At 39.1% G+C, this 1,153,433-nt stretch overlaps 13 protein-coding genes, 3 long non-coding RNA genes, 1 other non-coding gene and 2 pseudogenes across 46 annotated transcripts; 13 read left to right on the top strand and 6 right to left on the bottom strand.

Moving 5' to 3' along the window:
* The first annotated feature begins 105,605 nt into the window (after positions 1 to 105,605).
* PIK3CG (phosphatidylinositol-4,5-bisphosphate 3-kinase catalytic subunit gamma) lies at positions 105,606 to 149,707 on the top strand. Of its 3 annotated transcripts, none has more exons than XM_033195119.1 (11): positions 105,606 to 105,719; positions 107,908 to 109,914; positions 112,901 to 112,966; positions 113,077 to 113,302; positions 115,069 to 115,172; positions 119,869 to 120,015; positions 122,755 to 122,845; positions 123,654 to 123,784; positions 124,768 to 124,879; positions 126,725 to 126,882; positions 145,974 to 149,707. In XM_033195119.1, the coding sequence occupies exons 2-11, from the start codon at positions 107,920 to 107,922 to the stop codon at positions 146,250 to 146,252; spliced, it is 3,309 nt and encodes a 1,102-aa protein (XP_033051010.1). In that variant the 5' UTR covers positions 105,606 to 105,719; positions 107,908 to 107,919; the 3' UTR covers positions 146,253 to 149,707. The 3 variants fall into 3 exon arrangements, with proteins under 3 accessions (XP_033051010.1, XP_033051009.1, XP_033051011.1); XM_033195118.1 differs by having other exon boundaries at positions 105,648 to 105,795; XM_033195120.1 differs by lacking the exon at positions 105,606 to 105,719 and adding an exon at positions 105,823 to 106,150.
* Positions 149,708 to 228,731: 79,024 nt separating this feature from the next.
* LOC117073757 lies at positions 228,732 to 240,076 on the top strand. The gene is made up of 2 exons (XR_004433341.1): positions 228,732 to 228,789; positions 239,828 to 240,076. It is a non-coding gene; the product is annotated as an uncharacterized LOC117073757 (long non-coding RNA).
* Positions 240,077 to 291,046: 50,970 nt separating this feature from the next.
* Positions 291,047 to 401,982, top strand: PRKAR2B (protein kinase cAMP-dependent type II regulatory subunit beta). Of its 2 annotated transcripts, XM_033195087.1 has the most exons (11): positions 291,049 to 291,642; positions 315,049 to 315,084; positions 366,451 to 366,503; positions 373,152 to 373,235; positions 385,977 to 386,083; positions 387,935 to 388,088; positions 392,299 to 392,400; positions 394,548 to 394,622; positions 398,326 to 398,391; positions 398,528 to 398,666; positions 400,997 to 401,982. In XM_033195087.1, exons 1-11 carry the CDS (start codon positions 291,327 to 291,329, stop codon positions 401,128 to 401,130), a joined length of 1,266 nt encoding a protein of 421 aa, XP_033050978.1. In that variant the 5' UTR covers positions 291,049 to 291,326; the 3' UTR covers positions 401,131 to 401,982. The 2 variants fall into 2 exon arrangements, with proteins under 2 accessions (XP_033050979.1, XP_033050978.1); XM_033195088.1 differs by lacking the exon at positions 373,152 to 373,235 and having other exon boundaries at positions 291,047 to 291,642.
* LOC117073756 lies at positions 310,191 to 324,962 on the bottom strand. 2 transcript variants are annotated; one of them, XR_004433340.1, is made up of 4 exons: positions 324,819 to 324,962; positions 313,522 to 313,642; positions 312,417 to 312,520; positions 310,191 to 310,405 (listed from the first exon to the last, which is right to left on the bottom strand). It is a non-coding gene; the product is annotated as an uncharacterized LOC117073756 (long non-coding RNA). The 2 variants fall into 2 exon arrangements; XR_004433339.1 differs by having other exon boundaries at positions 313,529 to 313,642.
* A 6,665-nt stretch (positions 401,983 to 408,647) lies between the features above and the next one.
* HBP1 (HMG-box transcription factor 1) lies at positions 408,648 to 442,463 on the top strand. 6 transcript variants are annotated; one of them, XM_033195066.1, is made up of 12 exons: positions 408,648 to 409,220; positions 414,122 to 414,419; positions 419,253 to 419,436; positions 421,781 to 422,009; positions 425,319 to 425,460; positions 425,874 to 425,985; positions 426,072 to 426,184; positions 428,783 to 428,939; positions 429,640 to 429,784; positions 435,526 to 435,843; positions 440,110 to 440,251; positions 441,356 to 442,447. In XM_033195066.1, exons 3-12 carry the CDS (start codon positions 419,268 to 419,270, stop codon positions 441,371 to 441,373), a joined length of 1,545 nt encoding a protein of 514 aa, XP_033050957.1. In that variant the 5' UTR covers positions 408,648 to 409,220; positions 414,122 to 414,419; positions 419,253 to 419,267; the 3' UTR covers positions 441,374 to 442,447. The 6 variants fall into 6 exon arrangements, with proteins under 6 accessions (XP_033050957.1, XP_033050956.1, XP_033050955.1 ...); XM_033195069.1 differs by having other exon boundaries at positions 409,030 to 409,062; XM_033195068.1 differs by lacking the exon at positions 408,648 to 409,220 and adding an exon at positions 409,786 to 410,169.
* A 216-nt stretch (positions 442,464 to 442,679) lies between these two features.
* Positions 442,680 to 821,150, bottom strand: COG5 (component of oligomeric golgi complex 5). 3 transcript variants are annotated; one of them, XM_033195061.1, is made up of 23 exons: positions 820,441 to 820,627; positions 814,965 to 815,104; positions 811,599 to 811,656; positions 805,931 to 805,985; positions 805,759 to 805,828; positions 784,692 to 784,799; positions 781,449 to 781,569; positions 663,243 to 663,373; positions 616,855 to 617,020; positions 606,742 to 606,854; positions 606,466 to 606,543; positions 566,949 to 567,030; positions 538,235 to 538,439; positions 523,634 to 523,795; positions 521,355 to 521,454; positions 498,643 to 498,753; positions 497,094 to 497,156; positions 488,360 to 488,463; positions 476,443 to 476,680; positions 470,529 to 470,605; positions 451,000 to 451,126; positions 450,430 to 450,509; positions 442,680 to 443,544 (listed from the first exon to the last, which is right to left on the bottom strand). In XM_033195061.1, the coding sequence occupies exons 1-23, from the start codon at positions 820,625 to 820,627 to the stop codon at positions 443,430 to 443,432; spliced, it is 2,691 nt and encodes an 896-aa protein (XP_033050952.1). In that variant the 3' UTR covers positions 442,680 to 443,429. The 3 variants fall into 3 exon arrangements, with proteins under 3 accessions (XP_033050952.1, XP_033050953.1, XP_033050954.1); XM_033195062.1 differs by lacking the exon at positions 784,692 to 784,799 and having other exon boundaries at positions 820,441 to 821,150; XM_033195063.1 differs by lacking the exon at positions 814,965 to 815,104 and having other exon boundaries at positions 820,441 to 820,568.
* Positions 724,191 to 729,877, top strand: GPR22 (G protein-coupled receptor 22). 2 transcript variants are annotated; one of them, XM_033195072.1, is made up of 3 exons: positions 724,191 to 724,688; positions 725,609 to 726,547; positions 728,266 to 729,877. In XM_033195072.1, the coding sequence occupies exon 3, from the start codon at positions 728,292 to 728,294 to the stop codon at positions 729,591 to 729,593; it is 1,302 nt and encodes a 433-aa protein (XP_033050963.1). In that variant the 5' UTR covers positions 724,191 to 724,688; positions 725,609 to 726,547; positions 728,266 to 728,291; the 3' UTR covers positions 729,594 to 729,877. The 2 variants fall into 2 exon arrangements, with proteins under 2 accessions (XP_033050963.1, XP_033050964.1); XM_033195073.1 differs by lacking the exons at positions 724,191 to 724,688; positions 725,609 to 726,547 and adding an exon at positions 726,605 to 726,644.
* On the bottom strand, positions 802,845 to 804,503 carry LOC117073751 (tubulin alpha-1B chain-like). Its single transcript, XM_033195071.1, has one exon. The coding sequence runs from the start codon at positions 804,389 to 804,391 to the stop codon at positions 803,033 to 803,035; it is 1,359 nt and encodes a 452-aa protein (XP_033050962.1). The 5' UTR covers positions 804,392 to 804,503; the 3' UTR covers positions 802,845 to 803,032.
* On the top strand, positions 820,707 to 835,086 carry DUS4L (dihydrouridine synthase 4 like). 8 transcript variants are annotated; one of them, XM_033195079.1, is made up of 8 exons: positions 820,709 to 820,845; positions 821,487 to 821,556; positions 823,666 to 823,802; positions 827,792 to 827,913; positions 830,339 to 830,456; positions 831,811 to 831,933; positions 832,992 to 833,218; positions 833,932 to 835,086. In XM_033195079.1, exons 3-8 carry the CDS (start codon positions 823,702 to 823,704, stop codon positions 834,177 to 834,179), a joined length of 939 nt encoding a protein of 312 aa, XP_033050970.1. In that variant the 5' UTR covers positions 820,709 to 820,845; positions 821,487 to 821,556; positions 823,666 to 823,701; the 3' UTR covers positions 834,180 to 835,086. The 8 variants fall into 8 exon arrangements, with proteins under 8 accessions (XP_033050965.1, XP_033050970.1, XP_033050971.1 ...); XM_033195080.1 differs by having other exon boundaries at positions 821,487 to 821,636; XM_033195081.1 differs by lacking the exon at positions 821,487 to 821,556 and adding an exon at positions 821,484 to 821,486 and having other exon boundaries at positions 820,764 to 820,845.
* A 1,547-nt stretch (positions 835,087 to 836,633) lies between these two features.
* On the top strand, positions 836,634 to 878,893 carry BCAP29 (B cell receptor associated protein 29). 3 transcript variants are annotated; one of them, XM_033195083.1, is made up of 8 exons: positions 836,634 to 836,953; positions 837,393 to 837,499; positions 840,787 to 840,887; positions 850,846 to 850,996; positions 852,453 to 852,588; positions 856,588 to 856,696; positions 868,647 to 868,747; positions 873,986 to 878,893. In XM_033195083.1, the coding sequence occupies exons 2-8, from the start codon at positions 837,408 to 837,410 to the stop codon at positions 874,019 to 874,021; spliced, it is 726 nt and encodes a 241-aa protein (XP_033050974.1). In that variant the 5' UTR covers positions 836,634 to 836,953; positions 837,393 to 837,407; the 3' UTR covers positions 874,022 to 878,893. The 3 variants fall into 3 exon arrangements, with proteins under 3 accessions (XP_033050974.1, XP_033050976.1, XP_033050975.1); XM_033195084.1 differs by lacking the exon at positions 836,634 to 836,953 and adding an exon at positions 837,080 to 837,215; XM_033195085.1 differs by lacking the exons at positions 836,634 to 836,953; positions 837,393 to 837,499 and adding an exon at positions 836,960 to 837,215.
* On the top strand, positions 859,545 to 859,688 carry LOC117073918. The gene has a single exon (XR_004433458.1). It is a non-coding gene; the product is annotated as a small nucleolar RNA U109 (small nucleolar RNA).
* Positions 878,894 to 883,747: 4,854 nt separating the features above from the next.
* Positions 883,748 to 885,286, top strand: LOC117073748 (annotated as a pseudogene).
* A 13,252-nt stretch (positions 885,287 to 898,538) lies between these two features.
* LOC117072864 (barrier-to-autointegration factor-like) lies at positions 898,539 to 898,807 on the bottom strand. The gene is given in 2 exon segments (XM_033193316.1): positions 898,539 to 898,759; positions 898,762 to 898,807. Coding segments are annotated over 2 exon segments (267 nt in total).
* Positions 898,808 to 914,056: 15,249 nt separating this feature from the next.
* On the top strand, positions 914,057 to 968,884 carry SLC26A4 (solute carrier family 26 member 4). 3 transcript variants are annotated; one of them, XM_033193218.1, is made up of 21 exons: positions 914,061 to 914,295; positions 915,039 to 915,257; positions 916,745 to 916,884; positions 925,199 to 925,309; positions 927,543 to 927,727; positions 928,326 to 928,490; positions 935,521 to 935,673; positions 935,774 to 935,856; positions 941,195 to 941,342; positions 942,266 to 942,379; positions 946,467 to 946,544; positions 946,685 to 946,780; positions 948,000 to 948,106; positions 950,110 to 950,179; positions 952,181 to 952,273; positions 953,528 to 953,623; positions 954,248 to 954,478; positions 956,714 to 956,768; positions 962,758 to 962,903; positions 965,454 to 965,537; positions 968,667 to 968,884. In XM_033193218.1, the coding sequence occupies exons 2-21, from the start codon at positions 915,094 to 915,096 to the stop codon at positions 968,688 to 968,690; spliced, it is 2,343 nt and encodes a 780-aa protein (XP_033049109.1). In that variant the 5' UTR covers positions 914,061 to 914,295; positions 915,039 to 915,093; the 3' UTR covers positions 968,691 to 968,884. The 3 variants fall into 3 exon arrangements, with proteins under 3 accessions (XP_033049111.1, XP_033049109.1, XP_033049110.1); XM_033193220.1 differs by lacking the exon at positions 925,199 to 925,309 and having other exon boundaries at positions 914,057 to 914,295; XM_033193219.1 differs by lacking the exon at positions 914,061 to 914,295 and having other exon boundaries at positions 914,355 to 915,257.
* An 18,008-nt stretch (positions 968,885 to 986,892) lies between these two features.
* LOC117073583 lies at positions 986,893 to 989,549 on the bottom strand. Its single transcript, XR_004433280.1, has 2 exons — positions 989,340 to 989,549; positions 986,893 to 988,366 (listed from the first exon to the last, which is right to left on the bottom strand). It is a non-coding gene; the product is annotated as an uncharacterized LOC117073583 (long non-coding RNA).
* Positions 988,365 to 1,006,973, top strand: CBLL1 (Cbl proto-oncogene like 1). 4 transcript variants are annotated; one of them, XM_033194636.1, is made up of 6 exons: positions 988,365 to 989,143; positions 994,151 to 994,318; positions 998,435 to 998,532; positions 998,917 to 999,000; positions 1,000,724 to 1,000,797; positions 1,003,453 to 1,006,973. In XM_033194636.1, the coding sequence occupies exons 1-6, from the start codon at positions 989,131 to 989,133 to the stop codon at positions 1,004,486 to 1,004,488; spliced, it is 1,473 nt and encodes a 490-aa protein (XP_033050527.1). In that variant the 5' UTR covers positions 988,365 to 989,130; the 3' UTR covers positions 1,004,489 to 1,006,973. The 4 variants fall into 4 exon arrangements, with proteins under 4 accessions (XP_033050527.1, XP_033050526.1, XP_033050529.1 ...); XM_033194635.1 differs by having other exon boundaries at positions 998,432 to 998,532; XM_033194638.1 differs by lacking the exon at positions 988,365 to 989,143 and adding an exon at positions 989,564 to 989,730 and having other exon boundaries at positions 998,432 to 998,532.
* Positions 1,006,974 to 1,010,763: 3,790 nt separating this feature from the next.
* Positions 1,010,764 to 1,077,006, bottom strand: SLC26A3 (solute carrier family 26 member 3). 4 transcript variants are annotated; one of them, XM_033194633.1, is made up of 21 exons: positions 1,076,782 to 1,077,006; positions 1,039,608 to 1,039,826; positions 1,038,967 to 1,039,106; positions 1,037,065 to 1,037,175; positions 1,036,305 to 1,036,474; positions 1,034,475 to 1,034,639; positions 1,032,575 to 1,032,727; positions 1,032,047 to 1,032,129; positions 1,028,464 to 1,028,611; positions 1,028,239 to 1,028,352; positions 1,028,057 to 1,028,134; positions 1,024,952 to 1,025,047; positions 1,023,149 to 1,023,255; positions 1,021,612 to 1,021,681; positions 1,021,427 to 1,021,519; positions 1,019,743 to 1,019,838; positions 1,018,888 to 1,019,121; positions 1,017,024 to 1,017,078; positions 1,013,082 to 1,013,224; positions 1,012,898 to 1,012,963; positions 1,010,764 to 1,011,170 (listed from the first exon to the last, which is right to left on the bottom strand). In XM_033194633.1, exons 2-21 carry the CDS (start codon positions 1,039,736 to 1,039,738, stop codon positions 1,011,147 to 1,011,149), a joined length of 2,277 nt encoding a protein of 758 aa, XP_033050524.1. In that variant the 5' UTR covers positions 1,039,739 to 1,039,826; positions 1,076,782 to 1,077,006; the 3' UTR covers positions 1,010,764 to 1,011,146. The 4 variants fall into 4 exon arrangements, with proteins under 4 accessions (XP_033050524.1, XP_033050523.1, XP_033050522.1 ...); XM_033194632.1 differs by lacking the exon at positions 1,076,782 to 1,077,006 and adding an exon at positions 1,048,884 to 1,048,923; XM_033194631.1 differs by lacking the exon at positions 1,076,782 to 1,077,006 and adding an exon at positions 1,048,461 to 1,048,591.
* Positions 1,046,619 to 1,054,598, top strand: LOC117072137 (annotated as a pseudogene).
* Positions 1,077,007 to 1,122,049: 45,043 nt separating the features above from the next.
* On the top strand, positions 1,122,050 to 1,152,694 carry DLD (dihydrolipoamide dehydrogenase). Its single transcript, XM_033194174.1, has 14 exons — positions 1,122,050 to 1,122,230; positions 1,124,106 to 1,124,184; positions 1,132,338 to 1,132,417; positions 1,132,936 to 1,133,004; positions 1,134,085 to 1,134,154; positions 1,135,280 to 1,135,380; positions 1,135,680 to 1,135,823; positions 1,136,589 to 1,136,690; positions 1,148,231 to 1,148,421; positions 1,149,521 to 1,149,691; positions 1,149,995 to 1,150,184; positions 1,150,644 to 1,150,781; positions 1,151,729 to 1,151,818; positions 1,151,913 to 1,152,694. Exons 1-14 carry the CDS (start codon positions 1,122,192 to 1,122,194, stop codon positions 1,151,976 to 1,151,978), a joined length of 1,530 nt encoding a protein of 509 aa, XP_033050065.1. The 5' UTR covers positions 1,122,050 to 1,122,191; the 3' UTR covers positions 1,151,979 to 1,152,694.
* Positions 1,152,695 to 1,153,433: the final 739 nt, after the last annotated feature.

The raw sequence follows: 1,153,433 nt of genomic DNA, 5'->3' as shown, positions 1-1,153,433 counted from the left end.
ATAATAACAATAATAATAACTGAATTACTATAGATAATCAGGAAATAACTTATAAATGCAAAAATCAAGTGAATATTTTTCAGTTGTCATATAACATGGTGGGCCGACTATTTGAATTATTACTAAAAGCAGAATCTGCTGACCACAAGTTATGAAAAGCATGAAAGTTTCATGACTGTGTATCATTAATTATTTAGACCTAGAGTTCTCATTTTTTAAATTTGTCGTGTGATCTCCCACATAGCTGCTATAAAATTAATACTCATCTTTCCTGAGCTTATAGACAATTGATTAAAGAGAACAAACAAGTAGATGATACACTGACAAGTATTTTAAATTCTATGTGTTTTTATTCTTTACTGCTGAAGTCGCTATCAGGTAATTATGGGAGTGGAGCAATAATGTGATTCTAATAAAGGTGGCTTTAATTTAACTCATTGCTCTCTGCCTGAAGCAATCAGAGGCCCATGTAACCTTCTCAGCCCAACCCCATATCCCTCCCCTCTCTTCCTTGTGGTCTTTGCTCCCCTCTCCTCTCTCTCCTTTTTGTGGTCTTTGCTCCCAGATGCCAACTGATTTGTGACAGGAAGGCAAACACCTGATGTAGGAGGTGAGGTTGAGAGCTGTACTGGAGGGCAATGTTCTGTGTCAGCTGGAGTTGGCAGTCCTCTGCCCAGGTGAGGTAAGGTTTGTGATTGATCCCAATGGACCACTGAGCCACAGGCCGCATCATCTCACTGAAGCTCTGATGGACACACAGTCTTTGGTTGCCCTCAGCCCTGCCAAGGCACAAAATAGCAAACAGAATTTAGGGCCAGGTATTATCTCCTAAGAAGGTAGAGAAGATAGCTACCTACAGTCATGATGTTAGAGACAAAAGAAAAAGCCCCTATAAATGCCAAGGCTGGCCAATCTCCATGTTAATCTGCTTCCAGTCATTAGTCATGACATCCCCAAATAGCAGGAGTTTAAGAACATTCTAATAATAAATGTTGGCCTATGGTCAAAGGTATCAAATTTTCCTATTTTTCTGGAAAACAAGAACATTCTTCTGTGATCATAAACCAATTATCGTGGGAAGTATGATTCCTCAATAGTAAATGGTCAACCTGTCAAGAACTATAAAGAGCCTGAGATTATATTCTACCTGGCAGGTTAACAAATTAACCTATCACTGTTGCATGAATGCTGACAGAATGCACCAGACTTCTGGCTCAGAGACAAAGGACTTTATCACCCAGAGCATGGAAAGGAGCATGAGCTACACATTCATGTTAGTTCCCCTTCCCCAGACATCCCCGCCAAATTCCACAGATCAACTGCATAGATGCTCCACACATGTGGACTTACATGACAGCTAAAGAACTCCAAGTTTAAGGAACCTAATCTTTTATAATGGGCTGCAAGAAAACCTGCCCAATCTTTGCTCCCAAACAGACATCATCTTTTTCATATTGGACAGTAAATAAATCTGCCCTCTGCTCCATAGGGAGATACCATCTTCCAAGGAAGTTTGTGATGCAAAGGTTCTTTTTTTTTCTTTTGAGACGGAGTCCAGCTCTGTCACCCAGGCTGGAGTGCAGTGGCCAGATCTCAGCTCACTGCAAGCTCCGCCTCCGGGGTTTATGCCATTCTCCTGCCTCAGCCTCCTGAGTAGCTGGGACTACAGGCGCCCGCCACGTCGCCCGGCTAATTTTTTTTGTATTTTTTAGTAGAGACGGGGTTTCACCGGGTTAGCCAGGATGGTCTCGATCTCCTGACCTCATGATCCGCCCGTCTCGGCCTCCCAAAGTGCTGGGATTACAGGCTTGAGCCACCGCGCCCAGCCGATGCAAAGGTTCTTAAAAAGATAATCAATACAAAAGCAGTCTGTGCCTCTGTTCACAAAATGTGCAGAAATGTAAGAGACCCTTGAAGAATTGTCTCCCAACACAACTCCATCAAGCTGCTATGGTTTGTACGTTGTCCTCTTCAAAACTCATGTTGAAAATTCATTGCCGTTGCAACACTATTAAGATGTGGGGCCTTTAAGAAGTGATTAAGCCATGAGGGCTCCATCCTCATGAATAGATTAACACCATTATCACAAGAGTAGGTTAGTTATAGTTATTGCAAGAGTTCAGCCCCCTTTGCACACTCACTTGCTCTTCCACCTTCCACCAGGGGATGATGCAGCGTGGAGACTGTCACTAGATGCCGGTGCCATGCTCTTGACTTCTCAGTCTCCAGAACTATGAGCCAAATAAATTTATTTTCTTTATAAATTACCCAGCAGAAAACAGACTAAGACATAAGCCCTCAGCAAGACCAAAATCTATATTCTCACCATTGGTATCACTATCTCACATTAAATGGTATAAAGAAAGGCAATGTGGGTCAGGTGTGGTGGCTCACATCTTTAATCCCAGCATTTTGGAAGGCTAAGGTGGGAGGATTACTTGAGCACAGGAGTTCAAGATCAGCTTGGGTAACATAGGGAGACCTTATGACTACAAAAAAAATGAAAAAATTAGCTGGGTATGGTGGTGTGCCTATGGTCCTAGCTACTCAGGAGGCTGAAGTGGGAGGATCACTTCAACCTGAGAGATCGAGGCTGCAGTGAGCTATGATTGCACCACTGCACTCCAGTTTGGGTGACAGAGGAAGACCCAGTCTTAAAAAAAAATAGTAAAGCTTCTGCATAATTCTTCCTCTTTGTAGTAGGTGTTATTGGGGTCCTACTCAGATCTGTTTATCCGGTAAATGCCTACATTCCCCACCTGTATGAATGTTGGCTGTTGGCAACTCATAGCTGTACCCTTAACCTAAGAATAGCCTTCAGCAAAGCTGCCTTGCCTGGAAATGCCTGTAAGGCATATGCCTTCCTACCCCATACATACACCCTCCATGGGCAGCACACAGGCAATGCCTGACTGATAAAGAAGCACAAAAGACCCAAGAGATGACAATTCAGTGATACCATTTATGCCCCAGAACTCCTGTGGGATCAGGTTGGGGTCAGACTTTAGCATACACGCGTCTTTGCCCAGCTTCCTCCCCTCCCCTCCCCTCCCCTGCTCAGCTCACTCCTCTACTGGCTTCTCCTGAGCCCACTTCCTCAATGAGTCACTTGCACAGGAATCTCCATTTCAGGGTCTCCTTCTAGAGAACCTGACCTAAGGCACTGCCCTTGAACATTTCCAGAAATAGAGCTATCTGCCTCACAAGGCAAGCCATTCTGTTTTTGGACAGCTATGATCATTAGAAAAGTTTTATTATTATATTAGGATCACATTGCCTCTGTAATCTCCACATATGGTTCTATGTAGGATAAGTCTAATCCCTTTTCCATATGACAGCCTCTCAGATATTGGGGCAGGGGGATTCCTTCTTAAATCTGCTTTATTTTTAGGCTGCGAGAATAAAGGGGGAGCTTTTTAAAAAAGTTTTTAAAAAACTATACAATAATATTCTAACTCAGAGTAATGTCTGCCCGACAACAAAATTGTATGACACAAATAATGAAAAGTTAGCCAGAAGAAAGTCTGAAGAAGCTTATTTCAAATCCACTGGATGCTGGGGGCAGAGGGAGGGGGTGGGGCAAAAAGACATACCCAGCACAAGAATGAAGAAGAGATCAAATCTCAGAAAAAGATAAATCAAACATAAACTATTCAAAACCAAACACAATGAAAGACTGCAAGGATCCCATAGAAGAGAAACCTTATAATTCTCAAGGGACCATGTCATAGAAGTAGACCTAAAAAAAAACTCTAGGACTCAAATGTGTATATGTCACATGCACACAGTATCCATACTTTGAAGACTTTTAGATAAGGATTGGTAAATACTGTCTCCGGATCATTGAGACTTATTGATGAGATGCATACCTGGAATACAACATTAAAAGAGCATGTATACCTTGTTCAAAAGGAAAACGTTTCCTTGAAAGGATAGGATAGGAAAATTGTATGTCAATAATGTATATATTCCAATGGAAATTTAAAATCTGGGGATAGAATTATTTAAAAGGAGATAAACCCAGAAAGAGATGGAAGTAGTATCTTTGAAGGACTGTAATACAGATAGCCAGCAGATGAAGGAAGTTGGGTAAAACAATCCTAGATAGCTCTCATGAGAAGGGCAAAGTCAGAGATAACCATGTTTGTGTCTTTCCACAATGTCAGGTTTTTATTGATGCTATTTTAATCACAAAAGCCACATGCTACATGGAGTTCTCAAGAAGGCAACTCTCTCCTTAGTACTTCTCATTCACTCGGTAGTCAGAGCACACAGGCTCAAGCCACTTCCCAAGGCAGTCAATATTGCAAACCATATACAGTAGTATATTTCATCAACATATAAATGTTAAGATTAAACATTCCACACCAAAGTAATATTTAACATCAAGAGAAAGGGAATAGGAAAATGGGTTAATGAACTAATCCAGGGAAAGTGACAATGAAGACAGAAAGAATCTCCTGGTCTGTGCTGGGCGGTGCAGGAAAGGTCTTGAAAGGAAAAGTCTTTGATGTGGGCAGAGCCTTCAGCAGCAGATGCCAGGTGTTGATCACTAGTGACAGTAAGAGCACGTCAGTTAAGATGGCTGCTTTGAGCTGCTGAAGACCTGCTCTTTTTATGGCCACCAGAGGACTGATAGTGGAAGTGTGTGCTTGTTTATGCCCTTATCTAGTTGGATACAGTCTTTATTTATTATAAATGTATTAAGCAAACATCGTATCTCTGTTGGCAAAGTGTCCCGTGAAATGTAAGATGGAGTCTTTTTCTAAGATGGAGTTACTTATGTCAAGGGTGCGCAATACAATAGCCTTTATTGGGACTTTATAACTTAAAATGTACTCTCTCACATTTTCTTCAACCTCACAGAAGCCTTATCAGTTGAATAATAAATAATCATTATTTTATGGAAGTTATAAGTGATTAATTGACTATGCCATGTTAAGTTTAGTCTAAAGCTGCCTCCTTACATATTTTTAAGTTGAGGCTAAAGGTTTCTCTGCACACAGTGAACTGTAACCTAACTGGATGTGTCAACAGACTGTAACTTTCTCTTGTACCCATCACTGAGTTTCAGTCAATTATAGATGGCCAACTGTTTAAACCATATTCAAATAAGACAAACATAAAGCTGTAACAATCCAGCTGTTTCTATTCCTTACTTCTGTTTCACTTTCGTTTTTCTGTTCATAAATCCTTTTCTTTTCACGTGAGTCTGTCTGATTCTATTCCGGTTTGGGGATTGCCCAGTTCATGAAACATTCTTTGCTCAATTAAACTCTGTTAAATTTAGTTTGTCCAAAATTTTTCTTTTAGCAGCCGCAGATCGCCCAACTCACCGGTGGTAGTTCTAAGACTTGAGTGTGGGTCTTTAAGTTTAAAGTCTATATTCTTGCCACATAGCCATGCTATCTTCTGATACATGTAGCAAAACTGCTATAGAATTGGCCACCTGGAACCAGTTAGTGGTATCCTGCTATTAACCACATGTATTGGTTACCTGATGCTACCATAACAAATCAGCACAAACTAGGTGGCTTAAAACAACAAAAAATTATTATCTCACTGTTGGCAGCTAGCAGTCTGCAACTAACATTGATATTTTCCTCTGATGCCTCTAGGGAACCTTCCCTGCCTCTTCCTAGCCTCTGGCAGTTGCTTGCCACCCTTGGTGCTCCCTGGCTTCTAGCTGCATCACTCCAGTCTCCACCTACGATCTTCTCCCTGTCTGTGTCCCTGTGTCCCAGTGTTCCTCTTTTTATAAGGATTCAGTTATTTTGGATTTAGGGTCCATTCTAATCCAGTATGACCTCATCTTAACTTGATTACATCTGCAAAGACTGTATTTTCAAATAAGGTCATGTTCACAGGCTCCAGGTGGACATAAGCTGGGGAAAGGCACACAGTCAACCCAGCACACAGCAATGGAGAGTTTGTTCTTGGCTTGTGTTACTGACAAGTTTCTCTCAGCAGGTAAAGGAATACATTTGGGAAACTTCTATCCTGGATTCCAACAAGAAAGAAGGAGGTGTCAAATGTAGAAACAAGGAAACCTTGGGATAAAATGGCCTTGATGTTTTATAATAGTGAAAAAAGTAATGGTCAGGCCTTCAGAAAGGAGGCTTCATAAAAAGTAAGGAAAATAATAGTGCCCAAGGGAATATGTTTAGAAGAGGAATGTAGACTCTGAAAGCAGGATTACTTGAGCATTACAAAAATGATCCTGTTTCGGAGGAAAGATATGCTGTCTGGAAAGAAAATATAATAGAAATAATCTCAGATAATTGACCATAAACGAGGTTCTGAGATTGTGCTGCAAACATACACAGCAAGAATAGAAAAATAGTCGAGGAGTAGACAGCTCTCAGAGAGGAGGTAAAAGAGTGTCAGATCTGGAGTAGGAAGACTCAAGGTTCCTATGGCTCAGAGGATGGATGGGGTGGACAGAGCCAAGCATGCAATAAAAGAAAAGGAAAAATTGTTTAGAGTGTTATGAGAATAAAGTCTTAAAGTAGGGGTGGAGATAAACACTAAAGACAGCAAGAAAGCTGTTTTTCTTTTTAATCTCTGTAGCCAAGAAAAGATCTGGGAAGAAAAACCTATGCTATATTTCAGACAATATAACCTTAGGCCAAGCATGGTGGCTAACATCTGTAATCCTAATGCTTTGGGAGGCCAAGGCAGGTGGATTGCTTGAGCCCAGGAGGATCTCTTGCCCACCAGCCTGGGAAACAAAGTGAGACTCCATCTCTACAAAACTTTGTAAAAAGTTAGCCAGGTGTGGTAACACATGCCTGTGTTCCCAGCTACTCAGGGGGCTGAGGTAGGAGGATCACTTGAGCCCAGGAAGTAAACCCTCACTAGCCATGTTCACACCACTGCACTCCAGCCTGGGCCACAGAGCAAGATCTTGTCTCAAAAAAAAAAAAAAAAAAATACAATATAACCTTAACAAATGATAACATAATCAAAGAACCAATCAATTTTCTGCTTTCTTCCATATTCTAAGAGAGATGAACATCAACTTTGAAGCAAACATTATGAAGAGAGACTTAAAACCTATAATAGAAAAAGAGATAGTAAGAGAAATCTTCACTTACTCTAAATGACTTCAAAACTTCAGTTTAATACAATTCTATCCCAAAGTATCAAAAGAGTTTGCAGATGAGATCAGAGAACTGTTCCTGAGAATCAAGGAGAACGGAAAAGGTGACTAATGGCTAGAAAATGTTTCTACTTCTAAAAATAGTGAAAACATGAGATCTGTGTATAAACTGATGAGCCTCACGCAGACGCCAAACAAAATTCTAAAATAGATGATCTGTAAGCAAGATACAGTAAACAAATATTAATCAATGTGAATTAAGTAAGAACAAGTCATGACAACCAGTCTCGTTTCTTTTCTTAGATCTGGTTGCCTGTGTGTCAGGAGGAAGGCATGTACATGGTATGCCTTGGTTTTAGCATAGCATTCGCCAAATATTGTCATGCACACTTTTTGTTGTTAAGATGGAGGAATGAGAGCCAGGTAAGAGCAAGATGACTAGTGTTTTGCTTCACAGTTAGGCATCCAATGTCACCCAAAGAGTATTGGCCAAAGACTTGACTTCAACCTTAAAAGGCAAACTCCAAGAATTTATGATTTGCTCTTTCCTGTTCAATATTTTTGTCAAAAACATGAAAACCACAGAATGCATGTTTATGAATATTTGAATTTTAAAATTAGAGAGAGAAAGCTAATACACCAGGAGATAATTCAAAACTATTTCTTCATATAGAAATCAGGCCCAAAACAAAGAAAATATAAGTTATTTGAGATAAACATAAGGCCAAAAAAAAAAAGGAGAGACTATTAATACCAATAGCTTACATTTACTTAATAGTTACTATGCATTATATAATCACATGCCATATATATATATATACACATATGTTTTTATAATACATGTTTGGAGACAGGATCTTGCTCTGTTGCCCAGGCTGGAGTGCAACGGCACAATCTTGGCTCACTGCAACCTCCCCATCCCAGGCTCAAGCAATCCTCCCACCTCAGGCTCCCGATAGCTGAGACTACAGGCACATCACCATGCTTGGCTAATTTATATATTTTTTTTTTCACAGAAAAAGAAGTATTTTATTTTATTTTATTTTTTCTGATTTTCAACTTTTTAAAATTTTTTTATTATTATACTTTAAGTTCTAGGGTACATGTGCATAACATGCAGGTTTGTTACATATGTATACTTGTGCCATGTTGGTGTGCTGCACCCATCAACTCGTCAGCACCCATCAATTCGTCATTTACATCAGGTATAACTCCCAATGCAATCCCTCCCCTCTCCCCCATCCCCATAATAGGCTCCAGTGTGTGATGTTCCCCTTCCCGAGTCCAAGTGATCTCATTGTTCAGTTCCCACCTATGAGTGAGAACATACGATGTTTGGTTTTCTGTTCTCGCAATAGTTTGCTGAGAATGATGGTTTCCAGCTGCATCCATGTCCCTACAAAGACACAAACTCATCCTTTTTTATGGCTGCATAGTATTCCATAGTGTATATGTGCCACATTTTCTTAATCCAGTCTGTCACTGATGGACATTTGGGTTGATTCCAAGTCTTTGCTATTGTGAATAGTGCCGCAGTGAACATACGGGTGCATGTGTCTTTATAGTAGCATGATTTATAATCCTTTGGGTATATACCCAGTAATGGGATGGCTGGGTCATAAGGTACTTCTAGTTCTAGATCCTTGAGGAATCGCCATATTGTTTTCCATAATGGATGAACTAGTTTACAATCCCATCAACAGTGTAAAAGTGTTCCTATTTCTCCACATCCTCTCCAGCACCTGCTGTTTCCTGACTTTATAATGATTGCCATTCTAACTGGTGTGAGATGGTATCTCATTGTGGTTTTGATTTGCATTTCTCTGATAGCCAGTGATGACGAGCATTTTTTCATGTGTCTGTTGGCTGTATGCATGTCTTCTTTTGAGAAATGTCTGTTCATATCCTTTGCCCACTTTTTGATGGGGTTGTTTGCTTTTTTTCTTGTAAATTTGTTTGGGTTGTTTGTAGGTTCTGGATATTAGCCCTTTGTTAGATGAGTAGATTGCAAAAATTTTCTCCCATTCTGTAGGTTGCCTGTTCACTCTGATGGTAGTTTCTTTTGCTGTGCAGAAGCTCTTTAGCTTGATTAGATCCCAATTGTCAATTTGGCATTTGTTGCCATTGCTTTTGGTGTTCTAGACATGAAGTCCTTGCCCATGCCTATGTCCTGAATGTAATACCTAGGTTTTCTTCTAGGGTTTTTATGGTATTAGGTCTAACATTTAAGTCTCTAATCCATCTTGAATTAATTTTCATATAAGGAGTAAGGAAAGGATCCCGTTTCAGCTTCCTACTTATGGCTAGCCAATTTTCCCAGCACCATTTATTAAATAGGGAATCCTTTCCCCATTTCTTGTTTTTCTCAGGTTTGTCAAAGATCAGATGACTGTAGATGTGTAGCATTATTTCTGAGAACTCTGTTCTGTTCCATTGGTCTATATCTCTGTTCTGGTACCAGTACCATGCTGTTTTGGTTACTGTAGCCTTGTAGTATAGTTTGAAGTCAGGTAGCATGATGCCTCCAGCTTTGTTCTTTTGACTTAGGATTGTCTTGGCAATGCGGGCTCTTTTTTGGTTCCATATGAACTTTAAAGCAGTTTTTTCCAATTCTGTGAAGAAACTCATTGGTAGCTTGATGGGGATGGCATTGAATTTATAAATTACCTTGGGCAGTATGGCCATTTTCACGATATTGATTCTTCCTATCCATGAGCATGGTATGTTCTTCCATTTGTTTGTGTCCTCTTTGATTTCACTGAGCAGTGGTTTGTAGTTCTCCTTGAAGAGGTCCTTTACATCCCTTGTAAGTTGGATTCCTAGGTATTTTATTCTCTTTGAAGCAATTGTGAATGGAAGTTCATTCATGATTTGGTTCTCTGTTTGTCTGTTACTGGTGTATAAGAATGCTTGTGATTTTTGCATGTTAATTTTGTATCCCGAGACTTTGCTGAAGTTGCTTATAAGCTTAAGGAGACTTTGGGCTGAGATGATGGCAAAAACATGCCAAAATGTAAAGACCATCGATGCTAGGAAGAAACTGCATCAATTAATGAGCAAAATAACCAGTTAATGTCATAATGACAGGATCAAGTTCACACATAACAATATTAACCTTAAATGTCAATGGACTAAATGGTCCAATTAAAAGACACAGACTGGCAAACTGGATAAAGAGTCAAGACCCATCAGTTTGCTGTATTCAGGAGACCCATCTCACATGTAGAGACACACATAGGCTCAAAATAAAGGAATGGAGGAAGATCTATCAAGCAAATGGAGAACAAAAAATAATTAATTAATTAATTAATTAATGACACTTGCAGTGACCTGGATGAGATTGGAAACTATTATTCTAAGTGAATTAACTCAGGAATGGAAAATCAAACATGGTATGTTCTCACTTATATGCGGGAGCTATGAGGACACAAAGGCATAAAGATGATACAATGGACTTTCGGGACTTGGATAGAAGGGTGGGAGCCGGGTGAGGGATAAAAGACTACAAATAGGGTACTTTGTATAGTGCTTGGGTGATGGGCACACCAAAATCTCACAAATCACCACTAAAGAACTTACTCGTGTAACCAAATACCACCTGTACCCCAATAACCTACAGAAAATTTAAAAATAAAATAAAATAAAAATGAATGACAAAAATATTACACAGATAAATTTTTGTTCAATAACATGAACGTTTTTCTATGTTGTGGCTTGTCAACCATCGAATAAACCACCTTGCACAGGAATAAGTTTTTTATCAGCATTTCTAAGAGGGGGTACTTGAACTGAGAAGAGAAATCTCTAGGTGATTTATCAGTCTTCTAAATCTAAGGTTCAACAAAGAAAACAGTTTAAAGGTTAAGTGGTGCAAAAAGGAATTCCTGAGAATCACTGACTCATAACTACAAGAAAACTTGTAGTCATCAGCAACATAAGTTAAACAAGTTGCAGTCTAAAACCTAATTCTCCTATTTTAATTCTTTTAGGAAGGTATGAAACCTGTTGCGGGAAGTCAGGGACCCTGAACGGAGGGACTGGCTGATGCCACAGCAAAGGAACATAAATTGTGAAGATTTCATTTTAATATAGACATTTATCAGTTCCCAAAGTTAATACTTTTATAATTTCTTATGCCTGTCTTACTTTAATCTCTTAATCCTGTTATCTTTGTAAGCTGAGGATGTACATCACCTCAGGACCACTAAAATTGTGTTAACTGTACAAATTGATTGTAAAACATGTGTGTTTGAACAATATGAAATCAGTGCACCTTGAAAAAGAACAGAATAACCGATTTTCAGGGAAACGAAGACAACCATAAAGTCTGACTACCTGTGAGTTCGGGCAAAAAGAGCCATATTTTTCTTCTTGCAGAAGCCTATAAACAGATGTGCAAGTAGGGAAGATACCACTAAATTCTTTTCCTAGCAAGGAATATTGACATTAATACTCTGGGAAAAGAATTGCATTCCTGGGGGGAGTTCTATAAACGGCCGCTCTGGGAGTGTCTGTCTTATGTGGTTGAGATAAGGACTGAAATACCCCTGGTCTCCTGCAGTACCCTCAGGCTTACTAGGGTGGGGAAAAACCCCGCCCTGGTACATTTGAGGTCAGAATGGTTCTCTGCTCTCGAATCCTGTTTTCTGTTAAGATGTTTATCAAGACAATACATACACTGCTGAACATAGACCCTTATCAAAAGTTCTGCCTTTTGCCCTTTGTCCTGTTTCCTCAGAAGCATATGATCTTTGTTCTGCCTTTTGCCCTTTGAAGCATGTGATCTTTGTGACCTACTCCCTGTTCTTGCACCCCCTCCCCTTTTGAAACCCTTAATAAAAACCTGCTGGTTTTGTGGCTCAGATGGGCATCATGGTCCTACTGATACGTGATGTCACCCCTGGAGGCCCAGCTGTAAAATTCCTCTCTTTGTACTCTTTCTCTTTATTTCTCAGCCAGCTGACACTTATGGAAAATAGAAAGAAGCTATGTTGAAATATTGGGGGCGGGTCCCCCTGTTAGAAACCCTCAGAACATCCCACTTATTCTATTTTATTTATCCTTAGAGTGTTTCTTGGCGGTAGAGCAGTCATCAACATCCCCGTTTTGTTGACTGGAGAATGAAGCAATTCCACAGCCAATGCATGGCAGGGCAAGATGAGAGGTCAGTTCCTGTAGACATCTGGTAATCTTTCCATGACATCACTGTTTTCACCTCAATAGATGATCCCAAGGCTTTTTTGTAAAGTAAATATATTTTTCAAGTAATTTTAATTCTCTCATTCATATATATACACACATATATGTATATATGTACACATATATGTAATTCACCACTTGTGAAACATTTAATCATGTGATTTTGATCTACATCCATATGGTTCTATGCAAATTCCTTACCAGCTAGTAATTAAGAACCCTGGTTAAATATAACACTTGCAAAAGCAGTCCTGGAATTTTGGTGCTGGTCTGGCATGGTAATAATAAAGGTGCTCTTTCCTGGAATGCAGGGTCAAATTCCAGCCTGGCTCTGCCATTAACAAGTCATGGGACCTTGGGCAAGTCACGCAACCACTTTGCACCTCAATTTCTTGGTTTATAACATTTGTGAAGGGCTTGAACTACACTGATCTATGTTTCTTCCATCTTTTAACATAAGTAAGTCACTGCCTATTGAGAATTCGTGCCTATCAGTTTACTAGTGACGGTCATTTCATCTTTCGTAGCTCAAGGCATGATCTAGTTTATAATTCTATTGATTTCTAATGTTTTTTTTGCCAGTTTTTATCAGAAGGAACTTTGCATGCATATTTAGCCTGATTTTAGCAATATTTTTAATCTAATAAACTTAACCAAGAAGTTTTGCTGTTGTCAAAATTTGGGGTAAAATTTCAAAAACAGGAATATAACTTTTTAACTTCTCAACTGTACTCATGCATTTTGGTTTAGCAGTATGCTTTTTTCCCCCATGAATTCAGCAATCTTAAAATATGCTATCACACAAGATATTTATGGGGGATTTAACACCAAATTTTCTGTTTTGGATCCTATAGTCACTTACTGTTCCAATCTGAAAAATACATAGCTGTATCTCAAGTGTATATATTGGTTACCAGCTGGTAGTTTCTCAGATATCTCCATTTCTTTCAGCTGCTTCACACTCACTACCAAGCAAAAAGGTAGGCTCCCTATGAGTAGTGATATGAAATAATGTCATAGGTAAATCAAAATAATCTAGATGAAAATAAAATCAGAGTCACAATCCAATTAGTATTTAACATCTCTGTAATTAAGTGTATGCTAATAATCTTTGAACATTTAGTTTCTTAAAACAGAAAAACAAACTAAATACAGGTATATTCATCTCATTCATAACATCTAATTTTCTAACAAGAATATTCAAGTTTTACAGGGTGAGCATCCCTTATCTGAAATACTTGGGATGAGAAGTGTTTCCAATTTTGAATTTTTTCCAATTTTTAAATATTTGCATTATACTTAGTTGTTGAGCATCCCTAATTCAAAAATCCAAAATCTGAAATGCTCCAATGAGCATTTCCTTTGAGTATCATGTTGGCACTCAAAAATTTCAAATTTTGGAGCATTTCAGGTTTCAGATTTTTTCATTAAGGATACTCAACTTGTACTATCAAACTGGGAGCTCAAACTAGGACATCGTTCCAAAGAAACCTTCCAGAATGTCATGACCTAGTAATAAAGTCAAATGTTTTTGTTATAGAAAGGGGTCTCAATTCAGAACCCAAGAGAGGGTTCTTGGACTTCACCCAAGAAAGAATTCCGGGCAAGTCCATACAGTAAAGTGAAAGCAAGTTTATCAGAAAAGTAAAGGAATAAAGAATGGCTACTCCGTGGGCAGAACAGTGGTGTGGGCTGCTCAACTGATGATACTTTTTGTTACTTCTTGATTATATGCTAAACAAGGGGTTGACTATTCATGAGTTTCCAGGAAAGGGGTGGGCAATTCTCGGAACTGAGGGTTCCCGCCTCTGCCCCCACTGACTTTTTAGACCATATAGGGTAACTTCCTGATGTTGCTATGGCATTTGTAAACTGTATGGCACTGGTGGGAGTGTCTTTAACATGTTAATGCATTATATAATTAGCGTATAATGAGCAGTGAGATGACCAGAGGTCACTTTCATTGCCATCTCTGTTTTGGTGGGTTTTGGACAGCTTTTTTACCCATGCTGTTTTATCAGCAAGGTCTTTGTGACCTGTAGCTTGTGCCAAGGACCTATCTCATCCTATGTCTAGGAATGCCTTAACCTCCTGGGAATGCAGCTCAGTAGGTCTCAGTTTTATTTTACCCACCCCCTATTCAAGATGGAATTGCTCTGGTTCAAACACCTCTGACAGGAAGAAATTCAGATGTTAGAAAATTTTACCTCCTTAAAATAACTTAAGGGACCAATTACTGTATAGCTTATTTATTTGCATATTTTATATGATGTTTTCTAAACATATAGTATTTATCAGTGTTTCTTTGGATGAATTTTAACAAATACCAGTGACAAGGTTTTTTATGGAGGGATTTAGACCAGTGGGGAGCCCAGGGATATTTATTCTGCTATCATTCTTGAGCCACTATAAATATTTCAGTTAAGAGTAGTCATAGGAGAGCAAGCAATTGGAGCTATCTGGATTTGAAAGTACTTCTGCTTTCTTCAGCATCCATGCTATCAGTAGCTGCCTAACCTTGCCTTCTGATTACTATGCAAGAATTGGATGCTTCTAGCTAACAAACCTCCACTCATGCTGGCTTTTCCCATCCTTTGATCCCTTACCTTGATGCTGCTTTATGGTGCCAAAACACCTCAAAGCTTGAACTTGAATAGATAGTGTCAAAACATAAAGACAGTATTGAATCAGCTCATGAATCCTCAAAATCAAAAGTCCTTCTTTTGCATGTCCAGCATTTGTGACTTAGTGAATCATAGGGTGGGGAAGTGACTCACAGTCATCCCAACAGCACTCTTTTTTTCATTAGTTGTTTCTGAAGAATTGTAAAGTTCTGAATTCAAAGCGTGCTTATAAAGTATTGAGATGGACTTCTTCTCCCCTGCAGCACGCCAGAAACTATACAATCCACCCCCTTTGAAGGAGTTTGCTCATTAAAAAAAAAAAAAAAAGGGTAAGCATGTTTTTAAAATTTAATTGCAGCGACAGTACAGAAAACAGTTTTTATGGCCACATCACATGTTGCCTGGGTCTGCTGTTTTTTCTTCTTTCCTATTTTCTCTCATCCCTTTGTTCCACTAAATCCTCCTGCTCCTGCCCCCTTTTACCACCACCCCCTCCTCTTCCTCCCTCCTCCACGATGGATCCCTAGAGAGGCTTGACCTGGGGGCTAGGTAATAATCCCAGAAAGGGCTTGGGATTCCAAATTGCCAGAGATCAGGAAAGGAAAGCCACACAGGGAGAACCTGGAAGGACACAGAGTGGTCAGTGTAAATGCATCCATGTGCTCCAAATGGGCAAAGTAATTGGTTAAAATGTGTAAATGTAAATGCTAAAAATCGAATCTCTATAGAGCGGCCAATGCTATAAAAGTATTACCTTCTTCTAAACAATTTTTTCATTCTGTATTTTTCCTGCCAATCTATATATTGTTCATTATTTCACCTTCTCCTTGTTTTCCTGAGCTTTGGGCAAACCTCATCACTTAACACATGCAATAAATGGGAGTAAGTTCAATTTTTCATCGAGGATAACCATGACAAAAAAAGAAGAAAAACTAGCCGGGCGAGGTGGCAGGCGCCTGTAGTCCCAGCTACTCGGGAGGCTGAGGCAGGAGAATGGCGTAAACCCGGGAGGCGGAGCTTGCAGTGAGCTGAGATCCGGCCACTGCACTCCAGCCTGGGCGACAGAGCGAGACTCCGCCTCAAAAAAAAAAAAAAAAAAAAAAAAAAAGAAATTCACTAATACTACAAACTGTATTAACCTTGACATAAGAACTTTCAGAGGAGTAGTGGGGGCAAAAGTTTGATTGGAAGGGACTGAAGGGAATGGGAGGAGAAGAATTGAAGGCAGTAAGTATAGACAACCTATACTTGCAGAAGAATCATGCAGTGAAGAGCAGCAGAGATAGTAGAGTCAGAGGGAGAGCTACAGGTGGATGTGGGGTCAAGAAAATTTTTAATATAACTAATGTGAGAGAAATAATAGCATCTTTATATGGTCATAGTAATGATGAGGCCAAGAGGGGAAAAACTGATGACATAGAGGAGGGAGTGTATTAGTCCATTCTCATACTGCTATGAAGAAAAACCTGAGACTGGGTAATTTATAAAGAAAAAGAGGCTTAATGGACTCACAGTTCCACATGGCTGGGGAAGCCTCACAACCATGGCAGAAGGCAAAGAAGGAACAAATGCACGTCTTACATGGCAGGAGGCAAGAGAGGGTGTGCAGGGGAACTGCCCTTTGTAAAACCATCAGATAAGACTTATTCACTATCACAAGAACAGCACAGGAAAAATCTGTCCCCCTGATTCAATTACCTCCCACCAGGTCCCTCCCACAACACTTGGGGATTATGGGAGCTACAATTCAAGATGAGATTTGGGTGGGGACACAGCCAAACCATATCAGGGAGTATATTTGCCAAGCAGCATTAAGGGTTTATGTTCATTAATTTAAGATGGAAGGATTGCTGGAGATGGAGAATGTTAGGGGTTAAATTGTATGTTCCCTCCAAAAATTTCAATGTTGAAGTCCTAACCTCTGGTACCTCAGAATGTTACCTTACTTGGAAATAGGGTCATTGCACATATATCCTAATTAGTTCAGATGAGGGGGTGTCCTAATCCAGTATGACTGGTGGCCTTATATAGGAAATTTGGGTACAGACAGGCACACAAGGAGAACACCATGTGAACATGAAGGCAGAAGTTGGAGTGACGAATCTACAAGCCAAGGATTGCCAGCAATTCACCAGAGGCCAGGACAGCAGCCTGGGGCATCCCCCTACATGGTATCAACTCCATCAACACCTTGATCTCAGACTTCCAACCCCCAGAACTGTGTGAGAATACATTTCTATTCTTTAAGCCACCTAATTTGTGGCACTTTGCTTTGACAGCCCTAGCACACAGGGTGATTGAGGGAGTGTGCTATAAAGAGAGGAAGCAGGGATCCTAGAGTGGGCAGCATGCCTTGCAGCCATGGAGGCCTTGCAGCTGTGGGAAATGACAGGGTCTGCAATGACGGTGATGCAAGGGGAAGGACCAGACTGTGAAAGGAGAGGTCAGTAGGGAACTGAGAGACCAGGATAATGGAGGGACAATCCATGTGTAAGTTGAACTTGCTCAGAGTTAAGACAGGAAGAGGAGTGCAATAGTGAAGCAGGAACACTGAGGAACCAGACGGAATGACCTCAGGATGACAGATGTCACAAAATAAGTCAGGTGACATAACCTGATAACCTGAGATTCAACGCAGGACACTTTTAGGGAGGAGAAAGAGAGAATGATGCAGAGGTGGCAATGAGGAGTGAAAAAGAAACACACCCCGCCTCCAGGCCCCATGGCACAACTGGAGGGAGAAAACCACAGCCACCACGGGACACGGAGAATACAAGCAGAATCAGAAGGCAGCATTCCCAGGGTAGAGCCAGGTTTTCATCAGAGTGAGATGGTGCTGGAAGAGTCAGAGCCAAGGCTGACACTATTGGGTTTTGCTAATAATGGACTGTGAGTTCCAGCAGGGCCCAAAAGGGGCTTCAGGATTGGGCAAGGGTAGGAGATGTCTTTCTCTAGTCCATGACCAATGCTGATCCACATTGGACTAATTACTTCCCTGATTCCAGGCTAGTAGATGGGTGGCAATGAATGTTCCATCTCCAGCTGTACTCACCATGTTGACTTTTTTTTCTAACTCTAGCTAATTCTGTCCCAGGACCTGGCTGTTACACAGGTTGAAGCAGCAGTGAGCTCCTCTTTTCTCTAGGACCCACAGAAATCACAGCAGCTGTGTTATTGTGGGGTTTCTTGGCGTTTTGTTTTGTTTTGGTTTGTTTTTTGCCAGTAATTTTTTTCCCAGAAAGGCATTCTTTCTCCTCACTGCAGTGGAAGGGAGAGAGGGAGAGAGGGTGAAGAGGGGGAGAGGGCAAGTAATCAAATTCCCAGATGACCATCTCCCTAGAAGGCTTTCACTATCCCTCAACATGTGGCATCATTTTAGCATCCTCAACTCTGTTATTTTGAGGGTAACCTCAGCAAACATGCCCCTCTCATGAGCAAGGTATGTGGTTTGACAAGCAGACTGTGACTTTTGTGATTAGAAAAAAGCATCCTTCCTCCTGGTGGATGCAGGCCATGTCAGGGCACTCAGCTTGACAAGGAGACAGTAGGCTGGACTTTAGATCCCATTCATTTCTTGGGCTAAGTATTCTCACACAGTCAACAACTTGGACAACTGTACATAGCAGATCTAATGGGAGAAAAGCAATTGGATGTTTTAAGGAATATTTTCATTAAAGTATGTGGAATATGGTATCAAGTAGTGACTGTCATATAACAATGTCTTTTACACATTCCAATGTGTGTGAAATATATAAAAGTTTCCTGTGTTAGTCCCCCTATAAAATAATTGAACAAGTCTTTTTTATGTGCAATTGTTTTAGAAAACATGTTAAAGTTAGCCAGAAAATTGTTCACATTTTCAGACTATTATCTCATTCTGGGAAAAATTAGGACAACTTGACTCATGCTGGGGAGGCTAGAATCCTGGAGAGAATGAAATTAGAAAAACCCAGATTTTGGGTCCCCCAAGATAGCTCAAATCTGTCAGTTCTGCAAAACAGAATTATGCCCCACTCCCGTTCTCTCACTCCTTACCTGAGATGCAGACAGGGCTTGGAAAGGACACGCCAAGATTTGTTACCTTGCCACGCAAGCTGGGTTTTCCCTCCCTTGGCCCTGCCAGCCTGGAGGTCATATTTCCTTTACCTTTTGTCCATTTTTCCCTCCCTGGGGCCTGGCTTGAAGGACAATTCTTGTTTAGAAGAAATCATGTCTAAGATGTTACTAGCCTGGAAATGTTGATCTGGTCTGCCTGTAACATTTGTGAGGCCCAAAGCAAGAGTACAGACTAAGGTCCCCAAACCAAATGTCTAGTTATTTAGAAGTTATAAATCAAAGCTAACAAACTGCTGAATAAAAGATCCTATTCTCCTATCTGATAAATATACCCTCCAAACAACCCAGAAACCCAAGGTAGTAATGCGGTAGCACAGGGAGCGCCAACTTCTGGCCCACAGCCCACGCTCCCTCTTTTCCCACAGCCAGCCCTCCATGAATGAGGGGTTTCCTGGGGACACGAGTGCACACTGCAGCTCACACACTCAACTCCATCCACACCCCCACAAACAGCTGCCCCTTGGCCACTGCCCAGACATAATGACACGCCCAGCAGGGTATGCCCTCTAGAGGTCAGACCAGGGAAGAAGCCCATGCACAGTCAGGAGCCAGCTCAGCGCCTGTGATTGTGAATTTTATGTGGAAACTTGACTGGATGCAGGTGCTCGGATTAAACCTGATTTCTGGGTATGTCTGTGAGGGTGCTTCCAGAGGAGATTAGAATTTGAATCTGTGGATTGGCAAAGTTGGTGTTTGCCCCAGTGTGGGTGGGCACCATCTACTCTCCTGAGGACCTGAAGAGAACAAAAGGCAAAGGAAGGAGGAATTCGCCCTAACTTGCTTGCTGCCTGCCTGCTTGAGCAGAGACATTTCATCACATCTTCTCTGGCCCTCGACTGAGATTCACACCATTGGCTTCCCTGGTTCTCAGGCATTTTGACTTGGACTGAACTATACCATTGGCTTTCCTCGGCTCCAGCTTGCACATAGCAGATTGCGGGATTTCTCAGCCTCTACTATTACAGGCGCCAATTCTTCAAAATCAACCTCTCTCTCTCTCCCCAGATCACAGTATGGAAGTCTGCTCACAGTCTCAAGGTTGGCATATCCCCCAGAGCCCCCAGACGCCTCATCCCATGGGGACCAACATGGCCAGGGGAGGGCCAGAGCAGGGCCCTCTAAACCACAGACCCCAGGCAGGAGCCCCTCTGGTCTGGATCTAAGGGTGGTATTTTCAACAATTATTAAAGTTTTATCCTAGGCTCTCCAAATGGGAGTCTAAAGGTCTCAAAACATGGTCCAGAAGAAGTCTGTAAAAATGTAAATTCCTAGGCCCCAACCCAGACCTATGAATCAGATTATCTGTATGGGGGTTCCTGGAATCTATATTATTAAACAATCTTCCTAAATGACTTATATTCATACTAAAGTTTGAGAATTGCTATTAAACAGCTAGAAGGTAGAGTGAAGGGTCCTGCCTTTCCCATGAAATTCATCAACTCTATGCCCTCAAAAGCTGGGCTCTTGGATGAGCTGCTCTCCATTCAAGAGACATTACCAGCTAGGTAGCCTGCTGGTCCTCAGGAAGCTAAGCCCAGGCTCTTCAGCACAGAGTCAGATAAACACTGATTACATCATACTCTCCAATTCCGAGAACACCATTACTTAATTCCTGGCAAGTTGCAATGTAATTGAGTAGGTTGTAGTTCTTTGGTTCTTGCGTTTTTTTGTTTATATATATATATATATATATATCAGGCATAGTTAGCCAGCTTCCTAGAAACACCATGATCTCTTGATGAAAATTCCAGCAACATGCATTACTTCCCAATTCAAGTAGGGAATTTTAAAAAATTATTAAACCATGTGCTTTCTAATTCCTGCTGCCTTTCTTTTCACCCACCATTCAGCAGTCAACAGACACTTTCTGAGTATATCAGGGTAGGACCATCCAGGCAGAACAAAAGCCATTGATCATGAACTACAGAGAGAGCTTGGTAAACGCACACCAGAAACCATGGTCTACAGGGGCCTGGCTTTCTCCCATCTAAATACTAACTAGTTGGGCGTAGCTTCCTAGATCAAATGAAATTGGGCGCATTCAGGGTGGTATTGGGGGTATGGCTCTCTATTGTAAGTGGCAAGAGTTTGAGAGAAGAAAAAAACGGATTCTCCTTTTTTTTTCTTTTAAATTTTAGAGAATTAACTTCAAGATCCATATCCAAAGGATTCAGAAAACCTTGTACCATAAACCATTTGTATTAGTCAGGGTTCTGTTCTCCAGAGAAACAGAACCAACAGGAGGTATAGATAGAGAGAGAGAAATGGAATTGGCTCCCATGACTATGGAGGCTGAGAAGTTCCTCAATCTGCTGTCTGTGAGCTGGAGACCTAGGAAAGCTGGTGGTACAATTCAGTCCCAGTACAAAGGCCCAAGAACTAAGAGCACCATTGTCAGAGAGCAGAAAAAGATAGATGTCCCAGCTCAAAAAGAGAGAGCAAATTCACCTTCCTTCCACCATTTTGTTCCATCCTGTTCCATTCCTCAACAGATTGGATAATGAGGGAGATCTTTACCCAATCTCAAGTTTTTTGCACAAATATGGGATACAAATGAAAAATACTTACAGCACATCAGCATTGACTTCCAACTTAGACTAGTTTAACTTCCCTTTTTCTTCTATCCTGTCGATTCCTTGAGGGATCTTCTCTCCTTGTTCATCTCTGTATCTCTAATAATTAGCACAGTGCTAGGCACATGGTAATATGGTTACAACAGTAGATTATTGGTCTCCAACATAAGTAAGCCCATCCAAAAGAAAAAGCAACTTCATAAATCTGCTTTGCAAAGTTCATAAACAATGGATATGCCATGTCTCAAAGGTTCTGGCCAAAAAAATTTAAGAGCTTGGGAATTATGTATTATTTTGTTATATTTTTCACCAAGTCTACTTTTCTGTCACAAGAACCCATATCAACAACATACCCACATATATCCTTCTTTTTATCTACTTTACTCCATGAAGTCTGTCACCATCAACTGTTAAAACTGTAAAGATTTGATCAGCTAAACAAGGTCTTCAAACTAATTTCTCTCATACTTCCTAAAGGAACTTTGAAAATCTATGTACTGCCTTGCACATTTTCAAGTAGACATCTAAGATTTTTCATCATAAATTTGAATAACTTCAAAATGTGTACTTTTTAGCATATTGTAAATATTTATTTTTAAATAAAATATATCACACTTTGTATCCAATGAACTCTAAATGCCATAGCAATTTGACACTTAGTATCCCACCCTCAGTCTTAAAAATTCACCAACAACCTCTTTTTTAACAACTGAAAAATTTGTATTATTTCTTTTCAAAATTTTGCAGTTTTCTGGATTGAATTATGTTTACAATGATTTTTAGTATACAACTGACTAAAGCAACATAAATATATAGCATATAGCATATTTTGATAAATAATTATAAAACATAGCAAGTTAAGTGTTATTGGAAAATTAAACTAAAGAATGGATCTTTTAAAATTAGTTCATGTATCTGTGGCTGTTCCTCACTGTTAAAATGAGACAGAAGTCAGCATCAATTCTACTCTTATTTTTTATTTTTTTAGACATAAGTTCTGTGAAAACTTGTTCAATTAAATAAGTAATGAGAATGTTAGGCATTTTCTGATGAAAATGTCACTCTGTTATTTGAATGCCTTCTTGATTATAAGTCAAAAAGTACATAGTAATCTGTTATGAAAAACTATTGACCTATCTGTTGACAACTTGGTTAGGTCCTCCTTTAATTTTATTGAAAGCAAAGAATTGGAAACTACCTAATTTACAAAAAAGAAGAAGAAGGAGAAGGAGAAGGAGGGGAGGAGGAGGAGGAGGAGGAGGAGGAAGAAGGAGGAGGAGGAGGAGGAGGAAGAAGAAGAAGAAAAGAAGAAGAAGAAGAAGAAGAAGAAGAAGAAGAAGAAGAAGAAGGAAGAAGGAAGAAGGACGAAGGACGAAGGAAGAAGGAAGAAGGAAGAAGGAAGAAGGAAGAAGGAAGAAGAAAGAAGAAAGAAGAAAGAAGAAATGTGTTACCTAATTATTGGAGTTCACTTTCTAAGTTTCTAGGAAGTATGACCAAAAAAGCTTGGCCAAGACTTATCACATGGCTATTGATTATACCCTCACCTTTTTATTTACAGGTATCTTGCTTATGGAGCTAAAATAGATGAAACTGGAGTTAGAAACAAAAACAGAAAATCATAAATTGTGCATTTGGGGACTTTTCTCCTTGACTGTGGACAGAGACCTATATATAATGCCAAATTTCATTTTTTAAGGATGTCTCAAAATGCAGAGTAAAGAAATGACAGAAGGACAGACACTTGGGGATATTCATGTATATATTAATAATTTCTTCCCAAATATGACTGAAGACAATACACTTAGCAGAACTGAAATCAGTATATTAACATCTGAAAGGGAGAAATTAATCAAGCCAGTTTTCTAAAGTTCAAGTCATTGCATATTAGATTTACATTTTGGAAAACTTTTTTTGCTTTTGAACCAATAGATTTATGCTTTTGACAGTATAGTTTAAATACTTTATGTAAGTTGACAGCAAGAGAAAGAACTTAGTCACCAATAAATATAGTACAAGATTATGGAAAGCACATTAAGGATTATTAAGCACATTAGAGTATAATCTCCAACATATTCCTGTTAAATTACTAATGCTAATTCTGCAGACTGAATTTCATTTCCCCAAAATTGATATTTTGAAGGCTTAACCTCAATGTGACTATATTTGGAAATAGTGCCTGTGAAGAGGTGATAAAGGTTAAGTGAGGTCACAGGCTGGGGTCCTACTTCAATAGGACCGGTGCCCTTTAAAGAAGAGGATGAGATGCCAGACGCTCTCATTCATGCACTCTTCCTCGCTCTCACTCTCTCTCTCTCTCTATCTCCTCCTGCCCCCATGTGAGGATATAACGAGAAGGCAGCCCTCTGCCAGCCAGGAAGAGAGCCCACACCAGAACTTGACCATGCTGACACCCTGATTTTGGATTTCTAGCCTCCAGAGTTATGAGAAAATACATTTCTATTGTTTAAGCCACCTGGTGCATGGTATTTTGTTATGGCAATACAAGCTGACTTATATACCTAATAACTACATGGTAGGAATAAATACATGAACAGGAAAGTTGTTCATGAGTAACAGTGAGCAGGAGACTTGTACCTTCATCAAAAATGGGTATAGATTTCATATTTTGCTAACTTTCAGCAAAAATTAATGAAAGTGTTTCTTCTAGAAATCTGAGTAAATATTTAAGAAAATACAAAATACTAACTTACCTCTAATATGTGTTTCTTTTATTAGAAAATGTAGCCTTGGTATGTTGGAAGAAATTGTAGGTCTTTTCACCTTGAAGTTATGCAAATTACACTACTGAGATACAGAGTAAAATGCAGATAAATCAGAGTATTCACTGAGCTTGCTCTCATTACTGAGATGGTGAAATTGCAGAGAAAGTGTGGTTCATAGCTCACTGGCATTTCCCAGTACACTTCTTACAAATCTTGAATATTTCAAGATAGACAGAGACCTCTCATGAGTTTGCCACCTGGATGAATAACTTACTGCCATCTTCAATATTTCTAAGAGATGTTCTCTTTGCTTTATTCTCTCTCTGTCTCTTTTTTTTTTTTTTTTTTTTTTTTTTTGAGATGGAGTCTCACTCTGTCACCTAGGTTGAAGTACGGTGGTACGATCTCAGCTCTTTGCAACCTCCACCTCCCAGGTTCAAGCGATTCTTCTGCTTCAGCCTCCCGAGTAGCTCGGATTATGGGGTCCTAACACCACGTCCGGCTAATTTTTGTAGTTTTAGGAGAGACGGGGTTTCGCCATGTTGGCCAGGCTAATCTCGAACTCCTGACCTCAAGTGATCTGCCCACCTTGGCCTCCCAAAGTGCTGGGATTACAGGCGTGAGCCACTGTGCCTGGCCTGCTTTATTCTCAAGAGTCTCTTTCCTCAGGAACAATGTCTTTTTTGCCAGTAGTGAAGACAGGAGGAAAATGCCATCACTTCTCCTGTCTGATTCCATGATACTCCTGAAGTCCAAATACCCCGACATGGGTGACCATACCTGCTTAAGGTGTGCTTTGCCCCTCAGAGAGATAAGCATAAGACAGAAAAGGTAATATGCCCTGCACCTTTGGTTTATATTGCTTTGAGTAAAGGAAAATACCCACAGTATTTCCTTCGACAGAGAGTATTTCCTTTGAGAGTCTCTCTCTCTCTCAAATACCCATAGTTTGACTTTCCTCAGCTTGGTGTCCCAGAGGTTTGTATACCCAGGGCAATCAAGGTACCACAGTATAATTTGAGTTAGATGAAAAATTTGTCACTTTTTTGTAGCACAGAAGAAAAGGAGCTATAAAAGAAAAGGTAGATGAAGAGAAGCAGCTTGATTCAGGTGCACTTTTGAGCAAATATAGAAAAAATATATATATAGAGAGAGAGAGAGAGAGAGTGAGAATTTGGAAATTGATTCTGAGTCTGCATAGCTCTTGGGATGTCTTCATGAACCCCTAAAGCTATGCAAATCCCAATTTGAATTAAATATTTCTACCATTGCTAATAATTATCATTGCAATGTACTGGGAACCTATTTTAAACCAGGTAGTATATTAAGTTCCTCATATACATATATATACATATATACATATATATATGGAGAGAGAACATGTGTTCATTTAAATTGTATTTCTCATGTGATAGCCATTATTAACTCCATTTTAAAGATGAATCAATTGGGACTCAAAGAAAAGTAACTTGCCCAGGATCCCACGGCTAGTAAGTGCCACAGCCAAATTCAACTCTAGCTCCATTTGATTGGAGAGCCTGTGCTTTGCAGTTCACCCTATGTGGCCTTGTTTCTGTGTTCTCAACTGGCAGCAGCTGAATATCTCTGCCTCCCAGAGAACTAGTGCTTAAAAAGTAATAAATCTCTAATGGTGGATGTCAGGATTATGTGACAGACTTTTGAAAGGTATTTTCATCAAGACACTCTTCCTAGTGGCTCCTCAAATCATGAAAATACATTTTTTCTCTCTTTTTCTGACATACACATCACTCTGTTTCTTAATGAGGTTACGGGGTGGGGGAGAATCAAGTATGAATAGCAAATAAGCATTCAAATTAAGAAAACTTGAAATTATTCCAGGATCTCTAGTTCACTGTTAGAAATCCTAATTGTGTTTTCATACTTAATTTAAAGATTCTGTGATCACTAGTTCTTTTCTTTTCCTTAAAATATCCCCCAAAGGATTAATTCTTTAATTCTCAATTTTTGACCTAAGCCCGTGAACTCAATCACTTTAGTGATTAACCACACAGTTAAAAATTAAAGGTAATGATGACCATAAATGACCATTAATTCTTTAATTCTCCATTTTTGACCTAAGTCCATAAACCCAATCCCTTTAGTGATTAAACACATAGTTAAAAATTAAAGGTAATGATGACCATAATCGCAAACCATAAACAATATCCTACTATTCTCTGCAAAAATATAGACAAATTTGTGGTACTTAAAAAAAATAGCCCTCCTTCAACCTAATTCACACATACGTACATATATAATTTTCAGTGGAACTGTGAGTAAGTGAATCTACACTTATATTTCATTATGGAGCTTAAACTAATATTTATCTATTCTTTAAGACAAATTAAAGCTTGTATTTTTGGGTGGGTTCAGCTGAAGAGTACTTTGGACAGTAGCCCTTGGTCTGGGGCTCATGTTGTTTTCAGACATAAAGACACCTAAGAAGTCACAGAGCATAGGATGAATAAACAAGATCAGTTTGCTATAGTACAGATTTAGGAGAGGAGAGAAGGCTTAATGATCTAGACTAGCAAAGCAGTTCCCAAGACAAAAGAGCACCTCTGTTAGAGCCAGCCATGCTGCATTTTGAAACACAGCTCAAAAAGGTGGAAGGGGGAATGGGAAAATCTAAGGAATTTAGTAATGTGAGAGTCGGAGAGAGAGATTAATTATGCTAGATTTTAAGCGTATATTTGGTCCTCAATGAAATACTAATGTCATAAGTTTATGTTTCGCTTAAAAAACTTTCCCATAAGTGTATTATTCATAACTGCTAGCAGGGTTTGTGGGGAAGGCACTATTTTTGTTAAGTGACAGAAAAGAAAACGCAGGCACAGAGAGGCTGGGCAAATTTTCCATTGTCCTGTAGCTGGTTCCTTGGCAGAGTGATGATCAGACAGACCCAAATCCAAGGGAGTCCCACCTCTTGCCAGCAGTCAGAGGCACTCTTCTATAATTTTCCAAATTGTTCTAAAACTAAACATACAAGTACCCTATAATCCAAGAATTGCACTCTTGAGTACTTATCTCAAAGCTATGAAAACTTACGTTCACCAGAGACCTGTATATGAATGTTCATGATGGCTTTATTCATAATAAACAAAAGCCACCCAAATAGTCTTCTGCAGGTGAAAGGTTAAACACACTGTCGTCTATCCATACACCATACATTGGAATACTTCTCAGCAGTAAAAAGGAACAAACTATTGATAAATGAAGCAACTTGGATACCTCTTAAGGGAATTATGCTGAGTGAAAAGACCAAACTTTTTTTTTTCTTTTTGGAGAAAGGGTCTTGCTCTGGTGCCCAGGCTGGAGTGCGGTGACACGATCAGCCTCAAACTCCTGGGCTCAGGTGATCCTCCCACCTCAGCCTCCCAAGTAGCTGGGATTATAGGCATGAGCCACCACAGCTAATTTTTGTATTTTTAGTACAGATGAGATTTCACCATGTTGCCCAGGCTGGTCTTGAACTCCTGAGCTCAATTGATCCACCCACCTCGGCCTCCCAAAGTGCTAGGATTATAGGCATAAGCCACCACACCCAGCCTAAAAGAACCAACATTAAAAAGTTATATACTATATGATTTCATTTATATAACATTCTTGAAATGAAAAATTCTGAAGATGGAGAACAGATTACTGATTGTTCCTCAGGGTAGGAGCGGGTGTAGGATAGCGACACAGCCTTGTGATGGAACAGTTCTATATTTTGATTATAGTGGTGGTTACATGAACCTATACATTAGTAAAGCTGCACAGAACTATACATAAACACACATGCAAGAACACATCAAACAGGTGAAATGTGAATAAGCTCTGTGGATTGGCCTAATGCCCATTTCCTGGTTTTGGTGTTGTACTATAGTTAGGCAGGATGTTATCGCTGGGAGAAACAGAGTGAACCTCCATATATATATATATATATATATATAAAATATATTTTGAGACAGAGTCTTGCTCTTTTGCCCAGGCTAGAGTGCAGTGGCGCGATCTTGGCTCACTGCAACCTCCGCCTCCTGGGTTCAAGCGATTCTCCCACCTCAGCCTCCTGAGTAGCTGGGACTACAGGTGCCCAGCTAATTTTTTTATTTTTAGTAGAGGAGGGGTTTCACCATCTTAGCCAGGCTGGTCTAGAACTCCTGACCTCGTGACCTATACATTTTTTATAACTTCCTATGGGTCTATAATTTTTTTCAAAACAAATCATGAAAAAATCATTTTCTAAGTAATCGTAAACCACATTTAATAGTCCATTTTTGAAATCTGTCTAGGACTGATGCAAAGCTAAGGTCAATTTTCCTGTATCTCCTCATTTCTTCTTACCTGTTGGTTTGTGATACGGTCTGGATCTGTATCCCCACCAAATCTGATGTTGCACTGTAATCCCCAATGTTGGAGGTGGGGCCTGGTGGGAGGAGACTGGATCATCAGGGTGGGTCCCTCATAGCTTGGTGCTGCTGCCCCTGCAATAGTGAGTGGTAGTTTAAAAGTGCGTAGCACCTAGGTCGGGCACAGTGGCTCACACCAGCAATCCCAGCACTCTGGGAGGCTGAGGCAGGCGGATCATTTGAGCCAAGGAGTTTGAGACCAGCCTGGGCAACATGGCAAACACCATCTATACAAAAAATTAGCCAGACCTGTAGTCCCAGCTACCTGGCAAGCTAAGGTGGGGGGATCACCTGAGCCCAGGGCGGGGAGGAGGAGAGGGCTGTCAAGGCTGCAATGAGCCATGATCAAGCTATTGCACTGCAGCCTGGGCAAGAGTGAGACCCCATCTCAAAAATAATAAATAACAAAAAAAAAGTTGTTAAGTATGTAGCACCTCTCTCCCTACTCTCTCTTGTTCCTGCTTTTGCCATGTGACATGCCTCCTCCCACTTTGCCTTCTGCCATGAGTAAAAGCTCCCTGATGCTTCCACAGAAGCCAAGCCGATACCGGCGCCATGCTTCCTGTACAGCCTGCAGAACTGTGAGCCAGCTAAATCGTTTTTCTTTATAAACTACCCAGTCTCATGTATTCCCTCATAGCAAGGCCTGATACAGTTTGTCTTATTGTCTTTCATTCTTTCATTTATTTCTTAATTCATTGCATACTTATTAAATGTTCATCATACACACACTGCTACTCCTGCAAGAGATCATTGGCCTTTATCCTACCCCTTGGCTCCATCTTTCTTCCCACCTTTCTGTGGAAACAGACAGGAGCAACTAATTCAGCCCTCAGAGTCATGAATATCCACAAAGGGAGCATTTAAGTTTATTTTATCAGGATTTTCTTCTCCCTTTCCCAGAAAAATTGAGTGGAAAATCCCTCTTGATCAAGTCAGCAAATCTCCTGCCAAACAAATTCTTCCCAGTCTTTGAAAGATCCACTGCCCCTATTCTGGTAGGTTTGGCTATTATCCAAGAAACCTAATCTCACTCCTGTAAACCAGCAACAGAAGCCAAGTCTTCCTTTCCTGCATCCTTTGCTTCCAAAGCCAACTGGAAAGAAAAAATAAACCAAAAAAATTCTATCTAGACCCTAAAATTCTCTATTTTCTGTCCAAAACTCCAACAATACTGATACAATTGAAACTTCTTAACATCATGGAATTCGTTTTTAGCAGAAATCAATATAAGAGGCCAGCCTCCTTCTGCTCCTAGAGATGAAGGAGAAATAGAGATTCAGAAGGGTATGCAATGTGCCAAGAGCTGGGCAGCCAGGAGGACAATGCACTTTCTAATCCCAGAAAATGCCCCCTCCACTCTGCCATATTGGCTAAATCTTTTCTCACCAATATTTCTTGGTCTCACATCTTAGGTTAGTTGTTCAAGGAAGAAGACTCATCTCCTCCACAACTTTCTTATGTTCCAAAGAAACAGAATGAACTTCTTGAAGGCAGCAACATTTCATCTTCCTTCTTTTTTTCTTTTTTTTTTATGCTTGTCAGGGCCTGAGTCTTGAGAAGCCAACATTTACCACGTCCCCACAGCCTGTCTTGTTATCAGGAACTGAAGGAAGCAAATGAGAGGGAAGCCCACCGACTCTCTGTGGTTCAGGTGTAATCCAGGAGGCCCCTCCCCATGTTCTCCTCCAGAACGCCTTTGGTAGGAATGAAGAGGGGACTGTGTCTTCTCCTGACTGGAGCCCAACCTACCAACTCTCCAGCCTTCACACTCCACACCACTGTCCTCCTTGAGACCACCACCATCAACCTCAGCATGCTCCCTAACCTTGTTTATGTCACCACAAGAAGCCCAGGACTCCCAGGTCAGCCCTCAGACCCCACACAGCTCTATGAGAGCAAACAACCATCTCCTCAAACACACACACATGATCCTCATCACCCCTCCTGCACTGCATTTTGTTTTTTTTTTTTACTTAGCATTTATAATTATTTGATAATTCGTAAGCTCTATTTACTTGTTTTTCCATCCCCTCCCAGAATAAAAGGTCTTTGAGAGCAGGAATTTTAGTTTGTTTTGTTCACTGTTCTGTCTTCAGTGTTAGCACTTTGTAAGAGCTTAATAAACATTTGTTAAATCAATAAATCTCTAAGACCAGTTTTTGAAGTCTGAAAATGCCAGGATGAAAGGATGTCGGAGAAATTTAAGAGAAGAGTGATCATTTGTGGCAACCAGAACACTTGAAAAGGGGAAGGCTTGAATTCTAAAGATTTTCAGAACCGGCATGGATCAAGTGAAAGAACAATTAGCAGTTGGGTGTTCAGAGCAGATACAGGACCAGACATAAGCAAATTAGTGTTCCTTCTGAAACAGGGAATAGAAATAACTTCACACCTACTATGTGCCAAGCACCATGTCAGCAAGCACTATTCAAGATGGAATTGTTATCCCCATATACAGATGAAGAAACCAAGGCAAAGAGGAGATAAGTAACTGCCCAAGATACACAGTTAGTAAGGAGGAGAGCCACTTTTCAAATCTAAATTTACCCAGATCCAAAATCCACCTTCCTTTTTCTCACTAAGTCTGCCTGGCCCATCCATCCCAGGTGTCAAGCCCCGTCCTCTGTGTACCCCATCTGAATTATTCAGCGCCTCCTTCTCCAAGCTCCAGATGACCCAGAGGATCAATTAGTTCCCACGCAGTGGTAACGAATGCTACAGGCTCAGACCCTGGGTGCTGTCTTCCTCTCTAAATCAACACTTCCAGGAAAAAAGTATGGAACCATCCAGAAAGTACTTTTAATGATTAAATTATTAAATAACCCCCAAAAAAGTACAGTGAAAGGGATTGGTAAGGGGGACAATTAGAATATAGCCTACTGGTATATCTGGTAAAGTTTTTATGATAATAAATTAAAATATCATAAAGTTTTTATAATAAATAGTATATTGATTAGTCTTTTCTAAACCTCAGCATACTTTTTTTTTTTTTTTTTTTTGAAACAGAGTCTCTGTCACCCAGGCTGGAGTGTAATAGCACGATCTTGGCTCACTGCAACTTCCACCTCTTGGGCTCAAGTGATCCTCCCACCTCAGCCACAGTATACTTTTTAACCTTGTTTATGTCACCACAAGAAACGCAAGGCTCCTGGGTCAGCCTTCATCCCCCACACAGCTCTATGAGCAGTAAGCAACCACCTCCCCAAACGCACACACGCAATCCTTATCTTCCTCCCTGCCCTTTTGTAAAACTTAGCATTTATGATCATTGGACAAATCATATCCTTTATTTGCTTGTTTTTCCATCCTTTCCTGGAATAAAAGGACTATTATATTAGAGCTGGAATTTGTTTGGACAGAAAAAAAAGTGTTTAAATAAAAGCAGAGAGAGAGAGATGGTTTATAACAAAGTCTCATTAGGATGATGAAACACTTGAATACATTTTTACTGGGGTCATGATCCCTGGAAAAACTTTCAAAATAAGAACTCTGACATTCACACTGAATGACTCTTCCTTTCATCACTGAGACATTCTGATCCAGATCAGATGGCCTCACAGTTCTGGCCAACTGGGTGAATCCAGGGTTAAAAATGGCCGCTTACGTTTCATGGGGCCCACTTGACAGCTCAGTTGTTTGGAGGTATGGTGTTTGCAGAAACAAGGTCACATGTAATGAGGGTGATTATTGTTCATCATTAAATATTATCTATGAAATGATGTTGCTTAATGGTCCTATGGGTTTTTAGCAATAGAGTTATCAAGAAATATAAAATCCAGACTTTAGGTTTAGTAGTAGAAGAGGGAAAGGAAAGCTTAAAATTAGGATAGTTGTAAGAAAGATGCTTATTAAAAAAGGAAGAATGGAGTTTCTCTGCTTCTACTCCTAAAAGACACTAGTATTACAGGTGTCTGTTATTTTTCCACCTGCCCAGCAGATGTCAGTGTAAGACAATGTTCCTAGAACTGACCAAGCTTTTTCAAAAATTGAGTTATCAAATTATAAAATAGAGAAGATATAATAAAGATGGGTTTGCAAAAATTTTCACGTGAGCCTTTAAATGCATTATTTAAGGAACGTGATGACCCAAAATAAGTTTCCAGAAAGATAAGATGATCAGAGTTGGACTAGGGGGCCTCAGAAGATCCCATCTGGCTCTCAGATTTCTTGTCAATTCAGCGGGAATTCCTGGAGCATCTCAGGGTTGCAGCAGGACTCAGCACTGTTAGAAGAGTTTGTTGCTGGTAACTAGCACAGTAACAAATGAACAATCCCAGGGAAAATGGCAGTATTCCACCAGACATACTCTCTTTTAAAAAACAGACACCATCTCTGCTTCTCAGAGCCTTACAATAAGCACATAGAAATCCTGTAATCCATGAAAATATATTATTATAAGGACTAAAAAAGTGAATCAAGAAAAAAGAGATGGTCATCAATGGTTGCATGAATAATTTGCAGAATGTGCTGAGTTAGTCAGGGTGAGCTTCTCGGAGGAGCTGGCCATTGAGCTGTGACGAAAAGGAACAGAGCCACAAATCCAGGGTTCCACCCTAGCTCCTGCCTTTCTGTTCTGCATTCAGTTTTTCTCCTCCAAATACAAATGTCCTATACACTGATGAAGGGCAAGCAATACAGAAAAAGAAAATAAACATGACTTATCTTTTAAATTCACTATATAAAGGTTCTGTGGGCATTTTAAAGGGAAAATGGTGGGGGGCGGGGGCTCTTATCTATTGCACATCTAACAAGACATACATTATGTCATACAAGTCTTACCAAAATCCCGATATAAATAGTATTGTTCTATTATTGCATAAAGGATCGAAAGCTCCCAGAAGCCATGAACTTGCCCAAGATTACGATATCTAATATTTATGAGGGATTACTCTGCATACACAATAATCCTATGAAGTTACCATTATTCCCATTTCTTGGATGAAGACATTAAGCCTTACAAAAAATAAGTGATTGTCTCCCCAAAGCCACAGGCCTCATGAGCCATTGAGATGAAATTCAAACTCATGTTTGGCAAGGTGGGTTCTCTGGGAACTCAGGTTGTAGGTGTTTACTAGGAAGTGCCCTTAGGATTAGTACCTATGGAGAGAAGGGGAGGGTGGCAGGATTGGCCAGCACTGGGCCAAAGAGCCAGACTTTTCTATACCTGTCTCCGTCAGTCACTGGAAATGGGCCTCACAGGAGGGAATGGCCTTGGGGAAGGCAGCTCTCTGCAGCTGAGGTGGACCCTGAAGGGTTGGTACCTGACAACTGTCTGCTGACAGCACTCGCAGAGCTAGAACAAGCCCTTCCTGGAAGGGGCATCTGGCATCACCACGTCCATTATGCCATGCCTGTGTCTTCCTGTGTTCCAGCTAATCATGTTCTCTCTGCTACACCACATTGGGAGAGGGCCAGTAGGGAGGCAGTCGTAGTCTGATAGAGTTGGAGGGTGGGGCAGGGCTGGGGGTTGTGGAGTGGTGAGCCCAGACCCCAGACTTCCTGGGGAAATGAATACCAGGCTCTCATCCAAAGGGACATTTCATCAAATAACATCAAGTAGAAATAAACAAAGGGGTGGAGGCTGATTGCACTGGCTCTAAGTACTGTCAGCCATTAGATGCTTGTCGTTCAGTTGATTGACAGCTTCCAGGTGGCCAAGTAAGGAAGGATGCAACAGTTGGCCCAGACCTCATGCTGTTTAGCAACATCTGATCTCCTCTCGCTGTGTACCACTCACTCACCCGGAGGCACCTGAGCTGCTCCATATGCCTGGTGTGCTAAGCGCTGGCCTTTCTGTGCTGTGCAGTCCTGCCCTAAGGTGAGGGTAGCCTTGAGAGTGCTGTTTGCCATTTGGAAATAGAGTCAGCTTGTGGCTCTCTCAAGAAGTGAGAACAGCAAAATTCAAGCCTGAGTGGTAACCAGTTTCTCATACTTCTGCTTGAATTCAGAGAGCAGCTGACTTGACAGAAGGCAAAAAGCCGGCCAGCTTAGCTCATTCAGTGACAACTGAGCACAGAGCAAAACTAACTTTCCATGGTTCGATTCCTCTCCAATGTCACCCTGCTTGCACATGGAAGGGAAGCCTGAGAGGCTGCAGAATGGCCCTGGAGAAGGCAAGAGACATTATCTGGTTGGCCTGGAGTGCACGTCTGTGAGAGACTTCAGGGCAGTTCTCTCTTCTCCATGCTAGAGCCACTGATGCCCTGTGCACTTCACTGCCTTTGACCATCATTCCTTGCTCCTGGAATGCCACCTCCCCTTTGCCACAATTAATAAAACCCAGCTGAAGCCTCCATTCAAACTCTCTTCCATGAAACTCTCAATCCCCATCACCATTCCAGTCAAAAGTACAGCAATTCTTCTTCATTTGATACCTATCACTTAGCAACAGGGGTTCCAGCATTTTAAATCGTGCATAAGAATCACCTAAAGTGTTGGATAAAGGCAGATCTCATGGCTCTGGGCTCTAGCCATTCTGAGTCAGCAGGAACGGAGAGGACTGAGAGTCTGGATTTTCATTATCAGTCTTGGCACTCCTAGTGCACTTGGTTTGAAAAAGGATACTTAGAGAAGTATTGGCATTATGACTGTAAAAAGTTTCTTCTCTCCAAAAGAAGGGATGATACACTTGCTGTAGAGTCTGTTTCTTCCTCTAAAGTGCATGCAATAGTGTTACAGGACCCTAACACTTACCCAAAGGTAGCCTTTGGGAAGGAGGTTTCCACACTATAGTCCCTTCAGTGGTCAACAGAAAGATGTTACAGGACCCCAACACCTACCGGGGGTTTCCTCACTATAGTCCTTCTGTGGTCGCCAGAAAGATGTTACAGGAAAGGCAGACCCCAAGTGAGGGTTCTTGGATCTCATGCAAGAAAGAATTCAGGGTGAGCTTGTAGAGTAAAGTGAAAGCAAGTGTATTAAGAAAGTAAAGGAGTCAGGCACGGAGGCTCATATCTGTAATCCCAGCACTTTGGGAGCCTGAGGCAGGCAGATCACGAGGTCAAGAGATCGAGACTATCCTGGCTAACACAGTGAAACCCCATCTCTACTAAAAATACAAAAAATTAGCTGGGTGCAGTGGCATGCGCCTGTAGTCCCAGCTACTCGGGAGGCTGAGGCAGGAGAATTACTTGAACCCAGGAGGCAGAGGTTGCAGTGAGCTGAGATCATGCCACTGCACTCCAGCCTGGGCGACAGAGCAAGACTTTGTCTCAAAAAAAAAAAAAAAAAAAAAAAGAAAGTAGAGAAATAAAATGGCTACTCCATAGACAAAGCAGCCCCAAGAACTGCTGGTTGCCCATTTTTATGGTTATTTCTTGATATGCTAAACAAGGAATACATTACTCATGCCTCCCCTTTTTAAGCCATATAAAGTAACTTCCTGACATTGCCATGGCATTCGTAAACTGTCATGGCATGGATGGGAGTATAGCAGTGAGGACAACCAGAGGTCACTCTTGTTGACATCTTGGTTTTGGTGGGTTTTGGCCAGCTTCTATACTGCAACCTGTTTTATCAGCAAGGTATTTATGACCTGTATCTTGTGCTGACCTTTTATCTCATTCTGTGATTTAGAATGCTTTAACAGTCTGGGAATGCAGTCCATAGGTTTCAGCCTCATTTTACCCAGCTCCTATCCAAGATGGAGTTGCTCCAGTTCACATGCCTGACATTTTCCCCTTCCCTTTTATAAGAGAACCCTTAATCCTAAGGGTTGCCCAGGAATGAAGATCCACCTTCTGTAACTTCTTCAGGCTGAATAGGGGTGACAGTATTCCTGCCTAACTATTAGGGTCTCTTGTATTCTCAGCATAGAATACAAGGGTAGAGAGGAGCTCAGTCAGAAAGCATTGGTATATTGAGGGCCACTCATAACTCCAAGTTCTGACAAAAGGTGATATCTGGAAGATTAATAAGTGTTCAATTTAAGAAAACATTCAGTAAGCTTGTCCTGCATTTTTATATGCAGCAGCAATATATTTCACAACAGTAAAGCAAAATAAGTAAAATTATTCCAAGTAAACGAAATTAGAGGGCTTTCCATGAACTGGGCAGCTGATAGAACCAAGCTGATATGGAGTTGCTAGATGATTTCAGTACATGCCCAGAATTAGAATATTGAATCAGATTTTTACATTCCTCTTGTTTCTTCTGAGCAGCAGTCAGAGATCACTGGTTAGTTCACAGGGTTAGCCTAAATTGTAGAAACAAACTTAAAAACAACTGATGAGACTATAATCTAACAAGTATACCATATTTCTTGAAACATAATATTTCTTTCTCCAGTTTCTCATTTTTATAAAAGATAAATAATGGTAAGACTGATTTGCTTTATCATAGTTGGACTGATTATTTGTATAAAGTGCAACAAGCATAATTATTTTTCACATAAGCTCTTTTTAAATTGGCTTTGATGGGACTGTGTTCCACAGAAGGAATCTTAGATAAGACTTGTTTTAAAGTTGAGCCGCCCTGCCATGGGTTTGCACCCTCAAATACCTATGAGTTGAGTAAATTCCCTTCCTCTTGGGGTCCCAAGATAACTTGGTGCTTCTAGGCCTGTTAGAAAGTGACATTCTTTTCTTACCTCGGGTCAGAAACCTTATACAGAGACTGTTGTAGGCAAGGTATGAGGTGTTTCCCTAAGGGGCTTTTATTGACTTTACAAGTCAAGTTTGATTCCTTAAAGGAAAGCACACCATTCCAGTCAAAGCCTTGGTAAAATAACCAATCCTCCAATTATGTTCTGTTGCAAAAGAAAACAGATTCTTATTGCACTTATGCAAATAACTATATTGCCATAAATTAAGAATACTCAAAAATAGTTTCCAAATTCTGGAGAAATCAAGCAGAGGGAAACAAATATGCTCCAAATTTTGTTCATAGGAATATACTTTACTCAATTGTTAAACGTTGTAAATAGCTTAAAAGTTTTTGTTGACTCTGAAAAACAAAACAAAGGATCAGCAACATTTTAAGAAAAAAGTTAAAAAGATTACTTCAGTTTTTATTGGTTCAGTTAATTTAGTTAACTCCTGTTTTGCTTGATATTCATAAACATTTCAGCTCTCAATGAAAATCCTGAAAGTTTTTTCCTCTATTCTAATGTCACAATCGCCAAAGTTATTAGAAATTTGCATTCAAGAGCACCTGTCAGAGGTCTATAGTTGATTATAAACCACCTCCTAAAGAAGATTAAAACAAGACAATTGTCTGTGGATGACAAAATCTTAGGACAGCCACTATTTAAGCCACAGTTGACTAGGAAATGTTGGTTACCCTTGTGTCACACAATGATTTTATGTAACAGTTATAATTATTAATAAACTACATTAAGCCATATTACAATTATAGGAGTTTTTAAAAATAATTTTGGAACACATACCAATAGCATATTTATACAAATACAGCCCAAAGAAAGCCAAATGCTATTTTACATTTGATGCTTTCTGTATGATTTTAATATACCAAAAAGCCAAATTTCACCATTACATTAGTATACTATTAACGTTAAACTCAATTATTAATAAAACCTTATAGCTATATCCACCCAATTTTAATGTTTGACTGTAAGGTAAGATTTTCATAAACCTTTTACAACTCTTTACAAATTTGTGTTAAAGAGCAGATTATAGGCAGTTTTTTTGCTTTTAAGAAAAACCTGTTGTGCTTTTATTCCAATGCTTAATTTACAGAAAAACTGTATAATATCCCTTTAACTTTAGCCAGTAGGTTTACACACAGAATTTCTTTTATAATTAATTTTGCATAAACATTTCACAACTTGCTTAAACCTTCAGCTTTATCTAACTTAAAACAATCCTTTAACCTAGGCAAGAAAAATACACATTCCCATGTGTTCTTACAATCTTTTACCAAAAACACATTCTACTTTCCTTACATGCCTTGCATGTAGAACTTTTTTTTCAGTAGTCTTAAACACATATTACTCTGTTAACTCTTAGTGACTTTTACTTGTGGTGAAAACCCTGGTTAGTAAGTGATTTTAATTATCTACTAGACATGAAGCCTAGGACCCAGACAGAAATGTAGATACAGTCTGACTTTTTCCAGCATCTAACCTCACATGTCCTAGGACTTACTTAGAATCTAATGCCCCAAAATAAACTGAACAATTTTTCAAAGTCAAAGAAACAGATTATGACCTTAAAGTATTTAGCAAACTTAATATCTGACCTGCATGATTTAGACCAAATGTCTTTTTCTTTTTTTACCAATAATCTTTAAAACTGTCTTTATTTCCCAAACATTACTAAAGTCACATGAACCAAAAGGCATTACACTTTTTTACTTTTCTGACAAAATATTTCATTGAAGCTCTTATTTTTAAGCCAATCAATTAAAGCTCTTTCATATATAGACATCACACAAGACATATAAATACACAGACAGAAGAAGACAAAGAACTCATCTTCTAACCCAGGAATTGAATCCTGAACCCGGACCACCATGTGATGGCGGAGACCAAAAGAAAGTACTGCCACGTGGTTACGAGGTCAAGCTTCCAAGGACACAATGGACCAGAGGGAAACCTCATCCAGTTTACACACAAACACACACACAGGCCAGAAATCTGACTGGTAAGAAATTCTTACCCTCTTGCCAGCATGCCAGGCTTCTGGGTTCCCTTTCCCTGAGTGGCCCTAGTGATCCAGCTGGCTGCACCACAGCCCTGGAGGCCAAGATGCAATACAAAGGAAAAATTATCTCCCTCCATTCTGGCCAGAGTAAAATACATGTGACAAAATGTAGACATTAGCCACTCTGCTTAGCACCCAATATCAAACTGGCAAGGCTCAAACTTGCCCCCATCATCGTTAATCCAACCTCCGACCAGGAGTTTCAACATGTGGTCTCTGGGCAAGATGGTCACCCTGAGTAATAGAAAAGATAAGAGAGGGAAAGGAGAGAGAGAAAAGCATTGCCTGTGGCAGGGTGGGGAAGGCAAGCTGCTCAGGGAGGCCAGAGAAAGGCACGCCCATTGCAGCAACACTGAATCAAAAGTTCAAGTGGCCTCTTGTTGGTCACAAAGGAATCTTTTCCAGCAGTCCCATCAGCTCTCAAGTTTCCCCTTTTAGAAAAATCTCCCTATGTTTCACAATCCTGTACATGCCTAATCCTGTACATGTCTAACCCATAGCCATCAGCAAAGAGTACAAGGCAGTTTAATCCAAAGAGAATAGCAGTTAACATCCCATAGTGCCAAACCCATTCTTAGCTGAGAGGGACTTTACCGAGAGGGACTTTACTGAAAGGGGTCTCTAACTCTCTAAATCTTAGAAGGGACGCTAATTCTCCTAAGTCCGACCTTTAAACAAGGTTGGTCAAGTGTCCTTGCCTTTTATTGAGAGGAGCTTTTAACCCTCTCTTAGAAGAGACTCTAACTCCCCTAAGGTGGGCCTCTAACCCAATCCCATTCTTTACCTGGGTACCCCACCACTTACCCAAAGTCATCCAATCAGTGCTGCAGTCTGTTTCCTTTGGGTCGGGGTGGGGGGTCTCCTCAGTATTATCCCTTCAGGGTTTGTCAGAAAGATGTTACAAGACCACACCACTTACCCAAAGGTAGCCATTGGGTCAGGGTTTCTGCACTATAGTCCCTTCTGTGGTCGCAGAAAGATGTTACAGGACCCCAACACTTACCCAAAGGTAGCCTTTGGGAAGGAGGTTTCCACACTATAGTCCCTTCTGTAGTTGCCAGAAAGATGTTACAGGACCCCAACACTTACCAGGGGTTTCCTCACTACAGTCCCTCGTGGTCACCAGAAAGATGTTACCGGAAAGGGGTCCTGATCCAGACCCCAAGTGAGGGCTCTTGGATCTCGCCCAAGAAGGAATTCAGGCCGAGTCCATATAGTAAAGGGAAAGAAAGTTTATTAGGAAAGTAAAGGAATAAAAGGATGGCTACTCCATAGAGCACCCCTGAAGGCTGCTGGTTGCCAATTATTATGGTTATTTCTTGATGATATGCTAAACAAGGGGTGGATTACTCATGCCTCCTCTTTTTACACCATACAGGGTAACTTTCTGACATTGCCATGGCATTTGTAAACTGTCGTGGTGCTGGTGGGAGTATAGCAGTGAAGACAACCGAAGTCACTCTTGTTGCCGTCTTGGTTTTGGTGGGTTTTGGCCAGCTTCTTTACTGCAATGTTTTATCAACAAGGTCTTTATGACCTGTATCTTGTGCTGACCTTTTATCTTATTCTGTGACTTAGAATGCCTTTAGAGTCTGGGAATGCAGCCCAGCAGGTTTCAGCCTCATTTTACCCAGCTCCTATTCAAGATGGAGTTGCTCTGGTTCACACATCTCTGACAATAGGATAGGGACCCTGTCCTACTCATGGCTATACTCCTCACTGTATCTAGCACAGTAATTTGCATACAGTAGGTGCTCAAATGTTGTTTATTGGTCAGCTGAAAGTCTTTCTGACTTTCCGATTTTTCTCTCCCTCTTCTAGATGATGTGAGGTATGTAGGAAAGCCCACCTCTCACTTCTGCGGCATACATCTCCTGGCTATGCACCATCATGTTCCAAAATCTATACTGGCTGCTGTCCTCCTCCCCACCCCATTCTATTTGCTGTCTGTGACCTTCTGTAGCACAGCTGTTTAACTAGGAATTTTTGCATGATTTTTAACTCTCTATCTTAGATTGTGTTTTATTCTAATTTTTAAAATATACATGCTTACTAGGCATATTTTAGAGAAAAAAAATTAAAAAGAAAACTTATCTGTAGTCCTCATTTCCTCTTTAAAGCACATTTTCACATATCCTGAAAGTGTCCCTCTTTCCGGGGGCTGTGTCAATGACTTTTTCTTTCCAGTGGATCTCTCTTTTCTGAAAAGGTTGGGCTATTACTACAGATTAAGAAGGGGATTTTAGGGAAAGAGAAAATGTAAAGGCTGTTTTTAAAGAACAAAACTTGTTCTGCTACTTACCTCAACCTATCAAAAATTAAACAAATATGAAACTAAGAGTATAACTTTGACCAAGCACAGTCACAGGGGACAGACATTTGGGCAACAGCATTCTAAGGAACTCAGTGTCTTTTTCCTGGCTTTCAGAATCCACTTAGCACAACAAGTGGATAGTTTAAAAAAATGTAGGGATAATAAACATAATAATGATAACAAAGCAGACATATATTACTTCCTCTATGCTGGGCACTGTTATAAACACTTACGTTCATTGACTTTAGCCTCACAACAGCCCTATGAGGTAGGTATTGCTATTGCCTCCATTTTACAAATGAGGAAAATGAATCACAGAGAGGTTAAGTAATTGGCCCTAGGTCAAATAGCTATTATAGTAAGTGGCAGAGTTGGGATGTGAACATAATCAGGCTCCAGATTCCATCTTCTCAACCACTAACTGCAAATTAACTAGTGTTGTGTGAACAATTATAACATTTTAGTCATTTAAAGACCTTAAGTAACAGTACACTTAAGCCTTTGATCAAGGTCCCAAATATTCTAGAGTGTTTTCTTGGAAAATAAACCCACAGCTAAGCCTCAATCAGACCTTTGTTTCACTCACAATTATCATGGTCCAGAGCTTTATCTGTCAACATGTATATGCAGCCAGACTGAAAAGTGAGGATTTACTTTGAGAAAATGCTTCTTTTATTCCTGGAGTTGGTTGTTCTCTTGAATTCATTTAGGCAACAAATTTGTTGAGCAACTACTATTTACCCATCATGGGAGAACCCAGCCTCTACTGGATCCATGGTTATGAATGGACAAGAGTGGTAGGGATGAGTTGCATATTGATATTCCAGAAAAATGCCATGTGATATACGAGCATGGCTCTAAAACTAACACCCTATATAACTAACTATGGGATATCTAAAGAACAAGAAACCCAAAGGCTATGAGGGTGGAGAAAGCATTTTTTGTCTTATTGCCAATGAGAGGAGCCACAGATATTACCACTGCTACACCCATCCACAGCCGCTGTCTCCTGGCACTCTGAGTTGTGTGAGGTTAGGCCCTGATCCTGTCTGTTGATTTGCTTAACCATCTCTTCCTTCTAGCACCACCACTTTCTAGCTTCAATACTCCTACAATAAATATGTTCTGAAATTCACTAGGTATTAAATGCTGTCACTGAAATAGCTAAATAGTACAATCAGTGAACAAAACAAAGATCTCTGCTCTTGTGGGACTTACATTCAAATGGGGGAGGCAGGCAATAAATAACACTGAACATGATGTAAAAAGTAAGTAATACAGTATGCTGAAAGGTGATTAAGGGCTATTGAGAATAAAGGTAGAGCAGGTAATGGAGATTAAGAGTGCTAAGGTGGAGAAGGGGTAGGGTGCAATTATAAATAGAGTGTCAGGGCTTACTGAAAGGGTGGTATTTGAGTAAAAACTTAAAGGAGACAAGGAACTTACATGTGAGATATCTGGGGCAGAGCATTCCAGGCAAAGAGAAGAGCTCAGAGGAAAGGCCAAAGGTGAGAACATACCTGCTGAGTGAAGGAAGGAGGCCGAGGCCAGTGGGATTGCAAGGAGAAGAGTGGTGAGACATAAGGAGAGAGACATAATGAGATCATGCTGGGACTCCTGGGTCTTGTAAGGGCTGGCTCTGGCTCTAAATGAAATGGGAACCATTACAGACTTTTGGACAGAGAAGGGAGACCGGTGTTAACAGGATCACTGAGGCTGCTGCATTGCGAATGGATAGCAGGGGATGAAGAAAGAACCAAGGAGCCCAGTAAGATGACAATGTCTTGAACCAGGGCAGTAGTAAAAGTGATCAGATTCTGATTACATTTTGAAAAGAGTGTGTTTCAGTCAGCATAGTAGTTAAGCTGCAGTAGTAAGAGGCTCCCAAATCTCAGCAGCTTACAACACTTCATGTCCGGGGAGGGTCGGCTGTGACTCTGCTCCTTGTTGACATGGCTCTGGGTCCAGGCTGGTAGAGCAGCCTCCATCTGGAACATCTTAAGCTGTTGTGACAGAGGGAGAAAGGAGATGTGCAAACTACATGCTGGCTCTTAAAGCACCCACCAGAAATGATGTCCATCAATTCTGCTCACGTTTCTTCAGCTACAGCAAGTTGTATGGCCACTCCTATTTTCAACAGAGTGGGGATATTTAATCCTCCTGCAGTGAGAGGCACAGCAGGAGGAAAAACTAGATTATTTGGGGAAAAAGTAATACTATCTATTGTCAGTCATTTAAAGCCAACAGAATTTCCTGATAGATTGAATGTGAGGTATGAGTGAAAAAAAAAGCATCAAGAAAGACTTGAAAATTTTGGCCTGAGCAACCACAAAAATGGAGCAACCATCAACTCAAATGGTAAAGCTGTCAGTGAAGAAGTTTATAGTGGTAGATAAAGAGTTCACTTTTGGACATATTCAGGTCAAGCTGCCTATCAGACATCCAAGTGGAGATGTCAAGTGGGAAGCTGGATAATACAGTGTGGATTTCAGGTCAGATGCCTGAACTGGAGGCATAAATTTGGAAAACATCATCATATGGTTGGCATTTAAAGCCCTAAGCCAGGTACGATCACTAAGAGTAAGTGTTGACAGAGAAAGTAGAAGACCAAAGGCTGGGCTGAGCCAAGCCAACAGGAGGAGTTAAGGAAAAAGACAAGGAATTTGCTGGGAGAAACTGAGACTGGAAAGGATTGAGCAGTGAAGAAACCCAGATGGTGTTATGAAGACCAAGTGAAGAAGTCTCGTCAAAGGAGCAGCAAGGGACCAATTATGTCATATCTACTGGAGACTGAGAACTTTACCATTGGATTTAGCAATGTAGAAGTCATTTGGCCTTGAGAAGAGTAGTTTTAGTTTCCATGGGGTGGCAGGAGTGAAAGCCTAGATAATACGAGTTTAACAGAGAATAGGGAAGAATTAAAGTCAGAAAGTATAAGCCACATTTTGAGTTTTGCTACAAAAAGGGGCATAGAAATGGGGCTAGCAGAGGAAGTGGGGTCAAAAGAATGTTTTATTATTTTTAAAGATGGGATGCAAATAGCATAGAAATAAATGTTAATTAGAATAGGCCCAGTATTGTGTGAAAATTTATACAAGAAAAAGAGGAAAGGCTTGCTGGTGTGCTACCCTTGATGAACAGATGTTGATGGGAGGACCTAGTTTTAGACAGCACAGTTAGATAGACCACCCAGGTACAGACAGGAAGGATGCAAATGCCAAGTCATTTGTAGAAGTTGGGAGCAGGTGGGGACCATGTGAAGGCTCTCTTCTGATTTCTTTCCTTTGTTTAGTAAAGTGGAAAACAAGATAATCAGCTGAGAGTAAGGATGGGGAAGAGGAGTTGGAGATTTGAGGCAAGGAAAAGGTGTGAGTGAAGTGATCACCAAGGATAAAAATCAATGGTTGCCTCTGGGGGTGGAGGTGCAGGAGTTGGCTGGGAAGTGATTTAAAGGAACTTTCTGGGGTGATGGTAGTGTCCTGTATCTTGCTGGGATATGGGTTACATGATGAATACATTTGTCAAATCATCAAACTACACACTTACAATCTGTGCATTTCACTGAGAATAAATTACACCTCAATTCAAATGGAAGGAGAAAGAGAAGGGAAGGGTAAAGGAGGACGAGGAGTAAAGTCACCCAGGAAAGTGGAAGAGTGAATAGAGAAGTGTGGCGTTAAAGGCCCACTTGAGGTTTATGGCCATTAATTCAATTGACATCAGGGTGGTGGTGTGTTACTCACCTGCCACAATCAGCTGCAACGGGTGTCAAGCAGAGTTGAATTTATCCAGGGTTTTGCTAGACAGTTACTGTGAATCAAGAGCAGTAGGTAAAGTAGTGTTTGTAATGATTGACTACAGTGACTGTAGTTTTTAAAATAGGACTTCATTGTGAATGACTGTGCATCAAATCCACTAACAGGTAGAAATAGATGCCAAGGCTATCACAATAGCAACCCCTATGTATTTAAAGGAAACATACTTCCTTGTTGACCTGACTTGTAATCAGCATCCCTGATGCTTTTAATCACCTCTGATTGCATCTCATTCTGTTAAATGTATTCACGTGCTCTTTGGAGCATTCTTATTCTAAGGAAAAGGACCTCCTTTGGGAAGACAGGCAGAAATACATGATTTATACACGAAATACAGGTTTTCCTGCTACTAACCATGGAGGCCAATTACACACTTAGCTTTCCTTGCTTTCAGGTAGTAAAACTTGCTATTGCCATCAAAGGACTGCCTCATGGTTGAAGTGGGTAACGTCCCAGGAGGTATGATTCCTGAAGCACAATCAAGTTCCTCCCTCCTGAATACATCCTTTCTTACCTAAAGTCTTGGTTAATGTCCAAATGACACCAGAATGACAGTCTTAAGGCTTAAGGTTTTAATCTTAAATTAAAGTTCAAGTGATCCTGTTATCAATCAACTATACTTTCTACTTTAATTTATCCATCCTACTTTCTGCACTCCCATTCTCTCCCACACAATGTTTTGACAGAAGAGTGAGGATTTGAGAAGTTCCCCAGACAAAGAGCTCTGTCTCAGGACCTCATGGTGCTCTTCTGTCTTCCAAGAGTCCCAGTCACGGCGCCACTGCTCCTAAACTCAAATCCCAGGAAGTGGGACGCCCACAAGTTACTGATGCTTCTCTGCAGACACAATCACTGACCTTACTTTTGCTACCTTGACTCTGCAATCCGCTTCCCCAATCCACCTACACCAGCCTGTTTGGGACAACTTCTTTACTGAAGGGTCAAGGTAATTTTAAAAGAAAACAAGGAAAAGTTAAGCTAAGTGCTAGATTTGGCTTTCTTCAGAATCCCAAGGCAGCAAGCACTGGAGATGTTAACTCTTTACAACAGGGTTCCTGCTTGGACTCAGAAGCAACCTGTTTATAACCTGACTCCAATCTCCTCACACCCACAGCTCACCTTCAAAGAGATTCTTGCTTCTAGTTTTCAGGAGGAAAACCTCCACCACCTTCTGGTAATTTGTGCCTCTCACCCAGAATGATCCATCCTCAATGTAGAATGCATCTCCCCTCCCCCACTAGATCATGTCCCCTTACCTGGGCCTTTCATTAGGGGCTTCAGTAAGACCATCAACCACATCTGTTGATGCCGCCATGTGCTTTTGAACAGTCAGAGATTGGGCGAGGAGGGGCTGTCCAGGGCAAGCATCTAGCCCTCCAGCCAACCTCCTGCCGAGGACTCATCAGAAAGCTGAGGACACTCTCCCATTTAGTTAACACCTGTTGATCTAAAGCGGGACCCATTACACCAAGTTCTTCCACACGTTCTTCAGGCACTAACGTTAATTTTCACACACAGTTGAAACCCATAATGAGGATGAAAATATTTACCAAAGTCATCGTAATTTTTCCTTCCAGAGTCAGGAAGTCACATTCATGCACAGATGCTAATGTTTCTTTCTTGCCCTTTCTTCCACATTCTTTTTTTTTTTTTTCTGTTTTATTTATTTTTTTTTTTGAGACGGAATCTCGCTCTATTGCTGAGGCTGGAGTGCAGTGGGTCAATCTTGGCTCACCCCAACCTCCATCCCCTGGGTTCAAGTCATTCTCCTGCCTCAGCCCCCCAAGTATCTGGGATTACAGGTGTGTGCCATCACACCCGGCTAGTTTTTGTATTTTTTTTTTTTTTCTTTAAGTAGAGATGCGGTTTCACCATGTTGGCTAGCTGGTCTTGAACTTGTGACCTCAAGTGATCCGCCCACCCTGACCTCCCAAGGTGCTGAGATTACAGGCGTGAGCCACCATGCCCGGCCTTTTCCTTCACATTCTTGATGGTATCTCCTTTGTGAAAAAGAAAAGCTTTGAGACAAATGAATGCTGAGGGTTTGTTGTTAGTCTTGTAAACCCAAGAGCATCTTAGACAAGTCTCAATCAATTTAGAAAGTTTATTTTGCCAAGGTTAAGGACATGCCTGTGACACAGCCTCAGGAGGTCCTGACAACATGTGCCCAAGACAGTTGGGATACAGCTTGCTTCTATACATTTTAGGGAGACATAATAATACACCAATCAATACATGTAAGATTTACATTTGTTCCAGCTGGAAAGGGTGAGGGGCTTCCAGGTCATAGGTATTTTGAGTGACAGCTGAAGGAGTTATTATTAGTAGAAAGAAAGGTCTGGATTATAAGAAGGGGTTGTGGAGACCTAGGTTTTATCATGCAAATGAAGCCTCCTAAAGCCAAGGAGCAGGCTTTAGAGAGAATAGACTGTACATGTGTCTTATCAGACTTAAGGTTGGTGTTGATGATAATGCTGGAGGGGTATAATGAATGTTCAACTCCCACTTCCTGTCATGGCCTGAACGAGTGTTTCAGGTTAAATGTTAGAGTGCCCTGGCCAGGAGGCAGTCCATTCAGATGATTGCAGGGGGTCTTGGAATTTTATTTTTGGTTTACAGTCTGCTCAGCTCTCATCTCAGGTAAAGCAAGGCAGTGGTCTAGCTGGGTATTTTCCACAGGATGATGTATTCTTTCCCACCCTCCTTACTTGAATCTCCCCTCACATTTAAAGGGTGAGGACAGAGATGGGTGGCCAGGGGAAGGTTCATGGCCTAGCAACATGGAGGAGGCATGAATTCAGGCTGAGAACTGTGGTAGCACGAAGCATGTGGTAGGGGTGCAGGTAGATGAGGACACCAGTTGCAAATAGAGCCAAGTCATGAATGAACCAACAACCGTGCTACTCCTAGGCCTTTGGCAATATAATTGCCTAGATTGTTCTGAGGCCTACCTGTCTTAGTCCATCTGGGCTGCTACAATAAAATAGCATGTACTGGGTGACTTACAAACAACAGAAATTTATTTCTCACAGTTCTAGAGGCTGGAAGTCCAAGATCAAGGCACCAGCAGATTCAATGTCTGGTGAGGGCCTGCTTCCTGGTTCATAGATGGCAACTTCTCCCTATATCCTCACGTGGTAGAAGGGTCAAGGCAGCTCTCTGAGATCTCTTTGATGAGGGCACTTATCCCATTCATGAGAGCAGAGCCTCCCAAAAGCCCCACCTCCTGATGCCATCACCTTGGGGCTTAGGATTTCAACACATGAATTCCAGAGGAGCAGGGGGACACATACCGACCATGGCACCAGCTTTGTCAGATTCTTGGCCATGAGCTGCCAGAAGGCTTTCACAGAAATAAAACATTGAAATCTGCGAGTCTTGCAATAATGTTCTGCTTCTGAGTAACATAAAAAATTTAGGGCCAGGTGTGGTGGCTCATGCCTATAATCCCAGCACTTTGGAAGGCCGAGGCAGGTGGATCACCTGAGGTCAGGAGTTCGAGACCAACCTGGCCAACAAGGCAAAACCACATCTCTACTAAAAATACAAAAATTAGCTGGGCGTGGTGGCAGGTGCCTGTAATCCCAGCTACTCGGGAGGCTGAAGCAGGAGAATCACTTGAATCTGGGAGGTGGTGGTTGCAGTGAGCTAAGATCATGCCATTGCACTCCAGCCTGGACAACAAGAGCGAAACTCCATCTCAAAAAAATAAAAATTTAATAACTATTTGTCAAACATATGTAGAAAAAAAATGATGACAAATTTCCGTAAATATTGATAAGACTGATGAATACAATTGAGAAGCAATCAGCAAGGAACAAATTGGTGACTAAGCATTAGCATTATATACATATAGTAAGTTATAGATGAAACAGCATACCCAGTAGTAAAAATATGAAGAGTTACCATAAAGCACAAGTACTTGATGCCTAAAGTCTATTTCTATGAAAGTTTGTTCACAACTACATCCTATTTTTCTAAATACTAGTTATTAACAATATATTTGCCCAGAAAAATGCATTTACATATAATTACTTCATTTAAGCCTCACAAAAAGCCTATAAGACTATTATTCTCTTCATTCTGATTTATGAGAAAAAGACTCAAAAAACCCAGTGGCTTTCCTAAGGCTATATAGCAAAATTGAAACAGCCACCTACATCTTCCCTCTTAGGTCCAGTTTCCTAGAAGCAGAACCTGAGATGAGGATTCTCATGCAAGTAACTTATTGAGGGAGTGGAAACCTGTATGTGCATGAGGGAGGTAGAATAGGACAGGGGAAGGGGCTGGGCTAAGATATGGGTCAGCTAGAGTTTATCACTAGCCTGATGACATGGGAAGCTCTGGAGCATGAGTGCTCCACAAATTTCTCCTGCCTTGAGACAAGAGAGCGAGGTTTTTATATCCCTTTATCAATCATTCATTGCCTGTAGCCCTCCTACCCCACCCCACCCCAGGTGGATGGAAGCTGCATCTCTGGGCAAGGAGCTTATACTCATGAGTCTACAGCACCTGGAAGATGGGTACCATGGCCAGGTAATGGACTTCTGGGCCAAGCACCACCACCATCTACCACATCTTCTGAATCCAAGTCTAAAATTGTTTTCATTATGTAACTTTTAATATTTAAAAATTATATTTTATAAAAAGATAAGTGCAGTGTTTTCAAAGTCAAAAGATTTATTAAGCACTTACTATGTAAGGATATAGGAGGATGAAAAAATTATGAAGAAAAAATACAAACTCATGATTCAAGTAATTTTTTCATTCTTTTTGAGACAATCTTTGCATGCAAGTTTCCATTTCAAGAAGTTTTCCTCACTTCCCAGTGAAATGACATTACATATATATAGATACACTCTATATATACATACATATATATGTATGTATGCATATATATATATACACACACATTGTATGTGTGCATATGTGTGTGTGTGTGTGTGTGTGTGTGTAATTCTGAATAGGTTCTTAAAAAACAAAAAGGGAACTATATCAGTTAGAATTAGATTTGGCTATAAAACCAACACAAAATGACAGTACCTTAACCAAAACAGTTTTTTTTCTCTCACATAACAGAAATCTAGAAATAAGCATTTCAGAGCAGTTATGGCAATTATCACAGACCCTAGCTCCTTCCAGTTTTTACCTCCACCATTCTCAGAGTGTGAACCTCTTCCTTGTGGTTCAATGTGCTTGCTAGAGCTTCAGCTATTGCATTCATATCTCAGGCAGAAAGATGAATAAAAAAGAAAGGAGGCCATATTCTCTCTCTTTTAAAGATGTTAGTGTGTACTCCCACACATAATTTCTGCTTATATTTCATTGGTCAGAACTTAGTTACAGGGTCATATATGACTGCAAAGAATTTGGGGAATGTAGGGTTGTTGTTCTTTTGTGGGTTTTTTGCTTGTTTAGCTTGGCAGTCATGTGAAATTTGGGGTTCTCTTATTAAAGGGGAGATATTTAGGAGTAGACAACCAGCAGTCTCTGCCACAGACACCATTTTACTCCAGAAACTTTGAGGCTTTTTGGAAAATATGAAAAATCTAGGATCAGATTAAAGGAAAGTCAACCAGAGCCATCATTCTGTTAAATAAGTTGCCTTCTGCAACAGAGCTCCAGAAAAATCTCTAGCTCAAAAGCTGCAGGATCTGGAAACAAGGTGGGCCATGAGGTAAATGGCAATGAAAAAAAAAAAAAAAAGGATGATGTGCAGTTAAGCAGAGCAGCCAGGCCCATCCTTCCTCCTCCCCAGCCTCAGTGAGGTCTGCTGCTAAATAAAGCAGTTGAGGGTTTGCCACGAGCTCCTCACATGGGTTGCACTTCTGACTAAATTCTGGCTGCCACACCCAGTAGGGAGGGAAGAAAGGCTGAGCAACAGAGTGAAAATCACTCACAAGCTCAGCCTCCATGCTCTATAACTCATTCCTTCCTTCCCAGGGTATGACAGCTCCAATTGGGGTTGGATCCTTGCATCCTTGGATCCTACTGGCAGAAGCTGTTGGGAAAGCAGTTGACAAGGAGCACCAAAAAGACTTCAGAGACTTCACTGCCATCAGATACCTCACCATTGCATTGGTCCCTAAGCTTCGCTACTTAAAGAAGGACTTGTACACGGAGACCTGAGTTTAGGAGTGCCACATTCCAAATGTTTTCCAGTGATGCTTTAACACCTCTTATAAAATGGTGCCCATCTTTCTATGTCTGGTTGGCCTGTCCCCTTAATATGATTCTCACTGGTTGGCACCTCACTGTGTTATCTACATACTAACTGCAGACATGATATAATAATTTAAAGATGATTTTAAAAGCTAATAGTGATATAAATGTACATTTTTCCCATCATGGAATACGGAACACACCAAGCCTGTTCCTGCTATAGGGACCTTTGTTCAAGCTATTTCTTCTGCTTGGAAAGCTCTTCCCTCAAGCTTCACAAGGCTGGGTTCCCATCATTCTCCTTTTATCTCAAATGTTGCCTCCTCAGAGGAATCTTTTTTAACCACCCCAATCTAAATTCATCATCCCCACTCCAGTGCCACTCTGGTATGCAGCCCTCACCAGACAAGTGACCCTGCAGATGCCTTGGTCGTGGACTTTCCAGCCTCTAGAACTGTAAGAAAATATATTTCTGGTTTTTACAAATCACCCAGTCTCAAGTATTCTATTTTAGCAGCACAAAATAAAGCAAGACACTGTTACATATTTCCTTGTCCATTAACAGTTGTGTGTGTGTGTGGTGTGTGTGTGTGTGTGTGTGTGTGTTTCAATAGTACAGGCCTGGTGCCATGGCTCATGCCTATAGTCCCAGCACTTTGGGAGGCCAAGGCAGGTGGATCACTTGAGGCAAGGAGTTTGAGACTGGCCTGGCCAACATGGCGAAACCCTGTCTCTACTAAAACTACAAAAATTAGCCAGGCGTGGTGGTGCACACCTGTAATTTCAGCTATTCAGGAAGCAGAGGCATGAGAATCGCTTGAACTCAGGAGACAGAGGTTGCAGTGAATCAAGATTGCGCCACTGCACTACAGCCCAGGTGGTGGAGTGGGACTGTCTCAAAAAAATAAAAATAAAAATAAAATAAAATAGTATGCACTGAAGAACATTGCCCCACAATTCATCTCAACATTACTAGATTAAATTATTTAAATCATTTGATAAGTTCATGTTTAATTTTAAAATTATAATGAATTATGAGCCTTTTGATAATGATATTTCATGTTCATTAATGAAATGTCAAATGCCACAACCCATTTTATTAACATAGCATGTATATTTTCTAACAAAACAAAGCTGTGAAGCATTCATTACCTACTAAAAATTACATGGAACCATTATAACTTATGTCTCATCTCCTTTCTTTTCTACTGGAAAAGTCCTGGAACGTTTATCATGGGGAATAAGTGAGAAAGGAAGGGAGAAAATGAGTCACCTTCTATTCCTGCTAGCAAATTCTATTTGGCATCTTCCACCACCACCTCCTGTCCATCCTTCTGGTGCAAAAGACCAGATAAATTGGGGGACAGTGACAAGATAGTTGAATGAGGTTACCAGAAGTTGCATCAGATGAAATAATCAGGAGAAAGAATTTGTAAAACGACACTTCCCAGTAAGAATCTCCACAAACATAAACCCCGATGTCCATAGACTGGCAGTCGTTTGTGAGTTTCAGCATGAAACAGTGACAAGAGCCTAATCACCTCTGCAACAGAACATCCAGTAACTGACCTTGACTGTCATCTCTGCAACACTATGACCTCATCACATACCTTTCTTTGGAAAGTCTACTGTGTCTTTTTAGATTCTCTTGGATTTTCAGTTAAAAACATCAAAGATAGTTTTATGTTATAACTCAGATGACTGTGTTTTCTTCCTTATTTTCTACCCATTTTCCCCTAAATAACTTAGATTTCCTCAATATTCTTAATCAGAGTTGAGATGCTTACCAACATACATTACCAGAATTCTTAACATACAAAGCCAATTTTCTTTTTTCTTTGCTTCCCCAAATATTTGACATCAGAACATTTAGAAATAAATGCAGAGGGTAGAAAAATGCCTTTTACTTCAAGTTTGTTATTCCTATGTCAAGAATACCTATTGTGATAGTTTTATTCAAATAGGAGGCACACTTCCCTTCTATGAGTTCCATGTGAAAGAAGTTCCCAGGGTTAGGAAGAAACAATACACAATGCCAGTACTTCCCAAAGGATAAGAGCCCCATGGACACCCAAATACATTTTTCATAGAATTTGTTTATTTAACTTATCCTGACTACCCTGTCTAATACAGCACCCCTAATCATTCTCTATTCCCTTGTACTGCTTCCTATTCTTCATAGCATGGATCATCATGCTATTAATATGTTATTCATATATTAGCTTACTTATTATATTAACCATCTCTCCTACTAGCATGAAAGCCCTCCTGGCTTATACTCCACCAAATCTCCAGGGCTTTGAACACTGTTCAACATACAGTGGGTGCTCAATATATTGCTTGAGCACAGCGGACACCATGGATGCTCCTTCCCGATCCCATCACATCTTTGTTACCCTTGTATTGTTTCTGTGTATCCCTTTCTGTGCTTTTGGTTCCAATGGCCCCACACATCCAACTCATCTTTGGAGCATTGCTCTGGGGCTCCTGGAGCTGTTTTGCCACCTCGTGCAGGAGATGGAAGTGACTGGGCGTTTGTATCTCCCTTGGGCAGCCTGCAGCCAATGATTGCATCACGGGAGTACAATTTGCTGCTGTTTCCTGTGAGTCCTCAGCCCAGGCTCTGCTCTGAGGGGCCTGACCCAAATAAGACAGTGAGTGATTGAATGCGTGCACTATTTCAGACAAACTCAAATTATTCCTTGAAAATGTCACAATAACAAAAAAATTTAACCACATTTCTCTTGACTATATTCAGAACAGTAATGGATAGAGATTTGCCACCTGAATCTATGGTAAAACTAATTACCCAGAAAGCACTGTGGGAAGAGCTTAGCTTCAAAAGTAATTTCAAAAACAGTAATTATAAACCACTGGAAAAAAGAAATAACTGAGTCAGTTCCCATTAGCCATCCAGAATCAAACTTCTTTGAATTAAGGCTATGATTTGAAAAGCCTTGCTCTTTCAACAACCATGGAACTATAACAAAGAAAAATTAAAAATGCATTTGCTTTTATTATTACCTGCTTCTCATCACTCCCCGCTAAAATCTTCATTTCTCAGTCAAAATGTAGGTAAAATAAATTTACTTTGCATTCCTCAGAATATCATTAGCAAAAATGCATGCATACTTGCACATCTAATTTTATTAAATTGTGCTTCATCTAACTGCCACATCTGCTTCTTCAAATGCCCTTTATTTAGCTTGCACTTTCTCCCACAATCCATTTTCCTCTACTCAAGGGGCAAGATAGGACACCAGGTCAAAGGTCAAATCCCAATCATAATTGTCTGTGATGGTTAATTTTAGGTGTAAACTTGACTGAATTGAAGAATACCTAGAGAACTAGTAAAGCATTATCTCTGGGTGTGTCTGTGAGGGTGTTTCCAAAGGAGATTGGCATGTGAGTTGGTAGAGTGAGTGGGAAAGATCCACCCTTAATGTGGCTAGGCATCATCCAATTAGCTGGGCATAGAATACAAAGGCAGAAAAAAGCCTCTCTCTCCCGCTGTCTCTCTCTCTCTCTTTCTTTCTCTCATTCTCCCTCTCTCTCTCGCTGTCTCTCTCTTTCTCTCATTCTCCCTCCCTGCAAATGGGACACTCTTGTTCTCCTGCCCTTGAACTGCTCCATGTTCTCTGGCATTTGAAGCTCTGGGACTTACACCAGAGCCTTCTGCCTCAGGCTGAGAATTATATCATCAGCTTCCTTGGTTCTGAGGCTTTTAGACTTGGACTGAGCCAGATTTTGTTATCCCAGGGTCTCTAGCCTGTGGGTAGCCCTTGGAAGGATTTCTTAGCCTCTATAATAGCATTAGTTAATTCCCTGAATAAATCCCTTCTTAAATATCTCTGTCTCTGTATTTACCTCTAGCTAGCTAGCTAGCTAGCTATATACATATATCCTACTTGTTCTCTCTCTCTGGACAATCCTGACTAATACAGATATTGGTACCAGGGGCATTTCTGGAGGAACAGAATTTTAAGGATGAGTTTCCTTTGTTGGTTTAGGGGTTTTCTGGAATTGGCTTTCTGATTTGATTTGACCTAAAAATTCTACAAACTCCACTTCAAGTAGTACAGAGAGTATTGGATAGTCTATGGCATGAACTGTTTATAGAGACACACAAAATATCTACATTTGATACTTTTAATCAACTACTTATAAGAGGCATGGGACTTGGTAACTCTCTATATCATACTTTCAAACATTTGTGAAAAACCAAGGAATATAATGAGGATGGTTGGCTGCTTCTAATGTCACTGGACACAGTAATGTAAGAAAAAGATGAGCTCAGGGATTCAAATTTCTAGCTCCAGCTCCACATAAATAGCCTAAGAGTTTCTAAGCGTGCCCTAAGGTAACATCTTCTCTCCTGTAGCCACAGGCCTGAAATTGCTGAAAATCAAACACAAGCCACTGTCAGGTGGTTGGCTGAGTTACAACAAAAGTTGAACTCTCAGTCTCATAGTGAGGACATCGGTTGCGCAAGAATGGGATCCTGTAAATAGAAATGTGTGGGAAGACCCTGATAAAGTTGGGACATGGAGCTCCTAAATTCCAATGATTCTTGTTTGCCAGCAAAAGTGGCCTCCCTACCCCCACCCCCAGTGGCACCAGCATCCCTGCCCATAGTGACACGGCCTTTCCACCTCTGTCTTCAGGGATTGACTCTGCATAGCCTGAGAAAAGGGTAATGGCCTCTGCTCAGGCAATTGCTAAGTAAGGTAACGTTGATTCACCCCCTCCCCTACCCCTCTTTGCTTCTAGACCTATATCTGGACTCAACGCCCAGCAGGCCCGTAAGTGGGACAAAGTGTGACCATGAGGAGGTGCACCACACTCCAAAAGAACTACTTGAGTTTTCTAATTTATGAGAGCAGATATCCAGGGAATATGTGTAGAAATGGATATTAATGGTATGGAATAATGGTGGAAGGAACATAAAATTGGATCAGGCCAAAGTTATTAATACAAGCCCACTAAGCAGAGATCGTGCATTGCATGCTGCAGTTAGAGGAGTTAGGAAAGGTGCTAGCAGTTTGGCTGACTGGTTGGCTGTGAAGGAAACCAGAATATTTCACCCCAAAATATACCTTCTTGACAAAAATATATTTAAGCCAGAGGCAAATGGAAAGCAATAGTTACAGAAAGAGCTATCTGAGCTGCTCTTTCTTACCTTTGGCACGCCATAAAATTCCAGGGAAAAGGATGCAGGGGGGCTTCTGCCTCCCCTTTCTACCTAAAGACAGAGATATCAATTCTCTCTTGCTTATCAGCTCAGACATTGGCACCAGCAGGGCCAGAGGATTCTGGGACTGTCTTGACTTGACTACTGTCTCATAGTTTTCTCACCTTTTGGGAAAAGTTGCTTATTCCTTTGTCTTGTTGCTTCTAAATTTATTGTTCTTTATTAGATATGCTATCTAAGCTGAGACCCTAAGCCACCATCTGAGAGACACTTTTGAACTGATATTTCCCCCTGCATAATGCACATTGCATGCTTAAATTAAAATGCTTGGTTTGGCCGGGCATGGTGGCTCACACCTGTAATCCCACCACTTTGGGAGGCCAAGGTGGGTGCATCATTTGAGGTCAGGAGTTCAAGACCAGCCTGGCCAACACGGTAAGACCCCATTTCTACCAAAAAAAAAAAAAATATATATATACACACACACACACACACACACACACACATATATATGTGTATATATATACACACAAAAATGAGCCAGGCATAGTGGCGCGTATCTGTAATCCCAGCTACTTGAGAGGCTGAGGCAAAAGAATCACTTGAACCTGGGAGACAGAAATTACAGTGAGCTGAGATATCGCCACGGCACTCTAGCCTGGGTGACAGAGGAAGACTCCATCTCAAAAAAAAAAAAAAAAAAAAGAGCCAGAGCGTGGTGACTCACACCTGTAATCCCAGCACTTTGGAAGGCCGAGGCAGGTGGATCACCTGAGGTCAGGAGTTCAAGACCAGCCTGACCAATATGGTTAAACCCCATCTCTACTAAAAATACAAAAATCAGCCAGGTGTGGTGGGAGGGTGCCTGTAGTCCCAGCTACTTGGAAGGCTGAGGCAGGAGAACTGCTTGAACCCAGGAGGCGGAGGTTGCAGTGAGCCGAGATTGTGCCATTGCATTCCAGCCTGGGTGACAGAGTGAGACTCCATCTCAAAAAATAAATAAATATATATATATATATATAAGTTTGTTTTTCTCTTATCCGTCTTTTGTCACAAAAGTGTCCCATCTACAAACTTATGAGGGTTGAGAAAAGAAATTATATTTTCTCCTCTTCACCTGAAATTTGGATCAAAAGATGGCTCACGAGGACAAGCTGGAGATCCCCCATCTCCCTTGGGTTAATGTAGAGGAAAGGGTTAAAAGAAGATTGGAATGCTAGAACAGATTTGTCACTTAAAACCTACTAACCCACACTGGGAGGGTCCAGAAGATGTACCTTTCACCAAATACTTTGAGAAACAGATGTGTGGGGGGAGCCCCGGCATCCCTGAACAGTGCTATGATTGTGCTTTTCTGTAGGTTGGACCTTACAGTGGGAACCTGCATAGAGCACCCTTGACATAGTTAATTCCATCTTAGAAAAAGGCTTCATTTTCTTTTTCACAGGGCACTTTGCGAACAAGGTAAGATGTTTTGTTTAATAAACAAATAAAAAAATAAAGACCACATCCAATGAGATAAAGACACAAACAAGCACAGCCTTCCACTGTCAGTTCTCATCATCAGAGGACTCTATGACTGTAAAAGATCGGACCTTCAGCAGCTCCAAATGGCTGCCTTAACGACACTGTCTTGCAATCACTTACAATAAGAAATTGGGTGTCTGCAGCCAAAAGCTCTGCCACCTCAAGGACTTGCAAGGCTGACAGACCACCTGGCTCAAACCAGGATTCCTTTTGTCTTCTTAGCCCTCCCTGGACTGGCTTATTAACACTTTCTCTTATCCCTTTTCCTCTTGATTTTGAATGTGACTTTGTTATGGAATGTTTAACCTGTAACATTTATATATTGAATAAGTATACTATTATGTATGGTTTGCGATATTGACTGACTTGTGGAATGTCTTGAGCCCATGTGCCTGAAGCTCTGACCACTGAGTGAACAGGAAGTACTAAAGGGAATTGTTTCCTTGGGAACTCCATGTAGCTTCTGGCTTTTGTAATTGCAACAATATCAATAAAAGCCTGACACTGTGGAAAGACACAACCACACATGGACCTGGTTATTTCTAACCTTGCACCAATCGTGACAGAATTGCAGTCACTCAATTAGAAAACTTAAATGCAATGGGGATCACTGGAATCTGGTGTGGCAGGGGCTAAGTGGTGGCACTCATCTATCAAAGGCAAGGCAGGTGTAGTTACCATTTTAGACAGCTGAGGCAAAGCAATAATCAGAATAGTGTGACTTGTGTAAATCTAGGGTGTTGGCTAGCTAACCATGGTGTTCCTAAAAGTAAAATAGATAGGAAGCCTAATAAATTCTTACTTGATCTGTATAAACAGAAAACTATCAGGTCAAGTGAACAAAGGTTTAATTTGAAACATAAAGACAGAGAATCATTCCCTCTCAATCAATTCCTAGACTTGAGCCAGTTCACAGACCCAGAAATACTTGGATAAAGGGGAGGCCAGGTTCTGTCCAGGAAGTACTCTGGTACACTACTGAAAATTTACACTATTAAGCTTTCTCTCATCCTTCCCCAAATGGACCTACGGCCTTTTGCCAGCATAACTGTGCATTGGAGAAAAGGAAATACAGATCTTTCAGGACTACTGAACGCTGCCTCTGAATTGACATTGATTCCAGGAGACCCAAAAAGTCACTGTGGTCCACAAGCCACAGTAAGGGCTTACAGAAGTTAGGTTAGCAATGGAGTTTTGGCTCAGGTCTGACTCACAATAGGTCTGGCAGGTCCATGAGCCCATCCTGTGGTTATTTCCTCCATTCAAGAATGCATGATGGGTACAGATGTGCTTGCCAGCTGGCAGAATCCCCATATTCCCTAACCTGTGGAATGAGGGTTATTATGGTGAGAAAGGCCAAATGGAAGCCATTAGAGCTGCCCCTACCTAGGAAAATAGTAAATCAAAATCCACTGATTGCATCCCTGAAGGGATTGCAGAGATTAGTGCCACCATCAAGGACATGAAAGATGTAGGGGTGGTAATCCCCACCACATCCCATTCAACTTTTCTATCTGGTCTGTGCAGAAGACAGAAGACAAATGGATCCTGGAGAATCACAGTGAATTATTGTAGTTTAGCCAAGTGGTCACTCCAATTGCAGCTGCTATACCAGATGTGGTTTCATTGTTTAAGCAAATTAACACATCTCCTGGTAGCTGGTATGTAGGTGTTGATGTGGAGAATGGCTTTTTCTCCAACCCTGTCCATAAGGCCCACCAGAAGCAGTTTACTTTCATCTGGCAAGGTCAGCAATACACCTTTACTGTCCTACCTCAGAATTATATCAACTATCCAGCTCTATGTCACAATTTAGTTCACTGGGATCTTAATCACCTTTCCCATCCACAAGATTTCATTCTGGCCCATTATATTATGCTGATTGGACCTAGTCAGCATGAAGTAGCAAGCACTCTGGACTTACCGGTGAGGCATTTTGTGTGTCAGAGGGTGGAAAATAAATCTAACCAAACTTTACGGCCTTCTACCTCCGTGAAATTTCTATGGGTCCAGCAGTGTGGGGCATGTTGAGATATCTCTTCCAAGGTGATGAATAAGGTGTTCCATCTGGCCCCTCCTACAACCAAGAAAGAGGCACTATACCTAGTAGCCCTCTTTGGATTTTGAAGGCAACGCATTCCTCCTTTTGATGTGTTACTCTAGCCCATCTACCAAGTGACCTGGAAAGCTGCTAGTTTTGAATGGGACCCAGAACAGGATAAGGCAGAGGCAACAGGTCCAGGCAGCTGTGCAAGCTACTCTGCCATTTGGGTCATATGACCCAGCAGATCCAATGGTGCTGAAGGGATCAGTGGCAGATAGGGATGCTGTTTGAAGTCTTTCATTGGTCCCCATAGTGAATTGCAGCAGAGGCCTTAGGATTTGGGGAGCAAGACCCTGCCATCATCCACAAATAATGACTCTTCTTTTGAGAGGCAGTCTTGGCCTGCTACTAGGCCTTAGTAGAAACTGAACACTTGACCAAGGGCCACCAAGTAACCATGCAACCTGGACTGACCATCATTAACTAGGTGTTAACTGACCCACAAAGTCATAAAGTTGGGCATACACAGTAGCCCTCTATCATCAAATGGAAGTGATATACACATAACTGGGCCCAAGCAGGTTCTGAAGCACAAGTAGGTTACACGAAGTGGCCCAAATGCCCCTGGTTCCAATTACACTGCCTCAGCCTGCACCGATGGCCTCATGGGGAGTATCCTATGATCAACTGATAGAGATCCCAGTTTACAGGTGGTTCTGCATAATATGCAGGCACCATCCAAAAGTGGACAGTTTCAGCAATACCATCCCTTTGTGAGACATCTTTAGAGGACAGTGGTGAAGAGAAATCTCAGTGTGTAGAACTTTGGGCAGTGCACCAGGTTATGCACTTTGCTTGGAAGGAGAAATGGTCAGATGTGGAATTATATACCAATTCATGAACCGTAACCATTGGTTTGGCCAGATGGTCAGAGACTTGAAAGAAACATAATTAGAAAATTGATGACAAAGAAATTTGGGGAAGAGATATGTCGATGAGCTTGAGTGGGCAAAAGATGTGAAGATAATTATGTCCTTTGTCAATGCTCACCAAATGGTGACCTCAGCAGAGGAGGACTAATAATCAAGGAGATGGGATGACCCATTCTGTGGATACTAGTCACTCTCTTTCCCCAGCTACCCTTACCATTGTCCAATGGGCTCAAGAACGAAGTGCCCAGGGTGGCAGAGATGGAAGACATGTATGAGTTCAGCAACAGACTTCCACTTAGCAAAGCTGACCTGGCTACAGTCACCTCTGAGGGCTCAATCTGCCAGCAGCCAAGACCCACACTGAGCCCTTGATACAGCATCATTGCTCGGGTGGATCAGCCAGGTTAATTACTCTCATCTCTGGAAAAACCCTCACATACCCAGAAATAATGCTTTACCACTTCTCCAGGTATTCCTCAACCCAGTCAAGCTGACACCTAAATTAACCATGACAAGTCCACCCTTGTCTGTACTTAATCTACACACCTCTCTGTAAACTGAACTTAATCTCCAAATAAAGACAATAACAAGGTCATAGTCCCACCTAACCTGATACAATTATCCTGCATACAATAAAAAACACACTAATCCCTTACCCAGAAGACGGGGTAAAGTTCTTGAATGATGTTCACTTGTCTCCTGATATCTCATAACTTAAATACTATGATGTAAAATTAACAATACTTAAATACTGATGTAAAGTCAATATATCTTTTTTTTTTTCTTTGAGACAGAGTCTCACTGTGTTGCCCAGGCAAGAGTGCAGTGGCATGATCTCAGCTAACGGCAACCTCCACTTCCTGAGTTCAAGTGATTCTCGTGCCTCAGCCTCCCGAGAAGCTGAATTGTATTTTTAGCAGAGATGGGATTCCATCATGTTGGCCAGGCTGGTCTCCAACTACTGGCCTCAAGTGATCTGCCTACCTCAGCCTCCCGAAGTGCTGGAATAACATGCATGAGCCACTGCACCGGGCCCCTAAAGTCAATATATCATATGTTAAATGATTAAGAGAGGAATGAAAACAAATATATTTATTTAATATCTTTGTATTATTAAACACAAATTTATTCTGAACAAAATAGGGAGGAAATACTGATGATAATTACAGTCCTCTTTTCTGTAACTGGTCACATGGTCATAACTGGTATTTATAACTACTTTCTTCCAATATCCATTCTGTATTATCTTTGCCCTCAGCAAGCACCTCAGCTAGTCATGGTTCTTTACCTGGTGGGGTGAACCTTCATTCCTGAAGGTCCTGGGTCAATGGTAGTACTGCTTGGATTGGGTTGTTGTAATTTTCCATTGACTTTAATCACAGTGTTTGGTAATACTAAGAGATGCCCTAAGGGATCTTCTGTATTCCAGACATACTCTCCCTTAACCCCAATGTGGAGTACTCATCCAGTTTCCCCTTGGTAATCTGCATCAATTTCCCCAGCCAACACAGTAATTCCCTTGTTTGCCTGTTGACTCATAGGCCTAGGAGCCCAAAGTGACTGGGTGGCAGTCTTAACTTCCAGTTGAATGGAATCATTTTTGTGTCTCCTGGTGGCAGCACTCTTCTCTGGTGCTAAGTCCCGTAGGCTAGCAGAGAATAAAGTCACAGGAACAGGAAGCAACATTTTGCTAGTGGGTCAATAGGGATAATGGCAAATGGTGCCACTTCCACTTCTATCATGGAATGGGCAACATTTCGTTCTTACTGGCACTTACTCTGGATATAGATTTGCCTTCCTTGTATGCAATGCTTCTGCCAAAACGACCATCTGTGGACTTATAGAATGTTTATCCATTTTCTTGGCATTCCACACAGCATTGCTTCTGACCAAGGAACTCACTTCACAGCCAAAAATGTGCAGCAATGGGCTCATGCTCACGGAGTTCACTGACCTTACCAAGCTCCCCATTGTCCTGAAGCAACTGGCTTGATGAATGGCATTTTGAGTCCAGTTACAGCATCAAGTAAGTGATAATACTTTACAGGGCTGGGACGAGGTTCTCCATAAAGCTATATATCCTCTGAACCAGTGTCCAATATATGGTACTCTTTCTCCCATAGCCAGGATTCACAGTTCCAGGAATCAAGGGGTAGAAATGGGAGTGGCACCACTCACCCTTATCCTTAGTGACCCAGTAACAAAATGTTGTTTCCTGTTCCTGTGACTTTATGCTTTGCTGGCCTACAGGTCTTAGCACCAGAGAAGAGTGCTGCCACCGGGAGACACAACAATGATTCCATTCAACTGGAAGTTAAGAGTGCCACCCAGTCACTTTGGGCTCCTCATGCCTATGAGTCAACAGGCAAACAAGGGAATTACTGTGTTGGCTGGGGAAATTGATGCAGATTACCAAGGGGAAACTGGATGAGTACTCCACATTGGGGTTAAGGGAGAGTATCTCTGGAATACAGAAGATCCCTTAGGGCATCTCTTAATATTACCAAACACTGTGATTAAAGTCAATGGAAAATTACAACAACCCAATCCAAGCAGTACTACCATTGACCCAGGACCTTCAGGAATGAAGGCTCACCCCACCAGGTAAAGAACAATGACCAGATGAGGTGCTTGTTGAAGGCAAAGGGAATACAGAATGGATATTGGAAGAAAGTAGCTATAAATACCAGTTATGACCATGTGACCAGTTACAGAAATGAGGACTGTAATTGTCATATTTCTCCCTATTTTGTTAAGAATACATTTGTATGTATATATACATATATTAAACAAGTATCTTTGTTTTCATTCCTCTCAATCATTGAACATAAGATATATTGACTTTATATCAGTATTTAAGTATTGTTAATATTACATCATAATATTTAAGTTATGGGATATCAGGAGACAAGTAAACATCGTTCAAGGACTTTACCTCCTCTTCTGGGTAAGGGATTAGTGGGGTTTGGTTTTGTTTTTCGAGACAGAGTTTCACTCTTGCTGCCCATGCTGGTGTACAAGGGCATGATCTCTGCTCACTGCAACCTCCACCTCCTAGGTTCAAGTGATTCTACTGTCTCAGCCTCCCGAGTAGCTGGGATTACAGGCATGCGCCACCACATCTGGTTAATTTTGTATTTTTGGTAGAAATGGGGTTTCTCCCTGTTGGTCAGGCTGGTGTCCAACTCCCCACCTCAGGTAATCTGCCCACCTCACCTTCCCAAGGTGCTGGATTTACAAGCACGAGCCACAGGATAATTGTATCAGGTTAGGTGGGACTATTAACCTTGTTACTGTCTTTATTTGGCGACTAAGTACAGTTTACAGAGATGTGTGTTGGTGCCAAGTTGACAAGCAGTGGACTTGTGATGGTTAATTTTCGGTGTTAACTCGACTGGATTCAGGAATACCTGGAGAACTGGTAAAGCTTTATTTCTGGGTGTGTCTATGAGGGTGTTTCCAGAGGAGATGGGTGTGTGAGTCGCTGGAGTGAGTGGGAAAGATCCAGCTTTGATGTGGCCAGGCACCATCCAATCAGGTGGGGACCTGGATAGAACAAAAAAAAAAGGCAGAGGAAAGATGATTTTATAGGTATAGCTATATCATATTGGCTCTGTTGCTCTGGACAACTCTGACTAATAAATACTGGCAGATATAGAAACAGATGATGACAGCATTTTTTAATACAGGTTAAAATAATTTTCTGAAATCAACTCTAATAAAAAGGACAACCACTTACGAAACATTTCCTGCCATATGGACCTATACAGGGAGAAGGTAACTTCCAGTAATGCCTTTATGATTATAATGAAAATTTAAAGAAATGAAAAATGACAGCTTTTATAAGCAGTAGCTGGAATTAGTTGTAGTGAGAAAAAGTGAAGTCCTCCATTTTTACACTTTCTAGTCTCAAATGTGTCATTTCCACAACTTCATCCTTCTCTTATTTTAGTAAAATCCTTCTCTGTGTCACCCTCAACACCAAAAAAAATTAATTAAAAGCATTCTCATTAAAAATCTGTCATGTCTTTTTATCTGCATGCATCCCTCCTTAAGTCCTGTATGGTCTTATCTATAACAATAATACTTCATCATCACAGGATTGCTCTCTCTGGTATTAGTTCTGATGAACTGGTTTTAGAGTCTAAGTCTCAAGAGACTTCGTTCACAGAGCAGGTTTTGCTTATGTGGACTTAGGTGGACACCCATGGCCACCATAGTCACTTTTGCTGCCAACACCCAAGACAATAAAATCTTACTATTCTACTAAATCCCTCAGCTCATCTATAACTCCACCCTGGCTGTTCTTTTACATTTGAGGGGCCTCAATTGGACTTCCAGGGTATCATGGATTTGGTCCACAGATAAACATACATTCTCAATCACCTAGTCCTAAATTTTGTGGCAAAATATCTACGGTGATAAACAAACGTTGGGAACGTAATGTAGTCACGCAGAGTACATACTCTATTTTACGCAGACAACCATGCGACATGTGCAATAAATGATGTCAATTGTGTGTATGTGAACAGAGTTTAGTGTTATCAAAACTGCAGAAAAGCTAATTCGGCACCTTCAGCGATGTGTCTATTTAACATTCTGCTGCATAGTAATTATGCATAAATGGTAAGCAGTTTTCATAAGTTGTTGTGATTACTTACACCATGCCAAGTTTTACAGTGTTTTTAGTGTGTGTTGTAGGGGGGAGGTTTAATAATGTCTGCAAATAATGTCGATGTCAACAGAGTCCTCTAACATCATATAAATCCAAACAATAAAAGGCACCAGTCCAAAGACAGATCCACAATTTCTGGGACCCCCTGGGCAGTAGTATTCAACTGCTGGCACTGGAATCAGATTGTATGTTTTCTTCAGTGTGCCTCTATCCTCTGGGTTGATTATCCCCCATGCTACACATACCAGTTGTATATCAATTAACTTTTTATTGCTCTCCTTTCAAAAAGGTGGGCCCCATGCTTTAAAGGCCCCTAATGTTACCAAAATTAGAAAAGAAATGTATCTGAGACCACATGGTGATCTTTGTTCCTAGGAACCAGGCATTCAGAACTGACACAATATCACAATATAACCCGTGATCCTAAACATCTGTACTTGTGACTATCACCATCCAGGACCCAGCAAAACACTTCTTTGCATGTCTTGCACTATGTATGCCCTGTGATCTCGAAATGAAAGTTGATTCCACCTGAATGACTTGAAGGTTTCTGGGATATATCTGCTGACTTTTGAGCTATTGCTTTGACATTGGGGAGATCTGAGAGATGGAAACATCTAAGTAAAATACAAATGAATTAATTTTTCAAATCTTTCCTCTCAGCTTGAATGCACCAGATTCTTATGCTAAGTAGCATTTCCCAATAGTGTTAAAGCTTCTCTTAGTGCTCCAATTCCAGAGGGATTAGTTTGGTTATAGGGTACTCATAAATTAATATGATATTCACAATAGTTACATATGACCCCTTAGGAATATATATTTAGCAATATTCACCAATTCATATTACTACAAAATTATATATTTGTAGGTTTGGATATAACATTCATGAAACTGATATCAATTTTTCACATTGCTACATGATTCTGGATATTGCTTTAAGAAATGGAAGAATCACAATACATGCAATAGTAATTTGTATAATATTGGTATATAATAGTGTGTGGATTTTTGACCCTAAATCCAAAAACATTTCAAAGGAGTCAGACACTGACTGTAAAGAACTTTTAATAATATGCTAAATAATTTACTTCACTTTTGTTTTTATTTTATGTGAGTAATAGAACAGCAGCTCTCAAAGTGTGGTCTAAAAGTTCCTGTGAGTGCCAAAACCCTTTCAGGGGGCCCACAACCACAAATTCTGTTTTCATAATAATACCAAGGTGTTATTTGTCTTTTTCAGTGTGTTAACATCTGTATAGATGGTAAAAAGTACTGATGGATATAATTGATGGTGCCTTAGCACACATCAAGCCCATGGCACCAAATTTACTAGTAATCACTGTATTCTGACTACTGCACACCACAACTTTTTAAAAGCTGAATTCTCATAAGAATATTCTTAATGAAGCAAAAAGTGCTTCTGCTGTGTAACAATGTATTACTGTTATCTTGAAAAGAAGCATTTTTGTAATTAATAATACACTTGAAAGCAAAAATCGAATCTTAAATATCTTGTGTCACTGTGAACTTGACACCTTCCCAATACTTCAAGATTCTCCTGACGAGAATCTTGGTGATAGTAAGAATGTGATTTTTTGGGGATATTGTATAATAAAATGTGTCAACATTTGGAAAATTGGCATAACTCAGTGAACCCATATTTTCTAAATGACCATTGCATGATGTTACAAAATCATGCATGAATTTAAAAAATCCATTTGAAGTGCAAGACAGACCAATCAACTTTAATATAACAGATTATGAAAGTTCATTGATGTAGTTTCAGATTTGACATTGTTACAGTAGATAGTCAGGCATGAGCAGCACAGGGAAAGGCAATCTCCCAATAGATAAAAACACCTGAAACTGGTGATCCGCAGCTTCCCAATAAGATCTCAGGAGTAGGGTATATGGGCTCAAGCATGCACATTAATGGGCAAAAGGACAGAGTTCAACTGGTATAAAACCTCCCTCTAGGAGCACTTGAATGGTAAGGGGAAAATGCCACAAGTAAGCATGTGCCCAACTTCAGCAAACACACTGGGTCTGCAGCTCCTCGCAAGTGCTAGCGAAACACTGCACATGCAGACAGTACACACCATGAGAAGAATCAGGGAAGAAGGGATGCAACACCCACCCACCCCCAACCAAAGCATGGCAAGGTATAAAAACCCAAGTCAAAGGTCAAACCATGCACTTGAATCTCTCAAATCACCTGTTTGGCCCTCTTCCAATTGTACTTTACTTTCATTCCTGCTCTAAAACTTTTTACTAAACTTTTTCTCCTGCTCTAAAACTGTCAGGCCTCTGAGCCCAAGCTAACCCATTATAACCCCTGTGACCTGCATGTTTACATCCAGATGGCCTAGAGCAACTGAAGAACCACAAAAGAAGTGAAACAGTCAGTTCCTGCCTTAACTGCTGACATTCCGCCATTGTGATTTGTTCCTGCCCCACCCTAACTAATCAATCAACCTTGTGATATTCCTCCCCTGGACAATGAGTCTCACGATCTCCCCACCCTGCACCTTGTGACCACCACCCCCAACCCCCCACCCACCCCGGCCCATAAGAGATAACTACCTGTAACTATAATTTTCCACTACCTACCCAAATTCTATAGAACTGCCCCACCTATATCTCCCTTTGCTGACTCCTCTTTTGGACTCGGCCTGCCTGCACCCAAGTGAATAAACAGCCTTGTTGCTCACACAAAGCCTGTTTGGTGGTCTCTTCACACAGACGCACATAACATTTGGTGCTGAAACCCGGAATGGGGGACTCCTTCGGGAGACCGGCCCCCTGTCCTCGCCCTCACTCCAGGAGGGTCCTCAGACCAGCCCAAGGAACATCTCACCAATTTCAAATTGGGTAAGCAGTTTCTTCACTCTCTTCTCCAGCCTCTCTCACTACCCTTCAGTCTCCCTATCCTTCCAATTCCAGTTCTTTTTCCTCTCTAGTAGAGACAAAGGAGACACATTTTATCCATAAACTCAAAAACTCTGATGTCAGTCACGGATTTTGGAAAACAGTCTTCCCTTGGTGTCTGATCATAGTGGGGATGCCTGCCTTGATCATTCACCCACACTCCATTGGTGGCAGGTCAATTGCAAAGACTCCTGCTTTGGCTGCTCACCCACATTATAGTACAGGATTCAGTCAGGGACACCTACTAGAAGCCTGGTAGCTGCCCACCTCCATTTCTCCGTGTCTCTACCTTCCTCTTTAAACTTACCTTCTCCACTATGGGCAACCTTCTGCCATCCATTCCTCCCTCGTACCCCTTAGCCTGTGTTCTTAAAAACCTAAAACCCCTTTGACTAACACCTGAACTAAAACCTAAACATCTTATTTTCTTCTGTAATACCTCTGGGCCCCAATACAAACTCAACAATAGTTTCAAGTGGTCAGAGAATGGCACTTTCGATTTGTCTATACTGTAAGACCTAGATAATTTTTGTCGAAAATTGGGCAAATGGTATGAGGTGCCTTATGTCCAGGCCTTTTTTACACTTTGCTCCCTCCCCAGTCTCTGCTCCCAATGAAACTTGTCCCAGATTTTCCTTCCTTCTCTCCTGTCCACTCCTTTGGTCTCCACCCCAAGTTCAGAGTCCTCTGAATCCTTCTTTTCCACTGACTCCTCTGACCTCTCTCATCCTCCCCCGGCCACTCCTTGCCAGACTGAATCGTGTCCCAATTCTTCCACAGCCTCCGCTCCCCCTCACCCTATAACCCTTCTATTACCTCCCCTGCTAATACTCGGTCTGGCTTACAGTTTCGTTTCATGACTAGCTCTCTCCCACCTGGCCCAATAATTTCCTCATAGAGAGGTGGCTGGAGCTGAAGGCATAGTCAGGGTACATGTGCTTTTTTTGGACCTCTTCCAGATCAGTCAGCATTTAGGCTCTTTCTCATCACATCCCACTAAATATATACAGGAATTTCAACATTTAACTCAGTCCTACAATTTAACCTGGAGTGACTTAAATGTCATCCTGACTTCTAACCTCTCCCCAGATGAGCGAGAAAGAGTTTATACCCTAGCCCAATCTCACACTGATGACTGCCGGCGTCATGAGCCAGGCCTCCAAGAAGGCACCAGGGCAGTTTCCCAGGAAGGTCCCCAATGGGGATACCAAACAGGCTCCCGAGATATAGCTAGGCGAGATTACATGGTCTCTTGGCTAGTTGAGGGGCTCAAAAAGGCAGCATACAACGCTGTTAATCATGAAAAACTTAAAGAAATCACCCAAGGTAAGGACGAGGACCGAGCTCAGTTCATGGCCTGCTTGGTGGCTACCCTTCGACACTTTACAGCCCTGGACCCAGAAGGGCCAGAAGGCCATCTTATTCTTAATAGGCATTTTATTACCCAGTCTGCTCCTGACATTAGGAGAAAACTCCAAAAACTAGATTCCGGCCCTCAAACCCCACAACAAGATTTAATTAACCTCACCTTCAAGGTGTTTAACAATACAGAAGAGGCAGCCAAGCGACAACATATTTCAAAGCTGCAACTGCTTGCCTCCGCTGTAAAACAAATCCCAGCCATGCCTACAGCACACAAAAACCTCAGAACAACAAAATTGCAGCCTCTAGACACTCCTTCAAAACCTCCTCATGGACCTTGCTTCAAATGTCAGAAGCCTAGCCACTGGGCCTCGGAATGCCCACAGCCCAGGATTCTTCCTAAGCCTTGCCCTGTCTATGCAGGAACCCACTGGAAGTCGGACTGTCCAACTCAGATTACAGCTACTCCTAGACCTACTGGAACAAAAAGCCAAAGCTCTCTGGCTGACTGCTTCCCAGATCTCCTCAGCTTAGTGGCTAAAGACTGACACTGCCCAGTCATCTCAGAAGCCCTGGACCATCACGGATGCTGAGCTTCAGGTAACTCTTACAATGGAGGGTCAGTCCATCCTCTGTTTAATCAATACGGAGGCTACCCACTTCACATTACCTTCTTTTCAAGGGCCTGTTTCCCTTGCCCCTATAACTATTGTGGGTATTGATGGCCAAGCTTCAAAACACCTTAAAATTCCCCACTCTGGTGCCAACTTGGACAACATTCTTTTATGCACTCTTTTTTAGTTATCCCCACCTGCCCAGTTCCCTTATTAGGCCAAGACATTTTCACCAAATTATCTGCTTCCCTGACTATTCCTGGGCTACAGTCACATCTCATTGCTGCACTTTTACCCAATTCAAGGCCTCTTTCACATCCTCCCCTTGTATCTCCCCACCTTAATCCACAAGTATGGGATGCCTCTACTCCTACCTTGGCGACTGATCATGCACCCCTTATCATCCCATTAAAACCTAATCACCCTTACCCTACTCAATGCCAATATCTCATTCCACAACAGGTTTCAAAAGGGTTAAACCCTGTTATCACCCACCTGTTACAACATGGCCTCTTAAAGCCTACAAATTCTCCTCACAACTCCCCCATCCTACCCATCCAAAAACTGGACAAGTCTTACAGGTTGGTTCAGGATCTTCACCTTATTAATCAAATCGTCCTTCCTATCCATCCTATGGTGCCAAACCTATACACCCTTCTATCTTCAATACCCTCTTCCACAACTCACTATTCTGTTATCAACCTCAAAGATGCTTTCTTTACCATCCCCTTGCATCCCTCCTTCAGCCTCTTTTCACCTTTACTTGGACTGACCCTGACACCCACCAATCCCAACAACTCACCTGGACTGTTCTGCCCCAAGGCTTCAGGGACAGCCCACACTACTTTGGCCAGGCCCTTTCTCATGATCTGCTTTGTTTTTGCCCATCTGCCTCCCACCTTATTCAATACATTGATAATCTTCTTCTTTGCAGCCCGTCTTACCAATCTTCCCAGCAGGACCCTATCCTGCTTCCTCAACATCTCTACGCAAAGGGGTACCGAGTATCTCCCTCCAAGGCACAAATTTCTTTCCCTAGTGTTACCTATCTCAGTATAATCCTCCATCAACATACATATGTCCTTCCTGCAGACTGTGTTTAGTTAATCTCCCAGACCCCAATCCCCACCACCAAACAACAACTCCTTTCCTTCTTAGGCATTGTTGGATATTTCCGACTGCGGACACCAGGCTTTGCTATCCTAACCAAACCACTTTATAAGCTCACAAAAGGTATCTTAACTGATCCCATAGACCCTAAGTCTTTTCCCCATTCTTCCTTTCACTCTCTCAAAAAGGCCCTGGAGACAGCTCCCACACTAGAACTCCCCGAATTGTCCCATCCTTTTTCTTACACACAACTGAAATACAAGGCTGTGCTGCTGGAGTCCTCATACGGGAGCCAGGCCCATGACCTGTTGCCTTTCTATCAAAACAACTTCACCTCACAATTCTGGGTTGGCCCTTATGTCTGTGTGTGGCAGCAGCTGCCGCTTTAATACTTCCAGAGCCCTTCAAAATCACAGGCTATGCTCTACTTACCCTTTACAGTTCTCACAACCTTCAAGCATTAACATCCTCCCCACACCTTTCACATTTATTGTATGCCCCTCGACTCCTCCAGCTCTATTCACTCTTTGTTGAAATTCCAACAGTAACTATTACCCATGGGCCCAATTTCAACCCAGCTTCTCACTTAGCACCCAACACAAGTCATGAACCACATGACTGTATTTCCCTAATACACATGGCATCTTCCCCCTTTCCTCATATTTCTATTCTTCCAATTCCAAACCCAGACCACACTTGGTTTATCGATGGCAGTTCTTCTAAACCAAATCAATTTTCACCAGCTAAAGTTGGATATGCTGTCATGTCCCACACCTCTATTATCGAAGCTAGCTACCCTTCCTCCCTCCACCACTTCCCAACAAGCCGAACTGATTGCTTTAACTCGTATGCTCTCTTGCACTAAAGGAATGCATATTAACATTTATACTGACTCCAAATATACTTTCCACATCCTCCATAACCATGCTGCCAACTGGGCTGAAAGAGGCTTCCTTACCACACAAGGCTCTTCCATTATCAATGCCTCCCTAATAAAGGCCCTCCTTAAGGCTGCTCTCCTGCCGGCCAAGGCTGGAGTCATTCATTGTAAAGGACACCAGAAACCTACAGATCTTATTGCAAAAGGAAATGCCTATGCTGACAGGACAGCAAAAGAAATAGCCAATGCCTCCACACCCGTTAATATTCCAGCCCCCACTCCAGAGGGCCAGTATTTTTCTTTCTCCTCTATCACTCCCACCTACTCTGAAAACATGCTCTACCAGCCTTTTCCAACTCAGGGCAAGTGGTTCTTAGATCACGGAAAATTCATTCTTCCTGCCTCACAAGTTCAGTTCATTCTTTCTTCCCTTCATGACCACTTCCATGTGGGATACAAGCCTCTGGCTTGCCTCCTGCAGCCCCTCATCTCCTTCTCTTCATGGAAATCCATCCTTAAGACCATCACCTCTCAATGCTCTGTCTGCCATGCCACCAGCCCCCAAAGCTTTCTCAGGTCTCCTCCTTTTCCTACTTATCATGCTTGTGGATTTACTCCAACACAAGATTGGCAGATTGACTCTACTCATATGCCCCATGTCCGTAAATTTAAATATCCCCTGGTTTGGATGGACACCTTCACCAGATGGGTCGAGGCCTTTCCCACTAGCTCTGAAAAGGCTACTGCAGTCATCTCTTCCCTTCTAACAGATATAATTCCCCAATTTGGCCTCCCTACTTCTATTCAATCTGACAATGGTTTGGCTTTTATTAGTCAAATCACCCAAGCCATTTCTCAGGCTCTTGGTATTCAGTGGACGCTTCATACCCCTTACCGTCCTCAATCTTCAGGACAGGTAGAACGGACTAATTGTCTTATAAAAACACACCTCACCAAGCTCAGCCTCCAACTTAAAAGGAATGGACAGTACTTCTATCACTTGCCCTTCTCAGAATTAGAGCTTGCCCTCGAGATGCTACAGGGTACAGCCCATTTGAACTTTTATATGGACACACTTTCTTCCTCGGCCCCAATCTTGTTCCAGACACCAGCCCGCTGGGTGACTATCTTCCAGTCCTCCAGGAGGCTAGACAGGAAATTCGCCAGGCTGCTAATCTTCTCTTGCCTACTCCAGATTCCCAGCCATATGAAGACACCCTAGCTGGACAATCAGTTCTTGTTAAGAGTCTGATCCCTTAAACTCTACAGCCTTGATGGACTGGACCCTACCTAGTCATCTACAGCACCCCAACAGCTGTCTGTCTGCAGAACCCTCCCTATTGGGTTCACTATTCCAGAATAAAGCTGTGTCCATCAGACAGCAAGCCTGATCTCTCCTCTTCCTCCTGGAAGTCGCAAGCACTCTCCCCTACTTCCCTTAAACTCACTCGCATTTCTGAAGAACGGTAATAACCCTTATGACCCTAATATATCCCTTCATTCTATTAGGTCTATTCGTCCTTACCCTACTTTTTGCAACAGGGCTTTATGCAGTCACCCTATTTCTTGGACTGCACCCCAAACACTTATCATCCCTGCTATCTTCTGTCTAGTCATATTCCTATTCACCATTCTCAACTACTTATAAATGCCCTGCCCCTGTTTACACTGCTGGTTTACACTCTTCCTGCAAACCCTCATAGCGGATATTTCCTGGTACTCTCCCCAAACTGCCACTCTTAACTCCCTCTTGGAGTGGGTAGATGATCTTTGCTGGTAGGGCACCCTCCCATACTTCCACCCTGATGAAGTCCTAGTCTTTACTTTAACACTCACTCTTATTCTCGTTCTCATTCTTATGCCACTCTCTACCTCTCCCCAGCTATCTCCACCACACTATCAATCTCACTCACTCTCTCCTAGCTGTTTTTAATCCCTCATTAGCGAACCATTGCTGGCTTTGCATTTCCCCTTCTTCCTGCGCTTACACAGCTGTCCCCGCCTTACATACCAACTAGGCAACATCTCCTGTCTCCCTACATCTCCAAACCTCCTTTAACAGCCCTCATCTTTACTCTTCTGAAGAACTTCTTTACTTTCTAGACAGGTCTAGCAAAACCTCCTCAGACATTTCATATCAGCAAGGCGATGCTCTTCTCTGCATCTATGTAAAAAACTTTTCTCCTTATGTCAATTCTACTCCCCCCATATTTGGACCCCTCACAACACAAACTGCTATCCCTGTTGCTACTCCTTTGTGCATCTCCCAGCGAAGACCCACCAGAATTCCCTTAGGTAACCTTTCACCTTCTCTATGTTCCTTCACTCTTCATCTCCAAAGCCCAACCACACACGTTACCAAAACCATTGGGGCTTTTCAGCTCTGCAGTACAGATAAGCCCTCTATCAATACTGACAAACTTAAAAACACTAGCAGTTACTATTGCTTTGAAAGACATTTGCCCTGCATTTCACTCCATCCTTGGCTACCTTCCCCTTGTTCTTCAGATTCTCCTCCCAGCCCTTCTTCTTGTTTGCTCATACCCAGCCCCACAAATACTAGTGAGACGTTGCTCGTAGACACCTGACATTTCCTCATACGCCATGAAAATCAAACCTACCCCTGTACACAGTTACCCCATCAGTCCCCATTACAACCTCTGATGCTGCTGCCTTAGCTGGATCCCTAGGAGTCTGGGTACAAGACACCTCTTTTAGGCCGGGCACGGTGGCTCAAGCCTGTAATCCCAGCACTTTGGGAGGCCGAGACAGGCGGATCACGAGGTCAGAAGATCGAGACCATCCTGGCGAACACGGTGAAACCCCGTCTCTACTAAAAAATACAAAAGCTAGCCGGGCGAGGTGGCGGGCACCTGTAGTCCCAGCTACTCAGGAGGCTGAGGCAGGAGAATGGCGTAAACCCGGGAGGTGGAGCTTGCAGTGAGCTGAGATCCGGCCACTGCGCTCCAGCCTGGGCGACACAGCGAGACTCCGTCTCAAAAAAAAAAAAAAAAAAGGACACCTCTTTTAGTACACCCTCTCACCTTTTCACTTTGCACTTCCACTTTTGCCTTACACAAGGTCTCTCCTTCTTCTGTGGCTCATCCACCTACATGTGTCTACCTGCTAATTGGACAGGCACATGCACACTAGTTTTCCTTTCTCCCAAAATTCAGTTTGCAAATGGGACCGAACAGCTTCCTGTTCCCCTCATGACACCAACACAACAAAAAAGGGTTATTCCACTAATTCCCTTGCTTGTTGGTTTAGGACTTTCTGCCTCCACTATTGCTCTCAGAACTGGAATAGCAGGCATTTCAACCTCTGTCATGACCTTCTGTAGCCTCTCTAATGACTTCTCTGCTAGCATCACAGACATATCACAAACTTTATCAGTCCTTCAGGCCCAGGTTGACTCTGTAGCTGCAGTTGTCGTCCAAAACCACTAAGGCCTCGACTTACTCACTGCTGAAAAAGGAGGACTCTATATTTTTAAATGAAGAGTGCTGTTTTTGCCTAAATCAATCAGGCCTGGTATATGACAACATAAAAAAACTCAAGGAGAGAGCCCCAAAACTCGCCAGCCAAGCAAATAATTACAATGAACTCCCTTGGACACTTTCTAATTGGATATCCTGGGTCCTCCCAATTCTTAGTCCTTTAATACCTGTTTTTCTCCTTCTCTTATTCAGATCTTGTGTCTTACGTTTAGTTTCTCAATTCATACAAAAACGCATCCAGGCCATCACCAATCATTCTATATGACAAATGTTCCTTCTAACAGCACCACAATATCACCCCTTACCACAAAATCTCTCTTCAGTTTAAATCTCTCCCACTCTAGGTTCCCACACCACCCCTAATCCCGCTCAAAGCAGCCCTGAGAAGCATCGCCCATTCTCTCTCCATACCACCCCCAAATATTTTCGCCACCCCAACACTTCACCACTATTTTGTTTTGTTTTTCTTATTAATATAAGAACACAGGAATGTCAGGTTTCTGAGCCTAAAGTAAGCCATCATAACCTCTGTGACCTGCATGTATATATCCAGATGGCCTGGAGCAACTGAAGAACTACAAAAGAAGTGAAACAGCCAGTTCCTGCCTTAACTGATGACATTCCACCATTGTGATTTGTTCCCCACCCTAACTAATCAATCGACCTTTTAACTTTCCTCCCCTGGACAATGAGTCTCATGATATCCCCACCCTGCACCTTGTGACCCCCACCCCTGCCCGTAAGAGATAACCACCTTTAACTGTAATTTTCCACTACCTATCTAAATCCTATAGAACTGCCCCACCCCATCTCTCTTTGCTGACTCCTTTTTCCGATTCAGCCCACTTGCACCCAAGTGAATAAATAACCTTGTTGCTCACACAAAGCCTGTTTGGTGGTCTCTTCACATGGATGCGTGTAACAAAAGCTTGCCTAGGTCTCTTTCACTCTGCCTTATGACCCTTGGTCAAATTCTTTCTTCTGAAGAGGCAAGAATTGAGGTTGCTTAGACCCATATGGATTTGCCACTGCTAACACTATTGCAACTGATGTTTAAGAAACTACTATTTGTCAAGTTTTGAATATTCACAATTCTTGAAAAGGCTATTATTGAATTATTGAATGCAGAAATAAATATGAAAATCCAGCTAAATTTTATTAAGCCAAATATTAAAGGAATATGAAAAAATGTAAAGCAACACTACTCTTCACATTCATATTTTAATAACATATTTGTATAAAATATTTATTTTAATGTATAATGAATTTATTATTTTAAAAACAATTCATAAAGTTTTTTAAATTTCTCAATTTTAATTTCCAATACTGCAAATATCAATGGATAAGATCCACACAAAACAAAGCTTTGGGGGCTCCTAAACAATATCTCAGAATCCTTTGAAGAGTATAAAGTGATTCTGAGATTTTTTTTTAATGAGAACTGCTGCATTAGATTGATAAAAAGTAAAAATCTATGTCCAAATTTGTCGCGGAGGTCTTTCAACACATATAAAAAATACGTAACAAAGCATTATATCAGAGTTCATTTGTCACAGTATTTTATTTCTTGGTGGAACATAAACTAACGTTGCATCTTACAATCTATAGATTCTTAGATTCATTCAAAAATAAAACCTATGTCGAGAAAGCCTATGAATAATTGCACCAAAGATGACACATAGTCCTGCATGTGCAATTAAGCATTCAATTTAGAAAAGGTTACACTTCACAATTCCTTGTATCATTAGCTTTTCCGACACATTTAAAGTGTGATCTACATTATGAAAATTCTGTTCACCCTCACTTTGGCAAGAGAGCACATTTAAGGAGCAATCATACTCATAACATTAGAGGTAGAATGCTGGCTTTCATTCTGGTCATGATTTTCCCCAGTAATGCATGACTTCACACTTCCATATCTAATTCAAATTGTTTTGTTCAAAATTATCTGAAGATCTGTGCTTGGCTGCTTTTTTTCAATGGCTTTTTTTTTTCCATCTTAGTGGGACCACACTTCTGGAAAGAACTACACTCTATTTGATGTTCCACCAAGACACTTAACCAGAGACATGTTGCACAGTTGACTTCACTGAGGCTCTGAGCCTTTCTTGTCATTAGGACAACCCCCTGAGGGGACACCCTGCTACTTACTTGTGATGCAGTCACAGGAATTTATTCAAATAAGAATTTAAATAAGATGGATTTGCAGCTTCATAGTGATTCGTGTCAACTACAAATAGGAAGTAGTTTTATAATGAAATGTTTACAATAACACATATGAAGTTTACAATTTTAGGTACATACTTAGTTTTATCATTAATGCAGAAGTTAATATATCTAGAAATGATTGGTGAATATTACATATGTACACACACGTATATTATGTATGCGTGTGTATCTATCTATCTATCTATCTAAATGATTGGTAAGCAAGAAGCAGTTAGCAATTAATTTTTTCACGCCTGTGGGCAATCTTACCTGCTAAGTTATCCTTAACATTTTCACAATTTAGTAGTGTATAAACAAGATGCATATATTTAAGAGTTGTCAGGGGTATGGTCAGAAAATTAGCTACTCAGGTCACAAATCACTGTGAATGACTCTTGAGATTTCTTGTTATTCACAATTCCCATGATTTGACATATACTAATTGAAAATACTCAGTTCATCTCACAGCCAGACATACCTCAGCTCTGTTAAAGAATGTAAAGAACTATGTTGATTCTGAAATAGTAGTGAAAACTTTCAGCCCTGGTGCCATTGAAAAAAAATGTTTTACTCAGATTATTCTCAATTCTTTACAAACATAACAGTTACAGTTGCTAACTTTTTTTCTGACACACAGAAAAAATATACTCCTTCCCATTAGCAATAGTGACTTATTTTTCAGTAATGTTTAACTAAGTCTCTACCTCCTAGGGAATGCAAATCAGAAGGAAAGGCCCCACGCTGTGCATTTACCCCAAACCTCCCCTGCCCGTGCTGACAGCACAGAAGGCTGATCTTAGGGATTGGGAGAGCCAGGAAAGCCCTTTTAGCCACCTTTTCTCTCCCACCCCATCTCCAGGCCTATAGTTACAAGACTACAGACCAATTTGCTTCACATTAAAATAAAGATCTCGAATGGGTTCAATGTATGTTATTCAAGTGGCAGATATCCTAAAAGGCTTGACTTGATGCTACACAATCTATGCATGTGACAAAATTGTGCCATAATTTTATACAAATTTAATAAAACAAAATAAAGATTTCTCTGAGGAAGGTACAACATTTGAAGTTTTCTGTTATTTATAACCAGCGGAATTGCATTTATCAGCTTCTTTCCCAAGATCGCAAGGGGCCTAGGTGTGTATAAGTTGGTACTCTTGCCCTGTCTGCCTGGATGTATGTACATTTCATTCTAGGGTCCTGTTGCCTCCCTGGGTACTTCCAGAAGGCTGAGCCTAGGCGCTTCTACTTTATTCACATACTTCCCTCACATTTCTCTCTTTCCACCAGGAATTGGGATTAGGGAGGGGTGGGAGATTGTATTTTTATCTGAAGTAAAGTCTGTTCTCCCATTACTTTGACCTAGACAAGTTGTTTTTTTCCATAGTCAACATCACAATCTATTGATAAAGTTTTGGGAACAAAATCAAGAATTTCTTACCTTCTATACACCTCTCCTAAAGCAGTGAGCACAAAACAAAAATCCATGAAAACACACCTGTGATAGCATAATTTTGTTATAGCATGACTACCATGAACTCTAGGTCTCCAACTAGCCCCCATTCTCTAGCAGAGGTAGGATAATTATGACACATTCTTGGAGGGATTGGCGAATCACATGGAAGGAAGGGGAGGCTGAATGGACAGACGGCAGGCAACCCCAGATCAGAGAGCCGGGAGGCAGAGGGGACATTTCTACCAAAAAACTCCATTACAGTCAACCCCATTATAGTCCTGAAAGTACCACTCAGACACAGAGCTCAGAATGGGCCCTTTTGACATTTGAGCTGTTGTGAACCACTACCACCAGGATAGTCAGACCCATGGAACAGTTGACCAGCTACTACACAGACTCACCCCACACATTTTAGGAACCATGAAATAACCCACGCCACAGTTTAATATTAGATTTTTCTAATCTTACTTCTCCCATTTTTTACGGTAGATATTTACTGTAGATATTACTGTGCATGGCTAGATGGAGGGGATGTAAAAAGGAAAATACAGAAATAAAATAAATATATGTTTTTATCTCAAATGATATCCTACTGGAAGGAAAAGAATGGAAGGAAATCAGGTAGTACTGGGTCATCTAGGTATGACAGTGACAACCTAGACTGGGGCTTTGGCTATGGGGCACAATGAAGTGGATCTATTCCAAGAGTTATTTTGGAGTTAGCATCAACAGAACCTGAGGCTGGTTAGATGCCGTTTGTGAGAGGCAGGATGGGCCAAAGGGAATCCCCAGGTTTCTGGCATGAGCATCTGGGCAGATGGTGATGTCATTGACTGAAACAGGACGTGCATGAGGAAGAGAGGGTTTGAGTGAGAAGAATGCTGCGTTCGGCTTTGGACCATTGGTTTGAGATGCCTGTGGGGCCTTTCAGCAGACTGGAGGACACTGCTGCAAATCAGAAGGTGAAGCAGCCAGCTGTGAGAAGAGTGATGCACTGTGCGGCCCTTTTTTCTCAGCAGCCAGGGAGGTCTCCTAAAAATGAGCTGAGTGGTTGGTGATTAAGTCCATTAGAGGGGAGGCAAACATCTCCTGTAGAGTAGCTACATTAACACACTCTGCTTCACTTTTCACTTGCATTGTCCTCAGACAAATGGCACATGTGGAAAATGAAATGCCAATTCCACATCCCTTATAGTCTGAAAATCAAAATTAGTGTTTTAATAACATGGAGAGCAAAACAAAATGGCATTCAAGGGTATATAAGTGATTATTCCACGCTAAGTGAAGCCAGAACTCATGGATTGAGTTTGATATTCAAAAATCTCACAAGGTGTCTCTTTGTCATTGTTCATTAACCAACTTGGCTCACTCAATCTGTAATTCTAAACCTCAGGCTAGGTTATGCTTACATCATCTTATAGGGGAAATCAGAGAAGTGATGAAGATTATTGTTGATCAATAAACTTTTTGCAGTACATTTTCCATCACATCATCAACAGCAACTGCCCCTGTGTAGACACATTGTCTGAGAAAAATAATCCCCTTTTTCCTGAAATTGAAACCCAATGTAACCTGAACAATATTTGATCAAGCTTTTATAGGGCAGGGGTATCAATATTTCAGTGTTGCATACCAACCTAAGCTAATTTGGTCAATCAACAACTGTCAGATTAGAAGAAAGGTGGTCACCGCTACAAACTCACTACCAGGTGGATGTTATAATAGAAGTTTCAGATCAAATTGTTGCCATGGCTGGGTGCAGTGGCTCACACCTGTAATCCCACTTTGGGAGGCACAGGTAGGTGGATCCCTTGAGGTGAGAAGTTTGACAGCAGCCTAGCCAAAATGGTGAAACCCCATCTCTACTAAAAATACAAAAAAATTAGCCAGACGTGGTGGTATGTGCCTGTAGTCCCAGCTCTTGGGAGGCTGAGAGAGTAGGATCACTTGGGCCTAGGAGGAGGAGGTTGCAGTGAGCCGGGATTACACCACTGCACTCCAGCCTGGGTGACAGAGTGAGATTCTGTCTCAAAAAAAAAAAAATTGTTGCCATATATATATAAATTGATTAGTAATCAGGAACAAAACCTGGCCACTCTAGGAGAAATGTCTACTCTCTGTCCTTAGATTTGAGAAAAAAATGTAAGGCAGTTTTCAAGAATATAGAAAGGCTAAGGGTTCTTCCAGCACAGGTGTTAACGAAGGGGCATTCCAGGCAAAAGGAACAACACACACACACACACACACACAAAACACATCTAAGGAAATAAACAATGGTAGGAAGTTCAGAGAACGATAATGACTTCCGTGTACTGGACCACACAGTGGATGTTCCAGAGCAGGAAGGAGAGGTCATATGCAACCAAGAAATATGAAGCTTGAAGCACGGAGCCTGAAAGCCAATTAGTGAACTCTCAGGGGGCCAGGCATGGTGGCTCACACCTGTAATCCCAGCACTTTGGGAGGCCAAGGCAAGCGGATCACCTGATGCCAGGAGTTTGAGACCAGCCTGGCCAACATGGTGAAATCGTCTCTACTAAAAACACAAAAATTAGCTGGGTGTGATGGCGCACGCCTGTAATCCCAGCTGCTCGGGAGGCTGAGGCATGAGAATTGCTTGAACCTGGGAGGCGGAGGTTGCAGTGAGCTGAGATCACGCCACTATACTCCAGCCTGGGCGACAGAGTGAGACTGTCTCAAAAAAAAAAAAAAAAGGAAACTGTTGGGAGAGCAGTGGTGAAGGCTAGAGACAGGGAAAATGCAGGAGCACGATTATGTCTAGACAGTCACAGCAACATTCCCTGCTTGCTTCAGATGGGTTTTCATTTGTTACCTCATCAGAGTGGTCTTCTTTAATCAACTTGTAATTGCCCAAAGGGTTAGCCTTGCCCACTGCTTAGATAGAACTGATTTATCAACACAGGGAAATTGCAACAGAGAAAGAGTAATTCATGCACAGTTGGCTGTGCAGGAGATTAGAGTTTTTATATTACTCAAATCAGTATCCCCGAAAACTCGGAGATCTGAGTCTTTAAGAATAATTTGGCAGGTAGGAGTTCGGGAAGTGGGGAGTGCTGATTGGTCGGGTTGGAGATGAAATCATAGGGGGTTGAGGTGAGTTTTTATGGCTGTCTTCTGTTCCTGGGTGGGATCGCAGACCTGGTTGAGCCAGATTACAGGTCTGGGCAACGTCAGCTGGTGCATCAGAATGCAGAATCTGCAGAACATCTCAAGCACTGACCTTAGGTTTTACAAAAGTGATGTTATTCCCAGGAGCGATTTGAGGAGGTTGAGACTCTTGCAGCCAGAGCTTGCATGGCCTCCAAACCATAATTTCTACTCTTGTAGTGAATTTGTTAGTCCTGCAAAGGCACACCGGTCCTCAGGCAAGAAGGGTTTTGGTTTGGTTTGGTTTGGTTTTTTCGGGTAAAGGGCTATTATCACTTTTGTATCAGTTAAACTATAAACTATATTCCTTCCCAAGGTTAGTTCAGCCTATGCCCAGGAATGAACAGGACAGCATAGAGGTTAGAACCAAGATGGAGTCGGTTATGTCTGATTTCTTTCACTGTCATAATTTCCTCAGTTATAATTTTTGCAAAGGTGGTTTCAAATTTACCTAAAATGGCAATCCCCCTCCACCACTTTTTGTTGGCACACCTTACTCTGCTTCTTTTCCCTAGCACTTAATACCAGCTATGATTACCATGTGTATTTTGTTTGTTTGTTTGCTTACTGCCTACCTTCCCCTACTAGACATAAATTCCAAGAGCATGGACTTTATCTGTTTTGTTCATTGCCATCACTCAGGTGCCTGGTACACAATAGACTCATTTGTTGAATGAATATAGTTAAATAAGTAGGTAGATTAAAATGTCAAAGAGCAGAGTGGCCACAATTCAGAGACCAACTGGGTGTGTGAGGTGGGAAGGGGGAAGCACTGAGGATGGTTCTGAGGTCTCTAGCTCAGTTGGCCATGTAGATGTTGATGCCATCAACCAAAATAAGTGGAACAGGTCTGGTGGAGAAGGAATGAAGCATTGGGTGGGGAGAGTGTGAGTTTGGTTTTGGACATACTGGGTTCAGGTTGCCTGTAAAACCTCCCAGAGTCTCTGTTCAGTAGGCAGCTGGGAATATGAAATGAAGCTAAGGAGAAAGGAGTTGGGCGTGTGGAGACCACCTGAGTCTGAGTGACAGGAAAAGCCCTGGGATTTTCCAGGAAGAGGCACAAAGTAAGAAGAGAGCTGTGACTGTACCTGGGGGGAGAAAGCACCCTTCAAGGGGCTGGCAGAGGAAAAGGAATCAAGGAGACGTGGGGGAAGAGTCAGGGACGTGGGGGGACAGTCAGAGAAGAAGAAACCAGAGAAGAGCTGGTACCAAATGAACCAAGAGAGTATATTTTCACTTGAGAAAATGGCCAGCAATTTCAGATGCAGCAGAAGGCTGTAATGGAAGGACTAGTGAGAAGACTCCAAAGATAATTTCTAGAATATTCCCATGGTGACTCTTACTGTTTAGCATTGGGTACAATTTAGAGAATTGCTATAACTTCTATAACTTGTTTCCTTTTTAAAATTTGTCTGCCAGCCTTAGACTAAAACGATTCCTAGACATAGAGACAAAAAATTATATTTCTGTAATTGACAGCTGCCGTCCCATCTCTATGAACAGATAAATCCATGGTAAAGGAGATATTAATCCAGCATTTTAATAACACTACAATTACAGCTATTTGGGCTAATCATTAGTGTGCTCTCACTAGGTAATGAACTCCTGTCTTGGGTAATTAATGGAAACAATATGAAGTACTGTTTTGAGTATAATTTACAGATGCCAATAGTTTGCTTCAGTCATTAATTGAAGTAAATGAGGCATTTCAAGGGAGTCAACAGTGAGCTCTTGGCTAAAGGTGGTAAAATTTTCTTTGAATTGCAGCCTGTGTCTTTATTCACTCTTCTTTGTTCTCTCAAATCCACTTGCATCTGAAGAAAATAGTTATTCCACCCAAAATTGCTCTCTCCACATCAGTACCAAACATTTGCCAACTGAGTTCAATGATCCGTTCAACATTTTCACCTGCTGTTTCTGACCTGGTTGATCACCATCCACTTTAACCTTCTCTTGGAAAGCTCTTCTCCTTTGGATTTTCTGATATCAGTGCTATGGTCTGAATGTTTGTGACTGCCCCCCATTCCCCTACACCACCACCAAATTCTTACGTCGAAATCTGAACCCCAAAAGTGATAGTATTAGGAGATAAGGCCTTTGAGAAGTTATTAAGTCATAGGGGCAGAGTCCTCATGAATGGAATTAGGGTTCTGATAAAAGAGACTCCAGGCCAGGTGCAGTGGCTCTCGCCTGTAATCCCAGCACTTGGGGAAGTCGAGGCAAGTGAATCACTTGAGGTCAGGAGTTCAAGACCAGCTTGGCCAATATGGCGAAACCCCATCTCTACTAAAAATACAAAAATTAGCCAGACATGGTGGTGCATGCCTGTAATCCCAGCTACTCTGAGGCTGAGACAGGAGAATTGCTTGAACCCAGAAGGTGGGGGTTGCAGTAAGCTGAGATCAAGCCTCTGCACTCCAGCCTAGGCAACAGAGTGAGACTCCATTTAAAAAAAAAGAGAGAGAGAGAGAAAGACTCCAGAGAACTTTCTTGTTCCTTCTGCCAGGTGAGGAAATAGCGAGAAGACCGCCATCACCAACCTCACCAGACACCAAATCTGCTGGTGCCTTGATCTTTGACTTCCTAGCCTCTATAACCATGGGAAATAAATTTCTATTGTTTAAAGTTACCCATTTGCCTGGGTGCAGTGGCTCACGCCTGTAATCCTAACAGTTTGGGAGGTCAAGGCAGGCTGATCCCTTGAGCCCAGGAGTTTGAGATCAGCTTGGGAAACATGACAAAACCCCATCTTTACTAAAAAAAAAAAAAAAAAAAAAAAAAAAAAAAAAAAAATTAGCCAGGCTGGTAGCCCATGCCTGTAGTCCCAGCTATTCAGCAGGCTGAGGTGGGAAGATCACAAGGAGGTCAAGGTTACAGTGAGCTATGATCACTCCACTAGACTATAGCTTGGGTGACAAAGCAAGACCTTCTCTAAAAAAAATTATACAGGGTTGGGCGCAGTGGCTCACGCCTGTAATCCTAGCACTTTGGGAGGCTGATGCGGGTGGGTCACGAGGTCAGGCCAACATAGTGAAACCCCGTCTCTACTAAAAATACAAAAAAAAATTAGCTGGGCATAGTGGTGGGTGCCTGTAATTCCAGTTACTTTGGAGGCTGAGGCAGGATAATCACTTGAACCTGGGAGGCAGAGGTTGCAATGAGCCAAGATCACACCACTGCACTCCAGCCTGGGCAACAGCACAAGACTCCGTCTCAAAATAAATAAATAGCCGGGCGCGGTGGCTCAAGCCTGTAATCCCAGCACTTTGGGAGGCCAAGTCGGGTGGATCACGAGGTCAGGAGATCGAGACCATCCTGGCTAACACGGTGAAACCCCGTCTCTACTAAAAAATACAAAAAACTAGCCGGGCGAGGTGGTGGGCGCCTGTAGTCCCAGCTGCTCGGGAGGCTGAGGCAGGAGAATGGCGTGAACCCGGGAGGCGGAGCTTGCAGTGAGCCGAGATCCGGCCACAGCACTCCAGCCTGGGCGACAGAGCGAGACTCCGTCTCAAAAAAATAAATAAATAAATAAATAAATAAATAAATAAATAAATAAATAAATAAATAAATAAATGAAGCTACCCAGTTTATGGTATTTTGCTGTAGCCCTAACGGACTAAGACAGCAAGGTTCTCTTGAATCCTCTGACTGACTCTCTATATTTCTTCTTTATCTCTGTATGGCTAGATTTCCCTTCTTCAACTCCCGATTGTAGCTATCTCCTAAAATTCAGTCTCCATTTTTCAGTCTTTCTACTACATTCATCCTTATCTTATCTACTTCTCTGCTCTCCTAAAGTCTTTTAATTGGTGGCATAGTTATACCTTCTTTGAATGTTGTATAGAACACTAACACATATAGCTATAGACAAAATATTATACACGATATATTGGTGAGGAGGCAGCCCATTCAAGTCAGTGATCAATTCAAAGGATGCTTTCATTTTGGAGTGAAAGAGGGTATTCTTACTTAGGGTATATATAAACAGAGCATTCTGAGAGAGGAAAACTGAGGATTATCTAAGGATGAGATTGTGCAGAGTTTAATTATGATTGAAGACATTTCTAAACTAGTTCAATTAAAAGAGCATTAACTTAAAGGGAAAATTATATTAAAATTGAATAGCTAACCTTGGGGCACACTATGCTAGGTGCTAATTTACATATATTAAAAAGGCAGTTGTATTGGAGCCAATTAAAGCTATTTCTAGAGAATTCATCACAGAGGTTAAAAGTGTATTATTTATTTCACACATTTTCTTTAATAAGAATTTAATTCATTTAATATTACCTATGCTTATTTTGCTACATTTTTTAAATTAACATTTTTATCTACAAGCTTTAAGATTCTGTTTATATAAATTTTTTAGAATCTAAAGTACAGGTAAAAATTACACATTTATAAGATTACCAAATTTTCAGTCATTCCTATCAGATAGTTGGTTTATTCTGGCACTTGCTGTCAGCAAATTCTCACAGCCAAAGTAAAACATTGACTTGTTTTAAGGATTAGAGGATGGCTGATAATGAAGTATAGCTTTAAAAAAGTGAATTATTTAAAAAAATTTTTACCCGGTTTCAGGAAATTTTACTATTAAAAAAAAGTAAGCCCCCAATGCAATAAGTGATGTTAAAGATGTTGGCCCTTCTAATGGACTCCCTTTCCAGCTTTCCCATTTCTGCCAAAAGTGTCGTTATTTTCCTAATCCACAGGCTGAACACTTTAGAGACTCCTTTGCCTTTGCCCACTCCTTACTTACTGATATTCAGCTTGTGTACAGTTATTATTCACTTTCCTTCTCTATTTTCAGAGCCACTACCTGGTCTAGGACATGCACGCTGCACATGGATAATGGCATGGCTTCTGCACTGATCCTCTGGCTCCCTGTCTCTCACTCCTTCAGTTATTTCTCACCAGATGGGGAATTTTTTGTGAATACACAACTACTCAGTTGGAGAGTGCTCAAAGGCTTTCTGTTGACAGTGCTGTGGTTTGAATGCTCCCTAAAAAACTCATGTTAAAATTTAATGGTGACAATAAGAGGTAGGATCTTTAACAAGTGATTAGGTTATGAGGGCTCTGCCTTCATGAATGAATTAATGAATTATTGTGGGATTAGTTATCTCAGGCATGTGCTCCTCATGAAAGGATGTTTATCCCCCATCCTCTGTCTTGCACACTCACTTGCACTTCTGTCATGGAATGACACAGCACAAAGGTACCCTTGGACTTTCCAGCCTTCAGAACCAGGAGCCAAATAAACTATCCTTTATGAGTTACCCAGTCTGTAGCATTCTATTACAGCAGCAGAAAATGGACTAAGACAGCTGGTCATACAAAACCAAGCTGAGAACCTGGGCTTTGGTTTCTTCCATTGTAAAATGGCCATGCTGGTCTTAAGGAGTGGTTTTCAAATACTTCAGCAGCACAAAACATAAAACAGATGAAAAACAGAGCCACTCATATTAAAGTACACAAAGGAACCAAATCCTACCCACTCCCACCATTGCCCTTTCCTCATCTAAAGGACTTGCAGTTTCAGAGTTGCCAGAACTTCCATTTTTCAAAAGAAGCTAGAATTCTGAATATTCCTTTTTAAATCTAGAGATTTTTTTAAACATTGGTAACTGTGATGGTAGATTGTATGTGTCACCTAGACTATGGTGGCAAGTTGTTTAGTCAAACACTGATCTAGATGTTGCTGTGAAGGTATTCTGTAGATGTGGTTAACATATAAAATTGACTGACTTTTAGCAAAGGAGATTATCCTCAATAATGCGAGGAGTCCTCATCCAATCAGTTAAGGGCCTTGAGAGCAGAACACTGAGGTTTCCAGAGAAGAGGGAATAAAGAATTCTGCCTCAAGGCTATAACACAAAAATCATATCTGAATTTCTAGCTGGCTGATTTGCCCTACAGATTTCAAACTTGCCAGCTTTCAAAATCACATGAACCAATTCCTTAAAAATCATTCTTTCTCTCTCTCTAAATACACACACACATATATGTATGTATATATGTATTCTCTATGTGTATATACGCATGCTTTCTGTACACATATAAACATACATACACACATATATACATACATATATAGACACATATATCTTCTACTGGTTTTGTTCCTCTGAAGAACCCTCACTGATAAAGTAGCCAACTCAAATTTTTGTGAAACTCTGTGTAGGCCAAACAAAACACATACATGGGCATAGATCCTACCCCAAGCCGCCAGTTTATAACCTCAGTACCCCCACAATCCAACCCATCTCCTCAGGCATTAATGTTCACCCACACATTCCTACCACTGTACCCCTATCTGTACCAGGGAAGCCTTTCCCATGTTACCTTCCCAGTCAAATCCATTGCTTCCTAAAAGTACGAGCCAAGAGCCAAATAAACTTCAAGGCTCTTCTCTTTCAGGAAGATTCTATAATAATTTGGCGGCATGATGATTTCCACACATTACTTTTAGTTTCTTCTACATTTAGCATTCATAGATTCTACGTGATACTTTATACTATGTTTACTTTTTATTTATTTATTTTTTGAGACAGGGTCTCATTCTGTTGCCCAGGCTGGAGTATAGTGGTGTAACATTGGCTCACTGCAGCCTCAACCACCTGGGCTCAAGCAATCCTCCCATCTCACCCTCCTGAATAGCTGGGACCACAGTCACATGCCACCATGCCAGGCTAATTTTTGTGTTCATTGTAGAGATAGGATTTTGCCATGTTGCCCAGGCTGGTATCAAACTCCTTAGCTCAAGCAATCCACCTGCCTCAGCCTCCCAAAGTGCTGGGATTACAGGTATGAGTCACCACACCCAGCCTTATGCTACATTTATAATCTTTTTAAATTGCTCTCAAAATATTATTGACTTTGTCTCTCAAATAATAACAAAGATCTAACCTGTAGAGATTGTCTGCCATCATTCAGCAACTTGTAATGAAAACAAATTGCTCTAGAAATTAGAAGACATGAGTTCCAATCTAAACTCTGCTATGAGTTTAAGGCAGAGTGACCTTGAGAAGGTCACTAAGCATCTCTTGGCTGGAATTCCCTCATCTGTAAACCAAGATGGAGCTAGTTAACGGCTAAACATATTTATTGGTTACCCTGTGTCAGACTTTGTTCTACAAGCTTTGCATATATTCATTCAGTTAATCTTAGAATTTTATGAGGAGGTACTATTATACAGAATAAACAAAGATGCAGAAATGTGAAGTTACTTGTCCAAGGCAGGCTTGCAAGCAATGGAACCAGGATTTGGATCCAGGCAGTCTGGTTCCTGAGTCCATGTTCCTAACCATTACATTAAACAGACTCATAATGCATGCTGCATAATTCCAAGCAGCTCTAAAGTTCAGTAATACTACTTTTAAAATCATCTTCAGTATGCTCTTTATTATAAACATAAGGACTCAATAAATGTTTGCTAAAATAAGTCAACTACTTAATTTCAGGTTTGTTACCATGATGACCTGTCAGATTGCCTAAGCATGGTGGACTAGATTTGACTGAGACCATTTTCACAGGTCACCAGTTGTATTAGTCCGCTTTCATGCTGCTGATAAAGACATACCCAAGACCAGGCAATTTATAAAGAAACAGAGGTTTCATGGACTCACAGTTCCATGTGGCTGGAGAGGCCTCACAATCATGGTGGCAGGCGAAAGGCAGGCATGTCTTACATGGTGAAATGCAAAAGGCATGTCTCACATGGTGGCAGACAAGACAGGAGGAAGTGAAAGGGGTTTCCCCTTACAAAACCATCAGATCTCATGAGACTTATTCACTACCACAAGAACAGTATGAGGGAAACTGCCCCCATGATTCAATTATCTCCTATGAGGTCCCTCTTACAACATATGGGAATTATGGGAGCTACAATTCTAGATGAGATTTGGATGAGGACACAGTCAAACCATATCACCAGTGATGGATTCTAATCTGAAGGACTTTCAAGCACTGACTTGGCCATGAAATGCCTGTCTACATTTCATCCTATATTCAGACTTTAAGTTACTTATGAGTCAGCTTTTATCAAACATCATTTGTTTCTTGTAAATAAGATGAAAAGATGTTCCCAGAATTTGTTTCTATGGCAAGTCCTTTGAAAATGTATTACATGCTACTACTGATCATTTAGTTGGTGCCAAAATAGGCAGTTTCAGCTGATGACACAACCCTAGAATATAAGAGGTAGCTTTTGCCAATAGGAGCAGAAGCAGTGACCTTAAAAGATGAGAGTTAACCTGGGCATGGCAGATGCTGTCAATAAACCTCTCATATACCCCTCTCCCCATGTAGAAGTCTTCAGAAAACAGTACCCACAAATACCAACAGATTCTGACTTAAGGCACCTGTATCTCTCTACCCAATGGCATGTTCAGTCCAAGCTTAGGAGAGACCAGAAGTGCCCAAGAATTAATATGCACAGGAGAAACCCCCAACCAATGAAGAATAAATAATCAACTTCCTTCTCCCTCGATAGGCCAGTTCTGAGGCATGTTTCACCTATTTTCTTAGAGGATACCAGAGGAATTGAGTCCTCATGCCCAGAGTAGTCATCAATATATCCGTTACTGACTTCCCCCTTCTCTGTCTCACCATCTCATTCTTTCACCAGGCTTCCTGGGATTATTTCCCAAATAAATGACTTGCATTCAAATCCTTACCTCAATTTTGGAATCCATTATTTTTAAGGAATTTAAACTAAGACACTGAACCTTCTATTTCATGTTTGTTCATTCCTGTATCTGTTTTAGGAGCTGAGATCTTCAAATCAATGTGGCATCATACTGCCCATATCAGCCATCTAATAGTGCTTTGAGTTTGCCACTTGGGGAAGCTACCAATTGTGCATGACAATGCTTTGCAAGACTGTATAAATATGCATTGAACACACACACACACGAAGCAAAATAATTTAGAGCAACATTTCCCAAAATACATTCCGAGGAAGAGTAGTTTCCACAGAATTTTTAATAAATTTTACTTGAAAAATCACCCTAATGTCAAAAAATAAATTTTGGAAATGATGGGTTACAGAACAGAGGGATATTATATATACCATGATACTGTTGTGCAAAGAAAAAATCACATCTATTTTCTATACCTGATCTCATCTTCTTTCAGGGCCTTCATTCCCACCAACAAGAAAAAAATTAAACTTTCCATTTAAGAGTACCTCAGTGTTACCAATTTTGAAATGGTCTCTTTGGAGGTAAATATTTAGCTAAGTCAAAGTTCAAACTCCTGGCCAGGTGTGGCGGCTCACGCCTATAATCCCAACACTTTGGGAGGCCAAGGTGAGTGGATCGCTTAAGGCCAGAAGTTCAAAATCAGCCTTGCCAACATGGGGAAATCTTGTCTTTACTAAAAATACAAAAAAAAAAAAAAAAAAGAGCCAGGCATGGTGGCACACACCTGTAATCCCAGCTGCTTGGGAGGCTAAGGCACAAGAACCTCGGAGGCAGAGATTGCAGTGAGTCGAGATCACATCACTGCACTCCAGCCTGGGTGAGAGAGTGAGACTCTGTCTCAAAACAAAAACAAAAAGTTCAAACTCCCTATCAGAGCTTTTTCTCCCCTCTCAAAGGGTGTCACCACCAGCATCACCTCAAGGTGGCTTCTGGGCACAGAGTCGAGTACAAACATATCCTCATGGCAGATGGAAGACAGGGAGGACACTCTGCTCCATGTGCTGTCCTCTGGATGGCCCTCTATGCCCTTTGCTGAGGCAGACCCATCTGCCCACCATAATTACCTAGAGAGATTGTTAAGAATACAGATCCCCAATTCCTTTCTTTTTTTTTTTTTTATTATTATACTTTAAGTTCTAGGGTACATGTGCATAACGTGCAGGTTTGTTACATATGTATACTTGTGCCATGTTGGTGTGCTGCACCCATCAACTCGTCAGCACCCATCAATTCATCATTTATATCAGGTATAACTCCCAATGCAATCCCTCCCCCCTCCCCATGATAGGCCCCAGTTTGTGATGTTCCCCTTCCCGAGTCCAAGTGATCTCATTGTTCAGTTCCCACCTATGAGTGAGAACATGTGGTGTTTGGTTTTCTGTTCTTGTGATAGTTTGCTAAGAATGATGGTTTCCAGCTGCATCCATGTCCCTACAAAGGATGCAAACTCATCCTTTGTAAGGCTGGTTCAACATTCGCAAATCAATAAACGTAATCCAGCATATAAACAGAACCAAAGACAAGAACCACATGATTATCTCAATAGATGTAGAAAAGGCTTTTGACAAAATTCAACAGCCCTTCATGCTAAAAACGCTCAATAAATTCGGTATTGATGGAACGTACCTCAAAATAATAAGAGCTATTTATGACAAACCCACAGCCAATATCATACTGAATGGGCAAAAACTGGAAAAATTCCCTTTGAAAACTGGCACAAGACAGGGATGCCCTCTCTTACCATTCCTATTCAACATAGTGCTGGAAGTTCTGGCTAGGGCAATCAGGCAAGAGAAAGAAATAAAGGGTATTCAGTTAGGAAAAGAAGAAGTCAAATTGTCCCTGTTTGCAGATGACATGATTGTATATTTAGAAAACCCCATTGTCTCAGCCCAAAATCTCCTTAAGCTGATAAGCAACCCCAATTCCTTTCTCTGGATGTTTTGATTCAGGGAAATCGGAGGGAAACCTAGGAACCTGAGTTTTTAACAAGTTTCCCAGAGGGTTTTGATGTAGCCAGGACATAAACTGGCATTTGTGAACCATTAGTATACCCCACCCTGTTTCCTACCAAGCTTTGAACTTCATTCTGTACTATGAAATAGACTCATAACCCATTATCTCACATTAAGTTGTATATACATGGCTTAGTATTTTCATCATCTTTATTCATTTTGAGGCATACGGGGCAAAGAATATAAGGTATCCACAGTGAATCTTGGCACTATTAGCAAACATACTGATACTGCAATTTAAATACGGTAATCACAGAATTTTCAAAACAGAACTGAGGAGACAAAAGGAGAAACAAGATCATGTGGTATTAATTCTGGTTATTTCAATACCATTAAGAAGGAGAAGGTTCTAAGAAAAGCCACACAAAATCCCGTGGGAAAGGAGGAACAGTTTCATAAAGAAAGACAAAAAGATTTAAATATAATTTACTTTTACTAAAAAACACATCTAAAACCCTGAAAATTTAGCTCATTTAAAAGCTGCTGATAAAAGAAATTTGCTAATATTTTTCTATAATTTTGTACCTTAAACATTACATAAATTATTAGTTGTCTCTCTGGTATTTGTATAATAAAGGAGTTTATAATATCATACTTTTGAAGCATTTTTAAATTAAATATTACATTTAATGAATAAACTGAATTTTTTATATCACTTAAAGTTGATTTCAACTAAATTTCCACCCCCAAGAAATCCTTACATTTCAAATCCTATCAAGTGAAATTTAACCTTATAAAAATCTGATCTAAAATATTATGTCAGTCTAGTTTTTCAAGAATAATCTTTTGTATCAATGAGAACACATTAAATTGGACAATGGTTACAAACAACCCCAAGATTTCAACAGCTTAACTCGCCAAAGGTGTATTTCTTGCCCATATACATGTCCAACATGGGTCAGCTGGGGGTTCCACTGACCCCAGTCTCTCAGGGGCCAGGTAGACACAGTTCTATCACAAGTGCTTCCATGGCAAATTGTGACAAATTTCTGCTCACATTTCATTGGTCAAAGTAAATCAAATCATCACCCCTAATTTCAAAGGGTGAGAAAATATAGTCTTACCTCCTGCCTTCTTGCAGGAGGAGAATTGGAGTACGCATGACCGGCCCTATTGACTACCACACTTGCCTTTGCTTTTTAATTTCCCTTGGACCTTGGCGCCATGTAATAATCCACACTATCCCCCTGTCTGAGACTCCTATTATCAATCCAACAAATTTATATTATCATACCACCAACAACAAACACTGAATTATTTTAGAACTATCATATTAAAGCAAAGTTTCCTTTCTTTTTCTTAAAAGCAATATGTCTAGTACATCTAATTTGGGCAAAGTCAGGGTACCACGTGTAAGTTTTTTTAAAAAGAGTAGTTGGATCCGGGCGCAGTGGCTCACGCCTGTAATCCCAGCACTTTGGGAGGCCGAGGAGGGTGGATCACCTGACGTCAAGAGTTCAAGACCAGCCTGGCCAACATGGTGAAACCTCGTCTCTACTAAAAATACAAAAATTAGCCGGGTGTGGTGGGGGTCGCCTGTAATCCCAGCTACTCAGGAGATTGAGGCAGGAGAATTGCTTGAACCTGGGAGAAGGAGGTTGCAGTGAGCCGAGATCACGCCATTGCACTCCAGCCTGGGTGACAAGAGCAAAACTCCATCTCAAAAAAAAAAAGAGAAGTTGGTAGCCTGGCTGTGACAGAGATGACTAGTTATTCAGCAAAGACTGACCCTATGTCTCCACCCCATCCCTGCCCCCACCATAGGGTAGAGTCACTGCTGAACTGCAACAGGAGCTGTATTTCTCTGACTCCCATTCTCACAATAGGCAATGAAATGTTGATGGAAGCGGCATTTCCCACTGTCAGACCCAGCTCTAAACCTCCCACACCATCCTCCACTCTCATCTTCTGGCCTGGTATTGATGCCTGAGGCCTCCTTGAAAGCCACGTGTTGAAGAAGGCAGAGTCCCTGTCAACCCAGTCTCCAAATGACTACATCACACAGATTTTCCACCAGTCTCCCTCCCTGCTGACAGTACATACAAACCTATTACAAAAAATAGTTTCATTTTTAAAGTTCACAAAAATAAACTTTTATTAAGATTAAACTTTCACAGTGATAGGGTAGAAGAATAAATTGACAAAACACTTCAAAAGTGTGAATTTAAAGTTTCTGTGGGCTGGGTATGGTGGCTCATGGCTGCAATCCCAGCACTTTGGGAGGCTGAGGCGGGCAGATCACTTGAGGTCAGGAGTTCAAGACCAGCTTGGCCAACATGATGAAACCTCATCTCTACTAAAAATACAAAAATTAGCCAGGTGTGGGGGCAGATGCCTGTAGTTCCAGCTACTTGGGAGTCTGAGATCTGAAAATCACTTGAACCTGGGAGGAGGAGGTTGCAGTGAGCCAAGATCGCACCACTGCACTCCAGCCTGGGTGACAGAACAAGACTCTATCTCAAAAAAAAAAAGAAAGAAAAAAAAACCATTTCTAGGGTTAGCCTTGACAATGACAAGTTCTAACAATGTAATCCCGTAGCTACCTATTAATCTCTCTTCATGTTATGTGTATTCTCTGGGTTACCGCACCATCTGATTAGAACAGAATTTCCTGGCGAGTGAAGGAAGAACTGCATCATTATAGAACAGTTTGGAAAAGGCAGCAGGGTAGGACTGCCAGTAACAAGTTTTGTAAAACCCTTTACTTATCACTTCCACTCAACATAGAGACAAGATATAATCATGACATCAATGATTGTCTAATGCTGGAAGGCTGTAATTCTAAGTGTGTCATGATAGAAGTAATTCATAACACATGCAATTAGATGCAGGATAGTACTTAAATTTTATCATATTCATAAAGTTATATTATGTATAGTATTTTTTGGCAAACATAATGCTATGGATTTGCCAAACCTATTCTCTTTTCCCTCTAGGCACACAGATAGGCTGTATTTCCCAGCCAATCCCATGGTTAGATGGGTCATGGTGACAGAGCTCTAGAAAACGGGCACAAAAATGTGAGCCATTCTCAGACCGAATGGAGGATTCAAGGCCCAAGGGAAAATCAGAACCACCAATTAGAAAGAGGCAGGTCCAGAATGAATGCTTAGGACATCTCCTCTCCATCCAACCTGCATGGGACTACAGGGTGAAAAAGAAATATGCCACTGAGATTTTGTTACAGTGATCAGTACAGTTAGCATAACCTAATGAATATGTTAAGACTATTGCATTTGTCTCAGAGAACTATGTCAAAGATTAAAACTGGCGGGGGTGGGGGTGGAATGTTAAGTATACTTGAATAAAGCCATGATTTTAAAAAGAAAGCAGGGGGTCTTTAGAGATGTACTGCATCCCCTCACCTACTCCCACTTCCACCCTGTTCAATTTGGTTCTTCGTAATTATTTCCCAATGTCTACAAATGAAGGCCATGTTTCTTGCCACGGCATTCTCAGGAACACCATGCCTTGACCACAGCCCACCCTCCTTGGGCCTCCCCTCCCATTCAAGGTTACTTAAGTGAATGAATTTCACTCTTCTGAACTTTGGCTGCCTCACACTATTCCCTCTCTGGAATGCTCTTTCCCCTCACCCCTGCCTAGCTAAATTGTGCTGTTCTCCCTGCCACTTCTACTGCGGCCTTTCTGCTGGAAGGCTCAGTTGGAAAGGGCAGCATCCTGCCGTGAGTCCTGCAGCCCTTTCCCTGTACAGCCCTGAGGATACTTCTTACATGCCATGCTTTGTGATGATGACAGGTGCACATCTTCTCTGCCTGGCTAGGTTTCAAGTTCCGTGCACACAGAAACTCCATGTGCCATTACATAAGACATTCAATAACAAATGCTAAATGAACGCATGAACACAACGCACCCATGGCATCCATTTATTGCATAAGTCAACGAATAATTGAACGGAATTCCACAATATCAGCTTGAATGGGAGACCCCTTTCCCTCCAAATGAGTCTGAATTACCCATGAATGGCCCCCAGCTAATATAAAGATGGAGCCACTATGGCAAGGGCAGAGTTTGTGAGAGGCAAACCCAACAATTCTGAACTGGGTTCCACTTGAAACATCAAGGTTCACATGGAAAGCAGTCTGCAAGAATGTAGCAGGAAAAGAGGGGTGGGGTGGGCGAGAAACACTCTTAATTTTTTAAGAAAGTATGGCCAGGTGCAGTGGTTTATGCCTCTAATCCCAGCACTTCGGGAGGCCAAGGCTGGAATCAGATTGCTTGAGGCCAGCAGTTTGAGACCAGCCTGGGCAACATAGTGAGACCCATCTCTATGACAAATTTAAGAATCAGCCATGCGTGGTGGTGCACCACCTCTGGTCCCAGCTACTTGGGAGGCTGAGGTGGGAGAATTGCTTGAGCCAGGGAGATGGAGGCTGCAGTAAGCCCTGTTTGCACCACTGCACTCCAGCCTGGGAGACACAGTGAGACCCTGTTTTCAAAAAAAAAAGGTATAGGAAGTAGCTTAAATCTTAGGCATTTTTGAGTACAAATAACTTTAGGTAAAAGTAATTTTTGACATTCACACACAGAAAAGTGATCATTGAGTGCACAAGCTTTGTATGTGCCACACTTCATGGACTTCCACAAACTCATCATAAGCCAGGCCGGCACCCCATCAAGAAACTACCAGCAACCCAGAAGCTCCTCCCCTTCAGGTTGTACATACCATTTTAACAGAAAAGGAGGCAAGAGGGGAGGAGGAGAGAATGAAAAAGACTCAAGGAATGGAGACAATCCAGGCACGTATTTGAAAAGAAAATGAGAAACGCTATGGCAGGAGAGGGGCACAACCCAGAGAACTCGAGCACTCACTGAGACACACCCTGCAGGGCATTTCCCGATCTGCAGAAAATTCTCTCATGATTCCACAGATACACACGATGGGTAATTCCAGAAAATGCAGGCTAAGTTTTGGAGGCAAAAGGATTCCTCCTAGGTATAGAGCAAGGCAGGTAGAAACCCCTCCCTGCCCTGCCCCAGGTCCCTGCAGGGGCAAGTGCCACAGCCCTCAAGGTCCTTGTCTAGCCATCACAGAATAAAGCAGTGCAGACGTCACTGGAATAAAGTTGATTTTTGCTTGGAAAGAAGAAGGAGGTGCAGGGCCGTGGCCTCACAGTGACCCAGCTCACCCTCCTGGGGGTCAGGAAAGCACTTGGCTCCTGGCCAACCCCACCACCCGCTTCCCAGCCCCACCCTGCTTTGCTCCTGTGCCCTTTTTCTGAACCTGGAGAGGCGGGATACCCTCTTGGCTTCCTTCCAGCTGGATGTGACTCCTGCCAGACTCAAAGCTGAGAACCCAGGGCTTTGGAAGGAACAATGTTCCCTAAGAAGGCCTGAGAAGCAGCTCCCATTATAATCTCACTTCCAGCCTCAGGACCAGGGATTTGAGATCAGACTCCAACCAAGCTGGTCTATTCAGTCTTCCTCTCTCCTAGGACCCTCTGCTATGCTCTTGAGCAGGGAAAATCCTATGAAGGAAGGAAACAGATTTGGTTCGGAAACTATTCCCTTATTGCAACCAGCTTTGTCTCTGTCAGGATCATGGTGTGTGTGTGAGACAGTTAGGTAGGTGATTAGATAGGTGCATAGGTAGGTAGATAAAATTCCTTAGCAGCATGCAGGTAATTCTGAAGGCAGAGACTCAGGGATGGGTCTGGATGTCCATTCTACGGCAGAATTTCTAGCTCACAGGACATGGTACCGACAGTCTTTGGTCTTATATTTCAATCAATATTAGGAATGGAACAACAAAAAAAACTACTAAATTGGACCAAATAAGAGCTACAAAGGAGATGTTTCTAAAGCATTGTGGTTCCTTATAATGTCAAACTAGGTTCCCTCCTAAGTTCCACATCCTACAGAGCATTTTCCTCCCAAGTTTCACACTGCAAGGTTTGAAGAGGAGGCAGACTGGAGAGTTTTATGTTAGGTGGTTACATGGAAGGGAGGGGCTGTCTGGGTTTTGGTTAGTCTCGGAGGCTTTGGGAATATCACTCAGTACTCCCATTGCTTCCTGGAAATACAAAGGAATCCAATGGCTTCCAAAAAGAGAGACTCTATACAAACAAACCATTCCAACAACATTTATCGAGGCCCTAGCTTTGTATGTGGCAAGCACTGTGTTAAGCTCTGGGCGATACAGCAAGTGAATACACAGCAGTCACTCAAAGAACCCAGTCTGGTAGAGGAGGCAACCCAGTCACCAGCTATCCTCACCCGGGAGAAGTGCTATGATGTCTGCCATTTACCACCTGTGGCACCTAGGGCAAGTCATTCAACTTCTCTGTGCCTTGCTTTTAGCATCTGTAAATGGAGATAATATTAGTGCCTCTCTCCTTGGAAGGATGTGAGGATTAAATGAATGAATGTACTAAAGTTCTTAGATCAATGTAAGACTCAAAGAAAGTGCCATAAAAGAGTTTGTGAGCCAGGCACAGTGGTTAAAGCCTGTAATTGCAACACTTTGGGAGGCCAAGGCAGGCAGATGACTTGAACCCAGGCATTCCAGACCAGCCAGGGCAACATGGCAATACCTTGTCTCTCCTAAATATTCAAAAAATTAGGCGAGTGTGGAGGCTCACACCTGTAGTTCCAGCTACTCGGGAGGCTGAGATGGGAGGATCACTTGAGCCTGGGAGGTCAAGGCTGCAGTGAGCTGAGATTGCACTACTGCACTCCAGCCTGGGCGACAGAGTGAGACCCTTCCCTAAAAAAGGGTTTCTGCTTGTTGGTGGTGATATTGTTATTGTGGTGGTTTCTACTAGGAGAAAGCTTCCCTAACCCTATGCTTTCCCGACCAGAAAGCCCTCTCAGAGGAGGTTACTCACTCTGAATACCAATAAAGCCGGAGCTGGTCAAATGGCTGAGGGGATGAGAGAAGGGGGAGAGAGAGGAGAGAGAATGACGGGAGGGGATAGGACATAGGGAGTGGCACACAGGGGCACAGAGGTGTGGTGGAACACAGAAGGTATGAGAGCAGAAATTGGTGGAATTCAATCATGGAAGGGACTTGGAAGAGGAGAATCTGGAAGAGAGAGTTAAGGACAGTTGATAAGGGATAAATCATAAAAGGTCTGAAGTATTATGTAGGCCTGGTGTGGTGGCTCACACCTGTACTCCCAGCACTTTGAAGGCTGTGGCAGGTAGCTCACTTGAGGTCAGAAGTTCAAGACCAGGCTGGCCAATATGGTGAAACCCAGTCTCTACTAAAAATACAAAAATTAGTCGGGTGTAATGGTGCATGCCTATAATCCCAGCTACTCAGGAGGCTAAGGCAGGAGAATCACTTGAACCCGGCAAGTGGAGGTTGCAGTGAGTTGAGATCACACCACTGCACTCCAGCCTGGGAGACAGAGCTAGACTCTGTATCAAAAATAAAAAATAAAATAAAAATAAAGTATCATGCAAAGGATTTTGTATTTTGAAAAACCAATTTATAGAAAAATCTTTTACAGAAATTTGTGCAGTGCTTACTACTATGTATTGGCAAAGTTTAACTAAACAAGGAAACAGAAAAATGTGCTCAATGGTCAGTTTCTGATACTAAGAATGGAGAATGAAGTGGAAGGTCCCAAAGGGACCTAGATCTGGCTGTAGGTCCATGGAGTTGTGTTGACTGTGACTGATTTCCCATAGCTTCTTTTCTCAGAACCTGAAGTGGCTCCCCTCCACCCACATGGCATAATAATAGCCTAGATTCCTAATGGCATCAAGACTAGTACAGTCTCCTACAATCCTCCCTAATGCCATTTGTCCTTACAGTCAGAACCCTGACATTTGGTTCTGGTGTCCACCACTCTCTAGCCAGCCAGGAACTCAAGGGGCAAATCCTGAGTAGCTTAAACCATTCACATAATTCTATCCCCTTTCCTATTGACTGGCTGAGGTATCGACGGGCCCTTGCCACAGTTCTGGCCAGAGACATAAGGGAATCCAGAAGACCTTTGGGAAAATCTTCCTCTCTATGAAAAAGAAACACACAAGATGGCATGGACTTTTCTTCCTCTGTGTGTCATGTTGGTGTTTGATACCCGGCATTCTGTATCTTCTAGAGTCATCTAACATAATATCCAACATAGTACAGTGAGACAAATTTTTGTTCCATTGAAAACTGAATATTATAACAACTCCCTATGAAATATGTAGGGTAGTTGTTATCCTTTGGTAGATTAGGAAGCCCAAAGAAATGAAGGGGCATATATGAGGCCTAAAGAATGTGCAGGAATAAACCTAGGTCTCATGAATGAGTGTGTTTCTTTTTTTTTTTTTTTCTTTTTTCTTTTTTTTGAGATGGAGTCCCACTCTGTTGCCCAGGCTGGAGTACAGTGGTGCGACCTTGGCTCACTGCAAGCTCCGCCTCCCAGGTTCACACCATTCTCCTGCTTCAGCCTCCCAAGCAGCTGGGAGTAAAGGTGCCCGCCACCACACCCGGCTAATTTTTTTGTATTTTTAGTAGAGACAGGGTTTCACCATGTTAGCCAGGATGGTCTCAATCTCCTGACCTCGTGATCCGCCCACCTCAGCCTCCAAAAGTGCTGGGATTACAGGCGTGAGCCACCACACCCAGCCTGTGTTTCTACAATACCAGGATGCTTCTCTTAAATCTTACCAAATACAGACCAAAAAATATCAGGCACAGCTTCATAAAGGTTTGCCTTTGTGCTCAGACAATAAAGCAAGGTATGAAGGTGAACTAAACTGTTAGATTAGATTAAAATGCCTTTTTGCATTTTTATCACAATGTATAAACCATCTGAAGCTGAGTTACAAAAATATATGAAAAGATGATCATGTTTTTTCAACATGCAAGATTCCCTCAAGTCTGAGTGGACATAGATACTCCAATAGTAAATAACCAATAACAGAGTTCCCAGCCAGTATGCCCAAAGCGGTGAGGGATTTGGGGATGCACCCATTGTCTCATGCTTTGAGGAGCTTCCTCAGTTCACCCCAGTGTGCCCACTGTCACCACTATTACATGTGCCAAGACGTGAAATACATGTGGGAAGCACACATTTGTCTTGCCATGTTTCTCCCTGTCTCTCTCACTGCTGTCTTTTGCAAACTCTCCATTTCAGTGAACTGATCTGTTCACTGTCCCACAGATGCCTTCTGGCTTGAGGACTTGCCCCTGTGAATCCTCTTCCTGGAATCCTGGACCTTCCCCTGCATATTTAAAACAAAAATTTTCAAATCCCACCCAAAGTGAGCTCCTCCAGTAAACCGTTGGCTTGCATAATGAAAGTTACATCACACAGTTAAACTGCTTGGACTGCATATGCTAAGACATCGCACATGTTATTCTTTCCTCTGCATGCTCTGTCTCTCCAAGCAGACCATAAATAATCTCTCTGAAGGCCTCTGCAAAGAGCCTTCCTCATAATAAATAATTAATTTTTAATGTCTATTGATCACCAATACTTCCTACTGTGTTATTTTCTAAACTGTTCTATCTTGTCATTGCTGTGATCACTGATGTGATATTGAAGGTCTGAGCCTTTGATTGTGTTTTTTTCCCCCTCCAGTCAAAATGATTTGTATGTCTACAGATTCACAGAAGGGAAAAATAGTATGTTATTAAAACAGGACATTAATGAGGACTGAAGGTCTTCTAAATATTCTGGGGATATAAAATATTCTTACTCATAAAGGATGCCTCTGCATGGAGGAAGTATCCACAGAGGAAGGAAATCTTTGCCATTACTTCTGCCTGGGAGCATTTACTACAGATAGTCAAATCTTAGTGGCTATATTAAGACTTGTGGAAGAGCAGTGTACTTTTAATCTCAAGCCACCAATAAACCTGACGTATTCGCAAATTTAGTCATAGAACAGAAAATCCTTTGCCTAATCAAACTTAGCTGACTAGTTCCTTCAGAAGCAGGCATGGCCAAGAGGCTGACTCTCATGTTTCTGGAATAATGTGGGGTGTGTGTGTGCATGTGCAGTGCCAGATTGGGACCTGGCCCCCTGGAAGTGACTGAGCCAGGACAGGGAAGGGATGTGTTGAATGGTCCAGGGAACAGAGCTGGCCAAGTTCATGGTCCCTTTGAGGTCAGCCCTCCCACCCTCAAACCTCCTCCCACTCCATCCACCCCCAGGAACCCTCTCACACACTCTGGGTAAAACACAGCTTGTCAAGCTCTCACATCACGGCTTGGTGGCTGCAGTGTTTTGATCTTCCCTCAGGACCAACCAAGAAGGCCAGCCTTGATGCTTCTAAAGCTGCCAGCCTCCTAAGGGAGTATTCCTACATAGGAATATACTTTGGGAAGCTGATAAGCCCCCTCTAAATATTTAGGAGGCAGCCTTTGAATTAAATTATTTGCCTGCTGATGTCAACTATTAGAGTTCTATTTAAAAGTTAAAATCCAAGGGGCATATGTAAAAGGAGATAAGTCAAATCAATCATTTATCTCGGTATCAGAGTAATTCAGAGGAACTCTTAATTATATACTTCCAAGAGACTTGTGAGGCCACCTCCATTCTATCTGCTGCCCTTGAAGCTCAGCTGGAGTCCCTGAACACCCCAGTTAGAGGATGAACTCTCGCACAGGGAACTCGGAGATGGAGGAGAGGGGGCGCGGGTTCAGGATGCTTGGAGGTTCTGGAAAGAACTGAGGTCACCTGGAAGATACAAAGCTACTCTAAAAATGATTTAGGATGGCTTTTCTATGCATTCTCTACTCCCACAGGCATCAGGAGCCAACTCCCAGGATGGACTCTGCCTGATGCTGTAAAAGCGTTCAGCTCCCCAATGTCCCCACGATACCAAGCAACCTCCTTCTCTTTTGTCTACAGTCAATTAATCAATCATTGCTGACAATAAGGCTCCATCCTCAACACAGGATATTTTCTGAATCATTAATTTTTGTTTCAGTAGTTGATCCTTGTTTGAAATATAATGTATTACAATGTGGTGGTACTAAGTATTAAAATCAAAATATCTTTTTATTCATCTTTCAATTTTAATACTTTTAGCATTTCAACCATTATTTGAAGGGTTACTTACTGCAGCATGTCACATTTATATACATACACATGCACATGCTGCAGTGCTTTCAGCTTGAGCCAGTGATATTTTAGGCCCCAAATGCTCTGAAAAAATAGACAAAGCTCTCACCAAGCTAAGGAAGTGAGCTCCAAGACCATGCCTTTAAAAATTTTCAGCTGGAAAACTTAGTTCTCAAGATGACTACGTTTCTCTTTCCCCACTCCTCAGTTAGTGTGTATGAACAAGGATTCTTTTGAATTCCCAGGAGGGAAATGAGTTTAATTTGACTGGTAAAAGTCTTCTTAATAGGACACTTACTACTGTGGCTCTTAAACCTTTTCTTTTACTTAGAACTAGCTACAAAGATATTTCATATGTTTATATCTCATAATGGGTAATTTTGGTTTGGATTTATGTCATTTTGTCTCAGTATCACAATTTTTGAAAAATTAGTTCAAAGAGAAAAAAAGAAAGAAAGAAAAACCATGGTAAACATTGCTTAGTCTCATACTCTTACCCTCTCTCTCTATGCTAAAACAGGAAATGCATTTCTGACACTTTTAAAATGAGCAATCACACGTATAATCAACTTGGTTAAAACTTCCTTCCTGGTAACTGCAACACTTCCTCTGCATCTGGATATGAAGGGAGCCCCAGAAAAGCAGAAGAATTTAGAGGCACACTGGGTAGGTCTGAATTTGTTTTGTTTTTAAAAATTAAACAAATGATCCTTCAGCATCATCGCCTCCGCTGCTTTATCAGGTATTGCTTCCTTCTATTTTTTGCTCTTTGTTGGGTCTGACTCGGAATAGTGGCACTTCCTCCTTGGCTAGATTATTTTTATCTGGAACTTCGTCGGTTCTCGAGATGATACTACCACCGAATGTCTGTGTTTCATTGTCTAGTCCAACCTGTATTGTGGATATTCACAAGGTTCCGGCAATAGTTTTGCAGGTGCATCAGATTTTTGTTTTTGTTTTGGGAGGAAAAGGGAGGGCACGGTGGCCAGGCTTCATATTCCTACAAGTGCATCCTTCAAGATTACTGTACTTACTGTGTTTCCAACATCTTCTCATAAAAGGGGAAAGTGTCATAGCCTCAGCCATGAAGGAAACCAGTGAGTATTAGCTTGTTTTCCTCTGCATCTTATAAGATCGTTCGGTATCACTGAGGCAGAAGTTATAGCTGTGTATTTATATGCTGCCTAAATTTGGACATGTTTTATTTCAAGTTAGTGTCAACATCAATGTATCTTACAGTTCTCTTGTTAGTTATTCTATAATGTAGCAAAAGACCAAAATGAATGTTTTAAGCCACAAGAGACAGTTCTTTGGGACAGTTGGTTTCACTTACTAAGTATAACTTCATATTTTAAGAGAGGGAATATTGGCTTTAAAAGTTAAGCCAAGATTTGAACATAAGTTTGGATCAAATGAAATGTGTCTGTCTTATCTTTTTATCAAGCTCTCCTTTTTGGTACACATCAAATGCTCTACTATTTCTTAAAGAAATAATGTAGTTTTGAGTCTAACATTAGTTATTTAAGAGAGTAAATGATATTTTCTGAAACTTTTTTTGTTTCAGTGATTGATTCTTGTTTAGAATATAATGTATTACAATGTAGTGATACTAAATATTAAAAGCAAATACCTATTAATCTTTCAGTGTTAATACATTTCAAATTTCAATTATTATTTGAAAGATTTCATATTGCAGTATGTTCCATTTATACTTAAGTGCTTTGTAAGGGTAGGTACTTATTGAATTCTGTGGAAAGAGTAAGTTAATGAGAATAAATCTGTGAATTTGTGTTACAAAAATGAAAATATTAGAGTAAAAGAGAAGTTAAATGATTGGGGGTCTAAACAGAAGGTCACTGGAGTCCAGAAATCCTGCCTTCCATCCTGTGGCTCTTCCACTATTAAGCAGAGACAGATCAAATTAATTTAAATTAATTAATTAAACAATGTTAAAATTGCCTACATGTTCCTATTGGGAGAGTACAGCCTTGGGTGACTCTTCTAAGATACTGACCTAATATAGCAATGACAGCCACAATGCCGACAAATTCAGTGATTCAAAATTTTACATATCTGCAAGTGGTTTTGACTGTAACTTTACTAATTCCGACATGTTTTAGCTTTACGAATAAAATGACTTGCTTTCCTAATTAGAAAGAAAAAAAAAAGAAACCAAGTGACAGGAAATTTATTAGGGAGCAGATCCTGGGTCCAGGCAGTTTGAAAACAGACAACGTGAAGCAAGGTTGGGTGAGGTGTCTGGGTTCCAAGAAGTGTGAGACTGAACAAAGAGGAAGTTTAAAGGCCTGTTTTCAAAGTGAGGTTTTTTGGCATCTCATGTTGCACCTTGTAAACTAGGACTTGATCCTTAACTGTACTATTTTAGTCATCTATATATGTTTCAGTATGTTTAAGAACAATTTCCATTCTGAGCCATTATAATGTGTCATGCACTGTGCTGGCTGAGTGTTTTACCCACCTCTTTAAAATTTTCAAAGTATACAGAAGTAGAACGACCAATAAGCCCCCATATACCCGTCACCCATATTGAACAAGTATTATTTAACTCTCCCTCTGGGTCATTCATTACTAACCCGTCTGAGAGATGAGAAACAAGATCAGAGATTAAACAGCCCAAATCACCCAGAAAGTAAGTGGCTGGACCAGGACTCACGGGCCCGACTCCAAAGCCCATGCTCTGAAGGGCTGTAGTGCTTCCAGTTTAAAATACTTGGTCCCTCTGGGTCCCTGCACACATGTACGCCGCCTATACCTTCTCTTTCCTCATCTCACCAGAAAATATAAAGGGAAAGTGCCTTTCTTGTGACAAATCCGTGTGTCCCTCCGCTCCCAGGTCGCGTAGGGCATGGAGCTGGAGAACTATGAACAGCCCGTGGTGCTGAGAGAGGACAACTGCCGCAGGCGCCGGAGGATGAAGCCGCGCAGTGCTGCGACCAGCCTGTCCTCCATGGAGCTCATCCCCATCGAGTTCGTGCTGCCCACCAGCCAGCGCAAATGCAAGAGCCCCGAAACGGCGCTGCTGCACGTGGCGGGCCACGGCAACGTGGAGCAGATGAAGGCCCAGGTGTGGCTGCGAGCGCTGGAGACCAGCGTGGCGTCGGACTTCTATCACCGACTAGGCCCAGACCACTTCCTCCTGCTCTACCAGAAGAAGGGGCAGTGGTACGAGATCTACGACAAGTACCAGGTGGTGCAGACTCTGGACTGCCTGCGCTACTGGAAGGCCACTCACCGGAGCCCGGGCCAGATCCACCTGGTGCAGCGGCGCCCGCCGTCTGAGGAGTCGCAGGCCTTCCAGCGGCAGCTCACCGCGCTGATTGGCTATGATGTCACCGACGTCAGCAACGTGCACGACGACGAGCTGGAGTTCACGCGCCGCGGCCTGGTGACGCCGCGCATGGCAGAGGTGGCCAGTCGCGACCCCAGGCTCTACGCCATGCACCCCTGGGTGACGTCCAAGCCCCTCCCGGAGTACCTGTGGAAGAAGATTGCCAACAACTGCATCTTCATCGTCATTCACCGCAGCACCACCAGCCAGACCATTAAGGTCTCGCCCGATGACACCCCTGGCACCATCCTGCAGAGCTTCTTCACTAAGATGGCCAAGAAGAAATCTCTGATGGATATTCCTGAAAGCCAAAGCGAACAGGATTTTGTGCTGCGCGTCTGTGGCCGGGATGAGTACCTGGTGGGCGAAACGCCCATCAAAAACTTCCAGTGGGTGAGGCACTGCCTCAAGAACGGAGAAGAAATTCACCTGGTACTGGACACGCCTCCAGACCCGGCCCTAGACGAGGTAAGGAAGGAAGAATGGCCTCTCGTGGATGACTGCACGGGAGTCACCGGCTACCATGAGCAGCTGACCATCCACGGCAAGGACCACGAGAGTGTGTTCACCGTGTCCCTGTGGGACTGTGACCGCAAGTTCAGGGTCAAGATCAGAGGCATTGATATCCCTGTCCTGCCCCGGAACACCGACCTCACAGTTTTTGTAGAGGCAAACATCCAGCATGGGCAGCAAGTCCTTTGCCAAAGGAGAACCAGCCCCAAACCCTTCACAGAGGAGGTGCTCTGGAATGTGTGGCTTGAGTTCACTATCAAAATCAAAGACTTGCCCAAAGGAGCTCTACTGAACCTCCAGATCTACTGTGGTAAAGCTCCAGCAGTGTCCAGCAAGGCCTCTGCAGAGTCCCCCAGTTCTGAGTCCAAGGGCAAAGTTCAGCTTCTCTATTATGTGAACCTGCTGCTGATAGACCACCGGTTCCTTCTGCGCCGTGGAGAATACGTTCTCCACATGTGGCAGATATCCGGGAAGGGAGAAGACCAAGGAAGCTTCAATGCTGACAAACTCACGTCTGCAACTAACCCAGACAAGGAGAACTCAATGTCCATCTCCATTCTTCTGGACAATTACTGCCACCCTATAGCCCTGCCTAAGCATCAGCCCACCCCTGACCCAGAAGGGGACCGGGTTCGAGCAGAAATGCCCAACCAGCTTCGCAAGCAATTGGAGGCAATCATAGCCACTGATCCACTTAACCCTCTCACAGCAGAGGACAAAGAATTGCTCTGGCACTTTAGATATGAAAGCCTTAAGCACCCAAAAGCATATCCTAAGCTATTTAGTTCAGTGAAATGGGGACAGCAAGAAATTGTGGCCAAAACATACCAATTGTTGGCCAGAAGGGAAGTCTGGGATCAAAGTGCTTTGGATGTTGGGTTAACAATGCAGCTCCTGGACTGCAATTTCTCAGATGAAAATGTAAGAGCCATTGCAGTTCAGAAACTGGAGAGCTTGGAGGACGATGATGTTCTGCATTACCTTCTACAGTTGGTGCAGGTAGGGGATGTTGATGTTATCAATGGAAGCCTTCTCCAAAGGAATTTATTTGCATATGCACAGGCACCCCATTCAGTTGTCATCAAATGCCCTTTGTTCAGAGCTTCATCATCGGCCAAAGTAGATCTGATGAAGCCACCTCAAAAAGTAGTAAACTGTTCCATGTACATTTTTACTGTCTTGGAGGGTTTGCCGACAAGCGTTTTGCAGACATTAGTACTTCACGTTTTTAGAAGAATTGGCCCTGTGGGAATACTTTGTTCTCATTTATTATTTTAATGATAGATTCCACTTAATGCTTCCTTGTGCCAAGGCTCCAAGTGACTGACATGCTTTCAGTGTATTATCTCATTTAACTCTTTCAATAACTATGATGGAGGTCAAATTAACATTTGCACTTTGTACATGAGGAAACTGAGGTACAAAGAGGCTAAGTAATGTGCCCAAGATCACATACTTTGAAAGAGGCAAACCAGAATTCAAACCCAGGAGGTCTGCCTCCAAATCCTGCTCTTTTCACTACCCTAAACCCTTTGCAAATCCACCACCATATCCTTCATCAGTCTGGTGTCAGGATTCTGGGACTAGAGATAAAAAGGTCTTACTCTCTGTCTATGTCTATTACAGTTCACAGAATAATATCTCATATCTGGGTAGAATCTTGAAAGCTCCTCTCTGCAGATAGGTACAGGACTGTATGTATTCCTACTCCGTTTCTCGTGATGTTCCTTGGGGTCCTGAGAGGACAGGTGATTTTTCTAAGGTTTAGCTAAGAAGTTAAAGAAAGAAGGGGGAAGAGTTCCCCTGCTCACTTTAGCAGTTCTCAACTTATATTGTACTGCTTGACAAGGGAAAGGAAGTAAAGGAATTTGAATAGAAATGCTATTTTAGAGCACAGACCTATTCATTCATTAATTCAACAACATGTACTGAGAAGACTGGCATTAAATGAGTAGACACACAAACAGATGTTTAATACCAAATTGTGACAAATACTTTCGGGAAAATTATACCGTATTATGAGAAAACAGTCCAGGGGTCCAAGGGACACTTAATTTTGATTAAGGGACCCAGGGACAGTTCTGAGTAAGTGACGTTTGACCTGAGATCTTTAGGAGTAGCCAGGCTAAATATTACACACTAAACTGTCTAATCACTATCTGTATTTATAGGAAGTTCTGGAGTTTTCTGATAAGCATTTTGGATAGCCTCAACTTTAACTCTCAATCTTCATCTTCCTGTTAGTCAGATACTTGAAACATTACATTTGGCTTTGTTTTCATCCGTTAAATATATTCAATAGTTTTTTCACTAGTTCAGATATTTGTATAACACTAAAGAATTTTAGAATAATTAAATCGTCTTCAGTTTTCTAGCTCTCCATAAGAAAAACAACATGAAACAAACTTGAGTGAGCTCTGTTGCAAATCCTAAGGCTAACATGAATTATTTTTCATTGTCATGTTCACAAGTAAACTTTAAAGAGCTGGAAAATGAATAATCTTCTTTTTAGAAATGTGTTAAATGGAAGAGGTCAATACATAATATTAACATTGAATTTGTGGTCTTAAATCTGAAGAAGAGTAGTCATTTGTAAAACTACTTGAGACATTTTCAGCTATAGCTAAATGACTCATTCCTGATCAAAATGGTCTCCTAGTTGAGATCTGCACTGCCTTTACAGAAGTGAAACCTGAAGAAGGTCAGAAAGACTCACATCTGGGTTAGAAACTTAAAACATTGCGAAAATGAGTACTGGTGGCTAAAAGACCACATTCTCAGAATTAAGGCCTTTGATGCAGCTACAGTGGCACCCATTTGACCATAACTTTGAAAAGCACTTTTGTAAAAACTTGTATAATTGAAACATGATGAAGTCACTACTGATCATGTCCAAACTGGAAAACCAGAGGAAGAATTGTAAATCCTTCCAAGAAGCCTCCAGTTCCTAAAATATAAACTAGAATGGGAATTTCTTCCATTCCTTAGGAGAAAAGGATACGCCATTTCTATTCATAAAGTGCACACTCTGAGATATTTAATATTAAGTCTCTCTTCATGTTTACATATGATATCTATCCTCTAACTTTGTATATGCTTTTATAATAATCTGAACAATGTTAGTGTTGCTGCTTTTAAAGTTATGAACTATTTCAAACTTACAGAAAAGCACAGAGAACAATGAAACAAATACCCATGCACTCACAAGATTTAATTGTGTTTTTTACATTTTATCAGTTCTTCCTCTTCAGTAATAGAACTGTACTAAGTCAATATTCTCTAACATCAGCCAAGTGATATGAAAATTACTGAACACCAAAAATGAAGATGAAATTATACCTAAGAAAACATAAAATCAGGGACTTTTGGACAGAAAGCTCTGTACACACCACAGTGTGGCAAGGGGTAGTGATTGCTCTATGTGGATTGATCTAGATCCACTGTTTACTTGTAGTTAAGAACCTGTGAGACAGTTCAGTGACTTGCCAGTAAGATGCCAAAAAGAGAGGCTATAGGGCTTTTAGGATCTTTTCATCTAACAAATATTTTTCTCCTTATGTGTATTATACTATATGTCCACTGTCCATTTTCTTTCTCACATCCTCTCTTACCTTGCACTTTATAGATTTGTTACAGTGTCTCCATCTTTCCCCTCTACCCCTCCAACAAAACCAGTAAGACCTAATTAGAGCAAATTCCCTCACCTCTTCACCTTTGAATTTATCAACAGCACATGACTGTGAGTCAAGAGTTTCAGCCTCTAATCCCAGTTATGTTATTGGTTGCTCTATGATCTTAAGTCAAGTGGTTCAGTCTGGTCCTAAGTGTCCTCTAAAAGACAGAATTAAACTTAAGTGACTGTTAAGATTTTCATCTTTCTAGCCATGAAGTCCCACTAAAGCAGAGCACCAGTTCTCCATTTACTTTTCCCTGATTCAACAACATAGAGTACAGTCCCACAAATGCCAATGTGTTCTTCCTTTAGGCAGTGAAATTTGAACCATACCATGATAGTGCCCTTGCCAGATTTCTGCTGAAGCGTGGTTTAAGAGTAAGTACTTCCATTTTGATAATAGCATGAAATTTTAAGTTGCCAAGAATTGACTGGTAGACCTAAAGCATTAGTCATAATAATTTCAACTTTCTTGTACCTGCCCTCAGAACAAAAGAATTGGTCACTTTTTGTTTTGGTTCTTGAGAAGTGAGATAGCCCAGTCCAGACACTATCAGCAGAGGTTCGCCGTGATTCTGGAAGCCTATTTGAGGGGCTGTGGCACAGCCATGCTGCACGACTTTACCCAACAAGTCCAAGTAATTGAGATGTTACAAAAAGTCACCCTTGATATTAAATCGCTCTCTGCTGAAAAGTATGACGTCAGTTCCCAAGGTATGGTGGCTATATTTTCTTGGTTCTTCTTCCAAATGCCTTTGTCTCCAAATGCCATTGTTCCTATAATTCTTTTTCTTCCTGGAATCCAAGTTGCATCCTCCTGAAGGCACCAAGAACACATTTTTGAGTCTTCTGTCTGCATAGAGTAAACAAATTTAAAGTTCTCCTTTTACAAGTTCATAATTTTTAACTATATATTTACATATTCTTAACTCTGAAAAATTAACTAGCATTATGCAGATGTAAGATGTATTTTTAAGAACAGTTGCATACACAAAGATTAGATATTTCCAAATCTTTACCTTTTTCTTCACATCTCTGAATATGCACATATAGTTTTCAAGTTTTCAGTCTTATTAAATGATGAATTTTTGAGAGGTTATTTTAATTTTTTGGCATTTCTTCATCTATATATCTCAGAGTAATATGTAGAGATACATTCATTCTTCCCTATCTGTGGCCCAACATCTGTAAATTCAACCAAGCATGGATAGAAAACATTTGGAAAAAAATTGCATCTGCATTGAACACGTACAGACTTTTTTTCTTGTCATTATTCCCTAAACAGTACAGTATAACAACTATTTACTTAGCATTTACATTGTATCAGATATTATAGGTATCCAGAGATGATTTACAGTTTATGGGAGGAAGTGCGTAGGTTATATGCAAATACTGCACCATTTTATATCAGGGGCTTGAGCATTCATGGATTATGATATCTGCAGGAAGTCCTGGAACCAATCCTTACAGAGACCAAGAGATGACTCTGTATCTGTGTGTGTGTGTAAAGGTAATAAACACACACACACACACACACACACACACACACCCCACCTTCTCTCTCAAGCCGTTTCCAATATCTTATCCCTACCCTAAGAAAACCTGCTCCTGCCCTAGGAAAATTAATCACTCCTTCTCTGTAATTCTGTAGATTTTGATTGATACTACATTAAATTAAAGTATTTAACATATCTTCCTGGTCTGGTAAACTGTATGAACCTTGAATCTAGAGAATATCTCGTTTTCATTTTTACATACCTAGACCTAGCACTGTGGCTTATTACGTAGAGACTTCATGTACTCAACCAGTATTTTAAACTCCTGAAAATTTAAAATGTCTTTCTCCCTCTGATTCTTACAATGCTTCCTCCTAAAAATGATAATGGTAATAATATTTTATTTGTATCTTAAGAAAGGAAAACATTTGTACTGACTCTCATTCTGTCAGTTATCCAGTAATTTTTAATTCACATATTTTGCCTTTAGAATTTTGAGGCTGTCGCATCCATCTTCTCTACTTCTCTACAGAACCTAACTTCCTCTTCTGAAAAGAAATTACAGAACCCTAACCAAATTCCATTTATTATTTTCCTCAAATGTCTGTTCCTCAAATCAAATGGTAGTTTAAAGTTTAACATGCTGGAAAGAAAACTACAGTATTAATTCCTTAGCATTACCCTCAGAGCATCCTTCTCTACCTCGATTGTGTTGTTGTCTATGTGTTAACCCACATATATTCACATATTTCTGTCCCCTGTTGTAGTATGTGCACATGGTTATGTTGCTCACAGTAAGCCCAATGTATCTTACCACCTCATATGGTTAGTTCCTCAAAGGCAAGGCCCACCCACTTTTCTCCTGCTCTACACCAGAACAAATATATAGAATGCTATGAATAAGTGTGTTCTCAGGAAATGTAATAGATAATATTGATGATTTCTTGAACTCACATAACTCTTGTGTACTTTTGACAATTACAGTTATTTCACAACTTAAACAAAAACTTGAAAACCTGCAGAATTCTCAACTCCCCAAAAGCTTTAGAATTCCATATGATCCTGGACTGAAAGCAGGAGCGCTGGCAGTAGGTATCACTTGGATGTCTCCATGTGGTCTTTATGTCTTGAAGATGTCTAACATGCTTGCTGGGGCCCAGTACTTAAAACCTAATGTTTGTGCATAGATAGGGAAGCTGGAGAATCTCTGGATGGGTTTCTCATAGGCCCTTGTCTAATCACTGGTTATGAAAGCCTCAACACCAGATAATTTCCCTTCCATATTTTTTAAATCAGCTTGAGATACTCTTTGTATGCAATAAAAATTGTCCATTTAAAATGTAGAATTCAGGGAACAGGCGCAGTGGCTCACACCTGTAATCCCAGCACTTTGGGAGGCTGAGGCGAGTAGATCACAAGGTCAAGAGTTCAAGACCCAGCCTGGCCAACATGGTGAAACCCCATCTCTACTAAAAAATACAAAACAAAGTTAGCTGGGCATGGTGGTGCATTCTTGTAATCCCAGCTACTCAGGAGGCTGAGGCAGGAGAATTGCTTGAACTGGGGCCCAAGAGGCAGAGGTTGCAGTGAGCCAAGATCACACCACTGCTCTCTAGCCTGGGTGACAGAGCAAGACTCCATCTCAAAAAAAAAAAAAAAAGTAGAATTCAGTGAGTTTTGAGAAATGTATACAATTATATAACCACCACCACAATCAAGATCTAGAACATTTCCATAGACATGTTATAGAAAAAGTTCTGTCATGTCCCATTGCAGTTAATCCTTTTTCTCCTCCCATTCTCTCTGCAAATGTGACAGATCTACTTTCTATCATAAAATGCCTTTTCTAGACTTTTATTAAGATGAATCATACAGTACATAGTTTTATATCTGAATTATTTTACTTTTCATAACGCTTTTAAGATTCATTCATGTTATTGTATGTATCAGTAATTTGTTTCTTTTTATGAGTGAGTAGTAGTCCCTTGCATGGATATACCACAGTTTGTTTTCCATTCATTTTTTGAATAAATGTTTAACAGTGGGGTAGTTGGGTCAGATGGTGTGTGTGTGTAATTTTACAAGATACCCATTTTTCCAAAGTGGTTGTACCATTTAAATTCCAGCAATGTATACAATGAGTTCTAGTTGTTCCACATCCTGGCAAGCACTTGTTATTATCAGTCTTTTTCATCTTAGTCATTCAAATGAGTATGAAGTGATATCTCACTATTGTTTTTATTTGCATTTCCATAATGAGGTTGAGTGTCTTTCTATGTGCTCATTTTCCATTAGAGTACCTTCTGAAAATTTTCCATTCAAATATTTCACCAGTTTTTTAGTTGGGTTGCCTTTTTTTTTTTGAGACAGAGTCTCACTCTGTTGCCCAGGTTGGAGTGCAGTGGCGTGATCTCAGCTCACTGCAAGCTCCATCTCCCAGGTTCATGCCATTCTCCTGCCTCAGCCTCCCAAGTTGCTGGGACTACAGGCACCCAACACCATGCCCAGCTAATTTTTTTTTTTTTTTTGTATTTTTAGTAAAGACGGGGTTTCACTGTGTTAGCCAGGATGGTCTCAATCTCCTGACTTCGTGATCCACCCACCTCGGCCTCCCAAAGTGTTGGGATTACAGGAGTAAGCCACTGTGCCTGGCCCTTATTTTTATTTATGAGAGTTACTTATATAAACTGGATACAAATTCTGTATCAGATATACATTTTACAGATATTTTCTGTTAGTCTGTGGCTTGCCTTTTTATTGTCTTAGAAGTGTCTTTCAAAGAACAGAAGCTTTAAATTTTGATTAAGTCAAATTTGCAACTTTTTCTTAAATGGTTTGTGCTTTTAGTGTCTTATCTAAGAAATCTGTGCAGGCCTAGCACAGTGTCTCACACCTGTAATTCCAGCACTTTGGGAGGCCAAGGCGGGAGGATCTCTTGAGGCAAGGAGTATGAGACCAGACTGGGCAACATGGCAGGACTCCATCTCTATAAAAAATTTAAAAAATAGCCAGGCATGGTGGCATGTGCCATAGTCCCCGCCCTTGGAAGGCTGTGGTGGGAGGATCACTTGAGCAAACATAGCAGTGAGCTGTGTTTGTGCCACTGCATTCCAACCTGGGCTACAGAGTGAGACCTTGTTTCAATAAAAATGAAAAAGAAATCTATCTAATCCAGTGCCTCAGCTTGGGGTAATCCCTTTGTCTGCCAAGGCCACATTTGGCAATGTCTGAAGACATTCTTGATGGTTAGTTATAACTGAGAGAATGCGACTGGCATCTAGTGGGTAGAGGCCAGGGGTGCTGCTGAATACCCTGCAAGGTACAGGATAGTCCCCCAGAACAAACACTATCCACCCCAAAATGGCAACAGTGCCAAGGTTAAGAAATTCTGGTTTAACTCAATGTGGCAGATATTTTTTCTGAGAAGGGTTATGGTTTTAAATCTTACACTGAAGTCTGCAATCCAATTTGAGTTAATTTTTGTGTACAGTGTGAGGTGAAGGTCAGAATTCACTTTTTAACATGAATATCCAGATTTTTCAGCACCATGTGTTGAAAAGACTGTTTTGTTTTGTTTTTCCTGGAGAATTACCTTGGCACCTTTGTCAAGTATCAACTGACCATATATGTGTGGGTCTACACCTAGATTCTCTGTTCTTCTTCCACTGATCTAAATGTCTGTCCTTACGTCAATACCATACACTCTTGATTCTGTTTAAATAACAAAGTACTTCATATACGTGTGCTTACACAGGCAACAGTATACTTCCATTAACCCGCACATCCTTTGCATTATTTTTATTATGATTTTAACTTCTACATATGTTATAAATGGCACAATACATTACTATTTTTGCCCTAAAGAGTTAAAAAATAGACTTCACAGACTTAATAGATGAAATAATTTTTAACTATTTACCTATATATTTACCATTTTTGTTACTCTTTATTGCCTCATATAGGTCCAGATTTCCTTGAGCTTCTAACATCTTTTTTACTGCAAGTTTGCTGACAATAAATTCTTTCAGCTTTTGTTTATCTGAAACACTTTTTATTCTGCTTTCATTTTTGAAAAATATTTTCCCTGAATATGGAATTCTGGATTAACTGGGTTTTTTCTCACACTAGCATTTTTTTCTGGCTTGCATATTTTCTGATGATGAGTCTTATCTTTGATTCTGTCTGCATAATATGTCTTTTTTTCCCCCCAGGCTGTTTTTAAGATTCTCTTTTATTTCTGGTTTTCAGCAATTTGATTATGATGTACCCTGGTATGGGTTTCCTTTGTGTTTAGCCTGCTGGAGTTTATGGAGCTCCTTGAATTTGTGAGTTTATCGTCTTACCAAATTTGGAAATTTTTCAACCAGTTTTTTTCTGTTGCCTCTTTTTTCTCCTCTCCGAGACTTCAGTTACAGTAATTTAGACTGCTGGACTCTGGGCTCAGTCTGGATTTCCTTCCTCTGTGCTGTAGCCTAGAAACAGCCCCCAGGCAGTAATCTGGGGCAATTACAGGGCTCACTTCATTTGTCTTCCTTTTCTCGGGGGTCAGGGACCTCCACTGCCTGTTCAATGTCTGGAAAGAGTTTTATATATTTTTCATAGTTTTCTAGTTGTTTATGGCAGGATGGTAACTCCCGTAGCAGTGAAGCCATGTGAAAAGATGAGGAAGTTCTTCCCCTGAATGTTTAATTTTATATACAATTACCAGCAAACTGGCCTTATAGCAGAAGCACACAGTATCCACTGTCCATCTGTCCATTATTTAGAGATTAGAAGGAATTATGACATATTAATACAGCTTCAAATTGTGTTTGCTTTTTTTTTTTTTTTTTTTTGGAGGTGGAGTCTCACTCTGTTGCCCAGGCTGGAGTATAGTGGCATGATCTCTGCTCACTGCAAGCCCCACCTCCCAGGTTCAATGCCATTCTCCCACCTCAGCCTCCCGAATAGCTGGGACTACAGGTGCCCGCCACCACGCCCAGCTAATTTTGTTTTTGTATTTTTAGTAGAGACGGGATATCACCGTGTTAGCCAGGATGGTCTCGATCTCCTGACCTCGTGATCCACCCACCTCATCGTCCCAGAGTGCTGGGATTGCAGGCGTGAGTCACGGCGCCCAGCCTGTGTTTGCTTCTTTAAACGACTACATAACAATTTTGATCTGTGGTGAACTCACCTTTGCCTGAAACACCTACTTTTTTTATGCTTAAGTGAATGAGTGCCAAGCCACATTTCCCCTACCTTGAATTTATTTAGATGTATGAGGTTTAGGGGGAGGGCATGTTGTACCTAAATGCCAGATTTTCCATTTATTTCTGTTAAATTTCATCTTCTTAGATGTAGCCTATTGCATCTGATTCTCCAATAATAGTTTTTTTGACATTGTGGAAGCATTAGAATTCTTTTTTCAAATTAAATCTTAGACGGAGGACAAATGTAATATCCAGGTTGCTGTCCATTAAAGAGGATGTGGGAGTGCCAGAGCTCTGTGTGCATGGGGAGGGTGAGATCTGCCATACCTCTTAGGCACCTCCAAAGACTCTTGCAGTTCTTTGGAGCACAGTTTGAGAGGCACTGGTTTAAGAGTTGTGAATTCACTCTCACATGGAGTTTCCAGATTTGGTGAAAACAACTTCTGTATTTTTACCCAAATATTGAAAATCATTTTCTAACTAGGGCTTTGCCCTTGTTGTTTATAGTGATGTTTTGCAAGAGAATTTGTGTCTCCACCATGTGTGTTCATTATTCATTGTGTGTGGTGAACATGTGACTGCTTCCTTACAGATTGAAAAATGTAAAGTAATGGCCTCCAAGAAAAAACCACTGTGGCTTGAGTTTAAATGTGCCGATCCTACAGCCCTATCAAATGAAACAATTGGAATTATATTTAAACATGGTGATGATCTGCGCCAAGACATGCTTATTTTACAGGTATGCTAATTTTAAGATTGTTTTCAATTATCTGGAAACACAATTCTGTATTACATCAAAAACATGCCTTCTTCTACTGGCTCTGTTCCTACACCCTTCTTTCATATGATGAATTGTGATCAAATATTACATAATAGAGAGTTTTCACTTGGGGAATATGGCTGCAGACTATTAGATATGCAATCTAATGAGCATTATGGTTCTGTCCAAGATGCATATCTGGCACTCCCAAGTAGCCAGATATACCTCCCTCACCTAATGTGTTTTTTATACACCCCATTCTAAGCTTGATAACATAGAAAATAGCCATGTTTATCCCCAGCACTCACTTCATTCCTGCCCATAGATATGTCTGCACATCTCTAGGCACTCTTAGCTACATCTCCTCTGATACACATAAACAAATCAAGCAATGATTTGATGGGAAGGAGAGAGAAGATGAGCAAGTAGGTCACCACAGAAATCCTGCAGGTAAGTGACAAGAGTGAAGTACTATTAGGGCAGAAGGTGAATGGTGAATGTATCGGTGCTAATTATTTTCATATTTTCTAACATTTCTAGATAAACTTTAGCTTCACAAGTCTGTAATGTTCTCCAGATTCTAGTTGGTCAGTATTGTAGGGGTAATAATTTCTAATACTTAATATGGTTTATTTAAAGTAGACAAATCACATTGATTTCAAGGTAGCCTATTTAAAACTGGTCATGTTTCCAATTCTAAGTTTCTGTTTTTACTTATTTCTTTTTTTGTTTGTTTTTTGAGACGGCGTCTTGCTTTATCACCCAGGCTGGAGTGCAGTGGCGCCATCTCGGCTCATTGCAAGCTCCGCCTCCCGGGTTCACGCCATTCTCCTGCCTCAGCCTCCCGAGTAGCTGGGACTACAGGCACCCGCCATTATGCCCGGCCAATTTTTGTATTTTTAGTAGAGACGGGGTTTCACCGTGTTAGCCAGGATGGTCTCGATATCCTGACCTCGTGATCCACCCGCCTCGGCCTCCCAAAGTGCAGGGATTACAGGTGTGAGCCACCGTGCCCGGCCTACTTATTTCTGATATAGAAACAGGAATACCTTTGTTTTGCCTTTGCTTTGCTTTCATTTCAAGAATGGTCTATGTATTGTCCAGGAGGTATTTTAGAAAAGAAAAAGAGAAATCCTTCAAACTTTTTGCAAGTTTATTAAATTTCAAATAAATCTGGAGAATATTTCGAATTGTTTGAAGATGGACACTTTAAAAACACAAAAATTACTCTGTTGGTCTTCTCATTTTAAGGGAAAGTTTGCCTTTGTCCTTTAGGTACTTCATGGTTTTGTTTTTTTAATTTTTTAAGGTAAGGTCTTGCTTTATTGCCCGGGTTGGAGTACAGTGGCACAATCACGGCCCACTATAGCCTCAAACTCCTAGGCTCAAGCAATCCTCCTGCCTTAGCCTCTGAAGTAGCTAGGACTATAGGTGTGCACCACCATACCTGGCAAATTTTATTTTTTGTAGAGATGGGATCTTGCCATGTTGCCCATGCTGGCCTCAAACTCCTGGGCTCAATGAATCTTCCCACCTCAGCCTCCCACACAACTTTCACGTTCTTCTCCTTTTCTTTCTCTTCCTCATAAGAAAACCAACAGTGTGGACCTAGAAAATAGCTCTCTGGTCAAAAAAAAAAACCTCTCGGCCCTTCACTCAACAAAAACATAGCCTTTCCTTCTCTGGGCCAGGCATCAGCCCCCAATCTCCATTAGACCCTTCATCCTTCTATAGGAATGGACAAGATTGTGAAAGACACCATGACAATGGCCAAAATTGCTCGGATTCTAGGCATGAGCCAGATAATCGCCAAAATTGCTGGGATTCTAAGTGTGAGCCATCATGCCCAGCCTACTTTGTTTATTTGTTGGGACACATAATTTGGCAGCTAAGGGCAAGTTATTTAAGTTCTTTAAGGCTTTGTTCCTTCACCTGTAGAATGGGAATAATAATCTTATCCACATTATAGGGCAATGCAAGGATCACATAAAGCAGCATTCAGTATATATTCGCTATCATTATCATCATTGTAGTTACTGCTGTTTGGTTGTTGCCTTAGAGTGATAAATATGTGTAAGGATGTTAGAGTTTTGTGGTAAAATAGACACAAATAGAGCAGAACATTTTGAACAGAGAGGTGATGAACCACAGCTAAAACCTACTCCAAAAGAAATTTATTGGCTGAGCACGGTGGCTCATACCTGTAATCCCAGCACTTTGGGAGGCCAAGGTGGGCGGATCACTTGAGGTCAGGAGTTTGAGACCAGCCTGGCCAACATGGTGAAACCCCATCTCTACTACAAATACAAAAAAAAATTAGCTGGGCATCATGGTGTGTGCCTGTAATTCCAGCTACTCAGGAGGCTGAGGCAGGAGAATCACTTGAACTTGGGAGGTGGAGGTTGCAGTGAGCCAAGATCACACCACTGCACTCCAGCCTGGACAACAGAGCAAGATTCTGTCTCCAAAACCAAAACAAAACAAGAAATTTGTGTATCCGCTTCCCCAAGGTACATTTCGGAAACCAAAATTAACAAGCTCACAAAGAAGAGAAACTTTAGTGTACCAGATTGACCAATAAACATACAGTTGTCACTTACATGTTTTACATTTACTTTTATATTTTGTGTTACAAGATGTGATTGCTATTTTCAAGAAAAATATATTAAGTTTATATATATATATAAAATATAAACATTTTTATCTTTTGATGCCCAGATTCTACGAATCATGGAGTCCATTTGGGAGACTGAATCTTTGGATCTGTGCCTCCTGCCATATGGTTGCATTTCAACTGGTGACAAAATAGGTATGTAGTTACCTCAGGAGATGAATAGACCACTCAGCTCATTTGAAAAGATTATAATTCCTTCAGTATAGACATTTAATAACTGAAAAAATCATAATCTTAATAAAAAGGAAGAAAATATTTCCATGCTGGTGAATGTGACTATCAATTTAATGTGGATATATTGAAAATACAGGAATGCATGATTCAAATCCTTGTGACTATACATGGAAATGATTTTAGTAAGAACTTGTTCCCTTCTCTTTCCTTCTCCACCTCTAAACTTTAACTCATTTCATTACATATTAAACTTTTCTCTCACAAATAACATTTAAAAATAGATGGAAAGATCTGTCACTTATTTTAGTATTCCAGAATTCACATTATCAAAGCTATTACACACTCTACTATCAGGTATTTTTATAGACATTCACCATTAGTTTCAATGAAACATATGTTTATTCAAGTTTCTGATCTGAGAACTCTACAAAATCATTTACATTGAACCCTGTAATTTAAAAAAGGAAAAGGCACAGATTGCCATCTGAGGAAGAATATGCTCAGCATATAAATGCTTTTATTTATTACTATTCAAAACCAGCCCTTTCCTCTTGTCATTCTGGGATATTGAAAGCATATCGCACACAACTTCCATGTCCTCCTTCTTTCCTTTCTATTCCTCATAAGAAAACCAATAGCATAGACCTGGAAAATAGCTCTCTGGTCAAAAAAAAAAAGCTGCCCTTCACTCAACAAAGACATAGCTTTTCGTCTTCTGGGCAAGGCACTGGCCCCCAGTCTCCATCAGACTCTGTGCATCCTTCTATAGGAATGATCGAGATTGTGAAAGACGCCACAACAATTGCCAAAATTCAGCAAAGCACCGTGGGTAACACGGGAGCATTTAAAGATGAAGTCCTGAATCACTGGCTCAAAGAAAAATCCCCTACTGAAGAAAAGGTGAGCTCATGCTTTTTCCCAGTCTAACGGCTCCTTACAAGTTGTCATTTATATAGCAATAGTGGCTTCACGTTTTCAAAGAATCTGTCAGTGTCTTGCCTCCTGACATATTAGTGAAGTTTTTTACTTGTGAAATAATGAAGTACTCTCCCATGGTGACAGCACATCTGTGCGAAACAGAGGCACTCAGTTCAGGACTCCATGAGCATTTGCTTCTCTTTTGATTATCAGGCTTGCTTTGCTTAAAATTTGGTTCTGTGAAATAATGTTAGCACTTTTTATGGCTATCTATTTTTGTTGTTCAGCCAAAATATTTAGTTACCATGTGTAAATTATTATGTACCTGGGAAATACAACATACACAACAAAGTAATTTATAATTTACTGCTGAACTGTACTCTAAATGGTAAATCATGGATGCTGAAAATGTCAGTTCCACCATTCCTTGGAAGTGCATATGCTCCATCCTTCACAAGCTGTGTGGTTAGGCTGTTTGGCTGTCGTTTAAAGTTCTGCTGCACAGGATTAGCACTTCTCATTTGCATGGTGAGCAGCCTTTTGGGGAGGAAATATAATGAGTAGCACTTATTAATCTGTTATACATGTAGATCTGTGAACCCAAGCATACTCTTAGTGGTCACAAGCAAAACATGTTCACAAATGAAGGAGAAATTACCATGGGTTCTGTATAGTTGTTGGCAAGTGATGCATGGAGAGGAAGTGAACCCTTTGATTAAATTACTGTTGCCCTTTGACTCTTGTTTCTTCCTCATGCCATTGTGCTTCACTGAATCTTCACCTAAAATATAAGCAGGGCAATGAGAAAGACGGCAATTCATAGATACAATGCTAATGAAATCTGGCACAACTAACTTGCTCTCTGAAAATGGTTTCCAGAATAGTCTCTTTTTAGAAGTCATTTGTAGATTCATGTTGCTTTTTATAGTTAGAAGACAACTAATATTCAAATGCATTTTAATTAGTTTCAGGCAGCAGTGGAGAGATTTGTTTATTCCTGTGCAGGCTACTGTGTGGCAACCTTTGTTCTTGGAATAGGCGACAGACACAATGACAATATTATGATCACAGAGACAGGTGAGTTTATTTAGTGCAGAATAAACTTTTATTGTGGTAAAATATATATAACATTTACTATTTTAACTGTAATTTAACTCTTAAGTGTTTAGTTCAGTGGCATTACATATGTTCACCTGGTTGTACAACAATCATCACCATTCATCCCCAGAATTTTTCCATCTTCCCCAGCTGAAACTCTGTACCCATTAAACACTCCCCATGTCCCCCTCCTTTCAGAACAGAGTAGTCTTTAAATGGAGTTTAAGACTGGAGCACATATTTAGAAGTCATTGTGTAAAGACACTGATGCTTCAGTTACTCTAGACCGGTGGCCCCCAACCTCTTTGGCACCAGGGACCGGTTTGTTGGAAGACAACTTTTCCACAGACAGGGATGGGGGAGCAAGGATGGTTTCAGGATCATTGCACACTTTTTTTTCAACTCGCTTGCCACTATAAAGCCTGCCACCAGATGCAGCTCAATCGTCACTTGCCACTCACTGAGAGGGTTTTGATATGAGTCTGCAAGGAATTGATTTATTATGGTCTTTGTGCAGTGAAACCTCTCTGCTAATGTTAATCTGTATTTACAGCCACTCCCCGGTGCTAGCATCACCACCTCAGCTCCACCTCAGATCATCAGGCATTAGATTCTCATAAGGGGCACACAGTCTAGATCTCTCTCATGCACAGCTCACAATAGGGTTTGCATTCCTGTGAGAATCTAATGCCACCACTCATCTGACAGGAGGTGGAGCTCAGGCACTAATTCAAGTGTTGGGGAGCAGCTGTAAATACACATGAAATTGCTCACTTGCCCATCGCTCACCTCCTGCTGTGTGGCCCATTTCCTAACAGACATGGACCAGTCCATGGCCCAGGGGCTGGGGACCCCTGCTCTAAAGAGACCACCTCACTTGAGGACTGAGGTGTGAGTGAAGGAGGAAGAGGCAGGAAATGAGTCTTAAGAAGACAAAGTTAGAGCGACAGCTGGGAAACTAGGAGAGGGTCATATCCCAGAAGCTGGCGAAGGTGGAAGTGATCACCAGTGACAGATGTTGCAGAGAAGCAAGAGAAATAACTCATAGATAACCTTAAATCTCCCTAACCCACTAGACTTTAGTGGTTCACTGTCCACTCTGACAACAGTCAGTAGTGGCCACCAAAGCATGAGATTTTTCTCTATGAATTTGGGCCGTTTTAAGAGTAGAGTCTGGAAAAAGCATCAGATGGGGATAGATTGCTTACTTCCTTTGAGAATTAAAAGAGATAATGTACTTATGGCAATAGAAATGATAAAGGGCTAAACAAATAAGATGATGTTGATTGTGGTGGTGATAGTAGTAGAGGTAGAAATTGACCTAAAGGAGACTCAAAATGATTTGCTTCTATCATGCTGCCCAAGTTTCCGAGATCGGACACGCTTAAATACATTCAGGATGGTATGGCCATAGATGGCTACTCAAAAGGAAAAGGCGAATATCCCTGCCCCCAAGCAGAGTGAAACATCAGTCTATCCCGAGTTATGTAAAGAGCATAAGAGAGTCTTAGGGATAATGATGACATACTGGCCAGAGAGTTTGATTTATGTTTCTGAGAATAATTTTGAGATGAGAATTTTATAGTGGCATCTGGCTGTCATCTAAAGAACACCAGAAGGATATCAAAAACATACTTGGTTCAAAGAATGTTTTGTGGCTACGACTTTCACACACCTGCTAAGACGAAAAATATCACAAGCTGACAAACATTGTAAAAAATACTTTCATCACAAGATAGCTCATTTTTAGGCAACTCAAAGAAATATTTTAAGGAACAAAGTGCTGTGTCACTGTAATGATGTCAGATACTTTCTTCTCTTAAGGAAACCTATTTCATATTGACTTCGGGCACATTCTTGGGAATTACAAAAGTTTCCTGGGCATTAATAAAGAGAGAGTGCCATTTGTGCTAACCCCTGACTTCCTCTTCGTCATGGGAACTTCTGGAAAGAAGACAAGCCCACACTTCCAGAAATTTCAGGTAAGTCACCTCCTTCTTCATCGCCTGCTGAGAATAGCACCCAAGCAGATGGTACCTGCAGCACGCCACAGCCCTTACCTCTCACTCAGCTTGGAGGCCAGTCCAGCCTCCACCCCTACCCTCTTCTGGCATGGCCAACCCTACCTCCTCCCTGTCACTTCCATTCATTCCTTCCCCAAGTGCAAAATGACACTTCTCAGTAATCCTCCCACCTAAAACCAAACAGAAGTAGAAATATTTCATAAGCAGTGAGATGGGAAAATGTGGAACATCAAGATGACGCTGGCACTGAAGAGGACTTTCAGGAAGGGTGTCTGCTGAGCAAGTTAGCCACTAGATATTTGTCTATTAAAGACCTTAGCTAGAAGACTCAAATTTTACACGTATTTTTCAGAACTCAGAAAAGGTTGTGAGCTTCTCTTGGTTTTTGCTATAGGTGAATTCTTGATGCGCCACCTGCACTTATCTCATTTTTTTAAGGCAGAGTACTCAGTATTTCATTTGAAATCTGTTGGTTTGACTACAGGTTCTGCTAAGACTTCTAGCTTTTCCTGCTCACCTGTAAACAAGCTCCTGCATAAGTCTGTCCATCTCCCTGGGAGTGTGTAGATCAGGGGAGTCCAATCTTTTGGCTTCCCTGGGCCACACTGGAAGAATTGTCTTGGGCCACACGTAAAATACACTAGATAGCTGATGAACTAAAAAAAAATTACAGAAAAAGCCTCACAATGTTTTAAGAAAGTTTACAGATTTGTGTTGGGGCACATTAAAAGCCATCCTGGGCTGCATTTGGGTTGGACAAGCTTGGTGTACCTTCTACCTGCTTTCCATTCCTTCCTGGTCTGTATCCAGTTTTGACTATCAAATACTTCAAATACCCAAGAGAATTAAACACTGGCAAAATTAATACCTGTTAATGAACATAATTCATAAGAGTTGTAACTACTACTGTAATATATCTACGTTATAGCAATACAAGCACAAAACAAAGACAAAGAATAATTACTTTATATGTACATTTGCCTTGGGTGCCCTTTAAATAGCCACCTCCCTTAGTGCATCTGAAACATGATGTGCTTTGCATTTCACATCTCAGACTAGCTCTCTTTTCCTTGAGTCTCTTCTTGAGTCCAGGGTTACCCTTGGGAGACGACATGACCCTTAAAGTTCAATAGAACAGGAACTAGGATACATTGTTTTGAAACCTGTCTGTTCTTGTTTGTTCTCCTGACTGATTTTCAATATGGTGATTACAAGACTTACCCTCCTCCCACAGTTCCAGTGGTGTTGTCAGAGAAACTGAGATCTCTGTGGCCAGATGGTCTTGTGATTTTTAGTGTGTGTTTTTCTGCATAAACTCAATTGAGTTTCAGACTATTTCCAGGGACTTGACACATTTCAGTCCTGTTTTTCTTTAAAGTTAAAAATCACATGTTTTGACAACTTCCTGGAACAGAGAAATGGTTCCAAAAAAAAACCCTGGAAGAATTTCACCATTCAAAGCGGGGAAAACACTCATTTCTTCTCTCCTCTCAGCGGGGTTCATCCAACTAGCTTCGGACAAACAGAGCAGCAATAAACTGCAACTTAAAGAATCAGACATGCACAAGGAATCTGGCCTCATTGACAGGCTCTCCTTTTTTTTTTTTTTTTTTAGACAGCGTCCTGCCTGTCACCCAGGCTGTAGTGCAGTGGTGCAATCTCAGTTCACTGCAGCCTCTACCTCCCAGGTTCAAGCAATTCTCCTGCCTCAGCCTCCCGAGTAGCTGGGACTACAGGTGTGCACCACTATGCGCGGCTAATTTTTGTATTTTTACTAGAGACAGGGTTTCACCATATTGGCCAGGATGGTCTCAATCTCTTGACCTTGTGATCTGCCCACCTTGGCCTCCCAAAGTGCTGGGATTATAGGCATGAGCCACCGTGCCCAGCGGGCTCTCCTTCTTTTTGTATATATGTTCTCTTCCTTTTAGCCAGTCATTTTTCCTAGAATGACTGCACATTTGTCCTGTTGCTAACAACATTCCCATAGACCCCCTGGTGCCCATGTCACCCTGTCATATCCCAGCAGTACTTCTCTTTCTTCGGTTGTTACTGTTTTTAAGTTTTGAAATATTCTTTCACAAAAAGATTTGCAGTATAGGGAGGCCACGGAGAGGTTGCTTCCCCCATCAGCCTCTTCTACCCAAAGCAACAAACCTTTGCAGTGAGGCTTTGTGCAGCCTGTTCTCTCAGTCTGGAGTATTTCTCCATCCTTAGTGACCAAAGCTTGTTTCTCAAGTCACATACCTTTTTTACTAAAGCAACGTTTAGGCAGTGTGCTCCACTAAAAACACACTTTTGTACATTTGTTGTACTTGTGTGGTATCCGTGTTTTGGAGTACTGTTAAACATACATGTTAAGCATACACGTTAAACGCCTGTGAATCTGTACACGTTGAGTCTTAAGCACACATACGGCTTAACATGGTGGTTAAAAGGATGGGCTTTGTAGTGGAGAAACTTGAGTTTGAATGCTGGACCTGCTACTTAATAACCACATCTATGATGATTATTCATCCTTTCATAACATCAACCTCTTCATCTGTAAAGTGGGAATAATAAGATCTACTTCCTGTGGTTTTTTTAGGATTACTTAAATGAAATATTCAGAATGCTTAGCCCAGTACCTAGATCACAGCAGAGAATCAATAAACACCAGCCACCATTGTTGTAGTCATCACGGTGTGTCTTCAAACTTTGAAAACTTTTGAGAAACCATTTTTGAAATGAGATCTCAGGTATATATAAAACAAAGTAGCATGCTCTGCTTAAAGAGTAAATGGAGTTCCAACTCAACCTGCTCTGCTTCCCCCTTCCCCACCCGCTCTCTGCTCACCCTCTCCCTGTGTTCCCTCATACTTCACAACAGGAAAAAAACCTGAATACCACAGCTTTAAATTACATATATGCAGAATTTCCAAAGTTTACAGCATGACAACGATGGGCAGCAGATTTTTTCATCATTTGACTCTGACCTTGTGGTAATTTTTTTTTCTTTTACATACTGCTAAGCCTTCCAGAAATATTTTCTGTTTCTTGGTTTTATGTTTTCTTTTAGAATTGAAGTTCTTCAGGATCAGGGACCACATCTCTAAACCCTCCAAATAGTGTCTCAGAATCTTGTATAATAAAGGCTGCCATTTTTAGGGAAGCTGGGAAATGTTGTATACATTTGCATTTTGAATTAAAGACGTCCTCATTTCCAGTGAATTGCTTATTTTGAATTGATAAGGTTAACTAATACATGCTGCATATTTTAATAACGTGTTAGGAACAGTGGAGAAAAATTGACCCACTTTTTTGTTAAGGGTGAGGTGAGCCTAGTCCACAAAGAAAAAGAAAAACATACCTAACTAGTGGCTTGAGCATGGAAGTAAGAGGAGCTGAAAGAAGCTCTACTGCATCCCTCCTCTCTGCTTCCCAAGGGAGCTACTTTAGTCTAGGACCATAGCCACAGTTACTTCTAGAATAGGGGAAGAGTTCAGGAACAAGCTATAATTAGATAGAGAAACACAAAACCAAGGCCCAGCATTTGAACCCAGGAGTATCTGTTGGCCTTTGGAGCAGCATCCTACACACAGGTGCTAAACAAAACATTTCAATGATGACGATGTCGATAAATTCTCCACAGAAAAATCTCCCTTATGGGAGGAATGAAAAAGAAAACAGTGCTTTTACTCATTGGTAATTTATTCTAGACCACGTTATTTTAAATTTCACTGAACAGTTATAGAATATATATAATATGCAAATATATTTATATCATTGGCAAATGAAATTTGGCCTCTAAGTTTTTTAAATGTCAGAATGTGTTGTTTTGTGTTGTTGCTGTTGTTGTTGTTTTGAGACGGAGTCTCGCTTTGTTGCCCAGGCTGGAATGCAGTGGCACAATCTGGGCTCACTGCAAGCTCCGCCTCCTGGGTTCACGCCATTCTCCTGCCTCAGCCTCCTGAGTAGCTGGGACTACAGGCGCCCGCCACCATGCGCGGCTAATGTTTTGTATTTTTAGTAGAGACGGGGTCTCACTGTGTTAGCCAGGGTGGTCTCAATCTCCTGACCTCATGATCCGCCCGCCTCAGCCTCCCAAAGTGCTGGGGTTACAGGCGTGAGCCACATCGCCCGGCCCCAAATGTGTTGTTCTTTAAAATTTTTAAACTAGTAAATGTTGTTTATTAAAATCAAGAGCCAGCAAAATATTGAAAATACCAAAAGATATAAAAATCCATTATCCTGCTTTCCAAAGATAATACTGTCAACATGTTAAAGTTTCTCTTTCATTCAGTTAACTGTTTAGTCTTTTTAGAAAATTATAAATTAATCAGAATTTGCTTAAAAACTAAAGAAATAGCTATGTTCGTCTCTCCAAACTGAGTACGGCTGATTAACATCCATGAGATGGTAGTTTGTCATTTTGAATAAAATCTAAATATCCAGGCTTGGCCTACTAGGCCCTGTGTGAGGAAGCCCCTGCCCCTCCAGCCTTACGCCACACTGTTCCGCTCATCTGCTTCCTTATCACTGTGGCCTTCCTCCACATCTTCCCCCATCCCGGCTACCCACTGCCTTCTTCCCAGAATGCTCTATGCTACCCTGTGGTCTCAGCATAAATGTCATTCTGCAGAGCAGTGTTCTAAATCAAGTTCCCTCCTGTTACCCTTTGCCACAGTCCCCTGCCAGGTCCTTCATTGCATATATCACAAAATACAGTTATTTGTACTGATTTGCTTTTGGTCTTTCCCTCTCCCAACTGTGAGCTCTGTGCAGCAGGGCCACATGTGTCCTGTGTCCCTCATAAGGGGCTGAGCCACAGTAAGCACTCGGTAGGTGTTTGCTGAGTGGAGTAGTGGAGGGACAGCACCTCGTAGGGGAGGAGCTAGATAAAACTGGATGACCTCTGGGGTGTCTTCCTTCCATATCATACATTGCATTCTGTGAGTTTCACAGTAACTCAGGCCTGGATTGACAGACTACCATCACGTGGAAGGTAATAAGCCTTCAGGAGGCAGGTTAAACATGCGTACTTTAGATGAGGAACTAAATCCGACTGTGAAATCTAATGTTTCATTAAATAATACAAATATGTGAGTGTAATATGGTACATATTCACATTTTTGTAGAGATTTCCTTATTGACATAAATCTTACATATTCCTTTCCAGTTAGAGCTGTACCTTTTGCCAAGAGAACAGAACATGGAGTATATACACATAGTGTACATTCAATACAGGACAGTGGTTAAAGGGCAGGAACAACTTGTTCTTTTATAAACAAGCATTTTGGAATGTTGTGCACACAGTAGCCACCAAGCAAATCTGAAGTCATCAGGGGAGCCAAATAACACATCCACAGACAAATCTATGCAAAGCAGGTCGTTTGAGGAGTGTCTTTAAAAGGCACTTGCCCCTAGATGTCACTCTTAAGAAGCATTTTATAGGAGAAAAGTCTGGAGCGCATTCATTGTGTTATTTTAATCTAGGATGACTGTGGAAATTTTCTTGCCGGTTTCATCAGGCCTGCCCTGTTTCCAGTTCCGCAGTCTTATCCCCATGCCAGGGTATACCCACGCCTCCAACCTAGAGGCTTAGCCACATGCCCAGTCTCCATGCAGGGTCCTGACTCAGGAGGTGTTTAAGAACCTTTATTCAACCACAGTCCATCTCTTCTGTGGTCGAGCTCTACTCTTGGGTCCCACATTGTTTTAATTGCTTCTGTTTCAGTTTCTCCACCAGAGGTGCCTCTGTGTATTACCCAGCTGCTAGAACTAGGGCCCTAATCCTTTCTGTGATTTTTCTTGCTGGAGACTCGAGTATTCTCCCAAGCCCAGCCACAGGGACCACAGAGACCTTGTGATCTGACATTCTTCCGAGGACTGCAGCCACCTCAGCATCATTTCCAGTCACTATTCTCTACCTCCCCTTCCTTTGTGTGGTAGCCCTCATCCTTGTCTACACCTATAACCTGCTAGGCTGGATTTTCTCAGCCTCCTGCTCTAGTCTGTTGTAGTTACCAGGCCTTATTCACCATATCCAAAGTAAGACACTAATCTAACGCACACTGACTAAATACATACTACATTTTAGGCACCGTGCGAGGCATAAAGAAGGGTCAGGTACCGCCTTTGGCAAGGCAAGATATTTTCCCAGTTTGGTCCCTTTCAAATACGATTGTTCCCTAATGCATCCTGATTTTAAAGTAGTGAATTATGTCCAATATTGAACTTGGCTTCTGTACATTAATCATTCACCCATCATATATATGCAGATTATCTGTAGTGTGTTAGACACTGCACTGAGCACAGGTGAGACAACAGAGCATGGCCCCAGAACATGGCAAGAGAGCTACTTACACAACTTTGTGCCAAGGAATACTTTGTGCTAACAGTGTCCACAGTGGTTTGCAGAGGGAGCAATTAATCCTGCCCTAGAGGATAGAAAAGGGCTATTCAGAGAAGCATGTGTTTTTCTCAGGCCTTAAGGAATGAGTTCAGTTTCATTTTTCCAGGCAGATACAGGGAAGGGAGGGAACATCCAGACAGAAAGAACAGCACAAGCAAGTGCATGAAGTTAGAAAAGTACACACAATCAGTATTTAGGAACAAGAAGTGTATTTACCTGGTGTGGATAGAAAGTAGGTATTTCTGGAAGTGTGTAGTAGAATTTGAGTCAAAAAAGGAAATTTGGGTCCAACTTGAAGCAGTACATAGGCTGGATTAAAGGGGTGGAGGGGAGAACAAAGCAAAGAAGCCATTTGGAGCTCATTCGATTCATCGCAAATAACCATAATTAAGGTCTATTATAGGTCAAGCGGGAGATGACCAGTTTATCTGTCACCCATAATGTACTGAGCTGATAAAGGATTCCGTCTTGGGATCTGCACCCCAACCCACTGACTAGGCCAGGCTCAGCCTCCTCTGTCTCATTATGAAGACTTTCAGTACTATCTCTCCATGTTATGTATTGGAACATATTCTCAAAGAAGGGTCTGATGTCAGCCATTTGTAGGAGTTTGAATATGTTGGTGTGGTATCTCCCCCATATGTAGACTTGTGGGGGTTGTCAAACTTAGGACTTTATTAAGCTTGTCAAATTTAAATTACTATTCTGGAAAAGATACAAGTCCAAAACTGGAAAGATAATAACCTTTTAACTGACATCATTCTCTCAAATTTAGTTTCTTTTAGAACATTTTGTCTAACATAGAATAGTGTCAAAGACATTGTTTAGCATGTTACAAAACATACTCTCTCTATAAAGATCTTCTGGTGAAATTTCTGTTGGTCTTAGTTTCTAGAAACGCTGTGCTTCTCCTAAATAGAGATGTTTTCTTTTAAATTTTCTGAACATTGACTAGAGTAACAGATTAGTGTCCTTTTAGCTAGAGATGTATTTGAAGACTTCCTGTAGCAAGTACTGTCATGCATTGCTTAACAATGGGGATACATACAGAGAAATGCATCATTAGGCAATTTCATCATTGTGCAAACATCATAGAGTTAACTTACACAAATCTACTACACACCTAGGCTGTATAATATAGCCCATTGCTCCCAGGCTTCAAACCTTTACAGCATGTTACTTACTGAATACTGTAGGCAGTTGTGACACAATGTTATGTACTTGTATATCTAAACACATTTGAACAGAAAAGGTACAGTAAAAATATGGAATTATAATCTTATGAAACAACTATGATATATGCAGTCCATGGTTGACCAAAACATTGTTACGCAGTACATGACTGTATATAGGACTTGTGATGTACAGTTTTAAATTAGCCTCCTTCCCCAACCCATTGTGGATTGTTTCCTTTCTTTTTTTCACCCACTTCTAACTAATGTTATTTTGACTTTTGTATCTCCAAATATTCCAACTTAAATCCATTTTGGAACAAGGCTGAAAGATAAATCACACACACGCGTGCACACACACACACACACACACACTCCCCTATGTGCACGCTGTTCAGAATATTGACTAAAGTAGAATAGCTTATTGTAGCATTTAGGTTTCTAATGTGCTTCTAGCTAAATATTCGAGAAGATGGCAGTACAGCCCTTCCCCTGGTAAACAGAGCTAGTCTGAGAATCATTTTTCAAGTAATTATAGATAAGAATCCTAATTCAAACTCATCAAATGCATGGCCAAGTACCAGACACACTCCTCTTTCGGATTTACCAGAAAGTGTGCTCTCATGCACTATTAGGTCTAATAATCAGTGACCTTCTCTGTTTTGCCAAAATAATTCCTAGAGACTGGCTAGCCAATGCCTTGATTTTTATTTAAAAAATAAAATAAAATCCTCTGCCTTTGACTGAAATGATTTTTATCCATTGTCTCCTTCCTGTAGCATACAGAGGCAACATTACCATTTAGGAAAAGTCAGTGGAGGTTCCACTTCATTTCTAGATGAAAATGGAGGATTTTGATCTTAAGAAAAGTATTTCATGTGACCTCAGACAGTCTGTAGCAGCCACAGCTCATCAGTGGTTAAATTAGTAGGCTGTATATAAGTTTGTTTTCGGTTTAGTGAACTGATAGTTGGGGCAGTTAGCAAATCAAGTAAAAGTCTGGGCCCTGAAATGATAATGAATCCCTTTGTTCCCAAGACTTCTGAGGGCGGTAGCTTTGTAACAACAATTCTTTCTGTTAGTCCTAGATGCTATAATTAAGGCATTTGAATCAACAATGAAATTGAGAGCAGATGTACTACATAGGCTCAATCTATTTATTAGCTACTAATGGAGAATGTTCTAGCTAATGGCATTAATAATAATGTAATGTTCCCCACATTTGTACTCATTAACAAGTGCATTAAACCAAGTCCCTGAAGTCAGATTTTTCCCTTACTCTTCTCTCAATAATACAAATCCTTCAACAGTCAGTTGAAAAGGAGAGAATGAGGATGTTTGAGGTCAAGGAGAGGCAGCCCTGGCAGAAGGGAAAATTACAGCCAGTAACTTCTGTGTTCTGTGTTTTCCCCTGAGCTCCCCAGGCCACATCCTCATAGTCCCTGAAACCACAGGCCTCTAGGCCAAGGTAGTATCAGAACACTCCCACAGACCCTGTGGCTGAGTCCAAAGGGCAGAAATGAAACTTCTGGGGCTGAGTGGGCAGGGCAGGTGCTCAGCTGTGCCCCCCAAGGTGAGAGAACCACCTGCAGGAAGCCAGTGTTGCTATAAGTTTCCATCCTGCCAACCTCAGTGGGCTAGCACCATGACAGCCTCCCTTTGACACTGGTTGGAGTGAAGCTTATCCCTGATTCCAACCTACCTCACCCACTAGGCCTTTACTAAGAGACCTTGTGGGCAGGTGGTCTAGAGGGACAGTGAGCCCCTTAGCATTGAACAGTGTGTATTCAATAATGCAGCTCCTCGTGGTATTGATTAGTAGTCATAGCCAACTACTTATGTAGCACTTAAATCTCACCACAACAATATGAAATGGGTATCATTCTTATTATTCTTAATCTATATTTAAAAGAGGTTAAGTGACTTCTCCAGTGATATAGTTAACCAGTAATAAAGCCAAAATTAGAATTCATTCAGCCTGATGTGAATCTGTGTTGTCAACCACCACAACACACTGCCTTTCGGCAGAGGGTGGTTAAAGCTGCACCAAGTCTCTAAGTGTGTACAGCCAGTCAGAATCTGGACACTGTGTTTGACAAGCATGGGACATACAGTTAAACTGGGGAAGAAATTTCTTTCTCATAGAAGAGATCCCTGTGTGTGAAAATTAGAACTATCTGAATAAATTAGAATCAACAGAATTTTTTTTTTTTTTTTTTTTTTTTTGAGATGGAGTCTCACTCTGTCGCCTGGGCTGGAGTGCAGTGGCCAGATCTCAGCTCGCTGCAAGCTCCGCCTCCCGGGTTTACGCCATTCTCCTGCCTCAGCCTCCCGAGTAGCTGGAACTACAGGCGCCCACCACCTCGCCCGGCTAGTTTTTTGTATTTTTTAGTAGAGACGGGGTTTCACAGTGTTAGCCAGGATGGTCTCGATCTCCTGACCTCGTGATCCGCCTGTCTCGGCCTTCCAAAGTGCTGGGATTACAGGCTTCAGCCACCGCGCCCGGCCAGAATCAACAGAAATTCTTTATGTGAGTGAAAGCCTTCGAAAAAAGCAGGGCAGTTCTTTCCTTTAACTCCTCTCCTTGAGTGCAGCAGGGATAGGTGAATTCCTGCATCACTGCTTAACAAGTATTTACTGAGCACCAGTGGATTGGTTTTATAATAACTTGGCCTTAGGTTAATTTCCCTCCTCGAAAATTTTCTATTAAAAAGAGTTTGACCACACAGTGGGCTCACACAGCAGGGGATTTGTGTGGATCCCCCAGTGTATAGAAGGATAGAAAATAATTAAAAATCAGAATGTACTCTAACTCAAAACCAAAAGGCGTCCCCATCTATGTCCTTGTGAAAATTGTGCAAGTTGGCAAATTAATGAGGCTGTTGCCTGGGGTGAAGTCTGCACTTAGCCTGTGTAATTACGAAGAAATGAGAGAGACCTCAGTGGGTCCTACAGATGAGCAAAAGAAAATAATTTCCGGACATAAGTGGAGTCATTAAGAATGCAAGAGCACTAATGCATTGGGGCCACTTCCAGGGGACAAGTGATGGCTGGGCAGCAGCAGCAACAGCCCACACAAGTGTCCCACTTCTTGATGAACAGGGAGGAAATGCAGAGGGGATGGTAGGCAAGGGAGAGGACTGACGTTTATTGAGCCCTCACTATGTGCTGGCCTCCATGCTGGGCACTTTATGTATATTGTCTCACTTAGAAAATGCCAGAATAGTCCATGGGTTTTTTATTGCATAGGATGATGTGTACTCTGCCCAGCCTTGACATACAGAATGACATAAGCCTGACCTCAATTATCATTGCAGTCACTTTGCCACATACAAATGTCACAGACAATATCAGCTAAAGGCAAAATAAAACTATTAGTATTTTGTCCTATAAATTTATGTTCTTTTTTCTATATAAATATTTTGTGTTAATTTACTAAAATGGGATGTGTTGTTTTATACCTACTTCTTAAACACTTTTACATGTTTATTAAATATCCTTCCACAGTATCTTTCTAGTAGTTCCAGGACATGCAATTTTAAGTACTTTTCGTGAATCTTTTTTTATCATCCCCTATTGTAGGACATTATTAAACTGTGTTCTCTAATGAACATCCTTGTAGATAAATCACTGCAAAATTATTCGGCATTTTTAAAGGTAGATTCCTATCATGGAAGTTGCTGGGTAAAAGGATATAGATATTTTTTAAGCCAAGTTTATTAAGGCATGTTTTACATAGAGTAAAAATCACCCTTTCTTTTATTTTTGGCTTGGGGTACATGTGAAGGTTTGTTACATAGGTAAACACATATCACAGGGGTTTTGTTGTACACATCATTTCGTCACCCAGGCGTTAAGCCCAGTACCCAATAGTTACCTTTTTTGCTCCTCTCCCTCCTCTCATTATCTCCCCTCAAGTAGATCCCAGTGTCTGTTGTTTCCTTCCTTAGGTTCATAAGTTCTTATCATTTAGCTCCCACTTATAAGGGAGAATATGCGGTATTTGGTTTTCTGTCTCTGTGTTAGTTTGCTAAAGATAATAGCCCCCAGCTCCATCCATGTTCCGCAAAACACATGACCTCATTCTTTTTTATGACTGCATAGTATTCCGTGGTGTATATGTACCACATTTTCTTTAATCAGTCTATATCATTGGTGGGCATTTAGGTTGATTCTGTGTCTTTGCTATTGTGAATAGTGCTGCAGTGAATATTTCTGTACATGTGTTTTTATGGTATAATGATTTCTATTCCTCTGGGTATATACCCAGTAATGAGATTGCTGGATCAAAATGGCAGTCATGCTTTTAGCTCTTTGAGGAGTCGCCACATTGCTTTCCACAATGATTGAACTAATTTACGCTCCCACCAACAGTGTATAAGTGTTCCTTTTTCTCCACAACCTCACCAGCATCTGTTATTTTTTGACTTTTTAATATAGCCATTCTAAGTGGTGGGAGATGGTATCTCATTGTGCTTTTGATTTGCATTTCTCTAATGATCAGTGATGCTAAGCTTTTTTCATATGCTTATTGGCTGCACGTATGCCTTCTTTTGAGAAGTATATGTTTGAGTCATTTGCCTACTTCTTAATGGGATTGTTTTTCTCTTGTAAATTTGTTTAAGTTCTTTATAGATGCTGGATATTAGACATTTGTCAGATGCATAGTTTGCAAATATTTTCTCCCATTCTGTAGGTTGTCTGTTTATTGTCTTGATAATTTCTTTTGCTGTGCAGAAGCTCTTAAGTTTAATTAGATCCCACTTGTCAATTTTTCCTTTTGTTGCAGTTGCTTTTGGTGTCTTTGTCATGAAATCTTTGCCCATTCCTACATCCAGGATGGCATTACCTAGGTTGTCTTCCAGGGTTTTTATAGTTTTGGGTTTTACATGTAAGTCTTTAATCCATCTTGAGTTGATGTTTGTATGTGGTATAAGGAAGGGGTCCAACTTCAATCTTCTGCATATGGCTAGCCAGTTTATCCCAGCACTATTTATTAAATAGGGAGTCTTTTCCTTGTTGCTTTTATCAGCTTTGTCAAAGATTAGATGGTCATAGATGTGTGGCCTTATTTCTGGGCTCTCTGTTCTGCTCCTTTGGTCTCTGTGCCTGTTTTTGTACCATTACCATACTGTTTTTGTTACGGTAGCCTTGTAATAATACAGTTTAAACTCAGGTAACATGATGCCTCCAGATTTGTTCTTTTTGCTTAGGATTGCCTTGGCTATTTGGGCTCTTTTTTGGTTCTATATGAATTTTAAAATAGTTTTTTCTAGTTCTGTGAAGAATGTCATTTGTAGTTTGATAGGAATAGCATCAAATTCCTTTGGGCAGTATAGCCATTTTAATGATAGTGACTCTTTCTATCCATGAGCATGGTATGTTTTTCCATTTGTTTGTGTCTTCTCTGATTTCTCTGAGCAGTGTTTTATAATTCTCATTGTAGAGATCTTTTTCCTCCCTGGTTGGCTGTATTCCTAAGTATTTTATTCTTTTTGTGGCAGTTGTGAATGGGATTGCCTTTCCGATTTGGCTCTCGATTTGGCTATTGTTAGTGTATAGGAATGCTAGTGATTTTTGTACACTGATTTTGGATCCTACAACTTTGCTGAAGTTGTTTATCAGCTGGAGGAGCTTTTAGGCAGAGACTATGGGATTTTCTAGATATAAAATCATGTCATCTGCAAACAAAGATAGTTTGACTTCCTCTCTTCCTACTTAGATGTTCTTTATTTCTTCCTCTTGCCTGATTTCTCTGGCCAGGACTTCCAATACTATGTTGAATAAAAGTGGTGAAGAGGGGTTCCTTGTCTTGTGCCAGTTTTCAAGGGGAATGCTTCCAGCTTTTGCCCATTCAGTATAATGTTGGCTGTGGGTTTGTCATAAATGGCTCTTATTATTTTGAGGTATGTTCCTTCAATACCTAGTTTATTGAGAGTTTTTAACATGAAAAGGTGTTGAATTTTATTGAAAGCCTTTTCTGCATCTATGGAAATAATCATGTGGTTTTTGTCTTTAGTTCTTTGTATGTGAGAATCACATTTATTGATTTGCATATGTTGAACCAACCTTACATTCCAGGGATGAAGCCTACTTGATCATGGTGGATTAGCTTTTTGATGTGCTGCTGGATTCGGTTTGCAAGTATTTAGTTGAAGATTTTTGTATTGATGTTCACCAAGGATATTGGGCTGAAGTTTTCTTTTTTTATGTCTCTGCCAGGTTTTGGTATCAAGATGATTCTGGTCTCATAGAATGAGTTGGGGAGGAGTCCCTCCTCAATTTTTTGGAATAGCTTATATAGGAAGGGTACCAGTTCTTCTTTGTACATCTGGTAGAATTCAGCTCTGAATTGATCAGGTCCTGGGCTTTTTTTGGTTGATAGGCTGTTTATTACTGTTTCAGTTTTGGAGCTCATTATTGGTCTGTTCAGGGAATCAGTTTCTTCCTGACTCAGTCTTGGGAGGGTGTATGTGTCCAGGAATGTATCCATCTCTTCTAGGTTTTCTAGTTTGTGTGCATATTTGTAGTAGTTTCTGATGGTTGTTTTTATTTCTGTAGGGTCAGTAATAACATACCCTTCTTCATTTCTAATTGTGTTTATTTGGATTTTATATATATATATATATATATAGACTACTTTATATGTATATTAAGGATAGTTAAGTCTTCTTGTTGAATTGAACCTATTACCATTATGTAATGCCATTCTTTGTCTTTTTTCATCTTTGTTAGTTTGAAATCTGTTTTGTCTGAAATTAGGACAAACCCCTGCTTTTTTTCTGTTTTCCATTTGCTTGGTGTATTTTCCTCCATCCATTTATTTTGAGCCTATGAGTGTCATTACACATGAGATGGGTCTCTTGAAGACAGCGTTACCATTGGGTCTTGCTTTTTTATCCAGCTTGCCACTCTGTCTTTTAAGTGGGGCATTTAGCCCATTACATTCAAGGTCAGTATTGATATGTATGGATTTGATCCTGTCATTGTGCTCTTAGCTGGTTATTATGTTGGCTTGTGTGGTTGCTTTATAATGACACTGGTCTGTGTGTTTAAGCATGTTTTTGTATTAACTGATAGCAGTTTTTCCTTTCTATGTTTAGTGCTCCTTTCAAGGTCTCTTGTAAGGCAGGTCTGGTGGGAATGAATTCCCTCAACATTTGCTTATCTGAAAAGGATCTTATATCTCCTTCACTTAGGAAGCTTAGTTTGGATATGAAATTCCTGGCTGAAGATTTTTTCTTTAAGAATGTTGAATATAGGTCCCAAATCTCTTCTGGCTTGCAGGGTTTCAGTGGAGAGGTCCACTGTTAGCCTGATGGAGTTCCCTTGTAGATTACCTGCCCTTTCTCTCTAGCTGCCTTTAACATTCTTTCCTTCATTTCGACCTTGGAAAATCTGATGATTATGTATCTTGGGGATGATCTTCTTGTGTAGAATCTTGCAGTTCTCTGTATTTCCCAAATTTGACTGTCAGCCTCTTTAGCAAGTTTGGGGAAGTTTTCATGGACGATATCCTGAAATGTGTTTCCAAGTTGTTTGCTTTATCCTCCTCCATTTCAGGGATGCCAGTGATTTGTAGATTTGGACTTTTTACATAATCCCATACTTCTCAGAGGTTTGGATTTTTGTTTTTTTTGTTTTTTGTTTTTTCATTTCTTTTTATTCTCTTTTCGTTATTTTCGTCTGACTGTCTTATTTCAGAGAACCAGTCTTCAGGTTCTGAGATTCTTTTCTCAGCTTGGCTTATTCTGCTATTAATATCTGTGATTGCATTGTGAAATTATTATATTGTGTTGTTCAGCTCTGTCGGACCCATTAGATTCATTTTTATACCAGCTATTTCATTCTTCAGTTCCTGCATCACTTTATTGTGATTCTTACTTTCCTTGGATTGGGTTTTTCCATCCTCCTGAATCTCGATGATCTTTGTTCCTGTCCATATTCTGAATTCTGTGTCTGTCATTCCAGCCAGTTCAGCCTGGTTAAGAACTCTTGTTGGAGAACTGGTGTGGTTGCTTGCAGGACATACGACAATTTGGCCATTTGAGTCACGAGAGTTCTTTTGTTGGTCCTTTCTCATCTCTGCATGTGAGTGCTCCTTTAACCACAGTTGTAGATTGAGTACAGTCAATAGAATTCTTTTCTGGATGTTTTCACCAGACCGAGGCTTTGTGAAGGGTCTTTATTTGAAGCTAACTTCTTGTCCCTGGTTTCGGAGGGAGGTATGTTAGTGAGGTATTTTTGGTGTTGAAGCTTTGGGGTGTGATCCAGCAGGTGGCACTTAGGCTTATTGGTCAGTTGGTAGACTCTTGCTTGGTTATTTGGCTCCCCCAGGTTACCTCACAGTTGCAGCCATGTTCCCTCTCAATGCTCTGAAAGTGTGGGTTTCTCTCCCCCTTGAGTGCTGGCTGTAGATCATGACTTGGCACTCCTCGGATGCCCACTGCAGCTCTCAGGTAATCTCAGTGTTTATGTTCCTTCCCCAACTTGGAGGCAGCAGAGGAAGGGACTGTGGTAGTGGTTGTGGCCAAGGGTCATTTGCTTGTCACCTGGGGACTCCACCCCAGAGAGATGCAGGTCAGCAGTGGCTCAGTGCAATCAGCCCAGGATGGAGAGTCCGTGCTATTGGCCCAAGCCAGGGGTTTCCTGTCTTTTGTCAAGCAGTGTGGGGGATGTGTGGGACGCACAGGAGACAGACTGGCCTCCTCTCCTTGGGTCAACTGCAGCTTGCTGGAGGTGTAAAATCACCCTTTCTAGGTGTACAGTTCTATGAATTTTGACAAATGCATCAGTCATGTAACAACCATCACAATTAAGTTATATAACATTTATAAGCACTTAAAACTTTTGACGCATGTTAATCAAATTATCTACTGGTAACATTATATGTATTCCTATCCCATCAGCTTATAAAACGTGTACATTGGGTATTGTCCTTAAAAGACTAAAAAAAAAAAGTCCGGTTTGTAGGTAAATTTTCCATCTCATTTTAAGTTACATTTTTTTGAGTATTAATGAGGTTGCATATTTTTTCATAGGTTTATCCATTTTTATGTCTTACAGTGTGAAGTTTTTTGGTTTTGGCCTGTATTTCTAGCCAACTATCTCTTTCTTATTGATTTTTAAGAACTATTAGGGGGCTGGGGTTGAAAGAGTGATCTGTCATGTTGCAAATACATTTTCTTTTGTCATTAAGCCTCTTTTAATATTATGTATAGCTTTTTTTCTCTCAAAAGTTTTAAGTTTCTGTAGTCTCACCATCTTTTCCTCATAAAGTCCATCATGGAAGTCATCTTCATAAAGTCCCTTCCCACTCCATGAATATTTAAATATTTTCCCTTTTTACATTTAATTCATCTGGAATTTATTTTTGGTATATCACATGGAGTAGAATTTTATTTTCTCCCCCAAATGATGAACCACTTGTCCTGATCCCATTTATCAAATAATAGATCTTTTCCCCACCAATTTGAAAAGTCACCTGTATTATATATCATATTTATGTATTTAAGTATGTCTCTGAACTTTCCCTTCTGTTCCACAAAATTTCTTGTCTTTTTGGGAGAAGAATAGATACTGGTTCACACTGTTTTTAATAATGTAGTTTTATAAAATGGCTTAATATCTGGTTTGGCAAGTACTACTTTTCATTATTATACTTTTTCAAAGTGTTCTCTCAGGCCCTAATTATTTCAGATGAACTTTAAACCATATCTGAGTTTAAACACCCAATAAGAATTTGTATTGAAATTTTATGTTTATAGATTAAGAATAATTTATATCATTATAAGCAGTCCCATCACTGAAGGATGTTCAAAAACTGACTCATTGCTCTTCAGAGATTAAAGTTTTATAATTTTTTAAGAGTATAAAAATTATAAATTATAAAAATTATAAAAACATAGGTTCTACATGTTTATGTGTTAGTCCTAGGAATCATGTTATTGTTACCATTGATTATAGCATCTATTTTTGCATTTTACTTTCCAACTTGTGGATCCTATTTATAGCATTCTATTTATTAATTTTTATAAAAAGCTAGTTTATTAAAAACTAGTTACAGTAATATTTAATTTTTTTCCTTCAGTGTTACAAGACAATTAGGTCATTTGTAAATAATAAGTTTACCTTCACTTTTCTGATTTTATTTTATTTTATTTATTTATTTAGAGACAGAGTCTTGCTCTGTTGCCCAGTTTGGAGTGCAGTGGTGTGATCTCAGCTCACTGCAACCTCTACCTCCTGGGTTCAAGCCATTCTTTTGCCTCAGCCTCCCAAGTAACTGGGATTACAGACACTTGCCACCACACCCTGCTAATTTTTTTGTATTTTTAGTAGAGACAGAGTTTCACCATGTTGGCCAGGCTGGTCTTGAACTCTTGACCTCAAGTGATCCACCCGCCTTGGCCTCCCAAAGTGCTGGGATTACTGCGCCCAGCTCACTTTTCTGATTTTATCCTTCTTTTTCTGGTATTTCATTATTTAGAATTATTTTTATAATTTCAAATAATTATTCACATTGTTATATTTTAATGACATATGAAATCATATATTTTTAAATCAAAAATAGATGTTAATATAGTACCTTATGGTAAATTAATCCTTCAGCTTTAGAATAAACCTTATTTGGCTATGGTGTATTAATCTTTTAACATTATACTCAATATTATTTGAAATGTTTATATATATAATCACTAACTTTAGTTTTCTTTAGTGTACTATCTTCGTCAAGTTATGGTATTAAGGTTGGGTTATTCTCCTGTTGTTAAATTGAGACTTGCGTTTTTCTGTGCTTTGGAACAATTTAAATGGCATAATTGTACCTGTTGCTTAATAAGCAGACTTAACTCACCTGTATCACCTGCTCCAAAGCTTTTTGGGGAGCCATCAGCCATGGCATTTTTTAAAGCCCTCTCTCTCACTCAATGGTCAGAATTTGTATTAAAATTTCAAAGTTCATGTAACAATTTTGATTATCAGACAGTGAAAAGCTAATTCATCTGTTTTGTTAGACTTGAACAGAGTATAAAATAAAGATGAAAACTACATCTCAAACACATTTCCATTAATTCTATGGATTTCATTAGTTCTTGGCAAACATTATTTACACTTACATAAAGTTTATTGATTCCAGTATGATGTTCAAAAGCTGACTCATTGCTCTTCAGAAATTACAGAAATTTCTACCCTCAATCTCTTGGGAAAGAAACCGAATTAACAAGGTAGAGTAAGAAATAAGATGAAACTTGTCTGTATCAATTAGTTTTCCTTGAGCACTCCCTGGATATATGCAACTACATGAAAGTATTTAAGAGATTATAAAAACAGTTTCTCATCAGAGGCAGGGACCTACCTTGTTTGTGATGGTTTCTCTTCATGGACAGGTAATGCTATGTACATTTCACTACATCCCTGTAATCTTCAGCCTACTTGTTAGTTACCATAACAACAGTAACAGCATTTTCTTCTCCTTTATCCAGGACACCTGTGTTAAGGCTTATCTAGCCCTTCGTCATCACACAAGCCTACTGATCATCCTGTTCTCCATGATGCTGATGACCGGAATGCCCCAGTTAACAAGCAAAGAAGACATTGAATATATTCGGGATGCCCTCACAGTGGGGAAAAATGAGGAGGATGCTAAAAAGTATTTTCTTGATCAGATCGAAGTGTGCAGAGACAAAGGATGGACTGTGCAGTTTAATTGGTTTCTACATCTTGTTCTTGGCATCAAACAAGGAGAAAAACATTCAGCCTAATACTTTAGGCTAGAATCAAAAACAAGTTAGTGTTCTATGGTTTAAATTAGCATAGCAATCATCGAACTTGGATTTCAAATGCAATACACATTGTGAAAGCTGGCATTTCAGAAGTATAGCTCTTTTCCTACCTGAACTCTTCCCTAGAGAAAAGATGTTGGCATTGCTGGTTGTTTGGTTAAGCAATGTCCAGTGCTAGGATTATTTGCAGGTTTGTTTTTTCTCATTTGTCTGTGGCTTTGGAGTATATTCTCAGTTTAAACAGACTAATGACTTCCTTATTGTCCCTGATATTTTGACTGTCTTACTATTGAGTGCTTCTGGAAATTCTTTGGAATAATTGATGACATCCATTTTCATCTGGGTTTAGTCTCAATTTTGGTTATCTTTGTGTGCCTCAAGCTCTTTAAAGAAAAAGATGTAATCATTGTAACCTTTGTCTCATTCCTTAAATGATGCTTCCAAACAGCTCCTTAGTGTCTGCAGGTGTTAGTGGTGTGCTAAAAGCTAGGAAAGTGAGTTAGTCTTTTCAGTGTTTTTTGCAATTAAATTGTTTTATCATGTACAACTAAGACACACAAACACAACAGGGGAAATCCAAACCACTGTGCCTTGACCTTCCTCTGCTGGTCTTGTTCCAGGGTTATGAATATGAAAAACTAGAGATGAGACTTTTTGTGCCAACTCTGTCCACAAGAGTGAGTTACCTAGTGTGATTAGTATAGCTTTCTCCTGCATGGCAGCAGGATGCAGCTACAGGGCCCCGTTTATGCCTGACATTTCTCCCCTCCCTTCCCCTGCCTCCTTTTTCATCAGCTGTGATGCTCCCACAACTCTTTACAGACTTGCGACATCTTCAAGAACACCTTTACTCTAGAACTCAAAAATTAGTTCAAAAAGAATTCTTTCTCAAAAATTATTAGAATCTTAGGTACTTATTTGTAAAGATGCTTAGTGTTTTTTTTAAAGTGTCTTATTAAAGGAGGCATTCTAGAAAATATGAGTTAGTTTCCAAATGCCTTAATTTTAAACTTTGACCTGAACAGTTTCTTCTTTTTTTAATGGAAGAAGATATTTGATATCTTAAAACTATTCCAAGTTAGGAAGAACACTACTTGCCTTACCCATTTCCCATTTAAAGGACTTTTAAACTTTGACACATCCTTCAGATTTCCTAAAAATAATTGAGATATCTTACTTTAAAAATATTTTCATCTCTTAAATATCTTATTTATTGGAGGTATTGTTTAACCTTAGAGAAACCATTAAATTATTTATAAAATATTGTGTAATTACCTGTAGTTAATACATTACCTAGAAAAAAAACTCTATGTTAACAATGTCTGTGTTTAAGTATAATCAGATATAAATATATACTTAATTTTTTAATTTTAAAAATAGATACCTGTTTGACTTTGAGGTAGTTCGGACATTTTTTTTTTTTTTTTTTTTTTTTTAATGTGTGCAAAAGCCCAGTGGTTCCTAAGCCTGGCTGCAAAGAAAAATCCACAGGGACACTTTTTAAAAACACCCTTATCAGCCTGGGCAACACAGTGAGACCCTAGCTCTTTAAACAAACAAACAAACAAAAAAATAGCTGGGTATAGTGGTGTGTGCCTGTAGTCCCAGGTACTCGGGAGTCTGAGGCAGGAGGATTGCCTGAGCCCAAGAGGTGGAAACTGCAGAGAGTCATGATCATGTCCCTACACTCCAGACTGGATGACAAAGCGAGACCCTGTCTCAAAAAAAATAAAAAATAAAAACACCCTTGCCTGAGCTCCCTTCCCAGGTTGTAATTTAATTACTGTGGGATGAGGCCCAGACATCAATATTTTTCTAGATTCTTTAGGTGGTTCTAATTCACAGCCAAAGCTGGAAGCCCTGCGTGGCCTTTGAAGGTCTAGATGATTCTTCTTCCTTGCCCTTTGAGCTTTTTCCCATCTCACAGGTATCTAGAAAAAAACTCCTCTTCTTTGGCAACCTGTCTGTCCTTTTAAAATCACACTCTACCCGCCTGTACGGAGGACCATGCCCTATAATGAAATGTTTATTCCTGTCTGTAAATGGAGGATAAACATTTTGCGGCACTTCTGGACCAACTATCCCCTACTCTTTTGAAGAAAGGCAGGAAGAGTACTTTCTAATTCAGAAGAGGATGTTTTCACTATTCTGATAAACAATAGCCAAGCTCAGACCTTGTACAGATTCTTCTTTTTATTTGAATTGCTGAAATAATTTCTTGATGATGAAAAAAAGATTAGAGAGGAATATATTTATATTTAGCTTATTGGCACATGTGCATACATATTTCCTCTTCAAATGAACCAGTTCTTTCATTATGCCTACATAAATATATATACACACACACACACACACACACACACACACACATATATATATATATATATATATATCTCACAGTTGGGCTTGATTCTTCCATATTCCAAAGAGGATAATTTCAGCTCTATAATCTTACATATAAATAAAAATCATCTTTGTGGGCTTCCTTCCTTTACTGTTCCCAGTGAATTACATGACCAACAACTTCTATACCTTTGAAAATGTTCTAGAACTAGAATCATCCTGCTGCTGGGAACTACCCACAGCTCTATCTTCGATGCCAAATGAAAACACAGATCAAAAGTCAGATGAATCAGGCCAAAGCAACTTTTATGTATATCTAGGACTGGCGACATAATTTGCAGAACCCGGTGAAAAATGAAAATGCAGGCCTGTCACTCAAAAATTATTAAGAAATTCAAGATGGTAACAGCAGTTGTCACACCAAGCACAGTGCCCTTCTGAGCATGAGGCTTTGTGTGACTGCATGGGTCCATGAGACCAGCACTGTGTGCGTCTGAATGATGGCTTTGGTGTTCAGTTTAGCACACATGGTCTACCACGTCTGCATGAGTGGTAAATATAGTGCCTGGGTCAAAATGTTGCTTCTGTTCAAATTGAAATACCTCATCTCTATGGCTGTACAATAGGACCTAGAACAGTGGCCCATTGCCCTTAGACTGGAACCATGTTCACTAAAATAAACCTAAGTAAATGTTGTAGACCTACCCCCAAAGGACTGCCTTTGACTGCTTCAGTGATACTTTGATGAAAGTATGGGGAAGTGGAGACATTATATATAAAATATATCAATTCCCAGAGAAAACTCTTGACTTAAAAACTTGACTGTAGTAAATATATCTTTTTCAGGTGATTAATTTTTTTAAAAAAGATTACATATAGGAATTCTGCAGTATAAGTTGGAGGCTGTTAGTGCTCTATTAATGGAAATTAATTATTTTTTAAGTAAGTCCAAAAAATTATCTAGAAAGTAAGTTTCCAGAACAAATCTGACCTAGCATTTGGTATGCTAGGCTCTGCTTTTCATGATTTTGAAATAAATTGATAATTAGACTTAACAATATAAAGAAAATAAACTTGTATTTTTAAGTGTTCTGTTGGTTTATTTTCTGTTTCATCCAACCCAATAATTCTGGTAAATTTGGTTCTAGTTTGGGTGCTTGTCTGCATATTCTCAAAGATTCATTTCAGGACAGGTATCTGGGGAACATAAAACATACACCTTGGCCAGGCATGGTAGCTCATACCTGTAATCCCAGTACTTTGGGAGGCCACGATGGGCGGATTGCTTGAGTCCAGGAGTTCTAGACCAGCCTAGGAAACAACATGGTGAAACACTATCTCTACAAAAAATACAAAATTTAGCCAGGTGTAGTGGCACATGCCTGTAGTCCCAGGTACCCAGGTACTCAGGAGGCACCAAACTGCTTGAGCCCAGAGGGTCAAGATTGGAGTGAGGCATGATTACACCACTGCACTCCAGCCTGGGCAACAGAGCAAGACCCTGTCTCAAAAGAAAAAAAAAATCACTGAGGGGCCACTACCTACCAGACACTGTGCTACATACTGAGGATTCAAATATGGAGCAAGATTGACCTAGTCCCAGTCCTTACCATGTTTATAATATGTTAGCGATAGCTGATACTTCATAATGGGTGCAGTTTGTTGTGGGTTGAACTTTGTCCCCCAGAAAGATATGTTGAAGTCTCAACCCTGGTGCCTGAAATGTAACCTTACTTGGAAATAGTTTGCAAATAAGGTCATAACAGTAAGGCAAAGTTATGAGAGTGGCCCCAATCCAAGTAACATCCAAGGTGAGTGCCATGTGATGGAGGCAGAGATGCATCTACAAGCCAGGAAACAACCTGGGGCTACTAGCAGCTGGAAGATGCAAGGAAGGATCCACCCCTAGAAGCCTCCAAGGGTGCATGCCCTGCCGGTGCTTTGATTTTGGATTTCTAGCCTCTGGAAGTGAAATAATTTGTTTCTATTATTTTAAGCCACCAGTTTGTGGCACTTTATTATGGATCCCTAGGGAACTAAAACAGTGTCGATAACCAAAAATTTTGTGGAAGCTTTTATTTTTTAGTAGGGGGACCACAGAGTTTATGTAAGTAAATCTCTTTTCTGCTGTTAACAAAAAGATTGCATGCAAAATACGTGAAGTGCTAATATTCTTAATATGTAAAAAGGTCTAATAATTCAATAAGTAAAAGTTAAATACCTTATCAGAAAGTAATTCATAGGAAAAGAAATATGTGTGGCCAATAAACTTATGACAGCACACCCCCAAGTCATGATTGATTAAACAAATGCAAATTAAAATAACTTAAGTCTCTTTTCCCTATCAGCTTAGTAAAGATTGGTAAAGTCCAGAATGGGTACTAATTTTAGAGAAAGGGCACTCTATCAAACTGTTGAAAGCAGTGCAACTTGGCAAATTCATGCATGGCATTTTGACAAAACTTATCAAAATCAAGGTATCTATTCTCTGACCCAGCAAGTCCACATTCAAGAATTTATTCTTCAGAAATTATTGCGCAAGTGTGGGAAGACTTATGGTCAAAAATAGTTGTCAACATTCTTTATAATAACCAAATTTTGAAATAGTCTAAAAGTCCTTCAGTAGGAGACTGAAATTACATTGAAATTACATCCATACAGTGGACTCACAATGAAGACTTTGAAAAGATAAATTAGATCAAAATGTATTGAGATCTATGTAGATAGATCTATGACATACTGAGGAGTGAAAAAGGTGGTTACAGGACTGTATTATGCTATGATTATATTTGAGTTAAAATGTAGGCTTATATATGCATGAAAAGGCTGGGAGGATGTATTTACACCACACTGTTAATAGTAATTTTTTTTTTTTGAGATGGAATCTCACTCTGTCGCCGAAGCTGGAGTACAGTGGCACTGTGTAGGCTCACTGCACTCTCCATCTCCTGGGTTCAAGCAATTATCCTGCCTCAGCCTCCCGAGTAGCTGGGATTACAGGTGCCCACCACCACACTCGGTTAGTTTCTATATTTTTAGTAGAGATGGGGTTTCACCACATTGGCCAGGCTGGTCTTGAACTATTGACCTCCAGTGATCCACCCACCTCGGCCTCCCAAAGTGCTGGGATTACAGGCATGAGCCACCGTGTCTGACCAATAGTGATTTTTTTTTTTTTACCTTGCGTATTTTTTTTAGGAAGTTTTAGGAAACTTGACTTTCTATTATTTGAATTTCTTTATAAGGGGGAAAAGGTTACATCTTTTCGTTTTGAAAACAATACAGTCTGTATAATAATTCTATCCTTTAGCTTACATCATGACTCATTTAAAGCTCAGAAAAATTTGTTTCTCAAAGGAAAAAATTATGTGAAGTCAATAATTATTAAGTAGTGGCATCAAGGCTATTATCAGAACTTCTTGGTGTAAAAATGTCCATGTAAAAGTTTCCTGCTTTACCAGCCACACCTGGTTGTGATCTGTTGTACTGCTAAGGCCGACCTTGATTTCTCCCATAAAATAGCAATGCTTTTGGAGAAGAAGGGCCTCTAAGGATGTCGTCTATTAATCAGTGAGGGATGCCTTGGCTGGTGCAGCTCTTCTCAGCTCTGCAGACCTCATGTAGCCAGTTGGCCATGCTGAGCTCTCTAGCTCACGTCTGAGGTCCCCCTTGGAGGTGCAAACAGCTTCATTTTCACTTCTCATGAATGTCAGATTCTTTTCTAAGCATTTGCTCATTAGTATGAGTGAGTAAAGCTCATTGCCTGCTCTTTGGGTAAGAATTTTCTCTCTGGGGCTGGACTCTGAGTCTGCATCCATAATGCACTTGGCATCTGTCTTGGGGGCTGTAATGGGGCACAGGGATATACCAAGGAGCACAGAGTCCATTGCAGCACCTCAGTGGCAATTCTCTGCCTCTCACAGCAGATGGACAGCCATCTGAGAAGTTTTTATACTCAGAGAATCAAACTCAGAATCTTTTGATTACACGTAAAAGTTAAAACGGGTCCTTACTACCTGGCAGAGATCCAGCCATCATTACCACCACTGTGTGCAAGGTTTGTAGCTACACAGCACCTCCCATCACCAGATGTATAGGGTGGCCAAAGCTATGCTGCTGGTCCCAGAACCCTCTACTCTGTACCTCTCCTTTGCATCACTAAGCACCCTGTTCTACAAAAACAACAACAACAAAAAGAAAAAAAAAAAAAACAGCCCTGTTACTACTGAGGGCTTCCTCTGGTTAAATCCCATGGCCACACATCACTGCCAAATCCCTGACCTCTCCTAGGCTCTGCTCTCCCCAATCTATGGTTCAGAGAAGACAGTTCATTTTTGAAGCAACTCCTTGCTCAGGCACTATCTGCTCAAAGTGGCAGGGCACATTCTGCAGGCTTTCAGCACGTAGATAGATTTGATTAATTTGTGCAGATTTAAAGGTGTATGAGACTCGTGAGATCCTGGAGAAAATGCATAGTGAGCATATGTGGCTGTGGACACAAGGTGACCTTAAGCCAGCAATTCGGGGATAATCTAATTTAGAGCCTGAGCAAGACACTGCAGAAGCAGTTAATAGGTAAGATAGAAGTAAAGAGTGGTTGAAGTGGCTTTGGCATTAGATCATTCCAAATTCAAGTACCAGTTGTCACTTGAACAAGTTGTCTAAGTTTCAGCCCTCTCCTCTGTAAACTGGGGAGGACAGTACATACCTGCTTTACAGAATTACTGTGCTGATTAATTGAAATAATGAAAGTAAAGCATTAAGTAGAATTCTGGCCAAGAGTTAATGCTCAATAAGTGATCATTATCGTTTCTATATTCTTTTTAAAGAAGGCTAAAAAAATCTCAAGAAATTAAAGCCAAAAGTTCAATAGCATCACCCTTGGAGTGTGACTTTTAGGAGTACTTTGAATGATGAAAATCTTAACAATTTTCTAAGTACAGTATCTTCTCAGTAGGACTTCAAAGGAGAAATAATTTCAATTCTCTGTCAACATCAGATACCAAGGAATCTTCTAAATAGCATCCTTCCCTGATGAGTTATTCTAATCAATGCAAATTAGTTCCTGGGTTCTGGGCTTAAAGAAAATGAGAGAAACTAGAATCAATTGACAATGCTACCAACTCCCATTTGCCTTTTGAATCAGCTTTATGGAAGATTGCATGAATAAATTTCACCAATTTTAAATGTAGAATTTGATGAGTTTTAATAAATACATAAACCCATGCACCCACCACTATGTTCGAGATAAAGAACAATTCTATCACTCCAGAAAGTTCTCTCATACCTCTTTGCAGTCAATTCTAACCCCTAAGAACCACCGAATTGCTTTGCATTTTCTAGGATTTTATATAAATGGAATCCTACAATATGTGGTCTTTTGTGCCCAGCTTCTTTCACATAGCATAATGCTTTTGAGATTCATCTATGTTGCCTAAATAAAACATAATTTAGGAAGGCTCAGTTTCTGGACAGATTTGCTGCAGTTCATTCTAGAGCCAAATGCCAAGTTTCATTTTTAATTGTCTGCTGTGTATGATTATCCATGCCAGTTGCTCCTGCTCCATTTTAGAGTGTTAAGAGACCCCATTATTATTATACTTACTTTGTTGCTATTTATACAAGATATTAATAGTAGATGATAAGAAGTTTTCATTTCAGAGGCTTTATTTTCTTGGGTTTGGTTTGGTATGGTTTGGTTTGAGACAGGGTCTTGCTCCAACCCAGGCTGGAGTGCAGTGGTGTGATCATGGCTCACTGCAGCCTCAACCTCCTGGGCTCAAGCAGTCCTCCCATCTTAGCCTCCCAAGTAGTTGGGACCAGAAGCATGCACCACCACACTCGGCTAATTTTTTTCTTTTGTTGAGATGAGGTCTCACTATGTTGTCCAGGTTGGTCTCAAACCCCTGGGCTCAACTGATTCTTTCACCATGGCCTCCCAAAGTGCCGGGATTACAGGCATGAGCCACCATGCCTAGCTCTGCTCTGGTTTTAAAATAGTGTAGGAATAGAACACATTCTTCACTACTGCTAAAAAAAAATCACCTCACGGGGCCAGCAGACAAAAGAGCACAGGAACACTTATAGTCAGCAGAGAACCTTAAAGAGACCTTGTGGAGCAGTTTCTCAAACTTCACCATGCACATGTATCACCTGGGGTTGCAGACTCTGATTCCACAGGTCTAGGGTGGGCCCTGAGATTCTGCATTTCCAACAAGCTCCCAGGTGAAGCCAATGCTGGCAGTCCCCAGGCCACACTTTGCATAGCAAAGCTCTATAGGATAAAGAAGCAGATTCAGTGAGTGAGGAAAATCAAATCAACAAGAGAGTTGAAAATACGTACCAATCTGTGCTTGAGCAATACCACTCAGAGACATGAATTGTCATCATACATGATGAACTACACACATACACGCATCATCAATCTCTTTTGTCAAATGGTGCCTCAATTTTCTCAGCCATAAAAGAGGCATGATAATACCTAGCTCTGTGGGAGGTAGACCTCTAACATGGTCCTCATGATCTTAGCTTCCTGGTACTTATGCCTTTGTGTGATCCCCTTCCCTTGAGTATGAACTGGATCTGTCAGCTTGCTTCTAACAAATAAAACATGGCAAAGGATGTACAATTTCTTCCAAGATTAGGTTATAAAAAGCCTGTGACTTTCATCTTGCAGGCATTCTCTCTAGCTCCCTTTTGAATCTGCTTAGCTTGATGGAGGCCCTTGCCATGTAGTGAGATGCTCTGTGGAAAGGTCTTTGTGGCAAGGAACCCAGGGAGGTCTCCAGCCAACAGCTTGTGAGGAATAGAATTCTGCCAGCACCCACATCAATGAGTTAGGGTGGGTATCCTTTCAAGTCAAACCTTAGGAGAGACCCAGAGCTATATCACCCTGCTAAGCCATCCCTGGATTCCTGATCTATGGAAATTATGAGATAATAAATACTGTGGTTTTAGGCCACCAAGTCTGGGGATAATTTGTTATGTGGCAATGGATAACTAATACATTTCAGAGTTGTTATGAAGATTAAAGAAGACAAACAAATTAATGTATGTGAAAGAACTTAGCATAGTGCCTAGCACAGGGTAATTACTTGATGATGTCAGTCAAATCTAAAAACAGCCGAGTCACAAACATCACCAGTACTTGTAAACAGCACCTGCAGTCAGTAAACTAAGAATAATCCATGTATATAAAGTTTGCTAGTTTGCTCTTGTCAGGAAACTTTCAGACTCAAAAGTCTGACTAGTACAAGTAAGTACAAAGAAAAAAACTAAATGTCCACACATGTGTTACATATATGTAGACAAATCCACTTTAAAATGTAAGATTAGGCCAGGCGTGGTGGCTCATGCCTATAATCCCAGCACTTTGGGAGGCCAAGGTGGGCGGATCACCTGAGGTCAGGAGTTTGAGACCAGCCTAGCCAACGTGGTAAAACCCCGTCTCTACTAAAAAAAAAAAAAAAAAAAAAAAAAAAAAAAAAAAAAAAGAAAGAAAAAATTAGCTGGGCATGGTGGTGGGTGCCTGTAATCCCAGCTACTCGGGAGGCTGAGGCAGGTGAATTGACTGAACCTGGAGGCAGAGGTTGCAGTGAGCCAAGATCACGCCATCACACTGCAGCCTGGGGGACAAGAGCAAGACTTCATCTCAAAAAAATAAATAAAATAAAATGTAAGATTGTTTTATTTTTTTTTCCCTAGATCTTAGAGTAGGATCAAGTACCCCAGCAGGTACTCAGGCAATGATGGTGATGATGATGATGATGATGATGATGATGATGATGGTGGTGGTGGTGGTGGAAGGGGAGCTCCCACTCAGCTGTGTTTTGTAAAATGATGATCCCCTTTTTCTTCTCATTTCCTCTCTCCTAACTTCTAGTTTATTCAAAGAAGCAAGTTCAATCGCAAGCATCAAGCCAAATGGAAACTATCAAAAAACATTTAAGAGAAGTAAGTCCCAGACTTAAAGCTGCTACTCTCTTAACAGCGATAACAGCCATTCATCCTTAGTTAGAAAGAAAGAAAAGGATCCGCATTGAGACAGCTCTTGCAGAAGCCCTCAAAAGGCCTGAATAATTGTTAGCCATGCTTTTGCTTCTGCCTTCATTTAGATTTTAGCAAACACTGCCACAGATCACTCAGAGGTAGCTAAAACTGGCTAGAGTGGCTAATAAGGTGGTGCTGAGGGCTGGAGTGAAGTCACAGAAGACAGCATTGAAACCAGTAGTTGAAACTGGCTCAGTACCAACAAAACCTCTATGAAAATGACTGTGAAAAGCCTCTAAAACCAAATCCACATTCAGCAGACATTTATTGAGTGTCTATTATGCATGTGGCCCTCACCCATACTAGATCATCCTGTGGAAACAAAAGTAAGTCAGGCACTGTCTGGTGGAGGGAACGGGCTCATGCACACTTGACTATAATAGAAGAAAATTTGTGATAAATCATGATCTACTGATGCCCACTCTGTTCTAGGCTTGAGCATGGGGGCAGGAATATAAACAAGACCTCTTGAGGAGGAACACAAGACAGATTGTGATGTGTTATATTCAAGGTACAAATAAAGAGCCAAAAAAATTACAAAGATGGTAAGAGCTCTTCCAACTAAGGGACCAGGAAAGGCTGTCTAGAGAAAGTGACATTTGAGGTAGGTCTTGAGGTATGAATAGGATCTCAACATGGGGGTCGGAGCATTCCAAATGGGGTGAGAGTGAGAGCAGCAAGACAAAGGCAGCAAGGGGCGAACATGCAAGGTAAGTCAAGAAATACCAATAGAGCACTATGGCAGGAATGCCAGCTTAATGTTGAAAAGTGGAAGCAAAGGTTACAAGGGCCTTGCAACTGAGCAGAGGAGGCTGGATTTATTCTGCATGTAACAGAAAGGCATTAATAACTGTTAAGAACAATAGTGATATGGCCATTCATTAGTAAGAACACTTTAGGTTGCTAGTAACTGAAACCTAATTCAAATTGGCTTAAGCAACAAAGAATGTATTGATTCATTTAACTGGGAAGTTCAGAGATGCATCTGGCTTCAGGCTCAGCTGATGCCATGGAATAAATGATGTCATCTCTTGGCTCTACTTTCCTCTTCTTGATTTCTTTCTCAAGGGAGTTCTTGCCAAAGATGTGGCAAAGATGGCAAATCAAATCAGCTTGAGGCTTATATCCTAATAGCTTAGGCTCCCTTGGGAGAAGAGATTGCTTCTTCCCCAATAGTTTCATCAAGATCCTGGGCTGAGTGTCATGTGATAACTTTGGTCACCCAGTACAAATGTGAACACCATGGCCATGGGGTTACATTGCCCTCCCTTGGAGACAGAGAGTAGGGTCAGCACCATCCAAACCTCATTCACTCATTTACGGCAGGAGGGAGATGGTACTTAAAGGAAAATCTAAGGGCTATTTTCAAAATAATAAATGGTTGCAAATCTGGCAAAAGAAACTGTTCATTAAAAAATAGAAAAAAAAATAATTCCAGAGGCAATCTGTTGAAGAAAATTGAGAGAGAGGCCAGGTGTGGTGACTCATGCCTGTGATCCCAGCACTTTGGGAGGCCAAAGTGGGTGGATCACCTGAGGTCAGGAGTTCGAGACCAGCCTGGCCAACATGGTGAAACCCTGTCACTACTAAAAATACAGAAATTAGCAAGGCATAGTGGCACGTGCCTATAATCCCAGGTACTGGGGAGGCTGGGGCAGGAGAATCACTTGAACCCAGGAGGCGGAGGTTGCAGTGAGCAAAGATCATGCCACTGCACTCCAGCCTGGGTGATAGAGCAAGACTCTGTCTCAAAAAAAGAAAAAGAAAAGAAAAGAAAATAGAGATAGAAGGGTATCCCAGAGGCAAGGAAAACTCTACAATAGAGTAGACAAGAGACAAAATGGTGTGAATCAGGACAGGATCATGGGCGTGGCATGGACCAAATAGTTGTTCAGGACTTCACACAGAGTGTCTAGGGATCAAGAGAGAAGTAGATTTGGGGATCGTCTTTGTAATAAAAATGATCTCGGGGGGCATATGGTACAAAGTCAAAACTTGGATTTCTTTTATATAGCATGTTTCTACCCATGTTAACTAAGTTCAGGTGACCTTAATGGGTTATCATGGTTTACTGGATATCAGAACAAACACAGCCTAAGACAACTTGGGTTGAAGTCAGGCAAACACTATATACACAGGTCTACTGAAAGAAAAAACAACAACAACAACTATTATTTCATATTACCTGTGGATTCACATTTCTCTTCAATTTGCTTTAAAAAGAAATGACTTAAATTTCAACATGAGGATTATAAAATCCATAGCCACATATGTGACATAAGAACTCTATTCTATATATTACTACCACAACCCAAAATGGAAGAATGCAGGATTCTCTCTTCATTAAGAAAATACTAGAAGCAGATGGGATGGAAAGAGAATCTGAGACATAGGGAGTCCTGGCTCCACCCTGGGGCAAAACATGCAAGCCTCCTGGGCTTCCTGATTCTTATCTGGACAAAGAAGAAGTAGAGCTGGACTTTGCAAAAGGTCCCTTTCTTGTCCACCCTTTTATGATCCTAAACCCAAAGGTTCCCCAAACCTGGGAGTCTCCCTCACAGGGAAAACTTTGACTCTCCCCAAATCTGTTTCCCTAGCTGACCTCCTCTGTGTCAGTTCTACAAAAAGCCCCATGGTTCACTGTCATCAGAAAAATATAATACCACATGGTTGGGAAACAACATTCCTGGATAGGCCACCAACCACCTCCAGTATGAAGAGCATGGCCACAGTCATGCCACCCACCCCTCAGATAGCCAGTGCAGGAGGACATTGCCCTTGCAGTCCCATAACAGAACATGGAGCACAGCACACGGCTTAGTTCAGAAATGGCAGGTCCAACAACCAGCAAGCCCTGCCCATTTGGAAAGAAATGCAGTAAAGGACGGTTCCAGCAAAGCTCAGTGTTTTTCTAAGCAGTGTTTTGGTTGGAAATAATGGAAAATCACTCTCATCAAAAACAAAGTTGGGGCACTGGCTTCCACGCTGGCCAAATAGGAAGAGCTCTGGTCTGCAGCTCCCAGCACGGTCAACGAAGAGGATGGATGATTTCTGCATTTCCAGTTGAGGTACCTGTTTCATCTTACTGGGACTGGTTAGACAGTGGGTGCAGCCCACGGAGGGCAAGCTGAAGCAGGGCCAGGCGTCACCTCACTTGGGAAGTGCAAGGGGTCGGGACATTTCCCTCTTCTAGCCAAGGGAAGCCGTGACAAACTGTAACTGGAGAAAAGGTATACTCATGACCAAATACTGCACTTTTCCCACAGTCTTAGCAACTGGCAGACCAGGAGATACCCTCCCATGCCTGGCTCAGTGGGTCCCACACCCATGGAGCCTAGTCACTGATAGTGCAATAATCTGAGATCGACCTGCGACACTGCAGATTGGCAGAGGGAGGGGCGTCCACCATTGCTGAGGCTTGAGTAGCTCACAGTGTAAACAAAGGGGCCAGGAAGCACAAAATGGGCAGAGCCCACCACAGCTGAGTAAGGTCTACTGCCTCTATAGAGTCCACCTCTGAAGGCAGGGCATAGTAGAACAAAAGGCAGCAGACAGTTTCTGCAGACTTAAACGTCCCTGTCTGACAGCTCTGAAGAGTGCAGTGGTTCTCTCAGTATAGCGTTCAAGCTCCAAGAATGGACACACTGCCTCCTCAAGTGGGTCCCCGACCCCATGTAGCCTGATTGGGAAACACCTCCCAGTAGGGGCTGACAGACACCTCAAACAGATGGGTACCCCTCTGGGACAAAGCTTCCGGAGGAAGGATCAGGCCACAATATTTGCTGTTCTGCAGCCTCTTCTAGTGATGTCCAGGCAAACAGGGTCTAGGGTGGACCTCCAGCAAATTCCAACATACCTGCAGCTAAGGGCCTGACTGTTAGAAGGAAAACTAAAAAACAGAAAAGAATAGCATCAACATCAACAAAAAAGATATCCCCACGAAAACCCCATCTATAGGTCACCAACATCAAAGACCAAAGGTAGACAAAACCTCAAAGATGGGGAGAAACTAGAGCAGGAAAGCTGAAAATTCCAAAAAATAGAGCACCTCTTCTCCTCCAAAGGATCACAGCTTCTCACCAGCAAGGGAACAAAAGTGGACAGAGAATGAGTTTGATGAGTTGACAGAAGTAGGCTTCAGAAGGTTGGTAATAACAAACTTCTCTGAGATAAAGGAGCATGTTCTAACCCATCGCAAGGAAGCTATAAACCTTGAGAAAAGGTTACACAAATGGCTAACTAGAATAAATAGTGTAGAGAAGACCTTAAATGACCTGATGGAGCTGAAAACCATGGCACAAGAACTTCATGTTGCATGCACAAGCTTCAATAGCTGATTGGATCAAGTGGAACAAAAGATATCAGTGATTGAAGATCAAATTAATGAAATAAAGTGAGAAGACAAGATTCGAGAAAAAAGAGTGAAAAGAAACGAACAAAGCCTCCAAGAAATATGAGACTATGTGAAAATACCAAATCTACGTTTGATTGGTATATCGGAAAGTGACAGGGAGAATGGAACCAAGTTAGAAAACACTCTTCAGGATATTATCCAGGAGAACTTCCCTAACCTAGCAAGGCAGGCCAACATTCAACTTCAGGAAATACAGAGAACACCATAAAGATACTCCTTGAGAAGAGCAACCACAAGACACATAATTGTTAGAGTCACCAAGGTTGAAATGAAGGAAAAAAATGTTAAGGGCAGCCAGAGAACAAGGTTGGGTTACCCACAAAGGGAAGCCCATCAGACTGACAGTGAATCTCTCAGCAGAAACCCTACAAGCCAGAAGAAAGTGGAGGTCAACACTTAACATTCTTAAAGAAAAGAACTTTCATCCCAGAATCTCATACCCAGCCAAACTAAGCTTCATAAGTGAAGGAGAAATAAAATCCTTTACAGACAAGCAAAAGCTGAGAGATTTTGTCACCACCAGGCCTGCCTTACAAGAGCTCCTGAAGAAAGCACTAAACATGGAAAGGAACAACCAGTACCAGCCACTGCAAAAGCATGCCAAATGGTAAAGACCATTGACACTATGAAGAAACTGCATCAATTCATGGGCAAAATAACAAGCTAACATTGTAATGACAGGATCAAACTTGCAAATAACAATATTAGCCTTAAACGTAAATGGGCTAAATCCCCCAATTAAAAGACACAGACTGGCAAATTGAATAAAGAGACAAGACCCATCGGTGTGCTGTATTCAGGAGACCCATCTCACATGCAAAGGCACACATAGGCTCAAAATAAAGGGATGGAGGAAGATCTACCAAGAAAATGGAAAGCAAAAAACAAAAAAAAAGCAGGGGTTGCAATCGTAGTCTCTGATAAAACAGATTTTAAACCAACAAAGATCAACAGAGACAAAGAAGGCCATTACATAATGGTAAAGGGATCAATTCACCAAGAAGAGCTAACTATCCTAAATATATATGCACCCAATACAGGAGCACCCAGATTCATAAAGCAAGTCCTCAGAGACCTACAAAGAGATTTAGACTCCCACACAATAATAATGGGAGACTTTAACAGCCCACTGTCAATATTAGACATATCAACGAGAGAGAAGGTTAACAAGGATATCCAGGACTTGAACTCAGCTCTGGACCAAGTGGACCTAATAGACATCTACGGAACTCTACACCCCAAATCTACAGAATATACGTTGTTCTCAGCACCACATTGCACTTATTCTAAAATTGACCACATAATTGGTAGTAAAACACTCCTCAGCAAATGTAAAAGAACAGAAATCACAACAAACTGTCTCTCAGACCACAGTGCAATCAAATTAGAACTCAAGATTAAGAAACTCACTCAAAATGGCACAACTACATGGAAACTGAACAACCTGTTTCTGAATGACTACTGAGTAAATAATGAAATGAAGGCAGAAATAAAGATGTTCTTTGAAACCAATGAGAACAAAGACACAATATACCAGAGTCTCTGGGACATATTTAAAGCAGTGTGTAAAGGGAAATTTATAGCACTAAATGCCTACAAGAGAAAGCAGGAAAGATCTAAAATCAACACCCTAACATCACAATTAAAAGAACTAGAGAAGCAAGAGCAAACAAATTCAAAAGCTAGCAGAAGGCAAGAAATAACTAAGATCAGAGCAGAACTGAAGGAGATAGAGACAAAAAATACCCTTCAAAAAATCAATGAATCCAAGAGCTGATTTTTTGAAAAGATCAACAAAATAGATAGACCACTAGCAAGACTAATAAAGAAGAAAAAGAGAAGAATCAAATAGATGCAATAAAAAATGATAAAGGGGATATCACCACCAATCCCACAGAAATATAAACTACCATCAGAGAATACTATAAACACCTCTACACAAATAAACTAGAAAATCTAGAAGAAATGGATAAATTCCTGGACACATACACCCTCCCAAGACTAAACCAGGAAGAAGTTGAATCTCTGAATAGACCAATAACAGGTTGTGAAATTGAGGCAATAATTAATAGCCTACTGACCAAAAAAAGTCCAAGACCAGACGGATTCACAGCCTGAATTCTAGCAGAGGTACAAAGAGGAGCCGGTACCATTCCTTCTGAAACTATTTCAATGAATTGAAAAAGAGGGAATCCTCCCTAACTCATTTTATGAGGCTAGCATCATCCTGATACCAAAGCATGGTAGACACACAACAAAAAAAGATAATTTTAGGCCAATACCCCTGATGAACATTGATGCTAAAATCCTCAATAAAATACTGGCAACCTGAATCCAGGAGCACATCAAAAAGCTTATCCACCACGATCAAGTCAGCTTCATCCCTTGGATGCAAGGCTGGTTCAACATATGCAAATCAATAAATGTAATCTATCACATAAACAGAACCAATGACAAAAACCACATGATTATTTCAATAGATGCAGAAAAGGCCTTCAACAAAATTCAACAGCCCTTCATGCTAAAACTTCTCAATAAACTAGGTATTGATGGAGTGTATCTCAAAATAAGAAGAGCTATTTATGACAAACCCACAGCCAATATCATACTGAATGGGCAAAAATTGGAAGCATTCCCTTTGAAAATTGGCACAAGACAAGGATGCCATCTCTCACCACTCCAATTCAACATAGTGTTGGAAGTTCTGGCTATGGCAATCAGGCAAGAGAAATAAATAAAGGGTATTCAGTTAGGAAAAGAGGAAGACAAATTGTCTCTGTTTGCAGATGACATGATTGTATATTTAGAAAACCCCGTTGTCTCAGCCCAAAATCTCCTTAAGTTGATAAGCAACTTCAGCAAAGTCTCAGGATACAAAATCAATGTGCAAAAATCACAAGCATTTGTATACACCAATAATAAGCAAACAGAGAGCCAAATCATGAGTGAACTCCCATTCACAATTGCTACAATGAGAAAGAAATACCTAGGAATCTAACAAGGGATGTAAGGGACCTCTTCAAGGAGAACCACAAACCACTGCTCAGTGAAATAAAAGAGGACACAAACAAATGGAAGAACATTTCATAGTCGTGGATAGGAAGAATCAATATCATGAAAATGGCCATACTGCCCAAGGTAATTTACAGATTCAATGCTATCCCCATCAAGCTACCAATGACTTTCTTCACAGAACTGGAAAAAACTACTTTAAAGTTAATACGGAACCAAAAAAGAGCCTGCATAGCCAAGACAATCCTAAGCAAAAAGAACAAAACTGGAGGCATCATGCTACCTGACTTCAAACTATACTACAAGGCTACAGTAACCAAAACAGCATGGTACTGGTACCAAAACAGATATACAGACCAATGGAACAGAACAGAGGCCTCGGAAACAACACCACACATCTACAACCATCTGATCTTTGACAAACGTGACAAAAACAAGCAATTGGGAAAGGATTTCCTATATAATAAATGGTGCTGGGAAAACTGGCTAGCCATACGTAGAAAGCTAAAACTGGATCCCTTCCTTACACTGTATACAAAAATTAACTCAAGATGGATTAAATACTTAAATGTAAGACTTAACACCATAAAAACCCTAGAAGAAAACCTAGGCAATACCATTCAGGCCATAGGCACAGGCAAAGACTTCATGACTAAAACACCAAAAGCAATGTCAACAAAAGCCAAAATAGACAAATGGGAGCTAAGTAAACTAAAGAGCTTCTGCACAGCAAAAGAAACTATCATCAGAGTAAACAGGCAACCTATAGAATAGGAGAAAATCTTTGCAATCTACCCCTCTGACAAAGGGCTAATCCACAATCTACAAATAACTTAAACAAATTTACAAGAAAAAAACAAACAACCCCATCAAAAAGTGGGCAAAGGATATGAACAGACACTTCTCAAAAGAAGATATTCATGCAGCCAACAGACATATGAAAAAATGCTCATCATCACTCGCCATTAGAGAAATGCAAATCAAAGCCACAATGAGATACCATCTCATGCCAGTTAGAATGGCAATCATTAAAAAGTCAGGAAACAACAGATGCTGGAAAGGATGTGGAGAAATAGGAATGCTTTTACACTGTTGCGGGGGTGGTGTAAATTAGTTCAACCATTGTGGAAGACAGTGTGGCGATTCCTCAAAGATCTAAAACTAGAATTACCATTTGACCCAGTGATCCCATTACTGGGTATATATCCAAAGGATTATAAATCATGCTACTATAAAGACACATGGACACGTATGTTTCTTGCGGCACTATTCACAATAACAAAGATTTGGAACCAACCCAAATGTCCATCAATGATAGACTGGATAAAGAAAATGTGGCCCATATATACCATGGAATACTATGCAGCCATAAAAAAGGGTGAGTTCATGTCCTTTGCAGGGACATGGATGAAGCTGGAAACATCATTCTAAGCAAACTATCACAAGGACAGAAAACCAAACACCGCATGTTCTCACTCATAGGTGGGAGTTGAACAACGAGAACACATGGACACAGGACAGGGAACATCACACACCGGGAACTGTCAGGGGGTGGGGGCCTGGGGGGAGGGATAGCATTAGGAGAAATATCTAATGTAAATGACAAGTTGATGGGTATAGCAAACCAACATGGTACATGTATATCTATGTAACAAATCTGCATGTTGTGCATATGTACCCTAGAGCTTAAAGTATAATAAAATAATAATAATGATAATAACAGTTGCAAAAAATACCTAGAGAAATCATCAAAAAAAAAGAATAAAGTTGGATTTATTTTGAGGACATCAATCTGTCTCACAAATCTTGCAACAGAGAGTATACCCAGGCTTCCCAGGCAAAGATACAGGAACTAGAAAGCCAACACAAGTTCTTCCAATCTCTCTTTTCTCTCTCTCCTTCCCTCTGCCGTATCTTTCTCTGTGTGGACTCTAATCTCTTTCTCTCCCTGCATATCAGCTTTCCTTCTTTGAATGAGTAGGTAGTTAAGCATGGATCCCTCTCAGCTCTCCTCTGATTTGATTATCTAGTTTAAACTTCCAGAATCTTTTTGTTAGACTTCAAATGGCATTGGCTGAGCTTTGGTCAGGAGTCCACATCAGGGTCCAGCAGTTATGATCAGGGATGTGGGATCGCATGGTGGAGACATGGCTGCTGGGATCTACCCCATGACACTGAAAACATGGCAGACCAAGTATAGTTGACCCTTGAATAACATGGGTTTGAATTGCATGGAGCCACTCATATGCAGCTTTTTTTTTTCAACAAAACAGTATTCACAAATGCAAAACCCTATATACAGAAGGCTGACTCTTCATGTACCCTATCAGGGGAACCCACCCCCAATAATTTGACATGAGTCCCTTTATATTTTCCGTAAGGGTTGGCTGGTCTGAGAAATAAAGGGATAGAGTACAAAAGAGAGAAATTTTAAAGCTGGGTGTCCAGGGGAGACATCACATGTCAGCAGGTTCCGTGATGCCACCCAAACTGCAAAACCAGCAAGTTTTTATTAGTGATTTTTCAGAAAGGTAATCTGCGTATGAATAGGGTGTGGGTCACAGAGATCACATGCTTCACAAGGTAATAAAATATCACAAGGCAAATGGAGGCAGGGCGAGATCACAGGACCAGGGCAAAATTAAAATTGCTAATGAAGTTTCAGGCACGCACCATCATTGATAACATCTTATCAGGAGACAGGGTTTGAGAGCAGACAACCAGTCTGACCAAAATTTATTAGGCAGGAATTTCCTTATCCTAATAAGTGTGGGAGTGCTACGGGAGGCTGGGGCTTATTTCATCCCTTATCTACAACCATAAAAGACAGACATCTCCAGAGTGGCCATTTTAGAGGCCTACATCTAGGCACGCATTCTCTTTCTCAGGGCTGTTCCCTGCTGAGAAAAAGAATTCAGTGATATTTCTGCTATTTGCTTTTAAAAGAGAAATATGGCTCTGTTCCGCCCGGTTCTCAGGCAGCCAGACCTAATGGTTATCTCTCTTGTTTCCTGAACATTGCTGTTATCCTGTTCTTTTTTCAAGGTGCCCAGATTTCATATTGTTTAAACAATTTGTGCAGTTAACGCAATCATCACAGGGTCCTGAGATGACATTCATCCTCAGCTTATGAAGATGATGGGATTAAGAGATTAAAGTAAAGACAAGCATAGGAAATCACAAGAGTATTGATTGGGGAAATGATCAGTGTCACAATTTATGTTCAGAGATTGCAGTGAAGACAGGCGTAAGGAATTATAAAAGTATTAATTTGAGGAACTAATAAATGTCCATGAAATCTTCACAATTTATATTCTTCTGCCACAGCTTCAGCCGGTCCCTCCATTCAGGGTCCCTGACTTCCTGCAACAGTACCCAGGTTCTGCAAGGCTGATTGTAGAACTTGAATATGTGCAAATTTTGGTTTATGCAGGGGGTCCTGGAACCAAACTCCTGCAGATACCAAGGGAAGACTATATCTCAAATTCTTTGGCCAGTAATGCAGATATGTAGATATAGAAATATTTCAGCCTAATTTTCTGTAATTTTCTTATTCAAATATATATTTGCATATTAAAAAATTTACATCACATGTCTCATGCCAGTAATCCCAATACTTTGGGAGGCAGAGGCAGGTGGATTGCTTGAGCCCAGGAGTTCGAGATCAAACTGGGCAACATAGTAAGACCCTGTCTCTACAAAATAATTTCTAATAACTAGCTGATTATGGTGGTGCACAACTGTGGTCCCAGCTACTTAGGAAGCTGAGGTAGGAGGATCACTTATGCCCAGGAGGTTGAGGGTGTAGTGAGCTGTGATCACCACTGTACTCCAGTTTGTGTGACAGAGCAAGGGCTTTGTCTTAAAAAAAAAAAAAAAAAAAAAAGGACATCAAGATATTCTCTGGGGCTAGGGGCAGTGGTTCATGCCTATTCCTAACACTTTGGGAGGTCAAGGCAGGAGGACAGCTTGAGGCCAGGAGTTGAGACCAGCCAGACCCCATCTTTACAAAAAAAAAAAATTAATAGCATGGTAGCACACTCCTGTATTCCTAGCCACTCAGGTGACTGGGCTTGGAGGATCACTTGAACTCAGGTGTTTGAGGCTGCAGTGAGCTATGATATCACCACTGCACTCTAGCCTGCATGGCAGAGTGAGATCTTGTCTCCGAATAAATAAACAAAAAGCCCAAAGCAATATACAGATTCAATGCTATTACTATCAAGCTACCAAGATCATTTTTCACAGAACTGGAAAAAGCTACTCTAAAATTCATATGGAACCAAAAAAAGCCTGAGTAGCCAAAGCAATCCTAAGCATCACATCATCCAATTTCAAACTACACTATAAGGCTATGGTAACCAAAACAGTATAGTACTGTTACAAAAACAGTACACAAAGACCAATGGATCAGAATAGAGAAACCAGAAATAAAGCTGCACATCTACACCCATCTGCTCTTCAACAAAGTCGACAAAACTAAGCAATAGAGAAAAGACTCCCTGTTCAATAAATGGTGCTGGAATAGCTGGCTAGCTATATGTGAAAGAATGAAGCTGGACTCTACCTTTCACCATATGCAAAAATTAAGTCAAGGAGGATTAAAGATTTAAATGTAAGACCTCAAACTATAAGAATCCTAGGCCAGGCACAGTGACTCACACCTGTAATCCAGAACTTTGGGAGTCCTATGTGAAGGATCGCTTGAGGCCAGGAGTTAGACACCAGCCTGGCCAACATTGCAAATCCTGTCTCTACTAAAAATACAAAAAAAATTAGCTGGGTGCACTGGCACCCAGAATCGCTTGATCCTGGGAGGCAGAGGTTGCAATGAGCCGAGATCACACCATGGCACTCCAGTCTGGTCGACAGAGGGAAACTCTGTCTCAAAAAAAAAAAAGAATCCTAGAGGAAACACCATTCTAGACATCGGGCTTGGGAAAGAATTTATGACTAAGTCCTCAAAAGCAATTGCAACAGAAACAAAAATTAACAAGTAGGACCTACTAAACTAAAGAGCTTCTGCACAGCAAAAGAAACTATCGAGGCAGGCAGATCACCTGAGGTCAGGAGTTCAAGACCAGCCTGGCCAATGTGATGAAACTCCGTCTCTACTAAAAATACAAAAATTAGTCAGGCGTGGTGGCGGGTGCCTGTAATCCCAGCTACTCAGGAGGCTGAGGTGAGAGAATCACTCGAGCCTGGGAGGCAGAGGTTGAAGTGAACTGAGATCATGCCATTGCACTCCAACTTGGGTGACAGAGTGAGACTCCATCTCAAAAAGAAAAAGAAACTACCAACAGAGTAAATACACAACCTACAGAATGGGAGAAGATATTCACAAACTAGACATCTGACAAAGATCTAATATCCAGAATCTATAAGGAATTTAAACAATTTAACAAGCAAAAAAGAAATAATGTCATTAAAAGGTGGGCAAAAGACATGAACAAACGCTCTCCAAAGAAGACATATAAGCAACCAACAAACCTGAAAAACCGTTCCTCAACACTAATCATCAGAGAAATGCAAATCAAAACCACAATGAAATACCATCTCACACCAGTCAGAATGGCTGTTAATAAAGACTCAAAAACCAACAGATGCTGGTGAGGAAGAGAAAAGGAAACACTTATACAGTGTTGGTGAGAATGTAAATTAGTTCAGCCACTATGGAAAGCTGTTTGGAGATTTCTCAAAGAACTTAAGCTAGAACTACCATTTGATCTAGCAATCCCATGACTGGGTATATATCCAAAAGAAAACAAATTGTTCTACCAAAAAGACTCATGCACTTACCTGGTCATCACAGCACTGTTCACAATTGCAAAGATATGGAATCAGCGTAGGTGCTCAATAACAATGGATTGGATTAAAAACTATGGTATATATACACCATGGAATACTATGCAGCCACAGAAAAGAATGAAATCATGTCCTTTGCAGCAACATGGATGCAGGTGGAGGTTATTATCCTAAGTAAATTACACACAGGTACAGAAAACCAAATACTGCATGTTCTTACTTATAAGTGAGAGCTAAACATTGGGTGCTCATGGACATAAAGACAGCAACAGTAGAAACTAGGGACTACTAGAGAAGGGAGTTGAGGGAGGGTTGAAAAACGAATTATTGGGTAGTATGCTCAGTACCTGGGTGATGGAATAATTCATATCCCAAACCTTTGCAACATGCAATATACTCAGGGAACAAACCTGCACATGTACCCTCTGAAGCTAAAATAAAAGTTGAACAAAAAAAACACATTCTCTGGTATTCACGTTTTCTGCATAGCCTAGGTACGTAAGGGTCTCACTGGGAAGACACCACTGCTCAAACTGAACATCACTATCATTTATTAATAGCCATCACAATGGCACGAAAGAAAAGCAATTCATCTAACAGAAGTTAATCCTCCTTTCTTTCACCCCTTAAGTGAACTCAGGTCATTAGTTCTCCCCAGTGGAGTATGCAGCTGACATTTAGTGAAGGAAGCATAAAAATGATTTCTGGGCATGTGGGTGTGTTTCATGCAAACGCTTTTCTTCAGCAGCTTCTCACTTCAGATGAGAACTCCAGGCACTAGCAGGCACGTTTAGTGCTTAATAAATTTCAGAAAAGAAGAATAGAAGTTATATGGTTTCCCCGGAAACCTTTTCTAAAGAGCTTGCACGTGCACCTTCTCTAGAAGCAGGTGCTGCAACTTGGGGACTCTTCCCTGCGCTGGGCTATCCACTAAAGGTTCAAGGCCAGGGTTCCTCAGTTGTAGCTCCAGGAACAGTGGTTGGGCTTATTTTGCTTAAGGTTATTTAATGTCAAGTCTCTCTTTAGCAGCTTGTTCAGTGAGAAAAATATGCTCAGGTAGCTTTTGACATCTTCTGAAGCATTTGCAAGTTCTGGCTTATCAAAGAGAAGCAGAGGAGGTCCTATAGTGTATATCAGAATGGGTGATGAGGGTTTCTCAGGGAACAAGAGGAGATAGTTTACTGATTATTAAAAATTATTTGAATCTGAATTATCAATGCAGTCATGTTCAGACCTCATTGCAGATTAGAATAAAAGTAACCTGGAAAAGGGCAGGTCTCTCAGGGCCTTTTCCAATAGCTGTGACCTTACAGAGTCTTGGGTAAGGTAAGAAAGAGAGAGAGACAGGAGGGAGTGAGGGAGGGAGGGAGAGAGAGAGAGAGAGAGTGGCGGGGTGGGGGAGGAAGAGAGACAAAGAAAAGAGAAGAAAAGAAAGAAGGCTGGGTGTGGTGGCTCATGCCTGTAATCCCAGCACTTTGGGAGGTTGAGGAGGGCAGATCACTTGAGGTCAGGAGTTCGAGACCAGCCTGGCCAACATAGTGAAACCCTGTCTCTACCAAAAAATACAAAAATTAGCCAGGCTTGATGGCACATACCTGTAGTCCCAGCTACTCAGGAGACGGAGGTAGGAGAATTGCTTGAAACTGGGAGGCAGAGGTTGCAGTGAGCCAAGCTTGCACCACTGCACTCCAGCCTAGGTGACAGTGTGAGACCCTGTCTCAAAGAAGGAACGAAGGAAGGAAGGAAGGAAGGCAGGAAGGAAGAAAGGAAGGAAGGGAGGGAGGGGAAGAGAAGGGAAGGGAAGGGAAAAGGGAAGGGAAGGGAAGGGAAGGGAAAAGGGAAGGGAAGGGGAAGGGAAGGGAAGGGAAAAGGGAAGGGGAAGGGAAGGGAAGGAAAGGAAAGAAAAGGAAAGGAAAGGAAAGGAAGAAAGACAGAGAGAGAGAAAGAGAAAAGAGAAAAGGAAAGGAAAGAGAGACAGAGGGAGTGAGAGAGGGAGGGAGGGAGGGAGGGAGACAGGGAGGGAGGGGCAAAGAACTATCAGGTTTGCAGAATTTCAGAGATTATTGATTCCTTAATTCCCAAAGTGCCAAGGGAGCTAGGTTGAGAATGATTCTTATCTGGCATAAGGGGATATATTATAGACAACCAGGCTTATATAAGCATCTAAGTCCATTTGGGCTGATACAACAAAACACCATAGACTGTGTAGCTTATAAAAAACAGAAATTTATTTCTTACTATTGAAAGGCTGGGAAGTCCAAAAACAAGGCACCAGCAGATTCAGTGTCAGGTGAGGGCCTATTTCATAAACGATAACTTCTTGCTGTGTCCTCACATGACAGAAGGGACAAGGGGCCTCTCTTGGGCCTCCTTTATAAGGGCATTAATTCCATTCATGCGGGCTCCACTCTTAACGGCCTAATTATGTCCCAAGGCCTCACCTCCAAAATCATCACATGGGGATTAGGGGTTCAAAATATGAATTTTGGAAAGACATAAACATTTAGATCATAGCATTAAGGATCCCTCCTTCCACTGCAATATTTCAGTCATCTTCCTGTTTCCTCCTCAATTCCATCTCCTTAACACCCTGCGTTTTTATCAGGAAGAAATCAGCCTGCCTCTGTGATCTTAGCCTCTAATTTAAAGATGCTTATCTTGGAAGCTCCCTGTTATTTCTTCCTTGGAAACTCTTGATATTTCAAGACATGAGTCCTATATCTTGGTATCAAGGTCTTCTCCTATGTCCAACATCAATATAGCAGATGAAAATCACATCGGACAAGAGAGTATCATTCTAAGATACGGAAGAGACTGCATGACTCCATTTAGTAGATCAGAACAGGCACTACAACTATAACACTGACAACTCTTGAATAGGCAAGGGAAAGAAATAATAGTTCAAGCAGTTCTTACTCCAGTCTCCCTTACTAATCATAGCCTCCAAAACAGCATCCCTCTTTCCACTTGAAACCATCCTCAACACTTAGGATGCCAGGAGGTCAAAGCTGAAAGTACCCAATCTACTTTCAGGATAACGTCCCTTCTCTTTCAGTATGATTTTCAAACATTTCTATGCCAGACACCATGGAATCTCTGGAATTCAGAATTAATAACATACAATTTCTTCAGAGATAGGGTAATTTTATATCTTCTACCTGTATCTTTTCTTGGCTCACTTTTAGGAAAAATTTAATCATGTTCCCTAATTAGTCTGGATGAACTGTTATTTAGGAAAAACTTGCTAATATAAACTTGGCTTTCTAAATTTTTCTAAAACACAAGAGCTCAAGTTCTTCCAATGTTTATCACTGATGAATGATTCTTATCCTTCCTGGCCTTTGCTCTTCTTAGCCCTAAAGTGAAGCCAGCAATCCAAATGAACATAGGATTTGTGTGAGCAAGAACTGCCATCAACTCTCCTGCAAAGATCAGTGAGGGCTTATCATTCTGTTAGTGGCTCTGCCCTCTAAATTCACTGTTCTATGTCTGCAAATCACAAATTTAAAAATTAAAAATGTGTTGGTTCATAACTAAAAGCTGCATTCCCTTTTTCTCGAAATTTCCAGAATACTCCTAAAATGTTACATGTATGGCAACGCAAATACGTAAGGCATATTTTGAATACTTGGAATATTTTGTCTTTACTAAGCACTTTTTAAAAGGTTTTTGGTTTTGTTGTGTTTTGTTTTTTGTTTGATTTTGAGACAGAGTCTCACTCTGTCGCCCAGGTTGGAGTACAGTGGCGTGATCTCGGCTCACTGCAAGCTCCGCCTGCCAGGTTCATGCCATTCTCCCGCCTCAGTAGCTGGGACTACAGGCGCCCGCCACCACGCCCCACTAATTTTGTTTTTGTATTTTTAGTAGAGATGGGGTTTCACCTTGTTATACCCAGGATGGTCTCAATCTTCTGACCTCATGATCCACCCGTCTCGGCCTCCCAAAGTGCTGGGATTACAGGCATGAGCCACCGCACCTGGCCAGGTTTATTATTATTATTATTATTTATTTATTTATTTATTTATTTATGAGACAGGTTTTGGCTCTGTTACCCAGGCTGGAGTGCAGTGGCACGATCTTGGCTCACTGCAACCTCTACCTCTGGGGCTCAAACTATCCTCCCACCTCACTCTCCTGAGTAACTGGGACACAGGTGTGTGCCACCAGACCTGGCTAAATTTTTGTATTTTTTTGCAGAGATGGGGTCTCACTCGGTTGCCCAGGGTGGTCTCAAACTCCCGAGCATGAGGATTAGAGACATGAGCCACTGCACCCAGCTTACTAAGTATTTCAATTGACTTGAGAGTATTTTGAAGTTACACAGATCTAGATATAGAAACTATGAAATAGAATGAAAGATTTCTGGGTGTGTAATTAATTGAACTAATCAAATGACTAATATTATTATGGCAATTAGAATTACTAGAATCTAAATGTATGTAGATTTTTAAAAACCTTTCATTAACATCCCTGAGACAACCACAAAGTATAGCATAGACACTTGCAGATCTAACAACCAAGAATCCAACTAGTGAAGAGTAAATCTGAACGTCTATGGTTAGTACTAATTGATCATTTTTTGTAGGAAACTAACTTTGAACCCAGGCTTTGAGGCTGATGTGAGGGTTGAAACATTTAGCTAATGAGTGAGTTGGCCCATCATACTCATATCTCTACAACACCTTTTTTTTTTTGAGACGGAGTCTCGCTCTGTTGTCCAGGCTGGAGTGCAGTGGTGCGATCTCGGCTCACTGCAAGCTCCACCTCCCAGGTTCACGCCATTCTCCTGTCTCAGCCTCCTGAATAGCTGGGACCATAGGCACCCGCCACCACGCCTGGCTAATTTTTTGTATTTTTGGTAGAGACAGGGTTTCACCGTGTTAGCCAGGATGGTCTCGATCTCCTGACCTCGTGATCCACCCGCTTCAGCCTCCCAAAGTGCTGGAATTACAGGCGTGAGCCACCGCGCCTGGCCCTCATATCTCTACAGTTCTTTAGAGTGTACATCAGTCCTCATGAAGTAATGTCTTTTACTTGGGTTTTGTAAAGTTAAAAATTGCCACCTATAGAATATCAAACACTAGTGCTTGAGGTGGGGAGTAAAAAGTAAAGAGGACTTAGGTAGTGATGGTTCTTATCCAAAATTATAGATGTAGATATAAAATTAAATTTAGCATTGGATCAGATATGTGATATGAACAAGTCCATGGCTATATTCAATATTCCACTATTTAAACCTGAATGTGCCAAGGACCTAGCTCTCCCTTGTATTATAGCAGCAAGGTTTCCTTTAGAGGCTTCTAGTTGTAATTCTCAAATGTTTCAGATTACTTAATGTGATGATGAATGAGTCAACTAATATGTAAACTTAGGCTGTGATAAATTGATAGGCTCAGTTTAAAAAGAAAAAACACAATTGGCTTTTCCAGACATAATTACAAAACATCTTTTGGGAAACTTGTAAACTTTGATATAAGTTGTTACATCAAAAGCAGACACAAGTGTGATGTCAGTATTATTTGTTTATTGCTCTGCTATGTTTGGTAGTTTTCTTTTTATGTTTTTGTAGTTGGGAAATCAATTTATTCACTTGTATAACAAAAAATTTTATAAGTAATCACTATGTGCCAGTCACTGGGGATTCTGAGGTCAACAAATATAAAAAAACTCCCTGTTCTCATAGAGTTATTTACACTCTGTTAGACAGAGAGAGAGATAATAAACAAACAAGATAATTATGCATTGTAATAAGTGTCATTAAAGAAGTAGATGATGTGTTACCAAGTAAATACAGGAAGGCAACCATACATAGGTGAGTCAGGAAAGGCCTTCTGGGGAATTGACATCTGAGTTGAGACGTGAAAGGAGAGAATTAGACTACCAGTAGTTAAATCATTAACTGCTACTGGTGAAAATTAAGTAAATACAGAAACAGATGATGCTATTCACATATTCTGGGGTATTTGAACATTAAAAGCTATCTATGGGATTGCTATCTATGGGATTACATTTAAATGCCTTTGCATTATGTGTCTGCTTTTTAATTATATATTTTCATCCTTAGGACAAAACAAAGCTACCGTTTATACTATAATATTCTATTTCATTAGCAGAATCTATTTAGAACAAACAGTATTTCCTGCAGCTAGATATTTTCTGTTACCACCTTAATTATTATCTTAAAGCAAAAGTAAATCAAATAACAAAAATCAATTGCATTTCTATAGACTTTGCAATATATAATCTGAAAATGAAATTTTTAAAAAATTTTACTTACAATAACAACCAAAGAATAAAATACTTAATAAATTTAACAAAAGACATGCAAAACTTATACTCTGCAAAATACCAAACATTATTGAAATAAATTAAAGACCTAAATAAATGAAAAGACATTCATTTACATGAATCAGAGACTCAGTAAGATTCTACATAATTTACATTTTAAAAATCCCAGCTGAGGCAGAGCTTGCAGTGAGCCAAGATCGCGCCACTGCACTCCACTCTGGGTGACAGAGTGAGACTCCATCTCAAAAAAAAAAAAAAAAAAAAAAAATCCCAGCTGGTTTCATTGCAGAAATTGACACGCAGATCCTAATAAGGAAATGCAAGGGACCCAGAATAACTAAAACATATTCAAAAACAAAAAACAAAGTTGGAGGATTCAAACTTCCCAATTCCAAAACTTATTTTAAAAGGTATGGTAATCAAGACCACATGGTCCTGGCATAAGGATAGACACATAGATGAATAGACTAGAATTCAGAGTCCAGAAATAAATGATCACATTTATTTTATTTTATTTTATTTTACTTTATTTATTTTATTTTATTTTATTTTATTTTATTGAGACTGAGTTTCATTCTGTCTCCCAGTCTGGAGTGCAGTGGCTGGAACTACAGGTGTGTTCCACCATGCCCAGCTAAGTTTTGTACTTCTAGTAGAGACAGGGCTTCACCCTGTTGGCCAGGCTGGTCTTGAACTCCTGGCCTCGGGTGATCCACCCACCTCAGCCTCCCAAAGTGCTGGGATTACAGGCATGAGCCACTGCACCTGGCCAATGCTCACATTTATGTTCAAGTGATTTTCAACAAGGGTCCGAAGACAATTCCATGAGGAAAGAATAGTCTTTTCAACTAATTGTGCTGGGACAACTGGATATCCACAAGCAAAACAGTAAAGCTGGACTCTATCTCATACCATATGCAAAAATTAACTCAAAATGAATCCGAGATCTGAATCTAAGAGCTAAAATCATAAAACTCTTAGAAGGAATCTTAGATATAATCTTCATGACACTGGATTAGGCAATGGGTTTTTGGATATGATACCAAAAGAACAAGCAACAGAAGAAAAAAAATACATTAAATTTCATCAAAATTAAGAACTTTTGTGCTTCTGAGGATACCATCAAGAACATTAAAAAAACAACACACAGGGCCAGGCACAGTGACTCATGCCTGTAATCCCAGCACTTTGGGAGGCTGAGGCAGGCAGATCATGAGGTCAGAAGATCGAGACCATCCTGGCTAACATGGTGAAACCCCGTCTCTACTAAAAATACAAAAAAATTAGCCAGGCGTGGTGGTGGACACCTGTAGTCCCAGCTATACAGGAAGCTGAGGCAGGAGAATGGCGTGAACCTGGGAGGCGGAGCTTGCAGTGAGCCAAGATTGCACCACTGCACTCCAGCCTGGGTGACAGAGCGAGATCCATCTCAAAAAAAAAAAAAAAAGAAAAAAAACACAGAATGGAAAAAAATATTTTCAAATTATATATCTGATAAGACACTTGTATCTAGGATAAATAAAAAAGTCTTATAAAACTCAATAATAAAAATATAAATAAAGAAATAAAGCCAGGCACAGTGGCTCACACCTGTAATCCCAGCACTTTGGGAGACCAAGGCAGGAGGATTGCTTGAGGCCAGGAGTTCAAGACCAGCTTGGACAACATAGTGAGACCCCCCATCTCTACAAAAAATAATTTTTTTTAAAAAATTAGCCAGTCATGGTGGCACACACCTGTAGTCCCAGCTACTCAGGAGGCTGAGACAGAGGATTACTTCAGCCCAGGAAGTCAAGCCTGCAGTAAGCCATGATTACGCCACTGCACTCCAGCCTGGGCGACAGAGCAAGACACTATCTCTAAAATTTAAAAAAAAAGAAAGAAAGAAAAATAATTCAATTTTGACAAGGGCAAAGGATTTAAATAGACATTTTTCCATAGAAAGTATTAAATACACACATGAAAGTTTGCTCAACGTTAGCCATAAGGGAAATATAAATCAACCCCTCAATGACATACCACTTCATACCCACTGTGATGGCTATAATCAAACAGAAAATGATGAGTGTTGGCAAAAATATAGAGAAACTGAAATCCTCATACACTGCTGGTGGGAATGTAAAATGGCACAGCTGCTTTGGAAAACAGACTGGCAGTTCCTCAAAAGATTAAACATCAAGTTATTACGTGACCCAATTATTCCATTCTTAAATATATACCAAGAGAAATGAAAACCTATGTCCACACAAAAGCTGGTACAGTAATAGCAGCATTATTCATAATAGACATAAGATGGAAGCAACCCAATGTCCAATTGGTGAATGGGTAAATAAAATACAATGTAGTCATACAATGAAATATTCATTAATAAAAAGAATGAAGTACTAATACATGCTACAACATGGATAAAACTTGAAAATATATGTTTAGTATGGTCGGGTGCGGTGGCTCACGCCTGTAATCCCAGCACTTTGGGAGGCCGAGACGGGCGGATCACGAGGTCAGGAGATCGAAACCATTCTGGCTAACATGGTGAAACCCCGTCTCTGCTAAAAATACAAAAAATTAGCCAGGAGTGGTGGCGGGTGCCTGTAGTCCCAGCTTCTTGGGAGGCTGAGGTGGGAGAATGGCATGAACCCGGGAGGCAGAGCTTGCAGTGAGCCAAGATCGCGTCATTGCACTCCAGCCTGGGCAACAGAGCAAGACTCTGTATCAAAAAAAAAAAAAAAAGAAAGAAAGAAAATATATGCTAAGTAAAAGAAGCCAGTTACAGAAGACCACATATTGTATGACTCAACTTACATTAAATGTCCAGAATTGGTAAATCTATAGAGACGGAAAGTATATTACAGCTTGCCTAGGCCTGGGACTGGGGATGATTGAAAGGAAATGGGGAGTGACTGTTAATGGTTATGGGGTTTGTTTTAGGGGTGATACAAATGTTCTAAAATTGATTGTGATTGTTACACAACTCTGTGAATATACTAAAACTCTTCACTTTAAATGAAGAGTGGTATGTGAATTATATCTTAATAAAACTTTTCTACTGAAAGTAAATCAGAGACAGTACCAGGAAATACCGATTCTTCTATCATTGAACCCTAAGATCAGAAGACTCACCAAGAATGTAAGTTGACTTATCTATGTTGCTTTTAGCTACAACCTCTGTGTAATAACACCAGATGAAAATCTGCTCTGTTTGCAGGCCCTTAAGAAAAAGTGAATCCATCAGGTCTTCAATAAACCATTCTAATTCTAACAACTCCCTTAATCAGCCCAGTCTTTCCTAAGACCAACCTCATGTTAGATTTTAAGCTAAGATTAATTGCCCCTGAGGATAAAAGATTACTATAGTAATTACTGTTGCCTATTTTTCTGGGTATTTTTCTTTCTATGCTAAAACTAAGACTCTGGTATTAATATGCCTCTGTTCCCCTGGTCTTATCTTACTGCAAGTATTGATTCAGTCTCACATCTTAATTTAGGACTAAAGTGATGCTATACAAATGAATTAATTTCTCCCTGCTTTCATCTCTCCTTACTGTGATTTCTAAAAGAAATCACCTGATCCTATCAATTTCCTGGGCTACTGTGTGGTAACTACGTTCATATACAAACAGAAAGGTATTGCTCAATACCAACAGCATGTTTTTCAAAAATGGTATGATAGGCCGGATGGGATGCGGTGGCTCATGCCTGTAATCTCAGCACTTTGAGAGGACAAGGTGGGTGGATCAGCTGACGTCAGGAGTTCTAGACTAGCCTGGCCAACATGGTGAAACCCTGCCTCTACTAAAAATACACACACTAACCAGGTATGGTGGTGCACACCTGTAGTCCCAGCTATTCAGGAGACTGAGACAGGAGAATTGCTTGAACCCAAGAAGTGGAGGTTGCAGTGAGCCAAGATGATGCCACTGCACTCCAGCCTGGATGACAGAGCAGGACTCTACCTCAAAAAAAAAAAAGTATGATATTGATTACTATTTTATAATATTGCCAGACCCAAAAGTCCTTTTCTTCTGTCCATGGGTGCTTTTATGTGCCTTAATTTGAAGGTATTAATTTCTTTTTGACTGATGCCTTTAGCACTTTGGTACCAGCAGATTTTTAAATACCATAGCCATTTTTTTTTTTTTTTTTTTTGTGCAACAGAGTCTCACTCTGTCACCAGGCTGGAGTGCACTGGTGCGATCTCGGCTCACTGCAAGCTCCGCCTCAAGGGTTCAGGCGATTCTCCTGCCTCAGCCTCCCAAGTAGCTGGAACTACAGGCGCCCGCCGCCACGCCCAGCTAATTTTCGTATTTTTAGTAGAGATGGGGTTTTATCATGTTGGCCAGGATGGTCTTGATCTCTTGACTTCGTGATCCGCCCGCCTCAGCCTCCCAGAGTGCTGGGATTACAGGCATGAACGACTGCACCCAGACTTTAAATACCACAGCCTTCTAAAAATCTGAAACCAGTCACTGGAGGGTGTGAAGAAAAGGGCTACAAAGATAACTTTCCGTGGGTAAGAGAAGCTCTCCAAGAAGACAGAAAGAAGAGCAGACTGGAGGAGAAACACTAATATGTGGTTTTAAATTTTTAAATTTAAATTTAGATTGGGGTTCTATCAGTTTTTCTCTTTTCTACCCAGCATATTTAGATGGTGGCCTGCTCTCAGGCCAAACTTTTTATTAGATTGTCTCAAAAGCTCTTCTAGAAAGTTCTGGCTGAGATATCCCTCAATCTAGAAAAGTTCAATAATGTATAATGGAATAATTGAATTATTTTAATGCAATAAGAGCTCATCACACTAAGACAGGCTTTCCCCAGCTTATGTTATATTTAATTTGTGCTTTTTCATATTTCCATGCTGACAGGATTCTAGTTTCCTTAAGATGGTAAAATTTGTGTTTTCAAATGAAATTTCATTTTGGCACAATGATTATTGAATATTATATGCAGTACTGTGGGGGTTAAGAAGTGAATCTGATACAACTCCCAAGGATCTTAGTCTAATGAGCGGATAAAGGGCATAAATAACTTTGTTTTTTGTTTTTTGGGTTTTTTTTTTTGTTTGGTTGATGGGTTGGCTGATTGGGTTGTCTGTTTGTGAGTCTCACTCTGTCACCCAGCCTGGAGTGCCACAGTGTAGTGCTGCGATCGTGGCTCACTGCAGCCTTGACCTCCTGGGCTCAAGCAATCCTTCCACCTCAGCCTCCCAAGTAGCTGGAACTACAGGTACACGTCACAGCTAATTTTTTGTACTTTTGTAGAAATGGGGTTTCGCCATGTTGTCCAGGTTGGTCTTAAACTACTGGGCTCAAGCAACCCGCCTGCCTCAGTCTCCCAGAGTGCTGGGATTACAGGTGTGAGCTACCACACCCAGCTACAAATAACTTTGCTATAACAGTCTGTGACAAATATCATCCATTAGCATCGGTATTTAGTTGATGATGTCCCAAAGCTTTTTTGTGTGTTTAATATTCTCAGTAGCTCCTAAGAATCTGAACAAAATGCAATTATTAAGCAATCATCCCTATACAAGGTCTTCTACTCACTGTTACAGATCATTTCCTCCTGTTTGCTGACCCAGTTAAAACAATATTGAAGCCCTCTAATGATTTAGAACTTAAATACCTTTTCAGTGGGAGATTTGTGTCCTCCAAAAGAAAGAACAATGAAAAGCCAGAAAAGCAGAGGAAGCTTGGAAAATAAACCAGAGAGTCTGTTGGAAAATTGTTTAATTCTTTATGATCTTAAAACATCCAGGTGTTTTTAGATTCCCTCAACAGTTGGATTTTTCTTTAGATACCTCTCCCAAAAACACACGTAATACCAATGCCTTAAAATCCACCAATGTTATACATAAACAGTTGAGACACTCACAGATAAATGCAAGATTCCAGCTTCCTTTCTGCATCACAGAATTAATGAAGTGTTCTCTTAAGGCAAACAATGAGGTTTCTCTGTGACAGTTACAGAAAAACCTTCTCTTGTAGAACACAACTGTAAATTATTCTAAATAAATGCCTTAATCTTCTGGCTGTGAATGCCATCTATTTTCAGCAATGTCACATCCATTATATTTTCCCAGTTTCCTTTAAAGCTTCAGCTACTTATCCTAACATACCCATTTTACTTTTCGTGTGTGTGTGTGTGTGTGTGTGTGTGTGTGTGTGTGTGTGTGAGACAGAGTCTCGCTGTATTGCCCAGACTGGAGTGCAGTGGCATAATCACAGTTCACTGCAACCTCAGCCTCCTGGCTCAGGAGATCCTCTCACCTTGGCCTACCAAATAGCTAGAACTACAGGTATAAGCCACTTACACCCAGTTAATTTCTTTTATTTTTTGTAGAGATAGGTTTCATCACGTTGCCCAGGCTGGTCTCAAACTCCTGAGCTCAAGTGATTTGCCCACCTCAGCCTCCCAAATTGCTGGCATTACAGACATGAGCTACTGCATCTGGCCCCCACTTTTTATTAACCCTGAAAGTTTAGTCTTTGATAGGCCAACTAGGTACAGCTCACTAATAAGTTTGACTGTCCAGAAAATCTAATGACCCTTTTAAATATTTTTTAGTTAGCAAATAGGGAGAAATATTTGCAACACAAATTAAAGTATAGGAACTAATTTACATAAAATACAAAGAGCAATTAAAAATAGTAAGTGGCTGGCCAGGCGCAGTGGCTCATGCCTGTAATCCCAGCACTTGGGAGGCTGAGGCACATGGATCACAAGGTCAGGAGTTCGAGACCAGCCTGGCTAAGATGGTGAAAAACCTTTCTACCAAAAATACAAAAAATTAGCCGGGCGTGGTGGCAGGCAGGTCTGTAATCCCAGCTACTCAGGAGGCTGAGGCATGAGAATCGCTTGAACCCAGGAGGCGGAGGTTGCAGTGAGCCAAGATTCACGCCACTGCACTCCAGCCTGGGCAACAGAGTAAAACTCTGTCTGAAAAAAAAAAAAAGTAAGTGGCCGGGGGTGGTGGCTCACATCTCTAATCCCAGCAGTTTGGGAGGCTGAGGTGGGTGGATCACCTGAGGTCAGGAGTTCGAGACCAGCCTCGCCAACATGGTAAAACCTTGTCTCTACTAAAAATACAAAAAATTAGCTGGGCATGGTGGTGGTGTGCGCCTGTAATCCCAGCTGCTCAGGAGGCTAAGGCAGGAGAATCTCATGAACCCAGGAGGCAGAGGTCACAGTGAGCCAAAATTGTGCTACTGCACTCCAGCCTGGGCAACAAGACAAGACTGTCTGAAAAAAAATATATCAGTAAGAAAAGATTTGACCCTTCAATGAGAAAAATGGACAAAGGTCATATAAATGACTAATAAATATGAGAAATATTCTATTTCTTTATGATTAAATAAATGTAAATTTTAAAGAACAATTAAATATCACTTTTTAACTACCAGATTAACTAAGACTTAAATCACAACAATCAGTGTTGCTGAGGATGTGGGATAAACAGTTTGATTTACTATATGTACTATATGTGGGAACATAGATTGATGCAGTGGTTTTGATAGTCAATTTCATTATATATACATACATACAAATCCATATAAATGTGTATGTGTGTGTGTATACATTTATGTGTGTGTGTGTGTGTGTGTGTGTGTATACTTTTTTTTTTTTGAGACAGAGTCTCACTCTGTTGCCAGGCTGGAGTGCAGTGGCGGGATCTCAGTTCACTGCAACCACCGTCTCCTGGGTTCAAGCAATCTCCTGCCTCAGCCTCCTGAGTAGCTGGGACAACAGGTGCATGCACCGCTATGCCCAGCTAATTTTTGTATTTTTAGTAGAGATGGGGTTTCACCATGTTGACCAGGATAGTCTCAATCTCTTGACCTCATGATCCACCCGCCTTGGCTTCTCAAAGTGCTGGGATTACAGGTGTGAGCCACCGCGCCTAGCCCACATTTTTTTTAAGAGATGGGGTCCTACTGTGTCACCCAAGCTACAGGCAGTGATGCAATTATAGCTCATGGAAGCCTCAAACTCCTGGGCTCAAGTGATCCTCCACCTCAGCCAACCAAGTAGCTAGCACTACAGGCACGCACCACCATGCCCAACTAATTTTTAAAAAATTTTTCGTGTAGAGATGAGATCTTGTCACATTGCTCAGGCTCAGGCTGGTCTAAATTCCTGGCCTCAAGCAATCCTCCTGACTTGACCTCCCAAAGTGCTGGGATTACAGGTGTAAGCCACCATCATTGGTCTGATCATATATTTTCCATTAGGAAGGTACATTCCCTTTTACCTAAGAATTTTATTTCTAGATACTTAGTCAAAAATGCATGACTATGTACAAAGTTGTTTTTTGTTGTTGTTTTGTTTTTCTTTTTTTGAGATGGAGTCTCGCTCTGTTGCCCAGGCTGGAGTGTAGTGACACGATCTTGGCTCACTGCAGCCTCTGCCTCCTGGGTTCAAGCGATTCTCCTGCCTCAGCCTTCTGAGTAGCTGGGATTACAGGCACCCGCCACCACGCCCAGCTAATTTTTGTATTTTTTGTAGAGGCAGGGTTTCGTCCTGTTGGCCAGCCTCGAACTCCTGACCTCAGGTGATCCACCCACCTTGGCCTCCCAAAATGCTGGGATTACAGGAGTGAGCCACTGCGCCCGGCCTGTGTAATGTTAACTGGAACATCGGTCATCAAAACAAAATACTGGAAACAGTCTAAATGCCCCTTAATAAGGCACTAGTTAAATAAAATACATTCCCTAAAATACTATATAGCCATTAATAAGATTAAGATAGATGCATATATTTACATGTATTGACATGGAAAATGTCCAAGATGTATTTTTAGTGGAAAAAAGAAAGTTACAGAAGAGAATGTTTAATATGAACCCATTTATGTATTTATTTATGTATATAAATATGCATAATATGACCCTACTTGTATATCCATATGTACTTTTATATATAAATACATAAATGGGGTCATAGTATACATATATAGATAATAAATTAGTCTTATTATACACAGCAAAGTGTGTGCATATGTGTTGTTTGTATACACTTCAAGAGGGTCAGTGGGGTACCAAACTTCTAACCTGTGGAGAGTGGGATGGGAGGAGAGGTAGTTAGTCTGGAAGGAAGTTGAGAACCTTGATTTTACTGTTGTCTTTAAATTTTTGTACTGTTAGAATGTTTTTATGATGAATGTATATTATTTTTATAATTTTAAAAACTCATAAAAATTAATATCCTCTTAAAAATCCTACTATGGCTCCCTGTGGCCAAAAAATAAAGCCCAAACTCCTTAGCCACCAAAGGCTGCCATGATTTGTTTCTGATCTACCTCTCCCTTGCAGCCTCACTGCCTGAGTCTCAACTGCCCTGCCCTCCTTCTTTTTCTCCCCTCGTCTACTTGGTGGTAATTTGCTTGTTTGCTCTCACAACCACTCCCTGCCCTTCTTCCTTTGCTCTGTACCCCAGAAACTACACTTCCCAGGCTCCCTTTCCCTCTCTCTAGCTTTGGAGCAGCGTTGGCCAGTGGGTTGGCAGCAGACTGGAAGGCGGGAGTCCAAAAAAGGCTGGAATCCTGCCCCTCTCTCTGCTTCAGGTCAGCATCTTTAACACTGACCTCCTCCCCTCGCTTGTTCTCAGTTCCCACGGAACATTCTCTTCCTTCATAGACCCCATTCCCTTAAGGAAGGTCTACTGTGATTCCCACTTCCACAAGATGGCCCCAGATCCTGGGCTGTGGTAGCACCACCCTCTTTCCCACCAGTCCTAGAGGAAGCAGCAGCTCCCTGGTACGGCTGAACTCTGAGCTGCCTCACCGCCTCTGTTTGACTTCTTACCCCTTCCATCACTTACATACTCTATTCTCTGCATTACATTTCCTCTTCTTGAAATACCTAAAGTGCTGTGGGTTTTCGGGCTAAACTAACAAAGATGCACCACTCCCTCTTCCCACAGTGACAAAAAACTTACACAATAAAAGCACACTTCAATACCTTGAGGTTTCTGTTCAAGTCATTCTCTCAGCTGGGAATGTTATTCTTTCCTTTGTCTTTCTGTCAAAACCTTATTTGTTCCTATCTTCCCCAGGAATCTTTCTCTAATTCCTACACATATTCACCCCTAGTCTGCATTCCAACCACTTCTAGGGAGAAAATGGACTACCCCAATGCACTTTGTGTCAAGTGTTGAATAAAATACTCCAAGGACAAGCAACGTCTTAAGCCAATCAACTAACATCCTGTTGGCCATAGGGTTATCTTTTTTTTTTCTATTTTGAAAAGCTGACAATAGTCACCTTATCATAGAGCCTTCCCAGACTACCCTGTATCAAGTTCCCTCCTTTCTCCAACTACTTCACCTCTATCTCTTTCCATCCACATATCCAGCTTTCACATCAAGCATCATAAAAGACAGTAATCAAATCAACGTCCTGGGGTTTACTACAATGTAAGAGCCATATGAGCAGGAATTTGGTCTGTTTGGTTCTCTCTCCTATTAATGAATGATTGACAGCACCCTGTGCTTTGGGTCACAGAAGGTGGAGAGCGAGACTAAAATGATAGGTAAGAAGATACCAAGTACAGCCTCCCCCTACTTTTTCTCCTCTAGCTTACAAAACTCCAGTTAGCATTTCTCAGATTCTTGGACCCACTAAGATCTTTCCCAACTCAAGCTCCTTTTCATCTTTAAAGCCCAGTTTAAATATTTCCCATTTTTTTCTTTCCCTTGTCTGTTTCCCAAATAATGTCCATCAAAATTTGTAGTCATTATTTTATTCTCTCATTAGAATATTCGTTTCACTAGGATTAGGACCAGGTATCCCTAGTACCTATGCCTGACACATAATAAGTGCTTTATGTATTTATTTATTGAGACAGGGTCCTACTCTGTCACCCAGACTGGAGTGCAGTGGCACAATCCAGGCTCACTGCACCCTCCATCTCCTGGGCTCAAGCAATCTTCCCACCTCAGCCTCCTGGGTGTCTGGGACTAAAGGCATGCACTACCACACCTGACTAATTTTTGTATTTTTTCTAGAGTCAGGGTTTCGCCCTGTTGTCCAGGCTGATCTCGAACTCCTAAGCTCAAGTGATCCTCTTGTCTCAGCCTCTCAAAGTACTGGGATTACAGGCGTAAGCCATCGTGCCTGGCCTACGTGCTCATTAAAAAAAAAAAAAAAAAGCTTGAAAGGATGTTGATGAACGGACCAAGGACAAATTTTGCCTCACAGTTTTGATTAAGATTAACTGGTTTGCCCACCATTTAATTTCTGGGGTCAAACCATAAAGCAACGTTTTCTAATAGAAATACTCAAAGCCTTCCACTTGGCCACAGTTGTATTAGGACTACAAAGTTTCCCTACCTCTACCCTATTTGCACAAATGAGACCCTACTCATCAAATGCCACTGCATAGAAAGAGTTCTACGCTACAGCCAGTTCTTTCAATCAATGGCTGAATAGTTGAAGTAATGGGGAATGTATTCTTTGAGGATTTTTAGAAGATGCCCTTGAGCAAAATCTCTCTCTCTCTTTCACATAATCTATATTTTGTGGTGATATTAAAGACCTTCAGGAATTTCAACTAACTAGTTTTTAATTTTATTTTGGGGACTTGGCATTAGCAGCAATTCAACTCTCAGTCTTACACAAACCTGAAGATTTAGCTCCCCGAGGGTCTATTTTCCACTATGAGGTATTAGGACAAATGAAAAAAATACTGAATTCCTTGCAGCCTTAGTCTCATATTCTGAATTTTTTTTATTCTCACACTTATCGTGCCTTTTAAAAATAAAATGATAAGATTCCTACCTTTACTAATTCCATCTATTACCAATATAAGCTTCTCCAGAGCTAAATGGCACCATCCTACTCTCTCCTGTTACATGGGCCATGTAACAATACATTTGCATATACCTGGCACATATTTGATGCTTTAATGAAAGAGGTACTGTAGGGCCGGGTGCAGTGGCTCTCTCCTGTAATCCCAGCACTTTGGGAGGACAAGGCGGATGGATCACCTGAGGTCAGGAGTTCTAGACCAGCCTGGCTAACCTGGTGAAACCACATCTCTACTAAGAATACAAAAATTAGCTGGGCATGGTGGCAAGCACCTATAATCCCAGCTACTCGGGAGGCTGAGGCAGGAGAATCAATTGAACCTGGGAGGCAGAAGTTGCAGTGAGCTGAGATCACGCCATTGCACTCCAGCCTGGGCAACATAGCGAGAATCTGCCTCAAAAAAAAAAAAAAGAAAGAAAGAAAGAAAGAAAGAAAAGAAAAGAAAAACAGAAAGAGGTACTGTGATTTACCAGTTTTTGTCTTTATGAAGAAAATTGACAAACAATGACATTTTATGATTTTGTAAATAATGCATGTTTTCTGGGTAATTATAATTGCCAGTAAATTATGAAGTCCTCTGTTTTATTTTTTAAATGAGTTCACTTTTGCATTTAAGTGCCTCTTAATACCACTTTTTCTCTTCAATTTGGTAATAAATGGCTCCACATTCTTGCTTCAGTTCAGTGAAGGTTCTTTTTTAAAAGCGGTGCCAGCCAGTTTATAGTCATGCGTGTCCTGCCTTAGTGTTGAAGTAGATGCGTTTGCAGAAACCAACCCCCAGGGGTCAGAATTAACCAACTAGAAGGGGCCTTGGGGGTTTTAGTCATTAGCTCAAGAACCCTCAGCTCTATTTCTCTGGAGAGTATCCTCTTACTGTTGTGAGAGAACTGAGATTTTCTCCAAAGAACTTTCTTACTTCTCTTTACCTGAAGATATCAGAGTAGGTCTGGATGACAAAAAGAAAAGGCAATGTCAAAAATCATTGTGAGTAGGCTAATGAACCCTTTGTATATTGCACAAAAATGTTCCTGACTTGACAATTTAAATAACTATTTTAAGTCTTTCCTAATCCTTTAGCAAGAAATAATGTTCTTTGCTGGTTTTCCAACTTAGACCAAATAGTTTCTATTTCACACTGATATAATTCTTCCTCCTTGCCTTGAAACCACTGTATGTATCTTTTTAGAGAAAATACATTATGTATATATACAAAAATTATAATTCACAAAAACTTTTCAGAAAACCATTTTCATGGAAGCACATTTGTATCTGACCTCAGTTGTAGAGTATGGCAAAGGCAAAAACTAAGAACTAATGTTTAAAATGTTTATGGTATTAAAATGTCAGGTTAACACTTCATTCAATACTTTTGGAGGATATTCCTATCAGAGTTGCTTCTTACGTTACAGTCAAAATTACTTTCTTGAGAGAAAACAAATATTCCAACGTTTCTTGCAGCCCAGTTGTTTTCACTTTGTCCTGTGGAAGGACAAAGAAGAGCAAAGGCCACCGCTCATGGGTGGCGACCAAGCTTGAGCACCACCATGAACTTAACTTTTATCAGAATCCCAGTAACACCTCCATCATCCTTGCACACAGTTATCCTCTGTCCCCTTCCCTATTCTGCTCCCAAAAATCCAATTTTCCACTATTTCCTCCTTCATCCTTATTATCATCTGGATTCCCCATTTGGTGGTAAACAAACATCTTTATTATTCTCAACCTGTTCAAATAAATTCCCTGCTCTCTACTCTCCTTGCACAGAGGGAAGCTCTGCTGTCCCTGTGACAGCACTTTTCTGCAGTCCTCTGGGACTGGGGTAAGAGCTGTTCTGTATTTTCAAGCTCTGTTTGTGTGTATTGCAAGGAAGGTTGCAGAATTCTCCTGTTTCTGCTTCCAAACTATTAATACTTCCATTAGTCGCTCATTGTCATTCTTATCTCTGACGTCACTGCACATTCAACACAAACTCAGTCAATTGGGTCACTACTTCCACCTGGAGGACTGTAAATCTCCATGCATAAGCCACCTTAGGCTCACAGTACCTTGACTCTCATGACCACAACTTGAGTTTAATTACTTCCCAGAATTGCTCCATCTGGGAAATCTTAGACTCCAATACCACTTCCACCTCCACCACTACATTCTATTCTTCCAGATCATCGCAATACAGCCACCATTCAACCAGACTGCCCCCTCCAGTTCTGAATCCCACCCAGAACTGGAGGCAGCAGTTTCCTTTACTCTTTTCCACCCTAGACTCCATGCTTATTTCAATTCCTCGTACTCTACCATCTCCAATTTCTCACTAGGTGGACTTCTTTTCTCCTCCCAGCTCTTCCCTCTCCTGTTTTCATATTACATACTCTCCCTGAGTGACTTCATCTACTCCCACAGCTTCAACTGCTACTAATAAGCTGATGCTTTCCAAATTTCCATCTCTAGCCAGATCTGTTTCCTAAATTCTGGAGCCGCATAACTGAGTATCTATTGGGCATTTCTATAAGCACTTCAAACCCAGCTTGTCAAAACTGAGTTACTCATCCCTCCCCCACAGTGGGAGTGGGAAATGTGATCCTCCTCCGATATCCTTCATCTTAGTGAATGGTGTATCATCTACCCAGTCTCATATCTAAAAACCAACAGTCATTCTTGACTCTTCTCTCCCTTGGCCACTTGGCCACATGCATTCTTTCTATCACCAAGTTCAGTCAGTTGTACTTATTCCTAAGTATCTGCGGGATGGACCTATCCCATATGGACTCTATTCATTTCTTCCTTGAATCTTGTATCGGGATTTTTTGGTTGCAAACAATAGAAACTAGTTCTGGAAAACAGGTTATAAGAAAAAAAAATACACAAACACACACACACATGTCAGAAAGATACTGGGTAGCTGCCCGAAATTGAAGAAAAACTGACTAACTAGACCTCTCCCTGAGTGACTTCATCCTCAGGGAGGATGGAGGAACCAATGGCTTACAGAGGTAAGAAACCTTCTAAGGTCTATCATTAGCTGACTCAGCTGCAATCATCTCATGTGCTTATGTACCTCCTAGTTAATCTTGTCTTAACTACTCCCATACAACCTCAGCAATCCAGTCTACACACAGTAGCCAATAAACTTTCCTTCTTTTTTTTTTTTTTGAGAGGGAGTCTCACTCTGTCGCCCAGGCTGGAGTGTAGTGGCACAATCTTGGCTCACTGCAAGCTCCCCTCCCAGGTTCATGCCATTCTCCTGCCTCAGCCCCCTGAGTAGCTGGGACTACAGGCGCCCACCACCATACCCAGCTAATTTTTTTTATTTTTAGTGGAGACAGGGTTTCACCATGTTAGCCAGGATGGTCTCGATCTCCTGACCTCGTGATCCGCCCACCTGGGCCTCCCAAAGTGCTGGGATTACAGGCGTGAGCCACCACGCCCAATCAGCTTTCCTTCTAAAGTAGAAATCTAACGACGTCTCTCTCCTGCTTAAAATCCTTCAATAGCTAATCAGAGCTTTCAGAATAAAAATCTTCAGCCTTGGTGAGTTGGCGTCTTCCAGCCCCATTCCTAACCATTCATCTATCCTCCCTCCACCTCACACCCTATACTTGGGTCCTACTTACTACATTTAGTTCCCTGCATATGCAGAAATTCCTCTTGTTCTGGTGCCTGTATCAATAACAGCAGTCCTGGCAGAAACATAACTCACCTAATGTGGTTCAAATGAAGACACTTGAATGAAAGAGTCACTTTCAGAGGTGTGGGAAGAGTTAAGTGAATCAACAAAGGAAGATGGTGTGCCCATAGATTAGCAATGGTAGGAAACCATCACCACGCCAGGAATGAAGAGGCAAGGGGAGGAAATAATACCAGAGCCCAGGGAGAGCTGGAGCCATGGCGAGAAAGAGGGTGTCAAGCATTTGAAAGTGTAATTGTTGGGAGATGCAGCTGCTGCCAGAGGATTAGAACGTCCACACATAAACCCAAGGATTCCCATGCTATCTTGTATAATGCTCCATCATATAATTTTTGGCACATTTTCTGGCTTCCACATAAGCCTGCAAGCTTCCAGAGGACAAAGACTCCTTGCCTCAGCGTACCCGAAGCATACATAATACAGTGTCTGGCATGGAGAGAATGCTCAACAAATGTTTGCTGAATTAATGGACAAATAATTGATCCAATTGTTTTCACATTTTTTCAATGTGAAATCTGAAATGAATAGGTTTATAGGCAGTCTAACAGCAGTGAAGTGAATATTTCAGGCAGGGTTTAGAGAAGTGTTTATTGAGGTAAGAGTGTTATCACTGTGTTAGATTCCTTCTGTATCCAAGATTAGTCTCCCAAAAAAAGTGTTATTAAATTAAAATGGAAATAACAGTTTCCTGGGTCTGACTTTTCATGGAAACAATGAGTAAGAACCATATATTAACACAATGCAGAAGGTGAGATATAGCATCTGTCTTCCCTGCCACAAGAAATGAAGAATCTGTGAATATCAATGAAATTACCAAAATAGGATAATTGGAGCAAAAAGAGGAAAAGTCAACTTAACTGAGAGTAAACAGACCTCTCTTGGCCCTGTAAGTGGTACATGGAAGTGACAGTGAGATGTTCCATAAGAAATGGAAGGAAGATGGCTCTCTGAGAGTAAATATAAATTAACACTTAATAGATGAGATTGGAGGTGTAGAAAGTTGCTAGCTCTTAGAACTGCAACATTTGACCATAATATGTTTAACTTATCTGAAAAAATGTGCAACCTTGGAGCTTGGATAGGATGTGTCAGCAACCAGTATCTGATCACCTCTGGAACACAGACAGGGCTGAACTGAGCTTTTGAGACTTCAGGTCTGAGAACCAGCCAGCCCTTGGGCCAGAGTGAATTCACTAAGATGAAAATGTGTTAGAAGTCAAGCTGGTATCTTAGACTCTGTATCCGAACTTGCATACTCTACTCCAAAACAGTAAGTTTTCTTATGCAAAATTTGGAATCATAATTGAAGGCCAATATTGAAGTTAGATGACCCTTGATGAGCCAGCCAACCCCTATAATCCTCCGTTTCCTCCTCTGTAAAATGGGGATGATAATTCCCACACTGCCAGCCTCACATCGTTGTCATCGTTGTTGTGACCATCAAATGCATGAGAACACACTCTGCAAACGTGCAACCATCCCACGATCGGGCCCATCTGTCACTTTAACCAAGAAGAGAGCTGCCCATTAAAATATTGGCCCCTAATTTTTTGTTTATTTTCTTTTTAGCAAGAACAAAAAGTTAGTATAGTTTTTGGTTGGAATAATTAAATGGGGAAGGGTTCAGAGCAGCAGGAAAATGTCAGGCTGACTTTGCAGGGAAGTCTCAAGTCAGTCCAGGAAAGAAACTTGGAAAATAACTGCGACAGGGAAAGGAAGAGTAAAACAAATGTGCAGCTTAAAGAAGAAGAGCCAAAAAGCCAAAAAAAAAACCTTTGGCTTCTCTTCCAAAGGCAAGAGTCTATCCCAAAAGTAAATGCCCCTTCCAAGAGGAAGAGTGAGAGGTTCTTAAAGGATAGCATCTTCTGTGGCTGTGTGGGTGGTGAGAGGGAACCGTCTATTTGAAGTCCAAGGGAAGACAAATCACTTGCATGGAGTGTGGGTAAAAATGAAAGAGACAATGAGCGGAAAAAGGCTAACAGCCTGAACTTGGGCTAAAGTAAATTCCGTCAAACATGATTAAATATACACAATGCATAGAGCAAAAGCAGGAGCTCAAGTTCGCACATTAGCCAAAAACCCGGTCTCTCACCAGTGGAGCCAAGACACAGACATGCTCACATTGTGAGCTTGCCCAGAGAGGGGAGGAAGGGATGTCAGATCCGAAGGCCCGGTGACCTGATCTGCCCACCTGCAGAATTGGTAGGGCCAAATCCAAAGTACTGGAGAGAGAAACAAAAACGAAGAGTGAGCAAACACCAAACAAGTTAAAGTCAGCATGTGTCCAACTCACAGCACTACCACCTACAAGTCCAGACTCTTAGATGATTCATTTCACCTTTGCAAACCCCAGGTTTCTTCCCTATAAAATGGAATTGCTCATATTGGCTCAACTTCCCTTCCAGACTTCTTGTGAGAATCCAAAGAGTTAAAAGGTAAAGTATTTCTTAAAATGGGAAAGGGGCACACGAATAATTGGGAATTTATCTAGGTATTTTCACAAAGCCCATATCCCCTCGTCCTGAAGCAGTTTTGTGGGGTTCAATAAGAGCTTGTCTGGAGACCTCAGCTCTGGTCACATGAGCACACACACCACTTTCTTCCTGGTGAGCTTGAGCCATGACCCAGCTGTGGCCGTGGTGACAGTGACCAGAATGATGCCCAGGGCCGTGTTTTTCTCTCCTTTCTTCCCTTTTCTCAGAGCCCTGCCCAGCAACAGCAAAATACAAATCCTCTAGACTCCTGCACTCTCCACCCACTTCCTCATGCTCAGATTCCTCATCTCCCTGCTTCCCCATAAATGGCATTACTCGTGAAAAACGGGCCTGCTGCAGGATCTGCTACACACTCCACCCGCCTCTACCTTTGAGTACAAGGAGAAGATGCCCCTCCTTCCTCCTGCCAGTGGGGAGAAATGTGCTGGCCTCAGCAAGGATGGTAAGGATGGCGGGGGGAGTGGTGATTTTTCTGTGATGGTATAGACAAGCACATCAGGTCCTTAGATAATTTTGGGGGGGCCTTCAGGGAGCTCCCTCAGGGGCGCAAAAGCAGCTGGGTTGTTGCATGGTATCTCAGAGGAAGCCTAGTCCTGTCTGCATTCTCCCTCCACCCACTCAAGTTGCAGCCCCTTGGCATCCCCATTTCACTTAGTCCCCCATCCTGGGAAGGCTGTCCCTTGTTCCTGGCCTCCCGTGGGCTCCAGTGCACTGACCTGTCCTTGCATTGACCTCAGCTTTCTCAGAGAGTTTCCAGGCTGGGTGCAGTGGCTCACACCTGTAATCCCAGTACTTTGGGAGGCTGAGGCTGGCAAATCACCTGAGATGGGGAGTTTGAGACCAGCCTGACCAACATGGAGAAACCCCATCTCTATTAAAAATACAAAAAATTAGCCGGGCATGGTGGCTCATGCCTGTAATCCCAGCTACTCAGGAGACTGAGGCAGGAGTATCACTTGAACCCCAGAGGCGGAGGTTGCAGTGAGCCGAGATCACACCATTGCACTCCAGCCTGGGCAACAAGAGCGAAACTCTGTCTCAAAAAAAAAAAAAAAGACAAAAATTAGCCAGGCGTAGTGGCGGATGCCTGTTACCCCAGCTACTCAGGAGCATGAGGCAGGAAAATTTCTTGAACCTGGGAGGCAGAGGTTGCAGTGAGTGGAGATTTGCACCACTGCACTCCAGCCGGGGTGACAAAGTGAGACTCTGCCTAAAAAAAAAAGTAAGAGAGTTTTGAGCCCTCACAGGAGCTCAGGATTCCATTGAATTCAGCCATGCAGGGCTCACTTTGTTCTCTATCCTTTTATCCCCTTTGTTGGAAAAACAAATTTTCAGTCTGTCCTCACCATCCAGTTTGGTAGCATCATATTTTGTAAATATGTTTACAAAGAGATTTACTAATCTACAGCTTTGCTCCTGACCCTGCGTTGTTTGAGCCCCCAAACTCCTGGGAGAGAGATGGATTCCAATCTACTGGGGAGATATCTAAGCACTCAAAAGAAAGGGAGGACTTGAGGACACTCCATAATAATATGATGAATGTTTCTGTTGCACTTCACAATTTACAGTGCCCTTTCATGAATACATTGTTTTATTGGAACCTCATAACAATCATTTAGGAAGGTTGTTGAGATTAGAAATATGGAACTCACAGGCCAGCCGCAGTGGCTTATACCGGTAATTTCAGCATTTTGGGAGGCCAAGGCAGGTGGATCACTTGAGATCAGGAGTTCGAGACCAGCCTGCCCAACAAGTGAAACACCGTCTCTACTAAAAATATAAAAATTAGCCGGGTGTGGTGACACACGCCTGTAGTCCCACCTACTTGGGAGGCTGAGGCAGAAGAATCGCTTGAACCTAAGAGGTGGAGGTTGCAGTGAGCCGAGTTCTCACCACTGAACTCCAGTTTGGGTGACAGAGTGAGATTCTGTCTCCAAAAAAAGAAGAAGAAATATGGACCTTACAAATAATCAAATACTGGAGCTGACAGGAGATAGTTCTGAAGCCTTAGCCCACTTTCTATGACTAGTTACCCTGCCCACATCGCCTTGCCGTGGTTTCTGCTGACTTCCCTCTCATGCCTTACAACCTAGACAAGTATTAGTACGGACTACTGCTCCAGAGGAACAGACTCAGCCGGCTCCAGAAGTGGCTGCCCATGGCCACAAAGCCAAACAAGTAATAATGGCAGTGATCAGATCAGTGTAAAGGCTGGTGAATGCCTCTGATGAACTCCTTCTAGATCAGGGATCCCCTCAGCTCTGAAAGCAGGCTACTATGGTCCAAAATTCAGATTTTGAGACCCAACCCCCAAGGTAATGGTATTAGGATTTAGGGACTTTGGCAAGTGATTAGGTCATGGGATTAATGCCCTTACCAAAAAAAAAAAAAAAGAAAGAAAAAAAAGAAAAAGGTTAAAGAGAGTTCCCTTGTGCCTTCTGTTATATGAGGACTCAGCAGCAAGAAAGTGCCATCTTGGAAGCAGAATGCAAGCCCTCACCAGACACTGAATCTGCTGGCACCTTGATTTTGGACTTCCTAGCCTCCAGAACTGTAAATGATAAATTTCTGCTGTTTATAGATTGCCCAGTCTAAGATTTTTTGCAACAGCAGCATGAATGGACTAAGACACAGTCTTTCTCCAAGATGTGCAGAAGATGGCATCTTGCTGGCTCTTGTATGGCAGCCTTTAGAAAGTTTCCTTGGAGGTGAGTGAGAGGTGACTCCAACTCAGTGCTCCTTAACCCTGTGCACATTAGAATAACCTGGACACCTTTTTTAAACTTTTATTTCAAGTTCAGGGGTACATGTGCAGGTTTGTTATATAGTTGAACTTGTGTCATGGGGGTTTATTGTATAGATTACTTCATCACCCGGATACCCGGCTTACCGGGTACCCATTAGTTAGTTCTTTTTCCTGATCCTCTCCCTCCTCCCACCCTCCACCCTCCGATATGCCCCAGTGTGTGTTGTTCCCCTCTTTGTGTCCATGTGTTCTCATCATTTAGCTTCCACTTATAAGTGAGAATATGCAATATTTGGTTTTCTGTTCCTATATTAGTTTGCTAAGGCTAATGGCCTCCAACTCCATCCAAATCCCTGCAAACTACATGATCTTATTCCTTTTTATGGTTGCATAGTATTTCATGGTATATATGCACCACATTTTCTTTATCCAGTCTATTATTGATGGGCTAAATTTAGGTTGATTCCATGTCTTTGCTATTGTGAATAATGCTGTAATGAACATATGTGTTCATGTGTGTTTATAATAGAAAAATTTATATTCTTTGGGCATATACCCAGTAATAGGATTGCTGGGTTGAATGGTATTTCTGTTTTTAGGTGTTTGAGGAATCACCACACTGTCTTCCACAATGGTTGAACTAATTTACCCACCCACTAACAGTGTATAAGTGCTCCTTTTTCTCCACAACCTCACCCACATCTGTTATTTTTCAACTTTTTATTAATAGTCATTCTGACTGGTGTGAGATGGTATCTCATTGTGGTTTTGATTTGCATTTCTCCAATGATCAGTGATGTTGAGCTTCTTTTATATGATTTTTGGCCACATATATGTCTTCTTTTGAAAAGTGTCTGTTCATGTCCCTTGCCTACTTTTCCAATCACAACTCACTGCAGTCTCAACCTCCCAGGCCTAAGTGATCCCCCAACCTCAGCCTCCCAAGTAACTGAGACCAAGGGCAGGTACCTCTATGCCAGCTATTTTTATTTTATTTTTGTAGAGATAGGGTCTCCCTATGTTGACCAGGCATGATGGCTCATGCTTGTAATCCTAGCTCTTTGAGAGGCCTAGATGGGTGGATCACTTAAACCCAAGAATTCGAGACCATCCTGGGCAACACAGGGAGACCCTCACTCCACAAAGATTTTTTTTAAAAAAAAAGCTGGCATAGTGGCACCTGCCTATGGTCCCAGCTACTTGGGAGGCTGAGGTTGGGGGATCACTGGGGCTCACGAGGTTGAGGCTGCAGTGAGCTGTGTGACAGCACTGCCCTCCAGCCTGGGCAACAGGTGAGACCCTGAAAAGAAAAGAAAAGAAAAGAAAAGAGAGAGAAAGAGAGAAAGAAAGAGAGAGAGAGAAAGAGAGAAAGAAAGAGAGAGAGAGAGAAAGAGAAAAGGAAAGGAAAGGAAGGGAAGAAGGAAAGAGGGAGGGAGGGAGGGAAGGAAGGAAAGAGAGAAAGAGAGAAAGAAAAAAGGAAAGGAAAGGAAGGGAAGAAGGAAAGAGGGAGGGAGGGAGGGAAGGAAGGAAGGAGAGAAAGAGAGAAAGAGAAAAGGAAAGGAAAGGAAGAAAAGGGAAGGGAAGGGAAAGGAAGAAGGAAAGAGGGAGGGAGGGAGGGAAGGAAGGAAGAAGAGAAAGAAAGAAAGAGAGAGGGAGAGAGAGGATTAGGAAGGGAAGAAAAAAAGAAGGAATACTTATTGCCAGGACCCCACCCCAGTGGAATCAAAATTACTGAGAAAGGCCTAGGAATCTGTATATTTAAAGATTCCCCAGGTGATTCTGTTACACAGGGATGATTTAGAACTACTGCTCCAAGGCCAGGCGCAGTGGCTTATGCCTGTAATCCCAGCACTTTGGGAGGCTGAGGTGGGCGGATCACGAGGTCAGGAGTTTGAGACCAGCCTTACCAACATGGTGAAACCCCATCTCTACTAAAAATACAAAAATTAGCCAGGCATGGTGGTGCATGTCTGTAATCCCAGCTACTCGGCAGGCTGAGGCAGGAGAATCGCTTGAACCTGGGAGGCGGAGGTTGCAGTGGGCCAAGATCATACCACTGCACTCCAGCCTGGGTGACAGAGCAAGACTCCATCTAAAAAACAAAAGAACTACTGCTCCAAGTGCTCAAATGAGAGAGGCAGACCTGGGATGATAAGAGGGGTGGATCACAGTACAGAGGTACCCCCAAAATCAAACCAGTGTGCTGTTACTTCTTTTCTCCAGTCTTTCCCAAACCATTCCCTTTTTGCCTGAATTTCTGGATCTTTCCAGGGTTCTTCCTAAATGTCCTAAGAAAGGCGTTTTCCTTCTGGTGTTTTCAAGGCCTCATCTTTCTACCATACCCCACTGCCCAGCCTGGATTCTTAGTGCCAAGAAGTCTCCCTCTCTGCAGCTCAGATTAGAGCTACAGAGCCTGCAAGTTGCTTGAGGCTACTTGAAAAACACTCCTCCTATTCCAGAGGGTCCCTCACTGATGGTGAGTAGTGGCAAAGAGAAGTGGTGACTGGCTAGGCCAGAGAAGTGAGGCAATAAGATGAGGAACTGGCTGTGCTGGGACACCAGCTAAGACTTAACCAAGGGGTCTCATCATGTCAATTATAGTCACTTATCAGCTTTCCTTTCAGGCCTTTATCTAAAAACACTATCCAAGCTTCCCCCCGATGCCTACTGTGTATTGCTCACCCTGGGGCTCAGCAGGTGAAGCGGGTAGATACCTTACACAGCACCCCAGCCACAGGCACCCCCAGGAACTCAGTCAAAACTCCTGCCACCCCAGAAAGCCCTGCCCCCAGCCATATCACAGGAACAAGGAGACTAGAAACATTCTTCCTGAGTGACTGGAGAGCAAGGTATTTCATGAACTAACAGAGTCCTCTATGAAGCATATACAGTGCAATGGGGGAGGGTAGATCCTTTTATAAGCTGTTCCATTTGCCCTTTACCACAACACGTAAGATAGCAATTAGTATTTCTCATTTACAGCTCGACAGCGGCCCAACGGGGATACATACCCAGGATCTAGAAGGCAATAAAAGCAAAAGCATTTGTATACAGGCATCGAGCTTAGGGGATGGAGGCATAGACTGCTAATGGATGGCAAATCTGCGTGGAAAGTAGGGTGAAGCCTCATCACAGAGGTCTTACAGAAATCCACTGATTCCTGCTGCTAACTAAATCCAGAGGGACCACCCAGTGCGGCGGCTTACATCTGTAATCCCACAGTTTGGGAGGCCAAGGTGGGAGGATCACTTGAGCCTAGGAGTTTAAGACCAGCCTGGGCAACATAGCGAGAGCTTCTCTGTACAAAAAATAAATAAAATTAGCCAGGCATGGTGGTGCGTGCCTGGAGTCCCAACTACTTGGGAGGCTGGGGCAGGAGGATTGCTTGGGCCTGGGAGGTCGAGGCTGCAATGAGCCATGATCATACCACTGCACTCCAGCCTGGGTGACAGAGAGAGACTGTCTCAAAAACTAAAAATAAAATAAAATAAGATAAATCCAAGGGGAATGTTATTCAGCCATAACAAAGGAAAGAAATACTAATATATGCTACAATGTGAATGAACCTTGAAAACATTATGAAAAATGAAAGAAACCAGTCACAAAAGAACACATATTCTATGATTCCATTTATATGAAATGTCCAGAATAGGCAAATTCACAAAAAGCAGATTCATAGTTGCTGGGACTAGGGGCAGGAGCAAATGTGGAGTGATTGCCAATGTATATGAGTTTCTTTCTGGGGTAAATGAAAACGTTCTGGAATTAGATATTAGTGATGGTTGCACAACCTTATGAATATAAGAACCACTGAATTGTATACTTTAAAATGTTGAATTCTATGGTATGTGAATTATATCTTCAAATATATATATTTGCATATGTATGTCCAAAGGTGGGGGTTTCAAAATCCAAAAGCAGCCCAGGGTTCCCCGAGGCTTCTAGAAGAGCCTGAGAATAACAGAATAACTTTTGCAAGGTCTCTCAGTTAAAAAGTGGCAAAGGTGAAATGTAAACCAAAGGACCTTGAATATTCTGCTTTTCTACCATCTAAATGCCAAATTCAGTCAGTCCCATAACTTATCAGCTTACACAGCATCCCAGCCACAGGCACCCCCAGGAATTCAGTCAAAACTCCTGCCACCCCAGAACACCCTGGGTTGTTAGCTCAGGTTGGTTGCTTCCCTCCTAACCTCTCATTTGAGGTCCTCTGCATTGAGGAGTCGGGACTAGGACTGAACAAGATAGGACTAGAAGAGGATACAGGCAATTTGGGTCAATGAAGCCTTTTAGGAGGTTGAGGAAGCCAGAGTGGTGCTACAGAGAAGGGTTTCGGGAATCTTGGAGGCAGAGAGAGAAGCAGGTCAGCATCTTTGTATGACCACGGTACCTGGCACAGTGTCCCACTCACAGCCTCCTGAGTCTCAGCTCATAAACCTGTAACACCAGCTCCAGCCTCTAGAATGGCAGCTGCTGTGAGTACCAGTACAGTGTGCCTTAGGAGCTGCAGCCCCACTTCATCTCAGAGACCCTCAGGACTAGCTCACGGTGCCTCACATCCCTGGTTAGTCACCCCAGAGGTCCAGGTCCCCCAGATACTCATTACCAGAGTCTCATGTCCTACTTTCCGGCCTTTGTACTGGCTGTTCAGTCTGCTTGGACCCCTTTCCCCAGTAACCTGTAAGGCTAAACCCCTCACCTTCAATTTCACTGCTATTATTTGAATGTCCCCTCCAAAACTCATGTTGGAATTTAATTGCCATTGTGACAGTATTAAGAGGTAAAACTATTAAAAGATTATTAGACCATGAGGGCTCCATCCTCATGAGTCGACTAATGGCATTATCATAAGAGCGGGTTCATCGTCTCAAGACTGTGTTGTTATAAAGACAAGTTTAGCCCTCTCTGTCTCTCACTCTCACCCTCACTTACCCTTCTGCCTTCCACCATGGGACAACATAGCACAAATGTCCTTACCAGATGCCAAGACCATGCTCTTAAACTTCCCAGCTTCCTGAACTGTAAGCCAAATAAATTTTTGTTCATTATATCTCATCCAGTCTGTGGTATTCTGCAATAGCAACATAAGATGGACTAAGACACTCATCTTCTGACATGGCCTATGCTGACCACTCTATTTTAAATTATATACACACAAACAAACATATGCACACATTTGTGTGCAGATACCTTTACCCCTGGCACTCCCGATTCCTCCTTACCTTAATTTACCTTGTCTTTTTCTTTTTCATAGCACTTAACACCTTCCAACATTGGACATAATTTAATTTACTTGCATGTTACTTTTGTTAGTTATTTTCTATTTCCTCTAGCTAGAACACAAGCTCCAGAGTGGAAATCTTTGTTTTGTTTGCTAATGTGGTCCAAGCACCCCGAATAGTACATGACCTATTATAATACTCCATAAACTTGTGAAGTGAAAGAATGAATTAATGGATTAGCATTGTGTTCTGTACACACCTGATCTGCCAGGAACCCAAGGACCCACCCCATATACATATATCCCTGGGTCCTCTGCGGTACATGCTCTGAGCCCAGCATCAGCATCATAATCTGAGCCTTTTTCAAAGAACTTTTCACCTCCTCGTCTCAACCCAAGCCTGGCTCATTGTTAAAAACATCACCTTGCCCACAATCACCTCGCAAAGAGGCAGTCTTTTCTCAGCTTAAGGTCCCACCCATAGCGGCCCCTTCCCTGACCACCCTATCCATTGTAGCACCCCAAGTCTCTGATCCACTGTTCTCTTCTTTCAGTCCCTTCCTTCTTTCTTTTTATTAAAGTACTTCTTACAACATAAAATTGCTTTTGTCCATTTTCTTGTTTATGATCATTCTCCCTCTAGAATATGAGCTTCTTGAGGACAGGACCATGTTTATCTGCTTCACTGTATGTCGTTAGCACTTAGCACACAGGTTAGGTAGTCAATGGACATATAAAGAAGGGATGAGGAGATTAAGATGTGAGGGGTTGGAGGCATCAAGCAGAGCTGGATTTTTCCTTGTTTATTCCAAACGCTTTTGCTGTATTCAACTGCACAGGAAGAAATTATTCCATTAAGACATAGAGTCCCCTGACTTCTTTTCAGACAATAAAAAGAGCTTGACAATAAATGGCTAAATGGCAGTTTTTTTTTTTTTTTTTTTTTGAGATGGAGTCGCACTTTGTTGCCCATGCTGGAGTGCAGTGGCGCCATGTCAGCTCACTACAACCTCCACCTCCCAGGTTCAAGCAATTCTCCGGCCTCAGCCTTCTGAGTAGCTGGTATTACAGGCACAGGCCACCATGCCCAACTAATTTTTTTTTTTTTTTGTATTTTTAGTAGAGATGGGTTCTTACCATGTTGGCCAAGCTGGTCTGAACTCCTGGCCTCAAGTGATCCGCCTGCCTCAGCCTCCCAAAGTACTGGGACTATAGGCCTGAGCCACTGTACCTGGCCCTAAATGGCAGTTCTTAATATTGAAGAGGCAAGGCACAAGATCTGATAAAGAGATCTGATCATGGAACCTGGGTGTGTAGGAAAGGGCATCTTGGTCAGAAGGAAACAGAAATGGCTAGCACCAAATTCAACTCTATTGGCATGCTTGCTCCCACTTGCTTGTTTACGGGATTCACAGGGGCTGATTCGAGCATCCATCCCGTGAATACAAGGTGGCAACCAGAGAGCTAACTCTTCTAGTCCAAATCAGTGATAGCATTGTCTCCCTGAACTTCCAAATAAATCTAGGCGTGTCTACTGAGTTACCACTCCATCAAATGCATCAGTCTTTTCTCCATATCCAGAACAGCAAATGTGTACTGGGCCCTTGCTAAGTGCTGGCCCTCCACTAAAGGCACCTTGCATAATTCTCCCCAGCTCTCATTATTCCCATTTTACAGATGAGGGGCCTGTCGAGAATGCAGTACAGCATGGATTAGTACTCAGGCAGCCTGGTTCCCAAACTTGCAGGTTTCACCATCACATTTTACTGCTTCTTTTCTCTGCCACTTTAGGCAACTCCATGTTGTGGTTCATCTGACATGGATAATAACTCAGCACCTCTGCAGTCACCCATAAACTGAGACTTGTTTACAAAGCTGGCCCTGTAGTTATTGATGCAAAGGAGGTTCTAGTTCACAACAATGAGTAGAGGTTAAAAAACAAAAAACAAAAGAAAACAAAGCTGTTGCTAACAATTGCCTACATATTGCAATGGAAACCAGTCATTTTGTTCTCGTTTTGTGAAAATGGGAAAAGCCGCCAAGTTACCAGCAATACAAGCAGTCATGGTCAACAGGTACTTGCTGTGATTTGGAGCTCTTCCTGAGTCACCCTCTGTAAAGAAAGTTAAGTAATTGAGGATGCTTTCCTATAGAAGGGAGTTTTTACATTGCAAATATCTATCAGTGCATCACTTCTCTTTTCCAAAAATAGGACTTTTATTCCAATCTACTTTGTTCTCCTTCAAAGAGAAACTGCATTTGAATAAAAGCTCAAGTACCACCTGCAGCGCTTTGGCACATGCACGCTGAAGTTATTTCTGAAAGGGGGACTGTGGGATTGGGGCAAGAGCAAAGTATACTTAGGATGCTCTGAATTTAAACTTAAGCCACCACGTGTGATTCCTGTGTACCTTAAATGCCAACTCCGTGGGAAGGTTTCCTAGATGTACCATAGTCTTTTCCAAGGCCATCCCCGGAGGCAAGTGCCTGCAGTATTCTGTATCTAACAAATACAGTATGATTAAAAGAGGCATCAACACAACCTAGACACTAAAAGAGTGGGGAGAGACTTTATCTTAGAACATCTAAAGCCTAGGAGGCTGAAAAATTGAAAGATGAAGGAAGAGAGATTACTACAGGAGGTCTTCTTCAAGGTGTGGGGCTCACAGCTTTTTCAAGCATTAGCAAGAAAAGGAATCAAAGAGATGCCTTCTTCTCCCTCCTACAGCTTTGAAGCTCTGGCCTTCCTGAAGCTGAAGCCCACACTGACCTTTATGAGAAAGGTAGAGCATGGTTTAGTACTTGATCTTTGTTGTCCCTTGGAAGTAACAGCCCCACCTGCCTGTTTTCTGAAGCTGGCCTGGTCCTGCAATGGGAGTAGTTCCTTGTCTTTTCTATAGATGAGAAAGCAGATGTCAGATATTGCTCTTAGGGAGCCCTGAAAATGAGTTATAATGATGCGAGCCTCAAAAGCAAATCTAACACTCAGGCCTATCCTAAAGTGACTTTGCCACCTAACTAAAGCTATATGGCCTGAGTATATTGAAACTAGATTCTTTGCCAAAGAAATTCCTTGAGATTCAACTGTTCTCTTTAAAATCATGATCTTCTTTAAAATTATGAAGGAGACAGTGTCCAATTCTCTCCTCTTCTGGATTATTTGGAGAGTTTCCAAAATAAGGTATCCCTGATGTATTGTCTTGGGACCATCTGTAACTGAATAAACTATGGTACCTGTTAAAAATTCAGTCCTTGGCTGGGCACAGTGGCTGGCGCCTGTAATCCCAGCGCTTTGGGAGGCCGAGGCGGGCGGATCACGAGGTCAGGAGATTGAGACCATCCTGCCTAAGATGGTGAAACCCCTTCTCTACTAAAAATACAAAAAATTAGCTGGGTGGGGTGGCAGGTGCCTGTAGTCCAAGCCACTCGGGAGGCTGAGGCAGGAGAATGGTGTGAACCCGGGAGGTGGAGCTTGCAGTGAACTGAGATCACACCACTGTACTCCAACCTGGGTGAGAAAGTGAAACTCTGTCTCAAAAAAAAAAAAAAAATCAGTCCTCAACCCCACCTCAAACCTCTCCCCCATCTCAGACCTACTAAGTCAGATTCTCTGGAGGTGGGGCCTGGGAATTTTTGCAAATTTAGAGGATTCTGAGACATGCTAGTGTTTGGGAATTACTGGCTATGAGAATTAAAGACTACCACTTTCTCAGAAAAATTTGGCCCAGGTGAGATCACAAACTTTTTTTTCCAGCACCCTCATGCTATTATGTCAACAAGACACTAGGGCGTTGCAGATCCATTACAGAACAAAAGATCTGAACATAGAGTGGTAGGAACCAGTTTCCTTAAATGCCTCTGCCTTGCTAATAGTGCTGGTTGCTGCTTAATGGTAGTTTGCTATGAACAAAAGGAACAGAGACTGGATGTGCAGGTGAATCTGCAATTGCCATGGAAACAGCAGCCATTATCACCAGAGAGGATCCCCTCTTAGGCAATCCTGCCATTCCGTTCAAAAACCCCAGCTTCTGCTTACTTTAGATTAGAAATCATGCTTTCTTGAGGCATGCTTCTGAGGGTTTATAAATGTGTATCCAAAAAAGAAGTAAATAGAGAATCATACTGTTTTCTTCTCTTACGTATCTTCCAAAAGCATTCCAGCATAATCCAAACAGGATGGGAATTCTCATCTTTTGGCACAAATCTCATTATCATCCCTTCCATGTAGGGGAATAGGAGGGGTTGAGTTTGGGGTTGAAATAATTCATTTGCCTTCTTCCTTCCCCTATTTAATTAGTAGACCTAGTAATAAATGCACCTGCACCAGGATTTTAATTAAGTTAAAATGTTAAAACATTGTTTATACTGATGTTAGAGGAATTTTTAAAAGTGTGACTGTGATGGAAACAATGCCACACTTATGTTCTAGAAACCTAGATGTTAATACGGTGCATATCATGCACAGTAAACACTGGATCTTCCATTATGCATTGAACATTTTATCTTTGCCTAAAATGGAAAAATAACAGCAACTCAAAGCATATGTGCTTATCACATAGGAAATAAAGTTCAGTAGGCTGTGTCCTCACCAAGAGAACTTTCCACGTTTTCTTCCTTCCAGCTCAGAAACCCAAGTGCTCTCTAAGTATATGAACCCTCCTCAGGGGCAGACTCATATTCACTAAACCCCAAAACGGAATGCCAGATTACTCATTTATAATGAGAAGTACCTCTCCCAGGAACAGGAACACTCATGGATTGTATAACCAGCCCTTCCTCCCCAGGTTGGTAGTCCTACAGGGCAGGCCAAATAATATGGTGGTCAAAATACCATTTTGTTCTTTTACAGTCAGAAAAAGAAAACTATTGTAAGAAATGGAATAGTAAAAGCCCTTGTAACAGATCCATTTCCGTAGGCAAAATGACAGAGGAAGTCAGATAATAATCAAAGATTGCCTGGAGAGCAGGAAATCAGAACAAAAAGAGTTCTCCAGATAAATCCAATGCTAATGGCATCAGGCTGAGATGGCCTGAGGCTTCACCTACATGATGGGATTGGTCCAGCCAATAGGAGGGGGATTATTTCATCTCCTCTGGACAATGGTTTGGAGGGTCCTGCCCACTGTTCCTTATGATTACATTTTCTATTCCTTATGATTCTAATCTCCAAGCTGACCACCATGCTCCTGATTTTCACATTATTTCTTTAGCTATGCTTAATATTAGTCAGTTTACTGTCTTGCAGGCTGAAGAACATTGTCTTTGTAATGGCTTTGCATATTCCATATTCTGTATTCTATTCTGTACCATTTTGTGTGGAGTTTATAGTTTAATTCTGTGCCACCTCCTTCATTTTAATTTTTTGAGAGCATCCTTTCTAAAGTTCCAGATAGGTGGGCAACGTAGCCGCATACAATGTTATATTCCTTCTGATTTGCAAGTGACCCCAGCAAGTATTTGAAAAGATAGTAATAAATTCCCACTCTGTCTCTTTCTTAGCATGGATTTGGTTCAGACTGAGCTATGCTGAGCCACCCTCGAATGCCCATTGCAAGGATGTCAGTGGTTCCTTGGGAGATGCTGTCTTCCTTATTGCTTGCCTTCTCCAGTTACCGTTCATTCATCACCAGTTACTCATTAGGTGAATGCTTGTATCTTAAACTGAGAGGGCTAGGGGTGAAATAGGAGAGTTCCCTTATCCCCCTCACAGAATGTGCAACAAGGGTGTGGCTTGCTCCTTCTGTAGCCCCACTGCTCAGACTCGTAGCGGGGCAGGTACAGAGGCAGTAGGGAGCACTTTTGGGCTCCAGCCCCTCAGCAGTGTCTATGAGTGGGTGTCTGCGACTTCCGAAGCCCCAGCAGGTGTGTGTTACAGTGTCCTCTTTCAGCTTAGCCATCTGCAGATGGCTTGTGCTAATCAGTTCAATAAACCCTCTGCCTTATCGAGAGGGCAGGGGGCCAGTGTGACAGCCTTCTGTATCCCAAGTTCTTGTCCAGTGTATCAGATGAATTAGATCACATGTGGGCTGGAAGGATGAGTGCAAGGTTTTATGGAGTGGTAGAGGTGGCTCTCAGCAAGATGGATAGAGAGCTAGAAGCAGGGGATGGAGTGGGGAGAGTGGTCTTCCGCTGGAGCTGGGCTGCACAGTGGTTGACTCTTCTCTGACTCCTCCAGGCTGAACTCCCCTGGGCCTCCAGGCATCCTTCCTCTTCTCTCTTTCTCTGCCACATTGTTCCATTGTCACTGGTCTGCTGGTTCCAACATCCAGCCACTTGTATCTGTGCCCGCTAAGGTCTCAGGTTTATATGGGCACAGGATAGAGGGGCATGGTGGGCCAAAGTGGTCTTGGAAAATGCAACATTTGGGCGTGAAAACAACAGTGCCTGTTCTCACTTAGGTCTGCATGCACAGGCCTGAGAGTGGAGCCCTTCCAGGGATCCCGCCCTTCTCTACCCAGCACTTCCCTGCCTCCCTCCTGTATCCGGGCAGACAGGAATGGGGCAAAGCAGAGCCTGAGCAAGGGAGTGCGGATGGGGACATAGATCTCCAGGACCACAGAAAAGAGGCCGTTAGAGAGTTTTTATTTCAATTTGTTTTATTAAAATTTTTTATTTGTTGGACTGAACATCTATTGCATGAATATACCTAATTTTGCACATAATTTATTCATTGTCAGATACATTCTAGTTGTAAAAACTAAAGTAGAGGTTCCTCTTCAAAGACTTTCCTCCCCATTTAATTAGGAATAAATAGTCACTTCTCTTAGAAGCAAAATTTATTTGAAGACCTGTGCTAACATTCTTAAATATCTGCTAGCCGTGGTAAAGAAATCAATGTGCTTTATGTGCTTAGCTTCCACAATTTAGCCTAAATATTTGCCCTGGCATGCTTATACTGGTCCAAGCAAGCACTGGGTCATAGCCTGTTCTTCTCTTCCTTATGTGAAGGTGTTTTTACCTTTCTTAGCATTCCACAAGTTACTTCCTCCTTCCTTTGTTCTCCTCTGCCTTTACCTCTTTTAAAAAGCTCTAAGTTACTAGCCAATCGGGACAAATACAGAATGTGAGGTCCCATTCCAGTCAACGGAAACCAGACACAGCAGTAGGGTGGACGCGTCCGGTTATAAACGACCCTGTCTCCTTTGTTCAGTGTACTCTCACGGCAAAACTGCTGGCGAGTGTACCCTTTCTGCAGGAAGTAAAAATGGCCTTGCTGAGGAAATTAAATTTATGTTCAAGTGCTATTTCTTTATGGCACCGGGGAACAGGCATTTTAAACATTGCAAAGCAGAAGAACACTTCATATGATCCCTGGGGACTGAATGCTTTCTTTATGTTACTGAGGGAAAGGAGCTTGGGACTCAAGTTCTTCTGAAAGCTTCATCCTGGAATGAAGCTACGTCCCAGAAATGAAGACCAAAAAATAGAAATAAAATAGTAAACAAACAGGGTCACTCATTCTCTAGATTACAAAAGATATGTGGGAAATAAGGGGCTTGAAGAAGTAGGAACCTATTTGAGAAGTCCAGACCCCACTCCCGGCTGCCCTTTGACCCTTTCTCTACTTTTAGCATACGAATGAACTTCACTTTGTGAAGCAGAGCCTGCTAGTTCTTGGCTGCCTGGCCTTCCTTAGGGTTTCTGCAAGGAAAATGTGAGCACAGCATTCAGCATTCACCCTGGAAGACAGCAGACTTCTGGAGTGGCCATAGCTTTCTCTGGGTAGTATTTGTGGGCCTTGTAGCAATCTAAATGCACAGGAGAATTCCAGCCTGGGCTTCTGCTATCTCCAGAAAATTGGAGGTCCGACTTGAATGAGGATGACAAAGGAGTCTTGGGGTTTTGCTGAAAAAGTCTGGGGTTGTTCAACATTACTCACTGTCTGTACTGAGAGCTGTTTTGGTCCAGTCTGAACAGGAAGGAAATAACCCCAGAGACTACTCATCAGGTTCCACAGTGACAAGGAAAGGAAAATATATCATGTGCTTCAGGATCCAGCCAGAGTTCAAGCCTACGAATTACGTAGAGGCAACTCAGGCAAAAAGACAAATCTACCAATTTTAGGTCAAAATATGAAGATCCTGCAGTCTTCGCAATCTAGAAACAAAATGATGCTGAATAGGCTTCAGGATTCGCATAATGGATGATAAAAAAGTTGAATTGAGGGCCGGGCACGTGGCTCATGCCTGTAATCCCAGCACTTTGGGAGGCTGAGGTGGGTGGATCACGAGGTCAGGAGATTGAGATCATCCTGGCCAACATGATAAAACCCTGTCTCTACTAAAATACAAAAAATTGGCCGGGCGTGGTGGCGTGCGCCTGTAGTCCCAGCTACTCAGGAGGCTGAGGCAGGGGAATCTTTTGAACCCCAGAGTCGGAGGTTGCAGTGAGCCGAGACTGTGCCACTGCACTCCAGCCTGGCAACAGAGTGAGACTCCGTCTCAAAAAAATAAAGTTGAATTGAATACATATTTTCTGAACAATTATTAAACTTCTATGTAGGAGGGAAGGAGAAAGTAAGAAAAAGTGGAAAGACTGGCGAATATTTTATCATTTGGATATACCAGAGTACTTTTAATTATTTTTAACTGAACCATAGAACCACCGGAACTACCAAATCTACACTGACTGATTGGTGGAGATAATATATACACACACACACGCGCACACACGCACACACACATCTCCCGCAAATTTAGAGAATTTATATATAAATATATGCATTCATATTGACAATGTAAATAAAAAACACATGTATGTATATATATATATTTAAGTTGAAGGATATAACAAGGCTAGTCTATTAGCATATACCATAAAACAACATCCAAATAAAGACGGAAGGTGGGCCGGGCGCAGTGGCTCACACCTGTAATCTTAGCACTTTGGGAGGCTGAGGCAGGTGGATCACCTGAGATCAGAAGTTTGAGACCAGCCTGGCCAACATGGCAAAACCCTGTCTCTACTAAAAATACAAAAATTAGCTGGGCATGGTGGTGCACACCTGTAATCCCCGCTACTTGGGAAGCTGAGGCAGGAGAATCGCTTGAACCTGGGAGGGAGAGTTTGCAGGGAGCCAAGATTGTACCACTGCACTCCAGCCTGGGTGACAGAGCAAGACTCCCTCTCAAAAAAAAAAAAAAACAAAGTTGGCAGGTGGAAATAACTCCATAATTTGAGTTCAATTGCTTGTAAAATGTCTACCTCAATAGCAGTAGAAGCCCAATATGTAGATAAATCCTTTCTTTAAATAAATCAGTTATAGTGCTGAATTCATCCCTACATCTACATACTCTACTTGTGAAATAGTTCCTATTGCAAGTAAATTCATATTCGAAATTTAGAGAATGGGCCAGGTGTGGTGGCTAACATCTGTAATCCCAGCCTTTTGGGAGGCTGAGGAGGGCAGATTACTTGAGGTCAGGAGTTTGAGACCAGCCTGGGCAACATGATGAAATCCTGTCTCTACTAAAATACAAAAATTAGCCAGGTGTGGTGGTGGGGGCCTGTAATCCCAGCTACTTGGGAGGCTGAGGCAGAAGAATCGCTCGAACCCGGGAAGCAGAGGTTGCAGTGAGCCGAGATTTCACCACTGCTCTCCAGTCTGGATGACAGAGTGAGACTGTCACAAAAACAAACAAAACAAAATTTAGAGAATGTTTTCAATTCCATTAAAAGAATACAAATAGTCTGTGACTCATTAACTTAAAACAAAGCATCAACACTGGAAAAATTCCAAAGGTATCTATTGTATTTTCAAACTTGATCTGTTTGAATCATCCATCCAACTCCACATGAACTAATTAGCAAAACTGAAGTTTATAGGGTGGACAATGGTGTCCCTGAATAAAGTCCTTTTCATTCATCTGCTTGGAAGGATACCTAGCCTGATAGCCAACCCTTACCTTGCTCACTTGAGAGCAAAGCTTATCATCCCACAGCCCTGCCTGCTTACCCCTTGCAGAATCTCAATCTGAAGAGTTTACAACAAAAGGAAGACAAAAGAAAGCCACATTAGCTACTCAGGCTCTCCTTCTTATACGTGAATAGATAAATTACGACTGTTCTCTTCATTGGAAGAGACGAAGAGAACCAGCAACAAGAGAGACGAAGATAAATCATCAGAAACACTGAAATAATTTGGGAAACAAAGCAATTGTAATTAAAATACTCAAATGAAATTAATAACCAAGGGTAAGTTTCTATTAAAAAGGAGCAATCAGAAAACAGAAGAAACCATTAGAAATTATTAGTTATTGACATAAAAAACACACTAGAAGAATGGAAAAATCAATGAAATTTCTCAGACTTTAGAACAAAAAGATAAAGAGATATGAAGGCAGGGGGCAAGATATAAGTGAAGAGACAATTTAATGTTTTGTGTATTTTACCACAATATTTAAAACCTAAAAGACCAATTCAGCATTAGTCTAACATTAGACAAATCAAATTTCAAGAAAGGACAGAAATAATGAAGAAGACAAAATTATCAAATAAATAATGAAAATATGTAAAGCCTCTTGTTCATAAATGTTCAGATTGAAAGGATCTACTAAATACCCAGTCCACAAATTTAAAAATACCTACTGATAGACACGTTACTATGAAATTTCAGAGCACTAAACATATAGAGACTATCTCAAAATCTTTCAGAAAGTAAAACCAAGTCAGACACAAGAGAGCAAGCCAGACCGGCATCTGATTTTTCATTAGTAAGAGTGGGTGCTGAAAAAAGTGGACTTATACTTTCAAAAGTCTAAGGAAAAATAACATTCCACCAGTTGTGGTGGGATTATATCTTGAAATATTAATCATATGTTTCCTGTGTGTTTCTTTCCCTCTTTACACCCCTAGGTGTAAAATAGATTTACAGATTTAAAGCTAAATAGAGGTGGGAAGACTATTTTTTTTTCCCTACTTGCACTCCTAGGCTCTTTTTTTCTTCCATTAAATTCTACTCAGCTAGGAATAAGTCACCCACTTTGGAAGCAGTAACAGAGTCTATAAAATTAAAAGGGTGAGGTGTTCAGCCAAAGGATATGTCTGCATGCAGAGTTAGTTTTTCCACTCTAAAGACTACATAGGCTGGGCCGGGTGCAGTGGCTCAGACCTGTAATCTCAGCGCTTTGGTGAGGCTGAAGTAGGTGTATGATGAGGTCAGGAGATCGAGACCATCCTGGCTAACATAGTGAAACTCCGTCTCTACTAAAAATACAAAAAAATTAGCCAGGCCTGGTGGAGGCCACCTGTAGTCCTAGCTTCTCGGGAGGCTGAGGCAGGAGAATGGCATGAACCTGGGAGGCAGAGCTTGCAATGAGCCGAGATTGCACCACTGCACTCCAGCCTGGGCGACAGAGCCAGACTCTGTCTCAAAAAAAAAAAAAAAAAAAAAAAAAAAAGACTACATAGGCTGGGGGCGGTGGCTCACGTCTGTAATCTCAGCACTTTGGGAAGTCAAGGGAGCGGATCACTTGAGGTCAGGAGTTTGAGACCAACCAGGCCAACATAGTGAAACCCTATCTCTACTAAAAATATAAAACTTAGCTGGGCATGTTGGCATATGCCTATAATCCCAGCTCCTCAGGAGACTGAGATGGGAAAATCACTTGAACCTGGGAGGCAGTTCAAGCCATGATGTTTTCTTTATTCCTGTCTCCAAGTGGTCTTGTTACTGGGCGTCTTTGTTGTTACAGCTCCCAAGATGGTGGTGGGTGGCTCCCAAGATGGTGCAAGCCTTTTGTTCTTTGACCTGGGGTTCTTGGTCTCACAGATTCTAAGGAACGGAACCTTGGGCCACGTGGTGAGTGTTATAGCTCTATTAGAAGGCGTGAGTCACGGAAGGTAACGGTGGAACCCAGAGACAAGCATTCAGCTTGATTAGGATGAACCCTGGCACTTAGCTATGCAGGAACAATGGCGCGTCTTTAGCCTGATCTGGAGCGGCAATGGGCGCCTCGCTGGGTCAGGAGCCCAGCAGACACCCTGCCAGATCCGGAAGGGTGAAAGTCAACAGAGGGTCTGCAATGGCAGCAATCAGCAGTGACAGACGGCAAGCAAAAGCTCAGCCTGAGTCGCAACAAACATGGACCAGAAGGTGTGCAGTAGCAAGATTTAAGAGCGAAAACAGAGCTCCCATGCAATGGGAGGGGATCCAAAGGGGGCTGCCCATTCCAGGCTCGAATGCCTGGGGTTTATATCTCAATCATTGTCCTTCCCCCTGTGCTCTCAGGTGATATATGATTTGACTATTTCTTTACCTCCTGCTTTTAGCCTAATTTGTATTTTAGTGAGCCCTCTTTACTACCTGATCGGGTGTGAGCTGAGTCACAAGCCCCTTGTTTAAAGGTGGGTGCGGTCACCTTCCCCAGCTAGGCTTAGGAATTCTTAGTTGGCCTAGGAAATCCAGCTAGTCCTGTCTCTCTGTCTCTCTCCCTTTTTCTTCCCTCTGCAATCCAAATTTTATCTAGTGTTTGTTTGTTTGTTTGTTTTTTGAGAGAGAGTCTCACTCTGTCGCCTGGGTTGGAATGCAGTGGCATGATCTTGGCTCACTGCAGTCTCTGCCTCCGGGGTTCAAGCAGTTCTCATGCCTCAGCCTCCTGAAGAGCTGAGATCACAGGTGTGCACCACCACACCCGGCTGATTTTTTGTGCTTTTAGTAGAAACAGGGTTTCACCATGTTGGCCCCGCTGGTCTCAAACTCCCGGCCTCAAGCGCTCTGCCTGCCGTGGCCTCCCAAAGTGCTGAGATTACAGGCGTGAGCCACACCGCCTGGCCTAAAAAGGTGATATTGATGGAAAAGATGAAATAACCTAATAGATGATATGATAGAAAGGATTTGTTGAAGCCAGGGCTTTAAGAAGAAAACAGAGGCCGGGCATGGTGGCTCATACTTGTAATCTCAGCACTTTGGGAGGCCAAGGCGGGCGGATCACAAGGTCAGGAGATCAAGACCAACCTGGCTAACACAGTGAAACTCCGGCTTTACTAAAAATATTAAAAAATTAGCCAGGTGTGGTGGTGGGTGCCTGTAGTCCCAGCTACTTGGGAGGCTGAGGCAGGAGAATGGCGTGAACCCGGGAGGCGGAGCTTGCAGTGAGCTGAGATCGCGCCACTGCACTCCAGCCTGGGCAACAGAGCGAGACTCCGTCTCAAAAAAAGAAAGAAGAAAACAGAGAAGAGTACATTTAGAAACTTTAAAAAAAAACTCTACAAGAAAAGGAAATCCAAATATGTAGCAAGCTCAAATGCATAATTGTTTTAAGACATTTTTTAATTGTAAGAAAAGAAAATTCATTTGACCTTGAGGAAAAGAAATTGTCCTACTGATCCTGAGTGTATCATTTGGACCAGTAAAGAAGCAAAGAGTTTCTAGCATATAACTTGAGCCAGCATTTACACAGGCCTAATAACACAAAAGCTGCTTTTTTGGCTTGCAAGGAAGACTAGACTGTGGTAGCAGAGCAGAATACAAATCGGTAATCTCGATCATGCAAAAAGGTAATTGACAAAAAAAAAAAAAAAAGGCCATGGAAGAAGGAGGAAAGCTTGAAAAAAGAATGGGAGTACCAACATCTTTTTTTAAGCTAAGACTCAATAGATAATGCTGAGAGTTGATGGCACAAGAAATAGAGGCATAAATAAATTATTCATACTCACAAAGGTAATCAATGGAAAAGCAGAAAAAAAATATAGCACAAAACAGACATCTAGCATTGAAAGGAGTAAAGGAGAGCATCAAATATGAGAACAGTTACAACAGAAATATTGTTCGAATGTTGATTTAGGCAGTTCAGGCTGCTATAACCAGCTACCACAAACTGGGTGCCTTAAACAACATTTATCTCTCAACAGTTTTGGAGGCTGGGAAGTACAAGATCAAGGTGCTCCTAGATCCCATATCTGGTGACATCCTTCTTCTGGATTTGAAGAGGGCCATCTTCTCATGGCATAGAGAGAAGGGAAGCAAGCTCTCTCATGTCTCTTCTTGTAAGAGCACGAATCCCATCATGAGAGCCCCACCCCCACAACTTAATCACCTCCCAAAAGCCCCTTCTCCAAACAGCATCCCACTGGGGATTACGGTTTCAACATGTGAATTTTGGAAGAATACAAATATTTGGTCCATATCATTGACTATGGAAAATAGATTTGAGGCTAGACAGAGGCGGGAAGATTTTTTTTTTTTTTTTTTTGAGACAGAGTCTCACTCTGTTGCCCAGGCTGGAGTGCAGTGGTACCATCTCGGCTCATTGAAACCTCCGCCTCACGGACTCAGGTGATTCTTCTGCCTCAGCCTCCCGCGTAGCTGGGACTACAGACGCCCACCATGGCACCCGGCTAATTTTTGTATTTTTAGTAGAGACGGTGTTTCAACATGTTGGCCAGGCTGGTCACGAACTCCTGACCTCAGGTGATCCGCCCACCTCGGCCTCCCAAAGTGCTGGGATTATAGGCGTGAGCCACCATGCCTGGCTGAGCAGGGCACTTTCATTTATGCCCTAGTTGTACTTATATCAGATGCTATGGACTGAATTTTGTCCCACTCACCCCACCACCAAATTCGTATGTTGAAGCTCTAATACTCACTTCCATGTGACTGTATTGGAGATAGAGCCTTTGGGGAGCAGGGGATGGATTAAGGTTAAATGAGGGCATAAGGGTAGAGCTCTGATATGTTAGAACTGGTGCCCTTATAAGAAGAGGAAGAGACCAGAACTGTCTCTCTACCATGTGAGGACACAGCGAGATGGTGGGTGTCTGCAAGCCAGAAAGAGAGCCCTCATCAGAACCTGACAATGTTGGCACCATGATCTCAGACTTCTCAAAACTCTGAGAAAATTAATTTCTTCTGTTTAAGAAATACCCAGTCTATGATATTTTGTTATGGTGGCCTGAGCCAACCAATGCACCAGGTTCTACTGCCATGATTTAATATATCTATCTCACCTTCTAGATTCTAGACTCCTTGAGAACAAAGGCCCATATTAATATTAATAGAACTGCCATATAGTGAGGGCCTACTATGTCAGACACTGCACTAGGCACTCACAACTATCTTGGGTGACAGAGTGAGACTCCGTCACAAAAAAAAAAAAAATCCTTACAACTTCTTTTTTTTTTTTTTTTTTTTTTTTTTTTTTTTTTTTTTTTGAGACGGAGTCTCGCTCTGTCGCCCGGGCTGGAGTGCTGTGGCCAGATCTCAGCTCACTGCAAGCTCCGCCTCCCGGGTTCACGCCATTCTCCTGCCTCAGCCTCCCGAGTAGCTGGGACTACAGGCGCCGCCACCTCGCCCGGCTAATTTTTTTGTATTTTTTAGTAGAGACGGGGTTTCACCGTGTTAGCCAGGATGGTCTCGATCTCCTGACCTCGTGATCCACCCGTCTCGGCCTCCCAAAGTGCTGGGATTACAGGCTTGAGCCACCGCGCCCGGCCACAACTTCTTAATGTCAGAAGTATTATCTTCACTTTACAGGTAAGAAGCTAAGACCATAGAAGGAGATCTTTTTTTCTTACAGGTAAGGAAAAAAAATAAGGGTCATGGAAGGAGAAGGAAAGCTTTAAAAAAATGGGGGCACCAACATCTTTTTATTAAACTGAGGCTTAATAGGTAATGCTGAAAGTTGATGGCACAAGAAAGAGGCGTAAGTAAGAGGACAAATTATGTGATTTGTCTAAGTTCATTAAAATCCATTTACACCTGGCTCCACACCACCATACTGCCCTCCTTATCATCTGTATTTTCTTGCCTCCTAGCAGTTCACACACAGCTGATTTTCAGAATTTGTTTGTTAATTTTCTGAATAAGTGGAATCCCTATCTCAGGGAAAAGGAGGCTGTTTCTCTTTACAGTAATGAAATTCCTACACTAACATTTTTGAACACTCTTCACCTCCCACAATAATAAATTTTTAAATCCCTCTTTTAGACAGGCCCAGCTATATAATTTGTGGAGCTCAGTGCAAAATGAAATTGCAGGACTTACTGTTCAAAAATTGTTAAGAATTTCAAGATGGCAGCAACAGAGTGTTAAACCAAGCCCAGGACCCTCACAGGCACAGGCCGTGTGCCCAAGAAGCCAGCCCTCCCCACCATGACATTTTCCTCCATGTCTTTTGAGGTCAACTCTCAGTCTCTAATCACTACATATGACACTGTTATTTCAGGTGAGATGAGAGACAGTGTGGCTGGGAGTGCATCACACACCCATTTTTCCTTTGTTTCTTCGTTTCCTAGAAATGATTCATTAGCCAGATCAAGAACTAGCACTTGAGAGAGAATTCTCAACAGACACACAGAGTTGTGTTCCTAAACAACAAAAAGCATTCGTGGAATGTGCAAAGGAGGCTGAGTGCCTATGATCCAAGTTTTGCTCCAGAAAGGGAAAACACATAAAACTCCACATAAATGTATCATAAAATGAGGAGATATCGTGATCATAGGAGATTAAAACACTTGGCCCATTGCCTTGCAAACAAAGTAATCTTTGAATACATTCAAGAGTTAGCACCAACATTGCCAATCCTAGTAGAATTGTTCCATAAGGAATGCTGCATTCTCAGCTACTGGCTGTGGAGCTTTAAACCAAGAATTACAAATCCTGCGCCCTTAGGAGGCAGACAGGCACTATGCATGAGTGAAGTCAGACACGTGGGGACGTGGGCTACTGGAGAGCACATCTGGCTCTCTAGGTGCAGCTCTTCCTCTAGTCCAGTCCACCTGATTCTTTTTTATTTTTCTTTTTGAGACAGCTTCTCACTCTGTTGCCCAGGCCAGAGTACAGTGGGATGATCAAGTCATCCCCCCACCTCAGCCTCTCAAGTAGCTGGGACTACAGGCATAAACCACCACGCCCGACTAATTTTATTTTTTGTAGAGATGAGCTTTCACTATGTTGCCCAGGCTGGTTTTGAACTCTTGGACTCAAGTGATCCACCCACCTTGGCCTCCCAAAGTGCTAGGGTTACATGCGTGAGCCACCATGCCCAGCACAGATTCATAGGAGTGTGGGCCCATGTGACTGGATCTTCTGAATTTTCAAGAAAAATTTTAAAATGAATATATCTCAAATTGCAAATGTTGGCAACTAATTTTAATAATGAACAAAATCTGTTCTGGTCAAATAAAAGTTGTCTGTGCCCTTAGTTTGATGCAGCCACAAAAAAGGATGAGTTTATGTCCTTTGTAGGGACATGGATGAAGCTGGAAACCATCATTCTCAGCAAACTATCACAAGGACAGAAAACCAAACACCACATGTTCTCACTCACAGGTGGGAATTAAACAATGAGAACACTTGGACGCAGGAAGGGGAACATGACACACCGGGGCCTGTTGTGGGGTGGGGGGAGGGAGGAGGAATCGCATTAGGAGATATACATAATGTAGATGACAAGTTAATGGATGTAGCAATAAAAAAAAAATTTCTTACAACAGATACCCTAAATCATCTCTCTCAGATTTAAAGTTCCACATATCTCTAGGGCAGGGGCAAAAAAAAAAAAAAAAAAAATTCCTCATTTTATCATACAGCTTCCTAAGAAAACTAAGTTTGGAGGCCGGGTGCGGTGACTGACGCCTGTAATCCCAGTACTTTGAGAAGCTGAGGCGGGTGGATCACAAGGTCAGGAGTTTAAGACCAGCCTGGCCAACACAGTTAAACCCCGTCTCTACTAAAAATACAAAAATTAGCCAGGTGCAGTGGCACGCACCTGTAATCCCAGCTACTCAGGAGACTGAGGCAGGAGAATCGTTTGAACCTGGGAAGTGGAGGTTGGGGTGAGCCAAGATCGCACCGCTGCCCTTCAGCCTGGACAACAGAGCGAGACTCTGTTTCAAAAAAAAAAAAAGAAAAATCAGTTTGGGACAAGAGCCCCACACACGAATTCATCACAAGAATGCTTGGGTGGCCAGGACATTTGAGTTGGGAAGGACAAAGATTCTAAGGCATTGGTTCTCAAATCCACCACTCCAGGAGACATTTTTGGTTGACACAAGTGGGAGGAGGATGAAAATGTTAGTGGCATCTCGTGGGGAGAGGCTAGGGGTGCTGCTAAACATCCTACAATGCAGACAACAGTCCTCACAACAAATATCATCCAACCAAAATGGCAATAGTGCTGAGGTTGAGAAACCCAGCTCTAAGGCAATGATTTGTCTTCAGAATGTGGTCCTCAGGGCAAAGATTAATGCAGATCCTTGATACTCCACCCAGCTTACTGAATCATATACTCTGTAGGTAACACCAGATGTGTTGCATTTTAGAAAGCTTCCCAGGTGACGTAAATGCATGAAATGCTGAAATTTGAGAGTCATTGAACTGAAACAACAGAATCGAAGGAACTCATTTATATCTAGAGAACATCCATTGTGTATTTAGCAAGGATGCATGTTCAATGATAACAGAGAGAACTTTTACTTTTAAGCTGCAAAATACTGCACAGCCAAAGCAATGGTATCAGAATAGTCCGCCCACAGTCACAGCCTGTTCCAAAAAGATAGGGGGAGTTAGAAAGAAGAAAAACTGTCATCACGTCTTTAGCCTCCGAGTACAGAAAGTCATGTCTTAGACTGCTGAAGGCATTTTTAAAAGTTTATCAACATGAAAAACAAAACAGCTATGAAAAAATCACAATTTTAAAGGCAACCTATATTCCTCAATGTTGGAAATCCAGGCATTTGTAATTAGCATATATAAAATTAAACAGAATAAATTATAGATATCCTTACTATGACCTTCAGTACACCTCGTAGCAATTGGAAATTAATTTAAGCTATATAAAGCCACCTGTTGTGCCAGTTTGTTTTGTTATTGTTCATTAGCACAAAAATATATATTTTAAAGGGAACAGAGCCTGGAGCCCTCGCTGTTTTGTGGAGTGTATTAGAAGCTTCTTTTCTCCAGAACTGCTGTTACTCTTGTCTTTCCCTTTGCTGCGTGAAGTCACCACCAGAATGGGCAGACATTACTGACGGAAGTGTGTCTCACCCCTGGAAAGATCTGAATGCACAGTAGGCCATTGTCCCTAGTGGACATAAATGGAAAACTCACCGCAGAAGCATAAGCTTAGATAAGTGAGATTTTTTTCCCAGAGCTGATGCAATAAGAATTTCCAGGCTGTAAACCCAGACAGAAGGTCTGAGAGATGTAGCTTCCTGGGTAGTAAAATCATAGCCTTGTATGCATGCTAGCGTACGTGTTTTTCTGACTTGGAGCATAAAAGGCATCTTTGCAGGCCTGGCAACGTCATGGAACTCCAGAAAGGCCTCCCTAAGATAAAAGGGAGGCAACGGGGAGCCCTTCCATGCTTCCGTGAACTTACCTTGTTTATAACCTTTTTACTGTTTTTTTGTTTTTGTTTTTGTTTTTTTGTCACTGCTTTAGGAGAAAGCCAAAGTAAAATCAGTTGCCTCTAGGACACATTGTCATGATTGCCTGTGGCCTGGCTCAGAGTGGGGAAAAGTTTGAGAAAGATTGCTTAACCTGGGAACTGGGGTCACAGGGACCTCACTCTCAGAAGCAGCTTTATTCCCACATGTCCACAGAGGAACTAGAGCAATCAAAGGCCCCAGGCCAGAAGGGACAAACTTCAGGAGCTCTCCCTCCCCTCCCCTCCCAGCATCACCCTTACCGTGTCCTTGGTAATCACAAAGGGTCAGCCAGCCCTGTGTTAGTCCTTGGGACTAGCATATCCCTCATATCTTCCAAGGCTTTCTGCCTCCCTCCCTAAAGATAGAGATGGAGGGCTCATTCTGCCCAGCTATTTCAAATAGAGGAGGCTGATAGGATAAAACTCACTAATGTGTAAAGAACGTAATGTGTTCCTTCCTTCCAAAAAGTGTTTACATTTTAGAAGATGTTAAGAAAGGCAATATTCAATCCAAAGCAATTAATCTCTGAAGGTTAATTTTTGGGGTTTTTTTTCTTCCAAATGAAGCAGATCTTAAACCTCTCCAATCATCTTGTGTAGTCAGGATGGGAACCATTGAGAGAGGGGAGGGGAGGCTTGTCAGACCTCGCAAACGCAGGTCAGCTGCTGAGTGGCAAGTTCTTCTTTCAGATCCATCAAGAAATGGGAATGCCCTTGCCCTAACTTCTGCTAGAAAACAGAAAAGTTGGATAGCATTCTACCTGGAGCCTGTAGCATAAATTCCATTATCTTCAAAAACAACAATGGCAAATTCCCAAAGAGAGTACACACTGAACTGAAAAAGCATTCATTTTCCATTGCCTTTGCAGGGAATGAGGGGAAGTAGGAGAGACTGTATCTCATTCAGCCTCTTGCTGAATCAACTGGCTCATCAGTAAAGCTGAACAGCCCCCACATAGATATCACAGATATCAGTGGTCTCATTAACTAATTGTACCTCTACTAATAACAACAATGGTTTTAAAGTAGGCTGTTACATAAGGAAGAGGGATTTTTTTTTTTGTTACATATCAAGTCACAGGTCTGAGAAATGTAGCAAAGTCTTTTCAAAATCACAAAGAGAAGGGAGATCAGAGAGAAAAAGCTGATGTCCCTGCAGAGTGGAACTATGGCTGAAATGGTTCAGCCACGGTTCAGCCTCTCCTGCTCTACCTGGCATTTCCTGCCCTTCGGCTTGCGTAGTTCTAGCCAAGATAGGGAAAGGTAGGTTGAACATCCTTAACAGTTGTAGGGGCTCAACAGAGAAGAATCTGGGGTGGCTGGGAGTAGTGAGTCAATGACAAATTTTAATCTTGAGACTGATGACTCAAAAGAAAATGTAGCCAGGTGACATGGTTTGGATCTGTGTCCCCATCCAAATCTCAGGTTGAATTGTAATCCCCAATGTTGGAAGCGGGACCTGGAGGGAGATGATTGGATCAAGGAGGAAGATTTCTCATGAATGGTTTAGCACCTTCCCCCTTGGTACTGTCCTCTCTATAGTGAGTGAGTTCTCCTGATACCTGGTCATTTAAAAGTGGGTAGCACCTCCTCCCTAGCACTCTCTCTTGCTCCTGCTTTTGCCATGTGACACACCTGCTCCCCCTGCGCCTCCTGCCATGATTATAAGCTTCCTGAGGCCTCCCCAAAAGACAAGCAAAGGTTGGCACTATGCTTCCTATAAAGCCTGCAGAACCATGAGCCAATTAAACCTCTTTTCTTCCTCAATTACCCAGCCTCAGGTATTTCGTGTGTGTGTGTGTGTGTGTGTGTGTGTGTTTGTTCTTGTTGTTGTTTGAGACAGAGTCTCACTCTGTCGCCCAGGCTGGAGTGCAGTGGCGTGATCTTGGCCCACTGCAACCTCTGCCTCCCAAGTTCAAGCGATTCTCCTGCCTCAGCCTCCCAAGTAGCTGGAAATATAGGTGCGTGCCACCATGCCTGGCTAATTTTTTGTATTTTTAGTAGAGACGAGGGTTCACCATGTTAGCCAAGATAGTCTCGATCTCCTGACCTCGTGATCTGCCGGCCTCAGCCTCCCAAAATGAGGTATTTCTTCATGCAATGCAAGAACGCCTAGTACACCATGAGATATAGAATGAGTGCTATGTCTGCCATTAAGTAAATAGGTATAGAAAAAGGACTATTTTAGAAATAAAGAGATATAGAGCTGTGTCCCAGATCTATCACTAATTTGCCACTCTCTGAATGGTAAGCTCTATGTGAGCAGGGATTTTTTTTGTCTCTTTTATCACTGCTATATACCCAGCACCAGAACAATGTGTGGCACATATTAGACACTCAATACATGTTTGCCAAATGAATATGTGAATGGTTGTAGTCTTGGACAAGTCAAATGGCCCTTAGGGACCATTTGTTCATTGATTATTTTCCCACCTGCGTCACAGCATGGCTGCTGCCTTGGAAAGAGTAAACCGCTCATGAGTGGCAGGTGTGAAGAAGAGGCTGATGGAGTGAACGGTGATGAGGCACAGGAGGCAACTTGCAAGGTGTGACGCATGGACGGGGAAGGTGGGTAGCAGGTGGGCTGGGCAAAAGGTGAAAGATTGTGCAAGCTAACTATTAGCAGAGATATTCAGAAGCTGGAAGAAAAAAAGAGGGTTGTAAGCACAACAGCAGCAGCAGCTGGCCAGTGGGAGTTTGTTTAAACAGAGCAGAAAAATTATTTAAGCCACACTATTTTCTTCTGGCTTCGGCCAAGGGAGTAATGAGGGTTAGCTGTCAGCTGCAAATGAAACCACTGAAGGAGAGAGAGTGCAAAGGGAATTTGAAGAATTAAGGCAGACTAGTAAAAAGAAAAAAAAAAAAAAAAGCAAGCTGATACTGGATGAGCCATTTTGCCTTCCATTTGAAAGAAGAAGAGGGACAGATAGCTCAAATAACAGAAGACAATCTAATCCCCAAATTAGATATCCTGGATTTTCCGTGATTATCCCAATTCTGTGTGATTTTATTGTTTTCACCGAAGACATCTTAGCCTGGGTTCGCTCAGAAATAGAGCCTTTGGGCCAGGCACGATGGTTCACACCTGTAATCTCAGCACTTTCCAAGGCTGAGGCAGGTGGATCACCTGAGACCAGGAGTTTGAGACCAGCCTGGCCAACATGGTGAAACCATGTCTCCACTAAAAATACAAAACTTAGTTTGGTGGTGCATGCCTGTAATCCCAGCTACTCAGGAGGCTGAGGCAGGAGAATCTCTTGAACCCAGGAGGCAGAGGTTGCAGTGAGCCGAGATTGTGCCACTGCACTCCAGCCTGGGCGATAGAGCGAGACTCCATCTCAAAAGAAAAAAGAAAAAAAGGAGGCTTTGGAACTTGTGAGCAAGTCTTTTATTCAGAAATGTGATTCCAGAGCAGTAGTACAGGATAGTGGGAGGAAAATAGAGGAGGGTAAAGCAACACAAGCATGGGTAACTGAGCAGGCCTTTGCCAAGGACGACTCGTGCTCCATCCTGCCTGGACCTCTCGAAGAGCTGATGAAATACACCTCTGAATTTTTTGTTTGTTTTGAGACACACGCTCTGTTGCCCATACTGTTTAACACCATACTGTTTAATGACTACATCTTTATAATATATTTTGAAATCAGAAAGTGTGATGCCTCCAGCTTTGTTCTTGCTCAAGATTGCTTTAGCTATTCATGATCTCCTGTGGTTCCATACAAATTTTAGGATTGTTTATTCTATTTCTGTGAAAAATGATATAGGAATTTTGATAGGGATATCATTGAACCTGTAGATTGCTTTGAGTAACAAATCATACACACAAAAAATACAAAAGTTGTTCAGGAATTCTTACTTGTTCACAGGAAAAACATTGGTTATTGACTGGTTACATTGTTGACCTATCAGGTAAGAGTTCTGTTTGGAACTCTATGTGCATAGCGTGGACGTTGTAACCATATTGATTCTTTTAATCCGTGACCACAGGATATATTTTCATTTATTTGTGTCTTCTATAATTTGATAAATCAATGTTTCATAGTTGTCCATGTATGGATCTTACCCCTCTTTGGTTAAATTTATTCGTAAGTATGTATGTAAGTATATGTATAATATATCCAGGCTGGAATGCAATAGCATGATCTTGGCTCACTGCAGCCTCTGCGTCCTGGGTGCAAGTGATTCTCATGCCTCAGCCTCCTGAATAGTTAGAGCATGGAGCACCATTCAGACCTGGCTCCTGTCTGATCTGCCATGTCTTCCCTCTAGGAAATACAATCTATCACAGAGTTCCCTCAAGGCAATGACTGGTTGCAGTCTTTGCAAGGATTTAATACAAAAGAGTAGTAGGACAAGCCAAAGCTAGTGTCTAGACTATTATCGATATGTAATACTTCCTCCTTTTGCACATTAAAACTACCCATACAGCTTTTAAAAATCCTGATGCCAGCCAAGTGTGGTGGTACATGCCTGTAATCCCAGGGCTTTGAGAGGCCAAGGCAGGCGGATCATGAGATCAAGAGATAGAGACCATCCTGGCCAACATGGTGAAACCGCGTCTCTACTAAAAATACAGAAATTAGCCGGGCATGGTGGCGGGTGCCTGTAATCCTAGCTACTCGGGAGACTGAGGCAGGAGAATCACTTGAACCCGGGAGGCAGAGGTGGCAGTGAGCTGAGATTGTGCCATTGCACTCTAGCCTGGTAATAGAGCGAGACTCCATCTAAAAAAAAAAAAAAAAATCCTGATGCCTAGGCTATAACTCAGACAATAAATCAGGGCAGCGATCTAAATTAGAAAATTAACTTTGATAGAATAATACTACCTAATTTACAGCCCTTACTCAAATTTCACCACGTGTTCTCTGTCCCTTTCCTGTCTGGGATCCCATCCTGGGTTATATGTATTTAGTTGTCCTGTCTCCCTCATCTCCTTCAGTCTGTAACTGTTGCTCAGTCTTTCTTCATCTTTCATGACCCTGACACTTCTGAAGAGTACTGGTCAATTATTTTGCAGACTGTTCTTCAATTTGGCTTTATCTGATGATTTCTCATGACTAGATTGAGGTTGTACATTTTTGTCAAGAACATCGCAGAAGAGATGTTGTTCACTTCTTCAGGGCATCACAGCATGGTTATGTGACACTCATGGGTCTTTGTGGTGATGCTGACCTTGATCACTTTCAGGATTCGCCAGTGTAGAGTTACAATTTTCCCTCTTCATAATGAATAAATATCTTGTGGAGAGATTCTTTGAAATTATGCAAATATCCTATTTCTCACTGGACTTTGTCCACTAATTCTAGCATTCATTAGCGGTTCTTTCTTGCAACAGTTATTACTATGGTGTTTGCCTAATGTTGAATTTTTATATTATTTACTCCTTCTGCATTTATTAATTGGAAGTGTGATTTAAGGAAGAGCTGTGTGGCTTGCCTTTAAATAACAATGAAAATTTAACAGCCCTCCATAAAGGGCCTGGTTTGAGGCTTGAACTGGAGAGTAAGTGAGAAATAGAATTGTTGACATGAAAATTAACAAAATTAAATAATTGCTGTGGTTTTTCATTAGGGATTGATAATTTCACTGGAGACAGGGAGCAGCTGGAGATGAGGCAGCACTAAACCACCAGAGTGAAATGTGTAGCCAGGGCCGGGTGTGGTGGCTCATGCCTGTAATCCCAGCACTTTAGGAGGCTGAGGCGGGCGGATCACTTGTGGTCAAGAGTTCGAAACCAGCTGGCCAACATGGAGAAACCCTGTCTCTACTAAAACTACAAAACTTAGCTGGGTGTGATGGCAGGCACCTGTAACTCCACCAGCCTGGCCAAAACAGAGAAACCCTGTCTCTACTAGAACTACAAAAATTAGCTCCATGTGGTGGCAGGTACCTGTAATCCCAGCTACTCAGGAGGCTGAGACCAGAGAATCATTTGAGCCCAGGAGGTGGAGGCTGCAGTGAACTGAGATCACACCACTGTACTCCAGCCTGGGTGACAAGAGACTCCGTCTCAAAAAAAAAAAAAAAAAAAACTGTAGTCAGGAAGTGTTTTGGATATGAAACATAGCAGAGAAGTGTCTTCTGTATTTAAAAAAAAAAAAAGTTGGCAAGATATAAGGGGGCTGGTATGTAACGTTCCTGTCAAAAAGAAACACATTTATGCAAATGACTCAAGATTAAGATCTGAAGAAAATAAAGACATAAGGGAACCAGCTGCAGAACAAAGTAAAAACTGAGCTGGATACATCTGCTCAACGGAAAACATGGAAGTTGATTGAGTTGATTATAAGGGAGAGGGACACTGGAGGGCTGTTGAGGAGAAATGAGGAAATAAAGATTTTGGGTCACAGTTGGTCAATACAACCAAGGAAACCAGGAATATTAGCTAGAGATGGAAAACTCCTGAACCAAGACAAGAAGAGAGACAGGTCCTGCAGAGGAGTCTGGCAGTCCCAATTCAGACCAAGGCCCTCGTCACGCAGGGGCCTGGAAAGAAAGGACTCCAAGGGCAGGAAGGAAAGGGAAAAGAACAAATTTAGTTTATAAGGGGCATATTAGTCACGATTCTTTCAGTTACAATGACAATAACTCAACTCAAACTACCTAAAGCACCAAAAGAGACTCTTCCTGCTTCCAAACTGCGAAGTTCTTTGTAAGAGCTGGCTGAGGGTTGCCAGCCCCCAAAACTCAAGAGTCATAAGGCCTCTCCCTCTCCTTCCCACCCTATCCCACAACCTCTCCGTTCTTTCTTTTGTGTTTTGGCCTTACTGCTTCCCATCTCAGATGGACTTCCTCTTTGCATACAGGGAAGATGACTGCCTTTTATCACAAAACTTTCATTATCTCAGCTTAGCAGCCCTGGCAGGAAGAATGATTATTTTAGGCCAGCATCTGCCTGTCACCTTCAAATAATTCTGATTGGCCCTCCTTGGATTCCAGGCCCACACTTTGAAACAGTCACTGCTACTAAAGGAATGAAGAACCACAGGATTGTCCCTCCTTGGGTCAGATGCCCATCTCTATGCCCTGGGACCTGAGTGGGACCAGGACTAACGAAACCATGTAGAATGGTACTTCCCCAGAGTAAGGAAATGTGTTATTGTGTCCGGAATTGGTGGGTTCTTGGTTTCACTGACTTCAAGAATGAAGCTGTGGACCCTCGCGGTGAGTGTTACAGTTCTTAAAGATGGTGTGTCCGGAGTTTGTTCCTTCAGACGTTCAGATGTGTCTGGAGCTTCTTCCTTCTGGTGGGTTCGTGGTCTTGCTGTCAGGAATGAAGCTGCAGACCTTTGTGGTGAGTGTTACAGCTCTTAGAAAGGCAGCGCGTCTGCAGTTGTTCGTTCTTCCGGGAGGGTTCGTGGTCTCGCTGGCTTCAGGAGTGAAGCTGCAGACCTTCGTGGTGAGTGTTACAGCTCATAACAGCAGGGTGGACCCAAAGAGTGAGCAGCAACAAGATTTATTGCAAAGAGCAAAAAAAATCTACACTCCCACAGTAGGAAAGGGGACCCTAGCGGGTTGCCACTGCTGATTCGGGTAGCCTGCTATTATTCCCTTATCTGGCACCACCCACATCCTGCTGATTGGTCCATTTTACAGAGAGCTGATTGGCCCACTTTACAGAGAGCTGATTGGTCTGATTTGACAGAGTGCTGATGGGTACGTTTACAATCATTGAGCTAGACACAGAGTCATAGAGTGCTAGTTAGCTAGATACAGAATTAGCTAGATACAAAGTACCAACTGGTGCCTTTACAAACCTTGAGCTAGACACAGAGTACTGATTGGTGTATTTACAAACCTTGAGCTAGACACAGAGTGCTGATTGGTGAATTTACAAACCCTGAGCTAGACACAGAGCAGTGATTGGTGCACACACGATCCTCTGGCTACATATACAAGTTCTCCAAGTCCTCATCCAGTTAAGGAGCCCAGCTGACTTCACCCAGTGGATCCTGCACCAGGGCTGCAGGTGGAGCTGCCCGCCAGTCCTGAGCCGCGGCTGCACTCTTCAGCCTTTGGGCTGTCGATGGGACCGGGCGCCACGCAGCAGGGGGTGGCGCCCGTCGGGAAGGCTCAGGCCGCATGGTAGCCCACCGCAGGGTGAGGAGCTCAGACACGGAGGGCTGCAGGTCCCCAGCCCTGCCTTGCCAAGAGACATTCAAACCCGGCACTGCTGGGGGACCCGGCACAACCGCCACAGCTGCAAGCCCCTCACTGCCCTTGGCCGGCGCTGCCCGCCGGCCGCTCAGTGTGCAGGGCCCGCCGAGCCCACGCCCGCGGGAACTCACACTGGTCCGCCAGCACAGTGTGCAGCCCCAGTTCCTGCCGGTGCCTCTCCCTCCACACCTCCCGGCAAGCAGAGGGCGGGGGCTCCGGCCTCAGCCAGCCCAGAGAGTGGCTCCCACGGTGCCGTGGCAGGCTGAAGGGCCCCTCAAGCGCCAGCCAGAGTGGACGCTGAGGCCGAGGAGGCGCTGAGAGTGAGGGCTGCTAGCACTTTGTCACCTATCATTATTACCAGAACAAGGGAGGGTAGGCATGTTATGCGCACCAACAGATGCTCACTATTGAAGAGTCCTACAAAGAATTTCTGGAAATAATAATCAATTTTTCTTTATTTCTTTTTATTTTTTTGGGATGGAGCCTCGCTCTGTTGCTCAGGTGGGAGTGCAGTAGCATGATCTCGGCTCACTGCAAGTTCTACCTCCTGGGTTCACGCCATTCTCCTGCCTCAGCCTCACGAGTAGGTGGGACTACAGGCACCCGCTGTGACACCCAGCTAATTTTTTTGTATTTTTAGTAGAGACGGGGTTTCACCGTGTTAGCCAGGGTGGTCTCGATCTCCTGACCTCGTGATCCACCCGCCTTGGCCTCCCAAAGTGCTGGGATTACAGGCATGAGCGACCACGTCTGGCCATAGTAGTCAATTTTTCTGTGATAATAGCTAACACTCATTGAGTGCTTACTATGTCATAGGCACTGTCCTAAGCCCTTTACATGTATTAAATAATTTAAACCTCACAACAATCCTAGATACTATTATTATCATCATTGTATTACCAAAATGTCAAGAGTTCTCTCTGGGTCCTGTGACTTGCCGCATAGAAAGCAAATCACTGAAACAATGAATATTGCCAGGGAAGAAGGCTTGAATCAGGTGCTATAGCTGAGGAGATTGGAGATCAGTCTCAAATCCATCTCCCTGGCCTACTAAAATTAGGGGAGTATATAGCAGGGAAGAAATGTAACCAAGTGTGGGAAAACAGGAATTAGGGAGGGGTAAGAAAGAGGAGTTGGTCAACAGGAGGCAGTTGATTAGCTAGGGCCTGTTAGTCAATCATGACCGTGAAGGGTCTGGCCTGTCTCATTGTCTGGGTGTGGTGACCTACTAAGTTTCAGTTCCTTGATACTATCTGGGAAGCCTGACTTGGTTTTCTGAGAAAGGAACTCAGGTAAGAGAAATGTAACTTTCTCAAGTTTCAAAGCTGAGAGGGTCAACTTCTATGTTTATTCAGAAGAAACCATAAACATGCCTGTAATTCTAGAACTCTAGGAGGCTGAGGCAGGTGGATTGCTTGAGCCTGAGCAAGATGGTGAAATGCTGTCATTACAAAAAAATACAAAAAACTAACCAGGTGTGGTTGCACAAGCCTGTAGTCCCAGCTACATGGGAGGCTGAGGTGGGAGAATCACCTGAACCCAGGTGGTTGAGGCTACAGTGAGCTGTCATCACATTACTGCATTCAAGCCTGGGCAACAGAGTGAGACCCTGTCAAAAAAAAGAAAAGAAGAAAGCAAGAGAAAGAAGAAAAGAAAAAGGAAAAAGGACCATAAACATTGGCTCTATGGAACAACTGGACCAGTTTCAGTCATATAGAGAAGGCAGACACAGATAGGTTAAGTCTTGTGCCCATAGGCCCCAGAAAATAAGCAGAAGAGGAAGAATTCAATCCAGGCAGTCTGAATGGAGAGCCTGTGCCCTCAACCCCTGACACCAGATCTGAGACAGGTAGACACGTGAGAAATAAAGTCAAATGGAAAAGAAGAGAGAGTCAAGGAAGCCACAAAGGAGAAACAGTTAAATATCCACAAACGGGGTGTATAATCTTCTCAACTTGGGATATCATAGCACTTACAGGCACTTAGAACTTACATGGCTAAAAACACTGCTTGGAGAAGTCTGAAGGTAAGTTACTAAAAAGGAAAGAAGAGTGGAAAACTTGAGACGGCCATTCTGTTGTGTCCATGGGGATGTCAAATGAAGCTATTGAGCTGTTGTTCAGTGGTAGAGTAGGGAAGAATTTACAAGATGTTATTGCACTAGAAATAACAATAAGTAGACCTTCAGCCATATTTTTCCTTGGATTTACCTCACCTTAAATTAATTGCAATAGGCCAAGAATGGAACAAAAACACACTAAACCAGGGCACCCTATGACACACGTAGGTGGCTTGGGTGACATGTATATCTTTATAATCAACCTGAGAGCATGAGATGGGGGAATGATGTCTATCTAAAGCTTTTACAGACAGTTACAATGGTGAAGATGGGCCAAGCATTACCATGCTTGTAGGAAATTGGCTGCTTTAAGACTGCTTCAGAAAGTACAATTCAGGGCCAGGGGCAGTGGCTCATGCCTGTAATCCCAGCACTTTGGGAGGCTGAGGCAGGAAGATCACCTGAGGTCAGGAGTTCGAGACCAGCCTGGCCAACATGGTGAAACCCTGTCTCTACTAAAAATACAAAAAAAAATTGGCCAGGCGTGAGGGCGGGTGCCTGTAGTCCCAGCTACTCGGGAGGCTGAGGCAGGAGAAACGCTTGAACCCGGGAGGCAGAGGTTGCAGTGAGCTGAAATTGCACCACTGAACTCCGGCCTGGGGGACAGAGCGAAACTCCATTTCAAAAGTAAAAAAAAAAAAAGTACAATTCAGAAGAGTCAGCCCAGGAGCCTGTCAGCGGGTTAGCAGTGGCCCCAGGAGGTTCTGCCCCAGCTGTCATTCTCTGGACACTGCTCTCTGCCTTTACCACCAGTGGCTTAGAGCCCCATTACTCTTTGCCCCTAGTAGTATGTTGCAAGATAACTCAGACATACACATGCCCTCCATCTCTCCATGCTGTTTCCACAGTTTTGAACTTGCACCCAATTTGCCCTTGCATTTGTCATCTGTAATTTCCCTTGGTATTTTCTCTGTCTCCTCTAGCCCCGAGGCCTCTTTGACCTCCTTATGGGCCATTACATTTTCTACAAAGGCCCAGAGGAATGTTTGGGTAGGCACACTACATTCTGCCAAGCATACAGCTCTTCACTTTAGCAATTTGCCCTGAGAAAGACCTTTAAACTTTCATTCAGTCCAGTCTTTTACCCTTTTCTTTTCTGAATATAGACATTAAGCCTGAGACTGAGCATAACCTGTCCCTTTTCTCACCCTATTTCATTATAAATGAAGAATGTCCTATTTTATGACATCTGGAGGCATTTCTCATATTCAGCTATGTTCAGCAACCCTCAGAGAAAATTCCATTATATTCTCTTCTAATTCTGTATGTTAAAGTGTGTCTGCTATTTATTGAAGCAGAGATTTCTGGCTGCATTCCAATATCTTTTCTCCCCGTCTTTTATAGCGATAGAACCTTTTATTGGTAGACATTTGCATGGAGGTTCGGTATAAAGACTGCATTGTTAGCTAGGTGCAGTGGTGAACACTTGTAGTCCCAGCTACTCAGGAGGCTGAGAAGGGAGGATTGCTTAAGCCCAGGAGTTCAAGCCCAGCCTGAGTAACATAGCAAGATCCCATGTCCAAAAACAAAACAAAAAAAAGATTGCATTGTTCGGCCTCCCTTACAGTTAAGTGTGGCCACGTCACTAAGAGCTGGTCAATTGCAGGTGATGGGAAGTAAAATGTTTAACTTCTGGGATGTGTCATAATGAAAGGGGCGTTCCCATCATGCCACCATTTTCTTTCTTTCTTTTTTTTTTTGAGACAGAGTCTCACTCTGTCACCAGGCTGGAGTGCAGTGGCATGATCTCGGCTCACTGCAACCTCCACCTCCTGGGTTCAAGCGATTCTCCTGCCTCAGCCTCCTGAGTAGCTGGGATTACAGGCATGTGCCACCATGCCTAATTGTTGTATTCTTAGTAGAGATGGGGTTTCACTATGTTGGTCAGGCTGGTCTCGAACTCCTGACCTCGTGATCTGCCCACCTTGGCCTCCCAAAGTGCTGGGATTACAGGCGTGAGCCACTGTGCCCCACCTCATGCCTCCATTTTCTATCCTGCTCCTTGGAACAGAGAGATAGATATGATGGTGCACCATACTGGACCATGCAGGTAAGGGCAATATGTTAAGTATTATAGAATAAGAAGAAGACACTTGGATCCCTGAATGACTTCATGAAATAAAACATCCACACCATCTCTCTTATCATCTACTTCTTACTGTAACATAAGAAAGAAATAAATTTTCATCTTATTTAAAACAGTTATTTGGAGTATCTATTACATGTAGCAGAACCTATATAATACATACATTTTTATTTCTGCACCTGAGTTTTATATTTTTTATTTATTATTATTATTCTTGAGACAGACTCTCACTCTGTTGCCTACGCTGAAGTGCAGTGGCGCTGCTGCAGGATAATTAAGGAAGCAGAGAGACCGAAGGGTTGAGGAGGAATTATTTAATTATTTAGGTGCACCGACCCAGTTGCATTAACATCCAAAGGACTGAGCTCTGAACAAAGAGTCAAGCTACCTTTTAAGCATTTCGTGGGGTGGGGGGAGATCTGTGCAGGGGGAAGCATATTACAGAAGCGAGAAACAAAGACGGTTATTCAATTGAGACATGCATTACATTATTTCTTACTTTTTAAGGAACAATATGTTTTATGACTTGAGATTATCTGTCTAGTGACCTTGCAGCTGCACAGCTAGAGAAACAGAGTCTTCACAATGCCTGGGAAATAGAGAGATAAGGCTCACTAGCCACAGAAAAACAGGCAGTTAATTTTAAGGACCCCAACTCTTTCTCTTCATCAAGGGGAATTGGGTTTTCTTACATACAACTGAGTTTTTGCTTACACATTCTTTAATTTCTTTTAATTCCTGTTTCAGTGCCATCTCAGCTCACTGCAATGTCTACCTCCCAGGTTCAAATGATTCTCGTGCCTCAACCTCCCGAGTAGCTGGGATTACAGGCATGCACCATCATGCCTGGCTAATTTTTGTATTTTTAGTAGAGTCAGGGTTTCACCATTTGGCCAGGCTGGTCTTGAACTCCTGACCTCAAGTGATCTGCCCAACTTGGCCTCCCAAAGTGTTGGGATTACAGGCACGAGCCACTGCGCCCGACCCTGAATTTTCTTTTAAGGCCAAATCACATCTATTATTTTGACTCTCTCAAAATAAATCTCTAATTTTCGTTGTCCTTGTGACTTTGCAGTAAACTATCCAGATACCCTCTATTTTTCTTTTTGGGTGAACCCAACCCCTCACAATTACAAATTATGATAAAACAATAAGCTTCTAAACTACGTGCTCTACCCTTTTTCTTTCTTTCCTTCCTTTTCTTTCCTTCTTTTCTTCCTGTCTGTGTGCAACAAATAGTTACCATGCTCCTACTGGATATCAGGCCCTAGGCTGGATATTTTGAGAGGATACTAAGGTATCAATCAGAGTTTTAGTTCACAGAGGCCTGCTCTGGTTTACTTGAAAGAAATAGATCATTGGCCGGGCATAGTGGCTCAGGCTTGTAACCCAGCACTTTGGGAGGCCGAGGTGGGCGGATCACGAGGTCAGGAGATGGAGACCATCCTGGCTAACGCGGTGAAAGCCCGTCTGTACTAAAAATACAAAAAATTAGCCGGGCATGGTGGCAGTCACCTGTAGTCCCAGATACTTGAGAGGCTGAGGCAGGAGAATGGCATGAACCCGGGAGACAGAGCTTGCAGTGAGCCGAGATCGCGCCACTGCACTCCAGCCTGGGCGACGAGTGAGACTCCATCTCAAAAAAAAAAAAAAAAAAGAAAAGAAACAGATCTTTAAAAGAGAGCACTGGGTATCAGAATCACCAGAATGACTGGACAATTAAGATCAAGGTTATGCAACCAGCAAAACCATTTAAAATCATACTGCAGAACTGGCTTACAGAGGACACCTCTTGACCACTACCAAACATTGGACACCTGTACTGCTAACACCACTGGCCCTCAGCACTTGGGGCAGCCACCAGTATTACCACCTCTACTGCTCCACTGCCAGAGAGCTTTCCTGACCATCCCCATTGGTATCCCCAGCTCCCAATCCAAGGTCTGGGCAGGCACGTCTGGTTGTAGTGTCTATATCATGTACCCAAGACACAGCTGTAATGGAAGCTAAGAAGGAATGTATCTTGAATTTTCAGCTTGTCAAATAATAGCAACCTATACATCACAGTAAAGCACACAGTGAAGATTTCTGTACAAAGTAAAGAATTCTTGTTTGCAGATATAAGAAGGAAGTTCAGAAGCTGGGCTACAAAAACTGAAACAAACATTCACTATTTCTATCCCGACAGACTTAATGTGTTCTCCACATATCTAATGGATTATTAAACTTCAATGCATCAAGAAGCACATGTTTTTCAGTTCTGTGCCTTTTTAGGAGGTGAAACTCTAAATAAATAGAGATGTTTGCTTCTTCCCTTGTAGAATAATATAATGACTTTTAGGAAAAGCTATCTCTTCTCTTCCCACCTCTGGACTGGTAGAGATGATCCTCGGTATGCCAGATGTGGTAGAAATTTGTAGGGAATTTGAAGGGGCCTTTTCCTATGTTTAGGGGAGTTCCCCATTGTATAGGTCTTTGTGGAAGAGTCCAATCCTTAATTTCAACATCCCTGGAAATTTGGGCCTCGGTGCAAAATCAGCTACTCCTTCCCAGAACTTTAAATCTAGAAAAAAAATGAAGCAAAGCAGCTGCGATGCTTAAGAATTTATCTGTGCCTTATGAAGCCAACAGGGACATCCAGCATTTACTGACAATAACAGGTGTGTCCCATCTTCTGTTCTGTGGCATAATTTGGGCTCTTATTCTCACCTGAGTCTTGAGCCTGGCTTTCCTGGAAATTCTGTGACTTGTCCAAGTTCCTTTCAACAAATTGCTTTTTTGCTTAAATTAGAATTTTTCTTGTTTGCAACTAAGAATGCTGACCCACAGATAAGAGCTACCACTGAATTAAACTGTAGATGGTTTTTCATTTACAATCGTTTCACCTTAATAACATATAAACCACTAAAAACTACTGAACGTTTTTCAGCCCTGACTATCATATTCATATGGTTTTTCTTCATCGTCGTACTACTTAAAGACAAGACTAGAAGGAACTCTGGGCTCTATCTAGGCCACTTCCCTCAATGTGGGAAATTGACACTCAAAGAGGTGATTTCTCATTCCAGCAAATGAATCTCATTTCTAAGGATGATTTCTGATAACTTCTCCTACTAAATCTAAACCATTCCAAATTGAGGGCCTATCTCTTCTCATGCTGAAAATTTATTCTGGAAATGTTATAAGTTACCTTTCTATTCCACTATGCGAACCACCAAAAGAAGTAAGAATACTGGGCCTAAAACCAATTCTATGCAAAAATCACTAGTTTTGTTTGTTATTCCACCCAGGTTTGGCATCTGTTTATCCATTTACTTAATCAAATCCATATTTTCTGAATTTGTTAATGAGCATGTTGATGGGAAGGAAGAAATCAAAAGACTTAAGGAGGCATCTGGTATGAGAGAAGGAAGTAGCTCACACTTCCTTCACAAGCTGGTGCTAAAAATGTTTAAAAATCTCATGAACCAACATTCCTTACAGCCCCTCCCCACGTCCCCAATATCACTAATGCACATGAATGGAGAATACCCTTCTGAGTGCAAACACATGCCCTGGTGTGTGGATTCAAACAAAAAATTCCTCCCTCAACCCTCAGCCCCCCACATAGCCTTTGGTTTCACTTATATGACAGTGACTGCTGGGAGGGACTGCATGCCAAGTGTACTGGAGATTTGTAGGGTATCTGAAGGGCCTCTTTCCTATGTTTATGATATTCCCCCTCATATAGGTCTTAGTGGAAGAGCCTGATCCTTGATTTACCATGCCTGGAAGTTTTGGCTCATGTGTATAACTCAGTCTTGGCCAATCAGATGCTCCTGCCCAAGATTTTAAATCCGGAATGAGTGAAGCAAAAAAGCTGGAATGGTCAAGCAGCATGGGAGACCACAGCTTATAAGTGCCCCTCAGGGCCGGGCGCGGTGGCTCAAGCCTGTAATCCCAGCACTTTGGGAGGCCGAGACGGGCGAATCACGAGGTCAGGAGTTCGAGACCATCCTGGCTAACACGGTGAAACCCCGTCTCTACTAAAAAATACAAAAAAGCTAGCCGGGCGAGGTGGCTGGCGCCTGTAGTCCCAGCTACTCGGGAGGCTGAGGCAGGAGAATGGCGTAAACCCGGGAGGCGAAGCTTGCAGTGAGCTGAGATCCGGCCACTGCACTCCAGGCGGGCGACAGAGCGAGACTCCGTCTCAAAAAAAAAAAAAAAAAAATAAGTGCCCCTCAGGGCATTCCTATTCGTATGTGTTAAAAACACCAAAGGTTTTTGAGTTCACCTAAAATTATCTCCAGTTCCTTGGCAAATATGTTAGTCACCTGACATTTTTTTTTTTTTTTTTTTTTTTTTGAGACGGAGTCTCGCTCTGTCACCCAGGCTGGAGTGCAGTGGCACGATCTCAGCTCACGGCAAGCTCCACCTCCCAGGCTCGTGCCATTCTCCTGCCTCAGCCTCCCCAGTAGCTGGGACTACAGGTGCCCACCACCATGCCCAGCTAATTTGTTTTTTTTTTTTTTTTGTATTTTTTATAGAGATGGGGTTTCACTGTATTAGCCAGGATGGGTCTCTATCTCCTGACCTCGTGATCTGCCCGCCTCAGCCTCCCAAAGTGCTGGGATTACAGGCATGAGCCACCATGCCCGGCCAACCTGAAATATTTTTAAGTGGACAAATACATTGAGTTTTCCTCTCTTTCTTTCTCTCTCTTTCTTTCTCTTTCTTTCTTTCTTTCTTTCTTTCTTTCTTTCTTTCTTTCTTTCTTTCTTTCTTTCTTTCTTCCTTCCTTCCTTCCTTCCTTCCTTCCTTCCTTCCTTCCTTCCTTCCTTCCTTCCTTCTTTCTCTTTCTCTTACTTTCTTGAGACAGGGTCTCACTCTGCAGTGGTATGATCACAGCTCATTGCAACCTCAACCTCCTGGGTTCAAACGATCCTCCCACCTCAGCCTCCAAGGTAGCTGGGACCACAGACATGCACGACTGTGCTTAGCTAACTTTTTATTTTTTTGTTAGAGATGGGGTCTCAGTATGTTGCCCAGGCGTCCTCTCTTTCTTGAGCTGCTCTAGGATACGTCTTCTCCATAAAGTTATTTCAATTTGTTAATGATTTTCTGCTTCCTTGTACTTCCATATCACTGACATGAAGCTGTCATGACAAAGTTGATACTCATATCCCCAATGTATACAGCTCTTCTATGTTATTTAGGATTAGGTTCAACTGTAAGAAACAGATATTCCCCAAATAACAGTGGCTTAGACCAAAGAATAAATTTGTTTCCTTCTCTCATTTTTAAATGAAGTCCAGAGGCAGCTGCCCAAGGCAGGTATGGCACCTCCATGATCGTCAAGACTGGGGCTCCATCTGTATTACTACTCCTCCACCTTAGCATGCTCCCTCAGGTTTCAGAATGGCTGCTTGAGTGCCAGTGATCACATCTGCATGGCATTCAGCAGAAGAGATAAAGAGCCCTTTCTTTAAGGATATTTCACTTTAAATTTTTTGACATCCTTGAGTCATAAGGGACATCTTTAAAAGTTACACAGTACTCCTCCTTACATGTCTTTGGACAAGGCATGGTCAAACCTCATCAGTAAAACGGGGACTGTGACACCTACTTCATAGTGTTATTATACAGATTAAATGAGATTTTTAAAAATGTATGGCAGATTAAAGTCAACTACAAATTCTTTGAAGTCCCTCCCATTGAGAGGTGAGGACTGTGTCCGTTCCTCCTCGACTCTGGATGAATTCGATGACTGCTTTGACTAGTAGACTACAGCAGAAGTGATGCTGTGGTCCCTGCTCAACACTGCTAATGCTGGAGGATAACCCAGTCACCCTTTGTTGAGTGACTTTCTGAGGCTTAGTATTACAACACAAGTTTGAATTATTCTTCCTTTCTTGTAATTTCTTAGACTGAGTTAGAAAAATATCCATATTTATACTCGATTTCCACTCTTGGAACACTTGCTTTTGGAAGCCAGCTGCCATCTAAGAAGTATGACTACCCTGAAACCGCCATGCTGTGAGGAACCCGAGCCATGTGGTGATTGTGGCCAAGAAGCACCGAGGTGCCAAACGTGTGAGTGAAGAAACCATCTTGGAACTCCATCATCTAGCAGCTGTCTTAGTGGATACTATGCAGATCCTAGACAAATTGCCCAGCTAAGATCTTTCCAAATTCCTGACCACCAAATCATGAGCAAAATAAAATGGTTGTTTGAAGTCACTGAGTTTGGGGCCAGTTTGTTCTGCAGCAATAGGTGATGGAACATTATACGAAGCGTGTAGTGGGCACCCAGCTATGGCACTGGCCTGGACTCAGGGTTAGCAGGAGCACTCCCATGAATCTTGGGGAGCTGCAGCAGGCAGATGCCTCCTGTGAAAAACAATGGACATTAATATGGAAACACATCTATTAGCTATCAAAATTTTACATTGTAATTATTTTCATAAAAGTAATTTGATTTAATCGGCTTCCTTTATAACATTGTGTATTTTACTTTATCCAGTTGAAAACCTCATACTGAGATAGGGTCCATAGACTTCACTAAACTTCCAAGAAAATTCATAACAAAAGAAAGGAATCAGAAAAAAAAAAGAAATTAGGAATCCCTGCTGGGAATGTCAGAGCCACCAGATGAAAGGAACCTGGATCCCTGGATAATTGCCTAAAGCAGGGTCCCCTCCCTACAATACTCCCCACCTACTTATAGTGGACTGTGATAGGAGTTTATAATACACTTTTATTCTATTAAATCACTGAGATTTTGGAGTTATTTAGCCTACTCTTCCTAGTGCAGTGTGTCTAATTATAGAAGAATACATTTATACCCACCCAAAAAAGCCTACCAAAAAGCAGAATATGAGAACAGAAGTTTAGCTGTGTTCATATAAAAAGACAAGAGTGGCTCTGGAGGACAGACTGTAACCTGTCTCATAGACGACCACAGCCTGGGGCTGTGCTGCTCCAGAGTCCCTCCTGGCCCTGGCTGCTCTCTCTCCCCTGACGCAGTCTCTTGGGCTCCTGATCTGTTCCTTGCAGCTGACCCTTTGCCTCTTCTAGGCATTTTCCAGGTTCTCTGAAGGCTACTGCTGCTCAGTGTTGAGCCCTCACTGCCTTCAAGCACTGGCATCTGCCCCTCTTTGGCTCTGGTTGGTCTCCTTGGCTTCACCCTGAGCCTCATTCTTGGCCATGGCCAAGAGTTCCTGGTCTGGCTCCCATCCAGCACCCAGTGCCCCCTGCCCAACATCACCTGATGCTCAAGCATAATCCAGTCACCTTTGGTTGAATGACCTTCTGAGGGTTAGTACAATGCTAGTTTGAATTATTTTTCATTTCCCTTAATTTCTTTGAGCAGATTAAGTTAGAAAAACATTCATATGTAGGCTGGGCACGGTGGCTCACGCCTGTAATCCCAGCACTTTGGTAGGCCGAGGCGGGCGGATCATGAGGTCAGGAGATCAAGACCATCCTGGCTAACATGGTGAAACCCCATCTCTACTAAAAATACAAAAAAAAAATGAGCCAGGCGTGGTGGTGGGCACCTGTAGTCCCAGCTACTTGGGAGGGTGAGGCAGAAGAATGGCGTGAACCCAGGAGGCAGAGCTTGCAGTGAGCCGAGATCGCTCCACTGCACTCCAGCCTGGGCGACAGTGTGAGACTCCGTCTCAAAAAAAAAGAAAAAAGGAAAAATATCCATATATGTACTCTCATCTATGCATGTTATCTATCATATATCACATGAAAGGAAAAACTACCAATATTTATAGATACTATAAATATGTAAATATTATAAACATAGTATCATGTATAACTGACACTATAAATACAGTAAGATGGTCAATGTGTTAAACACTTTTTCATTTCATGTAATACCCTTTTGAGGGAGGATTTGTAGTTGCACATTTCCAAAGAAGAAAAAACATGAGACTCTGTAAGATTAAGTTATTGCCTAAGGTCACCTACCTACTGAGAAATAGAGCTGGAAGTCTGAAATAGGTTTATCTTACCCAAAGCCCATTATATTTTTGCTCTGAAACATTGACTCTGAGCACCCTAAACTGGGCTATGATTATTCAAATAGGCATATAGAGTTCTAGGTGAGCCTGGGAGAAATACAAAATTTGAACATACAGGATCTGTTCTGAGATCAGAATGTTTAAAATTTCTCTTGACAACTTGAATCATGGAACATACATGTGCTCATCATTTGCCAATGACATTAACTTGAGCAGTGGTCAAAAATAATGATGATAGCATTTAATGACAAAGCTTCTAAAGAAAAAATGCAAATACAAACTTTAGAGGGCTAACTCTAGCAAGCATGGCTAAAAATATTTTCACCTTCATGGTAGGCAGCGGGTTAATTGTGACTCAGTAGAACAGCCCTAATATTACATTCTGATGTGGGTGAGTGTTGAATATTGTGTTCTTATTTTTTAAAAGTATGAATCCAGGAGTTAGTTGTTAGCAAAAGCATGACATGGGAAACCATGACATCATCTTTTCATCTTTCCATTCTTTTCAGCCCTGGTCAGGACTTCATCGGATGATGTGGCAGGTTTGGATCCACTCATTGTAAGTAATAGTGAAGATCTCAGGCATAGTCCAGGGCAAAGCAATAAAAATCATTAGCTTGGGGTGAAGAGTCACAAGAACAAAGCCCAGGGGAGCAGATTTATGGAGAAGCAGAAAAGGTAAGTGATGAGGATGAAAAATCAGGAACTTCAGTCTGGTAGCAGTAGTCACATGTGGACCAGAGATCATCTGCATCAACATCACCTGAGATGCATGTGTGACTGTAGATCTGTGAGAAAATCCCACACCTACGAAACCAAATTTCTTTGGGATCGCAGACAGGTGGAGGCAAGCCCCCCAAGGATTATGCACACTGAAATTGAGAACCTTTGTGCCTCAGCTGCACTTTGAAATCACCTGGAGACCCACCTCAGGGACTCTGATTAATTGGTCTGGGATGACCCCAGGGAATCAGACTTTTAAAAGATCCCCAAGTGATTCCAATTTTCAGCCAACGTTGAGATGCTCTGCTCTGTACTATCAGCAAGCAGCTATCCAACTTCCATTGAATATTCGAGAAATGGTCTTATTCTATTTGTGAAACACTTTAATTAGATAATTCCCTAGCATTCATAGTGAGTCACCTTTCCAAGATAAATGTATTTTATTTTTATAACAGTGATTTGTCTGCTCTGGCAATCAGTACCTGAGTCTCAGAGTCATTGTGAACAAAAGTGTTATTATTTTCTCTAGATTCTGGAGACCACACTGTCCCTTTTAGTCTGGTTTTTCTCACAAGGTGGCTGTCAGGGATGACAAAAATAATTATAGAGTGCTTGTAAACAATGGTGTATGTCAGACCTGACCTATGAATGAATGAACTGAGCCCCTTGGTCATAACTAGGTTTTCATCTTCAGCATCTTCATTCCAGGTGCTAATCTGGTCGTTGGGATTGAAGGCTATGACTGCAAGTTTATTTGAGAAACGTTTGATTAGGCTCAAGAAAACGGATACTTTCCCTGACGGGGAAATGCCCTGGTAGGGCAACTATTCCACAGCACAAGAGGGGAGATTACTGCTGCAGATAGTAGTCATTTGTGCCTTAGGTTAAATTTAAATCCATTACTGGGGATCTTTGCTTTCTGAGCCCTTTCTGATTGTGTAACAATATTAACTGGCCCCTGAAGGTATTTGACTGAGTTTCTGGTAGAAGTTCTTCCCCTATACTCTTGAAACTATACTTAAATAGTTGTCTTCTTTCTCTAGGGATGCATGATCTCGTACATTAGTTTTTTGTAAATTGTGGTAAAACACACACAAAATTTACTATCTTTACCATTTTTAAGTGTGAAATTCAGTGGTGTTTCGTACATTCACATTGTTTTGCAACCAATCTCCAGGACTGTTTTCATCTTGCAAAACTGAAACCCTATACCCATTAAACAACTCCCCATTTCTCCTCCTCTCAGCTGCACGTCAGCTTTTGATCATATGACTTATCAGTTTAATTTAATCTTTAGAAAGCTTCCTAAAACTTATTGGCCTACAAAGTTTTACTCTGGTGTTAGCCACCTTTGCCAATCCAATCTTAAAGTATTTTATTTTTTCCCCCACAGGTCCACAAATCACTGTGTTAAGACAACATATACTTCAAAAACAAGTATACTCTGGTTTACTTTAGTTAAAATGTCCATCCATTGACTGGGCTCATGCCTGTAATCCCCAGGTCAGGAGATCAAGACCAGCCTGACTAACACAGTGAAACCCCCTCTCTACTAAAAATACAAAAAATTAGCCAGGTGTGGTGGCAGACGCCCATAGTCCCAGCTTCTTGGGAGGCTGAAGCAGGAGAATGGTGTGAACCCGGAAGGCAGAACTTGCAGTGAGCCGAGATGGTGCCACTGCACTACAGCCTGGCGATAAAGCGAGACTCCGTCTCAAAAAAAAAAAAAGTCCATTCATTTAAAAAAAGAATTAAATAAGAGTACTCTAAACTCAAGAGAATTTCTCTTGAGTAAAAATTTAAAATTTGATAATACCTCATCTAGAGAAACAGTAACTCTCAAATACTGTTAGTGGGAGAGAAAGCTCACTCAATAAATTAGATAATATCTATAAAATTTTAAAATGTTGACATTATTTCACGGCTATTCAACTGCTAAGTCTTCACAGATATACTCACAAAAATTACAAAAAACTTAAATGTTAGTCAATAGAGAACTGATTATATATTTATGGCACACTGTGTAATGAACTATTTTACAGCTGTTAAAAATAATCTGGTATAAAAATCGAGTCTTTAAAACTTATGTAATAGCTTTGCGTATGCTGATATGGGAAGATCTGTAAATATAATACTAAATATATAATATTAAATAAAAAAATGAATGTACAATGGAATAGCATACGCTTTGTGAAAAGAAAAATCTTAATTAAACACACACACACACACACACATACCCCAGCATATATCTTAGGGTATGTGCTGGTATCCTGAGACATACTCCCTTTCATGCAAGGATACACAGCAATTGTTAACACTTTCTCTTTTGGAGAAACAGGTTGGTCATTAAGGAGGGGTGAAGAGAAGGGAGGGGAGGAACACATCTTTTTTCATTTACACCTCTCAGAACTTACTAATATTTGAATTTGTAAAAATATGTGTTTGTATTACTTCTAATTTTTAAAATGTTGGCCGGGTGCAGTGCCTCACGCCTATAATCCTAGCACTTTGGGAGGCCAAGGTGGGCAGATCATGAGGTCAGGAGATCGAGACCATCCTGGCTAACAGAGTGAAACCTCGTTTCTACTAAAAATACAAAAAATTAGATGGGCATGGTGGTGGGCGCCTGTAGTTCCAGCTACTCCGGAGGCTGAGGCAGGAGGATGGTGTGAACCTGGGAGGTGGAGCTTGCAGTGAGCCAAGATGGTGCCACTGCACTCCAGCCTGGGTGACAGAGCGAGACTTCGTCTCAAAAAGTAAAAATAAAAATATCAACAGAGTTATCTAGCCAGTGGAATTGTGGATCATTTACATTTCACTCTTTATCATTTTCTCTATGTAAAAGGTACATTTAAAAAAAAAATCTCTGTCCATTTGAAAGCTTAAACAAAACATAAAATTTGATTTCATGCCTTAGATGTTTGGGCAAATAACTATTCTCGTGGCTAGTTTAGGTCACACAGTCTTCTGTGGTCTACATCTCTACAATAGAAAACCAAACCAACCAAAGAAACTCCCTTTATTTTCTTTTTTGACAACAGAATAAATGACATTTACTAAAAATCCCCTCCGTTTTCTCCCTGGTGTTCTTTTCTTTTTTTTTTTTTTTCTTTTTTTTTTTTTTTGAGACGGAGTCTCGCTCTGTCGCCCAGGCTGGAGTGCAGTGGCCGGATCTCAGCTCACTGCAAGCTCCGCCTCCCGGGTTTATGCCATTCTCTCGCCTCAGCCTCCCGAGTAGCTGGGACTACAGGCGCCCGCCACATCGCCCGGCTAATTTTTTGTATTTTTTTAGTAGAGACGGGGTTTCACCATGTTAGCCAGGATGGTCTCGATTTCCTGACCTCGTGATCCACCCGTCTCGGCCTTCCAAAGTGCTGGGATTACAGGCTTGAGCCACCGCGCCCGGCCCCCTGGTGTTCTTTTCTACAGTCTTTGTAGGAGCTTTGTAATTTTATTTCCATGTTTGTTTTAAGCTTTAGTGAAGGATTCATCATTTTCTAAAGATTTTGCTTCAACAGTTTTGCTCAAAGATTCTGTTGTTCCACTGAATAAAATATAACATCTATGAATCCCTCAGGGTCTGAGACACATGAAGGTTCTGTCTTGTAATAAGATTGCCTCTTTTTTTCTTCCAGTCCTGGAAGTTAAGCTTTGCTGCAAGTGAAAATATGCTGCTTTTCTCAGGTTAAAGCGACACAGTCTTAATATTCCATATTCAGACACCCCATGCAGTAGAGCAAGAGGTCTTCCCACCTCTGGGAACAAGCTCAAGCTTTCCATATAAATCATGCTCCAAAAGTTAGGTGAGAAAATATTTCCTTTTTTGTGTTCAACAGAAGGACAAGTGATACTAATTTTCTGGTTATTGTGGTTAACATAATGTTATCTGCTGGTTAGCTCTATGTATGAACACACATTAAGCGGTTATACAATTCAAAGCTGTGGTATAGTCAACAGATGAGACACACTGCTGTAACAAAGCAGTTCTTAATGACTTTTTTAAAAGTTGTTTTTGTCCGAGCGTGGTGACTCACACCTATAACGCCAGCATTTTGGGAGGCTGAGGCGAGCAGATCATTTGAGGTCAGGAGTTTGAGACCAGCCTGACCAGCATGGTGAAACCGCATCTCTACTAAAAATACAAAAAACTTAGCCGGGTGTGGTGGCACATGCCTCTAGTCCCAGCTACTCTGGAAGCTGAGGCAGGAGAATCGCTTGAACCCAGGAGATGGAGGTTGCAGTGAGATGCGATTTGCCACTGCACTCCAGCCTGGGGGACAGAGCAAGACTCTGTCTAAAAAATAAATAATAAAAGATTGTCTTTGTTTAAAATGTATTACTTTGAAAAACAATAAGCAAAACCCTAACTTACTTTTAGTTAGCAGCAGGTTAGACTTAGAAGAAAGTTCAAGCTACATCATATAATTTAAAAACGAATGTTCCTAATTGAACTTACCCCTACTATGTTCCAGTATGAAAATGCAGAATGCACTTATTTAGAATGGAGTAATATTCATTGGAAAATAAATTTCTGGCAAATGTACAAACTATGTGTGGTTCCCATAGAATTAAGCAAAAATAGATCTGGTTCAAAATAACAATAAAAATCCCCTGGGTCTGACTAATAAAAGATGACTGGCACAATTTAAAATCCATTGCAAAGGCTAAAGTAAAATTTTAAAACCTGATAGAGGCTGAGCCAGGAGGTTCGCTTGAGGCAAGAAGTTCGAGACCAGCCTGGGCAACATGGTGAGACCCCCATTTCTAAAAATACTTTTTACAAAATTAGCTGGGCATGGTGGTGGTCACCTGCAGTCCTAGCTACTCGAGAGGCTGGGGCAGGAGGATTGCTTGACCCCAGGAGTTTGAGGCTGCAGTGAGTCATGATTGTACCACAGTGCTCCAGCCCTGGCAACAGAGCAAGATCTTGTCTCTCAAAGAAAAAAACAAGCAAACAAACAAACAAAAAAAAGAAACCAAAAAAATTATAGTAGCAAAGTAGAATCATTTCTTATTCTTTGTAGCTATGGTAGCCTTCTTGGAACTGCCCTGGTGACTATGGCTTTGAATAAGAATTTAGGCCACTGACCACAATGGAGAAAACAAAGGTTCCTTCTCCTTCTCCTTCCCCTTCTTCCCCTCCCTCTCCCCCTCCCCCTCTGCCGCTCCCTCTCCCTCTCTCCTCCTCCTTCTTCTTCTTCTTCTTCTTCTTCATTTTGGGGTTTTAAAAACCAGCAGTGGGCTGGTCAGATAACACAGTTGTTAGGCATTGTGCTGATCACAGCAGAATCATACTTCTTTATATACAACTTCTTATTTAATTTGTGCTAATGTTTCTAAAATGCCATCACATTGATCAGAAGATTTTTTTCTTGCTATCAGATCCTAAAATAAGAATAATATAAGAATATATTGTTCTTTAAATTTGTTCACGCAAGGATGAAAACGATCCCATTTTAAGGTTTTAAATTTATTTTGTATCGTAAAATACAGCATAGTCCCAAAGTACCTCCACTTTTCCATAATTTTTACTCTTTTTAGTATAAGAATTTGATTTAAAAACCATAGCTAAATGGTTTTACAATTTTCATATCTTTTTAAGAATTTTCATATAAAAAACTCAGTAATCAGGAAAAAAATTATTTATTCAGAATGTGTGTCTTAGAAAATATAGTCATTTTAGGCCGGGCGTGGTGACTTACACCTGTAATCGTAGCGCTTTGGGAGGCTGAGGCAGGAGGATGGCTTGAGGTCAGGAGTTCAAGACCAGCCTGGGCAATATGGTGAAACCCCATCTCTACTAAAAATACAAAAAATTAGCCAGGCGTGGTGGTACATGCCTGTAGTCCCAGCTACTCGAGAGGCTGAGGCACAAGAATTGCTTGAACTCGGGAGGTGGAGGTTGCAGTGAGCCAAGATCACACCACTGCACTCCAGCCTGGATGACAGAGCTAGACTCTGTCTCAAAAAGAAAAATATATATATATATGTATAGTCATTTTAAATATAGTAAAGATTCCAGTGTGCCTATTTATTCTCAGGGAAGAGTCTCCTAAGAGACATTCAAAGAAAATGGTTCTATTAAAGAAGGCATGAAATGTTAGTAGCTGCTGTGCTCATAAGAATGGTTGGATGGAGTTATTCTCCACTCCCCAACCCTCTCTAAAAGAGAGAGAGAGAGAGAGAGAGAAAGCCCTGCTAGCTGCTGGTTCTAGGTCAAGATCCTTGCTTCAGTGGACTTTGAATGGCCACAGAGAGGTATCACAGAGTCATGGCTGGTGTCAGGGAAATTGTCTCATTAAAAGTATCACAATTGTTTTGACATCACTATAACATGGTTTTAGAACAGCATTGTTGGCTGGGTTTGGTGGCTCACACCTGTAATTCCAGCACTTTGGGAGGCCGAAGGGGGCAGACACGAAGTCAGGAGATCAAGACCATCCTGGCTAACACAGTGATACCCTGTCTCTACTAAAAATACAAAAAATTAGCCAGGCGTGGTGGTGGGCACCTGTAGTCCCAGCTACTCAGGAGGCTGAGGCAGGAGAATGGCTTGAACCCGGGAGGCGGAGATTGCAGTGAGCTGAGATCACACCACTGCACTCCAGCCTGGGTAACAGAGCAAGACTCTGACTCAAAAACAAAACAAAACAAAATGAACAGCATTGTTGCTGAGATACGATGTGGCAGGGTAGAAAGAACACAGCTTTTGATATTAGACAGATCCAAACTCAATACTTGGGGTCCACTTTTTTTTCCAGCCAGATCACCTTGTGCAAGTTATTTTCTCTGTCTAAGCCTCTATTTTTGCATCTGTTAAAAAAAAAAAAAGAGAGAGAGAATAATTATTTCATAGAATTTTGGAGGGAAGGACTTTGCTCAGGCTGCTATAACAAATGCCATAGACTGGCAGTTTAAACAACAAACATTTATTTCTCAGAATTTTGCAGGCTTGGCTGGGTGTGGTGGCTCACGCCTCCCAGCACTTAGGGAGGCTGAGGCAGATGGATCACCTGGGGTCAGGAGTTTGAGATCAACCTGGCCAGCATGGCAAAACCCTATCTCTACTAAAAGTACAAAAATTAGCCAGGCATGGTGGCGGGCACCTGTAATCCCAGCTACTTGGGAAGCTGAGGCAGGAGAATCACTTGAACCCAGGAGATGGAGATTGCAGTGAGCCAAGATCATACCACTGCACTCCAGCCTGGGCAACAGAGCGAGACTCCATCTCAAAAAAACAAGAATTCTGGAGGCTTGAAAGTCCATAGTCAAGGTGCCAGCAGATTCAATGTCTAGTGAGGGCCCTCTTCCTGGTTTGCTTATAACCACCTTCTGCTGTATCCTCACATAGTGGAGAGAGAGAGATTATCTCTTTTGTGTATTTTACTTATAGGGACACTAATCCCATTCATGAGGGCTCCACCCTCATGATCTAATTATTTCCCAAAGACCCTACCTTCAAATACCATCATCACATTGGGAATTAGGGATTCAACATGTACATTTGGAGGGGGAGGGCAATAAGGATTCAGTCCATAGTGGGGAGTACATGTGATAACATTTTTCGTGTATCCTGAATATAGCATACTCTTAAAAAACTGAAGCTGTTACTATCACTGTTGTTGTTATTGCCGGTACAATTTCCTTCTTTAATCCTCACACCTAGAATTTATATTCTTTCCTTGCCAATCCAATATTTTATTTTTAGGTCTCTTATGACACTAGTATTTTGGTTAAACACCTATTCCTCCTACTAGGTCGGAAGGGTCTTGAGGGCAGAGATCTGGCCAACTTCAACCTTGTATCCCTCCTTCTAGCCTGGTTTTCTGTGCTGAACTTGGCTGACTATATCAGAATCTAATAAAGTTATTTGAACCTTTTCAATTCTAAATTACTAAAAATGTGCCAGTATTTCAAAAAGCCAAAATTCACCTCCAAAAAAGCTTGTGTAACTTATTTCAACACCCATAACCAATGCCAAGACATATTGGCAATGTCAACACACAGAGCAATACCTTTACTGCTGCTCACTACTATTTATCAGGAAACAGATTAGTGCTTCTCTGCATTTGTTTTTATTTGAAGTTTTCCTATAAACTTGTGATACACTGGTATCAGCACCCTCATTATACAGGTGAAGCAGGTGAGACAAAGAAGGTTAATAAATGTCTTCCTGAAAGTTCATTATGCAATCAGCAGCAACATTGGCAGAGAATTGTCTCCTACCCTCCTCCCCCATTTGAAACAGAACATTTCTGTCTCAAAATGAAGGACTAGTGTACATTTGAGGGCTAACTGAATAGCTGAATAGTAGCTACCATTATTATTGTTACTGTCAATATAATTTCCTTCCCCTTAGAGTTGATTATTTCCTTCTTTCTGTTCCAAAAACATTTTATTCAAATGTCTCTAATGGCATTTATTGTAAACCATTTTCCCTCAAAAACAATGTGACTTCTAATTCTTCAACCTGAAGCGTCCAAAGTGTCAGTTACGGGGTAGGATTATAACATTTGAAAGAACAGGTGTCCTTGATTGTTAGATTTGTCAGGGAAATAGAGAAACGGGTGTGCAGAGATTCTGATACAACGACTCTATGCAATCTGCACACTCCTTTTGGGGGGTTCCTTCTGATGTTAGTTGACAAGCTTCACAAGGATGCAAAGTAAGACAAATTAGTCCATGATATACAAGTAGCGGGGACATTACTATGAAGAAAGTCTTGCATTTTCTGAATAAACAGAAGGAGGGCAGTTTCATACTTAATGTTGCATTAGTATTCCTTACTATAATCTACGTAATAAATTTTTTTATTTGCTTTCCTTTTTCTTTGAGATGGAGTCTCACTCTGTCCCCTAGGTTGGAGTAGAGTGGTGCTATCTTGGGTCACTGCAACCTCTGCCTCCCAGGTTCAAGCGATTCTCGTGTCTCAGCCTCCCAAGTAGCTGGGACTACAGGCATGCACTACCACACCTGGCTAATTTTTGCATTTTTAGTAGAGACAGGGTTTTGCCATGTTGACCAGGCTGGTCTCGAACTCCTGACTTCAAGTGATCCACCCACCTCAGCCTCCCAAAGTGTTGGGATTACAGGCATAAGCCACCGCACCCAGCCCATTTGCTTTCTTTATAGCAATCATCCTGTGGAAAGGCAGAGACCCTCTTCAGCAAGGACCTCTCTCCCAGGTATGAGAGAGCAAGGACCTCTCTCCCAGGTATAAGCCTACCCCTCCAAAGGTAGGCTTCAGCTTGGAAACTGTTATATAATTGCTGTAAAGTCACATTTGCCCCCAACTCTTAAGAGACAGAGAGGGCATTAGGAAATGCCTCCTCCACTCAGCCATTTATCCTGACACATAACGTAGATATCCAACTGTGATTTCTTTCTTTTTTTCTGAGACAGAGTCTTGCTGTCACCCAGGCTGGAGTGCAGTGGTATGATCTTGGCTCATTGCAACCTCTGCCTCGCAGATTCAAGCAATTCTCCGCCTCAGCCTCCCAAGTGGCGGGATTACGGGTGCCTGCCACCACGCCCGGCTAATTTTTTGTATTTTTAGTGGAGATGGGGTTTCACCATAGCCAGACTGGTCTTGAACTCCTGACCTCGCGATCCACCCACCTCGGCCTCCCAAAGTTTTGGGATTACAGGTGTTAGTCACTGCACCTGGCTGTGATTTCTGAAGGGGCTGTAAGAGAGATGTCTACCATGTTAGCAGGAACCCTTCAGGTCTACCTTGTTAGGAGGGAGAGGGACAGCTGGGCACGATGGCTCACGCCTGTAATCCCAGCACTTTGGAAGGCTGAGGTGGGCGAATCACGAGGTCAGGAGATCGAGACCATCCTGGCTAAGGTGGTGAAACCCCATCTCTACTAAAAATATTTTTAAAAAATTAGCCAGGCATGGTGGTGGGCACCTGCAGTCCCAGCTACTCAGGAGGCTGAGGCAGGAGAATGGCGTGAACCTGGGAGGCAGAGCTTGCAGTGAGCCAAGATCGCACCACTGCACTCCAGCCTGGGCGATAGAGTGAGACTCCATCTCAAAAAATAAAAAGAAGGAGAGGGACAATTATGTAGAATGGGCGACATTTGGCTTGCTGCCCAAATACCTCCCCACTGGGCTAGCTGATGCTTGCAATTCTATACGCAGTTTCATTCCTTAGTCCCCTAATGAAAATACCCCTGAGAAAGAAAACATATGGAACCTTGTTCATTATTTGCTCTTTCTGCTTCTTTGGAGAAACGAGTTGATTAAATTATTTCTTGACAACAGTTTAAAAGAGAATAAGGACTATTGAGTAAGGAGAAAACATAGGAGGGAAAAATCACTAGCTCGCTTCTCTTCAGTCATGTGTTGTAGCTAGGTCCCTCAGCCCTGAAAATGTCCTCATTGAACAGAAAAGCATTCTGTAACGACTCCTTCAAAGGAATTCGTGTGTTAGCTAGATCTGGAGATAAAATTTCATTTTCTGCAAGTCCCCCATAACTGAAGGCTAGTAAATGCCTTCCTGAAAGTTCATTATTCAGTCAACTGTCTTTTCCTAAAAATTCTGACAATGACTCACACCTTAGAGGCTTTGGGCAGATATCCCTATGAGATGTCTTAAATTCTTAGTGTGGTCGTTCTACCTGAGATAAGAATGGAAGCTGTTTTTGCTAGAAACACTGGAGATATGAGACCAGTTCATCTTCCATAACATTGTTCTTAAAAAAGTTTTCTGATAAATCCTTCAGAGCTGCTATTTTTCTCTCCTGCTGGTAGAGCCAGGGCTTTAAAGCCCAGAATGTCAGGCTGGCCTGCTTCCCCTTGTCTTTATCAGCGCGACTGTAGCAGCAGTTACAACAGTGGCAGCTTCGATAGCCTTCCCTATCTCAGTCCCACTTCCCCTATTTCTAAACTTGGATGTGATCACAGCTTTTACTTTCAGAGACAACTATGGGAACGTGACAGCTCAGGGTGTTATTTTACTGTAATGCAAAGCTCATTCAGTGATACTTTCAGCAGTAAGGAAAAACAGTATTGCCATAGTTCCATCATATTTAAAATTTCCATGCAGCTATGTGAGAAAGGCCACAAAAATGAAGGTGACACTTGCTCTAAAAAAAAAAAAATCTGGCTACTTATACATTGTTGGGAGTCAAAAAAAATAAAAATGAAAAGGGAATTCAGTTTGTGTTTCAATCATGGTCCATGTGAGATGTTCTGGGTTATAATCTTTAGCTAAAATATTTTTCTCATTTTGCTCAGTATCTGTATGTAAACTAAGTTGACATGGTTCACAGAACATCTGGAATCTTGTATCTAGTTCTCAGCCATAATCTAGAACTGGCCTCCATTTTCCATGGGAACGAAGGAATGCTATGAATACTATGCAGCCTGACAGCGTCATACTGTCATGGGAAGCGTGGCAGCTCAGGAAGCCCATGCAACTCCGGTTCACATTTCTCAGGGCTCCTTTCAGGCTCCCCTGCCTTGACTCATTGAGCTCGCTCCTTGAGTCACCCGTCTTATTCTCCCTTGGCTCTCTAGAAACAGACACTTTCATGTATGACCCAGATATCTCTAGATACTCTAATAACTTTTTTTTTTTTTAATTTTAGACGGAGTTTCCCTTTTGTCGCTCAGGCTGCAGTACAATAGCACAATCTCGGCTCACTGCAAGCTCCGCCTCCCCAGTTCAAGCGATTCTCCTCCCAAGTAGCTGGGATTACAGGTGTGCACCACTACGCCTGGCTAACTTTTTTTGTATTTTTAGTAGCGACGGGGTTTCACCATGTTGGCCAGGCTCCTGGCTTTGAGAGGAGTTGGTCTCAAACTCCTGACCTCAGGTAATCTGCCTGGCTTGGCCTCCCAAAGTGCTGGGATTACAGGCGTGAGCCACAGTGCCTGGCTACTCTAAGAGCTTTATAGACATTTTCTTTCTTTCTTTCTTTTTTTTCTGAGACGGAGTTTCGCTTTCTCACCCAGGCTGGAGTGCAGTGGCACAATCTCAGCTCACTGCAATCTCTGCCTCCTGAGTTCAAGTGATTCTCCTGCCTCAGCCTCCCTACTAGCTGGGGCCACAGGTGTCTGGCTAATTTTTGACCACCATGCCTGGCTAATTTTTGTATTTTTAGTAGAGATTGGGTTTCACCATGTTGGCCAGGCTGGTCTCAAACTCCTGACCTCAGGTGATCCGCCAGCCTTGGCCTCCCAAAGTACTGGGATTACAGGCGTGAGCCACCGCTCCCGGCCCTTTGTAGACATTTTCTTATTCAATCTATAGCACCTCTAATAGACCCGTGGGAAACACAGTTTCATTATTACCACAAAGAAAACTAGGGGCACACAGTCTAAAATATTTGCACACAGCAAGTTTATAAAGCCGCTGAGACAAGCAATCAAAGCCTAATCCATTAAAATATAATTGCCTTTTTATTGAGGACTCAAGATTTTTCTTTGGTGTGCTGTGGTGAAAGTATGGGTAAATGCGGCCAGGCGCGGTGGCTCACGCCTGTAATCCCAACACTCTGGGAGGCCAAGGCAGGTGGTTCACGAGGTCAAGAGATCGAGACCATCCTCGCTAAAACACAGCAAAACCCCAGCTCTACTAAAAATACAAAAAATTAGCCAGGCATGATGGTGGATGCCTGTAGTCCCAGCTACTCAGGAGGCTGAGGCAGGAGAATGGCATGAACCCAGGAGGCAGTGCTTGCAGTGAGCTGAGGTTGTGCCACTGCATTCCGGCCTGGGTGACAAAGTGAGACTCCATCTCAAAAAAAAAAAAAAATTGGTTGTCTTTTCCAAATTTAGGTGACCTTTTTTAAGTGGAGTAACTGAAATCTAATTAAACACAAAGAAGTTGAAGTTTCACTCAAGAGCCAGTTTCTAAGTTCAGAGATCATTTCAATGCCAAGCTCCTGATTACTTTAAACTGAAAAAATAATTAACAGAGGATTTTTAAAATGTTGGATGTACACGCTAAAGCGTTTGATACATTCTCATCAAGTGTATCTTCGGTGATTTTATTGGCTACTTTTAGATGTCAAAGAAGTATAAAAACTTGAAAAATAAAGTCATTGATAATGAATGCTGCAATCAATTTTTCTTGGCAGAACAAGTCATCAGATTATACAGGGAGATAAAAATGTTCAGTGCCAGATTGTACCTTTCATTTATGACAAAAGGAGGGGTACAGATCAACAACTGGCTTTATAGCCAGTGTCAACTCCAAGAACTCCACAGAGAGGATTAGCATAAGAAGATCTGTGAAGGATCCAGCATGTTCTTTTCCCTAGCCTGATAGAAGCAAATGAAAAACACAAAAAGAAGCAAAAAACCTCCAGGTCTGGTGTGTCCCTGTTTGCCGGATTACCTCACAATAAGGAGGGTTTAGGCATAAAAATAAAAACAATTCTTTAACTTACATGAAGCTTAAAGTGTTTTTAAAGCACTTTCATATCCTTTCATATCCATTCTCATTTTGTCCTCATCCATCCCTATTGACCATTATCTCTATTTTCCAAATGCAAACACAACTCAGTCTCCCTGAAATTCAGACTGCAACTACTCTTCAACACCATGGGATGCCATGTTGAGATACAATCCAGATCTGGGGCAGATGGAAGAAAAATACCCTTGGCCCTAAAAGGACAAGAGTCACTAGCATGCTGGGTTTTTTGTTTGTTTGTTTGTTTGTTTTTGAGACAGATTCTCACTCTGTTGCCCAGGCTGGAGTACAGTGGCGCAATATTGGCTCACTGCAACCTCTACCTCCCGGGTTCAAGCAATTCTCCTGCTTCAACCTCCCAAGTAGCTGGGATGACAGGCATGTGCCACAATGCCCAGCTAATTTTTGTATTTTTAGAAGAGAGAAAGTTGCACCATGTTGGTCAGGCGGGTCTCAAGCTCCTGGCCTCAAGTGATCCGCACACCTCGGCCTCCCAAAGTGCTGGGATTACAAGCGTGAGCACCACACCCAGTCCACCATGAGGCTTTTATAAGGATGAACAGTCTACTGACTTCTGGGTGGGGATTAAAGACAGGATTCTGTGCCATCCTGCCCCCAAATCCCTCCTCTACAGACTGAGTCACTGTATCCGATTAAGCAGAATGTGCACTGTTGTGAAACAGGTCCCATGAAGGATGCGAACATTCCAGTTTTACACCTCAACTGCCCAAGTGCACACAATCAAAACCACTGTAGAGAACGTTATATGATAATCATCATATATCATATTGGATCAGTTGCAGTACACAGAATCCATTATGAGGTCTATCATGAGAAACTTTATATTCTGACTTAAAAATGTTCCTTAGTGGGCCAGGTGTGGTGGTTCACACCTGTAATCCCAGCACTTTGGGAGGCCAAGGTGGGCGGATTGCGAGGTCAGGAGATTGAGAGCATCCTGGCTAACACAGTGACCCCCCATCTCTACTAAAAATACAAAAAATTAGCTGAGCGTGGTTGTGGGTGCCTGTAGTCCCAGCTACTCGGGAAGCTGAGGCAGGAGAATGGTGTGAACCCGGGAGATGGAGCTTGCAGTGAGCAGAGATCGTGCCACTGTACTCCAGCCTGGGCGACAGAGTGAGACTCCATCTCAAACAAACAAACAAACAAAATGTCCCTTAGTGATTAGTTCCTCCCTGACCTCATTAAGTTAAAATGAGACACATTCAACATTTTCCAAGAAATGAAACATGAGTCCATTTTACACAGCAAAGAATGCCAAGATAACTAGGCAGTGGGTTTCAGAGAAATATGCCTCCATTTTGAAATTGAGCCAGAATTCATACCTTATGCTCCTGAAAAAAATTATTTTTACCAAAACTACATGAAGAACTGTTTTGATTTTATTTGGGAAATTCCTAATTTTGTGTTGCAGTGGTTGTGTGTGAAACCTAAATGTCTATTGCGAAGAGTAACTTGCTTTATAAACCATGTTGGTGAACCAACATGGTTTATTGTTTTTTTGTTTTGTTTTTGTTTTTATTTTTTTTGAGACGGAGTCTCCTTTGTCACCCAGGCTGCAGTGCACTGGTGCTATCTCAGCTCATTGCAACCTCTGCCTCCCAGGTTCAAGCGATTCTCCTGCCTCAGCCTCCCAAGTAGCTGGGACTACAGGTGCCCACCACCACACCAGGCTAATTTTTGTATTTTTAGTGGAGATAGGGGTTTTACCATATTGGCCAGGCTGGTCTCAAACTCCTGACCTTGAGATCCTCCCACCTTGGCCTCCCAAAGTGCTGGGATTACAGGTGTGAGCCACTGTGTTTTTTGTTTTTTGTTTTGAAGCAGGGTCTTGCTCTCTTGCCCAGGCTGGAGTGCAGTGGTGCTATCATAGCTTACTGCAGCCTTAACCTCCTGGGCTCAAGTGATTCTCCTGCCTCAGCCTCTTGAGTAGCTGGGTCCACAACATGCCTAGCTAATTTTATTTTTTAGTTTTTAAAGAGACAACATCTCACCATGTTGTCCAGGCTGGTCTTGAACTCCTGAGCTCCAGTGATCCTCCCTCCTCAGCCTCCCAGAATGTTGGGATTACAGACATGAGCCATGGTGCCTGGCCACCAATTTGTTTAGTAATCATGTTGGGGGCAGCATCATGTCTCCAACATGCCCCAAAGGAAGTGTTTTCCTGTTTTATGTACAGGTGTAGATTTCTGCCTATCACTGTAGCATTTTTCATGTTAAAGTTCCAGAACACTTTGATATACTATTGTTTGCCCATTTTTTACAAAAAGAGAAATTGAAGCGTAAAAAGATCATACAGTAATTAGAGACAGTTTAGGGCAGCAGTTCTCAAAGTGTGGGCAAGTTATCCCTATGAGTTCCTGAGACCTTTCATGGGGTCTGCAGGTCGGTCCTTCTTTTTCCGACCACATATCTATGTGAGGCAAGATTTTCTTCATATGCTTCAACCAGAACAACATATGGAAATAGCATTGATGCTGAGCAGACAGGAGAATCCTTAAGGCAGGCATTAAGGAGATTTCAAAAGTGTAAAACAATGCCAGCGTTCTCACTAAATTTATGTTCCCTTTGTAAAATATAGTTATCTTTCATAAAATGTTTATTTATGTTAAATGTAATAAGTTTCTTACTGTTACTTTTTTTGAGATGGCGTCTCACTGTGTTGACCAGGCTCAAGCACAGTGGTGCAATCGTGGCTCACTAAAGACTTGATCTCCTGACCTCAGCAATCCTCCCGCCTTGGCCTCCCAAAGTGCTGGAATTACAAGCATGAGTCGCCATGCCTGGCCTGGTTACTTTAAATATTAAATATTTTTGAAATTTCTCACTTTTAATTTCTAATATGGTAAACAGCAACAGATACAACTCACATAAACAAAAGCTCTTTGGGATCCTCAATAAATTTTTAAAGGGATCGTGGTACTAAACAAGTTTGAGATCTGCTGGGTTAGTTAGGGAATAAAACCCCTGTTAAAAGAGAAAGTCAAAAATAACATTATCAAAAGAGAATGAATTTAGACTTAAAGAGATCAATATTATAGTTAAAGGAAGTAAGAATTCAGGAACAACAACAAAAAATAGTCTTAATAAGATCAAGAAAGAAAACAAAAGGCCAGCCATGGCGGCTCACACCTGTAATCCCAGCACTTTGGGAGGACAAGGCAAATGTGCCACTTGAGTCCAGGAGTTCAAGACCAGTCTGGCCAACATAGCGAAACCCCATCTCTACTAAAAATACAAAAAATTAGCTGGGCATGGTGACGCATGCCTATAATCCCAGGTACTTGGGAGGCTGAGGCAGGAGAATCACTTGAACATGGGAGGTGGAGGTTGCAGTGAGCCAAGATCACGCCACTGCACTCCAGCCTGGGCAACAAAGCGAGACTCTGTCTCAAATAAAAATAAATAAATAAATAAATAAATGGAAGAAAAGAAAACAATGTTTTAGGCACAAGATACAAATACAAGGACCAAAGATAATGGAAAAACAAAATTCAATTAAGAGCCCTTTCCTTTCGGGAATTTGTTTTTGAAGAAAACTTTGGGTGTATTTGGCTGATAACAAGAGCCTGGGAAAGAAGAGAGTGCTGTTAGTAACTGAAGTATTATGGATGGATCATGGGTAGGTCTAAAATACGTCAAAATATGTCAGCTAAGTTAATATGAGGTCTCACACTAATACATGAATTGATTTTCATTAAAAGGCAATTCAGGACACAATCTAATGTTTAATAATTGCGAATTGCTTCAATAAATTGTGACATCCTCTTGATGCTATATTCAGCCAATTATGTTCTGGGAAAATTTTAATGACCTGGAAAACTGCTCACAAATCAAAAAGCAGGTTACAAAACAATATTTGAAAAAATTTAAGTATAGAAAAAAGATGAGAAGGCTATAAACCAAAATGTTGATATTGGTCATTTCTGGATGATGATAATTATTATATTTTTGTTTTTTTGTGTATTTAAATTTTCTCCAAATAATAGTAACAATAATATTACAACAAATTTGTTTTTGGTAGCACTGCCTAACATTTCCTGTTTTCTTCAAATGATTGAAAGTTGGAGCCATCTCTTCCCAGACAAGCCATACCCATTGACTCCTCCTTGGTTTTAATACATAGTCCCAGGAAGCCATTCTCTTCCTTCCCCTTACACAGGTTATGGAAGCATTCTGTATTGCTTTTGAACTCAGCAGCTCGAGGGTGTGCTAATTGATTTTATTCTGCGAATTTAGAATTAGGTGGTTTGGAGCAGAATGATGAACTCTCCTTGAAATAATGAATGCAAATTAATGTGAAAGTATATCCCCAGGATTTCCTGTAAGAATTTATTATTACCGTGTCAGTTAGGAATTGTTACACGTACTTATAAATAATTTATTGCCTCCAGTGGCATGCTAGATACTTTACATGACTGTTGCCATGGGAACATCAATGTTCCTATACGGTGTAATTCTATTCCCAGAAGCTGAAATGAAAGTTGGCATTATCTTAATGTTACAGACGTGAACATTTAGGCATTCAGAAGCTAAGTAGCTGGCCCAAATGCAACAACAAATCAGAGGAAGAGGCGCTGGAATTAGTCTGCTGATACCCAAGCCAGGATACTCGTGGCTAGAGCTGCAAGACTCATCAAATCATGTGCAATGTGAGCTTAGTTTGGCACAAACTCCTCTATAATAGGGTGATACCAGGACAACCTATCACAAGCTCAGGGTGGGCACTGAGAGTCGTGTTATCTGGAAGCAGTTTACAGGAGAAAGAAGAGGGTGCAACTCCTGGGCTCAGAATTACCCTTAGGAGGGAATGTCAACAAGCCAAGCCATTGAGTAAGTTCCTGCTAGCCAATGATCCTTACTAAAAGGAAAATCAGGAAATAATATGGGTGCATGAACGAGAGAAAGTCCTAAGAACCATTTAGACAAATAAAAGGAGGACTGTTGGCCGGTCGCTGGCTCGCGCCTGTAATCCCAGCCATTTGGGAGGCCGAGACTGGTGGATCACCTGAGGTCGGGAGTTCGGGACCAGCCTGACCAACATGAAGAAACCTCATCTCTACTAAAAATACAAAAAATTAGTAGGATGTGGTGGTGCGTGCCTGTAATCCCAGCTACTCAGGAGGCTGAAGCAGGAGAATCACTTGAACCTGGGAGGCAGACATTGCGATGAGCTGAAATCACACCATTGCCCTCCAGCCTGGGCAATAAGAGGGAAACTCCGTCTTAAAAAAAATAAAAATAAAGAATAAAAGGAGGACTGTTTTATTTTAATAAATATGGCACAAAGAAGAAACGTAGAGTACATTTAGGAATTTTTAAGTAGTAAAGTCCAAAGGGCATGAGTAATGGCAAATTAACTTCTCTTCTTCTTCCCCCTTATCATAGCTTCTCTGGGTCATCTTCTAATCCTCCATGGTAGGTACAGGAAAAAAGAAATAGAAAAACCCCAGGAAAGTTATATAGAGGAGGTCCATATTGTTTTCTTTTCCTTTTCTTTTTATGAGATGGAATCTCACTCCATCACCTAGCCTGGAGTGCAGTGGAGTGATCTCGGCTCGCTGCAACCTCTGCCCCCCAGGTTCAAGCAATTCTCGTGCCTCAGCCTCCTGTGTAGCTGGGACTACAGGTGCACACTGCCATGCCTGGCTAATTTTTTGTATTTTAGTAGAGACGGGGTTTTGCCATATTGCCCAGGCTGGTCTCGAACACCTAAGCTCAGTCAATCCACCCACTCCACTTCCCAAAGTGCCAGGATTACTGGCATGAGCCACTGTGCCGGGCCTGGAAGGTCCATATTTTATGTGGTGGTTATGGTCAAGGAAAACAAGTTATAGTCAAGTGACTTACAAAAGAAATTATTTTCTTACGAAATTGATATAAAAAGTCTACCCTCCCACTGTCAGTCACTTTTTATTCTTCAATATTGTTTAACAATCATAGTCAATAATAATAATGTTTTACATAAATAACAAATTATTAACAAAAGTATTCTAATAGGCATAGGATTAAACCTTTACTCTGGTCTTGATGAATGGCACAGGTCACTCTAAACCAGGAGTCCGCAAATATTTTCTGTAAAGGGCCAATAGTAACTATTTTAGGCTTTGCAGGCTACATAGGATCTCCTTAAAATGTAAAATTATCCTTTGCTCAGCTGTACAACAACATAAGTTTCTATTCCTCACCCTAAACTACAGCACCAAGGATAAGGGCCAAAAAGGGCAGAAGGGTAGAAGGGTAGCATGGAGGAATCATTCATATTTTTCTGGTTCTTCCCACACACTTGGATTGTCTTGTTCACACTGTATCTCCAGCCCCTAGAACACTATGTGGCATAGATTAGGCCTGAATATACAATTGTGGATTCAGTGAATGATAGCTAGATTCAGATGGCTGGAAAGAGGTCCCAATTTACTGAAAGTCTGCGGGTCCTCCCCTCTTCATCCTTGTTGGATAAAAGTGCAAAATAATTTGGTGTTGATTCTTTTCTACGATGAGTCCTTGTGTTGAGAATCCACAGTCACTGGCCTTTGCTCTCTCCTCACCAAAAAGACTCGTATCAATAAAGAAATGACTAAGTATTAACAACTTGTAGCATAATACGTTCTGCATGTATGAGTATCTACATGTATAACAGTATTTAAAGGGAGTTAACATCTTAGTAGAGTCATTTTTAATGTGCAAATCATTATGGATAGAGGAACCTAGGTATTTCCTGGTGGAGTGGAAGGAAACTAACAGTTGCTGAGGAAACTTTGTGCTGATGTGTTCAATATATTATTTAATATAACCCACATATGTCATTATGAAGTAGAGTATATTCATTTTATGGATAGAAAACTGAGACTCAAGGAGGCTGAATCATTTGCTCAAGTTCCAAAAATTAGTAAGTAACAAATCAGGATTTAAATCCAAGTCTATCCGTTTGGGGTCTTTGTGTACACTTGTGGTCTAGGTTGCATTTCTAACTCCGTCAGCAATTTGCCTTGTGACTTTTGAGATGATCACTTCACCGCATTCACCAAACTTAAATATCAATAGCTACCTACCTCTCAGGGAGTTGAAAGAATTCATGAATGTTACAAAATATAGCACATCGTACTACCTTGCACAGCAAATAATTATTTGCTGAATTTGAATTTTATTGTATATCTGAATTGGCTGACACCTATGAGAAAGGAGAGAGGAGTATGTGGAGGAGATGCCTGATTTATCACCCCCAAGTGACTTTTATTTTTTTCTGTCTTGAAGAAAAAAATAAAGTATGAAAGGCAATTAAATGATTGCATAGTTGGGGATATAAATATGGCCAAAATAGGATGCAAAGCAGGACTTAGAAAGTAGAAGTTGGGTTTCTGGGAGAACTAACATGAGTGTTGTGTCAATGATTTCCAAAAAATTTTGTTTTTGCTTTTGTTAGCAACAGAGAGATCCTTTCTTCAGAAGCCTTATTTTGAAGCCCAGTATGGAAAATAAACACAGAACTATTCTTAGCCCAGCTTTCTTATTTCCATCGTGGCTCCAAAGGAACTTTTATAGGGCCCCTCAGGCCAGCTCAGAGCATGGCTTGAAACTTCTTACTCTTACATCTGCCTCGTCCCATAATGCCTGGTCAAAAATAGTGTTTACATTTTATGAAGGTGGATGTTCTGTTTCTCTTCATAACAGGGATCTACTCCGGAGAATGCTTTCCTGTTGATGGCTTTCACGTTCAGAGGTTGAGGGTGACTTTAGGCATATTTGATCCGTGCTTTAATTTACAGAGTCAGGAGTATTTATTTCTCCATTTCTTGATACTGCATCCTCTGTGAGAGCTCCATTCATTGTCAAGCAGGCTCTTTCCACGTGTGGCAGAGATGACCACCAGCAGTTTCAGATTTACATCATCCTTGGTACCTGCAATTTCAGCAGTGACTTGCTTGGGAGCACAAGTTCCTTAAAGGATTTGATTGGTTCATCATCAGTCATGTGGCCATCCTGATGCAATCACTATGGCTGAAGTAATTGCCATTGGCTAGGCCTGGTTATGTGTCCACCTCCAGAGCAGGGGGTAAGGCCAGTTCCACTAGAACACATGGACTGAGAATGAAAACTGTGAAGGGTAATGCCCCAAAGTGATACTGATCACACAAAAATACGTCTACTCTAGCAGTCAGAGACGTGAAGTAGTAAGTAAGCCCAAGATCGGAAGATTTGAAGACCAGGTTGACTGAAGTGATGGAACAAGAAAAAGGTAAAGAATTCAGGAACAAAAGAAAAAAGGTGTGGACTTGTGCCTCTACAAGGAGAAGGAAAAGACTTAGTCCCTGAAGGAAAGAATAGATTATGAAGCCTTCTGAAGGACTATTTGTCATCAAGATAAGATGAAAGGCAGTCAACAAGTGCTTGCATGAGGATATTGTGTGGGAACCCAGATTATAAAGTCACTGGGGAAGACTTCAAGAGACATTTTTGCAGTGATTCCGTTGCCAAGGGTGAAAGAGCAAAAAGAGCATGGCTTAAGCTTTAGGAGTAGTGTAATTTCTTATTTATTTTGGACAAAGTTTCTAGAGAGAAAATTTAGAGCTATTGGCTGGACACAAATAGCACTAAGCCAACCAAAGATAAAGACCACTTCCATGGTAGTAAGCATAGTGGTTAGATGCTCTAGTTCGGGAATCAAATAGATCTAGGTTTAAATACGGACTCCTTTACTCTTTGGTGATATGATCTTGACAAGTTACTTTTTCTCCCTGGATTTTGACTGACTGACTTTCTTTCTTTCTTTCCTTCTTTCTTTCTTTCTTTTTTTTTCAGTCTTGCTCTGTTGCCCAGGCTGGAGTGCAGTGGCACAATCTCGGCTCACTCCAACCTCCATCTCCCAGGTTCAAGTGATTCTCCTGCCTCAGCCTCCTGAGTAGCTGGGATTATAGGGGTGCACCACCACGCCTGGCTAATTTTTGTATTTTTAGTAGAAACAGGGTTTCACCATGTTGGTCAGGCTGGTCTCGAACTCCTGACTTCATGATCTGCCTGCCTCGGGCTCCCAAAGTTGACTTTCTTATCTGGAAAATGGAGATAATATAGTTTCCAGCTCGTGGGGTTTTGTGATTTAGGATTAACAGAGATAACATCTGCAAAGGACTTTCGACAGTGCCTGGCACATAATAAGTGCTACACTGTTGGTGATTACATTATTTAGAGACCAAATGATTGCTATATAGAATGCAGATATTGATTCAGTGATGTTATCAAATCATCACCAATGATGATAACCTATATCAACTGAGTGAGAAACTGCAGGGGTTTTTTTTGTTTTTTTTTTGAGACGAAGTCTCACTCTGTCACCAGGCTAGAGTGCAGTGGCGCAGTCTCGGCTCACTGCAACCTCCACCTCCTGGGTTCAAGCGATTCTCCTGCCTCAGCTTCCCGAGTAGCTGGGACTACAGGTGCCCACATCACGCCTGGCTAATTTTTGTGTTTTTAGTAGAGACGGGGTTTCACCATGTTGGCCAGGATAGTCTTGATCTCTTGACCTCGTGATCCACCTGCCTCGGCCTCCCAAAGTGCTGGGATTACAGTCATGAGCTACCGTGCCCAGCCAAGAAACTGCATTTCTTCAGAGAAAAAAGTTGGAAATTAGATAAGAGAGAGTAGACCATTGCAGTTAAGTGACCAGAATAGCTGAATTTTTAAACTTGAAATACAGATAAGTCTTTGCAGCACATTTTTTTTATTCATTCATTCATTCAACAATGTCTTTGTGAATGGCCGTTAAGTGTCAGGCACTGTGTGCAAGGTGCTAGGGATGAAGAAGATAAAACTGCTACCATTAAAGAGCTCATAGTCAAGAAGAGGAGAGAGAAGAAAATTCGTATCAGAACAGTGTGCTGAGAACTCCATAGAGATTTGTTCAGAGTGTATAAAGGAAGCAGGCAGTCGAGTCTACCTGGACATTCCATGGTTCAGGAGGGCATCTGATTGTGATCTGCTTCTTACTTGTGGGTTGAAAGTATACAGAGTGGTAGCTTAGTAAGGCAAAAATCTTAGAAGATCACACCTTGAAACTGGCAAATGTTAATCATGGCTGAAACTGACAGGAGTTCTTTCTATTATTCTCCCCACTTGTATTTGTCTTTGAAAATTTGCACTATAAAACTTTTTTTTAGTAGCATATCAAATTAATTTCTCAGATCCAGGAAAGAGCAGTGAGGCATGAAAGCACTGGCAGCAGCCGAAACCAGGAATGTACAGGCTCTTCAACAAAAGGGAAGAATCAGGCCTCACTTGATATGGATGGAGGAGCAAGTCGAAGTAAAGAAGGGAGAAGGGCCTGAGAGACACAATTCAAGACAGTGAGAGCAAGGGGAAAAAGGAATAGAAATGGAAAGAAAATCAAGAGCCAAAAAGGGAAAATGAATAAAACCCAGAAATTCTGAGCACCTAGTTACTACAAAAAAAGGCAGAAAGAATGGAATAAAAAGAGAAAATATGATCAAAGCAGGCCTAGCTAAGAGCATCATGGGGAAGCGAAATGAAAAAGGCTAAGGCACAAGCGAAAAGTATTGTCAGAGATGAAAACACATTAGGATTTAGCTCAAAATGAGAAATAGTGAAAGATAAAGCAGAAGGATGCTCTATGAGGAAGCCAAATTCAGGGGAGAATAAGAACTCCAAATAAGCCATATAGCAGGATGTTAATTTAAGGTGCTGGAGTTTAAATAAAATTTGCAGAATGATTGTTTTCTATCGGGGGTTAAAAAAATGCAGAATGAGGTTGGGTAACTTTTGGGAAGATCTGCAAACATACCTTGACAAGCTCATTTGTTCTTTTATTCATTCATTTCAACAAATAGTTATTAACATGGTCTTTGTCCTCACAGAGCTTAGGGCCTAGCAATGGAAACAGACACTAAACAAGCAATTATAATAAACCATGACAGGCCGGGCGTGGTGGCGGGCGCCTGTAGTCCCAGCTACTCAGGAGGCTGAGGCAGGAGAATTGCTTGAACCTGGGGGGACGGGGGGCAGAGGTTGCAGTGAGCCGAGATTGCACCACTGCACTGTGAGAGTCTGTCTAAACAAACAAACAAACAAACCATGACAGGTGCCAAGACAGGGAAAGTGTGGGGGTTGGGAAGCACATGGCAGGCACTCACAGGCTGACTTGGGTTCCATGCTGGTTGTTCCCTCGATCCAGAGGCTGCCTCTGGGGCTCTGTAGGAGCAGAAATCTTAGGGATGGACACACCTTAGCCAAGCTCACAATGGCACAGCCACCAGAAGACCAATCTGTTGACTTATACTGAAAAAAACAATTCTGAAAGATTTGGCTATTTGGATTCTCTGATCAGCACATTATTACATAATAGACAAATCTAAATGGGAGCCAGGTTGCCATCAAAGACTTGTTCAGAGAGGATGGCTCATAAGGGTGGGGGTGAACTACATGATCTTAACGCAGTGTCACCAAGCAGCGATAGCCCAGTGAACCAATCTGCGCTGTGCAACCATTATCTGCCTCAGAGAAGATATCTGCGCTCACGGCTCAAGGCACTGTCCCTCTGGGCGCTGAGAGAGGGACTATTACAGTTCCTCTTTCTCAATGATCCATTTTATAGACCCCCCCTACTTACATTTACATATTCATTTTCCAGACTGAGTACAACATAATTAATTAAATACAATTTTTCTTAGGTATAATTACAATTCATCAATCTTGTCCCCTCTAAGGTGTCACACAGATAGATCCTCCAGATTACCTTTGTGTACTCACAACCTATTGGGCTCTCCCTATGTAAGTCTGACTTTATTTATCATGTTTTAATTATTTCTATGTCCATGTTCAAAGTGTACTTTTAACCTTGTTTTGGAGGTGTGCTGCCTATTTTCCATGTACTAGATCTATTCTCTAGGCAACCAAAGTTGAGTTTGGCCAATCAATGGGATGTCAGAGGCGAAAGGAAAGGAGGAAAATGTCAAGATATTGAATCCCTCAGTTCCCTCCTTATGTGATCACTACAAACAGGTTCCATCTCCAGACCAAAGATTACAGCTTTTGTCATTAGGGCCCTCTTTGTTTCTGAGTTTCAGTAATAGTTGTCTTCCTTTTCCAGTTTGGGCCTCAGAGTGGTAATATTTCCTTGGTTTTACAGCCTGAAGATATTGCAGTGTCCCTTGTTGGTCTCCCTGAACCCTGTCCATATCATTATAAATAGTGTCTTTATTAAACTCTTCTCAATATATACTTTGCTTGTGCCATCTCTTTCCTGTTGGGACCCTGATATAGGTAGGATATTGATTTTAGACTCATATATCACCAATGGGAGGTAAAGCCAAATAAGACTGGAGCATAGTATGTGATTAACTGGATTATATAGTGATTGAGACCCAAAGAACTAGAAATTTCATTTCTGGGGTTCTGACAGAACAAATTTTAAGTAATATTTCCCTGCAAAGTAAATATAGGAAGTAAAATAGAATTTTGGATTTAAAAAGAATCTTAAAGAGTGTCTAGATCTTAACAATGAATACAGTTGAGGCAGACAAGGTGAAGTGGTTTACCCAAAATCACAAAGTTCCTTAACTACAGAACTGAGGGTAAATTTGGCCTTCTGGTTCCTAATTCTCTGCTACTGTGTTTCCTCTGGGGACATTATCTTTATTTCTAGAAGAAGAAAGCAATATGGGTGTTGTCTTACCCCAGTTTTTTTTTCATCAAACAAGAATTCCCATAAAGGGAGGGAAAAGAAGGTAGGTGTGGTGATTTTTTAATGTGTAAACAATTTCTTCAATAATTATTTCTCCAGGCCGGGCACGGTGGCTCAGGCATGAGCCAGCATTTTGGGAGGCCAGCATTTTGAGAGGCCAAGGTGGGCAGATCACAAGGTCAGGAGATCGAGACCATCTTGGCTAACACAGTGAAACACCATCTCTACTAAAAAATACAAAAAATTAGCCAGGCATGGTGGTGGGCACCTGTAGTTCCAGCTACTGGGGAGGCTGAGGCTGGAGAATCACTCGAACCGAGGAGGCGGAGCTTGCAGTGAGCTGACATCGCACCACTGCACTCCAGCCTGGGTGACAGTGTGAGACTCCATCTCAAAAAAAAAAAAAAAATTATTTCTCCAGAGGTGGAGCTGGATTCCTCTTCTTTTGAATATAGGCTGGATTTAACAATTTGCTTCTCATAAGCAGTATATGGTAGAAGAGATGGTGTGTCACTTCTTAAATTAGGGGATAAAAGGAAATAAGATTTTCTCTTTGCTCTTTCTCTCTCTCAAACACTTGCTCTGGGGAAAGCCAGCAGTCATGTTGTGAGAACACAAAAGTAAAACTCCAAGCAATGCTGTGGAGAGGAACTAAGGACTGCTACCCACAGCCTTTTGAGTAAGCCATCTTGGAAGCAGATCTTCCAGCCCCAGTCCAGCCTTCAGATGAACACAGCCATGGAAGATGGTTTGACTTTGATTCAGAGCCAGAACAATCTCTCTTATATGTTCCTGAATTCCTAACCCACAGAGACTGTGAGATAATAAATGTTTGTTGTTTTAAATAGCTAAGTTTGAGGGTAATCTGTTATGGAGCAAAAGTTAATTAAGATGGCAAGGAAGGGAAAGACAAACAGAAAAAAAAAAAAAAAACCCAGAAAAAGTCATCAGAAAAAAAAATACTGTTGTAGAACATTCTTGCACACCACTGCCAAAAACTGTTAAGAGAATAACTAGATAACACAAAAGGCTGATGAGTTGAGGAACTGCCAAATCAACATTTTGGAGCACATAATGTCATGGTTTTTGTAAGAATCCAAGAAAAAATGTTTTACAATTTAAACACTTGCAAAATGCCACTCTGGTCAGATTATGGTCTATAGAAGCCCAGTATTCTATTTATGAAGATGGAAAAAATTTTGTGAGAGAACATGGTTACTGTTTATGCCACTGAGCTTTGAAATCAAGAGCCTTCACCATTCCTAATTTCAACTCACACACACACACAAATATATGGACTTTAGAAAAAAAAATGCTGAGTTCTCTATTATCTTCTTTTTTATACTAAAACTGATTCCAAGCTCCAAGAGTTGATCCTTTCATCTAGAATTCTTGTGCCAGTCTTTGCAGGAAGTTCACGGAGCCTAGAGGCTAAAGGAAGCTTTGCTGGTTCAGTGGTAATATTTGGGGTGGAGATGGCTATCAGAGACCAGTAAAGCTCCATAAAATAACCAAAGTTACAGTCACTAACCACCACAACAAAAGTTTTCATTTCAATGAAGAGTAACTGTTCACTTTGTCAAACAATTATTCCTATGGTTTGAGCCTTCATGAAACACACACACACCCCCGCAAGCATACACATTGTCCTGCTTGCCAAGTATAGATGTCTCCCTATGAACCCCTCTTTTTGTGGCCTCACGTTATATTTAATACAGGATGGGGGGTCCTCTGAAGTTTCTGCTGAAAGGCCCCTAGTTGTTTATGCTGCTATTTGGTGGTTATCATTCATTCTAAATGTAGACTTTAAAAAAAATGTTCTTTGATTCCTTTTCCATTCAGCTTTCATCTTCTCAGTCTCAACAATGAACAAACATTAAAAGAGAAAAGTAAAACTAAAGAAGCATGAATATCATACAAAGTAAGGGATTTTGTGAACAACGTAGTGTGAAAGATAACAGTGAGAGTAGCTCTTCCTTGTGCTTGCAATCAGAAGAGTCGTTGAGGGAAATGCCTTAGAGTATGTGAAATTGGTGAGCCATGTCAGATCATGGGATAGAGATGGCAAGGTGGGGGAAGGCAGTCTGGGGAGGAGGCGATCTGTGTGCAACACCAAGGGAGCAGCCAAAAGAAGGGGAATGTGTCAGAGGGGAAAAAAATCGCTGAAATTAAAGAAGAAATGGGAAAACACATTTATGAAAGGTGAAAAATGGCACTGACTCAAGTAAAAGCTTTCTTCAGAGATATACTAAAAGATGTAAATCAGATAAAGGAGAAAATATTTATTTATTTGCATAAATAAATATCAGTTTTTAAAAAAAAATACATGAGGCTAGTGTGGTAGCTCACACCTCTAATCCCAGCACTTTGGGAGGCTAAAGCAGGAGGATCACTTGAGCTTAGGAGCTTGAGACCAGCCTGGGCAATAAAGTTAAACCCCAAATCTACAAAAAATAAAAAAATTAGCTGAGTATGGTGGTGCATGCCTGTAGTCCTACCTACTCAGAAGGCTAAGGTGGGAGAATCGCTTGAGCCCTGGAGTTGGAGGTTGTAGTGAGCTATGATCGTGCCACTGCACTCTAATCTAGGCTACAGAGAGAGACCCTGTCTCTAAAACAAACAAAACAAAACAAAACAAAAGATGAGTCAGCAATTTCCTTGAGTGACACCAAGACTTCTACAGAATGATGAATGTCCACACAGTCCAGCTCCGCAAGACAGCCTCTTATGATTATGCAAGTAATCTTAAAGCAGGATGAAATAAAATTCCTTCTAATGCTCTGGGATTGTACTGTTTATTTTCCTAATGGGAGACTGGATTTTAAGTGGCAGAGGCAAACAGTTGAGAGTTAGAAAGCATAATAAAGTTCATGAGGAAAAAGAGAGTTCCTGGAACAGATTGGCTTACCACTGCATTTGCAAATAATTCCCCTACTGTTAAAATAAGCCTTTGGCAGATACATCTGGTTTGATTTTGGGAAAAGGGAGATAATAAAATCCATGACACTCGTGCTTTTTGCTATCTCATTTAAGGAAGCTAACAAAAGAATAGTAGAAATTAGAGGCATTGAACATTTTACAATTCAGACTAAAATTTTTTTCATCATTTAACTGCAAAGACTAGTGGTAGCCAGCGACAGGATAATATCTCAGGCCTAAATTATGTTACAAGAAGATGACAGACAAGAATTTCCAGTATTTTGAAACCAATAACAGAATGACTTAAAAGAGCTTGAACTAGTGCTTTTGTCTCAGGAGACAGTAGTCAATACAATCAGGCATAAATCATTTAAAAACAGAGCCAGCATATGGGTTGCCTTCTAACTGTGTGAAATATACAAAAATGCTAGGCAAAATGTGATTAGCATTCCCATACATTATGGATAGAGCTTGAAATAAGGCAAGAATATTCATGTAATCCTCAGCGATATGCATAACAATAGAAACTGAAAATATACTGCATGAGAAAAATGCTAATGAAACATTAATAAGCAAAAATTTCTGTGCATAATCAGTGAAACTAAAGGGTTATTAGAGCTTAGGAATCTATTGTTTATGGAAAAGTGAAGGTATATAAATAAAAAGCGTACAAAATTAAAAATGGTAGAGGCAGTCTATTTTGTGTACCTAAGCATCAGGAGAAAAAATATGTAAAGTATTATTCCAAATTTATTTTTTAAAAATAACAGTTGTTGTCTCTGAATATTGGGACTATGCAAAATTTCTTGTTTTTCAAATAATTCTATGATCAACTTTATTATTTAAAATATTATTTTTAAAAATTGGACTTTGGGGTTAAGGCCGGTACTGTATATAACTAGAAGAAAGAGCACATGTAAATTGTAGCCTACAAAAATAATATTATTATAAGGATGACAAGAACAGATGGAGTCTGTTTTCATTTTGGTGACAAATATGTAGGTCTAGATTCAATATAAACAACTATAGAGTGATGGAGGCAGGAAAGAGGAAAATATTTTTAAAAGAATGAGAAAAGAAACATTAATTTCATTAGAATCTTAATTCTCTAATTTTGTGAAAAGATAAAAATGGTACAAAACAAAAACTGTAAGGGATATTAAAGAGAATATTGAACAAAGTTGACTTCCTGCAGAGTTTAAAAGTATGCATATGTACATTGTATTGAATGTGAGGCATTTCTATTGAGACAAATAAAATCATAGAACTCTAGACCTAAAAGGAGTCTTAGATATTATCTGGTATCCAATTCCTTCATTTTACGGAAAAAAACTGAGACCCAGAGAGTCTCAAACCTTGCAAGAGTTTGAGATTTGAACACAAGACTTCAGTGCTCCTTCTGTCTGATTTCACTGTAATTTATGCTGTATGTGAGCATCACAGTCAACTACATACCACAACTTCCCCAAAGGAGAAGGAACATTCATTAGGGCTGTAAGAAGACATAATAAATGCAATATTTTAGGCCAATCTTAGTGGCTCACACCTATAATCCCAGCACTTTTGGAGGCCAAGGCGGGTGGATCACCTGAGGTCAGGAGTTTGAGACAAGATTGGCCAACATGGTGAAACCCCATCCCTACTAAAAATACAAAAATTAGCCAAGCATGGTGGTGAGCGCCTGTAGTCCCAGTTACTTGGGAGGCTGAGGCAAGAGAATTGTTTGAACCCAGGAAGTTGAGGTTGCAGTGAGTGGAGATCACGCCACTGCACTACAGCCTGGTCAACAGAGGAAGACTTCATCTTCCCCCCCAAAAAAGCAGTATTTAAAAATGTTATGTTCAGTCTTTCTAAAACTGAAAAGTGTTGCTTCACTAAAGGGGAAGGAAGGAAAGAGATGAGTTAATTAAGGTTGAATGGAGGAAATGGGACTTGTAGGGTGGGTACAAGGGCTGTCAATGAACCCAAACACAATTTGGAAGGTATGAGTAAAAGAGATTAGCCAATTGAGACTGATCTTGACTCAAGCGAGGGAAAAGATAGAATGGGATAGCTCTCTGTAGAAAATTTCCTATAGTGATGGTGAATGAAAATAATGAAACTTAAGGTGTTTAGGTCTAAGTTTGTAGAAAGACTACAGACTCAGAAGTGATTTTTTTTTTTTTAAAGGAAAGCCAAATAACAAAGATTTCTGGAAGTTATGAATAAAGAACAGAGGATTAATAGAGTTCTGTTCAGGAACTGTTACTCAAAAGAAAAAGCAAGTAAGCTGGGTGTTGTGGTACAGGCCTATAACCCCAGCTACTCAGGAGGCCAACGAGGGAGGATATCTGTAGCTCAGGAGTTTGAGACCGGCCTGAGCAACACAGCAAGACTCAGTCTATGGAAAAAAAAAAAGGAAAAGAAAAAGAAGAAGTACAAAGAGAGGGTAGATGCGGCCGGGCGCGGTGGCTCACGCTTTTAATCCCAGCACTTTGGCAGGCCGAGGCGGGAGGATCACGAGGTCAGGAGATCCAGACCATCCTGGCTAACACGGTGAAACTCCGTCTCTACTAAAAACACACACACACAAAAATTAGCTGGGCGTGGTGGCGGGCGCCTGTAGTCCCAGCTACTCAGGAGGCTGAGGCAGGAGAATGGCGTGAACCCGGGAGGCGGAGCTTGCAGTGAGTCCAGATCGCGCCACTGCATTCCAATGTGCGTGACAGTGAGACTCCGTCTCAAAAAAAAAAAGGAAGGTAGATGCAATCAGGAGACAGGAGTGACAGAGAATGTAACACAAGAACACAGAAATAATTGTTTTGTTTTTTTTTTTGAGGAGTCTTGCTCTGTCGCCAAGGCTGGAGTGCAGTGGCGCAATCTCAGCTCATTGCAAGCTCCACCTCCCAGGTTCATGCCATTCTCCTGGCTCAGCCTCCGGAGTAGCTGGGACTACAGGCGCCCGCCATCTCGCCCGGCTAATTTTTTGTATTTTTTTAGTAGAGACGGGGTTTCACCGTGTTAGCCAGGATGGTCTCGATCTCCTGACCTCGTGATCCGCCCGTCTCGGCCTCCCAAAGTGCTGGGATTACAGGCTTGAGCCACTACGCCCGGCCAATAATTGGATTTTTAAGGAATTATTTGACACAAAATAGTGCAACCAGATTTTAGGAAGAAAACTCTCTAAGGAGTAAAAATAAAAGTTCACAACAAAAAATACATAAAGAGTAGGTTGAGGATATTTATATTTAGGTTCCTGTTATATTAACAATAAATGTGAACTATAAAAATGAGTAGAAGCCCGTCAATAAATAATGAAAATAGAAGAGACTGGCTTTTGATAAACACCTTGCAAATGTTTCAAGTTTTCTCTTTCATTTATCACCCAGAAAAATTTGTTTTGAGCATATTTATGAAGTTTTATGAACAAAGCATTGGCCACTTAAGAGTAAAACAAAAAAAAAAAAAAGAAGATTGTCAAGTATATTTTTCATGACTAATGCCGACCTGTCTGTCCCACTTCTGCTAGAATCAGAGGCTCCTGCAATTATGCAATAAAGCCAGCTGGGAGGATCAGACAGGGCCCTGAACACTGTGGGGAGATAGATGTGTTTTAGGGGAGGCAACCCTATGGAAAACGGCCACATCTTGCCAACTGCTGTCTCAGGGGCTTTGGCTCTAAACCAAGGATCTGCATAATGGTATCAGCTGCTCTCCCTATTGCAGCCCTGCTGATAACATTCTCAGGCTCTATTTAATAGCAAATGATGATGCGCCTATGCCCAATACCAGCAAAACAGTACAAAGGACGCATTTCCACTCACCTCTGAATTAAGTATCCCAGATTATACTCTCTGAGACCATCCTATATTTCTTCGTAATTACATACTTTGTTTTCTATTTTTGTTTAATGTCAGTTTCTCCAACCAGGATATAAGGACAGGAACAGTTTGCCTCTATCCTAATTGTCCTTTGGTGTAACCGTAACTTCTAGCATGGTGCCTTGCACAGAGTAAGTGCTATAAATAATGTTGAATTCGTGGATGAATTCTCTCTCAGAGAGTCACTGGAGCTATTAAAGGACATGTTCCTTAATCTATGTCAAACAGGTAACTTTCCACATTTTTAAATCCTGGAGAATGGTTGCATCTTAAATATCTTCCAAGGCTGATTCTTATTCATTTGCTTACTGCAACTCTCAGTGTTAATGTTTTTGATTCATTGGGATGTGCTCCAAAAATAGAACATCTAATCTAAATACATAAATTGGCCCAGCACTACATCCTGGACACATTATTATTATTGATGATAAACTCAGGTTTCAACTCTCTTTCCAATAGCTTTCCATCCTCCCTGGATTATTTCATGCCAAAAAAGGCATGCTTTTTAGAGCTCTTAGTTCCTTAAGTGGCAGGTTCTATTTAAATACATAGATAAGTGTTGTCAGGCTGTGCTGCTAAGAGTGAACTACTACTGGAAATTAACATTGCAGTAAAAACAATACGGTTGGAAGCTTTTTATGTTTCTTCCATCCTTCCTCGTTTTTGGAAAACTTGAGAAGGGCCTGGTTTAAAAGAAATTCCAAAGAAGAATAATTCAAAAAGTAGCAATAGCTAGAAATGTCATTATAACATTAACTTTATCATAAATGCAAGCATATGCAAGCAGTAGATACATTTGATATTATAACTATTGCATGATCTTACTTTAACATAGCCCCTGAGAAGTTCTGGGGAATATGATATGCTCAAATCTTCCCTCAGTGCTTGTTTATATTTTAAAGGTTTATGTGACTTGTTTTTTTTCCTTTTTTCTGGTTTTTTTTTTTTTGAGACAGAGTCTCTCTCTGTCACCTAGGCTGGAGTGCAGTGGCGCAATGTTGGCTCCCTGCAACCTCTGCCCCCTGGGTTCAAGTGATCCTCCTGTCTCAGCCTCCTGAGTAGCGGGACTACAGGTGTGTGCCACCACACCAGGCTAATTTTTGTATTTTTAGTTGAGACAGGGTTTTGCCATATTGGCCAGGCTCATCTCGAACTCCTGGCCTCAAGCCATCTACCGACCCTCAGCCTCCCAAAGTGTTGGAATTACAGGCATGAGCCACAATGAAGGCCTGTGAGGTGTTTTTTATTTTTTTATTTTTTTATTTCTTTATTTTTTAGCTTATGTCCGATCTTTTAAGACAACACCCTTATTCTATTAGGATCCATGATGAATAACACATTTCTTGGGAAAATGAAATTTTTCATAGTTTTGAAGTACCAGCGGTGCCTACAAGAAATGATTTAACAAAATTTAACCTTAGGTGTCCTCACTGAGTTATGATGATTTCTTTCTTAATTTTCCCAGTGGCAGGGTAATATCTTAGAAAAGAATTAGGTCTCTAAGCTGCTCTACAAACAGATCATTCTAGTTGATATGGTTTATATATATTCTGCTGACTCTGTTTCTGCTATTAAATGGTTGGGAAACCTTGGTGTTGTCATTTTTAATCTCCATCTGGCCTCACTTCTCTCAACTACAAATTGAAAGAATTGAATAAGATCAATGGTTTAGAATATTTAGCGACAAAACTCTTTCTTCAAATGAAATATTTTGTCAAAGTCCAAAGTATGGAATAGAATATGACTCCAATTAATGTAGCTTGAAAATCACTAACCTAAATACTATCTTATGTCATTTGATTATGAAATTTTATCATTCCCATTAATTGATTCATATCATATTCAGTGAGTGTTAATAAATACTCACCAAATGCCTGCTAGGGACCTAAGGACTGCTAAGGATCCTGCTGTATCCTGTGTGGAAGCCAGGTATCTTCTAATGCATTATTTCCAAAGGGAGACAAATGATTCCCCAAAGAAACAAAATAAAAAGTTATAATACAAGCGCAAAAGAATGTACAACACAGACAGCCATTACTTCTGGCCAAGGGCTGAAATAAGTCTTCATGAGGGGGTGGCACTTGAGCAGAAGGTAGGATTTTTGACTGGGGAGGATGGGTATGGATTTCCAAGTGGGGCAAACATAGTAAGTGAAGGTACAGAGACAGGAAATTGAATGGTATGTTCAGAGAAAGGCAAGTGTTCCCATTTGGTTGTAGTATAAATGGTAAAGATGGAGACTTTGAGCTAAAGCTGGGAAATTAGGTTGGAATCAGATTATGGAAGTCCTCAAATTTCATGATAATGAGGTTTGCTTTTATTCTCCAGGAAATAGAAAGCCATTGGAGATTTTTTTTATTTTTTTAGCAGAAAGTGACATAAACAGAAATGTACCCAGAAAAGATTTCTCAAGTAATAATGTATAAGTAGAAATGGGAAAGACTGGAGACAGGAGGGTTAATTGGGAGACAACAATCCCGATGAGAAGTCATGAAGACCCAGCCTAGGATGGTGCTGTGGACTGAATTGTGTTCCTTGCCCCAAATTCATATGTGGAAGTCTTAACCCCCAATGTGATTGCATCTGGAAACAGGGCTTTTAGGGGGTAATTAAGGTTAGATTAGGTCATAAGGGTGGACTTTGTAGGACTGGTGGCCTGATAGGAAGAGGAAGAGACAACAGAGCCCTCTCTCCATGCACGCACACCAAGAAAAGTCCATGTGAACACACAGTGAGAAGGCAGCCATCTACAAGCTAGGAAGAGAGCCGTCAGCAGACCTCAACCACGCTGGTGCCCTGATCTTGGACTTCCATCCAAATAAATTTCTGTTGTTTAAGCCACCAAGTCTATGGGGTTTTCTTATGGCAGCCAGAGCAAACTAAGACAGACAGTGACATTAGAAATGGCAGGGAGAAGACAAACGTCAGCAAGATATCACAGAAGTAGAATTGACAGGACTTGACAACCAATCTACTCTGGAACATGAGAGATGTTGGGGCTCAGAAAACAATACCCTAAAATGAAGGCTTCAGAAGCAAAAGTGTTCTCTGACCTCTCCTGTCCTGTCTCTCAGTCCCATTGTCTCCCGAGGCTGAGGCTAGTCATAGAAACTAGAATCCCTCTTCTCCAAGGTAGGTCATAGAAACCAGAACCCCTTTTCCCCCAAGATAGGCGTAAAACCTAAAAATATTACTCTAACTTTAACTCTGCCTTTCTGTGTAAAAACTTGCTATAAAGAAAATTATCTGACCTTATTTGACTATAGGTCCTAAGACCCCCATTCCAGAGAGGGTCCTACCCTCTACCCAGAAGGAAAGAATGCACACTCAGGGGCCAGGGAGAATCTAGACAGTAAGGCCTTGCTGAGGTTCCCCATTCTATTTCCATCAGATCCTAATCTTTTTGTCCAGTCATATTTCAATATGGCTGTCCATACTTTGTTGAATTGAACCTAAGCATAAAAATGGGCAGTTTCTCCTGTATCTGTGGGTCTTCCTTCTGAAAGCTTCCATGTATAGATGTTAAGTAAATTTGTATGCCATTTCTCCTATTAATCTGCCTTTTGTGAGCTGAGTTTTTTTCAGCGAACTTTGAGAGGGCCAAGGAGAACTTTCTCCTTTGGCCCCTGCAGAGGCAAAAGTCAACTGTGGCTCTGAGAGTCTAAGATGATGACTAGAAGGTATTATGACACCATTTACAGAGATAGAGAATGATAACAGGGAAGAACAATTCTGAGAGCACAGAGTTAGGTTTTTTTTCCTGACAAGTTTGGTTATTGAATTTGAGGTGCTGGCAATGTACCCATATGCAGAGTCTTCCAGGAGATAAATGAAACTGTGGCTTGGTGGTTAAGAGGGAAGACTGAACAAAAAATTTCATTTATTTTGAAGTCATCTGTAGAGGGATAACACCAAAGACTTCTCGCTGATTAACAAAATCATTAATTAATGCACCATATGCTGCAGATAGAAAAAGATCTGTACGTCCACTACAAATCATACCCCTCTCTATGTCTGCTAGGTAGGCTTAGCTTATGTGTGATTTTACAAGTTCTAGAACTCATACAGTAAAAGAATTGGAAAATATAGAATGTCTACCTTTAAAATGGTAAATAAAATGTACTTTAAACACCTGAAAGTATTCCCTTGTGCTTTGATACAGGTGCGATTTGTTTCTGTTGGCAAGAGAAAGACTAAACAGAATTTAGCAGACCATACAGTTCAACAAACAAAAGATATTATGACCCTGAAGCAGGGTAAATGGTAAACTGTTCTTCAAATAAAGCACACATTTGCTCTAGGAGGACTGAAAGCAAAAATAGAACAGTCTATGTCATAGGGATGCTGATTAGCAAAAGAATTCTACACCTGGGAATCTTGCCTCTTCAATTTCACAAGTGACAATGGAGTAACTAAGTTGGAGAGAGAAAATGAGGATCAAAGAAAAAAATCACAGAAGTAGAACAAAACATTATAAAACAAAAACAATAAATAAGAGTATTTAGAGAACACTGAAAACTTTTCCCTGTAAAAAGTGGCTCTTTGTCTTAAGAGCCTCTGATTTCTAAAACTCATAAAACTTGAAGATGCAGGTTTGGAATTTCCCACTAAATGTTTAACTCACTAAATAGAAATTGGAAAATCTCAGCTATGTGGACGCTTATGCCCAGAAATAAAGGAAAGAGTTGTAAGAAATACTGAGGTGCCTGTAACCTAGTACCTGCTATAGAAATCCATACTCCTCAACTTAATGAAAGTGATATGTGTGTATCATTCCCATTTCTCAAAGGCACCTTCACTTATGTAAGTGATTTCTCTTGCTATTTAATGACATATTTCTAAATAATACATATGTTTTTGTTTCTTGATTCATTTAGAATTTCCATTGCCTCCCTGTTATGGAATATCAGAATTAGTGCTCTTATTCCATGCCCCCACACCATATATACAGATACACACAGAAAAATGCACACAGTCACATAGACGTACACAATCTTCCCCTTCTCTTTTCTGCTCCTAAGTCATACCACACTTCTTTGGTTATATCGATACTTGTTTTCATTGTTGTGACTACATAAATATCGCTTATCGCTAAGCCACATAGTGTTCTATGACTTTATTTCCTTTTATTTCAACTTTTGCTTTCCCTGAAGTAGACTGCACTGTTTTCAATTGCCTACTTTTCTTTTTTTTGAGTCGGAATTTTGCTCTGTCTCCCAGGCTGGGGTCAGTGGTGCCATCTCAGCTCACCGCAACCTCCGCCTCCCTGGTTCAAGCCATTCTCCTGCCTCAGCCTCCAGAGTAGCTGGGACTACAGGCACCTGCCACCACGCCCGGCTAATTTTTTGTATTTTTAGTAGAGATGGGGTTTCCCCGTTTTAGCCAGGATGGTCTCGATCTCCTGACCTCATGATCCACCCTCCTCGGCCTCCCAAAGTGCTGGAATTACAGGCGTGAGCCACCGCACCCGGCCCTCAATTGCCTAGTTTTCTCTGAACTATCATTTATTTATTCCCCAAAGTCTCTGCCAGAGGTGTAGTTTTTCTCAATATAATCAAACACATGAGATAATTTATGAGTTTCTTTCCTTTTTCTTGGGGACTTCCTTCTGTATGTCTTTGATTTCCTCTTCCAGTTGGACCTGGATGATCTCTAGACCTGCAGAACCACAGCTATCCCAGGTCCTTCATCATTATCCTGAGAATTATCAGTATATAAATAGAATTTAAAGCCACTGGACTTGATGAGATCACCCAGGGAGTGAGTGCAGAGAAAGATGTCTGGAATGCTTCAACACTGAGAGGTCAGGAAGATGAGTCATATTCAGTAAAGAAGATGACAAGATGTGGCCAGGGAGATAGGAGGAGAACTAAGAAAAAGTGGAATCATGAAAGCTAAGTGAAGGAAGTATTTCACATGGGCTTTTTCAACATGGCTGCTTACTTAATCAAACCAGCAAGGAGAATCTCTCCCTTCCTTAAAGGGCTTTCCCCTGATTAAGTCAGGACCTGGATAATCTGTCTTTTGATTAACTAAAAGAAAAAAAACCTGCTTTGGTACTGCAATTCATTTAATTCATTTGCAAAATCCCTTCAACTTTGTCATTTTTTTATTGGCTAGAACAAAGTTACAGGTATCACTCATGCTCAAAAGAGGAGATTGTGGCCAGGCACAGTGGCTCATTCCTGTAATCTCAGCACTTTGGGAGGCCGAGGTGGGTGAATTGCTTGAGGCTAGGAGTTTGAGAACAGCCTAGCCAACATGGTGAAACCCCATCTCTATTGAAACACAAAAATTAGCTGGGCGTGTTGGCAGGCACATGTAATCCCAACTACTAGGGAGGCTGAGGCAGAATTGCTTGAACCCAGGAGGCGGAGGTTGCAGTAAACTGAGATCCCACCACTGCACTCCAGCCTAGGCAACAGAGCAAGACTCTGTCTCAAAAAAAGAAAGAAAAAGAATTGCACAGGACCTGAATAGCAGGGAGAAAGCAGTCACCTAAGAGTTTGTTTGCCACAGAATGGCTCAACTGAAAAGATACATTAATGACACAGAACACAGAGGTGACAACTGCAGGAGCAATTTCCTTGAGTAGGTCAGAGGGAATGAATGGAGTACAGGTAGACAGAACATTGACAGAAGGTGAAGTATGTGGGAACAGGTTCAGGTAGGCTACTTGATGTGGTGGTGGGAGCATGTCTCAGTTCCCTTCTGCTTACTGGAGCTTATATATTCTTGTTCCTCAGTTTATCTCCTCGTTTTGGTAAAACTTAGATTCTTGAGAAAGGGAAATGGGAATTTATATTATGTAAAACTGACATATCTCGCAATATCTTCAGTCTACCTTTACTTTGCTGAATATAGAATTTTGTGTTGAAAATAGTTTTCCCTCAGCATTTTGAGGATATTAGTTCTATTGTTTTCCAGCTTCCAGTGCCATGTTGAGAAGTCCGATGGAGTTCTGATTCCTGAGCTTTCAGATGCAATTTGTTCTGGCTTTGTCTCTTTTTGTCTTGTTTTGTTTTTCCTCTCTCTGAAAGCTTCTATACTCTTCTATTTATGTTAGTGTTCTGAAATTTCAGCATTCTGGACTTAGTGAGGATATTTTTATTTATTGTACCATAAGCCTGTCCATGGGCCCCTCCAATCTAGAAATTCATATCATTTAATTCTAGGAAAAGTAACTGTATGATTTCCTTAATAATTTTCTCCATTTCTCATTGTCTTCTTTCTTGAACTATTATTTCGATGTTAAAAATGAAATCCTTTAATTTTCTTATTTTTCTCTGCTATTTTCTAGATTTTTTTTTATTTTGTTCTACTTTCTGGTAATTTCTTCAGCTTTATCTTGGACTGTTTTATAGATTATGTATCTACTGTCATAGTTTTAATTTCTAAAATTCTTTCTTATTTCTTTAAAATATAGCACAGTGGCTCTAGAGCCAGACTGGGTGCCATGCCAGTACCATTTGCTAGCTATGTGATCTTGGGCAAATTACTTAACCTCTCTGTGCCCTGGTTTATCCATCTGTAGTGTAATAATATATCTATCTCTTAGAGTTCTTGTAAAAATTAAATGAGTCAATAGATATAAAGTATTTAGAACAGTGTCTAATAAATAAATGTTAGGAATTATTGTTATCATTATTGTATGTTAGAGAAAAATGCCTTTTTGACTTTTTCTTCCGTTCACACTTCAGTCTTTACTTCTTTGAATTTATGTATTTAATTCATTTATCTTGATCCTAGTCTTTCATATGAATAACTTTTCTTAGAAGTCATGATTCTTACATAATTTCATACTTGTAAAGTATGTGGAGGGGTGGTGGTTATTGACCAGTGGACTTTACAATGGAGCTTCACAATAGAAGCTTTCAGAGAGAGGAAAAACACAGAGACCTGAGTTTTTCATTGGGGACCCTCCAATGTCAGCAGCTGTAGGTCTTGTCTCTTGGACTGGTCAGTTCCTTAAAAAGGAATTCTCTAATTTCCTGCCTAAGAGGGTATAAATCTGTCTGTCCAAAATTTGGGAAGTCCAAAGAGGAAGGAGGCCACTGATAAGCAGTTCACCAATCAGGATCAATCTTCCTCTTTTTAGTATAGAACCTCATCCCCAAAATAAGCTGTGTAAACTTCTCTAGAAAATAAATTCCTCAGAGGACACAAACAAATGGAAGAACATACCATGCTCATGGATAGGAAGAATCAATATCATGAAAATGGCCATACTGCCCAAGGTTATTTATAGATTCAATGCCATCCCCATCAAGCTACCAATGACTTTCTTCACAGAATTGGAAAAAAATGCTTTAAAGTTCATATGGAACCAAAAAAGAGCCCGCATTGCCAAGACAATCCTAAGTCAAAAGGACAAAGCTGGAGGCGTCACGCTACCTGACTTCAAACTATACTACAAGGCTACAGTAACCAAAACAGCATGGTACTGGCACCACAACAGAGATATAGACCAATGGAACAGAACAGAGTCCTCAGAAATAATACCACACATCTACAGTCATCTGATCTTTGACAAACCTGAGAGAAACAAGAAATGGGGAAAGGATTCCCTATTCAATAAATGGTGCTGGGAAAATTGGCTAGCCATAAGTAGAAAGCTGAAACTGGATCCTTTCCTTACCCCTTATACAAAGATTAATTCAAGATGGATTAGAGACTTAAATGTTAGACCTAATACCATAAAAACCCTAGAAGAAAATCTAGGTAGTACCATTCAGGACATAGGCATGGGCAAGGACTTCATGTCTAAAACACCAAAAGCAACGGCAGCAAAAGCCAAAATTGACAAATGGGATCTAATTAAACTAAAGAGCTTCTGCACAGCAAAAGAAACTACCATCAGAGTGAACAGGCAACCTACAGAATGGGAGAAAATTTTTGCAATCTACTCATCTGACAAAGGGCTAATATCCAGAATCTACAAAGAACTCAAACATATATACAAGAAAAAAACAAACAACCCCATCAAAAAGTGGGGAAAGGATATGAACAGACATTTCTCAAAAGAAGACATTCATACAGCCAACAGACACATGAAAAAATGCTCATCATCACTCGCCATCAGAGAAATGCAAATCAAAACCACAATGAGATACCATCTCACACCAGTTAGAATGGCAATCATTAAGAAGTCAGGAAACAACAGGTGTTGGAGAGGATGTGGAGAAATAGGAACACTTTTACACTGTTGGTGGGATTGTAAACTAGTTCAACCATTATGGAAAAGAGTATGGCAATTCCTCAAGGATCTAGAACTAGATGTACCATATGACCCAGCCATCCCAATACTGGGTATATACCCAAAGGATTATAAATTATTCTACTACAAAGACACATGCACACGTATGTTTATTGCGGCACTATTCACAATAGCAAAGACTTGGAATCAACCCAAATGTCCATCTGTGACAGACTGGATTAAGAAAATGTGGCACATATACACCATGGAATACTATGCAGCCATAAAAAAGGATGAGTTTGCGTCCTTTGTAGGGACATGGATGCAGCTGGAAACCATCATTCTTAGCAAACTATCACAAGAACAGAAAACCAAACACCGCATGTCCTCACTCATCGGTGGGAACTGAACAATGAGATCACTTGGACTCGGAAGGGGAACATCACACACTGGGGCCTATCATGGGGAGGGGGGAGGAGGGAGGGATTGCATTGGGGAGTTATACATGATATAAATGATGAATTGATGGGTGCTGACGAGTTGATGGGTGCAGCACACCAACATGGCATAACTATACATATGTAACAAACCTGCACGTTATGCACATGTACCCTAGAACTTAAAGTATAATTAAAAAAAAAAAAAAAAGAAAATAAATTCCTCCACTTCCCACTGGGAATGAAGAAGAGCAGTGACTTGCCTACGTAAGATAGAGAAGGGGCTGGACAGTATTATCAGCTCTTTCTACAGCCATTTAATCAATCCTTACCCCTTACCACCCCTCCAGAGACACCCAGTGTCTTCAGACTCCATGCTCTGTAATACAGATGTGATCTTGCTACTTGTTGGCTTACTCTCACTGACCCTTTACCCAGGCTTAGGTTCCAGCATTCTTCAGCTTGCTGTTATTTCCAAAATTCTAGTAGACAATTCTCATCTGTTCTTGTCCCTTTTCCTGTTCTTTTTTTAAATTAAAAAATTAATTTAAATTAATTATTTTAATAAATTAATTAAATTATTTAAAAATTAACTTTTTAAAAAAATTTGTGATAAAATACACATAACATGAAGTTTACTATCGTAATCATTTTAAGTGTACAGTTTAGTAGTGTTATATATATTCACATTGTTGTGCAACCAATCCCAGAACTTTTTCATCTTGCAAAACCAAAGCTCTTTACCCATTAAACAACTTCCCATTTTCCCCTCCCCAGTCAGCCACTGGCAACCACCATTCTACTTTCTCTTTCTATAAATTTTGACTTTTCTAGATACTTCATATAAGTGGAATCATACAGTATGTGTCTTTTTGTGACTGACATTTCACTTAGCATAATGTCTTCTAGGATGTGTCAGAAATTCCTTCCTTTTAAGGCTGAATTAAAAAAAATTAAAATTATTTTTAATTTTTATTGTGGTTCTCCTGTTCTTTTTGTCGTTTGAGTTTTCCCGTGTTCCTTTAGCCATTATTTTAGTGGAGTAGAGATAAACTTCTGTGTCTAACATGGTCCTCAACAGAAAACCCATATTCTACTTATGAAATGTGATGTTTAAGGACATATTCTTTGTTGCTTTTTTAGAATCTCTTTAACTTTGCAAGATTCCTTAAAGGAAAATAATAAGTATGCATTTCGTCCTGATTTAGCCAAAGAAAAACTTATGCTTTGATATTAAGCAAAAAAATTTGCCTCAAGCAGCTTCCTATTCAGCATGAATATAAGCTCTTCCTTAGTGAATCTAGCATAGTGGACCTCAAAGTGTGGTCCCCAGACCTATAGCCTAAGTATCACCTGAGTATTTGATAGATGTGCAAATTCTCGGGCCCCACCTCAGACTTACTGAATCTGAAACTCTAGGGGTGGGGCCCAGCAACTGTGTTTTAAGTAGCCCTCCAGGTGATTCAGAAGCTTGGTAAAATTTGAAAATCACTAGTCTTCTAGTGGCAACCCTTTTGCAAAGTTGCACATAGAGATTAAACATTTTACTTACCCTTAGTCCAAATGTCTGTAAGATTTTCAGGTGATGGGGTGACCATCTTTTAGCAGGCATGTTGAGAAGTATCTGTACCACGTCTACAACATTGGGACTAGTCCCAATATTCAGGATTTTCCTCTGCTGAAGAGGCAGTCTTTATCATGTATTTACACTACTTGACCACTTCCTTATCTGGCACCCTACTGGCCACACTTACTAGACCACCTCAGTCAAGGTCAGGCAATCTACTAGATGGTCAAGACCAACTAACCCGATTCTCTCTTGAGAATATGAATCAGAGACACCAAAACTGTAGTCAGTGTTGAAACGCTGAAGGTATGTAAAACTGAGGCTGATGATCACAGTCAGCCTTGGGCAAGAACAGGCCCTGTATCCTCTCAATTGCCTCTTTTTTTTTCCTCCTTGAGTCGGTATGTATTTCTTGCACCCCAGAGACTTGATCAGGAAACACCTTAACTATTGACAGGAAGTGCTGCATGATTGATTGGTCATAGTTATTATTCTGTACTGCTTGCCCAAGCCATTGACTTTGTGTTTTTGGCAGTTACATATAAGCAAGTTGATGTATCTCTTTAATTTCCTGGTGTGAAAACAAATTTGGTAGCACTCTTTTCGTTTCAATGCTGAGCTCTCAGAGTTCTTTTGCCATTGCTTCCAGTCTGATTCTCTGAGAAATTGGTGCAAATTGCTTTGTAAATCCACAACCAAAAAATCAGTATCAGTGATGTTCTTTTAAAGAATATGAGATAGATAATTCCCATAAGCCACTGTTCAAAAGGCTCAAAATGAAATATTCTGAAAATGAAAGCAAAAGAAATCATACAATATTACCAAAAAGGTTATGTGGTAGTGAATAAAAGCCAGAATATGATTTGAGAAATGAACATTTGTTCTGAGAACAATGCTAACGTAATGGGAATATCAGGACCAAGCTTTACTTTTTCAGGTCATGGTTATTTATTTAAGAACTGATGCAAATGAAAATTACCAGAGAGCTGTTTGCAAGGATGTTTCAAGTCCAATAAGTCTTCTTTTAGTGTTACACTATTGTAAATCTCTCAGGATGAAAGAGACTATATGGGTCATCTAATCCAATTAGGCATTTCATGATTGAATCATTTCTGTATTCTTAAAGAAATGAGAACCACACAACCTTGGCATTGTGGTTGATGACAGACAGCTGTCTACCATGCTTCATATAATAAATCTACAAAAAGAAATAAATGAATTTGGAAACACAAAATGGCATTAACAAGATATGGCTCTTATTAATGTTTGGAAAAGTAGTGCTTTTTTTATTTTGTCATTCCTGGGGAAAAGGTGTTAGACATTGTGGCAGAGAGATTGATAATTATCTCCAGACTTTTTTTTTTTTTTTTTTTGAGACAAGGTCTTATTCTATTACCCAGGCTGGAGTGCAGTGACATGACCACAGCTCACTGCAGCCTTGAGCTCCCTGGGTTCAGGCGCTCATCCCACCTCAGCCTCCTGAACAGTTAGGACCACATGTGTACCACCAAGCCTGGCCAATTTTTGAATTTTTTTGTAGAGATGGAGTCTCCTTATGTTGCCCAGGCTGGTCTCGAACTCCTGGGCTCAAGCAATCCACCCTCTTTGGCCCCCCAAAGTGTTGGGATTACAGGAGTGAGCCACTGTGCCCATCCAGACTTGGTTCTTTTTAATCCCCAAATGTTTACTTGGCACATGACTGCTCAAAATAAAGATTACATTTCCAAACTTTCCTAATAGCCATGTGTTTCAGTGGCTATCGCTGTGTAACAGATTATCTCAAAACCTAGAGGCCTACCACAACCTTTTCATTCTGCTCACAGATTCTGTGGAACAAGACTTCAGCCAGGGCATCCAGTACAGGGCTGGCTTCTTCCGTCATGCTGAATTGACTTCAATAATGCTCTATTAAGATCGAGACCATCCTGGCTAACACGGCGAAACCCCGTCTCTACTAAAAAATACAAAAAACTAGCCGGGAGAGGTGGTGGGCGCCTGTAGTCCCAGCTACTCGGGAGACTGAGGCAGGAGAATGGCCTAAACCCGGGAGGCGGAGCTTGCAGTGAGCTGAGATCCGGCCACTGCACTCCAGCCTGGGCGACAGAGCGAGACTCCGTCTCAAAAAAAAAAAAAAAATTAATGCTCTATTAGTCAGAGAAATCACAAGCACTTTCAAGGGGAGGGGAAATAAGACTTCATTAGTGGGTAGTGGCCATGCCACACTCCAGCAGATATTGTTGTAGTCATCTTTGGAAAATGCAATCTGCCACACCACAGATGTGGCCATGTTGACTAAGTTCTAGCCAAGAGGATGGAAGAGGAATTGTGTTTAACTTCCTGGAAGTGTCCTTAAAGGGTATGTGATTCAGGGAAGGGAGGGGAGCTTACACTTCTCTTTTTCACTTTCCTGTTAGCTAGAATATGACTGGCCCTGGAGCAGCCATTTTGGACCACAAACAGGATCACAGAGCAATGAGCTGAGGGAGCCTGGGTCCCTGATGATCATGGAGCACCATACCAACCCTGAACTGCCCACATTTAGATTCCAGAGAAATAAAATTCTATCTTAAGCTATTGTATTTTGCATTTTCTGCACATGTGAGCAGTGTTAATCATAATTAATACAAATATTATCACAAATGTAGACAGGTGATGCACATGCATTTTAGACTACCAGATCCATAAAAATAATAATGCTTACACGGTAAAGAGTAGTACTAACATTGTGCTCCAACAAGTGACATGTGAGGCTCACCATATTTTATAAAAGTTTAATTCTCTCTTTTTTTTTTTGAGACGAAGTCTCACTCTTGTCCCCCAGTCTGGAGTGCAATAGCACAATCTCTGTTCACTGCAACCTCTGCCTCCTGGGTTCAAGCGATTCTCCTGCTTCAGCCTCCCAAGTTGCTGGGATTACAGGCGCCTGCCACTACACCCGGCTAATTTTTATATTTTTAGTAGAGATGGGGTTTCACCAAGTTGGCCAGGCTGGTCTCAAACTCCTGACCTCAGGTGATCCGCCCGCCTCGGCCTCCCAAAGTGTTGGGATTACAGGCGTGAGCCACCGCGCCTGGCCAAAAGTTTAATTCTTAAAATGCTTGACACAATTAGAAGCACTTAACTACTGTATATTTAAAAACAACGTAGCATTATTACTATAAAGTTCTTAAGAAATGAAAACAGAGAAATACATTGGCTCATGGAGTGAATACAGGATGCATCATTAACAAAGGGTTGAAAACAGAGAAATACATTGGCTCATGGAGTGAATACAGGATGCATCATTAACAAAGGGTTAACATCAAGATCCATTTTCACAAAAGGGACTAGTTTGTTACATCTCTGATTTCTAGTATTGGAGTTTCCCCAGTCATGTGTTAACTCTTCCGTGGGTGGGAAGATAAATCAGAATAACCAAGTGAGCTTGCTCTTGAACTATTTTATTTACAATGATATGGTAATTGTAGAAAATGAAGTATGCGTATTTAAATAGCATTTAATTGACAAAAGACAATTTTCTCTACTTCAAAATTGTAAACATTTGCAAAGTAAGCCTCATATCAAAGTCAAAGCCTTCTACTTTAAAAGCACACATTCGTAATTCTATTTTTCTTTATACTGAAGTATTTCAATTTTTGGAGATACAAGTCAAAATCACTCAAAGCATAAAGAAAAGTTTCAAAATAATAAGCGCCTCATCCTGCACTATCCTATTTGAAGGAGGTCAACTAACTTTGATAGGTGCCTCACAATAAATGGTGCCTTTGTCTCAACAAATACTAAATGCGTGGAGTGCACAAAGGAATAGCATCAGTAAGGTGAAACATAATAAACAGGATGGATGGGGAAAGGCTGGATAAAACGTGGTGGAAGAAAAAGAAAGACGTCACAAAGATGGGGTAGCATTTCTTTGTCCAAAAGAGAAACAGTACCACCATAAGACTTTAAACAAAGGACATTAACAATACTTATCATGCAACTAGATTCTAGAAGGAAAATAAAATGCCACTACTAAGGTGGAGGCTGAAGTTTCAGGACAAATCGCTTGGCACCACCTCTGCGGGGGTTCACCATGGCGAATGACGCGTGGGAAGCGGGGCGAGTGGCCAGCCCGCTCCTGGACGCGCGGACAGGTGAACACTAAGACGGCCTCGCTGGGCCTCCCTCCGCCTCACCCGGCCCGGGCGCGGAGCCCGCAACCGAATTCCACCCTGCCGTGGTCAGAGCGGCTGGTGAGCGGCGCCAGCCGGCGGAGGTTGCTATGGTTTCCGAGGGTCACGTGGGCGCGCTCTCCTGCGCCCCCTCCCGCGCACCGCGGCGGGGCGGGGGCGGGGCGCCCGGGCGAGGGAGAGGCGAGGCCGCGGCGGCAGCGGGAGGAGCAGGAGATGCTGCCAGCCCTCCCGGGGCCGCGCTCGCTCATCCGCCGCCGCCACACGGAGCAGACGCGCGCCGGGAGCCGCGGGCCGGGCCAGCCGGGCCGCCGGGGCCCAGTGCGCCTCGCTCGCAGCCGGTAGCGCCGCCAGCGCCGTCGGCGCTCGCTGGGCAGCCGCGGGGCCCTAGGCCGTGCCGGGGAGGGGGCGAGGGCGGCGCCCAGGCGCCTGCCGCCCCAGAGGCAGGATGAGCATCGAGATCCCGGCGGGACTGACGGAGCTGCTGCAGGGCTTCACTGTGGAGGTGCTGAGGCACCAGCCCGCGGACCTGCTGGAGTTCGCGCTGCAGCACTTCACGCGCCTGCAGCAGGAGAACGAGCGCAAAGGCACCGCGCGCTTCGGCCATGAGGGCAGGACCTGGGGGGACGCGGGCGCCTCTGCCGCCGCTGCCGGGGGTGGGACCCCCAGCAAGGGGGTCAACTTCGCGGAGGAGCCCATGCACTCCGACTCCGAGGACGGGGAGGAGGAGGAGGCGGCGCCCGCAGACGCAGGGGCGTTCAATGGTGAGGACCAGACCCCCTCTCCCTCGCCCCCGGGATCCCCTCGCTGCCACACAGCGCCCCGCTGTGCTCTCGGATCCTGCTGCTTTGCGCGCCCACCTCTCTTCCCGCATTCTCCACCTTTCCCTACCTTCCCATCTCGCCCACCCCCTCAGCATCCATTTCTGTCTCTCCCACTCGCCCACCTTCCTACTCAGCTCTCATACCCTCTTCCCTTCCTCTGGAGGTGAGAGAGCTGGGAGGTTACGCTTCCCTCTGCCCGTCTGCCCCCTCTGCCTGGGCCGGTTGGGGTGGGCATCTGCTAGAAAGACAACTTTCGCTGTGATTGGAGGTATTTCGCTTGGAGGATACCATTGTGCATAAAGAAACTGGCCCACTTGGCGTCTTCTTTCAGCCCTTGTATTTATTAATGGAATGTCAAAAGAGAAAAGGCGAACGGTGTTTAATATGATTGACTTTACTGTTAGGATGGTAGGTTCACTAAAAGAAGCATGAAATTGGACTCACTGGGGCAGAACAAAATTTATGGCCAATAGCTCTGACATTCTTGGAAATAAGAGTTATCTATTATTTTCCAATTTACCAATGCTGTGTTGTGTTATTTTTGGACACTCAACAAAGGATTCTGTTTAGTCTGAAACCCACGGGGGTCTTTGGAACGAGGAAACGGGTTAATGGTTTGCTTTTTGTATAAAAGACATATTGAATGATTTGCTGTTTTATTTTTTTTTAAGTGTATGAGAAAAACACTGTAGGAAGTTCTGAAAGCTTGTTGGTTGTCTTTAGAATGAAAAGCCAGTGAGTAATTGTAAGGACTGTGCCAGACTGAGCTAGAATAGACTGAGCTAGAAGAATGAATGGGAAAGAAAAAGGAATTTTCTCAAATAGCTGCTCCTGGCAAGTCCCACCCCTTCTGCTTACAACCCTCTTTCCCCAACACACCCAGACACACACCCTCATTTACAGCCCCCTGTATTACACAACATGCCCAAATCCCATTTTTATGACAACCCAAGCTAAAATACCATGGAGTGCAATGTGCAAGTGTTTTCTCTTTGTGGTATAAGGCAAACATGCATGCAGCATTGCACCAGCTTTTATTTATTTACACTGCTTGTGGTTTGTGTGTCCGCAGTGTATTTCATAAAATGAAAACATTTAGAAGTGTCATTTCATTTCCTTGTGTATGCTCCTAGGAAGATGTTTCTTTTCTTTGCATGATTATATGTTGAAATGGATTATAAAATTAATGTATTTTTAGTTTGTCCAAAACAATCCCAGAAAGCCTGGAAATTAGTGCTCTATGAAGATAAAAGTGAAGCTTGTTACTTACAATTTTAATTTTGGACTTTTAAATGTTTCCTCAAGAGGATAATCATAGTCTTAGTAGTTCCTTTTGCACAAGAATCAAATCAAATGCTTTTCCTTCCAGAAACAAGAGAAAGAGAAAAGAATGCATCTTTTAAATAGGTAAGAAGCAGCAGCCGGTAATGGATGATAGAAAGGGCAGAGATATCTAATACTTCTTTTATGCTCCTGACGCATGCACACATGTTCATGCACACACACAAAGGGGGAAAAAAGGACTCTTTTTCCAGGTTGGAGAAAACTAGGAACTCAGAGGCTTGGTAAAGACCTTATATGTATTCTGTATGATATGTTGTTAATGTAATCAAAATCTTTTGTTTGTATAATGCATTTGTTGAAGTACTTTGCATCGATGATTCCATTTTCTCCTTATAACAATATATTGTGCACAGAAGAGATTCCATTTTCATTTTGTAGTGAAGAAATAAGCCGTTAACTTCAAAACAGCAGGGCTTTATATGACTTTATGTTCTCCAAGGCACCTTTGCTGTAAACATTGCTCAATGTGAGTTAAACAAGTTAAACTTGTAAACAATTGCACTATTTACTCCCCAGCCTCACCTCCAAGGCCTTTAAAACTTTTAGACTGCAACCAAATACAATTTGATCATTATCCAGGAGGCACATACATGTGTCTGATTGAAACTTTGGCAGTAGTACAGGTACTCCCTTCTGTCAGATGCAGTGCTTTTTGATATTTACTATTTGAATCGATTATTTCTCCCTATTTTAAATTGTGTTGAGACTTGCAGTTGAAAAACATTGAATTATAGGCTACAAAGTGGTTGGCAAGCTTTTCTTGTAAAGGGCCAGGTAGTAAACGTTTTAGACTTTGGGCAACATGTGGTCTTGATCACGTCTTCATTTTTTTTTAAACACATACACCTTGTGAGGGTTGGGGTTGTCCAAAATTAGCCGCATGTCAAGGCCATAGCTTGCTGACTCCTGGTCAGAAGAAAAAAGAAGTCAAAATAGTACCATTGGGGGAAAAAACAGGAGTGAGCCTAAAAAGTATGAGCCTATCGGTTTGACATCTATGTCCAGAAATGTGCCTCATTAGAAAAGAACCCCAGATACTGGGCAATTCTGGCATGGTAAAGAAAAGGATTGGAAAACAAGTTTTAATTTACTATGACACAGCACAAGACCTGCTGGGTCAATAATTCTGAAATTTTCATAGGCATCTCAAGGAAGTTTGATTCAGAAATGACCATTACCCTGTACCATTTTTGAAGAGCTTTTTGAATAGGTTGAGATGGGACATGGTATCCTTTTTTTCCCGCTCAGTAGACATCCCACCCAGGTCGTTATGATATCAGTAGTTCCATGACTGTACTTTGGAAAACATTAACAGATAGTGATAATATTATCTTCTTCTTAAGAGTTAAAACATAATTGCCATTAGTTGACAATTGCTGTGTGCTGTCTAAATGCTTTAATTTTTTTATCTCAGCTTTATGAGAATGATAAGGCCATCACTTGCCCAGTGTTTCACGTGAGCTGCAAAATCAGGATTGGGACACAGGTGGACCTGGCTTCATCCCTGTGCTCTTGACTGGCAGATTATATCTCCAGATGGGGCTGGGCTAGCATGACCTGAGTAACCCTTACATGTCAAGCTCTATTTGGGACCCTTAATGTGTTTGATGGTTAAAAGCTCCGAAAAATTAACTTGTCCAGGGTCACACATAGAACGAGTAAGTAGCGAAGACTAATTTCTTACTCTTATGTATCTAACCTTGAAGCCCAGGATCATCAGGGAGTTCTTAAATGGAATTTGTTCTGTGGGCTGACTCACAAGTCAGGTTTTCCTGGTTATTTTTTCAGTGATGGTGATGGATTTGCATCATTGGTTCATATCCTCTCTTGTGAATGTCTTTAACGTAAGTGATGGTATTTATGAGAGGTTGGAGTTAAAAGGCAAGTTTTTGACCATGAAACTTGTGCCCATTGACAAACGTAGGGATCAAGCATATGACCTTGATCTCATAATATGGTGGTTTAATCAAATAAGCCAGGCACCTGCAGTTAGCTGGAAAAATGTTGTCTGGCCAGGGGTCATTGATTTTTGAGGGTCAGGTAGTATGGCCGTACGTGGTGCTAGAACAGTCAGATGGGTGAAGGTGGTCTTCTTTCCTGCCTTTCCAAAGGATCCCTTCCTCTTCTAATAGCTTTCCTTTCCCTCACCTGTTCTCTTCCAGTCTCATCAATTCTAATTGTTACTTTCCATTTGCTAGCAATTTTGGTCAAAAGAGCAAGCTTTAGGTGTTAGAATGATAGTGGCTTATGGTGACCCTTTCTAGGAAAACTCTCAAAGGCCAGAAAGAAGCCATAATGGAAACCTCTTGGCATCTACTCTGTCTCCCTCTTTCCCATCCTAGAGAAAGCAGATACGGTTTGACACGTCATGTCTGAAAGGGTAGTGTCCCTAGGCCTTGAATTTCTTAGAAGGGTTTACAGTAGGCTATAGTATTGCATCAGTACTAGTTTGGAGTAAAATCTGTGGTAATTCATGATTTTATATAGGCATCATCAAGAGATCTTGTGTTGCCCAATGATTTCTTCAGTGGAATTGCTGAAACTAAAAATGAAGTTAATACCATTCAGATTACTCTGATAATGGACAAGTGGTCAGAAACAAATTAACTACGCATGGGCACATGCAGAGCAGTCAGCCGAGGAGAAAAAATAACTGCTGTGATAGAAAATAAAGAGCTGATATTCTATATTATAGAAGAAAAAGATCTAGAGTTCAAAGTAGATACACATACCAAAAATAGAGAATCATACCCCATAAGACAAGCATATCAAAGGTAATAAATTGAAATTTACCGTGTAATAACTATGGCTTAATTCTCTTAACTCTGTCCTATGTCCAGTCTTATTGGAATCTTACCTACCTTTTGGTTTTTACAATTTAAAGGGAATTTGGAGAATTTACAAAACATCCTTAAGGTCAAGCAAAATATTGTAAAGTTTATGTCATTGATATAAAATCTTACAGAGTTATATACTTTTTTTTTTTTTTGCAAAATAGCAATTTCATTGTGTTTTATGGAAATGAATCCAGTATTGCACTTCTTGGCAAGATGAAGTAGGGAATGAGCTTATCTGGCAGTTTTACTTAGGATTTAATGTTACACAGTAATAAAATCCATATCCTTTCAACTTGTAATTTGTAGCTGAGAGCCCCAGGATTTTGTAATTAATGAGACTTTATAGTTTTTGGCTATTAGAGATTTACATGGTGGTTTTAAATCCTCCTGAAATGGATTACATCATTCAAGACAATGGCTAAAATATTGAAGCCATTATTTTAGTTATGAGCATAAAACAATAGTGTCAGAAAAGATAATAAAAATTATTTTCAGTTAGAGATGGTGATTGTGATTTTCAAAGCAGAAGTTAACATTATTCATTTTACTAGTAATAATAAGTGGATTACTTTAGGAGTTGAAATTGGGAAACCAAAAAACTTGAAATAGTGTCCTTTCTTCTCTTACCCATCTTTGCTTTGGACTTTGGAAGAAGGGTAGTAAAGGGAGAAAGATAATAAATTCAGGAGGGAAAGGGGGAGGGAGAGAGCAAGAGAGAAGTAAAACCAGTTATGAAGGCTTGCTTGAGTAACTTATACTTTGTCTGAAGACATATAATGGAAACACCTAAACAGAAATTGAAGCATTAGTACTTTAATTTTTCTGCCTATCAAAAACTAAACCATTTAGCTGTTATTTTAGATAAGACAGCTACCAGCTTTTTTTTTTAATGGATGCACATAAATTGATGTGCTGTGTCTGGGTAGAACAGGAGTGAATATTGAATGGTTATTTTATTGTTGCAAAATCTCATTCCATGGATTCCAGTAAATTTCCAGCTGTCAAGATTTTGTTAACAGCTATGTTGAAAAACAATTGTGTTTCTTTTTCTGTTGTGCAAATACAAACAGGGGACCTATGAATCCATCAATTTGGTGTTTATTTTTGACCCATTAAGAAAATCGTTTGTCAGGAGTAGTAGTAATAAAGCCCTACAGTGCAGGTTGGGGATTGATGGAATGTTTTAAGGTGAGAGATTCAGTGAAGAAGACTGAAGTGACTAACTGCAGAGTCTGCCTTAGAAGTGTGGAGAATCACAGAAAGTGCTGAGATCTGGGATGGCCTTATAGAAGGAATGTGTGAAAGTTGGAAGGTAGGATATTGCATTTATTCATTCACTGTACAAATATTTATTGAGAGCCAACTTTGTCTTTTTTCTTATTTTAAGAAAAAAGAAGTGATCAGTCTTACATTTACTCTCTTTAGACTTCATTTTTTCTGTTTTTGTTTGTTTTTTAGTAGAGATGGGTCTTGCTTTCTTGCCCAGGCTGGTCTTGAACTCCTGGCTTCAAGCAGTCCTTTTGCCTCAGCCTCCAAAAATGTTGGAATTAGAGGCATGAGCCACCACGCTCTGCCTAGACTTAAGACACCATCCTTTTGTCAGAGATGGCCTCATAGATAGTATATGTGATCAATTTTGTTAATAGACAGGGCAGGTAAGAGACAGAGAATTTCCTTATCCAAATTTGGTAGGTTTTGGCCTTACAAATTTGATTTTGTTCATAGAACTGTTGCCAACGTTTTGTGCGCTATTTATATTAACTCACATCATATGAATTTTTTCTGTCTTCCATCAAGTTGATAGATAAGGTTTAAAAGGCTGGGCTAAAGAAAAGTACTTTTGTCTTCAGAATTTCCAGGTTTTTTTGTTCTTTGATTCTTTTTCAATGGAGTGAAATCTAATATTAGACTGTATTTTCATATCACTTGCTTAATAAGAGACAATGGAAAAGAAACAAGAATGCAGTGATTTTTCTGAGTAGAATGGATTGTCACTGTGTTCTTGATCCTGTTCTTGTCCTTCCAGTCTTACCTATGTCATCTAGTTGTGGTTGGGACAGTCATAAAATCCTATAAAAACCTCACTGTGATGCTTATCACTATTTTTTGGGAGCAAATTTTGTGCTTTGCAAATTCAAAATGACTCAGACTGTTTATGTAATTATTTTATGGAAAGAATTTGAGCTAAAATTTTCAGGTCATGGCTTACATGACAACAAAACAATCAAATAAAATCAACTATAAACAGTTGGTGTAACATTTATAAATGTTTCAGCAATAGGCTGTGCCATGTGTAGCTTAATATGTTTGGAAACTGAAAAAAAAGTCTTTCCAGTTGCTGCTGTTTAAAATGTTTCTTAATTAAAAAAAAAAAAGACAAAAGGTCAAAATGTAAACACATGTTCCACATAAAAGTGAAGCCAAGAAGATATACTGTATACAGTTATTTCTGTATCCGTTTGACTAAAGATGACATTGTTTAATTTACATTAGCTGTTCCAAGACAAAATAGTCCATGGGAATGATATTGAGGGGAATTTGGGGGATGAAAAAAGAAGGTAAAAAGCCGTTTGTTCCATTTATTCTAATATATTTCAGTTAGACCCAAAAAACATCTTTTTCAAAGGTCATGTTGAATTAAAACATGATTCGGTTGTTTCATTCTCATTATTGTAGAAAACTAATGTTTTTAAAATGGTGTCCTTTTGGGCCGGTCACGATGGCTCACGCCTATAATTCCTAGCACTCTGGGAGGCCGAGTCGAGCAGATCACCCGAGGACAGGAGTTTGAGACCAGCCTGGCCAACATGGTGAAACCCCATCTCTACTAAAAATAGAAAAACTAGCCAGGCGTGGTGGCGGGCACCTTAATCCCAGCTACTTGTGTGGCTGAGGCAGGAGAATCGCTTGAATCCAGGAGGCGGAGGTTGCAGTGAGCCTAGATTGCGCGACTGCACTCCAGCCTGGGCTACAGAGGTATACTCTGTCTCAAAATAAATAAATAAATAAATAAATAAATAAATAAATGGTGTCCTTTTTATTTAATACTAGTTATTAACATTTTTAACTACTGATGTATCAGATGCGGAACAGTGTACACATTGTCATCTGAACAGATGCTTTACAAATATGTGATTTAGTCTTCCCCGGAGTAATTGGTGAAATCAAGGTTTGAACCTGATAATCTGACTTCAGGGTCCTCCTTTTCAACCACAGTTTATACACTTCATTTCAGTAACTGTTTTAGCAGTAACGTGGTTGAAAATAACCACGTATCAAAAAATTAGCTGCCTACTTTTCCCTCTAAAAGTTTGCAGGCTAGCCCTGCATTGATCTCTCTCTTTTACAATTTGCTTTCTCTGTCTATTCAACCCAAATTAGCATTTCATGTACTTTAGAAACTCAGTACATTTGTTTATTTTATTTTGTGTTTGAGAGAGTCATGCTCTGTCGCCCAGGCTGAAGTGCAGTGGCGCCTTCTTGGCTCACTGCAACCTCTGCCTCTGGATTCAAGTGATTCTCCTGCCTCAGCTTCCTGTGTAGCTGGGATTACAGGTGCGTGCCACCATGTCTGCCTAATTTTTGTATTTTTGGTAGAGATGAGATTTTTCCATTTTGGCAAGGCTGGTCTGGAACTCCTGGCCTCAAGTGATCCACCTGCTTCAGCCTCCCAAAATACTGGGATTATAGGCATGAGCCACCACACCCAGCCTTACATTTATTTATTTTAAAAATAATCACCTCATGTACTGAGCTGCGTAATTCTCTAAATTTATCTTATTACATACCCTTATTAGCAAAATATATTTGAGTGTACACCCCCAATATATGTTGATAAATTTTATACATGTGGCAATATATTGACTTATATGTATGGTAAAGCTTCCTGCAATATAAATTTTGAAAGGACAAAGTAAAAAGCAATTCTAAGCAAGTTGTAATTTTCTCCTACATCCCAACATGTAGCCTTATACACTGTCTTGGCATACATGAACCCCATTTTGGAGACTACAGCTCTAAACAATACCACTTAAATTGATACTCTAGTAATGTATAAAGTTGCCATGATCAATTTTGGTTCCCTGATTCAAGCTTCTAGCTCATAAAGGGTCTGCAGAGAGTGTGTGTGTGTGTCTTTTTTAAAAGACAGTCACTCGATAAGTTAATTGACTCAACAAGATTTGGCAGAGTACAGAGGAAAACTCTTATCTTATAAAAATGAAATAAAACTACGTTACCTGAAGGGGAAACTCCAGGCTTTTTCTTTTAAAAGCTGTTACCTTGAATTCAAACTGTAGAGTAGTAATGTTTTTGGTGCAACATTTGTGGATGGGACAAAAGAGAATCATATTTTAGTTTTCTGATTAAGAATCAGTGAATCATGGAAATACCGGTGAGAATTAGAAGAAAGTCTAAAGTTTAAAATAGTTGAAAAGAAATGCAATTTCGTAGAATATTTTAAGTTAGTTAGGAGAGAGACCGTTCACTATTTGCTTTTTTGTAACTTTTGAAAAAATGTTTAGCATGTGCTTGGATTACCTGTTAAATAAGTGTAAAAATATATGAAAGAAAGGCAATTCTTTTGTAAATATCCGTTAAGTAATAAATAAAACACAGTAGGCCAGTTGTGGTGGCTCACGCCTGTAATCCTAGCACTTTGGGAGGCCGAGGCGGGCAGATCATGGGGTCAGGAGATCAAGACCATCCTGGCTAACTTGGTGAAATCCCATCTCTACTAAAAATACACACAAAAAAATTAGCTGAGCGTGGTGGTGGGTGCCTGTAGTCCCAGCTACTCGGGAGGCTGAGGCAGGAGAATGGTGTGAATCTGGAGGGCCAAGATCGCGCCACTGCTTGACAGAGTGAGATTCCCGTCTCAAAAAACAAAAAAACAAAAAAAACAAAAACCACAGTATATAGCGGCACATGACATGATTCTAAATTGATATAGCCAAATATTCTTGTCTTAAGTCATTCTCTTGGTCCTGAATTCCCACCCCCCTCTTCGTATCTTTCTGCCAAATCTCAGTCTTTTCCCAAAGGTTTAGTTTACATTTCACCCTACCAAAAATATTTGCAAGTTTCCCTCCTTGACGTTAATAGTATCAATATGGTAGGATGAATATGGCCTCCATCAGTCAGCTTTGCAGACAGATGTCAAGGGTCTTCAGTATAAGCAGGCAAGAATGTGCAGGAATATACCACTATCTCTCTAAGTCTTTCCCTGTATGTCTTGTGCTTTGCCCACAGTAGGTGTGCAAATGTTTTTTAAAATACCGAGTACTAAGTTGAACACTGTCTAATGGTAAATGTATATGAATATAAAATGATTGAAAACTTCTTAGGCATGTAAGTATTTTAAATAGACTTTTAATAATAGTTTCCTAGTAATCTTTTGCATTAATGTATTTTAAGATGTTTTCATAAAATATAAAAGCTTTAGCCTATCTTCAGTTCAGTCTCTTGGATTTGGACTTTGTTATATTAAAAATACAGTGTGAGACTTGGGCCTGACATGGACCACTACAAAATGCACAGAACACACGTGCACAGGCTTCTTTTGCCTGTTGGATTTCATATTTTAATTGAGGTGACATTTTGGCCCCCCACAAACCACTAATTATGTATGTCATTGCATCTGCTTATGTGAACCCTGTGCTTAATCTAAAACTGATCTATTGCCCTGAACCTGCTTTGTCCATTTCCATCTCTTCGCCTTTCCTCATCATTCCTGCCACTTTGCAAGGCAAGCTGCCTTCCTCCCTCTATTGCTTGAATCCTGCTGACCCCTCAAGACTCACTTACTCTTTGGAGCCCTCCAGTTTTTCCTCTAGCTCCAGCACAGACCTGTCTCTTTAAAATTGAAATGGACATACACACCTGCTTACCAAATAACTTTGCTTGCATATTCTTCAGGCACCTGCAAACAATTTTATCCTAAACTGAATGTGTTCTCTCTTTCCTCAGTTCTTCTCTCCTGTACTCTCATGTCATTCTTTTTTTTTTCCCACTCCACTAATTTTCATAAATGTGGTCACTAGAGCTCCTTTTCTTTTGCCTCATACTTTTTAAATCTGGCAATTTGCTTTTATGGAAAAAAGCAAAAATAAACCAGATTGTTTTCAGTTGCCAAAAATTTAAGAGTAATTATGTGAAACATCTGAAATAGTAGAAGCTTTTTTAAAAGTATGATTTCATTTTTGTACAGACTCTAGATTTGAAGCCTGACTCTACCATTTATAACTTTTGGGACCTTGAGTAAGTTACATATTTTATGATCAGTGCCTCATTTTCCTCATCTATGAAATGGGAATAAAGATAGTACCTACCTGAGAGGGATGCTGTGAGAATTTAATGAATTAACAGTACCTGGTATACACTAAGCATTAATGTGTGTTTGTTAAAAAAACAAAACACAACAAAACCAAAAGGAAACAAATACAAGTTTTAGAATTCAATGAGAACATGACAGTTTAAAAAAAAATGAAATTTGATGGGAAATATAAACTAGAGATTGCTCTCAAGACAGTATAGTAATAGTACTTTAAAGAAGTTATTAATGAAAAATATGAAAGTCTTTAAATCTTTTAGTTAAGAATTTCAAATTTTTAAAAACCTGTACTCCTTTAAATCTCATGTCCTCCTTTAATTCCATTTGAAAATTGAGGTAAATAGTCTGACTTGGAAAAAAAAGATGGGATAAAGCTTTGCTTTGTTTTCATACCATCCTTTCCCCGAGAATCAGTGTTTAACTGATGGAGTAAATAGATATGTGTTTACACAATCTCCAAGTTTATGGTCTTAAATTTAAGGTTTAGCAAGTAATTTTTGAACAACTTAGGAATGTGTAGGTAGAAGTATTGAAAATTGTTACTTTATTTAAATGAGGCAGATCTTGTAGAAAAACAACTATGTGCCTGAAGTACACATTAACTGGAAAACAATTAGTTGGCATTAAATTGACAGCTTGTTGCCTCATGTCATAATATTTATAAAAGTAAGCTCGTGGTGGGACAAATGTATACCTCTCCAAGTCTTACATTAGTATGTGTTTTTATTCTGAAAATTTATGATTCTGTACTTATTCAGCTACAAATTGCTAATAATTTATTTTTAGAAGAAAATAAAGACAATCTTTTGGGATCTTTGTTTTTACATGGAGTTGTTCATAGGTCTTTGATTCTTTTTATTTGACTGTTAACAGCAGTTTACCAGCCAAGCAATATTAGGACTTTTGATGCATAGTAATTCCTTGAAATACCTTTCTTGTAATTCCTTAAATGGAATCCAAAAGGTATTTTAGTGTTTGAATTTTAACAGAAACCCGTTTGTAAAAAGCGTATTTTATGAAAAATATTTTAGGAGTACATTTAGCATTAAAGTACATTTTGAACTAATTTGGCTGGGCTGATAGTATTAGAGCATAGTGAGAGCTTTTTATCTGCCAAAACTGAGTAGAGCAGAATTTTTTTTCTTTTTTACTTATTGTGACATATTTTCAATATATAGAAAGACACAGATAAATAAGGAACACTCATATAAGCAGTCTTCTAGCTCTGACAGATTTTAACATTTTGGCACCCTTCAAGGTTTTTTATTTTTATTTTTCTGGCCGGGCATAGTGGCTCATGCCTGTAATCGCAGCCCTTTGGGAGAGACCAAGGTGGGCGGATCACGTGAGGTCAGGAGTTTGAGACCACCCTCGTCAACATGATGAAACCCCATCTCTAGTAAAAATACAAAAATTAGCCGGGTGTAGTGGCACATGCCTGTAATCCCAGCTTCTTGGGAGGCTGAGGCAGGAGAATCACTTGAACCCAGGAGGCCAAGGTTGCAGTGAGCTCCAGCCTGGGTGACAGCATAAGACTCTGTCTCAAAAAAAGAATTGGTTGTTTGTTTTTTTTTCTTTTAAAATATACCACATGTGCAGTAGGAGGAGGCCCCCCGTGTGCTCTGTCCTGTCCCATTCCATCAACTTCTGTCTCCAGAGATAACCACCAATACAATGCATTTATTATTTATGTTTCTGGTATGTGGTTTTGTACTATTACTGCATAGGCATTAGGTTAGAAATTTGTATAAATTTTGCGCTTATAAAAGTTTCTTTTATGTAAATTATTGTCCACCAACTTGTTTTTGAGAACGGCATTTGAGATGTTACATTGATTCATGTAGTTCTAGTTCTCTAGTTCATTTATTTTAACCTGCTATGTAGTATACTCTTGTATAAATACACACTTTATCCATTCTTTGGTAAATATTTTGGTTGTTCCCAATTTGTTGTTACAGTGCTGTAGTGAGTGTGTGTGTGTGTGTGTGTGAGGCAAATGTAGTTTCTAAAGATAGTTTTCAGTGTGTGGTCTGGATACCTCTGGGGGACCATTTGCCTCCTCTTCCCAGACCTTGCAAGAGTCCATAGAATGAAAATTATAATAATACTTCTAAGATTTTCTTTGCCTTTTTTTCTCTCATGCTCTCAGCATGATAGCTTACAGTAGAGTTTTCCAGAGGGTACATGATGTGTGATATTGCTACAGATTGAATGCAGGAGCAAGTAGGAGAACCCAGCCATCTTCTATCATACCGGATTTGCAAAAATGTAAAACAAAGTCATTCTAAATTTCACCTAGTTTTGTTTGTTTTGGAAAATATAATATTTTATCAAAATATGTTATTAGTAACGTGCATGTTGTTCTTTTAAATTCATATTTTAAATATTTATCAGTTTTAATTTATAATACAGTAAATATCAATGGATATAACCATATACACACATAATTTTTGAGAGTATATAGAGGTTTTGAGATCGAAAAGTTTGTGGACTGCTGCTGTAGGGTATGCACCTAAGTGTGGAAAGGTTGATTGTAGGGGTGCACAGCTTTAACTTCACTTCACATTGTTGTATATCCTTTGTAAAGGTGTTGCACCAGTTTGTACTCTCATCAGCTGTATAAGAGTTCCTGGTTTTCACATTGAAGCTAACGTTCAATGTTGTCAGATTTCAACAAGCTTTGACAGTAGGATGGATGTCAGATAAAATCTGTGAATTGAATTCGTTCTCCTCTTATTGCTAGTGACATTGAACATCTTTTCATGTTCATTGACCGTATTTGTAGTTTATTTTCTTTGAAAATTTGTTGCCATTTTTCCCATCTGGCTGATGGTGTTTTTCTTACCGATTCGTAGAAGGATTTTTCCCCTTTCTCCCTCCCTCCCTCTCTTCCTCCCTCTCTTCCTCCCTCTCTTCCTCCCTCCTTTCCTCTAATGTTCTGGCTACCAACCCTATGTTGTCAATAGTCATTGAAAAAAATCTTCCTGTCTTAGGTTTGTCTTTTCATTTTGTTTACAATAACTTTGAACATAATTTTTAATTTGAATGTAGGCTAATGTTAATCATTCCTTTTGCTTGTGATTTTTTTGCCTTGTTTAAGGATTTCATCACTAATCCAAATTAAAAAGATAATCTCTTTATTTTCCTGTAAAAATTTGTAAGTCTTGAGTTTCATCTTTAAGACTTTAATCTATAATGTATTTCTTATATACGGTATGAATTAGGGAATCTCATTTCATTATTTTAGTGTGTGTCATGTATTGACTCATTTTTTACCCCCACTGATTTTTAAATGTTAAATTTCCATTTATATGTGAATGTACAAATTTCCACATTCATGTGAATGTACTTCAAGCTTCTGTTCTGTTCTATTGGATTTGTCTGTCCTTTCGTCAGTGCCTCTTTCTCTTAATGTGACTTTAAAATGGTCTTTATATATGGTATGGTAACTCTCACTTTTTTTGCTTTAAAATGATTTAACTATTTGTAGGCTTTTATTATTCCATGAGACTTTTAGGATATGCTACTTCAGTTTTGTAGAAAATCTTTATTGGTAGTTTTATTGGAATTGCTTGAATTTATAAACAAAGTTGGAGATGACAGACATTTTAATGATACTGAGTCTTCCTATCCATAAACATGATATGTCTCCCCTTATTCAGTCTTCCTTTCATATTCATCAATAATGTTTTTAATTTTCTCCATAAGGATTTTCCTATCTTTTCTTAGTTTTATTCCTATGTAGCTTATCACAACTGGAATTTTAAAAATTTGTGCATTTTAATTTGTTATTGCTGAGAATATATAGCAGGAACTGGTAAAGCTCACTCATAAAAAGACCCTAATCAAACTGAGCAAAGACTTGAACACGTCAATAAAGAAGACCTAACAATGGCTGGGAGCGGTGGCTCATGCCTGTAATCCCAGCACTTTGGGAGGCCTAGGCAGGCAGATATTTGAGGTCAGCAGTTTGAGACTAGCCTGGCCAACATGATGAAACCCCGTCTCCACTAAAAACAAGAAATTAGTGGTGGCACATGCCTTTAATCCCAGCTACATGGGAGGCTGAGGCAGAGAACTGCTTGAACCAGGATGGTGAAGGTTGCAGTGAACCAAGACTGTGCCACCACACTCCAGCCTGGGCTACAGAGCGAGACTCTGTCTCGGAAAAAAAACAAGACATAAGAATGGCCAATAAGCAAGTGGAATGGTGCTCAGTATTTTTAGTTATCAGGATAGTGAAAATTAAAACCACTGTAAGACACCATTAAACACACACAAGAATGGCTAAAATAAGACATACCTTATGTTGGCTGGAACTCATATATGGTCCTTGAGGGCATAAAGTAGTATAAACACTTAGGAACACTGTGGGCATATTATAAAGTTAAGCATTCACCCACCTATGACCAAGCAATCCCCCTCCTAGGTATTTAAGAGAAATAAAGTAACATTTACAAAATGCTTGTAAACATATGCTTTTACTCAACCAAAGTTAGTGTAAACAAAATGAAAAGACAGTCACAAGACTGGAAGATTTTTTCAATGAATATTACCAACAAAGTGTTGAATATTTAGAAGAATATTAAAGAATATTTATACAAGCTTTATTCAAAATAGCTCAAACTGGAAACTGAAATGTCCGTCAACAGGAGAATGGATATATATATATATTGTGGTATAGTCATATAAGGGAATACTACTACTCATTAAAAAAGAACAGCAGGAATTAATCTTATGTTTGCATGAAATTCAAAGACAGGCAAAGCTAAACTACAGTGGTAGAAATCCTAACAAGTGGTTGCCTATGAGATAGTGGGAATTGACTGTAAGGGGCCTCATGGAAACTATCCAAGGTGTTGAAAATGTTTTATATCTTGATTGAAGTGTTGGTTGTGGATGTATATGTTTATCAAAACTAATGGAATTGTACATTTTATTGTATGTGAATTTCACCTCTTTTTTTAAATTGGAAATGTGGACGCTCTTGAAATCCTTTTTTTTTCACGTTTTAATTGAGAAATGCCATTGCCTTCTGCTCTGATTATCTTATGAAATCTTTTATTATTCTTGTTAGAGACTAAAACCAGGTTACATTTTCATAATTGTGGGGCGTAAGTGGTACTGCTTTTAATAATACTACTTGAAGAAAAGCCAAAGACTAGTCAAGCTCTAGTGTTTTGAAGTCTATTTTATGTTTTTAGCCAATACTATATACTATATTTTAATTTATGGTTTTCGGAAACTTAATACTTGTATACATAACATTTGCCTTTTTTTTTTTTTGAGACGGTGTCTCGCTCTGTCACCAAGGCTGGAGTGCAATGGTACAATCTCAGCTCACTGCAACCTCTGCCTCCAGGTTTGAGTGATTCTCATGCCTCAGCCTCCCAAGTAGCTGGGACTACAGCTGTGTACCACCATGCCTGGCTAATTTTTGTATTTTTAGTAGAGATGGGTTTTACCATGTTGGCCAGGCTGGTCTTGAACTCCTGGCCGCATGTGATCCACGCACCTGGGCCTCCCAAAGTGCCGGGATTATAGGCATGAGCCACCGTGCCTGGCCAAATAATCTTTAGGTGTCAGGGAGCCACCCCTATTATATTATTTTTCATTAGCACTATTTCTTCAGCATTTTTGAACCTCATGTATATTGTAGCCAGCAGTGTTCTAAGCCTTGGGGATATAGTAGTGAAGCAGACAAACAAGGAAAGACCCTGCCCTCATGGAGCTTGTAATGTAGCAAGAGAGGAGACAGACAATAAACATAAAACGGTAGGCGTCTTTAGACAGCTCTAGAGAAAAGGAAACAGGATGGTACGATTGAAAGGAACAAGAGGGGCAACTTTAAACAGTGTGTTCAGGGAAAAGCTTCCTGAGAGGGGGTCATTTGAGCTAAGACTGGAATGGCAAGAATATCTTCATTCTGGGAGGTGTATGGGGAAGGCTCCTAATATGGGTATTTTCTATAACTGTACTCTTATTAGTAGGCCAACCTTAGTCACATCCCTGATTGTTCTCTCAGTTGCTCTTCATTTCAGAGCCTCCCCTCCTGCCTTTCCCTTTTGTTTCTCCCAAATTACTGTTCTCTAGAGCTGTTTTGTTGTGACTTTATAGACATGTAGCAATTTGAACTCTTTGCAGCTTCCAGCTTTCCTGGTATTTTTAGTCCAGCTTGGATTGTTTACTCTTACAAGCAGAACACTGGTCTCCATAGATCTGCTCTTTACGTAAATCTGACCATACAGACTTACAAGAGACAGTTTTGTGTATGGAGAAGCAGAGAGTGAGTTTACATCGTCTTGACAGTGGCTTTTCCCACCCCTTTTTACTTACTCTGAGCCCACATTTAAAACCCTGAAAGTATTTGGGAACCTTTTTCTTGACATTGTTACTGCCTCAACTCTGTGTAGCTTTATAAAAACTTAGTCATTTTTAGGACTCTTCTAGCTGAAACTGTATTTTTCTCTCTTTTCCTAGAGGGCGTTGTTGGTAAAATCCTCATGAATTAAGAAGTGGAGACTCATGTTCATTCACAATCAAAAATATGTTTTTTTTTAAATGTAATCATTTTGTTACTTTCATATTCTAAAATGTCAGTTTTATTTTGAGGAATTTTTCCATAAATACAAAGACAGTCTTTGAAATTGGCATTTTGTAAAAGCATCTATATTTCGTCTTACTATGCCCCACCTCCAGCCATAATCCATGTGTTTGAATGGTTTGGACACCTGATCTCTATTTCTTGCTGTATAATCAAAAAGGAAGAAGAAAAGTGGTCTCCCAAATGCTGGCTTCTCAGACAGCTCCCGCTATGTCTCATAAGAAGTGCCTTGAGGTACATGGTTCATAATCTGTGTCTCGTTGAGACCAAGACCATGAAGCCTTGGAGGGTACCCGCTAACTATTATTCTGTCCTTGTACCTTTGAGCCCCTCCACAGGCTGAATCTCAACAAATTCCTAGACACTGTGTATCTGGAAATACATAGTATTTCAAGGGCTTACAAGACAGTGACGAGTAAAGTATCTCTGAGTATTAGCAATTGTGGTCAAGGTTCAGCACCTTTTAACAAAAATATAGAAAATAAGTGGTCCTTTCCAATACCAGAAATTATGTATGTATTAAAAGTTTGCAAGTTGTGTGTGTTAGGTTAATTAGAAAAATTTTCAAGTTTCGTTGTTTATTTGCCTGTTTGCTGTTGACCTTTTAAAAAAGTTAATTATTCCTCAGCTCAAGAGTGAGCCTTATTTCACTTTAATTTTTGAAGCACAGGCATAAGATAAATTAATTTATTCTGCACTAAATATTTACGCATTCAAAAATAATTATCTTACATGGTTTCGATTTACACAGTTTCTAGAATGTTTTATTTAGACAGTTAACAGATTCAGGAAGTGTTTATTGCTAGAAAAGGTGATTAATGGGAGGATAAGGATGCTAAAATTATTCAGCTGAATCCAAGATTATTGTGTATACTTCACTTAGGGTATACGAACACTTTTCTGCAAAAGGCTAATTTAACTAACGCAACTCCAGTGTAGATAGGGTAGTTTGTAGTTTGTTTTTTATTTTTGTTTGCTCGGTGTGTGTGTGTGTGTGTGTGTGTGTGTGTATGTGTGTGTTTATGACTGCAGATCACAGCTCTCAGGGCTCTTGTTTCTTTAACTTGGAATTTCTCTCCCAGCAGTATGCTCAGAGATGCAAACTGTGTGTACTGCTATAAACCTGACTTTTAGTTTCATAGATTATCTTAGGTTTTTTAGTCTTCTACTGGATTTCTCTTTCACCTACATTTTTCTAAATTAGGTAGCTAGTTGCAGGGTGTAAGTCTTTGAAGCCATTGTATTTGAAAATACAACTAGACTTAATAAGCTCTTCAAGGGCAGGGACTCTGTTACAATTCCAGTGCCTAGCATCCACGCTCAATTCTGCAACAAAATTAGTGGGGACAGGGAGACTTGCTCTGCTTCCTTGCAGAGTTTATTGATGCATTCTGCAGGTATTTACTCAGCACCTTTATCTGCCAGGCGCTGTGATAGGTTTTGGGCATGAAGAGGTGAGCAGATAAGCAGTTCCTGCTGGCCTGGTGCAGAACTCAGTCCAGCAGGTTTGGGAGGCTGTTTTCACTACTGAGATAGAGAGACTCCTTCAGTTTATCCAAAGTAATGGAGATTTTTCTTGTAAGGACACTGAAGGATTAAAGAAGACTTGAATCAGTTACACTTCTGGGTCTCTTGGGAGCGTAGGAACTAAACGAATCTAGTGGAATATAGTTTGGCAACTGAAGAGATCTCTGGTTATACAAGCACAAAGATATTCATAGGAACATAGGACTCAGTGTTCCACTGCAGTAGTGTTGGGGAGAAAGTCAAACCTTATATAAATATTTTTGTCTTTTTTCCTTGGGGATTCACTAAGATCTTAGGTTATATTCTCTTAGAAATGCTAGGATTTTACTCTGCTCTTAAATCATATTGTTTGTTTCTCCAGGCATGCAATATATTTCCTATTTTTTTCTTCTATCCTAGTCTCTAGTTTTCTCTCTCTCTATGTGGGGTGTGTGTGTGTGTGTGTGTGTGTGTGTGTATTCACTGAATATCCGCAGAGTAAGAAAATCTAGGCCGGGCGCGGTGGCTCAAGCCTGTAATCCCAGCACTTTGGGAGGCCGAGATGGGCGGATCACGAGGTCAGGAGATCGAGACCATCCTGGCTAATACGGTGAAACCCCGTCTCTACTAAAAAATACAAAAAAACTAGCCGGGCGACGAGGCGGGCGCCTGTAGTCCCAGCTACTCGGGAGGCTGAGACAGGAGAATGGCCTGAACCCGGGAGGCGGAGCTTGCAGTGAGCTGAGAGCCGGCCACTGCACTCCAGCCTGGGCGGCAGAGCAAGACTCCGTCTCAAAAAAAAAAAAAAAAAGAAAATCTACAGGTAAAAACCAGAAATCCGAGAAAATTTAATTTGACTTGTCACATTTTAAAACACCTTCATCTGTTAACATTTTTTGGGAATTTGTGTTGCTGTTTATTTTGTATATTTAAAAAGTGGTTAATATTAGTTTACACTAAATAAGCGTCAGTCTCTTACATTTGAATGGGAATTTATAATTGACAGGTACCTCCAAAGATGTTTATGTTTTTTTGTTTTTGAGACGGAGTCCTGCTCTGTTGCCCAGGCTAGAGTGCAGTGGTGCGATCTCCACTCATTGCAACTTCCGACTCCTGGGTTCAAGCAATTTTGCCTCAGCCTCCTGAGTAGCTGGGATTACAGGTGCCCACCACTTTGCCCGGCTAATTTTTAAAAAAAATTTTTAGGATAGAGATGGAGTTTCTCCATGTTGGCCCGGCTGGTCTTGAACTCCTGACCTCAGGTGATCTGCCCACCTCGGCCTCCCTAAGTGCTGGGATTACAGGTGTGGGCCACCGTGCCTGGCCAGGTTTTTTTCTTCAGAAAAACCCCCTGAAAGAAGGAGGGCAGATCTTGCTCTCCATATATCACAAGTTGAAAATTTAAGTCAAGGTTACATGGTTCATCTATGCCATCAGAAGGCAGTGTGGCCAGCATTAGAGCGCAAGGCTCCTGTCTGCCAGTTGGGTGGTCTGTCCATGCCCCACGCCTCACCCCCTCCCTGCCAGTGATGTGGAAGGTCAGAATGTTGGCGGTGCCCATCCTCACCTTCCTGCTCACCTTCCCTGACTTAGGTTCCTGAGAGAGAAGACCAGGCATAGCTTGGCTGGATGCACATTTCTTTATTTCCAGCAAAGCCTCCACCCTGATTGCCAGCCTTCTCTATTTTGGTAATTAGACTAAAAAATTTGGAAAAATGGTGAAGGTGACCATTAACTTGCTGAAAGTTTGTACGGGAAACATTTGTGTTTCATCCCTGCAAGTGGAAAGGAGGGCTGTGGGTATGAGAGATTGGATTTTTGATGATTGTTCTCAAAACCCAGTGTTTACCTTAACTACTACATACCACTTGCTTGGTGCACCCATTTTCTTAACTGTCCAATCCCATGTCCCATTAACTGTCGGGAAATGAAAATCATAGACCCGTCTACCTGCAATTTAGAAACTGACAGAATGTCTAGCAAAAATATCAAGGAGAAATAAAGTCAGATAATTTATAGCAAGTAAAATGTATTTCAGTAGGTATGTGCTTCAGCATGTACTCAAGAAGACAGTGCAGTTAGATTGTCCCACCTAGATGTAGAGGCTCTATAAAAGCTGCAAACGGAGTCTGATGAAAAAGCATTGTACTAGCAATCCAAATACCATAAGGAACACTGTAGTAGTCACATGGTTTTCTGAAATGGTGAACATCTATTAGTAAAATTCCAAACAAAGCAAGAAACAAAACACACAAAAAACCCAAATTTGATTTATGTTGTCATTGTGTTGTAAAATATTTGATGTATATTAAAGCTGCATAAATGAATCATGTGTATATAAAGAGCTGTATTAGGATTTAGGCACAGATGGTTATAAATGGACTTTTTTTTTTTTTTGCCAATGTGAATGCCCAGTGGGATGTTTTAAAAGTCATGCAGGACAAAAGTTGTAGGATGCAGGACAGTTCTTTGTTGTGCAGGATTGTTGTGGAGTTTGCCTGACAAAAGCCAAGGAAGGGTGTCCTCTGAATTACTGTGACAATCAAAATTGCCCCCACAAATTTAGAAAACATCTTCTAGATAGCGATGCCACCTTTGTGAAAAACCTCTGCCTTAAACACTTCAGAAAGATACAGAAACCGAAGGACCCCAGGAAAACAAAGACTTCCCGACCTTTCAAACCAGGAGCCCATAGTCCTGTGGCTTCATCATCTAGAGAGGCTGGAGAGGGCAGGGGGCCAGAGAATGTCTACTGTATTTTTGCCCCAAGGCTGAGAGAAGTTTTTAAACCTTTATCTTGCCTGTATCTGCTTGCACTCTCTGTTCTGCATTCCTGTGGTTGCATTTTTTTGCATTTTGTTTCCATTCACTGTCCTTGTAGCCTGCTGGGGAGGCACTCTTTAACTTTAATCGTTGCAAAAAAGGGGTTTGAAAACTGATGGGCCTTTGTGTGTATGTGTAGTAAAATATACATAACACAGTTTACCTGATGCAAGTTTTTAATGTAAGTAATTTGTGACTGTGCAAATATATGACTAAAGTATTGTGGTATATAAATAGTAAATATTGTATGTCTTTCAGTCACTTTGGAGGATGTAATTTAGTTATAAATGGTAATATCTTGATAATTGGGTTTATGAATTTCACAAAGTTAATCTTTAATCGTAATGAAGATCACAAAGGAAGATAATATTCACCTCTTACTGTATGATTTCAGGAATTTGTATGTTCACTTTCTGTTCTCTCTGAGGCAGCGTTTTGATGCAAGATACTCATACATTCAGATTCTCCAGCTCTGATGCAGAGTGACTGTGTGATCTAAAACAAATTAATAAATTTCTCTGAGACTTACTGTAAAATTTAGTCATCAGTTGTATGAAGATGCTGATTTTTTTTTTTTTTTTTTTTTTTTCTGAGACTGAGTTTCATTGTGTCAGCCAGCCTGGAGTGTAGTGGCGCGATCTCGGCTCACTGCAACCTCTGCCTCCCGGGTTCAAGCGATTCTCCTGCCCCAGCCTCCCAAGTAGCTGGGATTACAGGCACCTGCCACCATGCTGGGCTAATTGTTGTAGTTTTTAGTAGAAATGGAGTTTCCCCGTGTTGGCCAGGCTGGTCTCAAACTCCTGACCTCAGGTGATCTGCCCACCTTGGCCTCCCAAAGTATTGGGATTACAGACGTGAGCCACCGCACCTGGCCAAAGATGCTGATATTTGATAGCATGATTGTAAGGATTAATGCACTACACATCTGACATAGTTTTATTATAGTACTTGTTCCTGTGCATACATATTTTTCATGCAGTGCAATCATACTGCTGATAAAAATTTTGTCTTCTCTTTTTACTTGACCTAGTGTTTCCATAGTGTAAACAAATTTCATAATTACTCTTCTAAAAGTATTGAAGTAGACTTATGACATTCTGTTACCAAAATATACTGCATAGTACATTATGTCCTTCCTTTATATAAGATGAACCAGAAATGTACCTGCTTCTCTTGAGAAAGAAATGTTTTTAAAAACCTCGGTTCTTGAGATAACTATGTCATCAAAACTAAGAAGAAACAGAGCTGAGTTGAGTCGGAGGAGTGGGCAGATGGAAGGCTTGCCAGCTGAGTGGTGCGCACACCAGCCTGAGATTGCAGCCTTCAGTGGACAGATTTGCGTGTTATGGACATTTGGATTTCATAAAAATTGTCAGAACTATAAATCTGAGATTTTCAAGGATATGCTATCCTTCAGCTAAAGATGATTGCAACATACATGAGCAATTTCAGTTGTGTTTTCTAATTTTACCATTTAAAAAATGATGCTGCTGAATAGATTTATTCATACATTGCTCTTTCCTTCACTAGTAGTAGTACTTCAGGTTAAATCTCTAGTAGATTTACCCTATTAAGTGACACAAATCTTTTATAGTACTTGATGTAATTGCCAAATTGTTTTTTAAAGGTATTGTATCTCTTTATATGGTCCCCACTTAAGTAATTTTAGCTGTCTATAAGTAGGAATTTTTCTTTTAAAGTGCTAATTTAATAGGTAAAATATTGATTTCAATTTATATTTATTTGATTAATGAATTTCAACATTTTTGTATATTTATGGTGTTTCCTCTTATTTATTCATCTTTTTCTTTAGTTAAATTATAAGATCATTTACCAATTTGAGCCTTTTCAGGGAAAATTAGACTTTTAATCTAATCATATTATTCTGCTTTTTCTTTTAGCTCCAGTAATAAACCGATTCACAAGGCGTGCCTCAGGTAAGTCTGATTATATTATGGATTTTGTTTACTAATGGTGACATTTTAAAAAGATAATATTGGACAAGGAAGTACAAAGAATAATTGCTGTATAGTAAACCTTTATTTGTCCGTTATTTTCCCCAGAAAACACAACTATCTGATATAATCACTATCTAGGAAGCAATTGAAAATGCCCTCTGAAAGTCACACTGTGTACTAAACTGGTGGGCCTTTTTAAATTGAGACTGTCAGCCTAGGGTGTTATTCTTGCTCTTGATAGAATTACTACCTGCATGATTGTGTGATTTACCAGCCATAATCTAGAAGCAGTGATTTAGCAGATGAGTACAGGACACCTTAGAAACAGTGATGAGTGTTTGTTTTTTTGTTTGTTGGTTTGTTTTTATAAGAGCGTTTTTAATAAGGGACAGGAGAACTCTTAAAATGCAGATATAAGAACTTGTCATTATGAGGCCATTTAGAATAGGAGCAAATTGCTTCATGTTTGTTTGTGCCCCTGAGGCTATTGCTGGTTTAAATATACCACAGTACACTAATGTAGTCAACTTGATAGGCCTTAGCCATTAACAAGGGCTTACATTAGGTTCAGTATACTGTGTACTATTTAAACTGCTGGGGAGGTATCAGACAGAATTAAGACCACTTCTGTCCAAAATGGCTTAAGTAAAATGAGTTTGGGCATTGAGATAAACTGTTATTTAGAAAATTCACGGCCGGGCGCGGTGGCTCAAGCCTGTAATCCCAGCACTTTGGGAGGCCGAGATGGGTGGATCACGAGGTCAGGAGATCGAGACCATCCTGGCTAATATGGTGAAACCCCATCTCTACTAAAAAAAAAAAAATACAAAAAACTAGCTGGGCGAGGTGGCAGGCGCCTGTAGTCCCAGCTACTCGGGAGGCTGAGGCAGGAGAATGGCGTAAACCCAGGAGGCGGAGCTGGCAGTGAGCTGAGATCCGGCCACTGCACTCCAGCCTGGGCGACAGAGCGAGACTCCGTCTCAAAAAAAAAGAAAATTCACCATGTGGAATATCTTCTCTGAATAAGAGGACAGATGAAGTGAGGGTAATATTTGATTTGAAAAAATTACTCTTTAAGTATACCTGGAGATTTTTTGTTAAACCCAAGATAAACATTTCACACAGATCATCTTTGGAGTTTATATAATACAAATGAGTCATTTATTTCACAATATTACCTTATTTATACCTGTGCTATAATATTAAAGACATTTTAATGTTGAATTTTATTTTTGATTTGTCAGCAGTTACTGGTATAATTTACTCTTGTTATATAGTGAACAGGTCTATAAGGATAATGTGCTACATTGGAATAACATCTGCTTTATCGTTCTGAGTTTTTTTGTCATCTCAAGGCATATTTATTTTAAATGGTGAAAACAACTGTAGATTGTAATGCCTTTTGTGGAATGAGAGGTTATGTTTATGTCAGAAAGGCATCAAATTTTATCCCAAAGAAGAACTATCAAGTGTGATCATATTCTAGTGTAGTTGTTCTTTATGAGCAGTGGTGGGAACAAGGGAGGAAGAAGAGAGAATCAGTATTCTGATGCCTTGTCTTCTTGAGGTGAAATTCTTTCAATAGAAACACAGCTAAGAATCATAGAATAAATAATCACCCTTTCTACCTCAAACCGTATGACGTGACATTTATCTCTGGGCACGTTCCATCAGTATTTGTTGTACAATATACGTATCATTGGCCAGGCACTGCGGCTCACGCCTGTAATCCCAGCACTTTGGGAGGCCGAGACGGGCGGATCACGAGGTCAGGAGATCAAGACCATCCTGACTAACACGGTGAAACCCTGTCTCTACTAAAAATACAAAAATTAGCCAGGCGCGGTGGTGGGTGCCTGTAGTCCCAGCTACATGGGAGGCTGAGGCAGGAGAATGGCGTGAACCCGGGAGGCGGAGCTTGCAGTGAGTGGAGATCACGCCACCGCACTCCAGCCTGGGTGACAGAGCGAGACTCCATCTCAAAAAAAAAAAAAATACAAAACCAAAATTAGCTGGGCATGGTGGCAGGCTCCTGTAGTCCCAGCTACTCGGGAGGCTGAGGCAGGAGAATGGCGTGAACCTGGGAGGCAGAGCTTGCAGTGAGCCAAGATCGTGCCACTGCACCCCTGCCTGGGTGACAGGGCGAGACTTCGTCTCAAAAAGAAATTAATTGATAGATCAGGGGCTCCAGGGTATAGGTTAGTTTTGAAATGCCATTATTTTATACCCCACCCCCATGTGTGTCCGTGTATTTTAGCAAGACTTGGCCAGAAATGTAGAGATGATGTAATGCTACAAACAAATACACATTAAAATCAAATGTTGCATTTATTCCCAGAATGACAGGTAACAAGAAATGTCAGTGAAAACAACAGGAAACAATTTGGTATAAATACGATGATAGCAAGTTCAAGAGTCACACTATATATAGCAGTAAGCCTTAAAAGGAGTAAAATTGTTATCCCAATAATATAATATGCTGGAAACCATTAGGAGAATGAATCTTGACATTAATTATTAGAAAAGAGAACTAGCTTATGGAGTACCAGTGATGAATCAGGCACTGTACTCAGCATTTTATATACAGTTTTAGTCTTTCAGGCAAGGAAAATAAAATTATTTAATACTTTGGATTAAAAAAGCAATGGTATAAGAAAAAAGGGAAGAGGATTTATTTAATCATCTACTTGTCTGTATTTTATTTGAGACTTTATTTCTTATAAAAGTTTGTCTAAAACTTTTTTGGCAAAGAATATAGAAACAGTCTTAAGACATCCTGAGGAGGAAATGCTACAGTTTTTTTGTTAATTTAATTTAGTGGCTAACATGAGGTTTAGTAGTAGAGATGTACACTAACTTTTTTTAAAAGTAACATTTCCTGAAAATGAAAAAGAAATGAGTATCTTCTTAAAATGCAGTCAATAGTATTTGATAATTAAAAAGCTTTCTTATGATACCTTTTCTGACTGAGTTTTATTTCAGAGATACTTTTTCTTTTCATAACCCATAGAACTTTAATGTAAGAATGGTAATTTAGGGGAAGAAAGTAAGTCAGGTAAAATCAACTAGACGTCTGTACGACATAAGAGTTTGTTTCTTATTCATCTATTTTTAAATTAAAGTTACAACAGTAAATGCTATATATATATAACAACAAAAATACAAAATGGGTAGTGCTAGGTGTTCAGTCATTATTGATTCAAAAGAAAAAATTACTATGAGTTATAATTAATAACTCATTAATTGACTTTCCTAAATCTTTGAGTTTTTGGCTTTTGATATTCATACTGCATTTATCAGACATAAATATTTCAAACCTGAAGTATTTAAACAAAACATTTCCTCTTTGTATACCTTTTTCTTTTGTTATGAAGATGAGAGGAATGTTTATGCTTAACAGATACATTCTTTAGGATTATTGTTACACTTTTAAGAACACTATTTGTGCTATAGTCTCTTGTCTTCTTCATGTGTTCAGTGCTGGCCCACAAACCTGTCAGTTTTTATTATTGTAAGTGAAAGGAATCAGTTTCACCCAGTATTTTCAAACAGAATTCCTAGTATCTTAAGAGTTTGTAGAGGCTTCAGGGTTATATAAGCCAGCATCCTACTTGGTACAGGAGTGCAAGGCATGTGAAGAGCATGACTAATGGAGAGAAGCATAGATGGGCACCAGAAGAATAGGACCCAACTTTACTGATTAGATTGGGTAAGTTCCACAAAACGTGATGAAAAACTGTCAGATTTCTTCTGAATTCCAGATATATCTCTGATATCATCCTGACAGCACCCCATAACCTTATTTTTAAACAGTACCTCATAGTCCCATTTTTAAACAAAAGAAAAAGAAATACTGCTTTTGGTCCCTTAAAATGCCCTTCAGCTCTTAATATCCCTCCTTATCAGTACATCCTTAATACAGAGAGGCCTGGTGTGGTGGCTCACACCTGTAATCCCAGCACTTTGGGAGGCCATGGTGGGCGGATCACTAGAGGTCAGGAGTTCGAGACCAGCCTGGCCAACTTGGTGAAACCCCTTCTCTACCAAAAAATACAAAAATTAGTCGGGCGTGGTGGTGTTTGCCTATAGTCCCAGTTACTTGGGAGGCTGAGGCCGGAGATTCACTTGAAGCCTGGAGGTGGAGATTACACTGAGCTGAGATTGTGCCACTCACTCCATGCTGGGCGACAGAGTGAGACCTTGTCTCAAAAAATAAAATAAAATAACAGAGAAATCATTATCCATAATCCATTTTATTTTATTTGTTTTTGAGATGGAGTCTTGCTGTGTTGCCCAGGCTGGAGTGCAGTGGCATGATCTTGGTTCACTGCAACCTCCGCCCTCCCAAATTCAAGTGATTCTCTCAAGTAACTGGGACTACAGGCGTACGCCACCATGCCCGGCTAATTTTTGTATTTTTAATAGGGACGAGGTTTTACCGTGTTGGCCACGCTGGTCTTGAACTCCTGACCTCAGGTGATCCACCTGCCTTGGCCTTCCAAAGTGCTGGGATTGTAGGTGTGAGCCACTGTGCCTGGCCACGTAATCCATTTTACAATATGGGCTTTTTGTTTTTTGGAAGATGATTATTTTTGGTGGAAAATTGAAATAATATATCATTTGTTGTTGTGAGTATTAAAAATTAGTGGCGGTGGCTGGGCACTGTGGTTCACACCTGTAATTTTGCCACTTTGGGAGGCTGAGGCAGGTGGATCACCTGAGATTGGGAGTTCCACACCAGCCTGGCCGACATAGTAAAACCCTGTCTCTACTAAAAATACAAAAATTAGCTGGGCTTGGTGGCGGGCGCGTGTAATCCAGCTACTTGCCAAGCTGAGGCGGGAGAATCACTTGAACCTGGGAGACAGAGGTTGCAGTGAGCTGAGATTGCGCTACTGTACTCCAGCCTGGGTGGCAAAGGGGGAGACTCCGTTTAAAGTAAATAAACAAATAAAAATTTAGTGGTGGTAGTAGAAGTAGTAACTCAGTAAATATTTTAAGAGTAAAGCTTTAATCAAGAAATAATCCTGTTGCTTCACTGATCACCTAATATATGGGAAAGATCCTAGGGTTTGAAGTTGTACTGACTAGAGTTTTCCCATTTTCTCTAAGAATTTGCATGTAAGTTGTTTACTTCTTTGAGTTTAATTTTATTTATTTTTGTTTCTTTCAGCTTGGGGATCTTAACAGCTATATTCAAATGTGTGAGGGTTTAATTGGATGATTTTTATTATTTTTTAATTTTTAATTGTTTTTTTTTTTTTTGAAGTGGAGTCTCGCTGTGTCGCCAGGCTGGAGTGCAATGGCACGATCTTGGCTCACTGTAACCTCTGCCTCCCGGGTTGAAGCGACTCTTCTACCTCAGTCTTCTGAGTAGCTAGGACTACAGGTGAACACCACCACTCCTAGCTAATGTTTTGTATTTTAGTACAGACAGGGTTTCACCACGTTGGCCAGAATGATCTCAGTCTCTCGACCTTGTGATCCACCCACCTTGGCCTCCCAGAGTGCTGGGATTACAGGCGTGAGCCATCATACCTGGCAATTTTTTTTTTTTTTTTTTGGAGACAGGATTTCACTCTGTCACCCAGGCTCTAGTGCAGTGGCATGATCTTGGCTCACTGCAGCCTCCACCTCCCAGGCTGAAGTGATCCTCCCACCTCAGCCTCCCTAGTAACTGGGAGAACAGGTGCGTACCACCATGCCTAGCTAATTTTTGTATGTTTTATAGAGACAGGGTTTCGCCATGTTGCCCAGGCTGGTCTTGAACTTTTGAGCTCAAGTGATCCACCTGCCTCAGCCTCCCAAAGTGCTGTGATTATAGGTGTTGGATGATTTTAATAAAGCCCCCAACAGAGAGTCTAGGCTTTTCAAAACGTTAGCTGTCAACCCTCTTCTGATGAACATGGTTTAAAACAAAGCAATAAACCCCTCAGCTTTTTGCCTTAGCCTGTCAGAATAAAGCCTTAGAGAGTCATAACACTGTTTAATAGTAATCCTTTAATATGGGCATCTTTTTTATTGTTTACACATTATAGGTTTTTAAAAAAATTGTAATGGTTTTCCTTTGTGGTTTTGTCTCTGAATTGGGGGAGGGGCTAGAAATGTCCAGTTAATCTTGAGACAATGCCTTGCATCATGAGGTTGGAACTCTGAATTTTTTTTTAATCCTAAGATACTGTTTTGAAAAAGTTACCCTTCTAGAACAGTTTAAAGAGTTCAGTGAGCACCTTTATCTAGGCTCTCCAGTTGCTGATATTTTGCCACATTTGCATGCTCTCTCCCCTCCATCTTTACACAGGCACGTAGTCTTTTATTTTTTATTGAAACTTTTAGGAATCCTAAATACTTCAGCCTGTATCTCCTAAGAAAAAGGACATTCTTCTAGTTAATATAACACTGAAAGAATTTAACCTTGGATACAATACTATTACCTCATACAGAGTTTAGAGTCAGATTATCTCTCTGTTGTCCTATCATGTTTTTTTTTCTCTCTCTTTTAAATTCTAGCTAATTCAAGGATTTTTTATTGCATTTAATTGTCATGACTCAGTTTTTCTTGCCTTTCATAAATTGACTCCCTGAAGTTTTTGAAATTTGCTTTTTCAGAGTTTTGAAGGTTATTCCTAACCGTAAGACAGTACCCCATACTGCTTGTTATGCATTCATAGATGGCATTAGAACAGCTGTTGTTTGGTCTGTATGCCCCACCGACGTCCATGAAATCTTTGCATTGACATTTACTATGCTTTCAGGGACTACTGTTGAGCATTACTTGTTCTAATAAGTAATTATTTCTTATAATAGAAGGATTTTCTTTTCTTATATAATTAACCACTGTTTAATTTTTTGCCATAGTATGGACATTGAATTTTATAGTATATATATATATATATTTTTTTGTTTGTTTGTTTTTGAGGCGGAGTCTTGCTCTGTTGCCCAGGCTGGAGTGCAGTGGCCAGATCTCAGCTCACTGCAAGCTCCGCCTCCCGGGTTCCCGCCATTCTCCTTATATTATATTTTTAACAGAGCTAAAATTTTATAGTTTTTTCTAAACTATGATGTAGAATAATTCACAGGTGAAATTAATCTTTAAATTTCAGTCTCACACACCTACTGTATAAAATGTGATATTACAAATCTCAGTGAAATCACCCTGAACAGAAATGATTAGTTCCCAATAAATTAGTGAAATAGCAGAAGTTCAGATCTTGTCTTGAACCTGATTCAAGGAACATATGCTTCCTTTTGTTTTGTTTGGGAAATATTTTGTAGCCTTGGTGTTCATTGTTTCTATTTTAAGATTATTTGACGATAACAGCTTTTAACCCCCAAACTATTTTTTTCCAGAGGTCGTTTCTATATTGTCAAACCAGTTTTCTGGTATAATTATAGTTACATTCATATTTTGTTTTTTGAAATTAGCTTCATTTTTAATAAGCCTGGTAATCACCAATACTTGCTAATGCATATTGGGAGAATACTACTTTAATTAACGTACTAGTTTATCCAGCAAACATTTACCGAGTCCCTCTTGTGTGTCAGGGACAGTGCTGGGGATGCCATGAAGAATAAGATACAGTGCACAGTCTAGCGGGGAAGCTGATGATGATTCATAGTGTAGTAAATGCCATAATATCCTCAAAGTGAAAAGGAGAAAACATACAGTTCTTCCAGGTCCTGCCTCACAGAAAGGGTACTGTTTGTGCTGTCTTTAAGATTTATAACGTTTTACCAGGACTATAAGGAGAGAGAATATTCTCGGTATTTCTATTCAGTATTACTGTAAAAAGTCCATTTTCACTGTGTGTTGCTATGCAGTTTGCTCTGCCATCAAGCACCTGTGGTATGGAGTGAGCATACCGTATGTGCATGCCCATTGACTATGGACAGCAGGGACTTAAGGCCTTTCATCCTTTAATTTACCATTGCTTCAAATTGTTAATGTCTGCCTTGCCAGGAGAGGCTGTACAGGCTCTGGAATCAGACCAGGGTTAGAATACTAGCTGTGCTACTCACCTGTCTATGTATTAAAAGTGTGTGTGTGTGTGTGTGTGTGTGTGTGTATCCTTAGTAACCTTTCTAAGGCTTAGTTTCTCTGGGTAAGAAATGGGGATAATACCTAACTCACAAGATGATTGTTGTAATGAAATAGTAGATAACCCATGAAAAACAGATTCTTGAGGCCAGGCTCAGGGGCTCAGGCCTGTAATCCCAGCACTTTGGGAGGCCGAGGTAGGTGGATCACCTGAGGTTAGGAGTTCAAGACCAGCCTGGACAACATGACAAAACCCTGTCTCTGTTAAAAATATAAAAATTAGCTGGGCATGGTGGCACTTGCCTGTAGTCTGAGCTACTTGAAAGGCCGAGGTGGAGGAGTCGCTTGAACCAGGGAGGCAAAGGTTGCGGTGAGCCTAGATTACACCACTGTACGCTCCAAGCCTGAGTGACACAGTGATACTCCATGTAAAAAAAAAAAAAAAAAAGAAATGGCTTTAGGACTGCAGAGTTTGACATGAAGAGTTAGTCAGAAGGATGATATCCAGGGTGAGGCTGAAATCAAGGGTCAGAAAGACAATTTGACTGAGGCAACAGGATGAAATGAGAGGTGTCAGCCCTGGGCAAGGGAGGTGGGAAGACAGGGTGGAGGGTGGGACTGGGACCTAAAGAGGTTCTCTGAGATGCCAGGGCGCAGGCCTGGGGGCTTTTGTCCGGGCTTGTTCCTTGGGTGGGATGGAAGCCATTTAGGGAGCCTCCAAGTCACTTCTTGCATCTGTTATCTCTCAGTGCCCACACTAGTATTATAATAAAATGGGTTCTCCCCTGTGATTCATTATGAATAATCCAAGTGAACAGTGCAAGTGCTGTTCCTGGCTCATCTCCAGCCTCTTGCCCCTCCTGCTCCACACTCTAGCAGTGCTTGTTTGCTGATACTTGTTAAGCAATCTTGGGAATTGGAGCCCAGTGGAATCTGTGGCAGTGTTGAGTCTCGGGTTCTTTTTTGTTAGGCCCTGGAATGCTGATAAGCTACCTCAAGGCTAATGAGAAATTAGATTATCTCTTGAACTTAATTGCATTTTCCCAGAGTTCTCTTAGAGCCCTCCAATGAAAGGAGAAAGGAAGATAGTGAAAGCAGCCGTTCATGTGGGGGCATGGTGGGAAGGGAGGATCCTTCTGCACCTGTAGTGTCCTCAGACTCTTCACAATGGTGGTTTTGCCAGTTGATGTGGAAGGGCTTGGAAGATAACGTGGGAATTGTGTAACCCACCAAACCCTGTGTGCCTTAATTACAGGAACACTGCCACTGCTGGGGAAAGGGGGTCAGGGAGTTAGATCTATAAAATAGGTATGAGTAGCTAGAATAGACATTTAGACATAGTGCAACCATTCTTTAATTACAAGCAGAGTTGAGGTCACTACTGCACCAACTCTGTGTGAAGGACCAGTTTTTCATTTTTGTTTTCCCGATGCACCGCAGACCAGCACTTTTGAGAAATATAAAACTGCCACAGCAATATCAAATTGCTATAATTGTATCTAAACACTCTTTTACTTTCTGTACTTACCTTGTTGCAGATTGCCATGGCTTAGGTGATACAACCATGGTGTGGGCTATGTGAGATATGAAAGTTCTTACAAAAAGCTTTTATAAAGGAAGATTGCAAATTTATCTAAAAGAAGTGATTATTTAAAAAAAAAACTAACACACTTACCTTATTTTGCTAACTTGGCATTTTGTCAGGACAGCCTGCATGAATGAATGGTGCCCTTGGAGTTGTCGAATGGTGGTGTGTGGCAGCCCTGCTCCAGGCCCATGGCGTGCCTATGTTCTCCCCTAATGTATGCCTGCTCATGTTTGGAGCATGCCATGGGCTCTCTTGTCTAGCCTTGCTGTAGCTCACCACATTCCCTGCCATCCCCTCCCTCCCTGCCTGCCTCCCTCCCTCCCTCCCTCCCTTCCTTCCTTCCATCCTTCCTATACTGTTGCTATTACACATCGTTTGATGTTGTAGTTGCTTGTTCACATGTCTTTTTCCCTATGCTAAACAGTGAGGTTCATAATTAATGGACTGAGAAACAAGGGCACTCTGGATGAGGTCACAGAAAAAATAGAATGCGAAGTAAGGAATTGAGAATGCAAGGAGAATGGGAAGATTTCGCCAGGCATGTGTGTAGAGCGGTGTGAGATTCCTGAGGTAGCGTGTGCTGGGGTAAGGACCAGTGTGAATATAGTTACAGGGTGAGGCTGCTAAACGACAGGTTGAATGACATTTTATTTGATTTAAGGAAGCCAAGGTAAGTTGAGGATGGGCTCTCAAATGGGTTGTCAACTTGGACATTGACTGTCTGTGATGATGGTGGCACGTTAGAATGAAATGAAAACTGTAAGCCAGGTACCAGGCAGGAAGGGGCATCTGTTTGCCATGGCTCTCCGAGGAGCACAGAGGTTTCAGTGGGAGCACTATGGAGTGGTCCAGATGTCAGTGTGGGGAGCCACAGCGCGCCCTCACTATCTTTCAGATCCCACTGTGTGGGAGGGGTGGTGCCCTCTAAGAGAAGGAGTGTTCTTGGAGAAGAACCAAGTTTCAACCAAGGCATAGAAAAGTCAGTAATGTTTTATAAAAGAATGTGAGGGCGTGGGGAATGTGTTGGGAAGGAGGGTAGTAATGGACAGAAGGAAGCCACAGGGCAGCAATTCATTTGAGGAAATATTTACAGGCAATTACCATTGCCAGGGACTACACCAGGCACAGCAATATACACGCTGTGCCCTTGAAGTACTTGCAGTCTAGGGAAGCTTAAGACGTGGGGAGATGAAATTGGGGAAAAGATGATGGTCCGGAGGGTCTTACTTCTTGTGGATGACCAAGGGTGACAGAGAAAAGAGAACATAGTTGGATTGATAGTTTTTAGGTTATAATTTATTCACTGTAAATATTTGTTTAACTAAACTTTCCTTAAGGCTAACTCTGATAGCTTCCCAATGAGAGCACTGTAACCTTCTGATACTTACCTTAGGTACAGAAGGCAATATGATGTAGAAGTAAAGAGGCTGGATTTGGAGCTGTTTTTAAATTTAACAGTCAAATATTCAATGAGGGCCTACAGTGTGTTGGGCATTGGGCTGGGCCCAGGGCAGGCAGATATAGTTGAGGATCTTAGGGCCATCATTTATTAGTTACGTGACCTTGGGCAACTTACCTAAATGACCTTCTGTAAAACCGGGTTGCGATTATTCTGGAAGAGAAGACACGCAAAGCTTTTAGCATGGTATCTGACACATTTGAGTGTTAAATAAACTTTTATATATTAGACTGGATTTTTCAAATTTTAACTTGGTAAAAACACCATAATTTTAGTGTGTCTTCTTTCCTCCTGTAACTTATCACACCTAATGTTAATTGGCCAAAGTGCATAATGTTGCGTATGTCTTACAACTAACTCCCCTACCCCAAATTTGGATGAACTTAACATTGTATTGTTATTTGTGGGGGAGAACAAAGATTTCTCTGAAATGTAACATCCTTTAGCTTTTTAGATGAAAACAGAAAAGCAACTTCAGTCTCTCATCATAAACTATATTTGTAGACTGTAGTTTTGAAAACAAATTGATCCACCTTTAAAAAAATCTAAACTGGTATTTTAAACAGGTGTGTGCAAATGCAGTCCCCCCACCCCCACCTCATCAGCATCTTGAACCAGCTACTTCTTTGGAGCTGACTACTAGAGAGTGTTACGATCATTGGGTTGTAAGTCTCATCTCTGAGAGCCCAGCAATATGTTTTATACTAACTAATCATTTGATAATGTTTTATAATATTTTAAAAATTAATACTGTAACTAAAAACCAAAATATATATTCAGGTCTTGTCTTCCCTTTACTGCTAGGAATCAGGGTGTTCCCCTTCCCTGCCCCTCCCTGAATTAGTTTTTCTATTTTATCATGAGTTTAAAATCAGAGAACACTGATTTTAAGGTTTTTTACAGAGACAGAACCATAAAATTGACAAAAAAATTAAAATATGCATTAATGGTACAGTATATTGTTTTCAGAATAGTGGAAGAAAGGGACTTTCATTTGAAAGACTGAACAGCTTAAATGATAGTGTTGTTAGACATGTTTCAAGGAATTACAAAATGTTGTCTTTATTGACCATCAAAAAAGGTAGAGCTGACCTTCTCCTTAGATATTTTAAAACAGAATTCCAAGTTATAGCTCCCCTTTAAAAACAGGTATAGATACTTTAATATGTGCATTGTCTAACAGAGTACGTAGGCTACAAACACAGCAAATATACATGGCTTTTATGTTGTGAGGGCAATTTTTGAACAGCAGCTTACCAGATGGGCTGAGTTTTAGCAGGTTGCTGAGTGGTAATCTGCAGTAGAAATGGAAAACTTAGGTTTGCCGTAACTCCTCTTGTGGCTTTCTAAAAATAAACTGCTACTTTCAAGTTACCTATTTGGTATTTTCACTTTATTTAGATTTTATGGATCTGACAATTTTCTTTTTATAAAGTTGATACATTACTGCCTACAATTTACCTCTGAATTCTGTACCATAAAAATAATGTACTTTATTTTCATGTTACTTTAAAAATGATATTACTTCTTACTTGCTTATATTTATCATTCTCCCCATTTGTGTCCTTAGAAACATTTGTTTCAATTGCTTTGCTTTTCTTAAGTACATTTATATGAAGAGAGCTATTTAATGTATTTTAAATATGCTTCTTAGAATTGAAAGCTCTTCTTAGAATAATGAAGACATTTGTAATTCAGAATTATATTTTATTGACTAAAAATAAGCATTCATATTATATTACATAGACGATTAATTAGAAGTTAAGTGAAATTAAAATTTTCCCTTAATTAAATTATTTTTATTTTTATTTTTTAGATGGAGTCTTGCTCTGTTGCCCAGGCTGGAGTGCAGCGGTGCCGTTGGCTCACTGCACCCTCCGCCTCCCAGGCTCGAGCGATCCTCCCTCTGCAGCCTCTTGAGTAGTTGGGACCACAGATGCATGCCACCAAGCTCAGCTAGTATTTTTTTGTATTTTTGGTAGAGACAGAGTTTGACCATGTTGTGGAGGTTGGTCTTGAACTCCTGAGCTCAAAGAATCCACCCGCCTTGGTCTCCCAAAGTGTTGGGATTACAGCTGTGAGCCACCGTGCCTGGCCTAATGATTCTTTTGGAAGGGATCTTGGTGTTAGACTTTATAGTTGGTGAGACTGAAGTGTCTTAGATGGAGGTTGTACCTGCAGGAGAGTCTCAATGCGTGTCTCATCTATGACAGTGATTCTGAGGCAGAGGTCATTATAAGTTTTGAAGGTAACCTGCACGATTGACTGTGTGCCAAGTGCTGTTTCTCAACTTTGCTTTCCCCGAGATGACCTATGAGAATCACTAGTGCAATATTTGAAGGGAGTTTTATTATTATCTCCATTTTACAGGTGTGGAAACTGAGGCCCAAATAGTTTACTTTTTATTTTTATTATTATTATTTTACTCCTTAATACTGAGTCAAACCTATTTTTTGTTGTTATTGTTGTTGTTGTTGTTGTTTTGAGATGGAGTCTCACTCTGTCACCCAGGCTGGAGTGCAGTGGCGCGATCTTGGCTCACTGCAACCTCTGCCTCCTGGGTTCAAGCAACTGTCCTGCCTCAGCGTCCCAAGTAGCTGGGATTACAGGTACCTGCAACCATGCCTGGCTAATTTTTATATTTTCAGTAGAGATGAAGTTTCACCATATTGGCCAGGCTGGTCTCGAACTCCTGACCTTGTGATCCACTTGTCTCGGCCTCCCAAAGTGCTGGGATTACAGACATGAGGCACCGTGCCTGGCCAAACCTAGTTTTTAACTATTTTATTAAATGAGATTATAGACTAATAGGACTGTCACAGTTTTGATTACTGAGACCAAATCATACAGGTGTTTTTGGCTGTTCTGCAGGAAATGAAATCAAACCACTTCTACCTGTTTTCTCCTGTTACTCTTTTTATCCTGAGTCTTGAGATTATGTTAAATATTTTTTTTCACTAAATTCCAATAAAGCACACAAAAGGCAATTGTTAGGTAATTTGTAGTACCAGCATTGTTTTTCTATACATACTGTTATAGGTGAAGCACTTAAATTATTGTTTTTTTGGTAACAAGTTTTTTACATTTTAAAGTTGTTCTTTATATTTTAATCAATTCATCATTCAAAGTTCTATGCTCCAAATTACAAATTAGTTCACATTTTAATGCTTTTAGCAGTCAATTTGAGTGATTCAGATTAGTTTCTATTTAAATTTAAATGTTATCATATTATCTTTTCAGCTAGAAATCTGAAAATATCTTGTCGCCAACCAAATTAGTGGATATATATCTAGAAATATGTAAAGCATAGTATTCATTTATGCAAATAGGAAACTAGTACATTTTTAGGAGTGATTTGCTTACGGTTTAGTCCAGTTTATTATTGCTCTTTGTTTCTCCCTGGATCGGGGAGAAAACGCTTAATAAAGGGGAAATCGATTTAACTCCTATTACAATGACTACTGTCTATGTACTTTTCAAATATCTGCCAATCAAACAGAAGATTAATAGTATAGTAAGGGAGATGCTAAGAACTGAGGAAGTCATGTTTGCTTGGTTTGCAGAATTGTGATTATTAAATACCATTCTCCTTTGTAATTATGGATCCTATGAAAAATAAAAGATCTACTTGTCTCTGTGTAACTTGGAATGGATGAGACCTGCCCTCTCAGCCATCTAAAAGCAATAACGTTAGACACTCTATGATGATTTGGAAGAAGGTGAGGAGAGGGAGGAATGTACAAGGGAGGTGGGCATGGATGGAGCGGTGGGTGGGAGGTGATGATTGTACTAATTTTCTGTGTTTTAATTTGAAATCATCTCCAACTTCCATATATTCAGTAGGAGTAAGTCAAAATACTTTTTTGGCCTTTTTAATGATGAGGTCATGTTTCTCACTGTAAGATTCAATTATCAGAAATTTTCCAAAATGTAATATTTATGAATCAATCTTTTTTTATAGTTGTGATTAGTATATACATATATGTTACATCGTTAAACACTTTTATTGTAAAATTGATAAATGCTTATGGTAAAAAAGTCAAGTAGTACAGAAGAGTATAAAACGAAAACAAAGGGTTCTGTCTCTGCAATGTTCCCAGTCCCAGTCCTAAAAAATAGCCATATCTGTTAGTTTGTTGTGTATTTTCTTGGGTGTTTTTATGCACATACATATTTAGTTGAAATTAAACTTATATCCAATGTTTTGAACATTGTCTTTTTCACTTAAAAGTGTATTGTGTTCCATTTTCCATGACCTTACCTCTAAAGGTACCTCTTGCTTTTTAGTGACTTACAGCCACCTCTTGCTTCTTAATACTTCTTAATGGTGTCCCATTATATGTATGTATTGAAATGTATATAACAAGGGTATTTAGATTTTAGGTACAAATACCCACATAATTTTGCAAGTACATCTACAGGATATATTTTTTAGAAGTGGAATTGCTTAATCAAAGTAGCATGAAATTTGAGCATGTGGGCCGGACACGGTGGCTCACACCTGTAATCCCAGCACTTTGGGAGGCTGAGGTGGGCGGGATCACGAGGTCAGGAGATTGAGACCATCCTGGCTAACACAGTGAAACCCCATCTCTACTAAAAATACAAAAAATTAGCCGGATGTGGTGGCAGTTGCCTGTAGTCCCAGCTATTCGGGAGGCTGAGGCAGGAGAATGGCATGAACCCAGGAGGTAGAGCTTCCAGTGAGTCGAGATTGCACCACTGCGCTCCAGCCTGGGCAACAGAGCAAGACTGTCTCAAAAAAAAAAAAAAAATTGAGCATGTGAAATTTGTATAGGCATTGTCAAATTGCCCTCTAAAACAGTATACTGATTCATATTCCCATCTTAGGTTTAACAGTGTAAAATCCTTGATATTACAGAATTTTGAAATGTCTGTTAATTTGCTAGGTCAGTTATATTTCAGTTGGCATTTCCTTATTTATGAGTGAAGCATAGCTCCTTTTAATTATTGTTGACCATTTATATTTTCTTGTGTGAATTTCCTGTTAATTTTTTTTTTCTCTGATTTCTAAGTGTACAGATCTGAGGTTCAATGGCTTTGAGTTCAGATTTGGGCTTTACTACTAACTAGTTGTTTGACCTTGAAAGGGTTATTTAGTCTGAACTTCAGTTCATTATCCATAAAATGTGGTAGTAAGAGTGCCTAGCTCATAAGGTATTGTTAATTAACAAGATAATGAATATAAAATACTTAACCCATTTCCTAAAGTATAGTGAGAATATATGTTTGCTAGTAGCATTACTAACACTTGTAGGATTTTTTTAAAAAAGAAAAAGTAGAATTTTTCAGAAATGTCTTTTTTTTTTTGAGGCAAACTCTCATTCTGTTGCTGAGGCTGGAGTAAGTATAGTGGTGTGATCTTGGCTCACCCCTAAGCTCAAGTGATGCTCCCACCTCAGCCTCCCACAAGCTGGGACTACAGGTATGCGCCACCACGCCTGGGTCATTTTTGCATTTTTTTGTAGATATGGGGCTTTGCCACATTACCCAGGCTGGTCTTGAACTCCTGGGGCTTAAGTGATCTGCCAAGCTGGGCCTCCCAGAGTGCTGGGATTATAGGCATGCGCCACCTCACCTGGCCCGAAAATGTCTTTATAGCATCTATATGATCATTTGGTTTACTTGTTAAACATACTGGTAAGTTATATTAATAGATTTTCTAATATCAAACTATCCTTATATTCCTGGAATGAACTCTGCTTGGTCATGGCATATTGATTATTAATTCTGTTCTTAAAATATAACTAACATATAACAACTATTGTTTAGCACAAATTAAAACATGTTTTTAAGATTATATGTACTTCATGGCTTTAATATAATTACAGAATAGTTTTATAAAATTTCATTGAAACTTTTTCACACATAGGAAAGTGTTATATGTTCTGTTATGTGCCTTTTAAGAACATATGACCCTCCAAAATAGTATATTATTTTGACAATGAAAATCCTGTTACTTAACATTGATTGTAGATTGAGAATCTAGCAGAAAGTGAAATAAATACATAGAGAACATTTATGTAATTCACATTTAATGTTTTTTTCCCTAAAAGCATTTTCATCCCACAAATATGGACTTTTTTCTTATTTCCTCCTTTTAAACTTGAAAAGTACTATATTAAGGGCATTAGAAACATGGTTCTGCATAGGATAAAGACATTTCATTTTGAAAAAGAACTTGGGTTCCATTTTGCATACAAACTTTAATATAATTAGAACCTGGAATTCCAGTAAGAACCACTTTACATAATCATAATAGTTATCATTTATTTAGAGCTTACCATGAGCCGGGAGCTTTTCTAAGTGCTTTACGGGTGCTAAATCATTTTATTATTTAAGTGCAGCTCTATATGACAGGCACCATTATTGTTCTAATGTTACCAGTAAGGAAACTGATCCAGAGAGGTTAAGTCCTTGCCCAAGCTTACACAGTGACTGATGGGCAGAGACAGGATTCAAATTCAGGCATTCTGCCTGTAATCCCAGTACTTTGGGAGGCTGAGGCAGGCAGATCGCATGAGCTCAGGAGTTTGAGAGCAGCCTGGGCAACCTGGTGAAACCTTGTCTCTTTTCCTTACTTTCTATTTATATTGCCACCACTCCGGTTATCACATACTTAGATTACTTATAGTGCTGCTAGGTGATCTCTCTTGGATTAGTCTTCCTCTTCTTTTCTCACTCACCTGGTACATCTCTGCCCTAACATCCCACATATGATAAAGTTAATACATTTTAATTTGATACTCAACTCAGAGGCCTCAAGAACCTACAGTCTCAGTCACTCTGTTAACCCCATTTTCTACTACACCTGCCACAAACCCTCTCATATAACCAAGCTGTGGCTGCCTACTGTATACCAAACATTCACTGATTTACAGTATGTCATGTAATTCTCTCATCAGCTTTTAGATACTATTATTATTCCCATTTTAACGAAATGGAAACTGAGGCACAGAGAAATTAAGTTACTGGTCGAAGGGACCCGCAGTTCATCAGGAGAGCAGTTAGAGTTTGATTCCAGTGAGTCACTCATTGGACGTGGGTTCTTCAGCATGGTCCTTCATGGGGGCAGAAGCCTCGTTCGGGTATCCTGTACAGTTATTTTGAATCAGAATCTGTGGGGTGATTTATTTCTCGAGTGAGTGACGCCTAGCACCTATTCACATGGTCAGTCAGAGAATGCCTCTCTCAGGAGCTGACATTTCAGCCAAAGCCTGGGAAGCACAGAGTGGAGGGTGAGGGGAGAGGAGAGCATTCCAGGGAAAGGAGACGGTGTGTGCAAAAGTCTGGAGCTTATTCTAACCTCATTCGTCAGCAGTGTGAATGTTTATCTTTTTGACATCATTTTTACGTCTTTTGGCAGCTTAAGCCAATTATATCAATCTACTTTTTGAGGTTTACTCTTCATGTGATTCTCATACAGTTGGCATCTGTTTATTTATTTGTTTTATGTTATGTTATGTTATGTTATGTTATGTTATGTTATGTTAGTTCAAGACAGTCTTGCTCTGTTGCCCAGACTGGAGTGCAGTGGTGCGATCTTGGCTCACTGCAGTCTCCTCTTCTCGGGTTCAGATGATCCTTCTGCCTCAGCCTCCTGAGAAGCTGGGACTACAGACGTGTGTTACCATGCCCAGCTTATTTTTGTAATTTTAGTAGACATGGGGTTTTGTCATGTTGGCCAGGTTGGTCTCGAACTCCTGGCCTCAAGTGATCTGCCTGCCTTCGCCTCCCAAAGTGCAGGGATTACAGGCATGAGCCACGGCACCCAGCCGGAGATAGGTTTTAATAATCATATTTTGGGAGGCCGAGGTGGATGGATGCGCCTAAGGTCAGGAGTGTGAGACTAGCCTGACCAACATGATGAAACCCCATGTCTACTAAAATTTAGTCTCTACTAAAAATAGAAAAATTTCCTGAGCATGGTGGCCTGTGCTTGTAATCCCAGCTACTCGGGAGGCTGAGGCAGGAGAACTGGTTGAACTTGGGAGGTGGAGGTTTCAGTGAGCCGAGACTGTGCCACCGCACTCCAGCCTGGGTGATAGAACAAGACTCCATTTCAAAAGCAAACAAAAAAATAGTCACATTTTTACACATGAGAAAAATTGAGATGCATAATATTTAGCAGTGTATAGAGGTCATATAATAAGTGGCAGGAAAAAAATGGCAGAGATGGGATTATGCTTCAGTCTCTCTGAATTCTGTGCTCTTTCCTCATACTGTTGATCAATCGTTCTAGATATAACCACGGATAATAATTTATACTCCTCCCGTAACAGATGGATTTATCTCCCTAACAAGGTTCTACATTAGTAGAGTTTAGGGACCCTGTTTAGTACTTGCCTCCCTCATAAACACCAACTACTGCCTTATATATATAAATGGTCAGTAATTAAAAGTTGTTTCCATGTATCAGTTTTGCTAAAGCCAGAGGCATTTCAGCATTTCAGACCGTTTTTCATATGGTAAAATAAAATTTTGATAGTTAAAAAGTTATTTTCAGGGTACATGCATCATTTTTCTAAAAATGGTAAAGCTATTTATAAAGAAATACCAGGCAGTGGTTCTGAAACTCATGGAACATAAAAACTAAATTAAAGATCTAAGGCCAACTTTACTTGTTTTGCAGATTTATTCATTTGCTCAGCAAAATTTGTTGAAAGAGAGTAATTTCAGTTTTGCAGACTATCATTTACATTCTCTACTAGCACAGATAAGCAGATAAAACAGTCATGGACGCTCCTTTCAGAACCACACATGATTCCCTAGTTATGTATCACCCATTCTGTGGTTATAGTTCTGTTGACTAGTCACTAGCATTTGAATCTGTCATCTTGCAAATACTACTTTCTAATCAATGACTGAGCTATGGTTTTATTCTCAGTTACTTTTGGTAACTGGTTTGTCTTGTTTTCTTGTCTTGATCTTTTTGAACACCTATTCTTCTTAACATCTGAATTCTCTTTGGTTGCAAGTGACTGCGGTGTGCAAACACCTGGAATTCGATCAAGTGAAAAGGGGGTTTATTGAGATGGCAGAGGTGTGGTTCACAGAATCACCAGGTCACAGCAACGGTAGGAGTGCAGTTGGACTTCAGAAGCAACTGAAACCTGGTTTTGAACCCTGTTAAGGATCTCTCCATCTCTTGCCTCTGATTCTCTCTTGCCATCAGCTACTTTCTCCATATGGTGAGGAGCATTGCCACTGCAGTTCCACATTTTACAGCTGCAGCAAGAAAGAGATGGACCTGACATCCCCTCTCATTCAAGGCTTCCCCAGAATCCCAGGAAAGCATTCTAATTAGCCCAGCCATCCTGGATTGACCTGGAAGTTGTCTCATTTGCCCATATGGGGTCTGCTATGGCACAGGGCTCAGAAACCCTGACTTCACCTGGAGCTGATTTTGAATGACCCATGTCGGCTTATGAGAACCATATCTGCCAGCGGATTTTTAGTTTAGACTGGCTGCCCTGAAGAAGCCCTCTGTCTTTCTTTGCCGAAGGCAGTATCTCTGTTGGCTCACTGAGCTTCCTTTTCAGCCTAAGGGGACATCTGCAGTTTACTCAGCACGTTTGCAAATCTGAGAAAACTGACAATCCCTGAGCTTCTTGTGTGAGGGAAGCTCAAGTCACCTGTTTCACCACCTGCTGTGCAACTGCAGGTGACCCATTTGGATGTGTCTTTTTCTGTTGAGAAACATTGCTGTTTATAAAAGAATAATACTTAACATAGAATGACAAGAAATAACAATACTAGACAGATGTTGTTTCTCTTTAGAAGAGTGGGACCATTATCTTGCATATCAGTTCTTCTAGCTACTAAAGGAAAAGGTCCCAAAAAAGAAATAATACTTTACATTTACACCACAAGTTTTTCAAAGAGATAAAGTGGGAGGCTAAAGGTCACTGTCATCTTTCATCTTATGAACTGTTTTTTGATGTTATTTTCTTCAGAACATTAAGAGCAGACAATCACCTGGTTCTCTCATTATGGAAAATTGTTGCATTTTAAGATCAGATTGGATGTTATTTCTAGAACTGTAAGCGTTTCTAATTTGTAAGAGCACTGTTTTTTTTTTTCTGGTGCAAAAAGGATCATTTCTGGAATGATTATACTGTAATAACTGTAGAAGAGAGAGTTTTATATGTGGTTGGTTGTGCTGTCACTTTAGTTAAATTCAAAGCATTTATAATTATTCACTCTTTGCATGACATTCTTTTGTGCATTCTATGAGATTGCTAAAGGTAAGTAAGGTATAGCTTGTGCCCAAGTCCTAGAGGAGCTAAATGGGTATGATGAATCTCCTCCCAGAGGAGAGTGCATCATGACAAATGTCACCTACCCTGATTCTACTAAACATATCCCACAGAGAGCACAAGCACAAAGGGGCTGCATGTACATTCCACTCAGTGAGTCTGTGCCCTGCAGTAGGTGGACAGTGAGAGCCTGTGAATGTGAATCTGCTGTTCCTGCAGGCTCACTTGGTTCCTGCATGCCTCCCAGAGTGTGAACGTTTCTAGGACTTAAGGGTACCCATTTTCCATATAACATGGCATCTAAATGTGTCAGAAGTAACTTCTAGTGCTTAGAAGGAAAAGGCAATCCGTTTTAATGGTGGAAACACCACTGTTTTGGACTTCTTGTGAGACTATGTGACAGTCTCCAGCAGTGGCTTCCTATGGAATTTTCAAGAATAACCTGGACGATAGAAGATTTTTGCTTCATATGTTGTTTAGGCACCCATGTAAGATGAGAGTCTACCGAAACAGGAACATAAATAAGGTGCATTTTGTGTTTCTACGTAGAAGGGAGTATTTAATCCTATCTGGTGTATTTATTTTGGGGAAAAGTGTCAGGGAGGATGTGGCATTTGAGCAGAGATTTGAAGGAAGAGAAGGATTTTTATAGGTGGGAATGGGTAGTGGAAGGAATAAATTTCCAGCTGAGCAAACCATGTAAGTTAATATGATATTCAGGGAATAGTGAATAGTCTAATAAGGTTTGGAATATGTGGGCTTTATTATAGGAAGAAGAGAGGCCCTAAATATAGGTTTGGATCAGATCGTGGGGGAGGGTAGCCTTGAAAGCCACTGTCACTGTAAGAGTTTGGATTTTATTCTGTATGTGGTGGGGAACCATTAAATGTGTGTGTGTGTGTGTGTGTGTGAGAGAGAGAGAGTGAAATTAGCAGATGTATCATTACTAGAAATGGTCAGGATAGAATCCTGAAGTTTCAAAATAGGTCTTTATAGTCCTCCCTGTTCCTTTCATCGTGATCATTATCCAGGAAGCAGCTGAAAGGAGATATTTCTTTCAGGAGATAGCTGCATTTAAGGATTAAACACTCTTATTAAAGTGTGTGTGGAGGAAATGAGGGACATAGACTGTCAGCCCATTGTGCTGCTATTACCTATATGTTACATATGTTGTAAACCTAACAATTCAGTGATACAGTTGGTGCTTTATGAAATTTGATGTCTTAAGGAAATTAAGAGCAAAAATTTATATTTAGTCTTTTCTGTTTACTCACATATTTATTTAAATTTTAAAAAATTTGTCTATGTATTTTTATTATTATTTTAAACATAACGTAAAATTTACCGTTTTTACCATTCTCAGGTGTATGATTCTGTGGTATTAAGTACATTCACATTCATAATGCACCCATTATCCCCTTCCATCCACAGAACTGTTTAATCTTCACAAGCTGAAACTCTGTACCTGTTAAATACTTAACTCCTCATTCCCTTCTGTTCCCAGCCCTGGCAGCCAACATTCTTTCTGTCTCTTTGAATTTGAGTACTCTAGGTACCTCATAGAAGATGACTCATACAATATTTATCCTTTGGTGACTGGCTCCTTTCACTTTGTGTAATGTTTTCAAGGTTCATTCATGTTGTAGCATGGGTCAGAATTTCCTTCCTTTTTGAGATGAAATAATTTTCTATTTTATGTAGATATCACATTTGTTTATTCATTCATCTGTTGATGGGCACTTGGGTTGCTTCTACCTTTGGCTATTGTGAATAATGCTGATGTGAATATGGATGTACAAATGTCTACTTGAGTCTCTGCTTTCAGTTCTTTTAGGTACATACCCAGAAGTGAACTTGCTGAGTTATGTGGTGATTCTGTTTATTTTTTTGAGGAACTGCTGTACTGTTTTCTGTGGTGGCTGCACCATTTTACACTCCCACTAACAATGCACAAGGGTTCCAGTTTCTCCACATCTTTACCAATACTTGTTATTTTGGTTTTTTGATAATAGCTAACCTAATAGATCTAAAGTATCTTACTGTGATTTTTACTTGTCTTTTTCTAATGACTTTGTGATGTTGGAGAAATGTCTACTTAAGTCCTCTGCCCACTTTTTTTTTTTTTTTTTTTGAGCTGGAGTCTCACTCTGTCACCCAGGCTGGAGTGCAGTAGGCGCAATCTCGGTTCACTGCAAGCTCCTCCTCCCAGGTTCACACCATTCTGCCTCAGCCTCCCGAGTAGCTGGGAGTACAGGCGCCCACCACTATACCCGGCTAATTTTTTTGTATTTTTAGTAGAGATGGGGTTTCACAGTGTTAGGCAGGATGGTCTCGATCTCCTGACCTCGTGATCCGCCCGCCTCGGCCTCCCAAAGTGCTGGGATTACAGGCATGAGCCACAGCCCCTGGCCAGTCCTGTGCCCACTTTTAAATTGGGTTACTTTTGTTGTTGTTGTTGTTGTCGGGTTGTAGGAGTTCTTTATATAGTCTAGATATTAATCCCTTGTCAGATATGTGGTTTATAAATATTTTATATCATTCTGTGAGTCAGATATTTACCTCTTCTGGTGCTCTTTATTTCTTGCTGTTGATTTGAGTTACTATCTAGTACCATTTCCTTCTAGCCTGAAAGAGTTCCTTTAATTTCTTGTTAGGCACATTTGCTGGCTGCAATTACTCCTAGTCAGTGTTGTCTATCTGGACATGAGTTCATTTCACTGTCCTTGTTAAAAGATAGTTTTGCTAGTTAGAGAATTCTTTGGCAATAGTTTTTTTCTGTTAGCACTTTGAATTATCTATCTGGGCATGAGTTTATTTCACTGTCCTTGTTAAAAGATAGTTTGGCTAGATAGAGAATTCTTGGGCAATAGTTTTTTCAATTAGCACTTAAAAAAATACACCGTCTCACTACCTTCTGACTTCCATTGTTTCTGACGAGAAGTTAGTAATTGTTTTGTTGTTCCCCTGTATGAAATAAATCATTTTCCTCTTACTGCTTTGACAGTTTTCTCTGGTTTTTGACTTTAACAGTTTGACTAAAATGTGTGTAGATGTGGATATCATTGTGTTTATTCTATGCTGAGGTTCATTGAACTTCTAGAATCTATACATAAATGTTTTGTAACATTTGGAAAGTTGTTGGCCATTTTATTCTAACATTGTTCTCTGCTTCTTTCTCTGTTTTCATTTTTTATGGAACTTCTATTATACTTAGGCTACTATACTTGATGTCTCACGGGTGTCTAAGACTGTCCATTTTTATTCATTCTTTTTTTCTGTTTATCAAATTGAATAATTTGTCTTGATCTGTCATCAGCTTCCTGACTCTTTTGCCAGTTCAAATCTCTTGAGCTGACCTAATGAGTTTTTCATCTCAGTTATTTTGCTTTTCAACTCTAGAATTTCCTTTTTTTTTTTTTTAGAATTTCTCTCTTTATTGAGATTCTGTATTTGTTGAGTCATTGTCATTACTCTTTGATTGATTAAACCTGATTTCCTTTAGCGCTTTGAACATATTTATAATAGCTGCCTTGAAATTGAAATCTTTGCTAAGTCTAACAGTTGGGCCCAATTGTAGACGTTTCTGTTGACTGCTTTATTCCAGAGTATGTATCACACTTCTGTTTCTCTGCATGTCTTACAAGTTTGCTGAGGACTGGACATTTTAGATTATATAATGTAGCAGTTCTGGATTCTGATTTCCTCTCTCTCCAGGTTGTTGCTTTTTTTGTTGTTGTTGTTGGTAACTTGTCTGTACTAAATCTGTATGCTCTGTCTTTGCCATGGTATATGGCTGCTAATGTTTCTGCTTTTTGTTTGTTTTTATTTTTAACCCTGGCCTCTCAAGGTTAGCCCCTGTATCTTCGCGTTGCAGTGACCAGTGATTGGTCAGGTTGCAAGGGTAATGGGACTTGTGCGACTTGGGGGCATGTTCAAATTTTAGGCAGTTTTCAAGTATAGTAGCTTTCACTTTCTGCCAAGCTAACTCATATCTTCTCTAAGTGTGCTGTAGCCTAGAGATATGTAGAGAGCTGGGGCACTGCCCAGTTTCTCCTGCCTACCCACACAGCCTTCCAGGCAGCCATTGATGCTTGGAGAGTTTATCAAGTGCCTCCGTCTCTGCCTCATTTTCTGTTAAATTTCTCGTTAGTCACTGGTCTGTTCACTGCAGCCAGGACCGAGCGTCAGGCTATCTGAGCTTCTAGCCTTACTGCTTGTCTGTCGGTTTTTTGGTTTTGTTTCGTTTTTGCTTTTCTTGTGTTCTCTCAATCAAGTTAGCCTCTTCCTGCAAAGCTGGTAGAACCACCATGCTGACCAACCTGGCGGGTGAGGGATTTGTAGCCCTAGACAGGAATGCCATGGGCTACCACTGTCCTAACTCAAAATCAGTGGTTATTGTTATGAATAAATGTTGAATTTGTTGTATGCCTTTGGTTGATTTCCAGAGCCCTGATTTTTTGTTGTTGTTGTTGTTTTTTACAGTTTTGTTTAGTTTCCTCATTGCCTTTTGAACTGAGAACTGACCATACTCCTCATTCTGCTGTATTGTACCGCCAAAGATAGTTTTCAAGTAACCAGGGTGAAGCAGGAGATCAACAAGACTTATTTTCACCACTTTCCTGATCAGAACACGATATAGTTAAAAAAACAAAACAAAACAAAAAAACCCCAGCTAGAACTAGGAATTATAATATATTTGCATAAGACACTGTAACCAGCACCAAGACAGTTTACAAATGATGCCGTGGCAATGACCTGGAAGTTACCTTATATGGTTCTGGGAATTCCCTACCCCTTTTCTAGAAAGTTTGTGAATAACCCACCCTTTATTTAGCATGTAATTAAGAGTAGGTATAAATACAGCTATCCTTTTAGGCTGCTCTGGGCCACTCTGTCTATGGGATAGCCCTGCTCTGTCTATGGTGCAGCCATTTGGCTGTACGCTGTTGTGCTAATGAATTTGGTTTCTTTCATCGTCAGCTCGCTCTTGAATTGTTTCTTGAGCAAAGCCAAGAGCCCCCCCAGAGTGAGCCCCAATTTTGGGGTTCACCAGCATTACTAGGTTTTCATTTTCATCAAGAATGTATTTATAATCAGGAAGAAAAGATTTTTTTGTTTGTTTGTTTGTTTGAGACGGAGCCTCGCTCTGTCATCCAGACTGGAGTGCAGTGGCGCCATCTCAGCTCAGTGCATCCTCTGCCTCCGGGGTTCAGGTGATTCTCTGGCCTCAGCCTCCTGACTAGCTGGGATTACAGGCGCCTGCCACCATGCTTAGCTAATTTTTGTATTTTTAGTGGAGACAGAATTTCACCATGTTGCCCAGGCGGGTCTTGAATTTCTGACCTCAGGTGATCCACCCACCTCGGCCTCCCACAAGTGCTAGGATTATAGGTGTGAGCCACCACGCTTGGCTGCAAATAAATATTTTTCAAAATATATTACTACAAAACTCCCTTAAATACTCATATCTCAAAAAAAGAGATAATTATAAAATTCTGTGGAACGTTCATATCTCAAACATAAGAAGGGATTAAAATAAAAATGTTTTCTTGCTAGTAATTAGTCTTTCTTTTAAATGTATCTAATCGCTTTTCAAAATTACTTTTAAAATTTAATACTTTCTAAAAATACACAACTGTAATCAGAATCAAGGCAATAAAATTTCTTAGAAAATAGTTATGAAAAAATCTCTAACAATTTATAGTAAAACTGAGAACTTTATTTCTAATAAAAATTAAAATATTCACTTAAAAAGGAATATTGAGCCAACATCTACCTCACTCTTGTAATAATACAGTTTCCTATATGCCTTTGATGCGGGCAAACCCTTGGGTTCTACCAGTTTTACTGCAAGAGGAAGCTGACTTGATTAAGAGAACACAAGAAAAGCACACACATACGCACAACCCCTGCCCAGCAGCACTGTTGGTTACAGTGACCTGGGTGACAGACATGCAGGAAGTCTAGAAGCTTGGATAGCCTGAGGCTGCGTCCTGGCTACAGCAAACAGACCAGCAAACTAACCAGAAATTTTACAGAAAATGAGACGGTAATGGAGGCACTTGATAAACTCTACAAGCATCCATGACGTCTAATTGTTTTTGCCATGTAATTGTCCCAAGGTAGACTTACTGGCTTTTTTTATCAGTAGAGCCGTGGTGGCCATAGGTTGCAAGCATCCTGGCCACCCAGCTGCCACCTGGTCTGGCTGTTTAAAGAAATAAACCAGTGGTCTAGGATTATTCCTGAATCTTTCAGTTAGAACACCCAAAGTGTTCCTTGTTTGTCAGCCACATAAAGAGTGCTGGATCAATCCATTAGGAATGCCTGTTGGCAGGTTCTGTCTCAATTTAAAGGTTCCTGATTATTCCCTTTTAGGGCTTCGTAGAGTGGTTTTGCTATGAGCCCAAACTTGAGAATCCAAATCTGGCAGAATCCAGCCATTCTCCCAACTTTTTCTTTTCTTTTTTTTTTTGAGATGGAGTGTCGCTCTGTTGTCCAGGCTGGAGTGCAGTGGCGTGATCTTGGCTCACTGCAATCTCCGCCTCCTGGGCTCAAGCTATTCTCCTGCCTCAGCCTCCCAAGTAGCTGGCACTACAGGCACACACCGCCATGCCTGGCTAATTTTTTTGTATTTTAGTAGAGATGGGGTTTTACCATGTTGCCCAGGCTGGTCTCGAACTCCTGAGCTCAGGCAATTCACCTGCCTCGGCCCCCCAAAGTGCTGGGATTACAGGCATGAGCCAACATGTGCACCTCACCCCCCCCCAAAAAAAAATTCTTCGTTGTTTCTTAGTCTCCTGGGGCTGGAGTGCCAGGATAGTCCTTTTCATTCCTGGGCTGAGTCCTTGTCCCAAGAGTGAGAACGTATGCCTTGTGTTTAACTTTTTGGACAGAAATTTGGGACTTGTTGCGGGGGTATACTCAGTACCCTCATTTCCCTACAAAATTAACAACTTGTATTTTTATCGGAGCCTTCTCTAGTAAGGCTGAAAATATTAATAAGGTCATTCACATGTTGTAGGAGGGATCCATTCATTAGCTGTAGTTACCTTATTTCTTTTGCCAATGCATTTTCAAAGAAATGGGGATTATCCCTAAAACCTTGAGAGAGGACAGTCCAGGTAAACTGAAATGTAACATGAGTGTCTGCATTAGTCCATTCAAAAGCAAAAATATACTGGAAATATAGTGGGAGTCTGGGTACAAATGTATACTAAAGAAAGCACCCCTTAAGTCTAATACCATGAATCAGTTAGCATTTTCAGGGGTCAATACTGTGTAAGGATTAGGAGCTATCAGAGCTATTAGGAGCTAGTAGGAGTCCTTGTGTAAGAACTGGGAGTACTGCTTCATTAAGGAAGGAGTACTGCCCTCAGATCCTAAATTAATCTCTGTTCCCCATTTGATTTACTTATGGGCAAAATGGGGATGTTACATGGGGACTGACAAGACCAGTCAATACTTTAAAGTCTATACTTTAAAAGCTTTACTGTCGGGTTGTGTGCCCTGTTGTGTTTCTGATCTCAAAAATTACTGGTTTTTTCCACGGTAACCAACATTGAGTTTTAAAGAAACCTGGACTGGGGGTACATTAGCAGCTCTACTGGGAACTTACATGTCTGAAGCAGAGATTTCTTTGAGAAGTGATATGCCGTGGAAGAGAGGTATGTATGAAGGCAAGCGCTTAGAGCTAGAAGTAGTAGTGTTCCTGCCTGGCCTATTGCATTTTTATGAGGCTCTCCTAATTGAACTGTGGCCTGTAGGTGGGAACATAAGTCTCTTCCCAGTAAAGGAATAGGACACTTAGGCATAAGCGAGAACCTGTGGAAAAATGTATGGTCCTGCATGGTACAACCAAAGGAGTGTGTGAATCTCCTAATTTTTGTCTGGTCGTCAATCCCAGTTATGGTACAAGATTGGAAAGACAGTATCCCTGAGAAATGGGTCAGTACTGAGAAGGCTGCTCCCCTGTCTAGTAAGAACTCAGTATCCTTGCTTGCTACATCAAGGGCTATCTAAGGCTCCTCTGTGGAGATGGTAAGGTGTCGTTGGGAGCTGTGGGAAACCTTGGGGCCTGTCAGTCCTCTATTCTCTTGGCTGTTATGGGTTTGGGTGGCCTTTGGTCCCTTTTCCAGTGGCCCCCTTGGTGACAGTAGGCACACTGATTCTGGCTATAGGACCAGCAAGTCAGGGGCTCTTGTCTGGGCATTCCAGACACTAATCTTGCAACACTTCCTTGAGATGGATAACCCTGAGGCAGAAGAGTGCTTAAGGCAGTTGTGAACTATTGTACTTTTTGGCCATTTCTTTTGTTTTTTTTGTGCCTGCTTTGCTTGTCCCTATTTTTGTAAACTCCAAAGGCCATGTTTAAGAGTTAACTCATGGGAGACTGAGGTCCCATTTCTGCCTGTTGTAGCTTCCTCCTAAGGTCAGGAGCAGATTGAGTGATAAAATGCATACCAAGGATAGCTCACCCTTTTGGAGAATCTGGGTTTACATTAGTGTATTTCCTGAGTGCCTCAGCCAAACAGCCCTGGAACAGAGAGGGATTTTATTCTTCTCCTGAGTTACTTCTCTAGACCACATACTTTTCCATACCTTCTGTTAAACAAGTTGCCGTGTGATTTCTGCATTTAAGGTCTTGGGAATCCCTCTGGTAATCCCACTGAAGGTCTGGATCTGGAACCGCATCTCACCCCACAAGAAAAATGGCATGGCTTTGGTTATGAGTGGCCACTCCATCTGCATATTCATGGACAGTACCCAGAATCCTTTGTTTATCCTCTACCGTATATCAAATGGACAATAAATTTGCAACCCACGTCAAGTTAAGTCAAAAGACTTGGCCAACGTAATAAAATCCTCTATAAACTTCTCTGGATCCTCCAAAAACTGACCAAATTTCTCCTTGTGTAAAGCCAAATCACACATAGAAAAAGCTACATGTTTGTGAACCGTCCCTCCATCTCTATCAGCTACCTCCTGCAAGGGATGCAGGTTTGATTTTGGGGGCTGATGTGAGGCCCCACTCCTAGTGGCACTGGTTGGATTCACTTCTTTGGGCAGTGGGGGGTATAGGCTGGGGCTAGCTATAAAAGCCAGAGGGGCGTCTAGTGACTTTGGGGGTAGAATCTTACACTGGAGAACTGGCAGGACCCCTCTCAGAATCAAGGGACCGAGGGGGCTCCCAGGGGGAAGAGTGTAGCCCTTATAGGTGGAGTGGCTAGAAGGAGATAATCTAGGATATCTGGTGTGGTTTCTTGGTGCCTGGAAGTAACATGAGCTAAACACATCCTACAGTTGTCTGTTAAGTCAGGATCCTGATAAAATGCCATAAAAGCCTGTACATAAGGGACCTCTCCACATTTTTCCTCCTTTTTACAGAATAAGTCCTGTTGTAAAGTAGTATCGTAATGTAAAGAACCATTTTTAGGCTGGGTGCGGTGGCTTACGCCTGTAATCCCAGCATTTTGGGAGGCCGTGGTTGGGTGGATCACCTGAGGTCAGGAGTTCGAGACCAGCCTGGCCCACATGGTGAAACTCTGTCTCTACTAAAAATACAAAAATTAGCTGGGCGTGATAGTGGGCGCCCTGTAGTCCTAGCTACTCAGGAGGCTGAGGCAGGAGAATCGCTTGAACCTGGGAGACGGAGGTTGCAGTGAGCTGAGATGGCGCCATTGCACTTTAGCCTGGGTGACAGAGTGAGACTCCATCTCAAAAAAAAAAAAAAAAAAAAGCCATTTGTAGGCCAGGTTTCTTGGTTTCCCAGTTTGTACTGGACCCAAGTGGTAGCGCGGTAGAAAATTAGTTCCTTTTTAAGCCATTTAATTTGAATTTGCTTCAGTTGCCTAAAAAGCACCTTAACAATGAGTCCTCTGGGATGCTTGCCATTGTCCCCCTAACAGGGATCTCTACTGGACGGTAGTACAAGGGCCATCAATTCCTGAGAGCCTAAGTACAGTTAGGGTGTGACGGAAGTGAATTATGAGGCACAAATGGGTAGGGAAGTGATCACTGCATCCACCAGCAAGCAGAATATGACAAAAGAGGTGTTGTTTTGTTATGTTTTGTTTTGTTTTTAGACAGTCTCGCTCTGTCACCAGGCTGAAGTGCAGTGGCGCGATCTTGGCTCACTGCAGCGTCTGCCTCCTGGGTTCAAGCGATTCCCTGCCTTAGCCTCCCGAGTACCTGGGACTAAGGTGCGCGCCACCACGCCCAGCTAATTTTTGTATTCTTAGTAGAGACGAGGTTTTACCGTGTTGGCCAGGATGGTCTCCATCTCTTGACCTCAGGATCCGCCTGCCAGGGCCTCCCAAAGTGCTGGGATTACAGGCATGAGCTGCTGCGCCCGGCAGGAGGTGTTTTAGTAAGCAAAGTATAGAAGGATAGGTAAAATAGGGTGACAGATTCTCATAGTCTGAATTCCGAAAAAAGCACAGAAAGAGGAGGCTGAAAATGATCAGTATGACAAAGACCAACAACCCTAACAGGGTGCCAAATGCTGAAAAACCTGGAACATGAAATGCCAAAAAACCCAGAGCATCCAGGAGTTGGCCAATCATGAACCCCAAAGGCACGAGACCTAACACAGTTGGGGCCACTGGACAATGTGACTCTGGCATCGCAAAGTTAGCACAACAGGGGACTTCTGAAAATTACCAAAAGAGGATTCAAAACAGACAAGGAAAGTGTCCCGACTTACATAGAAACAATTGCTCACATAGCCAAAGCAAAGACTACAGATGTGAAAGAAAACAAAATAAACATTAAAGTAAAACACCCATTTATTAGAGACTAAAGAGACAAAAAGATTTGAGAGAAAGGGTGACAAGGACATGTTGCAATGCTCCTGTCTGGGGCACCCAAATGATAGGGGATAATGAACTACCAAGCCAGAGGCCTTATTCCCTCTTCTTGGTTCACCCAAAAAGATCAATGTCAAGGGGGAACAGAGGAGAGACTCACCTGTCCTTGGAAGCCAGATGGTGTTGATTGGTCTTAATTTGGCATCTGGGTGAAGGTTTCCCTCAGGTACCCTTGGCTTATTAGTCATCAGGAATGATGATTGACTGTAAAAAGAGCCTTTGGCTCGTGTACAGCTCTACAGCTCTACAGCCTTACAGAGTTACAGCTTCATAGTATTATAGCTCCAGAGTCCCAGTTTTTGCTGAGCCCCTTTGTCATGTTCATCTTGTTCATTGTTGTTTATTTGTTCGTGGTTGCCAGGCTGATGCAGGCAAACCCCAGAATTGGGGCTCACCCTGGGAGAGTTCTTGGCTTTGCTCAGGAAACAATTCAAGAAAAGCAAGTTTCTTACGGCAACAGTGTCCACCTGAATGACTGCTCCATAGACAGAGCAGGGCTATCCCAGAGCAGAGTGGGCAGAGTGGCTCAGAGCAGCCCTTGTGGATTGCTGGCTAGCTATATTTATACCCACTTTTAATTACATGCTAAATAAGGGGTGAGTTATTCATGAACTTTCTAGAAAAAGGGTGAGGAGTTCCCAGAATCATATAAGGTAATCTCCGGGTCACTGCTGTGGCACCATTTGTAAAGTGTTGTAGTGCTGGTGGGAATGTCTTTTGCAAATGAATTAGAATTCCTAGTCCTAGCTGGTTTGTACTGGTCTCTTTGCTACATCCTAGTTTTTGTTTTTGTTTTCATTTTTTTGAGAGACAGGTTTTCACTTTGTTGCCCAGGCCGGTGTGCAGTGACGTGATCTTGGCCCACTGCAACCTTGACCTCCTGGGCTCTAGCAATCCTCCCATCTCAGGTTCCCAAGTAGCCAGGACTACAGGCAGGCACCACCACACTCGGCTAATTTTTAAAATTTTTTTAAGAGGTGAGGTCTCACTATGTTGCCTAGACTGGTCTCAAATACCTGGACTCAAGCAGTCCTTCCACCTCAGCTTCCTAAAGTATGGAACTACAGACAAGAGCCACTGTGCTTGGCCTACATTCTGTTTTGATCAGCAAGGTCATGAAAACAAGTCCTGTTAATCTCCTGTCTTACTAGGAAGGTGAAGAAATAGAAAAATAAGAATTATCATAATCATACTACCGAGGAATAGCTACCATACAAACTTTGGTGCCTGTACTACCAGAATTTTTTCATGGATATTTTCTGTAGGTTCAAACTATGCCTCTATATTGAAACTCTTAAAAAAAAAAAAGTAAAAATTGGTGAACAATTTCCAATGTCATTAGATACTCCTGTAAAACATAATTTTTAGGAGGGGCAGAGCAAGATAACTGAATAGAAGCCTCAACCAATTGTTCCTCCCCCACCCCACTCAAGGACATTAGTTAAACAACTATCCAAAAGAAGCACCTTCATAAGAACCAAAATCAGGTGAGCACTCACAGTACTTGTTTTAACTCCATAGAACTGCAGTGGGCACTGAGGACGGTAGGAGACAGTCTTGGGTTACCAGCACCACCCCTCCACCATCCGCCAGCAGTGGCCACATGGTGCAGAGAGATAATCCATGTGCTTGGGGGAGAGAGAGTGTGTAGCAGTGTGAGACGTTGTATTGCACTCAGTAATGCCCTGTCACAGCAAAAAGCAAAAGCAAGCTAACTCAGCTGATGCCTGCCCACAGAAGGAGTATTTAAGCTAGCCCTAGCCAGAGAAGAATCGCCCATCCCAGCAGTTGGAAAGCTCTGGCAAGCCTCACCACCTTAGGCTAAAGTGCTCTGGGGCCGTAAATAAACTTGAAAAGCAGTTTAGGTCACAAAGACTTGAACTCCTAGGCAAATCCTAGTGCTGAACTGGTCTCAGAGCTGCTGAACTGGGCTCAGAGCCATTGAACTGAGACACTGGGGTGGCTGAGGGATACTGGCATCACCCCTCCCACAACCCCAGGCTGCATAGCTTGCAGCTCCAGTTGAGACCCTTTCCTTCTGCTTGAAGAGAGGAGAGGGAAAAGTAAAGAGGACTTTGTCTTGCATCTTTGATACCAGCTCAGCCACAGTAGTATAGGGTACCCATCAGAGCCACGAGGCCCTCTTCCCAGGCCCTCATTGCTGGACGATATTTCTAGACATGCCCAGGGCCAGAAGGGAACCTATTGCCTTGAAGGGAAGGACCCAGTCCTGGCACGACCCATCACCTGCTGACTGAAGAGCTTTGGGCCCTGAATAACCAGCAGCAATATCCAGGTAGTATGCTGTGGGCCTTGGGTGAGTCTTTGAGACTTGCTGGCTTCAGGTGAGACTCTGCACATTACCAGCTGTGATGGCTACAGGGAGAGACCTCCTTTTGCTTGCGAAAAGCAGAGGGAAAAGTAAAGGGGACTTGATCTTGTACCTTAGGTACTAGCTCAGCCACAGAGGGGTACAGGACTAAGTGGGCTTTTGGGGTCCCCAGTTCTAGGACTTGACTCATTGATGACATTTCTGGACCTGCCCTAGGCCAGAGGGGAACCCACTGCCCAAAGGGAGAGTCACAGGCTAGGCACCCTTCATTATAAGCAACTGAATAGCCCTCCCTAAGGGAACATCAGCAGTAGCCTGGAGTGCACCCCATAGGTCTATAGTGGTGGCCACGGGGTGAGGTTCCTCTGCTTATGGAAAGGGGAGGGAAGAGTGGGAAGGACTGTCTCATGGGGACTGTCTTGGGTCTCAACACCAAGTAGACTTCTAAGATTTTTGACTGTAGTCCCTGGCTTGCTGATGGCACCTCTGGATCTTCCCAGGGCGTGGGAGCTCGCCACCATGAAGGGAAGGACACAAGCCTGGCTGGCTTCACTTCCTGCTGATTGTAGAGCCCCCGGGCCTTGAGTGAACATAGGCCATAGCCAGGTGGTAGTCACAGCAGGCCTTGGGTGAGATTCCAGTGCCGGCTTCAGGTCTGGCCAAGTGCAGTCCCAGTGGTGGTGATCGCATCTCCAGGCAGCTCAAAACGCAGAGAGAGACTCTGTTTGTGTTTGTTTGGGAGAAAATAAAGGAAGATAACAAGAGTCCCTGCCTGGTAATCCAGATAATTCTTCCAGATCTTATCTAAAACATAATTTTTAAATGACCACATAGATATCAGTAGTATGGATGAATATTTATTTTAATTTCTTGTTTGTTTTTGGGAATTTAGATTTCTCTTTTTTGACTGCCATTTATTCAAATCAGATTACTTGATGAGCACTTACGGAATTGGGCATGAAGAATTTCAAGACTTTTAATAATATTTCTAAACTCATCCCTCTGTTCCCACTTCCACCCCCAATTGAGAATTTCACTAGCCGTATATGAAAAAGTCTATTCTAAACTCTGTATCCTGGCCAGGTGAGGTGGCTTATGCCAGTAATCCTAGCATGTTTGGAGATCAAGGCAGGAGGATTGCTTGAGCCAAGGAATTCATGACCAGTCTAAGCAATATAGCAAAAGCCACCTCTACACCCCCCCCACCAAAAAAAAAAAGCCAGGAACAGTGGTGTGCCCCTGTAGTCCTAGCTACTTGGGAGGCTAAGGCAGGAGGACAGCCTGAGCGCAGGAGTTTGAGGCTGCAGTGAGCTGTGATTGCACCATTGCACTCTACCCTGGGTGATAGAGCAAGACTGTGTCTCTTAAAAAAAAAAAAAAACAAAAACTAGGCATCCTCTCTAATACTGACTTGTATAAAAAAAACAAACTTGCTAATTTAATAGAGTTAAAATGCTGAATTATTAGTTTATATTTCTTGTCTGTTATTGCCTTTATATCATATCATTTTTTAAAAAAGTTCATCTAAATTTATCATTTATCATCCCACAAATCTTGATTTAAGTCTTGATATGAAGAAATGAAAGTTAAAAAAGAAGAAATCTAAATTTCCAACAAAAAACCACAATAAATTAAAATAAATATCTATATGTATTACTGATTCCTATGCAGCCACTTAAAAATTGTTTTAGTGGAGTACCTAATAATGTAGGAAAATGTTTACCAAATCTTATTTTTATTTTTTTAAAGCAGACTTTATAAGACAAATGTGGACTTTGAACTCACAGAAAATAATGCATGAAAAAAAGTCTGATGAGTTCCCCTTTACAAAATGGAAATGGATTTTTTCAAGAAGAAATGCTTATTACATTATTTACATGGGTTTATTTCTTTTGCCTTTAAATAATGAAAAAAACCAGTCTGAATTGTATTGTTTTGTAAATATGCATTCTATATTTTGAATATTTGGATATTGATTTGCATTGCTCTATTACAATTTGCTTATATTTAATAGCATCAAGAATTTTTTAAAATTTCTGATAATCAGTAGAGAGGCTTGATTGAAATATGTTCCCCTAAAGCCCATATTTGATAGTTTTGTTACTAAATTTAGAAGCCAGTAATTGACTGAACTATTTTCTTGTAATTATGGCTATATTTTAGTTTAATTTTCTCATCCTAAAGCCATTAGGTCAAGTGATACTTGTTCTGAAAATATATTAATAAATTGGGAGGGATTCTATAATGTGTCTGTTCCTATAATTCTCTGATATGTGTGTGCTAGGCAGCATTCATCTCAAAAACAGTCAGTAAAACTACTCAGAAATTTTAAGTAACTGTAGCTTTACTATATCCGAAAGGTAAAGTTGTATTCTGATAATGTAGCTAGATCATTACCAGTTAGTATTTATATTTAGATTAATGTGATTCAGGGTCTCAGGCCAAAAGAAATGCCAAGAGATGATCGTATTATCTAAGCAATTAGAGCATTGGCACAAATTCTTGGGAAGCTATTTGTTGACTTTTTAACCAAAGAGTTAGGACTCTCTTTTTATTTCACCTTAGCATTTTAATTTCTTGAAATTCATAATATCAACTGCAATGCTCAGAAATCCTTATCAGACCATTTTCAGCAAAGTACGAATGTAGTTTCTATTACAGTTCTGTCCTCTAGTACAAGTTGATCCGATTACTCTCTGCTGCTTAATAGTTCTAGAGAACAGCATTGAAGAATTCTGACGATTAGTAGCAAACAACATTGACTTTAAAAAATGGATAGTTTCCCAAACATATTCTCCTCTGAATTATTTTTCTCGCCCTTTTTTTTCCTCGCCCTTTTTATTATATCTGTTTATCTTATTCTTGGTCATTTGTGAGGTTCTATTTTTTGTCTTAAAGAAAATTTAAATAGAGAATTTGTAAAATACCATGGATTACATGCATCTGTCTTTTCTTGGGTTAATCTTGTATCCTTATCTAAGGAACACTGGGAGCTAGAGGGGACCACTGTTCCATTGTGAAAGAGAGTGAAGTTTTGTATGGTTTCCTCTATTCTCAGAATCCCACAGGCTACTCATGATGTATGAACAGTAGACTTAAGTAGAATATTTGAGCCTATCCTATTCTGGACTCATCCTCTTAGAAACGTTCCATGTTGATAGGATTCCTTTTATAAACCGATTGAATGCTGTGTCCTCTTAATTGTGCCATGCTATAAATAAGTCAATTATTAAAAGAAATGGTTGATGTTTTATAGACTGAATGCATACTTGTAGAGCATGTGGTAGAAAGACATTTTATTGAGGATAGTTCCAGCGATTGAGTACACATAGTAAAGTTTTTAACACTTTGGAACCCAAGAGTAGAATAAAAAATTATTTACAAAATGTATGTGAGTTCTGACGTAGGGTATTGTTTTTTCTTCGGAGGCATTTTTGAAGAAAAAAATTTACACATTAAAAAAACCAGATTAAATATTTTGGCATGTACAGTTGTGTTTTTTTTTTTTGGAGACAACGTCTCACTCTGTTGCCCAGGCTGGAGTGCAGTGGCGCCATCTTGGCTTACTGCAACCTCCGCTTCCTGGGTTCAAGTGATTCTCATGCCTTATCTTCCTAAGTAGCTGGGATTACAGGTGCGCACCACCATGCCCAGTTGATTTTTTTTTTTTTTTTTTTTTGTAGTAGAGATGGGATTTTGCCATATTGGCCAGGCTGGTCTTGAACTCCTGACTTTAGGTGATACACCTGCCTTGGCCTCCTAAAGTGCTGGAATTACAGACATGAGCCACCGTGCCTGGCCAGCGTATACAGTTTTAATAAGAGGAAAATAGCAAATGATAAACAAATTTTTATTTGTTTGAAGCTCTCCATTGTTGCTTATTTATGTATTTCAGCAATATCCTTCCCAATAGTGTCCTGAACTTGATGTTTATTTGTGGGGTGTGAATGTTTCTTAATTAATTATACAGTCCCTTAACAAGTAGTGGTATACATGTAAAGGAAAATCGTTTTTAGAAACATAAAAACATAAAAAGGAATTAGTAAATTTGGAGTTTTATTCTAAATACTATTGTTTAAGGGCTACAAAAATAATGGGCTTATAATGAATCATGGCAATTTAGTCAAATATTTAGAATATCTAAAATGTTTGTGAGACAGCAGAATATTTTATAGTAGAATTAATAGGAAAAAAGTTTTATAGAAATTTGTTTAGGAATAGTAATTACATGTCTGAGATGGTTTAGAACCTACTTAAGTAAAGGTCAAAAATACAGTTTTATAGAGAACTAGAAAGTGGTTTGTGAATGGCTGATTCTTAAAGCTCCATTGATAACCTTGGGGAGAGGCAGAACATCCTAGAGTAAATAGAAATTGTATTTCTATTATTTCACCAAGACAGGGTTATACAGTTAAGTATCTTGGCTAAAATATTTATAGTAAAATTTTGCTGACATGAACATAACTGGTCTGGGAATTAAATATTCACTTAAGTACTATTTCATGCATGGTGCCAAAATTTCTGCCAGAAAGGTAAAAGATATATTGCGTTTTTTGTAACTGGAATGTAGCCTGTAACCGAGTGGATTATAGTAACTTTTAATATTTTGATGCAAGAAGTAGGAAAATATTAAAAATGAAAGGTGGTTTTAAGGAAATTGTAATGGTTCTGTTCAGAGTTTATGAGACAGCCTTATTCTGTGGATTTTTAAATTATGAAGTTCCCTGCTATTTTTATGTAAATGGTGATGTCAGTTTCAGCCCTTCCTCCATTTGCCTTAAGCCAGAGAAAGAGAGGGAGAGAGAGAGAGAGCATAAGAGAGAGAAATACCTTGTGTTGGGGCCATCAAATGGTTTCTTTGATAGTCATCAGTGGTATTCATAAAATTCTGGTTTTCTCGCCTTCTGAGGTTGTAGTAACACTTGCACTTCCCCATCTTGTTGAAGTTAGGACTGACCATATAACTTGTCTAATGCAATGTGATGTATATTCCTTATTGGCAGAAGAGACATCTGTCACTTCCAGGCAGAAACTTTAGGGACTGGTGGCCTTCCAAATTGCAGAGTCTCCATCAGCCTGCAGCCTTCAGTAAGGAAGTGGAACCAAGTACCCACTCTCCTGAGGTGGGCATACTGTGTGACCAAGAAATACACTTATGCTGTTTTGAGTCACTGAGATTATGGCAGTGTTTGTTACTGTTGTGTAAACCAGTCTAATCTGACATATGCAGTATGCTGTTTCTTTATGCCTGAGGATAAGGAAGAAGATAATAACATTTCTCATCAACTAAAATGACTGTTTATTTATTCAGTCATTTTTGTTAACATTTACTGTGTGTCCACTGTTCTAGGTGCTAGGAAGACAGCAAGGAGCAAAACAAAGCAACCTCTTCTTCCCACTCTTTGTTAATTCTTTAGGGAACCTCCTTTGCTGTGAAACCTTCTCCTGCCCTCTGAGCTGCTAGTTGCTCCTTTCCCGTCTGTGTTCCTCCAGCACTTTGTAGATATCGTCATTGTGGCACTGGTGTTATGATCATTCTATTTCTGTCTTGATTTCTAGACTGTTTCTATGAATGTTTTAAATATAGTACATATATAATATTGAAAGTAATATAAAATGTGTAGGCAAAACAAGTTACACATTATATAAAATGTATAACAAAAGAATATATATGTATACACATCGATGCTTTGCATTATCCCTTTATTCCCTTTATGTCATCCCCCACATTTCAAAAAATATTTTTTGAATGAATAAATAAGGCTTCCCTGTGGGCCTTTTGCCTGAATGTGATTTGGAAACAAAATGTGAGCTTCTGTATTTTGGGCATGTTATTCCAATGCCTTTGCTCTGTGAATTCAAATTTAAGAGCATTACTAATGGATGAGAACAGGTTTGTACCAAATTACCTGGGCAGAAATGTGAATGAACAGGGGAGGGGGAAGCCTATTAACTTGTCATTGTGCTTCTTCCCTTTACTTAGCTATATATATATAATATATATATATATTACTGTTAATAGCCTTTTACCAGTGTTTCTCAATCTTTTTTCTATTATTGTCCCCCACCCCCCAGTCTTTTTAGGCTGTTTCCCCCTAAATGCCCCCAATGAGATTTTACTGCCACAGAAATACCATATATCTGTTTATGTATTGAATGTATATCTGTGCTTTATAAAAAAAAATACAGTAAGTCTTTTTGCCCGCTAAGAACCAGTTTTCTTGGTTGATGCATGCCTTCAACTAATATTTGAAAAACGTAATTTTTTTTCCTTTGTAGGAGGGTGTTTCCACTTCAGTAAGCTAAGTTTAACTCTATTGAGTCACAACTCTGTTAATTAATACACCTGTGCTTTTATAACAGCTTTATTTTAAGCTAATTATTATTTAAATAAGTATGCTAAAATGTTAGTTTATTGAGAACATTGGCAAATTAACTTTTATATATTTTATAGAAGTCAATTTTTCTAGATTAAAGGCCTCTAAACCTCACAGTCATTCTGTGCAAGCTGTATTTGCCTTTTATTCCTTCAGCACATACTTATTGTCTAGTGTGTGCAAGACTCTGCCAGAGCTGAGGACCCAGTGAATCATGGTGTTCAGTCTGCTTCCTTTAACTCCTTGCTAGCCAGGATGAGAATATGGGTCATGTATACTTGTCCAGTGCAGAGTCGTTTTGACCATACTGATTTTTAAAACATCAATGACAAAATGTTATGAGGTTTTAGTGAAAAACCCTGGGAGTTGAATAATCCCTCATCTGTCATTCTGTATGCATAGCACATGAAAAGGTTGAGGGCCAGGTCCCACAATATGCGAAGTCAGTATAGTTTGTATTTTCCTGTTCTGTCCTGCAAGTTGTGACCATTGTCTGGCTACACCATTGCACATTACTCTGTCTATTACTCTGTCTGCAGTATGGGAATCTGCTTAAATTCTTGGGCCATTCTGTATAACCAGTGTAGTATATACATACATATATGGACAACAAAACAGGGAAACCTCACTATAAGATTCCTTAAAGAATAAGGTTTTGGTTCTTATCACTGTTTAATTGCCAAACAAAAAGGATGAAGTATATAGTTTCAAGCTAAATTTCAGATTGCGTAGGAGGTATGGGGCAAATATGTTTCAGAAAGAATACAAGGCAGTACAAGTTATCTGGAGGCTTTGGTTTGAGTGCCCATCCAGAGATAGAGCCATTCATTCATTTATTTTTTATTTTTTATTATACTTTAAGTTCTAGGGTCCATGTGCACAACGTGCAGGTTTGTTACATATGTATACATGTGCCATGTTGGTGTGCTGTACCCATTAACTCATCATTTACATTAGGTATATCTCCTAATGCTATCCCTCCCCCCTCCCCCCACCACACGACAGGCCCCAGTGTGTGATGTGAACACGGCGTTCAAGTGTTCTCATTGTTCAGTTCCCAGCTATGAGTGAGAACATGCGGTGTTTGGTTTTCTGTCCTTGAGATAGTTTGCTGAGAATGATGATTTCCAGCTTTATCCATGTCCCTGCAAAGGACATGAACTCATCCTTTTTTATGGCTTTACAGTATTCCATGGTGTATATGTGCCACATTTTCTTAATCCAGTCTATCATTGATGGTCCTTTGGCTTGGCTCCAAGTCTTTGCTATTGTGAATAGTGCTGCAATAAACATACGTGTGCATGTGTCTTTATAGCAGCACGATTTATAATCCTTCGGGTATATACCCAGTAATGGGATGGCTGGGTCAAATGGTATTTCTAGTTCTAGATCCTTGAGGAATTGCCACACTGTCTTCCACAGTGATTGAACTAGTTTATAGTCCCACCAACAGTGTAAAAGTGTTCCTGTTTCTCCACATCCTCTCCAGCACCTGTTTTAATGATCGCCATTCTAACTGGTGTGAGGTAGTATCTCACTGTGGTTTTGATTTGCATTTCTCTGATGGCCAGTGATGATGAGCCTTTTTTCATGTGTCCGTTGGCTGCATAAATGTCTTTTTTTGAGAAGTGTCTGTTCATATCCTTTGCCTGCTTTTTGTTGGGGTTGTTTGATTTTTTCTTATAAATTTGATTAAGTTCTTTGTAGATTCTGGATATTAGCCCTTTGTCAGATGGGTAGAATGCAAAAATTTTCTCCCATTCTGTAGGTTGCCTGTTCACTCTGATGGTAGTTTCTTTTGATGTACAGAAGCTCTTTAGTTTAATTAGATCCCATTTATCGATTTTGGCTTTTGTTGGCGTTATGTTTGGTGTTTTAGACATGAAGTCGTTGCCCATGCCTATGTCCTGAGTGGTATTGCCTAGGTTTTCTTCTAGGGTTTTTATGGTTTTAGATCTAATATTTAAGTCTTTAGTCCATCTTGAATTAATTTTTGTATAAGATGTAAGGAAGGGATCCAGTTCCAGCTTTCTACATATATTGCTAGCCAGTTTTCCCAGCACCATTTATTACATAGGGAATCCTTTCCCCATTTCTTGTTTTTGTCAGGTTTGTCAAAGATCAGATGGCTATAGATGTGTGGTATTATTTCTGAGGGCTCTGTTCTGTTCCATTGGTCTATATCTCTGTTTTGGTACCAGTACCATGCTGTTTTGGTTACTGTAGCCTTGTAGTATAGTTTGAAGTCAGGTAACGTGATGCCTCCAGCTTTGTTCTTTTGACTTAGGATTGTCTTGGCAATGCGGGCCCTTTTTTGGTTCCATATGAACTTTAAAGTAGTTTTTTCCAATTCTGTGAAGAAAGTCATTGGTAGCTTGATGGGGATGGCATTGAATCTATAAATAACCTTGGGCAGTATGGCCATTTTCACAGTATTGATTCTTCTATCCATGAGCATGGAACGGTCTTACATTTGTTTGTGTCCTCTTTTATTTCACTGAGCAGTGGTTTGTAGTTCTCCTTGAAAAGGTCTTCACATCCCTTGTAAGTTGGATTCCTAGGTATTTTATTCTCTTTGAAGCAATTGTGAATGGGAGTTCATTCACAATTTGGCTCTCTGTTTATTTGTTATTGGTGTATAGGAATGCTTGTGATTTTTGTACACTGATTTTGTATCCCGAGACTTTGCGGAAGTTGCTTATCAGCTTAAGGAGATTTGGGAATGAGACGACAGGGTTTTCTAAATATACAATCATGTATCTGCAAACAGGGACAATTTGACTTCCTCTTTTCCTAATTGAATACCCTTTATTTCTTTCTCCTGCCTGATTGCTCTGGCCAGAACTTGGAATGCTGTATTGAATAGGAGTGGTGAGAGAGGGCATCCCTGTCTTGTGCCAGTTTTCAAAAGGAATGCTTCCAGTTTTTGCCCATTCAGTGTGATATTAGCTGTGGGTTTGTCATAAATAGCTCTTATTATTTTGAGATACGTCCCATCAATACCGAATTTATTGAGAGTTTTTAGCATGAAGGGCTGTTGAATTTTGTTGAAGGCCTTTTCTGAATGTATTGAGATAATCATGTGGTTTTTGTCTTTGGTTCTGTTATATATTTATTGATTTGTGTATATTGATCAATATATATAGCCTTGCATCCCAGGGATGAAGCCAACTTGATCATGGTAGATAAGCTTTTTGATGTGCTACTGGATTCGGTTTGCCAGTATTTTATTGAGGATTTCTGCATCAGTGTTCATCAGGGATATTGGTATAAAATTCTCTTTTTTTGTTGTGTCTCTGCCAGGCTTTGGAATCAGGATGATGCTGGCCTCATAAAATGAGGATTCCCTGTTTTTCTATTGATTGAAATAGTTTCAGAAGGAATGGTACCAGCTCCTCTACCTCTGGTAGAATTCGGCTGTGAATCCGTCTGGTCCTGGACTTTTTTTGGTTGGTAGGCTATTAATTATTGCCTCAATTTCAGAGCCTGTTATTGGTCTATTCAGGGATTCAACTTCTTCCTGGTTTAGTCATGGGAGGGTGTATGTGTCCAGGAATTTATTCATTTCTTCTAGATTTTCAAGTTTATTTGCGTAGAGGTGTTTATAATATTCTCTGATGATAGTTTGTATTTCTGTGGGATCAGTGGTGATAACCCCTTTATCATTTTTTATTGCATCTGTTTGATTCTTCTCTCTTTTCTTCTGTGTTAGTCTTGCTAGTGGTCTTTCAATTTTGTTGATCTTTTCAAAAAACCAGCTCCTGGATTCTTTGATTTTTTTGAAGGGTTTTTTGTGTATCTATCTCCTTCAGTTCTACTCTGATCTTAGTTATTTATTGCCTTCTGCTAGCTTTTGAATGTGTTTGCTCTTGCTTCTCTAGTTCTTTTAATTGTGATGTTAGGGTATCAAGTTTAGATCTTACCTGCTTTCGCTTGTGGGCATTTAGTGCTATAAATTTCCCTCTACACACTGCTTTAAATGTGTCCCAGAGATTCTGGCATGTTGTGTCTTCGTTCTCATTGGTTTCAAAGAACATCTTTATTTCTGCCTTCATTTCGTTATGTACCCAGTAGTCATTCAGGAGCAGGTTGTTCAGTTTCCATGTAGTTGAGTGGTTTTGAGTGAGTTTCTTCATCCTGAGTTCTAGTTTGATTGCACTGTGGTCTGAGAGACAGTTTGTTATAATTTCCGTTCTTTTACATTTGCTCAGGAGTGATTTACTTCCAACTATGCGGTCGATTTTGGAGTAAGTGTGATGTGGTGCTGAGAAGAATGTATATTCTGTTGATTTGGGATGGAGAGTTCTGTAGATGTCTATTAGGTCCAGTTGGTGCAGAGCTGAGTTCAATTCTTGGACATCCTTGTTAACTTTCTGTCTGGTTGATATGTCTAATATTGACAGTGGGGTGTTAAAGTCTCCCATTATTATTGTAGGTCTCTAAGGACTTGCTTTATGAATCTGGGTGCTCCTATATTTAGGATAGTTAGCTCTTCTTGTGTAATTGATCCCTTTACCATTATGTAATGATCTTCTTTGTCTCTTTTGATCTTTGTTGGTTTAAAGTCTCTTTTATCAGAGGCTAGGATTGCAACCTCTGCTTTTTTTTGTTTTTTGCTTTCCATTTTCTTGGTAGATCTTCCTCCATCCCTTTATTTTGAGCCTATGTGTGTCTTTGCATGTGAGATGGGTCTCCTGAATACAGCACACTGATTGGTCTTGACTATCCAATTTGCTTGTCTGTGTCTTTTAACTGGGGCATCTAGCCCATTTACATTTAAGGTTAATATTGTCTTGTGTGAATTTGATCCTGTCATTGTGATGTTACCCTGTTATTTTGCCTGTTAATTGATGCAGTTTCTTCATAGCGTCGACGGTCTTTACCATTTGGCATGTTTTTGCAGTGGCTGGTACTGGTTTTTCCTTTCCATGTTTACTGCTTCCTTCAGGAGCTCTTCTTGTAAGGGAGGCCTGGTGGTGACAAAATCCCTCAGCATTTGCTTGTCTGTAAAGGATTTTATTTCTCCTTCACTTATGAAACTTAGTTTGGCTGAATATGAAATTCTGGGTTGAAAATTCTTTTCTTTAAGAATGTTGAATATTGGCCCCTACTCTCTTCTGGCTTGTAGAGTTTCTGCTGAGAGATCTGCTGTTAGTCTGATGGGCTTCCCTTTGTGGGTAACCCGACCTTTCTCTCTGGCTGCCCTTAACATTTTTTCCTTCCTTTCAACTTTGGTGAATCTGACAATTATGTGTCTTGGAGTTGCTCTTCTCTAGGAGTATCTTTGTGGCATTCTCTATATTTCCTGAATTTGAATGCTGGCCTGCCTTGCTAGGTTGGGGAAGTTCTCCTGGATAATATCCTGAAGAGTGTTTTCCAACTTGGTTCCATTCTCCCCATTACTTTCAGGTACACCAGTCAGATATAGATTTAGTCTTTTCACATAATCCCATATTTCTTGGAGGCTTTGTTCATTTCTTTTTACTCTTTTTTCTCTAAACTTCTCACTTCATTTCATTCATTTGATCTTCAATCACTGATACCCTTTCAGTTGATCGAATCAGCTACTGAAGCTTGTGCATGTGTCATGTAGTTCTTGTGCTATGGTTTTCAGCTCTATCAGGTCATTTAAGGACTTCTCTGCATTGGTTATTCTAGTTAGCCATTTGTCTAATCTTTTTTCAAGGTTTTTAGCTTCTTTGCGATGGGTTCGAACATCCTCCTTTATTTAGCTCGGAGAAGTTTGAAGCCTTCTTCTCTCAACTCGTCAAAGTCATCCCCTGTCCAGCTTTGTTCCATTGCTGGTGAGGAGCTGCGTTCCTTTGGAGGAGAAGAGGTGCTCTGATTTTTAGGGGTTTCAGCTTTTCTGCTCTGGTTTTTCCCCATCTTTGTGGTTTTGTCTTCCTTTGGTCTTTGATGATGGTGACGTACAGATGGGGTTTTGGTGTAGATGTCCTTTCTGTTTGTTAGTTTTCCTTCTAACAGTCAGGACCCTCAGCTGCAGGTCTGTTGGAGTTTGCTGGAGGTCCACTCCAGACCCTGTTTGCCTGGGTATCACCAGCGGAGGCTGCAAAACAGTGAATATTGTAAAACAGCAAATGTTGCTGCCTGATCGTTCCTCTGGAGGCTTCGTCTCAGAGGGGCACCTGGCCATGTGAGGTGTAATTTGGCCCCTACCGGGAGGTACCTCCCAGTTACACTACTTGGGTGTCAGGGACCCACTTGAGGAGGCAGTTTGTCTGTTCTCAGATCTCAGACTCCGTGCTGGGAGAGCTACTACTCTTTTCAAAGCTCAGTTGGAAATGCAGAAATCACCCGTCTTCTGCATTGCTCACGCTGGGAGCTGTAGACTGGAACTGTTCCTATTTGGCCATCTTGGAACCTCCCTCTTCATTTATTTGTTACAGAAATATTTACTGACCTCCTAATCTTTGTGCCAGGACTTTTGGTGAGTAAGACAAAAGGCTCTCATTTTCACTCATCCTCTCTGTCCCCATTTCTTGGACAAATTGTGTAGGACATTTTAACATTGAGCAAGTATTCATTCATTCATTCATTCATTCATTCAATGTGTGTTTGAGTGTGTATAATACAAATACATTATTGTGAGATATTAAAAAAAGGACATCTCTGCTCTCAAGGACCTTGCAAGCTTGTTTGTTCACCAACCATTTATTTAAAAAAAAAAAAAAGTGCATTGAGCTAGTAGGCAATGTGCCAGGTCAGTGCTAGGGAAATACAGAGATGAACAAGAGCATACAGTTGGTCCCTGGAGGGCTATGCCTCAGCCTGGAGAGGCAAGCAGCTTGTAACATCTTTAGAAGCATGCAGTGTGGTAAATGGCAATAATGAGCTCTTCCCACTGTATTGCGGGAGTGCAAAGGATGAGCACAGAAGTGGAGTTTCCAGAATTAGTTCTGTGTAGGTGAAAGGTCAAGATGTGACTCTCCATCTGACTTTTTAGTTGAGTCTGGAGAGAAGGGTTGGCTTGGAAAGGAGATTGGAGGGAGTTCCAGTCAGAAGAAACAGTTTAAGTGATGATAAAGAGCTATAAGGCACGATGACAGCTTTACAAAACTGCAGATACTTTATTTTGATTTGGCTATGGAAGGTGGGGGTAGATGAATTCTAATGTAGTGAAACAATTGCAACAGGAACGTCAGTAACTAAGTCCTTGTAGTATTGACACAATATGTAGTTCAATGAAACAGATAGCCCAGATATGGACAAACATACTATGTGGTAAAGTGGATATCACAAATCAACAGAGTGTTAAGTAATAATATTGAGATGATTGATAAAGTATTTGGAAAAATAATAGATTTTTTTTTTTTTTTTGAGGCGGAGTCTCGCTCTGTCGCCCCGGCTGGAGTGCAGTGGCCGGATCTCAGCTCACTGCAAGCTCCGCCTCCCGGGTTTACGCCATTCTCCTGCCTCAGCCTCCCGAGTAGCTGGGACTACAGGCGCCCGCCACCTCGCCCGGCTAGTTTTTGTATTTTTAGTAGAGACGGGGTTTCACCGTGTTAGCCAGGAGGGTCTCGATCTCCTGACCTCATGATCCGCCCGTCTCGGCCTCCCAAAGTGCTGGGATTACAGGCTTGAGCCACCGCGCCCGGCCAAAATAATAGATTCTTACTCCAGATGATTTTTAGTTAGGGCTTGGGGGCTAGGCATTTAGAAATTTGAGAATTAGGATTGCTTTCTGTGAATTAAAATTTAAGATCAACAATTTAAGATCAACAGTAATTAAAAAATAAGATCAACAGAGGGTGGGTGGGTGTGTATATGTAAAACAAGTTATCTTAACCAAATATCTTGCCTACTGCCTACTGCCACCTTGTTGAATGTGTCAATCCTTTGAACATGGCCAGCTTCATGGGCCCTGCACTCACAAGGGCCGTGCATTTGGTTTAATGCTCTGCTCTTGTTGTCCTTTGGAAAGTCTTAATTTTTGAAGATGGGGCCCGTATATGGTTTTTATTGTTTGTTTGTTTTGTTTTGTTTTGCACTGGGCCATACAAATTATGTAGCAGTCCTGCCTATGAAGTTGGCTGTCTCTGGGGACAGAAAGTTAGAGAGCCAAGCTTTAGAAGTAGATGTCCTTGTGCTCTCTAGAGAGTTGCAGCCAACCCAGTTAAAGTATCCTGGACACACTGGCAGGGCCACCCCTGTAGAGTGCCGCAGGCTGTCCAGCCTGATGCCATGAAACATTCAATTTATTTAATAAAGTTTACTATTTCCCATTTCCTGCTCACCAAGCGATCTTTCAGTAGTGACTTGGCTGCTTCTTTGGTTTTCCAGCAGGGAGAGATCTAGCTAGTTGTGCTGGTCCGATCCTTCATTCAGGAAGGTAATTAGTAAATTGGCATTCTGGTTTCATATGTCAGTGAGGTTCTTTAATGTGAGCCTGCTTCTACATGACTGGTCCATTTCTGTTACATTTCTGAGACTGAAGGTTGAAGTCCAGGAATTATGCTGGTAAATTCACCAAAGCAGTCATGTGTAGAATAGTGGTTAAGAGCAAGAGCTTTGGAGTCAAGACAGACAATCCTGGATAAAATGTGGGTCCTGTCACTTACTAGGATGCGTGATCTTGGCTTTCCTGTGCCCTACTCTTTCATCTGTCAAGTGATGACATTAACATCTACCTTAAGGTTGATGTGAGATTGAATGAGATGATGTACTTTAGATCAGGGTTTCTCAGCCTCGGTACTGTTGACATTTTTGGCCAGGTAGTTCTTTCTGTTCAGGGCGGGTCGTTTGGTGCATCGTAGGATGTTTCCAGCATCCTTGGCCTGTACCCAGTAGATGCTAGTGGCATCCCTCTAACCCCCTATAGTTATGACAATTAAAATGTCACAGAGGTGGAAACCCTCCTGTGGAGGGCACAATAGGACTTGGTTAAGAGTCACTGGTCCAGGTGTATAGAGTGGTGCCTGGGGGAAAGAAAGTGTTTTATGGTATAATAATGGGAATAGTGGTACCAAAGGTGATACTATTTTCGATGCCACCCTGAGGGCCCTAGGAAGACATTTGTCAGCCTTTCATTTATTCTTTGTACTTAAATTTTTTATCTATGCCAGAATAAACTCCGTATAGATTAAATAGTACATGTAAAAAGCTCTACCTTTAAACAACTGAATGAAAAAAGAAATAAATCTTTAGATTTGCAAATAAGGAAAGGGTTTTCGAGGTCAAAAGAAGTGATACTTCTGTGATGTTTAATGCTGGGTTTAAAACACATTGGGGAATTTTCTTTCTTCATAGATGTCATGACATTAAAAATAAACATGCATAATCTATAAAAACCTTGTAGTTATAATTGAAAAGCAAATTGGATAAAATGATTCTGGGTAATATGACAGATAAAGTGGTATGAGAATACTAATTTAAGTCAAAAAGAAAACCAGATATTTCCTATAGATAAGGACAAAGGAAGAAATACAGTCGTCCTATAAACATTTGAAAATAGTTCAAATTTAGTAATTTAAAAAAATTTTAAATTATTTATTTAAATTGGCAAAGATTTTAAGCAATAGCATCCAATTCTGTTGTACAGTTAGGGAAGTCTTATTACCTATTTTTGATAGGACAATGGATAGGTACAGCCCTTCTAGAAAGAAACGTGGTGATAAATGTGCCCTAAAAATGGTCATACTATTTAACCCTCCAAAATAAGTTTGGGAATAATGCCTACAGCATAATCTGAAATGTAGACAAATATCGATGCATGAAAGTGTTTATTGCAAAGTTGTTTTAATATAAGCCAGCTAAATGTTCAGTATTGGAGAAGTAGTTATTTACAGCATATGATAATCTACAATCCTTAAATGCAGTATTTACACAGTGTTTCTAATGACATGCAAAATTCTTATAGTGTTAAATGAAAAAAGCAGGTTTTTAAGTTGCATATGCAATATAAACTCAACCCAGAGAAAAGACTGGAAGGAAATATCCAAAATGTTAATATTTGTCCCTGAAATACACAAAGTGTTAATATTTGTTCCGTAATATTTAGATTATGGATAATTTGTGAAAGTTAGTCACAACTATATGATTAAATTGATCATTTCATGGCAGACAGCCTTTTCTTTTGTTTCTGTTCTTTTAGGTAATGTTTAGATACTATGCCTTGGAAATGAAAATGAAAGGGTTTAGGCTATGTTTCTCGAAATGGGAGAAATCAGAAAGTGTCAGTGTCCAAAAATACAGCTTTATTTTTAAGTAAATTATAAATTGCAATATGAAACCAGTTTTGGGGGGTAGACTGCTTCCCCTGGTTGAGGTGAATTAATGGTTTTTTATACCGTGGTACTCTTTTTGTTCATTAAGTGTTAACGATGTACTCATTGCAGTATGGTTTTTGATGAAACAATCTAAGATGTTCATTTCTGTTTTTATAGTATGTGCAGAAGCTTATAATCCTGATGAAGAAGAAGATGATGCAGAGTCCAGGGTATGTAATTTACTGAATGAATAAATTTTAAATTGATGCCCTTGTCATATCTAAGGAAAATAATCATAGAAAAGATGTTAACAGGCATGCAGGTTAACAGGAGACATAATGGAATTATTTTGACTATTTCTTTTCTTAGTCTCATCTCCAATAGCCTACTCCTGCTGAGTCTTGCAGAATTATTTTTATCTGAAGAGTATAAAGAGATATATTTTATCTCTTTACAAAATATATCCTGGTGATGAAAAATGTTTTCAGCTGTCTTTCTCATAGTGATAATACTATTTTTCTTAGACAGTGTTTCTAGTAAACAAAAATACTGGGAAAGACCTCCTACTCCTATTAATTTATAACACCAGAAGGTTATTCTGAAACAAACAAATCACAGTAAAATCGCATCCAGTGTCAGTACAGCAGTTAGGATTATTTTTGAAATCTGTGAGTCTTCATCGTTTGCTCAGCAGCTGACTTCTTGCAGGCCCTAATGTTTTTGTAAGAATTTGTCCACTGTGATTTCAGCAGTTTTTAAGCTATGTCTTTCAGCTCAGTTCTATTGTTGATTTAGTAAAAAGTAAACTAAGAGATGACTATGCCTGGAAATGGAAAGTAATTAAATTTCTGCACCACCCTCCTCCCCTTTTTTTGAGTACGTATGTTGCAAAAGTGCCTCTTGTTTCTTTGGCCTTAAACAGTATAAACAAAAACTTATTTTTGTAGCTCTGAAAAGTACTTAAGTAAGATTGAGATTTCTTGTGGAGAAGCAGATACTACGTCCCTAAGTCATTACATCATTAAGCTCCTTGAAACATATGTAAAATGCAGTGGTATCAGGAGGCTTACAACATGGAAGATCTTGAAATCCCATTTTATTCCTGGACCCATGGGGATTCCCACTACCAGGATTGTGGAAGCTCATTTCTCACTATTAGAACTTCAGTTATTTTCATGAAGTTTATAAATCCTAGCCTGGAAATGATGTTGTTTTAGGATTAAGGTATTTTTACTAATCTGTGATGTACTGTTACCCCTCTGTATAGTCTGAAAAACTAGACCTTGCCTACCATATACTTTACTATACCCGTATACTGTATCTAGCAGAAACAGTACTGGGTGGCATTGAAGACAACATGCATTCTTTGTATGTGTGTATAAATGGATATGATAAAATTTAGTAATTGGGATAAGAGCAATCGAGATGAGCTGGTTTAAATTAATAAAAACCTGAATTAATGAACATTTGCAATACAGTTTAAAAACAATATGCAGTATCTCATTGATTCAAAAGCTGTTTGGTCTTGAATTTTAGCTGCCATTTAATTCATGAGGTAAATAAAGTGTTTTGGCAGGTTCACTCCAGCTAATTTCTAACAGTTTTGTTGGGGAGGCTATACCAGTTAAGATTCATTTGGCTGTGTAAAACCTAACCCTATCAAGACAAATGTGAAAAAGAAAACACTGGGGAGAGATTATCAGACAAATGCTTGGAGATCATATTGAACTACAGAAAGCATTCAAAGGCCAAGCTGTAGGCCTGGGAGGCAGGAGCCAGCTCACCTCTGGGGTCCATCAAGAGCCAGAGTGTAAGACTTAGCGTAGTGTCTTTGAAAGGGGCTCAGCTACTCATCTCTGTTACTGTGTCTCTCAGTTCAAAATTCCAACTTCCCAAGAGTTTCTGATGCACTCAGCTCTGGCCCAGGGTAGGGCCACGGTCAACAAGTCCAACCTACTTGGGAACCACTTCTATAAATAAGGGCAGTTACTAGAGGAGGAGGAATCTTTGTGGTTGGGCCTTTACCGTAAGAGCTGTCCCCTGTAACACCTTTTAAAGTTATTTTTAATAGTTTTTTTGGTAATTAATGTATTAATTATATGTTTGATTATAGCAAAGTATCTTAGGTTATCAATTAGGTTGAGTATTCTCTCCTCTAAGTGTGTTACTAAAAATTGTACTTACTTTGGTCTCAGAAACTATGAGGCATACCACACCACATGCTTGGGAATGATTATTACAGGTTTCAAAATTATTTAGATCCAGAAGCATATTGGGAAATATCTATAAGAAAAATGTATACTGTGTTGTGATAAAATTACATTTCATTTGGACATTTTGTATTACCTCTGAGACTCACCAAATCCTTAAGTCTGTAGTATAAACAGAAATTTATCCTCTGATACGAATTCAAAGAAAATGTAAATACTTAAGACTCATTTTGGAAAATAACAGATTTTAGTTGGAATGCCTTTAATAAATGAAAATTTAAAGGTTGTCTAAATCTAGCATGTAGAAACTGGTAGAGAACAGCTGATAAACTTAAGGGTAGAGTATTTCTATGTTTCTCCACAAAAATTTTTTGGAGTTCCATCTGCATATCTGGTCTGGTGCTAGGTGTAAAGTGGTGAGCAAATGGACAAATCTCTGCGCTCTTGGAGCTTATAGTCTAGAGAGAGAAGCAGACAAGTGAATACATTAATGAAAAGTTAAAAAACATGAAGTGCTAAAGAAACAGTGAAACACTGTAGGGATCCAAACACAAGCCCCAAGCCAGCAGGGGCTCTGATACTCTGGAATGGTTGAAACAAGCATCCTTGAGGTGAGGCTGGAAGGATGGGCAGGCAGAGAGTCTTGCCAGAAGCCCCCTTAGTGCATTTTAGATGGAGCTGAGCCTGGCATAGGGGAAGGCAGGTGGAGCTGGGCCAAATGGCTGCAGTGAGGGTAGAGAAGGAAGGAATGGGGATTTAATTCTCACCAAACGTGATGGAGTCCATTGAGGTTTTAAGCTGGAGAAGGGAGTATCCTGATTTAAACTTTTGAAAGATTATTTTCAGCTCCGTGTGGAGAATGGATGGGACAAATACGAAAATACCTTGTATAGATTTCTCTTGCCTAACAGCATAGATACAGTGTTTTTGTTTTTTGTTTTCTGTTTTTTGATTTTTTTTTTTTTGGTTTTGGAGACAGTCGTCTTGCTCTGCCACTCAGGCTGGAGTGCAGTGGTGCAATCTCAGTTCCCTGCAACCTCTGCCTCCTGGGTTCAAGCGATTCTCATGCCTCAGCCTCCCGAGTAGCTGGGACTGCAGGTGTGCACCACCACATACCTGTCTAATTTTTGTATTTTTAGTAGAGATGGTGTTTCGTCCTGTTGGCCAGGCTGGTCTTGAATTCCTGGCCTCAGGTGATCCACCCACCTTTGCCTCCCAAAGTTAGGATTACCGGCATGAGCCACTGTGCCCAATCGATATACAGTGTTCTTTAAAGAAAATGTCTAAGTTTAAACCTTACTTATTAACTGGTTTTCTTTTTTTTTTTAATGGAAAGGCAGCAAAAATGTAGAGCAGAAATTGGCAAAGTTTTCTTTTTTTTTAAACTGAAAAATGCACTATTTTCCGAGAGTAAATATTTTAGGCTTTGAGGAGTCAACTACTTTGCAACTACTCATTTCTGCTGTAGTAGCTTGAAAGCAGCTGTAGGTAATACATCAATGAAAGACACGTCTGTTGTGTTATATTAAAACTATGACATTTGAATTTGAATTTAATATAGATTTTATGTGTCAGGAAATACTATCATTTGTTTGATTTTTTCCCCCCAGTCATTAAAAAATGTAAAATTATTCTTAGCCTAGAAGCCATACATACAAAAACAGCTTTGCTTGTAGGTATAGTTTGCTGGTCCCTGGTTTAGAGTATAGACTCTGTAGCTGGCCTGGCTGGCATGAATCCTGCTCTGCACCTTATGGACTAGATGACATTGGACGAGTGATTTAGGCAAGTTGATTTCCTTAGCTCTAAATTTCTTAACCTGCTTCATGGGATCTATCACTAGGATAAAATGAGTTAATATTAGTAAAGCCTTAAAATAGTACCTGGCGTGTATTTATGCTACGTTTGTTTAACAAATAACATTTTTATCTGAAATCAGGAATGAATTTTAATGAAAACCAAAGTGGCCTCTGGTACACTAAAATCACAATTTGGGTGTATTGCTGAGGCCTCAGTGACCCAGAGACAGATCCCTGAGGTGGGATCACGCCAAGCCCCAGAGGAAAAATGTGGGAGCGCATCTTCGGAGCAGGTGGCTGTAGTGCAGAGGAGCTGCAGTGTCCGAGACTGCACCTGCTTTCGACTGTTTACTTTCCCCAGCGAAGAGGGATTTTACTGATGAGGTTAATTATGGAGAGTGGACTCTGGGTGCTGAGGAGTAATGGCAGGGTAAGGGAAAAGGGAAACAGGAGGAGAGCAGTAGACTATAGTGATGGAGGTGGGGCAGAGAAACAGAGACTACTTAGAAATGGTCATTGGGTCAGGTACAGCGGCTCACGCCTGTGATCTTAGCACTTTGGAAGGCCGGGGGGGGGGGGGGTGGATCACGAGGTCAGGAGTTCGAGACCAGCTTGGCCAAGGTGGTGAAACCCTGTCTTTACAAAAATACAAAAATTAGCTGGGCGCAGTGGTGGGCACCTGTAATCCCAGCTGCTCAGGAGACCGAGGCAGGAGAATCGCTTGAACCCAGGAGGCGGAGGTTGCAGGGAGCCGAGATCGCACCACTGCACTTTAGCCTGGGTGACAGAGCAAGACTCTGTCTTTAAAAAAAAAAAGGGGCCAGGCGTGGTAGCTCACAGCTGTAATCCCAGTACTTTGTGAGGCCGAGCCAGACAAATCATGAGGTCAGGAGATTGAGACCATCATGGCTAACATGGTGAAACCCCGTCTCTACTAAAAATACAAAAAAAATTAGCCAGGTGTGGTGGCAGGCGCCTGTAGTCCCAGCTACTCGGGAGGCTGAGGCAGGAGAATGACGTCAACCCAGGAGGCGGAGGTTGCAGTGAGTCAAGATCGCACCATTGTACTCCAGCCTGGGTGACAGAGTGAGACTCTGTCTCAAAAAAAAAAAAAAAAAAAAGTAGAAGTGTTCATTGGTAAGAGAGGTAGCAGGAAGAAGAGAGAAGAGAAAAAAGCTGGATTTCTGTGTGAAGGCTTATAGGAATTGAAAGGGGTGGGAAGAAAGACCTAAAATTGATCAGAGTGAAGCGGGCGCGTGATACTGATGCACTGTCTCCCTTTTCCTTTCTGAGAACAGAGCTTCTCAGCAGGCAGACATCTCAGTTGCTTTGGTTTGAAGTTCTGGATGGATTTTGTGAAGTGAGAAATGACTTTCTGTTTTGTTTTAGTGTGCTAGCCTTCCTTATTTGAAGTAGGAGGAAGTGAAGTTTGGTTGGTGTGATTTGGTTAATACCTAAATTGTAAAGGTTGCCTGTGCAGCAGTGGATGAGGAGGCCCCGGGATCTGCTTTGTCTGTGTTTGTGTGTCATCTTAGACTCTAGTTTGAGATGAATATTGGGCAGATAGTAAACAAAGGTTTACATCTACCTTACCTTAGAGGGGAAAGTACAGTGACCCTTTCTCTCACTAGCTCATAGTTCATTCACGTAGTCTATACATAATGCAGATAAATGGTCTATGTATCAATCGTTTACATATAGATAGTATATCGATACTATAAATTTCCTCAATTCTTTTCAGGCTTATAATTTTCATTATTTTTTAGCCATCTGTTATGGTTTGAAATGAGGATTTAAATTCCCCATTGTGACTTTTGATATTTGTGGCTGTAAACTCCACTGCTGCCTGATTCTGTGAGCTCTGATGGTGGGGCCGGCTGCCTGAAGAGGCAGGCCACCTGCCCATCAGCTCTCGTGGTCACTCTTTGAGTGAGCATTGGAACAGGAAAGGGTGGTGTTCAGGAAACCAACTCCCTGTCTGCTGCGTTTAGGACTACTCCTTGCCCCCTAACTCATTTCATAGTTACAAACTGCTCATGTTCACAAAAGAGTGGACCTTTTGGTCCAAGTCAGTTGAGCCTCCTGCTAGTGAAAAGAGACTCGAGAGATGGCAAGCCACACTTACACACAAGGCATTCTGCCACTCTTCACCCTCTAGAATACAAGTTTAGTGAGAATATAGCACACTAGTTTCCTTGAGTTCCTTGTAAAATCAGTGCACCAGCCAGCCTCCTTGGACTCTTTTTTTCCCTGGAACACATATTCTCTTGGAGTGGCAGTGCATGATTGCTTACTCCCTTCTAAAAATCACTTGCTTACTGTGGGGCAGGTACATACCACATGTGTAAAAATATATTTAAATGTATAGTGCCTTATACATTTAAACATTTTACTTGCTTTCAGGGACCTTATCAAGATTCAAAAGAAAAATTACATCCTGAAAGAGTATTAAGCTCTGTAGAAACAGAATGACGGCAGTCCAGATTTTCAGTGTAGCTGCTGGCACATGTTGTCCTTTTGTACGGGTCCCCACTGACTGGGAACTTTGGAGTCTTCCTAGTCAGTCACAGTTCTGTACAGAATGAACTAGCTAACCTAGGGGAAAATATGCTTTTGAAAAACATTTCAGTGCTATATTGATGAATGGATACCAACCTCCCCCCTCCACAAGGTGAATTATGTTCCCCTACTTAGTAGGCTCATAATTACCAGTCACCATAAGTGAATCTCAGCACCAACCTGAAGCGAACTTGAACACTAACAGTTCTTCTTTCTAACATTGATTCTGATTTTTGTTAGTTTTTTAAGTCTCTTTGAGTGAGATGGTATTGGCTAATGTCTTTGTTTTTAAAATCTGGTGTCCTTTTAGATTATACATCCAAAAACTGATGATCAAAGAAATAGATTGCAAGAGGCTTGCAAAGACATCCTGCTGTTTAAAAATCTGGATCCGGTAAGATAAATCTTAATAATATAAATGGCTTTTTTTTCTTCCTAGTGACAGCGTCAAGAACTGTGCAGGGTCTTGAGTTTTGCCCTTTTTGTAAGCTGACATCACCCTGGGGTGATGGTAAAGGCCCCCTTGCAGATGCTTGCATGCACAGCAGGTTGAACTGCAGGAGAGGAATATTGAGTTTGGGGGAATATACTGCTGTTGGAGCAAGAAGTAAACAAGCCTGAGGTGTTTGTCCTATGGAAGATGTTATCTCATTTCTCAAGATACTATGGCCCAGGTAAAAAGAGGTTAGGACCTTGCACTCTTTGCACCCAGCAGGGATATGCAGGGATGCTCAGGGCCCATGGAGGATTGTTTCTCTTTACAGCCAGTAATAGTAATTATATTTGAATGTATATAAACTCTATATTATACAGATTAAAAGTAACATTTCACTTGACTTTAAGGTGAGGGTTTTGTTTGTTTGTTTGTTTGTTTGTTTGTTCTTTATAAGGATTTGGAAATCTCTAATCTTTGGGTTTGGTATTTCTAGAATACCCACTCTTGGTATGAGTGCGTGTGCTGTTCAAACTTTGGGATGCACTGTGATGTACATGTTCTGCTTCCTTTATCTCAGATTATGCTTAGTCATTGCTATATAGTTATTTAGGAGTGAACCTCTGCTGCCATATTCCAAATGTGAAAATAGAGTCAACTTTTGTAACTTACCTCCGCTTTTTCTTTGGTCAAACTCAGCATCTTTGAGTTTTTGGTGATGTCCTAGAGGAGAAGCATTAAATCAAGATCTGCTCTTTTTAAAATGAGGTCTTCTTAAAAAGGACGTTTTTATAAAGATTCAGGTACTGCATCGTACCAGTTCTATACTGTGTCATATTTACACTTAAATATTTTTAAAATCTCCTTTGTTTCTAGTATAATTTATGTTTATATTATGTCTTCCAGGAACACAGTACATTGTGTGACTTTGGAGATTTATGTTAGGTCCACACATTACAAGTTTGTCTGTCCATCTCTGAGGCTCCATTACTGGCTTTGACAGACCTGAATTTGACCAGACCCAGGATCCATCAGTCACTTCATCTGTCCATTGTCTGAGGGCAGGAACTGTGTCTTTTGTATCTTTGCGTCACTGTTTACGTAGCAGATGGCTCGCGGCTTTCTACACGCACTAGGCTCTCAAAAGAAAACATGGGACTGAGACAAGAATGCTTTATCCTTTTGTTACTGGAAAGAGGTCCTGATCCAGACCCCAAGAGAGGGTTCTTGGATCTTGCGCAAAAATGAATTCAGGGTGAGTCCGTAAAGTGAAAACAAGCTTATTAAGAAAGTGAAGGAATAAAACAATGGCCGCTCCATAGAGAGAGCAGCCCCCAGGGCTGCTGGTTGCCCATTTTTATGGTTCTTTCTTGATGATATGCTAAACAAGGGGTGGATTATTCATGCCTCCCCTTTTTAGATCATATAGGGTAACTTCCTGATGTTACCATGGCATTTGTAAACTGTCATGGTGCTGGTGGGAGTGTAACAGTGAGGATGACGAGAGGTCACTCTCATGGCCATCTTGGTTTTGGTGGATTTTGGCCAACTTCTTGACTGCAACCTGTTTTATCAGCAAGATCTTTATGACCTGTATCTTGTGCTGACCTTCAGTCTCATCCTGTGACTTAGAATGCCTTAACCATCTGGGAATGTAGCCCAGTTGGTTTCGGCCTTATTTTACCCAGCTCCTATTCAAGATGGAGTTGCTCTGGTTCATGCACCTCTGACACTTTTCTAGTTATCTAAGTATACATATTTAATCCTAAATAATAGTTTTGGATAGATTTGTTATTTGTAATAAAATGATGGTGTTTAAATAATATCTAACTCAAGTCTTGTTAAAAGTTATGCCAGGCCGGGTACGGTGGCTCACGCCTGTAATCCTAGCACTTTGGGAGGCCGAGGTGGGCAGATCACGAGGTCAGGAGATCGAGCCCATCCTGGCTAGCACAGTGAAACCCTATCTCTACTAAAAAAATACAAAAAAATTAGGCAAGCATTGGGATGGGCACCTGTAGTCCTAACTACTTGGGAGGCTGAGGCAGGAGAATGACATGAACCCAGGAGGAGGTGGAGTTTGCAGTGAGCCGAGATCATGCCACTGCACTCCAGCCTGGGTGACAGAGCGAGACTCGTCTCAAAAAAAAAAAAAAAAAAGAAACAAAAAAGAGTTATGCCAAACCCTTGAACATAGTTATAGTCTCATGGTATGAATTCATTAGTTCAGAGTGGCCCTGATATATCCTTGTCCATTCAAGTTTCTTTGCTCAGTTCATTCAATGCATATTTACCGAGTACCCTCACTTACCAGCAGTGGGAGTTAGTGCTGAGGAAGCAAAGACCTGGTTCAGTACCCTGAGGTGATATCAAAGCTAGGCTGTGGATCACATGATCACACGCAAATGAAGGACCAATGTAGTATTTAACTCTTTTGCTCCAGAGTCACACAGAAGGCAGTGGTAAAATCAATCCTTAGTTTTACACTTAGAGGTAGGCTTTATTCAAGAATTCTATATTTTTTGACTAGAACTTTACATGAGAGAATTTCAGAGGTCTTCAGGAACAGTGCTCTTAAGCTTTAATACGCTGATATATCATCAGGGGATCTTGTGAAAATGCAGATTTGGATTCTCGTGGTCTGGAGTGGAGCCTGAAAAGTCTGCATTTCTCACAAGTTCCCAGGTAATATTGATGTTCTTGACCCACAACATACTTTGAATACCAAGGACTAGAGCTAAATGTGAATATGTTCAAGTTCAGTGTTTGGTTGCTGTTACGTATGTTATGTTTGCATGCTTTCCTATTCAGTGAACCAGTATTTTAATGCTTCAGTGGGGACTAAGTCGTGAACTTCTGATGTCTGTAGGGTTAAGTGATATACAGGCATAAATGAAATCATTGCTAGTTAGGCTTTCCTGGGATGTTGTTTTTTCTGTTCTGTCTTCTAAATTAAATTGATCTTCCTTGCTATTTCAACTTTAGCTCTTTAAAAGCATTGTGAAAATTTTGGTTGCATTTAAAAGTATTAATATTTAAGAAAGCTTTTGCTAATATAGTCTGGCGAGGAGCATCTTTGCTTAGTGTGATTATTTTGTAAACATAGGAGTGTTTTAGACTTTTTTTCACTGCTTTGCTGAAAGTCTTCAATATGTATTTTAAAAACCAGCTCATAGAGAGAAAAAAATTCAGTTTCTGAATTGTCATGATCGAATGTTTTATAGAGAAGAAACAAATGTATTTACATAGTAGTTTTCAAAAGACCCTTTTTTGAATTTGAGCTCAGACCACCTTGAATTACTCCCTTACTATTTAAATCCTTCCAGAGATGATATAGGATGTAAGTAAGTAAAATTTATTTTTCTCAACAAATTACCACCTGGAATAAGACATTTAGCCCAAAACATGGCAGATTGGAGGTTTTAGTTTAAGCTCATACTATAAAACAGCTTTCTAGTTTTTTATGATACACATTATTTATAGTAACCCAAATGTGTTTTAATTGAATTACATATTCAGCTCATATAATCTGCTTATCATACAGCTCCTTTCATTTTAATTTCTTGACTACTCACTGTTTCAAGACCTGTTTAAGGTATTGGAGGCCACAGAGATATTTAAAGATAGTTGTTGTCCTTTTGGAATTTATAATTTAATGAGGGTACAAACACATCTGCAAAGCATGTTGGGAAAACATGATACATGCTGTAATATGGTCAGGGCACAGTGAGAAGATGTCTGTCTCTTAGCTTACCTTAATGGTTCAGAAAGCTGGAGAGGTCACTGAGCTGTGCCTCTGAAAATGAGGAGGGAATCACCAGGTGAGAAAAAGTACAGAGTATTATCACTAGAGCCTAAAGTGGCAACTGTCCAGTGATGGATGGCCTCCATCTAGTGATGGGAGTGATGGAGCTAAGATATGGGTGCCCTATCAGGAAGGCCCATTCTTTCTTGAATGCTATGCTGTGGTGCTGGACTGCCTTGTAGGCAGTGGGCACAGCTGAAGAGTTTTAGTCAGAGAATGTAACTATCAGATTTTTCTAAGGTCACTTTGGTGGTAATGTCGAGGAGGAGTTAAAGAGGGGAGAAAAATGGGGGAAGCAGACAAGAACAAAAGAGTGGAGCCCAGTAGAAAACCAGGTCGTGACCTAGGGAAAAGAAATGGGCCTGAACTCCAGGGAAGGGGGAAAGGGACAGACAGAAAAGAATGGTTTCACAAAAAAGGATTAGCAGAATTTGGTACTTGGTGATCGATTTAGTTGGGGACTGAAGGAAAGTGTCTAGCTGGAGTGACTGCAAAGTTGCTCCCTTTTCCTGAAATGGGAAAACTTGAAGGAGGAAGGGGAAACTACTAATTAGCAAGAAGAATGATCTTGGCTTTGTGTCTACTATCTCATTTGAATTTCCTGAAGTCATTATTTAGCTTGAAAATCTTGCACTTCCTAGACTTGAGAACATTTTTCCTTGGAGAGCTGTATATTCATATGTTGAGCACAGCATTTATAATTATTAATCCCTTTGAAGATATTCTTTTCATGAATATTTTAATGCTCCACTCAATAGGCCATTTTCCTTCTGAAATATTTCTAATTTGAGGCTAACTGAAACAATTTTCTTAGGCTATATGATAGACTCTTTCATTAATGAAGAGTAAATTGTTATTTCTTAAGTGAGTCAGAGCCCTTTGCTGAGCTCAGTCTTGAATTGGCATTCTGTAGGAGAATTAAATGTGGATTTCCTACAGTAGTTGTCAGTCATCATGATAAGCCTCTGCATATTAAATATTTCCTAAGTTCTTTTCACTCTGTGCATAATTATAGGGAAATTACATTTTGATTGACTAGAACAGACACCTGTCTGTATTTTATCAGGAATTGCTTTTTCATATATCCGTGTACGAATTCTTCAGTTCTGTAATGTTTTCAAATGCAGCTAATTCCAACATCACAAAATAGTTAATGTAGCAATTTATTTCATCTTTTTTCCCCATTTGACATTTAGAGTCAGAACCAATCAATAAAGCTGATGTTCACCCTCTACCTACCTTAAAAAAGTCAAAATATAAATAGCAAGCAAAACAAAATATTAGTAAATCATTTAATCAGCTTTTAGAATTTTGATAGGTGACCATATGTTGCCTGAGTTGATGAACTCATTTGGGTAGCATGGTCCCTGTGGGGCCAATTAGCGCTACATCAAGAAAGGTCTGTTTCACTGCTACCTTGGCTTCATCTTCAACCTTGGCTGCTGTTCCACAAAAAGATGCCAGAGCTCACACAGGGACCCAAGAAGGGGATGAAAACCACTTCCTGCAAACCCATCACCATCATTCTTCCGAAAGTTTTTCTTAGCCCATATGAAGATGTAAAATTATGTTCTCAGTTTAATTATAGTTTTTTTAGTTAATTAAAAAATATAAATCAGTATACACGTAAAATTGACAAACATTCAAAAAGAACAAAAAAGTAGTCAGTGAAAGGAAATCTCCTTTCCACCTCTGCCTCTCAGAAACCCAGTTTCTTAGGAGCCACGTTCTTTTAGTACTATCTTGTATATTTTTCTAGGGTCATACAATACACATACAAGTATATTCTTTTTCAAATTTTGGTGGCAACAAAATTAACACACTGTTATGCCCTGTTCCTTCCCTCCCTCCCTTCCTCCCTCCCTCCCTCCCTTCCTTCCTTCCTTCCTTCCTTCTTTCCTTCCTTCCTTTTCTTCCTTTCTTCCTTTCTTTCCTTTCTTCTTTTTTTTTTTTTTGGAGAGTCTCACTCTGTTGCCCAGGCTGGAGTGTAGTGGCATGATTGTGGCTCACTGCAACCTCTGCCTCCTGGGTTCAAGTGATTCTCATGCCTCAGCCTTCCGAGTAGTTGGACTACAGGTGTGCACCACCATGGCCAGCTAATTTTTGTTTTTTGAGTAGACATGGAGTTTCACTATGTTGGCCAGGCTGGTCTGGAACTCCTGACCTCAAGTGATTTGCCCGCCTCAGCCTCCCAAAGTGCTGAGATTGTAGGCATGAGCCACTGTGCCTGGCCTGCTCCTGTTCTTTTCAAATTTAACAATATATCAGTATTTATAGAGGTTCCATATTCTTTTTTAAAAATATTTTCATGAGTATTGTTTATACAAGTTTAAACTAGTAGCTTTTATGTATTATAAAGCTAAATCATGATAACACATTAATGCTTTGCTGTTGCCATTATGTTATAATTGTACATATAGCAGCAGATTCCAAGTAACCAAAACAATATTTAAAAAGAAGAACAAAGTTGCAGGATTCACATTTCCTAATTTTACAACTTATTGAAAAGCTACGGTAATCAAAACAATATACTGGGCTGGGGTAGACATATAGAACAATTGAATGGAATTGAGAACCTAGAAATAAACTTATATACTTATGGCCAATTGATTTTCCCACAAGAGTGTTAAGACCATTCAATAGAAAAAGAGTAGTTTCTTCTACAAATGGTGCTGAATCACTGGATATCCACACACCAAAGAACAAAGCTGGACTCCTTTGCATATACCAGAATTAATTCAGAAGGGATCAAAGGCCAAAGATATAAGAGCTTAGACTATAAAACTCTTAGAAGAAAACATAGGAGTAAGTCTTTATGGTCTTATATTTAACACTGGACTCTTAGACACCAAAAGCATAAGAAGAAAAGAAAAAAGAGATAAATAGGACTTCACACAGATGTAACATTTTTGTACCTCAAAGGGGATTATTTTAAAAAGTGAAGACAGTCTGCACAAAATTATTTGCCAATCATATATCTGATAAACATCTGGTATCTAAAATACATAAGTAACACAGCTCAACAGTAAAAAGACAAAAATTCCAATTTAGAAATAGGCAGAGTACTTGAATATACAAATGACCAGCAATCAAAAAATTCTCAACATGGTTAGTCATTAGAGAAATACAAATCAGAACCACAATGAAATGCCATTTCATCCCCACCAGGATAGTTACAGTTTTAAAAAAGGAAGATAAAGTGGTTAATTTTATGTTATGTGAAGTTCACCTCAACAAATTTGTAGTTCCCTCTCACCACTCCTTTTCAACATAGTGCTAAAAGTCTTGGCTAATGCAGTAAGACAAGAAAGTGTAGTAAAATGTATGGAGAAGGAAGAAATGTACCTGTCTTTTTTCACAGATGACATGATTAAGTAGAAAATGGGAAAGGCTTCCAGAGCTAGTAAGTGATTATAACAAGGTTGCAGGATACAAGGTTAATATACAAAAGTTCATCACTTTCCTTTATATCAACAGTGAACAAGTGGAGTTTGAAATTAAAAATACCATACCATCCCATCCCCCCAAAATGAAATATTTAGATGTAAATCTAACAAAAATATGTATAAGATCTATGTAAGGAAAACTATAAAATTATGAAGGAAATCAAGGAAGAACTTAATACATGGAGAGATTTGCATGTTCATGGATAGGAAGACCTAGTATTGTCAAGGTGTCAGTTTTTCCCAAGTTGATCTGTAGATTCATTGCAATCCCAACAAACTGATCCTAAAGTTTGGAGAGGCAGAAGACCTAGGAGAGCTAACACAATATTGAAGGAAAAGAACAAAGTTAAAGTACTAATACTAACTGACTTCAAGACTTAGTATAAAGTGACGGTAATCATGACAGTATAGTATTGGCAAAAGAATGTACAAATTGATCAGTGGAACAGAACAGAGAACCCAGTAACAGCCCCACTTAAATGAAGTTAACTGATCTTTGACAAAGGAGCAAAGGCAACACAATGAAGTAAAGATAGTCTTTTCAACAAATGGTGCTAGAAAAACTAGACTTCTGAAAAATGAATCTAGAAATGGACCTTATATTCTTCACAAAAATGAACTCAAAATAGACCACAGATCTAAATGTAAAACACAAAACTATAAAATTCCTAGACGATAACATGGGAGAAAATCTAGATGACCTTGGATTTTGTGATAACTTTTTAGATGTAACACCAAAGGCACATCCATGAAAGAAAGAATTGATAAGCTGGACTTCATTAAAATTAAAAATTTCTTTGCTGCAAAAGACACGTCAGCAGAATGAAAAGACGGTCTCAGACTGGGAGGAAATATTTGCAAAAGACACAGCTTGATAAAGGACTGTTATCCAAAATATACAAAGAACTCAACAGTAGTAAACCATCAGATTAAAAAATGGACCAAAGATGTTAACAGACACCTTGCTGAAAAAGATATACAAATGGCACACAAGCATATGAAAATATGCTCCACATCACATGTCATCAGGGAAATGCAACTTAAAACAACAATGAGATACTACTGCACATCTATTAGGATGGCCAAAATTCGGAACACTGACAGCACTAAATGCTGGTGAACATAGGTGGTTCAAGAACTCATTGTTGGTGAGAATGCAAAATGGTAGAGTCACTTTAGAAGATTGTTTAGTGGTGTCTCTTACAACTAAACGTACTCTTACCATCCTCTTCAGCAGTAATGCTCCTTGGTATTTACTCAAAGGAGTTGAAAACTTAGGTCCACACAGAAACCTGTACACAGCTATTTGTAGCAGCTAACCAAGATGTTGTTCAGTATGTGAATGGATAAATAAACTGTGGTACATCTAGACAGTGGACAGAATGAGTGATCTTGTTATGAAAAGACAGGGAAGACATGGAAGAACCTTAAATGCATAATACTAAGTGAAAGAAGCCAATGTGGAAAGGCTATATGCTGCATGATTCCAACTATTTAACATTCTGGAAAAGGCAAAATTATTTGCAAGGCAGCCCTTGTCACTGCTAGACAGCTCTCATTCCTGGGCAGGTCTTTACATTGTACCAAAACCTGCATGAAACTTCCACCCAACAGTCCCAGTTATGGCCTCTAGAACTACTGATGTCATGGTTTGAACAGAAGATAGCTCATGTATTCTCATATAGGTCTTCTTTTCTGTCACCTAAATGCCTTGTTTCCTGAAATTTCCCCATTGCAGGTTTTCACATTTCTTGATTCCTCTTCTTTTAGTGTTACCTCGCTGCCAGTGACTCCTTTGAAAGAAAGATGTCTGAAAATCCCTATATGCCTACAGCAGCAGAACTTTTTGGTGAATGAATCTATGACAGTTTATTTATCCAGTGCCCTGTTGATAAACTATTAGTTTGTTTCCAGTCTTCTGCTATTGTGATGCAAAGAAAAATGGTGATGCATTTTATAAATAGCTATATAATAACTTTCTAGAAAACGAACAGTGAGGTAGAAGATTATGCATATCTGAAATTTTATTAAATTTTGACAAATTGCTTTTTTAGAGTTCCATTTTACCTTCTCACCAGAAGTCTGTGTGAGAATGCCTCTTTTCCCACATGGTCTCCAACACAGTGTGATATTCTAACATTTGTATCTTTTTGAATCTGGCGAGTGAAAAGTGGCATCTCATTTCGATTTGAATTTGGATTTCTCTTCATTTTGAGAGAAGTTGAGTAACTTTTCATGTTTCTAAGAATCCCCCTTTCTCTTTTCTGGAAGCTTTGTAGATCTTTTATCTTTAGTGTTCTAAAAATACATTCTTTCATCCTAGTGTGGGGATTTATGGTCATTGATTGTGCTGGGTACTTGAGTTTGCCCTTTTGGTCTGAAAACCGGTGTTGTTTGGGTCTAGAAAATTCATCCTGTATTGTTTATATTTCCTCCTTTTTGTTTTCTCTGTTACTGTCTCTGACACTTCTTTCTTTTCATCTCTTTATTGCCTTTTTTTTGATGTGTTTGGTTTTGATTTATCTTCTTACTCTTTTATTTACCTTTAAAGAAATTGTAATGGTAGATACACGTCTTTATACATTTGTCAAATGCATAGAATGTACAACACCAAGAGCAAACCCTAATATAAACTGTGGACTTTGAATGATAATGATGTCAGTGTAGATTCATCACTTGTAACAAATTTGCCACTCTGGTGGAGGATGTTTATCATGGGGGAGTCTGTGCCATGTGTGGGGGGCAGAGGATATGTGGAATATATCTGTACTTTCTGCTTAATGTCCCTATGAGTTTAAAACTGCTTTAAAAGAGTCTATTTTATTTTTTATTTTTTACTTTTGAGACAGAGTCTCACTCTATTGCCCAGGCTGGAGTGCAGTGGAACAATCACAGCTCACTGCAGCCTCAACCTCCCAGGCTCAAGCAGTCCTCCAATCTCGGCCTCTCCTGAGTAGCTGAGACTGCTCATTTTTTTGAGACAGAGTCTCACTCTGTTGCCCGGGCTGGAACTCAGTGGTGTGATCACAGCTCCCTGAAGCCTCAACTTCCCAGACTCAAGCAGTCCTCAGACCTCGGCCTCCCGAGTAGCTGAGACTACAGGTGTGCACCACCATGCCCAGATATTTGTTTTGGTAGAGACGGGGTTTTGCCGTGTCATCCAGGCTGGTCTCAAACTCCCAGGCTGAAGCAATCTGCCTGCCTTGGCCTCCCAAAGTGCTGGGATTGTAGTCATGAGCCACTGTACCCTGCCAAAAAAAAAAATCTATTTTAAAGGAAAAAAAAAAAAGACCATCATATTTTTGATTTCCGAGCTACCCATTTTTCTCTGATTTGCTCTTTTCCTAACTATCCTATTTTGTTTTTTGGTCTCATGGATATAATATCATCTTAAATGTCTCTGCAAAAGCTCTCTATGATTCCTGAAATATCTATTTCATGTATTGTCATTTTGCTGTTTATCTTAGTCTTGTGGGCTACCAGGGGAGCAACATAAAGCTGATTTAGAGCTCTGGGTAAGTAGGGCAGGTCTGTCAACCAGTGCACTGTTTAGCTTGAGCTGACAGGGAGCCAGCTGTTACATTGGGGAACCCCTAAGTCCTACCAAGTGAAGGTTTTTGTTCTAGGGCACCAGTGTTCACCGTATCTGTTCTAGTTCTAAGTTGTTTAGTTTCTCTCTGATCTTTTGTCTGGGACAAGTTGAGAGTCCACATTTGGCTGCTAGGCATTCTGTATTAGGGTATAGGGATTTTGAAGGAAGGTGTCAACTAATCTCTGCAGGACTTTAAATCAGTCCGCTTGTTTTTAGCTTTGTGTCTCAGTCCCACACCGGCAGAACCAGGTGTTACCCACGTGGGAGCTTCCTGGTGCTCCACAAGGCATATTGGCCCCTCCACACTGCAGTCTCACCTGTGCTACTTGGGGCAGCTCTCTCTGCCACATGCTTCTTACCTTCGCCCTGAAACTCTCTCATCCATCAGTTTTCCCTTCCTGTACTCTATACAATTGTAGATTCATATCTTTATACGCCGTGTAACATTTTCATGTGGTCTCAAAAGGAAGAGAATCACATGTGATCTGTTATTCTCTCTATCCAGAATATCTTGTTTCTTCAACCTGTGTTTTCCACTTGCATCTTTTTTCCGCTTTGAATCTATCTTCAACTCCTTAATTTATGTATAATGGTAATTGATTTTGGCATGGGCAGTTAGCATTATACCTTTTTTTTTTTTTTGAGACGGAGTCTCGCTCTGCCGCCCAGGCTGGAGTGCTGTGGTCGGATCTCAGCTCACTGCAAGCTCCGCCTCCCGGGTTCACGCCATTCTCCTGCCTCAGCCTCCCAAGTAGCTGGGACTACAGGCGCCTGCCACCTCCCCCGGCTAATTTTTTTGTATTTTTTAGTAGAGACGGGGTTTCACCGTGTTAGCCAGGATGGTCTCGATCTCCTGACCTCGTGATCCTCCCGTCTCGGCCTCCCAAAGTGCTGGGATTACAGGCTTGAGCCACCGCGCCCGGCCAACATTATACCTTTTGTATACCCCTAAGGAGTGACCTGACCAAGGGCTCAGAGCTAATAAGTAGCAGAACAAATAACCCTCTAAGTCTTTAGATTTCCATTATATTGTATTATTTCCTCATATCCATTTATTCTGTCTTTTCAAAGTTCTTTGAATTATTCCGGTATTTGTTCTGATTAAAGATTTCTTTCACCTCCTAGTTTATTCTCATTAGTTTGAAGTTTATCCTTGAGCCTTGTCAGTCACACTTTGGCAGAATAAACATTTTACATAGTTTAATTAGTTGTTGAATAATATTTCTGATGTTTCTGACAAATCTGCCCTAGTGAGCTCAGTGGTTGCAGCTTGAAGCCAACCTTAATGACAGTGAATAGTGACATACTATTTGCCACAGTCATTTTTGGTTCGCTTTGTTGTTTTTCTATTTTGTTCTGTTTTTATTTTGGTGCTAAACCAAAAAGAAGATTGGAATCGGGATCTAAATTCACTAAGTATTTAGGTTATCTGTACACAAATTTTAGTGATGACTAAGGAAGTTTTAAAAAATGGGTGTCTTTAAAAGAAATTTCAAATAATTCCTTACTAACCTGAGCCTTTTTAGTTGCTAAGATTATATTTCACAAGCTTTGTGGTGGTTTGGTGGTTAAATTTTCATTTTAAAGTGGTGATAGTTGCAAATATTCTGAAACAGACTAATTATGATTACTTTCATTCAAATACTGAATATGAGAGTGTATAATCATTTGTATATATTTGTAATATAATTATTTGTATGTGGTAAGAAGGACTACTGTGTATTTTTCTGACAACATTTAATGGTAGTTATGATATTTCCATTTCTTTGGACTTGTTCATGGAAATATAATTATGGTTACTTAAGAAAACATGTCCTAGGTAAACATAAAGATTATATCCCATCTTTTTTTAAAAATAGGAGCAGATGTCTCAAGTATTAGATGCCATGTTTGAAAAATTGGTCAAAGATGGGGAGCATGTAATTGATCAAGGTGACGATGGTGACAACTTTTATGTAATTGATAGGTAAGTTTTGTCCAGCCTTACTGCTGAAATGTAAAGAACCTTTTGTGTAAAATCTCAACCATTATTATGGCAACTGACAGGTTAATACAGGATAGTTGTTATTGCCACTACTCTAATTACTACATAGTAGGCACTGTAAACCTGTTGTGTGTACATGCACAACTTTTCAGTGGATCATGAAAAGAGGTATAGGTTATAGAGGAACTGATGACTTTTGGTTAGTCTAATCTTTAAATGTCAGTCATTTAACGTGAGCATCTTCATTTGCTAAATTCTAATTGAGAGATGTGTGATAGTATTAGTATGTACTAGATGCCTATTACAGTAAGAACAGCAGTATAATATGGCATCTAAGATGTTAATTCACAGTAGACCTCAATTCGTATTTCTTAAAAGTTTCTTTTTTTTTAAACATGCTCATGGTTTAAAAAATTCAGAATTGGCTGGGTGCAGTGGCTCACGCCTGTAATCTCAGAACTTTGGGAGGATGAGGCCGGTGTATCACTTGAGGTCAGGAGTTCAAGACTAGCCTGATCAACATGGTGAAACCCCGTCTCTACTAAATACAAGAAAAATTAGCCCGGTATGGTGGTACACACCTGTAATCCCAGCTACTTGGGAGGCTGAGTGAGGCAGGAGAATTGCTTGAACCCGGGAGGTGGAGGTTGCAGTGAGCTGAGATTGCGCCATTTGCACTACAGTCTGGGCAATAAGAGTGAAACTCCGTTTCAAATAATAAATAAATAAATAAATAAAATGCAAATATTTCATAGGGGCATAAGGTGAAAAGTAAGTCTTTCTTCTTACTGCTTCAACATCATCCAGTCTGTATAGTAAGTAGTTTGTGCCTCCTTCCAAGAATTGTGTATTATTTTATTTATCTTAAAAAGCTATAATTATTTAAAGAAGTCTTACATTTATGTTGAAAATCTATTTTCAGGAACTTTAAGTTGTGCTTTACCTCATCATAGAACAATGTACCTTATACAATAGATGAATCCTAAAGTCTAACAGCAGAGCGGCCTGAGCTGACTCCTTATTTCTTCACTTTTGTAAAACAATGATGAGTGTTCGCATCCCTGACCCCTCCCCTTCTGTGTGGAACACAGGTCCTCTCCCAGCCTGACTCACTGGATTGTGTTTTCTCTCTGGGTCGACCTCGAATCTTGCTATGTTGCCCAGGCTGGTCTTGAACTCCTGGGCTAAAGTGATCCTCCCTCCTTGGACTTCCAAATTGCTGGAATTACAGGTGTAAGTAAGCCACCACACCCAGCCTCTTCAGATGATTTTTTTTTGAGATGGAGTTTCACTCTTGACGCCCAGGCTGGAGTGCAGTGGCACAATCTCGACTCACTGCAACCTCTGCCTCCCGGGTTCAAGCGATTCTCCTGCATCAGCCTCCCGAGTAGCTGAGATTATGGGATCCCACCATCACACCCGGCTAATATTTTGTATTTTCAGTAGAGACAGGGTTTCACCATGTTGGCCAGGCTGGTCTCAAACCCCTAACCTCAGGTGATCCACCCGCCTCGGCCTCCCAAAGTGCTGTGATTATAGGTGTGAGACCTGGCCTCTCCAGGTGGTTTTTTATGCATATACTATTTGGTTATAATCTTTAGTTATAGTTTTATCATTTGTTATTCCAAATTTTTATTGTTTAGTTCCATTTTTTCCCAGCAGGCACATGGTCTGGAACAGATGGCACAGATGGATTCCCCTTTATTACTTGTCATCGGAGGGGATAAACAGGCTGGAAATATGATTTTATTTCACAGGAGTCTTTTCTGAAATAATGTTTTATTTTAATGAGATTTTATTTGAATTAACCTCCAATCTACATATGTCCAACAGAGGCACATATGATATTTATGTGAAATGTGATGGTGTTGGAAGATGTGTTGGTAACTATGATAATCGTGGGAGTTTCGGCGAACTGGCCTTAATGTACAATACACCCAGAGCAGCTACAATCACTGCTACCTCTCCTGGTGCTCTGTGGGGTTTGGTGAGTAAAATATTTATTTGATCTGAATGTTATGATTTGTAGCAATTGCTATGACAGTGTTACACATTGCCACATGTAGTATTTTAATTTAAAGATCATCAATCATCAGGTAATTTATTAAGCAGCCACTGAATGCTGAACTGTAGGGCACTAAGACTGCACTCAGATCCTCATGTCATTGCCCCCACTCCGCCAGTCCAGTCAGGAGCTTGGGACCTGGTGGCCCAGGAAAGACACTCAGATTCAGAATGCTCCTGTCTTACCCACTCTTAGAAAATAACCAGCCATACAAACACAATCTTCAGTACTTTTTCTCAGATAGCTTTCTGAAGTAAGTATTATAATCTGATAAATTGGTGGCTCCCAGAGTGTGGTCCCATGAACACTGGCAGCTGTATCACTTGGGAACTTTTTAGAAATGCCCATTCTGGGGCCCTACCCACTGATTCTGACCTACTGCATCAGAAATTTGGAGTCTGAGAAACCAGTATAAAAGGATGCTCTTGGTGCTATAAATTGATTGGTAGCTGCTCTGCATTTAAAAGCAGATGTGTAGGGAAAAAATGCTTGGTGGCTGTGCTGATGTGCCCCACATCAGAATTACCTGGAGTATTTTTAAAAAATCCTTTTACCTAGACCCCACCACAGGCAAATTTATCAGAATCTTCAGCACTGGGACCTGGGCATTAGTACTTTTAAATATATTTCTTAATGTGGTATTCCTGCAAGACTTAAAAGCTGGTTTAAAGATATATTCAGGCAGTATTTTCACGTATGATAGGATGCAAATTATTAGGCACTGCTAAAGCTGCTTCTGGAAGATTGTATTTAAGTAGTGATTCTCAAACTTTAATGTGCTTCCAAATCACCTGGGAATCCAGTTAAAATGTGGATTCTGATTCAGTGGTTCTGGGGTGAGGCCTGTGATTTTTGCATTTCTCATCAGCTCCCAGGAGGTGGCAGTACTGCCTGATGTCAGGCCAAACTTGAAACAGCATCGATTTAGGGAAATGTTTACAATATATGTATTTTCTTTTAAAATTGTTGAAAATAGCTCACCCACTAGTTTTGACATGCATTTATTGGGTTATTTCTCTCAAATCCTTTTGTGGAAAGAGAAGAGGTTGAAGTAAATGTGAAGTTTGTTAACAATCTCATTTCCAAGGACGACTGTATATAGCATTACAGAAGTCACACATTTAGTCACAGTTCAGCATTTGACTCTGAAGTCGATTCAGCTGATAAAAATATCCCTTGATCAAAGAGACAAGACATTTTGCATTTCTTTTAATTAGAACCAGTTACTATATACTTATTTAAAAATGTGATGAGTCACTTTTTTAAGGTTTAGAAGAAAAGCTGAATTGTCTCAGGGAGAAGGAAACTCATCATCTGAAGTGTTTTAAGAACTGTCAGCGATTTGAATACCCAGAACCAGCAAAGAAAAAACTCCAAATCAGAACAGTTTTGTTTGCCTGTCATTAAAGTGGTGGGATAAATCTAGCATCTGCCATGACCTGTTTTATTGAGGAAGGTTTACTTTTCAAACGTAGTCATTCCAGTGGGGTTGCCATTCAGATTCAGATTGTCACACAGTGAGGAAATTGCCTCCTTGCACATCTTCAGAATAAGATCAATGATTTTATAGGTTGGCCTCTTTTGAATACTGATAGTTTTTAGCCCTTGTAGAAACCTTAATTGGGTATAAAAGACCCAGAATTTCCTAGTCCACGTACTACTTAAGTTCCTAAGAAGGATTAAGCATTTTCAGAGATTTTTAGTTGTCTATACATGTTACTAAATTTTATAAAAGTGGGCAGTTTGTGATGATCATCTTGATGTATAATAGCTTTCTAAAAATGTTAGGATAATTAACATAATTACTTAGTATTTCAAGCCTGCTTTTTAAGGGCGACTTGACTGACTATAATAACTCCTTCTCAGGGAGAGTCAAGTAGAAAAGAAATTTTTCTTTTAAGGTCAACAGACTGGAGGTCTGCCTTATAAATGTAAGTGTAAAGATAAGCAAAAAAAGCCCAAGAGAAAAGTCCATAGCAGTATAGCCTCACTCTGTAAATAATATTTGGTCACTGTTAGCCTTAGGGGTAACATGATCTATGTGACTGTACTGATGATTTGGAAAGGGGATTGTTGAAATGGCTTCAGGATGAAAGTATTTGAAATTCTGGACTTTATATGTCACACTGGGTGTAAAGAGATAGGTTACTAATGGTAAATTTTTTCTGAGAGATATAACTGATTATGATTAGTTTCTAAACCATTAAGCTATTTTGAGTCTTCTCTGTTTTGCAGTAAACTCTGTCCATAAAATGGTGTTATACCTGATTTCCAAACCTGATTATATATCAGAATCACTTTGGGAGCATTTATGAAATACAGATTATTGGGCCGTACATGCAGAGATCTTGAGACATTCAAGTCTGGTGTTTCAGAAATCTTTTTTAGTACTATAGCTTATTCTGATGCAGAGCCAGGCTTGGAAATAATTTCAATATTTGTGCTAATTATTGTAAAATTTTCTTTTAAAAAAAGTATTAGGAGTAAAACAAGTCCAAATTACAGCCAATACCAAATTGGGAAACAAGATGTTTAATTTACTAGTGTCCTAGTCCTTTTGGGCCGCTATGACAAACTGTTACAGAATGGGAGGCTTAAGCAACAGACATTTATATCTCATGGTCTGGACACTGGGAAGTCCAAGATCAAGGCACCAGAAGATTCGGGTCTGGGGAGGGCTTGTTTTCCTGTTTAACAGACAACGTCTTCTACTTGTGTTCTCACGTGGTGGAAGGGGCAAGGGAGCTCATTAGAATCTGTTTTATAAGGACATTAATCTGATTCATGAGGGCTCCACCCTCATGACCTAACCATCTCCCAAAGACTCTACCACCTAATACTATCCTCGGTGATCAGGATTTCAACAGAGGGATTTTAGAGTGATAGAAACATTGAGTTGCAGCCCATCTCGCACCTAGAGACTTTCATCTATACTGGCCTTTTTCTCCATTGCACTAGTTCATTTAAATTCAGCCTTACTATGGTGGCATAAGAAAGAATGAATAAGACCTAGTATTTGGTAGCACATAATAAAATTGTGTATTTTTAAAATAAGTGTAATTGGATTGTTTGTAACTCAAAGGATAAATGCTTGAGGGGGCGGATACCCCATTCTCTATGATTTGCATATTTCACGTTGCATGCCTGTATCAAAACATCTCATGTACCCCATAAATATACACCTACTATGTACCCACAAAAATTAAAAAGTAAAAAATATTAAATTGTTTGCATAGTAATTTATTAAATAATATATCCCAATTTTTACTTTATTAAAATGGTATAATTGTTTATTAATGAATGCCAAGCTAACATAATTATTGAGGCTTTTATTAAAGAATTAAAATATTTTATGAGAGATTGTTTAAAATAAAATTTTTAGGAAAATAATTTTTTGAGCTGTATCCTTAAAATTTTTACTAGTTCTTCAACCGAGTTCTGCATTTTTGAGGGCATGTAGTATAAACATAAACAGGAACATTTTAGACTGTGAACATGGTAAATACTGGAATTAGATCTTACTCAAAAACAAAGTTGTAATTTCTCTGTGCCTTCACATTAAAAAATTAAAAAAAATTTTTTATGGGTACATAGTGTGTGTATATATGTACAGGGTACCTAAGCTATTTTGATAACAGCATACAATGCATAATGATGACATCAGGGTAAATGGAGTAGCCATCACTTTAAGCATTTATCATTTCTTTGGGCATACCTCTACATTTTTAAAAAGAAAATTTTGACATAATGTGGATATGAAAAAGAACATAGAGTACATAACACAGAGTGAAAGAACACAGTGCTAGTATACATTTTAAAAAATGCTGTGATAGCACCTCCTTGTGGGCAGAGCCCAACATGTTGGTCAGATTTCTGTTATGTATGAAAGTAAACAGATGCTTCCTTTAAAAAAAAAAATGAAAACAGTATTTTATGTGGTTCTGTATTATATTTTGTGCTTGATGAAATAAAAATATGAAATGAGTTGCATTAAAAGTATAATGATATTAATCTTTTATTTCAGAATCTTCAATCATTGCTTCTTGTAGGGAATAAAATAAAACTATTTGTATAGCTTTTCCCCCATAAAATTTACCTTTTAACTGTCTTTTATTTGATATTCTGCCTGTAGGACAGGGTAACCTTCAGGAGAATAATTGTGAAAAACAATGCCAAAAAGAGGAAAATGTATGAAAGCTTTATTGAGTCACTGCCATTCCTTAAATCTTTGGAGGTAAGTGTATGTTTACGCTTTCATTTTATTTTGCTTTAAAAGTTTCTGTTTTGCTAGGAATATTTAGTTCTATAGAAAAATTTCCTTGAATAAAAAAAATCCATGTTTTTATTTGAAAAGATTAAGTGGTAGTGCTAGTTTTTATAACTCATCATTTCTTCTGCTATCTATAATTGCATTTGTTTTGTTATTTGAAAGTTTTGTATAATTGCATTCCTACCCCACATCTATAGCACACGTATATGTGGTCTTTATCTAATAGCAGACGTCATACAATCACATAGATGTAGGCAAGAGTCACTAGTTGTAACTTTACAGGCAGGCGTTCTCTAGGTAGAAAATGTCCTCTCTGGCCTCTTCCTCTCAGTTGTCTTTGCTGTTTATTCCTCTTCCTTCTTCTCCTCTTAAAACTGCCATTCCAGGCCTCTGTCCTTGGCCTCTTCTCTTTTCAGGATACACTTATTCACTTGGTGAACATGTCAGATCCCATGGCCTTAAATACAGATGTCCCTTGACTTACACTGGGGTTACCTTATGAATAAACCCATTGTGAGTTGAAAATATCATAAATAGAAAATGTATTTAATACACGTAAACTACGGAACATTCTAGCTCAGCCTAGCCTACCTGAAACATGCTTAGGACACTCACATCAGCCTATAGTTGGGAACAGTCACTTGGCAGCACAGTGCACTGGAGAGCATGGGTTCATCTCACTGTGGTGAGGCTGGCTGGGTGTTGTGGCTGTCTGCCTAGCATTGTACTGCATATCACTAGCCTGGGAGAAGATTGAAACTCAAAATTAGAAGTATAGTTTCTATCGCTTTCAAACAACTGTAAGGTTGAAAAATCATTAATTGAGCATTTGTAAGTCAGGGACCATCTGTACTGTCCATATATTGATGCTTCTTAAAATTGGTGTCACTGGGCAAGGCCCCTCCCTTGAAGGTCAGACTTACTTATCCAACTGCAAATACAAGATCTCCTCTCAGATGTCTAATAGACATCTCAGACCTAGTATGTCCCAAATCTACTGCTTTTCTCTCTCCCCGCAGATGGTAACATATCCTTCCAGTGTCTCAGGCCAGAAACCTTCGAGTTAGCAATGACTCATCTGAACCACCATCACCTCTTGCCTAGTTAATTGCAGAATAATCTTTTAAAATCCCTGGTTGTGGCCCTGCTCTGTTTAAGCTCCTCCTCACATGGCCTCTAAGGCTCTGCACAGTCTGTCCCATTCCCCTGCCCATTTTCCCCAACCTCATTTCCTACTGCTCCACACTCATCATCTCTCTGTAGACACATCAGCTTCTTGCCACTTCTCAAACACACCTGTCCCACACCCACTTCAGGGTCTTCATACTTGCCGTCTGTCTGGAATGCCTTCCTACATGGCCGCAGGACTCCTTCATTTCTTAGCCCAGATGTCGTCGCAATGAGACCAGCTCTTAGGTTTTTATCTTTGAAGGTAGAGACTTAACGAGAGAGAATAGGTTGTTGTTACCCTAAAAATTCAGCTTCATTTTCCGTACTTCATTAAATTAAATGCTTTTCTATTTCACTGTCATATTTGAAATATTTTGAGAGTAATTAAAGACAGGCATATATATGTACCCACAACATCTTATAAAATGGCAAGTGTCAAAACAGCAGTGCTTCTCCTTTTGAATGTCTCTGTTGGATTATCAGCTTATGCCTGGTAGAAATTTTGTCCACATCACATAGTGCGTGGTAGACAGCTGATCTTTTCCAGCAGCATGTTTCTTTAAATAAAAGTAGGTCAGGGATTGGAAATCCAGTGCCTTCAAAGCTAGGCAGGTAACACAGAGAAGAAAACCAAGCCAGGAAGGGACTTTGGCAGACTGGAGAACATGTTATTTCATTAAAGAAACAGCTGCTATCCCACTATAGTGTTATTGTTGCTATGTGGAAATATGGGTTATGTGATGCTGATTTTTCAAGAGAAGCTGGAGATCCAATTTTTATGAAAAATTTATTTTAAAATGCTGACTGATAATTAATACAACAAACACATAACCCACACACTGCTCGATTTACTTGTCCTATAAGCTACCAGTTTTTTACTTCTTAAATAGATAAGCTTACCCAGTTAATTTGTTTCTATTTAATATTGTCTTTCTTTGTAGTTTTCTGAACGCCTGAAAGTAGTAGATGTGATAGGCACCAAAGTATACAACGATGGAGAACAAATCATTGCTCAGGTATATTTTGAAATGTAATTCAGTTTAGGGTTCTTTTCCAAAACGTTTGTGTAGTTGTAGATCTTGATAAACTTTTCATGTTTCTAAAATTAGTATGCAGTGATGGGTTAAATAAATATTACTACTACCAAATGACCTGTTAAAAATGGTTTCATTTATAGTTATTACGCTATTGAATATTTTTATGTAATTAACTCTTAATGAATATGTATTAAACCATCAAATGATTTTCTGCATCACTGTAGTCATTTATAAGAGGAAAAAACAGGTGAATATTCCATGACATTAATGAGGACCCAGAAAGAACACTGGAAAATTCTGTAGAGTTTTGCATGATCATTTCATGATGAAACTTCCTGAGGCTGCTCCTTGATAAAAGTCACCAAGAAGGGAACACACTGCAACATATACTGTTTTGGCTTCCAAGCACTACATGTGGGTCAACATGTTATTTAATCCCTAATACTTTTCTAGGATCCCAGCTGGAACCAATAATATTAGATACCTGGGTTGGAGTAGGGCTACTAAAAGTAGAATTTGTGAAGACTGTTCACAGGTGAGGCATGCAGATGGTAGTACCTTGTTTCCTAGTTATATTTTTGAAGCACTGAGCAAATGATTACAATGGATTTTTAATAGATACTGTAATTTTTGTATCACAGCCTTATACTATTTTGTGCTCTTTATCTGAAATGCAGTCTCTTCCTTTATATGGGAAACAAGATTCAAGGTCTTTGAGATTGAGAAAAAGATAATTGTTTTAGAAGACAAATACATAAGTAAATCTTTCAGTCAGCACGCCTCTCCCATTGCTGTGTGTGTGTGTGTGTGTGTGTGTGTTAGAGCAGTCAGGGATTGGGAAGAAATGGAGTCAAACAAGGTTAAAGTTCTACTATATAAATTGGTAAATAACAAAGCAAAGAGCATGTTTTAAATGATTTTTAAAGGTTTTTATTTTGAAATAATTATAGATTCACAGGAAGTCGCAAAAATAGTTTTGAGAGGTCCCGTGTACTCTTCACCCAGTTTCTTCTAATGCATCTTGCATCACTATTAATAACAGTATCAAAACTAGGAAAATGACATTGGCATAATTCACAGACCGTATTCAGTTTTCATCAGTTCTTAGGGCATGCTTTAAAAATAGTTAAAAATTACTCAGCAGTTAATAGCCTTATTATGATTCAGAACACTCGAAAACTTAATATGAAGCTGTTATGAAAACTTGATATAAAAATAAGGGAAAGGACATATGCTATACTTAGGGTTTATTAAGGATATTTTTACATATTTGTTGTCTTTTAAGCATTTATAAATATACATATATATACACTATATTCTAAAAATCTAAATTCAACATTTATTTTTGTGATAGAATCAGATGCTAAACTTCTTGAATTTGTATTAAAGAGTTTTGAAATATTTTAAATTTCTCCAGAAGCTTTAAATTTCTCCAGAGGCTTAGAAAAGTCAGTGTCTGTATTATTATCTTCCATATTGTATTGTTTAATTCAGACTGCATCACTGGAGGTCAGGGCAGAGTTCATTAAGAAACAGAAACAAGATAGAAGAGATAAATGGCTAGAAATAGCAACACTTCTCTTTTAGAAGTCTTTCCAAAGCCTTGAAATGGAATGTCAGTAGGCTAGCATGTCAGAGTTTGGTCCTCAGTTGACTGTAGTGAAAATGTCAAGGCCAACATCTGCTGCTTCCGGCTCCATCTGGGTGCTTTCTGCTCTTTGCAAGTTGACAGGTTATCTTGGGTCACCACACCAATGCTTGCAATGTTAGGATGATGCAGGGTGCACGTCTTGGCACTTCCTAAGGAGCTCAGGATCCGCAGATATGTTTCTGCCAACTAAGGGGATGCTGCTGGCATACACAGCAGTGTTGCCATTTCCAACTATGTATGCTGTTATCTAGGCTGAAATTTGGGTGAAATTCTTACCCCAGTGTTATTTGTCACATTTTCTTGGTTTTTAGCAGAAATACGGCGGTAGAGAATATATTATTTCAGGGCCAAGCACAGTGGCTCACGCCTGTAATCCCGGCACTTTGGGAGGCTGAGGCAGGTGAATCACATCGAGGTCAGGAGTTCGAGACCAACCTGACCAACATGGTGAAACCCCATCTCTAATAAAAATACAAATAAATAAATATGGGTTCTAGATCCCTGAGGAATTGCCACACTGTCCTGCAAAATGGTTGAACCAATCTGCATTCCCACCAACAGTGCAAAAGCATTCCTATTTCTTCACAGCCTCACTAGCATCTATTGTTGATTGATTTTTTTAATAATTGCCATTCTGACTGGTGTGAGATGGTATCTCATTATGGTTTTGATTTGCATTTCTCTAATGATCAGTGATGTTGAGCTTTTTTTCATATGTTTTTTGGCCACATAAATGTCTTCTTTTGAGAAGTGTCTGTTCATATCCTTAGCCCACTTTTTGATGGCAGAAATACCATTTGACCCACAAATCCCATTACTGGGTATATACCCAAAGGAATATAAATCATTGTGCTATAAAGACACACGCACACGTATGTTTATTGCAGCACTATTGACAATAGCAAAGATACGGAACCAACCCAAATGCCCATCAGTGATAGGCTGGATAAAGAAAATGTGGTACATATACACCATGGAATACTGTGCAGCCATAAAAAGGAATGTGATCATGTCCTTTGCAGGGACATGCATGAAAATGGAAGCCATCATTCTCAGCAAACTTAACACAGGAATAGAAAACCAAACACCGAATGTTCTCACTCATAGGTGGCAGCTGAACAATGGGAACACGTGGAAACAGGGAGAGGAACATCACACACTGTGGCCTGTCATGGGGTGGGGAGTGAAGGTAGGGAGAGTATTAGGACAGATACCTAATTCATGCGGGGCTGGCCTTAAAACCAAATGACAGGTTGATAGGTACAGCAAACCGCCACGGCACATTTATACCTGTGTAACAAACCTGCATGTTCTGCACATGTATCCCGGAATTTAAAGTAAAATTTTTAAAAACGGAAAAAAAAATTAGCTGGGTGTGGTAGCACACGCTTGTCATCCCAGCTACTTGGGAGGGTGAGGCAGGAGAGTCACCCAAATCCAGGAGGTGGAGGCTGCAGTGAGCCGAGATTACACCACTGCACTCCAGCCTGGGTGACAGAGCAAGACTCCATCTCAGGGGGAAAAAAAGTATTATTTCAAATAATTTTACAAATGAAATCATTACTACATAATTGTTCATGAAAACCTCTTGATTTAGGGCCGGGCGCGGTGGCTCACGCCTGTAATCTCAGCACTTTGGGAGGCCGAGGCGGGCAGATCACGAGGTCACGAGATTGAGACCATCCTGGCTAACATGGTGAAACCCACCGTCTCTACTAAAAATACAAATAAAGTAGCCGAGTGTGGTGGTGGGTGCCCGTAGTCTCAGCTACTTGGGAAGCTGAGGCAGGAGAATGGTGTGAACCCGAGATGGAGCTTGCTTCAGCCTGGGCGACAGAGCGAGACTCTGTCTCAAAAAAAAAAAAAACCTCTTGATTTAGAAACCGAGATAGCCTGTTCCCATAGGATTTCACTTTTCAGGTCAATATCTGTACTTTGGGGTTGGATCAATTTTAGGGATATGAAAGGTAACAAGATTGTTGTCAGTTAATTTGCATTTTCACCGTCTATTTTTGTTATTTATTCTGATAGGGAGATTCGGCTGATTCTTTTTTCATTGTAGAATCTGGAGAAGTGAAAATTACTATGAAAAGAAAGGTAAGCATTGTAAGTCCTCAAAGCCCACATACTGTTAGCAAGGAACACAACAGATTTACTTTTTGATGTTTAGACTGAGGTTAATTTTATTTTTCATAAGCCGAGGAAGAGCTCATCTTTTTAATTGCCTTGTCAGGGTAAATCAGAAGTGGAAGAGAATGGTGCAGTAGAAATCGCTCGATGTTCGCGAGGACAGTACTTTGGAGAGCTTGCCCTGGTAACTAACAAACCTCGAGCAGCTTCTGCGCATGCCATCGGGACTGTCAAATGTTTAGGTAGGGATTGCAACAGTGGGCGTGCTTCTCCTGGTTGAACTTATGCCTGCATTTTATGTATTCATGTTGAATGAATCATTTCATTGGGGTCACAGATTTTGTGGTCCCCACAAAAGGTAACAAGATTAGGACTCATTGCCTTATAAAATTAATTTGTGGAAGCCATTTTTTCTTTGAAATTTTTACATCCAGATACATTTTGCTCTTTTGTGTATATATGAAATAACATCTCATATTTGTCATTAAAATAAGAATTCCAAGTACCACGTTTTATATGGAATCTCTCAAATAAGCAACATGTGCTATGTTCCTCAAAAGAGAAGGCTAAGGTACTATTTTTATAAAGTCCATTATTAAGATCTGCGGGGAATGCTGAGATGTTGTGAGAATCCTTACTCATTAGAGTACTGGTTCTACAAACAAAGGTTCACGTTTGTCAAAGCACAGTCAAATGTTCTTCACTGTTCAGTCGTTATTACTATTTTACCAGAGTAGCTTGGCAGAAATGCCATCTTCAGGTGCAGACACCTGTATATATCTGAGATTGTATATCTGAAAAATCACTTTGATAAGAAAATATAGTTCAGGAGGTGGCAATATGGAGAATATTTTAAGAAAATTGATCCCACAGTAATTACCCTCTCTGTGCTTTTCATCCATAATTCAATAGAATAAACTTAGTTTTAATGTTTTTAAGACTTGCAAGGATCCTTAGAATTAACTTCTTAGAGAAGTCATTCTTTAAAAGGTTTTAAATAAGTATAATATTAATCAAGTGTTAAATTTGGACCGAAGAGAAGACAATTAAAAACTGACAGGTAATTTCCCTAAGTAGAGCTATTAGAAAGAGTAAAGGTGAGGTGAATGAAATTCTGTTAATTTTTTTCAATAATAGATTATTATATTCACATCAAAGAAAACCTGAGATACAGAAAATGTAGGAAAAAACATACCACCGCCACTCAGTGATTTTTGCTATTATAATTTCTTCTTGTCCTTTTTATTTGTGTGGGCTTCCAGTTGTTAAACAGTTTTCCAAACAACTTTTAAAGTTCAGTATGCTTAGGAATGTTCTTATTTTGTTACACTAAATTTTAAAATTCTTTTAGGTAAATATACATGATAAATTAATCATTCCTCACTGGTAAATACTTTGAAGGTTTTGGCTCCAACGTTTTGGTGGGGAGCAATTTTTTTGTGCATAGAAGGCTTTTCTGTATTATAGGAGTTTTCCTTAGAAATGGTTTTCAGGAGTGGGCTTTTAAAAAATTAACTTCTGACACATATTTGCCAGATTACTTTTTTTTTTTTTTTTTTTGAGGCGGAGTCTTGCTCTGTCACCCTGGCTGGAGTGCAGTGGCCGGATCTCAGCTCACTGCAAGCTCCGCCTCCCGGGTTTACGCCATTCTCCTGCCTCAGCCTCCCGAGTAGCTGGGACTACAGGCGCCCGCCACCTCGCCCGGCTAGTTTTTGTATTTTTAGTAGAGACGGGGTTTCACCGTGTTAGCCAGGAGGGTCTCGATCTCCTGACCTCATGATCCGCCCGTCTCGGCCTCCCAAAGTGCTGGGATTACAGGCTTGAGCCACCGCGCCCGGCCAGATTACTTTTATTTGTACTAATTTACATGCTACTAGCAGTGCCATAATGCCCATTCACCCTATTCTTGTCAACATTGCCTTTTTTTATCTTTGCTAATTTAAAAGGCAAAGAAGATACATTTTAATTTGTACTTTTATATATAAAGTATGATCATATTTTCTATCTATATATTATAAATCCAGTTTTAAGATCCAGGAGACAGGCAAGCAAAGTGATTTCTAGCATGTACTTACAGAAGTAAACAAAAGCATTATGTCAGCTGCCATTTTTGGATTGCATAGACAATAGTATGGGGAGCAAAAATTACAAAAGTTAACACTTGGCCTTCACAACATGGCATTTTAAACCCTGAGAAGGGAACACAGGATAGAAAACACTCCTGTGCCACCTTTTTGAGGAGTACACATTGCTAAGGTGGAGACAGCACATTTATTTTTTAAAATTCTAAGGTCTTTCCATGATAGTCCCTCATTCTTTTCTCAGCTTGGACCAGGAACCTCCCACCAACTTAGCATTGCTCATCATATTGCCAAGGGACTGCAGAGTGTGGCCCTGGCTGCTTCCTTTTTCAAGTGGAACATTTTTATCATTATGCTTTTTCTTGTATTTTATAGTATTTACCTAAAATATCATTGCATTATTGATATGTATGGAATGGATATTATAAATGACTTAGAAATTCTGCAGATTTGCAAAGAATGTTATTAAAAAAAATCTTCTCTTTTCTTAGCAATGGATGTGCAAGCATTTGAAAGGCTTCTGGGACCTTGCATGGAAATTATGAAAAGGAACATCGCTACCTATGAAGAACAATTAGTTGCCCTGTTTGGAACAAACATGGATATTGTTGAACCCACTGCATGAAGCAAAAGTATGGAGCAAGACCTATAGTGACAAAATTACACAGTAGTGGTTAGTCCACTGAGAATGTGTTTGTGTAGATGCCAAGCATTTTCTGTGATTTCAGGTTTTTTCCTTTTTTTACATTTACAACGTATCAATAAACAGTAGTGATTTAATAGTCAATAGGCTTTAACATCACTTCCTAAAGAGTAGTTCAGAAAAAAATCAACATACTGATAAAATGACTTTGTACTCCACAAAATTATGACCGAAAGGTTTATTAAAATGATTGTAATATATAGAAAGTATCTGTGTTTAAGAAGATAATTAAAGGATGTTATCATAGGCTATATGTGTTTTACTTATTCAGACTGAGATATTAGTGACTATCCCCATGTAAGAGGGTACTTGGCAATTAAACATGCTACATAGCATGGCATCACATTTTTTTTTTTATAACTCGTTATACACAGTAAAATTTTAATCATTTTTGTTTTAAAGTTTTCTAGCTTGTTAAGTTATGTGCTGGCCTTGGCCTGTTGGTGAAATGGTATAAAATATCATATGCAATTTTGAAACTTTTTATATTTTTGCAATAAAGTACATTTTGACTTAGTTGGCATAATGTCAGTAACCTACATATTCCAGTGGGTTTATGGACAGGCAGTTTAGTCATTATGATAATAAGGAAAAGAGTCTTTTAGATGAGAGATCATTAACGCATTTTTCCCTTATCAAGCATATATCTGCTTCCTCTTTTTATTTTGCAATTCTCCATGTTCTATATCTTTAAAAATTTGGGCCGGGCGCCGTGGCTCACGCCTGTAATCCCAGCACTTTGGGAGGCCGAGGCGGGCGGATCATGAGGTCAGGAGATTGAGACCATCCTGGCTAACACAGTGAAACCCCATCTCTACTAAAAATACAAAATAATTAGCCGGGCATGGTGGCGGGCGCTTGTAGTCCCAGCTACTCGGGAGGCTGAGGCAGGAGAATGGCATGAACCTGGGAGGCGGAGCTTGCAGTGAGCTGAGATCGCGCCACTGCACTTCAGCCTGGGCGACAGAGTGAGACTCCATCTCCAAAAAAAAAAAAAAATTTGATCTTGACATTTAATGTCACAAAGTTTTTTTAAAAAAAGTGATTTAAACTTAAGATCTGACATGTTTTGTATGCTTTAAGATCTTACACCTAAAAAATCTCTCCTGTCCTAAAAATAATTTGGGATCCTTATCAGCATGCCCACAGTTTATTTCTTTGTTCTTCACTAGGCCTACACAATACAGTCCTTTGTAGACATCTGTTCCCTTGGGTTTCTGTTCTTCCTTAGGATGGTTGCCAACCCACAGTCTCATTGATCAGCAGCCAGTATGGTATGTTTTCTGTTTTTAATTCTTAGAAACATCCTCTATAGTAATAGAAACAAATTTTTATGAGCATAACCCTATATAAACACAAAATGAGTATCTGCCCTTACCATATATACCATTAGGCCTTGCCATTGCTTTAATGTACACTCATAGTTGAAATTAGTGCAGGATTAACTCAGATGTACTAGATTTTCATTGTTCACTGATATACTCAGTATGCTGCCAGATAAGATGAATTTAATTATATTCAACCAAAGCAATATACTCTTACATGATTTCTAGGCCCCATGACCCAGTATCTAGAGACATTAATTCTAACCAGTTGTTTGCTTTTAAATGAGCGATTTCATTTTGGGAAACAGGTTTCAAATGAATATATATACATGGGTAAAATAACTCTGTGCTAGTGTAGTCTTATTAGAGAATGTTTATGGTCCCACTTGTATATGAAAATGTGGTTAGAATGTTAATTGGATAATGTATATATAGGAAGTTAAAGTATGTAAAGTATAACTTCAGCCACATTTTTAGAACACTGTTTAACATTTTTGCAAAACCTTCTTGTAGGAAAAGAGAGCTCGCTACATGAAGATGACTTGTTTTATATTTCAGATTTTATTTTAAAAGCCATGTCTGTTAAACAAGAAAAAACACAAAAGAACTCCAGATTCCTGGTTCATCATTCTGTATTCTTACTCACTTTTTCAAGTTATCTATTTTGTTGCATAAACTAATTGTTAACTATTCATGGAACAGCAAATGCCTGTTTAATAAAGAACTTTGACCAAGGCTATAAATGCCACTTACATTATTTTCAGTATTGTTGGTTATATTTAAATTTTCCTTATAATAAAGCACACTTTTATAATAAAATACATGAATTACTGTTTTTCATACTTTTTTGCTTGTTTCTTTAAACTTTTCTGACTTGCATAATGCATAATTCATTGAAAAGCATGATAGAAATGTGGCATGTGGAAGCTAACCCCCAGGGCATAACATAGTAAGAAAGTATGGTTCTGTATGGCAATAGGTTTTTAAAATTATTAGCTATTCGTCATGTGTGGGAGAAATAATTGTGGTGTGTTACAGATTTATTTGGCCATTTAGAATAACCAAATAAATCTGGCTAACTAGGAGTTTGTGTAAAAGTATCTAATTAAAACAGCTCAAGTTTGACTTGTGGATGTCATTATTTAATTACTAATCAACGCTCCTTACTATGTGAGAATTCTCCGTTGACCATTCAAGGACAGAGCCTCCTGTGTATCATGTGAGGCTAAGGAAAGGGGTGAGGACTTTTTCCCCAAGAGTGACGGTGCTTTCCCTTGTTTTAAAGAAAGATGTGTGTGTGTGTGTGTGTGTGTGTTTGTTTTCTGCATATCCATATGAACTAGGGATTAGTGCAGATATTTTAACATATACATTACCTGTGACACAACTTAGGTGAATGTATGTGTGTTACCATTAGGATTAGTATTATAAACTCTGGCTAAATGCCATTTAAAATGCTTAAAAAGGCCGGGCACGGTAGCTCATGCCTGCAATCCCAGCACTTTGGGGAGGCTTAGGCGGGAGGATCATGAGGTCAAGAGATCGAGACCATGCTGGCCAATATAGTGAAACCCCATCTCTACTAAAAATACAAAAATTAGCTGGGCATGGTGGCATGTGCCTGTAGTCCCAGCTACTCGGGAGGCTGAGGCAGGAGAATTGCTTAAACCCGGGAGGTGGAAGTTGGAGTGAGCCGCGATTGTGCCGCTGCACTCCAGCCTGCTGACAGAGCGAGACTCCATCTATAACGCAAACAAACAAAAAAGCTTAAAAATTATTCAAGTGAAACGGCATGAAGCAAGGGACTTTGGATTTTATTGAAACGCAAGATTTAAAAACATGCTGTGTTCTTTCCCTTTCCAAAGCACCTTTAAAGATATTGATAGAATTTTTCCTTTCTCAAAAAACATTGTAACAAGGATGAGATGACCTTTGGCATTCTCAAGGAAAATTAATACTGTGTAGGCCTAGAGAGGTGAGTCATACATGTGGATTAAGGCAGAGCTTTGTTAAATTGCTGAACAGGGGATTCTATTAAAAAAAAAAAATTACTACCTAAGAGAAATAGAGTATAAGGAATGCTATCTTCTAAAATTTAGTGTTTGGTACAGCCTGATGCCAGGTATCAGAAAGAATTTTGACAAAAAGGAAAAATTGGAATGAGTTGAGACAATCTTACCTGTTCTAGAATACTTTTAAAGGCAGCAAAACTGGATAGACTGAATAGACTATAGAGTTGTTCAATGTGTATACCTAGGGACAATCAGTGACTTCACTAAAGTCATTTACTTTGTGAGTTGATGGCAGAACTCGTGGAAAATTGAGATGTATTGATTCCTCATCCAATTCATGGCCTCATATATTTTCCCAAATAATGTTAATGAGCCTGGCATATAAATTGGTATGTAGTTTCCAATGCAGAGAATAAGATTATTTTGAGAGGAAAACTTTTGATTTGACTGACAGATCTGGGTCTTTCTTTACCTTTTTATGCTCCAAATTTATAAATCTAAAATTGCCCAGAAAATCCTGAAGAAGTAAGTATCGCATATATAGGAAGATGTGGTGGTATCTGATAGGGAGGTAATGTCTACATCACAAAAATGAATGCTACCTACCAAAGAGGTGGTTTTCCCAGATTTTGATTTAACCATAGCCTGAGTCTCATCATTTTTCCACATATAAAAAAATGCTAATACAAAATGTATATACATTAAATCATGTTTTGTCAGCACCAATTATAACTGATTCATTATAGCATATAAATGCATTTTTTACTGTCACAGGAAAACAGAAAATGACCTTTTCTTCAGGTACAAGGGAGAGTTTTCTGTGGCTTTTGACTGTAACAACCCAGACATGAAACCCTAAATATTTTCTATTTAACTTGGAAAAAAGGTTACAAAGTAGACCCTTGAATGAGTTTATGAACAGGAAATATGACCAGTTAAAATCTTAAGTTACTATTGATAACTGGTTTCCATCTTGGTCCTAACTGGAAACCTTCCTAGATCTTGCTGAGGAACAAGAGAATAAACTCTGCATCCCTGAAACTTCATCACCTCTCTTAGGCCAAGGGCTGACATTTAATACAAGTGTACTTCCTTTACATAATGACTATATTCTTGAAGTATATACAAATGACATTTTTTAAAAGCCAAGTAATATTTTAAGAAAGGTACACACTATAAAGACATCTTTGGCAAATCTATTTTCTCATAATTGCTCTTTAAAGCTGAACTTAAATATCCTCAACATTTTTGTGACTTATATATACTGTATAACTTGAAGGAGTTGAAGTGTTAATTAGGTTGGTGCAAAAGTAATTGTGGTTTGTCTTTTTTTTATGGTTTAAATTTGCAAGATGCTATCTGAAAACTTTGAGAAGTACTTAGATCATACATGTGTTTAATTTCTCTAGTACTTGTTCATGTGATTTCATTTGTTTACCTTTTGACAATTCAAAGTGATTATTTTCAATATCAAGCAATGCATGAACTTCAACTTCTCTTTAGTTCAACAAAGCAGTCATTGGTGTGTCAAATATGGTGGAATCAGGGAAATACATTATTTCACTCCTAAATAGGATTTATCGGTTTTTTTTCTTCTGTTTGTTTTTTACTATCTCTAACAAATTAGAACTTGATATTTAAGATACCAGAAGTAACTTCACAAACTGCTGGAAAGACATTTTGATTTGACAGTTTCTTGACATATTTTTGCATACATTTTATGTGTATACATGTGTATAGGTATTGTGACTGTACCAATCAAGAAGAGGTGTTATTTAAAGAAACTGATTTTTTAATGTCAATTTTATCATGGAAACATCTTAAGGATAGTTAAAAACTGTGATTATATCTGTTTTAGTCTGAGAGTATAATTTGAACATGTAAAAATTTCCAAGGAGATCTTACTAGTTTTGTACTTTGATCTTTGTTCTGGCTTATAAGTTGGCTAGTTTTATTGGTCACTCAATAAATGATGAGGTCCCTGTCAAATACACATAAGGTACTAATGTGGTCATTTAGCCCCCCAGGGAAGTCAGAAGATTGGACTCATTGTCCACTTAAAGGTATAGCGAATTCTAATACTAGTATTTAATCAGTTGTGACTAAACTATCTAAATTTAACTCATATTAAAGACTTGGACAAAAATGAGAAAAAGTATGCAAAAAATGTTTTCTGTCTTTTTATTCTCAATAATTGGCACCATGGTAAAAAAAAATGGAACTAAATGTTTCTGAATGAATGGAAAAGGCTTTACAGAGCTATTAAAGGATAAATTATTATTTGTAATATATTGTACAATATCTGGATCTAAAGTTGAATTTTTTTTCCCATTTCCAGTGTTCCCCAATAAAATAATATCACCACTAAGGCTTTTGGTAAAAACTTTAAAATAGTTTAACTTTTAAAAATAAGGTTTAGCTGAAAGCAGATCTCATAGTCTGTGTACTGGAGGGGGTAAAGCAGTATCTCAATCTCTTGCCAGCTTTTTTTTTTTTTTTTTTTTAAGAGAAAAGCTTTTTAGTTTCCTAGAAGGAGTTAGACATAAATATCTCAAAACAATTTTAAATAATTAGGTGAACTTCACAGATTTTTCTTTTTTGTCAATTGTAGTACACGATGACCCTCCATTGTTTTCTTTTTTTAAAAAAAAAAAGGAAGAAAACCATAAAAAGTAGCTGAGACATTCATTTCTTTGAGTCACTAATAATTTCTGAAAGATGGTAAATTCAAATCCTATCCTTTTTCCTCAGGGAAAGAATTAAGCATTCTGTTGGCTCTCCTCTGAATTATTTTAATAAAAAATAGAATGTTTTATTACTATTTGTGAACATAGAAAGTAAAATATTTGATCACATGGGAGGACTACTTTATCCATAATTTCACTTCAGGGATTCAAATGAGGAATCCTCAAGAATTTTAAACTCGATTTCAACATATGCGGGGTTATTTTGGATTTCTTGATTTGTTACGCGGCTTTCAGGTATATTTAAAAATCCAAGAAATGCAGGAGGTTTTAAAGAAATAACTAGCTGTGATTTCTGGCTCTGTCCAAGTTTGCTTTTACAGATTTCTTACTAATGTAGGTTTTCCTCATCTTACTAAGCATACATGTGATCTAAAGTTATAAAATCTAAAGCACAATTTAAATGATTAAACGCTAAAGGTTCAAAGAGGGGAAAAGCTTAATCATGCCTTTGTAATGTGAATGGTAAAGACACCAATTATTGACTAGATGCAGCCGACTGAATGGACAGCCATGTTTAAAGTGAAGGTAACTATAAAGCCGGGAAGCGTCTCTGGTAAGTCAGAGAATTCGTAACTTGAGGAACTCCTAGTGGAAATGAAGTGGAAAGACAGTTTCTTTCATCAATGAGAAAACGTCTAGAAGGAGAAGAGGTTTAACAAAACTCAGAGAAACTTACCGATAATGATTCACAAATTAAATCCAGTTTACGTCATACATTATGCCCCTCTGTATTACGTTAACCAACAAGCATACTAATCAATATGGAAAATACAGCCTTAACTTGCCTCAATTTCGTAAACGCCCGCCCCCGCCCCCACCCCCGCTTTGTAAATTCTCTAGACCCCGAATTTCTCGCTTGCTCACAGTCCATTCCCCAGCCTCACTCTTCCTGGCACTTAGCTGGCGCTCAACAAATCTTAGGTGAACTGAACAGAGATGACAAGGCAATCTCAAGTTGCTGTCCTGGGAGTGGTGAGGCAAGGCACAGGAGAAAGGACTTTTAGTTCTTCCCACTGCCAGTGGAGCCCCCAGCATCACTTTCGGCCCCTTCGTGCCTGGGACCGTGATTTGTTGGTGACCAAGTCCCTCGCAAGCCTGCAGTACTTCCGCTGGTGCAGTCATCTCCTTCCCCTCGCACTAAAACAATACCCTGGCCTCCTGCCAAACTCGTGAGCAGCGAGCAACTCGGGCTGTTTATGGCCCGGATTGGGTACTGCAAGAGGTTTGGGCCGCTCTAAGTGTTAGCAGAGGCCCGGAGGAAGAGAAGAGGCCCAAGCTTTAAAACACTCCCTTCCTCCGCCCCCTCCCTTTTGTCCCAGACACCAAAACAAACGAGCTGATACACGTGTCCCTGTGACTCTTGTTTACTATCAAGACTGCGCTGTGCGAGCGCCTCTGGGATATGTAGTCCAGCTCTTCCCCGGCCAGCAGCCTCCCACAGCCAAGGACCAAGGCTTGAGACTACGAACCCACAATCCATTTCGGGGACAAAGTTTGGCTCAGCTCCCCGGAGTCTCGGCAGTAGTCCAATCCAAAGCACTTACTCTTGTGATTGACACGCCATCTTCTCCAGTAAACACAACACAAAAGTCAATACACGCCCGCCCCCGAGACGGACCACGGTACCACCCAATGGGAAAGGGGAACAACCGAATGGCAGTTCTGCAGTCCAATAAGAGGGCGAAAGAGCTGGGCGGGGGCTCAACCCCTAGGGGGTTGAGGGGCGGGGGAAGACGAAGCTTGAAAGACTTGGTAATGGCGACGGGTTTGGTAAGTAGGAAAGTTTCGGTTGAGGAGTAAGAGCGGCGGCGGGAGCAGTAACCCGCGCGGGGGAGGCCGACGTCGGTCGGAGAGGGGGTACGAGAGCTGCTGGTGGTGTTGTCGTGGCCGGGGCGGCCCGCGCCTGGGCTGCCGGCACTTCGCGGCAGGTTTGTTGTCTTTCAGTTCGGGAAGAGGTGGGGGTGGGGAAGGGAGGGGCAGGAGCGCGGGGGATCGGGCAGCCGGAAGGGCTCGGGTCCTCGTTCCTCCTCCTCGGAGGGTTGCCCTTGGAGTGGGGGTAGTTAACCGTTCGATTGGTGTCCGCGGCGAGCCCACCGGACCAGCGTCTCCCGCGAGCTCACCTCACCTGGGCTTCGGGACGGCGGCGCTAGGGGGTCTCGGGCGGGAGCCGGGAGGAGGCAGCGGGAGGGCGACACTCTGGGTCGGGTAGCGCGGTGGGTGGCCGGGCCGGGTGTGGAGATGGGGCGGGCCAGGGCGGGGGAAGGGGCCGACGCGGCGCCGGGGCTGCCCAGGAAAGTTTGACTTCAACTCCCGGCTTGTGGGCGGAGGGTCGGAGCTTGGCCGGGGTAGGGGGCCGGCCTGAGGTGGGGGACTCCAGTAAGGCGCCGCCTTCTTCTGGACCGAAGGGGGCTCCTGCGGAGCCGGGGAGCCCGCGGAGCCGCTGGGCCCCGGGGCTCATTGTTACGCAGTTCGAATGAATGGGCTCCCAGGCGCCTGCGCGCTGGGGCAGAGCCGAGGGGAAAAACAAGCCCGGAGTCCGGGCTGCGGTCACATGATGGGGGGAAGGGAGGGGGACGCGATGAATGGCGAAAGAGGGTGGGGGATGGACTTGGCGTGAATCGAGAGGCGCTGCTCTGTGTGACCCAAAGAGGAGGCTTGGCAGGCGATTCCAGCCTCCGCCTTTCAACCTATGCTGCCGCCGCAGGCTGATTGAAACAACAAAACAAGCCAGGCGAAGTCAACAGCCAGGTTTTTGTAGCTTTAAATGCTGCGTGCTCTCTAGGGTATTTCACTCTCCGCTGTGCACTCCGCACTCCAGAGTTCATACTTAGGGAGTTATCAGCTACTGTCGTTTTTAGAAGGAGCACTGACAGCGAGGTAATACTCAAGTTTCTGTTTGTTCTGTTTCTGGCTCACGTTGCCATTGATGCCAGGACGAGAGGAGGCTTAGAAAAGGAGTTATACATACTGGGAAGCGATGGAGCCCTACTAACAGCTCAGATGGAGGCTTTAGATTTATTAATACTACTTCTTTCTAAATAGCCATAACCACTGCTAATAGTGGTTTTGAAATTAAAGGTACTTTTTGAGAATTAGAATAATTTTAACATTTGCAAATACTTTTCTGGTCATTTAACAGTGATCTAAATCTGCAATGTATGTCTTGTAGTTTTTTTTTTGTTGTTATTTTATCTTGCAAATGAGTGGTAGAGTCGGTCATCTGTTCAGTTTCCTTGGTTAAACTCAGTTATTGCTAGGTAGACAGTAGTTGACAAAGTTTCAAGGAAGTTTGAGTTACACTGAGAATTAAATCCACTCCTTAAAGTTTTTGGGTTATGTTATACTTTTGAGGAACCATTTAACCACTTTAAAACAAAATATTGTTTGTGCTAACTCGACGGATCAATTATAGAGTGAAGTTTTGATTTCACTTTCTGGTTTCATCTTAGTTTTGTAAACCCACTTATGTTTTCTGTCTCGAAAACCTTTCCTCTTTCTTCTGAAACTCCTAACTACATACCCTAGTTAAAAGGGTACATTATTCCAGGATTGCCCACCTACATGTCTCCGCTATCCTGTGTATTTCACAGGGCATACCTCTCAGACTTCAAACATGATACCGTCACTGTAAGAGTTATTTTCTTCACTATATATATGTGTATATATAAGAAATATGTATACATATATTATATATATATATATATATTTTTTTTTTTTTTGAGAGGGAGTCTTTCTCTGTCGCCAGGCTGGAGTGCAGGGGTGCGATCTCAGCTCACTGCAACCTCTGCCTCCTGGGTTCAGGCGATTCTCTTGCCTCAGCCTCGGGTCTACAGGCGCGCGCCACCACGCCCAACTAATTTTTTTGTATTTTTAGTAGAGACGGGGTTTCACCATGTTGGGCAGGGTGGTGTCAGTCTCCTGACCTCGTGATCTGCCCGCCTCGGCCTCCCAAATTGCTCGGATTGCAGGTGTGAGCCACCGCGCCCGGCCCATTATATTTTAACTTCCTTGGATTCTTTTTTCACTAATCGAAATGCCCAGTGAAGAAGGCATGCAGCATGATGGCATAGACTTATTAAACTGCTCTGCGCTGAAGATTCTTCCTGGTGAATTGCAAGCTGGTGTTTTGTGTATGTGTTTGAAATAAAAATACTGGTACTCCCCTCTCCACCCCCCCGCATACATTATCCGTTAGAAGTTACTGTCCTGGCGCGGTGTCTCACGCCTGTCCCAGCGCTTTGAGAGGCTGAGGCGGGTGGATCACCTGAGGTCAGGATTTTGAGACCAGCCTAGCCAACATGGTGAAATTGTATTAAAAATACAACATTAGCTGGGCATGGTGGCGCGCACCTGTAGTCCCAGCTACTTGGGAGGCTGAGGCAAGAGAATCGCTTGAACCCGGGAGTCAGAGGTTGCAGTGAGACAAGATCAGGCCACTGTACTCCAGCCTGGGCATCAGAACAAGACGTACTCTCAAAAAAAAAAAAAAAAAAGTCAATGCCAGGAATTTTATGTCTGTTAAGTATGAAAGTGAGTATTTACTTGGAATAGAAAAATGAATCACAATGAATTAAAAAAAATTAAAGCTGTCAGATACCTGCTTATCACAAAATTCAGGGAAAATGGCATGCTCTAATATTCTTATTAACTGCCTGATGTCAGTAACATTCACATTTTTCATATACTGATCAGCATTTACTTTGGTGCTTCATAATTTCTACTATCATTTTCTATAGAGAAACTAGAAAAATAATTTTCTCCATAATGTGGTTCACTGAGTTTTTAAAAGTTATTAAACAGCTTAAAAAAGCTTTTTCCACAAGTTTTTATAGATAATGTAAAAATGTTTAGGAGTACAATCAAGTTTAGGAAAACAAGTTTCATAAGAACTTATAGATGATGTCAAGTTTTATTATATGACTCATCTTAAATACTTATTTGAATTGACAGTACTCCTAAAACAGTTCGTGGATGACTGCTTGTGCTATTAATGGGTTTTCTGTTGTCTTGATCAATATAGCATTTCATGTTGAATGAGCATGAAATTACTAAGAATTTGTATAGATGTGGATTGGGCAGTGTCTGTGGGATGTACTATCTTTTATACCTACAATTCTGATAGGTAGATAGGTACTAGTCCTTTTTTTTTACTTATTTTTTATAACTTTTTAGAGATGGGGTCTTGCTGTGTTGCCCAGGTTAGTCTTAAACTCTGGGCTCAAGTGATCTTCCTGTCTCGGCCTCCCAAAGTGCTGGCATTGCAGGCCTGAGCCATTGAGCCTGGCCACTAGTCTTATTTACGAATAAAAAAACGGCTCCAAAAAAGAAAACAGGCCTAGAGATTTAATTGTTCAGGGCCATGAAAGTGGTAAGTGACCAAAACAAATCCACTAAGGGTTTTTGTTGTTTTGTCTTTTTTCTTAGCCCAGTGGCAAACTAGAGTTGTAGAACAAATATCTGTGAAATCTTTTGTTTGAAGTTTTGTTGAAAATACTTTAAAAGAATAGCATTAAGGCCTCTGAGATGCTTTTGGTATAGAAAGTTGCATTTAATATACTTTGTTATGGAGGCTTGTTTTAGCGTGTAATTATGTAATCCATTTAAAATACCTCAGTTTCAGAGATAGAAATTAATTGCAAATTACCTTTTCTTCACTCACTCTTTGAGAACAATTTGAGCATATAGTCTGGACTGGGTATGGAAATCCTTCAGGATTAGGGGAGAGCATAGAGAAGATCCTGCTGTGAATTCCATAATGCTGATGGAAAAGTAAGGATTCAGGAAATAAAAGCCACTTGAAAGCAGGAAGTAACCCATGCTGGCCTATACCTTTTGTCTTTTTTTCCTTTCAGCTCTCCCCTTCAAAAAGAAAATGGTCCCATTTAGTCATCATAGTCCTGTTTTCTTCATCCATAATAACACTTTATTCACAGAGTTGTTCTGAGTTTAAAATAAAATTAAATGAAGTACATGGAAGTGTAGGCATTTTGTAAAACCTAGTTTCCTTCTTCATTCATTGAGACTTAGCTTTTTCTAGTTCTCTCTTTCTCTGCTGTCTTAAGGTTTTGTGGATATTTGCTTCTGGAAGTTTGCATACCAAAAGCAGTGGGGCCTTCCAAGAAAGTAAAATTTGTAATACTGAACATGACATTTCAGAGTACAACTTCTGGAAAATTTTACTGAGAATCACTGATGTAGTGAAGGGATGACATGTGCAGAGAGTTAACTAAACTACAAGGCAAGCTGTGTTGAATCTGATACCAAAGCAGTATACAAAAGCGTGAATGAACAATAGGGTTAGCTCTACCAGGAGATATTTGAAAGAGGAGCTTGTTTATCAAAATGAGTATGTAATTGGTATAATGTATGTAGGGGAGTAAAAAATGTAAGGACTTTGCTGGTATTCCTTTACTGTATTGGAGACCTTGCTTTCTTTCTCCAAAATAGTTGAGGATAGACAGAAGAGACAGAAAACTTCCATTTGTATATAGTTTTGAATTTTGTTTTCATGTATTGAATTCTCAGAATAGCCCTGTGAGGTAAGTAGAGGGACTGTAAGTCTGAGATTGAGTGACCTGTCCCCGGTTACACAGCTAGTAAGAATGAAACCGAAGTCTGTTGTCTTGAAATGTAGCATCTCTTACTGTTTGGTACTTTTACAGTAGCAGAACTTCAGTTTTCTCAGGACCAAACTTGTGATAGCCTTGAGCAATGAGAGATGTGAACACATAGAACTTACATTCAGTAAATATTTATTTGGTTCCTTTGGTTATTTATAGGTAGCTCTGTTTTGAAATTAAAATAATGTTTTTTTCCAACTTCATTTAAGGAGTTTTGGGATGGTGGTTGATAACTAAGACAAAGTGCTGAAGAAATGATAGAAGTTGCAAAGAGATGTTAGTGTACTATACTTGGTGAATGTTGGAAACTGCAGGACCTGCTGTAGGGAAGTAAAAAGTTCTAGTTGGGAAGAATGAGGAAACCAAAGAGCTCTGCAGAGGGAGGGGGAAGACAAGACAGACTGCAGCTGTGCTTCTGCGGACCCCAAGAACGGCACTGTTCATGCACAGAGGATAGCTCTGAAGAGAGATACATGTGTAGTGCAACTTCTGAATTTCATAATAAAGGTTAAAAGTAGGAAATGTTTTAAATTCAGATAGGGTTGACTACGTAGCTCACATCTGTATGTGAAGCATCCTACAGATATTCATAAGGATTTTTCGTTATCAAAATAGGTTAAATTATATTCTGTATACTTAAGATGCTGGAAATATTTCTACGGAAAGAGTTAAAATCTCCTATCTAAACTGTTAATATTAGCTGTTTAAAGAACTCACATAGTGTGACTAGTTTCTTAAGAGTTACTAAATAAGGAATCTGCACTGATATTATCAACTACCTTTTTGGAGAATCATTGCAGAGGAAGCTGGAGACAGGTGGCTTACATAGAGAGACTGGGAATGTGAATGCTCGCCCCCCCGCTTTTTTTTTTTTTTAAATACCCTCCTTAAAATGTTATAGGTGTTCCTGCATACTCATACAGTATTTCAGTATGATTTTGTCCATAGACTCAAAGAGACTGTTTTAAAGTATAGTTCTGATCATGTCAGACCTCTGTTAAAAAAAAATCCTCAGTGGTTCTTCATTGTCTGATAATTGCTAATCATAACACTAGCCACTGTACATTGAAGGCTTTGTGTTAGGCACTATTCTGAGCATTTCACATGATCTCACTGAGTTTTTATTTAATTAAATTAAATTAATTAATTAATTAATTAATTTATTTATTTATTTGCTCCGTCGCCCAGGCTGGAGTGCAGTGGCCGGCTCTCAGCTCACTGCAAGCTCCGCCTCCCGTGTTTACGCCATTCTCCTGCCTCAGCCTCCCGAGTAGCTGGGACTACAGGCGCCCACCGCCTCGCCCGGCTAGTTTTTGTATTTTTTTTTTTTAGTAGAGACGGGGTCTCACCGGGTTAGCCAGGATGGTCTCGATCTCCTGACCTCGTGATCCGCCCGCCTCGGCCTCCCAAAGTGCTGGGATTATAGGCGTAAGCCACCACGCCCGGCTTTTTTCTTTTTTGGAAACGGAGTCTCCCTCTGTCACCCACGCTGTAGTGCAGTGGCGCGATCTCGGCTCACTGCAACTTCAGCCTCCCGGTTCAAGCGATTCTCCTGCCTCAGCTTGCTGAGTAGGTGGGATTACAGGCGTGTGCCACCATGCCTGGCTAATTCTTGTATTTTTAGTAGAGACGGGATTTCACCATGTTGGTAAGGCTGGTCTGGAACTCCTGACCTCATGATCCGCCCTCCTCAGCTTCCCAAAGTGCTGGGATTACAAAGAGTCCAGCCCCTTCTTTTCTTTTAACCCATTCATAGCCAAGACCTGTTCTGTAGTACTGTGGTCATTTGCTTATATCTTTCCACTAAAGTGTAGATTCTTTGAGACTCATGATGAATTGTTCATAAGTGAGGTCCAACATTTCATCTAATACAATGCCCTGTGCATAGTATTTATTAAATAAATGATTTTTTAATAAGTAGGAATTTAACAACCATTTTTAGCCCAATGTGTCTCAATATTCTGCACCTGGAAACAAAAACCAGTGCACAAAGCCATACCCCAGGCCAGATAGATCAGATCCTCTGGGGATGGGGCCTGGGAAACTTTTTTTTAAAGCGTATATATGATTCCGTGTGACACAGGGTAGAGTTGAGAATCACTGATGAAACCAAATTTGCTCCATTTCCCCCTCTCCCCCAGGAGAAGGTGGAGGCTCAAAATCATGATTTCATACTTGAGAAATAGATTTGTGTTACACATTTTCTCTAGTTGCTAGTTCTGTAGGTGAAATTGTTATATCCCAGCATATTTGCTGTAACTATATGCTAAGACTGATTGTGATCGGTACATTGTACTAAACTGGAGAAGTGTGAATTTCTTCCAAATTTCATCTTTTAGGGGCCTAAAGTAATGGCATGATACACTATTTTTATTGAGATGTGCTGGATGACTTGCCATAATATCTCCCAGGGAGGATACTGTTGAAACTGAATAGCTATCTGGTTTCCACCTATTAACTATGTATTTTCAGTAACTGTTCTATTTAGGACATTACAAACCCAAAGTATGTTTAATATTGCCCTATGTCTGGGGATAGAAAAATTTCAAAAGACGTCATTTTACACTTTTTCACTATTTCATTTCGTCCTCACAACTACTGTCAGAGGAAAGTAGGGCAGGTATCATTAGCTCTATTTTACAGATGAAGAGAAACTCAGTCACTTAGGTCATATATTTGGTAAGTAATCAAGCTGGAATCACAACCCATTTCCTTACATCTAACCAAGTGCCCTTTTTGCCACACCATAATACATTGTATAGTCAGTATTGAGAAAGGCTCTCAAGCAGTGCCCAGGATAAGGGTTATTTTTGAGGGGTATAGGCAGATAGCATCCAAAATGGAATATTAGACATATGGTAAGGCAATATGCATGCAATTGGGCTGTGTGTCAAGAACCCTGTATCTAGCCATCTAAAATAATCAGATGTAAGCAAATACTTTTAAAAATAAGAATATAAATTCAGTGTTTAGAAGAGTGAAGAAACTCAGAATAGCATATTTAGCAGTAGAGGGTATAAGTGAGTTTTGGTAGATCCTTAAGATGTATATTTAACCATTTAAAGCTTTGAAAACAATTAATGACGTAGGAAAATGCTTATGAACTTACATTATGCCAAAAGGTATCAAACTATAATATGAACTATGAAGAAAAACATGATTGAGTATACATGTACATGAAGAATAAATTGGATTGTAATACATCAAAATGTTAAAAGTAAGTCTGGTTGGTGGGGTTAGAAGTAATCATTATATTCCTTTTTTTCCAAAAAATTTTTTTTTCCCATTTTTTTTGCACGGCGATTGTATTTTCTAGTCAGGAATACATTTCAAAACCAAAAAGATCATGAAAAAGCCTTTGTAGAAAGAAATTTATCAGTGCCATCAGTGTTTATTGGTAATTAACATCATGGCTTAGCAAGCTTATAAATATTAAGTGATTAACATTTTTTCAGTGCAGTTTTGATCAGCCTGCACCTACCCCAGTGACTTTCAGTGACTTTTAACAGCAATATATTTTATTGCTTTGTTTTGAGGAAAAATACGTTGTTGCAAAAGTCTGGATTTTTTTGTGTATTTCATATTCACTCATTAGAACTTTATTACTCATTAGAACTTTATTTTAAGAGATGGAGTCTTGCTACATTGCCCAGGCTGGATTCCAACGCATAGGCTGAAGTGTAGTCCTCCCCCTTCAGTCTACCCCAAGTAGCTGGAACTATAGGCACTAGCTACTGCATCAGGCTGGAACTTTTTTAAAAAATGGAATTTAGACTAGAGCCTGAGAAATCAGAAAATCTTACCATTGTTGCTTACGTTAAATAAAGAACTAATTTGATCATTGTCCAAAGGGTGGAATAAAAGGTATAACCACATTTTCCTTTCATAATAATATTTAGTTGTTGGATTTTGCTGAGAAATTATTTAAATGTATTAACCCATATTCTCTTCCTTCTGATAATTTTGTAGGCTTGCAGGTAGATTTACTAGTTGTTTAAATTTCCCATGATGATTATTCATCTTTCTAGACATAATATCCTATTCAGAATGACAGGTATCTTTTATTATGGCTAGGTCCCAAATTTTCATTAAGAAAACCTAAGAACAGTTTTATTTTTATGAGAATTGTAATATATGACCATTTTAAGAAACTCCTAAATGTTACTTAGAAAATGTATTTTTTTTTTGGTTGGGCGTGGTGGCTCATGCCTGTAATCCCAGCACTTTGGGAGGCCGAGGCGGGTGGATCACCTGAGGTCAGGAGTTCGAGACCAGCCTAGCCAACATGGCAAAACCGTGTCTTTACGAAAATACAAAAAAGTAGCTGGGCGTGGTGGCACGCGCCTGTAATCCCAGCTACTCGGGAGGCTTAGGCAAGAGAATCACTTGAACCCAGGAGGCGGAGGTTGCAGTGAGCCGAGATCATGCCACTGCACTCCAGCCTGGGTCATAGAGCGAGACTCCTCCGTCTCAAAAAAAAAAAAGAAAATGTATTTTTTTTTAAGTGTGCTGAAGTAGTTCACTTTCAGAATGAGGAAACAAAATAAACACAATAAATAGAGACATTAAAATAGAATCTTAAAAAAAAATAAAGGAAAAAATAGAATATTCCTCCAGTCTTTTTAACTTTTATTGAGGAAAGTTTTTAAATTTCCTTTTGAATTTGAAGGTACAAGTGAAAAAAAGAGTCCTATTAGTCTCAGTTTTTGCATCTGAAAGGAAGGTTACTAGGTTAAAGAAATAAAAGTATATATAATGCCATTTTTTTCAGCAGAAAATACTTTTTTTTTAATAATTCAAGATATTAATCTTTTGGGATTGAGATGTAATTTAGTGCTGAGTATTCAGTTGTAGGCCAAGATATTAAGGAGTCATCGGAGTCTAAAGGATTTGAGGGAGCTATAAATGGCAGTGTATAATTAAGTTAAAATGTAACATTGTGGCGGGGCATGATGGCTCAGGTCTGTAATCCCAGCACTTTGGGAGGCCCAGGTGGGTGGATATCTTGAGGTCAGGAGTTTGAGACCAGCCTGGCCAACATGACGAAACCCCATCTCTTCTAAAAATACAGAAATTAGCTGGGCATGGTGGCGCATGCCTGTAATCCCCCCTACTTCCGTGGCTGAGGCGGGAGAATTGCTTGAACCTGGGAGGTGGAGTTTGTAGTGAGCTGAGATCATGCCACTGCACTGCAGTCTGGGCGACAGAATATGACTATGTCTTACAAAACCAACAATAACAAAAAAAACCAACATTGTCATGTCTCTGATTTATTTTAGGTTTGTGTAATGCCCAAATTGCGTGACTTGACGTTATTTCTCATGTTGTTCTTATTTTAAGTCAGAGCACCATAACATGGTGTGGGAAGTGAAGACAAATCAGATGCCTAATGCAGTACAGAAACTCCTGTTGGTGATGGACAAGAGAGCCTCAGGAATGAATGACTCATTGGAGTTGCTGCAGTGTAATGAGAATTTGCCATCTTCACCTGGATATAACTCTTGTGATGAGCACATGGAGCTTGGTAAGCAAAATTAAAAGTTATATAGGAATCTCACTAAGATTCAGATAACTTTTCATACTTAGCACACTTCTCCACCAACCTTGACTGGCTAGAAAAGGATATGAAGTATTTGTATATTAGAAATTTTCAACATTCTGTTACTGCTTTTAAAATAGTACTTAAAATCAACATGAGTTGGGCTATTTATGGTTATTGTAGAGACTCATTTACAGATTATTAAACTAAACTAATTTGTGTATAAAGACTGGACCCCACTTGTGGCTTTTCAAAAGATGCTGCTTTTGAAATATACTCGAGAGAGCTCAGTAAAATATGCTTAGCCACACTTCGTGGCAGATTTGCTGGTAGGATGTGGAAATTACAGTGGACCCTTGAAACTTGAGGATCTGACATTTATGGTTGTCACTATTGCTGAACTACTCGAGATATGTGTGACCTGTAGAAATGTGTAAATTTGTTGAGGTATGTTTTTGAATTGTATTGCTTCGAGGCTGGTGTTCAGGAATATAGAGCTAATGAGTGACCTAGGCTTGCTGCCCAGCTTTTCAGCTTGGCGTTGCCCCCATTTAATATATGGGGGTTTCCCTTCATGTTTATAAAAATGCTGGGGAGAAGATACAGCTGTCTTATTTTTACAAATGATGAAATGGAAGAGATTATGTATTGTGGTAATGTTTGGAAATTTGGAGATCTTAAGCTCTTGGGACACATAACCTGCTTGAATGCCAAGGATTTTCTGGACCCTAGTATTTATTGAGTACTGGTTACTTTTGAGCAAGGAGTGCCATTTTAATCAGGTAGTTGATCTTCTTCCATCATGTTGTTAGTTTAACGAGGAACTCAGAAACTTAGGGCCCAAGGGAGTAAAATAACATGCCCCTTCCACCTATGACTTCGTTTAAAAAGTAGTTAATTTCCTGAACTTCAGAAACAAATGAACCCTTTGCAGTAAATGAATGTTGGTCAAAGGCAATGAGGGAAAGGAAATAGCTATACCAGCACGAAAATTGTAGGGTAGAATTATTTTAAATCGGTGTGATGCTCTAGAACTCCTTGGCTCCTTCATGACTCCATGAAAGAAGTCAGTTTTTATGAATGGATATCCTGAGTCAGTACTTCTAATTAAAACATTTCAGTTTGGCTTGGCATGATGGTTCACGCTAGTAATCCCAGCACCTTGGGAGGACAAGGTGGGAGGATCATTTTGAGACCAGGAGTTCAAGACCAGCCTGGTCAACGCAGCGAGATCTCATTTCTACAATTTTTTTTTTTTAATTAGCTGGGCATGGTGGGCACATGCCTGTAGTCCTAGCTTCTTGAGAGGCAGAGGCGTGAGGATCACTTGAGCCCAGGGATCCAAGGCTTTAGGGAGCTATAGTTGTACCACTGCACTCCAGCCTGGGCAACAGAGTGAGACCCTGTCTCAAAAAAAACAATTGTCTTTTTTTATAAAGATTAAGACATTTCAGTTTTAGTAGACTGATCTGGAATATTTGCCTGAATAGAATTATACATACTTTTATAGTGACATTGAGGAGACTAGAAGTTTTCTTGACTTGTATATTTAAGGGACCCAGTAGGTTTGTGGAGTTTGTAGTATGTGTTTCATGGAGAGTTGTTTTTTTTTTAAGCCTTAAAGATGCTTTTTCTTTCCTACTGCATACACACATACATACAAATATATGTGTGTATATATATATATTTAGAAGAATATATATATAATTTTTTTTTTAAAGAATTCAGTATTTTGGAATTCAGTGTTCCTTATAGTGCTTGGTGTGTACATGAGTGGTACTTGGGTAATATTTCTAGTCGTCTTAACAGGGAACTGAAAGGGTATCGTGAACTACCTTTTAGGAATGCACTTATAGGAAAAAATAACCAGTAAATAACCAGTAAATATTAACAAGATCAGAATTTATTAGTGAAAAGAAAGACTTTAACACAGAGTTGTGTAAGTAGTAGCATAAATATTTATGTGATCTATATTATTATGTAAATTATTGTTTTCATTATAGTCTGTATAACAGGTTATTAAAGTATGTGAGTAGTAAGTACATAATGCACACATAAAATGCTCTTTTCTTCATTAACTTGTTAAAGTAAAAATGTCTCAATGGCATATGGGTCTCTCCTAGGTGAGGTACAAAAACCTAGGGGGAATAAAAAGCAGAAAACACAAACCAAACCATGTTTTTCCAGTCTGTGAAGAGAATGTTAAATTTATGCTTTTCCTCTCTCAAAATTAATTAGCTAAAATTGACTTCTCTTTTAACTGCAGTTATAATATTGTTCCTTGTATTAGTAATTTCCTTTTTATGATTTTGAGTGTGCTTATTTGCAGATGACCTTCCTGAACTTCAGGCAGTTCAAAGTGATCCTACTCAATCTGGCATGTACCAGTTGAGTTCAGATGTTTCACATCAAGAATACACAAGACCATCTTGGAACCAAAATACCTCAGACATACCAGAAACTACTTACCGTGAAAATGAGGTGGACTGGCTAACAGAATTGGCAAATATCGCGACCAGTCCACAAAGTCCACTGATGCAGTGCTCATTTTACAATAGGTAGGAGCATTGATTATATTTTTATTTAAAAATTCTATCATTACAAAAAGGTTTTGTTTAAAATTTTTTCTAGTTTAAAAGTAATAGTGCTTTAAATTATTAGAATTTAAGTCATAGAATTAAACTCCTTATCTAATGATCAAAGACTTATTTCACTTACTACCATGATTTCATATTTTGAGAATTAGATAAAGGTGATAATGAGAACCATAGAGTAAAAAATATTTGTAAATGTTTAAAATAAGACCATGAAATAATTTTACTGTACATTTCTACATATAGAAATGAAAATTATACTTGTCTAAAGAAGCAGTGTTATAATCAAGATTATATTTTAAACTTTTATCAACCTTGAGTTGGGTTCCTTTTGGTCTAGGTTTATTTCTTCCATAGTTTATGTGGCCTTACGTTATTTGCCTGTTTGCTAATTCTAAAATTTGCTAATATTGAAATCTTTAAACTTACAAAAGTGGATTAAAAGTGGGCAAAATCACTGTTTCATATATCCAGACAGAGTTTAAGAAAATGAGTACTTGTGCTATGAAATTATGGAAGCTTCCAGCTAATATGCCTGGGGAGACCTAAATGGAAAACACTTTATTGTTTATCCCTAAAAAGAAGTGGATAAATATGACAGTTTATAAGGGAGAGAAATGCCCATATTTGCACACCTGTGAGTAGGACATGATATACCAGAGTGTTAGGAATAACTGTAAACTTTGTTAGTGCTCCTAAGTGAGTGTAATGCATTGCCAAAGAATAAACTTATTAGGTATGAAATCTCACTTTTCTTGTAATCTATTAAGTTGTGCTGCTTTTCTTGTATTTAGCAGGATATTGATCTTGACTAGAGCAAATTGAATTTAGTTAACTTCAGTTTAATTCCATGTTTGTTTCCATAGGAAAGAAAACTTCCTTTCAGGGTTCCTATTTCCTTTATAGTCCTAGTTTTCATTGTAATCTTAATAGTCAAAAAGCTAAAAATTACTATTTTTTTAAAAAACTCGATTTAACTATTGGATTTGTTTTCTTTCTCTAGAGATGATACTTTTTTTCAGTTTCTACAGCAGAGTCATAGGATTAATAATACAGTTTATGGAAAGTGTGTAAACCCTTCGGAAGAAAATCAGTGTAAATAAAAACATAAGACATAAGGAAAGGAGTATCTCCCTGAGGATGTATTATTCTGTCCAGCATTTTGAGTAATGCTCTGCTCTCTGGCCTGCCTCCTAATACTGTCTGCTCATGCAACTTCTTGTTGGGTGTTAAACTATGTTACTGAGCTTTGATATCTGAAGTCTTAACTGTATAGTTAAGGAGTTGAGGACAGGTAAAAATTTATATTACCCCTGCATAGATAGAGAAATGAAGAAATCAATGCTGTGAGTGTTTAGACATGTTTAGCATGTTAATTTTCACAGAGTATTCAGGCCATATACATTTTAGAATATCACATTGCTCGTCATTTTTATTTATTTTTACTGTTTGTCACTTCTGTTTTAAGTGGTTAAACAGAAGAACTGATAAAACTCACTTTTTAAAATTAGAGAGTCAGGGATGAACAAAAGGAATATTTAGCAGTTTGGCCATTCTCTGATACTTCATTTATATCTAAATGTGTAGTAACAGGATGGGCAGTTTTTGGGCAAAAGATGAAACATTCAGCATATAATTTGAAATCAAAACTTGGAGAGTATGCTAAAATGCATGGATATCTGAGGGCCTTTTGATTTAAGGAGTGATATGAACATGAAAGCAAAGTATAGATCATTATGTAAAAGTAATTTCTGGAAAGGTAAAATGAAAAATGTTAATGAGGATAAAGTAGAAATCGAAGGGCTAATAGTTTCTCAGGAAATAAGGGAAAAATTGGAAAGATGTCCTTTCTCTCTCTCTCTCTCTTTTTTTTTTTTGTTTTTGAGACAAAGTCTTGCTCTGTTGCGCAGGCTGGAGTGCAGTGGCGCAATCTCGGTCCACTGCAAGCTCCACCTCCCAGGTTCACGCCATTCTCCTGCCTCAGGCTCCTGAGTAGCTGGGACTGCAGGCGCCCACCACCACGCCTGGCTAGTTTTTTGTATTTTTAGTAGAGATGGGGTTTCACCATGTTAGCCAGGATGGTCTTGATCTCCTGACCTCGTGATCTGCCCACCTAGGCCTCCCAAAGTGCTGGGTGGGATTACAGGCGTGAGCCACCGCACCTGGCCTTTCCTCTCCTTTTTAAAAAGAGTATTAGTACAGACATGCATAAACTTTTTCTGTTAAGGACCACATCTCTGTTTGGCATCTCAGACAATTATCCTGATTTGGGACCTTACCTTCAGATGGTTTTCCCTCCTCCACCTGTCTTCCTCTCTGCTTCCTTTTCAGACTGCTGAGTCCATACACATCATTAATCATCCTTTATAAGCTTGTTTCTCTCTGTTACCCCACCCATGAGTATCTGGTTTGTTTGTGAGGGAAGGATCTGGGTATGCTCCTGGGAGCTCCATATACTCTAAAGGGAGCATTGTCTGGTAAAAGAGACTTTTGAGGGGAAGAGAAGAGGGGAATGGATAAAGTTTTTTTTTTAAGGTGATCCTTGGGGAGAAAAAATAACTAGACCTTATATGTAGTTGCTTTTCACCAAGTTTGTATTAGAAAACAAGAAACAGTGTCCAGTTACGGGAAGAGAAGACGGGAATGGATAAAGTTTTTTTTTTAAGGTGATCCTTGGGGAGAAAAAATAACTAGACCTTATATGTAGTTGCTTTTCATCAAGTTTGTATTAGAAAACAAGAAACTGTCCAGTTACGAGGAGGGTGGATAGGCTGCTCTCGGCTATAAAAAATTTAAGCATTTTTGCTTAAGGTAGTTGTTATATCTGCCCAGTGATATGTAGTTGGTAGATAAAGAGTTCAGAGTTGGTTACATTAAGCTTAAATGCTGTCTTCATACTAGGAGTTACTGAGTACCTCAAAGTAGAAGAAAGAAGTGGATAGGACGCCCTGCGTAAGTGGATATTATCATTCACGAATGAAATACACACATGTATATGTATTGATAGAAAAATGAATGGGATAAATGAAACCGTAGTCGTAATTTAAAATATATTGTCAAATCTGAAAAAATGATATCTAAAATGTGAGGAGGATTTGGATAAGGAGTTAAGGAATATGATTATAAAATGAAATCTTGCTGTCTTTATTCATGTTTACCATAGATGTGTTCAATGTAATAGCATTGGCATTTTAAATACGAAGTTATTTCATCAACAGGAAGGATCTACTTTAAGGACCTATGCTTACGGTTAAAACTGTTGCTTTATTTTAGATCATCTCCTGTACACATCATAGCCACTAGCAAAAGTTTACATTCCTATGCACGCCCTCCACCAGTGTCCTCTTCTTCGAAGAGTGAGCCAGACTTCCCTCATCACCATTGGAAGGAGGAAACACCAGTAAGACATGAAAGGGTAAGTTTATTTATGAGGTTAAACTTTTATAAAGTTTGCACAACAGTTGAAATACATTAACTTTCCCCATAGGAAATAGTCTCACTGTTCTGTTAGTGATCTGGATTTGATTTTATATACAGCTCTACTATGTGTTAGGAAAGTTTATTATTAATGGGAATGTGCATATAACTTGAGCTTCCAAAAACTTTGTTTTTTTTGTGTGTGTGTGTCGTTTTTTGTTTTTTGTTTTTTTTTTTAGCAAATTCTCCCACAGCCTGACAATCTTCAGTTTTTGAAGGCGTTATATTTTCCCTCAGTTTAGAATTATTAAGTTACCCACCTGCAAGCATGGGCCTAAAGACATGGGATGAAAACAGATATGAAAAGGTATATTTTAAAAACAAAAAAGTTGAAAATATTTTTCTCCATAGGCAAATAGTGAGTCAGAATCTGGCATTTTCTGCATGTCCTCCCTGTCAGATGATGATGATTTGGGATGGTGCAATTCCTGGCCTTCAACTGTCTGGCACTGTTTTTTGAAAGGTAAAAAAAAAAAACCTTGAATTTTCTACAGCTTACTTGTCTAGTACAGTCACATGTCTAATACTTGTTTTCTACCTAAACCTTAGGCACACGACTATGCTTTCATAAGGGAAGCAATAAGGAATGGCAAGATGTTGAAGATTTTGCTAGAGCTGAAGGCTGTGATAATGAGGAACATCTTCAAATGGGCATTCACAAGGTTAATTTAAAAGTCTTAAAAAATTTTTCAAAATCTTTCAAAATGAAACAAGATATGTTGTTAATCTACAGAAATTTCCTCCATTCACTTTCATATTTAAATGACATCTTACATTTTAGGTAGATAACTTTTATGACCACTCATTGCTTAGTCTGATGGGCAGGAGCATTGATTTTAGGTGTGCCTTTCTATCATGCTTTCTTGGATGGGAAATAGTATATTTCTTGGTGCTTCTTTGTGTTTTATACACTTTACATTGGGGAAAACTGATATTAAAAATATGTAATGAGGCCGGGCGCGGTGGCTCACGCCTGTAATCCCAGCACTTTGGGAGGCCGAGATGGGCAGATCACCAGGTCAGGAGATGGAGACCATCCTGGCTAACATGGTGAAACCCCGTCTCTACTAAAAATACAACAAAATTAGCCAGGCGTGGTGGCGGGCGCCTGTAGTCCCAGCTACTCGGGAGGCTGAGGCAGGAAGATGGCGTGAACCCAGGAGGTGGAGCTTGCAGTGAGCGGAGATTGCGCCACTGCACTCCAGCCTGGGTGACAGAGCGAGACTCTGTCTCAAAAAAAAAAAAAAATATGTAATGAATAAATTAACTAACCAAAGCCTTGCCTTAGGTAATCTACAAAGTGATTAATTCCCCTATAGATTATTGACAGTCAATTATGTTAAGGTACTTTATATAAGTTGTTTTATATTAAGTTACTAAAACTAGCATTTTCTAAGTTGATAAGCAAAAGCAGTAGTGAGCAATATTAGGATAAAGTTGACACCTTTCACTTTGAAATTTTTAATTTCTCCATCTCTCCTGTAGGCAAGAAAATAGGCATGTGAGATGTGCTTGTACAAATTCTTTTTTTGATCCTGCTGTGTCTCACTATTAAGTCTCTTGAGAAAAACTGTCCTGTCTTGACTGCCTTCAGTTTCCTCCCCTTTCTTTACTCTTCACTTTAGTAAAGTTCACAATAGTCTTAACTTTCGCCTCTACTGCTCTACAAAAATTGTCTCAAAGGGTTACTAGCTTTATTCTGATTTCTAGGATGAGAGACCTCATTTGTTCTGTTTGACATCTGTACAACATTTGACACATTGGGTTAGTTCCTGACATTGTCTTCCCTTGATTTGTGTAGCATGGCAGCATCCTGATTCTCAGTCTTTTAGGCCTGGTACTTGACTGTCCACAATGCTGAATATTAGACAAGATTCTGCCCCCTTCACTTTCTTCACCAATTCCTCTCTCCTGATGTCAGCAGCACCTCCATCGTGTCCTGTGGAAAGCACACTGGACTTGGAGTCAGGAAACCTGGACTCTTTTTATAGCTTCTCCAGCAATTATCTATGTTACTGGTCTTAGGCAGATTGTTAACCCCTCTGAGTATTGGCTGCCTGATCTGAAAAATGGGATTGGATTACTTTTAAGGTCTCCTGTAGCCCTGAGAATTAGAAGATTTTGTAATTTCATTATTTGCCAGTCTATGTCTATAACCTTCACCTGCACATTTCCAGCTGCATGTTAGGCATCTCTACATGAATATCAGTCAGTTCTTTGAGCTAAGCTTAGTATGACCAAAACTATCCTCACCTTTTTCTTCCTCTTCTTGGCTTACTTTTCTCTTATTCTTTTAAAGTTGTTATTATCCTCCTTCTTGATTACCAGATTCAAAACCATGAAGTTGTCTTTTACTATTCTATTTCTTCCATTTATATTCATTTCATTCTAATTCTGTAAAAATTTTTAAGTCATTCTCTCTTATTCATTACCTTGTTCATGCGTTAGCATAATTATGCTTGGATACTATAGCAAGTTTTTGGCATGTTTGTCTCCTTTGTTTTTTGGTGAATGTAAGGGTAAGGATCATGTTTGTTAGTGTTTGTATTTTCAGATCCTACCATGTGGCATGTGTTAAATGCTCAATATTCATTGAATTTAAATTAGTCTGCTTCTATTACCATTGCACTTGTCAATTCAGGTCTGTAATAGGTGTCTCTCATTATATCCTCGAGTAATTGAATATGAGATCTTTCCTTCTGTAGAGTCTCTTCTTATTTACCATCATCTTAAAAATTGACAGTCTGCTGATAAAAACACTTTGATTGATTTCCGAATACCTTCTAAGCAAAAAGTGTAAGTACTTTGCTTGTCTTTAAGAGGCTTTTACTAACTGGCCTCTCCTTATTAACTTTATTTGCCCCAGATCTGAACTCACCTTATATTTTTAGCAAATACTCAGCACTCCCCAAAGAAGTTGTTAATTACAGATTTCTTGGTGCAAGGCGTGTCCTTCCATCTTTCTAAGTTGCATTCTCAGTTCCAATTGGAATTGAAAATCCTCCTTAATCTCTCTTTTGGAATTAATAACTCTTTATTAAACTGCATCACCATTATTTATACTTGAGTGTAATTGCTTATTCCAGTCTAGTTATTTATATATGTGTCTTTCTTCACTACTGGGTTTGAAAGCTCTTTAATGACAGGGATCCTGTCTTGGTTATTTTTACCTTTTCCACAAAGTCTTACATGTAATGGGAACTTCACAGTGTTTTGAATTGAATATTTCCAATTCATTCACGCTATGCATATATTTTCAGGGCTATGGTTCTGATGGTCTAAAGTTGTTATCACATGAAGAAAGTGTATCATTTGGCGAGTCTGTACTGAAGTTGACTTTTGATCCTGGTACAGTAGAAGATGGTTTACTTACCGTAGAGTGTAAGCTGGACCACCCTTTCTATGTTAAAAATAAAGGTAGGGCTTGAATTGCATTTGTAGTAACATTTTTTAAACAAAGCTTCTTAAATCTGTAACTATGTCTGTAGCTTTGATGATTAAGAAAAAATAATTTGAGGGGAAAACATCTTTCAAACTAAATAAAAAACTACCATAGGGAATGCTTATAATAATACCTAATGGTGCTTAAGTATCTTAGCAGTAGTCAGGTGGAACTCTATTTCCTGTGAGTATAAGAAATTTTTAGATTCATGTAGCATACTATAATAAGCTTTCTGTTATCTTGGTATAGTTTGGGGAATGTAGTGATCTGGTAATCACATTTTCATTAAGAGTTACCAAATATGATATAAACCTGAATCACTCTTCATAGCCTTATTACAGTAACACCATGTTAAACATAATTTTATAATTCAGAAACTATTTCATGGTCTCAGTCATCATTTATCACTTATTGTAGACTGATGGAAGTGCTGATTGATAGAGGAGCTCTATATATAATAAAATGCTGAATGATAAGCTAGTTTTGGAGGGCTTTTACATTGCTGAAAGGAAATACTTATCTAGTACTTTATTGTAAAGATACATGACTTGTGTTAGAGAATCTCGAGACTTAGCAGTAACTTTTTATTTTTAAGATATAGAAATGATATGTCTGTTCTAAAGTAGGGTGCTTTCTGTGAGTCCTCATCCTTTATGCAACATTGTTTAACTTTAGGTTGGTCATCATTTTATCCAAGCTTGACTGTGGTACAGCATGGCATTCCATGTTGTGAAGTTCATATTGGCGATGTATGTCTACCTCCTGGACACCCCGATGCCATTAATTTTGATGATTCAGGTGTTTTTGATACATTTAAAAGGTAATATTGGATTAATTCTTTGTTTTATTTTCCTCTTAAAGTTTGCCCTTCATTTCCCTAATGGTTGTTAAGTCAGATATTTAGGAAGTATTTGAGAATGATGAAATGAAAACGTATTAGGTGATTAAAGTATAATAGTTAACAGAGTTTTGCATATAGTTGTCATATAGGAAAACTGAGTTTATAAAACTCAATTTAGATTAGATTAGATTAGGAAGAATATCACATGTTACATGACCAAGAGTTTAATGGTTCAGCTTTGATAGTTATATTTAAAAAGTTGTGGTATCTGGCCAGTTGTTTTTAAACAGCTTATACATCTCTTGTGTTTTTTGTAGTTAACTGTATTTTTCTTGATATATTAGTTAACCGTATCTTTGTTTAATACTCATTTTGAGCAAGGGCATTAGTTGCATGGTTTAACAAACAGTAGAAAATAGCCCAAACTTGACATCTAAAGGCTTAGAGAGGGAAGTGGTCATTCCTGAGATCACGTTGCTGGTAAGCGGCCGAGTAGGACAAGAACCAATGTGTCCTGACTCCAGAAGGTTGGTCAGCTATCTTCATTTATATGGGATTTTCCTGGTTTTTGTGCTGAAAGTCCAGCTTTCAGGAAACCCCTCAGTCCTAGACAAACTGGAACAATTGGTCACCTTGCTCCTAGAAGGAACCCAGAGAAAGTCTGCTTGTAGCTATCTGGGATTTAAAGACACATTCTTTCTTTAAGATGATTGTCAAATCCATAGGCATATACGGGCACTAAGTAGAGAATTCTCAAGAGTCCCTGCTGGCCTGTAGATTTTATTTCATTCAGTTTAATTAATATATTTTATATATCATGAGGATGAAACTATTATTAAAAAAGCAAATCGCATAGGGCCTGACACAAGCCACATGCTCAATAAATGTCTACAAGCTTATACTCTTAATGGCTGTTTGATTATATCCCTCATATAAACTCTTTTTTGAAAAACTAGAAAAATGAGTCAAAATTTTAAGGACTGATACTTAGGGTATATAGATCAGTGATAACTCCTATGTTTTGGTGAGACTGTAACCTGATAGAAAAATTTTGGAAGATAATTTGGCTTTATCTTGTAAAGGTATTAGCAAATTCATTCCTCTTTTATATATATCCTAGAGAAGTAAATTCTTGTAATCATGCTCAAGGAGATGTGCAAGTAAGTTTGTAGCTGTATTGCTCATGACAGTAAAAATGTGGAAACTGTCAATACTTAACTAACTGGAGAGTAACTCCATGAATTCTGTTATAATCATAGTGGAATTAGTAGAAAATAAATGAACCTTAGGTATACACTTTAAAACATGGATCAATTTTTAAAACAATGTTTAGTAAAAATAAGTCTTGGAAATACACAGTATGAGTCTATTTTATGGAATCATGTTCCTTAGAAATAAATAAAATAACCATTATATATGGTATGTAGCACACATTATATAATTATGTCAGGGGTCCCTGAAGACTAGCCCCCAGGTTTGATGATTTGCTCAGAGAATTCGTAAGACTCAGCACATAGTTGTGCTCATGGCTGTGGTTTATTATGGCAAAAAGATTAATACAAAGCAAAACTGGGAAAGGGAAAAGATGTGGGGTGAAGTCTGGGGGAAGCGAGGCTTCCAGGGATCTTCTCCCAGTGGGATTAAGGGCATGTTTTATTCCCCTAGCGGTGGGCTGTGACAACATATATGAAATTTCGTCTCCTAGGGAAGCTCGTTAGACTCACTCGGGCACCTAGGGTTTTTATTAAGAGCGGTCACGTAGGTTTCTTCTGCCTGGCACATATCAAAATCCAAACTTCAAAAAGGAAAGCAGGCATTCAGAGTAACCTGTTGTTTGTACATCCAGTTTAGGCATAGTAAGCTACTTAGTTGTGGGAATGATGGGACCCCTCAAAATCCAAGTTCTAGAAATTAATCAAGGGTCAACCTTGTAAGTAGACTTTTGAAAGGATAGCAGTCATTTCCGCATAATGAAACACTGTGTCTTACATATTAAGAAAGACAGTAATATAACTAATGCTGCTATAGTATTTATATATCGTATATATGAGTAATATTTTCATAATAAAATTGAAAAAAATAAAGGAATGATAAACATTCAGGAGGGTGGTTATTTCTGGGGGTGGCAAATATGGAACTTTAAGTGATACTAGAAATATTCTTAATTTGAATTGTGGGGTCACTCATTTATTTGTATGCTTCATAACTAACTTATATATGTAAGTTTTACATATTATTACATAGCACAAAACTTTTTTAAAGCAAAAGGGAAAACTTGCCTGCCTAATTCCTGTTTTTCTGAGATAGCAAATTCTTAACCATTTGATCTCACTGAATAATAATCACTCCCAAGATGACATTAGTCATTGGTCTCATTTTATTGTTGAGTGACTTCAGTATAACAGCAGGAGCACCCACCCTGCAAAGGAGTGGAAATGGGTAGTATCATCATGGAGAAACCAGGACAAAATTGAGAAGCCGAAAGTGACTATATTTTCATTGTGGATTGGATTGGTTAAGGGAGATGATGCCTGGCCTAGGGAGGGCAAGAAGATAAAGAGGTAAGAAGAGGAAAAAGTCCAAGTGGAACTGCTCCAAGCAAACTCTCGGGTCATGATTTACAGAGGACATGTGAGTAGTGTCTAGCTCAGCAAGAATCAGAAGTCAGCAATCAGTTGATGAGTTCTCATACATAATTCAAGGTTCTGTTGTAAGTAGCCCATTCTGAAACACTTGAGAATTGAGGCCAACCTTCTAGGCCTCGGGCGTTTAAAACAGTCAGTTTTGACTTTTTGAAGTTGACATTTCTGTTCAAGTAATATGATTTAACAAACTTATTGAGTGCCTACTATGTATATAATGTTAATTTATTTCATATTAATTACCCTATTTGTAGATTATATCCTCATTTTACAGAGAGAAGTAAAGTTGAGAGGTTAAGGAACATGCCCAAAATAAAGGCAGTTAGTGTCAGAATTAGGATTCAAGCCCATATCTTGTCAAGATTCCAAATTTTTAGTACTCTAGCTACTCACCTAAGATAATTCTACAATAATAGATACACCTAATGGCATAATACACTGTGCCAGCTTCTGCCCTGTTTCTTACGTTTATTGTTCTTTTTTGGCACCACTGCATGGCATAATTTCACGGATAAGTAAACTGAGGCTATAGGGTTTATTTAACTTGGCCAAGGTCATATTACTAGCTGGAATTTGAACCCAATTAAAATTTTCCATTATTATTTTCAGAATTGGTTAAAAAATAAGTTAAGAATGGGCATGCCTCTTTGCTTCCAGTCTAGAAAAGGAAATAGATTAGTAAATGTATACAGTAAATGTACATGCTGATTGAGAGGCTGCGTACCTGTTAGGAACGTGAGCTCGATCTGGACTGCTTGGATTCAAATCCTGGCTTTGCAGTTGATTTGCTATGGAAGCTTGAGTAAATTAATATTTCTATGGCTCCTTTAAAAAAAATCTATTGGAAGGATTAAATTAGTTAATATATGTGACATGGTTAATAGGCAGTACATTATTGTGGAGTTTGCCATTAAGACTAGTGATGAGACAGTGAAGTGGGAATGGGCATTCTAAGCTTAAGGAATGGCATGTACACAAAGTAGAGCTGTGAAAGGCACATTTGGGTACAGGTTCTTTAGTGAAGAGAATGAATGCTTACCTAAGGTAGTATAGCAAAAGATGAAGCTATTTTTAAAGATACTCTATGTCATTACTGCTACAGTAATAGTCATTGAATTTTGTGACTGAATATTTAAAACTGATTTAAGTTGTATCTGTAATGGAAGTAGATGATAGTTATATTTGTGCCACTAGATGGTGGAATTTTCAAATTTTAGTAATTAGTTTACCCAGTATCTTTTGGTATTTTAAGTTGTAATCATTTTCCATCAGTAGAGATGGGTAATTTTGTGTCAGTGCTGAAGTTTGCTATTTTTCTAAATTATGTATGGGCGGAGCTGAAGATACCTTACAAAAACTGCAAACCTAGAAAGCAGACATTGTTTTCCTAATACTGATTGCTAAGCATTCATTAGGTAATTTTGGAGTCATAGTTTAAGTACATTTATTTCATGCAGTACTTTCAAAAAAAGACATCATGTACTTGATAATTGGTAAAAGTCATTTACTGTGTGTAGTCAGTGGCATGGACCCACCCTCATTCCTTTGGCTGTTTCCACCTATCTTTAGAATGTTGTAGTCTCCTGTTGTACCTTTAGGCAGATGGTATTTCTGTAGCTAATGTTAACCTATTTTGATGTATTACCGGAATTTCTGTTTCAGAGAAGCAAGTAGGAGCTAAGTTCAGATTAGAAGCTGAATAAAAGGTTTCCTGCCAAGAAGACAGAAAAGTACTATAGGAACAAGAGAATTCTTTAGCTTATTTCCATGTCTGTGTAAACTGAACATACAGAACAAAATGTGGCCTTTCCTGACAAAGGCGGGTTTTTTTTTTTTTTTTTTGAGACGGAGTCTCGCTCTGTCGCCCAGGCTGGAGTGCAGTGACCGGATCTTGGCTCACTGCAAGCTCCGCCTCCCAGGTTTACGCCATTCTCCTGCCTCAGCCTCCCCAGTAGCTGGGACTACAGGCGCCCGCCACCTCGCCCGGCTAGTTTTTTTTGTATCTTTTAGTAGAGACGGGGTTTCACCGGGTTAGCCAGGATGATCTCGATCTCCTGACCTCGTGATCCGCCCGTCTCGGCCACCCAAAGTGCTGGGATTACAGGCTTGAGCCACCGCGCCCGGCCGACAAAGGCGGGTTTTTACAATGAACTTTTTTATGTTATTAGGCCATGTTATAGTTCATGGATGGCCTTTCAGGAGAGAGATGTATGTATGGCTCTCTCTACCTAAACAAATGACCCAGATTACTGGGCATTTTAAGTTCCTTTAATTATTTATTTGGTTTTGGTTTTTTTTTAGACGGAGTCTCACTCTGTTGCCCAGGCTGGAGTGCAGTGGCACGATCTGCCACCCGGGTTCAGGCGATTCTCCTGCCTCGGCCACCTGAATAGCTGGGATTACAGGCATGTGCTGCTGCGCCCAGCTGATTTTTGTATTTTTAGTAGAGATGGGGTTTCACCATGTTGCCCAGGCTGGTCTTAAACTCCTGACCTCAGGTGATCCACCCACCTCAGCCTCCCAAACTGTTGGGATTACAGATGTGAGCCACCAGGCCTGGCCTTAAGTTCTTTTAGCCCACATTTAACAGCTTTTCACTGCCCTTTCCCAACCTTTTGTTTTCTGTAGTATTTAGTCCTTAGGCCTGATATGTTGCCTGCCACTCCATTTTAATTTTCTAGGTCTGGGTGCCTGTAGGCCAAGAAATCATATTGTCACATTTGTCCAGAAATCAATTTAAAGTAAAAATAAGTGGGTTGTGTAGGATTTGGGAGTTACTTGCTATGAATAAAGTATGCTGATTATAACTTTGGGAGGTTCAAAGTCTTTTTTAAGCTTTTGTATTATCTACAGAGGTTTTTTTAAAGAAATTAATTTTAGTTGGCACATACAGAGATTTCATTTTATAAGCAACTGTCAGTGGTAAAAGTTGTTAGTAACTTGATACAGGTAACATGATACAGGGGGATATGCACTGAAATTTCCAATCATGTTAAGGGTTTTTTTTTTTTTTTAAACCTGCTTTTTAGAAATCAGAATTCTAAATTGAATTAAAATCTTTTTTTTTAAATTTTATAGCTATGACTTCACACCTATGGATTCTTCCGCAGTTTATGTGTTAAGTAGTATGGCTCGCCAGCGTCGTGCATCTTTGTCTTGTGGAGGACCTGGTGGTCAAGACTTTGCAAGATCTGGATTCAGTAAAAACTGTGGCTCACCTGGATCATCACAGCTCTCTTCCAACTCTTTGTATGCTAAAGCTGTTAAAAACCACAGCTCAGGGACTGTGAGTGCCACTTCTCCTAATAAGTGCAAAAGACCAATGAATGCCTTCATGCTTTTTGCCAAAAAATACAGAGTTGAATATACTCAGATGTATCCAGGGAAAGATAACAGGTAAAAATAGTGATAATTCTGATTATAATAAATGAGTAACACTTCAATATGGTTCATAGTAACTGGAATAGTTAAGTAAACTTACTCTTTAATATCTTTTATTCAACTCATAGGTTGACTTTTTTTTTTTTTTGAGATGGAGTCTTGCTCTGTCACCCAGGCCAGAGTGCAGTGGTACAATCTCGGCTCACTGCAACCTCAGCCTTCCAGGTTCAAGCAATTCTCCTGCCTCAGCCTCCCAAGTAGCTGGGACTACAGGTGCCCACCACCACACCCGGGTAATTTTTTGTATTTTTAGTACAGACAGGGTTTCACCATGTTGGCCAGGCTGATCTCGAACTCCTGACCTCAGGTGAACCACCCGCCTTGGCCTCCCAAAGTGCCATGATTACAGGCGTGAGCCACCGTGCCCGGCCAGGTTGACTTTAAGAAGTTTAAGTGGAATTTTTAGGGTTATATATAATTATTTTATAATACCTAGACAATTAGGTTACCTACCTTAGTAGTAAGGATCTACCTTTTATTGTTTGTGCTGTAGCCCAGGCTGGAGTACAGTGGTGCGACTCACTGTAGCCTCTATCTCCCAGGCTCAATTAATCCTCCTACCTCAGCTTCCTGAATGGCTGGGATTATAGGCACACGCCACCACACCCAGCTAATTTTTGTATTTTTTGTAGAGATGGGGTTGTGCCATGTTGCCCAGGCTCTTCTCAAACTCCTGGGTACAAGCGATCTGCCTGCTGCCCAAAGTGCAAGATCTACCTTTTAAAATCATCTTATTTACCTGTTACAGGACACGGTTCTAACAATTGATAGTTGTATCTTTATGGAACAGCTTTTCACCTAAGTCAACTGTGGATTGTACGGGGAACTGGCAATTTGTAGCAAGTTGCCAGAGTCGTCAAAAGGCTGAACTTAAGAGCTGTCCTCATAGAAGCTGGGAATACAAATCAACTCAAGTCCCTCCTACTCTGTTGCCTGTACCCTTACTCATCTCCAATTCCTGTACTACTGAATCCCTCTCATAGCAGTCAGGTTCTCCATATATTAATAAAGCTGCTTCTTCCAGTCTTTGTATCCTGAGGATCAAAACTACCATTTCCTTTATCTTGATATCATGAGAAAAGTCAGATGTAACACAGTAATGAATAGCTTTGTCCTAGTTCCTTATTCCTAATCTAAGTGTGGAATTACGAGTCAAGAATTCTAAGAGCCTTTGTTTGTTTGTTTTGAGGCGGAGTCTCACTGTCATCCAGGCTGGAGTGTAGTGGCAGGATCTTGGTTCACTGCAATCTCTGGCTTGTGGGTTCAAGCGATTCTCCTGCCTCAGCCACCTGAGTAGCTGGGATTTACGGGCATGTGCCACTATACCCAGCTAATTTTTCGCATTTTTAGTAGATACGGGGTTTCACTATGTTGACCAGGCTGGTCTCGAAGTCTTGAGCTCAAGTGATCTGCTCACCTTGGCCTCCTAAAATGCTGGGATTACAGGCATGAGCCACTGGGCCCAGCCCTAAGAGACTTTTTAATACTATTGAAATTTTTTAGCTCTTGGATCTGTCATTTGTGTGACTTTTGGCAATTAATCTAAGTTGTAATCCATTTCTTCAGTAAAAAGAGTGGGTTTAACTGTTTTTTTTGGAAGTCTACTTCTCTGTGACTGACTTTTAGGCTTTAAGGACATTTTAAGAATAATTTGTACCTTTCCCCTTGTTCAATTTTTGAGAAAATGGCCTCGGATTTAGTGACAGGTACATGCTGCATTTCTCCTTTTGTACATTTCTGGTATTATTAAACATATCCTTTGACTTCTAGAAATGGGATTCATGTCCCTATAAGTCTCTTCCCTGCCAGTAGTTGAGAATGTCAGCTGGGATGCATTCTGTATTTATTTACAATCCTGGGGGACTGGACTATCCTGATGATAAGAAGTGTAAATCTCATTTTATCTTTAGGTGTTTTGTTTTCTGATCTTTTTATAGGATCTCTAAATCAGGTTATAACCTTTATTGCTCATAAATCTTTTTTTTTTTTTTTTTTTTTTGAGATGGAATCTTGCTCTGTCACCCAGGCTGTAGTGCAGTGGTGTGATCTCAGCTTATTGCAACCACTGCCTCCCAGGTTCAAGTGATTCTCCTGCCTCAGCCTCCCAAGTAGCTTGGACTACAGGCATGCGCCACTACACCTGACTAATTTTTTGTAGTTTAGTAGAGATGGGGTTTCATCTTGTTGGCTAGGCTGGTCTCGAACTCCTGACCTCAGGTGATCTGCCCACCTCTGCCTCCCAAAATGCTGGGATTAAAGATGTGAGCCATCGTGCCCAGCCAAATGTAATATTTTCTTTGCATTTTAGCATTGCTGCCATGTGGTATACTGGTAATCATCTAACACTGAGGGCCATCAGATGTCACTTATCTCTAAAGTGAATGAGATAAGTCATATATAATTTTGAAAATGGATTTTTCCCTGTCTCTAATAAAGCTGCCTTAATTCAGTGAATAAATTCTCATTTGGAGGCAAATTCTGAGGGAATGGAGACTAGAATAGGTCAGAGACATGTAGCTCATTTTAAGTTGCTATAAATGTCCATCTGGATGTAACATTCACTGCAGAAATAATCTTTAGATGTGTGTATTTTATAGTTAGGGAATACAGCGTATAGTCTATAGCATTGTGTACATTTCATTACCTGTCATCTTTTAACTTAAAAGAATAAATTTGTTTCCCAGTGTCGGCCCCTTCAAAAACATCTCTCATTCTTTCTTACTGTGGATGACTGAGATGGTGTGAATATGTATTGATTTGTTTAAATGTGTCAACCATTATACGGTACCTTTAACCCAAGACTAAAAGTTTTGTTTTAATGGGTTCTGCAAATGGAATATACAAATTGATTTTCATTTTATTATTTATTTTTGAGAGAGTCTCGTTCTGTTCCCCAGGCTAGAGTGCAGTGGTGGGATCTCGGCTTACTGCAACCTCTGCCTCCCGGGTTCAAGCGATTCTATTGCCTCAGCCTCCCCAGTAGCTGTGATTACAGGCGTGTGCCATCACACCTGGCAAATAGTAGGGATGATGGGGTTTCACCATGTCGGCCAGGCTGGTCTTGAACTCGTGGCCTCAAGTGATCTGCCCGCCTTGGCCTCCAGAAGTGCTGGGATTACAGGCATGAGTCACAACATCCAGCCCAAAAATTGGTTTATAATAAAGGAAAATGCAGCACAATGTTTAACTGCATTAACTTATTGGATAAAAAGACAAATACACTTGTAGGAGAGCTTCTGTGGTTTATTACTGTTCGAAGGCACAAATGCCTGTTGCTTTGGCTTCCATATTAGACAGTATAAAAATCACTTGACGCCTGTAATCCCAGCACTTTGGGAGGCCGAGACAGGCGGATCATGAGGTCAGGAGATCGAGACCATCCTGGCTGACATGGTGAAACCCCGTCTCTACTAAAAATACAAAAAAAATTCGCTGGGCGTGGTGGCGGGCGCCTGTAGTCCCAATTACTGGGGAGGCTGAGGCAGGAGAATGGCGTAAACCCGGGAGGTGGAGCTTGCAGTGAGCCGAGATGGCACCATTGCACTCCAGCCTGGGCGACAGAGCAAGACTCCGTCTCAAAAAGAAAAAAAATCACTTGATGTGCTTTGTGCAAAATTTCCAGAATCTTATGTCTTATATGGGTGTCATGAAGTGAATAGTTACAAGGTCTTTGTAGAAGGAAGGTGGTTTACATCTGTATGCCCTAGTTGAGACTGTTTTAGGTTTCATAGCAGAGTAACAAACAGGGGAAAATAGCTTCTAATTTTAGTCATGATGTATTCTATCAGTTTAACTTCTTACCATTTTGAGTTTATCCAGTTTTCTCAAGTAATAAAATATATTGCCTAAAGGTTTATTTATTTGGTTTTCTCTTGAGAGAGAACTAGTAAGGCATGCATAGTTAATTCTACACTTACACTATGGTTGTGTGAATGAAAAAAGACCTGTATCAAAACTATTTGATAGGTTACGGGCACAAATAGTGAGTGAGATTAGCTTTTAGTACAAGTTGAATACTTCATGCTGCTGATACGGCACAATGGACTATTTGACTCGAGATTTTACTGGAAATGAGTATTATGGCCTTGACCTTTTCCCATCTCTATGATAGACAAGATTTTCATTTTTTAACTTCACATTTTTTTCCTAAAGTAGCAGCACTTGACATGAGATTTATGAAAAATGTGTACCTTCAGCATCGTGTAAATATTTATTTTACAGAGCCATAAGTGTGATCCTTGGTGACAGGTGGAAGAAAATGAAGAATGAAGAGAGAAGAATGTACACATTAGAAGCAAAGGCTTTGGCTGAAGAACAGAAACGTTTAAATCCTGACTGTTGGAAGAGGAAAAGAACCAATTCAGTATGTTTCAATAAATAGTGTTTAAAGTTATCTTGCCTCGTCCCTGTAGGTGTACTGGCATGTTGGAGCAGTTGTTACAACCTTTAAGAGGTTGTGTTGTTATCTCTATCATTTTTATACTTCAAAACCTAATAATGTTTTCGCATCATCATATAAAGACTGCCTTTCCTCAAGTGTCATTTACTGTCTTAGCATGGAAAGTCGAAATCTCAGGCAAACTTTAAAAAGAATGTTTGTTCTAAACATTGGTTGGAAAAATAATTTTGGAATACAGTATTTCTAGTTGGGTTGAAAGATAAGCATTATTAATCCATTAATATCACAGTAGAAAATTTCTCTAATTTTTGGTATGTCACAACAGCTTGTCCTTAATTGGTGAGGGACCAGTGAGGCTGGAGGTGTTGGGGGAATGTTAGCTACCATTCATGGGGACTTGTGCCATTGGCACAGAATTTCTAGATTGAAAAATTTCGAGGGGGAGAAGAAATAGAAAGGCCCAGGAAGGGTGGCAAATAAGTCTATATGATAAGCTATGTTGGATAGACTTGTTTCTTAAAACTTTTCCATTACTAAACTAGCATCTTTTAGGTTCAGTGTTTTTAGATTAATTGCAAGAAAATTGTGTGTGATACAGTGGGGTCAATTTTGAAATATCATTAAAAAATGAAGGGAAGATAATCAGTAGTTTATAGTAGGAGAGCTGACCAAAGATATTTTAAATTCACTCTGTGTACTTGTGCCTGTTTCTTAGTAACATGCAGGTCACATCTGTTTAAATTTTTCAAGAATTTCTTTAAAAATAGTGGTCCGTAGTCAGATGAGAGAGGTGACTGAACTGAGTTTTGGAAGTTCTTGGTTAATTTAGAATTTCATGTGTTAGGACTTTGCCTGTATCCTATTCTGTTCATCCTAGTCAGTGTCTTATGATTGCATACATTTTCTGGATGCTTGAGCCATCAGCTATCAGCTAGCTTTTTAAAATCACCTTTAAGAAGCAATATTTTCTAATAGTAAATTTATAAACATCTTATACATCTTAGCTTTCATATATAGGGTTACTATGTATTGATTTGTAAACATTCACTGAGTTTTTTATTTCCACAGGGCTCACAACAACATTAAACCAGGATGCTTATGTTCTTAAGTCTATATTTGCGTATACATTGACTCTTGATGGAAAGACTTAAGAAGATCAAGGTCTCACCATTTGTCCTCAATTCATGTGACCATAAGATACTGGTAGCATTGAGTCTTGAAATGATTTAATAATATGAGTGAGGATTTGCTTTCTCCATTAGAGCATTAAGCTAAAACTATCAACATTTTAAACCAAATTGCCTTATTTTTCTTCCAAACTTCATATATGTCTATCAGGTAATATAGGCTTGAAAATTGATATCCTGTGGTGCTAAAGTACAGTAGAAAGAGAGGAAAAGTGTATACATGTTTTATTTTAAATTGTAAGAAAGGGGAATTTAAAAAATATGTAACTGCTGTTTATACATTGGCTCCTTACTGCTTATTAATCTGTATTGTACACATGATGGAATGAAGCAGAAGCTGGGAGTCGGCCTTTCTTCAAGTAACCACCACATGGCTCAGCATCTGTGCCAAACCTAGGCGCTCCTAGTCTGGTCAGTGCCAAGAGGCTACCAGAACATGTGGCAGGTGGCTGGTGTTGGTGTCCCAGCCTAAGAGCCACCTGCTGCAGTTACCATGGCATGCTGAGTTGATGCACCAGGTGGCAGCAGCCATCCATTATTTCCAATGGAGACCTAGCCCAGGCCAAGGTAAAGTTAGTTAATAGCATTGGGATATAGTCACTGTAATGGTGCTATTAACAGTCAACACCATTGTATTTTTTAACTTCGTGTTCTATATCTCCTCAGCCATGTATCTTAAATATATTTTGTCATCATAATCTTTATGGTGGGGGCAGACTTTGCACTTATTGCAGTGCAACACTTGCACTTTAATTTCCTCCAACTGTCTAAAATTAGAGCAAATACATTGGCAATACAGCTGCTTTTGCTCTGAGCTACAATCATGGCTTTTCATGTTACTTACCAAGTGGTGTTTCTGGTTAGGAATCACAGCTGTAAAATTGATTTCAGTTCATTACACTTCTTCATGATGTTGCCCCTAAATTTTGCACACTATATTCTTGTATATTATTTCAAATAAATGGAAAAAAAAAGTTGCTTATCTCTGACATTTACTGGTTAATCTTGGCTGAATTTTATTTATGAGTTCTCAGAATAACAGGTTCAGGAGATGGAAAACATAAGGCAGATTCCTAACAAACACTGCTAATTAGGAGGCTGCTGATGGGATTTTAAAAATAAAAAACAAAAATGTTAATAGTGGAACAAGAGCCATCAGAAAATAAGGACTTAGATTATCTACCAGTTATAGAGAATCGCTATAGAAGAAAAATTTTTATTTTTCACATGGTATCTTTGTTATAAGGTTAAACAGCCCAAAGGTCTGCTGTTAATGATATGACAAAGTGTAACAAAAGCCTTGCTTTATTTAAAGATACAGTATGACATACTTAAACAAGGCCATTTAACCCTGTATCTTAGCTTTGGGATGTGCCGGTGGTTCCTCAACTTTGTTGTCTATTGGAATCATTTTGGGGATTTTTTTTTTTTTTTTTTTTTTAATACTGATGTCAGTCTCCCACTCCCAGACATGTTAATTAGAGTGCAAGTTGGGCATCAGGATTTTTAAAAACTCCTCTGGTGATATGAATGTGCAGCCAAATTTGGAAACCACAGAGCTACATGCTTATTTAGTGAAGGTGGCAGGGTTGGGGGAAGCAGGGTACATATTATATAACGTGTTCATATCCTTTTAAAAGAAGTGGGGACTTTGGGTTTATGTACCCATAGAAGGACTAGGTTATGGATGGAAAAGAAATTTTAGCCTTGTACAGAAATCTGAAAGAGGAAAACATCTTTCTGGAAAAATCAGGTCCATGGAATTAAAAGGTGATGACTCGACATTTTTATGCTAAAGTATAAGTGCTAAAGAGGTAAATAAAGGTTGATAGGAAATACAGAACAATCAATTACATTCTTAAAATAGTAGATAGTAGCTGTCTTTTGGAGTATGTGTTAACTGCCAACTATGAATGGGTTAGCACAAAGTGGAGATCAACAAAAATTTCATATTGTTACTGAAGAGCAGACATAGCCTTCTGAAGCAGCTGAACCATTATGGGATAAACTGGTGCAAATTCTTTGCCTTCTCTACTTCTCACTGATTGAACATAAGCTTCCAGGGCTCCCCTGAAAACCGAAATGAAAACAATGTCAAAATATGACATAAATCACATAAAACAGATTAGGGGATACCAATGTATAAAAATTATTAATAAGCTCATTTCTGCAACTGTTAATGCTCAGTTTCTCAAGCCAAGTGACCAACAGCCTTCACTCATTTACTGGTACTGTTACTACACTGACTATGTTTAGTGTGAAAAACTATAACCATGTTTTCAGTCTGCATTGTTCTTAGTGGTCTAGTCATGTACTCCAGAGCCCTCTGGCTGTGTAAATATGTTCTCAATTTCCCTCTTCCCTGCTTTCCTACTGAAGACGCCTGCAACGGAATAGGCACTTGTGCCTACCCCCAGAGCTCACAAGGGGCATCCTGTGCCTCTGAAAGGCATGCTCAAGAGTACAGGGGGATGGGGCCCTTTGACACATTGGGTAACACCAGTAGATGCATTATAATCCTGTTATTTGATGAACTATGAACAACCAACAACTAGAATAAGTGCTCTTGGACTGTAATTATTGGCAAAATATATGATTGGGAAGCAGTCTGAATTTAATCAAGGGAATGCGGTACCATTCCATTATTTATGATTATGGTGTTCTCATGGATTAGGTTGGCGGTTAGCAAACTGCCTGCAGGCTGAATCTAGCCTGATGCTTGTTCATTTATATATTTGTCTGTGGCTGCTGTCACACAGTGGCAGAGTTGAATAGTTGAGGCAGAGACCATGTGGCCTGCAAAGTCTGAAATATATCTGACTCTTCTTTTACAGAAAAAGTTCATTAGTCCCTGAACCAGATCATCTGTTTACGTGGAGCTAAAAAGAATGGCTACTAGATTAGTTTTTAATTATTGGTCTGTTTAAGTACCAGGTACACAAACAACACATTTTTGTCATAATTATATTTTCTTCAAAATTTCAGTTTGAGATTGGAGCATTTGTATAAAGATGTAAGTTAATACCATTACTCAGTTCACACACAATAGCACTTAATTCTTAAGTGGTTTTCTTTTTGCTCTCAAATACTGAAAATACTAATCTAACTGAGTTTGTTCAAGATTTTTCATTGAATTGTGGGGAATACCCTTCCCCAGAGTCTGGCTATCACTCATCAGTTTGTAGTGCCCTTCCATCCCACCAGCCACTCTCCACGTAAAGGGATTTCAAATCTCTTAAGTTCCAGCCCTGACCTCCCCCTCCTGATCTTTGCTTCTTCCTGTCCTCTGGACAGTTTTATCTGACTTGCTTCCAGGTAGCCCTCAAACTCACTTGTCAAAAAACTGGGGCAGCGTTCAGCCTGCGTTATCTTATTTCAACAAAGGGCACCGTCAACTTAAGGTCTCTTAAGTTCTTTTCCCCTCCTACACCTAAACAGTTACCAAATCCTATTAATTTGCTACACACATTTCCACATCCAGTCCCTCCTCTCCCCTTTGCTTCACTTTGAACCCTTGCTATCTTGTGCCCTAATGATTGCTGTAGCCTCTTAGGTGGTGATCATCCTGGTGCTATTTCTCCCCTGTTCTGGTCAGTCTTCCATATTATAGCAAGAGGTCTCTCCCTGAAGTATTACAGCACTTGCCATGCCCTATGCTTTATAGGAAGTGTGGAAAGGTCTGACTTCTGTATCAACAGTCTTGACTTAGCAGGGTCCAGCATTTTGGAATCCCCGAAGGCTGGCTGCATGCTCTGGTCAGTGCCTAGACTCAACCCAACTGAATACCAGCTTCATCATCAAGCTGCTTCCAGCCCTTTCTATGCTACTGCTGGGTTTTAGATAGCTTGATGTGGCCTAAAAAGACCCTCAAATCATTAGTTTCCATTTTTGTGTTACCAAGTAATGTGCAAAGCATGTTTGCCCCATTTGTATAGCCCAACCTGACTGCCCACCTAGGGTGGCAGATCAAGGTGTGTCTGTTCATACATTACACTGAAATAAAGCTGTCTCTGCCTAACAAAGTAGGGTGTGCCAAAGGGCCTGTTTATCTTTGGCCATACTGAATGTTTCAGTTAAAGAGCCACATTCTCTTAGCCTTTTGCACATTACGTTCCTGTCCTTAGAATACCCTTCCTTGCTTGCTTGCTTACGCAGCTCTTTATCTCTTGGGACTCAGCTTCAAATGCTCCCTTTTAAGAACAGCCTTTCTTAACTCCAGGCAGCAGTAAAGACTGCAAGCCACCTTGGAGTCACACAGGTTTGTGAAACTATCTAACTTCTGTATCAACAGCCTTGACTTAGTAGGATCCGGCATTTTGGAATCCCTGAAGGCTGGTTCCATGCTCTGGTCAGGGCAGGAGTACTTTAAATCAGGTATGTGGAGGGCTGGGCAAGCCCTTGCTGAAGAAGTGTAGCTGTTTTAAATAACATGTAAGTTCATACCATTACTCAGCTCACATACCCAGTTTCAAGTCCTAGCTAATATACCACTCTCAACTGGCATGCAAGATGGAATTTAGTGCTCTTAGAGAACAATGTTTTGTGAGATGCCTTAGTTCAACTCAGAGCTGACCCTTAACGGAGATACTTGTCTATGAAAAAAACTTGCTTCTTTTAGTAATATGCTTCTAGTTGGTATGCCATCCTGGAAAATTGTCTCCACTCCCTAAATGTAGTCCCTACAGAATATATACAGTAAAGAAATCCCCAAGAGCTCATCCGTCTTTTTTTTTTTTTTTTTTTTTTGAGACAGAGTCTCACTCTGTCACCCAGGCTGGAGTGCAGTGGCCGGATCTCAGCTCACTGCAAGCTCCGCCTCCCAGGTTCACGCTATTCTCCTGCCTCAGCCTCCCCAGTAGCTGGGACTACAGGCGCCCGCCACCTCGCCCGGCTAGTTTTTTGTATTTTTAGTAGAGATGGGGTTTCACCGTGTTAGCCAGGATGGTCTCGATCTCCTGACCTCGTGATCCGCCCGTCTCAGCCTCCCAAAGTGCTGGGATTACAGGCGAGCTCATCCATCTTTAAGACAGTGAGATGTATGTATCAGTGTCTAAGAAGTGTTTATATTCACAGGAACTATAATCATTTCACAGTGAATGGATTAGATATATTTGATGTACAAAAATCAACGTAGTTTCGTTGGCATTTAAAAGGATAAGACATCACATAAGTTACACAATATGTAGAAGAAAGATCAGAAATGAGTGGTTAGATTTTTGGGTAGTCATTAAGAACACCATCAGAAGTATGGGGGAAAAAAGATGAAGCTGCCCTCCCACATGAAATTAGAGCAAGATTTTCGAGTACTTATTAAATTACTTCATTTGCTTAAGCAAAACATTAGCTTTCTTGGAAGTCAGGCCAAGCGTTATGTAACAGTCTTAACTCTGGTTTGTAACCAAAATAAGTAGATTATTGAGGTTATCCTTATTGGGAAAAAACAAAACACGATTAGTAGAGGAATGGTTTGTGGTAACATGGCAACACTGCTCAATGTGACAAAAACTAGCCAAGTGGAGGTTTTCATGGAAAACATTGATTTTTGTCAGGCATTTAAATATTCAGTGTGATTAGTAAGTACTGAAATGCGTAAATGACATAAAGATACACTACATGCCTCAATAAGCAGTTAAGCCCAGGCTTTTCCCTGGTTCTGTCCTCCCTCTTGGTCCTATCTCAGGCACTCCGTTCACAGAACTGATAGGTAGCTAGTGACATAGGGGTACCCAGCGGAGAAACATTACCCTCCATCAATGGAGATCTTGGGAGTTCTGCAGAAATACAGAAGAGCTGAGAGAATGGATTCCAGACTGTGGACCCTGGACCACGGCAAGAAGGCAAGGGATCCAAGGATGCACATGGCACCAAGCATTCTCTGACGGTGTAGAGAAAAGTACCACTAGGCTAATAAGGTCTGTGAACATTTTTGCCATCATAACAGTGTACTTCTACTCAAAGAGGGCCATAAGAAGAGTTGCTCTCCACAGCAGATATCCAGAGTAAATGGATTTGAGGCCAACCCCACCACTGTTACAGAGCTTGTGAAATCTTTGCATCAAAAACTCTATCTTTATTGATAACACATTCAACAGTTACAGACCCACAGGCATGAGCCAGGCGGCAGCCTCTGCATCTGAGGGAGCACATGTGTCTGGAGCACCTGCCTGATGCGGGCTGAACACATACAACTGCCCCCACTTAAACCACTTGGTCCCATGAGTAAGTCATTACTCTGATTTTCAAATGAACTTGACTAGTATTCATTTAAGCTCCAGAAAGCATCTGGTGTCAGAAGAAAACAAGAAGGCAGGATAGTTCACTATTTGCCATTTGCTCAGCAGCAGTAGTTACACTATCCTCAATTTGCCCTATTTTATGACAACCTAACACATTACGCTGGGAGGAACAGAATGAGTATACAACAAGGTTTGCCCCAGAAGCTAAAACAAATTTACTGACATTTAAAGAGCAATACTCACCCTCAGTTTGTCTACAGGGGAAAGAAATTCATCCAGTGGTGCTTCAGTATGCAAGAACAAAATTGTTTTTGCAATAATACATAAGAAAGAACATTCTCTAGGACAAAAGTCCCCTCATTGCCAAGAGCCTGGGGTGCAGCAAGAGTATTTTTTTGAATCCCTGAAGGAGAGCTCAATTTTTTGCTAAGGGCATGAAGGTTCTGGAATCAGCCATATGTGGAGGGATGGGTATGCCTTTTTAAAAAAGCATGACAGTATTTCTGAGCATGATTTTCAGTTGCTAAATATAGGCTTAGCAACAGCACTGCTGATGAAATCACTCAGGAGACATTTTTAAAGAGAAGCAAAAGAAAACAGATTTGTGATGTACCCACAGCAGGACAACTGTTTTGGATGAACTCATTCCAACTTGTTAAGACGACAAAAATGACCAACTTGTTAAGATGAGAAAAATGAACCATGTTCAATTAACTGAATCCTCTTTTTAAGATTACCAAGTGTGCTGCAGCTAAATGAATCTTTGGGACTCAGGAAAAATAATCCACACAGACATTGCAAATCCTTGTGTTAGCCCCAGGCCCCAACTCCTCACCCAAATCCAAAGCCTTTCCCGAGGGCAGATTTTACCAGGAGCATTCACCGGGGGGCTGGTAACCTCTCCCATTTCTGTGTCAGATGTTCCTAGCTGAGTAACAGATAAGGAAAAAGAGCAGGGTCCGAGCTAATCTTTATCCACACATATGCCCAGAGGGCCAGTGGCTTATGTAGGATGTGGGCACCAAGCTTGAGGGCTCAGGGTCACTTCTGGAAACAAAGCTGACAGGCTGATTTTCCAACTGACCTGTCGCAGCTTCCTCAGCAGTCTTCCATCCTAACTGAAATATGACCTACGCCACTGGCTGCACCCTGGACCTTCTCGGGGAGCTGTAAAGAAATCCTGATACCAGGCCTACCCCAGAGATTTTGAGGTAGGCACGGGTGAGAGGCCTGGGCACTGGGAATTTTGTAAGCTGAGGGAATGACTCTTGTGCACACACACAGCTTAGAACCGCCTCCTCATATCAGCCCCGTTCTGGCTTTAGGGAACCAACTCATCACCCGGCACTGAGGCCAACAGAGGGCCACTGGGTGTCCTGGGCCCAGACTGACAGAATTGGGATCCCCTGGGAGAGTTGAGAATGACTTCAAGAGCATTTAGAGGCACAGCAGGAGTGAGTTTGAGGAATAAGGATGACAGAGGAGTTGATGGCGTAAAGGTTTTCCAGCTTGGCCAGTTAGGTGATTGTGACCTCCCAACCAAGACAGGGAGTATAAGAGAACGAGAAGGTTTGAGAGAATAGAATTATTTTGATCATTTTGGGGTTGAGATTTCGGTGGGTGGTCACAGATGAGAGCACGTTTACTGGGCCAAGGGCCCACCAATAGGCAGCCACAGGCCTGGGGGCTCTTAAGTATAGAAGGGGTACTAGAGGCACGGGTCTAGACAAGCTCGCCTGGGAACCAAGGCAGAGGGAGGATGAGAAGAACAAAATATGGGAAATGATAGCATTTAAGGAATGGCTAGAAGAAGATAATTCAGCAAATGATGCAGAAAAAAAAAATGGCCAGAGAAGTTAGAACAGAAACAGATGGCTGTGGTGTAACGCAAGCTCTGAGAGGACAGGGCCGTATCTCGGCTTACTTCGTATCCTCAGTTCCTGGCCCAGGGCCTACCATGCTGATAAAATGTGAGCTCAGCATCAATAAAAATGTGTTGAGTCCCAGCTTATGAGTTTACAGAAGGACATGGTGGTCAACTCTAGCTAAAGCTACAGAGTGGTAAGAATGGGAATGTTTGGTGGCGGAGAGGTCTCTGGTGATGGTGAGAGCAATCGCAGGGAAGAGTGTTGCTTAATAAGCCATGTATGACAGTTAAAGCACCCCACCCTGGGCACGGTTGGGGTACATGGGGGTGTGTGCACATGTGTGTGAGGGCACATGCATATGTATGTAAATGCACTCATGGGGCACTACTAGAGGGCCATGGTATCCAAGTGGCTGCTGGGTTGTTCTTGTTTCCTCCTCAGAACTGTTTCACGCTTGGGTATTTTTAAAAGTTCGCTCACATCTGTGTTCCACCAATTCAGTAACTGCAGCACACGAAAATGAAGTAAAAGATGCGGGGCTAGGGCAAAACTTTTCCTAGCAGATGATGATTTTCAAAGGTAGAAATGCATGGTCCTTAGGGTTGCATGGGACACAGGACTGCACATCAGGGATATGAAGGTATGGAATGAAAGAAAGCAAAAGATGTTGTGGCCAACATTTCCAACTGCTGGCTGCTCCAGCACCTGTGCCTAAGCAGTGAGGTGGCCTGTCACCGGAAGGTGCAGTCACATGTGCACACCCCTAGGCCCTGCTCCTTCATCCTCTCCTGCATCCCCACCCTCCTTGGGCTTCCAGCCCAGATGGGTGCCCCTGGAGCACCTGGCTTTACCTGATGAGGAGGAGCCTGTCCTTTTCAGATGGATGGTCATCCAGCCACTGAGAGAAGCGTGCGTGGGACCACTCTGCCCTCTGCAGGGTTGAAACACAATTAGAGAGTACATACACATTCTTTAGTAAACGGCAGCAAGTGCTGGTTCAGAAAGCATTCTCAAGGATTCCCAAGGTGAAACTGCCTCGAAACCTGCCCAAGGGAAGTGGGAAGGGGCACAGGCCTTGGTGTACCTTTCTGACTGCCAAGGAGCCTTCTGGATTTGCCAGTTGATGGTGGGTCAGCAAAGAAAATGGGGCTGCCATCAAAAATTCTTTATGAACACAAATGCCTTGTGTCATCATTAAAGGTAAATTCTGGATGCATCAGGTAATTTTTTGCACTGCTGAGAAAGAAGATGCTGAGCAGTGGGAGTTTTCCTTTACTAATATCTATTCACTGTCAAAGACAGACATCAACAACTAACCAAAGCAGCAGAGGGCCAGGAATCATTCAATGAGTAGGGGCTCAGGATTCACATAAGTAATGGGAAGAGTCACAAAATGGTTCTGGCTTGACTTCATTTATTACCTGGAAAGGAGATTTCAGCTCAGCGGGTGCTCTCGTGAACAAAAACTGAATAATGATGCTGAATGGAATCACATCCCCCAGTGCAGGACTATTGGCTACATGTTCACTTGCCTGGAAGAGCAGAGGTCTAGAGGAGAAAAACATAAGTTATTTCACACTGTTCAATATTGAAATAGGTGATCTGGTGGGACAATCATTCTCCCTGTAGAATAGCATTTTTCCTGGACTGGCCACTGAAGGAGCCTCCACTGCTCAACCACCCTATTCAGCATTGAGACACATGCGCCTCTGCCTCCACACACCCACATGCTCACAGGCTCATCTATCCTTCAGCTCCTATTTGACCCCCAGCTCATTGGTTTGTGAGTCTGACATCCACTGGACTCAGCAAATGCTCCTTATAAAGTTCATCTAGTTACTAGGCTAAAAGCAAATAAAGAATAAAACCAAAGCCTTCAAGTAGTTGTTATTAACAGATTCTTATCTTCGTCAATCCTTTTAGCTTTCATTTAAAATAGAATCCTTCTTTGAACCATAATCAAATGTGGGTACACTCAAACATTTTCTACACAATTTTTCAAAAAGGCAAATATGTCTTTGTATATACAAAGTTATTACTTTGCTGAACATTCCATCAAAAATTTATGCTGGCTCCCTTATACTATATTACATGTCTGGGTTTCACTGTCCACATTTTATAGAAGGAGCAGGCAGGCAAATCCATTCCGCTACCAATTACATACCACCTTGTGCAAAAGGCTGGCGAGAATTATTTGAACTGTTACTGGCTTTGAGCTCTTATGGATGAGAGCTGATTAGAAGCGGAGCTGTGGACATTGAATTCCAAGTGGTAAGATGGCAGCAACATCTCTTGACAGATCAGATAATGATTTTGAACCATGTAAAAGAGCACTGTATTCTGGGGTCTTTCTTCACCCCAACTTAATTACTCTAATTATGAATGAAGGCCTGTACAAAAATAGAGAAGCGAACTTCTTCCCTACACTAATGATAAGGTCTTATGTCAAGAGTCAGGAATGTTCTCAATAGAGAGCTGGTTCTCATTAGATACAGAATTATTATTAGTAAAGATGGCTTTAAATTAACTATTCTACAAGTAAAAATCTATCTCTATCAAATAACATTATGTTGTATTTTCTTTAGCTACTGGGGAAGGATTTCAGTCATGTATGTTGTCTATCACCAGAAAGCCATAAAGCTCCAAACCAGACATTCCATGAGAAGATGACTAAGGTCTTCTTACGGCCACACTGGAAATGTGATGTACCTGCCTTGAAAATCTGCAAGGCCCAAATAATTTCACAGTGTTCAGTGCTGCAGAGAAGAACAAAATATGGGAAATGATAGCATTTAAGGAATGGCTGGAAGAAGATAATTCAGCAAATGATGCAGAAAAAAAAAATGGCCAGAAGTTAGAACAGAAACAGATGGCTGTGGTGTAACACAAGCTCTGAGAGGACAGGGCCGTATCTCGGCTTACTTCGTATCCTCAGTTCCTGGCCCAGGGCCTACCATGCTGATAAAATGTGAGCTCAGCATCAATAAAAATGTGTTGAGTCCCAGCTTATGAGTTTACAGAAGGACATGGTGGTCAACTCTAGCTAAAGCTACAGAGTGGTAATATAAGAATGGGAATGTTTAGTAGCGGAGAGGTTTGGTGGTGGAGAGGTCTCTGGTGATCAAGGTCACCTTGACCGTATCACTCCTCCCACTCCTCCAAGTCAGCACAGAGTCACAGGGGGGATTCTCCTAACCCCATGTTTTCTACAGAGGAAAAGAGAACTGAAAGTAGAGATCTAGCTTCCCTAGCATTCTGAGGTGCTTTAAAGGAAGCCTACTACTGTCTTGCCTCAAAAGGAATACCAGAGTAACTGCAGTGCAAGATCCCCTGGTGTCAAACAAATCAAGAAGGTAGAGTTTGCAGTGACTAGTGTGCAGATCTGGGTGGTAGCTCTGTGTTCCTGCCAGCAGTGGCACCTGATCAGAGAGATCAGTTAATGATCTACCCTACCTGCAAAGCTAAGTCGGCTGCTCCCAGAAGCTGAACAACAAGTTCAACTTGGCTTGAGTCCCTAGAAAACTAGCCTCTATGTGCAGCCTCAGAGCCCACCCCAAGGCCCTACCTAGGAAAAGAGATGCCCACCACAGTGTATTTTTTGCAGAGAACAGGGGCTAGACTTGCCCAAACCCTGAAGTCCAAACAGCAGCTCCAAACAGTTGCTCCACCAAGTGTCAGAGCCCATCCCATGGTCCAGCCTAGGCAAGGACTATGGAGCATAACCTCTGGACCTGTCTGTCTAGAACAGTGATCCATCTAAACCTAGAGCCCAGCCTGCAGACCTGCCCAACTGCATAACCCAAATAGCAATACTCCCCAACAGGGAAATACACTTTGTGACCCTGCCGGATACCAGAAGCAATCACAGTTCCCAGCCGGTAGCTCCACCTGATTGCAGAGGCCAGCCAGTAGTCTTGCTGGAAGGTGAAGTTCAGCCAGCAGCCCCATCCAAGCTCAGAACAAAGGCAGAGACTCAGCCAACTAGAGAAACTGACAGCAAGCTCTGCCTCCCTGGGGTTGTTATCAGTTGGCTCATCCAGAATCACAGGCTAAAGTAAATAATGAAATTCAATCTATGCTGAAGAACACCTCTAAACGATGGAAGAGGTGGCTGTCTCCTCAAATGGACAGACATCAATTCAAGGACATGAGGATTATGAAGAATTAGGGGAATAATGACGCCACCAAAAGAAATTAATAAAGCTCTAATAATGGACCCTAAAGAAATGGACATCTATGGAATGACTGACAAAAAATACACAACAGTCCTCTTAAGGAAGTTCAGCAAACTACAAGAATATATAAATAAAAAGTTAAATGAGATCTGGAACACAATATATGAACAAAATAAGAAATAGAAACTATAACAAAAACCAAAGAGAAATTCTGGAGATGGAGACAACAACAACTGAACTGAAAAATTAAATAGCAAGTTTTAACCGTAGACTTGTACAAAAATTTCAACCCAAAGAGAAGTTCACCAAGACACATAAACTGGCAAAAATCAAAGACAAAAAAAATTGAGAAAGCAAGAAATAAGAAACTTATCACATACAAGGAACTTGTAATATGGTTACTAGATGATTCTCAGCAAAAACCCTGTAGGGCAAGATAAAATGAGATGATATATTTAAAGTGCTGCCAACCAAAAAAGCTATCCTTCAGAAATGAGAAATAAAAACTTCCCCAAGCAAATGCTAATAAGGTTCATTAGCAGTAGGCCTGCCTATTGAAATTCCTAAATGGAGTTCTCTAAGCTGATATAAAAGGTTGCTAATTAATAAAATATATGAAAACACAAAAATCAATGCTATAAATAATATAGAGTCATACTCAGAAAAACCTAGAACTGTAATTGTGGTCTGTAAAATAATTTTATCTCTAATACGATCTTAAAACTATTAAAATTATAGCTCAAGGCCAGATGCAGTAGCTTATGCCTGTAATCCCAGTACTTTGGGAGGCTGAGGTGGGCAGATCACTTGGGGCCAGAAGTTCCAGACCAGCCTGGCCAACATGGCAAAACCCTGTCTTTACCAAAAATACAAAAATTAGCCAGGCATGGTGGTATACACCTGTGGTCCCAGCTACTCAGGAGGCTGAATCACGAGAACCGCTTGAACTGGGAGGTGGTGGTTGCAGTGAGCCAAGACGGTGCCACTGCACCCCAGCCTGGGTGACGGAACGAGACTCTGTCTCAAAAAAAAAAAAAAGCAAAAAAAAAAAAAATTATAGCCCAAATTAGGGATACAAATTGCAAAATGATGTATATTTTGAAAACAAAATATTAAAATGTGTAGGGAAGGGGAACAAAACTGTAGAGTTACTATATGTTATCAAAATTCGGTATTATCAGCTTGAAATATCCTGTTACCAGTATATGGTTTTTGGAAGCCTCATGGTAAGTACAAAGCAACAATCTAGAGTAGAGGCACAAAACATACATAGAAAGAATTCAAAGCATACCACTACAGAAAACAATCAGACCACAAAGGAGGACAGCAAGAGAGGAACAAGGAAACAAAGCATCCACACAACAATCAGAGAACAAACTACAAACTAGTATTATTGAGTCCTTACCTATCGATAATTATTTCTATTTTAAGAGCAATAAAATCTCCAGTAAAAGACAAAATGGCTGAATGTATTAAAAATAAGACCCAGCTATGTGCTGCCTACAAGAGATTCAACTCCATTTTTTTTTTTGAGACGGAGTCTTACTCTGTCACCCAGGCTGGAGTGCAGTGGCCAGATCTCGGCTCACTGCAAGCTCTGCCTCCTGGGTTCACGCCATTCTCCTGCCCCAGCCTCCCAAGTAGTTGGGACTACAGGCGCCTGCCACCATGCCCAGCTAATTTTTTGTATTTTTAGTACAGACGGGGTTTCACCATGTTAGCCAGGATAGTCTCGATCGCCTGACCTCGTGATCCACCTGCCTCGGCCTCCCAAAGTGCTGGGATTACAGGCGTGAGTCACTGTGCCCGGCCTGAGACTCAACTCACTTCTAAGGACACAAAGAATAAAAATGAAAGTGTGAAGAAAGACATTCCATGCAAATGGAAACTGAGAGAGGCAGGGCTAGCTATACCTATCAGACAAAATAGACTTAAGCTCAAAATAATAAAAAAAGGCAAAGAAAGCCATCACGATAAAGGTGTCAATTCATCAAGAGGATATAACTGTAAATATATCTGTACCCAACATCAGAACACCTAAATAAGTAAAGCAAATATTAAAGAATTTAAAGAGAGAAATAACTTACAATGCAGTAATAGTAGGGGACTTCAATATCTCACTTTCAACAAGGGCAGATCATCCAGATAGACAGTTAATAAGGAAACACTAAACCTGAACTACATTTTAGATCAAATGGACCCAACAGACATATACAGCATATTCTATCCAATAGCAAGGGAATACACGTCTTCTCAAGTGCACACATATCTTGCTTCAGGATATGTCATATGTTAGGTCGCAAACCCAAGGCTGAACAAATTTAGGAGAAATGAAATCATATCAAGTATCTTTTCTAATCATAATGGTATGAAACTAGACATCAATAATAGGAGAAACCTTGGAAATGCCACAAATACGTGGAAATTAAACAACATGCCCCTCAACAACCAATGGGTCAAAAGAGAAAACCAAAGATAAATCAAAAAACATATTGGAACAACTGAAAATGGAAATGTAATATACCGAAACGTATGGGATATAGCAAAAGCAGTTCTAAGAAGGAAATCTATAGCAACAAATACTTAAATAAAAATAAACATCTCAAATAAACAACCTAATAGTACACCTCAAGAAACTACAAGAGAGGAACAAATTTAAGCCCAAAGTTAGCAGAAGAAAAACAATTCAAAGATCAGAGCAGAAATAAATATAGACTAGAGAACCAGGGGGAAAAAAAAATCAATAAAGAGTTTTTTGAAAAGTTAAACAAAATTGACAAACCCTTAACTAGACTAAAAAAGAAAAAGAGAAGACTTAAAATTGGAAATGAAAGAGAAGATATTACAACTGGTACCACTGAAATACAAAGGATAATGAGCGATTACTATGAAAAATTATATGGCCACAAATACAGTAACCTAGAAAAAAATGTATAAAATTCCAAGACACATATAATCTACTAACACTGAATCAAGAAGAAATAGAAAATAGAAATAGAAGAAACAGAAAATCTGAGCAGACCAATAATGAGTAAAGAGATCTGATCCATAATAAAAAGTCTCTAATCAAAGAAAAGCCCAGGACCTGATGGCTCCACAGGTGAATTCTATAAAAGGTTTAAAGAAGAGCTAATACCAATCCTTCTCAAACTCTTCCAAAGAAATCAAAAGGGAAGGAATACTTCCAAGCTAGTTTTAGGAGGCCCTGATACTAAAGCCACAAAATGACATAAAAGAAGAAAGTTACAGGACAATATCCTTGATGAACATAGATATGAAGATACAAAATCCTCAACAAACTACTAACAAACTCAATTCTATGGGACATTAAAAGGATTATTCACAATGATCAAATGAGATTTCTCCCTGGGAGAAATGCAAGGATGGGTCAACATTGATACATCAATAAATGTGATGCATCATGTCAGCAGAACAAAACACAAAAACCATATGATCATTTTATTAGATGCAGAAAAAGCATTTGACAAAATTCAACACCCTTTTATAGTAAAAACTCTCAACAAATTAACGGTCATATACAATAAGCCTACAGCTAACATTATACTTAATGGTGAAAAGTTGAAAGCTTTTCCTCTAAGATCAGGAACGAGACAAAGATGTCCACTGTCAGCAAGCACTTTTATTCATTATCCTACTGGAGGACTTTGTCAGAGCAATTAGGCAAGAGAAAGAAAAGGCATTCAAATAGAAAAGAAAGACATGAAGTATTACCTGTTTGCATATGACATTATCTTATATATCCAAAACCAGAAAGATACCACCAAAAGAACTAATAAAAGAATAAGGTCCCAGGATACAAAATTAAGACAAATCTAATCAATAACAATGAATGATCTGAAAAAGAAATCAAGAAAATACCCACATATAATAGCTACAAGAAAATAAAATACTTAGGAATAAATGTACTTAGAAATAAATTTAACCAAGGAAGTGAAAGATTTGTACTGTGATGTTTTACAATGTTTTAAAAACTGTAAAACATTGATGAAATAAATTGACAAAGACATAAATAAATGGAAAGCTATTCTGTGTTCATGGACTGAAAGAATTAATATCGTTTAATGTCCATACCATCCAAACCAATTTGCAGATTCAATGCAATCCCTATGAAAAGTCCATCGTCATTTTTCCCAGAAATAGAAAAAATAATCCAAAAATTCATATAGAACCATAAAAATCGGCCGGGCGCGGTGGCTCAAGCCTGTAATCCAGCACTTGGGAGGCCGAGTCGGGTGGATCACGAGGTCAGGAGATCGAGACCATCCTGGCTAACACGGTGAAACCCCGTCTCTACTAAAAAATACAAAAAACTAGCCGGGCGAGGTGGTGGGCGCCTGTAGTCCCAGCTGCTTGGGAGGCTGAGGCAGGAGAATGGCGTGAACCCGGGAGGCGGAGCTTGCAGTGAGCCGAGATCCGGCCACAGCACTCCAGCCTGGGCGACAGAGCGAGACTCCGTCTCAAAAAAAAAAAAAAAAAAAAAAAAAAAAAAAAAAAAAGAACCATAAAAATCCCTGATTAGCGAAGACAATCATAAGTAAAAATAACAAGCTGGAGTATCACTACCTAATATTAAACTGTATTACAGAGCTGTATAGTAATTAGAACAGCATGGTACTGGCATATAAATAGAAACACTAAGGAATAGAACAGAACATAGAGCCCATAAATGAACTCACACATTTACAGTCAATTGATTTTCAACAAAGGTGCCAAGAAAAGACAATGGGAAAAGGACAGCCTCTCCAATAAAGGGTGTTGGGACAACTAGATGTCTACCTAAAGAAGAATAATTTGGATCCTTATGTCATACCATATAAAAAATTAATCGATTTTCAACAAAGGTGCCAAGAAAACACAATGGGAAAAAGGACAGCCTCTCCAATAAAGGGTGTTGAGACAACTGGATATCCACCTAAAGAAGATTAATTTGGAGCCTTATGTCGTACCATATAAAAAATCAAAACAGATAAAAGTCAAGGTGTGGTCTTGAAAGGACTTGAAACTAAAAAAACTAGAAGAAAGAAAACAAAGGAGGAAACCTCCATGAAACTGGTCTGGAAGGTAACTTTTTGGATTTGACCCCAAAAACTGAGACAATAAAATAAAAAATAGACAAATGGGATTAAAGTAAAAAGCTTCTGCAGAGCAAAAGAAATAATAAGAGTAAAAAGACAACTGAGAGATTAGAAGAAAGCCATACATCTGATAAGAAGTTAACATTCAAAATCTGTAAGGAACACAAAAGTGGCAAGAAAACCATCCAATTTAAAAATGTGCAAAAAACCTGAATAGATGTTTCTCAAAAAAGTCATATAAATGAACAATAGATATATGAAAAAATGCTCAACATCACTAATCATAAGGAAAATGCAAGTTAAAACCACAATGAGATGTCACCTCATGCCTGTCAGAATGGCTATTATTTAAAAAAATGAAAGACTGTGAAGAGAGTGTGGGGGAAAGGGAACCCTTGTACACTGTTGGTGGGAATGTAAATTAATACAACCGTTTTGGAAAACTGTATGGCAGTTCCTCAAAAAACTAAAAATAGAATTACAATATGACTCAGCAATCCCACTTGAGTACATATTCTAAAGACTTGAAATTGGCATGTTGAACAGATAGCACACTTCCATGCTCACTGCAGCATTATTTACGATAGCAAAGTTATGGATCAATCTAAGTGTCTGTCAACGGATGAGTGGATAAAGAAAATAAGGCATATATACAAAACAGAGTACTATTCAGCCTTCAAAAAGAAGGAAATCCTGTCATTTGACAACATGGACGAGCCTGGAGGACATTATTTTAAGTTAAACAAACCAGACACAGAAAGACAAATACCACATGGTCTCACTTATTTGTGGGATCTTAAACAACAGAACTCATAGAGGCAGAGAGCAGAATGGTAGTTACCAGAGGCTAAGCGGGGAGGAAATGGAGAGGTTTTAGTCAAAGGGTACAAAGTTACAGTTAGACAGGAGAAAGATGGTTTTTGAAATCTATTGCACAACATGATGACTCTAGTTAGTAGGAATGCATAATACATTTCAAAATTGCTAACAGAATAAATTTGAAATGTTCTTACCACTAAAAATGCTAAGTGAGGTGATGTTTTAGTTTGAATTAATCATCCCACACTGTACACATAATATCACTTTGTACCCCATAAGTGTATACAATAAAGTTAATTCATTTATTCTTCCAAAAATCCTATGAGTTAGGTACTATTACATCCCCATTTTACAGATGGGTAAACACAGGCATAAAGAAATCCAGTAAAAGCTAGAAGTGGCAAAGCAAGGATTCAAACCCAGACAGCTTGGCTCTTAATTCTGCAATGCAGCGTCTTTTAGAATACCAACTATAGCAAGTATTCATCCTGTTTCTAGAACAGCTATACTGGTTCACAGCCAGAAACAAAGACCCCTAGAGAAAGTACAATTTTGAACTGTTAACAACTTGTATAGAAAAACCTGAGAAAACTAATGTGCACAGGATCATAATTTGAAGGTCACATAATTATCACCTCTCTGGGTACTCCAAATTCTATCTTTGGGTCAAAATGGACCTCTAGTCACTTACCTACTTGAAGCATATAATCACAGTCTCTTTCGGAATTATTTTCACCAGGTGTGACCTTAAGCTCCTTTGGGGTAATGGGTGGTGTTGTCTTAAAGGCCTCTGGAAGCTGACTCTGGGTTGGAATGGTGACGAGGCTATGTCTCAGCTCTGTTCTCCATAGACTGGTCACTATTTGTCCCCAACAGAAAAAGCTGAAATATCTTGCAGCCCTATGGTCCCTGGATGCTGAGCAGCTGACATTCCCACACAGCTCCCTGAACTCCAAATCCAGCCCATGACTCTAACCTGCTTACTGTGACGAGGCTGCTCTCCTGTTTAAGCTACTGCAGGGAAAAAGTGGAATGAGAAGTCCCTCCCCTGGGTCACAAGTTCATATTATAGGTCTGGTATGCCCAGGCCCTGAAAAGGGACTTTGAGGGATGCGAAGGATAGTGGGACTCATGCCTTCACTTCTTCTCTTTTTGTTTTTGAGACAGAGTCTAGCTTTGTCACCCAGGCTGGAATGCAGTGGTGCAATCTTGGCTCACTGCAACCTCTGCCTCCCAGGTTCAAGTGATTCTCCTGCCTCAGCTTCCCAAGTAGCTGATGACAGGCACCTGCCATCATGCCCAGCTAATTTTTGTAGTTTTTGTAGAGACAGGGTTTCACTATGTTGGTCAGGCTGGTCTCAAATTCCTGACCTCAAGTGATCCACCCGCCTTGGCCTCCCAAAGTGCTGGGATTACAGGCATGAGCCACTGCGCCTGGCCTCATGCCTTCACTTCTGTCCTGCCATCCCTGGTTGTCGTGTTCAGCAGTACATTGGTCCTGTGAGTTTTCCCTTTCTCCATTAGAGCCCATTCTTTGCTCATGCCAAGTGATAGAGCAGGATTCATCTTGAACCCCAGTTTACGATGTGAGAAGACCCGGGGGTGGGGGTAGGGTTCAGTCCTATATGACAGTCCTTGATTGTTAATGAAGAGCAGCCATATGGAATCCTATACTACCTCTACAACAGGAAGGTGATCAAGAATTTTGGTCCTCCCATCTCTCAGTACTTCCTATATGAAGCTCTCTCTATAAAAGTCCTTATAAGTACTTTAGAATTAAGTGCTAAGAAATGCTTAACTTTCTTGGCCAGGTGTGGTGGCTCACACCTGTAATCCCTGTAAATTGGGAGGCCGAGGCAGGCAGATCCTGAAGTCAGGAGATTGAGACCATCCTGGCTAACACAGTGAAACCCTGTCTTTACTAAAAATACAAAAAATTAGCCGGGTGTGGTGGTGGGTGCCTGTAGTCCCAGCTACTCGGGAGGCTCAGGCAGGAGAATGGCATGAACCATGAACCTGGGAGGCGGAGCTTGCAGTGAGCCGAGATCGTGCCACTGCACTCCAGCCTGGGTGACAGAGTGAGACTCCATCTCAAAAAAAAAAAAAAAGAAAAAAAAGAAATGCTTAACTTTCTCATAGGAACTGATACATTTTCTGCCTTCTGATAATGAGAATCAGATAGCTGATTCTGTTTCTCTCTTATCTTTGGCTTCATGAAGTTTAAAGCCAAGTTTGAAACTTATCTATAGCAATTTAAGTCAGTTTTGTGGTTTGAATATTTATGTTTTTTTCCTCCAATATATTTTTGATGCAGACTGTAAATGATACAAGGAAGGAAAGAAGGACAGAAGGGGAAGGACAAGGAGGGAGACAGACAAGGAGAGGGAAACAATCTGAAGAGTACGTGCGCATAACAGCATGTCTAGCAGCCAGGCCTGGTAAGAACCAGCTCATTTTAAAATGGAATCTTCTGGGTAATCACCTGTCCCTCCCCCTACTTTTTTTTTAGATAGGGTCTCACTCTGTCCCCCAGGCTGGAGTGCAATGGCAGGATCTCAGCTCACTGCAACCTCTGCCTCCTGGGTTCAAGTGAGTCTTCTGCCTCAGCCTCCTGAGTAGCTGGGATTACAGGGGCGCGCACCACTATGCCCAGCTAATTTTTGTATTTTTAGTAGAGACAGGATTTCACTATGCTGGCCAGGCTGGTCTCAAACTCCTGACCTCGTGATCTGCCCGCCTTGGCCTCCCAAAGTGCTGGGATTACAGGCGTGAGCCACCACAGGACTGTCAAAAAGTCCATGAAAAGCAAAACTAGATTTGATTCTGTATTGTGCATCAGTGTCATAATTACCTGTAAACATCAAACACAGACATTTTGTTTTGGGTGGTTGTTTTAAGAGGCCGAAAGAACACAGCTTGAGCACTCCCTTCTCCCTGACTCCAGGTGGAATTTTAAACACTAGCAAGTTAAAAAATAAATAACCATCTAAAGTGCTTTATGAAACAAAAAGAAATAAGGTGTTATAAAATGCAGATACACCAAATGCCACAATATCATTCTTAGAGGATAATATTCTAAATATAGCAGCACTTTCAAGGTAAACTTTACAGGCAGAAGGTAGTGTTAATTTGTCAACTATTAGGTCTCAAAAAAAAATGCATTTCTACTCAGCAAGATTCACATTGAAACGACTCATAGCTGTGCAGCTGACAGTCTTCTGACAGCTTGTTAAGGCCAATCATGAAGTAAAGTAAGATAAAAATCCTGTTGCTTCTGTGTCCACATCCAACATCAGTGGTATCCTGAGACAGATATAGGTATCATTCTCTTCCGTGCCACTTGCCACCACCCTATCTTGACCTCCTCTTGCAGAAGGACCTGGGAAGGCAGCAAGACCACTAAGTATGTGTACTGAGGTCTGGAACCAGCACAGAAATGAAAGTGGGAGAAGGAACATGATTCCCTTCGAGGGGCAGGGCACAGGTGGCCATGCTCCCTACACCAGACACAATGAGGGCCTTTGAGAGAGAAGAGAAAGTGTTGGAGGCCTGCAGAAGGTGAACATTTCTATGAAGATTCTTTAGGGAGGCCTAAAGAGGCACGAGGGGCCATGTGGGTCCCAGGAGAGAATGAAGCAGGAGGCTGATTTGGGTTCAAAGTAGAGAGGTTAGAAAGGTCCCTAACAGTTTAGATTGTCTATACCAGCATATCAGGTAGGAAAGGAGGCAGGGATTTGGGCAGACATTCTCCAAGAATAAAAGCGTACATTTGGCGAAGTGTTCCATGTGTACTGTCTGGGAGTGTGAATGCAGCAGAAGACAGTGAGATGAGGCATTTCAGCAGCAGGAGGTGGCCACTAAAGTGGGGAGTTTAGATTCTCTTTAAAATTTTCTGATTTTCCTGGATGATACACATAAGCATTCAAATCCTGTTCCAGGACCATTCAGACTGAAAACAAACAGAAACTTCTGGAATAAAATGTGGGGTATGGTGGTTACAAGCACAGGCTTTGGAATCAGGCAACCTGGGTCTAAAATGTGGCTCCCAGATTCTCCCACTTTGCTGCTGTGGGTTTCAACTGCCTCATGGGGATCATACCTAACTTTTAAGTGCTGTGAGGGCAAATGAGAAAGTATCAGTAAAACACTCAGCACAGGCTTGTTATAAAATAAATAACCAAATAATAGTTGTCAGAAATAATAAAAATGATGATAAACTAAATAGTCAACTCTTCATGTTTACCTGGGTGCTCCTAGCACTGCCAAAGTTGTAGCAAAGAGCAACAAAACAACTAAGTACAAGATGGTGGTTGCCTTCTGGCTGTAACCCGAAATCTGAAACTTAGAATTAAGGATCCAGAAACCTCAGAGAGACAGTTATTTCAAGGGATGGGTTAGGGCCCCAGATTCACAAGCGGAAAGAAAAGACAGAATGCATCTGGAGGGTCTAGTGTTAAAGGTGCTAAAAACGTGAGCTACAGAGATGGCCTTCTTTCAGTTCTATAAACATTCAGGCACAGAGGTTTGGAATTTCAATCAACAGAGGACCATCAATACAATCTGTAGACCCAGAAAACCCTCATCACTCCTACAATTAAAAACAATGGACAGGAACACTACATTCTAGTTATTGACAGTTTTCTTCTTCCACTGCTCCTCATACTAAAAGATCCATCAGAAAACAGCCCCTATCTTCTGAGAGCTTTCATTGCCCTTTCATTAAGCCTAGATGGAAATGAGTTTCCAGCAGAGCAGACTGTGGACATCATCAGGGACAAGCTGTCCCTTCAGGAGCAAAGGTGGTGAGGCCTGCCTGAAGGCAGGGTCTGTGCCCCTGAGCTGGTGAAAAGCATTTGGTCCCTTTTCTGCCCTTCGCCTCACAAAGATCTATACTGACAATGTCAAGGGTCACAGCTTTGTGGCCTCTGGCCAGGAGGAGCTGACGTAACAACCTCACAAACACTACTTAGGGAATAATGCCATGCTGCAGAGAGGCGGACAAAGATGGGGTCTCTACGGCTCTGACATGTGTGTCTTGTGTAGAAATACAAATCACCCAGGGGCAAATCACTAATGTCAACAGCTTTCAGAGGCAGCATTCTCTACTCAGTATGAAAAGATTCCAGCTGCCTGAGAAACTATAATGTAAACAGTAAAATGTAAATACATGCAAGAAGCTTGCCGGCTTACATAAATAGTCCACTAATATCACCATCAAGAAGGAAGTGCCCTGTGGCAGATGGCTGCATGATGGGGGAAGGGAGCACCTACTAAGGCCTGTGTGTGTATGTGTGAGGGCGTGAGCATGTGTGCACATGCTGGATGGGGTCTGGACTGGAAACTCTCTGGCTGGCACTGTCATCCTCCATTATGAAGGGGCCCCTGAACTGAGCCTATTGCCCTCCCCTGCAGCCACTGCCCCTAATTCGAACTGAGGCCCTCTGTGGCTATTGCAACCTACTGGTTTTTGGCTGTTTGGCTGCCAGTTTTTCTTGTCAGCTCACACCTGCTCTTTATTGTGTAATGTTTCAGTACATTTTCTTTTATTACTTTTTAGCTCCATAGTTATTTTTAAGTAGGAAAAACAATGCAAGAGAGATTTAAAAATAGTATTTGACTTTTCTGACTACAAAAATAAAATAAGGCAGAAAATTTTAAAAATATAAAAACTCTAAAAGGAAAACCCCAAAGTGACAATCTTACTCAAAGATATTTTCATGTTTTTCCTTTTTGTCTTTTATTCTCCACTCAAATACTTTTATTCCTTTATTTTATATTTTGGGACAGGGTCTAACTTTGTCATCCAGGCTGGAGTGTAATGACCAATCACAGCTCACTGCAGCCTTGATCTCCCTGAGCTCAGATCCTCCCACCTTAGCCTACCCTGTAGCTGGGACCACAGGTGTGCACCACCACACCTGGCTAATTTTTCTATCTTTTGTAAAGACAGAGTTTTGCCATGTTGCTGAGGCTAGTAAATGTTATTATTTTAAAAATAGTAGAGGTCGGCCAGGTGCGGTGGCTCACGCCTGTAATCCCAGCACATTGGGAGGCCGAGGCAGGCTGATCACCTGAGGTCAGGAGTTCGAGACCAGCCTGGTCAACATGGTGAAACCCCATCTCTACTAAAAATACAGAAATTAGCTGGGCGTGGTGGTGGGTGCCTGTAATCCCAGCTACTCGGGAGGCTGAGGTAGGAGAATCGCTTGAATCCAGGAAGTGGAGGTTGTAGTGAGCCAAGATCACGCCATTGTACTCCAACCTGGGGGACAAGAGGGAGACACTGTCTCAAAAAAAATAAAAATAAAAAAAGTAGAGATCATACTATATACTGCTTAGTTGCCTGTTTTATTTAGTGATGCACTAGGGAGTAGTTTTCATTTTACCAGATATTAACTAATAACATTACTGTTAATATCTGCATATATTTGATCCTATGAACTTAGCATATTTTATTCAGGCAATCTCCTACTGACTACCATTCAACTGGTTTTGGTTTGATTCATGGTCTTTGGTGAGGAGACCCATGAACAAGTGCCAAGGTCTAATGTGTGAGTGGTCACTGGATGATGCCTATTCTTTGTCACAGCCCATAGCACAGATGGAAGAAGTGCACATATTAATAAGAGTAAGCTCTTCATTGCAACTGCTCAGGACTCATTTTGAAGAAGAGACAGATCTCCAACAAGATTTTGTAGGTAGACAAAACAGAGGGCCTATAATTAGGTTATTAGAATAAAGATGGCTTTGTACTGATTTACTCCTCTCTAGGAAGGAATTTGGTAGGACCCACCACATGGGTGAGCTTTCTCAAGTCAATTCTCTTCACATGACAACTGCAAAGAAGCTGGCAGGGCCAGGGCTTTCCCAACAATGGTGTGCGGCAGAGGCCATGGCACATGCTCACATCTCTCTTCTTCTCAACTGATAGGACTGAAAACATTCTTTGTAGACCAGGGCTGGATTTGAACCCCTTAATATACTTTCATTTGATTTATTGATCCAGCTAATCCTACACTTTTTATAAAATAGTTGTATCAGTTCCATCAAACAACTGAGAAAGTATTAGGATTAATTCAGTAGATTTCTGTAGATTCAATACAACTATAGAAATATATTGGTATATATAAAAATATCTGTTGGAAGTTTTCAATTAACTCAAGTTATGAAGGATACTCCATAGGCAAGAAACAATTATTCTTATGTGCCTGAGGCCTTGGGAGCTAAGGGGTCATCTGCAGGAGGAAGCTCAGAGATACCAGAATCACAAGAGAAAAGGGCATAAATCTTCAGTTTGTGGAAAGGAAAAAACCTGGCTCCCTGTCATTAGAGCAACTAAAGTTCAAGAGTTAAGGGCCCTGTGAGAAAGTTGAGAAATTTCTGGATGCAGGCCATGAGTGTGTCATTACACTAATTTAGTGAGTTAAAACAATCAAATGAAATAGAAATGTTAGAGGTTATCACATGAAGGGTAATTACTGTTTCATGAACCATATGTATGGGTGTCTATGTATATGTATGTAGATTTGAGTGTGTTCACATGTTTGCATGCAAGTAAATGCCAAATTACAGTAGAAAGTATCTTTTACTGTGGGTCATGGTCAAAAATTTGAAACCTGTTACTCCATGAGAAGCCAGATATAAATAAAAGCAGAACTATTAAAATTATACATTGATCAATCGATTCTTGATTCTATAAACAGGTACTAGAAGATGTCGCTCAAACTTTAAAGTTCCTTTAGAGATTCTTTTTCTCATGTGAGAATTGGAAAGGGTTGGCAGAAAATTCCCATCTTAAATGGTTTAAAATAGATGTCTTAAGTGAAACTTATCCTCAGACCTTTTACCTCCATGCTGTGACACAACTTTAAGAGTACTTACATGAAGGCCATCCTTCCTCAGCAAACAGGACACTTAGCTCTATTTTTTTTGGTGGGGGCGGGGTGGGCGGTGGGTGGTACAGGATCTCACTCTGTTGCCCAGGCTGGAGTGCAGTGGCACAATCTCGGCTCACTGCAACCTCTGCCTGCCGGGTTAAAACGATTCTCCCACCTCAGCCTCCTGAGTAGCAGGACTACAGGCGTGTGCTGCCATGCCTGGCAAATTTTTGTACTTTTTGGTAGAGATGGTGTTTCACCATGTTGGCCAGGCTGAATTAGCATTATTTTATACATGCACATGCAATAAACAACTAAACATGGGACTGGGGCTATAAAAAATAATAGTCTAGGCCAGGTCTGGTGGCTTACACCTGTCACACTTATAATCCCAGCAGTTTGGGGGGCTGAGGCAGGCAGATAGATTGAGCTCAGAAATTCAAGACCAGGCTGGGCAACTCCTAGTTTTGTAGAAACCCCGTTTCTACAAAAAATATAAATATTAGCTGGGCATGGTGGTGTACACCTGTAGTCCCAGTTACTCAGGAGGCTGAGGTGGGAGGATCACTTGGGCATGGAAGGTGGAGGTTGCAGTAAGCTGAGATGGAGATCACAACACTGCATTTTAGCCTGGGTGACAGAGTGGCACCCTGTCTCAAAAAAAAAAAAAAAAAAAAAAAGCCAAATCTTCATACAGCAATGCCAAATCACAGCTTTTCTCATATCTTTTTCAATAACTAGATGGTTAATATCCTCCAGTATGTTAACTGACTCAGCCAGCCAGGGCAACATTTTATTACCCAGCTAGGATTGCTGTGTTACCATCTTACTCAGAGTAAATGGCTGTACAGGTGTTTTAGTAAAGTTACTTTTATTGTACAGACAGATGACCAATGGATTGGCAACCTCAGTACCTCATCACCCTTCAACTCACCCATGTTTGGTAGTGCAGAACTCTATAGCTTCAACAAAATACTTTAACAGTTTTAAAAAGATCTGGGCTGATTCAAAGAAGGTATCTGAAAGCATTTGCGAACTCACTTTAAGTTTTCCAAAAACCCATCTCTGTACAGATGGGCAGTGATCTTTCATTTGAGAAAAAATAAAATCCTGACTCGTGTTGCCATTAAAAAAAAAAAAAAAAAAAAAGGCCTGTGTTAATTACAAACTGTTGAGGTAAAATATAAGGCTCCCCTCTCAATCAATAATCTTGGATTCTTATATTTCTTATACTCCACCAGAAGTTTCTACTACCAAAGTTTGATGACATAAGAGAGCAAAGCGATCATTTAAAGGACATACTGTTTATTGATCCTCGAGTTTCCAGTACTGAGTTGGTTTTTAGAAAGCTGCATACCTGTACTCTGTAATCTTATCCTTATAGAGAAATCTTCAACCATTACGCTCTTGGATATTATGGACAGTTTATATAAAGGCCTCCCATCTGGTATGCTATGTTCACAAAATATTATGTTGATCCCTTCAGCTCTCAGGGTTGGCCATCTTTTTAAATGAAAATATCTTCTTCGGCCAGACGCAGTAGCTCATGCCTGTAACCCCAGCACTTTAGGAGGCAGAGGCAGACGGATCATGGGGTCAGGAGATTGAGACCATCCTGATGGCCAACATGGTGAAACCCCGTCTATACTAAAAATACAAAAATTAGCTGGGTGTGGCGGCTTGTTCCTGTAATCCCTGCTACTCAGGAGGCAGAGACAGGAGAATCGCTTGAACCCGGGAGGTGGAGACTGCAGTGAGCTGAGATCGTGCCACTGCACTCCAGCCTGGTGACAGAGCAAGACTACATCTCAAAAAACAAAACAAAAGAAAATATCTTCTTCTGTGTGTGCTATGATGTAAAAAAACTTACAAGGTTCTGGTTTATTGAATAAACAGCCAGATGAATAACATCTCCTTATCTTCTAAAAATCAGCTAGTAAAGACCCCAGTCATCATTCAATGTTATTAAATGTTCCTTAAAATCTGAGTTGAAAAAAATCTTAAGTGTTCAGCACTGACAAGGACTTTTCTCTCTATTATACTGGTATTCTGTTAGATCATGAATATGAATCAACTCTTGTGTATCTTTGTAAAGTGATTTCTCCACCTAATATGAAATTTTGTGCTCAACTGCATTAGGCTAAGTTACCTATTACATTTATAGTCATTCTCTGCACTTCATCACTGAACTAGATTCTTCTGTTTTTTTGTTTTTTTCTTTTTGTTTTTTTGAGACAGAGTCTTGCTCTGTTGCCAGGCTGGGGTGCACTGGCGTGATCTCGGCTCACTGCAACCTCCGACTCCCGGGTTCAAGCGATTCTCCTGCCTCAGTCTCCCCAGTAGCTGGAACTACAGTCACGCACCACCACGCCCAGCTAATTTTTGTATTTTTAGTGGAGACAGAGTTTCACCATGTTGGCCAGGATGGTCTCGATCTCCTGACCTTGGGTGATCTGCCCACCTCAGCCTCCCAAAGTACTGGGATTACAGGCATGAGCCACTGTGCTCGCCATGAATTTGATTATTTTAATACTTCATTCAAAAGTTTTTATCATATCCATATATTGGAATGTAACTTATGACTTGCTAGAAGTAGACTGGGTTAAAAATGATAAATGAACAAATAACATTTCAGAAAAAGATGTCTATATAATTATGAATTGCCTAGTATTACCTTTCTGTAAGAATGGGAAGCTAAAATTAAAAAAAAAAAAATTCTCTTTTCTTAAAAGCATAATTTACCAGCTTAATCTTGTGAACTGTGACTAAGAAAATACACATACCCTCTAATTAATTAGTCATTGCATAAATTTCTGTATGGGTTTCTGATTTGAATATTTTCTAAGATGAAATCATGTAACTGCCATTGTTGTAGATCAAAAATGGTTGAATATTGGCAATTTTATGAAGTTCAACCTGCACAGAAAGAAAGGATTTATTTGCCTGGAGGATATGAATGTATGAACAAAGAATTCGGTCTTACCTGAATGATCTCAGCATTCGATAGGACTTTCCTAAATCAGATACTCGTCTACAGAATGGACCCACAGCCAACTCCATCTGAAATATTAAAAGATACTCCATTGTTTTAATGTTGGAATCATTAGGGGAATATGGGACAGACCTGGATCGCAGAAAGTTGTAGCTTGCAGTAAACCTAATTTTATCTGGACCGTAAGGCAAACTGTGAAAGCCAACTAAATTTATTTAAAAGGCAAGCACTTACATAATTTTTGCATTTATTTACTGAGAGGGCCCAAGATGAGACAATTCCTTCATGAAAATTAAAAAAAAAACATTTTTGTTATATAAAAGGAAAAAGTTTAGATCATTTATCCATTGAAAAATAAGGAAAAGGAAAACTTTCAAGACTGCATGCCTATACTTCAGGCATTACAAGTCTTTTTACATTCAATATAAATGATGACAATTTTTATCAGTTAGTGTGGCTCAAGTAATTAAAAGGACTAACTCTGGAGCTTTTAGTAGCACATCTATATCAGCATTCCAAATGCTGATACTAGTTACTAGTCTGTGAACCTGGACAAGTTATTTAACCTCTTTAAGTCTCAGGTCTCTCATCTACAAAATGGAGATAATAGTATCTACCTAACAGAATAATGCAAATTAAAAGATAATTCCACAAAGCTTTATGTGCAGAGCATATAAAAAGTGCTGTTAATTGTCAGCAATTATTATCAGTGTTTAAAAATTTTTCTCTTTTCAATTATTAATACATGAATATGCTACCTAACTGGAGAATTTAGCAAATCTTGGTTTCACTTCTCTTTATTTTCCTCCTTTGACTGGAAATTCTGCCTGTCATTAATTAGGCTACCTGTTCTTTTCTACCAAGTGCATATGCAAACTTTTCGCATATATGCTACTCAGGTGATAGACTGCTTCTCCACTCTTGCTATAAATAGCACTCTGGTAAAGAATGGTTTAGAAAATGGTTGAGAATAGGCTGCTCCCTGGTAGTACAGCACCTTTCTTCAAGAAGCACATATGATGTAAGGCTTCTGTCCTGCTGGCCACCCTTACAAAAAATTGCTTAAAATCTCCTTGCCATGGGTATACTATAGAGACCGAATTGATCATTCAAGAGACACTTTGATTGCCTTAGTGCTAGGTACCAAGCTAGGCATGGGGATAAGATGATTAGATGACTAGACTGTCTTACCATCACTAAATTCTCAAATTTAATGAAGAAAGAGATATTTATTTATTCAAACAATATGATTATTATCAACAAAATCAAAAGTATTTGTGTATATGTCCACATATACACATATAAACACACATACATACACACATAATGATTATTAAGCAAAATGACAAATGCTATATCAAACTTATGACCTTAGTGTCAAGAGAGAGTTGGAGGCAGCTTCCTTGGGATGGTCTTGAGGATCAATAGTAACCAGGTTAATTTCTCTTGTAACATACTAAAGACATGGATTGCATACTGTATGTCCTAGAAGGAAACCTTACATGGTTGGGAAACTCTATAAAGTGAAGAGTCATAAATAAATATAAAGATAAAAATTTAAGGAAGAAAAAGGATTCTTGCCAACAATGCAAAACAGAACAGTTGTAAGCCAGTGTGCCCAACTCAAAAGATAGTAGGTGATAGGCTGTTCTTTGGAAGCTGTTTCATTTCTTCACTGGGTAGGAATTTCTGGTTTCTTTCCATATGTGTCACTTACTTTACACTGAGCACAAAGGAAAAATGTGATTATCATTGTATCTTTGATATGATAATTCCATTCAAATACCTAACTTTATATATATATAATGGTTTTTTACGTACTGAAATTATATATTTTTCATGAAGTGTTTTTGTCAATTTCTCAACTACTCTAGTGGAATCACTGTCTTCAAAGACAACCTGTGCCTTAGCACTTGAGCAGGACCAAATGTTAAAACAAATAAATGGCTAGGAAAAAGTTACAATATGAGAAAATATGACCTCGAATTGCTGTAAAATGTATGATTATGTAAAAGATTTTTATGCCATAGGACAATTTCAAAATGTTAAATGTTTAAAATAAATTTTTTATCCATAAAGGACCTCTAGGATATTGTAAATCGTTTTCTTCTTCCAGAATTCCATTAAACAATAAAGGCCATGTTTTAAAGGGCAAGAGTGTTCTGTTAAGAGGAGGTGACTGCCATTAGCAGTGGATACAAAAGTGGCATGTGCAACTGCTTCTCTCCGGCCCCCGTTTGGAGAGAATGAACGGTCAGCTGCAGGCACGGTGAACTAATTACATAGCTGTTCCTTCCCTACCACAGACATTTGGTTAACCACAGGGCTTCTTTGGATACTCCTAGGGCACTCCTGCCCTGACATTGCTCAGGAGAAGAAAAGGCAATAGGAATTAGAACAAAAATTAGAATTTTGATTGTCTTGTTTTCTTTTCTAAATTAATATTTTTAGGTACAAAGTGAAATAGATGTAAACGTATACTTAAAGGGCACCAGAAGACCTATAAATAGAAATTGCTAGAAGTACCACTAAATAATTTAATACCAACTTCAACAGCCACTCTTTCCTTCAGGTAAGAAAATAAACTGAGGGGTGGAGGGGGAGTATGTGCTTCAGAGGACACTGTGGACAAGACCCCAAGAGATTCAGAATCAGAACCCCAGTGTTGTGGACAGGTTTAGTGACTTCAGAACTGCTGTGTGATCAGTGTGGGCACTGAGACCATGTGGTCACAGCAGGGAATTAATTACCTGTAGGAAACCACCTCATACCCATGACCTGGATTCCTAAGGGGGCTGGATGTCAGGTACTTCCCTCACCATGATCCCTCCAGATGGCACCCTGCAACTACTTTCTCTTTCCTGCACTGGTGCCAGTGAGGAGAAGTTAGGATTCTTAAAGAAATCCTTAAAATACGTCATTATCTGTCTTTGCAATTGGACTTTATGGCAAATAACCAGTATTCCCAAACCTGGTCTACAGGTCCCTTCTTGAGCTTTCTGTTTTTGTTACTTAACTAGAATTGCAGGCACTTTTATCACAAGAACAGTTTTTAAACCCATGGAGTATTTGTGTATTTTTGATTTCACTGACCTCAATGGCTTTAATTTTGAATATGAATTGATATAACTTTCAATTATAAGGCAGTTGAAAAGCCCTCTAGTCCCCAGTTGATGCCTATCATGAATATAAATGTTAGGGTAATGCTATTTAAATGTTTTGACTGACCCCGAAAAACCCGTCCAACCAAGTGTGATACTGAAAGCTGAGGTACAACACATAATTGCAACTGTGGCAAGAAACCAAACCAAATGAAGTAAAACTCGAAATTCAAATTTTAATTTAAAAAGTGGGTGGGGGAGATCATGACATAACAGTAGGACAGTATTTGCCAGATACTGATCACAGATCTGATTAATTATGATAGTGCCTCCGCCTGTCTTTGCTGTACCCATGATCCACAGGACTGGAGCCATCCCCAAGGTGAGTGCCAGGATGTTTTGAAACTGGGACACACTGTACAGGGGTGAACAAAGGAATCTGCTTTTCAATACCACACTGCCTGCCACAACCTAATGTCACTGCAGGGTTTAACACTCAGTAAATGCTGTGTGTTTTAATGCTTCTTCTATATTTAAAGAACAGAAAACAGAGGCTTTTGAGCATAAGTTAGTAATAATGACTGATGGGTTTAATTTACCTTAAGGGAAGGGACCCAGAAAAGTTTGGCTTATTGAACAACATGTCTTAAGAAAAAACGATGCCAAATAACATTTTGAATAATGCAGTTTTTTGGAAGGTGGAAGCTCACCCCTGCCACTGGATGCTATGCATTTTGAGCAGCTGTTAGCCGCAGCAGCAAGGGTTAAAGGACAATACTTTCCATCTTTCACGACCCATAAGGGAACATGTTAAAATAAAAAAACAAAAACAAGCCTCTCTCCTACAGCACTCTCGTTTTGGCCATCTCCTGCTCCGCTGCCACTCTAATTGGACTTGAAGTGCTGCCTCCAGGAAAGTGACTCAAGAACCAGCTGGAGCAGAATGCAAATAAGCTGGTAGGGGAGAGAGTCCAGGGAAAGAAGATGAAACAAAAAGAAAAACAAAATTACGGAGGAAAGGGGAAGAGGAGAACAGAGACCATCTGAGTATAGTTTACACTTTCGTTTATTTAAAACAAATAAGAGGAGGTTCTAGTACATCACCAGATTTTTAATAAGCAATCTGAAACCCCAGTAAGGGACAAATAAGACACTATTGACAAATAATTTTCTTTAAGCTAAGTGTATCTGTAAAACAAAGTAAAATGTACGGGTGCCTAAGAATGAAGTTCATAAAATGTAAAAGGTAAAAAGAGCCATATTAACGGTAACATTTAATTTCTGTTTTTATGCTGTGGCTACTACAAGCATATTTTCCAAATGAAGGCTCATTTCTATGGTCTAATGGCCCCAGGAATGTTACCTGGAAATGAAAATGACTGACTGCTGCATCAGTTAATTTGCAATGAACCAGGCTCTTGAAAGTTTAGGTTTGTGTTACCTGTTCCTTTTTTGAAAGCGTATCAAGTCTGAGTGAACACCTGACAACCACTGACCTGATACAAGCAGTCTGTCCAAGTCCTTTCCTCCATGCAGAAATAATGAAGCAGGACACACTCCCAGATACACACAAGAATAAATATTGACATTAACATTTATCTTTATAAGCAGGGAGGATCTAGCAAACTGCTATGAAGAATTCATTTCAGTAACTATTTAAACTAGTAAAGGTAATAGCTTTGAAAGGCTTAAAAATGATTTTACCCGGCTGGGCGTGGTGGCTCACATCTGTAATCCCAACACTTTGGGAGGCCGAGGCGGGTGGATCACGAGGTCAGGAGTTTGAGACCAGCTTGGCCAATATGGTTAAACCCTGTCGGTACTAAAAATACAAAAATTACCCGGGCATGGTGGCGCATGCCTATAGTTTCAGCTACTGAAGAGGCTGAGGCACAGGAATCAATTGAACCCAGGAGGCGGAGGTTGCAGTGAGCCGAGATCGTGCCACTGCACTCCAACCTGGGCGACAGAGCAAGACTCCGTCTCAAAAAATAAATAAATGAATAAAATAAAATAAAAGATTTTACCCTTGGTATGCTATACAAAAATAATAATCATCTTTGTTTCTGAATCTTTTAATGAAAGCATGTTCGGGGTTTTTCTTCATTGCCTCTGATACTACTGAAAGGCTTTAAAAAAACTGTCTAAAGGACAAAGAAAACGCTTTCTATAAGAGCTGATAATGTTTTGCTATTTTAATGTCACTCTATCTCTCACACACATCAGATAGCTTGAAATGATTTCAAGGCTAGCCATAGAGAAGAACTGTACTCTACCTGATAGAGAGAGAACAAATAATCAGACTCTATGTCTACCTGGCCTACTGTGCATTTAAATGAATGGGAAAACTGCCTTGGAATGGTGACAGGGCAACAAGCAGTCTCTTTTTACTGTCTGAAATATGATTTCATTGCCTACATTATTGGCCAGCAAGGTTTGACCTATTTTGACAGTAAAATAGTGAGAAAATTCCATATTAAGTAAAAATGGGAAGTGTTGCTTTCCTGTGGAATGAGTTATTTCACCTTAACCTTGAAATACCAAAGAGAGGGATAATTATTTTGTTAAATACAAAGAAAAATATACCTGGTATAAAAGTGTCTTTAAACTTCTCCTTTTTTTTTTTTTTTTAGCCATTTATGCTTAAGTGGGCTTACTTTTCTTTGTGCTGCAACTCTTTAAAAACACTGATGAAAATATAGTCTTTCATTTAATAGATATTAAATTTCATTTAAAATAATTAATTCATTTAATGGATAATAGGCCAAAACATTTTTTTCTTTTGTAGTAATTCATCAATGTACCTGTGCAAAATCAGCAGCAAGTCGCATTTTCCCACCTTCACCAAGAGGTCTTATGAGACTGGCATGGCGGATAAAAAGTTCAATTGCTCTTTGGGCAATAGCCTCGGTGTTGTCAAAGACAAAATCTAAGCATTCAAACTGTTTAAAATAGTCACTCATAACTCTGGCAATGAAACCTTGTAGCTCCTTCATGTACAGAGAACAAGGAACATCAGGTTTTCCTGAGCTGGATAACGACCTGTAAAAGAAAAAGCAGCCCTTTTTAACACTGATGCACTAAATTACACTCTTGGATTTTGTACCCCTTACCCCACCAATGCTGCTATTTCAATCCTTTGTAATTTTTTCCCTTAATAGTATAAAATACATTATTTTTTGATAAGTGTTAGCAGAAAACAATGTTTAAAAATTACATTTTAAAAAGTGGTTTAGATGCCAGGAGGATTACTGAAGGAATTTTAGAATCCATTTACCTAAAGATTATTGAGAATGAAATAGACAACCATCTGTCTTGGATGAATCATACAAGTTCTACTCTCTGGCCTCTCAAAGTCCCTCCCAGTCTCTCAACTCTCCATCCACTCACATGTTTGCCTGGTAAATGAAGGTATCAATAATGGATCCTGAAATAGCATTTTATACTTTGCAATGGCAGAAAATGCTGCTTTTCCTATACAAATTCTTGGCAAAGATCTCTCTGCTCTTGTGCTATTTAATCAGATCAGTCCAACAGAATTCTGACTGTGGAAATGGTTATGTAACAGTACACATGGTATGCAATTTTTCCTCCAGATGATGAGGTTTGGAAAGGCTTTAATTTGGATCAACAAATGATAGCAGCTGATGCTCCACGAAATACTATTTATAATTTATAAATGTTTATAATTGCTCTTTAAAGAATATATTAAAAGAATGTGAAATATTTATAGGAAAGAGATATGCCAAAACTAGCTAACACCTGATATTTTCTAATAAATGAGATCACTGGCTACATCATGCTGAATCTTTTCCAAAAAGCGAGTTAAGTGTTTCCATATTCTGAGAATGACGTAGAGATATTGGTGATAGTCTATAGAAGAACAACAGATATGACTAAAATGCTTAGAGCAAGAGAATGAGTTGAACTTAATTATCTTCAAATACATCAGTGGTTGCTATAAATAGGATGCTAACCAGAGGTCTGTCACTTCCAGAAGCACATAGAGATAGAAAAAGCAGGCCTATGTTCCAGCAGGAAGGGATTGCATACAGGTATAAGACTGTGCCAACAACAGAAAGGCTGCCAACGGGTGCATGGTGGAACATTTTTGTTTGCAGTATCATCACATAGTGGAGTGGCACTTGGGTACAGGGGAGCCTTGGTAAATGATGGCCATCTTCGTGTGGAGTTTGGTTTTGCCAGATTCAGACAACTGCATAGCCTAGCTTTATTCTAGGTTTGTCACTCCACAAGGCCAGGCTGCAAAAACAAACAAATAAAAGAAGTCTCCCTCCCCGAAAATGGTGCCAATCTGTTTCATTTTTTAATGTTTACTTTTGATGAATTATAATAATATATAATAAGGGGATACACAGTAATGTTATATGTATACAGTGTGGAATGACTGAATCAAGGTAATCAGCATACCCATCACCTTAAATACTTATCATTTATTCCTCCTAACTGCAACTTTGTACCCTTTGACCAACATCTCTCTATTCCGTCCACTCCCTAGCTGCTGCTAACTGCCATTCTACTCTGTTTCTATGTGTTCGATTGTTTTAGACAACAGATATGTGAGGTCATGTGGTATTTGTCTTTCTGTGTCTGGCTTACTTCACTTAGCATAATGTTCTCTAGGTTCATCTATGTTGTTGCAATTAACAGAATTCCTGTCTTTCTGAAGGCTGGATGGTATTCCATTGTGTATGTGTACCATATTTTCCTTATCCATTTGCCAGTCTAAATGTTGGTGGACATCTAGATTGATTCCATAACTTGGCTATTTTAAGTAATGCTGCAACGAACATGGAAGTGCATATATCTTTTTGACATACTGATTTCAAGTTCTTAGGTTATGTACCCAGAAGTGGGACTGCTGGATCATGTGGTAGTTCTATTTTTAGGTTTTTGAGAAACATTCATACAGTTTTCCATAATGGCTGTCTAATTTACATTCCAACCACAGTATACAAGGGTTCCCTTTTCTGTACATCGTCTTTCACACTTGGTATATTTCATCTTTTTGATAAGTCATTCTGACAGGTGTGAGGTGAAATCTCATTGTGGTTTTAATTTGCATTCCCCTGACGATTAGTGATGTTGAATATTTTTTCACATATCTGTTGGCCATTTGTATGTCTTCTTTTGAGAAATGTCTATTCAGGTCCTTTGCCTATGTTTAAATCAGGTTGTTTTCTTGTTATTGATTTGAGTTCCTTATATATTTTGGATGTTAATCCCCATATCAGATGTATGGCTTGTAAATATTTTCCCCAATCCAGAGGTTGTCACTCCACTCTTGTTTTCTTTGCTGTTCAGAAGCTTTTTAGATAAATGTAATCACATTTGTCTATTTTTACTTCGTAGTCTGAGCTCTTGGGATGAAATCCAAAAAAGTTATTCCTCAGATTTTTCTGTTTTCTTTAATTTGTTTTAGTTTCAGGTGTTACTTTTAAGTTTTTAATCTATTTTAATTTGATTTTCACATATGGTGTGAGATAAAGGTCCAATTTCATTCTCTGCATGTGGATATCCAGTTTTACTAATATATATTTATTGAAGGAACTGTCCTTATTCCACTGTGTGTTCCTGGCATCTCTGTCAAAAATCAATTGACTGTAAATGTGTGAGCTCATTTCTGGGCTCTCTGTTTTGTTTCATTGGTCAATGCCAGCGCACCATGCCATTTTAATCATCATGTAGCTCTGTAATATAGTTTAAAATTAGGTAGTGTGATACCTCTAGCTTTATTTTTGCTCAAGATTGCCTTGGCTATTCAGAGATTTTGGTAGTTCCACATGAATTTTAGGATTTTTTTTTCTATTTCTGTGAAAAATGACATTGGAATTTTGGTAGAGATTGCATTAAATCTGAAGGCTGGTTTGGGTAGTATGGACCTTTTAACGATATTCTTTCAATTCATGAACATCGAATATCTTTCCATTTATTTGTGTCTTTGTTGATTTCTTTCATTAATGTTTTATAGTTTTCAGTGTATAGATCTTTTACTTCCTTGTTTAAACAAAATGCATTTTGTTTCCATTTTCATTTGTCCCAGATATTTTTGATTTCTCCTTTGATCCATTGGTTGTTCACGAGCATGTTGTTTAAGTTTCACATATTTGCAAAATTTCCAACATTTCTCCTATTAATGATGTCTAGTTTCATACCATTGTGATTAGAAAAGATACTTAATTTCAGCTCTCTTTAATTTGTTCAGACTTGGTTTGTGGCCAAATATATATAAATAGATGAATTAAACATATGCATAACTGAGAAATCAATGGTAATCTTCATGCCACTAATCTTTTGTGTGAGTGCTCTGCCTTCCACAAAGGGGCTCATCTATCACTTCAGTGATGTAGAGTTCTTCTTTCACTGCCTTCCCTACTCAAAACTGAAATCAGATATGAGTCACTTTACATTGACTGCAACAATTTTAATCAATGTTCTATGTCAATCAGACATTTACATTTTAAGCTTTAATTTGGAAAGAAACACATCAGTCTTTTTAAATGAATTTCAAATACCAAGAAACTATGTTGATGATTACCCTTTACTTATTTATTTATTTAATTTATTTGAGACAGGATCTCACTCTGTCACTCAGGCTGGATGGAATGCAGTGGCTCGATCTCAGCTCACTGCAACCTCCGCCTCCAGGGTTCAAGGGATTCTCCTGACTCAGTCTCCTGAGTAGCTTAGATTACAGCTGCCTGCCACCATGCCGGGCTAATTTTTGTATTTTTAGTAGAGATGGGGTTTCACCATGTAGGCCAGGCTGGTCTCGAACTCCTGACTTCAAGTGATCTGCCTGCCTCGGCCTCTGAAAGTGCTGGGATTATAGTCGTGAGCCACCATGCCCAGCCCATAATTACTCTTTAAATAGCAGGGGAGTCTGTAACACTACTACATATAAATTGGACTTGAAGGTAAACTTTATTTATTGCTTTTACATAGGAATAGGTATGGAGGGCTTGAAGGGTCAGGTTTTCACTATTGTTTTTCTAATTGTTATCCCTGGGGGCTGGCCCTAAAATAAAGGCAATTCCTGCTTCTTGACTAATCCAACTCCACAGCATATTTCACATAAGCCATTTACATATGAAATGACATGACATTACAGAATTACTAATCACAAGATTCTACAAAGTAGGAAAATTATTGCCATGGGGGCAATAATTTAAATAAAAGCAGCAGTGCTCCATACGCCTGTACTGCTATATATGGAGAATAATATTCACTGGAATCTCAACTGACTGCTGTATACATGAATCTCAAATGACTGTCGTATACACTGAGCCGAAATGGAGTCACCAAAGCAAGCGGGAAAACAAAATAAGGACGATGTTAGGCACCTTAAAATAATGCTTCATACTCATGGCAACCTATCAATTGAATAAACAGTTTGGCTCACTAGTATTTAAGCAAATTAGTAAAAACATATCTATTTGGGAACTAACTTTCAGCTATTAATGTCTAATGTGTTATCTGTAGACACTAGTTGCAGCTCACCAATTAAATTAGAAGTATGTGACCACTGTTATTATAGAATAAGCCTTCAAAAATCAGCTTGTTTTGGCTCCCTTCTGAGAGGCATTCATCATTGATCTAACTGGGACAGTTCAGATCACTTTTGAACAAAAACCATCTCCTCTTAAACATTGGTAATCAGAAGTTATATAGTCCTATGTCATAGTGAGTTCCAAATACAGTTTTTTTTTGGTAGAATTCACTTTTCTGTGCTTCACATATTTTTAAAAATAGAGACTGGTCTTTCCTTTTTTGAGAAAGGGTCTCACATTGTCATTTAGGCTGGAGTGCAATAGCACGATCACGGCTCACTGCAGCCTCAATTCCTTCAGGCTGAAACCATCTCCTTGCCTTAGCTCCCCAAATAGCTGGAACTATGGATGCACACCACCACATCCAGCTTTTTGTATTTTTTGTAGAGACAGGGTTTCACCATGTTGCCTAGGCTGGTCCCCAACTCCTGAGCTCAAGCAATCTGCCCACCTCAGCCTCCCAAAGTGCTGGAATTACAGGCATAAGCCACTGTGCCCAGCCTAGATTGATCTTTTGACATTTTCCATATTTCCCATGTGGGAGAGGCCAATATGGCCGATTAGAAACAGCTAGTGTATGTGGCTCTCATGGAGAGGAACAGAAGAGGTGAGTAAATACAACACCTTCAATTGAAACATCCAGAAACCTAGTCGGATAGGGACTAATCAAGGAAACAACCTGACTGACAGAGTATGAAGAAAAGCAAAACAGGACAACAGCCCACCTGGGAGCAATATAGAGCCAGGGGAAACCCCACTGCTCAGAAAAGTGCTTTCACCGGTGATAACTCCAAGCACTGGAAAATGCGAGTCTACTAGGGACTGGAGCAGGCCCCAAGCATACTGCAGCAGCCCTACGGAAAAGTGGCCAGACTGTTACATGGGTACCTGTTCCCAAATCTCTTCACCGGGCAGGCCTGGGCCTCTAGCCATCCCCAGCCAGAGCTATCAAGCCAGAGGTAACTCAGCAACTCCAAGCGCAGAGCCTCCAGCGGCAGCTGAGAGCCTCTTTGCCACTGCCCCTGCAGTGGAACTGCCCTTGTCACCCTTGGATTAATGAAAGAGCAAAGACCCTAAGTACCTTATCCACACCTCCAACAAACTGCAGTCAACCCAAGGAGAGGAAGCCAGTCTGTCTCCCAAAGGTCTCCCGGCCCCTCACCCCACTGCTTGTCACCAAGGGAACCCTGGCTCGGGCCCACAGCACAGACCCTCCCTACTAGGCCCACAGCTTAGACCCTCCCCACCTCCACTGATTGCACTGAGGTGCTAACATGCATCTGTCTGGGGTGGAGCCCCCAGGAGACAAGCAAACGACCCTTGGCCACAACCACTACCCCTCCTCTGCTGCCTCTAATTTGGGGAAGGAACAGTGAGATCACCCCCAGAAACCCATCTCACATGTAATGACACTCACAGGCTCAAAATAAAGGGATGGAGGAAAATATACCAGGCAAATGAAAAACAGAAAAAAGCAGGGGTTGCAGTCCTAATTTCAGACAAAACAGATTTCAAGCCAACAAACATCAAAAAAGACAAAGAAGGGCATTACATAACGGTAAGGGTACAACTCAACAAGACGATTTAATAATCTTATATATATATATGGACCCAATACAGGTGCACCCAGATTCGTAAAGCAAGTTCTTAGAGACCTTCAAAGAGGTCTTGGCTGGGTGCGGTGGCTCATGCCTGTAGTCCCAGCACTTTGGGAAGCCAAGGCGGGTAGATCACGAGGTCAGGATAGCCATCCTGGCTAACACGGTGAAACCCTGTCTCTACCAAAAATACAAAAAATTAGCCGGGCGCGATGGTGGGCGCCTGTAGTCCCAGCTACTCAGGAGGCTGAGGCAGGAGAATGGCGTGAACCCAGGAGGCGGAGCTTCCAGTGAGCTGAGATGGCGCCACTGCACTCCAGCCTGGGTGACAGAGTGAGACTCCATCTCAAAAAAAAAAAAAAAAAAGAAGTCTTAAAGACCTTCGAAGACTCCCACACAGTAACGGTGGGAGACTTCAACATTCCACTGATAGTATTAGACAGATCATCAAGGCAGAAAATTAACAAAGATATTCAGGACCTAAACACAACACTGGACCAAATGCAACTGATAGACCTTTACAGAACTCTCCAACCCAAAACAACAGAATACACATTCTTCTCATCACCACGTCATACACACTAATATTGACCTCATAACTGGACATAAAACAATCCTCAACAAATGTTAAAGAACCACAATCATATGAAACACACTCTCAGACCACAGTACCATAAAAATAGAAGACCGAAAATCGCTCAAAACCATGCAATTACGTGGAAATTAAACAACTTGCTCCTGAATGACTTTTGGGTAAATACATGAAATTAAGGCAGAAGTCAAGAAGTTTTTTGGGCTGGGCGTGATGGCTCATGCCTGTAATTCCAGCACTTAGGGAGGCTGAGGCAGGTAGATCACTTGAGGTTAGGAGCTGGAGACCAGCCTGGCCAACATGGTGAAACCCTGTCTCTACTAAAAAAAATAAAAAGATTAGCTGGGCGTAGGGGTGGTGTGGGCCTATAATCCCAGCTACTCAGGAGGCTGAGGCAGGAGAATCACTTGAACCCAGGAGGTGGAGGCAGCAGTCAGCCAAGATCACGCCACTGCACTCCAGCCTGGGTGACACAGCAAGATTCCACCTCAAAAAAAAAAAAAAAAAAAAAAACACAGTTCTTTGAAAATAACGAGAACAATGATACAACATATCACAATCTCTGGGACACAGCTAAGGCAGTGTTAAGAGGGAAATTCATAGTACTAAATGCTGACATCAAAAAGCCAAAAAATCTCAAATTAACAACCTAACTTTACAACTTAAAGAATTAGAAAAGCATGAACAAATCAACCACAAAGTTAGCAGAAGATGAGATGTAACAGAAATCAGAGCTGAACTGAGGAAAACAGAGACATGAGAACCATTCAGAAGATAAATGAATCCAGGAGTGGGTTTTTTGTAAAAAAATTAATATAATAGGCCACTAGCTAGACTAATAAAGAAGAAAAGAGAGAAGATCAAATAAACACTACTAGAAATGAAGAAGAAAATGTTACTACTGACTCTACAGGAAAAAAAAAAATTGGAAACTACTATGAACACTTTTATACACAAAAAGTTGAAAACCTAGAAGAGATGGATACATTCCTGGACGCATACACCCTCCCAAGACTGAGCCAGGAAGAAACTGATTCCCTGAACAGACTAGTAATGAGTCCTGAGATTGAATCAGTAATGAATCGCTGACTAACTAAAAAAAGTCTGAGGTCTGATGGATTCACAGCCGAATTTTGCCATATGTACAAAGAAGAGCTGGTACCATTCCTACAGAAACTACTCCAAAAAATTGAGGAAGAGGGACTCCTCCCCAACCCTCATTCTATGAGGCCAGCATCATCTTGATACCAAAACTTGGCAGAGACACAACAAAAAAAGAAAACTTCAGGCCAATCAAGTAGGCTGCATCCCCGGGACACAAGACTGGTTCAACATATGCAAATTAATAAATGTGATTCATCACAAAAACAGAGCTAAAGGCAGAAACCACACGATTATCTCAGAAGACCCAGAAAAGGCTGCTGATAAAATTTAACACTTCCTCATGTTAAAAATTCTCAATAAATTAGGTATCAAAGGAACATACCTCAAAATAGTAAGAGCCATCCATGACAAATCCACAGCCAACTGTGTGCCAAAACTGGACGCATTCCTTGAAAACCGGCCTAAGACAAGGGTGCCCTCTCTCACCACTTCTATTCAACACAGTATTGGAGGTCCTAGCCACAGCAACCAGGCAAGAGGAAGAAATAAAGAACATCTAAATAGGAAGAGAAGAAGTTAAGCTATCTCTGTGTGCAGATGACATGATTCTATATCTAGAAAACCCCATAGTCTTGGCCCAAAAGCTCCTTCAACTGATACACTTCAGCAAAGTTTCAGGATACAAAATCAATGTACGAAAATCACTAGCATTCCTATACATCACCAACAGCCAAACTGAAAGCCAAATCAGAAAGGCAATCCCATGCATAACTGCCAAAAAAGGAATAAAACATCTAGGAATACATGTAACCAGGGAGGTGAAAGATCTCTGCAATAAGAACTACAAAACACTGCTCAAAGAAATCAGAGAAGAACATCCCATGCTCATGGATAGAAAGGGAAGAACATCCCATGCTCATGGATAGAAAGAATCAGTATCATTACAATGGCTATACTGCCTGAAGCAATCTTCAGATTCAGTGCTATTCCTATCAAACTACCAATGACATTCTTCACAGAACTAAAACCAAACTATTTTAAAATTCATATGGGACCAAAAAAGAGCCTGAATAGCCAAGGCAATCCTAAGCAAACGGAACAAAGCTGGAGACATCATGTTACCTGACTTCAAACTATACTACAAGGCTACCATAACCAAAACAGCATGATAACGGTACAAAAACAGGCACACAGACCAATGGAACAGAATAGACTGATCTTCAACAATGCTGACAAAAGCAAGCAGTGGGGAAAAGTTTCCCTGTTCAAGAAATGGTGCTGGGCTAACTGGCTAGTCATACACAGAAGATTGAAACTAGACCCCTTCCTTACACCATACACAAAAATCAACTCAAGATGGATTAAAGACTTACATGTAAAACCCCAAACTAGAAAAACCCTGGAAGACAACATAGGCAATACTATCCTGGACAAAGGAATAGGGAAAGATTTCAGGACAAAGACTCCAGAAGCAATCACAATAAAAGCCAAAATTGCTAAGTGGGATCTAATTAAACCTAAGAGCTTTTGCACAGCAAAAGAAATTATCAACAGAGTAAACAGACAACCTACAGAATGGAAGAAAATATTTGCAAACTATGCACCTGACAAAGGTCTAAGATCCAGAATCCATAAGGAACTTAAACAAATTCACAAAAGAAAACAACCCCATTAAAAAGTGTGCAAAAGACATGAACAGACACCTCTCAAAACAAGACATACATGTAGCTAGCAATCACATGAAAAAATACTCAGCACCACTGATCATTAGAGAAATGCAAATCAAGGCCGGGCACGGTGGCTCACTCCTGTAATCCCAGCACTTTGGGAGGCCGAGGTGGGCGGATCATGAGGTCAGGAGATTGAGACCATCCTGGCTAACAAGGTGAAACTCCGTCTCTACTAAAACCACAAAAATTAGCCGGGTGTGGTGGCAGGCGCCTGTAGTCCCAGTTACTGGGGAGGCTGAGGCAGGAGAATGGTGTGAACCCGAGAGGCGGAGTTTGCAGTGAGTCGAGATCCCACCACTGCACTCCAGTCTGGGTGACAGAGCGAGACTCAGTCTCAAAAAAAAAAAAAAAAAAAAGAAATGCAAATCAAAACCGCAATGAGATACCATCTCAAATCAGTCAGAATGGTTATCATTAAAAAGGCAAAAAAATAACAGATGCTGGCAAGATTGCAGAGAAAAGGGAACACTTATACACTGTTGGTGGGAGTGTAAATTAGTTCAACCATTGTGGAAAGCAGTATGGTGATTCCACAAAGGGCTAAAAGCAGAACTACCATTTGACCCAGCAATCCCATTACTGGGTATATATCCAGAGGAATATAAATCATTCTACCACAAAAACATATGCATACGAATGTTCATTGCAGCACTATTCACAATAGCAAAGACATGGAATCAACCTAAATGCCCATCAGTGACATAATGGAAAAAGAAAATGTGGTGGAACATATACATCATAGAATACTATGCAGCCATAAAAATAACAAGATCATGTTTTTTGCGGGAACATAGATGGAGCTGGAGGCTATTATTCTCAGCAACCTATTGCAGGAACAGAAAACCAAATACTACATGTTCTCACTTATAAGTGGGAGCTAAATAATGAGAACTTATGAACACAAAGAGGGAAACAACAGACACTGGAGTCTACTTGATGGGGGAGGGTGGGAGGAGGGAGAGGAGCAGAAACAGTAACAACAGGGTACTGGGCTTAACACCTGGGTGATGAAATAATATGTACAACAAATCCCCACGACATACGTTTACCTATATAACAAAGCTTCACATGTGCCCCCAAACCTAATATAAAAGTCAAAAAAAAAAAAAGAAACTTTATAAATGAAATAATGAATACTTTGAAAAAGTAGAGGACAGTGAAATAATCAGTATTTTTCTATAAATAGCTAAACTAGTAGATGGAAATTTCATAAAACAGATATTCTTTAAAACAACAAGAATGTAAAGAGAACCAGGACTGTTCAAAAATAGTAACTATGGACTTGGGACTATAAAATACATATCTACATATTAAGATTTGAGTGTTTAGCTGTAGTGTGATTAAGTTTTTAAAAAATCACAGCAAACATTTGCAAATAACTATCCTAAATGCTCCACAGTTTTCTAATACACTGAACCAAAACCATTTTACTCTATTTTAAAAGATTTCTGTAAACACTGGGTTAGGAACTATGATCATTATTCTCAGGATACCTATGACATTCATGAGCAAGACACATATGAAACAGGTTTGGAATAACACCATAGTGTTTGTGGCTAGGTGTGATGTGATCAGATTAGATTGCCACATAACCTCCGAGGAAGAAAAATCAATCTTGGAGGAGGCTGAGTCAGAGCTTGCCCAGAGCCAAAGCAGGATTTGGACAAGCACAGTGGCAGAGGCAGGGCATTTTATACAAGGAATACCATGCCTATGCCAAGGGGTAACAAAGGGACTGAAGTAGAGGGTATTTGTGAGAAGTAAGGAAAAGGACAAGCTTGGAAAGGGAAGAGGGTACAAACTACCAAAAGTCCTGAAGTAACAGGCTGAGTCCCACAGACTCATTTTATGTTTCAATAAGACAGAAATGTATGTACATGTAATGTGATACTGCTCATAAAGAAAACATTTTTAAAAAGAGGAGAGAAGTGATGAAAATGAGAACAGAAAAATTTTAATCTGTGAATGGCGCTCACAACGGGTAATGAAGAGGGCTGAAAGCTAATGCCATCACAAAAGGAACAAGGCCCTGGATGGCAGGGCCGCAGCTTAGGGAGTAAGCATAGAGGTGGGAATACAAAACAAAGGCAGTAAAAGTTAGTAAAAATTTGGTTAAAAGTAATTACCCAGAAAAGTCCTCTTGATGCATGGTGATGATTATGGCCTCTATAGCATCTCCCACAGAAGTGAGTAAGGGTTGCACAGCATTTTCCATAAGAGCATGAATAGCCTGAAGAAAATAAAAAAGAAAAAGAAGAGGCAAAATTAAAGACAACAACCCAAAGAAATTTGAGATGTGAGTAACACCGTGACTAACAGTTTTCAAATTATATCAAATGCAGACTAAGTTAACAGAAGTCTGCTCCTCTCCCTAACCACTGTCAGTAATGATTTTTAAAGCTTAAAATATGTGGAACATGGCACTAAAAAATTTCAACATCCCCACTCTTCTTATTTTTTTCAGAAGGTTCAGTGGTTAAATAAGCCCAGGGAGAAAGGAACGCAGACGCAAGAAGACAGTAGTACCACTAATGAGGAAAAGGTTAAACAAACACATTTAAGTTTCGCAAAAGAGTTAGGCAAGACCAAAAGTAATTATTTAAGAATTGGAACAACATCATATGCTTTTAACCAGAGTGAATATAATAAATAGACATTGATTCTTTTTTTTAAACTATTAGGTTCAAGGGTACATGTGCAGATTTATTATATAGGGGTTTGTTGTACAGATTATTTCATCACCCAGGCACTAAGCCTGGTACCCAATAGTTATTTTTTTCTGCTCCTTCCCCTGTTCCCACCTTCTACCCTTAAGTAGGCTCCAGTACAATGTTTCTAATAGGGCACAACAGTTGGGCATTTCATGAATTAGGTTTCTGTTGAGAGTTCTACAGCAGTGACTCTCAACTGCGGGCAATTTTGCTCCCCAGGAAATATTTGGTATTGCTTAAAGACATTTTTTATTGTCACAGTTGGGGATGGGGGTACAAATTTGTTACTAGCATCTGGTAGGTAGAGAACAAAGATACTGCTAAACATCTTACGGAATACAGAACAGCCCCTATAACAAAGAATTACCCAGCTCAAAATGTTGATAGTGCCATGGTTGGGAAACTGTTCAACACGGAGGTATAAATTATCAGTTACTTGAAGTAAAATCCTAGGTCTTAAGTTATGGGTTTTTAGTGTGAAAATAATGACCGAGGCTCAAAACACATAAAATCAAAAATGTAAATATATTATACATACTTCAAAGATAATTAAATATAATGAAGATAGATAGTTCTGGCTCATACAAACGATCAAAATCAATGAGGAAAGGTAAAATATAGGACCCTTAATCATTAAATTCCTAATCTATAACCCTTAATCTCTGGTAAAAATAAATATACAATGTACAGGATTGTATGTATGTATGTGTGTGTGTGTGTGTGTGTGTGTGTGTGCGTGTGTGTGTGTGTATAGTTTTCCTTCCATACAGGAGCTCAGAGTCTAGTGAGAATAGTTAAAAAGTTATGCAGGTCGAGTAACCCAAAATCCAAAATCTGAAAAGGTCCATCGAGCACCTTCCTTTGAGTGTCATGTTGACACTCAAAAAGTTTTGGATTCCCAGGCATAGGAGTCTGGGAAAACTGAGGCACTTGGGAAACCACAAGACATTCAGCGCATATGGAGCATAAGTGCCTGGAAGAGACAGAGGCAGCAAGAGGTGTACTCTGTATAGGCTACTAAGAAGTTAGGAATTTATCCTAAAGGAACCAGGAAACCAATGATGGGTTTTAAGCAATACACAACATGTGGTTAATGATTTGGATTTAGGAAAAAATCATGTTAGAAAGTAAACTGGATAAATTAGACTACAAAAAGGAGTACAGTTATAAGGCCACAACAGTGGTACAGAGCTGCTGCAGAGTAAGAGAGGGAGCTTAAAAAGGACAGAACCAGAGAAGACTGCCTAATTTTAAATTTAAACTTGGTACGAGTCTTCAGCTAACTCATCAACAATGCATGTGCAGAGCAAACTAAATGTGGCTTGCAATTGAGGCTTAAAGAAGTGAACTGATTGAGGTGTGGCCAACTGAAGGTATGAGTATACTCAAACACAGTTTGAGTATAACCAAGTTAATTGCTTGCTAAAGCAAAATTATCAACATGCTTATAAGAAATGTAAAAAAAAAAGAAAAGAAAATCCTGTTTCTACACAACATAACATTCACAGTGTTCAGGATTTATTCAAAATTACTACACATATAAAATGCTGGGAAATTTTTATCAATTCTCAAGGGAAAAGACAATCAAGAGATGCTAACCTTGAGATGAACCAGACTCTAGAATTATCAGGCAAGAACCTCAATGAGGCAAGGAAAAATATGCTCACAATAAATAAAATAATAGGAAATCTCAGTAGAGTGAATGAAGATATATATTTAAAAAAGGTAATTTTAAACTAAAATAATATAGTATCTGAAATTGTAAAATTCAATGGATAGGCTTAGTAGAAGAATTATGCGTAGAGATGACAGAGGAAAGAGTCAATGAACCTTAAGATAGAATTAACAGAAATCTCTCTGGAGGAGAAGAGAAAAAAACACTAAAAAATAATTAAACCTATGAAACAACTGCAAAATGTCTAATATACTGGTCACTGGAGTCCTGTAAGAAGAAAAAATAATGGGACAGAGAGAGAATGAGGCAGCAAAACTACTTGGGAGGGGAAAAGGCCTCATACTTCCCAAAATAATGAAAAGCACGAATTTATAGATTCAGGAAAATCAGCAGATCCCAAACAGGATAATTTTGTGAGAACTATCCCTAGGCACATCATAAACTGCTGAAAACCAAAGATAAACAGAAAATCTTGAAACTAGCCAAAAAAAAAAAAAAAAAGATTACATACAAGGGAATTAATTTTAATAAGTAATAACTTCTTATCAGAAAGCATGGAGGCCAGAAAACAGTGGAACATATTTTAAGTGCTGAGAGAAAAATATCTCTCAAACCCGTATTTCTATTTTCTGTATAAATATCCTTCAAAGATGAAGTGAAATACATTTCTGGCAAAAGAAAATTAGCAGTGTTCTTTGCCATCACACTCACATGGTAAAATTTAATTTAAACTCATCAGATTTTAAATGATGATTTAAAATAATCATTAAAAATCATCATTTGGCTGCTCTGCCTATGAAGTATCCATTCTTTTGTTTATTTTCTTAATAAACTTGCTTTTACTTAAAAAAAGGTAAAATCATCAACATTTAATTCTGTTATCAGAATTAAATTAGAAATCAGTAACAAGATACATGCAGCACCCAAAAGTAATTAGAAATTTTAAAAACACATTTCTAAATCCATGACTCAAATAAGAAATCACAAAGGAAATTAGAAAAATATTTCAACCTGAATGAAGATACAAGTATAATACAGCAAAATTGCAGTGCTAGTGGAAAATTTACAACGTTAAATGTTTATTTGTGGGGAAAGTGCTCTAAAATTACTGATGCAAAGTCTCAAATAATCTTAAAAAAATCAAAGAAAACTCACAAATCCAAAGATAAACAGAAAATATTGAAACTAACAAAAAGAAGAAAATAAAAAAAGATAAAAGCAGAAATCTATGAAATAGAAAACAGAGAAAACTAATAAAGCTAAAAGCTGTTTCACTGAAAAGATTAACACAGTTGCTAAACTCCTAGCTAGATTGATCGAGAAAAAAACAGAAGAGAACACAAATCAACAATATCAAAAATGAAAAAGAGGTTATTCTTATAGGTCCCAAAGACATCAAAAAGACAGTTAAGTAAGCTCAGCACCGTGGTTTATGACTGTAGTCCCAGCAACTTCAAAGGCTCAGGCAGAAGGATCCCTTGAGCACAGGAGTTCAAGGCTGTAGCACGCCATAATCGTGCCAGTGAATAGCCACTGCACTCCAGCCTGGGCAGCATAGTGGAACCTTGTCTTTAAACAAACCACAAAAGGACAGTAAGTATTACATAGATTTTTCTGACAAATTAGATAACTAAGATGAGTAGATAAATATCTTCAACGTCACAAAGTATCAAAGCTCATTCATGAAGAATAGATACCACAAATAGCCCTTTCTCTAGTAAATGAATTAATGTGTAGTTATAAGCCTTTCTACAGAGAAAACTACAGGCCCAGATGCCTTCACTGGTGAATTCTACTAAACACTTGAGGAAAAAACAAAAACAAAAACAAATTCTACACAAACTCTTCTAGGAAACAGAAGAGGAGGAAACACTTTCAAACTCATTTAGTGAAGCCAGTACTAACTTGCTACCAAAACCAAATAAAGACAGAAAATTTTATGACAATATTCCTTATGAATATAGATGTAAGTATCCTTAATAAAAATTAAGTAAACCAGTATCCAGGAATACATAAAAGGATACATTAAATATCCAGCAATACATAAAAAGGGTAATACATCGTGACTAAGGTTGGTTTGATACTTGAAAATAAATTACTATAATATACTTCATTAGCAGAATAAAAGAGTAGAGCTATATGATTATTTCAATAGATGTGGAAAAAGCTATTTAATGAAACTCAACACCATTTATAATAAAAAATAGAAAACTAAGAATAGAAGGGAACTTGTTTAACCTGACAAAGGTCATCTATCAAAAACCTACAGCTAACATTATTATATCATTAACCTATAGCTAATACTATACTTAAAACAGTAAAATACTGAATGCTTTACCCCCAGGTCAGAAACAAGTAAAGGAGGTCCATTCTCACCAGTTCTATTCAACACTGTACTGCAGATCCTGGACAGTGAAACAAGGCATGGAAAAACAGGCATAAACATCAGAAAGTAAGAAATAAAAATCTCTATTTGCATAAGAAATGGTGGTTTACAGAGAAAACTGTATTGCTGGGTGAGGTTTCCCACTTAGGGAAAATATGAAATAGGAAGAGAAGAGAGCATCTTGGGGAATGCCTTCATTTCAAGGATGGATAGAAACTAACAACTAACAAGGAAACTGAGAAAGGAGATTAGATTATATTTCATATGCTCTTTACAAAGCAGGGAAATATGTTATACATTTTAAAAAGATTTACCTAAAATAGTTAAAATTATAAAAATATTGGCACCTCAGCAATCTGGAATATTCCTTTATATAGAACATCAAACCCACACAAAAAGGGAGAAAGAAGCACTGCCATATATAAATTTGGCAATGTAATCACTATCTGCACAAGTCAAATCTCAGTAAAAAATGGATCAGAATTACTGGGCCAAGGGGTTTAAATGGTACTTATATAGCTATGGTGGTTATAATGAAATAACTCTAAATGTATACTCAATATTAATTATGCTATTCATGACATATTAGACAATTCTTAGAATATGTGATGATGGAGACTGCATGTTCTGCTCTCCACCCCATCCCGGCTCTGCTCCCTCTCCAACTTCACTCCTGCTCCTCTGCTCTCACTCACTCTGCTCCAGCCACTCTGGCCTCCTGGCTGTTCTGTGACTATTACAAGCCTGTCCAATTCAGGTCTCTATTCCTGGAACACTTGCCCCAGATGGCTGCTTGGCTCACTCCTTCAGTTCCTTCAGATTTTTACTAAAATGTCTCTTGATTGGAGAAGCCTATATAAAATAGCACTTTCCTTCCATCCCCATTCTCTATCCTTTACTGTGCTCTATTTTTTATCATAGCACTTGTCACCACTGGGCTCCTCATGACAATAAAAGCATTACACGGGAAAGGACTTTATTTGTTACTTTCACTGTGTATCACTAATACCTGGCATATGATAGACAAGAAATATTTCTGAATAAATGAAAAAAAAGAATATGTAATGATGAACCTCAAGCCTAGAATAACATTTAATTTTGGATAAAATCTCAAGGTAGAGAAAAAGGACTGTTATATGTCTATGTATTTTTCAGTAAGTTAAAAAGTACGTTTAATATCTTCTCTATCAAATAAAATCAAACAGATTTCTGGTTTGGGCTGCAGGCATTTATACATCATAACTTTCTACCTTGAATTCAAAGTGATTTATTTAATTTCCAACAATTGTATGAAATTTCAACATTCCTTTTTATTCTAAGTCAGGGGTTTTGTTTACTTTTTACTTAATAAGTCATAACAGTTTTTTTATAAGACTTAAAGAGCAAAGTTAAAACTTTCAGTGAGTGTATTAACATGAGCAGTGAAGTCTCCAACTAATGAGGTCACTGCAGGAGGGCCTTGTACTTATTGCTAGTCTTCTGTTATCCAGTTCATAAAGGCAAAATTGGTATGTCTTAGTGAAGTACAGACCCAGCTACACACAGCACTGGTCCTGGTAAGCAAACCTTAGAGTGACAGCTGCAGCCCAAGATTAGGGCAATTTTCCCTGCACTGACTCCAGCTCCCTGCCTAAAGTGACTAATATTAAAAGAATAATCTTTGTTGTCTGTTAAAAATAAAGATTCAGAGAAACTACCCTATACTGAAATACAGTCCATGAGTAATTTCTATTTTTAACTCTCCAAGTGATTTTTATCATCAAAGTGAAGGCACTCTGTCTTAATCCAGAGAATGGACTTTCTGAAACTATGGGTTGTGTCGGACCATTAAAGGTCAAAAAAATCAATTCAGTGGGTCACTATCGTGATGTTTTAAAAAGTAATAGACTAGCATAAAAAATATTAGAATGAATACACAAAATAAGGATAAGTATTATTTTGTGAAACTTCTGTATCAATTATAAATGTGTAGAGAAGTACACTTTATGCAATTACATATGTATATATATATTTATAAATGCTTATGTATTATGTATGAGGGCACAAAGTAAAATGTACTTATTTTGGGTAGTTATCAAAAAATGTTTGATAGTTACTGCTAGAAGAAAAAAATGTGGAATTATAGAAGAGTATCCATTCCCTGTCTGGAACCAAGAATGTTAAGACTTTAAGGTTTGTTGTATTGACCTGATGTTATGATCATCGATATGTATACCAACCTTACTAAAAACAATTATTTTATTATGGAAAAATATTTAAAGCACATTGGGGGAAAAAGGGATATAGAGAAAACATACAAGTGTACTTTTAATACATTGGGGGAAAATAGACTGTCTCCTTCTCTTACCCTCAATGAATCAAATCCATTCATATATGAATTTAGTGTCCTTACATTTTGGTGCCTGTTAAATCCTCATTCCCTGTAAATTCTAAAGCATTTGACTTTAGAAGCTCCCCTCCCCTTTAGGATTTGTGACACAGTATTCTCCTAATTTTCTTCCTTCTTCTGATTGTTCTTTCCTCTTTTCTCTAAATATGTGTTTCTCCTTAGGGTTTACTTGTAGACTTTCATCTCTATTTTAAAACTCTCCCTTAGAGATGTAAATCCAATATAATAGTTGAAATTTATTACCTTTGTGTAGGTTTATTGTACCATTTTATAGATGCAGAAACTAAGGCAAGAGAGGGTTTATTTACTTGTTTGAGGTCATATAGCTGGTTAAATAGCTGAGATGGGATTCATATACAGGTAGTTTGGCTCCAGACTCTATGCTATATGGCCTTAGTTACTTACTCACCAAGTACTGAAGAAATATTTAGCAAATAAAGGAATGACGGTGGCAAGGTGTAGTAGACATAACTCTTTAGAGTTAATGAGGTCTGCATTTACCAGCGATATGACCCTGAGCAAGATATTATTTCTAAGATGTATAAAGTGGGAATACAAATACATAACTTGAAGGGTTGTAGTAATATTTCAAAATGTACCTCTCTAGTACTGTTGTAAGAATGAATAATTTGCCTGCTTTTAAAAGAGATACTGTCAACTACAAATGGCTCTGAATCGCATACCATTATTTTTTATGAAATTTCCTAAATAATAGAAAGGGGGTATACTTATGTTTGTATATAAAAAATGAGAATACATTCTGATTTTATGCCTCAGTTTAAAGTAGGATTTCTCAACCTTGGCATTACTGACATTTTGGACTGGAAAATTCTCTTATGAGAGAGGGGTGGGCATTGTCCTATGCATTGCAAGATGTTCAGCATAATCCTTGGCCTCTACTCACTAGATGCCAGTAGCATCTCCACTGTGTCATGACAATCCAGAATGTCTCCAGATGCTGTCAAATGCCACCTAGGGGACAAAATGATTCTGGTGGAGAACCATTGCTTTACTGGAATAATACTGGGTTGTACTGCCATTAGATAAATACATGTAGGACTCTTGCTTCTAACAATAGGCCCCAGTGTGTGATGTTTCCCTTCCTGTGTCCAAGTGTTCTCATTGTTCAATTCCCACCTATAAGTGAGAACATGTGCTGTTTGGTTTTCTGTTCTTGCGATAGTTTGCTGAGAATGATGGTTTCCATCTGCAACCATGTCCCTACAAAGGACATGAACTCATCCTTTTTTATGGCTGCCTAGTATTCCACGGTGTAGGAGGGGGGAGGGATAGCATTAGGAGATATACCTAATGTAAATGACGAGTTAATGGGTGCAGCACACCAACATGGTACATGTATACATATGTAACAAACCGGCATGTTGTGCACATGTACCCTAGAACTTAAAGTATAATAAAAAATAAAAAAGAAAATATAAACAACAACAAAAAAGACTCTTGCTTCTATATATATATAACTGTCATAAGTAGAACACAATCTGTAGACACCAAAAGGGTCTATTTTTAAATTCTAGAAAAGATAAACACACTCATTATCTACTCTCTTTAGGATAATTATCAACATGCTACTTTTGTATATATAGAGGATTCTGAATTATAAAATGTGACACTGCCCACTCAGCAAAACAAATAATCCTAAAACCACTTTGATCTATAGTCAAAGATTAAATTTTTTTACCTTTAGAGCTGAAATTATAGTTTGCTCAGCTGCCGGTGGGAATGAGCTCTGACTGGAAACAACCTAGAACAAGGTTTTGATCCAGTTATAGTTTTGCTTAAGTCTATTTCTGTAAATACTAATTTTGATCATAGCATAATAAAGCTGTTTCCACAAACTATATACACAATATTATCATTGCTTTATAGTAATAACTTATATATGATTTTAAAAATCAGTATTTATTAAGATAGGTTGAAAAATAATTTTGTCTATAAAGAAAATACATACTTCAAATAACAATAATAAATACTGAGAGCTAGGTTTCCTTTATTCATGTTACATAGGTTTTAATTATAAAGTTTAAACTTGAAAAGGTCAGAATAAAGCCATATTTACTCATTTCTTTCACTCATGTCTTTAGGCTGACTCTAATTTCCAACAAGTCTTTAAAATAAAAATGTCAGCATTTCAATTTTTACAAATCAATACAAACATCATGAAAATTTTGAAAATATCAGTAAAGACATTTAAAGTAGGCTAGATAGAACACAATCTTTCCTTGCTTATGGTGCTTTGGAGTAAGGATTAGAGAAAATGGAAAACACATCATTTAGTGTTTTTTTAATAATTTTTACCCTTCTGAGATTTACCTGTTAATAACTCTTTAACATGCCTTTTGTTTAGTGTGTAAAATACACATTTTTAGAAACCCCTAGTTGATAAAAGGACTTGTTAAAATCTTTAAATAAGTGAGTAACAGTCACTTAGAATTATTCTAAAACACAATCTAGTATATTAAAGCTCATACTATAAGTCAAGTTTTCAAGAACATCATTTAACCATTAGCTTTCTTCAGGTCTTCTAAATTATTATCTTCCTATTTATAATATATTTCAAAAATGACCTATAGAGAATAATTAAGCACAAGCTACTCCAAAGTCAAAGATGGACTTGGAAGTGTTGCTTTTTTAGTAATTAACAATACAGTTCACCTTAGATATAATATATGGAGGCAAACAAGTTAAGGTTTGGCCATTTCTTTTAAATGCCTAGTAGAAAAACAGCAAAATGAATACACATTATCTATTTGTAAGCATTCATCAGTGATTATATCATAAAAATTCAGTTTTTAATACAGTTCCTCCCTGACTTTTTAATGCAAAGATATTAATAGAACATTTTTGACATGTTGGAGGGCTTCAGCATTCTTATTCTGTCATTAGCTTTGCTATAATTTACTACCATCCACACTATATCAAATTATACATTTCAATAAGTATGAAATATGTATGATTTGTCCTCCAATAATTTGCTCAATAAACTTAATTAACTTGAGGATCTACAGTTCATGTGTTTTAAACTGAATGTACAAACAAAAAGTCATACAAACAATGAAGGCCAGAATCAAAGACTGTTTAAAAGAGTTAACTCCTTAGTTTATTTTATAATCATCACATTTTCATTGTATTCTTTTCCAAAGTATTAAATAACAATTTGTAAACTGTCTAAATTTGAGGCAAGAAGAATTTAAAACTAAGTAAAAACAACTTAATAAAATAAAGGTTACCTTTCTTACTGACTGGTGCAACTTATACAATGAATTCACTACTGCCACATTTCTTCTCTGTCCTTCAGTAAGAGGCCCAATCACCTGACTTGCATCTCCTTGTGTGGAGAGCTGTAAGAATTCAACATCGAAAGAATGTGTCAAAATGATAACTCTCTCTCTCTCACACACACACACACACACACACACACACACACACTTCTTTAAGGGGGGAGAAGTTCATGTCCCTCTGACAAAGAGAATGTTAACTGGAAATATTCAGGTCAAGTTAAAGCTTTGGACTTGAGGTAAAGCCAGCAATCTGTGTAGAGAAAACAACATGGATGTAGAAGTACAATTGGTCCTGCACGGGAAGAACGGCTCTGTTAATACTTCACAGCTGATGGACTCTTGAGGCAGGTGTGACCCAAATGCCCCATGTGTGCTATTATTTTGATATAATAACATAGTAATCCTAAGGAATACCTTCTGGCAACTGCCAATTGGGCTTCTTTCTATTCAAATACTCAGAAATAAGCCCACAAACAAAGGAGGAGGAAAGGAGAGAAGAGAGAGAGGGGAAAGAGGGAAAAAGGGGATGGTTAGAGAAATAAATAAAAATAAACCTAACTCCCATGTATATTTGACAGCCATCCTAATACACTAATGAAATGAATGGTACAAAGAGGATATTACTTTGATTTTTTATAGATTAAAAAAAGCCCAAAATCATACTGTGTATAGATTATAAGTATACGTGGTATTAAAACCTTTCTACACTTGACCTTTAATTTACTTCTAAATGCATGAGTTTTAGGGAAAGGGACATGGAATGCTTTATTATCTCTAACTGTCATGGTTCAAATTTAAGAAAAAATATATCAACCATTCTCGTATTGGTCAGATTTTAATCCAATCCTCTATAACAATTATTATTTAAAGATATATTAAACTTCATCAGGACATAGGAAGCATGACCAAGTTAAACAACTCCAATTTATTTTGACTTTCCTCATGGACATAGATAATGACAAACTTGCAAACAAGCTGTGTTCTAAGGTGGTGACCTGAAAATATATTTATTTTCCTGTAGAACTATGTTAAAAAGATAATGCTTAAGCACTTACAAGAGTCCACAAAATCCAACTTAATCAATAATATGGTGAACTAATACTAATAGAAACTCTGAGCTCCCAAGATAAAGCAAATGATGGGGTCTGTGCCAAGGTAAGGATGGGGAGAGGCTCCTGAATAAGGCACTCTGAAAGTATAAGTGGCCATGGTGAGTGGCATCAGTGGGTATGGCAGACTTGGGGCAGGAGGGGTCGGATGCTAAGTACACATCTGACTATAATGGGCATTTAAATGTCATAAGCTCTAGCTGTACAATTTTAAAAATCCAATCTCTCTTACTTCTCTTGAGATTCTCTCCAATCAATTTTGAAGAACAAAGATATGGGAAAGGGAAAGAATTTTTATGTTATTTTATTTCAATTTGTTTTGTGTGTTCAGTATTTAATGAGGAGATATGCCTGCTGTTAGATATGTAAGAATTTTTAATGTTATTTTATTTCAATATGCTTTGTGTGTTCAGTATTTAATGAGGAGATATGCTTGCTGCTAGAAAAGGGTGGAGATCTTTTATCATTGAGGACTGATCATATTTTGGGGGTTTAAAAGTATATATAGGTCCACGTCACACCCCTTGGATACTATAATCAGGAAGACAGGTAATAACAAATGCTGGCCAGGATATAGAAAAACTGAACCCTCACACATTGCTGGTGGGAATGTAAAATTGGAGGGGCTGCTTGGAAACAATCTGGTCTTTCCTCAAAGGTAGATACAGAGTGACCATGTGACACAGCAGCTCAACTCCTAGTGATATATATAAGAGAAATAAAAACATATGTTCACACAAAAATCTGTACACAAATATCCATAGCACCATTTATTCATAATAACAAAATAGAAACCCAAATGTCAACCAACCAACTGACAAATAAAATGTAGAATAACCACACAATGGAACATTACTTAGCAACACAAAGGAATAAAGCTCCGATACATACTACAACATAGGTGAATTCTGAAAACATTATTCTATGTGAAAAAAACAACCACAAAGCCACATATTAAATGGTTACATTTATATGAAATATCCAGATTAGGCAAATCTATATGTGCAAAAGTCGATTGGAAATTGCAGTGGGGCAGTGGGGTATATGAGGAGTGAGTGCTAACTGGTATGAAGTTGCTTATGGGGTGATGAAATGTTTTAAAATTGACTATGAATATAGTAAAAACCACTGACTTGTACACTTTAATGGGTGAGTTATATGATATGTGAATTATATCTTAATAAAACTGTTTTTTAAAAAAGCATAGAAAGAATCCCAGGCTTCCAAGGTTATTGACTGATGCTCTGAGAACCTTGTAAAAATGAAGGTTAAGAGATGACTTAAGTTCAAAAGACCTAAAAAGCTATAGAAAAAGAACATTACAGTTTTGGGTATAAAACGTTATTGACATAAAAGAACTAAAAATGAAACATCATCGTGCCAAAAACAAAGAATAAAAATATCAAAGTGAAAATGTAAGTTTCCAAAAGATTGGAGATGTAAATAATCTGCTGCCTATCGTGATTTTACTGCACAGAATATAATCAGTCCAAGTTCAACACTTAGCTAAGTGGATGACCATGTATCTCTCTCCAATACCACTCTTGTCGTAGTTTTTGTTTTTTTGGAAATATAGTCTCCCCTCAGTATACAAGGAGGATTGGTTTCAGGACCATAACACCCACCCCCCCACCTAAATCCACACATATTCAAGTCCCACGGTGGGTCCTGAGGAACCTGCATACAGGAAAAGTTGGCTCTCTATATATACAGGTTTTATATCCCATGAATATGGTACTTTTGATCTGCCTTTGGTTGAAAAAAATCTGAGTGTAAGAAGGATATTTTCTTACAAAACCAAAGTTGTTATCAACTTCACAGATTTACACTGAAGAAATACTTTTATCTGGCATCAGCCATGTCTCCAAAGAGTTCTGGTTCCTTTTAGTGGAAAATGGAATTAGAGACCAAGATCTGGGCACTAGGTTTGCTCACTGCGTTGACCCCTGCTTCTTGATTAAATCAATCTTCAAATAGATGATCCTTTCAATACAATGGGCTCTCAGTTCCTTGTCCTCTTTTCCTTCAACAATCTTACTGTTCACTCCAACTCATTTATCTTCTTCCATGGTCACAGTCTATAATCTTGCCATTATAATGACTGAACTCTTTCGAATCTGAGTTCAGGTATGCTACTCTCTGGCTGCCATTTCAAATCTTTCCCTTTGATTTTACTTATTTTTAATTTTAATTTCTGTGAGTACACAATAGGTAGATAGATATTTATGTTTCTCTTTGTTTTTTTTTTCTTTTTCTTTTTTTTTTTAAGACAGGCTCTCTCTCTGTCACCCAAACTGGAGGACAGTGGCATGTTCTTGGCTCACTGCAACCTTCGCCTACTGGGTTCAAGTGATTCTTGTGCCTCAGCCTCCTGAGTAGCTGGGATTACAGGCATATGTCACCATACCTGGCTAATTTTTGTATTTTTAGTAGAGATGGGATTTTGCCATGTTAGCTAGGCTGGTCTTGAACTCCTGGCCTCAAGTGATCCACCTGCCTCAGACTCCCAACATGCTGGGATTACAGGCATGAGCCACAGCACTGGCCATCCCTTTGATTCTAATTCCAATAATTCAGTAACCCCTTTAGACCTCCCAAATGTACCACCTTCTCATTCTATCTTGCAGGAGTCCCTGATACCCATCTCTTTGCTTCCTTCCTTCCTTTTTGGATTAGATTATGTTATGTGATTCATTATCATCAATTTCAGCAGTGAGCAACATCTTTTCAGCAGTGAGTGGTATCTTGAGAGGAAATGGGATCCAGTGCACCTGTGGAGATACTGGCTTTAAACTGGGGCCTGGAGAGTTCATTAGTTTTCAGAGAGCAAGCGGGGCAGGGTATTAAGAATACATATATTCATGGTCACTTAGGAAAATTCTAGTCCTGGGCGAAACCAAGTCAATGCCTGAATGTGAGAAGCTGAATGAGCTTCTCACTGGTTGGACTTTAAATCTATGATCACTAAACCAAGGTGGGTTCTTGATGTTGCCTGTCAATACTGTTAAATATCCCATTCATGCTCCTAAGCCCCTAGGAGATTGTTCCTCGCCTTCTCCTCATGTCTCTAATCTCCAACACCTCCTTCCCTCCTCCTTATTCTCAGTTGATGACTCTGCTGTATACTTCCCTGAAAAAACAGAAGCAATCAGAAAACTCATGTTCCCAGAATGTCTGCTGTCCCTACCACTTGCTAGCTGAGTGACTTGTAGCTTCAATTTCTTAATCTGTAACATGGAACTAATAATACAATTTATACCAAAGTATGCTACATAAACTGTAAAACGCCTTAAAAATGGTAATACCATATATTTCTATCTCCAGACAATTCTATGTCTTATTCGTATTTTCTTTTCACTTTTCCTTTGCTTGGTTCCTTCCCCCAACCTCTAGTCTATCTCAGTACTGGCTAGGGACCAACTGAACAGATTAGCATTTAGGAATGAGAACCAAACGCCAGTGAAGCTGCCTGGAGTTACAGAGTAGGTTTTGCTCCATTTGGGTTGTGGTAACAAAGCATCTTGTACAAAGTAGGCACCTCGACTACTTTATAATCCTCCACTCATCTTCAGCCACTTTAACCTTTACTATCTCAAGCTATTTCTTCCTGCAAGCTCCTTAAAATTGACATCACTAATTCATGTACATGTTCAGCAAGGCGTCTCAAAGTAGAAGATGCTTATTACATATGCTTGTTTTTTCAAAGCCTATCTTATTTGAGATGAATAAAATTGTACCAAGGTGCAAAAATACAGCTTTGGCTGTAAAGCACTGAGAATGAGGGAACTAGAAAAGTGGGAGCAATAAGAGATTCAACATTGTAAAATAGGAGAAATGTACATATTGGTTAATCATGTTACACTATTCCAATACAATCTGGAAAGATGTTAGAAACCAAAAGAGTTGCATTTGAGTTTATTTGTAAAACACACACACACACACACAAACACACACACACACGCACGTGCACATACAAGCAAAGAATGAGAGGGAATCCAAATGCTAAACAAATCCTTAAATAAAAATTAAAATAATTCTTATATGCAAATGACAAGATACACTGTTTTTTTAAATTTAATTATCTGAACAAAATATTCTTCAGAAATTCTAATTCTGTACATCTGCTCATTAGGAACAGCATGTGAATTCAATGTGTGAGAAACAACTGATGAGACTAGATAACTGAAACAATAAATTACATAGTTATAACAACATAAATAATGTTTTTATATAACTGTTAATCTGCAGATGAAATGACCAAAATCTCCCTAAACATCATGCCTGAGGACTAAAAGTAAAAGAAATAAAACTGACAATTCAAGGGATGAGTCGGATGACAACTTTACGTTTCTATTAAGAAAATCTAAGAATTATTTGTGGGGAGTTATAAAGTTGATGACTCCAAAAAATGTCTAAAAAGAACAAAATAATATGTTATAGATTACTTATAAACTACAAAAGGGTAAGTAAGTTACTTTCCAGATATTAAGGAAACACTTCTAGTGGTCTATTTATGCCCACTCCCATGCATATAGAAGACATCAATAATCAACTGTGGCCCTTTTATGGTCTCTCAACATTGCACTCCAGGCAGTGACTACAAATCTCTAAGACTTGACCCAGGGCATAAAATCTATTAGCAATTCCTGATCTACATCATATCAGTTTTTTAGATATACAGTTCAATGATCCTCTAGGTCAAGAGATACTAAGCAGCAATATATTCCAAGAGCCTCAAAATTGCCATACACTTATATATGTAAGAAAATATTGTAAGAAATATATTGGAAAAAAATTCCAGACAATGGAGCCAGGCATGGTGGCTCACATCTGTAATCCCAGCACTTTGGGAGGCTGAGGCAGGAGAATCGCTTGAGCCCAGGAGTTTGAGACCAGACCAGGCAACATGGCAAAATCCCATCTCTACAAAAAATACAAAAATCAGTTGGATGTGGTGGTGCACACCTGTAGGTCCCAGTTACTTGTGAGGCTAAGGTGTGAGGATGGTGTGAGCCTAGGAGGCTGAGGTTGCAGTAAGTCAAAATTGTGCCACTGCACTCCAGTCTGAGTGACCGAGCCAGATCCTGTCTCAAAACAACAACAGAAACCAAAAACGAACCCCAGAAAATGTATCATAAGAAAATAATACAGAAAAGTTTATACACAAAGACTATATTTATAAAACGGAGAAATCGGAAAACCCAACATATCTAAGAATAAGGGAATGGTTGGGTCTATTAGGCAATTCACATGATGGAACAAACAATGAAAGTAGCTAAAATTATACTGTTAACTGTAAAAAAAGAAAGCAAATATGTCTGTGTAGCAGTTTGCTTTCACAAAAAGACTGGGGAAAAAAAGCAAAAATGTAAAGAAATAGTATGAAGCATTACATAAAGAGGAAGGTTAGTAAAATACTAGTAAACAGCACTGTGGAATTCTATAAAGTATCTAAAAGGTTTACTTGTAGAATATACTTAGAAATGGTTATAGAATACAATTTCATACATTATGAACATTAAAAGGACACAATCTCCATCTCTGAAAGATTTAAGATAATATGACAAGATAAACTGCTTTGGTTATTGTTTACTTGACCAAAGGAAGGATTTGGGGAAAGATAATCTCATCAAAGTACTTTTTAATCTACTGATCTGTGACATAGACAAAAATAATTAATTTTTATTTTATTTTTTGAGACAGGGTCTCCCTCTGTCACGCAAGCTGATCATGATTCACTGCAGCTTCGACCTCCTAATCAAGTGATCCTCCCATCTCAGCTTCCTGAGTAGCTGGGACCACAGGCATGTAACACCATGGCCAGCTAATTATTTAATTTTCTGTAGAGACAGGGTCCACTTTTTGCCCTCAGTGGTCTCAAACTCTTGGGCTCAAGAAGTCATCTTTGGGATCTTCCAAAGATTACAGGTGTGAGCCACCACACTCAGTCTTAATTTTTATTCATGTTTATTTTTCAAATGCTTTCATCATAGGTTACCTGGTTCAGATTAAGGAATGTAAGAGTTATGATTAAATATCACTTAGCTTATTATAACAAGCCAATTATCCTATAAAAATGTAAAATTATATGCTTAAATATGTATGTGCTCACAATTAAATTATCAAAGATCATTCAGGCTAAATATAGTTTGTATATGCTAGGCATGGTAGCTCACGCCTGTAATCCCAGCACTTTAGGAGGCCGAAGTGGGAGGATTGCTTGAGCTCAGGAGTTTGAGACCAACGTGAGCAACATAGTGAGACCCTGTCTCTACAAAAAATGAAAAAATTAGCTGGGTATAGTGGTTCTTGCCTACAGTCCCAGGTTCTCAGGAGGCTGAGGCAGGAGGATTTTTTGACCCCAAGAGGTCAAGGCTGCAGTGGCTGTGACTATATCACTGCACTCCAGCCTGGGTGACAGAGAAACCCTGTCTCCAAATAATAATAATAATAATACACACACACACACGTGTGTGAGTTTGTAATACATTAGAAGTTATATTTTATGTGGAATCCAGGTTTAGGTTACGTTTTTGAAAATGTATAGGAATCTGTAGGTTCACACAGCAATTTGTCACTTTCCCAGCACATCGATCTAACTGAACTTTGAAAATAAAAGAAACTAATTTTCTTGAGTGCTAAAACTATCAGAAAATATTTTCAAGAAAATATTCCCACAGTGTATGTCACACTTTCCTGGTTTCATAAATAAGATACACAGAACATGTACCTGAAGAAGGCAAATTCTACTTAGGTTAACCATTATAAATGTTCACTAGTGTTTGAGCAGTGTGTTTATGCTGTTACATCTCTTCTCTGCTTTTAGTGACTTTATCCGAGCTGAGTAGGGTATATATAGCTGCATTAAACAAACATTCATTAAACAAACTTAGATTACGACCTCTTTTGATATTTGGTGTTTCCTATTCTTCTTTAAATTTTAGTGATTTGACGAGTCCTCCCCTTATTTCTAAGGTGTAAACTTTCTCTTTTTTGATCTTTTTTTGATATTCTTCCCTCATCTTGGTCTAATTTGCTTTGAAGTGGGAAACCAGAGGACTAACGATGTTAAAGCCGGGAGACTTTCCTATGAGTTATGTGTGTGTGTTTTAGTATATGGACACTGTAATATCAATTCTAGCAGTTCAGAGAATGAGTTCATGGCCTTCTTGGTTCTTAGTTATACCTTTGACTGTTAAATTTATCAAATATTTGACAATTTAAAAAAGAGGTTTTTTACTAGCTATTTACAAAATAAAGACAGGTATAATTGAACCACAGAACAGATTCAATGGTAAAGCTGTATCTTAACATCAGACTAAATCTTCACACAAAATCTGTTATTAAAGAGATGATAGCTTGAGATAGGATCCAGTTTGAACAGTTAATATATAACCGAAAAGTGAGAAACAAAATCATGTCTTGTTTATTCATGAGAGACGAATATGAACAGCACACAGGAATAAAATACAGCTTTGTAATTCAAAGCTCTGTTGCTCAAACACCACCAATTCCCACCACACAAAGCCCCTTTCTCAACCTAACTTTCTCATTAACCTTCTCTAGATTTCCCATGTTCCTGTCAAAATCTCTACCTGGCAATACAGGGGGTAAGAAATGCAAACACAATTTGCTAAGAATGAATCATTTAATCAAATCTATTATCCTCCCTAAGAGCTTTTATTTTTCTTGAAAGGGTCTTAAGCTTTCGAACAGCAGATAGAATTTCTACCTACTCATGACCTAAACACTGGCCTCGTTAATTAAATTTAGAGTCATAAGTCTGCATATTTCTAATCATTTGAAAAAGAAAGAACTGTTCACTTTCAGGTATGCTGAGCTTTTCCCACTTTCCAATAATGAATACTGTAAGTAATTTATTAACAACTTAAAAAATCCTTCATATCTACATGAAATGTAGAGAATAAGGCCTCTTTGATTTACAGTAATTTGATTATAGTACAAACTAAACTTCAAACTACAGAATTTCAAAAAAGAATGACAGTTTATTACTCTGAGGGATACAGAATAACTAAAATCCTAGCTTCCTAGTATTAAGGCCTAATTAATCAATACAATTAAAAAAAATAATTGGGGTAAGGGCCAGACATGGTGGCTTACACCTGTAATCCCAGCACTTTGGGAGCTTGAGGTGGGAGGATCGCTTGAGGCCAGGAGTTGGAGACCAGTCTGCACAACATAGTGAGATCCCCGCCTCTATTTAAAAAAAAAATTTTTTAAATGTAATTAAATCTATAATCTTACATGCATTATTACTTTTCGTAGTAAGAAATTCTTTTTTGTTGTTTTTTTGAGATGGAGTTTCACTCTTGTTGCCCAGGCTGAAGTGTAATGGCACGATCTCGGCTCACTGCAACCTCTGCCTCCTGGGTTCAAGCGATTCTCCTGCCTCAGTCTCCTCAGTAGTTGAGATTACAGGCATGCACCATCATGCCTGGCTAATTTTGTATTTTTAGTACAGATGGTGTTTCTCCATGTTGGTCAGGCTGGTCTCGAACTCCTGAACTGAGGTGATCCGCCCACCTCAGTCTCCCAAAGTGCAGGGATTACAGGCGTGAGTCACTGCGCCTGGCCTAAGAAATTCTTTATATATAGTCCAAAAATAACCTTCAGTTCAACTAAAGTCCTAATAATAAAAAAGTGTATTACTGAACTCCAAGTTAATTAGGTTCTTTCTGTATATTGGTTTTAATATTAATGTTTACAATGTAAAACCAGGAAAAAAGGTTCCTTACCTGATTGAAAGCAGGAATTCATTTTGCAAAACATGGCACTATTATATTTTTCATTCTATGATTGTGTTTGCCATAAATGGCTATAACTGTTTGAGAAAGCATCTCAAGAGAAGTAGTTTTAAGGGCTATAATTCCAATGTGGCTTGACTGACCCTCTTCCCCACTACAATCTCTCATTTTGATAGTGGATTTGTCCATTTCTCTCTATAATTCTATCCACTTGTGCTTTATTAGTCTGAGGCCGTGTTATAACGTATATTATAATTCTTTGCCTTCCTAGTAAATTGTTCCTTTTCTCAATATGTGACCTTCACAATCCCTAATAATGCTTTCTGACTTAAAGTCTATTCTGTCTGATGTTAATATCGTTGTCAGCATTCTTCTGATTAGTATTTGCCCTAAATATTTTTTCTCCATTCCTTTACTTTCATCCTTTATCTGTCCTTATATTTTAGGTATGTCACACGAAGCTGAATTCAGCCATTGATTCTATGCAAATTGAAAAATGTCAGTGGCCAGTTTAGTATATTTATATTTATTGTGATCAGTGATGTATTTGTTGGAATTATTTTACTACCTTATTATAAACTTTCTCTTATTTGTCATGATTCAATTTTTGCCTCCTTTGTTTCTGTATATTTTTCAGCCTTTTACTCAACTGATAATTTCCTTTTTTACCCTTCCCATTAACTTAATTCTAAGTTACATATTCTATTTCTATTCTTTCAGTAGTCATAATTAAATTAATATTATATTCAATTTAAGCCAGGCACAGTGGCTCATGCCTATAATCCCAGCACTTTGGGAGGCCAAGGCGGGGGGATCACGAGGTCACAAGAATGAGACCATCCTGGTTAACTTGGTGATACCCCGTCTCTACCAAAAATACAAAAAATTATCTGGGCGTGGTGGCAGGTGCCTGTAGTCCCAGATACTTGGGAGGCTGAGGCAGGAGAATGGCGTGAACTCAGGAGTCAGAGCTTGCAGTGAGCCAAGATCGCGCCACTGTATTCCAGCTTGGGTGACAGCAAGACTCCATCTCAAAAAAAAAAAAAAAAAGTAAACTACATTCAACTTAAGTGAATATATCTATGGCTTTACAATCCTGAACAATGACATGCATTTTAAAATGCTTTAATATCCATCACTCTTTCCTCATTTTATACCTTAATGTGGACTTGTATTTTAGTTCCATCTTACTTCTATGTTCCATATTAGTTACTATTCTTATTTCATGCAATTAAAGATTAGATTTACCTACATGTTTATCAATGTTTTGTGCTTATCATTACTTCCTGCATTCTAACCCTTCCTTTTTGCATTAGATTTCCTCCTTCTGCATTCAACCATTAAATAGCTTCCCTCTCATTCTGAGTGAAGGCCAAAGCCCTTACTATAGTCTGTTAGAGCTGGCAGGATCTAGGGTTAAGGTTACATAGTTTCAAGGATGTCAGACTGGGTCACAAGGAATTCTGGAAAAGCAAGAGCATTTAATCAGTTTTAAGTCTGTCAATATTCAAGAGTCCAGGCTTACAAGAAAGAGGATCTGGGGTTGAAGGTATCATTTTATGGTGGTATAACCAAAGTCCAGAACACACATTGCTTCAATAATCGCCAGGCTGCTACTGCCTTTTTAGGCACTTGGACTTGCCTCTTCAGTTCCATTCATTGTGATCAGTCCCTCTGAATACTAATCAAATTATTCCTTCTTGTAAAATCTTACATATGGTAAAAATTGAAACAGAACTGAAAGCCATAAACTTTTTCAAAAAGTTCTCTCTCTTGGGTTCTTAGCAAAGATAGTACTCACATATGCCTTTTTTTTTTTTTTTTTTTTGAGATGGGACCTCCCTCTATTACTCTGGCTGGAGTGCAGTGGCCATGATCTTGGTTCACTACAGCCTCCGCCTTCCAGGCTCGAGTGATCCTCCTGCCTCAGCTTCCCAAGTATCTGGGACATCAGATATGTGCCACCACATCCCACTAATTTTGGTATTTTCAGTAGAGATGAGGTTTCGCATATCCCCCAAGCTCGTCTTGAACTCCATGGCTCAAGCTATCCACCTGCCTTGGCCTCTCACAGTGCTGGGATTACAGGCGTGAGCCATGTCGCCCAGCCTCACATATGTTTTGAATTACCAAAAGTGAACATAAAAAATCTAGACCCAAGAAAAGAAAGATGTTACACACACACACACCCCTCTTTACTCATTTTCTCCAAACTTCCAAAATATGTACTACATTTCGTTTTGGTAATCTTATTTTAGGCAGCTGATGTTTAACTGGAGAAAAGTGGCTGTTTGGTAAAATTAATTGTTTAGTGTGAATTTTAATATATATGTGGGACTGTTTCTCTTTCAATGTTCCATTTTTCTATACCTGTGATAATACTTTATACTTCATTATCTTAACTAGAACTTTTTTTTTTTTTTTTTGTAGAGATGAGATCTCACTCAATTGCCCAGGCTGGTCTCAAACTCCTGATCTCAAGTAATTCTCCCTCCTCAGCCTCCCAAAGTGCTGGGATTTACAGGCGTGAGACATCACACCTGGCCTTTACTATAACTTTATGAGTCTTCTTATCTAGTAGAGCAAATAGCTCTGCATTGTTCCTCTTCTTAAAAAAGTGTCTTGATTGCCAAGTGTGGTAACTCATGCCTGAAATCTCAACTACTGGGGAGGCTGAGGCAGAGGATCCCTTAAGCCCAGGAGTTCCAGGCTACAGTGAGCAAAGATCATGACATTGCATCTAGCCTGGTAACAGAGCAAGACTCCATCTCTTAAAACAAGTGTCTTGGTTATTCTTGACATTTCTGTATTTCTGTAAAAATTTAACAATCAACTGATCAACTTTTTTTAAAGTTAGAATTTTTATTGGAATTACATCAAATCTATAGATCAATTTCAGAAGAATCAACCTCCATATAATACTGAGTCATCTAATACATGAATAGCATATATACCATCATTTCAAAAATTCTTCTTCAATTTCTCTCAATACAACTTATAGCTTTCAGTGTAAAGTCTTGCCCATATTTTGTCAAATTATTCCTAGAATTTGAAAATATCAAATTCTGGAATTTGCTATTTTCTGCTGCCACTGTAAATAGCCTTTTATAAAGTGAATTCTATTTTCTGTTTGTAGCTGGTAGATAGAAATAGCTGGTTTTCAGTGATACCTTGTATACAATGATTTTACTAAAATCATAATTCTAGAATATGCTTTTGGCTTTAATCATGTTCTCTATTTTTTTTTTTTAACTTGATTGTTTTCTGCTCTCTTCTTTATTATTTCCTTCTTACTATGTGTTATGGTTTAATTTGCTCTTTTTTTTTTTCTCATTTTAGTTTGTTAAGGTAGAAGATTAGATCCTTGATTGAGATCTTTTTTCCTGCCCAATAAAAGTATTTAACGATTTGAACTTTGCTGAGTTAGCTGCATCCTACAAATGCTAATACATTTGTTCTATTTGCATTTTTATTTAGCTTGAAATATATTTTTTAAAAATATCCCTCTTTGGCCTATAGATCATTTAAATGTTTGCTGTTTAACTTTCAAATACCTGGGGGATTTTCCAGATAACTTTCAGTTACTTGAGGAGGAAGAATCACAGGCCTCTTTAAAATCTGTTAGAGCATTTTCCCAGGAAAATTCTGTGAAAGGAAAATAAATCTTGGGGCCCCAAAAATCACTAAGCTAAAGGGAAGAGTCAAGCTGGGAATTGCTTATGACAAACCTGCCTCCCATTCTATGCAGAGTCACCCCTCTGCTCACTGAGATAAATGTATATCTGATTGCCTCCTTTGGAGAGGCTATTCAGAAACCCAAAAGAATGCAACCATTTATTTCTTATCTACCTAGGATCTGGAAGCTCCCTCCCTACTTTGAATTGTCCCGCCTTTCTGGACAGAACCAATGTTCATCTTACATATGTTGATTGATGTCTCATGACTCTCTAAAATGTACAAAATCAAACTGTGTTCTGACCACCTTGGGCACATGTCGTCAGGACCTCCAGAGGCTGTGTCTCTGCAAGTCCTCAACCTTGGCAAAATAAACTTTCTAAATTAACTGAGACCTGTCTCAGATATATGGGGTTCACAATTTCAAAAATATTTTGAAAAATACTTCTGTTTTCATAAAACTTGCAAATGGAACTAAGTTTTATAAGTTTTATAATTTCCTAGGATCCACAGATCCCCTAAACCCATTGCCATTGCTAGATTATCAATTCCTGCCCTAAGATATTGAATATGCTAAAAAGATTTTCTAAGAGATAGAGAAAGAGGCAGAGGATTTTTCTTAATTCCCATTACAGAGAGAATCTTTCCATGTCATCATTTTTGCTTTTAGATATGTCTCAGAAAATACTCTAAACTGGCACAACCTAATACTAGCGAGTTGAGTAAAAGCTGCTCAAAAGTGTGCTACATGTCTGATATAGCAAAGGATAATCAAAGACAATCCATAGCTTCTAAGAATCAAACAAGCTTGCTTATATTCAAATGCGGAGTTTTAGTTTGCATCCTAATTTTTAAAAGGAAGTCTTCCTCATTCTGGGTTTGTGCCTAATACATGTGTTGGGAGAGGGGTAGTTATAGTTGCCCCATTAATCATGCCTCCCTCCCTATCATTACTGCAGGTCTCCAATTCAGAACCCTATCTAATGCTGGTAGCTGGTGTCACACTGGGACACTGCAGATGTAGTTCCTAAGCATGTTTTGGCCTTAGTTCCATTTGCAAGGCAATCTTGCTGTTTGTCGCACTAGGTTGATGCCTATAGTGGCCCTGGGCAGTAAACGCAGGTTTTCTTTAAATCTTATTATGAGTACAGCTATATCTTTAATGTGATATGCATTTGTATGTGGGTGTATGCTAGGAAGGAGGGTGCTCTGAGTAAACCACAGCCTAATTTTGACTAAATGTTGACAATTTTATCTCCCAGAAATACACTTTCAAATAGCGTAATTTCTAAGCATACATGAAGGCATTAAATTATAGTCGATACCTTGGAAAAGGGTAGGATTAAAAGCTCTACTTGATCACTAATATGCTTCAACAGATATAAAAGCTCTATAGTGTTAGGACTCCCAATCACAGTAAAAAATTGACTATGTAATTGATCAATTCTCTCAATGAGAACATCTGGAAAAACTAAATAACGTATTTCAAAAATCTTCTTGATGGTACTGAAGTGATAACATGGCAGTAAAAAATTATGGTGCAAGATTCAATTACTCAATTTCTTTTCAAACTTCTAATACTAATATTTTCTAGGGTGGGTGTGGAGGATTCCATTTACTCAGATACTAAAAAACTTTATATTCTGGAATGAAGAAAAAAAATTTTAATTGAGAAAGATAAAAAAATAGAAAAGGAAAAATGTTTGAATATTATATGCCTGTGGTAATGAAAAGAGGTTTAGTACAATAAAGATTAGAAAATGTGATAAGAGGTCAACATACATAATTTAAAAGTCATATAGAAAAAAGGCTTATGATTTTTATAGTAATATTAACATTAACTGAAATCATTAAGTAAATTACCATGGCAATGAATTTCTCTCTTCTTTGGCAGTGAAGGTGGTGTCAAATGACATAAAAATTTAACAAAAACCCACCATTCGGATTCAAGTAGGGAGCGTACATCTTTGGGAATAAAAATAAAAGCTCAGCCAGGTGTGGTGGAGTTGCCTGTGGTCCCAGCTACTTGAGAGGCTGAGGCAGGACTGCTTGAGCCAAGGAGTTTGGGGCTTTAGAGAACACTGGTTACACCTGCGAATACTCCCTGCGTAACAGTTGGGCAACATAGCGATACCCTGTCTCTAAATATTAAAAATTAAAATTAAAAAAGTTCATGAGCTCTCTTTTTTCATTGTTACATGCTCTCAATTTGGCTTTGTGATAGATGGCATAATTCATCCCAGTTCTTCACCCACTTTGTATGTACATTCTTTGCTACTTAATTTTGCACTGTGGAGGGGTTGTTTTGGTGAGTGAGACTTATGGGAATATTTTCTCTCCTGCGCCGTGTCTTCATCATGAGATCAGGCCCAGGATAGCCTGCTGCAGGATTAGAGATACATATTACAGAGCAGAGTTTTAATATGGTTAAGGCCAGTCTAGAACAGCAGCCACCCAGTCTTATGAGTAAACCCAGCCAATCTCAGTAAAGCCACCTAGCTAGCCCCCATATGACCCGAGAAGCATGAGCAAAAATGCTTACTGCGTGTCACCCATGCCAACAGCGGTTGTCAGTTACACAACATTCTTATGACAAGAGATAACTAACACAGACTTTGACCTGCTTTAACTAACAATTTCAAATTTTTTACTTTCTCTTGAAAATATTATTTGTCATTGCTCTCTGTCTTCAATATGATCTACTGACTCTTAGTCCTGACAGTTCGTCTAGTATTGACTTGCCAAAGCCCCCCGAAAATGAAGCTCTTACAGGTCTGAGAAGCAAGTCAGAAAGCTATCTTTTTTTCTTCTGCTTTTGTAGACACAGGGTCTCACTATGTTGCCCCAGCTAGTCTTGGACTACTGGGCTCAAGCAATCCTTCTGTCTCGAACTCTCAAAGTGCTAGGATTATAGGTATAGCCAGTGTGTCAGGCCAGAAAGCTATCTTGAAGAAAGGATGAAGTAATCCCAAAACAGTCCAATGTAAGAAGAGTGGTAACAAAGAGTGGAAGGCTATCTAAAGGATCAAGAGGGCCAGGCGTGGTGGCTCACTTTGGGAGGCTGAGGTGGGAGGTTGCTTGAGGCCAAGAGTTCAAGACCAAGCTGGCCAACACAGGGAGACCCCTTTCTCTTAAAAAAAAAAAAAAAAAAAGGATCAAGAGGCTAGCCAGGTAACCTAAAAGGATTGGTGTGTTGCGTTTATATTACAGTGAAAGTGCATTTGGTCAAAAAGACACTACTGATTTGTTTCACCTGTTTGCACATAATATAAAAACTCTTCCAAGTGATTTCATATTTCCTTTGACCTTTTTTTTTTTTGTATTAACAACAGAAGCTATTACCATATAATAATATATGGGGTGACAGTCCATGTAGATGACATTAAAATCTCCATTAAATAATACTTTTATTTATTTATTTTGAGATGGAGTCTCAGTCTGTTTGCCCAGGCTTGACTGCAGTGGTGCAAGCTAAGCTCACTGCAACCTCCGCCTCCTGGGTTCAGGTGATTCTCCTGGCGCACTACCACACCTGGCTAATTTTTGTATTTTTAGTAGAGATGAGATTTCACCATTTTGGTCAGGCTGGTCTTGAACTTCTGACCTCAGGTGATCCGCCCACCTCAGTCTCCCAAAGTGCTGGGATTATAGGCATGAGCCACCAGACCTGGCCAATACTTTTAAAACTAAAAACAAACAAGCAAAAAAAAAAAAAATTGAACTCATATTTGAGCTCATGTCTCTATATCATTTAAATATCACACATGTATGCTTTTTTCCATCATAGGAATGTCAAGTCTCCAACTTATGAAATTATATGAAGAATAAATTGCATATTTACAAAGTCTTAAAATAAAACCTTAGTGTCTAGAACTAATGACCTCATACACAGCTACTGATGTGCATTGAAGTTGAGACCTCCCCTTAAATGTCATTCCTATTACTGTTTCAAATGGTCTGCAACCTAATTAAATGCCAATCTCCTTTCTCACAGTTCATAACATTTGCCATTTACACTAAGATTCTAGATGCCATTCCCTGGAATCATCAAATAATGGTTAGTGTGGGAAAATGCCCTTCAGTTTTTAAAAGGAATACTTATTAATATATTTGCCTCCAAAATTGATATCAAAAAAGTTTACAAGCCTATAAATTTTAAAGGTGCCACTAAAATATATATTAATATTTTAGTTTCCTTTTAGCACACAGAGGACAAGGAAAATACTAATTAAAACTTTCCATTGTGGCTAGGTACATTGGCTCACACCTGTAATCCCAGTACTTCAGAGGGCCAAGGCTATGGATCATTTGAACCCAGGAGTTCGAGACCAGCCTGAGCAATGTGGCGAGACCCCCATCTCTACAAAAAATAAGAAAATTAGTTAGGCATGCTGGCATGCCCAGAGGCTGAAGCGGGAGGATACTCTGAGCCTGGGAGGTGGAGGTTGCAATGAGCCATGATCATGCCACTGTACTTCAGCCTGGGCGACAGAGTAAGACCATCTCAAAAACAAACAAAAACTCCCAAACTTGCCACTGTAAGGTCTAGTGACCTTTTCTTCTAAAGGTCACATTTCAGACTATACAAACAAATCTAATATATCACCATTAAATAATTTGTTCAGTTCAGTCATAAAATATTATAATATCACACCTATAGGTATGTGTGCATTTGAAACACAAAATTCTACTTAGTTAATTATAAACTCACAATTGCTGTCAAGACAAATAAGAATTTTTAAATGAAAATCTAAAAAACCTTGATCTTACTTTTACAAAAGAGCATCTAGAAAGCTGATATTCACATGACCCATACTAAGTTGAATACATATTGGAGGAACTAAATTCTATTGCTTAGAACTCAGATGTGAAGCCTCAATGCTAAATCAACTACAAAATCATCTAACTGTACATTAAGAGCACAGAAATAAACTATTCTACACATAAATAAAATATATTATGCATATATTAACATCTTGATATATTGTAAAATGAATGAACAATTCACAAAACAATATGTATAACACAATGTAACTTTTCTTAAATAAAAAAATATGTTATGTTTATATATAAGCTACAGATCAGAAATAAGAAAACATTAAAGGTTGGTGCAGAGGTGAACATGGTGAGAGAATACAGTCATGGGTTCTTAGTTTCTATTTCTGGTTGGGCCAGTAAAGTCCCTTACTCATACTTTTCCACTTAGCACTAGAGACAGAAACTAAAAATCATGGCTTCAGGCTGCTAAAAGTCTAAAAAAACACAAGAGAACAACAACAGTAAAAAATAAGGTGAGTTGAACAAGCTTGTTTTACAGTCTGGTCTGGATTTGAATGCTAGTGCCAACACCTGCTCCCAGGCATTCTAATTTTAGTAGTCGATATTACTCATGCTATTAACTGTTCTCAGCTTCAATTTCTACATTTTGTAGTGGTGGACAGTAATACTTTCATTTAATGGGACTGTTGTGAAATAAATGAAATAATATATATAAATGGCTTGGCACAATTCCTGATTCACTATAAAGGTTAATGATGGTAGTTATTTTTGTGGCTCAACCTCACTTTTAAAATAAATTCTCTGGTACCGCTTTGGATTCAGAAGGACCAAATGATTTCTCCTTACAGAGATATAGGTTTGTATAACACATACCTTTGGTGATTAGTAAGAGAGAAGCCTTAGGGAAAAAAAAAGGTAATCATAAAAATAATTTCAGATGTATTAAGTATATAATGCACTCTACATATAATTTAATGTTGTAATCTACTATATCCTAGAATATTAAAAATCAGCTTGAAAAAACCTTTTATAAGTCTTTCTCCTGATATGAATTAAAGCTATAATTAAGTATACTAAAACGTTTCAGTAGCCAAGAAACTTCTATAACTAATCTTTAGGGAAATAAATTTCAGATTCTGAAAAGCTGCTCAGTGTACATTTCAGGCTGTATTTTCAAGTCACTCTTTCTGAAAGCACGCTTAAAATTCTAGCTTTCCTTTATCTCACTGCTTGAACATTCCATTAATTATCTGATTTCCCTCCCTCCCTCCTTCCCTCCTTCCCTCCTTCCCTCCCTTCCTTCCTTCCTCCCTCTCTTCCTTCTTTTTTTTTCTTTTGTTTTCTTTCTTTCTTTTTTTTTTTTTTTATTATACTTTAAGTTCTGAGATACATGTGCTGAATGTGCAGGTTTGTTACACACGTATACATGTGCCATGGTGGTTTGCTGCACCCATCAATGTGTCATCTACATTAGGTATTTCTCCTAATGCTATCCCTCCCCTAGCCTCCCACCCACTGACAGGCCCTGGTGTGTGATGTTCCCCTCTCTGTGTCCATGTGTTCTCATTGGTCAACTCCCACTTATGGGTGAGAATATGCAGTGTTTGGTTTTCCGTTCCTGTGTTAGTTTGCTGAGAATGATGGTTTCCAGCTTCATCCACGTTCCTGAAAAGGACATAAACTCATCCTTTTTAATGGCTGGAGAAATAACGTCACACATCTACAACCATCTGATCGTACACAAACCTGACAAAAACAAGCAATGGGGAAAGACTTCCCTATTTAATAAATGTGAAACTAGACCCCTTCCCAAAATTTTTATTTATCCCAAAATAAAAATTAACTCAAGATGGATTAAAGACTTAAACATAAGACCTAAAACCATAAAAACTCTAGAAAACCTAGGCAATACCATTCAGGACATAGACATGGGCAAAGACTTCATGACTAAAACACCAAAAGCAATGGCAACAAAAGCAAAAATTGACAAATGGGATCTAATTAAAGAGCTTCTGTACAGCAAAAGAAACTATTATCAGAGTGAACAGGTAACAGAATGGGACAAAATGTTTGCAATCTATCCATCTGACAAAGGACTAATATCCAGAATCTACAAAGAACTCAAATTTACAAAACAAACAAACAAACAACCCCATCAAAAAGTCGGCGAAGGATCTGAAGAGACACTTCTCAAAAGAAGACATATATGCAGCCAACGAACATATGAAAAAAAGCTCATCATCACTGGTCATTAGAGAAACGCAAATCAAAACCACAATGAGATACCATCTCATGCCAGTCAGAATGGCAATCATTAAAAAGTCAGGAAACAACAGATTCTGTCACTTCTTAATCTTGTGGATTGGAAGCTTAAATTTTTCATCTTTGAAAAGAATCTCCCACTCATTGATTTACTTTTTGTACCAAATCTCAAGTCAACATTTCCATTTATAGGCAGAGTAGTTATCCAATTCAAAAATCTGTTTCAAGTCTTTCTTCCACTAAAGACTATTTGGCTATTTTCCTCTAAATGTTTTCAGTCAAATTATTCTAAAAGAATAGGAATATTTGTAAAGATTAAAGAACAGGTATAATTTTAAAACACAGAGGAGTAGAAGAGTGTTATTAAATGCCAAGAAATGAACAATCACAGAAAGTTGTTACTTAAGACATTAGTCAATAATGTATTTTAAAAACTAGGGCATATGCTTTTTATAATCTTATTTAATGCTTAAGTTTCCCTTATACACTAAAATGAAAGTTGAAAAATAAAAGTATCTTTAATAAAAAAAGAAATAATCCAATTGAAAACCAAAAAATGTCAATCATTTTCTGTTAGCCTTCAACACTGCAGGTACATTAGGTAGGCTTAAGTAATTTACAGCCACCAACAATTTGATCAACAGTATCAACTCAGTCAAACATTTGTAGATATATTTTGATTTCATCTAATCAAAATAGCATTACTGTGTTAACTGAAGTACATATTACCATTACCACTGTCCCTCCGTACTCTCAATGCAAGGTACTTTCAATATATATGCTGGATCTTTCTTATGGTGTTAACTTCAGGTCTTGGCATTGTCAGTAATTACACTAAACTCCAGTAGATATAATACTACTGAATTTTATTTATAGCAATAACCATGCTTTTGAAGCAATGAACATTATAATAAAGCATCTTTAAACAAAGATTGAGAGAAAAATTAGTAATCTAAATTCATAGTAATTTCCTACAAAGAGCTTCTATATCTCTGTATGTTTTCAATAAAGTTCTTAAAAAGATGCTTCTAAGATGATTTTGTCAAGACTACAAGATCAACTGAATGGAAAATAGTACCATATTTGCAAACAAAATCTGGCCATCCATGGGAACTAAAAGTAGGAAGCCTCGTAACAAGACTGTTACCTCCAAGGATCATTTTATGTAAGTCCTTCAGTATGTCACCAACTTACCCTAAAAATTATCACAGAACAAACTGAAACAACTTGGATATAGGTAAAAGTAGATTATTTTGTTTATTATGATATTTCAATTGGGAACAGTTAGAGAGGATAAACTGAAAATGTAGTTGGCTAACACTCTAAAGATAGTGGAGACAATCAGATTTTGATACACTGTCTAAAATTAGTATATCAATAACAGTAAAAAAAATTGAGTCTTATTTTGTTTGAATTTCAATTAGCATACATACATACTGGTGAAATATGTATACTTAACTTTAAAACATTAATGTATAGAATTAAGATTATGATTCAGTTATGTACTTATTATTTTAAATGCATGCATATAGCTATTTCAAATAGAATAATTTTAGGGTTAAACTCCCAGGCTCTAAGGTTGGAATCTTTAAAAAGTAAATAAACATTTTTCTACTAAAATGTTACGTACTTTACTTCCTACAACAGTTTTCTAACAGTTCAAGTCAATTTCACACTAGGTGACCATGCATGAATGATACATGGAATTAGTTGTCACACAAAAGGGAAAATTTGATTGATCATATATAATTATAATTTATGTAAATTATTTCACATATTTAAATATTTAAAAATACATAATTAGCCCATTGACTGGCACATGCACTAAAAAAAGAAACCTTATAAAACTTGCCTGTCTTCTGAAAGTGTACTGAAATGTATAGGAGCGCCATTTTTTTGTTAACAGAAATTTTTTTTCTAGTTTAAATTCATCAGGAAGTTACAAACTTTCACTACAGTAAAAATGGAAGTAAATGAATAGTCAATTCAATATTTATGCTTAGTCAAGTATTATATAGTTAGTAATTTTAAACAAAATCATTAAAGTTTACAGATAAAGGATATCACTTACAAGCTGCTCTGATTTTACACTGTATAACTGGATGGTTTTTGCCACATTTTTTGACACAGCTAATGTGAGGTTTGTATCAACAGCAGCAACATTTAGTTCACTGGAGAAAATAAAAACAGTTTTAAAATATTAGCACCATCGTTCATCAACAAAGTAAAAAGCAAGATAAAAACTCAAACCCAATAAGCAATGTGGTTATTCTTTTTATAGATTTCACTGCTTCCAAGAACTGGTTGCATTGTTTCATTTTTACCACCTAAATTCAGCATTAGGAAAATGTGCCTGGAGACAGCTTCCTTAATGATCAGTTTCTCATTAATAAAAGCATGTCATATGTGGGTTCAGTCTGTCATTAAAGGAGTAAATCGTGTACAGATTTTTAAAGTCGCACTCTTGGTAAGACTGACAAAGTGCAGTTAGAGGCACTGCATATCATAGACATCTGCAAGGAAATGACAGCTCTTGAATGGAAATGATGACCTTGAAGGGACACAGGCTAAAAATATAAATTACACATGATATATACTCAGTTTCTGTAGAAATTATGCCAATTCATGCTAGTTTGAATAGAGTAGCTTTTTAAATAATATAAAAGCATAACAGGTCTATAATTACAAATTTTTAAAATTTGGATTCTTAAAGTATTTTTTTGTCATGCTTCTTTTCAACTTTAACATTGGATTAATTGGGGCATTTGATCTGACTGCCAAAAAAAATAATAATAATAAGGTATTTTATAAAGACCATGGAAAGAATACTAGAAATTAAAAATCATATAGAAACCCATATACAGATGGAAAGCAAGAAAATTATTGTCCCTGAAGTAGTAGAGTAAATCTTATCAGATTCTCTTTCTAAAGAAGTTGAAAGAGTTTGAAGCAATACTAGTGCATACTATGTGTAACAAAAATGCACTTTCATATAGTATTGAGACATAATTTTGTTAATGTTCACTTTTAAATTTTATTAAACACTAGCATAAGCATGATTCTTCCAGCTGTAGATTATATTTGATTACAGCATTGTCAAGTTGCATAGAGGAATGGGAGAGATTCCTCTTTAACATTTACATAAACAGGTCAAAGAGATCAAGTTACTAGGACCTACTCAGAACTTTGGAAAGTCAAGGCAATTGTGGAGAGATTTAAGACCAAGATGCTGGGCAGTCTAGACAATTTGTAGGTACATCTGCAGCAAAAGATATACTTATGTATATTATTATACATGTGGCTTTTTATTTTTATTTTTTGAGACAGGGTCTCACTCTTGTCAGCCAGACTGGAGTGCAGTGGCGTGACCTCGGCTCACTGCGGCCTTCGCCTCTCGGATTCAAGCGATTCTGATGCCTCAGTCTCCTGAGTAGCTGGGGTTACAGGTGTATGCCACCAGGCCCAGCTAATTTTTGAATTTTTACTAGAGATGGGGTTTCACCAGTATGGTCTCAAACTCCTGATCTCAGGTGATCCACCCACCTCCACCTCCCAAAGTGCTGGGATTATAGGCGTGAGCCACCATGCCTGGCCACCTGTGGCTTTTTAGTCTTACTCTTCCACACCTCAGAATCACCATCTTCTAATCTTTAAAAGAATTTAGACCTTGGTCTCATACTATTTTTTATTCCTTAAAATGTCCATCTCAAATGTACAGATCTACTATTATGACAACTTGTTGGTCATGACAGAAACTGAGATAATTTCAACTGCAAATTAGTCTGGACAACTTTTAAATAAGTGTCTAAAGCCAACAGTATATAATTACATTGTCTGCAGGCATTCAGGTGGCACCTCTGCTACGATACCTTCCCTTTTTAGAGTCCTAAAAGCTGTTACATTCACTTAAAAAGCTTAAAATAGCAAACGCAAGCTAATCAAACTTATATTCTTATTTCTGCCATGAAGCACTTTCTGGAGTTTAGGATAAACAAAATTAACTTGTATGTTTTCGTTTCTCAATTTATAAAATCATTTATTGTATTTGATTTCTTGTATAATGTAAGAAATTTACTATGGTATAAACAGCTAGGTTTACTTTGCATCCTTGGCAAGATACAGAATAATTATAATAGATTATTTTTAGACTATATTTAAGGTATTTAAATTATTTTATTAATTGGAATCTCAAGTACTTACTATGTGTGCACTCATTTACTGTAAAATTCTTAATTGTGGGCCTAATTACTTGAATAATTTGAAAATAAATTTAAAAGGTACTGCTATCATATATCACTAACAAATACGGCAGTCATCTATCTTATGGCATGCCGCTATATAAATACATACCTTGATATAGTTTTAATAATACCATCAAGTTCTTCGGGGGAAGGAGAATTACGACCACCCGGGGGAAAAACCAAGTTGATAGGATCGAAGAGTCGAGATAAGGATTTTGATAGATAAGCAGCCTCATAGGGTTGTAGTGAGTCTTTCAAAGCCTTTTCTGGACTGTGGAAACAAAATTTTTTAAAAACGAACTTAAAACTGCACAGAACTAAATGCTATTGTATCAAGCTGTAAATATCTTTTTAAAAAACCTCCCATAAAAATGTAACTCTATATTAAGAAAAAGAAAATAATTTGTTTTACAATGTACATATTTACAAATATATTTCACAATTAAACATTCAGGACTACAGTAACTTTTTTTTGTTGTTGTTGTGTTTTTTTTGAGACAGAGTCTCACTCTTGCCCCGGCTGGAGTGCAGTGGTGCAATCTTGGCTCACTGCAACCTCCACCTCCTGGGTTCAAGCGATTCTCCTGCCTCAGCCTCTCAAGTAGCTGGGATTACAGCTGTCTGCCACCATGCCCGGCTAATTGTTGTATTTTTAGTAGAGACAGGGTTTTGCCATGTTTGTCAGGATGGTCTCGAACTCCTGACTCCAGTGATCCACCTGCTTCAGCCTCCCAAAGTCCTGGGATTACAGATGTGAGCAACTGTGTCTGGCCTATATTAACATTTTAATTTCTACATAAGTCCCCACTATCAATGCACAATAATATGCACCAATACCTACTGTATTATCTGTTTCCTTAAACTAAAAGAATAACAGTAAAATCCTATTAATGCTAATGGGGGATATGCCTTTACTTGCAAATCCTACTTATAGAGTTATCAAAGCATATGGAAGAGAGACCAGCCTGCAGAGAGCTGCTCCATTAGCTTGGCCCTTTCCATCCACAGCTGCCTCCCTAATAAACCTCACTGTCTGAGAGGGAAGTGTACAGACTTATGTTTTTACGTTTTCCATTTTTGTGTTCCATTTTTGAGTTACTTTATTTTGTGAGACAAAATAAAAAGTATCTGTGAAAGTCCTAAAATCATGTAAATACTCCCAAGTAGAGTTCTGTGCTACTTTGTTTTATAATATTCTTCACAATATCAAACTTAACCTGAGAAACATTTCTTTCCTGCTCGCACTTCCTGTATCTTTTATCTTCCTGTATCCTGAAATCATGCTGATTTTCATTTAGCAGTCAAACTATTTGATCTTACACTTTTCTTTCGACAATTACTATCAAATGTCTATAACCACTATTTTCATGTTTCCTTACTCCTATAATTAATTCAGTGTCTTCTCACATCATCCCTGTTTACAATCCTTCTACCAGCTTTTGCATTGTCTTTTTTCTTTTATAAAGAACACATTTCCCTTCATCTAAAAAGTTAACCTTTAAAACATCTGACCTGCTTCGTCATGTATGTGAAACTTGGCTTTCTCTTTTTCTCACCCTTCTGGTGAACTGATAAGACCCAGAGATCAGAATGCTCTTGGCTCCAACATCGTAATTCCATAGTTATCTCTTAATATTTTCTCATTCAATAAGTATTTCACTCAACACATATTTACTGAGAATACTATGCACCAGGCACTTTGTAAAGTGCTAGGAAGATAGAGATTAAGAGTGCTTTAGAGTTGTGAAGAACTTGGCAGGTAAAATGCTAATTATAATAATTTCTTTAATAGATGAAGATACCAAGACCACGATGGGAGCATGAAATAACTTAGTATCTAAATCTGTCTGAAGCAATCCTCTGTTGAAGTCCGAGCCATCTATTTAAATGTCACTATTTGTACTCATGTCATCTACTGACCTCAGAAGCCTCTTACCACTTCTGCAGAAATTTTGGCACTGAATTATAAGAACACTTTCCCATTCTCCAAATCTACCATTAAAGATCTTTGGTGACTACAATGTCAAACATCTTTTCTAAAACATGTCCTATATTAAAAGTCTACATTTATAATAACCTTTATTTTGGCTTTACTAGGGGGCTTCCAAATTTGAGTCATCACTTTGAACTGCTCCACCTCTAAGATCTTCAAGCTTAAAGGAAACTTTCTACATGCCCCACCTTCTATCTCTACTTTCCCTTCCACAAATATTAAGTCACTACAGTATTTGCCAAGTACTTCCTAGGTGCAGAACTATAGTAGAGAACTTGGTTTAAAAAAAATTCCCGGCCGGACCTGGTGGCATGGTGGCACGTGCCTGTAATCCCAGCTACTCAGGAGACTGAGACAGGAGAATTGCTTGAACCCAGGAGGAAAGGGTGTAGTGAGCCAAGACCATGCCACTGCACTCCAGCCTGGGCAACACAGCAAGACTCTGTCAAAAAAAAAAAAAAAATTCCCTGTCTTCTTAAAGCTTACATAGTAACAGGAGAGATATACACAAAAATAAAAATTTAAAATAAGTTAAATATGGAATACGATAAGTGCTAAGAGAAAAATAAAGCAAGGAAGATAGAGAATAATGTTTAAGTCTTTTTTCCTTTTTCATCCAATTTTAGATAGGATGAGGCAAAGGAAGGCTTACCGAGGGGCCCTGAAGGAAAAGAGGTAGCAAATTGTGTAGATTTTCAGGGAAATTGCTTTCTATGAGGAAAGAACAGCAAATACAAAGGCCCTGAGGAGAGACCACACCTGAGTGTGTTGCCCAGAGGAGCAGATCAAGTAACAGGAGGGTAGTACCAAGATAACATCAGAGAAAACAGATGAACTGAGTCATGTTGAGCTTTGTGAATCTATAAGGGTGGTATATTTCACTCTAAAGAACTTGTTCTTTGACCTCATTGTAATTTATGCTACGTGACCCCTTCCTGCTTCCAGCCTCCATCAGTCCACCAGGTCTATATCATCCTTTTTCCATAGCTATCATTTCAAGGTGCTCTCATTAGCACCCTGATTTTTCCAATTCACCTTCCTTTCAAAGTTCTAAGAAAATCTTACCGAGATGTTCTCTGTATCTGCTGCTAAGCTGGCCAAGTACTGCAGAGAAAAAAATGATTTCTACTGGACATTTATACAAACCTCTTTAATACTGAGAGACCTGAAGGTCAAAGTAATAACCTAAAATTCTACTTTTGCAACTCTCCAATCTTTATAGGTAACTTTTTTCTTGGTTTTACCCTAAGGGCAAAACCACTGGCCATGACCTTTCTCAACTTGGCACTTCTCTCATTTTTCCCCTCCTACAACTTCATCTATTCTCTGTGACTTTCTTATTATTTCAATGAAAGAGGTAGCTTCATTCCTTTTTTTAAAATAAAAAATTCCCAGAATAATTTAACCTATCTCTTCTTATCCCATTATCTTTTTACCCAGATCTGATGGCTATACATTACATGTATCATGGCATCACTCTGTACTCCATATGTATAAATATTATGTGTCATTTAAAGAAAAAAGATATGTCAGCATAAAAAATATATAAAGACATATTCTAAGTAAAAAGGTTTTAATGGGAAATAACATACAAGAAGCAGGATTGCTATCTTGAACCTACACACAGAACAGGGTGGCCTCTGGTATGTTTGGAAAACAAAAGAAAGGCTGGGGTTTACTCGGGAAAGAGGAAGTTATACAAGTTGTTTTCAAAAAAAGTTTATTGGCACTGGCAGCATCTTATATAAGAGCTGGTGAGTTCTGATTGGTGAGTGTCATAAATTGCAAGGTAGGACTTGTAATTTTAGTGTTATGGTTAGGCCCTTGCAGTTTGGACTGGGCTTGTGAGATAGTGTGTCAGGCAAATGTTCTTGTACAAGTGGCTAGCTGTCCCTGTGTGACTTGTGTAGTAAGCTGCAGTTTAGAAAAATTTCTTGTGATAGTTCTTGTTATCAGGCACATCATGTGTGACAGCTCTCCCTTCATGACCCTCCCCCAGCTCTATTTTGCCAGGATTTGACACAAGTGACTCCATGTTGAATCTGACAACTTTCATATATATAATTTACATAGCATACCACCACTTGAATTCAATCACTGAAAGTATACAATTTGATGAATTTCATATATTCAGAGATCTGTGTAATCATCACCACAGTCAATTTTAGAACATTTTATCACCTCAAAAAGAATTCTTGTATCTTTAACAATAACACTCCACCTTCCTCACTCCATCTCCAGCCCCAATCAATCACTAACCTACTTTATGTTTCTATAGCTTTTGCTATTCTGGATTTGCATATGAATGGGATAATACACTGTGTGTGTCTGTGTGTGTGTTTTACTGTCTTCTTTCACTTAGTATAATGTTTTCAAGGTTCATCCACATTGCAGGATGTACAGTTTTAATTGTAATATTTCATTGTATTAATACAGCACATTTTGTTTACCCATTTGTCTGTTGACAGACATTTGGTTGCTTCCATCTTTTAGCTATCAGGAATAATGCTGCAATAAACATTTGCATACAAATGTCTATGTGAACATATGTTTTTTATTTCCCTTGGGTATACATCTGGAGTGAAATTGCTGGGTCATATGGTAACTATGTTTAATAGTTTGAAGAGGCCGCACATGGTGGCTCATGCCTGTAATCCCAACACTATGGGAGGTTGAGGCGGGAGGATCCCTTGAGCCCAGGAGTTCAAGACCAGCCTGTGCAACAAAGTGAAACCATGGAGCTACAAAAAATAAAATAATTAGCCAGGCATGGTGGTGTACGCCTGTAATCCCAGCTACTCAAAGGGTAAAGCGGAGGACTGCTTGAGCCTGAGAGTTAGAGGCTGCAGTGAGCTGTGACTGCATCACTGCACTCTAGCCTGGGCTACAGAGTAGGACCCAGTTTCAATAAAAAAAAAAAAAAAAGTTTGAAGAACTGCCAAACCCTTTTCCAAGGCCCTGTACCACTTTAGATTTCCACCAGCAACATATGCGGACAGTAATTTCTCAGCATCCTTGCCAACACTTGCTACTATTTGTCTTTTTGTTTATAGACATCCTAGGGGGTGTGATGTAGTAGCTCACTGTTGTTCTGATTTGTATTTTCCTGACCACCTTTTTCATGTGCTTATTGGTCATCTATGTTTTTTGGAGATATGTCTGCTCAGATCTCTTGTCCACTTTTTAATTGGGTAATTTGTCTTTTTATTGTTGATTTGAAAGAGTTCTTTATATATTCTGAAACAAGTCAATTGCCAGATATATGAGTCAGAAATACTTTCACTCACTCCTGATGATAATCCTTTGAAGCAGCAAAGTTTTTAATTTTCAGAAAGTCCAATATATCATTTTGTCTTTTGTTGATTGCGATTTTGGTGTCATGTCTAAGAATTATTTACCAAATCCTAATGCATAAAGATTTACCCATATGTTTTCTAACATATATATATATATATGCAAATTTTTGTATCGATTGATTGGTTGAGATGGGGTCTCCCTATATCCAGGCTGGGTTCAAACTCCTGGGCTCAATTGATTTTCTCACCTCGGCTTCCCCAAGTGCTGGGAATTACAGGCATGAGCTACGGTGCCCAGCCTTGTTTTATATTTTTAATCTAATATTTAGATCTTTGATCTATTTTGAGTTAATTTTTGTATATAGTATGAAGGGCACCACTTCATTCTTTTGTATGTCACTATCAGCTGTCCCAGCACCATTTGTGTAAAAGATAATTCTTTCTCAATGGAAAGAATGGTCTTTACACTTTTTGAAGACGGCTCACCATAGATTTATGGGTTTCTTTCTGTACTCTCAATTTTATGTTTATCCTTGTGCCAGGCACTACTATAGCAGCATCGGGATTAAAATTTCTTGTGAGCCCTCCTACATTCTTCTTCTTCTTCTTCAATATTGTTTTAACTATTCTGGGTCCCTTCAAATTCCATGAATTTTAGAATCACTTGTTACTTTCTACAAAGAAGTCAGCTGAGATTCTGATAGTGATAGTTACTGTACTGAATTGATATATATCAGTTTGGGGTGCATTACCATCTTAACAAGGTCAAGTCTTGCAATTCATGAACATGAGATGTTTTTCTACTTATTTAGATATTTCTTTGAACAATATTTTATAGTTTTCTGAGTATAAATTTGCACTCCTTTTGTTAAAGTTATTCCTAAATATTTTATCTTTGTGGTACTGTTATACATATTACATCCATTAATGTTAATAAACCCAACAATGAATTGTTATAATTATTACTTTACTATCTGCCATCATTTCCTAGCAAATTTCAGCTTTGTTCCTACCTACCTCCTGTGTGAGGTTATTTGCAAATGTATTAGGCACATATTACATTTCTAAATGTTATAGTCTCAACAATGCTTTTATGAAAGGAAAATTAAATCTTGGGACCCCAAACTTGCTATGCCAAAGATAAAAGTTAAGCTTGGAAATTGAGTTATGCAAAAAAACTTCCTTTCCTTTGTTCCCAAACAGCTGTAAGATGGAAGGCCACATCTCTCTCCAGGTGGCCTCCTTCACCCTGATCCTGTAAATTAACAGCTTATCTTCACATATAGGAACAATGACAATATTAGAAATAATTCTACTGCCCACCATGAGACAAATGCAGATTTGCTGAACATGAGACAAATGCTTAACTGACTGTTCCTGTACCCTCCTCTCCTTTCACATGTAACATGTGGATTCAGTGAGTGCTGATCAAAGCCTCACAAGAACGTGACCACTTATCTCACTACCTACCCTCCCCACTTTTTTCTTTTCCCCTTCTCCTCCTGCCCACTCTTTCCCCTTTAAATCTTGAAGTCCTCAAAACTCTCTTTGGAAAAACATCTAGGTCACAGATCCTTCAGTGATTAGAGTCTCCTTTTCCCAGGCACATCCTCAACCTGTGCAAAATATACCTCTAAATTAATAGAGACCTGTCTCAGACACTTTTTGTTTTATACATTCTATATGTATTATTTTATATAATTGCTTTTTAGGTCAGTTAAGAGAAGAAGAAAATGTGTGTTTATATTTTCTTTTATAATTTCATAGTTACCTTTACTCTGTGGGGATTCAAATTATCTGGGGTCACTTGCTTCAACCTGAAGAACTTTCTTTAGTATTTCTTGTAAGCTGGAATGCTAGCAACACATTCCCTTTTTTAAATCAAGGAAAGTATTTTGCCTTCATTTTTGAAAGCACAGCTTTACTGGACACGGGATTCTTGGCTCATTTTTTTTCCTTTGAGCAATCTGAGCCCGCTACCTTTTGGCATCCTTTGTTTCTGCTGAGAAGTCAGCTGTTAATGTTATTGGGACTCCCTTATAAGTGAAGTGTAGTTGTATTTGGGAAAGGGGTGTGGGGAGTGGGTAAAGACAGGGTCTTACTATGTTGTCCAGGCTAGTCTTGAACTCCTGGCCTCAAGCGATCCTCCTGCCTTGGCCTCTTAAAGCGCTATGATTATAGGCATGTACCACTGCACCCAGCTGATGTATACTTTTTCCCTTGCTGCTTTCAGGGTTTTGTCCTTGACTTCTGACATTTTTACTATGATGTATCTGTTTGTGGATCTTTTTGCATTAATATTACTTGACCTTCCTGGATGGATAGGCTATTGTATTTCAATAAATTGGGAAGGTTTCATTCATTATTTCTTCAAGTTTTTTTTCTCCATTACCTCTCTCCTCTCCTTGTGGTATTCCTATAATACAGATGTTGGTATTCTTAATGGTATCCCACATTTCCTTGAGGCTCTGTTTATTTTCTTCATTCTTTTCTCTGTTTTTTGATCTGTGTAATCTCTATCAACCTAGCTTCAAGTTGCTGAATTCTTATTTCTGCCAGTTCAAAGCTATTCACAGAAGTAAAGGAAGGCGTGAGGCACCACGACCAGCCAAAACTGGGCATTTTAGATACACTGTTGTAACTCTGGGTACTGGTCCCCTCAACTCTACGGCTTGTTATTGTTGTTTGCTTTCTATCTGTTTAGTGATTGGCTGGAATATTTTAATGAAGTCTCTCTCTCTCCCACAGTCTTAAATCTCTGATGTTCCTCAGCTAGACACAGTTTTGGGTATGCTAATAGTCACCTTGAGATGGCAGTACTAATGGCACGATTATCTTTGTCATTTTTTTCTGACCACACCTAAACTCCACTAACTGACTGCTCTACATTTGCAACAACGCCTTGAGGCATAAACTCCTCTACAAAGGCATCTACAAAGGAGCTAACCGTAGCTCCTTTGATAGAACAGTTTCTGAGGTCATGTTTGATATTTGTTCTGATTCCAGGAGGGCTCCTCCCAGCTGTTTTATTCTCCAGATCTCTCCTCAGAGCTAGTTTACCTTCAGCTATCTTCACTAGATCTACAAGTCTCCTCCCATTGCCTTTCACCACACTTTCAGAGTTTTTTTTTGAGAATACCCTTAGGTTTAGACTTCTCTAGGTTCTGTTGCAAATGAAGTCATTTACTTCGGGAAGAGACTAGGGGCTGTTTTTCTCTTTCTTTTTTCCTTTCTTTTCTTTTCCTTTTTCCTTTCCTCCTCTCCTCTCCTTTCTTTGCCTTCCTTTTTCTATTTCCTTCTTTTAGAAAGGGTGTTGCTCTGTCACCTAAGCTGGAGTATAGTGGTATGATCACCACTCACTGCTGCCTTGACTTCCCAGGCCCAGGTGATCAACCCACCTCAGCCTCCCAAGTAGGTGGGACTACAGGTGTAGACTACCAAGCCCAGCTAACTTTTTTATTTTTTGTGGACGGAGTCTGTTTTGCCCAGGCTGGTCTCAAATTCCTGGGCTCAAGCCATCTGCCTACCTTGGTCTCCCAAAGTGCTGGGCGACTACCACGCCTGACCCAGGACCTGTCTTATTGCCTGCCTCTACCCAAGTAAAAATCTTTATGCCAGGGCTCTGGACCTGAGGGTGGAGAAAATGGCAAGCTTCTATCTGACTGACACCTTGTAGAAGGCCAGGTCTCACTAATGTAGGCCTCCATAACAACTTTTTGCACTGACTGAATGGTTAAGTTAAATATTCAAAGCTGAAAGAGTCAGTGTCCTTATACAAAGGCTGGGATATAACAAAGCCCCCCAAGAGTTTTGCTTACGTCTTTCCTGGGCCTTAAAGCATGACAAGACAATGAAGGATTTCTTAACAGGACCCATTAAGGATTTAAAAAGTTTTATTGGAGATCTGAAGAAACTCTCCAGGCCTCCACAAACAAGTTTACAGGTAGTCTAAAGAACTCCCCAAACCTCCATGATTTAGTAGGAGACAAGATAAGAGTAATCACCCCAGCACCTGGGACCCATTTAGATTAAGTAATTTACTGAGGCTCCAGAGGAAGGTCTTCAAGACTCAGAACTTAGTTATAGATTAAAAGAAGTTAATCATTTATGTCTTTAGATGAATGCACTTACATGTAGACATATAGCTTACAAGGTATATAAGCTCTGGAAAACTTTGTAATTTTGAGTTGGTGTGGCGATATTTTCCGGGCCTTATCGCTGCAACTGGTTATAGAAATAAAAAACTCTCCTCCTCTCCAGCTAATCTGCATCTTGTTACTGGACAGCAAGAAATAGCAGTCCAACCCTCAGTTTGGTCTGGGAACAACCTCACTCTAGGAAGTGAGCACTTGGTGGCAGGCAACTGCACGAGGTCCTTTCAGTTTATATTTCCTGGCAAAGAATCACTATTTCAAAAGCCCAGGCAAAGGTAATTAGGGCCCCAGTACTTTGAGTCTGCCATGCTCAAGGACCCATTCATTACGTGGGAATTGGGCACAATATGGCAGCTCCCTACTCCTGACCTCACTTACCTGAAAGTCAGCCTCAGCAACTTCCTGCTGAGGGCATTATGAATAATGTTGAGGCCCTGCTCTTCCCAGGAAGAGAGCCTTTCAGCTAGGAGCTAGAAGAGAGGGAGCCCTATGTTCTTGGCTACTGCAATCTAGAGAACAATCTCCATTTCACTAAGCTGAGGCGGGTAAGACAGGAACAATCTTGGCTCAAATACCTTAGGCTCCAGTTTTTCTGACCAAATTTTCATAGACTTTCTTGAATAGATGTTGCTTCCTCTTGCTGTTTGCTCTTAGAACCATTTCTGGACTCCAACTTAAATGAACTCATTCTTTGGGGCGCCACACTGCTTTGAGTTGTCCTCCTATCTCACCATTTTTTTCTGTCTTTGTCTCCTTTGTAAGCTGCCACTCCACTGACTAATCTATACATGCTGGTACCTTTCTTGGACCAAGGCTCTCTCTTCTCTCTCTCTCTATACATCTTTCCCTATGTAATCTCTTCCAGTTCCATGATTTTAAAAAATGTACATGATGATAGCAGGGTGAGGTGGCTCAGGCCTATAATCCCACACTTTGGGAGGCTGAGGCAGATGGATCATCTGAGGTCAGGAGTTCAAGACTAGCCTGGCCAAAATAGCGAAACTCTGTCTCTACTAAAAATACAAAAATTAGCCGGGCATGGTGGTATGCGCCCTTAATCCCAGCTGCTCGGAAGGCTGAGGCAGGATCATCACTTGAACCCGGGAGGCAGAGGTTCCAGTCTGGGTGACAGAGCAAAGCAAAAAAAAAAAGAGAAAGAAAGCAAAGTGCATGATGATGACTTCCAAGTACGTATTTCTAGTCCTGACTCATATTTAATTACCTTTTGAAAGACTCTATTTGCATTTTCAATTCACCAGTTTCAAAAGAATTAAATATAACGTATTAATTAAATACAATGCTTTGAAAAAATTCTTCCTATCTTAACCACTCAGTCTTCCACCAACTAGTCGTATCCTTGATTCCCCTGTCCTCTCAAATCCATGGCTTGCCTTCTATATATCCTGCTTCAAAAATACATCTTGAATCAATCTGACCAAATTACCACCTTATCTGCTCATCCTAGTTCAAGTTATTATCATCTCTTACCTGGATAAGCAAAATAGCTTCCATCTTCCACTTCCCCAACTCTGTGCTGGCCCCCCTTAGTTGTCTATATAGCAGTCAGAGTGCTAATTTTAACATGTTTATCAGTTCACATCATTCCTCTAAATCAATGGTTTCTCACTTTATTAGGATAAACTCCAAGCCCTTTACCATTGCCTATAAAGCTCTACATGATCTCACATTTCCTTTCCTCTCTGATCCAATCTGAAACACTTCCCTTTTTTGTTCACTATGTTCCAGCTGCACTGGCTTCTTTCTGTTCTTCAAACCTCCTCATCTTAATTTTCTTTTCTTTTTTTTGAGACGGAGTCTTGCTCTGTTGTCCAGGCTAGAGCGAAGTGGCGCAATTTCGACTCACTGCAACCTCCACCTCCTGGGTTCATGCAGTTCTCCTGCCTCAGCTTTCCGAGTAGTTGGGATTATAGGCATGTGCCACCATGCTCGGCTAATTTTTGTGTGTGTGCATGTGTGTGTGTGTATATTTTTTTTTTTTTTTTTTTTTTTTTTGAGACGGAGTCTCGCTCTGTCGCCCAGGCTGGAGTACAGTGGCCGGATCTCAGCTCACTGCAAGCTCCGCCTCCCGGGTTCACGCCATTCTCCTGCCTCAGCCTCCCAAGTAGCTGGGACTACAGGCGCCCGCCACCTCACCCGGCTAGTTTTTTGCATTTTTTAGTAGAGACGGGGTTTCACCGTGTTAGCCAGGATGGTCTCGATCTCCTGACCTCGTGATCCGCCCGTCTCGGCCTCCCAAAGTGCTGGGATTACAGGCTTGATATATTTTTTGTAGAGACAGGATTTCACCATGTTGGCCAGGCTAGTCTCGAACTCTTGACCTCAAGTGATCCACCCTCCTCAGCCTCTCAAAGTGCTTAGATTATAGGCGTGAGCCACCGCGCCCAGCCTTAATTTTCCTAAGGCCTCTAAATTTGTTCTTCTGACTGCAAAACCTTACTCTCAATTTCCCCTGGTTGATTCTTTCACACTATTTAGATCTAAGGTCAAATGTTACCGCCTCACAGAAGCTTTCTCTGACATCCTATATAGTAAGCAACTCTATAGCATTATTTTATTTTCTTCACAGCAATTATCACTACTGAAAATTTGACACGAGTAATGAATCATGAAAAATGATACCCTGGCTATTCATATTTTGATTCTATGCTGATTCCTCTAGGGCCTGGTTCCATTCATTTTCTTTTCTTTCTTACATCTCTCATCTCTTTTTCTCTCCACTGGCTACTTCCATCTATGAAAACTCAACTCTTCCTTGTTTGTGTCCTTGAACCCTCATGATTTTTTGACATCTTGGAATATGGCTCCTATATCTTGTTTTCCTCACCAATCACTTTACTGAATTCATCTCCAAAAAGTGACAATAATATCCTATTAGTGAAAACACAGTGGCTTTTTTCGCTCTGTTTTCCCTCCATTGAATTTACCGTTTTATTTATTTTTTGAGTCTTGCTTTGTCACCCAGGTTGGAGTGCAGTGGCACAATCTTGGCTCACTGCAACATCTGCCTCCCAGGTTCAAGCCACTCTCTTGCCTCAGCCTCCCAAGTAGCTGGGATTACAGGCGTGCACCATCATGCCTGGCTAATTTTTTGTATTTTTAGTAGAGACAGTGTTTCACCATTTTGGCCAGACTGGTCTCGAACTCCTGACCTCAGGTGATCCGACTACGTTGGCCTTCCAAAGTGCCCTTCCTTGTGTCCTTCCTCCCTTCCTTCCTTCCTTCCTCCCTCCCTTCCTTCCCTCCCTCCTCTCTCTCTTTCCTTTTTTCTCTTTTTCTTTTTCTTTTCTTTCTTTCTTTTCTCTTTCTTTCATACAAGTAACATATACTCGTTTTACATAAAAGCAGAAAATACAAAATTAGGATTCCACCTCCTGGAAATAAACTACTGTTACTGTTTGCTTTGTGTATTTCTAGACCTTTTTTAGTGCATGCACATAGATTTAAAAATAAAACTAAGGCAGAAATAGAATGCTCTATTTGCTACTTTATATATACTTTTTAAAAAATGTGATGTATAATTAAATCTTTGTAGGTCAACAGACATAGCAGACATAGGTTCTGTTCTCTTTTGCCCTCTCTATTAGGCCTTACTGAATCTGCATATTATAAAAGAGTTATTGAGAAGGTAATCTGGTCTCATTTTATGATTCTAACCTATAATGGCCATTTATTTTGCCAGTCAAAACTACTCCTTTCTTTTTTTTTTTTTTTTTAAAGGGAGACAGGGTCTCACTATGTTGCCCAGGCTGGCCTCTAACTCCTAGGCTCAAGAGATCCTCCCAGGTAGCTAGGATTACAAGCATGTGTCACACTGCCCAGCACTAGTCAGTACTTCTACATACTGTATTCTACTAGTCAGAGCTTCTAACTATACGGGACACAAATTCAACTAGATGTATTTAGGAATAAAATTAAAACAGAAACAAACAACTGTTTAAACAGCACCCATGAGTCTATCCAACATTTTTCTTACATGGTAGGTGATAAGAAACTGCTACTGCTTTAGCCAGGCTTGACACAATAAATATGATTCTAGTGTTTAAAGAAAGGTGTGAAAGCCAATCACTTGATCTGATGCTCAAATTGAAAGTTTAAAATACTCTTTCAATTTTGGAGGAAAAGCTGGGCAGGCTAAACTTGCTGAGATTGTATATTGGTTTCCAATGTGGCTCCTAAATATGGCTATACTACTATACTTCATGGGTGACCTAAGAGATTTTCAGGGGTAATTTTGACTATACAGTTGGACCTCCGTTTTTGCAAATTCTACATCCAAGGATTAAACCAACCATGGATTGAAAACCTAGTTAGGCCTACAATAGTTGTGGCTATAATGAAACATTTATTCACATTTTTTCTTATCATTCTCTAAGCAATATAGTGTAATAACTCTATGCATAGCATTTACATTGTATTAGGTATTATAGGTAACCTAGAGATGATATGCATAGGTTACATGCAAATATTATGTCATTTTTACATAAGAAACTCGAGCTTCCCAATGGGTCCTGGAACCAATCCCCTACAAATACCTAAGTGATAACTACACTCTGCCTTTTTTTTTTTTTTTTTGAGACAGGGTCTCATTCTGTCACCCAGGCTGGAGTGCAGTGGCATGATCTCAGCTCACTGCTGCCTCCATCTCCCAGGTTCAAGCGATTTTCCTGCCTCAGCCTCCTGAGTAGCTGGGATTACAGGCGAGCGCCACCATGCCTAGCTAATTTTTGTATTTTTAGTACACACGGGGTTTTACCATGTTGGTCAAGCTGGTCTCGAACTCCGGACCTAGTGATCCACTCCACTTTCTCTTAACACGTTGACTGAGAACCTATCCCAGCATAAGATTTATCTCCCCTGTCATTTCTGAACACCCAAGTTCCTTTTATGTCACATTTATGCAAGTGGTCCATCAATAAATGATATCATCTGAGGTAATTACAGGTATATTATAACATCGATTAAAATACAGTGACCACAACATGATCATCTACCAGCTTCTCATCATCCTACTTAGTGTTACACTTTAAAATTGACTCCGGCAGGAGGCAGAAGTGTTCAACTAAGGGTGAAAATGGACTTCTTCAGTTAAAAGTCTTGCAAAGTCTTTTAAGGTATACAAATACATTACAAATATTTAGAGACTTGGTGTATACTTAATTTATAATTTAAAATAAAAATAAAAGATAAAATTTAAAATAAAAATAAAATTAAGATGCCAACTAACAGGTCAAATTAAAGAAACATACTCATAATCTGGCATTTTTGGTATGAATATATCTTGTGCATCATCTTCCATGTGTTGTAGGTCAACATAGAGGTCTGTAGTTCCACTTGCATTAAAATTCCCTTGGATATTCTGACTGTATTGTTGAAGACGCTTCCATAAGTCATTATAAAGACGTAATAATTTGGGGTATTCTCCCTCAAATGCCTGCTTCAAAAACATAGAAGCTGCCAAGCAAAACAAGAACATGAATTAGATAAATGAAAATAAAATGTGGTAAATAAATGTTTCTTCTGCGTATGAAGATATTGTTCCAAATAACCCATACTATAGGGCAAACCAAAGATGTGTTCTAATGAGGTCTTTTATAGTAATGCTAATAATAATAATTTTCCACTTTGACTCACTGCACTTGATATGCAGGCCATATATTTTGAAACACAATCTATACTAAAAAATGGAAAAACCCACAATTGTAGTTGAAGATTTCAATTCCTTTTTCAAGAATCAAGAAAATAAGTACACAGAAAATCGCGACAGAAAACCCGACAGCGCTAAAACCCAATTGACTTAATTTACATTCATACAATACTTCATGCAAAACAGCAAACACACATTCTTTTCAAGTGCACATGGAGTATGTACCAAGATCAACAATATTTGGTTCCATCAAACAGGTCTCAATACATCAAAAAGGCTTCAAACCATACAAAGTTTATTCTCTAACCAAAATAGTTTTAGATTAGAAATTAGTAACAAAAAGATACCTGAAAAGAATCCTCAAATATTTGAAACTACAAAATGCTTCTAAATAACCCATGGATCAAAAAAGAAATCAAAAGGGAAATTCGAAGTATTTTGAACTGAACGAAAATTATAACACAACACATCAAAATTTGTGGGATATCAACAAGGGAGTACTTGGGGGAAATTTATGCAAATACTTACATTTGAAAAGAAGAAAAGTTTCAAATCAATTACCTAAACTTCCATTTTAAGAACATGGAAAAAGAAGGGCAAATAAAAACCAAAGTAAACAGAAGAAATAAAATAATAAAGCTCTGAACAGACATCAATGAACCAGAAAATGAAAACAAGAAACACTGAAACTAAAAACTGGTTCTTTGAAAAGATAAGTAAAGTTGACAAACTTCTAGCCAGATGGATTAGCAAAAAAGAGTAGAAACAAATTATCCATATTAAGAATAACAGAGGTGATCTCATTACATATTACAAAATATTCTGCAGATACTAAAAGAGTAATAAAGGAATTATAAACAACTTTATGTGAATAAATTTGAAAACTTTCATGAAATACACAAATTCCTTGAAAGATACAAACTAACAAAGCTCACTCAAGAAGCAATAGATAGACTGAATAACACTATACCTGTTGATTCTTTTAGTTAAAAATCTTCCCACAAAGAAAAACTTCAGGCTTAGATGACTTTAGTGGTGAATTTTATCAAGCAGTTTAAGAAACAAATAAAAGCAATTGTATACCAATTCCCAATTCATTCTGAGGCAAGCACTGCCCTGACATAAAAACCACATATTAAAAGAAAAATAAAAACTACAGAATATTCCTTATGAAGATAGATGCAAGAATTATAACCAGAATTTCATCAAATCTAGTCAAACAATATATAAAAAGAGTAATACATCATGACCAAGGAGATCTATGTCAGAAATTCATAGTTGGCATACATATACATATATATATAGATACACACACACACCTGGAATTACATAATATAACATCTATCTATCTATCTATCTATCTATCTATCTATCTAATCTATCTATCTAATTATCTATCTATCTAACTAAATAAATGGGGTCCCACTATATTGCCCAGGCTGTTCTTTAACTCCTAGGCTCAAACAGTCTTCCTGTCTTGGCCTCCCAAAGTGTTGGGATTACAGACATGAGCCAACATACCTGGTCAGCTTAATGTTTTAAAATCAATCAATGTGATGATTCATCTTTTAACAAACTAAAAAGAAAAAGCGTATGCTTTTTTCAATAGATGAAGGAAAAGCATTTGAAAAAAAATCTAACATTCACTCCTAATAAAACACTCAGGACTACCTAGGAACAGAGAGGAACATATCCTTAAACTAAGAAAAGGCATCTATGAAAAACTACAGCTAATATAATACTTAAGAGAATAAGTAATACTTTTGCTCAGAAATCAGCAAGAAGACAACAATGTTAGCTTTCACCACTGCTAATCAACATATCCTAGAGGTTCTGGCCAGTGTAAAGAGGCCTAAGTAAATAAGTAAATAAGACATTCAGATTGGAAAGGCACACAGTCTTTTTAGACAGACAATATACAAGCATCTATATGGAAAATCTGATGGAATCTGTGAGAAAAGCTACTAGAGTTAACATAATAACTGAATTTAGCAAAGTTGCAGGATATAAGATTAATGTGCAAAATTCAGTTGTATGTCTATATACTAGCAATGAACAATCAGAAGTTGAAATTTTAAAAGAATACAATTTGGAATAGCACAAAAAATATGAAATAGTTAGATATATCTGACAAAAGGGGAAATAGGTACACACTGAAAACTGCAAAAACAATGCTGAGATAAAGAAGACCTACATAAATGGAAAGCGATAACATTCATAGTTCAAAGATTCAATATTGTTAAATGTAAATTATCCCTAAATTAATCTATATATTAAATGCAATCTAATTTAAAATCAACGCAGGCTTTCTTTTAGTAGAAATTGAAAAAATGATCCAAAAATCATATGAAAATGTAAAGAACCCACAATAGTCACGGCAACTTTGAAAAACAACAACGTTGGAGTACTAATATGATCTGATTTCAAGACATACAAAACTATAATAATCAATCCACTGGTACTGGGGTAAAACAGACACATAGATTAATGGTGCAGAATAGCGAGCACAAAAATAGACCCACACATATCTGGGAGACTGAATTTTGAGGAAGGTGCGGACACAATTTAGTGGACACAGGGTAGAGTTCACCAAATGATACTGTAACAACTGAAGAGCCATATGCAAAAAAAATCCTCTTTAACCCACACTCTATACCTTATACAAAAATTAACTCAAAAAAGATTAAATCTTCTAAAAGAAAACACCTGAGGGAACTTTTCTGTTCTTGAGTTAGACATGATATGAAACCAAAAGTATGGTCCATAAAAGAAATTTGATAAACTGGACAACATCTAAATTAAAAGTGTCTGCTCTTCAAAAAAAATACTGCTAAGAAAATGAAAAGACACGCCCCAGAAAGGGAAAATCAATTTCACATATCTGATGAAGCACTTGTATCTGAAACACATAAAGAACTCTCAAGTCTCAATAAGAAAATAGCCTAACTTCAAAAATGGGACCTTTATCAAAGAAGGTATATGAATGGCAAATAAACACATGAAAAAAAATGCTCAACCTCTTTAGTCAATAGGGAAATGCAAATTAAAACCACAACGAGATACAACTATATAACTGTTCAAGTGACTAAAATTAAAAAGAGTGACCATATCATGGCCAAACACTGTGGCTTGTGCCTGTAATCCCAGCACTTTGGGAGGCTGAGGTGGATGGATCATCTGAGGTCGGGAATTTGAGACTAGCCTGGCCAACATGGTGAGACTCTGTCTCCACTAAAAACACAAAAATTAGCCGGGTGTAGCTGTAATTCCAGCTATTCGGGAGGCTGGGGCACAAAAATCGCTTGAACCCAGGAGGCAGAGGTTGCAGTGAGCTGAGATTGTGCCACTGCACTCCAGCCTGGGCAACACAGTGAGACTCCATTACAAAAAAAAAAAAAAATGACCATATCAAATATTGGCAAGGATAAACGAACTAGAACTCTTACATAGCTTGTGGAGATAAAAAATTGCATACTCATTTTGCAAAAGAATTTAGCATTTCATTAAAATGTTAACTATATACCTAAATATTGTTAAATCATTCTGCTTCTAGATATTTATCCAAAAAAAAAAAAAACAGTATATGTCTATATAAGGAACTGTACCTGAATATTCACAGTATCTTTATTTGTAGTAGCAAAAACTGGAAACAACTCAATGTCCATCAACAGGCCAATGCATAAGCAAACTAATATATCCATGCAATGGAATAATATGCAGCAACAAAAACAAACTACAATATAGTTGAATCTCAATAAAATCATGCTGTGTGAAAGAAGCCAAACAAATAAGAATATATAATATATGCTAAATCATTCAATTTGTACAAAATTCTGGGAGCTACAAACTACCATAGAGTAACAAAAAGCAGATCAGTGTTTGCCTGGGGATGGGGGAGGGTATAGTAGAGAGAGTAATTACGAAGCTGTACAAGGAAACTTTTGGGAGTGATGAATATGCTCATTGATTGCTTGTTGTGATGATTTCAGGGGTGTGATGATTTCATACGTGAAAACATATCAAATTGTATACTTTCAAGACGTGTTGTTTATTGTATGCCAGCTATACCTCAGTAAAGCTATTTAAGAGAAATTATCTCAGAGAAAACTTCTTTGGCCTCCCTCTTCCCTGATAAAGCAGCAATCCCCCATGGGCCTCAAGTAACCCTATATGTTCTTTCAGGGCATGCCAATAATGCGAGGCCCTGGGTTTGCTCTTGTATTTGGCAAGAAATCTTGAGAGACACGGTAACATCATCCTGCAGACAGAGAGCTGACTTGTTTACTATTCACTACAAAAGTGGTAGTTTCTTCAAGCTCAAAGTCCTTACCTTCCATGCAATCTCTCTGTATACGTACCATCCACATGGGCCCATGTCATATCTCCCTATAATATTTGGAGGCATGTGAAACTAAAACACAATATGCTAATGCTCATAATTCTTGCTGTGTTGTAATAAAGTTCTTTTTCTCTAACCCAGGAGTCTCATGTCTTTGGACAATATTCAGAAAACTATGGCAGTTTAGCCTTTTTAAGAGAGATAAAATCTCAGATCCTTCAGTTTTTGAACTTCCCCAATCAAAATCAAAATATTTCTTCGGTAATTCTCTCACAACAATCTGTTCTTTGCTTTTTTTTTTTTTTGTATTTATCACAATTTCTAAACATATTTGTTTGCAATATATTTCTCCTACTTGGCTGTTCATTCCACAAAGGCAAGGACAATGCCTCTTTTCTTCAAAGCACATTTGGTACCTAGCACAGTGCCTGGAATAGCAGAAGTAAATATTTCTTAAATAATAGAATGAAGTTTTTTTGTTTTTTTTTTTTCTCTTTTCTTTTCTTTTTTTCTTAGAGACGAGGTCTCACTTTGTTGCCCAGGGTGGTCTCAAACTCCTGGGCTCAAACGATCCTCCCACCTCGGCCACCAAAGTGTTGAGATTACAGGTGTGAGCCATCATGCCCAAACATGGGTTTTTTTAGGGAACAGTATCACTTTCATAAAACTCTTATCTATACAAGAACACATTACTATTGAGGGTTTAAGCCAAACTTTGTCTATATTATCTCAGCTAATGTGATTAATTAATTGTAAGTTACTTAAGTCAATTATATTTAAAGCTTACAAACAAGTATTATATATTTAAATCTTGAAGCTAAGTTTTTGTTTGTTTGCTTGTTTTTTGTTTTTAGAGACAAGGTCTCGGTCTGTCATCCAGGCTGGAGTACAGTAGCACAGTCACGGCTCACTGTAGCCTTGACCTCATGGGCTTAAGCAGTCTTCCGACCTCAGCCTCCCAAGTAGCTGCGACCATAAATATGTACCACTATACTCAGGTAATTTTATTTACTTTTTAATTTTTGTAGAGATGGGGTCTCCCTATGTTGCCAAGCTGGTCTCAAACTCCTAGGCTCAAGGAATCCTCCCACCTCAGTCTCCTAAAGCATTGGGATTACAGGCATGAGCTACCACAGCCAGCCAAAGGTAAGTTCTACTTTAGTTTATTTGATATGTAAAGTGTTCATATTACCTATACAATTTTAATTATTTGAAGAAAATTTATAGTACACCTACTGTACATTCTGATAATCAAATCATTTATAGAGGGAAAATTACAGGTTAATTCCCAGTTACTTGGGAATGTATTATTCAGATTATTGCCTTGTGCAAACTTGGTTTTTTTTTTTAATTAATCACTAGTGATTACAACACAGGCACAAATGTGGAAATTAAACTCACATTAAACAACCTAATTACTATTAAAACAATATTTTATAACTTAGAAGATAACTGTATGTATTGTACTCCTACCAGGTAGTAATAGGTCTGGGGAAAAAACCTCTGATTAAGAAAGTCCACCTTTGATTTTATTCTGCTATCTCTGTCTTCTTGAATTCACTGCATTAAGAACCCCTACAGCTTCCAAAATGTGTAGGGTGAGACGCATCCCAAACCTTGAGCTAATTCACACGAAGATTCAAGGATATAAATAGTCTATGTGCTCAATTTCTCCCTTCCCATCTTCTCTATTCCAGTACCTTCTTTTACTTTCTTCCCTAGCCCTGAACGCTGTAAGAAGTTACTAGTTTGTATTGACTGTCTGTCCTTCCCCTTTAAAATGTGAGTTAAATGAAAGCAGGGTTATTATTTGACTTATTTTCCTCTGTGTTTCTTTTACCTAGATTTAACACTTAGCATTCAATTACTGAATGAACAAATGAACTGAAAGTAGAATGAAAAGGGAGTCTAGGTTTGGAGTTATATCACTTCCCCTTGGGAGTTATATCAGCCTTGTCTTAATTTTCTTACTACCTCTAGATTCCTGGTTTAAGGCTTCACAGGATAGCTCTAATATATGCTTTATCTCAGAATTGGAGCAGTCTTAGGTCTTGCCTTCGTCTTGACTAGCTGTGCCTAAACCTCAGCCTGTATGATGCTGCTTCTCCTGCATCTCCCTATAAAAGGACCGAACACCTCATGTCTAGGAAACTGACTGGGGCCAAGAAAAGGCAGTACTCCTTACAACTCTGCCAACCTTCAGATGCCCAAATACTGGGCAGTGCCAAATATACCTGGAAGGATTTAAGCATTCATCCATTCAACAAATATCTGCTGACCACTTACTACATGCCAAGTACTGTTGTAAAAGCTGGATATGCAATGGTAAACAAAATAAGCAAGTTCCTTTCCATATACAGATTATACTCGAGTGAAGAGGTACAATAAACAAGTCATTATGTAACATAATGTCAGGAAGTGCTAAGTGCCTTGAAGAAAAATAAAGCAAAGTTAGAGAAGAGACAGTGATAGGATGTGCTATTTTACATACTTACCTGGAAGGACCTCTCTGAATGAAGCAAGGATACGCTCCATAGAGTACCTCTTTCTTAGGTAAACAAAAGTGCACTATACACGTATTTATCCACTGATTTTTAACTTAACAATCTTGATGACCTCTCCATAGTGGTCTGTAAAGATATTCCTCATTCCTTTTTTTCCCCTCATTTCTTTTTTTTTTTTTTTTTTGAGACGGAGTCTCGCTCTGTCACCCAAGCTGGAGTGCAGTGGCCAGATCTCAGCTCACTGCAAGCTCCGCCTCCTGGGTTCACGCCATTCTCCTGCCTCAGCCTCCCCAGTAGCTGGGACTACAGGCGCCTGCCACCTCGCCCGGCTAGTTTTTTGTACTTTTTAGTAGAGACGGGGTTTCACCGTGTTAGCCAGGATGGTCTCGATCTCCTGACCTTGTGATCCGCCCGCCTCGGCCTCCCAAAGTGCTGGGATTACAGGGTTGAGCCACCGCGCCCGGCCCCCTCATTTCTTTTTATAGCTGCATGTGCCACTCTCCCAAGCTATAGTTATTATCATGTGATTAGCTTCCCCACTGATACCAGCTAGACTTGGGATGTTTCCCCAAACAATCCAACTCGAACAAAGAAAAAGCTCATTGTAGAAGCATATTGATATACCAATCACACAATGCTGCTTCATAAACAGCAACAACCACGGCTCAACAGAAGTGGAATAAAAAGCTCATAAACTTTATAAAGATGTTTCACAGAATTTAAGCTGCCCACTTTGTCAGATAAATTAGAGAAGCAATGGCTTGCATTTTTAAAAAATAGATCAGTTTTATTCTGCTAGTTCTATAAAAACAATGTAAACACAAGTATGCTATACAACTTGTTGGTGAATTCACATAATGCAAAAAAAAAAAAAAAAAAATTAGTGCTGCAGTCGCTAATGGCAGATGCTATGGACACCCTTGAAGGAAGAAGAAATGATAAAGAACATATGGACCATTGTCCATTCATTGGAGAAACCAATTTGGACAAATTTCTAAACCAGTTAGAGGACAGTTTCTTAAAAACTGAAAACCGCTCGAAGACAAAAAAACAAAAATGAAGCAGCTTCAAACTACACAGAAAAGCTCGTCATTAGGGAGCAGGTGCTAACACTAAGACATCCCCAAAGAAGAGGCAAGGGCGTGCACCCGGGACACCCACCCAGGACTGAGACAGGTGGATAACAAAGGCCTGTCAGCAATGGAAAGAGGTGGTATTCCCCTCAGTTCATCTTCAACAAAGATGCTCTATATTTCATTAATCTCAACTGGCAACAATAAAAGTTCTCAGTAAATACGTAAAAAAAAAAAAAATCTATTCCATTCTATAGAATTCTGCGGATTCAACATTCCGTTCTATGAATTCAGCATAGTTTGTTTAACTAATGCCACAGTAATGAACATTTGGGTTGTTTGCAATTTTTGGTATTCCACATAATTATGGAACAAATAGCCCAGTGAATGTCTCTTTAAATTTTTGCCAGTGCATCTATGGGATAGATCCCTAAAAGTAGAATTTCTGGGTAAATGAGTAGCTGCTTATACAATTTTGTTAAGAACTCACAAACGCCCCTCCATAAGGTTTGTATGCTAATTAATAAGTGTGAGACTGACCTTTCCCCACAGGCTTGCCAATAGAGTATGTTATCAAACTTTTTGATTTTTTCTAATTTGATAGATGAGAAATAATGTCTCTCTGTATATTCTGCATTTCTCTATTTATAGGTGATATAGAGTATCTTTTACACATACTTAAGAGTATTTACATTTTTTTCCCTATAGAGTTTTTGGCTTTTTAATTCCCATTTTAGAAGCTTTTTACATAATAGAGATACTAATGCCTTATCTTTAGTGTTAATTAAAATTTTTTTTCTATTTTGTTATTTTTCCTTTCATTTTGCTCAAGGTTTTTTTATCCATGCAAAAAATTTTTTAATGTAATCAAATCACTGAGGTTTTCATCATTGCTTCTGGATGTTGAATCAGAAAAATTTTCTCCCATTCCTAGCTTATTCTAGGCTTGAATGGTTTCATATTTCATAAGTAATTGTTTGATCCACTTGGAATTTACCCTGATATACAGAGTAAACTGGGGCTTTCTTTTTTTGTGAACCCATCCTAGCTTCCCATCCTACAATAATCACCACTAATGCTCTTGCAACCATCTTTTCATGTCCCTGTTTATCATGATACATACTGTTTGTTTTCTAAAAGTATTTCATATTAGGGTCTCCTTTAGCTTATAAGTCCGTTTTTAAAAATAAAGATTATTTTGATTTTTGCAGTTTGTTTTCTCTTCGGAGTTCCTTCAAATTAATAAAGACTTTAAATATTTAACACTTTAGGGATCCATCTCAACAGAATGTCTGTTATTTATGAGCACTGTATTCTCTGATAGGACTATAGCATGGAACAGAGGTAGGCAGAAGCTCTTTGCAGAGCCCAGTGGGAGACACAGATAAGCTAGTAGGTGAGACATTATAACGCAGTGGGCTAAGTGCTGAAATTGGGTACATTAAGAATTCTGTGGCAACTGACAGAGGAGGTCTTGCTCATGTTTGAGTGTGCATGGGAAAAGAGGCATCAGGGAACACTTTATTTCTACCCTGAGACTGAAAAGACAAGTATGAGTTACAGAGATGATGGGGAGGATATAGACATGTGTTTCAGGTATTTGTAAATGCTGAGGAGAAAGAGGGTGATTCATTCAAGAATTTAGGCTTAAGTACACAGATAAAGAAGTAGAAAGAAAAATAATGAGTGCTGAGGAAATAGGAAGGGACCAGAAGAGCTATATTTGAATTGCATTTTGAGAGTAATGGAAGAAGAGTGGAGGCAGACCAGTTCCCTTCTTGTAACAATTAAAGAAGGCTTACATATTTTAAAAAATTCATGCTTGGCAGAAGCAGAGGACCTCAGCGGAAGAACGGAAAAACTAACAAAGTTTTTAGGGGTTCACAGGAGAGGAGTGAAAAATTAGCAACTTAAGGAATCTCAAACTGGATTTCCCATGGAACATTTGCTGAGTTCTGCGATTGTGAGGGAAGCCAGGGAATTAGGCGTAAATCTTCAAAAAGTGGAGAAGTTTCTTCCTATTTGTGAGGCTTAAGAAACAAAAGACCAGCTGTGGGGAAAGGACATGCCACAAACACAAGCAAGGTCTTATCTTGAAGACATTCAGTAGGTCTAAAGTTTCTTGAGGCAGGAAGTCTGTGAAGCTTTGGACAGCAGAGCTAGATCAATCTCAGTATATCAGGACAAAGACTCTCCAACTTCTCAATTAAAAGCCTGGGAGAAGCATGTCAAAGTAAAAGAGGAGAATCAAAGGCAAACTGTTTAATAAAACTGCACCTGCCCCACACCAACCCAATCCTAGAGTGAACTTAAATAATCGGCCTCTATATACACAACTGGAATGCCAGAGGAAGAGAATACCGAGCATTAACAAGAATGTGGAAAAACTAGAACTCTCATATACTGCCAAGGGGAGTTTAAATGAGTACAACCACGCTGGAAAACTCTCTGACAGTACCTACTAAAGCTGAGAAAACAACTAATATTATTATCTTGTGGAGGACAGAAGTCTGAGATTGGTCTCACTGAGCCAAAATCAAATGTGTCAGCAGTATAGTCATGTTCTTTCTGGAGGTTCTAGGGGGAATTTTGTCCCTGTCTTTTCTACTTGCCTGCATTCCTTGGTTTGTGGCCCTGTCTTCAAACAATTATACTACTCCTACCTCTGTTTCCATGATCATATCTCCTCCTCTGACTCCTGCCTACCTCTTACTCTTAAAAAGACTATATGATTACATTGGATCCACTCAGATGATCAGAGATTATCTTGATAATCTCTCTACCTTAAGATCCTTAACTCACATCCGCAAAATCTCTTTTGCTATGAAGGTAACATAGTCATAGATTCTGGAGATTAGGCCATGGAACTCTTTGGAAGGACTATTATTCTGCCTATTACTTTTCAATTTTTGAGTTAATTCCCAAAATTGCACAGAATTGTCATGGTACCATTATTTAAAGTAGCACAAAATGGGAAATCACCCAAATGCTCTTCAATAATATGACAGATAAATATATTATGGTATATTCACAGGATGGAATATTTTACCATTTTGAGAATGACTTACAAGTACATGCAATAATATGGGGGACTTTTAAGAAACATTTTGAGAAGAGAAGTCACACAGGAGACACAAGAGTACAAACTAGATGATTTTATCTGTATAAAAGGAAAATTACAATTTTTTAAAATTCCATTAGAAATTAGTGGTTACTCTTGTTGAGAGGGCTGGTAGAAACTAGAAGGGGACATGAGGGGAACATCTGGACTACAGATAATACTGTTTCTTAAGCTTGATGCTGTACTTAACCTTAGTTACACAGATGTTTTAAAAATTGAAAAACTCATCTAGGTGTGAATTATGATATGTACACTTTTTCTTTTTTTTTTTTTTTTTTTTTTCTTATACTTTAAGTTCTAGGTACATTGCATGACTTTTATATCATGTATACTCCCCAATGCAATCCCTCCCTCCTCCCCCTCCCCATGATAGGCCCCAGTGTGTGATGTTCCCCTTCCCGAGTCCAAGTGATCTCATTGTTCAGTTCCCACCTATGAGTGAGAACATGCGGTGTTTGTTTTCTCTTCTGGATAGTTTGCTAAGAATGATGGTTTCCAGCTGCATCCATGTCCCTACAAAGGATGCAAACTCATCCTTTTTGATGGCTGCATAGTATTCCATGGTGTATATGTGCCACATTTTCTTAATCCAGTCTGTCACAGATGGACATTTGGGTTGATTCCAAGTCTTTGCTATTGTGAATAGTGCCGCAATAAACATACGTGTGCATGTGTCTTTGTAGTAGAGTAATTTATAATCCTTTGGTATATACCCAGTAGTGGGATGGCTGGGTCATATGGTACATCTAGTTCTAGATCCTTGAGGAATCGCCATACTGTTTTCCATAATGGTTGAACTAGTTTACAATCCCCAACAGTGTAAAAGTGTTCCTATTTCTCCACATCCTCTCCAACACCTGTTGTTTCCTGACTTCTTAATGATTGCCATTCTAACTGGTGTGAGATGGTATCTCATTGTGGTTTTGATTTGCATTTCTCTGATGGCGAGTGATGATGAGCATTTTTTCATGTGTCTGTTGGCTGTATGGATGTCTTCTTTTGAGAAATGTCTGTTCATATCCTTTCCCCACTTTTTGATGGGGTTTTGTGTTTTTTCTTGTATATTTGTTTGAGTTCTTTGTAGATTCTGGATATTAGCCCTTGTCAGATGAGTAGGTTGCAAAAATTTTTTCCCATTCTGTAGGTTGCCTGTTCACTCTGATGGTAGTTTCTTTAGCTGTGCAAAAGCTCTTTAGTTTAATTAGATCCCATGTGTCAATTTTGGCTTTTGCTGCCGTTGCTTTTGGTGTTTTAGACATGAAGTCCTTGCCCATGCCTATGTCCTGAATGGTACTACCTAGATTTTCTTCTAGGGTTTTTATGGTATTAGGTCTAACATTTAAGTCTCTAATCCATCTTGAATTAATTTTCGTATAAGGGTAAGGAAAGGATCCAGTTTCAGCTTTCTACTTATGGCTAGCCAATTTTCCCAGCACCATTTATTGAATAGGGAATCCTTTCCCCATTTCTTGTTTCTCTCAGTTTGTCAAAGATCAGATGGCTGTAGATGTGTGGTATTATTCTGAGGACTCTGTTCTGTTCCATTGGTCTATATCTCTGTTGTGGTACCAGTACCATGCTGTTTTGGTTACTGTAGCCTTGTAGTATAGTTTGAAGTCAGGTAGCGTGACGCCTCCAGCTTTGTCTTTTGACTTAGGATTGTCTTGGCAATGCGGCTCTTTTTTGGTTCCATATGAACTTTAAAGCAGTTTTTTTCCAATTCTGTGAAGAAAGTCATTGGTAGCTTGATGGGGATGGCATTGAATCTATAAATCACCTTGGGCAGTATGGCCATTTTCACGATATTGATTCTTCCTATCCATGAGCATGGTATGTTCTTCCATTTGTTTGTGTCCTCTTTGATTTCACTGAGCAGTGGTTTGTAGTTCTCCTTGAAGAGGTCCTTTACATCCCTTGTAAGCTGGATTCCTAGGTATTTTATTCTCTTTGAAGCAATTGTGAATGGAAGTTCATTCCTGATTTGGCTCTCTGCTTGTCTGTTACTGGTGTATAAGAATGCTTGTGATTTTTGCACATTAATTTTGTATCCTGAGACTTTGCTGAAGTTGCTTATCAGCTTAAGGAGATTTTGGGCTGAGACAATGGGTTTTCTAAATATACAATCATGTCATCTGCAAACAGGGACAATTTGACTTCTTCTTTTCCTAACTGATACCCTTGATTTCTTTCTCTTGCCTGATTGCCCTAGCCAGAACTTCCAACACTATGTTGAATAGGAGTGGTGAGAGAGGGCATCCCTGTCTTGTGCCAGTTTTCAAGGGAATTTTTCCAGTTTTTGCCCATTCAGTATGATATTAGCTGTGGGTTTGTCATAAATAGCTCTTATTATTTTGAGGTACGTTCCATTAATACCAAATTTATTGAGCGTTTTTAGCATAAAGGGCTGTTGAATTTTGTCAAAAGCCTTTTCTGCATCTATTGAGATAATTATGTGGTTCTTGTCTTTGGTTCTGTTTATATGCTGGATTACGTTTATTGATTTGCGAATGTTGAACCAGCCTTGCATCCCAGGGATGAAGCCCACTTGATCATGGTGGATAAGCTTTTTGATGTGCTGCTGAATCCGGTTTGCCAGTATTTTATTGAGGTTTTTGCATCGATGTTCATCAGGGATATTGGTCTAAAATTCTCTTTTTTTGTTGTGTCTCTGCCAGGCTTTGGTATCAGGATGATGTTGCCTCATAAAAGAGTTGGGCGGGCGCGTGGCTCAAGCCTGTAATCCGCACTTTGGAGGCCGAGACGGATCACGAGTCAAGATCGAGACCATCCTGGCTAACACGGTGAAACCCCTCTCTAAAAATACAAAAACTAGCCGGGCGAGATGGCGGGCGCCTTAGTCCCAGCTACTCGGGAGGCTGAGAGATGCGTAAACCCGGGAGGCGGAGCTTGCAGTGCTGAGATCCGGCCACTGCACTCCAGTCCCGGCGACAGAGCGAGACTCCGCCTCAAAAAAAAAAAAAAAAAAAAAGAGTTAGGAGGATTCCCTCTTTTTCTATTGATTGAAATAGTTTCAGAAGGAATGGTACCAGCTCCTCCTTGTACCTCTGGTAGAATTCAGCTGTGAATCCATCTGGTCCTGGACTTTTTTTGGTGGGTAGGCTATTAATTGTTGCCTCAATTTCAGAGCCTGCTATTGGTCTATTCAGGGATTCAACTTCTTCCTGGTTTAGTCTTGGGAGAGTGTAAGTGTCCAGGAAATTATCCATTTCTTCTAGATTTTCTAGTTGATTTGCGTAGAGGCATTTATAGTATTCTCTGATGGTTGTTTGTATTTCTGTGGGGTCGGTGGTGATATCCCCTTTATCATTTTTTATTGCGTCTATTTGATTCTTCTCTCTTTTCTTCTTTATTAGTCTAGCTAGCGGTCTGTCAATTTTGTTGATCTTTTCAAAAAACCAACTCCTGGATTCATTGATTTTTTGGAGGGTTTTTTGTGTCTCTATCTCCTTCAGTTCTGCTCTGATCTTAGTTATTTCTTGCCTTCTGCTAGCTTTTGAATGTGTTTGCTCTTGCCTCTCTAGTTCTTTTAATTGTGATGTTAGAGTGTCAATTTTAGATCTCTCCTGCTTTCTCTTGTGGGCATTTAGTGCTATAAATTTCCCTCTACACACTGCTTTAAATGTGTCCCAGAGATTCTGGTATGTTGTATCTTTGTTCTCATTGGTTTCAAAGAACATCTTTATTTCTGCTTTCATTTCGTTATGTACCCAGTAGTCATTCAGGAGCAGGTTGTTCAGTTTCCATGTAGTTGAGCGGTTTTGATTGAGTTTCTTAGTCCTGAGTTCTAGTTTGATTGCACTGTGGTCTGAGAGACAGTTTGTTATAATTTCAGTTCTTGTACATTTGCTGAGGAGTGCTTTACTTCCATTATGTGGTCAATTTTGGAATAAGTGCGATGTGGTGCTGAGAAGAATGTATATTCTGTTGATTTGGGGTGGAGAGTTCTATAGATGTCTATTAGGTCCGCTTGGTGCAGAGATGAGTTCAATTCCTGGATATCCTTGTTAACTTTCTGTCTCGTTGATCTGTCTAATGTTGACAGTGGAGTGTTGAAGTCTCCCATTATTATTGTATGGGAGTCTAAGTCTCTTTGTAGGTCTCTAAGGACTTGCTTTATGAATCTGGGTGCTCCTGTATTGGGTGCATATATTTAGGAGAGTTAGCTCTTCCTGTTGAATTGATCCCTTTACCATATGTAATGGCCTTCTTTGTCTCTTTTGATCTTTGATGGTTTAAAGTCTGTTTTATCAGAGACTAGGATTGCAACCCCTGCTTTTTTTTGTTCTCCATTTGCTTGGTAGATCTTCCTCCATCCCTTTATTTTGAGCCTATGTATGTCTCTGCATGTGAGATGGGTCTCCTGAATACAGCAGACTGATGGGTCTTGACTCTGATCCAGTTTGCCAGTCTGTGTCTTTTAATTGGAGCATTTAGTCCATTGACATTTAAGGTTAATATTGTTATGTGTGAACTTGATCCTGTCATTATGATATTAACTGGTTATTTTGCTCGTTAGTTGATGCAGTTTCTTCCTAGCCTCGATGGTCTTTACATTTTGGCATGTTTTTGCAATGGCTGGTACCGGTTGTTCCTTTCCATGTTTAGGGCTTCCTTCAGGGTCTCTTGTAAGGCAGGCCTGGTGGTGACAAAATCTCTAAGCATTTGCTTATCTGTAAAGGATTTTATTTCTCCTTCACTGATGAAGCTTAGTTTGGCTGGATATGAAATTCTGGTTGAAAATTCTTTTCTTTAAGAACGTTGAATATTGGCCCCCACTCTCTTCTGGCTTGTAGAGTTTCTGCCGAGAGGTCTGCTGTATTCTGATGGGCTTCCCTTTGTGGGTAACCCGACCTTTCTCTCTGGCTGCCCTTAAGATTTTTTCCTTCATTTCAACTTTGGTGAATCTGGCAATTATGTGTCTTGGAGTTGCTCTTCTGGAGGAGTATCTTTGTGGCGTTCTCTGTATTTCCTGAATTTGAATGTTGGCCTGCCCTACTAGGTTGGGGAAGTTCTCCTGGATGATATCCTGAAGAGTGTTTTCCAACTGGTTCCATTTTCCCCCTCACTTTCAGGCACCCAATCAGACGTAGATTGGGTCTTTTTACATAATCCCATACTTCTTGCAGGCTTTGTTCATTTCTTTTTCTTCTTTTTTCTTTTGGTTTCTCTTCTCGCTTCATTTCATTCATTTGATCCTCAATCGCTGATACTCTTTCCTCCAGTTGATCGAGTCGGTTACCGAAGCTTGTGCATTTGTCACGTATTTCTCGTGTCATGGTTTTCATCTCTGTCATTTCGTTTATGATCTTCTCTGCATTAATTAGTCTAGCTGTCAATTCTTCCACTTTTTTTCAAGATTTTTAGTTTCTTTGCGCTGGGTACGTAATTCCTTTTTTAGCTCTGAGAGGTTTGATGGACTGAAGCCTTCTTCTCCCATCTCGTCAAAGTCATTCTCTGACCAGCTTTGATCCGTTGCTGGCGATGGGCTGCGCTCCTTTGCAGGGGGAGATGCGCTCTTATTTTTTGAATTTCCAGCTTTTCTGCCCTGCTTCTTCCCCATCTTTGTGGTTTTATCTGTCTCTGGACTTTGATGATGGTGACGTACTGATGGGGTTTTGGTATAGGTGTCCTTCCTGTTTGATAGTTTTCCGTCTGACAGTCAGAAGGACTGTCTGTTGGTCTGTTGAGATTGCTTGAGGTCCACTCCAGACCCTGTTTGCCTGGGTATCAGCAGCAGAGGTTGCCGAAGATAGAATATTGCTGAACAGCGAGTGTACCTGTCTGATTCTTTCTTTGGAAGTTTCCTCTCAGGGGTGACGCCACCCTGTGAGGTGTGGGGTGTCAGACTGCCCCTAGTGGGGGATGTCTCCCAGCTAGGCTACTCAGGGGTCAGGGACCCACCTGAGCAGGCAGTCTGTCCGTTCTCAGATCTCAACCTCCGCGTTAGGAGATCCACGCTCTCCCCAAAGCTGTCAGACAGAGTCGTTCGGGTCTGCAGCGGCCCCGCTCTTTCCCCTAATGGACTGCAGCTGTGCGCTGTCCGCAGCGGTAGAGTCTACAGAGACAGTCAGGCTTCCTTGAGCTGCTGTGAGCTCCACCCAGTTCGAGCTTCCCAGCGGCTTTGTTTACCTACTTAAGCCTCAGCAATGGCGGGCGCCCCCCCCCCAGCCTCGCTGCTGCCTTGCGGATAGATCGCCGCAGACGCTGTGTTAGCAGTGAGGGAGGCTCCGTGGGCGTGGGACCCTCCCGGCCAGGTGTGGCATATATTCTCCTGGTGTGCCTGTTTCCTTAAAGCGCAGTATTGGGGTGGGAGTTACCCGATTTTCCAGGTGGTGTGTGTCTCAGTTCCCCTGGCTAGGAAAAGGGATTTCCTTCCCCCTTGCGCTTCCAGTGAGGCGATGCCTCGCCCTGCTTCAGCTCGCTGGTCAGGCTGCAGCAGCTGACCCGCACCGATTGTCCGGCACTCCCTAGAGAGATGACCCCAGTACCTCAGTTGAAAATGCAGAAATCACCGGTCTTCTGTGTCGCTCGCGCTGGGAGTTGGAGACTGGAGCTGTTCCTATTCGGCCATCTTGCTCCGCCCCGCCACTTTTTCTTAATGAGTATTATGGCTTAATACTTTTTTAAAAGATTAACGGAAGTCAATGCAGGATTTTAATCAGAAAATGACATGATCAAATTTGTTCTGCCAAATAGAATATCAAAACACTTACTTGATAGGTAGATTTACTTTCTTCCAAGTAAAAGTTGTATTCCAAGGTATATAAACTTTTAGTACTTTCTTAAAAGATCCCTCTTGTCTCATGTCCTTAACACAAATTGCAAGTTTTCTTTTTGTGTTACATGGTGTTAGGATGGTGCTTTATAGGCTCATTAGAACTATGTAACAAAATGTTTCCGTTGCAAGGATCAAATTCTAAAAAGTACTTTAGATGAGTACGTTAGGTCTATCTCCCTAACTTATAAATATTAAGGTAGAAATTAATTTTCAAGAAATATTCACAATATGATCTTAATTTGCATACCATTCTAACCTTTTTTTTTTTAAAGAACATGTAGTTTATCTCCCTAATTCTTAAGATTTGACTCTTTATCACTATATGTTTTAAAAAGGTAAATATAATGAGCTTTAGTATAAAGTAATTCAAGCCTTAAAACTTTTAAAATCTGGCCGGGCGCAGTGGCTCAAGCCTGTAATCCCTGCACTTTGGGAGGCCGAGACGGGCGGATCACGAGGTCAGGAGATCAAGACCATCCTGGCTAACACGGCGAAACCCCGTCTCTACTAAAAATACAAAAAACTAGCCGGGCGAGGTGGCGGGCGCCTGTAGTCCCAGCTACTCGGGAGGCTGAGGCAGGAGAATGGCGTGAACCCGGGAGGCGGAGCTTGCAGTGAGCTGAGATCCGGCCACTGCACTCCAGCCCGGGCGACAGAGTGAGACTCCGTCTCAAAAAAAAAAAAAAAAAAAAAACTTTTAAAATCTGAAAAAACATATATCTTGATGTATCTCTTATTCATTCTTGGTTTGGGAAGCCAGGTATTACAGATATATAACCATGTTAGCTCTCTAAATTGTATGAACAACTTCTTTGAGTAGCTTAAGAGTTTTGAGAGACTAATATGCACGAGGGGTTTTAGACATGTAAAAAGAGATGTACTTGCTAGATTTTTCAAGCATACTTCCAAAAAGAAGTAAATTTATTGTCAAACTCTTGGATTATACCTTCTAATAGAACTTTTTAAATTAATTAATTAATTTATTTATTTATTTATTTTGAGACAGAGTCTTGCTCTGTCGCCCGGGCTGGAGTGCAGTGGCTGGATCTCAGCTCACTGCAAGCTCCGCCTCCCGGGTTTACGCCATTCTCTCGCCTCAGCCTCCCGAGTAGCTGGGACTACAGGCGCCCGCCACCTCGCCCGGCTAGCTTTTTTGTATTTTTCAGTAGAGACGGGGTTTCGCCGTGTTAGCCAGGATGGTCTCAAACTCCTGACCTCGTGATCCGCCCGTCTCGGCCTCCCAAAGTGCTGGGATTACAGGCTTGAGCCACCACGCCCGCCGAACTTTTTTTAAAACTAAGCATGAACATGTATAATCAGAAAGAACATGTTCCTAACTAGGAACATTTCCCTTTAGATATACTTTGCTAAAATATTACTTACTTTAACAATCTGTTACATTGTGTGTAATCCTCAACTCTGCAGATGGTTGCACTTCCTTAATATTGCCTGTCTATAATTCTAAGAAATACTACAGTACACTTCAGGGACTGTACGTGCTATAAAAATTGAAGGTACTTTATAAACAACTTACTTTGGAGTTCTCCCAAAGGAAGTTATTAACGTAATTATGGTATTAGAAGTAGCAGGCTATTCTGAAGGTGAAATATTAATGGGATTTTCTGTCTACATATTATATGTTTCCTCTCATTAGCTTCTTTCACTATACAAGACAGATAGGTCCCATAAGATAAGAACTGAAAACATACACTGGCAATTAAAAAGTAGGTCATTGCTTCCCTTAATGAGAACAATTTCAACAGAATGATGGAAGACAGCCAGATTACACCTAGTTGAGAAATCAACAGTATGAAAATGAAGATCAAAAAATGCAAACTACTCTTTGGAGACATTTACATAAAAAGAGAGAGAGTAAATAGCAACCAAAGAGGAACTTTCTAGTTTTGTTTTAGTTTGTATTACATGGGAGCAACTTGAATAGGCTTATAGCTGAGGAAAGGAATTAAAAGAGAAGTAGAAATCCAACACAGAAAAAGAAGTATAAATGATGATGCTAGGAGAGAGAAATAAACAAAGTAGGTGTGGGCACCAGTAAATGGGTGGCCTTGAAGAAGTAAGTTATCTTCTGAGGCTCAAAGGGAGGAAATAAGGCTCTTATTTGGAAGCAAGGTACAGGAAAAATTTTCTGAATGACATTAATTGTCCTAAGGACCCAAGAGATACGGTTGGTTATGGAGGGTGAGTAGAATGGGAAAAAGGAAGATATGTGGAGAATACTGAAGGTTTGTAATGGTTAAGAAAAGCAGGCTGGGTGCAGTGGCTCACGCCTGCAATCCTGGCACTTTGGGAGGCCGAGGTGGGCGGAATACGAGGTCAGGAGATCGAGACCATCCTGGCTAACATGGTGAAACCCCGTCTCTACTAAACATACACACACACACACACACACACACACAAAATTAGCCGGGCGTGGTGGCGGGAGCCTGTAGTCCCAGCTACTCAGGAGGCTGAGGCAGGAGAATGGCGTGAAACCCAGGAGACGGAGTTTGCAGTGAGTGGAGATCGCCCCACTGCACTCACTCCAACCTGGGTGACACAGTAAGACTCCGTCTCAGAAGGAAAAAAAAAAAAAAAGCAGATGATCACTGACAAGTAAATGACAGTATCACTAAATAAACGTACACACACATTCCCATAATATTCTGAAATATACTTTTAATAATTATTTAAATTTGAATCATTAAATATTTTAATCACTATTTAAATCATCATGACCATAAGCAAAAGTTTCTCATTGAAGTTTTAATGAGGAACTTTTGCTTATGGTCACAATGACATGATAGGGACCAGATTTATCACCCTGTCTGAAACAACAAAAAACAGACACAATACATGAAATGACAGCTTTCAAGACATTCAACATGCAGCATAGGACAGTGATTCCTCAGAGTCAGGAAACAAATGAGATGAACCCTGTGAGTTTCCCAGCTCATTACCTTAAAGGACTTTCTAGGTCATGGCACAGAAAGGGAGAAAATACCCTTCTTTCTATCATCCCCCCTTCCAAAACAGCCAAACAGAAGCAACTAGAGTTCACAGAACAGAATACCAGAGAGAACAGAGGTGCATAGACAGAGAATTCCAGAGATGTGCCAAGGGTTTATCTTGAGTATTCAGCAAAGCACTGATCAGCATTAAACTTCCAGAGTTTGGGGGAAAAACTATGAAAAAGGTTTAGAGGGAACATCCTGTTACATTCACATAAGATTGAGAATAGTCCCTATTCTCTAAAGCCAGGCTGGAAAACCTCATAATTCACAGGGTATTAATTTGAGGGTATTAAGAAGAGTGCTGCCTTTTAACTGGGAAATAAATAGCAGATTATTACTGCTTCGAATTCGCTAACAAACCTTAAAGCAAGACTCAAAAGGTTCAAACTGTTTTTAAGTAATCTGATAGTATCAGTATTAGAGATGACAAAATTAATCAGCCCCAAACAAGGTTAAGTTCATAAGGTCTAATATCCAATAAAAATTATTAGACATGCAAATAAGTAGAAAAATATCACATCTGATGGAAAGAAAATTCAACCAAACAAGAACCCTGAATTGACATAGATGTTAGAATGAGCGGATGAGGGCATTTCCATCTCAGTCTTATTCTGTAGAGTTCGACTTACTTATTCTTTCTGTGATTTCCTTAGTTTACCTTCTACAATTTCTACTAAAAATGTACCAAAACAATAAATAATAAACAATATCGGAAGATACAATGGTTAAAGACTTGAAATTTTTCAAGTATGCTAATGGCTTTTTTCATTTTTTTTTGAGACAGAGTCTCGCTCTGTTGCTAGCCTGGAGTGCAGTGGGGCCATCTTGGCTCACTGCAATCTCTGCCTCCTAGATTCAAGTGATTCCCCTGTCGCAGCCTCCCAAGCAGCTGGGACTACAGGCGCGTGCCACCACACACAGCTAATTTTTTGTAATTTAGTAAAGACGGGGTTTCACCATGTTGGTCAGGATGGTCTCGATCTCCTGACCTTATAATCTGCCCACCTTGGCCTCCCAAAGTGCTGGGATTACAGGCATGAGCCACAGCGCCTGTCCGCTAATGGCTTTTTTCTTTGTAGATTCCTGTCATATTGAAAGAAGAAATATTCAAAGTATAAATTAAATGTACTCATTTAAAGAAGGAAAACAAAATGACAGCCACCCCAAGGTTTTAAAAAACTTTTTAGAGTGATAAAGCGCATTTTAAATTAATATGTTACAACACATGCATTACAACTACAGCCATAAATGATTTTTTTGTTTTTGTTGTTTTGGCTTAAACAGCAAAAATTTATTTCTCACAGTTCTGGAGGCTACATACAAGTCTAAGATAAAGGTTCTGGTAGGGCTGAGTTTCTCTTCCTGGCTTGCTGATGGCCTTCCTCTTGTTAAGTGCTCTCATGACCTTTCCTTGTGCCTGTGTAAAGAGAGAGTAAGCTCTCTCGCATCACTTCTTATAAGGACAGTAATCCTATAAGATCAGGGCCTACCTTTGTGACCTCATTTAACCTTAATTACTTCCATAAAGGCCCTATCTCCAAATACAGTTACACTGGGGGTTAGGACTTCAGTGTATGAATCGGAAGAAGGGGCACATAAACATTTAGTCCATAACAAAAATGTTTTAGATATTTTCAACTATTTATTTCTAACTTTTTTCTCTTTCCCTTCCTCTCTTGGCTCTGAAACTCCAATTACACATATGTTAGACAGCTTGATGTGTCCCATGGGTCCTAATACTCTTAATACTTTTTTAAGTTTGTTTGTAAATCTTGGTCCTTTATTTTGAATTATGTCTATGGCTATTCCTTCTAGCTTCACTGATTTTTTTTTTTCTCCTCAGGGTTAAATCTGCATGTAATCCTATTTGGTGAAATAACTTCAGATACTGTATTTCTCATATGTGGAGGTTCCATTTGATTCTTCTTTATACTGTCCATTTCTCTAATTATGTTTATGCTATTTTAAAAATATTTGAGCACATTTATAACAACTATAAGAAATGTTTTAAAATTCCTACTCTGCTTATACTACTGATTCTTCAGCTTCTCTGTTTCTACTGGTTATGGTCATTTTCCTGCTTCTTCTCATGTCCACTCATTTTAATTGGAGGCTGAATATGTGATATTACATTGTTAAGTGACAGATTTTGTTGCAATCCTTTAAAGAGTTCTGGACTCAACTTAGTAAGAATGGTAAACTATACATTGATTCCCATTTTTTGTGTGTGTGCAGTCTGGAAATTGCCAGGTAGAAAGTTGGGGTGATTTTAGTGTTCAATTTGTTTTGCTTTATCTGGGATCACGGTTCTATATTGTCTGTTGCCCAATGTCTGAAAACAGGTGTTTCATAAATTTTACTTGCTATTCTAGTTTATAACAGGAGGACATCTAAGGTAGCAGTTACCTTTCCATGTATGGAAGTAAAAGTCAATTAAATGACCTTTTTTCTTTCTTTTCAAAATTTACGTGATTTTGGATCCAACACAACTAATCCCTAATTTATTACACTGAGTGATAAGAAACTGGTTTTCTCCATTTTCAAAAAACATCACCTGCTGGGCATGGTAGTGCTTCCGTAGGCCCAGCTACTCAGGAGGCTATGGCAGGACGGTCACTTGAGGCCAGGAGTTCAAAGCTGTAGTGTACAATGACTATGCCTGTGAATAGTCACTGCACTTCAGCCTGGGCAACACAGTGAGACTCCACTTCAAAAACAAACAAACATACAAAAAACCGAAAAGCATAATTTTTCAGAAAAGAGTGAACACTCTGATGTTGCAGAGTGTGACATGTTGGAAAAGATCCACGCAGGCAAGCTTAGGGTTAGACAAATGAGAGATAAGGAGAATGAGGTGGCAAGATAGCATAGACAAGACAAACAATTGTGTCAACACTGAAAAACTGGTGCTTCTGTGAAGTTTTGTGATATAAATAGAAGACAGATGTTGATTTTACCTACCTAATGCTGGAATAATTACTTATACTATTTTAAATATTTTTAAAGTGTATAACTAAAGATTAGATTTGTGAGCTATGGCTTAATAGCAATAACAGGGATTTATATATGTTTACATAAAACTTTGCAATAACAATTTTTCTTTAGGAATATCTTTTCTATGCAAAATGCCATAGATCATTCAAATATCCACAGAAAACTAGCAATGCTCCTGGTTCCCCTCTTAGTGTGAATGGTAGGAAATATAATCTTGTTTTGTGCGACTGAATTTTTATCTAAACATTAGCAACACTAAGAGATCTCAAGATTGAGTAATCAGCACAAGGAAACACCAACTAGCCTAGGTCATGATGCATATCAAGTGTGTCTTTCTGGCTGTCCAAGTCTAAAACTGGTTGCAGTTGCAGGTTAGGTTGGTCAATAAAAGAAGATCTATTTCATTGTCTAGTATCTTAAAGGATAAGTATGGAAAGAGAGATCAGAGGGAGGTATAATTAAAGGTATAAATATGGGTCCCCTCTGTCACACTGTAAGATGTGACCCTCTCTATAATTACAGGACTCTCTGAGAGAAAGGAGATGAGAATGTTTAAGAAAAACTTCCCATTGATTTTTTTGGAAGCTCAGTGAACAGAAAACCATGATTGTTTAAGTACAGTAAACTGAGTCCTTCCTAGTAAACTGAGTCCAAACAAAGTTAAAACAGGACTTCTTCTACACCCCCACCTCCCAGTAATGATTACCATCAGAAGGCACCTCTTTACCCAACTTAGACATCAGGGTTTCAAAGGGCTTCCATAAGTGAGTTTTACATTTGCTTTCTTTTATTCCAAAAACTGAGACTTTCATATTTGTAAGAAATCACCAATAACTACTAGAACTAATAAGTAAGATTGGCAAAGTGAAAGGACACAAAGTCAAACTACAAGTATCAATTGCATTTCTCTGTTTTAAAAATCAACAATTATAAAGTAAAATGAAAAAATAACATATAGAATAGCATCAAAATATATAAAACAGTGATAAATTTAATAAAGGATTTGTTAGAACTGCATGCTAAAAACTATAAAGCATTTATAAGAGAAAATGTAAAAGTCCTAAATAAATAGAATGATATAGCATGTGGATCAGAAGACTCAATATTAAACTGTGAATTCATCACATATTGATCTGTAGATTCAATGCAATCCACATCAAAATCCCAAGAGTCAATTATTGTAGGAACGAAATTCTGAAATATATATGGAAATGCAAATGACCTATGGTAACCAAAATTACTTTGATAAAGAACAAAATAGGACTTTGAGTACTGTGACGAAAACCCTGTTGTACTGATGTAAACATAGACATTCAGAAAAATGGAACCAAACAGAGTCCAGAAATAGTCTCACTTAGAGATAACGAAATGATTTTCAACAAAAGTTCCCAAGAAGTCAATAGGCAGAGAGTAATTTTTTGGAGCCACGTGTTCTAAAAGAAATGAACATTGAGATACCTCACAACATATACGAAAATTAACACAAACCTAGTAAAATTTCTAAAATAAAATGTGAGAGGAAATGCTTCTGACTTTGGGTTAGGCAATAATTTTTAGGTCAAAAAAAGTATAAATTATTTATAACTTTGATACATTGAATTTGATCAGGATTTAAAAATTTTTTCCTGTGGAAGACACTGTTAAGAAAACAAAAAGCCAAGCCACATTCTAGGGGAAAATATCTTCAAAACATGCAACTAAGGAAGTACTCTGAACCCAGAATATGCAAAGATTCCCTGGGACTCAGTATGAGAACAAGAAATACAATAAAAACAGAGGGCAATCCTTTAGACAAACACAAAACCAAAAAAGTTACACAGATGGCATCGAAGCCTGGGAAAATGTGGTCAGCATCTGCTATGGTCTGAATGGTTTTATCTCCCCAAATACATATGTTGAAACCTACTCACCAATGTGATGGGGTTAGGAAGTGGGTTCTCTTGGAGGTGATAAGGTCAGGGAAAGAAAGTCCTCATGAATGAGATTAGTGCACTTACAAAAGAGGCTCGGACAGCTTCCCTATCCTTTTCTAACACGTGAGGACACAGTCAGAAGGCACAGTCTATGAACCAGGAAACAGGCCCTCGCCAGATACTGAATCTTCCAGTACCTTGATGTTGGACTTGCCAGCATCCAGAACTGTGAGAAATTTCTGTTGTGTGTAAGTTGTCCAGTCTGTGGTATTTTGTAGCGGCCCAAATGAACTAAGAAAGCAACATTAGTCTAGTGGAAGCTAAAACCCCAGTAAAAAAACTAGTACACACCCAATGGAATGACAAAAATTAACTGACAATATCATGGATTGGCAAAAATGTAGAGCAACTGGAACTATCACACATTGTTGATGGAAATGCAAAATGGTATATTCATTTTGGAATATAGCACTGCAGTTTCTGTAAAGTTAAACAACATTTACCAAACAATTGAGCAATTCCACTCTTACATATTTGCACAAGAGAAGGAACACATATGTCCTCAAAAGAGATATACGTATGTAAATAACTGTAACTTTATTCATAATAATCCAACTTGTTTCCCAACTGCGGAATGAATAAAAAATTGTGGTATATATCTACACAACTGAATACAAATTAAGCAATTTAAAAGGAAATGGACTACTGATATATGCAACAACATGGAAGAATCTTAATTACGCTGACAATCAAATAATGCATACTATATAATTCTAGCTGTTGCCAGGCCCCAGGGAATGAAGGTAGCAGATAAACTGCAGAAGTACATATGGAAAAATGGGGATGATGGAAATATTCTGTATCTTTTTTTTTTTTTTTTGAGACGGAGTCTCGCTCTGTCACCCAAGCTGGAGTGCACTGGCCAGATCTCAGCTCACTGCAAGCTCCGCCTCCCGGGTTCACACCATTCTCCTGCCTCAGACTCCCGAGTAGAGTAGCTGGGACTACAGGCGCCCGCCACCTCGCCCGGCTAGTTTTTTGTATTTTTTAGTAGAGAGGGGGTTTCACCGTGTTAGCCAGGATGGTCTCGATCTCCTGACCTCGTGATCCGCCCGCCTCGGCCTCCCAAAGTGCTGGGATTACAAGCTTGAGCCACCGCGCCCGGCCAATATTCTGTATCTTAATTGTAATGACGGTTATATGAATGTAAACGTTTGTCAAATGTCATATAATTTTATGTTTAAAATTGGTGACTTTTACTGCATATAAGTTATATCTCAATAAAGCTGACCAAAAACAAAAATCAAGGAAATATACAATATTTATTCCCTCCCAAAATGAGCAGTGTGATTCACAAGTAAATGGAATAGGCTGGGCGCAGTGGCTCATGCCTGTAATCCCAGCACTTTGGGAAGCTGACGCAGGCCAATCATTTGAGGTCAGGAGTTCGAGACCAGCCTGACCAACATGGTGAAATCCCGTCTTTACCAAAAATACAAACAAACAAACAGAAAAAATACCCAGGTGTGGTGGCTACTAGTCCCAGCTATTAGGGAGGCTGAGGCAGGAGAATTGCTTGAACCCAGGAGGCGGAGGTGGCAGTGAGCCGAGATCACGTGACTGCACTCCAGCCTGGGTGACAGAGCGAGACTCCGTCTCAAAAAAACACAACACAACACAACACAACAAGTAAATGGGATAAATGGATCCTAATACACCATCAGCTTAAGTTCTGTTTCGTTACAAATAAATGAAGACGTCTTTGTGGTTACTGTCTTACTACGTACTTCATTAGAAATACGTAGAGAGGCAAGCAGACTGGTTTATTTAACGCTGGGCCAGCGGGGGAGGGGCAGTGACTAAATAATATTTAGCATATAGGAAGCACTTCTAATAAATGCTTGTGAATAAAAATTTAAATAGAAATGAACTAAACACTTTTTTTAAAGGCCTAGGTACATTATATGCTCTTACCTAAAGTATTTAGACAAACACACGCATAAGATATTAGCTGGTTTGCATATTTCATTGTGTAGACCTACCATGCCATTATTTCACGATATAAAGAAATTAAGAAAAAGTTTTGTGGAACATATTTGAATGATCAACTTTTAATTCATGACGTAGATATTTCATCTGTTTATTCATTAAATCTTCATTTTCAACAATAAACAATCTGCAAAGTCTCTATTTTTATATCTTTCAGTTATAAACTAATTCTAAAAGCATGAACTAAATTTTTCCACATTAACTGCTTTATACACTCTACGTAGGAAAAATTCAGACAGAGTTCTTCTGATGTCTGAATAATAAGATATTGACATATTCTTCTGGAGAATTTTATTCTAAATATTAATTACAAAAATGTGTAAAAATTTTGTTTATTGATTATACGTCTAAGAGATTCCAGATTAAACATCTAGACAAAATGACAATTAGCCAGGAATTTTAAAATAGCAATACAAATGTTTCGTACAACTAATACAGCAAAGCTTCTTGACATCAAATGATAAAATAACTAAAAACTTTGAAATTAATTTGCAAAATAAGTAATAAACTTACAGTTTGTTGCCATATGAAATTGAGAAGAAAGTGCCTGAGTAACTGAATTCCAAAATGTGTAGAAAATTTCAGGTTGTCCATCCTGCGAACAACAACAAACAAAAATTTTTAAAACCAAAAAAAACAAAAAACCCTATTTCATTTATTTTAAGAAATCATAATGGGTAACATGTAACCTTGAAAATTTATTTAAAATTTAAATAAAAAATTTAGACATCTAACCATCAAACAATAGAATTATTAATTAAATGGAAATATAAAGATGATTCAAATTATGTCTCATGTTCAAGTAGTCAGTCATTATTCTTCTCTGCCATGTAATAGCTGGTATAACCTTGGGCATGTTGTTTAGCCATTCGGGGCCTTTGTTCTTCACATGAAAAATGGTGATAACATTGCAAGATAATTATGAGAATTAAACAAATTAATAAAAGTCTTGGGACAATGCCGCCTGACATATAATAAACTCTCAATGAATGTTAGCTATTATTATTACAATTATTACTGTCATCGTCATTTTTTTAAATACAGAGGGCAATTTGTGTGACTATAACAAAATGATAGACAAAAACATGCTTAAATCAATGATAACTAACAAGAAACAATTCACTATTACAAAAGAGAATGGCTGAAGCCTAGATATAGTTTTAAAAAAAACTCACAGGAATTACTACTACTCAGTTTAGCATGATACTTTCACTCAACTTGGAATATATGTTTTAAAAAGCAAGCCCTATAAAGAAAAGACAAATATTAAAGTATCATTTGTTAAAGAAAGACAAAGAACTTTAACACTGTTAAAACAGAATTACACTCTTAGAAATTTTGCCAAATACTTTAAGATACATCTATATGTGTGGTATACAATATAACACTGCCAATATTCTATTATTTTTGCAGCCAAAAATGCCAACTTCATATGGTTCAAAGTAATATTTTAAGGCTGGGCACAGTGGCTCATGCCTGTAATCCCAGCACTTTGGGAGGCCGAGGCGGGTGGATCACCTGAGGTCAGGAGTTTGAGACCAGCCTGGTCAACATGGTGAAACCCTGTCTCTACGAAAAATACAAAAATTAGCCAGGTGTGGTAGCTCATGCCTGTACTCCCAGCTACTAGGGAGACTGAGGCAGGAGAATCGCTTAAATCCAGAAGGCTGAGGTTGCAGTGAGCCGAGATTGCGCCACTGCACTTCAGCCTGGGCAATAGAGTAAGACTCGGTCTCAAAAACAAAAACAAAAACAAAGAGTATAAATAAAATATGTCTAATGTTAAAATATGGCTATAGTCTCAAAAATAAAATTATAATTTTGGACAAGTAAACAAAATAACCAGTGAAAAATACTGATTTGTGACTTTTATTCCTGTGTACACTTTCATTTTCATTATTAATTGTTCCTTTTTAAAATGAGTCTTATGATTGTGAATTTACTCAAGAACTGTTTATCATAAACAAGGCAAATCAAATCACCATTGATTTCTTATGCAACGATCAGAAAACACATTCAGATTCCTAAGATTTTATGTATTATGTCTTGCTTATCTTAAAGTAGATGCTTTTCATCATGTTAAGGAAGTATAATATACTACATTAACAGAATGAAGGACTAAAACCACATGGTCGTCTCAATTAATGCAGAAAAAGCATTCAACAAAACTTAACACCATCTGATGATAAAAATACTCAACAAACTAGGACTGGAAGGAAATTACATCACCATAATTTGACCACATAAGAAAAATCTACAGCTAACATCCTACTCCATGGTGCAAAACAGAAAGCTTTCCCTCTAAGATCAGGAACAAGGCCAGGATACCCACTCTTACCACTTCTATACAATATAGTACTAGGAGTCCTGCCAGAAGGACCAAGCAAGAAAAAGAAATAAAAAGCATCCAAATTGGAATGGAAGAAGTAAAATTATATCTGTTTTTAGATGATATGATCTTGTATGTAGATAATCCTAGACTCCTCAAAAAGGCCTGTTAAAATAATAACTGAATTCAGCCAAGTTGTAGGCTACAAAATCAACACATAAAAATTAGTGTATTTCTACAAACTAACAATGAAGTATCCAGAAAAAAATGAAGAAAACTACCCTATTTTTATAACAGTATCCAAAAGAATACTTAGGAATAAACTTATTCAAGAAGGTAAAAAACTTGTATACTGAAAACCACACAATATTGTTGAAAGAAATTAAAGAAGACACAAGTAAATGGAAAGCATCCTGTGTTATGGATTGCAAGACCTAATATTGTTAAAATGTCCATACTCCCCAAATGATCTGCAGATTCTCAAAATCTCAATGGCATTTTTGCAGAAACAAAAAAAAAATACTAAAATTTATATAGATTATCCAGGGATCCCAAATATCCAAATATCTTTCTTGAGGAAAAACAAACAAACAAAGCCAGAGGCCTCAGACTTCCTGACTTCCAAGACATATTACAGAGCCAGGTGCAGTGGAACACACCTGTAGTCTCAGCTACTTGGAGGATGAGGTGGGAGAACTGCTTGCGCCTGGGCATTTGCAGCCAGCCTGGGCAACAAAGGCAGATCCTATCTCTAAAAACCAAAATAAAACCCATCCAAATAGAAAAAAAAAAACCATATTACCAAGCTTCAGTAATCAAAACAGTATGGTACCAGCATACCGACAGACATATGGATCAATGGAGTAGAGAGACAAAAAAATAAAATAAAATAAACCATCAAGTATACGGTCATACAGTCTTCAACAAGGGTGCCAAGGCTACACAATAGGAAAAGGACAGTCTCTTCAATAAATGCTGCTGGGAAAATTGGATATACACATACAAAAGAATAAACTTGAACCGTTACCTGATGCCATATATAAAAACTAACTGAAAATGGATTAAGTACCTAAATCTAAGACCTGAAATTATAACTCCTAGAAAAAAACATAGAAGGAAAACTCTATGACACTGGATTTGGTAATAATTCTTGTATAGGATACCATAAAAACAGGCAACAAAAGCAGAAATAGACAAACTGGACTACACCTAACTTGAAAATTTCTGTATAGCAAAGGAAACAACAGATAGAGTAAAAAGGCAACCTACAGAATGGAGGAAAACATTTGCTAACCATATATCTAATAAGGAGTTAATATTCAGAATATATAAATGGCTCTGACAATTCAACAATAAAAAAAACAAGTATTATGATTAAAAAACAGGCAAAGGACTTGAGTAGACACTTCTCCAAAGCAAATAAACAAATGGCAGGCCAACAAGCACATGAAAAGATGCTCAATATCACTAATCATCATGGAAATGCGTATCAAAACCATACTGAGATGTCATCTCACATCCATTAGGATGGCTACTATAAAATACTGGTAAATAAAAAGTGTCAGTGAGGATGTGGAGAAACTGGAAACGTTGTACACTGTTGGTAGAAATGTAAAATAGTGTAGACACTATGGAAAACATTAGGGAGGTTACTCAAAATTATCATATGATCCAGCAATTCCACTTCTGGGTATTTAAGTAAAAGAGCTGAAAGCAGGATCTTGAAGATTTATTTGAATACTCATGTTCACTGCAGCATTACTCGTAAGAGCCAAGAGGTGGTAACAACCCAAATGTCTATTAACGAATGAATGGATAAAGAAAATGTAGTATATTCAATCAGGCACTTCTGAATGATGGGAATGTGCCTGAGAAATGCCCCATTAGGCAATTCTGTCATTGTGCAAAAATCACGGAATGTACTTACACAAACCTAGATGGGATAACCTACGACACACACAGGTGTTATGTGATAGCCTATCACTCCTGGGCTATAAACTTGTACATGTTATTATAATGAATACTGTAGGTAATTGTAACACAATAGTACATTTGTGTATCTAAACATCAAAAAGACACAGCAAATATACGGTATTACAGTCTTATGAGGCCACAGTTGTATGTGCAGCCTGTCATTGACTGAAATGTCATTATGTGGTGCATGACTGTACTTACAGCAAAACACCATTCAGCCTTAAAAAAGAAGGAAATCCTATCATATGCTACAACATGAATGAACCTTGAAGATGTTACACTAAGTGAAACAAGCCAGTCACAAAAAGATAAATGCTGCAAGATTCTACTTATACGAAGTATCTAAAATAGTCAAACTCTTAGAAGCAGAAAGAAAAATGATAATTGCCAAGAGATGGGGGACAGGGGAAATTAATTAGTTACATCCCTTATTTTTAAAAGTTACTCTAACACATATTTTAGTACAATTATCATAGCCTGAGATTCTTTCCTCCATAAAACTCAAGAAATTTCACTAGTTAAAACAACAGTAAAAACATTTTTAAGGAAACTTTTTGGAAACAGAAAAAAAAAATTATTTTATTTTTATTATTTTATTATATTTCTATTATTATTATTTTTTTTATGATGGAGTCTCGCTCTGTCGCCCAGGCTGGAATGCAGTGGTATGATCTTGGCTCACTGCAACCTCCATCTCCCAGGCTCAAGCGATTCTCCTGCCTCAGCCTCCTGAATATCTGGGACTACAGGCATGCGCCACCACTTAAATGCCAGCTTTTTTTAGGTCTGAGCCTGCAGGCCTTTGGACTGGGACTACACCATTGGCTTTCCAGCTTGCCAACTACAGAGCTACAGATCTACAGACTTGTCTCCATAATCCCATTGGCCAATTCCTTATTTTCTATATACAAATATAGAACATTTCCTGTTGATTTTGTTTCTCTGAAGAACCCTGATACCCTAATACAGTTGTTGAATAAATCAATCAATCCCAAGGACTTGTCTAAATTAAGAGCTAGAGGCAGCTACTAAAGATATGTACTAAGAAGGACACATAGCTGTTGGAACAAGAAAGGATGTGAAAAGTCCTTGGGAGTGATAAAGAGAGATAAAGTAGATTCAGAGGGAATGGGAAAGTATAGAGGATAATAATAAAAAAGTGGATGTGGGGCTACGATAGTACGTTAAAGCAATGATTTTCTATATCTGTATACCCATCTATTTATACAGATACGTATATGCTATGTGTGTATGATGTATCCCTATATATACATATATATAGTATATATACATATACTATACTATATATCTTTATCCCCTACCAAATATAAAAAGATAGAATGTTAATTTTAATTATCAAAGGATAGTCAGAAATGTTATTGCCATGTGCAGTGCCTCATACCTGTAATTCCAACACTTTGGGAGGCCAAGGCAGGAGGACTGCTTGAGGCCAGGAGTTTAAGACCAGCCTGGGCAACACAGCAAGACCCCGTTTCTACAAAAAATTTTTTAAAATTAGCTGAGTGTGGGAGCATGTGCCTGTGGTCATAGCTACTTGGAAGGCTGAGGAAGGAGACTGCTTTAGCCCAGGAGTTCAAGGCTGCAGTGAGCCAGGATCGCACCACTGCACTCCAGCCTGGATTACAGAATAAGACCTTGTCTTTAAGAAAACAAAAACAGGCCGGGCGCGGTGGCTCACGCCTGTAATCCCAGCACTTTGGGAGGCCGAGGCGGGCGGATCAGGAGGTCAGGAGATCGAGACCATCCTGGCTAACACAGTGAAACCCCGTCTCTACTGAAAAAAAAATACAAAAAATTAGCCGGGCGTGGTGGCGGGCGCCTGTAGTCCCAGCTACTGGGGAGGCTGAGGCAGGAGAATGGTGTGAACCCGGGAGGTGGAGCTTGTAGTGAGCCGAGATGGCGCCACTGCACTCCAGTCTGGGCGACATAGCGGGACTCCATCTCAAAAAAAAAAAAAAATTAAAAAAAAAAAAAAGAAAACAAAAAAAAATTTTATTGTCAAAATTGTATCACATAAATATAATTTCCTGCATAAAGAAAATATGAAGCTATATAAAAATCATTTTGTTTGTTTCAAGTCAACTCAACCTGTTACATATTTGCTTCTAAACATTTTGAAACAAAATTAATTGAACCACATTTTAAATAATTCAAGTAGATTTGAACTGGAAGGATATTTGACAATGATCTATTTATAACTCATTCCCAGTATGTCTTAAATGGAATCATGTTATCAGATCAATTCAGGGAAACATTTGCAATTTAAAGTATCTTTCTGGCCTTGTTTCTTGGTTATAAATACAAACAGCATAATTCCAACTTTAAGAAACAATGAAATTTGGACTTTTGCCTGAGATCAACGTAAGCTGATAAAAAAAACCAAACAGACACATATTATTACATATAAATAGAACAAAAGTAAAATATACTAAAATGTCAGAACTTTTAAATATAAATCTATTGTTTAGAATTATGGCTTGGCCTTTATTTTAGTCATTGATTTCAACATAATTAAATGTATATAGAGAAACTTAAAATAATTAATACTTAAACAAAATAGCTTTCAAAGCATATAATCTTTAGTTTTTCTCTTTATAACACCAAATTGACCATGGATTTCCTGGCTCAAATATATTTGATAGCTTCTTGCTGCACACAGAATAAGGCCAAACTTTCATGCTAACCTTCTTGCGCTGGGTATAGTGAACAGAGTATGGGCTTTGAAGTCAAATAACCTTGACTTAAATCCAAGGTCTACCACTTCTGCTGTGACTTTGGAAAGGTGACTTCATCTTTCTGAGCTTTTGATTTCCTCATGTAAATAGTAGGAATAATATTTTCATGGGATTTATTTTTTTATGAAGAATCAGGATCTCTTGAGCTCGATCTTTTTTTGTTTGTTTGTTTGTTTGTTTGAGATAGAGTCTCGTTCTGTTGCCCAGGCCGGGGTGCAGTGGCGCGATCTTGGCTCACTGCAACCTGCGCCTTCTAGGTTCAAGCGATTCTTCTGTCTAGGCCTCCCAAGTAGTTGGGACTACAGGTGCGTGCCACCACACCCAGCTAACAGTACACAGAAGTGTGAAAAAGTGTTTTCTATCCTCTGAACAAAAAGTGAGCATTCAGGAAAGAGGGAAGACATAAGAATGGAAAGGAAGACAAGGATCAGATCAAGGTATGTCTACATTCATCATACAGATATGATAGTGAACTGCTTGAGAGTTTTAATAAGAGAATACCATGATAAAGCTGTGCTTTAAGAAAATCACTCTGTGCCGGGTGCAATGGCTCACGCCTGTAATCCCAGTATTTTGGGAGGCCAACGTGGGCAGATCATGAGGTCAGGAGATCGAGACCATCCTGACTAACATGATGAAATCCCGTCTCTACTAAAAATACAAAATAATTAGCTGGGCATGGTGGCAGGCACCTGTAGTCCCAGTTACTCAGGAGGCTAAGGCAGGAGAATGGCATGAACCCGTGAGTCGGAGATGGCAGTGAGCCGAGATCACACCACTGCACTCCAACCTGGGTAACAGAGTGAGACACCATCTCAAAAAAAAAAAAAGAAACAAACAAACAAAAAGAAAATCACTCTGATAATAATGTGGAAGATGAATAGTGTGTGGGGTGGTATCAAGTCTGCAGGCAATAAACATCAGTTAGGAATTTACTGAAAAAATCTAGGCAAAAGGGACCTTTCTATGGCCATAATAATAGGGTAAGAGTGGGCAGCAGGAAAACTGATACAACTTGATGGGTCAGAAGATGTTTATAAGTAACTAGGACTAAATATATTTATGAAGAACTAGGAGGATGAAGATTATGCAACCAAAATAGAATTTAAGAAGGAGCAGCAGGTGGACAAAGAAAGATGTGCTCTTTTAGACTTATGTTTCTGGAACCTGTGGGGCATCCAAGTGGAAATGACCCTGCTTGCCCCCCCGCTTTTTTTTTTTTTTGAGATGCAGTCCCACTCTGCTACCCAGGCTTCGGTACAGTGGCACGATCTCGGCTCCCTGAAGCCTCCACCTCCAGGGTTCAAATGACAAATGATTCCCGTGCCTGAGCCTCCTGAGCAGCTAGTATTACAGGCACCTGCCACCACACCCAGATAATTTTTGTATTTTTAGTAGAGATGGGGTTTCGCCATGTTGGCCAGGATGATCTTGAACTCCTGACCTCACATGATCTACCTGCCTCGGCCTCTGAAAGTGCTGGGATTACAGGCATGAGCCAACGCACCTGGCCACTGACTGCTTTTCAGCAAGATTTATGTTAAAAAAAAGAGGTTTAAGTTTATCAGCATTTAGAGGTGGTAGAAACTATTAGCCTGTGTGAGCTTTTCCATATATTGCATGTGGCATGGGAAGAAAATAATGTTGAGGGTGGGCCATAGGGAATAAATCATTTAAAAGTTGGTGGAATGCTCAAGTGGGCTTCATCCCTGGGATGCAAGGCTGGTTCAACATTCACAAATCAATAAATGTAATCCAGCATATAAACACAACCAAAGACAAGAACCACATGATTATCTCAATAGATGCAGAAAAGGCCTTTGATAAAATTCAACAGCCCTTCATGCTAAAAACACTCAATAAATTCGGTACTGATGGAATGTATCTCAAAATAGTAAGACCTATTTATGACAAACCCACAGCCAACATCATACTGAATGGGCAAAAACTGGAAGCATTCCCTTTGAAAACTGGCACAAGACAGGGATGCCCTCTCTCACCACTCCTATTCAACATAGTGTTGGAAGTTCTGGCTAGGGCAATCAGGCAAGAGAAAGAAATAAAGGGTATTCAGTTAGGAAAAGAAGAAGACAAATTGTCCCTGTTTGCAGATGACATGATTGGATATTTAGAAAACCCCATCATCTCAGCCCAAAATCTCCTTAAGCTGATAAGAAACTTCAGCAAAGTCTCAGGATACAAAATCAATGTGCAAAAATCACAAGCATTCTTATACACCAGTAACAGACAAACAGAGAGCCAAATCATGAATGAACTTCCATTCACAATTGCTTCAAAGAGAATAAAATACCTAGGAATCCAACTGACAAGGGATGTAAAGGACCTCTTCAAGGAGAACTACAAACCACTGCTCAGTGAAATAAAAGAGGACACAAACAAATGGAAGAACATTCCATGCTCATGGATAGGAAGAATCAATATTGTGAAAATGGCCATACTGCCCAAGGTAATTTATAGATTTAATGCCATTCCCATTAAGCTATCAATGACTTTCTTCACAGAATTGGAAAAAACTGCTTTAAAGTTCATATGGAACCAAAAAAGAGCCCACATTGCCAAGACAATCCTAAGTCAAAAGAATAAAGCTGGAGTCATCACGCTACCTGACTTCAAACTATACTACAAGGCTACAGTAACCAAAACAGCATGGTACTGGTACCAAAACAGAGATCTAGACCAACAGAACCGAACAGAGTCCTCAGAAATAATACCACACATCTACAGCCATCTGATCTTTGACAAACCTGAGAAAAACAAGAAATGAGGAAAGGATTCCCTATTTAATAAATGGTGCTGGGAAAATTGGCTAGCCATAAGTAGAAAGCTGAAACTGGATCCTTTCCTTACTCCTTATACGGAAATTAATTCAAGATGGATTAGTGACTTAAAATGTTAGACCTAAAACCATAAAAACCCTAGAAGAAAACCTAGCTAATATCATTCAGGACATAGGCATGGGCAAGCACTTCATGTCTAAAACACCAAAAGCAACAGCAACAAAAGCCAAAATTGACAAATGGGATCTAATTAAACTAAAGAGCTTCTGCACAGCAAAAGAAGCTACCATCAGACTGAACAGGCAACCTACAGAATGGGAGAACATTTTTGCAATCTACTCATCTGACAAAGGGCTAATATCCAGAACCTACAAAGAACTCAAACAAATTTATGAGAAAAAAACAACCCCATCAAAAAGTGGGCAAAGGATATGAACAGACATTTCTCAAAAGAAGACATGTATACAGCCAACAGATATATGAAAAAATGCTCGTCATCATTGGCCATCAGAGAAATGCAAATCAAAACCACAATGAGATGCCATCTCACACCAGTTAGAATGGCAATCATTAAAAAGTCAGGAAACAACAGGTGCTGGAGAGGATGTGGAGAAATAGGAACACTTTTACACTATTGGTAGGACTGTAAACTGGTTCAACCATTGTGGAAAACAGTAGGGCGATTCCTCAAGGATCTAGAACTAGAAATACCATATGACCCAGCCATCCCATTACTGGGTATATACCCAAAGGATTATAAATCATGCTGCTATAAAGACACATGCACACGTATGTTTACTGCGGCACTATTCACAATAGCAAAGACTTGGAATCAACCCAAATGTCCATCAGTGACAGACGGGATTAAGAAAATGTGGCACATATACACCATGGAATACTATGCAGCCATAAAAAAGGATGAGTTCGTGTCCTTTGTAGGGACATTGATGCAGCTGGAAACCACCATTCTCAGCAAACTATCGCAAGAAGAGAAAACCAAACACCACATGTTCTCACTCATAGATGGGAATTGATCAATGAGATCACTCGGACTCTGGAAGGGGAACATCACACACGGGGGCCTATTATGGGGAGGGAGGAGAGGGGAGGCATGGCATTGGGACTTATACCTGATATAAATGATGAGTTGATGGGTGCTGACGAGTTGATGGGTGCAGCACACCAACATGGCACAAGTATACATATGTAACAAACCTGCACGTTGTGTACATGTACCCTAGAACTTAAAGTATAATAAAAAACAAACAAACAAACAAAAAAGTTGGTGGAAGAAATGATTCAGAGTGGAGAGAGACCAGTGGGTGGAGATGATTATAAAATAAAGATTGAGCACAAGTTAATAATCACTGAAACTGGATGGCAGGTACATAGGGATTCACTGTCCTACACTTGGGTTCTGTAGTTTGGTATGTGTTTGAAATTTCATAAATATTTTAAAAGGGAGGGGAGGAACAGGAGGAGGAATCAATAAAGGAATTCTGAAGAGTGAGAATACCTGAGGGAGGAGAGATTCAAGAAGTGGTCAATCATCTCAGAGGAGTGAAGTAAACATGGTCTGAGAAGTGGGACCATGGATTTGGCAGCTGGGTCACTAAGGTGCACTGAGCAACAACTGTTTCAGTAGAGTGAAACCTTGACATCAAGGGTGTGGGGCAAAAGAGAAGCAGGGAAGTAGATATACCGGGCAGTTTGCTGAAACCCGACTATGAGGGAAAAAAGTGTTTAGAAGAAAATAAAGGACTCAAGTTTTGTCATTTAAAAAAAAAATTAGATGATAAAACACTGAAAAGAAGGAAGGAGGAAAGAAGTTGATACTGGAGAAAACCAAGATGGGATGATGTGGAATCAAAAAACAAAAGCTGAAAACTAAGCCTGAAAAAGAAATAGATACCTTTGAGGCAGAATAGGGGAGGTGAGGATAAGCAATACAATTTTTTTTGGCCCTTGATACATTGTTTCTAATTCACTGTGCTTATTGAGAGGAGGTCAGAGAGAAGCAGAGGGAGCTAAATTAAGATCAAAGGAAGGAGAGTGTGAAAGACTTAGCAAAAGGTCTGTGCCAGAGATCTCTGTGGATAAATCATGTTGTGAATAAGGAAGCCTGCCAATTTGATCAAAGAAACCAAGCATAAATGAATTTTAAATTAGTTCTTAATCATTTTCTGGATTCAAAGCAGAGGGATCCTGGCAAAGCAAATACAATAAGGCAAAGAAAAATTTCTCTTTGTTGAAAAATAGCCTTCGGGGGAAACATTTTGCTGTCTCATTACAAAGAAGAAAGCTATGGAAATTAAATAGGAACTTCAAGATGAACACCACAGAGCAAAATAAGAAACCCTATACATGTACAACCCTACACATACACTACAGAGCAAAATAAGAAACCCAAAGAATTTCCATTAAAATCAAAATATTAGCTTTTACATGTATATTGTTCAGAGAGAAAAAAACAATATTTATAATGCAATTAACTTTTTGTTTTAGAAAATAAGAGCTTAGATTAATGAGGTAGTCAAAGACAGTGAAAAGTAGTCAGATTTTAAATACATTTTGAAGGTAAAACAGATAGCATTTATTAAAATATATCCAGATAAATACAAAGACTTTTTACAAAATAGTAACAGGTGTTGTCTCCGGATGAAAGGATTAAATACGATGTTTCCATTATTCTTTTAAATTTTTTGGAGGAGTAATACAGATAATCTAAATGTTAATGCTAACTAGAACAGTAAATTCTGGATGTAAAAAATTCAATACTAAAATACACAGAGTAAAAAGTAAAAGTTCCTCTTTAAACTCAAATGCCTAATGCCTAATCTCATACTCTTACCTAGAGATCACTGTTAAATAATGGTGTTAAAGGGTTTAAAATCCCTTTCATATAGTTTACTGTAGTGTGTCTCAACCTCTTTTTTTTACTATCACTCGCCCAAAATAAAAATTAAACCATTAACTATACTTATACCTATATAATAAAGTACATATATTTTATTTATATTTAAAATATAATTATATACTATAATCAGATTAGATTAATAATATTTAGTTTCTCCCTAATAAGAGACACTAAGAAAGAAAAATAAGAACTATTTTCTCTCTCTCGGGGTCAATATTGCCCCCAGTTGAGAATGCACGGTTTACCAATATTTTGAAAATTCCTGCAATCCCAGTACTAGGTATATATCCAAAGGAAAGGAAATCAGTATGTCAAAGAGGTATCTTCACTCTCATGTTTACTGCAGCACTAGTCAAGATATGGAATCAACCTAAGTATCTACAGAGAAATGGATTAAGAAAACATGGTATATATACACTACAGAATACTATTCAGCCATAAAAAGAATGAAATCCTGTCATTCAAGGTAACATGAATGAGGCTGGAGGACATTATGTTAAGTAAGATAAGCCAGGAACAGAAAGATAAATGCTGCATGTTTCCACTCATAAGCAGAAGCTAAAGAAGTTGATATTACAGAATTATTCCAAGCTTGAAGTTTATAATAAAACTTCCAAAATTTGAGAAAGCTATGAATAATCAGTTACAGGAAGGTCAAAAAAAGTCAAACAGATTAGAAACAAATAAAACTACCTCAAGGCATATAATAGTTAAAATCTCAAAGGCCAGGACAAAGAGAAGATCCTAAAAGCAGCAAAAGAAACAAGTACTATATAAAGGAACACTACAATTGGTCTGGCAACAGACTTCTCAATGGTAACCACAGAGGCCAGGAGAGAGTGGGATAACATTTTCAAAGTGAAAAAAAAAATGCTATCCAAAATACTGTATCCAACAAAGGTATGCTTCAGAAAGGAAGAAGACAGAAGTTGAAAGGATTCACCACCATCAGACCTGTCTTACAAGAGATACTAAAGGGAGTTCTTAAAATTCTGAAAGAAAAAAAAACCAGTAATATTCAAATATTCAAATAAACAAAAACATCGGAAGGTATAAAACTCACTGGTAAAATTAAGAACATAAACAAAACCAGAATACTCTTAATACTGTAACTGTGCTGTGTGATTCACTCATAACTGTAGCATGACACATCTACGAAGAACAATAATAGCTATAGCAATCTGTTAGATATATCATATTGATATTTAAAGACTGACATGTTTTATATTTAGAAGCAATATAAAAATATGTAAATTGATTCACAGGTGTTTTCTCAGTGAAAAAATGTAAATTGAGAAAACAAAAAGTCAGAATATAGGAGAATGGAGTTAAAATGTAAAGTGTTTAAAGTTTTTTCTTTCTTTGTATCTTTTGTCATCTAAGTTATCATCTTTACAATAACTTATGTTCAAGACCAACCTGGTCAACATGGTGAAACCCTGTCTCTACTAAAAATACAAAAAACAGCTGGGTGCAGTGGTGTGCACCTGTAATCCCAGCTACTTAGGAGGCTGAGGCAGAAGAATCGCTTGAACCCGGGAGGTGGAGGTTGCAGTGAGCCAACATCGCACCACTGCACTCCAGCCTGGACTACAGAGCAAGACTTCTTCTGAAAAAGTAATAAAACAAAACAAAACAAAACAACTTATGTTTTTTGTAAGCCTCATAATAATCATGATTCAAAAGTCTATAAAATATTTACTAAAAATAAAAGCAACAAATTAAAACATACTATCAGACAAAAATTACTTAAGTGCTAATAAAACATAGTAAGAAAGGGAAAAAGGAAGACAGGAATTACAAAACAACCAGAAACAAACAACAAAATGAGCAGTAGTAAGTTCTTACTTACTAGTAATAACAGTGAATGTAAATGGATTCAATTGTACAATTATAATAAAAGACACAGAGTAGTTGAATGGATCAAGAAACAAGACTCAACTATACACTACTTGCAAGAAACCTACTTCACCTATAAAGACACACATGAACTGAATGTAAAGGGATGCAGAAAGATATTCTATGCAACTGGGAACCAAAAAGAGCAGGAAAAACTATACTTATATCAGATAAAAGAGACTACAAGCCAAAGACTATAAAAAGGACAAAGATCACTATATAATGAGAAAGGGGTCAATTTGGCAAGAAGATATATAACAATTATAAATATGTATGCATCCAATATTGAACATCCAAGTATATAAAGCAAACATTAACATATCTAAAAGGAGAGATAGATGGCAACACAATAATAATAGAGAACTTCAACACCCCGCTCTCAGTAATAGACAGATCATCCAAAAGAAAGAAATACAATATATCAAAAAGCTATCTGCACTCCCTTGTTTACTGAAGCACTATTCACAATAGCCAAAGTATGAAATCAACCTAATTGTCCATCAAGGGATAAATAAATAAAATGTGGCATATATACCCAGCAGAATATTATTCAGCCATAAAAAGAGTGAAATCCTTTCATTTGCAGCAACATGGCTGAAACTATATGTAAAGTGAAATACACCAAGCATAGGAACACAAATATTGCATATTCTCACACTATGTGTGAGCTAGAAATGTGGATCTCATGAAGATAGCGAGTAGACTGGTGGTTACCAGATGTTGGAAAAAATCGAGGGGAGAGGGACATGAAGAGAGGCTGATTGATGACTATAAATATACAGTTAGATAAGAAGAAATAAGACCCAGAGTTCGATAGATCAGCAGGGTGATAACAGTTAACAATAATGTATTGTACATTTCAAAATGGCTAGAAGAGAATAATTCAAATTCATAAATAAAATATATACTTAAGGTGATGGATATCCCAATTACCTTGATTTGATCTTTATATATTATATGAATGTAACAAATTATCACATATACCTGAAAATATGTGCATCTATTACAAAATAAAAATTTTTTAAATCAATTAATGAGTTCACAACATTCCTCAATTAATGTCACTGACAGGGTTTTGGAAATTGTAATTTTAAACAAAAGGATGCACAGCAGGTTCTCAAATAACCCAGCCTACCACTACTACCGCAGCAATCACTCACTTGCATATGCCACCTGTGGGCCTGGGGAATGACCCAGCCAGCTCATTGCAGCCATAGCCAAGACCAGTGCAGACTGCCTGGGAGCCAGCAGGACAAACATCCAGAACATAGAAAGAACTCAATCAACAGTAAGAAACAAATAATCCCATTAAAAAGTGGGCAAGGGACACGAATAGACATTTCTCAAGAGAAGACATACAAATGGACAACAGGTACATTAAAAAATTGTCAGCATCACTAATCATCAGGGAAATACAAATCAAAACCACAACAAGATATGACCTTGCCCCAGTTAGAATGACTACTAATAAAAAAACAAAAAATAACATATACTGGTGAGGATGCGGAGAAAAGGGAATACTTATGCATTGTTGGTGGAAAGGTAAATTAGTATAGCCACTATGGAAAACAGTACAGAGATTTCTCAAAAACCTAAAAAGAGAACTACCACATACTTCAGCAATCCCATTACTGGGTATTTATCTAAAGAAAAGGATTTAGTGTATCAAAAGGGTTTATGTTTATTGTAGCACTATTTGCAACAGCGAAGATATGAAATCAACCTAAGTATGCATTGAAGGATGAATGGATAAAGGAAACATGGCATATATACACAATGGAATACTACTTGGCCACAAAAAGAGAATGAAATCTGGTCATTTGCAGCAACACTGATGGAACTGCAAGTCACTCAGTGAAATAGGCCTAGCACAGAAAGACAACATATTGCACATTCTTACTCATATATGAGAGCTTAAAATTTTGATCTCATGGAGGGAGAGAGTAAAAGGATAGATATCAAAGAGGCTGGGAAGGGGTGTGTGTTTTGGGTAGGGGAGAAAGTGGTGGTTGGTAAATGGGTAAAAACATATAGTTAGAACAAACAAGTTCTAATGTTCAATAGCAGAGTAGGGTGGCTATAGTTAACAACAACGTATTTTTTATTACAAAATAGCTTGAAGACAGGACTTGAGATAAGGAGATGAATACCCTAAATACCCTAACTTGATCATTACATTCTATGCATGAAAGAAAATACCACAAGTACCCCATGAATATGTACAGAAATTACGTATCAATTTTTAAAAACAGGATCAAAACCAGTATCAGAATTGAGATGTATTCCACTTCAGCATTAAAGCTGCATAATGTTACCATGATGCACTGAACAATGGGCTGCTATCAACAAAAACCCACGTTTTCGTCCACAACTACATTTTTCTTCAATAAAAGGAAATCAATTTTCATACTGAAGAAATCTCGGCCGGGCGCGGTGGCTCAAGCCTGTAATCCCAGCACTTTGGGAGGCCGAGACGGGCGGATCACAAGGTCAGGAGATCGAGACCATCCTGGCTAATACGGTGAAACCCTGTCTCTACTTAAAAATACAAAAAACTAGCCGGGCGACGAGGCGGGCGCCTGTAGTCCCAGCTACTCGGGAGGCTGAGGCAGGAGAATGGCGTGAACCCGGGAGGCGGAGCTTGCAGTGAGCTGAGATCCGGCCACTGCACTCCAGCCTGGGTGGAAGAGCGAGACTCCGTCTCAAAAAAAAAAAAAAAAAAGAAAAAAAAAAAAGAAATCTCAATGGCATTTTTAGTAGAAATAAGAAAAAAAATCCTAAAATTCATATGAAGTCTCAAGGACCTCAAGTATCTTTTTTGAGAAGGGAAAACAAAATTAGTGGTCTCATACATTCTGACTTCAAAATATATTACAAAGCTTCCACAATCAAAACAGTATGGTACCAGTATGAAACAAGACATATAGGCCAATAGCACAGAATAGATAGCCCAGAAATAAACCCTCAAGTATATGGCCATATGATCTTTGACAAGTGCACCAAGGTTATAAAATGAGGAAAGAATAGCCTCTTCAATAAATGCTGCTGGGAAAACTAGATATACATACACATACAAAGGAAACAAGCTGATTTCTTACCTTATACTATATATAAAAATTAATTTAAAAGATTAGACTTAAATATAAGACCTAAAGCTATAGCTGCTAGGCCAAAATAAGGAAAAGCTCCATGACACTGGATTTGGCAATTACTTAGATATGATACCAAAAGCAAAAATAAACAAGTTACACTACATCAAACTTGACGATTTCTATGCAGTAGAGGAAACAACAGAGAGTAAAAGCAACCTACAAAATGGGATAAAATGTTTGCTAACCATATATTAGATAATAAGTTAATATCTAGAATATATAGTAACAGCCAAAAATAACCTGATTTAAAATAGACAAAGAACTTCAATAGATTTTTCTCCAAAGATGATATTAAAATGGCTAACAAGCATAAGAATAGATACTTAACAAGAGATCCTTAAGGGAGTTCTAACCATGGAAATGAAAGAATGATACCCATTACCACAAAAACACACACACTGTACAGTGCCAACACACACTATAAATCGAGCACACAATAGAAACTACAAAGCAACCAGCTAACAACTTCATAATAAGCTCAAAACCTCAGATATCAATATAAACCTTTAATGTAAATACCCTAAATGCTCCAGGTAAAAGGCAGAGAATTGCAAAATGAGTAAAACAAACAAGATTCGTCTATCTGCTATCTTCAAGAGACAGATCTCACATGCAGTAACACCCATCAGCTCAAAGTTAAGAGTTGGAGAAAGATGTATCACGCAAATGGAAAATAAAAAAGAGCAGAGGTCACTGTTCTTATGTCAGATAAAACAGACTTTAATCCAGCAACAGTAAAAAATGACAAAGAAAGGCATTACATGATGATAAAGTGCTCAATTCAACAAAAAGACTTAACTATCCTAAATATACATGCACCCAACATTGGGGCACACAGATTCATAAAACAAATTCTCAGAGACCTGCAAAACATATAGACAGCCACAAAATTATAGTGGGGGGTTTCAACACCCCATTGAGAGCATTAGATAGATCATGGAGGTAGAAAAGTAACAAAGAAATTCTGGACTTAAGCTCAACACTTAACCAACTGAACCTAATAGATATCTACAGGATACTCCACCCATCAACCACAGTATATATGTTCCCATCTGCAACCAGAACAGACTCCAAGATTCACCACATGCTATGCCATAAAGCAAGTCTCAAGAAATTAAACAAATTGAAATACCAATCATAATCTTAGACCACAATGGAATAAAACAGAAATCAACACCAAGAATATCTTCCCAAACTCACACAATTACATGGAAATTAAACAACTTGTCCCTGTATGACTTTTGGGCAAACAATGAAATTGTCAGAAATAAAACAATTATTTGAAAAAAATGAAAAGACATAATATACCAAAATCTCTGTGATGCAGCAAAAGCAGTGTTAAGAGGAAAGTTTTAAGTGCCAAATACCTACCTCAAAAAGTCAGAACGATCTCTCATTAATCATCTAACATCACACATAGAGGAACTAGAAAAACCAAGAACAAAGAAACTAACAAACTAACCCTAAAGCTAGCAGAAGAAAAGAAATAACTAAAATCAGAGTGGAACTGAACAAAACTGAGGCCCAAAAATCCAGACAAAGAATCAATAAAACTGCCGGGTGCGGTGGCTCACGCCTGTAATCCCAGCACTGTGAGAGGCCAAGGTGGGCAGATCATGAGTTCTGGAGATCGAGACCATCCTGGCTAACATGGTGAAACCCCGTCTCTATTAAAAAACACAAAAAATTAGGCCAGGCGCGGTGGCTCAACCCTGTAATCCCAGCACTTTGGGAGGCCGAGACGGGTGGATCACGAGGTCAGGAGATCGAGACCATTCTGGCTAACACGGTGAAACCCCGTCTCTACTAAAAAATACAAAAAAAAAAAAAAAAAAACTAGCCGGGCGAGGTGGCGGGCGCCTGTAGTCCCAGCTACTCGGGAGGCTGAGGCAGGAGAATGGCGTGAACCCGGGAGGCGGAGCTTGCAGTCAGGTGAGATCTGGCCACTGCACTCCAGCCTGGGCGACAGAGCAAGACTCCGTCTCAAAAAAAAAAAAAAAAAATACAAAAAATTAGCTGGGCATGGCGGCGGGCACCTGTAGTCCCAGCTACTTGGGAGGGTTAGGCAGGAGAATGGCACGAACCCGGGAGGCGGAGCTTGCAGTGAGCCGAGATCACGCCACTGCACTCCAGCCTGGGCGACAGAATGAGACTCCATCTCAAAAAAAAAAAAAAAAAAAAAATCAATAAAATCAAAAATTGTTTATTTGAAAGAGTAAACAAGATCGATAGACTACTACCTAGATTAACAAAGAAAACAAGAAGATCCAAATGAGCACAATCAGAAATGACAAAGGCAACATTACGACTGATCCCACAGAAAAACAAAAGCTCCTCAGATACTATTAGGAATATCTCTATGCATACTGTCAGGCCTCTGAGCCCAAGCCCAGGTGAAATAAACTGCTATGTTGCTCACACACAGCCTGTTTGGGGGTCTCTTCACACGGACACGTGAAACACATACAAACTAGAAAATCTAGAGGAAATGAATAAATTCTTAGAACACACAATCTCCTAAGATCAAATCAGGAAGAAACTGGAACCCTGAACAGACCAATATCAAGTTTCGTAACTGAATCAGTAATAAAATCTACCAAGCAAAAAACAGTCCTGGGCCAGACTGATTTACAGCAGAATTCTACCAGACACAAAAAAGAGCTGGCACAAATATTACTGAAACTATTCTCCCCCAACCACTCCCCCCAAAAAATTGAGGACTCCTCCCTAACTCATAATATGATGCCAGCATCACCCTGATACCAAAATGTGGCAAAGACAAAATGATAAAAGAAAACCACCAGACAACATTCCTGATCAACATAGATGTAAAAATTCCCAACAAAATACTAGCAAATGGAATCCAACAGCACATCAAAAAGTTAATTCACCATGATGGAGTTGGCTTCATTCTTGGGATGCAAGGTTGTTTCAATATATGTAAATCAATAAAGGTGATTAAACACATAAACAGAATTAAAAACAAAAACCATATGATAATCTCAATAGATGCAGATAAAAGCTCTGAATGAAATCCAATATCCCTTCATAAAAATCTTCACGAAACTAGGCATCAAAGGAAAATACCTCAAAATAAGAGGCATCTATGACAAACCTTCAGCCAACATCATACCGAATGGAAAAATACTGGAAGCATTCCCTTTGAGAACGGGAACAAGACATGGATGCCTACTCTCACAACTCCTATTCAATATAGTAGTTGAAGTGCTAGCCGGAACAATCAGGCAAGAGAAAGAAAATATAGCATCCAATTTGGAAAAGAGGATGTCAAAATTATGTCTTCTGTGACAATATAATATTATAACTAAAAAATCCTAAAGATTCCACCAAAAGGTCCAGGAACTGACAAGTGACTGTAGCAAAGTTTCAGGAAATCAAACCAATGTACAAAAATCAGTAGCATTTCTATACAACAACAATGTCCAAGCTGAGAGCCAAATGAAGAATGTAATCCCATTTACAACAGCCACACACAAAAAATGAAACACCTAGGCGTACATCTAACCATGAAAGTGAAAGATCTCCGAAAGATCTCCGTAAGATCTACAAAATGCTGCTGAAAGAAATCATAGATGACACAAACAAATGGAAAATCTTTCCATGTTTATGGACTGAAAGAATCAATATCATTTAAATGGTCATACTGCCCAAAGTAATCTACAGATTCAACACTATTCCTATTAAACTACCAATTTCATTTTTCACAAAATTAGAAAAACTATTCTGAAATTCATATGGAACCAAAAAAAGAGCCTGAACAGCTAAAGCAATCCTAAGCAAAAGAACAAAGCTGAATACATCACATTATTCAACATCAAACTATAATACAAGACTACGGTAAGCAAAACAGCATGGTACTGGTACAAAAACAGACCAATGGAACAGAATGGAGAACTCAGATATAAAGCCTCACACCTACAGCCATCTGATCTTTGACAAAGTCTACAAAAATAAGCAATGGAGAAAGGACTCTTTATTCAATAAACCGTGCTGGAATAACTGGTTAGCCATAGGCAGAAGAATAAAACTGGATCCCTATCTTTTACTATATGCAAAACTTAACTAAGGTGGATTGAAGATTTAAATGTAGGACCACAAACTATAAAAATTCTAAAAGAAAACCTAGGATATACCATTCCGGACATTCACCTTGGGAAAAAGTTTATGACAAAGTCTTCAAAAGCGATTACAACAAAAACACTGACAAAGTGAGACCTAATTAGGCTTAAGAGCTGCTTTGCAAAAGAAGCTATCAAAAGAGTAAACCAACAACCTACACTATGGAAGGAAATATTCACAAACTATGCATCTGACAAAGGTCTAATGTCCAGAATCTGTAAGGAACTTAAACAATTCAACAGTCAAAAAACAAATAATCTCATTAAAAAGTGGACAAAAGACATGAACAGATACTTCTCAAAAGAAGACATACAAGGAGCCAACAAACATATGAAAAGATACTCAACATCACTGATCATTAGAGAAATGCAAATCAAAACCACAATGAGATAACAGTCAGAATAGCTATTATAAAAGAGTCAAAAAAAAAAAAAAAAAAACCACAGGCTGGGTGCCGTGGCTTACACCTATATCCCAGCACTTTGGGAGGCTAAGGAAGGCAGATCACCTGACGTCAGGAGTTCGAGACAAGTGTGGCCAACCTGGTGAAACCCTGTCTCTACTAAAAATACAAAAATTAGCTGGGCATGGTGGTGGGCGCCTGTGATCTCAGCTACTCGGGAGGCTGAGGCAAGAGAATCGCTTGAACCTAGGAGGCGGAGGTTGCAGTGAGCCAAGATCACCCCACTGCGTTCCAACCTGGCCAACAGAGCGAGACTCTGTCTCGAAAATAAAAACAAAAATAAAAAACAGAAAGTACCCCCAAAAAACCCACAGATGCTGAAGAGGCTGCAGAGAAAAGGGAATGCTTATACACTGTTGCTGGCAACGTAAATTAGTTCAGCCATTACGGAGAGCAATTTGAAGATTTCTCAAAGAACTTAGAACTACTATTCAACCCAGCAATCCCATTATTAGGTATATATTCAAAATAAAATAAATCATTCTACCAAAAAGGTACATGCACTTGTATGTTCATCATAGTGCTATTCACAATAGCAAAGACAGAGAATCAACCTAGGTGTCCATCAATAGTAGAGTAGATAACAAAAATGTGGCATGTAAACACCATGGAATACTACACAGCCAAACAAAGAATGAAGTCATGTTTTTTTACAGCAACATGGATGCAGCTGAAGGCCATCCTCCTAAGCAAATTAACACAGGAATAGAAAACCCATTACCATATGTTCTCACTTATAAGTGAAAGCTAAATATTAGGTATTCATGGACATGAAGATGGCAACAAGAGACACTGGGGTCTACTAGAGGACGAAAGGAGGGAGGGGGCAAAGGTTGAAAAACTATTGGGTTCTATGCTCACTACCTAGGGAGGGGATCATTTATACCCCAAATCCCAGCATCATGCAATATGCCATGTAACAAACATGAACTTAAAATCTAAGTAAAAGTCAAAATAAAAGTAACAAAAATTAAAAAGAAATAATAAGTCCAGGCATGGTGGTTCATGCCTGCAATCCCAGTAATTTGGGATGCTGAGGCTGGCAGATTGCTTGAGCTCAGGAGTTTGAGAGCAGCCTGAGCAACAAGGCAAAACCCTATCTCTACAAAAAAATACCAAAATTAGTCGGGTGTGGTGGTTCACGCCTGTAGTCCCAGCTACTTGGGAAGCTCAGGCTGGAGGATCACTTAAGCCTAGGAGGCAGATTGCAGTGAGCTGAGTTCGCACCACTGTACTCCCACCTAGGAGACAAAGGGAGACCCTGTCTCAAAACAAAAAAAACAAAAAACAAAAAAACCCAAAAATACATAGTAAGACTTGAAAGTCAAAATTATTCCTTAATCATGGGCTGTAAAATAGATGTTATGTTAGCATGCATGAAAACATCATTAGTCTCCTTATACATCTCAATCAGAGTTCTTAGGTGAGTAGGTATATTATCAATGATGAGTAATATTTTTAAAGAATTTTTTTTTTCTGAGCAGTAGGTCTTAACAGTAGGCTTAAAATGTTCAGCATACCACACTATAAACAGATGTGCTACCCTCTATGCTTTACTGTTCCATTTATAAAGCACAAGCAGAATAGATTTAGCATCATTCTTAAAGGCCCTAGGATTTGTGGAACGGTATATTAGCACTGGTTTCCACTTAATGTTACCAGGGGCATTAGACCTAAAAAGATAATCATACTGTCCTTTGAAGCTTTGAAGCCAGATATTGACTTCTGCTCTCTAACTATGAAAGTCCTAGTGTCCTAGTTGGCATCTTCTTCTAAGGCTACTTCATCTACACTGAAAATCTCTGATTTAGTGTAGCTACCTTCATCGACGATTTTAGCTAGATATTCTCAATAACTTGCCATAGTTTCTACATTAGCACTTGCTGCTTCACATTGCACTTTTATGTTACAGGAGTAGATTTTTTTTCCTTAAACCTCATGAACTAATCTCTACTATCTTCCAACAAGAAAAGGTGCAGCTTCGTCACCTACCTCAGCCTTCCCAGAACTGAAGATTTAGGATATTGCTCTTGATTAGGCTTTAGGTTAAAGGAAGGTTGTGGCTGGCTTGATCTTCTTATTCAGACCACTCAAACTTTTGTCATATCAGCAAATAAGATTGTTTTACTTTCTCTCCTTTTTTTTTTTAGATGGAGTTTTGCTCTCGTTGTCCAGGCTGGAGTGCAATGGTGCAATCTTGGCTCACCACAACCTCCGCCTCCCAGGATCAAGAGATTCTACTGCTCCCAGGATCAAGAGATTCTACTGCCTCAGCCTCCCGAGTAGGTGGTATTACAGGCATGTGCCACCATGCCCAGCTAATTTTGTATTTTTAGTAGAGATTGGGTTTCTCCATGTTGGTCAGGCTGGTCTTGAACTCCCAACCTCAGCTCATCCGCCCACCTCGGCCTCCCAGAGTGCTGGGATTACAGGCGTGAGTCACCGTGCCCGGCCAATTGTTTTACTTTCTTATCATTCATGTATTCACTGGAATAGCTCTTTTAATTTTTTCAAGAACTTTTCCTTTGCATTTACAACTTGGCTAACTAGTATAAGAAACCTAGTTTTCAGCATTTCTCAGCTTTCAACAAGTCTTCTCCATAAAGCTTACTCATTTCTAGCTTTTGTTTTAAAATGAGAGACATGTGACCGTTCCTGTCACTTGAACACTTAGAGGTCACTGTAGGGTTATTAATTGTCCTAACTTCAATATTGTTGTGTCTCAGGAAACAGGGAAGCCTGAGGATAGGGCCAGGGTTGGGAGAATGGCCAGTTGGTGGAGCAGTCAGAACACACATACTTACTGATTCAGTTTGCCATCTTATATGGGGGCTGTTCATGGTGCCCCAAGACAATACAACAGTAATATCAAAGATCACTGATCACCTTACCAGATAAAATAACAAAAAAAGTTTAAAATATTGCGACAATATTACCAAAAGTGACATGGAGACACAAATGAGCATATGTTGGAAAAATGGCACCAAAAGGTTTGCTTGATGCAGAGTTGTCACTAACCTTACATTTGTAAAAAAAAAAAAAAAAAAAAAAAAATGCAGTTATCTGTGTTGCACAATAGAGGTGAAGCACAATAAAACGAGGTATGCCTATACTGTATTATTCAATTTATATAAGGTATCTAAAGTAGTCAGGCACTTAGAAAGTAGAGTAGTGTTTGCCAGGGGAAAGTAAAGGGTAGAGAAATGGAAGGTGGTGTTCAATGGATACAGAACTTCAGTTTTGTAAGACGAAAAAGATCTAGAGATATGTTGCACAGCAGAGAGTATCAGAGAGCATATACGTAATACTATTTTTGGACTGCGCACTTAGACTTAAGTTGATAAGTTTTAAGCAATGTAATTCTTAAAGTAATTCTTTTATCACAATTAAAAAATAAACACAAGAAATCACATGAATTTAGGTTAGAGTGAAACTATTTATATACCCACCTAAGAGTATATCAAATTTATACTGGATTACTAAAAACAAACAAACAAACCATACTTCATTTCAGCATTATTTTGCTATTTGAGCAAGCAGCCTAATCTATCTGGCATTACTTTGTAATCATATACTTTGTATCAGATAATCAGAATATACATTATATACAATTTTGTGTAGCTTAAGTACAGTATTCATGCATTAATTATATAACAGAACCAATAATATCTTTCACTTTTACTTAAAAAAGGTAGTTTTAGTATCAGCAAATTCCTTATGTAAACTAATTGACGCTGTATAGAATTCTGAGAAACTGAAAGAAAAATTCATAACTGATTGCTAGAAAAGCCGATTACTCTGACAGAATCTTCCATTTTTCTACAGTTTCTAAACATTATTTTTCCACACCAAGAATAAACGTATTATGGAAACATTTCTTTAGGCCTTCCCATTATAAGCTTTCTTTCTTCAGATAATTTAATGTTTTACCATTTAAAACTATTGAAGGATATTTTCTGTTAATATTTCCATGGAATATTAAAATAAGTCTTGTGAAGGGTTCCCTGAGGGAAACAACTATGACTGGAAAGGAAACAAGTAGAGAAAGCAGTTTTTGGAAGGCAAGGACTAGGTCACTTTGTTCAACTTTGTGTCCCAGTGCCTAGGCAAAACTTGTTCAAGAAAATTTTGTAAAACATTCACTTCATTATTAGATATTACTTTTCTCTATGAGTCATCCACTGATTTTTTTTAAGTCTATTTAAGCATTCTCTAGGAAATAAAGAGAAAAACCAAAAGGAGAAAATAATTGGAGCCAACTTTAAAGACAATGAACTGTTTACACTTTCTTCTAACTTCTACCCATATGTATCTGCTCACTGCAGGTTTTCTACCACCACAAAAACAGGAGGATATTTAGGTTTTCTACCACCACATAAACAGGAGGATATTAACCCATTTGCGTGAAAAGATAAAACTATTTAAATATTCAGCAAGGTCCTAACTTTGAGAAAGTATTCATTTCAATTTTGATGAAAAATGATTGGTATATCATAATGTAATTGAATATTCCAGAAATTTTAACATATACTATATATCCAAACAATGATTGCATCAAAGAGAGAGAGAGACAAACAGAAAGTGATTCTGACTATAAATAAGTTGATTCACTCAAATAAGTAAAGAGTTTGGGGAGAACTTTCTTCCATCCCACTTGACATTCTTTCAAATGTTGTTAAAAGACGTATTACTTGTGATCCTAATCAGGAAAAAACTGTTATACTTTGGGTTGTGTTCATGTCCAGGACTTTCTAACTCAAGTATGTGATATACAGGATAAAAAATTTATAGGTAAATAATTACCACTGTGGAGGAGAATGAGAGGGAGAGAATGAATCAGTATAAAAGTTAGAAACAAAGCAAGAAGATATCACCCTTAAATAGAATTATAGGCATTCATAGATTATTTTGATTTTACATGTAGCTTTCTGTAGATTTTGACAGGTCTGCAATTTGTTCAAATGTGAAGATAAACAATATAAATGAATTCCTCTCAAATATTTAAACTCTATAACAATAAATTTCAAATAGCTAGGAGGACAGTGAATGTCCCCAACACAAAGAAATGACAAATATTTGAGATGGATATGCAAATTACCCTGATCTGATCACTATACATTATATGTATCACATCACTATGTACTCCATAAAATAGTACAATTGTTATGTGTCCATTAAAAAATTTTAAAACTTCAACAATTTTTAACATGTATATTATTTCTTATTCTTCTTTTACTATGCTGGGTCAGTCCTCCAGTACAATGCAGAAAGTAAGCAAGGATAAAGGGCATCCATGAGCGGTGGCTCATGCCTGCAATCCCAGGACTCTGGGAGGCTGAGGAGGGTGGATCACGAGGTCAGGAGATCGAGACCATCCTGGCCAACATGGTAAAACCCCCGTCTCTACTAAAATACAAAAAATTAGCTAGGGGTGGTGGCACATGCCTTTAGTCCCAGCTACTCAGGAGGCTGAGGCAGGAGAATCTCTTGAACCTGGGAAGTGGAGGTTGCAGTGAGCCAAGATCGTACCACTGAACTCCAGCCTGGGCGACAGAGTGAGACTCCATCTCAAAAAAAAAAAAAAAAAAGAAAAAGAATTTTGTCAAATACTCTTTCTACATCTATTTTGATAGTTATATCATTTGTATATACTGCTGCATTTCTGTGGTAATATTGAAAATTTTTCAATATATATTCCTGAACATGACTTGACTGTAATTTTCCTTTCTTGTAACCCTAAACTGGTCTTGTTATAGAGGTCATACTAGTTTCACAGAAAGAGTTGGGCCAAGGGGTCTTCTCTAGAAAAACTTAATAATCTGTTCCCTGAAAGTTTGGTAGAATTTTCTTGAAAAACCATATGGGCCTACTAGTTTCTTGATCTGTAGACTTTAAACTACTGACTGAATTTCTTTAATGTCTACAGGACTGTGGATGGCTTCTAATTCTACTTTAGCAGTTTTGGAAAGTTGTATTTTTCTGGAAATCTGTCCATCTCCACTTGTATTTAAAAATTAGTTAGCATAAAGTTTTTCTTATTGTCCTCTTATTTTCTAATTTCTAATTTGATATAATTTTGAATTTACAGAAAAGATGCGGGAATAGCCCCCCAAACACCCACTCGTTATTTGCATACTCCTATTTACCACTTCTTAACATGAGCCACATTTACTTTACTATTCTCATTTTCTCTATCTCTGAACCATCTGAAAGTAAGTTGCACACATCATGGCTCTGTACCACTAAATAATTAAGAGATCTCCTAGAAATAAAGACATTTTCCTATGTAACCATAGTACAGTTATCAATATTAGAATTTTTTTTTTTTTTCAAGAGATAGTCTCGCTTTGTTGCCCAAGCTGGAGTGCTGTGATGCCATTATAGCTCACTGCAGCCTCGAATTCCTGGGTTCAAGTGATCCTCCCACTTCAGCGTGCTGAGTAGCTGGGATTACACACATGTACCAACACGCCTGGCTCTGGAGTTTTTAACATTGTTCAATTCCTGAACAATGGATTGTATGTACATTGCTAATATATGAAAGTACAACTAATTTTTGTGTATTACACTGAATTGTACATATTTTTATACATATATCCTAACTGTACATTACCAATTTATAGAAGTACAACTTACTTTTATATATTGACTTAGCCCTAATAGCTTTTGTAGGTTCCAATGGATTTTCCATATAGTCAATCATGTAATCTATAAAGATAATTTTCTTCTCTTCTAAACTGGAATCCTTTTATTTTCCTTGCCTATTCCACTAGCTAGAACAATGTTAAACAGAAGTAGTGAAAACAAAAAGAAATCCTTTCCCTATTTTAGGGGAGAAGCATTAAGTTTCCACCATTAAATATTATTATTATTATATTATTTTTTGAGACAGAATCTTGCTCTGTCACCCAGGCTAGAGTGCAGTGGTGCGATCTCTGCTCACTGCAACCCCCGTTTCCTAGGTTCAAGTGATTCTCTCCTGCCTCGGCCTCCCAAGTAGCTGGGACTACATGCAAGTGCCACCATGCTTGGCTAATTTTTTTTGTATTTTTAGTGGAGACAGGGTTTCACCATGTTGGCCAGGCTGTTCTCAAACTCCTGACCTCAACTGACCCAACCCACCTCGGAATCACAAAGTGCTGGGATTACAGGCATGAACCAGTGCGCCCAGTCTGATTTCACCTGTTCGTTTTTCTTAGATGCCTTTTATTAGATTGAGAAAGCTTCCCTCTGTATTTCTAGTTTACCTAGAATTTTTTATCAGACATAGATGTTGGATTCTGTCAAATGCTGTTCCTGCATGTGTTGAGAGGATCATACAAATTTTCTTTTATAGTTTCCTGGCTTTCTTTTTCCAATAAGCCTTATATTTAAACCCCATTGGATCCTCCATAATTTTTAAATTTCTCTTTCATATACTTCATAACTTAGTCTTTATGAGGCATTCTGGATAATTTCACTGATTCTATCTGCCAGACCTCTAATTTGCTCTTTAGCTTTCTGTAATCTTGTGTTTAATGTATCTGCTCTTTCATTTCAACAACTTTATTTTTATTTCTAAATGTTCTATTGGTTCATTTTCAGATCTACCTAGTAATTTTTAAGTCACTGATTTCTCAATTTTTTATTCCATATTTTAAAGTATTTCATTTACAGATACTTTAGATTCTTTATCAGATAATTCTACTATCTGAAATCCATAGCATCCTTGAGAAGTTCTTCAGGAGTCTAAAAGACATTTTGCATTGTTTTTATTTTTTCTGCTTTCATTCACAGCTTCTAGTTTATGAGATTGGCAATTTCTTACTGTGAGCTTATATTTGTCTAACCTTAATATAAGAATTCTGATGGCTAAAACCAAACATGTGTTCCTCTACAGAGGAACTGCATTTGTTTCTTATGGGAGTGACATGTTGTTACCAATTGAGGATTATGTTAGCCACTGCCCTGGGTCTTGGTGTAATGCAAGACTCTCAAGTTTCTTCTTTCATCTTGCTACATCCCCAAAGCACAGAGTATTGATCCCATCACTGATGTGGATATTTGACCTCAAGACAACCCCATCTTGCACATTCACTTATCACTCACAAATCCTCACTACAGGTTCAACTATTTTATCTTTACATGTATCTATATATGTATGGATGCCCCTCAAACGTTCTCTTATTTTTTGCAAGCTTAAAAAATAATGTTTTTCTAATTTATGCAGAATTTGTTTGTACTGTAGTGACAGAGCCCTTAAGAATATCTGGTCCCCATATAAGTAAAACAAGAAATCCTCTAACCTGTACAGATAAGAGTATTTACTAATAATATCTGATTTAGAAATCTACCTGGTTTATCCCTATTCAATATTTTAATCAAATTGAGATTCCATAAATAAGTTGAACAATTATCTCATAATATTAAGATTTCAAATTTGGATGTCTTAAATTTCAAAAGATTTCAAATTTGGATGTCCTAAATTCTTGAGTTACAGCCTTTAATGCTATTTTCAAATCATTTGGTATGTCTAAAAGGGCAAAAAATCCCACATTTTTCATAGTTACAATTCTCATTAGTACCACAGCAACTGAAAATGTTGAAAGCCCTCCAAATTTAGCTTAATGCATCTTATACACTTAATTACAAGATTCTGTTCAACGATAAAAATTGCTGGCTTAGAAAATGAAAGTATCATATCTGTAATCCCCCACACAGCTAAGATGACTTAATCCTGCAAATAAAAACATACAGCCTGTTTTCCAATGTGTAGATCCTTAATAATTTGTCAATAATTTGCTACACTCACTTTCAAGCAAAGTATTATATAGTATTGGTGATCAGACAGTGATGATAAAACTCTTAACTGGTTTTAAAGATACCATAATTGAATTTCTTAATGGCTAATAATCAACCGAAAATTCTAATTTAAAAATGAAATAATGCATCCATTCATATAAACCATAGAAAACATAATATAGTAAGAGAAAAAGAATATTAAAAGTTAAAAGAATATTTAATGTTAAAATGCCAAAATAATATGGATAGGTATAAATATATCTTTTCAAATTATCATATAAACTGAAAATAACAGGATAATTTTATAAGCTAGCCAGGGCATTTATTAATGCAGAAGTAGAATTAGTTATCTCAATTAAAAAATAGCTTTCAAAAGGCTCTACATTTAAACTAAAATACCACTTAGGTTATGAGCTGAGAGGAATGAAATAATAATAAACTAAAATGTCCCTAAGATTTGTTACACCAGATGTAATTGGTCAAGTTTTATTTTATATTCAGACCATTTATGCCCTCTTTATAATCTGATATACCCTTTATACCATTATGGCCATCAACTGTAAAAGCTTCTGAACTAGTAAAGCATTAAAGAAACCCACTATCATGTGGGATTTTTTTTTTCCCTTGAACATTCCTAAGATTACACTTTGAATACTAATATACACAGTTGTCTCTGTCATCTGAAATCAAAATCTTAGCAAAAACCAAGGCAGATTTGGAAGATTATGTTGAAAACTAAGTTTTAAAGTAAATCCAAATGTTTGCTTTTTGTCTGCTAAAAAAAGTACATACTTTAGAATTAATAATTCTCACAAGACTCTGCAGAACACAACTAAGAAATATCATTTTCAAATTGTTACAGCAACAAAACTACCACTTTAGGTCATAACTCACTTTAGTAAAGTGAGACATATGAATTTGATACATTCAGAGAAAATCTTTAACATTGGTTTATTTAAGGAAGCATGATCAATAATTTAAACTTCTGATACTCTACATGAGTTAATGTACAAGCATATCATGTTATTCGAACTACTGAATAAAACTGACTTTCTCACATGGCAAGATTCTTTACTACCTATCATTTGTTCAGTTTATGAACCTATAGAAAAGTTCCAGCATTAAAAAAAGACTGAACTAGGGCTGGGTGCGGTGGTTCATGCCTGCAATCCCAGCACTTTGGGAGGCCAAGGCGGGCAGATCTCGAGGTCAGGAGTTCGAAACCAGTCTGACCCACATGGTGAAACCCCATCTCTACTAAAAATACAAAACTTAGCCAGCATAGTGGTAGGTGCATGCAATCCCAGCTATTCAGGAAGCTGAGGCAGGAGAATCACTTGAACCCAGGAGGCTGAGGTTGCAGTGAGACGAGACCATGCCACTGTACTCTAGGCTGGGTGACCAGAATAAGACTCCGTCTCAAAAAAAAAAAAAACAAAACAGAACTGAATAATTATGATAGCAAATTGTCAGGTCAGTCTCTGAAATAAGTCTAAATTATTTCACTTTCTCTCATAATACCTCCGTTCTATGGGCACTATTACTAACCTCATCTGATATTTGAGATTACATGACCTACCCAAGGCTGCACAATCAGTGGTAGCAAATCATACCTGTCTGATAACAGGTCAAAATTCTTAATCACTACACTGTCCTGCCTTTGACACTACTTGAATAACTGTTAAGAAAGAAGATCTTTAAGATTTGGCTTTCCAAATGCGAAAAGCTATACTTACTCTTAAGTAAACCATTCTAGACCACTTTTAACATATTTTAGGGATCTGGGCAGATTGACTATAAAATATAACACATAAAGATTGTTAAATAATGAGCACAGCAGGACAGTTTCTTTCTTCTACAGATGAAGTCTGAGAACATTAACTAATGAAAATTTTTTTCACAAGCATAGGTTTAAAAAATCTATAGGAAAACACAAATTTAAAAAATGAGTCCCCATGACACACGTATTAGAATAGCCGATCTCCAAAACACTGACAAATCCAAATACTGGCAAGGATGGGGAACAAAAAGAACTCTCTTTCTTTGCTAATGGGAATAGAAAATGATACAGCAACTTTCAAAAACAGTTTGGCAGTTTCTTACTAAGCTAAATATAGTCTAACAATATAGTCAGCAAGCGCAACTCTTACGTATTTACCCAAAAGAGATGAAAATGCAAAAGGCTGAGTAAGAGGTGAAAACCACACAATAATGTCTACAATAGCTTTATTCATAATTGGCAAAAACTGGAAGCAACCAAAACATCTTTCAATAAATGAATGAACAAACTGAGATGTATCTAGGCAATGGAATATTGTTCAGTGATTAGAAGAAATAAACTACCAAACTAAAAAAGGCCATAGAAGGAACCTTAAATGCATATTGCTAAGTGGAAGAAGGCATTCAGAAAAGGCAACTTACTATATAATTCCAATTACATGACATTTTGAAAAAGGCAAAAACTATGAAGACAGTAAAAAGATCAGTGGTTGCAGAGGTTTAGAAGGGCAGTCAGGTAGGCATGAATAGGTAGAACAGAATTTTTAGGGAGGTGAAACTAGTAAAACCATTCTGTGTGATACTGAAATGGTGGATGCATGACATACATTTGCATAAAGCATTGTACATAGTGGTATATTTGTTACAACTGATAAGTCACTATTGTTACATTATCAACTGAAGTCCACAGCTTACACATTAGAGTTTCCTCTTAGCATGGTATAGTTCCATGGTTCTTGCATAATGCATAACGTTGTACTTTCTGCTCAATATTTTGTAAATCTAAAGCTGCACTAAAATAAAAATTAATTTTAAAACAACTCTAGATATTAAACTACGACAAAAGGATAGTAATTATGAAAATTATTTAACAAAGGAAAATGTAAAATAAAGGTTTTTGGGGGTAGAAATAAGCTGGTAAGAAGAAATACAGAAATTTCATCATAGCTTACAGTGATTTACAGAAGCATTGAAACCAAATAGTTTGAAAACAAAGAAATCTGGAAATAAATTCTTAATTTTCCTACTTGATATGAAATTAATAATGTACCTGTTTATAATCCATTTTCTAAACCAAAGAAAAAATATCTATTAATTTAGCTTTCAGTGAATTTCAAATACAGACTACTGCTTGTACAAATTTTAGCCAAGTGTGGTGGTGCAAACCTGTAGTGACAGCTATTTGGGAGGCTGAGGCAGGAGGATCACTTCAGCCCAGGAGTCTGAAACCAGCCTGGGCAATACAGTGAGACCCTGACTCATCATAAATAAAACAAAATAATAAAACAAGTAATTAAAAATTTTACTTTTTCAAAGGCAGCTTTTGAATAAAAAAAGAAAAAAAATTCAGTACTTTTTTTTTTTTTTAATCTGTTACAGACAGATTCCAATGTAGAAAAGATACTTGCTAGTAATACTTTTGCCCTAGGGAGAAAAAGTATTAATTTCTGAACAAATATTATAAAAAGCATATGATGTAATTCTGATATTGTTTCATCCTGAACTATTTACACTGTTTTACTTCATTTTTAAAATAAATAAAATTTTATTCACAGGTATAAAATGCTAAGCCACTAATTTAGAAAGAATTTTCAATATCAGGATATATCCTTCTTAAATATCTTAAAACTGCAAAAACTTGTAGAGTAAGAACATTCTATTCATAACCTTTTCCTTGAAAAGAGGTTACAAAAAGAGATCTTGGTCCATAAATCACTCTTCAGTGACTCAAGAGATATATCATTATCTACTCAAGTTTGACATTTCCTGAAGAATATAAGGGTTGTTATTTAAGGTTCCCAAATCATTCTAAAAATCTTGAACTTATTATAAAGGTTCTATTGCCAATGATAATTATCTTAACTAGAAAAATAATGTTCTTACTTGGTAGTTACATCCTTAGCAAAAATATTTGTATTTGTTTACAGCTTTATAATAAAGATATATTTGAAGAAAAAGACTATTCAAAGAAATTGTACTAAATATTGAGAACCTTATGTGCTATCTTTGCAACATATGACAAATATTTTCTTTTGAGTTTACTTTTTTCTTGCTCTGGAATTCCCAAGTACAGAGGTGGAAACATCATTTCGGACTTTTCACAAAAGACTGATCTTTTCTATAGATAGGTACACTGAATTCCAAGAGAGACTAAATTTTTTTCATAAATATTGCCCTCAAAAAAATTTCAACTAAACTGGTAATTTCCATTAAAATTTATATATAAATAGTTGTGTGTGTGTGGCATATGAATATATTCTTAAATAGCATGAGAATAATCACTGAAAGAGCAATCTTTAATGGTTTTATTTTAATAAGAAGTTTTTTAAGTACATGAAATAGGTGAATAAAAAGCATATATCCCTATTCCTAACAATCCCTTTTAATCAGTAATGATTCATATGCATTTTCTTTCTCTCTTTCTCTCCTTCTCTCTCTCTCTCTCTTTCAGAAAGGGTCTTGCTTTGTTACTCAGGCTAGAGTACAGTGGTGCAATCTTAACTGACTATAACCTTGAACTCCCGGGCTCAAGCAATCCTCCTGCTTCAGTCTCCTGAATATCTGGAACTACAGGTGTACACTACCATGCCTAGTGAATTGTTTTAGTTTTCATGGAGATGCTGTCTCCCTATGCTGCCCACGCTGGTGTTGAACTCATGGTTTCAAAAGATTCTCTCGCCTCAGCCTCCCAAATTGTTGGGATTACAGGCATGAGCCACTGTGCCTGGACTCATATGCATTTGAAATCTGGCCTGCACAAGTCACCAGTGTTCATTCACCTTAATCATTTATTGTTATCAAGAATTTATGTGTTTTTATGTAGAAACTCTACCCAATGTAATAATAATCCAAACCTAAGCCTCCTAAATAGCAGTACTATTTATTTTTGATATTTTCATTAGATTCTCCTGAGTACGGTTGGTTCGTTATAACTGTGCTTATGTTGTTGGTAGAATATTAAATTGTTCAAAAGCAATAAAAATATGCAAAGTATTCGATAATAAATGCTCGAAATGAGGCCACTGTACATAAACACTAAATAGATTCATTTTTGTAGAAAGACAGCCAAAATCAGAACAAACGAATGAAAACACCACAAGTATAGGTGTTTGTCTGTAAATATGAAGGCCCAATATTGATTATTCCATCTAGTAATAAATGCAAAACATGAGTGACTATACGCCTTGACAAAAGCATCTCATTGTTTCTTTCACACAATTGAAAGCCAAGTAGAAAGCAGGGTAAAGTAAGCAGGTATGTACTGATATACGTATATGTGCACAAAAGAGTTAACATAACAGGTCTGAGTAGCTATTGTCAGAATATCCTGATTGCAAGGTTGGTATCTGGCTAGCATGTAGGAACTTAGATTTTGAGAAGGACCCCATGATTCTCTGTTAAGAGTTGTTCACTGTACCTAAACTGTTTGTGACAAACAATATGGTTTATACTGAACACTTGCTTTTCTACTGGGAGTCTAGAATTTTGGTATGTCTTTAGGCATTAACTAACCCCTGATAAAACTCTGGACTCACAAGCTCAAGTTGAGTTTTCCCGGTAGACAGCACTTTTTGCATGATGTCATAACTTGCCGCTGGAAAAATCAAGGGGCTCATGTCTAACTCCAGTGGCAGAGGATTCTTTGGAAGCTTGTATCTGGTCTCTTCTAGACCTTGCCCCATGCATCTTTTTCCCTTTGCTGATTTTGCTTCACATCCTTTAGCTGCCACAAATCATAGCCATGAGTACAACTATATGCTGGCGAAGGCAGGGGTGACCTGCCTGGAGCAGCCACTGCCATGAGGCTGGCTGCAGTGGAGAGCCAGCAAGAGCCCCACTCACTTCTGAGTTGGAGGGGTGGGAGCCCTGCTCTCCTGGCTGTAGCTGCAGCTGCCCAGCCACAGCTGTGGACCCAGGCATCCCTGTGTTCTCGGGGACCTGGGAAGCTCCCTGCCTCCACAGGCTTGAAAGTGCCTGCTCCCATTGCCTGGCCTCTCCCTGCTCCCAGCACCTACTTTGATTTCACAGCACAATTGAGGCCAAGCCCAGGTGCAGTCACATCTCACCTGGGTGTGTGCACGCTTGGGGCAGCACGCCAGCCCTCTGCCACCTTGGCCCCCTCCAGACTTTGGACACCAACGAGCATGGCAGGAAGGCAGAGGGAGTGTTGACAGCAGCTCAGTGAGGGCCTGCAGGTGTCCCTTGACATGAAGAGCCTGAGTGCTGTGGACAATGGGTTGTTGGTGGCAGGAGGCAGAAAGGCTCCTGGGCAGAAATGGGGGAGTCCATGGTGACGACCTACATTTAAGCCAGCAACCTGAAGCCCAGGGGCTGGACTGCCAGTTCTGCGGACTGGAGTGAGAACTTATGGTGCTTTTTCCAGGCCTGCCCATGGCCAACCATGGACCAATCAGCCCACACTTCCTCCCTTTTGAAGCCCATAAAAACCTCTGACTCAGCCAGACTCGGGCAGATAATAGGACTATCTGCCTGTGGATAGGAGCTACCCACTCTGGGTTTCCTCTCTACTGAGGGCTGCACAAATGACGGGATGACCTGCCAGCAGATACAAGCTAACCACTCTGGGTCTCCTCTCTGCTGAGGGCTACACAGATTTCAGGATGACCAGCTTGTAGATGGGTCCTACCCACTCCAGGTCTCCTCTCTACTGAGGACTGTACATACATCAAGACGACCTGCCTGCAGAAAGGACCTACCCATTCTGGGTCTCCCCTCCACTGAGGGCTGCACAGATGACAAGATGACCTACCAGAAGATACAAGCTAACCACTCTAGGTCTCCTCTGTGCTGAGGGCTGCACAGATGACAGGATAACCTGCCCACAGATACAAAGATACAAACTAACCACTCTGGTTCTCCTCTATGCTTAGGGCTGTACAGATGTTGGGATGACCAGCCTGTGGATGGGACCTACCCACTTCAGGTCTCCTCTACACTGAGGGCTGCACAGACATCAGGATGGTCTGCATGTGGAAGGGAGCTACACACTGTAGGTCTCCTCTCCACTAAGAGCTGGGCACTTGTGGGGACGACCTGCTTGCAGAAAGGAGCTACCCACTTTGGGTCTCCTGACAACTGTTCTGCTACTCAGTGAAGTTCCTCTCTGCCTTGCTCACCTTCCAGTTGTCCACATACCTCATTCTTCTTGGATGTGGGACAAGAACTCAGGACCTGCCAAATGGCTGGACTAAAAAAGTTGTAACACAAACAGGGCTGAAACACGTCCCCACCACTGCCAGAATCTTGTTGTTCTGGGCAACAAGAAGGAGAGAAAAGCTGTGGCCCTTTGAGGAGCCCACACCTAGGAGCTCTCCGAGCCAGGGTTGTGACACTTTCTTTGGGATTCTGCAGTTCCTGGCATCTCTTGAGCTTCCAGGTGTCACGACATGCCCTTCATCTAGATGCGGGTGCCTGCAGCATAAGCCATGTGCAGTACATCTGATCCAGCTGCAGCCTCACATGGAGCTAGCACCTGTGCTGACACCCAGAGCTGCCTGCCCTGCCACAGCGGCCAGTGTGCCTGGCTGTGCAGTGGCCAGACCCCAAGCTTGTCACTCACATACCACTCGCCGCTCTGTGCCTGGCTCGTGTTTGTCAGTTGTGGGGTCTGGACGGGTAGTGCGAGCCAAGTGCAGTCTGCTAGGCAAAGTGGGTGGAATGAGCCCAGCGGGCACGAGCAATACTCAGGCAGAAGGCACCATTGGTCACAGGAGTTTCTGGCTGGCGAAGTGATACCCTAAGGATCCTGTGACACTGGGTTCTATCGATCCTCCTAATAAATCATCAAACTTGAGGGATAGTCCTGGAGGCTCTCCACACAGTATACAAAATATTTAATATTGTGGACTTATAAAGGAAATTGCCTATACTATAACATTGGAAACTCAGGGAACTTTTTTCTTTGGGCTACTGGAGGTTAGGATTTAATGATCGGTAGAATCATTATCCTATTAATCATTACCAAAAACACATCAATATAATGAATAAAAAATGTAGAATCAGGCATTCCTATGCATGGAAAGAATTCTTATGGCCCATGAGGCTAGCTGATTGGTGGATGACAGAAAGATCTCAGAATATGGAAAATGAATACAGCAAAGTACTTTATGGGAAAAATCAACAACCTTCAGTAAACACAATATAATGACTTCTATTTAAATGTCTTATTTACCAAAAGTTTTCAACTTATTCTCCAGTGGAAGTTTTAAAGCACTTATAAGCTGTTATTTATATAACAGAAAATGATAAATCAGTATATACATTACAGAAATTAATCTATAAATAATACTAAAGATAGCAGCTACTCCATAAACAAACACAATTACATTTATTTTCATTTATTTATTTATTTTTGAGATGAAGTTTCACTCTGTCACCCAGGCTGGAGTGCAGGGGTGCGATCTCAGCTTACTGCAACCTCTGCCTCCTGGGTTGAAGCAATTCTCCTGCCTTAGCCTCCCGAGTAGCTGGGACTACAGGTGTATGCTACCACGCCTGGCTAATTTTTGTATTTTTATTAGAGACAGAATTTCACCGTATTGGCCAGGCTGGTCTTGAACTCCTCACCTCGTGTTCCACCCACCTTGGCCTCCCAAAGTGCTGGGATTACAGGTGTGAGCCACCACGCCCAGCCCCACGATCACATTTATATTGCAAGGAACATTTACAGTTGTCAAGAAATACACTTATCTATTGTCATTTCATATGTAGCCACTCTGTAAGATAGTAACACAAACGATGCTGACTCATATATTCCTGTTTTGTACAAGAAAGATATAGAAATATGTTCATTTAAACATACCTTAACTATTTCTTCAATGAAACAAATATGAGAAACAGGATCTCTCTTCTTGGCCAATACTTTTTGTAGATGTTGTACCTTAAATGAAACAAATGTAAAGCTTAGGCAATAGAAAAAGCAAGAAAAGGGAAATGGCAACCTTTAGGTATATTATAATCAGCTAGTGGAGGTATTTTGAATGCTCATCAATTTAAAAAACCTGCCCAAGGTCACAGAACTTGGAATAACCAGGAGTTAATCCATATTAATGTTCTTTCCACTCCTTCAAATATTTACCTGTCCACAAACAGCATAAATATGATCCATAAGTTTCTCCATATTGGTCCAGAGTGAAGCACGCAAAGCTGCAGTATTTCCTGGGGTTGGCATGGTAGATCGTCCAGGTCCCCCTGATTACAAGTGAGAAAGAACTATGAAAAATAAAGTTTTCCAAAGGCAAATATACACACACACACACACACACACACACACACACACATATATATACACACACATGTTATTATGAAAACCATACACAAGCTAAAAAATGAGAAGTTCCTTCTTTAGGAAATAATTTCTTATGAGTAAGAATCTTAACCTTTTATGCTTAAGAAATGGAAGTGACACATACCCAGGAAGGATAAAATGGAAATTGATGAAAATGGTTTCCTACAAGAGGTGTGAGAATGGTGGGAAATCAAACAGGTGAAAGGTACACGGATGGAGGTGAGTCTTCCTCTGTTTCCTACCGCTCTCATGCCCCTTGCAGAAAGCCATCTTCACTAATTTCCCATTTATCCTGTGTATGCACATGTGTGTGTATGTGTGTGTTGTGTCCCCTTTCTTAAAAATAAAAAACCCTAAAACAATATAAACAAATACAGAAACAAATAAAGTATGTGTGTGTTGTGCCCCCTCTTTCAAGAAAAAAAAAAAAAACTGAATATAAACAAATACCAAAACAAATAAAACTAACTATATATCAAATTGACAACATAACCACACAGGAGGAAAACAATTTTAATTCATAGAATTTTTACTTATAGAATACTGACTTTAGTAAGATACATTTATGCACAAAAAATTACAAAGAAATATTGAACTTTATTAAATAGATTTTTGCTGGATGTGGTATTGAAGTAGTAATCCTGAAAACTAGTTTAGGTATATTTTGGAACAGAGCAAAATAAGGTTCTCAGTGTAAACAGAATAAAGACACAAATATGCAATGGGGATTAGACGTATTTCCCAACTCTATCCACTGGAAAGTCAGAGAGACGATGGTTCCTCAATAGTAATAAGTATACTTAGTATCCAAATTTTGATTTCTAAGACCATTCTCCAATAAAAACAAAGCAGGATTCAGAGGAAAAAGGAGTGATTTCATATTTGGAGCAGTGAAAAAACAAGGTGAATGTGACAGATATTGTGCCAGTGAGCAATAAAGTGTTTGAAGACAAATGAAATTTTTCAAAAGGATACATCAAGTTGACTGGAAGGGGCTTCCACAACACAAATTTCAGATAATGTGGCCATCCAAAATAATACTGATGGTAATAAATTATAAAACAACGATTAAAAAATAATTCATGTATAGTGAAACTCAAATGTTCATAAAGGATGGAAATGCTCTTTATAAAAGAATATCAGCTAATAAATGCAGAAAGAATGACAGAATTAGAAAAAAAAATCACCATTTTGCAACTACTAGTTGCAAAATTAATTAAGAGAAAGAGCATCAGTGGATACCAAAACACTAAGTGAAATGTTATTGGCCAGGCACGGTGACTCATGCCTGTAATCCCAGCACTTTGGGAGGCTGAGGTGGGCAGATCACTTGAAGTCAGGATTCGAAACCAGCCTGACCAACATGGAGAAACCCATCTCTACTAAAAATACAGAATTAGCTGGGCATGGTATCACATGCCTGTAATTCTAGCTTCTCGGGAGGCTGAGGCAGGGAAGTGCTTGAACGCAGGAGGCGGAGGTTGCAGTGAGCCGAGATCATATCATTGCACTCCAGCCTGGGCAACAAGAGCAAAACCCCATCTCAAAAAAAATGTTATCGAGAACAAGATATTCATCACATAGTCTCAAAGTATGCACCTATAAATTACTAATTACAAAGAAAAGAGCATAGTATTACAAAGACCAATCTGGCATATGCCAATTTAATGAAGTGATGTAATTCAGCATCAGCAACAATGAAACAAACAGAAATAATTTTGTTGTTTCCTGATATGATGTAATAGGAAGTACACAACATCATCTTACCAATAGTATGTTTACCCTGAAGCTAATCATGAAGAAAATACCACATGAATCCAGACAAATTCAGATTATGAGGCTCTCCAAGAAAAGTTAATACCATTAAAAAAAAACAAAAAAAAAAGGCAGTGGTGCTGCTTTTTATTAAAGAGACAAGACAGCCAACAGAAAAGCATGACCCCTGACTGGTTTCACTGATTTCAGTCAGGTGAAACCAACTTACATAAACAACACTTTGGGGAACAATAAAATTTTGAGTATGAACTGCACCTTAAATAATATTAATGTATTAATACTAACTTTTTAGAGAGTGAGACTAAGAATGTTCTTGTACATAACACATACAGGAATCTATATGTAAAGGTTTGAAATGTTTCAACAAAAAAATAGAAATTTTAATCCCAAATTGAAAGGCATACATTTCACTCCAAACTAACTTTAAATACCAGGCAGTAGAAGAGCTCATCATTGGTTAGTCAGTCTATATCCCTGCTTTTATGGAGGACAAGATCAAGAAAATCAGAGGCACTGTGTGTATAAACTACCTCACTCTAGTTTTTCAACAATTCAGAAAAGAATTACACATACCTTTAGCAAACAGACGCAGTTATTTCTTTAGTCTGATAATAGTAGCAAGCAATAAAATAATCTATGAGAAAGATGTTGGCTTAAAAATATAGATAATACCTGTTTGAAATCTGCATCTAATGAATCTTTAGAATATCTGCAGTGCTATGCAAAGACTATTAAGGGAAGGTATACAGGAAATGGATAATACTGTAACAATCTGCAGCTGTTCTCACATGTTATATAAAGAATGAACTCATAACAGTCAGAAAAGGATATGTAGTGTCTTTATGAATACTAAAAAATACAGGTCAAATTCCTGGAATATATATGACTTGGTTTTATTATAATTATGAAATCCTTCAACCTATTATTCTTTTAAATACAAGCAGAAATACAAGATATTGCCATTACCAGTTAGCTTTAATAGACTCAAGAAACAAAATAGTACCTTAAGTTTTATTTAAATGATAAAAGAAACTAAGAGATCCTCATAGATATAATACTTGAAAAATGATTTCTAGTTAGTGATGGTGGAATAAAATCATTTTCTTATTCTCTTCCCTTGAATGCCAATGAAAGAAAATCAAACAAAAGATTGAAAATGTCAACTTCAAAGAAACAAAGAATCAAACAAAACTTCAAACTGGAGATTATGAAGCATGCATGCCAGTTGTTGTAGATAAGTCAAAATGAAGAAGGAACCAGAAAGATGACACCATAGATCATTAGGAAGAAGTAAATTGCTCTTCAAAACAATTGTAAGAATTTGCACAAGTGCTCTAAGGATTCTTTGATTACAGCTGAGATCTACAGATATGGACAGGCCAGGGAATGTTCAACATTGCAAAATGAAAAAAAAAAAAAAAAGCTGAAGGAAAATCACAAGGAATTGATATTTATGTTGTTTAAGAATTAGCCCCTGAGTATGGGGAGACTACTGGAGGTAAAGTGAGATGAAGAAAAAAAATACTGAGAATGCTAGGATTCAACACATAAATGGCTTAAACAGCTTTACTGGGAGCCATACTAAGCTTCTTCTGAATGATACAAATTTTGAGAACAGATGTGCTCCCAAGGTAAAAAGAAGTAACAAACTGGTCAATGGTTATTGTAGACAACAAATCTAAATTAAATTGCAGAGTGCTTCAGGTATCTCTCTTCAGCCATGCCTATACCATTCTTCAATGAATAGCTAGCAGTTTTCAATGATGAATAATCACCAGAAACAAAGCAAGAATGGACTTAACATAGACACTGGGGAGGGTGGCAGGAAGGAGGAAGAAAGGAATATAAGCTAAAAGCAACGATAAACATAGATCACCAAAGAAACAACAGAAAGGGGTACTCAGTTTTCCACTGTCTCAAAGTAATTACTGGAATACTCACTGGAAAAATATTATAGAAATTAGGACCATATTAGAAAAAACAACATTATAATAAATGAGAGTGAAAACACAGTAACACATGTGAAATAGGCAAGAGGAAATAATATAAAATGAAGTAAAATGCAAAGATACTGGAAGCAAGTGAAAAAACTCCAAGAAAATATTAAGAGAATCAGAATTCCACATCCATGACACTCTCTCTCCCACATTATGCCCAGCACCAAGTGCAAGAAGATACTAGACATGGAAAACAAAGAATATCTGATATATGCATAAAGTTCGTGAAAAGAACAAATGGAACAGAAAAACATTCAATATACAGTGGAAGAAAACTTTTCTATAAAAGAGAACATACTTTAACTCACACACACACATACACACACACAGAAAAACTGACACAGAGCATTCAATTCTGAGACACATGCTAAAGAAGTCACTCAACTTCAAAGATAAGGGAAAAACCATATGGACAGTCAAGAAAAAGCAAGTCAACTAGTGGGGGATAAAAATCTGATTAGTCTCATAATTATCTAATATAACACTAAAACCCAGCAGCTGGTAAAGCAATGTCTGAAGGTAGATGGAACCCTCCATTTTCCTTTCATATGAAGGGACTTCAGCTAAAGTAACTTTCTTACCTTCTTTCCCTACCTCTTATCCAACTCTCTCCATGTGAAGAGGAGCGAGTGAAGAGTGAATCTGAATAAGAAACTGAGCATCATTGGCTCAGTCCCTTCCTTCCTCTATTATTGAAGCTTTGTATATATAAAAGGTGCATTCTGACCAACATTCTACCAGTGGTAAATATAGTGGGAAAGGCTAAATTGAGAAATAAGTTTAATTTTGAGGTGATATATTAAAAAATCCATTTGGTTATAAATCTAAGCTACGCTTTTTGGTGCATTTTTTTCAACAGTAATAAAACTAACATTACGATTGTCATCTTTTTGTCTCCTACATTTGTGTCTCATTTTCCAATTCAGTGGGGGAAGAAAAACGTTATTTATTGGGACACAAACAGCTACAAAATTCCAAGAGAAAGTGCAAATAAAAATTTATACCTGGCCAAATCATTTAAGCATAAAAGCAAAACACACCACCAACTATGTAAGGACTCAAGAGAGCACAGTACCCGTGAAACATTTTTGAAAAATCAACTAGATTACGATATCCAGCCAAGGGAGAGATAAGTATAGAAATGGAGAGGTCTAGTACAACCTCTATGGAAAACAGTATGGAGATTTCTCAAAGACCTAAAGTACATCTACTATTCGATCCAGTAGTCCCACTACTGGGTATCTACCCAAGGGAAAATAAGTCATATATCAAAAAGACACCTACATGTGTATGTTTATCACAACGTAACTCACAATTGCAAAGGCAGGGAACTAATCCACCAAGTGTTCATAAAAAAATGAGTGGGTAAAGAAACTGTCATATATATATACACACACACACACACACTCGCACACACATACACACACACACACACATACACACACATACACACACACACACCATGGAATACTACTCAGGCATAAAAAAGAATGAAATAATGTATTCTGCAGCAACTTGGATGGAACAAGTGGCCATTATTCTAAGTGAAGTAACTCAGGAGTGGAAAACTGAATACCATATGTTCTCACTTACAAGTGGGAGCTGAGCTATGGGTACAAAAAGAGTGCTATAATGGACATTGGAGACTCAGAATGGGAGAGTGGGAGGGATGTGAGGGCTAAAAAACAACATATTGGTACAATGTACATGACTTGGGTGACCATGCACTAAAATCTTAGACTTCACCACTATACAATTCATCCATGTAACCAAAACCCACTTGTACTCCTAAAGCTATTGAAAAAAGAGAAAAGAAATGCAGAGGTCATATTAAAAGAACCAGAGATTAAAATCATTTAAAAATAGAAGAAAATGTAAAAAACATTAATCATTCAAAAATAACATAACTAACAACAGGCAAATGAGGATGGGGGGGTAGGGAAAAGTTTAAGCATGCCTATTTCCCACATTTAGTAGTAAAGACTCAACAGACTTAGTAACAAATGACTTCAATTTCTTAATTTTTTTTTGTAATATTTCATTCATTACTTTTAAATTTAGAGGTATTAATTAGGATCTAGTATTTCCTATGAAGAAGCATTAATTGGAAATTCACTAAGTCCGTGATGCCACATAAATTTCTAATTATTTTGTTGAATGAAAACAAAATACTTTTTATTTTAAAAAGTATACTTCTAAAACTGGTAAGGCTAAACTATGGTGCTTAAGTTCACACATATGAATGATAAAACTATAAAGAGAAAAACACAGGAAGTTATCAATACAAAAGTGAGGATAATGGTTACATACGGGAGAGAGAGGGGTTGGTTGTGATTGGTAAAGAGGTTTCTGGATGGCTGGTTTAGCCTAGGAAGTGTTCACCTTATAATAATTCATTAAGCTACATGTTTCATTTATGGTTTTCTTTGTGTTAAGTTTTACTTTATAATAAAAAGATATTTTTAAAAAGCATGTATCTTAAAATTCCATTTATACCTCTCCATTTATCCTTCTATAATATAAAATGCACAGATAAATGTATGGACTACTGTTCACTGTGTAGTAACAACCACAGTATCTATCTGGGTGATGAAATTTGAATATACTGTGTTGTCTACTTTGCTTCATCATCATCTTTCTTCATTGTTTGACTTTCTTAACATTTATGTTTTATTGTTAAATATTTCAGGCATACAAAAAAGCATATAGAATAATGTTATGAACACTAACCACCAAACTTTAAGAAATACAACATTAAATAAAGTGAAGTTTCCTTGTCCTCTCCTTTGCTAGTCTCATTTCCCTTGCTCTCTCATCAGATGTAATGGTATTGGGTTTTGTAGTTTGTTTTTAAGAGAGAGAGTCTTGCTATGTTGCTCAGGCTGGATTCGAACTCCTGGGCTCAAGTGATCCTTCTGCCTCAGCATTCCAAGTAGCTGGGATTACAGGCATATGCCACCATGCCCAGCACTGGTATCTTAAAATTGTTGATAATTGTTCCAATGCACGTATTTACACTGTTAGTACATATGTGCACATGCAAAAACAATTTACTATAGTCTGTCATGTTCTTAGGCTTTAAATCGGTATCATGCTGTATATATGTTTCTGTAACTTTTTCATGTACTGTTTTTGACCATTATCTATATAGGGAAATTTGTTAATTTAAACGCTGTGTATTAATCCCCTTAATAAACTAGTTTATCCATTGCTTGTACTTTTTCACTATTTGTAAACAATGAGGTAACTAAAATTCTTTTTTTTTTTTTTTTTGAGACGGAGTCTTGCTCTGTTGCCCAGGCTTGAGTGCAGTGGCACTATCTCGGCTCACTGCAACCTCTGCCTCCCGGGTTCAAGCGATTCTCCTGCTTCAGCCTCCTGAGTAGCTGGGATTACAGGCATGTGCCACCACGCCCAGCTAATTTTTCTGTATTTTTAGTAGAGAGGGGGTTTTACCATGTTGGCCAGGCTGGTCTCAAACTCTTGACCTCAAGTTGATCCACCCACTTTGGTCTCCCAAAGTGCTGGGATTACAGGCATGAGCCACCATGCCAGCCAGGTAACAAAAATTCTTATATATACGTGCCAGAGTTTCCTGCAGTATATTCTTAGAAAGTATAATATAAGGTGAACACATTTTCCACCTTAGAGATAAAATTGAATAAAGTGGATTTTATTCTCCTTGCATAGTTTACAAGAGTTTCTGCTCTTGTCCAGAACTTAGTTCTTAGATTTTGCCAAGCTGATGATTAATTTGAATTTCCTTAATAACTATTTCATCCTCCAAAAAGAGGCTGAGCATCTTCTCACATGTTTATTGAATGTGTTCTTCTGTGACCTGCCTATTCATATTCTTGATCCATTTTTTTTCTCTTGGGTTGTTTACCTTTTTCTTATTGAGTTACAGGCTTTTTATTTTTTATCCTTAAAATTGTATTATTTATATTCACGTGTGTGTGTGTGTGTGTGTGTGTGTGTATTTTTTTCTCTTCTTAGGAAATCTCAGATTGAAAATGAGATCATGCACCATCACACTCATGAATGCCACTGTCAATCTCCTGTGTAGTGGTTCTGTTAGATACTCATCAGCTATGAGCCATTCACTCTCAGAAACACACACTGACAGAATCCTATTATGTATTTTTAAAATTTTGAAATAATCTTACATTTATAAAAAATTTGTAAGTATTGTAAAAAAAATTTTTCCCTGAACAACTTGTAAGTTACTGACATGATGCCCATCATTCTTGAATATTTTAATGTGTATTTCCAACAAACAAGGACATTCTTCTACATAACTTCAATATAAACAAGATCAGGAAACGAACATTAATACTGTCTATAAAACATTTTAAAATATAAAATAATTGTGATTACTCTTTTAAAGAAAATAAGAACTGATGCTTAAGGTTTCTGTGTTAAATCATGGTATCCACTTGTCAACACATAGTAATAAGGCAGCTTTAAAACTCTATTCTCTCAACAAAAGAGGCATACATTAGGATTGACAGCATGTGAATAAGTGCTTTCATTTTTTTCCCCATTCTTGACAACACAAGGGGGAATGAGATTAAACTGCTCCTGGAAATCTCAACATTATATCAAACTTTCTGAGAATAACTGCTGGGAAAAGCTAAGAGTAAAATATCCTTTGGCAAGTTCTTTTCAAAGATCTCCTTCCAGAATAGTTTCAATACAAACCGATTCAGAGGCTAGGGCTAACATTTAAAAATCTCTTTAAGACCTAAGATTCTTTTATCTCTTTTTATTTAGTATAACTTAAAAGTTATATATATTCAGTATTAAGGTCACATATATATAGCAAACATGAAAATAATAATAGGCCAGGCATGGTGGCTCACACCTGTAATCCCAACACTTTGGGAGGCCAAGGAAGGAGGACTGTTTGAGGCCAGGAGTTCAAGATCAACTGGGGCAACATAGCAAAACTCCATCTATATTTTTTTAATAAAAAATTAAAAATCTAAAAAAAAAAATTAATAAATAGCCACTTTTTTTTACTATTAACTATGGATCTGGAACTCTTATTAATTCAATATGAGTTATTCCATCAACCCTGTGATAGATCAGAGTGCCTTCAACAGAAAAATGGAAGGAGAAAAACCAGAAACATTAACTACAGATAACATTTCAGGGAATTTTCCTGAAGACTGAAGAAATAAAATGCAGGTAGTGAGCTGAAGAAATACATTAAGATATATTTATTTAATTGGTTTTAAGCAAAAGGAGATACAATAACACAACTGTATGTGAAGGGAAAGAGATGCAAAGAAAGAAATATTGTCAATCTGGTGGAAAGAAGGCATCTGCTAAAGCAATACCTTGTAGTGATGAGATCTAACACAACTGCAAGTGCTTGGTCTTTGCTGAGAGAAAGCATAGTTCATCCCTACCAACAGGAAGGAAGAATGAATATAAGGGGAGAAACGGAGACATGGAGTAGCAGCAAGTAAGAGAGGGTGGATATAATCTGTGGTCTTTTCTGTCTTCTTTTATGGAGAAGTGTATGCATATGTAAGTATCACCAGCTATGTCAGCTATGTCTTGGTAGGAAAAGGTTTACAGACTCCTAATGAAGCGCTACTCCTCTCTACTGTGAATTTACCGTCCTTTAATAGTTTTCTTTAGACTTTAATATAGTTGCAATGTTCCCAAGGATTTTATCAGTTTCTATCTCCACAGTTAGTCATTATTTTTCCTGGGTACCAGAATTATCATAAAGAAAAGTCCAGAAATCTAAAGTAGAGATGGCATTCTTTAAAAAATATTTTCTGTCTCAATAAGAAGTACATGGAAGGACAAGGATTTTAGAAGAAAAATGTGTTCCTTGACTTTTTTTCTTTTTTTGCATCTGTTTCCTCTCAACTAAATGATGGTACAGTTTATAGATCTTTATCTAGAAGTTCTGAATATACCAATTGGCCAGTTCAACTCACTGATTAGACAAAAACGATATAAATAAATTCTGAAACATAATTTCTTCTCTCATTTTCTGTCTACTAAAAAATGAGTCATTAGATTGCTTTGAAACATGAGTGTTTCACATACTTTTCAAAGGACTTCTCCGTTATAAATAAATAAAGAAGCTAAATATAAACCACATCCATACCTCTCACGGCTGACTGGGAAGGCTGAGTCAAAACTTTTATGTCTAATGCACTGTTGATATTTTCTTCTAAAGTAGCACAATATCCATCCACAACACTGGTAATAGTATCCTTCAAAGTTCCAAGATTATAGAAAACCTGAAGAGCTGTTCCGACTTGAGTTGGATTCTTAAAAAAGGTGGGGTGGGGTGGAAACAGATATAAATAGGAAAACAAACAAAACCAATACATACATACAATTTTAAGTGGTACTTGAGCAGTCCTATCATATTTAAATACTACCATATTTTAAAATTATCAAAGACAAGAAAAAAACACAATTTGAATTGAAGATTATTTTTAATCATTATTTATTTCATAAAAAACAAAGTTAAATACTATGCATATTATTTTCCCCCTTACCATTTTTGTCCTCCTTTAAAAAATAACAAGAAGTTTGAAAGTCTGTTGTATAATATTCAAGTTTATTTAAAATCTACCACCAATCCCTATAAAAACCATACTAGAAATAACATTTGTTATTTCTACATTTGTTTAAACAGTAAATGAATTCTGTGGAGTTGATTGAGAGCTGAACCATGCAGACTTATTCATTATATTTCATTGATCCATTCATTCATTCTAACTACAAATATTTATACAGTGCCTATTGTGTATCTGAAATAGCTCTGAGTGCTGGAAAAACAGTAGTGAAACAAAACCAATTAAGTTCCTGTCTTCATGGAACTTATATTTATTGAAAAATGTACAAAACATAAATAAAACAGAATAACAGGTAGATTCAGCTTAAAGAAAATAACAGGAAATATGGCTGGCGAATAACAATACTCATTTGAGTTTTTTTTTTAATTAAACAAGAAAAAGAACCAACTGGATATTATTTCAAATTAAAATGTTCTAATAAAAAAGCTTAATTTAATACGGTCATAATAGAACTTAATTCTATGGTATAAATTCTCTATTAATGTATGCCAACAAAAAAAACAAGCTATTTCATAAAAAAGTATTAACTGAAAACAAGGGGCATAGCATTTGCTTTTACTGTTATTTCCATTTTTTTCCCTTTCTCCTAAGACTGTTTTATCTTTAAACTTTTTAGTAGAGACCAAAAATCAAAATGAGGCAGCTGTAAAGAAATTTCCCATGTCATTATTTAAGTGTATGTATATCCAAGAAAGCACTGCTGGAGCAATATCAAAGAATACTTTCACCTCATAAAACTAGAATACAGATATACTTTAAAACTATATTTATTGCCTTTACTATTATCAGAGGATCTGAAAAGCATAGCTTCTCCACACACAGTACAGTTTCAGTGTTATCAGCTGAATGTACATTGTAAGATGCAAACAACTAAAAAACACTTACAATTTTCACTTAAAACACCCAGTTAAAATAAACTACTCTTCAAAATTCTCCACTCCAAAAATTACTAACTTCCAACTTCTGAAAGTATGTGTGAAAAGGTTACTTCTAAAAACTATTGGTGTTATTTTAATGTAATAGTGTATTATATTACATATATAGCTCATCATTAAAGAAGTGTGTATTACAGCACTATTTATAATACTTACAATTTATAATATTTATAATAATTCTAGAAGTAATTTTAAAGTTGTCAATTAACATGATCACTTTTTCAATTAATGGCATTCATATTATAGCTTAATACATAGATTATGCTAGTTACAAAACTGCAATTATCTGAACTAAAATTCTTTAAGTAACATACATACAGAGGAGTATGCTAATTATGTAAGCGCAACTTTATTATCACAAAGTGAACACATTATCACCTAGATCATGAGGCTAAGTATTATCAGCACCTTTGGATCTTGTGTAGCTCCCCAAACTGCACCGATCCAAGTATTATTCCTATCATTACTTCTAACACCAAAAATTTATTTTGTTTTTGAATTTCAAATAAATGGAATTATACACTATGTATTATCTTGTGGCTCATCCCTATCTTGTGGCTTGTCCCTTTTACTCAACACATTTTTTGTGAAATTCGTCCATGTTGTTGTATGCAGCAGTAGTTGATTCATTTCTTACTACTGTGCAGTATATTCCACTGTAGTAATTTGCTTTAGTTTATCCATCCTACTGTTGATAAATAATTGGCTTACTTCTACTTTTAGGTATTTTAATGTATGCTGCCATGAACATTCTGTACACCTCTATTAGTGAACATACATACATATGCATTTTTGCAGGCAAGAGTAGAATTGCTAAATCATATTAGTATACTTAGAGTTTGTAGATACTGCCAATTTTACAAAGCCATTGCAGCAATTTACACTCCCACCAGCGATATATGAAAATTGTGGATGCCCCACAAATTTGCCAAAAATTCAAATGGTCATTCCTTTAATTTTGGCTATTATTTGGAGTGAGTACTATGATTTTAATTTGTATTTCTATGATGACTAAAAAACTTAATACTTCTTACATGGTAATTATCCATTTGGATATCTTCTTTTGTGAAGAGCTTATTCATATCTTTTGCCCATTTTTTTAACTAGTTGTTTTTTGTCATTTACATATAAAGTTGTTGATATATTTTGGATACAACCACTTTGATAATTATATGTACTGCAAATATGTTCTCCCATTCTTAATGAAGTATTTTAAGGAAGAGAAATTCCTAATTTGAATATAGCCCGTTTTATCAATCTTGATCTCTATGGTTTGGCACTTTTGGTATTGTTTGAAAAGTGTTCCCCACCCCACATTCATAAAGATATCTTTCATTCATAAAGTTATCCTCCTGAAACTCTATTGGTTTATCTTTCATGCTCAGAAATACAATCCGCCTGGAATTAATTTCTATATAATGTGAAATAGGAGTCAAGATTAGTGTTTTTCTACATGAATACCCAATTGATCAAAAAGAGAGCAAATAAAAATCACCTGTACTCCCCAAAAGCCACCTTTGCAATAAATCAAGTTTCTAAATATGTGTGTGAGTTTCTGGACTTACAAATCTCTACCATTTCTCTATCCTTACAATTCACCTATCTAAATTACTGTAGCTTTAAATATCAGATTTGGCAATCCTCTGCCTCTGTTCTTCAGTTTGATATAGGCTCTTCTTGATATATGACACTTCTATATAAATTTCAAAATTGGCTTGACAAATGTCCTTTCTTAAAAAAAGTTTGCAGGTATTGTCTTACATTGCATTAACTCTATAGATAGAAATAACGGATATCTTTGTAACATTGAGCTGCTCTCAATACCATGAATATGGTATCTCTTCTCATTTACTTAGGTCTTTAACTTCTCTTAATGTTTTATAGATAGTTTTCCGTGAAAACATCTTATATATCTTTAGCTTAAATTATTTATATTATTTTTGATATAATTGGTATGTTGTTAAATTTTTTGTAAACAATTTGTAAATTGTTTTGATTTTTCTGTCTATATAACCATGGTATTTCTGAATAATTTTTATTTCTCCCTTCCCATTCTCCTCTATCTCATTGCTTTTCTTATTACTTTGGCTAGGATCTGTAGTATTGCACTGAGTAGAAGTAGTAAGACTGGTATTTTTGCGTTATCCCTAATATCAAATGGAAAGCCTTGAATATTTCACCATCAAGATTTTTAGAAATGCCCTTTATCAGATTAAAGATACTGGCTTGCTAAGAGTATTTTTATTCATGAATTGATTTTGAATGTTATTAACTATGTATTGAGATAATAATTTTCCTCCTTTACTGGAGAAATTATATTTCTGGAATAAAGCCATCTTGGTCATAACACACTATCAGTTTTAGATCTCTGTGGCTTACATTTAGTAACTCTTTGCTTAGTATTTTTGTAGAGATTTTAAAAGAATACAGCTAGTAATTTTACTTCCTTGCAATATTCTCGTTTTGATATTAACGTTATCCTGGCCTCATAAAATGAGCAAGTAAATACATTTGGTCCCTCTTTCTTAATTCTTGGATACAGTTGATGTAACACCGGTCTATTTATTCCTTAAACGTTTGGAAGAATCGCCCCAGTGAAGCTGTCTGGCCTTGGAGTTTTCTCCAAGGAAAGGTTTTTTTAAATAATAAATTCAATTTTGTTAATAGACATAGAACTAGATAGATTTTATAAATTTCCTAGTGTTATTTTTGATAAGTTGTTTTCCAGAAATTTGTCAATTTCATCTAAATTTTCAAATCAATTGGTATAAACTCATACTTTTGTCTTAACATCTTTTTAGTTTTTGTTGGGTCTGTTATTAGATCACCTTTTTCATTCTTGACAGTGGTAATTTGTACCTCTTTTTTCCCGTCTCCTCATCAGTCTTCTTGGTACTTATCAATTTAATTTGTTAATCTTGTTAAGTAACTAGATTTTGGCTTCTATTGGATTTTGTATTGCATTACCAGCTTTTTGTTATTCTTATTTCACAGACTTTGGAGCCAGACCTAAATCAGGATCCAAACTCTACCACTTAGCAGTCAAACACAACAAAAAAAGAAAATTTCAGGCCAATATCCCTGATGAACATCGATGTGAAAATCCTCAATAAAATACTGGCAAACCGAATTCAGCAGCACATGAAAAAGCTTATCCACCATGATCAAGTTGGCTTCATCCCTGGGATACAAGGCTGGTTCCACACACATGAATCAATAAACGTAATCCATCCCATAAATAGAACCAATGACAAAAACCACCTTATCTCAACAGATGTAGAAAAGGCCTTCAACAAAATCCAATACCCCTTCATGCTAAAAATACTCAATAAATTAGGTATTTACGAAACATCTCAAAATAATAACAGCTATTTATGACAAACCCACAGACAGCCAATTATCATGGCAAAAGCTGAAAACATTCCCCTTGAAAATCAGCACAAGACAAGGATGCCCTCTCTCATCACTCCTATTCAACATAGTATTGGAAGTTCTGGCCAGGGCAATCAGGCAAGAGAAAGAAATAATGGGTATTCAAATAGGAAGAGAGGAAGTCAAATTGTCTCTGTTTGTAGATGACATGATTATATATTTAGAAAACCCCATCGTCTCAGCCCAAAATCTCCTTAAGCTGATAAGCAACTTCAGCAAAGTCTCAGGATACAAAATCTACGTGCAAAAATCACAAGCATTCCTATACACCAATAATAAAGAGCCAAATCATGAATGAACTCCCATTCACAATCGCTACAAAGAAATACCTAGGAATCCAACTTACAAGGGAGGTGAAGGACTTCTTCAAGGGGAACTACAAACCAATGCTCAACGAAATAAAAGAGGACATAAACAAATGGAAGAACATTTCATGCTCATGGATAGGAAGAATCAATATCATGAAAATAGCCATACTGCCCAAAGTAATTTATATATTCAATGCTATCCCCATTAAGCTACCATTGACTTTCTTCACAGAATTAGAAAAAAACTACTTTAAATTTCATATGCAACCAAAACAGAGCCCATATAGCCAAGATAATCTTAAGCAAAAAGAATAAAGCTGGAGGCATCATGCTACCTGACTTCAAACTATACTACAAGGCTACAGTAAACAAAACAGCATGGTATTGGTACCAAAACAGATATATAGACTAATGGAACAGAACAGAGGCCTCAGAAATAATGCCACACATCTACAGCCATCTGATCTTTGACAAACCTGACAAAAAAAAGCAACGGGGAAAGGATTCCCTATTTAATAAAAGGTGCTGGGAAAACTGGTTACCCATATGCAGAAAACTGAAACTGGACCCCTTAATTACACCTTATACAAAAGTTAACTCAAGATGGATTAAAGATTTAAACATAAGACCTAACACTATAAAAACCCTAGAAGAAAACGTACGCAATACCATTCAGGACCTAGGCATGGACAAAGACTTCACAACTCAAACACCAAAAACAATGGCCACAAAAGCCAAAATTGACAAATGGGATCTAATTAAACTATGGAGCTTCTGCACAGCAAAAGAAACTATCATCGGAGTGAAGAGGCAACCAACAGAATGGGAGAACATTTTTGCCATCTATCCAGGGCTGACAAAGGGCTATATTCAGAATCTACAAAGAACTTAAACAAATTTACAAGAAAAAAACGAATAACCCCATCAAAAAGTGGGCAAAGGATATGAATAGATACTTCTCAAAAGACATTTATGTGGCCAATAAACATATGAGAAAAAGCTCATCATCACTGATCATTAGAGAAATGCAAATCAAAACCACAGTGACATACCATCTCATGCCTGTTAGGACAGCGATCATTAAAAAGTCAGGAAACAACAGATGCTGGAGAAGATGTGGAGAAATAGGAACACTTTTACACTGTTGGTGGGAGTGTAAATCAGTTCAACCATTGTGGAAGACAATGTGATGATTCCTCAAGGATCTAGAACCAGAAACACCATTTGACCCAGCAATCCCATTACTGGGTATATACCCAAAGGATTATGCATCACTGTACTACAAAGGCACATGCATACACATGTTTACTGTAGCACTGTTCACAATAGCAAAGACTTGGAACCAACTCAAATGCCCATTAATGATAGACTGGATAAAGAAAATGGGGCACATATACACATGGAATGCTATGCAGCCACAAAAAGGATGAGTTCATGTCCTCTGCAGGAACATGGATAAAACTGGAAACCATAATTCTCAGCAAACTAACACAGGAACAGAAAACCAAACACCACATGTCCTCACTCATAAGTGGGAAGTGAACAATGAGAACACATGGACACAGAGAGAGGAATATCACACACCAGGGCCTGTCGAGGGTCAGGGGCTAGGAGAGGGATGCCATTAGGAGAAACACCTAGTGTAGATGACAGGTTGATGGGTGCAGCAAACCACCATGGCAGGTGTATACCTATGTAACAAACCTGCACATTATGCACATGTATCCCAGAAATTAAAGTATAATAAAAAAAGAAATTAAAAGTAAAAAAGTTAAGATAAAACATTTGCAAATAAAAACATCCATAATTGTAGCATCAATAACATATTAAGGTAAATATTTATAGCAAATATCAAAGAATGGTATGAACATATATGCATCTTTGATAAAGGGTTTACCAGAATGTATCAGTAAAAATTCTGACTCCAGTAGATTAAGAATTCAAGGATACAAGCAATTGACAAAGTTTATGGAGTGGGTTCTATCTGCCAGACATTGTGCAAGGAACAGGGAGCACAAAGAGAAGTAACTTTCCCTGACTTCAGGGAACTTTCAGACCAATAAACATAAACAGAGAATTAACCAAGTTTTTTTTTATTTTCATCACTCAATAGAATCATACAAATTTGAAAATTAATTACACATCCAAAAATGCAGGACCTAGTTACATAAACTCTGGTATGACCAAATGCTTGATATTATTTAGAGAATAGTGCTATGTTTTGGAAGAGCTTGGACGATATATCTCCATGTAATAATAGTAAGGATAAAAATAATACGAAGTGAACTCATAGTTTGATGTACCAGTGAAACTGACTAATTTTTTTCCCTAGCCTTAGTCCCTCATGAATACAGACTACAGAGGAGAAGCAGGAACAATGAGTTTCTTTGACTACATGTTTTCTTACTGTAGTCAGGGGCAGATAAAATTTTATTTCAAGCCTCATTCCAAAGCATTTTTCACAAAGATTTTATGAAGTTTCTTTTCAGTGAAACAATATGTTTTGCCCTTTTTATGACCTAATAATCTGTATTCTATCAACAAAGAATGGAAGCATAAAAAATAAAAATAATATAATCTTTAGCATTAGAAGATAGGAGAAGAGGCCCCAAACATTAGTTCTTTTACCTTGATCCATTAGCATCATGCTATAGTGGAAAGAACATGGGCTTTAAAAATTATTCTTGGGATGAAAACCCAGCTCTCCTAAAGATAAGCTGTGTGACTCTGGGCAAATTACTTTATCATTCATTGAACTGTATTTATGTATATAATTAATGTTTGCCTTCTCATCAGATTTTACAATCTTTGTGGGAAGGTTCCACACTTGTTTTGTTCACTGCTATACTCCTTGCATCCAGCATAAGTCCTAGATATGTGTTCAAGAAGTGTCAGTTGAATAAGTGAACAATGTGTAAATTTCTATGATTTGCTTTGCTAATAAACTGTGAGACAGTTGCAAAGACTATTGAGACAACACATTTACATTATCTGATATTCAGTATAGATATAACAAAAAATATTGATTCTGACATCATTTATTAATATTCCAAAACTTTTAAGAATGTTAAGAATTCGCTTTGCTCCAATTCCAAAGGAATTCTTATCGTGCTGCTTTACTTATTAAAATAAAGTTACCCAATAGACACCATCTGGGTAGCCCTGAGGAAGTCAGCTCTTTCCTCTGTGTCTTAATTTCATAAGACATTAAAATGATGAGGCAAGATGAAAGGAGGGATTCCAAAAGCTGGCTGAAGATCTTTTTTAGAAAAAGGCAGACAACAAAATTTTGATTCACTTGGATCAGACTGAGGCCTGGTTATTTATATTTTTCAAAGCTCTTCAGCTGATTCTGATACAGTCAGCAGCCACCTGAGAACCAGCATTTGGGAACCAACAGACTAAACGATTTTGCTGGACTTTAAAGGATGCCTGGTGAACAGACTATTGGCTGGAGTACTGTGTACATGAAAAAAAATGTTAATTATGTTGCGTTTACATAGTTGTCAATTAATTATTTATATAAACATGGATGAGTCTAAGGTGCCCACGGGGCATTCTTTGTTGGAAATGTGAACACTTTTGAAATGGATCATCACAGGAATCTAGTCTAGGAAGCAAACTAAATTGAAGTAATAAATAATTAAAATAGAAAACTGTTAGACATCTGTAATCCCAGCACTTTGGGAGGCTGAGGCAGGTGGATCACCTGAGGTCAGGAGTTGAAGACCACCCTGGCCAACATGGCGAAACCCCGTCTCTACTAAAAATACAAAAATTAGCTGGGTGTGTGGTGGCGTGTGCTTGTAGCCCCAGCTACCTGGAACACTGAGGCAGGTGAATCACTTGAGCCTGGGAGGCAGAGGTTGCAGGGGGCGGACCCCACTGTGGAGGCGAGGGGAGGCGGGGGAGGGGATTAGAATCCAGAAATTACAAAGGAGATAAATATAAAACAGAATCAGTAGGAATGAGAGAACACAAATGGAATGCTAGAATAACCTAGTCAGAGCCAGAACTGGAACATTACAAAAATTAGAAATGAAATAATTTTGTCTAGCTATGATTCAAGTGAAGAACATCTAGTGATACCGAACATTAGTGTCTTTTCCCCACTATTCTGCTTCATTACAAATACCATTGGTTTTGACCACTGGCTCTTATTGAACCCTTATTAATAATAAACTTCAGGCTTTTAGTTCACTAATCTGTAAAACAAGGAGACTGGACTAGATGAACTCTAATATCCTTTAAATACTAAAACATAATGATTTTAACATCATTCAATGTATATCATCCACTATGTGCTCACACTGTGTGAGGTACTGTAGATTAAAAAACTGAAGCAGACACTGCACTGTCTGACCTTTCAATATTTATGGTCTGATGGGAGATAAAGGCAAGTAAATCAGCAATTAGAATGTACTATGACAAAGGAGGGGGAAAATGGAGGGATTAATGAAAACACATATGAGGGGCAATTACTTAGACTTGGGAGAAAAGAGGGATGGAGGAGTGAGGTGACATTCCTTAAAGGAAGTAGTTTCAGCTATGATCTGAACTGAAGTAGCTATAGGAAGTTGTCAGAAGTGGCAGTAAGAAGGTATGGACGATTTAGAGGAGTGGGAAAGCAAAAGGAAAAATGGTTCCAAGCAGAGATACAATATATACAAAAGCCTGTGAATGACAGCACATTGGTGAACCCAAATCCATTAACAACAACACCTGACAGATAAGAGGTCCACACTAATACCTACTACAAATCTAGCTACCTACATAAGTGGCTCTCAAACTCTGGTATAAGAATTACATGAGAGAAGCTTATTAAATGAAAATGAGCATGTAGAACACTTGGGGAATGCTGGAAAAGCGCTTTTTTTTTAAAAATCAGAGTGCGTGTTATATATGTTTGTTTACTTTGTGAAAAATTCATTAAGTGGCACCCTGATGGTGCATGCATTTTCCTATTAATTACATTTTAATTTAAAAATTCTAAAATAAATAATAGGAAGTGCTTAACCAATTAAAACAACACTCAATAATGATTTATCATTTATTTTAGGGGAAAGAAATTAGATAAAGTAAAACAATACACGAATGCCTAAATTATTAAACATAAATCTTGTGGCTTTTTTTTTTTTTTCTTGAGACGGGGTTTTGCTCTGTCACCCAGGCTGGAGTGCAGTGGGGCAATCTTGGCTCATTGCAAGCTCCGCCTCCCGGGTTCATACCATTCTCCTGCCTCAGCCTCCTGAGTAGCTGGGACTACAGGCGCCGGCCGCCACGCCTGGCTTATTTTTTGTACTTTTAGTAGAGATGAAGTTTCACTGTGTTAGCCAGGATGGTCTTGATCTCCTGACCTCGTGATCTGCCCGCCTCGGCCTCCCAAAGCGATGGGATTACAGGCGTGAGCCACCGCGCCCGGCCTATCTTATGTATTTGTTAAAAGCCAATATAAGCGAGATTTATGCTTGTGTGTATACATAATCAAAAGTGTATGTCATTGTTTTTAAAAATCATTGACTTCCAAAATATTGCCTAACCTGAAATTTGTGTCTTGCTTTTGAATGTTGTTATAGATCAAATGTCTGTGCCCCCTAAAATTCACATATTGAAGCCCTAACCTGCAATGTATTGGTATTTAGAGATGGGGCCTTTGGGAAACAGTTAAGGTTGAATGATGCTGAGACAGCCAGGTGGGAGCGGGTCCCTGGAGAATCTCCAACCCGCCTGCCCACTGAGGTGGAGCCTCGGGAAGTTCATAATCTTTGCAGCAGGGAGGAGCCTGGCCCCTCCTCTTCCTGTGTGGAACCTGGGATTCGAACTGCCTTGAGGGAAGCGCTCTAGCAGGGACTCTGGCCTATGAGAGTCCATTTTCCCGGTTTTTTCCTTTCACCCAGTAAACCCCTGCTTCACTCACCCTTCAAATTGTCTGTGAGCCTAAATTTTCATGGCCCTGGAACACCATCTTGAGCTCAACTAAGGAAAAGTCCTCCAACAGTTTTTGCATGCAACGTGGAACCTCCAGAAGAGGTGAGTAAAATGGGGACTCAAAACCTCTCACTGTTGCTCCTGAGCCTATTCATCCTCGGACTTCTAAGGGTGAGGGAAACCATGACCCCTACTCCCACCCTCCTGCCATCACTCCTGGTCCTTTTCATGGGCTTTTCCTTCCCTTTTTGGGATGCACCCGCGAGCAGCAGCTCCCCCGCGGCACTTCCCTCTGTGCCGAGGGTCCCCGCAGAGCAGGCTGGCTTGTTCCCAGCCAGGCACCACTGCAGCAGCTTTCCCCTTCCATGGCCAAAGGGTTCAGCTCCAGCTCCATGAGACAGTAATTAAACTTTTCTCCCTGCTGGAGGAACAACTTGCATAAGAGTAAGACGTTCTTCCCAGGCATTTAAACTGGTTTTTTTTTTCCTTTCCCCTTCTCTACCTGATCAGCAAGTTAACTTTTAAATGTTTTTTTTCTTCTAGAAGACGTTTTACTAGGCCAGGCCCCCCCTCCACTATCACTATTCATACGCTCTGCAAAGCTTTAATTGTGAAAAAGGATTTGTGTGGCTAGTCTTGGGTTGTGGCCAGTCTGGTGTGCTTTGCGCATCTGTGTGGTTTGTGCTGCAAGCCTTGTTTCACATCCTGCGGCATGGCAGGTAACTGCTTGGCAAGGCTTTGCTTAGCAATCCTGCCTTAGAGGATGAGTCCTCTCTAGTTCCACATCAGCATCTTTTCCTAGCCCTGTCTCTTAAAAGGCTCCACCCAGCAACTGGGTTTTATTACGCCTGTGTGTATACTGTGTGTGATGTATGTAAAAGGGGCTCTAATTACTTTGACCTAAAGAAAAACAAGAGCTTGGATCAACTATTTCTTTAAGGGAAGTTAAAAGCTGTGATACCTTTCAGTTCATGTGACTTTACTCTTTTTTTTTTTTTTTTTTTTTGAGGCGGAGTCTCGCTCTGTCGCCCGGACTGGAGTGCAGTGGCCAGATCTCAGCTCACTGCAAGCTCCGCCTCCCGGGTTCCCGCCATTCTCCTGCCTCAGCCTCCGAGTAGCTGGGACTACAGGCGCCCACCACCTCGCCCGGCTAGTTTTTGTATTTTTAGTAGAGACGGGGTTTCACCGTGTTAGCCAGGATGGTCTCGATCTCCTGACCTCGTGATCCGCCCGTCTCGGCCTCCAAAGTGCTGGGATTACAGGCTTGAGCCACCGCGCCCGGCCGACTTAATCTTTGAGAAATAAAAGCAGGCTTAAAGGCTATTGGTAAAATGCAGGTGTCATAAAAATGTAAATAGGTGAACTAAACTATGCAAGTCAGGTGGAAGGTTTACTAAATGTTTTAAGGTTATAAATTGCTTTTTGGGCTTGGAAACTGCCGCCAGCTTCACAATTTGTAAGGCCTGGAGACATATGGAGCTAACCACGCCCTTAATTACGGTGAAGTAAAACCTTAGTGGCACTTAGCACACAAAGTTTTACCTTAAAGTTAAAAATTACTAGGAATTACCACTGTAACATGTAATTGAGACTACTGGAAATAGATTTACATGCAAGGGGTGTAAGAACAATAAAATGTGGTTTTTCGCTGTAATATGTTATAAGAAGGCATGGAGATACACATTTTTACCTAGGGTTAAAGGATTGTTTTAAATTAGATAAGAGAAAGCTGAAGGTTCAAACAAGTGGTGGAAAATTGTGGAAATTAATCTTGCAGAAGAGGTTCTCTGTGTGAACATATTAACTAAATTCAAAAGGTTTATAAAAGGTTTTTGCTTCTTTAAAATTTCTGAGTCATTTTGACAAAATAAAATTGTTTATGGTAATCTGGAATTCTGTTTCATAAAATCAAGTGCTTTAAAAACATTAAAAAGGCTTCCCAAAATCAAACTTCAATTTCAGAATTGTCTTTCCTGACACCTGGCTTTTCAGATAGTCCAGAGGGCCCCTGGAATGTCCAGAAAAGAGAGGTAAACAGGATTATTTGACACGCTTAGCTACATGGGATTGCCAAAATGATGTTCAGTCTTCTTTAGGTTATATTTTTGTAAATATTGCTAACATATATTCCAAATTGTATGGGATTTCTAAAATTGTAATGTCTAAGTATATGCTACTAATCATAATTAAGGTTAAGTTATTGGAAACCATGGAGATAACCAAACTTCTTTGTCAATTGTGTCTCCAACTGTAACTACCCTGGACATTTTGCAATTCACAGACAATTGTTGTCTTGTTTTTATCCTTTTCAAAAGATGGTTTATAAGCTACAGAACTTTGACAGGTGCTCTTAAATACAGGCTTCTTGTAACTTTGGAGATTGTGACACTGGAATAAAGGAAAATGTACAAGACTCATGAAGAGCTAAAATGTTCACGCATATCAAACAAAACAATATTTAACTAAATAACTACTGAACTCAGCTGAAACAACCTTTTTGACTTTTGGTTGGAATATTGTTGATCCTTGTTTTGTTTTTCAGAGTCAAGGAAACTTATTTTAAACATTTATGGCCTTTAGTAGTTTGGCAAGGTATATCCCCTGTGATCAAGACTTGGAGCATGTTTGTTTCTGTCTAGTTCCTCTAAAATTTGGAAACTATCTGTGAGTATTCTTATGGCAATATAGTTGTTTGCATCGGCGCAGTAAGAATTCATTTTTCTTTTGCAAAACGACACAATTGAGAAAACTGGTAATTTTACAGTATATAATAAACAAACAGTATATAAAATTATTTAAACAGCTGCTTGAAGCTAGTGGAACCTCAGTTTCGCAGGCTTAATTAAGGGACATAATGCAAACTGCTGTAACCCAAAGCCCATGGTTCCTGGGAAAAGGCATAAAGCTCTGGGAACAAGTAGGGAGAAATCTTAAACAACATTATGCACAAGGGTAGCAGGTCCCAGCATCATCTTTAATGCTGTGGGCTTTAATTAAGGCAGCCCTGGCTTTGTTATACACAAAGAAGCCTAAAAAGGGGAAGGAGGAGGAAAGTCACCTGCCTTACTGCGTCCTTTTCCCTCAGCCCCACTATCACAGGGCCAAAATAACAAAGAGGAAACAGAGGTATTGCCTGAGCCCCCTACTCCAATAAATAGGAAAAAAGACAAGAGATAAGCTGCAGCTATGAGACCCTGTCTTAAGCAAGCGGCATTCTAGAAGGGGAGTTCTCAGCCTGCCCAGTAATGCGAGATCGACAAGGCAATTGGGTATTTCTTTTAATGCTTATAAAAAGATAAAGCATTAGAAGTCGGAGCCACGTGGTCAAGCAGAAGGTAAATCAAAAGAGAGGCTCTGCGGTGGGTAAGCTCCCAAACCCAAACCCAGAGCCAGCAAATGCTCCCGGGAACTCAGCCCGAGCAGCGGGAGGCAGCAACAGGAAGCCAGGCCCAGCACGCCAGAGCTGGCCTGCTCGGGAGGGGCAGGAGGCGCAAACGGGAAGGTCCTCCCAGCCGGCAACAGAAAAGCAGCAGTGCCTAAGCAAGGGCAAAGTGGCTGCCACCCTGGGGCCCACCTGCTCAGCTCTCCAGCTCCGCAGGTAGCTCAGGGCAAAATTTCGTGTGTTCCTTGTATACAAGCAACATCTCAGATTATAATTCACTGCTAAAATTTAAGTAAAATTTAAGAATTTGATAGACCTATTTCTGATGATGGCCACTGTTACCTCTCTCTTACCCCTAAAGTGACTCTCTCCAAATACAATTTAAGTAAACAGTAACTTCTGAAGGGAAATTAACAAAGAGCCCATAAATTAGTTAAGGATCAGTTAAAAGCCGGATGGTAAACATGGAAAAGCAGCAGTCTGGTGGAGACCATATAATTCAATCACTCAATCTGGGTTTACTAGCACACAAAGAGCTGAGATCGGGGCTCTGATATTACCCTTGGAAACTTTTTCCACCCAGCCCATAAATATTGTAAGCAACTCAGCTTACTCTGTTTATTTGTTGCAGAACCTTGAAATAGCCTTAATTAGGTGCATTCTTGAACCCACCCTGTGTGCTTTTTTTCTTCAACTTCAGCAATTGCTAGATTAACATACACAATCTATTTTTATCACACACATTCGAGCCCATGGCTCTCTGCCTGGCCCATTGGCTTATGATAATAATCAAGCAGTCCTTCAGGTTATGACATCACTGCTTGACCAAGCCACCCAATGACATCAATTTTTCCACCAAAATTGGAGAAACTTATCTAAACAATTTCAACTTACCTAGAAACTGGCTAAACAAATTATCCTACAATGCCCAGATTGCCAGCTCACAGGCAGTCCCTTCCTTCCACAGGTGTTAACCCTAGAGGATTAGAACCTAATCAGTTACGGCAAACAGATGTTACACACAACCTTGAATTTGGAAAACTGAGATATGTACATGTATCCATTGACACCAATTCTCAATTAGTGCCCATGCTTTGCCTGGAGAATCAACCCGATATGTCATTAAACATCTTCTTTCTAACTTTTGCGTTTATGAGGCGGCCCACAAAAATTAAAGCTGGTAATGGTCCAGCTTATGCCAGCTCACAATTTCAACAATTTGTCATGCATGGAACATCTGACATTCCACAGGCATCCCATATAACCCCCAAGAACAAGCCATAGTAAAACCTGCCCACTCCACCCTTAAAAATATGCTCAGAAAACAAAAGGGAGAGTATGGGTAAAGACCCTGCAACACTATTGGCACAAGCCTTATTTACCCTTGTTTTTAAATTTAGATGACAAATTTCAATCAGCTGTAGAAAAGCACTTTGCTAAAACCTCTCAAGGTATAAAACCTGCAGTCTTATGGAAAGATGTGAACAGTAATGTATGGTGTGGTCCAAGTGAATTAGTAATGTGGGTAAGAGGACATGCTTGTGTTCACACCGCCTTAGGTCCTCTTTGTGTTCCAACATGGCACATCAAACCATACTATGGCGTGCCTAGGACCCAACCTGGTACCAGAGATGAAGGAACTGACCCTACAGGACCTGCAGCCCCAGACAATGCAGCTTCCATGGACGACACAAGCCTCAGACGTTACCTGATGCTGAAGAGGATAACTCAGAAGGCTGAAAGAATTCTACTCTGGACACAGACACCATTTACTCCAAATAATTTGTTCCTTGCTATGCTTTCTGTTGCATATTGCAACTCATATAGGGTATTGATCCTTCATATGCTCTTGCTTTGTCTGCAACCTGTACCTGCTACACTCTATTGGGTTCATATTTTAGATCCGCCTTTCTTTCACCCTGTCACCTGGGCAGACACCCGCTTCCCAGCCTATAATAACATGACTGCTTGGCTAGGAGGGACAGATTTACCCCCAGTGGGGTCCCTCAATAATGGCACACATTGGACTAAGGTGCCAGATAACTACATATCACTCCACTATTCTCCCACTGTGTGTAAGTTATAAAGGTTCTAACCCTTACTGTGTATCTGCCCAAACACAGTAATAGCTAAATCATGGCAAAGAAAATGCCTTAACAGCCTTAGCTGCAAATACCTCAAACCAGGTAATACAATCAATGCCGCTTTCCCAAACATTCCTTCCTGTGCTAAAGGACAAAGTGGGGAAAATAATGGATTTCACTTTAGCTGGGAGGTCTGTCACAGGGGACAAGCCCGTGGCCTCCAGTTAGGCAATTGTAACATCTTAGACTGGAGCCCCCACAGCCATTTGCAGGGCAGCCTTACTAATGTCCTCGCCTGTCATGGCTCAATCAGCATTTCATTGCCACGTCCTGTTCCCCTAGGATTTGGGCAGATGGGGGGATGGGATATCCCAGACCCCAAGTAAAGTCCATGCCACCCCAAGAAACTTTATGGCACCTGGGACATCTTGGCATCTCCCTTAACACCTGGCGTAGGACATATCATAATTCCAGTAATGACTATATTACACCTTTATTCACAATCACACTCATCAGTGCCTAATTTGCACTATCCATCCCTATGTTTTCCTTAAGGGAACCAATATTTCTATTTCACCTCAATATTCCACGTTTGTGACCCAGGCGCAAGATCAGGCTTGGTTCACCTCATGTATCACTAATTACAATATATCTGATCTAAATATTACTAGTGTCCTGGTATTAACGAGACAATCTGAGGCATTCCTACCAGTCAATTTGACACGATTGGCAAGGTTCCTCTGCCCTTGCTACCTTAAAATGTGCCCTGTCAGACACAAAAGATTCATAGTTATACTTATGGCCTTTATAGTCTCAGCCATAATCATCCTGGCAACTGCTTGTGTTGCTGTGGCATCTATTACTGAATCAGTACAAAAAGCTGCTTTTGTGGATAATCTGGCCAAAAATATGTCTAATGAACCTCTCCTACAGCAAGGTATAGATAAAAAAAATTCTTGCACGTCTGCAAGCCCTCGAGACTGCTTTGGAGTATGTGGGGCAGCGACAAGAGGCACTAACATTCTGACAGCAATTAAACTGAGACTAGTAGCATAAACATATCTGTGTCACTTCTCTACCAAGGAATCAATCAATCCATAGTTGGGACGAGGTGAAACAACACCTCTAGGGAACCTTTCATGACAATTTAACAGCAGATGTAAAGCAACTTAAAACTAAAATTTTAGAATCCCTTCACACTATAGATCTACACACCCAACAAACAGCCATACGGAAAGGTATGCAAGATCATCTCCTGGTTAGAATCCCGCTCCTGGGGGTTCACTCTTTGATTGGAAAAGCATGTTGCTAATTATACTCATGATTGTCTTATGTTATTTACTAATTCTAGGATGCAAAGCTGAAATAAGAGCAATGTCCGCCACACCTGACAAATCTCTTGCTGCATATATCTGTGCTCTCCAATCAATAAGGCCTGATGCAGAAAACAGAAAAGGGGGAGAGGTAGGGGTTCAGTCAGGATGGTGGGAAAAATTGTTAAATAAACCTTCGTGGAAGGCCAGAAGGTTTTTACAGAAGCCTCAGGATAGAGTTATGGCTGAAGGCAGCCTAATCGTCTTTGAGCTAATGGGGAATTAACATAGGAATGTAGATGAGTCTATCTAAATAGCTTGTCTACTCTAAGACTAACCTTTGACCATCCGTGGGTGCATGACTGCTGTCTACTTGGGGGGGCGGGGGGGCACAGTCGGCAACCATAATTACCTTCTGGTGGTGTTTACTTGAAACTTTTGTCATTTAATGTGTGCTGAATAAATGCCTGGAAGGCCAGCGAGGGGGACGCGGGTTGCAACTGTTTATGGCACTCTCCTGGGAGTCTGTAAGCCGCCTGGACCCTCAGCCAGGCTGACAAGCATAATATCTGTATTGGTGTATGTTATTTATCTGTCATTGGGTCAGGGTCTGCAGAAGGGACCCCCACAGAGTTCTAAGCATCCTTTGTGTATTTTAGATATTAACCTCTTCTCAGATACATGGTTTGCAAATATTTCAACCTGTTGTATAGGTTGCCTTTTCACTTTATTGAATATTTCCTCTGCTGTACAAACGTTTACAAGTTTGATGTAGTCCCAGTTGTCTATTTTTGCTTTTGTTACCTGTGCTTTTGGTGTCATATCTAAGAAATCACTGCCAAATCCAATGTCATGACACTTCCCCCTATGTTTTCTTCTTAAAGTTGTATAGTTTCAAGTCTTACACTTAGGTCTTTAATCCATTTTGAGTTAATATTTGTATATGGTGCAACGTAAAGGTATAACTTCATTCCTTTGCATGTGGGAGGAATCTGCATTTTTTTAAAAACAGCATCCCAAGTGACATATACGCACCAAAGTTTGAAAACCACTATTTACATCATCCCTGAAAGCCAAATTAATAAGCATTATTGATCAGGCACAGGTGGCTCACGCCTGTAATCTCAGCACTTTGGGAGGCTGAGAAGGGCAGATCACAAGGTCAGGAGTTCGAGACCAGCCTGGCCAACTTGGTGAAACCCCATCTCTACCAAAAATTCAAAAAGTAGCTGGGCATGGTGGCGGGCACCTATAGTCCCAGCTACTTGGGAGGCTGAGGCAGGATAAATGCTCGAACCTGGGAGGCAGAGGTTGCAGTGAGCTGAGATAGTGCCACCGCACTCCAGCCTGGGCAAAAGAGCGAGACTTAGTGCCCCCCTCAAAAAAAAACATTATTTTCCTCAGCAATACCACTTTGAACACTTTCCTCCAGAGGTTCTCTAACGCCCAGGTGTTCCTTGCACAGAGTATAAAAATATATGATCCTTATTCCAAGAACAGGAAACCCAGTTTACTAAAGATGAAAATTGTGGTCTTGTAACAATAGTTTATCTACTGCAATCATCTAGTGAGCTCCTACTATGAACCAGGCATTATTTTAGGTGTTTTACGTATATGATGTCTACTTTTCCCCCCAAAAAATGTTCAACGTAGTTGCTATCATTTCCTAAAGACAGGGAAACTGAAGTATAGAGAAGTTAAGAGACAAGGAATAGACGGCAGAGTAAGGTTTCAAGTATGATTTTAAAGTTGATGCTTTTTCCAAATAACAATGCTTATTTGCAAATATTCATGCCAATTAAAGAAAGGCATATTTTTAGAAAAATTGGTAAAATAAAGCTTAAAAGGAGATAGAATGACCAATTAATATTTCCATTTCACTAAGAATATTAAAAAACAACTCACGGCCGGGCGCGGTGGCTCAAGCCTGTAATCCTAGCACTTTGGGAGGCCGAGACGGGCGGATCACGAGGTCAGGAGATCGAGACCATCCTGACTAACCCGGTGAAACCCCGTCTCTACTAAAAACTACAAAAAACTAGCCGGGCGAGGTGGCGGCGCCTGTAGTCCCAGCTACTCGGGAGGCTGAGGCAGGAGAATGGCGTGAACCCGGGAGGCGGAGCTTGCAGTGAGCTGAGATCCGGCCACAGCACTCCAGCCTGGGTGACAGTGCGAGACTCCGTCTCAAAAAAAAAAAAAAAAAAAAAAAAAAAAAAAAAACAACTCACTATCTACTATCATTAATTCATGAGGGAAAGAATATTTAAATACCAAAAAATTAGGAGAAAAATCCTCAGAATCAGAGCTATTTTTATATAGCATTAACACTGCTTTATGAAAAAATCACTACCGTGTCCTTTTTTTAATTGTAGAGGGGACTGATGAAACCTTGGCATGATTGCCACCAATCTGCAGGTCACTGTTTGGAAACCATTACCTATGTTATTTTTCTGTACAAATACACAGGTTAGCTCAAACCTGCTAAAAGGCGCCTGCATACCACATGTATTCCTCAACTTTAAATTCTCCATAAAAACTGTCCATGGAAAAAATTCTTCTTAGTATTCTAGGTCACTGTGTTCTCTGGGGAGCTTGATGGTTTTAAGCAAGCAGAGAACAGTTAATCAACTTCTTGCTTTGCACACCAGACTCCCCATACTCTGCTACAAATTACAACTTTATTACAGTTTAGGTCAATAACATCATAAGTTGTCCCTAATGAATTCCTCTTTCTCACTGCGTAAGAAATCTTGACAAATACTATGTGAGTACTTCAATTCACTGCTCATCTTGGAACTGCCTGCTTTCATGTACCTATTTTATCAGTGTTCCAGGATCAGCTCTAGGAATTCTACTCTGTTTCCTTACATCCCCTACCAAACTCCCTCTTTACAAAACTACTCCCATTCTTGGTACCCTGTGCCCCTGGGTGGTGCACATTCACTGCAGTACCCCGTCATGACCTGTAGAAAACAGTACACTCCAAGGAGTCACTTTCTCCCCGTAATCAATAACAGCTTATGAGTAAATATTGCTTCCAGCTATTAAAAAGGCCTTTACGCCTACTAATTTTATTTTGTCATCACAAGATAGGCATGATAAGTATTATAATGCTAATTTTATAGTTAAGGAAACTAAGCTACCCAAGGGGGTGGACTCACAGCTGCGGGTGGCAGGCCAGGCTCAGGTCTTGGGTCTTTCACTCCCATTCTGTACTCTGTCCAACAGGTTATCCTGTCAACCCTTGACTTTACAAGATCTCCAGTTGTACCCATTTTGCAGGTGAGATATATTCTCTGGCAATTGTAAGAGATCTCAAAATAGACCAAAACCATTTTTAAAATACTACACTAGAAAAAGATAAATTATACTGCAAAAGTTGTGCTATATTCTAGCCAATGTCTTCTCTTTGGATAATCAATATTCTAAGAATAACTTTTCTATGAATTGTCACTGTAAGTTTCAACAAATCAATCTTCTATGAAATTTCCCAATGTCATAGATTATAATATAAAATGTGATAAAAGACTATGTAACAGGGTAGAAAACATATTTATTATTATTATTATTATTATTATTATTATTTTGAGATGGAGTCTCGCTCTGTTGCCCAGGCTGGAGTGCAGTGGCACGATCTCGGCTAACTACAAGCTCCACCTCCTGGGTCCGTGCCATTCTCTTGACTCAGCCTCCTGAGTAGCAGACTACAGGTGCCCGCCACCATGCCCAGCTAATTTTTTTTGTATTTTTAGCAGAGATGGGGTTTCACTGTGTTAGCCAGGATGGTCTTGATCTCCTGACCTTGTGATCCACCTGCCTCGGCCTCCCACGGTACTGGGATTACAGGCGTGAGCCACCACGCCTGGCCAGAAAAGATATTTTTTAAGTGAAAAAGATACTTAAAAAGAAAAAGACAGACTTCCTCATCCTCAAACGCATTTCAGAATATGGCACAATCATTTTCTTTACAAAACCAAAATACTTCCCCTGCTTTAGAAATAAATATGATGTGATTTTTTTCTTTCTTTCTCAACATCTCTGTAGCATTACATGGGAGGAAAATAAAATTCCACAATAGTCAGAAAAGAAGCATAATTGTTTAAGATACCCAAGCTTGCCAAAACAGGAACACTGTAACCAAAGCAGCTGCTGGCACAGCTAATGGAACAGAGATATAGCAAGACTGCTATAAAGATTGTTTCACGAAATAGCAAGCAATATTTTAGTTTACAAAGCCGTGGGCTCATGTGAGATAACCTTTGTGAGCATAAATACAGCATTAAATCAAGTGTGACAGGATTTTTAAAGCTTTATATAATTAAATTAGTAATAAAAGTGACAGAATTTGATGAGAAATAAAATGAAAAAATGACATAAATATACAAGTCCAGGAGCCCACAGTAGATAATACCATTAACACTGAAACTCTGAAAGGAAATCCTTGTATCATGAAGACTAACAATCACATTTTTCTTTTTCCTCTAATAAAATACTCTTTAGAAGTTAAATTCTTTAAGTGTTTCGTCTATAAAAGAAGGGCAACAACTGAGGGAAGGAAAAGGACAAATACAGAATACAAATTTAGCTCATATTACTCTGCTGTTATAGTCATAAAATTCTGCAAAGTGACTCAGTTCACAAAACTTTGACTTATGATAAAGTCTTAGTTGAGTCCAACCGATTTTAACTGGAAAACCACAAGATTTAAAAATTTTACTTCCAAAATAATTTATTAGTAAGGATGTTTCAAAACTAAAATATTTCTTCAAGTTTATTAAGTGCACCATTTCACACTCAAAATAGAATGAAAAATAAGAAACCCCAGAATCACATTAAAAAGATGGGGAAAGGGTGGGGTGGAAAGAAAAGTGGGGAGAAAGAGAGGGAGAATGAAGATAGGGAGGGAGAAGTAAAGGTGGTGGGAAGTAGAAAGAAAGAAAGAAAGGATCAACATGTTCCCAACTCACTGTGTTTCCCCAACAACAGAGGTTATAGTCAGAAAGATGCCAACTCAAGTCAAGCAAAAATTCAAAGTAGCTATCTTTCACTGTATAGACAATCTTTACTGCTAAAAAGCTATACAGCTTTTTAAAATAGCATGTAAAGGATACAAGTCAAATCATCTTTACCATGAGACAGATCTTTTTTTTTTTTTTTTGAGAAGGAGTTTTGCTCTTGTTACCCAGGCTGGAGTGCAGTGGCAAGATCTCAGCTTACTGCAACCTCCGCCTCCTGGTTTCAAGCGATTCTCCTGCCTTAGCCTCCCAAGTAGCTGGGATTATAGGCATGTGCCACCACACCTGGCTAATTTTTGTATTTTTAATAGTATGGGTTTCTCCATGTTGGTCAGGCTGGTCTCGAACTCCCAACCTCAGGTGATCCACCCACCTTGGCCTCCCAAAGTGCTGGGATTACAGGCGTGAGCCACTGTGCACAGCCGAAGCAGATTATTCTTAAACCACTTCCCCTGGGTAGAATATGTATTTAATAAAATTAGGCTGATTTTCAGGTAAATTTAAGACAATAAAAAGAACAGTACCTTAATCATGCACAATCACTGAGAAATTATAAAAGCCTAATATTTATGAAGAACACTTAAATCCACAACACCATACATGTGACAACTATATAAGAGGACAAAATATTTAAGGCAGCTTATAATATCTGTATGCATATGCTCTATTATGTTACACACACATTAACACTTTTTCTGGATATAACACATGTCTAGAACACTAAAAACTTAATGGAGCTCCATGGGAGATTATAAGAATTAAAGGAAAAGAGAATCATATTAAATACCATAATTTAAAAGCAAGAATTATATTAGCTACCTTGGTTGTGATTCAGAGCTTAGCAGTAGCTTTGCTGATTCAGTAACATGCAACCCATTAATGCTTGATGTGTACTTCTCAGCTAACCTAATATAATTATTTCTGAACCTGTTAACAATCAACAGTCAACAGTACATAATGCAAATAAAATTAAGATACTAAAAAGGAAATTTAATAGTACAATATGATCTCATATACCAGAAACTTTATTCCAGCCTTTATTTTGAAGAGAGGCAGAAAAAGAAAGAGGATCTATACAGAAAGGCCGGAGGGGTGAGAGGTGGGGGTGGGGGGGGGATGATGAGAGAAAAAGGACAAAGAAGAGGTAGAAAGAATGAAGATGAACATGGATTAGAAGAGGAAAGTTCTACAGAAAGTGATACACCGAGTGCCTAAAAAAATGAGGAAGACAGTATAGAAATGATCAATATGGAGAAGAAGGGCTATTTTAATTTCTCAATTTTTAACAAAATATCTGAAGAAGACATTCTAACAAGTCACAGTTTGGCATTACAAGTTTTTAAATGATGTCAATACACAGAATAACATATTCAAAGTCATATTAGATAATAGTAATTAATATTAAAAGGAAACTATTGAAAATGTTTATTCAACAATAAAATGAATTTTATAGGAAAATGGAAGTAATCATGACAAATCAGTGTGGCAAGCCATAAAAACAAGGCTTATTTTTAAATATAATAAAATGTAAAGTCATTCTGTGCTTTACCAAAGATATTTACGGCAAGCATTATGTATTAGCTATTGCCCAAAACTCCTTTCTTCTTTCTTTTTTCTTGATAAAAACCTAATTTTCTCAGACAATGGCTGATAAGTAGCCTGAGCCAATGTTGACAATTCTGTTCCTCTTTGCCAGATACTTGATTTCACAATCTTCTTGACAGCTAGGCTGAGCAAATGACTCAAATCTGGCCAGTGAGACATAAGGACATGTTGGCTTAGGCAATTTGGGGAAGGATATCATAACACCACCTTTTGACTCACAACTGGCTCTGCCCCACCTCTGTACCTTGAACACAGACATAATGGCTAGCAGCATGACAGCTGTCTTGTGACCATGATGGGACAAGCAAAAGCACACTAAGGATGATGGAATGGAAAAATAAAGGCCTGAATCCTTGTTGAATAGTTGAAACAATGTTAGCACCACCTACACCCAGTCAAATTTGTTGGTTTAAGCCACTGTTAATCTAGCTTGCTGTTAATAGTTCATACAGCCTCATCCAGCACCAAACTGATTGAAAGACAATATATTTTAAAAAATGGGCCCATAATAATAATTTTTTAACGGATGAAACACAAAAGAATAAAATCACATCTCATCTGCTACCTTTGGTGGTGACTACTGTATCAACTCATTACTCTATAAAGTGGTAATGACAGTTAAATTTCTAAATATTTATATATAATTTTCAAAAGAAACTGCAATTCAGGGTAACCAAATATGCATAGTTGATGAGTTAAAGTTCTTTACAAAATAATCACAGCTAGTAAACACAAAGAATAACAAAAATAGTAAATCATCCTTTCATAATCCCTGACTAAAAAAGTAATTTAAGAAAAAGATTTAGGTAGAAATCATTAATAGATATTAAAACCATTAGGGAAAAGATTGACAGAAAATTAAAACACAAAGGTATCCATTAATGAAAGAAAAAAAAGTTTTCAACAAAAGGTGCTCAAAAAACTAAATTCCTCTATGGAAAAGATTAATTTTGCACTGTACATGAAAATTAAATAAAATGTAAAATTCTAAAACCTCTAAAAGAAAACATAAGAAAAAAACTTTGTAACCTTAGGGTAGGCAAAAATTTCTTTCATAATACACAAAAGAAAATATGGAAAAACTAGACTTTATCAAAACTAAAAAATTTTTGCTTTTCAAAAAGACAATATCAAGGGAAAAAAAGACAACATTATTCATAATAGACAAAAGCAGTCTACTAACTTATCAAGACACAAGCAAAATGTATATATCCATAGAACTGAATATTACTCATCAATGAGAAAGAATGGACTACTTATACATACAACCAGGAGTTCCCAATGCCCCTGGGCTGCTGACCGGTTTGAGTCCCTGGCCTGTTAGGAAGTGGGCCACACAGCAGGAGGTGAGCGGCAGGGGAGCAAGCATTATCACCTCATCTCTGCCTCCTGTCAGATCAGCAGCAGCATTCGATTCTCATAGGAGTGTGAACCCTATTGCTAACTGCACATGCTAGGGACATAGGTTGTGTGCTCCTTATGAGAATCTAATGCTGATGATCTGAGGCGGAACAGTTCATCCCAAAACCACCACCTCTGCTCCCACATGTGTGAAAAAATTGTCTTCCATGAAACCAGTCCCTGGTGTCAAAAAGGTTGGGGAACACTGCATATAACAAAACGGATCATTCTAAATAAAACACTGTGCTAAGTGAAGAAGCTAGATATACAAGATTACCTGTCATATGACTATATTTATATAAAATTTTTAGAAAAAAAAACTATGAAGACAGAAATTATAATCTATCAAGATTAGTAATTGCCTGGGTTTGGGGCTAGGAGGCGGAACTGACTACAAACAAGCATAAAGGAACTTTTGTATGATGGCAATATTCCAAAACTGGTTATGAGATGGTTGCGCATTTGTATAAATTTACTACAACTTGGCTGGGCGAGGTGGCTCACACCTGTAATCCCAGCACTTCGGGAGGCTGAGGCAGGCAGATCACCTGAGGTCAGGAATTCAAGACCAGCCTGGCCAACGTAGTAAAACCACATCTCTACTAAAAATATAAAAGTTAGCTAGTTGTGGTGGCATGTGCCTGCACCCCAGCTACTTGGAAGTCTGAGGCAGGAAAACTGCTTGATTCCAGGAGATGGAGATTGCAGTGAGCCAAGATCGTGCCACTGCACTCCAACCTGGGTGACAGAGCGAGACTCCGTCTGAAAAAATTAAAATAAATAAATAAGTATACTAAAACTCATCAAACTATATACAAAAAGTGCATGATAACAGAAAAAAAGGAAAGACATAGAAGAAAATATTTATGATATGGTTTGGCAGTGTCCCCACCCAAATCTCATCTTGAATTGTAATCCTCATAATCCCCATGTGTACAGGGAGGAACCTGGTGGGAGGTGACTGGATCATGGGGGTGGTTTTCCCACTTGCTGTTCTCAGGATAGTGAGTGAGTTCTCACAAGACTTGATGGTTTTATAATGGGCTCTTTCCCCCTTAGCTCCACACACACTCCTCTCTCTTGCCTGCCACCATGTAAGACATGCCTCATCCCCTTCTGCCATGATTATACATTTCCTGAGGCATTCCCAGTTCTGTGGAAATGTGAGTCAATTAAACCTCTTTTCTTTATAAATTACCCAGTCGTGGGTATGTCTTTATAGCAGTATGAAAGCCGACTAATACAATTTACAGTACAAAATTTGATAAAAGGCTTACATCCAGAATGTAATAAAAATTCTTTTTTTTTTTTTTTTTTTTTTTTTTTTGAGGCAGAGTCTCGCTCTGTCACCCGGACTGGAGTGCAGTGGCCGGATCTCAGCTCACTGCAAGCTCCGCCTCCCGGGTTTACGCCATTCTCCTGCCTCAGCCTCCCGAGTAGCTGGGACTACAGGCGCCCGCCACCTCGCCCGGCTAATTTTTTTATATTTTTAGTAGAGACGGGGTTTCACCGTGTTAGCCAGGATGGTCTCGATCTCCTGACTTCGTGATCCGCCCGTCTCGGCCTCCCAAAGTGCTGGGATTACAGGCTTGAGCCACCGCGCCCGGCCATAAAAATTCTTACAACTCAATAATGAGAAGACAACAAACTCTTTAAAAATTGAACAAAAGCCTTCACTATTAGACGGTTAAAAAGTTTGTCACATCAGTAGTTATTAAGAAAATGCACATGAGAAGTACAATGAGAACCTCCTACATACCCACTAAAATGGCTAAAATTAAAAAGACTGCCAACATCACATGTTGGCAACAATCTGGAGGAACCAGAGCCCTAAACAACTGATGTGGAAATATAAACTAATAGAACCACTTTGGAAAACTGGTATTCTCTTTAAAAGGTAAACATAATAGTTTTTGCAAAAATCTAACCTTTTTTTTTTGCCTCAAGTATTAACCTAATAGAAATGAAAATATACGCTGACACTAAGACTTATACTTGAGTGTTCATGCAGCTTTATTTACAATAGTCCTAAAGTAGAAATAACCTAAATGCTCATCAATAGGTGAATGGATAAAGACACTTCCATAAGTAATCACATAATAAAAAAGGAACGAATTATCAATGCACATAACATGCATGAATCTCAAAATGATTATGTTGAATGTATGACGCCAGATACGAGAAAGAGCACACTGTGTAACTCCAATTATATAAAACCATGGAAATGCAAATTAATCTATAAAGACAAAAAGTGGCTGCCTGTAATTTTTCCCAATTACAAAATAAAATTCTACTATTTACTACTATAATAACACTCCAGCACAAGATTAAGTAAAATCATATAGATTTATACAAGTACAAACACAGTTTAGAGAAATTTTTGAGAAACAGAAAGCAATTACATATAGACTAGAGTGACCACCAAATTTTAATCAAACAGCAGTGACAGAATTCTATATGAAATATAATAAAAATTTAGTCCGTTATTGAAAAATTATTCACATGGATAACTGAAATGAAATGCATTCAGTGAACTGGAAAACTATGAGAAGTAATAACACCAAAATACCCTAAGTCTAAAAGCAGTTAATTACATAGAAGTCCACACTGTAAGATGGCAATAAAATAACAAAGCAGCCAAAGTTATTGTGGATTGTTCATAACAAGAGAATTTGTCAAAGAATATGAAAATAACATGACTGCATAATATAGAAACTAGAATAAAAGTAATACTTTACATTTGGTGTAAAACAAAAGCATACAGAAATACCATATGGTAATTGATACATTGTAAAAGAAGAAAGGGTAGGCAGAGAGAAGAAGAGTAGGAGAAAAGTTGAAAGTATCTGCCAAGAAAATCAATTAATTAAAGCAGGAATCAGCATATTTTTTCTTTAAAGTGCAATATGTAAATAGTCTAGGCTCTGCACAGTACATATGTTGTTTTTTATTTTTTTCCAACCATTTAAAAATATAAAAATAATCTTAGCACTGGGGGAATATAAAAAACAGGCCACGGGTTGTAGTTTACCAACCCATGATTTTGAGTGTTATGTAAGAGTTCAAATTAATTTCCATTCAAATTTAAGGATAAAATAAAAAGGACATGTTACGCAACTAACATTAAGCTTTAGAGAAAAAAATTAAATGATTAGTTTTAAAATACCCTTTTAAATTATAAAACACTATGACGTACATATAACTATTATCAACAACAATATATAATGTTATCTTTAAAAAGAAATTGTCGAAGCGTAACTTTTAAATTTATTATTTATACATGTCATAAAGTTTATCTAATTGAATACCAATGTACTCCACATCAGGTCTCCATTAAATCTAATGAAAGCTACAGTGATGGGAACAAACAGATAAATAATTTGGGGAAACAACAGCAAATTATCATCTGAAGGTCATAAAGGAAATACGAGAGCTCTTACTACATTCATTCTTTCAAGTTGTTTACTGTGTGCCAAGGAACAAGTTTTGAACAAGAGGGGAAAAATTACTGAAACTCTAGTTAGTGGTAAAAACAATACAGGGACCAAATATACAAAGGAGTTTACACAGGCCCAAATGATGAGATCTGTTGTATAATCCATGAGACAAGTCAGAAAAACTCCTAACAGCTAAATATATAAAAGCTGTACCTTTTAAAGCTAGGCAAATGGCATTTGTTGGGTCATAAGGGAAGGAAAACATCCCAAAAGAATTGCTTGCTGCCTGTAGAACTACTATTATTAACTACAAAAGGAATCAGCGTGTTCAACTTTACGAGGACCTTCTTTTTGAAGCTTAAGATAATGCTTAACTTCCATAGAGCCTACTGAAGACAATGCATTTGAACTGGTATCCTTGTTATACCAGAAATAATTCAGAATTTTTAACTGCAAAAGTGAAAAGAGCTCATAATATCATAATTTCTTACTGTATACTATATAGATATTTTTCTACTGAACTTCAATTCTACATTTTCTTAAAGAAACTAGGTGTAGGTCTAGGTCTAGGTTCTCTAGAGCTAGCTCCTCTAAGGTTGTCATGGTACTTTTGGCTGACAGTTGATAAGCACCAGGACCCTAGGCTTGACCAAGAAGGTCTTCTGCCTTAGGGAAAAGGCAAGTTCATGAATACTTAGTTACTATCACTAGCAACAACTACCACAGGGTCGGGATTATAGACAGGTACTAAGCTCCAAAAGAAGTGAACACAGAAATCCTCTTTCCTGATGACCTCTAAAGATAAGTAAAAACATTATCTTGCTCCACCTTGAACCCCCAGAAAGTCTCATATTTGTTTACTGGGAAAGCTTCTAATTCACAAGGTAAAGTCATATTCCTAATTAAAATGTCATTATTTTACTGTGGGGGACTGGGACTGGTATCTATGGTGATGCAGGAACTGATCCAGATCACAATTTCTATCACCTATTTTTGAAAGCTAGTTAAAGCCTGAGGTAATGAAGTCTGTTGTAATCCTGAAAAAAATAAATAAATAAGGTCCTCTCCCTTTCTTTGTGTGACTTCTGTCAGTGAAAGACTCTGTGGTGAGTAGAAAAGAGAGAAATGGGAATCAGGAAGAGCTGCAGGTGGATGGTACATCCAGTCGCATGCTGTGACAGACTGCTTATAGAGTTGAAAAATGTTTTTTCTAACATGATCATATTCTATGCATCCCCAGAAGATGTGCCCTAAATCACCAGTCCTTCCAAATTTTTCCAATGGAAGTGATAGTGATATCACTATAAATCTTTCCCATACAGAAATAATAAGGCTTTTGTAAGGTCAGAAGTTTATTTATGTATTTTTTGTGTAGAAAGAAACAATAGCTCCTCCATATCTAAAGAGTCATTTAGTTTGTAAATCTGAAAATAGACATTTTGCAATATGATAGTATTTTATAATACTACAAAGCTATTTAAAACATACAAATAAATACAAAACACTTAGGCAATTAACTGGAAAAAACAGTAGTGATGAAAAAGGTTATCCGCATTTACTAAAACAATTTTGGTTTGGAAAGGAATGCTAAAAAAAGAAATTGCACTAACTTTCTTCAAACAAATAGTTGTTTCAGATAACAAAGGAATAGCTATTATATTAGTCTGTTCTGGCTGCTATAATAAAATACCATAGACTGGGCTTATAAACAAGAGAAATTTATTTCTTGCAGTTCTGGAGACTGGGAAGTCCAAGTTCAAGGTGTCAGCAGTTTGGGTATCTGATAAGGGCTCATCTTCCTAGTTCACACAAAGACCCCATTTTTTTTTTTAAATTATACTTTAAGTTCTGGGATACATGTGTAGAATGTGCAGGTTTGTTACATAGGTATACACGTGCCATGGTGGTTTGCTGCACCCATCAACCCATCATCTGCATTACGTATTTCTCCTAATGGTATCCCTCCCTTAGCCCTACAATCGCGACAGGCCCCGATGTGTGATGTTCCCTTCCCTGACAAGGACAAACTTTTTAATGTAATCTCACATGGCAAAAGGATAAGCAGCTCTCTCAGGCTCTGAGTAAAATGAGGGGTAGAAGGAGAGGGGAAGGTAGATAGAAAATGCAAAAAGTCTTTTATAAGGGCACTAATCCCATTCATGAGGGTCCCTCCTTCATGACCTGTTTACCTCCCAAAGGCCAACATCCAAATAACATAATCTTGGGGGTTAGGATTTCAACATAAGGAGAATTTGAGGAGGATGCATTCAGAACACAGCAGCCATAAAAATGAAGTGACAACTTATCTGCAAATTACAGTTAGGTGACTCTATTATTATTATTATTACTATTTTTATGATTTCAGTAAGGGCAGAATTCAATGAAGTAATAAAAATGTCATCAATTTCTTTAACATGATTCAATAGAAAGTAACAATTTATTTTTTAACAAAAGATCTCATTGAATTATCAGTCAATAACCAAAAATCTAAAAATCACTGAAGACGATGAAGATGGAGAATTTTTAGTGTTATTAAATACTACTAATTTCACAACTGGTAAAGACAGCACTAAAGACTCATGCTATATTAAGTTTTACAATGAACTGATATTGAAAATGATGGGCATCAACTACATACTCAGTAAGAGAGGATCATCAACACTTTTGAGGAATCAAATTAATATCAGAAATTATTAAATGTTACTGATAATATGATGTAATTTTTCAAAAGTTCCTTGTTTACTGTACATCTATTCAGGCTAAGAGCCTATAAACTAAGTGTGTAATCATTCATGAATGCAATAGTACTTCAAAGTTAAAATACTGTAATTCTATCTTTTAGTCCATATTTATAAGAAACATTGTACATTTAACTATTTTAATAATCTCTGATATATGCAAGAATATAATTTGAGGATAAAATACATATAAGCTGCAGCATCTGTTCTAACAGGGAGTGTGAAGCGTATTCCAGGCATAAAAAGAGTACCAAGGCCCTAAAGAAGAAAGGAAAATGGGATGTGAACAACTAATAGAAAGCTTATGAGACTGAAAAGCAGAGATACACACGGAGAGTAGCATAAAATGTGCATGTTTAAATGCTGATGAGGAAACAGTATAAGGGAAATGAGGGATGGAAATGTCAACAAGATAAGGTTCTAAGAAAAGAGAAAATAGGATCTAGAGCAGAGGTGGTATGAGAGGACTCTCAGTGAAGCAGGAATTAAGGACATCTGCTCACAGTAAAATGGGGGTATGGCAAGAGAAGATGGTTGATGGAAAGTAAAGAGAGTGTAAAAGAATAATTTCAGAAGATAAAAAAAAAAAGTTGGTCAGAAAACAAAAATTCTGAGGAACACTGAAGGACCAGTTTAGATTAGTCATCAAATGGAGACTTCCTAAAAATACAAATACAACACAAATTGCTTCACAAATTGTCAAATAATTTTCAATATAATTATTTAATAAAATTAGAATAAACTGCTTGGTCTTACTAAAGAAGTGGGGAAGCAGGAGCTCCAGATCATGATTCTATTACTTGCCAGCTATGTAATCTTCAGTTAATTTCCTAACCTTTCCATCTCTTTGTTTCCTTAACCATACAGAAAGTGGATAATCATATCTTCTTCACAGATCTGTTATTGCAATTGAGATAACAAATGTAAAGTGACTAACACAGAGCCTGACAAAGAACAGAGACTGAACAATGGTTCATTTCATTCTTAATTCCTAAACTGCCTGCTCACACAGCTGGATGACACCTCTGTCTTGTTGCTGTCTGAGAAGAAAACGCACTAGCTCCAAAATACAGGCTCTTTCTACTATGACAGCCTGCTTCCCAAGAAGCCTTATCTCAGTGACATGATTATTAAGAGTTTAATCCTCTCAGCTCTACAAAACCCGAAACCTAACTTTGTGAGAAACCCAGGTCTGAGGAAGACAGACACAAACAACTAAGCTCAGAAAGATGTTACAAACACAAATATCAATTTATACATAAGAAATACAGTAAATTTCATGTACTGAACCAGAATGTTAATATTGGCAGATAATACATTTTCTCCCTTAAGGAAAATTATACAGCAAGCTGCAATAGTCTGAATGTTTGTGTCTTTCCTCCTCAATTCATATGTTGAAATCCTAACTGCCAAGGTGATAGTGTTAGAAGGTGTGGCCTTTGGGAGGTGATTACGTCATGAAGGCAGGGCACCCATGAATGGGATTCGTGCCCTTATAAAAGACACTTGAGAGCGCCTTTGCTCCTTCTACCACATAAGGACACATCGAGAGGGCATCATTTGTGAATCAGAACGATGGCCCTCAGTAGATACCCAATCTGCCGGCACCTCCAGCCTCCAGAACTGTGAAAAATAAATTTCTGTTTTTTATAAGCCACCCAGTTTATGGTGTTTTGTGACAGCAGTCCAAATGGACTAACAGAGGAGCCAAATTATACTCAGAAGGTTACTTTATACATCTAAATAAGACAAATGAATTGGATAACATTAAAGGATAATGTCAATAAACTATGATAATATGATCCATACGGCCTTACAGGGAGAAAATACTCCCCCCTCCACTGAGCAGAATCTATCCTCCTCTGAACCATGCTGAGACATACAACAAAATTATAGTTCCCTGACTCCTATTTTTCTAAGATCTATGCAGATCATTCTACCTCTACCCATGCAGACACACATCACTTTTACACTTTTGTCTTTTTAATACGATTTATTAGAAATAGGCCACTGGTTAAATAACAACAGTCATCTACTTTGATAAATCTTTTGAATAAATTTATACAGTCTGAACCGATAACAAAACTATCAATACTTAAGGAAGACTTTCTAGAAGTTTGTCAGTCTCTTAATTTTTAATATGAATTTAAAAACCAAAGAAAAGTCAAACTTGACAACTGGTAAAAAAGTGCACAAGACAATAAAATATCTAATATATATTTACTTAGAAACTACTACGCTAAAAAATACTTTCTTACTTTAAATATAAGACAATTCAATTAAAAAACAAAAAGCCTGTAACAGTAACCATTCCGTTTTGACATGTTAAATTTATCCATCCCTACTGAAGATAATATTTTGGTTTTAAAAATGTTGGTACTGTTTCCTTTCTAGAATTACTTGTTTTGAATCCCATGACTCTAAAATATAGTAAAATTTTAAGAACTGCATAAAGATATATACAAATGTGTATATCAAAAACATTTCATAGATACAAAATTTTAAGTAGTAGATATACATAAGGTTTCCCATTAGATTAATACAAAAGGTTTGTGACATTGCACTCCCTGAAATATAAATTGCCATCTTTCTCACAACTAAACAAACTATGCTAATATCAATTTTCTGTAGAAATATTCATCTTTATTCAAGGTTGACTTGGAATTCCTTCAATATTTCTTTGAGAAGTAATTATCAAAGAATTTGATAATTTGAGCAATCATCCTTCAAAAGAAACATTAGGGCCGGGCACACGATGGCTCACGCCTGTAATCCCAGCACTTTGGGAGGCAGAGGCGGGTGGATCATCTGAGGTCAGGAGTTTGAGACCAGTCTGGCCAACATGGTGAAACCCTGTCTCTACTAAAAATACAAAAATTAGCTGGGTGTGGTGGCACGTGCCTGTAATCCCAGCTACTCGGGGGGCTGAGGCGGGAGAATCACCTGAACCCGTGAGTCGGAGGTTGCAGTGAGCCGAGATCGCACCGCTGTACTCCAACCCGGGCAACAAGTGCAAAACTCCGTCTCAAAAAAAAGAAAAAGAAAAAGAAAACGAAACACTAAGACCATCATCCAGTGTTTTATCCAATTATTTAATACTTATTAAATACTTATTGAGCAATTCAAAGAATGGGAAAACAGAGTTAAAAGATACAGTACTAGGTCTTAATGAACGTCAATCCAGTCAGTACATCAAAACATATATATAACACAGTGTGATACATAAAATGCTCAAATATAATAAATAACATTATTAAGCATCTTCTTCTTTTTTTTTTCAAAGGTGCTATTATAACCCTAAATAGAGATTCTAAAACCACCCACAAGAATCAGGAAAGGATATTTGGGGAAGTTAAGGAGGACAAAGTTGGGTAAAGAATGAATACAAAACAAATAGCCACATAAATTCAACCAGTAACTGTGTTCAAAGAATATTTAACATTAAATGCAGACCACAGAGGCTGAACAAACCTGTTATATTCAGGGAAACAAGGGACAGCCATAAGTGTCACTTGGGGATGTACCAAGATGGCAAGAAGCAAATGGGGTTACAGTTTGAGATTTACAAAGAGCAAAGTGGTTGAAGAATTTTAAGTACTAAATGGACATGACTAGATATATCTAACATTAAGATCACTGTGGAAGCAGTATGAATATTAAATGGAAATCAGACACTAATAGAAGACTAATATAGTAATCAGGATGAGAAAGCTAAGGGTATGAAACAAGAATACAGAAACAATCAGATTAGAACAGGAGTCAACAAACTATGCTCATGGGACAAATCTGGTTCATTGCTTGTTTTTGCTAATAAAGTATTAATGGAACACAACCAAGCTCATTTATTTACATATTGTCTCTGGCTGTTTTCCTGCTACAACAGCAGAGTTCAGTAGTTACAAATGAAACTAAATGGCCCACAAAATCTAAACTAATTTACTATCCGTCTCTTCGCGAAAAGTTTGCTGGTCCTTAGATGAGCTGATTTCCAAGTTTCCCAGTTGAATAGTGGTGCTCCACAGCAGCTAACAAACACCGGAGAAGATATATTTGACAATTCTCTTTTTTAATATTCTGAGTTACAGAGTCATTAGGAGGGTCTCATGGAATAATGTGGATGATACTAAGAATGAGCTTGCTCGATATACATTCCGGCTTCCTTTTAGTATGTGTTTGCTGTAAAAGGGTCCAGATATGACTAATATTCCATTAACTATAAGAACTTGTTTGACATTTAGATGGCAGAGGCTGTACTTTTCCTACTTCTATTGTTTTCCCTGCCAAGCTTGGTCACAGAGGTGTTTGGATTTCTCCTACCGGCTCTAATGGGGCCTGGTGTATAGTCCCTAGCATTATGAGTGCCAAAAGGCAGAACAGAGGACATCCATTTTGCTGATCTAGATCCTGTCAGAGGAAATATGGCTCTGAAGCTATCAAATGCAATGAAGGTTATATAAAAAACCAGTAGGCAGTTTCCTGACATGGAGGAAGCAATACCTGCCCAACTTGTCCAATTCTGCACACTTCAGTAGTTCTGAGAAGTTCAGATCTTCCTCTTGAGCCCTCCCAACCATATCCTATAATAAATCCCTATCTACTAAAACTTGCTAAAGTAAGTTCTGTTTTCTATAAGCTAATTTTAACCAATACAACCATTCTGCAGGCAGGGCAGGCAACTATAAAGATTTGGTGTTTACAAAAGAGATCTTGGATGCAGAGTGAGATTTTAAAGATATCAGCAAATGGGAATGTACGAGATCATCAAGGAAAAGCATTTAGAATAAAAAGTGGTCACAAAGATAGACAGAATACAAAGATTAAGGAAGTAAGCAGAAATTATTACAACTATGAAGAAACCAAAAGGCAATGTCAAGAGAAGGAAAACAAAAAAAAAAGAAAACAGGAGAGATTGAGATAAGGAAACTAAGAGAAGAAAGGCTGTCAAGAAGTTGAAATGGCTACCAAAGTCAAAATTTGAAAAAGAAAAAAAAAGTCCTTTGGGAAACTGGGAGGTCACCCCAGTAGTCTACTGGGGTATAGACTTCAATAAATCTACTGAAAGTAGATTAGAAGCCACAATAGTGTAGACTGGGGACTATATGAGAAGTCAAGAAAAGGAGACAGTAAGAGCAGCTTATTCTTCCAAACAGTTTGACTATGAAGTAAACAGACTAGGAAATAGTTACATAATAAGATATAACTAAGTAAACAGTTAAACTTGAAGAATCCTTTTTCCTTTTAAGTGGGAGGAATTTTAGTATCTTTGTTTACTGCTAATAAAAAGGAAAAGGTTGAAGATTCAGATAAGCCAAAGAGCAAAGTAAAGAAGCAGGGCAGAAAGGATGGTGTGGAATTAGCCTTAAATAGGAAGGTTACAGATCTGATGGAGTTGTATTCTTAAGAATGAACTTGGCATGAAGTCAAAAACATGCATGCCTTGTGATCTTGATTTTCTTTGTAAGGAGTGTGACAAGATCATCTCATGACAATGAGACAGAACACACTGGAGGTTTACAGTGAATTAAAAAAATCTGAAACAACCATCTGTGAAATGGAAGAGGGAACTGGACATAATAAAAAAGTAATTGAGGCCAGGCACGGGGGGCGGGGGGGGGGGGGTTCCAAGATGGCCGAATAGGAACAGCTCCAGGCTACAGCTCCCAGTGTGAGCGCCACAGAAGATGTGTGATTTCTGCATTTCCAACTGAGGTACTGGGTTCATCTCACTGGGGCATGTCGGAAAGTGGGTGCAGGACAGTGGGTGCAGTCCACCAAGTGAGAGGCGAAGCAGGGCGAGGCATCACCTCACCCGGGAAGTGCAAGGGGTAAGGGAATTCCCTTTCCTAGCCAAGGGAAATCCTGACACACAGCACCTGGAAAATCGGGTCACTCCCACATTAATACTGCACTTTGCCAAAGGTCTTAGCAAACAGCACACCAGGAGATTATATCCTGAGACTGGCTCAGAGGGTCCCACACCCACGGGGCCTCCCTCATTGCTAGCACAGCAGTCTGAGATCTAACTGCAAGGCGGCAGTGAGGCTGGTGGAGGGGCACCCGCCATTGCTGAGGCTTGAGTAGGTAAACAAAGCAGCCAGGAAGCTCAAACTGGGTGGAGCCCACCACAGCTCAAGGAGGCCTGCCTGCCACTGTAGACTCCACCTCTAGGGACGGGGCATAGCTAAACAAAAAGCAGCAGAAACCTCTGCAGATGTAAATGTCCCTGTCTGACAGCTTTGAAGAGACTAGTGGTTCTCCCAGCATGCAGTTTGAGATCTGAGAACAGACAGACTGCCTCCTCAAGTGGGTTCCTGACCCCCGAGTGGCCTAAGCGGGAGGCACCCCCAAGTAGGAGCAGACTGACACCTCACACAGCTGGGAATGCCCCTGAGACCAAGCTTCCAGAGGAATGATCAGGCAGCAACATTTGCTGTTCTGCAATATTCACTATTCTGCAGACTCTGCTGCTGATACCCAGGCAAACAGGGTCTAGAGTGGACCTTGAGCAAACTCCAACAAACCTGCAGTTGAGGGTCCTGTTAGAAGGAAACTTAACAAACAGAAAGGACATCCACACCAAAACCCCATCTGTACGTCACCATCGTCAAAGACCAAAGGTAGATAAAACCACAAAGATGGGGAAAAAACAGAGCAGAAAAGCTGAAAATTCTAAAAATCAGAGTGCCTCTCCCCCTCCAAAGGAACGCAGTTCCTCGCCAGCAATGGAACAAAGCTGGACGGAGAATGACTTTGATGAATTGTGAGAAGAAGGCATCAGATGATCAAACTTCTCCAAGCTAAAGGAGGAAGTTTGAACCCATCGCAAAGACGATAAAAACCTTGAAAAAAGATTAGATGTATGGCTAACTAGAATAACCAATGTAGAGAAGTCCTTAAATGACCTGATAGTGCTGAAAACCATGGCACAAGAACTACGTGACAAATGCACAAGCTTCAGTAACTGATTTGATCAACTGGAAGAAAGGGTATCAGTGATTGAAGATCAAATGAATGAAATGAAGTGAGAAGAGAAGTTTAGAGAAAAAAGAAATGAACAAAGCCTCCAAGAAATTTGGGATTATGTGAAAAGACCAAATCTACGTCTGATTGGTGTACCTGAAAGTGACAGGGAGAATGGAATGAAGTTGGAAAACACTCTTCAGGATATTATCCAGGAGAACTTCCCCAACCTAGCAAGGCAGGCCAACATTCAAATTCAGGAAATACAGACAACACCACAAAGATACTCCTCGAGAAGAGCAACTCCAAGACGTATAATTGTCAGATTCGCCAAAGTTGAAATGAAGGAAAAAATGTTAGGGGGAGCCAGAGAGAAAGGTCGGGTTACCCACAAACGGAGGCCCATCAGACTAGCAGCAGATCTCTCGGCAGAAACTCTACAAGCCAGAAGACAGTGGGGACCATTATTCAACATCCTTAAAGAAAAGAATTTTCAACTCAGAATTTCATATCAAGTCAAACTAAGTTTCATAAGTGAAGAAGAAATAAAATCCTTTACAAACAAGCAAATGCTGAGAGATTTTGTCACCACCAGACCTGCCCTACAAGAACTCCAAAAGGAAGCACTAAACATGGAAAGGAACAACTGGTACCAGCCACTTGCAAAAACAGGCCAAAATGTAAAGACCATTGATAGTAGGAAGAAACTGCACCAACTAACGAGCAAAATAACCAGCTAACATCATAATGACAGGATCAAATTTACACATAACAATATTAACCTTAAATGTAAATGGGCTAAATGCTCCAGTTAAAAGACACAGACTGGCAAATTGGATAAAGAGTCAAGACCCATCAGTGTACTGTATTCAGGAGATCCATCTCATGTGCAGAGACACACATAGGCTCAAAATAAAGGGATGGAGGAAGATCTACCAAGCAAATGAAAAACAAAAAAAGGAAGGGGTTGCAATCCTAGTCCCTGATAAAACAGACTTTAAACCAACAAAGATCAAAAGAGACAAAGAAGGCCATTACATAATGGTAAAAGGACCAATTCAACAAGAAGAGCTAACTATCCTAAATATATATGCACCCAACACAGGAGCACCCAGATTCATAAAGCAAGTCCTTAGAGACTTACAAACAGACTTAGACTCCTACACAATAATAATGGGAGACTTTAACACCCCACTGTCAACATCAGACAGATCAACAAGACAGAAAGTTAACAAGGATATCCAGGAATTAAACTCAGCTCTGCACCAAGCAGACCTAATAGACATCTACAGAACACTCCACCCCAAATCAACAGAATATATATTCTTCTCAGCACCACATCGCACTTATTCCAAAATTGACCACATAGTTGGAAGTAGAGCACTCCTCAGCAAGTGTAAAAGAACAGAAATTATAACAAACTGTCTCTCTGACCACAGTGCAATCAAACTAGAACTCAGGATTAAGAAACTCTATCAAAACTGCTCAACTACATGGAAACTGAACAACCTGCTTCCGAATGACTACTGGGTACATAACGAAATGAAGGCAGAAATAAAGGTGTTCTTTGAAACCAACGAGCACAAAGATACAACATACTAGAATCTCTGGGACACATTTAAAGCAGTGTGTAGAGGGAAATTTATAGCACTAAATGCCCACAAGAGAAAGCAGGAAAGATCTAAAATTGACACCCTAACATCACAATTAAAAGAATTAGAGAAGCAACAGGAAACATATTCAAAAGCTAGCAGAAGGAAAGAAATAACTAAGATCAGAGCAGAACTGAAGGATATAGAGACACAAAAAACCCTTCGAGAAAATCAATGAATCCAAGAGCTGATTTTTTGAAAAGATCAACAAAATTAAAAGTCTGCTAGCAAAACTAATAAAGAATAAAAGAGAGAAGAATCAAATAGATGCAATAAAAAACGATAAAGGGGTTATCATCACCGATCCCACAGAAATACAAACTACCATCAGAGAATACTATAAACAATTCTACTCAAATAAACTAGAAAACCTAGAAGAAATGGATAAATTCCTGGACATATACACTCTCCTAGGACTAAATTAGGAAGAAGTTGAGTCCCTGAACAGACCAATAACAGGCTCTGAAATTGAGGCAATAATTAATAGTCTACCAACCAAAAACAGTCCAGGACCAGGGATTCACAGCTAAATCCCACCAGAGGTACAAGGAGGAGCTAGTACCATTCCTTCTGAAACTATTCCAATCAACAGAAAAAGAGGGAATCCTCCCTAACTCACTTTATGAGGCCAGCTTCATCCTGATACCAAAGCCTGGAAGAGATACAACAAAAAAAGAGAATTTTAGACCAATATCTCTGATGAACATCGATGCAAAAATCCTCAATAAAATACTGGCAAACTGAATCCAGCGGCACATAAAAAAGCTTATTCACCATGATCAAGTGGGCTTCATCCCTCAGATGCAACACTGGTTCAACATACGCAAATCAATAAACGTAATCCAGCATATAAACAGAACCAAAGACAAAAACCACATGATCATCTCAATAGATGCAGAAAAGGCCTCTGACAAAATTCAACAGCCCTTCATGCTAAAAACTCTCAATAAATTCAGTATTGATGAAACCTATCTCAAAATAATAAGAGCTATTTATGACAAACCCACAGCCAATATCATACTGAATGGGCAAAAACTGGCAGCATTCCCTTTGAAAACTGGCACAAGACACGGATGCCCTCTCTCACCACTCCTATTCAACATAGTGTTGGAAGTTCTGGCGAGGGCAATCAGGCAGGAGAAAGAAATAAAGGGTATTCAATTAGGAAGAGAGGAAGTCAAATTGTCCCTGTTTGCAGATGACATGATTGGATATTTAGAAAACCCTGTCATCTCAGCCCAAAATCTCCTTAAGCTGATAAGCAACTTCAGCAAAGTCTCAGGATACAAAATTAATGTGCAAAAATCACAAGCATTCTTATACACCAGTAACAGACAAACAGAGGGCCAAATCATGAGTGAACTCGCCATTCACAATTGCTTCAAAGAGAATAAAATACCTAGGAATCCAACTTACAAGGGATGTAAAGGACCTCTTCAAGGAGAACTACAAACCACTGCTCAATGAAATAAAAGAGGACACAAACAAATGGAAGAATATACCATGTTCATGGATAGGAAGAATCAGTATCATGAAAATGGCCATACTGCCCAAGGTAATTTATAGATTCAATGCCATCCCCATTAAGCTACCAATGACTTTCTTCACAGAATTGGAAAAAACTACTTTAAAGTTCATATGGAACCAAAAAAGAGCCCACATTGCCAAGACAATCCTAAGTCAAAAGAACAAAGCTGGAGGCATCACACTACTTGACTTCAAACTATACTACAAGGTTACAGTAACCAAAACAGCATGGTACTGGTACCAAAACAGAGATATAGACCAATGGAACAGAACAGAGGCCTCAGAAATAACACCACACATCTACAACCATCTGATCTTTGACAACCCTGACAAAAACAAGAAATGGGGAAAGGATTCCCTATTTAATAAATGGTACTGGGAAAACTGGCTAGCCATTATGTAGAAAGCTGAAACTGAATCCCTTCCTTACACCTTATATGAAAATTAATTCAAGATGGATTAGAGACTTAAATGTTAGACCTAAAACCATAAAAGCCCTAGAAGAAAACCTAGGCAATACCATTCAGGACATAGACATGGGCAAGGACTTCATGTCTAAAACATCAAAAGCAATGGCCATAAAAGTCAAAATTGACAAATGGGATCTAATTAAACTAAAGAGCTTCTGCACAGCAAAAGAAACTACCACCAGAGTGAACAGGCAACCTACAGAATGAGAGAAAATTTTTGCAATCTACTCATCTGACAAAGGGCTATATCCAGAATCTACAAAGAACTCAAACAAATTTACAAGAAAAACACAAACAACCCCATCAAAAAGTGGGCAAAGGATATGAACAGACACTTCTCAAAAGAAGACATCTATGCAGCCAACAGACACATGAAAAAATGCTCATCATCACTCGCCATCAGAGAAATGCAAGTCAAAACCATAATGAGATACCATACCATCTCACACCAGTTAGAATGGTGATCATTAAAAAGTCAGGAAACAACAGGTGCTGGAGAGGATGTGGAGAAACAAGAACACTTTTACACTGTTGGTGGGACTATAAACTAGTTCAACCATTGTGGAAGACAGTGTGGTGATTCCTCAAGGATTTAGAACTAGAAATACCATTTGATGCAGCCATCCCATCACTAGATATATAACCAAAGGATTATAAGTCATGCTGCTATAAAGACACATGCACACGTATGTTTATTACGGCACTATTGACGATAGCAAAGACTTGGAACCAACCCAAATGTCCATTAATGACAGACTGGATTAAGAAAATGTGGCACATATACACCATGGAATACTATGCAGTCATAAAAAAGGATGAGTTCATGTCCTTTGTAGGGACATGGATGCAGCTGGAAACCATCATTCTCAGCAAACTATTGCAAGAAGAGAAAACCAAACACCACATGTTCTCACTTATAGGTGGGAATTGAACAATGAGAACACTTGGACACAGGAAGGGGAACATCACACACTGGGGCCTGTTGTGGGGTAGGGGGAGCGGGAAGGGATAGCATTAGGAGATATACCTAATGTAAATGACCAGTTAATGGGTGCAGCACACCAACATGGCACAAGTATACATATGTAACAAACCTGCACGTTGTCCACATGTATCCTAGAACTTAAAGGATAATAAAAAATTAAAACAATAAAGATGTAATAACCTACAAAAAAAAAGTAATTGAAACCCAGCTGCATCTCAGAATCATAAATTTTGGTTACATCAATCTTACAGTTGTCTGTTTTGTTTTGTTTTGTTTTTGTTTTTTAAGGGCAATGACAAGCCTAGGCATAGAAGTAAAATAGGAATAAATGTTGCATGGTCCACAGATGGCATTTTGCTGTGCAGGAGTAGTAGAAAGGCAAGGGTGAGAGAATTTGAGGGTATCATCAAGAGCAATGGTTCTTGGTACCAGATGTACTGAATCAGAAATTCTGGGTATTGGGCTCAGCTGTCTGTGTTTAACCAGTCCTCCCATCAATTCTGATGCATGGTGAAGTTTGAGAATCGTTAGTTAGGTGAATAGTTGAAGAGACACATCTTTGATCAATTTAATATAAAAAAATAAGTAGAGTCAGAGAAGGGGACAGATATGAGGTTGACAGAGTAGAAAACCATCGAGTAGTAAAGGCATTTATGCTATAGATGACTTAACGGACTGATGGTTTTGTTTTGTTTTGTTTTTGAGATGGAGTTTTGCTCTTGTTGCACAGGCTGGAGGGCAATGGCAAGATCTCGGCTCCCCACAACCTCTGGCTCCCAGATTTAAGCAATTTTCCTGCCTCAGCCTCCCGAGTAGCTGGGATTACAGGAGTGCACCACAACCCCTGGCTAATTTTGTATTTTTAGTAGAGATGGGGTTTCTCCATGTTGGTTAGGCTGGTCTCGAACTCCCAACCTTAGGTGATCTGCCTGCCTCGGCCTCCCAAAGTGCTGGGATTACAGATGTGAGCCACTGTGCCCGGCCAAGAGATTGATGTTTTAGGTTAATAAAAGAATTATGAGTTATAACGGGAACAAGGGAGTGGGAGGGCAGAAAAAATAGGAATCTATAGTCAAAGGAAGAGACACTGGAGACTTAGACCAAATGCTAATGACAATATTCAACGTTAATAAGGAGGGAAAGATACTGAAATAGGATGGAAGGGAAGGGCACTAGACTCAAGTTTGGGCTAGTAGATGTCAAACTACTGTGAGCCCAATGTATGAGAATAACCGTCTCCATAGGTATTGGTAACATCCACGATGATGGGATTTAGAATGGAGAGAAAACAGTACTGCTGAAGTCCTAGAGATGGCAGACACAAAAGGATTAGGAGATAAAAGCAACCGTATGAGGAAGATGACAGTATGTTATAGAAAATAAGTCCCCTGTATAAAATCCCAAAAAAAGGCATAATTCATATAGGATGGAGGGCTACAAAGTCAAACCCAGAGGCCACTTCTTTAGGAAGGCAACTGCCCTTTCTTCTTTTGAAATTCAGGGCAAAATGTTTGATTAATAGAGTTATCTTTTCCTTCTCTTTTGAGGATCTAAAACAAGATATCTTCTATTTAATGGAGAGAAATACTCTATTTTTTTTTAAACAGTATAAGAGTTCCATCCTTATACGGAGACCTAGAGTTAAAACATAATTGACCAAACAACTAAAAGTAATCTCTAATGTTAGAAGTTAGAATAATAATTATCTTTGGGGAAGACAGAAGAGAGCAAAAATTGTGAGAGAGGGCAAAGAAACTCTAGGAGTACTGGTAATGTCCCATTTCTGACCTGGGTTTTGATTTCACGGCTATGTTCACACTGTGGTATTCATTCTATATGAAAGTTTATGATTTGTCCACTTTTCATTTTGCATATGATATTCAATTTTAAAAGAATAACTACCTGATTCAGTTATATTTTAAAAATTACAACTATTTAGGAATCAGAAGTCAAGTACCTTCCTGATTTAGAGGCTACTTAAAGAACAGCACATTAATAACATTATTTCTGCCCAATATAAATGCACAAAATGAAATTCCTGGTTTAGAAGATATGAAAAAACTCTAAGTATTAATAATTATTTTGGAGCCCAATACGAATGGAGAAAACACCTGGGTATAATACAAGGGTAGATTTAAGATCTAATTCTAAGTTGTTGAATCTAATACATCAATACCTTTGAATTTCTTCTAATTCAGAAAATTAAGCATCAGGAAAATGATACCTTAGGAGAAATGTCAAGTCAAAAATTTTTTAAATTATGGCATAATGATTAAGACTGAAAAGTTCTGGGACTAGAGTGATTAAAATTTGAATCCAAACTAATTTACTAGCTATGTGATTTTCAACAACTTATTTAAGTTCTGTTCCTTCAACTGTAAAATAAATTAACAATAATACCAATCTTACTGGGTTGTTGAAAGGCTTAAATGAGGAACCACGCTTTAGATAAAGCAGGCATGGTCAGCTATCTATCTATCTATATATGCACATCATAAAAAATACATTTCATGTTATATACATTATACATTAGAAACATTAGGTCTATTTTTAAATTAAATATACTGAACATATATTAAAATTTCCCTTAACTATGACCTATTCTCTGATTTAAATTGCAGACATACTTTCTCAGTGATAAAATGAAGACATACATTACTTTTTTGAACTCAAAGTCAAATGTTCACCTCTATTATGACACATTTTTCACATTTAAAAAGTCTTATTTTTATTACCTGAGTCTCCAAACCCTGCTCTAGTAGGCGCTTAGCTTGATTTTCCACTTCAAGTCGGGCTCTTGCAATAAAAAGTAGGTCATTTTCTATCACTTCTATTCCAGAAAGATCTATTCCTTGAGAAAGATAATCTGTTTAAAACAAAAACACACACATTCAAATATTTCAATACTGAATAAATATCAAGGTATTAAAATACATATAACTTCTCAAAAAAAAAGGCTATTAAACAGGGTTGCCTTTCAAAATCCATATTTTAAAAAATACAGTTTCCCAAATATTTTCTATTTAATAAGTAATTTATGCTGGCGTTAAATGCTCCAAATAAGACAGATTTGGTAAGACAAGAATAGAACGATGATTATTACAAGTTTAAGGAAATATCAAGAGATCACATTTAAAAGTGTTAAATTTAGTATTTTAAAGTAAATAAATATTCTCATATTTTCAGAAAATTCTCAAGATGCAACTACAGTTTTTTTTGCTGCTGCTGTTGTTGTTTTTAAGAGATGAAGGAGTCTCAATACACTGCCCAGGCTGGAGTGTAGTGGATTGCTACACATGTGATTATATTTCACTATAGTCTCAAGCTCCTGGGCTCTAGCAGTCCTCCCACCTTAGCCTCCCAAGTAGCTGGTACTACCAGTACCTGGCATCACGTCCAACTATTCTCTGTCGCCCAGGCTGGAGTGCAGTGGCCGGATCTCAGCTCACTGCAAGCTCCGCCTCCCGGGTTTACGCCATTCTCCCGCCTCAGCCTCCCGAGTAGCTGGGACTACAGGCGCCCGCCACCTCGCCCGGCTAGTTTTTTGTATCTTTTTTTTTTTTTTAGTAGAGACGGGGTTTCACCATGTTAGCCAGGATGGTCTCGATCTCCTGACCTCGTGATCCGCCCGTCTCGGCCTCCCAAAGTGCTGGGATTACAGGCTTGAGCCACCGCGCCCGGCCCTTTTTTTTTTTTTTAAGAGACAGGGTCTCACTATGTTGTTCAGGCTGGTCTCAAACTCCCAGCCTCAAGTGATCCTCCCATCTTGACCTCTTGAGTAGCTGGGCCCCAGTATTTTTAAAAGCAAAAAAGAGGCCTTCACCACACTGTATAACCACCACCAGCTCCCACCTCCCCAGTTATCCAAACCACATTTACAATCACTAACCTTAAGAAGTAACCAAACAACATGCTAGATTTGCAGTGCAAAGGGCTCTAACAGCTTGGAGGGAGAAAAGTCTATATTATTTTAGTTACTAACTATTCCACAAACCTGCTTTTCAGTAAGAGACATGCAGCAACAGAGGAAAAAAAAAAAAAAAAAAGAAGAGAAATGTTGTAACAACCCCCAGTGTCTGGCCCTCACCACAGAAGAACAGAGGGATTATGATACTAAATTTTCCTCTCCCATTTATCTGATGCATACAATCACTATCAGTGTACAAGTTTTTATACGTCTGCTCTTTGTCAAGCACATCTAAAGACTGGAGCCAAGAACAAAATGATGATGATGATTCTAATAACAATGACTAGCATTTAAAAAAATGTAGCATGTATAATACATTAAGCTAGATACAAGGTATATATTACCTTAATGCCTCTGTTACTTGTAATTTTCTAAACAATCTTGCTAGAAATATCATCATACCTAGATGGAGATACTAAAACCCGAAGAATTTAAGTAATCTGAACAAATTCACTTGGCTAATAACTGGTAAAGCAGAATTTAAATCCTGGTCTTTCTGACACAGTCTTTTCAGTAGATAATCCCAGGCCAATCGGAAGAACCTTGAAAGACAAGAGCTTATATTCAAAGAGTGAGTATTCCTCCAATATTCTTCCAATTTGCTCACTGAAAGGGTAAAAATGTAAAAATCATAACAGATATAACTCTTCATAAAATTTGCCCAGGTTAGAACAAAGAAAGTATTAAATAACTAGTTTAACTTTTAAAAATATGTAAATTTTAAAAAATATATATAATGCCAAACTGTGAAATATGGCAGCATTACTCACATCATGACAATTAAACCTTAATAAATGTGGAGTGCACAACCAAAATTAACTTCCTAGCCACTTAATACAAATACCTGTTGGATCCCTTCATATACCACAACAATGTAGCAGGAAATGAAATTGATCTATTTGAATTTAAGTATTTATCATCTCCTTAGGAGAAAACTATGAGACTAGTGCTTTTAGTGGAAAAGAAATATATTAATCATCTCTTGGTGTACTTAACATGAGAAAAATTTAATCTACTAGATTAGATAAAAGGGAGTTCAAGCACATCAGTCATTTCATTAGGCTTCCAATATTCTAGTCAATAGTACACATGGCTATCAGAATAAACATTTTGGTATATTCCAGTTTATTATAGTTGTCCTTCCATTCATGAACCTCTGGCTTCACACGGACTAACATGTTCTCCTATTTTGCAACAGATAATGTCTTTACTGATTCCAAAATCCTCACTGTCCCTTCTTTTTTTTTCTTTTTTTTTTTTTTTTTTTTTGAGTCTCAGTCTTGCTCTGTTGCCAGGCTGGAATACAGTGGCACAATCTCAGCAAACTGCAACCTCTGCCCCCTGGGTTCAAAGTGATTCCCCTGCCTCAGCCTCCCGGGTAGCTGGGACTACAAGTGAGTGCCACCGTGCCTGGCTAATTTTTTGTATTTTACTAGAGATGGGGTTTCACCATTTTGTCCAGGATGGTCTTGATCTCCTAACCTCGTGATCCACCCGCCTCGGCCTCCCAAAGTGCTGGGACTACAGGCGTGAGCCGCCGCACCTAGCCCACTGTCCCTTCTTTTACTAGTCTCCTCCTTTGTTTAAAAGAAAACAAAAAGAAGTACAACTATAGTTTGCTAAGAATTCAGCTATGCACTTATGTTTCACAATAATGTTAGCACTAAATTATTTATTTAGAAGAAACCAGATGAATGAGGAAAGCACGTATGAAATTGGGACATAGTGTTGGAAGTTCTGGCTAGGGCAATCAGGCAAGAGAAAGAAATAAAGGGTATCCAGTTAGGAAAAGAAGAAGTCAAATTGTCCCTGTTTGCAGATGACATGATTGGATATTTAGAAAACCCCATTGTCTCAGCCCAAAATCTCCTTAAGCTGATAAGCAACTTCAGCAAAGTCTCAGGATACAAAATTAATGTGCAAAAATCACAAGCATTCTTATACACCAGTAACAGACAAACAGAGAGCCAAATCATGAATGAACTTCCATTCACAATTGCTTCAAAGAGAATAAAATACCTAGGAATCCAACTGACAAGGGATGTAAAGGACCTCTTCAAGGAGAACTACAAACCACTGCTCAGTGAAATAAAAGAGGACACAAACAAATGGAAGAATATACCATGCTCATGGATACAAAGAATCAATATCGTGAAAATGGCCATACTGCCCAAGGTAATTTATAGATTCAATGCCATCCCCATTAAGCTACCAATGAGTTTCTTCACAGAATTGGAAAAAACTGCTTTAAAGTTCATATGGAACCAAAAAAGAGTCCGCATTGCCAAGACAATCCTAAGTCAAAAGGACAAAGCTGGAGGCATCACGCTACCTGACTTCAAACTATACTACAAGGCTACAGTAACCAAAACAGCATGGTACTGCTACCAAAACAGAGATATAGACCAATGGAATAGAACAGAGTCCTCAGAAATAATACCACACATCTACAGCCATCTGATCTTTGACAAACCTGAGAGAAACAAGAAATGGGGAAAGGATTCCCTATTTAATAAATGGTGCTGGGAAAATTGGCTAGCCATAAGTAGAAAGCTGAAACTGGATCCTTTCCTTACTCCTTATACGAAGATTAATTCAAGATGGATTAGAGACTTAAATGTTAGACCTAATACCATAAAAACCTAGAAGAAAACCTAGGTAGTACCATTCAGGACATAGGCATGGGCAAGGACTTCATGTCTAAAACACCAAAAGCAACGGCAGCAAAAGCAAAAATTGACACATGGGATCTGATTAGACTAAAGAGCTTCCGCACAGCAAAAGAAACTACCATCAGAGTGAACAGGCAACCTACAGAATGGGAGAAAATTTTTGCAATCTACTCATCTGACAAAGGGCTAATATCCAGAATCTACAAAGAACTCAAACAAATAGACAAGAAAAAAAACAACCCCATCAAAAGTGGGCAAAGGATATGAACAGACATTTCTCAAAAGAAGACATTCATACAGCCAACAGACACATGAAAAAATGCTCATCATCACTCGCCATCAGAGAAATGCAAATCAAAACCACAATGAGATACCATCTCACACCAGTTAGAACGGCAATCATTAAAAAGTCAGGAAACAACAGGTGTTGGAGAGGATGTGGAGAAACAGGAACACTTTTACACTGTTGGTGGGACTGTAAACTAGTTCAACCATTGTGGAAAACAGTATGGCGATTCCTCAAGGATCTAGAACTAGATGTACCATATGACCCAGCCATCCCACTACTGGGTATATACCCAAAGGATTATAAATTATTCTACTACAAAGACACATGCACACGTATGTTTATTGTGGCACTATTCACAATAGCAAAGACTTGGAATCAACCCAAATGCCCATCTATGACAGACTGGATTAAGAAAATGTGGCACATATACACCATGGAATACTATGCAGCCATAAAAAAGGATGAGTTTGCGTCCTTTGTAGGGACATGGATGCAGCTGGAAACCATCATTCTTAGCAAACTATCACAAGAACAGAAAACCAAACACCGCATGTTCTCACTCATAGGTGGGAATTGAACAATGAGATCACTTGGACTCGGGAAGGGGAACATCACACACTGGGGCCTATCATGGGGAGGGGGGAGGGAGGAGGGATTGCATTGGGGAGTTATACATGATAAAAATGATGAATTGATGGGTGCTGACGAGTTGATGGGTGCAGCACACCAACATGGCACAAGTATACATATGTAACAAACCTGCACGTTATGTACATGTACCCTAGAACTTAAAGTATAATAAAAATAATAATAATAATAAATAAATAAATAAATAAATAAGAAATTGGGTTGGTGCTGGAAGTTGAAAGAAATGAGGAGGGTAAATCTTCACGCTCCATAATGGGGAGTCAAAGAAGTTAAAAATTAAGAAGTATAAATATAAGCAGATTATTTACAGATATGGAGGCAAATACTAAAATAATTAGCTGAAAAAGACTGAAAAGTTTGCCTCTGAGAAAGAGTAAATGAGGCCAGGAAGAGGGCAGAGCATTGCCATTTTTAAAAAACCTTATAGAGCTATTTGAGCATATTACACATGTACAACTTTCATAATAAATAAAACTAAATTTTAAAAAGTAAACAGAAGTTAAGAAAAATAATACCAAAAATTAAAATAAGGTGGCTAGCCTACTAAAAAAAAAAAAAAAAAAAAAAAATCACATCCTCTAAATCAATGATTCTGCTTCTGGGAATAAATAATAATTTTTAAAAAGAAGAAAAAGGTGAATATATCTGAGCAGGAAGGCATTTATTACTGTGTTCACTGCAACAGTAACACACATACATAGGGATATATGTACATGTGCACAAATGTATATATGTATATGTATAATATACACACACATATGTATATATGTGTGTATATATAACTAGCAACATTGTAAGTTAGTAAAACCCAGTTTGGAAAACAATATGGGACTATCTGATAAGGTTTCATATATGTATCCCCCATGACCAAAATATTCCATTCCTAGGCACATACCACAGAGATGTTTTTATACATGTGTATCAGAAGACATGTATAAGAATGTTCCTAGTAGCACTTTTAAAAACAAAGCTGAAAACCCAAATAACCATCAAAAAAAGAAAAAAAATGTGTAATATATTCATCCAAAGTACTACTATAGAGGAGTAAAAGTAAACAAATGACAGGTATATACATATGGTATAAATATCAATAACAATGAATCTCAATAACACGATGTTAAGGAACAAGAACAAGTTCTAGAAAACACACACAGCAACAGGTAATTCATACTGAGAAATATAAGACTAAACGATATATTATTTGGGATACACAGAAACATTAACAACATTTGGAAATATTAGCAAAAGTAGCAGATACTATGTTACTTTAATACACTAATTCTTAAATTTAATGGGCAGTATTATAACTTCTATATGTTAAAAATGTGTTTTTGCATTTGTATATTTTCCCATTAAATACTAAGTATGAACCAATGGCACAGAGTATAACACTTTTAGACAAGGACTTCACAACATTTACTCTAAGTGTATTTCATATGTTCCCCATCAAAATAGACTGACCATGTCAAATAGACATGGATAATAAAGTAAGACAAGTCAGTTAAAATGTATAATGTCCGGATGGGATTAACAGCAGATGGGACATTATAGGAAGAGCAGAATATATTACCTCAGGGAGAAGAGTTTAATGCAAAGATTATTAACTGGTAACTGCATAAAAGCTTTTAAGATAATACCATGTTCATTAAAGACATTTTAGAAGTCAGAGAAATGTTAGAAAGAGGGGAAATTATATAACCCCATAACACAGAGGCAATCACTGGCCAGTGGAGCACTGGAATTTGCACAGCAGTATCTCACAAATTCATGAATCTCCAAATTCTCAAGTAACAGAACAATAGCATATATCCTCCTCCTGGATATTTATGTGAGAAAGTGCAGAGAAAGGAAAAACTGATGTACAGGGTCTGGGCAGCTGGCTACAGTCACCAACAAAAGTGGCTCCCTCCTACACACCAACTTTATAAAGAGCACCATACAAATATATGTCTCAGAAGCAACCTTCAGATGTTTCTAAAATACTTAAAACCTTGATTGAGCTTAAAAGTAAATGTCTACCATATTCTTTTTAAATCCATCCTTTTAAAATTTTACCCATGAATTGTTTTGCTCTTATTATTTGTAGTTATACTTATTTACAATATCTCCTTTATTAACTTAATGTTACATACACTTACCTACCCTAAAACAGTCCTTATAAAAATATCAATTTTTGACAGCTCCCAATATTTCATCAAACTAATGACCAAAATTTACTTAACCTTCAGTTTGAGATGGAATATTTGTTATCACAAATGACTACTTTAAACATCCTTATAAAGATTTTCAATATCCAGAATTATTTTCTTGGGAGAGAATCAAAGACAATTACTGGATCAAAGTAACACTTTAGCTTCTTGATACAAATTATCAAACTACTTTTCAAAATGGCTATACTACTTTGTATGCTTTTTCCAATAATCTATGGGTATAATTGAACCACAGATGGCACTGGATATTACCACTGTTTTTGAATATTATATATGCTTCTATATAGGAAATATGTTCTTATTGATAGTCTAATCTGATTTTTTAAGTTATGAAGCTGAATACTGTTTACTAACTATATTTCCTCTTGAGAATTTCTATATAATTTTTGATCCCTTTTTGTCTTAAAAAACTTTGTATTAATTATATGACAATATTCCCTGTTTGCCTATATTTGCTATGAGTATTTTCCCAGTTTGTTGATTTTTAAGTTATTTGTTTACATATTATTTGAGGCCATTCTCAGAACACAATCATAAAATTATCTAAAAAGCTCCACACACTTGATTCTTCATCACATCCCTGACTGATTAAGAAATTCAGACTAAAGTCTGTCTTTTACAAAAGCAAATATCAAAATATAAAACTGTGGTTTATAGAGGGTTATCTAGAAGACTTAAGAACAGTAATCTAGAAAGAAGCTTTTTTCTGATCCGTTCAGCAAATTTTGTATCTTTGAAATTAAAATACATTATATTGCAAAGATTAAGATTTATCACAACAACCACATTTGAACTGTTTCTGAAGCATCAGTCTTCTTGGCTACAATCATTATCAGATATTCTACAAAGAACATAGCTACTAGAGAATACTGAGATAAATAACAAATTTAAATTAAGACAAAACAAAACAAACCACCATTAAATAACACCAAACAACGTGAATGTTGTAGGGTTATAATACAGAAGTAATTTATCCAATCAAAAATGAGATTTGGGCTTTCCACATACTGAATAATGTTCCAGAAGTCACTTAAATCTAAGGTAGTCCAGTTTTTAAAAAATTGCTTTAAAGATACATCCACACACAGACACATAAACATACACACTGTCATGGCTTTTTTTTTAAGTTTCATAAAAGAAACCTTAGAGAACACAGAGTTAGAAAAAAGTCATCCAAAATTCCAAGGACAACTACATATACATTTGATTTTCAGTTCATTATTCTAGATGCAAATAGTGTTTTGTTTTTATATTTGTATATTTAGTTTTGCTTTGTTTTGTTTTGTTTTGTTTTGTCTGAAATGGAGTCTTGCTCTGGTCACTCCAGGCTGGAGTACAGTGGCACAATCTCTGCTCACTGCAACCTCCGCCTCCAGGGTTCAAGCGATTCTGCTGCCTCAGCCTCCTGAGTAGCTGGGATTACAGATGCATGCCACCATGTCCAGCTAATTGTTGTATTTTTAGTAGAGACAGGGTTTCACCATGTTGGCCAGGGTGGTCTTGAACTCCTGAACTCAGGTGATCTGCCTGCCTATATTTGGAATACTTTAATCATATTTAAGTAGATATCTTTTTTTTTTTTTTTTTTTTTTGAGGCGGAGTCTCGCTCTGTCGCCCAGGCTGGAGTGCAGTGGCCGGATCTCAGTTCACTGCAAGCTCCGCCTCCCGGGTTCCCGCCATTCTCCTGACTCAGCCTCCCGAGTAGCTGGGACTACAGGCGCCTGCCACCTCGCCCGGCTAGTTTTTTGTATTTTTAGTAGAGACAGGGTTTCACCGTGTTAGCCAGGATGGTCTCGATCTCCTGACCTCGTGATCCGCCCGTCTCGGCCTCCCAAAGTGCTGGGATTACAGGCTTGAGCCACCGCGCCCGGCCTTAAGTAGATATCTTAAATCTTATGATAAAACATGTCTTTGAAGAAAAATATTTTAAAGACAATTTTTCACATATAATTGCAGAGTATTGCTAATAACGTGTAATATAATTGAAAACACAATAAAATAAAGTCATAAGACAAAAATTTTAAAGTTGTATTTGCACAAAAACGCAAATGGCTTATAGAGAACAGAGAACATAATAATGTGGGCTTAAAATGTGTAAGATTTTAATACATGATAGCCTACATTAGACGAACAGAAAAATTATAAATAAAAGCTTCTCACAATATATAAAACCAATAATTGAAAAAAATTTAACGAATATAATGCTTATTCCAACTAAAAATAATTTCTTAACCTTTAAAAAATGAACAAATTACAAAAAATATTTTACCACCGATTATTTTTTTCTAATAGTAAAAATAAAATCAAAAGAAAAAGAGAATGGAGGAAGTATGCATATCAAATGAAATAGAGAAAGGCATATCATCAAAAACACATAAAGAATTTATTTATTTATTTATTTTTTTGAGACGGAGTTTCACTCTTGTCGGAGTGCAAAGGCGCACTCACAACTCACTGTAACCTCCACCTCCCAGGTTCAAGCGATTCTCCTGTCTCAGCCTCCCGAGGAGCTGGGATTACAGGCATCTACCACCATGGCCAGCTAATTTTTGTATTTTTTGTAGAGACAGGGTTTCACCTTGTTGACCATGGCTAGTCTCGAACTCCTGACCTCACGTGATCCGTCCGCCTCGGACTCCCAAAGTGCTGGGATTATAGGTATGAGCCACTGTGCCTGACCAAGAGTTTATAGTTTTAAATGGGAAGATAACCAAAGGCTATTAAATAACAAGTTCATATAACAGGATAACCATAAGTCTGTATTTGAAAACCTATTAAACCTTTTTAATAATCTTTGAAATTAATCTTTCCATAAAATGAAATAGTAAATATTCACTGAAACATCTTCAAAATATGTAAAAATGCATTTTAATTAAGAGTTATTTCTTACAAAAATTTTACAGAAAACAGGTACATCTTTTCAGAGACCAAGTATTATATGAAAGATACAGAACTAGAAATGAGAACACCTGTGCTTTAATTATGTTCAATTCTATTACCTGAGAAAAATCACTAAACTTTTCTGAGACTCAAACAGTGAAGATTAAAAAACCTATGTTGCTTTTGCTTCAATTTCTACAATATGTGGATTGCCACGTGTCTATAACTTGGTTGTTGAACTTTACTAAATATAAATATCCTTGTGACGAAAAAAAAAAAAAAAACCTATGTTGCTAAACAAGTAGGGTTATGCGGATCAAGTAAGACAATATGCATGAAGCACGTTTTGTAAACCATAAACAACATGTAAGTTATTATTAGTTATTATTTTCATAATAGGATATTATTCTTTTGATGGGGATAGGGAGAAAGAGGACCCAGAAAAACATGTAGAGATCATCTTAAGGAGTTCAGGTATTACAGAAAACAAACACAGGTTAAAATTTGTTTGTTTTTTTTTTTGAGAAGGAGTCTTGCTCTGTCGCTCAGGCTGGAGTGCAGTGGCGCGATCTTGGCTCACTGCAACCTCCGCCTTCCGGGTTCAAGCGATTCTTCTGTCTCAGCCTCCCAAGTAGCTGGGACTACAGGTGTGTGCAACCACACCTGCCTAATTTTTTTGTATTTTTAGTAGAGATGGGGTTTCACTATGTTAGTCAGGATGGTCTCGATCTCCTGACCTTATGATCTGCCTGTCTCGGCATCCCAAAGTGCTGGGATTACAGGCATGAGCCACCGCGCCCAGCCTAAACTTTGTATTTTTCTAACTAGTATTAATTGATACCATCACATAAACTATGCACAGAATAGCCTCAGGCTTAAGTAAACCCCTTTAGCTGAATCTTTATATTTCAAGTCTAAAGCACTTCTCAGGGCATGTTCATCTTTCTTGCTCTTCAAAGTTTCATGGAAATTTAGAATCAAAAGTCTTACTTCTTTTTTGTGTCTCTCACAAAAGGGGGAAGGAAAATACCTTACTATAAAAAATGAGAATTAGTTTTCCTTTCCTAAGTATCACTCTGTGTCTGTTTTTGCTACCACAAAAAATTGCTCAGAGCCAATGGAAAGAAAATACATTGTCTATCTGTTCCTCTGGGCACCATTTTTCCTTTTTTCCTGACTTTCTAACTGTGGTACTGTTGATATGATATTATAGCTTAGAAACATGAATTTAAATGAAACCTCATCCCCGCATCGTCAACAGAATGACATTTCAGGTCCTTTATTTAATGCCTACCTTCCAATCAGTACCTAGCTAGAAATAACTGTCAATATCTCTCCTTAGATGTCCTAGTTTACGTAAAATCAGTAGGGATATATAAACAATGGCCACCACCATAAACTAAAGGCCTAATTGACATCTACAGAGCACTCCACCAAGCAAAAACAGAATACAAATTCTGTTCAACTACACATAGAACATTATCCAATACAGACCATGTTCTGGGTCACAAAGTAAACTTTATAAATGTAAAAGAACTGAAATAATACAAAGTATGTTCTTTGGCCAGGCACAGTGGCTCATGCCTGTAATCCCAGCACTTTGGGAGGCCAAGGTAGGCCAATCACTTGAGGTCAGGAGTTCAAGACCAGACTGGCCAATGTGGTGAAACCCCATCTCTACAAAAATACAAAAAATAAGCCACACGTAGTGGCAGGTGAAGCGGAAGCAAGAGAATTGCTTGAACCAGAGGGCGGGGGATGGGAAGGTTGCAGTGAGCTGAGATTGTGCCACTGCACTCCAGACCAGGAGACAGAAAGAAACTCCGTCTCAAAAAAAAAAAAAAATTGTTCTTTGATCATAATGGAATCAAATTAGGAAATTTTCTAAATCTTGAAAATTAGTACATTTTTAAACAATCAAGGGATCACAAAGGATCTCTGAGAAATTTTAATTCTGAATTGAGTGAAAATGAACATACAAAATCAAAATCTATAAGATGCAACCAACGTAGCAGTTCAGAAGGAATTTAATAATATTAAGTGTGTTTTTAGAAGAAAAAAATTTGTTATTAGGAAAAGGTCTCAAATCAATAACACAAACTCCTGTCTCAAAAAACTACAAAAAAGGTAAAATAAATCCAAAGTTAGAACAGAATCAAGAAGAAGAAATCAATGAAATTGAAAACAGGAAAAGAGAGAAAAATCAAACCAAACGTTGACTCTTTGAAAACATCAATAAGATTTGTAATCTCCTAGTAACACCAACAAAGAGGAAAAGGAGGAAAACAAATTACTAATTATATAATAATATTCACTGTTTGCCTATCATATTTGCTATTTTTCCCAGTTTGTTGATTTTTAAGTTATTTGTTTACATATTATTTCTTGAGGCCAACATGGTGAAACCCTGTCTCTACTACTAAAACTATAAAAATTAGCCAGACATGGTGGCATGCACCTGTAATCCGAGCTACTCAGGAGGCTGAGGCAGCAGAATCGCTTGAACTCTGGAGCAGAGGTTGCAGTGAGCTGAGATTGTGCCACTGTACTTCAGCCTGGGGTGACCAGAGCAAGACTCCATTTCAGACAAAGTGAAACAAAACTAAAAATACAAATAAATAAAAATAAAACACTATTTGCATCTAGAATAATGAACTGAAAATCAAATGTATATGTAGTTGTCCTTGGAGTTTTTGATGACCTTTTCTTCTCTAACTTCTGTGTTCTCTAAGGTTTCTTTAATGAAACTTAAAAAAAAAAAAAAAAAAGCCATGACTCTGTGTATGTTCATGTGTCTGTGTGTGGATATATCTTTAAAGCAATTTTTTAAAAACTGGACTACCTTAGATTTAAGTGACTTCTGGAACATTATTCTCTTTGACTTCTGGAACATTATTCAGTGTGTGGAAAGCCCAAATCTCATTTTTGATTGGATAAATTACTTCTGTCAATATTATAACCCTTATAACCATACAACATTCATGTTGTTCGGTGTTATTTGATGGTTGTTTGTTTTGTTTTGTCTTAATTTAAATTTGTTATTTATCTCAGTATTCTCTAGTAGCTATGTTCTTTGTAGAATATCTGATAATGACTGTAGCCAAGAAGACTGATGCTTCAGAAACAGTTCAAATGTGGTTGTTGTGATAAGTCTTAATCTTTGCAATACAATTTAATTTCAAAGATACAAAATTTGTTGAATGGACCAAAAAAAGGCATCTTTCCTCTCCAGATTACTGTTCATAAGTCTTCTAGATAACCCTCTATAAACCACAGTTTTATATTTTGATATTTGCTTTTGTAAAAGACAGACTTTAGTCTGAATTTCTTAATCAGGCAGGGATGTGATGAAGAATCAAGTGTATCAGTAACAGGAATTAAAAAGAGGATATCACTATGGACCTCATAGGCGTATCATAGTGGAAAACGATGAATAGTTGAACAACTTAGCAAAACGACCAGAGCTAATACAAGATTATCTGAGTCGATCTATAACATTAAGGGAACTGAATTTGTAGTTTAAAACGTTCTGAATAAGAAATCTACAGGCCCAGATGTTTTCATTATCACTGAAAAAAAGGAATTAATTCCATACAATAAGAGAGGGAACACTTCCCAAAACTAGGGAAAAAAAGAATGCTACAGAACATTCTCTCAAGAGATATACACGAAAATCTTCAAAACACTAGAAAATCTGATTACCGTAATACAAAAACCAAAGACGTTACAAAAAATGAATTAAAAAAATTAATAACCTAAAAAATAATCTCCTCAGGAGCAGAAATGCAAAAATACCAAGAAAATATTAGTAAACAGAATCTTGCAACACATGAAAAGAATAACATGCCATGACTATGAGGAATTTCTTCTGGGAACACAAGGAAGATATACACTGATAATTTAGAGATGTTTACTATGAACCCTATAACAACAAACTAAGAATTTATAGCTAACAAGTCAACAAATGAGGTAAAACTTAAAAATAATGAAAAGAATGCGAGAAACAATGAACAGATGACACAGATAGCAAAACATTTCTAGAAAATGCAAGGTAGAATGTAGGTTAGTGAGACTGAGCGTGGTGGCTCACGCCCGTAATGCTGACACTTCTGGAGGCTGAGGCTGGCGGACTGCCTGAGCTCACGAGTTTGAGACCAGCCTGGGCAACATCATGAAACCCCGTCTCTACTTAAATACAAAAAATTAGCTGGGTGTGGTGGTGCGTGCCTGTAGTACCAGCTACTCGGGAGGCTGAGACACGAGAATCACTTGAATCTGGGAGACAGAGGTTGCAGTGAGCTGAGATCATGCCACTGCACTCCAGCCTGGGCAACAGAGTGAGACTCTGTCTCCAAATAAAAAATAAATAAAAAATGTAGGTTAGTGGTTCCCTAGGGAGTGGAAGGGTTTTCAGAGAAGGGTGGAAGGGAGGTTTCACATGGAAACTTTTGGGAGTGATAAATATGTTTATTATCTTGATTATGTTGATGCTTTCTTAGGCCTATAAATAAATAAAAATGTATAAAGTTACATACTTTCAACAAGTGCAGGTTATCGATACCAATTATACCTCAACAAAACCATTTTTTGTTTGTTTGTTTTTTGAAAAAAAGAAAAACTGCAAAAGAAATATATCAAACAGAGCTATGGGGTTTATTCAACTCCTGAAAAAAGCATTTTCCCTCTTCACTATACTTATGAAAGACATCAAAAAGGATTTTCTGTTTCAAACAGCCATTAAATGCCTATATGCTAAGCACTGTATAAAGATGGAAACAGATATCAATCCTACATTTACATTATGCCTTTTCTGACAGACCAGAAAACAGAATTATAAACTAGTCTGTCCTCTATCCCAAATCCTGAATAATACCCTTATGTACATTAAAGTGTTTTGCTCCCAAAGAGCTAAAAATGATCACATAATTCTTAATTATGGATACTAGAGGGTCTGCTTCACTCAGGTCCAGGCACTCCAAAAAATTAAAAGCTTAGTGGACACTGACTTTGCAATGTATCAATAGGTGTTACAACTTAAGGGAATCCTAGGGTAAACACAAAATTAAGTAGGTACCTTACCATAGCACTCCTCAAAACCATTACTGTGCACAATGAACACCCGAAAGAAGAATATAATATATAACATTTCCCACATCTATTTATCCACAGGATACCATCCATCCCCCTTTTTTCCCTTCAGATTTTTCAAAAGATCCAGTAAGACTAAAGCCCATGGAACACACTTAGAAAAACACAGTGACTACTTCATACTGGTTTAGATGCAATAGTAAAAGAAATAAAATCCATATAAATCCAATGAAGCCCTTTGTTTACTCCTTTAAAAATCAGGTCAACAAGGGATCTTATTAAAATAGTATAAAGCACTACAAGCAATAATACAGGGGTGAGACTCTGTCTCAAAAAAAAAAAAAGATGACGAAGATACACATCTATTTATATCCTACTCTCCTATGAAGAGTTCCCACTATATAAAAATTAATGACCACAGAATCTTCACATACATGATACCATAACAACTTCTAGACAAATTTTTTATTCTATATCTGAATTTTACTAAAAAAAAACAAGAAATATTATATAGGTATTATGAGAGTCACATATCCACAGTCAGAAGAGTCCTTACTATGAAGAAACAACATGAAGATTATTAATGGTAATTACTAAGGTGTGCAAATGTTAAGGGCTTAAAGTTAACTCAGAATATCTACTCTCTAATCCACACATTACAAATGCAATACACTGATGTAAAAGGTTAGAAGAACTACATGGGGTGATAACACAGTAAGTCATCAGAAGTAACAATAATAATAAACATTCATATAATGCTTACTATGTGTTATGTGTTGAACTGTGTCTCCCTAAAATTCGTATGTTGAAGCCCTAATTCCCAGTACCTCAAAATGTGCCTTTATTTAAACATAGGGTTGTTGCCCCTAATTCAGCATGACTAGCATCTTATATTATAAAAGGAGGAAAGTTGGACAACAATACCCACACATGGAGAATGCCATGTGAAGACAAGGGCAGAGACGGGGGTAAAGTTTCCACAAGCCAAAGAACTCCCAAGACTGTCAGCAAACCAGAAGCTAGGGAAGAGGCATGGAACAGCTTCTCCCTTATGGACCTCACAAGGAAGCAAACTTACTGACATCCTGATTTTGGACTTTAGCCTCCAGAATTGTAAGACAACACATTTCTGTTATTTAAGCCACCCAGTTTGTGGTACTTTGTTAGAGCAGCTCGAGCACTACAGACCCTATGTGTCCAGACACTGTTAAAAGAGCCTGTATATTACTCATTTAATACAACTCATTTAATACATTTATCTGCTCCACTTTACAGGTGATCAAACTGAGGCACACAGCAGTTAATTAACTAGTCCAAGTTCGTAATTACTAAGGCAGGATTTGGAAAGTGACGCAAATGGTTTTTGTCTTAGTTCAGGCTACTATAACAAGGTACCATAAACTGGGTGGCGTATAAACAACTGAAACTTATTTCTCACAATTCTAGAAGTTGGAAGTTCAACATCAGGGTACCAACGTGGTCAGCCTCTGGTAAGGGCTCTCTTCTAGGTTGTAGGCCTGTATCCTCACATGGCAGAAGAGGGCAAGAGGGCTCTCTGGGATCCCTTTTTCAAGGATACTAATAGCATTCATAAGGGCACCATCATCATGACCTAATAACTTCTCAAAAGCCCTTCCTCCTAATATCATCACAATAGGGAGGTTAGGATTTCAACATATGAATTTGGGGGAAACATAAACATTCTGCCCATTGCAGTGTTGTTGCTAGAATGGCCCCATAGTGTAGCTGTATGTTTCAACTGTCTGGGGCATTCAGATCAAAGTTTGATTCTCTGGACCTGTAAAACTTTGTTCTCTTTATAGATTCTAAAATCTTATAATAAATCTTTTCTACTTACATTAGGTATAGTAGATTCAATTGATCTCAACTAGGAACCCTAACTCCAGTAAGGAATTGGAGTTCTGGAGAAAGATGAAGTACCTAAAGAAACTGACAGTGGTTGCAGCCCAAGTAATCTCTGACTACTATTCGATGTACGGGTTTCGAGGTTTGCACAAGAGCAGTGAAGGGCCAATCTGACAAACCTGGCCACAAAAATCAGTTCCTCTGGTCTTGTTCATCTATCTGATCATAAACACTTTACTGACCTCTCTCCAAAAGTAAGCCTATATAGATAGACCACACTGGAGTCCAGTTAAGGAGAGGAGGTCATGAGGTAAGGAAAATAATGGAGGGTTCCAAACTACCATGGACTTCAAGAGAGGTGACTAGAGATTAGCAACTGAGATTTGGCTTTTCCTATACGTCAAAATTTACATGGCCCAAACTTGATAATTTCTTCTTATTCACTGTTCTTCACTAAATTCCCTTCATGTTAGCTCCCTGTGAAAACACTGCACACACAAATTATTTCACAACTTGAGAGTTAAATACATTTTAGGACAAAAATATACTCTTCTGTTATGGATTGAATTGTACTATGCAAAAAAGGTTGTACTAAAGTCTTAACCATCAGTACCTATAAATGTGACTTTACTTGGAAACAGGGTTTTCCCAGGTGTAATACAGTTGACACTGGATTTTTCTCGGTGACTTTTGCCAGCTGGACCACCTCCAGCTGGTGACGCCTCCACTGAAGCCTCGCTCAGCCCCAGGCCTGCCACAGGAGACACCCTGCCCACTCAGTCCACTAGGCTGTGCCTTGCTTGTGCACCAGCTCAGCCTGTGGCTGGGCTGGGACTGCCCCAGCCCACCCATGTTACAGCTCATACCCACGTTCAGCAGTTCCCAAGTTCTTGTCCTGCATCCAAGAAGAATGAGATTACACTGACCATCAAGGGGTGAGAAGGGTAGAGAAGAGTGTTACTAAGCAACAGGACAGCTCTCAGCAGAGAGGGGATGTGAGGGTGGTCCCCCACTCAAAGTCGGGTGTCTCTCCTTCAGTGTGGCTGGGTCCAAAGCTTTTACGGGCTCAGAATGGGAAGTGCGTGCTGACTGGTTTGTGAGTATGCAAAAAAGACTAAAACAAAGGCACCACTCAAAGGTGGGCTCGACAGTATAAAAATCCAATTAGGAAAGTGTAGGTATATGTAAAACAAGTGAAGGGTAGGGATCAATCAGAGGAAAGCACACCAAACAGGAAGAGAGGTTCTCAATCCAGTACATGGATTTATCCAAGAATCCAAGACTCGTAGCTTGGCTTTCAGGCTTTAAATTGTCTTTGTTTTGAAGGTGGAGTTTTACCGGGGACCTGCCCCTGTCTGCTAAGAATTTGTCTGCCTCCTGCTACTATCCTAGTTAAAATAAAGTTAAAATAAAGTTAAACTGGTGCCCTTATAAGACATCTTATAAGGAACATTTGGACACAGCCACAGAGAGGAGAATGCCATGTAAAGACACAGGGACCTAGGAGAAGGCCATGTGAAGACAGAGGCAGAGATTGGAATGACACATTTATAAGCCAAGGAACAACAAGAACTGCCACAGTCACCAAAAGCTACAGGAGGCAAAGAAGGATTCCTCCCCTAGAGCCTTCAGGGAGAGTATGGCCCTGTTAACACCTTTACTTCAAACTTCTAGCCTCCAGAACTGTGTAAGAATAATTCTGTTGTTTTAAGGCACTCAGTTTGTAGTAATGTGCTGCAGTAGCCCTAGGAAACTAAAACGTCTTCTCTCTGTTATATTCATTTTTTTCTATCTTCAGTGAACCCCCAATTTAGGCCTGAAGCTATAGACCAAATGAGTTAACTGAGAACTGAAGTCAATGAAGGTTCCACAATGCAGAGCAGCTGCAGGATAAGCTCTTTAATCTTCTACACAACATTCACTGGCATATTACCAGCAAGTTCTCATATTTTCTTAGCTTAAGAGCTCTTGAACTACTAAATATAATTTTCATAATGAATGATTATGCTTATAAAGAGGAGTTAGGAAGGTAGAACAAAAACTACATTGGCTTGAAGCATGGGCATCAGATATTTTGCTAAATAAAATGGAGGTCACCATGTCAATTCCACATGAGCATTTCCTGTCACTCTGCTGTTAAAAAAAGCCAAGAATGAGTGTGTGACAAATCTATTGTACAATGAAAGATACTAAATAAGAGAATATTACTGAGTACACTTAAAACTTAATCTAAAATATTTTAGCTGCCCCTTACTATAGGGAATCTTTATGGAACAACCATATTTTACTTCATCCTTCAAAGGAACTAAATAAAATATCATCTTGGAAGAGTAGCATAATATGGATCTGACAGCTTAGAGGGAGTAGAATGTTACCATATGTCTTTTTAATTTTAGTCATTCTTGGGGGTGTAAAGTGGTATATCATTGTGGTTTGATTTGCATTTTCCTAATGACTAATGATACTGACCACCTTTTCATGTGCTCATTGGCCATTTGCACATCTTCTCTGGAGAAACGCCTATTCAAGTCCTTGCCCAGTTTGTTTTGTTTTTTTTTTTTAAGAGATGGGGTCTTGCTGTGTTGCCCAGGCTGATCTCAAACTCCGGGAGCTCAAGCAATCCTACTGTTTCAACCTCCAAAGTAGCAGGGTCTACAGGACTGTGTCTGGCTTTTGCTCAGTTTTCAGTTGGTGATATGGTTTGGCTGTGTCCCTATTTAAATCTTATCTTGAACTATAGCTCTCAAAATTCCCACATGTTGTGAGAGGGACCTGGTGGGAGTTAACTGAATTATGGAGATGGGTTTTTCCTGTGATAGATAGGAAATAAGTCTCATGAGATCTCATGGTTTTATGAAGGGGAGTTTCCCTGCACAAGTTCTCTTCTCTCATCTGCTGCCATGTGAGACATGCCTTTCACCATGATATGAGGCCTCCCTAGCCACATGGAACTGTGAGTCCATTAAACCTCTTACTTTTGTAGATTGCTTACTCTTGGGTATGTCTTTATCAACATCTTGAAAATGGACTAATACAGTTGGGTTATTCATCTTTTTTGAGTTGTAAGGGTTCTTTACATACTTTGTATGCAAATACCCTGTGTCAGATACATGATTTACAAACATCTTTTCTGATTCTGTGGATTGTCTTTTCACTTTCTTGATAGCGTCCTTCAATGTGCAAAGTTTTAAATTTTGATAAAGTGTAATTTATCTCACTTCCTTTTGTCACTCGTGCTTTTGTTGTTGAATCTCAGAAACCAAGGTCACAATAATTTCCTCATGTTTTTCTCTAAGAGATTGTATGGTTTTAGATCTTTAAGTATATGATACATTTTGAATTGCTTTTTTGCATGATATGAGGAAGTGATATATATTCATTCTTTTGCATGTAGATACCAGTTGTCCCAGGACAATTTTTTGAAAAGACTATTCATTACCAATTACATTGTCTTCACATTCTTGTTAAAAATTAATTAACTATAAATGTCAGAGTTTATTTCTGGACTCTCAATTCTATTCCACTGATCTACATATCTATCTTTATGCCATTACCAGACTGTATGAATTACTGCAGCTCTGTACTAAGTTTTAAAATCAGTACATGTAAGTCCTCCAGCTGTGTTCTTTCTCAAGTTGATTTTGGCTATTCTTTTTAGAATTTGTTTTAGCTATTCTGGATTGCTTGCATTCCAGTATGAATTTTGGGATCATTTTACAATTTCTGCAGCAAACACCAACTTGGATTCTGATAGGGACTGCACTGAATCTATAGAACAATTTGGGAAGTGCTGCCATCTGTGCTAGGCAGATTAATGTACTCTAAGGATATCCAACATCCTAATCCTCAGAATTTGTGAAATGCTACCTTACATGCTAAAAGGAACAGTGCAGATATGCTATGGTTCTTGAGATGGGGAGGTTATCCTGGATTACCTGGATAGGCCCTAATAAAATCACAAGTGATTTTATAAAATAAGGCATTGGGAGATCTGATGACAGAAGAAGGCACTGGAGAATGGAAGCAGGAGGAGAAAAGGTGATATGATGCAGGGCCATGAACCAAGGGAAGTGGACAACCTCCAAAAAGCAAATCAAAACAAAACAAAACAAAAACAAACAAAAAACTATCTTAGAGCCTGCCTTCAGAAGGAAGCAGCTCTGCTGACATTTTGATTTTAGTCCCTTAAAACTCATTTCACACTTCTAATCTCCAGACTTGTGAAAGAATAAATCTGTGTTGTTTTAAGCCACCAAATTTATGGTAATTTGTTACAGCATCCCTAATAAACTAATACATCCGGTACATCCTAAGTGTGTCTGCACATAACAACAGAGTTTGATATAAATGTAGCAAAAATAAAAATGACTGAAATTTGAAAATCTACAATTATGTCAAATAGTTTTATATCCTTTTATAAATAATTGATAAAACAGGTAGGCAAAAAATTAGTAAAGGTATCTGTAGAGGGAGATAACAGAAACATGGCAAAAGTTTTACAACTGGTAAATCTAGGTTATGGGTAAGGGGTGTTTATTTTACTATTCTTTCAACTTTCTCTAATTTAAAATTTTTTAAAATAAAAAGGTGGGGAAAAATCACTGAAGTATAGAGAATATATGAAAGATAATCTATTTTTTATCTGGGGCATCATCAAACTCTATCATCTTACCATTAGATTTTATTATTTACTAGAAAAATCCTATTTGCCACATTGATTTTTTTAAAAAAATTTTAACACAGGGTCTCGTTCTGTCACCCAGGCTGGAATGCAATGGCACAAACACAGCTCCTTGTAGCCTCAACTTTCCAGGCTCAAGCCTCAGGATACTGAGGGTCAACTTCCTCTCACATCAGCCTCCAATGTAGCTGGGACCACAGGCATGCACCATCACACCTAGCTAATTTTTTTTATTTTTTGTAGGGACAAGGTCTCACTTTGTTGCCTAGGCTGGTCTAGAACTCCTGGGTTCAAACAATCTGCCTGTCTCAGCCTCCCAAAGTGCTAAGATTAAAGGTATGAACCTGCCCAATCAACAGTGACTTTTAAATAAAGGTTGGCCTGCAAATATAGAGTCTAAAGAACTGCTATTTTAAACAGGAAGAGTGTATGTGTGTATGTGTGTGTGTGTGTGTGTGTGTGTAACATTTTATTGTAAAAATATCATGAAAGAAGAGAAAATGGTCCCTTGTACCCATTACTGAGTTTCAACAATTATCATCATTTTGCCATTCTTTTTTGTCCATATCCTATCTCATGTGTTCCAATGCTTTGGCATAAACATTAAGTCTTAAGTACAAAAAGAATAACTGAAAAGAATATGTCAAGTGAAAATCGAAAAGAATATGTCAAGTGAAAAGACCACAATGTTCTATAAAAATAACTGCTCTATAGTAAACTAAAGTTGAAAAATTAAACACAGAGAGGTCAGACTAAACATTGCTGGGTTAAAATAAAATTCAAACTGATAAAATAGGCTGCAAAATATTTTCGCAATTCAAGAGTAACTGATATACAAAAGAGAGGGGAGTGGAAGTTAACGAGATAGTACCACCTAATCCTCTAAGGACATGAACTTAGGATACTGAAATAAGAACGTGACATAAGTACAGACCAGAGGAAAATACAATAATGCTTAAAAACTCAAACGCAGTCGTTTCAAAGTAAGAATATCTGTTAACCAAAAATTGCCATTAATATCAAACTGGCCTTATAAAAAAGCTGCCTCTACATGAAAATAAAGTCTTTTCCACTTAAAAAATTCTAACTAGGAAGAAAAATGGGGATTTCTGAAGTCATATTCTATTTATAGTACATACATTCTACCATGTACTATAAAAAGTCCAGGGATGTACCCATTTTCACACACAAAAAAAATTCTACAAAAAATTTTTCTATTTTTTTTCTATTCATCATAGTACTGGAAGTCCTAGCCAGAACAATTAGACAAGAAAAGAAATAAAAGGCATCCAAATTGGAAAGGAAGAAGTAAAATTATCTCTGTTCACAGATGACATAATCTTAGATATGACAAATCTTATAGATTCCATATCATAAAAAACTGTAAAAATAAATGAATTTAGCAAAGTTGTAGGATACAAAATCAACACACCACAATCAGTTGCATTTCAGTACACTAACAATGAACAATCCAAAAAGGAAATTAAGAAAATAATCCCATTTACAATTTTAGCATTAAAAAGAGTAAGACAAGAATAAACCTAGAGAAAATAAAAAGGCAAAAGACATGTATTCTGAACACTACAAAATATGGCTGAAAGAAATTAAAGACAACACAAATAAATGGAAGATATCCCATGATTTTGAACTGAAAGGCTTAATACTGTTAAGATGTCAATACTACCCAAATTTATCTACAGATTTAATGCAATCCCTATTGAAATCCCAATGGCATTTTGTGTGCGTGTGTGTGTAGAAATAGAAAAAAGCATCCTAAAATTGATATGGAATCTCAAGGAACCCCAAACAGCCAAAACAAAAGATGGAAGTTTCATAGCTGCTGGCTTCAAAACATATTACAAGGCTACAATAATAAAACTTGTCTGGTACTGGCATAAAGACAGACATATAGACTAGTGGAACAGAGGGCCCAGAAATAAACCTTCACATGTAAGGTCAAATGATTTTTGACAATGGTGCCAACACAATTCAACAGGAAAAGGACAGTCTTATCAACAAATGGTGGTGGGAAAACTGGATATCCATATGCAAAACAATAAAATGGTACCATTACCTTAGCTATATACAAAATTTAACTCAAAATGGATCAAAGACCTAAACTAAGAGCTAAAGCTATAAAACTCTTAGAAGAGGCATAAAGGAAAAATTTCATGGCATTGAATCTGGCAATTTCTCGCATACTGACACCAAATCACAGGCAAAAAAAAAAAAAAGTAAATATAAACTGGACTACATCAAAACGTAAAACTTCCGTGTAAATACCACAATTCACAGAGTGAAAAGGCAACCTACAGAATGGGAGAAAATATTTGCAAATAATATTTCTAATAAAGGGTTAGAATATATAAAGAAATCCTACAATTAAGAAACAAAAAAGCAAATAACCTGATTTTTAAATGGGCAAAGAATATAAATAGGCATTTCTCTAAAAATGAGAGACAGGTGGTCAACAAGCACATGAAAAGATGTTCAACATTACTAATCATTAGAGAAATGCAAATCAAAATCACAATGAGATATCACCTCACACCAGTTAGAACGGCCACTATTAAAAAAAATACACAAAACAGAAAATAACAACTGTTGCAAGGATGTAGAAAAACTGTAACCCTTGTGCATTGTGTCTAGAAACGTAAAATGGTGCAGCTGTTATGGAAAATGATATAGACCTTCCTGAAAAAACTTAAAATTAGAATCACCATATGATACAATAATCCCATTTTGGGGCATACATCCAAAAAAATGGAAAACAAGATCTCAAGGGAATATCTGCATATCCATATTCACTGCAGCTATTATTCAAAATAGCGAAGAGGTAAAAGTAACCCAAAAGTCCACTGGCAGAGATAAATGCATAAAGAAAATGTGATAGATACACTGAGTACAACGTGTACACTGCTCGGGTGATGGGTGCACCAAAATCTCAGAAATCACCACTAAAGAACTTATTTGTGTAACCAAACATCACCTGTTCCCAAAAACCTATTGAAATAAAAAATAAATTGAGATAAATGTTTTAAAAAAGATAGAAAGAAAAAGAAAATGTGGCATATAAACCCAATGGAATATTAGCCTTAAAAATGAACAAAATCAGTCGGGTGCGGTGGCTCATGCCTGTAATCCCAGCACTTTGGGAGGCCAAGCTGGGCAGATCATGAGGTCAGGAGATCAAGACCATCCTGGCTAACACAGTGAAACCCTGTCTCTACTAAAAATACAAAAAATTAGTTGGATGTGGTGGCACACGCCTGTGGTCACAGCTACTAAGGGGGCTGAGGGAGGAGAATCGCTGGAACCCAGGAGGTGGAGGTTGCATCGAGCCGAGATCGCGCCAGTGCACTCCAGCCTGGATGACAGAGCGAGACTCCGTCTCAAAAAAAAAAAAAAAAAATCTTGTCACATATTGCAACACAGATTATGAGCACATTATGTTAAATGAAATAAGTCAGTCACAAATAGACACTGTCTGATTCTACTTTTATGGGGTATCTAAAGTAGTTAAACTCATAGAAACAGAAAGTAGAATGGTGGTTGCCAACAGGTACAGGAGAGGAAAATTAAGACCTGTTTGATAGGTATAGAACTTCCATTTTACAAGGGGAAAAAATTCTGGGCATCTGTTCAACAACAATATAAACATAGTACTAAACTGCACAGTTAAAAATGACTAAGATAAGGCCAGGCGCGGTAGCTCAAGCCTGTAATCCCAGCACTTTGGGAGGCCGAGACAGGTGGATCACGAGGTCAGGAGATCGAGACCATCCTGGCTAACACTGTGAAACCCCGTCTCTTCTAAAAAATACAAAAAAATTAGCCAGGCGAGGTGGCGGGCGCCTGTAGTCCCAGCTACTCGGGAGGCTGAGGCAGGAGAATGGCGGTAAACCCGGGAGGCGGAGCTTGCAGTGAGCTGAGATCCGGCCACTGCACTCCAGCCCGGGCGACAGAGCGAGACTCCGTCTCAAAAAAAAAAAAAAAGACTAAGATGGGAAATTACATGGTATTTGTTTTTTGCCACAATTAAAAAAGAAAAACAGAAAATAACAATTGTTGAGGAGAATATAGAAAAACTGAAATCTGGCCAGGCGCGGTGGTTCACGCCTGTAATCCAGCACTTTGGGAGGCCCAGGTAGGTGGATCACTTGAGGTCAGGAGTTTGAGACCAGCCTGACCAACACGGTGAAACCTAGTCTCTACTAAAAATACAAAAATTAGCTGGGCGTGGTGGCGGGCATCTGCAATCCTAGCTACTCGGGAGGCTAAGACACGAGAATTGCTTGAACCTAGGAGGTGGGGGTTGCAGTGAGCTAAGATCGTGCCACTGTACTCCAGCCTGGGCAACAGAGACTTTGTCCTAGGAAAAAAAAAAGAAAGAAAAGAAAAAAAGAAAAACTGAAATCCTCACATATCACTGGCAGACATGTAAAATGATGCAGTTTCTATGGAAAATGGTATGGTTGTTTCTTAAAAGACTAAACATAGAATTACCATATGGTCCACCAATTCTATTTCTAGATATACCAAAAGATATTTAACAGGGATTTGAATAGGTACTTGTAAGCCCATATTCATAGCAGAAATATTCACAATAGCCATGAGGTGGAAGCAACTCAAAAGAACATCGATGAATGAAGGATAAAGAAAATGTGGTACATATACACAATGGACTACTATTCTGCCATAAAAAAGAATGAAATCACATCATTTGTGGCAACATGGATGAACCTGGAGGATATGATATTAAGTGAAATATGCACAGAAAGAGAAACACTACATGTTCTTGCTCATATGTGGGAGCTAATTAAGTTGATCTCATAGAGGTAGAGAATAGAATGGTGATAACCAGACAGAAGTTGAGAAGGATGGGGAGAGGGAAGGATGAAGACAGGTTGGTTATTCACAGTAGACAAGACACTGAAGCAACTTAAATGTCCATGGACAGATGAATAAGCAAAATGTAGTATGTACAATGAATTATTCAGCCTTTAAAAGGAAGGAAAATTTGACACATGCTATATAACATAGAGGAAACTTGAAGACATTATGCTAAATGAAATAAGCTAGTCAGCAAACAAACAAATACATAATCCCTCTGATGTGAGGTACCTGGAGTAGTTAAAATCACAGACACAAAAAGAATGGTGGTTGCCAAGGGCTGAGGGTGGGGGAGAATGGGCAGTTAGTGTTTAATGAGTACAGAGTTTCAGGCTGATACAGACAAAAAAGTTCTGGAGATAGGTGGTGGTGATGGTTGCACAACTATGAATGTACTTAATGCCATAAAACTACATACTTAAAATTCGTTAAAATAGCAAATTTTGTTATACATATTTTATGACAAAAAAGTCCTCTTTTATATGCAGCATTCATTTTAAACTTTTATTGTAAATAAAAATTCATGAAATGTTAATTTTTGCTTTCAACTGACAGAAAGAAAACTAAAATTAACTTAAAAGGGGGAACAAAGGAATATAATACAAATTCTAAAGCAATAGAGAATTAAAGCAGAGTTGGATCATGAGTACTCAGCAACTGTCATCAAGACGCAGTGTGCCCTGTTTAAATAAAAAGTGTAGTATTTAATAATAACTGCAAATAGTATGATGTACTTATAAAGCAAATATAACCCTGATTTGTCTTTTCAAAGAAGTCAATGTTCATTTACAGTAATACTTGAATTAAGTAAGACATTTCAATGACACTGTTTGTGGTCAAACAGCATGTATTGACCAAATCAAAAATCAGAGATCTAATTTCAACTTCACCATTTACAGGCCATGCAAATCTAAACAGGGAATTTAATGAGCCTCAGTTTATTCATTCATTAAACTGGGATCTCCTCTCTGAATCATACGTATGAGTTTCAAATGAGATATTTACCAAATCATTTAAAAACCATGAATTTAGGATCTCCTCTCTGAATCACTATGAGTTTCAAATGAGATATTTACCAAATCATTTAAAAACCATGAATTTTTACATCAACGTAAGGCATTATAACACATTATCATATGATTTCTTTCTGACTACATCACCAAGTGCCCTTTCCTCTGCCTACTCTACTCCAAAAATGGTGAGTATCTAGCCCCAGTGCATTCTGCTTGGTATTAATCTACTATGTTAGGATAGCATAGCCCTTTGGCATAATTTTAAAACAAGCCAAAACCTGAGGTTTAGGCATCTTAGGTTAAGAACCATAGTAACTTCTTTCTTGTTTCTGCTAAAAATATAGAATGCTGGTGCTTGGAAGAAAGTGAATGTGTCTTGCCTTTCACTGGACGACTATTATCAAATAGCCACTGTGTGACAGGTGCTCTTTCAGACACTTAAAGTCCTTCCACTGGACAACTATTGTTGAATACCTACTCTGTGACAGTTGCTGTCTTAAGATACTTCAGAAAGGAAGTATATTATTTTAATATACATTTATGATTTTAATATACATTTCACATGCCTATTTTTAATTTATATATATTTAGATACACATATTAATGTGCATCTTAATATACATTTTTAAACCATAATAAAATCAGACATTCCTCATAGAAACTGAAATTCTTGCTTTCCTACAACAGTGGTATACTAAGTATTTTTTCATTACAGTACCTGAAAGTTTCTAAACCAATACCCACTTTCCCCTTGATCATAACTAACCAAACTATAATTGTGTTCATAGTAGTAAGGTGCCCGGCTAAATAAATCTCCGTTTCTAGCAAAATATGTACATGAGAAACATTTAACATGCAAGAAATGACCAATTAGATATATGTCCCAATCTGTCAAAGATTCATGGGAAAGTTTTACTTTCTCAGGTAGTCAGTATGTCTTCATTCTTTTCCTACCTGGAAACTAGATTCAATGCCATAAGATAAAGCAATCTTGCTGAGGCCCTATGGATGAAAATAAGCATGGTGGACCAGAAAAAGAGAAGAAACTTAGTTTCTATCATCCCAAAATATGACTCTTTGACATAAATATTTTTGAGCTAAAGGCAATTAAGAAGCAGCAAATGGAGTAAGGGCTCTTTCTATCCTCCACTCTTTTCTACCAAGACAGGATATAAATTCTCCTTTACTGGAGACAAGTCTTATCAGCTCAGAGGCAGCACCAGAGAAATCTGCAAACAAATCTTACTCCATTAGTTTATTTCCATAAATTTACCTTCCCACAGTTTCCCGCCTCTGGAAGCCTAAAACTGCTTTTCTTTGTCGTCACTTCTCTAAAAGATATTGTTCTTTGTTAAAGATGTTATACAAGCCAGAGTTTTAAGCCACTGCTTTATCTTTCGTTGAGGTTTCTCCTGAGTGATGTGCACTGCACACATAAACTTGCTTGTTTTTCTCTTCTTATTCTGTCTCTTGTTATAGAACTCTCTCCCAACTACAAACTTAAGAGGACTGAGAAGTTATATTTCCTGCCCTACAATATCCCTAGACTATCATATGAGAAAGATGATAAGCTACTGTATGGGAGACTTCATACTATTTACAACAAAACAAATGGTACTTACAAAGAAGTAATTATAAACTAGAGGCTATTTAAGTGCTTGAAAAGACCACGAAAAGGAATATTATTTAGATCAGAGAGAAACAGGCTTTATGAAGAAAATAAATTCACACCTTCTTTTTCTAACAGAAACTTGGCTCTCCTTCTACAATCTTTCAAGCAGGCAATGTTTTCTCCTTCACACCTTCTACCACATGGCCTGGAGGTTAGGTTGCTGTCCACTTTGCTTCTTACTGACATTTCCAGACTCTTCTCCCTCCATCCTCTTCAAGAACTCCAGCTTTGAATCTCGTATCATCAAACCATGCCATTCATCACCACTTCCTGACCTCTTCTCTTCTAATGATCCTGTATTCAACCCAATTTCTGCTACCCAATCCCGCGATCATTACCAACCCCTCCATTAAGTACACTAGGTTCTATGCCCTCCTGCCTCATCAAGGACATTCTTCCAAGAATGCTCCCCTCTCTCTCCTACATCATCAATTTTTCCCTTCTCTACGGAATCATTCCCATCGGACATAACTATGATGCAATTCCTACAGCTTATTAAAAAAAAAAAAAAAAAACCTTTGAAATTTATATCCGTTTCCAGTTACTACTAGTTTTCTCTGCTGTAACTTACCTGAAAATTCCTCAGGTAAGTTATCTATATTCTATCTGGAATTGCTCTCCCCGTTTTCTTGAGCCCACTGCAAATAGGCTTTTGGTCCTACCACCACCAAACCTGCTCTTTTCTAAATACATTACTTTTCTGTTGTTACTTTAATGTATCTTTTATTTAGAAAATTACATTTCTAACTTTATATGTAGTATGTAGGAAAATAATTTATATAAACTGATCTTTTTCCATAAATTTGGTTAAATTTTACTAATATTTATTAAATATATTTAATATAACCATATTAACTATATATGTGTAACAATTATTATGTAAAATATAATTATAATTAATATATTATAATCTAATGTAACAGATCCTTTTGAGGTTTCTAAGTAGACTATCACGTCATCTGCAAATAAAGACAATTTTGTACTTTTGCAAGGTCTAAAAGACTGGGCAAAAGGAAGTAGAAGTTTTGTGCCAAAATGGCATTTTGAAAATGGGATACATTAGAAAACAGGAGGTGAAGGAGAAGGAGAAAAGGAGTCTAAATTTGGTAAGGTGAACTTGCAAAGGTGACAGGCAGGCCTATGATTTTGCTAAGAAGGAGCTCAGTTTCTTGAATTACTGTAATCAACACACTGGCCACCCTGAATTTATATCCTCGGCCCCAACGTCCTCCATGAATTTCTTGACTAATATATCATTGGGTAGTTGAAAGGTAGGCCAAATTTAATACTTCCAAAATGAATTGTTATTTCTCCCATAAAATGGCTCCTCACTCAGTATTCTCCACATCAGTAAAGGGTACTGTGTATGAATCTAATTGTCTAACTGTCCCTAAAATATTCTTTTAGTCTCCTTGGGAGCAGAAATTTGGCTGTTGTATCGCTAGTGCTTAGAGTAATATCTAGGACATAGGAGAACTTCAATATGTACTTGTTTGAATTAATTAATTACCAGAAGATTATTCTGTTCTTAATTCTCCATTCTTCAGCAGAAATCAGTAAAATAACTAAAACTTTCAGCAGCTATAAGACCGTTTAGTTTTGGTTGTTTTTCTTGATTAAAAAAAAAAGCTGAGAGGGATGTTGTAATATAACAAAAAATAAATATTTCATCTTTGTCCCAAATATTGTACCAGGTTCCTGGCACAGTTCCTAAAACCCTTGGAATGTCTGGACTAACAAGACTGCCTTTTGTATGCTAATAGAATGATGGTGGCCACTAGACACCAGAAAGATCAATGCATGATTAGAGGATTGGAATTTTCAATCCCACCCCACACCAACTTGTGGGGAGGGGAGAGAGGCTGAAAACTGAGTCAATCACCAATGACTAATTATTTAATCAATCATGGTTATGTAATGGAACCTCCATAAAAGTCCCTAACCACAGGGTTCAGAGAAATTCTGAGTTGATGAATACATCAAGGTGCTGAGAGGTCAACCCATGAGAGAGGGAAGTGAAGCTTTGTGCCCCTTCCCCCATACTATGCTCTATATATCTTTTCTATTGGCTGTTCCTGAGTTGTATCCTTTATTTAAAAACAACAACAACAAACAGTAATAATAAGTTAAGCACTTTGCTGAGCTCTGTGAGTTGTTCTAAAGAATTACCAATCCTAGGCCGGGCGCAGTGGCTCACACCTGTAATCCCGGCACTTTGGGAGGCTGAGGCGGGTGGATCATGAGGTCAGGAGATCGAGACCATCTTGTCTAACATGGTGAAACCCCGTCTCTACTAAAAATACAAAACAAATTAGCTGGGCGTGGTGGTGAGAGCCTGTAATCCCAGCTACTTGGGATGCTGAGGCAGGAGAATGGCTTGAACCAGAGGGAGCGAGGGTTGCAGTGAGCCAAGATCGCACCACTGCACTCCAGCCTGGGCAACAGAGTGAGACTCTGTCTCAAAAAAAAAAAAAAGAATTACCAATCCTGAGGCGGGAGTTGTGGGAAACCCCTTGATCTACAGCAGGTAAATGAGAAATACTACTGACAACCTGGGACTTATAACTGGCATCTGAAGTGGGAACAATCTTAGGGGACTGAGTCCTTAACTTGTCTCCATTCTTTGTCTTGTTGTTTATGCCTTTTTAGCCCTTCACTGTCATTTTAGTGAACATAAAGGAAAAAGTAGAAATAAAGGTGTGCATTCAATACAATGTTTGATCTGTAATCCAGAGCTTACATTTTAGTCAAACTAGAAGATTATTCCCCTGACTCTAAGTGTGTGCACCTTCCCAGTCTCCAAATAGCCCAATAAAATCTTATCTTTCAATACTCAGTTCAAGTGCCAACTCCACACAACACATTCTCTAACCTTCCAAACTGTAAATAATTTATCCATCTTCTGAATTTTCACAGCACATTACTTGTATCTCTTCTGGCATTTACTTAGACCATATGTGCTATATTTTAATGACTAATGCTCAAAAATCTCCTCCACTGCTCAAAGTTATTTACTTCACTAAAACAGTTTAAATTCTATCAATCAGGGATTTAGTTAATAAGACACATTTTAAAATACAAATATTCTTCAAAATAATAAACCTATTGGTATGCATTAGTTTAGCATGCTCTTTTCCTTCTACCCAAACTATGATCTATGAACTGAGCAAATATGTTATCTAAAAGGTAAGGAAAGATATCTTACACAATTTCAAGAACCAAGCATCTGGTGATATGGTTTGGCTCTGTGGTCCCATCCAAATCTCATAGCAAATTGTCATCCTCAATGTTGGAGGAGAGGCCTGGTGGGAGGTAGCTGGATCATGGTGGCAGACTTCCCCCCTCTGTTCTTGTGATAGTGAGTGAGTTCTCAAGAGATGTGGCTGTTTTAAAAGTGTGCAGCACTTCCCCCTTGGGCTTGCTGTCTTCCTTTTGTCAGCCATGTAAGACATGCTTGCTTCCCCTTTGCCTTCTGCCATGATTATAAGTCTCCTGAGACTTCCTAGAAGCAGAAGAATGTACAGCCCGCAGAACCATTAGATAATTAAACCTCTTTATCAATTACCCATTCTCAGGGAGTTCTTTATATTAATATTAATGTGAGAACAGACTAATACGTCTGGCCTTGACAAAAGAGAAAGCTGGATATGGCTGTATGTGTCATGAGTAACCTGCAGGGCTTTTTGTTGTTGTTGTTAATACTTATGCGCTAAAGGTAAACATCAGCCCAACAGTATGTCAACCATCTTCCCTCCCTACTTTCACATATATGCCTCTGGCTACATTTTACCTTCTAGAAATACAGTCTCATCTAAGGTTTAAATCAGTTTCACCTAAAAAAAAAAAAAGTCTATAACAAAAGAGAAACTTATAGCACGTAATCTGTCACTGAGAGAGATAATTTAGGGTTGTAGACTCTTTGGGTAGATAGCAGACCCAATAATATGCTATAACAGGTGTGTTTCAGAGAATACAAATACAAGATTTTAAAAGCTGGAAAAAGAAACACCAGAAAGAAAGAACAGAATGTAGAGATACAGTCTGGAATCCACTGTAATAAAACAGCTGACCTTGCAGTATAACTCTCCAGTTCCTTCATTTATACATCTTAATCTCTTTCCAAGCTTGAGAGGAGTCTATAATAATCTTTAAAAGACGCAACATCAAGGGCTTTCCCTTGCTGCAGGTCCATGAAAATAGGATGTTATATCTCTCAAATTGTATTACCTTTAAACTAAAATAAAATTACTTCAGAAAAGAGAATTCACAGAAAAAGAGAAAACATTTGCAGAACCCAAATGTCTGTCAGCTGATGAACAGAAAAACAAAAGGTGGTACATCCATACATGGTATATTATCTGGCAATTACAAAGAATGAAGTAGTGACACCTGCTACAATGTGACAGAACCTTGAAAATATATACTAAGTGAAAGAGCCAGGCATAAAAGATCATATATTATATTATTCCATTTATATGAAATATCTACAATAGTCAAACCTATGAAACAGAATATTGGTTCTAGAATATTAGTTGCCTAGGACTGCATGGTTTGGGGAGGAAAGGAGAGAGACTGTTAATAGGTATGAAGTGGTTTCGGGGAATAATAAAAATCTACTAAAATTAGTTTATGGTTCCAATTGCACAACTCTCTGGATATACTAAAAGCCATTGAATTGCACAAGTTATAATGGGTGAATTACATGGTATGTTAATTATATCTTAATAAAGCTGTTAAAAAAATACCTCAGGCCAAAAGAATATCTCTAATGTAATGAAGTGTTATGATCGAGGAGAGACTTTAAATTATACTGCTAATAAAAACTAAAAATGTAAATGACTTTGCTGACAGCCCAGAAATATTTTTTTTGTTAAAATCCTAGTCTTAATCTGTGGTGGACTTGATCTCTTCCTCTATCAGCATAGTTAGAATTTCTCCTCATGTTTGTGTGCCATGAAGAACTTATGCCAACTGGCATACTTATTATGTTGCTACCCATCCCACTCATAGTCTCTCCTACAGCCAAATTGATATTATATATTTCATATATTCTTTACCATCTTCTAGGTGAGCTATAAATGAAATCTCTAGTAAGAGGCACAGAAAGCAGGGAAAGTAATGGACTGATTTGTTTGTAGGAGTCTACAGATTCTGCACAAATTAAATATTTCAGATTCAGTTACCTTAACAAAAATGAATTAGACGCCTACCTCAAATAGTCCTAACGGACTCACTGTTGCAAGACATAGACTTACACAGGAACAGTTCTATCAGAGTAAATCCGTGTAGAAAACTGGGCACCTACCTCTCTGCTGTTTCTTAATCTTCAAAATGGGGGTGATGAATTAACTGATCTCTGTGTCCCTCTCAGTTCTATAAGTCTGTATATTCTGTATCATCTTCTAGTCTAGCTAACACTACCACAATTCTCCTATCCTCAGTAAACTGGCTGGTTGCAGGATAGAGCAGCAAATTAATCATATAATTTATTTTTAAAATAGGGTCTAAATTATTCAGTATTATTTTTATAGAGTTTAAATTATTCAAGTCTATCTTACCATCGCTCAGGGCAATAATTAAAAGTAAAAAGTTCGCCATGAAAAGTGGCACAGGCCAAATGGTTCAGAATTTTATAAGCTGAAAGATACCTGCAGTTTTCTTACACAGTTTTCGCCACTCCAACCTTGCTTTTCAGAATTATACCTGTTCTTTCACCCCCCTACCTTATTTAATGAACCTTGTTCTGATTCTTCAAATCATATGGTTTCTTTTGAACCTTCCTAGCACACTGTTAATATCTCTTTTTCAATACTGATCATATTAAAGTCATTTTTGTACTTCTCTTAGTTTTACACATCCCAAATCATCAAATACTATATCATAAACTCTAAAGAGCAAGGACTATGCCTCTCCTGTAATAAAAGAATAGCAATTTTCACATAAGAAACATATCAAAATTGAATTGAAGTTGAGTAACACAACTCTTTTGGATGACCAAAAATACAATTTTAAAAAGTACCAGTCTTAAAGAGTACTTCTTTTTGGATTGGGACACACATACGCTGATAATTTCTTATAACTGAAACTAATTAAGTAGAAAAGTAGGGCAAGCGTAGTGGCTCATGACTGTAATCCTAGCACTTTGGGAGGCCGAGGCGGGGAACTGTTTGAACTCAGGAGTTTGAGACCTCCCTGGGCAATATAGCAAAACCCTATCTCTACAAAAAACACAACTGGTGGCGGGCACTGGTAGTCCCAGCAACTCAGAAAGCTGAGGTAGGAGTATCTCAGGAGCCCAGGAGTTTGAAGCTGCAGTGAGCCGTGATTAGGCCACTGCACTCCAGCCTGGGCAACACAGCAAGACCCTGTCCCAAAAAAAAAAAGTAGTAGAAATGTAGCTAATAAATATTAGTGGAGTTACAAAAACACACTCTTCCTAGGTCTTTGTTAAACTTTTGCTTTAAAAATATACATTTCCAAAAGTTAACTAAGAGAGAATAGCATAATTCCTTAAGACACAATATCCCCAACTAAAATATTCCTGAAAAGATTCCTCAACTAAAATATCTTGCATACTACCCATAAAATACTTAAGATTATTAAACTTTTCTACACTTATGATGAGGATACACAAACTGAAAGCAATTCTTCAGCACACAAGAGACTGCTATTTACAAACAGGTTTACTGTTAATCCATTTTGGACTTAGGTAATGAAAGATGAATTGGAAAATTGCCTTAATCTATCAGAAACTAGCTAGCAAGTACTTAACCCCTCATTTATTCCACTATACAAACTGTTCTATTTCATTCTTTAGTATAAATAGAACCTTCTTGGTATCACAATATAAAGTGCAAATAAAAAATATTATAATGACTAAAAGAATGGTATATGATGAAAAGCATTTCAGTAGTTGAACAGTGATATTGCCCCATCACCCACTCACTCATGCACTCATCCATGCTTTTAACAAATATTTATTGGGTAATCATGCGCAAGTCACTATGCTACAAGACACACCAACAGACATTTATACCTAAGGAAATAAGTCCTAAAACTGTCAAAAGTACATAAATACAGGGTCACTGTGTACAGATACACAGACTGCTCACTGTACAATTTGATAAGTGCCACTCATAAAGACCTCATTGAAAACAGTGCCCCTTGCAATAATGGCACCACTCAGCAGCTCCTCTAGGAACAATCCATGTCATTACAGAGGGAGCAGCCATGTTCATATGATATGACAAACTTGACCAGTTCAAGAATAATCTGAGCCAAGGTAAATCAGTGATAGTTTTCTATCTTCAACCATTCCTTTAGCTTATTAAAAATATCTCAAGATCCTTAATCTTCAAATCACATATTCAAAAATAAGTGCTGGAACTTTTAAGAAACACCTTATTGGCCGGGCGCGGTGGCTCAAGCCTGTAATCCCAGCACTTTGGGAGGCCGAGACGGGCGGATCACGAGGTCAGGAGATCGAGACCATCCTGCTAACACGGTGAACCCCGTCTCTACTAAAAAATACAAAAAAAAACTAGCCGGGCGAGGTGGCGGGCGCCTGTAGTCCAGCTACTCGGGAGGCTGAGGCAGGAGAATGGCGTGAACCCGGGAGGCGGAGCTTGTAGTGAGCTGAGATCCGGCCACTGCACTCCAGCCTGGCGACAGAGCGAGACTCCGTCTCAAAAAAAAAAAAAAAAAAAAAGAAACACCTTATTTGCTTAAACTAGCTAAGTTGACACATAAAACTAATTTCAACTAATTTCAGTTTTGAATGAATAACTTGAACTTTAGAGAGGCTAAATAACTGGCTTAAAATTACACTGCAGGGGCCGGGTGCGGTGGCTCATGCCTGTAATCCCAGCACTTTGGAAGGCTGAGGCGGGCAGATCATGAGGTCAGGAGATCAAGACCATTCCGGCTAACATGGTGAAACCCCCTCTTTACTAAAAATACAAAAAAAAAAAATAGCCAGGTGTGGTGGCGGGTGCCTGTAGTCCCAGCTACTCAGGAGGCTGAGGCAGGAGAATGGCGTGAACCTGGGAGGCAGAGCTTGCAGTGAGCCGGGATCAGGCCACTGCACTCCAGCCTGGGCAACACAGCAAGACTCCGTCCCAAAAAAAAAAAAAAAAATTACACTGCAGACCTGGGATTATATATGGCTAATGAAGTAATACAGAACTGACAGTTTGTCATCTTAGGCACACATACTTGCAGTAACCAGCCTTCAGCATGATCCCCCAATGATCCCTGTGTCCTGGTAATCACATTCCTCTGTAATGTAATTATTATCCCAGGGTTGGTCCTTGTGAACAACAGAATACAGCAAACATAATGATATGTCATATTAGAGACTTGACTACAAAAAACATTATGGATTTTATACTGTGTACCCACAAGCTCTCACTGTCTCTCTCTCTCCACTCATACTGGGAAGTCAGCTGCCACATCATGCACAGCCCTAGAAAGAGGCCCTCATGGTGAGGAATGGAGGCCTACCAACAACCATGTGAGTCAGCTTGAAAGTATATCCTTCCACCCCAGTCACGCCCTGGCTGACAACTTCACTACAACCTCGTGAGAGGCCCTAAGCCAGAACTACCCAGCTAAGCCACTTCTGGATTCCTACCTCTTTGCATTAGTTAACTATTGCTGCCATGACAAATTACAACAAAATTAGTGGCTCTACACAATACAATTTACTATCTCAGTTCTGTAGGTTAGAAGTCCAGTGGGCTCAGTTGGCTTTTTCTACTCTGGGTGTCGCAAACCTGAAATCAAGGTATTGGCTGTCCATGTTACTTACTGGAGGCTCTGGGAAAGAACTGCTGCCAGATTCAGTCAGGTTTTTGACAATGTTCAGTTCCATGTAGTTACAGGACTTTCTGGTTTCCTTGCTGCCTGTCAGCTGGGGGATATTCTCAGCTTCTAGAGGCCACCCACATTCCTTGGCTTATAGCTCCCTACTTCCATCTCACGCTTTGAATCTCTCTGAACACCCTTCTGCCTCACCTCTCTGACTCATCTCTTCCAACATCAGCTGGGAAAAGTTCTCTACTTTTAAGGTCTCATGTATTAGACTAAGCCCATAACTAGGTCCATAATTGTAACCGTATTTTCAAAGTCTCTTTCACCACATAATGTAAAGTATTTGCAGGTTTTAGGAAACAGGACATGGACATCTTTAGGTGGCTATTATTATTCAGAAATGATGTAATTTCATAAATGTTTGTTGTTTTAAACTTTCACTTTGTCACACGGTAATATACATACGAAGAGGAAAAGTGCCATAAAGTTATTAACCAGTATATACAGTTATAAATAAGGTGTTCAGTATATCACATATTTACATACAAACACACACACTTGACAGGTATTACATTAGAGGCTATAGGCATTATAGTATTTTTCATATAGTATCTCATAATACTCTGTCAATAACCATATATTATCTATAAGATGAAACTCCAAATCATTGGTAGTTTAGATTAAATCCCAGTTATTTCAAATTCAAGCTATATTATGACATCTCTTTATCTTTTTCTTTTACAATCTAAAGTTTCAGGTTATACCATTTCATAAATCAGGCTTTTATTTGGATTATAAAGTCTTCAAAAACAACTTCCCACAATTTTATTTTATTCTTACTGACAGTCGGGCACAGTGGCTCACGCCTGTAATCCCAGCACTTTGGGAGGCTGAGGTGGGTGGATCACCTGAGCTCAGGAGTTCGAGACCAGCCTGGCCAACATGGTGAAACCCCATCTCTACTAAAAACACAAAAATTAGTTGGGCGTGGTGGCACACACTTGTAATCCCAGCTACATGGGAGGCTGAGGCAGGAGAATCCCTTGAACTTGGGAGGTGGAGGTTGCAGTAAGCCAAGATCATGCCACTGCACTCCAGCCTGGACGACAGTGAGACTCTGTCTCAAAAATAATAATAATAATAATAATAATAATAATAATAATAATAATATTCTTACTGACACCCTCCTTGCCCAAAACATGGAATGTTATATTGTTGAACAGCTGAAATTACTTCTTCATTGAAAGAGGCATATGAAAAATGAGATCACATTAATGTTCACCTTCATCTCAATACTTGTGTAATTACCATATTCCTGATGCTGTCTTGCAGAGGTCATCAACCATGTTTTTTCTTTCTTTCTTTTTTTGGCTAAATCCTAAGGCTACTCTTCAACTCTCATCTACAATGTTGATATTTCATCCTTAAAACACCGTGCTTTCTTAGATTCCATTATCTCATACCATCCCACCTCTAGGTAATGCCTGTTAGTCTCCTTTTGGTCTTCTCTTCCTACGCTCACCCCTTACATATTAGAATTCCTCAGGATAGCTGTACTATTTCCACTCCCTTTGGGGAATACAACTCTGTACTTCTTACATATTCACTTACCCTCTCTTTGTGGCAACTTTCAAATCTGTGTCTTCTGCCCCTTTCTTTCTCCAGGACTTCAAATCCACATATACAGTTTCCTATTAGCTGTCTACACTTGGATGTCTAATAAGCAACTCAAATTCAACATGGCCCAGAGTACACTTGATTCTTGAATAGGTTTGAAATGTGTAGGTCCACATATACACAGATTTTTTTCCCAATAAATACATTGGAAATTTTTTTGGAGATTTGATGCAACAATTTGAAAAAACTTGCAGATGAACCATACAGCCTAGAAATATCAAAAAAAATTAAGAAAAAGGTATGTCATGAATATATAAAATATATGCAGATACTAGTCTATTTCATCACTACCATAAAATATACACAAATATATTATAAAAATTAAAATTTATCAAAACTTATGAAAACACTTGCAGACCATACATGGCACCATTCACAGTTGACAAAAATGTAAACAAACATAAAGATATGGTATTAAATCACAACTGCACAAAATTAACTATAGTACAAAAACCAAACGCCACATGTTCTCACTCATAAGTGGGAGTTGAACAATAAGAACACATGGACACAGGAAGGGGAGCATTACACACCAGGGCCTGCCAAGGGATGGAGAGCAAGGGGAGGGAGAGAATTAGGATGAATACCTAATGCACGCAGGACTTAAAACCTAGATGATGGGTTGATAGATGCAGCAAACCACTACGGCACATGCACACCTGCACATTCTGCACATGTATCCAAACCTGCACGTTCGGCACATGTATCCAAGAACTTAAAGTAAAAGAAAAAAGAAAAAGAAATTAACTGTAGTACATACTGTACTACTGTAATAATTTGGTAGCCACATCCTCCTGCTACTGCTGTGATCTCAAGTGTTACAATTATCGCCTTAAACGTTAAGTGATGCTAACATCTTCGCTTGAGCAGTTTGTCTCTCTCCAGTAAATTGTGTTATCACAATAGAAAGTGATCTCTTGCAGTTCTCACTTATTTTTCATAGTTTTTAATGCAATACCATAAAACTTGAATAACTTCATAGGACCCATATGAAGTGTCTTTAGTGATGTTATTGGAAGTGTTTTCAAGAAGCAGAGAAAAGACAAGACATTACAAGAAAAAGAATTGCTTGATATGTGCTGAATTTTGAGACTTGCAGCTATGGTTGCCCACTATCTCAAGACAAATGAATCCGGCACAAGGACCACTGTAAAAAAAGAAAAGAAAAGAAAAATTGTGAAGCCACTGCTGCAGCTACAGCAGCACTTTCTGCAAAATATCTTTTTATTTCGTATTGAAAATGTAGCTTTTATGTGGGTGCATGATTGCTATAAAAAAGGCACACCTATATGATTCAAGAAATAGTGAAGTCATATGACAACTTAAAGCAAAAGGAAGGTAAAGGATCTAAAACTGAAGAATTTAATCCCAGCAAAGGATGGTTTAATAATTTTAGAAAGGGGTGCAGCTTTAAAAATATCAAGATAGTCCTCCCTGGGCTTATGCCTAGTTCACAGCTACACTGCTAAAACTCACCAAGTAGGTTGAAATCATTGGTAAATATGGGATTGCCATGGTACCTCCCTCCGGAAAACACTGAAGAAAACGGAAATCAGCCATCCTGCCAAGTACACTTGCTCCTTTTGTGGCTAAACCAAGATGAAGAAACAAGCACTGGGGATCTTACACTGTGGTTCCTACACGAAAATAGTAGCTGATGGTGCCTGGATCTACAATGCCACTTCCACCAACATGCAAAGTTGGCCATTAAAAGACTGAAGAAATTGAGACATCACTAGCCTAGAATCGTTTGAGACATCACTAGCCTAGAATAAAGGGTTAATTTATGTAACAAGAACAAAAAAATCAAGATAACAGGAGAAGCAGCTTCTGCTGCTCAAGAGGAAGCAGATGAGTTCCCAGGTGCTATTAAGAAAATCACTGAGGAGAAAGGATATCTGCCTGAACAGGTTTTCAATGTGGACAAAAGTACCCTATTTGGAAAAACATGTCATAAAGGTCATTTGTTACTAAGGAAGAAAAGTAATCACTGGGATTTAAGGCAGTAAGAGATGGGCTAACTCCACTGTATTGTGCAAATGCAGGTAGGTTTATGATCAGGAGGATTGCCCTTATCTATTAAAGCTACTAACCCCAAGATTTAAAGGAAAAAGATAAACACCACTGCCCATCTTTTGGCTGTTCAACAGGAAGGCCTGGACAATGAGAACACCTTTTCTTGATTGCTTCCATTGTTGGTTTGTCCCTGAAGTCAGTACCTTGCCTTAAAGTTATTCTGATATCAGACAATCCCCCTGGCCACCCAGAACTGCATGAGGTTCAACATCCAGGGCATCAAAGTAGACTGCTTGCCCCAAACCACAACAACTCTAATTCAACACCTAGATTTGGTGTCGTAAGGACTTTTGAGGCTCATTACACATGGTGTTCTATGGAAACGGCTATCAAGGCTATGGAAGAGAACTCCAATAGAGAGAACATAATTTAAGTCTGGAAGGATTACCCCATTGAGCCATCGCTGTTACAGAAAAAGCCATGAAAACCATCAAGCCTAAAACAATAAATTACTACCAAAGAAAACTGGATCCATACGTTGTGCATGACTTCACAGGATTTACCACAGAGCCAATCAAAGAAACCATGAAAGAGATAGTAGATATGAGAAAAAGATGGCAGGGGTGAAGGTTTCAGTAGAGTTTCCAAACCAGTGCCAGAAGATGAGGAAGAAGATGTAGAAGAAGCAGTGCCAGAAAACAAACTGACATTAGACAATCCAGCAGAAGAGTTCCAATTATTCAAGACTACTTTTGACTTTTTTTATAACATGGACCCTTCTACGTTACAGGCGCTGAAACTAAAGCAAATGGTGAAAGGATTGGTACCATACGGAAACATTTTTAGAGAAATGAAAAAGCAGAAAGTCAGACAGAAATTGCCATGTACTTCTGTCAAGTTACACCAAGTGTGCCTGCCTTTCCTGCCTACTCTTCTACCTCCTCCATCTCTTCTGCCTCTGCCACCCTAAGACAAAACCGACCCTTCTTCCTCCTACTCCTCAGCCGACTCAACATGAACACGATGTGAATGAAAATTTTTGATGATCCACTTCCAATTAATGAACATTAAATATATTTTCTCTTTCTTATGATTTTCTTAATAACATTTTTTCTCTAGCTTATTTTACTGTAAGAATGCAGTATATAATACAAATAACATGTAAAGTATGTGTTAATCAACTATTTATGTTATTGGTAAGGTTTCCAGTCAACAACTGGCTATTAGCTGTTAAGTTTCTGGGGAGTCAAAAGTTATGATTGCATGGGGAGTCAGCACCCCTAGCCCCCACATTGTTCAAGGATTAACTATGTACATACAATCATCTCTCACAAAACCATTCCTCCTAAGAATGGTTCAGTGAGTAGACCTACTATCCATTTAATTTTGCAAGTCAGCCCTACTTCTTTAACCACACCTCACAGCTTCTGTATCTCCTTAAAATAGATCCTACTATTTTGTTCCATCCTCAATGCTACTCCCTCAATTCTTATCACCATGATGCTCTTGCCTGGCATACTGGACTTCCCTATCTCTAATTATGCTCCCAATATTCCAATCCATTTGACATTGTTGTCAGAGTGATCTTTCTAAAATGCAAGTCTGTTACATTACTCCCTTGGAGTCATCAATACTCTCCTGTAAAAGCTGAAATTCCCTAATATGGCTTGGATGGCCATATAATATTTGGCCCTATCTCTCAACGCTTCCCTGTCTAATATGGTTTGGCTGCATCCCCACCCAAATCTCACCATGAATTGTAACTCCCACAATTCCCACCTGTCATGAGAGGAACCCGGTGGGAGGTAACTGAATCGTGGCAGCAGGTCTTTCCCATGCTATTCTCTTGATAGTGAATAAGTCTCACAAGATCTGATGGTTTTGAAAATAGGAGTTTCTGATGGTTTTAAAAATGGGAGTTTCCTTGCATAAGCGCTCTCTTTGCCCCCTACCATCCATGTAAGACATGACTTTCTCTTCCTTGCCTTTCCCCATGATTGTGAGGCCTCCCCAGCCATGTGGAACTGTAAGTCCATTAAACCATTTTTAATTCCCAGTCTCAGGTATGTCTTTATCAACAGTGTGAAAATGGACTAATACACTGTCCTTTTCTTGTATTCCCCATCTTAAATTTTTTCTAGGAAAGGCTGTCTCTTTGTATGATATACTTTCACCAATCTGAACAAGCACCCATCGCCTTGATCTGGCAAATACTTAGGTATTCTTCATATCTAGTTTATCCACTTCCTCTGGAGAGCTTTCCATGACCATTTCCCTGCAGACTAGTGTCTGTCTTATGTGACTGCATAGCACCTTATACTTAATCTTTAGTATTGCACTTACTGTATACTATCATAGTGTATTCATCTGCATCTTTTACTAAATTACAAATGCATAGTCACTGTTCCCTTAGCACCTTACACCCTATTAGACACAAAGAATGTAATGAATATTTGTTAAATGTTTAACCAAGCAATCAGACCTTCCTATGGTGATTTTGAAAATAAGCTAAACAATAGTCACGTCTACAAAATAAAAGTGAGTAAGCATTACAGCTGAAAGTACAGGAGTTAAATCTCTCATATTAATATAGTACATTCCATACATATAAATAATAGGAATTTCAAGATTTTCCCAGTTTTTAAATGTGAGTCTTGAGAGTTGCTGCATATTATCAATAATGAGAATCTGAGGAATATATAGAGAATTAACAAGGATGAAATTGGGAAAGTAAGCAAAGCTAAACTCATACATTAGCTAGACTCTCTTCCCGAACATCAACAAAACCAAATGTATTTTATACTCTTGCCTCAGCAAATAAACAAATTACTATAAATTAAGAATCTTCTATAACAAGGAAGAAACAGTCAAAATCTCAAATGTAAAATCACCTAATGTTTTCACAGAGCAATTTTCTCCAGATTACATCAGTCAAATAACACTTTTACTGGTCTCCTTTCTAAAGCTAGCAAAACAATTGTATTTTTAACTTATCTGAAATATCTTCATTACATCACATGTTCAAAAAGAGAGCACAATATGGCACAGATTTTGATTCTACTAGTATAAGAGTTCATCTGTGATTCAAAAGATTCAAATACTTAACACAACTATTATAATACCAATAAATTGTCTTTATTTTAGGCTAAATGTTTCCAAATCCAAGTGCAATGTCAAACATAAATTTAAAAATATTAAATTATTGTATTACTGATCCTTCAGATCATTCATACCACATTTCTTCAATTTTGAATAATTCTGAGTTATGCTTGTATATGTGAAATATCCAAATCAAAACAAATAAGAAATTTACTCAAATAGATTAAAAAATTCATTAATGATACTATTTTAAGTTCATCAAAAAGGGAAATATTCAACAGTAAAAGAATATTTCAAAACTAATTCAATATGGTAAGCAAGCAATTAAAATTTAAGACACAAGCAGCTGTACAGTGTATATAATTCAAAAATAATAAAATTATGCTTAATAAAATATCTAACACAAAATAAAGTATGATGAAACCACTTAAAAGAACAACATGAATACAATCCTTGAAAGCTTAAAATGATTTTAAATTTCAATTTAACTCTGAGAAAATGACATGAAATCTGAAAAGTAAAATCTACAGATGGAAGTCTAGTACTGTGTGTTTTACCTCTGGGAGTTGCAGGCTGCACCATGATTCTATTCTTACATTACAAATCTGTTGTGTGGGGAGCGGGGGAGGAATAACTGTGTTACAGGGAAAAAAGAATAGAACAAATTGTTGTAAGAACATGTAGTTTTTAAATGTGTCTTTATTCTTTACAAGTAATCTTATTCTTTAAAGTATTTTTTATATAAACGGACTTATCTATATTTAAAACACTTAATGCCCTTTGTGTTTCTTAGTATAAGGATGATCCTGAAGAAGCCACTGCTACTTAACTCACATTACAGTTTTTTAAAACCCACAGTATCATAAGAAAAATGAAAAAGAGATTCTTTTGTATTTTTCCTTCCCCAACATAAACCAAAACACCAATGTAAACCACTATCAAGGAGAGGAAAGGAGAGCTGCTGGTTAGGACAGCAGCTGTGTTGAAGCTCAGAAAAGACATGCGTTGGCAGATTTGTGAGGTGACGCCTGCAACACAATGTGCCTAGATCTAGTCTGATTCCTAAAATTAAAAAGAAAAAAAAATCTGTACTTGATATTTCGCTTTTTAGAGAGTATTTCCTTCCCCATCACAGAAGATTTTTGATTGAGATGTTCTAATACATTTTAATATGTTGTCACTGGAGGGAAAAAAAAGCTGTTAATTTATGAAATAAAGAAAATGTGGCCAAGATTGACTCAGAAATGAATATGTAAAACACCTTATACCTAAGTAGTTTAACTACAGTTTAAAGACCATTATTTTTTTCATTTGCAATTTAAACTCAACTAAAAGTACATAATAAGATAAGCTGTAGTGGTGGATGGCATGAATACAAAATTTAAAGCAGCAGAAATAAAGTGAGAACAGAGCAAATTTGCACATGTTAACCAAGTACAGCTGAAAGAGTCAGGGAAGATAATACATAGGAGTGCAAACTGGAACAATGTGTGAATGAATTTGGAAGGGAAATCCACAAAGTGGGTTTAGGCTTAAACGAAAGGACATGCATCTATCTTCCCTCAACACAAGAACGAAAGATGGACAAATAATTGAAGGTCTAGATACGCTTTGAGATGAGACGCACAGGAAGCAAAAAGTTGATAAAATGTATTTGTTTTTGCAATAAAGTAAGAGGTAAGGTCTTCTGGTAAAAAATGAAAGGAGAAGGTTATGTGAACAAAGTGGTGGTGGTCTCAGCCCTCAAGCTGAGAATGTTTTTACATTTTTAAAAGGTCAAAAAAGAAAACAAAGAATATGTGACATAGACTGTATATAGCCCAGAAAGCCTAAAATATTTATTATCTGGCCTTTTGCAGAAAAAGTTTGCTAACTGCTGGTATGTATAATAATACCCGTAAGAGAGAGAGAAGAAAATGACTAGAAATCATAAGGCATAAATTTGTATAGTTTATGATTTTTTTCTCCAGCACATAATCTTTTCCTCTAACAACAAAACAATTATGGAAGCATTTATGAAAGAAAACTGTCCAGAGCAGATCTGTTGTTTGTTTCTTTTGTTTTTGAGACAGAGTCTCACTCTGTCACCTAGGCTGGAGTGCAGTGGTGCTATCTCTGCTCACTGCAACCTCTGCCTCCCACGTTCAAGTGATTCTTGTGCCTCAGCCTCCCAAGCAGCTGGGACTACAGACACACACCACCACACCTGGCTAATTTTCTTTTTACTTTTAGTAGAGACACGGTTTCACCATGTTGGCCAGGCTGGTCTTGAACTCCTGATGCCAAGTGATCTGCCCGTCTTGGCCTCCCAAAGTGCTGAGATTACAGGCATGAGCCACTGTGCCTGGCCCAGAGCAGATATTTTAAACACCAAGAATCAGACTTGCATGATTCAGAATATTACTAACCTATTGGTTCTAACATAAGAAACAAGGAGTAAAAAGAAAAACAACAACCAAAGATTTTCAATAACTTTAAGACGTAACTGTAAGACAGCAGTAAAAGAAATGCCTCAAGGTAGTTCATAATTGCTAAAAGAAGTGCCATGACAACTAAGTTTTAAAAACAGATTTAAAACTTCTACTTCCAATCTAACGGAATTAATTGGTATAGGATTTACCCTAGCAACTAGAAAATGGGACAGAATTTATGCAACTACTTTTTTAGATACTAGACAACAGGCAATGCAGGACTGTGACCCCTAAAAAACACATGATTGAGCCCTGTGATTACTCTGGCTTTCTGCTAAATATACTTTCCCCTATAATGTAAGGGGAAAATCTCAGTAAACACAATGAACTCAATGAGTTGAAGGGACAAATTTGAGTTAAGGAAGGCTGAGAAACCTGGAATTTTCAGGTCAGAATAACAGAAAAAAGGTAAGCTAAGCAGAGAAACAGTACCAGAAAATTCTATATAGGGACTCCTGAATCTTCAAAGAAATACTAAGTTATAAATGTACACAGTGAGACTCAAAAAGGCCAGGCAAAGAACCACTACCAGAAACTCTGCAAAACTGATCAAGTCTCAAACTCACAGGATACTGCAAAATATTCTAGGTTGGAATGCTAAAACGGGAGATACCATTAAATAACAGGAGCATTCAATATGGCTCTATGAAGGAGTATGCCTTAACAGTAGGGCTAAACTAGCCTTAGAATAAATGTTCCTCTAAAGCTGCCCTAATATAGCTTAAAAACAAGTGTGAAAGGATCAAGTTGACCCACAAGTAACTTAACTGCCTGACAGAACAAAGTACAACATTCACTATTGGATAACAAAATCCATTCATAGTATTCAAACACCATGACCAGCATCCAATAAAAAATTATTAGAAATACTAGGATGCAAAAAAGATGACAAAATTATAAGACAAAGATATTAAAATATCTATTAAAAACAGATTTAAAGAAATACATGAACACAATAGAGAGAAATTATAACTATAGAAATTAATCAAATAAAACTTTCCAGAGCTGAAAAACACAATATTTGAACTGAAAAGTTCCTTAGAGGGCCTTAACAACAAATCAGACACTACAAAAGATAAAACGAGTGATGAAACAGGAACCAGAGCAATCAAAACTACCCAAACAAATTAAAGCTATGAGCGGGGGGGAGAGAACAAAGCCTCAATGACATGTGGAAAAATACCAAGTCTAAATTATGAGTTTTTGTTTGTTACTTTGCTTTTTTTTTGAGACGGAGTCTTGCTCTGTCACCCAGGCTGGAGTGCAGTTGCACAGTCTCAGCTGACTGCAAGTGCTGCCTCCCGGGTTCAAGCCTTTCTCCTGCCTTAGCTGCCCAAGCAACTGGGACTACAGGTGCCCGCCACCACACCTGGCTAATTTTTTGTGTTTTTAGTAGAGATGGGGTTTCACTATGTTAGCCAGGATGGTCTCGATCTCCTGATGTTGTGATCCCCCCAGCCTTGGCCTCCCAAAGTGCTAGGATTACAGGTGCGACCCACCACACCCGGCCTAAAATAGGAGTTTTTGAAGTCTAAGAAAGAGAATAATGTTCTAAGAAAAAAAAATTTGAAGAAACAATGAAATAATTTTTTCAAACTTGATGAAAAAACAAAAACAACAAATAACAATAGCAGCAACAACCACAACAAAAACAGTGATCCATGAATATCAGTGAACCCCAAGCAAGGAAGGACAGCACACACAAAAAATTACACCAAGGTACATCACAATGAAAATTATAAAAACAATGAAATAAAGAGGAACTCTTACAGCTAGAGGAAAGAAGATACATCACAGAACTGAGGAACAAAGATAAGAATGATCACAGACTTCTCATCAGAAACCAAGCATGCCATAAAACAACAAAATATTTTTTGAATGATGGAAGAATAAACTGTCTGTGTAGAGCTATATATTGAGTGAAAGTCAAAAATGAAGACAAAAGGAACATACTTTGACAAGAAAAACAGAAACAATTTGTTGCAAACAACTCTGCACTACAAAAACTGACACAGTAAGTTCTTTAGGCTGATGGAAAATATACCAGAAGGTTTCTCTGATGTACAAAAAGGAATGAACAATGCCATTGTAAATATGTGGATAAATATAAACTTTTTTAAAAACTGAAAGATAACTGGCTATTTAAAACAAAAATAGTGACACTGTATTATGAAGTAAAAAACAGCAGAAAAGATGGAAGGGACCAAAAGAAATTACATTGTATTAATAGTAAGGTTCTAACATTATACATGATGTGCTATTACTTGAAAGCAGACTGTAATAAGTTAAGCATGTGTATCATAAAACCTAAAACAACCATTAAAACAAGAAAACTTAAAAGATATAGCTGAGCCAGGTGCAGTGGCTCACATCTGTAATCCCAACACATTGGAAAGCCAATACAGAAGGATCACATGAGGCCAGGAGTTCAAGACCCCAGCCTTAGGCAACATAGCAAGATTCCATCTACACCAAAATACACAAAAATCAGCCAGGTGGTCACCCTGGGTGAGTGCTTGTAGTTCCAGCTACTCAGCAGGCTGAGGCAGGAAGATCTCTTGAGCCTTGGAGGTCAAAGCTGCAGTGAGCAAAGATCATTCCACGGCATTCCAGCCTGGGCAACAGAGTGAGACTTTGTCTAAAAAAAAAAATACATACACACACACAAAATATATTTTTATATATACATATAATATATACATATATAACATGCATATATTTCATATATCATATATGCATGTTATATATACATAAATTATATACACATATATACACACACATTTATATTATTATATATATACAGCTAATAAGTCAGCAGAGAAGGTAAAATGGAATTGTAAAAATCCAAAAAAGGGTAGGAAGAGAAAAAATGAACAAGGTACCATATGAAAATTAGATTAAATACAAATACTCTGTACTCCAATTAAAAGACAAAAATCAAATTGGATTTAAAAAGCAAAAACAAACCATTACTGTCAACAGAAAATAAACCTCCAAAATACACAAGTTGAAAGTGAAGGTTAAAAAACAATCTATATATATGATGCAAACTATATAGAATGAACCTGGAATAGCTATATTGATAGGAGAAAAGGATTATCATTGAGCACAAAGCCACGTATTTCATAGCAATCCTAAACGTGCATGTACCCGATAAAAACACATGAAACAAAAACCAGATGAAGTCAAAAAACTAAAACTGACATATCCACAATTATAGGTAGGGATTTCACAACTCTTTTTTTCAGTAAAAAAAAAATAACTTATCTTTATTTTAAATGCTAATAGAACAGGGCCAGGTGTGGTGGCTCACAACTGTAATTCCAGCACTCATGGAGGCCAGGGCAGGAGGATCCTTGAAGCCCAGCAGTTTAAGACCAGCCTGGGCAACATAAGGAGACTCCCATATCTATTGGAAAGAAAAAAAAAAAGCCAGGTACGGTGGAACACACCTGTGGTCCCAGCTACCTGGGAGGCAGAGGCAGGAGGACTGCCTGAGCCCAGGAGGTTGAGGCTGCAGTGAACTGTGATAGCACCACTGTACTCCTGCCTGGGTGATGCAGCAAGACTCTGGCTCAGGGAGAAAAAAAAAAAAAAAAAGTTAATAGAACAGTAAAAACATCAGTAAGGCTAGAGAAGATTTTACAATACTATCATTAACTAGACCTATTTGACATTTATAGAACACTACTCCGAACAATGAGAGAAAGCACATTATTTTCAAGAGTACACAGCACAATCACCAAGATAGATTACATACTGAGCCATTAAACTAACCTAAACAAATTTAAAAGAACAGAAATCATACAAATCAAGTTCTCTGACCATAATGAAATTGAATTAGCAACCAATAACAAAAAACTTTGAAAAATCACCAAGTATTTAAAAATTAGAAAATACACTTTTGTCTGAGCACGGTGGCTCATGCCTGTAATCCCAACACTTTTGGAGAATGAGGTGGGAGGATTGCTTGAGTCCAGGAGTTTAAGACCAGCCCAGGTAACACAGTGAGACCCTGTCTCTACAAAAAATACAAAAATTAGCTGGGCGTGGTAGCACATGCCTGTAGTGCCACCTACTTGGAAGGGTGAGGTGGGAGAATCTCTTGAGTCCAGGAGGTCAAGGCTACAGTGAGCAGTAATCATACCACCCTGGGTGAGAGCACAAAACTCTGCCTCAAAAAGAAAAAAAAACACAACATACTTTGAAATAACCCATATAACAGCAAAGAGATACTTCAGGAAAATTAGAAAGCATACTGAACTAAGTGATATAAAATAAGACATTCAAAGTTGTGGAATGTTGGTAAAACAATACTGAACCACATACCAGAAAAAAAATTTAAATTGATGAAACTTTTACCAAAGTAGAGAAGAAAGGAAATACTAAAGAGCAGAAATCAATAAAACAGAAAAAGAACATAACAACATTGTTCATTAAGAACAAAGAAATCAAAAGCTAGTTATTTCTGAAGATTGAAAAAACTGGTAAACTTGTAGGCAAACTCAAAAAGAAAAAAAAGAAAGATGACACAAATTGTCAAATATCAGTAATGAAAGGGAAGATATCTGTACAGATCCTATAGATAATTAAAATACAATGAGGAAATATTAAAAACAAGTTGATGATGTTAATAAATTTAGCAACTTTTAAATGTAAACTGATTATTCAAAAGATACATATATCATCAAAACAGACACAGAAGAAATAGAAAATACGAATCTATTATCTATTAAATAATTTGAATTTGTAATTTAAAACTTTAAACAACATAAAACCTCTTGGCTCAAATGTCTTCTCTAGGGAATTTTATTACACATTTAAGAAAGGACTAACACTGATCTTACAAAAATATTTTCAAAATTAGAGAAAAAGAACATCTTTCAACTCATTTGAATCCAGCATTGCCCTGATTCCAAAACCAGATCAAAACATTACAATAAAAGAAAATGACAGACCAATAGGCCTTATGAATACATAGGCAAAAGATTTTTAAAAAATAATTGTCAATACAATCAAGCAATATCTAAAAAGGTAGTACTATCAAAATAGGTTTATGTCAAAAATGCAAGGTTGGCTTAACATTAAAAAAAATCCATGTAATTTATCATGTTATTAGATTAAATGAGAAAAACCATATGAGCTCTCATTAAATGGAAAAAATCTTAAATAATGTAATATGCATTCCTGATAAACATTCTCAACTAAGAAGGAAACTTTCAACCTGAAAAATGATATCCATAAAGACCCTACACCTAGCATCAAACCTAATAATGAAAGATTGAATACTTTCCCCCTGAAGACATGGAAAAAAGCAATTATGTCTGCTCTCACCATTTCTACTCAATATTACTTGTGGTCTTGGCTATGGCAATAAGGCAAGACCAAAACAGATTTAAGATTGAAAACTATGACATAAACCTTTGTTTATTCAAATATAATTCTCTAAGAAGGAAATCGTAAGGAATAAAGAAAAGAATAAATAAATGAGTTTGGCAAAATCATATGGCTTAAGTTCAACATTCAAAATTCAACAATATTTCTTTATATAAACAAAATCAAAATTTTAAATATTATTTATAATAGTATCAAAAATGTTATGAGTCTAGCACTACCCAACTTGACAAAATATGTGTGAGACCTCTACACTTAAAATTACAAAATATTACTGAAATTAAAGACAACCTAAATAAATTGAGAAATATACCATGTTTAAAGATCAGAGGACTCAATACAAAGATGTGAATGTTCCCTAACAGAATAGACAGGTTCACTGTGTTATCAATTAAAATCCCAGAAGGTATTCTTCAGCTTCCATGAGATGCACAAAGCTGGATAGAACATAGCTCACATTGTAACTACAAAAAAGAACAAGGGAAAAACAAATGATCTACAAATAGAAACTTCTTGAACTCATCAGAGTGCTGTGGTTACTGGGAAACCAACCAATCCAAATTCTAATGAAAGGCAGGACACATGGGACATGAGTACTTGAGTACCTGGGGAAGACAATATTGGACACCAGTAAGAATAATTCAGTCAAAACTGTGTTAGCAAGAAAATATAGAAGCTAGGGAATCTACAGACACAAAAGGAATTCATACCCATTCACGGACTTTTGCAAAGATCTCACCAGATGTTCACAGGCATACACAAAAAGACTGAGTGTATGGTGAAAGTCCTGAGAAAGCATTTGTCGTGGTGCAGGCTTGGGGGAAGCATGAAGCCATTGAGAGAAAGCAGGAAGTCCAGGCTGGATCCTTTCTACCATCTTTAACATGGGGAGTAAGGGGGTAGAGGGGAGCCTTAAATCCCAGAGGTAAGGGCAACAACCCCATTATGCTTTGAGCACTGTTGAAAACGCATTAGAACTAGGAGAAGAAAAATGCCTAAAAAAAAAAAAAAAAAAAAAAAAAAAAATTTGTAGCCATGCAGGAGGAAAAGGAATTCATCCTACAAATGGAAGCAGGGATGGGATACTGATTGAAGTCCCTATTCCCCAAAACCAGGACACAATGATTGCCCAGACTATTATGATGGATTTATTACCATATCTGATACAATAACGAATTCAGGCAGAAATGATGGCAATCTAGGAGGTACAGGTTTGAGTAAGCCAGACTGTCTGACTGGCGGCTATAATTTATTTTCACAGTTTGCAGTACCAAAGAAAAGTTGTTTTTAATCTGTCAGTCTCCTAACAGCTGACCTGAAGGTTAGGCTATCGGCAACAGGCCAGGAGCCAGTAAAAATATAACAAGGTTAATCAAGGGGCATACTGGTCAAAGCTATAAGAATGGAGTGATGGAATCCACTCTCACTTTTCTGTAGCTGGCACCGACCCTGAACAACTGCATCAGTTTTTAATTGGGCTGAACCACAGGTGAAACAGACTCAGTTTTTTACAAGAAATTCCTTAAATACAGCGGCGTAATGAGTCAACTGCTTTGCTTCAGGTGGCAAAGTGAGAAATAAGCTTTTCCCCAAAAGGGGTAGGTTCTACTTCATGGAAAGCCAAAATGATACAAAGGCCAGGCCAGCTGCATCCCTTTTCAAAGCTGCATCTGCCTTTTCAAAAGAGGTGCACTTGGTAGCTGGGTCAGGCAGGTGGCACTGCTGTACTGGGAAATGGTCTGAATTCTCCAGCAGTCATGGAGCCTTTAACCAAAGTTGTGATTTTCTTTTCTTCCCTCCTGGGATGCTACACTATTTTTGCTGAATCACCTAGGGAGGGGACAGCGGAACACCTCTCTACATGCAGCAGCCCATGAATAGGAGAATCTCCCCTGAATCTGTAAGTATTCACAGTGTAAGAACACAAAATTATCAATACCAGTTATACATTTAGCAGAGGAACCCAAAACAATAGTACACTGAATAGGCCCAGAGGCTCCAGCTACATTTCAGCTTTTTAAAATTGGAGTGTTTCACCCCCTGTAGGAACACAGACCAAGGAATTTAACATATGCACAAAAGGGACTACAGCCATAGCTGCCAGGAGACTTACATTATTTCCTAACCAGGAGCATGGGGAAGACAACGTAGCGGGGGAATCTATCCTACAGAGGACTGTGGTGGTGGGAAGGCTTTTCTTCTGCTTTGGTTTCTCAATCCAGGGTGATGCTGTGCTCCTGGAAGTGCTTGGGCCTAGTGGTCTCTAATTTGCCCCTGTGCATGCTGCTGGAACTCCACCCTGCAGTCCTCAGTGCCTTCAGCCTACCTTGACATCTACCGTGCTTTTTCCCCAGGGGACCACATAGGATGGCGAATTGAGCATCTCTATTCAACATAGCTAAAAAAGTCTGAATTCCTCTCCCTCCCTGAGGTTCCCTACCATATTTGGCTTTTATCTTAAGCAGGTGAGGTTAGAATAGAGTGGGGAGAGAAAAATGAGAGTCCACAAAGTGAAAGAGCAGCCATGTACCAGTCAGCAAGACTGCATTTACATTCAATTTCAAGTGGCTGCCCACTCAGACTCCACAAATGAACTTATAATATACTCAGTCTACCCAAAGCTCCACACCCTCATTGCTGATATCTTTTATGTTAGCTCTCAGAAGCCCTTGATTCAGCAGCTACAGCCATATTGCCTTTTGCCTTAGGGCTCTGAGGCTTGCTGTTTTGTTGATATAATAATAGTTTTTCCTCCTCCAGGCCTAGAGAGTGAGCAATAACCAAGGCGCTATTTGAGCAGTTTCATTTAATTCCACCCCTCACTGCTTAGCCTCAAAAAATTCATTAACAGGCAGGTCGTTAGGAGACTCTTACTCTATACTACTACTCAACCACTTAAACAAGAGCATTTGCTACTGGTCTCATATCCTCTAAATCAGCCCACAAGAGCCCTGTCATTTCTCTTACAGGAAACCCTATCTCTGTCAACATCATATGCTTCTAGCCAAAAATGTCAAAAATTGTTTAGGGCCTAGGATTCTATCCTATTTATAAGCTGTGAATCTAGCCTGTTACTGTTTCATGGATGCTAACATAAGATGTAAGATGCCTGGGTCCAAATCAAAGAACTGTATTACCCATGATGCAGCAAGCAGTATGAGCATGATATCAGTGACAATTCACCTTGCCCTCCAAGTCCCTGGCGAAGGGACTGTGGATCCTCTGTGTACTATGGGTTTTTTTCACAGCTGAAGCACTGAGCTTGGGAAAGTTGCCATTTTTATCACAAAGAAAAGCAAGCCACTTGTATTCTATTTGTCTAGGGAGTCATTACTTCATTCCTCAAGGTTGCTAGCTACAACCCCTTCCTGAGAAATGGATAGGGTAAAGGGTAGTTCTGTTAGGGCTTTGCATTCTCAGCATATCCAGCAAGAAGGTTCAGGGATATTCAGGGGTTATGGGGATTGTTCCTCCCAACACACTCCCATTCAACCTAATACCAGAGGTCCTAGGCAGTACAAGAAGGCAAGAATACAAATAAGTCACACATGTTTCAGGAAAAAGTAAACTCTCTCTATTTGCAGACAACATTAATTGTCTATATAGAAAATACCATGGAATTCACACAAAAAAACTCGCAAGACTAATATATGAATTTAGTAAAGTTGCAGGATATGAGTTCGATATGATCCTAATTACATATACTAGCAATAAACAATTGGATTTGTTTAAAATTAGGTGCTACTTCAATAGCACTAAAGAAATAATTAAATACAAATCTAACAAAATATGTACAGGATCTATAGGCCAAGAACTACAAAATATTGACAAAATAAATTTAAAAAGCCCTAAAAATAGCAGAGATACTGTGTTCATAAGTTAGAAGACTCAATACTGTTAAGACGTCAATTCTTTCCAAACTGATCCACAGATTCTCTGCAATACCAATCAAAATAACAGCAGGACTTTTTACAGATATTGCACCTCTAAACAGAGATCAGAAGGTAGCAGTAACTGAAGATACACTGCTGAATATACCTGGCAGAAAGACACCAGTGATTACAGTCTTTAGGAATTATTAATTAAACTCTTAAAATGCATTCATTTTCCCAAATGGATGACTCAAGTAGTATAGTGGATGTTATTGAGTCTATAGTAGAACTATAGCCTACAGTAAAACTCTGCCATTCTCAGGCTCTATATATAAAGAATGGCAGTCTTTTTACAAAAATGTTATGTATCTAAGTAGTATCAATAACTAGTATGAAGCACTAGATTGTAGACAGTCAGCTGTGTTCCCTAGCAGAGCATAAGAGTCATGACAGCACAAAAGAGGGGACTTGACATAGCTTTATTAAATATGTAATCTAGTTGATCAATGGACTTGGCCTCAGGACACGACACAAAATTAATTTGATTCTGCATAATTCAGAGGAAGAGAATTATGCAAAGAAAAAAGGGAAGCAACAGAAAAGAGAAAACAATGGAGTGATGGGGCACAAACATGGCTATCTGTGTAGTTCTTTGATAAAAATATAAGAGAAAAACATCAATAAAATCCATAATATTTAGGAAGGCAAAGAAGGATAGTAAGCAGTCAAAACAGTAAACCAGAAAACTGGATATGAAGGTAATAATTTGGACAAAGCCCCAAAGTAGACATGCCAACAGTTGTACAACAGAGGGAGGATAAACTGTAGTAAAGTCACAGGATCCAAAGTGTAGGTATGGATGGAAAAATGGCAAGAAATGCCATGTATTTATTTTTATAATGTAAGTGATACTGGCAAATGACTTACAAACACAGTGTGAAAAATAAAAATGAAAAAAAAATGTAAATGCCCAATTTAGGTGAAATAGGGAAGGATGGGAAAGAATGGTTTGTGGATTTTCTATCTGTTAAGTGTATGCAATTCTGATGCATGTGCTTTATCAAATATAATCAGTTTTCAATTATTCTCATATAGAAAATGAATCACCAATGTTGATTCTCTACGACTTCGGCTACTCCCCACTTGATGGAAGTTCAGCAGATGGTCCATTCCTATTTTTCTGATAAAATATTTGTTGTGAAAGAAATGTAAAGTTGAGAAGCCAAGTGAAATTTCTGAATTGGCGTTAAAGCAAAATAACCCTTTTTTCTATGGGCTCCGGTATCAGAGAGAGTTCAAGGTTTACTACGCTAAGTATCCATTGAAAAAGGATCCTTGTCGCAATATAGCTTAAAACTGATTTTCAGCAATTTAAAATTGTTTGTACATAGATACCTTAAGATTGTTTCAAAGTACTTTCAGTTATGGTGAATTCCAATATTTCACAAAGCTGAGTTGTTATTTACAAACTCAGAGAATCTTCAAAACTGTGCCATCAGAACTAGTCACAAGCTGGGTAAGAATGATTTGATATCAATGGTACAACATAAATATACAATAAATTACTCTGTCATAGTCACAGTTGTCCAAATTTAAGAAGACAAATACACAAAATTAAATATCAGAGACTCCCCATAGGATGAATTTTTTAGGAACTAAAATAGATATGCAATTAAAATATTGATAACGAAAAAGAAAAGCACGACTTTTAAAAAAGGATTTTAATTAAGCTGTATTTTGGGGTTAGAATCGTATCTAGTGCTTAGCTATCATTAGGAAGTCAAACCGTTCTCCTAGGTTAGTATACAGAGGTTATATTCATTGCACAAAATATATTAAATGCACAATTTTGAGTGTTACTATGGAAACAAGGATCTTCATAAATTGATAATCTGATATAATTTTTTTTTTTTTTTTTTTTTGAGATCTACTCTCACCGTGTTACCCAGGCTGGAGGGTAGCGGTGCAATCTCAGCCCACTGCAATCTCTGCCACCCAGGTTCAAGCGATTCTCATGCCTCAACCTCCCGAGGAGCTGGACTAGAAGCTTGTGCCATCACGCCTAATTTTTGTATTTTTTAAAGAGACAGGGTTTCACCATGTTGGCCAGATTGGTCTTGAACTCCTGATCGCAAGTGATCCACCTGCCTCAGTCTCCCAAAATGCTAGGATTATAGGCGCGAGCCACTGTACCCAGCCTGTTATTAATTCTTTTCAGGAAAATAATATAATCTGATTCTCAGTCAGTGGTTGAGATATTTGCATATTTGTTAAAAACAGGGGAAGCTGGAATTATCTTGTTAAGATTTCAGCATACCTTATGATCACCAATTTGTGGTTTTTATAAAGGAAATAAAATTATACTAAGCATTGTACACAATTTTTAAAAAGTTTGTATTATCTTATTTATCCTTGGAGACAAGTTACTCGTACACTAAATAAAGAGCACTGTCCATGCTTGAGCTACCATTATGGCTCACAAACCCCAGATTTTGTTTTTTAGAAATAATCTGAATATAACTTGAAAACACTGTCTCACAAATAGTTAAACAAAGCACAAAAATACACTTCAACAAAAGGAATCAAAGTTGACCCAAAGGAAGTTTGACTTGCCAAAAGTTATGCAGGTAATAAATAGCAACTAAATTTAGATTATCCAATTCTAAGTCCCAAGACCTTCATAATTTTCCAGAGAGAGAAGGCCAACCTCCTAGTAGAGTATGGTTTGCAGTTTTAACATTGACTCTGCTGCTAACTTACCTAGACCCTTTCAAGTCAGTAAATTTCTCTATATACCTTGGTTTCTTCTACTTCATGTGGATTATTCTGATGATAAACATAAGCAACTACTTGAACTCTGGCAGAAAAGCACTCCGCTGTGTTAATAATCTCCTCATCCCCATCATATATTGCCACTGATGCCATGTTTTCTCTAGCCTTAGTTTTAAGCTTAAATGAACGTGTGTGGTGTGGGGTGTGTGTGTGTAAGTTATCTTTATTAATGGCTGGCATTCTAGCAAGATACTTTTCCCCAACTTTCAAAATGCACGAATAGCAGCACAACATTTTCATTTTTAGTATTACCAAAGCCTTGCCACCCAAAGCTGTGCAGAAGATTTTAGAAATTCACAACAAAATTTTCCCCACATTACTCTCAACTTCTATAGAAATGCAACTCACAACTCATATTGGTCAGCTATTCCCCTATAAAGCTTCAACACTACCAGCGGAAGATTATAAAAATGCATATTGCTTTTCAAAATAATAAGAAAATAGTTCCAATTGCAAATAAAAAACAGTATACGTTTTGAAAAATGAAGGTCACTAAATATTCCTAAAATAATGGAAATAGGTGATAATTAACATTCTAACAGTTTAGCCACATGTAATGTCTTCTATTTTGTCAACAGAGTCCAGCTGTTTTATCTACTCAAATCTAAAAGAAATTTATCCTCACTATTAAAAACAGAAACTTATTTATAGGTAACTAAAATTAATAGAAATTTAATTTTAAATATTTTAATTATATTTTAATATTAAATTTAATCTAAATTTTAATATTTAAATATTTAATTTTAAATATTCAGTACTTGTACCATTATTTTCATTTTGAAAATGTATCTACCTTATAATGATTTGCCTTTATAACTTACAAAGACATGTAACTAAATTCCTTTATCCTTTAAAATAATATTTTACTAACGACATTGGCATGTAGTTACATATAATATTTAAGAAATAGCAATCTACTAAGAAATGTGCCCAGGTCAAAAATAGAATAAGCCAACTGAAATAAAACATTATAGCAAATGATCAGTATACACCTACCAAATAAAAGGGTTATCAAAGGTGAAGACCAAGCAGTAACCTCCAAAAGTAATACAATAATTACTGATTAAAGTTTTATACCCTGAGACTAAGCAACTACAATGAAATGTTTAAAAAATATTTTAGGGTATTATCACCTTAGGTCAATCTGATTATTATTTTGAATGAATGAATGAATGAATGAATGAATACCCAAATGAATGAATACTGAAGTGAAGTCACGACAATGTTTAACACCTTGAGATGTTCACAACAATTTGGAATACCCAGAGAAAATGACTTGAATACAAACAAACTGTTGAAATTCAATGTGGTTCACAGTAAAGACGCAGTGGGTTTCTATTTGTAGAACAAAGAATCTCAACCAAAAACATATATATGACTAAAATATTCTCAAATGCAATTATCAAGGCTTTAAAAAGAATATATACTTTTTACTATGTAAATCTTTCCTGTTCTCCCACCTCCCTGCATTTTTTTTAATGTTTGGCATAAGTGACCAACAAACCAGAATAGAATACACATTTTTAAAATACTAATTTACACATATTCTATTTAAGATCAACATACAACCACTCACAAATTTAGCCTTTTTAAAAAAGTGTCCTTATATAAAACAGTGGGGAGCGGGGGAAATCCCTGCTTATACATATGAAGCACAGTTTAAGCCCAATACAACTGACCAATCAAAATTAGTGAATGCACTGCATCTCTCTGCAGTGGAGAGAAGCGACAAGGTAGGCTGTCATTCTGCAAAAGCTGCCCAGAACAGGCTTTCTTCTGAAAAGCAGTGCCGTTCCTTTTTAGAAAGACTGAATCTAAATGTTGTCTCTGGAGACAAGAAGCCTTCAGTATGTTAAATTACTTTCATTATGTATTTTCAGATGCTTATTGATTCCACAGTAGGAAGAGTGAGAGACTGCAGCAGCCTCTAAGCAGCACTACATGTTCCATACATTAGCAGTACTGCTGAAACAATGGCACACTACAGACACATATTTTCATTAAGGTCATTTTCGAAGAGATGTTTATGACCCTCTTCCCCCAGTCCTCTACTAACAAGTGAACAAAATGAATCAATCCAAACTGGAAATGCTTCAACTACATCAAGAATGTATCAAATCTTTAGCGGAGGTAAGATGTGTTCCTTATTATAGTATACAGTTGCTTTTGAGCCGGCATAGTGGGGTAAAAATTACTTTGAAAAATTTTAGCCTAAATTTTAAGAGTTTGTTTAATTCTACTTATTGCTAGACATGTATTTTAAGATCTATTTCTTTTAAGACATGCTACATTTTAAATGTAATTTTTTAGGATGCATTGTTAAATACAAATATTCTTTGTAAATTCACTATGAAGACAGCTTTTAAGTCACTTCAGATATACTAAATATTCTTAACGTAATCAGTACAGTTTTTCTCCAGTGTTCCAAAAATGCTTATGTTTCTTAAAAGAACTAGATTTACTATTTTGCTGTTACTTATTACTTAATTTCATGTTAAGTTTACTATTGGGCATGTTCATTGAAAATTAATTTGCAGTTACAATTTTTATTACCTTTTATATTTCAACCACATGAACAATTCATCAATGGAAATTTATAGTATCTTCTGAAATCTGTTTTAATGAGTTAAAATTCAAATCATATGCTAATAAGCAACTTACAATATTTTTACAGCAAAAAATGTTGTTAAATTTATTACAAAGAAGAAATAACAGTATGTTTAATCTATACTAATTGTTCATCATCTCTGAAAATACAGGTTAGCTTCTAAAATGAGAGCAGAAATTAATTTTTAAAAATATAGGTTTTCTCTCACAATTGTACTTGAAATGTGAACTCTATTGTTAAATAGCATAATATATACAATCTTTATTAGGAAAAAAGAATATTTTATTTAAAGAAACAATTTTAAGCATATACTGTGGCTCTACTAATACAGTTTGGTTATTTTGATAACAAATACTGGATAATTTTTAAACAAAACTAACTTTCAATTAATTGTAAATTATTAAAAACCCTATTTCTTAACCAATTTTCTTCTTTTCACAAGGGCCGATAGCAGCTAATTCAGTATTTACAACTGACAATATGAAGAATGCAAGTGACTGAGCATCTCCCTAGCTGTCTGAACTACGAACTGCAGGATGTTCTTGTAACACGACTTTAAGACATTAAGGAGTTAAAACCAGAGAATAGGTCTACATTACTGATGCAATATAAAAAATCAACTGTATCCTAAGAAGACGCTACATAAAATAACCACAAAAAGAAAAACAATATAACTGTAAAAGCCTGAAAAGAATTGGTGAGCATTTTAAAAGGGGAAGCTTATACTTTAATATACCAGAATTGTGGAAGCTACTGATTCTGGAAGACATAATGAAACATGAATTTCCAAAAAGAAAATAAAATACTTTACCAGCACACAAAAGGAAGATTTAGCAAGTGTTTTCTGCACTAAATATTCAGATATTCATATCAATTGATATGACTAACGGATTTTTCTATCTGACTTTTATGACCAATTATGTATTCTTTTCTAATGAAAACAAACCAAATTAAATAGCAGATGGTTTTTATCAAAAGGACACAGCCTGGATTTATAATATAAAGCAAGTTATGTGATCAAGAAATCATTTCAAAATAGTGAGCACTCCTATAAAAACAGATTTACAATGGTAACAAAAGGATGTCTAAATATATTTTAGAAGCTACAAATCTTATGTTTCCTCTTTTGTTTTCACATATTCTGGAAAATAAAGAAACACTATCATGTACTCCATCAAAGGGAAATATAATTCCTATCATCTGAGGAAATTTCTCTTGGCTGTGACTTTTTAAAGCAAAACAAATACAAATATTATGTACTGTTCTTTAGAAATCCATCAGCCAATTAAATCTCATAATGCATGCAGTTGAAGTATTGGAGAGAAAACGAAAGAATTCCTACAAGACATGAAATAAAACACAGCTACTTCACTGTTGTCAGGTAAAAATTCATGTCAAAATCTGTCAATGATATCATGTATCAATTTGTCAAAAACTGCCATAGTGAACCAAAAGGCCCATAAGGCAACAGCAAACAGGTAGGTCAGAAGATGCATGCACCCCACCACACTGCTTAACATTTACAAAAGAACAGAATCTTGCTCTAGAGAAAATGTATTTTTCTTAATCATCATTTAACTTGACATTTCTGCTTTATTTAATTATAAATCTAACTGATGTGACAAAGACCTGATGTTTAACCTGTCAGTTCAGAAAATTTGGCACACTTAAAATTTTCCATTTTTATAGGATTTCAATGTTAGCTAAGACCTTAACTTACTGCCTCTAGTAATACATTATACTAACTCAGAAGAAATAATATTACCATTTGTGTTTCTGCAGTATTATTCCCCAAAAACACGCATAAATAAAACTGTATTCTAAAACTTGTCAAATATAACCTCAAGTGAAAGTTAACATGAAATTTGAAAATTATTAGCTTTTATAATTTGTTTGAATATGATTTTGCAGTTGAAATGCTGTATTTGACATGTGAAATATAGTTGGTTGTATGAGTTCATATTTTAAACTGAATATACTGATTGACATTTTAGCCCAGAACATTAGACATTATTTTTTACAAATTATTCTAAACCCCTATATATTAAAATATAGATTTGCATGAATTAGCAAAAGAGTTCGTTTTTTTTTTTTTAATTTTTCTTCAAAATGAGACAATGGGTGATATATACAAAAGGTTTCACAGGTAATGTGTAACTTTAAAAGCTTCCTCAAAAAACGGGTTTCACATACTCCTTTTCCCTAAAATTTCATCTTTTACTTTAAACACTCAGTTTAAACAATGTCAACTGATATATTCCTTTAAACTACTTCAAAAATGGCTACTTCTTAATGTGATATTAAATTTCAATTTTGTTTCCACAAGATACAAGAGGGTGTGGTCACAAAATAAATCATTCATAGGAGTGATTAATGCTCTTTTACCAAGCTTTGTAACTTTTTACTTTAGCATAATGTCCCATTGCTTCCAATTTTTAAGTTTGCCAATTGCAAAGTTCAGTGAGCATTGTAACTGTGATATACAAAATATTTATCATTGGCCTATTTCTGTGGGAAATAATTCCAAATATCCCCAAGCACACTGTTGACTTCTGAATATGAATTCAATCAACATGGATAAAGCATCTTAAAACAAACTAGTGCTCTGTACCATTTGTCATTTTAAATGAACACTTGTCCTGTTCATTTGAAATCTCACAGGAATAATTACACCTACATTCATTATGCTAGAGCATATCAAAATAGCATTTATTTGCCACCTACTCACAACATTTAAATGAAATTTTAAGACATTGGGCTGAAATTAATTTTGTATGCTAGGTAGTTTTATCATACAAAAATACACTTTATCTCAAATAATAAGCTGGAAATACTCAAATGAGAAAAACCCTTTAGTATATTAAGTAACTTTGCACTACAGAGGAACAATTTCCACAGTTATTTCTTCAAAAGGAAAACACAATTTTCTATCAAAACAATGCAACCTTGATGTTTCTTAATTCTACATTTCTATTAATAGTTTACAAACTTAAAAATTAAACTAAGTACACAATTAAAAGATTTTTTTCTTAAAAAGAACACGTTATACATCATTTAAATTGCCAAATATCAAATAGTTTATTCTATTTCACTTTCTAGGGGAAAAAACCAACTGCTCCAAAAGAATGTGTTTTTCTCCCATTCTGGAAATCAACATGCAGTCTGAATCTAACATTACAGTGCGAGATGACATTGATGACATCAACACCAATATGTACCAACCACTATCATATCCGTTAAGCTTTCAAGTGTCTCTCACCGGATTTCTTATGTTAGAAATTGTGTTGGGACTTGGCAGCAACCTCACCGTATTGGTACTTTACTGCATGAAATCCAACTTAATCAACTCTGTCAGTAACATTATTACGATGAACCTTCATGTACTTGATGTAATAATTTGTGTGGGATGTATTCCTCTAACTATAGTTATCCTTCTGCTTTCACTGGAGAGTAACACTGCTCTCATCTGCTGTTTCCATGAGGCTTGTGTATCTTTTGCAAGTGTCTCAACAGCAATCAACGTTTTTGCTATCACTTTGGACAGATATGACATTTCTGTAAAACCTGCAAACCGAATTCTGACAATGGGCAGAGCTGTAATGCTAATGATATCCATTTGGATTTTTTCTTTTTTCTCTTTCCTGATTCCTTTTATTGAGGTAAATTTTTTCAGTCTTCAAAGTGGAAATACATGGGAAAACAAGACACTTTTATGTGTCAGTACAAATGAATACTACACGGAACTGGGAATGTATTATCACTTGTTAGTACAGATCCCAATATTCTTTTTCACTGTTGTAGTAATGTTAATCACATACACCAAAATACTTCAGGCTCTTAATATTCGAATAGGCACAAGATTTTCAACAGGGCAGAAGAAGAAAGCAAGAAAGAAAAAGACAATTTCTCTAACCACACAACATGAAGCTACAGACATGTCACAAAGCAGTGGTGGGAGAAATGTAGTCTTTGGTGTAAGAACTTCAGTTTCTGTAATAATTGCCCTCCGGCGAGCTGTGAAACGACACCGTGAACGACGAGAAAGACAAAAGAGAGTCTTCAGGATGTCTTTATTGATTATTTCTACATTTCTTCTCTGCTGGACACCAATTTCTGTTTTAAATACCACTATTTTATGTTTAGGCCCAAGTGACCTTTTAGTAAAATTAAGATTGTGTTTTTTAGTCATGGCTTATGGAACAACTATATTTCACCCTCTATTATATGCATTCACTAGACAAAAATTTCAAAAGGTCTTGAAAAGTAAAATGAAAAAGCGAGTTGTTTCCATAGTGGAAGCTGATCCCCTGCCCAATAATGCTGTAATACACAACTCTTGGATAGATCCTAAAAGAAACAAAAAAATTACCTTTGAAGATAGTGAAATAAGAGAAAAATGTTTAGTACCTCAGGTTGTCACAGACTAGAGAAAAGTCTAAGTTTCACCAAATCCACATTCAAATGAGTTTTAAATTGTAAAAACTGATATTACTGCCAAATATAAGAAAAAATATTTTAATTATTGGTTATGTTGTAAATTTTCAATGTGAATGTCAATTAGATAGGTCATATATATTCAATTTCTTCATTACTTAATGTATTTGTTGCATGGCAGTTTGTTAAAGTACTATCGTGTATATTTTGTCAATATTATGTCCAACAGAAAATATTCATGTAAGTCATATTTTCTAAAGAATAAATACATAGCCTTAAAATAGTGTATAACTTTAAAATGTAACTGACATAGGTATCCTTGCTTTTTTTTTTAAGTTAAAATGCATTGTTTCTAAGCCACAAACTATAGATATATTTAGATTGCAACTAGGGTAGCATTTTAATCTAAAAACCAAAATTATGGGCTCAAAACAATCCAGTATTTTCCATACCACTATGCTATGTTTCCTGGTATAGTGTATTTGCTATATTTGATGCATCAAAAATAATTAAGTACGTATGAAGTTTCATTGTTTTAAATGTAAAAAATCATAGAATTTATCAAAATTTTAAAATTAATGAACCAAAAAAACCTCTATATCCACATCAAGACAGAGAAACTTTAAAATTCATGTTTACTATGAAAAAAAGATTGATTTTCTAAGTTCAAGGACAGTATGCCTATAACATACAAATGAAATGAAAGTAAAGGGAAGGAAGAATACTAAAGCACCAGCCTCTTTCTTCCCTCCTCACTTTGCTTAAATCTAAGCCAAACGCTCTGGATTAATATAGCATACTGATTTTTAAAAAAGTACATTAAAATAAACTGACTTCCTAACTTTATTCAACTCAGCCCTTTCGTATAATAGAAAGTTAACTACCCAAATCTGAATACCAGGAATGAAAAAAAAAAGACTTTAAATCATTATAGAAAAGTCTAACAAAGCCTCTAATTTTAGATACATACAACTTTAGAGTAATAATACAGTTTACACAATGTTCCTACCAAATCATAGCTCCCAAGTATTTCAAAATGTAGTTGTTTTATTTCCACACTGAAAATCACTAAGGTAACAATAAGTCTTGTCACTTTTCTACTGTACCATCACTTAATTTAACTTTAGGTATTTTTCTCTCCAAACCTCAATTCATGTGGGAAAATCATGAAATTACTAAACTTAACTATGGATTACAAGGATTGGGAATCTCATATCAAACAAACATTTTCCAGTTGTTATAATGTAATAATCTATCAATAAGTGCCAATATCACTATCAGAAAATTTGTCATAAGTTATTTAAAATAGGAAAATACTTACTGCATTGTAATTGGTTAGCTGAACTTTTATTCTATTTTCTGAAACTGTACCCACTAAACCAAGTAGCAATTCATTTTTAAAGAAAATATTAGATGTCTAAAAATTCAATAGTATATCACTTTTATACAAATAAATGAGATTTATCCAGTCTAGTTTACTGAATACCCTAATCCTTGGAAAAATGAATGCCATGCAATAGCTTGAACTCACTAAGGTTACATGGCAAATTAAATAGTAATTTACTTCTGATAATAATGTTAACATAATGTCAAATCTTGGCAAAAGCTCAGTTTCCTTCTGCCTTATTTTCTACTGTTTTTTTGGAATTAAAAAAAAAGTGCTTCAATTTAACAAAATGTAGCATAAGCAACTGAGATATTTTTTGAAACGCCAAAAAGAAATTAATACTTCAGGCACAAAAGGATTAAGAAAATTTTCATTTGGTAAATACATTTGGCACTGACTAGCTCCTAATCTTCTTTTATTTTATTTTTTACCCCATGAAATAAAACAAACTCATTAATATCTTCATTTAAAAATTTTAAAAATGCATTTTGTAATTGGACTCCCAAGCATAAATTAAAATTTTAATATCTAGTTTTATAATCTTAATAAAAATTAGACTATTTTTTAGACCCTTCATATTAAGAAAAACTCCCTTGTGTTTTAAATATTTTTATTCTTCAGGTTTATAACTATGCCAAAGAACTCAGTATAAAAACAGAGATTTCTATTATATTTGTCTAAACTGCTTTCATGCCTTCTTGTCCTCTGTAATAAGAAATTAAATAAGAAATAAATGGTAAATATTACAACATTGCCCTTTAAACTGCTATCATTTTTATACTTGACACTGAAGCAGACATTTAACAAGCATTTCTGACCATCTATAATGATCTTTCAGGTATATAAAAGTGCATCAACTGATTTACGACAAAGAAAATTCATACCTATCAGAAAACTTCTAACAGCTTTTTAATGTGCTAAGTAGTATATAACATGTAAATCAAAATAATATTTATGTGTTAAAAATTTAGCTTCAAAAACAAGTCACAACTATGTTTCCAACTACTGACCTCAGCTTAAATGTGAGAATGAGAAGCTTAGACAAGTTTTTGTGTTAAACATCTGTTCTATGAAAAGATAAAATATTTCTACTTTCTTGACGTTGGTCTTCATTACAATGTGTGAATTTTTCACTTTATTTCAAATAATTTTGCTCAAAAAAAATTAAGGCTAATTCTTCCTGTTAGAATGAAAAATTTAAAATGCAAAAGCAATAGAGGCAACAATAAACTCAATATGCGATCCTTCTTAAAACTACATTTTTCTATCCATATATTATAAATCATAGGCATAGATATCAATTTCTACATAGTTAACTGGGTCAGTTCTTCCAAAGGATAAAAAGCCCTTAGTAGCCCTTAGTAGGGCTTATTCCACATAGTATTTTAAATACCAACCAAAGATGAGCTCAACAAGATGTGGTAAATTTTATTTGCTTTGTTTTGTGTGTTAATTTAAGGGAGTTATTACTCTACCAACTACTACTGAACAAATGTTCAAACTTATTGTGAAGGTAGAATTATTTACAATTATACATCTTTAAAATGCCATTCATATCTGACCCAAGTCAATTTTTAGGTGTATGTTCTATTCTTTCATCCTTTAACTAAAACAACAGTAGTCTCCCCTTATCTGTGGTTTTACCTGCTGCAGCTTCAGTTACCCACGGTCAGTTAGCATGGTCAACTCTGTGGTCCAAAAATATTAAATGGAAAATTCCAGAAATAAACAATTTATAAGTTTTAAATTGTTATATTTAAACTTATTTATAAATTTATGTATAATTGTACTACTTTATTATTACTTGCTGTTAATATCCTACTGTGCCTAACATATGATTTAAACTTTATCATAGGTATGTATGTATAGGAAAAAAACATAGTACATGATACACTATATATAGGGTTCAATACTATCCATGGTTTCAGGCATTCTCTGGTGGTCCTGGGATGTATCCCTGAAGATAAGCAGGGACGAATGTGTAGCAAAATCTCAGTTTTTTGGGCATTAAAAACTAGATTTCTCATTGAACTGAAATTAGACTTAAGGGTTAAAAATATATAAAATTATTAGAAAACAGGACCTTAGTAGGGCTTATTCCACATAGTATTTCAAGGCTACTTCCCAAAGTCAATAAAACTTTTAATTTTATTGCATTTCATGATTATACAATTAAGTACTAGCTTTGTGATTCAATTAGCATTTAAAATCTTACAGAAAGGAGGCATTTTGGCAGATAGTTTGAATTATATGATAGAGTCATTACCCTCAAGAGCTTATAATCTAGCATCAAGGTATTAAAAAGTATGGCAATACCTAAAAACAGAGGCAGATGTGGTAAATACTATAAAAGAAGAATACAGTTCTTAATAGACTTAAGAAAGGGATCATGTTGAATTTAAGAAGAAAGCCTTCTATCTTATATGCTAGAAGAGATATCTGAGCAGGGGAATACAAGGTGAAAAAACAAGCTTAAAAAAAACAAAACAGCAATACATAGAATTGATGAGGTAAGACACAGAAAATAGGAAGCTGCTGCCATCACCTTCATAGCTAGTGAAAAGCCAGGCAAAAAGTGATGGCACTAGCTTGACAAGGGAGTGTTCAGATGTGACAGGCAATGTGAAGGCCATCACTTAGAAAACTCAATATTTTCTAACTAGCTAGGCAAGAAAGCTGGCATAAGAGACTGAAGAATTAAAAATGATGACCATAAGGAAGACCATAAGAAACAGATTACCCGCAATAATCAAATAACTATTTAATTATGCTTTGTGTAAATTACACTGATAACACAGGCAAAAACAAAAAATATTTGGCAGGGCAAAACACTCAATGAAGTAAAATAACATTAAATAATGTTCTAGTTATTAGAAGCTATTCAGAATGAAAATTTCTAATTGATGTTTTAAATTATCTACCTTATATATTTTACAATTGCTTTATTCCATTTTTTCATTAAACACATATTTTCTATTAACTATTTTAACTATAAAATACACAGTGAGAAAATACCAATGTATATGAAGTAAAACACACAAATGTCATCCTTTGCTATTTTCCCTGAATCACAGTTATCCATCCAACTCCTTATATATGTATTGTCCTCATTCTTTGTTAATGGCTACATACAAATAGTTTTTAATTAAATTTTTTTTAAATAGCAAGATTTCTAAAGGATAATAGTAATGAAAGGGCAAATAAAGCTTTTTCTATTCCATTTAAGCGGCTTCAAACTGTATTTGAAAATCATGTTAGAAAATTTACATTTTCAGTTTCAATTAAAAATTAAAATATTCAGTTGCCAAAGGTAACTTGGCCACTGAGAAGGTTATATTTCAGAATGAAGGCAAGAAGCAATGGGAAAACCATAAAATAATGTATTTCTTTTATCCTTTTCACCAAATAAGATGAGAAATAAGAACACTAAAGTAAACTTTTAGCAAATATTTTCTTTATATCTCAGATGAGCACCTGTATATACTCTTGAATGTAAGCCCCCGAGACTCAGGGACTGCAGTGAACTCTAAGAAAGTTAAAAATGAGTTGACCAATAATAAATGTCAGAAATTTTAAAAGTTCAGATCATATCATACAAGAGAAAGTAAGGAGATAAAAGAACCCAGATGAGGCTGGAAAAAGACCTAAAATACTCAAAGATGCGAAGCTCTTAGAGAAATACGAATAGAATACAGAATTGTAGGTTAGAGTTCACAAAAGAAAACTAATTTGAAGATTGACTTTTTTCTAAAAAGCATTCAAAAAAGCAAAAGATACCCCTATTGACAGGCTGCACATACTAGAAATATAACAACAAACACTGCATCATAACAAGTAGAATAAATATTAAATATTACAATTTATAGATTTTAGAACAAAACGGCATTGAAATGTGGAACAAATGGAAAAGTGGGCTTATCACTAATACAAAAGCCATCACCTTTTAAGAAATACTCATTTTTTCAGGACAGAAAGAGTCAAGCAAACATAATCACAATAATCTTTCTTCCCTTGCTCATATTAAAACAACATGTGAAAATAATCCTAAGTGTCTCTCCCATTCTATTCACACATTTTCTACAGGCCTCCATAAGCTGTATCCATGGCTTTCAAATATGACAGCTTTGTACTTGCACCAGCAAGTGGTAAAATGTGCTGTCATTCCTGTCACTGACACCAATACCAACTCCCTGCCACTATCAAACCCTGAGGCATCAAGTAAGATAAGGGAGGTGAGCTGAGTCTGTCTGGGATTGAGGTCATTTTCGTCACCCTGCTTCTGTGAGAGCAATATGTCATATTTTTCTGAGAGGTATTAAGCAAAGGCAGACTACCAAAGCACATCAACCAATTTATCAGGATGAAGAGAGAAAGTGGCTAGTAAGGATGACAAGGTTATGGGGAAACTGCTTTTCCCTCAGACAGCTGTGGACACATAATACTCATGAGATTTGAAAAATTAAATGTTTTAAACGTAATATAAAATTTTTAAATGTTAATGCTAACAAATGACAGCACTGGTCATATTAAACATAGGCTGCAGGAGTGGGAAATACATATGGGACTGTAGTGAGGTAATAATTATATATTAATATATTTATATTTCAATCAGCCAGTAATATTACACACAATCCCATATGTCATATACTACAAACTGAGTACACTGATTGGGTATACTGCATACTGATTGGGTAAAGAAGAATCAAAGATATATATTTCAGCCAAAATATTGCTAATGACTTAGGATAAGTTGAAATACAAAATATCAACTGTACATACTCTGTACTTTAAAAGTCTTACTCTCAATTCTTAAAAAACTGTCTTTTCTTTTGCTGTTAAATTTTTTCCAACTATCACTTCTTACAAACAACAAAATGCTAGCAAACTGTAGTTACCTAACAACTTTATAAAAACTGTCTTAAATGCACACAATACAGTAACAGTTGGTAATACTAATGTACTTTCGCACTACTTTTATAACACCTTTATACTGCTTTTATAATGCCTCCCAAAAAAGTACCTGGTACATTCCAACTGATCAGTAAATATTAGTGGAATTGAAAACAAACAAATTTTAAACCTCAGACCCTACTGTTTTACCTTGTTTAGAAGGCTGTTTCTCAAAATGTAGTCCACCTATATTAGAGATTCTGCGGTACTTTTTAAAAAGCCAATTCCTGGGCCCCATATCTGACCCTCTGACTTACTGAATCAGAATCTCTGAGGTTGCAGTCCTGAAAAAAAAATTATTTTTTTGTTTGTTTGTTTTTTAGAGACAGAGACTTGCTCTCTGACCCAGGTTGAGATGCAGTGGTACAATCATGGCTCACTGCAGCCTCAAACTCTGAGGCGCAAGTGATTCTCTCACCTCAGCCTCCCGAGTAGCCGGGAGTACAGGCATGCACTACCATGACGAGCTAATTTTTAAAAATATGTCTGTAGAGACGGGGTCTCATTATGTCGCCCAGGCTGGTCTCAAACTCCTGGTCTCAAGCAATCCTCCCCCCTTGGCCTCCCAAAGTTCTGGGATTACAGGTGTGAGCCACCACACCCAACCAATATATGTTTTAATGAGTACTCTCAGGTGCCTTGTGTGCTGACATTTAAGAATTACTACTTTAGATTTCAGAAGACAGACTATGTATCAAGGTGACATTCAATAAATGAAAAGGTACAGAAGCAGCTCTTAATTCAGACTGTACTGCAGTCTTGAAAAAAATTCCTCCATTTACTTCATTTTAACTGATTAAATTTTAGTTGGATTATGTATACTATAATCCAGTACTACATTAGCTTTCTAAGAAATGTTTCTTTAAACGAGGTTATCTAGACAAAAGTTTCCTTTAAGAATCATACACTCTCAGAAGACAAAATGCTACCAAACACATTCACCATAAACTGTTACGTACTTCACTCAACCAAACTACTCAATTAATTATAAAATTGCATGGCTACTATTTTTCATAAAATTCATACTCAAACCAGAAGTACTATTCTTGCACATTTTTGCTCATTTCACTATAAAACTTCCACTAAAACATAATTGACATAAAAGAATTACTTCTAAAAGAAACTTGCAGTGAAAATACTTACAAATTGTATTTTGTATATGTTTTGAACAAATGCCATGCAGGTTAGGTAGAGTTCTGAATCAAATATTTTTCCTTTGCTATTATTATTTACTTTGTACCATTAATGCAATTTAGTAAACAGTAACCTAATCTCTGATAATTTTATGACATCCTTTAATTTAAATTCCTATTCTGTATTATAATAGTTTAAGTAATACTGATACTTGATAAATGCCACAAATGGTATTACAGAAACACTACTCTAGGAACACTTCTTATTAACCCTTTCGCTAGGAATTTTTTCCAACCACACTGATATTATCTTTTGTTATTACTTTTGGTTTTTAGTATTTTCATTGATTTAATCATGAAACTAACCCATCACAAGTTATTATTGAAAATGAGCATTATTGAAAATCAGCTGCTAGCAAATACAACTTAAAGATACAAAGACAAGGCCGGGAGTGGTGGCTCACGCCTGTAATCCCAGCACTTTAGGAGGCTTAGGTGGGTGGATCACCTGAGGTCGGGAGTTTGAGACCACCCTGACCAACATGGAGAAACCCGTCTCTACTAAAAATACAAAATTAGCCGTGTGTGGTGGTGCATGCCTATAATCCCAGCTACTTGGGAGGCTGAGGCAGGAGAATCGCTTGAACCTGGGAGGCAAAGGTTGTGGTGAGCCGAGATTGCACCATTGCACTCCAGCCTGGGGGGGCAACAAGAACGAAACTCTGTCTCGAAAAAAAAAAAAAAAGATACAAAGACAATAATTCAGGTGACTGCATATGGCCACATTATAGAAAAATATTTGCCAAATAATATATTCCAGATAAACAATGGCTTTAGTATAGGGTTTCCCAGAGTCTCATAAAGTACCCTAAATCAAATGCAAAATGCCATGGATGTGGTTATGTACTTTTTTTTTTCCTAGAACAAAGATTCAAATTCAGTAAGATCCTCTAAAGAGTATGTAACCCAAAATTAAAATAAAAATCATCATCAGAGTTAGGAAGAAAGCAGGGAAGCAAAATTGGTAAACGTTAGATATAACTTTATCTATGTATATCCTCCCTTATCCTAAAGATAATATAAAATAACGTTAGCATTTTCTTTTTCTTTTTTGAGACAGGGTCTCACTAGTTTGCCCAGGTTGGCCTCGTACTCCTGGGTTCAAGCAATCCTCCCTGCTCAGCCTCTCAAGTGGCTGGGGAGACAGGCGCGCACCATTGCACACAGCAAGATGACTTTAAAAGGCATAGAATTTTAGATACAACTGAACTAAACAAAAAAATAATAAAATCAGAGCAAAGAGCATGAAAAGGAGGAAAAAATATTTGTATCATTAAGTCCTGTATTCTGGCAAGAGGTGAGCCACAAATTGTTCCTTATGATTTCTTTTTAATTTTTATTTTAGGCTCTTTCTTTGAATTCTACGTACTTTCTACTAGGTCATTTAAACAGGGAAAAGGAGCTGATTACATGTCTCAGCATTGGTAAGATTAAAAACTCCCTAGATGCTCAGTACAAGTACAAACTATTGGTACTAAGACCAGAGAGCAGTGACTCTCATGGGCCTTCCCATGTCTCTCATGGGTCTTCTCAATGTTTTCCACAACTATAACAATATCTGAAGTCTCACATGGTTGTTTCTCATATCCTTCAATGTATAACACTGGCCACAACAACCTTATAGAAAAGGCGACAAGAAGTCTCACATAGCTAATGATTATAATTTCCCTCAATGTACACAATAACATCAAACTAAAGTGAAATTTAGTAAAAAGAATTAGATGGGAATGGTTGTCTAGGTATAAAACCCTCTGCAACTCTGGTTTAATCCAGGGATAGATTCTAGAAAGTTAAAACAGTGGATTTGAATCATTTCATAACACACCTAAGAGGTCAATCAGACTGGGTAGAAAGGGGAGGGTAGTACCTCCAACTGAAAAGAAGACAAGTGTTCTTAAAAACAAAAATGGCCTCTAGGTTTTCTAATACAGTTACTTTCTCCTTCCCTTACCCCACAACCTTCAGAGATTCACTAAGAGAAATGGAGCATGGACTGATAATCTTCAGAAATACCTTCCACAAATATTCTCTCTCAACAGAATTATGGAAAATAATTGACAGAGAGATGATAAAGTGCAGAACACAAACTTGAATAGCCACCAGAGCTGAAAAGACTAAAATCTCAAGAACGCCACTCTGTTTTGTGCAGAGGTTGCTGTTACCAAATTCTGAAATAAGCTAAAGAACTGAATTTTCATTAACTAATTTTAAGAAAAGTCTACTTTGCCTGAAATTTCTGGTTCTCAAAACTGATGATTTGATTCAAAGATACAGTTAGAACAGATACAATAACAGCTAAAAGAACTGTGTTCTGAACTACATGATAAAAGACACCATACAAATGCTTTATCACCATTGTCAAATACAAGAAATAAGACACTGTTAAATACAGTATTCTTCTATCGGTACTATTTATATTAACACATATGCTTACCGATTTTACAAGGTAACTGGCTTCTCAAACTACATAAATGTTTCTAAAAACTTGGTGAATAACATGTCACAGAATCTAGTGACACAAATACACCCAGACTAAATTGTCTGACAACAATAATCATAAATCCTAGTTACTATAATATACAAGTCTGTTATATTGTAAGCACTGAAAAAAATTATAAAAGCACTTTTAAAGGGTCCATTATGATAGCACTTAGCCCTCACTTAATGCCAAATTTGAACATTGCATAAAACACTGGGGTTGTATTTGCTTACAGAAGCAGAGGAGATAAGATAAATATGCCAACATCAATGTCACAAGGCAAAATATAGTAAGACTATAAGTAAAGAGCAATTGGGCTCAAAGGAAAAGCAGGCACATGTACCTGGAAAAGCTGTAGAAAGCAAATGGCACTTGAAATGAACTCTGAATAAGGGATGAGACTGGCTGATGGCATCAGGGCAAGGACAGCACATTAGGCAGAGGCACAAACTTGGGCAATTATACAGAAGCAAGAAAAGCAAGTCTCCAGGAAACAATTCACTTTGGTATACTCCACACTCTATGAATGTAGAAGCAGACAGAGATAAAGCTGGAAAATAGGTTATATTCATGTTTGTCGGGCCAAAAAAAAATTATAATTTAATCCCAAAGCCTAGAGAAAGTCTTTCTAGACTTAAGAGTATGGAAGCGTATGTTGAAAAACATACATTTTCACTTTCTATTTCCATCATCATAGTTTACGCCCTCAATACCCTAGACCACTGTGAGGTGAAGATATCAAGTCAGAGGCTAGCAATCTCTCACAATTTCCATTTCCATTTACCTAAAATACAATTCTGCTCATTTGCAATTCCGATCACAAATCTTCAACCAGATACTCATCACTGAGACTTAAAATACAACATAATATATAACAGAAAATAATTCAAATCCAAATATTGCAGCAATGTCTTCATATTTTTCAAATGTAGAATTAAGACGCTCTACAAATTACTCAAAGACACAGTCTTGGAAAAAAAAATGCCAGTGGAAAATGCATATGTCCAATTCAATTTTCCTATTAAAAACTATAAAAAAGAAAACAGTAAAAAATCTAGCTGTAAATAGTAATAAGTGAAAAATAACTAAAATGCAACAAAAACCATAATCCTAAGATTTAAAAAGGAAAATAATACACAAACAACTGAACTGCAACAGAAAGTCCATACAAGACTCAAGCAAATATAAGAATTTATTATGAAAAATAACATATTCCAAATCTGTGAAATGATGGATTATTAATTAAGTTGTGTTGGAGATGTAACTAAACAATGGAAAAACAGGGTTTCATGCTTAACCATTCCCAGAGTCAGTGAGTTGTACAACTCCAGAAAGCACAGTTTACATTATATTCTATGTGACAGTAAATGGTACTGCCTAGAGTTGTGAGATGTGGTTGCTATGTGTGTAAGTTATACCAAAATAAACAGCAGATAGATAAAAGTAAAATCATAAAAAACATCCAATAATATGGAGGTGAATATTTTTGTAATATTGTGGTGAGGAACCAAATAAATCCATTACTAAGTAAAAGATTAACAAGTATAACTATAAAACTTCTAAAATTAAACCTAAAACATCAAAGAATAAACTGGGAAACATACTTACAACCTATGCAGTAAAGCAAATTTACCTCTACTGTATAAAGAATAGTTTCAAACCAACATGGCAAAAGGAAAACAGGCAAAGAATACAAACAGGTAACTCACCAATGAAAAAGAATGACAAACACAAAACTCTTCAACTACATACAGCAAAAACAAATCCAAATTAGAATAAATTTTAAAACAAATTAATATACCAACGTTCACATGTGCTTGGCAAACAATTTTCAATTTTTTTTTCTTTTTTTTAGAGATGGGGGTCTCACTATGTTGCCCAAGCTGATCTCAAACAATCCTCTCACCTGGGCCTCCCAAAGTATCAGGATTATAGGTGTGAGGCACCGTGCCTGGCTAGCAAATAATTTTTAAATGCTTATGACTAACAATTTTGATAAACCTATGAGTATTTTTCACGTTACTACACAAAATATATTTTGTTTTGAAATATTAAGCAAAAACCTCAAACGTGACCTTTGATCAAGAAATTCAACTTCTAAAATGTATCATAAGGAAACAATTGAACAACTGTGCAAAGGTGTATGTTTAAGGATGATCAAAACAGTGTTTATACCAGTAAAAAAGTTTGACTAAAATAATTAACAATAGATTATTTACATAAAGTATTGGATAGTTTTTAAATATTATCCAGCCACTAAAATTATGACATGGATTTATGTTTCTTAACATGGCATTATGTCCATAACGTAATCTTAGGTACAAAATAGTATGTCTAATAAATACAGTAATGTACAGGCAAACAGTTGAGAGGTTAGTTTCTGAAAATGCTGATAATGAATCTCAAGATTATATCTGTAGTTTTTAGTTTTAGCAATCAACATATGCCTCAATTTTCTAGTTTTCACAATGAACACATATTGTTATTATAACTTTACAAATTAAAAATATTTATAAGAAACATTGTTTCATTAAACCATTGAAAGTATGACAGTAGTATTTCATTTTAAAAATATACAAAATTGAGGTGATCATTCCAAGCCCATTTATTTAAAAAAACGTAAAAATATAGCACATGGCAGGCCTTTACAAAAATTCCTTCCTCTGCTACATTTTGGGTCCGTACTGATAGTTACCAAACATAAGTGTAAAATTATATTATTAATTAAAAAATATATATGAAAAATTGAGCCTGTGAAAATCAAATAAATTGGTCATCTGGATATAATACTTAGCAAAGACATTTTCTCACAAAGTACTGTCCAGATTGAGACTAAGTTGTTGACTAAGACATCCAGATCTTGTTTCTCTTGTGTTTTGTTTTCTGTTATCTTTTATTCATGAGCATACTATACAACATGCTCATTTCCTTGTAATATTTTGAAGAAATTGAAAAAGATGAAAACATATCATTATTATCAATTATTTGGTTTAAGCCAAAAGAATAATAGGCTGGTTGCGGTAGCTCACGCCTGTAATCCCAGCACTTTGGGAGGCCAAGGAAGGTAGATCACTTGAGGCCAGGAATTCAAGACCAGCCTAGGCAACATAGTAAAACCCCATCCCTCCACGAAAAATACAAAAATTAGTTGGGCATGGTGGTGTACGCCTCCAATATCAGCTTCTCAAGAGCCTAAGATGAGAGGATCACCTGAGCCCAGGAGGCAGAGGTTGAAGTGAGCCAAGATTGCACCACTGCACTCGAACCTGGGCAACAGAATAAGACCCTGCCTCAAAATATTAATAAAAAAATTTTTAAAAGAATAACAGCATTTTTCTCATTTCTTCCTCCTGCTTTCAAAACTATGCATTTCCCCAAAGTTATAATGTTACATATATGAAACCTGCCATTTTCCATTTTTAGAGCCCTGAGCAACCAAACACAGTACATTGTGATTTTTCCAACCTTTGGAATGTTCCTTGAGTAAGTTTTCCTCTGTTTTCTTGTATCTGTAATTAAGCCAGGCTATGAAAACTATAGAGGCGAAAATTCATTAAGTTGTCCATTTACAGTATATGCACTTTTTTTCATACTTCACTAAAATGTTAAAACTGCAGGGACCATTTAAATGATGCCTGTTTAATGTCCTTAAATGTGTTCTCTAAAACACATTTAAGTAAATAGAAGCAAAATATAAACTCTTCACTAAAATGTATTCTTATTTTCTTGGAATATTAAAAATGAATACATTTAAATCTCAAACCAATTTCATATCTCAGCCGAGATAAATGATGGTTTAAAAGAAAATGCAGACTGCATCAATGGAAGAGGCACCATCTATCACATTAAATTTAAAAAAGAAAGCTGTATAGTTCATTCAGCTTCTGGTGACAAAAAATATTGTTATAACCCTACCAAAAATTTACTGAAGTTCTAAGCTCACATATGCTTTTGTCTTACAGAAGTCTGGTCCCCATTACCACCTCTACCAGAGTATAACTTGAAGAAATAAAAGTGAAAGTCCAAGAAAACAAGTTGACCCATTGTTAAAAAAGAAAAATATCTATGTTTAGTGATGAAGAAAACTCACACTGTAACCTCAAATTCTTACTTCACAATGACTATACATGTTAAGTATGTAACCTAATAACTACTTACAAAGGAATGACCCCCAAAGAAAGCCTCCCAGTCATATCAAAAACTTTAAGGGCACATGTATTCAACACCTAATTTGTAACACAGCAAATAATTGCCCAGGAGATTTTTTTTTAAAAGAGAAAGAAATCCAACTCTTCTTCCTACTAGCTGTGTGATCCAGGAATGCTACTTAATCTTATTCTGATTCTCTTTGCCCATCTGTAAAATGATAGCATCTGCCTCACAGAGCTGTGAAGCTTCAATGAGATAACCACAAACAATGTTCAGCATAGTACCTGCCATACAGCAATCAATGGAAACTTTTATCATTATTATTCTTAAATTTTATTTTAAAAACAACTAACAAATATATTTTTAATTCAATTATGTGATGTAGTTATTTTTTAAAGGAATAAATTATTTTTAGAAGGAATGATTATGATTTCTTACCTCAGTAGAAATTTCAGAGACTTGATTTTCACTTTTCTTAAATGTTTCTACTCTCTTCCAGTATTGTCCCCCATCCCACCTCTCCAAGATAGGGACCTGTTATATTGCCCAGGATAACCTCAAACCCTTGAGCTCAAGAGATCCTCCCACCTTAGCCTCCCAAGTAGCTGGGATTACAGGCACATGCCATAGTGTCTTGCCAGTGTCCATCTTTAACACAGAAATCTTTACAGTAATACCTCAATATCTTGTTCCTAGAAAAATATGCATGAGAAAGGTGTGTACAAAAATACCATCTTTTTCTTTTTTCCTTTTTTTTTCAAGAAAAGTATTACATGATGTAATGGGGGATGGGGAACAGTATTTTTGAGCACACAGAAGTAGAACACACAATCACAGATTATGATGTATGCTCCAAATGATCATCAAAATATCACATTTGTTCTTTAGTTATATTTCTAAAGAAAGAAAACAGGAAGAAAGCAGTATTTTGAAGATATACTATATACTGGGCAGGGTCAAAGGAAATCTACTCTGGCTTGTTACTACTTCCTAACAGTCCTCTGAAACCTGAGTGAGAAGTTAACTTCTGGTAATTCACAGTTAGAAACAGGGATGGAAATGGGATTTAAACCAAGATCTAAATGGTTTCAAAGCCTACTCTTTCTTGTCTCTTAATCACAAATTATATAGCAGAAATGATTATAATAGTTTATGGTATCACTTTATGATGTTATGAAGCTTCTAAAGTATTAGTAAAGTATTACTTTGATGGAAAAAAGTTTATGAATACAGTGTTGTTCTCATTATTATGTTAAAATAACTAGTCTCCATATGCCCATTCAACAAGATTTATTCAAAATCATTTACCCTCAGTAGAAGTCTTCCTAACTAATCCTTTGCAGTTTTTAACGTTGTTGCTACCATTTAACTCACTTTAAAATATCAATTTTGTACTTAGTTTAGGTAGAAAGTCTCTAAATCAATTAATTAGGTGGTTATTCTTCAGTATCCTCAAACTTCATCAAAAACAACAGCATACAAACAAAATACCTTCTCTCTATCCTCTACCTTCTGTCCTGCAATTATCACAACTTGGCATTAATGGAAAAGACCAAGCAGATATTACTTTGCTTCTTTATCTTCCAAAGAGATCAATATCCTGGGTACTCTTCCATCCCTGAAGAGTAACTAGACAAAGCTGGAGGATGTGAGTTATCATACAGCACATTCCAATAAAACACCATTTTATCCCACTCACTCTCTTACTCCACATAGACTGTTGATACATATGTTAACCATTCATGCTCTCCATTTTGTCCCAAGATGCAATTCTTCCTCAAGTCTTTTCCCAAGTGAAGGCTCATACCCTACAGCTGCCAATGAATGTTCTATTACTTCCCCCAGGAAAAAATATGGCTTCCATTTTCAAAGTCCTTTTAGCAAAGGAACTTTTTCTTTTCCAAATAAAATAGTTTACAAAACTCATATTTATAAACAAGATAAAAGCAAACCACTCTCAATGAAGCAAAATTAGGAAACCAAAGTGAAACAGCTCAACATTCCTTTCATCCAAATCACAAGGATTCCTCACAACACAATGCAAAACAAACATGATTTTGAAGAACTAGCCTCAACAGAAAATTCCATGAGAAATCTCCTGCTCACTGTACTAAAATCTTGACTAAATATATTCTTCTGTTAGAAATTAAATAACTATGACTAATAAACAGACTCACTCTACACCTGTAGCCAGATCTGTGATAATATCCTGTAAGTATCCCAAAGACTAAGAATGAAATTCATTAATCTGCATAATTCTAAAACAGGCACATAAACAGATGGACACGTATAAAAGATATTTTATAAGCAATATCCCATTACAGCTGTTTATTTTAAATCATCAGTTAATATTTTGTACCTGTGTATAAAAAAATATCTAGTTTCTGCCAATACAAAGTCTTATAATTCTGACACTTTTCTGTCAGGAGAGCCAGGACACAGTAAAAATAATAATAATAATAATAGGTAGTGTGTGTGTGCACACATGTGTGTGTGTGTGCGTGTGCATGTGTGTGTAGTTTACTTCGCTTTAACTCTAATGTCTTTCTAGAGAATAACTTCAAAGATCATTCTTCTTCCTCTAAAACAAACAGTCCTCTTTCCATGTAACTGACATAGTACAAACGCTGCATGTATTAGTTTCTTATTGCTACTGTAAAAAATTACCACAAACCTAGAGGCTTAAAAAGCACAAATTTATTATCTTATAGCTCTGAAAGTAAAGTCCAAAACAGGTCACAATAGGCTAAAACCAAGATGTTTGCATCGCTGTAATCCCTTCCGGAGGCCATTAGGGGAGAATCTGTTTCCCTGGTCCTTTAGGTTGCTGGCAGAATTGAAGTCCTTATGGTTGTGGGACTGAGGACCCTGTTTCCTTGCAGGCTATCAACTAAGGACAGTTCCCAGCTTCTAGAAGACATCTACATACCTTGGCTTATGTTCTTCTTCTTTCACCTTCAAAGCCAACGATGGCAAATCAAGTACTTCTCATGCTTCAAATCTTTCCTGTCTCTTCTTCCATCATCCCACCCACTCTTCTGCCTTCGTCTTCCAATCCAGAATAATCTCCCCCCTCAAAGCCTATAATCTTAATCATATCTGCCAAGACCCTTTTGCAATGTAAGGTACATATTCACAGGCTCCAAGGATTAAAACATGGACTCTTTGGGGGATCATTATTCTGCCTATTGTGCCATACTTGTTGAGCTGCACTGATTTGAAGTCAGAAAAAGCACCACAGAACATGTCATGATCTGCTGTGGTGTGAATGTGTCCCCCAAAATTCATATGCTGGAAGTGTAATCCCCAATGTAACAGTGTTGGGAGGTGGGGCCTTTTGGGAGATGTTTAGCTCATATAAGCTCCACCTTATGTACATATATAGCAATGCTGCTATGCAAACGGTTTGCAGGAGTGGATTCTCTCACTTCTGCTCTTATTCCACATAGGAACACAGAGTTCATCTCTCTTGCTCCACTTTATGTACACATATAGCAATGCTGCTATAAAAAGGGTTTGCAGGAGTGGGTTCTCTCACTTCTGCTCTTATCCCACACAGGAACACAGAGTTCATCTCTCTTGCCCTTCTACCTTCCACCACGTGAGGATGCAGCATGAAGATCCACATCAAATGGCAACAACTTGATCTTGGACTTTCCTGCCTCCAGAACTATGAGATACTACATTTCTGTTCTTTATAAATTACTCAATCTGTAGTATTCTGTTACAGCAGTACAAAACAGAGTAAGATACTATCCTTTAGCCTCAAAAGCTGTTAGTATCAAAAGCATTAGAGTTCAAAATACTGAGCAATTGCATCATTAAATATTACCACTATGAGTAAATCCATCCATTAGAATAGCTATTATCACTAAGCCCTTACTTCTCTTGAAATCAAAGAATATCTAAATATGTGAACATAACCTAAGGCTGAATAAACTAAATTTCTCATTGTAAAACAGAACTTATTTATAATTTTAGACTCCTCTCTCTTTGCTTAACTGCCTCTGTGTCCCACAAATCTCATCCCTAAATAATGTTACCACAAGGCTAAAGTCACATTGGAAGACACAGGCTTAGATGATATCTTCTAGAAAGCACAACATTGTTCTTGTCATAGAAGCAACACCAAACTTAAATCAGTGACAAGACCCATGAGTTCAACACATGCAACATCTAGAATCTCTTAGAATCCCCATATTAAATATATTCAAAGACTATGAAAAAGGTGTTGCTACTTCGAATTAGTTTTGGCAAAAAGAAAGAACAACTTCCACTGGCATAGTTTTTCTGCTGTTCTTCTAAATAAGGGAGAGATGTGCCTTAGAAAATAAACTGTTACATAGCTAGAAAAATAATAACATGTAACTAATTTGAGTATTTATTAAAAATTTCCACAAGATGTGTCATCTTTTCAAAAAAAAGTAATTTAATAGCAATAGACCCCAAAAACCAAAGTAAAGATACTTGACAACATTATTATATCCATTTGCTCTTTGGGAATACAGAAATTTTATATACATAAAATTTAAGTTTATATTTAATACTACCTCTTATTTCAAACTAAAAATAACGCATAAGCTCTCAACCTACATAGACTGTTATCAAAGTGATTTAAATTTACAATGTATATCCAATTTTACAGTCTTTGAGTGCCTATGAGAAACAGGAAAATACAAATTAGTTTCATCTAGCTTCCACTAATGGCAGAGTGAACTGGTCATGCATAGTTTCCAGCAGATAAGCTCTAAATCTACATAAAGCATTTTTAAAAACATACCATAGTCATGTGCCACATAATGATGCTTTAGTTAGTGGTCTCATAAGATTATAATGGAGCTGAAAATTTCCTATTGCCTATGATGTCACAGCCATAGTAACCTTATAGCACAATATGTTACCTTCTCTATGTTCAGATATGTTTAAGTACACAAGTACCACTGTGTTACAAATGCCTATAATATTCAATACATCAACATGCTGTCCAGGTTTGTAGCCTGGAAGCAATAGGATACCATAGAGCCTAGGTGTGTAGTAGGCTACATCATCTAGGTTTGTGTAAGTACACAAAGATGAATCGCCTAAAGACACATTTCTCAGAACATATCCCCATCATTAAACGATGAATAACTGCATTTGAAGGTGACAGAAATAACTAAAGGCAGAAATATACCAAAGAAAGATTTACTTTTAACTATAGAAATTGCAATGGGTAAGAATTGCAAGTCTGGTCATTTTTGCCTAATGGCACTCGCTACCACAACTCCCATTCCAAGTCCCATAGATACAGACTTACATTCTGGAGGCAGAGAATAGGAATCAGGGCAGGCAGAGTAGTTATTTAATATAAAGCTAGGGACAAGGGGTTGAGGGGTGGAACCCTGAGAGCCACAGGAGCAAGATCAAATCCCTGCCTTACCATTAAATTACATATGCGTGGGAGAGATCCAACGGGGATCTGGAGAAAAAAGCAATCTAAAGTAAGAGAGGAATCTACCCTTAAAAGATGTGTGAGATGAGTGAGTCTGCTGGTTTTTCAGACTGATAGCATTCCCCAAACAGTGCACAGCTATAATGGCAGAAAGCTGGGGCCTTACTAATTTGCAGTGTCAAAGGACTGAGCTCATGGCTGGCAGAGCAACTGAAAGGACAGGGAAGAAACACACAAAGGAAAAACAGGTAAGGGCCATAATTTTAGTACGAACTTTGCCAGAATCCTTGGTGATGGCTAACTACAAAGGTACGGGGAAAACCATACATTCTCAAAGTGGCAGCTGTAAGATTAAAGAACTGAGCAAAACCAGCAACTATACAATACAGGGAAAAATAACGTACAGTATAAGACCAGACAAGTTAAATTTGTTCTACAGGCTAGAACAAAAACAACATGAGCGATCCTCAGAGAACATAACAGAATCTAGAATCAATAAAATGTACTATCCATAATGTCTAGTTTTCAACCAAAATTTATTTCACATGCAAATAAATGAGGTAAGATGATCCATAAGCATGAAAAGGAAAAAAAAAAAGTCAATAGAAATTGATTCAGAGTGGGCTAATATGTGGGACTTAGCAAAGACTTCAAAGCAGCTACTATTTCACCTGAAGTAATTCAACACTAAGTAGACTGTAGTAATTAAAGATGCATGTTGCAATCCCCAGTGTAATTCTTAGAAAAATAGTACAAGCATATAGCTAAAAAGTACACAAACAAAATAAAAGAGAAGACACAAAAGTATCTGATTAACATAAAAGAAAGGAGAAAATTCCAAGAAAGGAAATCCCAGACCAGATAACTTCACTGGTGAGTTTGGCCAAATACTTTATTTCATTTTTTATTTATTTTTATTCTTTTTTTCATTCATTTATTCCTTTTTTTTTTTTTTTTTTAAGAGACAAGGTCTCGCTATTTTGCCCAGGCTGATCTCAAACTCCTGAGCTCAAATGATCCTCCCATCTTAGCCTCCTGAGTAGCTGAGATTACAGTCACATGTCACCACACCCAGCTGAACCAAACATTTAAAGAGTAAATACCAATACTTCTACAACTCTTTCCAAAATTTAAAGAGAAGGGAATGCTTCCTAACTCAGTCATGAGTTAGGGCCAGCATTTGCCTGACACCAAAGTCAAAGACACTACAAGAAAACAACAGTCCAATATCCTGTATAAATATAGATAAAAAAATCCTCAACAATATACTAGCAAACCAAATTCAGCTGCGTATTAAAGGGATCATACATCATGAACAACTAGGATCTATCTCTGGAATACAAGAGTAGTTCAACATACAAAAATTAATCAACAGACTGGGCACAGTGGCTCACGCCTGTAAACCCAGCACTTTCGGACGCTAAGGCGGGTAGATCACTTGAGGTCGGGAGTTGGAGGCCAGCCTGGCCAACGCGGAGAAATCCCATCTCTACTAAAAACACAAAAATTAGCTGGGTATGATGGCATGCACCTATAATCCCAGCTACTTGGGAGGCTGAGGCATGAGAACTGCTCGAACCCAGGAGGCGGAGGTTGCAGTAAGCTGAGATCATGTTACTGAATTCCAGCCTGGGCAATAGAGCCAGACTCTGTCTCAAAAAAAAAAAAAAAAAAAAATTCAATCAATATAATATACCGCATTAATAGGATGAAAGGAAAAAAACACATGACCATTTCAACTGATGCAGAAAAAAGCATTTGACCAAACTCAACACCATTTCATGATAAAAACATTTAATAAATTAGAAATAAAAGAAAAACTTCCTCAACACAATAAAGGTCATATATGAAGAACACACAACTAACAAAATACTCAGCTGTGAAAGACTGAAAGCTTTTTCCCTAAGATCAAAAAGACAAGGCCAGACACAGTGGCTCACACTTATAATCCCAGCACTTCTGGAGGCAAATGCAGGAGAATCACTTGAGCCTAGCAGTTCAAGACCAGCCTGGACAACATAGCAAGACTCCATCTCCACCAAATAAAAATTAAAAATTAGCCAGGCATGGTGGCATGCCTGTGTTCCAGCCACTCAAGAGGCTAAGGCAAGAGGCTCACTTGAGCCCAGGAGTTTGAGGTTATAATGAGATATGACTGCACCACTGCCACTGCACTCCAGCCTGAATGGCAAAGCAAGGCCCTGTCTCTTCAAAACAAACAAACAGACAAACAAGTATTAGCCTGCACCTGCTCCAACAACACTTCTATAGTGTTGGAAATCCTAGCCAGAGCAATTAACTAAGAAAAAGAAATAAAAGACATTCAAATCAAAAGGAAAGTAGTAAAACTGTCCCAGTTTGCAGATAACATGATCTAATATTTACAGAAATGCATAAAGACCCCACCAAAAAACTATTGACATAAAAAAATTCAGTGAAGTTGCAGAATACAAAATCAACATACAAAAATCAGTTTCATTCCTATGTACCAATAACAATCTACATGAAAAAGATATTAAGAAAACAATCTCATTTACAATTGCATCCAAAGAATAAAATACTAGGAATAGACTTAACTAAGAAAGTGAAAGACCTGTATATTCAAAACTACAAAACACTGATAAAAGAAACTAAAGAACTAAAGAAGACAAACAAATGGAAACACTTCTAATGTTCATAGATTAGACGACTGAATACCGTTAAAATTTCCCTACTACTCAAAGTGGGCTACAGATTCAATGCAATCCCTATCTAAAACCCAATGGCATTTTTTAGAAAAATAGGAAAAAAATCTAAAACTCATATGGAACCATAGAAGACCCTGAATAGTCAAAAGAATTCTGAGAAACAATAACATAACTGGAATCATCATACTTCTTTATATATAGACATAGATATAGATATATACACACACACACACACACACACACACAAAGTTATAATAAATAGTATGGTACTAGCAAAAAGAAAGACAAACTGATGCAACAGTGTCCAGAAATAAATTCATGCATGTATGATAAACCAATGTGTAACAAGGGTGCCATGAATACACAAGGAGGTAATGACAGTCTCTTCAACAAATACAAAGAAAACCAGATATACAAATGCAAGGGAATGAAACTGGACCCTTATCTTACACCATACACAAAAATCAACTCAGAATGCATTAACGACTTACCTGTTAGACCTGAAACTGTAAAACTCCTAGAACGACATGTGAGGAAAAACTCTGTACCATTGGTCTTGGCAATGATTTCACAGATGTGACCAAAAACACAGACAACAAATGCAAAAACAGACAACTGGCACTACATGAAACTAAAGAGGTTCTGCACAGCAAAGGAAACAAGAAGATGGGAGAAAATATTCATAAACCATATATCTGATAAAGGGTTAATTTCCAAAATGTATAAGGGACTTTACAACTCAATAGCAAAAATAAAAACCCAATTAAAAATGAGCTAAGGACTTGAATAGACATTTCTCCAAAGAATACATACAAATAGCCAACAAGTATATAAAAAGATCATTAATATCACCAGTCATCAGAGTAATGCAAATCGAAACCATAGTGAGATACCACCCACCTCCATTAGAAGGGTTATTATAAAAGCAAACAAACAAACAAGCAAAAACAACAAAAAACAGACACGTGCTGGTGAGGTTGCAGAGAAATTGGAATCCTTTTACACTGTTAGTGGGAATGCAAAATTGTACAACCCCCATAGAAAATAATATGGTGATTCCTCAAAGAAATTGAAAATAGAATTACTACATGATCCAGGAGTCTCACACTTCTGGGTTTTTATCCAAAATAACTGAAATAGGATCTTGAAGAAGTATCTGTGCTCTCATGTTCACAGCAGCACTATTTACAACAGCCAAAATACAGAAATAACCTAAATGTCCACCAGCTGATGACTGGATTTTTTAAATGTGATAGAACAGAATATTATTCCGACTTAAACAAGAAAGAAATCCTGCAATATGCAACAATGTGGATGAACCTTATGGCTATGATGCTTAGTAAAATAAGCCAGTCATAGAACAACAAATACTGCATGATTCCACTGACATAAGCTGTCTAAAATAGACAAACGCATGGAAGCAAATAATGGAATTGTGGCTGCCAGGGGCTGGAGGAGAGGAAGAAATGAGTTGTTGTTAATCAATGGGCATAAAATTTTAGTAAAGCAAGGTAAGTAAGTTTTAGAGATCTGCTGTTCAACACCATGCTACAGATAACAATACCATATTATACATTTAAAAATCTGTTAAGAGGGTAGATCTCATGTTAAGTGTTCTTACCACTCTAAACTTTAAAAAAGAAAAACACCACAATAACGTAAAGTATTCCTATTAACCTATCCAGAAAAGTTTAAAAAACAAAGGGAAGAGGAGCAAAAAAAATTTTTTTTGAAGCCGAGTCTCGCTCTGTTGTCCAGGCTGGAGTGCAGTGGCGCAGTCTTGGCTCACTACAACCTCCGCCTTCCAGGGTCACGCCATTCTCCTGCCTCAGCCTCCTGAGAAGCTAGGATTACAGGTGTGTGTCACCATGTCCAGCTAATTTTTTTGTATTTTCAGTAGAGATGGGGTTTCACCATGTTGGCCAGGCTGGTCTCGAACTCCTGACCTCAAGTGATCAGGCTGCCTCGGGCCTCCCGAAATGCTGGGTGGTATGAGCCACCATGCCTAGCCTGAAATTTTTAAAATGAGATGACAGAATGGAATTTGTTAAAGAGGGAACTGGAGTCTGTTCATTCAGTGCAAATAGGCGAAGAGTATATCTCAATTTCAAAGTTTAGAAGTAGGGATAGTATCTAATCTCCAGCTCTAATTCCTTCTTTGCATCTACTTTTTTTTTGCAAAGAAAACCTTTCTAAAATATCCCGCAGCTCACTTCCTCTCAAGCCTCCTGAGCCCAGATGAGGTCGCATGTTCATGTCCATGTCTAAACCATTACGTAAAGGAATGAAACTATCATGACCAATCATGATTTAAACACTGGAGAAATTAAGTGGTCCCTTCCTGGAGCCCAAAGATATTATTAGGAAGAAGAGCACTCAACCAAACTGAGACCCTGCCAAAAAGAAAGAATGGAAAGAAAGGAACTGGGAAGTTAATCAGTAATGTATGCTACACTAAATATAGATCCACGTGCTTTGGAAACCAATTTAAGATGTAAGAGTTGGCATCCTGTTTTGAAAAATAAGATTCTATACAATTGTTCTTTCCTGGAACATATAAAGGAGATCTTCAGGAACTTTTGCTGACAAATCCTGCATTCTCCTCAAGAAGCAACTCTGGATAAACCTGAGAAGTGAACAACTAAACTTCCAGAGACCCAGACCATATAAATTAGATATGGATTTTTTTTTTCAAAGCAGTTGTTACTAATCTCTGTAACTGCCATAGAAACAATTTCATAAATCTCTGTGTACTACCTGATTCTGAGGATCATGCCTTCTTGATGTGCCCAAGAAAATAAATTCACCATAAGATATATTCCTAGATATCTAATTTTTTAGTTACATAGTATAAACTGATGGGATTTTAGAGAATGGTTTACCAGATATAATAATTTCAGGATTTTTTCAACAGTGAAATAACTTTAGTTTTAATATAATTAATATGGAAACAATACAGATTATCACCACTGGCAACAGGATATATTCCTAGTTATAATAATAAAACTATGTCAGCATTATCTTCCTTTTGGATATGATATTAAAAGAAGGGCACATTCTGATTCATCAAAAGAGATTTTAAGTCTCTAACACAGAAGTTAAAACAAATGAAAACAGGCTGGACGCAATGGCTCACGCCTGTAATCCCAGCACTTTGGGAGGCCGAGGCAGGCTGATCACAAGGTCAGGAGATCGAGACCATCCTGGCTAACATGGTGAAACCCCATCACCACTAAAAATACAAAAAATTAGCCAGGCATGGTGGCAGGTGCCTGTAGCCCCAGCTACTCGGGAGGCTGAGGCAGGAGAATAGTGTGAACCCAGGAGGCAGAGCTTGCAGTGAGCCGAGATCGCACCACTGCACTCCAGTTTGGGCGATAGAGCGAGACTCCGTCTCAAAATAAAAAAAAAGAAAGAAAGAATAAAACTGCAAGCTATTTTACTGAATATATTTCTCAGAAGATCATGCCTCCCTGCCCTATTGTTTATACAATATAAAAGTATAAAATTCTACAGGTACACATAAATTTACATTCAACCCTTCTAACAGCCTTTAGTAATCTTACTTTACCATATTTACTAAAACAAAGACTGATAAAAACTGTTTCACATTGTTATTGACTTTTCTATATATAAAGGAATAAATTATCTTGGCAATGAAAAGTAGAACAACTCACCTAACTTTCTTGTACAATATTAAACTTAGAGACCCAAAGCTGTAATTCATTAAGAAGAAAGCTAGCATAATTTTAAAGGAACAGTCAACAACAGAATAAGCCGGTAGTTCTGAGGCACTTTGTTTAGATTAAGACACATCTTTTTTGAATTAACATTATTAGTAATATATACTAGAAGGGAAAAGAACTTGAGAACTCTGGGCGTAAGCATCCAAATGAAAAAGAAAATCCCTTAGAATCAAGAAATAAAAAATTTTGATACTTTACTAATTTGAAGTACCTTAAGCTACATAAATTGTTCTCAAACTGCTATAAGTGTTCCAGCAAGGGGTGATAGTAAGGTAAAATACAGAGCTTCTATGAACATTATTAAACAACCATATGAAACAGAACACATACTTAGAAATCCTTGCAACTTTTGGCCGGGCGCGGTGGCTCAAGCCTGTAATCCCAGCACTTTGGGAGGCCGAGACGGGTGGATCACGAGGTCAGGAAATCGAGACCATCCTGGCTAACAAGGTGAAACCCCGTCTCTACTAAAAATACAAAAACTAGCCGGGCGAGGTGGCAGGCGCCTGTAGTCCCAGCTACTCGGGAGGCTGAGGCAGGAGAATGGCGTAAACCTGAGAGACGGAGCTTGCAGTGAGCTGAGATCCGGCCACTGCACTCCAGTCCGGGCGACAGAGCGAGACTCCGCCTCAAAAAAAAAAAAAAAAAAAAAGAAATCCTTGCAACTTTTAAATGTGTGAAAAACATACTAATGTTTACAGTAAAAGAGCTCCTTGTTTTTGTCTAGATGTTACCCTAAATGATTTACACTATATGATAAAAGAACTAATAGACTCATAAATATGGTATGGGTATTATCTGTTAAATATAAATTTTAGCAACATTAACTTCAATTAGTTTAAAAAAAGGTTTGTGTGCATGTGTGTATAATTTCTATATGCTTATCTCTACCACATACAAACCCGTATGTATAAGCATAAGCCTTTCTGGCCATTTGGATTTGAGCACAACATCACCCCCATCTGGTAGTGGCTGAACCCAGTCACATATGTAAGCAATTTAGAGACCATTTAAATCAAATGTACAAACTGAAAATGTTTATAATCTGTCATTACACTGTAGATATATACATATACATTACATTAACTATGAAGAAGTTGTCACAAAAAAAATTTCAATGCATTTAAGAAACAAGTCACTTCAGACTTACAATAAAAGGAAACCTAATCGAAAACTAGAAACAGTTTAATGGTATTTTTTTCTTTTGATTTTTATTTCAATAGCTTTTGGAGTACAAGGGGTTTTGATTACATAAATTATATAGTGATGAATTCTGAGATTTTAGTACACCTATCACCCAAGTAGTGTACTTTGTATCTAATATGCAGTTTTTTATCCCACACCCTCAATACACTCCCTCTTCTGAATTTCCAAATTCCATTTTATCACTAACTCTTCGCGTATACTTAGATTAGCTCCCACTTCTAATGAGAACATTTGACATTTAGTTCTCCACTCCTGAGGTATCTCACTTAGAATAATGGCCTCCAGCTTAATCCATGTTACTGCAAAACACATTACTTCATTCCTTTTTATGGCTGAGTAGTATTACATGGTGGGTGTGTGTGTATGTGTGTATGTGTGTGTGTGTGTGTATGTGTGGAGATATATATATACCACATTGTCTTTATTCACTCATTGGTCAATGGGCATTTAGGTGGGTTCCGTATCTTTGCAATTGTGAATTGGTCTGCAATCAAGATAGGTGGGCATGTGTCTTTTTCATATGACTTCTTTTCCTTTGGATAGATACCCAGTAGTGGGATTGCTGGATTGAATGGTAGATCTACTTTTAGTTCTTTAAGGAATCTCCATACTGTTTTCCATAGAGATTGTATTAATTTACATTCCCACCAGCAGTATATAAGCATTCCCCTTTTACCGCATCCACACCAACAGCTACTGGTTTTTGACTTTCTAATAATGGCCATTCTAACAGGAGTAGGCTGGTATCTCACTGTGGTTTTAACATGCATTCTCCTAACGATTAGGGATGTTGAACATTTTTTCACGTTTCTTGGTCATTTGTGTATCTTCTTTTGAGAAATGTCTATTCATGTCATTTGCCCACTTTTTGGTGGGATTATTTATTTTTCTTGCTGATTTGAGTTCCTTGTAGATTCTGTGAGTTCTTTGTCAGATGCACAGTTTACAAATATTTTCTCCCATTCTGCGGATTGTCTGTTTATTTTGATGATTATTTCTTTTGCTGTAGAGAAGTTATTTAACCAGGTCCCATTTATTTATTTTTGTTGCATTTGCTTTTGGGATTTTAGTCATGAATTTTTTGTCTAGGCCAACGTCTAGAAGAGTTTTTCTTAGGTTTTCTTCTAGGATTTGTATGGCTTTGGGTCTTAGATTTAAGTCTTTGATCCATCTTGAGTTGATTTTTGTATAAAGTAAGAGGGATACAGTTTCATTCTTCTACATGTGGCTAGCCAGTTTTCTCAGCACCTTTTAATAGGGTGTCCTTTCCCCAATTTATGTTTTTGTATGCTTTGTTGAAGATCACTTGCTTCTAAGTCTTTGGCTTTATTTCTGAGTTCTCTATTCTGTTTCATTGGTTCTACGTACCTACTTTTATACCAGAACCATGCTGTTTCAGTAACTACAGCCTTGTAGTATAATAACTAAGAGTCCAGTAATACGATGCTTCCAGATGTGTTCTTTTTGCTAAGGATTGCTTTGGTTATTTAGGCTCTCTTTGGTTCCATATGAATTTTAGGATTTTTTTTTCCCATTTGGTGAAAAACAATGTTGGTATTTTAATGGGGAATTGCACTAATTATGTATATTGCTTTGGGCAGTATGGTTATTATCACAATATTGATTCTTCCAATCTATGAACACGGGATGTGTTTCCATTTGTTTGTAGTTCACCTTGTAGAGATCTTTCACCCCCTTGGTTAAGTATATTCCTAGTATTTTATCTCTTTTGCAGATGCAAAAGGGGCTAAGTTCTTGATTTGATTCTTAGCTTGGTTGTTGTTGGTGTGCAGCAGTGCTACTGATTTGTGTACATTTTGTAACCTGAGACTTTACTTGTTTATCAAATCTAGGAGTCTTCTGGAGCCGTATTTAGGGTTTTTTACATATACAATGATATCATCAGTGAACAGTGATAGTTTCACTTCCTTTTCCAATCTGGATGCCCTTTACTTCTTTCTCTTGCCTGACTGCTCTGACTAGGACTAGGACTTCCAGTAGTATGTTGAATAGAAGTGATCAAAGTGGGCATCCTTGTCTTGTTCCAGTTCTCAGGGTGCAGGCTTTCAACTTTTGCCCATTCAGTATGATGTCAGCTGTGGGTTTGTCATATATGGCTTTTATTAATTTGAGGGAAATCCCCTCTATGCCTAGTTTGTTGAGGGTTTTTATCATAAAAGGTTGCTGGATTTTATCAGATGCTTTTTCTGCATCTATTGAGATGATCATGTAGCTTTCATTTATAATTCTGTTTAAGTGATATATCACATTTATTGCCTTGCATATGTTAAATCATCCCTGAATCCCTGGAATAAAACCCACTCGATCACCATGCATTATCTTTTTGATGTGATGCTGGATTTGGTTAGCTAGTATTTTGTTGAAAATTTTTGCATCTGTGTTCATTAGGAATATTACTCCATACTTTTCCTTTTTTGCTATGTCCTTTCTGAGTTTTCGTATCAGGGTGATACTGGCTTCACAGAATGATTCCGGGAGGATTCCCTCTCTCTCAATCTTTTGGAATAGTTGCAGTAGGATTGGTACCAGTTCATCTTTGAATATCCGGTAGAATTCAGCTGTGAATCTATCTAGCCCTGGGCTTTTTCTTTGTTGGCAATTTTTTTTTTTTACTGATTCAATCTTGCTGCTTGTTATTGGTGTGCTCAGGGTTTCTATTTCTTCCTGATTTAATCTAGGAGGGTTGTATGTTTCCAGGAATTTATCCATTTCCTCAAGGTTTTCTAGTTGATATGCATAGAGGTGTTAACAGTAGTTTCAAATGATCTATTGCGTTCTGTGGCCATTGGTTGTAATGTTTGCACTTTCATTTCTAATTGATCTATCTTATTTGAATCTTTTTTTTTTTTTTTTGGTTCATCTAGCTAATGCTCTATCCATTTTGCTTCTCTCTCAAAGAACCAGCTTTTTGTTTCATTTATCTTTTTTATGGTTTCTGTTTGTTTCAATCTAATTTAGTTCTGCTCTCATCTTTGTTCTTTCCTTTTCTTGTGCTAGCTTTGGGTTGTTTGTTCTTGTTTCTCTACTTTTAGTTTCTCTGTTTGTTCTTGTTTCACTAGTTTCTAGTGACATTAGATTATCAATATGTGATCTTTCAGACTTTTTGATGTAGGCATTTAGTGCTATAAACTTTCCTCATCACACTGCTTTGGTCGTATCCCAAAGGTTTTGATAACTTGTGTCACTATTAGCTATGAGTTTTCAAATTTCTATCTTGATTTCATTGTTAACCCAAAATCTTTCAGGAGCAGATTGTTTAATTTCCATGTATTTTTATAGTTCGGGGGGTTCCTTTTGTAGTTGATCTCTAGTTTAATTTCACTGTGGTCTGAAAGGATATCTGATATGATTCTGATTTTTTTTTTAATTTATTGAGACTTGTTTTCTGGCCTATCATATAAACAGAATGTTCCTTGTGCAGATGAGAAGAATGTATATTCTGCAGTTCTTGGGCACAACGCTCTGTAAATATCTGTTAGGTCTATTAGTGTAGTTTAAGTTGTTTCTTTGTTGATTTTCTGTCTCAATGATCTGTCTAGTGCTGTCAGTGGAGTAATAAAGTCCCCCACTATTACCATGTTACTGTCTGTCTTATTTTTAGATCAAGTAGTAATTGCTTTTATGAATCTGTGGAGCTGCAGTGTTAGTTGCATATAAACTTAGGATTGTAATATCTTCTTGTTGGATTGATCCTTTTATCATTATAAAACAACACTGTCTTTTTTTTTTAATGTTGTTGCTTTAAAGTCTGTTTGATATAGGGATAGCTACTCCTGCTTATTTTTGGTTTCCATTTGTGTGCAATATTTTTTCCACCCCTTTGCCTTGAGTATTATGTTAGGCAGGTCTCTTGAAGACAGTAAATATTTGGTTTGTGATTTTTTTTTTTAATCCATTCTGCCAATCTGTATCTTTTAAGTGGAGCATTTAGGCCATTTACATTCAACGTTAATATTGAGATGTGAGGTACTGTTCCATTCATCGTGTTAATTGTTACCCAGGCAATTTTTTTATTTTATTTTTTTATTTTTTGAGACGGAGTCTCACTCTGTCACCAGGCTGGAATGCAGTAGCACAATCTCAGCTCACTGCAACCTCCACCTCCTGGGTTCAAGTGATTCTACTGCCTCAGCCTCCCGAGTAACTGAAATTACAGGCGCATACCACCATGCCCAGCTAATTTTTGTGTTTTTAGTAGAGACGGGGTTTCACCCTGTTGGCCAGGATGGTCTCGATCTCTTGACCTCGTGATCCGTCTGCTTCGGCCTCCCAAAGTGCTGGGATTACAAGTGTGAGCCACCGTGCCCGGCTGATATTTTATGTGTTTTTTTTGGCAGTGTTGATTTCAGGCCCTGCAAGGGCCCATATGCTTTCAAGAGGTTTTATTTGGGTGCATATCAAGCTCCTGTTTCAAGATTTAGAACTCATTTTAACATTTCTTGTATGGCTGGTCTGGCAGTAACAAATTCCCTCAATATTTACTTGTCTAAAAATACTTTATTTCCCCTTCATTTATGAAATTTAGTTTTGTTAGACACAAAACTCTTGGCTGACAGTTATTCTGTTTAAGGAGGCTAAAGATAGGACTCCAATTCCTTTTGGCTTGTAAGGCTTCCGCCAAGAAGTCTGCTATTAGTCTGATAGGTTTTCCTTTATAGGTTACCCGATGCTTTTGTTTCATTGCTCTTAGAATTCTTTCCCTCATTTTTACTTTGGATAGGCTGATGACTATATGCCTTGGTGATGACCTTTCTACAATGACTTTGACAGGATTTCTCTGAGCTTCCTATATTTGGATATCTAAATCTCTAGCAAGATCAGGAAAGTTTTCCTCAATTATTCCCTCAAATAAATTTCCTAGACTTTTTGCTTTCTCTTCTCCCTCAGTAATACCAATTATTCTTAGGTTTGGCGGTTTTACATAATCCCATATTTCTTGGAGACTCTGCTCATTTCTTTTGACTCTTACTTCTTTGTTTTTGACTGATTGGGCTAATTCAAAAACCTTATTATTCGAGCTCTGAAATTATTTCTTCTATTTGTTCCAGTACATTGTTGAAACCTTCCACTGTATTTTGTAATGCCTTAAGAGACCCTTTCATTTCCAGAAGTTCTGATAGCTTCTGATAGGTTTTTTGCTGCTGTTGTTATTTCAATTTCATTTAGTTCTGCTCTGATCGTTGTCATTTCCTTTTCTTCTGCTATCTTTGGGTTCAGTTTGTTCTTGTTTCTTTAGTTCCTTCAGGTGTGACACTAGGCTGTCAATCTGTGTTCTTTCAGACTTTTTGATGTAGGCATTTAGTGCTATACACTTTCCCCATAGCACTGCTTTAGTTGTATCTCAGAGGTTTTCATAACTTGTGTCACTATTAATTATGAATTTTTAAATTTTCATCTTGATTTCATTGTTAACTGTTATCATTGCTGACATCCACCTCTTTAGAAAATTCTATATTTACATCCTGAATTTTTTTTTAAACTTCTCTATGTTGGTTTTCACCTTTCTCTAGTATCTCTTGGAGTAGCTTAATAATTAATATTTTGAATTCATTATCCGGTATTTCAAAGAGTTCATCTTAGTTTGGATCCATTGTTGGAGGGCTAGTGTGATCTTCTGGGGGTGTTACAGAACCCTGTTTTATCATATTACCAGAACTACCTTTCTGGTTCCTTCTCATTTGGATAGACTATTTCTTCTAATTATTCTTGAATTTTATTTTTGATTTGACTATGCTTTCCAAATTTCTCTTTCCCCCCATAAGGATGTGATTTTAATGTTTATAGCTTATTGTAGCTGAATTCAGTTCTTGGGGGGATAAACTCCGAGTTCCTTGCTTATAAAGAGTCTTTGTATGACAGCTTTCTCTGCTGCTGGTTGTAATAGCAATATATTGGTCATGTGAGCAAGCTGACTGTCTCTCATACGGTTGAAATGGTAGAAGTCTCTTGACGCTTAATCTCATTCCCCTGTGATGCGTGTTTTTTTATTTATTTTTTTCCCCAGCATTTTATTTACTGGATTGAATATTTTAAGCTTCAGAACAAAACAGGAGATGTCCACAGGTAAAAATCAGCTATGGCTAAAGCAGGTGGATAAATGCAGTACCCAATGGTGGGCAAAGGTCCCAGCCTTGACAGAGGTGGCTGAGGAAGCTCTCAGTGAAACACACTGAGGTCTTATCAGAGGGAAGGACTGGAGCCACCTTAGCTCCCTTATCAGGCCGGCAGAAAATTCATCTGCAGGAATGCTGATGTTCCAAGTGGAGAGGAATTGTGACTCTGCCTCTCATGCAGTCCTGCACCTGGAGAGTGCTCCTCCTGTGGGGATGCAGTCACCCTGAAGTGTTTCAGAGAGGTTGTCTAAAGGTACACCCATGTCAAGCTCCCATGGGAAAAGCTCCATCTGTGTCTGCAATGGTGAAAGAGGGGGAAAGGAAGTCCTCTTCTCTGAGACTATTCACAAGCACCAGGGCTGCCTGACTGTTGGGGCAGAGCTGCAAACTTTCCTTGCTGAGCCCAGACCAGCAACTGTATCTCTTCTGAAAGAAACTTCCCACCAGTGGAAAGATCTGGGACTCAAGGCCTGCGGCCTGGGTTCTTTTGTGCCATGGGTGGTCCCCTGATGTGGTATACTCTCCCTCCCCTAGAAGCAGGTGTCCCTAAGGGCCAGACTACTGTGAATGCTGTTGTTCCTCTGGGTCTAGATGCGCAGTGTGGCTGCCATACTCCAGGCTGGTGCTGGGAATGCCTGCAAGGAATCCAGAGATATGGCCTATCCTCAAGTCGCCCAGCAGTGGATACCAGCACCAGCTCTGATGGGGGTGGCAGGAAAGTGACATAGACTGAGATTCCTTGATTATGGATAGTCTTAATGTGTTGGCTTTCTCAAATGATGGTTGTAGTAGTAATGAAAAGGTTATGTGGACAGACTGAGGACCTCCTGGTTAGCCAGGGTAGTACAGGCAATGGTGATAGCTGAGGTCACGCACAAGTTTTCTCCTTCCTGGGTGCAGTGTTATTCTACTGGAGATGATGTAATGGACTGTGTTAGTTTGCCTCCAGTCAGGAAATGACGTGTGCAAAGGAGCACCAGCTGCAGTAGTAGCAGTGGTATTTGTGTTGGCCTTATGTTACCCAGGGGTGGTGCTCTGGTTTCTCAGGGATGGGCAGGGCCATAAAGCTCCCAAAAGTTTCTGTCCTTTCTGTTAAACTACCAGCGTGGCTGGATAGGTAAAGCCAGGTGAGGGCTGGGTCAGGCAGGTCCCTGCTCTGACTCTCCACAAGTGGGGCAAGCAGCAGCCCCTGGGCAGGAGTTCGAGGGAGGTTTCTCTGGGCACTGGGGTAATGTTCCAGAGAGGTGTATTAACTGCCTCTGCTGCACAGAGAATTTTATGTAGGGAGTGGGAAGTAACAGGTGATAGTAAACCCCAGCCAGCTCCCTGCATACTTGGCAAGGCAGATCTCATACCCACAGTTCCCCAGTGGCAGCATCCAGCTAAGTTCCAGACCTTGTACTCAAAACTGCCCCAAGCTATATGCCTTCCTTGCGGGGAAACAGGAACCACAGGTTTCAGGTCACACCCCTCCCAGTTGGCTCACACAGCTGGGGCACCCAGCTCACGAGCTTGTGGCTACAGGACACTTGCCCTTCACCCCCTGGTTCTGGTCAAGGATATTCTTCCTCATTCAAGGTTATCACAAAATTCAGTTGGGAGCTTCTTTCAACCTGTGACTGCTTCCTAAGTTAGCTGGCGGACTTCCATGAAATACACTGTGAGGAAGAATAAAGAATGGCTCCCCTTGGTCTACTCTGCAGACTGGGAAAGCACACGAGGCCCCTCCCACTGCCGTTCCTACTTTTATATACGTCACCGCTCCCTAAATCAATTCCAGTGTTCAGTAGGGTAAAGGTCTACCCCTGTGGGTTGGATTGTCAGGTTTCCCTGTGGGGGTGTATACCCTGGAGGCAGTCTCGTTCTCTCTCACACTCTGGAGACTTACAGTTTTTCACCTGGCTCACAGTATAGGCTGTAGCCTGCAGCTTCTTTCAAAGCTCACCGTGTATTTTCAACCTTTCCTATCAATGAACAATTTTAATAGGCTTGAAATAAAACTTTTTTTTTTCTTTTTTTGAGATGGAGTCTTGCTCTGCCGCCCAGGCTGGAGTGCAGTGGCGCAATCTCGGCTCACTGCTGGCTCTGCCTCCCCGGTTCACACCATTCTCCTGCCTCAGCCTCCTGAGTAGCTGGGACTACAGGCACCCGCCACCATGCCCGGCTAACTTTTTGTATTTTTTTTTTTTTTAGTAGGGATGGGGTTTCACCGTATTAGCCAGGATGGTCTTCATCTCCTGACCTCATGATCCGCCCGCCTCGGCCTCCCAAAGTGCTGGGATTACAGGCATGAGCCACCGCGCCGGCTGAAATAAAACTTTCTAAAATCTTCACCAACTACAACATATTATAGACATCTCAAAAAAATATTAATTACTTCAGTAATTAATGGGTCCCTATTATATGGAAAGATTATATAAATCATACTTTCATCTATACATAAGCCAAAAATGTTTGCCTATAAGTATTGTTTTATCAGATTAGGAAATATCATAGCTACAATAAGAACATCAGTAGATGAAACAAGTTTAAACTACCTCTCCCTTCCACAATAAATATATCATAATGCTTCTATGACATGTTTGGTTTTAAGAATATTCTCTCATGACACATGGTGTTAATATATTGCAGCTTAGCAATAAAAATGTAAAACTCAGAAAATAGACCAGAAGCAATTAAAATTAGTAAAGGAAATATTCTCTATCATATCCAATTGCTTGATTATACTTTTAAAAAATGATTAAGGCTTTAAAATAGAATATTAAGGTACTAGCAACACTCAACCCACAATCCCAACATAAAATACATTTTCTACATAAACATGGCCTATTTTATACACACACACACACACACACACACACACACATTTTATATTTTGGTTTTATTATGAGGTAATAGCTCAATCAGAAGTCATTTTCTCGGCCAGGCGCGGTGGCTCAAGCCTGTAATCCCAGCACTTCGGGAGGCCGAGACGGGCAGATCACGAGGTCAGGAGATCGAGACCATCCTGGCTAATACGGTGAAACCCCGTCTCTACTAAAAAATACAAAAAACTAGCCGGGCGACGAGGCGGGCGCCTGTAGTCCCAGCTACTCGGGAGGCTGAGACAGGAGAATGGCGTGAACCCAGGAGGCAGAGCTTGCAGTGAGCTGAGAGCTGGCCACTGCACTCCAGCCTGGGCGGCAGAGCAAGACACCATCTCAAAAAAAAAAAAAAAAAAAAAAAAGAAGTAATTTTCTCATGTACACTGAATTATGATATACATTTAAACCTATTTTTATATAAGGTATTCTTAGAAAGTACAATACAAACGTTTTTTTTTTTTAAAAAAAAAGGACACTGGGAGACCTATCAATAGCAGCAATCCCTTTTATGAAGCCATTAAATGCTGCTACAGAGTTTAAGAAAAGAGTACAGCATTGGTGGTTTAAGAGCTCAGGCTGTGGAATCAGATTTTTATAGATACACCAGATATGTATCCTTAGGACCCACTGGAATATAAATTCTACAAAGGGTAGGAGGTTTCTGTTTTGTTCAGTGTATTGTATTTTCAGTGTCTAGAATAGCACATAGCGTATTGTTTCTGTTTTCACAAGTATTCTGTTTTCACAAGTGGGATATCACATAATAGATATTCAATAAACAATGGCTGAATAAGTAAATGGATTTTTCCAAGTTTTATGATAAAATAATGATGAAAGTTTTTTTATTGTTACTTCATGGAAAGTGCAGATGAGCCCAAATAGGAAGACTAGGCAGAGACTGGTTTACCCCACGGATATCATCATCATCATCATCATCATCAATATACTGTTGTTGTCATTATCAGTTTTATGCTGAGTTTATAGATAAGGACAGATCTTCCATTTCTCAAACACAGAAACTGCATTTTACTCACTCTGTCTGTAGGAGATTCTAACAAGCTACAGGGCTTATGTATATTGAAACCTAATTGTTTGATAAATAAATTAAATGAATTATAAATCATGATTTTCATAAACAGACTAAAGAGTACTCATGAAGGTATGGTCTGGTTACTTTTTACGGGAAATTTTTCCTCCTTTAATCTCTATTTGTAGGATAAGTCGAAAATAGATTAGATAACACTAAAAAGCTATCCAGAATTAATGTTATCATGAGACTCAATATGCAGGATATAAATATATTATTGATCAAAACTAAAAACCTTGCTAGATATACAAAACAAAGAGACTGATTCAGTAAAGCATCAATATTTTAAAAAGATACAAAGTTTATCATAGTAACCTACACATTTGAACCATAAATATACTAACAATTCTGTTTTCACAAGTGGGATTAGTAGAGAATCATTCTAACATTTGAGAGACTAAATGCATTAATATATAGAATTGGGAAAATTTCAGAAGGATGAGTTGTCATTATGGTGTGTAAGAGATACAGTCATCCTCACCCTACTGTGAATCCCATATTCCATTTCCCCTCAAAAGCACAGCATCCATCAACGGGAGGTGGAGAGGAGAATGATGAATCCTTACTGCCTCAACTGAGGACTTTAATGTAAAAGCTGCGCTGTCAAAGAAACCCCCTACTAATCATCCTTCTCTTACTCTTGTTGCTAGTCTCTTTTTCATTATCTTTTGATTTACTGTTAGTCAAATTAAGGACCTCTTTAGAACAAGTCAGGCAATAAAATATCCATAAAAATTATTAAATCAATTCTCAGCATAGCAAAATAAAGTTTCTAAGTCAGAAAAAGTAACAAAGAGAACAGATCCTGGATTATGACAAACTGACCCAGGTAAATACTGTCCCTTGGCAGCCATGAATGTGTAGTAAGTACATTACCTTACTCATGCTTAAATAACATCATCACTTTGTAGTAAAGTCTATCTAAATTTTCATCTAGTCCCAAGACTCTTCTTAAAGAAAAATCATGAATCTATGTGATATAACTTAATCATTCAATCTGTGCTATGTAGTTTTATTTTTTAAACTATTACATAATAACCTGCATTAAAAAGTACAATAAACATGTCTGCACTAAAATAATTCTGCTTATTCTCATAGGAAGAATCAATATCGTGAAAATGGCCATACTGCCCAAGGTAATTTATAGATTCAATGCCATCCCCATCAAGCTACCAATGAGTTTCTTCACAGAATTGGAAAAAACTGCTTTAAAGTTCATATGGAACCAAAAAAGAGCCCGCATTGCCAAGACAATCCTAAGTCAAAAGAACAAGGCTGGAGGCATCACGCTACCTGACTTCAAACTATACTACAAGGTTACAGTAACCAAAACAGCATGGTACTGGTACCAAAACAGAGATATAGACCAATGGAACAGAACAGAGTCCTCAGAAATAATACCACACATCTACAGCCATCTGATCTTTGACAAACCTGAGAGAAACAAGATATGGGGAAAGGATTCCCTATTTAATAAATGGTGCTGGGAAAATTGGCTAGCCATAAGTAGAAAGCTGAAACTGGATCCTTTCCTTACTCCTTATACGAAAATTAATTCAAGATGGAATACAGACTTAAATGTTAGACCTAATACCATAAAAACCCTAGAAGAAAATCTAGGTAGTACCATTCAGGACATAGGCATGGGCAAGGACTTCATGTCTAAAACACCAAAAGCAACGGCAGCAAAAGCCAAAATTGACAAATGGGATCTAATTAAACTAAAGAGCTTCTGGACTCCAAAAGAAACTACCATCAGAGTGAACAGGCAACCTACAGAATGGGAGAAAATTTTTGCAATCTACTCATCTGACAAAGGGCTAATATCCAGAATCTACAAAGAACTCAAACAAATTTACAAGTAAAAAACAAACAACCCCATCAAAAAGTGGGCAAAGGATATGAACAGATATTTCTCAAAAGAAGACATCCATACAGCCAACAGACACACGAAAAAATGCTCATCATCACTCGCCATCAGAGAAATGCAAATCAAAACCACAATGAGATACCATCTCACACCAGTTAGAATGGCAATCATTAAAAAGTCAGGAAACAACAGGTGCTGGAGAGGATGTGGAGAAATAGGAACACTTTTACACTGTTGGTGGGATTGTAAACTAGTTCAACCATTATGGAAAACAGTATGGCGATTCCTCAAGGATCTAGAACTAGATGTACCATATGACCCAGCCATCCCACTACTGCGTATATACCCAAAGGATTATAAATCATGCTGCTATAAAGACACATGTACACGTATGTTTACTGTGGCACTATTCACAATAGCAAAGACTTGGAATCAACCCAAATGTCCATCTGTGACAGACTGGATTAAGAAAATGTGGCACACGTACACCATGGAATATTATGCAGCCATAAAAAAGGATGAGTTTGTGTCCTTTGTAGGAACATGGATGCAGCTGGAAACCATCATTCTCAGCAAACTATCACAAGAACAGAAAACCAAACACCGCATGTTCTCACTCATAGGTGGGAAATGAACAATGAGATCACTTGGACTCGGGAAGGGGAACATCACACACTGGGGCCTATCATGGGGAGGGGGAATGGGGGAGGGATTGCATTGGGAGTTATACCTGATATAAATGACGAATTGATGGGTGCTGACGAGTTGATGGGTGCAGCACACCAACATGGCTCAAGTATACATATGTAACAAACCTGCACGTTATGCACATGTACCCTAGAACTTAAAGTATAATAATAAAAAAAAAGAAAAGAAAACAAAGGGTGTCTCTGTAGAGCTCCCAACCTCTCTTACTCTGCCCTCTGAACTCCAGTTGCTTGCCTTCACCTCATGGAGATTTAAGGTCCGCTTAGGTTTCACCCTCCTGTGCTTTCACCTGAAAAATCTCCAAGGAGCAAACTGGTGCCATTTTAGGTCTCACTTCATTTATTTCTTCCCTTGAGAATCAATGTCCTGTGCCTGGTGTCCAATGTATGAGAAACATTGTTAAGTATATTTTGTCTAGTTTATTAGTTGTTTTAGGTATGAGGGTAAAACCACTCCCTCTTACTGCATCTTGGTCGAATCTAGAGTTTTATGCTGGAGACTTGGGTTTATCTTATTCTTACTATAAAGGTAATGAGAGTCATATAAAAAGCATTGTGATTAAAAATAATTTCAAAGATAAAAAAAATTCTGCTTATTCTCTGACAATAAAAGTATACTTTTCATTTTCATTTCCCTAATGCCTAACGATGTTGAGCATATTTACAGATGCATATTTGTCATCATCTTGGGTGAAGTATCTGTTCAACTCTTTTTCCTATTTTTTAAGTGGGTTGTTGGAGTTCCTATTAAGTTTTGAGTCTTTTGATATGTCTGGATGCAAGTCCTCTATCAAATACATACTTTGCAAATATTTTCTCCTTGTCCACAGTTTGTCTTTTTATTCTTGTAACAGTATCATTTGAAGAATGTCTTAAATTTTGATGAAATCTAACTTATCAACTTTCTTCTCTTGTGAATTGTGCTTTGGGTAACATCTAAGAGTCACTGTCTAATTCAAAGTCACAAAAATCTTCTATGTCTCTGGGAGAGACCTCTCAACAGGAATTGATAGACACCTCATACAGGAGAGCTCCAGCTGGCATCAGGACAGTGCCCCTCTGGAACGAAGCTTCCAGAGGAAGGAACAGGCAGCAATCTTTTCTGTTCTGCAGCCTCCACTGGTAATACCCAGGCAAACAGGGTCTGCAGTGGACCCCCAGCAAACTGCAGCAGACCTGCAGAAGAGGGGCCTGCTGGAAGAAAAACTAACAAACAGAAAGCAACAACAACAACAACAACAACAAAAAGACCCCCACACAAAACCTACATCCAAAGGTCATCAGCCTCAAAGATCAAAGGTAGATAAATCCACAAAGATGAGGAAAATCCAGTGAAAAAAACGCTGAAAATTCCAATAACCAGAATGCCTCTTCTGCTCCAAATGATCGCAACCGCTCTCCAGCAAGGGCACAGAACTGGACAGAGGATGAGATGAACTAATTGACAATAGTAGACTTAGTAGACTTCAGAAGTGGGTAATTACAAACTCTGCTGAGCTAAAAGAGCACATTCTAACCCAATAAAAAGAAGCTAAGAACCTTGATAAAAGGTTACAGGAGCTGCTGACTAGAATAACCAGTTTAGAGGGAAACATTAATGACCTGATGCAACTGAAAAACTTCGTGAAGCATACACAAGTATCAACAGCCGAATAGATCAAGTGGAAGAAAGGATATCAGAGTTTGAAGATCACCTTGCTGAAATAAGGCATACAGACAAGATTAGAGAAAAAAGAATGAAAAAAAAAAATGAACAAAACCTTGGAGAAACATGGGACTACGTAAAATTACAGAACCTATGATTGATTGGAGTACCTGAAAAAGATGCAGTGAATGGAATCAAGTTTGAAAACACGCTTCAGGATATTATCCAAGAGAACCTCCCCAACCTAGCAAGACAGGCCAACATTCAAATTCAGGAAACACAGAGAACACCACTAAGATATTCCACGAGAAGATCAACCCCAAGACATATAATCATAGATTCTTCAAGGTTGAATTGAAGGAAAAAATGTTAAGGGCAGCCAGATAAAAAGGTCAGGTCACCTAGAAAACGGAAGCCCATCAGACTAACAGCGGATACCTCTCAGCAGAAACTCTACAAGCCAGAAGAGAGTGGGGGGCCAATATTCAACATTCCTTTTTTTTTTTTTTTTTTTTTGAGACGGAGTCTCACTCTGTCAACCAGGCTGGAGTACAGTGGCACAATCTTGGCTCACCACAACCTCCGCCTCCCAGGTTCAAGCGATTCTCCTGTCTCAGCCTCCTGAGTAGCTGGGATTACAGGCACACACCACCACACCCAGCTAATTTTTCTATTTTTAGTAGAGAAGGGGTTTCACTATGTCGGTCAGGCTGGTCTCGAACTCCTGACCTCAAGATCCGCCCGCCTTGGCCTCCCAAAGTTCTGGGATTACAGGCATGAGCCACCATGCCCAACCTCAGTATTCTTAAAGAAAAGAATTTTCAACCCAGAATTTCATATCCGGCCAAACTAAGCTTCATAAACGAAGCAGAAAAAAGAAAGGAAATCCCTTCTAGACAAGCAAATGCTAAGGGATGTCATCACTACCAGGCCTGCCTTGCAAGAGCTCCCAAAGTAAGCACTAAATATGGAAAGGAAAAACCAGTACCAGCCATTGCAAAAACAAGCCAAAATGAAAACACCAATGACACTATGAAGAAACTGTATCAACCAGTGTGCAAAATAACGAGTTAGCATCATGATGACAGGATCAAATTCACACGTAACAATTTTAACCTTAAACGTAAATAGGCTAAATGCCCCAATTAAAAAGGTACAAACTGGCAAATTGAATAAAGAGTCAAGACCCATCAATGAGCCGTATTTAGGAGAACCATCTCATGTGCAAAGATACACATAGGCTGAAAATAAAGGGATAGATGAAAATTTACCAAGCAAATGGGAAACAAAAAAAGGCAGGGGTTACAATCCTAGTCTCTGATAAAAGAGACTTTAAGCCAACAAAGATCAAAAAAGACAAAGAACGGCATTATATGATGGTAAACGGATCAATACAACAAGAAAAGCTAACTATCCTAAATATATATGCACCCAATAGAGGAGCACCAAGATTCATAAAACAAGTTCTTAGAGACCTACAAAGAGACTCAGACTCCCACACAGTAATAGTGGGAGACTTTAACAACCCACTGTCAACATTAGACAGATCAACGGGACAGAAAATTAATGAGGATATTCAGGACTTGAACTCACTCTGGGTCAAGTGGACCTAACAGACATCTACAGAACTCTCCAATCCAAATCAACAGAATATACCTTCTTCTCAGTGCCACACAGCAGTTATTCTAAAATCAACCACATAAGTAAACATTCCTCAGCAAATGCAAAAGAATGGAAATCGTAACAAACAGTCCACAGTGCAATCAAAGTAGAACTCGGGATTAAGAAACTCACTCAAAACCAAACGATTACATGGAAATTGAACAACTTGCTCCTAAATGACTCCTGGGTAAATAACGAAATTAAAGGAAGAAATCAAGAAGTTCTTTGAAACCAACTAGAACAAAGAGACAACATACCAGAATCACTGGGACATAGCTAAAGCAGTGTTTAGAGGGAAATTTCTAGCACTAAATGCCCACAGGAGAAAGCGGGAAAGATCTAAAATCGACACCTTAACATCACAATTAAAAGAACTAGAGAAGCAAGAGCAAACAAACCCAAAAGCTAGCAGAAGACAAGAAATGACTAAGATCAGAGCAGAACTGAAGGAGACAGAGACATGAAAAGTCCTTCAAAAAATTCATGAATCCAACAGCTGGTTTTTTGAAAAAATTAACAAAATAGAGCATTAGCTAGACTAATAAAGAAAAGAGAGAAGAATCAAGTAGACACAATAAAAAAATGATAAAGGGAATATCACCACTGACCCCAAAGAAATACAAACTACCATCAAGAGAATACTATAAACACCTCTATACAAATAAACTAGAAAATCTAGAAGAAATGGAAAAATACTTGGACACATACACACTCCCAAGACTAAGCCAGGAAGAAGTCAAATCTCTGAATAGACCAATAAAAAATCCTGAAATTGAGGCACTAATTAATAGCCTATCAACCAAAAAGCCCAGGACCAGACAGATTCATGACAAATTCTATCAGAGGTACAAACAGGAGCTGGTACCACTCCTTCTGAAGCTATTCCAAACAACTAAAAAGGAGGGACTCCTCTCTAACTCATTTTATGAGGCCAGCATCATCCTGATAACCAAAACCTGGCAGAGACACAACAAAAAAAGAAAACTTCAGGCCAATATCCCTGATGGACATCGATGTGAAAATCCTCAATAAAATACTGACAAACCGAATCCAGCAGCACACTAAAAAGCTTATCCACCACGATCAACTCAGCTTCATCCCTGGGATGTAAGGCTGGTTCAACATATGCAAATCAATAAACGTAATCCATCACATAAACAGAACCAACGACAAAAAACACAAGATTACCTCAACAGATGTAGAAAAGGGCTCTGATAAAATTCAACAAAGCTTCATGTTAAACACTCTCAATAAAGTAGGTACTGATGGAACATATCTCAAAATAATAAGAGCTATTTGTGACAAACCCATAGCCAATATCATACTGAATGGGCAAAAGCTGGAAGCATTCCCTGTGAAAACTGGCACAAGACAAGGATGTCCTCTCTCACCTCTCCTATTCAACATAGTATTGGAAGTTCTGGTCAGGGCAATCAGGCAAGATAAAGAAATAAAAGTATTCGAATAGGAAGAGAGGAAGTCAAATTGTCTGTTTGCAGATGACATGACTGTATATTTAGAAAACCCCATCGTCTCAGCCCAAAAACTCCTTAAGCTGATAAGCAACTTCAGTGAAGTCTCAGGATACAAAATCAACGTGCAAAAATCACAAGCATTCCTATACACCAACAATAGACAAGCAGAGAACCCAATCATGAAAGAACTCCCACTCACCAATACTACAAAGAGAATAAAATATCTAGAAATACAGCTTATAAGGGCAGTGAAGGACCTCTTCAAGGAGAACTATAAACCACGGCTCAAGGAAATAAGAGAAGACACAAACTAATGAGAAAACATTCCATGCTCATGAATGGGAAGAATCATTATTGTGAAAATGGCCATATTACCCAAAGTAATTTATAGATTTAATGCTATTCCTATCAAACTACCATTGACATTCTTCGCAGAGTTAGAAAAAACTACTTTAAATTTCATACGGAACCAAAAAAGATCCCATAGAGCCAAGACAATCCTAACCAAAAGGAACAAAACTGGAGGCATCATGCAATCTGACTTCAAACTATACTACAAGGCTACAGTAACCAAAACAGCATGGATATGTAACCAATGACACTGAACAGAGACCTCAGAAATAACACTACACATGTACAACCAGCTGAAGTTCAACAAATCAGACAAAAACAAGCAATGGGGAAAGGATTCCCTATTTAATAAATGGTGCTGGGAAAACTGGCTAGCCGTATGCAAAAAACTGAAACTGGACCCCTTCCCTATATCTTATACAAAAATTAACTCAAGATAGATTAAACACTTAAATGTAAAACCCAAACCTATAAAAACCCTAGAAGAAAACCTAGGCAATACCATTCAGGGCATGGGCATGGGCAAAGATTTCATGATGAAGACGCCAAAAGCAATTGCAACAAAAACAAAAATTGATAAATGGTATCTAAACTAAAGAACTTCTGCACAGCAAAAGAAACTATCATCAGACTGAACAGGCAACCTACAGGATGGGAGAAAAATTTTGCAATCTACCCATCTGACAAAGGTCTAATATCCAGCATCTACAAGGAAGTTACACAAATTTACAAGGAAACAAACAAACAAACAATCACAAAGTGGGCAAAGGATATGAATACACACTTCTCAAAAGATGGTATTTAAGCAGTCAACAAACATTTTAAAAAGCTCAACATCACTGATCATTAGAAAAATGCAAATCAAAACCATAATGAGATACCATCTCATGCCAATCAGAATGGCAATTATTAAAAAGTCAAGAAACAACAGATGCTGGCAAGGCTGTGGAGAAATAGGAATGCTTTTACACTGTTGGTGGGAATGTAAATTAGTTCAACGGTTGTGGAAGAGAGTGTGGCGATTCCTCAAATATCTAGAACCAGAAATATCATTTGACCCAGCAATCCCACTACTGGGGATATACCCAAAGGAAAATAAATCATTCCACTGTAAAGATACATGCACATGTATGTTTATTGCAGCACTATTTACAATAGCAAAGACATGAAACCAACCCAAACGTCCATCAATGATAGACTGCATTAAGAAAACGTGATACACATACTATACAGACATAAAAAAGAATAAGATCATGTCCTTTTCAGGGACATGGATGAAGTTGGAAGCCATCATCCTCAGCAAACTAGCACAGGAATAGAAAACCAAACACCGCATGTTCTCACTCATAAATGGGAGTTGAACAATGAGAACACTTGGACACAGGGAGGGGAACAACACACATCAGGGACTGGCAGGAGGCAGGGGGCAGGGGAGAGAGAGCATTAGGACAAATACCTAATGCATGTGAGGCTTAAAACCTAGGCCAGGAGCAGTGGCTCACACCTGTAATCCCAGCACTTTGGGAGGCCAAGGCGAGCAGATCATCTGAGGTCAGGAGTTCAAGACCAGTCTTACCAACATGGAGAAGCCCTGTCTCTACTAAAAATACAAAATTAGCCATGCACGTCGGCGCATGCCTGTAATCCTGGCTACTCGGGAGGCTGAGGCAAGAGAGTCACTTGAACCCACGAGGCGGAGGTTGCGGTGAGCGGAGATCATGCCACTGCACTCCAGCCTGTGCAACAAGAGCGAAACTCTGTCTCAATAAAAAAAAAAAAAAAAAAAAAAAAAAAAAAACACCTAGATGACAGGTTGATAGGTGCAGCAAACCACCATGGCGCATGAACTATGTAACAAACCTGTATGTTCTGCACATGTATCCCGGAACTTAAAGTAAAATTAAAAATTTTTAAAAAGAAGAAAAGAAAAAAATAAAAATGAAAATAAAAAAATCTTCTGAGTTGCCTACTTTAAGTTCTGTAGTTTTATACTTTACATTAGGACACGAATTCATTCTGAATTAATATTTTTATATGAAGTGAAGTATGGAAACAAGTTCAGTGTTTTGCACATTGAGATCCAATTGTTCCTGCACCATCTGTTGAAAAGACTGTTTTTTTTCTCCACTAAATGGGTCAAAAATCAGTTGTTCATATATATATGTGGGTCTATTTCTGGGATTTCTGTTCCACTGATCTTTATGCCTTGATTACTTTAAAGAGTCTTTGTACTAAGTCTTCAAATCGGGTAGGGTTATTCTTCCAACTCTGTTTTCTCTTGAAAGTTATTCTAGCTATTCTAGATCCTCTGAATTTCCATATGAATTTTAAAATCAGCTTGTCAATTTCTAAACGCCTCCTGGACTTTAAACTGAAATTCTGTTGAATTCATAGATCAAGTTGGGAAGAATATACATCTTAATAAACAATATTAAGTCTTCCAACTGATGAACAACATTGACTGATTGATTGATGTCTTCTTTGTTCTCAACAATATTTTGTAGTTTTCAGTGTACAGGTTTTGCACACCTTTTGTTAGACTTATCCCTAAGTCTGCCATATTTTTATGCTGTTATAAGTGGTATTTTTGAATTTCAATTTCCAATTGCTTGTTGCTAACAGAGTATATACAAATTACAATTAATTTTTTGTATATTTATCTAGTATATTGAAATCTTACTCAACTCTTTTATTAGTTATAGCTTTTTTTGAAAACTCAAAACAAGATATCATGACATAGCTATTAGAATGACTAAAATTAAGAAGACTGAGTGTAACATGTGTTCGCAAGGTTGTAGGGGGAAGGAGAACTTTCAAATACTACTGGTAAGAATGTAAACATTGGCCGGGCGTGGTGGTTCACGCCTGTAATCCCAGCACTTTGGGACTCAGAGGAGGGTGATTCACCTGAGGTCAGAAGTTCAAGACCAGCCTGGTCAACATGGTGAAACCCGTCTCTACTAAACATACAAAAATTAGCCGGGCATGGTGATGGGTGCCTGTAATTCCAGCTACTTGGGAGGCTGAGGCAGGAGAATCACTTGAACCCAGGAGGCAGAGGTTGCAGTGAGCTGAGATCGCGCCATTGTGCTCCAGCCTGGGCAACAACAGGGAAACTTCATCTCAAAAAAAAGAATGTAAACATTACAACTACTTTGAAAAACAACCTTGGCAATTTCTTAAAATGAGCTAAACATATACCTACCATATGATCTAGATATTCCAATCCTAGGTATTTATCCAAGAGAAATGAAAGGATATGTTCATACAAAGACTTGTACATGAATGTTCATAGCAGCTTAATTTATAATACTAAAATATTAGGGACAATCCAACTCTCCATCAGCATGTAAATGGATAAACCAACTGTGATATATCAATGGAATACTAGTCCATAATAAAAAGGCAAAGGTATTAATACACACAACAGCACTGAAGAATTTCAAATTTACATAACATAAAACTCTCCCTTTCAAAGTGTACAATGTAGTGGTTTTTAGTACACTGACAAGGTGGCACAAAAGTCACCATTATCTAATTCCAGAACATCTTCATCACCCTAAAAACAAATCTGCATCCACTAGTAGTCACTCCACACCCCAGTCTCATAGAATATACTTAATTTCCAGATGACAATGTGTTTCATCTGGGTGTCCCAAATCAAGCCTCAAAACCTTTCAAGTTTGAAAGACTGCTTTTAAGTTAATTTCAAGGGTCTATGGTATAAACACTGTTACTCTTCATCATTTCACTCTTTCTAATGAAAAACAGAACCATATTGATAAAGACAGTGACAATTTTAGAGATGTTCCAATCACAGAAGTGTCATTTAGTGTACGTGTGCAATTGTAATAGTGACCGCAAAATTATTACTTTTATTCAAATATTAATTCCAAATGTAGCAACTTATTTTTCCTTGGCTTCTCCTTATTAGTTATAAATGCCAGGACTGGTCAAGACTGAACTACAGTGGTGAATAAAAAAGACATGATGTCTTTGCAAATATTAAATCACACATCATCTGCAAAGCTTTTAAAAATTAAATTAATACAATCCACTTTGTGATCATTCCACCATGAACTATATTTTCTCAAAAACTTTTTAACAATCTTTATAAAAACTTTAGGTAAAGCCAACAGCACATTGGAAGGATAATGGTTTTACCCTCTGCATTATACTCAGAACATTATGATCAACACCTGTGCCTTTTTTGTGTTTTGTTTGTTTGTTTGTTTTTGGTTTTTTGACAGAGTCTGGCTCTGTTACCAGGTTGGAGTGCAGTGGCACGATCTTGGCTCACTGCAACCTATGCCTCCCGAGTTCAAGTGATTCTCCTGCCTCAGCCTCCTGAGTAGCTGGAATTACAGGCACGCACCACCACGCCCAGCTAATATTTGTATTTTTAGTAGAGACGGGGTTTCACCGTGTTAGCCAGGATGGTCTCGATCTCTTGACCTCATGATCCGCCCACCTCAGCCTCCCAAAGTGATATTACAGGCGTGAGCCACTGTGCCCAGCTATGCCTGTTTTGTTTTGTTTTTTTCAAAGACATCACCATTTGTATTACAGAATCTGTCAATTCTAAAAGAAATTATAATCATAATCCAATCAAAATTTAGCACTTTTTTAATATTGAAGGAGTGTCAGTGATGACAAACATCCATAATAAGCCTTGGAATAATATGCATCTATGTTTAATGATTCCATAATTCTACCAACTATTGTTGGTGCACAGATATTAAATGTGATAGAGCAAAACAGTGGCTGATACTTGGATTTTTACCCTTCTATGTTTAGATAATACTGTGAAAACAACACACAAGCATTACTCACTGTTTAAAGTTAACTTTTTTTTTTTTAAGAGGCAAGATCTTGCTCTGTCACCCAGGCTGGAGAGCAGTGGTGCAATATTAGCTCACTGCAATCTCTAACTTGTGGGCTCGAGTGATCCGCCCATCTCCGTTTCCCAAGTAGCTGAGACTGCAGGCACATGCTACAATGTTCAACTTTTATTTTAATTTTCTTTACTTCTCAATTGTTTATTTTTTAGGCCAAGAGGAGATCAGTTCTTTTCACCTAGGCGAGTCTCAAACTCCTGGCCTCAAGCAATTCTGCCTGCCTCTACCTCCCAATTAACTGGGCCTCCAGGTACCAGCCACCATACCCAGCTTAAAAGTTTAACTTTTCAGCCGGGCGCAGTGGCTCAAGCCTGTAATCCCAGCACTTTGGGAGGCCGAGACGGGCGGATCACGAGGTCAGGAGATCAAGACCATCCTGGCTAACACGGTGAAACCCTGTCTCTACTAAAAAAATACAAAAATCTAGCTGGGCAAGGTGGCGGGCGCCTGTAGTCCCAGCTACTAGGAAGGCTGAGGCGGGAGAATGGCGTAAACCCGGGAGGCGGAGCTTGCAGTGAGCTGAGATCCGGCCACTGCACTTCAGCCTGGGCGACAGAGCCAGACTCCGTCTCAAAAAAAAAAAAAGTTTAACTTTTCATATGACATTTTCCAAGCCTACTAAATCACAAGTTAGAGATATTCCCAATGATTTTCCTAAGCAAAACCTGTATTTCAGCAGTATAAAATTGTAATGCTGTTGAAGCATTATTTGTGAAGGATAGATTTCCTTGATTAATAAAAAATATGGAATAAGCATTACAGCATAGCATGACTATATAATCAAAAAATCAAAGACAGGAAAATTCAGAAAGAACATCTAATGCACATTTCTCTGATACTATTTTGGCATAACTGCTTTCAAAGCACAATACCAAGAGTAAGCAGACTCTTGATATCTGAAATGGATACAGTTAAAGATTTCTGAGCCTATAAAGCACAAATACCACTACATATATCCACTTCAGAAAAATCAGTGGGTACCCAGTGAAAAGAAGAAAACTACCAAGCCTCATTAAAACACAGAGTTGGGCAGTTCTATGTGCACTCACTAGCTATTCAAATTTTGCCTGAAAAATTATGAATTGCTGCATCATAGACTTTGCAGCTGGTTAATAGTCAAAACCATGAACATTAAACCCTTGACTGTCAAGGTCCTGCAATAAATGTCTGAGAAAAGAATGAACAAATAAATAAATTTTTAAAATCTTCTAGGCATAGTATCAGCATGGGAGTTGTCATCTTAAAAGCAGCATTTCTCTAGAATATTTCCTAGAGAAAAGAAAACTTCACATAAAGACCTGTACACTTATTCATAATCACCAAAAACTGGAAACAACACAAATGTCCTTCAATCAGTGAATCAATAAACAAACTGCAGGCTCCCATGCAATGGTACTCAATCAAATACAAAGTAACAACTATTAGTACACTCCAAAACTTGAATAAATCTCAAAGGTATTATTTTGAGTACAAGAAGACAGCCTCAAAAGGTCACCTACTTTGTAATTCCATTTATGTGTCATTCTCAAAAAGACAAAACTACAATGATGGAGAAAAGATCAGTGGTTGCCAGGATTAGCGGAAGCGGGTGGGCATCATCTTGAAGGAATAAGGAGGGAATCTGGGGGAGTAATGGAATTGTTCTGTATTACGACTGTAATGGTGCTTACATGAATCTATGTATGTGTTAAAATTCACAGACCTGTATATGAAAAAGGCCAATTTTACTACACAATTAAAATAAATAGCATTTCAGTGAAATCAACTAATTGTACTCACTCATTCTGAGAAGTGTTAATATTGTATACAGCCAATTATTTAAAAATTTGTTTGATAGTACTTGCTAATGGTGATAACAAAAGTCAATCAAGTGACTTAAAAATATTTAAATCTCTACTTTTTAATAAAAAAAAAAAAAAACACTTACCAAGTTCATTGAGACTCTGAGCAGCTTTTGTTATCTCTCTACTTCCCCCTTGCAGTTGTCCCTGGAGTCTCTTACTGAGATTCAAGATACGAATAATTCTCCGAAGCAAATCACAGGCAACCTGTACAAACATCACAATGTTAAGTTAGTTGATCCATGAAGTTTTATTACTATTAATAAATAGTAATAACAAGCATAGGTACAGCAAACCACCATGGCACATGTTTACCTATGTAACAAACCTGCACATGTATCCTGGGACTTAAATTACATTAAAAAAAAAAAAAAGCACAGTGGCTCACACTGTTCTTAATATGTGAATCTACCCATTCTTTCCAGATGCTAAAGATTCACTCATGCATTTTTTGTTTCCCATCAACCACAAACCTAAATAATCACAAGTCTTAAAAAGCATCAAATGTCCTAGGGAACATACAAAAGTGCTATATTTATATTTTACAATAAACTCCAATTCATCGCAAGTGGAGAGAAATTGCAATTGAGGCACCGTGAGAGTCAAGGATTCTTTCAGTCCTAAACCAGTTTTCTTCTCTAGGCCAGTGGTTATCAGTCTTGACTACTAATTCAAGTGGGTAGACTGAAAATGTTCCAGTGCCCAGGCCACAGCCCTGACCAATTAAATCAGCATCTCTATGGGTGAGAACCAAGCATGAGTTATGTTTTTATGTTTTTAATATTCCCAGGTGGTACCAATGTGCAGTCAAAATTGACAATCACTAAGCTAGGCTGCTCAGCTTCCTACTACTGCCTCCTCATATTTCCAATCCCAGCTTCTCTTTCCTATATCCTGCAGTAGTCTTAAAACTTCTCTCAATTTCATTATTTTCTTTTTCTTTTTCTTTTTTTTTTGAGAACAGAGTCACGCTCTGTTGCCCCAACTGGAGTGCAGTGGCATGATCACACCTCACTGCAACCTCTACCTCCTGGGCTAAAGCGATCCTTCTGCCTCAGCCTCCCAAGTAGCTGGAACTACAGGTGTGTGTCGCCATGCCTGGCTAATTGTATTTTTTGTGGAGATGAGATTTTGCCATGTTTCCCAGGCTGCTCTCAAACTACAGGACTCAGGTGAACCTCCTGCCTCAGACTCCCAAAGTACTAGGATTACAGGTGTGAGCCACCATGCGTGGTGGTTTTTAATCTCTAATAAATTATAAAAGAGAGAGTATGTAAACAACAAAACAAAACTATTTCACACACTTCCTATTCCTTTTTCCAGATCTAATACTGGGTCTTTACCTATCAAAAGGCTGAGATAAGAAATAAAGGTTCATGTATTTTAGGACACTTTATTACAGAAGCTGGATTCACAGCAGTTGCATGAGGGAGAGTGCAGTAGAGGGTGACATACTGAATAACCAACATGTAGTGACCTTCAGCCTCAGTAGTGATTACAAAGGAAAGAGAGACATTCCATACTGCTGCATCACAACCATTTTTGAATGGCCCCGAGGTTAACTGAGAAGCAAGGACATCTCCCCTGTTTAAGGAGAAAAATAATACATGGTGGCAATAAGAATTAAAAGCTCTGAGAAGCCAGGGTCCCAGAGCCTCCAAGTATAAACATTCTTTTATGGGTAAAATAAATACATATTGGGGGAACTCACCCCCAGTAGTTAACATGGGTTCTTTTCTATTTCCCTAAGTGTTTCGGCTGGTTTGAGAAATAAAGGGAAAGAGTACAAAATAGAGAAATTTTAAAGCTGGGTGTCCGGGGGAGATATCACATGTTGGCAGGTTCCGTGATGCTCCCTGAGCCATAAAACCAGCAAGTTTTTACTAGCGATTTTCAAAAGGGGAGGGAGTGCACGAATAGGTTGTGGGTCACAGAGATCACATGCTTCACAAGGTAATAGAATATCACAAAGCAAGTGGAGGCAGGGCGCGATCACAGGACCACAGGATGGGGCGCAATTAAAATTGCTAATGAAGTTTCGGGTACACATTGTCATTTATAACATCTTATCAGGAGACAGTTTGAGAGCAGACAACCTATCTGATGAAAATTTATTAGGCAGGAATTTCCTTGTCCTAATAAGCCTGGGAGCACTACAGGAGACCAGGTCTTATTTCATCCCTTCGGCTTCGACCATAAAAGTCGGCCACCTCCAAGGGGGCAGTTTATAGACCTACCCTCAGAGCTCATTCTCTTTCTCAGGGATATTCCTTGCTGAGAAAAAGAATTCAGTGATAGTTCTCCTATTTGCTTTTGAAAGAAGAAAAATATGGCTCTGTTCTATCCGGCTCACCAGTAGTCAGAGTTAAAGTCTTATCTCCCTTGTTCCCTGAACATTGCTGTTATCCTGTTCTTTTTTCAAGGTGCCCAGATTTCACATTGTTCAAGCACACATGCTCTACAAACAACTTGTGCAGTTAATACAATCATCACGGGGTCCTGAGGCGACGTACATCCTCCTCAGCTTACGAAGATTATGGGATTAAGAGATTAAAGTAAAAACAGGCATAGGAAATCACAAGGGTATTGACTGGGGAAGTGGTAAGTGTCCATGAAATCTTCACAATTTATGTTCAGAGACTGCAGTAAAGACAGGCGTAAGAAATTATAAAAGTATTAATTTGGGGAACTAACAAATGTCCACAAAATCTTCACAATTTATGTTCTTCTGCCATGGTTTCAGCCAGTCCCTCCGTTCAGGGTCCCTGACTTCCCACAACAAATACATACACCACAGCCACACACAGCCACACCCATGTATTCACAAGCAATACACCATATGTATGCATATACCATACTCAAACATAAAGCAAACATGTATTTACAAACACATGTAAGTCAAAGTCAACCAAGTATTAAACATGTTTACCTGACTGCTTTTCAGACAAACTAGTCTGAAATATTTAAATTTAAAAAAAAAAAAGGAGAATTTTTCCCATGGAGATTGACAATTGGGGCATCTCTATCTTTTAATTAAATATTATTCATTTTCTGAACAGATAATACAAGCACATGATTCAAAATTCAAGAAATAAAAGGAAATAACACTGAAAAGTCACCCTCGTATCTCTGTCCCAACTGTGTACTTAACAAAAACAACTACTGTTATTGTTGCAGGTAGTTAGACAATCAAGAGTGGGGCAGGAGAGGGCTATTGCCCCACCCACTAGGAATGTCGGTTGATGGTTTGGAAGTTATCACATTGCCTCTCTAAAACTGATAAATTGGCAGCCAGTGTCAGGGAGAAGACATTTCCTGATGGTCCACACCTGGTGCATTGACGTGTTAACTGAATGCAAAGGCCAGGGAGAAGTAACTTCCAGGGCATATGCTTTAAGACACAAAATGGTGAGTCTGACCTTCTGGGGGTACTCCACCTGAAAAAGGAACAAAGCCTCAGGTGGGCATGCATACAAATTTCTAAACACACTGCGTGTGCTCACCTCTTAAGGGTACAGAGGGCACTGGACATGCAGGCAGCCCATCCTAAGGGAAGAATCATGGGAAAGGAGCCAGGCTCTTAAGTTCTCGCATCAAGGTTAAACACTGCATTGACCTCAGTGCCCTCTTGGGACTCTTTCAAGTATACTTTCCTTTCTTTCTTTCCTGTTCTAAAGCCTTTTTAAATAAACTTCCACTCCTGCTCTGAAATGTGCCTTGGTCTCTTTTTCTGCCTGATGTCCCTCAGTCGAATTCTTTCTTCTGAGGCGGCAAAAATTGAGGTTGCTGCAGACCCATACGGATTCGACACCAGTAAGTTGGATATCTTGCACTGGAAACATTATCAGTGTCTTCCCTGTTAGAACTGACATTTTTAGATAAACAATTTGGAACGTTGAATCCCTAGCAACCATTCCTCTGAGATTTTAAATACATCATAAGAAGAAATTAAGCTCTTACTCTATGATTGTCATCTAGAATTCCCTAATCCCACCCAACAAAGTGGTATGCTCTCAAAACATGCAATCTTTATTTCCACTGTTTTTATTTTTAGCAACCATACTTAATCTGTCACCAAGTCTTACCAACTATCCTACTGCATAAAACAAGAGTTGTTATTTTACCTCTATTCCTACAAGCACCACCCTAATCCAAATCTTTATCACCATTACCTTAACATAGTGGTTTCTTGGCTAGCTTTCAAATCTCTCACTGAAATCCACCCAGCCAGATTTATCTTCTTAAAAACGCAGTTTTTGGGCTGGGTACAGTGGCTCACACCTACAATCCCATCACTTCGGGAGGCCAAGCAGGGCAGATCACCTGAGGTCGGGAGTTCGAGACCAGCCTGACCAACATGAAGAAACCCCGCTTCTACTAAAAATACAAAATTAGCCGAGTGTGGTGGCATATGCCTGTAATCCCAACTACTTGGGAGGCTGAGGCAGAAGAAATGCTAAACCCGGGAGGCGGAGGTTGCGATAAGCCGAGATCATGATATTGCACTCCAGCCTGGGCAACGAAGAGCGAAATTCCGTCTCAAAAAAAAAAAAAAAAAACACAGTTTTCAGCACTCCAACCCCCTTTTTAGTAAACTTTAATGGCTCTCCACTTACAGATTATGTTGAATCTTCTGAGAATAGCATTTAATAAAACTCTTAGTTAATAAGCCTAAGCTATTAAAAATTGATCTAAAGGCATCAATTCTCACCATTTCCCAATATAGCTGCCTCCCCTCCAATCAATTCCTTTTCCTCCTTGTTTTTTTATTTGACTTTTACTATTAAATATAACACAAACATGGAAAACCAAACTCAGAGATACACAGCTAAATGAACTTAGAAGCAACACACAGATCAGGAGACAGGACCATGTGAGTCACCACAGAAAGCTTCATGCACTCCCTCCCAATGCCATTACCCTCATGCCAACCAACAGAAACCACTACTCTTTTACATTAATCACTTCCTTACTTTTATTTATTTTTTTATTACTGAAGTATAAATACCTAAGTGCTATGGTTTAATTTTTCCTGTTTTTAATCTGTTGGTTCTTTCACCATCTCTTTTTTCCATTGCAATTTGTTGAATACATTGGATCACCTATCCTAAAGTTTCCCACAGACTGGGTTTTGTTGACTGTATTCCCTTGATGCAGTTTAACAAGTTCCTCTATCTTCTATATTACCTGTAAATTAGCAGTTGGATGTGGGCAGCTTCATCAGATTCAAATTTAGTATTTTTGGCAAGATTAAACATTAGAGGGTGGTATATTTTAAGAGATGTATGATTTTCTCTCTTTTTGTGTTTAGTAGCAGCCACTGATACTCAACGTCGAAATCCATTGAAACATAAGTGACTGCAAAATAGTAATAATCCAATTCTGTTGTTTTGTCTTTATTTACAAGCATATGAAATTTCTCTATAAAAATAAACTTTACCTTATTGACCATTTGTTTATGTAGGAGTATGGTTCATAAAGAAAACTAAAAATAAATACTTAATCTTTCCCTTATTAGTTTTTAAAATGAAGGAATAATTCCCTAATATTCAACAATAATGAAACATTAGTCGGTGGTGGGGGGGTGTTCTGGGGTTTTGCTTTTTTTTTTTTTTTTTGATATCATTATGAAATAGATTTAAACATAAGAAGGAATGCCCAATCCATCATGGCTCTTACCCTTATTGATGCTCAAAGTGTTCCATTTTGGCCAGCAGAAGCCTCTGAGAGTGATTAACTGTACCACTTTGCCTGAGACTGAGAATTTTCCCAAGTTTTAGGACTTTCAGTAGTAAAACTAAAATAGCTGGTCACCCAAAGCCTCTTAAGTCAGTTCCTGAGTTCCTTTGTCATGAACCTAGCAGTCGCTGATGGCCTCCTTGATACCTGGTATAAAAATGTTCCAAGATCATTTTACACATTTCATGTCCCAGACCTGGAATCAAAAATTTCTCAAAGAAGCCCTGGTTTCTTTTAGTAAAAAACAGCATTACTCTTTTTTTTTTTTTTTTTTTTTTTTTGAGATAGAGTTTTGCTCTTGTCGTCCAAGCTAGAGTACAATGGCACAACCTTGGCTTATTCCAACCTCCCCCTCCAGGGTTCGAGCGATTCTCCTGCCTCAGCCTCCTGAGTAGATGGGATTACAGGCGTCTGCCACATGTCTGGCTAATTTTTGTATTTTTAGTAGACATGAGGTTTCACATGTTGGCCCAGCTGATCTTGAACTCCTGATGTCAGGTGATCCACCTACTTTGGCCTCCCAAAGTGCTGGGATTATAGGAATGAGCCACTGCCCCCAGTCAAAAAACAGCATTTCAAGACCACATTCATGGAACTAGGTTTGTTCATTTCTAAGACTTTTCCATAGACATAGCTAAGAAATGTCAGCATTAAAATATCACATAAATATTCATTTGATTTATTCCACAATACACACAAAACATTCTCAGATTAATATACATATACATATGTACAAATATATATACACACACAAATATAAGGTATATACTATTTTTAAATAACATTAAAGTATCTCAAGTTCATACTGATACTTCTAATTAAAAATCAGAAGTAGAGGATTTAGCCTTCTTACATCTATATGAATCTATAAATAGTATACAATTTCTTACACATTGAGATTCCTAGCTCTCAAGGACACAGGAGATAACAAAATTAGAATAATGTATAATTCTTCATTTGCTTTGCTGCACAATACACAGAAAAATACCCGATCAACAAAACCAACACTACAGTCAAAAGTATGATGGCAGAAAATAGTTTTTAAAATGTTTTGCATATGCTCTTCCCACTGTTTTTTACAGATGAATTATATTTCCTTGCCAAAACATATAGTCATTACATACTATTCTTTACAACCTTCATTTAACCCTGGTTCTCATGCTTAACACTAGTCTCACAGTGATTTTTTTCTAGTCAGTCTTTGCTGTTCTGCAGCCTCCACTGGTGACACCCAAGGAAACAGGGTCAGGAGGGACCTGCAGCAAACTCTAGCAGACCTGCAGCAGAGGTACCTGTTAGAAGAAAAACCAACAAACAGAAAGCAATAGCATCAACATCAACAAAAGGACAACCATGCAGAAACTCCATCCAAAGATCACCAACAGCAAAGACCAAAGGTAGATAAATCCACGAAGATGAGAAAAAAGCGCAAAAAGGCTGAAAATTCCAAAAACCAGAATGTCTCTTCTCCTCCAAAGGATCATAACACCTCAACAGAAAGGGAACAAAACTGGACCGAGAATGAGTTTGACAAATTGACAGAAGTAGGCTTCAGAAGGTGTGTAATAACAAACTCCTCCAAGCTAAAGGAGCATGTTCTTTCGGAGCACAAGACTTCTTCCCAATGCAAGGAAGCTAAGAACTTTGAAAAAAAGGTTAGCGGAATTGCTAACTAGAATAACCAGTTTAGAGAAGAACATAAATGACCTGATTGAGCTGAAAAACGCACCAGGAGAACTTCGTGAACCATACACAAGAATCAATAGCCGAATAGATCAAGTGGAATAAAGGATATCAAAGATTAAAGATCAACTTAATGAAACAAAGTGTGAAGAAAAGATCAGAGAAAAAAGAATGAAAAAGAATGAACAAAGCCTCCAAGAAATATAGGACTATGTGAAAAGACCAAACCTACGTTTGATTGCTGTACCTGAAAGTGATGGGGAGAATGGAACCAAGTTGAAAACACTCTTCAGGATATTATCCAGGAGGACTTCCCCACCCTAGCAAGACAGGCCAACATTCAAATTCAGGAAATACAGAGAACACCACTAAGATACTCCTCAAGAAGAGCAACCCCAAGACACATAACCATCAGATTCACCAAGGTTGAAATGAAGGAAAAAAATGTTAAGGGCAGCCAGAGAGAAAGGTCGGGCTACCCACAAAGGGAAGCCCATCAGACTAACAGTGGATCTAAAGGTCGGGCTACCCACAAAGGGAAGCCCATCAGACTAACAGCGGATCTCTCTGTAGAAATTCTACAAGCCAGAATAGAGTAGGAGCCAATATTCAACATTCTTAAAGAAAAGAATTTTCAGCCCAGAATTTCATATCCAGCCAAACTAAGCTTCATAAGGGAAGCAGAAATAAAATCCTTTACAGATAAGCAAATGCTGAGAGATTTTATCACCACCAGGCTTGCCTTATAAGAGCTCCTGAAGGAAGCACTAAATATCGAAAGAAAAAACTGGTACCAGCCACTGCAAAAACAAACCAAAAGGTAAAGACCATCAATACTATGAAGAATCTGCATCAACTAATGAGCAAAATAACAAGCTAGCATCATAATGACAGGATAAAATTCACACATAACAATATTAATGTTAAATCTAAATGGGTTAAATGCTCCAATTAAAAGGCACAGACTGGCAAATTGGATAAAGAGTTAAGACCCACTCGTGTGATGTATTCAGGAGACCCATCTCACATGCAAAGACACACACAGGCTCAAAATAAAGGGATGGAAGAATATTTACCAAGCAAATGGAAAGCAAAAAAAAAAAAGTGGGGGTTGCAATCCTAGTCTCTGATAAAACAGACTTTAAACCAACAATGAGTTCATGTCCTTGGTAGGGACATGGATGCAGCTGGAAACCATCATTCTCAGCAAACTATCGCAAGAACAGAAAACCAAACACCACATGTTCTCACTCATAGGTGGGAATTGAACAATGAGAACACTAGGACACAGGGTGGGGAACAGGAAACAGCGGGGCCTGCTGTGGGGTGGGGAGAGGGGGGAGGGATAGCATTAGGAGATATACCTAATGTAAATGACGAGTTAATGGGTGCAGCACAGCAACATGGCACATGTATACATATGTAACAAACATGCACGTTGTGCACATGTACCCTAGAAATTAAAGTATAATAAAAAAAAGAAAAAAAAAGAAATCAACAAAGATCAAAAAAGACAAAGAAGAGCATTGTATAATGGTAAAGGGATCAATGCAACAAGAAGAGCTAACTATCCTAAATATATATGCACCCAATACAGGACTATCCAGATTCATAACCAAGTTCTTAGAGACCTACAAAGAGATTTAAACTCCCAGACAGTAACAATGGGAGATATTAACACCCCAATGTCAGTCTTTGACAGATCAAGGAGACAGAAAATTAACAAGGATATTCAGATTTGAACTTAGCTCTGGACCAAGCAGACCTAATAGAAATCTACAGAACTCTCCACTCCAAATCAACAGAATACGGATTCTTCACAGTACCACACAGCACTCATCCTAAAATTGACCACATAATTGGACGTAAAACACCCCTCACCAAATGTAAAAGAATGTAAATCATAACAAACAGTCTCTCAGACCATAGTGCAACCAAACCAAAACTCAGGATTAAGAAATTCACCCAAAACCACACAACTATATGGAAACTGAACAACCTGATTCTGAATGACTACTGAGTAAATAACGAAATTAAGGCAGAAATAAATGAGTTCTTTGAAACCAATGAGAACAAAGACACGACATACCAGAATCTCTGAGACACAGCTAAAGCAGTGTCTAGAGGGAAATTTACAGCACTAAGTGCCCACAGGTGAAAGTGAGAAAGATCTAAAATTGACACCCTAACACCACAATTAAAAGAACTAGAGAAGCAAGAGCAAACAAATTCAAATTCTAGCAGAAGACAAGAAATAATTAAGATCAGAGCAGAAATGAAGGAGATAGAAACACGAAAAACCCTTCAAAAAAAAAATCAATGAATCCAGGAGTTGTTTTTTTGGAAAGATTAACAAAATAGACCACTAGCCAGACTAATACAGAAGAAAAGAGAAGAACCAAATAGATACAATAAAAAATGATAAAGAGGATATCACTGATCCACAGAAATACAAACTACCATCACAGAACACTATAAACACCTCTGTGCAAATAAACTAGAAAATCTAGAAGAAATGGATACATTCCTGGACATATATGCCCTCCCAAGACTAAACCAGAAAGAAGTTGAATCCCTCAATAGACCAATAAGTTCTGAAATTGAGGCACTAAGAGCCTACCAACCAAAGAAAAAGCCCAGGAACAGACAGATTAACAGCCGAATTTTACCAGAGGTGTTACAAAGAGAAGCTGGTACCATTCCTTCTAGAACTATTTCTAGAATTATTCCAAACAACAGAAAAAGAAGGACTTCTCACTAACTCATTTTATGAAGTCAGCATCATCCTGATACCAAAATCTGGCAGAGACACAATAAAAAAATTTCAGGCCAATATCCCTGATGGACATCGATGTGAAAATCCGCAATAAAATAATGGCAAACCAAATCCAGCAGCACATTAAAAAGCTTATCCACCACGATCAACTCGGCTTCATCCCTGGGGATGCAAGACTGGTTCAACATATGCGAATCAATAAATATAATCCATCACATAAACAGAACCAATGACAAAAACCACATGATTATCTCAGTAGATGCAGAAAAGGCCTTTGACAAAATTCAACAGCCCTTCATGCTAAGAACACTCAATAAACTAGGTACTGATGGAACATATCTCAAAATCATAGGAGCTATTTATGACAAACCCATAGCCAACAGCATACTGAATAGGCAAAAGCTGGAAGCATTCCCTTTGAAAACTGGCAGAAGACAAGGATGCCCTTTCTCACCACCCCTATTCAACATATTATTGGAAGTTCCAGTCAGGGCAATCAGGCAAGAGAAAGAAATAAAATGTATTCAAATAGGAAGACAGGAAATCAAATTATCTCTGTTTGCAGATGACATGATTGTATATATAGAAAACCCCATTATCTCAGCCCAAAAACTCCTTAAACTGATAAGCAACTTTAGTGAAGTCTCAGGATACAAAATCAATGTGCAAATATCACAAGCATTCCTATACACCAATAACAGAAAAACAGAGAGCCAAATCATGAGCAAACTCCCATTCACAATTGCTACAAAGAGAATAAAAATACCTAGGAATACAACTTACAAGACATATGAAGGACCTCTTCAAGGAGAACTACAAACCACCGCTCAATAAAATAAGATAGGACACAAACAAATGGAAAACCATTCCATGCTCATGGACAGGAAGAATCAATATCATGAAAATGGCCATACTGCCCTAAGTAATTTATAGATTCAATACTATTCCCATCAAGCTACCACTGACATTCTTCACAGAATTAGAAAAAACTACTTTAATTTCATATGGAACCAAAAAAGATTCCATATAGCCAAGACAATCCTAAGCAAAAAGAACAAAGCTAGAGGCATCACACTACCTGACTTCAAACTATACTACAAGGCTACAGTAACCAAAACAGCATGGTAATGATACCAAAACAGATATATAGATCAATGGAACAGAAATACAGACCAATGGAACAGAAATAACACAACACATTTAGAACCATCTGATCGTCAACAAACCAGACAAAAACAAGCAATGGGGAGAGGATTCCCTATTTAATAAATGGTGCTGGGAAAACTGGCTAGCTGTATGCAGAAAACTGAAATTGGACCCCTTCCTTATAGACTTTACACTGTTGGTGGGAGTGTAAATTAGTTCAGCCATTGTGTGGCTATTTCTCAAGCATCTAGAACTAAAAATACCATTTGACCAGCAATCCCATTACTGGGTATATACCCAAAGGATTATAAATATTCTATACCCAAAGGATTATAAATCATTCTACTATAAAGACACATGCACACATATGTTTACTGCAGCACTGTTCACAATAGCAAAGACTTGGAACCAACCCAGATGTCCATCAATGTTAGACTGGATAAAGAAAATGTGGCACATATACACCATGGAATACTATGCAGCCATAAAAAAGAATGAGTTCATGTCCATTGCAGGGACAAGGATGAAGCTGGAAACCATCATTCTCAGCAAACTAACACAGGAACCAAAAACCAAACACCACATATTCTTACTCATCAGTGGGAGTTGAACAATGAGAATACACAGGGAGGGCAACATCACACACTGGGGCCTGTCAGGGGGTGGGGCCAAGGGGGAGGGATAGTATTAGGAGAAATATCTAATGTAGATAATGGGTTGAGGGGTGCAGCAAACCACCATGGCACATGTATACCTATGTAACAACCCTGCACGTTCTGCAAATGTATCCCAGAACTTAAAGTATAACTAAAAAAAATAAAGAAAGAAAAAAAAAGAGCAAAGGATTTGAATAGACATGTCACCAAGGAAGACAGATAAATAGCCAAAAGGTACCACATAAGATGCTCAATATCATTAGCCATTAGGAAAATGCAAATCAAAATGATAATGAGATACTACTTCATACCCAATAATGATACAGGATACAGAAATTATTTAGGCAGATAATAATGGCAACAGAGTTTGGCAGAATTTCCCTTTAAACGAAAAGCAGCCCCCAAATCATTTCTTTTCTAACAAAGAGCAGCCTGAAAAATCGAGCTGCAGACATAGATATGCAAGCTGGAAATTGAGCAGGTGAATGCCAGCAGCTGTGTCAATAGAAAAGGGCTACCTGGAAGCCAAGTACGTTCAACATGAAGGCTCCATCTTTGCTTTTCTTTGTCACCACATGTAAAGATGCAGGCAACATGGCACCAGCCAGCCAGAGAACCCATCTGCATAATAAAAGATTAGAGTGGGGTGGCCAGCTTTTTCACATGCTATGCAAGTGGCACACCCAGCCCTAACTAGTTTTTCGCACCTTATGCAAATAGCACACCTGGTCCAACCAATCTTTCATGCCCTATGTAAATCAGACACTGCCTCCTCAAGCTCATCTATAAAACCCACTGCATTTCACCATAAAAGTGGCAACCCAGTTCTCCAGGACCCCTCTCTCTGCAGCAGAGAGAGCTCTTCTCTTTCTTTCACCTATTAAACTTCCACTCTGAATCTCACTATTTGTGTGTCTGCATCCTAGTTTTCTGTGGCTGTAAGACAACGAATCTCGGGTATTTACTCAACACAATGATGCCACTTCAATAAGATGGCAATATTTTTAAAAAGTAGAGAAATTAGAATCTTCATACATTGTTGGTAACAATGGAAAACAGTACAGTTGCCTTGGAAATAGTTTGGCATTCCTCAAAATGTAAAACATAGAGTTAGCATATGACCTAGCATAATATGTTCTAGGTTTATACCCAAGAATTGAAAAAAAAAGTCCACATAAGTATTATTTATGCAACGTTTGTTCTTAGCAGTCTATTCAAAATAGTAAAAAAGTAGAAACAACCTAAATATTCATCAACTGACGAAAGGATAAACAAATTGAATGAACAAAAATGTGATATATTCATGTAATGATATATTATTTGACCATAAAAAGGAATGAAGTACCTAAGTCCTCATTAAACATCATCAACTGGCTCTTTTGACTTTAAGTGAAAACAATGGACCAGGGTGGCTCACTCCTGTAATCCCAGCACTTTGGGAGGCTGAGGAAGATGGATCACTTGAGTCCAGAAGTTTGAGACTAGCCTGGGCAACACAGTGAGAGACACTGTCTAAAAAAAATTTAAATTTAAAAAAAAATTAGCTGGGCATGGTGGTGCGTGCCTGTAGTCTCAGCTATTCAAGAGGCTGCACACCAGCCTGGATGACACAGCAAGACCCTGTCTCAAAAAACAACGACGACAAAGCAACACATAATAAGACCCATTTTTTTCCTCCTTAGTGTTATAACAAAATGACATGTTATTCATGGACCTGCTGTATGTCTTTATTAAAGTTGAAGTTTCTAAGAACCTATCAATGACATTAAATAAGAACTTACTGTACTGACACGTGCTACAATATGGATGAACCTTGAAAATATTACATTAAGAAGCCAAATGCTACATAATGAATGATCCATTTCTATGAAATGTCCTGAAGAGGGAAATCCAAAAAGGAAGACTGCAGATTAGTGGTTGAGAGCTTGGCGTAGGGAAGTGGACAGAGGGAATAACTGCTAATGGGCATAGAGTTTCTTTTTAAGGTAATGAAAATATTCTGGCACTAGATAATATTATAGTATAATTAGATATTATATTCACAAGACACAATCTTGTGAATATAGTAAAAACTCCTAAACTGTACATGTTAAAGTGATTATTTTATGGTACATAACTTATAACTCAATTTTTAATAATGAGTGTGACTTCTAACAATGATGGAATAGGGTCAGACTTACCTTTCCATTTTAAACAACTAGAAAACTGAACAAAATACACGAAATAATTTTAGGATAACAGGAATGAATAATTGGACAATAATTCCATAACAGAAAACGCAGGTCTGTGATCTTTGAGAGAAACAAGAAAATGAGCTTAACAATTGTCTCAGATTACCACTGGGAGACAATTTTCAGGCCATGGCAAAGGGAAGGGAAGGGAAGGGAAACAGAGCATGACAGTCTCTCTGAAGTTGGGAAGCAGAGATTACACTTCAAGAAAGCCAAAAAAGCTAGTGTTTGTGGGCAGAGAATTGGAGAAAAAGAAGCTGCAAAAAGAGACGTTGTGGAGATAAGCAGAAAAATAGCTGCAAGTCTTCTGAGTACCAATCTGTGCATATGTGAAAGGAAGCACAGGAAAAGAAACACTGAAACAACTCACAGAGCTCACACATGTTCTCACCAACCACAGTAGAAAGACCTAATAGTAAACAGGGCTAAACTAGCCCTAGGTTAAAGGCTGTTCTGGACCTGTACTAACAAAGATTTAAAACTAAATCTCAAAAAGATCAATGGTGGCTCACACCTGTAATCCCAGCATTTTGGGTGGCCAGGTAGGACTATCACTTGAGGCCAGGAGTTTGAGATCAGCCTAGGCAACATGGTGAGACTCCCATCTCTTACAATAAATTAAAAAAAAAAAAAAATTAGATGGGCATGGTAGTATGTGCCTGTAGTCCCACGCACTTGAAAGGCTGGAGCAGGAGGATTGCTTGAGACCAGCAGTTGGAGGTTGCAGTGAGTCAAGACTGCCCCACTATACTCCAGCCCAAGTGACGGAGCAAGGCCTTGTCTCAAAAAAAATAAAAAAATAAAAAAATAAAACCTAAAAAAAAAAATCAAACTGATTCCAAGTAACTTAAGTGTGAACCAGAAAAAAGTCCAACACTATTTAAAAGAAATTCTAAATAATCTAGGAACTCTAAACATAAAATACACATTTCTAATATCCAATAAAAAATTACCAGGTATGTAAAGAAGCAAAACACATAAAACCCATAACAAGAAGAAAAGTCAGTCAACAAAAATAAACCTAGAAATAATAAAGAATTAAATGTTAATTTATTTTATAGGCTGGGCACAGTGGCTCACATCTATAATCCCAGCACTTTGGGAGGCTGAGGCAGGCGGATCACCTGAGGTCAGGAGTTCAAGACCAGTCAGGCCAATATGGTGAAACCCCATCTCTACTTAAAATACAAAAATCAGCCAGGTGTGGTGGCACTTGCCTATAATCCCAACTACTTAGGAGGCTTAGGCAGGAGAATCACTTGAACCCAGGAGGTGGAGGGTACAGTGAGCCACAATCGTGCCACTGCACCCCAGCCTGGACAACAGAGTGGGATTCTGTCTCGGAAAAAAAAAAAAAATTATAAACATGTATATCTTCAAGAAGGCAAATGAAAACATAAATGTCGGATGGACACAGTGGCTCATGCTTGTAATCCCAGCACTTTGGGAGGCCAATGCAGGTGGAATGCTTGACCTCAGGAGTTCAAGACCAGCCTGGGCAGCATGACAGAACCTGGTCTCTACAAAAAATACAAAAATTAGCTGGGTGTGGTGGTGCGTGCCTATAGTCTCAGCTACTCAGGAGGCTGAAGTGGGAGGATAGCTTGGGCCTGGGAGGCGAAGACTGCAATGGGTTGAGATCTTACCACTGCACTGCAGCCTGGGCAACAGAGTGAGACCCTGTCTTAAAAAAACAAACAAACAAGCATACATACGTGTGTGTGTGTGTGTATGTATATAAATGAAATTGAAATATAAATGTCATAACAGAAAGAGAACATGTAAAAAGACACAAATACAAATACTAGAGATGAAAACTATAGGCCGGGTGTGGTGGCTCACACCTGTAATCCCAGCACTTTGGGAGGCCGAGGCAGGCAAACCATGAGGTCAGGAGTTCGAGACCAGCCTGGCCAATATGTTAAAACCCCGTCTCTAATAAAAATACAAAAATTAGCTGGGCGTGGTGGTATGCGCCTGTACTCCCAGCGACTCAGGAGGCTGAAGCAGAAGAATCGTTTGAACCCGGGAGGCGGGGTTGCAGTGAGCCGAGATCATGCCACTGCACTTCAGCCTAGGCAACAGAGCAAGACTCCATCTCAAAAAAAAAAAAAAAAAATACAAAGAAAACTATATTATGCAAAAATTTAAAACACACAGGATAGGATTAACAGCAGATTAGATACTTAATAAAAAAGATTAGTAAATTTACAAGCAATTCCAGGTAGATTATAGATCTAAACATATGAGGCAAAACAATACATGTTTTTGAAGACAATATACAATATCTTCATAACTTCAGGGTAGAGAACGTTACCTTGTGAGAATTTTTCATAAAAGAGAACTAACCATAAAAGAAAAACTGGATAAATTTAACTTCTCTCCAATAACACAAAAGAGCGAGAAGAAAAAAAACGGGTAGGCACAGGGATATCTGAAACACGTAATAGATGACTCACAACAGGTTCAATCTCCTTAGTAATTAGTTCCTAGAAAAACAAAACCACGAGACACCACCACACACCTAAAATATTAGCAAAAACTAACAAGTCTGACAACACTAAGTGTTGGCAAGGATACAAACTAAAAGCAACTCTCATATACTGATCGCATATGTCGTATAACCATTTGGTAAAATAGTTTGGCATTATCTACTGAAGCTGAAAATCAGAAACCCTATAACCCAGAAATCTCATTCTCAGGATATAACTTACACAAAGGGGTATTACATGAGCCAACATATATTTGTGAAAAAGTTTTCACAGCCATATTATTCATAATGGTCCCAATCTGGAAACAATCCAAAGTCCATAAGCAGAATATTCATATAATGACATATTCTACAGCAATAAAAATGAAACAAAACAATAAGCAAGACCAGGTATGGTGGCTCACGCCTGTAATCCCAGCACTTTGGGAGGCCGAGGCAGGTGGATCACTTGAGGTCAGGAGTTCGAGACCAGCTTGGCCAACATGGTGAACCCTGTCTCTACTAAAAACACAACAACAAAAATAGCCAAATGTGGTGGCGGGTGCCTGTAATCCCAGCTACTTGGGAAGCTAAGGCAGGAGAATCCTTGAACCTGGGAGGTGGAGGCTGCAGTGAGCCAAGATCACTCCACTGTACTCTAGCCTAGGCAATAGAGCACAACTCTGTCTAGGAAAAAAAAAAAAAAAAAAGGCAATATAGATGAATCTGAAAAAGGATACTTTCCAAAAAACAGGGTATTAAAGCATAATTTTTAGTTACAAAAATCAATGTGATATGTTTATGAGTGACATTAGTAAGATGGCAGAGGAAGACTTTCCAGGACTCCAGCTTGCAGACACATTAACTTGAACCACTATCCAAATTATCTTCACAAAAGTTAAACCAGGTGAGACATTATAGCACCTGAATATAGCACAGAAATAAAAAGAGACACACTAAAGAGAGTAGGAAGGACAGTGTCACATTACCTGTGTCCCCCAATACAAGCCAGCTAGCAAGGAGACAGATGCTCGCTGAGCAGAGAAAAGAGAAGGAATTGAGCGCTGGACTTTGCCTCAGTCCCCAACACTAGGCCTGACCCATTAAAATCATGTTGGGCAGGTTGCCCCCGCCCGACTCCATGCCAGTACTTCCAGACTACACCACTACCAAGCTGGTCCCAGTGACCCCAGGTTCCAGACGAGCCCTCGGCTTCAGGCTAATCCCAACTCAGGCTCCAGGCCCAACCCAGCACCAGGCAACCCTGCATAGCCCAAGATGTTAGGCTAGCCCTAGTGCCAGGTTAGCCCAGAGACTTCCAGCACCAGGTCAGCCACTGAAGCCTCATGCTCCAGAGCAGCCCATGTGGCCCCAAACACCAGATCTGCCCCAGCATCAGGTTGGCACCTGTGGCCTCAGACACCAGGTCAGCACCCACGGACACAGGCTCCAAGCCTGCCCTACGGGTCCCCACACTCCAACAGACACAAAGTCCAGGCTCTTCGGGCAAGATCCATCCCAGCAGAACCCAGCCTCCTCTGGCAAACCCAGGGTCCAGGCTCATCGCAGAACCCAGTGCCAGGCCAGCTCCCAAGACCAGATGACTCACACCTGTCTCAGTGGCCCAGTCTCCAGGCAAGCCCTTGAAGACCCAGACTCCAGGCCAGCACTCACTCACCCAGCCTCCAGACAGACCCTCATGGCTCTAGGCACAAAGCAAGCATCCACAGACCCCAGCCTTCAGTGGATGCAGAGCCCAGGCTTACTTCAGCAGACCAAGGCTCCAGGACCACCCTCACAAACCCAAGCTCCAGGCTAACCCTGGTAAACCCAGGACCCAGGCCTGACTCACAAGCTCCAAGCCCACCCCCATGGTCCCAGGAGACAGTGAAAGCCAGGCATTGTGGACTCAGGTTCCAGGCCCATTCCCATGGTTCCAGGTGCCAGGCCCATTCCAGCAACTGGTTGGCTCCTGCAGATTCAAGCTCAAGGCCAGTCCCAGTGCCAGGTCAGCTCCCAAGGGACCAGGCTTCAGACCAGCTCCTGTGGTCTAGGCCCCTAATAGGTCCATTCCACAGGGGGCCAGCTTGCCACTGTGAACCCTGTATCTAAGTCTGCTCCAGCAAACTCATGACCCACATTTGCCCCAGTAAATATAGTCTCCAGACCAAACCTCATGGACCCAAGCACCAGACCTGTGCACCTGCTAACCAAGGTACCACAACAGCCTGCCTGAAGACACCAGCAGTAAGCCTGCCCACAGACCACACCAGAAAGCTTGCCTAGAATCTCTGGTCAGGCTAATTGGTGAAGAATTTTCCCAGCCAAAGCCAGTCTGCAAAGAGTGGAGTAGTTCCTACTTCTACAAATGTGCAGGCACCAATACAAGGCAACAAGAATCACAATCAGGGAAACATAATACCACCAAAGGAACAAACATTAAAGAAATTGAGGTTTATGAGCTGCCTGACAAATAATTCAAAATAACCATCTTTTAAAAACTCCATGAACTACAAGAGAATACAACTAGACAAGTACACAAAATCAGGAAAACAATAAACAAACAAAATGGGAAGTTCAAGACACAGAAACCACAAAAATGAACCAAACTGAAATTCTGGAGCTAAAGAACACAACGACTGAACTAAAAAAATTCCAAAGAGAGCTTCAACAATAGATTCAATCATACAAAAGAATCAGTGCATTTGAAAAGGGGTTATTTGAAATGATCCAGTCAGAGGAACAAAAAGAAAAAAGAAAAAGAGTAAGGAAAGCCTTTGAGAATTACGAGATGCCATTAAGCAATCCAATTTACATATTATGCGTGTCCCAGAAGGAGCAGAGAGAGAAGAAAGTTTATTTTAAAAAATAATAACAGGCCGGGTGCGGTGGCTCACGCCTGTAATCCTAGCACTTTGGGAGGCCGAGGTGGGTGGATCACAGGGAGATTGAGACCACGGTGAAACCCCGTCTCTACTAAAAATACAAAAAATTAGCCAGGCGCAGTGGTGGGCGCCTGTAGTCCCAGCTACTCAGGAGAATGGCGTGAACCCGGAAAGAGAGGCTTGCAGTGAACCGAGATCGCACCACTGCACTCCAGCCTGGGCTACAGACTGAGACTCTGTCTCAAAAATAAATTAATAAATTAATAATAATAGTAATAACAACAACAACAAAAACTCCCCAAATCTGTGGAAAGATAAAAAATATCCAGGTATAGGAAGCTCAAAGACCTCCAATCAGATTCAATGTAAACAAGACTACCCCAAGATATATTACAACCAAGTTGTAAAAAATCAAAAACAGAGAGGATCTTGAAAGCAGCAAGAGAAAAGAAGCACATCACATACAAAGGAATCCCAAGATGGCTATGAACAGATTTCTCAGTAGAAATCTTATAAGCCAGGAGAGACAGGGATGATCTATTCAAAGTGCTGAAAGAAAATAGGTCGGGCGCAGTGGCTCACACTTGTAATCCTAGCACATGGGGAGGCCAAGGCAGGCAGATTACCCGAGGTCAGGAGTTCGAGACCAGCCTGGCCAACACAGTGAAATGCCATCTCTACTAAAAATACAAAAATTAGCCAGGCGTGGTGGCGGGCACCTGTAATCCCAGCTACTCAGGAGGTTGAGGCAGAAGAATGGCTTGAACCTGTGAGGCGGAGGTTGCAGTGAGCAGAGATCAGGCCACTGCACTCCAGGTTGGGTGACACAGTGAGACGCCATCTCAAAAAAAAAAGAAAGAAAAAAACCAACAAATCAATATTGAAACAACAGACTTTAACTACACTCTAGACCAAACAAACCGAACAGACAAATACAGAATATTGCATCCAATAGTGGCAGAATACACATTCTTCTTAAATACACATGAAACTTTTTTCAGGATAGATCATATGTTAGACCAGAAAATAAGGCTTAACAAACTTAAGAAGACTGAGATCATATCAAATATCTTTTCCAACCACAATGGTATTAAACTAGAAATCAATAAAGGATGGATTTTGAAAAATTCACCAAAAAAATTCTCAAAAAAAAAAAAAACATGCTTATGAGCAACCAATGGATCAAAAAAGAAATTAAAAGATAAATTTTAAAATATCTTGAGACAAATGACACAATATACTGAAAGTTATGGGATGCAGCAAAAGCAGTTCTAAGAAGAAAGTTTATAGCAATAAATGTCTACATCAAAAAAGATTTCAAATAAATAACCTAACATTAAACTTCAAGAACTAGCAAAAGAACAAACAAAGCCCAAAGTTAGTAGAAGGAAGAAAATAATAAAGATCAGGGCAGAAATAAATTAAATATAGACTAGGAAACAATAAAGATTAATAAAACCAAGAGTTGTGTTTTGGGGTTTTTTTTGGTTTTTTTTTTTTTTTGAGACAAGGTCTTGCTCTGTTGCCCAGGCTCCAGTACAATGGTGCAATCTCGGCTCACTGCAACTTCTACCTCCCAGGCTCAAGCAGGTCTCCCGTCTCAGCCTCCCAAGTAGCTGGGACTACAGGCGTGTCACCATGCCTTGCTATAAGAGTTGGTGTTTTGAAAAGATAAATAAAATCAATAAAACTTTAGCTAGACTAAGAAAAAAAAGAAGTCTCAAATAAAGCCAGAAATGAAAAAGAAAACATTATAATTGATATTATAAAAATATAAAGAATTATAAGAAACTACCATGAACAATTATATGACAACAAATTAGATAACTTAGAAGAAATTGATACATTTCTAGACATATACAACTTACCAAAATTGAATCATAAAGAAATAAAATCTTTTTTTTTTTTTTTTGATGTTAATGACTTTACTTTGAGACACGATGGAAAAATATTATAGGTACACATGGAAAAGACATGATCACCAAGTGAAAACAATCTAATCAGAAAGCTTTAATGTCTGTCAGCTAAGCTGAAGCTGAAATCCTGGGAGCATGACATGCTGCAGGGCCAAAAGGAATGGGTAATTAGTATTCCTCTCCTTCTTCCTCACCCTCTCCTTCAACAGAATCCACACCAACCTCCTCATAATCCTTCTCAAGGGCAGCCATGTCTTCACGGGCCTCAGAAAACTCGCCTTCCTCCATCCCCTCACCCACATACCAGTGAACAAAGGCACGCTTGGCATACATCAGGTCAAACTTGTGGTCCAGGCGAGCCCAGGCCTCAGCAATGGCTGTGGTGTTGCTCAGCATGCACACAGCTCTCTGAACCTTGGCCAGGTCTCCACCAGGCACCACAGTGGGAGGCTGGTAGTTGATGCCAACCTTGAAGCCAGTGGGGCACCAATCCACAAACTGGATGCTGCGCTTGGTCTTGATGGTGGCAATGGCAGCATTGACATCTTTGGGAACCACATCACCACGGTACAACAGGCAGCAAGCCATGTATTTACCATGGCGAGGGTCACATTTCACCATCTGGTTGGCTGGCTCAAAGAAAGCACTGATTGTGATCTCTGCTACAGAAAGCTGTTCATGGTAGGCTTTCTCAGCAGAGATGACAGGGGCGTATGTGGCCAGAGGGAAGTGGATGCGGGGGTAGGGCACCAGGTTGGTCTGGAATTCTGTCAGGTCAACATTCAGGGCTCCATCAAATCTCAGGGAAGCAGTGATGGAGGACACAATCTGGCTAATAAGGCGGTTAAGGTTAGTGTAGGTTGGGCGCTCGATATCGAGGTTTCTACGACAGATGTCATAGATGGCCTCATTGTCTACCATGAAGGCACAATCAGAGTGCTCCAGGGTGGTATGGGTGGTGAGAATGGAGTTGTAGGGCTCAACTACAGCTGTAGAAACCTGGGGTGCTGGGTAAATGGAGAACTCCAGCTTGGACTTCTTGCCATAATCAACTGAGAGACGTTCCATGAGCAGGGAGGTGAACCCAGAACCAGTTCCCCCACCAAAGCTGTGGAAAACCAAGAAGCCCTGAAGACCAGTGCACTGGTCAGCCAGCTTGCGAATTCGGTCCAACACAAGGTCAATGATCTCCTTGCCAATGGTGTAGTGCCCTCGGGCATAGTTATTGGCAGCATCTTCCTTGCCTGTGATGAGCTGCTCAGGGTGGAAGAGCTGGCGGTAGGTGCCAGTGCGAACTTCATCAATGACCGTGGGTTCCAAGTCTACAAACACTGCCCGGGGCACATGCTTGCCAGCGCCCGTCTCACTGAAGAAGGTGTTGAAGGAGTCATCTCCTCCCACAATGGTCTTGTCACTCGGCATCTGGCCATCGGGCTGGATGCCGTGTTCCAGGCAGTAGAGCTCCCAGCAGGCATTGCCAATCTGGACACCAGCCTGGCCAACGTGGATGGAGATGCACTCACGCATAGTGGCTAGGGATTAGGAGGCGAAGGCGGCAGGAGCAGACACCGGGTCCCGGTTACCGTCCCCGACAAGCTAAGAGTCGAGGTAAGTAACGCACAAGAAATAAAATCTTAACAGATCAATAGTGAGTACACAGATTAAATCAGTAATAAAAAGTCTCCTAACAAAGAAAAGTCCAGGACTTGATGGTTTTACTGTTGAATTCTACCAAACAGTTAAAGAAAAACTAATACCAATCCTTCTAAAACTCTCCCCAAAAAATCAAAGATGGAAAAATATTTCTAAACTCATTTTATTAGGCCAATATTACCCTTCTGTCAACGCCAAAGACACTACAGGGAAAGAAAATTACAGGTCAGTATTCCTGATCAACACAGATGCAAAATCCTCAACAAAATACTAGCCAATCGAATTCAGTAGCACACTAGAATAATTATTCCCCATGATCAAGTGAGATTTATCTCTGGGGTGCAGAGATGGTTCAACATGTGCAAATCAATAAAATGATACACCACATTAACAGAATGAAAGGCAAAAACCATATCATTTTGATAGATGCAGAAAAGGCACTTGGTAAAATTCAACAACACATCATGTTAAAAACTCAAAAAAAATTGTTACAGAAGGAATGTACCTCAACACAATAGAGGCCATATACGACAAGCCCACAACTAACATCATAATCAACAGTGAAAAGTTGAATGCTTTTCCTCTAAGATTAGGAACAAGACAAGGATGCGCACTCTCACCACTACTATTCATCAACATAGCCACTGGAAGTCCTGGCCAGAGCCATTAGGCAAGAGAGAAATAAAAGGCACCCAAACCTGAAGGGAAGTAAAATTGTCCCTGTTTGCAGACAGCATGATCCTTTAGATAGAAAAGTAGATAAAGGACCCTAAAGACTCCACCAAGAGTGCTAGAAAAAATGCATACAGTAAAGTCAGAGGATACAAAGTTAACATACAAAAATCAGTAGCATTTCTATACACTAACAACGAACTTTCCAAAGAAATCAGAAAAACAATCCCATTTCCCATTTACAAGAGCTACAAAAAAAAAAGTTAGAAATAAATTTAACCAAAGAGGTGAAGCATCTATACACTGAAAGCTATAAAACATTGATGAAAGAAATGGAAGAAGATATAAGTTAATAAACAATTATATACTGCAATGACAGTGAAAATAATTCACTTTAGATTTGTATTTTTTGAGCTAGACATCTTAAGGCTTTTTAGTATTGTTTTCTCCTTTTCTCTTACCTTCTGTTCCCATTCTTTTACTTCTTCCAAACTCATACTCTTCAATTTTGTCCACTTAAGAAAACAAAATGAATAATAAAGTATAAAGAAATAAAAGTAAGAAACTACCTGAAGTCTTGCTAGTTGTGCAGTACGGGCAACTATCTTATTGTATGGTTCAACAATTTTTGCTTTTATCCTAAAGAAAAAGAAAAGAGAGGAGTGAGAATAAAATCATTTTCAAAATATCAATGGATAAAAATATTCCCATTCCATTTATTTATAAAATTAAGAACAGTACCTATCAACAGCTCCCTGTAAAGCCCCAATTCTCGTCTGCATCATCTGAAGAACACCTAGGAGAACATAAGCTTACATTGGCTTTACAAATTTACAGGGCATCCAACTGGGTAAAAAGTTAAATTAAAAGAAAATACATGCATATATAATTTTAACTTTTTCTGTCACCATCCTAATCCAAGCAACCAGTATCTTTTACCCACACTGCTGTAAAAGCCTGTAACTGGTCTCCCCCTCCAATCTTTGCCTCACAAAAGAAGCCTGACAGGGAATGGAAACTGACTGCTTAATGGATATGGGGTTTCCATTTGGGGTGATGGAAACATTCTGGACCTAGATAGTGAGGATGGTCGCACAACACTGTAAATGTACTTAATGCCACTGAATTGTATGCTTTAAAATGCTAAAAACAATAAATTTTATGTTACGTATATTTTAATACATTACCAAAAAAGTATGACTGATCCTCCACGATATCCCCTTTGCCCCATCACTCCTATATTAAAACTATAGTCCACAGCTTAATCTACAACTCTCTAGGCTTACAATATGAGGAAATTTTCACAAAATTGGAAAAATATTTTCAGGAAGATCAAGCTTAAATTTTATTATTTAGGCTTTCAATTAGTACAGATATTTAATTATTTTGAAGGCCATTCTTTAAAATTCAGTTTCTATATCCAACTGGCATAGTTGTTTTGAAAGCATAGTAATAGCTAAATTTAAGTATAGACATGTCGTCATATTTTAAATGAAGTAATGTTAGAACAAATAAACATTCCTATCAGCATACAAGTATAATAACACAGTTCAGTCCAACAGAATCCTCTCTGAACCAAAGATTCCCACTTTTGCGCTGGTTTTGTGGTGTATTCACCATAAACTGCCAAGAATAAACTGCCATTACTTACAACCATTTTCTTACATCATATTCTCTCCACAACCCAGTCTCAAAGGGTTTCCACCCATACTCCACCAAAACAGATCTTATCAAGGTCACCAGAAATCTATGAGTTGCCAAACTCTATTGTTGGTTCTGTCTTAATCTTGTTCAAGCTCTCAGATATTCACAGCAGTTGACTACTCCCTTTCTAAAACATTTTTTTTGTCTAGGCTTTCAAATCAACACACCTCCTGGTCTCCTATTATCTCATTAGTTGTTCCCACTTCTCCTCTGGCAGACCTGTACATGTGCTGGAGTACCCCAAGATGTGATCCTCAGCCATCTGCTTTTCTCAATCTACAATCTTTCAGGAATTTCACTCAACTCCAAAGTTTTAAACAGTATCTGTTCAATAAAATACTGATTTTATACACACACACATACACAGACGTATACACATATATCTATGTAAAAAGATTTTCTTTATATATCTGCCTATGTTCTCATTCCCTATCTCTCTGTCCTCTTTCTCTCTCTTCCCCGGTACTGTTACATCAAATTTAAGATACCCAAGATAGTTTATGTACTACCTTGCAACTCATCAAAAATCACACTTCTCTCCAGGCTATGACATCTCCATTACTCATACCATCATCTATCTATCCAATTTTTGAGACCAAAATCCTAGGAATAACTCATGGTGACTTTTTTCCATCAGCTCTTTCATCTGCCATCAACAAACCCTATCAGCTTTGCCTACATTTTACTCCATCTGCCACCCCTCTAATCCAAGGCACCGTCTACTTCAACTATTCTAATATCAGGGACACTAGTTTGGAAGGTTCCACCATTGCCTTTTTCTATAGAGCTATCAAACTATTCAGAGTATTAATCTCATCATACAATAACCTGATTAAACTCTTCCAATGGTTTACCACTGCATTTAGAATTAAATCCAAATTCCTTCCCAAGAATCTCATCTACGATTCTCTCCCTCCTTCACTATTCTGGGCTACTTTCTGCCCCTCAAACATGCCAAGTTAATTCCTGCTTTCCCATTTATTGTTCAGTCTTCTCTCCAAATCTTCGCGTGATGGCTCCTCCTTATCATTAGATCTTGACTCAAATGTCATCTTCTCAAAAAGGCCTTCCCTCGCCTTCATCCATCCCCATCACCTGTTTTATTTCTCTACAGAATTTACAAATAAAATTTTTCTTTCTGTTTTCTGAGATACAGTCTAACTCTATTGCCCATGCTGGGGTGCAGTGGCATGATCTCAGCTCACTGCAACCTCTGCCTCCCAGGTTCAGGCAATTCTCATGCCTCAGCATACAAGTAGCTGGGATTACAGGCATGATCCACCATGCCCAGCCCCGTTTTCTATCTGTACTTTTTTTTTTAATCTACCTCCAGGACCAGAACATAGTTTCAAAAGGACGGTGACATTGTCTATCATTCACATGTGCCTAGTACTTAACAAGTTCTTAATTACTATTTGATAGCCTGAATGAAAAAATAAATGAATGAGGCTACTTTTTTTTTTTTTTGAGACGGAGTCTCGCTCTGTCGCCCAGGTTGGAGTGCAGTGGCACGATCTCAGCTCACTGCAAGCTCCGCCTCCCAGGTTCACACCATTCTCCTGCCTCAGCCTCCCAAGTAGCTGGGACTATAGGCGCCCACCACCACGCCCAGCTAATTATTTGTATTTTTAGTAGAGACAGGGTTTCACCATGTTAGCCAGGATGGGAGGCTACCTCTTTTTAACAAAAATAAGCTTAATAAATATTTCTCAAAATTCCATGAAAACAAAAACTCTATTGCCATAGCTTTCTGAAACCTAGCAAATTCTCAAAGTAATATTTGGAAGAATATTTTTAAAAAGAACATTTTTAAATAAAATAGGCTTAAACATACCTCCAAACTACTTACATGGTAAAAAATTTTATATATTTAGGAGAATAAAGCAGATGAAGTAGATGCTAAAATAATATTCAATTTTTCTAATATGTATATACACCACATTTATTTTTCAGCATCTCAAAATAACATTCTAGTAAATACTTAGAAAGACACATCATGCTAAAATGAATACTAAGCAATTCACACTTGAAGTTTTTTATTTTACTTATTTTCTGAGACAGGGTCTAGGGTCTTGCTCTGCCACCCAGGCTGGAGGGCAGGGACACGATCACAGCTCACTGCAGCCTCAATCTCCTTGGCTCAAGCAATCCTCCTACATCAGCCTCCCAAGTAGCTGGGACTAGAAACATGCACCACCATGCCAAGCTAATGTTTTATTTTTTATAGAGATAGAGTCTCATTATGTTGCCCAGGCTGCTCTTGAATTCCGGGATCAAGTGAACCTCCCATCCTGGCCTCCCAGAGTGCTGGGATTACAGGCGTGAGCCACTGCACCCTGGCCTACACTTCAATCTTTTATGTTCAAATAATCTAGTGAATATTCTGAGATAATCATAGGAATAAAGTAGCCAACCTTTGTACTCTACACACTTGTACAAGAGATAATCATTCTAATTCAGTCTAGCAGTGTATTTCAAATATTTTAAACTTTGAAAATCATTCTGGGAAAAACAAGCACATTATAGAACTAGAACATATATTTAAAAACCACAGTGAGAAATATTTCTGTTGTGGTGATTCATCTAGACCTATACACACTCAATGTACTACCATGCCATCCTTATAAATAAAAAACTAGCATGTTTTAAAAATTGCCATTAAAGTATTACTTGCTCTCAGTAATGTATAAAAATATTATGAGATTTAAAAACATAATTAAAACTAGTGAGCTTCTGCACAACCAAAGAAACTATCAATAGAATAAACAGACGACCTACAGAACAGGTGAAAATGTTTGCAAACTATGCATCTGTCAAAGGTCAAATATCCAGAATTTATAAGAAACTTAATTCAACAAGCAAAAACACAACTCCTTTAAAAAGTGGGCAAAAGACAAAAAGAGACATTTCTCAAAATGTATGCACATGCAGGCAACACACACATGAAAAAAAATGCTCAACATCACCAATCCTCAGAGAAATGCAAATCAAAACCACAATGAGATACCATCTCACACCATTCAGAATGACTATTATTAAAAAGTCAAAAAACAACAGATGATGGTGAGGCTGTTGAGAAAAAGGAATGCTTATATGCTCTTGGTGGGAAGGTACAGCCACTGCGGAAAGAAGTTTGACAATTTCTCAAATAACTCAGAACTACTACTCGACCCAGCAATCCTGTTACTGGATATATATTCAAAAGAAAATAAATTGTTCCACCATAAAGACACATGCACTCATATGTTCATCACAGCACTATTCACAATAACAAAGACATAGAATCAACCTAGGTGCCCATCCACAGTGAATTAGATTTTAAAAACATGGTACATATATACCATGGATACTACACAGCCATAAAAAAAGAATGAAGCCATGTCCTATACAGTTATATGGATAGAAATGAAAGTCATTATCCTAAGCAAATTAAGGCAGGAAGAGAAAAATCAAATACCGCACAGTCTCACTTATTAGTGGGAGCTAAACATTGGGTACTCATAGATCTGAAGATGACAATAGACAATAGGGACTACTAGAGGAGGGAGTACCTAACTGTTGGGTACTATGCACACTACCTGGGTGACAGGATCATTTGTACCCCAAACCTCAGCATTATGCAATATTCTCAGGTACAAACCTACACATATACACCCTGGATCTAAAATAAAAGTTGAAATGACTAAAAATAATAATAATTAATTTCCAGTACTAAGTCAATCAGTACTTAGAGCTTCTTAATTTTCCTAAGAACCTAGTCAGATATGTACCCCAGATTTCAAACAACAAACAACTATTTCCAAAAATATTAAGTTATTCATCAGGGTATCTTAGAAATCCTGTACAGGCTGAGAATAAGTTAATATCTTTGGGCACATAAGAAATACTGGGGGAAGCATTATAGAATATTGTATCACAGAAAACAATATCCTCTCTCAAGAATTTGATCAACATAGGGAAAAACTACTTATCTTTCTTTTGATGTACAATGATTAAAAATAGTAATCACAAGTAATAATGTAAAACACAATAGTAACATTTCATATTTATGAGATGTAGTTTAACTTAAGAGGGAATGAAAAATTCATAGAAGATTTAGTCAAACAAAAATAAGCAGATTTGTAAAAATAAAAATCCAATTATTATTCGACTATACTTTTCATTAAAAAGAGTTGCAGAAAAGGCTCCAAAAAAGGCAAAAATAAGAAAAAAATTCAAGCCTCCTTCCAGTACTACCCACTCTGGTACTGTTGATGTTTTTATTGTTTTAATTAACTAACACTTACAGGTGCACTAAATATGTGCAGGCATTGTTCTAAGTATCTTGCTAATTAATTTAATCCTCAGAATAATGCTATGTTAGTATATATTATACTCTTTTACAAATAGGGAAACTGAGGCAGATAAGGGTTAACTAACTTGCCCAAAGTCAAACACTTAGTAAGCAGTAAAACAAGGATCCGAACCCAGATCATTTAGCTCAGGGGCCAGCAAAGTTTTACTAAAGTTTTACTGAAACATAGCCACACACATTTGTTTTCATATTATCTGGCTACTTTCACTCTACAATGGCAGAGTTTAGTAGTTGCAACAGAGACTATGTGGCTGGCAAAGTCTAAAATACTTCCCATCCAAAGTAGCTTGCCAAAGCTTGCCAATCCCTAGTCTAGTTCTACATAATCTCTAGCAGTTAATAGAAATATACCTTCCAACGACTCAATCCCAGTTGCTTGTGCCAGTAAATCTTCATGTCTTGCAACAACCTGAAAATCAAAAACAAATGATTAGCTTTTGCTCTGTTAGATATTTTTCCTTGTAACCACAATGTAGAATGGAAGGTCTCGCTTGGAGTAGAAATAAGGCAAATACAAATACCAAAGAAAAAAACACAGGTTTTTAAGGTGTGTCTGAGATGAGTTATAAGCAGGAACACACATACATTTACAGTTCAACACAGAGCAAGAGGAGTTAAAGCCTTTTCTTAGCACTGTCTTAGTCTGTTTGGACTACAAACACAAAATACCTTAGAGACTGGGTAATTTACAAACAGAAGAAATTTTTATTGCTCACAGTTCTAGGGGTTGGGAAGTCCAACAACAAGGCACTGGCAAATTCAGCATCTGGTGAGAACCCATTCCTCATAGATGGTACCTCGTACCTATCTTCACATGGTGGAAGGGGCAAACAAGCTTCCTCGGGCCTCTCTTAGAAGGGCACTAATCACCTCCCAGAGCCCCCAGCTCTTAATACTATCATATTGGAGATTAAGTTTCAACATATGAATGTTAGGGGAACACAAACATTCAGGTAAGCCCCTTGCTATCTTAATGAGATGCACAAGTGGAGTTGTGCCAAAAAATGTAAAAAACCAGCTCATTGTTGCCACACCATTACTATGTTTTCCCTTTAAAGAATATTTTCAAACATCAGGTTCTCTTTGTTCTTGAATTTGATTCAGCACCACCAAGGCCACATTCTACTCTGGAAAGACACAGCACTCAGTGCTCACCTATACCTGAACATCTCTCTGCTTCCAGTTTCCCAGTGTCACACACCCACAGCAAATCCTTTTCCCTATAGATGTTTGATACTTTTATGAAAATTAGGGCACTGCAGATGGCCAGAACAAAAAAACCAAGAAGGTTACAAGTTAAAGGCCACATGCAAGAGATTCCCAAAAACATCAAGAAATCATGCAAATCTTTAGAATAATGCAGGAATCCTTATTATTGTGTGCCTTTTATTCCAATGAATACAAAGTTTCATGTCTAGTTTGCTGACTGAAGTTCTTTATCACCAAAGATTAATTCACTGGAACCCCTAAATCCTCCACTTTGTCCTGTTTCAGATACCACTGTCATTCTGTCAAGTATCTTTCTCTCATATCTACTCAAAGTATTACTCTTGGTCATCTCAGTCTGTTACTTGTAAGGTTCCCAGAAGATGTCCAAATTTTTCCCAGTCTACGGATACGGTCCTCAATATGTCCATCTTAACAAGACAAACTTTCTTAAAATTATCTATTCTCTTTTATCACTAGTAATACTTTGGTAAGGTTAAAAAGCCTGAAACTATAGTTTCATAGACTCCCTTGCAACCAATTAAATGATTTTTCCAAGAGTTGTGGAAGACAAGAGAGAGGAAAGCTAGGCCAGGCACAGTGGCTCACATCTGTAATCCCAGCACTGTGTGAGGCCGAGGTGGGTGACTCATTTGAGGTCAGGAGTTCGAGACCAGCCTGGCCAACATGGTGAAATCCTGTCTCTACTAAAAATACAAAAAAATTAGCCATGTGTGGTGGTGCACGCGTGTAGTCCCAGCTACTCATGAGGCTGAGGCACAAGAATCACTTGAACCCAGGAGACAGAGGTTGCAGTGAGCCGAGACTGTGCCACTGTACTCCAGCCTGGGTGACAGAGCAAGACTCTGTCTCAAAAAAAAAAAAAAAAAAAAAAAAAAAAGAGAAAGAGAGGAAAGCTTACTGTTTCAGCTAGTAATAAAGGTTCTGAGACCTGAGAATTTAGACACAGTTAAGAGAACCACATTGACCACTCCAGTATTTAGTCATCAGGTATCTAGAAGCAGAATTTTAGCACTGGCATGGAAGGTAAGAACAGGTACTTCCAGGCCTCTATATAGCATCTGTGGTAGTTCCTTCAACTCAGTCCACTAGCTAGTCACCCAACAATTTTATAAGTATCCAAACTCTCTGTATGAAGTGTCTTTCTTAGAGTGATTTGTAGTTCCTGCACTAAACCCTAAGAGTAAATCTTTTACAGTTTTAGACATCTCACTGATATAGACTACTGGGACTCCCAGACTTCCTCTACTTCACATCCTAGGCTACTATAACTTCTCTCTCTCTCTCTCTCTTTCTTTCTTTTTTGAGACGGAGTCTTGCTGTTGTTGCCCAGGCTTGAGTGCAATGGCACGATCTCGGCTCACTGCAAGCTCCACTTCCGAGGTTGAAGTGATTCTCCTGCCTCAGCCTCCCAAGTAGCTGGGATTACAGGCACCCGGCACCACGCCCAGTTAATTTCTGTATTTTTAGTAGAGATGGGGTAGTGCCTGTTGGCCAGGCTGGTCTGGAACTCCTGACCTCGTGATCCTCCCACCTTGGCCTCCCAAAGTGCTGGGGTTACAGGCATGAGCCACTGCGCCTGGCCTAAACGTGTTTTCTAAATATCTGTCAATAAAGATTGAAATCAAATTATATATAATCAGACTTTTAGAGTTAAAATGACCTTAGAAGTCATCCCAGTCCTATCTAAGCTACTCAAAGAAACTAAGACACAAAAAAGATCAAGTGGATATGTCTCAGGTTATACCAAATCTATGTTTCCTGGTAAACGATTGATATTTCATACATACGTTCATTCATTTAAATACGTATTAAATACCTACTCCATCAAAGGCAACACTAGAAATTATACCATAAAATCGCCCTATAAAAATTACACAATTTTAGGAGAGGAAGGAATCTTCAAAGTTATCTACTACAGTCTCCTCTTCCTCTTGCTTATTCCAACCCATCTGATAGATTAAAAAACAAACAAAAAAGCTAGACTCAAAAGACATTGAGATTAAAGTCAGTTAACAGCATAGCTAAAAGTAGGACCCGTCTCCCAACTTCTCATATTGTATCCTACTCAGAATAACATTTGTCAACTTTCTGTAATTTCAGCAAATGCTACATTTTGTGCTTATAAAGTATGAATTGCCAATGTAACACCCCAATTTTTCTTATTCATATTGTTTTACTTCCAAAATTCCATTTTCTATTATCTTTATCGAACACATCCTATTTTTTGCCCATTAAATTAGTTGCACAGCAGTTAAGGTGGTGAACAGGAAGTATGAATGAAAGGCTTTGGTGAGGTGGTATATTAGTTTTTTGACAAACAAAAAGTGGTTTACAGAAAATTTCAAAACTTTACTTTGAAAAATAAGTCACACTGGTAAGTATGCACTTCTTCATGTAAATATGCATTTGTGTTTAATAAGATTACAAAAATACTAAATTATCACTTTAGGCTGAAAAATCCGTAGGGAGCCTGAAAATCAGAATTACCTGTAAGTGTAGTTCTTTGTCCAGCTGACTGATTCCTTGGGCAAGTTTTGCTAGTTGTTCAGCAATTACAGCTTGATGAATAGATTGAGAAGTATAAGTCTTTACATCAAAGTCTTCATTTAAAAAGTCACTATAACACTCTGAATTGGGGAAAAAATAAGGAAAAGTCCTTAATTACCCTGTACTAAACCAGTTATTAAACAACAGAACAATTATAATCATAATTAACATATTTTGATCCCATACTCTGAACTACTCCACTACACTGCTTAATGCTTACTTTTATCATGACCCAAAAAGAAGTATAACATTGAGAAAGAGATTAAAAACATAACTACTGGCCAGGCACAGTGGCTCATGCCTGTAATCCCAGCACTTTGGGAGGCTGGGGCGGGTGGATCACCTGAGGTCAGGTGTTCAAGACCAGCCTGTCCAACATGGTGAAACCCCGTCTCTACAAAAATACAAAAATTAGCTGGGCATGATGGCGGGTGCCTGTAATCCCAGCTACTCGGCAGGCTGAAGCAGAAGAATAGCTTGAACTCGGGAGACAGAGGTTGCAGTGAGCCAAGATCGTGCCATTGCACTCCAGCCTGGGTGACAGCACGAGACTCCATCTCAAAAAAAACCAAAAAACAAAAAAAAAACTACTAGCTATAACTATTAGTGCAAGACAACAAGATAATTGCCAGTGAAAAGACAACAGGAAAATTGGCTATATATATAAAATATTTATGGCCTCAGATATCTCTAGATCAATACACAAATACTGTTATAGCAAAGTGAATCTGGAATTTTAGTAACAATAGGAAATATAAATTTATAGGTATTACTGAAATTTAGGATTTACGGGTGAAATATGTTAACGGAAAGAAAAGCTGCTTAAAATAGGCCCCTAATAGACAGAAAACAGAAGTAATTCTAGATGTTAAAAAGATATCCCTCAATGCAGAAATCCACAAATCTATGGATGAAAGAAAAATTAAGAGAATTGAAAGTTAAAAATAGATACCCAGAAGGGAGCTCATGGTAACCATGTACCAAATCTCCTAACGATACAGTAGATACAATTAAAGCTGCCTTCAGAGAGATGATGAAACAAGCAAAATAAAGTACTTATAAGAAAACCTAAATTGTTTACATCCACTATAATGTATGCTCCAAGAGGAAAAGAAGGTCTTTGTTTTGTTTGCTAACTCATCTTCAGTGTCTGAACAATACCAGACACACGGCAGGTTCCATGAATTAACAAATCTATACATCAGCTGATAGTATCATTCTGGTAACAACAACAAAAAGTAAAGTCTCATACTCTTGATTACTCTTAAAATGTAGTGGAATGAAAGAAGGAAACTGCTACTTTGGCTACTTTTAAGTCTGAGAACCACATTTCCTTCTAATTTGCCAAGTGCTTCTCAGAACTAAGAATCCTATCAGCCAGACAAATGAAAAAAGCCATTCCAAGCAAAGGGAAGGCTCAGCAGTGGCAAATGCCATGGCATATCTTGAGAAATAAGGGGAATACTGATTTCAGTGTGTCTAGATCGCAGCACGCGTATATTGGGCAGAAATGGTAAAGAATGACAGATGTGGTTCCAAAGATTGGAGGGCAGTTTGAAAAGAGGTTTGTAAGACATTCAAAATGTTTAACCATATCTCGTTTAACCCAAGAAACTGCACTATCAGCTTTATGTTCCAAAACAATAATCCTGGCAGCTGCATAGAGGATGATGGAAAAAGGATTAGTCACACAGCAATGTGCTGAAGTTGCCTCTTCCGGCTCTTGAGCACTGACTGTTACATTTTCAGGAATTCTGTGAGCCAGTTGACCTTTCACACAGATATCTTAATATCTACAATGGTGAGAGTATTTACACCATGGCAATCAGCAAACACTACAAAATCAAGGCTTTTTCTATTTTCCCACAAAGCCAATTTACCAATAGACCCAAGAAATACAACCACAGAGGCCAGTAAAGTACTATGTTAACAGCCTAAGTGACATAATGAAGGCCTGAATAAGACCTGAATAAGTGGCACTAAGAAAGTCAAAGTGACAAATTTGACAAATATTCACACTGCATAGGATGTAGGACTTACTGACAAGCTGAAAACGGGTGATTAGGTAAAACAAACAAGGATGATTCCCAAATTTCTTGATTAAGTAACTGATATAGGAAATTTAGTTTTACACTAAGTTAGACCACTAGACACTGAACACACAAAGGTGAACATAAACCTCTGCCTCCAAAGAATTCATGGGGAACAAGCACACATTTACCTAACAACACAGTAAACACAGATACAGAGACTACCAGGGGAAAAGATTAGGAGAGAATAGAAAAAGTGATTCCATTTCATTTTTTCATATGTAAAACTTGTACTATTCGTTCATATGTAGGTTTTCATGTGTATTATAGAACTGGCACTATTTGTTTACTATCAAAATAGAAATGTCCATACAGGTTATGGAACGGCATATCATAATAAAATTAAGATAGAAATGTCCAGTAGGCAGTTAAAAATACAGTTTTATAATTCAGAAGACAGGTAAAGATCATACTGAAACCACAGAAAAGACCAGATGATTTAGGAAAAAGTTTTAGAAGGCACAGAAAGGCAGGAAAATGAGGAAGATAGGAACGTTGGGGGTGGAGAGAGAAAATGAAAGCAATCAAAGAGACTAAAGAGTGCTCAGGGAGAAAGAAAGAGAAACAAAAAAGAATGGCAAAAGCCAAAAGAAGGGATAAAGTAAGTAGTAGTAGTATCACAGAGCTTACAAAGATCAAACACAACAGGATGTGGCATCTGAGGGCTTACAGTCTTTAAAGAGATGAATTATATAATGCTTCTCTTTTATAGTTTCCTCATTTCCATAGGAAGCATATCGGAAACACCTCACCAATTTTCATACTATGCATCTGTGCTCACCAAGCCTATCAATTCGATACTGTCATTAGCCAAACCCCTGATACAGTGAATCAAAGTTTCTGCTGGAAATGCTTACTTCCTCAGGAATGTTGGGGGTGGGAGGGGCAACAGAGACCGCTTAATTCAGAACAAACGGAACTGACAAGTATCTACAGGAACCTGGAAAAGAGCACCTAGAGAATTAAGAATTTTTTAAAAGCACAGCACCCATAAACCACATGAGAAAAGTACTTCAAGAAAGGAATTAAATGCTATTACAAGTTAAAGGAAAGGACCAAAAAAGTGTCCATTTGTTGTATGTGCAAGAAAGTCATTGGAAACCTTGCGAAGTTATTTCAATGGCATAGATTGAGGGTGATTGAGCCCCTAGGAAACAGGAAGAAAAAATCCAGAGCAAAGTAGGAGGGACTATCCTTAGAAAAGGGCAGAGACTCGGCTGGGCATGGTGGCTCACTCCTGTAATCTCAGCACTTCGGGAGGCCAAGGCGGGCAGATCACGAGGTCAGCAGATCGAGACCATCCTGACTAATATGGTGAAACCCCGTCTCTACTAAAAAATACAAAACATTAGCTGGGCATGGTGGCGGGCGCCTGTAACACAGCGATTCGGGAGGCTGAGGCAGGAGAATGGCGCGAACCCTGGAGGCGGAGCTTACAGTGAGCCGAGATCGCGCCGCGGCGCTCTAGCTTGGGCTCTAGCCTGGGCGACAGAGCCAGACTCCGTCCCAAAAAAAAAAAAGGAAGAAAGAAAGAAGCAGAGACTCCACTTCTGTTGCAATTGAAAAGGCAAGGGGAAAAAGGTGCAACGGATGGTTATAGGTTGAAGTTAAATTTATAGCTTTGATGGGCAAGAAATGGAGAAAGTTCACATCTGATGGCTCCTTTTTTTCTCCCCAGGGAAGCTGAAAGTCATTCGTTGAGCTTGAAGGAAAAGGTTTGAAAAGGATAAAGAAGATTTAAATAATCACTGTGGAGAACGGCAGAGAACCAAGGAGGAAAATACAGAAGGCAGAAATGAAGACTATTTACCCTCCAAGAACTGACTACAATTCCTGAAATACATCCTACTGAAACATATATCCAGTGTTTGGACTGTATTGTCCCTTCCACTGTTCACCTGGGGAAGTACTATCTACAGTTTAAAACGTCTCCACCTAGAAAGCCTTTTCTGACATTTCCTAACCAGTTCCCAATCCCCAGTTATCATTCTCCTCTATATTAATGCTCTACTTTATACACAATCCAATTGCTATCTTACATCACTGTATTACAGCACCTACCTTTACAGCTCTACAAGATTATTTCCTCTACTAGATGGTGAACTACTTGAGGGCAAGAATTGCACATATATCAGGAGCAACTGCAAATATATCAGGGTCTGTGCCTTGTATCTTAATTTACATGCAGTTTAACCAAGTTTTAGACAGAGACCCTGACCTAGTTTTCAACACAAAATAGTTCAGAAAACATCATTGCTTTTGACAAAAGTACATACATTATCATGAGAAAGCATGTAATTCAGGATGACAATAAAATATTCAACAGTCAGAGAAAATAACAATTTAGAACTTTATTTCATTTATTACCCACTTTGGTCTTCAAATGTGTTCATGTGCTTCTAACTGCGACGATCACTTTTAAAAACATTCTGCATCTACTGTATGCAAGATACTGCTATTCACATTGTGGGATATTAAAAAAAAGTTCACCATACAGAAGAGATTTTAAAAAGTATACAAATGATTTTAGTACAAGGTAGAATGCGATGGCCACTAGAGAAAAAATTAAAAACACGTGAGAAGGGCTTTATTTTTATGCTTTTAATTTGAACTTTATTCTGAAGGATAAGAGATTCGGGACATGGTAACTGGATTGACACAACTGAATATGCTTTTCAAGTATACCTAACTTTTCTTATTTTGGGCAACTTCTCTCCAAACTGACTAGCAATAAATCTGACTGCTAGATTCCGTACAAATGGTTAATCTCAACCTGAACGAATGCCTCAAACCTTCCCCCACGTCTCACTGTGGATAACTGCCTCATAAAGGAGGGGGAAAAAAAACCGGCTGCGAGAGGGGTGACCTGTATAGTCCATTTGTTAAAGGAGTAGGCGTTTCCAGTTCTACTTTAAAACAAGGCCCTACTTCCTCATGCGTCTGCCGTCTGTTCTAGATCTTACACTTTTGAAGAGCTCGAACGCTACACCCGTTCAAGAACTGCGGCAGCAGCCCGTGGCTGCCAACGCGGGCCACAGGGTTTGGTCTCCCTAAACTTCAGGGAAGCTGGAGCCATGGGGGAGTCGAGTTGAAATGAGGAGCAAACAGAAACCAGGTGTCCCCAAGACACCAGAAAGAGGGAGCCAGTCCCAGAGGAAACAGGTTGGCTAGAACAGTACCCAAGCCAGAGGGCCGGGCGGAGGGGAGTGGTCACGTTCAGACTGGAAAACTTTCTGCAAAGCAACGGGTTGGGTACACCTCGCTGTCCAGGTGCGGAGCAGCGCAGACCCTTAAACCCACGACCTGGTCAGACCCCGTCTCCTTACCGTCCTGCAGAAGTTCCCGGACTGTCGCTGCAGCCGCTCCAGAACCTCGAGCCCCGAGGCCAGCCACAACGACGCTACCGTCGCCACCTTCCATGTTGGCAGGTGCCGGGTTGATGTCGTCAGCGGCAGAACGGCCCCGCCCAGGTGGTGACGCAGAATCTCGGCGCCGCCCGCCCAACCAGCCCATGGCTCCAGGCCAGCCTGGCGAACTGAGTTACCCCGCGGCTGGGCTAAGCCTGGCTAGGAGCCGCGTGGTTACTCAAGCAGTGGGCGCTCGGGGTCCGAGTGCTCTGCGCCCAGCGCACTGAGGGAGCCAAGGCCATCCGGCCGGCGCTTTCCTCTGTCTTTCGCAGCAGCTCTGGGTCGCGCCTCCTGGGCTGGCGTCGTGCCCGGGCCAAGGAGAAGGTGGGCACCGGAACGTGGCCGCAGCGCCTATCTGTGAAGCAAGTATTAAACCTCAGAACAGGGGCCGTGCGGCCTAAGGCAGGAGAGCAGAGCGGAGGTTTCAGGGAGCTTCGTTTGCCCTCCACACTCACAAGAGTCAGGCATTAGTTGCTACACAGCTGTATCTGTCCCACCCCTTGACTGGCACTCCTGGGGTAATAAAAGCCCGCAGGAAATGCTTGGGAAGAAAAATTGCTGGGGATGAAGAGTGAAGAGAATTAGGGAGACTCGATGAAGAAGGAAGACTGAACCATAAAAGGACAAATAAAACTCACTGTCTCTACCCTCCTTCCTTCCATGAGACCTTTGACCTTTTGCCTTTTCTACCTCTTCCTCACTTTGAGCTACATGCCTGACTTTTTCTTAATTACAAACTGATAGATTGTCTATATCTCAACTAACGGTATTGAGGCTGTAAAAGCATCAGGTTGGTTCCCATTGTATCTTCTCAGCTAATACGTTCGCATTTTTTACCTAGATTTTTTTCTTCTAAGATAAATATTGATAAATTAACAGGGTCGATCAACCACAAGTAGGCAAGAAAGTCTTAAGCTTCTTCGCAAAAAGAAACTGTAATATGACTTTTTCATTTTGTACAGTAGGTATGTATCCAGGAAACCAATTTTGTCCAGTTCCAGAGCTACGTGGTTTTCTACATTCTGTTTCAAAAAGGTGCTACTGCTTATCCTGTGCTTATCGCTGTTCTAAGTATTTTATAAATCTAAATGCATTTCATACTCATAACACCTCAGGTAAGCAAGTCTTATGCTACACTGCATTATGCTCTCTTTGTCTCAGAGGATTTTCCCTAGTATGTAAGATCTTAGTCATGATGGGAATAGGAGTGATTCATTCATTACTTGTGAATTAGGAATTATTTTTCCTTCCTTGACTTTATTCCCCCCAGTGGAAGATTTTAGAAGAGTGAATAATATTCATTCATAGAGTGAAAGTTTTGACCCCCCTACTCTGCATGCTCTCATGAGTTTACAAACATAAGACTCAATCCATATCCTAAAAGGAGCTAATAGGTAAGGCAGGAACCCATTTAAACAAACAATTGTACCAGGTGCTTTGGAATCTTTGGATTTACTTATTCCAGTAATTCCAAGCTTAGCTGCACATTGAAATCACCTGAAGAGCTTTAATAAAAACACTGATGCCTGCATCCTGAGCCCAGACATTTGGATTTAATTGGTCTAGGGTATGGCTTGGGCATCCTAATTCTTAAAAGCTCCCCAGTTCATTGTAGTATACAACTAAAGTTGAAAGCTACCGATTGTTTTGTTTGGTTTTGTTTTGTTGAGTTGGGGTCTAGCTCTGTCACCCAGGCTGGAGTGCAGTGGCAGGATCATGGCTCACTGCAGCCTCAACCTTCTGGGCTCAAGGGATCCTCCTGCCTAAGCTTCTAGAGTAGCTGAGACCACAGGTGCTTGCTGCCACGCCCAGCTAATTTTTATAATTTTTTTTTAGAGATGGGAGTCTCACTATATTGCCCAAGCTGGTCTGGAACTCCTGCCTTGGCCTCCCAAAATGCTGAGTTTACAGGTGTGAGCCCAGCCCCCTGAAAGCTACTGATTTATTCTTTAAGCAAATAAATATTGAGGCCTTCTGTATGCCATTTACTATGACTGCAGGAGTGGATAAAAATGAAATAATTCTTGCTAAAATCACTAATGACCTTGTTGCCATTGCACCCTTTATTTTTGCCTTACTTTGATGTTTAAGATAGCTATCCCCTCCTTCCTTCATAATGGTCTCTCTCTTGGTTTCTGAGTATCACTCTTTAGGTTTATTCCTCCCAGCTCCAAAGTTCATCTTCAGTCTTTTTTGCTCTCCCCTTTTCCTCTGTTACTTAAATATTGGTGCTTCCAGCAGTTTCTTGCAAGACCCTGACATCCTTAAGTACTTTGGCTATTTTTAATTTCAACTCTTTGCCTAAAGGTTAAAGACTCTAAAGTTTGAGCAATTAGACAGTTCTAAAGTTGGCCCATATCCGATTCTTTTTTTTTTATTTTTTTCTGTTTCATTTTTCCTTCATACATATCTGTTTCTAAATTACTAAGGCCAAAAACTGGAATATGAAAAGGAACCAACACTGTGAAATGGTAGGATTTTAAGTATAGCAAATATAAAACATTTATAAACTCCATAATTTCATCACTTGTACCTGTACCTCTTGGGTTATAAAAGTGATTTAGAATGCAATTGTAGAATTATAATTGAAATTTTCACTAGATAATATCACATTAAAATTTTTAAAAGTAATTAACGTTTGTTTATCTTCTGATTCACAGACAACAGGATTCAAGAATTACAATAAAAGCACCAGGATATCTTTTGAAACACTGACTACTTAGAGTTGCTCTATTAATGCCATTTAACTTTCCTGAATAAAACAAGATATTTCCAAATGCTAGTCGAGTATTATACATAAAATAAACCAAATTTCTTGGCTTACCAATCCCAACAAAGTAGCATGTAAAAAATGTTTAAATAACCTGAAAACTTACAACATGGTAAACTAGGGAAAAAATAACGTTTTCTACATCTTGTTTTTGCACAACTATCTTGGGTAGTTTTCCACATCTATTTATCTTACAAATAGAGGCAGCATTCTATAGTGTCATATTGGATACTGTGAAAAGAAGCTATTAATAAAAAAATTTCCGAGCCCACAAGCCTGATAAAAAATACACGTTGTTGGCAGTTGAAATTGTTAGAATGGAATTAATATAGTGAAAGCATATTTTCTCTATATAAGCTTACTGTCTTTTTCAGATTTGAAACAAGTCTGTATTAATAAAGAGTGACTGCATGCAAACCACAATATGTCAAGAAAGAAAAAAAGATCCCATAGAAATGTTTCATTCTGGACAGCTGGTAAAAGTCTGTGCCCCAATGGTTCGATATTCAAAGTAAGTGTTGCTAAATGGTTAATGAACTAAGATGAAATTTCCCTTTTATGCTCTGACTTTTTAAAAGTACTGTAAGACCACCACCATATGGGAACTTCAAACTCCTAGCTTTGGAATCATGATTTAGAATTGAGTCATGATGCTACTACTTGCCTAGTATATATGTGAACCTGAGTAAACAACCTCTCTGAGCTGCACTTTTTATATCTATAAAAATGGTGGTGGTTGTAACTCCTACCTATAAGTATATAGTGTGTACTAAATAGATATAAGTATTGATGTGTAGATTTTTATGTGAACTTAAGTCTTGGGACAAATAGTGCAATTACTGGGTCCTGAGGTAGTGGTGTGTTCAGTTTTCGAAGAAATATTTCTTCATATATTTTGCTCATCTTCTAATTGGATTGTTTGCTCTTTTACTATTGAGTTGTTTTTTTTTAAAGTTTGTTATAAAATATACATAACATAAAATTTACCTCTCAATCATTTTTAAGAATACAGTTCAGTAGTGTTAATTACATTCACATTGCTGTGCATCTGATCTCTAAAACTCTTTTCATCTTAGAAGATGGAAATTCTATACACATTAAACTATAACTCCCCATTCCACTGTTCCCTACAGCAGCCCCTGGCAACCATTATTCTACTTTCTCCCTCTATGAATTTCACTACTCTGGATACCTCATATAAGTCTTATATGTATTTGTTCAAAACTGGATTTATTTTGCTAATATTTTATGCAGCATAACATCCTCAAGGTTCATTCATGTTGTAGCATATATCAGACTATTGTTCGTTTTAAGGCTGAATAATATTCCATTTTATGTATATTTTGTTTATCCATTCATCTGTTGATATCCATTCATATATTGATAGAACACAAGATAACTTCCACCTTTTGGCTATTGCAAACAATACTTTCATGAACTATGGGTGTACAAATACCCATATACAAGTACCCATGGTTCATAACAGGTCTCTGAAACTCTGCTTTCAATTCTTTTTTGACTGTGTACCCAGAAGTAGAATTGCTGGATCATATGGTGATTCTATGTTTAATTTTTTGAGCAGCTACTATACTGCTTTCCATAGCAGCTGCACCATGTTACCTTACCAGCAGCAGTGAACAAGAGTTTTAATTTCTCTACATCCTCATCAACACTTGTTATATTCTGGGATTTTTGTTTTTTTTATTGTTATAATCATCCTAATGGGTATGAAGTGGTATCTCATTGCAGTTTTAATTTGCATTTCCCTAATGATTAATGATGCTGAACATCTTTTTGTGTGTTTATTGGCCATTTGTATGTTGTCTTTGTATAAGTATCTATTCAAGTGCTTTTATCCATATGTTTTCTTGTTTTCTATTGAGTGCTGAGAGTTATTTATATACTCTAGATATATATTCTGCTTTGTCAGATATGTGATTTGCACATATTTTCTCCCTGTATATGGCTTGTCTTTTCATGCTCTTAACAGGATCTTTTGCAGAACAAAAGTTTCATTTTAATGAAGTCTAACTTATCAATGTTTCCTTTTGTAAATTGTGCTTTTGATGTCAAGTGTAAGAAACCTTTATGTAGCTCCAGATCCTGAATATTTTCTCCTCAGTTTTTTTCCCTAAAAGTTTTATAGTTTTATGTTTTGCATTTAAGTCCATGATCAATTTTGCATTAACTTTTACGTAAGTGTGAGGCTTAGGTTAGGTTGCCTATGGGTGTCCAATTACTCCAGCACCATTTTTGAAAGGCTGTGGGCCAGGCACGGTGGCTCACGCCATCAAATCCTTATCCCAGCACTTTGGGAGGCCGAGGTGGGCAGATCATTTGAGGTCAGGAGTTCTAGACCAGCCTGTCCAACATGGTGAAACCCCATCTCTACTAAATACAAAAATTAGTCAGCATGATGGTGCATGCCAATAGTCCCAGCTGCTGGGAGGCTGAAACAGGAAAATCGCTTGAGCCTGGGAGGTGAAGGTTGCAGTGAGCCAAGATCGCGCCATTGCACTCCAGCCTGGGCAACAAGAGTAAAACTCCATCGCAAAAAAAAAATAAAAAAAAGAAAGGCTATCTCTCCTCTATTTAATTATTTGCTTCTTTATGAGAAATCAGCATTTTCTATTTTGTTCCATTGATCTTGTATCTTTTTCCCTGCCAATACCACAGTTTTACTATATAGCTCTATAATATGTCTTGAAATCAGGTAGACTGGTTCTTCCCAATTCATTTACTTTTTCAAAATTGTTTTAGCTATTCTAGTTCCCTTGCTTTACAAATAAATTTTAGAATGACCTTGTCTATCTCTGCAAAAAACCTTGCTGGAATTTTCATAAGACCTGTGTGAAACCTATACCTCAACTTGGGAAGAATTGACTTTCTTACTGTGTTAAGTCTCCCAATCCATGAACACAATATGTCTTTCCATTGATTGAGATTTTCTTTGATTTCTATCATCAGTTTTGTGTAGTTTTCAGGTTACAAGTTCTGTACATGTTTATAAGACACCTGGGTTTGTTTTGAGCATGTTTGTAAATAGAATTTTTAATTTTTGGTGTTCACATGTTTATTGCTAGCACATGGAAATAGATTTTTGTATGTTGATCTTATATCCTGAAAACTTGCTAAACTCACTTGTTGGTTCTAGTTTTTTTGTAAATTCCTTCAGAGTCTATATAGACAACCATGTCATCTGCAAATAAGGACAGTTGGATTTCTTCCTTTTGATCATGTACCTTTTGTTCTTTATCATGCCTTATTGTGCTGACTAAAAGTTTCAGTGCTGTGTTGAATAAGGGTGATAAGAGCAGACTTCCTTACCTTGTTCCTGTCTAAGGCAAAAGTGTTCTGTAGGAATTTTATGGATGCACTTTATCAAACTGAGGAAGGTTCCCTCTACTTCTGGTTTTCTGAGAGTTAGCTTTTTTTTTTAGTACGTATGGGTATTTTGTCAAATGCCTTTTCTGCATCTACATGATCATGTGCTTTTTATTATTTAGCCTGTTAATATGATGGATTAGATTAATTGATTTTGACTATTGAACATTCTGTTTTAACCGGCTTTTTCTGACAACACTCCAGCAAGGAATGATTAGGGGAGTGGTGCCACCTCATTACTATCTGATAGAAGTCCAAGCTCTTCACTTGGCCTCCTTCGACATCTGGTGGGTGAGGAGCTCCTCATTACTGCTGGACAGGGATGATAGTTACAGTTCCCCATGGTGAGGGTAGCCTCATATATGCTGGGCAATAATGAAAGTCCTGGCTCACCACTATGCCTCCTCTGATACCACACCAAGCAGTGAGGAAGAGGAGTGCTTCATTACTGCTGGCAGGCATGGAAGTCCAGGCTCCCCTTGTGGCCTCCACTGATACCACTGGGCTGGGAGTGACCTCACTGGCCACCAGAGATGAAAGTTTCAAATCCTTACCTGGCCTTCTCGGACATCATCTCAGTAGAATGTTGGAGCACCTTGTTAACAGCCTTTGGAGGGTAGAAGTCTAGGATTCCCACTTGGCCTTTGCTAATGGAGATAAAGCCATAGCTTTTTCTACAGTATTTGGCTGGAGTAGAACTGTCTAAGAGATTTCTGTCTTACTAGGTCAGACAGAACATTTTCCTGGTCCCTTGGTTAGAGAAGGCTTTTGTTGGGGCTGGTTTTGTCTGCATCCATTGTTGTTTCCAGTTGGCCAGCTTCTTCAAGTCTAGGATATTTGAGACAAAAATAAAATCCAGAGAACTCACCACCCTGTCATTCCTCAGGTCCTGAGGTCACTAGCCTGTCTGGCCATCTTTTCTTCACCTTTCAAAATTTTCTTGTGTTTGTTTTATATATAATATCCAGGGTTTTTAGTAATACTTAGCAGGAATAATAGGGAAAAGTATCCTCCATCTCCCTGTAGGTAGAACTTTCTCTGATAAATATTTAACAATGCACTAAAATATGTTTGTGGTGTTTCTAAATCCATAATTAAGGTTTTATATGCTCACAGGTTGGCTTTTAGGACACTAGTAAGAAAATACAGTTGTGATCTGTGTTATACACCAATGATAGTTGCCGCCGATTTTGTCAAATCTATAAAAGCCAGAGACAGTGAATTTACCACAAACCAAGGTATGTGAAACCAAGTGTACTGACTTTGTAAAACTTTTTAAATTTGTTTACAAACTCAACTATCTTGTCTAATCAGAAACAACACAATTTAGAGATTTTATATGAAAAAGTTTTAGTTCTTTAGTGTTTTTAATAAGTATTTTTTACCTGTTATTACTGAATGCCTTGTAAACTATCAGTGTATATATCAAAGCATTAAGGCCACTTTGAAACCCTCTCCTCTCACTAGGGCTATTAGAGTAGATGCCTGTCACACTGCCTCTAGTCTTGTACCATTCCAAACTATCCTCCAAGTGACCTATTGAAAATGTAAATTTTCCTCTCATTGTTCACAAGGTGTGATCCCCAGACCAGCAGCATCAGTATTATCTGGAAACTTGTTAGAAAGGGAGATTTACAGGTATACTAAATCAGAAATTCTGGATATGTGGTCCAGCAATCTGTGTTTTGAAAAGCTTTCCAGGTAATTCTGAGCTTGTTAAAGGTTGAGAGCTACTGGCTTAAAGACTAAAATTTCAGCACCTGAGGATAATATACAGTTTTTCATAATCTGACCTCTAAATATATCTTCTGCAGCCTCATCTTCCTTCAGTTTCTCCCCACGCCCACTGACTTTATCCTTCAAAATTCCTAAGTTATTTTAAGTCCTTGAGCATACCCTGTCTTCTCACACCAGACCCCTCTCTCTCTCTTGCAAACTGTAGTTTATGTTTCTTCATTCAGCTCTCAATATTTGTAGCCATGAATCTTTTTTTTGATCATCCTCTACTCATGTCCTCCCTGCTAAGCACAGGCTCTTATGTTGCACTTAATTCTACTGCATTATGATTTTCTCTTTATATGCCTGTTTCTCCCATTAAGTTCGGCCTCCTTGAGGGCTGTAGCTGTAGAAATAGCTTGATTTGTATCCTTAGCATCTGGTACAGTGTTGGAAATATATTAGACCAATAAATGGTTGTAAAATTGAAATTCTGTAACTCTCTTGAGCTGCAAAAGAGAAAGCACCTTACATCTCCATAAAGAATAAAGCAAATTCCCCTAAACCATCATAATCCTATAAATCAGTGGATTGCCATAGGAATCTTGAATCAATGCAACTAGGATGATGCCAAGAAATCTGCATTTTTATAAACACCCAGTGATTCTCGTACAAGTATTCCTCAAAAGAAATGTTGAAATACATCTAAAAAGAGTTCATAACACTGATCCAAGGATAAGAAAAATATGTTCTTTAAAACCTAGGAAGCTTTAATACATTTGGCTGTATTAAAATTTAAACTTTGGGCCAGACGCAGTGGCTCATTCTTGTAATCTTAGCACTTTGGGAGGCCAAGGTGGGTGGATCACCTGAGGTCAGGAGTTCGAGACTAGCCTGACCAACATGGTGAAACCCTGTCTCTACTGAAAATACAAAAATTGGCTGGCTTTAGTGGCAGGCGGCTGTACTCCTAGCTACTTGGGAGGCTGAGCCGGAGAATCACTTGAACCTGGGACACAGAGGTTGCAGTGAGCTGAGATTGTGCCACTGCACTCCAGCCTGGGCGACAAGAGAGAGACGCTGTCTCAAAAAAAAAAAAAAAAAATTTAAACCTTTATATGTAAGAGCACAAATATGCTCAAAGACAAAAAACTGAGGAGAATATTTATAACACATGATAGATAGCAATACTAATTTGTTTTATAAAAAAATTACAAATAAAAGGAATGACTAATGGAAAACATATATAGAAAAATGTAAAGAATATGAAAAGAGCTCACTAATTAGAATATTCAAATGTTAGATATACACTGTATGATAAGTTGTGAGGAAACAACTTTTATCCATATTGGTGTATGTATATATTGGTAAACTCTTGGAGGATAATTCTGTAATATCTATCACAATGTTGTATGCTAAATGCCTATTAACAATTTTACTCCTAAGAATTTACCCTATGAATATACTCAGAGCATATGAAACAGTCTAAAAATATATTCTATGGTCCATCCATACAGCGGAATATCCCACTATAAAGAAGAAAATAGAACTGAGTACATCTCCCAGATATATCAGGAAAGAAAGGAACAGTAGGCATAGTGGTATTTATAGAATGTTCACACTTGTTTAAATTTTACAGGTATACAAAAAAATTGTTCTGGAATGCAGGTAAACTAATTCTCACCTTTGGGAAGAGGGTCTATTTTGTCAAAAGTGTTAGAATTGTCTTCATTTATCAAATTTTGTACTGTTTGAATTTTTTACTGAGTGTAAATTGCTTTTAATTTAAAATATTTTAAATTGTTTAATGTTATATTATTTGGACAGATGCTTCTTAGGCTAAAAATCGTTATTGCTCTTTTATCCTGTACAAACATTAAAGTTCGGTGTGTGTGTGTGCAGGGTTTTTTCCTGTGAATTTTAATGTTGAGCTATTCATTTTGTCAGGTGATTGCCCATTGATTGTTCAGTTTGCTGCTAACGATGCAAGACTTTTATCTGATGCTGCTCGTATAGTCTGTCCTTATGCGAATGGAATAGACATTAACTGTGGTTGCCCTCAGAGGTAAAGCTCAAAGAAGTTGGAAGAATTTTCCAAAAGATTACAAAAAAAACTATGTGTGAACATGGTAAAATATCTTTCTAGTTTTCCAAAACTTAAAATAGAGTTACAGCCCCGGGGCTCAAAACAAGAAGGAAGAAAATATAGGGAAATGTAATTTAGGAACATAAATTCAAAGGTCTTTTCTGATGACTGAAATGATGTATAGACAGGTGTTTTGTCTCCCCTCACCAATAGAATTTTTATGTGGCTGTGCCTTGAATCTCATCCATAAGTAGTTATATGAGAATCTAATGTTTACGGCAATCCCTAAAATGTATTTTTACTGTCACGTCAGATATGCTTGCTCTGAAAACAGATTGTTTGACTTAGGAAATCACCACATATTTTCTCCTAATTAGTTCCCCTTATAAAAATACCTTATTATAATCACCTTTTCTTTCTACACCATAGTTATTTGGTTGGGTTTAAGTAACTGGGTGTTGATAGGATGTACTTAATTTGACAATAATTTTTTTTTTTTTTTTTTTTTTTTGAGACGGAGTTTCCCAAATTGGAGTGCAGTGGTGCCATCTGGGCTCACCACAACCACCGCCTCCCAGTTTCAAGCGATTCTCCTGCCTCAGCCTCCCGAGTAGCTGGGATTACAGGCATGCGCCACCATGCCCGGCAAATTTTGTATTTTTAGTAGAGACGGGTTTCTCTGTGTTGGTCAGGCTGGTCGTGAACTCCCAACCTCAGGTGATCTACCCGCTTTGGCCTCCCAAAGTCCTGGGATTACAGACCTGAGCCACCGCACCTGGCCTGACAATAATAGTTCTGCTGTACTGGCACTGTAGTAGATTATCAGTAATTCAAATTGTGTCCACAGAATAAAAGCAAAGTTGTTAAGTATAGCGTAATCCAAATTAGATGAGACATATTTGTATACTTATTAGGAGAGTTAAATAAGCTGTTTAGTGGTATTGGAATGCTGTAAGCCAAAACTATCTTTCTACTATTGAGACTAATAAAACCTCATTAGGCACAATAAACATCAAATTTGGAATTTTTGAAATCTGAAGTCATTGCAATTAATTACTTGAAATATTTAAACCTGTTTTGGTTGAATGACTTTTAACTTAATATTCTCACTTGCCAATGAAAACCATTTCTCCTGAGTACTTTTTGATCTGGGAATATGTTTTCCTAATCTCATATTGATCCACTTAGAAATGTTGAAGCTATGAATTTTTAAAATCTGCTTCTATTCCAGATCACTAGAGAAATGGATGCACTTATATTTCAGTGCTTTCAGAATTTTGTCTTCTCTTCCAGTTATTTATAATTCACTTGTTCATATGTTTGCTTTACAAAGGTGGGCAATGGCAGAAGGTTATGGGGCTTGCTTAATAAACAAGCCAGAGCTTGTTCGAGATATGGTGAAACAAGTAAGAAATCAAGTGGAAACCCCTGGATTTTCAGTTTCTATTAAAATAAGGTAAAGACAATATTTCAATCTATTGATACAATCATCCGTTACTTAGGAAATAAAAGATTATTCCTTTTGTCTGATGCTGTTAGGAGTGTCTATCCTAAATAAATTGGCAGCTAGTGTATGGAAGTGTTGAAAATAAGACATTTAGTAAAAGAATATATACCATAATTTTCATGTATAGTCCTGAAAAACTTCCTCTTTGTACTTTTAACAAAAGTTAAAGCCTCCCGTTATTGTAAGTTTCACCAAACTTTCAACTTTAGTTATGTAGTATTTAACGTTAAGAAACATTACTGGTGCCAAGTATAGAAAACAGGAAAAATATTTGCACTAAAATTTCACAATGAAAAGAAAATAAACCAGGAATCAGTTTTTCCATGACAGGTTGAAAACATTTCTTTTTTTGAGACAGAGTCTCACCCTGTTGCCCAGGCTGGAGTGTAATGGCATGATCTTGGCTCACTGCAACCCCTGCCTCCCAGGTTCAAGCAATTCTCATGCCTCAGCCTCTCAAGTAGTTGGGATTACAGGTGTGTGTCACCACACCTCGCTAATTTTTGTATTTTTTAGTAGAGACGATGTTTCCCCATGTTGGCCAGGCCAGTCTGGAGCTCCTGGCCTCAAGTGATCCGCCTGCCTCAGCCTCTCAAAGTGCTGGGATTACAGGAGTGAGCCGCCGTGCCCAGCCTGAAAACATGTTTCAAGATAAAGTATTATGTTCTCCCACCTGGGGATGGGGGCATGCACAGCAAATATTAAGGTTTAAATTAATCTGTGACAGTACTTTCATGGCTCTTTGATTTATCAAAGCCAAAGCATAGAAGCACTAGGTCTAAGATAAAACTTGTTTTTTGTCCTTTGTTGTCAGTAGTGAAATAGCTAAATTTGAGGTCTTGGGTAGGAACTGATCCCTGAAGAAAACCTTGCTGATAATGACATATAGTAATAATATGATATAACAAAGCTAACTAATTTAGTAGATGAAATATCATTTTAGTCAGTTAATGTTAGCATTATGATTTGTGTGCTGTGAACAGATAAATGTAATTTTGAAATTGTAGGATCCATGATGACCTTAAAAGAACTGTAGATCTTTGTCGAAAGGCTGAAGCAACAGGAGTTTCCTGGATTACAGTCCATGGAAGAACTGCTGAAGAAAGACATCAGCCAGTGCACTATGATTCCATTAGAATAATTAAGGAAAATATGTCTATACCTGTGATTGCTAATGGAGACATCAGAAGCTTAAAGGAAGCAGAAAATGTGTGGCAGATTACTGGGACAGATGGTAAGAAATAAATACTTGGGTTCTTTTAATTGGGAAGAAATGAGAGTGGGGAAGTAATGTTGATTTTCATTTGTTTTGTTTAACATTAAGCCATATTTTCCCATTGTACTGTTTTAAGCTAAGCAATTTATTAAAATGATGTTAAGTTTTCTACATGGAAAAACATGGATTATCTTAACTGGGATAAATTAATTCAGTTACTTTTCTGATGCCATCATATCTAGTGACCAGTGAAGAATTTTCTAGATATCCTACTAGTAAAATAAAGCACCTAGAAATGAGAGTAAGTGGACTCGAGAATGATAAGAGCTAAAAGAACCCCAGAACTGCTGTGTAGTTTCATTATTCCCTTAAATTATTGGCATGCCAAGCCCTGTGATTGCTAGATGGGAAAATATAGATAAACTGAACTTTAAGCAGCCCAATTTATGACAGTCTAGATTTACCCTAAAGAAAAACTAAAGACTAATTGTTTAATGTAGAAATCTTTTAAAAAATAAAGATTTCTATAAGTACATTTAAACTTTCCTGGTTTACAAAAGGTACCAAAATTAATTCTTTTGTAATTGAATTAAACATACTAATGTAATAAAGGCATCACAAAACCTTGGTGATAATACTTTTTAAAAAAAATTCTGTTTGCCTCATTGAGCTTGAACTAATAACCAGGGGTTCTTAATGTATGGACAAATATGGTGTGCTTTAATTTGTAGGTGTGATGGTTGCAAGAGGACTCTTAGCAAACCCGGCCATGTTTGCTGGATATGAGGAAACCCCACTGAAATGCATCTGGGACTGGGTTGACATTGCTCTTGAACTCGGGACTCCTTACATGTGTTTCCATCAACATTTAATGTACATGATGGAAAAGATAACTTCAAGGCAGGAAAAAAGGGTATTTAATGCTCTGTCAAGCACGTCAGCAATCATAGATTACCTTACAGACCATTATGGCATTTGACTAGACTTCCCAAATAATTTTAATATATACTTTTAGACCCACAATGAAACCACAGAAGGTCAGCTTTTGTACCTTAAACTAGTAGCTCCCAAATTTTAGTATAAAAACAATCCCTGGGAGCATTTTTTAACAATCAGTCATAGACCCCACCCTCAGAGATTCTGATTCGGTAGATCTGGGGTAGACCCAGAAATATACAGTTTAAAGAAAACTCCCAGTGGTTGAGACATCCTGATCATCCTAGGCAAACATTGACAAATACTGCTCTGAATACTGTTATATAGATATTAGGGGAATGGGTAGAGTGGGAATTTTTTCCTAAAGGAATCATGTTTTATCATGTTTTTAACATTTTAAAATAAAATTAATTTCAATACTAAGAAAGTATGGCTCATAGTATCTATAAGTTAACAAGAAGTATGCAGGTGCAAAAAAGTGGTGGAACAAATACCAACATCCATCCAAAATGAAAAAGAAGAGGAAATTCTGAATCGAATTGCACTCAGAACTTATATTAAAAATTCCAATTGGTTAATGACATTAAATTTGGTACATTTCAAAACTTCTAGATCCTCCAAAGATTAAAAGCTTAATAAATAATACCTGCTACCTAAAAAGATAAAATTAACTGCAATCTACCATATCTTAAGTATCGGAAATTTGATAGCCAAGCTGGAGATGATTATATATTTGAAACGTTTCCTAGAGAATAGTAACCAGGTTTTGTTTGTAATTTTAAAACCTAATTTTCATACTCTCTGTTTAATGATACTACTTTTATGCCTCTCAGCAGTTGATTGTAACTTTAAAGTCACATGGTTTGGGAGTGTTATTAATAGATTTTGTTATCGGTGGGCATGCACTGCAAGAATTAAGTATCTCAGACTGAAATAAAACAGTTCATAATTAAAGTATTATTTATTTTGCCAACATGAAAACTGTTATAAGAAAACAATTATGTAAAACTGTTTAATTCACGTTTGGGAATATTGAATGAATCCATTTTAACATAAGCACTGTGGTGCCATGTTTTTTCTCAGTACATTCTGTTTTCACTTTTCAGTTAATGCATTTTTTTTTTTAAGATAACTGGCTTTTTCATTTTCTATGAATACTGTACAAAATAGGGAGGTATGGTCAGAACTCTGAATTGAATTACCCTAGTGTTGTGAGCACAGCATCATCACTAGAGTAATGTGCTCGGTGTTTGGAAGGAACCAGTGTGGAAGTTCTAACGCTTTTGATTAAAAGTAACTTCCTGGCCAGGCGCGGTGGCTCACACCTGTAATCCCAGCACTTTGGGAGGCCAAGGCTGGCAGATCACGAGGTCAGGAGATGGAGACCATCCTGGATAACATGGTGAAACCCCGTCTCTACTAAAAATACAAAAAATTAGCCGGGCGTGGTGGCGGGCACCTGTAGTCCCAGCTACTCAGGAGACTGAGGCAGGAGAATGGTGTGAACCTGGGAGGTGAAGCTTGCAGTGAGCCAAGATTGCACCACTGCACTCCAGCCTGGGTGGCAGAGGAAGACTGGTCTCAAAAAAAGAAAAAAAAGTAACTTCCTGGCTGGGCGCAGTGGCTCACACCTGTAATCCCAACAGTTTGGGAGGCCAAGGCAGACAGATCACTTGAGTCCAGGAGTTCGAGACCAGCCTGGCCAACATGGTGAAACCCTCTCTCTACTAAAAATACAACAATTAGCTAGGCATGGTGGCAGGCGCCTGTAATCCCAGCCACTCAGGAGACTGGGGCCAGAGAATCGCTGGAACCTGGGAGGCAGAGGCTACAGTGAGCCAAGATCGCACCGTCACAATACAACCTGGGTGACAGACAGAGGGAGACTCCATCTCAAAAAAAAAAAAATCTTCCTTACGGTTATGTTCAAAGTCTGTGTTTTCTATTTTTCTGTTACACGTGATCCAGAATATTGGTGATAAATTCAGAAAAAGCACCAACTTAAATGTGTTTTTGATTGTTTTATATTCTATCATTATCCATTTTCACCATTTTACTATTCCCCAAGTAATTGTCCCCAGGATAGTACTTTTATTAAATTTCTGATACATTGTCAATGTTGAAAAAACTCTTCAACAATTTAAATGTACACGCACAGTTTGAAAACCTGGAAAATAGTAATTAAAAGAATATCCCCATACCCACCTTTCGCACCAGTCCCCGAACATCACGCTCAAATTTACTGCCTCTTCCCAGCCCATGGACGGGAATGGGAACGCCTACGGAATATGTTGTGATACTACAGTTGATCCTACCTTCTCCAGAACAAAATGCTGCACGACCACCTCATCCTGGCCCCTTACTAAATGATAGTTTAATTCTGGACACAAACAGTTCCCACCATAAAAAGAGAGGAGGTGACCGGAAAGGAGTGCGTCTTAAGCGCGTTCGCTGAATTTGCACCACCCAATCCAGCCCCGCCGCCCGGCCGCGCTCCTTAGACCTGCACCCCGGGCGCCCTCCTGCCGGGGCTGCACTTAGTCTGCCCTTCTAAAGAAGTTGGGCTCCGACCCCCAAGCATCAGGTCAAAAGTCTAATTCATACTCTGACTCCTCCGCCAATTAGAAAACAATTGTTGCCAATATAAGTGGTCGCGCCGCCTGTGACTTCAGACGGGACGAGCCCGCGGGCGGGAAGCCTGCGGGGCGGGAGGCTGGGTGGGGCCCTGGCTCCCCTCCCCCGACCGGCCGCAGCGTCTGACGTCCCGCGCGTCGGCGGCCGCGGAGCAGCGCGGGGAGCCAGGCGGGCCGCCGGCGGGTAAGGGCGGCCGCGACCCGGGGACCCGTGGGGCGCTAGGCCGTGGAGGGAGAGCGCCGCTCCCTGGTCTGGAGAACCCCGCGGAGCTGGCCCTGCCCGGTCCGCGGAGCGGTGGTCGAGGGCCTGCGGCGCCTTCTGGGAGCGGGAGGGCCGGGAAGCCGGGCGTTGGTGGAGGGTGGCGTTGGGCTTCTGTCGCCGCTAAGCTGGCGGAAAAGGCAGTGGCCAGCAGGCCGCCTCGCCAGGTCCCACGACTCCCAGGGAGGTACGCACCCGCTTTCCGGGCCACCCTTTCACCCTTCCTGACCGGGGTCCGTGCCGGCCGTCCCAGGTGCGGGAAGGTGGGACACGGTCCATCCCCCGGACAAAAACGCTGCGCCTCGGGGCCTTGAACGGTTTTGTTTGAAAGGAAGCAAGATAAAATAAGCGTCTCTCCATTTAGGTGTGAAGGAAAAAAATGACACTCCAATGGGCGGCAGTGGCAACCTTTCTTTATGCCGAAATAGGACTCATTTTAATCTTCTGCCTACCTTTTATTCCTCCTCAGAGGTAGGAAACCTTCAAATCGTTAACTATGATAAATATTGGATCGCTCCTAATGTAAAATGAAAAAAGTTTGCTGAACATTAAAAAGTTTCAAAAGTCTTTGAAAATAAACACACCTAACGAATTAGGTAGTATATAATGACAATATTAAAATAACATTTTACATAAAGCTCTGTTACGTGTACAGGTGAAATAACTTTTTCTTCCCTTCTAAAAGGAAAGGGGCCTATGCTTTTGATTCTGTTGATTACAGATATAATAAAGCAACAGTTATACTTTTAACACCTGCCCTACCTTGTCTCAGGTTTTAACTTTGTTTTATTGCCCTGAATTGGAGCCATGAACTAAATAAATGTAAGTGGATAAATCATGTTTACAGTACAGCATGGATGTAAAAGTGTTTCATTGAGGCACTGGAACAGCAATTTAGAAACCAAAGCCAATAAATTATTCTTAGTTTTGGCCTATGTAACCGATAAATAGTTTCATTAATGTTTAATGACGATTTTACTACTTTTGGTTTCACATAAAATTAACGAATGTCTATTAAAAGTGCTGAATGTAAAAAGTATCACAACCTTGGGAGGCCGAGACGGGCGGATCACGAGGTCAGGAGATCGAGACCATCCTGGCTAACACGGTGAAACCCCGTCTCTACTAAAACAATACAAAAAATTAGCCGGGCGAGATGGCGGGCGCCTGTAGTCCCAGCTACTCGGGAGGCTGAGGCGAGAGAATGGCGTAAACCCGGGAGGCGGAGCTTGCAGTGAGCTGAGATCCGGCCACTGCACTCCAGCCTGGGCGACACAGCGAGACTCCGTCTCAACAAAAAAAAAAAAAAAAAAAAAGTATCACAACCATGTATTAGCTTTAGTTCTTTAGTGACGGAACTTCTAAGGTCTTTAAGAACCAAGTACAGTGTTTCAAGCCAAGCACTGGCTCATTTTACCCTTGAAATAATCTTTTTAGTCGTTTAGTTTTAGATCCAGAAATTTGATAGTATGAATGGGGAAATGCACATGTAATAAAAATGTTGCAAGATATTCGTTCATATTCCTGGCATAAAAGAAAATGTTTCGTAAATGAGATCCTAGAGATAACTCACTAAAGTGTAGTAAAATCCCAGGAGGACTGGGAGAAACTTTAAGAAGTTTTACCTTAGCTCAGGGTCCAGATAGTCTTTCACAACTCCTAACTTGCTCCTTACCTGCCTGGATTTCTGCTCTCTTCTGTCCTTCTCTATCAACTAAGCTAAGCTCAGTACGTTGTTTCTTACTAAAGAAAAAAAATTGAATCATCCTGTAGGGTCTTTGATCTTATTTGATCCATTCCACCCATGTTCTACAGATCGCATACTGCGACCCAGGAGGGCAAGTAGCCTAAGGTTACCTAGCTGGTAAGTGACAGGTTCTAGATAAAAATCTGGCTCTGAGTCCAGTGTTCTTTCTACTCCATCATGCTGCCTCTCATCCTGTAGGTTTTGTTTCAAACTCAATAACACTGTTTTGCTTTTTAGTAGTATTTGCAATGATAGAATCCTATATATTCAAGAGAAAGAAAGATCTTGTATGTAAACATCTAATTTATAGATAAGGCTTAAGGGTTTGCAAAGAAGAAAAAATTGTAAGTTGATCTTTTCTCCATCAGAGTGATCTGTAAGTTACGGATCAATGTTTTTCTTCCTGCCAAATAAAAATTTAACCCATCCTGATCAAGTGGCTATTAGATAGATGTGTGTATATTTGCACATGATATATAAATGTATTCTCATGTACAAATATAAAGAAAATGCGGTATGTATGTACGCAGATCATTTATAATGTGCCCTAACTATGTGTGTATCCACATCTTTTTATCTTTTATATGTGTATCACCATAATCTTTAAGAAAATATTTCATCATTTAGTCTCTATTATTTTCTTACATAACCCAGTGGTTAAAGGCACATGCTCAGAAATCAGGTCACCTATAACTGCATGATACTAACCTTGGGCATGCTCTTGATCCTCTCTGATCTGTTTCCCCATCTGTAAAATGGAAATAGTACTAGTGCCTACCTCATATGGTAGTTGTTGTAATTAAATGAAATAAAACATGTAAAAATACTTAGAACCATAATATAGTGAGAACATAATATGTTGTAACTCTGATAAGGTGCTCAAATGCTAGTTGTTCCCTATGGGAGGTCTCTTATGTTCCCTTTTACACCACACCAAACCTTGAAGAAATAAGTAAATTTACGTTTGGACCTAGATCAAGATATTACCACTTACATTATCTTAAAAATATAAAATTTTATATTGCATAATTTAAATATTGGCTATATAAAATGCTTGGAATTGGAAGCAGAGACAAAAGGAATTGATTCATCTGTATGAATCTCCCTCACCCCACCAATTTCAAGTAAAGTTGTCCTAATCTTAAATCTTAAATTTGTCCTAATCTTAAAGTGAAACTTTTTTTTTCAAGTTGTAAGTGCTTGAAGCGTATTTAAGTGCTTACTACATTTTTCTGCCTCCTTTCGACTAAAGTATTACTCATTTAAATTGCCCATGTACAATTGCATGATGGATTATTTTGTCACTCTGCCATTTACAACCCATGCTTTCTTACCACTGTCTTTGCTTATACTGTTCAATCCATCTAGACTACTTCCCCATCTCATTTCCTCTATGCTCACTTTATCTGTAGTAATTACATGGTTTTATATATATATATATATTGTGTGTGTGTGTGAAAATTATCATTACATAATTAAGATTTTTTCAATTTATGTGTATAATACCTGGGTAATTTTTATAATTCCCTCATGGTTAAAGTAAAGAAACTTTTACTTGGAGGGTATGTTAAAAGTGTACTATATAAAAATCAGTGTGTAGAGTTAGACCCCCCTCCTGAAATGTTACCAATTGTTAGAACAATGTATCTTTGTTATTTCTAAGTCATTGCTCTGACCATGAAAAAGATACAGAGTAATAGCTTCTATCAACAATAGAATATTTCACTACTGCAAGAATTCCTTTTTAAGGTTTTGCTCATGTGTGGTTTACTTTTAGAATATTTAAGCCACCAGACAGAGGATAATCAAATATCAGCTTATTATTAAATTTGAAAGAGTTGTTTTTTAATTCATGAGATACTCTGTCATGTCAGAATTAATAAATTTTAAAATTAAATTTCTGTAATTCTTTTCACTTACTACACAATTACTAAAATGTTACTTCAGTATTTAGAAAGTATTTCAAAACTTTTAGTTTTTTTATACCTAATATAATTGTATTGCTTTACAGATGGCAGAAGATTTTTTCATTTAATGTCTGGGGTAAAATTGCAACTTTTTGGAATAAGGCTTTCCTTACCATTATCATCCTATTGATTGTTCTATTTCTAGGTAAGTACTAGATTCCTTCTTTGAATGAATATAACTCTATTGTTTGTTAAATGAATTTCTTTTTAATTAATAGAGTTGATGTTACAATTTGTGTACAGTTGACTTTATATAGTATATTGATACTACATAGAGTGGATACTGATATATTGATACACAGTTGATAGATCCTACCATTCTGTATGTTCAAACTTAAGTTTCAACAGGGCGCTATGATTCTTAACTCCTTTTAGGTTATTTTAAGATTTAAATGCTGTATATTTATGCATACCTTGCTGTTCAGAGTCACCAGACTTTATTTTTCATGTTGTTGTCTCTCCTTTGTTACTGTGATGTCCTAGGCACCCAGGAGCTTAGCTGTTAGAAAGGCAAATAAAAGAATAGAATCGTTAGGCTCTCCAAGGACGTCTTAGATGCAGGGTGTGGATTTGGACTGGATTAAAAAATAAACATGGCCGGGTGTGGTGGCTCATACCTGTAATCCTAGCACTTTGAGAGGCCAAGGCGGGAGGATTGCCTGAGTCCAGGAGTTTGAGACTAGCCTGGGCAACATAGCAAAACCTTATCTTTACAAAAAATGTAAAAATTAGCCAGGTGTGGTGATGTGCACCTGTAGTCCCAGCTACTCGGGAGGCTGAGAGACTGGAGGATTGCTTGAGCCCAGAAGTTCAAGGTTGCAGTGAGCTATTGCACTCCAGCCTGAGCAATAGAACAAGACCCTTCGTTTAAAAAAAAAAAAAAACTGCAACATAGATTTGGGGACTACTGCAAAAATTTGAATATGGAGTGATTGTATAATATTTGGGAATTTTTGTTAACTTTAGTTGTGATAACAGCATTGTTACATAACAGGGTCAGCAACCTATACAGCCTGTGGGCCAAATGCCTATTTTTGTAAATAAAGTTTTATTGGGAAATGACCATGCCCATTTGTTTATATAACATCTGTACTCGTTTTTCAGCATGTTTTAAATTTTCATGATAACTATATTTTAAAAATTAAAAGTAGACCTTTAGGTTCTTGTCAAACCAGAAGTTCCATGAGTCTTAATTATCACCATGTTTTTCTAGTTGTTGTTACTGAGCTCAGAGAGATTAGGTGAGTTGTCTAAGATTACCCAGCTACTTCTTGAAATGCCCCTTCTTGCACAGAGTATGTTTTCCCTCAGAATTCCCTCAGAGATGTTGTGTTGTTGGTGAAATAGGATTTAGAGACGCAAACTTGGGACCCTAACCGCCATCTTTGACACTGTTTCGTGAGAAAATGTCTTCCATGTTCCAAACCACCAACCTCTCAAATAGAATCCTCTTTATAAAACTAAGAACATCTGGCATGAGAAGGGATGGTATTGTCAAAAACAGAAAAGTATGAATGGTTTGTGCCTGTTTTCAAAATGTAAATATTTGTCTCATGGTACATTATTAATGTTATGGATTGAATCTCTAGCCATATAACTAGTCACAACAAATCAGTAAAGAACAATAAGGAAAACCAGTTCTGCCACCAGCTAACTAAATGACCTTTGAAATAGCTTTTATTTTTCTGGGTTTGATTTATTCATCTTGTGAAATGAAGGGAGAGATGGAAATAATCTCTGCAGCTCCTAATTTTGTGATCTTCTAACTCTAAAATTATCACAAAAATTTATACTGAAAACTGTCACTTATGTAAGGGAGGAGAGTTGTAGTGTAAGTTCTTTTGGTTACATTAGAAACAAACTTGGCTGGGTACGGTGGCTCACCTCTGTAATCCCAGCACTTCATAAGACCAAGGCGGGCGGATCAACCTGAGGTCGGGAATTCCAGACCAGCTTGGCCAACGTGGTGAAACCCCATCTCTACCAAAAATACAAAAGTTAGCCGGACATGGGGGCGCATGCCTGTAATCCCAGCTACTCAGGAGACTGAGGCAGGAGAATTGTTTGAACCCGAGAGGCAGAGGTTGCAGTGAGCCGAGATTGCGCCATTGCACTCCAGCCTGGGCAACAAGAGTGAAACTCCGTCTCAGAAAAAGAGAAATCAACTTGAACTCGCTTGACCAAAAAAGGAAAAATTTGTAATAAAATTTGGGGTTGTTGCAGAGTAGCCCAAGGAAGGAAGGAAGCCAAATTCCAGGGAAGGATTAGTACTTGGAACTGAAGTGTCCTTTTCTTGGCCATACGTTTTCCCTATATATACTTCATTCTTTATTATGGACTCTGATATTCTTTCTATCTCCAAGGCAGTAAATGGGTACAGCACAGCTGCCAGGTGTTACCATTCCAGACATATGTAAGGATTAATTCATCGTCTCTGAATCCCAATTCCAAATCAAAGGAAAAAAATTGGACCAGCTAGCACCAGGTATCTACTCCTCATCTCCTATAATCAGGAGAGTCACAAGGGAGAATCATGACTGCTGGCTGAAGCCTGCATCTTTGGGTAAACAGGGTAATTCATTCCCAGAGAACAAGGACATCATGGATAGTTCAGGCAGCCAGATAGGTGCTTATCCTCTAGGTCTCCATCCAAAATGGAGTAATGACACCTACTTTCATGTTTTAAGATTTAAATGCAGTAACATATGTAAAGTGCAGACTCTGATGTTCCAGTGTGCAACAATAATGTAAATAATGCAAAACCAGTGGATTACTCATGCTTAATTTATATTTTACTTTGAAATTTATTTCCTTTTTCTTGGTCATCTCTCTAAGTAAAGTAACTATTTTTTATACATTTTCTTGTTATATGTTTTTATTCTTTTTTTTTTTTTTTTTGAGATGGGGTCTCACTCTGTCACCCAGGCTGAAATGCAGTGGTGCGATCTCAGCTCACTGCAACCTCCACTTCCCGGGCTTCAGTAATTCTCCAGCTGCAGCCTCCCAAGTAGCTGGGACTACAGGGGAGAGCCACCAACCCCTGGCTAATTTTTGGGGTTTTTTTGTGGAGACAGGGTTTTGTCATGTTGCCCCAGGCTGGTCCCAAACTCCTAAGCTCAAAACCGTCCACCTACCTTGGCCTCCCAAAGTGCTGGGATTACAGGCATGAGCCACTACACCCAGCCAAATAAAGCAGCTATTAAGAAGTATTTATGGTCTTAGAGCCAACACTAACTGAGTGTGTGCATACAAGTGTGTGTGCATGTGTGTGTATTTTAGGTGCTGGTAAGAGACAGAATGGAAGTGGGAATTTCAAGAGTATATTCAGTGTTAGCAGAAATGCATCCCAGGAATTTGAAAGTTTCCACAACTGATGTAAAATTGGATCATCTTCAGATGGTTTATAGAAAATTGACTATATTATAGTCACATCCTTCCCTTATTGTTGACTCCATTCCATCTTTCAGACATAGTTACCTTGTTAGTATACAGGTGATAAATTCTACAGGTAGGTTTACATGACCATTTACATTAATAAACCTTTTTAATGTTATTGGTTAATCTTCAGCTTTTCTGCATAATGGATCCAGGAGTATTATTCCCATTTAATTACCAAAGATGATGCATCACAGAGAAGCATAACGATCCTTCATAGTACTCACTGTCTGCCTACTCAAAATAAGTCGTAAATATTTATTATCTTTGTTTATTGTTTTTTTTTTGTAGAGGTTGGCATCTTACTACATTATTGAGGCAATCTGAGAAATAACAAAGGGGAAATAGCCATTAAGATACAGGAAATTTTCTAAAGATCATTTAAGAGACTATATAACTATGCAAATAAATTGGAAAACCTAGATAAAATGTATAATTTTGTAGAAAAATGTAATTTACCAAATGAACACCAATAGATATAGAAAATTCAAGCTGACTAATTTATATAGAAAAATTATAGAAAGTTATCAGAAAGGACCCCTATTTCAAAAAAAAAGCAAAAAACCAGATAGTTTTATAAGAAACCCTACTGCTTTCAGAAAACAGATATTACTACTGCTTCTTAAACTATTGTAGAATTTAAAGAAAGAAAACTTCAAATTTTACAGAGCTAGAAAAAAGCAAGCTCTAGAATTGAAAATAAGTCAGAACAAATGAACTGAATAGTATATCAGATTGATATATACAACACAGAGAAAATAATTGCTCTTGAACATAGTACTCTTAACTTTTTACCTCCCTGGTAGGGTACGTTTTAAGAACCAAGAGGATTACAATGAAATCTGAAACTTTAAAATAGTTTTGTTGTTGGTAATTTAAAAGCTGTTTTATGTATAGTGTAGCATCAAGCAAATGAGTATGTTCATGGTATTGGAAACTAAGACTTTCAGGAACAGATATGGCATACACATATAAAGTCAAAAATTAAGAATTTTTTAAGATTTAGAGTGATTTATTTGGGTTTTATTTTGGAGTATGGAAATGTGGAACTAGACAGAGGTGGTAGTTGCACAGCATTGTGAATATACTAAGCACAACTGAATTGTTCACTTTGAAGTGTTTACTTTTATGTGATATGAATTTCACCTCACTAAGTTAAAACATAATTTTGTTAAAGACATAGGAGTCTGGCTTTGGTCATAGCAAAACGGGTTGTATTAGACTATTTCTCCTTTGTTAAAAATTATGAACCCTTGATAAAATACAAAAAAGGTATTTGAAGGCCTGGTAGAGCAACCAAAAGCAGGCAGAAACTAGAGGGAAGTCAACCCTTAAAAGAAGGGAATCATACTGGGTGTGATCACATTTATATAGCCTTTCTTCCAACCGCTTTCCAGTCATGTGGCATAGACAACTATATAGAACTCAAAGCAAAAGACACTCTTACTGACAGAGGTCAGATAGATTAGAAAATAAAAGGGATGTCTAAGAAAGGAGAGAACCCAAAAAGGGAACCCCAGAATCCACATGTAAACTCTTCTCAAATTCTTGGTTGACTCTTGAACCATGGATGTATAGGAAAGATTCCAAGGAGCTCAATGGAAAAGGAACGGCCAGCGGAAAGCAGCAAGGCTGAGAAGAAATTTTGGCTGCTGGCCACCAAGGAGAGACAGAGTTTGGAGTATGAGCCTCATCACGTTAGAGGGGCTTGGTAAAGACCTTGAACCTTTCCACTAAAATCACAGAAGGGCTGCTCCTTAGGAATAGAGACTATATCCCAGGAACTAGAAATTTGCTATAACTAAGACCTAAAGCAAAACAGACTTACCCTAAAAAAGGATAAAAATCAAGCCTCTCCAAACAGCTGTAAACTGTACATCAGCAGTCCCCAGCCTTTTTGGCACCAGGGACCAGCTTACAGTTTTTCCATATGCAGGAGCAGGGGATGGTTTCGGGATGATTCAAGCACATTAAATTTATTATGCACTTCATTTCTATTATTATTACATTGTAATATATAATGAAATAATTATGCAACTCACCATAATGTAGAATCATTGGGAGCCCTGAGGTTGTTTCCTGCAACTGGACATTCTCATCTGGGGATGATGGGAGATGGTGGCAGATCATCAGGCATTAGATTCTCATAAGGAGCGTGCAACCTAGATTCCTTACATGCGCAGTTCACAGTAAGGCTTGCACTCCTATGAGAATCTAATGCCACCACTGATCTGATAGCTCGGGCAGTAATGTGAGAGATAAGGAGTGGCTGTAAATACAGATGAAGCTTTGCTCACTGGCCTGCCAATCACTTCCTGCTGTGCAGCCCAGTTCCTGACAGGCCATGGAGCAGTACAGGTGCATGGCTCTGGGGGTTGGGGACCCCTGCTGTACATAATCTTTGCAAGGGCATATGAATATACTAAACTCTGTTCACCAAGATACACTATATTCAGGGCCATAAAACAAGTCTCAATAAATACAAAGGATTGAAATCCTACCAAGGATTGGAATCATATAGAGTATGGGGGTTTTGTTTTTGTTGTTTTATAGAGACAGACTTTTGCTTTGTTGCCCAGGCTAGTCTCAAACTCCTGGCCTCAAGTGATCCTCCCGTTCCCAAAATGCTGGTATTACAGATGAGAGCCACTGTGCCCAGCCCCTACAGAGTATGAAAATAGAAATCAGTAACAGAAATCTGGAAAACCTATACATGTTTGAAAAATTAAACAACACTTGTTAGTAATCCTTGGGTCAAAGAACTCACAAAGGAAATTAGAAAATATTTTAACTGAATAATATGAAAATACAATATATTAAAGTTTGTAAGATGCCATTAAAGCACTGCTTAAAGGAAAAATTGTAGGTTTAAATATTTATTTTTAGAAAAGTTTTAAAATCAGTGATTTTAGTTTCCACCTTAATAATATCTACTCATTATATTGAATATTGACAGTGAAAAAAATAATATTCACTCAGTTTTTTAAAAAAGGTTAGCAGATTAGGATTTAGAAGGAAACTTTCTCATTCTGATGAAGATCTACAAAAATCCTCAAGCTAGCATCATAGTTAAATACCAAAGGCTTCCCCCATAAGATTGGAAACAAGGCAAGGATATTCACACTCTGTTTATTCATTTAAGTAATAGATGTCTTACCCAGGATAATAATAAGTCATGAAAGAAATAGAAGGCATAAAGATGGCAAAGAAAGAAGTAAAACATCCTTATTTGCAGATGACACGATTATTTATATAGAAAATCCTGGCCTGGCACAGTGGCTCATTCCTGTAATTCCACCACTTTGGGAGGCTGAGGTGGGCAGATTGCTCAAGCTCAGGAGTTCCAGACTAGCCTGGGCAACATGGCAAAACCCCGTTTATACCAGGAAGTAGAAAAATTAGCCAGGCATGGTGGCTCATGTTTATAGTCCCAGCTATTCAGGAGGCTGAGGTGGGAGAGTTGCTTGAGCCCAAGAGGTCGAGGCTGCAGTGAGACATCACACCACTGCACTCCAGCCTGGGTGACGAAGTGAGACCCTGTCTCAGAAAAAAAAAAGAAAGAAAAAGAAAGAAATAACCTAAAGTATCTATAATAAAGCTATTATGTCAAAGAAATTAATATAGTGGGGTCACAAAATACAGGTGGGTCGGTACACAAAAATTCAGTATATCAGTAATTGTATTTCTATACTATAAGCAGTAAACAATAGGCAAATGACATTTTTAAAAATTCCTTTTCTAAGTACACCAAGAAGCCTAAAAACCTTAGAAATAAACTTTATAAAAGAGGCACAACAGCTCCATACAGAAAAGTACAAAAACATTGCTGAAAGAAGTTAAAGAAGATAAAAATAAATGGAGTTTTTTAATCAGTTGGAATGCTCAATATTAAAATGTTTATTCTTCCAAAATTCCATGGACTTAACACAGTCCCAGTCAGAAACCCAACAGGCATTTTTATAGCAGTTGATCAGTTGCTTCTAAAATTTATGCAGACATGCAAAGAACTCATATAACAGCCAAGAAATCTTTACAAATAACAAAATGAAACTCACTACCAGATTTCAACAGTAAAGGGAAAAATAAAAACAGGTTAGTGGGCTTTATCTAATCAGTTGAAAGCCCTAATAGAACAAAGATTGATCTCCTCTGAGCAAAAAGAAATTTTGCCAGCAGATTGCCTTTGGACTCAAACTGTATTTCTTCCATGAATCTCCAGACTGCCAGTCTACCCTGCAGATTTTAAACTTAACAAGCCTCTACAAGCATGTGAGCCAGTTCCTTAAAATAAATCTCAAGCTCGCTCTCTCTCTTTCTCTGTCTGCCCCCTGTACCACTCTTCCCCATACACACACACACACACACACACCCACTGGTTCTTTTTCCCTGGAGAACCCTTACTAATACACCACCTTAACTAAGTAATCAAATTTAGCAATAAAAAAGTATGAGACAAAGTAACATTACACAGCATAAACTATGAGGGATTCTTGGCAAAAGTATTAAACCTTGTCCAATCAAGTATTTGTTTTATTTTATTTTTACTTTCTGAGGCCTGGCAGAACCAATCAAGTCTGAGTTCTAGTTTTCTAAAAATACAGGAGTTAGAGAAAGAAATTGGACTACACTTCAGACAAATTCAGAATATGAGAACTTTCTTTGTGCTGATTTATTTATTTTTTAATATTTAAAAAAAGAGACAGGGTCTTGCCATGTTGCCCATGCTGGTCTCAATCTCCTGGCCTCATGCTATCCTTCTGCCTCTGCCTCCCAAAGTGCTGGGATTATAGGTGTGAGCCACCACACCCAGCCAGAATGTAAGAACTTTCTAGAAAACAGTTGGCCTGGCACCTTTTTAAAAAAGTATTGTGTGTCAAGAGACTACAGAAACATAACTATATGTAATGAATATCCATTATAAAGTTCTCAGTTTGAAAAAAAATCTATGAAAGACATTTGGGAGACAAATAAAGCAAATAATGCAATTTAAAAATGGGTAAAGGATCTGAATAGATATTTTTCCAAAGATGATACACAAATGATCAACAAGCACGTGAAAAGATGTTCAACAGCATTAGCCATCAGAGAAATGCCAATCAAAACCACAAAGAAATGCCACTTCACACCCACTAGGATGACTATAATCAAAAAGATAATACCAAGTGTTGCCAAGGATATGGAGAAATTGAAACCAACATACACTGCTTGTGGGAATGTAAAATAGTAAAGCTGCTTTGGAATACAGTTTGGCAGTTCCTCAAAAATTAAACATAGAGTTACCATATGGCCCAGCAGTTCATCTCTTAGGTATATACCAAGAGAAATGAAAACGTATGTCGATATAAAAGTTGCACATGAATGTTCATAGCAGCATTATTCATAATAGCCAGAAAGTGGAAACAGCTCAGTACCATCAACCAATGAATGGATAAACCAAATGTTACCACATTCATACAATGGAATATTATTCAGCCATAAAAGTAATGAAGTACTGACACGTACTACAATGCAGACGAACCTTGAAAACATTATGCTAAGTGAAGGAAGCCAGACTCAGAAGAGCAGATAGTGTATGATTCAATTTATATGAAATGTCTAAAACAGGTAGTTCTGTAGAGACAGAAAGCAGATTGGTGGTGACCAGGAGGTGAGGGATGTGTATAGATTTTCTTTGTGGGGTGACGAAAATGTTCTGAAATTAGATAGTGGTAATGGTTGCACAACTTTGTGAATATACTAAAAACTACTGAATTACACGTTTTAAAGAGGTAAATTTTTATGGTATCTGAATTATATCTCAATAAAGCTGCTAAAAATAAAATAGTAGTCAAAATGGCCCCAGTTTTGTAACTGGAGTCTCCTTGTGTGGGTGGCAATAACTCTTACCCAAGACTTCTGTTGGTCACATGAGAGGGGAGCATTCAAACTTGTTCATACTTCCAGTGGCTTTTGAGACATCTAAGGCAGATGCCTTCCCTAGTACATACAAGAATCCAGGAACTAAGAATGCACTAAATGTAGACCCTTATAAGCTGTTTTCTATTTTCCATTTGAAAGAAGTGGTTTCCCGGCATCTGAGACTTCCCAGAACTTCAGCATCAAAGGAGCAGCTATATGAACATTTCCAGTAGCAGCTGCCATCCACTAGTCGGGAGGAGTGTATGCCACCACAAATCAAATCCCACTTTAGCAAACCTATGCCAGTGGAAATTTCACTGTAACCAAATATTTTGAAGATCTCAATCATTTAAAGTAATAATATGTAATAAAATGCTAGTATAGTAACAGAAATGGGATAGTCTCTTAGAATTGATTGTAGTGGGATATGACATCTGTCATTGTCAATAGGCTGAATTTTAGTCATCTTAGAGACAAAGTGTAAAGGATAATAGTTTGCAGTGTAGTTAGAGATGAGAAACAATAAAATGATGTGAAGTACTAGATTAATTTAAAAAATGCTATAGTAATTCAAAATTTGCCACTAGTGTCCATTTATAGAGCACCTACTTTGAGCATGAAAACTTCCCGTGTACTGTAGATGGAATGACAAAAAGATCGCCTCTAGGTAAAGTGTGTTATTTAAAAGTTTGGTCAGTTATTCTAAAACATTATTAACAAGTTTATATACTTAAAAGCCAAAAGTAATCTTTTATCTTCTTCTGTAATAGATGCTGTGAGAGAAGTAAGGAAATATTCCTCAGTTCATACCATTGAGAGGAGCTCTACCAGCAGACCTGATGTCTATGAACATACACAGATGAAACTTTTTAGGTCTCAAAGAAATCTTTACATTTCTGGATTTTCACTATTTTTTTGGCTGTAAGTAAAAAAAAAAAAAAAAAATAGTAGAAGCACAGTTTAAAAACACAATTTATGCTTCTGTTTCTCGTTTTGTCCACCTTTACTGTAGTTTTTTTTTTTTTTTTTAAACAGAGACAGCCTTTTGCTCTATTGCCCGGGCTGCAGTGCAGTGGTGCCTTCATAGCTCACTAACTTTAAACTCCTGGGTTCAAGTGATCCTCCCTCTTCAACCTGTCGTTTCTAGGACTACAGGTACACACCACCATGTAGGGCTAATTTTTAAATTTTTTTTAGAGATGGGGTCTCACTATGTTGCCTGGATCGGTCTCAAACTCCTGGCCTCAAGTGATCCTCCCACCTTGGCCTCCCAAAGTGCTGAAATTACAGGCACAAGTCACTGTACCCAGCCTACTTGTAGATTTTTTTTATAACATCTTTGTAAAATAATTCAGATGATATACCCAATAACAAACAGTAGTTAGCAGCTTGTAGGTTTGCAAAGTCCATAAGGCCCTGAATGATGAGGCCCCTGCCTCTCTGTGGAGCCTTGTCTCATACATGTCTCTGACATGTACAATACATTCCACCCTTACTGACCTTCACCCTTTATTCATTCATTCCATCTTGCAACAAATATTGATTGAGTTCTGTAGTGTACCTAACTCTTTCCCATTTTAGGGTCTTTACACAAGCTATTCCTTTTGCCAGAACACTCTTTTCTTTCCTCATTTCCTGGCTAACTCTTACTCATCCGTTAGCCTCTTTCTCAAAGCCTTCTGTGGCCATCACTACCCACAAACTAGGTAGGTCTTCTCTTACAGATGCTCAAAGAATGTATATATACTTCATTTTCTAGTGTCTTTCATGGTTGTAATTAAATACTGTTTAAACTTTTGCTTACCCAACTAGGAGCTAAACCCCCGAGGGCATGGACTTTGCTGTTTTCCACTGCATCTGCAGTGCCTAGCAGAGTGTCTTAACACTTAGCAGTTCCTGAGTAAAGGAATGTCTGCTGAATGAATAATTGAAGATAGTAGTCACTACTTCTAACAATGGCAGTTACCCATAAACAGATGTGAGCGAGCTGTTCCTCAGCTTGATTGACCTTACACAATGTTCCTTAAATAGCAGAATTTGAACTGGGCCAAGAAAAGAATTCTCTTACTGGCCCTGCCACACTAGATGAAATTTTCCTGTTTCTACTCCTCCAAGCTAAAGCCTTCTACAGGAAAACAAATAAGTACCACTGAACCTGTATTCTAAGTGCTGGTCTTCTAACAAAGATTCCAAAGGAATGAGACATGGGCCTGTTTTTACTAAAAGACTTGAATTTAAAAAAATAATGGGTTCTGCCTAAACATTATCTGCCACCACCACACCTATACCTAATGGAGAGTAATTTGGCAATGATTGTTTTAAAATAAGTTTCTGATGATTAGCCAGTAACACATTCTTCTGATTTTTTTTTTCTTAGAGTGTTGAGACGTCTGGTTACACTTATTACTCAACTGGCAAAAGAACTGTCAAACAAAGGTGTACTTAAAACTCAAGCAGAAAATACTAACAAGGCTACCAAAAAATTTATGGAAGAAAACGAAAAACTAAAACGGGTATTTAATTTTCTTTGTAAAAATTAAATATTGTTAGTGTTCCCAAGGAGTAATATATTTGTTTGCAGCATCTAATATATTTGTTTTCAGCATCAAAAAGAGCATTTTTATATTGTATAAGCAGAAAATGACCATAATTAACAATATTTTATGTAATGATTGTTTCAAGAATAGTTTTACTATTCTTTAGAAATGCTTGTTCCCACTAGTATTTTCACTATTGTTTAGAGTTGCTTTTTCTCCATAGTGGATTAATACCATTGGACCTATTTTCTGTGATTTAAGGCAAAAATAGTATTCTGGGAATATGAATTTTAATTCCTTCATTACCCTTAAGTTTACTTTATAATCTAAAGTCTTTATAACTCCGTTTCCATTTCTTTTTCAGTTAAAGTATTTTTAAGCCTAGTTTTTAGTTTTCTTTTAAATGATTGGTTTACAGAAAGCAGAGAAACGTCATTGATGCTAGATTGATAATTTCACATAATATTCGAAATATTTAATGTTATTACTTTATTTTCTATCCTTTGATCTCATTTCACGGTGGTAAAAATAAAAACACAGTCATCAAAGCTTTGATACGTGATAACTCGAAAGCGCATAGCCTTGTATTTATGGAACAACTGATCATGTACATATCTTAATTTAAAATTATACACATCATTTTGGAGTAATGATTTGTAACCATCAGAACACTGCTTTCTTTCCCCTTCAGTTGTTTTTCTCTTATTCCTTAGCTCTGAGAAAATGGAAAGTGTTATTTTTCCCATATATACTATAGTTAATACACTTAAACTAGTCTTGCCCTTTTAAAAAAAAAAAAAAAAAAAAAAAGCACCTTCCTCAAAATACTTTTGCAACTTTTCTCTTGGAATTGTTTTCAGAACCATTTACCCATGCAAGGAAACTTATGTCATGATTACCAATTCCTTGACCCTGCATGATTTATTCTTTCTGTTTGTTTGTTTTCCTCTCCTTTGGTTCCATGCTATTCTGATTCACTGCTTCCTGCATAGCTGTGACCCAATCAGAGGAGGCACAGATATGCTGGGCTAAAGCCAGTACACAGTGGGGAGAAAGTCTGTGAGCGGGACATAAAAGCAGCTGTCAGTGCCCAAAAGATAACTAATTGACCAATAAAGTGACCAATAAAGGCCATAAGTGAGAATGTAGAAGATGACATCTATTTCAAGATGCTTCATGTAGGTTTTGAAAAATAAGCTAAGGAAAGATAAGCTTGTGAAGACACCTCCTTTGTAATGTCCTTTCTTCCTTTCGTCCCTTTCCTCTCCTTCCCTCCCTTCCTTCCCAGACTGATCTCAAACTTTTGGCCTGAAGCAATCTTCCCACCTTGGCCTCTAAAAGTGCTGGGATTAATAGGCAAGAGTCACCACGCCCAGCCATACCTCATCATTCTCTATCAGAGACACATTTTCCATTGGAAACTGCATTATCCTGAGATCCAAGAGACTTAGGTGCTAGTTCCAATGTGTGACGTAGCACAAATCACCTATGTTAATGGGCCTCCAAGTTCCTTAGCTATAAATAATAGTTAACATTGTGCCAGGTATTGCTTCAAGTGCTTCACAGTAAGGTTTTTAACTGTTAATTTTCACAAAAGCCCCATGAATTTGGTATTGTTATTATCTGCATTTTATAGACGAGGAAACGGAGGCACAGAAAGGTTAAGTGACTTGCACAAAATCATTCAGCTAATATGTGACAGAACTAAAATTTGAGCCTAAGCAGCCTGACTCTAGAATCCACATTCATAACCACATTATTTCGTGCCCTCAACTCCTGTGTTATCCGATAGAACAATTTCCACGTGGTACCTGTGACCCCTTTCTGTACTGATATTCAGTTAAAGAAATAATTATGAAAAACCAATTAACTTTTAATTTTGCTACTTCAACGTGATAGAGCTTTACTTTGCCCTGATTTTTTTTTTTTTCCAGCCACGTAACTTACCAAGGTGGGATAATTTGGATGAGACAGTGAGCACCTGTGTTGTTGTAGCTGGTGGTCATTAAATTTCAGATTTCAGGGTTCTTGGTCTTTCTCCAGCGTCAAGTTACACATCATAAATTTAGGCAAGTTTACAGGTGCAGTAGTGAAAGCTTATTTACAAGACTAACACAAATCCAACTTTTCCAAGTCAATGGCATGAAAATTCAAGCAGTCAGCGAAAACATTCCTGCAACTCAATGATTCTCTTCTAATTTGGGTAATCACTGGAGATTTTGTGAACTGAATTCAGTGAAGTATTAGCTGGAGTTGTTTTCAACTTGAAGTAGGCAACAAATTAAAAGGGATTTGGAGAATTTTTTTCTTGTGCTGCTCTTTACAAAAAAGAAAAACTTTTTTCATTAATTTGAGAAGATATGAGACTCCTTTAGTTTCAGAATGTACTTCAGTCGTCCTGTCTCCAAAAAGTAGTCCTTGGGATTATATAATATATGCATTAGAGCTTTAATTCCTCCGTCTGAGCTGCCTAATCTCTATATAGCACAGTAGTACTGTATTTGGTCTTGTGCTACAGTTTTTATGCTCGTCTCATCCTTTCTACTAGATTGAAGTTACTCGAAAGTCGAGACCATGTTTCTCTTACATTTTTATCTCTTACAGCACCTTGCATTGTAAAATATTTGCATGTAGTCATTGCTCAGTAGAACTTTGTGTTTTGTTGAATATATTGGCTTACATTAGAAAATGAATCACACTGCAGTAGAAATTCCTCTCTTAAGTCAGTCTGTTTAAAATTCTCCTGTGTTCCTTTTTTACCTGGCAATAGAACCTGTCAATATCAAGTTGCTGCCACTGGCCAGGTACAGTGGCTCATGCCTGTCATCTCAGCGCTTTGAGAGGCTGAAGTGAGAGGATTGCTTGAGGCCAGGAATTCACGACCAGCCTGGGCAATATAGCAAGATCTCTGTCTCTACAAAATATATATATTTATATTTATATATTTATATATAATTTTTTTTTAATTAGCCTGCAGTGGTGGCACATGCCTGTATTCTCAGCTACTCAGGAGGCTGAGATGGGAGGATCACTTAAGCCCAGAAGGTCAAGGCTGAAGTGGCTATGGGTTGCACCACTGTACTCCAGCCTGTGTGACAGAGTGAGACCCTGTTTCTTAAAAAAAAAAAAAGAAGAAGAAGAAGAAGTTTCTGTCTCTTTATTTAGTCTACTGACCTACAACAGTATACATGTTAGGTTTTTCAAACATTTACTTTGTCTTTCTTGGTAATTTAAATTCTTTGTCATTTCTTTAAGTCAGCTTCTTAGTTCTGATGATAATTATAGTTTCTGTTCACAATACAGATTATGAAATTTTTACTCCATGATAATTGTATTTTGATCAGTTGTTTTACTCTTTGGATCTTAATTGTTCTTGCCTAGAAAAGATAAGCTGCAAACACTAACATTTTTAAAACCAGAATCAATTTTAAAACACAAAGAGCTTTATAAAGGATTAATGGAATAAAAGTAATTTGGAAACTATTCGGTGAAAATTAGAATTTTCCAGCTGTAGAAATGGGCGTCATTTCCCACTTACCCGTCTCCACTCTGACATATTCTTCTCTTACAAATTTGTTTGTATAAAAATAGGCTGAGTAGATAGCTCTACAATCAGAACATAATGGTTTTCTAATTAATATCATCTTCAGAACTGTTTTTTTCCCCTTAGATTTATATTTCTCATTAATTGATAAAGACTGACATTATTTACCTAAATACTTTTGAGAACATTATTTTAAATTATTATGTTCACTTTAGAGATTTTAGCCATAATAAGAAATCTTTTTTGTGTGTTTGCCAAATATTAAGTTTCTGTCAGCAAAAGTACATTGTAGAAAACTATAAAATTCTGGAAAGGACAAAGAATAATTATAGAATAGTAATTTTAGATAGGTTACTCAGCTCATTTTCTGTAAGAACGTCTGGCTATTGCAATTTAAGCTTATTTCTTCCTGTATCTCCCTTTTGCAATAGATTTTGAAAAGCCATGGTAAAGATGAAGAATGTGTTTTGGAAGCAGAAAATAAAAAACTAGTACAAGACCAGGAGAAACTGAAAACTGAATTAAGGAAGACTTCAGATGGTAACTTTGTGTACATGTGAAAAAGTAAAAAGACTAGCAGAATACTTTATGCTGTACACTTCACTGTTTTTCCTAAAACAAAACTAATGCCTAAATGTTCTTCTAAGATACCAAGAATGACCTATTTATAAATTCTTCTTCAAATATGAAGATAAAACATTGTGTCAGCCAAAAGAAACATGCTCTGTTATACAGAAAAACATGTAGGTGTTTAACATCTGTGTTGTAAATACAGATGTTCTTGCCTTAGCAAAAGAGCTATGTTCCTAAAAAGTTGTTTATAAATGTGTTTTTATAAAATGAATCACATTTTTCCATCATCATATATTCCTCCTCTCAGAGAAGCAATTGCAGGGGAACAGTTTTCTTACAAGAAAATATATTGTTTATTTCAAGCACTAATATATTCTACCTGTTAGACATAAAGAAAGCATTCCTTGAAAGAGACAGATAGGCACAGAGTAGGCAATAATACCTGGGATGTCAGCTAAGAATTTGAGTGTCTCCTTCCAACATAACATTGCAGTGTAGGCTTGAAGTGGAGCATCCCAACTCCATTTCCATGAAGGCAGCGATTTCTTCTAAATTAAAAAAAAAAAAAAGTTTTGCTACTGTTTTTTTCTTAGTCAAAGAACAAATTATTTTTGTTGCATCTGCATAGCACAGAAAAGTAGATACCCCAAATTCAGTGTCATCCCAGAAAACTCTGAGTATAAGTTCGTGGCTTGACACTTTGCAACATTTCTGCATACAACAGATAGGTTTTTATGTTGGCCAGACACTGAGAAACCTCACCATCAGTTGGTGTTAAGGTACATTGTTTGGAAAGGGTTTACTTCAATCAAGATGTAGTTGAATTTGAGATGGAAAACATAAAAATAAAAGCTAATTCTGTAAATAGAACAAAAATCCACCGGAGAATATTTATGCGATACAAAATTATTTAGTCACGTTCCTACTTTTTACTTCAAGTGAAAAAAAAAGACAGTTCAGAAGCAATAAGTTAAAAAATAAATTACCCTTATAGACAAAGTGGTATATTATGTAGTTGGCATAGTGTAGCCCAAAATTCAAGAATCTTTCAGTTGGTACTGTTGCCTTTTCTGTAATTCCAAAAGATTTAGAACATGATCAAGAAATGTTATTGTTTATATGAAAATGAATTTAACAGTTACCTACCATTTACAACAGACATTTCAGAAGAGAAACTAGTGTTCTTTTTTTAACCCTGCATAAAATATAGCTACTAATTCTTTTGAAGAATGAAACCATCTATTTCCAAAACACAAAAATATTGCTTCAAAATCCTGCTTTCTTTCTTCTGTATCCACCAAGAATCTCTTTTCTTATGTTGTAAGCAGGGTGGTACAAAAATAAAAGAGACAAGAGTGTATGTGTACTTTTCTTAACCCTGCTCAATTTAGTTTCTCTTTTCATCTTTCAAAAATTCCAGCTCTGAGATATTTTGAGCTTTAACTCTTTAAATCTGGCATAAAACTTAACTTAGTATTACATGAACATTTCTTTAAAAGACAAAATCAGATTTTAGAGAAAATGAACTCTTTGACAATGTAAGCATTGTGTTTACAATCTGATAACAAGTGATACCAGCTTCTGTGTTTGAAGTATAGACTGCAGAGATACTTTCGAAGTGAATTAGTGTTCAGGTAAAGGCAGATTTTACCTGTTTGAGTGTGTCCTGTTTGGTTCTGGCAAGATATATTTTATGAACACATTTTATTTGCTCTATGTTTTTTTAAAAACTAACATTTGTAATGACCTTGAGAAGATCAAAGTTCCATTTCTAAAGAGAGTGTTTCCTCGGTCATGTTCTGTTGACCTAAACCAGTTAAATTCAGTAAGGTAAGAACTAAGAAAATATATCAATTAATAGTGCATGATTTGGATGAATTCAGTGGTACAATACTTTGTGCACAGTACCACTCAAAAATATTCACCGATTTCTAAATATTGAGGGTGTTAAGGTGACAAGGCTTAAGAAAGATTTAGAAAGGGATCTTATATTTGAAAATTGAGTAAAAAAGCAATGTTTTCTTTTTTTACAGGAAAATAGGGTGTTTTCCATGTGAATTTTCTTATCCTTCATATTACTTAAATCTAAGTGAAACATTTTCTCCCAAGTGTATTAGTGGAAACAAAACGTAAATACAAATGTTTATTTAAGCTAGTTAGCCCACATTTAAAAAGTGGCATTCTGTAGGCAGCTACTAAGAACACTCTATCAGTTGTGGCAAACACCTTCAGTTTTTAACCTCCAACTCCTATTTTGACCAGAGTTTGTAAACTATTAGCGGTGCTTCCATGCAGTAATATCACCCTAGCACAGACATTGTATTTAGTGGAAAAACCTTCTGATTTCCAAGGAGATTGGCTTTAAAGGTCTCTTCCAGGAAAACTACTTATTTTCATAAATGAATACCTTCCTGTATTCATTTTTTTTTTTTTTTTTTTTGAGATGGAGTCTCACTCTGTCGCCCAGGCTGGAGGGCAGTGGTAGGATCTGGCTCACTGCAAGCTCCGCCTCCTGGGTTCACACCATTCTCCTGCCTCAGCCTCCCGAGTAGCTGGGACTACAGGCGCCCGCCACCACGCCCATCTAATTTTTTTGTATTTTTAGTAGAGACAGGGTTTCACCATATTAGCCAGGATGGTCTCCATCTCCTGACCTCTTGATCTGCCCGTGTTGGCCTCCCAAAGTGCTGGGGATTACTGGCGTGAGCCACTGTACCCAGCCTCCTTTATTCTTGTAACTAGAAATATGTAGCATTCAGTCATTGCATGCATCCAAGCAATGATAAAAGTAAATATGGTTTAAAAAGTGATTGAGCTGCATGTGGAAATGTCTGTTCTTCGTTCTTTTAGAAGCAGGAATACATATAGATATAAAAAGCATGCCATATTTTAGAAGGAATTCTTAGGGCTGCCCATCTTGTAACAAAGGTCGAATTAGCAGTGTATGTCTCCTACATAAAGGAAAAGAGAAAACAGTAATTGGGGGAAATTGCTTGATGATGCCTTTCTTTTTGTTTCCTGCTTTCCTTTGTTCCTTCTTTGTTTCATCAGCAATTGTTTTGTTTCGTTTTGTTTTTGAGACAGAATCTCACTGTTGCCCAGGTTGGAGTACAGTCATGTCTTACTGCAACCTCAAACTCCTGGGCTCATGCGATCCTCCCACCTCAGCCTCCTGAGTAGCTGGGACTACATACGTGCACCACCATGCCTGCCTAATTTTTTAAATTTTTTGTAGACACAGGGTCTCACTTTGCTACTTCATCTGGTCTTGAACTTCTGGCTTCAAGCCCTTCCTCCTCAGCCTCCAAAAATGCTGGGATTACAGGCATGAACTGCTGTGCCTGGGCCTCATATATTTTTAAAAGAACTTTTCAAGTAATTCGTTTATTGTAAAGTCATTTAATGTGGAGCATAATTAACACTTTCCTTAAAAAGAATGCCTCTTGAGGATAAAGCAAACTTTAAATAAATTTCTTAAAGCATATACTAACAAATCAGAAACTGAGTATAAAGACCTATTATGGGTCCCTAAGTATTAGCAGCATACAATAGACATACTAGATTTGGACCAGGAAATAGAACCCCCTTAGTCCTCTACTTAAAATAATGATAATTAAACTCTCTTCCTGGATAAATGCTTTCATATCACCTTGACTTACCTTGAACAAAACTAAAATTACGTTTTACAGACCAACTTTAATACCCTTGAAGAAGTTAAGTTTTTTTTACCTTTTATTGCCAGTTAACATGGGGACCAGATAGTGAAAAGTAGCTGAAGTGCTTTTCAAGAGAAATTGGAGATCAAGACAAGATAGAAAATTACAGGGGAATTGCCGTTCTATATACCCAAAACCCTAAATTCCTGCCTCTTGAGTGTTAAGAATAAGATATAAGCTTTGTATACAAGTTTAAAACAATAGGATTTCCAGTTTCGTACAAATGAACCACATATTCATCTAAAAATAAATTTTAAAAGTTTACCCTAAGCATGTTTTACAGTGGTAAATTTTTATGGACATGAACTCGGATATCTTTTACCTACAGTTATATCAAAGCCACCAGCTTATTTTAAAATTATTAATGCTTAAAAACAGTTTGCTGTTTTTGGTCATATGATTTTTTTTGTTTTTTGTTTTTTACTTTGTTGCCTTTTAATGCACTTTTGTGATTTAAATAAGAAAAAAACATATTATTTCTTATTTGTTTTCATGTCTGGAAGTTTCTGCTTCATTGACATCTTTTTCCCTTCTTGTATCAACTGAAAAAAAAAAAAACTCTGCATTAAGAAATAATAGTATAGTTTATTTGATGGTTGCGCCAATAGGCAATATATAATTAATAGTATTTTAATTACTTAAAGCAAATAAAACTCATGACCAGTCCTTTTACTTAGGTAAATAAAGGATTTATTAGTATTTATTAGTTCACCTCTGTGTTATTTTCACGTACTGATATTATTGTCAAAACAGAAAAAAGGGTTTGCTCAGTGTCAGACTACTTTTCTTGGACTAATATGTAATGGTGATATTTCATCCTGTTTGGTTCCCTGTTACATTCGCATTTAGTTGTGACGTTTCCCTTTCCTGTGAGCTTCTTATCTGTTATCAAGGCCTATACTCGTAAAATAAACTATATGTCTTTCAGTAACCAGGAGGAACAGCTATAAGGAAGATATTAAGACAGAAATTCAAAGATACCTTATATATTATTCACAGTACTAGCAAACATAGCGATGTCTACCCTGAGGAAAAGCTTTTATAATCTCTACAGAGGGACATTAAAGCAAGAGAAAACAGTTTCTTCTCAGAAGAGCTTGTAGTCCAGATGGTGAACCAAACATATATACATAAAGGGATTCATTTCCTCCCCAGTGTGAAACATGGGCTAGTCTACCAAAAACATAAGTGGAGAGTGCTAAATGCATACTGAATCAAGGAATGTTCCAGGTGATAAAGATGTAATCAAGCACAATTCTCTAAATGTGTTGATGGACATGGAATGGCAGAAAAATGAGTGACATGATACTACTGTTCTGAGTGAGAAGAGCAAAGCAAAAAGCAGAGTGGTCTGTTAGAAGTCGATGTGTCACACTAGGTGCAGTGAATGATAATGCTGTATGGTTAAGGGGTCCATTGATGTAGCCCCTAAGAGATCAAAGGAGATGATTACGTTGAATGCCTTGGTGTTCTTTTCTACTGTCTTATTCCATACCTAGATATGCATGTTTACTACAATCCTTCATGGTAAATACTTTTCTAATGATAACAGCTTATGGCAAGTTCATGTTTATTGCCAAGTGAGGTACAAAAATTAAACTGGACAACTCTAGTTTTAAAACTTTCAATTAGGAAAAAACACTAAACTATTAATTGTGGTTTTCCTTATCATGTACAACAAATGACTTTTTCCTGGAGTTTAAATTATTTTCTACAATGAATTTATTTTGCTTAATGAAAAAGATAGCTTTTTATTGTAAAAAAGAATTTAAAATTTAAAAAAAAAAAAACCTCTCCCAAATACCCAGGTAATCTAGGGCGGTAGTTTTTTGGCTTGAATTATCTAATTAATTGGCCATATTCCAACTTTACTTTGTGTGTAGACCCTAAATATTAGAAGCTGTTCATATAGCTTTTGCTAAGTTATATGAATTACGTTGCAAAATCTGAGGATACACTGGGTAATCTTGGCGAAGTCATTGACTCTTTTTAGGCCATAGTTTTCTCCCTTGTAAAATGAGAGACCGGACTAGTGAAACTTTAATGTCTATTATATATCTCCAAATAATGTAATTAAGCAAAACTGACCATCAAGAACTGTTTTCATTGTTGGCTTTTTGACCCTTAAAATTATATTTATTTTTCATGAGAAAAATATTTTCACAGTAACTTCCCTTTCTCCAAACTTAGAAAGTTCAGCAGGTGATAAATTAAGCCATATTCATCACTTTTGAAGAATGTTTCATGCAATCTTAGGATCTTTAGGACAGGATCTGGCAGGTTTTATGCATCTGTTAGCTCACAACACAAGTGTGCTGTGTGAAATGAGACCACAAGTCTTAAATATAGAGCATTGGGAGAAGAGAGGATATGCCAGTAAGTAGAACCAATTCTCATTAGTGTTAGAGCGTGGCTGTTTAGAACATTTATTAGAACCACTGATATCCATTGATACGGAATAATAAAACTTTGCAGAAGAAGAGAAATGATTTGAGTAAAGAAATTAGCATGTTCTTTTCATTATAATTATGTTAGGGAAATAAAAAATGGTACTAGATCTCTAGAGGTCTTCCCAGCTCTGAGAGCCTTTGTTATAAAAGGGAGTATTTATCTGGAGCACCTTTTACTTTTTTTTATTTTATCAAAGTTTTACATATTTTTTTTTAAAGCAAAATAGTAACACAAGGCTTATAATGAAAAAGAGCAGTCTCCTTTAGTAGAGACAGGGTTTCACCATGTTGGCCAGGCTGGTCTTGAACTCCTGACCTCGTGATCCACCTGCCTCGGCCTCCCAAAGTGCTGGAATTACAGGTATAAGCCACTGTGCCCGGCCTGGATTCCATGTTTTCTACTTTTGTATAGGTTTTGAAAGTCACAGAGGTAATGTGCCAGCTTTCATCACATTATATCAGGAGTACATATTATTAATTAACATAACTTGTCAGTTTTTTATGTTGACCTTGATCACCTGGCTAAAATAGTGCTTGTCTAGTTTCTGAACTGTAAAATTACTCTTGCCTCCTTTTTCCATACTCTAATCTTTTTGAATCACTGTTCACAGCCCACACTTCAGATCATTGTGCAAATGGGTGGATTAAAAAAAGAAAAAAAAGAAGAAAGGGAAGTTATGCTCAACCTCCTTGAAAGTAGAGTGTCTGTGTAAATTGTTTGGAATTCTTCTGCACAGATTTGTCAGTTCTCTACCATTTGTTTGTCAGTATGGACTAATAGGTATTTATTTTATAATTTGGGTTATAATTTAATACTACTTTAGTTTATTGTTCAGGTTGTCCAGCATTCGCCATTGGGAGGTCTTTCATTTGGCTCCTGTGTCCCTTTGACATATTTCCATTTTTGATTTTTTTTTTCATTTTTGGAGCACTTGCTTACTTTCTGACATTATAAGATACTCCAGGCTTATCTTGCACATTTCCTGTCCCATTCTTAGAATCAGTGTACAGGGTTTTTTTTTAATTGAGCTGGATTCTGTGGTACTATTTATTTATATTTTATTTTTGATTCTGAAGTAGTATGAGATATTTGTAACATGAGTATATTTTCATCGAAATATTTCAAGAATGGTCTGTTTGCTTTGTTACAGCTATCCTGAGTATTTTGGTTTTAGATTGAAGGTGTTTTTATCTTGTCTCAACCAAGATTCCTATCAGGTGACTAAAGTAACACTTTGTATTGTTCACCTGACATTTATCATTTCCAAGTGAACTGTTTACACACAAGTGAATTTTTCAAATGCTTAAAGCTTACATTTTTCATTTATTCATTGTTTCATTCCTTCAAAGAGCATATTTCAAGCACTTACCAATACTAGGCAATATGCTAAGTACTCAGACAGACAGATAAGACACAGCTCTGTTTTTTGAGTAGTCCATAGTCTAGTAAGGGCATAGTTGCCCTTCAATTCAATACATGCTGTGGTGAAACTTGAGTTGTAGTAGAAGCCAACACTGGAGATCAAGGACACTTTCTTGACATTTTGAAGGATGACATTAGTTAGCCAGATGAAATAGGAGGAGATGGACAAGATGTTATAACAAAAATGAGCAGGTTGTTATCAAAGGAATATGGCACTTTTGAGGTACTACAAGGAGCTCAAGGCAACTGGAGTGTAAAATAAGATGGAGCTAGTGGAGAGAGTTGAGCAGTAGGCCTAGAAGCCATCATGAAGGGCCTCATATGCCATGTTTGTGTATTAACGGTTTTAGGGCACTCTTAGAGGGTTTTTAGGCATGAGAGCAATCACTTTGACAGCATTATAGACAATGGATTAAAGTAGCTGGGCAACTATGTGAGAAATCCACTTAATCTAATCTGGAAATGAGGACAGTGGTCACAGAGCTGGAGTGGAATGTATGAACTGGAGAGCTATAAAGGAAGTGAATCAACAAACTTTATCAACAGATGGGTATGAGGTTAAAAGAGATTAGGTGTTGATTGAAGTGATGAATAAAACATAAACCTTTACCTACACAGACCTGACAATATAAGCATGTACAAAAAAATGATAATATAATTAAGCCACAATTTATGTCCTTACTGAGCAGAAGTTTGTGTGTCTACTTGCCAAGTATCTTGGAAGCATTATTGTAGATTAACAATCCAATAAGTGATCATTGGCAAAGGAATAGTACATGTGAGGATTAAATACTAAATAGCTCCAGTGTATCACACTCTTGAATTCTCAAAAAGAGAACCAAATAAATTGGAAAGAAACCAACACTAGACGTTTGGAAATTTTTCAAATAAAATATGTTTTCCTCTGGCTCAATCCTTACAGCTATTGTACAAAGGCCCAACTTTAGCTGTCATGCCAACACCTCTAAAAACTTCCATTTCCTGGCAGAGCTTAACTGGCAGTGTTTGTTATCTCTGGTCGAAATCATAGTGATACAATACATTTACACGGTGCGTTAGTCTCACCTGCTCCTCTCACTGTGTAAATAGCTCCATAAGTGAACATTTAACACTTGGAAAGGCAACAAATATTTTTGCTTATTATGTGTCACTGTAACATAGTTGAAGTTATTTTCCATATTAACAAATGATGCATGTGCCTTTAAAAATATCTAATGGACCGTAACCTAGGACATAACAGTCTCTTATTGAATCTAGCCAATATTCTTATGAAATATCTCAGTATTTCCATAAAGCCACTGGCAAGTGATAGCAGCCCATTTTTGCAGTTAAGAAAATTGAAATAGCGACTTAGATGTATCATCTAAAGCCTCCTTGTCCAATAATATTTTTCTTATATATGCTGTTTCCAAAATAATATGGCTCAAAATAAAACAAGCATATTCACATGTCAGATAACAAGTTTATATAATCCCTTAGTTACAGATGCAGTTGCAAAAGGAGGTGGAAGGCATCCAAAACACAATATTATAATTTTTATAAAATGAGATAAAGGACTGGGAAACAGTCCAGGATGTGTCCAGACAATAATAGCCTCCCCTAATTGGAGTGATAGTATTCATTAGATTTGTTAATATCCGCTGAAATACAAAATGAAATAAGAAACACAGTTCATACCCTGGCTTAATAAGTGGCAGGAAAGCAGTATTTGTCTGCATTTGTTCCGTTAATAGCTTTATACTGGTAGTAACCAGAAGAAACTCCTAGATAGGCTGTACAAGTGGTTTTGTAGCTTCTTTTGAAAAGGAACTACTGGGTTGATATCTAAGATGTATTAAATTTATTAAATAATTTATTAATGTCAGAAATTCAAGTATAAATCATTTTTAACATTAAGACCAACTCCTGTTCATTACAAGGGCCTGACCAACTGTCTTAGTAGAAAGTACTATAGACTCAGTAGCTTATAAACAACATAAATTTATTTCTCACAGTTCTGGTGACTGGGAAGTCTGAGATCAAGGCCCCAGTGAATTAGGCCTCTGGTGAGGGCCTGTTTCCTGATTTATAGATGGTACCATCTTTCTATGTCCTCACCTAATGGAAAGGGAAAGGCAGCTCTCTAGGGCCTCTTTTTATTAGGGCATGAATCCCATTAATGAGGGCCCCACCCTCATGACCTAATCACTCCCCAGCCACGCCTCCCAATACTATCACATTGGTAATTAGGTTTCAACACATGAATTTTATGGAGAGACAAGCATTGGGACCATAACAACAACATTCCTAAAACCACCATTGTAGGCCGGGGCAGTGGCTCACACCTGTAATCCTAGCACTTTGGGAGCCTGAGGTGAGAGAATTGCTTGAGGCTAGGAGTTCAAGACCTGTCTGGGCAACATAGTGAGACCTCATCTCTACAAAAAATTTAAAAATTGACTGGGGTGGTAGAGCAAGACATTGTCTTAAAAAAAAAAGACACCATTGCAGGCTAGTCAGCCATTATTAGGTTGTGGAATCTACTGTGCATTTTATGTACCAGAAATCCAGGGTCTTAAACTTTTTTGCTGAGTTCTGAAGATAACACCACCATGCATCATATTTTTCAAGTAGCCTGTAGGAAATGCCTTGTAGAACCCAAATTGGAAACTAATATATAACTCTTTATATTGTGAAGGTGGTCCTAATGAAATCTAACGATCCCCAAAAGCATCTTCCATGCCTGACTCATACCTTTAGCAAGTGATATCAATTAAATTTGTCAAAATCAATCTTTAAATACCTTATTTAGAATTATGCAGCTATAGAAGGAACATGGAAGAAATTACAGAGCTGTGCTGACCAATATGGCTAGCTACTAGCTACATGTGGCTGTTTAAATTTAATTGAACTTAAATTGAAAATATAGGTCCTCACTTAAACTAGCCACATTTAAAGTTCACAGTAGCCACATTTAAGTAGTGGCTACCGTATTGACAACACAGATGTAGAACTATGTAGAACATTTGACAATACTGTCTAGAAATACTGATACAAAAAGCATTTTAGTTGATAATGGCTTATGTATTTATATAAAAATGCCTATATGATGACTTCTCAAGAGAAAAGATTGTTTATAACTAGATCCTATAATTTTATTTCATTGTGCCAGAAAAGTAGCTTTTAAATTTATAAATTCTGCTTTTTTCCCTTAAACTCCTACCCTAAAAGACTTCCAAATGTAGAACTTCTGAAGGCTGCAGATGATATAGAGCTACTTCAGGATTCCCAGAGTTTGGAAAAATGATTTCTGAAAGCACTATATGAGATAAAATTTTCAAGTATGACAACTTTACTTTTGCTGACCCATCTTGTGCTGCTCTTCTACATATTTTGTTCATTAGTACCTTCTTCACAATGTATTGTTTTATATATATATATATATTATATATATATATTTTTTTTTTTTTTTTTTTTACTTCTAAGGACATGAATCTGCTGACATTGTAGCTCCTTGGTAGGCAAAGGTCAATATATAGTAATTCTTGTGTGCCATTATCTTGAGGAGCAGGATGCTTACATAGACTAAATTGTCTTCCTATATATTGCTTCTTTAGTTACAGAGGTTAAAACTGTAAGTATAAAATGGAAAAACCAGTGAGGGACAGAGAAACTTTGGATGTGATGGGCCTCTGGATGCCCTGAAAAGCATTTAATATCACTTATATTCATATGTAAGTGGATGTATGACCTGAATTTAATCATGAGGAAACATCAGACAAAAACAAAGTGAAGAACATTCTATCTGAAAGTGGCCTGTATTCTTTAAAATGTCAATGTCATGAAAGATGGGGAGAAGAGGGCTGTGATAATGGTGGGGAATTATTCCAGATTAAAAGAAATTAAAGAGACATGATAACTAAATGCAATATGTGATCTAGTACTGTATCCTGGACTGGCAGTGGAAGAAATGCTAAAAAGAAATGATTGGGACAGTTCCAAAAATTGGCATATGGATGGTAAATTAGATTTATAGTATTGTATTCATATTAAGTTTCCTAAATTTGGTGACTATACTATGGTTATGTTAGATAATATTTTGTTTCTGGGAAGTACATTCCCAGAAATGTATTAAAGAGTAGAGGGGCATGATACCTGCACCTTATTCTCAAATGAGTCAAGAAAATAATAGTGTGTGTGAAGAGAGAATATGATAACAAATGTAGCACAATGTTAACAGTGGATTTGAGTAAAGACTATACAGGAGTTCTCTATTTAAGTCATGTAACTTTTCTATAAATTTGAAATTATTTTGAAATAAAAATAGAACTCTATTCGATATTTTCTAGCCCTTTCCAAGGCACAAAATGATGTGATGGAAATGAAGATGCAGTCAGAGAGACTTTCGAAAGAATATGATCAACTCCTTAAAGAACACTCTGAACTTCAGGTGGGTGTGACATGCACTTTATGCATCTAAATGTTTTGAAATAGTAATTACCTAAGTAAATTATTTGGGTTATTTGTCCCTAACTAATCAAGATGATGTACTTAATCCTGACTTTGTTAAATGATTTAAATAAGCCAGATTTTTACCTAGAGGGTAAAGATTAGTACATTGCAGGAAAATACAACATAATTATAAGGAATTGCTGACGTGCATATTTACAGCATTCCAGTTTTGGTGAACTTTTAAGCAAAAGAATTAAGCCACAAAAATGGCAGCACTGGAAAACAGACTGGTTCTAGAAAAGATGAGTTTTGCTATTTGGGATGTTTGCCATATTCATGCCAAAATGAGGCCAGAATTTCAAGTTCCACATCACACTACTCTCGTCTCAGTGTTTTAGACATATCAGGCCAAAGACTTTAGCATTCAAATATATTATTTACCTCCAAATGTTGATTTGAAAGATGGAAATGGGGAAAAAAATGTTTCATTGTTAAAGCCACAAAGTCAGATCTGGGCCATAGGTTTTCTTTCTCTTTCTCTCTAATCCAAGAAAAGAAACATTCATCCCTGTTAGGCTTGTCTTTCCTCCCTCCCCTTCTGCTACCAGCCAGTAACCTGAGTTGATTTCCCAGCCACACTTTGATCAATTGGGAAAGAGACCATTCCAGAGGCAGCCCTGGCCTTCCTTCCCAGTTTCTCCCAAGACAGACTGGTTGGGCTTGTCTTCAAAATTTGGCAGCCTTTGTGGCTTTCAGTCAGGCCTTTTTACAAATTATGGCTTTTTATTTCACTGTACACATTTCCCTGCATCTTAATGGTCATGGTATCTCCAAGGCTCAGCACTGTTCCTGGCACAAGGCAAGCAGGCACTATACTCATGGACTTTGGAGTCAGACATACCTGGAATACCTACCTATACCTGGCCGCATGCTAGGTTTTTTTATCTTAGGCAGGTTATAGCATCCCTTTGGGGCTCACTTCTTTCATCTATAAAATTGGAACAATAATGATGCCTGGCTCACTGGATTGTTAAGAGAACTAAATAAAATGTTTAGGTTTTTTAGCACTATGCCTTCCTGACAGTAAACACTCAAGAAATGATAGCTATTATCATCATCATCTGTATTACTTCATCTGTAGGAATTTTGCTGAAAGAATGACTTATTCTCAACCAACAACTTTGGCCTTGGTTTAGAGCCAGTCATGAAGTAATCTAAAGCACATGTTTGTAATCTGATAGTTCCGCTTGGTTTGCATGTTTGTTTTAACTAGCCTACTTTGACAATAGCAGGAGACAGAGTAGCCAGAGAAGGGTGAATACCCTGTATGCTCCAATCCCAGGAACACTAAGGGCTCAGTTCACATGGCCTGGAGCAGATAGGTAGATTGTCAGCAAGACCACCCCTTCCCCAGCTCGAAAATAGAGATCCTAAAATGGCTGACCTATTCAGGGCATGATCATTATTCCATGGTATCTTTCAAGATCCACATTGGAAAATGAAGAAGTCACTTCAGAGACCTCTTGCCTAGAAATACAACATTTTCCCCCTATTTGTGAGATTAAGGTTTACTCTTACAGGTTGAGTATCGACATTAGTGGACTTTGCCGTGATGTCAGACATACTTAGATCCTTGAATGGAGAATGGAAAACCAGAAGTATGCCCTCAATTTCTTATGGCCAGTATCCATTGTTGAATGTCTCCATTGTGGTAACAGCCATTGGTTCTCTCAATTCTGAAGAATGTATGTAACAGTGAGATTTCCTCAACCCATTTCCTCCCCGCAAAAAAGCCACAGTCAGCCTGGAGCTGCTGAATTCTTGGTAAAGGATGTAGAAAGCTTTTAAGAGTGATTCCTGACTGGGCATGGTGGCTCATATCTTTCTTTAATCCCAGCACTTCGGAAGGCCGAGGCGGATCATGAGGTCAGATCAAGACCATCCAGGCTAACACACTAAAACCCTGTCTCTACTGAAAATACAAAAAATTAGCCAGGCATGGTGGCAAGTGCCTGTAATCCCAGCTACTCGGGAGGCTGAGGCAGGAGAATCACTTGAACCTGGGAGGTGGAGGTTGTAGTAAGCCGAGATCGCACCACTGTAGTCCAGCCTGGGTGACAGAGCGAGACTCCATCTCAAAAAAAAAAGAGTGATTCCTTCCCAAGAACATAGTTGTTATACCTGTTTCCGTGGAAAAGACCTCGTCCCAGATTATGCCAGACACCATGCCAACAGTAGGGCCTTGTCTGATAGCACATTTAGGACTTGATCTAATTTCTGCTTGTATCCAATTTTTGAAATATTTATTAGATGACATTTGTTGAGAGTATGCTCTGGACTAAGCACTTGGCTAAGGGCTTCATATATGTTGTTTTGTTTACTCTCCATGACAGCTCAGTAATTGAAACTATTTTAACATCCCTATTTTGTGAATGAGGAAACTGAGACCCAGAGATGTTATATAATTTACCCAAAGTTGCTAGAAAGTGATAGCATTCAAAGTCAGAGAATCTTTCTCCAGAACCTCCGTCATTAACCACTATGTTCTTTGGCCTTTGCTGGTCATTGGATTGTGTTCTTAGATCCATTCTCCTCTCACCACTGCTTTACTCTGTATCTCTAGGAGGTCTGTTTCCAAAGCTTCCTTGCTGTCTGACTCAGTCTGGGCAGGTTTAGCCAGTGGCAGGCACTAGAAGACTGAAGGCAGGAGGAAGGAGAAAGCCGGGGATTTCTTCTACTCTCTCCGCTGTAGGGGCCTTCTCCTTTTTGGCTCCAGTTCCTTCCCTCCATGGTCTCAAGTCCCACTGGGCAGCTTCTAATTACTGGCCTTCACACCTGGGCTCCATAACGTCATCCCTCCAGCCCAAGAAGTGGTGGTGGCTTTTATACTATTGATAATCCCAGAGGTGCCTTACCACCCTGTTTGATGTGTATACTTTTTCATCACCTCTAAAACCAGTTTCCCGTAATATCTCTGTTTGAAGGAAAACAAAATCTCAGCTCCATAGTATACCACTTCTGTAACCCACAGGTGATTCATTTGACATCTGTGCTCCTCAGGTACTTTAATACTTAAATAAAGGTTATAATACCTTATGAAAAGTAAAGCAGATCCTGTATAAGAAAGCACTTTATATATTTCTTTTTTTTTTTTTTTTTTTGACACGGAGTCTCGCTCTGCCACCCAGGCTGGAGTGCAGTGGCCGGATCTCAACTCACTGCAAGCTCCGTCTCCCAGGTTTACGCCATTCTCCTGCCTCAGCCTCCCGAATAGCTGGGACTACAGGTGCCCGCCTCGTCGCCCGGCTAGTTTTTTGTATTTTTTAGTAGAGACGGGGTTTCACCGTGTTAGCCAGGATGGTCTCGATCTGCTGACCTCGTGATCCGCCCGTCTCGGCCTCCCAAAGTGCTGGGATTACAGGCTTGAGCCACCGCACCCGGCCACTTTATATATTTCTAATCAAGAATGCTATTTATTATGTCCTGATTGGTTACATTTTTTTCCTTCACCTACCCACCCCCAACCATTGTCCAATATGAGACCCTGTATAAGTTTCTCAGATTTAGATATCATCGAGTGCCCTGTTTGTTTTGTTCTGGGGTTTTTTTTTTGTTGTTCATTTGTTTTGTTGTGTTTCGTTTTGTTTTTTTGAGACAGTGTTTCACTCTGTCACCCAGGCTGGAGGTAAGTGGCACAATCTCAGTTCACTGCAACCTCCACCTCACCAATTCAAGCGATTCTTGTGCCTCAACCTTCTGAGTCACTGGTACTACAAGCGCATGCCACCATGTGCAGCTAAGTTTGGTATTTTTAGTAGAGACAGGGTTTCGCCATATTGGCCAGGCTGGTCTCGAACTCCTGACCTCAAGCAGTCCGCCCACCCTAGCCTTCCAAAGTGCTGGGATTATGGGTGCAAGCCCCCATGCCCAGCCGAGAACCCTTTTCTTTAACTCTTGAGTTTCAGTGTTCACCATCTGAGCCCTGCTTGAGAAGCAAAAGATAGTTATAGACCCTCTATGGTAAAAAGCTCTATCAAATTGTCCTCATGAATTTTACTTCTGTTGTCAAACTAATCTTAGATATTGAATTATATCCTAAGGTTCTTTGGAACTAACTTTCTGAATTTTACATAGTTGACATACTTTCAGTGGAACAATCATAAAACAAAGGATTATTAAAATATTAAGGAAACAAAGGTTAAAGAGGGAAATGCTGATTTCCTTACTGTAAACAGATCCCAATTTGCATATTTTACATCCTTTTGGATTTCCCCATCTGATCTCCTCCCTGTTATAGGCACTAAATAAATATTAGAAAACCGTCCCTTCAAAACATGTAGTCTTTGCCTTTCCTTATTTGCCCTGCCTCTCTTCTGAAAAAAGAAAAACAGAACTAACTAGAGATTTTTGGCTGCACAAAAGCATCAGCACCTGCCAGTTTTTAAATTTCATTTTGGAAAATCAGCCATCACTTAAGGGACTTGTCCATAATAGCTTCATTAAAGCTTTGATTTTTATCAAAAGGGGCCACACCTGTAAACCTGTGAAAGTAGTAGTATGTTTACCTCCTGTACTGTTGTCGTCTTATTTGATTGCAAAAGTTAATGTTACTAAAGTTGCTACAGAAGCATTAATGTTGAGCCTGAACAAGAGCTTGACGAACTTCTTTATACAAGCAATAACACTCTGCAACCCCATTTTATGAGATCTTTTTCTTGATGTAGACATTTACTTTCTTAGCACAAGTGATCTCTTAAGATTAATTTCTATTCCATTTTCCTTCAGTTTTAAATGATGTATTATAGTCGTCTTTATAACATGATCAGCCGAGTATAATTTGAGAAGTCAGTTCTGTTGGCAAATATCTGAAGGACAAAATCAAAACCACCCTAGCTGGGATTTTTGTCCCTTCCTTCTTTTCGTTTGCCAAAAAGCTTAATTGGGTTAACAGTAGGGGAATTTTAGAAATCATGTTTTCCTGGTGTAACCTGTGAAACAAAAGCAAAATAGATTAAGGCAAGTGGAAAAATGAACTTACCAAGAGTGTTCTTTTTCCTAAGTAAAAACCACAAATTTTATAGTTTTTAAAATTTTAGACTGTCTCAATCCTTTTTTTCACATTTAATTATTTTTATAAGTATACATAGAAGAGAGAATGTTTTTTAAAAGTCCTTGTCATGTCTATGAATTGTTTCTCTTTGCTGTACTACATAAATCATATTTTTTTTCCTTACAGGATCGTTTAGAAAGAGGCAACAAGAAAAGACTGTGAACTTTATAAAAGACACTTGCAATATACTGTGTCAAAATGAGAATTTTGTTATGTTAGCCTCTAGGAAATTTAAGTTCAGAAAAATGCACTATGACCAGTTCGTATTTTTTTTTAATGTCACACATAGATTATATTGTAGGCATTATCAAAATATTTGATGATGTTTCAGATATATTGTGAAGTCTGTATTCCAGCTCTTAAGAAAAATACAAGCATGTTAAATACCATATTTACATATTGATAATGTCACTGATATATGGTGGCTGTTTACCAATAAAAGGAAAAAATTCCTTGGCCGGTTACTTCCAAAATTAGAAGTTTTAAGTTGCACGAAACCATTAATAGCCTTGAAAGCTTTGATGAGTTTTCAGTAATGATCACCTATTTAATCAGATGATGATGTGTTTGAAAATAGTGTTCAATATCAGCAAATTTGTACAAGGGAATGTAAATAAGGATAACTGATCAGAGTTATCCACTGTATTTATAAGGAAGAGTCAGAAAAAACAATGACCTTAGTTTTTTTTAAGCCTGATGATACTATGGTTTACTCTAATAAGATAGCTATATTGATAATTATATTTTTGTTATTGTGCCCCTGCACATTTTGGTCTGTTTTTTGTTGATATTTTTGTTAATAACACATAATTAGTAACCACTCTACTGTTTCAAGTTAATCTAGTAATAGAGTTTACACATATTTGTATAACTGCTATACCACTGAACTGCATTTATTTTACAACAGTGTAGAATTCTTGACAAGTTAACGTAGAACATATCCAGAAAGCAGTATTTGTTTCCCTTGGTTGTGAGAGTAACTAGCTATATAAATATTACCTCAAAAATACATACACTGGTATCACACAGTCTTTCTACAATGTTTCTATATTCTGAAAGTTAAATATTAAATGCTATTTTTCCATTCAAATATTCATTTAGAATTTCCTTTAGACGATGACAGTGATTATAATATTAATATGATTTCAGTTGTTCCAGTGTTTAGACATGAAATCATCTTCCTTGTCTCATAAAAACCTAAATATTAAAAAAAAGGAAAATAATTACTGGAGTTTTTATTTCTCTTGTCTTTGTTTCGTCCTCTGTTTATTAAAATTTTAGTACCAACTTCACACCTAGCTAATTTTTTTCATCATAAAGTGGATGAAATGAGCAAGTACATAAAAATTTTATTTCAGATAAAAGTCAGGAGTTACTGCTAAAAAACAGACATGTAGGAGACGTTCAACAGGAGTAAGAAATGGGAGTTAGACCATATGGGCTGACAACACCATAAATAACAAGAAAAGGGAGTGCTGAAATAGGAGAGAACTGAACAAATGTTAGCTCAAAGTATAGACTTAGAAATATCAAAGTAAGATCTATCTCGGTAAATATATAGATATTGAGTGCCTGGAATCCTAGCCTACTATGTGAAAATTAAGTCTAATATCAGAATAACATACAGAAAAGTAGAAAATGCACAGTTTTAAAATGGGCAGAGTTAAAATCTAATCCCAGCTTTATCGCTTATTTAGCCATGCTAGCCTAGGCCTCTATTTCCTTGTCTCCAAAATGGGAATAATAAAATATAGATCAGGATTACTATATAAACAAAGATAATACGGTGATTCTCAAAGTTGTTCAGACTGTATAGTAAGGAGAAAGTCTGGGTGGACTTTGAAAAGCTTGAAGATTTGAAAGATTCCCAAAAAAGCATTTTGAAGTTTACATTTAAGGGACCTAAGACCTCAACCCTCTCAAGTTTACAGGTCTGAAACTTTGGACCTCAAAAGTTTGAGCAGTTTTTCCAAGGCAACATTGATAGTTAGATTGAGGGCCAGGATGTAAGTCTAGAATTTAGGTATCCTGATCCCCCAGATATCGCTCTTCTGTTTATACGCAGACCAGCTATAATTTGTTAAACAAAATATTGCAATGTATTAGTCACTTGTGGCTCCAGAGCCTGTGCCCTTTACCACCGTACCCAACTGTTTCACATACTATGTTTGTTAGTTTTTCCTAGTACTCTCCTTAATAATGGTGGTGTTTAGAAAATTGTATTATATAAGTAAATATTTATTTCATGGACTTAATTATGTTGCATGTTAAATTACTTTACTTCCCATTGTCAATAATGACTTGTTTATGTTGTATGTCTTAGGCTGTATTATAAATGCAAACACAGGAATGTTATTCTTGCCTTTTTCCATCAGAATTACATGAAGTATTATTAGACTTTCCTCCTACTTGCAAATCTGCCTGGAGGTACTGGTCTTTAGGAAGTAGCACTTAGCAAGTTCTGGATAAGCACTCCAGAACTTGGGATGAGTTATCCTTGTTGTTTGTCCAGCTAGTATCTTGGACCCCAGTGCTGCTAATTAGATTCATGCCTTGTTCTTTAGGGCCTAAGTTCCTCTCTTGGCTATTTATCCTAGTATGCTGAGAACTAGGATTCGCTTTCAGTGACAGAGTCCTGCCCTGGAACCCCAATCAAGAGCCTAAAGTTTAACTACTTTCTGAGATATTAGCCTGATGCCAGCAGCCTGCCTGGATCTCTAAATATTACCCATTCTTGGAGTTGTTCGTGATCACTGCTTTCCTGCATGTCACTCCTGCTTCATCATTGGACCTGCTAGCCACAGCTACTTAGATGTACCTGAACCTGTTGTCTTGCCCTGCCTCTGTGGGCTGGTTCAGTTCTGCATTCCCATTCCAGTGTCCACTGCCTTCTCGCTGTCCCTCCTATCTTAATGCCCAGCCCTACTAACATGACAGACCATTGTGCATTTGAGTGCCCACTATACAATGTGTGAATATAACCATGCTTTTAAGCATTGACTTTAATGTCTAGGATGATCTGTCTAAAGTCCATGGAACCCTCCTGTGTTTTTTCATCCCTTTCTTAGTAATCTTGAAAATCCACTTATGAAATTCTTTTCCTTTTTTTAACATTACTGAATGGCATTTTTAAAATTACTTTCACAGTGTTTCTTTCTGCTTTGATCGCTACACAAACACGACCTTATTAGTTGCACCAGAAATGATTTCGAACACTTTAGGAACTGTGGTAGGCTTAATTATGACCTCCCAAAAGATATCCCTATACCAATCCCTGGAACCTGGAAATGTTCTCTTCTATAGCAAAAGGTGTGATTAAGTTAAAGTCTTGAGATGGAAAGATTATCCTGGATAATCTGGGTGTGCCCTAAATGCGGCTACATCTATGCTTAGATAGAAGCAAAGGGAGATATTACCACACAGCAGAGGAGAAAGCACAGTGACCACAGAGGCAGAGATTGGAATGATGGAGCTGCAGCAAAGGAATGCTGACAGTCACCAGAAGCCGGAGGAGGCATGGAACAGATTCTTCCCCAGAGTCTCTAGATACCCATAAAACTGATACGGGACTTCCTGGCCTCCAGAACTATGGGAATAAATTTATTGTTTCAAGCCGTGAAGTTTGTGATTATTTGTTACTGCTGCCATAGTAAATTAATACAGGAGCATACAGGACAGATCTGTAAGGCCTGAACTGCATTTCAAGGGATGTGGAAAACAATTACCCTTTAACACCACTCCGTCTTCCCCATTAGCCATTTGGATAAGTCAAAGATAGCCTTAACCATCTCCTGTCTTAGTTACTTTTCTCCTTCAATAGTATTTCTCCATTGCCATTGCCACTGCCTAATTGCAAGCCATCATCATCTCTCACATGGACTATGACAACCTCCTCATCTCCCTGTATCTTCTCTAATGCTTCTCTCATATACATGCCCTCAGCAGCCACCTGGTTTAAAAGAAAAAAAAAAAAAAAACACTGATCATGTCATTCCCTGCTTGTCTTCCAATTCTTTCCCACTGCAGTAAAGATCAAACCACCAAGATCAAACACCAAGACCTCACCAGGCTCCCATCTACTCTCCAGCCTCAAGTCAGTCCACCTGCTCTGCCAATCACACCTGTATTCTTTTTGTTGTTGTTCTTTCCCTAGGATTCAGATCCTGACATGTCTGCATTCTGACTCTTCTTGCAACAAGCCAAATTCTTTACCCTGTCAGGACATTTGCATGTAGTAAATGTTGCATCCCAGGCCTGTCTGCCTTCTTATCCTGTTTTATTTTCATTATGGCACTTATTGCCATGTGAAATGATCTCATTTATGGTTTGTCTCTTCAGTGATTAACACAGTTTCTGCAGACAGTAAATCAGTGGTTCTCAACGGGAAGTGGAGAGGTCATCCTAAGGGGAACATTTAGCAATACCTAGAGACATTTCTGGTTGTCGTAACCAAGGGAATGCTCCTGGTGGATAGAAGCCAGGGATGCTGTAAAACCATTCCACAATGCACAGGACTGGAACAAAGAGTGATCTCACCCAGAATGTGTTGCCAAGGTGGAGACATCGTGCAATAGATGCTTGTGGCAGAGGGTACTGGTTGTCCCCCAATATCCATTGTTTCATTCACATGTGTTAATACATGCTCCAGTTTTTCTTGTTTTATAAACAGCTGCCAAACATAAAGACAACATTTTCCATCTCCTTGTATGTAAGTGGAAATAGGTAGGACTGTCATGTGGGGCCAGTTTCTTTTTCTCTTCCTCTGACCTGCTGCTTGAAACATAGATGCTGCTATCTTAGATCATGAGGTTGAGGCCATGCAAAGTGGAGCAACAAGAAGGAGGCTGTGTCCCTGATGCCATAAGCACCACACCTGTCCTGAATTGCTGTGAATGACACCAGATAACTGCAATGCATTGTCTCAATGTCCTAGACATAAATAAAAAGCCATAAATGTTTGTCCTATGCAGCACAAAACCTTTGTATCTTTGCCTTTTATGTTGGGATCTTAATTAAAAATTATATCCTCTACTGTCTCTGCATGCTCAACTTTTTATATTTGACTTAACCATTATTAATCAACATCACGCATTGCACCTTCACAATAACTGTGCATTTCACATCATAAAAGTTTACAAATCTCTTCTCCCTCTTTGTCTTTAGTATGGTGTACACCACCACAACAACAAACACCTCAAGGACATTCAGGCACACTATGTATACAAAGATAGCACATAACAGCTTGATGTGTAAACAAGTTAGGAAAAAGTTTCCAACTTCTTGGTGATCAGCTCTCTTCCTAAATTTGAGCAAAAAATGTGTTTGAAGTGTTGGCTTTGGCCCCTAAACCGGTGTCTTCCTGGTTAGCCAGGCTTCCTTCAGAAATCGTTGTTCTCCCTGAAGCACCACCCATGGTAAAGAATTTCGGTCTTTCCCAAGGGCTGTCAATTTCCTGGAGCACCAAAGACTCCTGGAGCACCACTTCTCAGCCAAGGGCTTCCTGGAATAACCCTCCATAGAGGTTTACTTGCTGAAACTTTAAGTTTGTTGATTTTTTTTCCCCTTGAAACAAAATCAATACATAGTAAATGTAGAAATGAAAGAAAAAAATAGCTGTTTGTCTAATTTTCATATATATACACACAAATATTCACAAAAATAAGATCACACCTGTTTTTATGCATACTTTTTTGTGACCTGCTTTCTTTCCCCCTACACCAATAAATATCCTTCTGCAACAGAATTCTACAACCAACTTCTCATAGGTCACATACACATGACCTGCGGGGGTCGGTTTGTTCAAAGCACAGGGACTCATATGCCCTGTTTACCACTACCACCAGTGAGAATTCCTGCCCCAGGCAACCAGTGTTAGTAATGAGGCTGCCATAACAATCCAGTATGTGAGAGCAGAAAAGGTGGATGAGACCCATCCCCCTATGACAAGGTATTTACCTTATCCCCTATTGGCGACATTTCATGAGAATCTTTATTGGCAGAAAATGCTCTGGAATCAATAGAACATAGTGGTTACATACGTAGACTACCTGTGTTCAAATCTCATCTGCTTTATTTGTTACCCATTCTGCATCTCAGTTTTTTCATCTTTAAGGTGATTTAGACTCTACTTCAAAGTCTTGCTGACGGGATTAAATGAGTTGATACACGTGAAGAACTTTTAACAGTTTCTCATGGTAAGCTATTCTGAACATTATACAAAGACTGATGCCCAGTCATAAATTTCCTCATCTAAAAACAAAAATCTGATGGAATTTTAAAATGTGTTAAAAGTAAAAAGTGTGCTGGAGATGGATGGTGGTGATGGTTACACAACAATATGAATGTAGTTAATACCACCGAACTATACATTTAAAAGTGATTGGTTAGCACAACCTCTTCTGTATTAACTGCTTGTATTAACCACTTGTAAGTTTATAGTTAGGTGGTATTAACTACATATTATAGTATTAACCATATTAACCACTTGTAAGTGCATTTTACATCATTAAAAACATTGGGAAACAAAGATGGACCCCCTAGTTCTCTGGAATGAAAATGCAGTGTTGAAAGTGGTAGATAGTTAAGGATGCCTTTTTTTTTTTTTCTTCAGACAGAGTTTTGCTCTTGTTGCCCAGGCTAGAGTACAATGGCACGATCTCGGCTCACTGCAACCTCCATCTCCCAGGTTCAAGAGATTCTTCTGTCTCAGCCTCCCAAGTAGCTGGGATTACAGGTACCCGCCACCACGCCTGGCTAATTTTTGTATTTTTAGTAGACACCAAGTTTTACTATGTTGGCCAGGCTGGTCTCAAACTCCTGACCTCAGGTGACCCACCCGCCTCAGCCTCCCAAAGTGCTGGGATTACAGGCGTGAGCCACCGCACCCGGCCTGAGGATACCTATTCTTAACAACTGTAATCAGTCATTCCCCTGCCACCCCTCTTCTCCCACCTCAGAGAAAGCACAGAGCCCCATTTGCTCAGGTATGCAACTAATGTTTGCTTATCTGAATTGAATTCAGTTCAATTCTAGTGTGTCAAATTCTTTTCAGATGACTCTTCCCATTCCCCATCTTTAGAGTGTGTCCTGTTGTCTTAAGATTGTGATAGGATCAGAAACAATTTTGACAAACATTCTTAAAATACATCCAGACACAGATATATTTCACTTCAAATCCCATTGGCAGATTTGATATTATAAAAGGGCCTGGGTTTGGGGTGTTTTGTTAGTTACTTGAACCTTAACTGCAACTTTTTTTTTCCTTTCTCAATGATTAAAATAATTATGTATGTATATATGCATGTATATTATGATGTTTTACGTCTTTTTTTTTTTTCAAAATGGGGTCTCGTTCTGTTGCCCAGGCTGGAATGCAGTGGCACGATCACGGCTCGCTGCACCCTCGGCCTCCCAGACTCAAGTGATCCTCCCGCATCAGCCTCCTGAGTAGCTGAGACTACAGGCATGCGCCACCAAGCCTCTTTAATTTTTCTTATTTTTTGTAGAGATTGGGGGGTCTCACTTTGTTGCCCAGGCTAGCCTCGAACTCCTGGGCTCAAGTGATCCTCCCATCTCAGCCTCCCAAAGTGCTGGAGTTACAATGTGAGCCACCAGACTGGCCTACAACTATTTAAAAAAGAAAAATGCAGCTAGGCACAGTAGCTCACGCCTGTAATCCCAGCACTTTGGGAGGCCAAGTCAGGTGGATCACTTAAGCTCAGGAGTTTGAAACTAGCCTGGGCAACATGGTGAAGCCCCATCTCCACCAAAAATACCAAAAATTACATGGTATGATTATTACACATTGCATGTCTGTTTCAAAACAAAAATACCGGATGTGGTGGCACATGCCTGTAGTCCCAGCTACTCAGAAGGCTGAGGTGGGAGGATGCTTGAGCTTGGGAGGCAGAGGCTGCAGTGAGCTGTGATTGTGCCACTGCACTCCAGCCTGGGTAAAGGGGTAAGACCCCATCTCAATAAAAAAAAATTAAATAAATAATAAACAAGAAAAAGGCAAGGGCAGAGTGGATCTCAGTATTTGGGGCCTAGAGCAGATACAACCTGGGGAGTTCTCTATAAGAAAAGCAATACAAAACTAGCAAAACAAAATTAGGTATGAATTTATTCAGAATAGGAACAGAAATCACAACAAATAACTGGAGGTTTGGAAATTCAGAAACCTTTCTCCTAAGATCTCTTGGGACAATTCACCAGGGATGCTTCTCGGCTGCAACCTAGCTTCTCCTTTCTACCTAGGACACACTACAACTTCAATATTCTTGATGTACCAAAAGTCCTGAAGCTTCACTGTCATTACTTCCATATAATCTTCCTCTAGACAAGGAATTGGAGGGCAGAGTTAATGTAATCAACCTGTTGAAAACCTCAAACATTTTTTGGAGTTCTTTATTTAATTTTTTTTTAGTTTTTAATTTTTTGTGGGTACATAGTAGGTATAGATATTTATGGGGATACATGTGATGTTTTGAAACAGGCATGTAATGTGTAATAATCATACCATGTAAAATGGGATATCCATTCCCTCAAGCATTTATCCTTTGTACAAATAATTCAGTTATAGTCTTAGTTATTTTAAAATAAACAATTAAATTATTTTTACTATAGTCACCTTGTGTTATCAAATACTATGCTCTAGTCATTATTTCTTTTTTTTTTTTTGTACTCATTAATCACCTCCACCTCCCCTCTACCAACCCCTACTACCCTTCCCAGCCTCTAGTAACCATCCTTCTACTCTCTATCCCTATGTGCTTGTTTTGGTTTTTACATCTCACAAATAAGTGAGAACATGTAACGTTTGTCTTTCTGTGCCTGGCTTATTTTCACTTAACATAATGACCTCCAGTTTCATCCATGTTGTTGCAAATGGCAGGATCTAATTCTTTTTTATGGTTGCATAGTACTCCATTGTGTATATGTACCATATTTTCTTTATCCATTCATCTGTCAATGGACACTTAAGTTGCTACCAAATCTTGGCTATTGTGAACAGTGCTGCAACAAACATGGGAGTGTAGATATCTCTTTGATAATGCTGATTTCCCTTTTGGGGGGTTATATACCCAGCAGTATGATTGCTGGATCATATGGTAGCTCTATTTTTAGTTTTTTGAAGAACCTCTAAACTGTTCTCCACGGTAGTTGTACTAATTTGCATTCCCACCAACAGTGTCCAAAGGGTTTGCTTTTCTCTACATCCTCTCCATAGGTTATTGCCTTTTGGATATAAGCCATTTTAACTGGGGTGAGATGATATCTCATTGTAAGTTTGATTTGCATTTCTTTTATGATCAATGATGTTGAACACCTTTTCATATGCCTGTTTGCCATTTGTATGTCTTCTTTTGAGAAATATCAATTCAAATCTTTTTCCTATTTTATAATTGGATTATTAGATTTTTTCCTATAGAGTTGTTTGAACACCTTATATATACTAACTATTAATCACTTGTCAGGTGGATAGTTTGCAGATATTTTCTCCCATTCTGTGGGTTGTCTCTTGACTTGCTGATTGTTTCTTTTGCTGTGCAGAAGCTTTTTGACTTGACAAAATCTCATTTGTCCATTTTTGCTTTGGTAGCCTATGCTTGTGGGGTATTACTCAAGAAATCTTTGCCCAGTCCAATGTCCTGGAGAGTTTCTTCAATTTTTTCTTGTAGTAGTTACATAGTTTGAAGCCTTAGATTTAAGTCTTTAATCCATTTTTATTTCATTTTTGTATATGGTAAGAGATAGGGACCTAGTTTCATTCTCCTGCATATGGCACCCAGTTCTCCCAGCACCATTGATTGAAGAGACTGCCCATTCTCCAATGTATGTTCTTGGCACCTTTGTGGAAAATGAGTTCACTGTAGGTGCATAGATTTGTTTCTGGGTTCTCAGATTTTAAGCTAATATGAATCATACTTTATTTTTTAAATGTATAGTGAGTATATTCATTTCCTATCGGTGCTTTCACATATTACCACGAACTTAGTGACTCGAAACAACACAAATTTATTATCTTACAGTTCTAACAGTCAGGAGTCCAAAATTAGCCTTACTGGGCTGAAGTCAAATTGTCAGAAGAAAAAAGAAGGAACAAGGAAGAAGAGGGTAGAGGAGGAGAGGGAGGAGGGAGGTGGCAGTGCCATGGCAGAGGGGCAGGAGCAGGAGGGGGATGGAGAGGAGAAGTCTCCTGGGTGGCATGGCGCTCCTGCTCCTCCTGGTGCTGCCCAGCCCCCTGTCAGCCAGGGCTGAACCCCCACAGGATAAGGAAGCCTGAATGGATACCAATAATCAAAGCTACATCTGTGACACAGATCACTGCTGTGGACAGTCTCAGTGCTGCAACTACTACTAGGAACTCTGGTAGCTCTGGCTGGTGTGGACCATCATCATCATCCTTAGCTGCTGCTGCATTGGCCACCACCGCCAAGCCAAGCACTGCCTTCAGGCCCAGCATCGGCAACATGAAATCAACCTGACCCCTGCCGAGAAGCCTTCAATCAATCACTCAGTGCTGCCTTTTTATTTCAGGTTTTTGCTAAACTACTTAACTCCTCCTTATGAGGCAGTGGTGAGCCAGCCTCCAACTCCTCCCCCAGCATACAGTGCCTTCCAGGTATGCAGCAGCAGCAGCTGCTGCCTCCACAGTGCTGCCCAGCAGATGACAGTCCCCGGGCACCAATCCCACCAGGGGATCCAAGGGAATCCCCTTGTCTGAGCCCAGCAGAAGCATCACAAGACCCCCAAGCATCGCTGATCCTGAGCCCTCTGACCTACCAGGTGACCGAGTAGCCACCAAAGCCCTGGGGATGCAGCCCAGTGGCTCTGTAGCCAGCCTGGGAGAGCTGGACCCAGGGACCTTCCTGGACAAGGATGCAGAATGTAAGGAGGAGCTGCTGAAAGATGACAGCTCTGAACATGGCAGTGCACCGCCCAACAGCAAAGAGAAGATGCTCAGGAGACATTGGAGCTTCACTGGTGACTCGGGCATTGAAGTGCGTATGCCAGGGCCACCATGATCATGGCCTTAAAGAGTTCAACATGCTCATCGCTGATGCACTGGATGGGTCCCTGGACTTCCGCGACAGCTGCCATGTGCTGTCTTGTGTGAAGGAGATGCCTTGTGTGAAGGCTAGAGTGGAGGCTGTCTCTGAAACCTTCGTGAGCAGGTGTCCCTAAGCCATGGTAGTGGATAGATGTGCAGCTTTCTGCATCTCTGCCCCTTGGTCTGTGCCCACAAGTGGTCAGCATCAGCCTCCAGCCTGAGCACGTGCTCCGCAGGTCTTTATGTCTCACTGTTCCTCACACATAGGAGGAAAGAGATAGGAGACTGAGGAAGGGATGCACCCTGAGAAAGGGCCCCCCCAGCCTGGCTCTCACACCGTATTTTGTCTTTGATTCTGGATAAATTTTTTTTTGGTGTGGCTTGTCTTTTGGTTTTTTTTCAGGGATGGATGGCTGGTCATTGTTTTAAACTGACCACTTGGAAGAAACACCTTGGTTATCTGTGGTTCTCATGTCCTGTCCCTGCCCCTGTCCCCACTCCTTTTGAGTGGGGTGACTCATTTTCTGTGTAAAGAGTCTCTCAGGTAGGAGGTAAACACAGCCATCTGGAAGACCCGCAGGATCCTTGCGCCTGTCGCTTAGCTTCGGTCACCAGCTGAGCTGTGATAGGAATAATCTGAATGGAGGTGGCAAACAGCTGAAATGAACATTCCTCAAGCAGCCCTGTTCATATGAACAGTCTGATTATCCCCCCACTGTTGAACAATGATGATATGATGATATTCAGACAAGGCACTGATGTTATGATAAGAAAATATATAGATATAAATATCTAGATAGATAGATAGATAGATCCCCAAACAGGCAAATCCAAGGCTGTGAAGTAAATGAGTGCATTTGGATTCCACAAAACCAAATCCATGTTGAACAGAGTGAAGTCCGTACACCGTAACTTTTTGGGTGAACCCTGCGTGCCTTTGCTACTTTGAGTGGCAGCCATTCTCCTCACGCAAACCACATGTCTGGAGCACAGACCGCCCTCTCTAAGTAACTGATGTTACACATTTACTGTTTACGGGGCAAATGTCTGACTATGTACTCAAGTGTGTTCCACAGCATTGTGGACTGACTGCAGGCCCCTGTGTTTGCCAGAGATAACTGTGCTCAACATAGAGGTTTTACTCTACTCACCACTGCAACTTACACATTGCTCCGTGGACACACGGGGGCCTGTGTTCTGTTCCCTGTAAATGGAAATGTGCTCTGAGCCTGTCTGCCTCCCTTGGCTGTGCCTGATCCTCCGTACAAGCCCGCAGGGGTGTCCACAACCACCTGGGACAGAAGAAGGTGGAATTTCAGACAGAAGTTTGATTGGGTCTTCAAAGACAGTCTTGGACTAGATGTGGTCCAGATGTCAGCCCTGCCCAGAATTGCCAGGAGGAGGCTTTGAGGGTACTGGGGGTACTGCAGGGCCTGCCTCCCTCTGACGAGCCCAGTGGGCACAAGCAAGCTGACATGTGGCCAGAAGTGGCTGGATGTGTCACAGCCCTCAGATGCCTTTCCTTCCACTTTTTAAAGAATCCCAAGTAACTCACTGAAATGTCTCAAAGGCAAACAAGTTCTACCAAAGTGAATCCTTTTTCAGTGAACGAATCAAATGGATGAATTCTGACTCACGTTCCTTTCCCCAGTTAGAGTGGGGAAGTGGTGGAGTGCTAACTGTGGGATTCCTTGCAGTGTCCTATCCTAAAGGCACAAGAAGATGGAAATGCAACCTGTGAAGCCAGGCTTGATTCCCAAGTCACAGTCTGGCCCACGCTACAGGAGGCAACCTGCCTAGGGAGAGATTTAATAAGGAATTGGTTCCAGGCATGGGGAGATGTGATTGAGACTGGTTTCCAAGTGAATGAGATAGAAGGAGTTGGTGGAGGGTTTAGTGCTACAGCCAGTTGAGAGATTTGCAAATAAGAACACATTCCTGCGTGAGGCACATTATCATTTGTCAGTTATTGTGAATATGTGTATTTTAAGCAGTAAGGTGCTACTGGTCAGACTTTTCTAGGCAGTCTCGGTGATGCATTTCCTGTGCTGAGATTGTTCTGAAGAGTGACTCTAACCATTGCCAGAAGCCCACATAAAAATCGATCCCCCTCTCCCCGACAAAAAGAGCTGTTAGCAGAGCTGGTTCCTTCAGGAGCTTCTAGGGGAGAATCTGTGTCCTTTCCTGGTGCAGTGTCTAGAGGCTATCCGCATTCTTTGGCTCATGTTCCCCTTCCATCTTCAAAGCCAGGAAGGGATGGTCAAGTCTTTCTAACATCGTATAACTTTGACAATAACTCTTCTGTCTCCCTCGTCCACAATTAAGGATCCCTGTGACTACATTAGGCCAAGCAGATGACCCAGGATAATCTCCCTATTTTAAAGTCAGCTGACTAGCTACCTTAATTCCACCCGCTACTTTAATTCCCCTTTGACATGTAATTTGACATACAGGTTCTGGGGATTAGAATGTGAACATCCTTGGGAGACCATTGTTCTATTTCAGTGGGTAAGTTATTTGAATGCTATTGCTTTTGAAAATGCTTTCTGCAATCAGAGTCCCATAACTGTTTCTTGATTCTTGATTTGGAGGTTTTTATTTTTAATTGGACTGTCTGTGAGGGAAGCAGAGGCATACTTCTAAATTTAAGAAATGAAATGGAGCAAGTGGCCCCAGTTCAGCAGGCCCAGAGTCTGCTGCCTTTGGTTTTCCCAAAAGAAGGCAACTGCAAAAAAATCTCTAAACACGGCTGGGCGCGGTGGCTCACGCCTGTAATCCCAGCACTTTGGGGGGCCGAGGCGGGCGGATCACGAGGTCAGGAGATGGAGACCATGCTGGCTAACACGGTGAAACCCCGCCTCTACTAAAAATAGAAAACAATTAGCCGGTGGTGGTGGTGGGTGCCTGTAATCCCAGCTACTCGGGAGGCTGAGGCAGGAGAATGGCGTGAATCCGGGAGGCGGAGCTTCCAGTGAGCCGAGATGGAGTAACTGCACTCCTGCCTGGGCGACACACGAGTGTCTCAAAAAAAAAATTAAAAAAAAAAAAATCTCTAAACATACCATAAAAAAAGCAGAATTGCAAAAGAATGGCTGGCTAATTGAACACACACTTTCACTCTCTCCTAAACTGCACTGCAACTATGGTGTGGTAAAAGGTTTTGTATTGTTTTGTTTTTTAAGCATAAACCTATAAGGATACAGTGAACATGACAAGAAATAGCACCAACTTTTTGAAAGCTACAAAACAGATAACAGGTGGTATGGACTTGGTAAAACTGATGAAAAATTGAACTCTTTTTCCTCCTGGGGAAATCCAAGAACCAAGTCAATTTAAACTACCAAATAATCAAGGCTCAGGCATTGAAGGCACCACTACTCCTAGAAAAGAAGGGCAGGGCTGTGATGGAAGAAAGAGGGTTGGTTGAAAGCTGTTTGAGAAGCAGTTATATCCCTAGATGCCCCTCTCTTCCTCCAAATGCTGGGTGATTTCCTTCCCTCACCCTGCCAGAAGACAGTCTTCCTCTTTGAAGAGGGTAAAGCAGAGATTGTGTTTTAATAAACAAAAAACAGGAGGGTTAAGTAAGTGATGTATGCCTACTAAATGCAAAACTTCCTCCTCATCTCAGAATGATGGCAGCAGTTATTTACTTCCATGCAGAACACCAAATAAGTCTTTTGTAGGTGGGAATCTATCAGACCCAAGAAGAAAGATCCAAATACACTCACATGGATGTTGACATCGGGGCTTCCCCAACAAAGGGCCCCGGCAGCTCACCCTACAGGAAATCTCACCATGATCAAGCCTCACCCACTTACTCAGAGTTTCCAAGCAGCTCTTGAAACCTCTACTTTTAAATATGAGCAAGTAATCAAGCATGAGAGATTCAAGAAACACCTGAACAGGAACAAATACATATAGTGAAAACAGAAAGTGTACAGGAAGAGCAACAAAACTCTCAATGTCTTCAGAAACGTCATGAATTTTTATTACAATGCACTCATGAAATCAGAATTGAAAAATATAAAAAAAATTTTCAGTTCACACCTATAATCTCAGCATTTTGGGAGACTGAGACAGGAGGATCTTCTGAGTCCAGGAGTTCGAGACCAGCCTGGGCAACAGAGTGAGCCCCCATCTCTACAAAATAATAATAATAATAATAAATTAGCCAGATGTAGTGGCACATGCCTGTGGTCCCAGCTACCCAGGATGCTGAGGCACTTGAGCCCAGAAGGTCGAGACCACAGTGAGCCAAGATCACACTACTATACCACATCCTAGGCAACAGAGCAAGACCTTGTCTCATAATAAAAACGAAAAAAGAAAAAAAAGAGAAAGTGAAAAAGAGCCCTTAGGAAAAAACAGAAAGTCTCACTAAATCCTCAGCCGAACGCCCAAAAACAAACTGTCTTATTTTGTTTGTGCTGCTATAACAACATTCCTGAGACTGGGTATTTTACAAAGAACAGAAATTTATTTTCTCTTAGTACTGGAGGCTGAGGAGGCATCCAAGATCAAGGCACTGGCAGGTTTGGTATCTAGTGAGGGCTGCAAAAAAGGACAGACTTCCTCCATCAAGCCCCTTTTTCAGTGTACCTAATCCCATTCACAAGGGGATGGGCCCTCATCACCTAATCATCTCTTAAGGGCACCATCTCTTAACACCATCACCTTGACCATTAAGTTTCAACACCTGAATGTTGGAGGGGACATATTCAAACCATCGCATAAACCCATACTGATGAATAATGCACAAAGAGAAAATCCTACACATTTCCAGAAAACACAACACGCAAAGGTTGAGGCATCTGAATAAGTTCAGATTTCCCAAAAGGAACTCTGGAAGATAGAAGACAGTAAAACCATGTAATACGGTTTGGCTGTGTCCCCACCCAAATCTAATCTTGAATAGTAGCTCCCATAATTCCCACGTGTTGTGGGAGGGACCTGATGGGAGATAATTGAATCATGGAGGCTGTCCCCCCAATACTGTTCTCATAGTAGTGAATAAGTCTCACGAGATCTGATGGTTTTATAAGGCATTTTCCCTTTCACGTGACTTTCATTCTCTCTTGCCTGCTACCATATAATACATGCTTTTCGCCTTCCGCCATGATTGTGAGGCCTCCCCAGTCACGTGGATCTGTGAGTCCATTAAACCTTTTTTTCTTTATAAATTACCCAGTCTCGGGTATGTCTTTATGAGCAGTGTGAAAACAGACTAATACACAATGCTTTCAAAATTATTTCCAACCTAGTATTCTATGGGCCAGTCAAGTTGCAAATCAAGTATGAGTGAAGAATCATACTTCAGGCTTGCAGGTTCTCAAAAGCTTTACTTCTCACATACTCTTTCTTGGGTAGCTAGTGGATAGAGGATGTACTCCACCAAAAGGATAGGAAAATATTTGAGAAAGGAGATCTACACAGGGAGAGGCAGAGGTCTACAGGATGTTGGTAAAGGGAGATTGTTAGCTATAAAACAACTCAGACAACTTTGGGTAGGGTTTTTTTCTAGAACATGAAGTTGATGTCTGATACCTGATGTGAATCAATATACTGAAAGATGTAGGGATAACCTGGAGAACTGGGGTTGAATAGTGATAGATATTGCTGGTCTCAGAAAAGAAAACAAATAACGCAAGATGAAAAAACAAAAAACAAGACAAATACAACTCAAGAGAACGCCCCCTCATCCCCCAAAATGTCTAGCAAATAAAAGCTAATCGTGGTTTACCACATACCTTCATTCTTTTTGTTTTTTTACCTTTTTTTTAAGCAATAGAGACAAGGGTCTCACTGTGTTGCCAGGGCTGGTCTTGAACTCCTGAGCTCAAGTGATCTTCCCTCCTCAGCCTCCCATTGTGCTGGGATTACAGGCATGAGGCACCACACCCAGCCCCTCCATTTTGAATATAAAACATATTAGAATAATGCAAATACCATTAATACCATAATTTGATCTGACCAAAATTGTAACCCTGTATTAAGGAGGATGGAGAAATGGGGAATGTGCAGAGGTTTGGTAGTGGTGGGCACACAAGAAAGAGAGCTAAATCCTCATCGCGAAAAGTGAGAAAAAATAAACAGAAATGCAAGAGTATTATTTACAGTTATAGAGAGACCTGTCAAAGAATCAGCTAAAGCATTTGAGAGCAGTTGCCTTTGGGAAAAGAAGACAGGGAGAAGTGGCTGAGGACTGTGATTTCTCTTATTCATCCTTTATAGAACTAGTTGATTTCTTAAAATAAAAGACTGACAAATTTTTTAAAACAATTTTAAGCAATATGACTCAATTAAGTACCTTATCTCACTTTTCTAGAAACACTGAACAGATTAATGAGATGTTTATAGTACATTCTGAGCTCTTTGGAAAGAAAAAAAAAGACTTATTTTGACTTCTTTCTATTTATTTATTTATTTATTTATTTATTTATTTTTGCCCCATTGCAATCAGTGTGCACAGGCTTCTTTATTTTATTTTATTTATTTATTTATTTATTTATTTGAGATGGAGCTTTGCTCTGTCACCCAGGCTGGAGTGCAGTGGTGCAATCTTGGCTCATTGCAACCTCTGGCTCCAGGGTTCAAGCACTTCTGCCTCAGCCTCCTGAGTAGCTGGGATTACAGGCACACACCACCATGCCTGGCTAATTTCTGTAATTTTAGTAGAGATGAGGTTTCACCATGTTGACCAGGCTGGTCTCAGACTCCTGACCTCCAGTGATCCTCCCGCCTCCACCTACCAAAGTGCTGAGATTACAGGTGGGAGCCACTGCCCTGGCCCGCGGCTTCTTTATATAGATCCTTAGCCTGCATTCACATTTCCATCCATTTCTAATGTAATTACCTTAACATTACTTTAGCATATGACTTTGCCTTTTTCAGAACTCTAATTAAGATTTTAAATAAGATGTATGCCACTGGGAATCTCTCATTCACCCTTGTTAAACACCTTTCCTGTGTGATTATAATTTCACTTGCTAATTATTTCTGATTTTGGTTTTCCAAACTTTTCCTTCTTATGACTTAAACACAATTTGAACTGGTGCAGCAGATCATTTACAATCCAGGTGTAAGATAGATTGGCAAAATAAATAGAAAAGAAGACAGTCATTGGGTAGCAAACAGTGACCAAGTTTACCTCAGTCAATCCGTTTATTAAAAGAACTCATACTGCTGGGCATGGTTGCATATGCCTGTAATCAAAGCTACACAAGAGGCTGAGGCAGAAGGATCACTTGAATCCAGGAGATTAGCCTGGGCAACACAGCAAGACCCCATCTCGAAAATATAAATACGTAAAAATAAATAAAAGGACTTGTACTTTTAAATAAGCACTCACTATGTGCTAGGTTCTGATTACTTTATCTACTTCTATGCCATAAACTTTTTTCAAATTTATTTTATGTATTTTTAGATGCCTACTATACACCGATCCTTGTGATAAGAGCAGCTAATGTTCCTTGAGCACTCACCATGTGCTAGGGTCTAATTGCTTTATCTCCTCTTTGTCATTTAAATATTGCAGCAAGCCCATGAAGCAAGTAGTAGTATTACTTGCTTTTCTTTTCAGATAAGAAAAATGAGGCATAGAGAATATGAAAATAAATAAAATTTAAAAGCTCTGGGAACCCCAGAAAACACATTAAGTCTTGAGAGATGTGACTGTGATCTCAACCATGGAGCATGTAGTTGTAACTTCCACTGCTTAGATTATAGATTAACTCTCTTCTTCAGTGTTCTTCTGTAAATGATGAGGAGAGACAAGAGACCGGACCTCCTTCTAATCACTGATCTTTGTGATAGATTAACTGCCTCCTTCTTTGTATCTGTATTAGTCTGTTTTCCCCCATTATAAACAACTGCCTGAGACTGGGTAATTTATAAAAAGAGGTTTAATTGACTCACAATTCCACATGGCTGGGGAGGCCTCAGGAAACTTACAATCATGGTAGAAGAGAAGCAGGCACATCTTACATGGTGGCAGGCAAGAAAGGGAGAGCGTGTGTGTGAAAGGGAAAGAGCCCCTTATAAAACCATCAGATCTCATGAGAACTCACTCACTATCACAAGAACATCATGGGGGAAACTGCCCCCATGATCCAATCACTTCCCACTAGGTCCCTCCCTTGATATGTGGGGATCATGGGGATTATAATTCACTATGAGATTTGGGTGAGGACACAGAATCAAACCCTATCAGTACCTAACTCAGTTAAGGTAACACTAATTACCTCCTGGATTTTATATCTTCCGTGTGGAATGTTAAATAGACCTTTCCTGAAAAGAAAAAGATTACCTTGTCTAATTGGATTACTATAACTATACATTCAGCCAAATACAGAAAAATATTGAAATTCTGTTAAGCTTTCTAAACCTTATCTATGTAAGTGACCTCAAACTTCTACAGTTCAAAATGCTGACTTCCATTCTTTGGAATATGTGTCTCCCAGGAGGCCATCTTCAAACTTTGTATTTGAATAAACTCTCTTCAAAATTCAAAATAAACTCTCTTCAAATCAAAGTAGATTCTGACGCTTATTTCAAGTTGACATTTTGGCAACTATGGAAGGACCTAAAGGAAGCCTCTATTGATTCCCCACTGCATTGCCCACAGTTAGGATTTTGGTACCAGCATGAACAGTTTTCATTCACCTGACTTCACTGGAGCCAGCAGAGGGTCTCCAGTGAGGACCCTCTCAGGTTTTGAATCTCCCTGATTTGGACTGAAAATCAGACTTTACTCAAGTGACTCAATTCCACACTTGACGGAGCTGGAATTGAAGCTCTGCTTTAAGGTAAGAGTTTTTGTTTGTTCTCTAGATATTCTTCTGTTCACAAATTTGTGGTTTTCACTTTTCTCTAAGGTTAAATGTTATTTGTAACTGCTCATTAATGTTTGTACGGCTTTTTCTCTCATTTGAATTTTGGTCGGGGAAAGAAAGCTTCTCTCTCTGAAAAGAGGAAGTGAATGTGGCTTAAGCAAAATTTGTGTTAAAAATAAAACCTGGCTAAACTCTGAAGCTTGGTCCATTTGACATATCTGAAGTTGTTTCATTTGTTTTTGAGTGACCGAAAAGAAAAGCTTTCTATAAGGATGGCCAGATGCAGTGGCTCAGGCTTGTAAACCCAGCTCTTTGGGAGGCCAAGACAGGCAGATCACTTAAGGTCAGGCTTTCAAAACTAGCCTGGTCAACATGATGAAACTCTCTTTATCAAAAAATACAAAATATTAGCCGGGTGTGGTGACACGTGCCTGTAATCCCAGCTAATTAAGAGGCCGAGGCAGGAGAATCACTTGAACTTGGGAAACGGAGGTTGCAGTGAGCTGAGATCACACCATTGCACTCTGGGAGACAGCCTGGGAAACAGAGTGAGACTGCCAAAAAAAAAAAGAAAGAAAGAAGGAAGGAAGGAAGGAAAGACAAAGAAAGAAAGAAAGAAGAAGAAAGGAAGGAAAGAAGGAAGGAAGGAAGGAAGGAAGGAAGGAAGGAAGGAAGGAAGGAAGGAAGGAAGGAAAGAAAAAAAAGAAAGAAAGAAAGAAAGAAAGAGAAAGAAAGAAAGAGAGAGAGAGAAAGGGAGGGAGGGAGGCAGGGAGGGAGGGAGGAAGGAAGGAAAGAAGAAAAGCTTTCTATGAGGATGAAGATAAGTAGCAAAGACAAAGGACACTGTTTCTCCTGGCCAAAAGATATCTTAGGTTAATAAGGTCTTGTGGGAGTGTCTGAACTCATCTCTCATAACATGCAATAGTCCTGTAGAGAATTCTCAGAGAAGAACATACAGGAAATCTTGCTTAACCTGGTGGGCACATATGAAGAGCTGATCTTCTAGTGCCTTAAGGGCCCAGGATTCCTGGCTTTCACCAAGACAGGTAAGAAGAGAGAAGTGATTCCCCGGTGTCACCTCAAGGAATAATCCCCATTAAGCAACATACCAGATCAAAAACATCTTTCCTATTTCATCTTTGATGACTTAAAAAGAGAATCCAAATTATGGGCAATCATCCATCTAAAACTGAGTCTTCCTTTTTAAGGAGAGATCCACCTTTAGAAATTCCAGCTGGGTTCCTGTATAATACTTGTGGAGAAACCTCCTATCAATATCTAGAAAAATTGTTTTTCTTAACCCATGAAGACCCCCAAACAATAATGATCAAAATGGGTTATCTTTGAAATACCTAAATTAGCTTATTTATGTGCACAATTAGAAAAAGCTATTTCTAAAATTAAACAAAATAATTGAGGGAGTTACTTCTAACGGTACTTAGAAGCATCTGAACAGCGCTCTCACAAAGTTCTTTCTCTACAGGAAGAAAACGTAAAGCCCTCTAAAACCATTTATAAGTTAAAAACAACACAACAACAAAACTGCCAAATCTTATTTTACTCCTCCTTCTGCTTCCCCATCTCTTTATTACCCATCTCTTCCTCATCTGAACTACACTGTCCAGCCTCTCCTTCTTTTCTTCCCTTTCCCCTTCTTCCCACTCCTGTTGTTTTAGCTCCATTTTGTGAATGACTGGTATCTGGTGGAGGAGAACCTGCCTTAACTTATGAACCATGATCAAAGGTAGACGTTAAAGGCATAATTAAGGAATTTCCTCATCCCCACCAGGACCCTATTGGTTTTGTCAGGAAATTTGAACTAAATATTCAACTTTACAACCCTGATTTTTCCAATTTGTATTAAATATTTCACATGTTAGTATCAGAAAGTTAAGCTAAAGATTGGAAGAGCTAAGGCAAATTGGAGGAACCGCTTGGAGGACTTTCATACATTTTCAGAAGACCACAAATGTGACCATGAGGTTTCGAAGGCTTTGCTCAAGCCATCCCTTCAGTTGACCTTTCAAAGAATGGTCTACTGGAATAAAATACAACAATGTCAACAAAATTCAAATGAGTCAGAAATGACATATTTTGAGAGATTCGAAAAAATATTTAAACCATATTCAGGATTATCTGAAGAGAATTAGGCTAATTATCAAAATGATACTCTCCTCAATTTCGATTTCATAAATGGGTTACTTAGATGAAGAATTAGGACTAACAGTAGAAGGACAACACCGTAGTTGGACAATTGCTCACATTCATGATTTGGGTAATTTTGCTGATCAATTATCTCATGCCTTAACTAAAGAAGAGAAAAAGAAGCCAAACAAAAGAATAAGGCTAATAAGATTATGAATTCATAACTAAAACAATTATCTACCCAGTCCGAACCTCCAAAACATACCCCAAAAACCTCAGAATGAATTTAACCCTCTGTTTTGTCATTATTGCAAAAACACCCTGGTCACCTTAAGAAAGATTGCTGAAAACTAAAATGGAGGCAACAACAACAGGCAAAGGAAGAAAAGAAAAGGGGGTGCTCCAAGGAACTTAAAGAGACCTTGTCTTGGCCGGGCGCGGTGGCTCAAGCCTGTAATCCCAGCACTTTGGGAGGCCGAGACGGGCGGATCACGGGGTCAGGAGATCGAGACCATCCTGGCTAACACGGGGAAACCCCGTCTATACTAAAAGAAAAAACTACAAAAAATTAGCCGGGCGAGATGGCGGGCGCCTGTAGTCCCAGCTACTCGGGAGGCTGAGGCAGGAGAATGGCGTAAACCCGGGAGGCAGAGCTTGCAGTGAGCTGAGATCCGGCCACTGCACTCCAGCCTGGGCGACAGAGCGAGACTCCGTCTCAAAAAAAAAAAAAAAAAAAAAGAGACCTTGTCTTTCCTCATTAATATTCTGGGAGAAATAGAAAGTATCTGAAACTGAGAACAAACATAAACTCTTATTGACACTGAGCTGCATTATCTGTAGTATATCTCACCTTATTACAAGGTCCCATTCCTTAAAGTAAACCGTTTAAATGGTGGGTGTCACTAATATTCCTGTATTGACACATAAATTTTACCCTATAGCTTTTCAAGTAGGTCCTTTACAAGAGACTTGTATTTTTCTCTTCATTCTCTAAGCCACTATCCATTTGATAGGAAGAAATTTCTTAGAACTATATAATACCCGTATTTCTTTTTCCCAAAAGGGTAAAATGTTTTTAGAATTAGAAGACAAAGTTGAATTAGTAGACACCACAAATTTTTCAGAATCTGATCCTTTTAAATTAACAAGCTACAATTTATATTGCCATAGAAGACACCGAATTATTGACCAGTAAACAATTACAAAAAGTGTTAAAGACGATACCTGATTCGTAGTGGTCAAAGTCTTTCATTGATACTGGAAAAATTATCTTGACTTCCCCAATCAAAATTTAAATAAACCCATTAAAACCTCTTCCAAACCTTAAACAGTACTCTTTTTTTTTTTTAAAAGTAAATATATTGTTTCAATTATACTTTAAGTTCTAGGGTACATGTGCACAACATGCAGGTTTGTTACATAGGTATATATGTGCCATGTTGGTGTGCGGCACCCATCAACTCGTCATTTACATTAGGTATATCTCCTAATGCTATCCCTCCTCACTCTCCCCACCCCATGACAGACCCCAGTGTGTGATGTTCCCCTTCGTTAAACAGTACTCTTTAAAGCCAAAGGCTTTAGAAGGAATACAACCTATAGTTCTAGACTATATAAAAAGAGGTCTGATTATTCCCTGTAGAAGCCTATGTAACACTCCAATCCTTCCCGTAAAAAAAACCAAATGACAGAGGATGGAGGTTTGTAAAGGATCTGAGAGCAATTAACAACATAGTTATTCCTTGCCATCTGCTAGTGTCAAACTGCCATATGTTGTTGACTACCATCCCCGCCGAAGGTGAGTTTTTTACTGTGATAGATTTATGCAGTGCATGTTTTAGTATTCCTGTGGATAAAGACAGTCAATTTCTCTTTGCCTTCACTTGGGAGAATAGACAGTACAATGGACAGTCATGCCTCAGGGATACACTGAGAGCTCAACTTACTTTTCACATATATTTGTGATATCTGAGATCTCGCAGATATTGACTTCCTTAAGAAATCCAATCCCGCCTTAGTATGGAACGTAACATCCTAGTAATGAGTCCTCCTAGTGACAGAGCATGAAACTCCTGAACATAAAAGAAGTCAAAACTATTGAGATCATCTGCAGTGCTTTCTTTGAAAGATCTTGATGAAAAGGCAGAAATGTGAAGATAAATAAAAGTTAAAACGCTGTTGAAACCCCATAAAACACTTTAAGCTTTGGGTGAGATGTGACTGTGGTCTGAGTCATGTAGCTTGTGATTGTAACTTCTGATTTTTTTTTTTTTTTTGTAGCCACTGACTTTATTGATCTAAAAATCTTCACAAGGACAATGACTGTTCTGTGAAGAAAAGGAACCAAATGGCATGAAACACTAGAAGTGAAGGTAAGGGTGAGGGATGGGGCCAGAAATCCATCAGGAAAGTTGGTGTCACCAGGGAACTGGCAGAGGAAAAGGAAGGGAGGTGCATGCAAGAGTTAGAATTGCAAAAAGTTGAAATGGTTGGGGGAGAAAACTCCCGAAACACCCCTGGAGTCCATTGGATGCAAGCACAACAACAGCAATCATTTCCTTTGTAGAGGACGGAGGAGGAGTCCCCTATTCGGCTGCAAACTCTGGAGATGCAATGCTGGGGCTGGGCATTGAGGGCTCCCCAGAAAGCATCACAGGAAGGTATCACACCACTCTTGAAGGTATCCAAAGCAGTCCTGGGGCTGCTTGGCTTTGGTGCTACCTGTGTCCTTCAGCCATACCTGGGCAAAGTCTTCCTCTTTCTTTAGCACCAGAAACCGACCAAGGACAACACAGGCCTTGTCAAAGCTCCTTTCCTCCAGCTTCTTCCCCAGCACTTCACCAATACCGGCCAGGCTCCCTACCGGTTTTCCCCCATAGGCTCTGCCGTGAAGCCTCAGTGCTTTCGGGAGGTTGTCATCTTAATCAAGCTTATCAGCAGTTCCAGTTCCCATAAAGGTACCTTCAACACCAGGCCTCTCCGGCCAATCTGCTTTTTACACTATGGATTAACTTTGTTCCTCGTTGTTTGTGTTCTGTAAATGACTAGGAGAGACCAGAGACCAGACCCTCTCTCCTTGCAATCACTAATCTTTGTTACAGATTATCATCCTCTTTTATTGTCCTATACCTAATTCAGGCCAGATGGTACAAAAGATACCATGACTGTTACATCTTCAGTGTAGATTGTAAAATTACCTTTCCTGAAAAGAAAAATACTGTCATAACTAATAAGATTATTGTACCTATACATAAAGCCTTATATAGAAAGGGTTGAAATTCTGTGAAGCTCCCCAAACTTATCTATGTAAATGAACCCAAACTTCTACACTTTCGAACACTGACTTTCATTTTTTGGAATCTGTGCTTCCCAAGTGGCCATCCTCAACTTTGTGCTTAAATAAACTCTCTTTAAACTGGATTCTAACCCTTTTAATTATTCGATGTTGACAAGAGACTGAGTATGCTTCCTAAATTCCTTAGGGAGTGGCTAAGTTGAGAATCAAACTCCAGCCCATATTCTGAATCAGTGCTCTATATCGCCTCTCACTGGATGTCAATGGGCACCACGGAGAAAATCACAAAACGATGGAAAATAGGGAAAGGATTTAACTTTATTGAGCACATTACTATGGCCTGGAAAGTTCTATCATTGTATTTCATTATTATGACAATGTAATGAATGACTATTACTTACTAATACTTGTAAGAAAGGTTAGAAAACTTGCCCAAGGTCACAGATAAGGATTAGCCCTCAAGAAACTTATTTCTGCTGGGAATTAACATAAACCCAGAAGGAACTGGCATAACTATAAGATAATGTCAAATCTGTAATAGAAATCAAAACATAGTAAAATCTCTGAGGAAAGAGTGTTCAGTCCAAGGGAGATGCTGGTGATACATCCTAGAGAAAAAGGAGGTTGTGATCTAAGGCTTGATGAACAGATTTGGATAAAAAGAAAGAAGGAATAAACAGCATTGTTCCTGACTTTTGTTCTTTTCTATACTTGTAATTTTTTAAAACATTTTATTGTTTTACAAGATATGGGCTTTAGGGTTAACAAAAGTTCATTTCCTGATTTACATCATTTTATAGGAACTTCTAAGCAGGGACAGATGCCTAAACTTAGAAAACCATAGGATATGTAAGGGGAAATCAAGAGCAAAGAGGTTATTCTCTTAAGGTTAGAGTAAGGGGGCAAGAAGTAGATGTTGGGAATGAAAAGAAAGAAAAGTTTAGAAAAGAAAAGTGAAACGTAAGGAAGAAAAGTGAAACTCCCATAAGGAAGTCTATTTTGAAACATGGCTTGGGTTCAAAACTTTCATGGCTCAAGCCACTGACCTGTATGGTCTTAGAGAACCTTTCGTAATTAAGATGCTGCATTGTGTGTGTGTGTGTGTGTGTGTGTGCACGCGCGCACACACACACACATGTGCATGCACGCACGTTCATTTTTAAAGAATTTTAGAGATACAGAAGAGAAGAAAGGTTTTCTCAGCCAAGACTTTTGCCAGCCTTCTCAGATCAGTAACATGTTGTCTCAATCCGAGGAAGTATTGCTACTGCTTAGCATTTGGGGTGAAGCCAACTGCGATATTCAGCAAATATGAGTTTCATCCTCTTGAAAATAATTGCTTTTACATCTTGTGACATCTTTCATGGACTCTGCAATGAAAATAAATTATAATTTCTTTGGGTGGGAGAAACTAAATTAGAAAGAAAAATGATTAGAAACAGAAGGCAGCTTGACGCTTGTGATGCCAGATTTGTTCAACATGTGATTCGAAAGCTGTGGATAAGTTTTTCTGGCCGTTCTCCCAATTAACAACCTTTAGCTTACTTAAAAGCCAAAATCCATGACTCAAAAGAGTGTGCTAGGAAGAAATTTTTGACAGATAAAATTAGCTATTCCTGGCAACATCAAATAGCATATACATATACTCATGTACCTTTTTTTTGGGAGCGAAGCTCAAAATACATCAAGATCTAACTTAAACTGCTCCCAGGGCTCCAGACCTCAATTATAATAGTTAACATTCATCAAGTACTTACTATGTGCCAGGCATTGCAACTATTTTTTACACCAACATTATGAGATAGGTACTATTCTCACATAATCTTATTTTAAAGATGATAAAATTGAGTCAAGGGAAGCTAAATAACTTGCTCAAGGTCACTCAGGTAGAAAATGGTAGAGCTAGGACTGAAACTGAGAAAACGTTTCTCCACTATATTCTTTAAGAAGTCCTTACCAGCTGAGGGTGGTGACTTGTGCCTGTAATGCCAGCACTTTGGGAGGCTGAGGTGGGAAGATTGCTTGATTCCAAGAGTTCAAGACCAGCTTGGGCAACATAGCAAGACCTCATCTCTAACAAAAACATAAAAATTAGCTGGGCACAGTGGCATGTGCCTGTAATCTCAGCTACTCAGGAGGCCAAGGCAGGAGGATGGCTTGAGCATAGGAGGGCGAGACTCCAGTGAGCTAGTATCACACCACTGCACTCTAGCCTGGGCAACAGAGCAAGACCCTGTCTCTGTAAAAACAAACTCCTTACCTTCAGGAAGTTTATAGTGTAATACTGGATTCAGACAAGTACCCTTCAGCGTGGTAAGTACACACATAGTTAAGAGTGCTGAGGATATATGTAGGAAGGTAATCTAACCTTGCCTTTGGTTATTAGGGAAGTAACTTTGAAAGGGACAGCTAAACTAAGAAGTTATGGATGGAGAAAGGGGGAAAGAGTTTGAGGCAGAGGAATAAGCAAGTCACCAGGTCCAGAGATAAAAGAGAGCTCAGCGCCATGGGTGCATAGAAAGACACGGCTAATAGCAATGGAGAGCCTTTGAAAGATTTCAAACTAAGGAGGAACCTGACCTGATTTGCATTTCTTAGACTTTTGGAGGCTGCTTTGGAGAATAATCTGTGAGTAGAACAAGAGGAGAGGCAAAGAGACCTATTAGGAGGCTATTGCTTTGGGGTAATGCTAAGCTGACCCCAGGCAGTAGTGGTGGAAAGGGACAGAAGCAGACAGAACTTCAGAGCTATTCAAAATGTGGACTTGACCATAGACGACATGAAAGATAACAGAGAAGAAGGAATTGAAGTGGCTGCTACATTTCTGGCTTGGGCAATGGGATGGATAGGATGCCATTCACCAAGATGGGAAAGCCAAGAAGAGGAGTAGGTTAAAAAATGGGGTTGGAAGAAGGTAATTAATTCATTTTTTACCATGTTGAGGTGTCATGCAACATACGAAAGCATGTGGTGATCATGATCATTCTTTTTCGTCCTTTTTTTGTTTGAGACAGGGTCTCGCTCTGTCACGCAGGCTGGAGTGCAGTGGTGCAATCACAGCTCACCACAGCCTTGAACTCCCAGGCTCAAGTGATCCTCCCACCTTAGCCTCTCAAGTAGCAGGGACTACAGATGTACCTCACCATGTCTGGCTTATTTATTTATTTTTTCATTTAGGGATGAGGTCTCACTATGTTGCCTAGGCTGGTCTCAAACTCCTGGTCTCAAGTAATCTTCCTTCTGAGCCTCCCAAAATGCTAGGATTATAGGCATGAGTCACTGGGCCTGGCCTCATTCTTTATTTAATAAAAGAATAACTCTTGTGAGTTATCTTAATCATCCAATTCTCCTAACATACTTAAAGAAGTTTGATTCACAAAATTTTTATACAGGGGCCAAGCGCAATAGCTCATGCCTGTAAACCCCAGAACTTTGGGAGGCCAAGGCGGAAGGGTCACTTGAGACCAGGAATTCAAGACCAGCCTAGGCAACATAGTGAGACCCCATCTCTACAAAAAATTAAAAACTAGCCGGATATGGTGGTGCATGACTGTAATCCCAGCTATTTGGAAGGCCGAGGTGGAAGGATCACTTGAGCCCAGGAGATCGAGTCTGCAGTGAGCTATCATCACACCACTGCACTCCTGCCTGAGTAACAGAGTGTGACCCTGTCTTTAAAACAAACAAACAAACAAACAAACAACACCAATAGACCTTTTTTTTTTGGCGTCTAGTAATCCACAACTATCAAGACATACATATATATAATTTATCTTATCACTAGGGCATTTCAAACATAATATAATTTCTTTTAAAATGACTGAGAAGCTAACAAATTGACCTATTTAAAAATCACCTCAAATAGTACAAAATGCTATAAAATAAAAATATCTCTTAATTAGTATGAACCTATGTTTAATTTAATAGAGATACAGATGATTAGATATAGAACTATTATTGATGTGTGTATATGCCTTGGTTAATATACACACATATTTCTTGGCTCTGTCAGCTGAAAGGGCCTAGAGCAACAATTCCCCTGCAGCAAGAAACACTCTATCACCCAGATCTTGGTTGCTGATACCATTCACCGATAAAAGAAACCAGTGTTCCTTTGAGAAATGGCTGTTTTTATGACAGGAAATATACAAGATCAGCCTGGAGCATCTTACAGTGCCAAAAAGTACTAAAGCGCTCCAAAACCAAAAGACAAAACCACCCTACATTGGTGGGGCTATGCCAAAGGGCACAGAAGCCAACTGAAAGAGCTCCTAATGGCCAAGCGTGGAACAATTTGATTTCTTAAACAGTACTATTGGTTTATAATGCAACATATAAAATAAATATTCATGATTTTATGACATAAAGAAATGATTGAATAAATGAATAAATGGAGGAAAAGAGACAAATCTTTCTTGCAGAAGAATTCCAAATAATTTATTTAGGTATTCCGCCCTCAAGGATGTGGAATTCCACTCCCCACTCCTCAAGCGTAGGCTGCGTATAGTGACTTCCTTCTGAAGATTGCAGAATGGGCTGCACAAGGTGGCTCACGCCTGTAATCCCAGCACTTTGGGAGGCTGAGGTGGGAAGATCGCTTGAGCCTGGGAGATCGAGACTGCAATGAGCCATGAAGGTGCCACTGCACTCACCCTGGGCAACAGAATGAGATCGTGTCAAAAAAAAAAAAAAGAAGTTAGAGAGATTATGGAAGAATGGAAAAGGGGAGAGGTAAGGGGAGTTGCTTTATTGTGGAGAGACCTAATAAACACTACCTCTCAGGTGGTCAAGGTTAATATCAACAATAAGTCATGTTGACTATGTACCCTTGATAATATATGATGAAAATGGCACTTTGTACGGGTTTTCTCCTGTAAAACACTAGTCTAATATGAGAAAGACCAGGCAAATTCCAAAAGAGGACCGTCCTATAAGATACTTGGCCAGTACTTCTCAAACTGTCAAGTTTATGAAAAGCAAGAGAAGCCTGAGAAACTATCACAGCCAAGTGGAGCCAAAGGAAACAGGACAACCCAATGTAATGTGGTAACCTGGATGAGATCTTGGAACAAAAATATGACATTAGGTAAAATCTTCGGGAATCTGAACAAACAATGGACTTTAATAATAATGTAGTAATGTTGTTTTTTTAATTGTGACAAACGTACCATACACATTTAAATTGTTACTAGTAGGGGTGGCCAGGTGTGGTGGCTCATGCTTGTAGTCCCAGCACTTCGGGAGGCCAAGACGGGCGGATCGCTTGAGGCCAGGAGTTCGAGACCAGCTTGGCCAACATGGTGAAACCCTGTTTCTACTAAAAATACAAAAATTAGCTGGGTGTAGTGGCCCATGTCTGTAACCCCAGTCACTTGGGAGGCTGAGGCACAAGAATCGCTTGAACCTGGGAGGCAGAGGTTGTAATGAGCCGAGACTGCGCCAGTGCACTCTAGCCTGTGTGACAGAGCAAGAGTCTGTCTCAAAACTAAATAACAAAAACGAAAAAAGATGTTAATAGTAGGGTAAACTATGTATGGAGTGTATGATAGCTCTCTACATAAATCTAAAACTGTTCCAAAAAATAAAGAATATACATTTAAAAGTCTGATTTCCATCAGAAATTAGTTTCTTGTGAATATTCCCAGAACTACCTTATGCTAATATAGGGGTATTCTCTATTCACCTCTCCCTATCCTCTCTCCACCTTTCTCTGCTCTGTGCCTAGGAGGCTGCCTTATGGTCAATGTCAACAGCCTCCTTAGCTCTCTCACTTCTTCCAGTAGGATTTGGGCAACAGAGAAATGGAAGGATGGGGACGCACCAGCCTGAAATCAAGAGTACAGAGGGAAGAAGTTGGGGGATTTATTTATCCAGCTTCTTCCTCGTTGAGTGTGGAATTCGCAATGGTTCTATTCCTCCATTGAAGGCTACAGCTCCTGTTGGGCAGCCCTCTTCAACAACACCGTATTTTCTGGTAACAGTTCCTTCCTCCTGTCCCCTCTGGCTAGAATTCCTGACAACTCCTTTCTGTGATGCAACAGATGACAGCTCCCTTCAGCTAGCCCTGAAGCTCTCCAACACGCCTTTTTGGTTTTCCTTGACCCTGCCCACACATTTGTAGGCAGTTCCCTTATTAACAGCATCTGAGTGTGCCATCTCTTTCTTGTTCAGACTCTGACTCATCTAATATACAAATAAATATATAGATAGATGATATATTTGTATATCAGATTAGTCAGGGTCTAAGCCAACATATATAATGCTTGTTTGTTTGAGACAGAGTCTCACTCTGTCACCCAGGCTGGAGCACAGTGGCATGATCATGGCTCACTGCAGCCTCAGCCTTCTAGGCTCAAGCGATCCTCCCATCTCAGCCTCCCAAGTAGCTGGGGCTACAGGGGTGAGCCACCACGCCTGGCTAATTTTTGATATTTTGTGGAGATGGGATTTCACCATGTTGCCCAGGCTGGTCCTGAACTCCTGAGCTCAAGGGGTCCACCCACTTTGGCTTCCAAAGTGCTGGGGTTACAGATGTCAGCCACTGCATCCAGTCAAAATATATATATTCCTTTCATTTACTGAAAAATAAACATACTATACACACTTTTTGTACCTTGCCTTTTTCTCATCTCAACACAGTTGGGTTTCTTTCCATGTCCATATATATATATATATAGACCTACTTTATTAACATCCCATAGTATTCCATAATATCCCATTGTCTGTGTATACCCTACTTTTAAATATTATATCTAAACATGAGAATTAAAAGCTGAAATTTAGCCAAGGGACCTTGGAGACTGGGATGGGATAATACAAGAGGGCTGAAAGATCTATGATATAATGGAACCCTGTGTAGTTTTGCAGTAGTTAAGAGAGTGAGCTTTGGCCTCAAACTGCTTGGGTTCATATTTCAGCTTAGCCATGCTGTATGACCTTAGGCAAATAATTTAGCTTTTCTGTGTGTAATTCCTCATCTGTAAAAATGGGGATAACATTACCCACCTCAAAGTAATACTTATGCTCAAAAGCAGTTTAGTTTTCAAGTCAACTTTCAAGTTAGACTGTACCAGGCCACATGGCACGAATACCGCCATGAGCCTCCCTCCTGGTCTCTGGTTCTTTCTCTTCAGCCTTCTGCAGCTTCGTCCTTATTTCATTCTTCTGCTGCTCATTGCACCTCTCTGTCCCTTTATATGTCCCTTTACAGGATTTCTCCCTGTTGATATTTAAGACTCATTTTAAATGAAGAATTAGACAGTAGATTCTGGTTGGGTGCGGTGGCTCATGCCTGTAATTGCAGCACCTTGGAAAGCCAGGGCAGAAGGATCGCTTGAGCTCTGGGGTTTGAGATCAGCCTGGGTAACACAGTGGGACCTTGTCTCTACAAAACTTTTTTCTTTTTTTTTTTTTTTTTTTTTTTTTTTTGAGACGGAGTCTCGCTCTGCTGCCCAGGCTGGAGTGCTGTGGCCGGATCTCAGCTCACTGCAAGCTCCGCCTCCCGGGTTTACGCCATTCTCCTGTCTCAGCCTCCCGAGCAGCTGGGACTACAGGCGCCCGCCACCTCGCCCGGCTAATTTTTTTGTATTTTTTTAGTAGAGACGGGGTTTCACCGTGTTAGCCAGGATGGTCTCGATCTCCTGACCTCGTGATCCGCCCGTCTCGGCCTCCCAAAGTGCTGGGATTACAGGCTTGAGCCACCGCGCCCGGCCTACAAAACTTTTTTCTAAAAAAATAGCCAGACATGGTGATACAAGCTTGAAGTCTCAGCTACTTAGGAGGCTGAAGCGGGAGGATCACTTGAACCTGGGAGATTGAGGCTGCAGTGAGCTATGATCACACCACCGCATACCATCCTGAGTGACGAAGGGATACCCTGTCTCAACAAACAAAAAAACCAATACAGTAAATTCTAGGATTGTGTTGTTACTAATGTATAGTTCAATACAAGGGATATGAATACATTTTAAAAGCATTCTTTATAAAGCAAAATAGCTGTCAGCCACCCCCCAATCCACCTTAAAAAGCAAGGATGAACTGCCTTGGATGATACGCTGTTGTATTCTACCAAAAGTTGTTAGTATGATTGCTTAGATTAGCTTCTGCTCCAGTAGTCAAGGGGTCCTTCACTACTGACGAGGACTTAGTATAAGGTTCCACCATTACCAAAAAGGTAAAGTGATTAACTACACATGCAATAATGCAGGACACAGCCAGGCATGGTGGTGGCTCATTCTTCTAATCCCAGCACTTTTGGAAGCCAAGGAGGCCAGGCCTGACCAACCATGGTCAGGTTCAAGACCAGCCTGACCAACATGGAGAAACCCCATCTCTTCTAAAAATACAAAAATTAGCCAGGCGTGGTGGCTTATGACTGTAATCCCAGCTACTGGGGAGGCTGAGGCAGGAGAATCACCTGAACCCAGAGGCGGACATTGCAGTGAGCCAAGATTATACCACTGAGGCAGGAGAATCACTTGAACCCAGCAGGTAGACATTGCAGTAAGCCGAGATTGCACCACTGTACTCCAGCCTGCACAACTTTGTTTCAGAAAAAAAAAAAAAAAAAAGGAGGGACACGTTTCAAATGTTCAGATTTTTTTTTTCCCCTTTACAAGTGTCATTAAAAGATATAGGTACCAAAGAAATTTTGTTGACAGAAATATCTCCAAGAAGTTCAAAATATTTTAGAGGTGTTTTTTTCCTCACCACCTGAGTTCAAGAATTCTCAGCATTTTACAGAAGAGGCCCCTCCTCTCCTCCTATAAATGACCTCTAAATGTTGGACTGTCTGAGGTCTTGGTGCTGGTCTTTTATCTGCCTCTCTCCTCATCCTAAATGCCTGGTTTCAATTGCCACATACACACTGAGGATGTCCAGTTTTCTGTCCTCGGGTCTGACTTTTGTGGATTTCAGTTGTGCCGGCCTTCTTTTTGTTTCTTAAGTGCATCAAGTTCTTTCCTAACTCAGAGTTTTTGCATTTGCTGTTTCCTCTTCCAGGAAGGCTGTCTCTTTCTCATCCTTCAGTGTCTCTTCAAATGTCATTTCTTCTGAAAGAGAAAGGCCTTCCCTGACCACCCCCTCTAAAGTGGTCCTTCCCCTCCCCTTGCTGTGTGTTGCTCCATCAATAATTCCACAAGACATCTTTCTGTTTCTTTCTCCAAAAGCTTTTTATCACAATAGAATGTTGTCTAATTTATTTTTTTGCTGATAGTCACTGTCCCCCATCAGAATATAAGTACTTTGAAGGCAGGAACTTTGACAAACTTGTTCACTGCTGTATCCCCAACACTTAGATAGTGTTTGATACAAGTCAAGGGCTCACTAAATACTCATGATGTAAGTAAATAAATGTATGAATCAATGAATCAATAATTAAACGAATGAATGGAATACTTAAACATCCAACTCGTGGTAACACAGCACATCAATGTTCACTTGAAATAACTCTCAAGCTTCCCTTTTGTCCCTCCATTAACAAACCACGGGTTTCATGAGATAAGATATGCAAGGATAACTTTAAAAGTGCAATACACTTAAATAATAAGAAATTGGGAAGGGTCCTCAAATTATTCTTTGCTTAAATTATTCTATGCCATTATTGGCTCGACATAGTGTCACAGGCCTGTAATCCCAGCTACTTCAAGGGCTGAGGTGAGACCCCCATCTCTAAAAAAGAAAAAGAAAGAAAACATCCAGGCTAAGTGTGGTTGGCTCATGCCTGTAATCTCATTTTATAATCAGCATTTTGGAAGGCTGAGGTGGTAGGATTATTTGAGCCCAGGAGTTTGAGACCAACCTGGGTAACAAACCGAGACCCAATCTCTTGAAAAAAAAAATTCATCATTACAACAAACATTAAAAGAAACCCAGCTGAGTGTAGTGGCTCACACATGTAATCCCAGCACCCTGGGAGGATGAAGTAGGCGGATTGCTTGAGCACAGGAGTTCGAGACCAGCCTGAGCAAGATGGCAAAATCCTGTCTCTACAAAAAATACGAACATTAGCTGGGTGTGGTTGCACATGCCTGTAGTCTCAACTACTTGGGAGGCTGAGGTGGAGAATGGCTTGAGCTTTGGAGGTGAAGGTTGCAGTGAGCTGAGATAGTGTCTCTGCACTTCAGCCTGGGTGACAGAGCCAGACCCTGTTTAAAACAAACAAACACAGAAAACCCCTCAAAACCCGTAACTATGCCATTATTTCATTCTAGCAATTTACTAAACCACATATAAAGTTTGCATTCATATTAAAGAAGAGGCAGAGGGACTCTACTGCCTGAGAAATTTATTGAGTTATAGTTTTATTGACACTGTAAGTTGTTTAAAATTGAATGGATTGCCACATAATATTTATAAATAATTCATTTTTTGATGTTTTAAGGGTTGGATTCTCTTCCTTTTTTTTTTTTTTTTTTTTTTTTTTGAGACAGAGTCTCGCTCTGTCGCCCGGGCTGGAGTGCAGTGGCCGGATCTCGGCTCACTGCAAGCTCCGCCTCCCGGGTTCCCGCCATTCTCCTGCCTCAGCCTCCTGAGTAGCTGGGACTACAGGCGCCCGCCACCGCGCCCAGCTAATTTTTTGTATTTTTAGTAGAGACAGGGTTTCACTGTGGTCTCGATCTCCTGACCTTGTGATCCGCCCGCCTCGGCCTCCCGAAGTGCTAAGATTACAGGCGTGAGCCACCGCGCCCGGCTGGATTCTCTTCTTTTAAAAGTAGTTTTATTTCTACCCAATGATTTCTCAAAATTCCATTGTTAAACAATCAATTGATCAACAATTTAACAAGTCTGGTACCTATGATATTGTCACAATTTGTCAAGGTATTGTGTAGGGAAATAGACTAGCATTATAATCTTACTTAATAAAAATGTGTACCTATGTCTGCATAGAAAGAATAAATAAAAAAGAAATAAACAAAACACTTAATGATTATCTGGATAATGAGATAAAACGTGATTACTATTTATACATTAATGTAGTTTCCAAATTATTTATTATAGGCACATCTTATTTTTGTAATACCATAAAAGATATATATTATTTATATCCTTAGGGAGCATATCTTATAACTGGAGAAGAAAATAAAGTAGCATACAGTAAACAAATAGAAAACAATTGAGTGCAAAATAAAAATAACAAAAAAACAAGAAAACAATTGAGTGCAGAACTGTATGATTACTGAGAATAAGCCCAATAAGTTGTTCAGAGAAGAAAAGATCAGAAATCTTGAATGAAAGTTCAGTTCAGTTCTCTTTTTGTATAAGTATGGCAGAAATTTAGCATCTGCTATCTTGAGAAAATTAACATGCATAATGAAATAAAAGTTCAGGATTACGCCTGGCTCAAGTGATCCTCCCATCTCAGCTTGCCAACGTGTTGGTATTACCCTGTGAGCCACAGCGCCCAACCAACATGTTTGCATTCTTTTGCAATTCTTCTGATTAGAGAACATTTTAAATTGTTAAAAAAGAAAGAAAGAAAAAATTTATACCACAATATTTGCTCTCAGACAAAAGTAATGCAGCAAGATTGACTGCTCTTAAGTTAAATAAACGAAGGACTCAATTAAATCATTCTTGTAGCACACGTAGTCACTCAAAAGCGTAGAGACTCTGCCAGGTGTGGTGCTGTGCGCCTGTAGTCCCAGCTATTCTGGATGTTGGGAGTTCAAGTCCAGCCTGGGCAAAATAGCAAGATCTCATCTCTAAAAAAGAAAAAAAAGGCATAGCTATACTATACATTTATGTAAATATCTTTATTTTATTAATTATAGAATGCTATTAATTATAAAATTCATATTTTATGAATCACAAAATATGCTATTAAACTATAATAAATAGATCATTAATTATAACATGAACCCTGATAAAATGTGAAAAATCTGTATGTTATAATCAGTGAAATAAGATACACTTTTTGTGACTGTTTGGTGAATGTCTACTGCACCCCTAAATATGAGGCCGTGGTACAAGCTTTTGTTCATCATTGTACCCACAGCCAGCGCAAATAATTTCCTAATAAATCCAATGAATGAACGAACAGGTGAATGCATAATCCAATCAATGAATGAACAGGTGAATGCATAATCAAACAAGGGAGTTTGTCTTACACTGCAAATGCCTAAATGATAAATAAGAAAATGCCTTTTAAAAAAGTGTTTGCTGCTAAATAAATACTGTAAAGTAACAATAATATTGTCTGACATTTATTTTTAAGTGATGCACATTAAGTGATGTGCATAATCAAACAAGGGAGTTTGTCTTACACTGCAAATGCCTAAATGATAAATAAGAAAATGCCTTTTAAAAAAGTATTTGCTGCTAAACAAATACTGTCAAGTAACAATAATATTGTCTGACATTTATTTTAAGTGATGCACATTAAGTCCTGAATGTGATTACAATCTGATAAATACGAACCACCCACCTCTGTGCGAAACAGGTGAAGGTTGCCTTGTAAAGCCCAAGTGAGTAATCTAAGGTGTTTAATATCACAATTAAATAGGGTGGGGAGAGCAAGCTGTTATTTCCTCCTACTCTTCTGTTTTCAAAACAGCCAAATTCAAACGGTCTGCCTTCTACCTATGACAACAGCAGTTCTATACCCTTATAGAATCCTGTAACACAGATACCATTCTGTTCTACCCCAGGTATTTCTGCTATAGAAAAGCATTTAACAGAAAGAAGCAATTATCTTCATCCAGACACATGCAGGACTTATTACAGTGTGATTATTGAACCAAACTCTTATACAGAGAGATGCATTTCAAATAAGAATTCTATTAGCCAAGGGAAGTTACTCTTTTGCCTCCTGTTGTTATTCAAGTCTTTTCTCCTCTGTCCTTCCGCCAGCCTTACCCCACTCCTTAATCCTCTGAACCAATAAACCATTGCCAAGTTCTGGTGCAAAGTGGTTTACAGGCCTGACTGGACCAGACTAAAAGTGTTCAAAATAGCAAGCAACAAGGAGCAGAAATCCATATTAGAATGGGATATGGACTATATTTATATTTGTACAGAATGCCTTCTAATTAATTCAATAAAGAGTTGTGAGTTGTATAGGTGAGTTGCCATGGAGCTACGAATATGAGTTGATATTCTGAAATCCTAATTAGCCATCTCCAAGGTTAAGAAAAATCCTTATGTGCTCACTTGCAAAGATAATCCATAACATGCTCTTAATTGAGAAAAACAAAGCCATAGATCAAATATGTAAAGTAATTTTTAGTTTTTTACAAAGGTATGTTTGGGCTGTAGATAAATCTCTTCAAAAAACATGAGAGAGGATAATAATGGTTGAAAGGAGACACAGTGCTTGCCCTCAAGAAGTTTTTGTCTAGTGAGGGAGATAGGAATTGTATGTAAATAAAATTGTGTTACTAAGGTAGATAGTGAGAGGTAACTTAAGAGAGGATCAGATAAGGTATGAAGAGAATCCAGAAAAGGGACTGGATTAATTCTGAACTACAGCATCAAAGAATGTTCATGCAAGAGACAGTGTTTTCACCAGATCTTGAAGGTATGGGTGAGGGTATACAGAGTGAGTATATTCAGAATCTACTTTAAAACAAATACTTTCCTCTATTTTAGTGGAGTTGAGCTATACATCCAACAATAATGAAAAAATACACACATATATACATAGATGGTGATAGATACATATTTTAGTACATGTAGCAATTTATTAATAAATGTACAGTTTAAGTCACATGCAAAACCTTAGAGTGATAGCAAACTTCATTTTAAGATGTTTAGCAGCATCCCTGGCCTCTACTCACTAAATCCCAGTAGCATCCCCCAGGTGTGACAACCAAAAAATGTCTCCAGGCATTGACCTCTGGGGGCAAAAAAGCCCTTTATTAAGAACCACTGGTATACGTAAATGAAACATACACAAGAGATTCCTCCCTTCTTCTCTGTATGTGAATAAAAATTGCAAAGTTCATGACCTGGATTTTCTTTTTAGTTTCTTCTTCAGTGGTTCTTAACTTCATTGGGTCAAGTAAACCTTTGAAGATCTGTTGAAAGCTGTTGACTCATTCACTTCTCAGGAAAACACACATGCTGACTACCATTTCAGAGAATTTGCATCAGGGTTCTCTGGAGACGAGTTCTGAGTTCTGTTTCCAGGAGCTGGTAGAATTGTCATGGTCTGTATATTCAAGGTAGGTGGGTAACCGAAGGTTGATGTACAGAGGTCTGTATTTCGAAGCCTCTTCTGTATTTACTTCAGAACACTGATAATCAGGCGAGAATGTTCTGGTTTATCGAACCCTTCCTTCTGCCCTTCATCTTAACCATGCATTAGTTTTAGCAAAGTTTATCCCAACAGAAGACAAAACACTGGTGAGGTAGGATAGCTCCGGCTCTTCCCCCCTCTCTTCTAGTCTTGATTTCCATGTAGTCCAGTTTATTCCTTCCCTGATTGTCCAGCAGAATGAGAAAAAAGAAAAAAACAGAGTCTAGAGGGTAAGAAAGGTCCACCTGGACGCTTGATTTGGATTGTGAAATAAAACACACACACATGCACGCGTAGAATAGGTAGCTAAAAGCTGAGTAGATCGTGAACTCTCTATATCCTCCACCCACTAAATACTCCTAAAAGACTTTCTAGAAATCCAAGGGCTTATAAATATAGAAACCTGGCCACTGCTCCTTTTCCCCATGTGGTATGAGAGCACCTGTGGCAGGCTGTGGAGTTCGCTGAATAACACAACCTAGGAGTCAAGGTCAGCACTCCCAGAGACCGAGGACCTCTTCCTCTAGGCGGGCTCTGCTCTCCTGTAAGGAGTCCCACAAGGCCTGGCCCGCCCCTGACCTCGCAGCCCGCAAGATTAGTAAATGGGGAAGAGTGAGGATCCGGGTGGCCCCTGCGTGGCAGCCAGTAAGAGTCTCAACCTTCCCGGTTCGGGAAAGGGAAACAATGCAGAAGGGGTAGGATTTCTTTCCTGATGGGATCGGTTGGGAAAGACCGCAGCCTGTGTGTGTCTTTCCCTTCGACCAAGGTGTCTCTGTTGCTCCGTAAATAAAACGTCCCACTGCCTTCTGAGAGCGCTATAAAGGCAGCGGAAGGGGCGTCCCCGGGGCATTCCGGGCGGGGCGCGAGCAGAGACAGGTGAGTTCTCCCTGAAGATGCCCTCACCGCCCGGCCCGGGCTCCCCTCCCAGGGAGGCCTCGAGGGCTGCGGATGGGACTTGTGAGGGGGCACGGAGCAGGCGGACAGGGGGCAGTACAGCCTTCTTTCTGAGACTCCGAGAGCGAACAGGCGGCTAGGAAAACAGGACGGGGGGAGAGAGTTGCTCAATAAACTGAAAGTTCTGCCGCCGGGAGGGCTACGACAGCTGCTGGAATGTGCCTGCAGCGCCCGCCTCCTGGGGACCCGCGGAGCGCGCCCTGAGGGTTCCACGCCTGGCCCGGGGGCCTGCACCACTCCTCCAGTGCGCGCCTGCAGCTGCGTCCGGGGTCAGGTGCGGGGAGGGAGGAACTCTCAGGGTCCCTTCCAGCCTTGCACGCGCCCTTGGTCCCTGCCCCAGCCCCTTGGTTTAAGGGAGATTTCAGGACGCGGACAGCGCCCTAGCTGCCGGCCCGAGGGGACTGGATGGAGCTTGGGAAGCCCCCAAAGCAGGGCTCACTCTCTTCAAGTTTGGGGAACCCCGCTCAGCGGGTGCAGGCCACGGGATCCAAAGGTTCTCAGGTGCCCACTTGCAGGCTGGTCGTGCGCGCCGTGGGGCGCTTGTCGCGAGCGCCGAGGGCTGCAGGACGCGGACCAGACTCGCTGTGTTCGACTGAAGCTGGCGGGGGGCTGGGTGACAGCTAACAGGTGATCCTCTTCTTTCTGTTCCTCGCTCTTCACCTCAGATCGTCCTCCCGCACCGTATCTCCTTCCTCCTCGCTGTCCTCTGGCTAGCAGGTCATGGCAGCGCCGGGCGGCAGGTCGGAGCCGCCGCAGCTCCCCGAATACAGCTGCAGTTATGTGGTGTCGCGGCCGGTCTACAGCGAGCTCGCTTTCCAGCAACAGCACGAGCGGCGCCTGCAGGAGCGCAAGACGCTGCGGGAGAGCCTGGCCAAGTGCTGCAGGTAGCCGCCGCGCGGGCCGGCTTGGGGAGAAGCGGAGCCGGGCGTTCTCGATTTGGCGTGGGGGGAGGGCGTCCCCTGCGGGAGAGCGTGGGGTGCGGGCGGCGGAGCTTCTGCGCGCCAGCTGCTTCTCCCAGAGGCCCAACTTTGGGTCTCCGGTCCTCCACGCAGCCCTTCTGGTCGGAGGGTGACTCCATCAGTCTCGGGCCCGAATTGAACTTATCTGGGAAACTCGCCTTTGGGGAGAGTGGGTACTGGGAGCCCCATCTCTCTTTTTCCTCTCTGAAGGAAACTTGGAGTGCCCCTTGGGGTACAGTGGATCCCTGTTGCCTTCATGGGAGCTCGTTTAAATGAAATGAATAGGGAAACCCAGCTCTTGACCAGGAGGAGTCCTTGAAACCCTCAAGCTACGTAGGCGAGCTACCATTCAGTTAGAGATCAGAATGCAAGCTAGAACCTAGGGGAGCGCAGGGTGTGCCAAGTACTTCACCAGCAGGTGGTGGGACCCCTACGGAGAGCCACCCTCAGTCTCTAAACCCAAACGTGCTGTAACTAGATGTCACGAACATCAAGAAATTAGAGTTTCTAAAACCTTTCATTATAGAACATTTCAAATATATGCATAAGTAGACGTAACAATATAATGAACTCCCCACCCCCACTGTTTCTACCCATCACTCAGCCTCAACAGTGACCAACTCCAAGTTAATCTTGTTTCTTATATCGACACCTACTTGCTCCCTCCACTATTATTTTTAAGCAAATCCCATATAGCATACTGTCTTTATGTATTTTACTGCGTATCTTTAAAGACTCTTAAAAAATATAACCACATTTCATGATCACACCTTAATATCTAAAAATAACTCCTTAATATCAAAAAATGAGTCATTGTTAAAATGTCCAATAGTCCCATAAATACTATAATTTAAAAAAACAATTTATTCAAATCAGGAGTTATATAATACCACCTATTTTTGATATTTTTCTTTTATCATTGAATTTAAAAACTACTAAGTAGCAAGGTTTAAGTTATACACTCCTCATGCTAAGATTTTTGTAAAAACTAGCTCCAGGCTTGTATTGCCAAAATACATTCAGTATGTTTATTTTCTTTAAATAAAATAATAATAAGGCGCCTGGATTAGGAGTCTGAAAATTAATCTCCGTTTAGAGACTCCACATCCATCAGTCTCGATCTGGACCAGAAAATAGGTTTTTGTGTAGGAATATTTTCTCAGAGGATTAAAAAGGTGAGCAAGGGGTGGGACACTTAATCCTGTGTTTTCTAGAAGAATACATTAAAAAGGATAGATACAGTTCTTGGCAAAAGCATGGTAAGCACTTCAGGGTTATTATTTTCCATGAAATTCTTATTCTTTTTCTAAATAGCTACAAACATCAGCAGAATTCAGCTCACAGCTTTGTGATTTGCAAATTGATTGTGACTGAGATTGGATTGAAAACCCAGTTTTCTTGCTTTTTGACAGTTGTTCAAGAAAGAGAGCCTTTGGTGTGCTAAAGACTCTCCTGCCCATCTTGGAGTGGCTGCCCAAATACCGAGTCAAGGAATGGCTGCTTAGTGACATCATTTCGGGAGTTAGTACTGGGTTAGTGGCCACGCTGCAAGGTAAGATGTTGGTGGATTGAGAGTTCTGGTCTCCAGAAGGAGTTTAACACTTCTCCCCAGCTACCATAGGTCTGTGACAGATGTTTGCTTACCCTTCAAGGCCTTTATCTTTCCTGTAGAGCCCCTTAGTGGAGAGAGTCACCTCTTTTCTCCTCTTCCTTAGAGTTCTCTTCCTGGGAAACTGCAGCCACACTAGGTACAGAGCTCCAATTTAGAGGCATATAGTAGGCAGTGGCTTCTCAATTTTTATTGACCACAATTCGCAGTAAGAAATGTGTAAAGAGTTTCAAGTCAAGGTTAAAAAAAAAAAAAAAAGAAGTATGTGTTACATCATGATATGTACATGTATATCTAAAGTTCCTGTAAAATACTTATTACAATATGCTAATTTTTCACTTTGTTCTATTATGCTTAGGCTTTTAAAATGATGATTGCAGCACATTAAATTATTTTATATCCACACATGGATCTTTTTCATATGTTTGTTTTGTTTTGTTTTGCTTTTTAGAGACAGAGTCTTGCTCTGTCACCCAGGCTAGTGTGCAATGGTGCAATCTTGGCTCATTTGCAAACTTGGCCTCTCAGGTTCAAGTGATTCTCATGCCTCAGCCTTCTGAGTAGCTGGGACTACAGACATATGCCACCATGTCCAGCTAATTTTTGTGTTTTTAGTAGAGACGGGGTTTCACCATGTTGGCCAGAGTGGTCTGGAACTCCTAACCTCAAGTGATCCACCCGCCTTGGTATCCCAAAGTACAGAGATTACAGGCGTGAGCTACCATGTCCAGCCTCCCAAACATGGATCTTGAGGTGCAGTTTGAAACTGGCTTAAGGAAGCTTAAGGAAGCTTAAGTCCAGGCTAGGAAGCTTAAAGGAAGCTTCCTAGCCTGGACTCCACATGAATGTTTTGTCTGCCTCCATCCTTTTTTTTAAAAAAATCATCCTCTTATTTTAGTCTGTGGGAAAATGTGCCAACATAGGTGGTTATTTATTGTTTTATAAACTGAGTTCATACCATAATATTCCCATAAGCATCTTAGAAATCTGTTGTATAGTCAGTGCCTAGCAGTATGGCATTCTCATCTGTCCCCCATCCCCACCATTTCGTTTCTGTCCCACACCCAACACCCTGACCAATTTCCCAAAGAATCTGAATCATGAAAACAGAAATGTTGTTATTTATTATAATTTGTGAAACACCTAATATGTTCCAGGCATTAGATATGCTGACATGAATAAGATGCATCCTCTGCTTCCAAGGAACTCATAGTCCAATGGAGAAAGAGATAATTCAATGTGATAAGGGCTCTGGCAGGGGAGTGCAAATTACTTGCTAAGGGAGTGCAAATGAGGGTCACTCAAAGCGGTCTTAGGGGATCTTGAATGGCTTCCTGGAAGTTGAATGTCAAAACTGAGTTTCCCTGATGGCTAAGTCTGAGTTTGCCAAGTGATGGGAAGTAGGGTGGGGTGGGGATGGCTTGAAAATAGAAGTATTTTCAGAAGCTAGTAATGAATGTTGAGCAATATCGTGAGCTAAAATTTGGCTGTGGAGCTTTCAAGATTGCTCAGATCAGGCCAGGTAGATGCCCTCAGAGAAGGAGGATGGCCTATGAACCCAGGGTGGAGCCTCAGCCCGATCAAGCATGTTCTTAATCACAAAAGTGGATGGGAGAGAGACTAGGATGGGCTGTGCGGTTCATAAGTTAGACAACGCCAAGTATTCTACACTGTGCTCTAAGGGCTGTGACATGGCGACACCCTGTGACTCCTGGGGGACAGGAATCATGCCTAATTCATGTTTGTTCAGCAGGTGCCTAGCACAGAGACAGGCACATAAGAGATGGTGTATTTAGTGAAAAAGATTGAATTTCATTCCTGACAATGAATCCTCTTTACATATGAAAAATGATGCTTCATGCTCCATGTCTCCCCAGTTTTCATAGGCAAGTATCTTATAAGAATTCATTTTGTTTATAAGCATGAGACACTATGCTAAGTAAGAATATTGCCAGTTATCTCATTTAATCCTCATAACAATCCTTCTAGGTAGGTCTATTATTATTTCATTTTCAGTAGGTGAGAAATCTATTAAATCTTGCCCAGGGTCATGAAGCTGATAAGTGGTACAGCTGGGATTTTAATCCGGTGTCTATTGTGTAGTTCCTTACTTTATGGGTAACATGTTTTTCTAGAAACATTATCTCTATAAAGTTATCTGCATAAGGTGAATTTCTGGGAGGTTAATCTGGCTTACTTATACATTCATTTATCATTCATTTACTTAATAAATATTTATAAACGAATTCTGTAGGCCAGGTATCCAGTCATGTGAATTCAGTGGTTCATTAACAGGCACAGGTGCTGACCTCATGGAGCTTTGTAAAATTATTTTGAGGGGTAGGGATGGGAATTAAATAAGTAGATAAATACAAAAATAATTATAGATTGTAATATCTATTGTGGTGGATTAAATATACTGTAATAGGGATTAATTTGAAAGGTGGATCTTTATTTTTATATTTTTTTGAGACAGGGTCTTGCCCTGTTGCCCAGGCTGGAGTGCAGTGGTGAGATCACAGCAGCCTGGCCTCCTAGGCCCAAGTGATCCTCCCATCTCAGCCTCCCCAGTAGCTGGAACTACAGGCATGTGCCACCATGCTTAGCTAATTTTTGTATTTTTTGTAGAGACAGGGTTTCACCATGTTGCCCAGGCTGGTCTGGAACTCCTAGGCTCAAGTGATCTGCCTGCCTCAGCCTCCCAAAGTGCTGGGATTACAGGTGTGAGCCCCCGCATCTAGCCAGGAAGGGAGGTCTATTTTAAATACAATGGTCCAGGGAGACCTTACTGAGAAGGTGAAATTTAGTCAAAGACAAGAGAATGAGAAGGAGACAGCCATGTGATAAGCAGAAAAAAAGAGTGTACCAGGTAAAGGTGCAAAGGCCCTGAGGCCAGAAAACTTAGTATTTTCCAGGGAGGAAGAGGAAGAATTGTAGTGTGGGTGAGTGCCTCTTTAAATATTGTGCCCTAGGCACCTCATTTGCCTCATTTATTCCTGGTCCTGTGGGGATATTGCTGTGAATTAAAGGGAGAATAGGTGTGTCAGCTTGAACCGGATGAGGCAGGCTATGAAGAGAGCTGCAAGATCTGGAATATATTGTGCAGTAAGAATCACTGATGCATACTGATGAGTGTGGATGAAAATCACAGATGCCTCCAAGGTTGTTGGCTTGAGCAACCGGGTAGATCATTACATCATTTATCCAAATGGCAAAGACAGGCTGAGGAGCAGGTTTGGGATAGGAAATTAAGTTTCCTTTTGGATATGCTAAGTTTGAGATGCAGGGGTGAGGCCTCCAAGTGGAGATGCCACATAGAGAAGTGGGAGCTACTGCAAGTGTGAAGGTCAGAGGGGAGGTCTAGGCCAGACATAAAAATCAGGAAAGCATCGTTAAAGAGGTGATATTTACAAGAGTGGGAATGCCTGTGATTACCTAGGAAGAAAGGGCAGATGTAGAAGAAAAGAGAGCCAGAGTACTTAGAGGTTAGGAAGGCAAGGAGAGGGGCAGCCAAGAACCTGAGAAAGCTGGGCCCAGGAAGTTGAAGACAAAGAACAACCAAAGGAATGTGGAATCAGAAGCCAAAAGAGAAGGTAAAAAAAAAAAAAAAATAGCATAGAGGGGACGAGAGTGTTGAATATGCCGGAGGGGTAGGGTATGATGAAGGATTACAGACTGCTTTTAAGAAGTTTTGCCATGAATCAGAGGGAGCTAGAGATAAAGACAGAGTGAAGGGAGAATTTGTTTTTCTCAGTATGGGAGATACTAGAACATATTTGTGAACCGATAGAAATGACCTAGTAGAAAGAGATCTGTGGTGCAAGAAGTACAGGAGAAATAACTAGAAGCAAAGTAGCAAAAAGGGGCAAGCGTGGAGCGGTTTGAGAACAGAATTAGGAGAATTACTCCTTAAAGGCAGGAGACATTTCTTCCCTTTTCAAAGGAAGATAGCCCAAATGGTGCAGATGAAGACAGGTTTGAAATTTTGATGAAAAGCAACCTGGGAGCATCTCATGGATTCTGTGTTTTCGATTAAAAGCAGAATATGTCTCTTAACTTTGAGTCTGGTGGAGAAGGGTTTGGGCAGATTAAGGTAAGTAGGGGAGGTTTGAACAGTTGTCTCAAAGAAAGGAAAGGCACACCCCCTGAGGAAATGTAATTGGGTCCCCAGGCAGTGTTGAGTGCCCATCTGGCACTTGTGGTCACCCATTTTACATGAAATTCGTTAGCCCAGATGTAGATGGCTTCAGTTCAGTTTACCTAGCTGCTTGAAGGCTGTCATGGAAAAGGTGGATGTTTGAGGTCAGCCAAATTGGGGTTTTGCCAGACAAGAAAAGGAAGGAAGGAGAGAGTGAAAAAAGAGAGTTAAGAATATTTGCAAAATTCCATGGCATCTATGTGGGCAAGGGTGGAAGTGAAGACAGGAAGGTGTGGAGGATAGGGAGAAAGTGGATCGGTTAATTGATTAGAAACCTCATGAGCACAAATAAATGTTGCAATAAGGATTCTGCGGTAGGTGAGCTGGAAGGCTTGGTGGCTACAGGTTGAGAGAGGCTCAAAATTCAGATTTTGGAGGTGGTGTTGTGGTTTCCAGTGATGACAGTGTCCATAACATAACCACTGGCTGAGCAGCTGAGTAGTAGAACAACTCTGAGAAGACCAGCTCAGGTTACTGGGGAAGCCAGGAGGTTGCTAAGGATGATGGGATCTTTCTGATTTTAGTTATTAAAAAAATTCCCATCAGACAGCAAAAGATCGATGCAACTCTTGTAGGGCTATCTTTATTCACAGCTTTAAGGAGTCTGCTGTCTGCTTTCTCCTTTTGACTTTTATTTATTTGTTTGTGTAAGCAACAGAAATTTATTTCTGCAACATGAAGGTGCCTACAAACTCAGTTTCTGGTGACAGCCTGTCTCCTTGCTGCGTCCTCACATGGTGCAAGGCTTTACCTTTAGATGAAATTTAAATTTAATATAAATTTCAACTGTTTATTAGCACCTGCTTTATCAGTATATGTCACCATCCTGTACATCATGACTACCAACAGAGAGATTCTATCATTTAAATCAATGGCTCAGATTTCTTTTAATTTTTTTTTTTTTTTCAGACAGAGTCTCTCTGTCACACAGGCTGGAGTGCAGTGGTATAATCTTGGCTCACTGCAACCACTGCCTCCTGGATTCAAGATATTCTTGAGCCTGAGCCTCCCTAGTAGCGGAAATTACAGGCGTGTACCAACCCACCCCCAGCTACTTTTTGTATTTTTAGTAGAGATGAGGTTTCACCATGTTGGCCAGGCTGGTCTCGAACTCCTGGCTTCAGTGATCTACCCACCTCAGCCTCCCAAAATGCTAGGATTACAGGCATGAGCCACCACACCTGGCTCCAGATTTCTTTACAAATTGTATAATTTTAAAACTGTTGCACCAAGTTTCTTTATAATTAAGATGATTACAATATATTTGAGTAGTAGTGGTCCCTAAATGGGACACTTTATATGAAAACTGAAAAGTTCCCCTTTTCCAGGCGTATTAAGACCTGCAGAGCCCAGTTTAGGGAAATGGAAGTTTGAGAAGGACTTGAAAACTGTCCATATGAAATAGAGAAGTTGTGCTTTCATCCCCTGTTCCTTCTTTTCTTGTCTTCCTTCTGTGGAGTCACCTTCCTATTCTATTCCATGCTCTTGGGACTACTGACTATTGCAATTCCTGTTTGTGATTTATATATTAAAACAATTGCACTAATAGATATATTTTTCTAGAATACAAACTCCACAAGGGCAGAGACTCTGTTTTAACAGTGCCTGACACATGGTAGGTGCATAATCAACTGTTGTTGAATGAATGAATGCTCATTGTAGAAAACTAGAAAATACACATAAGGAACATGAAAACACACCTCCACCACAAACTACAAATCTCCTCTGATCCTACCATACAGATAACCCATCAATATTTTAGTAAATATCTTCCTAGATACATAAATACATATCTATATAAAAGTATAATGAAATGTCTGGAAATACTAAGCACCAAATTCAGGATAATTGTTGCCTTCTGAGGGTGCAGGGAGGAAAGAGGATGTGATTGAGGAAGAATATACTGAGAGTTTCCACTGCATTGGCAGTAATTTATTTCTTAAGCTAGATGATGGATACATGAAAGTTTATTGTATTATTCATTGGGTATTGTGTTTCTTGTATATCTGAATTACTTCATATTACATTCAAAATACCTCCAGATTTTTTTTTCTTTTTTTTGAGATGGAGTCTTGCTTGTTCCCCAGGCTGGAGTGCAGTGGCCCGATCTCGGCTTACTGCAACCTCCGCTTCCTGGGTTCAAGGAATTCTGTTCCTCAGCCTCCCGAGTAGCTGGGATTACAGGTGCCCGTCACTATACCTGGCTAATTTTTGTATTTTTTGTAGAGACAGGGTTTCACCATCTTGGCCAGGGTGGTCTTGAGCTTCTGACCTCGTGATGCACCCACCTCGGCCTCCCAAAGTGCTGGGATTACAGGTGTGACCCACCGCGCCTGGCTCCTCCAGATTTTTTAATGCATACACTCCCATAGGCTAGAGTGGGAATGTATTTTTTACAAAAGTGGGAGCGTACATACCTATCAGTTTTGAATCTTGATTTTACTCACTTTTTTCCTTTTTACTTCATATCTCTCCATGTTAGTGAATGTACTTCATCAATTTCATTTCATAGAATTACGGAGTATGGAGCATAACTTAGTTAACCACTTCCCCGCTTGGGGACATTCATCTGATAAGTGATATTGAGTGCGTGGGGGCCAGCATATTCAGGCTGTTGCCATTTTTAATAAACTACTATAAACATAATTCCTTATTAATGACTCAAAGGTCAAAAGGCTTGATTTTCTCTCATTGTGAGTGAGTGAAGGGTGAGGAGGTAAAACGGAGTAAGATATGCTGACTATCTAAGTATTTAACCAAGGAAAAGAATGTCATTATCCTCTTCTAACCCTCATGTAAACTAGAATGTTGATTTCTCTATTGCCAGAAATTCATGGGTTTGGGGGCTGCTGGCATTGCCTAGTGGAGGCGTTGGTCAACTTCATTAGGGTAGCGTTGTCTTGTCTGCTGCTGTGTATAATTATCATATTTTTTTCTTTAGATCTAACTTTTCTTCCCCCACCAAGAAAGGAGAAAGGGCAGGGTAACAATGACTGTGTCCCTCAGAATGCAGAGAAGCACTGAGCTCAGACACAACTGCCTCTGTGCAAAACTGGTCTGAGCCTTTATACTGAATCGACCAATATTTTTTTCCTTTTTTAGACACAAGGTCTTGCTCTGTTGCCCAGGCTGGAGTGCAGTGGCATGATCATAGTTCGCTGTAACCTCAAACTCCTGGGCTCAAGCAATCGTCCCACCTCAGGCTCCTTAATAACTAGGTCTACAGGCGTGAACCAGTATGCCAGGCTCATTCATTTTATTGTAGAGATGGAGTCTTGCTATGTTTTCCAGGCTGGTCTCAAACTCCTGGGCTCAACTGATGCTCCTGCCTATGGCTTCCCAAAGCACTGGGATTATAGGTGTGGAACACTGGGCCTGACCAAGTTTTTAATCAACAATTGACTTGATTGTTTTTTCCCACTGATCTGATTAGTGGACAACTGAATTACTGATCAATTGAGTCAATTCATCTGAGCAGGTGATGTTTGTAGATGCAATCATTGTTCCAGGTGATTTGGATCCTGTTCTGCATCCTAGCATAGCAAGTCTGTATGCAAAATAAGGAGACCAACTCAGGACAGGCTGATCTGTTGAAACTGTAAATTGAGAGTATCTGTGTAAAGGCCCTTCTTTGTGCAGTACAAAGACAGATGCTCCTCTACTTATCATGAGTTATGTCCTAATAAACCCATTGCAAGTTGAACATATTTTAAGTCAAAAATGCACTTAATACACCTAACCTATAGAACATCATCGCTTAGGCTATCTTACCTGAAATGTGCTCAGAACACTTATAATAACCTACAGTTGGGCAAAATAATCTAACACAAGCCTATTTTATAATAAAATACTGAATATCTCATGTAATTTACTGAATAACGTACTGAAAGTGAAAAACAGAATAGTTGTATGGTTACTTAAAGTATGGTTTCTACTGAATGCATATTGCTTTTGCACCATCATAAAGTCAAAGTCATAAGTGGAACCATTGTAAGTTGAGGACTTTCTGCATACCTTAACTTTGGTTTGTGAATGTAATCACTTTGGATGTGCTTGCAGGGATGGCATATGCCCTACTAGCTGCAGTTCCTGTTGGATATGGTCTCTACTCTGCTTTTTTCCCTATCCTGACATACTTTATCTTTGGAACATCAAGACATATCTCAGTTGGTAATTATAAGCATATTTTACAATTATATTTGCTCATGCTTAAAGTGTTTTGGCTATATTAAGTGCATTATACCTCTATTATGTTGGAGCAAAAGTAATTGTGGTTTTCACCGTTATATTTTTAGTTGTGAAAACCGCAATTACATTTGCACCAACCTAATATATCTTTGTTAATGTTCTCAGGGAAATGGGATTTTAGTGTTTTGCCTACTTTTTCTATTCAATGATGTTAGGTAACTTTTTTTAATGAAGAAGAAAACTTGAAAAACTGAAAATGACAGCCTACCTTAACATTTTAGCATGTTTTGGTTTTTAAAAACGTGATAAATTTGACTCCATTTTTGGAGTCAAAATGACAGGGTAAAAATGACACAAGGTCTTTGAGCCTACCATTTTACTGGATTAACTTAGAAATTACTAAGTATGGGCCGGGCACGGTGGCTGAAGCTTGTAATCCCAGCACTTTGGGAGGCCGAGACGGGCGGATCACAAGTTCAGGAGATCGAGACCATCCTGGCTAACCCGGTGAAACCCCGTCTCTACTAAAAAATACAAAAAAAAAACCTAGCCGGGCAAGGTGGCGGGCGCCTATAGTCCCAGCTACTCGGGAGGCTGAGGCAGGAGAATGGCGTGAACCCAAAAAGAAAGGCGGAGCTTGCAGTGAGCTGAGATCCGGCCACTGCACTCCAGTTTGGGCGACAGAGCGAGACTCCGTCTCAAAAAAAAAAAAAAGAAATTACTAAGTATGTTCATCAAATACATATTCATGATTTAATTGAAGAGCATACTTATTTTAAATCACTAATATTAGAAGACTGGCAAAATCTTACCAAAACAATTTAGAAGCTAAGCTTGGCTTTCTTTCTTGGTATGGCTTATAATAAGTTTTCCTGCTCTTCCTAAAATTTGAATTCTCGTTTGTTAGAATGTCCTAGTAAATGAGTGTTTTAATGCTATTTTGTGACTTTGACATTCATACTAGAGAAAATTTTGCTCCTACATCCATCTGCTGGCTAGACATGTCTACCTCAATGATCCTCTTGAAATAAATGCAACCATCTACTTTATCCCCAACCCATGTTTTTGTCCTTAGTTGTATTTCCTTAGAATGAGATCAGAAAGAGGTTACTGATTGAAAGAACTTCCTCACCTTGGAGAATCAATTAGTGTTGAATGCTTGGATGAGGAACATGGAAGCTGATTTTTCTCTTTGGTATTCTATACATTGAGATATTCCAGGTGATTGGGGCTGGGTTTTGGGACCTCAAAACCATAAAGGCTTCCATGATGAAAGGGTAGAATCATCATCATCATCATAGATAAAAATAACAGTAGTAAACGGAGCAGTTGCCGGAAAAAAATAATATTTTTTTAAAATATAAAATCTTACAGATTGACATTTGATATGAAAAAATGTTTTGTCTTACTAAAAGAGAAAGAAACTTCATACTCCTTTGCTATTTTTTTTAATCCTAATTTGGACCCTTTGATATTGATCAAGATACTCACATCCACAGAGATTAGGATATTGGACACTTAGGAAATTAATGAGATTATATGAAACAAAAATTGAGTGGAACAAGTAAACACTCAATGTATGTGCCACCTTTGCCAGAAAGCCTTTCTTGACAACTCTCATCCCCGTCCCCACCACCCATACACCTGAGGATCACACACAGACAGGTTAGACAACCTTTTGATATACTCACAAAGCATCCTGAATGTTGTATCATAATAATCTACCTACATGTCTCTCTCGCCTGTTTCTGGGTCATGAATGCCTCAAGATATCTGCTTTTTTAGTTTCTTTTTGTTGTTGTTGAGACAGGATCTGGCTCTGTCACCTAGGCTGGAGTGTGGTGGTGTGATCTCAGCTCACTGCAGCCTCCACCTCCCCAACTCAAGCAATCCCCACACCTCAGCCTCCCAAGTAGCTGAGACCATAGGCACGCACCACCAGCTAATTTTTATCTTATTTTGGGAGAGATAGGGTTTTACTATGTTGCTTAGGCTGGTCTGGAACTCCCGGGCTCAAGCAATCTTCCCACCTCAGTCTCCCAAAGTGCTAGGATTACAGATGTGAGTCACTGGGTCCGGCTTAGCTTCTTTCATGAACAAACAATATTTTCCTAGTCACAGCTAAATCTTTTATACATCTTTTAAATCCTATGCAGACACATTGAACATTTGTGATTAATGACTGATTAATTGTTAGAGACTTTTCTTTCCCCAGGACCTTTTCCAGTGGTGAGTTTAATGGTTGGATCTGTTGTTCTGAGCATGGCCCCCGACGAACACTTTCTCGTATCCAGCAGCAATGGAACTGTATTAAATACTACCATGATAGACACTGCAGCTAGAGATACAGCTAGAGTCCTGATTGCCAGTGCCCTGACTCTGCTGGTTGGAATCATACAGGTAATGAACTTACAAGTAAAATATAGATTGGTGTAATTTTTATTTGAAGTTAACTTTAAAGCATATAGACTTAAAGATTCTTCTAAAAACAAAAAAAGTAATTTTCTGGAACCCAAAATTATTTTATAAATTACATTGTTTTAGGTCAGATGCTAAAATAGACAGCAAGACCCCACTTATTAAGACTCACTTATCATCAAAGTCAGAGACAGAAAAAAGCACAGAAGAACATGTGTGATTCAATTGAGGATGAGAGAAGGGAAATATATGAGAATCCATAAATGAGAAAAAAATGTTCTGGTGAGCAGAGACACAGGACTGAAAGCCATAGAAATAAGCTATGGGTTTTTGCTTTTCTGAGTACATGTATAGAAATACTTCAAGGTTTTTATTACGCATCGTTTTCAAATTTTAGAGTGGTGGAGGGAGGGGAGTGATTAGGCATTAAGAAATTCATGTTTTTTTTCCTACAAGTATTTTTGTGCTATAGGTAGGCTACTAGTGTTTTCACTGGTATTAAGCTTGATTTAATATTTCCAGAGAGTTAGTTTCTATCTCAGGCAAACATTTAATTTTTCTTTCCTTTTTCTTATCCTAGTTGATATTTGGAGGCTTGCAGATTGGATTCATAGTGAGGTACTTGGCAGATCCTTTGGTTGGTGGCTTCACAACAGCTGCTGCCTTCCAAGTGCTGGTCTCACAGCTAAAGATTGTCCTCAATGTTTCAACCAAAAACTATAATGGAGTTCTCTCCATTATCTATGTAAGTGTTGCTTCTTGCTCCAGGCATGGGTCACTGTTCATTCCAGAAACAACTGTATTCATTCTCTCTTTGAGTCTGGGCTGGGCGTGGTAGCTTGCACCTGTAATCCCAGCACTTTGGAAGGCTGAGGTGGGCAGATCGCTTGAGTCCAGGAGTTTGAGACCAGCCTGGGCAATACGGTGAGACGTCATCTCTAAAGAAAAAAAAAAAAAAAATCCCAAAATCCAAAAATTTGCCGGGTGTAGTGGTGTACACTTTTAGTCTCAGCTACTTGGGAGGTTGAGGTGGGAAGATCTCCTGAGCCCCAGAGCTTGAGGCTGCAGTGATTTGTGATCACCCCACTGCACTCCACCCTGGGTAACAGAACAAGAACCTGTTTCAAACAAAACCAAAACCAAAACAAAACAAAACTTGAATCTGGAGACCCCACATTTCTCTATGAATACTTTGGGAGCCATTGAAAACACTTGGTTGCTTCTCTAGAAATACTATTGTACTTAAAAACATTAATGAAAACAAAGTGGTCTAATGAATTAAAGGCTGCTCTGGAATGTAACAGACTTGATTTCTAGCCTCAGCTTTGTCTCTAACAGGTAAGTGACCCTGGACACATCATGTAGGGTTAGGGTGCTCATTGAAAGCTCAGGTTTAGAACTGGATGGACCTCAATTCAAATTCTAGCTCTACTGTCTACTAGCCATGTGAGCAAATCACCATGCCTCAGTTTCCTTCTCTGCAAAATTGGGTTAGTAATAGTATATACCTCATTGGATTGTTAAATAAGAATAGATAAGCACTTGGCCCGGGGCTGGTACATAACAAGTACTCTAAATAAAGGAGTTATTTGAAATGATTATTTCAAGGCATCTTTTTTATTGGTGAAATGAAATGATTGGAGATGTATCTCTAAAAGCTTTTTCTAACCATGAGAGTTCATAAAATGCATAATGTAAACGTCTCAACAATTATAGATGAAAAGGAACATTAGATTCAGAGATGATTCACCATGCAAAAGAAATGCAAAAGCAGGATGTAGATCACACTAATTAGATTTGAAAAATGTTTTGGATCTAAAAATGTGTTCTATATAAAGCATGTTATTGATGCTTGAAAAATGGTGATAATAGTAACATGATGTCATCCTAGCTTGGGGGAATGATATCATACAAAAACAATGTGTCAACATTAAGAATGGAGTTTGAGTCTTTAAAGTCCCACCTATTGGCTTCTAAAACAATGTAAGGCCATGTACACATATCTAAGAATTGGTGAGGTTGTCAGGAATTGCTCAATTTCATAACAGTGCCATAATCCCATACTATTACACTCCATCCATTCAACAAATATTACCAAGTGCTTACTACAGGCTGGGTACCACTCTAAGCAATGAGAATAGACAGAGGAGGCAGAATCACATAGTGATGAAGATCATGAGGCCAGATGTGGTGACTCACACCTGTGATTCCAGCAGTTTGGGAGGCTGACATACGTGGATCACTTGAGCCCATGAGTTCGAGATCAGCTTGGGCAGCATGACAAAACTTTGTCCCTACTAAAAACACAAAAAAATTAGCCATGCATGGTGGCACGTACCTGTAGTCCCAGCTACTTGGGAGGCTGAGGTGAGAGGATCACCTGAGCTCAGGAAGTTGAGGCTGCAGTGAGCCGAGATCATGCCACTGCCTTCCAGCCTGGGTGATGGGAGTGAGACCCCGTCTCAAACAATAATAACAACAACAACAAACAAAAAAACCAAAAACAAACAAAAAAGATCACGGACTTTGAATTTCAACAGACTTGAGTTGGCATCTTGGTTCTCCACCCACTACCTGTGATGTTTATACTCAACTTCCCTAAGCCTCAGTGTCCTCAATTGTAAAATGGGAGTCGTAATAGTAACTACTTCTTAGAGCTGTGAGGATTGAGAAACAAAATATGTGCAAGGCACTTAGCACAATATCTGGCACATAGTAAGAATTGAGTTTATTATTATTATTATCACAGATGAATAGACCTCATGAAACTCGCCATTCATTTCCTCGGGACCCAGCCTATTAGAAGACATTAGCAAAAGTTTTTGATTCAGCATTATATGGGTCATTCTTGATACATTTTTCCTATCAAATCCTCAGTTTTCTATTTAAAAAAAATTTTTTTTTTTGAGACAGGGTCTTGCCCCATTGCCCGGGCTGGAGTACAGTAGCACAGTCATAGCTCACTGCAACCTCCATCTCCCTGTGTCAAGCAATTCTTCCCCTCAGCCTCCTGAGTAGCTGGAACTACAGGCGTGCACCACCACACCTGGCTAATTTTCTTTTTCTTTGTTGAATTTTAGTAGAGGCAATATCTTGCTATGTTGCCCAGTTTAGTCTCGAACTCCTGAGCTCAAGTGATCCTCTTACCTTGGCCTCCCAAAGTTCCAGGATTACAGGAGTGAGCCACCATGTACAGCCCGTATTTTAAAATTAAAATTAAAAATTTTAAGATTTTATTTTGGTAGAGACAGGAGTTTTGCAATGTCACCCAGGCTGGTCTTGAACCCCTGGCCTCAAGCAATCCTCTTACTGCAGCCTCCTAATGTGTTGGGATTATAGGTGTGAGCCACTACACCTGGCCAATCCTTAGTTCTTTTTGAGACCTCTGACTGCCTTATCTGGACAGGCTCTGTAACTTTTGCAGCCCCTGGCACATCTTGCTTTTTACTTACTTTTACATTTTCTTCATCAAGTGTTCATTCATTTATTCCTTCATTCTCATTCATTCAGTGTATTCAATACACATATATTGAATACTTGCCATGTGCCAGGCACTGTTCACTCCCTATACAAACCCAGTGACTCCTTAACCTACCAAGACATCTCTTACTGAGTATACTCACCTCATTAGGCAAACATTGCTAGACCTTCATCTACACAGATCACAGGAGGTCCAAACTAATCGTTGACCTGGATCCATGGCCATTGCAGGACCCTTGCAGAACAGGAGAAATAGTTCTTCTGCTCTCGTAGGATTATGTTTAAGAAGAAACTTTCTGCAAATGATTTCACTTTGACAGGGACAAAAGTGACCATGAAACACTAGACCAAGATCAAAAATAGTTTTTAAACCAAGTGCAGTCATTATGTAACTTATTTCCTGTTGAATATTTTTATTGAAGTCTCAGTTTAGCATACAGCATAGAATTTTGCAAGAAACTCCACACAGGCCAGCCAAGTTGGAGAAGGTATTTCAGTCATCCCTATGTGGTGGTGAATATAAGTTTGCTCTTCTGAAGAAAAAAAAAAAAAAAAATTCAGCACATCTGAAAATGATTGCATAGGGCTGAATGAGCCGCTTAGTCCCTGAACAGAGAATTTTGCTTATGACATTGCCATTGCAATTATACATGAAAGAATCCTTCAATAAATGCAGAGTAGTAGAGGACTCTCCCAGGAAAGACTGTAAGATTGTTGTAAAATACTTTACCTGAAATGTTAACTAATCTTTGTTCTAAGGTTGCACTTTGGTTTGTCCTGCCCTCTCCCGCAAAGAGGTACTGACAACTAGAAATAACGAATGAAAAGAAATAGAGGAGGAAATATTAGGAGAAAAAGAAATAAGTTAGTTTACAAATGCCGGAGATACTGGATGTAGGAGGCAGAAGGGAGAATGACAGGATATTGGCAGCAATTTAGAATTCGTTAATATCCTTGATGCTACCATGTAGCTACTCAGTTATCTAAGTAAATCCCAGTCCACTTAGGGGTTGATTTCCCACCATTCAGTTTGAATGGTTTGTCTCAGTAGACAAGGGTGAGAGCCTTGAAAGCCACCACTAAGCTTGATTAGATTTGTTGCTTTGTACCTATTTCAGTATGTAAAATTTATACCGTTATATTAAAGTAACACTTTAAGGATTGATCTATACATGTATACACAAAAGATATGGAAGGAAATGCCTGACAGCAAAAGGTGGTTGTGAAGGGTTTGTGATATTCTTGGAGATGAAATAAACAAAATAAATTCAGCTCCAATAGTAAACAGATCAATTTTCTCATACACATTATTGGGCATAATTTTTTATGGCTTCATAAACTCAGGTAATCCTGGGCAAGAACAAAGAAGTTAGCTAAATGAAATTGTCCTAAAATTGTCCAAATACAGTAAAATATTATCTATTACCAAAAAGTTCATTATCATAATTTGAATTATTGGGAATACTAAGCTAAAATACAGAATCATATGGATATCCATACTATTAACATATTTTATCGTATTTTAACAGTAAACTAAATTAGAAGTACTGTTCAGTGTTTTTGTAGAGTCTAATTTCTATGTTGTTAAGTATAAGCTGACTATTTTAGTTTACATGGTGAGTTTTATTTCTACACAGATTAAACTTTCTATCATAGAGCTTGTCTTAAAAGATTCTGAATGATTACTTAATATGTAGGCAACTTATTTATATACTCAGATGCCTTGCATGATGCAATTGTGTAATATAAACTGATTTTGGTTTTTGAACCTCATGTTATACTTTTAATCCACCAGACATACTTTTTATTCAAAGGTCTAAGTGATTCTCATGGATTAAACTGGAATCCTGTAGTGATTATTTTTGTAAGGTAAAAATGTTTGTGTGATTGGGATAGTGATTCCAAATATTTTGTTTTTCAAGTTTCAATTTTTACATCTTCAGTTGAAAAGTACACTTTTAATGAATAGACAATTCATCAAAATGTGATGTCTAGCTCATGAATTAATCAGGGTCATCCATCAGAAAACTGATTATGTAAAGGACCAAACTGCAATGATAACCTTCAAGCCTCTGGGTTAGGTAGGGCTGTTTGCTCCTGTGTTAAATGCCCTAAGTTCTTGTTATTGTGTCTACTGGTGGTAGTTATCCCATTTTCTTTTTCACTCTGCTGTCCCCTGCATCATCTTGTTTCTGTCAGTGTATCTGCCTTTAGCAATTTTCAGTGACTCTGAAAAGCAGACAAAGTGAATTTGTTAGTACTGGGCTTCAAGTGAGAGCAAAAGTACCCCTGGAGTGAAAGTTCAAGAGTCTTCCTACAAGTTAAATGCCCGGACTCTAGTCCAAGGGCTTGGTGGGAGGTATTCTACTTGCATAATAACTTCTCCCCCATTTCCTTACTCTTCTTGATTGTGTTCCAGAGAGTTGAGGTTGCTGGCAAAGTGACTCCTAGATTACTTAAGGTTCATTAAGTACTTAAAGTTCATTCAGTTCATACATAATTGTCATCAAATTATCATTATAATTATTTTAAAAGTAGTTTATCTGTGAAAATAAGTAAAATACATGTGATAAACTATAAGATGCTCCATTCTTTTATCTTCCTATAAAATACGTCTATAAAGAAGCTCATTTAAAGAAAAGTTTTCGGCCGGGCGCGGTGGCTCAAGCCCGTAATCCCAGCACTTTGGGAGGCCGAGACGGGCGGATCACGAGGTCAGGAAATCGAGACCATCCTGGCTAACACGGTGAAATCCGTCTCTACTAAAAAAAAATACAAAAAATACTAGCCGGGCGAGGTGGCGGGCGCCTGTAGTCCCAGCTACTCTGGAGGCTGAGGCAGGAGAATGGCGTGAACCCGGGAGGCGGAGCTTGCAGTGAGCCGAGATCGCGCCACTGCACTCCAGCCTGGGCGACAGAGCGAGACTCCGTCTCAAAAAAAAAAAAAAAAAAAAAAAGAAAAGAAAGAAAAGTTTTCTTCACTGGGAGACTGTCTCAAAGAACTGTCTCAACGATACCTTCTTTAATAATGCCTTCTATAGGACTGAGGTTAATATAACAAAGATATTAGTGTTCTTCCCTGGGATTCTTCCTTGCTAATTTCCTTGAAAACACCCTTGATTCCCAGAAGTCTCCTATTTACAAAACAAAACTAGTTTTTCTTGAATTGATTCATCTGTCTACTTAAAGATTTTTTTTTTGGCCAGCTGTGGTAGCTCATGCCTGTAACCCTAACACTTTGAGAGGTTGGGCAGGAGGATTTCTTGAGGCCAGGAATTCGAGACCAGTCTGGGCAACAAAGTGAGACACCGCCCACCCACCCCCGCCCCCCACCCAGATCTCTACAGAAAATAAAATAGCCTATTTATTGTAGTCTCTACAATAAATAAAATAAATATAGATGCCTGCCTGTAGCCTCAGCTACTCTGGAGGGTGACGTGGAAGGTTGCTTGAGCTCAGGAGTTCGAGGCCACTGTATTCCAGCCTGGGCAACAGAGCTCAAAAAAAAAAAAAAAAAAAAAAAATGTACTGTTATCTTAGTTCAAGTTTGATACATAAAATTAAGTACCAAATTTATTTCCAAAAATTTATACTTGGCCTGTATGTCAATTCAATAGCTTTTCTTCGCCATAAAGAATGAATCAGTCTACCTGTATCCACATATGAAGTATTTTAGGATTTTTTGTTATTTGGTTATTATCTGTATCATTCAGGTTTAGGAAAGAACTTTACCTAAAATACTGGCTAATTGTGACAAAAAAAAGGAAGATAGAAAGAAAGAAAACACACACACATGCACACACACACACAAACCAACCAATGGATCAACCGGGAGTTTCAGGTTTATCAGCCTTTAGTTTCAATGCTATATCACCATAGTAAAAATCAGGCTACTTGATAGCACCTAGAAGCCCATTTTAAAATACAAACTTGTAAAGCTTTTCTGCAAGTAAAAGGTAATATGTTTATAATGACATTTTTTTCTTGTAAGACATCTTTATTATTATCATAAAAAATACACAGAAGCAAAAATAAGAATGTAGAAATCATCCAATTTTTCCCTCCCAAGTAAACGATCATTAAAAACTTGGTGTATATGTATATTGCAGCAATTATATGTATGTAATGGTCTCCGTATCAACCAACACATTTTTATCATTTTACTGAAATTTTTGAGTGTTGTTTGACTCTGATATCATGGTTTTTCATGTGGGAAGATTCATATGAAAATTGGTTGTGTGTGTGTGTGTGTGTGTGTAGCAGCAGGAAGTATATAAAATTATTTTCTTTTTATAGACGCTGGTTGAAATTTTTCAAAATATTGGTGATACCAATCTTGCTGATTTCATTGCTGGATTACTCACCATTGTTGTCTGTATGGCAGTTAAAGAATTAAACGATCGGTTTAGACACAAAATCCCAGTCCCTATTCCTATAGAAGTAATTGTGGTAAGTAGAATATGTAGTTAGAAAGTTCAGCATTATTTGGTTGACAAGCAAGGAATTATTAAAACCAATTCAGTTTTTAACATCTTTTGTTTTATTTTAGACGATAATTGCTACTGCCATTTCATATGGAGCCAAGCTGGAAAAAAATTACAATGCTGGCATTGTTAAATCCATCCCAAGGGGGTGAGTGTGGTGTTCCTCTTAGACAGTACTAATACATTAAGTCAGTAAGTCAGTCCTTTTTATTTAAATGAAACCTTTTATTACAAGCTTCATTTCACTGATGCTCTTTCAATAGTCCTATTTGTGTGTGATCTTGAAGAAACAACCATAAGACAAACAGTATATGTGTAGATAAACATCAAGCCATTTGTTTAAAAGCAGCCCCTATATGCTCTTTTTTCTTCATTTTCTTAAAACATGGCAAACATGTACAGTTAACACCAGACTCCTGATTTAAACTTATACATAACATTATAATATAATATAAATAGAACCATTTCTTAGTAACATCTATTGCACTGTGAACAATCTGCTTAAGGAATCAGGGACATCTGGCCTAAACTCTCTACCATTTAGTTTAATCAATTTTAGATAATAATTATATCCCTCCTACCTATAAGTAAATGCATTATCTTCAAGGGAAGTTTTAGAAACGTTTGGTAGTTTGGTGAATTAGAAGAGTAAAAGACCTAGGTCCTTCATTCATCTTTGTCACTTTCCAGTTTTGTGACTTGAGGAGATTCTCCTATGTAAGACAAGGATAATGAAAACAGCTGAAGCCTCAACTCGCTGTAAAACACCAGTGAGATCTCTCATGAAACGAAGAGTAGACAAGATACTCTATGCCGTAATTTTCTTATATGGGGTTACAAGTGAAGCCTAGATGTTTATTGTATTTGTAACATTCACTCATAGCATTTAACACTAGACTTGCTGTTAATCAAGAAGCACTAGTTTTCCCTAAGACTAGAAGAGTTTGGTACCAGTGTTTCTACCAGGAAAGGGAGTGGAGGGAAGGGAAGGGCATGGAGCCACTGTTTGGTACCAGGGTTTGTTTTCCATGCTCTTAATAGAAACTTCCTCAGGCAAGCTTATTCCCAGAGCTTATTCTACAGGGAACTGCTGTATTCCTGTTTGATGAATCTTATAATTTCTTCTAATATCTGTTCCAAACTATTTGAAAAAGCACAGCTGGCTACATGGGACTTAATTTACATGCTATCCATTATAGTGTTTCTCAGACTTACCTTTTTGTAAGAATCACATGGGATCCTTTTTCACACAGATTCCTGGTTCCCACCCCAAACCTATTGAATCAGGCTTTCCAGAGGACGGGCTCAGGAATTAATATTTTTCAAAAGTGCCTCAAGTGATTCTTGCCCTCAAGGAAACTGGAGAAACTCTTTAAGAGAGGATCAACAAATCGAATCTAACAGTTAGATGATTTCATTAGTTAGAAACAATTACAGAAAAAGATACTTTACAGATCTCTTTTGTCAGGCTTCCTAGGATGTATCAAGTTATAGGTAGTCCACAGAGCAGGCCCTGTCCCATCCATCCGTGTTCCATTAGTTGGTTTGGGGAACTCATTTCTTCTGCCCTAAATTATCCCTCCAGGTCCTCTGCAGAGCCTTCCTGTGCACTCCTCCTGAGAACAGATTTCTAGCCTCTCGCCCTTGAGTTTAATGAAGCTGAATCCTTTGACAGACCACCTGGTCAGCTTGGTCAGCTAATCTAACCTGCCTGGCCCCAGGGACTTTAAGCTCCTCCACGAGGGCAGTGACCCCATTTGTGTTGTTCAGCTCTGTCCCAGAGCACAGAGCTCATCTCACAGTAAGCTCTCAGAAAACACTCATTGAAGGAATAAAATACCCAAGCCTATGTCATTATAAATAAGCCACAACAAAGGCCTTGGTTATCCGATCTCACTTGGTAGCACAGAAGCAATTCTGACAATATTAACAAACCTGAAAAAGAAAGGGTGGGGTGGAGAGATTGGAAAAGAGCAAGCAGAGTATGAAAGTGGCCCTGAGGTGAGCACAGTGAAAGGAAGAGGGACAGAGAGATTGTGATATGCCCCCTTTTGATCTCCTCCCTGCTTCAATCCTCCATTAAGACTGCTGCTGGTAGCTCCCTTTATCCTATTGAGGGTCGGGACCATATGTTAGGATCACTCTGTCCCCAATAACAAAGCCCCATTGGACAGCCAAAAACAGTGGCTCCATGCCCTTCCCTCCACTCCCTTTCCTGGTAGAAACACACAACTTTTCCTTGTCCAGTCAGCATCTAAGCATGCCACTAGGATTCACTCATTCTCTCATCCTGGGTGCTTTCTTAACCAGCAGACACTATGAGGGCCAGTCATGTGCCTGTCTTCTCATGCAACTGGTCCTTATCTGCAACTCGTAATCTGTCCACTTCCTCACTCATCCTGCCTTAGGCTTCTCTTTTACCTCTTCTGTTATAGTGTTGTGTGTGTGCGTGCGCGCATGTGTGTGTATGTGTAAACCCATAACAAGATTCTGTCCTCTAAATTTTAATCCCTATTCACTCTCTGGCCTCCTGTCCTTGCCAGTTCCAGAGGTCCCCTTGTTGCCATGTTTGTTACTCTCTTTTTTCTTTTCTTTAACAGAGTCTCACTCTGTCACCCAGCCTGGAATGCAGTGGCATGATCTCTGTGGGGGGTGTGTGTGTGTGTGTGTATGTGTGTGTAAATCCATAACAAGTTTGATGACTCTGTCCTCTAAATTTTAATCCCTATTCACTATCTTGCCTCCTGTCCTCGTCAGTTCCAGAGGTCCTCTTGTTGTCGTATTTATTACTCTTTCTTTCTTTCATTCCCTTCCTTCCCTCCCTTCCCTTCACTTCCTTTCCCTTCCCTTCCCTTTCCTTTCTTTCTTCCTTCCTTCCTTTCTCTTTCTTTCTCTCTCCTTTCTTGCTTTCTTTTCCTTTCCTGAAACAGAGTCTCACTCTGTCACCCAGCATGGTATGCAGTGGCATGGTCTCAGCTCACTGCAACCTCTGCCTCCCAGGTTCAAGCGATTCTCCTGCCTCAGCCTCCTGAGTAGCTGGGACTACAGGTGCACACTACCATGCCTAGCTAATTTTTAGTAGAGATGGGGTTTCACCATGTTGGCCAGGCTGGTCTTCAACTCCTGACCTCAGGTAATCCACCTGCCTCGGCCTCCCAAAGTGCTGGGATTACCGGCTACTGTTACAGACCCCTTTTGTCAGGTTTCCTATCATGTACCAAGTTATAGGTGGCCCACAGAACGTGCCCTGTCCCATCAATCTGGGTTCCATTAGTTGATTTGGGGAACTCAAGCCTACTGTTGTTTTTAAAGTATGTGCTTTGCAGTTGTACTTGAAAGCATAGCCCAGGGGCAAAGCCAACAAAGCCACAGGGGTTTGTTCCTGGCTGCTTTCTGAGGGCTACTCTTCTCCTCTAGCTGGAGTGGTGGTGCATTTGCCAAGTGTTCAGACCCAGTCTGAAGTATTCTGGTATTCTGTCTGGTATTCTGTTTATGACACTGGCCTGTTGTTTGTGGAATTTTGGGCCCTTCAGGGTTCACTTCTCCCAGTCTTCATATTTTCAGATAAGTGTGTGTTCACATGCTCACTCCCCTTGGGCTCTTGGTAGTGTTGTCTCATGATCAGGCCTGACATGCTTGGCTGGGGCCAAACAGGCCCACTGAGCAAAAGATTTGGAGAGTTATGTCCACAGAAGGAGGTCAAGGGCAAGGAAAAAAGGCTTACTTACAGGTCATTATAAGATATCCAGATGGGACTTCAGTTGGTTTGGGGGCAAATTGGTTTGGGACTTCAATTGGTTTGGGGCAAATAATTGGCACACTTAAGGTTCAGCAAGACAGCAGACATGAGTGGCAGGAGTATGACAGACTTAGGTTCTCCCAATATATACCGAGAACCTACTATATGTGCAGACACTAATTACTTTGAATCTTATGAGAAGAGTATACAGTCCCCATTTGGCAGCTGAGGAAACCGGGACGTGGTGGGTTTAAATAACGTGCCCAAAGTCATTTGAGAGTGATTCTGGTCCTTTGACTTAAGTCTTTGCACTTTACACTTTGCAACCCTGGATAATCAAGGATCAGGTTATATTTGGAGAACTAGGCAGCCAGGCCGGCAGTGTGCATTAGGCTGCTATCAAAACTAAACTGTATGTGAAACTGGAAAGTTACCCCGACAAGTCCAAGTGACCTGAAGTAGGGTTGACTGGGTCTCAGGAGCAGGTCACGAGCCTGTTTTGAGAAGTGTGGTCCCAAGTCACATCCCAACTAGCAGGTGATGTGATGCTGAGTCACCCAACTGTTGGATCAGGGTTTCCAACATCCTGTCTGTCAATAGATGGGGTTCATTCCAGAGTCTCCTTGTAGGGTAGGATGGGATATAAGGAGAAAAGGAGTCTGAAAATTGACCTCACTGATAGGGAGAGTAAGGCTGCAGGGGCAGAGAACCAGACAGATCTTATTAGGTAGGAAATAATCTAATATCTAACATTTAGACCTGGACCCACTAACTGATCTCAAGCAAATCACTTCACGTTTCCAAGTCTAAGTTCCTTTATCAACAAAACAAGAGAGGTGGATTCAACAATACCTAGGATGCTTGCTAGGTTTAACTTTCTCTACGGTTTTCTCTAAGAACTTTATTTCTATTTTATTTTTACCACTCTTCTCTAATTATAGGGGAAAATGTAGTTTCCTTATTAAAGAAACTTTAGGCATAAGTGAGATAGGTCGAGGAGACATTTCATGGCTGAGGGCCTCTGGAATTACACCGTATGGAGAGTCATCAAGACCTAGGTCCATCTCCCAAATTTTCATATTTGAGACAACCTCATGATGGAACCTGCAGGTTAATTTTTTTATACGGTTTGTAGGGTAGCTCTGGTTTTGTCAAATAGTCACTGGACTCCACAATCATTGAGATATTTTAGTCACTGTGGAGCATTGTGATAATTACATTAATTTAATCTTTTTTGCCTTAAGAAGATTTTAAATGTCATAGCTCTCAAAAAAAGATTTTCCACTGAGCTCTTTTAGCATCATACATTCTTTGTCTCTTTAACAGACCTGATACCTCTTTATACACAGTAAATCTCGTATTATGGCTAAAATCTCTTTTAAATTCAAAGAGCTTTAAGATGGAATTGTGGAAGGAGAAACACTAACATGTGAAATGGCATGGATGGGGCTGTATGATATTAAAGAATCAGTAAGAGCAGATTTATTCATGTGAGAGATATAGAAGAGGCAGCACGGGTAGGCTCGAAAATAGAGGACAAAGAAATCAGCCAGTGAGATAACACCAACTTCTGATTAAACATTATCAAGGCTGCTACTACCATGTATGTATTTCAAGTGCTTTTTGTTCTTTTGGATCAAGTACTTTCATGTCTAATATGTGACTGAGTGGATATAGTATTTGATGAGATGAGGAAAAAGAATGGTGGTCAAATCTTCACAGCATTTTTCATTTAAAAACTCACTAGGTTTTTGCCTCCTGCACTTCCATCTGTGAGCCTGTTCTCGGAGATGCTGGCTGCATCATTTTCCATCGCCGTGGTGGCTTATGCTATCGCAGTGTCAGTAGGAAAAGTATATGCCACCAAGTATGATTACACCATCGACGGGAACCAGGTATGGGTGCCCTTTTACTGAACTGGTTTTATAGGGCTGGAAACAGGAAAAAAACATAAATGGAAAAGATTTTGCTGTCAGCTAAAGAAGGGGTTGGATTTTTTCACCAAACCTTATTGGGTTGGTTTTCCTCTCGTGTTTGCTAATTAGAAATTATTTTGGAATAGACACACTGTATCACTTTGCTTTTTTAAGAAATACGTTGAAATAACACTAATTTTAAATGAGCTGATTCAGTCAGGTCATAAATAACATTCAAAGTGAACATATTAGGTCAGAAAGAGAATTCTTCATGTAACCCAGTACCTCTTGGCAATTATTTTTAATGGCAGTTATAATGTGACAAAACAGTGCAACAAACATTAATAATAGCTGTGACCACTTTAAATTGAGGTGGTTCACTGTGCAGTTAATATATACAGGCAGTTTTTGTAGGTATGTGAGATATTGCCAGGTAAGCTGATTTCACACTGCTTGCAAATTTGCAAGTTCTGTATCTATACGTTTCTGGAGATACAGTATAGCAATGACAGCAGTTAAATGGTTAGTAATCAAGCAGAATAACAGCACTGCTAGTTGTAATATGCTTCATAGCGAATATTCAACCACAGGAAAACACTTTATGTGAGAGCTGCAGACATTCCATTCACTAGGCAGTGAAAAAGCTTAGCAAATGATCAGGTGCTATTTCTTGTCAACTTTAAAAATTATCGAGAGCACTGAGACCACTCTCGGATTGTATGGAGTCCAAACTCCTGATGTCGTACAAGGACCCCAAGTACCTATCACGGTAAAAATTAAACTGGACCACCAGGCAGGGTGGGCATGGGAGTTTTCGTTCTTAATGTACTTCCTGAAATACTCAGCGAAGGTCTTGCAAAGATTCAATTTGTAGGATCGTTGTCATCCAGTCTCTCCCTTAGGAATTCATTGCCTTTGGGATCAGCAACATCTTCTCAGGATTCTTCTCTTGTTTTGTGGCCACCACTGCTCTGTCCCGCACGGCCGTCCAGGAGAGCACTGGAGGAAAGACACAGGTAGGAGCAACGGCCTTGTGATATCCATCTCAGAACACAAGCCGAGTTGTGGCAACCGAGGAAGGCTGACACAGAGCTTAGCAGGACAATTCACCTTTCAGACTTGTACTTCCTAATCTGATTCACCTCAGGCCTATTCCTTTTATTCCACTCCCTCACCTAAAATCTCTTAACAAAACAACATGTATGGTTTTCTGATACAGCGATTCTCAAATCTATTTGTGTCAGTGCTCACCTGGCTTGTAGCTACACTTACCTGCTTCTCCATGGTCAATAACAACCGACAAGGAATCAGTAATGAAGGATGCTGAGTTTTGTTAATTTGTTACCTGGGGAGACAGATGGCCTAGTAAAAGTGCTTCCTGGCTCTAGGAGTTACTCTATTTTCAGTAAAGTGAAAAGCTCTATTCACATTTCCTTTACAAGGATCAGGAACTTCCTCCAGGGCCCTTGGTCCAACAGAACAACAGCTTGCTAGCCAAGAATATTTTTGTTGTAACATTTTTGGCATTTCTTCCTGAGTAAGATTCGTGTTCTTGAAGTTCTGCATGTGGGTTTAATCTTATCTTTTAAATGTGGTTTGCAGTTGTTGCCTTTACAAGGTGGCCAAAAAGCCAGCATCCTAGTTAATCTCTGGATAATCCCTCCTTCAGCATTCAGAAAGCTCAGGAGCCATGCTCAAAGGCCACTCTTTCCAGCAGGACACAATTGAAGAGACCACACCAAGCACATGGTCACAAGGGACAGACTCAGGAATTGTGCTTCTGTCTCTTGTGCCTTGAGGGCCTTATCTTCCCAACACAGAAAGAACTGTTGTTTAGGAGTAAGAAGTATATTGAGACTACAAAGAACAACAAACCCAAACTACATAGTGCAATACACACACACACACAAGCACACACACACAGTCTTCAAATGGGTTTTATTAAGGCAGGGATGCTTAAAAAATAAATGTAAGTCGGGCACTGTGGCTCATGCTTGTAATCCCAGCACTTTGGGAGGCGGAAGTGGGCGGATCTATTGAGGTCAGGAGTTCGAGACTAACCTGGCCACATGGTGAAACACCTTCTCTACTAAAAATGCAAAAATTAGCCAGGTGTGGTGGGGGATGCCTGTAATCCCAGTTACTTGGGAAGCTGAGGCAGGAAAATTGCTTGAACCCGGGAGGTAGAGGTTGCAGTAAGCTGAGATCGTGCCATTGCACTCCAGCCTGGATGACAAGAGCGAGACTCTGTGTCAAATATATATATATGAGAATAACTGAAAAAATGAATGACTCCAACAAAAAAAGAATGACTTGCCCAGGGAGAGCTTTAATTGTCCCCAATATGCATGTGATGCTCCTTTTCTATTTATAATGGATCTTGTGACAGACTTGGAAGAATTGGCCTCTTCTAGTTTTGGGGCTGCTTTTCAACAAAAATTTTTATTTTCAGAACTTTTCTTAATTTGTTTTTTTGTTGCAAATATTTCCAGCTCTGAGGGAGCAGGTAAAATAATACAGCTCATATCCGGAGGCATAGCCAGAGATCTGTGGTCAAGGGGAAGAGGTCAGAGCCAATTTCCAAAGCTGTGCCCATTTCAGGCTGCAGCTGTCAGCAGCAGGAGCTTCTGCTGCTTTCATTTGAGACGGAGCATTGCCAAGCTCTCCAGAGCACATGGTCTTCAGCGGGTGCACGCAAATCTCAAACTGCTGATGTCCATTCTCCTGATGTTACCTCCAGGCTCAAATGAGGCAAGGGCTGGCGGTCCCAGTAAGAACGCCCATGTAAAGTGACCTCCTTGGCAGAGGGTTTGGAGGATAATGGTGTTCTGGTAAGCTAATACCCCCTGCCACATACTGGCATGTATTATATTTAGGAATGAAGGATGCCAGGATTTCAGCATTAAAGAATGAAACGAGTGAAGAAATGGCTTGATATTTAATTATTGAAATGTATACTAAATTCTGGGGTTAAAAGTCTAAGTGCCTGAACTGAAATCCAGGGACTGATGGACAAATAAACTGGCAGGGCTTCTCTTATGTGGCTTCTTGTGTTTTCTCTTATGTTGGAACTTTGGTTTCAGCATCTACAAAATGGAAATGAGAATTGCATATATCTCATAGGGATAGTGTGAGGATTAAATAAGAAAATGTAAAGTCTTAGCACATACTGGTAAATGCTCATTGTTTCACTCCTTTAGGTAAGAATAGCATCTTAGCATCTATGATACATATATTGTGCCTGGCACATAAGAAGCACCTGGCATATATTTGCTGAATGAATGAATGGAAGAATGAGTATTGGTGGACACGAACTGTTTTTAGCACATCTACAGACTGTAGAAGAATTAAACATTGGAACCTTTTCTTTCCCTCACCCCCATCTGACTTCTACTGACTCACGGAAAAGTAATTCTGATTACAAACCACTCTTTAGCTCTGATTACCCCCTCCCTTAATAGAATAATTTTTTAGTAACTGAATCTGCTTGTAGATATAAAGTCTACAGAGTTTCTCACAAACAAGCCTTATCAAGTAAGTACAAATAATTGATCACTCACCGATTTTAATATAGTGGCCAAAATTAGCCTTGGCCTCCCATCATTGGAGACTAATTATGACATATACTTGGCAAGTAGGTGGTCACTCTCCTGACATGAGTTTGGCAGCTGACTGTGGTCCTTGTCCCCAAATCTCCATATCTTTCTCCAGTTTACAGAGCTCCACATCCACAGTGAGATGCAAGTGGCTCAGTAAATACTGGTTGAGTAATTGCATGCAAGGAAGGAAGGGAGGAATAAGGGAAGGAAGGAAAAAAGAAACTAGAAGGAAGGAGAAGGGAGAGGAAGGGAAGGGATATGAAGGAAAGCAAAGAGAAGGGAGGGAAGGAGGATATCAGCTTCTCTGCTTAGGAGAGGGGGAAGAGCACCAGGGAACTGGGAATCTAGGGTGGGGATAGGAAGAGCATAGAAAAGGCAGCCGGACATACGAAGCACACTTTTTAGTACCTCGTACACATCATATTGCCTCAGGCTGACCCAACTATAATCGAAATATGTTTAGATTAATTTTCCAGATCAATTTGCCAGGTGGAGCAAATGCTTTCTAATTTTCTGTTTATATTTGCTGTGTCTGTCTCCTGTAACTCAGACCTCTTGCACTAGGCAGTACTTGTGCTGAACACAATCTTCCCTGTTGCTGCCCCTCTGACTGCTTTGCTTGTAGTTCTCTGCCTCCTTTTCTTCTTTGTTTCAGAGCTTCTAATCTTCACCTCGGCTCTGCCCCTGCTGTCTCAACAGAGAATTCATTGGTCATCTAATCAAACGAGAGAGTAGTCCCCACCCCCTCAGTCTCTCTCCTATTTATGGATCTTAGGAGAGCTACTTTTGCTAGCAAAGGTAAAGTTTCTGAAGCTTCCTTTTACCCCTGCTATTGCCCTGTCACTCCATAGCCACTGTTTCAGGCTGCCTTGGGGCAAAGCTCTGAGCCTGCCTCCATTCAACTGTGCGAGGAAGCAGGAGACACAATCCCATCTCTCAATGTGCCAATGTGGCATTTTTTGAATTTGCAATAGGATGAGTAAATTTATTTTCTCTGAGACTTTAATGAGACCATGTGCTAGAAGTATGAAGCGTTATCAGAGTTGCTATTATAGCTGCAGCTTCAATAATGCAGAAGAATCAGCTATGTGCCATGAGAATTTATTTCCCAAGAATATGACAGTGATCTCTGTTGTTGGGAAAGGTGGGTTGGTCCATGTTTCCTGCCATGGCAAATAACTAGAAGGCTGGCCTGAATAAACGCCGAAACCACAGCTGTGTACTATCTCCAAATAAAATCCCTGTCAAACTGGCTTTAATTTCATGGGATCAGCTCCCATATGTTCTTTAACTTCTCTGCCATAGCATATATAGATACCATTTTTGTTGAGTTTTGTAGTTTGAGCAAATAACTCTCACTTTTCTCTATAGTATTGAGCAGAAGGGGGAGGCAGGGAAGTATGAAGTGTGTCTGTGAACAGGCTGTCTCATACACACATCCAGTGAGCTGAAAGACACAAGGGAGAAGAACGAATCCTTTTCATGGGAGGTGTGTGTCTTCCAGGTTGCTGGCATCATCTCTGCTGGGATTGTGATGATCGCTATTCTTGCCCTGGGGAAGCTTCTGGAACCCTTGCAGAAGGTATAATCCTGCTTCTCGGCATACCGATTGCATAATTTCCCTTCACTACTCTGCTACCAGATAAATAAGAGGAGATTTAACAATCATCACATGGAAAACCATTCCCTGAATAACACAGCCTTCTCTGTCTCTCTTGGCAGTCGGTGTTAGCAGCTGTTGTAATTGCCAACCTGAAAGCGATGTTTATGCAGGTGTGTGACATTCCTCGTCTGTGGAGGCAGAATAAGATTGATGCTGTAAGTCACCTACCACCCCTTTTTATCTGAAATAAGATTTGGTTCTTATATACTTCCTGCCATATCACTATATTCCCCCTATCCCCTAAGTCTCACTTGCACTTTGGGAACTCGAGAGGAGAAAGTGAATTGTGTGGATAAATCAAAGCCATGAAGTCTTCCATGTGAACTGCATTTTGTGAAGATCCTGTATCTCTGGGAAGGTCAATTTCCAGCAAGAATCCCATATGAGGCTCATTCATACACCTTTGGCCTTCTAAACGCAAAAAGAAAAAAAAAAAATGTTTAAACGCCCTAATTTAGAAGGACAAGCAACATATAAAACAATGCAAAAACAAAATACAAAATGTAAAAACCCATGCTGACTTTAACTCTGACTGACATAACCTTCACAACTATTCTGAGAAACTAAAAATCAGAAGCTAAATCCTTCAGAGTTCCTCTCTAATTTAAACCATAAAAAGAATGAGAAGACTTCCTACATATTGATATGGAAAATTTTCCAAGACAAATCGTTAAGTGAAAAAGAGACCAGAATAGAAATGCTGGGGAAAAGCACAGACACAGGCAGAAATAAAAGTGGATACAAGGAAGGAGGGAAGTTGGGAATGGGTGGAGAAGGCGGAGGGTTGTGAGCCAGAGTTTCCCCCTTTTTAATAATTCCCTTCGGAATCATGCAAATATATTAGCTATTCAAAAGGTTAGAAATAAATAAAATGGGACAGTTGGTCTTAATTGAGAAGCCCAGTTTCTACAGCCACTTAAATATAAAATGAATGAAGTCACAATATTTTTAAAAAGCTGTGAATTGGGCAGGCACAGTGGCTCACGCCTGTAATCCCAGCACTTTGGGAGGCAGGAGGATCACTTGAGCTCAGGAATTTGAGACCAGCCTGGGTAACACAGTGAGACCTTGTCTCTACTACAAATAAAAAATTTAAAATTAGCCAGGTGTGGTGGTGTGCAGCTGTGGGTAGTCCCAGCTACTTGGGAGGGTGAGGCAGGAGGATCACTTGAGCCCAGAAGATGGAGGCTGCAGTGAGCTATGATGGTGACATTGCACTCTAGCCTGGGCAACAGAGTGTGACCCTGTCTCAAAAGAAAAAAAAAAACAACTGTAATTTGTTTGTGGATAATTGATCTTATTTTTATAGGTAGTTATCACATGATGGTACCTGATACATTAACATAATTATTTTCATTTCTATTTTTTCCATAGGTTATCTGGGTGTTTACATGTATAGTGTCCATCATTCTGGGGCTGGATCTCGGTTTACTAGCTGGCCTTATATTTGGACTATTGACTGTGGTCCTGAGAGTTCAGTTGTGAGTAACATAAAACCCAGATTTCCTATAAACAGAAAAACACACTCTGAGCTTTCTTATACCATTTTGATAAATGTAGTGAAGCCACTTTCTTTCATTATAGTTACTGTATATTGAGTGCTTCTATGCATTGAGCACACAGTGTTTTACAGACATACTTAATCTTCAAAAATAGCCTCTGAATAGGTTTGATTAATCTCATTCTACAGGTGAGAAAAGAGAAATTCAGAAAGGCTAAGAAGCATCCCTAAGATCACACAGCTAGCAGGTGGCAGAGCTAAGATTTGAACCTATGTGCCTAGTCATGTCCTCCACTGCTGTGCTCTCCTTTTAGTTGTGGTAAGAGTGAAAGGTACACAGTTCAGCTGAAGGCTGAGGTGGCTTTGTAGTTACTTCTTTAAATGAGATGAGGAATGCAAGGCGCTGGGCACAGGCTTGGGACAAGACAGCTGCTATATATTATAGTTCTTTTTCTTTTTTTAAAGCTAGTAACCAAAAGTTACATAACCCAGAACAGGAGGACTTTGAAATAGCTGATGACAGCCAAAATTCAATCAACTATGTCATATAACCAATAAGGCATATAACCAATAAACCACACGATTATGTGAAGGAAACAATTAGCTCATATGCAGAGTGAAGGCAGCAAAGACATGATTTAAATAATGGAAAACAGCCTGTGAGGGAAGTGAGGAGCCTGAAGGTGGTTTTTTGGTTGGTTTTGTTTTTATTCTAGAGAGGCATTAGTTAAGTGCCCTCCTGGGCCTAGAGGGGAACAGAGTCTCTCTCTCCCTGCTCAACGTGTCCATCATCTTTCCAGACTTCTGGCCCCTGCTCTGCCTGTGCTTGGGCCATGAAAGAAGAAGACACCTGGAAAAACATCAAGATAGGTGTCTTCAGCTTAGCATCAGCTCACCTCTCCTGTTCCACCAGTCAGTTCTCCTTCCTGCCCTCCTTCTCTACCTTGGAATATTGGTGCCTACCCAAAAGGCTTGTGTTTTCTACCTCAGCACCCTGAATGATTGCCCAAGGGCCTGAGAAGGTTTGCAGGCTCCCAAAGTGCCCAATTTGCTGCTAGGACACATCTCAGAAACTCTCCTTAGAAGATGCTGTCTCTCATGCTATATACGCCTCAGTGTCTATTTTTTCTTGGGTGGATGTGGTTGGAAAAGAAGGATTTTACAGAGAGAGATTAGCTTATGAACTTTTAAGTTTAAAATCAGCACAAACCTGCAAGCCAAGGAAAAACTGGTGGCACATTTTAGCTGCTAGTTTGGTATCTAGGCTTTTAGCCAACAAAAAGCAGTATCCTCCACAGTATTTAATTTCCAGTAATTATCATGCTGATCCAGAGAGCACAATGCTGAAAGTACACTAAACAGATACTCTTTCTTCAGGAATTGTATCTAGCATGTCTCTAGTCACACATGAAGAATCACGGAATTTATCTGATTGCATCAGGAACAGGAAATCAATAGTCTGGTTGACAGGAAGGACTTATTTCTGGTCCTCCCAGTCTCCTATTTCTATAAAAGATGACTAAGTCACAAAGAAATGACAGGCACTGCAAGACCAAGGGGTTAAAGACAGAGACTCTGCTGCCCTTTGCCTCCAGGCCTTTTCTTACTTCTCTTAAGAAGTTTACTTAACAATAAAAATCAGGATAATACTGATGACCTTTCAGGGTTATGGCAGGACTTAAATAAGATTTCACATGCGTGAAAGCTCTTTGCTTATCCTATAACGTGTTGTGCACGTGCAAGTATGATGCTCATTATTTCTCTCAGCCATCAGAAGAGAGGCACAGTTTCTCCCCTCCCCTGCCGATTCCACACAAACACCAGCTGTTCATTTCAGAGTTAGCTACAGGAAAATGTCATCTGCAGTAAAGACAGAGTCCAAAACACCAGAATGATGGGCTCTTTAGTAGCTGTTGTTTTTAACTTTTTATTCCAAAATATGGCTGTTCCAAAAAATCTTGACCTTGATATTTTTTCTTCTAGTCCTTCTTGGAATGGCCTTGGAAGCATTCCTAGCACAGATATCTACAAAAGTACCAAGAATTACAAAAATGTAAGTACCTTTGTGAGACATTTGCTGGACTTGGGTTTACTAGCCTGAAATTTCAGCAGCTCTGTTTTATGTACAAGGTAGCCAAAGGGAGAAATACCTGTTGGGAAAGTCTGTTAGTCCACAGGGGGTGCCACGAAAACTTTTGATCCAATGCACCTTCTGACACCCATGTCTTATATGAATTTTGTCCATGCTAGCTGAATGTCTTTTTTTTTTTTTTCTTTTTAGATGGAGTCTCTTCACCCAGGCTGGAGTGCAGCAGCATGATCTTAGCTCACTGCACTCTCTACCTCCTGGGTTCAAGTGATTCCCTTGTCTCAGCCTCCCTAGTGACTGGGATTATAGGCAGATACCACCACGCCTGGCTAATTTTTGTATTTTTAGTAGACTCGGGGTTTCACCATGTTGCCCAGGCTGGTCTCAAACTCCTGAACTCAAGTGATTTGCTGGTCTTGGCCTCCCAAAGTGTTGGGATTACAGGCGTGAGCCACCGCACCTGGCCAGCTGAATGTCATTTTAATATAAAACCATTGTAAGAGGAATTTAAAAATAATAGGCAATTTCTAGATGTTCATCCAAAATTGTATTTATCTGGTATATAATTCTTATCTTCTGTAAGATTTTCTTTATTCAGTTCTAACAAGAGATTATCAAGTTCTCTATGACCAAGACCTTATTATTTAATACTTTGCTTTATCCCTGGAATTAGAAGAAATAATATATGACACAGGAAATGAAAAACAAAGAAATTAAACATCCCGTTGATTGACTTGTGTCACCTGCAAATAAAATTGCTTAGTGATGACTAGAGGAAACAAAGATAAAAAAGCAGAGAAAATAAATTAAGAAAATACAAATTTAGCAATAACAATAATAATAATAATGTGAACCCTGCGAAGTTGTAGTCTAATTTTACCTTAACATTAAAAAAAGTTGGACATTAACCTGGGATTTCAGTAGCTGCTACTTAATTTATTTCCATGATCTTTATGTTATGTTGAGCCAAATGCCATTAAGAGTTAAAATGATTTAGAGATGTTTTTGGCTTTGGGGCAGGGAGCTCTAAGCTGAGTTAGGGAATTCTGACTTCTAGGCTCCATCTTGATGAGACTTTGCCCAAGTCATTCAGCCTCTCAGGACCTCAGTTTTCTCATCTGAAGTTGCTAGACTAAAATTGCTGATTCCTGAAGACTAGAAAGTCTATGATTCTATGATTCATGGGTTATATTTTGGGTGTAGCCATTTGTACGTCAGGGTGAGAACAGCAGATGATATCATAGGCCTCAGTTCCACAAATCCCCTTGATTTTGCTTTTTTTTTTCTTTGCTACTTTTAAAGAACGTTAGCAAAATCAGGAGTGTTAGTGGTATGAACTTCAGGCAAATCATGGCAGTGTTCTAAGCCTCAGTTTCTTCATCTGGAAATCAAAGGGTTGAATAAATTGCTTTCTAAGGCCCTTTCTAACTTTGACCTTTTATGAGACTGTAAAAGTCCAAAAGTTTTTGTAACCTGCTGCCTCCTAGGTTGCCTCCCTATTCAAGAAAAGTTGAAGAGGCCGTGCACAGTGGCTCACTCCTGTAATCCCAGCACATTGGGAGGCTGAGGCAGGCAAATCACTTGAGGTCGGGAGTTTGAGACCAGCCTGGCCAATGTGGTGAAACTCTGTCTCTACTAAAAATGGAAAAATTAGGGGGGGCGTGGTGGCAGCACCTGTAATCCCAACTACTCAGGAGGCTGAGGCAGGAGAATCACTTGAACCCAGGAGGTGGAGGTTGCAGTGAGCCGAGATTGTGCCACTGTACATCAGCCTGGGCAACAAAGTGAAACTCCATCTCAAAAACAAACAAACTAACAAGAAAGAAAGAAAGAAAGAAAAGTTGAGTGCTGCTACCCAGCTCCTCTGAGCAACTGTGACCTGGCTCCTTGCTAAATAGCCAGAAATGTAATTAAATACTTGAGGCTTGAAATTATTTAACCCCAGACAATTTCTTTTAATGCCAGATTGAAGAACCTCAAGGAGTGAAGATTCTTAGATTTTCCAGTCCTATTTTCTATGGCAATGTGGATGGTTTTAAAAAATGTATCAAGTCCACAGTAAGTATTTTATCACTAGAAATTTGTTTTCTAACCTCTTTTGAGACTTCATTCATTCTACAAGTATTTATTGGGCTCCAACCAGGAATAGGCCCTAGACCCTCTTCCCTTTGTGTAGGGCAATGAGAATTAAAATATAACATCCTTGCCTTCAAATAATGTACAGTCTATTTGGGGATTAAAAAACACATATGTTAAAATCCAGGTAGTAATAACTATGCCAGACAAAAACATTAGAGATGTTTCTAGGCAGAATTTGAGTAAGTTCCAAATAAGTAGTATAGACAGTTAAGAGTTCATAGAAGGAAGAGATCCAGGTTAGTTGGACTAACAGGCTTTGTGTGGCAGTTGGCGGAAGGAAAGAAATCATGTCAATTGTTTGAGAACTATGTGAGCTGAGAGACAGTGGAAACAGATATCGGAGGTAGGGTTGCCCAGTTGCAGCAAAAAGTAAAAAATACTATTGGAATAATAAGTAGAAAGTTCTGGTACTGAATGCCATGCTATGCTTTGAACTTGGAGTTTGCCTCTAAATCAGTGTTTTTCTTTTTTTTTTTTTTTTTTTTTTTTTTTGAGGCGGAGTCTCGCTCTGTTGCCCGGACTGGAGTGCAGTGGCCAGATCTCAGCTCACTGCAAGCTCCCCCTCCCGGGTTTACGCCATTCTCCAGCCTCAGCCTCCCGAGTAGCTGGGACTACAGGCGCCTGCCATCTCGCCCGGCTAGTTTTTGTATTTTTAGTAGAGACGGGGTTTCACCGTGTTAGCCAGGATGGTCTCGATCTCCTGACCTCGCGATCCGCCCGTCTCGGCCTCCCAAAGTGCTGGGATTACAGGCTTGAGCCACCGCGCCCGGCCAAATCAGTGTTTTTCTAAGTGAGTTCCAGGGCAAACTGATTCAGAGGAATGTTCACAGATTTTGCAATAATAAAAGGCTCTGTGATACCAAGGAATTTGGAAAACCCAGACTTAAAGCTAAAGAGGGTATTTGGTGTTTTTTTTTTTTTTTTCCTGTTTTATCTTTTACTGTCTTGGTGCCTTTAATATACTACTGTCTTCCCTGAGCTTCTGGGTAGGAGTAGGGTAGCCTGGGAGTAGACAGAGATCTACTCCACCAGACCGTACAATTTCTGTTTTGGCAGGATATCTCAAGGAATTATACCCTTTGAGAAATAGCCTTTCCAGATAACAGATAACAGTGGCCATTAACAAGCTTTAGGTGCCAGGCATTTTAAGTAACTTGACATTTATTTCCAAAGGTTGGATTTGATGCCATTAGAGTATATAATAAGAGGCTGAAAGCACTGAGGAAAATACAGAAACTCATAAAAAATGGACAATTAAGAGCAACAAAGGTGAGACATCTTTCTTTTCCCGCTTAAATTCTTTCCTTTCCCTGATGAGAGCAGTTAGATGGTCTAAAATTAAATCTATCTCCTTTAGTATCCAGATGTGAATGAACAAATGACATGTACTTGTCAAAGAACAACTGAGCTATTCTTATAGGCAAGAGGGAGTGGAAGGGAATGAAATAAAATCAGCAGCGCTGCCTGGAAACACAGGATGTGATTTTCTCCCCCACCATGAAGAGCGTCTGCATTATTTTTTATACTTTATTTTTACTGAAAGGAACAAAATAAGTGCAAATTCAATGCCAGAAAACTACCCACCAGAGAAGGCAGTAAGTCCATAAACTTTTGGAGCTATTAACTTTTACTCAGACTCTCTGGCCAGTGTATTTCTTGGCAAAGTTCCACAATCTTCCAGAAAACAAGTTTCCTGGCTCCTCTGTTCTCCCAGTTTTCTTCCTAGACAACATCAAAGTTTGGGCTGAGGTGAAATTCATCCTTAATAATTCATCTCCTTGATGTTTTGCTTACCAAGGAACAGTGTGTAGGAGTTTTGGATAATTTGATATGAATGGTTGAAAGGCATTTCAAATCTTTCACAATTAAGTTGACAGTGTTTTCTTTGTTTAGAATGGCATCATAAGTGATGCTGGTTCAACAAATAATGCTTTTGAACCTGATGAAGATACTGAAGATCCGGAGGAACTTGATACCCCAACCAAAGAAATAGAGATTCAAGTGGATTGGAACTCTGAGCTTCCAGTCAAAGTGAACGTTCCCAAAGTGCCAATCCATAGCCTCGTGCTTGACTGTGGAGCTATATCTTTCCTGGACGTTGTTGGAGTGAGGTCACTGAGGGTGGTAAGGTTCTGGTTTCCTGAATTATACATTCGGAGCTCTGGCAATAGTAAAATGATGTGAGTTGTCCAGTATTGTAACAGGGCAAATACATGGGCTTTGTAGTTCTTCTAGGTGAATGCTTTGGTAAAAATGTGTAATATTTTAAAGCATAGGCTCTGGAACCAGACTACCTGGGATAGATACTGGCTTCACCACTTACTAGCAGTAACGACCCTGGGCAAGTTGCTTAATCTGTCTATATCTCAGTTTCTTCGTCTGTAATATGGAGGTAATGATGGTATCTACCTTCAAAAGTTGTTACAAGTATTAAATACGCTAATAGATATAAAGTGTTTAGAAGAGTATCTGGTTCAGGCCAGGCATGGTGGCTCATGCCTGTAACCTAGCACTTCGGGAGGCTGAGGCAGGTCGATCATGAGGTCAGGAGTTCGAGACCAGCCTGGCCAATATGGTGAAACCCTGTCTCTACCAAAAATACAAAGTGCCAGCTGCTAGGAGGCTGTGGCAGGAGAATCGCTTGAACCCGGGAGGCAGAGGTTGCAGCTAAGATTGTGCCACTACACTCCAGCCTGGGCAACAGTGAGACTCCATCTCAAAAAAAAAAAAAAAAAAAAAAAGAATATCTCATTCAGAGATACTCCCCAGCAAATTAATTCACATTTATTATGTTTTATCTTTCTGAGAATGTACAGCACATGGAATATGAAAAGAAGAAAAAATGAGCAAAAGTTTGTTAAGTATTACATTTCTATTTGTTATGTTAACAGCAACAGAATAAGGAATACCAGGTGTATGGTAGGACTGGAAAAACCAGGCATTATTAAGAGGTTAGAGTAGGAAGCAGGTCAGGCATCTGGAAAGTCAAAGCAAGAGTTGAGAAGTATGCAGGATAGAAACATTAATGATATCAGAAACCAGTTATGCAAGCTGAAGATCATTAATTCTTTCAACAAATAGATGTGAAATGCCTAATGTGTGCTAAGCACTCTGCCAGGTACAAGAGACTAGTGATAAAGTAGACACAGTTTCTACCTACGTGGGACTTAGTAGTCTGGAGGAGAAGGCAAACATTAAGTCATCTTCTAAATAACAACTGTAGTAAGTGCTCCGAGGAAGATGAATAGAACATCACCTGAAGCATCAAGTTTAGGTGAAGCTTCAGGTAGGTATCAAGAAGGTCAGACAGAAAAGTAAGCAGGTCAAGACACCAACAATCAGATGTAATAATATAAAGCTGACTCCTAACTGAGATTCAGCTTAGCTAGGGCTTCTTTGCTACCTCTGTAAGGGGAGAAAATGATTCCAGGATGTGTGTACTAGGTAGGTAAGGTAGAGAAGTGATTGTGCTTGGCAAAAGAGTATGAGAATATGCTGACAGATTCTGTTCTAGTTCTCTTAGCAGATTTTGTTATTAGCTCATTTGAAAACACTCTTGTTCTTTGTTGTACATTTCACTCTAAGCATTGGCTGAGATCCATTGTAGATTGTATTGGCCAGAGAGTTTAATGAATTACTTTTGGGGAGAGTCTTAACATATTTAATGCCAGAATATTTCCCACACAACAAATATTTACTTTCAAATATTATGATAGCTAAAGAAGACTCCAAACTTTATACTTGAACAGAGGTCTTGATTTGTGTTCCTCCACAATTCTCAAATTCTTTTATTATTGACCAAGGGTCTTATGTCTTGACTTTTTAAAATTAAATGTTTATTTTAACATAATTGTAAATTCACATGTAGTTTTAAGGAATAATATTTAGATCCTATGTACCCCTTACCCAGTTTCTCCCAGTGAGTAACACCTTGTAAAACTGTAGCATGAAATCACAGTCAGGACACTGACATTCAAAGTAGAGGCCTTGACTTTTAGGTCAATTGTAACATTTTGAACCTGATGAGCATAGCCACACCCATATCTCTTCTCCAATCAGCAGGGCCTATATTAAGAAGCCTCCTGTACTCTCTTCTTTCCACAAATATTTATTTAGCACCTCCATGCTATCAAGTGCTGTGCTATTGAGCGCTGCATGTTGCCATCTCTTGAGATCTAATCCTAATTATACCATTACTGTAGGTTGAAAACCTCCATGGTTTTGCAATAATAACCTTTCCTTAAAGTCCTGATTAACCATGAAAGTAATGATGTTTCTCCTGAGCAAGTAACTGAATGCTACTGAATTATGGGCAGATAAGGTTATTAATTGTTACAAACTCTCCTTTTTTATTTTTAGATTGTCAAAGAATTCCAAAGAATTGATGTGAATGTGTATTTTGCATCACTTCAAGGTAAATACATATATCTACATATCTACCTGTAAGACTTTCCCCTAAGCCCTTTCTCCTACCTGGGACTGTGGGCACATTATGTCTAAAGGCCTTTTTTTTTTTTTCTTTTAAAGATCTCAATTGTGTTTATTTGCAATTCTAGAATCTGGCAATGCTTCATTCCATAAAACAGAATAAGTGTTCCAAGCAACTAAGCGGAAGAGGTCGGTTTTATAGACAGAAAAGGCCAAAGACAGCAAAAGCAAACAACAAAGGGTATATTAGTCTGTTCAAAGTTACTTTTCTTGCAAGTCAGAGACAGTGAGACAGAACAATAGGAAAATAATGGATTAGTTAACATGAGGTCATGTCAGGATACTTTTTTGTATGAGGATTATTGCAGAGAAAGCTTTATTATGCCAACTGGGAATTTAAACTGGCCTGTTTTGGGAAATTTGCTATTACCCCTCTCTCCTGATTTCTTCAAAGGTCAGATAACAATTTAGTTTAGGTTGGATAACTTGAAACTTTAGCATGAGTGCCTCCATTTTGATTTTTAGTCTTGTCTGTTGGGGCCTAGTGCAGGAGCTTAGTCTACAACAATGGCTTTTTATTTTTATTTTTTATTTTACTATGTGCCTGTGTCTTGCATGACCCCAGGATGGGCAGAGCTGCTTGAGCCACCGAAGGCTGCTCTACTCCTTCATTCTGGCTACTAGAAGCTGCAAAGCTCTGGGAGGGCAAAACTCAAGGGGACTAAAACAATGGCCTTTACCATTTTTATTTGATGATTTCCCCCCTTTTGATCAGGCTCTCACCTAGGTAAGAGTGAACAAAATGCAGGAGATCAGTGCTATTCTGTTACCATTATTTTGGGTTTCTGGTCTCAGGAGGTCATGTATAGCTTATGGTACCCTCCTCATTATCATGCATTTCTCTGAGTTTTTGCTGTTTCAGAGAGAAACCATTTGATGTCTGACAGGTGGCTATATGGAAACATTTAAAACTTTGAGAGGGTATAACGTACCTGCTATTATGACTATCGGAATGATAACACCAAGGGTTTATAGTATGCTCCTTAGCCAGGGTTCCCATGAACCAAACCAACTAAAATTGAATAGCTTGACAAGGAGTCTACCTGTTTTAACCAAGTTACCTGATGTATTTATATATGTGCAACAAGAAGTGTTACCAACTGCAGAGATGCTTCCTTGTTGAGTTAGCAGGTAATCTAGCATTCCATGACTGGTTTAAATTAAAGCAGAAAGTGTAAGTTACCCAAAGAAGCTACTGACTGTGAAATTTTAACTACAGCACTATCCTGCCAAGTGAAAGAGGTAGGCACAAGTAAGGGAAAATTAAAAAGGATAAGAATCTTATGATAGGGAGTCTTGTTCTGACAGTCTTAGAGCTGTCTACAGCATGAAGTTGGCAACTTCTCATTTTGGTTTGTAGTTTTATTGTCTCCAGTTGTGGCATCCAGCATTCTGGTGAACTCTCTCTGTGGCCCACAGTTTAAGCATGAGAGTCACCTCTTGAAATGTATGCTGAGTTGTTCAGCTTCAACTTATAGAGCTTCAGGAATTGAGTAGTTCTTGGTCTTCATTGGAGTGTTATAGCCAGATATTAGTGAAAGCTAGAAGAATTAAGAATCCAGTTCAGTCTACAGGTAGATAATAAACACTCATAAATATTGAACAGGGCTACAGTCTAAGAACAGTTTTACTATGCTTTTCTTTTGAACCATATGTTTTTCTTTCTATAGTCACCTCCATTTCTATGAAAGACCATCATGGTAGACCAATTTGTTTACAAAATAAGTTTAGTCTCAAACTTGGCCTGATTGATTATTTACACAGTACAGCAAGAATAACTACATAGGTGACTCATTTTAAATTTGCTTTGCCAAGCCAGGTGAGGTGTTGCATGCCGGCAATCCCAGCTACTTGGGAGTCTGAGGTGAGAGGATTGCCTGAGCCCAGGAATTCAAGGCTTCAGTGCACTATGATTGTGCCTGTGAATAGCCACTGCACTATAGCCTGGGCAACACAGTGAGACCATGTCTCCAAAAAATAATTGCTTTGCCAGAAATTTTGAAAAGAAATCTCAGATTGAACTTTTTAAAACGTCTTGATGCCATGAAGTTAAACCAAGGAAGATATTAGACTTTGCCTGATGTATCTAATATCTTGAAGTTACTGGGCCTCCCAGGAAGGAACAACTTTTTATTCACTCACTGTAAGGCTAGGAGCCCTTGAAGCCAGGAATTCTGTGCACATTTTCAAATATGATATTCTAGTCAAAGCCTTGATAATATAACCAATGTTTTCCAATTGTATTCTATTTAAAAGAACAGATTCTTATTGAACTTTTATGTAAATAATCATATTGCCAGAAAAATAAGAATACTCACGAAGAGTTTCCAAATTCTGGAAGGATCAGGTAGAGAGGAAAAGCAAATGTTTCAATTTTTGTTTATGAAAGTATGCTTAACCAGGCTGGGTGCTGTGGCTCACATCTGTAATCCCAGCACTTTGGGAGGTAAAGGTGGGTGATTGCCTTGAGCTCAGAGTTTGAGACCAGCCTGGCAACATGGCAAAACCCCGTTACTACAAAAAATACAAAAAATTAGCTGGGCATGGAGGCTGAGGCTGAGAATCACTTGAGCTGGGAAAGCGGAGGTTGCACTGAGCCCAGATGGTGCCATTGCACTCCAACCTGGGTGACAGAGTGAGACCCTGTCTCAAAAAAAAAAAAAAAAAAGTATGCTTAACCAAGTGGCTGTAAACTACAGATAGCTTTAAAGAACAATTTTCTTTAAATCTTGAAAACAAATATTAAAAGAACCAGCAATGTTTCAAATAAAAAAAGCCATAAAACCCATAATTCTTCTTCATCAGTTCATTCAGTCTCATGTAATTAATTCTTGCTCTGTTTGATCTTGGCTGGCAGTTTAATTCCATTGAATGGTATGAATTCAAAGTTATTAGAAACTTGTATTTGTCAGAGTTCTTTTCATTCTTCCCATATGACTCTTTGAAGTCACAGCACTTTAGAATTACAATGGCTTACAAAGAGCTTTCAGAAAAAGTATCAGAACAAAACAATTAACTGTGGACAACAAGACTTAAAGTGGCTATATTTAAAGATCTGATGTGAGTTACCCAATTGACAAGGATATTTGGTTATTTCTGTGGCACACAACAATTTAAAATAACCAAAATTATGACTGGTAGCATTTATATCAAGACATATCACATTTCTAGGAATGTTATATAATTTTGGAACATATTAATACCATATGTATATAAATATAGCTCAAAGAAGGTTAAACATCATTTCTTTTTTTTTTTTTTTTTTGAGACGGAGTCTCGCTCTGTCGCCCAGGCTGGAGTGCAGTGGCCGGATCTCAGCTCACTGCAAGCTCCGCCTCCCGGGTTTACGCCATTCTCCTGCCTCAGCCTCCCGAGTAGCTGGGACTACAGGCGCCCGCCACCTCACCAGGCTAGTTTTTTTTTGTATTTTTTAGTAGAGATGGGGTTTCACCGTGTTAGCCAGGGTGGTCTCGATCTCCTGACCTCGTGATCCGCCCGTCTCGGCCTCCCAAAGTGCTGGGATTACAGGCTTGAGCCACCGCGCCCGGCCTAAACATCATTTCTTATTTTAACAGTGCTTCTCATATAATTTAACATAAGGCCACTTGGTTTAACATCTCTCCTTTACAGATTCTTTAAGAAATTCCAGGGTCCTCTGGAACATCCCAAAGTTAGTTCAAGGTCAAAAAGACTTAATTTTGATTTTTGAGAAGTTTGTCAAATACCGAAGGTTTAAAACATTTGCTCAAAATAGGATCATAGGTCACTATGAAATAAAACCAAAGTGACAAAAGAGTTCAAAGGCACAAAGCACAAGAAGAGTTATCTTGATGAAACATGAAATCCCTGTTTTCTAGGCCAGTTACCTAGAAGATAAAGAAAATCCTCTCACAATTTTCTATTAAGAACAAACCAATCCTCTGAGAAAACTCTATTGTTCCAACACGTGGGCCGAAACTTTAGCCTTCCATCAGTGTCCTTTAATATTAATGCTCAATTTTTATTGAACTTATAAAACTTATAAACGATTCCCTTCTAATTTTAGCCAACTCAATCACATAAAACTTTTCACGATATTTATCTTCTACAAACCTTCTACAACTTGCTTAAACCTTCATTTTGTCCTATACTTCCTTTTTTAAAATTGGCAGTGTACCTTAGGACAAAGATTTACTTTTCTTTTCTCCTTATCATTTTGACCATATAAGGTTCTCTCCTATACAAAAGAAAAAATTACTCTCTTTTCAATTTTCTTTATATCTTCATACTTGTAAATTTTTTCCCACATCTTTCCTACCTACTGGTTCCTTTCTGCCTTGTTTTGATTTCCTTCCTAAGTCCATATTTAGAAACAACCTTTAAATAACCTCCGATTGCCAAGCTAGAGTTAAGATTTAAATAAATAAATACGCCGGGCATGGCGGCTCACATCTGTAATCCCAGCACTTTGGGAGGCAAACGTCAGAGGATCACTTCAGGCCAGGAGTTTGAGACCAGCCTGAGCAACATGGTGAGACCCCATTTTTATTATTATTTAAAAAACAAAAACAAAAACAAAACAAAAAGCGTAAAAACTCTGAGAACATTTTTAAACCCAGAAAGATATTACTTCCAATTTGTGCCATAGAGCTGGTAATGTGTGGAAATGTGTGTCTTGACAGTGGGTGGGGGTGGGGTGGATATTGACAATGGGGGGATATTGTTATGAAGAGAGCAAAGCTGGGGATTACTTAGATTCCTTACAACAGGAGGACTCTCAAGGGTGTGAGTCTCTGTGTCTGTCTCTTTATGAATGTATGTGTGTAGGAAAGTGCTAACGCTTAGGTTGAATTCTCTAGCAGCAGAGCCCAAGATGGGGATTCTCACACAAGTGATTTATTGAGAGCACACCTGAGGAAATTTATGAAGCAGTGAGGGGAGCAGGATAGGGAAGGGGAAGAAGCTGCTGAAAGACATGGTTTCTGAAGTCCAGCATAGATTCCTGATTTCACAGGGAGCACCACCACAGGAGGAGTACCAGAAGGTTGTGCCTCCTTGAGACAAGGGGACCTGCTTTCTCCCCCAATATCAGTCAGTCAGTGGCCGCAGGCCAGCCATGCGTGGGGATGAAACCTCCCACTTCTCTTTCTTTACTTATTTATTTGAGACAGGGTCTTGCTCTGTCACCCAGGTTGGAGTACAGTGGTGCAATCGTGGCTCACTGCAGCCTCAAACTCCTGGGCTCAAGTGATCCTCCCATCTCAGCCTCCTGAGTAGCTGAGACTATAGGTGCATACACAACCACACCTGGCTAGTTTTTGTATTTTTTTTGTAGAGGTGGGGTTTCACCATATTGCCCAGAACGCCTGGGTTCAAAGTGATCCACCCTCCTCAGCCTCTCAAAGTGCTGGCATTACAGGCCCAGTCCTCCTTAGATGACACAGCTCCCAGTGGGCAAGAGAAAGTCTCCAGAGAAGGGCACAGCTGTGAAACATTAGCAGCCTGGCCCACAGCAGTAGGAGGATGGATACACTGGCTTGGCCAAAGTGACATGATCGTGCACCAAAGTTGACTACGACCAGTTATGGGATAACCATTCTATATGCTACTGGAAAAGAAACTGTCATTTCAAAGCTGGGTCACATTTTGGATACGAGAAAAATAAATAAATAAAAGGAAGAGCTACAGAAACTTAGTATAGGTTTATGCTTAAAAGTTTCTTTTCTTAGCTGGGCATGGTGTGGTGTGCCTGTAGTCCTAGCTACTCGGGAGGGTGAGGTGGGGGGATCACTTGAGCTTGGGAGGTGAAGGTTGCAGCGAGCAATGATTGTGCCACTGCACTCCAGCCTGGGCAATAGAATGAGACTCTGTCTCAAAAACAAACAAAAGATTTCTTTTCCTAGGAACTAACAAAACATTGTGTCTTTCTTTTGAAGATTATGTGATAGAAAAGCTGGAGCAATGTGGGTTCTTTGACGACAACATTAGAAAGGACACATTCTTTTTGACAGTCCATGATGCTATACTCTATCTACAGAACCAGGTGAAATCCCAAGAAGGTCAAGATTCCATTTTAGAAACGGTAAATATTCAACCTTTCTACAGGTGTATCTTTTCTAAACTATCATGATTTCTATAAATGGCAAACATTACACAAATCTAGTCTAGCTGTTGAATTTTAAGCTATCTATATAACTTCTTGGAGCCTCAGTTTTTTCATCAGTAAAATGGAAGTAAAAACATTAACCTTGCTAGGTAGATATGAAGACTAAATAAGATAGTTTATAGGAAATTACCTGGTGGTACCCAGTACTTAATAGTTATACAATGTGTAGGTTTATTAATAAAAGTGGGCATTAGCTATAATGCCTTTTTAGAATATTGAATCTTTGATCTTGTGATCTGTGATTTGTGTACATAAATTCCACTTAAATTCTCAGCAATCTGGAAAATCTTGAATTATAAATGTCTTTAAACAGGATCCATCAGGCCATAAGTGATCTTTGCAAAAGCAGTTAAAAAATCAAGCCACAAATAAGCCCAGAGTTAATTTTTCCCTACAAAATAGAATAGGCCCTGATGGGAGGCCTCGTGGCACAACAGTAGTGCATCTGGCTTCAGAATATGCCCTGATTTCCTATGGGTATCATTTTGTTAGTTTTCTGTCAAATACCCAGAAGAGCATTTTGATCTGGTTCGTTGGGCTTGGCCTAACGGTGTGCCCGGTGGTACAAGAATCTCATTTCTCATAGTGAACTTAGGAAACTAAAGCAAATACCTATCAAGATATAATAATGATAATGATTCCAGTGACATAGTGGATATTTTAAATTGCTTCCCATTTTTCTAAAAATAGAATAACTAGATCGTTATTGTAGATTGGCAGTTGATTGAAGAAAACCAACTTAGGAAACAATATTATATTATTCTTTTTAGGCACTGGCAGTGGAGAGATTGTTCTATTTAGTGTTCCTTGGTAAAATACTAGTCCTACTTTGGGAGGCCGAGACGGGCGGATCACGAGGTCAGGAGATCGAGACCATCCTGGCTAACATGGTGAAACCCCGTCTCTACTAAAAATACAAAAAACTAGCCGGGCGACGTGGCGGGCGCCTGTAGATCCAGCCACTGCACTCCAGCCTGGGCGGCAGAGCGAGACTCCGCCTCAAAAAAAAAAAAAAAAAAAAATACTAGTCCTAACTACCAAGCTGTGGATCTTAAAAACAAAAAAGGAAAAAAAAAAAAGAGTAAAGCTGCAAATCTAAAGAAAAAAAAACTGCTTAACATTGAAAATTCATAAATCTTTTTCTATCCAACTTAAAATTCTCTAACCCATAGGTGATAAGAAAGCAGGATCATGTGAAGTATCTTTAAGAGACCCAAATTAAAAGTAAAATGGAACCAAGGTATCAAGTTCTTTCTCAACATGAAAACAGTTATTTTATTTGTTTATACCCATTCTTACTAAGATTTTAGGTCATGAGTGTCATAAAAACCACTAACCAAGAGTGTACCTACTAGGTTAGACTCAATTTTGTTTGCAATCCGGGAGGCATTGTGAGTGACTGGGATGGATTTTTTTGGACCCTGAAAAAATAGACTAAGCATAATGGAATGCTTGTATTATATACTTACTGGTCCACTAAACAGTGGGTTGGACATTCCTGGTGGACTGTGCGATCAAGAGGCTCATATTTCTGTGTCTTCTCAGAGTCTAGCACAAAGCCTTATATGTGATAAGTAGGTGAATGACGATAAACCTCACCTGTGGTACTTTCCTTCAAGAAGAGTCCCTCTGTATCACAGATATTGTGACTGCAATGACACAACCCTCTTCCTATCCCTTTATTTTACCATAACAGGACTATCTCAGGACACAACTTGTAGTTAGACTTAGCCTCCACCTTTCCCATTATGTCATACCATTTGCACAGGAACTTAACCCTCTAATTCATTCTCATACTAGCAAAGAGAATTGGGCTACTTGTGAGTTGAAAAGTAGCTAAGTAGCATTTCAAAATGTCATTTTAGCCTGGATATATATTTGGAGTTGCTTTGAAAATGTCCTTTTCCAGGCAAAACACAAAGCCAAAATTGTAGGTTTCCTTTGTGTAGAAGATTAAATTACATGCCACCTCTAAAAAGTAGAACTTTTCTGAATAACCAAATTAGTCCACAGACATTGGTTTCCATCTCCAATAGAATTAATTTCCATCCAATTCCATTTGTGACTGTTTATTGTCATCAGTCACAAGCTCTTCAATGTGCATTCATTGCACACTCAATGCTGTGCTAAGTGCTCTTAGCTTAGCCATTGAGAGATGCACTATTGACTGCTGAATCATTTAGGCAGAGGGGGTGACTTGTTAAGAGGCATACACTCGAGAGGTTAGGGAAGACAGCTGAAAAGGAGTTTAGACAACGGAGAACTATACCAGTTCACCTATGAATGTGCAAAAAGATGATATACAAAAATCTTTAGTTGGGAAATATAAAAGAACAAGACAGCTGAAGAGGATTCTGAAGTATGTAAAGACAGATGAGAAGCCCCAGGAAAGCTTCAAATCATTTTCGGTGGAGCATCAGGTGGGTTTATGCTATTCTATTTCCACCCTGTGTTCTCTTTTTCAAGATCACCCTCATTCAAGACTGTAAAGATACCCTTGAATTAATTGAAACAGAGCTGACTGAAGAAGAACTTGATGTCCAGGATGAGGTATGATCATTTTCTTCTGAAGAAAATATTTGGATTTCTGAATTATTAGAGTGATAATAATTAGAATAATTCTGAATAATTAGAGTGATACAAATAGTGAATATATCTGATTAAGAGCTGTCAGAGAGCATAATTCCCCCAAATGCAAAAAAGATGGCTTGATAGCAGGGAAGAAGAGAAAATAAGAATTCTCGGCCGGGCGCCGTGGCTCAAGCCTGTAATCCCAGCACTTTGGGAGGCCGAGACGGGCGGATCACGAGGTCAGGAGATCGAGACCATCCTGGCTAACACGGTGAAACCCCGTCTCTACTAAAAATACAAAAACTAGCCGGGCGAGGTGGCGGGCGCCTGTAGTCCCAGCTACTCGGGAGGCTGAGGCAGGAGAATGGCGTGAACCCGGGAGGCGGAGCTTGCAGTGAGCTGAGATCCGGCCACTGCACTCCAGTCCGGGCGACAGAGCGAGACTCCGTCTCAAAAAAAAAAAAAAAAAAAAAAAAAAAAGAATTCTCCCTTGAAGATGTTAAGTACTTGGGGAACTTTTGTCCCAGGCGTTTGGGGATGATCAGCAACCGGCAAGAGCCAACACACTACTCCTGATTTGCTGCCTACAGCTCCGCATCCTGCTCTTCCAGAGATGGAAGGCCATGTGATAGGAAAAAAAGGAATAGAGGAAAATTCTACGCCAAGAACTTTATAAGCCTCAGGAATAGTATGTGAGGAACATAAACCCTATGACCTTCCTTCATATGACTGATAACGGCTTTAAAAACATACTCTCCCCACCTTAGACCGATTCTGTGTATTTCAGATGCTCTTGTGACATCAGACTATTCCTAGGAAACTTGCCTGAACTTGTAGCATCTGAGTAAATTTTGCAGCTTCACCACTGGGTAAGAGGTGAACACTGAAGGAAGATCACAGAATTGTAAAAAGTTGAAAGATTTCTGAGAATCAAGTAGTCTAACATTCCAGCCCATGCAGAAATCCTTCCTACACCATCCTTGATGAATGTTCATTCAGCTTTTAGGTGAACATTTCCAGACATTGGCCACTAGTGGCTTCTCAAGGGAGTTTGTTACATGGTTGGAAGTCTCTAAAGGTTACTTGTGCTTACAAAACTGAATTTGGCCTTTCTGTAGTAACCACCTAACGAATTGAGACCTGCCTTCCTTAGCAACACAAACCTTCCCACTGAACAGCCCTTCAAATATTTGAGAATAGTTCTCATGTCTCCAGCAGACTGTCTTCCAGTTAAGACTCTTCTCGTTTCTTCTATTCCTTGCAAACATGCAGTCAATGCTTCTCTGGTCACAATGGGGACACAAAACTTTAAATGTGGTCAGGCCAGCATGGAGATTTTTCAACCATCACCTACCTTGATCTCATCAAGATATTCTATTACTATAGCTTAAAAATGTGTTTCCTTTCATAATAGCAACATCAGAATTTTGGCTTCTATTGAGCAGGGCCAACTGAAGACTGGGGCATTTTCAGAAAAACTATGGTCTAGTAGAGTTCCCTACTTATATTTATTTAATTGAGTTTTGACCCTAATACAGAACTACACCTATTTCTGCTAGATTGCATCTTGTTGGTTCTTGTTTACTGACATAATTTTGTATTATTATTATTAATATTATTTGCGACTGAGCATTACTCTGTCACCTGGACTGGAGTGCAGTGATACAATCTCAGCTCACTGCAACCTCTCCCTTCCAGGTTTGAGAGATTCTCACGTGTGCCTCATCTTCCCAAGTAGCTGGAATTACAGGCACTCGCCACCATGCCCAGCTAATTTTTTTTTTTTAATTATTTTTGGTAGAGACAGGTTTTGCTACGTTGTCCAGGCTGGTCTTGAACTCCTGACTTCAAGTAATCCACCCGCCTTGGCCTCCCAGATTGCTGGGATTACAGGCATGAGCCACCGCATTGGCCAGTTTCGTGTTTTGAATCTATCATCCAGGATATTGTCTACCCTACTATCCCCTACCTGGTGTCATAATCAAATCTGATAAGCCTGCCTTCTCTGCCTTTTTCTAGGTCTTGAAAAAATGTTGCAAAGAAAAACATCCAACCCCATTTAGTGAAATCAGGCAGTAAGGATGACAGGCAGAGATTTTTGTGGAGGAAATACATTGCTAGAGTGAAAATCACAGTACCTGCATCTTGGCCCACTAGCTTAGTGAGCCCAGGAAAGTCATTATTGACCTGAGAAGTCCTTTTAGCTCCTGTAGTTTATGACTCTATGGATAAGGCAGCCTTAGTTTGAGTAAAAACTCGTATGTCAAAATTAGAACTTAAGACTGCTTTATTATAGGATATTTATTGGTTTCCACATAAAAGAATCATTCAGGGAGGGTTTCTATTGATGGTGAAACAATATAGCACAACGGTTTCAAGGGTGTGGACTTTAGAACCAGACAGACCTGGGTACTAGTCCTCATTCTGCTACTTACTAGCTGTGCACCCCAGGGCAAGTTACTTATCCTGTCTTCATATTAGTATCTTCATGGAAAGTAGTAATAATACCACAGAGTTGTGAAAATTAAAGGATACATGTAAAGTAACAAGAGCTGTGCCTTATACATAGTAAGTGCTCAATAAACAGTAATCATTGTTCTTAATTAAAACCAATTAAAGTATGATGAATACAGGCCAGGCTCAGTGGCTCAATCCTGTAATCCCAGCACTTTGGGAGGCTGAGGCAGATGGATCACTTGAGGTCAGGAGTTTGAGACCAGCCTGACCAACATGGTAACCCCATCACCATCTCTACTTAAAAAAAAAAAAAAAAATTAGCTGGGTGTGGTGGTGGGCACCTGTAATCCCAGCTACTTGGGGGTCTGAGGCAGGAGAACTGCTTGAACCTGGGAGGTGGAGGTTGCAGTGAGCTGAGATCGCGCCACAGCACTCCAGCCTGGGCAACAGCGAGTGAGATTCAGTCTCAAAAAAAAAAAAGTATAATGAATACAAAACTAAGTTTTTACCCTATTTCTATTGTGATGCTATACACCTAAGATGAGTAACAGTAAGCAACCAATACTATAAAAACATATTTATAAAAAAGATAATGCAGACTTAAGGAGAATTCAGTTGTATCAACACTTTGTTTTCCCCTTACTTCCACAGGCTATGCGTACACTTGCATCCTGAAAGTGGGCTCAGGAGGTCTCTATGAGCAAGGAATACAAGACAAAACTTCCTCACTAACGTCCTATGCAAACACTTTCTGCATTGAGTATTTCTTCAGACTCAAAACACTCATTCTTTTTTCTATTAAGCCATTGAAAGAGAAGCACTAAGACTGTTTCTAGGATTTATTTATAAAATAAATACCTTACCCCTAACATGTGCAAAATGGTGAGAATTATTCGGATGATTTGGCAGCGTCCAGGATAAGCTGGTGTTCTAATATGCTGCTGATCCACATCACAGATTTGCTAATAATGTTCACATGGGTACTGGCATATCTCTGTTCAGTCAGAGTGAGTGCTGACCCAACTGCCTCTGTGGTCAGGTGAGTCATGAATGATTAATCGTAAAGAAAAATCAATTTTTGACTAACCTGGATATCCATGCGCTGCACTGATCACCAAGTAAGGTCACATTTAGTAAATGCCGAAATAAAATTATTAATGCATTTATCAATAAAAGCCTTTGAAAATAACTTTGGATAATAAGTTGGAGTTTTAAAAATGCAAATTTGCTTAGTACCTAGTAATGAAGTGTTATTACATATAACCAGAATTGAGGATCTCTTTGATCCTGGAAATGGTTTAACTAAAAGCTACAGAACCAGGCCAATGTATTTTGAAACATTGATGCAGACAAATAAAATAATAAAGAGATTTTCGTGGTTTATAAAAGTCATTTTTTGATATGATAATAATCATGGATCACAACTGAGATCAAAGAAAAATATAGGACAGATTATTTTGTTTAAAAATTCAGTTTTAATTATCTTAGTCTATAGAAAATGATCATTGCATGGAGGCATATATAGGTATGATCTACATAAAATCTGACATAAAAACAGTGTTATTTTGAGTGAAAAATTTTTTGATGTGCTTATATAACCATGATGATTAAAATGAGTTTATATTTTTTTCTCAAAAATTCTAGCAGTATATAAAGTAAGTAATATTTAACTGAACTCTGACCACTTTAGAAAAAACTCTAAAAATTGAACTGCCTATAGTAGTCTATGTTTAAAGTGCATTTTTGAAGACAAAGCATTCTAAATGAACTCAATATAAAAACATTCATTTGGAATGTACATACTGGAAAATACAGATTTTTTTGACCAAAAGTTTTTATATATTTTCTTTTTATTTATTCATTTTTTTTCCTGAGTGCCAACAATTTTCTAGGTATTACATATAACACAGGCTTTGGTCCTAGGGGCTTTTCCCATACATATCACACTGGAGTGAATGAAGTTGTACTTCATTTCTAGAGAAAAGTAATACCCAAGTCCCCAACTGAGAATGTCTTGCTTGATTGAAAACTACATCATCCCTTGGTATACTCCAGGGATTGGTTCCAGGACCCCTGCATTTACCAAAATTTATACACACTCAAGTCCTGTAGTCACCCCTGCCCAAAGGTAGATGGCTTCTCTGTTTTTCTTTTGAAATACAACCAGAAACAATGTGTCTATTTCTGAAAGAATATGATTAATGATCACACAAATTGGTTGATCCTGAATTCCAGTTGTAAATCTGGTTACAGCATAACTAGGATTATAATGCTGTCTCATTTTCACAGCACTACCTGCTTATACTGACAACAAATCATCTCTCTAAAGAGTGAGTGGAGGCCGGGCGCGATGGCTCACGCCTGTAATCCCAGCACTTTGGGAGGCCGAGGCGGGTGGATCACGAGGTCAGGAGATCGAGACCATCCTGGCTAACACGGTAAAACCCCGTCTCTACTAAAAATACAAAAAAAGAAATTAGCCGGGCGTGGTCGCGGGCGCCTGTAGTCCCGGCTACTCGGGAGGCTGAGGCAGGAGAATGGCGTGAACCCGGGAGGCGGAGCTTGCAGTGAGCGGAGACCGCGCCACTGCACTCCAGCCTGGGAGACAGAGCGAGACTCAGTCTCAAAAAAAGAAGAGTGAATGTAATAGTCTTACAGAAAATGAATGAATACCTTTGTTCAATAAAGGAAATACGCACTGCTCACTTTTTTGAAGGAAATACCAAAGTTAGGTTTTACAACAAGGCTAGAGGTTGTAAATTCTGGGTTAACTTGTGATGACGTAAGTCCACAGTGTGACTTTTTTCCCAAGCAAACTGTGGGAATACTGTCTCTTCTATGTATTTTGTGAATAGTAAGCATACTTTTGTTTTGTATTATCAATGGAAATTTCACTTGAAATTAAAGTTGCCTTTTGTTATATTTTTAATCTATAGGATAAGATTCCAGTATTGTATATGAGTTTTAATAAATTACAACATCAAATCGTGCACACTTGAAAATATTTGCACACATTTAAAAATAAATGTAAAGTTGTCTTTTAAACTACTCGGACGTCTCATTTCTGAACAAAACTATTAAATATAATAAAGAATGTGCCAGGAGCAGTGGCCCATGCCCTTGTAGTCTCAGCTACTTGGAAGCCTGAGGCGGAAGGATCCCTTGAGCCCAGGAGTTAGAGTCTCAGCCTGGTCAACACAGCAAGACCCTGTCTCTAAATATAAATAAATAAATAAATAAATAAATAAAATATAATAAGATACTTCATTCTAAGTTTGTCACTGCTCTTATCAGTCATCATTATGAGGTATTCTTTATAGCACCACTTCCATTTGTCTGTAATTTCTTTTTGTAGCTTTCTCAGTGCAATAAACAACATTACTCACAAATATCACAGTTAAACTTTGTAATTCTTATCCAAATATTTCCAGTTTATTTTGTGCAATGGTTATTATTATTTTAAGCAAACTTTTCATTCTGGCACCACATACGTTAAAAAGGATACAAATCACAGTGTAGTGCTTGAAGAATTTTAACAAAACAAGCACACCAGGGTGGCCTGTGCCCAGATCAACAAGCAGAACGCCACCAGCACTGCATAAGCTCTCTCATGCTCCCTCTTAGTTGGTTGCCCCAAAGGGCAATTACTGTCCTGACTTCTAAAACCTGTTTTTTTGAATTGCATAGCAATGGAATCAAAGATTATTTCTTTTTTCCCCCTTTCTTTTGTGTCTGTCCTCTTTCACTCAACATTATAATCATGAGGTTCATCCATCTTATTCAATATAGCAATCATTCATTCATTCTCCCTGCTGTATAGTATTCATTCCATTGTAAATTTGCCACCACTTATCCTACTGTTTGTGGATATTTGTGTCGTTTCCAGTTTTGGGCTTTCATGAATAGTCTGCTATGAACATTCTTGTGAGGCATCCTTGCATATTCCAAAAATATTTGCAGGGAGGGTTCCTCTATCTGGGGCTTAGCTCTATGAGGTGAGAATCAATGAAATTAGGGTTATTTTCCGTTTGCATAAGGTTAGGTATCTGAAGAAAGTTTGGTTTCAGTTAGAGTAGCATTTGTCATGTAAACAATTTAACAGGGTAACAAAAGCCACACAAACTTTAGTTAAATCACATGAAGTTCAGTTCCGTAAGAAAGCCACATAATGACAAATAGCTAGAAAAAGAATAGGAGAGAGAAAAAGTAGAAACAAGGAGGGGAGAAGGAAAGGAAGGTCACGGGGGAAGTAAGGGAGAAAAAGGTAAGAGAACCACAGAGAAAAAGAATGACAATTAGGGAAGGAAGAGAAATAAGAAAAGGAAAATTAATGGAAGAAAGATAAAGAGGAAGGTAAAATAAAAGGTGGAGGGAAGAGAAAGACTAAGAAGAAGAAAGGAATGGTGGGGTAGAGAATTTCATAATGGGAAAATAAAATCCAAATAGAGGATTGATTTCAGTAATCATATCCTTTGAGAACTCAGAGAAGTGAACAACACTCCCTCCCCGACATACCACACCATCTCCTGAATTCTTGGTCCCCCTTACCCATCTCTTTTCATTAATATCAGCTTCTAGTATGCTCTGTAATTCACTTACTACTGTTTCTCTTCCTGCCTCCTCCCTTATACTAGAACATAAGCTCCACCAAGGCAGGGTTCTTTATTTTGTTCCTGGACATATCCCAAGTATTCAGAAGAGTAAAGAGTGTCAGACACACAGTAGAGGTGCAATAAATATTGTCGGATGAATGCATTAAGCTAAAGTCAGTGATGCTGAGTAAGGTTAACATAATTGGAGAATGGCAGTCATTAAGTACATAAGACATTCAGAGTTTCCTGAGCTTTTAGGCCTATTCCAAAGACTTACTGTGACAGCTCACCTGCTTGCCTGTCTGCCTTACCTATTGGTCTTCAGAAAAGGGGCTCGGAATTCGCTTGTATGTTAACAGAGCTTCAGGGAATTAAAGGCCTTCTTTTTTTTTTTTTTGAGACAGAGTCTTGCTCTGTCGCCCAGGCTGGAGTGCAGTGGCCGGATCTCAGCTCACTGCAAGCTCCGCCTCCCGGGTTCACGCCATTCTCCTGCCTCATCCTCCTGAGTAGCTGGGACTACAGGCGCCCGCCACCACGCCCGGCTAGTTTTTTGTAGTTTTTAGTAGAGACGGGGTTTCACCGTGTTAGCCAGGATGGTCTCGATCTCCTGACCTCATGATCCACCCGTCTCGGCCTCCCAAAGTGCTGGGATTTCAGGCTTGAGCCACCGCGCCCGGCCTTAAAGGCCTTCTTAACGTCTATACACATTTTGAATATGCCAACCAAGTCAGCCCACTTCATCCTTTTCTTCAGGAACATTTTTGGGCGTGAACATTGAGGTACTGTTTTTGCAAAAGGTCTTCTAGTTTCAAGGTGATTCCCAAAGCATTGTTTTAGATCAAGTGCTCCAATACTCTGAGTCCCGTTCCAGCTCCTTTAAAACTTTTTATTTTGAAATAATTATAGATTCACAGGAATTTGCAAAGAAATATATGGCAAGATTCCAGGCAAGATTCCCATGCACCCCTCACCCAGGCTCCCACAATGTTTTTTTTTTTTTTTTTTTTTTTTTGTTGAGACGGAGTCTTGCTCTGTCGCCCAGGCTGGAGTGCAGTGGCGGATCTCAGCTCACTGCAAGCTCCGCCTCCCGGGTTTACGCCATTCTCCTGCCTCAGCCTCCCGAGTAGCTGGGACTACAGGCGCCCGCCACCTCGCCCGGCTAGTTTTTTGTATTTTTAGTAGAGACGGGGTTTCACTGTGTTCGCCAGGATGGTCTCGATCTCCTGACCTCGTGATCCGCCCGTCTCGGCCTCCCAAAGTGCTGGGATTACAGGCTTGAGCCACCGCGCCCGGCCCAGGCTCCCACAATGTTAACATCTTGCACAGCTACAGCACAATTTAAAAAAACAACAGGAAATTGACATTGGTATAAACCATAGACCTTATTCACATTTTACCAGTTATACATGGACTCGTGTGTGTGTGTGTGTGTGTGTGTGTGTGTGTCGGGGCACACTCTGTGCAATTTTGTCCCATGTATAGCTTTGTGTAAACATCACCACAATCAAGAAGCTTAACTATGCCATCAGCACAAGACTTCTTCTGGGGACCCTTTTAAAAATGCACTCCAAGTGCAGATATACCTCTCCTTCTGACACCATTCCCAGACTTATGGCTGAACAAAGACATTCTGAAATGGAGGAATAGCTCTGATATTAGACTTCGTGTAGTCAGGGTAAGTTGAACACTGAATATTCTGTTGTAGAATTCATTTGCAATGACTTCTGGTGAGTCTCCAACGAGGACATACTCTTTCTTTGCAATTTCATTTTTGCCCACAACCACCTCAATCATGAAGGAGCTCTAGGCAATACTGGGGAGCATGTAAAGGTCACCTTTTAGACGTTAAGGAATTTTACAAGTCCTTGGCCAGCCAGTACTGCAAGTTGGGAGAGGCTCTTCACAAGAAAGACCAGGCATGATTCTCGTCAAGGCATTTGTAAACTAGTGGCACTGCCCAAAACTTGAGGATGCTTCTTATTTCCGCATGTTGACCAAAGTAGTCAAGCCTACTCTCTCCAGTTGCATTCACTTCCTAGCTCATCGATTTGTAATAAACCAGCACAGCAGGATCATTTAACCCATTCCTTCAAGCCTATGCCATATACAAAAGAAGGAGGTCTGGACATCTTTCTATTCCCTGACCCAGAAGTATTTGGTTGAGTAAGAGAGGGTAAGACCTTTAGAACACACACATGAGCCCATGACGTTTCTCCGGTAAGTTCCTCGTTAAGTGGATAAGGGAAGAAGGTGGTAAGAAATGAGGCTGCAAGGTGGCCTGGGGCCAGCAAATGAGAAGCCTTATATACTACATAAAGGAGCCTGGGTTTTATCCTCTAGTGTGGTAAGAGATAAAGACAAATGGCTGGGTTACATTACCTCGCTAATCCAATCAGGTGATCTAGGTATCCAGAAATAAATTCAGAAGGTGAAATTAAAGTGGAGATGAATGAGGCTTTTGTTTTTTAGTTTCCAAAGAGAGTAAGAGATGAAAGCAGACATACTAGCTTTTGTGATTTAGAAATAAAAGGCTTGTTCCATGGATGTGATTTTTATTTTCATAGCCTATCCTTTAAAGATAATTTTAGTATTCTATTATTTACAATTACAGGAAGCACTACTTTTATGAGTAGAAAAAGAAATATGTGCTATTTAAAAAATATAGGCAGAAGTAGATATTGATTTGAGATTGTGGAGTTAATGTTTCCTTATAAACATGTTACCGTTTCTATGTGGAAGTCATTGTTTCTTCTGATTTTACTTGCTGGTAATAAAGAAAGTTTTGGTCCCTAAAACAAAGCAAGGAGTGATTGCTCAATATTTCTGTTTAAATCAGTTATTAAATGTTTACAACAAAATACAAGCTGTGGCAAATGAGCATTCTGTGCTCACTGCCACCTTCTCCAAAAGAATTAAAGGGCTTGAAAGTGTGGGACTGATGCTCAGCTCCTCTTTCTCCCCAGCCCTTCTTCTGCATAATAAGTGGCTGGCCTAACCAGAGGCAGAGCCAGCCACATGGTGTAAGGAGGCATGGGATAAAATCCTACACTTAAGCAAGAAACAATATGGAGGCCAAATTTGCCTGCTTAAATGGTTGATGCTAGTTTCTCTTTTTAGTTTCATCTTCCTCTGCCCATCTGCATTCCTACCCCAAAGTATTAGATTTTCCATTAGTTTCTCATTCATTCATTCATCAAATATTTAATGTGCACCTACTTTGTAGTAGACACAGAACTAGGGGCTGGGTATCCAGGGAATGGTTAAAAAAAAAAAAAAGACAGTTTCTATTCTCATGGAACTTATAGTCTAACGTGGGAGATGATCAATAAAGAAGCAAACATACCAATAAAAATATAATGACTTCTTACATAGCTATAGCCATTATAAGGAGGTAGAGACTGAAGGTGACAAATGGAGGGCAATACTAAAGAATGATAAGGATAGCACACTCTCTAAAGGGTAACATTTAAGGAAGGAATTGGCATGTACAGATCTGTGAGAAAAGTTTGCAGGCAGAGGGAACAGTATAGGTAAACACCCTGAGTCAGGAAAGAACTCAGCGGGAAGGGGGCTTGTCTCAGAAGTGAAAGATCAACAGAACTGGAGGGTGGTAAGAGAGAGGAAAGGCAAGGAGGTCACCAAAGCAGGATGCTAAACAATCAAAAGTTTGTAATGGGAAAGCACTGAAAGACTTCAAAACTGGGAAAATATGGTGAGATTTGTATTTTTAAAAGATTATTCTGGCCAGGCACAGTGGCTCACACCTGTAATACCAGCACTTTGGAAGGCTGAGGCAGGCAGATCACCTGAGGCCAGGAGTTCAAGACCAGCCTGGCCAACATGGTGAGACCCCATTTCTTCTAAAAACGCACAAATTAGCAGGGCCTGGTGGCACGCGCCTGTAATCCCAGCTACTTGAGAGGCTGAGGCAGGGAAATTGCTTGAACCCAGGAGACAGAGGTTGCAGTGAGCTGAGATTGTGCCACTGCACTCCAGAGCAAGACTCCATCTCAAAAAAAAAAAAAAAAGAAAGATTATTCTGAGAGAAGTGTAGACTGTTTGTTTCCATGTGCAGAGCATATCTCAAAGGATACAAAAGGAACTGGTCATTTCGGTTGCCTACAGGAAGGAACTGGGTAGCTGGGGACAGGGCTGCGAGGCAGAATTTTTACTGTAGACCCTTTATTAACTTCTGATTTTGTACCACAAGAAGGTATATATATATTTATATTATCCCAAGACTGGAAGTAGGAAGAGGAAGAAGGCCATTGCAGATGTTCAGGATCTATTTGAGACACACTTAGGAAAACTTAGTGATCAGACTGTGAGGGGAGGAGGAGGGAAGAATTAAGATAATCCCTGTTTTTGAATTCTGGATTGAGCAACTAAGTGGATGGCGATGATAATTACTGAAATATGGGAGAATTGAAGAGGGACAGTTCACAAGCATTGGCAGTTCCATAATTTCTGTTTAGGGAGGCTTATGGGTGGCCGGCTAGTTGGAAGTGGGGGCTAAAATAGATTTATTCAAAATATATATATATGCAAAATATATTGCATAGCATTTACATTAGTCAGGATAGGTTTAATTATACTGCAGTAACCGAACACATTCACACCTCAGAACTAAAAAAAGCAAAAACTTTAGTGACTTATAAAGAAAAGTTTGGGGTGTTTTTTTCTTGCTGAATGTTTGCTGTGGGTCAAGGCAATTTTTTTTCCATGTGATGACTTAGCATGCTAGGCTGCTTTGATCTTAGACATCTATTATCTCAACACAGGATCACCTTTCTTGAAGGCAAGGAAGAACAAAACAAGACAATAAAGAAAGCAAGAATTGTGAACCTCCTTCAGATATTTCCACCCAGAAGCAACATGTAACGTTCACTCACATTTCGGTGGCCAAAGTAAAAGAAGTGGGCAAATATAATACTTCCAAATGTCTAAGGAGGGAAGGAGAACTAAAAATATTGGTGACTACTGATACTCTTTTCTTTTTTGAGATAGGATCTCCCTCTGTTGCCCAGGCTGGAGTGCAGTAGCACAAACACAGCTCACTGCAGCCTTGACATCTCTGGCTCAAGCAAACCTACCGCTCAGCTTCCTGAGTAGCTGGGATCACAGACTTGCCACACTATGCCGGGATAATTTTTGTATTTTTTGTTTTATAGAGACAGGGTCTTGCCCTGGGTGGTCTCAAACTCCTGGTGCTCAAGGGATCCTCCCACACACATACATATTTAGAGAGTAGTAGTAATGAAAGAAGAATTGAAAATTTACAAGAGGGAATAGATAACTGATGGTGTGTGGACAAGAGACAAGAGGGGATCTAACTTGTATAAGATGAATACTCCCCTTTCTCTGGGATGAAAGGAAGTAAGGATGGGGTGGGAGTCGGGGGTCAGGAAGTTGAAGGAATAGTTCTGCCACAGGCCTCTCTTCTATTTCTTTCTAAGACAGAAAGGCCAGGACAGATCGACTTCCCAAAATGCTCTTTTCAACTTCTACCCAATTTAATTATGTTCCAATTTGCTTACATCTCCTCTTCACTTTTACCCTTTTATGCATTTTTTCTGTCAACTTCTCCCTGTCTGTGATCCATCTCCAGCCCCTAGGTCTTCAGCTGATTTACAGTATTACCATGGCCAGTCTTCTGGGATCACCTTGCCCTTTGACACGCAAATGACAAAACAGTCCCTCCTATGTAGGAATTCAAGGCTTTTATTTAATTTCTCTATTAATAAGAGCATTCACAATCTTAATTCTATAACTCAGTTTCAACTGGTATAATAATACATCTCAAAGATGGACACAGCCTTACTTCCCTTAAACGTAACTAGGGTATGTTTAATAAGATTTTGCTTGAAGGCTTAGGGATAACAGAAAGGAGTCAAGACAGAAAAGTAAAAAAGTGTTATAACTCAAATGTCCAGCCCATTTTGTTCTTGCTTTACTAAGAGTTTCTCAGATATCAGAAAAACAACCAATTACAAAAGGACTGCTGATATTTACTTGCAAGTAGAAAAACTTCCTAAAAACCTTATTTGAACTCTTGCTCTTCCAACCAAGTTCTTGTCCCTACGTCAGCTGTCTACTCCCCTCCCTACTGCCCACAAAGAGTTTCCTTCCACAGAATGTTAGGTACAAAATCTCTGATCTTCAATAGGGTTCTTCTCCAAATCACAACCTGCTACAAAGTAAGTAGGAGGAACATATTTCTGCAAAACAAAAGTTCCAGTTGTTAGCCAAACCTGACCTTAATTACACTCCTGAGATGGTGAGGTTTAGTATCACACCATCACACCCAGATACAGAATAGGAGAGTTTCTCAAAGTTTGTCTGCCGGCTGGGCATGGTGGCTCACGCCTGTAATCCCAGCACTTTGGGAGGCCGAGGCGGGAGGATCACGAGGTCAGGAGACCATCCTGGCTAACACGGTGAAACCCTGTCTCTATTAAAAATATAAAAAATAAACCGGGCGTGGCGGCAAGCGCCTGTAGTCCCAGCTACTCGGGAGGCTGAGGCAGGAGAATGGTGTGAACCTGGGAGGCAGAGCTTGCAGTGAGCAGAGATCACGCCACTGCACTCCAGCCTGGGCGACAGCGTGAGACTCCATCTCAAAAAAAAAAAAAAGAAAAGAAAAAAATATTTGTCTGCTGACCCCTGCATCAGAATCTCCTGGGGCCTGGGAATCACAAACCAGAACATGTTTGCTTGTAAGACACCCATTAGGTAATTATTTCAGAGGAAATATCTAGTTTTGGGGCCACAATATATTTATATATCTCTGTGCGTATATATTGTATTATTGCCATTGCAATAATGCAATACATTTTACATCTCTTCATGACTGAAATTTTGGTGAAACATATGTGGCAGACTTTATTTACCTGTGGCTGGTGCCACCTAGTGGACACCATCTCCTAAAATGGTTTCTGTCTAGATTTTTATCTACCTGTCAAATTTGAGGATGATGAAGACAAACATGAAGATGGCTCATGGTCATTATGTGCTTATTATTTGTTAGGCATTGTGAAAGTTGTGATGCTAGTTAATTCATTGGCTAATTTATTTTTTGTTTACTTACTTATTATTATTATTTTTAGAGTCAGGATCTTGCTCTGTTGCCCAGGCAAGAGTGCAGTAGCACAATCACAGTTCACAGCAGGCTCAAACTCCTGGGCTCCAGCAATTGTCCCACCACAGCATCCCAAAGCATTGGGATTACAGGTGTGAGCCACCACACCTGGCCTCATTGGCTAATTTAATTTCCACAAAAACACTACAGGTGGGAACAAGTATCCCTCTTTTACAGATAATGGAAATTGAGAAAAAGAAAGGTTAAGCAAATTGCCTAAGGAAGTCCACTCGGGAAGTAAATAGCCGAGCTAAAATTCCAGAGCCCAAATCCTTTAACTGCTATTCTAAAACACTGAGTCAATTCTACAATTAAAGAAATCAGCACAATTTCTTTTGGTAAGTGAATGTTGATGGTGTGGGTTAACACCCTAGAGACAGCTGACAGAGATTTAAATGCTAACAGCGTCCAAGGAAGCAGGTAGGTTGTTCCCTGGGGCATTAAGAAAGGGCCAAAGAAATGTCCTGAATTGGACACTGGGCAGACAAGATTCATTCTGAATTCTTCTGGTGCCCTAGGTAAAAGGTTAAGGAGAACTAGGCTATCATTTGTATTGCCTCTTATTGCAAACAGTAACAATAAATAGAATAGCTAAAGTTAGGTGAACACTGACACTCCCCTCTCCCTATAGCAAATTAGAGGGCTCACACTCTGCTCCAACAATCTGGAGTGTTTATTCATAACAAAGAAAGAGTATATGATTCTTGAGCCTCTCAACGAGAGATTCACTGCAATTAAGTACTAATCTTTTCTCTTTCTAGTATATTTTATCCTCATGGTACTGTAATGGATTTTCTGTGCAACTCAGGGAAATTAAGTCATTCCCAGGTATATTAGTCAGCTTGGGCTGCCATAACAAAATGCCATAGATTGGGTGGTATAAACAACAGAAATTTATTTTCTCATAGTTCTGGAGGCTGGAAGTCAGATCAGGGTGCTGGCATGACTGGGTTTCGGTGAGAGCTCCCTCCTTGCCTTGCAGACAGCAGCCTTCTTGCAGTGTGGCTCACAAGACCTTTCCTCGGGGCAGGCATGTGCAAGCTCTCTGGTGTTTCTTCCTATAAGGAAACTAATCCCATCATGAGGGCCCAACCTTCATGACCTCATCTAATGCTAATTATCTCCCAAAGGCCCCATACCCAAATATCATCACTGAGGGTTACAGCATCCACATGAATTTGGGAGAGGATACACTCCATAATATTCTGACCCCTAGTCCCCCAAAATTCATGTCTTTATTGCATGCAAAATACATTTATTTCATCCCAACAATCCCCAAAAGTCTTATTCCAGGACCAGTTCTGAAATCTAAAGTCAAAAGTCTCATTTAAATATCTAAACCAGGTACAGATAAGATTTGAGGTATGATTCATCCTGAGGCAAAATCCCTCTCCAGCTATGAACTTGTGAAACCAGACAAGTTATGTGCTTCCAAAATAAAATAGTGAGACAGGCATAGAATAGACATCCTCATTCAAAAATAAAGAAATAGGAAAGAAGGAAGGAGTGATGGGTCCCAAGCAAGTCCCAAACTTAGCCAGGCAAATTCCATTATATCTTAAGGCTCGAGGAAATTCCTCTTTGGCTCAGTGCTTGGCCTTCCAGACTCATTGAAGTAGTAGCATCACCCCCACTGCTAATGTGCGGCCACAAACGTGCAGCTTTGCTGGGCAGAGACCTTTGAAAACAAGGTGGAGGCAGTCTTGCCCTATGCGGTCCCCCTGGTCCCATGCACTCTTAGCCTGTGGTGGGAGTGGCAGTCCTGATGACCTCTCAATTGCCTTTGGGGTCCGTTTTTCCTTTTCTTGAAGAGTAGCTCACTTTCACAGCTGAATAGCTCTGTGGTCCTGTCCTGTAAAATCCAAGAAGTCAGTCATACCTCCCACTCCCCTCCCATCTCGTCTCCTTTCCTTTCCTTTCCTTGACAGGATCTCCTCTCCTCTCCTCTCCTCTCCTCTCCTCTCCTCTCCTCTCCTCTCCTCTCCTCTCCTCTCCCCTCCCCTCCTCTCTCTCCTCTCCTCCTCCTCTCTCTCCCCTCCCCTCCTCTCTCTCCCCTCCCCTCCCCCCCCTTTCCTCTCCTCCCCTCCATTCCTTCCCCTCCCCTCCCCTCCTCTTTCCTTGACAAGATCTGGCTCTGCTGCCCAGGCTGCAGTGTAGTGGCATGATCACTGCTCACCGCAGTCTCAACTTTCCGGGTTCATGCAATCCTCCTGCCTCAGCTCCCCCAAGTAGCTGGGACTACAGGTGCATGCCACCATGCCTGGCAATTTTTTTTTTTTTTTAATTTTTGGTAGAGACAGGGTTTCACCATGTTGCCCATGCTGGTCTCAAACTCCTGAGCTCGGCCGGGCGCGGTGGCTCAAGCCTGTAATCCCAGCACTTTGGGAGCCGAGACGGGCGGATCACGAGGTCAGGAGATAGAGACCATCCTGGCTAACACGGTGAAACCCCGTCTCTACTAAAAAATACAAAAAACTAGCCGGGCAAGGTGGCGGGCGCCTGTAGTCCCAGCTACTCCGGAGGCTGAGGCAGGAGAATGGCGTAAACCCGGGAGGCGGAGCTTGCAGTGAGCTGAGATCCGGCCACTGCACTCCAGCCTGGGCGACAGAGCGGGCGACAGAGCGAGACTCCGTTTCAAAAAAAAAAAAAAACTCCTGAGCTCAGGTGATCCGCCTGCCTCAGCCTCTCAAAGTGCTGGGATTACAGGTGTGAGCCACTGCACCAGGCCCTCTCTTTCTTTGTCCCCTTTAGTTCAAACAGGTGGTGTTTCTGCTGATATAATCCCATCTCTATGCCTGTTTTCTGTTGAAATGGCTGATTGTGTTCATGAACCGCACTCAAGATCTTTTTATCAAATGGATGTTCATCCACACCCTTAGTATTCTTTTCAGGACGAGTTTTCTCATTTTTTGCAATATGGATAGGCTGATGATTTCCCCAAATCTTCAAGCTCTGGTTCCCTTTTGCTTAATTCCTTCTTCAATTCACCTCTTTCATTTCACATTTTACTATAAGCAGTCAGGAGGAACCAAGCTGCTCCTCTTACACTTTGCTTAGTAAAATATCCAATTCATCCTCACAAGTTCTACCTTCCACAAAATACTAGAACACAGTCCAGCTAAATTCCTTGCTACTTTATATCAAGGATCTCCTTTCCTCCAATTAATATATTCTTCCAATGACATGCTCTTCATTTCTGTCTGAGACCTCACCAGAATTGCCCTTAATGTTCATATTTCTAGCATGCATCTCAAAACTCTCCCAGTCTCTCATTATCCAGTTTTCAAAGCTGCTTCCACATATTTAGGTATTTGTAACACAGCACCCCGTTTCTTGGTACCAAAATCTATATTAGTCAGCTTGGGCTGCCATAACAAAATGCCATAGACTGGGTGATGTAAACAAAAGAAACTTTCACAGTTCTGAAGGCTAGAAGTCTGAGATGAGGGTGCCAGCATCGCTGGGTTCTGGTGAGACTTCTCTTGCTAGCTTGCAGACAGCTACCTTCTCACTGTGTGTTCACATGGCCTTTCCTAAGCACATGTGTGTGGAGAGAGACAGAGAGAGGAAAGCTCTTCAGTGTCTCTTCTTATAAGGGCACTGAGCCCACTATGAAGCCCCACCCTTATGACCATCTAATCCTAATTATCATCCAAAGTTCCATCTCCAAACACCATAAACACTGGGGGTTAGGGCTTTAACATGTGGATTTGGGAGGATACAAATATTCAATTTATAACACCAGATATCTTTTATTTTAATTTCTTTTGTTTACATTTATTTTTGTTACAAATGAATATGTCTAGAGTTTTTTTCCCAGCATTTAATTATACAGTATTTTCAACACCAGAAATGTTGAAAGGATACAATAGTACACGCCACCCCCCACCAAGAGTCGCCAATTGTTAACATTTGGCCATCCTTGCCTTATCTATATGCCTATCTACCTATACATATTTTGAAAGTAACTTACACATCACGATATGCTACCTCCTACCGAGTCAGCATTCAGCTCCTAACCAAAATATCATTATTATACTCAAGAAAATAATTCTCTTATGTCATCTTCTTGTGCTGTATTTTAGTGTATTATAACCAACATATTTTTAAAAAGGGACAGAATAAAAATAGCAGAGAGCACTGCATATAGAAAGGGTAAGTATAGTTTCAAGACACTTAAATATATGCTTAGGTGTTGTGAGTTTATGTACTGGACTATGATGTAGAATATATTTCTGACAGAAATGTTTATTTAACAGTAACAGGATCTACTTACAAACCAAGTGGACCAGGTGTTTTAGTCTGTTTGTACTGCTGTAACAAAATACCTGAGACTAGGTAATTTATAAACAATAAAAATGTATTTCTCACAGTTCTGGAGGCTGGGAAGTCCACGATCAAGGTGTCAGCAGATTTAGTGTCTCGTGAGGGCTCTCTGCTTCCGAGATGAGCACCTTGTCGCTCATATAGTGGAAGGGATGAACGCTGTGTCCTCACATGGCTCACGGGCAGCTCTCTGCAGACTCTAAGGGCAATATCACTCATTACAGTAAAGCCCTCACGGCTAAATCCCTTCCCAAAAGGCCCCATCTCTTAATATCACCACCTTGGGGTTTAAATTCCAACATATGAATTTTGAAGGAATACCTTCATTCAAAAAGCATAGCACCAAGGAAGGCTGAAAGCCTTTTTCAACGGGCATGGAGTGGCAGCCGAGGTTAGGGTCAGGCGCCCTTGAACAAAAGCCTTAAGTTTAGGAAACAATATACAGACTAGTTGCTTATTATAGAGCAGTTTAATACCCTAAGCATTCTTTTAGGAGTGAGCTGGAGGCAATTATCTTAGCAAAGAAGCTGTAGGGAGGGGGAGGGGCAGGTCTACCCAGCTCAAAGGATATCCACTGCAAAATTTTCCTTCTCAGAAAAGGAAGGCTGCAGGACCTGTCTAGATTAAAACGTTCCTTCTCAGATTGAGTACATATATTGCCAGGACTCAACAAGAGTATAATCTCCTTCAAGACAGGAACGGGACAATGTCTTCAATCAGCAACATTCTGCTTTTACAGTCTATTTCCCTCTTATTCTCTGAATCTGTCTACAGTCTATTTCCCTCTTATTCTCTGAATCTGTCTCTTGCCCAGTTTTTGATGGTGTTTGAAAAGCTGGCTGCCATAGCTTGATAAGGCATATATCTAACCAGGATATTTTACTGCCTTTTCCATTTCTGCTTATCAAACGTGTTAACATATAGTGGACACTATCTGGATTTTTTTTTTTTTTTTTTTTTTTAACTAACAATTCATTCATACTTCGTGGCATTTTGGCCATCATAGGTATCTCTGGCTTCATGGTCAATTGTTCTTGGTCTAGGTGTAATACTATTACACCTTAATTCTGATTGATTGTTCATCGACTGTTCATCTCCCCACCCCAAGTTAAGATTTGCTCATTGTTTTTGAATGTATCTTGCTGGATTATATTGTTTATGTGAATATATTTTGCTAGGTTTTGTTAAATGCTCTATTTGTTAACTGTTACTCTGAAATCTTACTTTTTCAAGGTGCTCCATAATAACTTATTTTTTTAGAACTCCCAAACATGGATTTAGAGTACAAGTAAAGCTCTTCACTGTCCTCTATATAAACCATACAATTCTCACATCTGTGCCCTTGCTTTTCTCTGTTTGATATGCCTTTTATTGCTCTCCTCCTCTTCAAATTTAATCCGTTCATCAAGGTTCAGCTTAAATCCCTCCATAAAGCCAACCTAACTACCCTCACTCCCACTACTTTATCTAAATGTAGTTAGCACTGTATTTCCTTTCAACACTTAGAACTATGTTATGTAGATCTTCACATTTCTTTTTTTATTTTGATTTTCGTTTATTTGTATACTGCACATTTGTTACAAGACAGAGATTTAAAAATGTTTACATAAAATTAAGATTTAATAACAGCAAATAACATCAATGGTAAGGTAACATTGTGTGCCCTGAAATTCCACAAATTCTTTACACGTATTAACTTATTTAAGAGTCACAACAACCTAACAAGATAGATACACTCCCATGTAATAGGGTATATATGATAAATCTGAGGCATATAATGTTAAGTTGCCAAAAGTTATATAACTAAGGGGTAGCCAAGATGAAATGTGGACCCAGAGAATGCAGCTCCTAAAATTGGATCTTCACATATTTCTATAAATTATATCCTGTAGGATCCTTGAAGTAGGAGTCATTATTTATATAGCTTTTGCCTTATGTAGTACTAGGCACTCAGTGGGATACAGTTGAATGAGCGTCAAGAGATGAAGGTTTTTGTCCTTACTTGGTACTCAGGAGTCTGTAACAGGTTATTGGGGAAGACAAGCTCTCTGATACCCCTCTTACTTTTCTCATAGCATAAACAGTAACTATGTAAATGGGAGGCTATCGAAACATCTTGGAGACCACTACCTTATACTTCACAGGTAGGAGATGGTCTTGCCAGTAAGGTAAAAAGGTGCACCTCAGTGCTTCAGACTGCCCATTACAGTAAGTTTTCACTTTTAACCTTAGGTCAGTACATAAGCTATATATAGCTTATATATAAGCAATATAAACCTTATGCTACACAAATAAATATTAACGGCAACTTTTTTATTTTTATGTTTTTTGAGACGGAGTCTGGCTCTGTCGCCCAGGCTGGAGTGCAGTGGCGTGATCTCAGCTCACTGCAAGCTCTGCCTCCCGGGTTCACGCCATTCTCCTGCCTCAGCCGCCTGAGTAGCTGGCACTACAGGCGCCCACCACCACACCTAGCTAATTTTTTGTATTTTTAGTAGAGACGGGGTTTCACCGTGTTAGCCAGGATGGTCTTGATCTCCTGACCTCGTGATCCGCCCGTCTCGGCCTCCCAAAGTGCTGGGATTACAGGCGTGAGCCACCACGCCCGGCCTAATGGCAACTCTTGATAAAGAAATTGTGACTGGTTACAGCACTCTGGTAGCTGAAAAGAGATACTAGAGGGCAGTAATAAGACGTAAGTAAAGAAATTAATTTATCACACTGCTACTTCATTGGTAATTCAAGGCAACCACAATTAAGGGGGTAAACACACACCACAGATGCTAAAGCAATGCCTGAAAGTAACAGACACCAAATCAAATCAAACAAATGTTTAACATTTTATCAGATCTAAAATAAGTACATCTTCTCTCAGTAAATTTTCATAACTTGATGCATCATAAAATGCCAACAAAACTTCTGACGTACAGGTTAAATTATATAAAATACAATAGGAACACTCTTAATTCTAATTATTTAAATATTAGCATCAGCAGACATTAATAATACTATTCTGAACCTGGATCTGCATGAATCTGAACGTTAGCCGTTAGCTGATAGGCTAAGTATGATAGAACAAAAAAAAACCAAAGCCAGTGCTAGTGATGAGCATCTGTAGTCCCAGCTACTCCAGAGGCTGAGGCATAAGGATCCCTTGAAACCAGGAGTCCAAGGATGCAGTGAGCTATGATTGTGCCATTGTACTCCAGTTTGGGCCGCCCCATCTCTAAAAAAAATTGTTTTGGTATAAAAAAGAAGTACTTTCTAGGTGAAAACTTTAAAAAAAAAACCAAAAAAACCCAAATTGGTGAAAAAAGCCTGACTCCATCAGCACTGTATTTAGAAAAATAGGGAAGTATGGGAAAAACGTTAGGCAAGCCCCAATGTCCAAAACAATAATCCCAGAAACTGAAAGCATCTTGAAAACCACTTAGCAATACAGAACTTTACATTTAAAAAAAGCAGGGATAATTTTGATTCACAAATATCCTTAGTTGTGAATGTACCTAAAAACTTGTTTATAAAGCTGCATATAAATAGTGGAACAATCTTTTACAAGATCTCAGGAAAATAATCACCAAATAACATGGTGCACTTAAATCGCAGTGATCATCACAGTATGATTCACAGGTAACACCGTACAACTACAAAGATATAACACATTGCTACACATACTTTATTTGCAATTCAGTACCATGAAAACATTTCTCTAAGAGGTCAATGTAATAATCTTTTATTGATATAGGAACTCTGGCACTGAAAGCTTGAATAACCCAAGGTAATGATGTCGTCACCAAGGGACAACGAGAATAGAACCCAAATCCCTTGACTCCCAAGCTTGCGTTTTCCCTTAATTGAGCTCCTTTCTATTCATCCAAGAGCATCAAGTGTAAAACGTGGGAGAAAGGAGTGGACACAAATGAGCCAAGTCCGCGAGGTGGAGACTGCACTGAAGGTCCTAGGAATCGCCCCTTGGCACTTTCCTTTTGTTTTGGCTGACGAAGATGAAAGCAGCAGCAACCACAAACTCCTGGGACGAAGAACTGGAACTAGGTACTGCCTCCTGCGGTAACTCTCTTCCTCATTTTAGGCCTTTTCTTTTTAACCTCTCCTTCCGGCCAAGCCTTCGCGCTCTCTCGGTTTCTATCCGCTCCCTTTAGCTCCACTCTGCACATTCCTGCTAGGTGTCCCCGTGAGAGGAGGCAGCTGCGCCGCACTGGCTCTCCACCCTCCATCAGACCCTGGCGCCCAGTCCTCAGGTGTTCAAGAGGTTCGTGGCGTCACAAGCGCTCTCCCTAGAAAGTGAGTGGCAGTCAAGCATTATAAATGTGTTTCAACGGTTAAGAGACTTAAGAGATGGGAACCGGGGCATATACCAAGTCACCTCTGCGTGGGTTTAGGTAGCTGGTCACGACAAAGCAAAATTTAGACAATAAGCGTTGAGACTTTCCTTTTAGCTGCCAGTTTGACAGCTCCGCCATCCCCTGAGCAACCTCCCACTGGAGGACGCTTGCCAACGAGCATATGTTTACACTTTTCCTACACCAGGCGGAGGACCCAAGCGCTCGCTGACCCCGGGGGATTCCAAACCGTTACTCCGCCCGCCGGGGTGGGGCCAGCGCAACCGCCAGGCCTGCGCAGCCGGGTGGCTCCGGGGCCCCCGCGCACTACAAGTCCCAGAAGGCAGCTCTCCGCGGGGGCGGGCAGTCGCTTTATCTGCCTCAGGCTCATTTTTACCACTGCTCTCCCCTTCCCTGGTCCTCCGGGTGTCCTTTCCACAGTTAAAGGCTACTTTCTCTTGAAGCACATGAGGAGAAGCCTTAGCAACCTCGATACCGAAGTTCTTCGCGCGCTCGCTCTTTCTGCCTCTGCTCGAACTATGCCTGCGTCCCTCACAGGAGTTGGGTAGTGGAGGCGAGAGAGGGAAGTCTTTGCAGGCCAAAACTCGGACAACCTGTTCGGACTTCCGCCTCCCGGCCTCCGGAAGGCAGTGCGCACGCGCTCGCTGCGACTCCGGCGCGGTTGACTTCCGCTCCCACTGTGCTCTGCGAGCCGAATCATGGATCACACTGGTAAGGAGGCGGAGGCAGTGGGGGTCCCGGTTCCATGCCCCCTTGGCCGGCCTGGGGCTGGTCGCCCAGCAGGCAAAAGGGATTACGCTCGCCCCACAACACTAGGGTGTGGCAGTGAGAAGAAATCTCACATATGCCTTCCTGTGCCTGGCAGGGGCCTGCCGTTTCCTGGCCTACCCTCTGGTGTGGTACCTACCTCCTCCGTGCCGGCAACAACCGCTCCTTCTCTCGTTCTGAGCTCCCAACCCGGACCGGTGGGCAATGTAGGCCTTTGGGAAGGGAGAGCGCCTGCTCTGTTTTATTCAGCCCAGCTGCTCTGGCCTACGTTATGGAGACTGGCGGGTAGATTGCGGTCTCCGAATCGCGGAATCCTCTTTACGCTGGGAGTGGACGGGCGAGAGTGGGTTGGAGACTTCCTGCTGTCTCAGTCAGCTTTGGGCGGGTGCTGCAGTGGTCACCTCCTGTCGTCTGTCCGATCCTTTATGGACTAGAGAGGTGAAAGAAGGGCATCTGATAGAGTTTTTGGAATCCAACTCGGAGTAGTTTTTCTACCTAAACCAAAAGCATGCCCCCGCGCTTCGGCTGAGGTCCGTACTCATCATTTGAGGGTATTTACAAAGAGGAGCTTAAAATCAAGGCATTCTCATACTTTTCTCCAAGTAAGAGCAGCTCCACCCTTTGTTATGTATTTTCTGGCTTTTGCTTCTTTGTGGTTCTCGGATATCGAATGCGTGCTCTTGGAGTTAACATGTGTCCCATACATTTACAGCGACCATATCACAAATAAAGAAAAAAAGGCTTTTTCTTGAGTATTGAGTTGTCCTCAGTCATCAGATATCTGCTTGATTATGTAATTAGGTGTGTATGTTTATTTATTTAGTGTATGTTTATGCCAGATACAGATATCTGTAGGTCGGGTGAGGGAAGATGGAATGGTAAACGAGACGGACCAGGTCCATGATAGAACTTCTGTTTTACGGAGGAACACAGACAATACCTTCTTCTTTTTTTTTTTTAATTTTTTTTAATGTTTGCGAATTATAAGTATTTTGAAGAAAATAAACCAGTGCTGTGGAGAGATTCATAGGGGGAAATTTCAGAGAGAGTTGTTAGGAATGGTCTTTGTGGAAGCTAAGATCTGATGGGTGAGAAGATCCCAACCCTGGGAAAAAAGCAAGAGGAAAAGCATTTCCAGGAAGTGCAAAGGCACGGAGGTAGGAAGATGTAGTGAAGTCAGCTGCAGCCTAGTGATAACCAAAGGGTAAGAGTCCTGAAGTGAGATTGGAAAGGAGGGCAGCAGGCACATCATTCAGGTCATTGAAAGCCATGGTAAACGTTTGAATTTTAAGTGAATATGAAGCCATTGAACAGAAGTAAAGGAGGAACACAATCTCTTTAAATATATGTAATAGGCTGTTCTATGGAGAATGGTGTAAGAGAGGGAAGTAAGAATGATGGAAATTAGCTGATTGCAGTAGACGGGAAGGGAAGGTTGGTTTGGTGAAAATGAAGGAAAATGGGTAACTTCAGTAAATACTTTGGTGGTGTTTGAACGAACGTGAGAGAAAGGAGAAATACCTAGGTTTTTGGTTTGAGCAACTAGGTAGTGTCCATTATTGAATTGAGGAAAACTTGGGGCAGGTTTAGTCTTTTTTTGTAGAGGTGAGATGGGAATTTGGGAACAAGTGTTTGGTCTTGGACTACTAGTGTGAGATAACTATTGAGACAGGAGAGATGCCAAGTGGAGATGAGAGGAAAGATCTGCACTGAAAATACATATTTGGAAGTTAGTACCTTTATTTATAGCTGGTATTTTAAAGCATGAGGACAGATGAGACCGCTTAAGAAGGGTGTGTTCAGAGGAGAAGCCGGCCTAGCACCAGGCTGTAAAGAATTCCAGTGTTTGGGAATTTATATAGAGTTGAAACTGCGATTTTGATGGTAGAATAGCAAATATTCGACTTTTGGAAAATAATTCTTTTTTGAGCCCACTACTGGAATTGTGAGTCAAGTTCCTGCCATAGTTTGGAGGCTATTATGTTAGGAAGTCGTAATAGGGGTGGGTGTAAAGCGTGTTCATTATCTTAATCCTTGAAGGTTAGAGATTGCCTAAGGAAGTAAAACTCATCCTAACATGAAAATACGAATGAGCCGACCACTTAAAAAAGTAGTTCCCGCTCAGATGTCCCTTCTGCTTAACACTAGATTCTTACCTATTTTATTTTTTTAATGAATCAGTCTCTTTGATGTTTAGTATCAGAAGACACTATCAAATACTATGCATTGATTGTGAAATAAAATCATAAACCTTGCAGAAGATTCTGGTTTTCATGAAATTCATAAATATGAATTTGATAATTGTTTAAATCACAAAGCCTTTGACAAATGAGGAAATGCCACTTAGCTAGATAATTGAAGAATCATGACAGGATAGGTATCTCAAAAGAATAATTTTAATATTAAAGGATTAAGAGTTCCTTGGGGAAACTGATGAAACCCTTGAACATTATGCAAAAATGACCCATTTTATGGTCATACTGACGTTCAAATGTAAAAATGAAGGTGTTCTAATAGAATCTTGCCAGAAAAATTACTCCAAGAGGCTCCCAATTAACACTAGATTTATTCTTTGGTCATTCTAAGAATTAGCACTTCTGTAACTGTATCCCAGATTTTGTAAAAGATCCCAGATTTTGTAAAATATTTGTTGGTTCTTTTTATTCAAGATAAAAATCCCCAGTCTTTTTAAAACTATATAATATGGAAGTGTTGTGCCTTTTTAAAGTGAATTTGTCTAAAGTGGCCAGTAGTCCTTAGTCATTTTCTATGTAATATCTAAGAAATTTTTGTTGTTAAGAACTTTATAATCTGTTACTGTATTCAAAAGGAAATAGTGCTTTATGTTCTGATTCTTAATTTAAAAACAACAAAAAGCAAAAAAGTCACAAAAAAAACCAGAATGTTAACCACTATTAAATGCTATACCTTATGAATTTCAATCTGTGAAGCAAAGTGAGAAGGGCCAGCCAGCTCTTGAAAGTGGTAGGCTATGCAAGCAACAGTAGAGACCTCAAATGTTCAGGATGGTGTGAAAAGGACTTGTGATGAAGTGTTGGTATTTTCATTATTCACAAAGGTAAAACGATTAAACCATTTTGATATTTGAATGTTTAATATTTGAGGGACAGCATTGAACTGATTATATGTCTACAACGACTTGCTTTTTAGTTGATTGGAATGTCAGGAATACTTTTTGAGCAAGAAAAAAAGTCATTCATGTTTCTTTTGGCTAGTGCATTGCTTGTAATTACTTTTAGTACATAAGCAACTACAATGAAAGCAGATCAAATACATTAATCAGCTCGTGAGTCTATTTAGTGAAGCGGTGAAAGCTAATCAAGTTGGGTTTACCCCAATTCAAGATTCTAGCTAACCATGTAATTCTGCCCTCCCCTTTGTTTTAGGATTAGCTGTTATAAGAGTAGTAAGTAGACTGAAAGATAATTAAAATAATTGTTAAGGACCCATTTTTAATTTTGTTTGATATATTGTTCAGAAAAAGTACAAATGAATGTGAACTTAGTGTGTGTCTGTAATCCTAGTAGCCTTGGAGGCCATTAGTACTAGCTTACTACTTCCAAATTTGGCTTTGCTGAATTTAATGTGGACGGTTTGGCTATCTGTCTTGACTGTAATATTTTCTGCAGGGGCAGTTATACAACCTTGTTCAATAACTTGTCATGTTTAAAACACTACAAATTAAATAATATGTTATTTGTATTTCCTATTTTAAGAATTTTCCTTTTTGTCTTTAGTAGGTCAAGTTAAGTATTTTCTGTATTATATCTTTTCATCTACTTGAAAAAAGGTAACTGTTAAGCTTTAGATGGGGTCAGTTCTATGAAATAATACTCCTGTTACTCATGGGACAAGAATTAATTCTATAGACAATAACAAGCAAAGACTCCAGGGACTAGAAGGTGACAGTTGTTTAGACCTAGTTGTAGTACAGGAACTTTGCATCCTCTTCAATTATAATTTTCCATTACAGGGCCGACTAAGAACTCAGTCATATGTTATAGCACAAATATATTATTGCATGTTTTTACTACTAAATGGTATAATGATTTTTACTGTAATTCTGAATGATATTTATAACTCTCTTACACTTAAGGAATAATCACGTTTCTTAACTTCATTTTCAAATGCATTATTTAATTTTGCCTTCATCAGTGTTAGTAAGTTCAGTTTACTAAATTTATTGTCTGCATGCTTGATGATCAGGCATGGGGATAGGGATGGTTTTCTTTTTTTCTCCTTAGTCTTTTTCTTTAAAAAAAAATCTCTTGTAGTTCAAGACAATGGTTCTTGGGTTCATGAATGGTTTCATGTTTCTGTAAACTTCTCTGAAATTATATGAAAAATTTTGTTCACTTTTCTAGGGAGAGGTCCTATAACTTTTATCAGTTTCCTAAAGGATTCCATATCTCAAAAAGGGTTAAAAAGCATTGCCTTAAGTGTTGATTCAAAATAAATAAAATTAGCAGTTAAACTTAATGTAATATTGAAAATCAGAACCCAGATCTTTATTTTTTTTTATTTTTATTTTTTGAGACGGGGTCTCGCTCTGTCGCCCAGACTGGAGTGCGATGGCCGATCTCAGCTCACTGCAAGCTCCGCCTCCCGGGTTTACGCCATTCTCCTGCCTCAGTCTCCTGAGTAGCTGGGACTACAGGCGCCCACCACCTCGCCCGGCTAGTTTTTTGTATTTTTAGTAGAGACGAGGTTTCACCGTGTTAGCCAGGATGGTCTCGATCTCCTGACCTCGTGATCCGCCCGTCTCGGCCTCCCAAAGTGCTGGGATTACAGGCTTGAGGCACCGCGCCCAGCCCAGAACCCAGATCTTTAAACTTGATAATGTTAGGTATGTTGTTTTAATACCTGTGGCAGAATAATCTTTGAAAAGAAAAACTAAAAGAAATTACAACTTTTTTTCCCCTAACATAGACAATGAGTTACAAGGCACTAATAGTTCCGGATCCTTGGGTGGTCTTGATGTTCGCAGACGAATTCCTATAAAGCTGATCTCCAAACAAGCAAACAAAGCAAAACCTGCACCGCGAACTCAAAGGACTATAAACAGGATGCCTGCAAAGGCTCCACCTGGTGATGAAGGTAATTTGTTTAACTAATAGGTCCAACACTTTCTGTTTTATCTGATTGCTCCAGATAGTCTGTGTGATCTTATAGCTACCTCTTTTTTATCTTACATATTCTATTTATTCTTCAACCTTCTTGTTTGACTTCTCATTGTAGCACATTGTATTTTTATTTCCCTTTATAAATGTTTTTGATTTGATTCCTTTTGTTGTTGAAAGGAATACTGCCCATTGTTTAATAATCTCAACAGTATTGCAGAAAGCATAACATGAAAGTAAAATCCTTCTATCCAAAGATAATCCCTGTTGACTTTTTTATACAAAAGTACTGATTTTTTATGTGTAGTTGCCATTTTTTCATGTATGCATTAAGATTTTTTTCTTATCAGTACATGCAGATATACCTCATTTAAAAAAACAGGTTTGGGTATTTTTAGATATACCATAATTTAACAGTTTTTCCAGTTTTTTTCTGTTACAAAAAATGTTGCACCAAATATTCTTGGACATAGCATTTTGTAGAATTTGTACTTTGCACAGATTTGGCCTTTTTTTTTTTTTAATTCCAAAGATTTTAAAACTACAAATTTGGATATTTTAAAACTTGATAGATACTGTGGATTTTAGAGTTTGATAAGTACTGTCAAATTGCTCTTCAAAAAAGGTATGTTAGTTTTTACTCCCATACACCAAGAGTGAGTACTAGAAATCTTTTAAAATTTTTGTTTTGATGTAAATTTCTTTTAATTATGAAAGAGCGAATATTTTTTCATAGTATTGGTCATTCTTGTTTAGATCCTTTCTTCTGAGTTCTTTGTAAATTAATAGGATTTTTGGCCGGGCGCGGTGGCTCAAGCCTGTAATCCCAGCACTTTGGGAAGCTGAGACGGGCGGATCATGAGGTCAGGAGATCGAGACCATCCTGGCTAACACAGTGAAACCCCATCTCTACTAAAAAAATACAAAAAACTAGCAGGGCGAGGTGGCGGGCGCCTGTAGTCCCAGCTACTTGGGAGGCTGAGGCAGGAGAATGGCGTGAACCCGGGAGGCGGAGCTTGTAGTGAGCTGAGATCCAGCCACTGCACTCCAGCCAGGGCAACAGAGCGAGACTCCCTCTCAACAACAACAACAAAAAAATTAATAGGATTTTTGTTATATGTTATGTATGTATGTATGTGTGTGTGTATATACATATATTTATCTATCTATCTATCTATCTATCTATATATATTTTTTGAGATTGGGTCTTACTCTCTTGCCTGGACTGGAGTGCAGTGGTGGAATCATGGCTCGATATTCCAGGCTCAAGTGATCTTTCCACCTCAGTCTCCTGAGTAGCTGGGACTAGAGGTGCGCCCCACCTGCTTGGCTAATTTTTTATATTTAATTTATGTAGTGACGGGGTCTTGCTATGTTGCCCAGGCTGGTTTTGAACCCTGGGCTCAACAGTCCTCTCACCTTAGCCTCCCAAGGTGCCGGGATTACAGGCATGAGCCACTGTGCCTGGCCTATGTTGTATATATTCTTCACTTGTCTTTTAATTTTGTATACAAAATATTTATTGCAGAGAATCTTGAAGATTCTATGTAGTCAGGTATCCAGTCTTTGCTTTTATGACTTCTGGGTTTTGTGACATTTTTTGAAAGGCCTTCCCCTATTTCACCAGTATAAAAGAGTTTTTCCATCTTACCCTTGATTACAGGTTAGCAAACTATGTCTGTGGGCTAAATGTAACCCTGTTTTTATAAACAATTTTATTGGAACACAGCTGTGCTCATTCATTAAGTATTATCTATGGGAGCTTTCACACTATAATGGTAGGGTTGAGTTAATTGTGATTGAGACCGTATGGTCCACAAAGCCTAAATATTTACTATTTAGCCTTTCACAGAAAAAGTTCACTGATACTGCTTGAGAACATTTATGGATATGTATTTGGTTATTAAGGGGAAAAAAGGTGGCGTCTGGCTTTTTTTTTCCCAAAACGTTGTCCCAACTCTTTTCCTTGCTGAATAGGAATTTTATTGTTATCATACGTATGTTAAAGCAGCAGTCCCCAATCTTCTTGGCACAAGGACTGGTTTCATGGAAGATAGTTTTTCCACAGATGGAGAGTGATGGCAGGGTGCGGGGAGTGATTTTGGGATGCAACTGTTGCGTTAGATTCTTTTAAGGAGCACCAACCTAGATCCCTCTCTTGCACAATTCACAATAGGGTTTGCATTCCTATGAGAATCTAATGCAGCTGCTGATCTGACGGGAGGTGGAGGCAGAGGTCAAGTGGCAATGCTTCCTAGCCCTCCACTCACCTCCTGCTGTGTGGCCACGTTCCTAACAAGCCAAGGGTACTGGTCCAAGGTCTGGGAGTTGGGGACCCCTGTATTGAAAGTATTTTTTTGTATTTCTAGACTTTCTATTCTATTCCAGCAATTTGTCTGTATTTATTTTGTAGAATCAAGCTGCTTTAGTTAAAACATACGTTATGGTTTCTTTTATTGTAGGGTTTCTCTCCCATCTAAACAAGTATATTTGAAGTCAAATTGTTATAAATCGTGTTAGTAATAACCTAGGGCTGCTGTTGCACTACCTCTAAATTAGGGTCAGTCCTGCGTTGGCTTTTTTAAAAAAACTAATTTTTTAAAACAACATGGTAGTGTACAAATGCATTCTTTAATAGATCAAACAATAGTTTCTGAACAATAGTTCAGAAAAGCCAAAATCCTTTTCCCCCTTTCCCTCTCGGAATTTGGAGTAAAAGAAATTTTTTTTTTTGATTGTTGTTTTCCTAGGCATCCATCAAAATGTGGAGTTTGGGGTGCCAGTGTGGTATCTCTACAAATATATATAGTTTAATGATGGGAGTACAGGTGGAACTACTCTGAAAAATGATAATGTGCTTCTAATTTCCTTGGCTGTTATCTCAGTAATTTTCTGGGTTTGCAAAATTGAGTTTCCTTATTTTGAATTTTAGATCACACCAGCTTTTCTAAGGTGTAAATGGATGATATAGGAGCCTAGGAACTCTCAGGTGTAGCTTATCAGAGCACCCTGACTTTGGATTATACATTCGTATTGGCAGTAATTAAATAGCAGTACACTGAAGTGTCTATCAGCTTCAAAAAATTCTTGCATCACTATTTGTGTGTTAATGTGAGTGTGTCTCTGTGTGTGTGTGTCTATGTCTGTGTATAGGTGCTGTAATTTAGTCACATGGGTAAAGTTAAAACTTGTGTGCTTGGCTACTCTGTTTACCAGTTCTAGGGCCAAAAGAGTCGTGAGAAGCCTGGCTCCTTGGAGGGATATATTTGTCTGCTCAGCTTTACTTTAGGTAATTGGATTCTACCTGGAATTCCCATCAGCCTATTGATTGGTTTTTTGTTCTTTTGTAGGAGATGAGAAGATTGCCATCAACTTTTTAATTAGGCCAGAGAAATTGAGCCCATTTGATCTTCATATATCTTAAGTTTATTGATATTGATAAATACATTGTAGGAAAGGATACATAAGATATGATATGGCTGCTGTTTGGGTAATTAATCAGGGAGTGGTTTTAATTGACAGGATGAAATATGAATATGTTAAAGTATTTAAATTACTCATTTTAGGGCTAAAGAAGAAGATAACTTGTTTGCTAATAAAATGCATAGAATGCTTTATGTTTTCATTATACTCTTGGCAATAAAATCAGTCTCATGGCATACCATTTTTGTAGCTAGACTAGAATAAATGGTGATCAGTATCTTAAACATTTGTGCAACAAGCATGATAATCAGTAGTCAGTAACATTTTTCATTAGAAATAGTTTCATGAATTGATAAGAGCATTTGAATGGAGTCAAGAGATCTGAGGTCTGTTCCTGGCTTTGCCACTTTTCTTCTATATGTCAAGTTGTTATGCGTCTCCATATAGTAATATTCTCAATAATGAAGTGAAAGAGTTGGACTAGATCACCAAGATCACTTCTAACTGATGTTTTAAACTAATCTTGATTGTCTTATTCTTAGAAAAGCTTTGAAAGGCATCAGATGGGCTTTTTAGTGAAAAGATCTATTTTGCCATGTATATGTACTTCCAAAATGAAATTTGAGATTTGGAAAGTTAATGGGCAATACTTTTTTTTTTTTCTCAGAAGGATTTGATTATAATGAAGAAGAACGGTATGACTGTAAAGGTGGTGAGCTGTTTGGAAATCAGCGAAGGTTTCCTGGACACCTTTTTTGGGACTTTCAGGTATAATTAAAAATGAAAAATTGTATTAGAACAATAAAATATTTTAAGTATTAAATAGTTAAAATGTTTTATTAGAGTAATGCACAATACATAAAAAATGTTATGAACTTGTTATAACTGATTTTCAGTACATACAAATCATTTGTTAATACTCTATTTTCAAGAATAATTTGAAGTACTTTTCAGGAAAATCAATAACTATTAACACTAAGAAGAAAAACGAATGGTATCACAGCTAATGGTGGGGAATACATGGAGATTATACCAAGAAGCTTTTATTTCTAATTGTTTTAACAACTTTTATAAAACACTGACCAATTCATTGTGTAGATAGAATCTTTAGAATTGTGTGAGAAGGTAATTTTAATTATATCATTTCAACAGATAAACATCTTAGGTGAAAAGGATGATACACCAGTTCATTTCTGTGACAAGTGTGGATTGCCTATTAAAATCTATGGGCGAATGGTAAGTATAATTAAATACTGCTTTTGTCAGTAAGCATTTGCATAGAGGTGGGGTTCTGAAATTTAACTAGATAGGTTTATCATTGTTTCATGACTAAGTTTGCGACATTTTAAATAAGTATGAAATGACTAAGGGAAGTATTGGAATACTATGAATTTAATATGATTATCTTGACAAATTGTTGAATTCTTGTAAAATATTAAATAAAACTGAAAAATTTTTTTTTTTTTTTTTTTTTGTTGAGACGGAGTCTCGCTCTGTCGCCCAGGCTGGAGTGCAGTGGCCGGATCTCAGCTCACTGCAAGCTCCGCCTCCCGGGTTTACGCCATTCTCCTGCCTCAGCCTCCCGAGTAGCTGGGACTACAGGCGCCCGCCATCTCGCCCGGCTAATTTTTTGTATTTTTTTAGTAGAGACGGGGTTTCACCGTGTTAGCCAGGATGGTCTCGATCTCCTGACCTCATGATCCGCCCGTCTCGGCCTCCCAAAGTGCTGGGATTACAGGCTTGAGCCACCGCGCCCGGCCAAAACTGAAAAAATTATTTCTGAAAACTAATTTCTTTGGAGTGTTTGATACCAGTTAGTTTACAGTTATTCTAGTTTATTAAGGAAAAATTTTTTTCTTATGCATTAGAACTGCATTAATAATATTTATAATTTCTTTTTTTCCTGAGGCTCAGAGAGGCTTAATAATAATTATTATTTCTGAAAATTGAATTCTAATCATTAAAAAAATTTTCCAATCCTAACTGTAATTTTATAGTAATTTTCACATTTCTTCCCTCCAAAAAAGATAGTTTTGCATTTGCGTTTAGAAAAAAAATTGAATTCAATAACATACCTGTGATGGTAGATGGTGTGGATTATGCACTGTTGCTTTGCTGTACATCATAGTAAAGAAATAGTAACAGGCTGTGAATTTAAAAATGTGGTTCTAACATCATTTTACTGTATCCTTCTGATTGATTTTTAGATTTTTATTAGTTGATTAACTTAAAACGACCAGAGGAAGATGCTGCTTATATTAAACATAGGACATACTTGTTATTTTTTACTGCATTCAAATAGTTTCAGGAGAAACAAGATTTAAAAAAAAACACAATTAAAGTGTTCTTCAGGAGGTTTTGACCTGCAGAGGTCTGGGTGTGGTGGCTCACACGTATAATCCCACAGCTTCAGGAGGCTGAGGTGTGAGGATTGCTAAAGGCCAGGAGTTTGGTACCAGCCTGGACAACTTAGCGAGACCCCGTCTCTACAATAAAATAACATAGCCTGGTGTGGTGGCACACACCTATGTTCCTAGCTATTCTGAAGGCTGAGGTGGGAACATTAGCCAGGAGTTCGAGGTTACAGTGAGCTGTGATCACACCACTGGACTCCATCCTGGGCAACAGAGCAAGATCTGTTTCTTTTAAAAAAAAAAAAAAAAAAAAGGAAAAAAACGTCTGGGTACCATGGGTGAAATTTATAGGGTTTACACCTCCAGAAAGTGTAAGCAAATACATATGTGTATATTATTGGAAAAGGGGCCATAGTTTTTGTGATGTTCTGAAAAGGTTTTGTGATTGAAAAAGGTTATTATAATTAGTACTTAATAAATATTCATTTTAACAGGTATTCTCAAGTGTCTTCTAAGCCGCCTTATGTATAGGTCACTATATATATGTTTTTTTAGAAATATCTAAAGTTCTAATATGCTTAACTGTAATATGTCTTTGTTTACAGATTCCATGCAAGCATGTTTTTTGCTATGACTGTGCTATTTTACATGAAAAAAAGGGAGATAAGATGTGTCCAGGGTAAGATAAGATTATCATTACCTTTTTTAAATAATAAAGTTTTAGTGCAATGATTCGTAAGTTGGATTAAAGGTTAGGGAGTGATATAAATCAGGCAGGAGATCAAAATACAGACGTGGCTAATCTTTTTCTGTGAGCCCAGCTTGCCTAGTGTTTCTCTTTAATATAGGGCGAGGTAAACACTGTCAGTCAACTCAAATTGGTCGGAATGAAATCTGTTTGCCATTATAGAAGTATTACTATAAACCAAAAACAGTTACTCTTGATGGGACATTAAAGAAGTATTAAGATATAGTGAGAGCAAAGACTCCAGAATTAGAATTCCTGGGTTCGAATCCTTGTTCTGCTATTTATTAGCTGTTTTACTGTCATAGACTATTCTTATTGATAAAATGAGGCTGATAGTAGTACCTACTTCCTTGTGGTATTTTTAGGATTCAATGAGATTTTATATATAAAACATATATACACACATACACATATATAGTAGCTGGCATATAGTAAGCACTATATATATAAGCTCTTGCTACTTTCAAATCTGATTATTATATCTGGAGTATATCTTAGAACACCATCATTATATAGTCTCAAACAAGTTATAAAAAGCTAGGTCCATTTTGGGATAGTCTTGAAGAAAACAGAATAAGAATTTTTATATCAGTTCAGAACTCTTGATAAGGAAGGCTTAAGAAAGAATGAGAGGTACTTGCTTGGAATAGCCATAGGCTTCTTAGATCACTTATAACCTGTGCTTAAAGCTACACCAAGATTTGTGGTATTGATTGATAACAAAGCTGTGGACACTTGTCAGCAATGATTCCCTTTTATGGTATAGGAAAATTTGACGTCACCAGGAGAGAGAGGGGTGATTTATTGACAGCTCAGTGACAACTAATTCTCTTGGCATGTTTTTATTAGCATTTTAAAGTAACAGATTATAAAATTTGTTCTATTGAGTTTAAAACATTTCGTTTATAGAATTATAATTCAGAAGAGTTAAAACACTAGAAATACATATCACTTGTTTTTTGGGTGTTTTCTCAGGCCTAAGTTTTCAACATGGTATACCTTCATTTTAAGTTACATAGTAAATTTGATTGCTTCATTGGGATAAAGGATTTCAGATGTGATGAAACATTATTTAGAGGACTTTTAAAGGTCTCTTGTTTAAGTATTAAAAGGAAATTAAAAGGTACTTATTGTTTAAAGAAATTAGTTCTCAAGGTACTAAATGTAACTAATGTACTGAATATACTAATGTGCTAACCTTACTAATGGACTAAGTGTAACAAAGTGCTAAATGTCACACCTCACTTCTGTGGTCCTTAGCAATTTTAGGACAGAAGCCTATCTGTATTAACAGACCCACATCAGGAAGTGAAGAAATGACAATCAGAGTTAAACAGTATGTATTACTGTTTTTAAGCACCACCCAAGAGAAAGTGCCTCTCGTCTTGTTAAGGTCGAGATAGTTCAGAGTTTACAGTGAACTAGAAGCAAAAAACAAGTGTGCCAGGTGGCCACTAAAGGGAAGCATAATAACATCAATAAGGAGTGCCAGTCTTATAGTAAGGATGGAAAGATAGACAACTCAAAATCAAGAGTATAGAGCCATTTAGTTTAGTGCCAAATGACCTGACACACATATTCAATGACAATTGCTTATATATGTATACACACATATATTTTTATATAGTGCTTAATTGGAGATTAAATAAATACTGTCACTTTCATTGTTTCATTTGATATTAAATATATTCTTTTAAGTAATATGAAATAGATGTAAGAACATTGTGAAGTAGGTAGATACTTTAACTTCATTGTACAAATGAAGAAACAAACTCAAAAATGGTTCAGTGACTTCAAATTACTGAGCCAATACCAGATCCAAGATCTTCAGATTCCTATTTCAGTCCTCTTTCCCCACTGTGTCAAGAAAACTGTAATGGCAAGTATGGATTAAATATGGTAAGTGAAAAATAGTTACAATTTTGACCCTGAGTTTTTAAGAAAATGTTAAGTTAAATTTAGTGCTCACAAATTAGAAAGGTAGGGAAGTGTAAATTTGCCTGACAATTCAGAAAAAACCCTTCCTTAAAGGACTTTTAATAGTCCAGGCTTGGATTGAAATAGTTTATATTTAATGTTAAGAACCGTAATGATGAGGCTGATGTTACTTCTTGTTGTAGTCCTTGCAGTGTCTTCTACTTACTGTTTTCTACTTACTGTTTTCCACTGTTTGCTCAACAAACAGTTATCACTCAATAATACCATACAAGTTTGAATTCCATGATTGTAAGTAATCAACCCTTTGGTTTTTTTCTTGCTGGGTTTTTTGGCAAATGAATGCAAAACATAGAATTGTTTGAGAAAATTAGATAAATTCTAGGCCTCGGGAAGAATGAGGTCTCTTCTTCAAACATACTGTTTGATATTAGGAGTTCTGAAGATGACAGAAATGCCTATGCTTAATGGCTAATAGACAACAAAGTAGGGAAGATTAAAGGTTCACGTAGAATAACTGTAACTTCTAATTGTGGACTTTTGCTATGTTTTATGTAACAGTCAAATTTTTAAAAGAGGCATATTTTTGAAAATTACATAATTTTTTATATTCTCTTTTAGTAAATCACATTTTTTCCCCTTCTGATTTAGCTGTAGTGATCCTGTGCAGCGAATTGAGCAGTGTACACGAGGTTCTCTCTTCATGTGTAGCATTGTTCAAGGGTGCAAGAGAACGTATTTGTCTCAGAGAGACTTACAGGCTCATATCAACCATCGCCATATGAGAGCTGGAAAACCTGTTACCCGTGCTTCACTTGAAAATGTTCATCCTCCTATTGCCCCACCACCAACTGAAATCCCTGAGCGTTTTATAATGCCACCAGACAAGCACCATATGAGCCATATTCCGCCAAAGCAGCACATCATGATGCCACCACCTCCTTTGCAACATGTGCCGCATGAGCACTATAATCAGCCACATGAAGATATTCGTGCTCCTCCAGCAGAATTGTCCATGGCTCCACCTCCACCTCGATCGGTCAGTCAGGAAACCTTTCGTATTTCAACAAGAAAACACAGCAATTTAATAACCGTCCCTATTCAGGATGACTCAAATTCAGGTGCTAGAGAACCACCACCTCCTGCCCCAGCACCTGCTCACCATCATCCTGAATATCAGGGTCAACCAGTGGTATCGCACCCTCATCATATTATGCCTCCACAGCAACATTATGCACCACCCCCACCTCCTCCACCACCAATAAGCCATCCAATGCCACATCCTCCCCAGGCTGCAGGTACTCCTCACTTGGTATATAGCCAAGCTCCACCTCCACCAATGACCTCTGCTCCACCACCAATAACCCCTCCCCCTGGACATATTATTGCCCAGATGCCACCTTATATGAATCATCCTCCTCCAGGACCTCCCCCACCTCAACATGGTGGTCCACCTGTAACTGCACCCCCTCCTCACCATTATAATCCTAACTCATTACCCCAGTTCACTGAAGATCAAGGAACTCTGAGCCCTCCATTTACACAACCAGGGGGAATGAGTCCTGGTATATGGCCTGCACCAAGAGGGCCACCACCTCCTCCACGATTGCAGGGTCCGCCTTCTCAAACCCCACTTCCTGGACCACATCATCCAGATCAGACGAGATATAGACCGTATTACCAATGATAATAGTATTTTGAACTGAAGATATGAGGAGGAAAAAAACTATGTATAGTCAATCTTTTAATTAAGCTTTGACTGTTTTGGGAAGGAAGAGTACCTCTTACCGAGGTAGTATAAAACACATAGGGTCTTGTTTCTTAAAATGGTTTTAAATCTTGACCTTAAGATTGATTTCAAGTACCATACTGTAGTACAGATAAGTGGCTCAGTTGAGCACAGCTATATTTTAACATCTTTGTTCCCCTAGTTTAGTAAATTGACCCAGAGGTGACCATTTGTAAAAAATTTGAAAAAATTTTTCATTGTTTTACTTCAAAAGTATTGTTTTGTTAAACCCAACGTTTAGTTTTTCTTGTGATACATTTTGTTAACCTGTGTAAAAGGATTAAATTTCAATAAGGTTGTAAAAGTGCTATTTTTATGTGAATTTAAGTGCAGCCACATACTGTTTTTTAAACCATATGTTTTACCACTAATTTCCCAAAGTTATAATAAAATCCTAAAAGCAAAAATCTAGAATTTGCTGTAAGGCAGACTGTTAAATGATAGAGAGTTATTTCACATTTTAGGCACTGAAATGTTGAGGTTTTGAGGTATAGTAAGTATACAATGCACTTCACTTGGATGCCTTTTCATTTTTAGGCAGCCTCAGGAGCACCAAAATACATTGGAATTCTAGTACTAAGATATATTTGTTTGTAATGTTAAAAGGCATTACTAATTATTTGGAAAGAGATGGCCAAAGTAATCAACTCTACAGGCTTCAAGCTGGTGGGGGGATGCTGTTACTCATTAATGCTTTTTTACTGAATGGTCGGAATCACATATGCACCACACATACTGACCTTAAGTAACATTATTTTGTAGAACTGTTTAAACGGTGTTATTTAGATGAAATGTGTTCTGTTTTGTTCATTGTCTTAAACTGAATAGGGCTGAATAGGCTTTACGTAATTCTTCATTTCATGATAGAGTTTGATGCTGTGTTTAAGTGGGTTCTTGTTTATTATAGGATTTTCAACTGCAGTTTGAATGCCATGGAGGAATTTGAATAATGTATTAATGAAGGACATATTCTTGTAATCACAAATTTGCATTTGCTCAGGTTTCATTGCTGTGTGATAGAGTTTTTCCTCTAACTTGAAATTTAAAAACTTTTATTTCCTATTCCTTTTGTCGGTAAAGCAGTCTGAATTTGGAACATTTTAGCATGGAGTCAACAGTGAAGACTACCAGATAATTTTGTATTGGAGAAGAGGAAAGTAACAGCTAAATTGTGGATTTCAGTGCTTTACATGGTGCCTTTAGAGTCAGCTTTTACATTATAGGGGCTTGTTATAGTTCAGCTAAGATGACCACTTAACAGTTTATACAGAACTCATGTGTATAAATCAATGTTCTTAGGATATTATTTATATCCTTTGAATAAATCCCTGTGAAGTTTTTCCTCCCCACTAAAATGGTGCATAATAAAACATGAAATGTGTAGTATGCAGATATCATTTATTAGATAGTTTGTAGTATATACATTTAGAACATACTTCTTTTGACAAAGCGTGAACTGATTGCTAATTTACCATTTTATTCTGTCAGGTACAGGTGAAACAAATTCTCATCTTGAATGATCAGATGCAAAATCATTTCTGAACCCTAGGAGCAGAAGTTAGAAATAACAAAATGGCCATTTCAACCTTGACTGGCCAAAAATAACTAATAAACTTTTTTGTTTTAAGTCAGGCAAATGATTTTCTACACTTCACAGTTTGAAAGTCCAGTGTTAATGCAATATTTCTAGTGAGAAATGCTTGTTATTAAAAGCATGGGAGTGAAATGGTGTGAAATGTTGGTGGTGAGTGCTTCTATCATATTACTGTAGGTACTTGGACTGGTGCAAACTTGATTCCTTTTCATGCCCCTGTTTAGGAGCTATTAAAATGTTACTGTTAAAAATCCAAACCATTTCTTTGTTCCATGTAATAAGAAAATAGCCAAAATCACTTTAGAGCTTCTCAACTATTTATGAAGAGCTGTCCTGCTTTTATTGAAAGTCACTAGAGTTGAATGTGGTAAGCAACCACTTAGCCTATGTATTGGATGAGAAAATTAGTATCATAAAATTTTGAATTAAGAGAACTCTTGTAGAGTTTTAAAAAAATGATTTATTTTCAATTAGGTTTAAGAAATCTATGTTATGCAGGGAGGCATATCAGATGAATGTTGTAGTAGACAAAAGTTTTAAATCGTGTTAGACTTGAATTCATCAATTGTTTGAATGAGGGTGGGTGGGTAGAAGGATAACAAAATTACTGTTAGTGCTTCTTTCCTTACGGAAAAAGATGTGAATGCCAGCCTTATTTCAGGGAAGCCTTTGAAGCTATGATGGACATAAATCTAAAGTAAATGTATGTATGTTTCATTATATTGCTCTTAAGACTACTGAGGTGGCAGTTTAATTCTTAAAAACAATAAAATGGAAGCATAAATACTATTTTGCCTAGATGAATTTTTATGTATTGGCACATTTGGAAGAATGCAGAATTTTCCATGTTTATGTTGATAACTTTCTACAGTATAATTAAGTTCACTTCTAAAAGATTAAAACCATCAAGTTGAATGTTACATTTCTTCAGTGGCATGTTTATTCAGCATATACAGTATTTGGGGAAATATCTGTTGCAAAGACTATAAGAAACTATATTCATTTTGCCCTGTAAAAACTACTTGCTCAAAATTATCATGTAAATACTAATTAGATACCACTGAAATGTAAATGGAAGAGATATTTGAACATATCTTTTAAACTCAATAAGAGGCTGTATGAAGTATACAGAACTGCCGAAGGCTTTGTTCTGACCAATATATTGGAAAAGTATCTTTTGTAATCTTTTTTGGAAAACTCTACAGTTCCATCTTCCATAAAGTTTTTGAAAATGAGTACATTATGAGTACATGAAAAAAGTGCATGAGTACTCAGATATTTCTTCATTAGATTACCCGTCAAATTAGTATGTTGATGTTAAACATGTGTAAACATGCTATATTCCGATTGAAGTGGACTTACTCTTCATACTATATAAACATACTATATTCTGATTGAAGTGGACTTACTCTTCATACTAATATAAACATACCATATTCTGATTGAAGTGAACTTACTCTTCATACTAGTATAAACATATTCTGATTGAAGTGAACTTTTCTTCACTGGTTTGTAATTTGCTAAATTATGGCCTAGAAACCAATCAGCTTACTTAATATGGTATATGTGCAATCAAAGCAATATCAGATATACTAGGCTTAACGAGAAGTGGAGATAAACCAGGGAAAATACTTGGCAGTGATGCTAATAAAACCTAATTTGGATTTTTAAACGTCTTAACGCTTTAGTGCTTAATTTTCCCACATCCCCATCTTTAAAATTTTTGAATTTTTTGGCACTGTAGAAGCACAGGATTGAAACAATAGTAAGTCATGGGTTTAGTTCTCACAATTGGATAGAACCTCTTTAAAAAAAAATCTACTCACTTAATGTTAAAACTTTTTTTTTTTTTTTTTTTTGGTAAAAGGATTATTCTGGCTGTGTGATAAGACCAAGGAGGCTAAGATGGAAGCAGAGGGACCAGTCAGAAGGGTGTTTTAATAATTGACACAAGAGATGATGGTGGTAACATTACAGGTATCAAGAATTGGGAAGTGGGTGACTTGTGGAAGGATATATGTAAAGATACATTTATATGAATTATTGATTTATAAAGTTAAACACCACTTATGTATGTTAGATGTGGGTGTATGATAATGAACAAAATAGATGGTCTCTGCCTTTTAGGAGCTTACATTCTAACTTACCTAGGAATTATTCTTGATAGTCCTTACATTTTCTTCAATAATTTTCCTTATATTCGAAGTATTGTGGCCAGGAAATAAATCTTAATGTTTAAAATACATTACTGAAATACATGCAAAACCATGAGAGAGAAATGTATTTAATTCTGAACATTAGTATTTCCTACCTGCTTTTCTGGATATAATTGTACAATGCTAAATTAGTGACTTTGGAACAAATCTGTGGAATGCACCTATAATTATTCCTTAGTTTAGTCCTTATCTTATAATCAGTTTTTAGTTAGGTCTTAATTTCTTTTGGGAGGTGATGTTTTCTAATAATTAAAAGCCTGAGTTGTATAGAGTTAGACTGTCCAGACAGATTTCTGGCTTTACCACCTGTGACTATCTAATTTAGACTAGTTACTTGCTTTTGAGTCTTCCTTTACTTTGCTTTTTTAAAAAGTAGGGGAAATCATAATACCGACATTATTGGGGCTATTTTGAGAGTTAAATGACTATATTTTAAAAGGAGAGTCAATAGGATTTCCTGGTGGATTTTTTGGCTTGATCAGCTTAAGAGAAATAGAGTTGTCATTAACTGAGGTAGAAAAGATGCTGATAGAGAGACTAGGGGAAGATGAACAGGTCAGCTGTGACATGTTGAAATCCAGATGAAGATACTAGAAACGTGAATTAAATATCCCTCTTTTATATTCTTGTTCATGCAGTGTAGGGTCAGCCATTTAAAATATTTCATTTACATTTCTAAGTGGTAAGTTCCTGTGTTTAGATAAAAATATGTATCAAATGCTTAAATAACTTACACAATAATTTTAAAGATAAACTGCTCAACATGTATTATTTTCACCCTTTCTGAATTTCTGTAATGTATTTGTCTCTTCACAAGTTGTTCTGTCTCCCAGTTGCATCCTTTCCCCTCCAATCTTGCTCTGGTTTATATAAGTTTATTTTTATGTTCCAACATGGTCTCTTGACCTCTTCCTAAATTAGGGATCAGATTTTGGTACTAGTTAATTTCCAATATGTGCTCTGAGGCAGCCAAGTAGAAGCTCAGCCCCATGTATTCCCATTACTAGAAGTGTACCCAACCTTAGTGGCCTACAAGAAAAAAACATTTAACGATAAGGATAAGTAAAACTCTGAGGTGTTAAGGTTAAATGTACTGTGTTGTGGGCACAAGAATTGGAGTGCTTGTGCTTGTTTCTTGAGTTGTTGTTTGGTTTGGTTTGATTTGGTTTGATTTGGTTGGCAAGAAGAATGCAGAGGGCACCTTTGCTTGGGAAAATGGAGACCTCAACGACAATCCTATATATAAGGCATTTGCCTCAACTTCAGACCAAATGATTGAGTAAATAGGCTCCTGTTTTCAATTTCGACTTCCTGCCCTCTTTAGAGGAGAAGTTCTTAACCCAAGATTTGTGGGGCATTTTATATGTAAAGTGTGTGTGTGTGTTTTCCCCCAAAGTCCATAGGGTGTATGAGACTCTATAAGGTGTCGACTCAAAAAGTTAAACACTTAATAAAGAGTGATATGGCTGGGCACAATGGCTCACACCTGTAATCCCAACACTTTGGGAGTCCGAAGCAGGAGGATTGCTTGAGGCCAGGAGTTTGAGACAGCCTGGGCATCATAGATCCTGTCTCTATACAAAAAATGGGAAAATAAGAGAGTGCTGATATTCTACTTTTAAGATTGGCTATGTAAATAACCTGTATCTTACCTTTGTGTATGTAGTTTTAAGTCCAATAGATAAGCCCTCTCAATGACACTAACAGAGTGGAAAGGGACTTTGACAACAATGTTCAGAGGTAAGATCTAAAACAATTGGGACAGCTTTTCCCATTGACGAAGTGGTTTGATGTTTAATAAAGGGCATTGAATGTTTTTCTGTTGGTGCTGATATTTCTAACTATTACATAAATACAAATTTTCACCAAGAGCCATGCCAGTGGAAAAGGAGAAGCAGGTGTGCTGAATCTCCTCCTCCAGATAAATTGAGCTCTAGAGCTGTTATTCTGCCCTGTGAGTTACAAATAATAACCAGCAGTGAAAAAGAAGAATCATACTACTTCTCTGCCATCTGTTTTCCTTGTTCCCACTGAGACCAGGAAGAATTGGCTACCCATCTTTTCTTTTCACCTTCCTTTTAGTTTTTTTAGAAAGCTAAAAAAGCTTTCTCATTTTTTAGCTTGTATAGTTTTCATACTAAATCTATGTAGTCACAGATACTACATTAGAGGATTGTGTTTAAAATCTGGATAGGAGGTTGGATGCTTTGAAAAACTGGTAATCATAAAATCTGAGCAAAGAAGCCTGATTAAAGGGGTTCTGTTAGAAGATTCTCATGTAGCAGGTTTCCAGCCAGACCACTATATAACGGGAAGCACAGCAAGCACATTTCAGAAAGCTAACAAATTTAACAAGACACATCCACTGTACAACTGATTTTTTTAATGGAAATAGTATGACCTGTATAAATTATGACATTCAAAACAGTGGCGTCAATACACTGCTAAACATATGCATGAAGGTAGTGACTAGGATGGAAACGTGTCAGTGCTACAAAAATACATATGAACAAAATAAATTTTGTCCTTTGATAAATCTACAAGATACAAAATTAAGAATATTTACATAATTTCATACTAGATATGTGAAGAATATGCCATACTAGAACAATCTTGTTCCAAAGTTTGAAACATATTCTGTCAAAAATACTCTTCATACTATGTATGAACTTATCAATAACTTTCTGGGTATAAAGTTGTTTTTTATGTCATGGTCAGATGAAGATCCCTCTGAATTATATGTTGATTAGAATTTTGTTTCACCTGGTACCTGGAAGAAGACAGAAAGTTACTGTTTTAAAACACTTGTCAAGTTCTGTTACAATGATCACATCTTAGGAGCTAGAATTTACCAGAGTTAATCAGTTTTTTTTTGTCTTGAATTTTAATAATCAAGTATCTTCCATCACTACTTGTTTAACATAGATTCATGTGATACCACATTGTAATTCAAAGGCGTAATTTAACTTAAAGTAATGGTACAGTGTGTTGTAGCAATATCTTTCTTCACATTTGTTCCAAAGAACTCTGTGTGTTGGCCTGGTACATTCAGCTTTTACCCCAGTCACCACTGGTGGCCTATCCACAGCTGATGATTTACCTTCCTAGAGGCCGGACAAAGAGCTGGTGTTAAATGTTTCTTTTTTTAATACGGGGAAGCCAAGGTCCACCAATGTGATGACTACATTTGTTAGACAATGGGTTCTAGTGTTTGGGTCAGACATGAAGTTTAAATGCTATTCCTACCCTTTATCCTCCAATACTTGGTGACAATTCTGAATGCAGTTACTGAGGAGAGGATTTCTGGTGCGAGGCTCTTCTTATAAGGTACTCAGGCAAGGTGCCAGTTTTATTGGGTTTCTCTGGAATCTAGTCCTGGGAGACAGAATCATGGTGCTTATCTACGTTCGCCTCTTACTCAGGTCTATCCAGTTTTCTGGAATGGGCTTTTCATCTGACCTTTGCTACTTGATACCACTCTTAATAATGTTCCAGATTTATCTTATGCTATACATTTCTTTTTCATTTTGACTAGAAATTCCTTTTTTGAGACCTTTCAACTAAGAGAAATACCACCAGCTGCCTGCCATGCTTGAAGACAATCATTAAATTCTTTCTCTGGTCCTTCAATCCGTTAGTTTTTCACCAGAGGATAGAGATGGTGTACTATAGTGAACAGAAGACAGGTCTTGTCATCAGAAAGATCTTAGTGCAATCCTGTTGGGGTCACTTGGTGTGTGACCTCAAGCAAATTAAGCTCTCTGAGCCTGTTTCCTGTTTTTTTTTTTTCATTTGGAAAATGACGATATCTCCTTTGTATATTGTTATAAGGATTGAGATACTGAATGTAATACACCTGCCATCTACCTGGCCTACAGCAGAAACCCATTTTAATTTGTGATTCTACTTTTCCCAAACTAGAAACATTGCTTTAAAGGACTGAATGTTCTAGAAATGAACATCTGCAATGAAGTGGGACTCTCCAGTTAAATGCTGAATTGGCAACTCACTCTAGTAAGGAAGGATAGAAACTTGTTTCATTGCTTGACTGGACACTGTGCTAGGGACTTCTCAAGCATCTGACTATTGGGAGGTGTGTATTAGCTTATCATTTTCATCGCTTATTCACCTGTAAATGGAAATGGCAATACCTTCCCTGCTACGTGGATTATTACAGGGCCAGAATAAGAGCATTGTTGTAAGTGGTTTGAAAAATAAAAGAAGATAGGCTCAATATTGCATTAACGGAGATCTGTTATCACTATTTTTTCATCCTTTTTTTGTACGGGTCTGAGTTTCTTTTCCCAAAAACTCCCTGTGAAATTGGTTAGCATTGCTTCAGTTCTCAAGGGATGAGGCACAGACGCTCAAGCAAGTGCTGGACTTTCTGCCACATGCAGGAAGTGGCCTCACTACTTTGAAGGTGTTTTTTTTTTTTTTTTTTTTTTTTTTTTGCTGTGATGTCTAGGTGAAGATAAACCTGTTGAAGAATCTTACCTGATATTCCCGATTACGTAATCCTCCATTTGTATTTATGGTAAAATCAATTTTTCCATCTTTTTCCTGAGAAAAAGAGAATGGAAATAGGGATTGGGGCTGATTTTTTTTAATGTTGAAAAATAAAGAGAAATTTAAGGAGTGGCTGCTTATGCAATTGTGAAAGTCATCAAAGAGCTGGTACCTGACTGGGTTTAAACTCTGAAGTACTGTAATCTTTCTTCATCGAAATATGCAAAACAGCATCATGGATTGTTAAGAAAAGTATCGAGGTTTTCACTTCACCATCAAAAAATGCATACCGGTTAAGCTTCTCAATGAAGTCATCTGAAGAGAAAAAAACAGTAACTTTTAGGAAAAAAACAATTGTTTGACCACCAGTTTTTCCTTGAGGCTAGTAATTTCACCTTCCATTTGCAAATGTGTGTTTCATTGACATTTGGTTGTTTGTAGGTTGCAGTGGTATAATACCGGTCTATCTTTAGTACAATGTCTTTTGGAACTAACAAATACCTTTGTAATAAAAAAAAAATTTAATGCCCTAATGTAAAAAGGAGGAAGGCAAAAGAGCAAATGAAAAACAGTAGTTCCTAGAAGAAAACTCATTTAGGCAGGAGCCTAGTGAATGGATCTCCCTGCTTAATGATTGGAGTATCAAGTGTGGGTTCTTATTAAAGTTTAGGATTCTGCCAAAATGGAACATATGTTTATGGACCGGTGATATGCTGTGGTTCTTTATTGTAGCCCATTTTCGCAAAGCTGCTGGGTTTTATGAGAAAACATCTTCCTTACCACTTACCTCTCTAATCATCTTTGAGAAATCCCATTTTTGTGGGCACTAAACAGCATTCATTTACATAGATTACTCAACCAACTATTACCTTATGTCTGCCATGTGCAAAACTCTGGCTGAGTAATAAGAAAGATCAAAAGATAAATTAGACCTGAATCTTGCCCTCAAGGAAGATAGAACATTTATATATTCCTATAGTACTGACAGAAAACGTGTTGTATAATAACGAGGGCAAGGAGCAATCTAGTTTTTTCCCTTGTTTTCTTAGTTTTAGAATAATTCCCAGCACATAGTATGTCTTCATATTTTTTGTTGAATATATAAGAGAGAGATCAAGTACTATGAAAATTCTGAGAAAGTTACCTCTTGGTGGGTATCTGGGAAAACTTGAGCAGGTACCATCTAAAAGTGCCTAGGATTTGGAGAAAAGTGGAGGAAGAGAAGGTACACAATCATGGAGATGGATTCTTCTGTTCACAGACAAGCTTTCAGTGATAGAGGGAGAGGGAGCATGGAGGGCATTGTGGCCACCAGGATCTGGGATGGAGAGGGTGGCGTGCAATGAGAAGGAAGGTGATAATCTTTGATAAAGACTGAAAAGAATGCCAGGCAGCAGAGACAGCAGGAACAGATACTTTCCAAGATATCTGGGATGATGGAAAAGGGTAAAATTGTTAATAAATTAAAGGTTCCTGGGATCAAGGGGTATTTTTAATTATAAGGAAGTCTTGACAATGATTGAACTAATTTTCAGTCCCACCAACAGTGTATAAGCACAGTGTGGCGATTCCTCAGAGGGCTAAAGATAAAAATACCATTTGACCCAGCAATTCCATTACTGGGTATATACCCAAAGGAATATAAATCATTCTGTTATAAAGATGCATGCATGCGTATGTTGATTGCTGCACTATTCACAATAGCAAAGACATGGACTCAACATAAATGCCCATCAGTAATAGAGTGGATAAAGAAAATGTGGTACATATACACCATGGAATACTATATAATCATAAAAAAACCAAGATAATATCCTTTGCAGGTACATGGAGTTGGAGGCCATTATCCTTTAGCAAACTAATGCAAACAGAAAACCAAATACTGCATATTCTCACTTATAAGTGGGAGCTAAATGATGAGGACACATGGAGGGGAACAATAAACACTGGGGCCTATCAGAGGGTGAAGGGTGGGAGGAGGGAGAGGATCAGGAAAAATAACTTATGGGTACTAGGCTTAATATCTGGATGATGAAATAATCTGCACAACAAACCCCCATGACACGAGTTTACCTATGTAACAAACCTACATGTGTACCCCTGAACTTAGAAGTTTTTTTTAAAAAGTCTTGAAACTGGAATACGTCTGTATATTTTAGGGACAGGATCCAGTAGAAAGGGAGAGATTAAGGATGCCAATTTTATACCTTTCGAAGGATCTGTGTACCACTTGTCTCTTCTCCCTAAAAAGCTCCCCCTAAGTACTGTCAAGGTTGACTGCCTCACTTCATTCTAGTCTCTACTAAAAATGTCATTTGCTGGACATCCCTGATCAGCAGTCCCTCCCTCCCTCCCTCCCTCCCTCCCTCCCTTCCTCCCTTCCTTCCTTCCTTCCTTCCTTCCTCTCTGTTTCCTCTATCTCTCTCTTTTCTTTTTTTTTTTTAAATTTGAGACAGTCTTGCTCTGTCACCCAGGCTGGTGTGCAGTGGCATGATCACAGCTCACCGCAGCCTCGACCTCCCAGGCTCAAGTGATCCTTCCATCCTTCCACCTCAATCTCCTGAGTAGCTGGGACTACAGGTACATACCACCACACCCAGCTAATTTTTTGTTTTTTTTTTTTTAGAGATGGGGATTCACCATGTTGCTCAGGCTAATCTCAAACTCTGGGGCTTAAGTGATCTGCCTGCCTCAGCTTTCTAGAGTGCTAGGATTACAGGCATGAGCCACCGCTCCCAGCCTCTGTTTCTTAACCCTGCTTTTTTCTTAGCACTTATCACTACCTGAAATATGCTTTTATTTGTTTATTATATGGCTTTCCGATGCGACTATAAGCTTCATGAGGACAGGGGCTTGTCAGATTCACTGCTGTATTCCCAGCATCCAGAACAGTGCCTGATAAATAGTAGGTATTCAGTAAGTCTTTACTGAATGCCCATGATGTCCTAGGATCTAGGGAAGAGACAGGAAATAAGAAGGCAAGAATGTTTTCAGTTATTGTTGGAAAACTGCCTGAAGAAGCTTTCTTCAGAAAATGGGATGGGAGAGTATTATAGGGATGGACAAGGATATTAGTTAGAAAGTCCTTCTAGAAGGCCTAGTTGAGAAATGAGAAGGGTCTAGATTAAAGTTCTGGAAATGGATAGAAACTGATTTAAGAGGAAATATTTATAGGACCTGGTGACTCACTGACTAGAGGGAAGGAGAGGAGAAATTGGTGATGGTTTCAGAGTTCTATCTGGAAAACTAGGTAGGTAAGCAGTGATGCAGTGATTGTGATAGGAAAGAAGTATTTTTGGGAGGGGGAATCATATACGTAGTTTTTAAAATGTGTATCTGAGGTGCCTGGGGGATACCCGGACAGTCGAGTCCGTTGGTCTGCAGCTCAGAAGAAAAGTCTGGGCTGGAGGTATAGTTTGGGGATTCATTAACAAGTAGATATACATGAAATCGTAAACATGTAGGAAATTGACTAGAAAGAGTCTGGAATTAGAACCATGGTATAGAGTGTAAGGTTGAAGCTTGGGGAAGACTGAAAGAGTGGGAGTTGAACCAATGTCTGACCCTGAGGAGATGTTTGAGAGGTAGGAGGTGAATCAGAAATGTCTTGCCAGAGTCAGGAAGGGAGAGAGTTTCAAAGACAAATGCTAGAGAGAGCGCCTGATGCTTAAGTACGCTGCTGCAGAGGGACCTGAGACGAAGGCAGTTAATCCTGACAATCTGGACATTGCTGATAACCTTGGCAAGGATGGTCTCATCAGCAGGTGAAGCTAAACCAAATTATTATGGGCTGGAGAGTGCAAGGGAAGGGAGGAAGAGAGACAGAAAACGAGGCTAATTTTTCAGGAAATTTAGAGTGAAAAATAGTTAATATATTCCTCCTTTGTTGCCTATGAAATCAGGATTCAAATTGTAGAATTTATTTAATTACGTATCAACATAACTAAAATACAAAGATGCTGTTTCCATAGGGATTTTTATTGGGTTGGCTGCAAATTAGATTTTCATCTTGTTTATATAAAATACTCATTCTTTGGAGAGGCTGTCTAGATTGAGAGTTGGCATTGAGCCTGAAGTGATTGTCAGAACATAAAGCAAAAATAAAGCCGCTTACCATCAACTCCAACAATATACACATCTACCTTGATCCTGATAAATTCTTGCAAAATCTGTTAAAAAGAAAGTATATCTTCCTCAGGGAACAGTTTCACTTGTCAGAAATATAAAGAAAACAATCAGAATTATACCTTACGGGTGATATATTGCTTTCAGAAGCTTTAACATTTTGAAAAGAGATAATAGTGTCAAGAGATACTAAAGTTAAAACCAAGTCTCTATGACAGAAATAAACCCAAATAAAGGAGCCCTTCTCCTCAGTAAGAAGTTAAAAATGATCATTCTTGAAGGGAGTATTATGGGAAAATGTTCTGTCTCAGACTCATAAGAACAACTCTGATTTAATTTTAAAATAGTGTCTTCTTTGGGATGATCTCAACTAGAGCTTTCTTGCTGCATAAAAGTTTAAAAAAAGAACCTACGGATCATGAGTTGCTAATTACTCTTGTCCACAATGAATGGATACATCTAGCACCAATGAATCTTTATACATTTTTCTGGTCTCTAGGCTAAGAACAAATACCAGTAGTGATATGAGTAAGATCATGGAAGGTAAGAAAAGTAGCTTATATTGTTGATCAGGTTAGATGATCATTAATATCATTAATATCATTGCCGTCATCAGTAAACACTTTCAGAACCTCTTCTAGGCACTTAACTAAGAATTAGAGCCCCGTCCTTTGTGTTATACTGCTAGAACCAAAAAATAAATGTGTGTGTGTGTGTGTGAAAATGCAGAAACAGTAAGCTAAAGTAATCAAAAGCTAAAATAAGCAAAAACTGAAACCAAAAAAAGAAAAGAAAACGCAAGTAGACTTAAGAGTTACATGATGTTAACATAAAAAAAAATTATTCCATTTTCTAATTTTGTATCCAGTTCACATGTATCCAGTTCATGCTTAACAGGTCTTATCTTAGGTCAGCTCTCACTTGGGCAGATTTTTGTGAAAATCCAAGAAAAAGAGAGAAAGATGTAGAATTTCTTAAATTTTCTTTTTATATGTTTCTGCATTTCTGTTAGAAACTAATTTATTTTAGAAATGTGATAAATCTGTGGAAAGAAAACAGGCTGCAATCTGATTGTCAGTCGTGTTTTGAAATCACATGTGACATTTATTCTTTCATATATCTATTTGGGTTTTAGCCATGTGAAAATCAGCTTATAGTGAATGAGGAGTAAAACAAAAGGATCCACTCTTACATTTTTTCCCAGGACCTTTCCAGATCTTCTCTGATTTCAGAATAATTTAGATACTATGCCCACAAAGATTTGAAAACACCACAGAATTGAAATTTGAAAGGAATGTGAGCATAGTTGTCCACCAGCAGATTCATCATACATTAGTATTATAGATTTGATTCCCTTCAATATAGTACACAGTCTCATGGAAAATGCCGTTTTCAAGAGTCCACTGAACAGCACCTTTCCCTCCATGGAATACTCTAAGATTATAATTTGCTTCTAATTAAATGCATGTTACCTAAAGGAGCATCCTTCCACAAATACAATTATTATTTTTTTGAGACAGAGTCTCGCTCTATTCCTGGAGTGCAGTGGTGCAATTTTGGCTCACTGCAATTTCCACCTCCCAGGTTCAAGCCATTCTCCTGCCTCAGCCTCCCAAGTAGCTGGGATTACAGGTGCATGCCACCACGCCCAGCTGTATTTCTAGTAGAGATGGGGCTTCACCATGTTGGCCAGGCTGATCTCAAACTCCTGACCTCAGGTGATACACCCACCTCAGCCTCCCAAAGTGCTGGGATTACAGGCGTGAGCCACTGTGCCCAGCCCACAAATACAATTTTTTTTTTTTTACCTTCAGTCATTGATTGGTTGTTTCCATTAAGAACAAAGAAATTACCGATTTAAGGCCCCTCATTGACGAAACATCAAGAAAGGACACTGCTGAAAAGTCGAGAATGAGGCTGTGGAGGCTGATTTTGGGGACCTCAATGTTGAGAGGAAGCTCATCATTCCAGTCAATATGGAAGGGCAGGTCTGTGGTATCGATTGGCTGGTCCAGTACTTGTATCTGATTGTTGTCCAGCTCTTCATCGGAATCTTTTATGGTATCAACAGTACATATAAATCCTTTCTGCAGGAGAGGATAACAAGCGTAAAAACTGTGACCAAGAAAAACATTGTGTATGTCAGAGATAGCCAGTGAGTTTCAGAAGCACTGATTCAGAGTTGAGCCAACAATGGAATTGGACTACGTGTGGTGGCTCATGCCTGTAATCCCAGCACTTTAGGAAACCGAGGTGGGAGGATCACTTGAGCCCAGGAGTTTGAGACCAGCAAGGGCAACATGGTAAGACCCCATCTCTGCAAAAAAATTAAAAAATTAGCCAGGCGTGGTGGCACATGTGCTTGTAGTTTCAGCTACTTGCAGGCTGAGGTGGCGGGGTCACTTGAGTCTGGGAGGTCAAGGCTGCAATGAGCTGTGATCACACCACTGCACTCCAGCCTAGGCCACAGAGCGAGACACTGTCTCAAAACAACAAGATTGTAGACACTTGTGTTTGGTGCTTTTCCCAGGAGAATAAAAATTTTAGGGAGACCCTCAAAAGGATGTCATTTTAAAATATAACACTCATTGACACATGAAATCCCTTGTTTATCTTGCATTTCACTTAAAGGAATGGAACTAACCCCTTGAATCATCCTTTACTAAGCTTTTAGGTATAATGCATAGAAATGTGGTCAAGGAACTTACTGGTGTTACTTGCAGCAGGCCTTGCTTCTGCAGTTTTCGGATTTTCCTCAAAGCTTTGTTGCGCTTGCGTAGAATTCGAAGTGGACTGAAGCCAACCTGAGAAACCCATTGCTATGTTACAAGAGTACTCAATATTCTGTTATGTATATAGCATAATTCTAACAACTTTAACTGGAGTGATTTGAGGGATTGGGACAGATAATAAAAATATTTGTGACAAAATTTAAACGTGGTTTAAACAATATCAGCAACAACATTGTGTCAGATCCATGGTCTGCTCCACCTGTGTGCAGTTACCAACAGTCAAAAGCTTTTGTATAACACAGTCCAGGATTCATCCATAATTATCCATGAATGGACATGAACTCTGTTTGAATCTGTTTGTGTTTGGAACCTACACAATTCTTAGGGGATTTTATTTTATTTATTTTCTATTTATTGAGTATGAGTGGCACCTACATAAGTATTCTGCTTGTATGTAATTCTTTATCTTATTAAAATTTATATAATTGTATGTTTATTATTATATAATTTTATTTTATAATTTTAGTATTATATTTGAGGGTAATCTTTGTTTTTTTTTTTTGACACTAATGAATTCTTATTGCTGTAATATTTAGTTCCAGATAAATAAGAGAGGAGGATCAAATTATGTAATAAAAAATCCTCAGCCAGGTGTGGTGGCTCACGCCTCCAATCCTAAGACTTTGGGAGGCCGAGGTGGGAGGATTGCATGAGGCCATGAGTTCAAGGGCAGCCTGGGCAACAAAGCAAGCACTTGTCTCTACAAAAAATTTAAAACTTAGTAGGGTATAGTGGCACATGCCTGGAGTCTCATCTACTTGGGGGGCTGAGGCAGGGGGATTGCTTGAACCCCAGAGTTTGAGGTTGCAGTGAGCTGTGATCATGCCAGCCTGGGTGACAAAGCAAGACCTTGTCTCAAAAAAAAAAAAAAAAAACAACACAAATCCTTGACAAAAAATATAGTTAGATGGAAGTTTACTAGAGTAATTGAAAAGGGCAGTACAGAAAACCAAATATACAATATAATCTCATTTTGCAAACAACAACAAAAAAGTGGGTAGAAAAATATCTGATGCATATCAAACTAATAATAATAGTTAAGGTTTAAGGCAGAGGCTCTATGCAAGGTACAGAGAGACCAAAGCCATATTTCAAGAGGGAGGACTGAGTTTTTTTTGTTAACTGTCAAGATTGCTTCCTTGTCATCATCTCTTCAGTTTGCCAGGAACACTCAGTATTTATTGTTATTCGTATTAACTATTCATTTACAACTGCTATACTGAATCTCTTGATGATGCGGTCAAATATTAAATGCTCCTTCATTGTTTCTGAAGTTGATGCCCAAAGAAAATCTGTAGGATGACACCTACTAAAAGCCAGCAGCCCAAAATGTGGTAAATTTTTTTTACTCTACAGCAGAATTTGAGAAAAGGATTCTTCTATATTAGATGTCAGCTGAAAAGGCTTATTTCCCAACCTATTAACAAACTCCCATAAGGTTGTTTCATCTGCTCTGGGACATGGGACAAAAAACACTGACACAACCCCACCTCAACATATGTGACATAACCCAGCCTCAACAATGACCTTACAGAATAATGACATTTGCAGATATTCAGTAAGATTACAAGGAAAAAAATTAAATAACCCCAAACCTTACAGCATCGATAAGTTTCTGCCTAAAGAAACCAATGTTTGCAAAGTAGATAGGAGATGGACATCTGAAAATTTTCACTCCTTTCGGCTCATACATCTATAAGGCAGAGAAGCATTGTTAGATGGTGCCCATTAGATCCATACTTAATATCATTTAGCAAGCCAAAGAAAAAAATGAATCTCCCTTACATCATAATAATCTTTTTTATTCTTATAGATGTTGCTTCTTCCAATATTAGCCAGCGTGCTGCATTTTGGACTGTCGGGAGAAAAACACCAAGTAAATCATTCATGTATGTTTGTTAAGCCTATAAGGCTAACACTGATTTTTTTCCCAGCATACCAAAGCAGGCTCACTTTTCAAAATGTAAAAGGTTGGGGAATTATCATGCCATCAGAGACTCTGGAAGGTGAACACCTTGTTTTACTTATCTTTGTGTCCTTTCACAACACCTAAAAAGTGCCTCACATTTGTCATGTTACAGTTTACAAAGCACTCCATATGCTTTTGCCATTTTGTTTCTGAATGTCACAGTTATTCCATGAGGTAAGGCAGATATGATTACCCAGTTGTATGGATGAGGACATGGAAAAGTAAAATGACTTGCTTATAACCATTCAGTTTGTCTCTATGTTTGATGGGTTCCCAGTAAATAATGGAATGAAATATAAATAAATGAAAGAGTGCAGGAGTATTTCAATATCGATGTATTCCATCAGTCAGGGATTGACTTTGTGATAACAACTTCTGTTCTAGAACTCCTTAGTTCCCAAGGAAGCCTCTTTCTCTGTCACACCATGTAATTCAAAATAGGCTTAGCAACCACTTGGCAGTGATGTTACATGGCAAAGATTTTTAAAAATCAAGGCTGGGCGCCATGGCTCATGACTGTAATCCCAGCACTTTGGCAGGCTGAGGCGGGCAGATCACCCTAGGTCAGGAGTTCATGAACCAGTCTGGCCAACATGGTGAAACCCCATCTCTAGTAAAAATACAAAAATTAGCCAGGCGCAGTGGCAGGCACCTATAGTCCCAGCTACTTGGGAGGCTGAGGCAGGAGAATTGCTTGAACGCAGGAGGCAGAGGTTGCAGTGAATCGAGATTGGACCATTGCACTCCAGCCTAGGCGACAAGAGCGAAACTCTGTCTCAAAAAATAATAAATAAATAAACAATAACAAAAAAGATGCTTGGACTGAATTATTATTAAAAATCAAGAATTCCAAATGGCTTTTGTAGAATTTTTAAAGAGGAGCCTTTGAGAAGTTCTCTAATCCAGCTCCATATTTTAAAGGTATGAGTGCAATCTAACAACCTATAAAAGAAATCCATCCACTAGATGGAAAGAATTTCACAGTCTCAGTAACACATTTCCATGTTTAACAAGTACAAGGCAAAGACATTAAACCTGCTTGGAATAGAATTACTTTTGGTTTATAGCTGGGAGAACAGACTCAGAGATTTATATGATTTATTTGAACTGGAGTCAAAGCCAGGAGCAGACCAACAGCAGGTCTCCTCCCTGGGCTGATACTCCAAAGCTGGGCCATGCTATTGGCCTTCAGGCCTTGAGATGAGCAACTGGAGGGAGGATAAACTATCCCATCCTGATAGAAATGCACACCTATCAACCAACTACTGTTCTCTTAGCCAGTGACATTTTTTTTTCTCTTCTGATTTGGGCAGGTCCAAGCATGCTTGGATGCAGAGCACTTTGAGCACTCACAATTGGGTCCTGAACACGATGGTTAGCAGTTGAAATGCCACACTAGCTGCCAGGCCTAGCCCGAGTCCCAGGACAATGGTGAAGATGCAGGTCATGACCCAAATTAACTGTGAAAAGAAAGCAACACATACACTACAATTTACTTTGATTAAAGTACAATGTTGAGACGAGGTCTTTAAAAAAACTTTTTTTCTTTTTTTGTAGAGACAGTGAGACCTTGTCTCTATAAAAAAAAAACCGGGCGCGGTGGCTCGAGCCTGTAATCCCAGCACTTTGGGAGGCCGAGACGGGCGGATCACGAGGTCAGGAGTTCGAGACCATCCTGGCTAACATGGTGAAACCCCGTCTCTACTAAAAAATACAAAAAAAGCTAGCCAGGCGATGTGGCTGGCGCCTGTAGTCCCAGCTACTCGGGAGGCTGAGGCAGGAGAATGGCGTAAACCCGGGAGGCGGAGCTTGTCGCGAGCTGAGATCCGGCCGCTGCGCTCCAGCCTGGGCGACAGAGCGAGACTCCGTCTCAAAAAAAAAAAAAAAAAAAAATTAAAAACTTTGCCAGACGTGGTGGAAGTTGGAAGTTGGAAGTTGTCATCTTGGGCAAGGGAGCAAAGTGCACAGAAGACGCTTGTCTCAAGAGGTCATTTCTGCTGGCTCAGGTTCTGGGCCACAAAAACACAAGCAAACATAAGAGGATTCAAAGAAAGTGTATTCATTACTAATCCCATTTCCAACCCATTTAGGAAATGGAATTGTCTGTCATAGTGATAATTATAGTTGCAAAAACTGCAATTATTTTTGCACCAACCTAATATAACCAGCTGCTATTCATTAAAATCAGCAAATTAGACTAGGCATGAAGGCTTATGTCTGTAATGCCAGCACTTTGGGAGGCTGAGGTGGGAGGATCACTTGAGGCCAGGAGTTCAAGACCAACCTGGGCAACATAGTGAGACTCTGTTTCTACAAAAAATTTTAAAAAATTAGCTGAGGATGGTGGTGTGCAGCTGTAGTCATAGCACTCAGGAGGCTGGGGCAGGGGAATCGCCTGAGCCCAGGAGTTAGAGGTTATAGTGAGCTAGGATGGCACCATTGCACTCCAGCCTGGGTGACAGAGGGAGATCCTATCTCTTAAAAAAAAAAAAAAAATCAACAAATTAACTGGTAGAGCTTATACTAATGTTTTACTCTTGGTCTGTGGATTTAATTGATGGTTGCTATCTTTATAAGAATTTTAGCATGCAAAAAGGGTGTTAAAATACCCCACAAAAGTAAACCAACTGTGGTTTACTAGTTATGATCTTTAAATACCTAAAGGTATGTTAACAAGCATTTTTACACCAGACTTTGACCTTGTTAAAATAGCAAAGCATGTGAGAGCAAGGGGGAGCCTTTCCAAATGAGAGTATTTCCAAAAGGAATGTTCAGAAATTAAGTTCTTCACAGATTTGTGAAAACAAACACATTATGTAATGAAAAACAGAAGCCATGCATACCCTAAAATTCCAAGAGTTTCTGTGGTATTTCGGATTACTGCAAGAACTTTTAGAATAGGCCTAAGGAAGTTCTAGACTAGTGTTTCATGGAGCCTCTTCTTTTAAATTAAAAGTAGCCCATTTTTTTAAAGTCCCAGAAAACGATCATTAGAGTATGCAATTTAAAAATAACAAATAAAACAAACTAAGGTTATTTTGAACAGATATATAGAAACAACATTTCACTTAGTTTACATATAAACATTCATTTCACATTAACGTTAAAATGCTATTGTGATTTATCTCTCTTTCAAATACTATTGCCTCTACTTACACAATCATATTTATCCTTTCGCCACAATCTGCATATTTCAGCAAACTGCATCAGCATTCCCTTTAAGTTTCCCAGTGCTAAAGCTGCCAGGACGGACTGTGAAAAACATAAACATCAGATGTACTTTAAGTTAATGAAATAAATCATATGGAAGCAAAGGTGAAGGCTGTAGATAAGTGTGTGCTTTAAAGGGCCTCAAAGCAAATCAAAGCATACACCCTTTTCCGGTGTGCGATGCCACACAGGACACACCAGAACTGGTACTCTGACCTGTTCCTATGAATGACTTTGTCCCCACCAAAGTGACGTGATTATGAGATAGATCATTTGATGGCATTTAGTAGCCTGCACCTTGGGACAGAGAAAGGCAGACCTTCAGACATATGACAGATAAACACTTGGAATAAATTCTTCCCAAGCAGAGACAGTCTAATGTGTGTTTGTTTATTGGAGTCAAGGAGAAGGGGGTTGGTCTTTGTTAAAAAATAATAATAATAATAGCTTGGGGAGCTTGAGGTCCTGCAATGAGATGACTTGAGGTGGGCTTTCTGAGACAGCATGAAACATATCTATCTAGTTCCTGCTGTATCCCCAGAACCTACTATGTTAAACGCACATAGGAGGGGCTTTAAAATTAGTCAGTGAATGAGTGGCTGAGCCAATGAATGAGTATTTCCCAGGCCAGTACTAATCCCTACAGCCACACTTCAGGCTTCCAATTCTTCCACTGCCAGAATGTGATCTTTTGTCTTGCAGGTATTGTGATAGTTAGGGTGAAAAATGCTGAATAGCTAAGTACATTCTCTTTGTTCTTTGGATTTTAACATAATTGTAGGAACATGCCCCTCACCGTCCCATTCCCCCTGCCAATTTACGTTGTTTTATTCTGAATAGAGTATGGAATTTGTATACTGCTATACCATGAAAACACAATATACAAAGAAAAGCCATACACAGTTTTTATTTTTATATCTTGAGGACAGTAGAACTGATCTGCCTATTTCTAATTTTCACAAGTAATCCTTATAATATAATATCTAAGCAATTAATTTTACTAACTGTGAGAATAGAGGTCACAACTTAGAAGGAATATGGTCTAGAAATTTGGTACACAAGTGAATGCCAGTTAAAAAATGCTGAAAATTGAATGAAGTCTGTAATCTACTTAACATACTATACTAATGTATTGTACTGATATTGTACTACAGCTATGTAAGATGTCACCATTGTGGTAGCTAGGTGAAGAATTCAGAGGACTGTACAACAGCCCTCTCCACTTTGCAGGACTTTAAATTCTCTAAGTATAAAATATGTCAAGAGACACCTGTGCAAAGAGACTTCTTTTTTTTTATTGGGCATTATTTCCCATCTAGTCAGTATTCTACGGAAAAACAATTTGAAATAATTTACAATGACATACATATATAACAGAGTACTTTTAAAGTAAAGATTACAGAGCATTAATAAATCACAGAAAGGAAAGGGGGATAATTTCCGCAGGAACCTGGTATCCATACTGCATTTGATATAAAGGATTAAATGAAGATAAAATGCTTAGAGCTCTGCTGACATGCAGTGAGAACTCAACAAATATCTATTATGAGCTTTTGCTATGGGTTATTTTGCCTTCATATGATAAAAAGAAGCAAAATAGTTATTCAGGTGAATGAAACAAAGACATTCCTGACCACAATGATCTAAAAAGAACATATCACAGGACCCTTTTAAAAAGGGGCTTTGATTAAATCTTGGACAACATTTGGTAATTATTTCTTTAGTGTTTCCAAATTGATGTGGGCTAGGTAGAACCCAAGTTTACACCCAGGGAGAAGTATGAGAGGGTGGAGTTCTCTCTGTAGGGGTGAGTGTATGTGTGTTTATTTTTATTGAGATACGTTCTTCTGTTTCTTTAGTGGTGACTTTTTCATTCCTTTTATGCCACTTATTTTGAAATCAGAAGTATAGCCTATGGAGAATGCATATTTTTAGCAAATTTTTCTCTGCCCTGCTTGAAGATGGATTTGGCCAGTGAGCTTTTTGAGATGGCCACACTGGGAGTCTAGAAACCTAGGACCAAAGTCACCGTTCGGCTACCAACCAACAAGGAAAAAAGGCCTAGGTAACAGCCAATAGACATTGGTGGGCTGTGTCATACCTCTATGTCCTTTGTAGCCAGAAGTGTAATGCAATGTAGAAGAATAATAATGTTAACAATAATGACTATCATTTATCAAGTATTTATCATATGCCAAACCGTCAGCTAAGTAGTTCACATACATGCTCTTATTTATTTTTATAGTCACTCTCTGTAGTGGGTATTATTTGTCTTTCTATTTTACAAATACACTTGAGGTTCAGCAAGGTTTAGTAATTTGCCCAAAATCACACAGATAATAAGTGGCAGAGCCAGGATTAGAAGGAGGTCAGCAGGGCTCCATGTACCACCTCAAAATTATATTAAAACCACAGGAACAATATATTTACTGTCGTCTTGTCTCCTAGAGAGCCTTTGCTTTCCAGGGTCTGATGGTATGTTTTACATCTGAGTGCTGCAGCAGTTTACAAAGCATTAAACTAAACCCTCAAGCTTATAGGCAGAGAAGCATGAGAGTAGGGCTGGGAGGTCTGTGCTGGCTATTCACTCCCATCCCACAATCCAACAGTGTTGGTCTTGGAGTTAAACCAAAGTTCTAGGAGCTTCAGGGTGTGTTCCTAAGAACGAGTTGTGTGGCTGGTAGCGCCATTCTCTGAATTAGAGAGAGGGCCTGATTACCTTAACCTTTAAGAAAACCTCAACTCAGTGCATGCATGTTGAAGGTGTGGTGCCAGGTGCCCTCCTATTTCAACATTAATTCTGTTTGGGGCTATGCACATGTAAAGTGTAGAGGAGGTAAGGCAGGTTGGGCATCTGTGTTCCTAACATTCAGAACACGTTGCCAGGGGAAAAGAAATATTTTTGGCTCACACAGAGTATTGGCTAAGAAGAGTACTTGAGAGTTTGTCATTACCTCCTTTCCCCTAGTTTAGTTTGTGCTTTCAGAATTTAAGAACCAGGGTCCTTGATTTACCACCAAAAGGAGAGATGCTATCCAAAGAGAGTGTTACCCTTTGTAGAGGCTCCAGGAGAAATCCAATGGCTAGAATGACAATCAGCACGACGATGGCACTAATAAGCCCAGCAATCTGTGAGGATAAAAAATTATTATCACCAACTCAACTTTTCCCCTGGCTTGAATTTCCTAGTTACTAATGCTAGGACGGTGCTTGCAGCAAAGATCTTGACATACCTGTGTTTTGCCTCCTGTGCTCTCCTGAACTGCTGATCTGGAGAGGGCAGTACTCCCAGCAAATCCTCTGAATGCTCCACAGACTATGTTACTCAATCCCAAGGCTATTAACTCCTGACAGGAAAACAAGAAGGAACCTTTTTCAGAAGTGGCATCATTGATATTATGTGTGCAAAATATTATTTAAAGTTGCCCATTGAGACCCAGTGTAGTTTGTATACTTACCTGATTGCCATCAAGTGGGTAATCGTGTTTGAGGGAATAGACACAGGCAACTGAAAAGGCCACTGCAAATCCAACCATTGCGATGGCAAAGCAATCTCCTATGGTTTCTTGGAAAACCGTCACATTAGGTGCTTTAGGGGCCTCAAATCTAAAATCAAAATTAAGCAAGTCTGACTGTCACCAACCAATTTATAAACTGATATAATCATTGGACAAATCTATGAATGAATGCAATCTAGGCTGAGTTGTGTCTCACTTTGGAGTATGATTAACAAGAATTTAGCTCCACTGACAACTTTGCAATCTGCTTTCTTACTGCTGAAAAACAACACTGCCTGAATTTGGTAAAAAATTGCAAATTCAATCCAAGGATAGTGGTAAATGAGATATGATTTTGCCAGTAGAACCACGTTATAATGTGCATATGTATTCCTATAAGCTTCCTGCAAAATGTCTTCTATTCCACTTGTATTGTTATGCTGGGTTGCAAAGTATTACTCAAAATGCTCCCGACAGTTATCCATAGATGAAGGCCCTTTGAGCAAACACAGTTGTGAGACAAGGAAAGCAAAAAAGTCTTCTTTCCATTGATAATAATAACCTTTCATGGAAAGCTCCTCGTAAACAGATGGGCCTTGGACTGCCCTACACTACACAGAAATGCTAGAGCCAACCATGACCCTAATGGAGAGTGGGTTTCTCTTTAAGGTGATATATGTCAGAAAAACCTTCAACTCACAGGGCATACTTCTGTGCTTATGCCTCTTGAATGTAGATCAGTTCAATTATATTTACTACTTGTATTATAAAAGGTGCATGCATCTCAAACTCAACATCAATTTACTAAAATGTTCCACTCCTGTAAATGTCTATTTCTGACATCAGACTTATTGGAAATGGGTTAATTAGGTCCAATCAACTCTTTCTGAATTGCTCTTCCACATTTTGTGAATGTCTATGGTACCACATTTTTAGCTCTAATTTTGAAGAAGTACTATTATACCATATTCTGATGCCATTATAAATCCAAAAGTTAGCTTGGAATGTTGCTTTGTTTTTTAATAACCAGGACTTTATTATTCTTTTGTTCTGGTCTCTGAACACCATAGACAGAATGGTGTGATGAAGATTTACAGTCTAAAGACTTGGGTTCATTTCCTGGCTCTGCCACTTGCCCTTCCTGAGTCACAATTTCCTCATTTGTAGAGTGAGGATAATAACACTTGTTCTCTGATTTTTGAGATGGGGGTCTCCTGTTTCCTAGGCTGGAGTGCACAGCTCACTGCAACCTCCACCTTCCAGGCTCAAGAGACCCCCTCCGCCTCAGCCTCCCAAGTAGCTGGGACTACAGGCACCCGCCACCATGCCCGGCTAATTTTTGTATTTTTAGTAGAGACGGGGTTTCACTATGTTGGCCAGGATGGTTTCAAACTCATATCCTCAAGTGATCCACCTGCCTTGGCCTCCCAAAGTGCTAGGATTATAGGCGTGAGCCATGGTTCCCGGCCTTGTTCTCTTTTCTTCACAGTTTAGTGGGAGGGTCAAATAATAAATGCAAATACTATTTACACACTGTAAAACACAAAGTATCTGTTAGCTGTTATTACAGGATCCCTCTGGAATCTGAATATACCCCTTATGTTTCCTTTACTGTTTCAATGAGCACTTTTCTTCAGCCAAATTATTTGTATTTAGTGTATGAGACTTTGCAAAATAACTTCTAAGGTGGCATACTCATGAACAGCAGGTTAGCAATAATTAATAATCACTACCTTCCAGTTATATTCTATTTGCAATCAACAAAAACCTAAAATACCTACTCAATTATCACCCAGAAAAAAAAAAATGGAACATAAAAAGCTCAAGCACTTGCTACCTAATTTAGGTGTTAAACTAGTAACAATAGTAGTGTAATTTGAACATTTATTGTAAGTCAGGCACTTAAATATGTTACATGTATTAACTCACTTAACTCTTAAAAGAATCCTACTTGATAGCTAGTATTTTTAGCCTCATTTCTACAGCCAAGGACATTGAGGCACAGAGTTTTTGGTAATGTGCTCAAGCTCAAAAAGTGAGTCAGAATCAAATCGCAGGCACTCTGTCTCTAGAACACTTGAGCTTACCTACTAGGTTACACTGCCTCTCTGTTGAATGTAATGGTTACCCGTTCCCATACCCCACACACTGTGGAGAGAGGTACACTGACATTGAAAATATACTCACTAAATAAGACTGTTGTTGAGGTGTTTAAGGTGTAACTCAGTGATCTTAAGTTTATCTTTTATTTTCCAAACCCTTCTGACAAGATCCTGTTTGATATTACATTTATTTATTTATTTTTTCTATTTGGTTTATGTCTCCCAAGATGTTTAAGTTAAGTGAAATCACTTGAAAGTGGCAGACTAGAAGGAAACCCTAGAAATAGTCTTTCAGTTTCAGCCTAATTTCCACTTTAAAAATTAAAAGTGACGTTTGAGATTCATGAAGTATAACACATGAAGATCTGGTAATAACATTTTTTTCTTTAAAAAAATAAAAAATACATATATTTGCCTTTAGAAGAATTTGGCTGTTTTAAAGTAAAAAAAAAAATACATATAAATGTTGATTTCTGGAATTCTCAAATACTTGTTAAGCATAGAGAGAGAGAGAAGTCTTTTTTAAAAAAATAAAACAGGAAAACCTTTCCTTGGTAAGTTGGAAGAAACTGATGCTATGGTTAGAAGAAACAGCACAAAATGATCTTCCTTCTCAATCCACGAAATGTAATGAAGTACATTTTAAAATTCTTGTACAGACCGGGCTTCTCATCCTTTTGCAGTGGGAAAAGTTGCCCTACCCTTGTTTTGAATCTGATCGCGAGAAAGGACAGAGTGTGCTTATCTGGACTGCTCACGTGGCGTGTCTGTGTTCCTTCAGTGTCTCTTTTGAACTTTCAGAACTTGGCTTCAGTAACTTCAAACAAAGCATTACATATTGTTTATAGTAATTTATGGACAAGGAAATCTGATTTCACTTGGTGTTTCTTTATAAGGAGAAGCCATCTACTTTGCCTATTTTTCTTTATTGTATTATTTATATGTTTTTTTTTTAAAAAAAAAACAAGAGATGGGGGCCTTGCTGTGTTGCCCAGACTGGTCTTGAACTCCTGGGCTCAAGTGATTCTCTCACCTAGGCCTCTCAAATTGCTGGGATTTCAGGCATGAGCCACCAGGTCCGGCCTTACTTTGCCTATTTGTATACTTTCACTAGTTTGCTAACTTTTACTTTCAAGTGAGTTTCTGCTGGTCTGCGTCCCTGCTTGTCTTGTTTGTGAGTTCTTCCACAAGTAGAAACTTTCTAGTATTAAGAACTGCATTCATTGTGGGGAGGCTGAAAAAAAAGGAACTGCAGACCCTGCTTTTCTTTGTAGCTCCTTCCTAGAAGGAAAGCAGTGAGTCTTCCTTAGGGATGCAGGGTGCAGGGAGGATTCTGATGAGAATTACCTGCAGGGTGACCTGCAGTTTGGATTGTACCTCACCTGTCACTACTGCTAACTCTGCTTCATGCATGGTGATGCCATCATGGAAGACACACTTACCCAGGATTCATTTTCCCAACCACAGACACGTTAAACCTTCCCTGAAAGTCAAAGCCATAGGATACACCTGTTGCGATCACGGTCTGCAAAGTTGCAAATGGCCCAGGTTAGAAATGTGAGATGCAAGTAAGAGTTTTGCTTTGAAAAAAATAAATTGCCAAAACCCACTTCTCTACCTGTTAAATAAGAACTCCAGCCCAGGCTTTGTTACTTCTTAAGAAATTCGGAGGCAATTCTAACATGCCGCCAGGATTGAGAACCACAGCTTTAATTCAAATGGCTCTACCACGACATTTTGTCAAAGGTCGTGCTCTCTGCACTCTCCTTGTCTCACATGGAAAAAATTAACTCAAAATCATAAGAGGAAGTTATTAAATTCTGAATGAGAAGAAAGCCATGCGAAACATTATGCCCAGAAACTGCAGAGATGACCTGCCCCACTAAAACCTCCTGAGCTACAGATGGTGAAGGATTTACAACATAAAAACAGTAGAGTAACTATGACAGAGTCTGAAAATGATCAATTACCATAATGAATTCTATTGGAATAGGCACTGGAAGTTTGTCTTTGAAGCGCTGATTTATTTCTTTAAAAATGGATACAACCAAAAGGACAATCAGAGCTGTCACCAGGTCTGCAATATTAGTCTTCTCTATTTGTGAGAATACAGAGTATAGTACCTACAATTAGAAAAACAAAAATCACCAAGGCCCTATATTAATGCATAATTTGGATACAACACATCTCCAAACAAATAAAAATAAACATGGAAACAAAAAGACTGATAGAGACTGATAGCGATTTCCTGTTCTGCTCCTGTTTAATTGTGAGTGTGAAATTGTAGAGAGTAGAGATGGAGATATGAGAAGAGTAAATTAGCATAGTGTAGGTGGCACACTAGTTTAAGAATGCTTCTGGCATTTTTGCTGGGAATCTCTTTGGCTAGTGTCAGATTTCACATTTTTACCACTGGTCTCCTGCCATTATTAGGTCTCTTTGGTCATCATTTTTTATTTCACAGCCATCACTACTCTGTCCAGGGAATAACTTCTGATCTTTGATAGTTTTGCTTAGTATGCTCAATTCCTGGCCCTTTTGGGGGGTTTAGATCCCCTCACATTTCTTAGCTGACTCTCTATGTCACTTTTGGAAAATAGTTTTCTGGCTAACTGTGCACTATGCATGGTCTTACTTCTTGAAACTAGTTGGGTTCCATATCCACGTACCCCAAAAAGCTCAAGCGGGCCAAAACTGGATCCCAAATTGCTTCTAGAACACTCCACTTCTGGAATACCTCTGGATAGAAGTGAGAGAGTGTTGGTTCCAATTTGGAGCAAGTTCTGTCTCAACTCCCAAAAACTGTTGGGAGTTGTTAAAAATCAAACACATCTACCATCGAGCTAATGTTAACAACAAAAATTAAGTAACACTTCTCTTATATTTGACTCAAGTATATTTCCAAAAAACAAAATCTATGTTATTAAAAGCTTTACCATTTTGTCCCAAGTTTTAAAACTAAGAACACTATCTGTTCTATTTTGCATCCTCTGGAGGAAGGGAGAACTGCTGCCCTATCTACATATTGGTAAATTGTCTTTTGTTTTCTAAATAGGATGCAAAAAGGACCCAAGAACTTCAATTCTAAAAGAATGAGACCTGCTTTTCAAGAAGTAGGAAAACTTCGTAGCTCAATTAGCAAATTTCTTTCAAAATAAGATTTTTAGAAACATTTTAAAAGTTGGGACAAAATGGTAAAGCTTTAAAAACATATATATGTATGTGTGTGTGTAAATATATATAAAATATATAAATATTTTATATTTATATATTTATTATATATATATAAATATAAATATATATATTTTTTCCTTTTGGAAAATACTTAAGTCAAAATTAAGTAAGTGTTACTTAATTTTGTTGTTCACATTAGCTGTATGGTAGATATGGTTGACTTTCAGTATTGCTCTCTTCTTGCTACCTTTTCTTTTCTTTTTTTTTTTTTTTGAAACTGTGTCTGCTCTATTGCCCAGGCTGGAGTGCAGTGGCGCCATCACAGCTCACTGCTGCCTCTAACTCTCGGGCTCAAGCGATCCTCTGCCTCAGTCTCCCAAGAAGGTGGGACTACAGATGTGTACCACCATGCCCAGGTAATTATTTTATTGTTTGTAAAGGTGAGGTTTCACTTTGTTGCATAGGCTGGTCTTGAACTCCAGGGCTCAAGGGATCCTCCTGCCTCAGGCTCCCAAAGTACTGGGATTACAGGTTTGAACCATCATGCCTGGATTAACTTTTTTTTTTTTTTTAATATGAATACATTTTACAACCTGTAGGTAAACCCCATGGCAAAGGCATTAAAGGAAAGCTCTCTAAGAATACAGTAGTGAGTTTCATGTATTTCAGTATTTTTTAAGTGAAAGAAATACTTACTTTGAAAATTGAAAATGGATCCTCGTGTGATGGGACTGTCAGCTGAAAAATGAATTTGAGTTGGGAAACCAAAACATGAACAGCAGCAGCAGTAGTGAAGCCACTGATGAGGGACTCAGATAGGTATATCACTACAAATCCAATCCGCAGAATCCCCAGAGCCAACTGGAAAGAGAACAAAAACCTTTGTCAGCATAGATTAGGAGTACGCCTCAGCAAACTCAAGGATCCGCAACTGAAATAATATTACACAAAATGTAAAGGCTCAACCTGTATGTATATGCCTTGGAAGCAAATGTCCCTGCCTCCAGGGACACCTCCCATCCAGGCTCCTTCCTCTCCTTCCCTTCCACCCCATCCTCCAGGTGGAACGTTACATGGTATTCACATACGATATAAGTCTAGTTTGCCCCCAAGAAGTAACAGGCTTATTCGCCCACCCTTATTTTTAAGTGTGGTGTCTTTGGAAGACTCACAGGCCTTTTCTAGCAGAATCTTACCTAGCATCAACCCTCATAAATTTGCTGATGTAATTTTAAGTTATACTTTCTTTTTTTTTTTTTTTTGAGACGGAGTGTTGCTCTGTCGCCCAGGCTGGAGTGCAGTGGCCGGGTCTCAGCTCACTGCAAGCTCCGCCTCCCGGGTTCACGCCATTCTCCTGCCTCAGCCTCCCAAGTAGCTGGGACTACAGGCGCCCGCCACCTCGCCCGGCTAGTTTTTTTGTATTTTTTTTTTAGTAGAGACGGGGTTTCACCGTGTTAGCCAGGATGGTCTCGATCTCCTGACCTCGTGATCCGCCTGTTTCGGCCTCCCAAAGTGCTGGGATTACAGACTTGAGCCACTGCACCCGGCCTTAAGTTATACTTTCTAGCTGCTGGAGCATGCATTAGTGAGTGTCTACTGATATTTCCTCAAAGTTGCTCAATTCGCTTAAGAAATACATAACTGCATATTGGACATCAGAAATAACTGGTTCTAGCTGGGAGAAAAAGATGGTTAATTCCCCCCTGAAGCATCATTGTTTTGCAATAAGGTAAATTGGGTGGATTCTCCTTCCCGTGGATGATTGACCTGTCTTTCTGCTCATGTCTCCAGACTGCAGCCAGAGCTCTGGCTGCCCAAAGCCCAGCTGGGTGCCATTTCTATACTAGGTTCAGAAATGTATTAGAAATAACTAACAAAATTGTCAATAAGACACATGCTTATGTCCTTGTAGAAACTGACTTTTTCTTTCTTTAAGAAATCGTCTTAACCAATAATATCATTATCCATAAACTTAGGCAACATCTCAAAAAGTCCACGACATTTTCACTATTCAGTAGGGGTGTCAGCATATGGCCTGGGAGTGAGACTCTACCATAATCCTCTTCAGTTTTCCCCAAAACTGACATGAGCAGTTCAAAGCCCCCATCCCTTCCAACTAGATTACAGTTGCTGAAGATTTAAAGAAAAAAATTCTAAAGCCACCGTATGACGATTTCTTGCATACGGTTGTTTCTTGACTCTATCAATTCCTGATATGCTGTTTCTTGAGTCTATCAATTCCCAGATATATGTTGAAGCATTTCACTTGTCACTGTTTGTGCCTCTCCATTCCCCTTCTTCCTTCCGTCTAGACCCGTATTCATTCATTTTTATACTGTTGACCCATTCCTCTTCCTCTGGTTGTGATGAGTGACCCTTCTTACAGTATTTCTTATGGGCCACAAGGGAGGGACATAAACTAAAGGGAATATGGGGAGGAGTGGCAGTGGTGAGGAAAAACAGAGAGATGTGTACCAGTCAAGGCAAACAGATTGAGGTGGACAAGTTATATGAGAAGGTGCTCACCTGGATTACTCCAGAAAGCATTGTGATTGATGCCGCCACCGTCACCTTGTAGTCATCCACTGATGAAAAATTACTGGTTGAGTTGTTGGACGATTCTGTATTTCCAGGGAAACTTTGAGCTAATTTTACAGTTGCTGCTCCCACCATCATACTCAGAATCGGAAACGGACCTAAGTAACAGTGGGTGAATCTTGGTCAGTATATGCCTCCCTAAAGCATATTGTCTTTCAACCACAGAATAAGAGCATATAAAATGACTGGCGAGGCCAGGTGTGATGGCTCATGCCTGTAATCCCAGCACTTTGAGAGGCTGAGGCAGGTGGATCATCTGAGGTTGGGAGTTCGAGACCAGCCTGACCAACATGGAGAAACCCCGTCTCTACTAAAAATACAAAAAATTAGCCGGGCGTGGTGGCGCACACTTGTATTCCCAGCTACTTGAGAGGCTGAGGCAGGAGAATCGCTTGAACCCGGGAGGCAGAGGTTGTAGTGAGCCGAGATCACACCATTGCACTCCAAGGACCTGGGCAATAAGAGCAAAACTCCATCTCAAAAAATAAAATAAAATAAATAAATAAATAAATAAAATGACTGCCATCTGTGACCCTGCCCTCCTTCTCAAACCCTGGTCCTAATTTTCACAAGAGACCATGAATCTTCTCCTGGATTATGTGCAATTTGGAATTGATACAATGTATGGCTAATAAAATTCATAAAGAAAAAACAATGTGAGCATTAATCAGCTCAGTAACTGACTTACCTGCAGATATGTGTTTGGAAGTGCCGAAGAAAAGGTAGATTATAGTTGGGAAAAAGGCTGCATACAACCCATAGCCTGGGGGGATGGTGACCAGCAGAGCAAATGCTAAACCTATAAACACACAAGCAGCAGAGTCCTTATTTTGTACAAGAGGAATCAAAGACATTCTCATTTGGTTCTTACGGTATTTAGGATTGGACCCTAAAAATAAGTTACCTCATTAATTCAAAATATATTAAAGATGTAAATGTAAGAACTAAAACTATAAAACTCTTAGAAGAAAGCACAGGTATAAATCTTTATGACCTTGGATTCATCAATGGTTTCTTAGAAATGACATCTATGGCATAAACCAGCAGTCTCCAACTTTTTGGCACCAGGGATTGGTTTTATGGAAGATAATTTTTCCACTGACTAGGGAAGGGGAGATGGTTTTGGGATGACTCAAGTGTATTACATTTTTTGTGCACTTTATTTCTATTATTATTACATTGTAATATATAATGAAATAATTATACAACTCACCATAATGTAGAATCAGTGGGAGCCCTGAGCTTGTTTTCCTGCAACTAGATGGTCCTATCTGGGGGTGATGGGAGACCGTGACAGATCATCAGGCATTAGATTCTCATAAGGAGCATGCAACCTAGATCCCTTGCATGCACAGTTCACGATAGGGTTTGCACTCCTATGAGAATATAATGTTGCTGCTGATCTAACAGGAGGTAGAGCTCAGGAGGTAATGAGAGCAATGAGGAGTGGCTGTAAATACAGTTGAAGCTTCACTTGCTCGTGTGCCACTCACCTCCTGCTGCGTGACCCGGTTCCTAACAGGCTATGGACCTGTACCGGTCTGTGGCCCGGGGATTAGGGACCCCTGGCATAAGCAACCAGTGAAGAAACAGATACATTGGACTTAATCACTGTTTAAAAATGTGTACTTCAAAGGATACTATCAAGAAAGTTAACCAATAATTCACAGAATGAAAAAGTTATTTGCAAATTGTGTATCTGACAAGGGTCTGGTATCCAGAATATAGAAACAACACTTACAACTCCACAACAAAAAGACAAATAACCCAATTTAAAAATGGGTAAAAAATTTGAATAGACCTTTTTCAAAAGATATACAAATGGCCAATAAACACATGAAAAAATATTCAATATTGTTAGTCATTAGAGAAATGCAAATGAAAACCACAATGAGATGCCACTTCATACTCACTGGGATAGCTAAAAGAAAAAAGATGGACAATAACAAGTGTTGATGATATGGAGAAATTTGAACCCTCATACACTGCTAGTGGAAATGTAAAACGGCATAGCTACCTTAGAAAATAAGTTAGCAATTCCACAAATGATTAAATGTAGAGTTACCATATGATCCAGCAATTATACTCCTAGTGACATACCCAAGAAAACTGAAGCATGTTCACACAAAAATTTGTACACAAATGTTCAAATAGCATTACTCATAATAGCCCCCAAGTGGAAACAACTGAAATGTTCATCAACCAATGAGTAGATTAAAAAATTGTGATATGTCCATACAATAGAATTCTTATTTGTCCACAAAATGGAATGGAGTACCAATACATGCTACAATATGGATCAACCTTGAAAACATTACAGTGAGTGAAAGAAACTAGACACAAAGTGCCATATATTGTATTATTTCATTCACATGAAATATCCAGAATAGGCAAATCCATAAAGAAAGGGTAGAGGGGGATGTGAAGTTAATGGGTAAGCGATTTTTAGGGGTTGTTGGTGGTGAAAATGTTCCAGAATTGGATAGTGGTGACAGATGCACAACCTAGTGAATATATGAAAAGCCCCTGAGCTGTACACATTCAAAGGATGAATTTTATGGTATATAAATTATACATTTAAAAAATGTACCTTGTAGTATGGACACAATCCCTGTGCTGATACCAGAAACAATATCACTGAGCAACCATTCCTTAAGCCGATATCCTGGCAACCAAGATGCTATGGGGAACAAAGAGAGGACAATTCTCTTGGCCTTTTGTGGGGAACAGCTGAAAACATGGAAAGCCACAGGTCAGTCAATTAATATCAAATTTTAAGTTTAGTACCTAACTGTCGGTGGGAAATTGGTAAAGATGGTAATTTGCTAAAGATTAAACTAGTAATTTCACTCCCAGTAACATTCTTTACCCATAATCAGCTGCTCTCTGGTCACCAACAAAGGATTTTTTAAAATGCTTGCTTTTCTTTAACCGTAATAGACCTATTTGTCATCCTCAGCTTGAATCATGTAATATTTCAAATGAGAATTTTCCTCTGTCCCCATCTGTTTGTTGTCTGATTTGGAAAGACTGTGTTGATAAGCCAAGACAGGGTTCATTTTAAACACTACCTTTCCAACTCTGGCAGGGAGTAGGAGGTTTGGAAACCAAAGAGGAAAGGACTGTAGGCTGTGAATTAGAGCCAGAAAGGAGAGTTGGAAAGTTAGAAAATGTAGGTGAAAGTGCTTCAAAAATATATTCCTAATGCCTATACCTTAAAAAAGATCTTACCTAAGACACACTTTGAGATGATCCAGAAATGTCTTATGATGTCTGTCCCTCTTTTTATGATTTTCCTCAAAAGCATTTGTAGAATACACCGGCCTGGCCACAATATACTGATTCCCAAAGGGTTCAATCATTTTGATTTTTCTGTTGGCTGTGGCAAGTTGAAGACCTTGGGAACTATGTGGTGAACACTTCTTCTTGCCTTTAGCAGGTTAAAAATGCCTGAAACCAAACAGAGCTTGCTTCTTAAATAACTCAGAGATAATGTGATGCAATTTACAGATGAGTGAGCTCCGAACTGAATGTTACCATCTTTTAAGATCAAAAAAGGCAGGATTAAGGGACCTAGATTGTGTTTTGTGACAGCGATATTTTATTCCAGTGAGCTGGCCATGGCTCTTTTAGGTAAGTAAACAAGAAGCTTTTGTTTTATTTTTTAATTTGCCAAAAAGTAACAAAATTGACTCAGTTTATGAATCATTTAGTCAATTTTTTACTTACAAGGCAAGATACTTTATCAACTTTTTTTCCCCAGAAATATTTCCAAAGTTAAGGCATTGAAGTGCTGGGACAGATTATATTTAAAGTTTATTTATTGCCTCTAACTCCAGTCCAGTCTGTTCCAATTTACCCATCAGAATTTTAAAATTTGATTTTTTTACCTTGTAAAATGTTAAAAAATTGTGAAATTCAAAGGTATTGCCTATTTCAGTTATTTCCTTATTGTTTCTGGGAGTTAGAGTTTTACAATTTATAGTTAAGAAAACTATGAAACAAACTAAATATTATTTGGTTACTTCATTTGTGAGTAATAAGATCTTTTTAAAGGAATGATCCTGGGCGAGTTCCTTAAGCTCTCTGAGTCTTCCCTGTATAATGGGGATAAAGATATTCAAGTTTCAGGTGATTGTGAAGAGTAAATAAGGTTTCCAAAGCATCTAGCTTACATACAATATGCTATAGGCATTTACTACATGGTAGCTATTATTTTAATTATTAGCATTTTCTACACAAGATGTTTAAGTTTTTTATTCTTAATCCTATTTCTGTTATCCTTAAAAGATCAATTTTACAGCATGTTTAAATGCACATTGCCAAGTTAGCCTTCATAATTATTTGAGGCAGTTACTCTTATTATTTTGTTATTATTATTTTATTCTTACAAATGATAAAGTAATCACACACACCCCAAACCCACACTAAAATGGAAATACTTTTTCTTGGGACATACAGCTTATAAAATGGCAGAAACAGTACCTGCATTTTCAGACTTCTTTGCTATCTTTTCTATGTTATGCAGCTTCTCTACTGTTTGATATGAACATAATTGAAGAACATTGCAACTAACTGCTAGCGTTTTTCCATCTAATCTTGTTCTGTATTACTACTCATAATGCCCAAGTTTTGTTCCTCAACTTCAATCACAGTGATTAATTATCTCACACTAGATAGTATATTGTTACACCGTGCCCTCACATACCTTAAGGGATTTTCAGTATGTTTGCAGAACTCAAGTTATAACCAGGAATCAGATGCTGGTCTCTACTGCTGGCCCCACTTGACCTCTCTTTGATCACCCATTTTTCTCTCCCACCCCATTTTCTAGTTTCCTCTAAATTCCTCTGTGCTCACTTCTGACCACAATGTACTGCTTCTGCCCCAAATCTCTGGCTTGACCTCCAGCATTTGAGTTCCTTTGAGCTCAGTTATGACTCCATTATTATTATTATTATTATTAGAGACAGACTCTCACTGTCGCTTGGGATAGAGTGCAGTGGTGTAATCACAGCTCACTATGGCCTCTTAACTCCTAGACTCAAGCAGTCCTCCTGTCTCCTGAGTAGCTGGGACCTCAGGTGTGGGCCACTATGCCCTGCTAATTTTAAAAATATTTCAGTAGAGGCAGGGATCTTTCATATGTTGCCCAGGCTGGCCTCAAACTCCTGGGCTTAAGCAATCCTTCAGCCTCAGCCTCCCAAGTAGCTGACAGGTGCACCACCAGGGCCTCGCTTATGACATTTAGATCCTCCTTTGCTATTCTTTCTGGGCCTCTCCTCCCCTGCCACTTCCAAGTACTTGTTTTCTCTTTTGTTTCCATTCCCTCTTCCATCTCTCCATCCACACTTCAGGGGTCAAATCCCACTAACTAGATAGTACTTCCCATTGTCAGAAGAACTTGCTCACGAAGTGGAGGTGACTTGTGCATTGCTGTGCAGAGCATAGATTTTTGTCTTTTTTTTTTTTTTTGCTGATTATCAACAACATGGTTGGAGCATTAATAAATAAGATCTAATCCATGGTCATTCACTTCTAATATCTTGGATTTCTCATAAAGGGTATGTGGAATATCTTATAAGAACAGCCTTAACCCTTTGAAGGAACAAACCTTAGGATGAAGAAGACTTCAGCACTGTGTATTTGTACTTCTGTCAGATGCTGCTATGGGGGACAGAAAAAAAAAATATTCTTCTTTGCTTGCTTTACTCATGCTTTCCTCAAGGAGTTCACAGAAATTTATTAGTTATTTTCCCTAAAAAAGATCTTGAAGGTACTTATATTCTTTTGGCTGTTGTATTTTTTTATTTTTTATTTTAATTTTTTTTGCCGATGACAGTGATGTGAGAAATACAACTTCATTTCTAATCAGCTTCCTTCTCTGAGGATGGCTGTGGCTGTCTCTTTAGCAGGCTTTCTTATACCTCCTGCTGGATCAAGAGCCTGAACTCTGGCTGTCCTGCCAGCAAAAGCCTCCTCCTCACACCCAAGCACTGCCTGCAAGGGGACTGCTCAGGGCAGGAATCAGGGAAGCTTAAGAAATCTTTCTGGCCAGGTGTGGTGGCTCATGCCTGTAATCCCAGCACTTTGGGAGGCTGAGGCGGGAGGATCACTTGAGGTCAGGGATTCAAGACCAGCCTGGCCAATACAGTGAAACCTTGTCTCTACTAAAAATACAAAAATTAGCCAGGCATAGTGGTGGGCACCTGTAATCCCAGCTACTCAGGAGGCTGAGACAGGAGAATTGCTCGAACCCGGGAGGCAGAGGTTGCAGTGAGCTGAGATCATGTCCCTGCACTCCAGCCTGGATGACAGAGCGAGACTCCATCTCAAAAAAAAAAAAAAAAAAAAAAAAAAGAAAAGAAATCTTTCCAGACTTTAGAGAGAAATCTTGAGGGCCACATTCCAGCCTTTCTGTTTTCCCCTTGCACCCATCCCCACTTCCAAAAGCTATGCCTCCATGTGTAATATACTATGTGGGCCTCTGAACCAATGGTGCCTCTGCTGAAGAGATGTTCCAGATAGTCATAAATTAATGACATTCTCCATGTCATCGTTTCTGAGATTCTTGAGCATGACCTTTTTTTTTTTTTTTAGACAGAGTCTTGCTCTGTCACCCAGGCTGGAGTGCAGTGATGCGATCTTGGCTCATCTTTAATTAGGAATTCAAAAGAGATTTTTTTTAACTTTTTTTTCACCCGAACAAGTTACGTTTTTGCCAGAAATTCTTGGAAAACACTTTTTTCTGGTTCCTAGAATCACAATTCCAATTTCAAATATTACGCCCATATTAATGTAAGCCTTTTCATGTTCTATCTTCATGGATCTCTGGGTCCTTAGGGTGTCAGCGGATTTGGGGATTGAAATTCATTCTCAGGGTCCCTTCCTCTTACTAATTGTAGAATCCCAAGCCTTATTTGTATATATTTCCACGTTTATTTGCTTCCCTATGATTTGCTTTCCTATGATTTGCTTTTTATTTATTTTTTGGCCTTTATGATATATATATATATATATAACTATATATATGTTATATCTATATCTATATCTATATATAACATACATAGACACACACGTAGACATTCATATACCTACATATCATGGTGCTGTGGCTTAGTCATACATATTATTGTTCTCTGCTTTTTTTTTTTTTTCTTTTTGAGCAGAAATTTAATCCTGGGATTAATTTCTGAAGTTCAGTTTCTTAGTTTAACTATTCCCATGTATTAACAACTTTTTGATGTTTCTAGGGATTGTCATGTATATACCTCCCCACCCCTCCAAGTTCCACCCATTTCCAACCTGCAGCCTGGCCTCCAGTTACAAGAACCTCCACTCTGCCTGCCCTACTCTGCTGAGAAGTGTCTTACGACCCTGACCTTTCCACTCAGTGTTTGTCTATTCTGTGTTTTAGTCTTTCAGAGGTCTGCCCTTTTGCTGGGAAACAGCTAATTTGAACCAAGATGCTGATGAGCAGTGCTAGGATTTGCCTTTAATTAGTGGTCATTTGAAATCAGCAGACAAGCAAGGGTGCAGAACACTTCCCAGCCCCTCCGCAGTCACATTAGATGCCTCCACTCTTGGACAAGGCAGCTCCTAGTAGCATCACCTCTCCATAGCTGTTCAAGCTGAGGAAGGCCTTCATGGAGACATCGCTGAAAATGCCACACTGTGCCTGAAATCTGCTGAAAACATGACTCACCTCAGGGATCTCAAAATATCTCTGAGCCAGTCAGTGCAAAACCAGAGGTAAGCCAGCCCTATTTCATGAATTAGTCCTTGGACAATGGGAAATACAGCAGTGTCCTGATAACTGTACTTGGGGGAGCGGGTGAGAGATGGGAGGACAAGCAGAATAATTGCTCCAGTGAACACCTTCAGAGGGATCTCCATCAGCAGCCAGAGGAATCAGAAATCAAGCACACAAGAAGCTCCACATTCTGGTTAGTACAAGGCTGGATGGAAACAGGGAGATGATGGCATCAGAATGGGAGAGGGCCGGAGTGGTGATTGGAGGGAAGGGGTCTCAGCACTGAGGTTGGTTAAGAGAGCTCAGGAAGGGTCAGAGGCTGAAGTGAGCAATAATTGTGACTATTATTTTTCATCAATTATATTACTACATTGCCCAAGATGCTGAAGAAGGAAGGCAAATCTAATTTAATTGGGAGGTACAACAGAAAAGAGTGAGACTTTGGTAACTAAGCATACCAGGTTTCAAGTCCTTGCCTTGCCATATCTTAACTATGTTTGCTATGAGCCAGTGATTCAAGCCTTCAATTTTCTTTTCTTTCTTTTCTTTCTCTTTTTTTTTTTTTTTTTTTTTTTTTTTTTTTTTGAGACAGAGTCTTGCTCTGTAACCCAGGCTGGAGGCTGGAGGCTGGAGTGCAGTGGCGCGATTTCGGCTCACTACAACCTCCGCCTCCCAGGTTCAAGTGATTCCCCAGCTTCAGCCTCCCAAGTAGCTGGGACTACAGGCACCCGTTACCACACCCAGCTAATTTTTTGTATTTTTAGTAGAGATGGAGTTTCGCCATGTTGGCCAGGCTGGTCTCGAATTCCTGGCCTCAAGTGATCCGCCTGCCTTGGCCTCCCAAAATGCTGGGATTATAGGTGTGAGCACCCAGTTCAACCCTTCAATTTTCTAATAGCAAAAGGAGAAGACCATTATTTTCCTTCTAGGGCTGTTCTCAAAACTGAAAGTAGGGTATACAAAGGGAGACTTCTTAGCCTTAAGTTCATAGGTAGCAGTCTCAGGAGTGAGTTTAATATTGACTGTTTAGACTGAATTTACAACTGGTCCACATGACAAAAGTCAGCTGGAAACTGTTGGAAAATGCTAGTGCTGCCAACTTTTCTATGACTTTATGTTTACTCTGAGCTTATCTTTAGAAGTAGCAGTTTTCCATTTTTATCCCAGTTTGTTTTAACATAGTTTTAAAATAATCTATCTATCTGAGCTTCCTAGAATGGCATACAAGGCCCTTCATGTTTTGGCTCTGGTCTATCTCACAAGCTTCTTCACTCCTCCTTCACAATTGCAGCAGGTTCCTAATACACTATAATATTTAACAATTCCGTGTCTTTGTACACATGACGTCCTTTGTGTTCTTCTTCTCCAATACCTGGTGGATTCCAATTCATTCTTAAAAATACTCAGCACAGCGGGGCGCAGTGGCTCATGCCTGTAATCTTGGCACGTTGGGAGGCTGAGGTGGGAGGACTCCTTGAGGCCAGGAGTTCAAGACCAGCCTGGCCAATATAAAGAGACCCTGTCTCTAAAAACAAAACAAAACAAAACAACTCAGCTGACCATTGATTCATTTCTTCATTCCTTCAACAAACATGTATTAGCCTATTATTTGTCAGGAACTCAGTTCCCAGCACAGTTGTAGAAGATAAGAAAATGATGTAAAGCCTTCATGAAATCCCTGGATAGAGTTAATCATCTCGTTCTTGTAAGTACCTTGTATGTGTGTCTATTCCATGTCATACGGTATGGTCATTATTTGTTTATGTTTCTCTTCCCTTTAAGACTGAGTTTTTCAAGGGCAAGGCCCAAATCTTAACCATTTTTTCCCCTTTTGCATAGGTCCTATGACACAGTAAGTATACAAGAAAGTTTGTTGAAATAAACTGAACTATGAGCAAAATATATATAAATGATGTAGTCCTAAACACCAAAGTTCACATACACAGGAGACGTGCCCACAATAATTGGTGCAGATGATAAATTGGAAGAAGGGATGTAAATGTGGGTTGGAGTTAGGTAAGGTTTTGTGAAGGAACTCTGAGTCTTGGGTTAGAATTTCAAGAACAGATAGGTTTGGCAGGGGTGATGACAAAGCAGTGGGGAGTAAGCAAATCATGTCAAAGGATAGTGAGAATTCCAAACACTGAAACAGAAGGCTTTGTTGGCCCATAGGCTAAACCATTAGAGAAATGTTGGGATGCACCATAGCAAGGGGTTTCACACCCAGGAGGCTCACAGAAGGCAAAAGAGAATCCCTGGCCGTTTCTATAAGGCGCTGAGATTTTCTGAGCACTTTCACTTTTCTTCCTTGAGTGTTTCTGTGTGATGGAGGCAGAGAAGATAGGCTATATTATCGCTAATTTACAGATGAAGAAATTGAGATGAGAGAAGATAAATGACTTTCTCAACTTTCCAGAGCCAGGATGAGAAGCCACATCTTGTGAATAACTGACTGTCTCCACTACATGTTCTTCTCCGCTACATATTGAATGTCAGGGGGCATAGCCCCTATCCCCAAGAGAGACAAGGCAAAAGAACAAGGTGAGGCACCTTCAGGGTCCTTGCTTTTGAGCACGAAAGCCTCACACTCCTATACTCAATATCCATAACACAAAACATGAGCCTCGTGGCCTGGGGCCCAATCTCCTTGAGGTGACTTGCTTTATTCTCCCCGCTGCTTCTCAACAAAGTGACACAGAGGCTAGAGGAGGCTCTTCTTTTCTCCTTGGAGAATCAAAGACCTTTATTGTAGAGAAGAGCTAGAATGTGTTATTACACATTTATTCTTGTAATTGAAAAATGTTCATTCTCATTTTCTGAACGATTTTGTTTCTTAGTCTAATATGAGCTGTTTAGGAGGTATTAAACATTTGTTCATTTCTTTATATACTTACTTATTCCCTTATCCAGAGGGAGAAGGCAAAGTATGTATTGTGTTACCACATTTTACTTGTTTCTGAAATCAAATTAGTTGCTTCCTAATTTTTCATTAGGAATAATCCTTCGTCAGATGAGGTGGCACGTGCCTGTAATCCCAGCACTTTGGGAGACTGAGGTGGGCAGATCACCTGAGGTCAGGAGTTCGAGATCAGCCTGGCCAACATGGCGAAACCCTGTCCCTACTAAAAATAAAAAAATAAAAAAATAAAAAAATAAAAAATCAGCCAGGCACAGTGGAGTGTGCCTGTAGTATCAGCTACTTGGGAGGCTGAGGCAGGAGAATTACTTGAACCTGGGAGGCAGAGGTTGCAATAAGCAGAGATTGTGCCACTGCACTCCAGCCTGGGCGACAGAATGAGAATCCATCTCAGAAAAAAAAAAAAGGAATGATGTTTATGCAGTCAAATTTCATGACACAATTTTTCCAAATGACTTTCTTCAGAAAAGATAATTATTTAGTCCAATCATTTGATAAATTGTTCCTCACTTGCATATATAAAGAAAGTTGTATAATCTTTTCCTGACATTTTAAAGAATAAAATCGATTTTATCTTGGTAGAGTTAGTAATGTATGGGATAAGTACCCATATATTACTAAGTATATTATATTATATTATACTACTTGTGGCATAGGGCACTCTGCTACTTTCCAGTAACCATTTTCTCCCCATCTCTCTTCTCTTTCCATTCTCTATCCTTACTCTCGTTGCCTTTTCTTCTCTCCCTGTTTCCCTTAGTCTTGGACTTTCTAGGATATCTAGATAAATTTCTCACTTCTAGACCAGATGTCCCCCCACCCTCTTTTTTTTTTTTTTTTTTAAGAGACAAGGTGTTGCCATGTTGCCTACGCTGACCTCGAACTCTTAGGCTAAGCTATTCTCCTGCCTTAGCCTCTTGAGTAGCTAGGACTATAGGTACATGCCCCTATGCCTGGCTGGGACCAGATGGCCTTTCTGAATCCTTTCTAGTAGGTGATTCTGTCTCCTGGAGAAACTATTTTCTTAAAGCTTGCTTTTTTATGCCCCCAACCCTCAGAGCAGATAATCTATCTATAAAGTCAGATTTGAGTGGAGAATTAAAGCAATTATCTGAATAATTAAAACAAGAACACTAATATCTTTGAAAAGACTGTTTAAGACTTAATGATGCTTACAACCATTTACTTGTTAAATTAAAGTCTACTTAAATATTTATTCCACATTGCTAGCGCTCCAGACATACTTACATAGCTTATTAGTGGATTCATTCAAAATATTCACACACATGGAATAAACTCAAGAACATAATAATAACTCCTAAATAGGCTTTGATCAGAAAAAATACCATTCTCAAGGAACAGAAAACCAGTTTGAATATAACAATCATAAATTTGGTTCCTACCTGACACCTACTCAGTGAGGAGCTTCAGCAACAGTGATATATTTTCAAGATAAAGCTCTAAGTTCTAGTTCTAAGAGGCAGTGTCCATCCACTCAGGTCTACAGGCTCTGTGTGCATCCATATGCATAGGGATGTCTATATATGGGTTATGTAAGACAGAGGACAAATTACCTTTCTGTCAGCTTTAATAATTAACTTTCATTAACTTTTACAACAATGAAAAGACTGCAATGTGGTCTTGACCTTTGAGACTTTGATCAGCAGAAGTGATGATGAAAATTGCTTCCTCAAGTTCCTTGTGAGATTAAACCACCCATTGCACTTGTGTGTATGTAATTTCATTGGTTTGCAGAGATTTGCACAGCGATGCGCACGTGGACTTAAAGAAAAAAAAAGAATCTTCTCAAGGGTTATCTCCTTGACATTTTACCAACCTGTTTCGATGAGAGCTTAGTGGTGGTATTCTTTGTCTGGATGACTCCATGCAATCTGTCATGGGCTATAAAAGTGTGGTGTATAGGTTAACTCCTGGTAGGATAAAGGCCCTCATTAGGAACACTCACCCAACTCCCAGCCACAGGCCATATTTGCATTCCAATTTCTGCCCCCACTACAGCTCTTCCTAAGAGCAATACACCCTATGTTGCTAAACACAATGAATACCTCCAACTCTCATCTTACTTAAAAGCATTTAGCCCTGCTGACTACTCTTTCATGAACTCCTCTTCTTATTTAAACAATTATTTAACTAATTAATTCATTTTAGAGATGGGTATTGCTGTGTTGCACAGGCTGGTCTCAAACTCCTGGCCTGAAGTGATCCTCCTGCTTTAATCTCCTAAGTAGCCGGGATTACAGGCCTCAGCCATCATGCCAGGCTAAAATCTTCTCTTCTTAAAATGCTAAAAAAAAATGTTTTAACACACATGTTTTTCACCTCATCCTTTTTGCCAATTTCTCCTCTAACTCTTTCTTTGGCATTTCCTAAGATTCTGTTCTGAATTTCCTTCTCCTCTCTTGCTACCCTCTTACCTTAATAAGAGTCCATGGCTCCCAGCAACATTCAGATTTCTAACCCCAGCCCTCTAGGTCCACATATTTAACTGCCTACTCCACATCTTTGCTTGGATGCCTCGTAGGCATCTCAAACACAACACATACTGAGATTAAGACCTCTTGATCTTTCCTCCCAAATCTGCTCCATCTCTAGTCTTCCCCATTTCAGTAAAGAATATTCCCCTTTACTCACATCAGAGACCCAGGAACCATCTCTGACACTTCCTCTTGCAGACCTTATCCCCACCCGCAGCCAATCCATCCTTAAGCCCTCTTGAGTATGCCTCCAAAATACATCCCAAAGCCATCACTTTTCTTCATCTTCACTCTTACCTTTTGCTGCATTTCTTGCTTCCTCTTGCAGCCCTCCCTATCTCTTTACCACTCATTAATCAGAATGATCTTTTCACACTAGTCCTCTTTGTGCAGCTGATGATTATATGGAGGAAAACAGGCTTCCAAAGTCTTTGCATGATCTCCCCCTGCACAACTCTCTAACCTCATCCGACCTTGCTCTTACTTTTGTTTTCTCCACTCCCACCATGATGGCCTCTTGTAGTACCAAATTTGCCCACTCTTTGCAGACATCATTTCCTCTGCTTAAATGCACTTCTCTCTCCCTCTCAGTTTGACTGTTACTCAGCTTCAACATCACTTTCTCAAAGAGAACCACTTTGACTTCCCAATCTCAATTAGCCCCTCTTGTGGCATTCTCTCAGAATATTTTTTCAGTCCCTTGGTTAATTTGCATGTACTTTTTAAAACATAGCATCATAATTTTAAAATACACAATTATTTACTTGGCTAATATTTGGCTTTCTCATTAAAATAAAAGCCCCACGCAGGCAAGGACTTTGATGAATTCACTACTGTATGCCCAGTACCTAGACTGAATCTAACACAGAACGATGACTCAATAAATAGTGGTTCAGTTACAGTTCAAGCAATGAAATATGTCTGATATAAGACAATGCCAAAAGAATGTGGACAGGTCACTAGCGTTTGTTAGAAATTAATCTAACCTGTGTTTTTAAATCTGGCTCACACCTGTGCTAACTGCATAATTGAATGAGGTGTGGTGCCACTTATCATACTTTTATCAATATTAGCTAACTTTAATTAGTGTTTACTATGGGCTAGGAACTTTGCAATGTATTTTATTTGGTTTATCCCATTTAATCCTCATAAAAACCATAGATAGCTTAGTATTTTTATTCCTACTTTACAAATGAATATATTGGGATTTCATTTGTGGTGAAATCTCAAGTTTTTATTTTTATTGGCTTTTATTGAAGCCAGCTAGAATCCAGAAAGCCTAACTTTGTCATGTCTTTAACTACTGTATAATACTGCTTTTTATTATTTTAACAGATGTACAGCACATTTATTCAGAACCACTATACACTGATTAAATTTTGTATTTAGGTTTGGTTGACGAAAGAACTGGAAAATATTGCACTTAAAGGTAGAGACTCAGAATTATTGATCAGCATAAAAACGATTTATTTTACAACAAATAAGAGAGTTTTGCAAGATTGATGGATACAAGCTGAACAAAGGCAAATTATTACATTATATATATATATTACATAGTATATAGCCTTCCTATATACTAATAATAACCCTGTACTAAATGTAATAAAAAGAAAGATATCATTGGTAATAGCAACAAAAGCTACAAAGATAAGTAGAAATAAATTCTTTTAGTTTTTTATTTTTAAGAGACAAGGTCTGGCTCTGTCACTGAGACTGGAATATAGTGGCTCAGTCATAGCTCCCTGAAACCTTGAACTCCTGGGCTCAAGTGATCCTCCTGCCTCAGCCTCCCAAGTAGCTTGGACTACAGGCACATGCCACCACACCTGGCTAATTTTATTTATTTATTTGTTTTGAGATGGAGTCTCACTCTGTTGCCCAGGCTGGGGTGCAGTGGTGCGATCTCAGCTCACTGCAACCTCTGCCTCCCGGGTTCAAGCGATTCTCCTGCCTCAGCCTCCTGAGGAGCTGGGATTACAGGTGCGCACCACCACACCCGGCTAATTTTTGTATTTTTAGTAGAGACAGGATTTCACCATGTTGGTCAGGCTGGTCTCGAGCTTTTGACCTCGTGATCTGCCCGCCTCAGCCTCCCAAAGTGCTGGGATTACAGGAGTAAATTTTTTAATTTTAATTTTATTTTGTAGAGATGGGTTCTTTCTATGTGGTCTAGGCTGGTCTCCAACTCCTGGCCTCAAGCTATCCTGCTACCTCGACCTCCCAAAGTGCTGGGATTACAGGCACAAGCCACCGTGCCTGGCTAGAGTAAATCTTATCTAAAGATACATAATGATGAACTTTATAGAGAGAATCACAAAACATTGTAAAGGACAAAAACAAAACCTAAGAAAAACATAAAGCCATAAATCTTCATGAATGTGAAAGTTCAATATCATATAGATGTTTTCTTCAAATTAATATATTACATAAATGCTATTACAATGAAAAAACTTTTCTTTTTTTTTTTTTCATAGAACTGGACAAACTTGTCCTAAAACTTGTATGGAACCACAAAGGGCCAAGAAAAGTCAAGACAATTTTTGAAATTGATGCATAATAGTTGTACATATTGATGGGGTATATGTGATATTTTGGTATATGCATACAATGTGTGATGATCAAATCAGGGTAATAATGATATCTATCACCTCAAGCATTTATCATTTCTGTGTTGGGAACATTCCAAATTTTCTCTTCTAGCTATTTTGAACTATACAATAATTTATTGTTAACTATAGCCACCCTACCGTGTTATCAAGCACTAGAACTTACTCCTTCTATTTAACTGTACGTTTGTACTCATTAATCAACAGCTCTCCATCCCCCCTCCCTGCTACTTTTCCCAGCCTGTGGGTAGCCATCATTCTACTTTCTCTCTCCATGAGATCCACTTTTTTGGCTCCCACGTATTAGTGAGAACATGCAACATTTGTTGACAACTTTGAAGAAGAAAAAATGGGGAAACTTATTTTGCAGATATAAAGACTTATTATCAAGCTATAGTAACTATGGCAGTTACATGTTCGTGCCGTGGGAAATAAACATAACAAAGGAACAGGACAGAAGGCCTAGAAACATGTATTGAAACTTGATATATAATAGAGATTACATGGCATTAGAGAAAAGATGGACTATTCAATAAATGGTGCTGAGACAAATGGCTATCCATGTGGAATGAAAAAAAATTAGATCTCTATTTCACAGCAATTGCACACACATTTTTTCAATTGACCAAAGGCCTAAATAGAAAAGGTAAAATTTTAAACTTTTAGAAGAAAAAGTATGCTGTTATAACCCTGGAATAAAAGTATTTCTTCAACAAGTCACATAAATGTGCATATAATAAAGGAAACGATTAACAAATCCAACTTTATTAAAATTAAAACATGGAAGACACTACAACGAAAGTGAAGACAAGCTCTACACTGAACAAGGTATTTGCCCAGTTAAGTCTTAAAAAAGATTAATATCCAGAAGATATCAAGAACTCCTACAAATCAATAAACAAAAGGCAAAATTCACAGAAAACTTGAAGTGCCAATTAACATATGAAAATATGTTCAAGTTCACTAGTAATCAGGGAAAAGTAAGTACAACCATATACATTTCGCATCCATCATTAGCAGGGCTGTAACTAGCTTCAGTGGAGCATGAAGATTATGCAATTTGTGGATCTCGTTTTAAGAAAAAGATTACAACATTTCCCATATAAAATTAACTACAGGGCCTTTGAAGGGGCCCATGCACATGAAAGGTCCTGAAGCCTAAACCTCATTTGCTTTACGGTAAATCTGCTTTTGTCTATCAGATGGTAAAAATGAAATGCTTGAAAATACCAAGTGTCACAGAGGCTGTGGAGCAATAGGAACCCTTATACTATCGTTGTGAGTTGTAAATTGGGGCAGTCATTTCTGATAGCAGCGTGTCACTGTCTTGTCAAATTGAAGATATATATCTTCTAAGACCTGGCAATTCCACTAGTATGTATCCTTAACAAACATTGACTCATGTTAATGAATATTTCTAGAATATATAAATATGCAATATTTATAATAGCAAAAAAAAGAAAATAAATATCCTCAATCCACTAGATAGTCTGGTTGATAGTCTACTGACCTTATAAATAGCCTAATACCCTTTATGCACTATCTACTCTCCATTAATAAGACAGTAGACAGTGTATAAAGAAATCATGCCAACCTGTAACTAACACTAAGGAGGCCAAGTGGCAGAAGGCCTTATGTGAGTGACAGCCCTTCCTTGATAACTATGTGGACCTGAAAGAACTGCAGAAAAACATCTATGCTCAGAAATACCAGTATTGGACTAGGATATTTGAGTGTGGTGATCCATCAGCTGCGTGGTGTCTATGTTTTTGTGGTTATCTGGTGTTACATGGACAAAGGGTTTCTGGTCTCCTACTGGCCTTGTGGGACTGGCCTGGCTTCTTCACTGACTGCATATGTTTTATTTGATCTTGAATAGAGGTGAAGGGTGGAAGTAGAGTGAGCATGTCCAGTGGGCTGACTTGAAGAGCCTGTCGTCTTCATTACTTTTGTCTATGGCTGTTTGCTAGGGTCGAAGACCCTGACAGTTTGTCAGCACTGACACCATCTGTGCTGTGTCAGTCTTCACGCTGTTAGACCACCTCATCTTCTTTCACTGTGGCACCAATGCTGCCATTGTATCCGTCACATTGTCCTTGAACATGGCCATCGTTGCTTCTGTCTGCCTGTCCTCATGCCCTCCCTGGTCCCTGTATGCCTTCATCATGGTGACATTTGCCATCCAGATTTTTGCCCCATGGCCCATGTTGCAGGAGAAACTGAAGGCATGTGCTCTCCCCCGCTGTATGGGTGTCACACTGCTCTTTGAGTTTTCAGCCTTGAGAGGCCTGTGGTCCTATAGTGCGTGGGAGTCATCCTCTTCATCCTTCTCTAGTTTCAGTCTCATGTCTCTGTCCTTTCTACCTCATTCACCTGCACCTTTTTAAAGAAACCAGTCATGGGCCTTAGAATGAAGTTGAAATCAAATTCTTGTCCAGGTGCCTCAGCTAAGTTAGGGACCTCCATTACATTATGAAGGCAAGTTGATGGACCAGCATCTTAGCTCGTGTAACAGTTGAAGGCAAAGTTCCATTTTGGAAGTAGCATGCTGATGTGGATGAGAGAACAGGGATCAACAGAAAAAATTAACCAAAGGCTCGGGTGGTAGAGGTGCTTATTTTTTCTGTTATTTTGTGGGAAGAGAAGGCTTTTTGGGGCCCTTTTGAATTATTATGTCTCATTTATTATTTGCTGTAACAAATGAAGTGATGTGGTTTCTATTAAAAAATAACAGTACAGGCCAGGTGTGGTGGCTCACACCTGTAATCCCAGCACTTTGGGAGGCCAAGACAGGTGGATTGCTTGAGCACAGGAGTTTGAGACCAGCCTGGGCTGGTCCAGTTTGAGATCTCATCTCTATAAAACATTTCAAAAATTAGCTGAGCGTGGCACATGCCTGTCATCCCTACTCAGGAGGCTGAGGTGGGAGGACGGCTTGAGCTCAGGAGATGGAGGTTGCAGTAAGCTGAGATTATGCCACTGCACTCCAGCCTGGGTGACAGACTGAGACCTGGTCTCAAAAAAGCAGAACAAAATAAAAACAAACCAATATATTAAAACAAAAACAAAACAAAGGTTGAATTCATAAAAACAGAGAATAAAGTGGTGGTTTCCAGAGGCTGGGTGTATAAACCTTCAGTTATAAGATGAATGAATTGTTGTGATCTGTTGTATAGCACAGTGACTGCAGTTAATTAGACTATATTGTATACTTGAAATTTGCTGACACAGTAGCCCGTAAGTGTTCTCACCATACATGTACACAGAAAAGGTAACTGTGAGGTGATAGAGGTGTTCATTAGCTTCACTGTGGTAGTCATTTCATAATGTGTATGCATATCAAATCATTGTACCCACACACTTATCAAAAAAAAAGAAATGAGGAGTTTCTATTTTTGTTCCAATAAATGAAAAAATAAAAACATGCAAAAATACTTGATTCGTAGATATATAGCAAATGTATAAAAATAAGCAATGGAATGATAGATAAGAAATTAAGGATACTGGTTACCTCCATGGAGACAGGGAAGAAGTTTACTGGGAGGACTATGAAAGGGGCTTCAACTGTATCTGTACTATTTTATTTCTTTTTGTTACTCCAGATTTAAACAAACTTTTGAGATATATATTAATTTCCTAGGGTTGCCATAACAAAGTGTCACAAACTGGGTGACTTCAAACAATAGAAATTTTTTCTATAGTTTCAGAGACTAGAACTCCAAAATCAAGGCATCAGCAAGGCCACGCCCCCAGCAGACACTGAGTGGTATCCCTGCTTGGCTCTTTCTAGTTCCTGGTGATCACTTCTTAGCATTCCTCATCTTGCAGCTGCGTCACTTGAGTCTCTGCCCCTGTCACTGCATGGCATTCTCACCGTATATCTTTGTCTTTCCCCTTCTTATAAGGACAATAGTCATTTTGGGTTAAGGGCCTATCCCACTGTCTAGTATAACCTCGTCTTTACTAATTATATCGGCAATGACCCTATTTCCAAATAAAGGCTTTCTGAGGTACTGGGGATTAGAACTTCATCGTATCTTTTTGGGGAACACAGTTCAATCCATAACAAGGTATAATTTACATACAGCGATATATATAGATCTTGAATGTACCTTTTGATGAGTTTTGACAAATGCATATACCTATGTGTGTTAGTTCTCTATCAATCCTGTAACAAATCATCACAAATGTAATAACTTAAAACAACACAAATTTATTATCTTACACTTCTGTAGGTCAGAAGCTTGACATGGATCTCATTGGACTAAAATCAAGGTGTTGACAGGGCTGTGTTCCTTTCTGGGGGCTCTGAAGGAGAATCTATTTGCTGATCTCTTCTTATTTCTAGAGACCACCCACATTCCTTGACTCATGACCCCTTTCTGCATCTTCAACACCAGCAATATTATATCTTTCTGCCCTTTTTGTCTGATACCATTATCTCTGCCCACAGCCAGGGAAAAGTCTCTACTTTTAAGGGCTCATATGGTTAGATCAGACCCACCCAGATAATCTCCCATTCTCAAACTCCTTAACTATTTTTTTCTTTTTTTTTAGACAGAGTCTCACTCTGTCGCCCAGGCTGCAGTGCAGTGGCACGATCTCAGCTCACTGCAACTCTGCCTCCCGGATTCAAGCAATTCTTTTGCCTTAGCCTCCCGAGTAGCTGGGACTACAGGCTTGCACCACCATGCCTGACTAATTTTTGTATTTTTAGTAGAGACAGAGTTTCACCATATTGGCCAAGCTGGTCTCGAACTCCTGACCTTGTGATCCACCCCACCTCTGCCTCCCAAAGTGCTGGGATTACAGGTGTGAGTCACTGTGCCAAGCAAAGTCCTCAACTTTTATCACATCTGCAGAGTCCTTTTTGCCATATAAGATATAATATTCTCAGGTTTGGAGTATTAGGATGTGGGCATCTTTGGGAGCCATTTTTCTGCCTACTACATCATGTAACAATCACCCTCCCAACGTGGAGAATGTTCCTCTCTCTGAAAATTCCTTCATGTTTCTTCTCAGTTCATCACAGCCAACTCACAGAGGCAACTTCTGTTCTGATTTCTGTCATCTTTCATTAGTTTGGCCTGTTCTAAAACTTCATACAAATGGGACATACAGTACGTTCTCTTTTGTGCCTGGCTGCTATCTCACAGCACAATATTTTTGAGGTTCATCTATATTGTTATGTGTATGAGTTGTCCATTCTTTTTATTGTTGAATAGTATTCCATTAGTATGAATATGACAAACTCTGTTTATTTAATCTCTTGTTAATGAACATTTGAATTGTTTCCAATTTGGAGCTGTTACAAACTTTCTTATAAAAGTCTTTTGTAAACATATTTTTATTTCTCTTGAGTCCTGGGAGGATTGCTAAGTCATGGCATAGAAATATATTCCACTTTATATGAAACTGCCAAATAATTTTTGAAAAGTGGTTTTTACTGATTTAAATTCCTACACTCAACATATGAGAGTTCCAGTTGCTCCTATCCTTGCCACCATTTAGCACTATCAGTCTTTTCAGTTTTAGCCATTACGATCAGTGTTCATTTTATTTCTTAAAAAAAAAAGAAAAGAAAAAAGAAAAAAACAGCAAAAACTTTTCCTTAAACACCAAAATAAGGAATATCCTTTAAAAGTTTAGCCCAAGTTTCATGGAGTTAAAGCTTTGGTAGTATATGTTACTAAACTATATTTAAAGCCATTGTATGATTATAACTTAGAAACACACTTAATATTTAATATTTAAGGCTTAATGCAACAAATGTATTGACTTACCTCTATATCCTAGAAAACAGTTCTTTTTCTAGCTTGTCACACTTTATCCCTGTAGTTGACATTATGCCTCGCATTAAATACTGCTCTTGGTTTCTCACCATTCTCCCACTTCTTGGAGATGGACTGTGTGTATTTATCTTTCTGTCCCACGTGCCTAGCACAGTGCTGGGCAAGTAGGCAGTGCTCAATGAGGTTGTTGAGTCAATAAACAAGTAAGCAAGCATATTAATTTAAAGCATAAATATGATAGACTAGAATCACCATTCTTTCTTTTAAAAGAAAAAACAGTTTCAAATTTTATACTGAAATCTTAATGTGACCCCATTTACAAATTAAGATTGAGGTAAAAAGTCCTGTTTCATTCTGTTCTTCATTTATGGTGGAAGGAAGTGTACTTAATCTTTTCTTTTCATCTTCTGTTTTTTTTTTTTTTTTTTTTGAGACTGAGTCTTGCTCTGTCACTCAGGCTGGAGTGCAGTGGCATGATCTCGGCTCACTGCAACCTCTGCCTGCATGGTTCAAGCGATTCTACTGCTTCAGCATCCCCGAGTAGCTAGGATTACAGGCATGTGCCACCATGCCTGGATAATTTATTGTATTTTCAGTAGAGACAGGGTTTCACCATGTTGGTCAGGCTGGTCTCAAACTCCTGACCTCAGATGATCCTGGTCCTCCTGCCTCGGCCTCCCGAAGTAATGGGGTTACAGGTGTAAGCCACTGCTTCTGGGCTAATTTTTGTATTTTTAGTAGAGATAGGGTATTGCCGTGTTGGCCAGGCTGGTCTTGAACTCTTGACCTCAGGTAATCTGCCTGCCTGGGCCTCCCAAAGTGCTGAGATTACAGGCGTGAGCCACCGTGACTGGCCTGCATGTGTACTCAATGTAAGAAGCACTTGTTTTAAAAAGGGGATTTTGGAGGTCCATCCATGTTCTCCCAAGCCAACAGGGTTGTTCCAACAGGTTGATAGCACATTACTCATATCACTTTTGAGAGGGGTATTTTTATATTTAGTAGTGTTGTATCACCCTACTCTATAGCCTGAAAGGTACGGCCTCTTGACTGTGCTGAATTCTACTAGAAGAATTTCTGGATAAAATTTTCCTGACTCAAACTCCTTTAAAGGTAACAGAAGTGCCTATCTGGGCACCCCCAGGGATATGTGGTTAGAATTCAGGGAATCTATTAAAGCTCTACAAAAGACACGTGTGTGCATGTTTGTGTGTCAGAGGGTGGGGTAGGTACTCAAATATGAATTTTTCAGGGGAAAGTGCCCATAGTTTTCATCAGACTTGCATATGTGAAGAAATATGAAAAGTTACAGAGTAAAGTTAAGAGACTTAATATTGTGGCTAGACTGACTGGCCAATTATGACAATTTGTGTGTAACAATTAGTGGACTCATTTAAATAATGAACTTGTTTTTCCTTCTCCTGAGTTGACCAGTGTTTGACTGCAGGTGCATCCCCAAACATCACTGACAAAATGGGCAGAAATTACACTGGGAGGCAAATCTCTTGGTCATGGAGGCAGCAAAACTTCACCTCCCCTGGACTTACTATTATGCCTTGACTTCAAATCATACTGATTTTTAAAAAATCAGTATGACTCCAGGCTTTATTTTCAAGGACCCAGTGTGTCCATTCAGAGCATCTCTTTTGTTTCCCTGAGAAGTTGGAAATGAGACAGTTGTTCTTTTGTTTGTTTGTTTGTTTTTGTTTTGAGACAGAGTCCTGCTCTGTCACCCAGGCTGGAGTGCAATGGAGCCATCTTGGCTCACTGCAACCTCCAACTCCTGGGTTCAAGCGATTCTCTTGCCTCAGCCTCTTGAGTAGCTGGGATTACAGGTGACTGGCATCACGCCCAGCTAATTTTTTTGTATTTTTAGTAGAAATGAGGTTTTGCCATGCTGGCCAGGCTGGTCTCGAACTCCTGATCTCAGGTGATCCACCTGCCTCAGCCTCCCAGAGTGCTGGGATTACAGGTGTGAGCCACTGCACCCAGACAAGACAGTTATTATTATGTATTTCATAAAGATTGACCCCAAAAGGAGTGTAACCCACCAAATATATAATTCCTAAATTTAATATGAATTTCTACTAATCCCTCTCAGTGTAAAGATGAGTCCAGAGCCAGCCACTGTGGTGTGTGCCTGTAGTCCCAACTGTTTGAAAGGCCAAAGCGGGAGGATCACTTGAGCGCAGAGGGTTTGAGGATGTAGTGTGCTATAATTGCATCTTTGAATAGCCACCTCACTCCAGCCTGGGCATCATAGCAAGACCCTGTCTCTTAAAAAACTAAAACAGCAGCAGCAGCAGCACCACCACCACCACACAGATGAGTCCAGAGACATCAGATGAAAACTCATATTTCAGAATAGAGAGCAAAAAGTAAAATCAGTGAGTAATCACCAGTCAGAAACAAATTACATTTTCTGATGTCTTTCATCTTGGTCAAACCTGAGTCTTGAGAGTACAAAAGGAAGACAAGAAATAACCCTGTAGAATACAATTATAAGACATTCTTCTTCCATTGGAAGAGCTTGGATTAGAGTGGCATAGTGGAGTTGAAGTCATCTTCAGATATATATGGAGGGTGTGGGTGGCTGAGGAAGGGAGTGGGAGGCGATGCTAAGACACTGGCAGAAAGTACACTTTGCACAGTCTTGATATCAGTCACCTAGGGTTCATGATTCTCATTCCAAGAATAAGTCATGATTTTTTTTATTGCTTCTTATTTGAGTTCATTTTATTATGTGTAGCAGTGTGAATAGACTTCTTATAGCAGTATTGGAATAAAGATTAAATTGTATACATTTAGATATAACACGATAACCTTTTATCTTCAACCTTTCAGGCCTCTCCTGCATTGCTAGAGTCTTCATTTAAGAGGTGCAACTGCTAGTAAAACAATGGGTGTGCAGGGTACACTGGGATGGGATGGTGAGAATGGTCATTTCAAAACTACTCTCCATTTTATTGCCAGCATTATTTAACATTCTGGAAATGGGCCAACTTCATCTCTGGAAAAATTTGAAGAGTTGGCTCGGTTTCTCATCAGTCATGTTATGGTGGAATTTTCTAATAAATAGTAAAGGTTTCAACCATTGATGTGGCTCACATGAGTTCCAACATATGGATAATAAAACTGACTAAACCTGTTTTCATTTATCTGACAAAGCAAATAACTTCTTTTTTGGCTATTTTCCTGGTTCGTGATGCAACATATGACATGTCTCACTTCCTGGACTCTCCTCCTTTGCCTTCTGTAATCTTAAATTTCTCTGAATTTTCCTAGGCCTTATAGTTTCCTTATTGCTTATTCATCTTCCTCTTTCTGTCATCACTTCTCATCCCCAGAGTTTAGTTTTGTTCCTCTCCTCTTTTAACTGTACACTTACTTTTTTAGAACACTTTAGTTTTTCGTGGGCATGATTCCAAAATCAACATCTATACTCCTCCTTATTCATTCAAATGTAGATCCTATACTTACAGCTACCTACAAGAATGCTCTTTGTAAGTGACCTTACAGCTCCTCAAACTCAAAAAACATTTCATGCAGCAACTTAAAACAATATAGTAACATTATTCATGTGTCAGTTTGGCAAGATGAATTAGTTTGAAAATACACAATCTGGCTGGATGCTGTGGCTCACACCTATAATCCCAGCACTTTGGGAGGCCAAGGCGGGCAGATCACCTGAGGTCAGATCACCTGAGGTCAGGAGTTCAAGACCAGCCTGGTCAACATGGTGAAACTCCGTCTGTACTAAAAATATAAAAATTAGCCGAGTGTGGTGGCAGGCGCCTGTAATCCCAGCTACTTGGGAGGCTAAGGCAAGAGAATCACTTGAACCTATGAGGCAGAGGTTGCAGTGGGCTGAAATCACAACACTGCACTCCAGCCTGGGTGACAGAGTGAGACTCCATTTCCAAAAATATATATATATATACACACACACACACACACGTATATATATATATATATATATACACACACACTAATAAAAGTGTGGAGAATCAGGCCCTCCTGTGTTCTGTAGGTACGACTGTTTGTTAGTATGTTTATTTGGTAATATTTATCAACATTTAAAGGACATTTATTAAAATTTAAAAGAAATTATTTGACCTAGCTCTTCCATTTCTTTTCTTTTTCCTTTTTCTTTTTTTTTCAGATGGAGTTTCACTGTTGTTGCCCAGGCTGAAGTGCAGTGGTGCAATCTTGACTCACTACAACCTCCACCTCCCAGGTTCAAACGATTCTTTTGCTTCAACCTCCCAAGTAGCTGGGACTACAGGCGCCTACCACCACACCTGGCTAATTTTTTGTATTTTTAGTAGAGACGAGGTTTCACTGTGTTGGCCATGCTGCTAGTCTCGAACTCCTGACCTTGGGGATCCACCTGCCTCGGCCGTCCAAAGTGCTGGGATTACAGGCATGAACCACTGCACCCAGCCAGCTCTGCCATTTTTATGAATTTCTCTTAGAAATACATGTTCATAGGCTGGGCACAGTGGCCCCTGCCTGTAATCCCAGCCCTTTGGGAGACTGAGGAGGGCAGATCACGAGATCAGGAGTTCGAGACCAGTCTGGTCAACATAGTGAAACCCTGTCTCTACTAAAAATACAAAAAATTAGCCGGGTGTGGTGGTGTGCATCTGTAATCCTAGCTATTTGGGAGACTGAGGCAGGAGAATCATGTGAACCCATGAGGCAGAGGTTGCAGTAAACCGAGATTGCACCATTGCACTCCAGCCCGGGGGACAGTGCGAATGAGATTCTGTCTCAAAAAAAAAAAAAAAGAAGAAAGAAAGAGAAATACATGTTCATAAATATGTTTTAAAATTGCATACAATACTACCCAAATAAATTGACAGATTCAGTGCAATCCTGATGAAAAAACCAATGACATTCTTCACAGAAATAGAAAAAAAAAATCTTAAAATTTGTATAGAACCCCAAAAGATCCCAAATAGCCAAAGAAACCCTGAGGAAAAAAAGAGCAAATCTGAGGGCATCACACTACTAGACTTCAAAATATACTACAAACCTATAGTAACCAAAACAGCACGGTACTGGCGTAAAAACAGACACACAGTCCAATGGAACAGAGTAGAGAACCTATAAGTGAATCCATACAGCCAACTGATTTTTGATAAAGGCACCAAGAACACTCACTGGAGGAAAGGACAGTCTCTTCAATAAATGATGCTAGGAAAACTGGATATTCATATGCAGAAGAATGAAACCAGGCCCATATCTCTCATCATATACAAAAATCAACTAAAACGGGATCAAATACCTAAACGTAAGACCCGAAGCCATAAAAATACTGGGAGAAAATACAGGGGACATGCCTGAGGATATTGGTTTGGGAAAAGATTTTATGAATAAGACCTCAAAAGCACAGGCAACAAAAGCAAAAATAAACAAATGAATTATATAAAACTAAAAAGCATCTGCACAGCAAAGGAAATAATCAACAGAGTAAAAAGACAGCCAACAGAATGAGAGAAAATATTTGCAAGCTATTCATCAAACATGGGATTAATATCCCAAATATACAAGGAGCTCAAACGTCTCAACAGCAAAAAACCCAAACATTCTGATTTCTGAATGGGCATTTCTCAAAAGAAGACATATAAATGGCCAACAAATATATGAAAAAATGCTCAGTATCACTAATCATCAGAATCAAAACCACAGTGAGGTATAATCTCACTCCATTTAGGATGACCATTATCAAAAAGACAAAAAATAAATCCTGGTGAGGTTGCAGAGAAATGAGAACACATACATTGTTGGTGGGAATGTAAATTAGTACAGCCATTATGGAGAACAGTATGGAGGTTCTGGAAAAAACTACAAAGAGAACTACCTAATGATCCAGCAGTCCCACTATTGGGCATTTATTTAAAGGAAAGGAAACCAGTATATCAAAGAGCCATCCGCACCCCCAAGTTTATTGCAACACTGTTCACAACAGCCAAGATATGAAATCAACATAGGTGGCCCAAAACAGATGAATGAACCATAAAGAGCCGTAAAGAAAATGTTTACATAAGCAGCTGAATATTATTCAGCCATAAAAAGAAATCCTGTCATTTGCAGGAACATGGATGGGACTAGAGGTCATTATGTTAAGTGAAATAAGGCAGAAACAGAAAGGAAAACACTGCATGTTCTCACTCATATGTAGAAGTCAAAAAACAGTTGATCTCATAGAAGTAAAAAGTAGAACAGGAGATACTAGAGGCTGTGAAAGGTAGAAGGAAGAGGGGTATAGGGAGAGATTTGCTAAAGGATACAAAATTACAGCTAGATAGAATAAACAAGTTCTTGTGTTCTATACCACTGTAGAATGACTAGTTAACAATAATATATAGTTTCAAACAACTAGAAGGAGGATATTGAATGTTCCCAACACAAAGAAATGATAAATGTTCAAGATGATAGATATATTAATTACCCTGATCTGATCACTTTACATTATTATTATATAACCCACCAATATGTAAAATTGCTATATGTCAGTTAAAAATGAAGCACACACATGAAGTCCTAGTACTCAGGAAGCTGAGAAGGGAGGATTGCTGGAACCCAGGAGTTTGAGGTTGTAGGGCACTATAATTGTGACTGAATAGCCACTGCACTCCAACCTGGCAACATAAGGAGGGACCATCTCAAAAATAAAAATAAAAATTAAAAAAAGAAAAAAATTTCATACAAGAATTTGCATTGCAGCAATATTTTGTAGTTGCAAGCAGTAATAGTGGCAAAAACAACACCATAAACAATCCTACTAAACACAGCCAAAATACTTATCAATACAGAATTGGTTAAGTATAAGTGAGTACCGAATTGGTTAAGGATAAGTGAGTACAGTGAAAAACTATGCAGCTTTTAAAAAGAATAAGGCATACTTGGAAAGCTCCAGTTTAAAAATACACTATTAATGGTAGTGTGTGATCATTATTTGTGTAAAGGTAACTTTTAAAGAAGGATACACAAGAAGCAGTGAATAGTCACTAAGATTTGGGAATGGGAAAAGGAAGAAGATTTTTACTTTTCAATATATATCATATTGTATTGCTGAATTTTAAAAAAATACTTACAGTTTTATTGTTAACATTCAAAAAAAAAAAACACTCCTTTCTTTCCTACAAATTTATCTCCTGGTTTGCCCAATTTCATTCGCATTACTCTTTTAACACCATGGCTTAGGCGTTTGAAATCAGCCTTGATTCCTCTTTCGTTTTCAACTTTCTTGTGGAGTCACCAAATCCCCTTCCTCCTCCACAGCATCTCTTAGCTTCATACTTCCATCTCCATTAAGGCTGCCTCTGCCCTGATTCTGAACTTATTTGCAGTGAGAACATGGGTAAGCCATTTAATCACCCTTTAATTTGCTCATATGTAAAATAGGAATAATAACTTCTGCAGAGTGAAGAGAGGTTATTTTAGGATTAAATTATGTAAGAAAATCAAATTTGTGGCATAGAGTGTGTGCCCAAGAAACACTATTTTCTACTTTCCCTCTAGGGTTTTTTCCTATTGCTACTATATCCTCTAGTTCATACTACATGCTGCTATCAAGTTAATTTTCTGAAATGCTGTTTTCATCATTGAATTCCTTTGTTAACTGCCTTTTGTGCTATGGCGCTACTCTGGAATCACGGATTGACAAGACTGGCATCATGACAACTGGTGAGATGGTGAGGCTCTTGGAGAATTTTTTCTGAAGGAGAAGAGATGGTTGTTGCTGTTACCATGGATCTGGACTAGCAGAGTTAGGGGCTACCCCTGGAACAAGTTTTCCCCACAGTCAAACCCCTTAACTCCCATCCTTGAGATCCTTTTGTAAACTCTCTTTGCTCTAATTTGAGTAGAAAGTAACCAGTAAGCAGGGGAAGCCTCAACTGCTGTACTCAATACCCAAAATCTTGCATCAATCAGCTTTACCGTATCTATTTTATTTTATTTTCCACTTTTCCTTAATTTGATTCAAGTCAATCCATTTCTTTACAGTCTTTCCCATGCTCTTTTTTAAAATAGAAAACTTTTTTTTTTTGGTGCAAAAGTTACATAAGGTCATTGTAAAAAAAAAAAATCCTTTTTTCAGGGTAAAATGGAAAGTTCCCTTCTATCATGCCAATTTTACTTGTTAACAAAAAAGCTAACCAAGAGTTATTTAAGATAGAAATTTTGGTAGTGTTAGTAGGCTTAGATGAGAAGAGAAACTAATTGTTCGCCTTTTGTACCTGTTTCAATAGCACTGATTTTTTTTTTTTTTTTTTTAAGGCTTTGGTAAATGTGAGGCAAAAATGTCATTCTCTGGATGTGCTCACAGGACAGATTAAAATGCTACTATTCCTATTGCTGAACAAAGGAACTAGAAACAAAGAACATCTAAAATGAGCAAAACAGATAAGCTTTGTGTAGGAGATCCCCAGGGCCAACCAAAGCTTGGGTAAAAGGAGATACTACCTGGCCCTGCTAGGCATTCAATATTTAAGTCCTCAGACTCTCTCCTCTCTGCTCATAGACCACCCTCAGGTTCTCCCAATTGAAGTGTGTAAGAATGGACTGGGGCCTATGTTGCCTCCATTGGTCTTGAACCTTCAGGGCCCCGGTTTCTTCTGTATGTAGATCATTTCCTAGGAACTGCTCTGCTTTCTGAGTCCCAGATACAGTATTTCTTGGGATGATCAACCGTTCTTACAGATCAGCACTGCTTCTGCCACCAAAATTCTCCATAGGCTCCCTTAAATAAATACAATTCTTACACTTGGTTATGGAACTGAATTGGTCATTGGTTTACATACACATTAAAAAGTGTATTACTGTGTGGCATATAATTTAGAATTGATTAAATATGATAATGTGGTCATTAAAAAAAGTATGGCATCAGACATTTGGTTACAAACATAACCCTGTTATTTCAGCATTGTTCCTATGAGAAAATCACAATATTTTAATGTATTAATTATTTATAATTATAATAGTATATATTAATTATTATACCTCTTTGATTAATGCAACCCACTGTAAGTTTAAGTACTTTCTTGTCTTAGTGTTACTATTTATAATCATTGAAAGTCTGTTTAATTCATTATGAAGAGATTGAACATGTAAATGCTGCCAACTTTAAGGTATTCTTTGTCGGGTAATCAAAATTTTAAAAACAGAGAGAGGCCAGGTGCAGTGGCTTACACCTGTAATCCCAGCACTTTGGGAGGCCAAGGTGGGTGATCACGAGGTCAGGAGATCGAGACCAGCTGGGCCAATATGGTGAAACCCTGTCTCTACTAAAAAATACAAAAATTAGCCAGGCGTCGTGCCGGGCGCTCGTAGTCCCAGCTACTCAGGAGGCTGAGGCAGGAGAATTGCTTGAACCTGGAAGGCGGAAGTTGCAGTGAGCCGACATCGCGCCACTGCGCTAAGGCCTGGGCGACAGAGTGAGACTCCATCTCAAACAAAACAAAACAAACAAACAAACAAACAAAAAAACAAAAAACAGAGAGGGAGGAACACATACATTATGGACAGTAGGGTATGAAGAGGAAGGAAAAATGACTTCCTTTATTGAAAAGAAATTTTTCTTGACCATATTAATAATACTAATTAATAATTGACTTTGATGTATTTGCAGTCAGTACTACATTGCCCTGTTTTAAAAAATAGAAAACAGAATTCCCAATGGCTTTTCTCTTTTGTTCTGTAACATTAAAAATATTTTACTTTGACACCCTGCTGATCCAATCTAATCCAGCAAGGAAAGGCAGACAAAGTTAGAGGACAGACCGTTGTGAATTCTATATCCATTTCTAGACACACAACTGTAAGCTCAAAAATTCATTCTCTTATACATTTTACTTGAATTAGTATTCAACTCCAAATTTCGTATTCTACCTCTTTGCATATTTATAGAGCCCTTAAAAGTCTTCAAAACAGGATCAGTCCTATTGGCTTGTCCTTTCATTGTATGTGACTACGTTGTCACATACAAAGGTCTGACTATACAGTGCGTCTTCCAGATCATATTATTAAGATGCTAAGTGATACCGGGCTCAGCAGTGAAGGCTAAGACCACTTTGGTAGCCCTCTCCTGATGGCAAATATTCCCTTTTGTCTTTCCTGTTTGTTTGAAAAAACTCATTTCCTTATATTCAAGTTTTTAGACACTTTTTCTCTGAGACTGTAAGAGTAAAATTTTTGACAGCAGAAAATATGAATAGAACATTCTCGTATCTATTGTGAGTTTGGGGGTACCAACTCAAGATCGCTGGTTTATGTAACAGAAATAAGCATCTCTTTTGATGCAATTTTCTTAGCAAGTTTGCTGTGATTGGTCTTTTGTCATCCATTCATTCAACATCGATTGATGATCTAAAATGTACCTTTACCTCAACATTTTCCTAAATCCTATGACAATTTGGTGTTTTGTTTTATTTTACTGCTTTGGGAATAAAACATTGTTTTAAAATTTCAAATAAATTATGTAAATGATAACCCTTATTTATGTTCTTTTTTTGGTAAAACCTAAAGGATTATTGATAGATGATTTCTCTCCATAAAAATTTATACATACTCCTCAGAGGGCCTTGGAATGATCTTCCTTTCACTTTTCCTGCTGACGAGACTTCAGATGTGGTGGTGAGCTATTTGAGATCATATGCACACACGTAACCACTCTAAGGGGATATAGAACAAGATGGAAGGAGCCAGAGTCCATGAGTCATGAAGACCCTATATTAGCCCCAATAAGATATTCTTAGTTTTGTGTTGAATGATACTACCTTCTATTGTAGCCTTACAACTTGTACAGTAAAGAAGTTGGACTCATTAATCCATGGTATTCAAGACTTCGCAAAAAATTATGGTTGAATTTTTAGCTAATGAGGAGTGTGAATCAATATTAAAACTACACAGTGACTGTTTTTTCCCCCAAATGTTCTGGGTGGTTCTGACTTTAAATAATTTATGATGTTGTCCCTGTACTGCATATAAACTGGTAAGACCCTGTAAGATGTTTTGATTGAAAAGTACTACACAGTTACTGAAGCAGATAGTTTCAGTTGCAAATAACTGAAACTGCAAATCAAATAGGTTTTTTTGTTTGTTTGTGTTTTTTTGAGACAGAGTTTTGCTCTTGTTGCCCAGGCTGGAGTGCAGTGGCATGATCTTGGCTCACCACAGCCTCCACCTCTCGGGTTCAAGTGATTCTCCTGCCTCAGCCTCCTGAGTAGCTGGGATTACAGGCATATGCCACCACGCCCAGCTAATTTTGTATTTTTAGTAGAGATGGGGGTTTCTCCATGTTGGTCAGGCTGGTCTCGAACTCCCAACCTCAGGTGATCCACCCACCTCGTCCTCCCAAAGTCCTGGGATTACAGGTGTGAGCCACCACACCCGGCTCAAATAGGTTTAAACATAAAGAAAGTGTTAAGTCTCAGGCAACTGAAAAGTTCAGAGGTGGGCTTCAGGGAAGGCTTGGTCTGGCTTCATTTCTTTGAGAAATGTCTTGGCTCTGCTATTCTCAGTAATCTCCATCACCAGGTTAGATTTTCCTCATGAGAACCAAGATAGGGACTTCTATTGCTTCCAGTAGAATTTTTAGCTAGATCCATGATTGCCCTCTTTTCACCATTTTCCTCCTTCTCATTGGATAGAATTTAACCATGGGTAATGCATCACCTTGAATCATACGGGGTTATATGGTAATTCTATGTTTAGCCTTTTCAGGAACTGCCAAATTGTTTTGTATAGTAGCTGGACCATTTTACATTGTATGGTAGCTGGACAATTTTACAATGCACAAGAATTGTAATTTCTCCATATTTTCATCAGCACCTGTTATTTTCCATTTTTTTTATTACAGCCATTCTAGTGGGTATGAAGTGTTATGTCATTGTGGTTTTGATTTACCTTTCCCTAATGACTAACGATGTTGTTAATCTTTTCTTTTCATGTGCTTTTTGGCCATTTGTATATCCTCTTTGGAGAAATATCTATTCAAGTCATTTATCCTTTTTTTAAAAATTGAGTTGCCTTTTGTTATTGAATTATAATAGTTCTTTACATATTTTGTATACTAAGTCCTTACCAGATAAGCTTTCTCCCATTGTGTGGGTTCCCTTTTAACTTTATTAATAGTATCCTTTGATACACAGAAGTTTTTAATCTTGATGAAGTCCAACTTATCTAAATTTTTTGCTGTTTATGCCTTCTATTTTTAAGAATCCATTGCCAAATCCAAGGTTATAAAGATTTACCCTTATGTTTTCTCCCAAGAGTTTTATGGTTTTATCTCTTCAATTTCAGATAGTTGACACATTTTCAGTAAATGTTTGTATATGATGTAAGGTAGGGGTCCAGCTTCATTCTCTTGCCTGTGGATATCTAGTTGTCCCAGCACCATTTGTTGAAAATACTATTCTTTCCCCATTGGATGGCCTTGATACTCTTGTCAAAAATCAAATAACTATAGCTATCCACTCCACTGACTTTTGCACTTTCTCTACCCGGACCAGACCAGATGGACATGTGAACTTAATATATTTTTAAAGGCATTTCTGATTTAGCATGTGGAACCTATCCATTCTACTTCCCAAATATATCTCATATGTGCACTTTTCCCTATATTAAATGCTACCACTCCAGTCCAAGTCTCCATCAACTCTTATCTGGACTCCTGTATTGACCTTCCACTAGGTCTCCCCTTTCCTGTCTTTACCATTCCAGTTAGTACTCAAATGAGTAGCCAGAGATATAATGTAAAATTAAAATCTCATAATGTCATATCACTCACTGGTCTTAAATCCTGAATGTTTCCAGAATAAAATTCAAAATCTGTAATAATCCCAAGGCTGCATGATTTGCCCTGACAGTACTTCTTCATTTCTAGTTTAGAAAAATTATACTCCAGCCTCTCCAGACTTCTTTCTGTTTCTTGGATTCACCAAGCTCTTTATTGCCTTATAGCCTGGAGTAATGATCTCTGCCTGGAAGATGCACTTCTCTCCACTCTTCACTTAGCAATAATGCATGCTTTAGCTCTTGGCTTACAAAGTTACTTCCATGAAGAGGCTTTTGCTGACTTCCATACCTTTGTTCTCTCTCATTGATCTTTGCACTTTTATTTCCTAACCCTTATTATATCATGTACTTACATATTTGTTTGTGTGTGCTCGTTTTAAATGTCTGGTTTCCCCACTAGAATGTAGGCTCCCTGAAGGCAGAGCTATGTGTGTTTTATGTTGTTATTGTATGTTCTATGCCTAGGACAGTGTCTGGTACATTAAAAAAAGATCAATAAATGACTATTGAACAAATTCATAGTCAATACCTGCAAAATAAGAGTGTTCAGTTTATTTGTTCTCCAACTCTTCATTAAACATTTGTTGAATCCCTATTAGTCCTAAATACTGGGAATAAAATTATGAGCAGAACCCTCTCCCTGCCCTTTAGGAGGTCCCAGTTTATTGGGACAGTGTAGTGGACTGAATGGTGGGCAAAATATCAGACCCTAATCCTCCCTAGAACCTGTAAATGTTACCATATATGGAAAATGGGTCTTTGCAGATATGATTGAAGATCTTGAGATGGAGAGATTATCCTTGATTATCCAGGTGGGCCCTAAATGCTAATCCTTATAAGAAGGAAGGAGATTTTACACACACACACGAGAGAGAGAGAGAGAGAGAGAGAGGAGAGAGAGAAGATCAGGTGAAGATGGAGACGGAGATTAGACTGATGCAGCCACAAGTCAAGGAATGCCAGCAGCCACCAAAGGCTAAAAGAGACAAGGAACTATTTCTATCCTTGAGTCTCTGGACTCTGGAGGGAGTATGGCCCTGTTGATACCTTGATTTTAACACACTAATATTGATTTCAGACTTCTGGCCTCCAGGACTGCAAGAGAATAAGTTCCTGTTCTTTTAACTCACCCAGACTCCAGTAATTTATTACAGCAACCATAGGAATTGAATGCAGACAGTGATGCAAGTAAATAAATCCTTGCAGAACAACATTAAATATGGAGATAAGAATCAAGGTGGTGGATGGTTGCCGAGGAAGGAACTGTCTGGAAGGTGTGTGTGAGGAGTCCCACAGGCAAAGACACTGAGCTGGTTTTCAAAAGGTAAGCCATCATTTTCCAGGCAGTGTTGGGGTCAGTGCACAAGGAGGTGATTCCTGGCAGGTGCCGCAGCATGTGTAAAGTCATGGGGACACGTAGAGCATGGTCTCTTCAGAGAAATGGAACATATGGCTTCAGTTGGAGAGTTAGGAAGATAAAGTATTAGGCTGTTTTCACATTGCTATAGAGAAATAGCTGAGACTGGGTAATTTATTTAAAAAGAAAGGAAGGAAGGAAGGAAGGAAGGAAGGAAGAAAGAAAGAAAGAAAGAAGAAAGAAAGAAAGAAAGAAGAAGAAGAAAGAAAGAAAGAAAGAAAGAAAGAAAGAAAGGAAGGAAGGAAGGAAGGAAGGAAGGAAGGAAGGAAGAAAGAGGTTAAATTGGCTCATGGTTCTGCAGGCTGTATAGGAAGTATGATGCCGGCATCTGCTTGGCTTCTGTGGAGGCCTCAGGAAACTTACACTCATGACAGAAGGCAAAGGGGAGAAGGCATCTGACATGGCAGGAGTGGGAGCAAGAGAGAGAGCAATGGGGGAAATGCAGCACACTTTTAAACAACCAGATCTCGCTAGAACTCTGTCACAAGAACAGAACAAAGAGGATGGTGCTAAGCCATTCATGAAGGATCCACCCACATGATCCAATTACCTCCCACCATGCTCCACCTCCAACACTAGGGTTTACAATTGGACCTGAAATTTGGGTGGAGACACAGATCCAAACCATATCCGAGGAGAATGGTGGGAAATAAGGAGGGAGATAATTAAGTTGTGACCACACTGTGGAGGGCCTTGTATGCCATGGCAATGTGCTTAACCTTTCTTCTGTAAGTAATAGGAAACTGATGGAAATAAAGGGATGACTGATTTGTGGAAAGTGAAGCTCTGCAGCAATATAAATAGTGGACTAAAGTGAGGTAAGCGCATCTCCATTCTGCTAGGAATTAGATAAATAAGATAAATAAGACATAGTTCTTGCCTTTAAGTAACTTAGAGACTGTGAAGGAAAACAAATAAGGGAGCAAACACATATTCTATCCCAGATACTCGTTTTAAGCCTGCGGCAATCATCTTGTAAGAGATGAAAGATTAAGGCAGTCATAGTAGGGATAGAGAAATGAAGGTATTTGGAAGTCATCTCCATGGCATAAACTAACAGAACTTGGAGACCTACTGAATATGGGGTGTAGGAGAAGGAGAACTCAAGGATGAATCAAAGAGTTTAGCTTATGGGGCTGAAAAATACTATTAACAGAATTATATGGGGAAAGGTCGAGGAACGCTGGTTGAATTTAGGATGCCTGAGGGATAGCCAAGTGGAGGCTTCAGAAAGATTGTTAGAAACATCAGTTGAGAGTCTAGTCATCAGCAAGAGAAAAAGGAATGAATAGACAGACACATAAAAGAAAAAGATCTGGGTCAGAGTCCCGGATAGCACTAGAACTTGAATAGAAAATGTATAGACGGTATCATGTACCAAAAGAATTGTACACATGAATGAATGTTCAGGAGTTGTTGAGGTATTGATGACTTTTTGTTGTTGTTGTTTTTGGAGACATGTTCTTGCTCTGCCACCCAACCTGGAGTGAAGTGGTGTAATCATGGGTCACTGCAGCCTCAAACTCCTGGGCTCCAGTGATCCTCCCACCTCAGCCTCCAGAGTTCCTGGGACTATGAGCGTGCACCACCATGCCCGGCTAATTTTTAAATTTTTTTTATTTCGTACAGATGGGCTCTCGCTGTGTTGCTCAGGCTGGTCTCAACTCATGGCCTCAAGCAATCCTCCCACCTCCACCTCCCAAAGCACTGGGATTACAGGCAGGAGCCACCATGCCCAACAACATTGATGACTTAATCCCTTTATTTGAAAAAATGGGGGTCTCTTATAAACCCATATTATCCCCAGGCCAATAAACTGAGAAGTTTGTTGGCAGCCTATACCTTTGTGCCTGCTGGCCTCTCTAGGACCCAGCTAAGGGTAAGGTTATGTAATTTGGTGAACCTGAACACTTACGTCAATAACCAAACCCTTGATCAAATTATTAAACAATTAATCCAGTGAGCACTTAATGATCCGATCTAATTGGTCAATAGCTGACCATAATGAAAATCGAAATGCTCCTGTCACAATAATTGGACCAATTCATCATGTCAGTGTTTGTTGAGATAAGCATTCACTGTTTCAGTTATTAACGGGCTTCTGGCAAGATTGGCAGAATTAATTTAATCTGCTTAAATTAACGAGTGCCAGAACTCATTAACCTTTTCAGCCCTCATTGCCCACTCTGGGTGTCACTGGCAGACTTGAGACATGAGCAAGGAAGGGAAAAAGAAGGAAGTGAAACAAGGAAAAGAAAGAAGATAGGAGAAAAGGAAGAGAAATGGAGACAGGAAAGAATGAATGGGAGAATTAAGGAGAGAGGAGAAAACAGAGAATCATTAAAGGAAAAGATTTATCTGAATTTGTTCCTAAAGGGTAGGATGAAATAATTCAGCCACTGCAAGAGGAAGGCAATAGTGAGAGTAGTGAAGTACAGTGGGAAGCAAGACTTTTTTTTTTTTTTTTTTTGAAACAGGATCTACCCCTGTTGCCTAGGCTGGAGTGCAATGGCATGATCACAGCTCACTGTAGCCTTGAGCTCTCCAGCTCAAGCAATCTTCCTGCCTCAGCCTCCTGAGTAGATGGGACCACACACAGCTGCACACTACAACTCCCAGCTAAATTTAAAAATTTTTTTGTAGAGACAATATCTCCCTATGTTGCCCAGACTGATCTCAAACTCCTGGGCTCAAGCAATCCTCCTGCCTTAGTCTCTCAAAGTGCTGGGATTATAGGTGTGAGCTACTGCACCTGGTTGAAAGCAAGAATGTTGATGTCAGACAAAGCAAGGCTCTGAGCCCTGGCTCTGTGCACTCTAGTTGTGTGACCTTGGACCAGATAACCTCTCTGAGTTTCATTTTCCTCCTCCTGAGAGGTTGTATGGTGCAGAGGTAGAGGTCAGTGTTTATGGAGTTGGGCTTAAATCTTAATTCTGCCACATACCCGCTGCATGACCTTGGACAAATTATTCTTAACCTCTCTATGACTCAGTTTCTTCATGTATTAAAGAGGGGATAATAAATAGAATCTGCTTTACGCAGTTGTGACTCTTAAATGAATTAATACTTGTAAATCACATAGCACATTGTGCCTGATAATGTTAGCTATCAACTATAAAATGGAAACAATTAGACTGTAAAATATTTGTGAAAGCTCCTAGCACAGTGCCTGGCCTATGGAAGGTGCCCATAAATTGTGAATCCCCTTCTCTTTTCTTAATTTCTCACATGCCCCAGATGGAGTTGATGGTAGAAGAATGATTGTTCTTTAATTCTTCTTTCCTCATCAGGTACGTCTGAGCCTACTTGGACCAGGCTATTCTGACCCCAATCTGTGTTCTGGTCTCACTTAGCTCTGGGCCAAACAGAGCACAAGCAGGAGAAGGGTTATATAATAGGTTGCTTTTTTCTAAAGCAATCTTAAGAGTAATTACAAATGGTCTGATAAGTTCCTAGTTAACTTTGCAGCAGCTTCAAAAGCTCAAGACTTTTCAGACAGTAAACTTGGTATATGCGTGAAATGTTGAATAACACAATAACCCAGCTGAGAGATCTAAGAAGACAGAAATTAAAGTCAATACTGGTAAAACTCAGTAACTAGAAAGTCACTGCAATGTTCGTCTCTTTGTGTGTGATTTCAGAGAGAGCAGAATGTGGAGTAAAAGAGTGAAGCAAATATTTGTGACCCTCTCCTTACTAATTTTTTTTTGAGACGGGATCTACCCCTGTTGCCTAGGCCGGAGTGCAGCGGCATGATCACAGCTCACTGGGAAGTTTGTTGGCAGCCTATGCTTTTGTTCCATACTCACTAATGGAAGTAAACACCTTTACAGTGTGCACGCGCACACATACACACACACTCTTCCTTTTCACACAATTCATTAGCTATGTGAAACCAAACTGTCTGATTTTTTAAAAAAGTAATTGTTTCCATATTTAGCACAATCTTTTCATCCAAAACCTGGGCAGGTATAATAAATCCTAAAGAGACACATCCATGAATGAGTATGGAGAAGTGTGCATGGCGATTTTACTCCCACAATGAGGGGAGCACAGAAACCACTCTCTCCACATCCCCTGGCCTCCGGTCACATCTAGTCTCCAGTGGTTTCCATTTACTTTCTTTTCCAAAAAATGTGATTGACACATAATAATTGTACATACTTATGGGATACAGTGCAATAGTTCCATATATGTATACAACGTGTAATGATCAAATCAGGGTAATTAGCATATCCGTCGCCTCTCACCTTTATCATTTTTTTGAACTGGGAATGTACAAAATTGTATCTTCTATCTATTTGAAAATATAGAATAAATTATTAATGATAATCACTCTACAATGCTAAAGAACACTAGAACTTATTCTCCAGATTAGCTATAATTTTACCCTGATCAGGGGACTATAAGAAACCATGATACCTGACAGGTCCCCTGTGGTGCCAGCAAATATAGACAATACTAAATAGTTTAAAGGGGTATCTGGAGTCAAACTACCTAAGTTGGATTCCCACCTCTACCACTTATTAGGGGTACAAATTGTCCAAATTTCATACCTTCTTCTTGTCTATTTTTCCCCATCTCTAAAACAGAGATTTTCCCCATCTCTAGTACCTACCTCATGTGCTGCTGTGGAGACTACAGAGATGAGTAAACTCAATAAATGGTTAGCCCAGGCTCTGCCTCATGATAAGCAGTCAAAAAACAGTTGCTATTCTTTTCAATAGCTCAGGATGAAGCCCAAATACCAGGCGGACTGTGGAGAGTCTTTTGCCCGTTGGCAACAGATGAACTCTTTTCCCAATGTGAGGGAGATATTGAGTTAGTCATAAACGCAGCAATGTGTTGATCGTGTTGACGTTATCAGGATGTGGCTATCTTTTTAAGTGTTTGCTGTGTGCTAGGTTATCTGTCATGAACTGCTGTCAAGGTCACATGTCAGTTGGCTTGGAACTACTGATAAATGTTCTTATGAAGTATCTGCTTCTTCCACATACTATGTGGAAGCCTGAGCAGCCTAAGGCATGTGAGGCAACCTGACAAATATTTTCTGGAGAGAAACTTCAGGGAGAAGGATCGTTAACACTTACCAAGCTCAAATTACGGTGTGGGCAACGGTGGACCCATTATGCAGTCGCTCCTACATTTCTGCCACCCAGGTGGTCTCTGAAGGGTTTAGCTAGGGGAGCGTCTCCTCTTTCTTAAATTTGGCCTCTGCTTCTCACCTGGTGATATCCTTCAGCTAGGTCAGCTAGAAGGGGAATAAGGATTTTCATGTATTCAGGGCTGACCTCAGCAGGGCCCACCAACTTTTACATGACATGGCATTTAGAGATAAGATAGAGTTAGTGAGGAGAAAAAAAAAAAAAAAGATATTTATTGGGAGTGTGGAAAGAGCCTGCAGGTGCAGAAAGGGGGAAATTCAGTTGATAGGTAGTGGCAACAGGGCAGATCACTCGTTCCCTGGAGCCAGCAGGGTTTTTTGTTGGTTTGTTTTGTCTAAACAGGTTTAAATTGGTTTTAACTGGAATTGAGGTGATGCTTCAACTTTATACATCAAAAATGCCTCTTGCGCATTTCCCGTCATTCTGCACTCCTTCTTTGTCCTCACCAAATTAATAAGTCAACATGGGAACTTCATTTGCAGGGAAAAGATCAACGTTGCCCAAAAGAAACCAGGGTGGGGCAGAGCTCAGTGTCCCGCCATACTCTCCATCCCCTAAAGGTGCTGGGGGGACATCAGTTGGCTTGGGAGGAACTTTGAGGAGTCTGCCTACCTCCTTGCCTGATCCCACCTCTCCCTGTCCAGCCAGGACTCTACCCCTCTGCCCTACTTCCAGGGCTTCAGTCTCACTGGCCCCCACTCCCATCCTAGAGCCCCTTCATAACAAGACTCTAAGTCTGAAGCTTAACACCTGTTCCCTTCACCTAGGTGACTCCACCTACTCTTCCCCTGAGGCCTTTTCTTGTTCCTTCTCCCCAACTTTAAATGAGCTCCTCCTGTATTTATTTTTCACTGTCCCATGCTTTTTCCCTTCTCAGCACTTAACATAATTTAGGTTTGTTTGTTTGTTTTCTTTATGTATTGCCAGACTCCTGCACTGAAAGTTCCCGGAGGGCAGGTACCATGTCTGTTTTAGTCACTCTTTTATCTTCAGGTGCATAGGAAGACTTCGACTAATTTTTGTTGAAAGAATGAAAAAACTTGGGTTTTGAGACTCTATATGTATCAAGATTATACTTTGTTGGTAGTAGTCAGAAAGTCTGGATGGAGGATGAGGTTCAAAAAGTTTTTTTTTTTTAATTCTTTTTTTCCCATACTCAAAGTCTTAGAGGCCCAGAGAGGAGATAATACATTTTTTCCCCTAAACCTTTCTCTCAGGGGAAGTCGTAGAAGACTTTGGCCCTAACTATTCTGTGAAAGATTAATAAAGAACAAAGATGCACATCACAGACCCACATCAGATATGTTCCTTATGAAGCACAGACTGAGCTGGCCAAGAATGCAATAAGCCCAGCCACAAACTCAAACACCACACACAGTCTATGAGTGTTTTTTTAATATTTTTTAAGGAGGCAGGGTCTTTCTATGTTGCTCAGGCTGGAGTGCAGTGGCTATTCACAGGCTCCATCACAGCACACTACAGCCTTGAACTCCTGGGCTCAAATGATCCTCCTGCCTCAGCCTCCCAAATAACTAGGACTACAGGTATGTGCCACTATGCCTAGCTGATTCTACGAGATTTTAACAGACATGCAGTTTGACAATGTATAATGAGTTTAACTGCACCCACCACCACCACACCATACTCCTCCCAGTATAAGTCAACTGCCAACCTAGATATAAACATGAGGGAAGGAGAAAAATAGCCAAAAGGGGGAATCTGATATGACACAAAGGACAGGAATGCAGAAGCTAGTAGGTAAATTTTAACCTAAGTATTTTCAGATGTTTGAGGACAGTAGTAGTATTCCTTGGGGTTGGAGACAGGATGGCTATCAATCTAGAACAAGCTTGTGTGGCTGCATGCAGCCCAGGATGGCTTTGAATGCAGCCCAGCACAGATTTCTAAACTTTCTTGAAACATTATCAAATTTTTTTGCCCTTTTTTTTTTTTATAGCTCATCAGCTATCATTAGTATTAGTGTATTTTATGTGTGGACCAAGACCATTCTTCTTCTTCTAATGTGGCCCAGGGAAGTCAAAAGATTGCACATCCCTGATCTAGAGACAACACTGAGGGTTTGTTGAGGAGGAGCCAGGGAGTTCCTCTCCTAGGTGCCTTGTGTTTTGCTACTTTGTAGCAAGACAATGATGGAAGTGGCACATCAGAGAACATGCACATGTAGCTGATATAAGGTAACTGGCTGGAACAAGCCACCAGTTCACCGAGTACCAGGTACATAGCAGGTACTCAGGACATTTCCTGAATTGCAAAATCCAATCAATAATTCTCCAGAGCCTGTAGCTATTTTTCCCTGGATCAGTCTGAAGTCCTATTTAGAAGCATGCCAAAAGGAACATCACCCCCTAAACAATGAACTGCCACCTCCATACTCTGCTCCATACTCTGGCTGAAATTCTTACCTTCATAGTTTATCTGAAATTGTTCTTTCAGACTAAGTCCAAGAGCTCCCTAAAATCTCCATTAAGTTTTTAAAAATCCACGTACATTAACCCACTAATACCCATTAGCTCTGGTGAGTTGATCAGACTTCTGCAACAGAGTAGGACCCAGAGGGTAGGGTAAGCAGTGTGTAATAGGGAAGTGGGGAAAGATTTCTCATTTCACCCACGCTTAGCCTGATAAGGGAGGGAGGGCAAGTACTGGCCTCCATTTTACAGTTGAGGCAATTGAGGCTCAGAGAGTTAAGTGACTGGGCTGACACCAGAGAGATACAGAGTCCTAGAGCCCAGGACAGTGGTGTTTCCATCATGTTGCCTCACCTGATACTTGCTTGGTTTGTGCTAAGAATTCAGAGAAATACTTAGTGATTGTCCATAGCTCACGAGCACCCAAGAAATGTTAGTTCCCCAATGGCCACCTGCCAACAACAGATAACAAATTTGCCAACAAATGAATATTGTCCAGGCGGGATCAGACACAGGATATGATGATTGCCATTAATTTTGTATTAAGCGACTGATATAATAAATTGCATCAATCTGCTAAATATTCATCCAGCACATATTTAGTGATCTCCTACTGTGTGCCAGGCACTGTTCTAGGCCCTAGCGATATAATAGCAAATAAAAGAGTTTTTTAAAAAAATCTTTGATCTCCTTAAGTTTATATTCCAGTGAGAGCAGACATCAGGTAAACAAAACAAATAAGTTACATTTACAAATGGCAGATGGAGATAAGTGCAACGGATACAAGTGAAGCAGGAGAGAGGAACGCAGAGTACAGGGAGGGGAGGATGATGGATGTGATTGTATACTGCGTGATCAGTGATGGGCCATTACTATGGCGATCTTTGAACCAAGTCTGGTGGGAAGTGAAGGAGTAAGCCACGAGGAGATGGGGGAAGGGTGTTCCAGGCAGAGGAAACAGGAGATACAAAGACTGCACTCCAAAAAAATTAATGACATATGTTTAAGAGAATCCTGAGTAAGTAATGTTCAGTTTGGTGGTTCCTATGGATGTAGTTTTTGATGAAGAGGGAAAAAAATACTTACTTAACAGATAAGACTACGATTTAAACATTTGGCCTGTAATTACCAGAGGAGAAATCAATATTTGAGTCTTGGACTATGATTTAAATAGGAAATTTTATTTTTATATCACTTTTTATTAGGAAAAGCTTTAACTTATTAATTAATAATTTACTGACTGAGAAGGTGTTGCATAATGTATTGATCAAACCAATTCTTTCATATTTAGAGGTGTTTGTATTTATCCTGTAGTATTAAACAGGGCAAAGGTATTGTGAATATACACAGATCACGATTATGTCTCAGTGTGTAATGGACACGATTTGGTTCAGGGTCAGACTAAGACAGATGAGTAGCACAGCCCAGGAGACTGGAATTTGATGGCCCAGGCCCTGCATAAGTACCTGTAATTGGAGAGCAGATCTTGGCAGCTTGAGGACTCAGCTATGCTGTTTGGGAGTCTCTAGGGTGACAATTATGTGGCTTTAAATATACATCTTGAATGGCTGTGCACTGAAATGTCCTATGTGGGGAACTAGCTCCTAAACTGTGTATCTGGAGTTGCCATCCAGTTTGAGGTGCCCTACTGATCACATGAACTGGATTATGGCTCAACCTACCTTTCACTTTATGCTACATAAACTAGCCTCCCTAGGTAGGGTGGAATTTATTGGATACAATAGACATCAAATCACCATGACATGTCTAAGGGACTAAGTGACATAGTGGTATCTGGGTCATATTATCTGAATCACAAATAAGGAAATATGATTTGACAAATGATTTTGAGGGACTCTGTGTATTTTATTACAATGTTTATTCACTTATCATTTTGAGGAAACACTTGAATTTCTAGGACATTGCGGTGACTTTTTGAAAACAAAGAGACAATATTTTAAATCAGCAAGACAGTTCTGGAAAATCTAAGATGTATGCTTGTCCTACAGGACAGGCCTAGAACCACTTGTCCTACTACCTTTATGGCACTAGTAGGGCTAGAGGAAATACACAAAGCTCTGGGGTCAACTAGATTAACCAAAGTTATTGTCATTGTCAACTGTATAGGCTTTGGAGTCACAGGAACTTGGATCCCAATCTTGGTTCTGCCCATCTCTACTAGTCATGTTGGGTAATTTTCTTTACTTTTAAAGGCTCAGTTTATTCAAGGAAGTTAATGTGAGGATATAATTTGACAAGAGTTGTAGTACTTAGTACAGTGCATGGTAAAAGCAAGAGCTCAGTTAATGATAGCTATCATAATGATTTTTTTCCTTCTGTAGATATTACACCCCCAAATAATTCTATGAGTTTTGACAGTCATACACAGCAGTATAGTTACCACCACAATCAAGATACAGAATGGTTCTAGCACCTGGAACAATTCCACTTTGTAGTTGCAAACTTTCTCCTTCACCCCTAGCTTCTGGCAACCACTGATCTGTTTTCTGTCCCTAGAGCTTTTGCCTTTTCCAAGAATCTATAGATACAGGGAGAAGGGAATATGAAATTTAAAACTGGCTGATTTAGAGGACACGGATGCAGAGGATTTCTTCTTTTGGACCATTAAAATCTTTTATATTTTCCACTTGTTCCTCCTATTTTACAGCTGAAGATATTTGGAATGTCATTACTGAAATTGCTAGTTGTATTTATTTTCTTTCTGAAGTGTGAATTACCACAAACTAGTGGTTTAAAACAACACAGATATATTATCTTACAGCTTTGTATGTCAGAATTTTAACATAGTTCTCACTAGGCTAAAATCAAGGTGCTGACATGGCTATGTGCCTCTCTGAAGGCTCTAGGGAACAATCTGTTTCCTTCCCCTTTCCAACTTCTAGAATCTGCCCACATTTCTTGATTTGTGGTCTTTTCCTTCATCTTCAAGGCCAACCAAGGCAGATTAGGTCCTTCTCACATTGTCTCTCTCTGGCCTACTTTTTTCTGTTTTCTACTTTTAAGAACTCATGTAATTAAATTGGGCTAGCCTAGGTAATCCAAGATAATCTCCTCATCTCAAGGTCCTTAACCCTAATCACGTCGGAAAGTCCCTTTGCAATGTATGGTTACATGTATACAGATACATTATCTATACCTATGTATTAATCCAAAAATGAGAATGATACCCAAGTAACCATAAATAACTGACATTTTTTAACTCAACAACTCTTATTAGAGACATTTCAAATAAAAGTGATTTTATTATGTTTCCCATTTAAAGAACCCAATCATTGAAACACTTAAATAGCCACTTTAAATTATGCTTGAAAGACAAACTAACGGACCACTCAAATCAAGCTACACTAAGCTCAAAAATTCGTTGTCTTGGAGTTCAAGACCAGCCTGGGCAACATGGCAAGACCCCATCTCTACAAAAAAATACAAAATTTAGCCAGGCGTGGTGGTGTGCTCCTGTAGTCCCAGCTACTTGTGGGGCAGGGGTGGGAAGATGGCTCGAACCTGGGAGGTTGAGGCTGCGGTGAGCTGAGATCACGCCACTGTACTCCAGCCTGGGCAACCAGAGTGAGACCCTGTTTCAAACACACACACGCACACACACGAAACTGCTCACTCATGTGTACAACTTCTGCACACATCTCTCACTGTACACATAGTTGTGCCATTTTTCAAAACTGTGAAAAGAAGAGTGGGCTGTTCCCTTGGTGTTGCACTTGAAGAGTCTTGTTCAACTGCAGCTGGAGAGCATAATCCTCCAGTTGATAGAACTGGAGAAGGCTCAGTTGGAGTTGTCGAGGAGGTATAAACAACACTTTTTAGTTTAATTTAATTTTATTATTTTTTGAGATAGGCTCTTGCTCTGTCACCCACGCTGGAGAGCAGTGGTGTGATCTCAGCTCACTACAACCTTGACTTCCTGGGCTCAAGCCATCCTTCCATCTGAGCCTCCCGAGTAGTTGAGACTACAGGCACACACCACCATGCCCAGTTAATTTTTTAATTTTCTGTAGAGGCTGGGGTTTTGCCATGTTGCCTAGGCTGGTCTTGAACTCCTGGACTCGAGGGATCTACTTGCTTCAGCCTCCCAAAGTGCTGGGATCACAGGTGTGAGCCACCACACCTGGTCTACTTTTATTTTTGAATATTAGACTGCTTTTCTCTCTTCAGCTACTTTATCAAAACTTCAAAGGAGTTCCCACTTCTTTCGATAGTCACAGCAATCTGATTCATGGAGAAAACAAGATTAAGGGAGGTGAAGTGGTGGTTATGGGAAGGGGCACATGTGAATAAACTTACTGAGTAATCCCACTTCTTAGGACAAAATCATCCAAAACACATATTCTTTTCCTTGTGTACCATTCTTTACTATGCTAATAAATAGATAAATAAATAAACAAATGTGTTGTCAACTACTTTCTCTAATCTGCATCTTGAATAGTTTTTCCAAGACAGATGCATTTGAACTCATATCTTTCCCAATACTCCATGTGTCACAGAACCTGTATTTGTATCATGGCTGGCCAGAGGGGATTTGTAGTCTACAGCTGAAGAATGGAGTAAAGATTACAGGTAAATTAAATGAGGTCAAGTAAAGCCCCTATGTTGGAAAAAGGTATACTATAATAAATATAAGTTATTTTGCAGCTGGGTGCGGTGGCTCACGCCTGTAATCCTAGCACTCTGGGAGGCCAAGATGGGCAGATTGCCTGAGCTCAGATTGCCTGAGCTCAGCCTGGGCAACACGGTGAAACCCCATCTCTACTAAAAATACAAAAAAATTAGCCGGGCGTGGCAGCATGTGCCTGTAGTCCCAGCTACTTGGGAGACTGAGGCAGGAGAATTGCTTGAACCTGGGAGGCAGAGGTTGCAGTGAGCCGAGATCGTGCCACTGCACTCCAGCCTGGGTGACAGAGCAAGACTCCATCTCTAAATATATATATATGTGTGTGTGTGTGTGTGGGTGTGGGTGTATACATATATATGTGTGTGTGTGTATATATGTTATTTTCCACTCCTGTTGCCCACCATTTATCACCCATGGTAGATCAGATCTGTCTTTGGCCTTACATAGGGTGCTTGGGGATTGTGGTCGTTGGATTAACAGCTGCTGGCGATAGATAAATGCAACTTTCTTCCATTAACATCTGAAGGGCTAGACCTGGGCTCACTTGACACAAACATTTCCCAGTAACATAGAGGCTTTTGGATCACCCCAGGTCTTCCACAGACAGAGCCCAGATCTTGGGTGCATCTGTGGGCAGTGGAGCCCTGTGCTTGGAAATACAATGCTCTGGGGGATGTGACGTGTCAGCGTCGAATACATCATTGCTGTGAGAGCAGAAGCTGGAATGGAGACCAGTTCAGATGGCTCCCGGTTTTTCCTACTGTATTTTTCCTTCCTGGGCCTATCACATCCAGAAGTGAGCCTTACTCCAGCTGATGACTGTAATAAAATGTAACTAGGCAGGAAAACTTGCCATTTCATCATTCCACTCTGGAATCTTTCCATGAGGCCCCATGGACTGGAATGTTTGACTCTTTCACCTTTCAAATCACTTCCCCCTCTCTAAAATCCCAACCTCTCCAGTATGGGTAGGGCAGTATGGTGGGTGTGGACCAAATGAACTTTAACATGGGTGAGGTCCAAGTCTAGAAGCTTAGTATTACTCACTTAAATGATGTTAAACTGGAATTAGTGCTGAGAAAATTGAAAGGTGAGAATGAGGAGGAGAGAGCATAATGATGCATATTTATACTCAAGAAAACAGAGGCAAAGTCCTGAGTTTTTGCACTGGACATCAATAAGGTCAGTTTATAGAGAACATGCACTGATGCTCTAAGTGTCAGCCATTCAATAACTATTTATTGGGCAGTGACTTAGGTTCAGACTGTTCTATGTACTAGGGAATAAAACAGATGGAACTTTCAAGTTTACATTCCAGTGAGGGGCGCTGATAAAGCATAAATAAGTTATGAAGAGAGTAAAGTGATTCAGACTGGAGAAAGAGAAACTCAAACTGACATCTGCCTGTTAAGAAGGAGCCAATTATGTTAATTGCTGGTAAAGAGTATTCCAGGAAGAGAGAAGAGCAAGCAAAGGCCCTGGAATAAGAGAAAGCCATGTGGTCTTCAGCAAACTGGAAACCTTTACACCTGAGACTTTGTTTTGTTTTGTTTTTAAATTGTGGTAAAATACACATAAGATTTACCATTTTAGGCTGGGTGTGGTGGCTTATGCCTGTAATCCTAGCGCTTCGGGAGGCTGAGTCGGGCAGATCACCTGAGGTCGGGAGTTGGAGACCAGCCTGGCCAACATGGTGAAACCCCATCTCTACTAAAAATACAAAAAAAAAAAAAAAATTAGCCAGGCATGGTGGTGGGCGCCTGTAATCTCAGATACTTGGGAGGCTGAGGCACAAGAATTGCTTGAACCTGGGAGGCGGAGGTTGCAGTGAGCCGAGATCATGTCACTGCACTTCACCCTGGGTGACAGAGCAAGACTGTTTCAAACAAAACAAAACAACAACTACAACAAAAAGATTTACCACTGTAATCATTTTTAAGTATATATTAATTACACATTTTCAGTGGCATTAAATACATTCACATCATTGTGAACCACTATCTGTCTCCAGAACTTTTCTATCATCCTAAACAAAAACCACCCATTAAATGGTAACTCTCCAGTCTTCCCTCTCCCCAGCTCCTGGCAAACACTATTCCACTTTCTGTCTCTGTGGATTTGACTACTCAAGGTAGGTGGAATCATACAAATTTGTCCTTTTGTGTCTTGTTTATTTTATTTAGCATAATGTTTTCAAGGTTCAACCATGTTGTAGCATGTGTCAGAACTGGATTCCTTTTTAAGGCGGAATAATGTTTCATTGTATGTTTATTCCACATTTAACTTATCCATTAATGGATATCTGGATTGTTCCAACTTTTTGGTTTTGTGAATAATGCTGCCATGAACATTAGTGTTGAGACTCAGGTTTACATTGTTAGAATCAGTAGTCTCATTTAACTCTTGCAACGGATGTAGATTGAATTGAAACACAGGTGAATCATATTTTTAAAAAACCAAGTGGAGCCTGGAATGGTGGCTCATGCCTATAATCCCAGCACTTTGGGAGGTCGAGGCAGAAGGATTGCTTGAGGTCAGGACCAGTCTGGACAACATATTGAGACCCTGTCTCTACCAAAGTAAATAAATAAATGACTTGAGTGTATGTTCCCCATCACTAAAAACATTACATAGTTCTTTGACATATTTTGTTAGTTGACTTAGTGTCTCTGTGCATTTCTATATATTGACTGGGTATAATTATAAAGAATATTCATTAAGTCTAGGGATTGCATTTTGAAATCATTGTAATTATTTTCTTTCTTGAAGTGTTCAATGTAAAGCATATAATTTCAAAATAAACATTTAAAAAATTGCCTAATGTGGAGAAGTGCCAGGAATGTCTTGGTCTCTAAACTGATGCAGAGCACGTCACTCAAGCTCAGCCAGAATACTCAAGCGTAAGAGGGTGAAAATATGGCTCTTACTCTAAGGAGACAAAAAAAAAACAATGAGTTCTATTCATGTGACGGTGCTTGTATCTACAAAATTGTGACTGAGATGAGTAAATATGCTGTTGACCATGTTTTTCCCAAAGTCGTTGTACTGTGTTTTGAGTGTGGGGCTAAAATGTTCATAAACCCCACTTTACCCCACACCCAGGATGAGGAGCAGAGATGCCCATTTCACCATTCACATATGGGTAGTTTTCCAACGCACTCCTCAAGAAGTACATTTAAGTCCAATCTGATATTTATCTAATGAATAATGTGGTTTACATAAGGAACCAAGTGATTTACTCCCTGGTTCCCCCAAAATGCTTTTTCTTTTCTTTTTTTCTTTCTTTCTTTTTTTTTTTTGAGACAGAGTCTCGCTCTGTTACCCAGGCTGGAGTGTAGTGGCAGCTCTCGGCTCACTGCAACCTCCTGCTTCCGGACTCACGCAATCCTTCCATCTCACCTTCCTGAGTAGCTGGGATTACAGATGAACGCCATTACGCCCGGCTAACTTCTGTATTTTTTGTAGAGACGGGGTTTCGCCATCTTGCCCAGGTTGGTCTTGGACTCCTGAGCTCAAGTGATCCACCCACCTCGGCCTCCCAAAGTGCTAGGATTACAGCCATGAGCCACTGTGCCTGGCCTAAAAAATACTTTTTGAAATCTCAGCTAGATTCATTGGCTAACAAGGTGATTCTGTCAGAGCTGAAGCTATTAATGCAGGGAAGATTCTACTCACTATTTTTAAATCCTAGTTTAAATTTTTAAAAAATCCTTTAAAATTCATAAGTTCCAAATCTGCACAGAAACATGTACAGATATAGCTGTCCAAAGCATTTTCACTGTAAACTTTTGTGAGACCTCACAAAGAAAGTATAGAGTTTTCTAGACTCAAAATCATGAAACGTCTGGCATCTTTTGCTGTCAGGGACTGTGCAAGAATCACCCTCACTTATTGGGATGCTGTTGTCTGTTCCAACCAAGGAATTCCAGACATTAACAAACTCAGCAAAGGATCTCGGAAGCAGAGGCAGCTGGGGTGGGGCTACTGAAAAGATGTCATAGGGTTTTGGGGTGTTCCTAGCCTTGTGCTCATCAACCATGTACCCCTGAACAGCACCTCTTCCTGAACTAGGGGGCTGGGGATGATTTTACAGAGATTGCTGCAACGGTTCATTCTGTGGGCAGGTGTGATTGGGCAGGTAGGGGAGAGATGGTGAATTGGAAGGACATGTTGAACTGAGTCTGAATTAGTTTCTTTCTTTTACCCCTATAAAGATGGAAATGGATTTCCTCTTTGCCTTTTGACACAAGTGCTGCAGACAGCAATGTCTGTGATTACACCAACTCCTGGTGCCTCACCTAGAGCATCGCCTCCCCAGATGTTATTCATCCTCGTGTTTTCTCCTGGCCTGAAAGCCAGACAGCTTTGACTCTCCAGGTGATGGGAAACTAGTTTTCTACTAAATTCCCGTGCTAGCCTACAAATTCCATCAGAGCAACAGCCCCCAACTAACCAGATTGTTGTTACGCCTCCACTTTACGCTGTGACACCTGCAGACATCTCTATATTGTACTTTTTCCAGATGAATTAGGATCACAAGAGGGTATCTGCTTTTCACAATTTGTCTCTGTGTCTTAGTGCAGTGTTTATACTATTGTGAAAATATAGCTGTAGCTGAGCGTTTAACTGTGTTGGCTCCAAACAAATACAGTTCTTGCAATCCTGGCCAGTTTCTACCTGTGTCTACATACCCCTCAAATATAAGAACAATGCACAGTGCAAAATCAGCCTGTGTGATAGATGCAATCTGGGGAAGGTGAAACTAATTTATGACACAAAAAGGCAGAATGGAAAGCCATGGTTGGCAAGATGATGACAAAAGGTAAATAAATGTCCTTGACCTAGAACTACAGAGAATATGTTCTCTGGGAAGACCTGTAAGCGCACATCTCAAATTTCAAAACTCTGATCTTCCTTGCCAATCCCTACCCCACCTCTATTCCCCTCCAAAGCCCTAAATGTAAATCCTTATTATATCTTCATTCACAAAATAAAGACCAAACTCCTCGTCAGGCACAGAATATACAAGGCTTTTCTTTGGTCTAGACTCTCTACCTTTCCAGCTTCCTCTTTGGTTATCTTGATCCCATACTCCGTGCTCCAGTCAAAGTGAGTTATTGTCCTCATCCTGCAAAATGCATTATGCTGTGTCTTACCCCTAACACCCTCAGGTCATGTTCCCTCTCCACTAGACTCTTTCCTCCCTGCTTCACCTGGTGGAGAGTGGTTGGCACGTGTTGACTCATGGCCTCTGAATCCTCTTCAAATATGTGAGGACATTCCTCACTTGTGAGTCTTGTTGGGAGACAGTGCTTGTCTTCCTTTACAGAAGTTGAAAAGACCCAGCACTCAATCTGCCAGCTACCTTGGCAGCTAAGATGTGGGGAGGTAGCCTTGGCTTAGTCCATCAGCTGCACCTATTAGCAATATTGAATCTGGAAGTAATGATACAAACAAGCAGGACAAGGAAGACTCCCTTTGTACATGGCGGTTGGCAGGAGTGAGGGGGCAGCAGCATGTGATTTCCAGCGGCCAGTCTGTGATGCCACACCACCAATGGCATCCTGACCTCACTGGCACCACTTTCCTAAATCTTGTTCTCCAACTTTCCTAGAAGTTGTGTGATGATCTGATAGCCTCTCTATACATTCTCGGCTTAAAATGTCCAGTCTTTCTGTCACTTGCAATGAAGACTCTGACTGGCTGGGCACAGTGGCTCATGCCTGTAATCCCAGCACCTTTGGAAGGCCAAGGTGGGAGGATCACTTGAGGCCAGGAATTCAAGATCAGCCTGGGCAACACAACAGATCCTATCTCTAACCAGAAAACAGCTGGGCATGATGGTGCATGCCTGTAGTCACAGCTACTAGGGAGGCTGAGGCAGGAGGATCACTTGAGCCCAGGAGTTTGAGGCTGTGGAACAAGATCTCGTTTCTTCAAAAAAAAAAAAAGAAAAAAAAAAAAGGCTCTGATATACCTAGCCAGTTTCTATTTGTCTTTTGAGACTCCTCTCAGTGACTATTTTCTTGGAAAGCAGTGCTCATCCCTGCCCCCCTCCCTAGCCAGTGTTTCTCCTGTAGACTCCAATAAAAGTCTGGTCTACTCTGGCTCAGCATGTCTGCTGACATTAATAGCATTAGTCACATTATTAATGCTGACATTAATCACAGCATTTATTAACACTGTGTCAGGACCTGTTACTAACTCACCTGTCCCTCTTCTCGGCTGTAAGTTCTTGAGGACACAGACTAGGTTTTGCCCCTCTCTATCCCTAGAACCCAGAATGGTATGTTAACATGGCATGCAGTAATAGTATTACAGCAACAGTACTAATGCCAGTAATAACAATAACTTTTATTGAGCACCTATTATGTGCCAGAGGCTACTTTATCTTATTTGTCAGGTGCAAAAAAATGCTTATTTGAGAAATAAATGAATGTATACTGAAAGGTGCTCACAGAATATTTTTGAATACTTTTGTATTCACAGAATATTTTTGTATTTTGAATACAGGCAACCCTGAGGAAAAATTGGTACATCCCACTTCACCAGTTCATTCCCTTTTCATTCTCTCTCTCTCTTTTCTCCTTCTGGATATGTCTCTTGTGTTCCCCTCTTGCCCTCAACTAGATGTTATTTAATACCTAGAAAGATGAATAGCAGTGGCTACAATGTTAATTGCCAGTGACTGTGCTTGCTTTCAGAAGAAGCTTCTCACAGTGTGAAAAGTTTTCAGAAGGAATGAGGTCTGTATTGTGAAATGCCTTACAGTAGGCCATACTTGTTTTTATGGCCTGGGTGCAGGACGTGGGGATAGAGGGAGAATGCCTGTGTACAAGTGTGCACCAAGGAGAGGAAGAAGCTGCTGTCACCCCGCTCCTGACTTCTCGTCTGCTCTCTTCTCAGCAAAGTCCTCTTCTGGGGTCTTCCTAGGCCTCACAAAGCTGCTCCCAGGCCTTGCCCAACCCCCTTCCCTGGAGCAGGCTCACGGTGAGAAAAGCTCATGGAGAGAAGAGGCTAGGAGTCCATAGCCACTCCTGTTTACTTTCCCATTGCCATCCTGCATGTTCCTGCCTCCTGCCTGAGTGAACACAGATTGACATGCCCTCTGTGAATGGCTGCAGACCCTTGTTCCAGTTCAACTCTGTCCAGCACCTGTCATATGTATTATCTGAAAGAAAAACCTGAGAAGAGCAGCAGATCCTCAGAGCAGACAAAAATTTTTCTTAAAAACAAGACAAGTGAAAAACAGGACAAGGGTGGGGACAGGACAATAGCAGGCTGCACCCAGAGAGCGCACCCAGGTCATCGGCTGTTCTTCATTTCTGACTTCCTGCTGGCTGTTCTGTGAGGTTGAGGTTATGTGGTTAGAGAAGGCTGGTTACTTGTTTCAAAACAAACAAGGCCCTCAAATCCTTTGAACAGCTAAAGGAATAGAGCACTCCTTGAATATGTATTCTTTCATATCCTCTGAACAGATCTTTATTTACAAGGAAGGCTGGTCTTGGCTGGAAAAATGGTAGTCAGATGTAGATCAAAATGATAATCTCCACTCAGAACACAGCACCAAGCGTCTTTTGCATGGGCCGTGGGCCTTAATGTCTCGATAGAACAGAGGATGTCAAGGAGAAAAAAAAACTGAAGGCCACAGGAAAATGTGAATTTTTAAATAGTTGACTCTGGTTGGAGGTTTGCCATATTCCTGACTCAACTTTATAATGTTTCCTATTTCTAAGCCAAATGACTCAGAAGTGTGGCTGGGGTGTGACCTTAACCAGGTACAACCATGGCAATGAGTCTGTATTCTTTTTACTTTGGAATCCAACCAACACATTAAAGCTCTTTGAATGTGGGTGTCATGTGCGTCAGTGTATGTGTGCTCATTGCCTGCTGTCCTCATAACACAAAGTGGAGTGGGGGCTGTGGGGGATACCGGCTTATTTCCGTCAGTGTATATACAGCAACACTAAATGAATCCCCCGAGTTTAGGCTTTTTGACCTCAAGTGTCAAGACTAGCTTACCTGCATTGTGCAAATTAGTCACCAACCCACTTTGTATTATAGACAGTTTTAAACTTTTGTGTATTTCTCCAGATTTACATTAATGAGGTTTTTAAAGTCAGCTTTTAAAATAAATACTAAAATGTAACTGCTTTTGGGATTCTTTTTCTTTCTCTTTTTCCACCATACCACGAAAGTAGTAAGTTCCAACACTTCTCACCATTTGCAGTGACACAGTCTGGTTCAAGTCACCGTCAGCTCCCCCTTCAACACTGAGGAAACCTCCAGGCCCATCTCCCTGCTTCCAGTCTTATCCCACCCTCCTCCCTGTCAAGCACAGTCCATCCAACATGCAGTAGGCAGAGGTATCTTTACCAAGTGTAAATCAGGTTACATAACTCTCTGGTTTAAAACTCTCCAAGGCTTCCTCTTACAACTAGAACAAAACTTACCCTCCGGCCTTGGCTTGCGAAACCCCCTGATCAGGCTCCTTCCTGGCTCTCCCAAGTGACCCACGACTCGCTTCCTGGTCCTCGGCACTCCAGTCCCTTGGGCTTTCTGTCTCTTGAACGAATGCACCAAGCTCAGCCCTGCTCTGGGCCTTTGCACTTGTTTCTTCCTTCTGCTGTGTGCCTCTTGCCTAGATCTTTGTACTGCTGTCCCCCTCTCACTATCTGGGTCTCAATTCACATCCCCTCATTAGGGAGTTCTCAACAAACCACTCTAGATAAATCAGCACTCTTTGCCCACTTTTTTTTTTTTTTTGAGATGGAGTCTTGCTTGTCACCCGGGCTGGAGTGCAGTGGCGCAATCTCAGCTCACTGCAACCTCTGCCTCCGGCGGTTCAAGCGATTCTCCTGCTCCAGCCTCCCCAACCTACAACCCAGCCCAATATGAGAACATGAGCTCATTGAAGGCAGGAACTCAGATCCTTGCAGTCCCTGCTGTTCCCACTCCTGTCCCCCCATACCTGGAGCAGTACCTAGCCTAATACATATTTATTGACTGTCTGATAACTTAACAAATTTAACATTCAGTAAACTTTACCCGACAAATGAACTAATGATCAGGAACCACATACATGACTCTCAACTACATAGTGCAAAATTCTACCTACATGGCATTCTGGAAAAGACAAAACCATAGCGATAAAAAACAGATCAGCGGTTACCAGAAATTGGGGTTTGGGATGTTAGGGGCTGACTATAAAGGGACACATGGGAACTTTTTTGGATGATGGAACCCTTCTATGTTTTGTTTTTGATGGCGGTTTCATGTTAAAAATCATAGAATTGGTTGGCTAAATAGGATAAATTGTGTGTACGCAAGTTATACCTCAAGAAACTGGATCTTATTTAATTGACTGACAGATTTTTCACTTACCCTGGAATAAGCATCAGATGGTTTGTAGAAAGGCTCTCATATTGACCCTTTGTGAACAATCTCCATGTACACATATTCTGAGTGCAGAAACCCTGGGAGCAGCATGGTGGAGTAGAAAAGTATGAACTGGGCATTAGATGGGGTGGGGTTTGAGTTTTGGCTTTGCTGCTTGTGTACTTCAGTTAAGATTTCTTGTTGCAAGCAGCCCAAAACAGCTCTGGACAGCCTCACCATGCCTTGACTATAATAAAAGCCATAAAGAGGAGTGGCACAGCTCCTTGATGCTTGTTGGCAGCAGGTACCTGGAATTATGCTCCCACCAAGACTGCATGCATGGGAGGGATGGGATTCCCCCAGAGAAAACCAAGGTGCTCTTAGGATGCTAGGCAGCCCAAACCAACAAACATTCAATGTATTGTGTGACCTTACATAACCTCTCTGAACCTCAATTTCCTCATATTTAATACCTACCTCTCAGAGTTGTAAGAATTTAACAAGATAACTATGTAGAAGGCCTAGAATGTAAATGTTGCTTTATAAATGTTATTTCTCTTTTCTTCTTCCTTTTGGTCTACATGTCTGAAATGTCCACCTCTAAGCACTCCTAAATTCAGTTAAAAGCTTAGTAATTTACCTACCTCTCCAAGCTAGAAGTCAGGAGTGAGTGTCAGTCATTTTTCTCCTTGTTTTCACCTCCTAAATATAGCATATCCATCTCTCCTGGACTATTAAATAAGTTTTACAGCTGATCCACCTGCCTCTCCTCTCTGACTCTGATGCTCTCCCTGAGGCAGCATAATATAATGACAAAGTGCATGGACCCTGGAGCCAAACCACCTGCATCTAAATCTTGGCTTTGCTCCTTAACTACCATACAACCTCAATCAAATTGCACAATCTCAGTGTGCTTGTTTCCTCATGTGTAAATTGGGGATAATCATTCCTACCTCAAAGAGTTGTTCAGGGATCAAATGATTTACTGTATGTAGGCACTTAGAACAGTGCTTGGGTCATGGCGAGTGCTATCCATGCATTTGTTCAGTAAATTCACCTTTTTACTGCTTCCAGAATTACCTTGCTAAAATGTAAATGTGAACCTTCTGCAAAGAGAAGCTATGTTCTCGTGTCTAACCCCTTTTACTTTTTCCAACAGCCTTCTCCAACTGCCTGCCCCAAGTTGGCACTGGGTCCTTATCTGTGCACTTTGTGCTAAACCCTTTTATTGCACCCGGCTCATTGTGTTGTGACTATTTCTATCAGTTTTCTTCACTATCTGTGAATTCTTGGAAACATAGATATGTATCTGATTTATCTATGTATGGCCAGTACCTATCTTTCAAAAGGAGGTGTTTAGTAAATGATTGCTGATTGAATAAAATGAGCGAAATGGTTGATACTGTCCACTGAGCAAAATACAAGCTATTGATTTCAAATATAGTTTTACTTAAAATTGGAGGACTGGTATTTCTGTGACTACTCCTTTTACTAACTCGCTGTAAAAATCCAAAGTCATAATACTGAAGGTTACCATTGCGGTGACATAAAAATAGAATCTAAAGTACTAGCACAGGTGTGGCACTATCTGGCTAGCTCCATGCAGAGGGACGGAGCATATGGAATTGAGCCAAGAGGATGATTCTCGTGGACCTTGAAATTTGATTATGATTTCAATCAGATTTTATTTGGCACTGAAGAGCAGAGAGTTCCAGGCTATATTCCTTAGCAGGCCCTGAAATGTAGAAATTCTGTTATTAATTGAAAATAGACTCATCTGGTTTAAATTCCAGGCATGCCAGTGGGTTAAGTTTTTACCTTGTTGTGAAATATAGAGACCTGAATTCTTGCCTAGATCTGGAGTCTTCTCACATCATACAGAGGGCACAACAGGAAGCCAGAGGCAGCGCTGGTGTATTATAAAGAGGATCTCTGGAATTGGCTCAAACGTCTGAGCAAGTTCTCAGCTGGAGGCCCAGAGTTCAGCATCACTGAGCATGGGAGAGATGGTGCTGGCCAAGACCACTGAGGCCCATGAAAGTACTTTGATAAGGAGGGAGGAGGGATAATGTTGCTCCAGGGAATAACTGCGTCCCGTAGACCAAAAACAAGTTGGTTGCCTAATGCAGCTCCAGACAGTTTGAATTTATTAATATTGCATCGCCTGCAGAGTCTGAAAAAATATCAATCTCCAGGTGCCAGCTCAGACTATTTGACTCAAAAAATCTCTGCGGGTTGGGCCCAGGCATCAATATATTTCTTTAGAAGCCTCTCTAGGTGATTTTAATGTGCATACAGGACTGAGAACCCTTGGTGAGGAGGGAAGAAAAAGGACCCTTTCCTATTTGTTGTGGCAGGAGTTATCTATCCAGTTCATCAAAAAGCTCCGTTAGACTAACATGAGAGAGGAGAACCCTGGAGCCCCCTACTTCTATTTTATATCATTAGGATTGAAATTCAATCTGTCTAGAGTTCACTCTTGCTACTCTGATACTAGCAGGGCTGTGGTAAAACTCACCAGAAGTAGCAATTGTCTAGAATCAATATCAGGATCATGCACCTCAGCTCACAGAAAGTTCCTGCCAACAAAATCAAAAGTTGATAACAGATCAATACATACCAGAGAGGAAAAAAGTCTTTTTTTTTTTTTTTTTTTTTTTTTGAGACGGAGTCTTGCTCTGTCGCCGGGGCTGGAGTGCAGTGGCCGGATCTCAGCTCACTGCAAGCTCCGCCTCCCGGGTTCACGCCATTCTCCTGCCTCAGCCTCCCGAGTAGCTGGGACTACAGACGCCCGCCACCTCACCCGGCTAGTTTTTTGTATTTTTTAGTAGAGACGGGGTTTCACAGTGTTCGCCAGGATGGTCTCGATCTCCTGACCTCGTGATCCGCCCGTCTCGGCCTCCCAAAGTGCTGGGATTACAGGCTTGAGCCACCGCGCCCGGCCTAAAAAGTCTTAAATTACTCATAGTTTCTCTAATAAAACAGAGGATAGCATAAATTAAAAATAGAATAACCTTTCTTCAAGTGTTCAATGGATGCAAGAAACCTGCAATGTAATAATAGTGTTTTAAAGGGATAGCCAACACTCCAATAACGTGTTTACAATAATTGCCATACACTCCAATAGTCTATATAATATATATAACATATGTATGTAATCTGAAGTTAAGGTAGAAAGTTGTCATTTTGGAAATGATTTGGTGAACAGAAGAGCAGTTGGGTTTAGAGGGAAGACCACCATCTGATGTTCATAGACCTCTCATAAGCCCTGAATCCACAATTTACAGTTTACCTTGAAGGTGTTTCTTCCTTTATGAAATGTGGTTACTCGGCCAGGCGTGGTGGCTCATACTTGTAATCCCAGCACTTTGGGAGGATGAGGTGGGTGGATCACCTGAGGCCAGTAGTTCGAGACCAGCCTGGCCAACATGGTGAAACCCCGTGTCTACTAAAAAAAACAAAAAATTAGCCAGGAGTGCTGGTAGGCGCCTCTAATCCCAGCTACTCAGGAGGCTGAGGCAGGAAAATTGCTTGAACCTGGGAGGCAGAGGTTGCAGTGAGCTGAGATCGTGCCATTGCCTGGGCAACAAGAGCAAAACTCCATCTCAAAATAAATAAAATAAAATAAAATGTGGTTACCACTACTACTAACATATTCATCACTAGGTTGTAATGAGATAATATACGTGGAGGTGCTTTGGAAATGAAAAAGCACTATGCTAATGTTAATTATTTTAATTCATCATGAGGGAATAACACCTGTGTTAATTATTCTAACTTCCTAAGAATTGAAGTCTGTAATCCATAAGGGGATACTTAAAGGGGCATTTACTAACTTAATAAATTAACTAGTTTTTTAAAAATAAGTAATACATGGCTGATGGCAAAGAAAGTTAAATAACATGAGAGAATATTTATTAAAATGTAGATTTCCCTTCCAGTCTCCATCTTCTTCCCTGAGAAGCAATCATTAATAGGTCATGAGTACACTGAAATTTTCTATACATATATGTAAACACAACGTTTACTTTATAGGAATAGGAACACAATCTACTACACTTCTTCACCTTGCTGTTTTCATTTAGTAGCATGGTTTGGTGGCCATCAGATTAGCAGAGTGCTTATAACATAGCACCAAATAGTGCCTAGGATGGACAAGACCAATGCAAGCGTCTTCCCAGCAATAAGTGGTGGTGGTGCCCTCCGCTTTCTGCCCTTCCCTCCATCTTTCTAGTTCAGTCTCCATTACCATCAGTCTAGATTCTTTCCATGGTCTCATAATTGGTCTCCTATATTTTATTTTAATTCAGCAATATCTATGGAATATTCACTGTGTGCCAGGGATGGTGCTAGGCTCCGGGGTTGGAAGTGTTGATCACAAGATAGATTTGTCACTCACACAGAGTTTGCAGTCTCCTGGGGTGAGGTGGGGGTGGGGTGCAGAGAAGTAAGCAGATATTCCTTCATTCATCCATTCAACACATATTTAATGAGTGCTTTCTAAATGCCAGGCCCCCTGCTAGGAGTTAGAGACAAAAAGATAAACAAGATAGTCAAGGTCCTCAACTTTCTGGGGCTTACAATTTAGTGAGCAAGACAAAGATAAAATAAGAAACCCATAAATAAAATAATTACAAATAGTCACAGATGCTACAGAGGAAACAAGTTGCTGAAATAGGATGTAATTGGTCATGATGCTTTTAAAAGGGTGGTCAGGAAAGTCTCCTTGAGAAAGTGCCAGTTAAGCCAACACTGAAGATGAGAAGGAGCCACCCATTGGAATAGTGGCAGGAAAAATAGTTCCAAGTAGAGGGCTCAGCCTATGCAAAGGTCCTGGACTGGAATGATCTTGGCATGCTGAGAAAGTGAAGAGCTGGGGAGTAAATAATAGACAGGCTTGAATTAAGATTGGGGAGTTGGTGGTACCATAATTCAGGATCATAGTAAATAGTTTGACGTTGACTTTATTCTAAGAAGGGTAAGAAGTCAGGGAAGGATTTTGACGCAGAAAAATAAACTATTCTAATTTGTGTTTGAAGAAAGTCACTCTTGGTGCTGGAGAGGGGCATAGAATGGAATGAAAGCAGAGAGAGCATTTAGGAAGCTTTTACATTACAGCCGGTAAGAGGTGAGGTGGTATGACTTGAGGTGGGGCTGGCAAAGGGGAGAAGTGGGTGAATTTGAGATACAGTTGGAGCAAGGTTTACCAGTGCTTTCTGAAGGACTGAAAGTAGAGGGGAAATGAGGGAACAAGAATGTCTTTGGGTGTTGGGCTCAAGCAATCTTGGAAGGCTGGTATTGCCATTTTCTGAGATGAGTGAGATTTGCAGGCAGAGCTGGAGAGCCAAGGTGAAGATGAGGGTGTATGTTATATTTGAGACATTTTTGGAACACATTGTTGGAGCTGCTAAGTACATATATTTTGAAGTTAAATATATTTTAAAGGGACGATGGTAGATACACTTTGAGACTTGCTTAGCCTTTGATTTTAATGTGTTTTTTAATGTGTAGAAATGTTCAACAGGCAATGAAGGATCTGATCTGGGAGCTTGGGAGAGAGGCCAGAGCAACAGATGATGCCAGGCACATGAAGATTTCAACAGAAGGGCATGAGGAGTTCCCTTGGTGGGCTATACCTCTGCATAGCTCATGCTGACCACAACCAACCATGAGTCTCCTCTTTTCCTCCCCATATCACAGTGTGCAGCCCATGTTGACAGGTCTTCTAAATCTCTCCAAAAGTCTTAACTCTCAATGTTAAAGTTGAATATGGTATTAATCCTGTCATTTAGAAAATGCCTTCAAGTTGCTCAGCAGGATGGTGACACATGAAGTTTCAGAGTAAAATACAGAGTTTTCCTGAGATATAGTATATTTGCCATTGCAAAGTTTCCTTATGCTGATTCCCCAATTGTAGCAATGCTACCAATATGCTTATCTGAAATGATAGAGTAAGCTCTTTTTTTTTTTTTTTTGAGGAAATTGAGCCTCAGAAACATAAGATAGAGTCTTGCTCTGTCACCCAGGCTGGAGTATGCAGTGGCATGATCCTGGCGCACTGCAACCTCTGTCTCCAGGGTTCAAGCAATCCTCCCACCTCTGCTTCCCTTATAGCTAGGATTACAGGCGTGCACCACCATGCCTCACTAATTTTTTTTTTGTATTTTTAGTAGAGATGGGGTTTCACCATGTTGGCCAGGCTGGTCTCAAACTCCTGACCTCAAGTGATCTGCCCACCTCAGCCTCCCAAAGTGCTGGGATTACAGGCTTGAGCCACTGCACCCGCCCTACGGTAAGTTCTTTAACTGACTCTGTAATTCACTGGCTATAAGATCTCATAAGCAAATCACTTTATGTTTCTGAGGCTCAATTTCCTCAATTGTAAAAGAAATAGAACAGATTAAACCACCTGTAAAGGCTCTTACCACCTATGATATTCCATGATTCAATTATTCCACCCATTTACCATGGGCCCCAAACACTCACACTGAATCATTGTTTACATCCTTTTCCAAGACAGAGCAACAGGAAAAAGAGAGTTCAGATTTCCACTGAGGACCAGGCAGTAAACAGGCAGAGGTCTAAGACCTCAGGGGCCACAAACACCACTTTCGGGGTCACTCATCACCAGTCCCACTTTGTAAAAAAGCAGATTATCCAAACATCTTAGGACAGCTGTGGCTCCCAAAGAAGTGAGACAAAATGTAAGGGGAGGGCTTAATGTTCTTTTGCGTGATTTTATTTGAAATCTGTCTTACAGGATTTGCTCTAAAGGCTTTTCTGTGATCATAGTGAATCCCACTTACAGAGCTGAGAATACCTGTGTCTTCAGAATCAACCAATTCAGCAAAGACATGGGCTGTAACTCATTCGTCAACTCATTTAGTAAAGACATGAGGCAAAGGTACACATTTATTGATTATGAAAAGAGTTTTACCATAACACTGAAACCCACCCAGAGTGAATCTACTGTGTATCACTGCAAATATTTTGTGGTCATATTTGAGATGCTTTGGGGATATTTCATTGAAGTTGTAAAATAGATAGTTAAATATATAATTTCAAAACTGAATTATACCCTAAACCATAATACTTTTAGTACTTTGTAAACAGGATTAACCTAAAGAATTACTAAAGAATGCTGTAGGATATTTTCTTCCATTTGATAAACATTTCTACTCATCCCACAGCTTATTTTGTTTTAGGTTAAATCTATCAGGGTTTAAATTCTTTACTTACTGGTCTAATTTCTTCACCTTCATTATATAATAAAGTTTTTTATTTATTTGAATATCCATAATGCAAACTCAAACAACTGTCAACTTAAGAATATGACTAGAAGAATTTTAGGCAAGAATGATATTTATGGGCTAGGGAAGAAGCAGTGGGATGAATAGGAAAAGCACAGAGGATTTGTAGGGTAATGAAAATAATTTGTATGATACTATCATGATGGATAGTATATATATATTTTAAGACAGGGTATCGAAGGCCGGGCGCGGTGGCTCAAGCCTGTAATCCCAGCACTTTGGGAGGCCGAGACGGGTGGATCACGAGGTCAGGAGATCGAGGCCATCCTGGCTAACACGGTGAAACCCCGTCTCTACTAAAAAATACAAAAATCTAGCCGGGCGTGGCGGGCGCCTGTAGTCCCAGCTACTCCAGAGGCTGAGGCAGGAGAATGGCGGGAACCCGGGAGGCGGAGCTTGCAGTGAGCTGAGATCCGGCCACTGCACTCCACCCCGGGCGACAGAGCGAGACTCCGTCTCAAGAAAAAAAAAAAAAAAAGACAGGGTATCGCTCTGTCACCCAGGTTGGAGTGCAGTGGCACAATCTTGGCTCACTGCAGCCTCGACCTCCCATCCTCAAGCAATTCCCCCACCTCAACCTCCTGAATGGCTGGGACCACAGGCATGTGCCACCATACCCAGCTAATTTTTGTGTTCTTTTTTTTTTTTTTTTAAGATGAAGTTTCGCTCTTGTTGCCCAGGCTGGAGTGCAGTGGCGCCATCTCAGCTCACTGCAACCTCCGCCTTCCAGGTTCAAGCGATTCTCCTGACTCAGCCTCCTAATAGCTGGAATTAAGGCATGTGCCACTATGCCCGGCGAATTTTTTTGTATTTTTAGTAGAGACAGGGTTTCACCATGTTAGCCAGGCTGATCTCGAACTCCTGATCTCAGGTGATCCACCCACGTCAGCCTCCCAAAGTGCTGGGATTATAGGCGTGAGCCACCAACCCAGCGTCATTATATATTTGTTCAAGCCCATAGAATGTACAACTCCAATAGTGAACCCTAATGTAAACTATTGACTTAGGGTGATAATGTCAGTGTAGGTTCACCAATTGTAAAACATGTACCACTCTGGTAGGGGATGTTGATAATGGGAGAGGCTGTGCATGCGTAGGGGCAGGGAGTATATGGAAAATATCTGTACCTTCGTCTCAATTTTGCTGCAAACCTGAAACTCCTCTAAAAAAAAATAAAGTCTTAACAAATACAATATGGTGCTGACCAATCAGAATGATCACTGAGCTTAAGCAAGAGATGCGGTTGCACCACTGTGTATGGGCCGAATAGCAGCCTGACTTCAGTATGGTATTAAATTAATACATTTTTATTTCTGTTTTAAGATAGCTACTTCAAACTTGAAAATTTACAGAGACCAAGCAAGTGATGTACACAAGGAAAGGAAGCTAGGGGTCAGCAAAATACAGATGATTGAGATTGGGTCTGCGGTTAAAGCTCGGCAACTGTCAGGACTTAATGAGCTCCAGCTAGTTGTTGCTTTTGGCAATGTAGATTGAAAATGATTTTTCAAAACAATTTCAAATTTGAATTTTTGGCAAAACAACTGTATGGGCTGGGACTGACCCAAAGAATACCTGTTTGCTCACCTGTATTCTAAGCCAAGCCCATTCCTTAGCTTGTGCTGGACAAAGTACAGAAATTTCTAATTTGTTTTGAATACTCTTTGCCCTGATTGACTCAGAAGAAGTCAATAAATTCAGAACTCTTGCTTCTTCTGAAAACATAATTGCATTTCTATAATAAGCGTTTGTTTATTTAAGTGTGTAATAAGCGAGTTACTTTTTTGGATGCATGTTTATCAATCCTATTTTAAGGAAATAGACTCTTCAATAAACATAAACCTGCATTATACTACACCTTATATACTTTTTAATATTTGGCCTTTTCCTGACCCTCAACTTTTGTTTTCTCTCTGCAGAATTCGAATTTTTTTCCTATTTAAATAAAAGGCAAATGTAGATGTAAAGAGGTACAAGTCATCCTGCATGCATTTTCTTCTGCATTCCAGCTGGAACCATTCCCAATTAATTGGATTTAATTTTTTTTTCCGTGAAAGTAGAAGAAGAAGAAATGGAGAAGGGAGGAAAGTGGGAGGAAGCAGTGAAATTAGGGGATAGTCTGCAATATATAAAAGCTAAAAAGGTATTTCTGGAAAAAAACAGAGATGCAAGATATTTAACTCTTATCTCTCATTGTCTTTTTATTCAATAAATATTATCAAGTATCTACTCTTTGACAGGTACTGTTCTCGGCTCTGGAAGTAGAACAGACCAGGTCCCTGCTTTCTTAAAGCTTCCATTCTAGTGAAACTGATAAAGTAAAGGAGAAATAAAAATAAATAAGCAAGAGCCTGGCATGGTGGTGCTCACATGTAGTCCCAGCTGCTTGGGAGGCTGAGGTGGCAGGATCGCTTGGACCGGGGAGGTCAAGGCTACAGTGAGCTGTGATTGCACCCCTGCACTCACAGCCTGGGTGATAGAGTGAGATCCTGTCTCTAAAAAAAAAAAAAAAAAAAAAAAGTTTCCTAGTTTTACATTTGCCTTTCAATGTTGTTTATGATATTTATCCAATACAGAAATTTCAAAGGTTTATGTACTTGATCTATTCCTGTGATTTTAGTTGTTTAGTCTTACAAGGCGTAAGAATACCTTTACATATGTACAACTATATTTTTTCTAATGCTTTTAACATTTATGTTATCCAAATCTTTGCTTCAAATAGTATTTTTTAAAAGAGACAGAGTCTTGCTCTGTCACCAAGACTGGAGTGCAAAGGTGTAATCGAAGCTCACTGCGGCCTCAAACTCCTGGGCTCAAGCAATCCTTCCACTTCAGCCTCCGAGTAGCTAGGAATATTGTCATGACACCACCATGCTTGGCTATTTTGTTTTCAAGTTTTTGTAGAGATTAGGTCATGTTATGTTGCCCAGATTGGTCTCTGACTCTTGGTCTCAAGCAATCTGTCCACACTGGTCTCCACAGTGCAAGGATTGTATGTGTGAGCCACTGCGCTAGGTCCCAGATGATATTTTTTTAATAGGAGCATTTTGATAAATAACCTTTCAAATATCTTTTGATGCATATATATACTTATAAATATATGTTTATAATTTTATACAAATGAGATCATAGTATGCAGGATTTTCTGTAACTTGATTTTTTTCATTTAGTGATACCATAAACATATTTTCATGTACATAAATATAAATCTCTTCCTAGGCCGGGCGCGGTGGCTCAAGCCTGTAATCCCAGCACTTTGGGAGGCCGAGACGGGCGGATCACGAGGTCAGGAGATCGAGACCATCCTGGCTAACACGGTGAAACACCATCTCTGCTAAAAAACACAAAAAACTAGCCGGGCGAGGTGGCGGGTGCCTGTAGTCCCAGCTACTCGGGAGGCTGAGGCAGGAGAATGGCGTGAACCTGGGAGGCGGAGCTTGCAGTGAGCTGAGATCCGGCCACTGCACTCCAGCCTGGGCGACAAAGCGAGACTCCGTCTCAAAAAAAAAAAAAAAAAAAAAAAATATATATATATATATATAAATCTATTCCTCATCTTAATGTTTCCATAAAATTGTATCTTTATTCCCTAATTTACTTATCAATTGATGGACACTTAGTTTATCTTCCCAATTTTCCTATTTTGTTACAATGAATATCCTTATTTATAAATCTTTTCACACCTGCAAAAATAACTTGTTAGTATAAATGACTGGAAATTCAATTGCTGGATAATTTACATGATGATAAGCATGTTGACAAACTCTTCTCCAGAAAGGTCATATCAATTTAACCACACCAACAGTGTAAGAAAATGGAGTAGTGCCATTTTTCAAAGATTTTGTCAGCCTTTTAAATCTTTGGTAATCTTACACATGAAAAAAAAGTCATAATTGTTTTATTTGCATTTTTGTGAATATTAGTGAACTAAAATATTTCTTCCTACGTAGGTTCACTGACTCAAACAGGGTCGACCATGAAATTAGACAAGCCCCCTAAACTGGAGAGACACTAGAAGGGTAGAGCCAGGGAACAAAAGCTGGTATTCACAGAGAGCCAAAACCTCATGATCTGGGGGCTGTTGACAAGTAATGGGTCACTGAGAACAGGGTAAGCTTCAAGAAGACACAACAAATGATAACTGGATAGGTTAGAGACTATCTGTGACAAATTAAAGCAGTGAGTTAAGGTACAGTAAATATTTGAAAACTCAGGGAGGAATGGAAACAAGGGTAATCATTTCAACTGCTGGACTGGAGTTCAGAAGCAACAGTGCCTCCAATAAGGCTTGTCAAGAGCAGATGATCAGCTGGGTACAGTGACTCAAACCTGTAATCCCAGCACTTTGGGAGGCTGAGGTGGGTGGATCACTTGAGCTCATGAGTTTGGATCAGCTTAGGCAACATAGGGAGGCCCCCATCTCTACAAAAACCACAACAATTAGCTCTATAAAACAACAGGTGTCATGGCACATACCTGTGGTCCCAGCTGCTCAGGAAGCTGAGGCAGGAGGATCACGTGAGCCTAGGAGTTCAAGGCTGCAGTGAACTATGATTGCACCATTGCACTCCAGCCTGGGTGACAAAATAAGACCATATCTCAAAAAACAAAACAAAAAACAGATTACTAACACAGAGACAGAAAATGCGGGAGGACAGTAGGATGCAATGGACATTGTGCTATACACCCAGATACCCCTTCAAAATTAACATACTAATTCCTTCAGCTGCCAGGGCTGCCAGCCCTCTCCAGAAATTGCCCTAGACTGAAGACAGCTGCCATGCCCAAGATCATTGCCTGTATCCAATGACTGGTCACTTTGGAGGTATAAAAAATTTGCAAAGTAATTTAATAAGGTAACTAATAAAGATAATAGAAAGGGAAAGGAAAAGGCCAGTCCAGATAGAAGTAATTATATGTCCAAAGATACATGTAATGAAGCAGCATGGTGTTCAAAAAATAGAAATGTAAATTGATTTTGCCAGAGGATGGCAGTTTAAAGATAGCCACAATTCTTTTTCATTCTTCCCATCCAGACTTGGGATATTGACTCTGGGCTGGTCATGTGACTTGACTTATTAGTAGAATGAAGTAGAAGTAATCTTGTGAAATTTCCAAGGCTGGGAAATTTAGTTATCACCTTTGTAGAAGCCAGTTGCCATGTAAAGTACTTGGGTCAGACTATTGACCAATGAAAGACTGTGTGGAGAGAAAGGTCATGTGCAGAAGCACCAAGACATCAGAGTTGTCTACAACCAAGCCCCAGACATGTGAATGAGGCCATCTTAGACATTTCAGCCGCAGCTAAGCTTTCAGATGAATGAAGCTATGTGCAAAACTGCACACCTATGTGAATAACCACATGGCACACATGAGCCACCTACCTGAGTCCAGTCAACCCCCAGAATCATGAGATATCATCATTGTTGTTGCAAGTCAGTGTGTTTTGGGGCAGCCTACTACATAGCAATAGAAAAGGGGTGCTCAGAAGACAGAGTGGGAAGGGCAAAGACAAGTAGATCCAATTTCCTCAAGATCCTTATAAGTTGTGCAAAGGATCTTGGGATTTGTGCCTTCTTCTGATCTTTAAACATGCTGAGACATTTTCCCCCTTGGGGTCTTTGCCTTGTTGGTCCTTCTGCCTGGAATCTTCTTTCCCCAGCTCCACCAGGTTTGCCTCACTCATTCCTTCTAGCACTCTGGTGATTGGAACCCAAGCAAAAAACAAAAAAGCTCTGATTCCCAGCGTTCCGAAGAAAACCACTAAAAAATATGGTAAGATTCTTTCCCCAGGTCATACGTAGAAGTAGCCATAAACAGCCCTACTGCCATCTACTACCTCCCCTCCACTACTTGCCCTCTAAATAAGGAGAAGCCTGGGGAAGGGGATGTGATTTGTGGTGGAGTAGAAGTTGAGAGTTCTTGAGCTGTCATCCACCGGGAAGTGTCTTCCCCATCCCACTCCCATGCAATGTGCTGTGGGTCTCTGAGGGAATCACTCACAAAGACCGGTGGTCCTACAAGAAGGGAAGACTGGCTTCTTGATTCCAGGCTAGATACTAGCTGGGCAGCCAAATGTGCGGCTGTGGGTGGAAAGTTAGCTGAGCATATTTAGGAGAGACTGATGAGTATCCCCGAGGGTGATGGATTTTCTATATCCGTGAAGACTGCTGTCCAGTTCTTGTCTGGAGATCTGTAAAGAGTGAGGATTTCTTGGAGTAGCACTTCGAATAACGAAAAATGAAAGAAAAGGTTAGGGGGCATCCTCAGGCCACTTCCAGTGGCCCTGGGAGAGCACAGAGATGAACTGCCATGTATAAAAAAACACACCCCGCACCTCCATCATACTTGCTCCTGCACCTGTACTCCGTTGTAGGTGAAAGGCATCACCAGAAACCAAGTATCCTAAGTCAGGAAACTGAGGGTCATTCTAGCCTTTCTCTTTCTCTCTCTCTTTCTTTTTTGAGACAGGGTCTTGTTCTGTCAACCAGGCTGGAGTGTGGTGGTATGATCATAGCTCACTACAGCCTCGGCTTCCTGGCCTCCATCTGTCCTCCCATTTCAGCCTCCTGAGTAGCTGAGATCACAGGAATCCATCACTACACCCAGCTAATTTTTTCAAAAAATATTTTGTAGCGATGAGTGCAGTGGGGTGGGGGTGGGGGGGTCTCCCTATGTTGCCCAGACTGGTCTTGAACAGCTGGGTTCAAGTGATCCTCCTCCCTTGGCCTCCAAGAGTGCTGGAATTACAGGCATGACACTGTGCCCAGCCATCTTTCTCTTTTTTATCCCCTACATCTAGTAAACCACTAGTCTTTTAATTATGCATTCTTCACTTCCTCCTCAATTTCTTTTCTTCCCTCCACCTCTATGAACATAATTCAGGAATGTATCACTTGTTGCTTGGGTTACTTCAAGAAGTCTCTCTTCTGAGATAAGGAAAGCCTAGACTTTAATGCTACACTCTTGAGTGGGTGATGAGAAGACATTCCTTGTTTCTTTTTGACCCCAAACCAGGGAAAACTAGGCAATGAGGATATTCCAGATCACCCCAAACCAACAAACAGAAAACCTGCTTCCCTTGAACCAATCCTCCTTTGAGCAGACTCTGACTTATCTATCTTTTTTTTTTTTTTTTTTTTTGAGACAGAGTCTCACTCTGTTGCCCAGGCTGGAGTGCAATGGCACAATCTCAGCTCACTGCAAGCTCCACCTCCTGGGTTCAAGCCATTCTCCTGCCTCAGCCTCCTGAGTAGCTGGGACTACAGGCGCACACCACCACATCTGGCTAATTTTTGTATTTTTAGTAGAGACGGGGGTCACCATGTTGGTCAGGCTGGGATTGAACTCCTGACCTCAAGATCCACCCACCTGGGCCTCCCAAAGTGCTGGGATTACAGGCGTGAGCCACTGTGCCCGGCCTGTCTTTCCTTTTACCACCAAACATCATGTTTACATTTTTTGCCTATATTTGCTTATCACTCTGTTTTCAATCCCTTAAATTATGGCTTCTTTTTAACTGAAATTTGTTCACAAAACTCACTCACTAATGCCAAAGTGTACTGATTTAGGCATCTTTCTGTTACAGGCAATAGAAATTCTAACCAAAATTAGATTAAGCAAAGAGGAGAATGTATCAGCTCATATAACTGGGGAGTCCAGAAATAGAAATAAGGACAGGCACGGCTTCATCTAGGACTCAGTATCACTGTGATGCCATTTCTCTTCTTGATTACCTCTAATTCCTTAGAGTTTGCTCCATCATAGGTCCACGCATAGGGGCAAGACAGTTGCAATGGCTTGTTTCTATATCCACTCAGATGGACATCTCAGAGGAACAAGGGTGTGTTTCATCCTTTCTTATTCTGTCCTAAGTCCCTAAACCAATTCCTGTGGCCACGGGAATGTGTTACTCTGATTGACCAGGCTTGAGTCACATACTCTATCTCTACAGGGCAGAGATGTCCAGTAGAAATATAAGGGGAGCAATAAATGTGAGACACAGATCTAAGCCACATATGTAATCTTACATTTTCGGGTAGCCACACTTTAAAAAGTGAAAAAAAAAAAAAAGGTGAAATTAAATATAATGATACATTCTATTTAACCTAGTGTATCCAAAATATTATTCTTTCAGCATGTAATCAACATAAATGATGATTAAAATGTTTTGTATTATTTCTTGTACCAAGTCATCAAAACCCATCATTTTAACAAGGCTTCCAACTGATGATAATGTGTGTGGGGGTGGAGGGCGTATGAGGCATACTCTGAGAAACACTAACCTACAGGCGCACTTTTATTTTTTCTGTGTTCCCAAAATTACCTTTAGAGTGCTCAGAGTCCTAAGACATCTGCTGAAATATGTTGGAGCAATCCAGAGTGAAGCAGGGTTGTTACTGGATAGAGCAAGATAGGATCAGAGACGTTTAATATTGCTGCCATGTTGCCGCCATCTATTGGTTGTGTCACATATTACAGCTTCATGACCAAAAAACTGAAGCTGGCCATTTGTGGGCCCCTTTATATTTCTGGCAAGAACCTCCTCAACTGCATCTTGAAATGACTTTTCTTTAGAATTCTTATTTATTACAGAATACAAAAAAATCTTAATAGTTGTGCATATGAATAATCAGGCCTACGTCTACCAGAATGTTGTTGTTGCTGTTGTTGTTTTGTCAGCTACAGAAGAGATAAATTTCCTTTAAACATAACCCTACTATTCTAAGTCAGCAATCCACTGTAAGTGACCCTGGTTTCTGTTTCTGCAGGTTTTCTTCACCTTCTGAAAGCATTGAGCAGAGAAAATTTCTTAATATCTCTGAGTCTTAGTTCCTTCAGCTATAAAATGTAGGATAATAATGTTACCTTCTTCATAGTGTTATTGCGAAGATTAAATTGCCTAGTGTTTATAAATTCTTTGGCACAGTGCCTGATGTATATAAAGAACCCTGTCAATGTTATTGTTAAGAATAACAAGTCTTAATGGAAATTTGAACAGTGCCTGGACATTTGATAACATTATGGACTTAAATTTTATTTTGTTTTTTTAAATCCTTACATTAAAAAAATCTTTATCCTTTGCAGATACATATTGAACTAGTTATAAGTGAAATTATATGACTACTGGGACTTGTCTCAAAATAAAATGGAAGGGAAGTGAGCAGTAGAGCGATATTGGCCATAATCTGATCACGGTTGAAACTGAGTGATGGATTTATGAAGGTTTATTATGCTACTTTGTCTGTTTTGTGTATCTTTGAAATTTTCCATAAAATTTAAACAAACAAAATGGCCTGGTGTGGTGGCTCACGCCTGTAATCCCAGCACTTTGGGAGGCCAAGGAGGGCAGATTGCCTGAGGTCAGGAGTTCAAGACCAGCCTGGCCAACATAGTGAAACCCCGTCTCTACTAAAAATACAAAAATTAGCCGGGCACGGTGGTGCGTGCCTGCCTGTAGTCCCAGCTACTTGGGAGGCTGAGGCAGGAAACTGCTTAAACCCAGGAGGCGGAAGTTGTAGTGAGCCGAGATTGTATCACTGCACTCCAGCCTGGGTGACAGAGCAAGACTCCATTTCAGAAAAAAAATAATAATAATAAACAAAAAAAGAACAATACGTTTTTATATTCTTCACAACAGCATGTATAGTGCTGGACATACTGTGGGTACTACATGTTGATTTGTTGATTAATTGCTACCGTGGGATAGAATTTTGTCATCTTGGGGAGAAGAACTGGAAAGATGAACTTAAAATAATAGATTTCACATGACTCCAGAAAAAAAATTAGATGGGAACATGTTTTAGCTTAACATACTAAAGGTGATTTTGTCAGAAAAATCATGATAAAGTGTATCATTGTTGGCATAGCGAAAATTTGCAATTCTCTAAGAGATGCAGAAATGAGGAATTATAGAGATTATGTCTTTGAGCATCTCTCTTCTTGACTCAAGTAAATAAATAAGAAATACCTACTTCATTTGTGGGTAGGAATCAAAGAAATATCTAATCTGTGGCAGCTAATAACTATGTTCTTTGTTATAGCACATCAGAGAACACACCTGTAATAGTATTGGTAGGGATAGCTATATTTCTACAGTAGTTACAGCTCTTGCATCCAAACTTCATCTAATTCCATTATATCTAGTTGATTTTTTTTTTTTTTTTTTTTTTTTTTTTTGTGAAGGAGACTTGCTCTGTCACCCAGGCTGGAGTGCAGTGGCACAGTCTCAGCTCACTGCAAGCTCTGACTCCTGGATTCAAGCAATTCTCCTTTCTTAGCCTCCTGAGTAGCTGGGATTACAGGTGCACACCACCACACCCAGATAATTTTTGTATTCTTAGTAGAGACAGGGTTTCACCAGGTTGGCCTGGCTAGTCTTGAATTCCTGACTTTGTGATCCACCCGCCTCAGCCTCCCAAAGTGCTGGAATTACAAGCGTGAGCCACTGTGCCTGGCCACTTCTAGTTCATTCTTAAACTCGCCCGTATGTACCTCTTTATACCCTGTCATGTGAAGAGCAAACTCCACTTCCTCTCTGCCTAATAGATTTTCTAACACCCAACCACAATTTTCTGCTACATTATTTCATGCTCTATTAATCCTTGGATATAGCAATAACGTTTCCACTTCATTGTGGATTTATTCACAGATCTTAAGTGTTTGGGTCATTTAAATTCTTGTTTTGTTTGTTTCTTAATTTTTTCTTAACTGGAAATATTAAATGAAATATGTTGAATGAGATAGCTATTTTCCCTCAAGTACCATTTCCACCTGAAGGGGTTTAAATTCTGTGAAAACAAAGACCATGGAGAGGAAGTCTTTCATAAGCTGGCAGAAAGTGGCCTTTAAGAGATACACTCCAGTTCTCCCATTCCTCTTATCTCGTTCTCAGTTAGAGAGAGAAAGGAAGCGAGAAGGCAGCTATGGGTTTCAGAGGCATTTAGATTTTTTTCAATTGATTGAACAGATCAACAGTATAATTGTGTGGTTCAAATCCCATAAAAATGGTTAGAGGCAGAGAGTCATTTTATAAAAGAGTGAGGGACTTGGGATCAGAAATTCTGAATATGAGTTCCGTCTTAATCACTTGTCAGATTTGTAAATTTCAACCAGCAACTCAATCGTATTAAGGCAGTAGTTTCATACTTTATTATCAGAAGTAATGATAATAATAATATCAATGTCAGGATAACGACTATGTAGACCAGTACTGGTAATGTCTGTGACAGAATTCTATAAAACGTAAAGTGCAATTCAATACTTACTCTTAGAGCTCATTAAAGACTCATATTTCATGACAACTATCTTAATCCATTTTATGGAAGATTCACTATAGAATACCTGCAGAGACTCAAGTTAAGTGACTCAAAATGTACTCTGAAAGTGACTTCCTTTGGGAGGCAGAGGCAGGCAGATAGCTTGAGTCCAGGAGTTTGAGACCAACCAGGGCAACATGGTGAAACCCAGTCTCTACTAAAAATACAAAAAAGTAGCCAGGCATGGTGGTGCATACCTTTAGTTCCAGCTACCAGCTACTGGAAAGGCTGAGGTGGGAAAATCACCTATACCCGGGAAGTCAAGGCTTCAGTGAGCTGTGATCACACCACTGTACTTCAGGCTGGGCAAAGAGAGTGAGAACGGGCTCAAAATAAAAAATAAAAAATAAAATTAATTCAACAAACCTGCTTGATAAGTGTTCAGTGTATTATAGCAGTATAATAATTTACCTTTTTAAGGACATACTGTGAACCAGGTGGATTATTTATAAGTTTTCTCTAATTCTTCTAATGGTCTTTGATGAAAGTATTATCTCAGTTTCACAGACGAGGAAATAATTGAGAGATCAGCAAAGCTGTCTAAAGGCACAAAGGAATTGCAGAATGGGATTCAAACCTCTAGGCATTACCCTAAAGCCTGTACCCTTTTCCCTCTACCACTTGGTAAATTGTTATGCCTTTGTCCTTTATTCCTCTTTGCCCAGATGTCTCTAAGCCTCAGGAATCACATTCTCCCTGACTTTTCATCTCCCTCTATCAAAATCCTACCCACCTTTCAAAATCCAATTTAAGTAATTACGTCTTACACAAAGACATCCTCCAGGTCCCCAGCCCCTTACCATCTCCCCACCTGCAAATTCCTGCAGCACTTATCTTTCCTACTGACTTTCATTCACTGAACAATTTTTTTCAGTGCCTATTACATGCAAGGCATTATTCCAGGCCCCGGGATGTATCTGAACAAAACAGATGGAAATCCTAGTACTTGCGGAGCTTAGCTTCTAGTGGCGGGAGAAAATGTCATAAAATAAACACAACAAAGTAATTATATAGAATGTTAGAAGATGATAAATGCTGTAGGAGGGGAAAAAGCCAGGTCAGGGAGAATGACAGTGCACGTCAGAGATGGGTTGTGTTGTGATTTTCATTAGAGTGGTAAGGACAGATGTCACTGAGAAAGTAACTTTTAAATAAGGACTTCAAGGAGGCAAAGGAGTAAGTCATACGCTTACTGCTGGTTTGAGGAGGAAGGTGGAGAGATTGTGAACAACAATCCAGCCCAGGATGGCATGTTGTCTGACATTTTTCTTTCTTTTTTTTTTTTTTGAGACCAAGTCTCGCTCTGTCACCCATACTGGAGTGCAGTGGCATGATCTTGGCTCACTGCAACCTCTGCCTCCTGGGTTCAAGCGATTCTCCTGCCCTAGCCTCCTGAGTAGCTGGGATTACAGGCCCATGCTACCATGCCTGGCTAATTTTTGTATTTTTAATAGAGATGGGGTTTCACCATGTTAGGCTGATCTTGAACCCCTGACATCGTGATCCACCCGCCTCGGCCTCCCAAAGTGCTGGGATTACAAGTGTGAGCCACCGTGCCCAGCTGATATTTCTTTACTACTTGCATAGATGCCTGATCTCCTCAACTAAATCATGAGCTTTATAAAATCAGGGAGACGTGCTGATAACATTTTTGTGTTCCCTTCAGTGTCCTATGCAATATTTTATATCCAGTAAATGCTCAACAAACACTTGGTAATTGTTGATTTATTGATTATGGCACATTATGGCCTAATACCTTTGTATTTAGAATCATTTTGAAGCATTAACGGTAAATCCTTCAGTTCCTATCACAGTATAAACAGTTCCTTTTTAGAGTTCCCAGCTTTCGTGGATAGCATAATGAGAGAACATTGCCCTCTTCTGGGCAGATGGTGCTGGTGTCTTTTGACTCTAAAACTGTGTTCACTTAGATACTGACATACGGTTAACAACACTATGACTCATTATTATCTACTCAATCAACCGCAATTGCTTAGATTAGCATTTTGATACAATTTTGTTGTTGTTTAAGCACCATCTAAGAAGATGAAATTTCTCAGGAAAAAGATGATTAGCAAGTGAATTACAGTTATTCCCTAAACAAAACCCACAAAACACCCAGAGCAGTGAGTTGCATGGCAATAACTCTGAAATCCATTTGGGCTGATTTCTTCCATAATGAAGGGGAGAATTCAACTCCAGGAAACCTGGGTTAAATAATCAGGACAGGGGAATGCCAGGGATGAAGTCTTCCACAATAAGAATATGAGGTAGTAAAAAGGAAGAGTCAGGGACACTATTCTCTGCCAATTAGTACTGTGTCTGGTGATGTAGTATATAACTGAGGAAAGATTGGGGCGGATGAAGTGGAGTTGGTCACCTTTGGGCTATGTGACCTTAGATATGCTATTTTAATTCTCTGAGCTTCTGTTTCATTGCCTATAAAATAGGCTTAATCATACCGGTTTTGCAGTGTTATGAGACTTCTAATAACACTTCACTTAAAGTGTCTGGTGTGTGGTGGCTTTTCAATAAATGGTAGTGTACCAGTCAGAATTCTGGGTTGCAAATAGCCTGAGAAAAATCTTTTGTTCACTTATGCAGAAAAGGAACTTATTGGCAGGCTATCCAATAGCAACAGAATCAACATGAAGTTTTGAGAAATGAGCTTGGCAAATTGGCAGAAAGCTAGATGGCCCCGGCTGAGATTTTCCACAGGAAGGGTCTGAATAGGACACTACCTTGCCACCATTGGCCACTGACACTAGAGTCACTGCTCCCGCCAGTAGGGTGCATTCTAAGTTGTCATGGTTTCTTTGTGCCGCCCATTTTGATTCGGGTCCCGGTGAATGCATCTGATTGGCAGAGCTTAGGTTGCGTGCCTCCTCTAGCTGCTAGAGGCCAGGAGAGCTAGGGGTGGCCAGTTGGGCTTGCTAATGGAGTCTGGTCTCAGACTGTAGTGGATTCCTCAAACATGGAAAGGGAGTTCCCGTAAAGCAGCGGTTCCCAAACTTTTCAGCACCAGGGACTGCTTTCGTGAAAAAGGGGGATGGTTTCGGGATGAAACTTCCACCTCAGATCATCAGGCATTTAGCTAGATTCTCATAAGGAGCAGGCAACCTAGATCCCTTGCATCCACAGTTCACTGTAGGGTTCACGCTCGTATGAGAATCTAATGCCTTGGCTGATGTGACAGGAGGCGGAGCTCAGGCAGTAATGTTCACTCATCCTCCACTCACTTCCTGTGTGCCACCCAGTTCCTAACAGGCCAAGGACCAGTACCGGGGTGGGGGGGGGGGGGGCGGGGGGGGAGGGGTGGAGGGGTAAGAGCACTTAAGATTTACTCTGGGCTGGACGCGGTGGCTCACGCCTGTAATTCCAGCACTTTGGGAGGCCAAGGCGGGCGGATCACAAGGTCAGGAGATCGAGACCATCTTGGCTAAGATGGTGAAACCTCGTCTCTACTAAAAATACAAAAAATTAGACAGGCGTAGTGCCGGGCACCTGTAGTCCCAGCTACTCGGGAGGCTGAGGCAGGAGAACGGCGTGAACCCAGGAGGTGGAGCTTGCAGTGAGCCGAGATCGTGCCACTGCACTCCAGCCTGGGCGACAGAACAAAGACTCCATCTCAAAAAAAAAAGATTTACTCTCTTAGCAAATTTCAAGTATACAATACAGTATTATTAATTATAGCCACACTGCTGAACATTAGATCCCCAGAACTTATTCATCCTATAACTAAAAGTTTGTTCCTTCTGGCCAACATCTCACCGTTCCCCCCACCCCACCCTCTAGCCCCTGGCAATCACCATTCTCCTCCCTGCTTCTATGAATTTGACTTGTTTAGATTCCACATATAAGTAAGATCATATACTATTTAGCTTTCTGTGTCTGTCTTATTTCACTTAGCATAATGTCATCCAGGTTCATCCAGGTTGTTACAAGTGACAGGATTTCCTTCTTTTTAAATTATTATTATTATTTATGATAATATAATATATAATTTAATACATATGTACACATATAAAATAGAATATTATCCCTTCATCTATTAATGGACACTTAGTTGTTTATATATTGGCTACTGTGAATAAGGCTGTGATGTGGGAGTGCAGCTATCTCTTAAGATACTTATTTCACTTCCTTTGTGTACATGCCCAGAAGAAGGATTGCTGGTTCATATGGTAGTTCTCTTTTTAATGTTTTGAGAAAGCTCTATACTGTTTTTCATAATAGCTATACCAATTTTCATTTCCACCAACAGTGTGCAAGAGTCCCTTCTTCTCCATAACCTTGCCAACACTTGTTATCTCTTGTCTTTTTGATAATTAGCCATCCTAACAGATGTGACGCTACTATGACCATTATGTAGTTCTTCCTAAGCCAGCTCTTTGCAGCTCAGTTAAATAGGACTGTAGGCTTTATAACTAGAAGGGACCTTGGAGCCCCTCAATTTAAGGTTTGGGAAGCCAAGAGATGAATGCTACATCTGTGTAATGCAGGTAATAAATAAAATAAAATAAAATGATATAAAAGAAAAGAAAAAGAAGAGATGACCTATGCTAGATTACAAACACTGAAAGTAAAGGAGCAGTTAGGTCTAGAACTTGAGTCTCCTGATTGTCAGTCCAGTTCTCCCTACAACATTCTTTCCCATTTGTAAAATGAGTATGTTGATAATGTTTATTGCCTGGGACACTCATTCCATCCTCCCTGCTCAGATAATTTGTCATTGTTTGGATATTAGCTCAAGCATCACTCCCTCAGAAGAGGCTTTTCTGCTCTTCTGTCTTGCCCAGCTAGTTCAAATCCCTCCTGGATCTCCATGCTCTTTCATAGTGCTTATCATAATTGCACTTTTCTATTTCATATGGCAGTAGTTGTTAACCTAGTTACACCATCAGGATGTAAACTCCATGAGGTCAGGGACTGGCTCTGGTTTAGCTCTCTGTTGCTTTCCTGGCTTTTAGCACAATGTCAAGCACACAGTGGGCCCTCAGTGATTACTGGACCTGTGAGAGAATGAATGGATAAAGAGACCTTGCAAGCTATAAAGAAAATTCAGATTATTAAAGTTGTTAATACTTTTACTGCAGTAGTTAGTACTCATACTCAAGACAAGACAGCACTTTTACTAAGCCTAGAGTCTTTGACTTCTCATCAGTGTTTGCTCTTCTTTTCTTTCAGCCTCTGTCCTTCACTTGCTACCTACTTGCCACTCACTCTGCTCCCCTCCCCCTGCCCCAAGTCTGTCCAACTGGAAAAGGATCTTACCCTCCATGACAATTACTTCATCCACTTGACAGTCTTAGTTCCTTGGCTAACCATCCATAAGAAAATCTACAGGCAAACCACTTCACAGGGCTGGAGTGATGATTAAATGGAGAAATGACGTAAAGCTTCACACAGGGTTTAGAATAATCCTCTTACCCTTTTTTCCCCAAGGGAAGAATCTAGCAACTGTTAGTTTGTTGGAATAGAGAATGTTTGGAAATAGAGCAATAATAATAAATCTCTTAACAGGAAACTTTCAGGCCAGGAGTTAGGGTAGTGGTTAGATGGAATAGAACAATTTGGGGGGCAACGGGGGCCGATTAATGACCTCTCAGGTCCCACTGTGTGGGTTTCACCAATTCTATTCTTGCCTGAGGCAATTTGGAGGAGAGCGGCACTATATGAGAGATTCTCCTGTGCAACAACCTCTTCTAGAAGACCACAGAGCCCAGTTAAAAATAATATAACAAATAATGATTTTGTATGGGTGTGTGTTGCTTTTTTCCTTTTTTTTTTTTTTCTTAAAGGAGTGAGGGCATGGAAAATATACATCAGACCAATGAAACAAAATGTCAAAAACACAAAAAACCAGAAAATGGAAAAATGTATTTACAAGTAGTACGTTACTATGATGAGAAAGCACAAAGAAGCCTGCTGCTGTAATACATGCATTGGCTCAAGAAGAAACTACTAAACACCGTGTGAGTGAGAAGCCTATACTCACGGCACTATGCTCTAGCCTGGACTGGCCCCACGACCTACACTGATTCAGACATACCATTTTCAGCTCCTGTTCACACTCCCTCATAATGTTTTTTTTTTAAAAAACATGCTATCCTTAATGAATTCATCTATTCCTATATGTATCGACATGCCAGCAAATTTCCAAGTCCACATCTGGAGTTTGCAAGCTCTAAAATTGTGCTCCAGTAACTTTTCTTCACTCAGATGTCCAGCTGGTATCTCAGATTAAAAAAAGCACAACTCATTATCTTTCTCCAAGGCTGCTCTTTCTCCTGTGTTGCCTATTTCTGCATTGGTTTCACTCTCTACCAGCTGTCTAAGCTAGCAACTCTGGAGCCATCTCAATGATTCCTTCACTCTCATTCTCACATTCAGAATTGATAGGACTTGGTGATTATCGAAGATCTTGTGGGTGTCTCCCCTGTAAACTCTTAGCATTCACTTCTCCTCTGCATTCAAAGCATTTCTGCACTCAAAGCATTTCTACTGCAAGCATCAGAAATTCTTTGCCTGGGAGATTTCTCTGGCTGCTGGTACTAACTCTGTGCACTTACAAGGCAGGTGAGAATTGTAGAGAGTTAAGTCCCTGGAATCAGTTTTCACTCAAGGACTGACGGAAGTTGATGGATATAGATTGGGTAGGGCAACTCTGAGCACACTCTATGCTGTCTCCCAGAGGCCTCCGGTGAGTCTGAGCCCCAATTGCCCACAGTAATAGTCTACTAATTAATGTATCTGAAATAGTTTCCATCCCTTTTCCATCTCCAACTGTGCTTCCTTGCATCATTTATCAAATAAACTCCTTACATTCAAATCCTTGTTTCTGGGTCTGCTTCTAGGAGAATGTAACTAAAGCAGTGGCCAGTTAGACACTGGAATAAAGAGAGGAGTTGAGAATGGCTACAAAATCTTTCATAGGGATGATTGGCATTTTGGAGGTATCATTAATCATAATGAAAAACATATGTATTTTATATTAAGATGTTAGATAATTGAAACTGAGATAACCGTTAGACATATTCGGTAGACAGTTGAAAATATGCAGTTGAGGCCAGGTGCAGTGGCTCACATCTGTAATCCTAGCACATTGGGAGGGCAAGATGAAAGGATTGCTTGAGCTCAGGAGTTCAAGACCAACCTGGGTAACATAGTGAGACCTTGTCTCTACCAAAATAAATTTAAAAATTCGCTGGGTATGGGGTGTGCACTTGTAGTCCCGGCTACATGGGAGGCTGAGTCAGGAGGACTACTTGAGTCCAGGAGGCTGATGCTGCAGGGAGCTGAGATCATTCCACTGCACTCCTGATTGGGCAACAGAGTGAAACCCTGTCACATACACACATAAAAAAAAAAAAAAAGAAGAAAAGAAAAAAAAGAAGAAAAGAAAAACAGAGAAAATATGCAACTGGAGATCAGGAGAGAAGTAAAGACTGAAGATAAGGGCTAGGCGCAGTGCCTCGTGCCTGTAATTGCAGCACTTTGGGAAACTGAGGCAACAAAATGAGACCCTGTTTCTACAAAAAAAAAATTCTAAAAAGACTGGAGATAAAGAATTTAGAAGTTATGTATTAGTGTATGTAGGCAGGTGCTAAAGCCATGGAAATGGATAAGGTGGCCAAAATGCAAATGTACGGTGAAAAGACCAGAAAGTTAAGGAGCTAAGGATAGGTTTTTTTGAGACGGAGTCTTGCTCTATTGCCCAGGCTGGAGTGCAGTGGCGCAATCTTGGCTCACTGAAGCCTCTGCCTCCCAGATTCCAGCAATTCTCCTGCCTCAGCCTTCTGGGTAGCTGGGATTACAGGCGTATGCCACCACACCCTGCTAATTTTTGTATTTTTAGTAGAGATGGGGTTTTGCCATGTTGGCCAAACTGGTCTCGAACTCCTGACCTCAGGTGATTTTCAATCATGACATTGAAAAATTGGTAATGGCTTACATATCTAATAATAAAATATAGTTAAATGGGTATGTCCCAAAATACTTAGTAGTCATTAGAACTAATGTTGTAGGCCAATATGAACACGGAAAGTTGCTCATGAGAGTTTTAAGTGAAAAAAATCAAGTTAGCAAAATAAGTATGGTTCAATTTCTGGTTATATGCCTTAGCTGGAATACAAACACTGCAAGTATGGGCTGTCCATTGTTGACATCTCTCCCTCCACCCCCAGTGTGTTTGCATTAATTTATATGCATTATGGCTTTTGTTCTAGCTGAGAGGAGAAGAGGTATAGTTGGCAGAAGAGATGAGGAGGAATGTGGAGGATTATAGTGAGTGCAGTAACGAATCTATTTCCTCCCTCACTTCTCATAGTAGGTTGAGCTCCTAGGCTTTGTGAATGACAGCTGGAAGGGATGGAAGTGTTTCATTTTTAAAAAATTAAAATACGATATTGTAATTTGGACAAGGGAGTAGGGGACAAAGCCCCAGAAAGTTCAGGAAATAACTGTGAGATTTGGTGCATATGGAACAATAACTCCTAGACCAGATGTCAAAAACTGCCATGAAGCTGGAGAGGAGACAATTCTCCCCATCTGTGTGGTAGAGGCTACTCACTGTCCCCCAATATCTCTTCATCTCATCTTGCTTATTAATACAATTTTAGGTAGGCACTCAGCTGACAAGACTATGTTTCGCAGATCCCCTTGCAGCTAGGTGTGGCTTTGTTATCAGATGGAATGAGGGGATATGACTGTAGAAACTTGAGCAGCCATCTTGAATGAAAGATGCAAGGCAAGCTCTGATGATGAGTCATGAGATAAAAGGAGCCTCGGACCCTGTCACAGTACAGAGCTGCCAGCAATGCCGTCTCTATAACAAACACTAAATATTATTCATATCTAAACCTGAACATAGATAGGCAGTAATTTCTAACCCGTGTTTAGCCCAGCACAAGGCCTGGGTGGTAGACTTTCAATAAATGTAGAATTAAGTTTATTCACACTATGTAGAGTTACGGAAGGCAAGAATCAGACCTTAGACTTTCGTGCTCAATCTTAAAGACAATGTTTTTCAACCCTTTCAACCGATTATCTCTCAAAACCTAAAATCTCATCCACCATCCCACTCTGTTTCACCGGGGAGATGTGTTTCTCAACCAAAGAAATAGAAGGTAGTGTGTTTTCTACGTGTTGTCAGTTAGCTAATTAGAGCAGGATGCTGGCGATGCCAAAATCTGTAGCCCCACCCCTTATATGGCACTTGAGGGGAGCGAGTATAAAGCAGTAGTTAAGACCAAAGATTTTGGCCTTGGGGCTGCAGTTACCTCTCCTTTTCAAGACCTTGGGGTCAATGTTTAACCTCTCTGGGCCTCATCTAAGAAATGGAAATACTAGTAATACTCCATATGGTTGTTGCAAGGATGAAATCTCTGTAGAAAGTGCCGAGGAATGCCTAGCACAACCAAGAACTTGTCAAACTTGTCACGCTTTACTGTCTGTAGCGTGCATTAGGCAAACGATAGTTTTATTTGTTTATTTCATCTTCCAAATATAAGAATACATTGCAGCTCGACATTTTGACACCAGCCCCTAAAGCTTTCCCACCACCACCCGCGCTGCGACAAAGCACTACGCTCCTTACGACAGCGTACGACGCCTAGCCTGACAGGAACACCTCTTACGGTAGAACGCGCGGGCCAATCGCGCTGCTCCCGGGCGAAATCGTAACTGCGCCTGTGCATGCGCAGGGCGGGGAGACCTTGGCGAAGCGGCGGAGGCGCCCAGCGGAGGTGAAAGCGTTGGCGGAAAGGAAAATACAGCGGAAAAATGCAGAGCTGGAGTCGTGTGTACTGCTCCTTGGCCAAGGTGAGGGCCGAGTAGATGGGGTCGTGCTGAGCCAGAGGCACGGAAGGTCCCGCTCAGTGGGTCCGGGACGCGGCCTAAGCCAGTTGGCCTGGCGGAGCCCAGGCGCCTGGGCCGCACCACCCCTGGCCCCGGCTCAGCCCGACCGTAGGCTCCGAGGTAGCAGCTCATGCTGCGGCGGCAGCAGGCGAGGGACGGGCCTGGGCCCAGGCTGTGGCGAGTCCTTTCAGGTTGTGTGACGGCCGGCGGTCACACATGCCACACCCCCAAGCATGGGCCGAGGGCCATCCCGGTCACACAGAGACCTCTACCTTGGAGGAAGTGTAAGCCACCCACGTCCCGTGTAGTCTGGCTCTTCATACAATCTGCCTTTTTCTCATCCTAATTCTGACCCCTGAGTGGCCTCATTTTATGCAGTGGGCAGGTAACCTTGGGGTCACTTCTTGAATGGTTCAGACCCAGTCAGCTCCAACAGAAAACCCTCGGAATTCTCCTAAGGTCTTGTCAGTGTTGGCAGCTTTCAGCTGGCGTTCATTGCGGTCTCTCAGGTCTTCCTGGATACTTAAATCTTTAATTGCAGCAGGTTATCAGAACAACTTTCCTTTTTAACCTGCCTACCAGCCACAGCCAAATTGTGTGTATGTGGCACCGTGGCCGGGTACTGTATTGGTTGAGACCTCAAAAATAATATAGCGATCAAACCCCTTTGTTTCAGAGATGAGGAACCTGCGTTCCCAAAAGTTAATGTAACGTTCTATAAGTCATGCTTTTAGGGAGCGGCGGAGGTGGGACTAAAACTCTAAGATTGACAATCGGTTGCTCTTTGGGTTTGCTGTCCTGACCTCAAGTGTTAAGAGTTGCCTTGGAATAGTTTTGTCACTGCCGCCCATTTGCCCACTGTGATAGGAGCAGGGGCTGTTTGCTTTCTTTCTTTCTGCCTCATTGCCCTTAGGAAATGGTTGCCATCCATATATAGAGATTAGGGAGATGATGATGCATTTTATCAAACTGTAGTAGCTCCAGAACGTAAGTACATTACTTGGTGCATTTTCCTAAGTTACCTTGTCTAATTTGCTATTCCTAGTTGATGGCTCAGGAACATCTTCGTAGATGGTTCTAAGTAAATATGGACTATATATACATGCTAGCTTAGAGTTAGGAAACAAAAATTACAGGTAAAAGTATCATGTATAGATTATTCAAGTATTTAAGTTAGAACTTTCAGAGCTTTATTTATTTATTTATTTATTTTGAGATGGAGTCTCACTCTGACATACAGGCTGGAGTGCAATGGCGCGATCTCAGTTCACTGCATCCTCCGCCTCCCGGTTTCAAGCGATTCTCCTGCCTCGGCCTCCCGAGTAGCTGGGATTACAGGCGCCCGCCACTACACCTGGCAAATTTTCTTGTATTTTTAGTAGAGATGGGGCTTCACCATGTTGGCCATGCTAGTCTGGAACTCCTGACCTCAGGTGATCCGCCCACTTCAGCCTCCCAAAGTGTTGAGATTACAGGCGTGAGCCACCAGGGCCGGCTCAGAGCTTTATGACATTAAAATGATCCCTGGCACTAATAATTAGCCATGTTTTCTGAAAATTGAATAAAAATACCATTGAATACATTTTTAAAATTAAGTATGAGATGGTTTGTTGACTGTTCATAATAAAAAGATGGGTGTGGCAAGCTGAGACTGAAAAGTTTAAATGATTAGTTATCGTCAAAGAGGGGAAATTGATCTGTAACTTCTGTGGCAATGGAAGATACACTAATAATCCTTGCTTGATACATTTGCCAAAAATTGTTCTGTTTTCATCAGCCTTAAGTAGTTTTATGTTTTGAATTCATATCTTACATAATAGGAACATTTTCTTTTTCTAGAGGGGCCATTTCAATCGAATATCTCATGGCCTACAGGGACTTTCTGCAGTGCCTCTGAGAACTTACGCAGATCAGCCAAGTAAGTACTTAAGTAAAATATTTTTTTCATCACAGTTGACAGTTCGTTTCTGTTTCAATGTAAAAGCAAGTGAATATTGGAATAACTTATGTTAAGTGTCTTATAGTTCATTTGTTTATGTATTTATTCGTTTGACTGTGTGCTGAACTAGTGTGCTCCAGGCGGTGAACAAGGTAAAACCCTGCTCTTGTGAAACTTGTAATTTGGTGATAAAAGACAAACAATATATAAGTAATGGATAAATATTTTGGGAAGTAACTGACAATTAAAGCAGGTGATAGGGAGGAAGAGAGATAATTTTAGATCCAGTGTCAGGAAAGGCCTTTCTGAGGAGATGGTATCTGGGCAGGGTCCTGAGTGAAGTGAGGGATTGAGGTTACTTCAGGCAGAGGGAAACAACACTGAGAAAGGTCTGAGGTGGAACTTAGCTTGTGAAGTTTAAGGAATAGCAAGAAGGCTGGTGTGGCTGGAACAGAAACCCATAGAATGTAAAATCAGAGAGGTAGGCAGGAGACAGATCATGGAGTGCCTTATAAGCCAGGCCTAGTAGTTTGGATCATACTCCAACTATGGGAAACAAAGGTTTTGAGCAGGGCAGCAATTTCATATGTTTACATTTAAAAAGTTAATTTTGTCCATTGAGTGAGGTTGTATTGGTTATTTTAACACTGTTTAGAATGATGAGATGACTTTCTTGACATCCTGAATGAAAGTCTTCATGGGTTTATCAAAAGCATGTTTTAAAGATTAGCAGGATGTACCTTAAAAGGAAGCTATGGATCATGGAATTTTCTCCTGTATACTTTTTTTATATTTTTGAAGTTCCTGTAAAGGGTATGTGTGTGTGTTTTTTTTAAGTATTTAAAACAGAAAATTAATAGGATTATATTGAAGTATTTTGACCTGTCAGTACCATGGATATTGATTATTTGAAATGAACTGTTTTGACATTTACTGAATTCACCTATATGGATTATAAGTAAAATCGAATGTCTTAAAGCTTCAATTATGGAAATCATTGTCTGGGGGAACTGTGACTGTCAGTCTCCCTGCATTCTGTGAAGTAATTTAATCCTGTATCCTCAACTGTTATCCAGCCATTATCATTTTGGATATTTTATTTCTAGAGGAAGGGGGAGGATTCTAGTCACCCATGACCAACAGTGAGTGAGTGATTTATCCTAGCTTTAAACAGGTCAAGAAATCCTTTTTAAAAAAAAAGCTAGTATGATGATGAGGGGAAAGTTGGACCTCTTATACACTTTGTCTCTTGTTAAATGGGAATCTCATTTTCTCAACTCACATAACAGGAGAGATGTTAGATTTTCATTTCTAAAGGATGTTTTTCATAGCTAACTCTATACCTTTAGAATCAGTCAACAAAGATTATTCAGTGCCTTCTATTTACCAGGCAGGATTTTAGTGGAATGAGGATGAGCGTTCCACGATCAGTTTGGGGATCCCTTGACATTTAGTAAATCATGAATCACTTAGTACCCATGTATGTAAAGTGTGTAAAAGCTTTGAGTGGATGCAGTAACAAGCATTTTACACACATACTTGTATTTGTCTGAGGTATGTGCTTACTGTCTTTTCCTCAGGAATGCAAACTTCTTCAGGGCAGGAACTGTGTGTGACTGTTTTGTTTAGTACCTAAAGTGATACAGTAGGTAATCAGTACATATTTATTGAATGAATGAACCCTGGGCCAGGTCTGTTTTAGTTACTGCTCTATGGCAAAGCATCTGGTATGGTGTCTTGTACAAAGTAAGTATCCAGCTACAACAATAATAATATTAACTGATGCACTAAGGGCTTAACTCTGTCTTGGGCACAGATTTAATCCTCATGGCCTTTCTACTACCTATGTGCTGCTGTTCTCCCCATTTTATAGATGGAAGAGTTAGGTTTTTCAACTAGGAAATGACAGAGCTGGGAGAATCCTTTTGACTTCAGAGCCTGCACTGTTAATGTTTTATTCAGTTTTCTTCCTTACATGAGTATTGATTGACTCTCCTGAGAAGTTCAAATCGTATTATGATACAGTCTCAGTTACAACATCTGAGAGATGTCTGAATAGCCTAATGAACCAGGTTCATCAGAATTTGCAAAGTTGTGTGTGTTGCTGTTGATGTGACCTTTTATTTCATGACAGCACTTAATCAAACTTGTAGCACTTATATCACTCATGTTCACTCATTCATTCATTCTTTTATTATTTCGACAGATACTAATATTTACTATGTGTTAGTCACTGGGCTAACTACTGGAATACAGCAGTGAGCAAGACGGACAAGACCCAGCTTTTATAGAGCTTACAATTTAGTTGGGGGAGACAAACATCCAACACATAATTGTGACGGGGTCCACAGACTAAGCATAGGGAGTAAAGACATCTATATATATATGGATTGGGAATGATCACATAATTCTTTCCTAAGGAATTATGTTGATAGCTGAAAAGGTTGAGAGTAACTCTGGTTACAGGTTGGACCTTTTACTGTAATTTTTTTTTTTTTCCTATTTAGACTATAAGAACTAGGGCTATGTCATTTATGTATACACACACAGGACACAGCATGTGCAGGCACACCCCCCCAAGAGCTTAAAGTAGTGTTTGTAATGTGAAATGCATGCTGTTAGTGTTTACTTCTAGGTAGATGGAACAGATCGTACATAGGTAGACCAGCATAATTCTATGCATGTAGGCTAAGAGTAGTAATTCACTGTTACTGAGGCTTAAACTGCATGGTATTGGTGAGTAAACAGAACGTGGTAGGAGATGAGGCTGGAGAAATAGTTACTGAAGGAATTTGGATGTTGTACTTAGGAACATGGGCTTTATCTAATAAGACATTGGGGAACTAGTAAAGCATAACAACAAAGAGAATAACATCTGATTTGGGTTTTAGCTCTGTGGTAGCACTGGGTAGACTAAAATGGAGGATGTGAATGAGACTAGAGGCTGCCGGACTGAAGTTTGGAGGTGGATCTGAGAAGGGGAGTAACACTGAGTGACCAGTATGCACCTGGCACCTTCTTAGGATCTTAACATGCGTACTCTCTGATCCTCACAACCGTAGGCTGCAGGTGTCATCCTTACTATTATCCCCATGTTATATCAAAGCCCATAGAGATTGAGTAATTGGCCTAAGAACTTAGCCGGGGTAGAGTTTGGAACCCAGGTTTGTTTTACTTCAGATCATTTCTTTCTTTACTGTATTTCTTCTTTAGGGACCAGGAGGTTATGACCAGAAAGTGGAGTGTTGATTTCAGAGGCTGAACAGTTTTGGGTGATAACAAGTATAGAGTGTTCACTGTGGGAGGAGGTTACTGAAAAAGACTGGAGAATAAGGCCATTGACAATGTAAAAACAACTTCCCTTACCCCTCAACAAAATGTCAGCAAATAAACCTTACCAAGTAGCTCTTATATTCAGTACATTTGGTAATTAATGATTATTGCTGTATGACATCTCTTTTCCTGTTTAATTTTTCTTTTTAAAAATCTGGGTTTGTTTTTTTTTTTTTTTTCCTAAGACGAAGTCTCGCTCTTGTCTCCTAGACTGGAGTGCAATGGCACAATCTTGGCTCACTATAACCTCCGCCTCCCAGGTTCAAGCAATTCTCCTGCCTCAGCCTCCCGAGTAGCTGGGATTACAGGCGCCTGCCACCATGCCCGGCTAGTTTTTGTATTTTTAGTAGAGACGGGGTTTCGCCATGTTGGCCAGGCCGGTCTTGAAGTCCTGACCTCAGGTGATCTGCCCACCTCGGCCTCCCAAAGTGCTGGTATTACAGGCGTGAGCCGCCATGCCCAGCCAAAAATCTGGTTTTATCTTCATTTTGACATGTGCCTCTTTTTCCTCACTGTATTGTAAGGTTATTGAAGGTACTGATGAGTCATAAATATTTGATTTTGTTCTGATAGTAAAGCATATTCTTGTCATTTTAGTTGAAGTTCTTGATTGTCCAGGAGATTATGGGATCATCTGAGTGTTTTGGCAGGCGATAGAACATAATGGTATGTAGGAGCATACATGTCAGAATCTAGAGGACCTTGTTTGAATCCTGGCTAGATTACTTACTAGTTGTGTAGCCTTATTCAAGTTATTTAGTTGTTTTCAACCTTTTCTTCCTCTGTTAGTGGTAGTAATAACTATGTCATAGAAATGTAATGAGGCTTACATAAGACAGTACACGTGACTGACTCACTAACTGGCACATTGTAAACTACCCAAGTGTTAGGTATTGTAGACTGACTTTTTTTTTTTGAAACAGGGTCTCGCTCTGTCATGCAAGCTGGGGTGCAATGGTGCGATCTTGGTTCACTGCAACTTCTGCCTCGCAGGTTCAGGAGATTCTCATGCGTCAGCCTCCTGAGTAGCTGGGACTACAGGCTTGCACCACTATGCCCAGCTAATTTTTGTATTTTTAGTAGAGATAGGGTTTCATCATGTTGGCCTGCCTTGTCTTGAAGTCCTGACCTCAAGTGATCCACCCACATTGGCCTCCCAGAGTGCTGGGATTACACAGGCTGACTTCTTGAGATATATCTTATAATTATATTGATGATTAAAATTGATTTGTAACACAACACCTTTATTTCAGTGGTAGCCTGGATAACGTGGTGCCTTATTTTCCTTATAATAATCTAATATGTAACACTTGGAGAATTTGTAGAGTACTTTTCTTGCCTTTTTTCTTTGAGTTAATTTTAATAACATTAATTGCCTTGTTTAAGTCAGTCACCTCTTATTGTACTCCAGTGTTTTTAAAGTATCAACCTGATGCTTTAAACCTGATAGGAGCACACATTTCAGAATCTAAAGGACCATGTTTGAATCAGCTGATACTTCACTGACACTTAAAACACAGATTGCTATTCAGCTGTCATTTGCCATTTTTTCATCAGGCTTGCCTTAAATAAATGTATTTCATTTAACTACTTTTCTGTATCCTTTTTTTTTTTTTCTGAGATAGAGTTTCACTCTTGTTACCCAGGCTAGAGTAGTGCAGTGACACGGTTTCGGTTCACTGCAACATCCACCTCCCGGGTTCAAGTGATTCTCCTGCCTCAGCCTCCCGAGTAGCTGATTACAGGCTCTCACAACCACGCCTGGCTAATATTTTGTATTTTTGGTAGAGATGGGGTTTCGCCATGGGAGGCTGGTCTCAAACTCCTGACCTCAGGTGACCACCTGCCTCGGCCTTCCAAAGTGCTGGGATTACAGGCATGAGCTACCACGCCCGGCCTGTATTCTGATTTTTTAACTTTATGTATGAGACTTAACCTGTGAAATTCTTCTTGACAAGGAGAGGGTCAGAATCATGTGTTGTCAGCTTTCATTTGTATGCATCCTTTGGTACAGGTGAGAGTTAGATTATTTTTCTGACATTTTATTATGAAAAATTACAAACATTTAGAAAATTGTAAAAATTCTACATTGAACACCCATAATTTTCTTCCATTAACATTTTCTGTGTTTACAGTACCACATATGTGCTCATCCATTTATCCATCAGTCCATCTTATTTTTTGATACATTTCAAAGTAAATTGCAGACGTGTGTATACTTCCCCTAAATACTGGTTTGTTTTTGAAAGTTTGTTCCTGGCTTATACTCTCCTGTATTCTCACTTGACAGATCTTTACATAAAGAGTCTGCTGTTTTCTCATTTTTGTGCATCTTAGCACTTTAGTGGTATTGTGATGGAATATTACATCTAGTATCTATAGTGAGAGAGGAACTCTTGAATTTTTGGTGTTTTCTGAAGTTTAAAAAAAAAAAACAAAAAACCCTAAGATTTCGTAGTGAATAGGGAAATGAAACCCAAGGGTTTTGGCTATTATCTTTTATCTCTTGTTTACTTCTCCTAACCTTACTAAAACAGTTCTTTTCCAAACCAAATTTATTTTTCATTTTAGTACCATAGACCTACTATAAGAATTGTTACATATCAGTGATTAAAGATACATGCTCAAAAATACATATACTCAAAATTTAAAATATTTAATTCAGTTTTATTGTCATTAAAAGGGTCTTTGGAGAATCATAGCAATGATATGTTATAAATATATATGCTCGTGTAAGAATGAGAAAAGAATATAAAATATGGCAAAAATTGAATTTTATAAAAACTTTCCCAGAGGAAAGATTGGGAGGTCCTATAAACAGTTTTCTCTGGGTTGTATGGCAATGTGGATGGGTTTTTTTTTTTTTTTGATTTAGTGTATTTAAATTTATTCAGTAAACTTGTATTTTTAATCAGAAAAGACATTAAAAATTCAGCAAAGAAACCTGTTTTGTAGCTTGTATTTGTATTACTCTGAAATTAAAAATTAGAACCCATTTGAGGGATGTTGTGTAGATTGTCACTTGGTTCAAGATTTGAAAATAAAAATACATTTTATTAGATACTTAATTCTGAACCTAAATCTGAACCACACAGGGTGGCTAAAAAGCACAGATGGATCAGTAAAAATTGAAGCAATTTTTCATGTATTGAAATGACTGTACATATTTTTTCATGTATTATCTCAGTTATCTTCTGCTATAACCAAAGAGAATCTAGTACTTTCATTTATTCAGCAGGAGGGATTCTTAGATTTTTGTGGATAATTGGTCTGAATAACTTAGTTATCCACCAACACAGAGGTTCTATGGTTCTGTTCAGGCCAGCAAAGGTTTTTGAATGATATTACTCTAGGGATGTGTGTTTCTGGGGAGAGGGGGTGATGCAAATTAGAATAGTGTTCTTTGTAGGTCAGAATATACCTACTATGTGTAGAATACTTACTATGTGTGCTAGAGGTACTATGCTAAATTATTACATACATTATTTTATTCTATGAAGTAGATTTTTTTGTGGTCTTTCTTTTGCCAGGTATGGAAACAAAGATGAGGCAGGTTAAATTACTCACCTAAGGTCACTTAGGTAGTGATTATAAAGCTTGATTATTGCTCTCTGGGATTTTAGTTTATGATGGTTAAAACTGAGGAATAGAATAGTATTGAATAATGGAAAGACTGCTGGAAGTAGAGTCAAAAAGCTTAGTTTGTCTCTGCAGTTCACTTGCCAGTTAACCTTAGACAAGTTAATTGACCTCTCTGAACTTCTTGTTTCTTCTGTGAAATGTCTTATTTATGACATCTTTATCTTCCTCATAGGAAATTCTGAGACTCAAACATGATGATATATGTGAATATGTGTTATAAATTGCTAAATGCTAGACAAGTTGTGGTTGTCAGGACAGTGGAAGGGGAAGAAAAGGGAGACTGTTTCCTAACTCTTAAAAGTCATTGTTACTTTATTTGAAGTTGGATTGAGAAGAATGGGAGTAATTGAACTTATTTGCACATTAGTATTACAATTGTTACACTCCTAAGGATACTGATCAAAATTAATTTTCAATTTTTTATCTTTACTTGAAAAATAGCCACAATAGTTAATTGAATATTCTGGTTAGCCTATTACCTTAAAGTATATAAAAAATATCAATATGCAAGTTCAAAACATATTTGTTAAATATTACGTGGAAGCTGTTTTTTCCCTCATATTTCAGAAGTTAAGGACCTGAAAAAGGTAATAGGTCTTAAATTTATTGGAAATATTAAAGCATTATATAAAATTATCTTATTTAATTCTAACATCAATCATTGAAGGCAGTGTTTTCATCCCCATATTACAGAAGGGTTAAGTCATTTGGTCAAGTTTACACAACTAGTCATTGGCAGTGCTGAGATTTGAAGCCCAGAATGTCAGATTCCAAAGCTCAGGCTCTTTGCTTCATACATACTTGTCTTCCAGTATCACTAAATTCTTCTCAGTTATTAAATCAATAGAATTTAGGAAGGTCAGTGGATACAATGTTAGTATTACAGAACTCAGTTGTGTTTCTGTATGTTATAATGAATAGAAAATAATAGAAAATGAAATTTAAGATAACAGAAAATGAAATTTGAATATGCCATTTTTCAGTAGCATCAAAGAGCATCAAGTAGTAGTAATAAAATAGTGCAGAAAATATGTAGAAAATGCTGATTTGTACTCTAAGAGATTTAAGTATCAGGTTATTTGTTTGCTCTTCCAAAGACCTCTTTTTGGTAACTATTAAGCAATTTACTATTTTATATCAATTTGCTTTTATTGTAGTTGATGCTGATGTAACAGTTATAGGTTCTGGTCCTGGAGGATATGTTGCCGCTATTAAAGCTGCCCAGTTAGGCTTCAAGGTAAGGTTTGAACTCCAACTAAGTATTGATTTATTTTAATTTGGGAAGGGTTGATCATATGTATAAAGTACTTTGCAGGCAAAAACATGGTAAATACTTTCTTAACTGTTTAAATAACTTGTAAGCCTGAGACTAATAAAGATAATAAAAGATTAGGTTTATTTGGTTATAGTATTCTCTTGGAATGGAAAGTGAAATCTATTAGTTTTCTTCTCTTCCCAGTACTTTTCATTTTGACTTCTAATCACACTTTGGAAGATATAGTGATGGAACTAAAAGCGTGTATTTGGTAATGTTAAGCACACAAAAATATCTTTTAGAAAATTCACTTTTGGGTTAGCCCAAAAGAGTTTATTATTATTCAAATGGTAAATTATAAAGGACTATATATTTTAGTCTCTGTGAAAACACAGCTCAAATAGCTTGTTTTGTAGACAAATTAAGACATATATTTGGAATTTTAGTGATCTGTAACATTGGGGTTATGTGCAGTTAAATAATACTTTCTTTGGTTGTAGACAGTCTGCATTGAGAAAAATGAAACACTTGGTGGAACGTGCTTGAATGTTGGTTGTATTCCTTCTAAGGTGAGCATATGTTTTGTACAGCACAGAGATTGTTTTTGGCTAGCAACCAACTAGAAGGATGGATTGAGACTAGATTAGACAAATACACTTGTTAAAAAACAATCCAAGTTGTGGCACATTTCGCACAGAGAAAAAAAAGAATGATAAAAAACACACTTCTCTTTTGTAAAACTTAAAGAGTGCTGTCACAAGTCTGCCGCTCATTCCTGAAATAGCTTCCTTGTCTCAGAATGCCTAGCTTTCGACTCAGACAGACTCTGATGTTCTTGTTTTTTCTCTTTATCTTTCCTTCACCAATGTAACAGATAATAGATAGTAAGTAAATTGTTCTTTTAGGTCCTTTATGTGTGTAAACATGACTACCTTTTTCACCTGCCACCCTGAAGTGTGTACTTATGCCTTTACTTTTAAAGAAAGTAAAAGTCTTTTTCATTCTTGTTTGTTGAATGTTTTTCACATCATTGTTGTCTGTCTTTGATTAATAAGAGAAATTGAATTGGTGTAGTCCCATATACTATTCCATGTAGAGAATGCCATGTCTTTTTTTAACTTCTTTTTAAATTTTTATTGTAAAGTGACAGATTACAATTGTATATATTTATGGCGTACAAAGTGGTGTTATGATTTATGACTATAATGTGGAATAATTTAGTCAAGCTAATTAACATATTCATTACCTACCATTTTTGTGGTGAGAACATTTGAAAGAGAATATCGGCCAGGCGCGGTGGCTCACGCCTGTAATCCCAGCGCTTTGGGAGGCCGAGGCGGGCGGATCACCTGAGGTCGGGAGTTCGAAACCAGCCTGACCAACATGGAGAAACCCCATCTCTACTAAAAATACAAAATTAGCCAGGTGTGGTGGTGCTTGCCTGTAGTCCGAGGGAGAATTGCTTGAGCCCGGGAGGTGGAGGTTGTGGTGAGCCAAGATCGCACTATTGCACTCCAGCTTGGGCAAAAAGAGCGAAACTCCGTCTCAAAAAATAAAAAGGAAGAGACTTGTCATTTCATAAGTGCTTTTTGATTATTTGAAGTCTATGTATGAATATTTGATAATTTAATCTTTTTAATATCCTTTAGGCTTTATTGAACAACTCTCATTATTACCATATGGCCCATGGAAAAGATTTTGCATCTAGAGGAATTGAAAGTAAGTATACTTTTCACACTTAATGACTAACCAGACTGCTTGACTTGGCTCTTCTGTCTAAAGACTTAAATGTGTCTAATGTATGTATAATAGATGTTTAGTGAAGGAAGAGTAAAATAAAGAATCTCAAAAATATGGAGAGATTTACTTAAAAAGGAAGGCCTAAATCCAGATTTCTCCCAGCCAAGTATAACCAAGCCTAACTCTGCAAATCCAGATTTCTACCATTATATCTTCTGTTCCTTTGCCAACTTTTTCCTGAGGTTTGCCTTTATGTGTTTTTGAAGAGTCAGTTTTCATTTCCTGAAACTTGGAGATCACTGAGAAGGCTGGATTCCTGAGTACTATGGGGAGACAGAGGAAGGAAGGAAGGCCCACTTAAGCTTTTGGTAGTAGAAAAATTAGAAAGAGTGAGGCATAGCGGAAAAGGAAAAGGACATTTCATAACATATCTTGTCTCCTGATATACTTTTTGAGCTGTTTTAATCTTTTGTCTCCAATTATTGTTGTTGGTAGGTACTTCCAGAAAGGTAGTCTCTTCTGGGCAGGACTTAGTCATAACCTTGGGTTGTTACTTTTCCTTCATTTGTTTCTTTACAGAGGTAGGTTTGAGGGGCTACTTACAGGCAATCCATTGGGTATAGAGATGATGTGTACGCACTAAAGCATATAGAATATCATACTAGATGAAAAATGGAATGATGTAAAGAAAGAAGAGCTAGGAGTAGTCAGGAGACGTGCATTGTAGGCAAGGCTTTCACATCCTAGCTCTGTGACCTTGGGTAAATCAGAAATCTCTCAGAGTCTCTTTTTCCTTATCTCTAAGATATGTGTTGGTTGTTATATGAGGTACTTTCTAAGATACCCTTCATACCTCTAAAGTTTAATTGAGTTGAGCATTTTTATCCAATACTGTTGCTTCAGAGTTCTCTTCTGAGTTGAATGAGTGATTAAAACCTAGGTGATTAAACTTTGTCAGCTATAATTGTAAGTTATTACGTTTTGAAACTTTAATACTGGCTTTTATGAGCATTAGGTTGAAATTTTCCAGTTGGTGGGTGAAAAACACTGCACAGTGCTTCAAGAATTTAGCTAAGGACTAAAGATTAATTTAACAAATTACAGTGTCCGAAGTTCGCTTGAATTTAGACAAGATGATGGAGCAGAAGAGTACTGCAGTAAAAGCTTTAACAGGTGGAATTGCCCACTTATTCAAACAGAATAAGGTCAGTGTTTAATATTCAGATTTCTGCTTTACTTTGAATACACATTAAACTTTGCATTATGGAGTGATGATATTTGAACTTGGTTACAGGGGAATATTTATTTAATTTAAAAGAGCTTGCTAACCTGAAATAGATTTCCCTGACATATATCACATGTTTTGCTGCACCATGGTGTAGCATTACTGAGTAAGGAAGCATTTTGTTTTAGATAAATTATTTACAGAGTAATTTTTCCTTCGAATGATTCATCAAACAAATTACTTTAAACTTTGTGAATTTATAAACATTATTTCATAAAGGTTGTTCATGTCAATGGATATGGAAAGATAACTGGCAAAAATCAAGTCACTGCTACGAAAGTTGATGGCGGCACTCAGGTTGTTGATACAAAGAACATTCTTATAGCTACGGGTTCAGAAGTTACTCCTTTTCCTGGAATCACGGTATTTATGCTTCGTAATTTACAACCATTACAACTTTTCTTTAGAAATACGTTTTATAAATTATTTTTGCTATTTGTGAACTTTGAGAGATTTCTGACTGAAATACTATATTTTGATGGTCATTCAGCTTTGGGAAGTTAACCTGTCTTTATTCTGCAGTGATTTTGACCAGCTATAGAACACTTTATATTAAGATATGTTTGAGTACCGTATGAAGTTAAAATTGACCATTGCGTTTGGAATATTGGAGGATAAAATTTAAAGTCAGCATTTTTAATGAGATTTGATGAAATTAGGTATATAGATACCTCAAAACAAATAAATGACTTAGTATTTTTAGTGATTCTGCTGAGATCACAGTTTATAAATACATTTATCTCTTCATATCCTTCGTGGATTGGTTCTAGGACCCCCTCTTGGATACCAAAACCCACAGATGCTCAAGTGCCTTACATAAAATGACATAGTATTTGCATATAATCTGCATACTTCCTCCTGTATACTTTAAGTCATCTCTAGGTTACTTATAATACCTAATACACTGTAAATGCTATGCAAGTAGTTCTTATACCGTATTGTTTAGGGAATAATGACAAAAAAACCCATCTTTACATGTTTGGTACAGATGCAACCATCAATTTTTTTTCTGAATATTTTCAATGCATGGTTGGTTAAATCTGCACATTCAGAACCCATGGATATGGAGGGTCGACCGTACTAGGTTTTTTCAGATTATTTTGATTATATCTTTTGTTTTTCTTACAGATTGATGAAGATACAATAGTGTCATCTACAGGTGCTTTATCTTTAAAAAAAGTTCCAGAAAAGATGGTTGTTATTGGTGCAGGAGTAATAGGTGTAGAATTGGTAAGTGTTGTCTTTCTGCCTCTTATTACCTCCTTGGAGTTGGAAGGGACTTAAAGGTCACCTTTTTGATTCTTTGTATAACATTATAGGCTGATCAGCATTGAGTTTTGCTTGAACACTTCTAGTAATAAAGAGTTTACTTTTGTTTTTTTCAAGACAGCCTATTTATTTACTCATTTAGAATGTTCTTCTTTATTTTAGCCTGTTTCCTTGTACCTTCCACCCTCCTATTTCCTAGAACTGGTCTAATTCTTTTTTAATATGACAGCCATTCAGATATTTGAGGAGAGCTTTTATCCTGAGCAAATTGCATTCCAGATAAAGATTATTCTCTTTACCATGACATACATGATTTGGCTCTTCCCTTCTCTGTCCTCATCTTGATGCCTCTTAGGTTTTAGAAATGTCAAACTACTTGCATTTCTCTGAACACCATGTTATTTTAGACCTTCTGTCTGCCTTGTTCTCCCTTCTTGTCCATCTGGCAGCTTTCCACACAATTCCAATGACCTCTCTCCATTTTAGAGCCACTGTGCCTTGTAATCACCAGGAATTGCTCTACTTCTGAAATAATACATTCAGATATTTTATTATCTAACCATGACCTCCTTTCCTCTTTTACTTAGTTATTCCTAGTGTACTTTGTACCCTTTTTTTAGGTTTTCTAGTCCATAGATCTACTTTCTTGTGATCTGCCCTTTCTAGTCTTGACTGTGTTCCTGATCAGCTTAGATGCCATAGTCCATCACTTTAACCACACTCTTACAGGTGTCCTTGAGTTGCTTGCCTCACTGTGCTGTCATATCTGCTTGACAAAACTCTAGTTCTGGTTGAATGCAGCAGTCTGCCCTTTTTATGCTATTTCCAGGCTATTGACTGCACCTGGAGAAAAACACACCCTACGCATTGGTACTTGTATTAATTCTTGGCACAGACCTCAACAAGAACCTCAGCCTTGCTGACAGTTTATTATTTCCTAAGATGGTACACTGCCCTGGTCTCTGCAATGGCCATTTTCATTTTCTGCTCTTCTCAAATCTCTGCTTGTCTACTGTCTTCTCTGCCTGTGGATGACCTTGTCTTTTAAATATTACATAAAAGAGAAATCATCAGATGAGAACTCCCTCAAGTTGATGTCTTAAATTTGAAAATGCTTTTACGTGTTGTTACACCTATCCTTTTGATTATCTCTCCTCTTACTATGGAAATGCCATTTTCCCTGAGACTAATCCCTTTACTTATGCTTGGTAGTGCATCATCTGCCTTTTCAGAGACTTGTTTTGTGATTTTTATTCTTGTATTTTTCAGTCTTCAGACTCTTTCCTTCTCATTTACAATTTCATGTGCTGCTATGTGTGCACCTGTGTACCATACACATGCTCAGATGCATTTGCAGTCATTAACACAGATTTGTGTGCACATAAATACTCCTTCTCTTGGTCCCATGTCCTTCTTGAGTTACCAATTTTGTTCGCACTTTTCCTTCAAAACCCAGCTTCTCAAAAGAGTTGTCCATGCTTTATTTCATCAACTTCCACTCACTCCTCAGTCTATGGCTTGTACCAATAAATTGCTCTTGGGGCATGAATCCATTTGTTGCTCAGTCTGGTGAAATAATTTCTTCACTGCTTTATTTGGCAGTAATTAGCATTGTTGATTTTCTTGCCTTTGAAACTCTTTCCCTAACTTCTGCGATTTCATAGTCTTCCATTTTTACATCTGCTCTTTGGGCTGAATTCTCTGTATTATGCAAGTCCCCTTTCTTAGGCTTCCCTTTAATTGTTAGTATTTTTCTTTTTTTCTTTCTTTTTTTTTTTGAGTCCAGGTCTTGCTCTGTCACCCAGGCTGGAGTGCAGTGGCACGATCTCGGCTCGCTACAACTTCCGCCTCCCAAGTTCAAGCGATTCTCCTGCCTCAGCCTTCCTAGTAGCTGGGACTACAGGCACCCGCCACCATGCCAGGCTAATTTTTGTACTTTTAGTAGAGACAGGGTTTCACCATATTGGCCAAGCTGGTCTCAAACTCCTGACCTTGTGATCTGCCCGCCTTGGCCTCCTACTAAAGTGCTAGGATTACGGGTGTGAGCCACCGTGCCTGGCCAATTGTTAGTATTACTCTAGATTCTATCTCAGGGTTCTGTCCTAGACCTTTTTTCGCCTTTCTACAGAATATTCTCTTCACTCTCACCTCAGTTGCCTAAGGACTACAGATGTCTGCAGCCTGATCCTTTCTCTTTGCCTCTGGACTTCTATATCTGAATGTCTACTTGTGAGTCTCACAAGCACTCTGTTTATTCACTAAATGTATAACTTAACATTGGCCAGACGCGGTGGCTCAAGCCTGTAATCCCAGCACTTTGGGAGGCCGAGACAGGCGGATCACGAGGTCAGGAGACCGAGACCATCCTGGCTAACACAGTGAAACCCCGTCTCTACTAAAAAATACAAAAAACTAGCCGGGCGTGGTGGCGGGCGCCTGTAGTTCCAGCTACTCAGGAGGCTGAGGCAGGAGAATGGCGTAAACCTGGGAGGTGGGGCTTGCAGTGAGCTGAGATCCGGCCACTGCACCCCAGCCTGGGCGACAGAGCGATACTCCGTCTCAAAAAAAAAAAAAAAAAAAAAACTTAACCTTTCTTTCCCCATCCTACTCCCACTCCCCACCTCAAACAAACAAAACCAAACCTAATTCTCTTCTGGCATTTCCCACCTCAGTGAGTGGTACTGCTGTCTATATAAAGTCCTAAGCAAGAAGTTTGGGACTTATACATGATTTTTCCTGTGCCCTCCCCCCGTGTCACTCAGTCACTGGATACACACACACACACACACCACACACACACACACACACAGAGTATATTTACTTCACTTCTCTTTATTCGTCTACCTAGATAGACTAGTTCAGGCCAGTGTCATGTCTTGCGCTAGGTCTTCCTGGCTTCTTTCATCTTTTTCTAATTCTCCTCGTTGTGGCTGGAGTGATTTTTTTGTAACACAGATTTAACCATGTTCCTTCTCTGCTTAACACCCTTCAACGGCTTACTATTACTATTAGGATAAATTCAAACTCTTTGCTGTTTAAAGACCAGCATGATGTGGTACCAGCTTATATCTCTAGCCTTTTTTCTAGCTCCCCCCGCTCTCAAAACTGTGTACTAGTATATTGAAATATTAGTTCCTGAACAAGCCAAGTTCCTTGGTCTTATCTTTAGACCTTCCTCTGTTAGGAACATTTCTTCCCACTACCAGTCCTTGCACTCTTGTGAGCCCCTCCCTGACTACCCTAAATGTCTTTAGGTATTCTTGTCAAGTGTTCCATTGCACTGCATACTTCTGTTTCTTACAGTATTTATTTTACTTTCTTGATATTACAGGTTAAACGTCCCAAATCTGAAAATCAAAAATCCAAAATGCTCCAAAATACGAAACTTTCTGACTGTCAGCATGACACTCAAAGGAAGTGCTCACTGGAACATTTCAGGTTCAAACTTTCAAATTGGGGATGCTCAACTGAGCAAGTATATAATGCAGATATTCCAATAACTGGAAAAATATCCAGAATTTGAAACACTATGGTCCCAAGCATTTTGGATAAGAGATATACAACCTGTACTTGTTCTCTTCTCTTTCATGGAAACATAAACTCCATGAGGGCAGATATCATAGCTGTTTGATTCACTGTCTTTAGCATGTAGCACAGTAGCTGATATATGTAATAAGTACTTACATATTAGCTTTTATTATTGTTGCCCATTTTTGATAGGATAAATACCTTTCAAAAATCAGCTTAGGCTGGGCATGGTGGCTCATGCCTATAATCCCAGCACTTTGGGAGGCTGGGGCAGGCAGATTGCTTAAGCCCAAGAGTTTGAGACCAGCCTGGGCAACAATGTGAGACCTTATCTGTACAAAAAATATAAAAAATGAGCTGGGCACAGTGGTGTGTGCCTGTAGTCCCAGCTGCTCAGGAGGCTGAGATGGGAGAATCACTTGAACCTGGGAGTTTGAGGCTGTAGTGAGCTGGGATCATGCCACTGCACTCCATCCTGGGCAAAAGAGCAAGACCCTGTCTCAAAAAAAAACCCCAAAAACAAAAATCAGCTTTTGAGTTACGTTTTTAGTGAAGAATTCTTTCTTCTAAGAAAGCTCAAGTCTTTCATTGTTTGAGTCCTTAGTATAATGTATCTACATTTCCATAGTACCCACTAGTAATTGCATTTATTTGCCCATGGCTGACTTTCCTGTAAGACCAAAGCTCCTTGAAGGCAGGACTGAATTTTTAATTCCTATTTAAATCTCCATTGGTTTTCTTAATGTTTAGTACTTAGGTCTCATGGATAACAGGTCTGTTATTTTGTCATCAACCTTTGGATCCTGTCCAGTCCGTCAAGAAAACTTGTAATCTGGCCGGGCGCAGTGGCTCACACCTGTAATCCCAGCACTTTGGGAGGCCGAGGCGGGCGGATCACGAGGTCAGGAGGTCGAGAACATCCTGGCTAACACGGTGAAACCCCGTCTCTACTAAAAATACAAAAAATTAGCCAGGTGTGGTGGCGGGCTCCTGTAGTCTCAGCTACTCGGGAGGCTGAGGCAGAAGAATGGCATGAACCCGAGAGGTGGAGCTTGCAGTGAGCCAAGATCATGCCACTGCACTCCAGCCTGGGGAACAAAGCAAGACTCTGTCTCAAAAAGAAAAAGAAAACTTGTAATCTAAACATGTTCAGGGTTGTAGAGAGTACTTCTTTTGATATGCGTAGTGTACTTCTTATAATGTAATCCTTTAAAATCAGTTTAGTTGTTTTTATAAAGCAGACATTGAGCTTATGTTCAGATAAAAACCACATTTTTTTGCATTTGGAATTCTGATTTGCTAAACCTAAGTGACTTTGAACCTTTATTCTTGCTTTCATTTAATCTTATTCACTCGCACTCTTTATTCCAATCTATATCTTAGTCTTGATTCTGTCATTCTTGCACTTAACTGCTTTTATTTTTCATAGTTCATAAATTTTGGAAGTATGACAATTAAAGCATGCAGTCCCATCATCTGGTCTGATCTTGGTTAAGCAAACTTCCGTTGTCATTCACGTCATTAGTACAAGTTTTTGACCAGGATGAAATATTGAAAGCCATCTGACAGTACAGTCTTTCATCAGTTATAAACAACTTTGATGTTTATTCGTCTTCATTTCTCCATCGAATCTACAAGGATATCATGAGATTTTCTTAAATTTTTTTTTAACACCTTGCTGATACCAAAATATACTACATTAACCAGTCCAGAAACCCTTCAGAAAGTAAGTGGTTTACGTGACCTGTTTGGAACACTTGTGGTAGTGTCTAATGATTATGAAACCAGCTGATTAATAATGTCTTCTAGTGTTTAGCAGAATCTCTTCTTTTCCATTTTTGAAATTTTAGGCATATTTGCCTGTCTGCCACCTTTTGGCAGTTCCCTTGTGCTAAGTTCCCAGAGTTCACTGAGAGTGCCTGTATTGTCAAACTCTAATTGGGTTGATGGGGGAATTAACTATTTTTTTTTTTTTTTTGAGACAGAGTCTCGCTCTGTAGCCCAGGCTGGAATACAGTGGCATATGATCTCAGCTCACTACAACCTCCACCTCCCAGGTCCCAGTTCAAGCAATTCTCCTGCCTCAGCCTCCTGAGAAGCTGGGATTACAGGCATGCACCACCACCCAGCTAATTTTTCTTTGTATTTTTAGTAGAGACGGGCTTTCACCATGTTGGCCAGGCTGGTCTTGAACTCCTGACCTCATGATCCGCCTGCCTCGGCCTCCCAAAGTGCTGAGATTACAGGCGTGAGCCACCATGCCCAGCATGGAATTAACTCTTTAAAAATGACCAGTTGTTCTTAATCTTGGGCTTTGCCTCTTGGTTAACAATATTTCTTCTGTTCATTCTGCTTTGTTCTCATAGTTGGGTAAAACAAGAAAAAAAGGAATAACATTTGCTTTCTTTTATTGGTCATTATAATAATATCTCCAAGCAATAATTCTATTCATCTCAGCAGTTTTGCTTTAGGTTTTGTATAAGCCTTGAGTCTTTTGACACAATGATTTAGATATCTGTGACTGTATTGAATTAGTTTTTACATGTCTTTTTAAAAACTTAAACTTATTAGAGAATTTGCTGTGTAGTCATAATATCTGTTTATTTTCTCATAAAGATTATTCACATGACTGTATTTTTATTTTTTATATTTTGCCTTTCTTCTTCCATTCCAGTTTAGTGTAGTATTAAAGAACAAATGTTTTGGAATTGAACAGATTTAAATTTGAATTTCAACTCTGCCTCTTACTGACTTATGTTCTTGTTAAGTTAATGAGCCACTCTGAACCAGTTGGTTTGTTACCAAAAAAGGGATAAAAATAACTAACTTACAGGACTATTGCTGGGATTTAATACATTTAAAACACTTAATGCAGTGACTGGCATTTAGTAAGCTCTAAATAAGTGGTAGATGCTGTTGCGTTTTCCTGTCTGTAAGTATTTTAAAATCAGTTGTCCTAAAGAGTAGGGCACTTGTCTATGCTCATCACTCCCTACTTTGAATTAGACTCCAAGATGATGTTTCTTATCATTTCCACACTCCCATTATTTCCCCTCTGTTTACTCCTATCCCAGTTTCCAAGAATGGTCCTTTTTTTTGTTTGCTTTTTAAACAGCTTTATTGAGATATAATTCACATACCAGTTCACCCGTTTAAAATGTACAATTCAAAGGTTTTTAGTATATTCATAGAGTTGTACAACTGTTACCACTGTCTAACTCTAGAACATTTTCATCACCCTAAAAGAAACTTGGTACCCGTTAGCAGTCATTCTCCATTTCTCCCTTTGCTCAGCCCCTGGAAACCACTAATTCTACTGTGTCTATGAATTTGCCTATTCTGGACATTTCATATAAATGGAATCATACAATACATATTATTTTGTGTCTGCTCTCTTTACATAGCATAATGTTCTTATGGTTCATCCAAGTTGTAGCATGTATCTATACTTCATTTCTTTATATGGCTAAATATCTCATTCTCTGGATATAGCACATTTTGTTTATCCATGCATCGGGGTGGACATTTGGGTTGTTTCTACTTTCCGACTATTATGAATGACACTGCTATGTCTATTTGTGTACAAGTTTTTGTGTGGGTATCTGTTTTCATTTCTCTTGGGTATATAACTAGATGTGTAATTGTTGGGTCATATGGTAATTATTTTAACTTCAAGGAACACCGTTACACTGTTTTCCGTACAATCCCACCAGCAATGTAAATTTCCGTTTGCTCCACTTTTCCACTGGTACTTGGTATTGTCATTTTAAAAAAAAATTGAGCTGTTCTAGTGGTTGTGTAGTAGTAACTCATTGTGGTGTTTTTTTTCCTATTTTTATTTTTTAAATTGCTACATAATAGATGTACTTTTTTCAAGGTACATGTGATAATTTGATACATTCATATAATTAAATCAGGGTGATTAGGCTATCCATCACCTCAAACTCTTTTTTTATGCTAGGAACATTGAATTATTTTCTTCTAGCTATTTTGAAATGTATAATTGATTGTTACCTATAGTCAACCCTGCATTAACACCAGCTCTTATTTCTTCTAATTGTATATTTGCACTGATTAATCAACTTTTTTTCATTCCTCTTCTCCCTCTAGCCTTCCCAGCCTCTGGTAACCATCATTCTGCTCACTATCTCCATGAGTTTTTGTTTTTTTTTAAACTCCCACATACTAGAACATGCGATATTTGTCTTTCTATGCCTAGCTTATTTCGCTGAACATATTGTCCTCTGGTTCCATCTGTTTTGTTGCAAATGACAGAATTTCATTCTTTTTTTTATGGCAGAATAATATTCCATTGTATATGTGTACTACATTTTCTTTATTTGTCTGCTGATGGACACTTGAGTTAATTCTATATCTTGGCTATTGTGAATAGTGCTGCAGTAAACATGGAGCGCAGATATTTCTTCAATATGTTGATTTCCTTTCTTTTGGGTATATACCCAGTAGTGGAATTGCTGGCTCATATTGTAGTTTTATTTTTAGTTTTTTGAGGAACCTTCATGCTGTTTTCTGTAGTGGCTTTACTAACTTACTTCCCACTAACAGTGTATAAGGGTTCTCCTTTCTCCACTCCTTGTCAGCATTGCCATCTTTTTGATAAAAGCCATTTTAACTGGGGTGAGATGATAGCTCATTGTGATTTTGATTTGTATTTCTCGATTAATAATGTTGAACATTTTTTCATATATGTGTTGGCCATTTGAATGTCATCTTTTGAGAAATGTCTATTCAGATCTGATGCTCATTTTAAAACTGGATTTTTTTTTGAGCTCCTTATGTATTCTGATTATTAATCCTTTGTCAGATGGATAGTTTGGAAATATTTTCTTCCATTCTGTGGGTTGTCTCTTTGTGAATTGTTTCCTTGGCTGTGCAAAAGGTTTTTAACTTAATGTAATCCCATTTGTCTGTTTTTGCTTTATTGCCTATACTTTTGAGGTCTTACACAATAAATCTTTGCCCAGACCAGTGTTCTGGAGCATTTCTCCAATGTTTTCTTCTAGTAATTCTATAGTTTCAGATTTTAGATTTAAGTCTTTAATCCATTTTGATTTGGCTTTTGTATATGGTAAGAGATAGGGGTCTAGTTTCATTCTTCTGCATACGGTTATCCAGTTTTCCTAGCACCATTTATCGATGAGACTGCCTTTTCCTCATTGTGTTTGTGGTTACCTTTGTTGAAAATGAGTTAGCGGAAAATGTGTGGATTTATATTTGGGTTTTTTATTCTGTTCCATTGGTCTATGTGTCTTTTTCTGCCAGTACTATGCTATGCTATTTTGGTTACTACAGCATTTTAGTAAATTTTGAAGCTGGGTAATATGATTCTTCCAGGTTTTTTGTTGTTGTTGTTCAGGATTACTTTGGCAGTTGAAGACTGTCATTGGTAGTTTGATAGGGATTGCATTGAATCTGTAAATTACTTTGGGTAGTATTGTCATTTTAACGATATTAATTTTTCCAGTCCATGAATATGAACTATTTTTTGTGTCCTCTTCAATTTGTTTTATCAGTGTTTTTTAGTTTTTTATGTATAAATCTTTCACATCTTCGGCTAAATTGATTCTTAGGTGTTTTATATTCTCTGTAGCTATTGCAAATGGGATTGCTTTTTTTTCTTTTTTAGATTGTCCACTATTGGTGTATATAAATGCTACTGATTTTTGTATGTTGATTTTGTATCCTGCAACTTTACTGAATTAGTTTGTAAGTTGAATAGTTTCTTGGTGGAATCTTTAGGTTTTTCTAAATATAAGATCATATAATAGTCTGCACAAAATATTAAGTTGACTTCTTCCTTTCCAATTTGATTGCCCTTTGTTTCTTTCTCCTCTGTAATTGCTGAGGCCAGGACTTCCAGTATTATGTTGAGAAAAGTGGTGAAAAGTGAGCATTCTTATATTGTTCCAGATCTTAGAGGAAAGGCTTTCAATTCTTCCCCGTTCAGTATGATGTTGGCCATGAGTTTGTCTTACTATTTTGAGGTGTGTCCCTTCTATATCCAGTTTTTTGAGGGTTTTTATCATAAAGGGATGTTGAATTTTTATTTATTTTTTTTGTTTTGTTTTGTTTTGTTTTGTTTTGTTTTGTTTTGTTTTTTTTTTTTGAGACGGAGTCTTGCTCTGTCGCCCAGGCTGGAGTGCGGTGGCGAGATCTCAGCTCACTGCAAGCTCCGCCTCCCGGGTTCACGCCGTTCTCCTGCCTCAGCCTCCTGAGTAGCTGGGACTACAGGCGCCGGCCACCACGCCCGGCTAGTTTTTTGTACTTTTTAGTAGAGACGGGGTTTCACCGTGTTAGCCAGGATGGTCTCGATCTCCTGACCTCATGATCCGCCCGTCTCGGCCTCCCAAAGTGCTGGGATTACAGGCTTGAGCCACCGCGCCCGGCCTTGAATTTTTATTAAAGGCTTTTTCAGCATCTGTTGAAATGATCATATGGTTTTTGTTCTTGGTTCTGTTAATGTCACAAATCATGTTTATTGGTTTATGTATGTTGAATCATCCTTGCATCTCTGGGATGAATCCTGCTTGATCATGGTGAATGATCTTTTTAATGTGTTGTTGAATTCAGTTCATTGTAGTTTTAACTTAAATTTCTCTAATGACGTACAGGGTTGAGCATTTTTTAATGTACTTATTTGCCATCTCTGTATCTTCCCTCTTCAGACATTTGTCCATTTTTTATTGAATTTTTCTTGCTGAGTTTGGAGAATTCTTTATATATTCTGGATATAAATCCCTTATCAGATAGAAGTTTTGTAATTTTTTTCCCCAGTCTGTGGCTTCTGTTTTTGTGTTCTCAATGTTATCGAAGACTTTCTAATTTTGATGAGGTCCAATTTATCATTTTTCTTTTATGGATTGTGCTTTTGGTGTTACATCAAAGAAATCTTTGCCTAACTCAAGGTCAATTCTAGGATTTCCTTTCCTAGGTGTTCTTCTAGAAGTTTCATAGTATTGGGTTTTACATTTAGGTCCATGATCCATTTTGAGTTAACTTTTATATATACATAGTGTTAGATTTTTAGTGTCACTGTATTGCCTCTAGTTAACTCAGTCTTCATACCAGAAATTCATTAGATTTTTTAAATGAATGCCCACACCTAATTTAGGAAAGGTAAACTTGCATAGTTCGTTTGAATTACCAGATGATTTTAGTATACATTCTTGCAAAGGATATGTTCATGGTTTTTCATATTTAATGCTGTGAAATTATGTTCATCTTACCAGTTATGTATTGTTTAATATATAATTGTTTAGAAGTTATGCTAATTTTCAAAATGTTAAAGTAAGCTAGCATTCAGTTTAAATTAAAATTTGAATGAAAAAGTAAACATTTGTCCTTTGTTGAGAAAAGAAAATAGGAAGCCAGTTTAATATTCTGCAAACATCAGTGATTAGTAGCCTACTTCCTTTTCCTCAAGACCTTTGCACTTGCTGTTTCCCTCTGCCTAGAACAACACTTTTTCCCCAGTTAACTGGATAGTTCATTGCCTCATTCTTTCAAGTTTTGTGCAAATGTCACTCCCAGTGAGGCTTTCCCCAACCGTACTATTCAAAATTGTAATCCCGGTAATCAGTAGTCCCAGTTCTACTTCCTGTTTTATTTTTCTTGTAGCACTTTATTCTCTTTTATGAACTTTACATATTTGTCTATGTCCCCTGCCAGAATATAAGATCCCTGGGAACAGAGATTTTTGCTTTGTTCACTAATGTATGCCTAGAAGCTAAAATATTGCCTAGCATGTAGTAGATGTTCAACAGATATTGAATGAATAAGTTAATAAATGTATGAAGTTATACATATTTAACACAGGGTTAATTTTAAACCTCAGAGCTTCTCATAGGAACATACTAGTGAAAGAAGAAAATATTTTACAATAAATTATTAAGATGATTTCGTAAACATTTGCTATAGAAACTTCTATGATTATTGGGGTTTTTTATTTGCAGGGTTCAGTTTGGCAAAGACTTGGTGCAGATGTGACAGCAGTTGAATTTTTAGGTCATGTAGGTGGAGTTGGAATTGATATGGAGATATCTAAAAACTTTCAACGCATCCTTCAAAAACAGGGGTTTAAATTTAAATTGAATACAAAGGTTACTGGTGCTACCAAGAAGTCAGATGGAAAAATTGATGTTTCGTAAGTATACATCATTTGTTTTTGATGTAGCATCCCTGTCTGTTTCTTTAAGCAAAACACTCAAGTTTCAAAATCAGTTTAGCAAATACAGGTTTTTTTCTAACCTAAGGTCATTTTATTACTTAATATCACTCAGTTGCTTATCAAATTATTACATTAGCACATTGAAATTTATGATTAGGTTAATGCTAGAAAGATTAATCCAATATTCTCATTGTTGTACCTTCTTATAGTATATTTAGAAAAATTTAAATTCCCAATATTCAATAAAATTGAATCAATATTTTTAGGCAGATATATGGGGAAACCAGTAATAAAAGATTGTTTACTATATGTCTGGTACTCTACTCATTAAATACTTTAGTGGCATTTCACTTATTTAATGAATTAGTTCTTAAATATTATAAATTAAGTAGTTAATAGTATTTAAATAGTTTAATGACTAAACTTTTACTCAAAGATAAGAAGCTGAATTCATTGACTTAATTAATGACTAACTTGCCACACAGCTAGTGGGTGGCAGTCAGTAGTTGAATTTGGATTTTTGTGACTCAAAGACCGTATTCTTAACTGCTGTTTTATTATACTGTGGTTTTTGTGAGATTTTATTAATAGACTTCTAGATTTTAGTGATAGATCTCTTTCATTGTCTGACTCTTATGTTTGCATTCAAATAAACTTATATTGTTAAAAATGTCATCAGTACTGGGTGTGGTGGCTCACACCTGTAATCCCAGCACTTTGGGAGATCGAGGTGGGTGGATCACGAGATCAGGAGATCAAGACCAGCCTGGCCAACGTGGTAAAACCCCATCTCTACTAAAAATACAAAAATTAGCTGGATGTGGTGGCATGCACCTGTAGTCCCAGCTACTCAGGAGGCTGAGGCAGGAGAATCTCTGAAACCTGGGAGGTGGAGGTTGCTGTGAACTGAGATTACACCACTGTACTCCAGTCTGGCAACAGAGCAAGACTCCATCTCAAAAACAAAACAAAACAAAAATGTCATCAACAGTTGAGAAATAACTGGCCTTAAATTTCTAAGCCTATCAATTTATGCAGATGTGTATTTAACATTTATATACTGTTTGTTATCTAGTATTGAAGCTGCTTCTGGTGGTAAAGCTGAAGTTATCACTTGTGATGTACTCTTGGTTTGCATTGGCCGACGACCCTTTACTAAGAATTTGGGACTAGAAGAGCTGGGAATTGAACTAGATCCCAGAGGTAGAATTCCAGTTAATACCAGATTTCAAACTAAAATTCCAAAGTAAGTTGGATAATTGTCTGCATTTTCAGTAATTTTAAAATTTATTTCAAACAGTATTTTGAAAAGTAAGATTTTTATGCTTAAAATATGTATTGGCTTTGGGGAAGAATAGTAAACTTACAAAATGTAAAATAAAAAAGAACTGAATTTTATTCAGAGCCGAATTCATAGATTTTTGAAGAGCTGCGTTTGATATATTTTTTGGTGACTTATTTACTGGAAACTTCTGTTACCATGATGTAACTGAAGATAACTAGCTGTGATTTCAGAAATTCATTGTGTTTCTTTTGATTTCTATGGTAGTATCTATGCCATTGGTGATGTAGTTGCTGGTCCAATGCTGGCTCACAAAGCAGAGGATGAAGGCATTATCTGTGTGGAAGGAATGGCTGGTGGTGCTGTGCACATTGACTACAATTGTGTGCCATCAGTGATTTACACACACCCTGAAGTTGCTTGGGTTGGCAAATCAGAAGAGCAGTTGAAAGAAGAGGTAAGTCTGAACATGGGTGGTTTTACGCCAATGTGTGAGTTGTGCCAGTGACACTGGTGGTTGAGAAACAGCATTTTATCATTATGCTAATATATTTAACAGCTGTGAAATATAGTTTAGCTTATATATTTTTTCCCTTGTTAGCATTATAAAGAGATCATTCGCAGATTTATCAGCAGTAATTGAGAGGAGGAGAAGTTGCTTATATTAAAAAACTAGTAATTCCAGATTTTTTATATTTGGCTTTGAAATATAACCAGATGGACAGACATTTGTATTTGCTTGCATTTGTGCCCAAGATATATTTCATTAACCAGTCTTTTGGTCTTTCCTTCTATGTGCTTTGCGAACAATTGCCTTCTTGGGATTTATTTTCTGAACAAATGGTAGATGATGTTACTAATTGGAATGAACTTTTCTGGCACTTATGTAGATTCTTTTTTTCTGACTGTCACACAGGGTATTGAGTACAAAGTTGGGAAATTCCCATTTGCTGCTAACAGCAGAGCTAAGACAAATGCTGACACAGATGGCATGGTGAAGATCCTTGGGCAGAAATCGACAGACAGAGTACTGGGAGCACATATTCTTGGACCAGTGAGTATTATAAAACCAGAGAAATCCTATTAAGATTTCTAGAAAGCATCACTGTTTATTAATTATAAACCGCCTGGTGTTACTCTGAGGTTGCTCATTTCCAGCAAAACTTTGAATATGGCTCTCTGTACATCATTTCTAGAAGAATACCAGCAGCAGTCTCACAGTCTTGCTCACTGTATCATCTACTTTCTGTCCTGCAGCCAAGATTCTCTCTTTAAAACATGTACCAGATTATGCCCCTGAAAGTCTTCCAGTGGTGCTTTTCAACTTCAGATTGTTACATCCAGGGCCTCACTGAATCTGTTTGTGCCTGCTTTTCTGACCTCTTCTTTTTCTGCTCTCCTTTACTTATTAATTCCATGTCACATGGGCCTTCTCTCATTTTCACAACAGGCCAAATGTTTGCATTTTAGGGCCTTTGTGCTTAAGGTACCCTCTGCTTAGACTGTTCTGCCTCCAGATCTTTGAATGGCTGGCTCCTTATTGTTCAGGTCTCAGCTCAAATGTTACCTCCTAAGGGAAGCCTTTCCTACCACTGAGCCTAAGTATATATCTTTCTTACAGATATCTCTTGTATCTGATGTAACAATAATGAGAATAGAATATTTGAGTGCTGTGTCACTTTAGTATACATTTTGTTATTTTTACATCAGCTTTGTGAGATAGGTGCTGTTATTTTTGAGGTGAAGAAACTGAATGAAGCACACAGAACCCATGAATGGTTAAGGTAGTAAATGGTAGATATGAATTGAAGGCCCTTTGGCTTCAGAGCCCAAGCTCTTCAGTGTCGCCTTTTCTGTTAAGCTTTTCCTGACTTTTCTTCAGCTGATAGACAGATTTAAGGCGTTTTTAAGATCTAAAAGCTTCCTCTGTTAACCATTGCTATCCTATTAGCATGCAGTTTTTACCATGGCAGCAAATTTACTTGGCTTGTTATTTTAAAGGGTGCTGGAGAAATGGTAAATGAAGCTGCTCTTGCTTTGGAATATGGAGCATCCTGTGAAGATATAGCTAGAGTCTGTCATGCACATCCGGTAATTATTAACAACATATAGAATTGATGGTTGCCTAAATTTTCTTCTGGCCCACAAATATTTGTTTTTTAATTCTAAATTTCTTCCCTTGCAGACCTTATCAGAAGCTTTTAGAGAAGCAAATCTTGCTGCATCATTTGGCAAATCAATCAACTTTTGAATTAGAAGATTATATATTTTTTTTCTGAAATTTCCTGGGAGCTTTTGTAGAAGTCACATTCCTGAACAGGATGTTCTCACAGCTCCAAGAATTTCTAGGACTGAATTATGAAACTTTTGGAAGGTATTTAATAGGTTTGGACAGAATGGAATACTCTTATATCTATATTTTACATAAATTTAGTATTTTGTTTCAGTGCACTAATATGTAAGACAAAAAGCTACTTATTGTAGCATCCTGGAATATCTCCGTCAACTCATATTTTCATGCTGTTCATGAAAGATTCAATGCCACTGAATTTAAATAGCTTTTTCCTCTGATACAGAAAAGTTGAATTTTACATAGATGGAGCTAGAATTTGATATGTGAACAGTTGTGTTTGAAGCAAAGTGATCAAGTTATTTATAATTTGGTTTTCACATTAGAAACAAGTCAGTCATTCAAATAAGATTCAAATGTCTATACACCAAACTGATGTAAGTAGGTGGCTTCTCACTTGTTTTATTTAACCCCTGAATTCTTTCAGTTTAGGGGTAGAATTTATGTGTTTAAGAGATTTTTAAGGTTCCATTGTTGTCTACAACTCTAAAGGGTAATTATATAGTTATCCAAATTAGGAGAGTCTATTTATGGAACTCAAATACGTGGGGATTCAAATGTATTACAGTGGGGAATGAAGATACTGAAATAAACATCTTAAATATTCATTTACTGGTTATTATGAGTACATGTTGAGATGGTCGTAGTTTTTTTTACGACTACCTCTAGTGTATATATTTATTTAGTAGGCCTGAATGCATCTTTATTTTCATGTTATAGGACAATATTAAGGCATTTTAAAGGTCATTGTCCTTTCATCTATTTTAGAGACATCTACTAAATGTTTAATATTTACTTTTGGAGAAGTATAACATAAGGGAGTCTTTAATCTGTGTTTTCCTTGACTGGGTAAATGACTGTTTAAAGAGTGGTATAAAATTGGATGTGTGGTGTTTAAAATGACCATGTCCTAAGGAAACTTAAGTAACAAAGTACTAAATGCTAAGTAGGCTTTTGCATATTAAAACTAAATTTAAGAATAATTCAGATTAAGTAGTTCTGAAATTTGGTATAGATAGCATAGATTGTCTCATGCTCATTATGAGTGACATAACGACCCTGGATTCTGTTACATACTTCTAAAGAAAATTGATAGTTGTCTAACTTGGCTGAACACCAACTCCAAACTCTGTCTTCTTTGTAAGTGGCAGCAGCTGAAATCTCTTCTCAGTTGTTTTAGCTTTACCTATGCTGCTGGAAGTCTTTCCCATGCAAGTGTGTAGTTCAGGGGTCAACCAGAGTTTGGGCAGAAGTCTGCCCCTTCTGTGCCTCCTGTTTTTTGGGGTTTCCCCTTCATGTTCCAGCTGTTGTGGTTGCCCCATATTCTGCCCTCTGATCCTTAACCAATAAAACTTG

The sequence above is a fragment of the Trachypithecus francoisi genome, unplaced genomic scaffold (assembly GCF_009764315.1).
Source record: "Trachypithecus francoisi isolate TF-2019V2 unplaced genomic scaffold, Tfra_2.0 Lachesis_group4, whole genome shotgun sequence".
Taxonomy (NCBI): Eukaryota; Metazoa; Chordata; class Mammalia; order Primates; family Cercopithecidae; genus Trachypithecus; species Trachypithecus francoisi.
Note: the sequence above shows the minus strand (reverse complement) of the source record. Positions and strands in the feature narration are given on the sequence as shown.

Excerpts from the sequence above, each read along its gene's own strand:
- PIK3CG (XM_033195119.1), top strand. The coding sequence starts at position 107,920 with ATGGAGCTGGAGAACTATGAACAGCCCGTGGTGCTGAGAGAGGACAAC. Across the intron at positions 112,967-113,076 it reads TGCTGAAGCGTGGTTTAAGA|AACAAAAGAATTGGTCACTT; the intron begins GTAAGTACTTCC and ends ACCTGCCCTCAG. Across the intron at positions 115,173-119,868 it reads TGAAAGCAGGAGCGCTGGCA|ATTGAAAAATGTAAAGTAAT; the intron begins GTAGGTATCACT and ends GCTTCCTTACAG.
- PRKAR2B (XM_033195087.1), top strand. The coding sequence starts at position 291,327 with ATGAGCATCGAGATCCCGGCGGGACTGACGGAGCTGCTGCAGGGCTTC. Across the intron at positions 315,085-366,450 it reads ATTCACAAGGCGTGCCTCAG|TATGTGCAGAAGCTTATAAT; the intron begins GTAAGTCTGATT and ends CTGTTTTTATAG. Across the intron at positions 388,089-392,298 it reads CTGGTGCTCTGTGGGGTTTG|GACAGGGTAACCTTCAGGAG; the intron begins GTGAGTAAAATA and ends TTCTGCCTGTAG.
- HBP1 (XM_033195064.1), top strand. Across the intron at positions 422,010-425,318 it reads CAGTGCTCATTTTACAATAG|ATCATCTCCTGTACACATCA; the intron begins GTAGGAGCATTG and ends GCTTTATTTTAG. Across the intron at positions 435,844-440,109 it reads TATCCAGGGAAAGATAACAG|AGCCATAAGTGTGATCCTTG; the intron begins GTAAAAATAGTG and ends TTTATTTTACAG.
- GPR22 (XM_033195072.1), top strand. The coding sequence starts at position 728,292 with ATGTGTTTTTCTCCCATTCTGGAAATCAACATGCAGTCTGAATCTAAC.
- LOC117073751 (XM_033195071.1), bottom strand. The coding sequence starts at position 804,391 with ATGCGTGAGTGCATCTCCATCCACGTTGGCCAGGCTGGTGTCCAGATT.
- COG5 (XM_033195061.1), bottom strand. The coding sequence starts at position 820,627 with ATGGGCTGGTTGGGCGGGCGGCGCCGAGATTCTGCGTCACCACCTGGG. Across the intron at positions 811,657-814,964 it reads ACAAAGAACTACACTTACAG|GTTGTTGCAAGACATGAAGA; the intron begins GTAATTCTGATT and ends TTTGATTTTCAG. Across the intron at positions 488,464-497,093 it reads CTATAATTTCAGCTCTAAAG|GCTATTCATGCTCTTATGGA; the intron begins GTAAAAAAATTT and ends TATTTTCTTCAG.
- DUS4L (XM_033195074.1), top strand. The coding sequence starts at position 823,702 with ATGCAAACCACAATATGTCAAGAAAGAAAAAAAGATCCCATAGAAATG. Across the intron at positions 827,914-830,338 it reads TGAATTTACCACAAACCAAG|GTGATTGCCCATTGATTGTT; the intron begins GTATGTGAAACC and ends TCATTTTGTCAG. Across the intron at positions 830,457-831,810 it reads AACTGTGGTTGCCCTCAGAG|GTGGGCAATGGCAGAAGGTT; the intron begins GTAAAGCTCAAA and ends TGCTTTACAAAG.
- BCAP29 (XM_033195083.1), top strand. The coding sequence starts at position 837,408 with ATGACACTCCAATGGGCGGCAGTGGCAACCTTTCTTTATGCCGAAATA. Across the intron at positions 850,997-852,452 it reads TTTTCACTATTTTTTTGGCT|AGTGTTGAGACGTCTGGTTA; the intron begins GTAAGTAAAAAA and ends TTTTTTTCTTAG. Across the intron at positions 868,748-873,985 it reads AAGAACACTCTGAACTTCAG|GATCGTTTAGAAAGAGGCAA; the intron begins GTGGGTGTGACA and ends TTTTCCTTACAG.
- SLC26A4 (XM_033193218.1), top strand. The coding sequence starts at position 915,094 with ATGGCAGCGCCGGGCGGCAGGTCGGAGCCGCCGCAGCTCCCCGAATAC. Across the intron at positions 915,258-916,744 it reads AGCCTGGCCAAGTGCTGCAG|TTGTTCAAGAAAGAGAGCCT; the intron begins GTAGCCGCCGCG and ends GCTTTTTGACAG. Across the intron at positions 952,274-953,527 it reads AAAAATGTATCAAGTCCACA|GTTGGATTTGATGCCATTAG; the intron begins GTAAGTATTTTA and ends TTATTTCCAAAG.
- CBLL1 (XM_033194635.1), top strand. Across the intron at positions 998,533-998,916 it reads ACCTTTTTTGGGACTTTCAG|ATAAACATCTTAGGTGAAAA; the intron begins GTATAATTAAAA and ends TCATTTCAACAG. Across the intron at positions 999,001-1,000,723 it reads TTAAAATCTATGGGCGAATG|ATTCCATGCAAGCATGTTTT; the intron begins GTAAGTATAATT and ends CTTTGTTTACAG.
- SLC26A3 (XM_033194633.1), bottom strand. The coding sequence starts at position 1,039,738 with ATGATTGAACCCTTTGGGAATCAGTATATTGTGGCCAGGCCGGTGTAT. Across the intron at positions 1,034,640-1,036,304 it reads TGCTTTCTGGAGTAATCCAG|TTGGCTCTGGGGATTCTGCG; the intron begins GTGAGCACCTTC and ends TTCTCTTTCCAG. Across the intron at positions 1,011,171-1,012,897 it reads TACGTAATCGGGAATATCAG|GTACCAGGTGAAACAAAATT; the intron begins GTAAGATTCTTC and ends GTCTTCTTCCAG.
- DLD (XM_033194174.1), top strand. The coding sequence starts at position 1,122,192 with ATGCAGAGCTGGAGTCGTGTGTACTGCTCCTTGGCCAAG. Across the intron at positions 1,122,231-1,124,105 it reads TGTACTGCTCCTTGGCCAAG|AGGGGCCATTTCAATCGAAT; the intron begins GTGAGGGCCGAG and ends TTCTTTTTCTAG. Across the intron at positions 1,150,782-1,151,728 it reads GAGCACATATTCTTGGACCA|GGTGCTGGAGAAATGGTAAA; the intron begins GTGAGTATTATA and ends GTTATTTTAAAG.